This window comes from Anabrus simplex, chromosome 7, assembly GCF_040414725.1.
Source record: "Anabrus simplex isolate iqAnaSimp1 chromosome 7, ASM4041472v1, whole genome shotgun sequence".
NCBI classification, from domain to species: domain Eukaryota; kingdom Metazoa; phylum Arthropoda; class Insecta; order Orthoptera; family Tettigoniidae; genus Anabrus; species Anabrus simplex.
Window position 1 is genome coordinate 147,268,037 of NC_090271.1, and position 1,153,433 is coordinate 148,421,469.

A 1,153,433-nucleotide genomic window follows, 5' to 3' on the forward strand; every position below is an offset into this window, starting at 1 on the left:
TCGCCCGGCAGTAAAACGCCTAGAAAGTAGGCAGAAGTCCATGATACGTTTGGACCTACAGTATGATACATAAACCCGTTCTAACGTCTTGCACACGAGTCACGCAGCTGCACAGATTTCTACTGTTGCATAATGAGGAAGAGTGAAATGATCTATCATTCCTACTGCAAAAAATCTTGCTTCAATTCGAAAATCATACATTTTCTATCAGTCAAAGAAAACCCGGAAGTAGTTATAACGAAAGGTCTACAGTATAAGGAAAATGAGAAAACCTGAACGTTTCAGTTGCAAATTCGGGGTACACTCCCTCGATTTCGGTATGATAAGTTGATGTATTTGGCGTGAAATTATATAGGTTCTGGCCCTATGCTACGAGACTCCTTCAATTGTTTCATTTAGCAACGTCTCCAGCTTTTCCCGTAGTGTATGCCGTGTCTTTGAGTTTATTGGATTTTAAGGCTTGATTACATTAAAGGAACGACTTCAGTGTATTCGTTAACTTAGGAATTTCTTTTTGTAACAGGGGTTCTCCAGTATTGCTCCGGATATTCTGCAGCTTTAGTGATATAGTCATGTAAGAATATATTGCCATATCCCTTGTTCAAGGAAAAATCTTTCTTTCTTTCTTTCTTTCTTTCTTTCTTAATCTGTTTTCCCTCCAGGGTTGGCTTTCCCCTCGGATTCAACGAGGGATCCCACCTCTACCACCTCAGGGGCAGTGTCCTGGAGCTTCAGACTCTGGGTCGGGGGATACAACTGGGGAGGATGACCAGTACCTCGTCCAGGCGGCCTCACCTGCTATGCTGAACAGGGACCTTGCGGAGGGGGGGATGGGAAGATTGGTAGGGATAGACAAGGAAGAGGGAAGGAAACGGCCGTGGCCATAAGTTAGGTACCATCCCGGTATTTGCCTGGAGGAGAAGTGGGAAAGCACGGAAAACCACCTCCAGGATGGCTGAGGTAGGAATCGAAACCACATCTACTCATTTGACCTCCCGAGGCTGAGTGGACCCCGTTCCAGGCCTCATACTACTTTTCAAATTTCGTGGCAGAGCCGGGAATCGAACCCCGGCCTCCGGGGGTGGCAGCTAATCACACTAACCACTACATCATAGAGGCGGACTTCAGGAAAATCTAATAAATAAATAAATAAATAAATAAATAAATAAATAAATAAATAAATAAATAAATAAATAAATAAATAAATAAATAAATAAATAAATAAATAAATAAATAAGCACAGATTTATTCATATGTAAAATAAATATTTACCATTACTTGTTTTAAACTTTATAGATGACATCGTTAATATGCATTTCTTCCGGACTCTTCTCTCTTGAACTACTCTTCCCTCTCTGGTAATTCCTATTTTAGTTGGATGTAATCCAGTATATGAGCGAGTTGAAACAATATTTTACGTTCCCAGTTACGTTCTTTGTGACCGAGCAAATGGCCGTGTGGTTTGGGTCGCGCAGCTGTGAGCTTGCATTCGGGAGATTGTGGTTTCGAACCCCACTGTAGGCAGCCCTGAAGATGTTTTTCTGTGGTTTCCCATTTTCACACCAGGTAAATGCTGGGGCTGTACCTTAACTAAGGCCACGGCCACTTCCTTCCCACTCCCTAGCCCTTCGTCGCCATAAGACATATCTGCGTCGGTGCGATGTAAAGGAAATTAACCTCTTGACATACCAATTATTTATAAAATTGTGATCTTTTTTACCTAATTTTTTATTGTTAAAATGGGCTATTTATTGAAAACTAATGACAGTGGTAACAATGAAAATACATTTTTCGTACTTACCAATGAAATATAAGCCACCGAAAAGTTCCTGTTTTAAAAACCCGAGTAAATTCGTGATACATTTTACGGGTTCTAAAATAAATAACACAGCACTAAACATCGTCACAACACGGCTGGAAATGTATTTTAGGATTAGCCTTGAAAGGAAAACGTGGTGGGGCAGGTGGTAGTGTTCCGGAAGTATCAATTTCACACCACTGTCTGGCACTTGCAATATCACAATTGGATGAACTAGAACTACCACTTTCTTCTTCTGAACTGTCTTCAGAAACTTCTTCAGAACTATCAGACTCACTAAACTCAAAGTCAAACTCTTCTTCACTCTCCATTTTCACCTAATAGACAAAGTACACTTAGATAGCAACAAATACGGGAAAGCCGCGAAAACGAACTGCCTGAGTCACTGACATCCGCTACGGTTGAGTCAGAGACATCTGTTGGCAAAAATAGGACCCTAAAGTAATAATTTCATAAACATCTGGCGGAAATATTGAGAAACAACAAGAAACGAGTATATTCGGGCTTTTTGTGGGTGCGACAGGTATCTCCTGCTTGTCGTAAGATATATATTTGCTAGTGGTTAACACATCCAAGGATTTTCGGCGACGCAAGGACAGGGAAGGGATAGGATTGGGAATGTAGTGGCCGTGGCCTTACGGTACAGCCCAGCATTTGCTTGGTGTGAAAATGGGAAACCATGGAGAACCATCCTCAGGGCTGCCAACGGTTGTATAGGAACCTTGTCATAAGGGTGCCTAAAAGAGTGGCCAGAGGCTCTCAATTCAGGAGTGTGGGTTGTCCCCTAACCGAGTCTGGCATTTGCATTGCATTGTTCCAGGCTCCTCACTTTCATCTTCCCTATCCGACCTTCCTTGGTCAGCGTTGTTCTCTTCTTCTCTAGGGTTCGCAGTGTTTCTCATTTTCACGCCGTTCGTGGCCTTTCACTTTCTTTTGCCGATACCTTCACTCTTCGAAGTGTCTGAGATTTTCGTCCTGATTAGTGCTAAGAGAGGATGATGGCCTGGTTGTACTTCCTTTCAAAACAATTATTACCACCAGACTGCTAGCAAAATTGCACTACACGTAGAAATGTATCTAAATTATAAACCGAACGACATATTTTCTTGAACACTGTGTTTTAATACGCGATTTCAATTTGAATTATTCTTTGTCAAACTCTTGGTGTTGCCGAAAATTACTAAGAACACTGACCGAATTCCCTGTGACAGTGAGCCAAAAACGAAAAAGAAAAAAGTATAAATATAGGCCTAATTGATTTTGTTACAATAATGTGCAGCTAATGCTTAAATATAAAATGAAAACTTTGACAGGTTTCTAGCGGATAGAATTGTGGTGATGTAAAATAGACATTGAAATTTTTAGTGTACGTATTTCGTGGTAAATGATTATTTCATTCCATATAATGAGGCGTCTCATCGTTATGACTAGAGCCCTGCTCGGATATACAAAATAACATCCGCATTCGTACTTTCTTCATCCGCACCCGCATCTGCGATCGGTTATCCGCATTTGTAAATGGTTATCCGCAGATATTATAAATATTTACCTACAGTATATTACACTCAAGATATTGAAACGGGTAGATCTGTTAACATAATACAATAGGACTGATACCTGGCACCACATCCCCTACAGTCACAGTTTTATGAGGGATTTTCTCTTGCGACAAGTACCGACCTATTGACCTTTGTTTCTTCCACCAATTGCGGGCAGAAGCCAGTTAGGCTTAAGTCAGATTTAAATTATGATCTCAAGGCTCTGTATATCACCATTCTCCCTGTCAAGGGTCGCCTAACTACAAACAAAAGTACGAGTATATTGAGTGAAAATCAGTAAACATCATTATTTAGAAATGATCAGCAAAATTATGCTCACTGGCATACAGTTTGTATCCGCCAATACACTAACTTCGCGGATATCTGCATCCGTGCAGGTCTCTAGTTATGACCAGCTATTTTAGAACAGTTTCCTTCGCTGCCAATAAGAGCCCTATGACTCCGATGTCTTGTAACGTGTACTTGTAATATGGAATGGTAGTCACGTATTTCCCTTTCCTCTCTTCATTCACTTCGTGAGTTTCTTGCACTCGGGTCCCGAATTTGATAAGTTGGATCGAGAATGAAGCCTTTCTTGTCACCTGTGACTCTCCAGGTGCAGAAGTTTCGTTTCAAAAATTTTCGACGTCCTGACGGGGAATTGAACTCATGTCTTTATGGCTGAAACAAGCATACCTGTACTGCATGGACTAAACATCTCTGTACACTATAGGCATTCCCCCTACGCTTATCTGGCTCCGACCCCAGGACATACGCCACTATAGTCTATAAAATAATTGACTATATTTGTTTGGTAATAGGATGGTGGAGTTAGCCTCCGTGGCTCAGGCGGCAGCGCGTCGGCCTCTCAGCACTGAGTTCCGTGGTTCAAATCCCGGTTACTCCGTGTGAGATTTGTGCTGGACAAAGCGGAGGCCGGACAGGTTTTTTTCTCCAGGTACTCCTGTTTTCCCTGTCATCTTTCATTCCAGCAAAACTCTGCATTATCGTTTCATTTCATTTCATTTCATCTGTCAGTCATTAATCATTGCCCCAGAGGAGTGCGACAGGCCTAGCAGCCGGCACAATTCCTATCCTCGCCGCAAGATGGGGGCTTCATTCATTCCATCCCTGGCCCGGACAGTGACTGGAAAACAGGTTGTAGGTTTTCAAGAGGATGGTGGGGCCGGAGTAAGAATCGTCAGATATTGAAGAATGCAAGTATAAACTGTAATATGAGCTTGGTATGTATTTATATTACACAGATATTCTCATAATAAAGTGTCGGACTGAGCAGCTCAGTCGGTAGAGCGCTTGGCCTCTTGAGCTCAAGTTGGCGGTTTCGATCTCGGCTCTGTCTGGTGGTATTTTAAGGTGCACTAATACGTCAGCCTCGTGTCAGTAAATTTACTGGCACGTAAAGAACGCCTAAGGGACAACATTCCAGCACCTCGGCATCTCCGAAAACTGAAAAGTAGTTAGTGGGACGTTAAACCATTATTATTATTATTATTATTATTATTATTATTATTATTATTATTATTATTATTATTATTATTATTATTATAATGAAGTAGCTGCCTGGCTGAGGAGGCAAAGGTGTGCTCCGTTCACCCGGATGGATGTGGGTTCGATTCCTCTCCAAGAAGACGAAAAATTTATGAAACGAGATTTCAACTTCTGGAGGTGCACATAGCCCAGAGGTTCACACAGCCTACACCAAAAACGATTATCAGGTTAATTCCTGGGGGAAAAGGTGGCCGGCCATAGAGCTAATCACTTAACCCCACCAAGTGCCGAGTTTGTGGATAGTGGAAGCCTTTGCTTTGTATCCCTCGAAGGGATATTCATAGTCTGTACGGAGACCAGTCTCATAGTAAGCATTTGTCTTAAAACGGTGTGGCAATGCATCTGTCTCTTCATAAAGGTATTCAGGGGCCAGCTCGCTGAATTTCACTGTCCTAATACTCCTAATCCTAGATAGTTTAACAAGACTGATGTTAGTTCGTGCTTTTTAGTCCCATACCTTCCAAAAGTTAGGCCTGTTCATAGGAAATCAAGTCGTTTTCTAGAAACTTTTCAGGGTTTGATAGGCCCTTTAGACGCAGAATAATACAGTCATTGTCATGTCTGGCTATTCTTCTTCCACCCTCATCATCGTCATATGCAGTCTTATGGCCACGAGCGCGAGCATTTCTATGGTATGAAGGGAATTTGGAATAACGAATACACCAGTACACATCTGAGAGGTACCATCTAATATGGCATATCTTCAGTTAGAATTATTGCTCCCGCTGGCCTTTTCTCAATTACTTGAGATCGGCACTACGTGTGATTTAAGGTCAATTTTACGGTCCGATGTCCTTTCTGACGCCAGCCCTGTGTGGAGGGATGTATTTACTATTGCGTGTTTTTGTGCTGCCTTTTCTTTATACCGGACGAGTTGGCCGTGCGGTTGGGTCACGCAGGTGTGAGTTTGCATCCGGGAGATAGTGGTTTCGAACCCCACTATCGGCAGCCCTGAAGATGGTTTTCCGTGGCTTCCTATTTTCACACCAGGTACCTTAATTAAGGCCACTGCCGCTTCCTTCCCACTTCTAGGTCTTTTCTATCCCATCGACGCTATAAGACCTATCTGTGTTGGAGCGATGTAAAGTAAATAGTAAATTTTTTGTTTGTTTGTATGATATGCATTATGTATAGGGTTTTCCGTATGAAACCTGACCGTTCGCACGTTGCTGAGCCAAGGGCGACTGGCGGGCTGGTTTTCTGCACACCCGAGGCCTATAGCCAGTCCGTACTCTGTCTTCGTTTCTTGAATCTGTAAATCTGCATATACAGTATAAGAAATGAAAACTAAACTCTTACCTCATAACAAATACTGGAAATGTCGTTCTTCCACAGCTAAACAGGCATTGTATCGGATAAACACATTTCAAATGAAGCGATTTAGTTCTACCACTGCAATGTTTATCGTTGCTTTTCGTATGCTTTCCTTAAGTTTCTCCGGTGTGCGTGGATTTGTTTGATACACTTTGTCCATCAGGGTACTCTACAAATAAAAATCACAGACTGTTAGATCTGGGGAGCGGGGAAGACCATAAACCAGCACTAATCACTCTATCATCAAACACTTCCGTAATCGTATCCATGGACTCCTCTGCTGTTTGAGCAACTGCGGAATCTTTTTGAAACCAAGAATATGACTCTTATTCTTCTTATTCTTCCATCAGCTGATTGAAAAACGGAATGAGAACGGCATTTCGGTACCACTCTCCGTTTACTGCATCCTCGTAAGAAATTGGACTGATTTTGCGTGTTGCGCTAATCGCACACCAATCTCCGACTTTCCAATCATAAAAAGGAATTCATAAAATGTTGATTTTCAGAACACCATTTGTGGGAGTGTTGATATGCCCAGTTATGTGTAACATACAAGGAGAGTGTCGATTGAACCTTCAGTCACTGACGGCAGAAACCACTCGGAATAACGCACTCGTGCTGTGCGGTCAGCTGGTTTTAAATTATGAACACGTGCGCATTTGTAAGGTTTATGTTTTATTAATTTGGTTGCTGTACGTGCAGAAGTCACTGAAACCCCAACTTGTTGTGCTAATTTCGGTAGTAATCTTCGTGGCGAACGTTGAAGTTTTCCGCCAATTTCGTCTAATTTTCCTTCTGTTAACACTGTACGTCTTCGCATGTGTTTCTGATTTAGCACTGAACCAGTAGTCTCAAACTTATTCACAAAATCATGAATTTAAGTTCTGGAAGGAGGCACTTACCCGGGGAACCTCCTAATAAACCCCGCACGAACGCGACGAACCGATTAGTGTTTATAATAACATTTAGCCTAGATAAAAAAACACGTTGTTCTAAAAGGTAAATATCGTTCGATCTTCGCAAACGAAGGTGGAATACTGACTACAGCGTGGGAAGTAGAGGACAGGAAGCGAGCGAAACAATCAGGTGGGGCGCGGGTTTGGGGGAAGCCGGCCGACCTTGGCTCAGCCGAGCGCGAGCGGTCAGGTTTTATACAGAAAACCCTGTAAATGAAGATGCGTACTAAAATAGACACAAAAAGTCAATCCCTGAGTTACAGGAATTGACCATACCCGGTTAAAATCCTCGGCCTGAACGGGAAGAACCATGAGCTCTCTGAACAGATCACCACATGCTGACCATTCAGTCAAAGAACCATACATTGAACTTTTCTCAGTATGACTTCTACATCCAGCACATTTATTTCCATTCCTTTACATTGGACGCCATTTTATCTTGTCACAGGAATTTTGAAGCTGGTAATAAAATACCAACAATACCAACAGGATGATAACACAACCCAGCATTTTCAAACTTTTTTCTTGCGGCAAGAGGTGTGATAGGAGATCTTAACTAATTTTGGGTCGTTGAACACGAATCCGTTGTCCGTTTCTACGTATCACGTCACGTTTTCTCGCAGTAGGTATATCAAAATAAGAGATAGACCTGAATATTGCATTTAAAAAGTACTGAAAAATGTTGATAATTTTGGAAATATTTATATTTCTTTGTATTATTATATATATTTTGAAAGTTGAATATTGTCTTGAATTATTATATACAATGAATAATTATCGAGTATAAAATTACAATGAAATATTTAGCATTTATTGTAATATAATACTGATTCACACAAAAACACATAAACAAACAACTCTGAGGCAATGAAAGCATTTTATTTTGACAATTAAACGTGATTTACAAGCAAACATTGTAACTTTTATTCAGCATCTTTATGAATTCATAAATGTGAACAAAATAAACTTTAATAGTCCTAGATGTCCCCTTGGGATGAACGCTTGGCTGCCCAGCGTTTGACTGCATCAATTTTGTCTTTTTTTTCCAAACACCAACAGTAGTCGGCCATCATTGGTTCATCTCACTTCCCCCGGTATCTTCTTTTTGCCTCCTTGATGTCCTGATGGAACTTCTCTGCCATCTCTTCATTAACAGCCCCAAGATTTTCCAGAAATTGATCGAGATGAGAGGGAAGGAAGTGCAGTTTCAGATTCATTCTACGCAAATCTTTCATATCATCTTTCTCTCCTTTCAGATACGTTTCAAATATATTATGTATTTACTAGAGAAAAGATGTTTAAGAGGTGATGGATGAACTAATGGTGATTCAATTGAAAATGGACAGTAAAAATATAGTCGAAAGTAGATAAAGTTGCAATAAAGAGCCATTAAAACCTAAAAAGGGCTGAAAAAGGACCAATAAGCCCAAAACACCGGAAAAGGCAAAAAAGTACGAATAAAACCCGCTATTTATCGGCCTACAATGACGTAGAAAAACATTTATTATGTTGTGCCCCGTCTTCGAACACTCGAGAAAAAAAAAAAGATTTGCCCCCAACTTCCGATACCTAGCACTAACACTTTCTGCCCCAGTGATGAAAGTTATGGCAGACTACCGCACTCCACATCTTGCCGTGTGGCATCGCCATTTTGGTTTCCCAATAGCTGGGTGTGCTATATAACGATCCAACCAGCGTCTAGATTGAGACTTAAGGGGCGTTATTTCCAACAGAAACATTGATTACGCAGTTTCCCTGTTCTGCGGAAATACATTTCAACCATTGCTGGAATGTTCTTCTGTGTCAGCCATAGTGATTGTAACATAAAAGTTATACGAGAATGCTCTTAAATAGTCACAGAATCTGTTATATTCTTTGTGTTCTAAACTCAAATCCACTTTGGTCGTTGGAGGGTTGAATTTGAACGGTAGCCCGAGGGATAGCTCTATTAGGGGTTGTTACGGTATACTTTATTCTTTTTGGAATTCACCAAGGGTGGGACACAAAGAGCTTTGAAAGCAACTATGCTAGACCTCACTTACGTTGTTGTTCAAGAGATGCGCTGCTATGGTAGAACAGTTCTATACAGCTGGAGGTTCACGTTACAATAACATTTTGAATAATTTCTTTATATATATTTTAGAAAAAGTGGAAGGTTGCCACTTGAATGACTGTTCCACGATGAAGGTGCTATTGAAAAATACAAGAAAGGAAATAGCTACGCAATGCAGTAAATGCAGGAAATATCAAACAAGAAATGAAGTCTCGAATTAAGGAGAGGAATATTGTTACTTGGACAGTAGAATAACTAACAAGGACCGAAGTAACGGGGACATAAAATGGAGACTAGTGGAGTCAAGGACCGGCCCCGTGGTGTAGGGGTAGCGTGCTTGCCTCTTACCCGGAGGCCCCGAGTTCGATTCCCGGCCAGGTCAGGGGTTTTACCTGGACCTGAGGGCTGTTTCGAGGTCCACTGAGCCTACGTGATTAGAATCGAGGAGCTATCTGACGGTGAGATAGCGGCCCCGATCTCGAAAGCCAAGAATAACAGCCGAGAGGGTTCGTCGTGCTGATCACACGACACCTAGTAATCCGCAGGCCTTCAGGCTGATCAGCGGTCGCTTGGTAGGCCAAGGCCCTTCAAGGGCTGTAGTGCCATGGGGTTTGTTTTTTTAGTGCAATCAAGGAAGGTCTTTCTTTTAAAAAAAAGTGCTCATATCAAATATAGTAGAAATATGTCTTTGAATACTTCTGTGTGGAGTTTGGCGTTGTATAGAAATGGGCCATGGAGAAAAGGAGAATAAGATATTTTGAAACGTAGTGTTAGAGTAGAGTGCTGAAGGTCAGAAGGGTATATCGGATCACAAATGAAGACATGTACGTGCTGTTTGAAAATAATAAACCAAGGAAAACTATCTTCAAAGATATCAACATGGGGTTCGAATCCACTATGTCTCGAACACAAACTTAAACCGTACTTTTGATAACGTAATTCATCAAGGTTGTGAACAATTTTTCCTTGGTTATTGATTAAGTGTCTCTACGAAAAGTCTGCGTATTTCGTTTGTAGCTCAGTTTCTTGCTAAAATTTGGTCATTACCTCAAATCCCTCACTACTACAATCTCTAATGCTCTTTTTCAACCGATTCGGCACCCTCTACTTTCTACGGCGCCTATAAGTCATAGTCTTAGGACAATGGTGTCAAGTCAGCTGCATTCTTTCCTATTTATTTTTTCTTACAAATTGATGGTGGTGCCAATGTTTTCCAATATTTTACGTTTTATTCTGTGTTTGACTATATTAAATTCGGGCAAAATGCAGGTTCACTACCCCAATACCGGGGGGCCGGCTCTGCAAATTGCACTTTCACGTGATTCATTATAGGGACTGGCTCCATAAAGAATGATTATTGCTGGTGGAATCTCCCACTTTCATATTGTCAATGGAAAAGGTGAAGCTGAGACATCGATGAAAATAGAAAAAAAACTTATCCTGGCCCACGTCAGAAAACATAATGCAGTAACACTTATCTCGATAGAGATGAACCTGGGCTTATATTTGTCTAGATATTAATAATTGCAAAGGGGCGTGAATAGAAAAGTGACGTATTTGCTGCTTTCATTCAGACGGCTGAGGTTTGAATCTTGGTGAATCCCAGGTGTCAGGAAGTGATTCTGGCCTTGAACCGCTGGCCAAAATCCAATATGCGGAAATAAGATAAGATAAAATAAGATAAGATAAAATAAGATAAGATAAGACCTGTCTTCCATAATCTAGGAAATCACATATCAGGCAGAGGGTATTGTTTATTTTCTTATTCTGATACATGCAGTATACAAAAGTCGATATCCTATAGCATAATTATAAAACACAAAGAAAGCATACCTAAAGAAGTGTCCGGAAAACATAATAAACCAATTTTAACACCTACAAATAGATTTTGAATTCTTCAGAAATAATCAGTTTAAGGTGAAGCAAGTTTCTTTTAAATAACAACTAGTGATTTATGCTGCAAATGCTGCAAAAATTATCATAGTTAGAAGGTAGCTTGGGCAAACTGCATTCGGTCTTTGCGATCGTGTTATTACAGGTGAAGTTCTCTGGATTCAGCCTGTCTGCCTGTAGGATCGGCTTAGTCGAGGACGTCCCCTAACGGACATGTCATTATATTAAATTTCGTACAGCGGCGGTAACTCTGTAGGTTAGAAACAACAAAGCTTTAAGTCGCAATTTGTTGTAACTTCACGTTACCGTCTTAACAGTACGCTAACCTGCCACTGCTTGAAATTGGTGATTCTTCCGCTCTAGCATTAGTAACGATGATACCAGTTGTCACACGGTACCTTTGGAACTACTTGAATAAAATAAGAAAATTATTTAGGAGAATCGGCAATACTACACAAACTATTATTTTTAAAGACCTACAGATTGCAAGCTTTAAAAAGCAGGGTTGCTCACTGAAATCTTTTTAGTATGTTTCTTACAATTTCTGTTATCGGAAAACAGCTTATCAAATAAATAAATGAAATAACCCAGGGGTGACTATTTTCTGACCTTGCTGGGTTCTTCACAAGATTTCTCAGACGCTATACAACAATTGTTTTTAAGGACGAATTTAAAGGCAAATGTTCGAGTATGTCAGAGTGTCTATTAAACTCGAAGACAAGGCCCAAACAAACAATAAATGCACATAGTATTTACTTGCTTGGTTTCTCTCCTCCTGAACTGTAATTCTCCAGTTTGCAGCCTCTTGCTTCTTCTTAGCGCACTCTTGGGAACCACTCTGAGAATACTAGGCCATTTGGTCGTGGACAAACAAGATGTTTATAGCACTACATTTGAAGCTGGCTTAACGTGGAGACGAAATGGCCACGCGCGAGTTAACTGCATGTTGGGTGCATATTGCTCGTTGTATTACTTTCAAGCTATTTTCTTGGTAGAATTAAGTATTTAGCCTAGCTGAGAGGCTCAAGCGGTAAGGAACTGACTGACTTTCTGACCCCAACTTGACGGATTCGATCCTGACTCAGATCGGTGGCATGTGAAGATGCTGAAATTCACCAGTCTCGTGTTTACTGACACGGAAAAGACCTCCTTCGGGATGAAATCCTGGCACCCCGGCGTCTCCGAAAACCGTATAAGTAGTCAGTGTGACGTAAAATCAATAACATTAGTAAAGTTTCACATATTAAGACACACGGTGGGGGACATCAGTATTCATACAGCCTGATATCAACACTAAATTACTACTTGTCTTATGTACACAAGTCAGATCATTAAAACATAAACGGAGATGGTTCATCACTAAATATGGTAACCGACACAACGTGAATGAACGGAACGTTTGTTCTTGTATGAATACTTATGTCCTACTTAAAAATGATATTCCAATGAGTGAGTCATGTATATGTATCTATATGTATATGTTTGAGTTGAGATATTAATAAACAGAGGTTCATTGCTTAAATATATTCTCTAGTATAATTAAGTCTAATAAAATGTTGTTTCAATATAAACCCATCTCTGTATGAATACTATATTCCGCACTGTATATAACTTACCTAATATTTGTCCGACCCCATGACGAAATGTTTTTAGCATACTGACCTTTGGTCCATGATGTCCCGGGTTTGATTCCCGGTTGGGTCGGGAATTTTAACTTTCACCAGTTACTTGCTCGGGCTCGGGGGCTGGTTGTATGTGACGTCTTTATCATTGTAATTCATCTTTGGTCCCATGCTCATAGACGCGCAGGTCATTAATACGGCATAAACTCGAAAGACCTGCCCAGACCTCTCCGGAGGACACAGGCCATTATTATTACCTGATGTTTACACTTTTAAATGCAGTGAATGCCCTAAATTCTACGTCGACAAACCAGCACAATTTCAGAACAAGGTACACAGAACCAGTGGAATGCATTTGCGCTAAGTTCGTTTTGTAAGGGTTAACATAAGCGCCAATGATCACATCACAAATGGGCCAGTGACGACGGCCTTCAATTACTGCTGTAGTATCTTGGAATATGCATTGTAGGAAACAATTTTCTGACTTCATTGACTGATTTTAAGTCAAAAGATTTATGGCTACCTGCTATTTTTGTATTGTTTTTATGTGAATGGTATAATAAAATTATAATGGCAAAGTTTATATTTTTTATACCGTGAATAAGTTGTGAAAACACTTGTAACTTATGTGGAATATAAATACAGTATATACATCCTGTAAGTAGGCAATGTGTTGTGTGGTTATGGTATTGCCAATACTTAAGAGAAATGCGTTTAAAATGTTAGGTCTATTATTATTATTATTATTATTATTATTATTATTATTATTATTATACACCTTCCTCGGCTATTTAAACTGTGCGTCAACTCCACTATGGCCATCTGTGACAGTGACCGAGAACTTTTAAGACTTTCTAAAAACCTTCTTCTCCGATGGTTAGATGGTTCTGCCATCTATTTTCTGGCGATCTCTAGTGGGCTAAGCCCAAATTACTTTAAGAAGGTATTTAATTTGTTGTAGTTGCTAAACCTTTTTTCTGGTTATTGCTTTTTGAAGTGTCGTAGTTGTCAACACTTCATCTGGTTCCTCCTCTAATGTAATCTGCCTATCACATTCCTGTAACTAAGTTCTCTAGCCAATCAAACTCGGGGGATCTATGGAAATTTAGCCTACCAGTGCTCTGGATTATAATTTAGTCTAGAACTTCCCCTGCGGAGTTATTCAAGGAGTGCGCTTTAGAGACGTCTTGTCTGTTTTGCTCCGGTGATTGAGAGTGCGACTTGACGTAGGTTAGAGAGCGCGGGAGGCAGAGGGCGGCCGGCTTGAAGAAGATCCAGTGCTAACAGGTAATGACAGAATTTACCTAAACATGTGATTGTGCCGGCGTGTTTTGAGGGGAAGATTTCAGCAGTTTTCTTTAAAATCTAATACGTAATCTTTACTTTTTGGGATGAAATATAGGACCTTCTGCGCAGTCTTCGGACTTAATTTATATTCCCAACTGGGAAAATATTTAATGTAAGGGAGCACGAGTGGTGACCCTCCAAACTATGCCGCCCTACTTTTGAACTGAGTGACTAAAGTTTTTCAACCTCTACATTTTGGAAATTTGTCTCGGTCTTTAAACGTTCCCCTTTAGCCACCCCTTTTAAAGGATTAGCCTCTGTACATTGGACCTTAAGCCCACTTAGGTTCTTGTCTTTTTCAGAACATTCTTCTAAGGGGTGCTGGTGTTTCGCCTCATTGCCTTTTGTTAATGGCCTGTTTTGCGTCACCTTTTCTTTTCCTTCTTAAGATTTAGTAGAGTGGGTAATTATGCCCCTGTATATTCTTTATGGTTTTTCGATTAACCGCGTCTACGTTTAGGTTCCTTTGGGGAACAGTACTTCACCTGGTTGTTAAACTTTGTAATAGACAAGCCCTCCATGGTACAACCTGTGCCTGAGTACTATGAAGTAGTGTCACCCTAGGAGTTACCAGTGTAATTGAACATGTAAATAGCAACATATTACTTGATTGAGGCTAGCCTCTATGTATTTTGGAACTCAGACTCTATAATGTGTACCCATTATGGAGCAATTATGCTCTTTCATAATATTGTACCTGTCAGCAGCAATTGTTTTCTTTCATATGTAGGAAAACGACTGCGAGTTTCTCCCAATTAAGCTTGTACCTGATTAAGGACTTCTAAGTCCAATGCACTGTTGGAGCTGACGAGTTCTTTGTTTAATGTGGATATCCCCAAGTAATATTTCACCTGTTTCTTATTATATCATTAAATTACTCCCTCTGAATTTTAAGAAAGGAACGAAATAAAATTTCCAATTTTTTTAAAGTAAATTTTTACTCTAAGCGATCCCCTATCCAGCTACTTCCCCCAAGCGTTTCCTTACTTCTGCGTTCCACGATAAATCCCCGTACCAGTTATTATTTACGGTAATTAATATCAAATCATACTTTAATTGTCCGACTCGTTGGCTGAATGGTCAGCGTACTGGCCTTCGGTTCAGAGGGTCCCGGGTTCGATTCCCGGCCGGTTCGGGTATTTTAACCTTCATTGGTTAATTCCAATGGCCCGGGGCTGGGTGTTTGTGCTGTCCCCAACATCCCTGCAATTCACACACCATACATAACACTATCCTCCACCACAATAACACGCAGTTACCTACACATGGCAGATGCCGCCCACCCTCATCGGAGGGTCTGCCTTACAAGGGCTGCACTCGGCTAGAAATAGCCATACGAAATTATTATTATTATTATTATTATTATTATTATTATTATTATTTTATTATTATTATTATTATTATTGTACCGGGCGGTACACCTCTACACCGTTTATTTAAAAGTTGCGCCAGTTGAAACTCCTCTTCTGGAGGAAGGTTGAACTTTATCTACTCTATTAATTCTCTACTTTCTCAGAAGATGTCACCACGTGGAAAATTTTGAGTTTTTGAACTGTGTCACTTTTGATGTGTTTTTGTTTCGCTTGAAGTAAGAAGTGTGAACTTTCTCTTCTAGAGGACACTACTGAAGATCAACAATAGCGCACCCAAGTGCGGAGTCAAAGAACTATTTGTTGGAGAAATTTTTATTTCAAAAGTTTGTTTCTTGTTAAATTTCTTTCTGTTATTGTTTAAGTTGGCTGTATACCTCTCTTTTTCCCCTTGTTTTAGATTTATCCAATCCCGAATTTCTTTTAGTAATTTCTGACCAATCTGGTGTATCTTCCCCCAACTTGTATCTGTTGCGGGGTCCTATCCAATAAAAACATTGTGGGCGGGTGTTTTCATTCCCCTAACGCCTAGAAACTTCCGCGAGAGTATATAAACTGCTGATTTTAGGGTCTCCGGGCCACTTCTGTTCCATCTTTCAGTGTATTAAGTACATAGCAGGAGGCGGGAAGCGCCTCTTTCCTCGGCGGCGGTCAACAATAAGGTAATGGCCGATTAATAAATTGTTTCTTTTCTTGCTCAGCAGTTTAACTTTCGGGGCGGGTTCTAAGCGTTCAACCATGTAACCTTTTCCTAAAATGTAAAAACAACTGGTATCTATTCTATTTTAAAACGACATATCGGGATAGAGAGTGCTTAACCCTCTCGAGCTCCCACTCACATCGTCTTGAGGTGAACTTATTCTCTCAACCAATTCTTCCGTAATGTAATATAAATTGCTATTGAGTCACCTCTGTAGTATGGGATTAGCCCTTGTAATAACGGCCTAGTGCCAAAGTAGGTTTTAAAATCAAAGTGTATTAGGAGTGCAAGTTCGCCTCCTCTCAAATTGTTTTAGAGGTCATTCAATTAACCTGCTTTTCATTTAATAGACCTCAGTAGATTGGGTATTTTACCCCTGTGTTTATGTCCGTTGAGGACAACTTGAAGGTGGAGTTTGGTGTGGCCTAGGAGAGGCTTAAATTAAAGAGCGTGTGGCTCTTTTGGAAACGGAGTGTTGTATGCCTCGAGGAGGCTTTACTGTGTAATTTGGAGCAAGTGCTCCAGGGTTTGATTGGGGTCTTCTGCCCCTTTGTTAAAATTTGTATATCGGAAAGTTGGGCTAGTTGCTCAAAAATTGTGAACTCAGGGCTCGAAGCCCAAACTCTGTAATCCCTGTAATTGTACATTTCAAATTGTGTTTCGGCTACTAAGTACCTGTTCTTTGTTATTACTTAATATTGAAAAGGAAATATAACCTTGTTAACTTTTACATTAACTTTGATTCCGTAGTTTGAGACCCATTCACGCCCGCACCTTCTTACACCTCTACCTACCACCAAAACTCGGTAACAAGTGGTAGCAGAGCGTGGTTGAATGGGTCTCAATTTAGCCCCTTTTGACGGCTAAACATTGTTTGTTCCGAACTCTAACCATTTTCTCAGTTGCTGGAATTTTTTGATTTTTTTTCAAGTTGTTCTGTCATCATGCCCGGCCCTCGCGATGTTCTCCTCCTTAACTATTTGCGCAAGGAGGAGTTGATCTATGAATTGACTATTAGAAATGTACAATCTGGAGGCACGGTTGCAGTAGACACTAACAAGCTTAGAGAGTCCCTTGATTTGCCCATTTCCATCCCCAATTTGGGAGAGAAAGAAATTGACGACTCTCTTTCCACGATCACGGAGAATATTACTGGGCTAGCTTCTGTAGTTAGTTTTTTTGATGAAAATGATCCGTCTCCAAATCAAATTAAGCGTGTGCAAGGCAGGCTATATCATTTTTCGAGTAGGGTTAACGATCTGTTGTCTCTAAAACTGAATGACGTTCAGAGGAAGGAAGCTAGTACGCTCCTGGAAAATATTTCCGAGTTATCTAGTAAGGTCACTCAATTGTTAACTGGGGAAGTTCCTCCCAAATCTGATCAACCCACTATAGTGAATCCAGGTAGTGAGGAAGCGCCTCCCAAGGGAGAAGTTAATAGGATAACCGTTGCTGCTCAAACTATCCCTGCCCCATTGGATAACGAATCTGAACGTCGTGCATCATTGAGTAACATCCGTTCTGAATTGACTTCCTTGCCATTGAAACCTTTACCTACTATGTCACCCGGATTTAGTAGCTTGCCTCATCCATTGGCAATGTTGCTCAGAGGTATATCCAAGTTTTCGGTTAATACCACCAGTGACGTAATTTCATTTTTAAGATTTCTAGTGGAATTTCAGGATCATGCCCTTGTTTTTTCTCTGTCTCCATGTCAAATCTTGCAAATTATCTATCCGTATGCTATTGGTATTCTCTCCGACAAAATAGTAAGAGCCATAGCTGAACAGTCATCTATTGAAGATTTTCATGCACACTTGCTTGCAAACTTTATTCCCGCCCGCGCGAGGTCATCTCTGATTCAAAAGTACTATTATCGAGTACAGAGGTTGGACGAAAACTTGGCTGATTTCATACAAGACATTAAGTTTTATACCAGGGTGTTTGCTCTTCACTTCCCTGAGGATCAAATTGTACAAGCTATTGTGGAAGGCATTTCACCATCTTATAGGTCATACTTGTGTTTTGCGGCGTGCCCGCAAACTTTCTCTGAACTTGAAGCGTTGGCCGTCTCAGCGGAAGGAGTTAGATACGCCGATTCTTTGCGTGTAGCGAAAGAACCCCCGCCTTCCTTTAGTAACACTCGGCCTCCACCTCGCCGACCAGTCACGCCCCGTAAATGTTATGCTTGCGGGTCGCCTGACCATCTTCGCAATAAATGTCCATTAGTCAAAAGTAGTAGGGCAAATAATGGAGCTGGTTCAGCACAAGGCTGTTTTAAATGTGGGGCCTTCTCACATATCGCCAAGAATTGCCCAAACTCAAATAGCACCCCCTCCTGCTCAACTTCTGGTGCAAATTCCACTTATGCCAATAATAAAAAGTGACTAGTGGCTTCGGCTGAGTCGACTAATCCATCTTCCCGAGACTCAGCCCCTAGTAAACAGATTGTAAATGCAGAGAACGATCAGCCTTCAAGTTCATCTTTTGAATGCCCTAAAGAATGTCTTAGGATTGCGGCGGATACCCCCGCACCTACTCCTTTTCTTAAGATTGAGGTAAATAACGAGCCTATAACAGCTCTCTTAGATTCAGGTAGTGTTTGTTCGATTATTGCGGCTGAATGGTATTCTAAATTGAAAACGGTTTGTAAACTTCCTGACTATGTCTCTTCTCCTGTTCAATACGTTTCGGCTAATTCATCTCCATTAGAAATTCTAGGTTCCTTACTGGTCAAAATTCGTGTTTTTAAGTTTACATGGAAAGTTAAATTGTTTGTGGCCAAGCAATTGTCTTGCCCCATTATATTGGGAGCTGACTTTATTTCTCACACTGGTCTTGTGCTCGATCTGCAGTCTAGGTCGTGCACATTCAAATTTGCTTCTAGTTGTAAAATTCCACTATTAAAGTGTAATTCTGTGTCATGTTCTTCTATTTCGCCTACCCAGGATGAGATGTTGTTAGACCTTAGACATCTACCTGAGGAGCAGGCTGATAGTATTCGCAAACTGTGTCAGTCGTTTCCCGAGGTGTTCTCTGATACTCTTGGTGTCACTGACCTTATTGAATACAAAATTGAGGTTACGGATTCGATTCCTGTCCGTTTTCCACCGTATAGGCTATCTCCACCTAAAATGAAGGCTCTGAAGGAAATCATCGATCAGATGTTGAAGGACGGTATTATTAGGCCCTCTAAGTCAGCGTATTCTTCGCCTATTTTTCTAGTACCGAAACCTCAAGGAGGTTTCAGGCCTGTCATTGATTACAGGGCTCTCAATCGGAAGGTGGTGTTACAATCTGTGCCCCTTCCCGACCTTCATTCTTGTTTTTCATGGTTTCGTAAGGCCAAGTTTTTCACCATCTTGGACTTAAATCAGGCCTATAATCAAATTCCCCTTGCCGAAGAGTCTAAACACCTTACAGCGTTTGCCACGGACTGGAATTTATACGAATACAACCGCGTGCCTTTCGGGCTCCCCACGGGGGCAGCTGTGCTCACTAGGCTACTAGATAGGGTCTTCTCCGACATCAAATTCGAGTACTTATATCACTACTTAGATGATGTCGTAGTATTTTCAGAGACTTTTGAAGAACATCTAGATCATCTGCGAGAAGTTCTCGATCGCCTTCGTAAGGCTGGGTTAACTGTTAAGTTGTCCAAGGTTGCCTTTGCTAAGCCCTCTATGTCATTCCTAGGGCATATTGTGTCACCCGATGGTGTAGCAGTCGATCATTCTAGAACACAGGCCATCCGTGATTTTAAACCTCCCAAGGACATTAAAGGTATCGCCAGGTTCATTGGTATGGTGAATTTCTTCAGAAAGTTCATTCCTAACTTTGCTAATAGAGCGGCGCCCTTAAACCTTCTTCGTAGGAAAGGCATCAAATTCGAGTGGGGACCTTCTCAACAAGCCGCTTTTGAAGACCTTAAATTAGCTCTTTGTAATGCCCCTGTACTTGCTATGCCTGATTTCTCGAAGAAATTCATCGTCCAAACCGACGCGTCGTCGGCAGCAGTAGCTGCAGTCCTTCTTCAAGAGACTGAACTAGGGAGGCGACCCATCGCCTATGCGTCTAGGACATTGTCGGCTCAAGAAGCCAAGTATTCCATCTATGAGCTCGAAGGTTTGGCAGTCTTATTTGCCTTAGAAAAGTTCCGTCTCTATCTGGAACACGTTAAATTCGACCTGGAGACAGATAATCAAGCCTTAAGCTGGGTCTTAGGTAGGCCGCGTCGTACTGGTCGTATAGCCCGCTGGGCTATTCGTATTTCCGCCTTCCAGTTTGATGTTAGACATATCAGAGGTACCGAAAATGTTGTTGCTGATGGACTCAGCCGTATGTTTCATAACGACGTAGAGACCCACGAACCGGTCGACAGTTCATCACCTTCCGAGTCCATACTATCTGGTGTTAATGCCATCTTAACAGATGCTCCCATGCTTTTTAGGGATATTGAGAAATACCAACGTGAAGATCCGACGCTGGCTCCGATAATGGAAACCCTTTCTTCTGGGGAACATGCTGTCCCTTATGTTCTGAGGAATGGTGTTCTATGTTGCCCTTCGAGGCATGATAAGTTGATGAAAGTTGTTGTTCCAGCGGTTCTTGTACCTATGATCTTCAAATACTATCATGAGACCCCATTGGGGGGGCATCTTGGAATCTTTAAGACTCGTGAAAAGATTCGTGAAATGTTCATATGGAAAGGTATGGACGGTGAAATTCGGGAACTTGTAAAAGCTTGTAAATCTTGTTTGATCAGTAAACCCACCATGTCCACTAAAGTAGGCCTTTTGTCTTCTCATCAAGCGTCGCGCCCCATGGAACGCCTGTATATTGATTATGCAGGACCCTTCCCCCAGTCGAAGGGAAATGCCAACAAATTCATCTTTGTATGTGTAGATGGTTTTACCAGATTTTCTTGGTTATTTCCGACTAAGCTGGCTACCGCTCAGTCCACCATTACCTGTCTAAATTCTATTTTTGCTTCTTTTGGTCCGTGCCAATATATTGTATCTGATAATGCTAAGGCGTTCACATCAAATCTTTTTCGTAAATTCTGTTTTGACTTGTCCATCTCTCATGTAACCACTTCTGCTTATTACCCTCAACCATCTCTGGCTGAACGGGTTAATCGTAATCTCAGGTCCGCACTTATCGCCTATCATCATGAAGATCCTTCCAGGTGGGACACGTCCCTGCATTGGTTAGCTTTTGCTTTGAATTCGGCGATTCATGAATCTCATAAGTTCACTCCAGCTTCATTGATGTTCAAGTTTGTTCCCAACACGCCGCTCTCTAACCTCTGGTCTCTGAGTGACATTCTACCCGAGACAATAGATCCGGACAATATTAAAGATCTTTGGAAGAAGGCTAAAGCCAATCTTAAAGTGTCTCATGAAAAGGTTAGGGAAAGGTATGATCGTGGACGGAGACCCACCCCTTTGAAGGTAGGTGACCAGGTTATGGTCAAGAATTTTGTTCCCGCGGGCAAGCTTGCCCCCAGATTCCATGGGCCATGCATCATTCTCGATTTTCTCACACCGGTTACATTGTTACTAAGCAATCCAGCCACCGAGAGGATATTTAGGGTTCACCTGTCACAGGTGAAACCGGTGTAAATTTAGTTTCAACTTGCTTCATATAATTTGAAAGGATATGAAGGTTATATTTTTTTTTTGAGTTCAACTCTTAAGGCATTCTGCTCCTTCTATTTTATTTTATATGCTAGCATTTCTTGTAAACCTCCCCCGATTGTTAAACTGCCATCCTGTCCTTGTCACGGCCATTACCACGCTCCCGTCTCCTGCTCCGCCACACTCAGTGGCTGGCTTAGATGAAATGCCATGGATATCTGCACGCCGCTGGCCCCTCAATCTCTTTACATGCCTGTGCCCTTAAAAGAAACATGATGGTCCAACACAATTCTGCCGCCTAGCTTAATGTTTCAGTGCCCCCGCAGCCGCGCGGCGCCGTGCAGCAACTGGAGCCAAGGTCGGGCCCCCTCGGCCCCAGCGAGGACGACATGTGCACGGCGAGCCGGAGCTCTCCTCCCGGCCAAGGCTGACGTGCGGCGCACGACCTGCTACTTGCCCGCAGCCTGTATATGTTCACCGCGGGCGCGGCGTGCTTCAACACCTCTGCTCCCCTCATAGTGCGGGCGAGCGGTATCTCAGGGTACTTGAGGGGTCCGAGCGGCCTCCTTTTGGACGCAAGCTGCAACGGCCGGTCCGGCCATCCAACTTCATCAACATCAACTACATGGACAGTTACTATAAGAGATAACTACATTTGGGAATTCAACAGCAATATTTGCTGGACCGTGCAAAAAATTTTTCTTCACTTCTAAGTATTAAAAGTTTATCTTCAGAAATTCAAATTCTACAAACTTAAAGACTTTCATTCACCTGCAACAACAACATTTTGAAACTGAATTAAGAAATCTTGTAAATGCTTCTGCTATCTATCTTCGTATCAACATCATTACTTGGACTTTGTTTCAAACTGATTTCATGTGTCACCCCTGGAGGAACTTTTGGGGGGGGGGGGGGAGGTCTGTACCGGGCGGTACACCTCTACACCGTTTATTTAAAAGTTGCGCCAGTTGAAACTCCTCTTCTGGAGGAAGGTTGAACTTTATCTACTCTATTAATTCTCTACTTTCTCAGAAGATGTCACCACGTGGAAAATTTTGAGTTTTTGAACTGTGTCACTTTTGATGTGTTTTTGTTTCGCTTGAAGTAAGAAGTGTGAACTTTCTCTTCTAGAGGACACTACTGAAGATCAACAATAGCGCACCCAAGTGCGGAGTCAAAGAACTATTTGTTGGAGAAATTTTTATTTCAAAAGTTTGTTTCTTGTTAAATTTCTTTCTGTTATTGTTTAAGTTGGCTGTATACCCCTCTTTTTCCCCTTGTTTTAGATTTATCCAATCCCGAATTTCTTTTAGTAATTTCTGACCAATCTGGTGTATCTTCCCCCAACTTGTATCTGTTGCGGGGTCCTATCCAATAAAAACATTGTGGGCGGGTGTTTTCATTCCCCTAACGCCTAGAAACTTCCGCGAGAGTATATAAACTGCTGATTTTAGGGTCTCCGGGCCACTTCTGTTCCATCTTTCAGTGTATTAAGTACATAGCAGGAGGCGGGAAGCGCCTCTTTCCTCGGCGGCGGTCAACAATAAGGTAATGGCCGATTAATAAATTTTTTCTTTTCTTGCTCAGCAGTTTAACTTTCGGGGCGGGTTCTAAGCGTTCAACCATGTAACCTTTTCCTAAAATGTAAAAACAACTGGTATCTATTCTATTTTAAAACGACATATCGGGATAGAGAGTGCTTAACCCTCTCGAGCTCCCACTCACATCGTCTTGAGGTGAACTTATTCTCTCAACCAATTCTTCCGTAATGTAATATAAATTGCTATTGAGTCACCTCTGTAGTATGGGATTAGCCCTTGTAATAACGGCCTAGTGCCAAAGTAGGTTTTAAAATCAAAGTGTATTAGGAGTGCAAGTTCGCCTCCTCTCAAATTGTTTTAGAGGTCATTCAATTAACCTGCTTTTCATTTAATAGACCTCAGTAGATTGGGTATTTTACCCCTGTGTTTATGTCCGTTGAGGACAACTTGAAGGTGGAGTTTGGTGTGGCCTAGGAGAGGCTTAAATTAAAGAGCGTGTGGCTCTTTTGGAAACGGAGTGTTGTATGCCTCGAGGAGGCTTTACTGTGTAATTTGGAGCAAGTGCTCCAGGGTTTGATTGGGGTCTTCTGCCCCTTTGTTAAAATTTGTATATCGGAAAGTTGGGCTAGTTGCTCAAAAATTGTGAACTCAGGGCTCGAAGCCCAAACTCTGTAATCCCTGTAATTGTACATTTCAAATTGTGTTTCGGCTACTAAGTACCTGTTCTTTGTTATTACTTAATATTGAAAAGGAAATATAACCTTGTTAACTTTTACATTAACTTTGATTCCGTAGTTTGAGACCCATTCACGCCCGCACCTTCTTACACCTCTACCTACCACCAAAACTCGGTAACAATTATTATTATTATTATTATTATTATTATTATTATTATTATACTTTAATTTATCCGACAAAGGAAAAAAGTATCGCTCGCTTACCTGTCAACATGCAGCGAAGTTAACTTGAACTTCGTTTCATACCACTACTGTAGAATGACAGATACTGCTACGGATTTTTTTCCAAGTTTTGCCACATTTACTATTTCGCTTTCATGTTGATGGGTAAGCGGGTGATGTCGAGAAAGCTAACCTACAAAATTGGCTCCTAGGAGCATCAGCCACTCTTGGCCCGTCATTGTACTTGTCTCTAATGGCGACTGTTTATTCCGTAGTGATTTCGATCGTAGTCTGTACACAGACGAATTAGTGGGCTGGCGATTGGCTTCGTAACTAAATGCGATCGACCAATCCTGGTTCCAGAACAAGGTAATTACGTTGAGATATAGCCTTACTGACCAGACCTGCGGAGAAGGACGGATATTTTCTGGATTCAGACAGCGGTGATTGAAATACGGTTAGAAATGGTTTGTATACCCTGTATAACCCAGAATTATATAAGTGGATAATGATTCTTGTAGCTGGATAAAAAATGTAACTTTCATTTGGTTAAACTTCTTTGTGCTGATGATGACTGCGATTTCAGTGCCTTGACTTTCCCAGACTTGGGGTATCTTTATGTCGCTATACTACCATGCATGGAGTGTACAATGCCTTCTTTTCCCAAAACTACGTATTTTAGGTTTCGATTTATGGCACTAATCCACTATCTTATGATAGAATATTGTGGTACGGTCCCATCTAAGTGTCTAACATTGAAAAGAAAATACGATTGTAAACAAATTGAACAAATTCAGCCACAGATGTACATTTCAAGAAATATTGAGTAAGCTCTCAAAAGAAATGCACTTCTGTTTTGATGTTATACAGTTCACACTTTCACTTCACAGACCTAGGAGACGATCTCGGGGACCTCTGCTTGCATCTTCAAAAACGTGTATTGCCACCTCTTGCACCAATGACGGCATTTAACCTTTCAGGCATGCTCCTGATTAATGCAGTAATGGCCTGCTGAGGAATCATCTCTCATTATTCCAGGGATTTTGGGGGAGAAGAGCCCGTTAGCACTATCCAGAGACCCTACAGGACCTATGGAACGCCCTCCTGTTTCTGCTTTTCATTCTCTCCCGTTGACACGGTATGGGTCGTGTTTTGTAAGCTGGCGTTCGGTAGAAGGCATGTTCGGGCCCTATCATCGACAGTTCAGAAGTTAGTTTCCCAACCCAAATAGATATATAATTCGTACGTTCATATACCGGTAAAATGAAATGTCATATGGCTTTCAATGCCGGGATATCCCAGGACGGGTTCGGCTCGCCAGGAGCAGGTCTTTCTATTTGACTTCCGTAGGCGACCTGCGCGTCGTGATGAGGATGGAATGATGTTGAAGACAACACATACACCCAGCCCCCGTGCCATTGGAATTAACCAATTAAGGTTAAAATCTCCGACCTGGCCGGGAATCGAACCCGGGACCCTCTGAACCGAAGGCCAGTACGCTGACCGTTCAGCCAACGAGTCGGACCATATACCGGTTATTAAATGTTATAAAATTTCATATACGTGGAGCACACTCGAGTAGTGATCTAGCGACTCTGCTACCAGCTTGATAGTCCTGGGTTCAAAACCCCGTGCCTTAGGTAGGACACTTCATAGGACTAGCGCGATCTACCTTCAAAATTAGATGACATAACCTATGTGTTACAAGAAGATTATATGCCAAAATAAAACCACTTTTCCCTCTGCGAAAATCAAATTTCACCATCCATCAACGGCTGCTAATTTCAGATGGCAACCAGCCACAAGACATTGCTTGCATGGTTGCTAGGTAACGTTGTCTGCACCTTCATCCATACCTTACATCACTGCTTACACGGTTGCTATGGTTACACTTCCGTCACACATGTTGTCGCGTTACGTTACACAAGTTTTCGGATGACCCCCCAGCCAGAAGACATGTCTGTGTCAAAATATAGCAGCTTGTTTCCACTGCAATGTCCCGAAAGTGAAGCTGGAATCCTACGTGGCCAGATGCTAACGCGGCGCAACTGGACATCCTCGCCTCACTGGCGAGCCGTTCGCTTCATTACTGGCCTTGGGTATGGTTTTCGGCCTACTGCCCATTGTACGGACTGTACAATCCAAACTGTAACGACTAGAGTCACGTTCCTATTACTTACATGCGTAAGTTAGGGTTTTATTTCGGAGCCTTCCAGTGGAAATAGACAGCCGATATTTTCATTGGGTCTTCTCGTAGCACATTGGTTATGTTTTAAGTAGGTCTCCGAGTGAATGGTGTGATACTTTCCGGGTGAGTTTCATCTGTATTGTGTGGGGGGAAAAATATGCAAACAACATAAATATCTCTTCGTGTGTTAGAACTGTTATTGAATTGTTACGCCGCTTAGTGATATGTCGGTATTTGAAAGCTAAGCTCGTTTATTTTTGTTTATATTCTCAATACTTAGCTCAGAGTGCCTGATGTTGCCTTGAATGTTTCAGTAGAGTCGAGCAAATGCCTATTTGGCATGTGAAGGACGCTTTCTTGTGATTGCATTGAAGTAGGTCACGTCCGCTCTCCGTGGCAGATACATTAAAAATTACCAACAGTAAAATCATATCGAAATGGTATTGATGTTGATTCACCGGAGATACAGACAGCAACAGACCGGGTAAATCACGTCAAATTTGACCTCGTTTTTCACTTCCTGGAAAGCATATACATAAAGGTAGTTAGATATAGATAGATGGTCCGGCTCCTTGGTTGAATGGTCAGCATTAAGGCTTTCGGTTTAGAGGGTTCCGGGTTTGAATCCCGTCTGGGTCGGGGATTTTAATCGCGTCTGATTAATTCTTCTGGTTTGGGGACTAGGTATTTTTGTTTGTCCCAACACCCTACTCTTCATCCTCAGACAACACACCACACTACCAACCACCAAAGGAACACGCAATAGTGATTACATCCATTCATATAGGGTTGCGTCAGGAAGGGCATCCAGTCGTAAAAGTGGGCCAAATCCACATGTGGGAAACAGTTCACACCCGCAACATCACAGGTGTGGGAAAATCGGTAGAAGAAGAAGAAGGTCAATTCTTTTGCATCAGGACTGCGGTTTTGTGTTTGTTTCAATACGCATCTTCATCTACACAGCACACTACCAACCACCAAAAGAACACGGAATAGTGATTACATGATCGAGAGGACATTTGGCTCTCACACCGGTACACATTACCGTCTGGGCTAGGCAACCCGTCAGGACTGTAACTGTACCGATTTCTGTTCACCCAACATTTTTGATATCACAGATTGCCATTCTTCTGTAGTAATGAGTGTTTGGCTGTTCTTTCAAATGTAAAATGGCAGAAACAAGATGTTGAATGCATTACACAGTCATGAAAAGGATAACATGTTTGCAAGAACTATTACCATGAAAAGTGCAGTTTTTTCAGTTACATCGATACACGTGATGACCACTAGTGAGGCAGAAATTGATTAGGATGAAAGAGAAAAGGTCATTAAAGAGGAGTTACATACATCGGCGACTCTTCTAACTTGCCAGTACCGGGCGAGTAGGCCTAGCGGTCAGGTGTACGCAGCTGTGAGCTTGCATCCGGGAAATAGTGGGTTCGAACCCCACTGTCGGCAGCCCCCAATATGGTTTTCCGTGGTTTCCCATTTTCATACCAGGCCACGGCCGCCTCCTTCATACTCCTAGGCCTTTCCTATCCATCATCGCCACAAGACCTATCTGTGTCGGTGTGACGTAAGGCAAATTGAAAAAAAGTCAGTAACTATACCTCTTACAGTGAGAATTCAGAGCCTCCGTGGCTCAGGCGGCAGCGCGCCGGCCTCTCACCGCTGGGTTCCGTGGTTCAAATCCTAGCCACTCCATGTGAGATTTGTGCTGGACAAAGCGAAGGCGTTACCGGTTTTTCTCCGGGTACTAAGGTTTTTCCTGTCACCTTTCATTCCAGCTCTTCTCTCCGGTTTCATTTCCTTTCATCTGTCAGTCATTAATCATTGCCGCAGAGGAGTACGACAGGCCTCGGCAGTCGGCACAATTACTATCCTCGCCGCTAGATGGAGGCTTCATTCATTCAATTCCTGACCAGCTATCAGGAATTTGTTTCCATGACAATATGACGCAATGACTGGAAACAGGTTGAGGATTTTGTCACTCTGAGAATTCAGTTATCTGAGATACCGGTACATCATATGGAAGTGGATTTCCTAACTCCTCTTAAGTTGGAGAGCATTTTTGACGATTATATACCATGGCACTTAATACGGGTATGATTCTTGTAGTTAATAACTGCTACATTGCTCATCATTCAAATTGTTGATTGTAGAACGCTAAACGTATCTATTTCTTCAAAATTATGGATAGTATATTTCAAACTAGCTGTTCTGTGAAATTATGTTGGAAATACTAACATAATGCATTATCTGAATAATATAACTTTTTACTATAGCTCATTCCATGTTAAGAAACAATATTGCTCTTACGGCAACAGGGTTGTCATATCGAACGGATCTGCTCAACACCATCACGGGAAAACGGCGGCAAAGAAATTTGTGAAATTCAGTATTTAAGTACAAGACAAAAAGCGGAAGAAACGAATCTACAAGTTATTTTTATGAACTAAAATGGACGGGGGGCTTACAGAGGCTATTTTTGGTTTATACAGAATATATGGCACATACAAAACCTTCAGTACTGAAGTGTAAGGCAAATTGGGGGAGAAAATAGACAAATATGTTTATGGGCTTGAGGGGTGAGGGATGCATTTAATTGCATTTAATAACTTTCTCCAGGTAATAAAGGCTAGAAAACAGACGCAACAGATACATACTGTAGATGACTCTACAAAAGATCACAGTATTAATATTGAAGAAAGAAATCACGCACGTAGGCTTAAAGCATAACTCTCACCCAACACACGACAATTACGCACTGATTTAAAGCCTAAAAACACACACACACACGCAACAAATAAATACTGTAGATGACTTCACTACAGAAGTTAGCTGCCGGCGGTTCGCAGAGTGAGGGACTACACGAGGCTTATACCAGAGCAACACAGAAGAAGGAAAATGGAGGAAGGTAATAAAGCGATGGCTTGTGCTTCCTCCCTACGAATGTATTTATGAAAAAGAAAATATTATGTAGTTATTTTAATAACTCACGGACAAAAGTGCCTCATCCTTTTTTTTAAAAAAACTATCTTTCATAGTACATTACAAAGTACAGTATAATATACCTTAATTACGAGGAATTCTGCTTGTAGGTCCATGAGAGGAATACTGTTTTTCTAACTTGGAAGGGGCTATAGCTGTTGTGTAACCCTAGTTGATGAGTTAGTTTTGTAATTGAGGCGGTTATGGCATCTAATGGAGATGGGTGGCAGCAGAAGTCAGTTAGTTATTCTTAACGTTGATAAGTTGGTAATACTGTTATACCTCATTATGAAACAATTAATAACTTTGGATTTATTATAACGGAAAATATAAATTGGTCTACGCAAGTTAAACATATCTGTAAAAAGGTTATTGTGGCTTGCACCCTTTAAAACGGTTCAGAAATATATTCCCTCGACCAGTAAAATAATCAACTTGTTTAGTCATTATTGTTTCCTATCGTCGATTACTTTTACGTAGCTGTTACGTATACAACAAATTAAGCTTGAAACTATAACGCACTTAAAATACTTGCCTTAGGTATGCTGTGAATTTTCGGAATGACGCTCGAGTTTCTCCCTACTACAAACAAATACCTTGGCTACTGCTATACGACAGACGTTAACTACTTTCAATTACTCTTCGTGTACCAGTTGCTTTTAGAAGACATTCCTGCTTATCTCTCCAGGAATTTCGTCATCTTGGTTCTTTACATCTCCCTAATACTCGTCCAGTGTCCCGCCTGTCCACCAAACAACCAAGTAACATCGATCACTCACTGTAATCGCCTCAGGATGGTGTAATGCTCTCCCCGAAGACACCAAGGATGCTGCATCCAAAAGTACATTTAAAACCAACAGGTTATCAGCCCAGAGGCTGGTTGGATCCGCAAATTGCATCACCAAAGGTTATGCGGCTGTAAGGAAAACCCAAAAACCAATGGCAGCACCGTAATGAGGCGTACTAGGCAAGATGATGAGTGAGGTAGTTTGTCATTGCTTTCCTCACTGGGTCAGAAAGTACTATTGCAGCACGACTGACCCTATGAGCAGCACCTTTCATAACACTCAGATGCACTAGTCATGCTCTGAATGTCATTACTCAGCACTACCCATACCCCAGCAACTTCAATATTGTCACAGCCATGAATGTTGACTGGGACTTCGGTGGAAGCTACACTTTACTCTGGCCTGTGCCAAGAGATGGATGCAAAGTACTGTATCCATCAAGAAATGACAGCAGGCAGTTAAACATTAGAAGAAACGAAATTTGGATTAATAAAGGTCAGATAGGTAACCAGTTTGAAGTCAGAAGAGAACGACAATTTTTCAATAGAGTTAGACGTAAGAGTAAAATGTTATATACACATAAACAAACCCCATAACACTACAGCCCTTGAAGGGCCTTGGCCTACCAAGCGGCCGTCGCTCAGCCCGAAGGATTGCGGATTACGAGGTGTCGTATAGTCAGCACGACGAATCCTCTCGGCCGTTATTCTTAGCTTTCTAGACCGGGGCCGCTATCTCATCGTCAGATAGCCCGTCAATTCTAATCACGTACGCTAAGTAGACCTCGAACCAACCCACAAGTCCAGGTAAAAATCCTTAACCTAGCCAGGAATCGAACCCGGGGCCTCCGGGTAAGAGGCAGGCACACTACAGGTTATATATACGAGTATAGCCTATATAGTTTAAATGTTAAGCTCGAAAGAAACCAAGTGTTAACTTGTTGCGACTTTAAAGATAGAAGAGACTAACATTTTATCAGTAGAGCTTAAATGTACATTTTCTAAGAGTAATAAGAGACACACAGTTAATAACCCCTCGTAGTTCACTTAATAGTTTGTATTGTCGAGGGCTGATGTAATTTCAGGCCGGGTCATGGATTTTATTAGATACAAGGCTCCTCGGTTGTATCATTAGCATACTAACCTTAAGTTTACAAGGCGTTGGGTTCGATCCCCGACGGGTTGTGATTTTAACTGCGTATGATTATGTTTTGTGACTTGAGAACTAAGTGTTTCCGTCGTAATAAACTTCTCTTCATCTACATCAACAAGGGCTTAGATTTAATTTTCGGCTGGGTCATAAATATAACTGTGCATGATTACGTTTTCTGGTTTGCGAACTATGCTTTTCGTCGTGTTAATCCAAATATATTGAGAAAAAGGTTAAGGAGGAGAAGAAGAAAGAGAAATAACAGGTCCTGTACGCTACATTCCGTGTTTGACACAATTGTAATGCATGAGGTCTTAAGTTACAAGTTGTCAGCCTATGAGACAGCCCTCTAGTTAAGTCTAAACGAATAAAGTATAGCAGCTATCTTGCATAGTAGCCTTGTTCCGAATGTTAAGCTAATAAAAACTAATAGCTTATGAGTTACAAGTTGTAAACCCTGTAGTAGCTCTGCAGAGTTAGACTTATGCCAGACTCAGCTATAGACCCCTTTGTGCCAACAGATGCAGAGTTGTATTCAAAGAGTCGAAGTGTGTGCGGGTCAGATATTTCATTCATGTCAATTGTAACGGCATGCATCTCTGCGACAGCTGAGTTGCTTACATAGCGTAACCGGCTACACTGTCAGCAGATTACTGAAGCCTCGTGGTTGTGAGTAGAAGATTGTTCTCGAGTCACTAAACCTTCGATTCCCTATTCAAAAATGTTAAACAACTATAATTAATGCCAGACTCAGCTTGAGGTCCTCTTGTCGCTTATACCACGCTCGGAAGTTAAAAGCCCTCGAGCACCCCTTTTTTAGTCGTTTCTTACAGCAGTATTCCATCACCCTCCTACATCACTCCACCGAGAGTTGCAAGTTAGGAGGGCATCCGGTTAGGAGGATAGAACCTCGAATTAGGGTAATTCCAGGCTGGGTCATGGATTTTATTAGATACAAGGCAAAAAGCCCTAGCACAGCCTCCACCGGGTTAGTGCCATAAGAGCCCATGTATACGCATGCTTCTACTTACTTGTGTTAGGTCACTCACTTTTATCTATCCTATCCGACCTTCCTCGGTTAACTCTTGTTCTTTTCCGACCCTTACGCTATTAGGTTTACGAAGGCTAAGGAATCTTTAATTTTCACGCCTTTCGTAGCCTTTGTCTTTCTTTGGCTGATACCTTGCGCGGTCGCTCATCTCCCCTGGACCTAAGGTTGCTTTTCAGCCTTACGTCTCAATGAATGAAGCATGTTATGTATTAAGGCTTACACCATCGCCTAGGAGGTTAACGCGTGGTCAGCGCAACGTCAGGCCTGCAGGGGTATCGAACGTAAAGTGTAAGTAAGGATTTTATTCTGTATTCGGGAATTCTGATAATACGCGAAATGCTGCAGAGCTATATTCCGGCACCACATTAATTTTACGTATTACATTGGGTATTCAGTACAAGGATAGGTAAGGTCTTCCTGCGTGATTGTACCTAAGATGCAAACTTGTAGGGAAAAAAATACTTTGTATTCTATGTGTTAGCAAATACATCGAAAGCTAGTCAACTTGCACGTGCAGTTATTTCTTCTATGTTATGCTAGGCTCTCCGTTTTTAGAACTTCGAAGATGCTCCCCAATATTACGCTGTCTGTAAATAAAGCATTTGTATTACACCTCACACCATATCCCTAGTCCTTCCACCAATCTCAGCATCAAAGTCCCTGGATCATGTCTTATCTCGTCTAGTTGGGTTGAGCGTAAGATCGAATCTCAAATTTGAGACTGTAACGCCCTTGTAAAGTTAAGCCTGGCGTCATATGCATAGGTTAACCTAGCACTCTTAACCATAATCAGGAAGCAGCTAAGTCTTAAGAAAACGATAGGCCATGTAAGGCAAGGTACTGGTATCCCCCGACCCAGAGTCTGTAGCTCTTGAATACTGTCATTAAGGCGGTAGAGGTGAGATCCCTCGCTGAAAGAAAGAAAGAAGAAAACTAGAGAATGCGTCTATAAGGCTCTGTATATGTCTAATTACCTCTGTGTCCTAGCACAGCTCTCTCCTGAGTTAGCCCATCCCTGTTAGTTACCCTTACGACTAGCAGTATACCATTAATAAAAATCTACCCCTCCACCCTACCTCATAAAACAATTCAGATCTAAGTAGAGTAACGTTATCTTGGTAGCAAGAGCTGTAGTTCCGTCATCGCGAACAAGCTATGACCTGTAGCTGAAGACTCCGCGTTCTCTCTCAAGTCAAGTGTCTCGCATCATAACATATTATCAACATTTTTTAGTACTACACCAGGTAGGGGAAAATACAGCTTAGCTCGCAAAGTCATTCTTTTTCTGCTGAGATGAACATGTCTCCACATTTACTGTAGTCAGTACACATCGTACACATATTTCAGTCAGGGTGAGGATATTTGAATTGCACTTAAGCTCTTTAGTTTTGAGTTTATGTCAACTCCACGTTCGAATCCTTAGGAGTAGCATTTACTCTGCTCCTCTAGGGCTGAAGTACTCCCTACAAGAGTTGGCCAAGCAGGTTGGATAGACGATAGCTTAGCACACAACATGCCTACACCCAGCTAAAAAACCCGAGTTCGCTAATGCAGGCACAACATCACAGGTTGCTCGGCTCCTACCTAAGGCAAGGGTGCCCCTGGAGGAGCTTTACTCTGCTAGAACCTTACCACATCAGAATGAAGTGTCCTACAAGAGTTGGCCAAGGAGGTTAAACAGACGACAGCTTAGCACACATCATAGCTAGACTCAGGTAAAAAACCTAAGTTCGCCATTGCAGACACAACAACAGCACAGGTTGCTCGGTGCCCCTGGAGGAGCTTTACTCTGATCAACCCCCGCCCCCTCGGAATAAAGTGACCTACAGGAGTTGGCCAAGGGAGGTTATACACAACAGCTTAGCATACATCATACCTAGGCTCAGCTAATGACCCCTAGTTCGCTAACACTTGCTCTTCCAAGTCAGGTATCCCTTTTAGTAGCCTCTTTCGACAGTATTCCATAAGATAACGACATCCTATTTTCTGAAGGTGTCCGAGGACGTAGCGCGTAGCTAGAGGTAGATTGCGCGTGGCGGCCATCTTGCGCGGTAGCCCTAGAGGTAGATTGCGCGTGGCGGCCATCTTGCGCGGTAGCCCTAGATGTAGATTGCGCGCGGCGGCCATCTTGCGCATTAGCCCCTGGCCCAGAGTCCCCTTTTTATCACTACTACATACTGTAGATGACTCTACAAAAGATCACAGTATTAATATTGAAGAAAGAAATCACGCACGTAGGCTTAAAGCATAACTCTCACCCAACACACGACAATTACTTATACCAGAGCAACACAGAAGAAGGAAAATGGAGGAAGGTAATAAAGCGATGGCTTGTGCTTCCTCCCTACGAATGTATTTATGAAAAAGAAAATATTATGTAGTTATTTTAATAACTCACGGACAAAAGTGCCTCATCCTTTTTTTAAAAAAAACTATCTTTCATAGTACATTACAAAGTACAGTATAATATACCTTAATTACGAGGAATTCTGCTTGTAGGTCCATGAGAGGAATACTGTTTTTCTAACTTGGAAGGGGATATAGCTGTTGTGTAACCCTAGTTGATGAGTTAGTTTTGTAATTGAGGCGGTTATGGCATCTAATGGAGATGGGTGGCAGCAGAAGTCAGTTAGTTATTCTTAACGTTGATAAGTTGGTAATACTGTTATACCTCATTATGAAACAATTAATAACTTTGGATTTATTATAACGGAAAATATAAATTGGTCTACGCAAGTTAAACATATCTGTAAAAAGGTTATTGTGGCTTGCACCCTTTAAAACGGTTCAGAAATATATTCCCTCGACCAGTAAAATAATCAACTTGTTTAGTCATTATTGTTTCCTATCGTCGATTACTTTGACGTAGCTGTTACGTATACAACAAATTAAGCTTGAAACTATAACGCACTTAAAATACTTGCCTTAGGTATGCTGTGAATTTTCGGAATGACGCTCGAGTTTCTCCCTACTACAAACAAATACCTTGGCTACTGCTATACGACAGACGTTAACTACTTTCAATTACTCTTCGTATACCAGTTGCTTTTAGAAGACATTCCTGCTTATCTCTCCAGGAATTTCGTCATCTTGGTTCTTTACATCTCCCTAATACTCGTTCAGTGCCACGACTAAAATTTTTTAAATAAAGCCCTTATTTAAGATTATTTTTGAAATAGTTAATAGTTTTTAGCAAGAAATTTTGGTCAGTTACAATAGTTATATATATATATATATATATATATATATATATATATATATATATATATACATACATTTATATAATATTAATTACATATAGAAAAGGTACATTAATTAATAATAACTTATTGATATACAACCCCCCGATAATGTTAATAACAAATATACTTGAGAGAGAAAAAGAGGATCTTATAGATATTTCTAGCATTGTAGGGGGTATATATCTACATATATATTCTATATGTATTTATATATTAATAATACCTGTCCACCAAACAACCAAGTAACATCGATCACTCACTGTAATCGCCTCAGGATGGTGTAATGCTCTCCCCGAAGACACCACGGATGCTGCATCCAAAAGTACATTTAAAACCTCTTACCAACAGTTCCTCGTTAAATACATCCAGAAAGGTACCTGCGTGAGTGGAACGAGTGACTGCGCCTAAAAATGACGTTAGGAGATTAACGTACAGTTAGAGAAAATATTAAGTTAATGGGGTATCTCATATTAAATTTAGTTCTCACGCAGTAGTACATTAGTTGATTTTTTTTTTACAAATTGCTTTACGTCGCACCGACACAGATAGGTCTTATGGCGACGATGGCACAGGAAAGGGCTAGGAGTGGGAAGGAAGCGGCCCCAGGCCTTAATTAAGGTAGGGTAATTCCGGGAGAGTGGCCGCACTTTTTGTCTTTTGTTATATCTCGGTATATTTACTTTATAAAAATTGTTGCAAATTCATCGAGCATAATTTGAAAACATGTACATTTGATCAGGGATGAACAAAATATTGGCAATTGAAAGTAAATGGGAGAAAGGAGTGAACAAAGGAATTGTTGCACCTGCGGCGTCTCTCCCTGCATCCCGGTATAGATGCCGACTTTGCTCGGGAGAGGTGCCGCGAGTAAAATAATTAATGACAAAATCAAATTTAAGCCAATTTCTTCAACTTTAATATAACCGAACACTAGAACGTACTACAAGACGATTATATCCACATAATATAATCATTCAATGGAAAAAATCTATCTGATAATTTACAACATTAAAATCATATTTTAATTTTGATTTACTATAAATGTGCATGTGCAATGGATTCTTCACTGTGTTATATAAAACCCCACGGCACTTAACACCCTTGAAATGGCTCTGGCCTGCACAGTGACCGCTGCTCAGCCCGAAGGCCAACTATCAGGGAGAGACGCCGCACGCTCCTGTTTTCATACCTCAAGGCTATCATGGCCCAAAATTAGCTTACTCTCAACTACAGTTATGTTTCTGGCGTCTACTGTACTAAAAACGTCTGATTTAAGCATTTGAAGCCAACTTAATATACAATAAATTAACACACGCAAAAACTTTGTCAGGAGGAAACATGTACTCGCCTCATGATATCGGTTATAATTGGCGTAATATACGAGCAAATTTCGTCACACTCGCAGACAGTAGTTCTTCCTTAGAAACTGAAAAACCACACATATTGCCATCTAGCTGTAACGATGGGAACTTTTAGCTACAGTGTATGCGGCATCTCTACCGGGGCGGCATCTGTCCCGGATTTACCTTACAGCCCCAGCAGTTGAAATTTATAACTTTCATACTTTACCTGGAAGGATTAGCTCTTTTTCTCTCTAATGTGTTTTTGATTTTATTTAACAATGTATATCAATAATATAATTAAAAATATCATTGTTTAACCAATTAGAAGTAGGCTAAACACAATTAGTAGAAATTAAAGTAGTTTATTTTGATCTCATCCTGCAAGAAGTAGTTACATTTATTTAATATTTTTTATCATTAGTTTTTTTTTTTTTTGCTACTTGCTTAACGTCGCACCGACACAGATAGGTCTTATGACGACGATGAGACAGGAAAGGCCTAGGAGTGGGAAGGAAGTGGCCGTGGCCTTAATTAAGGTACAGCCCCAGCATTTGCCTGGTGTGAAAATGGGAAACCACGGAAAACCATTTTCAGGGCTGCCGACAGTGGAGTTCGAACCTACTATCTCCCGAATACTGGATACTGGCTGCACTTAAGCGACTGCAGCTATCGAGCTCGGTTTTATCATTAGTAATTCTACTTTTGCGTTTCTTTGAATTATTGTTAATGTTTTTCAAATCTTTGTTATGTAGGTATTTCCTTCTTTTGTGTATATATTCATATATTTGTATAAAATATTAGTGTTATTTTGCAGCTCTTAGTATTTTAAGTTTCAACCAGTTTTATAGTAAAGTATTAATACATAATAATATGTACGTGGTAAAGTGTAAGAGAGGGTCAGGAGCTGTAACTTCGCCACGGACAACAAAGGCTTTTTTAATATATATGTTTTAGGGGCTTAGGACATTGAGGGGCATTCATTACAGGTTGTTTTCTCCCAGCTCGGCGATTCACTTCTCATTCTGATAGTCATCTCCATTATCTTTCTGATCAATAGAGGCTAACGACCACGTGTTTTACACATCACAACAACAAGCACCACTATCACCAGTTAGTTCGTTACCATGACGATTGAACAGTATTCCCACGCCAGCTAAGCTCACCGTTGGTGGACTTCCAAAAATCTAAAAGAGTGAATTTCATAATTATCTTAGCTCGTACGGTAAAATGTATGACGGTTTGGGGCACATAGCTGTCAGCTTGCATTCGGGAGAGTGGGCTTGAACCCCACTGTCGGCAACCCTGAAGATGGTTTTGCGTAGTTTCCCATTTTCACGCTTTAAGTGAAGCTACAGCCACTACCTTCCCAGTCCTAGCCCTTTCTCATTCTTCCGTCGGCAAAAACCTATCTGAGTCGGTGCGACGTAAAACAAATTGTAAAAAAGCATGAAATATAAGTGATCGAAAACTTTTGTTACGGTACAGTTCATTTTAGACAGAACTATTATTTTCAGATATACTTGGATGTTTGTAAAGAATGTAACAGTCGTAATTATCTCTGTTATTATTCTTTGTACATAAACATACATAAATTTTGTACAATTTTTATTGTTTACTTCATCCATACAGCTAATATTGCAAGAGACATTTTACATTTACTATTTTTGCCTCCTTAATATCGTTAAGCCACAGTTTAATAAGCAAATAATATATAGCCTAGTGCATAACGCGGCTATTCCTGAACTTAAAAATCGAGTTCCAGGAAATTCTGTCGAACCGCTTACCCGTGATGCGTTAACAAAGAAACAAACAATGAACCTACTTTCGACTTTTGTATACCTACCTATTCCGAGATCAAAACGAAACATGAGCCATAAATTTAAAGTGAACGGACAAAATTATATTTATATTAATATTGGGGAAATTAAAATAATAATTATACAATTACGTAACTCTAGTTTTCGTTCTATAAAATGGCATATTTATTATTTATTTTATTTGACCCCGTATTACTGCAAAGCGTCATCAATTTTTTTTTGTTGGCCTTTTCCCCCTTTGACTCTTGAAATAGATTCAGCACCCAGCCATCAGGATCCTGTTTCCATGGCAATATGACGCAAGCAGCTTCATGGCCCTCTGGGACTGCAGCCGATATGCTCTACGCCTTCTTGCTTTTGCTGTGTGGAAGCACCAAATAAATCAACTTGTGAATTTTTCATCGGCAGCTCGGACAGAATATTTTTTTTCCTTTCATGGAGTAGAAATGTTTCTGACATCCTGAATAGAAATATTTAACATGAGACCTTACTTGTTGATATTTCGCGTGAATTTGTATCTTGGGATTTATAGACTATTTTATTCTGTTTTCACGAGGGCGAAAATCGAGACATAACTCTGAGGACAGTACTTGTTGCATATATATAGTACAATGGTAGTCTGTTTTACGAAGAGGAGTAAGAAAAATGGTAGTAGATTGTCTTTTAAAACGGCGAACAACATGACCACTGAGACAGATTTCCTTGCTGTTGGGTGGCTCTTTCCTTTTCCATCCTCCAATACGACGCATGGGTTCACAGTTTTGAGCCTCGAGTAGTGACCACGGGACCGTCATTGAAACTGATGATTCTTTCTCTTCTTCCGTGTCTTATCCCGATCACTTCGGATCATGTGGATTAGACCTTATACTTTTCTTGATGCCAACCCTTGTGGAGGATTCACTGTGAAGTATGTAAATGCGTATTAAGACGAACGCAATCCTACATTTGTTCTCTTCCCAATCCGAATATATCAAGTCTGAAAAGCCTAGGAAGTCTCTCATTTTCCAGCCTATCAATGCCATTCTTTTAGCCGATATCTTCAAAGGTTCATATATCTTCCTTTTCCTCTTGTGATTAAAGCTAAGAGGAGCTGACAATCCCGTTGTACCGAGTGAGTTAGCCGCATGGTTCGAGTCGTGAAGCTGTTAGCTTGCATTCGCGAGATTGTAGGTTCGAACCCCACTGTGTCCGCAGCCTTGCGGGTGGTTTTCTGTAGTTTTCCATTTTCACACCAGGCAAAGGCTGGCTGGGCTGTACGTTAATGTAGGCTACGACCGCTTCCTTCCCAGTCCTAGCTGTGTTCTATTCCATTGTTGCCTTATACCTGTCTGAGTACCGAGCGAGTTAGCCGTGCCGTTACGGGCGCGCAGCCATGACCTTGCATTCGGGAGATAGTGGATTCTTAAGATGATTTTCTGTGATTTCCCATTGTCATACCACGCAAATGCTGGGGCAGTACAGTAATCAAGGCCACGGTCTCTTCCTTCCCAGTCTTAGCCCTTTCCCATCCTACTGTCTCCATAAAGCCTGTCTGTGTTGGCGCGACTTAAAAACAAATAGCAAGTTGCGTTCATTTGTCTCATTCTCCAAAAGCAGTGACGCACCAGCATATGACGTTTGTATATGTACAGTACTCCACTTTGAGATAGCATTGCAATATTTCAGGGTAATTGTGAGCTTATAGCGGCGTTAACAACAAGTGCTGTTCATCGGGCCCATTTCGCTTTCTGGTTAACAACCACATGGTCACAAAGCAAGTAAGGAATAGTGGCAATAACACACCCTTCAGAACTCGGTAGGTGATGCCGGCATAGATCCCTTGATGCGCCCCTTAAGCGGGTACTAATTACTGCCAGACTCTTCATGAACGTCCTTTGTTGGATGGAGAATCTAAGTCCACGATTAGGAGGATTGTATATCAGGGAAAAGTATTTTATAACGTGACTACGTCAAGCTCTTTGACTGGAATGGAATAAAAAACAAAACAGAAAACTTTGATCGGAATCGGGGGATATGCAAGAGAAGCAAGCTGGGAGATAGGATTGACCTGTTCTCTCCTTTATTTGCAATGAATGATGTGATGGAAGAAGCGAATCACAATTGAATCGGGTATTTGGAAAAGTACGTATGTTCACTTTTGAAAACTTTGTAGGAGAGTGTAACAACCTGAATTGCTAAAAGTGTGTAAGAGATAATAATAATAATAATAATAATAATAATAATAATAATAATAATAATAATAATAATAATAATAATAATAATATTGGCTTTGCGTCCCAATAACTATTTTTACGGTTTTCGGAGACACCGAGGTGCCAGAATTTAGTCCCACAGACATTCTTTCACGTGCCAGTAAATCTATCGGCACGAGGCTCTCGTATTTGAGCACCTTTAAATACCACCGGTCTGAGTCTGGATCGAACCTGCCAAGTTGGGGCTAGAAGGCCAGCGCCTCAACCGTCTGAGCTACTCAGCCCGGCGTGTGTAAGAGAAACTATTATTCATATTTCAGATTTACTTATTTTATTTTGAATTCTTCCTACGTCAAACGCTGGCCACCATGAAGACAAAAAGGACCGTACCAAGCGATAATTATCGTTAATTAAATTCAGCAGTCATGCGTTAACAATGAAGCTTGGGCGAATTTTTGTATTCCGGTTAGGATTGGTATCTCAATATACTTATAGTGTCACTCAGTACAATTGTTGTGATGACTGTCATAAAGGACTTCGACAATATAGATTGTTTCCAGAAGTTCTCAAGGAAATGTGGAAACATCCCTGTGGCATCAATCACCAAACCGAATATTGTAATAATTTTCGTAGATTGAAATGTGAGTTTCTTTTCTGTATCTACTTCTTCAGGTTGGTTTTCATGGGCCTCATGATCAATTCTTGAGGCAATGATACCAATCCGCCTTTTGCGATCCTCACTACAGAGACTATGCTCCTCCTCCAGGACAAGCAATTGTTCACCTGGTTCTATAATGACCAGAGTTGCGTAGAAGTTCACAACGGAGACGAACTCACAGAATATGAGTAAGAATTACGGACTTTTTGTGGCATCGCCAATAGGTTGTCAGTTTTATTATACATTTTTCACAAAAACACTGTTAGGTTAATCGGCTGTCTTAAACATTTCTCTTCTACTGGAGCGCTTCGTTCTTTAGTAAGCCACTAAAAGAGATATACAAAATTTACTTCTCTATAGGTATATATAGTTGCAGTGTTTTGTTATTAATGTTCTTTTCTATCGATAGTAATTTTACCGTTGTATTCAGGTGTGTTTGACAGTCGGAGAACATTATAAGCAGTCTTCATTAGTGATAGCCCATTTCTTACCTGGCTGTCAAACTGGTTTGCCGCGATCATAATAATGACCCTTTCACAGCAAACGTTTGTCTAATGTACTGTTTTCGGAGTATACAGTATATACGATTATGCTGCTGACCTAATATACATCAAGAAGACTGATTGTGTTCGGTGACAATACTGTGTGTAAGGGACTTTGCTTTGACGCAGATGAAACGCCAGCCAAAGACAGTGGAAACCTGTTTGAAACTTCTGCTGCCTTCGGTAACGTTACGGTGTACAAGGGGCTTTGCTGTGACCTAGATGGAACGCCAGTCAAATGCAGTTTAAACAGCGCCATTTGTACCTGCTCTATATAGAAGGCAGTGTTGTGTCACACGGTAATAACATGAGGAAGTAGACGAACACTTACTATAGATTGATGACGAATACAGGTTGCCATGGTTACCACGGTATCTGTTTTCTGTCTACGCTAAATCCTGATAGACCTCCAGCCCAATAAATATATCCTTGTTAAAGGTGGTGGTGGTGGTGGTGATTACTGTTTTAAGAGGAAGTACAACTAGGCAACCATCCTCTATATAACACTAATCAGAAGGAGAAAATGAAGGCATCCAGCACTTCGAAAAATGAATGTATCGGCCAAAGAAAGACAAGGGCCACGAAGGGCGTGAAATTGAAAAACTCCCTAGCCTTCGGAAACCTAATAGTGTCGGGGTCGGAAAAACAAGAGTTGGCTAAGAGAGGTCTGATAGGATATATGAAAGAGAGGAGACTGGCACAAGTAAGTGGAAGCAGTGTCAGGATTCAGCTAAGGGCCCCGTGCTCACCAACCCACGCTCCCAAGTTGAGAGCCCCTGGTGGCTATCTTTGTTAAATGACTTTACCTCGTTGAAATGGGCTCTCAAACGTAAATTTTATTTTTAATCACATTTTGAAGGTACTTATATTCCAGGGAAATACTTATTTTTGCTAGTATTCCTTTATGATTTTATGCAATTACATACAAGAACTGATTTTGATTGCTCTAGCTGTTACGGTTTCTAAAAATATAACAAAATAAAAAAATCACTTTCAGAATGGCATGTTAGCTGAAGGCTGAGGGATTGTGTGAGGTGCCGTCATATTTAAATAGTCATTTAATATACACTTCTGGTACTGGAAAAAATGCGTTTTTATATTTTTGGGTTCAAGAAAACTTACTCTATTCAAAGAAGTGGAAAGCCAAAACGTGATTCTTTGAAGACTTTTCTTATTCTGGTGCCCTCAGTATATATTGCACACAACACAACGCACATCAGGCACCACCGTATGATGTAATAGTTAAAAACATCGCTGCACATACGTTTTGTTTCAGGAAGGTAAAAGCGAGCAAGCAAGCTTGTAACTTTACGTGACTTTAAGCATCGTGATCATAGCCCCAGAATCTCCAGTTCAGTGTAGAATACGAACCACGTGGATATGTCCCTTCATATCAAGAATTGCGCCTGCATTGGCCAGATTCGAACCACGACTGTCTTGATGAGTGGTTATGCCACTCGACTCTCACACCCTGGTGTCAGGAAGGGCATTCGGCCGTTCAACGACACAGATTGCACAGGCAACCTCACCAGGGTGTAAAGACACGGCAGAGAAAGAATTATTATTATTATTATTATTATTATTATTATTATTATTATTATTATTATTATTATTATTATTCTTATTAGAGTGTGTTATGCCGCAGAAGTAAAGTAATAGGGACATTGGATGAACTGACCTGTAGACTGATAAATCTAGCATGGGAGGAAAGGGCTTTTGGAGAGATGGAGCAACGAAGAATTTGATGGATATTGATAGCGGGAGTTAACATTCAATTTAATTTGGGGATTAATAGCAGATTTATCGAGCTCAGTGCAAAGTGAAAATTATGTCCGGGTCATTAAATGGCAGCCACATTGAGGTAGCGGCGCCCAGGTAAAACAACGGGGGAGAGAACAAAGATTTATAGGAAAAGAGAGGAACGAAAAACAGAAAGGAGGTAGACAAAAAGTTGGGGAGATAGATGATGAATGAGGGTTGTGTGAGTGTTAGAGGAAGTAAGGTAAGAAAGATGTGATTGAAGAGAAAAATGACAAGGATCAGCACAGCGGTGGTGTGGCGTGAAACCTTGCGGACATGCAACGTGCTGTACGGCAGGGATGAACACGAAAGCAGTTTATTATTAATTAATTAATTAATTAATTAATTGATATATTTATTTATTGCACACTGCAGGGTTCTTTATTCCACTTACAGTGTGTCACTCTGAGAGTTTTAGTTTTTAACAATTTGTTTTACATCGCACCGACATAGACAGGTCTTATGGTGACGATAGGATAGGAAAGGGCTAGGAGTGGGAAGGAAGCGGCCGTGGCCTTAATTAAGGTACATTTGACTGATGTGAAAATGATAATTCACGGAAAGCCATTTTCAGGGCTGCCGTCAGTGGAGTTCGAACTCGCTATCTCCCGAATGCAAGCTCACCGCTGCGCGCCCCTAACCGCACAGCCAACTCGCTCAGTCACTCTGAGTTTACAACATTATATTAATACCAATAATATGCTATACTATTATAATATTATAAACTAATAATTAAACATTTTGAAGTCTCCGTGGCTCAGGCGGCAGCGCGTCGGCCTCTCACCGTTGGATACCGTGGTTCAAATCCCGGTTACTCCATGTGATATTTGTGCTGGACAAAGCGGAGGTGGGACAGGTTTTTCTCCGGGTACTTCGGTTTTCTCTGTCATCTTTCATTCCAGCAACACTCTCCATTCTCATTTCATAGCATCTATCAGTCATTAATAAATCACTTTGGGAGTGGCGACCTCATCGTACTAATAGCCTACATATGCTCCATTCTTTACATCCCTGACCCGGTCATTGACTGGAAAACAGGTTGTAGGTTTTCATTTTCATTTTCAATTAAACATTATATTAAGTCTAATAATATATTAATACTGTGTACTAAACTGGTAGTACTAATACTGATCTTTTTACAGTTGAATATACATACATCGCAAAATTAATTATTATAATAACAACATATATATACTATATGCATTACATTATATATATTATTACAACAATGGGGAGGTATGTACAGTATTTTACAAATTTGTGAGTGGATGAAATAATGTTATGTTTTTTTAGAAGCTTTGATGTCTATTTTAAAAGTTTTGAATGATGAGCTGAAATCCAGTGAGTCGTTTCTATGAACTGCACTGTTGGAGATAGTGCAAAGCAGTTCTAATAGTATGCTCGGGGCCATCTCGTGGTAAGGAGCGTTTTAATGGCTTTACGTCCCACTAACCACTACGGTTTTTGGAGACGCCGAGGAGCCAGAATTTTGTCCCAAGTAGTTCTTTTGCGTCTCAGTAAGTCTACAGACACGAGGCTAGTGTACTTGAACTACTTCAAACACCGCAGGACTGAGGCGGTAACGAACCCACCAACTTGAGCTCAGCAGGCCACAGCTCTACCGCCTGAGTTACTCAGCCCGACGAACCCAACAGAGGCTATCTGATTTTTTTAAGGATGGAAGAAATGTCTGTTCGATACACTCAAATTTGGCATGCAAAATATCTCTGGATTAATTAATTTTGCTTGGAGAGACATTTGGCGGTTATCGGACAAAACTGATTAAAACTCAGTCATAGGTTGCCCAAGCGAGTTCCAGTTTCTCTGCCATCTGGTAGAGTAAAATGGAACGTCAAAATTGACTAGCAGGCAGCCTAAATGGCGGGGAATCAAAATACCTGCATGTCGTATCTGTGGCCAGATAATTATTGCTGTGTGTGTTGCGGTGTATACAAATATCGAAGGGGGTTGTGTGGAAGCCACAGGCGCAAAATATGTACTGCATGATAAATATCACTGTCGAAATAAAGGTAACGTATGTAGTCATTATGGGTTTGACATTTTATTTCATAACAAATGTACACATTTTCAAGGCCGCGAGTTCCAAATCATTTTCATTTACTACTAACATCTTTTAATTCCGTATGCTGATGGGGCACGTTGGGCCTCCTTGACGGTGACGCCAGGAGATACGCTGCGGTGATTTTGTGGGAGCGAAGAAGGTAAGAGAGGAGTGGGTGTGGCTTACGCATGAAACTGTCTCGGCATTCGCCTTAGTGAGAAGAATGGAAAACCACGGAAAACCATTCTCAGGACAGCCAACGGTAGAACCAGCGCTTTGTCTCGCGAATCCAAAGCTATAAAGCCACAATTCTATTAGGTGAAGCTACTCAGCTTGGTGTCATTTTCCACCACTGGGGCAATAAATGTGTTCGGACAAAAGGTAAAGCCAAGATTACATGGCGGCAGACAGTAGAAGGGGAAGGAAGGAAGGAAGAACATCGAGAGGGAAAGAGCTAATGTGAAATCACAGCCCCAGCTAAGACCAGAACTCCTTTGTTGCAGCTCTAGGTTTCCCAAAAGGAGTTGAAGGAAATTAGCCCAGTGAGGCAAATCTATTTAAAAGTTCACTATTTAGTCTAAAAAAAAGAAACAAGAAAAAAGAAGAATAATAACCACCATCTTCAATTTGATATTTGCCGCATCACCTGAAATTTTTTGTTGCTGTTCTACACTTTTGTTTTAAATTTAATTATTTTAATCTTGTACTCTTCTAAAATTGAATGCATACCATGCAGTTAGCTTCCTCAGATCGTATTAAGACTGAAATAGAATGGTAATATTATCATACCAGTGTTAAATACGTGTCACAGTAGCGCCTACCGGGAGCAGGTCTAGACAGATAATGAACTGGTATACTAAAGTTATAGAATGTTGATATTGAATTTTCACGACCGCATTGTAATCGAAATCAACTTTCAACCTATTACGTTGTGTTACGTACCTTTAGTACGTGTTGAAGAGATGTTAAGTACAGAACAAAAATGGCCAACCAGACACCAGTGGGATCCGAACCCACAACCTCCCGATTTCGCGTCGGTTGCTCTACCAATTGAGCTATGGTGGCCTAGGCCATATCTGTTCTGTTGGAAAGGATCCAAGTTACAGGTCTGGTACTACTACCATCACACTGTAGAGTGCGTTTAAGTTGCCCGTTGAGGGCCAAGTCAATGAATATTGAATTTTCACGACCGCATTGTAATCGAAATCAACTTTCAACCTATTACGTTGTGGGTTGTGGGTTCGGATCCCACTGGTGTCTGGTTGGCCATTTTTGTTCTGTACCTAACATCTCTTCAACACGTACTAAATGTACGTAAGACGACGTAATAGGTTGAAAGTTGATTTCGATTACAGAATGTTGTTTATTGTAACACACCTGGAAATGTAAGCTTTTCATCATCATCATCATCATCATCATCTGTTTACCCTCCAGGTTCGGTTGTTCTCTCGGACTCAGCGAGGGATCCCACCTCTACTGCCTCAAGGGCAGTGTCCTGGAGCTTCAGACTCTGGGTCGGAGAATACAACTGGGGAGAATGACCAGTACCTCGCCCAGGCGGCCTCACCTGCTATGCTGAACAGGGGCCTTGTGGAGGGATGGGAAGATTGGAAGGGATAGGCAAGGAAGATGGAAGGAAGCGGCCGTGGCCTTAAGTTAGGTACCATCCCGGCATTCGCCTGGAGGAGAAGTGGGAAACCACGGAAAACCACTTCCAGGATGGCTGAGGTGGGAATCGAACCGACCTCTACTCAGTTGACCTCCCGAGGCTGAGTGGACCCCGTTCCAGCCCTCGTACCACTTTTCAAATTTCGTGGCAGAGCCGGGAATTGAACCCGGGCCTCCGGGGGAGGCAGCTAATCACGCTAACCACTACACCACAGAAATGTTTTTTTTCCATTACCTAACGAAAATGAACAGTAATAATGTAATTGTTACAATCTGTGTGTTTCTTTTTTAGTGAAAGTTGTATTTGCTTCAGTCTGTTAATTGTTATGGCATGATTAATATTACGTTCTCTGAAGTCCTTCTCTATCTTCTGGATCCAAAGGGTTCCGGTGGTTTTACCATTGCCGGCAACATTAGATCTGTGGGAATCCATTCTATGCAGGTGTCCATAGAAAAACAGCCTCTTCTTCTGATGGCATCTGTTAGGGCTTCTTGGCGTTGGTTGAGTTCATGGTTTGGTTTGTACCATCGTGTTCCATCTGAGAGGATCCTTGGATCTACTATCTTCCTGCGGAACTTCTTTTCTTGTACTTCGAGGGCTTTTAGTGGGGTCTTCTTAGTTAGATATAGGCATTCTGCTGTTAGAGAATTGACGGTCTGACTATTGTAGTGTCTGTTATTATTATTATTATTATTATTATTATTATTATTATTATTATTATTATTATTATTATTATTATTATTTCCCTACAATCAAGCTATCTTTGCGTATCTCTGTGTAAATGTACCCTCTGTATGTTTTGTACAGTTGCTAGAGTGTGTGTATTTAAAGCATTCTGTGTGACAAGGAATGGTGTACCACTGGACTGTGCTTAATGCGCTGATGTCAACCGTGTGATTGAGAGAAATCTCACGGAATACATCTCATTTAGAGTGACCGCGGGAAGTTGTGGCATGGTTTCCAACCACGCAATTCCAGTTACGGAGTCTGATCACGACCCTTGACTTAGCGGGCAGGATTGTGACGGCTGATAATAAATAAACTGAAGTTTACGTGCTGCATCGTACGGATGTTGTAGCTAAACGCAGTAATCTCCATGGCCTTTTAGTTCCAGGTGCAATTATAACGACGTAGAACGTGAAAAGGGTATTTGAACAGCAAGCACTGCAGGGGAAAAGGATCGTGTGATACTGATAGCTACTTCACTGATTTTAGTAGTGTGTTAAGTGTGGTGGTAGAGGGCAGGATAATCTGCAAGACGTATTGAGCGAGACCGCACTGTACGCGCTGTACGGTACGTTATACTGGTTACCAGGGTTACCTGCGCACTGAATACCTCGCGGCTCTCGATGAGGCGATACATGTTACTGAGGTTAGTTCTAATTCGTTATGGATGTGCAGGCGAAATTATAATAACGAAATAAACTATAAATCACCATTGTGTGAAAGGTGTTGATGAAATTCAGTATACCTCCTATGGGTGGGGGACGCAGATGAAGAATACACCCACGGTATACCCCTCCTATCGTAAGAGGTGACAGGTGACTAAAAGGGGCGACCAAGGGAATGATGGATTTTGAACCATGAGATTATTTGTGATTAGTACCATCACGCGAGGAACATCATGGGTCGACTTTACTTGCGATTAGTACCACTATATGAGGAGCACCATGTGACTGTGATAAGTATCATCGTGGATAGATAACTATGGGTTTACAGTACCCGTGATTGGTACCACTGTGTGTGGAACACCATTGGTTTACGATGCCTGTTATTAGTAACACTGTCCGACTAGTTGGCTGAATGGTCAGCGTACTGGCCTTCGATCCCGGGTTCGATTCCCGGCCGGGTCGGGGATTTTAACCTTCATTGGTTAATTCAAATGGCTCGGGGGCTGGGTGTTTGTGCTGTCCCCAACATCCCTGCAACTCACATACCACACATAACACTATCCTCCACCACAATAACACACAGTTACCTACACATGGCAGATGCCGCCCACCCTCATCGGAGGGTCTGCCGTATAAGGGCTGCACCCGGCTAGAAATAGCCACACGAAATTATTATTATATTAGTAACACTACATTAGGAACACCACGGGCCTGCGCGTTGCTTTGATTAGTACCACTATATGTGCGACACCGCGGGTCTGCTCTGCCTATGATTAGTACCGCTATGTAACGAACATCACGGTTCTGGGCTGCCCCTGTGATTAGTACCAGTATGTGACGAACATCACGGTTCTGGGCCATCCTGTGATTAGTACCACTATGTGACGAACATCACGGTTCTGGGCTGCTCCTGTGATTAGTACCACTATATGACGAACATCACGGTTCTGGGCTGCTCCTGTGATTAGTACCAGTATGTGACGAACATCACGGTTCTGGGCTGCTCCTGTGATTAGTACCACTATATGACGAACATCACGGTTCTGGGCTGCTCCTGTGATTAGTACCACTATATGACGAACATCACGGTTCTGGGCTGCTCCTGTGATTAGTACCACTATATGACGAACATCACGGTTCTGGGCTGCTCCTGTGATTAGTACCACTATATGACGAACATCACGGTTCTGGGCTGCTCCTGTGATTAGTACCACTATATGACGAACATCACGGTTCTGGGCTGCTCCTGTGATTAGTACCACTATATGACGAACATCACGGTTCTGGGCTGCTCCTGTGATTAGTACCAGTATGTGACGAACATCACGGTTCTGGGCTGCTCCTGTGATTAGTACCACTATGTGACGAACATCACGGTTCTGGGCTGCTCCTGTGATTAGTACCACTATATGACGAACATCACGGTTCTGGGCTGCTCCTGTGATTAGTACCACTATATGACGAACATCACGGTTCTGGGCTGCTCCTGTGATTAGTACCACTATATGACGAACATCACGGTTCTGGGCTGCTCCTGTGATTAGTACCACTATATGACGAACATCACGGTTCTGGGCTGCTCCTGTGATTAATACCACTATATGACGAACATCACGGTTCTGGGCTGCTCCTGTGATTAGTACCAGTATGTGACGAACATCACGGTTCTGGGCTGCTCCTGTGATTAGTACCACTATATGACGAACATCACGGTTCTGGGCTGCTCCTGTGATTCGTACCACCATGTGAGGAACACGTGAGTCTATGTTATTTGTGATTAGTACCGCTACATGAGGAACACAATGGTTCTATTTTGCCAGCTATTAGTATCATTATGAGGGGCTGGTGATCTGGATTTTGGGCCCCTTTAGAACAAGCATAATCGATTTAGGATTTTGCTTTGGAAGCAGTCCCTTGTTCAGTTTATACCATTGTTTTAAGTTATTTCTTGGGAAGGTGGGGCATTGCGGGTCGGATCCACTGATTGTTTAGTTCATAATCGCTGTTCGTCGTCGTTTTTTAAAATTCTAGTCATTGGATGGATTTTGGAATTATTTTAACTTTCAATATTGTGAGGTAGGTCCGCTGATTATTTTAAATTCATATTCATTCATTTATTCTTCATAATTTTTAAAAAATTCTGGCCAATGGATGAATTTTTGAATTTTCATTGTCATTACATTTCGTCTCTTCTAGTACCATTAGGGGCCGATGACCTAGATGTTAGGTCCCTTTGAACAATAAGCATCATCATAATCATCAATTGAAATTCCGTATTGTACGAATCTACAACTTTAATGGAAAAATTCAGGAATAATTGTGGATGGATAAAGAATTCCCTTTACTTTCTTGCGGGATTTCAAGCTGGGCAGTGGGTTCGGTTACTCACAAGGAACTGGAGAAATTTAGAAACGAGATTTTCACATCTGGAGAGCCATATGGCCATGAGGTTCACTCAGCGTTCCCCAAAAATGAGTACCAGATTAATTTCTTGGGGCAAAGGCGGCCAGGCATAAGTTAACCCCTCCATCCCGCTTACTAGGGAACTATTTGGATTGGACCAGACGATACACCATCAACGGCGTCATTTGCGGCTACTCCGTGGCTGAGTAGTCAGTGTTTTGGTCTTCTGACCTCGAGGTCCCGGGATCGATTCCCTATCGGGTCGTGGGATTTTAAACGTAAGCATTTCACTATTTTGACTCGGGGTCTGGAAGTTTGTGCTGCCCTGAAAATCCTATAAATCACACGCCACACTCACAAACTATTCTTCATTACAATAAGACGCTAGACGCCGCTCACCCTTTTCGGAGAGTCTGCCTTACAAGGGTTGCATCCGGTTGGCTGTAATAATAAAAATCCACAGCCTGTTTCCAGTCATTCGACCGGGTCAGGATTGGAATGAATGAAGCCGCCATCTACCAGCGAGGATAGGAATTGCTCCGGCTGCCGAAGCCTGTCGCACTCCTCTGGGGCAATGGTTAAAGACTGACATATGAAATTAAATTATACTAGAGAGTGTTGATGGAATGAAAGATGACAGGGAACACCGGAGTACCCAGAGAAAACCTATCCCGCCTCCGCTTTTTCCAGCACAAATCTCACATGGAGTAACTGGGATTGAACCACGGAACCCAGCTGTGAGAGGCCGGCGCGTTGTTGCCTGAGCCATGGAAGCTCGGTTGGATGTAATAGCCACACGAAATTTTTGTTACTCCACATGAACACTGTGAAGAGGTTTGAAATCGATCCTAGGTTTTTGGCACGCAAAATAGTGATTACGAATTGAATACCGCCATCTCTCTTACCCTGCCGGCTAGCATTCTGACGGTGAAAACTTGTCCACTGACGGAAATCGAATCAGGTAACAATGACGTCAGACCATAGTGTCTTGACGCTTTACGATCACGGCTACTAGGCGGGCTCTTGACGAGATCTCAAACTCAAATTTACCTTAAGATTATTATGTGGTGTTCTGACCTATGTCTGCTTGATAGCGGGGTTTGTACTCTCTAGAATTAATTACTTTCTTTCTTAGTCTATTTATCGTGCAGAACTTAGCGAAGGATCCCACCCCTACCGCCTCAAGAGCAATGTCCTGGAGGATGAGACATTGGGTCGGATGGGGAGGATGATCAGTACCTCGCCCAGGCGGCCTCACCTGCTACGCTGAATAGGGGCTTTGTGGAGGGATGGGAAGATTCGAAGGGACAGGCAAGGAAGAGGGAAGGAAGCGGCCGTGGCCTTAAGTTACGTACCATCCCAGCACTTACCTGGAGGAGAAATGGGAAACCACGGAAAACCACTTCGAGGATGGCTGAGGTGGGAATTGAACCCACCTCTATTCAGTTGACCTCCCGAGGCTGAGTGGACCCTGTTCCAGCCCTCGTACCACTTTTCAAATTTCGTGGCAGAGCCGGAAATCGAACCCGGGCCTCCGGGGTTGGCAGCTAATGACGCTAACCACTACACCACATAGGCGGACTATTAATTACTTAAAAATTGAATACGTTTTAAAGTATAATTATATATTTAGTACCTCCATGCATACACGAAAAAAAAGGGCGCTATGAAGTTATACAGATTATGGAATTTCGTAGCAAATTCCTATAGGGCTGTGAACAGATCAAACTTTTCTAGAAAACCACATTGCTACCTCTCCTTGTTAGTGTCGAGGTAGTGGACGGATAGTGGGCTCCCAGAAGGGCCTTCGTGGCCTGAATTGAGATGTCATTGGCTCTACCGAGCTCGATAGCTGCAGTCGCGTAAGTGCGGCGAGTATCCAGTATTCGGTAGATAGTGGGTTTGAGCTTCGCTGTCGGCAGACCTGAAGATGGTTTTCTGTGGTTTCCCATTTTTACACCAGGAAAATGCTGGAGATGGACCTTAATTAAGGTATGTTGTCGTATATGTATAACTGATATTAGGCCTATACATATACGACAACATGCAGTATATTCTAAGGTAAACCAAAGACATCTCAGTTCAGGTCACGAAGGCTCTCCTGGGAGTCCACTATCCGTCCACTACCTCGGCACTAAGGAAGGTAGATCGCCATGCGGTTTTCTAGAAAAATGTTTAAATTTTGAAGATCTGCCCTTCATTAAAATTATTTTAGCCCTTTTCGAGTGTTTTTGCCGGCCTTATTTTGTTCAAAATTTAACGTTTAAAATATGCCCTCGAACTTTTGTAGTCTTATTCTCGCTGATGCGTCCGACTTGTCTTCGTGGCGCAGTCACTAGCGCACTGACATCGGGAATTGAAGTTTCCGAGTACGAATCCAACCTTGATTTTTTAAAATTTCTGAACAACATATGTCTTTCGCGTGATATAATGAGGTCAGAATATTATTCTTGCTCTGCATCTGCATTTATTAAATGTGCTCATTGTAGAGAAATGCTTTGCTTCCAATACTTCCGTGAAAAATACCACCCAAAATTAGCGTAATAATGCGTCAAGTTCAAACGATTCACTGTCAGACGAACAGTGAACATGTGACAAATATTGTGAATAATGTAAACAATAATGTGAATAGTTATTAACTAGCAAAATGTACCCGTGCTCCGCTACGGTATTCTATATTGTATACGGATATCGAAGTAAATTACTGTACAGCAGTAATTAAGAATTTTTAAATAGCATGCCTCTTAGCGATAAACAGAAACAGCAGGGGGAGGTTCCCATACGTTGTTTCCAATGTAAAGTGCGAGTTGCGGAGTTGTGATGATAACAGCTGGCTCACTTGCCTACTTCGTTATAATGGCAGCTGCCCTTTCCTACTTCTAGGCAGATTACAGTTGAGGAGATTTTTATTATAATAGCAAGCACCTTCCCTACTGCCAGTCAAAATTGAGTTGTGCTGTTATCATTATAATAACAGGCCCATTTTCATAATAACAGTCTGTGCGTAGAGGCGCGCGGCTGTGAGCTTGCATCCGGGAGATAGTAGGTTCGAGTCCCACTATCGGCAGCCCTGAAGATGGTTTTCCGTGGTTTCCCATTTTCACACCAGGCAAATGCTGGGGCTGTACCTTAATTAAAGCCACGGCCGCTTCCTTCCAACTCCTAGGCCTTTCCTATCCCATCGTCGCCATAAGACATATTTGTGTCGGTGCGACGTAAAGCCCCTAGCAAAAAAATAATAATAACAGTCACACCGAGTTGGTGAGTTTCCATTATAATAGCAAGGCCAATATCCCTAATGCCAGTCACAGTTTAGATGGGTAAATTTGTTTATAATGACGGGTACACTTGCCTACTTCCAAACACAATCGGATAGGGGAGTTTTGAAAAAAAATTGCATGCTTCCTTGACTTCTGCCAGTCAGATCGAGAAGGGAATTATTAATTACAATGGTAGACCCTCCTTACTAATGCTAGTTACAAAGGAGTTGGAGAAAGATCCCATTCCTACTGCCAATCAAAGTCGATGTGGATAGTAATGATTACAATAGCAGACGTCCTTCTGCTGAGAGTCATTATCGATGTAAATTATTAATTATAATGGCAAACACAGCCTTTCTACAGTAACAGTAAAAGTTGATTATATCGGCTAGCTGAACACGAGACTCGACACAGGGGTGTCCGGTCTCTATCTGATTTGTTACAGAGGAGAGGGAAGTAAAATAATTATATTGGAATGTTTTTGACTTTGCTCAGAAGTTTATTCATAAAATAAAATCAGAATTCGTAAGAGGCGACTAAAAGGGGCGACCAAGGAATGATTGAATTAGAACCACGAGACTACTTGTAATTAGTACCATCACGCGAGGAACACCATGGGTCGCCTTTACTTGCAAGTAGTACCACTATGTTAGATGTACAATAGGTTTGTGATTAGTAGCAACATAGTGTGAATCAGTATGGGTTTTACAATACTCGTGATTAGTACTACTATATGCGGAACACCAACGGACTTACGTTGCTTGTGATTAGTACCATTGTGAGAAACACCACAGGTCAGGGCGTTGCCTATGATTAATACCACTGTATGAGCAACATCGTGGGTCTGCTTTGCCTGTGATTAGTACCCACTATGTAAGGAACACCATAGGTTTGCCTTACCTGTGAGTGGCGCCGTAATGTGAGAAACGCCATAGGTCTGCGTTACCTGTGAGTATTATATTACCTGCGAGTGGTACCACAATGTGTGGAACACCATAAGTCTACCTTACTCATAGTTAGTACCGCTGTATGAGAAATGCAGTGGTTCTTACTTTCCTAGCGATAAGTACCATTATGATGGGCCTTTGACCTGGATTTTGCATTCTTTTAGATAACAAGCATAATCGATTCCGGATTTTGCTTTGGAAGCAGCCTCTTGGTCAGTATATAATATTGTTTTAAGATAGTTTCTGGGAAGATGGGACATTGCGGGTCGAATCCTTAATTTTGGAATCAGTTTTAACTTTCAATATTGCGAGTTCGATCCGCTGATTATTTTAAATTCATATTCATCCATTCATTCTTCATCATCACGTTTTGAATTCTTGTTAGTGGATGAATTTTGGACTTTTAAATTGTCATTATATTTCGTCTCATTTTGTACCATTAGGTGTCAATGACCTAGATGTTGGGACCCTTTAAGGTAAAAATAATAATAGTCATCATCTTCATCGTGGAAGAATGTTAAGGAGACACAATGATCACCTCCCAAAACTCCTTAACTGTGAAACCTCTCCAGTATTCTTTGAGTTTTTTTTACCACATTGTACATTTATCTGAGAAAGAATAGTTCAAATCTTAGGTTCCTCGAATCTTTTCCTTTCTTATTTAATTATGGCTGAAAGAAAGGCTGAGCAACAGTAACCTTAGCAAGACAAGGTCCTAATTGGCTGCATATGCCACTGTTTTCTTTTTTGCTTCTCTAAAGAGAGAGTAACTTATTTTTGGTTTCTTAGAAATGCTCTCTCTCGATATGAAGATTAAAAGATGGCGTAAATATGAGTAAGATCCGAGGAAAAAGAATACATTTCGTTGTAGATAAGGGCTTTCACAATGGCCAGTTTATGCAAACCACTTTCCATACATATTCGTTGCCGTATCATCTAACCTAATTTGCTTTTGTAATCGACTTTCTATTTACTTTTCAATGTAGTTCAAACAGAGGATGCCCCAGCTGATTAACAAACATTTATATGGCATAGTGGAGCGTTGATTACTTGGTAAACGGCACTTAAATCCGCAACGACTAGCGAGCTCCTTTCAATCGATTGGCATAGCCTTCTTCTCGAGCTAGCTTGTATTGCATGTTGACTATTCGAGTTAGGCTTCAGGGGTTATCGGTTAGTTATATCGAGGTTTATCAGCTTATTGGCCGTTGATTATTCTGCCATTCAAATCTGGCCAGGACAATTCGCATATGTTTGAAAGTCTTTAATGTAATATGCAAACAGTTCAAATTTTGTATTCAACACTATTATTATTTATTTCATTCAATGCGTAGATACTTGCTTGTAACGGTCTATCATTTTTATCGACATTTCTGCAGTGCACTTACCATTGAAGTAATAACGTCCACTCTGAAATATGACTAATTTATTGATCGATCGATTTATTGTTTGAAGACGAAGATGTCGTCATGAACGAATAATAAGTGCCTTACAAAAATATTGAAGAGACTACTAACGTATGTTGTACTCTAGTTACCAAACCATTCAGCTGCTACAAAGGATATACAACTTGTTGTTTAAAGAGGCCTGTCATCTAGCTCATCGGCCCCAACAACATGCGATGGCAGGTAAGTATGTAGATGCGCGAACTCCCCTCCTTCAAAGAAACTCACAACACAAAGTTTATTCACTGCCTCGAGATGTATTCCAGCGACGAGTATGTGGATATGTTACTTATCTATGGAGAAGTTAGACCAGTCACAACGCTTATACCAAGAACGCTATCCGGATAGACGACGAATGACGGTCATGATATTTCGGAGTGTGGAAAAACGCTTGCGGGATACTGCATCCCTGGAAAGGACACGGCCTGTTCGAGATCATCCCGTGACGTCTGCTGACAAAGAAGAGGTCGTGTTTGGCGCTGTCCGGCGTAACCCTCATACTAGCACACGTGCCATTGCAAGGAGACGAACATCAGCCGAGCGTCCGTTATGAGGATATTGCACACCCGTCGGCTTCACCCGTATCATCTGCACTTACACCAGGAGCTCCATGGTCATGATTTCGATGCCCGGGTGGAGTTCTGTCAATGGATCCTACAGCATGCGGACACTGATCCTGCTTTTCTAGCGACACCGTTAATCGCCATTATATGCATTACTGAAGTGTGGATAATCCCCATTGATTGCAACAGACAGCTTTTCAGGTACAGTGGGGCGTGAATGAATGGTGTGGAATCATGGATGATCACCTTATCGATCCCCATTTCTTTGAGGGCCATCTGACCAGCCAACGGTATCTGCGATTTCTCCAAGATGAACTACCACCGTTTTTGGAACATGTGCCACTCCTTGACCGCTGCAGGATGTGGTTTCAACATGACGGAGCTCTGCCGCACGCGGCGGTGGTCGTCCAGAACGATTTCCATGTGACGTATCCTGATAAATGGATACGAAGGGGAGGATCTGTCCCCTGGCCCGCCAGATCGCCCGATCTTACGCCCCTGTATTTTTTCTCTGCGGCCATGTAAAACAACTGGGGCGTATGCAAAGGAGCCAGCCAGTCCTTGTCACCTAAGACAGCTCATCACCAAGGCATGCCGATCCGTTTCTCCAGAGATGCTGCAACGGGCCAAATGGCCCTTACAACATCGCGCGCAGCTCTGTATCGACAACGGAGGTCGTCAGTTCGAGCAGGTGCTGCGTTAAACGACGTGGATAACTGAAAATCTGTCGCATGTTTCCTAGCCTCTATCAACCCAGTTCGATACCAACGGCCCTTTTCAGGGCCACATGAACAAATCAGTCTGTGAAAAATACCGGTATTAAGTACACAACCTTGCCATATCCCAGGATACTGGCTTAAAAAGTAACTTGTATGGGACTTGAACCTCACAACCCTCGGACACTGTCAACTATCACACATCCTACCGCGCACTAGCCATGTGAGCTACTGCGATACTTGACCTACTGCGCCCACTTCCCAGCCTATAGAGTACCGTGCTCCCAGTCTGTGCGTTCACCTCCTGTTTTAAAGTACGTGTTCTGCGTATCTGTACTCGTTTTACGGGTTCATTCGAGATACCCATAATGAATTAATAGTGGCGCTCACGATTTCAGCCGTCTTCTAGCCCGTAAACACACACCTCGTTATAATACCCCAGTTTAGGGAGAGGGACCGATGTCTTTCAGAATTGTGGTAAATGTGAACGGATGCATAAAACTGCATCGCAAGGGGTTGGTGGACCACCCGGTATATACCACTTGGTCCTCCAGTCCCGTACTTTCTATGTATGCACTATTGATGAATGGGATGTCTAATAACTGATTTTCACGGGGTATTACTTACTGCCTACAGCTTACTTACGTCAGCATATGAAGAGAGAACAACCGGACGGCCACTCGCTCCATGTTCCTCAGTGCTTCCCGTCCTTCCCGTCCAATACGCCTCCTTGAGTTAGTAAGCCTCATTTTCGAACGCAGAGTAGTAGGCTGTTATTTGGTTCAGTAGCACTACAGTTGCTATCAACATATCGACAGTGGCTGGCGTGTTCAGCCACGACGAATACACTGACATAATTTTAATCTATGGAGAATCTAGTCGAAATGCAGCCAAAGTTTGCAGACAGCTTGCGCGAGAGTTTCCAAATAGCTGTCTGCATTCTATACACATACTGTATTTCGCCGAACAGAGTTGCAATTAAAAGCAAGTGGATAGTTCAAGGCACAAACCACACACAAGAAACTTTTTGGTGGGGTGGAATGTCTATACGTGTAAAAATTAATGAGTTATTAAACTTTGCCCTGCATATTTGGCGTGTTTAAAAATGCACGCTATTACAGAACGTGTGTCATAAAATGACTGCTATTTGTTTCACATCGGAAATACAGCACTTTGTAGAACTCCTTTACAAATCAGCGATTAGGCAGCCCGTTCAGCCCTTATGCATGCGAGACACTTATAAGTAGAAAGTACGGCACTGGATGGCACCTGGTTTAAAGTGGTTTATGTTTGTCCGCCTCCTTATCTGAATGGTCATTGTCACGGTCTTCGATTCAGAGGAACATGGGTTCCATTCCTGGCCTGGTCGTGTATTTTAACCGAGTCTGGTTATTATTCTGGTTCAGGGACTGAATGTCTGTGTTTGCTCCAGTACGCTTTCTCCATATGGATGCATCGCTCTGCCCTACAAACCATCCCAGAAATACGCAAAAGTGAATACAGCCCTTTCATATAGTGTTTGTGTCAGGAAGGGCACCGGCTTGTGAAACCAGAGCAATTACATGTGCAAGATAATAATAATAATAATAATAATAATAATAATAATAATAATAATAATAATAATAATAATAATAATAATAATAATAATAATAACTAAATGATTTATATTTAGTTTATAAAGATTTTTTAAATATTTACGCAACTGGACTACTCTATAGGAATCCTAGACAAGAACAGTGTAAAGAAGGTAATTTCAGTTGAACGTGAGACTGTACAAAAAAGGAAAATAAATATTGAGGACCATAAAACTACAGTAATTTCAAATGTAGTATGTTTTCAGAATGAAATTAAAGAAGCCACAGTTGAAGTTAATTATGTCAGGTCGTGTCTATTGATATGGGAACCTAAATTCGAAGGTAGCCTTTACGTCGTCCGCACCTGAAAGTGTTGCTTTGAGGGTTGGGAAGACTGGTTACTTATTAAATAAAATTAATGATAATATCCTGCTTTTAGTAAATGTCCGACTTCTTTTTGAATGGTCAGCGTTCGGACCTTGGATTCAGAGGGTCCTTGGTTCGGTTCCCGGTCGGGTAGGGGATATTGATTATTATTGATTCATTTTTCTGACTTGGGGACTGAGGGTTTGTGCTTGTCCCAATACTGTCCTCTTCATATTCAGACAACACACCACATTACCAACTACCACAGAAATACGCAATAGTGAATGCATCCCTCCACATAAGGTTGGCGTCAGGAAGGGCACCCGGCCGTAAAACAGGGACAGAACCACACGTGCTACACAGTTTGCACCCGCGACTCCACAGGTGTGGGAAAAGCGAAAGAAGAAGAAGAAAAAGAGGAAGAGGAAAAGAATAATAGTCTAATAATAATAATAATAATAAAAGACGATCCTGTTTTTAGTATATACAAAATAATAACATTGACCGTTAAATTACATCTGGGGGTCTTTTCCGAATTCGTTCATTCTAATATGTTAATAACTCCAAATTTTAAACCCATACGTATTTCACTCTACTTACAATCTTTGTGTATGTTGAAATACTTCTTAATTTATTCTTGCACTAATTATTCTTTTCAACCGAGGTTCTGAAGAATCCCGCGTATGCAGTGTGTTTATTTTAATTTCTATGCATATTGCTATTTCTATCTTTAATCATTATACTAACAGTGGTAGAAAATATTATTGCATTATCACAATTGTTATTTATACCTGCATTCTTCTTATAGTTCATTTTTGAAAGATACCAGTTATTTAATTCTGCTTCAGTTGTGTATTAGCCTTGACATTAAAAATTGTGACGAGGGAATAAGAAAACTGCTCAAAAACTAGGATGTGTAAGACGCTCATATTGTAAGGAAAAGGTGATTAAAATTTGTGCTCCTGGTTAACAGTATGTACGAATAAATGTGTAATACGAATAATGATCTATCCGTGTTTGTGAGTCAATGTGCACGGAGGTAAACGGTTTCACGGTCAGATTTATGCAAGTAGTTACGGTTGAATTTTTATTATTTGAACGTTTATGCACTTCTCCCAGTTATTGTGATCCCCTTTCTTTCTACATTTATTTTAATCGATTTTGTCTCACACCGACTGAGACAGATTTTATGGCGATTGTGGGTTAGAGAACGGACTGGGGTTTTTGTTGATGCACAGCTCCAGTGTTTGTGCGGTGTGAAGATGGGAAAAATCACGAAAAACTTAATTCAGAGGTTCCGACAATGGGGTTCGAACACACCATCTCCTGAATGAAACCTAACAGATATACAGTCTGAACCGAACAGTCAACTCACTCGGTATATATTTATGTATAAACTGTTTCATTTTACAACGTTTCTGAAGTTTCTAACTTCATTATAAAGTAAAAATCCACTTTAAAGGAAAGAAGGTTGCTGCACTTGGTCACATAACGCTTTAAATTAGAGGAATAAGTACCCCAGACTAGACAGTTGCTGTGGTAGTCACAGCAAACTGTGAAAGATACGCCTTGAGCCATCTACAGTATAGTTTCAATATATGCTAACTGAATGTCATCAGTAGGTGCGTGCGCTTAGTTTCTCAAGAGTTTCTTTCATGCATACTTGAATTATTAGATATACCGAATAAAGTTTCATCCTAGAGCCATGCTGATGTGAAGTACTGATGAAGGGTCATGACGGAGATACATATAGAAGGCTCTTTTTATCAAAGAGGCCTCTTCCCATTGTATTCCGGAGAAATTATATTCGTGTTGTTTCATACGCCCTGAGTTAGTTTCCTCCTTGTGATGCACTGCATCCTACACTTTTTTTTTTACAATTGGCTTTACGTCGCACCGACACTGATACGTGTTATGACGACGAAGTGATGGGAAAGGGCTAGAAGTGGGAAGGAAGCGGCCGTGTCCTTAATTAAGATTCAGCCCCAGAATGTTCCTGGTGTGAAAATGGGAAACCACGGAAAATTATATTCAAGGCTACCGACAGTGGGGTTCGAACCCATTATCTCCCGGATGCAATCTCACAGCCGCGCGAATCCTACACTTGTCAACCATATTCCATACAAATGTTTCTCGAAAACGATTCGTTAAATGTAAATGAATTAATCCTTATCAGTTTGAGTTCCATTTGTTGAAAGACGTACTTATGATCATTTGATTTTTCCAAAGGGAAATTTCACACAATTTTTTTAAATAATCATGTTATTGGTTTTAAATTCTACTTAATGCATTTTTATGCTTCCCAGGGACGCCGAGGTACCGGAATTTTGTCCCGAAGGATTTCTTTTACATGGTACCGCACTCCTTATCTTGCCTAATAAGACTACACTTCATTACAGCGTCACCATAGTTATTTCTCGGTCTCCCTATAACAGCATGCATTGCGGACGTGTTCTTTGTTATTGATGTTGCTTGTTTGTTGTTTAAAGAGGCCTAAAAGCTACGTAATCGGCCTTTATGGTCGAGTTATTCGAGGATCCAGTCAGTCTTCGTACTCACAATATAACAGGTAAATAACTTAGAAATTTTTCATGTTACTTCTTTCCGTAACAATGTGCTTGGTTTTCTTCAGGTGCAGGTGTCAATATAATTCAATTTAAAATATTAGCCCTATCTTCCATACTACACTTCCCTTACCTCAGGTAAATCATACCATACCAAAGACCTGCTGTAAATGACGTCATTCATACAGTGATTGGAGCTTAAAATAGCTTTATCCTCGTCGCATGTTTTCGTGTGTGGTTTGCACAGCCCTCCTGTTCATAACTACGTGAATGGCGAAGTATAATGTGTGGTTTGAGCTCGAGGGTTCTTGCTTGGGGCGTATTCACCACCAGGGATCCTTTGTCACGGGGAAATATAAAAGAGAGTATTACGACGATAAGCTCAGTATGGAGCTCTAGAACTGTCTGCACCTGGAAGACAGATCTCAGTGTGTCTGATAAGTAGAGTCCGGATTTTTAGGTACTGATAGGTTAGAATGCAAACTTACTTAAGCCAGTAACACGCATACCCTACACTGTACAACGGTTATGCTATGAGATTTGCATAAATATTAGGGGTACAGCCTTTAGAACTCCTTGAGTTATGCTACTCTTCCTACACTGTGGTACAACGTGTTGCATGACCAAATTACTTCGCATTCTAACCTATTACCACCTACAAATCCGAGGTATAGTGATGAGTGTTGACGTAGAATACGAGCGTCTTGTCAGAATTCCAGAAAATCCCAAATCACCAATGTTTTAAGACAAACATTCAGTCCCCGAGCTGGATGAATTAACCAGACAAAGTTACAATTACCGAACCGGCCAGGAATCGAACTCGGGGCTCTCTGACCTGAAGACTTCTATGCTGACCATTCAGCAAACAAGTCGGACTGAGATCCAATATTTTGCCCGTCCTTCAAAAATCGACTACCTCAGCCGAGATCGAACCTTTACACTAGGGAACGTTAGTGGAATATTCTATCACTGATCTACTACCGAGGTAAAAGTAAAAGAATAAATTAATAACAGCTTCCGTACCTAGCTAAATATGTACCAGGCAACGCAGGTAAATATTTTTAAACTAATAAATATCGTTTTATGTTGTCCGACTCCTTGGGTGAATGATCAGCGATGAGATTTTCGGTTCAGAGTGTCCCGGATTCAATTCTCGGCCGGGTCAAGGATTTTCTTCTGGTTCGGGGAATGGTTCTTTGTGTTGTGTTCCAACACCCCCCTTCCTTTTGATATTCAGACAACACACAATACAGTACTACCAATGACCAAAGAAAACGCAAGAGTGAATACATCCCTTCATATACGGTTGGCGTCGGAAAGGGCATCCAGCCGTAAAACAGGACCAAATAAACATGAGCGACACAATTCACACCCGTAACCCCACAAGGTGTGGGTAAAGCGGTAGAAGAATAAGAATAAGAAGAACTAATGTTGTTTTATGTTGTGAAGGGCAAGAGGCCAGATGCAATGAGAAAATAAAGACTCAGAAATGATTTATTTTGCAAGTGTTTTAACGTCACATTGACTCAGTTAGGTCTTTTGGTGGCGATGGACGAGGAAAGGGCTAGGATTGGGAAGTAAGCCGTCTTAATTACGGCGCAACCAAAACATTTGCCTGGTGTGAAAATGGGAAAACACGGAAAACAATATCAAGGATGCTGACGATAGGGTTCGAACCCAGCATCTTCTGAATGCAATGTCAAAGCTACGTGACTCGAACCGCGTAGCTAAGTCACTCGGAGCTTGAAATGAAATAGATGGATGCCCGGGGGAGAAGGGGGAGAGTGCTACCACCACCACCACCACCACCACCACCACCACCACCACTACTGTACTCTTGGTAATCGCTTAACCTCAGGCACCAAGTGCAGGAATTTAGATTTGACGTCGTTTACTCAATTATATGCTGAGCTCAGTGGTTCAGATGGAGCCCTGGACTTGTGAGTTCAAGTTAGTCCGTTTCCCATATGTGCCAACCTCGTGTCGGTACATTTACTACACATAAATGACTGCGGGGCAATATTCCGGCATCTTGGGCGTCCCTAAAAGCGAAAAAATGGTTAGTGCGACGTAATACCAATGCCATTATTATTATTATTATTATTATTATTATTATTATTAATCACTTTAACAAATGGCATATAAACTGGAACTCATCTCTACTTTTACATAATCTCGTACTCCCCCTTCCCCCTCCTCTCGTTTGTATTACATTTAGTATGAAATTTAATGATTTCTCTATTATGTTGTTATAGACAACGGCAGTTAAACTTTCTGTGACATACATTGTCTGATCTGTTCTGTATCCACAGTATGTCACTATGACCGCTGCTGCTGCTATAAACGACGGCTGAGTGCACGGTAGTTTTCACTGCTACGACTTATCTATAGAATGGGCAGAGCAATGAAGCTTACAAGGAAACCCTTCCATCTGATTGAGATTTGGTATAACGACTTCAGTAGCAATGCTTTATTCAACCGTATCAAAATTAGATGCCCAATCCTACACTGAACATCTATTTTGGGGTGTCAAAGTTTGCTCATTTAAGCACCGCATAGACAGGAGTGAGGGGCGGGAAGAAGGTAGAGGTGGGGAAGTAATGTTTGTGGGAAAGAGTGAGACATGTGACATATGAACTGGCCGACCGCCCCATCTCCACTTGCTTACAGATGGGAGGGTTTCCTTGTTAGTGACTCCTAACGTGGAATGGTTATTGCTTGCCACATCAATCAGCAATCAACCAGGGCCATTTCCGTGCAAGTTGTCCAGTCGTGATTCTGAAGTGGAAATAGTAAACCACGACTGTGTTGGCCACGCATGTTGACTGGCACGGAAGAAGGTGCCATCATGTGATACTCTCACTCGTGAAATCCGCAGCGTCAATAATTGTGTACCGTGCGAGTTGGCCGTGCGGTTAGGAGCGCGTGGCTGTGAGCTTGCATCCGGGACATAGTGGTTTCGAATCCCACTGTCGGCAGCCCTGAAGATGTTTTTCCGTGGTTTCCCATTTTCACACCAGGCAAATGCTGGGGCTGTACCTCAATTACGGCCACGGCCGCTTCCTTCCAACTCCTAGGCCTTTCCTGTCCCATCGTCGCCATAAGACCTATCTTTGTCGGTGCGACGTAAAGCCACTTGCAAAGAAAGAATAATTGTGCAGCTAGCAACATGGCTGTTCACCCGAATGTACTAAAACCACAGCTGTGTAGTCTACGCGTGATGACTGACACGGAAGAAGGTGACATCGTGTGATACTCCCACCCGTGAAGTCTGCAGCGCCAATAATTGTGTAGGTAGCAGCACGTCTGTTCGCTCGGATGTACTAGGATTGGGGTTCACTGTTCAGGTACCAGTCCATAAGCCGCACACGTCAACGCTGAACTTTAAGTGTCCTGTTCAGTGGTGTAACGGGCGCCGTCACTAGTCCTTGGACAACCAAGTGATTTGGAGTGATGAGTTACGCTATCCCGTGTGGCAGTCACATGCTAGGTTTCGTGTGTAACGACTGTCAGACGAACGATACATGCCAGCCGGTACAGTGCCAATAATTAAGTTTGGCTGAAATGGACTGAAAGTTTGGGGATGTTTTTAGAAGGGACGTGGTTCTCTCATGATTTTACAGAGCACAGGATATTTTGACCAGCTGCGTGTTGTTTGCGGTAGAAGACTAATTTGGAGATGATCCCTCTGTGTTTCAGCATGACAATGCTCCCTGCCGTAAAGCGAGGTCTTTTTTTTCCAATTTGCTTTACGTCACACCGACACAGATAGGTCTTACGGGGACGATGGGACAGGAAAGGGATAGGAGTGGGAATGAAGCGGCCGTCGCCTTAATGAAGGTATAGCCCCAGCATTTGCCTCGTGTGAAAATGGGAAACCAAGGACAGGGGGGTTTGGCCCCTCTATTTCCCGAATAACATCTCACAACTGCGCGACCCTAATCACACAGCCGATTCGCTGGGTAAAGCGGGGCCTGATTGTGAATGGTTTGTGGACAACAAGGTTGCGGAAATAAAACTAGTTTATCGGGTTTTATTTATTTCATTCAGCCCAGAGCCTCGACGTTATTCCTGTTGAATATCACTGGAACGAGCAAGAAGGATAACTTCGCTCCACAGTCCAACGACAAACATCACTAAATACGTCCGCTACAACCGGTATAGAAAGAATAGTCTAATGAGTTTTCTTTAAAACGACCTGAGAATTACGATAGTAATTGATTGATGGACTCGCCGTAAGAACTCCCATTACCATTTAGCATGGAGTGGTAAGGAAATGAAATCGAATCTGGCATGCCGTGGTTTCACTTCCATTTCTCACAGCTCCGCTGTGGCTGGTGGGACATTGACTATGTTCGGGCGAGCTACCAGGCTTACATGGGTGGGGCGCGGTGTATTACCGCGCAAATTAGATTCGTACGTTCAGCATTAGAGAGGAGGATAAGTATTCAGAGCACAGAATATTATCTGCTATGGAGTTATAACAATAACAGATATGGCCTTCAAGCTGAAAGTGAAAACGCTATGAGTCTGAACAAAGACATGGAGTTGTTATGAAAACTGTTGATTGTTTGGGAAGGATAATCTAAAATATAACATAGTTTAATCTGTATGTTAGAATATTGTAATTGATAATAATAAAAAATAAAATTGCTTTTACGATCCCTAGTTGTATTCATGTGCTTACAAGAGGGCTACTGGCAGAAAGCATTCATGTCGACAATCAAAGATTGGTTCATACATGTATATTGCTTACAATGTGACATTTCATGAAGGTACAGTAGGTTAATCAGCCCTTACACATACTATTTATATAGGTAGTTTCCGAAATTAGTCTCTAGGACACATTATTTATACAGGGAATTCCGAAATAAGCCCCTATATCATGTTATTTGTACAGGGAGTTTCCGAAAAGATAAAACTAGTTTATCGGGTTTTATTTATTTCATTATTTGACGCGACATTTCTCACTAAGGTGCCATTCATCTCTCTGTGCAGTTATTATCGACCACTTGCAAACAAAGTTGTACTGAATTGACTATGTAGAATGTCTTTCATTCCGTTTTAACTCATTATTGTTCAGCGCCATTTTGAAATATCTGTCGTGATACGAGGTCCTAAGTGCAGGGTGACCACGGTAAGGTTGAGAAGACGTACAGGTGCAAAATTAGTTTTATGTACATTTACTGGAGAATAACTTGTATCACAGGAGGTGTTCAAAATGTGCACTATGCAATTGGCCACAGACCGTTGGACGCTGAAGAACATTAATTTACTTCATCGGAGACTTCACGTACACTAGCAGAAATTTGTGTTTATGCTTGACGATGTTGAAATATAAGTATTATATGCCAGAAAACTGAAACTTACTGAGGCTCATTACAGTTCAAGTTCCATTATGATACAGGTTCTCCACCAATCAGAGTTCAGATTTTCATTATGATACAACTGTTTGACCAGTTAGGTAGGATAGCAAAATCAACCATGTCGGACACACATATTAACATCATTGGACCTTCCACTTCCAATATTCCATAACCACACGGCACATTCCCGCAAATTCATTTCATCAATCCAAGGTAGAAGGACTCGAGCTACGACAAAAAGTCATAGGACCAAAGTTGTAGATACCTTCATTTTAGGGCACGAAAGTGCAGTCCGTTTATTAATAACAATTACCGTTTAGCCACAAGAGAGCTGGAAACGAAAGCCTGCACCGTCATTACATTTGGCTTAACATTTCGAATTTTTTAGTGGACAAAATATTAAATATTTTAAGTTATTCAATTTCTACGTCGGTTACAGGCTAGGAGCTAGAACTATGCCAAATTTTAATTTTGTAGGGCACTGCATCACGGTGTCCGCCATTTTGTTTGGGGGAGGGGAGAAAATTAAAAATTAAATATTTTTGGAATTTTTCCGTAGGTTACACGCTAATAGCTATCACATTGCCAAATTTCAAGTTTCTAGCGCATGCCGAAGTGGGTAAACATTTATGTCAGTCAGTTAGCCTTCTGGCTTTATATATATAAGATAGAGCCGGGCAATGTGCACGCTAAATAGTGCGGACTTTCATTTGGAAATTCATTGCGGCCAAACGGTAAGTCGTATCGCTCTGTGCCTGTACACTAAACTCAACTGTCAAGCGACATCTCGACAGAAATTTATGAATATTTAAAAAATAGAGTTATAATTATCGTCGAGCATAAACGGTCGTATGCAACTAGCCTATAATGGCCATTAAGGCACTCGTATGGAAATTATAATACTTGCTTCGCTCGTTTTATAGACAAACTCGTGCCTTCATTAGTGCCATTTTAGGCTTATTGCATAATGTACTATTATAGGTCTTCCTAAATGTGTACGGGGTTCTGATGCACCAAAAAACCAGTGGTTTAGTTCGACCAGATCGCACTACAACGCCGTTCTCGAATTTTTTCCATTCATTTTATAATTACATGTTTTGCACATTAGTAACACAGTTGTTTAAAATTCAGTAGTCTTGGAAACAAATGTGGAAAATATGTTTACAGCATCCCATATGAGCACTATTTATCGCCGCAAGAAATGACAGACTGCCAAAAATCATCTGTTATTCAAGGGCACTGCTAAGAAATGGTTGACATTTGGTTATTAGCCATTGTGATGAGGGTATTGGCAGCCTTTGTGATTTGTCCACAATTTACACAAGAGGAGATACCTAAATTCTTGCAGAAATAATATATAGACCTAGAAACTTCCAATAGAGGTGATATCCTTCATCAAGGCAGCCTGCAGATCTTTTGAGAGAGTGTATAGGTTTTTAGGAGGAGAGAGATGCTCCGGCAGCTGCTCATGTTCGTCTTGTCGCCTTTCTCATGAATGGGATGAATCATAGCAGATGTCCAACCATTAGGAGTTTTCTCGGTTTCCCAAATCTTACAGTTAATTTCTGTTAGTTTATCCAGAGTCTTGTCGCCTGCGTACTTCCAAAGTTCGGCAGGTATAGAGTCCTCACCTGGTGAATTATTGTCCTTACTGACTTGTTGGTCCGTTTAATTTCATCTTTCTTGGGAGGAGGTAAATCTAGGTGAACGTGTACTTTATCCCCAAAAGGGAATGCGGACTTTGAAGCGTCGCGGTTGAGAAGGGACTTGAAGTATTTCACCAGAATCGGGCAGTTGTCCTTATCATTGTGAGCTACCTTACCATCGGAGTTTTTGAACTGTAGGCTTAGAGGAGGATCGTATTTCATGTGACATTCTTTAAAGGTTACGTAGAAGTTTCGTGTGTTAGTCCTCTGGAAATCTTGTTCAATTTGTGTCAGCTGCAATTTGTCGAAAGCACGTTTCTTATTACGGATGACCTTTTCACCGTGTTTTCTGGCGTCCAGGAAGTTTGACCTGTTGGCTTAATTTTTTGAGAGTTCCATCTCTGTTAGGCGCGCTACCTTTGCCTTACCGCTGCGTCGCATACACTGTGCCACCATGAATGATTCCTTGGTTTCGAAAGTGGGACTGTTACCTTAGCTGTTATCACCAGGCCTCTTGTAGTTGTTCCCAGTTCTCGAAATCCAGGATTCCAGTTGTTGGATGAACTTTCCGTTGGATCTTAGCTTTTCTGTGCCATATCTCTCAATCTATCTTGCATTTTCCTTTCTTGTATTTTTCGGAAGCAGCTTAACATTAATTTTGGACAGATGATGATCTGAATCTAGGGTGGTGCTCCTCAGGACCTTCACATTCTGGATCTCTCGTTGTGCTCTCTGAGCGATGGCGATGCGATCATTTTGATGATTTCCAAGGTCTTCTGCTTCCTAGGCAAATGTTTGAATGCAGTTGATTTCAGGACTGGTTAGAATGCCTTATACAGTTATACTAGTATCTTTACTTTACGATTATTATTATTATTACTACTTCATTTAGTACTAAACAACATACTTAGAGGCATTTGTCTTCCTTTGTGCCCAAAGTTCTTTCATTTTCTTGCTGTGGGCTCATTGTTTCTCCTGTTCGGTTTGTTTTCTTCCGTTTGGCCTCTTACTCAACTTGAAATTTGTGAATATTGGATCTAAAGATCTCCCTTTTTTGAATGTCTCCTTGTGTGATTCCTGCCAATTTAAAGTGGTCTGTGATTTTCCTGACCCATGGCATAGTGTCTCTTTTTCCTTTACTCCTTAATTAATACTAGGTTATGTTACGTTATATGGGGGATTGACCTTGCACTGCGTCCAAATAATCTATTTTGCTTCCGTCATACGGAGAGGGAGAAATCCGATGTTGAACGTTACAGGAACCTGGTGATAGATCATGTTCATCCCTCTCTACACCTAAAGCACCCTGCAAGTGACCTGTGTACTCTGGTGGAATAACACAAAGGGGTCTGCTCGAGAGTTAACGTCGCTATCCGACGGGCGAATCACCATCAACAACGCCATAGATTCATGAGCAATTGAGTTAGAGGTACCGCCTTCATGACGGTGGTGATGCGGTGTGGCATGGACTCCGCAAGACACCGGAAGCGTTGGGGAGCCATACTATTCCATGATCGCTGCAAAGCCTCTCATAACTGACGAAGACTGCTCGGAACATTGTCCAAAGCATGCACATCCTTCTCGACAGCATCCCAAATTTGCTCAATGGGATTGAAATTGGGGTTCCTCAGTGGCTAGGCGTACATATTCACATCCGTGGAGTGTTCATCGAACCAGCCGGCCACAATTCTGGAGCGATGAGCTGGAGTTTTGTCTTGTTGAAGGTGAATAAGGTGGCGAACACGATCTGCCAGCAGTTTTTCTGTAACGTTTGCCGGCGAGAGACGTTGTTAGATGTAGCAGGGGTGGATAGACCCCACCATCGGCCTAAAGTGCACCCTGCTAGCAAGAGGGATCCATTGCCTCATGTAGTTGACGACGCACTCGTACTCGGCTATCGGCACGTGCCAACTGGTATCTCGACTCGTCGGTCCAGGCGACCTTTTCCCATGCTTCGGGCGTCCAATGGCGGTGTTTATTTGCCCATATCAGTTCTTGTGCCTTGTGACGGGTTTCGAGTAGACGTACCCTCGTGGGTCGCTGGCTTTGTGGATGGTATGGCTGCTCACATGTCGTTGTTGTTCAGCATTGAATTGACGGGAGGTCTGCTGCACTATGGTCCGTCTGTCAGCTCATACGATCCGGGGTAGCTGACGGCGACTACTGTCATCAACATGTCGTACTCCACGAGTTGGCCCTGGTGACGGTGGTGTCGCCCGAATCCGCGTACTCACGTTACACTCTTGATACAGTGGCCCTTGGAAAGCTCAGTGCCTGCATGACTTCAGAGATTGAGTGGCCCATACGTCGGCGGCGGCAATCTGGCCGCGGTAAAATGCGCTGAGGTCTCATGTCTTACCCATCTTGTAGTCAACTGTTACTCAAACAGCCCGCACGAAGTCTGACGTCCTCGCTGTACCAGAGCACACCGTCCTACGACCTTCGTCGGGTTGAGCACAGCACCATTTCCTCACTACGGCTCATAATTCAGTTGCTCATCAGTGTACGTCTCTGTCCGACTCATTGGCTGAATGGTCAGTGTTGAAGCCTTCGGTTCAGAGGATCCCAGGTTCGATTCCCGGCCGGGTCGGGGATTTAAATCGCGTCTGATTAATTCTTCTGGTCCGGGGACTGGGTGTTTGCGTTTGTTCCAACACTTTCCTCTTCATATTCAGACAATACACCACACTACCAACCACCACAGAAACACGCAATAGTAATTACATCCCTCCATATAGGGATGGCGTCAGGAAGGACATCGGACCGTAAAACAGAGCTAAATCCACCTCAGAGATGTGGGAAGAGCCTTGAATCCATGTGAGCTATTTGGAAAGGTTTAGAATTGAAAGCTGAATTTTGGCACGCAATCTAGTGATTATAAATTGTATACCACCATCTCGTGTTGGAGAAAACTCCTTAGAGTTCCGTGGACTGCGAAGAGGTCTAATAAGTCCATATTACAGGAAATCAACCCAGGCTGTTATCTGGAAGGTCAAATACTCAGACAAAAACTAAAGTACTTCGGTCATATTATGAGAAAACATGATTCATTGGAAAAAGACCTTAATGCTGGGGAAGACTGATGGTAACAGGAGAAGAGGGCGACAACGGATGAGGTGGATTGATGGCATCAAAGAAGCCACGGCTCTCAATTTAGAAAGACTTCGGAAAATAGTTCATGACAGGAAGAAATGGCGCACTTTGGTCTATGGGGTCACGGAGAGTCGAAAGCGACTAAACGACTAACAACAACAACAACAACAACAACAACAACAACAACAACAACAACAACAACAACAACAACAACAACAACAACAACAACAACAACAACAACAACAACAACAACAACAACAGCAGCAGCAACAACAACAACATCAACAACAACAACAACAACAACAACCATCTCTCCTAACCTGCCGGCCAACATTCATCTAGTATTATTTAACCTCCAACGGGACTCGAACTAGACAACCACATTGTCAGACATTAACGATCATTGCCACCAAGGGAGCTTATTACTTCTACTAATGATGCTGTTGTATATTGGCGCGATCTGGAGAGAAGTGAACATGAAAAGTTTGTAATGGCGACATTGCGCTACACTGCAGGATACTTGCAATCCATCTGCATCATGGTCACTAAGGTGTGGTTAGACCACTGCTAACAATGGAACCACACGCACGCAGAATCTGCATGGACGTGTTAATCACCTTAATGTTAATTTTACAACAAACTTGATTTCACCTGCAAGTAGTTCTATGACGAAATAAAGGTCGTTCACTCAACTGATAAAATGAGTGGTACTCTATTACTTTTCATCAATGTTGGTAGAAACTAAAAGGTACTTTTTATAATTGAACAGTGTTGTTCTAGAAAGAAAAGAAAAAATTAAAAAGTACTTAATTCATAAAATACAATTGAGTCCTACTTAGTAAATAGGCCAGCGGAATGTTCGATTAGCAGGAATATCGGTTAGTGGAGGGACTGCCTGGCCGAGACGGTAAAGGTATGCTCGGTTCGCCCGGAAGGACGTGGGTTCGAATCCCCGTCAGGAAGTTGTAAAATTTAAGAAACGAGATTTCCACTTTCCGGAGGTGCATATGGCCCTAAGGTTCACTCAGCCTACACAAAAAATGAGTACCAGGTTAATTCCTGGGGGGAAAAGGCGGCCGGGCGTAGAGCTAACCACTCTACCCCATCACGTGCCGAGGTTAACAATGGTGGAAGCCTTTAATATCTGCGCACTTTTTAGCGATAGATTTACATCCTAGAACTGAAGCGGTCGACCTCGGCAATCTTCGAGATTCAAAAATACGACATTTATTTTGGAAACTCCCTGTATATGCTTGTTGTAATATATATTTTAAGTACATTTTTATGTATTGTCTAAACTTGTAAACATATTTCACTGTCACTTTATATAACACGCCCTGTACACAGCTACACGGTTCCGTAGAAGTTCTCTCTGTACGGTAGGACTCGCATTACTTGGGACGATTTATTGAGCCATACGTCTTGAGTTTGACGGTCACAATGAAACTTCTGCGCGACGCGAATTGCTTTTGTTTGTGCTTGTACAATTCTCATTATTAGTGCCTGTGTCCGCACTTCAAGCCTAGGGCCCCTCTTCTTATTCTTAGCTCTGTCACACTGGAGAATCTTCTTGTTGTTTAAAGGATCATAACATCTAGGTCATGGATAATCTACTGAGAGGCAGACTGCTGTAGACTTGATGAATGAGTATCTTCTGGGGAATAATTAAAAAGTATCTACTTGACAGCAGATTCCAAGGCTTGTTAGCTGGGTTCTATTTGCTGAAGTCGAAGCTGTGTTCCTAATGTTAAAGTATTTATACTTTAAAATTGTGAGAAATAATTATGTTTTGCAGCATACAGTGCCTTTATATTAACGTTAGATTAAAATAAACTGAGGAAAAGCCGGGCTGAGTAGCTCAGATGGCAGAGGCTGGCCTTCTGACTCGAACACGGCGGGTTCGATCTCGGCTCAGCCCGGTAGTATTAGAAGGTACTCAAAACGTCAGATTCATGCCAGTAGATACAGTAATATATTAAAAATACTACTGTGGGACAAAATTCCGGCACCTCGGCGTCTCCAAAGAACGTAAAGAAGCAGATAGTGGGACGTAAAATTGGTACAATTGTTATTAAATCAAAGGAAAATATGTTCAAAATGACATACCTACTTTTATTCTAATGAGAAAACAAACCTAAGTACAAATAATACTAAAACAAATTCAGACCAAATTATGCTAAAACAAAAACAAAAGAAAAAACCACTACTAGAACGTAACAAAGCAAAACGAAACATAACTACTAGAATACAACAAAAGACATCACTATCAAAACAAAACAAAACAAAACAAAACAAAACAAAACAAAACAAAACAAAACAAAACAAAACGAAACGAAACAAAACAAAACAAAACAAAACAAAACAAAACAAAACAAAACAAAACAAAACAAAACAAAACAAAACAAAACAAAACAAAACAAAACAAAACAAAACAAAACAAAACAAAACAAAACAAAACAAAACAAAACAAAACAAAACAAAACAAAACAAAACAAAACAAAACAAAACAAAACAAAACAAAACAAAACAAAACAAAACAAAACAAAACAAAACAAAACAAAACAAAACAAAACAAAACAAAACAAAACAAAACAAAACAAAACAAAACAAAACAAAACAAAACAAAACAAAACAAAACAAAACAAAACAAAACAAAACAAAACAAAATTACTAAATAGACAAAAACAAGCCAAACGGAACAAGACAAAACAGAACAAAGCAGTACCAAGTTAAATGAAACCAAACCAAACCAAATAAAAGCAAACAAAAACATCCGTCTTTGGTGACGCAGTGTGCAACGTTGACCGTACTTCCTGGTATGGACTAGATTAAGTTTGTTACTTTCAATTTTTCTCTCTCAGTCTCATTCTTGGCTGTGATAAAATGATGGTGACTATGTTATGCGCATTATTATTGACACCATTCATTATCGAGGCAATCCTTGAGGTGAGTGGTGTGAAAGTGTTTCTTACTACGGTAGCTGGTGTACAGTATGTATCGCAGTGGGCTTGGCAGACTGTAATGTAACAGCACCTTCTGACTCGGTGAGTACGTCTAGGCTACCTACATTACAGCTGATGGTGGATGTGTTGAGGATTCAATCAACCTCTGGAAACGACTCAACATTATTATTATTATTATTGTTATTATTATTATTATTATTATTATTATTATTATTATTATTATTATTATTATTATTATTATCATTATTATTATAACCTATTTACGTATTATGGATCAGGAAGTATTATTGAAAAGCTATATAATGAGAAGAAGCTTCCATAAGAAGTGAGAATGCACTTCTGTAATGAAGGAAACAAAATGTCTTCTCTATCTACTGAGTTATCAATCTTCCTTAAAAGTTATATCCAGTGTAACAACCTCAATGATAATAATAGCACGCCAGTTTTTGTTCTTGGAGGAAGAAACCTCCTTGTGCTTGTGATATTTACATAATCAGCGCAGACCTGATTTAATTTCCTATTTGGTGCCTCGATGGAGGGCTCTTGTCCGCTCGTCAGATTGATTGTAAGTGGGTCAATAAGCCATGAGTGATGGGCGAATGAGAAGCTTTCTTGCACACTGATAACTGTTTTCTCTTCCTCTCGGTTCAAGAGCTCACATTTCAAGCACTATATGCTCACGTCCGGCGCACTCTTTCAGATTTCAAGAGACTTCCGTGTTAGAGCCTTCACGTTATGCTGCGATGGAGGTCACATGGAATGAATTCCAACAGAATCTTTAACAATACAAGAACCGCCCGTATTCGGTCTGAGATCATGGATGGGTTCTCTACAACCAGTTAGGTTTCACAGCGACATGTCTTGATATTAGCCTAAGACATAGCACAATAAGATAATAAGCTATAAGCAATAAGCTAGCAAAAAACACCAGCGCTGTTATCACCATTAGAAGGGTGTAAAACTTCAAGTACTTAAGGTGGAAGTGAATCCAGATGCAATAATTAAAACCAGAATCAGCGTTAATAATTAATGGCTTGTGCAGGGGCGTAACGAATGCGATACGGGCCCGCCTGCCAAAATAAAACTTCGGGCCCCCTGGGATTCGGGCCCCCTTAAATAAAATGTTTTTATTTTTGTTTTACAATTTGTTTTACGTCGCACCGACACAGACAGGTCTTATGGGGACGATGGAATAGGGAAGGGTTAGGCGTGGAAAGGAAGGGCCGTGGCCTTAATTAATGTCCCTTAATTTATGGCAATGATGGGATAGGAAAGGCCGAGGAATTGGGAGGAAGCAGCCGTGGCCTTAATTAAGGTACAGCCCCGGCATTTGACTGGTGTGAAAATCGGAAACCACGGAAAACCATCTTCAGGGCTGCCGACAGTGGGGTTCGAGACCACTATATCCCGAGTGCAAGTTCAATTAAAATGTCAAACCACTGGATACCTATTATAAATTTAATTACAGCAGGTAGAAGTAATGGGATATATTGTCAAGTTATATCAAGAAAGTGATTATTCGTTATTATAATATCATTAAAATAATGTTTCATTGGTTTTATTTGACTGCCTCCTTAGTGTAACGGCCAACGGCCGTAGCCGTGTTGAAACACCGGATCCCGTGAAATCTCCGGACTCTGCCCCTAAGGCCGGCGCCAGGATTTTATTCATATGCTTTCAGTCACGATCAGTATTAGAAGCCTATCTCAATCAGATGGAATTTGAATCGTTCACCAGTTACCTGCATCCCTTAAAGAACAACCAAATATCCAAAATCCAAACAAAAACAGCGAAGTTCAAACAAAGTTGAATATACCGCCATGTTGTGACAGTCTTTAAAGAAAATTGAATCTGTTGATATCGTGATAGAAGCCACAGGACCTCCAGTTTTATGAGGAATCCGAACCACAAAGACGTGATTTTTAATTCAAAATTCCTCATGCGTTGACCGGGATTGTGACAATTTTCATTAAATTTATCGTGTGATGTCTTGTTTAGATCATGCTACTTACCTAATGTCCTTTGAATTGGTATAGATTTTAACCTTTTCCATTCCATGCCCGAGTTAAATCGCATGTCAACATTTCTCCCGCTTTCCCAAACACGAGTTAATTCGGATTTAAAGCAATGCGCTCTTCTCCACTTCCGAGTTCAGTCCAACGCTGTTAACATGCTCTGTTCAGACGACGGACGATTCATAAATCGCCTTACGGTTTTTTGACGATAATTATGTGCCTTGTGTTTTTCTTTCACAACTCTCTTCTGAGATGGGTGCATAAAGGAAGATTATATTTTAGACATTTTAGGACCGAGCTCGATAGCTGCAGTCGCTTAAGTGCGGCCAGTGTCCAGTATTTGGGAGATAGTAGGTTCGAACCCCACTGTCGGCAGTCCTGAAAATGGTTTTCCGTGGTTTCCCATTTTCACACCAGGCAAATGTTGGGGCTGTACCTTAATTAAAGCCACGGCCGCTTCCTTCCCACTCCTAGCCCTTCCCTGTCCCATCGTCGCCATAAGACCCATCTGTGTCGGTGCGACGTAAAGCAAAAAAAAAAAAAAAAAAAAAAAAAATTTAGGGAATGATGACGAGTCTGATTTTTTAATGAATATAGTGAAGATAAGTTGCAGTGAAACAAGCTGTAGATATTTATCACGCCAAGTTCTGTCAAGTTTTGGCAAACGTGTTCAGAGAAAACTATTGCTAATATTTACGATCCATGACTTTTCAGTAGCTATGTAAATACAATGCAACCAGTCCCTGTTATAAATAGTGTGAAAATATCCCTCATAGGGTCGGTTAGTGCATGCATTTCAGTAGGCTTGGCAGACAGATATGCGATAACAACTCCTGGCTCGACGAGGAAAGCAACGGGAAACTACCTCACTCCTCATTTCCCTAGTACGCCTCTCAGTGAGGCCTAAGCTATTTATGACAGCTGTTGGCGGAGCTTTGGAGGATCAAACCAGCCATCGGGATGAATACCCAACATACTCATGCACAACATACGTGTAAATACAAGCACTGTCGAAACGCTATTTTTTTGCTATTTGCTTTATGTCGCACCGACACAGATAGACCTTATGGTGACGATGGGATAGGAAAGGCCTAGGAGTGGGAAGTAAGCGGCCGTGGCCTTAATTAAGGTACAACCCTAGCATTTGCCTGGTGTGGAAATGGGAAATCACGGAAAACCATCTTCAGGGCTGTCGACAGTGGGGATCGAACTCACTATCTCCCGGGTGCAAGCTCACAGCTGCGCGACCCTAACCGCACGGCCAACTCGTCCGGTCCACAGACTCTTCGCAAAAGTAAATATATACAGTGGCGGTCAAAATAATAGAGCCACCTCTATTGACGAGATTAAGAACTGGGATATCTATTAGTTCGCAAAATCTCCACGAGTGCCGTGTTGTCAGTCCCTTTTAGACAATATCAGGGAAGACGTCGCTGCTGTCTGTAGTCGTGCGAAAGGAAGCGTTTGAGCTAGACGTTCGAAAAGAGGCATAAAGGTAAGAATCTTATGAGTCAAAATAATAGAGCCGTTTTACAGAAGTCCCGTTCAAATTGATTTTTTGCAGTTGTTTTGGGGGCTAGCGATATTATTTGTCAACAAACCTCCACTCAATATTATTTTGTATGTAAACTGACGTTTGGTTTTGTTAACATTCTTCTAGATGGGCAGAGCAGAGCATACAAGTGATGATGGTCGTATAGTAATGTTCCGGATGTTCAAAAGTGGGATATCCATGAATCAAATAGCCAAAGATTTACACGTTTCGCGAAAACGAGTCCAGAACGCTATTAGACTGGCAAAACAAACAAAGCCGCAGGTGGGGAACAGGGGGCGACCTCGTGTAACTACTCCTCGCGTAGACAGACTCATCACTAGGGAAGTAAAGAAACCCATTTTTGTCACCACCACGACTGAAAGCCATTTTGTTTATCGACAAAAATGATGTTCAACCATCAACTTCAACGATTCAAAGACGACTGAGATTCGAAAAATTGAATGGGCGCATTGCGAGACAGGAGCCACATGTTTCAAAAGCTAATGTTCGGAAAAGGTTGGCCTTCGCCCGGAGAAATGAACACAAACCCAATATTTGGTGGAGGAACATCCTTTGGTCCGATGAATCCAAGTATAATAGGTTTGCCTCAGACGGAAAAGTCTATGTGCGCCGCCCACCAAACCAGGAATTTAATCAAAAGTACACTTTAAATACTGTGAAATACGGTGGCGGAAGTGTTACGGTATGGGGATGTTTTTCATGGTATGGCCTTGGTCCAATACACCGTATCAACGGCATAATGAACGCAGAAATGTACAACGACATCTTAGCAAATGTGATGCTGCCTTATGCTGAAGAGGAAATGCCGCTGAAATGGAAATTTCAGCACGATAACGATCCAAAGCATACTGCAAGGATCATAAGGCAGTTTTTTCAATATCACCATATCGAAGTATTAGAGTGGCCACCTCAATCCCCTGACGCATCATCCATCGAGAAGTTATGGGAGATCGTAGACAAGAGAATTGACCGCTCAAAAGCTACGTCTTTAGATAAACTTTGGGAAGAAATCAGCAGCGACGAATGCAGGCGTTTAGTCGACTCTATGGGTAAGAGGTGCAGGGAAATCCTCAAAAATAAGGGTTACACCACGAAGTACTAATGCACTCCTATGCAAAAACGACTGTTCCTGTAAATTTCATAAGACTTAGATCAAGTTCAAAATATTTGTGTCAATTGGCTCTATTTTTTTGACCCTGTGGTCTGGTATTATTTTGAATATTATTGATTAGTTTCAGTTGTGTTATCTATATAACTGACTGTGGTACAATGTGACTCTGTTGTAATGGTTCCTGTACAACGTAAAATTTTGTTTTCATCATAGTACAAACATGTCTAGTAATAAATTTGCACTTTATTCTAAACCTTTGGCAGGTGGCTCTATTATTTTGACCACCACTGTATATATATATATATATATATATATATATATATATATATATATATATAGTTTTATGGCACTCTGCACGGAAATGATCTGAGCTGTTTTGTAGAATCAGTCGAAAGAGCATTTTTAATATTTTTTTGATGATGATGATGCTTGTTGTTTAAAGGGGCCTAACATCGAAGGTCATCGGCCCTTTATATATATTTATTTTTACTTAGAGGAATTGCCATTTGGTAGCATCTAACAGCTTTTGTTATGTTGAGGGTAATACAGCACAGCCGTAAACTTTCTATATTGGAACAACTGACTGGATCATTTGCTATTTGACTCCTTTGGATCAAATATATCCGACTAAATGAACAAAAAATCCGCAACCTGTTTCCAGTCATTCGACCAGGTCAGGAATGTATTGAATGATTCCCCCATCTAGCGGCGAGTGTAGGAATTGTGCCGGTTGCCGAAGCCTGTCGCACTCCTCTGGGGCAATGATCAATGGATGGCAGATCAAATGATATTGGAGTGTGTTGCTGGAATGAAAGATGACAAGGAAAATCGGAGTACCCGGAGATAAGCCTCCGTTTTGTCCAGCCAAATCTCATATTGAATGGCCGGGATTTGAACCAAGGAACCCAGTGGTGACAGGCCGGTGCCCTGCCGCCTGTGCCACGGAGGCTCTATTTCCGACTAAATGTGTTTTAAAATCTGAAGTTACTAAGCTCAAGTTTGAAAAATTATTTTCCGGTTCCTTGGCTTAGGTTCAGGGGTCCTGGTTTCAATTCCCAGCCTATCGGGGATTTTAGCTACGCCTGGCTACTTCCTCTGATTTGGGGCCTTCGTGTTTTTGTTTGTCCCAATACACTTCTATTGATGTACACATAGTACGCCACACTGTCAACCATCACAGAAATACCTAATAGAAAACACAGGGTTGACGTCAGGGAGAACATCCGGTCATAAAACCAGGTCAAATCCACACGAACAACACAGTTTGCACCTGTAAACCTACCAGACTGTGGGAAAAGTGACGGAAGAAGAAGATGCAAATAATGACAATATCGTTACTGGTTTTACACCTCACTAACTACTTTTCCGTTTTCAGAGATGGCGAGGTGTTGAAATTTTGTCCTTCAGAAATTCTTTTACGTGCTGGTAAATCTAACGACACGAGGCTGGCCTATTTGAGCACCTTCAGATACGTCCGTCTGAGCCTGGATCGAAACCACCAACTTGAGCTGAGAAGGTCAGCGCTGTACTAAGTGCCATACTCAGCTCCGTATAAGATGACGACGACGACAAAGAAGAAGAAGAAAAAAGAAATACACTACAAATTAGAACTAGTTACATATTTCAGATTGCAAGATTGGTGAGGATATATCTACAAATAATGTTATTTGTTTCACGACCCTTTCATGTTTATGGATTTTGAGAGACGTTGGGTTATCAAAAATTTGTCTTTCCTTAACGTGTTGGAATCCAACGAAACGGAGTTCTCGATTTTAAACAGCCTCAAATGCATTCGACCTCAACCGGTTACAAACCCGCTATCCTGGTAACAGGACAACGTCTGTGCCACTAAGATCGAAGTAAAAATCTCTGAGGAAGCCAGCCATACTTGCTAGGGAAGCGTCAGAATACATTTCTACTACGATAGCCTGGGCATGCCACTAGATATCTGACAAGGTCCCTCGAAGAAACGGTGCTGGTAGAACTTGGTAGCGTGAGATGTATGGGGCAAAGTTCACGGGAGTGATCAATTACGTCATGGCAGCTATGTGCTGTATATATTACAGCCGGCAGAGTGGATTGGAAATGGTAGCAATGTGTCTTGAAGCATCTAGGTGTCGTGCACGTAGCCAGCCCACTACTCTGATTAATGGATTCTCTGTCGCGAATGACGCGAGTCCTAAGCTGTATATCCTCTTAAACGCTCGCTCAAAAATGATCCGCATTGTACATTCATCACAAGCTGAGAGAGTAAATAGGAAATTGACTCAGAATCTGTCACTTCAGAGCAAAGTAAGTGATCCATATTGCAAGCACGGACCAACCGAAGTGAAAAAAGAAAGGAGTAGAACGAACTACTGTTTGTTTGTTTATTTGTTTGTTTCTTTCTTTCTTCGTTAAAATAACGAGTTGGGCACGCGGTTCTGGTCACGTATCTGTAAGCTTGCATTCGGGAGATAGTGGGTTTGAATCCCACTGTCGGCAGCCCTGAAGATGGTTTTCCGTGGTCTCCCATTTTCACACCAGGCAAATGCTGGGGCTGTACCTTAATTAAGGCCGCGGCCACTTCCTCTCAATTCCTAGGCCTTTCCTATCCCATCATTGCCATAAATGCTATCTGTGTCAGTGCGACGTACAACCACTAGCAAAAAAGAAAAAAGGAAAAGCTTCCATCGTTACATTCGTTTTCGTCGGTATCGATACCATGCCTGGAAGGAATTCCAAACAATCCCAAACCAGTTCTAAGGCAAGGTACGAAAAATTAAGGCGTTTTCAGGAAAGGTAAGAAGAGCAGGAAGTTAAAGTGCCAGCAGTGTTCCGCCAGTTATATTGGACAGACAGGCCGCAATTTTAACACAAGGTATAATGAACATGTTAATGCGTCAAAGTAGGCAGATTTTCAGCATTCGGTTCTCATATGGACGATACCAATCATACATTCACGGGCATACAACAAGACCTTCAAATTCTCCATTTATGTAAGAAAGGAAATCTACTGAATATTTTAGAAACCATTTTTATAAATATTGATAAAAAATGCAACCCGATTTATAATCTTAATGAGATATCTGAGGATATCTATATACTTTTCGAGGAGTTAATCAATAAATTCTTTTCACGAAGGCGCGTGAGTAATACTTTACCTCACGCCTCTCCCCTTACGTCAAACTCCTCTCAACCTCCCCTCACAGTCAGTCCTCAACGACCTTCGAGGACGTCACTCAGTTAGCTTTAAAACTTGAGGTGGAATGGTCGACGTAGGACGGGCAGGGAGGTGAGTGACTGGATGGGCACTTAGTTCACATTTTAATTGAATTTTATTCTTCAGTTCGTTCATATTTTCTTTTGTTTTTTAGTCCCCTATTGTCAGCACACAATCAGGTTCAACTTGCACCTCCTAATCAAGAAATCTATTATAATGTGGCATCACCACAACACTGTTTTACGTACAATATGCACATAATTTTACTCGCGTAGCCACTTACGGTGTTTTATAATTGACAATTCGTTGTTTCGAACAACAGTTTTAACATATCATTTTAATTGGACTTCATGCTTCATATCATGTTCACGCCGCACCATTTTAACATTGAAGATAGACAAGACGCCATCACGCCGCGTCACAGGATACAAAGACTTTGCATTTACTTATTTCAGTGTGTCCTCGCCTTATTTTAAATGTTATGTATTTGTATTTGTGACTGAAGATGTCCTATAAGAGGACGAAACATGTTTCACGAGTGTAATTTAATGTAGTCTTTTTAATAAAGACAATTACAGTATTGTAAAGGTGGAATTATAAAATCCAAATTTTCACAAGTTGATACTTTGACAATACGGGCTCTAATATGAAGTTTATAACGTGTAATTAACGGTATGTCGTCGTCTGTCGCAACTGTCTGAAGTGAATATGGGAAAGGACGTATTAAAAAGCCAAGAAGCGGAATTGTAAAAGTTACAGATCCAATCATATCTTAGGCAGATAATTGTATAAAAATACGGTATTAATCAACTGTAAACGCGTATAAGATTGTCGGAAAGAGACAAGGCGAGTTTCTAACGAAAATAGCAGGAATACACATACTTGTATGGTTCTTTGTTAATTGTCATTTTTAAGTTTCAGGTAATGGAGTTAACTGTGTTCCTGTATAATTCGAAGGATATGTTGAAAATAATCAAGAAGCAAGCATAACAGGACAGGGTGTCCTAAAAGACCTGGAAATGATGAAGGAGCAAAACGAGTCAACAAACTCAGTAAAACCGAGGATGAGCTGATATTCTGTCCAGCAAAATTATACGTAAAAAATCGAAATGGTATCCTATCTATTCTATTTAGTAGCTGCATAGTGTAGAGTAGACCTTCTCAATGTCAGCATGTTATGTATGATATGACAACTTGAGTAATATCAATAGTTACGATGAAGTGGTATACCGTCGCAGGATAGTGATCAGTCGGTCGTTTATTTTGAATAGATACTTCCAATTTATAAGCGTTTCCCATGTTATGTGTGCTCATTTAATTATAATCTTATGGAGTTACGTTGACTTAGTCCGAAGTGTTGTGAAATTCAATCTTCTATTTATATGGTGAATGATAATGAATAATTTTGTGGCGGTATTTGATGCTATTCATGTATTGAGATTAAGATTTTGATTTTAGAATCAAGGTTTTATGCATATTATTTCTGTAGAAATACGACGCAATGGTATGAAATATGATTGTTTTCGAATGTGTAAGGTTGATGATACGACTCTCTAGTGTGTAGCTTGTCTGTTTGAATGATATGGTGATGAGTATAAGTGTGCGTTAAGGGTATCGAATCTTCGTGATTATATAATAATATCGAATGCGGTTGATGATAATTTGAATTTGGAGTATAATGTGCGCAATGTGTCTTCGAAGTGATAATGATTATGGAATGGTAGTTAGGTATTTGGTTCATCACAAATTATGAATAGTTTGGTGGTAAGGTACACAAGCGTTGTTGAGTGAAGTCAGTTTGGATAATAGTGACCAGACATGCGGACGGTCGTCAGAAACGAGTTCGTAGAGATAATAGGGATGATATTGCAGATCTATAGTAGGGATCCTCAAACATGAAACAAGAGCACAAGTATACGGGAATGTCCTATTCGTGACGTGACAGAGTCTTTTAATAAATAAGCCACAACTTTTAATTTGTTACGTAGATGCTTGTAGATGCTAGAGTTTGGTAGATAGGAATTGGATCTCATCTTTTCAGAAGGATTACGGACGGAGCTGGAAACCAGTACATTATATGAATATCTGTAGATAGATGTGTGCTAGTTGGTGTATTTATTTCAGCTACAATAGCTATGGAAGTAAAATGCTAACCTGCTGCAGAGAATGTTTTCTTATAATGATAATTTTGGATTGCTATATTTTAAAATGGATGTCATGATTGATATACCATGCAAATTAGATATTGATGATACTCAAGTTGCAAAATAGGCAGCTAGATAGGGCGATGAAGAGAAAAGATAGTCTAGCGTGGGATATGATTTTCGATAAAAGCGACGTATATATGAAAAACAAAACATGTGAAATGATGAATTATAACTGGAATTTATGTTAATAAGCCCTCAGCACTTGTTATGTTGGTATTTGGAAAATAATAATTTTTGGAGACAAGAGTGAGTTAGGCACCAACATAACCATGTATTTTCACAGAAGCCAACAAAACTCATATTTTAATTATTATGAATACTTCCTTTATTTTATTTTCATGCCAGTCACGTTGATGTTGAATAATTTTATCATTTTTTAACGATCACATTAATTGATTAAACGTGAAATATCTTTCCGAAGAAGCTTGAATTTGGACGTTATTATATCTAACTGTAAATCGTAGCGATAGCCTTACTAGTAAATAAGATATTAGTATTTTAATACGATGAATAAATGGCCTATGATGTAGAAAATTAACCGATTGCTCGTCGATACGCCATGCACCTGAGTGGAATTTCGTGTACTCCGGTTGATTACCAGCCGGTAACCCAATAAAATATTCGAACCTGGAGAACATCGACACCTTCGAACGGTTACAAAACTAAAATACATTTCATCCGTGCTAAATCACGGGTGAAAGCTAGTTCTTCATATCCTCAGTTTTAAATAGTTTCTACAGCAGTTAGTTCGTGAGTAATGAGGGTGGATGAGACGAAGTGTACAGAAAAATATTGTGTGTTTGAGGACCAGAAACAAGTGCGCTGCATTTAATAAGAGGAGATAAATATTTGTTGCGAATTACAGGGAAGAAGATGGGAGAGGGAAATAAATATAGAAAAGGAGTACTATAAATTTCCAAGAAGATAAACATAGAGAAGATTAAACTAGAGCTTTATTTGTTGTTACAAAGAGAATTATGTTTGTGGAAGACACAGGCAGCATATGAGAGAATATGTGCACTCTGAAGAGCTTAAGGAGACGCTTTGAGAATTACGACACCACCTGGATTATTGAAGGAATGGATAATATTCTTGTAATAACATTACCAGCTGCTTTTACTGATACAAAAGGGATTTTCTTATTCCTCTGGGTTGCGCAGAAGTATTTCTTGTGATGTACATTCGAAATAGGTGCTCTAAGCATAGCTATTGAGGATCCTATTGATGTATAAATAATTTTTTTTAACAATTTGCCTTTCGTCCCACCGACATAGAGAAGTCTTACGGCGACAGTCGGATAGTAAAGGGCTTGGATTGGAAAGGAAGCGACCATGTTCTTAATTAATGTACAGTCCTAGTATTTTACTGGTATGAAAATGAAGGGGCCTGACATCGAAGGTCATCGGCCCCAGATGTGTGTTCTTCCAGGATGGTAATATAGTAAGTCAGATTGACTCAAGGTGTAGTAAAGCTAATGCAGTGAGCTCGCAGTTCCGATCAACAGTATTCTGTAAGAAGGAAGTCAGCTCCCAGACGAAACTATCTTTAGATCTGTCTGTTTTCAGACTAACATTTTGCTTTATGGGAGCGAAAGCTGGGTGGACTCAGGATGACTTCTTCATAAGTTAGAAGTAACAGGCATGAAAGTAGCGAGATTGATTGCTGGTACTAACAGGTGGGCACAATGGCAGGAGGGTACTCGGAATGTGGGGATAAAGGCTAAGTTAGGAATGAACTCGATGGATGAAGCTGAACGCATAAACCGGCTTCGGTGGTGGGTCATGTGAGGCAAATGGAGGTTGATAGGTTACCTAGGAGAATAATGGACTCTGTTATAGAGGGTAAGAGAAGTAGAGGGAGACCAAGACGACGATGGTTAGACTCAGTTTCTAACGATTTAAATATAAGAGGTATAGGACTAAATGAGGCCACAGCACTGGTTCCAAATAGAGGATTGTGGCGACGTTTAGTAAATTCACAGAGAATTGCAGACTGAACGCTGAAAGGCATAACGGTCCATAATGATAATGTATGTATGTATGTATGTATGTATGTATGTATGTATGTATGTATGTATGTATGTATGTATGTATGTATGCATGTATGTATGTATGTATGTATGTATGTAAACTGCTGGCTTAGAAATTCGTGAGTAAAATTGCCTCCGTTGCAGTTGCATGGTGAGGGGGTTTACCGTTCTGTTAGAACAAATAATGTTCGTATTTACCACTTTGAGTTACTGGCACCACAAGGTCATGAAGGAACTCACTAAACTGATCAACATCAATATTCTCCTTCAAGCTTCATATTCCTAAAAATACTTTCCATTAAATCATTGTACTAATTGTGAATTCTCTGCATTTTGAATGTTTTCCTTAAGTAATTGGAGAGGAATGGTATTTGTGTCGATTAAAACTTGCGTTCACGTGGAATACAGCTTCAGAAAAAAGTGCAATTTGTGAAAACATATTTGTTTTCGCATTCCTTTAAAATAAATTCACGTAGTTCTAAACGTCTGTCAGGGCGATTCTCGTTCGGATTGTGCGCATGAATTGGTTCTATGGGATGGTAATTCTCACGTCTCATAGCACGAGACACATTGGAATGACTGATACCAAGCTCATGTACACCTCGGCAAGTCAATTTCTGTGGACTATTTGGTGTTGCTGCACCTATGTTTATCCGAGACCTTTCTGGATGTTTATCTTTGTCAGCAGTCGTTTCCTCCACACTTCCACAGTCCAAGGCAGAGAAACCACGTTGTTATCACATCTCATCGATCGCGCGGCCTCACGCTCATTCTGGTATGCAATTAACCATGCTGCAACTCTCTCTTACTGATGTATTTGTAGTGTCATAATGGTTAATGCCATAAGCTAAACCATGTGACACAACTGCAAGGAACAAAATGAAGTTTCAAATTTTATATACCATTCACCATTTACTTTTATAATGTAGCGTATTCCACTGTTACATTTACTTTAAACGTAGGAATATAGCCATATTTTTACCCATCCTGTAGATTCTATGTGCGAGCTTCTGTGTATCTCAATGCACTTATAGATCAAGTATTTCTTTTTTTTGCTATTTGTTTACGTCGTACCGACACAGATAGGTCTTATGGCGACGATGGGAAAGGAAAGGCCTAGGAGTGGGATGGAAGAGGCCGTGGCCTTAATTAAGGTATAGCCCCAGCATTTGCCTGGTGTGAAAATCGGAAAATCACGGAAAACCATCTTCAGGGCTGCCGACAATGGGGTTCCAACCCACTGTCTCCCGGATGCAAGCTCACATTTGTGCGACGCTAACCGCACGGCCAACTCGCCCGGTAAGTATTTCATTAAGGGTAGTATCACCAAAGAAGTTGTGCACCTCAACTCAGTTCTATGTTCCAAGAACGTAAGCTAACTCATCCCCATATTCCAAGAATATAAGCTAACCCGATCGAATGTTCCAAGAAGAAAATTTACTCAGTTCCATATTGCAAGAAGCTAAGTCAGTCCCATATTTCAAGTATATAAGGTAGCTGAGTTCCATGTTCCAAGAACATAAGCTGATTAAGTCACATGTTCCAATAACATATGCTAACTCTGGCAGTCGCATTTTCCAAGAAGATAAGTTACTCAATCCCTTGTTCCAAGAACATAATGAAATGAAAATGGCGTATGGCTTTTAGTGGCGGGAGTGTCCGAGGACAAGTTCTGCTCGCCAGATGCAGGTCATTCGATTTGACTCTCGTAGGTAACCTGCGTGTCTTGATGAGGATGAAATGATGACGATACGACATATACACTCAGCCCCTGTGAACAAAGGCCAGCATGGAGTCGGACTCCAGGAACATAAGCTAACTTAATCCAATATTCCAAGAACATTAACTCAGTCCCATGTTGGAAGAACATAAGCTGACGCAGTCGCATGTTCCAATAACATATGCTAACTCAGTCGTATGTTCCAAGAAGATAAGTTACTCAATCCCATGTTCCAAGAACATAAGGTAACTCAAACCAATGTTCCAAAAACATTAAGTCAGTCTCATGTTGCAAGAACATAAACTAACTCAGTCCCATGCTCCAAGAACATACGCTAACTCAGTCCCATGTTGAAAGAACATAAAATAACTCAGTCCCATGTTCCACGAACATAAACTAACTCATTCCTGGGATACACATGAAGTCAGTCTGGGACCAAACATGACCTCATACAAGTGCTAAACAAAACTTCCCTCCTGCACCACACCCCTCCCTTACCGATAATATACAACATAATACAATACGCACATCGGGAGATTCGAGGCGTGGACTGCAACTAGGAAAGGCTAAAAACACAGCCCTGAACTGGAAACGTCCCTCATTAACAAAACACAACAGGGATGAGACTAACTACTAGCAATAAAATACAAATAAAATTTAAATGAGGGTTTATTAATATAATAAGATTTCAAAGAAAAAATGAAGCTACCAATAAAATATAAAAATGATACATACTTGTGTTCATTTGGTTCAGTCGAAGTAGTAACATAAATGCATGACCACAGCATTTCTCAAACACCAAAATTAATATTTAATTTACGACGTGCTCACCGTCTCAATTATAATTTCACTACATAATTGGTAATCTGAAAAACAACCCACACGAACTTGTTTGGTCGTTCTTTCCTCGAGATTAATTACATTGTTTTACATACGCGTCCATCAAACTCCATCATCATCTCCACAACAATTGCTATAGAAAGATTAGATCCCCAAGCATCCCGATGAAGAAACACAGAGCAGATATAATAAAGGAATGCAGGTAGGAATGCAGGTATCGGGATGGCCGAGAGAGAAAACATCACTGGACCAAAGAACAATAGTCAAATCCACAGAGAATCACAGGCGTGCACATCACCTGAATTTAAGTAAACAAACATGGCGGCCTCGTGGGCAAGCAAACGGTCAAAACAGAGACCAAGGCAACATAATTAACACCGTACCGAAAAAACAAACACAAGGTACGGAAACAAGATGAAAAGGAAAAATTAAACTGACCGATACGTCATATTTTTACTCCGCACTCTCGCGAACACACTCCCAAACATTCAGACATTGCCAGTAACGGCCAACAATGTGAGCAGTAGGTCCATTCAATAAATTGGTCACAAACTCATGTAGTATGACTCTCATGGTCACAAACAAAGGTCTCACATATGTCAGAGTAACGTGCACGACGCAAATATTTCATCAGCAGGATAATAGGTACCCATTGGTCACGCATAAGTCCACCAGCATACGCACTCCGTACAACGCGAATGGATCTCCGCGTCGACACGCAGGGAATACATTCATTTGATGGCAAAATACATTAGAATGCAGTGCGCATAAATAGAATTGATCAGAGACCTAGTTACTCACATCTCACCATTACAATAACTGCAACAAACACGCGGTCCATTTACGCCGCAGAGCAGAAAGATGCATATCAATCAGCTATGATTAAAAGAACAAGAAAACCACGAGATAATCATAGGACCGATATAAATACAAGGATCACCATGCCTGCAACATCAGCCGTCAAATTAAAAAGAAGGATGGCAGTATAGGCTGAGTTTAAATCGACTAAATACCCATCTGTAGCTCAGAAAAGCCACTCCGATCTGCAGGGAGTCCATTTTATATTCCTCGCTCATAACCACAAGAAACATTCGAGTCAAAGAGATAAAGTTACAGACTCGCCGGAAAGAATGACCCCCCCGTGTTCACAACTGAGGGTGCTTCCCTCCGTAGTACAAACTTGGAAGTAGTTAAGTCAATCAAGCTAAAGCTGATACAAGCTCTTAGCAATACGGGAAACATCGCTTTTTACGAACATGCTATATTAGCATGTCTCACTCCTCATTACCAAATTAGGACTATCAGCAAAATCTCTGCACGTATAGCTGAAAATTCTCTTCAGTGTAGAGTTTCTTGTCGTATATTCTCATTATTCGTGTATACATTACATAACTGGGGTAGTGACACAGTTGTAGAACTGACGTCACAAAGTCTAGGTGAGGCAGTAGTCCATTTTCATTTTCTATTTGAGCTTTAATTAAGAACTCTTTTAGTGATATTTGATAGGCACGCCACTGCGAATTTTAATATACCTGCGTCACTTCGTATGCTTTTCAGCAAGTTAATAAACACAAAAATGTTTGGCAAAATAAATTATGATTTTGATTTTCGAGTGAAATATCTCCTGGCAATTTGCAGTCCTTCTTGTTGAAGCAAATTAAGACATTTTCACGTTTTTTACCTTACACAACTTCGTCCGGAAGGGTTGTAAAACAATTGTTGTGGCACCATCGTATCGAGTTTAGAGAGAGGTTTCTAAAAGTACCCCATATGAGGGCTCCAAATCGACATTGTGACGTGACGGGGTAGGAAATAAAACACAGTTCAGTCCTTTCAATTAATATTTATTCTACTACTAATTACTGGTACACTTACACAGACACACTAGTACTCAGGTTGTGCTCTCTCTACTCACACTAATTCAGTCACACCGGTTTTACAGTTTGCTCATTTTATCGCGTACATGTTAACACGATCACATTAGTTCTATTTGTCCACTACCCAGTTTATAATCATGCACGTCGTGCACCGTCTACAACAGAAGTTTCTGGCACTCGTTCGTCAGTCGAACACTCTAAGCAGTCTTCATAGACTCCGTGCAGACACAACACAATGGCTCTAGTGACTCCTGACTTTACTGAAGACAGACTTAGCCCCATGACAAAACAGAACTGAACGGAACAGAAACACACTTCACAGCTGGACAAATGAAATGAAATTGGGTATGGCTTTTAGTGGCGGGAGTGTCTGAAGACAAGCTCGGCTTGCCAGGTGCAGGTCTTCACAACTGGAATAGTCCGCCAACTCAACTCAACTCCGTACTACATTCACTCAGCTGAACTCTACAGCAGTAAAACACACACACTCTCAGACTCTATGATACTCACGGCAGTACTCAATAGCACTCAGTACTTCACGGCAGTGATACACACAGAACTAACGGCAATACACGCACAGTACTCCACTGCAGTACTCACACAGTACCCAGTACTCCACGGTAGTACATACACAGTACTCTGACAGTAAGTCCCCAACACATCTACTGTAACAGAAGTTGAAACTGGTCGCCTCTGTGTGTTACATAGGCGCCTAGCAGCTCGCGAACAATCCAGAGGGTGGATATGCCCAGAACTCTCTCAACGTCCAATCCTCTAGTAGTGGCCAAAAGATTACAGGGAGAAGCAGAGAGACGTCAGAGAGGGACCAGCCTTGCACTTCTCGTTTCGTCCTGACTGGTTGGCCGCGCGGGCAAGTGGGGCAGGTCCAGTACCTATTTACTTACGTCGTATGATCAAGGTAGCTCGCCCTTCCCCAAACCCTGGCAAGGTATAGCAAATAGAATGGCAAATGGCAGCCATACCGTTACAACATTTAGACGGGCAAATCTCCGAATTTTGGTGCAAATTTTGTATGCACGCAGTCATCTCTTCACAAACTGTACTTTGATTTGCTATAATGTCACTTATCCTGTCTATTTGTGAATAAAACGGGAGCAGAATCTTTTAAATCGGTCGCCGCATTCGCTTGGTACGGCTCTCCGAACTGTACCGAGTGCGCGTAATCGAGCGCTCAAAGCACGAGGCCCGTTGCATCATCGCGGTAAATTTATTGCCTTATGGTTTACCAGACCGAGCGAGTTGGCCGTGCGATTGGGGGCGCGCAGCTGTGAGCTTGCATTCGGGGGATAATGGTAAGTGTTTCATGGTCAGCGTGAAAATATCCTCAGCCGTATTGCTTAGCTTTCTTGATCGGATCTGCTGCCGGGAATTTATCACTTGAAGCGGCGTAGAAACGCGAAATCAAGCTTGTAGTTCAATATGGCAGTTGATGTCGTGATCGTAGCAAAGGGACCTTCAGATTTACGTTGAGTCCGACTCACACCGATTTGACTCTTCATTTTTAAATCCCGCATGCACTGGTCGGGAATCGAACTGTGCGTTGGTGTGTAGTTAACCGTTATACTACATACGTATAATTTAATCATCCATTATTGATGATATTGTAATATACTGAAGAATATACAGTAAATTCTCTCTGAATTTGACATAATTCTCAAATGGAAGAAAAAGAGGGGAACTTAGGGGTGCCTTATTTAGCGTGGTACAGTTTTAATCGAACTTGCAAAACTAATTCAATTTGCAAAATTCGTGTTATATCTAATCCTGAAGCACCTAATGCAGAATAAACATTCTTCAGCTTCAGTCGGTCGTTTAATGACGCGTTAGAAGCAAACTAAATTGTGCGTTGGTGTGTATACTGGGAGCGTACATCGACCTGCCCGGAGGAGATCTGGGCTGCAATCAGCTAATGAAGGTAAAACGTAGGTTGTAGACAGTTTGACCACAGCTGGGTCTGGATTACATTCTCACAGTGGCCTGACCAAACCACCGTGACACCTCACCACAAGCCTCCTACAGCCATGGATCAGGTTCAAATCCCGATAATGAGAGTAAAATGTGCGGCAAGCTAGACTCATACTCTCACTGTCATCTAGCATTGTCCTTCTAGCTTTATAGGAATATTATTTTGGTCGAAACAAAACGAAACCCCTTGGCGCAACGGCTCTGATGAGCCTTTATCCACCAAGCAACCGCTGCTCAGCCCGAATGCCAGCAGATTGCGAGATGCTGTGTCACTGGTCAGCGTGATGGGGCCACTATCCCACCGCCAGACAGCTCCTCACTGTTCTCACGAGGGGTGAGTAGTCCTCGAATAAGCACAGAAACCAATCAAGTGGTCTTGTAGTTTGACGTGAATGTTCACATTGTGATTACAGCCACTGAATCTCTCGTTTTACGTTGAATCTGAGTAACAAGGATGTGGTGGAAAGTCAGTGACTATGTTACTTGGCTATTATGCCCCAAAAGACATTACCTTCTATATTGAAAATTTATGTTAATATATAGACTATATATCTGAGATAGGCAGCCCAAATAATGCGTATAACCTAGAGATCCTGCGAGCCTGCGGTCTGGGGGTAGTCCTCTTACTTCTTACTCGGAGACCGAGGATTCGATTCCCGATCAGGGAATATAAATATCTTTCTCGACACCAGGCCAGCCTTACACGTCGCTGTTGTGGGGTCAATGGAACACCTTCTGCAGGGATACGGGCTCGTAAGCCAGCTGCACGCAGGCGATTACCAACTGTTTGTTGTGTAACGTGAGGTGCCACAGCTGCTCGAATTTGCGCTACTGTTGCATGGGGTTTCATCCGGGCCATCCGAATGATGCGGCGATCCTCTCTCACAGTTGTCTGTCGCGCTGGGCCTGTGCCAGGTCTACGAGTGTGGGTACCTTCATTTGACCACTGCTGCCATACACGTTGTACCGTAGATGCCTGTCGGCCAACACGTGCAGCGACAGTCCTTAGCGGTAATCCAACCTCACACAGCCCAATTATCCGAGCCCTCTCAAACGGCGACAGTTGTTGATAGCGTGCTCTTCTCTGTAGTCGAGACATGTTTGACGGGGAACACTTCACTGCACAGACCGCAAGTCAACTACGCTACACCAGAGTCCGTATACTGGAGTTGATTCCTCCGCGACCAATCACGTGGGGAGACCTGTAGCAGCAATCCAATGGGTCTGAAAATTTGATCGTTTATATACCTACATGGCATAGTTCCAAATCTTGAAAATCAACACAAACGACCAATGTCTTCATGGTGTTGCAATTTCCATTTTCTTAAGTGTATATCGCAAAAACATAACTTGTTACAGACGTGAAAATTGGTATTTGGAATATCCTTTAAAAATACTGAAACACGAATTCTTTGGTTTAGGAAGAAACCCTTAACCGGTGTGGGGGGTGGGGTTAAAAGAATTGAAAAATTAGTTGAATTATTTGTAATAGAGTGTATATAATTACCAAAAAATCTAAAGATGTTACCACCGTGAAAACTGTTATTTGGAAACTCCTTAAAAATAAGAAAGCACGCACTTTGGGGTTGGGGGGGATCAACTTGGAGGTGTGGGATGAAAAAGGAAACGAATTTATTTTACGAGGATACATATATCTCGAAAAGTGAAGATGTTATAGTCGTGATAATTCGTATTAGGAAGCTCTTTTGAAGAACTGGGTGCTGTTTGTTTTTGGAAAATTCACTTGATTGGGGAGTGTGAAAAGAAGTAAAAAATTTGAATTATTTTTCTGGAGAAACTTACATCTAAAAATTGTAGGTTACAGATGTGGAAATTAGAATTTGGAATCTCCTTTACAAAGAAAGAAACACGCATTTTTTTGGTGGGGGGTCCGACTCGTTGACTGAATGGTCAGCGTACGGGCCTTCAGTTCATAGGGTCCCGGGTTCAATTCCCGGCCGGGTTGGGGATTTTAACCTTCATTGGTTAATTCCAATGGCCCGGGGGCTGGGTGTTTGTGCTGTCCCCAACATCCCTGCAATTCACACACCAACACATAACACTACCCTCCACCACAATTACACGCAGTTCCCTACACATGGCAGATGCCGCCCACCCTCATCGGAGGGTATGCCTTACAAGGGCTGCACTCGGCCAGAAATAGCCACACGAAATTATTATTATTATTATTGTTACCGTGTTTTTGTGGTAGTTAAGCATGAAAGAAGGTGCTGGGTGGTGAATAGGTCTCAAGCTACTAAAGAGAAATTAAATTGTAAAATTTAACAAGGTTATATTTTCTTTTCAAAATTAGATAACAACAAATAGAAATAGGTACTTAGTAGCCGAAATACAACTTGAAATGTACAATTACAGGGATTAAAGATTTTGGGCTGCGAGCCCTGAAAACACAATTCTTGAGCAACTAGCTCAACTTTACGATATACCAATTTCAACAAAAGGGGCAGAAGACCCCAATCAAACCCTGGAGCCCTTGCTCCAAATTACACAGCAAGCCTCCTCGAGGCATACAACTCTCAGTTTTAGAAAAGAGCCACTCGCTCTTAAAGTTAAGCCTCTCCCAGGCCACACCAAACTCAACTTTCAAGTTGTCCTCAAAGGACATATACACAGGGGTAAAATACCCAACCTACTGAGGTCTATTAGGTGAGAAAAGATTAATGCATGACCTCTAAAATACAACTTGAGAGGAGGCGAACTTGCACTCCTAATACACTTTGCTTAAGACCTACTTGGCACTAGGCCGTTAATACAAGGGCTAATCCCATCCTACAGAGGTGACTTAATGGCAATTTACATTACATTACGGGTGAATTGGTTGAGAAAAATAAGTTCACCTCAAGACGATGTGAGTGGGAACTCGAGAGGGTTAGCACTCTCTATCCCATACTGTAGCTTTACAAGAGAATAGGAGAAAAGAGTAGTTACATTTTAGGAAAAGGTTACATGATGGAAAACGCTTCGAACCCGCCGCGAGAGTTAAACTGCCGACCTAGCAAGAAAAGAAGATATTAATAGGCCATTACCTGGTAGTAGATCGCTGCCAAGGAAAGAGGCGCTTCCCGCCTCCTGCTATGAACTTAATACACTGAAAGATGGAACAGAAGTGGCCCGGAGACCCTAAAATCAGCAGTTTAAATACTCTCGCAGAGAATTCTAGGCGTTAGGGGAAAGAAAACACCCTCCCACAAAGATTTTATTGGGTAGGACCCCGCAACAGATACAAGTTGGGGGAAGATACCCCTGATTGGCCAGAAATTCATTGAAGAAATTCGTGATTGGATACATTCAAAGCAAGGGGAAGAAAGGGGTAAATATTGCCAACTTAAACAATGATAGAAATAAATTTAACAAAGAACAAACTCCTGAAATTAAATTTTCTCCAACAAAATAGTTCTTTGACTCCGCACTAGGTTGCACTATTGTTGATCTTCAGTAGTGTCCTCTAGAAGAGAAAGTTCACACTTCTTAATACAAGCAAAACAAAAGTACATCGAAAATGACACAGTTCACAACCTCAAAATTTTCCAGGTAGTGACATCTTCTGAGAAATTTGGAAATTAAGACCGTAGATAAAGTTCAGATTTCCTCCAGAAGAGGAGTATTAACTGGCGCAACTTTTAAATAAACGGTGTGGAGGTGTACCGCCCGGTACAGACCTCCCCCCCCAAAAGTTCATCCAAGGGGTAACACAGAAGAACATAAACGTTTGTTTGAAAATAAGTTCCAAGTTTTGATGTTGATATTAAGATAACTTGCAGAAGTTTTTGAGAAATTTCTTAATTCAGTTCCAAAATTTTTGTTGTAGTTGGTAACGTAAGGTTTTTATGTTTATCGAAGTTGAATTTCTGAAGATAAGCTTTTAATACTTAAAGGTGAAGGAAAAATTTGCAATGTCCACCAAATATTGCTGCTGAATTTCCAAGAGTAGTTATTGCTTAGGGTGACAGTCCATATAGCTGATGTAGATTAAGAAGGATGGCCAGACCGGCCGTTGCAGCTTGCGTCCAAGGGAGGCCGCTCGGACCCCTTAAGTACCCTGAGATACCGCTCGCCCGCACTATGAGGGGAGCAGAGGTGTAGAAGCACGCCGCGCCCGCGGTGAACATATACAGGCTGCGGGCCAGTAGCAGGTCGTGCGCCGCACATCAGCCTTGGCCGGGAGGTGAGCTCCGGCTCGCCGTGCACATGTCGTCCTCGCTGGAGAGGAGGGGGCCCATCCCCCTCCCCAGTCGCTGCACGGCGCTGCGCGGCTGCGGGGGCGCTGAAACATTAAAGCTAGGCGGCAGAATTGTGTTGGACAATCATTTTCTTTGAGGGTACAGGCTTGTAGAGAGAGTGAGGGGCCAGCGGCGTGCAGATATTCATGGTATTCATTAAGCCACTGTGTAGAGTGGAGCAGGAGACGGGAGCGTGGTAATGGCCGTGGCAAAGACAGGATGGCAGTTTAATGGGTCGGGGCAGGTTTCACAAACATGCTTACATAAGAAACAAAATCCTATAGAAGGGGCAAAATGCCTTAAAAGTGAAACTCAAAAAAAAAAAAATATAACCTTCATATCCTTTCAAAATAATATGAAGCAAGTTAACACAGAACTTACACCGGTTTCACCTGGGACAGGTGAACCCTAAATATCCTCTCGGTGGCTGGATTACTTAGCAATAAGGTAACCGGCGTAAGAAAATCGAGAATGATACAAGGCCCATGAAATCTGGGGGCAAGCTTGCCCGCGGGAACAAAATTTTTGACCATAACCTGGTCACCTACCTTCAAGGTGGTGGGTCTCCGTCCACGATCATACCTTTCCCTAACCTTTTCATGAGATACTTTAAGATTAGCTTTAGCCTTCTTCCAAAGATCTTTAATGTTGTCCGGATCTATTGTCTCGGGCAGAATGTCACTCAGAGACCAGAGGTTAGAGAGCGGCGAGTTGGGAACAAACTTGAACATCAAAGAAGCTGGAGTAAACTTGTGAGATTCATGAACCGCCGAATTCAAAGCAAAAGCTAACCAATGCAGGGACGTGTCCCACCTGGAAGGGTCTTCATGATGATAAGCAATGAGAGCGGACCTGAGATTACGGTTAACTCGTTCAGCCAGAGATGGTTGCGGGTAATAAGCAGAAGTAGTTACATGAGAGATGGACAAGTCAAAACAGAATTTACGAAATAAATTAGATGTAAAAGCCTTAGCATTATCAGATACAATGTATTGGCACGGACCAAAAGAAGCGAAAATAGAATTTAGGCAAGTAATGGTGGACTGAGCGGTAGCCAGCTTAGTCGGAAATAACCAAGAAAATCTGGTAAAACCATCTACGCATACAAAGATAAATTTGTTGGCATTTCCCTTCGACTGGGGGAAGGGTCCTACATAATCAATATACAGGCGTTCCATGGGGTGCGACGCTTGATGAGAAGACAAAAGGCCTACTTTAGTGGACATGGTGGGTTTACTGATCAAACAAGATTTACAAGCTTTTACAAGTTCCCGAATTTCACCGTCCATACCTTTCCATATGAACATTTCACGAATCTTTTCACGAGTTTTAAAGATTCCAAGATGCCCCCCCAATGGGGTCTCATGATAGTATTTGAAGATCATAGGTACAAGAACCGCTGGAACAACAACTTTCATCAACTTATCATGCCTCGAAGGGCAACATAAAACACCATTCCTCAGAACATAAGGGACAACATGTTCCCCAGAAGAAAGGGTTTCCATTATCGGAGCCAGCGTCGGATCTTCACGTTGGTACTCCTCAATATCTCTAAAGAGCATGGGAGCATCTGTTAGGATGGCATTAACCTCAGATAGTATGGACTCGGAAGGTGATGAACTGTCGACAGGTTCATGGGTCTCGACGTCGTTAGGAAACATACGGCTGAGTCCATCAGCAACAACATTTTCAGTACCTCTGATATGCCGTACATCGAATTGGAAGGCAGAAATACGGATGGCCCAACGGGCTATACGACCTGTACGACGCGGCCTACCTAAGACCCAGCTTAAGGCTTGATTATCTGTCTCCAAGTCGAATTTGACGTGTTCCAGATAGAGACGGAACTTTTCTAAGGCGAATAAGACTGCCAAACCTTCAAGCTCATATATGGAGTACTTTGCTTCTTGAGCTGACAATGTCCTAGACGCATAGGCGATGGGTCGCCTCCCTAGTTCAGTCTCTTGAAGAAGGACTGCAGCTACCGCCGACGACGATGCGTCGGTTTGGACGATGAATTTCTTCGAGAAATCAGGCATAGCAAGTACAGGGGCATTACAGAGAGCTAATTTCAGATCTTCAAAAGCGGCTTGTTGAGAAGGTCCCCACTCGAATTTGATGCCTTTCCTACGAAGAAGGTTTAAGGGCGCCGCTCTATTAGCAAAATTAGGAATGAACTTCCTGAAGAAATTCACCATGCCAATGAACCTGGCGATACCTTTAATGTCCTTGGGAGGTTTAAAATCACGGATGGCCTGTGTTCTAGAATGATCGACTGCTACACCATTAGGTGACACAATATGCCCTAGGAATGACATAGAGGGCTTAGCAAAGGCAACCTTGGACAACTTAACAGTTAACCCAGCCTTACGAAGGCGATTGAGAACTTCTCGCAGATGATCTAGATGTTCTTCAAAAGTCTCGGAAAATACGACGACATCATCCAAGTAGTGATATAAGTACTCAAATTTGATGTCGGAGAAGACCCTATCTAGTAGCCTAGTGAGCACAGCTGCTCCCGTGGGGAGCCCGAAAGGCACGCGGTTGTATTCATATAAATTCCAGTCCGTGGCAAACGCTGTAAGATGTTTAGACTCTTCGGCTAGGGGAATTTGATTATAGGCCTGATTTAAGTCCAAGATGGTGAAGAACTTGGCCTTACGAAACCATGAAAAACAAGAATGAAGGTCGGGAAGGGGCACAGATTGCAACACCACCTTCCGATTGAGAGCCCTGTAATCAATGACAGGCCTGAAGCCTCCTTGGGGTTTCGGGACTAGAAAAATAGGCGAAGAATATGCTGACTTAGAGGGCCTAATAATACCATCCTTCAACATCTGATCGATGATTTCTTTCAGAGCCTTCATTTTAGGTGGAGATAGCCTATACGGTGGAAAACGGACAGGAATCGAATCCGTAACCTCAATTTTGTATTCAATAAGGTCAGTAACACCAAGAGTATCAGAGAACACCTCGGGAAACGACTGACACAGTTTGCGAATACTATCAGCCTGCTCCTCAGGTAGATGTCTAAGGTCTAACAACATCTCATCCTGGGTAGGCGAAATAGAAGAACATGACACAGAATTACACTTTAATAGTGGTATTTTACAACTAGAAGCAAATTTGAATGTGCACGACGTAGACTGGAGATCGAGCACAAGACCAGTGTGAGAAATAAAGTCCGCTCCCAGTATGATGGGGCAAGACAAGTGCTTAGCCACAAACAGTTTAATTTTCCAGGTAAATTTAAAAATACGAATTTTGACCAGTACGGAACCTAGAATTTCTAATGGAGATGAATTAGCCGAAACATATTGAATACGAGAAGAGTCATAGACAGGTAGTTTACAAACAGATTTCAATTTCGAGTACCATACAGCCGAAATAATGGAACAAACACTGCCTGAATCTAATAGAGCTGTTATAGGCTCGTTATTTAACTCAATCTTAAGAAAAGGAACAGATGCGGGGGTATCCGCCGCAATCCTAAGACACTCTTTAGGGCATTCAAAAGATGAATTTGAAGGCTGGTCGTTCTCTGCATTTACAACCTGTTTACTAGGGGCTGAGTCTCGGGAAGATGGATTAGTCGGCTCAGCCGACGCCACTAGTCACTTTTTATTATTGGCATAGCTGGAATTTGCACCAGAAGTTGAGCAGGAGGGGGTGCTATTTGAGTTTGGGCAATTCTTGGCGATATGTGAGAAGGCCCCACACTTAAAACAGCCTTGTGATGACCCTGCTCCATTCCTTGTCCCACTTGACTTGATCAGAGGACACTTATTCCGCAGATGGTCAGGCGACCCGCAAGTATAACATTTACGGGGATTGACTGGTCGGCGAGGTGGAGGCCGAGTGTTACTAAAGGAAGGCGGGGGTTCTTTCGCGACACGCAAAGAATCGGCGTATCTAACTCCTTCCGCTGAAACGGCCAATGCTTCAAGTTCAGAGAAAGTTTGCGGGCACGCCGCGAAACACAAATATGACCTATAGGGAGGTGAAATTCCCTCTACAATAGCCTGTACAATCTGATCTTCAGGAAAATGAAGGGCAAACACCCTAGTATAAAACTTAATGTCCTGTATGAAATCAGCCAAGTTTTCATCCAACCTCTGTACTCGATAATAGTATTTCTGAATCAGAGATGACCTCGCGCGGGCAGGAATGAAATTTGCAAGCAAGAGTGCGTGAAAATCTTCAATAGATGACTGTTCAGCAATGGCTCTTACTATTTTATCTGAGAGAACACCAATAGCATACGGATAGATAATTTGCAAAATCTGACAAGGGGAAAGAGAAAACACAAGGGCGTGATCCTGAAATTCCACTAGAAATCTTAAAAACGAAATTACTTCACTGGTGGTGTTGACAGAAAACTTAGAGATACCTCTTAGCAACATTGCCAATGGATGAGGCAAGCTACTAAACCCGGGTGACATAGTAGGTAAAGGTTTCAATGGCAAAGAAGTTAATTCAGAACGGATGTTACCCAACGATGCACGGCGTTCAGACTCGTTGTCCAATGGGGCAGAGATAGTTTGAGCAGCAACGGTTATCCTATTAACTTCTCCCTTGGGAGGCGCTTCCTCACTGCCTGCATTCACTATGGAGGGTTGATCAGATTTGGGAGGAGCCTCCCCCGTTAACAATAGAGTGACTTTACTAGACAATTCAGAAATAGTTTCAAGGAGCGTATTAGCTTCCTTCCTCTGAACGTCATTCACCTTTAGAGACAACAGATCATTAATATTTGAAAGTGATATAGTCTGCCTTGCACACGCTTAATTTGATTAGGAGATGGATCATTTTCATCAAAAAAACTAACTACAGAAGCTAGCCCAGTAATATTCTCCGTGATCGTGGAAAGAGAGTCGTCAATTTCTTTCTCTCCCAAATTGGGGACGGAAATGGGCAAATCAAGGGACTCTCTAAGCTTGTTAGTGTCTATTGCAACCGTGCCTCCAGATTGCACATTTCTAATAGTCAATTCATATATCAACTCCTCCTTGCGCAAGTAGTTAAGGAGGAGAACATCGCGAGGGCCGGGCATGATGACAGAACAATTTTGAAAAACTCAAAAAATTCCAGCAACTGAGAAAATTGTTAGAGTTCGAATTAAAGCAATGTTTAGCCGTCAAAAGGGGCTAAATTGAGACCCATTCAACCACGCTCTGCTACCACTTGTTACCGTGTTTTTGTGGTAGTTAAGCATGAAAGAAGGTGCTGGGTGGTGAATAGGTCTCAAGCTACTAAAGAGAAATTAAATTGTAAAATTTAACAAGGTTATATTTTCTTTTCAAAATTAGATAACAACAAATAGAAATAGGTACTTAGTAGCCGAAATACAACTTGAAATGTACAATTACAGGGATTAAAGATTTTGGGCTGCGAGCCCTGAAAACACAATTCTTGAGCAACTAGCTCAACTTTACGATATACCAATTTCAACAAAAGGGGCAGAAGACCCCAATCAAACCCTGGAGCCCTTGCTCCAAATTACACAGCAAGCCTCCTCGAGGCATACAACTCTCAGTTTTAGAAAAGAGCCACTCGCTCTTAAAGTTAAGCCTCTCCCAGGCCACACCAAACTCAACTTTCAAGTTGTCCTCAAAGGACATATACACAGGGGTAAAATACCCAACCTACTGAGGTCTATTAGGTGAGAAAAGATTAATGCATGACCTCTAAAATACAACTTGAGAGGAGGCGAACTTGCACTCCTAATACACTTTGCTTAAGACCTACTTGGCACTAGGCCGTTAATACAAGGGCTAATCCCATCCTACAGAGGTGACTTAATGGCAATTTACATTACATTACGGGTGAATTGGTTGAGAAAAATAAGTTCACCTCAAGACGATGTGAGTGGGAACTCGAGAGGGTTAGCACTCTCTATCCCATACTGTAGCTTTACAAGAGAATAGGAGAAAAGAGTAGTTACATTTTAGGAAAAGGTTACATGATGGAAAACGCTTCGAACCCGCCGCGAGAGTTAAACTGCCGACCTAGCAAGAAAAGAAGATATTAATAGGCCATTACCTGGTAGTAGATCGCTGCCGAGGAAAGAGGCGCTTCCCGCCTCCTGCTATGAACTTAATACACTGAAAGATGGAACAGAAGTGGCCCGGAGACCCTAAAATCAGCAGTTTAAATACTCTCGCAGAGAATTCTAGGCGTTAGGGGAAAGAAAACACCCTCCCACAAAGATTTTATTGGGTAGGACCCCGCAACAGATACAAGTTGGGGGAAGATACCCCTGATTGGCCAGAAATTCATTGAAGAAATTCGTGATTGGATACATTCAAAGCAAGGGGAAGAAAGGGGTAAATATTGCCAACTTAAACAATGATAGAAATAAATTTAACAAAGAACAAACTCCTGAAATTAAATTTTCTCCAACAAAATAGTTCTTTGACTCCGCACTAGGTTGCACTATTGTTGATCTTCAGTAGTGTCCTCTAGAAGAGAAAGTTCACACTTCTTAATACAAGCAAAACAAAAGTACATCGAAAATGACACAGTTCACAACCTCAAAATTTTCCAGGTAGTGACATCTTCTGAGAAATTTGGAAATTAAGACCGTAGATAAAGTTCAGATTTCCTCCAGAAGAGGAGTATTAACTGGCGCAACTTTTAAATAAACGGTGTGGAGGTGTACCGCCCGGTACAATTATTATTATTATTATTATTATTATTATTATTATTATTATTATTATTATTATTATTATTAATATTATTATTATTATTATTATTATTGGGTGGGGGGAAACCAATTTAAGTGGGGTGTAGTGAAAAAAGAGTTGAATCCTTTTCATAAGGTTATTTCTAACTCAAAAACTGAAGATGTTACGGACATGAAAATTTGTATTTGGAATTGTCTTTCAAAGTAAAGAAACACGTAGTTTTTGTCTCTGGAAAATCCACTTAAGGGGAGTTGAATTAATTGAAAATTTTGTTGAATTCTTTGTATGAGGTTACTTATATCTAAAAAAATAAAGATGTTGCAGACGTGAAAATTGGTATTTGGAATCTCCTTTAAAAATAAAGAAACACGCAAGAAACACACATTTTTGAGGGGGGTGGGCATCAACTTAACGCGCTGGGGTGAAAAAGGAGTTGAATTACTTTTATGAGGATAGGTTACATCTCAAAAACTGAAGATGTTAGAGGCACGAACATTTGTATTTGGAATCTTCTTTTCAAAATAAAGAAGCGCGTATTTTTTGTTTTGTGGAAGTCCACTTAAGGCGGGAGAGTGGTAGAGAATAATTTGAATTATTCTTATGAGTATACATTTATCTCAGAAACTGAAGGTGTTACAGACGTACAGATATGAAAACTGGTATTTGGAATCCCCTTAAAAATAATGAAACGCGTATTATTTGTTTTTTGAAAATACAGTTAAGGGGCCGATATGAATTGGAAAAGCGGGTGAATTTTTAAAATGAGTAACGGAATATCTACATTATTTGTCAAAACTTAACATGTTAGAGACAATAAACTTGGTATTTGGAAAGTCCTTTAAAAATACAGGAACATGTACCTTTTTGTTTCCGGAGAAGGCACTTAACCGGTGGGGGGGGGGGGGGGGGCGTGAAAAGAAGTGAAAAGTGGTTAAATTTTTTTAATTAGGATGCTTATATCTTGAAAAAGGGATGTATTTATTTCTCGACTTGAGAGAATGTTTCTCACATGTACAGTTCTATAACGCACGGACGTCTTAAGCCCCAAAAGGTAATACCACAAACATGGTTTACAAAGAATTTCTGGGGTAAATGAAACTAAACTTTTGGGTGAGTTTTTATACTTCAGGAATTTTCAGATAATGTCTTAGTACAATGCCGAGGAACGATTGCTTTGATCAAATTACGAAATCCACGCGAGCGAAGCCGCGGTTAATTGCTAGTATTAAATAAATACGGTGATAGGGGACAACCTTGTCTAACTCCTTTTCTAATCCTGGCCTTTACTTCTACCTGATTGATGATTATTTTTGTGCTTTAGTTCAGATACAGGTAATTACTTTGTCTTTTCAGTCCCGTCCAGTCCTATTTTGCTCATAGTTCTAAACAGTAGTTCCCAGTTAACATTGTCAAAAGCTTTTTTTAAAGTCAATGAGTGAAAGAAGGTAAGATAAGTTGTTCTATACATTTCCATCCTTCTCTCCAATAACATGCGCAAGGCCAGGATTGCTTCTCTTGTTCCTCTGCCATCTCTAAATCAAAATTGGTCTTCTCCTACACACTCATCTACTTTTCCTTTTATTCTCTTCTTAACTATGTTAATGAGTATCTTGGAGGCAAGTGTTAATAGTAACAGTGTTCTATACTTTGTGCAGTCAACTGCCCTTTCTATTTTAGGAATGGTGATGGTTCTGCATTGTGTGAAGTATTCTGGCACGATTCCTCTTTCGTAGCATTCATTTATTACTCTGAATAATAGTTTTTCATATTGTTACATAAATGTTTGTGTAATTCTACTGGGAAGTCATCAACACCCGTTGCTTTTCCGTCTTTCAGACTCCGAAGGGCATGTTCAAATTCATGTCTTGTTACTGGAGGACCTTGCATTTCGCTTCCACACCCATTGGTATCTTCAATTAGATTATTTTCATTCTTGTAACCCATATCATCGTACAGTTCTTCTTCGCATGTTTTATCATTCTCTATCAGTATTATTCCTTCTTTATTTTTTACTACTGCAGATTTCGTTCTAGTTTTGCACTGAAGGGAACTAATTTCCTTATAAACATGATCCTGTTTTTTCAATATCTTATTCTATCTCTTCAGCAATGCTTTTGTTCCATTTCTCCTTTTCTTCTCTGCATTTGGTTGCGTTGTGATTTTTAATCCTTTTGTAGTCACTACATTGTTATCCTTCCTGATCTTACTCCTTTCTTGAATTAGGTTTAGTATTTCTTCTGTCATCCAAGGTTTTCTGGGCTCCAATTTCCTTTATCCTAAAAGCTCATTTGTTGCTTCAATTACCTTCATACCGGTATTGATGTTATTCCACTGCCTTGGCTCATCACTTCTATTATCTATTTTATTGGTTCATTCTACAAAAGCCACCTTTGTTGCTCCTTCATTCAGTCCTTCTACTCTCCACTTCTTTTTTTATAGATTTTTTGGTTCTTTTAAATCTAATGTTGCCCTTTGCTAACCCAAGTGTATGGTCACTATCTCTATCGGGACTTGGATAGCTGTAGCATGATTTTACCTGATTCTTATACCTTTGCTTCATTAGTAATATAATCTAACTGAAATCGTCTTTTGTCTGGCACCTCCCACGTGTACCATCTTCCAAGAGGAATAATAATACAAATAAATAAGCAAAGAGGAAAGACAACAAAGTACATGTGAAAGCAACTGAATGAAACAGAAGAAAATCTCGTCAGCCTCGTGTCGCTAGATTTACTAGCATGTAAAAGAACTCCTGCGGGACTAAATTCTGGCACTTCGGCGTCTCCGAAAACCGTACAAGTAGTCAACAACATTATTATTACAAGAAACTCTAGTGTATCTTCAAGAAAATGTACATTTGCATATACACGGTCTGAAACAGACAACGTTCTTTCATTGTATTAACTTTTTAAACTTACTAAAGGAAGATCAAAGAAACACACCACACATAATATATCTGCGGGATAGGGAGATTGTGTATTTTTAACTCAGTACCGCGAATTGTATAGCATTTTGAACTACAGATACCAATCAGTTTCGAGTGTATCCTGTTTGATTATGACATTTCTTCGTTTAAGTCCATTAATATTTTCTTGTATATTAGGTTTTTATTTGATTTTTCTTTCAGATAATAATATTTTTACGTTTGTCTTAGCCACAGCCCCAATTCCGGGAAATATGTAGTACAGTGTTAATTAATGCTTATTTTATTGCAAGTGTGAGAATTAATTTTCTCTCTCAGATACCTCTATGCTCTTTTTTCTTCATTTTCAAGTCGCTCATTACTTTACACTTCTCGTGTTTCCATTAGTTCATTTATGTTTTCAAGCATCTGGGTTGATTAATTAACAGCGCGAACCGGCTAAAAAGCAAACACTATTCATTACTTTTAACCACACTATGTTCAAAAAGAGTCACCTTACAGTTATCTTCTTTATACCTGAAGTAACATATAAATCGGGATAGCGGAGCACTGATGCGCAGGTGTGTTGTCTGTGCACCACACACGCCCTCTGTGCCAGCGGCAGTTGTATAGGAGACCTTGTTAGCAGTGGCTGTGTATGTAACAGGTGTAACATGGAACGTCGTCATGAGCTGACACCGTTCGAACGGGGTATATGGTGGGCGGTGCCCGACGGATGGGAAGTGCGATTTCGGAAGCGGTGCGGGAATTCGGCTTCACACGATCAACCGTGTCCAGGGTGTATCGTGAATGGCTGAATGCGGGTGTCACCGTCCACAGCAAACGAACGACCGGCCGTCCAACCACCCTCGATGACCGTGACCGGCGACATCTGAGACGGATTGTCAGTAGTGACAGACGGGCAACCGTGCAACAAATCACGGCTCAATTAAACACAGGCCGTGCTAGACGCGTCTCCCAGTGGACAATCCGTAGGAACATGGGTTCTATGGGGTATGGGAGCCGGCGCCGCACACGGGTGCCATTGTTAACCCAACGTCATCGGGCACAACGACGCGCATTTGTCGCCAGTCACCAGGGATGGACATTGGAACAATGGCGTAACGTGATATGGTCGGACGAATCACGATTTCATTTGCACCATGCCGATGGGAGGCACCGTGTATGGCGCAGACCATATGAAGCGATGGATCCCGCCTGCCTCGAAGGTGTGGGCCAGGGCGCTGGTGTCTCTGTTATGGTCTGGGGTGCATTTTCCTGGTATGGAATGGGCCCCCTAGTTGTTCTGGAAGAGACTTTGAATGGTACGCGGTATGTTGAGCTGCTCGGAGACCATCTCCACCCATTTTTGGCCTTCCAGCGCCCAGACGGTTCTGCGGTGTTTCAAGATGATAACGCGCCGCCACATCGCTCCCACGTCGCCCGGGAATGGTTCCAGGAACATGCAGCGGAGGTCCAGCGACTGCCGTGGCCACCCAGGAGCCCGATATGAACCCTATCGAGCATATATGGGTATCCTGGAACGCAGGCTCCGTGCCATGGATCCGGCACCCACGAACAGACAAGCATTGGCGGCCGCTCTCCAAACGATTTGGTGTCAGCTGCGTCCAGAGGACTACCAGGCACTTGTCGACTCACTTCCACGGTGTCTCACTGCAGTTCGCAGGGCCAGAGGAGGCCCCACACGCTATTAGGTGACTATCCCATGACATTTGCTAAGTCAGTGTATAATGTAAACATTAGCTGCAGTACCCGGCGCTGTCCGGGTACGTTTTTGAATGTTTACTTATATAATTTGTATGGGGGCCTACCTGTTAATTATGTGTGAAGTGAATTTTTGTAGATTTATTGTGACATTGATTGACATTTTACGAACTATTTAGTTGCTTTAGAATTATTGTTATGTGTTCAATTTTAGTTTTAAATCGTCTTTTGTCGAGTTAAACTCTATCCTTGTGGCAGCCCAGGTTGTCTGCGAAGTAGCCGATCTTTTCAGATAAATAATAAAAGAAAGTGGTAAATGTATTTATTTACGCTTCGCGCTAGGATATGACGTATACGATTCCAACTGTCAGTAGGACTGTCACCAATCAGCCTAGCGACCCCGAAAACTGTGGATTCACACTAATCCCGGCCATTTTCTTTTTCACCGTTTTTCACCTCCCCTTTCCGATGAAGCCTGATCTTGGAATGAAATGGCATTCAGAGTGTCACAAATCATCTGAGTGACCCCTCAAATTATGAATTCAAAACTAACATAGGTATTTTTGGATTAATTTTACTTCTGACCCCCTCCCCTAGGGGTGCTCGTGGTGTCTTACCCCCACAATATTTTCCCCCAAATAGTAAGTCATATGTGTCCCATGTTTGAAATGGCTCCATGCGTTACAGAGTTATGTTGATACATACATACATACATACATACATACATACATACATACATACATACATACATACATACATACATACATACATACATACATACATACATACATACATGCATGCATGCATACATACATACATACATACATACATACATACATACATACATACATACATACATACATACATACATACATACATACATACATACATACATACATACATACATACATACATACATACATACATACATACATGCATACATACATACATACATACATACATACATACATACATACATACATACATACATACATACATACTGCAACCATACCATGACTGATACGGTTATATCATACATAAATACATACATATATACTGTGTATATACAGGGTGAAGCGTAATTCGTGCACTCGGGCGTCGCAGCGCGACTCCTCACATGCCAGCAATAAAAATATGTCTCTTACAAATTTTCGTCTTGCGGGTATATCCGGTAGAAAACGGACGTTGAAGAGTAACAATCTGCAACACTGTAACCATATGTAGGGTAACTACCGCTGTCAGCACGTTCTCGTCGTCCTGTGCAGGTGGTGCAGTGGGTAGAGTTTTTGGTTGGCATGCAGGAGGTCGATGGTTCGATCCTGGGTTGAGGCGCATTTTTTATTTGCTAATTTCCATCTGACATTAGCTACTGTAATACAGTAAGACACCGTTTCTGAGGTCACATGTATCCTACATTTACAACATTTTTTAACGCTGAAACAACAAATACCTGGTTAGACTAATAAGAAATAGACAGCTGAAACAAACAGGTTTCACATCTAGTAGATGAAGTGGTGCGAATTCACACCCACGACGTGGAAAGGGCGCCTTTTAAAGCTGACCAGTGAAAACGATTGTTCGTCCATTTCTAGGATCGTAGTATGTAAGTGCAAATGGTTTCTAGAGGACCCACTGCAATCGCTGGTGACGATTAAGATGCCAGATACCATATCACCTGACTACATTTACGAAATAAAAAACATACGCCTCAACCCAGGATCGACCACTCGACCTCCTGCATGCTAACCCAAAACGCTATCCACTGCACCAACTAAACAGTACGACTAACGTCTGCTGACAGAGGTAGTTACCCTACCTGTGGTTACAGTGTTGCCAGATTGCTACTCTTCAACGTCGTTTTTCTGCCGGATATACTCGCAAGACGAAATTTTGTAAGATACATTTTTTTATTGCTGGCATGTGAGGAGTCGCGCTGCGACGCCCGAGTGCGCGAATTACGCTTTACTCTGTATATAGGTACAAGGGTGGTTGGAAACAACACAGACATGGTAAACGAGTGTTAAAAGGTTTGTCATACTGATAAATAATTTGATATCTCGCGCCGTTGCCAATTTATCAGCTGTTGAAGTTAGCCAATGAGATCGCTCCGCGGGCGAATTGAACTGAGCTTTTCGAGGCGATGTCGCTACATCTGCACATGGATTAAGGCAGCCTTGAGAGCCATCCTGAGAAATGAGCATCCAATAGAAAAATACCGTGGCTTTCAGCCGGTTTCACCGTAGCGTACTTACTATGGCGCGATCCCATCAGCTCGGAGCGCCCTCCCTCTCAAGCCGGTCTTCAGTCACATGCAGATTTTGCAACGCCGCCTTGCAAAAATGACAACAGCGCGAGATATCGATTAAAAATTATCGCTATGACAAACTCTCCAATGCTCATATACCCGGCCAACGTTGTTTCTGACCACTCTGCACACACACACACACGCACGCGCGCGCGCGCGTTATGCCACCGAAGTTTTTCACTTAAGATATTTCCTGACTATACATATTCCGCGAACAGGGTTTAATTGAAAAAAGCGACATACTTTTCCACGTACAATCGAGTCATTCTTATTTCCGGCAATCGTAGAACATATTTAGTCAACTTGCCCACTCGTTCACTTCATTGACTAATGATGAAATTATGATTACAGCAAAACGCCACTGGTCGTTAGATGTACTCTTCTACTGGCCAGCTCTCTGCGTTAATTTGTTACATACACGATAGGTGGAGAAAGTGCGCGTTACAATGCGCGTAGTTACGCGGCGGGTGAGACCGCGTCGAAAATAAGGCCGGTGGAACTATAGATGAATATCAATAAGGGAATAAAGTTATTTAATAAGTTTCTTAAATGGAACTATGCGAATTTTTGTCATATATATAGTTGGTCGTAGTTAATCACGTAATGATTTCAATTACTTCCACAGTCGGTAGTACAGTGCCTTACCAACCAATCATGTTCCTTTGGGAATAATAATGAGCAGTTAGCTTGTAAAATATACTCTTTGTAAATTACGTTCTATATTCTTAATTTGTGTCGCAATATCACTGCACTCTCCCCTAGCTTCGTAGAACATGGTTTCTAGAATATCACTCACTGTTTAGGTACAGTAGACTTATCTTTTCCCTCCTCCTCCTCCTCCTCCTCCTCCTCCTCCTCCTCCTCCTCCTCCTCCTCCTCTTCATCGTCATGGTGACTGTGGCCCACCTTCTTAATATCACTTCATTGCCTTCCGTTTGTACTTCCGACCAGGCCATCATCCATTGTTGCATACGTTTGATAGTCACGTTTCAGAATATGACAATATATATTTTTTGCAGCAATTCCGATAACGACAAATTATCGGCAGTGTCGTCGACGCTGACACTGAGGCTAATTCAGAATTATTTGATAAGATAATTAGCTATTTGGGAAACGATATGGAAAGGAATGTGATTGTAGCGAGAGATCTCAATTTACCAAATGTCAATTGGGAAGGTAACGCTAACGACAGGAAGCATGAACAACAAATGGCAAAGAAGTTAATATGGGAAGGACAGCTGATTCGGAAAGTGATGGAACCAAGTAGAGGGAAGAATATTTTGGACGTGGTGCTGGTAAAACAAGATGAGCTCCAGAGAGAATCCGAAGTAATACATGGTGTTAGTGTTCACGAAGCTGTTTTTGTCGTAGTCAAAAATAAATGTGATAGAAAGAAAGGTCTTAAAAGTAGGACCATTAGCCAGTACCATATGGCTGATAAAACAGGCATGAGGGAGTTTTTGAAAAGTAACTATGATCGGTGGAAAATGGTAAATAAAAATGCAAACAGACTGTGGGATGGGTTTAAAGCAATTGTTGAGGAATGTGAAAACAGGTTTGTACCTTTAAATGTGGCAAGGAATGGCAAAGACCCACTAAATTACAACAGAGAATTAAAGAGAATTAAGAAATACGTGCAGATTGGAAAGAAATAGAGTTAGAAATGTTTGTGGAAGTAAGGAAAAATTGAAGGAACTTACTAGGAAATTGAATCTAGCAAAGAAGTCAGCTAAGGATAACATGATGGCAAGCATAATTGGCACTCATACAAATATTAGTGAAAAATGGAAACGATATGGGAAGGAATGTGAATGTAGCGGGAGATCTCAATTTACCAGAAACAGGTTCCAAGAAGCACATTCTAGGAATCATTAATGAACAAGGGGAGCGTGTATGTGACGATCTTAAAAAGTCAGAAGTATTCATTCCGCAGTATGTAAAGATTGTTGGTTACAAGGATAATGTCCCGATATAGGAGGCGATTAATACTAAAGAAGTATTAAAATTGACAGCAATGACATTTACAGTAAGATACAAAAGTTGAAAACTAGAAAAGCAGCTGGAATTGATAAGGTTTCGGGAGATATACTTAAGACAATGGGTTGGGATATAGTACCATACCTGAAGTACTTATTTGATTATTGTTTGCATGAGGAAACTATACCAGATGCATGGAGAGTTACTATAGTAGCCCCTGTGTATAAAGGAAAGGGTGAAAGACATAAAACTGAAAATGACAGGCCAAAGCTTTAGGAAAGCATTATTTGTAATTGTATTAGACATGTGTGCGAAATTAATAACTGGTTCGATAGAAGACAGGTCGGGTTTAGAAAAGGTTATTAAACTGAAGTTCGGATTTAGGAAAGGTTATTCCACTGAAGTTCAACTTGTAGGATTCCAGGAAGGTATAGTAGATATCTTTGATTCAGGAGGTCAAATTGATTGTATCGCGATTGACCTGTCTAAGACATTTGATAGGGTGAATCATGGGAGACTACTGGCAAAAATGAGTGCAATTAGACGAGAGAAAAGAGTGACTGAATGGGTGGAGATATTTCTAGAAAGTAGATCTCAGAGAATTAGAGGAGTCGAAGCTTTATCTGACCCTGTAATAATTAAGAGGGGAATTCATCAAGGCAGTGTTATTGGAGCTTTATATCTTCTTATATATATATATATATATATATATATATATATATATATATATATAAATGATATGAGTAAAGAAGTGGAATCAGAGATAAGGCTTTTTGCGGATGATGTAATTCTGTATAGAGTAATAGATAAGTTACAAGATTGTGAGCAACTGCAAAATGACTTAGATAATGTTGTACCTAGATCGATAGCTGCAGTCGCTTAAGTGCGGTCAATATCCGGTATTCGGGAGATAGTAGGTTCGAACCCCACTGTCGGCAGCCCTGCAAATAGTTTTCCGTGGTTTCCCATTTTCACACCAGGCAAATTCTGGGGCTGTACCTTAATTAAGGCAACGACCGCTTCCTTCCCACTCCCAGCCCTTTCCTGTCCCATCGTCGCGATAAGAACTATCTATGTCGGTGCGACGTAAAGCAACTAGCAAAAAAAAAAAAAAAAAAAGATAATGTTGTGAGATGGACAGTAGGCAATGGTATGATGATAAACGGATTAAAAGTCAGGTTGTGAGTTTCAAAAATAGGAAAAGTCCTCTCAGTTTTAATTACTACGTTGATGGGGTGAAGGTTCCTTACGGGAATGATTGTAAGTACCTAGATGTTAAACTAAGGAAAGATCTTCGTTGGGGTAATCACATAAATGGGATTGAAAAAAAAAAGGTACGTATCTTGCTCATGGTTATGAGGGTATTTAGGGGTTGTAGTAAGGATGTGAAGGAAAGGGCATATAAGTCTCTGGTAAGACCCCAACTAGAGTATGGTTCCAGTGTATGGGACCCTCACCAGTATTACTTGATTCAAGAACTGGAAAAATCCAAAGAAAAGCAGCTTGGTTTGTTGCGGGTGATTTCCGACAAAAGAGTAGCGTTACATAATTGTTGCAAAGTTTGGGCTGTGAAGACTTGGGAGAAATGTGACAAGCTGTTGGTATGTTCCGAGCTGTCAGCGGAGAGATGGCGTGGAATGACATTAGTAGACGAATAAGTTTGAGTGGTGTCTTTAAAAGTAGGAAATATCACAATATAAAGATTAAGTTGGAATTCAAGGAGACAAATTGGGCAAATATTCGTTTACAGGAATGGGAGGTAGGGATTGGAAGAACTTACCATGGGAGATGTTCAATAAATTTCCAATTTCTTTGAAATCATTTAAGAAAAGGCTAGGAGAACAACAGATAGGAAATCTCCCACTCCTGGGCGACTGTCCTAAATGCAGATCAGTAGTGATTGAGCATAGACATCATTTTCAGCTGCGGTGTCGTTTATATCTTCAGCTGGTAAAATACCCGCATGTTGGAAATCCCGCTCCAAACTCAGGTTTAAAATGACGTTTCAGACGAGGTAGACTTATGTATATGTGTTGTGTTAAGGAAGGCTGAAAGAAACAGTACCTTCTTATTGGTACCGCAGAACACCTGACGAAGTGTCGCTTAAACTGATGTCGATACAACATACAACATACTTCTACTGTATTCTCCCTTACTTTAAATAATGTAATGGAAGAAGAATTGGTTATATTCCTCCTGAATTTATGGATGTTTTTCTAGCCGCTGTAGCGTGGTGAATATTAAAATGGATTTCAACGAATGAACATGAAATGCCGATTCAACCGTAAAAATTGCCCTGAGGCATTCAGTCTCCCATTATTATAGACCGGAATGGCAAAGTATCAGCTGTATTGTTTTCGAACGATTATCGAGGTTATTTCACGCGAGAAATAAAATTTCAGTGCAATCACTCGACATGTCAACAATTGAGTCGGCAATCTCCATGTCCAGCTGGAAAATATGATAAATATCATATTCGAATGGAAGTTACATTATCAGGAAAATTACCTTTTATTCTAAACAAATAATAATAATAATAATAATAATAATAATAATAATAATAATAATAATAATAATACCGAACGAGTTCGCTATGGGGTTAGGGTCGCGTAGCTGTGAGCTTTAATTCTGCATATGGTGGGCTCGAATCCCACCGTCGGCAGCCCTGAAGATGTTATGCCGCGGTTTCCTATTTTCTTGCTAGCCAAACGCTGGGGCTGTACCTTAATTAAAGCCACGGCCGCTTCCTTTCCGATCTTAGCCCTTTCCCATCTTTACGTCGTCGAAAACTTTAAGTGTGTTAGTGGGACGTTAAACCATCAGGAAATAATGTCTCTATTTAGTTCATGGCTCCAATGACCAATCCGATGTAATCATATCTTGAACTTGAACCAACCAACAGTTGTCTAATGCCAGAGAATAATCGATTCCGCATTATCACTTTCGTATTATCGCAGCTACCTTAATCAGAAACATCTTTATAGCTCTTTGGTCGCTGGCTTCTAAGCAAGACGGCCATGGTTCGAATCCCGGCGAATTCATGTCGAATTTTTGCAACTGAAGTTTTTGTTCCTGTGGTTCGGATTCCACGTTAAACTGGAGGTCCCGTGCCTACGATCGCCATATCGCTGTCACATATAGCTACCCTTGATTTAAGTTTTTACATTCTAGTTGACATGTTGACAGCTAATTAGATCATGTTCGCCTGCCGGCTTTTACATCCTGTCAGTATCTCCTAGGTTCATCGATCAGTGCTTTATTTCGTTCTTCCGACAAAACCTCCTGCCGTCTTTTTGGTTCTGATTGGTCTCCAAACCGTTGATAGTGTTTGACTGTCCTTAAGTCGTCCTTGTTATCGAGTTTATATTCTGGGAATCCGACTTGTCTGAGGTCTTTTCACATTCTTAGAATCATCTCAATTTTATCACCTAGATCTAGTGAAATTCTAGATCTTCTTAGGCAGTTGGTCATTATTCAAGTTGAAGATGTGTTCGTAGAGCAGTATTTTTTAAACTGACATTGTTGTTGATTCTATCCTGTTGTGAAATGACGACGATTTTAAGCAACATGTGGATTGACGGGTACGTAAAATCGAGACCTAACGAGGAATTATTATGATTATGATTCTTTCCCAGCCGCCTCTGTGGTGTAGTGGTTAGCGTGATTAGCTCCCACCCCCGGAGGTCCGGGTTCGATTCCCGGCTCTGCCACGAAATTTGAAAAGTGGTACGAGGGCTGGAACGGGGTCCACTCAGCCTCGGGAGGTCAACTGAGTAGAGGTGGGTTCGATTCCCACCTCAGCCATCCTGGAAGTGGTTTTCCGTGGTTTCCCACTTCTCCTCCAGGCGAATGCCGGGATGGTACCTAACTTTAGGCCACGGCCGCTTCCTTCCCTCTTCCTTGCCTATCCCTTCCAATCTTCCCATCCCTCCACAAGGCCCCTGTTCAGCATAGCAGGTGCGGCCGCCTGGGCGAGGTACTGGTCATACTCCCCAGTTGTATCCCCCGACCAAGAGTCTGAAGCTCCAGGACACTGCCCTTGAGGCGGTAGAGGTGGGATCCCTCGCTAAGTCCGAGGGAAAAACCGAACCTGGAGGGTAAACAGATGATGATGATGATGATGATTCTTTCCCTCTGTGGGTCAGTGGTAGAGCGTCGGGCTTCGGATCCCAATATCACAGGTTCAAACAAGGTAGAGGCAGTCGGATTTTTGAAGGTTGGAAAAGGTCCTTTTGGCATCCAATGTTGTACTATGTTCGCAAGTAAAAGATCTCTGTTGACAAATTCGGTGTTTACCAGACTCAGTTAATTGAAACTGTATCGCCCAAGGGAGGTGTAGTTTATTATGCCATCTGGTTGAGCAAACCTGAATGTTGAAACTGATGTACAGCGATTCTAGATGGCGTAAAATCAAAATGCCAGCACGTGGTAACTGAGGCCATACTACATTATTATTATTATTATTATTATTATTATTATTATTATTATTATTATTATTATTATTATTATTATTATTATTATTAAGACAAGAGTACTGAGTATTGATTCCAAATAGAGAATTATACAGGTCATTAGCTTATTAACAGAGCTTATAGACTGAATGCCGAAAAATATAAACGACACTAATTAATTTCTTATAGCTATAATTTTGTAGTTTCATTTATTTTCCAAGACACCTGATATAAAGTTCATTATGGTGGATGCAAAAAGCAAAGCGAAGTCACCTCCGTACAGGCCATGAAGGTCCTTGGGGGAGTGGAAGGTAAAGGCTTCCACCATTGTTAACCGCGGCACGTGATGGGGTAGAGTGGTTAGCTCTACGCCCGGCCGCCTTTCCCCCCAGGAATTAACCTGGTACTCATTTTTGGTGTAGGCTGAGTGAACCTCAGGGCCATATGCACCTCCGGAAGTGGATATCTCGTTTCTTAAATTTTACGACTTCCTGACGGGGATTCGAACCCACGTCATTCCAGGCGAACCGAGCACGCCTTTACCGCCTCGGCCAGGCAGTCTCTATGGTGGATGACATGTTAATATTATAATTGATTGAGAATAGTCATAAAACAAATTAATTTACACCAATATTACAGGTCTGTAATATCAAAACAATACAGACACAATCATTTAAGTACACAGTTACGTATATTAGTAATATATTACGGTAAGGTAAGGTAAGGGTTATTCTGCCCGAAGGCACGTCCGAACCTCCGCAGAGGTGTTCCTGAACCGGAGTTTACGTGCGGTAGGGTGGCCAGTTCCTTTCCGCTCCTCCATTCCCTTACCCCCACCAACAGCGCGTGGCAACCCATCCAACTCTTGACCACGCCCAATGTTGCTTAACTTCGGAGATCTCACGGGATCCGGTATTTCAACACGGCTACGGCCGTTGGCAGTAATATATTAAAATGACATAAAATATACTCATACATAAATTAACAGTACATTTTATTATGTAAAGTAAATGGCTATGTTGTTTTATTCTCATGATGGATATGATGATTATTATTACCTATAGAATTGAAAATAGTTACGTCTTGTTTTACATTGAATTGTTTTATTTTAAATATTTCATATTGCTACACCGTAAGTGAACATCTCATCCTAACTTATAACAGAGAAGAACAAACACATAAATAAGTAAATACATAAATCAGTAACAGTCGTGATCAACATTCATAACCTATATACTCTTTCCTCAAGGTAACGTAATTGAACACCTAGTTTTGAAAGTATGTTATGAAGAAGGTTTCCTTTTTTCTTTTAGAATATATTTTACAAACTAACAGAATAATACCACAGTGAATTACTTCCATACTGTATCTATTCGAATGGATAACTCTGCAGTGGATATTGTTAGCATTTCTTGTATTATAATTGTGCATTACTAAAGGTGTATTGGTACACGTCTATCAGATTTTGCGGTCTATAATTCTAAAGTGGTTATTCCAAAATCTTAAAAAACAATGCTTTACGTCTCACCGACACAGATTGGTCTTACGGCGACAATGGTGTAGGAGAGGGCTAGGAGGGGGAAGAAAGCGGCCGTGGCCTTAATTAAGGTACAACCCCAGTATTTGCCTGGTGTGAAAAGAGGAAACCACGGAAAACCATCTTCAGGGCTACCGACAGTGTGGTTTGAACCAAATGCAAGCTCACAACTGCACGACCAACTCGCTCGGTGGTATTAAAAGAAATAAACAGCTAATTTATGCAGTAAGTTGCTCAGAAATATTCTGTACCTTCAGTAAACTGATAAACTACGGCTTGAACATTTCGCGTTGAAGGATATGGTTAGCTCAGTTTAGCCTCTCAAATATTTCTTCCGCTTATTCTCTAGAACTTCCTCTTTAATCGCCCTCATTTACGGCAGCTCTTCTAGGACGTGTTCTCATCTTCCTTTCATTTTTATTTCTACGGTGCGGGTAAGTTTTGTGAATAGAAGGCTCAAGTATTCTCTTTGATTTTGCCTTTCCTGGGGAAGCATCTTTCCCGCCCCACTTCTGAAACAACACACGGAGGCAATCTTCACTCGCCTTATTTCCTTCACGAAAGTTGGTAATGGCATTTCGGATGAATTTGTTTGTCTCATCAATCATCGAACCTTGTGCTCTAGCCTTCGCTCTGCTTTAAAAAAAAAAAATATTACAAGAGGCGTCTGTCTCGGTCTACTGATAGAGCTTTGTACGTAATTCTTCCGGGCTTCCAGAAAACGTTAGGTCAAAGCATAGCCTTATAGCTCAGTGGTAGTCGTGGAAAGGGAAATCCCTTCTTATTGACTTTTAGGACAGCTATTTCCAATCTGGGTTCCACAACACCATGTTACGGTTTCCACGAAATTAAGTCATTTTTTAAAGAATAACCATAAAGTTCCACTGTTGTCTATCTGTGGAGGATGGTGTACACGGACTTTACAGACATGCCGGCTTGCTGCCATTTGTGAAATGAGTGTTCCCTGCAATCTCGCAGAGAGCTTTAAACATATTACTTCAATTCTCCACATCGTATTTACACAAACAAGCGTTTTCGTGGCTGAAGAACATTAAAACCAAACAATGAAGAAGGCTTCGTAGTGGTTTTCGCTCTTGTCCATTAAAGTTGCAGCCGTGAATACAATTATTGTGCTACAAAATCACGCGTGAATATCACATTCAAATGTCCGTGCCAATAGAAATATGCATTTTGAGGACTTTTGATGCTTTTGACTAAGGGTGAATCTTAAAAATGATTTAGAGACAATGGTAATATTTCTTTTTTTGAAATGTTTGCGTATAAATATTTCTATATTATGATCCTGCTCACATCAGCTTTTGTAAGGTAAGTTGTTAAATTAAAGTGAGTGTCTTTCTATGAAGAAGCTTATCTATAATAGTACCTAAATATTTTAGCTATATATTTCCAAGGTTCTCCGGGCTGAGTAGTTCAAACGATATAAGCGCTGGCCTTCTCAAACCAAGTTGGAAGGTTCGATCCCGGCTCATTTGAAGGTTCTCATATACACCGGCCTCGGGTTGTTAGATTTACCGGCAAGTAAAAAAAACCTCCTACGGACAAAATTTCGACACCTTGGCGTCTTCGCAAACAGCAGTAGTTATTGGAACATAAAACCAATACAATTATATTATTGTTATTATTATTATTATTATTATCATCATCATCATCATCATCATCATTATTATTATTATTATTATTATTATATAACATTATAAATAATTCACAATTTTATAATTGGGTTTATGAGCTTCTTCGGTACAATGCACATGGAAGAAGTACTATTTGGTACATACGCATGTACGCTTCATGCATATCGGTATATACTTGACAATTAGACTTGACAGATATTTATGAGATATTTACTATATACAAACGGCCAAAATTATTAGTGGACGATTTTCATTAGTCCTCTGTGTATGGTGGATGGTTCATGCCAATAAACTTTCTTACTATATGGCAAGTGGCCAGGATTGCTGCTTTTTGTAATTCTCTGTAAGTGAGAGGGTGGAGATTAAGAGCTTCAATGCTCCTATGTAGTGTCTTTGGTATAATACCATTACATCCAATCACTACTGGGAGTATGATCACATTGTTAAGTTTCCACATGGTTTTTATCTCTGTGGCCAGATCTGTGTATTTGGAAATTTTCTCTGTATGTGTTGATTGAAGGTTGTGAGTATTAGGGAATGCTATGTCAATTATGAAGCAGATTTTCTTGTTTTTATCTATAAAAGTGATATCTGGTCTATTGCAGGTAATAGTTTTATCAGTGATGATGCTTCTATCCCAGTAAATTTTGTAATTTTCACTTTCCAAGACTGATTGGGGTTTGTACTTCCAATATGCTGTGGTACCATGGATTAGGTTACGTTGTCGGGCTTATTTCTGGTGAATGATTTTTGCAATTTGGTCATGTCTTTACTTGTAGTCTGTGTTTGCCATTAATTGACAACATGAGGTTATGTGCTGGATGGTTTCTGGAGATGTATTACATCGTCGGCACAGATCTGAATAGACAGACGGATCATGTAGTATATGCTTTCTGTAGCTCCTTGTGGCAGAGAAGAAGAGCTGCTCGACTAAGTGGTATGTTCCGAGCTGTCAGCGGAGAGATGGCGTGGAATGACATTAGTAGACGAATAGGTTTGAATGGCGTTTATAAAAGTAGGAAAGATCACAATATGAAGATAAAGTTGGAATTCAAGAGGACAAACTGGGGCAAATATTCATTTATAGGAAGGGGAGTTAGGGATTGGAATAACTTACCAAGGGAGATGTTAAATAAATTTCCAATTTCTTTGAAATCATTTCGGAAAAGGCTAGGAAAGCAACAGATAGGGAATCTGCCACCTGGGCGACTGCCCTAAATGCAGATCAGTATTGATTGAATGACTTGGTCTTGTATGGCGAACATGAAGCCCTCTGTTTCTGGGTATATATCGGAATGTGTCAGCCACTCATGCGACGCTTGTTTGTCAATATATGGCTGATTTAACTCATTTGGATACCGCCCATGAAGAGGTTTCTTTTTCCAGAGAACGATCTTTTCCTCATTTGTGGAGAATGCCATTGTAAGTGAAGCCGGGGTGTTCATATTGAGGGGTGTAAAACCGTTATCTGCCACAACCATTGTACTATGTAGGGCCGAGGTTTCTGATTTATGTTTGAAGTAGCACTTTAGTGATGTAATTTGTTCATTGTGTAATTTCTCAAAGTCCACGATCAGCGTCAGAACGAGGCGGAGTGAGTCTTTCTGAGGCTGATTTTGGATGGTGCATGTTGTGTTTTGTCAGTAACACATTCACTTTCGTTTGAAGATCCTTCAACTCAGTTGTAGTCCACTTTATGACTCCAAATGAGTATGTGAGAACAGGTATAGCAAACGTGTTGATGGCCTTAACAATGCTTTTTCCTGTGAGCTTAGAACGTACGGTTCGTCTTACTCGTTCAATATATGTCAGTCTCAATGCCTGTTTTGTGTCCTTGTGTTGAATCCTGGCTGATTGGTTATATCCAAGATATCGATATGTTTCATTTGTTGTCAGTGGTGAGATATCTGTTGCTTCAGAGTGGATGCCCTGTGCCGAGAAAGAGCCCCTCCTAATTGTCTGAGTAGCACATTTATCGAGTCCAAATTTCATGCAGATGTCTGTGGAGAAATTGTGGGTAATTGAGACAAGGTGTTCAAGTTGTCTTTGTGATGCAGCATACAGTTTCAGATCATCCATAGACGCAGATGTGAAATTTTGTAGATTGTTCTTTGCTTATTTTTGATAGTGAATCCATATGTTGTTGAACTCAGTTTGTCAGACAGTGGGTTCAGAGCAAGACAAAACCATAGCAGACTGAGGGAATCCCCTTGGAAAATGCCTCTTTTAATTGGAATGAGGTCAGCTACCACACATTCTTCTCCGCTGCGGAGGTTAATAGTAGTTTTCCAAGTCTGCATGGTAGTTGCTAGAAATGTCACTATTTTAGGATCAACTTTATATACTCTAAGGACCTCAACAAGCCAGGAATGTAGCACTGAGTCGAATGCCTTTCTGTAATCTATGAAACAAGTGTGCAAATTTCGCTTGTTATGGCATGCTTGTTCCAAGATTATACTATCAATTATTAATCGTTCTTTACAGCCATTTGTTAATCGTTTGCAGCCCTTTTGTTCCTCAGCGATGATGTAATTGACCTTGCATTATTATTATTATTATTATTATTATTATTATTATTATTATTATTATTATTATTATTATTTCTAGGGTTCACCTAAACAAAAATAGTGAGAATGCTTTAAGAGCTTGTAATCTTGTGAGAAGTGTAGGACAATGGAAGGGTCGCAGCTGAATCTGACATAAACCATTTATTTCTACAAGCCCGGCTGGGTAACTCAGACGGTGGAGCACTGAGCTTCTGACCTCAAGTTGTTGAGTTCAATCCCGGCTCTGTAGAATTGTATTTGAGGGTACTAACTAACATACGTCAGCCTTGTGTCAGTAAATATACCGGCATGCACAGGAACTCATATAGGACAAAATATCCCATTTTAAGTACCAGTTATTTTTAAAAGTAAATAACAAATTATCTGAAATGCTAAAATTCACTAACTAAAATCAAAATTATAAGAAAAAATAATAATAATTAAAGTTCCAAGGTATCATGTTTAATCTCACCTAACTGTAATTAAGCCCAATTACGTTTTTTTGTACTTTCCCCATCACTAAATAATAATAATAATAATAATAATAATAATAATAATAATAATAATAATAATGGAGTTGGAAGTAATTGAGTAAGCCGGGCTTAGTGGCTCAGATAGGTGAGGCGTTGGCCTTCTGACCCCAACTTGGAAGTTTGATCCTGGCTCAGTCCGGTGGTATTTGATGGTGCTCAAATACGCCAGCCTCCTGTCGGTAGATTTACTGGCACGTAAAATAACTCCCACGGGATTAAATTCCGGCAACTCAGCGTCTTCGAAAACCGTAAAGGTAGTTAGTGGGACGTAAAATCAATAGCATTATTATTATTTATCAAATTGAGTACAATTAATTTAATTACTTGTAACGAAAACACATCGGATGGAAGCAGAAACGGGAAGTGGTTAAGTAAAGATGGATTAACATTTTCAGTTCTACTGCAACTGAGCCAGTAACTTCCCCAGTGCTGGGCGAGGTTCTGGCTTATCTCTCCGCTACTGTGAAGACATCAAACTTATCCTACAGTACCCATCACTGCTGGGGATGGTCTTGAAATTAAACTCGCGCATTCCTTCAATGCCCTTGTAAATCGTCTTTTCAGCAAGTGCAAAAATGTACTTACCCCAGAAGGCCGAGGCTTAGCGATGAAAATTTTAAGAACTAGTTATTTTGTAAAGTAAATGGCAAAAATTATTTCAAATGCTAAAAGTAAATGCTAAATGTTTAGTCTCACTTAACGATGAGAGCCACTTAATGCCACAATGTTAAAACAATACAAAATGAAGTAATATATTTTTCCTTCCAAACCATGAGAAAAAGATGCCGAATGGCGTTTTGTAAAGTAATTTTGATTATAATTTTTATGATTACGAGTTGAAAAAGTAATTTGTAATTGTAATTGATTAAAGTATTTCTCAGGTAACTGTAATTGAACACAATTACTTTTTGTTTGTACTTCTCCCATCAATGAATGATGACGATAATAATAATAATAATAATAATAATAATAATAATAATAATAATAATAATAATAATAATAATAATAATAATAATAATAATAATAATAATAATAATAATAATAATATCGATTACGAGGACGCCCAGAAAACCGAACGACTGATGGAATCCATCAAGAAGCCATGACTCAAGTTCCATGATCACACAATGGATGCCAAGCGGTTGATTAAGAAAATTGTTACCAAACTCGATAGTAGGTCCAACACATGTGATAAGAGGTTGAGGGAGGTCAGGAAAGTTATGAAAACAATTGTACTAATTCTGAAGACATTATTAACAGAACCAAGTAACAATAGAAGATCAAATCTTCATGGGCTCTTTCTGAAGAGGAACATGAGAACAGCGGGTGGACAGCGGAAAGGAGACAGGCTGCCAGAGAGAGAATACAACGACACTAGGCTGCACGAAAGGCTTCTGAAAATGTGTAATAGTTGCTTATTGTGGTCTATAATGACCGAATAATAATAATAATAATAATAATAATAATAATAATAATAATAATAATAATAATAATAATAATAATAATAATAATAATAATAATAATAATAATAATAATAATTGTTCCGGGGTATCTGTTAAACACAGAGGTGAAAGGAGGTGCTGGGGTGAATGGGTCTAACTACAATGTCGAGAATTGAATTTAAAACTTAAACTGAAGGTTATATTTTCAGAACTTCACACATGACAAGATTTTCAAGACAATATTGCAGGTAGAAGTAGCAATCATTGAACAAGATTGGGAAAAAGTCCAAGATTCGGAACCTTAACACTTTGGGCTTTAAGCCCCTAGTTTTGCAATTTCCGGAGCTACTAGCTCAAATTTACGAAAGAGCTCAAATTTGTACAAGGGCAGAAATCCCCCAATTCAAAGAGCACTTACTCCCAAAATTACAACATCTAGCCTTCAAGAGGCATTCATTAATCTTACAAACTTTGAAAAAGGGCTAACAGGCTCTCAGTTTTCCAAGCCTACTCAAGGCAACATCAACTTACAATTTCTGGCCTCTCAAGGCACCACTTACAATTGGAAAATGATTATGCAGGGGTATACCCAACCTACTGGGCCTCCATGGAAAAAAATAACGGTTAACTAACTGGCCCGAACACAAAATGAATGGAGGCGAATGCTTGCACTCCTAGATATGAACACTTAAAACCTAAAGGACACTAGGCCGATGAAACGGGGGCTATTCCCAAACTACTAAGGTGACTCGTATTGAAATTACATTACCACGTTACAGAATGAAAAACAGTTATAAAACCTAGTCACCTCAAACTAAGATGAAAGGGAGCTCGAGAGGGTACATCGCTCTCTATCCCCGATTTACAATTAAATATTTTATGAAGTTAGTAAGATTAATAAGATGACGATCAATTGGCCCAGAAACGAGAAAAGCCGCAGTTTATAAACCCTCAGGGAAGGTTCGAGATCATTCACGATTAATGAAGACACACCTTCTGAATTTTATTGGTAGAATACAAAACTAACACTCAGAATCGGAAAAGAAGCCTGTTTTCTTTTTTTTTTTTTTTTGCTATTTGCTTGACGTCGCACCGACACAGATATATATTATGGCGACGATGGGATAGGAAAGGTCTAGGAAGTGGAAGGAAGCGTCCGTGGCCTTAATTAAGGTACAGCCCCGGCATTTGCCTGGTGTGAAAATGGGAAACCACGGAAAAACATCTTCTGGGCTGCCGACAGTGGGGCTCGAACCCACTATCTCCCGATTACTGGATACTGGCTGCACTTAAGCGACTGCAGCTATCGAGCTCGGTATACCCTTTTTTGCTATGTGTTTGATTATGGGCACAGATTTTGTGGTGGTGATGGGTTGGGGAAGGTTTAGGATAGAGAAAGAAGCGGTCGTGGCCTTAATTAAGATACATACCCAGCATTTGCCTGGTGTGAGAATTTGAAACCACGAAAATCCATCTTCAGACCTGCCGACAATGGGGTTCGAACTCACCATCTCCCGAATGCAAGCTCACTGCTACGCGACGTTTTGGATGTTTTTCTCTATATACAGTTTTCAGCAAAACAAACAGTACTGAATTTACAAACATGCTCTGAACATCGATATACGTTATTATAACATGTAAGGTGATTCAAGCAGTGGGAAGGGGACGGGAAGTCAAGCGATCTCCAACGTTATTGCAGGACAAGAGACACCCTCGCGATGTGGACTGTAGCTCCGTCTGGCTGCATCCATTGTCGTTACAGTGGCGGGTTTCTGGCGACATTCAGTAATGTTTGTTGTTTAGAGCATGTTTGTAATTTCAGCACTGTTAATTTGCCGTATACTGAGTTATTGTTAAGAGGACTAATAATCTAGTCGACCATCTGCATCATTACCACATACATCGTAGGCTCCCTTCTAGTTCACGCAGGTTTTTCATTAGTTCATCTTGCCTTATCCCATGCCGCTGTTCTCTGGCTTGTCTTGAGTTCGGGATTGGCGTAGGGGGGTAGGAATAGGGCCTAGGGGCAGTAGAATAGGACCATGTGGTATATCTGCCTTTTTCTCTTCTGATTACTGGTGCTGGTGGTGGTGTTTTTTGTTTTAAGAAGAACTGGAACTGGGTGAATCCTATCTTAACATTAATCAGACAAAAAAAAGGAAGTGATCAGACCCTTCGAAAACGAAAGTATGGTCAAAAGAAAGGAAGGATCTACGAAGGTCGTGAAGATGAGTGACCCCCTAGGTCTCGGAAACCTACTACTTTCATAGTCGAAAGAGAACAAGAGATGACCAAGGAAGGTCAGATAGGAAAGAAAAAGTGACGAGCCTGGTACAAGTACCCAAGTGAAAGTAATGCTATCGTCAGCTTTCTATGTAGAAGATGTCCGTTGTCACCTACCACTACCAACTACACCAACATATCTACAGTTCATAGATAAATTAGGAGCAAAGAAGAGAGACATATGGAGCGAATTTTACTCGACGGACGCAATGGTTTACAAAGACTGGCAAGCAGGAAGATATGAGCTCAGACACATGATTTCACGCTTTGCAATACACGGATTTCATTACAAGCTGTGTAAAACAAAGAAATTCCATCAACCAGACACGGACTGTGTATGTGAACGTTGTGGTGAGAGCTGTGAACGATATCATGCCATGAGCTGTACTTGTCGGCGCGAATCGACGATAGCCTTCTGCAGAGATGACTAATGTTGTGTATTAATGTAAATATCTTTTGGCCATTGGCTGCAATAAAATATTATTATTATTATAGTCAGCTAGGGGCTCAGTGGTGGGCAATACATTCTCCCAAGGTCAGAGCCCCTGGATTCACTTTCAAGGGCCTCTTACGACTGGTATGGGATACCGTGGATATATTCTACCACCTCCACCGAAGAGTTTCTGATTAGTGTTAAGGGAGGACAGTTGACTTGTTCTTATCTTTAAAACAATAATTAACACCCCTTCCATCACCACCGCTAGGAAAGGGAGGTGACCGAATTAACTCTAGAAAGGTGCGGGTGGTGTTAGCGGTTACGTAAAGTCTAAACCACTTGATGATATTGTCAATTTACAATGCTCCCTTCATTTATAGTATTCTACTGAAGTACGGTATATGAACCCAATAATACTGCCACCTACTATTCGTTAGGGAAGACTGGATTACTGAAGTGCCAGTCCCACTTGCTGAGGAAACGTTAGTAAAGATTAATTGTTCGACACATCCTATTAACTCTAAAGTTCGCCCTGAAGTAATTCTTTTCTCTCTATGATAACAATGATTACATATCTTTTTGAAATTTGTGAATAATTAAAGCAAATGTATTTGGCCAATCTGCTATTGACGGTTCAAATTGACCGCCAAATGGTCATTAGTCCATAATAGACAATCATTAATGATGTGTAACTCAGTTCATTACAAAATGAGACACTACTCAAAGATCTATGATAGAGAGTGATCGTACCTCCCTGACCTATTCAGCGTTCTGCAGCAGACGTTTTTGAGGTTGTTTGCAGAATAAACTAACCACTGCGCTGTGTGCCATGTTATTTGATCGGCATATGCATTTTGACAGAGAAATATTGTTTTCTTTGATTGATGGCATACGGACATCCGTCATTACTCTTTCCCGGCGTCAGTTTCAATACTCTATTGTTTACGCTGTGTGATCTATCGGTCTGTCAGTTATTATTTACCGTAAGACAAAAACATAACATATGAGTACAAATAATCGACAATTCTTTAAAATGTTTGTGAAATGTAGTCGAACGTCAATACTGCCACACAAGTTATGAACATTGTGAATGCTTTATAAACCTTTGATTTTCATGTATTTAGTTGGCATTAAACCGGCTGTAAATGCTATCGAATAGTTTACAATGACTTGAAATATATTTATAGCTTATTAGATATTTTCGAGTAAGTTACATATAGAACGTTGTCGCATAAATGAAGAAAAAGGTCCTGATGCTGCTGGCACGGGAGATTTGAACCCGGAGCCCAGCATAGGCGCCGAAAGTGAGCGAGAATCCACGTCAGTATCACGCGAGATTTCCTAGGGATTCAATAAGGGAAAACACTTTAATAAAAAATAAATAAAATAAGCTGTGACAGTGTTCCGTGAACGGAAGGAGTCTAGCAAACAGTCGAGTTCGGCCATCTTGCTGGCGAGAGTGCTGGGGGTTTGTGCTAAAAACTATCGTGTGGCGCTGCACTCTCATTTTTTTGCTATTTGTTTTATGTCGCACCGACACATATAGGTCTTATGGCGACGATGGGATAGGGCAGGCTAAATAGTGGGAAGGAAGCGGCCGTGGCCTTAATTAACGTACAGTCCCAGAATTTGCCTGGTGTGAAAATGGGAAACCACGGAAAACCATCTTCAGGGCTGCCGACAGTGGGGTTCGAACCCACTTACTCCCGGATGCAAGCTCATAGCTGCGCGCCCCTAAACGCACGGCCAACTCGCCCGGTGCACTATCATTCAATGGATTCCATATTTCGTAAAAAAAAGAAAAAGAAAAGTTTGTTCTAGGGCTTCAAATCGTGGTAAAAATGAAATGGCGTATGGCTTTTAGTGCCGGGAGTGTCCGAGGACATGTTCGGCTCGCCAGGTCTTTTGATTTGACTCCCGTAGGTGAGCTGCGCGTCGTGATGAGGATGAAATGATGATGAAGACGACACATACACCCAGCCCCCGTGTCAGCGAAATTAACCAATGATGGTTAAAATTCCCGACCCTGCCGGGAATAGAACCCGGGACCAAAGGCCAGCACGCTAACCATTTAGCCATGGACTCAAATTGTGGTGTTCTGTGCCCTAAGAATAATGTTCCTCAGTTCAGAACCATAGAAATGAGCTGCACTTAGTTAATTTTGATTCTTTGATCTTCCTCTAAACCTCTCCCCATCCCGTTTTATTAGCAAAATAGCATATGTTCTATATTTTAATTTCGACCAATAAGGGTATAAATACGAAATTTCATATACATAAGGATCAGTCGGTAGATACATACTTACGTGCAAGGGTTGAGCATAAGTCATGATCATGACAACTATTTGTTTTCTCACACTTGCACGGTGCTACCATGGAGTGGTCATATATCCTGGGAAGTATGACACCCATAGTACATGGACGCAGAACGAGATGGCCGTGCGTAGGACAGGTACCACGCACGGCGTTATGGGACTACAGCAGTGAGTCAGGCTCCGTGCGGAATGGATGAAGAGAGGCAAGATCAGCGTATGTACATCAAACTGGCCAGAGCTCAAACGCGAGTCTACGGAATGGTGACATGGAGGTTCACCAGGAAGACAGAATTTCCGGGAAAACACTGTATGACGACATGCAAGTTCACTACGAAGACAGAATTTCCGGGAAAACACTGTATGGCGACATGCAAGTTCACTACGAAGACAGAATTTCCGGAAAAACACTGTATGACGACATGCAAGTTCACTACGAAGTCAGAATTTCCGGAAAAACACTTCCCCCGTGGAGCTGATGGTCATTGTGGCTTACGACGTCAGAGGCGTGACTGCGTGTCACTTCGTTCCACATGGCACAACCTTCCTGTATAGACAGTGACGTCGTACCATTGAGGACAAACACCGGATCTTCTCAACAATGTCATCCTTCTCCATGATAACGCCAGACTGCATTCGACAGAGGCTGGATGGAAGCAATTTCGGCGCTGGGGTGCGAAGTAGGGGAACACCCGCCATACTCACCGGACATGTCTCTGTGTGATTTTGACCATACACCGCCAATGGTTTGAAATATGAGATTGAAAAATTCACATATGGTAGGGTGACTGTTATCCGATGTCTCCCGCATCGTTGGCAATGTGTCGTAGACAATCTAGGGGACCATTCTGAGGGTTTACCGCACTCTCTGAGAATGAACATTATGTAGGTTGACAGTTTTCTCACTTTATATCCTACACCTGGTAAACCTACTCGGCATTATCCCTACATTCCCCTGCACACTCCCATCTGTATATTTCCATTTGTCTGATAGATCCCGTATGCGTGCGAAAAGAAGTTACCATGACTTGTTCTCCATCCCTCGACAGACAGACAGACAGACAGACAGACAGACAGACAGACAGACAGACAGACAGACAGACAGACAGACAGACAGACAGACAGACAGACAGACAGACAGACAGACAGACAGACAGACAGACAGACAGACAGACAGACAGACAGACAGACAGACAGACAGACAGACAGACAGACAGCCTTTTGACATTTTTTTCCAGTCGTCATAGAATGATCCATAGCGCTCGAAAAATATTATCCGCAGTCAAAATAACCAGCAGAGAGATACTCAAATTTTATTGACCATATATGGATTGTTTTTGTTACTAGTAGTCGGGAATAATCCCATTCAGGACTACGCAAAGTATTTAGAGGCGTTTGTTAGCCTCCCTTTGTGCCCATTATGTACATTCTTTTGGTGTGGGCTTCTCTTCTCTCAATAGTTGTTCTGGCCATTTTCTTCGATTTGTTCTCAGCTTACCATTTGTGAATTTTACATAAAGATCTCTCTCTTTAGAATGCCTTCTTCTGTGATTCTTGACAGTTTAAGTTCGTTTTTGATTTCATAGTGCCTGTTTTGACTTTCATAGAATTCGACTATTTATTATTGCTAATATTATTGTTATTTAGAAATAAATTGTTCCAGTTAACGGAGGTCCTTTACACATTAAAACGTGAAATGCAAAATTCTCAGTACTTATTTTCCTCAAAATCAATTCGATATTACCTGTTGTTTGTGTATGACTAGTGGTATTACCCACTCTTTACACGTGGGTCTATTTGTGAATAATAAAATATTTATGTTTGTTTTTCTTATAAGAATAAAAGCGAACATCTTTCTTTGTTTCCGGATGTCCAGATGAAAACCACGAGGAGGTGGTCATGATATCCTTTGCAATTTTCTTTTACTTCCCGCTGGACTTTGTGGCTCAGATGGTTGAGGCGATGGTCTTTTGACCCCAACTTGGCAGGTTCGATCCAGGCTCAGTCCGGTGGTATTGGAAGGTGCTCAAATGCATCACCCTTGTATCGGTAGGTTTAGGACTCTTGCGGGACTAAATTCCGGGACCTTGGTGTCTTCTAAAACAGTACAAGTAGTTAGGAGGACATAAAGCCAATAACACTATTAAAATTCTGTTTTTACAACTTGCTTCACGTCGCACCGACACAGATAGGTGTTATGGCGACGATGGGATAGGAAAGGTCTAAGGGTGGGAAGGAATCGACCGTGGTCTTAATTAAGGTACAGCCTCAGCATTTACCTGGCGTGACAATGGGAAACTACGGAAAACCATCTTAAGGGCTGCCGAGAGTGGGGCTCGAGCCCACTATCTCCCGGATGCAACGACCCTAACCGCACGGCAAAATCGCCCGCTACTATTAGAATCAAACCCTTGCTTACTCTCATAATTTGAAGCCGTATGAAGGATTTACTTCACTTGCGAAGTCGGCCTTGCTTTTATGGGAATCAGTAGCCAGTGTTAAGGAATACGGCTTGAACCTGCAGCAGTTGGAAGATACGTGTGTTATTACACCCCGTCTAACATCTTGGCTACGCTTCTCTGCGCCACATCTTCTATCTATCTTCTATATATATATATATAATAAGAGTTTTGTCTGTACATTGCTCAGAATTTGAAAAGAATGGTATTTCTGTATCGGTCATGTCCACAGAAACAAGGAAATGCACTTTTTACTTTTCCGTAATTTCTATCTGTCTGCCTGTCTGTCTATCTGTCTGTCTGTCTCTGTCTATATGTATGCATGTACACGCATCACGGGAAACGGCTGAAGAGAATTTGATGAAAATCAGTATGAAAAGTATGGGGATGAGCCTCTATAATCTAGAATATAAATAATTTTATTCACGCTGAGTGAAATGGTAGTTTAGGGGAAGGCCCAAAATTGAATTCTCAAATATGTATAGTATTAGTGTTCCTATAGTTAAATACTACATAAATAAATTTATATAGAATTTAATTTCTGATCATTTATGTCTTATACATTTTTATCGTACCGGCTATGATAACACAGATATTCATGAATTTGAATTTTTGTTGGTAAGTCCATATCAAGGCCGAGCCGCGAGAAAATGGGTTAACATAATTTAATGTAAATCGGTATATAGAGTCTGGGAATAAGAAACTACAGTCTAAGCTATAAACAATTTTATTCACCCTGGAAGAAATTGTACTTTAGGGGGAAGGCGCCTAAAATTTAATTTTTAAATACTTACGTTATTGGACCTATCGAAAAGTACTACAGAAGAAAGGTTATAGAGAATACAATTTACGATCATTTATGTTTTATTCAGTTTTACCGTACTGACTATGATAAGAGTGGCGAATGCCTACAATATCGAAAGGGCATAACATTCATCAACAATAACATTACATTGACCATTGTTTGTTGTGATGTTCTTTGTCTCTTATGCTGCCGCTCAACTACGATAGGTGGGATTACTGCTGCGTACCGAGTACAACAGCCTGACTGAATATTGGCGGGAAATAGCTGGGTAGTTAGAAAACGTTCTTCTTTAGCATGCCATTCCTCTGGTTCATACATTTTCTGATACTGCTGGTGCGTAACACACAGGTTCATATTCCAGCTATTCGATCCCTACTCTGGCGCACTATTTTGAATGAGCAATGTGCATACTTAAGGCAGAGAGTCATTTAGTAGTAGTAGTAGTAGTAGTAGTAGTAGTAGTAGTAGTGGAAGTATGACCTGGTCTAGAATTACTATTTAGGACTATTCCAAATCATAGCACCTCAATTCACAATTCACTAAATAACTAAACAATTCAAAATTCAACCCTGAAAAGAGCCGTTTCTTAAGAAAACCTTCTTCCTCTTAACTTTTATTAAATTCTAAATTCATTTTATTCGAAGTTAGCAGTGAAGAGGGGGTTTCTCCTCTGGCTTGGAGGAAAAAAATGCCTCCAAGTCAGATAGATTTTTCCGCCGCCAGTGTAGTGAATTGGGATTTTCCGACTCATCGGGTACTCCTAGGAAACAGATTAGTAAACGGACATAGTTTTTGCCCTGGGACTCACAACTATTCGACCCCTCCCTCCACCGCCGAAAAAAGACAAAGAGTGTTCACGGATCACGGCTGTCTGCGGCTTGGTCATTTATGCTCTGGAACTTTAGACAGTTAGATCGGCAGCGCAGTACTGTTCGTTAAATGTGGGAAAATGTCTGGTTTTTCATTTGACCGAGTATTTATTATGAAAGCATTGATTTTAATCGCACCATTCCTATTGACGTCATTGTAACGACCTATGTTCATTTCAGTTGAGAAAACCACAAAGACAGTATTTCTGAGGATGTAAGAAGGCAGGTGGAGAGTGAGTGTATGCCATTATAATGAAAACTTCCCAACCTGTTTGTGACTGATGGTAGTCAAGCGACCGGGCGAGTTGGCCGTGCGGTCAGGGGCACGCGGCTGTGAGCTTGCATCCGGGAGATAGTGGGTTCGAATCCAACTGTCGGCAGCCCTGAAGATGGTTTTCAGTGGTTTCCCATTTTCACACCAGGCAAATGCTGGGGCTGTACCTTAATTAAGGCCACGGCCGCTTCCTTCCAACTTCTAGGCCTTTCCTGTCCCATCGTCGCCATAAGACCTGTCTGTGTCGGTGCGACGTAAATCAACCAGCAAAAAAAAAAAAAAAAATAGGTAGTCAAGCGGGCCTACCGTTACAATGAAAATTCCCTAACCCAGTCTTCATATGAGAAATTACGTTTGTTGACTTCTCCGTCGCGTTTCTAGGGTAACGTTAAGAGCTACGCAATTTAATACAATCTTGCTCACAACGTGAGCACTACCTAATCTAGAATTCTGTATACAATGTAGAATTCCGTAGCGAAGCACGGGTATATCAGCTAGTACTAAATAAAAACGCGAGGTGAAAGAAATGATTACCATCTCGCCTGAGAGCCTTCGCATAGTGAGCGATCGCTTCCTCGTTAATAAATACACGTTGTGCAGGTATATTTAACTTGTGGATCACATAGCTAATAATAGGAAAATAATGTTTTATTTATTCTATTAATTTATTATGCTTTAATCATTAAAATATTTATGTCATTAAATTCAATATTTCACACTCATAACTTATTATGTGGTCTGGTAACATAAATAAATGATAGTTTGCATTAAAGTTCATCAAAGTGATCATATTTACCGTTACGATAACGTAAATAATATTAATATTTCTATCAATGTAATTTATGAGAGAGGTGATTACTGATCAAACAAAACTAAAAATAAACAGTTCATATCGTTACGGAGTTATATGTTGTAATATCAATGAACGTTATAAACCAAATTTTCTTCCGTCCCCGAACCTTAGGTTATGAAAATAATCCAAGCCTGTTTCCAGTCATTCGACCGAATTGAGCTCCCATCTATCGGCGAGGGTAGGAATTGTGGCGGCTGCCGAAACCTGTGGCACTCCTCTAGAGCAATGATTAATGACTGAGAGAAGAAATGAAATGATTCTGAGGAGTGTTGCTGGAATGAAAGATGACAGGGAAGACTGTAGTACATAGAGAAAAGCCTGTCCCGCCTTCGCCTTGTCCAGCACAAATCTCAAATGGAGTGACCGGGATTGGAACCATGGAATCCAGCGGTGAGGGATCGGCGCGCCGCCGCCTGAGGCACGGAGGCCGTAATTCACTCCCTTCTGATGTTACTTTCAGTCCCTCATAAGAGAGGTGATGCACTAGTGAGACGAATTTTGGTAGATTTCTGAGATCCTCCATCTTTTCTGGATTGGTACTACCAGTGTTGCCAACATGTAATCGTTTTATATTTATACATAATTATCGCTCTCTTCACAGATATTTTATCAACGTTTATACTTGTAATATGAGCGATTAATAATAATAATAATAATAATAATAATAATAATAATAATAATAATAATAATATACAACATAGCAAGAAAAAAAATCTCGACGACCGAGCGAGTTGGCAGTGCGGTTAGGGGCGCGGAACTGTCACCTTGCATTCGGGAGGTTGTGGGTTTGAACCGCTTTCCTATTTCATCGTCACTATAAGACCTATCTGTGTTGGTACGACGTAAAATATACTCTCACCTAGCTGTGAATTATCAAAAGTGAAGCTGTCAGTTTCATCCTCCAAAGGGACGTTGCCACTTTCTACTGCTTGTGATTTTGTGATAGAATTGTAGAGATGAATTTTTGTCATGCAGTTCAATATATTTTGGGTTGGTGCGAATCTCTCGCATATCGGTCCCATTATTTTGTGCACATTAACCGGCTAGATCGCGTTAAATGTCGAGGTAATGTATTTATTTTGGGGTTTCACACTAATTCGATTGATTTTATTAAACACATCCTCATAATAGATATTGAAGTGCGGCAAAGATAGGCAGAGAGAGTAAATTGAGAGAGATATGTAAATATTTAACCAGAACTGTCTTTTGAACTTCACCAAGTGGTCCCAAAATTCAACTGCTCTTTTGCAATTGCTAATTTCTGTTGCCAATTTCGTTAATATATTTGTGTACCAGTAAGGTGAAAACACAATGCACATGAAACGCACTAAATGTACAGTCATGATTAAAAATGTTGAATATTAGTAAAAATCACAGAGAAACTAAAATATGTCCAATTCAGAGGAGTAAAGTAATAAACATTAATGGCGTTAGAAATTAGGGGGAATGAGAGATGGAAAACATTCCAATTCCCCCTTTTCCATTATATTTCACTACAAAATGTCAGCGCAATATGTACGGTCCAAATAGTACGTCACAACACAGACAATGCCAAGTGAAGAGATAACCTTTACACTTTAGGGGCTGAAGTTTTCACAAAAGGCTTCTTAATTGTTACGGTCTAATATGAACTTCCAGTCCTAATTTTTTCTTATTCGTTCGGTGATTTGGGGGACGTAATTAGCGTAGTGGTTTAGCTGCTGGCTTTCAATCTAGTCGGTAGAAGATCGATTCTAGATCGATCCTGGATTTGAATTTCCCCCGGAAAGGTCATTCGCCCTTAAACCCAAAATGAACCATGTGGCTCCAGTGAATCTTGAAATACCTGGGATAGGCTTAGAAAGTTCTTATCGGCTCGATGGTTCCTGGGAAATCGTGTTTAGTGAGTGGTTTAGTATTACGCATTTATACATATATATATAACAGATTATAAGCGGCATCTGTGTATCCGTGTTAGAGTGTCGGCCTCCGGATCCCATGATAGCGGGTTCAAACCCGGCAGAGGTAGTCGGATTTTTGAAGGGCGAAAAAAAGTCCATTCGATAATCCATGTCGTACGATGTCGGCATGTAAAAGATTTCTGGTGATACATTTGGTATTTACCCGACAAAATTTATAAAATCTCAGCCATAGACGCCCAAGAGAGATCCGGTTTACTCTGTCTGCCATCTAGTGAGCCTAGAGTAAAACGGAACGTCGAAATTGACGAGCAGACAGCCAGATGGCGTCAAATAGAAATGTCTGCACACGGTAGCTGAGGCCATACGCTTATTATTATTATTATTATTATTATTATTATTATTATTATTATTATTATTATTATTATTATTATTATTATTATAGATTATAGAAAACATTAACCGAACGAAAATAACTGGGGAAATGGGAGGTCCTTGGGAGAACTTTTGCCATCTCCATTCTCTGCTGTACTAACATCACTACTGTATGCATTGTATTTCGAACATGGAATGCAGCAGTGATCAGAGGCGGCGATTGGGAATTAAAAGTAGGGGAAAAACATATAGGCCTACAGACAACAAAAAGTACCCGGATATGTGGGATATAGCGGGAGTGGGGGCGTATATACATCAAAACCGAAAGAACCCTACAAAATGGTAAGGTTTTGATGCTCTCTGAGGGAATTTCGACAGAGAGGTAAAGGTTGACAAATTACCAACTGAAGTACTGTAATAAGTCTATTGAGATTTTGATTCAATATTATACAGTAAAACTTTCACCAAAGGAACAATATTATACATGTATTACAATTAAATAGGAGTGCGGCGTGATACAATTAAACATCATTTAGTATTTGACTCCACACTAAGAAACTAACAGACGCTAAAGAGCATGCCAGACTGACGAATGGGCGCGGAAAACGGGTAAATCATACCTCAGTGTCCATGACTTTGGCAACAAAATATAGCCCTGCTACCCTTCCTGACAGCACAGGCAACGTGTCTACTACTTGCTGTGGCGCTATACAAATCGGTTAGCTGCGACGAACGATACGTTTTGCGCATTCCCGCTAATCATTTTGTTAATAATTAAGGAAGACAAAGGAAATAATTAATTGATAATACAGCAGGGCTTGCATAAATTGCTTGTTAGAATAATTCCTATCATTTATAGTTTCAAGCAAAGCAAAGTCATCTCCGTACAGGCTATGCAGGCCCTTGGAGGAGTGGAAGGTAAAGGCTGCCACCATTGTTAACCTCGGCACATGATAGGGTAGAGTGGTTAGCTCTACGCCCGGCCGGCTTTAACCTGGTACTCATTTTTGGTGTAGGCTGAGTGAACCTCAGGGCCATATGCACCTCCGGAAGTGGAAATCTCGTTTCTTAAATTTTACGACTTCCTGACAGGGATTCGAACCCACGTCCTTCCGGGCGAACCGAGCACGCCTTTACCGCCTCGGCCAGGCAGCCCATCATTTATAGTTTCAGCCGGATGAAATGGAATAAAAATGTAACGTTTTCTACAAAAAGTGGGGGGAGGGGGGCAACTGCCTCAACTATCAACATTTATAAGCATAAATTATGGTACAGAGTCGTATTTAATCCGCTGTGAAAGTACGGCCCCGGTTCTTTTATATCTTCTATTGTCTTTTCTCTTTCGTATGATGCCCACTTTGGAACCAGGACCGTTTTCATTTCCTGTTAACAAACGTCAACACTAGCACTCTAATGCATAGCTCTTGTGTTGCATTGATTTGATTTCCATGTATTTATTTCAGATAAAGCAATGACAATAAAGGTTCTCCAGTAATTTCCACGGACTTGTTTTGTCAGCTTCGCAAACTCGCCCATGCTGGGTGGATCAACAGGAAATTGAAAGTGATATTGGGAGATTCAAATTATTAACTCGGTGATAAGTGATGCAATCTGGGTGTAAACTCAATTTTTTTCATAACCTCGAAATTCGGTAGGCATACACTGGTTGTAAATTGAATGATTCACTTTTGATGGGTTTTGTACATTGTGCAGGTATGAACTTAACACGATATGTAATAAAGTCCGTGATATGGTTAGCGATTTGATTTTAGGAGAGTAATGGTAAGTTTCTGTGTACGGAATGTTAGCGTTGCTTGCAAAACTCTTGTGGGGGATTAGCATTTCCACACAATGTAACTAGCCTAGCGTTGTCAGAGTACACACAAGTAGCCCATTTTCGAAACGTTCTTTGGCCACCGGAATATATATATATTTACCATGTTAGATCTTTGCACCTCCTCTACCGACAAGGCTACAAAGAACATCACTGAACGTGTTCTATCCATTGCAGAAATTATCATTATAGCTAGATAAAAATGTGCGGAGTGAAATATACTTCACAAATTCTTAGGTTTCATGATGCAGTGTTTCAAGGTGCAATTATTTCAATTGTCTTATTTTTCAGTGGGCATCATACGCCGTTACAACTTAGCTCACACGAAGCAACGTTCTTGTATTTATTTGTACTGATTATTGTGCTAAAGAAAGTGGAACATATAGGTAATAGGAAACCACGTTTACAATGTAATGATAATGAGAGAAGCATATTTTTCTTATTTATTACTTCATTTATTATATTACTATCCTATTTCTGTTTCATAGTAACCTGTCTGAATAAGTCATAGCTTCCAGTCTCAATTTATAAACAGCTGTTTAATGCATTTTGTCTAAATATTTTCTACTATCTTGATACAATTGAGGTAGATTTGTATACATTTTTTTATTTCAAAAATAGTTTACAAACATTGTACAGCACGAATCACATATCTGACTTCAATGCAGGACTTGCGATAAGTTTTTCGTGATTTCCCGGCATTCTGTTTACACATCATTAGAGGTTTTGCATACGGGCAACTCAAATATTACTTGCATTCATGTGTACTAATTGCGTTGCGTAGGTGGTTAATGTTATTGGATCAAATTAAAGGATGGCATTAAAGAATAAAGAAGAGGGATCCATGTCAGTAGAATTGTTAACACATTAAAAATCTATTCGTCGGGAATTATATCACTTTGCCATCTCTCGTAATCTATGTAAAATTGACGGGATGAAATTTGCATATTATTATTATTATTATTATTATTATTATTATTATTATTATTATTATTATTATTATTGTTACGGAGTTTGTGGATGTGCAGAAGTGAAAGAAGGTGCTGGGGTGAACAGGTCTCAAAATACGAAATTAAAGTTAATTTAACAAGGTTATATTTTCTTTGCAAAATCAAGAAATAACAAGAGTGGCAGGTACAGAGTAGCAAAGAAACCAATCGAAAATGTACAATTACAGTGTTACAGGATTTGGGCCAGACACATAATTCTAGAGCAATGAGCCCAACTTTACTTTATACAAGATTCAACAAAGGGGCAGAAGAGCCCAATCATGCCCAGGAGCTCTTGCTCCGAATTACACAGTAAAGCCTCCTCGAGGCACGCAGAAACAAATTTTAAGAAAGAGCAACCCGCTCTTAAGTTCAAGCCTATCAAAGGCCACACCAAATTCTACTTTCAAGCTGTCCTCCAAGTACATGAAAACAGGGGTAAAAATACCCAACCTACTGAGGCCTGTTAAGAAAAGAAACAGGTCAATTACATGGCCTCTAAAATACCAACTTGAGAGGAGGCGTTCTTGCACTCCTAATACACTTTATTTAAAACCTACTTGACGCTAGGCCTCTAATGCAAGGGCTAATCCCATACTAAAGAGGTGACTTATAGAAGGAGACAATTTACATTACATTAAGGAAGAAACGGTTGTGAAAATAAGTTCACCTCAACGCAAAATGAGTGGGAGCTCGAGAGGGTTAATCACTCTCTATCCCAATATGTAGTTTAAAAGGATAGAATTGATACCAAGTGTCTTTACATTTTAAAGGAAAGTTACATGGTAAAAGGCTTCGGACCTGCCCCGAGAGTTAAACTGCTGAGCCAGCAAGAAAAGAAGTCATTAAAAGGCCATTACCTGGTGGTTGAACTGCTGCCCGAAGAAAGAGGCGCTACCCGCCCCCTGCTACGTACTTTACACACAGATAGATGTTACTGAAGTGGCCCGGAGAACCGAAAATCAGCAGTTTATATACCCTCGTGGAAAGTTCGAGGCGTTTCAGGAATGAGAACAGCCGCCCACAATCATTTTATTGGCTAACAACGAAAACCCCTACACTGGATGAAGAAGAAACACATTATTGGTGGAAAATTAATTACAGAAATTCCTTATTGGTCGAATTCAAAACTGGCGGAAAGAAAGGGTTAATATTGCCAACTTAAACAATGACTGAAAGAAATTTAACAAAGAACAAACTTATAAACCCAAAATTTCTCCAAAAACACAGTTCGTTCACTTTGCACTAGGGGGCATAATTGTAGTCCTTCAGTAGTGTCCTCTAGAAGAGAATGTTCACACTTCTTGCTACAGAGAAAACAACATTGAATCGAAATTGACATAGTTCAGAGCATTACAAAATTTACAAGTAGTGACATCTTCTGAGAAACTTGAGAATTAACACAGTAGTTAAAGTTCAGGTTTCCTCCAGTAGAGGAGTTTTAACTGGCGCAAAGTTTGAATTAGCGGCGTGGAGGTGTACCACCCGGTACAATTATTATTATTATTATTAATTTGTTTTACGTCGCAACGACACAGATAAGTCCTATTTATAGCGACGATAGGATAGGACAGGTATAGGAGTGCGAAAGAAGCGGCCGTAGCCTTAATTAAGGTACAGACCCAACAATTGTTTGGTGTGAAAATGGGAGACCACGGAAAACTATCTTCAGGGGTTCCTACAGCGGAGTTCGAACCCACTATCTCGCGAATTCAAGCTTACAGCTGAGAGACACTTGCCGCACGGCCACCTGCTCGGTATTATTATTATTATTATTATTATTATTATTATTATTATTATTATTATTATTATTATATTTTCATTGAACGAATCAACGACTTCCCGCAATTACGGGTTGCCACAATGGACAAAGTAAAGCGGATCAGGATACAGAATGTTTTATCATATAGAAATATAGCGGTTATATGTTTTTTAAATTGTGGAGGTCCGAACAAATGAGATCTCCGGATATGTAAGCTACAGATCCACGTATGATGGTGGTAACTATTATTTCAATGCTGTTCATAGCAGATCGAACTTTTTCCAGAATAGGGATTCTTTTTTTTTTTTTTTTTTGCTAGTTGCTTTACATCGCACCGACACAGATAGGTCTTATGGCGACGATGGGACAAGGAAGGAATAGGAGTGGGAAGGAAGCGGCCGTGGTCTTAATTAAGGTACAGCCCCAGCATTTGCCGGGTGTGAAAATGGAAAACCACGGAAAACCATTTTCAGGGTTGCCGACAGTGGGGTTCGAACATACTATCTCCCGAATACTGGATACTGGCCGCACTTTAGCGACTGCAGCTATCGAGCTCGATTTTCCAGAATAGGCCATGGCGAAAATCTTAAAATCTCGATAAAGTAAACAAATACAGTGGCATACCGAGGTAAGCACCCAATGCGTTCAAAAAATAACGTAGATGGAAATACTATCGAATAGGTGTCTTATGAGAATGAAATTTACATTTCACAAACATGTTTCAGACAAATATGCCACGCTATAAAAAAGGAAACAGAGAAATAGAGCCAAGAAAGAGACACAATTAACATTTTATGGAGTGATGGATATTTTCACTTTCCTTTTTGGAAGTGAATTTTGGGTTCTTAGAAACAAAAATTACAGAACTCACCTCACGGGGTGGCACGCGTTCTATTGGACCCCCGGCACTATAGACTCTACCAGATATCGAAGTTTACTTTGAAGTAATCTCAGTGGAGCACAGGTATGGGAGTTCTGTCACATTCCTCCCTACGAGCTTTCCATAGACCATCCAGGGTGCAAGCACTGTGTAAATGGAGACGTCCTTTCAACAGTCCAAAGGCGCAGAAGTTCACTGAACTGGCATCAAGGCTCTTCACAGGAATATCGTGAAAGGAATTACAGGAATTCCTAATTCCCATTCTATTTCGTGATAAAATCGTTGAGATATTCTGGTGGTATGACTTCAGGCCTTGTCCAATATGGATCCACACCTGGTTTGAGTCCACTTCGTACAATTGTGGATTGTCTGTCCAAAGGACTGGTGTCATGACGGATTGCTTGCAATATCATGTATTCATTTTTATGTCTTTTCAACCTTGCGTGTCATCAAGTTATCACGTTGGGCCGGTGGATTTTCTTTGCACGCCATTCGCCATTCGCAGAACTACGAGTAACATTTTCTTTAGATCACTTTTCCTGGCGCTTTTCGTGGATAAATTTTCGCCAAGGGCTCCTTTTTTCTGTAACGGGCTGCAATTCCTTTGGAAGTATTCATCCAGACTATCAACCTATTCTCCCGACCCTGTTTCACTGTGTGCGTGTGTACGAAAAACGAGCATAGGAGAGGGCCATAATACATCTTTCCCAATAACCGGCGAATTTCAACTTCCTGACGGGGAATCGAACCCATATATTTCCCGATGAGCAAAGCACTCCTTTGTCACCACATCTAGGCGTGACATATACAGGCCATTAAGGCACTTAGCCTACCAAGACATGAGGCCTGAAGGCACTGCAGTGTCACGTGGTCATTGTGAGGACGTCCACAGGCACATTGCTAGGTTTTTACGATTGGGTTCTCTGTCTCTCATACGAGAGAGCTCTTCAGGAGACTCACGAGCCTGATTGAGCCCCGTTCCTGTCCTATTTTCAAAGTCATAATCCTTGGACTAGCCGGTAAACGAGCCCGGACCCTCCGGATGTGAAAAAGCATGCTACCCCTATATTATTATTATTATTATTATTATTATTATTATTATTATTATTAATATTGCTGCTCCATGACTAAATGGTCAGCGTGCTGGCTTTTGGTCACAGGGGTCCCTGGTTCGATTCCAGGAAGGGTCGGGAATTTTAACCAGAACTGGTTAATTCTCCTGGCACGGAGATTGGGTGTATGTGTCGTCTTCATCATAATTTCATCCTCATCACGAAGCGCAGGTCTCCTGCGGGAGTCAAATAAAAAGGCCTGTACCAGGCCCCTCCGGAGGCCTCATGTCATTATTATTATTATGATCATATTATTATTATTATTATTATTATTATTATTATTATTATTATTATTATTATTATTATTATTATTATTATTATTTAAAGTCCCTTCAATCACTGGTTTTTAAAAATACACCAGGATTCCTGAATTACATGCCGCAGAAGATCTAGCCTATAACACAGTGCCTAAACGACTGCCACTGAGGTCGACTTAAATATTAAAATTATAAATACGATAATGCGTTAATTTATAAGCTAACGCGTATACGATAATAATTTCACTTATATGACAAAATTCAAATTTTATTTATTTAAATATAATAATGTTCCTCCTCTGTAGTGTAGTGGTTAGTATGATTAGCGGCCACCCCCGGAGGCCCTGGTTCGATTTCCGGCTCTGCCACTCAGCCTCGGGAGGTCAACTGAGTAAAGGTGGGTTCGATTCCCACCTCATCCATCTAGAAGTGGTTTCTGTGGTTTCTCACTTCTCCTCCAGGCAAATGCCGGGATGGTACCTAATTTACGGCCACGGCCGCTTCATTCCCTCTTCCTTGTCTTTCCCTTCCAATCATCCCACCCCGCACCAAGGCCCTTGTGCAGCATATCCGGTGAGGCCGCCTGGGCGAGGTACTGGTCATCCTCCCCAGTTGTATTCCTTACCTAGAGTCTGAAGCTCCAGGACACTACCCTTGAGGCGGTAGAGGTGGGAATCCTCGCTGAGTCCGAGGGAAAAGCCAACCCTGGAGGGTAAGCTGATTAATAATAATAATAATAATAATAATAATAATAATAATAATAATAATAATAATAATAATAATAATGGCGTGTGGCCTCCGAAGAGGCCTGATGCGGGACTTTCGAATTAAGCCGTACAGGCGACCTGCTTGGCTATGAGGATGGAGCCCTACCTTTTGATGAATTCTACTTATGAAGACGGCACACACATGCATGATTGGACTCGTGGGGCCTTTGGGATCTGATGTGTTTGTTTCAAAATAAAACTGGTGTTTATTTAGTCCTCTCATCGGAATTAACCAATTAAGGTTAAAATCCCCGACCAGGCCGGGAATCGAACCCGCTACTCCCTGGACCAAAGGCCAGCACGCTAACCATTTAGCCATGGAGCCGGACTATTTATCCCCCTATGGGTGGGGGCGGTAGAATAACACCCACGGTATCCCCTGCCTGTCGTAAGAGGCGACTAAACGGGGCCCCAGGGGCTCTGAAATTTGGAGCGTGGGTTGGCAACCACGGGGCCCTTAGCTGGGTCCTGGCGTTGCTTCCACTTACTTGTGCCAGGCTCCTCACTTTCATCTATCCTATCCGACTTTCCTTGGTCAACTCTTGTTCTTTTCCGACCCCGACGCTATTAGGTTTGCGAGGGCTAGGGAGTCTCTCATTTTCACGCCCTTCGTGGCCCTAGTCTTACTTTGGTCGATATCTTCATTTTTCGAAGTGTCGGATCCCTTCCATTTTTTCCCTCTGATTAGTGTTATATAGAGGATGGTTGTCTAGTTGTACTTCCTCTTAAAACAATAATCACCACCACCACCACCGGACTATTTAAATATGATACTTTTCTTCCGTTAATCGTGGAATTACGATACTAAGTTTATTGCAAGGAATGAATGACAGATTGAAAGAATATGTAAGAGCAACATTTTCTTAAACAGAGCAAATGTTTATGATTGTTCTATCACCTGTTCTGTAAATTCACACTCTTGATCCATTTTCCTTCTGATTATAATTACACAGGTTAATACTGACGAAATGAAATGCTCCAATATCGTTAAGTCAGATATCACATTGCGTGGTAATTTCCCTGTTGGCATATTTGTTTAAGTTGCTCAATCAAGTTTTAATCTGCATGATTGGACTCGCGGGGCCGTTGGGATCTGGTGTGTTTGTTGCTAAATAAAACTGGTGTTTATTTAGTCCTCTCACGGGAGCGAGGTGCAGCTGATAGAGCATGTGGTACGCTCCACAGAGCTGCACAACAAGACCTGATGCTTGTCTTCTCAGTCAGTCATACTGCACAGACTAGGTTTACGTGGTTCCAGGCTTAACTGGTCTTCAAAATTATACCAGTTGTACCTTTTACGTATAAGTGTGCCGTATGCGCTAATGATGAACGGGATGCCTATTCGCTGGTTGACAAACGAGCGCTACAACGTTCTGTATTTAGGATGTGGAACATTATGTAGTAGACCTTTTTTTTTTTTGCTAGGGGCTTTACGTCGCACCGACACAGATAGGTCTTATGGCGACGATGGGATAGGAAAGGCTTAGGAGTTGGAAGGAAGCGGCCGTGGCCTTAATTAAGGTACAGCCCCAGCATTTTCCTGGTGTGAAAATGGGAAACCACGGAAAACCATTTTCAGGGCTGCCGATAGTGGGATTCGAACCTACTATCTCCCGGATGCAAGCTCACAGCCGCGCGCCTCTACGCGCACGGCCAACTCGCCCGGTTGTAGACCTTTTACTACACACATTCTGTAACAAGGTGCGTTTGTAAAGATGTAGAAAATACAGTTTAATAACTCGTTAATTTATACACGTACAGACATTCCACTCTACCAATGAGCTGTTATGTGCCTTGAACGATCCATTAACTCTTAATTGCCACAACCGAGCAAGTGGCTGTGCGGTTTGGGTCACGTAGCATCAGCTTGCATTCGGGAGATAGTGGGTTCAAACCCTGCTGTCGTCAGCCCTGAAGATTACTTTCCGTAGTTTTCCATTTTCACGCCAGGAAAATGCTGGGGATGTACCTTAATTGAGCCCATGGTCACTTCCTTCTCAGCCCTAGTCATTTCCTGTCCCATCGTCGCCATAAGACCTATCTGTATCGGTGCGAAGTAAAGCAAATCACTCTGTTAGGTAAAATACGTGAGTAGAAAGCAGGTGGCTACTTGAAACTCCTGTGCATACCGTCTGCGAGCTTTGGCTGCATTCTTCATAGATTCAAATTATGTCTCTGTATTCGTCGTTGCTGAACACACTAGAGTCCTTGTTAATATGTTGACAGCAACTGTATTGTTTCTGTACCAAGTACTAGCCTACTAGTGTGCATTCGAAAGCGAGGCTTACTATCTCAAGGGGGCGTATTAGATGGGTAGCGCTGAAGACCATGCAGCTCGTGGCCGTCCGGTTGTTATTTCTTCGTATTCTGACGTAACCTTCCTGCAGACAGTAATACCCCTTGAAAATGAGTTAGTAGACATCCCAGACCCGTCTCATCGTGCTCTACGGCCTTCTGTGAAGCATTTTGTACGCACCCGTTGCACTGCCGAGACACTTCGTCCCACACGGGAAGCCATTTCCCGGATGGATGGATCATGTTCTCCCATGCCAATAATGCGCCCTTTTTCAAACTCACTCATTTGATGGTACGGTTCTCGCATAGGTCTGCGAGGCATTCTGCACGTCTGCTAAAGTCCCATTGATCCATTACCTTCGGTTTATAGCGACAACGAGAGCCGCATGCGCATTTTACCAGTCGGTAGTGGTGAGCCGAGATATCGATGTGGACCTTGAACCTGAGGGCTGACAAGATTCAAATGTTAATAATTTCTGCAGAACATACTGATGCACATGTTCTGTGAATATACTCTTCCTATCTCTAGTATTTCAAGTTGTTCTGGTTTATGAACATCAGTGTTTGAATAAGATTTCATATTACAGGACAAGTGATACAGAAATATTATAACCCTAACATTTTGGTATACAGTGGCACTTCTCGTAACGGACACCTCTGAATAGCGGACACCTCTAAAGTACGGACATTTTAAAATTCCCCGGCAGAAATACATGAGGTTTAATGGCATTATTACTTCTAAATAATGGGCATTCTTAATAACGGACGCAGACACTGACAACTACTTCCAAAGGCAAATTAAAACATCTTAATAACGGCTATCCCGAAGGAAAAATGGCAATTCTTGGAGTTTGACACAATAATAGGTGATATTTCGAACTACGCGCACAAGCATGTTCCATATTACTACCGAACTATTTATTTTTAAAAGTGCATATAGTACACACTATTCTTTGCTGTTATCTTGAGAAGTGTATGTCTCCTATGCGACGATGTCGCAGAAACGTAAACGATTGACTTTAAAGGAAAAAATCGAGCTCATCAACATCTACGAGCAGGAGAAACTTACTTCTCGAGACATGGCCCTGCGGGTTGCTTTGGAAAATCGCAGATCTGCTACATTTTAAGAAACAAAACTGTCATCCTTACATTGTAGACTGAAAATGGAAATTTTTCTGCTAAACTCTCAGTTCCTAATACACTGGGCTTGAAAGTTGATAGCTTAACATTTGAATGGCTTTGTCATGCTCGTAGCAGCAAGATGCTTGTGAGTCGATCTTTTTTATCTGTTAAAAAGCACTCGAAAGCCCTAAAGAATTAGGGTTTCAGGAGTTTAAAGCATCCGTAGGCTGGTTTCACAAATTCGGAATTACGTACAACATCGCTTTTCCAACCGCGTGAGGCGAATCATGTTCAGGTGACGAAAAACATTATGTTTGAGTGGGGAAAAACAACTTTATTATGCATAGCCGACACTTCTTAATGACGGGCATGTATTCTCAGCCAGATATGTCCGTTTTTGAGATGTTTCACTGTATTCATATAGGCTTACTGTGCTTGTTAACACAATTGGTTTGTAGAGCGTGAAATTCTGTTCGTGGTGTCGAATCTCATTTTCAGTATGAAGTGTATTATGTAACTTTAAAATAGAACTACCAGTATATTTTTACAGTGCATACGCGTCAGCCACCTGCACCGAGCCAACCAAGTATTTTTCAGCAATTAATTATAACATTACTGTTTATTTTGTTACAAAATTGTTATTACCATTAAATTTAAGATATGTTAATTGATTATTTACCCAAGTTTCATTGACATCTGTTGTGGTCAAATCCCGTGTCAGTGTTGTACTACGAGATCGTAACTGGCTTTTCAGCAAGCGGCCGTGGTTTGAATCCCGGCCAATGCAGTATATTGAAATTGAGAGATAACCTATTGTCAAGTGATATAGTAGTCGAAGTTATATTAAAACATGAATGATATATCAACCATAAAAAGGCAGCAAACAACTGCGTGAAAACAAAACAAAACAAAACAAAACAAAACAAAACAAAACAAAACAAAACAAAACAAAACAAAACAAAACAAAACAAAACAAAACAAAACAAAACAAAACAAAACAAAACAAAACAAAACAAAACAAAACAAAACAAAACAAAACAAAACAAAACAAAACAAAACAAAACAAAACAAAACAAAACAAAACAAAACAAAACAAAGAACAAAAACAAACAAACTAGAGGAATTGAAATTTCATTAAAACCAAAGAATAAGAAAAGAAATACATTTATACAAGAAGCATTAGAACAACGGCAATCAAAAATTATGTACGAGTTATGTAATATGATAATAAGAAGCAATGGCGTTAACAACAAATTTACACAAATTAGTTCTTTATTTTTTATTTTTTCGTAAAAGGCACCTGAGTCGTAGCTCCTATAGGTGCAATACATATCTTATGTACAAGTATCATAATAAAGGGATAGCAGAGTATCTTAAGTATAATTATACTTTACAAGAGATTAAACAGGAAGTGAATTAAACTCATTATAGAGGTGCAATACATTTACCGTATACAAGTTGCATAGTTAAGATAACACACATGTTCATCTTATGTACATATTTTACAAGTTTGTGCTTAAATATAGAAAATGAAGCAGCCTGTTGAATATGTTCAGGAAGTTGGTTATGCACATGTGCAGATAGTATCATGCGGATCTCGTTCCATGTAACATAATAATTACACTGCAATCACACACGAATTCAATAGATATCTTAAATATTTGCAGTACAATACTACAATTTACAGTACACTTAAATGTACAATGACTTGAGTAACATAACATTATAAATACAACGCCATCACATGCATATTTACATAAAATTTATAGGATATTGTAGTTCTTTCTTGAGTTCTGAAATTAAAGGTTATCTTCCCGCAGTTCGTGTTCTATATAAAACTGGAAGTCTCGTAGCTACACAGCGTATTAATAAGTCTCACACAAAATTACTGACTTCTTTATTTGCGTCCTGAAACACAAAGGGAACTAATATATTTTATGTAACAGGAACGTAATATATGTACTCTTTCAATTTGGGATTTGACGAGGGGTTTAAAGACAGTAGGGCTTATCACCAGCCTGGTTTCGGTGCGATCTCTTCTGTATTACTTTCGATGACCAACCAATTTGAAGCATAAATTGATGTATCAGACACTAGGCAAAGTTACTCTGAAATTAGTCTCCGCTAATGAATTCAATCAAACTTCAACTATTTACGCACTTGAATACAATTGTTATACTCCCCATCGAACGAATGTCAGTGATGTTGAGTGACTATTGACAACAATTGTTTTACTCTTTGAAGTCCTTTCTCTCTCACACAAATTGAAGACCATTAGAAACTGGTTCTCTAGTACCAGAATGATGCACAGGGTACAAGAGTCCTCCCATCCCTTTCCTAGAACGAAGTTGTAACAGTAGGGTAACTGGAAAATAATTTCGTGTGGCTATTTCCACTCGGGTGCAGACCTTGTAAGGCAGACCCTCCGATGAGGGTGGGCGGCATCTGCCATGTGTAGATAACTGCGTGTTACTGTGGTAGATGATAGTGTTATGTGTTGTGTGTGAGTTGCAGGGATGTTGGGGGCAGCACAAACACCCAGTCCCCGAGCAAAGGGAATTAACCATTTAAGGTTAAAATCTCCAACCCGGCCGGGAATCGAACCCGGGACCCCTCTGGACCAAAGGCCAGCACGCTAAACATTTAGCCATGGAGCCGGACAGGGTAATTGGTCACAGCGTGAGACGAAGAACGTAGACTTGGCAGACAGCGCTTTGGTCTTCGGTGCATTTATTCCTGATCAATTGCCAATATTGATAGATACAGTTCGCCTCGCTGCGATTGCATGCCAGTTTTCCAGTGGAACACGGGAGAATTTGATTAAGAAACTAGTACCAAGAAATATTACTAGTAGGTCAAAATATGTTGGTTCTTATTGTGTTAGAATGCAGTTTAATAAGAGTAATAATACCAAAAAAATCTTCCTTCAGCGTATTCCAGTTATTTATGGGGTCGCTGGAGCCACCCATACTCATTTAGGATTTGGCCGGGGGTTTGAGGCCGGGTTTCCTTCCTGACGCCACGTGACTTTTCAGGTGAAAATTCCAACGCAGAATCGACTGAAAATCGAATCTCGGCTATCCGGACAGAAATCTAGCTGCTAAACCACTGCGTTAATCCCACCAGAAATAATAATAATAATAATAATAATAATAATAATAATAATAATAATAATAATAATAATAATAATAATAATTTGAAGGGCGCATTTAAATCCTGCCTTTGGTGTATACTAGTGTGCTATGAATACAAACTGCTGAAGCAGCTATAGTACCATCAAGCTTCCCGATACTTACACCCGATATTCTGTTTTTAATTACATGGGTACCCATTAATCTTACAGTGGTATATCTGGACCTCAGGAGTTGTACGACCCAGAAGTAATTCATGTATCCGGGTCTATTGTCCCGGAGTAGATAACGTGAGAGCTAAGGTCAAGAGAACACAACAAGAACAGCTATAACCCAGCAAGTATAATCTACAACAGGGCAGAGTTGGCTTAATCTACACCAGTGGCGCAGGATTGAACTCAGTGATGCGTCAGCTGATCGCCGATAAGGCTAGCAGCAGTGCAGTAGGGTGTGGCAGCGTAGATTCTTCGTCAAGTAAGTTGGGACTGCTGTCCTCTCACGTAACTTCTTCCAAGCTTGTAAATTTCATGCGAGAGATTAGAACCAGGCCGGTAACATCGTGCTTCCTCCCACCATATCACTATAATAATAATAATAATAATAATAATAATAATAATAATAATAATAATAATAATAATAATAATAATAATAATAATAATAATAATACCGGGCGAGTTGGCCGTGCGTGTAGAGGCGCGCGGCTGTGAGCTTGCATCCGGGAGATAGTAGGTTCGAATCCCACTATCGGCAGCCCTGAAAATGGTTTTCCGTGGTTTCCCATTTTCACACCAGGCAAATGCTGGGGCTGTACCTTAATTAAGGCCACGGCCGCTTCCTTCCAACTCCTAGGCCTTTCCTATCCCATCGTCGCCATAAGACCTATCTGTGTCGGTGCGACGTAAAGCCCCTAGCAAAAAAAAAAAATATACCGAGCGAATTGTCTGCGCGGTTTGGACCGTATAGTTGTTAACTTGCATTCCGGGGATGTTGATGTTGCGGACGAACCCCACTCTCAACTGCCCTGAAGATTATTTTCCCTGGATTCCCATTTTCACACCAGGTAAATACTGGGGTGTTGCCTTCATTAAGTCTACGATCACTTCCTTCCCTGTCCTAGTCCTCTCCTCTGCCAGCGTCACTATAAGACCTGTTCGACACGGTGCAACGTAAATCCTATAATAAATAAATAAATAAATAAATAAGTAAATAAATAAATAAATAAATAAATAAATAAATAAATAAATAAATAAATAAATAAATAAATAAATAAATAAATAAATAAATAATAAATAAATAAATAAATAAATAGCACAGAATCAAAGAGTGGTATTTCTGCATTGATCATTTCCGTCATGTCTGTCTGTCTGTCTGTCTGTATGTATGTATGAAAGCGCATCGCGAGAAAATGACAGAACAGAATTTAATTAAAACTGGTACGTAAAGTTGGGGAATGAAATAAAAGATTCTAGCCTGTAAATAATATTAATTACGCAGGCTGATATGGTAGTTTAGAGGAAGACCTAAAATGTAATTCTCAAATGTTTTTGCTATTAGTGCTCCTATCGATAAATACTGTATAACAAAGTTATACAGAATACACTTTCCGATAATTTATGTCCTGTTCAGTTTTGCCGTACCGACTATGATATCAGAATTCATGAATTCAGACGTTTGTTGCTAAGTTCATATCAACGCCTAGTATCGCTAACGTTGGATGGTTCAATCGTGTTAAATGGCGATGGTGGTGGTTTTTGTTGTGATTGTCTTAAGGTGAAAAGCCGCGTGGTCATCAGATCATATTGACAAGAAAAATTGTGAAGGTCTACAATATCTAAAGTCCATAAAATGAATCAGTTTTGCCTCTTCTGCTGATTCTAATCTCTGATAGATGGGATTACTGCTTCGTCCCGAGTTGAACAGCCTACATGAATATTCTTCTTCTTTGTAGTTTAGGCCTACTGAGGACCTCGGGGTTCGTATCTACTCTTCGGTAAAGTTGTTGATTTCTTCTTCTTCCAATACTCCTTCATTTGCTGACTATGAGCCAGCTTTCTCTCCTCTGTCCACTTAGTTCCTGTTGTTTTCTTACCTGTAAGGGACGTTGTGAAAACTCCGTGTCGGATGGCTTGACGGTACAGTAGTCGGTCATGAGTTTGTCCCAGTGGGATATCTAGTTGTTCCATATCCGACTCAACTGACATGATCCATTTGTTCTTAGAAGCCTTGCCTCTTCCTGTTATTGTGAATATCCTGTTGATGAGTCTTTCGGAATTCAGACGGGCCAAGTGTCCATAAAAGGTTAGGCGCCTTTTCCTTATAGACGTGACGATGTCCTCCTGGTGTCCATACAGTTAATCGTTATGGCGGATTCTATAAATGCCTCCTTCTTCTCTGATTGGTCCTAATATCCTCCTCAGGATCTTCCTCTCTTTTAACTCCAACTTTCTGAGTGGGCCCTTCCTAGCCATTACAAGACACTCGGAAGCACACAGAACAGATGGTTTGACGGCCGAGCTGTAGTGTCTGAGTTTGAGGTACTTGGAGAGACACTTAGATGAATAGATACTACGACACGAGTGATAAGCCCTTTCAAACTTTGTACATCTGGCACCTATGACTAGGTTCTCGCCCTGATTCGCAGAGATCCATTCTCCCAAGTACTTAACTGCAGGTATTTTTCATATGGTAGCGTCTGTGACAGGAATTGTAGAAGGGGCCTCCTTGATATTGATCATAAATTCAGTCTTCTGGATGCTGATCTTCAGACCAGTCTTAACTGCTACACTATAAGTTGTAAGTTGTAGGTAGCCTCTTCTATATTGTTTGCCAGTAGAATGAGGTCATCGGCAAAGGCTAGGAACGGGACAATGAGGTTGTCTTTCTTGTACCCAAGCTTCAGTCCAGCTCCCGGTTGTGGCATCGTTCTCCATTCCCTAATGATCTTTTCCAGGACACAGTTGAAGAGAATGCAGGAGAGACCATCACCCTGTCTAACTCCTGTTCTGATTGGAAAGCTATCGGATAGTTCACCTCTGAACCTGACCTTGGACGTCGTGTTCCTCAGAGTGCCTTGAACTAATCGTAGGGTCTTCCCATCCAGACCAAGTTCCCATAGTATGGAGAAAAGGGTGTCATAAGCTTTTTGAAAATCTACTAGGACCACTACCCAGGAATGTCCACCTCGGCTTTTGTAATTGAGAACTGTCTTAAGATTGTGTATCTGTTCCGGACAAGATCTAGTCTTACGGAAACCAGCTTGGTATTCACCTAACTGTGAGTCTAGCTGTGTGGTGACTCTATTGAGCAAGGATACAGAGAGGATCTTGTAGGTATTTTGTAACAAGAAAATACCTCTATAATTGTTGAGGTCTGTCTTATTTCGCTTCTTATGGAGGGGATGAATCACGGCAGACGTCCATCCTTCGCGTAGGGACTCTGTTGCCCATATGTCCTTTATGATTTGATGGATGCTCTGCAAAGACTGGTCATCTGCATGTTTTCACATCTCAGCAACTGTGCCATCTTCACCTGAAGCCTTGTGTGTTCTTGAGACCACCGATGATGTTCATTATTTCTTCTCTCGTAGGTGGTTGAGAATCAGGGTTCCTGTGTAAAGGCTCATAAGCTTTTCTTTAGGTTCCTCCGCGTTTAGTTTAGTAGCTTCTGGAAATACAATGCAAGAGTTTTGGGGCAGTCTTTATTGTTCAGTTGAAGTTTTCCATCTGGTCCGTGGAGGATGAGGGTAGTAGCTGTGTACAGGGTCGTTTGCTTCGTAAGTCCTTTGTACAGGTCTCTTGAGTTGTTTCTCTGAAAATTATTTTCAGCCTGTTGCATTAGGCTCCTAAGGTAAATTCTCTTGGCACTGCGGATGGTGTTAGCTGTAGTTTTTATTTGCATGAGGAAAGCTTCATAATTGGTTTCAGTTTTATGTTGGTTCCACCTAGTCCAGGCTTTACGCCTTTCTTCTATAACCTCATCACACTTTGTACTCCACTATGGGTGTTTGCTTTTGGTTGATGGGGGTAGGGATAGTTTCTTGAGCGGCATCCAGCAAGGCCTTTTGTAAGGCAGGCCATCCTTCTTTCTCTGTATTCTTCTTGAGGGTATCCTGAAAATCACAATCCTCATCGCGCAGTCGCAGTCCCAGAGTGTTGAACCTTTGTATCTTATGACTAGTTTGGAGATTTGGTGTTTTCCTAAAGGGTTGCATATTAATCTTGACAAGTGATAAGGTAGTGATCAGAGTCTATGTTGGCTCCTCATAATACCTTGACGTTCTGTATGTCCATATGATGTTGCCGTGCTATAGTAACATGGTCTAACTGGAATTCACCAAGCATGGGATTTGGACTCTTCGAGGTTTTGGCCTTTCTAGGTAGACGTTTGAAGGCTGTTGATTTCAGGACTAAGTTGTACTTGCCACATAGTTCAATGAGACGTTCTCCATTTCTGTTTGTTCTCTTATGGGCTGGATAATGGGCTACTATCTTCCGGTACTTCTACTCCTTACCGACTTGTGTATTGAAGTATCCCATGAGTATGATGGAATGGTGGGAAGGGATCTTATCTAGAGTTTCTTCTAAGGTGGCCCAGCATTTTCTACATTTTCCAGGTTTGAACGGTTTGTGTCATTCGTGGGTGAGTGGAAATTTACGATTGTGTATGCTCTATTACGAGACCTGAAGGATAACGAGGAGGTCCTTCCGTTAGGTGAAGTGAAATCTAAAATATGGTCAAACATCTTATGGTGTACCGCAAACCCAGTACCAAATTGTGGAAGTGTCTTGATAACTCTATCTTACCGTCGTATCGGCATACGAATATTCTTTTCATAACTAGTTTTAGGACACTAAGGCCCATCATCAGTGAATACTTATTTAAAGCATGTTGATCCACATAGATGTGTCGTAAATGTAAAATAGAGCCCAGGTAAAGAAGGGCTGGATGGACATGCCGTTAAGGTTATGCTAGTACCGCCACCCTGAAAATTACTGGTACGTGACACAGTAGCTCATCATAGCACTGGTATTCCAGGTATTCGATCCATGTTCTGAGGTGGTGATAGGAATGAGGAGTGTACACACTTAATGAAAAATGGTAGACCTGTCTTTTTGGTGTTGCGATATTATTTTTGTCAGTGTATATAGTTACGGAGTTATCCGTGGTAGTTAGAGGTGAAAGAAGGTGCTGGGATGAATAGGTCTCAACTTACGAAATTAAAGTTAATTTAAAATTTAACAAAGGTTATATTTTCTTTTCAAGATCAAGAAATAACAAGTATGACAGGTACTCAGTAGCATATCAACAAATTAAGAATGTACAATTACAATTTGTTAATGATTTTGGGCTTCGAGCCCCCAGACACACAATCCTTGAGCAATGAGCCCAACTTTACTTATGTATAAGGTTCAACAAAGGGGCAGAAAACCCCAATCATACCAAGGAGCACTAGCTCCCAATTACCCAGTTAAGCCTGCTCGAGGCACACAGAAATCAAATTTAAGAAAGAGCAAGCCACTCTCAAAGTTCAAGCCTATTCAAAGGCCACACCAAACTCAACCTTCAGTCTGCCCTCCAGGCACACAAGAACAGGGGTAATAATACCCAATCTACTGAGGCCTATTAAGTAAAGCAACAGGTCAATTACATGGCCCAAAATTCTGAGTTGAATGGAGGCGTAACTTGCACTCCTAATACGCCTTTTTAAAACCTATTTGGCTCTTAGGCCGCTTATGCAAGGGCTAATCCCATACTACGGAGGTGACACGATAGGAAAATTTATTACATTATGAAACGAAGAAAAACGGTTATGAAAACGTAGTCACCTCAAAAACAATATGAGAGGGAGCTCGAGAGGGTTAGGCACTCTCTATCCCGATTTGTTGTTTAAGAGACGGAATTTATACCAAGTGTCTTTTACATTTTAAAGGAAGGTTACATGATAAAAGTTTCGAACCAGCCCCGAGGGTTAAACTGCTGAGCTAGCACGAAATTAAGTTATTAAAAGGCCGTTACCTTATGGATGAACTGCTGCCCGAAGAAAGAGGCGCTTCCCTCCCCCTGCTACATAATCACACCAGGAAAGATGTTTCTGAAGTGGCCAGGAGACAAGAAAATCAGCAGTTTATATACCCTCGCGGAACATTTGAGACCTTTCAAGAATGAGAACCCACACCCCCCCAATTTTATTGGCTAGGATCAAGCAACATATCCATATCGGAGAAGACATACGTTATTGGTCAAAAATTAATTAGAGAAATTCGGGATTGGCTAAATTCAAAACAAGCGGAAAGAGAAGGGTTATACTGCCAACCCAAAAAAATGACTGAAATTTTTTTAACAAAGAACAAACTTATGAACACAAAATTTCTCAAAAAAAAAAAAAAAACACACCAGTTCCTTCACTTCGCACCAGGGTGCACAATTGTAGTTCTTCAGTAGTGCCATCTAGAAGAGAATGTTCACACTTCTCACTACAGAGAAAACAAATATAAATCGAAAAAGACACAGTTCAGAACTCTTCAAAATTTACAATAGCGACATCTTCTGAGAAACTTTAGAATTAACATGGTTGTTAAATTTCAGGCTTCCTCCAGTAGAGGAGTTGACTGGCGCAATGTTTGAATTAGCGGCGCGAAGGTGTACCGACCGGTACAGACCTCCCCCCCAAAAAAGTCCCTCCAAGGGGTAACACAGAAGAACACCAAATTTGTTTTAAAACAAGGTCCAAGTTATGATGTTGATATAGAAATTAATTGCAGAAGGATTTACAAACAAGTTTTCTTAAATTGTCTGGATCCAGTTTCAAAATTCTTTGTAGTAACTTTTGATGTAATGTCTTTATGCTTGTAGTAGTTGGATTCAAAAGGAAAAACTTTTAATTCTTGAAAGGAAAAAAAAAATTTCTAAGTCCACCAAATGTTGCAGTTGAATCCAAAAATGTAGTAATTGTTGATAAGAAATGTCCATGTAGCTGATTAAGTATATTACTTGAAGGCGAGTCCCGCCGCAGCAGCTTGTGTCCAGAGGAGCCCGCTCGGACCCCTCAAGTACCCTGAGATACCGCTCTCCCGCACTATGAGAGGGGTAGTGGTGCTGAAGCACGCCGCACACGCGGCGAATGTTTACAGACCGCGGGCAAGTTGCAGGAGGTGCGCCGCACATCAGCCTTGGCCGGGAGGAGGGCTCCGGCTCGCCGTACACTGGTTGACCTCACTGAAGTAGATCGGGCCCGTGCTCTACTCCAGTAGCGGCACGGCGCCGCGCGGCTGCGGGGGCACTGAAACATTAAGATCTCGGCGGCAGAATTTGTTGGACCATAATGATTTTCGGGTACAGTACTTGTGGTGGAGTTGAGGGGCCAGCGGCGTGGAAATATTTATTTCATTTAAATTAGCTGCTGTGTGTTGTTGAGCAGGAGACGGGAGCGTGGTAATGGCCATGACAAGGTTAGGATAGCAGTTTAACTGGTCGGGGGAGCTTGTACAATGAACATTAGGAAACCAAGAACATAATTCCAAGGGCAGAAGGCCTCAAAATGAAACCAAAAATATAACCTTGAGATTTCTTTCAAAATGTAACAAAAAAATAAAATAAAAACGAGCTAAGTTAGTGCGGAAATTACACAGGTCTCACCTGCTACAGGTGAACCCTAAATATCCTCTCGGTGGCTGGATTGCTTAATAACAACGTGACCGGCGTAAGAAAATCTATAATTATGCACGGTCCATGAAATCTGGGGGGCAAGCTTTCCCGCGGGAACAAAATTCTTGACCATCACCTGGTCACCTACCTTCAAATTGGTGGGTCTCCGTCCACGATCATATCTTTCCCTAACCTTTTCATGAGACACTTTAAGATTGGCTTTAGCCTTCTTCCAAAGATCTTTAATATTATCTGGATCTATTGTCTCAGGTAGAATATCACTAAGAGACCAAAGGTTAGAGAGTGGCGTGTTGGGAACAAATTTGAACATCAAAGAAGCTGGAGTAAACTTATGAGATTTATGAACCGCCGAATTCAAAGCAAAAGCTAACCAATGCAAGGACGTGTCCCACCTAGAATGATCGTCGTGATGATAGGCAATAAGAGCCGACCTCAGATTACGATTGATCCGTTCGGCTAGAGATGGTTGTGGATAATAAGCAGATGTTGTTACATGCGATATGGACAGGTCAAAACAGAATTTACGAAAGAGATTGGATGTGAAAGCTTTAGCATTATCAGACACAATATATTGACACGGACCAAAAGAAGCAAAAATGGAATTTAAACAAGTAATGGTGGACTGAGCGGTAGCCAGCTTAGTCGGGAATAACCAAGAAAATCTAGTAAAACCATCTACACATACAAGGATGAACTTGTTGGCATTCCCCTTTGACTGGGGGAAGGGTCCTACGTAATTGATGTAGAGACGTTCCATGGGACGCCAATATAATGGGGCAGGACAAGTGCTTTGCCACTAACAATTTGACTTTCCAAGTAAATTTAGAAATCCGAATTTTGGCATATAAAAAACCTAAAATTTCTAATGGAGAAGAATTAGCCGAAACATATTGAACTGAAGATGAGCAATAGTCAGGAATTTTACAAACAGTTTTCAATTTGGAATACCATTCAGACGAAATAATAGAACACACACTACCTGAATCTAATAAAGCTGTTACTTGTTATTTCTTGATCTTGAAAAGAAAATATAACCTTTGTTAAATTTTAAATTAACTTTAATTTCGTAAGTTGAGACCTATTTATCCCAGCACCTTCTTTCACCTCTAACTACCACGGATAACTCCGTAACAAGTGGTAGCAGAGCGTGGTTGGTCCATTGACTGGAGCACTGCAGCTACTATATAAAGGTAGATGCTGATCTCAGAATAATTCAATGTGTCCCGTGGCTATGTGTGCCTTGGACCGCAAGAAGAATCAATACGTTAATACATCAGGAAGTGAAGATTGCAAAACGTCTTTTCCTTGCACCAAAGAAATAATTCTTCAGTTTTTTGGACCCACTGAGAGACGATGTGGAGAAAATCTAGAGAAGTTGATCATGGAAGGAAAGTTCAAGTGATTTAGACCACTGAGAAGGACTGCAACCAGATAGATAGGACAAGTGTTTATCTTTTGCAATGTGCCCCGAGAAAAGCCGAGCGTTGTGTTGACATGGCCTTGCGAGCACGCACTAAGTCCTTTTGGATTAACCAGTATAATAGAACTTGGTATTTGTTAGCGCATGTTTTGTCCAGATCCATGACAAAATGGTTAACGGGATGGCCTTTGGTTCAAGGATCACGAGTTCGATTTCCGGTTGCGTCAGTAATTTTAACAGTAACTGGTTAATTCCGTTGGTTCGGGCTCTGGGTATGCGTGCCGTTTTCAGCATTAGAGTTCTTCACATATAGGATCCCTTTGTCACAGACGCGCAGGTCACTTATAGGCATCAATTCGTTAAATCTGCACCAGGTATATCCGGAGGCCACGCCCCATTATTATTAGCGCATGTTTTCGCCAACCTACCGCAAACATATAGTGATGGGATGCCCTCACCTGACACTCTCTACGAAATCATCACTGATGCTCGGCGATGACCTTTTTACACTTTGGGAAGTCGGTAGTGCTTTTCCCAGAGCTGCAGTCATACGCTCAAACATCTCGCAGTTCAGTATTTTTTACCGCTGTGAAATTTTTCTTGTCTGAAGAGAATTTTGTGGTGACTGTCATTTGCATGCTCATGCTCTTGGCTGACGTGGCTCTTATCTGACATTAAGCTACGGTCAGTCGCTGTCCCGTACTCCTTCGATGTACTTAAGTCCTAAAGTCTTCTCAATTATGTGCGGTTTTCTAGCCTTATCTTCAGCAGAGGAAACTTCGTTGTAATCTTTCCTTTTTTTACAATTTGTTTTACGTCGCACCGACAGAGATAGGTCTTACGGCGACGATGGGGTAGGAAAGGCCTAGGGGTGGGAAGGTACAGCCTGGTGTGAAAAAGAGAAACAACAGAAAACCATCTTTAGGGCTGCCGACAGTGGGGTTCGAATCCACTATCTTCCGGATGCAAGCTCACAGCTGCATACGACCAACTCGCTCGGTTATCTTAATTTCTGACAAAGACGTAATTTAGACTCGGTTCAACTCCGACCGGTCAGCGAACATAATGCTGGCCGATATTGCCCTTGAGTACACCGTCGCTTAAGGAACACCACGTAGCTAACTGAATGCAGTGAAATATGGCGGTTTTATATCGCGTACATTTACCAATAAGTTGATCTATTTCTTTATAAGAAACCAATTTCTAAGACATGTTCTTTCAATTTTATGTTTTTATGGTGTAAAATTAGAATTTTGTCCTTAAGTGGTACTGATTCTTTAACGACGATACGCTATAGATTGTGTCCATAGGAGTTTGTCATTCCCAATTTCTTACTCTATAATCATTAAAATAACCGAAGGATTTAAATAATGCAGTTCTGGTATTCTTACCGTGTTAACAAAACTAATTCTGTTGATTACTGACGTGTATATAAGAAGTGGTCGGCCTCTATGGTGTAGTGGTTAGTGTGATTAGCTGCCGCCCCTGGATTCCTTCGATTCCTGGGTCTGTGACAATCATTTGAAAAGTGGTACGAGGGCTGGAACGGGGTCCACTCAGCCTCGGAAGATCAACTGAGTAGAGGGTGGTTCGATTCCCACCTTAGCCATCCTCGAAGTCATTTTCCGTAATTTTCCAGCCAACCATCTCCCAAAAGGCCCCTGTTCAACATAGTAGATGAGGCCGTCTGTGCGAGGTACTGGTCCTCCTCCTCAGTTGTATCATAGACCAAATGTTTCACGCTCCAGGACACTGTCCTTGAGACGGCAGAGGAGGGTTCCCTCGTCTAAGTCCGCGGGAAAAGCCAAATCTGGTCGTTAAACAGACCATGAAATGAATATAACAAGCGAAGTAACATTACTTTCTCACTCATAATAGGAATTACAACACAAAAGAGCATCATGCTTTATGGCTGTTGTTGTTGGTAGTGGCGGTATGATTATACGGCAAACAAAAGATTTATCTGAAGGGACAGATTTGACACAGAAATGATCGAACATGCACAATCTCGGCCGGATTTTTCATACTCGGTTGTTGTGTACAATATTGTTTCACAGAATTGTTTGGGGGTTTGCCGAAGCAGCCGGGCGTCAGCCTATTTCATTTATTATATGATCTTCTTACTCGGTCATGTAGGGCTCTAATTCGAATCGTGTTCAATATATTTTAGAATTTCAGTATCAAATAATATAATCTCCGCGCAATTCTTATAGAACCTGTAACCAAGTTCAGTAGATTAACAGCAATGTAAAGCTCCAATTTGCTTGTTTGCTTTCAAGTATCTGTGTACAGAAGGTTTACAGTGGGCCAGTAGCGTGGGAAGACAGGCTGTCAAATACACTGTACCGTCGCAGGGGTTGCCAGTCCATCACGGCTTATCGATTATTCCACTCGTATTGTAATAACTTTCGTTGTTTACGAAAGGAGCTTAAAGAAACAAAGGGAACAAGAGAAGGGAACATGGATAAGAGAACTTCATATATGAGAAAAGACATCTGCCTTCTCTTTCAAACAAAGCTTTGCGAGGGTTAGTATTTCAATACCCTTCCAACTTGGGAAAGTCAAAATGAGTGCGCTGAATGATTGATATTATTTTTATCGCTACTATTGTTGTTGTTGCAGCTGCTATAGCTTTGCTATATTCAGCCAACGAAGCGTCTTGGCCTGACAACACTATAGTTGCCCACCCAGATGGTCATATGGTCAACGTGACTATTGTATTATATAGCTTTCTTGACCGGGTCAGTTGCCTCTCATGTATGTTAGTCTTTGTTGGTATCGAGATACTCAGCTACAGCCCTGACTCCACTGTTAAAATCCTGCTTTGAGCCTTTCTGCTTCTTATGGCAAAGAGGCCTTCCCGACACCAAACCTATGTAACGGGGTGTACTCACTATTGTATGTTCTTGTGGTGGATGGTTGTGTTACATGTTGTATATAGTCATAAAATGAAGATGTGTATTAAAGCGATCTCAAACACCCAGTCCCCGAGCAAGAGGAATTACGAAATAGCGGTTAATTTCCCCGGAGAGCCGGGAATGAAACCCGGGGTCCTATGAATTGATGGTCATTGCACTGGAACCAAGACTAGGATATTTCTGTTCTTTTCGTGAAGTGCCACGCGACTTGTATTTTGTACCTGTGTTATAATTTGCTATATAGATGAAATTAGTTTACCATCACTTCCTTAAGATAATAATAATAATTTCGTGTGGCTATTTCTAGTCGAGTGCAGCCCTTATACGGCAGACCCTCCGATGAGGGTGGACGGCATCTGCCATGTGTAGGTAACTGCGTGTTATTGTGGTGGAGGATAATGTTATGTGTGGTGTGTGAGTTGCAGGGATGTTGGGGACAGCACAAACACCCAGCCCCCGGGCCACTGGAATTAACCAATGAAGGTTAAAATCCCCGATCCGGCCTGGAATCGAACCCGGGGTCCTCTGAACCGAAGACCAGTATGCTGACCATTCAGCCAACGAGTCGGACTTCTTTAAGATTATAAATTAAAACGACTTTCGTACAATTTGAACAACTTGACTGTGACATTGCAACTCTCACGTGCATTGACAGGGATTCGAACCCCTCGATGTGAAGCCAGTAACGGTAATACTCAATAATGTCATACTCTCCCTTGTATTTTTGAATCACTTCTGAGGTATGAAGGGTGATAATCAGATTTCCAAAAATTGTAAACGTAAGAGTGACAGTTCACTATTCTTATTCTATTTTTATTTTAAAAAGTTGCTGAAATTTGCTCAGAAAACGAGGCACAGTAGTTTGATACGATTCATCTTAAGACACCCAGGACTTGTTTCTTGCGGTAGGTTTCGGGATAGGCCAAGTCATGAATATGTGAAACAGATTAGGGTAGATGTAGGATGCAGTACTTACACAGAAATGAAAAGGTACGGTGTCATGGTGGGCTGTATCAAACCAATTTATGGAATGATGATCCAAATATCAACTAAATCCTGCAACTTTCCCGATGACCCTGGGTTCGATTCTGGCTAATCCAAAGATTTTAATCTTGGACTAATGATTGAACTGCGATTCTTTCAACATCGTGAATTGAAACGGGGGAGCTTTCCGATGTTAGAGGGAGTGGGCACGTTTAAGAAAGCCAAATAATACGGCTAAAGTGTCGTCACATTGAGATTCCGTCAGGCCATCTGACTAGCAGGTCAAGGCCCTTAACCCAGATTATCCTAACTTCCTTCCCGAAGGATGAGTTGTACTAAGGTTGACAAGACGTCCCTTATTTTACTGGATTATTCCTTTTCTCTAAAGTGTCCCGTTTCCGCAGCAAAAAATATACGGCACGGATATTGTCCAGTTTTTCGTGAAGCGTCCCGTATATTTTAAAATACAATGTTTAAACTTTATTCATCACCAAGCTCTTATATATAATTCTGGCTGTGTAAAGTAATCACAGTTTATTTGGTTGGCACTAAATGTAACAAACCAGTGGGACGGACTATATAAAATATAAAAAATGGCTACTTATAATCCTACATAGTGAACACTGGTTTTTTGCAACAGTTTATGTACTGGATTTGGGGCCACTTCCATTTAATAATAATAATAATAATAATAATAATAATAATAATAATAATAATAATAATAATAATCATAATAATATACGAGTAGCCTCAGCTACCGAGTGGATGCGTTTAGATTTGACGTCATCTAGGCTATCCGTCAATTTCAACGTTCCGTTACACTGTACCAGATGGCAGAAAAATCGGATCTCCGTTAGGCAATTTTGTCAGGTAAATACCAAATATGCCACTAGAGATCTTTTACATGGAGACATCATGAGACATGAAGCGTCTAACTTACTTTATTTCTATTCTTCAGATAATCGGTTATCTTTGCCGGTTTTGAACCTAGGATCTTAGGAACCGAGAGGTTGGGGTCGCGCAGCTCTGAGCTTATATTCGGGAGATAGTGGGTTCGAACCCCACTGTCGTCAGCCCTGAAGATGGTTTTCCGTGGTTTGCCATTTTCACACCAGGCAAATGCTGGTGCCGTACCTTAACTAAGGCCACGGCTGCTTCCTTCCCACTCCTAGCCCCTTCCTATCTCGTCATCGCCATAGGACCTATCTGTGTAGGTGCGACGTAAAGCAAATTTGAGATTGCGATCTTAGGATTCGTAGGCCGACACCGTACGACTGATCCGCAGAGGGCTTTGATTTCTAGTAATTTGTCAAATCAACTCCATTATTTACGTTGCTACAACCATTGCCATAAAATAGGACTACCGAGTTCGATAGCTGCAGTCGCTTAAGTGCGGCCAGTATCCAGTATTCGGGAGATAGTAGGTTCGAACCCCACTGTCGGCAGCCCTGAAAATGGTTTTCCGTGGTTTCCCATTTTCATACCAGGCAAATGCTGGGGCTGTGCCTTAATTAAGGCCACGGCCGCTTCCTTCCCACTCCTAGCCCTTTCCTATTCCATCGTCGCCGTAAGACCTATCTGTGTCGGTGCGACATAAAACAACTAGCAAAAAAAGAAATAGGACTATCTAGAATGAGGTGCTTATCTTGTAGTTCAACGCTTCGTTGTATGAGTACACATTACGAATTACGTGGATGATAATTTTTGATCTGATATTTTAATATGTCTCTTTATCTCTCACGTTTCGGAACGGAGAATGTACAAATTATCAACAACGCTTAAAATCGGCCAGTGAACCAAAATCATTGCAAAATCTTTCTCATTGCCTGAATTAGACACTCACACGTAATCTATCCCTCCGAAAAATTGTTTTAATTTAAATCATATGCCATTTTGAAATCTGAAAGTCACTTAATTGCGCTTCAGTGAACTTACAATTAATGAGAAAAAATTAATAAAAAGAAACAGAACATCATTTCATTATTACAGCCGAGGCGATTTCAATCACAATGTGATATACAATACGATTGACAATACAGTGTTAGGATATGTGAGAAAGGGCAATCCAAGACCTATTCCTTGGCCGAATGGTCAGCATCGAGATCTTCGGTTCAGAGGGTCCCGGGTTGGATGCACGGCCGGCCTGATTCGGCGACTGGGTGTTTTTGTCTTTCCCAATACTCTTCTCTTTATATTCACTCAACACACTACACTAGCAACCACCTAAAGAACTAGGCAATAGTGAATACATAACAGTGCATCCACTTGCGTCAGGGCGGGCATGCTCCCTGTGGATGGGGCGCAATATAATAACACCCATAGTATCCCCTGCCTGTCGTAAGAGGCGACTAAAAGGAGCCCCGGGGGCTCTGAACTTGGGAGCGTGGGTTGGCGACAATCGGGCCCTTAGCTGAATTCTGGCATTGCTTCCACTTCCTTGTGCCAGGCTCTTCACTTTCATCTATCCTATCTGACCTCTTTGGTCAACACTTGTTCTTTTCCAACCCCGACGGTATTGCGTATGGAGAGCTAGGGAGTTTTTCATTTTCACGCCTTTCGTGGCTCTTGTCTTTCTTTGGCCGAATTCTTCATTTTTCGAAGTGTCGGATTCCTTCCATTCTTTTTCTCTCTGATTAGTGTTATATAGAGGATGGTTGCCTAGTTGCACTTCTTTTTAAAACAAGAATGACCGAGCTCTCTATAGCGGCACTCGCTTAAGTGCGGCCAGTATCCAGTATTCGGGAGATAGTGGGTTCGAACCCCACTGTCGGCAGCCCTGAATTTTGGTTACGCCCACTTCCTTTCTACTTTTAGTCCCTTCCTGTACCATCGTCGCCATAAGGCTTACCTGTGTCGGTGCGACGTAAAGCCAATTGTAAAACAAAATTTAAAAAGCAAACAAAAACACCGTCAGCACAAGGGAGAGCATGCCACCGTTAAAATGGAGCCAAGTCCACATCTGCCACAAAGTTCGTCCTCACCGCTGTGTGCGAAAGGTGGCGATATAATAATAATAATAATAATAATAATAATAATAATAATAATAATAATAATAATAATAATAATAATAATAATAATAATAATAATAATAATAATAAGCACAAGAAAGTTTATTCTAACTCCACTTGAGGACCAGAAGTGTGCTTCTGTGAGGTAGCAAAATCAAACCAAAGCTCTGAAAACCTGTAGAAAATGTTTCTACTGTACGATACGTTGAGCGGGTACAGTGATTAACCCCATGCTCGACCACCTTTGCTCCCAAGAATTAACTTAGCACTAATAATGGCGTATGTCCTCCCGAAAGCCTAGTGCAGGCCTATAATGCATTTCAGTACTGAAAACGACACTCTCTCTCTCATAGAACCAGAGGAATAAATGAATTAAGGTTAAAATCCCCGACCAGGCTAGAAATCGAATCCAGGACCTCTAGGAACAAAGGTCAGCACGTTAACCATATGACTCTGGAGACAGACAAAAATGTAAATTCGTGTCCTCGTCCCAAAGTGATGTAGCTCTTTTCAGGCACATCCCACAAAGGAGGAGAACACATGTACGTTTGTACAGGCTGAATGAACCTCACAACTGTGCGCTGCTTCAGAGTTGGAAATGTTTCTTACATTTTTCGACATCCTGACAGGGAATCGAAACTGCGTACTTCCGGGTGAACCGAGCATGCCTTTACTGCCTCTCCTAGCAAGGTCCTTCCGAGATAACCACATGTCGATACTCGTCTGCTCCAATGATCTACGAGGCTGGTGGGTGGAGATATACCAACATTAATGAGATATGCAGCGCCCAATACCTGCTGAGGGAGAGAAGATTGTCGGATACGCTAACCTGTAGCCCAGAGATCAATACACAATAATAACACACTGTATGGTACCACATTGTCAGCTACTGCATGATCTGGACCCGTAAAGAACTCTATTTAACACTGATATGTGACCACCAAGCGAGTGGGCTGCGCACTACGAGCTGCGTAGTTGTCGAGAGAGGTGAGTTCGAATCCCTTCCTCCGTAGTCTTGAAGAGGGCTTTCTGTAGTTTATAATTTTAACACCAGGCAAATACCATAACTGAATCGGTTATTCGAGAAAGAACACATGTCCACTACTACTAGTTTTGAGAAAAGTGGAAAAGATTGTCCCACAGCTTCTAATGTTTGGAATTTGTGCCCTGTTTTATACCAATTGTTTAGCAGATCTTTTGTAACAATTCTGATTAGTTTTGAAGAAAGTTTCAAAACGGAGTGATATGGGGGACTGAAAGTTACTGGACATGTGTGATTTCTCAAATAAACAAACTCTTGATAGCAAAAAACGTAACAAAATGTTATTTAATGCTTACCAACATTTAAGCACACTGCACGTTACAGTTTAATTCTGTAATTAAGTTTCATCTTCAAATTTCACTTCATACAACAATATTAAGGTCAAAATTCAGAACATTTCCCAACATTGTTCGTCTTAACAATATCACTTATTACAGTTAATCAGGGACATCCTTCCTGTTAACAATTACGCCAAGAGAATGTCTTGTAGTGTCTGTTGCTCAAATTCCTCAGATATGTCCTGCCTATTAAGAGTAGGCCAGGAGAAAATATTCGAGGTCCCAGCAAAACATTTATAGAGAGGCGGCCATGTATGCCTTCTCTCTGAAAGATGTGAATACATATAATTTTAACATATGTGCATTACCGGGCGAGTTGGCCGTGCGCGTAGAGGCGCTCGGCTGTGAGCTTGCATTCGGGAGATAGTGGGTTCGAATCCCACTGTCGGCAGCCCTGAAGATGGTTTTCCGTGGTTGCCCATTTTCACACCAGGCAAATGCTGGGGATGTACCTTAATTAAGGCCACGGCCGTTTCCTTCCAACTCCTAGGCCTTTCCTGTCCCATAGTTGCCATAAGACCTGTCTGTGTCGGCGCGACGTAAATCCCCTAGAAAAAAAAGCAACATATATGCATTAAACCTATTTTGTCCGCAAATAGACATGTGTGGTTTCTGAAATAACCGCTTCAATTAAAGTCACGACCATTTCCCTTCAAGTCCCTTTCATATCACGTTGTCGCCGAAAACCTATCTCAGTGGGATTTAAAATCACTAGCCAAAAACAATTTAAAAATTGCTACCGGATATTCTATGGAATTTAATAACCACTAGCTGTTATGTACCCGTAGTTGATGTGTTAATTTTTATTACTGCAGCAGTAATGTCATCTAGCGGAGGTGAGTGGTAGTAGTAGAGACTAATTACACTTCAACTTACAACAATAGTCGGTGTAATTTTATTGTTTATGAATTTTATGGGCTTACGACACTGCTGGGCGTCATATTTCGTTTTCATCCGGTTCATCAGTATTAGGGCTTCCAACACCCCGTTCTCTTTGCCATTCTCTTATGCTGTATCGACATAACCGGAAAAGAAAATATAAAATTGAAAAAATACTCCTTTTCTTTTTATTAAACATTACAATTATTGATTGAAACCTAGTTAGGTTAGAGTTATTTCGAGAACTATTTTGATTTTTAAAAATTACATTTTATTCTCTTTGTTGAAATAGTTAACTTCCTGAGGTTCTCATGCACTTGAGGTTCACTCAGCCTACACCAAAAATGTGTACTAGGTTAATTCCTGCAGGCAAAGGAGGGTGGGATTCGAACTAACCACTCTCGTCCGTTAAGAGCTGATCACTTGATGGGCGAGAGTGGTTATTTGATTATTGAACAATTTGTCTGTGCTCTTGTTGTAACATGTATGCAAGAACTCACATGTTAATAGACTAGTCTTACAAGGCTATCATTCATTAAACAGATGACAACGTTCCCAACCATTCTCCCTGCGCTGTCTGTTGTCTCATCAAGTGAAACCCATATTGGAGTGTCTTGCATAGATTTCCTTATTTCTCCCATCGTTTCTTCATAGATCAATGGTGCATAGTTCTTACTTAATGTTGATTTGTCTGGGTAAATATTCAGGAACTCCTTGAAACATGGGTTGTTTAACTTGTAGAGTGGTATATCTGTACCGATAAGGGCTCGACAAAGGTCCTTACGAAATTCACATTCAGTTGCATATCTGATAGAAATATATGTTTTTCTTGCTTTTAAAACGTATTGTTAGCCTTGTGCACTAGAAGTTCCTAACTATACACCTTTATTCTGGCAAGCATTACAAAATATTACTTTACCATTTGTTGGTAGTCCTTCCTTTGGAAAATCACTTACATACATTCTTAATTTTACAAATGAGACCTTACGATCTGGTGACACTTTAACTATTCAATACACCAAATGAATAGATATATAAACCACACTGAAGATGCGCTCAAATCTCATACACGACTGTTGATGGTCCGTGAACTATTGAATATGACAGTTTAACCTAATTGGCGCTGATGCTCTGCTAATTGCCTGGATCAGACCTGCTCTGGTCAGGTATAAGGAATTCTATTGTCACGGGGATGACTTACAAAGCCAAGTCTGAGGCTGAGCTATACACAAAAGAATGTGCATACCACACAACTTGTTTTATATATTTCTAAAATTTTAAAAATAAAAAACCCCGTTGAAATGCACTTGATAATAAAATCAATTTTAAACGGTTATCTGACAAGATTAGGGGCTGCCTGGCCGAGGCGGTAAAGGCGTGCTCGGTTCGCCCGAAAGGACGTGAGTTCGAATCCCCGTCAGGAAGTCGTGCAATTTAAGAAACGAGATTTCCACTTCCGCAGGTACATATGGCGCTTAGGTTCACTCAGCCTACACCAAAAATGAGTACCAGGTTAATTCCTGGGGCAAAGGCGGCCGGGCGTAGAGCTAAGCACTCTACCCCATCACGTGCCGCGGTTTAAAATGGTGGAAGCCTTTACCTTCCACTCCTCCAAGGGTTTTCATTGCCTGTACGGAGGTGTCTTTGTCTTTGTTATCTGACAAGATTAAGTTTGAAACCATGAAATATGGAACATATTTAAAATAAAACGTTCAATGATGTAAGTATCCCCTAGTTTTTCTAAAATATGTATGACTCTCAGTCAAGCAATTGTGTGCAGCTTGCACAGGAGGAATTTCGCAGTAAAAACATGAAAGGAGACCTAGCGTACATACAGGCACATTTTGGCAGAGAGCCTACTATGGTGGAGAAGTTGGAAACAAAGAAGTTGCCACTGCTGACATCAGAAGGCCTGGCAGAAGAATTGGCTCAAGTTCCAGGGGCGCCTGGAAAAGCAGTTTCTACAAAATTTTCTTTACTGCTGGAAAATAATCCAACATACTCTAAAGTATTACCCTTCAAATGCCAGGCTCCTTGGCTGAATGGTCAGCATAGTGCTCATCAGTTCAGAGGGCCCCGAGTTCGATTCCCAGCCGGCTCGAATATTTTAATCTTAAATGGTTTATTCCCTTGGATCGAGGAGTGAGTGTTTGTACTATCCCCAACATTCCTGCAACTCACAGACCCCACACAACACTATCCTCCTCCATAATTTCACGTGGTTGCCTACACACAGCAGATGCCGCTCACCCTCATCGGAGGGTCTGCCTTCCAAGGGCTGCACCATGCTATAAATAGCCATACGAAATTATCATTATTACTCTTCAAGCTTGAAGACAACAGCAGTGAAATACCAGCGAATATTAAGCCACCAAATATAGGGCGATACAAATATGCTCCCATTACATCATGTGATATGAAGCGATTTTTATCATTGTACAAAACAATACTTAACGTAAGAAGTTACAAACTTTTGCCAGAAAATGTTGAAAAGCTGCTATTATCATATTGTAATTCTCATTAAAAAGTTACCTGTAATAGCTGAATACACTTGTAAGGTAGAATAGAATATTGTAATTACAATAATTATTAACTAACTACTAACTAGTTTTATTTTCTCAGTTTTAATACAATAGCTTTCCCTGTATGTGTTGATTTCTTCTTCTTCTTCTTCTTCTTCTTCTTCTTCTCTTTATCTCTTTACCCTCCAGGGTCGGGTTTTCCCTCGGACTCAGCGAGGGATTCCACCTCTACCGCTTCAAGGGCAGTGCCTGGAGCTTCAGATTCTGGGTCGGGGATACAACTGGGGAGGATGACCAGTACCCCTCCCAGGCGGCCTCACCTGCTATTCTGAACAGGGGCCTTGCGGGGGTATGGAAAGATTGGAAGGGATAGACAAGGAAGAGGGAAGGAAGCGGCCGTGGCATTAAGTTAGGTAGAATCCTGGTATCTGCCTGGAGGAGAAGTGGGAAACCACGGAAAACTATTTCCAGGATGGCTGAGGTGAGAATAGAACCCACCTCTACTCATTTGACCTCCCGAGACTGAGTGGACCCCTTACCAACCCTCTTACCACTTTTCAAATGTCGTGGTAGGGCCGGGAATCGAACCCGGGCCTTCGGGTGTGGCAGCTAATCACACTAACCACTACACCATAGAGGCAGACATGTGTTGATTTAAATCCAATAAATTTTTAAGTGATGTCGTTGTGATTCATTGTATTTTATAGTATTATTAAATGTATGGTCATAGTTTCATATTTATCCTAAATAAATTTCATATTTTTGCAAAATATTCTTCATATCGTGCCTGCCATTAGTCATTAGACATCATACAGCACGACACTCAGTTTAAAGGCTGAAACAGTGTCCATTATTTCTTCCACGAAAACAATGAAAGGCGATTCATATGATATCAGGTCTGTAAAGGCTCATCCGCTGTAATGAAATGGCTAAGTCGCCTCAATATTACACAGAGGTTTGATGATCTCGGCCGATTCTCCTGGGGCTGATATGCAGATGGGAAGCGTCCACAATAATAGCGTGTCCAGAGCTTAAGTAGTCATTCGTGTCATGCAGCATTTCCATAACAAGCGCGGGGCAACAGGTGAGGACATGTCATTGTCGCCTGTCACAAGCAATGACAGGTCAGCATTCTCAGAGCATGTTACTACCGCTCATTTCTTATCACACTGTGCAATTCTGCGATAGGTCGAGGGTTAATGATGTGCAGATTTCAATCGGATATGCTTCGTAAAATATATTTTAAGGGAGACCGGATAGTTGTATCTTGCCAATGTTAAAACAGTTCTTATAATATGTACGTTTGCATGGGAAGTACTGGAAGTTACGAGCTGAAACTTGCCAATCTTGCCAATGTTAAAACAGTTCTTATAATATGTACGTTTGCATGGGAAGTACTGGAAGGTACGAGCTGAAACTTGCCAATCTTGCCAATGTTAAAACAGTTCTTATAATATATACGTTTGCATGGGAAGTACTGGAAGTTACGAGCTGAAACTTTTAGAGGTTACAGATCGATGAGATAACTGTAATACAACTCGAGAATAGGCTTTTTAATGCATGTTGCTTCATTATATAAAATTAATTTTTCATAATAATTTATCTGACACTTTTTGCTCAGCAATTTACGTTATAACAAATACTGTACAATGCCAATGCAGGACATTCAGCCTTTATAACAGATGGCAGCTACCATTAGCGCTCCAGGCGGCCTAAGCTGATGCCGTGATTTGGCACTCAGAAGAACAGTTGCTGCCCGTGTGATTACTAGCAGGTGTTTTGCATTTTTTATGATGAGCAGTAAAGCTATAAAACTGTATACGGAATATTTCTACAAGGACTTTCAAAGACATTCTGGAAGTGTGTCATTTTTTCGTTTTTACGAAATAAAAACGTAATAATGTCCTGTTTGTATTACAATCTTGCAGTTGTGCTAACTGGGCTCATTTAAGCCGAAGGGCGGATGTAGATACTTTTGTTCAGGAAGTACGTTCTTAAGAAACTCAGCAAAACAATAAGATTCCTACACAGCCTTCCCAGCTATCAAATTTTAGGAACCTGAATTTAATTATCCATGGGTAAGAAGCATTTTTATTGTTCGGTTTCAGCCCACTTAATATTACACGCGGTGTTCAACTTGCCAATAAGGTATCAATTAATAGTAATAGATTGAAGAACAAAGTCTGAACTTATCCGGCTGGAAAGGTGGTCATCATCATATGGTGTTCTGAATAACGGCAGGTTCAAGATACCACCACTCTCACCTCCCGTTCCAGGCCTGTTTAAGAAGATTGTTTGTGTTCATAACATCACTTGCAGTGTTAAGGTCTTCTGGTGCTCAGATCAGATTAAATGTGCTGATCTGCTGATTCAACAGCTTGAAGGTGATATATCTATCACTTACAACAAGGAAGGAATGAACACAAATTTCGAAGTGACTTGAGAATGTAACTAGTAAAACAAGTAGGAAAATATTATTTCATTTCTGCAGTGACGAATGCGTTTAATAAATGAGTCAGCAATGACTACGATAGGTCTACATTAAAATAATATACAAAACTTCTGTATGTAGAGATGTAGCAACTGTTGTGTGTGTTTGAAAGTAATAAACCCTAATATGTATAAAATATTTTACGCCTTCATGAATAAGCAGTTTTTATTTCAGTATATTTCCATATTATTATTCAAGTAACTTATAGCATACAAAAATAAGACCTACAGACATATAAGCATAATAATTTCCTCAAGATGAGAAAAAGAAAGAACCAAAATGTAATAAAGTTACCACGGTATAAATATCTCTACAGAAACGCACTGCTGTTATTATTTACAAGGAAATTGAATTACTCTAGCTCGCCCTTCTAGAAAGTTAGACTCTCTCTCTCTCTCTCTTTGGCACAGATTATTTACTGCTCTATCTTGCCAACATTTCCATGATCTTAATTGCCCAATCAGCAGCACTAACACGTTATTTAATCCTCGCTATCATTTCCTCACCATATAAAATCCAGCATTTAGTCCCATCATTTCGAATTCTACCACTGTTGAAGGTTGCAATGGTATCATGTACACTAAAATGCGATATATCTTTTCTCAAAATTTGTTGTCGGAATCCTAGACCAGATTAGGCTCTTTACACTATCGTTTGGATTCTGCGTTTACCCTTGGAGAATATTCTTTAACAATCCAGAGAAGATGTTCGCTTTGTACAATAAGCAAGTTTTCCGGAATAAATGGCATTTTGATAATTCCTAATGAGGCAGAGTCCTAGAGGATATGCTTAAAACTGTTTTTAAAAGTGCTTGGAAATATATAACGGCATATAATATATGTAACTGGATAGGAGGACTTCATAGACGTATGATATGGGGAAACAAAATCCAGATTTTCCTTTTTAAAGTAAGAAACGCCACTTTTTAATATTCAAGCAAGCAAATTGGTTCATTTTCGAGAATGTTTGTCTGATGATCTTAGTAACTGGACCTTCAGCTTCATGGAAACTATAGGCATGTGAATTTCTATTTCAAAAACTCTAAACGCATCGGCCGCCTTGCCAAACGAAATGCAGAACATCGATGAATATACGGTACAATGGATGGAAATAATGTAAATGCTGATTTGAGGACAGGATTAAATTGTCTAGTTTCTTCCAGATGTATTTGCTATTTGGCTCTGGTGCCTCTAAAACGTTAGCTTCAGCTTTTATCATGGTATGGAATTTTTGGCTTGACATGTTCATATTAGTTGAAATCAGAAGTTAACACATTATTAGGGACACTGAGCATCCATTTCTCGTATTAGTACACTTGTTTTCCATCAAGGAGAACATACATTCAACAATCGTGCTGAATCCAGGAATACTAAGCACAACACACACCAATTTTTCACGTTCCATAACTTTAAGGCACTTCATTATGCTTTGTAAACTTTTCCATCTACTTCCGCGATGCATCTTTACCACTTTTCAGAATGTCCGAAGGCATGTGTCAAAAAATCCAAAACTACAGAGCTCGATAGCTGCAGTCGCTTAAGTGTGGCCAGTATCTAGTATTGGGGAGATAGTCGGTTCGAACCCCACTGTCGGCAGCCTGAAGATGGTTTTCCGTGGTTTCCCATTTTCACACCAGGCTGCACCTTAATTAAGGCCACGGCCACTTCCTTTCCACTCCTAGCCTTTTCCTATCCCATCGTCGCCATAAGATCTATCTATGTCGGTGCGACGAAAAGCAGCTTGGAGAAAAAATCAAAAACTCTCCATGGAGCTTTTCCATAATCAATTTCCTCGGTTAAATGAAAACACTCGACTACACCTTCTTTGGCTTAATGGTCAGTGTAGTGAATTTCCGTTTGAAGGGCTCCGGGTTTAATTCCCGGCTGGGTCGAGCGACCTTAATACGATATAATTTTCTTGACTCGGGAACTGGGAGATTTTGCTGTACCCAACATCCGTGAAACACATACCATTTTACAGCAAGACACAATCCTTCACCACAATAACACCCAGTCCCAACATTCCTTACCCTGCCGGGAATCGATCCCGGGACCCGTGTGACCAAAGGCCAGCACGCTAACCATTTAGCCATAGAGCCTCTGTGGATCAGTGGTAGAGTGTCAGCCTCCGGATCCCAAGATAGCGGGTTGAAACCCGGCAGAGGTAGTCAGATTTCTGAAGGGCGGGAAAAAGTCCATTCGACACTCCATGTCGTACGATGTCGGCATGTAAAAGATCTCTGGTGACACATTTGGTGCATACCCGAAAAAAAATTAAATCTCAGCCATAGACCCCCAAGAGAGTTTCGGTTTACTCGATCTGCCATCTAGTAGGCCTAGAATAAAACGGAACGTCGAAATTGACGAGCAAACAGTCAGATGGCGTCAAATCGGAATTTCTGCACACGGTAGCTGAGGCCGTACGATTATTATTATTATTATTATTATTATCACACTAACACGTGTATTGCCATAAATGGTAGATACCACCTACCGTTTCTTCGAGGGTCTGCGTTATAATAATAATAATAATAATAATAATAATAATAATAATAATAATAATAATAATAATAATAATAATAATAAAATTGCATGTTAGGCGACACTATTGAAGATCTACAGTTTCTTTTGAATACAGTTTTTTTCAGGTAGAGAAGCTATGGGTCTCACCACCAACAACAGCAAACAAATTAATGGCCTTCAACCGTCAGAAACAGTACAATATCTCTCTAAAACTTACTGGGAGAGAAAATGAACCAGTGAGCATGTTTAAGCATCTGGGTGCCATGATTACAGAATACCTTGATCCTGGTAGAGAAATAAAAGGATCACATTCAAATAATCCGATCTGGATTTCCTAGAATGTTATCATTATTTCACAATGAACCTCAACTTCAGCCTGCTCTGTAGTATGGTTAACTGCTACGTATGGTCATTAGTAAAGTCATTAAGTCATTATGATCATGGACTGGCCGTGTAATGACGCTGTGGTGCGCTACAGCGGAGAGTTTGAACACATATTGTTGCCGTGACAGTTTCCGCTAGGAGAATGGATAAAATGACAAAGAGGTTTTTAGGTTATTTCACTATTTAAGACAGGGCCTCTGAGGGTGCATGCACTGGGCACGGTGCAAAAGACGACTTGGCTTGGTTGACCAGAGTGCAGACCCCCCGCTCCTCGATTTGCAGCAATAGCGCTTACTCTCTCTTTCCTCACGCCTCTCTCGCTCGCTCCTCCTGTCTCCCTCTGCCCCACTTGCGCCGCAGCGCTCCAAATCCGGGCTGAGTTGAGCCGAGTATAGCCGAGTAGAGCCGAGCATAGCCGAGTAGCTCAAAGACGAAGCGTTGATCCGAGCCATACCGAGCGGCACCGATGCACAGTGCACGGAGCTCTTGCGCCTCGCTCTGCACGCGTGAGATTTTGGGCGTTTGAGAGGCCCTGATTTAAGGGATCTGTTTCAACCCAACCAGGGGTCATCCGCAGCCTTATAATTCTAAACATCGATAAGTTATACAATGTTTATACAATCATTAAAATCCCTTCCCGTATATATGATCACAGGACATAAAACACCCATTAAAATATATAACGATAAAATAGAAGACGCTTAAGACACCAGATGAGGAATTCAAATACAACTTTTGGTAAATTGACCACTTGTAAACAAGTTCTGTTCTTCGCTAGTCCCAGCAACATGCTGCTGCGTGTATAAATTATAAGCAGAATTATGGTCTCTGTTGTGAAAGGTAGTTGAATATCAGCGGCGAAACTTAAGAAATGTAGTTTGAGCAGCGGGAAAATTTCAAGTTCTGTCAAAAATTAGGCAAACCCGTTAGAGAAAAGTTTGAGATGGTGAAGTCGAAATCGCCTGGATCACCACGACGGGGTAGAAACGCAAAAAAAAGCAGGCCAAAAGAGTGTATGATTCTTGAACTGTTAGCGCTAGTCTACGAACATATTGACTGTAGTACGTACATACTAGGTGTACACTGTTTTGCGTACACTGCTAGAGCCAAAGAAGTTATTGAGTGTACGCTGTGTTGTCTACGCTGTAGGCGCCACTCCACGAACTGATGTAAACTTGCCAGTTTGATAGCCAGTATTATAGAGCATTATAGAGAATTGAGAAAGAAGAGGAGGAGGAGAAGAAGAAGAAGAACAACAACATGAATCATTAGACCAGTGAGGTATCAGATGCAATATTAGGACTTTGTAATTACGGGTGCTGAATAGGAAATAAGTTATGATTTACAAGAGATGTATTAGAACGAGCTCATCGCCGTATGTTTTATTCCTATTCAGTTTGTTTCCGATTCTATTTTTTCACTGGTTGGTGCAAGGATTGCCGCCCGATGTGTGTAAGGTTGCTGGTCAACAGAGTTGCTCCCAGGCTCAGTGATTACTGAGGACAAAGACGCCAGTCCACTGTTTGTCTTATCTGATTGCTGTGTAGCGTCCCCAGGGCGCGCTTCTGTCACAGCCACCTGCTTGATAATACTAATGACGTCATCGAACACTTTGTACGACATGGGATGTATTGTGAGCCTGGTTTATAATGGTAGTCATAGCACAGTAGATCCTCACTAACTCGTTCCTTCAACTTATGTAGAATGTGTAATTGAAATGAATAACGTACACATCCACCTACGATACAAACTATTTATAATGTTATTAGTAAAATGTTCTGACGCACGAAGTTTGAAAGACGGTATGAAATGTCTTTAAACCATTATACATTTTTTCGAAATTAATTTACAATGATCAAACTACCATCAATTGTTAATGAATATTGAATTTTCACGACCGCATTGTAATCGAAACAGACTTTCAACGTATTAGGTCGTGTTACGTACATGTAGTACGTGTTGAAGAGATGTTAAGTACAGAACAAAAATGGCCAGCCGGACACCAGTGGATACCAATTGAGCTGTGGTGGGAGGTTGTGGGCTCGGATCCCACTGGTGTCCGGCTGGCCATTTTTGTTCTGTACTTAACATCTCTTCAACACGTACTACATGTACGTAACACGACCTAATACGTTGAAAGTCTGTTTCGATTACAATGCGGTCGTGAAAATTCAATATTCATTGACATGCCCCACAACGGGCGACTTAAACGCACTCTACAGTGTGCTAGCAGCAGTGCCAGACCTGTAGCTCAGATCCTTTCAAACAGAACAAAGATGGCCTAAGCCACCATAGCTCAATTGGTAGAGCAACAGACGCGAAATCGGGAGGTTGTGGGTTCGGATCCCACTGGTGTCCGGCTGGCCATTTTTGTTCTGTACTTAACATCTCTTCAACACGTACTACATGTACGTAACACGACCTAATACGTTGAAAGTCTGTTTCTCATCAATTGTTGTATGTTTTAAATTTTATTTATTTGAGTTTTTCGCTGTATATTTATATAATTCATTGAGATGGTTTTAGTACCCTAATATGGCTTAATCATCATCATCATCATCATCATCTGTTTACCCTCCAGGGTCGGCTTTTCCCTCGGAAACAGCGAGGGATCCCACCTCTACCGCCTCAAGGGCAGTGTCCTGGAGCTTCAGACTCTTGGTCAGGGATACAACTGGGGAGAATGACCAGTACCTCGCCCAGGCGGCCTCACCTGCTATGCTGAACAGGGGCCTTGTGGAGTGATGGGAAGATTGGAAGGTATAGGCAAGGAAGAGGGAAGGAAGCGGCCGTGGCCTTATGTTAGGTACCATCCCGGCATTCGCCTGGAGGAGAAGTTGGAAACCACGGAAAACCACTTCCAGGATGGCTGAGGTGGGAATCGAACCCACCTCTACTCAGTTGACCTCCCGAGGCTGAGTGGACCCCGTTCCAGCCCTCGTACCACTTTACAAATTTTCGTGGCAGAGCCGGGAATCGAACCCGGGCCTCCGGGGGTGGCAGCTAATCACGCTAACCACTACACCACAGAGGCGGACATATGGCTTAATACCCGATGATGTCATACCGAGGCGAGGCTCGACCTCGTTCAGATGAGGTATTGGACGTGTTTTCTAGAAATTATTTCAATTTTAAGACGTGCATGTTTCTGTTACGCTCACCGGCCCAAGTACGGTTCCAACACCCTGAAAATATTCTACTTCAACCTTCACCTCTTCCCTCCACAGTTGACGAGGTATAATGGAACAGAGTAATGAGGAAGCGACACGAATGATGAACAGTAAGGCAGAATTGCAACGTGGATGGCTAGAGACAAGCTCACGGAACCACAAACTTGTCAGCAATCCATCAGCTAGAATGTGAAGCTCCCATCAACCTAGACGGGTGCGGGTCCAGCTAAGCCGAGAATGTGTAACTATCCATATCTCAGAGGAGTTTCCATAGCGAAGGCTGGTGGAGATGGTGATGGATAAGGTGCAGCTTACTGAATTAATTTTTATAGACACATTGTCCATTTTATGGAGATGGATGAGCTCTATGGGTTACATTCTTTTTGTAGATATTTGTTGGGTTAATCTTATACTTTCACCTTTGGTGAGAATGCTCTCAACCTATCAGTAAAAAAAATCTTGTTGAAGTCGAATTCTTCAAGTGCTGGGAAGTGTTACTATATTTGTATTAATATGTCATGTACACAGTTTCCGCGACAGTTTATATTATATTTAGTTTGAATTTATGTTACTAGACAATTATATACTGATATTAGTGTATTTCTTGAGAACGACACGTCCTACATAATCATTACAACAAATGAACCATGGGTTATTATAGTCACGTCCTAGTTCGTGAACCATGGGCAACGGCTGAGTGGCCAAGTAATTGGTCCTGTCAGTCGGGATACCAATTGCGATGAAATAGAAGTGAGCATCTGAGACATATTCAGTATCCTGACCCTCCCTATGCTCAGGCAGCTAGGACTATACAATCCACCTGGTCCCTAACCCGTTACAGGAGAGACTCGTAAGTAGGGTAGCATCCCGCTTCACAGAATTTGCCTAGCTCAGAACATTTTAAGCAAGCCTCAGACCTACGGGAGTAGCGGAATTACACTTCCACTTGGCATGTTAGGAACTCTTTGGAAACAAGGTGGGGAACGAAATGTAATTCGATGGGGAGTTATCAGTATTAACGGGTCTTATGGAAGAATGAAATAGACCTGGATGAATCAGCAAACAGGCTGTATCTTTACGTGTGATATTCGGGCAAGGGGAGAGGATAGTGTGATGTAGGAATGTCCACCATTAGTGCTATTTCACATAACATAGTTTCAGTTAGGCACGTAAATGATTGAATGATGTGGGAAGATTTAGTTTTAGGTGGAATTAGGACGAGAATTGTCGCAGTCTGCTCACCATGTGAGGGTGCAAATGAGAATGAAGTTGACATGGGGTGGATAGGCTGATATTCGAGAAGTATTCTGGTCATCTATGTTGTGAAGATATGTCCCTCGTTCACTACGGCATTGAAAAATTGCCAGACACTTAACGGCGCAATTAGGCTCGTTCAGCTTCGAGAGGACCGATGACGTAGCTGTTAGGCACCTTTAAACAACAAACAAACAAACAAACAAACAAACAAACAAACAAACAAACAAACAAACAAACAAACAAACAAACAAACAAACAAACAAACAAACAAACAAACAAAAACAAATAAGCAAATAAACAAACAGCTTCGAGACATCTGCAGATAGATCATCGGGGTTCGGCGCTTTTGAGTCCTTAATATTGTCGACAGAATATCTGACATATTGGACGTTATGCGGTTCACTAACTCTGAGCAAGACAAGCCACGAGGGATCTGCGGATATTAAAATTCAATATGGCACATTTAATTAAAATACTGCTGCCAGGGATTCAAGATCCTCTGTAGATGGAGCCTGTTCCTGTCTTTCGTGTTCACGAAATGATTGATGTTTTATATCGGCTTATGATGTGCATTTGCCAGCCGAACTACTGTATTAGTTGTTTACTTGTTTGTTTACTTTTTTATTCGTTTATTCCTTTCTTTCTTTCTTTCTTTCTTTCTTTCTTTCTTTCTTTCCACTATTTGTATCCAACTCAATGCACAAGTTGTGACACTATGGCTTTTACGACTGCTGCTAAGCCTAGCTGTGGTTATTTTGTACGCTATATTTCATGATTAATTTTCAATAGATTTAACTGGAGTTTCTGTTCAACAGTGAGTATTGGTAACGTAATTAAGAATAGGACTGAGGAATAAACGATGAGAGCCTAGAGGAAGCTACTATTTTAATATTTTCCACGAGATGAATTGGAAAAATTATTTGAAACGTGTTAAAGGAAAATCAAAGCTATGATTCCCTACAAACCTTAATCCAGAAACACTAACAACAAGTGGGCTACGATTCAATGCACTCATACTCTGGTTATTATGATGAACAAACAGTTTAAAATGGATCTGTGTTTGTTAAATTTATGAACATATTATAAGGAATGGTGTTGCCTTGTTTTTCAAAGCTCGCGTTTTAGACCAAATAAGTACTTATTTATTGCTGGAATAAAATTTCGTTGTGTCTGGTTCTGACAGAAAAGACGCCTCATACGTGATCTAGAGACTTGTACTCTGACAGGTTCTAGATAATACGCTTTGCTATTTCTATTTCTATTTGTACACACGTCAAGAATATTTCGCTTTGCTAATGAAATATTTAGTTAATGCTACGCAACACAAAAATGGTTCTGATCATTAAGTATAAACCCTTAACATTTATTTCTGGCCAACAAACAGAAAACCGGGCAAGTTGGCCGTGCGCGTAGAGGCGCGCGGCTGTGAGCTTGCATCCGGGAGATAGTAGGTTCGAATCCCACTATCGGCAGCCCTGAAGAAGGTTTTCCGTGGTTTCCCATTTTCACACCAGGCAAATGCTGGGGCTGTACCTTAATTAAGGTCACGGCCGCTTCCTTCCAACTCCTAGGCCTTTCCTATCCCATCGTCGCCATAAGACCTATCTGTGTCGGTGCGACGTAAAGCCCCTAGGAGAAAAAAAACCAAACAGAAAAGCGTTACTCTATTGATGTCTCAATTGGAATTTTTCATATCAATGTTGAAATTGAATAGCACATCCAATTGCTCGGTTGTTTGTTTGATTCCGATCTGGCATCAAGGCCATCAAGTCATTCTTGTACCAATTTGCTCCATTACCGAGGATACAGCGCAAGCCATGCAGGTCACGTGGTCAGTCAGTACATTTATAATCAGCTCTTTTCACTTTATCCCAGACATGTTTTGTGGAGTTCATATCTAGGGAAACATCTCCATTCGGGTTATACAAACAGTGTGAAGAAATATGTTACCGATAACTACAGTACGGGCGAGGAAGTCTGTTCCAAAATCTGGTGATACGGTTCGGATATTGCTTTGAGAATATCGCCTATGTACTTTGGGGTATTTAGTGTACCCAGAACAATCATGAGAGGTGTACGATGACTTTGTGCAAAGAAAAATTAATTTTATCCTTGCATGGTGTCTGAGACATTTTTGCTAGTGGTTTATTAGTCATTAGTTTATTAATCGATGTCTGTTGGTACCCAAGATAATGGGTTCGATTCCGACTAAAATTGGTGGTATTTAAAGGTGTTTAAACGCGGTGAATTCTTGTCGTTATATACCAGCGCGTTAAATAAATCCTTCAGAAAAAGAGGTTGACACCTTTACGGGAATACATTCATGATATGACCGAAATATACACTAAGCGTTTGCGAGCTTTCAGGGAAAGGAGAATCTCGGTTGTTTTATTCATCCTTTCCATTATCATGTCATTATTGTTGCATTTTTACCATTCACGAGATGTAAAGCCTATGGCTGTAGCACAGTATTTCAAAAGAAGCTAGCTTTTCCCGATCATTCTGTTTTATAGTCCATCCTGAAGATATTCCGTGGTTTCCCATTTTCACATCAGGCAAATGCTGGGGCTGTACCGTAATTAAGGCCACGACCGCTTCCTTCCCATTCCTAGGCCTTTCCTACCCCATCGTCACCATAAGACATATCTATGTCGTTGCGATGTAAAGCAAATAGCAAAAAAATTATAGTTCATCCTTGCATTCCATACAGCAACGTTGAAAAGATACAATATAACACGTGAAAAGAGATTTTTGTATCTTTTATCACTGTTGATTTCACGATACTACCCACGGGACCTGTAGTATTTCGTGGAATACGAACAAAGGTGAAGTGAATTTTATTTCAAAAATCGTACCTGCATTGGCTGGGATTCAAACCATGGCTACCTTGGTGTGAACCCAGTAACAACACCACTCGGTTCCTATTATATCACCTGAGAATGCGGACTTTTTCTTGTTGTTGTGTTTGTTTGTTAATGATGTCGCACCAACTCAGACAGGTATTTTGGTGACGATGGGATAGGACTGGGAAGGAAGTGACCATGGTCCAACATTTGCCAGATGTGGAAATAGCAAAATCAGAAAACCCTCTTCAGGGCTGCTGATAGGAGGGTAGAACCAGTGACAGCGATTAGGGGCGGGGGTGCGATGGGTGGTATTCGCTCACCCACTTTGTGGAGAAAAAAAACTATGAATTACAAGAAAAAAAAAGAAAGCAATTTGTACAAACTCTGTTGTCTTTTCAGCTAATTCCTTCCGTTAATTTCTTGAACCATTAAGAAGAATACGTAGCGGAAATACGCACAAAATGTCATTAGTCGCGATTAACAGATTCATACAGCGCCACAGCAAGACGTAATAGAGCCCCGCGGAACAATATTTAGCAGGTAATGTGACGAAGGATAGCAGAGTTATATTTTTGCCAAGGTCTTAGACACAGGTATGATTCACCCGCTTGTAGTTTCACTCACTCAATCTGTCTATTCTATTGTTAGTGTGTAGTCAAATAATAAATTACTTTTTAATTGTATGATCACCCCGTACTTCTATTTAATTCTAATACGTGTGTAATTATTGTTCCTTTGGTGAATGTTGTATTGTATTGAATATATAGGTAAAAGGGCGACCGGGTCTCGGGAAGGGAGTCGCCGGTGGACAATTTATTATTTTGTTTTGCTGTATTATTATTTTATTTCATCTCATTATTGCCTGAATTAGGAGAGTCTAAGTTGAAGGAGCTTGCCTGGGTTGGGCAATGTTATTTTTATCCATTAATAGATCACTGCGGTATAAATTACTATAGATCTGGAGGAAAATAAAGAATACATAATAAAGAATAAAGAATAAATAGGTAAAGAAAACTGTTATTACCTTACTTAAATTGGTGGACCGTCAATCTTTACGTCTCTATCGAATTTTCCTCAGAGAATTAAAAACTTACAATTTTGTAGCTACCTTTTTTTTTTAACATTTTGAGCCGGGATGAGTGGCTCAGACGGTTGAAGCACTGGCCTTCTGATCCCAACTTGCCAGGTTCGATATTTGCTCAGTCCGATGATATTTGAAGGTGCTCAAATACGTCAGCTGTCAGCTTCGTGTCGATAGATTTACTGGGACGTAAAAGAACTCCTGCGAGACTGAATTACGGCATCTCGGCGTCTCCGAAAACCTAAAAGTACAGTAGTCAGTGGGACGTAAAACCAATAACATTATTATTATTATTATTATTATTATTATTATTATTATTATTATTATTATTATTATTATTATTATTATTAAATGTTGATGTCTATCCCCTCTTTCCACCCCTATATCCCTCAGACCCGGGTATGTTTTGTTGTCTACACAGATTTGTAAGCCTCCCCCCCAACCGTTCTCACTTTTAATTCTCAATCACCGCTACTGGGTTGAACTCAGCATGTTCCGAATGCAAGCTAACAGCTAAATGACCCGAACCGCACAACCAAATTGCTCGGTTATTAAGACTGAATTATTCTCTGCACAGTAGCCAATACATTTCGATAATTTTTAAACAAAGGAAAATTATTAACATTTTCTGTAGTAATATAACCAGAATGTACCTAGAAATTATCTGGAGGTCGATTTTTATTTATTTTGACATTTTAGCGAATAACTATACAATTAAATAAGTCATGAGAATAAAAGGTATATAAAATAAATAAAATACATAGGTATTCATATCGTTTACAGAGAAAATACTCTTTCATCACGAAAATATTTTGCGTCATCAGAACAACACAAGTACGTCCTGTTGATTGTGCGGTTTGAGGTTAAGGGTGTTACTGAAGATGTTTCAGTGCACTATCTCGATAAATGTATGTACAAAGTGCGGTGGAATGAAGATAATAACATGAAACGATAAAATTGTGGCGATAGATAGCTGTTGATTGGTTGATTGATTCCAGATGATTTTATACTGGATTAGTCATTGGAGCCATGAGCTAAATAGTCGTACTAAATCTCTATAGATTCACACATTGGTGACCGAGTCTGAACGGAGACTGCTACTCGCTGTTCATCGGATAGTTCTAGCCTGCAAGAACAAATTTACACTGCTGCATTCCAACTACTGTAACGAGGTAAGTATTCTAGATATCGACTTCAAACTTCTAAATTACGTAGTGAATTAGCTTTTGAGAAGCCGCTAACTGTATCTAGTATACCTACTACATACTACTAGTGTTATCTGTACTCGACTTGTGTGCGTCTGAGGCCCTGCTCTATTGTATTCCAACACATGAGATTGTTGTCCACGATATGACATAGAATGACCAAAATCACTGTCAGAATCACTCACATAATTAGAAATATCTAATTCACTGTCCTCAGGTACATATGATAACCGTAGGAACATCTGATAACCGATCTGCACATAATTCATCACAAATATCCATATCTGTTAGCAACTGCAATCATCCAAAATGCCGTCCTTCCAACTTCTGAAAGGCTGTCCCACTCCCTCCTCTTTGGATGAACCATTCGTTAGTCTGGTCTCTCGGCAGATACCCATCCGATATGATTGCACCTACGGCTCAGCCATCTGATTCATTGGGACGGACAAGCCTCCCCCCCCACCTTCCGTGACAAGGTCACATGGTTCACAGAGGATTATTATTATTAAATTAATGTGAAAAGGTTTGATAACCACGTTTATTTCCCACACGAAAAAAATCACCACTTCTGAGCAGGAAAACAGGGAAGGAAGTATGGCTTCAATTCAAATAATATAGAAGTATGAATAAGGTGATAACACACGTTCAGGTGTAGATATACGTTTTACTGTTCTCAGTGACCTTTTGTTGTTATATAGTAATCAATATATTTTAATTAACGTGGCTAAGCATACAGGAGGATCATTAATAATTATGTCCCATGACCTAGCAGAGAGGAGAGCTGGAAATCCAATAACTGTTCTCTAATATGAAACTTAACTTTTCTGCTTGTTGACTTCTCCTACGTTCTAAACTTTACATTATCATATAGAATTACGAAGACTTATCTATACCATTTTCTGTTATCGCTTCCTGGAACAAATCTAGCGAAATAATTTAGAGAGCAAAATTAAATGACTAGCAGGATAACATTTAACAAAGTTCTGTCTTGGGAGTGCAAATGTTCCTCGTATTCAGTGCATTTTCCATCGAGCTGCTTCACAATTAGATATTGTAACATAATGTTCTCAAATAATTCGTATAAAAAAATAATGTGACACTATTGTTGGGCCCATGACGTAGGGAGTAACGCGTCCGCCTGTCACCCGGTGGCCTCGGGTTCTATTCCCGGCCGGGTCAGTGATTTTTAATTCTAAATTATTTATTTTTAATTGTAAATGATTATTATCCCTGTCCTGTGGACTGGGTGTTTGTGTCGTCCTTAAATTTCCTTTCCTTACACACAACACTCTACACTTTCTCATTTCCACTTACACGCAGGTTTCTCTCAAATTGTGAAAGTAGTGGGAAAAGATCTGTAGAGGTCGACGCCACGAACAAATATAATTTAAAAAAATTAAAAATGTGACTCTATTACTGTGTATCCTTTCTTCAGTCTACAAGTAAAGCTGCTGAAGGGATTTATATACTGCAGTCAAATATCGATATCTCGAATCGTTAGGGGATATATATATATATATATATATATATATATATATATATTTGTTATGTGCTTTACGTCGCACCGACACAGATAGGTCTTATGGCGACGATGGGACAGGGAAGGGCTAGGAGTGGGAAGGAATCGGTCGTGGCCTTAATTAAGGCACAGCCCCAGAATTTGCCTGGTGTGAAAATGGGAAACCACGGAAAACCATCTTCAGGGCTGGGGTTCGAACCCACGATCTCCCGAATACTGGATACTGGCCGCAATTAAGCGACTGCAGCTATCGAGCTCGGTTTAGGGGATATTAAGCAAGACTAGAATCAGATGGTGGTTTTCTAATCCTTCCAACCCCAAACTCTTCTCCGGCCGGCCGTCGTCCTCGTTGTCATTTGAATGTAAATGCTGGGAGTGGTATCCAGATCATCAATTTGAACTTGCAGACTTAAAATATAATGTTACCAAGAAAGCTAGATATTATAAGGACGAAGCAATTTGTTGAAAGAGAAGTATCCAAGACAAAATGCAGATCACGAGTGGAAAACAAGCACATTTCTGATCAATTACGACTGGCAGTGAATGAGAGAATTCTTGATTTTGAAGCGCTGCACACGGAAGTTCTGAGGACAATATTATGGTTAGGCTTTAATGCTCTATGTGCTTTTATTTCGTTTCTTCTTCGACGATGAATATGATCTTGTTTGTACGGTACTGAATTTAAACTTTTGTGGTCTTGTGCGGTCCGCCTCTGTGGTGTAATGGTTAGTGTGATTAGCTGTCACCCCCGGAGGCCCGGGTTCGATTCCCGGCTTTGCCACGAAATTTGAAAAGTGGTACGAGGAATGGAACGGGGTCCACTCAGCCTCGGGAGGTCAACTGAGTAGAGATGGGTTCGATTCCAACCTCAGCCATCCTGGAAGTGGTTTTCCGTGGTTTCCCACTTCTCCTCCAGCTAAATGCCGGAATGGTACCTAACTTAAGGCCACGGCCGCTTCCTTCCCTCTTCCTTGCTTATCCTTTCCACTCTTCCCGTCCCGCACCGAGGCCCATGTTCAGCATAGCAGGTGAGGCCGCCTGGGCGAGGTACTGGTCATTCTCCCCAGTTTCACCCCAGACCCAATGTCTCACGCTCCAGGACACTGCAGCGGTGGAGGTGGGATCCCTCGCTGAGTCCGAGGGAAAAACCAACCCTGGAGAGTTAACAGATTAAGAAAGAAAGAATGAAAGAAAGAAAGAAAGAAAGAAAGAAAGAAAGAAAGAAAGAAAGAAAGAAAGAAATTGACCTTGTGCTATATAAAATTGGCGTAAGTATATCACAGTATCCGTCAGTGAGTGAGACTGTGGCTTCATTTCCTCTTCATGTTTACTCCTCCCCCCTCCCCACACTCCAGATAGGAATTATGCACGTTGCATTACCTAGATATAGGTACGGAGTAACTCGGCGCATGATCATATTATCGCCGAGGCTGACTTAGTGGAAGTATGATTCGTTCGTGATTGTACTTGCATTGCTATTAGTTCTTTAATAATAATAGTAATAATAATAATAATAATAATAATAATAATAATAATAATAATAATAATAATAATAATAATAGCCTTACGTCCTACTCACTACTTTTACTGTTTATGGAAACGCCGACGTACCTGAATTTAGTCCCTCACAAGTTCTTTTACGTGCCAGTAAATCTATCGACACGAGGCTGACGTATTGGCACACCTTCAAATACCACAGGGACTCAGCCAGGATCGAACCTGTCAAACTGGGGTCAGAACGCTAGCAACTCAACCGTGTGAACCACTCAGCCCGGCGTTATTAGTAGTACTGATATATATATATTCAAAATGCATATTTTTCATGCAGCCTCATATCTTAGTAACATTAGTAATTAGACTATATATTTCGTTTGAAATTTTAACAGTTGAGGCATGTTTATTCGTGCATATATATTCATATTTTGGACGCGTGTGCATATTTCGATGTTAAGAGCGTATTCAATGCATATTTATAATTTATTCCGGTGGATACCGTTTTTTAGTTTTCTGGACTTCAGTAGAAAACGTCCCATGCAACAGAACACCTTTAATTTTGAGACTGCAATGCTATGGTTTGCCTTTGCTGGCGAAACCTAGTGTATATAGTGTACAATGTCTTCTGCTATGGGCTAGAGCAATTTTGTTACTTTCACTGGTCTGTCACAGTCTTACCTTTGACTGTAACAATTTGAAAGTGACTGAGGTTTCAGCGATGCTAGTAATGCCAGTCCCAATTGAGCTGTCGTAGATATTCCTTCGCATATTGTAAAATTATACATCTAAAGCTGGTGACTGTAGTAGGCAGCTTGATAGGGAAGCTTTCACAGTGAAAGGAGTAAGTAATTTCAGCTTAAATCTGTGTTCGCAAAAGTCTGTAAAAAGCCTTTGCACGTAGTTTGTGATAACAAAATCCAGGTAACATTTTATCTTTCAGTGCTATATTCCTATCAATGATTGATCTTTTAATACCTTCTTACTATCTCAAAACACTTTGAATATTTGTTTGTAGCCGGAGTCTTGAAACTTATGTTGTACTTGGTTGTAAAAATGTGATGAAAAAATTATACTGTATTTGACTCTCAGTTCAGTATTTTGTCCTGTATTATAAGTATGCCATAATTGTTGAGTAATCAGATCACTTGACTGATACTGCGTCTTATATTTACTGCGACAGGAATGTGACTCAATGGGAATCAAAGATTCAATGGACTTCTTCAAATTTTCAGTACGTGCCTTGAACTTTCTTGAACGAGTATTACCCCCTCTTCTTTCCTTTGACGAGAGACCTGTCTTCAGATGTTCCCTACAAGTCTGTGAACACGAAATTTCGAGATTCCCAAAATCGAAACAAAGGCATTTTGACATTCCTGAACTAACAGACTTTTTCAGAAACAAATTTAGAAATATAGTACCTCAAAGTCAGTTGTTTGCCGTTGTTATTCATACTTACTCATGGTCGCTTTCTCTGTGGAGATTCTTGTGTCAAATACCGGAGAATGAATTGACCTTGACACACGTTATTGTGAGAATCATAAAACGACTGGTGGAAACGTCTGTCATCATGCATCCCTAGATCATTACAATTGAAACCGAACCTTGATCTATGGGTGCAGTTTGGTTTCTTCGGAAGAGATTTTGATGAATACCTGATATAAATAAGAATTGTGATAATTTTGATGCCGCAAGGAAAATATTAATTTTGATTTATTCATGATTTTAAGTTTAACCTATGAGAGTAATAAAACAAAATATTGTAGAGACAGTGCTCACCTTACTCGTTTATCTCTTTTTCTTCCGTGTACCTACATCTCTTGATCTTTTCCTACTACGTCCTGGCTCGGCAGCTATAATACTCTTTTCACAGACTCTAATCTTTGTTCATCCATTTCACTAGTTATAAAAGCTACGTAATTGTGTACACTGGCTTCTATGCAATGAAAGATGGCACTGTCAAACGAGTGATATACGCATTACCTTTCTTACAAGAATTAGCTTCCTTCTGTTACCAGGTGACTTTGGACATGTCAAGTTATGGAACAGAACAGTTGTGGACATAGTCGGTTTTGGAACAGAACAGAAAATCTAAGGTTTAATATCTAAGGAATAAGAAGCGATATGGAACAAACATTATCACGTGTTAAATAAAGAACCCCAAACACACAATATATCACTTTTGAATTTTTGTGGACATGTTGAGTTTTGGAATTAACGGACTAAATTATGGTATCTCAGAGCTTTATAAAATCAGTTTTGGTTCAACAGTTAGAAAGGGTGATAGGAGTAATGATGTGTTTGCGTGTGTAACGATAAGTTTATCCTTAGGACTAAAAAAATGGAATATTTCATATTATATTGCTACTGTTTCGTTTTTCAGTTATCCTATACAATAGAAAGTTTGCATACTCAGAGATGTTTGTAAGTGCATATTTAGGCATATTTTAGTGCATAATTGGACATTTTACTGCATATTTCCAAGCATATTTCGGGATTTTCAGTGCAAATCCTCCTTGGACACTCCCGGCACTAAAAGCCATACGCCATTTCATTTCATTTCAGTGCAAATAAATCTCAGCTCTAGTTGTTAACTTTACGTCCTAGAAACTAATGTTACGGTTTTGGTACAGGAATATATCCCGATGGGGTTATTTAGCATGCCAGAAAATCTACTAATACGAATCTGGCTTATCCATGCACCTTAATATATAGTCGGACTGAGGCGGGATAGAAACTGCACACTAGGGCTCAGAAAGCCAACGCTCTACCTCAGCATGCATACATTAGTCCTTTTTTCAGTCCATTGTACATCTCGTGCGCAGAAATACACTGACTGACAGAGCAAATGCAACACCAAGAAGGAGTGGTTCGAAAGGGATGAAAGTTGGGGAAAAAACAGAGACGGCACGGACGAATAATTGATGTTTATTTCAAACCGATATGCAGGTTACACAACGCGCACGGCATCGACTCAGTAGGATGTAGGACCACCGCGAGCGGTGATGCACGCAGAAACACGTCGAGGTACAGAGTCAATAAGAGTGCGGATGGTGTCCTGAGGGATGGTTCTCCATTCTCTGTCAACCATTTGCCACAGTTGGTCGTCCGTACGAGGCTGGGGCAGAGTTTGCAAACGGCGTCCAATGAGATCCCACACGTGTTCGATTGGTGAGAGATCCGGAGAGTACGCTGGCCACGGAAGCATCTGTACACCTCGTAGAGCCTGTTGGGAGATGCGAGCAGTGTGTGGGCGGGCATTATCCTGCTGAAACAGAGCATTGGGCAGCCCCTGAAGGTACGGGAGTGCCACCGGCCGCAGCACATGCTGCACGTAGCGGTGGGCATCTAACGTGCCTTGAATACGCACTAGAGGTGACATGGAATCTTACGCAATAGCGCCCCAAACCATGATGCCGCGTTGTCTAGCGGTAGGGCGCTCCACAGTTACTGCCGGATTTGACCTTTCTCCACGCCGACGCCACACTCGTCTGCTGTGACTATCACTGACAGAACAGAAGCGTGACTCATCGGAGAACACGACGTTCCGCCATTCCCTCATCCAAGTCGCTGTAGCCCGGCACCATGCCAGGCGTGCACGTCTATGCTGTGGAGTCAATGGTAGTCTTCTGAGCGGACGCCGGGAGTGCAGGCCTCCTTCAACCAATCGACGGGAAATTGTTCTGGTCGATATTGGAACAGCCAGGGTGTCTTGCACATGCTGAAGAATGGCGGTTGACGTGGCGTGCGGGGCTGCCACCGCTTGGCGGCGGATGCGCCGATCCTCGCGTGCTGACGTCACTCGGGCTGCGCCTGGACCCCTCGCACGTGCTACATGTCCCTGCGCCAACCATCTTCGCCACAGGCGCTGCACCGTGGACACATCCCTATGGGTATCGGCTGCGATTTGACGAAGCGACCAACCTGCCCTTCTCAGCCCGATCACCATACCCCTCGTAAAGTCGTCTGTCTGCTGGAAATGCCTCCGTTGACGGCGGCCTGGCATTCTTAGCTATACACGTGTCCTGTGGCACACGACAACACGTTCTACAATGACTGTCGGCTGAGAAATCACGGTACGAAGTGGGCCATTCGCCAACGCCGTGTCCCATTTATCGTTCGCTACGTGCGCAGCACAGCGGCGCTTTTCACATCATGAGCATACCTCAGTGACGTCAGTCTACCCTGCAATTGGCATAAAGTTCTGACCACTCCTTCTTGGTGTTGCATTTGCTCTGTCAGTCAGTGTATATTGATCGTCTCTGGATTTTAGGCTCCTTGATTCACAACTACAGATTTAAAAATACTCTCTTAATGCAGTTCAATAGTAAAGTGTTCCGTTTTTAACTGTTTAAATGTTAAAACCTTGCAAGATTTGTTCATTTGGTTAAGAGCGTCACGCAACCCTGTGTACTAGACAACTGTGCCATTTGCTTGCCGTTCAGGGGTTTTCATAAAGGAATATATTGGAATGAACTACTGTGTACAGCAGATGAACCGAGAAGCTTCTAGAAGACAGGCCAACGATACGCTACGCTGCACTACAACTTAAACAGAAGACTGAAGAGTTCAGTGGAATGCGTCCTCGATCGGAAGTTTGGTATCTCTTCGATACAAGATAGACCAATAATTATAAGACAGAGGCAACTTGTAAATATTGCAAGACTATGTATCATAACACTTTGGCATCACGATTACGAGACCTTGTTAAATATAAGCTTTCTTCCCAGTGTGTTAAACAGGTAGCTTCGAATGATTTATCGCAAATAAAAAGAATTAAACCAAACAGGCATTTACCAGACGGGGTATTAAATAGGATTTGATGATGATATTACGTCGACGAATACTCACAATATTGTATTTAATCTTTAGTTAATAACAAATAGTGATCGATTAGGGGATGGGTCACTGAATATAAAAGGAACAGGAATATACCACCTGTCACAGTCTAGCAGGCGACGGCAAATGGCTGTTGGAGCGTTACTAGATTGAAAGTAGGAGAAAGTAGGTGATCCAGAACAAAATCTGCCGAAGTTTATCTCAATGCATGCTCGTCCATGGCAATTTATATGTTGAGCTGATAAACTTGGAGTAAGCGAACACTATGATTTGTACATCTTTGAACCTTACGTTTTACCGTACATGTTGGCTGTGCGGTTAGGGTCGCGCAGTTGTGAGCTTGTATTCATGAGATAGTGGGTTCGAACTCTACTGTCGTCAGCCGTGAATATGCTTTCCCGTGGTTTCCCATTTTCACACCAGGCAAATGCTGGGACTGTACCTTAATTAAGGACATGGTCGCTTCCTTCCCACTGCTATCCCTTTCCTATCCCATCGTCGCCATAAGAGCCATCTGTGTCGGTGCGACGTAAAACAAATTGTAAAGAAAGAACGTTATGTTTTAAGGTTACTTTCATTATGATTTTACAGTATTGTAGAGCTGTGCAATGAGCGAGTCTGAACTGATTCCTTCAGATTATCCCTCTCCACTCCAGACAGACTGGAACCAGACTCATTGCTACTCAGTCAAAGTGGGCAATATTTGAACAGTGATCTGTGTGTGTATGTGTCAAATTAAACTGTAAACTTAATAACAGCCCAGCCACTCAGTGGTTGATCAAACTGCAAGTTGTTGACTCGTTTCTGCTTCCCTCGTGTGCCTTACGAGCGGTCCGCCTCCATGGCTGAATGGTTAGCATGTTGACCTTTGGTTCAAGGAGCCCCGGGTTCGATTCCCGGCCTGGTCGAGGATTTTAACCTTAATTGGTTATTTCCGCTGGCTCGGGGACTGGGTGTGTGTGTGTCGTCCTTAAGCACAAAATTAAACGAAAAAAAGGAAATATCTGAAAAAATTAAAAAATAAAAAAGTCTAAAAATTATTTAAAAAAATGTTATACGCAGTGATGGCGCAAAGAATAATGTTTCTAGAACAAATGGATGTGGCGACAGTGCACCACTTGAACATATCATTTTCCGAACTGCTCGAGTCCGCCCAGAATCGTTGCGGTCAGACAGCGTGGCTAGTTCTATGGACTCATTTGTTAAGTGAAAATGGACGTATTTTCGGGATTCGTTCTTTTAAACACCCGTTGACCAGGGTGTTCGAGCATGAAGCTTTGAACGCGTCTAGACTTCGAAATCCTGCGCGAGAGTCATCTCTTATATATGAATTTCAACGGGTTTACACGTCATTTTGTACAGCTCTACTCTGTTGATTATTTCACAATAGCTCAATTTCTTTGCAAATGATTATTATATTTATTTCCTACTTAATCTACTAATTCAGGTACTTTCAGGGAAACACTGGCGTAGAAATAGGCTAAAACTTGGGAATTATTGGCCGTAACCTTAATTAAGGCACAGATCAGCCACTTGCCTCATATGAAAATAAGAAACGACAAACACATATGTAGTTGAGTTCATAAAATAGAGAAATGCTATTACTCAGTAATGAGTCACCTGCATCTTAGGTTCCTTCTTTAAAAATACTTGGATAACATCCCTGAAAACCCTCTGAAAATTTGTCAGTAGAGTTTACTTCCATCCTGTTCATGAATAAGGCTCTGCGCTTCTACTTTACGTGAAGGCAAAAGAGGTATGTCTAGTGCAAATATGAACATCATAATGGTGAAAGGATGCAGAACAAGTTATTCTCAGTCAAGTAATACCAGAGTACTTATATCTTAAGCGAAGTTACACCCTAACGCTCCTCTAATTAATATTCATCCATGCTATAGACGTTGCATTCTTGTCGTGAGAAATGATAAGCACTTCTAAGCCTCAGTTTGGGAGCTAAATGCCACGTGGCTAATTGTAAAGGATAATGAGTAGGATGCTGTTTGCTAGAGGAAACAATAGATAGCAGATCTCTAGCTCTGTTCGCAAGCTTCGACCTACTTCCCCACCTCTTCTGAATGTTCCACGTAGTGCAATGGGTAGAGTTCACTACTAGAGCATGAGGATGGTTTGGCTGGTTACTTCTCTCTCTATGGACGTAATGTTCATCGATGGCTGTGACGATGTATGAAGAAAGGTTAATATCAAAACTGAAGAACTTCGCGCTAATGCCGTCGGTTTAAGGGGAGACGTGCACGAAAATTGATTGATTTTCTAAATTATCTGTAACTTGGACATTATTTGAGTTAGAATCATGAAACTTTGCCCACTGATTTAAAATATATTGTTCTTAGCTATAAACATTAGTAGGTGAATTTAGATAAATGTATTTTAAAATATTTTTTCAAATTTGGATTTTGTTCATATTGATGTAGCTTACTATTTTCAGCAACACCGAGGTCCTGGACCTGGTAATTTTTTTTAGTGATTTCTAAGAACTTAGTAATTTAATGCCTTCAGGCTTTTTTAATATGCCTATTTCGATTTTTAAAAATAAATGAACTTCTCAATTTGAAAACTAAACTCTGAAGCTCATAAAATGACAAATTTTGAAATTTCCATACAGGAAAATGTGCGAAGGTCTATCAAATTTCAGACTGATACCTTTAGTAGTTTCAGAGAAAAAGGTACATTTGTCATGGCAAAAGGAGTCTATGATATGACTATTGAATTTCATAGCATGAAAACTCGCACTGTACCTCCAAGATCAAAACATACTTACCACGGTGATCGCCATGCTTCACCATCCGGGAATGACGCTTATTCACGTGTCCCGTATCTCATGTGAAGAAGATATTAAGAAGTGAAATGGAAGAGATTTGGAACTCTGAATGGACAAATAGCATGAAGGATGTCACGCGAGAGTTGTTCTTTCTAACCGCTCACCAGCGTTTAACCTCAAAATTCTTCAAACCCACTTTTAGACTTGCACAGTTTATTGGACATGGTAAATTTAGAAGTTATTTTGAATGGTTTTAAATACAATCACCGGAGGGATATCTTTGTAAGTGCTAATCAGAACAAATAGTATCTCATTTAGTTTTCTATTGTCCACTACATGCTATCAAAAGGAGCAATTTGTTAGGGCATCTGAGGTACTACAATGTAAACTTTCCCCAGCCAGTTTTTTAATATATTTGTGAAAGGGTGTTGCACTTCCGCTTTTATCTGTTTCTTAAATGACGTTTTTAACTCATTGTAATATTCCTTGCATTATTTTGTTCCACTAGGCAATGCATTGATAACATTGAATATTGTATTCTTATAAACTATAGCCCTAACACACTTTTATGCAAAACAGGGCTTCCTTCCTTCCTTCGAGAATAAATAATAATAATAATAATAATAATAATAATAATAATAATAATAATAATAATAATAATAATAATAATAATAATAATAATAATAATAATAATAATAAGTGTAATACCATCAAATGCCTGACAAAACAGAGGTAAAGAGTTCAGCGAAGATGAAAAAATGGGAGCGTGGCATCTGACGCGCATATGTTAGGAATTTAGTCCAGTTAGGTACTGTTTTCAACCAAATCGTTTTGGGATTAAATTCCCAACATAATAAGCCAGCAATTTCAGCAAACAAAAATGTTTTGAAGGATTTCGCGCACTCGTCCCTTACGGAGAGCGCCTATCTCATTGCCGACCTATATGTTAGATACTGCATTGCCAACCTAACTTGCCGTTTCTATATGAGTCAGAGTTTTTGTTCGCAAGTGTTGACGAAGCAATACTTCACGGAATATTGGAGGTAGAGAGGTAATAATTGACACATATGATTAGCATGACTTGGGATTTTATTTACATCAAAATAAAGGAAAGAAAGATTCACTAACAGGGCCTTTTCTGGTAACGTCAAAATGCCGCGATTGCAGGCGCATCTTACGACAGCTCCTTTTATACCGTGCACGGGTCTCATTGACGTCTTGTTTGCCCAGCGCCATCTGTTGGCCTGTTTGTGCACTCGTTGTTGGTGTTAATAAAATCCCATGTCATATCAAGCATGTGTGGCAATATGTGCTTGACGTGTTGCTGTCCAGCGCCGTCTGTTGCTCATTTTGTGTACTTTTCTTTGGTGTCAATAAACTTCCATGTCATGCCAATCATGTTTCTCAATTATTACTTCTCTACCTCCATTATTCCGTTAAGTATTGCCGCGTCACTTTTTTTTTTTTTGCTATTTGCTTTACTTCGCACCGACCCATATGTCTTATGACGACGATGGGATAGGAAAGGGCTAGGAAGTGGAAGGAAGCGGCCGTGGCCTTAATTAAGGTACAGCCCCGGCATTTGCCTGGTGTGAAAATGGGAAACCACGGAAAACCATCTTCAGGGCTGCCGACAGTGGGGCTCGAACCTACTATCTCCCGATTACTGGATACTGGCCGCACTTAAGCGACTGCAGCTATCGAGCTCGGTGCGTCAAATGTTAAAGGACTTTGGGTTACCCTGTACATTAGAGTGGACGCTGAGTTCGAATGGGATAATAGCTATCTCGCTGTTGTAAAGATACGCCATCAACTGAAATGCAGTCATAAATCTTACATTTCTGCACACAAAATCAGGATTGGAAAAGTAATTCTAGTAAATTCTGCAGTGCATAGATTGTGTCTGGTACATGAACCTGGTTATGTGGTAACGCAGATTTGTCCAACATGAGATTGTGGTTCATTTGCACATTTAGCCTCGCGTTGCTCTTTTGGGTATAGTTGTTTGTTTATTTGTCTGTTTGTTTTGTTTGCCTGCCCGGTTTTCCTCTAGTTCAACGTATCGACCCAATTGGAGATGGACTGCATTTAATGCACTGCACTGTTGAAATTAATAGAAGATCGATATTAAATAACGTGCGACCAGATTTACCGCTGTAAACTGCTGTAGCCATGGAAAAATATAATACCAGGATGGTTAAAAAGTAACAAACTAATTCTCACTGCATAAATTAACGCATATCCACATCCTGCTGGGGATCAGTGGCAGAGTGTCGGTCTTCGGATTCCAAGGGTGAGAGTTCAAACCCGGCAGAGGTAGTCGGAGTTTTGTGGGAGAGGGGCGGGGTTTCATTCGACACTCCATATCATATATTGTCGGCATGTAAAAATTACATTCGTTGACATATTCGGTGTGTACCCGACAAAATTAATTGAAAGTCACTCAGAGATCCGATTTACTCGGCCATCTGTTAGCTATCGATATCGATATCGATATGGAGGTAGTCTAGATGGAGTCAAATAAAACTCTCTGCACATGGTAACTGAGGCCATGCGAATAGTATTCTTACTCTTCATTTAACGCAACTCCCGCATAAGCATAGAATATGTAGAATGACTTTGACCCAAATTTAATTTTTACTTGGGTTCCCTACCTCTGCAAGGACTATTTAATGATGTAGTAGGACACCTAAGCCAAAATCCATCTTGAGTGAGATATAATACGTATACCCTAGTATGAACCTGATCAAATTTGTTACCCCATCGATTTTTCTCAGTCTAATGTTTGCCTTTGACGATATAAAAGCATCTCTGGTATATGTGATTCTAAAAAGACCATGCTTTACAGACCATTACCACAAACATCGAGGTAGTGTTATCAAACTTAACTTCGACGGATTGGTGTAAAATCAATCAATCAATCAATCAATCAATCAATCAATCAATCAATCAATCAATCAATCAATCAATCAATCAATCAATCAATCAATCAATCAATCAATCAATCAATCAATCAATCAATCAATCAATCAATCAATCAATCAATCAATCAATCAATCAATCAATCAATCAATCAATCAATCAATCAATCAATCAATCAATCAATCAATCAATCAATCAATCAATCAATCAATCAATCAATCAATCAATCAATCAATCAATCAATCAATCAATCAATCAATCAATCAATCAATCAATCAATCAATCAATCAATCAATCAATCAATCAATCAATCAATCAATCAATCAATCAATCAATCAATCAATCAATCAATCAATCAATCAATCAATCAATCAATCAATCAATCAATCAATCAATCAATCAATCAATCAATCAATCAATATTATTCAGTACAATATTTTATACGAAGGAGAATCCTAAAATATTTCTGTTTTGATTATACAATATCTACATTAAATATTTTCCCAGGATTATGCTAATTATGGCGTGTGGCCTCCGAAGAGACCTGTTGTAGGTCTTTCCAGTTTAACACCGTATAGGCGACTGCGCGTCTGTGAGGATGGGGCCCTACCTACGATGAATTGTAATGTTGAAGATCACACACACACACACACACACACACACACACACACACACACACACACACACACACACACACACACACACACACACACACACACACACACACACACACACACACACACACACACACACACACACACACACACCCAGCCCCCGAACCATTGGAATTAACTAACGAAGGTTAAAAATCCCCGACCCGGCCGAGAATCGTACCCGGAACCCGCTGGACCAAAGGCCAGCGCGCTAAACATTTAACTACGGAGCTGGAAAGTATCATGCTAAATACTTTACCTTGTACATTAAAAACGTCATAATGAAAGATCATTTGTAGTACACACGTGGCTGAGTTGAGCAAAAGTTTTACTTTTCCAAATTAACTTTCACCAATAAGTAGTTTGGATAAACTCTTCCTGAATCGCTCCTATTTTTTCCTAATTTTTTAATATATTCTAGTGCGGAATTAACATTTCTTATACCTGTATACCTAGTTCCTTTTCTTCTTTAAAAAAGTCTATCTAAACTTATGGCCAACGAGTGCCAGCAAGCCTTTTCCTCATGTGTTGCAGCGATGAGCTGTACATCAGAGTTTTGCTGCATTGGAAATCTAAAAATAATGTAATTATTTTCTGAAGAAGTATATGCTATGCATGGTCATAGTCTGTAAATCTCTGAATACCAGTTTGCATGATTCGTTATATTTTAATTTTGCTGGACATCTAATAGCTCTTTTCTGTAAATTAAAATGTTCTTAAAATTCTGCTTAGAAGTATTGCTCCATACCTCTATATGCTATGTGTGAGTAAATAAAGGAAAAAGCGGATCATTATTGTGATGCTGATAGGCACATATTTAACCAGAATTGTCAAGATAAATAGCCCCATGAAGAAGTACCAAACATATCGGCAGCTCGGAGCATGCATTGCGTGGTCAGTAGATGTAGTGACGTATTGTTCTCGGGAGTCCATAACAGTTTGGGCAACAATGAGAAATGTAAAGGTCCGATAAAACAGATTGTGGAAAGAAATAATAAATTATGAAATTAAAACTTATGATGTTCCAGCAATGCGGCATAATTTGTAGTTCTAAAATTGGTCACTGCAGCCAATCCAATAACCCATAATTGACAATATTGATGCTCTTAAAAAACAACTAATGTACTTGCCAGCGAGAGAACGCTAATGATGACTTTACAAAGGTAGTTAAATTATTACACTCGATGTGATTATTAAGTTATAATTGCCAAGTAATAAAGCCACAGTGTATCCTTACAACTTTTAAAACTTGTCATTTACACTTTATTTTTGGCTCGCAAACTTCACGTATATAAAATTTGTTAACATTACTAGAAAATTTCTGTCTAAAATTATATTTGATGTATTCTCCTGAGAATTTTTTCTAACAAATAAGTCACTCGAAGTCAGTTCTATGTCCCATAATCTCAAAAGTAAACTGACACAAATTTCGAATAAAAAAGACTAGTAGCACACCATATGCGTATGTCGAAACCCAGAAAAATGAGGTGCATTATAGAGGTTATTCAATTGAAAGACAGTCAGAGCTTGCAACACTGATGTCGAGAAGTTATATAATTGGATTGTTTGTAGTAACACCTCAGAATGTCTTCAGATTGAGGCACGTGTCCGCTGAGTAGAGGAAAATGTTGATGCAACATTCATGTTCAGTGGTTACGTCCAAATGATTAAACCGTGGCATGGTTCATTTCTTGTGCAAAGAAAGTGCTTGGTCAAATCTTGTTCTCTTCGCACCCAGACAGCATTACTTTTGCAAGGCATCGTGAATCTTCCACTTCCATGCCCTTCGTGGTCCTTTCTTTTCTTTTGCCAATACACTCCTTCGTTGAAGTGTTAGACCTCACAATTTTCTCTCTGATTAGTGTTAAGAGAGGATGGGTGCTCAGTTGTACTTCCTGTCAAGATAGTAAAATCACCACCACCACCACCACCACTACCACCACCACTACCACCACCATATCCTTCACGTGGAGGGGATGGAGAAATTCGTTCAGTGTTGGGACAGATGTCTGAACAATGGAGGTGATTATTTGTAGCTCTGTCGAACTATCATCAGTATTCTGTCGTTCTGATATAATGTATGTTGTCTAATGTAAGTTATATCATGCAAATACCTACATACCAGTCTACATTTCAATTGAAGAACTCAGAATTTTACAGGTTATAGGTTACAGATCCTCAAAGACACAGAATACCTTATAAGAAATATTCAGTCATCCAGACATCGCCAGAAAAATATGTGGAAGCACGTAGGAAATTAAAATGAATGTAATAAAGGTACCTTGATTATAATTATTTCACCATCCCTGTGACAGGTGGTATGAAAATATGGCTCGTAGAGTCGGTACGTGTATACATTTCTGCTGGCCTGACAGACTAATATATGCTTACATAAGAGAAATGAGGTTCCAGCGCTTAATGGCTCGTTGACTTTCACCATCAGTGTAAATGCTTCTTCAATGGTCTCAAAAAGGTGGATATTAATCTGCGTCAGGTCTCGGAAGGATGGTTCAGTATCTCCCAATGGTATCACCGTAGCAACTCACGTTGTTAAAACTGGAGTTGTTAATAATAATAATAATAATAATAATAATAATAATAATAATAATAATAATAATAATAATAATAATAATAACTTGCTTTATAAATCCAAGTTGGCGAGTTCTATACTTGCTCAATCCGATGGTATTTGAAGCCGAAAAGTCTCAACAGAAGAATTAAGTCTTGTTAATTACTGTTATTGTAAAATTTACTCTTTAATCGAGAAAATAATTAGCTTCCTAAAATGTGAAGCAATTTTATCGGTGAATAAGGAATTACTTTGAAGACTACTACTAAGTCATTTGAAAGGAAAACGTTATAAAAATATCCTTAGTTAATTAACACTTAATCACAAAGAGTTAATTTACAGCGTGCGACAAAATAAAGGAAACTAGCTTCTGCTCATTTTCTTGTGCAGATTTTAAAAAGAACATCTGAATTTATAATAATCTCTTCATGTCGGACGTCTGTGAGGAGAGAGCGGTTTCCGCGTCGCCTTTCCCCATTTAGCAGTGGCAAAGAGGCTAATTATTATCCGTAGAGAATGTCCCCATATGAGACTATATTAATAAGAAGATGACTCTTTCACCTCGGGCCGGTAAAATAGCTCGCGGATCTTCATTCAATTTCCACACCCGAAGACGTTTCACAGATTCTGAATGTATGGGGTATTTTCTTATCTTTTTTTAGCTTTGGTAATCTGACAGCTGCCATAGTTGTATTAGGATTCTGAACATATCTAACCTCGTTAATATGGACTCATCTGGGGATGATGATGGTGATCGATCATGATGGTGTTTGGTCTACGGAGAGGCCTGGTGCAGTTCTTTCCGTCTGACTCCCATGGGTGACCTGCGCTTCGGATTATGATTATGATGATGATGTTTATTATTATTATTATTATTATTATTATTATTATTATTATTATTATTATTATTATTATTATTATTATTATTATTATTATTATTATTATTAGGTAGGCAGAGGATGGAACCCAGTGTCGGATCACAGCATACTCCTGTCGAATGACAGCAAGGGGTCTGCTCAAGGCTTAACGTCACCAGCCGACGGACGAATCACCATCAACTGCTTCATTAACCTCACTCCATATGAACACTGCGGACAGGTCTGGAACTGAACCCAGGCTTTTGGAACGCATTATCATGATTAGAAGAGAGGTGCTCCTACGCTGCCGGCCAACATTCTGATGGTGAACTTTTTCCATCAACGGGACTCGAACCAGCTAAGCACGTTGTCAGACCATAAAGACTTGATGATGCGGGATTAGTTGCCCGAATTAACGATAGTCTGGAGTAACCGAAATAACTTGAACGAGCGGTAGAGACGGCACTAAAACTTCGTTTACAGCAACAAAATAATTTAATTATGGTAAGTTTTAGCGACGTCCGACTCATGGGCTGAATGGTTAGCGTCGAGGCCTTCGGTTGAGAGGGTCCCGGGTTCGATTCCCCGTCGGGTCCGTCTGATTAGTTATTCTGGGTCGGTAACTGGGTGTTTGTGTTTCTCCCAACACTTTCCTCTTCATATTCAGACAAAATACTACAATACCAATCAGCATAGGGCCAAATTAATATGTGCGACACAGTTCACATCCGCGACCCCACAGATGTGGGAAAAGCGGTAGAAGAAGAAGAAAAATTTCACAGCATAGGCCAAACCATTCTTGTTAGCTGTTATGACGTCTTCGGAATCTGGAAAACCAGCCTGAATTCACTGAAAAATGTATTCATAACTGATTTGCCAGTCTTCCTGCGGCCGCTTGAATACCAGTTCTCGACTGCCAGTCCAGTTGAAACGTAGCTGTGTAGAGCACTTTGTTCTGCAGACTTGACGCTCGCAAATTGTCAGCCAAAGCGAAAAGCCGACTCTGGTATTGGAATCCACCTACATTCTGAAACCCATGATAGTAGCTACGGTGAACACTATCTGGAAGATCTGCTAGACATCATTTTCGCAAATAAAAGACATAATAGTCTGTCTCTGTAGTGTAGTGGTTAGCGTGATTAACTGCCACTTCCGGAGGCCAGAGTTCGATTCCAGGCTCTGGCACGAAATTTGAAAAGTGGTACGAGGGCTGGACCGGGTTTCACTCAGCCTCGGAAGGTCAACTGAGTAGAGGGGTGGGGGTGGCTGGTCGATTCCCACCTCAGCCGTCCTCGAAGTAGTTTTCCGTGGTTTCCCACTTCTGCTCCAGGCAAATGCCGGGATGGTACCTAATTTAAGGGAACGGCGCTTCCTTCCTTCTTCCCTGTCTATCAATTTGCAGTCTCCCCACCCCCTCCACAAGGCCCCTGTTCAGCATAGCAGGTGAAGCTGCCCAGGCGAGGTGCTGGTCCTCCTTCCCACTTGTATCGCCCGACCGAAAGTCTCACGCTCCAGGATACTGCCCTTGAGATGGTAGAGCGTAAACAGATTAAGAAGTAGAAGAATACATAATTTTATTTCAACATATAGCATGTATTGTTCAAAGCGGCACACTCGGATTTTGTTGTTCTGTCTGTAACGCAAATAAAACATGTCATACTCCGTAAATATGACTGTTCGATGTAATAAGCAGGATATATTGAATAATGCAAAGGGTGTGAACGTGATTGAATATGCAGAGCATGGTTAATTATTACATATTACCAGACAAATGCACAATTTGATACAGAAATCCTCATTAGTCCCAGATAATCCCTTTGTTTTCCTCTCTCCTTGTATGAGTCTCCATCAGCAATGTTAAGCTTCAAGATCTGCTCGTGTTTTGTATAAGTGTGTCACAGGACTAGCATTACAATTGTTAATACTTAACTGTGGAAATTCTGATCAGATAGAAAACAGTGTAGTTTCATTAAAATGGAAAACAAATTTCGTATCATTATCTCGACAAGGCTGTCCACTGTCACCTGTTCATATAAAATGCAGTTAGATAAATGAGAGAGCTTACTGGAGGGGTGAATGTTAATGGTATTCAGGAGCACAGTATCCGCTTTCTAGATGGTATTGTTAGCTAATTCTGAAAAGGATATGCGTAAGTAAAATTTAAACTAAAAATAAATATAAAGGAAACATAATACATAAGTTAATAGTAGACAAAAAGAAGCCTACAGGTAGGAAACATTTAAAATTGAATAACACACCGACAGAAAAAGTCACATAATTCCCCTATTTGGGTAGTGTATTTACCCCTGATAACAGATCCCTTTCAGAAATCAAAAAAATAACAGTGGTAGCAAAACAAGCCTTCCAAAATTAGAAAAAATTATTGCTAAACAGCCGTCTGAGTTTGGAGACCAGAAAATGATTTCTCAAGTCCCTTGTTTGGAGTGTGCTACTGTATGGATGCGAAACCTGGACATCAGGGAAACAGGAAGAAGAATTAAAAAAACAAGTTGGATGGATAGAAAAAAAGCAAATGACCTTGTTTTAAAGAACGTAAAAGAGGATTGATGTTTATTAAATACGATAAATAAGATGAAAACGAAGTTCCTTGGACACGTACTGAGATACGATTCTCTTCTCCAAACAATCATTGAAGGTAAAGTACTGGGAAAGAGACCCAGGGGACGACCAAGGATGCCATACATCAGGAACTCCGTCGGTGAACTGGCATGTGGTTCATTTAGTAACATGAAGAGACTGGCAGAAGATCGTCAGATGTGGCTACAGCGACAAGGCATTGCCTCTAGTAGATTCTGATGATGATCTCGTCAGATACTGACACGTTGAAAAAGTTCTGCAGTTTCAATTATGAGCCCCTTGGTAACATTACTAAAAGTGAAAACACACTTTCCGATATCTTTAACAGTTTATGAGTTACTGGAGGTGAACTTCTTAGACGATTCACCCTGTATGTGTCCGGCTCCATGGCTAACTGGTTACCATGGTGGTCTTTGGTCCAATGGGTCCCGGGTTAGATTCCCGGCCACTTTGAGGATTTACTTTCATTGGCTATTTCCCCCGGTTCGTGGGCTGGTTGTTTGTGTCGTCTTCAACATTATAATTTATCTTAGAACATGCTCCTTATTCACAGACGTGCAGGTCGCCTATAGGGCGTCAACTGGAAAGACCTGCGCCAGGTCTCTCCGGGTGGGGGGAACACACACCATTATTATATTATTCTCCTTTATATAAACACATTTTCAAAATAAATAAATAAATAAATAAATAAATAAATAAATAAATAAATAAATAAATAAATAAATAAATAAATAAATAAATAAATAAATAAATAAATAAATAAATAAATATATATTTATATTGCTTTAACGCCGCACTAACAAATCGAAGGCTTTCGGCGATTCAACGGTGGGGGAAAGGGGCAAGACTGGGAAGGTAGCGCCGTGGCGGTTATTAAGGTACAGCCCCACCATTAGCCTGGTGTGAAAATGGGAAACCACCGAAAGCCATATTCAGGGCTGCGGACGGTGGGATTCGAACCCACTACCTTCGGAATACAAGCTCACAACTGCGCGACCCTAACAGCATGGCCATCTTGCTTTGTAAAATTCGAGTTTAAAACAATCGATATAAAGATCGTTTCTTATGATAGTCCAGCAGCCACTTCTTTGTTATATGTGTGTATAAAAAAAGAAAAGCAAAAATATGTAATGTTTCTTGTAACGCTTTAAATCGGTATTATTCCAAATTCTACAGGTATTTTTCCACATTTACTGAACATTTAATGAACTACGGTTGAATTTCAAATTCTTATTGCGTTTGAAATAATAAACTAAGAATGTAACAGAAATCCTAAATTTTCCTAGGATTTTGGGTAGCTTTCGAGGTTTTAGTGCTCTTGAATTTGCATTCTTAGAAATCTGAGGTCAATTAGAAAATTTGTTGGTGTAGGAAATCTCCACAGAGACCGACGTACTTTTACCACGGTCGGCAATATATTGGCTATCGCCTTCATATGAATGAACTTAGGTCATTGCTGTGCTCGCGTAACCATGCTACCTGGTCTGGGAGTAAAATAGCAAATATTTTCAGGTCTATGTTCTGAAATGAATTATTAGTTAGTTGTCCACGTGACAGATCCCTCTGAGATTGTGTGTGTAAACGTTCATGAAATTCCGTCCAGCGGTTAAGATGTGATGTTTCGACAGACAGAAAGACGTCAATCCACTTTTACACAGAGAGATACATAATATCTCTTACTTTTATACCTTAAAAGGTTTAATTCACTATTTACCTCATGAGTCCACTGAACAATCGGCTAAAATATTATCACGAACTTCAACAAATCATGAGCTGTATTTCTCGAGAATATTGTCGATTTAGAATTTCTCATCTACGTGCTCTTATTTTTTAATTATCGCACCTACGTGCACTTGTTTTTATATAAATTCATAACAATAGCGCTCTCAGATATATATTTGCTGTGATATCGTGCATAAGTTCATATATGTAGACTGGCATCCAAAGTGTTTAAATGCAAACTTTAAGTAGTATGTTTCCGTGCAGTTTTTTTTCTCTGTATGTATTATGAATAGACATCTATTTGGTTTGTTATTATCAACACATTTAGTTTTGTAGTGAATCGCTAATAGACGTAATAAATACAAATCGAGCTCCAGATTCTCCCTATATAATTTCTACCATAACAACGTTGCTTTTCAAATTATCGATGCAATCTGCATCACGAATTCTATTACCTAGGAAAGTTTCCTGTTTGGGGTCTGAACACTAGATTTCCCCTTTTTATCCATATGTGTGTTGAAGATCTAATTTATAATTTAGTAAATAAGAACGAATTAGCCTTTTAATTGGTCCAATCTTTCATTCTTGAATGGGATCTGTCTAAAAGTAGTATTGCCATTTCTAAACTATACAAGAAATAATCTTAAACCCACATTATTCTCTGTTTCGCCGCGAGAAATCCAATATCTTCTAATTTTTTCAAACGCGCCGTAAAAATTTATTAAATAATGTATAAGTAAAATTCACAGAAATTAAAGGAAATTCTATTTTATGGGTTTATCAGTTTTGGTTACGATACCTTTGAAAATAAGCATCTATGGTAACACTTCAGTTTGATACAGTGAGTAAACGAACGTCGTCGGTTGATTCTCGAAAAAATTCAAAATTAAAGGCGATAAAATATCTGGAAGGTTTAAGGTTGAGCGTAGGATTTCGTATTTCGATTAGTGTCTTTCCGCCTCAAGTGCTGCAGTGAAATTGCTTTCTCACAGCGTAATAGAGAAGGATCAACAGCACTTTCGTTTCATGTTTCTTTTAAGACTTTAAATGTGGTCTTAGCCGGAAGAAAATCCTAACCCGGCCTAAGAGCTTTATGAAGCTTATCTCACTACGCACCATAATGCGTGAATGGTTTAGGCCTTTATAATTCAGACATTGCAGATCTCTGACCTGAAAGCAAAGTCGTGTGTGATAATATATATAAAGAGAACTGGATTCCAAATCTGGCACTCCACCTAGTTCCATTTTATCTTCATCGCATTTATTTATTTAAATTAATGAATTTATGTATTTACTTTCATGTGTTATGAAATACATATTACGAGAATAGGATACCAGACTTCTCCTGTTTGGCACTGTGCCAAGGATTTCAGTGCGTCGTATCAGACTGTATTTATTTGTACATGATATTCCAAAACAATGTGTACAACTTGATAATGGAGTGTGAGCACTCAAAAACAAAATTGTTTTGGGTAGGAGTGGAAGTTAGCTGAAGTACGCTGACAACGCTAGGGCACGCTAACAAGGTTATTGGTGGAGGTAGTGCAGGAAGCTAGGAACAACTGTTTATTCACGAAATGTGCTCGAAAGTGCGACCATTAGCACTGAAGGATGTATAAGCGCGCTGGAGAGTGATTTGTTTTACACGTTCAAATACTTCCGGCATACCGTGAGAGGTTCTAGTGACAAAAGAAGTTCGTAGACGAGACCATCCTCTGATCCAATAATGCAATAGGTGTCACTTTCGCGAGCTGCTTGATATGTCCACAGAGGAAGAAATCGTGGTATGTTTTATGAGATGAGCTTGGTAGCCAGGCGATGGGTTAGCCGTAGTAGCTGGTAAAGCGGTAGCTAGCTTCGTAGGTTCGATCCTGGCTCAGTCCGGTAGTATTTGAAGGAGCTCAAATACGTCAGTCTCGTGTTTTACTTTTACTGGAACGTTATGGACAAAATTCCGGCACATCGGCGTCTCCGAAAATTATAGAAGTGTAGTTTGTGAGACATAAAGCAAATAACTTTGTTTGAACCCAAAATATTCATAGGTTGCCAAATCTGGCTATCAGATGATCATCCATAGCTTTAATTTCCACTGGAAAGTGGTTGCTGTATGAATGGAGATGATGAAGAGTCGAACATATCGATACTACACATCAAAAAACTTTGGCATCACCTCGGGACCCTTAAAAATAACCTTATTTGTTTTTACGTTCTACTAATTAGTTTTACGGTTTTCGGAGTAAAAGAAACAAAGGGGAGACATACCGAGGTATCATTCAGTGTTACCGATTGCCCAACAAGAACACACACACAAGAGCCTCTACAACAACACAGATTTGTTTTCTGGACCAGTTTAGAGTTTTATGTTTCTTTCATTCTGGTGTAAACTTGCGATTTTTCCCTACGTGGTACTGGTCCTTGTCTGTGTCTGTTAGGTCACAGGCCCGGAGGCTGGTTGGATCCTCAAATAGCATCACCAAAGGCTATGCAGTTATAGGGAAACCACAAAAACCAATGGCAGTACCAAGATAAGGCGTACTAGGCAAGATGAGGAGTGAGGTAGTTTGCCATTGCTTTCCTCACTGGGCCAGACAGTGCTATTGTATCACAACTAACCCTATGAGCAACACCTTTCATGACTCTCAGACACACTGGTTGTGCACTGAAGTCATTAATCAGCACCACCAATACCCCAGCAGCTTCCATATTGTCACAACCATGGATGAGACTGGGACTTCAGTGGAAGCTACACTTTACTCTGGCCTGTGCCAAGAGATGGATGCAAAAGTACTGTATCCATCAAGAAATTACAGCAGGCATTATTGGTCCTTAAGCGACGATATACATTTTGTCCGCAGGAATTTGCCATTTCTCACCCGTTACTTTAAGATTAATGTTATACTAGAGGATACCTAATCTTGTTCTAAATGATCTAAATAAAGCACTTGTATTTTCACTGTGTTATTAAAAATAAATTTTATTCTTTGAAGACCCCCTGGGATTAAGGATGTAATCAACAAATCAGTAATTTCTCTGGAGAGAAGAAAACTACTTTTGGGGTTTATTTAATGGTATTCACTACTTGAGCAAATTGCATACGTAAGTGTACGGAAGAGTTCATCAATTAAAGACAATATTTTATTGTTATAACTTAAGGTTTTCCGGGCAAGCTGGCCGTGCGGTTAGGGGCGCGCAGCTGTAAGCTTGCATCCTGGAGATGGTGGGTTCGAACCTCCCTGTCAGCAGCCCTGAAGATGGTTTTCCGTGGTTTCCCATTTTCACATCAGGCAAATGCTGGGGATGTCCCGTAATTAAGGCCACGGCCATTTCCTTCCCACTCCTAGACCTTTCCTATTCCATCGTCGCCATAAGACCTATCTGTGTCGGTGCGACATAAAGAAAAATTGTAAAAAAAACTTAAGGTTTAAAAGTAATGTATGAAATGGAAGTGATGCATTGGAAAAGAATCTGCAAGTATGTCTTCCATTTTTATAAAACAGAAGAGAAATCCTATACATGCAATCGGAACACAAATGATCGCAAACAATACAGTATTAGTGTAAAGTGTGTGTGTGTGAACCAAAATGAACCTTAAATACATCCTACTTTACGAGTGGGTAAATATGTCATGTGAACATACATTCCCACAGCACGGTACAGTAAGATAAATTTTCCTTTACACAAGCGCATAGGAAAATGAACTGAACGAAAATTGTTATGATGGAATGTATATGAATATTTGGCTGCAAAGCATGACCAGTATTAAGGGAAATAATGGATAGGAAGAGCATTGTTACACTCACGGTTTTGGCACAGGAGCGATTATATCAGTCACTGGAATGCCGACCCAGTGAGCAACACTTTCACACCATTTATCACAGTGACTGGCTGCATAAAGAATGGTATTACTAGCATCGCTCATAACTCGTAACGTTGATATTGTCAAAGTCAAGGTTGACACTGAGACAGAAATTTGAAAGAAGCAAACTTGATCTAGCCTATACCATAAGAAATGGAGCACTATATAGACTGTACATCACTGCTAATCTCATGATCCTATGCCTCACAGGAGGATATCGGTCCCTTTCTCTGTAAGTGGGGGAATATTTCTCGCCTATCGTAAAGGTGGACCCCAGTCGTACTCACGATACAAGAGGAAACTGGCAGCAACAGGGGCCCTATCTGAGTTCGTAATTCCTTCTACTTAGGTACCTCACTTTCGGCTTTCCTATCTGACCTGCTTGATCAAGTTTTGTTTTCTTCCAACTCCGATGGCTTGCGAGCCTTCATTTCCACACATTTCGTGGTACTTTTATTTCTTTTGTCGATATTTTCATTTCTCGATACGCCAGACCTGTCGTTTCTTTTACTTTCCATTGCTGATAATAGGGGATGATCTTGTAGCTGTATTTTATTTTTAGATAAGCAATTAAAAATGCAACAAACTAAATTTTGCGTACTTCCAAGAAAATTCTTGAAAAGGTTTAAAGAGCCTGGTAATTATATATATGTTATCGGGTTTGCTTGTAATTTTCTTGGAGGTAAATGGAGGTTTACACAATAAATATTACAATTATTTGAATATTGGCAAGATTATTTTTTAACAATCAGTTTATCTTGTCGAGCACAGAGACCCGTGGAGACAGGTAGTGAAGAGGCTAGCTACATGATGCTACCACACACTTGCGGAGGGTTAGAATAAGCCATACATCAACAACATATTCTAGAATCTCTAAGGTATTCCTCATACCTTTCATTTCAATCAACAAGACTATGGTAAATAAATTAGTGACAACAGAGATATTGCCAAGAGTTTATTGTGGTCATTAGAAATATTCCATCACATCCCTTCAGTATAATCAGCCGTGAAGTTCTAGACTTTCTGTGAAATGTGTAGCAGCTGTAGGATGCCATCAGCAAGTTGGTCGCACTTGATTGCAGTCATGGAGCGCCCTACTGCTCGGAGCACTGATGGGATGTCAGGAAATCTGATACCTCGGAAAAGTTCTTTCAACCGAGGGTACGGCCCAATGTCACAAGGACTCTGTCAAGTGTAATATGGAGGATAATCCCAGACTTCTCAATGCCAACTTCGCAGAGGGGTAGTCGCCGTTTTCACCCCATTACAACGCACATTGTCATGCAAAATACAAGGCGGATGAAGTGTGGACTGTTCCTCCACAGATCCGGACGCAAGTGGTGTTCAAGGAAACGGAAATAGTACGCTGTTTTGACAGTTTGAACTTTGGGGTACCATCAACATAACTCTCACCCGGTAGGGTTCGCATTGAATTCCCTTGAGACGCGGCAATCCTGGGTGGAGTCAATCACTCAATTGTCGCTCAAGTTCAGGCTCGCACACCCGTGCCGATATTTCGTCAGTGTCCACAATACGACCCAGAAATGCGTCTCCTTCTTTATCATACGTTATCTGTTGAGATAGACATCAGCTACAATACACCGGTGCCATTCTTTTTAGACCCGACGGGATGTACTTGGCCGCATACTGAAAATGTTCGTCAGAATGTGTCACACCGCTTGATGACTAATTCCAACTTCTAAGGACAGTTCTTGGACATTATGCGGAAATGAGCCCTAGCACTAACTCTACCTGGTCACCAGAAATGGACGGCCGACCTATGCGGGGAAGATCGACGTACCCACGGAACGCACAACAGCCCGATATTTTAACGCGTCGTTGCTTCAAGGTTCACGCAAGCCTTGATAATATTCCTGTTCATTTGTTTGCCGCGATCCATCTGTATTTTGGCCCACGATCGCTTTTCTACCTTTGAAAACATGCGTTAGGTTGGTATAGAAGATGTTGCCTACTTCAGTTGTTCTCACAGACAACACCTCTCGCTGCACCGACTATTTCAGGTAGGCTATTCTATGCTACGATACGAGCTCCATCTGATACCCTGCACTGCTAGCCAGTGTTGTAACATCTTCCCGACAGCGCTGTCACTATTTTATTTACAATCCTCGTCTACCTTTCGCACCGTTAATTTTAAAGTTAAATTACTTGTCCCAAAGAAAGTTTCTTGAGATTGTTGTTATATGATTAAAATACACAATTTTTCAAAAACGTCGTGCAATTATGACAAAAATTACGGAAAGTAAGAAACAAACATATAAGTGTGGGACATGTAAAGTGACATACACGAACATTTAAAATATACCTTAAAAATACAAATACAATTTTTGACCGTTAAAATTGTACCCTCTTAAAACAATAATCACCACGTTGTAATATCATTTTCATATATTCATACAATGGAGACTCTATGGTGGTATTATTCCATATTTATAACAAGAGATACAAACATCATGTCCAACTGAACACTGTTATTTTTAGCGAATTCTCAGGAGTTGAAATAAATAACCACATTTCCTCTTAATTCTAATCTTGGTAAAAAACAACTCATGTTTACTTTGAATCGTACCACGTTTCGGGTGCCTTTCCTGGATCCTTGTGGACTTAACCATAGTAGACCAAAACCACCAGTCAATATTTAAAAAAAACGAAGTTTAAAAATATAGAAATAATTAATTCCACTGAAGTGGTAATGTAAATATATATATGGCAATATACAATGAATACCATTAATTTCTCACCTTATAACACTTAATTAACTAATTAAAGCAATACTACTTAGCATGGTTAACTACATATAAGGATTCGAATAATGAATAAGGAAAACATCTTCACCGGAAATACAAAATCATTACTAATTTTCTTAAGTTATATTTGATTGATTGTACTTGTTGTGATATACCACTGCTATAATATGGACTTGATTCAGTATGGTCATGAGGAGAACAACCACTCTCTTCACTTGTTCTTTACAAATATGCCAACTGTGGGACACGAATGAACTAACGACTTTGTTCATTATGGTAGTGAATATTGCAGAGTTTCCAGTAACTTTCACACCAGTAATTTCAAAATATAAAACGTGGACTAGGTCCACTATGACCGTAAACCCTCATATATTTGCGCATGACATAAATTGGCGTATGTATGAGTTTACATAATAGAATCAATAGGGCAAAAATATGATTTCTTAAACTTGATATGTGACACGATACAAATATTATCCTGAATGAAATGAGAAAAGATCTGGAAAGCAGAGGTGCACATGGCTCATGGGGCCCAGTAAGCTATTCTATACTATAGTATACCTGATTATGTAATTTCATCTATATCTATGTATATAAAATAAGAGTTTTGTCTGTACATTGCTCAGAATTTGAAAAGAATGGTATTTCCGTATCGGTCATGTCCACAATAAAAAGGAAATGCACTTTTTACTTCTCCATAATTTCTATCTGTCTGTCTGTCTATCTGTCTGTCTGTATGTATGTACACGCATCACGAGAAAATGGCTGAAGAGAATTTAATGAAAATCGGAATGTAGGGTCGGGGGATGAGCCTCTACAATATAGGCTATAAATAATTTTATTCACGCTGAGTGAAATGGTAGTTTAGGGGAAGGCATAAAATTTAATTATCAAATATTTATATTATTTGTGGTCCTATCGATAGATACTACATAACTAAAGCTATATAGCATTATGCCATACATTTTTACCGTACCGGCTATGATAAAACAGATATTCATGAATTTGTATTTTTGTAGCTAAGTCCATATAAACGCCGAGCCACGAGAAAATGGGTTCACATAATTTAATGAAAATCAGTATATAGAGTCAGCGAATAAGAAACAACAGTCTAAGCTATAAATAATTTGATTCACCTTGGTTTAAATGGTACTTTAGGGGAAGGCGCCTAAAATTTAATTGTTAAATACCCTATGTTATTGGTCCTATCGAAAAGTACTACATAACAAAAATTGTAGAGAGTTCAATTTCCAATCATGTTTTATTCAGTTTTACTGTACCAACTATGATATGACTGGTATTTCAGAGTCGGAAGAAAACAATGTGATTGCCTACAATTTCGAAAGCGCATCACATTGATCAACAATAACATTACATTGACCACTGATGATGTTATTTGTCTCTTATGCTGCCATTCAACTCCGATAGATGAGATTACAGCAGCGTACCTGACTGAATATTGGCGGGAAATAGCTGGGGAAACCTTTCTTCTTTAGCATGGCATTCCTCTGGTTCATACATTTTCTGATACTGCTGGTACGTAACACACTGGTTCATCGTAGTATTCCAGCTATTCGATTCCTACTCTGACGCGCTGTTTTGATTAAACAGTGTGCGCACTTAAGGCAGAAGCTCACTGAGTAGTAGTATTAGTAATAGTAGTAGAAGTAGTAGTATGGCCTGGTCTAGAATTACAATTTAGGCCTATTCGAAATTATAGCACCGTAATACATTAAATAACCCAAAATTCAACCCCAAAAAGAGCCGTTTCTTAAGAAAAGCTTCTTCCTCTTAACTTGCATTAAATTCTACATTACTTTTATCCCAAATTAGTAGTGAAGAGGGGGGTTTCTCCTCTGGCTTGGAGAAAAACTTTGCCTCCAAGTCAGATGGAATTTTCCGCCACCAGTGTACTGAATTGAGATTTTTCGACTCATAGGGTACTCCTAGGAAATAGATGAGTAAAAGTACATAGTTTTTGCCCCGAGACTCGCCACTATTCGACCCTTCCTCCCAAAAAAAGACTAAGAGTGTTCGCGGATTACGGCTGTCTGCGGCTTGGTCATTCCAGCTCTGGAACTTTGCACTATTACAGGGTCTCTCAAACGCCCAAAATCTCACGCGTGAAAATCGAGGCGCAAGAGCTCCGTGTACTGTGCATCGGTTCCACTCGGCTCGGCTCGGACCAACGCTTCGTCTCTGGGCTACTCGGCTCAACTCGGCTCGGATTTGGAGCGCTACGGAGTAAGTGAGGAAGAGGGAGGCAGGGGGAGCGAGCGAGGAAGGCGTGGGGAAAGAGAGAGACAGCACTACTGCTCCAAATCGAGGAGTGGGGGTCTGCACTCTGGGCAACCGAGCGAAGTCGTCTTTTGCACCGCGCGCAGTGCATGCACCAGGTGCATGCATCCTGAGAGGACCTGGACTATTAGATCAGCAGCGTAGTACTGTTTGTTAAAAGTGACAAAATGTGTGGTTTTTCATTTGATCGAGTATTTCATATGAAAGCATTGCTTTTAATCGCGCAATGCCTACTGACGTAATTGTAATAACCTACTTTCATTTTAGTTGGGAAAACCAGTAGGACAGTCTTTCTGAGGATGCAAAAATGCAGGTGTAGAGTGAGTGTCTGCCATTATAATGAAAAGTCCCCAACCTGATTGTGACTGATGGTAGGCAAGCGGACCTACCAATGCAATTAATGTTCTCTAATCCAGTCTTCATATGAGAAAATACGTTTGGTGACTTCCCCGTCGCGTTTTTAGGGTAACGTTAAGAGCTATGCAATTTAATACAATTTTGCTCACGACGTGTACAAAACACCTAACCTAGAATTCTGTTTACAATGTAGAATTCCGTGGCGAAGCACAGGTACATCAGCTAGTTTAAAATAAAACCAGAGAGCGTATTCCGTGCCCAATTAAATTATGCAATGCAATTTTTTGTACGGATATAAAATCTAAACATCTACTTAGTGATGTGATTCACGTTGTACCTGATGAGGCAGCTCTATTAGAACGTCCGGCTCCATGGCTAAACGGTTAGCGTGCTGGCCTTTGGTCACAGAGGTTCCGGGTTCGATACCTGGCGGGGTCTGGAATTTTAACCATAATTGGTTAATTTCGCTGACACGGGGGCTGACTGTATGTGTCGTCTTCAGCATCATTTCATCTTTATCATTACGCGCAGGTCGCCTATGGGAGTCAAATAAAAAGACCTGCATCTGGAGAGCCGTACTTGTCCTCGGATTCTCCCGGCACTAAAAGCCATGCGCCATTTCAGTTTTTCTATTAGAACGTTGACTATACTGATGCGACAAAGGGTTCGTGCAGTTTTGTAAATCCCCGAACTGCGTATTAATTAGCAGTTGGGCCTGGTGAACCTGATTGTCAGTCAGTGTTGCCAGGTCTCCCAAGGTACTTCCCTGCATTCATTGTTGGTTGTAGGTTCGGATTACGTTTTTTCTCTTCTCCTGTTGAACTTCAAACACACGCTTGATTGCAATGCAGCATTCAAAGGGGAATTCCCGATCGCATTTAGAATCAGATGAAGATGGTAATTCACAGTTAGCTGTGGCCATTTCAGTTTGTGACTTCGTGACGTGTGCATAAGTTTATACCGCCAAATCTAAGTATTTAAGCTGTTTCCAAACACGAAAGAGATAGAACGTGAACATGAAGAATCTGTTAAAAAGTTGCAAAAATTGATTATATGGATTATTTATTTGAAGGTGAAGATGAAGATTCCTTGCCAAGTTTCAGTAGCAAAAGTGCTACGTCTTACGATAAACCAGTGATTGAAGGTGTAAGTGAAAATGCGGCAATTATATTTCAGCCCAGAATGATTTTGAAATTTTTGTTAGTGACATTTTTATTTTTTGCTAGTTGCTTTACGTCGCACCGACACAGATAGGTCTTATGGCGACGATGGGACAGGGAAAGGCTAGGAGTGGGAGGGAAGCGGCCGTGGCCTTAATTAAGGTACAGCCCCAGCATTTGCCTGGTTTGAAAATGGGAAACCACGGAAAACCATTTTCAGAGCTGCCGACAGTGGGGTTCGAACCTACTTTCTCCCGAATACTGGATACCGGCCGCACTTAAGCGACTGCAGCTATCGAGATCGGTAGTGACATATTACAACAGAGTGATTATAAAATTGATAGTGCGAAAAGTATAAACTTCGGTAAGTTAGATAAAGATTTCAAAATAAAATTTCGTGACATTTCAACCTTAAAAGAGCTGGACGAACTTCTGATAGTAGAAAACTCGGTCATTCCTTGTAGTGCCCCTGATTTGTGTACAGTGATGCATATTTATCTCACCTGAACGGCCACAACAGCATCCGCCGAGCGATCGTTCAGCAAACTAAATTTTACGAAAGCATACCTTCGCAGTAGTTAAGTTCACAAGGCTTTAACCTCCATTGAAAGTTATGAAACCAGCAGTATAAATGTGGAAAGTGTGGTTAAACGAGTTTCTGTTATTAATGAAACAACGGCTCTTTGTAAAATTATGATGGATGGCAGTTATGGTGGGTTTCAGTTAATGATAATATATCTTTAGTATGTACGGATGCAGTGATTAATGTTGGAAACATAATTTTTTCAGAATTGAGGAACTGAGGAGCGTTGCCCAAATATAATGTTGCGGATGGACCCGTCCTGTATTAACTACGCCACTGCTGGAGAGAAGTAACCTAGATTCGCTGTGAGCTGGGGGCAGACTGCTCAGTACCTCCTCTAGAGAGTGTCTTAGACCGCTAGACTACAAGGCTAGTTCCTAGAAGTTTCCCTCTTTAGTAGTGAAGACATAACTAATACTGGACAGCTCGAGGAGCGTTTGTTGTGGTATGACTGTCTTGTCCCTCGTGTACAGCGGGTTGCGGCGCGACAGGTCGATAGGTATTAGCGGGAGGCTGGCGGACAGTGCATCTTGCTATCACAGCAGCTTACCGCCTGCCCGATAACGGGGCTCTCTTTATACACTGCCTACTATCCTCCATCTCCTTTTTGTAAGAAGACCAAAAGTACTGCAGTTGCTTATCCTACGCAGTTGATTTATTTTTCAAACTTGTAAAAGTCTAGCCTGAAGAGAACTCCGTAACCTAGAGGAATAAAAGCCAGGTGTATCTGGGGCTGTGTTAAAAATATTTTCATCTTTATTCTGTTGGTGTGAGCTTGCATCCGGGAGATAGTAGGTTCGAATCCCACTATCGGCAGCCCTGAAGATGGTTTTCCGTGGTTTCCCATTTTCACACCAGGCAAATGCTGGGGCTGTACCTTAATTAAGGCCACGGCCGCTTCCTTCCAACTCCTAGGCCTTTCCTATCCCATTGTCGCCATAAGACCTATCTGTGTCGGTGCGACGTAAAGCCCCTAGCAAAAAAAAAAAAAATTCTGTTGGTGGTTGCCGGGCTGAGTGGCTCGGACAATCGAGGCGCTGGCCTTCTGACCCTAACTTGGCAGGTTCGATCCTGGCTAAGTCCGATGGCATTTGAAAGTGCTCAAATACGTCAGCTTCGTGTCGGTAGATTTACTGGCACGTTAAAGAACTCCTGCGCGACAAAATTCCGGCACCTCGGCGTCTCCGAAAACCATAAATAAATAGCTAGTGGGACTTAAATTATTATTATTATTATTATTGTTATTATTATTATTATTATTATTATTATTATTATTATTATTATTATTATTATTATTATTATTATTATTATTCTTTTGGTAGATATTGCCTACTGTATTTTCAGAGCAGGAGGGTGATATCTGCTGGTACAGAACATAGTTGTTTTTATTTCCATTATACAATGAGTTGCCATTACCATATCCCTATTTCAGTAAAGAAATCAAAGAAATTCCTACGTTCCAATTTGAACTAATGGATATGTTTTACCACCAGAAAGTAGAGAGGTTAATTATCCGCTGAGTGATAATATGGTGGATTATTAATCATTACAAATTGTAGAGGAGTTATATGGGGTTAATAATAATAAGAACAAACTCCAGGCAAATGCTGGGGCTGTACCTTAATTAAGGCCAGGGCCGGTTCTTTCCAACTCCAAGGCCTTGCTAATCCCATCGTCGCCATAAGACCTATCTGTGTCGGTGCGATGTAAAGCCACTAGCAAGAAAAAAGAAAAACTCTAAGAACATCAGAGCATCACAGTTTCCAACCAAAGACGAAGCTGAAAACTGGAAAGGCATGGACGAAAGAGCGAAAGGAGCAACACCGTGTACGAATGAAGGAATACTGGACCAATATTAAAGCTCAAAGGAAAGAGTTGAAATGACGTGGTCCTTAGATGGCCAAAATTAAATAATAATAATAATAATAATAATAATAATAATAATAATGGTGTTCGCTTGAGTCAGGCTGTTATGCAAGAAATTGACAATGTAAATAAGGTAAGGCTAATTCAGGCGAGCTGATACTGGCATGGTCGTACATCTGGATGGTTAAGGCTAGGGTCCTTCCGACGAATCCCTTGTGGTTAACGGTAGCATTTCTTGGGTAGGATTTCGGGGTAATTATTGTATGAATGGCCCTGGGGGTAGCTAATCTCGGGAAACGTGGAGGCGACCTCAAGTTATCGTTGCACTCAAATATTCACAATTTCGACCAATACGGGTCAGTGGATCGACCGATACAGGTCTATGTGTCGCAGTACACCCCTCGCTTTTCGACCCTACTTGGTTACTGTTTCAGTGATTCAAGTGGTATAATGGAGATAGTATGATTTGTATGTTTATTTCATGTTTTCTGTCTTTTTTTGTATTGTAATTTATGTCATCTCATCAGACGTTGCATTGAGTAAATAAATTGCTCCTTTGCTTATTTCAAAAGGAAACAGATCCAGTATATTTTTCTTATATATAGTTAGTCCTGCCCATGGAGAATAATCATGCCATATTCCCAGTCATAGTGTGGAGTCTTTCCTTTGAGTTATCATGGATGAGCCCTTACCTTTACTCAAATTTGCATGCCTCGTTCACCCCTGTAGTATAACTTGATCGCCTTATTGGAATATATAAATTTGATTTCTGAATTTTTAGAGATCACCCCTGGGAATAAATGCTAGTCTGGAACTTAGGCGTGAGCGGGTGCAGCAATTGTTATCTGTCAAGCTGACCGTGAATTATTTCTAAAATATTTTCAGGTTTGTACTGAAATCAAGAGCATTATTTTGTAAAGTGGTGAATTTTGATGGGCAGATGTTCTAACATTCTGCTACATTAAATAATCTTGAATTTTGGTTAATTATCCGCTGAGTGATAATATGGCGGAATATTAATCATTACAAATTGTAGAGGAGTTATATGGGGTTAATAATAATAATAATAATAATAATAATAATAATAATAAGAAAACTCCAGGCAAATGCTGGGGCTGTACCTTAATTAAGGACATGGCTACTTCCTTTCAACTCCTAGGCCTTTCCTGTCCCATCGTCGCCATAAGACCTATCTGTGTCGATGCGACGTAAAGCCACTAGAAAAAAATGACGTGTACAATCAAATTTGTGTATGAACATACCCCTTGCACCTTCGATTATTGCAACATATCGCCCCTCTCTTGCCCGAGTGCTTCAGAAGACAGAAAATAGTGTTAAACATAAAATCACGTTCGTACACCCCTTGTTTCATTATTTGTACTTTGTTGGCAGTTGTACAGAACAAACCCTTCAGACACTTTCCATACTCAGTGACCCACCCTCATTGTGGATGCGCTCATTTTCATAGCAAGTAGATGGTTGTCGAGTTTCTCCATGTTCTCGTGAAATTTACTACCTCGTAGCCAGCTAGTCAGTCTTTTACATTTTCTATGCCTAATTATTCCAAAACTAAATGTTATTGCGATTAGTTTCCAAGTCCTCTCGCAGACGGGGATAATGGAAATAAAATTCCTCTAGCTTCTCTTTAATTCTTCACAAACACTGAGGCACTGGGGATACCGAGCTCGATAGCTGCAGTCGCTAAAGTGCGGCCAGTATCCAGTAATCGGGAGATAGTGGGTTCGAGCCCCACTGTCGGTAGCCCTGAAGATGGTTTTCCGTGGTTTCCCATTTTCACACCAGGCTGTACCTTAATTAAGGCCACGGCCGCTTCCTTCCACTTCCTAGGCATTTCCTATCCCATCGTCTCCATAAGACATATTTGTGTCGCTGCGACGTAAAGCAAATAACGAGACACTGGCGGTGTTGCAGATGTTAGATATAACCTGCAACTTTGTGTTTAGTACAGTTTTGGCATTTACCTGGTGTTAAGGTGGGGAAATACGGTAAATCACTTTCAGTGCTACCGACGGTGGATCAAACCCACCACCTTCCAAATGTAGAAAAACTTTGACCTGAATGATAGAAATCAAAGACCTACATAATTACCGTAGAACTTGAGTTCGAAATTCAGTAATCTGACTAATTTGCAATAATATTAGCGTATCAGACTTCCCTTAGACCATTATCTCTACATTGGTCTGTCGGCTCATCTGTATCAGACAAGCCAGTAATTAAAGCGGTACAGACCAGCGTTGCTAATGACAATATGAACCTGCTATTGAGCACGTGATGGGTCACGAACAACTGCAATCTGTCGCTGGTGTGACGTAGATGAAAGGGAAGAGGTGTTCCATGAATGAAAAATAAACATTATAAAAAACGTTTTAAGTAAACAAGGATTGTCTAGAAGAATGGACGATTTTATTTCCTATACATAGTGTAAACAATGGCCAATTGATCTAGTACCGTGATGAACTGTTTTACCCTGAACTGTAGAATTTTGTAACGCGAATAAAATACATATAGGAGCCATTCTGGTGAGATATTGGTTTACAGTGCACTATGTCTTGGCTAAAGTAAGACTTGATGGTGAGTTATCTTCAGTTTTAACCTTATCAGTGCTGTGGTACAAGGATACATCTTATCACCACAGATTCTTAACATGTATGGCAAATATATCATGGGACATGCTCTGGAGAATTGGAAAGAAAATCCGTACATAGAATTTAAAGGTGACACCACTCTTTTAGCATACAATGAACTGGAATTCTTGCTGAATTAACAGAACGAGTAAAAGATGTAATCCGCAATATTGGCAAGACAGTTAACTGGTATAAGACGAAACTGATGATTATTAATAAAAGCAAAGAGATTCAAATGATTACACAACTAGGAAAAAGAACTTCGCACTGTACGATAGTCCACTTGCATGCAGTCATGGAAGAACTACAGAAAATGGGCTTTGACAGTGAAGACTAATGATAAAAGCCGCATCACTGCCTTCACGATGTGGTGGATGTGATTACCACGGATGGCCAAGAGGAAGAAGCGATTTCGTCATCCAGGAAGTGATGGTGGTAAACAGTCCCTGTTACCTTTCGGTACGGAAAATAAAATAATTATTTGTCCACATTATGGGAAGGAAATATGACAACCTGGAAGAATGGATTGTCCAAGGAAATGTTAACGATAAGGACTGTAAAAGACGAAGCAAAAAGTATGACGAACACGTTCTTGACTTTACTTGGACATCAGACGATCATCAGGAATGACACCAACTCATGAAAGCGTCCACAAAACTGTTGAGTCACGATAATCACAAGGGAAGCTTCAATGATATCACATAGTAACTTACCTGAAACTTTGCAGATATAATCTAGGTACTATGAAATGGTCATCTACTAAAAAATTAGCTGCGAGTTATAACTAGAAATTTCCGGAACTGACATCGGAATATGTGCAAAACCTAGGAAGTCAATGTTGAGAAGAAGAAGAACAACTATCAACCTGCTGTTGAATATTTAAAAAATGTATCACATCGCAGGGTAGAGCCTCCGTGGCTCAGACGGCAGCGCGTCGGCCTCTCACCACTGGAAACCGTGGTTCAAATCCCGGTGACTCCATGTGCGATTTGTGCTGGACAAAGCGGAGGCGGGACAGGTTTTTCTCCGGGTACTCCGGTTTTCCCTGTCATGTTTCATTCCAGCAACACTCTCCATTATCATTTCATAGCATTTATCACTCATTAATAAATCACCTTGGGAGTGGCGACCCCATTGTAATAACAGCCTACATATGTTTCATTCATTACATCCCTGACCCGGTCAATGACTGGAAAAAAGGTGGTACGTTTTTCATTTTTCATCACATCGCAGATATATGAGTTATTGGTTTGATGATAGGACCAAGTTTTTGTAGACATCTGCAAGCAGTTTCGGACTTTCCAAAATATTCGTCACCACCATGGCAATTAGTGTATTGAAAGGTTCTATCTCCATTTTTTAGGGACCACGCATATGGACTTAAAGAATTATCTTTTCTTTCTTTCTTTCTTGTTGCATTTTTAATGCGATTTGTAATGTACTCTTTGTCTCTGTGACAGTCTGCAGATGCTGCAGGAAGAATTTAAAATAAAATACAAATTGTTGTACCAATCGGTTTGAGAAACCTCTGTATGGACTGCACGGTGTGCAATGGTTCATGCACCCACGACAACATGCTGCGTGAATAACTGTATTGGTCAACTATTTGTCCTCTCACCCCAAAGAAACAACAGAGAGGAAAGAACAGAACTTGGATAACTGCTAATGCTCTCCTCTGCCGCACCGTATCCACTCATGAAGCAGGTAGGGATATCCATTTCACTTGGCAAGCTACGATGTCACACGATAATTCCAGCGTTTTAAAGTTAAGGAGGCCGAACATCGTGAGGCGAATTCCTCGCTATTTGAGCCCAGCTGAGGACATCTACTGCACTAGCGGTAGAAAAAGATGTGGAACTCATAGATGTGGATTCTTATCACTCTAGTCTGGTGGACTTTGTCTTTAAGACGTGTGGATTTTTTAAAACAAAACTTCAACAATAAAGTCTCAGTCACATAATGACTACATACTTTATTCGTTATTTCTATGTTAAAAGTTACTGTCGTGACCCAAACACAGTCCGGCTCGATATTTTCCTAGAGCATCAACCATCATGAGGTTAACATAGATTTACATATATTTTTAAAAATATTTTTGTGAAAGAATACAATCCGTAGGTGGGTTTTCACCCGCAATCCCTTCATATTAGTTAAATGTAACTATTTGGTTCATAATTAAGAATAGCTGCATCTGTATGTAAAATTCTAAGTGAGTCATACAATTATTAAATATAGGGACAGAATATCTTGATTCTTTGTTTATTCATTGACCAAGAACTGTCAAATTACAAATGTCATTCGAGGTAGAGAGCAGTGTTGTACTCATATGCCATGCCATCTATTTTGACTGGCGGATATATCTCTTTATTAAAAAGCAAATATCGATAAAAATAAACCTATTGGGAATTTTGCATGGTAATTGGCACAGTAAGATATGACCTATCAGATGAGCCTAAAATAAATATGAAGATATTTTTGGTTTGTCTCTTCCATCTTCGGAACGTTAATATTATCGTTCCAAGTTTATCTATATACCCTGACATGCCAAGTCATAGGTTATACGTCTTATACCCTTCAGGCCCTCCTCTAGCTCGGCCAAGTGAAGAAACTCGTCGTGGCATCCATTCCACAAGAGGATGAAATACCTGTGGGGAGATTATGACCGATGCCGTTTGGATAGCTACTCACAGCTTCCTATATCTGTAGGTGCAAGGTTTTCGGTGTGAATTGACCTCCCCATCATGTCCCATAAATGCTCAGGTGAACGATATTGCTACAGCAGTCGTTGAAACTCTCCGGAACGCTCCTCGAACCAATTCTGAACAACTAGGGCCCGATGACACAGTGCATTATCCTGCTGGAATATCTCATAGCCGTAAAGGTACGTGCAGTCCATGAAGGGCTGCAAGGCGTCAGTCACTGGTCAACGACCTGTACAGGTGGATGCGGCTCATACCACATGAACACAACACACAGCATTATGGAGATACCACCAGTTTGTATGGTGTCTTGTTGGCAACTGAGTTTCATGGCCTCATGGGACCTGCGTCATATCCGAACCCTACCATCAGTTCGAAACAACTGGAACAGTGACTCGTCGGACCAAGCTACATGGTGCCAGTCCTCTAGGGTGGATTTAGCAACGTGACACGGCCAGGTAAGACGTTGTCAACGACGTTGTCCCCGGCTCCACTCACGTGCTGGATATGCTTGTGGTACCTCCTGCAATGAATGTGGATGTGATTTGAGCCAGTGTGTCTTGTCTGTTACCACTGACAATTCTAGCCAGACGCCGCTGATTACGATAATCGAGCATCCATGGTCGGCCACTGTGCTGCTTTCTGTGGGTGGTAATGCCTCCCATGAGGTATTCCCGATACACACGTGACACCGTCGATCGAGGTACGTTATATGTTCGCACAACTTCGACAGTGGAATGTTACATGACACTATCATGACCCGTTCGAAAGACGATAACTCACGTCGCCTTGCCACGACTAACACAGACGGTGTTTACACTCACACTCGAGATGTCAGATCACACTTGATGCAGGTCTCGGCACTTAGCCGTGAGCTCGCATTCGGGAGATGATGGATTCTAATCCCACTGTCGACAGCCCTGAGAATTTCTGTGGTTTCCATTTTCACACCGGGTAAATGCTGAGGTTATACCTTAATTAAGGCCATGGTCGCTTCGTTTTCGGCCCTACGCCTCTCCTATCCCAACGTCGAAGAAGAATAAATAACATCAATGTGCCTAGTATTTTCTTGGTCATAATTTTGTAGCAGCTGTTACGCTTAAAGAAGAGAAAATATTTTAATGTTAGTTTTTTCCTAGGAAATTGGGGTATAGCGAAGAATAGATTAACATATGACCAAAACTCCGTACAGTATAGCGGGTGAGTCAGCCGCGCCTGACGTTTTATGCTGTTAGGCATCCCACCGAACGTCACTGGTGCCGTTATGGTCTATTCTCCTTTGCCGTATACCAAGCAACAATCACCTTTAATCATTCACTGCACCATTACCTTTGCAAAAGCATGTACCGTATGCGACAAGCATTTACACGATGCATCAAACTGTCATACGGTTATGTAAAAAGTACGTGCCAATTATGAGCTTTCAGTAGAGTATGAAATAAATGCTAAAAGAGATGGCATACTGACAGAAAACGTGTGTGGATTTGTGAAGCGGAAGTAGTAGTCCATCTAGTAGGCTTTCTCGAAACCTACTCGCTGGAGGCGGCGTGGTGTCAGGTTAAGTGCTGTGCTGTTAATACGGCTTCGTTTGGCAGGTGGGTTCGAATCCCAATTGAGCCTGTAAATTTTATTCGCATTTTGTACTTCGAGAATCATCCACAGAGCCAATGTATCCGAACGCCCTCACGTCGTGGGTTATTTAATTAATTCATTACTTAATTTTAGCACTGTTGTAGGCCATTACGGCTGCTTATGTGGATGTTTTATAAGCAGGGCTGGACGAGGATAGAATGGTTGAGGGTTTGAATCCGCTTGACTGAGCAACTGCCTGTAAGTGTTCGAATAGATGGCCTTCTGCAGTAATGCACATTTCCGCACGTCGTTGAGCTTCCATTCGGGCTCTTTGTAGCGTTGTAGGTATTACGGATTCACAGGCTTCTCATAAGGTTTCGAAGGCTTTCAGGATTTTCCGGCTGCTGAGCGTACACTACATCCTTCGAATAGCCCCATAGGAAGAAGTCCACTGGTGTCAAATCAGGCGATCTAGCGGGCCAGGTGACCGGTCCTCCCTTTCCTATCCATCGACCGGGATGTGTAACATTCAGGTAGTTGCGAACATCTGCTGACATGTGAGGGGGAGCTCCATCGTGTTGATACTGCACGCTCAACCAGGAGCACATCCTCTAGCAGCAATGGTAGTTGGTCTTGATGAAACTGTTAGTACTGGGCTCCTATTAAATGATCCTCAAAGAGATATGCTCCAATTAGGTGATCACCCAGTATACCACACCAGGCATTTATTCCCCATCGTGCCTAAAATTCTGCCTGCCTTACCCAGTGGGGATTTTCAACACTCCAGTAGTGCATATTATGACGATTCACAGAGATATTATTATGAAATCGTGCCTCGTCCGAAAATAAAATGTGAGATACAAACGCATGATCATTTACCACTTGCGTCAGTATCCACGCACAGCAATCAACACGAGTTTAGAAATCTCGTCCGTGGAGTTCTTGATGTAGTTGCAGGTGATCTTTCTTACTTTCGTAATCTGTTTACCATCCAGGGTTGGTTTTTCCCTCAGACTCATCGAGGGATCACACCTCTACCGCCTCAAGGTCAGTGTCCTGGAGCGTGAGACATTGGGTCGGGGATACAACTGGGTAGTAGGACCGGTACCTCGCCCAGGCGACCTCATCTGCTATGCTGAACACGGGCTTTGTGGGGGATGGGAAGATTGGAAGGGATAGACAAGGAAGAGGAAAGGAAGCGGTCGTGTCCTTAAGTTGTGTACCATCCCGGCATTCGCCTGAAGGAGAAGTGGGAAACCGCGGAAAACCACTTCCAGGATGTCTAAGGTGGGAATCGAACCCACATCTACTCAGTTGACCTCCCGATGCTGATTGGACCCCGTTCCAGCTCTCGTACCATTTTTAAAATTTCGTGGCAGAGCCGGGAATCGAACCCGGGCCTCTGGGGATGGCAGTCAATCACACTAACCACTACACCACAGAGGCGGAAAGTTGCAGGTGATACGGACGAAAAAAACTGGAGTGCAATATCCTTGCAACAGATGATTGGCTGATGTTGGCCTATTGTGTTACTGCCCGGGTACTCGTGTGAGGATTCTCCCGGAAAGTTTCCATATCCATCTCAGCAGTTTCACCGGACGTAACTGTTGCCTCTCTAACAGGACCTGTTCGGGAAAGTGACGAAGTTAAACGCAAACGTCGCAACACCCTCCTAAACGTATTTGCGTTTGGTTGTTGTCTGTTTGGAAACCTTTCCTGGTACAGGCGCTGTGCTTTCTGTCTTACTTCGCCGTGGATGAGGAGCATGTCAACATACTCATCTGCTGAACACATAGCGAAGAAATGACATGGGCTGCTAGGCTACACCAAGTGTCAGGCCGCTACACATTGAACATGCATGCTATTGGTCGAATGTGGCACGAATGGCCTCTTATTTGATCTTCAAAGTTTAAAATGTGAATAAAAATAGTTATCGCTCGTGGGATTCGAACCCACCTACCAACGCAACGTGCGACAAAACGACGGTGGTTAGTCCACTACACCAGGGTGACTTGCCGCTAGTTTATCAGAAAGCTTACTTGGTGTAAAACTACGTCCCGCTTCACAAACTCGCACACGTTTTCTATCAGTATGCCATCGCTTTTAGCAATAATTTCATAAACAATCGACAGCTTATAATTGGCACGTAGATTTCACATAACCATATGACAGTTTGATGTATTGTGCAAATACCTGTAGCATACATGTTTTTGCAAAAGTCGTGCAGTGATGACGCAGTAAGCGCTTTAAAGTCGACTGTAGTTCGGCATACGGCAAAGGAAAATCGACCATCACCCCACTGAAGTTCGTTGGGATGCCTAAAAGCAGAAACGTCAGGCGTCGCTGACTCACCCTGTATCTTTTGGACACATATTTGTTAATGTAGAGTAATTTGGTTTAAAGCCCTTTCCTTATTTCTACATATTGCCTGTAGCAACACTACTGAACTCATGTTAAGTTACAGTGCACGAATCGAAATCGGAAGGATAACGTAATATGTCTTCATCAGGACAACAGAGTACATCAGCAAACCAGTCGGGCTAATTATAGGGCACAAATATCCGAACGTACTGTCTTCACAAGGTAGGGTACTGCTGGGAGAGCGTCAAGGGATATCGCAACGGAATTATGCGGAGACAATAGAGACCACAGAGCATCCCAACAATTTAAACAGGTGGCGCGAACAAGCTTAGCGACGTATGGGGAATTCTGTTGGGATGACTGTGCTTTGTGTGCGACTATAGATGCATATCCAACTGCTGAGGGATTGGCGAGAGAATGGTTTGAGGAAGTAAATGTACTGAAAATGATCACAATATATTTCTTCAGTCTCTATCTGTATCGAAACATTTTTGGAAACTTGTTTGATATTGCCACGATTATTTCGGGTATTTAAATACTTGCATGGCATACGTCCATAGAGAATTTTTACATGGATATGTGTATTTGGGCTGGGGTTTCTATGTGAAATTAGCGCCATCAGTTTAGCGTAGACAATTTTGCGTGGACAGAAGACCGACACCATAGTAACGAGGCAACCATTATTCGTTATCTGTTTATACTAAGTCTTCGTCATTTTCTTTCTAACGTTAATACCGTGTGTCAGATTATATACAGTTGGTACAAATGGCGCCATATCTTTGACTGGCATTTCATGTAGGTCAAAGCAAAGCCCCTTATATGTGGTAACGTCACCGAAGGCATCATAACTTTTCTCATAACACGTATCTTGCGAATATTTATGGCCATAAAATTGTGCGCTAATTCAGCGACCATTTTCTTGGACGTAGATTTTGACATGGTATGGGAATTCCTATATAATTGGTCCGTTATTGGACATTATACTTTTCCCAGCTAACTCATTCTTGGTGGCCAGCGTTTCACCACAGTGGTGTGCCAATTTGGGCTCATCAGTTGGTATCTATCACACCTACCAAACTGCATGGCTAGTGCATACTATGGAAGCCACTGCGTAGGTTACGTGGAGCCACCGGCAGTGCCAATACATTATGAGAGACTTTAAAGTTTCATTTATAATGAGCAATTTACTCATTCAAGACAAATATTTCATGTTTCCTAAAGGGAATCAATATCTGCAGGGTGTATGCGTGATGATGCTACAAACTTTTGGGGATGATGGAGGACGGAAAATTGATCAATTTGAGATAAGGAACCGTATTCCGGAAACGATCGAGTCGAAAGATATTAATAATCCAAGTTGTTTTTCGTAGTAGGCCCGTTTCTTCTTCCTCCCCGCCTAAATGCAGCAGTGTACACAGTGTTGCTCAGAGATGTACGACTCACGTTCCTGGAATACATCCCACTCGCCCTTCGTCAACGGATGTGATTCCAGCATGATGGAGACCATCTTACTTTCAACTGAGGGTTCGTGAACACCTGGATGATACATTCCCTGCAAAGTGGATAGGAAGAGGAAGTCCTGTTTCGTGGCCAGCTCGTTCACCTGATCTTACCCCACTTGATTCCTTCTTGTAGGGCCATGTGAATGTATGAGACACCTGTCGAGACTGAAGAGGTTCTCTTGGCAAGAACTGTCGCTGCCTGAGGCGCTGTTCACATGATACCGAGGATAATCGAACGGATTCGACAGAACTTTGTGCGACGATACCATGCTTGCATTGACGCAGGAGAACACAGTTTCGAACATTTGTTTTAAATAGAGCAGTTTGTGAAACTTGCGCAGGTAAACGGACTTAAATGAGTAGAATTATGCTAGTTTTGAATCGATCGTTTCCGGAATACGGTTCCTTATCTCAAATTGATCTATTTGCCATCCTCCATCATCCCTCAGAGTTTGTAACATCATCACGCATACATCCTGTCTATCATCTAATGGCCTAGCAGGCATCAATTTTTGTAAATGAGACAAATTCTCTGATATTGCATTGGTACTGCCGGTGGCCCCCATGGTATGTACTAGCCATGAGTTTTGGTAGGTGTGCTAGTTTTTTTTTTTTGCTAGGGGCTTTACGTCGCACCGACACAGATAGGTCTTATGGCGACGATGGGATGGGAAAGGCCTAGGAGTTGGAAAGAAGCGGCCGTGGCCTTAATTAAGGTACAGCCCCAGCATTTGCCTGGTGTGAAAATGGGAAACCACGGAAAACCATCTTCAGGGCTGCCGATAGTGGGATTCGAACCTACTATCTCCCGAATGCAAGCTCACAGCCGCACGCCTCTACGCGCACGGCCAACTCGCCCGGTGGTGTGCTAGTTACCAATTGATGAGCCCAAATTAGCACACTGGAGTTTTTAAAATTTAATTTCGTGTGGCTATTTCTAGTCGGGTGCAGCTCTTGTAAGGGAGACCCTCCGATGAGGGTGGGCAGCATCTGCCATGTGTAGGTAACTGCGTGTCATTGTGGTGGAGGATAGTGTTATGTGTAGTGTGTGAGTGGCAGGGATGTTGGCGACAGCAAAAACACCCAGCCCCCGAGCCACTGGAATTAACAAGTGAAGGTTAAAATCCCCGACCCGTTCTGGAATCGAACCCGGGACCTTCTGAACCGAAGGCCAGTACGCTGATCATTCAGCCAACGAGTCGGACCACAGTGGGGTGAAACGCTGGTAAACAAGAATGAATTAGCTGGAGAATTTCTGATGTCCAATAATTTATTTATTTATTTAGTTAGTTAATTATTAGATGGAGGGCCATTTTACACTATTAATAATAATAAGTTTAAATAATTATAAAAGATAACAAAGGTATAAACAACAATATTAAGTAACAACAATAAATTAACAATTTAACAATAATAATGAAACAACAATGACAATGATAACTGGCAAGTGTTGATTACAGAAATTAGGAAGAAGAAAGGTCGAGGGTTGGAGGGAGGGAAGAAAATGGAAACCTGGGGAGGACTTCAAAGGAAGCTTTTAATTTTTTATTTGAAGGATGCGAAAGGTGTGAATATGTCGATATCGGGTAGTGAGTTACCAACAGTAGGGCGACGGTGGAAGATAGAGCGTTGTTGTAAGGTTAGGCGCGGACGGGACACATGATGAGTGCGCCGGTTGCGTGTAGGGCGGGGAGGAACGTGTATAGGGAACTACGCCGGAAGAGTTTAATAATATTGGAATTATGAATCTACTCCTTCAAGACAAATATTTCAGCTTACCTATGGGAATCAGAATCTATATCGTGGTATGATAATGTTGTGTACTGGATCAGCTGGCATGTTTTTGGATGTAGATCATGATGTCACATATTTCGAATTGTCGGAACTCCTTATCTCCCCTGTGGCTGGAGTGAAAGTGTCTGTCCTCACTGCATCTCGTGAGAGGGGAACAACTAAAGAATCTCTACTCCCTCTCTCGTCTTCTAAGCCGGAGAACATATTCACGATTCTATGCTTTCCCATGTACAGGAGAAATTTACATTATTAATATTTGGGCTGTACTATCCATTCACCGATGACTTCTTGCGTGTTTGGGAACACAATGCATTTCAATACATTTAGTAATTTTAAACATTTCGTCCACCACGTGACTTCTGCTGTAATTGCCGCAATATCGGGTGTAAGATGTTCTCTTAACTGATGTACACATTATGGGTCGGAATTTACATTTAGAAGTCGATATCAATCAAAATAACAAGTTCTTACATTTCGACCCGACACAATTTTGTCCTTAAGAGTCGAAGGGCAAACTGTTATAATATAAACATTTTGGTATCAGAGAGAGATTCATAATGACACCTACCGAGTGAGTTGGGCGTGCGGATAAACTGTGAGCTTGCGTTCGGGAGATAGTGAGGTCAAACCCCACTGTAGGCAGCCTTGAAGATGGTTTTCCGCACTTTCCCATTTTCACACCACACAAATGCTGGGGGCTGTACCTTAATTAAAGCCACGGTGGCTTCCTTGCTACTCGTAGCCCTCTTCTATCTAATCGTCGCCACAAGACTTATATGTGTCGATGCGACTTAAAACAAATTGTAAAAAAAGTGAAGCAGTAATGGTCCCTTTTGTAAGGGGATTGGAACTCCTATTTGTATTGTGAAATCGCCGATTAAAAGAAATAAATGTTGATGGTCCGACCACTTATTCACATACAATACTATAATGTCACTCTAATTTGTTAGCTTTTCTGTTACGAACAAAACGAGACTAAAATATTTTGAATCATCCCACGCGTTCACTCGCGATGGCGCTCCGCACTGAACGGAGTGCGCGCAATCATGCGCTGAAAACATGATGCTGCTGCTGGGAGAGGTTGAATCTTTTCACAACAATTATTGTTGTAGCATATAATGGAGGCCTTGTGTTACCTAACTATGTCGAAGTATGGGATTTATCACTTATAGTGACAAATAGGTCGATTTTCGTAACGCCAACTTCTCATGATTGCAGGCATGAGAAGTGAGACTTCGTCTCGTCAAAACTGAAACGATTATATTTTGGGATATAACCGGATATATGAGTATTAGAGGCTAGGTCGTACTGATAAATCATTTGAAAAACATAATTCGATATCCCGCGCCAGCTGCTGAACTTAGCCAATCAGATCATTTCGCAGGCGAATTCAAATGGGCTTTGCGAGGCGGTCTTGCTAAATCTACACGTGACTAAATAACGGCTTGAGAGCACCAATCGAAGAAAAGTTTCTCCAGGGGAGGGATTTGAACTCCGAGCTGACAGGATCGTGCCATAGCAAGTACGCTACGGTGTCACCGACTGAAACCGATTTCTTGGGACCAGCAGCGATCGGTCACATACGGAAATGTTCGGTAAGCTGCCACGTGGACTTGGACTGACATTGCAACGCAAGTCTAGTCAGTGTCGACATCGCCGTCCAGAAACAGACACACACACATTTATCTGTATAACCAACCCGCTAACGCTCATATTGCTGGTTCCCCGGTTCACGGCGTTTCCGACTACCCTATGTATTTGTGATGTTATGTTAGGCTGACGGAATATCACTTTAAAACAAATTAATTGGTATCCATAATTGCATAAAGACGTGACCATCAAGTTGGGGGGAACATGTGTTTTTAAATGTACTGACAAAGAAGTAAGTACTGCGCGATTTTAAATATTGTGAGGAAAAAAGGAAGCTTCACTTGCGCATTCTGCATAATGATAAAGTTTGCTCAAGTTACTACCCCCATTTGAACAAGTGACAAATAGTTATTTCACCGGGCGAGTTGGCCGTGCGCGTAGAGGCGCGCGGCTGTGAGCTTGCATCCGGGAGATAGTAGGTTCGAATCCCACTATCGGCAGCCCTGAAAATGGTTTTCCGTGGTTTCCCATTTTCACACCAGGCAAATGCTGGGGCTGTACCTTAATTAAGGCCACGGCCGCTTCCTTCCAACTCCTAGGCCTTTCCTATCCCATCGTCGCCATAAGACCTATCTGTGTCGGTGCGACGTAAAGCCCCTAGAAAAAAATAGTTATTTCCTCTTACGATATACTCATTAGCTCAAATGTTAATCAACGTTTAAAATCTGGAAAAGGACAATTCATTGTAGCAGTTTACGACCAGGGCAATACTTTATCAGGCAGCTAATCGGGAGAGGTTTCTTTCTTCCCCGATCAAATGCAGTGAGATTCTCTGCTACCTTCTCCCCTCACTTCCGGCATAATTAGAACAGTCGTCGTTGGTCGTGGTTGTTTTGAGGAGGTGGAAGAAAGTCTTCATAAAATGTGAAGTTTCTGTGCAGTTTGTCTACTTTTAACCACCGTAAATTCAAAATGGGCGGTAGAGATTGGCTCCCTCACTGAGTCCGAGGGAAAAGCCAACCCTGGATGGTAAACGAACTAAGAAAGAAAGACAAAATTTAAAAACTACGTGGTTGCCTGCTCTGAGTACGGTCGCTAGAATTATTTTCATGAACATTCTAATTGGAAATAACAAACACGTTGACATTTTCACATCATTTAAATTCATTTAAATTGTAATTTGCACAATTATTTAGCAGTTGTCAGTTCTGAATTCACGGTTTTCTACTTTCAGTTTTCCGCGGCTACCAACCATGAAACGTTAATCTCGAACGGCGTTTCATTTCTTCCCGGTCGCCGTGTCATTCCTTCTAAAGATGTACTTTACGTCTTACTCAATCCCTTATTGAGTCTAGTTTCCTCGTGCGTACGTCTTATGTTGGCTTATACTCGCTTATTAGTCGTATGTTTGAAAAATTTTCAGACACAAAACCTTCAATATTGTCTTTGTCTACAAACAGATTTTAATTTTTATGGCTTTTTCTAATATATTTCGTTGAGAAAATTCAAATTTCATCTCACTGCTCTCTGCGCGACATGAATACGCTAAGCTACCACACAGTAACTGACTTTCGACCGCCAAAAGTATACCTTAAATGGGCGGCCATTTTGTGATGACGTCATGCACATTACGTCAGCTACGCAGCCATGTCTTGTACTTTAAAATAATATATAATAATTTCTGATCTATAGTCACTTTTCCCGTTACATGAAAACCTTTTCATTTAATTGGAAAGCCATACATTGTCAGTGTCAACTCAGTTAATATAAATATAACACGAAATGTAACATTATGACATACTTGTAAAAATGGATAATGACATGTTTCGTTGTACAAGAGCATCCTCAGATTTCATGAAGTCACTCTTAACCATGCTGATATATATTATGTACACTATTGTTTACTTTGCGTAAACGTGTCAGTGATTGCGAATTGGTGATGTTATGAAGAAGTGAGGTGAGGTCCTTTCTAGTCCCTTAACCAACTTTGAGAAATGTTTTCTGTACTTATCTTAAACATTTCTTTTCTTTTTGCGACTGAATGCAGTTCACTTGCTTCTATTGTCACATCTAGCACAACATCGATATGACTTCGAAGTTACACCTCAAAAGAATATCAAACCTTATTCGTATTCTTGACATTCATAAAATACTTGGTGTCACACTTATAATTTCTTGCCAACACCATCTCGCTGCGGAAGACTTGACTCAGCTCTCGGCAAACCGTCTCCTAAATGATCGGCATGATTTCATAACAGAATTCTTTTAAGTACATAGAATTCGTAATATTCCGAATATTTTAAATAAAAAGCCCACTTTTCATCATAAAATTTCCAGAAATTGATGTCAACAAATATTAATGACGCGGAATTCAACATTAAATTATGATCCAGCAAAATCAGCATAAACCTTTTAGTTGTGGTCTGACTCTTGGAAGGGAATTAATGTAGCCCTGTGAAATCATGTAAGGAGTAACTTATGTAAGAGGCTGTGGACTATGTAACGAAAATAAACCATTACACTTGACGCTTCATCGCACTGACGATGTAATATTCCAAAACTTACAAAAATTCTGGCTGCAAAGTAAACTAATTGACAGACCTACACTTTTAATGAACTGTATCAATATCAGGGTATATTTCAATTATTTTCATCAGTTATTACTCCATACAAATGACTGAACACTCATTTTAGAGGCACGAGAATGATAGACGTTTTCGTGGCGAAATGCAAAATGCAAGTTTGATTTTGGATGAAATGAAAGAAATATTAGGTAATGAATATTGAATTTTCACGAACGCATTGTGATCTAAGTAAACTTTCAACCTATTAGGTCGCGTTAAGCACAATTAGTACGTGTTGAAGAGATGTTATGTACGGAAAAAAGTGGCCAACCGGACACCAGTGGGATCGGAATCGCACAACCTCCTGATTTCGGGTCGGTTGCTCTTCCTTTGAGCTATGGTGGCTTAAGTCATATTTGTTCTGTTGGGAGGGATCTAAGCTACAGGTCTGTACCTACTGCCAACACACTGTAGAGTGCGTACAAGTTGCCCGTTATGGGCCATGTCAATGAAAAGTAAATTTCCATGTCCGTATTGTAATCGAAATCGACTTTCAACCTATTAGGTTTTGCTACGTACAATTAGTACGTGCTGAAGAGATGTTAAAGTGCTTCAAGAGGCCGACGATTACTGCAGAGAGAGAGAGAGAGAGAGAGAGAGAGAGAGAGAGAGAGAGAGAGAGAGGGAGGGAGAGAGAGAGAGAGAGAGCGAGACGAATGGCATCGTAGTGGGCAATTGTTAAGTCAATAAATTTTTTAAAAAGTAATAAATAAATATGAATTAACTATGTTATTTGCTTTACATCGCACCGACACAGATCGGTGTTATGGCGACAGTGGGGCAGAAAAGTCCTAGGAAAGGGTAGGAAGCGACCGTGGCCTTAATTAAGGTACGGTCCCAGCATTTGCCTGGTGTGAAAATGGGAAACCACGGAAAACATCTTCAGAACAAAGCTTGCATTAGCCAGAAATCGGACCCAAAGCCTCCAGCTACGAGGCAATCACTCAATCCGCACACCACGGGGCTGGGTAATCGTCTAAAATAAGACATACCAAACCCCATGACACTACAGTTCTTGAAGGGCCTTGGCCTACCAAGCGACTGCTGCTCAGCCCGAAGGCCTGCAGATTACGATGTGACGTGTGGTCAGCACGACGAATCCTCTCGGCCGTTATTCTTGGCTTTCTAGACCGGGGCCGCTTTCTCACCGTCAGATAGCTCCTCAATTCTAATCACATAGGCTTAGTGGACCTCGAATCAGCCCTCAGGTCCAGGTAAAACCCCCTGACCTGGCCGGGAATCGAACCCGGGGCCTCCGCGTAAGAGGCAGGCAAGTAAGCTACACTGATGAGTGGTTTTCATGGTGCAGTTCGTCTCCAACTCTTCGTTTCATTTAATTCCTGTATCTGCTACAATTTCAGCTTGCCAGTTTTCGCTTCCGTGGACAATAGATACGAGTCCTAGTTTCTGGACGGGAACATTAGAAATACGGATTACCGAAATCGATCCTGATTCTGTTGGTTACACGCTTTACTTCACACTCTCGTTCACTTAATGCATGACTTGATCTTTGGATCGATTCCCTCCTGTGGTATGACCGAAACTTGTGCTAATTCTCTTAGTCTGCAGAGTACCGGTTATATTACAAAATACCTCAGTGGATGACCCAGATTGGCTGATAAGGACCGTTCTGTTTCCGTAATGACCCATTTGGCAACCCGCTTGTGAGAAACAGACCGGAATGTAATGCTATAGTAGAAGTAGAGTCAGGTGATTAAGTAGCGTCTGTCTGTTGCAGGGAGCATTTCCATTACTCGCTTTGACTTACAGTACTCCTCATGTTAACGGTATGAAATTAAAGATTAGGGCTCAAAATTTCTAGTACGAGAGACACGATATCGTCTTCGAATGATCGGTAGGTAATATCCCAACGCCATTGTTCTGGGTTCACATTCCGGTGACTTCCGGTGTAAGTTTGAGTACAAACTTCGCCTGGTGCACGAAGAACGTTAAACTTCAAGGTAGTGGCCTTGGCCTTAATTAAGGTACAGTCTCAGTATTTACCTGGTTTGAAAACGAGGAACCACGGTAAGCCATCTTCACGGCTGCCGACGGTGGGATTCAAACGGACCATCTACCGAATGCACACTCACAGCTACGCGATTCTAAACGCGTGGGCAACTCACTCGGTACTACTACTACTGAGGCTGCCAAACTTCCATACAATCTCCAATCTTGAGGACCAGGGTTTCTTCCGTCAGGGTTACCACTTTTTAGCTAAGAGAGGACCGAGAATTAAGGCACCAGCAACTCACCCTCATCCATCCTGTAAGGGTAGCATTTGCTGGTAGCACTGACAAATGGCCTATCAGCTAAATCATTTCGTGAGTTTTAATGGTTACAGTTACTCGATATCAGCGTAACCCTCAAAGTTAAATCACCACTCACCCTCCTCCTTTATCCGGACTTGGGACCAGCACCAGCAAGGGAAATGTTTACATTGGATTGGACGGATGTCAATGAAACTTGCACCAATGATCAATTAGCATATCCTATATATTAATGGTAATAACACATTTTCCATAAATGCAGTTAATTGCTGAGTGACTGGGTGCAGTTTGCTGATGATGACGCGTGCACTGTAGCAGTATAACTACAGTTCTATTTTAAATTTGCACAAGACACATTATACCGGAGATGTTTTGACAACACAAAGAGAACTGCACATTTTTAAATTAGCCATTTAGCGTAGAATTGTCAAATATAAAAGTCTTATGGAATATGGATTTTGAAATATATAGGAAGCAAAGTCAAGGAAATTTGGATGTGGCAGTGTTTGATATTGAAATTGGGATTTAGTGGATTATACACCAAAGGAATAAAATATTTGAAAATACGGACAACGCTGGAAGAGGTGCTGTTACCTGTGCAATACAAGAATTACGTTTAACAATTAAATGTTACTAGTTTAAATTAATTCACCTATCTGAAGACAGAGTCTTTGCATTTACCGTACATTTGTGTCTATTTCTTCCTCATAAATAACTGCATCTTCATTTTCTTCAGTCTGTAATCCTAGATCTTCCTTTTTTTTTCTAAAGCAGAATGAAAACTGAAGCCGTTAATTATTCCTCCGGGGCCGATGATCTAGATATTAGGTCCCTTTAAACAACATGCATCATCATCATCATGATCATTATCATCACCACTCCATTCTTCTACAAAAGTTTGAAACCCCCTGTTGGTGGGGATACAGACGAAGAATACACCCTCGATATCCCCTGCCTGTCGTAAGAGGCGACTAAAAGGGTTGACCAAGGGATGATGAAATTAGAACCATGAGAACACTTGTGATTAGTACCATTACGTGCGGAACGCCATGGGTCTACGTTATTTGTGACTAGTTCCACCCTGCGAGGAAAACTGTGGGTTTACGTTACATAGCAGCAGTACCATTATGTGACAAACGCTAAGGGTCTGGGCATTGTTTGTTTTAATGGTCATTGTGTGTATTCGACTGGTAGGTTCCACTGTGTAAAAAATGGGTCTGCATTACCTATGAGTTGTACCACTTTATGAGAAACACCATGCGTCCACGTTGCCTGTGATTAGTGCCACTAAGTGAGAAACATCTCTTGTTTACCTTTTTTTTTTTTTGCTAGGGGCTTTACGTCGCACCGACACAGATAGGTCTTATGGCGACGATGGGATAGGAAAGGCCTAGGAGTTGGAAGAAAGCGGCCGTGGCCTTAATTAAGGTACAGCCCCAGCATTTGCCTGGTGTGAAAATGGGAAACCACGGAAAACCATCTTCAGGGCTGCAGATAGTGGGATTCGAACCTACTATCTCCCGGATGCAAGCTCACAGCCGCGCGCCTCTACGCGCACGGCCAACTCGCCCGGTACTTGTTTAGCTGGCGCCCGTGATTAATACCACTATCTGAGTAAAACCATTGGTCTGCTTTGCCTGAGAGTAGTAGTACCATTATGTGAGGAACACCATGGGCGTTGGCTTAATGTGTGATACACCGTGGGTCTACACTGCCTATGATTAGTGCCACTATGTGAGCGACACCATAAGTATAAGTGGCTTGCGCCACAGTAGGTTTGTTTATTTATTTATTTATTCAAGGCCATGGACACAGGTATGATTCACCCGCTTGCAGCGCGCATTCGTCAGTCTGGCAGTCTCTCTTTTATTGTCTGTTAGTTTCTTAGTGTGTAGTTAAATACTAAATGATTTGACTTGTATAATCACGCCGTACTTCTATTTAATTGTAATAAATGAGCAATATTGTTCCTTAGTGAAAGTTTTATTGTGTAGTATTTGATCAAAATCTAAAAAATAAAAAAACTATTATTACTGCGCTTATATTCGTAAACTGTGTAACTTTACCTCTCTATAGAAATTCGCTCAGAGAGCATCAAGAACCTTACCATTTTGTGGCTTGTTTCTTCAATTTTGATGTTTATAACCTCCCTCCCCCACTCACGTTCGCTATAAACGAGCTTTGTAGTGGAATTCAAGAGGACAAACTGGGGCAAATATTCATTTATAGGAAGGGGAGCTAGGGATTGGAATAACTTACCAAGGGAGATGTTCAATAAATTTACAATTTCTTTGAAATCATTTAGGAAAAGGCTAGAAAAACAACAGATAGGGAATCTGTCACCTGGGCGACTGCCCTAAATGCAGATAAGTATTGATTGATTGATTGATTGATTGATTGATTGATATGTGAGGAACATCGCGGGAATACCGGCGCCCGTGATTAGTCCCCCTACGTAAGGAACACCGCGTCCGACTCGTTGGCTGAATGGTCAACGTACTGGCCTTCGGTTCAGAGGGTCCCGGGTTCGATTCCCGGCCGGGTCGGGGATTTTAACCTTCATTGGTTAATTCCAATGGCTCGGGGGCTGGGTGTTTGTGCTGTTCCCAACATTCCTGCAACTCACACACCACACATAACACTATCCTCCACCACAAAAACACGCAGTTAACTACACATGGCAGATGCCGCCCACCCTCATCGGAGGGTCTGCCTTACAAGGGCTGCACCCGGCTAGAAATAGCCACACGAAATTCAAATTCATTCAGGAACACCGCGGGTCTGTGTTGCTTGCGAGTAGTACTCTTGTGTGCGAAACACCACATGGGTTTGTGTTACATGTGAGTAGTGCCATTGTGTGTGACACACCATGGGTGTACATTACCTGTGATTAGTGATTAGTACCACCATGAATCTACGTTACCTGTGATTAGTACCACTATAGGAGGAATACCATGGTTCTGCTTTACCAGTAATTAGCCGTTGACCTGGATGTTGGACCCGTTCAGATAATGAGTATTACCCCGGTAATAAAGGCATTGTGAATTGGATCCACTAATTGTTTTGTTTCACGGTCATTTTTTCATCATCATCCGTTTTAGATTCTAGTCAGTGGATACATTTTGAAGTTCTAATTTTCGTTTCGTTTACCTCGTAGGGGCCGATGACCTAGCTGTTGGGCTCCTTTAAACAACAAACATCATCATCATCATCAACGTCATTATTATTCTTCCATTTTTCTCCAAACGTTTGGATCGTAATCGTGACACCTCACTCAAACAGAAGAAAAGACAACAGTGCGTTGCCTACGAGATATGAACGTGCGGAGTAGCAGTAAGCACACACGCAGCGCATGATGGGAAGTCACGGGAACCGCCAACTTACTGACAGTTGGTGGACTTCGATACTACAAATGACACTACAGGTGCTGGATTTGTTGAATGTTGTCACTCAGACTCATATTTGACTACGTATTTTAATAGGTTGGATTTTCATCCAAAATCATGGTTGCATTGAATTCCTCGGGGTAAAATCTGTCAGAAGCTATGTGTAATTCCATTCTGTTATAAAATGGATTTAGCGGCTTTTGATACTAGGCGCCTCATTTGTTGGGTAAGTTAGCAGATATGAACTTACTTGAATTTTATCGGAAAATTGATGTTTTAACCTTTCCTTTAACAAATTTCAAAACAAGACGTTTCATCTGTGAACGTGTCCATAACCGTTTTCAAATATTTAAGTATACAAGTGTGGCTAAATGATTGCAAGATACCTTTTTATACTATAGCTGGATGTTAGGAGATGATGTGCTACGGACGAAATGGTCAGCATTTGAATGTTTACTCAGGCATTTGGATACTTTCAATACTCTTCTACATCGCTAGATACAGTTCGCAAGTTCAGTATATGCGCTCAGCTTCAGATGATGGGATTAGCGCGTTCTAAACCCTGATCATGATCTCCCGCTGCAATTCATTTAGAGTTGTCAAAAAGAATAGCTTGAGTTCAGTATGTGTTCAGAAGCAAACTACTACAAGATGTATATTTCTGGTGCAAACACTGAATTGAGAAATTCAAGTATTTTGACGTTACCTTATCCTTATTACATTTCTGGCGTTTGTATCTGATTGTATAGGTGGTTTTCTGAGGAACGTAACTCATAAGGGTGTTTTATACATCATTATATAATGAAAAAAATAAAATAAGAAATTACCTATTTTGATACGAGAGAGTGATGCAGATAGATAGCTAGGTAGAGAGGGAAAGTAGTTATCTCTAATCTTATTATTGCATTCCTTTGTCACATTTTGACAAAACATCGTATCAGTAATGTAGATATTATACTCGGCAACTGATAGCTGACCGGGCGAGTTGGCCATACGGTTAGGGGTGCGCAGCTGTGAGTTTGCATCCGGGATATAGTGGGTCCGAACCCCACGGTCGGCAGCCCTGAAAAATGGTTTTCCGTGGTTCCCCATTTTCACACCAACAAATGCTTGGGTTGTACCTTAATTAAGGTCACGGTCGTTTCCTTCCCACTCCTAGGCCTTTCCTATCCCATCGTCGCCATAACACATAGGCCTATCTGTGTCGGTGCCAATTAAAGCAAATTCTAAATAAAAATATTAAAAAATCCCTGATAGCTGACGTGGAGGACATAGTACCACCCTTCTGACGTTGGTTGTGTTGGGTAAAAGTTTTCATTCATTATCCGGACAGGGTGCGGCGGGCCTTCTAGACGGTTACGCCGTCTCTCAGGCCAGGAAGACCTGAGAGAAGGTGAGTTGGGTGGGGCCGTGGCCTATAAAGGAACTGTTCCAGCATTCGCCTTAGTGGAGGAGAATGGAAATTCCAGGAAAACCATTCTCAGGACAGCCGTGCAGAAAGGGTATGGTTACGGGTCGCAGGATGTCATTCTCATAGGTCAAACTGGTCAAAGTGCCCTGGACACGCACCGACTATGATTTGTGGTTGTACCCAACAGCACCCCACATAATAATACCTTGAATTGGCGCTGTATCTCTTATGCGAATGCAGTCAACGTGATGCCCCCCCCCCCGTCTGCGGCGAACCAAAATGCGGCCATCATTTTCAAACAAACAGAACGTGGATTTGTCCGAAAATACTATCTGCTGCCATTCCTGTCCCTAGTGACGTTGTCCCATACACCATTGCAGTCTAGCATGTTTATGCACATTAGTCAAAGGTAGGCGGAGAAGTGGACGACGTGCTGGTAGCCCAGACCATAATAAACGGTGACAGACTGTCACTTCTGATAGTGTACGATGTGTTAGACTGTTCCACTGTTGCGCCAGAGCCGAGGAGGACGCAGATCTGTCCTGCAATGCCATTCGGATGAAGTGTCGATCTTCTCGGGAGGTTGTCTGGGTGGTGCGACCAGATCCATCTCGTCGTGTTCTACGGCCTTCTGTAAACCATTCTGTGCACACACTTCATCCCACACGAGCAGCAATTTCTCGGATGGATGCATCACATTCTCTCATTCCAATAACGCACCCTCTTTCAAACTCACTCATTTGACGGTACGGTTCTCGTATACGTCTGCGAGGTATCCTGCACGTCTGCTCAAGTCACACTGATCCATTATCTTCGGTTTATAGCTACAACGAGAGCTGCAGACACATTTTTCCAGTCGGTGGTGGTGCGTCGAGATAATGATGTGGACCCTGAACCTGAAGGCCGACGTAATTCAAATGCTAAACAATTCTTCAGAACATACTAATGTAAATATCCTGTGAATATGAACTTCCTATCTCCAGCCTTTAAAGGTGTTCTCGTTTTTATGGACATGAGTGTATTATTTATTTATTTATTTACATCGATAGAGCTAAATATGGACTACGGTTACACAAGCTATCTTCATCCCTTTCTGACGTTTACACCTTTTTTTACATTGAAACCAAAGGTTTTCCAATCTCAGGCCTCTTTTCAGCCATTCTTCAGCCGAGATCTTCCGCAGTTTAGCAGGTCATTTCTCTGCATCATCCCTCAACCTCTCATCTTTCTTCCTAAAGAGGGTTTTCTCCATTACGCCCTCTGGTCGTATATAATTTACCCGCATGTCTTCGTGCACCTCTTTCAGCCAGCAGGGAAGAGACTTCCATTTTTCCTGTGAAGTGAATAATTTGAGTGCCAATCTGTCCGGGTTCATTCTCTTCAGGTGACCATAAAAGGTTAACCTTCGTCTCTTCGTCTGTATGGATGAGTTAACTTCGAAGTCCCATTAGCTAAAGCTAGGTTTGCAATTTTCATCTAATGCAGTAATAATAATAATAATCGTATGGCCTCAGCTACCGTTTGCAGACATTTCGATTTGACGCCATCTGGCTGTCTGCTCGTCAATTTCGACGTTCCGGTTTACTCTGTCTGCCATCTAGCGGACCTAGAGTAAACCGGATCTCTCTTGGGCGTCTATGGCTGAGATTTAATTAATTTTGTCGGGTAAACACCAAATGTGTCACCAGAGATCTTTTACATGCCGACATCGTACAACATGGAGTGTCGAATGGACTTTTTTCCGCCCTTCAAAAATCCGACTACCTCTGCCGGGTTTGAACCCGCTATCTTGGGATCCGGAGGCCGACACTCTACCACGGATCCACAGAGGCAGCTATCTAATGCAGTGTAGGTAAATCTGTCGACATGAGGTTGGCGAATTTGAGCATCTTCAAATATCACAGGATGGAGCCGGCATCGAACCCCCAACCTAAACTCTAAAGGAATCACTCAACAGTATTAGTCACTCAGACAGGTTGTTGATGCTGTTTTTGACTCTTTAAAGACCACCTCTGTAGCAAAGTTCGTCGATCGGACAAAAGACGGAACGTTAACGAATACAAATTATTATTATTACTATTATTATTATCATCATAATCGAATTACACTCAATACTGAATATATCATGCCTAGGAACTCGATATCAACTGTGAGGAAGAACCAGAAGCTTCTTTTCATTAGGTATAATGACTGCGGAAATTTAGTGCATGTGTGTACGACTGGTTCAGAGAAAATTGGAAACGGATACATATACAGTATGAATAAAATACTTTTGACCTAGAATGACTTCTACTATCATAAAACAGAGAATGGAGTTTTGTCCGAGCGATGCTCTACGTAAGCGCTTCTTGTGGCTGACCTTTACTTACAATGGTGAACATTTCCACAACGGGTGAGATATGTGTGGGTGATGCATCTTTTCAGCTATTTAATGTCCACTGGCCTAGCTGATGTCTATATATTCAGAGAGTATTGAGTTTGTGAGGCCTGTGCATACTTCTTTTTCTGTACTGTCAATCGTAAGGGGATCTGAGACCTATTTATTACTTCATTGTTACGTCAGACTCTTTACTATCCACACCTTATAGCAGAGGTTCTCGATCTATCGCATCTCTTTCTTAATAAAACAATGGTGACCCGCATCCCGTTTTGGCAACACTGTTTGTCGAACTTTTCAGGTTTTCAAGTTGTTTATGATTGAATTCTTTTATTTCACGGAACCTTACAGGTACCTACAACATGAAATTTTGTCTTAACTTGACTTATTTCCTGTATCTCCTAAGTGGAGCATAGGGCATCAATGAATTTCCGCCACCGGACTCTGTCCTGCGTCATCGTCCTGATCTCGATCCAAGTCTTCCTTCCTTTCTCCATCCCTTCCGCTATTACACTCCTCCTCCGTATGTTCCTTGGTCTGTCTCTTCTCCGGCTACCTTGTGGGTTCCATTCCAGGGCTTGTCTTTCTATGCTGTCTTTATCTCGCCGCAATGTATGTCCAATCCACTTCCATTTCCTAAGACGGATCTCAATGTCAATGGGTGTTTGATGAGTTCTTCTCCACAGCTCTTCATTGGAGATTACTTGTTGCCACCATATCTTCAGGATATTCCTCGAACTTCTGTTCACAAATGTTTGGAGTCTACTAATCAGTTGTTTGTTAGTCTTCCAAGTTTCACACCCATAGAGCAGTACTGACTTGACACTTATATTGAAGATGCGTAGTTTGTTATAGGTGTTAAGTTCCCTTGATTTCCAGATTGGTCTCAGCATTGAAAATGCTCCTTTATCCTTATTTATTCTATTTCCTATATCCTCTATAGTCTCCCCCTTAGTGGTGACTATACTTCCCAGGTAGCAAAACTGCTCGACCTGTTCGATTGCTCGGTTTCCTAAAAATAATAGTGCCTTATTTCGGTTATTATAGCGCAGCTAATTGGTTTTCTTTCCATTGATCTTCAGTCCCACCTCTGTAGCTTCGGTTTTTAAACCATTCAGCTTTGCTTATATGGAATGTTAGAGTAGGCAAATATCCAAAATAATCTCCTAAAAGATTTTGAAAAATTATAGAAAAGTAATGATTCCTATTTTGCCGGCCTCGTGGTGTAGGGGTAGCGTGCCTGCCTCTCGCCCGGAGGCCTCGGGTTCGATTCCCGGCCAGGTCAGGGATTTTTCTCTCGACCTGAGGGCTGGTTCGAGGTCCACTCAGTCTACGTAATTAGAATTGAGGAGCTATCTGACGGTGAGTTGGCGGCCCCGGTCTTAAAAGCCCAGAATAACGGCCCAGAGGATGCGTCGTGCTGACCACATGACCCCTCGTAATCTGCAGGCCTTCGGGCTGAGCAGTGGTCGCTGGGCAGGTCAAGGCCCTTTCAAGGGCGTTAAGTGCCGTGGGGTTTGGTTTTGGTTTTTTAATGATTCCTATTTAAAGTTCGGATTAACCTCATATGGAAACTGAACAAGATATTCCACTATCTCTTTTACTATTTCACATGGAGCATTTTAATATTGCTTAATAATATTTCACTCGGGTAAAGTTAATATGTTCTGTATATTATCTTAAAATTAAAATATAAGTAATCTGCTTTCGATACAAAGAAATTACAAAAATGCCTCTAAAATAGTCAGACGAGCACCTAATATATCCTACACGAGCCCGTAGGGTATCGCGACCTACCTGTTGAGAACCACTATCTTAAAGGAATTAATTACTGAAAGGGAAAGAGAATGAACAAAATATCAATGCCAAAACATCTCTTTTGTTCTTCATTTTTTTCCACTTCCTTTCCCCAGGGTCTACATTCTGTTTCGCTGAGCAAAATTCTGCTTCTGTTGGCACCACTCTCTTTCGATAACATTTGAAGACGGCCACGGCGAGATCGCGTGCACCATGCTCTGCTTCGTTGTCATGGTAACCACTTGATAAGATCAGGCCGCGGCAGAAGAAGTGAAACAGTTTCCGGTCCATTAAGCAAAATGGTGCAACGCAGACAACTTCTCATCCGGCAGGCCACACTACTTATCAGATATATATATTGACAGCGGAGGCGGCAAGTCTTCAGAACCTTATGACCCGCTCTGGCGCTAGAGAATAGTAGAGCTCATTGACTCAGATAAGGTTCCCGCTACTGTGGAGTTGCCACAAACATTTACAAGTTGAGTTTCCATTGCCCGTTCGTAACTTTCTGGGCATAACGGGAAACAATGGAAAACGTCTAGAAGGGAATTAACATAGTGTACTAATGAGGGAGAGTGAACATAATTTATTTTAGTCTATTTTGATAGTATCGATAAAACAGAGTAACGTTTTAAATTATTGTGAACGGAACCCTTAAAAATACGAGTCATCAACAGTCTGTTCTAGAGGATATTTATTACTGATTTAGTTCGGCTCCATGGCTAAATGGTTAGCGTGCTGGCCTTTGGTCACAGGGGTCCCGGGTTCGATTCCAGACAGGGTCGGGAATTTAAACCATAATTGGTTAATTCTCGTGGCACGGGGATTGGGTGTATATGTCGTCTTTATCATCATTTCATCCTCATCACGACGCGCAGGTCGCTTACGAGAGTCAAATCAAAAGACCTGCACCTGACGACCCGACGTTCTCGGACACATCCCGGCACTAAAAGCCATACGCCATTTCATTTCATTTCATTTCATTGCTAACTTAGATTTATTTTAAATTTTCTTGTTCCTGTTGCTGCTTAAGGTAAATAAATTGGATATTCACCGTCAACAGTCCTATCCTATCTCGTTCTAATGTGTGCTTACTGAAATTAATTGGTACTAAAATTGAGAAGAAACCAGTCGTGGTCTTAGCAAGTGTACTACCTAGATCCTGGATTCAGGTGGAAAACGCAGTAAATTTCCATGTGTTGTGCCTTTCAATAGGATTTCAACCCACTTTCCCTTCACAACAGTGTAATCTGAGGGGTTGTCGGTCCCATTCCAGTTCCTCGAACAAGATTGAAATTGGTGAGAGGGTATCGAATTGAGTACTCAAACCTCTAGACCAGGGCCTCTCAAATGCCTAAAATCTCACGCGTGCAAACTGAGGCGCAGGGTTCCTATGTACAGTGCATCGGTCCCACTTGGCTCGGCTCGCACCAACGCTTCGTCTCTGGGCTACTCGGCTAAGCTCGGCTCAACTCGGCTTGGATATGGCGCGCTACGGAGCAAGTGGGGAAAAGGGAAACAGGTGGAGCAAGCCAGACAGGCGTAGGGAAAGAGAGAGACAGCGCTATTGCTCCAAATCGAGGAGTAGGAGTCTGCACTCTGGTCAACCAAGGGAAGTCGTCTTTTGCACCGTGCCCAGTGCAATGCACTGGTTCATGCACCCTGAGAGGCCCTGCTCTAGACTATGGCGACAAACAGTTACATGCTAACGGTAAATGAGAAGCAAAAAACCTTGAAGAAAGGTAATGAGAAGGACTATACTAGGTTTCAATAATACAATCATACACGAGAGTGGTATATGAGATGATTAAGAGCGAAGTGTTATGGATTAATGTGGAATCCAGTATTGCCGTTGATTATATCTGAGGCTTACCAACTGTTTCTCTCCTGCAGAGGGATAACCTCCAGTGACGAGAGTCGTACGGTGCTAAGCAGACGTGCTGAGCATTGTTTTCATGGCAAAAGGGCGTGGACATGCAAGAGTTCGAACAAGATCTATAGTAGATCTCTGTGGGTTGGGCGGTCGTACAGGAGAACTGTCCAACACATTAGATTTGAAATGGCAGTTCTGCATCGATGTTGACCTCATTTGATTCGAGTGCTTCAAATACATACTCTCTAGTGGAGTGGGTGGTCTACCTTGTCCGTTGTAGTAGATTTCGTTGTGATACACGTAACGGCTATATGCAGCAACGTTATGCCGGAGAAGTTTCCGCTGTCTAAAAAAAGTTTGCACTGTGCAAAAGACGACTTCGCTTGGCTGCCCAGAATGCAGATCCCCTCTCCTCGATTTGGAGCAATAGCGCTGTCTCTCTCTTTCCCCACGCCTATCTCGCTCGCTCCCCCCTGTCTCCCTCTTCCGCACTTGCTCCGTAGCGCTCCAAATCCGAGCCGAGTTGAGCCAAATTGAGCCGAGTTGAGCCGAGTTTAGCCGAGTAGCCCAGAGACGAAGTGCTGGTCCGAGCCGAGCCGAGTGGAACCGATGCACACTGCACGGATCACTTGCGCCTCGATTTGCACGCGTGAGATTTTGGGCGTTTGGGAGGCCCTGGCTTAGGGTACAAACAGATCTAGCGCGTTAACATTCAGTCTAGTCAAATACAACCCAATGGCAGACTACGTGTCACGAATGATGGGTATGCTGATCATATTTCTAAAGTTTCAATGTAATGAACGAAGCAACTCCGTTTTATGCAGAACGATATCCAGACAGACGATATGCATATCGCAGTATGTTTCGGAATGTAAAGAAAAGTCTATACCTCCATAATGCGTTTCATCCGTGGAACAAATTATGCAACATTGCTAGTTAACAGGGCTGACCTGCGTGTAAACTACGTGCAGCACAGCAACTGTCACACCGGCGGAATTCATTTGAGCCTGAAATAACAGAGTAGTATTGTATGCGAAATGGGTAGAGGGTTATTTTGAACATTTGTTAAGATGAAACGAGCAACAATAATTATACATATTTGTTGTATACAAGGAACTTGGTATACAGTGACACAACATAAAGTTTATTGTTTCAATGATTTGACACAATATATATAAGAAATAAAACTGAATTCTTCTTGAAACTTGTTTGAATGCACGCAGTTAATGTTGAAATTAAATCTTAAATTGAATGTCTGTTGCATATGTACAATTATACAATACGAGAGTTCTATATACACTTAGTTCTATCTTGAGGAGATAGTCTGTTTCACTAATAAATTGTCCTGATAGTCGAAAACTATCTTCTGTGAAATTACAAGCGTAACTTGTAGAGAGAGAGGCAGAATGCTGGTCCTAGGTTTATACTTGCAAGGAACTTGCATTAATTTATTCAAATAGCAGATTGCTAAGGTGGATGTCGGAGCACTGGTGAGGACTAAAGGGAGTAGCAGAATGCTATACTCGGGGCTCGACGTGGCTACGGGGATCAGGATCAGAGGTGAAACCTCACGGCCAGCAATTTGTCCACCTGTTCAAAACACGTTTTTAAGAGGAATGCCTCCGTGTCTGACTTGCGGTGTGGTCTGGTCGTCGAACATTTGGGTAGTCCTGGAGAGGCTCGGAAGGAAGCTCCTTATATATCGCTGGCTGACGTCATCGGTGAGCGTGCCATGGCGCAGTGAAGACACCTCGTAGCTGCTAGAAACTTCGGTGCTCCGCCGGGTTGCGGAGCTTGTAGGCGCAGAGCTTGCGATGCGGAGGACACACACAACAATATTATGTTCTTTTCCATGCGAATGCGTTGTACGGTGCGCTAACCCAACATGCTGTGGGGTATGAGCCTAACAGGTGTTGCGTATGACACTATCTGAACATTTTTCACGCTTTGAAATCGAGAAATTCATCGTAAGAACTATAACGAATTTTTAATAACGCACACTTGTTGGAAAGTGCCTATCAGACTTTGAATGCTTCGCATTGTATGTTGCAAGTTTTACTTGCTCCAAAGCTGTCATATCGCACAAGTAGCAGAAACTGGCATCTCACCCCAGCCCGCGGTAAAGATGCCGCTCTTTCTGCAGGTAAGATGCCGAAATTAATTTCCCACATATACAATTTTATTTTCGTAGAGAGATGCTTAGAGTGTATATAATGATATGAAACTAGGGTCAGTGGTCCAAAGATAGTCTATAAATGGTCTATAAGAATCAGGGGGAAGTATTGTTTTTGATCTTTCCAAAAATTATGGTATCATAAGTGATTATTATGCTCGACGATGCCGAAATATAAATATTGTATGCCGGAAAACTGAATCTTAGTGAGGCTCATTATAGCTCAAGTTTCATTATGATACAGGTTCTCCACCAATCAGAGCTCAGATTTTCATTATGATACAACTGTTTGACCAATTAGGTGAGGGTAGCATCGCACCTGCGCTCAACGCACTAGCTTCGTACTTGTTTCCAAAATCAAACATATCGGGCACTGTTATTAACATCAGTACACCTTCTAATTCCAATATTCCACAACCACCTGACACGTTCCCGCAAATTCACTTCACAGACTGTACAATAAACAATTTGTATTTGAAATAAAGCTAGGTTATGACAACCTTCTATCAAAGCTTTGAAAACATATGACATTGTCAAGGTCTCTGATACACGCACGGAAAATCAATAACCCAGCGCATGCTCTCTGCACTCTGTTCGGTAAACTCAGATGTCAAGCGACATCTCGACAGAAATTTATGAATAGTTAACAATACAGTTATAATTATGGTCGAGCATAAACCGTCTTGTGCAACTCGCCTATAATGGTAATTAAGATACTAGTATGGAAATAATAAAACGTATCTGAATTTTTGCCATTATAGACTTGTTCCATAATGTTCTATTAAATTAAATTATTTAATGCTGCACTGGATGAACCGTACATGTCTTCTGGGACACTCCCGCCACTAAACTCCATACGTAAATAAATACTGTGCTGAAGAACTCTGATCCAGAAATCACCCTTATAGCTGCTTTCGTGTTATTATTATTATTATTATTATTATTATTATTATTATTATTATTATTATTATTATTATTATTATTATTATTATTATTACAACTTCCCCCAGCGGAGGCTGCCACAAGGACAAAGTATGTCGACTACACAGTATTTTTTATTATATTCCTTTATACACTTATTTGTTGATAATCATGATAAATATACCTATTTAATTGACATCTTAACCCGATGCTTGGCGTGAGAAACAAATACATGTTTTTACAAGGAATATCTAAAATAAAATAAACTATTAATTATATGGCACTGGTAAATGGCCTGTGTATAGAAAACGCCCAACATGTTATACTTAATTTATGTGGAACTTAGAACTTAAATTTTCAAAAAAATGTTCGAAAATGAAAGAAAAGGGTTGGCATCCTGCTCCGATCTACTGTACGTAAATGGTTTCAAATTTTATGGTTATATTTTATTGGAGATTATAACAAGTATGCATGTTAAGTATTCAGCCCGAAGGCTGGTTTGATCTTCCACAGCTCTGCCACAACAGCTGTCATAGATGGCCTAGGCGTCACTGAAGAGGCATTCTAGGGAAAAGAGGAGTGAGATAGTTTCCCGTTGCCTTCCTCACTGAGCCAGAAGTTGCTATTACACATCAGTCTGCCAAGCCTATTGAAATGCATGCACCAAATATGAGCGATATTTTCAAATCATTTATAACAGAGACTTGTCTGCACATGGAATGGTATTACTAGCATCGCTCATACCTCGGTCACTTTCATATTGTTAAAGCCAACAATGAGACTGTGAGAGGTCAATGAAAGTAACAAATTTTTTCTAGCCCATACCAGAAGACACAGTGCACTGTAAACACTACATCTCGCCAGCGAAGGGTTAAATTATAACATATACCGAGCTCGACAGCTGTAGTCGTGAAATGCGGCCAGTTTCCTGCTTTCGGGAAATAGTGGGTTCGTACCCCCACTGTCGGCAGTCCTGAAGATGGTTTTCCGTGGTTTCCCATTTCCACACCAGAATAATAATAATAATAATCGTATGGCCTCAGCTACCGTTTGCAGACATTTCGATTTGACGCCATCTGGCTGTCTGCTCGTCAATTTCGACGTTCCGGTTTACTCTGTCTGCCATCTAGCGGACCTAGAGTAAACCGGATCTCTCTTGGGCGTCTATGGCTGAGATTTTAATTAATTTTGTCGGGTAAATACCAAATGTATCACCAGAGATCTTTTACATGCCGACATCGTACGACATGGAGTGTCGATTGGACTTTTTTCCGCCCTTCAAAAATCCGACTACCTCTGCCGGGTTTGAACCCGCTATCTTGGGATCCGAAGGCCGACACTCTACCACGGATCCACAGAGGCAGCTACCACACCAGAGAAATCCTAGGGCTGTGACTTAATTAACGCCACGGCCGCTTTCTTTTCACTCCTAACCCTTTCCTGTCTCATCGTCACCATAAGACCTATCTGTGTCGGTGCGGCGTAAAGCAATTTGAAAAATGAAGCACAAAAACACTTATTGAGGGCTTCCTTTTACATTACGGACTATTTTTTAGAGATTGTTCAACGTTGTTCCACACATACTGGGGGAAGGGGGTCTTTCGTTGTTGCTTTAGGCAGCGTAAGGCCCGGATAGCCCTTTTTCTTTTAGTCCCTTCACTAAAATCGCCACTGATCGGCTCCTTTTTGCCACAGATTAATGTTTTTTTATTTAATAGTAAAAACTGCATCAAAATGCATTCAGTAGTTATCAACATTACACTGCTCAATCGCAGGCAGACGCCTGTCGGGAACTCTTTTTTTTTCTTTGCTATTTGCTTTACGTCGCACCGACACAGATATGTCTTACGGCGACGATGGGATACGAAAGGCCTAGGAATTGGAAGGAAGCGGCCGTGGCCTTAATTAAGGTACAGCCCCGGCATTTGCCTGGTGTGAAAATGGGAAACCACGGAAAACCATCTTCAGGGCTGCCGACAGTGGGGCTCGAACCCACGATCTCCCGATTACTGGATACTGGCCGCACTTAAGCGACTACAGCTATCGAGCTCGGTGGAACTCTCTTTTATAATACTGTATGTATAGATGCGCAGTGTAATCAGGGTCAAGCACCAGCTTGTAGATTCACTATACATAACATTTTAATCGTTGTTTTATATCGGTTGATTTAGTATTTTATGAAAAACAAGCTAATTTGTGCCAATATATATATATTAAATTTGTTAATTACTGCGATTGAAGTTGTCGTCAATCAGAAGCCGACACATATAAATATTTAGCAAAGCATTTTCAAGAAACTAAAAAGTAATACAAAATGCATTTTTTTGATTCCGGAAGGAATTTTTGCATTGGATTTGGCACCTCTTCGTATCTCGCTCCACACGTATTCCCTATATGTCTAGACTTGTAATATGGAGTTACTTTCTTATTTTATAAATAGTAGATCAGTATATTCATCGGATCCTTTTGGAAACTATTTTTGTCGAACAAAGTAAATGCTATAAGTCTGTGTTATTGATAATAATGCTAACGCTACCAATACCCAGAGCTAGAATAGAGGGTAGTTCTATTTTTGCTGTCGAAGGGCTGAATAAATGAGATCGCATTGCACCCATCGAGAGAGCTGTTCAATATTCAAACTTTACGGGCAAGTCAATTTCCCACCGTTAATGAACTCATTAAACTCCACAGTAACAATTACAAGGTTCCAAATAGAATTAATAGATATTCCTTAATTACAGAGTGATTATCGTTAAAGGGAGGAAAATATTTTTATCGCTGGTAAAGAGCGCCTCACAACAGACAATCGCAGGAAGAACAGAGACCTACTCAACAACTTGAAATACTGGGAAGAAAAGCATGGCATTGGCTCATTTTGCAGGGAACTGAAAATTAGCCTACTCGAAAGACCTGCGCCAGGCTTCTCAGAGGGCTTAGCCATTAAATTAATTAGTAAAAGTTCAGTTCGAAACGTCTTCCTTCATCTTCCGTACACATCATAGCTTTACGCATGGCAGAGTTCAGTAGTGACGATATGGTGCCTTACGTCTGAACCAGTAATCCTTCTCAATAACTCAACGGCAATCTTCACGCTCGTCGCAAAGATCGTACTTTACATGTGACCATGCAAGTAATGATGTACGGTAAGCGTTAAGGTTAAGAAGTTATTGCTGATGTGATTCACTGGCCGATAAGATGTCGTCTGTAAACAAGATGACCCAAGGAGCATCTTCCTGGTGTGTTTTGATGTCATCCATTATTGTAATAAACAAGAGGGGTCTGAGAGCGTATCCATGAGGTGAACCAACAACTAGCAAACCAGTTATTATATTTCCAACACTTCTAATTGATGTGGAACTTCGGCAACGCGTATTCTAAATTAGTTGAATGTATTTGAATGACACATTCTCTCAGTTTGAGAATTTAATGATCTCGAATTCCATCACAGACTTTCTGTATGACGTTGGAAACGAAGTGAAATTCGTTGCGTTTCATTTCGTATATTTTCATCAGTCGTCCGCTGCGAAGCTGGTATCCCTGGCAGAAGTCCAAACGGGTTGTCTGTAGTTTGAACCGTTTGTCTTCATCGTCTTTCGATGATTCATCCCAATTTTTAAAAATGAAAATGAAATGTCGTATGGCCTTTAGTGCCGGGATATCCCAGGACGGGTTCAGCTCGCCAGGTGCAGGTCTTTCTATTTGACTCCTGTAGGCGACCTGCGCGTCGTGATGAGGATGAAATGATGATGAGGACAACACATACACCCAGCCCCTGTGCCATTGGAATTAACAAATTAAGGTTAAAATCTCCGACCCGGCCGGGAATCAAACCTGGGGCCCTCTGAACCGAAGGCCAGTACGCTGACCGTTCAGCCAACGAGTCGGGCATTTAAAAAAATATGTATACCCCTTAGTCCTGTTTCCCGATACGCGGTCAGGGATAAGGTGAGATGAAATTATATGGTATGTTTTAAGGCCGGATGCCCTTCCTGTCACTAACCTCGGTTGAGGAGCTACTGAAGACGTAATGAATAATGAAACTGGGTAAATTGGAAAGAATCGACTTTGTCGTATGGATAGGAACTGTCCGGGCATTTGCCTGGAAGTGAAAATGGGAAACCACAGAAAAAACATTCTCAGAACAGCCGACGGTGGGTTTCGAACCCACACGTCTCCCGAATGCAGAACTTGGCTCCACATCCGTAGCGCGTTAATACGTGTGGCCACTCCGCGCGGGAATTTAAACATATTTTATTTATTTATTTATTTATTTATTTATTTATTTATTTATTTATTTATTTATTTATTGCACATGCGACGGTTTCTCTACCCTACTTAACGAGTGCCACTCTCACTTTAACTTAATAGTATTGCGTTATATTAAAATACAAGTATCAAATGTTAAGGTAATATATATACTGTACTAATAATACTAATAAACAATTAAGCAATGGTGACGAATAACTTTTACTGTGTAACATACATAAAATATTTTAAAAGGTTTAAAAAAAGACTGATGAGGTAATTGTATAACTTAAAACGAAGTGATTTACGTTGTTCAGCGTACAGGAGAAATGCTGTCCAAAACTCTCAAACTGTGAGAGGATCAGGGCAATTACAATGAGGATATGAGCCAACTCTTTAAACTCGCAAATTTCATCCAGAGTCAAAAAGTAGGTAATGTAGTTTTGCAACTATAATTTATCAAGTGGGAGTCCCCACGCTTGCTCTGCTTATCGATGTTTACTTTTGGGTGACGATGTGAGCGAGGAGGTATGGTATTCGTGAAACATTTAACCTCCGTAATATTTCTTTTTCCCTATCTTGATATTTCTTGACCACTAGATACCGAAAACGCGGGATTCACAAGGTATCTGTCTGTTTCATTCGAAGCATTTGGGATACAAACTTCGTCTAAAACGATACTACATTATTGGCCAAATTTTAATTGGGATGAAAGTTGCGGGTTAGAGGGTTCGTTCCTGTCTTGATTTTAACTGTCCTGGTCCTTTTTATCACGACCTCCTATTGCTGGACGAACCTTTCTAATACACTGTCCCCTTAAGTTTTTCACCTCAAATTTCTTATGACTGGTGGAGGATGGCGATGGGTGGTTTCACTTTACTTAAAAACAAGGGGCACGGGCATTGTGTGTTCCATGCTTTAATAAACACGGAGGTAGCGTTGCAAAGTTGCTTTTTCTTAAAATGAATCTACACCTATTTATAAAACATTCCCACTTTCAGCAATTAACTTATTTCTACAGTCAGATACAGTGTGTAGCAATGGCAAAAAGGAGTGGCAAAGTACGCTCGTTTACAAATTTAGTGTCCTAGCCCAAAGGTGAAGAAGACAAGAGTTATGCATGACTGCATGACTCATCCCTAGGGGTGGTTGAATTCACAAACAACGTCTGAAGACATAGAGAGGGTGATGCGTCAGAAACTATCTATACTGACTCTGCCCGGAAACATCAACACGAAGTAAAAGTCATACGTATCCCGTATTTTCTTGATTTTCGGGCTACTAACACCTGACGGTGCCAAATTTAAAACTGTGTACATTACAACACCCATTTTTTCGCCGGTGTTAAATGTCTGGCTATGGAAATAATTGTATCGCTGAGTGTGACTGACTACGACCAACTGGGTGTGCGAAGAAATGCGGCCCCACACGCGTTTAAAGATCGGCTGCCAGCGTTCCATGCGCTCGAGCGTAAACGTGCCACACGGTTGCTTCTAGTTAACATTTTAGTTGCAGGCAGTGAAACCGGACAAACGGACAGTACCTCAGAACAGATGTTCGAAATGTCTCTCTCCAACTTGGCGGCACAATTCACATCGATGCAACACTGATTCGCGTATTCTTTGGAAAAGTTCCGGGACTTTTCGGTCACGATGTTCAGCCACGACTATCCGGACAGGCGGAAGGACACAAGAAGACAACTGGAAGGTCGTGCAGACAGTGCCTCAGCAAAAGCAGTATGGCTCGTTGACGCCCGAGCGTTCGGAATGTAGGCAGCTGAAACTAATCACCGCAGACTTTTGCTTCTTATGTTCACAATACTCGTATTAGTACTCTCTGACACTCCTTTAATATACGAAACCATGTAGATCCATTTAAAATAAGAAACTTGGTATCTCTACCTCTGTGCTTATGAAAGCACTAGATATTACATTATTATTACTGTACCTAAAGTGCTGTATTTCATATTATATGCATCAGCTATTACTTTTTATATGCTGTACTTTGGTTTTTCCTCTTGTACAATGCCTTGCAGTGTAGATAATGTTGTTGTATCTGTTTTCATTACTGTGTACAATGCCTTTCTTCTTGTTCAGTACTGTAACAACAATAAAAATATTTAAAAATTCTGAGAAAGTACTAGCATAAGGCCCTTAGGAAAGGAAGTCGCTCGAGGGGCGGAGGTGTTTACCAACCAGTTTATCGTGTGTAATTCATATTTACACAACTCAACAACAAAATATAACAACATGTACAAACTTAGCAAAGAGCAAACATAAGTCTGAAGACAAGTAAGTTCAATAAAGCTCCCAAAATAAAATTTTCTAACCCGAGTGTACTTTGATTTTTTTTGCTACTTGTTTTACGTCAGACCGACACAGATAGGTCTTATGGCGACGATGGGATAGGACAGACCTAGGAGTTGGAAGGAAGCGGCCGTGGCTTTAATTAAGGAACAGGCCCAGCATTTGCCTGGTGTGAAAATGGGAAACCACGGAAAGCCATATTCAGGGCTGCCGACAGTAGAATTCGAACCCACTATCTCCCGGATGCAAGCTCACAGCCGCGCGCCTCTAACCGCACGGCCAACTCGCCCGGTCTTTGACTGATTACAAATATTCAACATAGTTGATGTTCTGTCTAACATATTTTCACATCGCTCAAATAAATCATGCAGAAAATAACGAAAGTAAAGGGCATACTGGCCCAACCAAGAACAAAGTTAGAGTGGAAATCCACAGCCTGTTTCCAGTCATTCGAGCGGATCAGGAATGGAATGAACGTAGACCCAATCTAGCGGCAAGGATAGGAACTGTGCCGGCTATCGAAACCTGTCGCACTCATATGGGGCAATGATTAATGACTGACGGACGAAATGAAATTATATTGGAGAGTGTTGCTGGAATGAAAGATGAGAGGGAAAACCGGAGTAAACCGAAAAAACCTGCTCCGCCTCCGCTTTGTCCAGCACAAATCTCACAAGGAGCGACCGGGATTTGAACTACAGAACCCAGCAGTGAGAGGCCGGTGCGCTGCCGCCTGAGCTACGGAGTAATAATCCCATTCTGGCAATCTGAGCAAGGTATATACTGGACTACGAGCCCAGCACAGCATACGCAGAGGTCACAAACCCTTACCTATTCACTGCCACAATCATCAACCTTTCACTCTGCATACACTCAAGACTTACATTCCGATGCTTGCAGCCCAGCAACCTTGGGTTCGAAAAGAACCCCAAACTAGACAAATAACTTGTCTGACAAACAAAAGAAAAATGGGAAACAATGGAAGCAGCCAACCACCAAGTCTACGTTTGAGAAGGGAAGGGGAAGGAACTGGAGGGGTTCAACCAATGCGGGGAAAACCCCCCGAATAATATCGCAGAATACACATTCAAAAAAATTAGTACAATTTCGCAGGCGCACTTTAAGTGTCCGTTTAGCGTCCTGAAGGTACAGAAAATATTCAACACGAAATGTACTGCTATGTGATGTTTTCACATCCTAACAGCCACAGAAAATACATCCGTGAATTGATTACTTTTTTACTTATAATTATTCTTCTGACCGCCTCTGTGGTGTAGTGGTTAGCGTGATTAGCTGCCACCCCCGGAGGCCCGGGTTCGATTCCCGGCTCTGCCACGAAATTTGAAAAGTGGTACGAGGGCTGGAACGGGGTCCACTCAGCCTCGGGAGGTCAACTGAGTAGAGGTGGGTTCGATTCCCACCTCAGCCATCCTGGAAGTGGTTTTCCGTGGTTTCCCACTTCTCCTCCAGGCGAATGCCGGGATGGTACCTAACTTAAGGCCACGGCCGCTTCCTTCCCTTTCCTTGCCTATCCCTTCCAATCTTCCCATCCCTCCACAAGGCCCCTGTTCAGCATAGCAGGTGAGGCCGCCTGGGCGAAGTACTGGTCATACTCCCCAGTTGTATCCCCCGACCAAGAGTCTGAAGCTCCAGGACACTGCCCTTGAGGCGGTAGAGGTGGGATCCCTCGCTAAGTCCGAGGGAAAAACCGAACCTGGAGGGTAAAACAGATGATGATGATGATTATTATTCTTCTGTTCAATCATTATTATGAATTGGGTTTTTAAGCTTCTCTTTTATTTTATCATAACTTTGCCGAATATTGATACAGTGCTTTGCCAATTTTTTGTTTCTATTTTTCATATTAGATGTAAAAGGCACCAAGTCCTTTGTATTTCCAAAACGAATAACGAAAATAACAAGTTGGAAACTTGATGTTAATAAGGCAACAATGTGTGTATTATTATGTAAAATATATTTACGAATGTTTTAATTAAAAACATGTAAGTGAAAGAAGCAGAGAAAGAAGATTCCTTTCTCTCTCCTACAAAGCTTCATATTTGTGTCATTGTGCCCTTTACCTACGATACACATATTTGAAGTGGATGCGCCACCCTGTATTTTATGTTATAAAATACTTCCTCTCATGCAGAGGCTCCCCTGTGACAAAGTATACTACTTGAGAAATTTAAATGGTAACCTAATTGTAACAATGATTTCTTAGAATTATTAATGAACCTCTTAATGCAATGATGGTAATTTCCTCTAATGTTGTTAACTGGCAGAGACATCTGTTTCCAAAAATTGGAATAAAAAACTGGAATTGTTCCCCTCGCTCCAATCATCAGACCCAGTATATCGATTTCCTTCAGCTGGTATTTATCTCTGTAGTAAGGAATAGTTGGTGGGTAAATATTCCTTTTCTCGAGGTTGACATCTGAGGGCTGAGACTTATGGTTTTCAAAGCCGACAGTTGGGTCGATGTTGAAACCTCTCGTCTTATTTTTGAGGGCAATGATGTCAATCCTTCTGTGGCTTCCGTTACCCGCCAAGCCATGAACCTCTTCAAAACCTGGAAACCATGGTCTTTCAGCGTTGTCGCAATTAAGGTGCGGATGTTATGATGGCGCGTATTCCTTAAAAGTTCACCATGAGGACAAGATGTATGATGAAATGATTTTACAGTTTCTTATGAGTAAGTTACGATCATATTGTATACATTCTAGTCAACATGAACAATTTATAATATTCTTTTTTTGTTTGTTTTTTGCTAGTTGCTTTACGTCGCACCGACACAGATAGGTCTTATGGCGACGATGGGACAGGGAATGGCTAGGAGTGGGAAGGAGGCGGCCGTGGCCTTAATTTATAATATTCAGTGTGACTTACTTCTGGTGGCAGACAGAGTATATTCAATAGCTCAATAGCTCTCTGCCAATACTACAAAACTCCTCTTAAGAATATTGTAACCGAGCTCGATAGCTGCAGTCGCTTAAGTGCGGCCAGTATCCAGTATTCGGGAGATAGTTGGTTCGAACCCCACTGTCGGCAGCCCTGAAGATAGTTTTCCGTGGTTTCCCATTTTCACACCAGGCAAATGCTGGGGCTGTACCTTAATTAAGGCCACGGCCGCTTCCTTCCCACTCCTAGCCCTTCCTTGTCCCATCGTCGCCATAAGACCTATCTGTGTCGGTGCGAAATAAAGCCACTAGCAAAAAAAAAAAAAAAATATTGTAGGAAAACGAGAAGTTTGTGCGTTCTAATGAACGAACGTTGTCGGGTCTCGAATCGTTGTTCTTTGTGACGAGCTTCTCTCCCATTATGAGCAATACATTAAATATCAGACACTCCTCTTCCTGACAATGAGAACAAGTAGCCTCCCTTTTGTAAACTTTCACCTTTGTGCTACATAAAAGTCTAAGTTAATTGCTCTGCGGAAAAAAAAGGAAAGGAGAGTCAGCAAGAGGAAGGTGCTCTTGTTATCTACAGACAGGGCTTTAATTACTGGATGGTATGTTTCTATAGCGCACTGCTTGTAGAGAACAGTGAGCTGCATAACGGTGCACACCTGACAGACAACAAATGACCGATGCTATAGTGTAAGGAAATGAAATGGCGTATGGCTTTCAGTGCCGGGAGTGTCCGAGGACAAGTTCGGCTCGCCAGATGCAGGTCTTTCATTTGATTCCCGTAGGCGACCTGCGCGTCGTGATGAGGATAAAATGATGATGAAGACGACACATATACCCAGGCCCCGAGCCAGCGAAATTAACCAATTATCCTTAAAATTCCCGAACCTGCGGGAATCGAACCCGGGACTCCTGTGACCAAAGGCCAGCACGCTAACCATTTAGCCATGGAATGCTATAGTTGAGGAAAATAGCACTGAAAAGTTCTCTCTTTGGAGGAGAATTATGAAAGGAGGTATGCCTTGTGTCAGCAAATTTACCGGCACGTAAAGGAACTCCTGCAGGGCGTAATTCCGGCACCTAGGCGTCTCCGAAGACAGTAGAAGTATTTAGTAAGACGTATTATGGGTTTGAAAAACCTCATGCTAGGATCTTTTTCTTCACCGCACGACTGGGAATAGAACCAAAGCTAACTAGTGAAGATTGATGGCGAAGAGGGATGAATCTAATCTGCCAACCTGACATATAGTGTTTAGTAATGTATCATCCGCCTCTGTGGGGTAGTGGTTAGCGTGGTTAGCTGCCACCCCTGGAGGCCCGGGTTCGATTCCCGGCTCTGCCACGATATTTGAAAAGTGGTACGAGGGCTGGAATGGGGTCCACTCAGCCTCGGGAGGTCAAATGAGTAGAGGTGTGTTCGATTCCCATCTCAGTTATTCTGGAAGTGGTTTTTCGTGGTTTCCCACTTCTCCTCCAGGCAAATGCCGGGATGGTACCTAACTTAAGGCCACGGCCGCTTCCTTCCCTCTTCCTTGCCTGTCCCATCCAATCGCCCCATCCCTCCACAAGGCCCCTGTTCAGCATAGCAGGTGAGGCCGCCTGGGCGAGGTACTGGCCATCCTCCCCAATTTCATTCTCGACCCAGAGTATGAAGCTCCAGAACACTGCCCTTGAGGCAGTAGGGGTGGGATCCCTGGAGGGTAAACAGATAATGAAGAAGAAGAAGAAGAAGAAGAAGAAGAAGAAGAAGTAATGTTTCGGCTTTCGATGTTGCTTCTAACGTAGGTAGGCAGGTAGATAGGTAAGTCGGAGAAGCTTTAATGCGAGACTGCTGTGTTGAGGGGAAGCAGGTTGTTATCCTAGGACGTGTTAGCAAAACAGCCACAAGAACTTCAAAATTGGAGCTGGTAATCCTAACGCTTCATGTTCTGGGGATTAGTTTCTCTATCGTCGACTGAGCTTTTAAGCTCCTAATGGCATTTTTTGAGGTAACCAACTCCCAAATCGGCACAGGCCAGAATTTCAACATAATCAGCTCTCGTGCTGGTTCCACGAGATTCTGAGGAATCACATCCAGAGATTATGACGTCCTCTAACCAGCCAAGTTTGGAAACTGATTGAAACATTGATAGCGATATTCAGGGAAGAAAAATCAAGTGTTTGTAAGGAATTCTTCTCCCGACAGTCTACACGACTGTGACATAAAATAAAAACACCGATATCATAGTGGATGTTGCAATTAAAATGTTATGAATTTTTGCACCCTGTTAACTAATTTTTGCTGTTTTCGGAGAGCCCATAGGTGGCATAATATTCATAATGTTATTGGCTTTACCTTCCACTAACTACATTTTTTACGATTTTCGGAGACACCGAGGTGCAGGAATTTTTTCCTCAGGAGTTCTTTTACGTGCCAGTAAATCTATAAACACGAGGCTGACGTATTTGAGCACCTTGAAATTCCACCGGACTGAGCCAGAATCGAAACTGCCAATTTATGGTCAGAAAGGCAGCGCTTTACCGTTTGAACTACTCAGTACCGAGCTCGATAGCTGCAGTCGCTTAAGTGCGGCCAGTATCCAGTATTCGGGAGATAGTAGGTTCGAACCCCACTGTCGGCAACCCTGAAAATGGTTTTTCGTGGTTTTCCATTTGCACACCAGGCAAATGCTGGGACTGTACCTTAATTAAGGCCACGGCCGCTTCCTTCCCACTCCTAGCCCTTTCCTGTCCCATCGTCGCCGTAAGACTTATCTGTGTCGGTGCGACGTAATGCAAAAAAAAAAAAAAAGAACTACTCAGCCAGATGTGTGAGGAAGAGATTAGTTCTGTATTATTATAGTTTATTATTATTATTATTATTATTATTATTATTATTATTATTATTATTATTATTATTATTATTATTATTATTATTATTATTATTATTGCCACTTCTTTATCGTCACACTAACACATCGAAGGTTTTCGGTGATGGAAGGATGAGGAAGGGCTATGATTAGAAAGGTATCAACCGGGGCCTTAGCAAGGTCCTTAGCATTTGCCTGGTGTAAAAATAGGAAACTACGTAAAACTATCTTCAGGGCTGCCGAAGGTGGGATTCGAATCCACTATCTCTCGAATGCGAGCTGACAGCCGCGCGACCCTAACAGCACGGCCAACCCGCTCGGTTATTAATTTTATTATTTCTTACAATCTACAAGTTCCTAGGCTGAATGGTCAACACAGTGGTCTTCAATTTAGAAGGGTTCCGGGTTAGATTACCAAACAGGCCGGAGTTAATTCCTTGTTAATTCTGTGCTAACAGTGTTAATACTATTTCTAGTTAATTCCTTTGGCTTTTGTAAAATTGTTTGTTTTAGTACCTCTTCAGTTGTAGGCTACATACCATGACCATAGAAACACTTAACCGAATACACTCCTCCAGATAGGGCTGGCGTTAGAAAGGGCATCTGGCCGAAAATATGCGACGATTTGATGCATGCAGCACAGATCACACCCGTCACCCCCGCAAGGTCTGAGGAAAATAGCGCAGATATAAAGGAAGATGAAGTAGTAGTAGTATTATTTTTAAAAATTGTTAACGATCTTTCGATAGGAATCGGTCAAAATTATGGCAAAACATTATCTCGCAAAACGGGTTCGTAATCTTGGCGGTGAGAGCTGTGATCTCGGCAGTGTTAAACGATAACCACAGGTTCCCTAGATGAGTTTGAAATTGTTTCCATTTACTTGTGGTATGTCCCTCGCCTACATAATTGAACCATTTCCCTTTTCTCCAAAACTGTCAGTTGAGAGATAATGATTATCTCATCGTATTTCCCATTAAAACATTTTGTTCAATACCATTTATGCTTATACAGGATTGGTGGAACATTCAAACTCAATTGCTTTTCGCCGGGAATTTAAGACCAGGCACCCTTTCTGCCGCCAAGCGCTGAGCTTAGTGGATTTACCACCCGATGTCCTCGGAATTCGAACCTGGGATTGGGGAAAAGTCGAGTTGCTAGATCACTATACAGTACCTCTTCTCCTTAATGCAATAGTAATGACAGTTAACGATCCACTAAATCTGTTATTATTATTCTTTGTTCTTAATCTGTTTATGCGCCAGAGTTGGTTTTTCCCTCAGACACAGCGAGGGATCCCACCTCTACCGCCTCAAGGGCAGTGTCCTGGAGCGTGAGACATTGGGTCGAAAGATACACCTGGGGAGAATGACCAGTACCTCGCCCAGGCGGCCTCTCCTTCTATGCTGAACAGGGGCCTTGTAGGGGAATGGCAAGATTGTAAGAGATAGACAAGGAAGATTGAAGGAAGCGGCCGTGGCCTTATGTTAGGTACCATCCCGACATTTGCCTGGAGGAGAAGTGGGAAATCACGGAAAACCCCTTCCAGAATGGCTGAGGTGTGAATCGAACCCACTTGTACTCATTCGACCTCCCGAGTCTGAGTGTACCCCGTTCCATCCCTCTACGCCTTTTGAAATTTCGTGGCAGAGCCAGGAATCGAACCCGGCCCTCCGGGGGTGGAAGGTAATCACACTACTCACTATACCACAGAGGCGGGCATTATTATTATTATTATTATTATTATTATTATTATTATTATTATTATTATTATTATTATTATTATTATTATTGTTATTATTATTAAAAGCTACTTTATTGTGGCGAAGTTAAGACACCTGGCCCTCTCTTATACTTAACCACCGAGCGAGTTGGCCGTGCGGTTAGGGGCGCGAAGCTGTGAGCTTCCATTCGGGAGATAGTGGGTTCGAATCCCATTGTCGGCAGCCCTGAAGATGGTTCTCCGTGGTTTCCCATTTTCACAACAGGCAAATGCCGGGGCTGTATCTTAATTAAAGGCCACGGCCGCTTCATCCTCACTCCTGGACCTTTCTTATCCCATCGTCGCCATGAGACCTATCTGTGTCGGTGCGACGTAAACAACACCTAAAAACAAACAAAACCAAAAAAGGAAACTTAACCACTTCATCTATATTTATTTTTTTTGCTAGGGGCTTTACGTCGCACCGACACAGATAGGTCTTAAGGCGACGATGGGATAGGAAAGGCCTAGGAGTTGGAAGGAAGCGGCCGTGGCCTTAATTAAGGTACAGCCCCAGCATTTGCCTGGTGTGAAAATGGGAAACCACGGAAAACCATCTTCAGGGCTGCCGATAGTGGGATTCGAACCTACTATCTCCCGGATGCAAGCTCACAGCCGCGCGCCTCTACGCGCACGGCCAACTCGCCCGGTCACTTCATCTATATAAATATCTATAAAATAAAATATTATAAAATATTTACAATATTAATTTTACAGTTTAAGAATTTCTATGTCACATTTAATACATTTTAAATATCAAGTGACTGTGTAGGTACTCAGATCTCGTTACCTTGAACATGGGAGCTCAGCACTAAGCCCACTTCAATACGCAAGTTGTCTGAATACTGTGTGTTCATACAGTAGGTACTTGTATTTCTGTAATTTCTTGGATTAGCATTACTCATAGAGCTAGTCTTGCTGCAATAGTACTCTCTGACGCAGAGAGGAAAGCAATGGCAAACTACATCACTCCGCATTATGCCTTGTCGCTTCATTACGGCACTGACATTGGTTTTTGCGGTTTCCCTATAACTGCATTATCTTTGGTGGTGCTATTTGAAGAGCCAACCAGCCTCCTGGCTGATGACTTACGAGACACTTTATGAATACCGGAAATATGGCACAATGTGACATATTTACTGTTGTCTGTCTGTTACGTCATCATACAGGAGGTTGGTTGGATCTTCAAATAGCTCGAACGAAGGTTATGAGATGGCATTACAGAGATAAATGTAAGTTGGAATAACGAGCCATACCTCAACATACGTACTGCATTTCATGAAATTCCTTTTGTTAATGTGTGGTTTGAAGATGCTCTTGTTAGAGGAATAATGTCGGAGTGATTTGGGACGAGCTTAGCCACAACATCGTTTAAATGCTGGAGTGGAGACGAAAGAGGATATCATTAGGATAAGTTCTAGATATTAAGTTCCTAAGTATTAAATAGAAGAAATATTTTAAATAGTTCACTGTGACTTGATAGAATCTGATGGCGTTCTTCCAAGAACGAAATATGTCATTTTCTGTTTAATAGTGTGTATTGTTATTCCTTGTTTAATAGTGTGTATTGTTATTTCTTGTTTAATAGTATGTATTGTTATTTCTTGTTTAATAGTGTGTTGTTTAATAGTGTGTATTGTTATTTCGTGTTTACTAGTGTGTATTGTTATCTCTTGTTTAATAGTGTGTATTGTTATTTCTTGTTTAATAGTGTGTATTGTTATTTCTTGTTTAATAGTGTGTTGTTTAATAGTGTGTATTGTTATTTCTTGTTTAATAGTGTATATTGTTATTTCTTGTTTAATAGTGTGTATTGTTATTTCTTGTTTAATAGTGTGTTGTTTAATAGTGTGTATTGTTATTTCTTGTTTAATAGTGTGTATTGTTATTTCTTGTTTACTAGCGTGTATTGTTATTTCTTGTTTAATAGTGTGTATTGTTATTTCTTGTTTACTAGTGTGTATTGTTATCTCTTGTTTAATAGTGTGTATTGTTATTTCTTGTTTAATAGTGTGTATTGTTATTTCTTGTTTAATAGTGTGTTGTTTAATAGTGTGTATTGTTATTTCTTGTTTAATAGTGTGTATTGTTATTTCTTGTTTAATAGTGTGTTGTTTAATAGTGTGTATTGTTATTTCTTGTTTAATAGTGTGTATTGTTATTTCTTGTTTACTAGCGTGTATTGTTATTTCTTGTTTAATAGTGTGTATTGTTATTTCTTGTTTACTAGTGTGTATTGTTATTTCTTGTTTAATAGTGTGTATTTTTATTTCTTGTTTAATAGTGTGTATTGTTATTTCTTGTTTAATAGTGTGTATTGTTATTTCTTGTTTAATAGTGTGTATTGTTATTTCTTGTTTAATAGTATGTATTGTTATTTCTTGTTTACTAGTGTGTATTGTTATTTCTTGTTTACTAGTGTGTATTGTTATTTCTTGTTTAATAGTGTGTATTTTTATTTCTTGTTTAATAGTGTGTATTGTTATTTCTTGTTTAATAGTGTGTATTTTTATTTCTTGTTTAATAGTGTGAATTGTTATTTCTTGTTTAATAGTGTGTATTGTTATTTCTTGTTTAATAGTGTGAATTGTTATTTCTTGTTTAATAGTGTGTATTTTTATTTCTTGTTTAATAGTGTGTATTGTTATTTCTTGTTTAATAGTGTGAATTGTTATTTCTATTTAATAGTGTGTATTGTTATTTCTTGTTGAATAGTGTGTATTGTTATTTCTTGTTTAATAGTGTGTATTTTTATTTCTTGTTTAATAATGTTTCTTTTACAGGTATGCTATAGTTTAATATTTACATTTACCTTGTGTGTTCGACGGACTGCAATGCTTTTAAGTTACATTTAACTGAGTCGACACTGAAAAGTATGGCTTTCTTCTTCAGAAATTGCAAATATAGTTTTTAATTGTACCTGACTCTTCATATCGAGATCATAGCCACAGTACATCCAATTTTACGTTGACTCCTAACCACAAATATATGAATTTTCTTTTCAAGAATCCAGCATACATTGTTCGGGATTCAAACTTTAGCCACCTTGGTGAGAAGACAACAACTGTAACTTTCGGGTATCAGACCTATTCCCTCACTCACATTGCCTTATAAATACCACAAAAACCGAAGGTGGTAACGCAATCAGGCTGCTATTGCTTCCCTCTGTGAGCTAGAAAATCCTATTGTAGCACTAGTCACAGCTTTCATAGCATTCAGACTCATTATGATCTGAATGGCATAATTCAGAACCAGCCATACCTCAGCAGCTTTCAACTTACCGAGACAGCAGATACAAAATAAATTACGTTAGAGGACTGCACTTTACTAATGTATGTCACGAAATTCCCTTTGTTAATGCATGATTCGAAGATGCTCTCATAGGGAAATAATGTCGGAGCGATTTGGGACGAGCTTATTCAAAACATCGTTTAATCTCTTTTTAAATTAACCAATGGGAAATTGCCCATTAAAAAGAGACGTCATACATGGGCCCTCGGATTTAAGCCACGTATATAGACGGCACGATACTTTTAAGCCTCTTACTCACTGTTCAGTTTTGGATTTGAGCCACTTTTAAATATATAGAGAAACGCTAGTAGGAACATTTCACTTTGTTACGTTGGCAGTAAAGTTAGACAGCACTACTTCCCGTCCCATTTGTTAAATCCAGACTCTAGATTGGCCGTCTAATACGGTAAATCATTTTACCGTAGTTAATCCAGAATGATCAAAAATATGTTACTAACACTTTAATATTTCCTTTCTTGCTATTTGCTTCACATCGCACGGACACAGATAGGTCTTATGACGACGATGGGATAGGGAAGGCCTAAGAGTGGGAAGGAAGCGGCCTTGGCCTTAATTAAGGTACAGCCCCAACATTTGCCTGGTGTGAAAATGGGAAACCACGGAAAACCATCTTTAGGGCTGCCGACAGTGGGATTCGAACCCACTATCTCCCGGATGCAAGCTCACAGCTGCGCGACTCTAACCATACGGCCAAAACGCCCGGTTTAATATTTCTGTAGCGTTGGACAAACCCTGCGTCCCTCTCTGTATACTGCCTCACGAAGTAACCGTAAGTGTGTGAAGTTTTCTACCTTTCTTTCCACGCCTTTTCCCTATCATCTTGGGTCGGCGCTAATGTGGATTGTCCAGTTTTATGTACAGATGCTCTTCTTGACACCAAACCTATGTGGAGGAATGTATTAGGCCTAACTATTGTGTGTTTCAGCGGTGGTTGGTAATGTGATGTGTTGTGTGTAGATGAAGCGAAGGCCTGCATATTACGAGGTGTCGTGTGATGTTTACGACGATTCATCTCGACCGTTATTCTTGGCTTTCTAGATAGGGGCCGCTATCTCACTGTCCTCAGTTATAATCACGTAGGCTGAGTGGACCTCCAACCAGCTCTAACATCCAGGTAAACATTTCTTGACCTGGCCAGGAATCGAACCCGGAGCTTCCGGGTAACAGGCAGGCATGCTACTTCTACACTACGGGGCCACTTACCCAGACTACGAACTGTGTGTCCAACTCCTGTCCCGCTTCTCTACGGGGCCGGGTATGACGTGAGGTGCATCATCGTAGCGAGATTTTACGACCGGATGCTCTTCTTGACGTCAATCTCCCCAGAGGAGTTAATTATTTCGACCAACGGGACTCGGACTGGCTGACCACAGTAGACTTGATGCCGTAACGATTACGGCAACCAGGCATTCTACCCTGGCCCCTAATTAGAACAATTCAACTTGCGAAGTGGAAATCCTCGGCCCGGCCGGAAATTGAACACGGCAGCTTTGAACAAAAGGCCAGTACGTTGAACATTCAGCCAAGGAGTCTCACCTCAAGTCTGCAAAGTGTAGGGACGGTATTGGCTTATGTGCATTTTCTTGTAGAAATATCTCAGTAACATCTTCAACTGTTTCCCTTCCAAATACGAGAACTATTTTTGTTCTATGGACCGTGCGAGTTTGCCGTGCGGTTAGGGGCCCGCAGCTGTGACCTTGCATTCGGAAGATAGTGGGGTCGATCCCCACCGTCGGCAGCCCTGAAGATGGTTTTTCGTGGTGTCCTATTTTCACACGAGGCAAATGCAGGAGCTGTACCTAAATTAAGGTGACGGACACTTCCTTCCTACTCCTAGCTCTTTCCTATACTATCGTCGCCACAATATCTATTTGCGTCAGTGCGATGTAAAGCAAATTGTAGAAATTTTGTTGTATGACGTCCTGGTCACTAACGTCTTGGTTATTTAATTAATTTATTTATTTGTTTATTGCATGCAAATATACAGGCGTTAGCCCAATTACAATATTTGCTCATAACTTCTAATCTTATAAAACATAATTAGAAAAATACAAGAAATAAGATAATCACAAAATAGAGTATGAAATACAGAGTTACCTAAGTACAGTATAACAACAGTGATAAAAATTATGAATACAATAAAAAGAAGAATAAAAACAAAACAAAAAAAGGCAATATGGCATCATTCAACTAGCTAATTATGTGTAATAAATACTTACAAGATTTCAAAAAATCGTATTTCTTGTTTTGAAATAAATCTATATTCAGAGGATGTAATTTATTATACAGTGACATCATTCTGTATAGGGGGGAATTAGCATGTTTGTTTGTGTTAACTCTTGGCAAGAAAAACAAATTCCTTAATTTACCTGCAGGTTTTCTAGGTGCATACAGTAGGAGTTGACAGGTTAAATCTATACTGTCTATTTCATTGTTAACCAACTTATAGAGAAACACCATCGACTGGCATTTTCTTCTGATATCAAGCCTTTCAAAATAAAACACTTCAATCATCTTATGATATGACAAATATTTTGGATATTCTTCACTTTGCCTGAAGTACATATATTTCAAGAACTTTTTTTGGATCCTTTCTATCAAATCTGTGTGAACTTTTGTTGATTGATTCCAAATAATAGAGGCATATTCCAGATGTGATCGAACTAACGAAAAATACAAACAAAATATTTATTACTTTTTTTTTTGCTAGTCTCTTTACGTCGCACCGACACAGATAGGTGTTATGGCGACGTTGGGACAGGGAAGGGATAGGAGTGGGAATGAAGCAGCCGTGGCCTTAATTAAGGTACAGCCCCAACATTTGCCTCGTGTGAAAATGGGAAACTACGGAAAACCATTTTCAGGGCTGCCGACAGTGGGGTTCGAACCTACTATCTCCCGAATACTGGATACTGGCCGCACTTAAGCGACTAAAGCTATCGAGCTCGGTAATATTTATTACTTAGGCTATACGAGTGTTTCATTATAAACCCAAGGCTCCTGTATGCCTTATTCACAACATTTTCAATATGAGTGGTGAAACTTAAATCACTGGTTAATATTACTCCTAAGTAATTAATTTCATTTATTTGTTGCAACTGGGCATCATTAATCGAGTATGTAAAATTTATCGTATATTTTCATTGAAAAAGTGATCTTCCTGCATTTATTAATATTGAAGGGTAATTTGTTAAATTTGCTCTATTCAGACAAGATATTTGAATCAATTTGCAGTTCTAAACAATCATGCACACTTCATATTGATTTATATAATTTAATATCGTCAGCAAATAATAATTCCTTTGAGAACCAAGTTTCGCTAGGAATATCTTTTACAAACAACAGAAACAGCAAAGGGCCCAAATTAGAGCCTTGTGGTACTCTAGATTTTGCAATGTAATTGTAAGAAAAGATATTTCTGTAACTTACAAACTGACTTCTATGCTTCAAATATGAAACCAGAAGAGACATAAGAGACTGATCTAAGTTATAATCCATTAATTTACTGACTAAACAATCGTGATCTACTTTGTCAGAGACAAATGCTGGGGCTGTACCTTAGTTAAGGCCACAGCCGCTTCCTTCCAACTCCTAGGCCTTTCCTATCCCATCGTCGCCATAAAACCTATCTGTGTCGGTGCGACGTAAATCAAATAGCAAAAAAAAAAAACCTTTGTCAAAGGCCTTTTGTAAATCGGTATAAATATAATCTACTTGGGAGCGATTATCAATCTCATTAGATACGTACTGTTCAAAGTTACAACCATTGGTTACTATGGATTTCTTCGGCATAAAACCATGCTGAATGCATGGGATAATTAATTTGATATAATTAAAAATATGAACATACAGAATACTTTCAGATATTTTAGCTGGGAACGATAGACCTGTAACTGGTCTGTAGTTATCTATTAACTGTTTCTTCCCAAATTTATAAATTGGCGTAACTTTGGCATATTTCCATTGTTTGGGAAAGGTAGAACTAGTTAAGGTAAGACTGAATAATATCCGGAGAGGTTCAATTAATATTTCCCTACAATCCTTAAATATATAAGGAGGTATCCCTTCGGGTCCCACAGACCGTTTAGGTTTCAAATTCCTTATAGCTCTATCTATTTCTCCGGCCTTTATACATTTGATCTGTAAATTATTTTGTATATTTGATTCTATACCTCTATTTGTATCCACTGAGTAACGAGCTTCATCTTTTGTATATACTGACAGAAAATAATCAGCAAAGGCATTTGTTATATCTTGATTTTTAATATACTTTTTCCATTATATTCCATTTGCACATTGTTTACATTCTGCTTTCTTTTATTTTTAATGAAATTCCAAAAATTGCTCGCATTACTAATTATTTCAACGTCAATATGATTAATATATTCATTAAACGCGATATGGGTTCAATATCATGTTTGATTTTCAACCTAAGCGCTTTAAAGTGAGTCAAGTTGTATTCCGACAGATGTTTTATCTTCCTGAGCTTATCATTTAATTTAAGGTTCATAATGATATGTTTTGTAAACCATACAGGATACTTGCGTTTATAAGTTTTTACTTTGGGAATACATTAATCAAATACTGAGTAAATTTTGTCATAGAACACACGAACGGCTTCATCAACATTTTGACCCTCATTTCTCCCCATTGGCAATTTCTTAAAATAATATACAATTTCAAAAAATCAGCTTTTGGAAATTATAATTATAATTACTTGCCTCATTTACTTTAAACAAGTTCAACACGTTGTAACTAACACATAGTGGAGGATGATGATTATCCTTAGGTACTAAGGATCAACTTCATCAACTATCACTAAATTAATAGTATTACTTAACACTAAATCAAGTGTAGTGTCATTAACTTACCTGACATCATTAATTGACTCCATATTTAACAGATTTAAAAATCTAAATAGCAACTTGGCTTTTGTGCTTCCCTTTGACAATTCATACGCAGTTCCATTTATTTCTGGTATGTTGAAGTCTCCTATAATTAATATTATTACTATCTTGAAATAATGAGACGTAACGTTCGACTTGGTCAAAAAACTGTATATAAGTTTCCACTTTTCTATTAGGTGGAAAATATACAAGGCATATGTAGTATTCCTTATTATTATAGATTACTTTAAGCCACAGTGATTCATTTCCTGATTCCAAACTATTTACCCTTTCAGAATATAATGCAGATTTAATGCTCACTAGAACTCCTCCACCAGTTTTCTTATTAGTGGCAAGTAAGTCTCTATCTTTTCAATAAACTACGTATCGATCGTCGAATATTTCAGAGTTATATATCCCATCTGTTAACCATGTTTCAGTCAATGCAATGATATCGAAATTGTTAAGTAATACATTATCAAAGAGTATTCCAGTTTTTGTTCTAAGCCCTCTAACATTTTAATAGTAAATCTCTAATGTACCATTAACATTTACATTAGCCATTGCTACACTGATTCATTAACTTTACAAGATCGTTTTCCTCGTTAGTGCTGAAAGTTGGGGTATTTTCAACCTTTCTTAAAAATATCTTTCCATTACGAGTCCACAAAAATTTATTTTCATTTCGTCTGACTTCTCTCGCTTTAGACGGAAATTTCCTCCTTTCAGCACACAAACGTTTGTTTACGTATATGGGATTACTATAAGCATATCCGAGATAAACGGAAGAGAGTTTACGTTTAACTCGCCTTTTCCTTATCATACTTTCTTTCAAGGATCTACGAACAAATTTTACAATTATAGGAGGAGCTTGCGTGTCAGCTCTCTGAGGAACTCGGTGACATGTATCTATATCTTCTTCTGTAATGTCCACATGCAACGCCTTTCCTACATCCTGTACAGTTGTAAGTACATTTTCACCTGGCGTAACTGGGACCCCATGAATTTCAATCATATTGATCCTAGAATACTGTTCACAATCAACAGGTCTTAATTTTAAGTTAATATTTTCCTTCTTTAGCATATTGTTTTCCTGTTTCAGGTCTTCCACAGTTTTAAGACAATTACTAATAATTTCAGACTGTTTTCGTAATAATTCACTGTTTTCATCTAATTTATTATGAGCAGCATTTAAGGAATCCCGTAAGTCCTTTTCAGCCTCCTTATTTAATTTCTTTATTTCCCTCACCTCATTCGTTAACACAACCAACAAATTATAAACTTCCTCTATGTTTTGTCAGTAATCTTATCTGACTCATGCATGCTTCTACAGTACTTTGCGACACGGAACAAGAACGACAGTGCCACTGCTGAGATGACGATTTAAAATATTTAATATCCTCTTCCTTTAAATTAACACAATTGTTATGAAACCAGTCATTACAAATATTACAATGAATTTTAACATTAATATCTGCCCTTGGAACAGAGTTATTACATTAAAAAACACACTCATTTTAGTGAAGGCAAGGAGCTCCTAATTCAATGAGGTGAACGATATCGATATCACTCGTGTTGTTAGTAGAAGTTGGTAGCACTGTGTAAACAAGACCTCATTTTGCTTTTAGCCTCTACAACCAAAACGTAATGCTTTCAACATATAATGAGTATCATAGACGGGTGTAGGATATCAAATACTTACGCGGCTTCAAAAGTACTCATTGCTTTAATCAAACATTGCTCCAAGCCTCAAGACAACCTCTTACTTACTTAATTACTCCTCGGCGCTACAGCCCTTGTAGGGCCTTGGCCTCTCTGACGATTGTAGCCCAATCTTCACGATCTTCTGCACGCCTCCTCCATCTTCTTATTCCCATCTTTCTTAAATCCTCCACATCATCCAACCATCTTTTCCGGGGTCTTCCTTTCCATCTTCTACCACCTGGATTTCCCTGATAGATCTTCTTGACAGCCCTATTATCTGGCATTCTCTCCACGTGTCCCAACCACCTTAATCTGTTGCTTTTTCATTTCTTGTTTTAGATTGTTTAGGGCTCCTGGTTTATTCAGGGTTCGTACATTCCAGGTTGCTACATACATATCATATTTCCGTTTGTATCTTCCATTTCCTCGCGTGGGTCGTTTACCATTATCATCAGTCAAGACAACCTCTGACCACAAGAAATTGAGATAAATACGGAGCTCCCGTCACATCACACGCACTCACACTGCCATATTTATATTATTGTGGTCACTCTTGTATTCTGTTATTTCCTATATATATATTATATTTCGTGTGGCTATTACCAGCCGAGTGCAGCCCTTGTAAGGCAGACCCTCCGATGAGGGTGGGGGGCATCTGCCATGTGTAGGTAACTGCGTGTTATTGTGGTGGAGGATAGTGTTATGTGTGGTGTGTGAGTTGCAGGGAATTTGGAGACAGCACAAACACCCAGCCCCCGGGCCACTGGAATTAACCAATGAAGGTTAAAATCCCCGACCCGGCCGGGAATCGAACCCAGGACCCTCTGAACCGAAGGCCAGTACGCTGACCATTCAGCCAACGAGTCGGACTGTTATTTCGTTATTTGCATTTAACATTATTCACTTGTACACCGCCATCTAACACTCCCGTGTAAGTACAGGATTTATACACTTTCGTAAACTTTTCACCATCTCTAAGCTGTAAGTCTTTTCCACGATAGCTACCCTTTAACGACCTCCATGACACACTAACCTTCGTCTCATCAGGTAAGTCTACCTTCCGCTACCTGTACCTATACGTAAACAAAATTCTTTCTATCTTACTGTCTTTCTTAATATGTTTACCCTCCAGGGTCTGTTTTCTCTCGGACTCAGCGAGGGATCCCACCTCTACCGCCTCAAGGGCAGTGTCATGGAGCACGAGACTTCGGGTCGCGGGATACAACTAGGGAGGAGAAGCAGTACCTCGCCCAGGTAGGGGCCTTGTGAGGGGATGGGAAGACTGGAAGGGATAGACAAGGAAGAGGGAAGGAAGCGGCCGTGGCCTTAAGTTAGGTACCATCCTGGCATTTGCCTGGAGGAGAAGTGGGAAACCACGGAAAACCTCTTCCAGGATGACTGAGGTGGGAATCGAACCCACCTCTACTCATTTGGACTCCCGAGGCTGAGTGAACCCAGTTCCAACCCTCGTACCACTTTACAAATTTAGTGGCAGAGCGGGGAATCGAACCCGCGCCTCCGGGGGTGGCAGCTAACCACACTAACCACTACACCACAGAGGTGGACGCGTAAACAAAATGCAGCGTGTAACAATAGGTGCGGCCAAACTTTCAGGACATATTCGTCACACATAGAAGAAGAAAATACGTTCAATGAGATCGCGGGTTAATGCTAAAGGAGGGCATTTTTAACATTTCATGTACTAAAAAGTTTCATGTGGTATGATGGTACGTTCTGTACCGTGAGTTTCCCATGATTGCTATGCTATACAGGGTGTATCAGAACAATATAGACTAAAAATTCAGGGATACTCTTGTGTTCGTACGTTAAGAACGATGGTGTAATCGGATTGGTGGGGGAAATTGTTCTTTTCTAGAAAAAGAGTTTACTTTGTTGCTTCGGGGCGCGCTTTTCTAATTGATGAACTCGCCCTTGTTATACCAGTGCAAAAGCCGGTGCCGTGTTACAGGGAAGAGACGGGGATGGAGGGGACATGGGGTTTATGATGGAGACAGGGATAATGCTCCTCGTTCGACTCGCACACGATTGTCCTCGTCTCTTGAAAGCGATATCCACTCTTCGTTCATTAAACAGCCGTAAATGAATAAATTACACACCTCAACTGTTCCGCACACAGAATCCAAGGCAGTCAACAATCCGTTGGAGTACACACACTGTACTACAAGGCAGTACACAACCAGTACTTTGCTCAATACACGATGATACCCTAACTCTGGCGCGGCACAGACGACAGCCAGCACTACTGCCGTCAAGCTCCAAACACTCACTCCACGCCGGTACAGATACAGTACTCCAGTCTGTACTCCAAGGCAATACACACACCGTACTCCACTCAAATACTCTCACAACGTTGGGGCACTGGCAGCAGCCCACACTACTGGCTCCTCAGACCAATTACTGAACTCTAATACTGACAGGGGCGATGACCTTAGATGTTAGGCCGCTTTAAACAATAAGCATCGTCATTGACTGACTATTAACGGTCAGCATCCAATTTTTTAGCTCCGATGATGAGTACCGGAATATTTGCAATGTGGATAGAGAGGGAAGCTTCTCGAATATAACAAGACGAAGATAACAATACAGGAGAGGTCGGCCATGACCTCCAGGCCGGCTGGGAGGCCCCGATCTGACTCATCAATCCCTTCCAGGAAATACCGAAGGGAGCTACGAGAGGGCTGGCACGTAACAGTATCAGTATTATTATTATTATTATTATTATTATTATTATTATTATTATTATTATTATTATTATTATTATTATTATTATTATTATTATATAAGCCGAAGGGCCTGAAAAATTGTGGCTAATCTAGAACTTGACCCTGAAACTTCTCTTTCACGGGGTTGGGAAATAAACAGAGAATCACATCAAGCTTCTATGATGTTAAATTGATTGTTTATGGAGACATCTGTTGAACAAGGACATTGTTATAAATCATTCTGTCGAATCCGCGACCATCTTTTCTGCTTTGTTAAAAATGACAAAATTACCGAGCTCGATAGCTGCAGTCGTTTAAGTGCGACCAGCATCCAGTATTTGGGAGATAGTAGGTTCGAATCCCAATGTCGGCAGCCCCGAAAATGGTTTTCTGTGGTTTCCCATTTTCACACCAGGCAAATGCTGGGGCTGTACCTTAATTAAGGCCACGGCCGCTCCCTTCCCACTCCTAGCCCTTTCCTGTCCCATGGTCGCCGTAAGCTATCTGTGTCGGTGTGACGTAAAAACAACTAGCAAAAAAAAAAATGACAAAATTATTAAAGCTTACAATAATTGATTTCTTCTTCTTGTTGCCTAATTCTGATGATTCCTTATACTTCGTACAAGCCTCTTTAATTAGAAATGAAACATGTCCTGTTGGAGGGTAGATAATAAGCGAGAGATGTTTCTCATTAGTGGCGTAAAGGAGGGATGGCAATTTGTATGTGGACAGTGCTCTTGGCACGGGCCATTGTTCGCTGTACTGCAGCTTGTTATCACACTTAGCACATCCTGACTTAAGAACCAGCTTCACCTGCTGTACCTGTAATGAGACACATAGTACAACACCTGTCGTAGCTTGCTCCTTTTGAAGGAGAAAACCAGATGTTATTCATAAACAATTACGTGAATTTTGGATGGCGTAGTTGTAATAAAACGCTAAGTCTTTCCCCTTTTCAATAAATACCCCGTATCTTCGTAATGTTCACAGTAATGTAATTGGTGTTTCATCCCAATAACTACAGACACGCTCTGGTATCGGAATTTAGTCCTGCAGGAATTCTCTTACGTATGAGTAAATCCAACGGCACGAGGCTGATATAGTGGAGTCGGGATGGAAACCCCTAACTTGGTCTGAGAAGGCCAGTGATTCTAACGTAATAATAATAATAATAATAATAATAATAATAATAATAATAATAATAATAATAATAATAATAATAATAATAATAATAATAATAATAATAATAATAATAATAATAATAATAATTGTAACCGGTTTCCAGTGGTTACACGATACACGGTTAAGAAAAGGGGAAGCGAATCAAACTACACGGCACTTTTAAAACCTTAGCACACCATAAAATATTAGATGAACTGCGCCAATAGAAACATCACGTTGGGCAACATGACGACTATAATATAGGAATGTGGAACGGGTCTGGGAAATCTACCAGGGCCATTGGGATACGAAGATTGCGGGTTTCCAGAAAAATCAACGGTGATCCCTTGATTCAAGATATTATTTTCCAAAACAAATTTTACAAAGAAAATTCCGAACAAAATTCATGCATCCAAACAATCCAGTTACACCATTTCCAACATACAAATTAGATGTACTTTGCCAAGAGCTTTGCTATTAGGTCAAGAGGTTAACTAGAGATATCTTAATTAAACTTCTACAATACAATTTTGGAGGTAAGAGGAAAAACAGGATACAAAATAGAATATTAAATGAAAATTAACGTGCTTTCTAAGACATCGGAGAAATTGAGTGGCGAGTCTGGGCCAGTAGGGCAAACTCCTATGTGAAAATACAAGCGAACATTAAATGTAAATTAAGGTGGAACTGAAACCAACAGTGCTTACCTCAAGGTAGCCCATCTCGGGAGCGAAGGTTCGCCGACGTGCGTCTGATCGCTGGACTGACGAGAGAACAAAAGACCACGAAATCTCGCCTCACTTTTAAAAAGGCAAAGTTGGACCCGCTGAGATTACCGAGTGGCCAATCAGAGCACAGGAGCTTCCCTATCACCACCCACATCCACCAATCCAAACTCTTTATCAAGACGCGATGTTTTCACAATATTCCAGAACATAGGCGGACACTGATCGCGAACTTTCCGTCTTCCAGTATTAGCAAGGACATGCTTCTAGAATGGACAGGGGCCAACATACCCTGTTCCAAAAGTCCGCGTCACAAAATTTTCGGGACGTTACAACATATCACACAACAATAATAATAATTTACCATCTAGTAGTTACTTAGGTAGATAAAGGGATTACAAATAAAATAATTTGCATAACCAATTCATTAAGGACATTGGGTTAGCAGCCCTGAAAGGATCGTTAGCAATAGTAAAAAGTCATTTATACTCCTAGCTATATCTTTGTCCTATGACAAATTTCTCATGGATTTCATAACTATTGACTGATACAATTTTTTATTATTATTTAGGCTCTACTGTAGTATACCTATTTATAGACATATTTTAAACGGCCCGTGTAATTACTAATCAAATTTTTTATGTAAGCTTTATCTTTTTGGCAGCCTCCAAATGGGGGAAGCAGAAGTAAATGCATTTCTAACACGTATTTTACACCATACAGTAAACATTCATTAAAAGAGATTCTCAACAGGTCTCAATAATAATAATAATAATAATAATAATAATAATAATAATAATAATAATAACAATAATAATAATGAAATGAAATGGCGTATGGCTTTTAGTGCCGGGAGTGTCCGAAGACAAGTTCGGCTCGCCAGGTGCAGCTCTTTCTATTCGACACCCGTAGGTGACCTGCGCGTCGTGATGAGGATGAAATGATGAGGAAGACAGCACATAAACCCAGCCCCCGTGCCATTGGAATTAACTAATTAAGGTTAAAATCCCCGACCTGGTCGGGAATCGAACCCGGGACCCTCTGAACCGAAGGCCAGTACGCTGACCGTTCAGCCAACGAGTCGGTCATAATAATAATAATAATAATAATAATAATAATAATAATAATAATAATAATAATAATAATAATACCGAGCTCGATAGCTGCAGTCGCTTAAGTGCGGGCAGTATCCAGTATTCGGGACATAGTAGGTTCGAACCCCACTGTCGGCAGCCCTGAAAATGGTTTTCCGTGGTTTCCCATTTTCACACCAGGCAAATGCTGGGGCTGTACCTCAATTAAGGCCACGGCCGCTTCCCTCCCACTCCTGGCCCTTTCCTGTCCCATCGTCGCCATAAGACCTATCTGTGTCGGTGCGACGTAAAGCAACTAGCAAAATAATAATAATAATAATAATAATAATAATAATAATAATAATAATAATAATAATAATAATAATAATAATAAAAATAATTGTACCAGGAGGTACACCTCAACTCCGCACATTCAAAAGAAGCGCCTTAATGAACTATATCTATCCAACAAATGTGAAACTACTATTACATAAAGTTGAGACTTTAATCAGAAAATGTCACTGCGGAAGTATTGAGTAATTGTGTTCTTGTGAAGTTGCCTAAACTGACTGAATTTATTTGCTTTGTGTTTATTTACTTCAATAAGTTTGAACTTTTCTCCATAGATGTCATTACAAAACTGAGGTCACGAAATCTGGTGCCAGGAAGAACAATTTGTTATTGAAAGAAATTTTGTGTTTATAGGTTTTCTCAAATTTCATTTGTTTTTTTAATGTAATTCTAGGTTTGCAACATTTCTTTCTCATTCCGCCAGTTTTGAATCTGGCCAATGAAAATCTTTTGTAATTAATTTTCTGCCTATCACAGGCTTCTTGTTCGGTTTTGCGTGTAACTTTTGAATTTGCCAATAAAATTGAGAGGGTGTGTCCGGACTAGTCCAGAATCCTCTCGAACCTTCCCTGAGGGTATATAAGTTGCGGCTTTTCAAGTTTCCTTGTCTCATTTATCGTCGGCTTTCTGAGTGTGTGTTAAGACAGGAGGCGGGGCGCCTAATTCTTCGACAGGCAGAACATCAGCCAGGTAATGGCCACCTATATTCTATCTTTCTAGCTGTATCCGCAAACTTATCCGAGGGGAAGGTCCGAATTTCTAACTATGTAACCGTGTGATGAAAACTTCTTTCCTTTCATGTAAAATTTCACGAAGCCTTTAACTGTAATTCGGGGATAGAGAGTGCGTTACCCTCTCGAGTTCTCTTTCATCTTGGTTTGAGGTGACTACGACTTTGTAACTGTTTTTCTTTTCTGTAATGCCTTAAAGTAACTTTAATTCGAGTCACCTCAGTAGCTTGGGATTAGCCCCTGTATCACTGGGCCGAGAGCCCCGATAGGATTCTATTATTCTTTATTTAGGACTGCAAGTGTACGCCTCCATTCATTTTGTGTTCGGGCCAGTAATCTAACCTCTTCTTTTTCCATGAAGGCCCAGTAGGTTAGGTAATAGATAACCCTGTGTAAAAGTAATTTCAATTGTAAATCGTGCCTAGACGGGCCAGAGATCATAAAGTTTGGTGCAATGTAGGCGGTTAAAATTTGATCAATATTAGAGAGAACTTGTAAATCTGGGGCTTGAAGCCCAAAGCTGTTAAATTCCATATTCTGGGGTGTTCCACCCTTGTAAATGAATAGGCATTGTACCTGAGATTCATTGTTATTTTCACCTAGTGAAAATTTTGTTAAGTTTTTTGAAAGAAATATAATCTTCATTTAAAGTTTTAATTCAAATTTTGATATTGTAGTTAGACCCATTCAAGCCCACACCTTCTTTCACCTCTCTGCGTTCAACAGATACCCCGGAATAATAATAATAATAATAATAATAATAATAATAATAATAATAATAATAATAATAATAATAATAATAATAATAATAATAATAATAATAATAATAATAAAAATAATGATAATAATAATAATAATATGGGCTGACTAACCCGCTTCTCGTTTACTGACAAAAGATGAAAAGCAAGTCACCAGGGTTCATAAAAGGAACTTGGGGGAAAGTGAAAAAGACTGGACATCTCTCAAGAGAATGCTTAAACAAATGAGGATCTAGGACAAACCACCAAGAAGAAAGGCAGTTCGGAACCCTATGGGCAAAGGAGAGGAAGGAACAACACAACCAGAAGCTGGAAAATTACTGGGCAAGCATCGAATCGAAACACACACTAAGTGCAATAGTTAAATATCGTGGTCCTTGGTCGGCCAATACGAAATAATAATAATAATAATAATAATAATAATAATAATAATAATAATAATAATAATAATAATAATAATAATAATAATAATAATAATAATAATAATCATAATGATCAGGGCTCGATAAATCCTGGTCTCCAGGTCGCCATGGCGCCAAGGTTTAACTGATATTTTTATTTCCAGTCATTTTTATCTGTCTGGAGATCTGAGTTTTATGTAGATGGATGGATTAAAATTCGTTACTCAATGAAATTCAAAGTTTCAGATTTACCTTGAAAGTCCAAATATATTTATTTCCGTTTAGTTACGAGTGTGTAGTTAGCAGGGTAGAATAGTAATATACCGAGCTCGATAGCTGCAGTCGCTTAAGTGCGGCCAATATCCAGTATTCGGGAGACAGTAGGTTCGAACCCCACTGTCGGCAGCCCTGAAGATAGTTTTCCGTGGTTTCCCATTTTCACACCAGGCAAATGCTGGGGCTGTACCTTAATTAAGGCCACGGCCGCTTCCTTCCCACTCCTAGCCCTTCCCTGTCCCATCGTCGCTATAAGACCTATCTGTGTCAGTGCGACGTAAAGCAACTAGCAAAAAAAAAAAAAGAATAGTAATAGTTCCGGACGAGTTGGCCGTGCGGTTAGGGGCGCGCAGCTGTGAGCTTGCATCCCGGAGACAGTGATTTCAAGCCTCACTGTCGGCAGTCGTGAAGATGGTTTTCCGTGGTTTCGCATTTTCACACTAGGCAAATGCTGGGGCTGTACGTTAATCAAGGCCACGACCGCTTCCTTCCGATTCCTTGGCCTTTTTTTTTTCCATCGTCGCCATAAGACCTACCTGCGTCGGTGCGACGTAAAATAAATTGTAAAAAACAAACTAAAATAGTAATACCAGTTCAAGTTGTCGGACTCCATGCCTAAACGGTTAGCGCGCTGGCCTTTGGTCACAGGCGTCCTGGGTTCGATTCCCGGCAGGGTCGGGAATTTTAACCATAATTGGTTAATTTCGCTGGTACGGGGGCTGGGTGTATGTGTCGTCTTCATCATCATTTCATCCTCATCACGAAGCTGAGGTCACCTACGGGCGTCAAATCAAGAAGACCTGCACCTGGCGAGCCGAACTTGTCCTCGGACACTCCCGGCACTAAAAGCCATACGCCATTTCTTTCTCTTCAAGTTGACCATGAAACGTTGGTGCAAGATAGAGCAAAACACCTGGAGGAAAGTATGATAGAAGTCTTTCGGGAGTTGCATTGCCGAAGCTAGTACTGCACGGTATACAGTAATACCAGTCTTCACCCCAGGCAGCGACAACTGCTGTATTATAAACGAGCAATAAATTGAATTGCTTATGTATATTGTACTCTAGCACTTAGATACAACGCTCTGCCTCGTCACGTGCCTAATCCCACAATATTCCCAACTGTTTTTGAGGTGTACATATATAATTTGTTTTACGTCTACAAAGTACTTTTACGACTTTCGAAAAAGCCAAAGTGCCGTAATTTTGACCTTTTTTAAGTGACAGAAAATCTACCGACTCGAGGCTGACGTATTTAAACACCTTTAAATACCACCGAACTCAGCCAGAATCGATGCCACCAACTAGAGCCAATAAGGTCATCGTTCAACCGTCCGAGCTACCCAGTCCGACTCATTGAAGAAACATCTGGGCTTACGAAGATAAGCAATTAAGAGTGAAGTTCAGTGAGCCAACTTATTTCACTCTTACTTCTTTTTCGAGGAAAAAAAGAATCAACCAAACAAGTTTCAAGTATTGCGTGATTGTTCATATTGTGATCATAGCTACGGAACCTCAAGTTTTCGTGGAATCTGAAAAAAAAGGAACGTGCATTTATATTACAAGAATCCCGCAAACATTGGCCGGGATTCGTGCCGCGGTCGCGTTGTTTAGCAACAAATGGCTACGCCACTCAGCTGTCTCACCCTTATGTGACAAAACTGTGGCATTAAAACAACTGCTTAGATACGCATCAGATTTACCAGAAATGCACATTTCTCATCTGAAATCCCTTTAGTTGATATTTTCTTCGTGTGCTTATTTCAGGATGGGTACAAATTTTGGAAACGAGGAAAATTATATATATTTTTAAATTCTGCCATCTGGACAGTACATGCACTGGTTAGGTGTTTATTGAACAAGTTTCCCCATTAATTAACACAAAAGAGTGATAAAAATAAAATATTTCAAATGGTTAGTAACTAACTCTTGGGGAGAGAATTTTTTTTTTTTTTTTTTGCTAGTTGTTTTACGTCGCACCGACACAGATAGGTCTTACGGCAACGATGGGACAGGAAAGGGCTAGGAGTGGGAAGGAAGCGGCCGTGGCCTTAATTAAGGTACAGCCCCAGCATTTGCCTGGTGTGAAAATGGGAAACCACAGAAAACCATTTTCTGGGGAGAGAATACCAAACAACGAAAACAAATTATACTACTACTAACTTTTTAACATATTGGACCCATTTATTTCAAAAAGATTCGGACAGATATTCCATTTAATCTGCTTTTAACAGGTCATTTCTCAACATTACACACGGGTACGGAATATTGGAGAGCCTCAGGTAGACATCACACTTTTCACAGCTATATTTTGGTTTTATTTTTGCATTGCCAAATTCTAGACCTGGGACCTGCTAGTCAACCACAGCAGCAGAAACAACAGAAGCACACTCTGTGCGGCTCACACAATCACTACGGACCAAATTGATGTGGCCAAAACGAAATAATTCTTTAGAGCGCAAGATTTAAAAAAAGAAACAACCCACACGTCCGTACTGGTCAAGTGGGAAAGGGGTATACAAGAGAATAAGACTGAACTGCAAAGAACCATTCAGGTGACCTTACAGCCGAAAAAAATAGCACCAAGAGCACCGGGGAAAACAATGTGCTTCGAATAGAGAAACGAGGCGCACGTTGAGTTGGGAAAAGGGGAACTCACTACAGAGAAAGAGTCAGTGGCACAGGAAGTAGATGATCAAGAAGTTGGAGTGTTGCCACATCATAAACCAGGGAAGCGAGCAGCCAAAAACAAGACCCGATTATAGGTACCAAACAAGATAACGATGACGACTTACAACCAGCAACCAGGATAGCTTGGTTATACGTGGGAAGTGTAAAGAACGGCACGACTGAAGAGGCAATCAGAACTTTCCCGATCCGCAATAACGTAACCGAGTGAGTAGTCTGCGAAAAACTCAACGCACTGGGATCTAAGGAAGCTTTTAAGGTGGGCATTCGTTTCAATCATCTTGCCGACACAGAGAAACCGGAGTTCTGGCCAAAAAGAAGCCTCGTCACGACATTTCCTTTTTGAGATCACAGACATAACATAGAAAATGATTTTCAATAACCAAACTCTAAAACTTCCCTTATGAAACACAGAAGGACTCAAAAACGCGTTACAATATACACCACCGGATCTGACAACGAACTATGATGTAGTAATCATGACAGAGACTTTTATACGAGAACCTATAGACTTACCAGGTTTCTATGGAGTAAATGCCTTCGCAAATACCATACTAGGCAGGCCAGCTGGCGGAGTGTCTTACTTCCTCAAACCGACAGCAGGAAGCATTCTGGAGTACAGGACAGAGTTAAACACCATAACAGCTACGACAACAAGACTCGCAATTATAGGAATATACATCTCTCCAGACACAGAAGCGGAAGACGTAATAGACACTCTCCTAACGACAATAAGTCACACAACGAATCAAAGAAAAACGTTGCAGAACTGACAAGACAAGTACAAAGACTAATCTGGTTATGGACGTTCTAGAGGAAGAAGGTTTCACTTTAGCTAACGAGAAACGTTTAAAACCTACTTCGCGCATAGCGGAGCAAGCGCCATCGACCATGTGTTTTACAGGGGAGAAGCGATACGCATATTAAAACAGGAAAGGTTGTGGGCCTCAGGAGCTTCTAACATTCGAAAACGCATCCCCGTATACACAGAGATATAAAATATCCACACATGAACGGAATAGTTCTTCCCACCTGTTACAAAAAGATCGTGCCATTCTTATCCAGTGTATAACACATCCAACATAACATTATACAATTTTGATGTGTACAAAATATATATCATATATCAGTTCTGAAAGCCAGCCGGCGCTGTTATTAAACTACAATTATGATATGTGTGTTCTGTTCCCCAATATGTAACATACAAGTTTACCGATAATTACGCTGGGCATATTTATTGAAACAGGGCTTATTAGACAAACACGGGCTGTAAACACCACTTCTTGCTTCTCTCACCCTCTGGTCAACTGCAGCTCAGCAAATCTAATTTTCACAGTGATTACACTATTCCGGATTGATCTGATATGGATCGAACTGATAACAAATGGGCAAAATATCGCGGAGGCGATATGTGTTTACAGACTGAAACTCTATGGTGAAATTATTCGTGTATACAAGGCTTCGACACAGTTCGAATCACAGATGAAGCGAGCAATGGGAAGTCAGCACTTTCTCCTCGGCATAAGCCACACGGCCAAATGAGTTCACTTCCTTCCTAGCATATATACTACCATGTTTTAGGTAAGGTCCGTTTGTCAATGGGAACAGAAGTAATAACGATATTGCCAAAACGTTTTTACTTTGTCCTCTTTACACATTAAGGTATTAGTTACCGTGTTTGTTTAAGCATTTATCATAGTGTTCTACTAATTTCTGTATCCCCACTTCGTAGAACTCTGCAGCTTGTGACTGAAGCCAAATTTCAACTACTGTGTTCACTTCTTCGTCGGTGTCAAACCGCTGACCGATCTGGGACTGCGTAAGATAACGGAACAGATGATAATCGCTCGACGCAAGGTCCGGGGCTGTACGGTGGTTGTTCCAATTGCTTCCATCCAAAATATCGGATTAACTCTTGAGTTTGAGCAGCAGAATGAAGTCGTGCATGGTCATGCAACAACAAAGCTCCAGATGACAACATGCCACGTCTCTTATTCTGTACAGCATGCCGATGAATGTCCGCAGCTGTCACGCTCCTTGCTGTAAAAAAAGAAAAAGAAAAAAAAAGCGTATCACATACCTTATTTCACACTCGGTCGGACGCCGTATTATCATACGTAATGATTTTACGACTGCAGCTGGTGTCGTCTCATGCCCAAGGCTTGTCGGGCGACAGCGCGCGAGCGCATTTCGAAAGGCGTAAAATAATACTTTCAAAGCGTACATGCCATGCTCTAATAAACATACACAGAGTGGCCAAAAGTCACGGGAATGGGTGTCCCATTACAAATATGTGCCGTGTATTACTTCTAAGCGTTGCAGCTAGCTGCAGCGTGGTTGAGCAGTCTGTCACAGACACCAGTGTCATGAAGATGGCATCACGTCACGACTTAACCGACTTTGAACGTGGGATGATCATTGACGCACGGCGCATGCGTCATAGCATTGCGGAGGTTACACGCAAATTCTGGTTTCTGAGATCAACGGTGTTGAAGGTGGATATTCGATATCGCAGAGAGAATGTTATCATCCGCGTAAACCACCGCTCGAGAAGACTACAGGTGTTTAACGAACGGACATGACGTAGCCCCCGCAGAACCATCCTGGGCGCTCGATGTATTACTGTGAGCCAGATCACCGCCCAGTTCAATGTTGGGAGTCAGAAACCCATTTCTACCAGGACTGTAAGGAGGCTACTGCGCCGCATAGGCTTCACCAGCCGTCGACCAACTCAGTTCCCTTTGCTGACACCTCGACACAGAGTTCAATGGCGTGCATGGGCCCGCGAACATCAACAATGGACCATGGAACAGTGGTGGCGTGTGGTACAGTCCGATGAATTCCGCTTAGTGTACCTTATGCCCTACGAAGGTATGGATCCTGCGTGTCAACAAGGTTGTATCTAGGTGGGAGGTGGCTCAGTTGTGGTCTGGGCGGCGTTCTTATGGTCGCAATTATGCCCCATTGTCCGCATGAATGGAGCGCTGACTGGTGCACGTTGTGTGGACAATGTTTCAGACAATGTGCATCCCTTTCTGGCTCTACAGTATCCTGATGGAGATGCCATGTTTAAACAGGATAATGCGCCATGTCACCGCTCTGTGGCGGAACGCAGGTGGTTGGAGGAGCACTTCAGTGAAGTTATAACCACGTATTGGCCCTCCAGATCCCCCGATCTTAATCCAGTCGAGCATTTATAGGATGCTTTTTAAAAGAGAGTTTGTGTTTGATTTTGTTTAGTTCCAAGAATGAATGACCTAAGTGCTTTGAATCGGGAATCAAACTGACTTGTCCAAAAATGACCAAGCATTATTTTCTGATTCGGGCCAGTCAACACCAAAGTGGTGTAAGTCACATTTGCATACTGTTGTCTAGTAAGATTTAGCAGTTCTCATTAAGAAAAGCAGCCTTTAAGTGAACTACCAATAATGCAATTACAAGATAGTAATGCCCACGTCCACAATGACAACAACAGAAAAAAAGGATTACTATGCACAAGACAAACTGGCTTATCGGGTTGAAGGCACTATTGTTTTTCTAATATAATATAATATAATATAATATAATATAATATAATATAATATAATATAATATAATATAATATAATATAATATAATATAATATAATATAATATAATATAATATAATATAATATAATATAATATAATATAATATGAGGGATTGTACTGTGTATTGTACTGTTGAATAATCCGGAAGTAAAGTTTGGTTATTTATTCAGTGTTATGATTATCTTGTTGGTGTACAACAGGGCCTCTCAAACTCCCAAAATCTCACGTGGGCAAACCGTGCATCGGTCCGACTGGGCTCGGTTTCGACCATCATTTTGTCTCGGGGTGACTCGGCTAAGCTCGGATAAGCTCGGCTCAACTCTGCTCGGATGCCTGAGCACTGCGGAGCAACAGAGGAAGGGGAAGACAGGCGGAGCGAGCGAGACAGGCGTAGAGAAAGAGAGAGACAGCACTATTTCTTTAATCCAGGAGTGGGGGTCTGCACTCTGGTCAACCTAGTAAAGTCGTCTTTTGCACCTTGCGCCATGCAATACAGCGGTGCATGCCCCATGACAGGCTTTGGTGTACAATGATAGAGAGTACTGAAATTAGTAGGTTACCGTAAAAATAAAAACTGGGAAAACTGATTTATCTAATTCTTCACTCCCCCCACTGCCCGGAAGAGTGCTGTAACAATATTCGGCTGTGTAACGTAAATCAAGCAAGTAAATTCTCCTTCATGCATATGCAACGTTGCACCGAGCTCGATAGCTGTAGTCGCTTAAGTGCGACCAGTATCCAGTAATCGGGAGATAGTGGGTTCGAGCCCCACTGTTGGCAGCCCTGAAGATGGTTTTCCGTGGTTTCCCATTTTCACACCAGGCAAATGCCGGGGCTGTACCTTAATTAAGGCCACGGCCGCTTCCTTCCACTTCCTAGGCCTTTCCTCTCCCATCATCGCCATAAGACCTATCTGTGTCGGTGCGACGTAAAGCAAATAGCAACGTTGCGCTTAAGGGTTGAGCTAAGCCTTCGTTCCACGCAGCTAACTCATTTGGTTCTTGAACGTTCCTTCAAGTTGATACAGATAGAAAGAACCCATAACAACGTGATAGGCTTGCTTGGTTATAGGCTATATCGACCAGTCAGCTCGCCTTGCCTCAATAGAGTTAATTAATAAACGTACAACAAACACAAAAATAGAAGCAATAAGTTACGAAGTGGATTACTGTGGTGAGGCTGAGGTTGGGATGCACACGAGCTCATCATTAAGCTGCAAATAGACATTTGTAGTAAAAATATAACCCAGTGTTTCAGAACTCAGCCTCAATGCACCAAGATTATCTGAAGGGATGCATTCACTACTGAGTGTTTCTCACTCAAAACACCGGTTTAATAGTGAGATGTGTACAAATGAAGAGCCGGGCTGTGTGGCTCAAACGGTTCAGGCGCTGGCCTTTTGACCTCAAATTGGCAGGTTCGATCCTGGCTCAGTCCGGTGGCATTTGAAGGTGCTCAAATACGTCAGCCTCGTGTCGGTAGATTTACTGGCAAGTAAAGAAATCCTGCGAGACAGGCATCTCGGCGTGTCCGAAAACCGTAATAATAGTTAGCGGGACGTGAAGCAATTATTATTATTATTATTATTATTATTATTATTGTGCAAGTGAAGTTGTGTGTATTAAGACGAATGCGAACACTCAGTCTCCGAGCCATTGAAATTAACACGCGGATAAAATCACCGGCCCGGTCGAACCCGAGGCCTGTAAATCGAAGGGCGCTACAGTGACCACTCAATCAAGTAGACAGACTGTTCTAGTGCTTCAAATACCATTCAAAAGTCGTAATTCCACGTGTTTATAACTTTTATATGATGATAGTAGTGAGAATAATCGCTGATACAAACAGATGGGAGCAATGGCAGAAGGATACTTGGAATGAGGAGGTAAAGACCTAAGTTCCGAATGAACTCGATTGATGAACATGTACACACAAACCGGCTTCGGTGGTTGGATCATGTGAGGCGAATGGAGGAGAATAGGTTACCTAGGACAATAATGGACTCAGTCATGGTGGGTAAGAGAAGTAGTGGGAGACAAAAACGACAATGTTTTGACTCAGTTCCTAATAATTTGAAGATGAGAGGTATGGAACTAAATGAGGCCACAGAACTAGTTACAGACGGATTGTGGAGGTGCTTAGTAAATTCACAGAGGCTGGCAGACTGAACGCTGAAAGGCATAGCAGTTCATAATGAAGATGAATCTACGCACTGTTCAATGAAGGTTTATTGGGTTCATTAGTACTTCCTTACGCATGTCCATTCTGTAATCAAGATCTATTGTAAATTTCATGGATTACTTACTCTCCGAGATGGTAAACAACGAGTACATTATTGCTGCAGTCGACTTCTCCAGGAGAGACAGTCAGTGGTTGGAGTAGACAGAAGAAGAAGAAGCGGCACATTAATACAACAGGGCCTCATCGTGGACAGATAAAGCGCCGCGAGGAAGTTGCCGAGTGAAATGCTTTCAGGTACTCCAGCACGCTGGCTAGTGACAAAATCCTTTTGTCTAACGCGTGTGTGTGTATACATCGCATAGACCCTTGGCTTAATAGCAATGCCATTTTTATTGTACCGTATTTTGTAATGAAATCTCTTTGTGTTGAATTCTGAGAGTGACACCATATTTAATAATTTTCAGCTAGTGGCAGTGGCTGTTGAAGCCGGAGGTACGAAAATCTATGAAAGTACATGTATTTCTAGGAGCGCATTGGTGGGTCCGCAACATTGGAAGTGAACACTTCTGTCTGCTCTGCAAAGTACAAGGCTAATTTTACTAGCCTTGCAGCCAGACGGCCTGTACCGTTCATGCCACTAACTCCGAATCACTGCCATCTATGACTTCAGTGGTGTCAAGCTACAGCTTATTGGAGGGCGGAGTGAGATCTGTTGTATTCTCTGATGAGAGCCATTTCTGTAATGGTGCCAGTGATAACCGTAGGTTACCAACCATGCGGCAGGCCAGGTGAGCGCTTGGAACCAAGCTGTCTGCGGCGTCGACACACTGGACCTACACCAGTAGTTATGGTTTGGGGAGCGATTTCCTTTGACACAAGGAGCACTCTCATCGTTATCCCAAGAACATTCACAGCGGATTTGTACGTCAGAATGGTGATAGGACCGGTTGTGCTGTCATTTATTCGCAGTATTCAACGGGGTGTTTTTCAACTGAACAACACTCATCCTCATACTGCTGCTGTAAAACAACGTGCTCTACAGTGTGTTGACCAGTTGTCTTCGCCTGCGAGATCACCAGACCTTTCGACCATTGAACACTTATGGGACATTATGCGACGACAAATCCAACTTCATCCAATATCAGCATTAACCGTTGCTAATTTGACTGACCAAATGCAATAGGCGTGGAACTCCATCCCACAAAATTATATAGCGTACCTATATGATGCAAGAAGTAGGCCAGGTGAGCTACTTATACTAGTCTTGCAGCGAGACGTCCTGTAGCGTTCATGTCACTAGCTCTGAATCACTGCCACCTATGACTTCAGTACTGTCAACCTAGAGCTTATTGGAGGGCAATGCTTTTATTCAAAATCATGGCGACTACAAGGGTTATTAATGTACCACCATGTCACATGTCTTCTGGCGCATACATGAACCTGTAAACTGGAAACGTTAATCAAATAAATATATTACCTAGACAATTGCTTAACCTAAATCGCATTCCGTTAAACTAATGTCTTCTTGCTGTTGGAATGTCATTTTCCGCAAGTGTATGTCAAAGTAGCGAGTATGAGTCTGCAATGAAGATTTGCTGCGTGCAGATATTTTGTTTTGATACCATTTACGCTACCTGCATGTCACTTTCGAAGTTCTGTTTTACTGTACCAGATGGCAGAGGAACGGGATATTTTACCATGTTTTTTGTCACTGTAGTCCGGTTCCATGGATAACCGATTATCGGCTAGCCTTTGGCCCAAGGCACCTTGGTTTGGATTCCCGGCCGAGTCGATGATTTTTAATTGAATTGACTATTTTCTCTGTCTCGAGGATGGGTGTTTGTGCCGTGTTCAAAATTAGATTTTCCTAGGTGGGCTCCCATCCTCACAGGTGGGCAGATCACCCATCGACGTCAACTCGAAAGAACGCACTAGGTCTCTCCGAAGACCACGCGCCATTATAGGTTACTTTGCATAAGCAGTAACTATTTAAGTTTCAACTAGGAATGTTTTCCGTTATACGATGCAAGAAATGCAGCATAAAATTCACAACTAGGCCAGTATGCGATGTATCAGCGCTAGAATTAATTCAGTTTGTTTTAAGTCTGATCAGTCTCTGCTTGAACTATGCCAGGGGGTAAAATCCTTCTTTATGTTACTAAATAATTGACTGTTTCTGGATGAAAAGGTGGGAGACAGGTGCGCAAGCTCATCTCTTACTTTAATAATACATACGCGGACTTTGATGTTCCATATAAAATCCATAGAGGACTATAAAAAGTTTAATAACTCCCGTGTATTCGAAGTTGTGTTCACACGCGAAAGCATCGTAAACTGGAGCGTACATTAAACTGGAACTCGAAAGAAAAAATTTGTGTTTATATTTAATCGGAGAGGAAGTCTTTTTTGGTGAAAACTTATTAGAATCTATCGATCATAAATGTTAAATAAATAATTAATGAAATAAATGATAATTACGTATGGCTATTCCTGACCTGGTGCAGCCCTTGTAAGACAGACCTTCCAATGAAGGTGGGCGGCATATGAACTGCGTTTTTTTTGTAGAGGAGGATAGTGTTGTGTATGGTGCGTGAGTTTCAGTAATGTTGGAACAGTACAAAATCCCATTCCCCGAGGCAGGGGAAACAACCATTTAAGGTTAAATCTCAGGCCCGGCCGGGAATGGAACCGGGGGCCCTCTGAACTCAAAACGACTTCGCTGACCATTCAGCCAAGAAGTCGGACAGATACAACACTGCGGCTCATAATGCTCATTAAAGCTTTGCATGTAAAGACAACAGCTGTCCAATCAAATGACACACATGTAGTGGAGAGCCACGATCTCAACTTGATGGCTTCATTAGCTATATTGCTTGGCTTTCTTGACCGAGTCCGTTGTCGCTCATACCAGTCACCTCCTCAGTTGAACTCGTGGGACTGAGGATACACCGTTAAAGTTCTGAGTTCGCAATTGAAATCCTTGTACTAGCCGAGAATCGAATCTAGTGTCAGCAGATAAAACGCTACCGTTATACCACGGAGATGGCAAATAAATAAATAAATAAATAAATAAATAAATAAATAAATAAATAAATAAATAAATAAATAAATAAATAAATAATAACAGGCTGGTTAAGCAGCGTAATACTTAATACACTTCTTTTCTGTCTTCGAAGATCGCTGGATCGAATCCTCGAACAGTTCTTTAATACTTACTGTAAATTGCTTAAGTGTGAGATATCCGTGTCAGTAGGTTACTCACACCTTAAGATTAAGAGTTCGGTTTTCGATATCTAATATGACCGATGAATTATTGTTTGCTCCTTACTGTTATTGCTGGGGTTTAGTGACTCAGATGATAGAGCTCTGGTTTTCCGGGCCTTACTTGGCGGGTCTGATCCCGGCTCAAGCCAGTTGTATTTTGTATCTTGTTCAAACACACCAACCTTTTTTCGACAGATTTACCCGCATGTGAACGAACTCATGTGAAACTAATTCTGTCACTTCGATGACTTGAAAAATGCGAAAAGTAGTCAGTGGGATGAAAAATCCATAACATGATTATTTAAAACATTTCAGCTCTTTAAGTCTTTAGGCTTTTTCAATCGTGAAATTACCTGTGTTTCGCCCCGGTGTCGCAGTGGGCTCATCGGTTGGAATGCTACACCTTAAGCTTAAATGCTTTTATAATTTGCAATCGATAAAATTAAATTATAACATGATTATTGTTATTACTAAGCGGCACGCTGGCGTAGTGGTCTAGCTACTCGACTGCCAGCCCGACTGGCGTGGGTTCGAATCCTGGCGACTTCAGGTGGTATTTTCAGTAGGACCAGAGCATGCAATGGCAAGAGCACCCGGTCTTCCAACTCTCGGCCTAGACCAAAACTGAACAAGATTACTCTGCCTGTCCCGCAAATACAATGGAAGATAGCGATCGAAAAAATCTTATTCTGCCATGGTGTGAATGCAATAGGTATCATTTCATATTTTGCTGTGAGGCACAAGCTCGCTTTTCACGTTCATTGTTTAGAAAATACCTGATACAGAAAATCTCTCAGATGTCGACGATTTCATTAGCGTTCAGATGTATAAATACGATACTTTAATGTCATTCAGGCGTGTGCTGACGTCTCTTATTGTAATTTACCGAGCTGTATTCAGCGACTCGGTTTATCGTAGAGTATTACGATCTCCCTGTCTGGTAAAAGTATCAATTTGTTTTGTCTCCAGGTAAGTTGATACTCTATTTGTCTCCTTTATTCACGATATTGTACAGGTTTTCTCAGCTGACTATTTGCTACTTGAATGACTTCAGTAAACACTGTGTAGAAGTCTTCATGAGGAATATATTGCTACAGAGTTATTGCACACCTAACCATTTCTACACTGTTTAATGAGAAGGAAAAACCTTTCGCATTATGTGCTAGGTTAGAAGCCATTTTCGTCAGTGTTGACTTGTGGACAGTGAGAGTGGGACAGTACATTCCTGTCGGTCAAACACAAGACTGTTACATCTTTCTTTATTTTACGGAGTTAATGTAGAATTAATTGAAATAAATAAAAACGGAACAGTACAGATGGCATTTTGGAAAGGAGGAATAATCTTAGGCAATAAGAGGGTGTATTGCAGTGAGGATACCTGGAAATTATACATTTTTTTTGCTATTTGCTTTACGTCCCATCGACACAGATAGGTCTTACGGCGACGATGGGATAGAAAATGCCTAGGAATGGGAAGGAAACGGCCGTGGCCTTAATTAAGGTACAGTCCCAACATTTGCCTGGTGTGAAAATGGGAAAGCACAGAATACCATCTTCAGGGCTGCTGACAGTGGTGTTCGAACCCACTATCTCCCGGATGCGAGCTCACAGCTGCACGCTCCTAGCCGCACGGCCAACTCGCTCGGTGGAAGTTATAAATTAATTTAAATATCTAGATATAAGGCTTCAGCCCTCAGCTGCTTCACTAAGAAGACATTAAAGGAGAGTTCAGGTTTATGACAGTCATCAGAAGTATTTGTAGCATAAGAGAAACAAGCAGGTTGTCTCTAATTACAGCCATGGTCTTGTTTTGTATTAAGGGCCTCCTAGTGCTCACTCAGAGGGAGGAACTGATGTGGGAAACACCTGTTAGTATCATACCTAGGGATTGTAGAAAATGTTACGGCTAAGTTCCTCAAAATAACACTAGGACTCTCCAAGATATCGCCTTCTAGAGTGGCATAGAGTTAGCCGCATACACGGGAAACGGACATAAATCACCCTAGAATTCTATTGAACCGACGCCATGCTAAATTAAAGCTGGACCGAACCAAGCAACGACCAGAGAAGTGATTTACACAGACTGGCGATACACGAAATCTCCATGAGCTACATGTCCGTCCAGATTTTCACGATCCTTCGATGTAGTGTAACTTATGTGATTTTTGTACGAAAGAAGCATAGTGAAGTTTCTCATTTTAGAAAATGTTTCAAGAGAAAAAAATACACATTTGAATATTATAAATAGTAATGTAAGGTTTTAAGCGGTTCATTATTGAATTATGTTAGAACAATTGGAAAGTTCTTTCACATTCTTATATTCTTGTATTTTTCCAACGTTTCCAAGGTTCTTAAACACTACTAAAGGTTGGGCCCAACGCGAGCCGAGCTGCTATTGGTTAACGAAATGACGTCACAGTAGGAGCAAAGCAGCCGAGCCCAGAGCGCGCAAATCAGTAGGAATCTCATAATATCAGCAAATATTACAGTTTCTCAGAACTAATTGCAGACCAGACATAAAGCTTACTGCTGTTATAAGATTGAAAAAGAGTACAGCATAGTAACTTTTCATTATTTCCATTACGAATAAGGCGTAAATGAAACGTGACGGCACACTGACCAATGCTTGAAATTTATTAACATTTACAAGTTCCTCTATTTAGTTTGTGGAAGGTTACGCGCTTTCAAATCTGTAAACATAAATATTTAGAGATATGAAATCTTTGTTATATTATATCTTTACAGCAGAAATTCCGTGATGGAACTACCGTATGTTAACATACGATATACTGACTCACTTCCGCAGGTGTCCGACTCGTTGGCTGAATGGTCAGCGTACTGGCCTTCGGTTCAGAGGGTCCCGGGTTCGATTCCCGGCCGGATCGGGGATTTTAACCTTCATTGGTTAATTCCAATGGCCCGGGGACTGGGTGTTTGTGCTGTCCCCAACATCCCTGCAACTCACACACCACACATAACACTATACTCCACCACGATTACACGCAGTTACATACACATGGCAGATGCCGCCCACCCTCATCGGAGGGTCTGCCTTACAAGGGCTGCACTCGGCTAGAAATAGCCACACGAAATTATTATTATACTTCCGCAGGTATAGAGTTTAAGGCTTAACACATATTATGGCAGCAGAAGTAAGTTTATATTCGAAACCATGCATAGATAGTCCTGGAAAACCTACAACCTGTTTTCCATTCTTTGACCGAGTCAGGAATGTAATTTATTAATGACTCATAAATGCTATGAAATGATAATGGAGAGTGTTGCTGGAATGAAAGATGACAGGGAAAACCGGAATACCCGGAGAAATACCTGTCCCGCCTCCACTTTGACAAACACAAATCTCACATGGAATGACCGGGATTTGAACCACGGCATCCAGTGGTGAGAAGCCGACGCGCTGCCGTCTGAGCCACGGAGGCTCCGCATAGATAGTCTACTTTTAAAAAGTTAAACAATAAGAAAGAACAGGAAAAACACTTCATTAGAACACAGTCCTACCTGTGAGATTAAATGTCATGAAGTGGTTGCTTTTGAAGATGAAATCCACTGTCGTGCCTTTCGCCGATGAGCTGCTATGGATTTTTCAGTCCTTGCCCGAATGTTCATTTGTCGTATGCGTATAAATGTTCTCGTTCTAACATACATTTTTTATATTTCTGGTGGTACAGCGGGGAATTTACTGCTAATTATTTGACACACTTTGCGTATAATATTAGGTATGCATCACAGTTCAGGACGTCCGTGAGTGTCCCTGAAAATTAACTCAAATTCCGTTATTTGGTTTACGATTCTAACGATGGAACGAATAGACCTCCCCGAGATAACATTTTTATCCATCCCACAGCGGCTGTACCAGATGAAATGGAAAGCATTTCGCCAGTGGGACTTCGCATCGAACTGTCATATTTTCTTTCATGGTCGGCGATGTAGCCGGCGAGGTACCGAAATCCCTCTGCTGAACAATCAGGTGTCGCTGTAGATTGCGGTGCATCTCTTTTTTTTGCTATTTGCTTTACGTCACACCGATACAGATAGGTCTTATGACGACGATGGGACAGGAAAGGCCTAGGAATGGGAAGGAAGCGTCCGTGGTCTTAATTAAGGTACAGCCCCAGCATTTGCATAGTGTGAAATGGGAAACCACGGAAAACCATCTTCAGGGCTGCCGACAGTGGGGTTCGAACCCACTATCTCCCGAATACTGGATACTGGCCGCACTTAAGCGACTGCAGCTATCGAGCTCGGTCGGTGAATCATTAACGGCACAGTTTTCTATCGCAATGATACTGTACTATGAACACATAAATTTCACTCCTGCTACTATTACACTGTTCACGCAACTAACGAAAAGAAAATAAGTGCACCTCACTGCACGAAACACAGCAACTCAACAGAAATTTCACAGAAACGAACTACTGTACGACACACACACACTACGCAAAATACTAGATAAACCAACAGCAATATACTTAAAGAAATTACGTATAGTTATTACGAGGAAATCCTTTCTTTATAAGACAGACATATATAAACACCGAAATGAGATACACGTGCGGTTGTATGCTACACAGTCGCGGTGCTCCTGTGATGACGTCACGAGCAGGACGACGGAAAACTAACATCTACTGCGCAACCAATCTGTGCCACCCGTGCAGTTTCCATACAGTAGTCAAGGATAAGTACGTTCTCATTCATCTTTTCATGACTTTGTATTGTAACAGTAAATGTGGTACTTCGGTAGAGATGAGACGCAGGGCGTGTACCATTCGTTGAAGTGCATACAGAGGGAGAGGGTTTGTTTAAATAAATCTTTAAAAATCTTTTCCAGAGTTTATTAAGAAATTGAAAGTAATGTCACCTCTGTACAGCGGATACAGTAGAAAATGTTCCTCGTCCTATGGCTGGCGATGTCCTTGGATTCCGGCAGCTCCATTTTCCATATCAGCGAACCACCATTCGTCCCCCGATGGAAGTTCTAGAAAATCCATTCGATGTCTGGAAGATCCATGCGACGTTAACGAATGGCGTTGAGGTAGTCCTTGTGAATGGTGAACATGAATGAACATCGTTAAGCCCTGGGCGAGTTAATTTAAAGGCGGCTTCTGCACAAATGAGAGGAGCGTTTATAAATGGTTAACAAAGTTCAAACACAAAATGTATCTTTTATCACACGGTGAAATGTCACTCAATTTTGTCCCGTGTTAAGTGAAAGAATGTAAGTTAATACTCATAAGATAAAAATCCACTCGAAACTTATCGTCGAGTTTAACAGAGTCACTTAAAGTTTGTTGCACTTAGTACAACGTAAGGTAATGCCACATGACTTAGTTCTTTGAAGCACTGTTCAACATAATTCATTGAAATAAAGATGTTCCACTCGTGAATTAGAACTCATTCACGTATTGAAAATAACATGAAATCAAAAGACGAAATTACTCGAGTACTGACAGTCCTTGGTTCGACTGTTCGTAAACTAAATGTTCGCAGAATTGAAATGTGCTGTTTGTTAGAATAGAAATGCACTGTTCACACATGCACAGTTCACAGTTCATGACCTCAAAATATCGGCACAGTTCATGGAATGGTAAATTAAAATTGGATTCAAACACAGTCTTATAACTCGAAGTATTTAATACTCGGCAAGGAGCAATCAGTTCTAAATCCTGTCCATGACATAAAATTTCAATTTCGAGCACTCGAAAACGTTTGCGAGTCTTAGACACTCGTATAGAGTAACAGTCAATAGATAATGTCCAGACGATACACAATTCATCTCACGTCCTATCGGAGTAAAAGGTTGTCACAGTATAAAGAAATCTGCATAAGTCCATATTCAACACGACTAGGTTAAAGTCCACGAACTTGAAACTTAATAGCGGCATCACACTCTGGCAACATGCTGTAACACACTGCAGCGCACTGCAGCACACTCTAACATGCTGGAACACACACTGGTCTGCTGAGCGAAGCAGTACGTATTTATATCTGATCCGGGCCTCCACCCCTTGTTCCATAACTTTATCGTCCCAAGTCGGATTCACGTGAAATTCGGCAGGAACATAGCTAAAGGATCAAGTTATATGGTGATGTTGTTCAATTTGTTCAATTATTATCGTGGGAAAAGTTATTACCCGTCGAAACTCGAAGAACATTCTACATCAGTCTAGGCTCTGTAGTGCGGCGAGGCATGCTGTGACGTCACCCGCTCACTACGTCACACGCGCACAGCTGTTGCTCGTTGTCTAGTCAGTCCTTCGTAAGCGGTCCGGAGCATAACACGTAAGTTTTAAAATTTCTATGACGGGGACTTAGTTTGTACCGCCGTTACCGGTACAGTATAGTAGATATAATTCATTGCGTGTGAAGCGAGACAAAAAGATTAAATACTTGATGATTAACTAAGATCCTTTTTTTTCCGTCAGGTGTAATCGCGACTCTCATACTGTTACTAAAGGTGGCTTGAACGGATGAATGGAATTGTCAATGATTTCTCACCAAGGCAACCGTTGTTCGAATGCAGGTCAATGCGTGTCGGCAGGACCATAGGATTTTATTGTTGAACGGTTAATTCCCTTGGCTCGAAGACTGGATCCTCATATTCCTGTAACTGAGACACCACCTCCGTCCGGCTGGTCCATCTGTTGGAAGATTCGTAGATTGCCTGGCCTTTGGATGGAAACGAAATGGTACTGATTGCTTACTCTCTGAAAATAGCGGCGATACAGGTCAATTGTCTCAAAGGATAACTAGCTAAAATGATGCTCCATGTGTCGCCGGAGGAAACCAAGTACTTCACCTTCCTTGAAGAAACTAATGGAGAGATGTCACTAGAAGAGGGTAAAATCAAGCGAGTGGAGGAATGTAGGTACCTCGGCGTCTAGAGTAGCGTCATTATTTCTTTAGCCGAAATTCTTATCGTTTTGTTGAGATCTTTAAGAAAAGTGCAGTTAGATGTGCGCGCTGTAGAGAGTATATCAGTTCTAAAAGCAAAGCAAACCAATCTCCGTACAGGCCATGAAGGCCCCTGGAGGGGTGTAAGGTAAAGGCTTCCACCATCCGTAATCTCGGTACTTGTTGGGGTATTAACCTGGTACTCATTTTTGGTGTAGGCTGAGTGAACCTCAGGGCCATGTGCACCTCTGGAAGTGGAAATCCCATTTCTTAAATGTTACGACTTCCTGATGGGGAATCGAACCCACGTCCTTCCGGGTGAACCAAGCCTGCCTTTACCGCCTCGGCCAGGTAGCCCCCGTATATCAGTCCTGGCCAAATACATTCATTGAAATTTTAACTTTCTGTTCCGGTTTTAAAGGTATAGTTTTAATTAAATTGTTTAAATCAGAACGTAGGATATTAATTACTTTAGATCGGTCAAAATATATTTCTTTATTGAAATCAATTCCTAGATACTTGATTCGTTCATTATTTGATGTTACTGATGGTATTACTGACCCTTGAAAAGTGGTGATTTTTCCCGGGAACAGTTTTCCTTTCTTTATGATAATAGCTTTACTTTTTTGTGGGTTAATATTTGGACCTATTTCTTTGAAGCTACTTATGGCTAAATTGAGTAAAATTGTTGCATCTTGTTCGGTTATACTGATTATTGCTGTATCATCAGCGAATGCGAAAGCTGACAATGGTGGGAAACGGGTAGTGAGGTTAATAAGTCGTCTGATACTATACCTATCCCGGGCATCGACAGAGTATCAAGTATAAAAATATACCTAAAAATATGTCATGGATGAAAATCTCTGACAATCAAACCCGGGCAACGAGGTCCCATCTACCTAATTTGATATCGAGCAACGGCTTCGCTCAAGAGCATATGGGTCGTAGTCCTCTCCGACGAAAATAAAGTGGGCATGAAAAATAAAAAATCTTGAAAGTAGGGCACTGTAATGAAAGGAACACAGTAATGTAATAAAACGATAAGAATGAATTTCTAATTTGTTGTTGAAAACAATTAATTCACAATAAAAGACACTACAATTTGACCCTATACGAATGTTGAAGCCAACTACCTTGCCTGAGTGGCAGTTATTGTGATTCGTTATCTATTCATTCCACCTGGTATAGTTATAATCTCTTACGGTTGATCCCTGTCCTTTCAGTTCGTGATTCCGGACAATTGTAACACCCGACGATCCAGGTTTGAATCTCATCGATTTATCACACCTTTATTATTTTACATAAATGTTTATAGCCTCTCGTTATATCGACTATGACTCATCCCTTACGGATTAACACAAATTCATTCCTTGATCATAATATTCACTTATTAAGTCTAATATTCTAATATTACCATAATCAAACATAAGAATAACACAAAGAGTCACTCCCTAACACTTTAACAGATAATTGGCATGTCCGAACGTTATCATAGTTTCGTCACTCATTACATCGAAACTACACGTATAAAAACGTCAAAGTGCATCTTGGGGGCACTTATTTACATGAAATTACATTATACGTCGCGACTACCACTTTTCATGCCAAGAATAACTTTTAAGAGTACTCAGCCTAGATCATGTTGAGACCTCGTTCACCACCCAGGGCGTCTGCCTCACTCCTTAGTACTCCATGGCAAGAGCTATGCTGGCTGCAGGTCTTGGGTTCAATTTGGGTTCACTGGGCTCTGTGTGGCTTCTATACTAAGTGTAATGACGTCTGCTTAAATCGCCTCCGAAGATATCCCGCGATGTCCGTATGAATGGGTCGTCTGCTGGCAAACTGGCGTGTTTATGCTGGGGTTCGTATCCCGCGTCGTTAATGGTCTTGGTTTGATGTTAGTGCGTTCAGAGGCATCAAACACAAAAATATCAGACACTCTGTTACTCAAGTAACGTTTTTTGACCTCTGGTATTTATCTATCAATGAATTCGTAATTACCCACTCATGTGACTCTAGATGGATTTCTACGATAGCAGATAAGTCCATTTAATGTCCTTTCTAATAAGTTCCATAACACGGTACCGCCTAATAATTATGCTCATGGCAAGCTCTTATTTATAACTTGCTACATACCTTCCTGACTTCAAGACGGGCTATTCACATCCACACACGGCCTATTGAATTTAATTATCAGATTAACTGCTGTTCAGCTTCAAGAAATTCATCGCCTGTAAAATTCACCTGTAAAATGGAGAAATCCCTTCGACAATGGTCTCTACAATCTGACCTTCAGAGTAGTGGAGGGTGAACACCCTTGCATAAAACATGATATCCTGGATAAAATCTGCTATATTCTTGTCGAGTCTTTGGACTCGGAAGTAGAATTTTTGTACTAACGATGACATTGCTCTTGCAGAAATGAAATTAGCTGAAATATGGTCATGGAAGATTTCTATAGAATTTCTATCCGCTATGGCCGTTACAATCCTGTCAGAGAGAACACCAACATAGTGTGGGTAAATTATTTGTAAAATTTGGGGATGTGAGAGTTAAAACACTAATGCATGATCCTGTAATTTTACTAGAAGCCTCAGGAAAGCAATTACATCATTAGTAGAGTTGACTGAAAATTTCGAAATGCCCTTAAGCAACAATGGCTAAGGGGTGAGGCAAACAACTGAAACATGGTGATATTATCGGAGACGGCTCTGGAGGTTGAGGGGGATCCTGATGAAGGGTGGAAGTCGTGGTGGATGATTAACAACTAGTTCAGATGGGGCAGATGCTTATTTTGGGTAAACAGATTCCCTACTCTCAAAAGACTTATGAGGGTCCCTTTCACTTTTTTACATTTACTGGGGAAAGATAGTCACTTTTTGTTCTAGCGGCTCAGGACAGCTATTGATTAACCTTATTTGACAACTCAGAAATATGTTCAACAAGAGTGTTAGCCGTATTAGAGTGATCCTCATGAAGTTTCAGAGAAAATACGTCCCTAGCTGTGTTATAGAAATGGAATAACCTAACTTGAACACGCTTTAGTTGATTTCCTGAGGGTTCACCTACTTAAAAACGGGGAACAGAGGCAAGATCAGTAATATTGTCAGTGATGGCGGATAGAGCCTCACCAATTTCCTTCTCCCCATACACCGGAATACAGATGGGGAAAGTCTAAAGATTCTTTAAGTCTAGCTGCGTCTGTTGCAACCGTGCCACCAGACTGGACCTTTTCAATTAAGAGTTCGTAAATTAGTTCTTCCTTGCGCAGATACCACGGTGCAAGGACTTTCCTAGAACCAGACATAATAAAGGAGAATTTGACAAAATTTGAAAAAAATCCGGAAACAGAAAAGACTTAGAGTTGAATTTCAAATTCTATGAAAAGTCGTCAAAAGGGGCTTTGTCCAGGCCCATTCAACGACGGTCTGCTACCACTTGTTGTGGGGATATCGTGGAACGCAGAGATGTAAGAAGATGCCGGGGTGAATGGGTGGGCAGAGAAACGATCAAAGCGTAATTTAAAACACTAAATTTGACATTTTATTTCTTTCCTGGTCTTTTTTCGACTTTAAAATTTGATAAACAACAACAACAAATTCAGGAGCTCGCCGGCTCAAATAACAAGAATGATCAAAGTTTAGGTACACAATAAATTATAGAATGAGCTTGTAACGTACCCCATCTGAATTAATGCTCCATTCAATTAATACTTTAGGAGAGTGTGCTCGAAAACTTATTAACATCTAGCCTCTCCAAGGCACAATTTTCTAATTCAATTCTTTTTACATTAGTTCATTACAACAGAGTTTTACTGTCTTACCCGCTGGACAGTCTGATTTACACCTTCAATGAATAGTTAGGAATTAACCGGAGTCAACAAGTGCTCATACGAAATGGCCTGCGTGGTTAAAAGGAAAGGTTTAAGATAACAGCCATAAACATGATGATAGGATACGGAACACTCGCACTCCTTTTGAAATATATCTTGAAACACATGATCCTGTGTGGCCTTATGGCCCTAAGTCAAGGAGGCTAAGCCTATACTGCAGAGGGTGACTAGATGGAGAGAAATATCAAGTTCCAAAAGAAGAAATAAAGTTTTACAAAATCATAGTCACCCCAAATACCAAGCTGAATGGGAATTAAAAGAGGGTGAACACTATTCCCTCATTTACATTTTGCCCAGCAGGGATTTGAATGAAGTCTAAGACTTGCTTGAGAATTTACATTTAAAAATGATGTTGAACTATAGAAATTCACATTAAGAATTATTTTGAAACCTTCTCCTCAAGTCAGCTTGCTGAAACTATTACATGTTTAAAAGATGTCTGCCATTACCTTGAGCTGGTGGGTCTTCCGACGGCGGGCAAAGATTTTCCCTGCCTCCACTATGTACGTACTCTGTGGATCAGTGGTAGAGTGTCGGCCTCCGAATCCCAAGATAGCGGGTTCAAACCCGGCAGAGGTAGTCGGATTTTTGAAGGGTGGACAAAAGTCCATTCGACACTCCATGTCGTACGATGTCGGCATGTAAAAGATCTCTGGTGACACATTTGGTGTTTACCCGACAAAATTCATTAAATCTCAGCCATAGACGCCCAAGAGAGTTTCGGTGTACTCGGTCTGCCATCTAGTGGGCCTAGAGTAAAACGGAACGTCGAAATTGACGAGCAGACAGCCAGATGGCGTCAAATTGAAATGTCTGCACACGGTAGCTGAGGCCATACGATTATTATTATTATTATTATTATTATTATTATTATTATTATTATTATTATTATTATTATTATTATTATTATTATTATTACTTATTGACTCGAGCGATGGAAAATACAATATGGCCCAAAGAATACCTAATAAAAGAACTAGATGGTGTGCAGAGGAAAGCTGCAAGATTTGTAACAGGGGATTTCAGGAGAAAGAGTAGTGTATCAGAAATGTTAAAGGAACTAGGGTGGGAAACTTTAAGTAAGAGAAGGGAGAAAACTAGACTTACAGGATTATATAGAGCCTATACAGGAGAAGAAGCATGGGGAGATATCCGTGAGAGGCTTCAGTTGGAAAATAATTATATCGGCAGGACTGACCTCAAATATAAAATTTAGAAGGAATTTTAGCCGAAGCGATTGGGGTAAATTTTCATTCATTGGGAAGGGTGTGAAGGAGTGGAACAGTTTACCAGGGGTAGTGTTTGATCCTTTTCCAAAATCTGTACAGATATTAAAAAAAGAGAATAAACAGCAACATAGAAAATAAATGAAATGTTAGAGGGCATTCGACCAGTGCAGGTTAATGTAAATAAAAAAAGTGTGTGAATAAATTAATTCCATCCCCTGGGCTAAGGAGTTTGGGCAGCCAAAGTAGGGGACTGCCTGTAGGGGTGAAGTACAGTGGGGACTTCGAGGGCCCTGGGACCGCTACGGTAGCTGTGAAGGCCCTTCAGGAACTCTGAAAAGTGGTGGTAAAAGGGGCTCTGGATAAGACGCAGCAGGTCGTTATGCTACTTAGGTTCCAGAATGGGTAAAGAAAAGAAAACGTAAATAAATGCAATGTAAATTTTAATCTTATACCAGTTGTACAGTATCATTTGAAGTAATTCCAGTAATATCGGTTGACTATATTTGTAAGTAGTACAGGAGATATTATAAGTAGAATTTTGTAAACAATGCAAATTTATTAAGGATGAGCTGTGTGTTTAATAGAAAAAAAATTGTTCGTGCGCGTAGAGGCGCGCGGCTGTGAGCTTGCATCCGGGAGACAGTAGGTTCGAATCCCACTGTCGGCAGCCCTGAAGATGCTTTTCCGTGGTTTCCCATTTTCACACCAGGCAAATGCTGGGGCTGTACCTTAATTAAGGCCACGGCCGCTTCCTTTCAACTCCTAGGCCTTTCCTATCCCATCGTCGCTATAAGACCTATCTGTGTCGGTGCGACGTAAAGCCCCTAGCAAAAAAAAAAAAAAAGAAAAAATTGTGAGCGTAAATTATATAATATTGTATTATAGGAAAATTTTATTCTCTTGTTAATTTAATATTTAGTGCTTGACGATAATGTATTTTAGTGTACCATTTGCCACCGAGGCAGACACCTCATTTGCAAATAAAGAGATTTTGATTTTGATTTTGAAAAGCTCCCAGCTTTTATAGCCGAGAAAAAGCTTCTAGAACTCTGTAGGTCGAAGTTCTGTACACACTCTCAATTTTGATTGGCTAATTGAATTAATATCCAGAATTTCTGATTGGCTAATAATTTCATAAAGAAGGATGAGATAGCAATGCAAGTAAGCTCAGAAAACAAAAACAATTAAAAAAAAACATTTCAGTTTAGAAAGCTTATAAAAACAAAAATTATTTCGAAAGTTAATTTTCCATCCCCCACAAGAGGGGGCACATAAGTTGAAAGTAGAGATATCTGAAGGTAAAGTTCGAAACTTCTTCCAATGCACAGTTCAAGTTTCACATTAGTAATGGCCTTCTAAAAGGCGCTCCGTTTAAATGTACGGAGCCGTTGTACCTACGGTACAATGAAATGAAATGGGGTATGGCTTTTAGTGCCGGGATATCCCAGGACGGGTTCGGCTCGCCAGGTGCAGGTCTTTCTATTTGACTCCCGTAGGCGACCTGCGCGTCGTGATAAGGATGAAATGATGATGAAGACAACACACACACCCAGCCCCCGTGCCATTGGAATTAACCAATTAAGGTTAAAATCCCCGACCCGGCCGGGAATCGAACCCGGGACCCTCTGAACCGAAGGCCAGTACGCTGACCGTTCAGCCAACGAGTCGGAATTACGGTACAATAACAATAATACGATGAAATATTCCGACATTCCGTAGCCTCACAATTATACGCTATCGAACGGTTCTGACGGTAAGCCACGCATGGGGTATCTCTCTTGGTAACGTCTGAAAGCTGCAGCAGCATTTTCCCACGTTTTCCTGTACATTAGAATAATTTTAGTGCATTCCTCGTTGGTAAACCGACCAGCAACAGCAATCATGTCAAAACAAACTGAAGATGTGTTAAGTGTACTTAATACATGTATTCAACAAAGTGGAAGTGGAACGTAGTGAGTTAATTCAGAACTCCTGTACTTCGATTTTCGACCATTGGAAGGACATTCGCGATGATTCGCAATCTCAACTCATTACCGCTTTGACTTCTGCAAATGTTTAGCACAGTCTGCATGACTCAACTCGTTGTGCCTTTGGTATTGCCCCCTGAATATTGAGAACACTTTGTGCTCCCTCCTGTTCAAATGGTTGTCTGTATTTGCTTTCCTGCCAATCACCTGGTATAATGAAGTCTGTGCAGAAATTAATATCTCCAACCACTTTATTTATCTAAGATATTACTTCAACATCCTTTTAAAAATAACTCAGTCCTTTTGCAGTTTGATTTCACACGGAATACATGTACCAAATAATAGCTTCTTTCTCGTTCTGAATTTTTAATGTTGCCTTATGAATACAAACTATGTAGAAGTTGAATTTAAATATCCACAGGAACCAATGAACCCCTGAGATGAATACTAGTCCTTTAAAAGCCTTACTTGTTTCATGTCCTTACAAATGTAGATGTTATGTTCCGCAGCCCTTTCTTGCACGTAACTACGTAGCATAAACTTCAGAAAACATGATGATACGATTAGTAAACAATCGAAAATCCTACTTAAATTCATTTGTTCATATTCACATCACACAAGATTGTTGTATATATAAGAGATAATCTCGTAAAGACCGAGCAGTGTGACCTACCTTTGAGAGTTATGTGTGTGCCACGTAAAGCAAAACAATCAGTCGTTAGTAGTGAAGTGAGTGCATGTATTATCTAATGAAGGTCGAAGAGAGGGAGATTATGGAAGAATTATCGTCCGTACTTGTTAATTTGCATTAAATTTAGTAGTCTAAGCTGATGTAATCCCGGTATCGGCTAAGCGACGTGGTGGTTATAAGCGGTTATGTGCGCGTCCCAATGCCTGGCGAGGTTCATAGTGATTTAAGAGAGATTCGCATCAGCAGCGCTGCCATTACTACAACTGATGTATATTTCACTTTTATAGCGCTAGATGTAGTAAATTTATCACTTGCAGAAAGAAGTAAATTGAAATGACACAGAAAGTGATCGGATTCATATATCTAGGTCCCTGAGTATAAGCACGACCGAAATGAAAGGGCTCATTATTATAGAAATATCATGGTCAGGTAATACACGGAGTTTCATATACACTTTGGCAGTAAAAGGATGAACTTCTATGATGTTATAGGACGAGTTCAAATGATAAAATTGGTTATAAATATTGCTCTGAGCACTATTTGTCACTTTCCTAACATAATAGAACTACGTGAGTTTAATGGCGAAGTGGATATTGGGTAAACGTATTTCAAAGAATTAGACAAGAAGTATTCTATTACGAAAAACCATAGAACAGGACGAGGTGTACAAAGTTTGATGCTGATTCTTCCGTATGAGTCCACCCATATTTTGTATCGGGAAGCAGATTTCAAAATTAAGGTGAAGTAAGTCATAAGGTGTTGTCATATAAGCAAGAATGAGTGAAAATATTTCTCCTCAGGCATTACAATACGAAGCATTACGTCTTAATGAAAAATTACTTTCCTATGCCTTCGCCACTCTGACACAAAGATCGAGATTAAGAGGTCCAGGGCTAGTGTCCCTGAAATGACTTTTCTATTAATTTAATTGTTCTCACGGCCAAGAAATCAAATCTTTCCTCTTGACAATTCTCATGCTAACTTGTTCTTAATGGTGCTTATTATACGTAATACTAATGTACAAGTCATTAGAGCAGTATAGTTACCCATGAGGAAAGTGCCCTGAATAAATCTGTCATTGTAGAAAATTGCATAATTATATCTACACTTACTTTCTACTACAGCTGGAAAAGTTAGCTTGCATTAGAAAACTATTCATCGCTGGAGAGATCAATCAATCAATCAATCAATACTGATCTGCATTTAGGGCAGTCGCCCAGGTGGCAGATTCCCTATCTGTTGCTTTCCTAGCCTTTTCCGAAATGATTTCAAAGAAATTGGAAATTTATTGAAGATCTCCCTTGGTAAGTTATTCCAATCCCTAACTCCCCTTCCTATAAATGAATATTTGCCCCAGTTTGTCCTCTTGAATTCCAACTTTATCTTCATATTGTGATCTTTCCTACTTTTATAAACGCCATTCAAACTTATTCGTCTACTAATGTCATTCCACGCCATCTCTCCGCTGACAGCTCGGAACATACCTCTTAGTCGAGCAGCTCTTCTTCTTTCTCTCAATTCTTCCCAACCCAAACATTGCAACATTTTTGTAACGCTACTCTTTTGTCGGAAATCACTCAGAACAAATCGAGCTGCTTTTCTTTGGATTTTTTCCAGTTCTTGAATCAGGTAATCCTGGTGAGGGTCCCATACACTGGAACCATACTCTAGTTGGGGTCTTACCAGAGACTTATATGCCCTCTCCTTTACATCCTTACTACAACCCCTAAACACCCTCATAACCATGTGCAGAGATCTGTACCCTTTATTTACAATCCCATTTATGTGATTACCCCAATGAAGATCTTTCCTTATATTAACACCTAGATACTTACAATGATCCCCAAAAGGAACTTTCACCCCATCAACGCAGTAATTAAAACTGAGAGGACTTTTCCTACTTGTAAAACTCACAACCTGACTTTTAACCCCGTTTATCAACATACCATTGCCTGCTGTCCATCTCACAACATTTTCGAGGTCACGTTGCAGTTGTTCACAATCTTGTAACTGATTTATCACTCTATAGAGAATAACATCATCCGCAAAAAGCCTTACCTCCGATTCCACTCCTTTACTCATATCATTTATATATATAAGAAAACATAAAGGTACGATAACACTGCCCTGAGGAACTCCCCTCTCAACTATTACAGGGTCAGACAAAGCTTCACCTACTCTAACTCTCTGAGATCTATTTTCTAGAAATATAGCAACCCATTCAGTCACTCTTTTGTCTAGTCGAATTGCACTCATTTTTGCCAGTAGTTTCCCGTGATCTACCCTATCAAATGCTTTAGACAGGTCAATCGCGATACAGTCCATTTGACCTCCAGAATCCAAGATATCTGCTATATCTTGCTGGAATCCTACAAGTTGAGCTTCAGTGGAATAACCTTTCCTAAAACCGAATTGCCTTCTATCAAACCAGTTATTAATTTCACAAACATGTCTAATGTAATCAGAAAGAATGCCTTCCCAAAGCTTACATACAATGCATGTCAAACTTACTGGCCTGTAATTTTCAGCTTTATGTATATCACCCTTTCCTTTATACACAGGGGCTACTATAGCAACTCTCCATTCATCTGGTATAGCTCCTTCGACCAAACAATAATCAAATAAGTACTTCAGATATGGTACTATATCCCAACCCATTGTCTTTAGTATATCCCCAGAAATCTGATCAATTCCAGCCGCTTTTCTAGTTTTCAACTTTTGTATCTTATTGTAAATGTCATTATTATCATATGTAAATTTTATTACTTCTTTGGCCTTAGTCTCCTCCTCTATCTCGACGTTATCCTTGTAACCAACAATCTTTACATACTGCTGACTGAATACTTCTGCCTTTTGAAGATCCTCACATACACACTCCCCTTGTTCATTAATTATTCCTGGAATGTCCTTCTTGGAACCTGTTTCTGCCTTAAAATACCTATACATACCCTTCCATTTTTCACTAAAATTTGTATGACTGCCAATTATGCTTGCCATCATGTTATCCTTAGCTGCCTTCTTTGCTAGATTCAATTTTCTAGTAAGTTCCTTCAATTTCTCCTTACTTCCACAGCCATTTCTAACTCTATTTCTTTCCAGTCTGCAGTCCCTTTATTTCTCTACTATAATAAGGTGGGTCATTACCATTCCTTACCACCCTTAAAGGTACAAACCTGTTTTCGCATTCCTCAACAATTTCTTTAAACCCATCCCAGAGTCTGTTTACATTTTTATTTACCGTTTTCCACCGATCATAGTTACTTTTTAGAAACTGCCTCATGCCTGCTTTATCAGCCATATGGTACTGCCTAACAGTCCTACTTTTAAGACCTTCCTTTCTATCACATTTATTTTTAACTACCACAAAAACAGCTTCATAATCACTAATACCATCTATTACTTCAGTTTCCCTATAGAGCTCATCTGGTTTTATCAGCACGACATCCAGTATATTTTTCCGTCTGGTTGGTTCCATCACTTTCTGAATCAGCTGTCCTTCCCATATTAACTTATTTGCCATTTGTTGGTCATGCTTCCTGTCGTTCGCATTTCCTTCCCAATTTACACCTGGCAAATTCAGATCTCCCGATACAATCACATTTCTTTCCATGTCGTTTCCCACATAGCTGACTATCCTATCAAATAATTCCGAATCCGCATCAGTGCTACCCTTTCCCGATCTGTAAACTCCAAATATATCAAGTTGCCTATTATCTTTAAAAATGAGCCTTACACCTAGAATTTCATGTGTCTCATCTTTAACTTTTTCGTAGCTTACAAATTCTTCTTTCACCAGAATGAACACTCCCCCTCCCACCATTCCTATCCTATCTCTACGATACACACTCCAGTGCCGTGAGAAAATTTCTGCATCCATTATATCATTTCCCAGCCATGATTCAACTCCTATTACAATATCTGGTAAATATATATCTATTAAATTACTTAATTCTATTCCTTTCTTTACAATACTTCTACAGTTCAACACTAACAATTTTATGTCATCCCTACTTGATTTCCAGTTCCCTGTTCCCTTATCACTGCTCCCTAGGCCATCCCGTTTCCCTGAATGTACCTCCTTATTACCCTTCCAAACAAATTTCCTAACTTATACGTACCACTGCGGTTTAAATGAAGGCCATCCGAGCGCAGATCCCTATCTCCTACCCACCCAGTAGGATCTAGAAATTTCACTCCCAGTTTCCCACATACCCACTCCATAGTCTCATTTAAATCCCCAATCACCCTCCAGTCAGTATCCCTCCTACACAGTATTCCACTAATAACAATCTCCGCTTTCTTAAACTTCACCCGTGCTGCATTCACCAGATCCCACACATCTCCAACTATGTTGGTACTTATATCAGCTTGCCTTACGTTGTTGGTACCAACGTGAAACACTACCACATTCTCCTTCCCCTCCTCCCTCTCTTCTACTTTCCTCAACATCTGCCTCAACCTAATTCCTGGATAACATTCTACCCTGGTTCCCTTTCCTCCACACACTTTCCCCACGTGTCTAACGATGGAATCCCCCATGACCAGAGCCTCAACCCTACCCACCTCATTTGATCCCCTCCCCTCCTGGTCAGCCCTATCTTTCCTGATAGCTGCAGAAGCTACTTCCTCCTCCCTTTTCTCCTTCCCATGACCCTGTTCCACCTGTCTTTTCCTATCCTCTACTCTACATTTCCCTCTCCTACCTTTTCCCTTCCTCCTACTTCCACGCATCTCAGCAACAGTTCCCTGTCCCTCATCTTCCCTCTGTTGTTCTACCTGGAGTGACTCGTACCGATTTCGCACAGACACCTGTCCTGAATTCTGATCCTGAATAGAGCCCTTAGCCTGCAATCTCCTTCCCCTTAGAAAATTAGACCACCTGTCTTCTACAACTCCTCCCTTTCCTTCCCCTCCCTCTTGTACACCTACTGTAACCTGTACATTGTTCGAGGGAGTCCTATCTTATAGATTGTAATAATAATAATGCCATTTGCTTTACGTCCCACTAACTACTTTTACGGTCTTAGGAGACGCCGAGGTGCCGGAATTTAGTCCCGCAGGAGTTCTTTTACGTGCCAGTAAATCTACCGACACGAGGCTGTCTTATTTGAGCACCTTCAAATACCACCGGACTGAGCCAGGATCGAACCTGCCAAGTTGGGGTTAGAAGGCCAGCGCCTTAACCGTCTGAGCCACTCAGCCCGGCTCTTATAGATTGAACTAGCTTTAAGCCTGTATATTCGTACGACAGGGAAATAACGCTCTTACTGTTAACGTCAGTATACCACACCCATCAACTCTGATTATCTCTTCCCCATTGGCTATATGAAGAGCTAACGAAGGTAGGAGCGGTATTTAACCGTTCGTTGACAACAACTACCTACAATGGAGTTATTTGAAACAATGGTTCTAATGTCGTTTCTTGGAGCAGCAAGAAGTACACTTTTAACTGTGGCAGTTAAATACGTTGTTTTTTGCTGCTCCTCTTAATTCACTACCTTCTTAGTGAATACTTTTTCTATTCCACTGAGAAGAACACTCTAATTTATGCCATTAAGGATCTTAGACATTATTTGCCTACGGACTCTGGATACAGCTACATCAATACATATTATCATATAATAAAGTTTCTGGAAGGTGTTTTGTTTGTGCTCCGAAAGAACCGAACAGATTCTGATACGGTTTTTTCTTATAGCACTTATGGAGGAAGATTTAGGTGCATCATTTATATTATGGATTTTATTGCACGTGGTGTCCGGGGAAAAGTTCGGCTCGCCTGGAGCAGGTATTTCTTTTTGACTGCAATGGGCGACATGCGTGTCTAGATGTAGGGGCGATGATAATAATGAGGTAGGATGAAGGTGGAACCCAGTGTCGGTAAATAGCCTACTCCTGTCAAGTAACACCAAGAGGATCTGTTCAAAGCTTAACGTCGTCATCCGACGTCATATGCGCTCGCACCAAATGAACAACGCGGAAAGGTTTGAAATTAGAAATTGTATTCCATCACCTCTCCGACACTGTCGGCCAACATTCTGGTGGTGAACTTTTTCCACGGGACCCCACGGTGTCAGACTTGATGCGTTAGGTGCAGGAATCATTATTATATAATATAATATTGAACCCATGACGGACCAAAGGGTTCAATATATACATTAATATATAACCTATTTTTTGACTTACGCCGCGAAAACGTCGATAAACCTCGAATATGTGTGGAAGAACTGTTAAGCATTAATAGACCTACTAATTGCTCACGAATATATATACCTATCTGTAAGAGATAGCCGTCAATAAGCGGCTTTAAGTTGCAGTTTGCAATTTGAACCTTAAAACTTAGAAACCATGTTTTGAGATTAATCACGTAACACTTATCAAAATACATTATATATTCACCTTATTCTTATTAATATAAAATACCCTTTACATTGTATGAATGGTTCAGGAGTTATAGTTTTAGTTAAAACGGCGGAATGGTTTTCAATATTGCATGGATAGAAAGGAACGAGGTAACAAGCCGGTGGCCGGGAAGTACATACTGTATCCTATGGTAAAAAACGTTACAACAAATCACGAAGAAAATAAAGATATTTCTTTTTTTACAGTCTGCTTTATGTCGCACCGACACATATAGGTCTTATGGTGACGATGGGCTGTGGAAAGGAAGTGGACGTGGCCTTGATTAAGGTACGACTCCTGAATTTGCCTGGTGTGAAAATATGAAAACACGGAAACCACCTTCAGGGTTGCCCACCTTCTCCCGAATGCGAGCTCATAGATGCGAACCCTTAACTGCTCTCGCTCAGTAAACAGATATATTGTAAGACCTATCACCATAAATTCAAAATTACTCCCATGGAAAGGCGAAACTGGTCGCTAGTTTAATATAAACTAAGGATCAGAACCTGCAGTTGTTAAAATTACTCTGGGAATCACGCTTGTCCCGTTTATGATGATCCAGCGAAAATTTTGTCTTGTATTAAGTTTTAGTTTAATTACCAAATTAGTCGGATGCCGTTGCATATATCTTTAATGTATTTACATTTCACAAAAGTATTATTTCAAATTTACTTCTCGAGAAGGCAATCCTCTTGACAAAACGTTATTTAAAAATGCTATGAGATAGTTATTTTCTGCATCGCCATTGCAGTGAAGATAATCCTCAGTACATCTTTTACTCCTCGAAAGAGAAAGAGTGTTCGAGAGACTGGTGATGGTTAGATAAATATGCCAATATTTATGCAACTGCTGTCAATTTTTGAGCGAAACCACAATATCGTAAGAATACATATAGGGACTTTGTGCTTCCTAGTCCCTTTTTTTCTGCTTTACGTCGCACCGACACAAATATGTCTAAATATGTCTTATGGCGACGATGGGATAGGAAAGGCCTAGGAAGTGGAAGGAAGTGGCCGTGGCCTTAATTAAGGTACAGCTCCGGCATTTTCCTTGTGTGAAAGTGGGAAACCACGGAAAACCATCTTCAGGGCTGCCGACAGTGGGGCTCGAACCCACTATCTCCCGATTACTGGATACTGGCGGTACAAGCGACTGCAGCTATCGAGCTCGGTGCTTCCTAGCTTATTGGGAAGTCAATTAATCCTCGAACAGTTCCACAGCTGGACAGAAAACGTCATACGTCATCGATTTCATATGGGGACTTTAAAGATAGACGAAAAAAAGTAAATGAAGGAAACCAGGGGAATAATTTTCGTTGAATCTCTCAAGGCCTGGGGTACGAACTTCACAGCGTTTTACTACTCCTATGGTTCATGAATTAACATTTACGACAAACTGTCAGTGCAAGGTAAGTGTTATAGTGTTTTATAGAAAATTTCCGCGGGCGAAATGGATGAAACAAAACCATACGTGACTGCAATTTACAATAGAGACCAGACAGACAAAAGCAGAAAATGCATGAAATACCACATAAAGCTTTTATGTACCTAAAACTAACCGAGCGTCAAGCACAGTTTTAATCAATTTTCACAGCCTTGAGCGATAGTCTGAATGTATGGACAGACATAATCATATAATTATGCACTGGAACAAGCCCGTGTTGTACTTTAACAAATATTATACTGAGAGAGTCCGCCACAGGCAATAATGAAAAAAGAAAAAAGAAAAAAAAAGAGGATATTATAATGAAATGAACCGACCAGCTAAAATGATTAGAGCAGCTGTGTAGCGTAACTGGTTAGGCTAATGCCCACTGTGTTCATTGTTGTGGGATCTAATCCTAACACTGTCTGTTAACCTTTTAAGTGTGATTAAATATATGAAATCTCGGTTGGTAGATTTACTGGACGTTGAGGAACCCATCATTAGGCAAAATTCTGGCACTCCGGTGCATCTTAAAAGCAACTGTAGTCAAAACGACGTTTAGCACAACATATTATTATTATTACTATTATTATTATTATTATTATTATTATTATTATTATTATTATTAAATAAATTCGAATCATGTTTGAATGTTTAGAAAAGAGATCACAATCTCGAGAACACAGCTCGATAGAATAGAGCATAATTATCCTACTCTTGACCAATCCAGACATCATTTTACATGGATCCACGGCAAAAGCCATATCGGTAGGTTCTTATCGTATAGGGCACGGCATCTTACTTTCTAAAAGCAAAGCAAAGTCATCTCCGTATAGGCCATGAAGGCCCTTGGAGTGGTGGAAGGTAAAGGCTTCCACTACTCGTAACCGCGGCACGTGATGGGGTAGAGTGGTTAGTTCTGCACCCGGCCGCCTTTGCCCCTAGGAGTTAACCTGGTACTCATTTTGGTGTAGGATGAGTGAACCTCCGGAAGTGGAAACCTCGTTTCTTAAATTTTACGACTACCTGACGGGGATTCGAACCCATGTCCTTCCGGGCGAACCGAGGACGCCTTTATCGCCTCGGGCAGGCAGCCCCTTCTTACTTTCTAAACCTAGTCATTATTTTTTTTAACAATTTGTTTTACGTCTTGCCGACATACATAGTTATTATGGCGACGATGGGGTAGGAAAGGTCTGGGAAGGAAGCGGCCGTGGCTTTAATTATGCTACAACCCCAGCATTTGTCTGGTGTGAAGATTGGAAACCACGGGAAACCATCTTCAGTGCTCCTGACATTGGAGTTCGAATCCACTGTCTTCCGGATGCAAGCTCACAGCTGCGCGCCTGTAACCGCACGGCCAACTCGGCCGGTGAAAGCTTGTCAGTATTTATTACAATTACAGATATAAGGATAGCCTCCTTGTCTGAATGGTATTCTGGCCCCGGGCTCGATTCCGACCGGACCGGGTATTTTAACTGCGTACGGTTAATTATTCTGGCCCGGGGACTGCGATTTCTTCACACAGGGTTAGCGTCAGGAAGGGCATCCAGCCGTAAAACAGGGCCGAATTATCTTCGCGTTCCTACTTAATTAAACTCTGGAAAGCGCCAAGAAGAAGATACCAGGACAGGCACCATATTTAAAAAAAGCTAACAGACCTCGTCACAACTAGTAAGTACAACGGACTATTGGCCACTATGTCGCAAACCTCTTGCATGATAAGGACAAGAACAAATATAATTAGGGCAGAAGTAGAAAATATGGAACACTGATGTTAACAGGTTGTTCAGTGAACCAACATAGCTAATTTCTTTACAATCTGATGAAGCTTGCATTGTCATGATACTCACGAAGTATTTTATTGTATTCCTATTATCTTGAAGTAGAATTATATTTGTTAAGGAAATACTATTTTCTTTGAGATACAGTGGAGTGATATTTGAAGGTACTCCTCAGATACGCACACCAGCTTCGTGTCGATAGGTTTAATACAGTAGTACGTAAAAAACTCTTACGTGACAACATTTCGGCACCTAGGCGTCTTTAAAAGCCGTAAAAAAGTATTACAATAGTTGATAGGAGATAAAATCAATAACATTATTATTATTATTATTATAATTATAATTATTATTATTATTATTATTATTATTATTATTATTATTATTATTATTATTATTATTATTATTTAAAGTATAAGATATCTTTTCTGTTAAAACGAAACACTTCGAAATAGAGTATATACAGTACATTCATAAATGTCAACCATAGCTCCCAGTTTGTTGCCAATTATACTTATGTTTAGACTGGTTTCATTTCAGGAACCTTAACTTTCAGGGTTACCTTATTAGAGTAAATATATTGAATTGGGATTTTAATTTTACAATGCATGATAAATTTTGTTATTAACTTCATGAGCTCATTTTTTTCTTGTTTAAACCTAAAACTAAAAATCAACCCCGCCTAACATGAGATAACAGAGTACATCATCTATATATAAAAGTATAACTGTGTCGGAACACGTACAATTTTACCTCATACTTCCTTTTTAAATCAGGCGCGTACTTGTAAGTGTACCGCATGCAGTAACGATGAATGGGAAGCCTAGTCGCTGGTTTACAAAGGAGCGCTACAACGTGCTGTATTTCGGATGTGAAACAAACAGTGTCATTTTACTACACTCGTCCTGTAACAGGGTATATTTGTAAATACGCCAAAGATGCAGAAAGTAAAGTTTAATAATTCATTAATGTATAAACGTACAGACATTGCACTGTAGGTACCCAGAAGTTCCTTGTATGTTGTATGCGTGTTGAACGATCCGCATGCTCTTAATTGCAACTCTGTTCAGTGAAATAGCCTTTGCTGGCGGGATGTAGTGTTTACAGTGCATTATGTCTTCTGGTATGCTCTAGAATAAATTTGTTACTTTCATTGACCTGTCTCAGTCTCATCCTTGGCTATGACAATATGAAAGTGACCGAGGTATGAGTGATTCTAGTAATACCGTTCGTTATGCAGCCAGTCCCTGTTATGAATGGTGTGAAAATATCGCTCATAGGGTCGGTTGGTGCATGCATTTCAGTGGGTTTGGCAGACTGATACGTAATATAAACTTCTGGCTCAGTGAGGAAAGCAACGGGAAACTACTTCACTCCTCATTTCCATAGTATGCCTCTTCTGTGACACCTAGGTTATCTATGACAGCTGTTGGTGGAGCTGTAGAGGATCAAACCAGCCTTCGGGCTGAATACTGAACATAGATACAGTTCAGTGAAATAGGCTTCATAGAGAAGACAGGCGGCTAATTGGAAACTCGTGTGCATACCGACTGCAAGCGTCGGCTGAATTCCGACCAGATTCTCCATAGATTAGCATTATGTCTGTGTATTCGTCGTTGTTGAACACACCAGCCATTGTCGTTGTGTTGACAGCAACTGTAGTGCTACTGCACCATATACTAGCCTACTACTGAGCGTTCGAAAACGAGGCAGGGTGTGCATTTGACGGGTAGCGCTGAGTAACACGGATCGAGCGGCCGTCCGACTGCTATCTCTTCTTCTGATGTAACTAATCTGCAGGCAGTAATACCCCTTAAAAAATCAGTTATTAGACGTCTCATTCATCATTAGTGCATGCGGGACACTTGGAATCTCGCTATTTAAATTCAGGGATAGCCGTATTGTGTACTAGGTCATATATTATTTGATTGGCACAATATAAAATTTCATGTGACTATTCTTAGCCTGGTGCAGCCTTTATAAGGCAGACTGTCCAACGAGGGTGGGCGGCATATGCCGTGTACGGGAACTGCGTGTTTTTGTAGTGGAGGATAGTGTTGTGTGAGCTGCAGGAATGTTTAAGTCCAAGTACATCCCCCATCGGCATGGAAGATGAGAAGTAGTGAAAAGTTAAACATCCAAAATGACAGAGATTATGGATGTAGAACAGTTCACACATCCAGTCCCCCAGCCACGGAAGATAACAATTTAAGGTTAACATTTCCGACCCGCCGAGAATCAAACACGAACCGAAGGCGATTACGTTGACCATTGAGCCAAGGAGCCGGACACTTGCTTGGTGGTATTAAGGGGCCCAAAGCAGAAAATGTCATATTTCTCTGTTAATATTAGCACCGAGCTCGATAGCTGCAGTCGCTTAAGTGCGGCCAGTATCCAGTAATCGGAAGATAGTGGGTTTGAGCCCCACTGTCGGCAGCCCTGAAGATGGTTTTCCGTAGTTTTCCATTTTCACACCAGGCAAATGCCGAGGCTGTACTTTAATTAAGGCCACGGCCGCTTCCTTCCAATTCCTAGGCCTTTCCTATCCCATCGTCGCCGTAAGACATATCTGTGTCGTTGCGACGTAAAGCAAATGTTTGTTGTCCAACCCTTGTCCCGTTTCCCTACGGGGTCGGGTATGAGGTGAGATGAATTTGTCGTGGCGGTTTTTTATGACCGGATGCCCTTCCTGACGTCAACCTCATCAGAGGAGTTAATGAGAGATGAAATGAATGACGTGATATATGATAGTAGGGAGAGGGTGAAACCCGGTGCCGGCACATAGCCTACTCCTGTCGAATAGCACCAAGGGGTCTGCTCAAGGCTTAACGTCCCCATCCGACGGACGAATCACCATCAACAGCGTCATATGCCCTCACTCCATATGAGCACTGCGGAGAGGTTTGGAATTTAATCCAGGCTTTTGGCACGCAATCTAGTGATTAGAAATTGTATACCACCACCTCCCCTACCCTGCCGGCCAACATTCTGATGGTGAAAATTTTTTCGACCAACGGGACTCGAACCGGCTAACCTCGGTGTTAGACCGTTTTAGACTTCAGCGCCTTAACGATCATGGCCACAGGCGGGCTAAAGCAAATAGCAAATATATATATATATATATATATGTTTAGTCCTTAGCCCGAAGGCTGGTTGGATACTCAACATTTCCGCCATCAGCTGTCATAGATGGCCTAGGCATCACTGAAGAGGCGTACTAGGGAAATGAGGAGTGAGGTAGCTTCCCGTTGCTTTCCTCACCGAGCCAGAAGTTGCACTCACTCACTCACTCACTCACTCACTCACTAAAGCCTTGTAAATCCCCTAAGGGCTATGGCCTCCTGCAATGCAGGGATAGTGCTCGGTTTAACTCATCAGGCGAGCAGGTTCTGACGAGCATTATTTTATTGGTTATTTCCTATTTTGTTTCATGAAAACGTATTACTGCAATTAGCTGAAATACGTTACATTTATTAGTAAACTTAATGAAAGACATACTTATCTAACAATACGCTCCTGACTGTCTCTGCAGTTAGATGAAATATAATAAACGAGTACATATTCGTCCCATACTAAGACATACCTGTATATAGTCATTAAAACCACGAATCAGAAAGATTTTGCAAATAACAGCAGCAGATATCACAGTGCCTAAATACCTATCGTTTTCAAAGGAGAAGGATAAATGATCTGTTTCCTCATTAGATTCAAATTTTTTTTTGCTATTTGCTGTACGTCGCACCGACACAGATAGGTCTTGTGGCGACGATGGGACAGGAAAGGCCTGGGAATGGGAAGGAGACGTACGTGGCTTTAATTAAGGTACAGCTCCAGCATTTCCCTGGTGTGAAAATGGGAAACCACGGAAAACCATCTTCAGGGCTGCCGACAGTGGGGTTCGAACCCACTTTCTCCCGAATACTGGGTACTGGCCGCACTTAAGCGACTGCAGTTATCGAGCTCGGTCTAATATTTTGTATTTATATATTTTAATATTAAAAACCAAAAACACTAAAAAAATACGATTTGGGACAGGTGAGACACTGTCCCACTGAGTTTTCGTGACAATGTCAGCCGGCGAAAATCTGACTCTGAGTGAAATGAAAGACACGTTAGGTAGCCTATTCAATTCAATACCATTTTTTTTTTTTTACAAACGGCTGTTTTTGATTTTACAGCTGTTATGTTATTGATACTCTAACGAGTTTGCGGGGTAGTAGATAAATAAATAAATAAATAAATAAATATTCGACTGGTAGCTTCTACACTAAGAGTTATGAATTTTAACAACAACCTACACACAGTTACACTCGTTAGCGCGCTCTCTCTCTCACTTCACACTAGTGTTACTGTCTAATACTTACAGGCTAAAACAGTTCCGCTGCACATTTCACGTACACACGCACTGTATCCTAGGGCAGTTCAGAAATAAGCTTGCCGTAGACTTTAAATGCCCACACTGTTTAATCGCGCGCACACAGTCAATCAAGTCCGTATGAGACGCACGATTCGCACTCACACTGCAGTCACTCTTCAGCGTTCTACCATAAAAGCTACTCAGCCCGCTCAAGAAAGTTGTATTACCGTACTGACTATGAGTGGCACCTGCCATAGCACTCATACGTCCTACTATCATGCTCTGAGTGTCAGTTGGCACCATACCCCACCGACGTCCGTACTGTCACCGCTTCGAAGAGACTTAACGTTCCAGTGAAAGCTGCATTTTTCTCTGCCTTTTGGAGAGACATAGATGAAAAATTACGGTACCCATGAAGAAGTGGCAACAGAAATTTCTCTTCTCAAAACGACAAGAAAATATTGAGTTAGTGGCCTTTAGTTGTCGCATATATTATGCTACACTCAACAAATAGAGATGGCGGACTTTACCCAGCTGCGACTGTGGCCAGCAGTTACAGACAGCTCAACATATTACATTCGAGTGCCCTCTTAGAGCTTTCCAGGGCACTTTGACAGACCTAAATCTCACATCCAATGAAGCCGTCCAGTGGATTTCCAATCTGGATTTGAATTTTTAACCAATTTCCTATCATGTAATCTTTCAAAATCTTTTAGTACGTACATAATTTGTATATATCTTTGCATTATCATAGGTACGCTCATTTTAGGCAAAATAATATTCAAGCAATCTTTTATGAAACAAGATACTATACAAATACCAATTTACTCGGAAATTTAGGGAGGGCAGCAGGACTACGGTGTGAGGAGGGAGAAAGATACTGGTAGAATAATTTGAGATTACCCTCACTAACATGAACATCTAGAAAATAATTCAGTCATCTGACATGTTTTTAACCTTAAGTTGAAGTGAAAAGGGTTAAAAATACATTTATTACAGATAAATGCGAGAAATTTCATACAAGTCTTAGAAAGAAGTTTGAATCACCAACATTATACCTTAGTATAAGAAGCAGAGATACTGTCAGAGAGAAGATCGACAGTCGTTTTCTTTTCGCACAGACGTAAGAATTGGAAAACGCTAAATGTATCAAATTTGCGAATTCGTTTACTATGAGGTATGCCATAATTTTTAATATTTAATTTTAAATTTTTAATGTTGTATCTCTTCTTGAAATGAGAGATAATTATTACGAAAGAAACTACCAGTATTAAAATATACGTGAGTGGTTTACAGCTGTCTGGAATTAGATGTTAGAATGTATGGAATAAAAATGTAGAAACATTTTACCTAAAATTTATAAATGGATAAAGAACAGGAAGAAATAACCTAATTGATAATAATATTGTTAATATGACTTTATAAGACCTAACAAATCATCTACCGTTGTAAGTTTCTCATGATACATAGACCGAATTTAAAGGGGGATTCGCAAAATTGGGAGAGGTGAAAATCTACCTTATAATTACCCTCTCTCATGAGTTACCATCCACTGATACAATTTTTAAAATTATTTTAAAGTATTTGTTTACAAAACCTTCAGAGAATATATTGAGAGAAGTTCATTCCTCAATACTAGCGTGTACATCATAATTTCTCACAGCCAAGCAACGAACATGTGAGAATCTCGGGCTCGGGCTAAAGCTACTACAGCTATAGATTGAATATGCGACCATTCGCGTCTCATAGGATTTTACCTTTTACATGGAAGCCCCGTGTTCCACTCTCGGCAATAAACTGAGGATGCTACTACGCTGACCACGTGGCATTCAAATACCTGAAGGCCACTTTCCTGGGCAGCAGTAGACTTGTCAGGCCAAGGACTTTAATTATTTGTATGCATCATGGGATATAGGTGAGGGAGTGAATAGTGTGCATTTATAATTATGACAGTTAACGTAATTTTTGTCTCACAAATTGATCCAGTGGACGGTCCTAACTAAGAAACATTTTATATGCAATAGAATATAGCAAGTGTCTCCCATTATACCAGGTGAACTTCGTCTTATGCTTAGAAGATAATTATTTCCTTTGTATTAAACTGTACCTCGTCTGTTTGTCATCTGCCCTCTGTTCAGTAACCGGAAGTTCCTGTGTTTGAGCCTTGAAAGTCTATGAGATTTGTGTCTCAGTTTAAGGGATTTACATTGTGTCTTCAATTTTTCTTCCTGATGAAGGAAAACCTTTGTATTATTATTATGTGAGTTTCACAAATAGGAAAAGTCCTCTCAATTTTAATTACTGCATTGATGGGGTGAAAGTACCCTTTGGGGATCATTGTAGATACCTAGGTATAAATATAAGGAAAGATCTTCATTGGGGTAATCACATAAATATGATTGTAAATAAAGGGTACAGATCTCTGCACATGGTTATGAGAGTATTTGGGGGTTGTAGTAAGGATGTAAAGGAGAGAGCATATTTGTCTCTGGTGAGACCTCAACTTGAGTATGGTTCCAGTGTATGGGACCCTTACCAGGATTACTTGATTCAGGAACTGGAAAAAATCCAAAGAAAAGCAGCTCGACTTGTTCTGGGCGATTTCCGACAAAAGAGTAGCGTTACAAAAATGTTGCAAAGTTTGGGCTGGGAAGACTTGGTAGAAAGGAGACGAGCTGCTCGACTAAGTGGTATGTTCCGAGCTGTCAGTGGAGAGATGGCGTGGGAGGACATCAGTAGACGAATAAGTTTGGATGGTGTCTTTAAAAGTAGGAAAGATCACAATATGAAGATAAAGTTGGAATTCAAGAGAACAAATTGGGGCAAATAGGAAGGGGAGTTAGGGATTGGAATAACTTACCAAGGGAGATGTTCAATAAATTTCCAATTTCTTTGCAATCATTTAAGAAAAGGCTAGGAAAACAAAAGATAGGGAGTCTGCCACCTGGGCGACTGCCCTAAATGCAGATCAGTAGTGATTGATTGAAAATTCTGCTAAATGGACGATTCGTCTCTATCGAAACACTTGCTTATGTATAACTGGTTGTGGCCATATTGTTAGGATGTAGACTTAATTTGCTGTGCCTTAATTTGCGAGGCTTGTTCAAATATTTTTTAGTATTAAGTGTGTTTTTCTTTATCTTTTCAGGTGAGTATTGGCGCTACTGCAGTGACGATTGCAGAATGTCGTCCATTCACTGTGAGCATTTCAAAACTCTCTTAAATTAACAGCACTGGTTCGGATGCGTGCGACTAATGGATTTTTACTCGTTGGTTCACTCTTCCCATGCCATAACAATTTAATACTTCTTCCAGGGTGAACACATCAACTTATTAACAGTATAAGATTATTTTTTTCCTCTCTATGACATGGTGTAAAGGATGTTATATCGGCAGAAGTATTAAATAATAGGGATCAATAGATTTTAGTTCATTACGAGTAGATCAAGTGATTTTAAAATCCATGTTTCCGCAGTACTATGCTTTCAATGTTTTCAAGCGATGCTTTTATATATATTTTGTACTATGTATAATTTAATTTGTTTATGTTTACAAAAATAATGTGAAAAGTGGAACTTTACGATACCGCACTCAACACATAACCATCTGAAATGTTTTTCAATACTTAGTTACTTATATACTTTCCAGATGTCTGCATTGCGTCATGTGGGTGAGTCATTAAATGAATCGACTGATTTGTTAATGCTACCGATTCTTTTAGGGATGACGTCAATAGTTTCAATGGTTGGCCCTGAACTGAGCGTATTGTGTGAATGGTGGGCCCTGAATTGAGCATCGTAATGTGTTCGTCTTGATATTATTTACATTAAACTCAACATAGTACGAAATAGAATATTACACATTACAAGGGAGACACATATTCGTTTCCGTAAACCTCTCCACCCATACATTTCATCCTGATACAGAAGAACCCACAATCAGACTTACATCTCTGTTTAAGAGACGTACAGTGTCTCCTTACTTTTTTTCTTGCTGAGGAGGAAACACTTTTATTTTATGAGTTAACACTTAAAATGCTGCTGACGGGACGGTTCAGCACTGTAAAAACACTTGTTTATCTACAACTGGTTGTGATGATATTGTTAGGACGTTGATTTACCAATCCGCTGTGCCTTAATTTGCTTGGTTTGAAAAAGGTCAGTGCTCTTCCTAGAACCTTTTCGATAGGCTCACCGGCCTGTTGTTTTTACATACCGCCCGATTAACATAACCTAGGTAAATGTTAGTTACATAACATTCATACATATCTGAATCACTGGGTGCTCCAAATTGAAATGTGCGTACTGTAAATCTGTTCATTTAAATTTAATTTAAATTTTACCGGTAATTTAAATTTAAAATTTAAAATTTAAAATTTTCAATTTTCAATTTTAAGTTAAATATTCATTGTTACCAGCATAATTGCCTCAATTACATCGGAGGTCAAGTGTTTAGCTTGACTGTCATGTAGTGTAGTGCGCGAGAGGTGTCTGGATTAACGTGGAATTGCATGCGAGCACTCGATTCCACATGACGTCACAAACTCGTATGGCACTCCACAGCAACCGAGTGGTAAGGCCCGGTGTTACATAATTATGAACGAGCAGTAGAAGACTAGAACTTCAAAATACTCTGTTATGTCTTGTTTGTGATAATAACACTAAACAATTCAATTTTGCTGTTAATGTTCACTTGTCTGATATTATTGTTAATACCCTGAGAGGACTAAGTTGAAATTTTAGCATATTGATTTTTTACGTAGGATTCCCCGCCCGGCTACCCATTCCTGCCACACAGTTGACTAAAATTTCTGGAGAGAACACTGAAGGTATTTGATAGTGTACACTTTCTAGCAATAATTCTGGCTCATGTAGGGACGGTGTAAATAATGCTTCCGGGAAGTCCTTGTGCAGGTCTTTGGAACTGACACCTATAGGCAAACTACGTGTGCATGAGAATAGAGCCTTACCTATGATGAGTTCTAATGCTGAAGACGGCACACACACACATATTCTCTCACCCAGGGGAATTAAACAATTTATTATAAAATCCCCGATCCGTTTGTAAATCGAACGCAGGACCTCTTGGACCAAAGGGTGATCTATGGAGGAGCCGGACATTGGAACGGAGTTTAGGTTGGTGATGAAATGTCTTAACAGTCCCGCCGTTTTACAGTGACAACTTTCTTTCCCCTTTTTTACAATTTGCTTTATGTCGCACCGATACAGATGGGTCTTATGATGACGATGGGACAGGAAAGGACTAGCAGTGGGAACGTAAAGCCTTAACATTTGCCTGGAGTGAAAATAAGAAATCACGGAAAACCATCTTCAGGGCTGCGGACAGAGGGGTTCGAGCCCACTATCTCTGGAATGCAAACTCATAGCTTCGCGACCCTAACTGCACGACCAACTCGCTCAGTATAACTAATTTTAAATATAGGTCTAGGGTAAATTTTGTATATACATGGGACTCAACTGTTCTTTCTAGAACTTCCATATTTCTGTTCAGGATTATGGGGAAGGTGGCAAGTGTATATTCATTATGAATAAATCATTATATAGCGTGACAAAATTTATTCTTTCACATCAAACTCCTCTTGTGAGATTATTATACTCTATGATCACTTTCAGCTGATTTTTAAAAAGAATTCTCTCTGCATCAGCTTATAGATGGTGCAAAGATTGTCTGATGAATTTGGAGTGTAACGTGTGTGACAGCTGATGAATATCTTGCTGAGCCAACTGAATTGTACTCTGGCCATAACGCTTGTTTTTCACTAGAACGCCTGCGCGATATTAATTAAGTTCGAGATCCATATCGCGTTAGTTTTATGGTCTGCACGCCATTGCCCTTCGAGCTCAATTTAACGGGCCCAGGACACTCACCAGGCCAGCAGTTGGAAACAAAACCACTAGTATTTGTGGAGAGGAAGTTCCGGTACGTGTAAGATGAGAGATTTAATGATGTACTAATACAGCAGATGCTTTGAGCATCCGTAATAATTTAGGATGAGAAAGCCATATTTTGAATGAATATGATTTTTAGTCTCTCCACCTACGTCATTTTTACACGGAATTTTATTTAGGATATGGGTTTATTTATGCTTTGAATAATACTTTTCTTCCGCCAAAAGTAAATATGTTTTGTCCGTAGGTGACCATCAGCTGCTTCGAATCACGTAGCTGTGATCTTGCATTAGGAAGATAGTGGTTTCGAACTCCACTGGCATTAGCCCTAAAGATGGTTGGTTTCCCACGCTTTTCCATTTTTACACCAGACAAATGCTGGGGGCTGTACCTTAAATAAGGCCACGGCCGCTTCCTTCCCACTCCTAGCCCTTTTCTATATCCCATCGTCGCTATAAGACCTATCCGAGTCGGTGCGACATACAAAAGAAAAATCAACTCTTCTTTAAGAGGGAAAGACTGCAGGAATTTGAGAGAAAATGGGGAATTGTTCTTTTTGAACCACTGGATAACCTTTTCAAGCTAAACATTGTTCCACTGTCTGAAAATCGAATATTTTATATATCTCTATATGCTGATGTGCTGTGTAGAGTTTTGGAATAAGTTTATTCTGTAGTTCCTGTTGTGTATTATTTCACATTGAAGGGTAATAATACCTTGAAGAATAGTTTTTTCGAGTATTTTATAGCCTATATTAACTAACTTCAGGAAAGGAATAGGTTGATATGTGATAAACAAGTTTCCGGCAGATTTTTCGATTATAACCTGAAAGAAATTCACCTTAGAACAAATATAATCATAAATAAAATGTCAGTGTCAAGAACGTGGAGAACAAACTTGCCGATGGTGACGTTCGTGGAGCAGTTCGGTTGCTTATTTCTGATGACACTGTCACCACGCCTGATGAATCTGTATTGGAAGCCCTTCGTGAGAAACATCCTGCCCACTTAGGTCCAGTCGTTCTTCCCGATCCTCCAAATACATCAACGTTTGTTCCTGGAGTTTTTAAGGTCATGTCCTCTTTTCCTTCTGCGTCTGCTGGTGGTCTAGATGGCCTTCGTCCGTTGATCCTGAAAGACCTTCTCTAATGTCAAGAGCATGATTCTAAGGAAGAACTCATAAGATCTCTTCGTGGTTTACTTGACGTTATCATTTCTGGGAGAGTCCCCAACATTTGGTATTTAGATGATGGTACCATTGCTGATGAACCTGACTCTGTCCTTTCATCTCTGGATAACATTCGCACACAAGCTTCAAATATTGGTCTACATCTTAATTTTTCTAAGTGCGAAGTTGGTTTTCTTGGAGTTCATCGGGAACAAGCTGAGATACTGTACGAGAAGTTTAATGTTTCTGCCCCTGGAATTCGACTTTTAACAACATCCAATACTTGTCTACTTGGTGCAGCGCTATCCCCTGGAACTCTGTGCAGGATATTGGCTGAAGAAACAACGAAATGCAAGTTGTTCAATTAATGCCTTTCCATGGTTTCTGCACTCTCCGTCTTGGTGTGAGTCCCCACTCTTGAAGGAATTTGATTTTGTGTTAAAAACTGGCCTCGAAACCATCCTCAATTGCTCGCTGAGTGATAATGCCTGGTTACAGGCTTCTCTTCCTATAGGTTCTGGTGGCCTCGGCATTCGTCGTGCTGTGGATTTGGCGATTTCGTCATTTTTAGCGTCTTTCCACGGTTCTCCTCGTCTTGTCGAAGCTCTCCTTCCATCTGGATGCCTGGACCCTGATGCTGCCGTACAAGAGAGCACATCTCGGTGGTCGGCGTAGTTCCCACTGATATTAGCAAAATAAGTATTCAAGCTGCCTGGGATGCTCCTCTTATCAGTCATCTCCACTCGCTTCTGCAACAGCCGACTAGCAATCTCCAAGACAAAGCCCGTCTCCTCTCTACTACTTCTCCTGAATCTGGTGCATGGCTCCGAGCACTACCTTCGCCTTCTGTTGGTCTTCATATTTCCAATGAGCATTTTCGTATCGCTGTGGCTTTACGTTTGGAAGCAGCCGTCTGCGGGCCTCACTGATTCTCAGCTTGTGGTGCCTATGTTGATTAGCGTGGCCTGCATGGCATTTCCTGTTTGAAAAGTAAAGGCAGACACATACGCCACTCCTCATAAACGATGTCATCGTGCGGGCTCTGATTTCATATTTTATATATTTCTTAGTATAAAAGCTATTTTTATTATTGTAAGAGTCAATTGATCAACTACAATATTAGATATCTTTTTTACGATTTCGTTTACGTCGCTCCGACAGAGATAGGTCTTATGGCGACGATGGGGCAGGGAAGGCCTAGGAGAAGCGGTCGTGGCCATAATTAAAGTACAGCCTCAGCATTCGGCTGGAGTGAAAATGGGAAACAACGGAAAACGATCTTCAGGGCTGCCGACAGTGCGGTTCAATCCCACTATCCCCAGATTCAAGATCACAGCTGTGCGCCCCTAACCGCACGGCCAACTCGCCCGCTAATATTAGATAATATTTGAAGTATAAACTGATTATGGCCCTCAGTGATTTTTAACTATGTGTTGTTTCAGTAACGTATCATTGTATATTAGTCCTGTTTTCCAGATACAGGGTCGGGGATGAGATGGAATAAAATTATATGGCAGGTCTTTATGGCCGGATGACCTTTCTGACGTCAAACTCAGTTGAGCTAGGTTGAAATATAGGAGCCTGATACAAGTGAGCGGGCTCTGTTAGGGCACCGTGTTTGCCAGCTTTCAAATTATGTACCTCGGAGGAAATTTCTTTTCTAGGAAAATTATCATTTGGTATGAAGCAATGAATCTAAAGGGCATTACACTTGAAAACTTTGGTCATTCAAAATGTTTAATTATGGGAAATAGGGATGATATTATTATTATTATTATTATTATTATTATTATTATTATTATTATATTATTATTAATATTATTATTATTAATAATATATTAATATTAATATTAATATTATTATTAATAATAATATAATAATAATAATAATAATAATAATAATAATAATAATAATAATAATAATAATAATAATAATAATAATATGGTCAATCACCGGGTTACAGACCTGAAATTGTGGCATTTAGGTGGTTTGCATATCAGTTTTGTCGTTCTAATTGCTCTGCAATGTAGAAGCGAAGCGGAACACCATAAGACGGTCTACGTGGTTCAGTCAGTTATTGGCTGTCATTCTGTTACCAAGCGGAATCGATCCTGCCTCTGGTTGGGTGTTTAAAAGCGACTAATCCTTGCCATTGTCTTCCTGTACGTTAAAAATTCCTTTTACGGAAAAATATTCCGATCCACTGCAGTCTACACCAACAATTAGATCATAGAGTGCCAAGAATTATTGCTGTCTTTAAAAAATCGATTAAGTTGATCCTCTGAAGAAATTCGAATTTCATGTTGGTAATTCTATAACAGAAATTAAATAATTTAAGTCAACGCCAAGGGGGTCACGACACTGAGACATAATTAAAACTAATTATAATAATGATGATATCGACCGTGAGTTTGGCGTTATCAATCAGATAACTATGTTCCACCGAAGGAGTTGAAGTTGAAGAATATGTGTCGTGAGGGGAATATGAGTTACAGGGAATTTGATGTGCCTTTCTTCCTGGCCATATTCAAATTTTCAAGCTGCAAGTTGTTAACTGTAGACATTGTCCGACATTGTCCCAGGCAGTACAGCGAATACAATAACCGAGCATGGACGAGAGATTCAGTTTCAGGTAGTGCTCCTTGTTTTGGTCTTCTTTGAAAGCGACTTGTTTGGGCCGCTTTGTGATACCTAAAGCAAACAAACTGGCTTTGAATCTGACGTTTCCCTTGGCTTCCTCTCCGAGCTGTGCGACGAATATATTTTAACTGGTTGGTCAACTTTTCAATTTTTCCTACTCATGAATTATATCAGTAATGGAAAGTAAACAGAGCCATTGTAAACCATAACACAGCTACAAGAATAACTGAAACGCTGACGTGGCTATAAAACTGTAGTAACTTTGTATCCAGCGCGTTGCCTTCTATCCATACACAGAGTGCTCCAAAATTCTCGCTTTTCCATTCTAAGCCGATTCCTTTGTTATTCATTGTGCGTGCATCGGTGTGTGTGTTTGAGGGAATAACATGAATAAATCCTTAAATGTCGTTTCACCGAGTATGAATTCTTGGAATAATGTATAAGTTACAGGGAGAGTCTGCTCTGTGACAAAACGGAGGCATGACTGGAGTGACGATAAGGTGAGCAGTAAGTCAAGAAGTACTTCTGTTTGTTCGTTACAATTTACAAATTTGGAGGATAACGCGCATCCTCTAGTGCGTTGCCTCTAGTGTGTCGACGGAAGTCACTGCGAGCAACTGCTGAGACGTACTAGCGTCTGACACTCAGGAGCCGTCATCGGCTATATTCGCTGTCGTTCGGCTCATAGTCCCGAACGCATCGTGTCGTCACAAGTCCCGCTCACCTTTGATTCTTTGATAATCTTGAAGTGAAATGATTAATTAAGCTAGTATATTATTTAATTATAAAATAGTAATGCATGACTTCGTGTGCTCAATGTGTTTTACATCGATCCTTTAAATACAGAAATAACATGAATCGTCATTTTAAGACGAAACATTCAGTTAAAGCAGTGTTAATTACATGTGACTTCTGCATCTACAATATTATATGGGCCTCCATCATAACGATATGATAATATGAATATTTATTAGTAGATGTATGTCTTTCATAATGATATTAGCCACTTATTTTCTGTATCAGTAATGGAAAGTAAACAGAGCCATTGTAAACCATAACACAGCTACAAGAATAACTGAAACGCTGACGTGGCTATAAAACTGTTGTAGCATTAGATCATATTATAAACTGGGCACTAAAGAACATTGTGAGCGTTCAGTTGAGTCACTGAGCCTGTAATTCTGTTCACAATACACTGAGCTTGAGGATAGTGAAAATCCTAAGTTTTGAAAAGCTCAAGCAGAGGGAGGGTGTGGCTGAATATCCTGTCAAGACGATCGTGCGCGAACTTAGCCTATGTAGGCTCCTGAGTGTCAGGCGCTAGATCAAAGTCTGAGACGTTGTTTCACGCCGGTCCAACGTGGACCATGTTAAGCGAGACTGTCAACAGATTGCAGCACGGAAATACCTCGTACACTTGGGGACAAAACATGACTGCTCAGTTCCTGGAAGCGAGCTGGAAGCCAGCAGTCAATCGCACCCTGCACACTGCTGAGTTAACGAGTTCTATACTAGACTTAACTAAAGTTGGCGTCTGACAGGTAAGGTTGGAGGGAGGAGCACTGCACGTGCCATTTCACGATGTTGCCACATTCCAGCATTCCTTTCTACATACTCTTACCCCTCGCTTCCGGCTCACTTGTTCCCTCCTTCATTCTGACAGCTGTGATCTGTTGTAGACTACCTGGCCAGGCGGTGTCGTCCCATTTGCGATCACTCTTATACAAACAATCAGGTTCTTATCAGTGACAGTGATGGGTTTGGCAACTCCCAGCAAGACGAGCTGCCCTGAAGTTTTATCTCCATGGCAACCGCAGTCGCCCCACCCTCGTTTCCATGGCAACCACACAGCCACTCCCTTTATCCCGCCTCGTCAGGCAGTAAACGGACCTTCCTCTAAGAAATGTCACACACCAACTCTTATTATTAGCAGTATAAGTGATCCTTGTTTGGTGTGCAGAGGTTGCCAAACCACTTTCTTCCACACTCTCTTCAGTCTTTACTCTTTCTTCGTGTCGAGTGCAGTAGACGATTTGGCAACTCCGGCTACAATAGACGTAGTAAATCGTATAAGCCGCTAATAGACACCGGACTGCCGCTGGAGAGTAGTGGTGTGAGGTGCGGTCGTCAAGTTTTGACCTCAAGTATACACACCCGTGTTTACAGTTACGCTTAAATTGCGTATGTTATGAGTGTTACTAAGAACTGACAGTTAATCTAGTGTTGTCAGATGCAGACCTGGACGCGCAATTCCTACCTAAGCAGCATATTGCTTTTCAAAAGCAGTGGTGAAATGTACCATATATCTCCGTATTTTTATCTTGCTTAAGTTATCACCTCCCGAATCACCTACTTGCTTTTTGCTACAGAGGAGAGACTCATCCTGAATATCTTAACAATATTAGGCCTATGTATGATCATTATCGATATTATCATCATCATTGATTACTCTATTCGAGCATCGTTCTAGTGTGAACTATGTGGAGACAAGTCTCCATTGCCGTCATCCGTAGTCACGGCGTTTGTACTGCGTTTTATTAGGTCTAGATGAAGTTCTTTCTCACCTATCGACCCATCCATCATTCATTCGCTAAATGTCAGTTTTCTCTAGAACGTCTCTCCTTATAATAATCCCGAAATATTTGGTGATTCTTGTTTCCGTGGGGTAGAGGTAGCGTGCCTACCTCTTACTCGGAGGCCTCGAGTTCGCTTCCCGGCCAGGTTAGGGATTTTTACCCGGATCTGAGGGGCTCGAGGTACACTCGGCCTACTCAGCCTATGCGATTTGAATTGAGGAGTTCTCTGGCGGATAGATAGCAGCCGCGATATAGAAAGCCAAGAATAACGGCCGAGAGGGTTCGTCGTACCGACCACAAGACACATCGTAATCTACAGACTTTCAGTCTGAGGAGCGGTTGCTTGGTAACCAAGGCCCTTCAGGGATGTCGAGGCATGGAGTTTAGTTTGGTTTAGTTTAGTTTTTGTTTCATCATTGCACTAAGCCGTGATTGGTCTCTCTAATAATGAACTGCGTTTTACAAGTCACTCCAGAGTTGCAGGAAAGTGTATTAACAACAGGCCATCCATGTAAATTTTACAATTTTGCAAGACAACTTAACTGCAATATAAACCAACACTTTAATATTCACACGAATTTAAAGGTTGTGTTTCTCATACTTCCGTCGATGCATAGAAATGCTCATCGTCGCTGCGGTTGTAAGGGGTGACATCTCTCAAAATCAACCATGCTCTTGAATTGGTCCATCAAATCGTTGAAATCAACTGGCATTATAATGCCTCTCACTACATTCGATAAAATAAACCGCTCATGTGTTTGAGTAACCCGCAACTTGCTCTTCATAATATTCAGTTTTGAGAAAACTCTTCTACAGGAAAACTGTTAAGTGGAATTGTAGAAAAATGTTACTACAGCTGTATAAAAGGCCTTGTGTCGTCCTTTTTCACAAAGCCACTGGCAATATTCTTCTTCTCCTTCTTCTTCTACCACTTTTCCCACACTGGTGGTGTCGCAGGTGCGAACTGTGTTGCACATGTGGACCCTGTTTTATAGCTGGATACCCTTCCTGAAACCAACACAACGTAGAGGGATGTATTTACTATTACGTGTTTCTGTGGTGCTTGTAATGCGGTGTGTAATGCGGAATTGAACACGGGACCGTCTGAACCGAAGGCCAGTAGGCTGATCATTCAGCCAAGGAGCCGGGCACAAAGCCACTGACACTGTTTCTTTAAATTGTTATTTGAACAATCCGTCACTCCAATGACAGAAGTCTTATATCTGTTGGTAGATCAACAAGTTGTCCTTTAAAAACTTTAGAACCACGCGAGTTGGCCGTGCGGTTAGGGGCGCGCAGCTGTGAGCTTGCATCCGGGAGATAATGGGTTCGAATTCCACTGTCAGCAGGCCTGAAGATTGTTTACTGTGGTTTCCAATTTTCACACCAGGCAAATGCTGGGGCTGTACCTTAATTAAGGCCACTACCGCGTCCTTCCCACTCCTAGCCCTTTCCTATCCCATCGTCACCATAAGACCTATCTGTGTCTGTGCGAGGTAAAAGCCACTAGCAAAAAATCTTTAGACATTATTTATAATTATGTTCAAAGTTTTAGGCCAAAAATATTAGAGTATGTGGGAGTACACATCGCATGGATCATAGCTACGCCTATGACGACAAGCAGGTTCTCATTTGTTTGGGCGACTATACTGAATGCAGTCCAATACAATAGTTGAGATGTATAAATAAAATACAAATCGATAAGTTCAAGAGTAATGGGGGGTTGAGGTGGGGGAGGAATGATATCATGGTTACCGAATAAAAGTATGCAAAGTTCTCCTTCTACACTTTTCATCCCTTTCGAGGTTGAAAGAGAAGTTTTCTATTCTGAAGGTAGTCAAACACTACCTTAACCCTGAGAATAAAATGAATTTTAATATTCGTGACAAAGAAATAAAAGTCGCCTAAGTTCTCCATACATTGCAGTGTGGAAGCTTTAAGCCAAAGCCAATTAACCTACCGTGAGCAGTAGAGTATGAAATAACTATGGGCCTGCTGATTGAAATCTCTGTCTGGAGCTCTGTGATGAGGGTTGAAATAATACTGGAGTCCGTGGCTTAGTCGCCCACTCGTGTAGCGTACGTAGAACATTTCCATCTCTCTATTATTTGAACGGATTAAGTAACAAATCGCTTGTTCTACAGCCTGTTAATTGCTCCTTTAGAGCCAAGGTAACTGATTACACTTCTAAACTTGGATGACATCTTTACAACATTATTTGTTGCACTTGCTGAAAGAACAAGTAGAATAATTTATCTCGTTTGGAGATTGAGGGAATAACGGGGTATAATGTTGAAAGGATAGGGGAATTTTCATTTTTGAATTCTATATCAATAGTCATTCTCCACTAAGTCAATCCTCCTAGAATGTTGTTATTCGAATATTTCAGACACGAGTAGCCCTGTTACTTAAGTTCTTGCCTCACGTGATCAAGGTTTCTAGATAAATTTCTGAAATGGCTTGTTTGTTAGGTCACCTGTCGGGAGGCTCACTGGATCATCAATAGCACCACCGAGGAATATGCGGTTATAGGAATATCACAAAACGCGATCATGGTTACAAATTGAGGTATACTAGGCAAGATGAGAAGTGTAAAAGTTTACCATAGATTTTCTCACGAGGCCATTAAGGGCTATTTCAATATGCCTGACCCTTAGCACCTCTCTTAACACTCACTTGCACTAGTCGTGTTTCGAATGAAATTGCTCAGCACCATCCACAACTCAGCTGCTTCCATCGTGTCACAGCCGTCAATAAGAAACTACATTTTTTACTAATCTGTGCAAGAATACTGCATCCCTCAAGGAACAGCAACAGACAATCCTGACAGTGAGAATGTTTACATAGGAGAGACTTGTGGTAGTTGATTTATGGGCGCGTTAAATAACTGACACAATGACGTCTCATACGATCTGCAGTACGCCAGTTTATTGTTTAATTATTTATCGTATCAGAAGCACTAATATATACAAACTGCGCAACCAAAAGTCAAATATATAACAACATAACAATCATAACATAAAATAAAGAAAAAAGTCCCAATGTGGTAGATCTGGAACTTTTAAGGTGACTTCCTGTCGAGCACGGTGCTTGGAAAAGTAGATTCTGCCTTGGTTCCTTAATGTGAAGACTGTCTTTAGAAATGAAGAACCACAATGGAAGGGTCTAAGAAGACCACAGAACATGGCAGAAGAACAAACTTGTATGGTTGCTGACGTATAGTTAGCCACTTCCAGGGACACGGGTGTTACTTGCATGAGGTCTCCCATAGTTGGACACAGTTTGCACTGGAGGAGGTGAAGCGTTGTCTGCGGAGAACCACAATCATATAACGGCGAGTGAACGCGAAAACCGCACTTCAACAGGTTAGATTTGCATCTTGTAAAACCTGACCGCAATCTATTGAGAGACTTCCACGTTAGCCAACCTTCCGTATGAGCAGGAGGGAGTAATTCGATTGGAGTCAGCCATTCTTCTGAGTATTTAAACTTCCCTCCCCATTTACAAATTCGGGCTTGGTGTTCAGTCCCTGAGGAAATTTTTCCTTGAAGTCAAAAAACGTGGACAAGCTGGCTGATTATCATACAGAGGGTGAGATTCAGATGTATCAACGTTTTTCTACTCGATCTTTGCCGCTATCTCGCAACGGATGTCAGTAAGTGCAATCCTAGCAAGGCAGTACAATTTTTCCAAAGGCGTAGGTCGCAGGCAACCAGTAATGATTCGACAAGTCTCGTTAAGAGCGACGTCCACCTGTTTGGTATGACAGGATCTATACCACACGGGGCACGCATATTCGGCAGAAGATTAACACAACGCGAGTGAAGATGTCCTCAGGGTGCTTGGCTGTGCACCCCATGCGGTACTTGTCAGTTTCCGTACCACATTGTTTATATAATGTTTTATATCCATTAAAAAAGTCCATTGCCATGTTCTCTGCCAGTTTTATGAACGACCAAGTAAAATAGGATATAACTTCTAAAATAAACGTTCATAACCTACAGTTGCAAACTATTATGATTGTATTTGAAGTATGGGAAGTCGGGCTGAGTGGCTCAGACGGTTGAGGCGCTGGTCTTCTGACCCCAACTTGGCAGGTTCGATCCTAGCTCAGTCCGGTGGTATTTTAAGGTGCTCAAATACGTCAGCCTAGTGTCGGTAGATTTACTGGCATGTAAAAGAACTCCTGTGGAACTAAATTCTGGCACCTCGGCGTCTTCGGAAACGTAAAAGTAGTTAGTATGGCGTAAAGCAAATAACATTATTAGAAGAATGGAAAAACACACAGCCTATTTCACACCCAAACGTTCTTCCCTATTATTATTCATCATTGTCTTTGGTTGCGAACACGTCAAGCACAAATACGAGGATTATTTTTATTCTTCACGATGACCATAATCGCTTCTGTCTGTCGGACTGAGTGGCTCATTCGGTGGAGTGTTGGCTTTCTACGCCAAACTTGCAGGAGCGCGTTTGAATTTATTTAGCACAATGTTTCTTCTTCTCTTTCCAATATATCTTCATCATCATCATCATCATCTGTTTACCCTCCAGGTTCGGGTTTTCCCTCGGACTTAGCGAGGGATCCCACCTCTACCGCCATATCTTCATTCGTTCATTGATTTTTCCATACCGTTAGGGCGCGCAACTGTGAGCTTGCATTCGGGAGATGGCAGCCCTGAAGATGGTTTTCTGTGGTTTCCCGTTTTCACATCAGGAAAATGCCAGGGCTGTGCCTTAATTAAGGCCACGGCCGCTTTATTCCCTCTACTATCCCTTTCCTAAATCCTCCTTAGTACTCCTCAGTAACTATTCTATTCAGAAGCACCTGGAGACGGTTTCATAGGCGATCGGGAGGAGGGACACGCGTATATCTCATCATCATCATCATCATCATCTGTTTACCCTCCAGGTTCGGTTTTTCCCTCGGACTTAGCGAGGAATCCCACCTCTACCGCCTCAAGGGCAGTGTCCTGGAGCTTCAGACTCTTGGTCGGGGGATACAACTGGGGAGTATGACCAGTACCTCGCCCAGGCGGCCTCACCTGCTAAGCTGAACAAGGGCCTTGTGGAGGGATGGGAAGATTGGAAGGGATAGGCAAGGAAGAGGCAAGGAAGCGGCCGTGGCCTTAAGTTAGGTACCATCCCGGCATTCGCCTGGAGGAGAAGTGGGAAACCACGGAAAACCACTTCCAGGATGGCTGAGGTGGGAATCGAACCCACCTCTACTCAGTTGACCTCCCGAGGCTGAGTGGACCCCGTTCCAGCCCTCGTACCACTTTTCAAATTTCGTGGCAGAGCCGGGAATCGAACCCGGGCCTCCGGGGGTGGCAGCTAATCACGCTAACCACTACACCACAGAGGCGGACCACGCGTATATCTACAGTAGTTATTCAGCGGATGGGTCAGTACTGTTTTCCATTCTTTGGGGATTTTCTCCGTTTCCCAGATTATCCTGATGATTCGGTGAAGGTAATATAATATTTCCTGTCCTGCCCAGTTCAATATTTCCACCGTAATCGAGTCTTCTCCATTTGCCTTGTAGTTTTGAAATTTTTGAAGGTCATCTTTGAATTTTTGTTGGCGGTTTTATTATTATTATTATTATTATTATTATTATTATTATTATTATTATTATTATTATTATTATTATTATTACTGATGCGGGGTTTTCGTGGATCACAGAGATGTAAGAAGCTGCTGGGGTGAAAGGGTGAACAAGGAATTAAATAAAGCATAACTTAACACACTAAATTTTGAAGTTTCATATCTTTCCTTTTTTTTAAATTTAAATTATATAAATAGTAGATGTAAATAAACAATAATCTTATAATGAGCTCGTTAGCTCCAACAACAATGACTTAAAGTCCAAAACATCAGGTACAAGACTAGAGAGAATCACAAATACTAGGTTACACAGACCGAGCTCGATAGCTGCAGTCGCTTAAGTGCGGTCAGTATCCAGTATTCGGGAGATAGTAGGTTCGAACCCCACTGTCGGCAGCCCTGAAGATGGTTTTCCATGTTTTCCCATTTTCACACCAGGCAAATGCTGGGACTGTACCTTAATTAAGGCCACGGCTGCTTCCTTCCCACTCCTAGCCCTTTCCTGACCCATCGTCGCCATACGACCTGTCTGTGTCTGTGGGACGTAAAGCAACTTGCAAAAATAAAAAAAGTTTACACAGAAAAGAGCTGAATTGCTGTTGGGAGTACCGAATTTGCAAGAGCACTATTCTTCGCACTACAAGGGAGTCTGACTTCCAACTATATTATAGTTCAGCTTCACAGCGGCATCAGCTTTTAATAGCGCATTTTCAACATGTCGGTTGTTTTTAATTAAAATATTTGTTCCTCGTTGCCCTGATGTGGGCTTATTTATCGCTCAACTGTTTCTCACACACTATTCCAGAAGCAATTACCGAATAAACAGGGGCAATGAGTGCCCATACTAAATGGCCTTAATGTAAAAAAAAAAGAAAAAACAAAAAGTTGAACATGATTACCAATGAACAAAAGGCAAGGAGGCGAATCACTTGCGCTCCTTCTAGAAATATTTTATAACCCTAAGTGGGATTATGGCCCAAAGATACAAATTCTAAGCCTATTCTAGAATGTAATAACTAAATGATAAACATTAAATACCAAAAGAGTGTTAAGAATTTTAGAAGTTAAAAACTTTTATCACCCCATACAAAGCTGATTGGGAATCAACAGAGGGTAATCACTCTTTGTTCCCTTACATTACATATTTCCCAGTAGGGAATAGAACAGAGTCCTCAGACCGTCCAAAAATTCTACATTTCAACCACCAGATTTATAAATTTACAGAAAATAAAAGGGGCTGAGACCTTCCTCTCAAGTTATCTGCAGGAGCTATCACATGTTCATTAAAATTCTGCCATTACCTGGAGTTGATGGACTTTCCGAACGCCACGTGCGGCCCCTGCCCTCGAAGAACACGCCGCACTCCATTAACTGGACCAAGAAGAAATACAATAGGTCCTAAAGCGCCCAGATTTTATGGTATTTCGAAGGGAAGTTTCCAGAACTCTTTATCGATAGGCTGGATTCCTGAACACACTCCCAATAAATTTTGATTGGCTAGCGAAAATATTTACACAATTCTGATTGGTTGATAGCCACCCATTAATAAAACAAACCGGAACTTCAAAGCTTAAGGTTTGCCACTCCTCACAATACAAATTTCTTAATAAATTAATTACAGTTCGACCCGCTATTGGGAGCAACAAAACCGATGACAGAGATATCTAACGGTTAAAAACCCAAGTATCTGGCATAACACCAGTCCAAGATAGATTACATAGATGGCCTCACAGAAGGCACGCAGTTTAACTGGCCGGAGAAGGTGTACCCCCGTACAATAATAATAATAATAATAATAATAATAATAATAATAATAATAATAATAATAATAATACCGGGCGAGTTGGCCGTGCGCGTAGAGGCGCGCGGCTGTGAGCTTGCATCCGGGAGATAGTAGGTTCGAATCCCACTATCGGCAGCGCTGAAGAAGGTTTTCCGTGGTTTCCCATTTTCACACCAGGGAAATGCTGGGGCTGTATCTTAATTAAGGCCACGGCCGCTTCCTTCCAACTCCTAGGCCTTTCCTATCCCATCGTCGCCATAAGACTTAACTGTGTCGGTGCGACGTAAAGCCCCTAGCAATTATTATTATTATTATTATTATTATTATTATTATTATTATTATTATTATTATTATTATTATTATTATTATTGTGTGGGGTTATTGTAGTTAAGACCTAGGTTAATAACGCTGGGAAACGGCTTAATGGCCAGGTACGTGGTTCTGAGCGTTAGGAGACCATTTGCTGTGGGATAGGATTTTGTATCTCGGATATAGAACCGTGGCCCTCCTTGTGCTCAGGAGGTTAGGACTATACAATCCACCGAGGGTCCCTGAAACGTTAGAAGAGAAATTCTCATAGAGAATTTGTGTAAAAAGAGTAAAATCCATCTTCACGAAAATTTACCGAGCTCAGAATATTTTTGAGCAAGCCTCAGACATAAAGGTGAGATGAAGTCTCTCTCCCGTTTGGCAGGCCAGGCACTCCAAGGAAACAACGTGGCGAACGAAACTAATGGCATGCGTTGAGATACTATCAATATCAATGGGGCTTATAGAAGGAAGCGAAACTTGCTGAGTCAGCGAAGAGGATGCGTCTGGATGACTTAGGAGTTAATGATGTTCGGGTAAGTGGAGTTACGTGGAAGAGAGAGGAGATTGTGAGGTGTTCTTAACAGGTGTTACAAAGGCGAAAGGCAGGGTGTGGGATACGATTGTTCATCTGGAATAACATATCATGTATCATAGTTTCTACTAAACATGTGAATGAGCGAATGACATGGACAGATTTAGCGGTCGGAAGAATTAGACCAAGAATTGTCTCAGTGTATTCAGCATGTGAGGGATGAAGTATAGAGTTTTACGAAGCACTGAGTGGCATTGTAGTCAAGGACAACAGCATGCGGATAAGATAGTGGTAATGGGCTATTTCAATGCCAGAACTGGAGATAATACTGAAGGATGTGAGAATGTGGTAGGTAAATGTGAGGAATATATGGAAGCAAGTAGGAATTGGAAGCGTTTACTGGACTTCTATGTTAGTATTGGATTAGCGGTTGCGAATCATTCTTAACGCATAAGGCTATTACCGTTATATATGGGAGGGTAAGGGCACCAGATTCATACTAGGCTATATCATAAAACTAACTTTGAATTCAGAAAATATGTTGGGAATGTACGGGTATTCCGGGACGTTTTTGATGATACAGTCCGCTATCTGATCTGCAATGAACTGAATATCATTACGTCTAGGATAGAGAAAGTTAAGTCTGTTTGCACATGGGCAAGGGTAGAAAATCTTCAGGACTAGGAAATTAGACGTACAAGGATATGATTAACGAAAATTTCCAGGCAATAGACAGATAACAGTTTGAGGATGTAGAGAGGGATGGGTGGCATAAAGGGATGCCGTAGTAGAAATGGCAAGGGAATGTCCAGGAAAAACTGTGTAAAGATGTGAAAAAAGACGAACATCTTAATTGAATGGTAAGTCAGGGCAGCTTGTAAGTATGGAGAGATACAAAGAAACGGCTGAAAACAATAACTAGTGTCGATAAGGAATTTTACATAGGTGAAATAAACAGAGCAAAGCAAGTCATTAACTTTTGTAGATAGTAATAAAGAAAAAAAGGAAGCAATAGGGAAATTAGTTGTGTATTGGACAAACCAGGTGAACTAATTGTAGATCCTAGGGAATTGCTGGATAGGTAGAAAGTTTGAACATATTCTCAACGTAAAAAGAAATATTTCAATTGAAGTCCCGAACATTGACATTTATGAGAACGAAAACAATGTGGGCAGTAAAATGAAATGGCGTATGGCTTTTAGTGCCGGAAGTGTCCGAGGACAAGTTCGGCTCGCCAGATGCAGGTCTTTTTGAATTGACTTCCGTAGGCGACCTACGCGTCGTGATGAGGATGGAATGATGATGAAGACGACACATACACCCAGCCCCAGTGCCAGCAAAATTTACCAATTAAGGTTAAAATTCCCGACCCTGCCGGGAATCGAACCCGGGCCCCCTGTGGCCAGAGGCCAGCACGCTAACCACTTAGCCATGGAGCCGGACAATGTGGCCAGTGAAGTAACTCTCCAGGAAGTGAAATATACGTTGTCACAAAGGGGCGGGAATAGTTGAAATTAGATGGCTCACACTAAATGTGAGCAAGATAACTTCTTATTGGACGAAAAAGGTAATTGCTTTTATCTATAAGCAAGGGAACAGAATAGATTGTGACAACTATCGAGGGATTTCATTGATCAGTACAACTGGAAATGTGTTGATAGGTGTTTTGGAAAGTAGGGTGAGCAATATCCCTTTCCAACCTTTTAGAGACCTACTTCCTCACCCGACTGAACTCATATATAGACGATCGTAACTTAATTAACGATGAACAGTTTGGATTTAGCCGAGGCCATTCCACCAACCAAGGACTGACCTGTCTCTCTGAGGAAATTGTATGTGTGTATGATAAGGTTTTGCGCAAGGGACTTATTTTTAAACCAAAGACTTTAGGGTTTTCCCCTACGTGTTTCGACTACTGATGAGCTACTTAGTTGACAGAATATTTCAGGTGCAGGTTGGCAAGGCATTGACGGACCTGCACCCTACAGAGTCGGGTGTCCCACAGGGCAGTTTTATTTCACCCACGATTTTCAATCTGTTTATGACAGACATGCCAAAACCAACTCATGCGAAGTTGTATCTCTACAAAGATGATAGTAGATATCCTCTGTCTTGTGGCAGGAACCTAAACTGAAAGAACACCTCCATGACCCACTCTCCCCTCTCGAACACTGGTTAGAGAAGTGGTGAGTTAAGATAAACGCTTCGAAAAGCAGCGCCACGCTCTTTACGAAACGTCGTCCCCCCAACTCAAGCTTCTGATGTTTTTGGGCGAAGTTATCAGGTGGACAAGGAAAACAAAGTATCTAGGTGTCGCCCTAGACCAGGGCCTCTCAGGGTGCATGCACTGTGCACGGTACAAAAGACGACTTTGCTTGGTTGACCAGAGTGTAGACTCCCACTCCTTGATTTGGAGCAATAGCGCTGTCTCTCTCTTTCTCCACGCCTGTCTCGCTCGCTCCACCTGTCTCCCTCTTCCTCACTTGCTCCGTAGCGCTCCAAATCCTAGCCGAGTTGAGCCGAGTAGCCTAGAGACGAAGCGTTGGTCCGAGCCGAGTCGAGTGGGACCGATGCACGGTGCACAGGAACTGCGCCGCAGTTTACACGCGCGAGATTTTGGGCGTTTGAGAGGCCCTGCCCTAAATAGAGGACTAACGTTAAGTGTCATACTTCTTGCATTACAGTGCAGGGAAATGTGCGCCAATTTCAATTAATGCCGATGGTTAGAGACGACAATGGGCTTTCTATAGAAAACCGGCTCCTGCTTTACAAATCGACTATCAGACATATACTAGAGTATGCCAGCCCTATTTGGGGCACTGCAGCCAAGTCACACCTGTTAAAGGTACAGTGCGTTGAGAACCTAGCACTGCGCGCTTATAAGGTGCCGAGTGGTGCGGAAAGAATGACAACCTGCATGCAGCTGGATGCCATTCATCGCAAGATACGTAGAACAGCTACGAAATTCTATGACGCGCTCACTGAGAGTAAAAATCCACTGAACAGGATTATAGATAATTACGACACCGTAGGTCTTCGATACTGAAGACCTAAGGATGTTATTTTGTAAACCACCACTTAAAGGGGTGCAGGCCATGTCCTGGTCAGTGCCATTCTAAATTAAGAGTCCACAAACTACTAATAGAAATGCAGTCCCTGGTTTAAGCTTATATTAAGCACTAGCACGCAAGGCCTTATAAAGGCCGACGGGCTAGAATCCCAGCCCAGTTCCGTTGAAAATTGTGGCTTGGTAGTGGGTACGGTCGCTGGTACAAACTGGTGGGAACAATGGCAGGAAGGTACTCGAAATGAGGAGACAGAGACTAAGTTGGGAATAAACTCGGTGGTGAAGCTGTGCATATAAACCTGCTTCGGTGGTGGGTCATGTGAGGCGAATGGAGGAGGATAGGCTAAGTTGTAGAATAAGGAATTCGGCCATTGAGGGTAAAGTAGAGGGAGACAAAGACTACGATGTTTAGACTCAGTTTTTAATGATTTAGTGATAAGAGTTGTGGGACCAAACAACACCACACAGCCACTTGTGCAGGCGCTTAGTTAATTCACAGAGGATTGCAGACTGAACACCAAAAGGCAGAACCGTCTATAATGAAGATGTATGTATGTATGTATGTATGTATGTATGTATGTATGTATGTATGTATGTATGTATTATTATTATTATTATTATTATTATTATTATTATTATTATTATTATTATTATTATTATTATTATTATTGTTATCACATCACCGGTAATTGGAGTACTATTGACTCTCTTGGTAATAATTCATATAAAATCAAATCAGCTTACATATCAAACAATGAAAGTTAAGGTACAGGTCACTCTTACATTTTGCAAATTATATTGTTGTTAACAAGGTTCACACAACATTATTAGATGTTACACGTTGAACAACATGGTCATTGCGTACAGCTGACGTCACGCATTTTGTAACATGGAGAAGAATATCTTGAGAACGCTGACTCTGACAGAGAACCCAGAGAGAATGTTAATCCTTTATGAACTGACTCATTCATCATCAATTGAGTGGGGAAAATATCCCCAAAGCTATCCCATTAGTTTGCATTAGGACACCAATACAGATTTATGGCTGACCCTCAACCTCCAACCTCCCGAACACACACACTCCTGTTAGGCCAATTTGAGAGAAAGGTGAGCAGGAAGAATGTGGGCGGTGAGCTTTTGTTTTTCCTCTGATCGGCTTTCCGCGTTCTGTGGCGCTAACTCCCATGGATTATTAACGTGAAAGGTTACGACCTTAAAGCGGAACCGCTGTTAAGTAAAAGAGCTCATTGATTCTACCGCTCGGGAGGGAAAGACAGTAAACGTTTCTTTAATAAATTGCAGTTATTGATCAGGGAGTAACTGATTTGTTCACCCACGGAAGAATTAACACCCCTTTTGTAATAATGGAGGGGCTGCCTGGCCGAAGCGGTAAAGGCGTGCTCGGCTCACCCGGAAGGACGTGGGTTTGATTCCAAGTCAGGAAGTTATAAAGTTTAAGAAACGAGATTTCCATTTCCGGAGGTGCACATGGCCCTGAGGTTCACTAAGCCTGCACCAAAAATGAGTACCGGGTTAATTTCTGAGGGCAAAAGCGGCCGGGCGTAGAGCTAACCACTCTACCCCACTAAGAGCCGAGGTTACGGATGGTGGAAGCCTTTATCTTCCACCCATCAAGGGGCCTTCATGGCCTGTACGGAGATGACTTTGCTTTGCTTTTGTAATAATGGAGAACACAAACATTTTGCTTTAGGACGCACCGACACAGATAGGTGTTATGGCGACGGAGGTATAGGGAAGGAAGCGACTGTGGCCTTAATCAAGGTACAGCCCCATCATTTGTCTGGTGTGAAAATGGGAAACCAGGGAAAACCACCTTTAGGGCTGCCATATCTGCCGAATGCAAGCTGATAGCTTTGTGACGCAAACCACGCAGTCACTTGCTCGCTTGCAGAACACGCTTTTGAAGAAATTAAATATTCGTGAAACATTGGGAATCGTAAATATTCGTTTTGAGTGTAAATAATAATAATAATAATAATAATAATAATAATAATAATAATAATAATAATAATAATAATAATAATAATAATAATAATAATAATAATAATAATTAATAATAATAATAATATGAAAAGCAAACCATACCAAACCCCATGGCACTACAGCCCTTGAAGGGCCTTGGCCTACCAGGCGACCGCTGCTCAGTCCGAAGGCCTACAGATTACGAGGTGTCGTGTGGTCAACACGACGAATCCTCTCGGCCGTTATTCTTGGCTTTCTAGACCGGGGCCGCTATCTCACCGTCAGATAGCTCCTCAATTCTAAACACGTAGGCTGAATGGACCTCGAACCAGCCCTCAGGTCAAGGTAAAAATCCCTGACCTGGCCGGGAATCGAACCCGGGTCCTCTGGGTAAGAGGCAGGCACGCTACCCCTACACCACGGGGCCGGCAATAATAATGATAATAATAATTTTAATAATGGTTTAACGTCCTAGTAGCTACTTTTACGGTTTTCGGAGACGCCAAGGTGCCGGAATTATTCCTGTAGGAGTTCTATAACGTGACAGTAAATTTACCGACACGAGGCTGACGTATTTGAACACCTTGAAATACCACTGTACTAAGCCAGGATCGAACCCGCGAAATTTTGCGGAGAAGGCCAGCGTTCTAGCGCCTGAGCTACACAGCCCATCACGTGTGTTCAGTCGAGCGACTACGATGTCTTCTCCAAGTGAGTCTACAGTATCTTGAGTTGTCCTCTTAGCCTCTTCCTTGTTCTCCAGGCATGTACATATGTAGATCTGTACCCAGCGTATCTTCTCCAAGCGGCACCAGGACCAAATCTCAGTGGCTTCTCATTTCTTAATGTTGTGTTTGTTCAGAGTCGAGGTCTCAAAACAGTATGACAACTGGCCATAGGCAGGTCTTCTCAAGGTTTTCTTCTTTTCTGAAGCTGAGGGACATTCCCAGGCTTCCCCTAACCCAGGGTTTAGTCCTTGACTGTACTGAACGTTCATATTCCAAAAGTGTTATACTTCGACCCTTCTGTGGGCTACTTCAGTTTCTGCGCAACCTATTGATTCAGCCGGTACGTACCACTGCTAAACAGCTAGAAACTGAGGCCACACCCTACTAGAGAACACCTTATATGAACAATGGTTTTGATGAGGAAGAGGAGAAGAGTCAGATTCCAGCCAATATATTACCTTGTCAGCATCATCTCAGCTCTCTTGATTTCTGTTCCAACCAGACACCAAGAAAATGTTCAATCAGAAATGTGACGACAATTGTAAGCACATACAAGTCAGGCTCGTTGGATGAGTGGTCAGGTCCTGGCTTTCAGTTCAGGGGATCCCGGGTTCACTTCCCGTCTTGTCCGAAGATTTTAACTGCGTATGGTTAATTCCTCTGGCTTGGGAACTGGGTGTTTAAATTCGTCTTAACACTTCTCTTAATTTACATTTGACACACCACATTACCAACCACTACTGAAAGATGCCTCCACGTAGGATTGCGTCAGGAATCACATCCTGCCGTAAAACTGGGCCAAATTTACACTTAGTGGCACCGAGCAAGTGGCCAAGCGGTTAAGGGCGCACAGCTGTGAGATTACATTCGGGAGACAGTGGGTTCGAACCCCACTGTCGGCAACCCTGAAGATGCTTTTCTGTGCTTTCCCCATTTTCACACCAGGCATGTGCTGGGGCTGTACCCTAATTATGGCCATGGTCGCTTTCTTCCCACTCCTATTCCATCGTCGTCATAAGACTTATCTGTGTCGGTGCGATGTAAAGCCAATTGTAAGGAAAAATGAAACATCTAGTGGCAACCCCAATAAATTAGGAGGAAGGGTCAGGAAAAAAAAACCTGAAGTTTATGGGCACGATTAAATTTGTCTTTAAAAATATTCGTCAGGAGGCCCTTTAATCTTTGACGCCAAGAGCGACTGTCCCGCTCGCCCTATTCTCGCGACAGCCGTGGCTATAAGCTAGCATTCGGGAGAGTGAATACGTCACTAAGTGGATACTAAAGGTTTAGTATTCAATCTAAGGTAACGATATAAAGCAAAAAAAAGTATAGCGAAGCTCACAATATGGCCCTTGTTATGTGCATTACGAATTGATAGTTTAAGATTGAAAACCAAGCAGTAACACTCACCTTTCTTAAGGCAAATGTCATACATATGGCTAATATTCGCAATTGCAATTTATAACATATAGAAACTAAAGAACCGACCGAGAGGTTATGTGGCTTGGTCACGTAGCTGTCAGGTGGTGGGTTTGAGTATCACTGTTGGCAGCCTTGAATATGTTTTTCCATGCTTCCCCATTTTCACACCAGACAACTGCTGGGGCTGTACCTTAATCAACGCCACGGCTGCTTCCTTCCCACTTCTAGCCCTTTCCTATCTCGTCGTCGGCATAATACCTATCTGTCTGTGTCAGTGTGACATAACACAAATTGTTTAAAAAAAGTACAAAAAACCCTAACGAATCCCTTTAATCCTTCTGGTACGATTAGTATCACATCGCTACTATTGCATCAAGAACCATTTATATATATGAGTATAACGCGAGGTGCATGTAGCCTACTGTAAATCTGAAATCCTATTATATGACTAAATATTGCAGTGAGTCCAATATTATTCAGGTTTCCAGTACCCTTGAGATTTACAGTGTTCCCATCCAGTGCTACCACGATTACATATTTAGGCTATTTAAAGTGAACCTTTCTCTCTCCTTCACCACAAACAAGATGTGAGATGATGGATTATCTCTGGTCACTGAAAATCTACCGCAATCAAACTTCTAGATAATTTGTTTATGCATGCTTCCACACACATATACAGTAGTACCTTATATAAGTGTTGAGGCTGTAAGTTTATATTCAGAGTATGGTAAGTTCAAACCCCACTGTCAGTAGTTTTGAGGATGGCTTCTCGTTTTCACACACCACATATAAAACCCATTAATATCTCCAAAAGTATCCGTCTTATTTGCAAAATTAGCATATCATGAACTTGTCTCTCGATTCAAAGTTGTTCTGTTGGGGGAAATCAGTACAGTTTTATTTAAAAGAACAAATTTGCTACCGGGTTCTAGGAAATGGAGACGAATTGGACAGTGTTTCATGAGCCTCTTAATACAATTTAGGAACGTGAAAACTGTATGTCTATGGCTTTAACGGATCAGAAGATATTTCAGGTGGACAACTTAGCTGAATAACCATTTATATAAGATTGAGGCATGTTGACACAAGTTCCGCTCCTTGGAAGAATGATCAGGAGACCTTGTGTTCGATTTTCGGCGAGGTAGGGGATTCTAACCGCGTCTTGTTCATTCCTGCAGCTCGGGGGCTGTGTGTTCGAGTTCGTCTTAATACATGTTTTCATTTATACATAATATATTATCGTAACAACCAACACAGAAAGGCGCGGTGGTGAATATATCCATCCGTACAGGGTTGGCGTCAGAAACGGAATCCTAGCTAGGTGATTTTGGGTAGACTTTGTTGACATCTCTGGTGGTGTTTTTCAAAGCATTTGATGTGTCTTCTATGAGTGGTCCATGTTTTGCAGTTACTGCATATAGGACATCGTTGGCAGCCCTGAAGATGGTTTTCCGTTGTTTCACATTTTCACATCAGTCAAAATCTGGGGCTGGATTTACCTTAATTAAGGCACTGCCGCTTCCTTCCCAATCCTAGACCTTTCCCATCCTTCTGTCGCCGAAAACCTTAGATGTGTTAGTGCGACGTTAAACAAGTAGCGAAAAAAGGTAATATAGGAGTGTTGGAATTACTATAGCGTTATACGCTTCTTCGTGACCCAATTTCTTGGGATCAGCAGTTATGTTGATGTGGTCTAGTTTTATGTCCGGATGCCCTTCTTGACGCCAGTCGTATGTAGGGAGATACAATCACCAATACAGTGAAACCGGTTACTTTGGACACCCCTATATCCTGGACACCCCTTTTGATTGAACATACGTAGTATATTGAATGAGCCGTTTATTTCCCTATAAATTTACACGTTAAAACTCATCTGTACATTGGACAACCCTGAACTCTGGACATTGGACAGCTATTAAATGACAGTTTGGACAGATTCAGAACTATATTGTTTTGTGTTTAGTGCAAGCAATTTTGACATTGTCATTGGATATGCCGCCTGTGCAAGAACCTCTAAAAATAATGTTAAGACAGAAAGTCTTCCTGTACTTTGGCTGATAAGTGTAACAAACTAGTCGAATGTGCACGGAGTGTGACTGCCCTCAATGCAATTTGCTGGATACATGGTGCTTGGATGGGCGTATCTAAAGAAACAGTTGTGAAATGTGTTAAACGAGGAACTGAGATACCTCCCTGAAGTCCTTCGCAGTGAATTGTGAGACGTTGGTGTTTTTAGTGATTTCGATAATGAGTTGGAAGTCCACGGTGATATTCCTTGGAACAATTGATGGATTGTTACGAAAATTGATTCCTTCAAAAGAATGATTGTATTCAGAAGTAGAAGAAGAAGAAGAAGAAGAAGGAGAAGAAGAAGAAAACTATTTCTGTACACAAGGAACCATCTACTCATCAAAAAGCTGTGCAGCATATTAATGAGTTGGAACTTTATGCGTTTTCGTATAACCAATCAGAAAATATTGAAACTCTATTTGGATTACATAGGAAAATTGAATTCGAATGAGCAGGTGCAAAAGTCGAAAAATGGGACAATCTTGAGACTGATTTTTTCGCTAAGCGGTAAAGGGTGAGTACTGAATAGTATAATACTCAACATAAAACATAAAACACTACAGTAGTGTTTTTTTTTTTACTTTTAGTAGGTATGAAATTCAGTGTACTATACTGTACATAAATTCAAAGAACCACAGTTTTTATTATGTATACACAGCACACACCCACTAGCAGTAGCACACCAGCTCCTGTTTACAAGACTGACGCTCACCCCACTATATTGGACACCCCACTAGATTGGACACATTTTTAAGGAACCCTGGGTGTCCAACTCAGAGCGGTTTCACTGTATTTCTATAATGGTTTGTAGTATGATACGTTATGTGTACACGTGTGTCAAGACAAAAATGAACAACCAGCTTCCGGTTAGAGGAATTAACCAAACGCGGTTAAAATCCCCGGATCGGCCGGTAATAGAACTTGGGACCATCCCAGCCGAAGGCCACTACAGTGACCATTCGGACAAGGATACAGCATTATACACTAAAATATTAAAATCATATCATGGCTAAAATTTTAAGCGTTTTAATACTAAAGATCTCTGTAGAAATATGCTTAGAATAATTTTAAAATTAAAATTAGGACAAAAAATCCCATGGCACTACAGCCCTTGAAGGGCCTTGGCCTACCAAGCGACCGCTATTCAGCCCGAAGGCCAGCAGATTGCAGGTGTCGTGTGGTCAGCACAACGAATCTTCTCGGCAGTTATTCTTGGCTTTCTAGACCGGGGCCGCTATCTCACCGTCAGATAGCTTCTCACTTCTAATCACGTAGGCTGAGTGGACCTCGAACCAGCCCTCAGGTCCAGGTAAAAATTCCTGACCTGGCCGGGAATCGAACCCGGGGCCTCCTGGTGAGAGGCAGGCACGCTACCCCTACTCCAGGGGGCCGGCAAAATTAGGATAGACGTGTATTTATTTTTAAACGCTGATTTAGTGAAATGGTCGGGCTCCTTGGCTGAATAGTCAGCATTGCGGCCTTCGCTACAGAGGGTGCGGCTTCGATTCCCGGCAGGGTCGGGGATTTTAGCGCCCTCTGCTTAATTTGTCTGACTTGAGAACTAGGTGTTTGTGTTTGCCTCAACACACTAGCAACCGTCATAGAAATACGCAATGGGGAATATATCCCTTCACGGATGATTGGTGTCAGGAAGTGTATCCGATCGTTAAACAGGACAAGTCTTCATTTGCGACTCAGTTCGCATCTGAAACCCCATCAAGGTATAGGTAAAGTGGCAGAAGAAGAAGGTAATGTATTAAAATGGTATGGTGAGGAGGCTGAATTGAAATTAATTTCGGATATAAGAGGAATTCAATTGGAAAAGGATTGAGATAAGAAAGAAATGACACGAAATATAAATTTTTGCGCTTAAACAGTTTATACAGCCGCTAATCTTATTGGCGTTGAAAACGGTTTGCTTCTGTGGCGAAGCCAGCAAAGTCTCTGAAATAAATTTCTATTACGAGAATGGCGGATATCTAAATTAAGTTAGATAAAGCAGAATGCAAGGAAAGACGGAGTGAAACGGCGGGACTCACTACTGGCATTGATTTTCAGTTTTCACAGAAAGTGAACCACAAGTCTGGCTAAGAGTTTGCAGTCATCTGGTACAACGTACATCCTGCATATTGTAAAGGAACCGACTGGTACTACGGCGTAATGAATGGCATGTGAGAGAAATACTTTGATATTTATCACTTACAAAATTAGTGTCCGGCTCCATGGCTAAATGGTTAGCGTGCTGGCCTTTGGTAACAGGAGTCCCGGGTTCGATTCCTGGCAGGGTCGGGAATTTTAACCATCGTTGGTTAATTCCACTGGCAGGGGGGCTGGCTGTATGCGTCGTCTTCATCATAATTTCGTTCTCATCACGACACGCAGGCTGCCTACGGGAGTCAAATCAGACGACATGCATCTGGCAAGCCAAACATATTCTCGGACACTCCCAGCACTAAAAGCCATTTCATTTACAGAATTAGTAGCCAGTAAATTTGATCCCTACTTGCGTGTATCAATTATTTTAAAATATATTGCCAATTTTTGTTATTTTCTATCTTTTAGTGTTAACATCGTCACTAGCTTCTCACCAGGGCGGCCGCAGCTCGAATCCGGTTTCTGTACGTGGAATGTTTGATAAGCAATGTCAGGTCCTTGTGATTCGGTTTCCCCGTATAATGGGAGTTTTTACGACTATGGTAACGATATCAGCATTGCTTGCTTTAATGCCTGTTAATTGGGGTATAATTGTCCGGCTCCATGGCTAAATGGTTAGCGTGCTGGCCGTTGGTAACAGGGCTCCAGGCTTCGATTCCCGGCAGGGTCGGGAATTTTAACCATAGTTGGTTAATTCCGCTGGCTCGGGGGCTGGGCGTATGTGTCGTGTTCATCAACATTTTGTCCTCATCAAGATGCGCAGGTCTCCTGCGGGTGTCAAAACGAAAGACCTGCATCTGGCGAGCCTAACGTGACCTCGGACTCTCCTGTACACCATTTCTTTTGGGGTACTATTTTCTGTTACGGGCATTTGTAATAAATAAATAAATTCAACTATTTCATTCTCTAAAACGAGATAAAGCATATTGTCGTATGAAACTTTGGTTATCATGTATTACTGGGCATTGAAAACATACAACTGAAATAAAACATCGCCACAGATGCGCATGTGCGGCGCTTGGTCGTCTCCTTGCGAAGGTTTTCGAAAATCATGACCTCAGAGTCTAAATTAAGCTGTTCGTTTACTTGGCCCCAGTAACAACAACACTTACAGTACCTGTGGTTCCGAAACTTAGACTTGGACGTATCAGATGTCTGGAAAAATACAACCAGTGCAGTGAAAGTAAAATAGCAGGACCGTCGAACAAAAATCACTATGTTGGAAAAGACCAGCAATGATTATCAAACATAAAATTTGATGGCCCCGCCACCTCACCTACATACCCAACACACGCTTCCCAAAATAGTAATGAATTCTCAATTGAATAATGGACATCACAATCAGGAAGGATTTTCACCAGCTTGGTTCACATCTGACTGTAGCACGCTAACGAACTTTCAACACAGATATCTATGTAAATGGATGAGTTATAAATTGACAGTCAGCAAAGCACTGGGAAGTCATAACATCAGATATAAGTTGTCCAGCCACTGTATAGCTTGTTCAGAATATCTCACGAGGACCTCTGTAGATCCTGAAAATGACCTTTTCAGACAATCGGTAACAATATAGTTGGCGGATGGAAAGTGGGTCTCGGCTGGTCCGTGGTCCGACAGCTCTGCACTTCGATCGGCCAACCGAGCAGAGGAGTGGCCACGGCTATAGCACGGCTCTACACCTCTGTATTTGGGAAACGGAGAGAGAATGGTCCCTACCGTCCGCTGTCCAGATAATGGTTTTCCGTGGTTTTCCATTCTCCTGCGTCCCGGGACAGTTTCTAGTATAGGCTACGGACGCGAACCCTCTCAGCTTCACCGCACATCTTCTCCGATACAAATAATCTGGCCTGAGAGACGTTGTCACCGTCTAGGAGGCCCGCCTCCTCCTTCAGGGGAGAATGAAAACATTAGTAGTAATAGTAGTACGTAACAATATGTTGGATTGTCTGGTTCGCATCACCACAATCACATGTAGGGGAACATCGCATGCCTCGTTTGTGAAGTAAAGAGGGCAACGTCCATGACTCGTTTGGAATATGTTAAGGGTAACCCATGTTCTCCATGGTAGATAAAATCCCTATGGAAGGTGCTGAGTATAACCACAGAGACTGCCATTCCTGAGAACTCTTACCGCGCAAATTCCAAACGCCACTCAGTTGCAACGCTGAAATCTCTGGAAATCGGTTCTTGTGCTGTTCTGACTGCTGCAGGTCTAGATTTTAGTCGCAGAAATCCTACAGCTGTATCACCATGAACGGGAATGGGAAGTTGATTTCTACACCTGGTGCCCCTGCATGCGTACTAGGACTGGATTCTCCAGTACTGAACTGAACGTCAGCATTAAGGCTGCCAGCCAATTTTGATGATCCCATGGACTAAGATTTACAAAAAATGTCATCTTCCAGCTGTTTTAAGAGCCAGTCAGCAAAGCTTTTAGTATCTGTTTTGAGAATCCTCCAGATCAACATAGATCTCGTGTTATTCTTAAAAGAGACATATCGTCGCTGCGCCTCGAAATACAGTACCGCTGTGGGATAATGCAAAGGGGAAAAATACTGACCCGCAGTACATGTATCACAGAACAAAAATTCGTTAATATAGTTCATGCAATACTGAACATTATACTTCACTCTGCTTTACTTCTAAATTGACGCTTCGCCAAACACATGAGCATCGCCTTTCCACTGTTGCCAGTGCGCTACTACCGCGAGAACAGATGATGCAATACGACTGCGGTAAACAGCCCTTGTAAAATGTAATACCGTACTCAGAAAAAATAATGAATATGGATAGAAAACAAATTCACAAAAAATACACTTACTCACAACATCCGACACTAATTATTGAGAATAAAAGAGAATGAGGAAATAACACATCACTCACCGCTAATGGCTGGCACAGCCTACAACGGGAACATTCCACTGATCTCAGAGTCACTGGAACCCTCCAACAATGAAGCATAGTCACTATCACCAGCTCCCAAAGATGTTATTAAACTTTCGACGGAGTTCTCCACTATATATTCATATTACCACGCCTCTCGTATTACTTTTGTGTACTGCGCACAACTTTCCTCCAGTCATCGGCACTGACATTCGCCACAGCTTCGGCTAACAGGTTTACCCCCTCGGGAACAGTATACCACTTATTTTTAGATACAATAATACCCTTAACCTGAGCCCAAATTTTCTCTATTGCATTGAAATGGAAATGATAACGTGGAAGTCTAATAACTTTATGTTCATGACGTCTTGCAATTTCGTCCCCATCATACACTGGAAATTGTGGATTGTTTTTTTCACAAGCCGCAACAGTTCACCTTTCTTCATGTCGTCCCGCACAGGGACGTTGTGCCCCCTTAACCACTCAGCAAGAATCGACTTCTTTGTCGCCATTGCCAAAGCCTTGTCCTGAATTACGGAATGGTGGGGGCTGTTGTCCATTATTATCGTACAATTTTCAGGCAGAATATTCAGTAACGTTTATTCCAACCAGTTCTGAAAATTAACACTATTCGTCTCCTCGTGGTAATCGCTAGTCTTCTTAGACCTCATTATATATAAACAGTTAGGTACAAATATATGTCTGGTACCGGCATGTAGCACAATAATTCTTCCCCTCCCCCTCCCCACCTTTCCAATGGGCCCTGCCATTGTAAATTCCACAGAGTCATTTGTCCAGCCCCCTGCCATTCCGCAATTCAGGACAAGGCTTCGACAATGGCAGCAGAGAAGTCGATTCTTGCTGAGTAGTTAAGGAGGCACAACATTCCTGTGCAGGACGACATGGTTTGAATTGATCCATGTATCATCTAACCATACAATCGAATTAACATTTTCATTCCTAACATTCCTTAAAAACCCGCAGCGCCATATAACAATATCACTTCCCTCCACTAATACTCGTCATAAGAGTAGGGTGGTCTTTTCTGCGGTAGTTGTCATAAATATGCTGACGAATGGCATCTTTTTGGAAGCTGTCCAAGTTCGTTACTGGTTTGGCCCGAGTCCTTTCCTTACCCGCCTTTCAAACTTAGAGCACCCAGAAGATTGTTCCTCAGCGTGGTATTTCTCCTTTCCAACCGCTACTACTATTGTTATTTACTTACTTTGGTAGCATCTGCAGTTCTCTGTACGGCTTGTGCTAAAGGAAGCAAAGTAGCACCGTTCTCCTTTCCTTTCTCAAAGTACTCGCGCACGTTGGACACATTTTCACGGGCCTCGCTTCTCAAGGGCGGGCCTTGTCCTACACCTCCCGACCTTTTGCCACTTGTCTTTCAAGAACTACACTGAGTCATGGTAAACACGAGGAACTAAATACATCGATATGAATGACTGTTTGGGATTGGCTGGATGTCCATGTTTTAGCGGAAAACCACCAGACAGAGTCAAAATCTGCGAAGACGTCAATTTAGAAGTAAAGGAGTGTGGAGTATAGATGAAAGAACGTTCCTCGTTAGAGTTCTAAGCTGAACTATTATATCATAGCGGTTTTTCTAGACGCAACGACTATATGTCAGTTTGGTTCAGATATTACGAGCACACACGAGATTATGATGCCGGAACATATCAGATATGACTCCAAAGAGTTAATAACAAAAACAATTAGCATATATGAAGCGTAAAACGTGTCTATAGAACTTCCTTGAAAATGACTGTAAATTGTAATATTTGTTAGAAAGAATAATATCTATTACGTAAAAGTAAGGTTAGTACATTTCAAAACGGACCTTCTGACACAGTCTCCAGCTATGAAAATACCTAATCAAAGAATGGCGTACGGCCACCATAGAGATTTGGTGCAGGTCTTTCGAGTTGACATCCGTGGGCGACCTGCGTGTCTGTAAGGTTGGGGCCCTATGAAGGACGAAATCGAATGTTAAAGACGGCACAAAGAACAGTCCACGAGCCATGGGAAATGACCAATGAAGTGACCTTTTTTAGCGTGTGGCTTTTAGTGCCTGGAGTATCCGAGGTCATATTCGGTTCGCCAGTTCTTAAGCTGCTTCATCCTGTACACCCCACGGGTGTGAGCTACATACTACGTGAGGGTGTTCTCTGCGGGTGCAGGTGTAATTGTACGGGCTAGGAATGGTAAGGAAGTTGCCATTGCCTTTAGAAAGGTTCCATTTGTGTAGAGTTGAAATCGGAAACTACGGGAAACAATTTTGAGGATGACCGAGGGGGATTCGAACCCATCTGCCTCTCGAGTGCAGAGTTCGCAACCATAACTAGCTGCCCTGCTACTTTTATGCTACACACTTCTGTTGCCATTTTCAGCTCTGTTCTATTCTTCTATCCTGTTAGTCTTTCGTTGCGCTTTATTTTTGTGATGAGATTGCTGTTTACTTCGCACGCAAGAAACATCTAACTGGAGCTTGGAAGGCTAGTGCACAGTGAGCCATCTAGTGACGAAATAAAGAACCACTTCCTATAGACCAATGGTAAAGCATTCTTAAATTCCAACCTTCATTAGGTATTACAGTAATCTTTCTCTTCAACAGACGAGATTTTCTTCTGGAGGCGTGGAGCAAAGTTTTCTGAGAAACATAAAGAGTTTCACTTGTTTAGTGACACGACAAAAGCCCAAACGCTTATTAACATGTCTATAATTACGGCCTTGAAAGCATCATTCCACTATCTGCGTCTCAGAGAAGTCGCGGCAGCTTGGTAGGTACGCGACGAGTAACCGATACTACACTTAAGAAAATGGAAATTGCAACACCATGAAGGCATTGGTCGTTTGTGTTGATTTTCAAGATATGGAACGATGCCATGTAGGTATGTAAACGATCAAAGTTTCAGACCCATTGGATTGTTGCTACAGGTCTCCCCACATGATTGGTCGCGGAGGAATCAACTCCAGTATACGGACTCTGGTGTAGCGTAGTTGACTTGCAGTCTGTGCAGTGAAGTGTTCCCCGTCAAACATGCCTCGACGACAGAGAAGAGCACGCTATCAACAACTGTCGCCGTTTGAGAGGGCTCGGATAATTGGGCTGTGTGAGGCTGGATTATCGCTAAGGACTGTCGCTGCACGTGTTGGCCGACAGGCATCTACGGTACAACGTGTATGGCAGCAGTGGTCAAGTGAAAGTACCCATACTCGTAGACCTGGCATAGGCCCAGCGCGACAGACAACTGTGAGAGAGGATTGCCGCATCATTCGGATGGCCCGGATGGAACCCCATTTCAACAGCAGCGCAAATTCGAGCAGCTGTGGCACCCCACGTTACACAACAAACAGTTGGTAATCACCTGCGTGCAGCTAGCTTACGAGCCCGTGTCCCTGCAGAAGGTGTTCCATTGACCCCACAACAGCAACGTATAAGGCTGGCCTGGTGTCGAGAAAGATCGACGTGGGTCGACGAATGGCGTAGGGTCGTCTTTAGTGATGAATCGCGCTTCTGTCTTGCCCGCAGTGATCGCCGGAATCGTGTGCGCCGACATACCGGGGAGAGGGGCCGCCCAGATCTTATTGTCGAGAGGCACACAGGGCCAACACCAAGCATTATGGTCTGGGGAGCTATTGGCTTTAATGTGAAATCACAATTAGTGCTTGTTGAGGGCACTATGACTGCTAGACAGTACGTTGATAGGGTACTCAATCCAGTGGTTGTCCCTATGATGGAGAACATTGCTAATGGGATGTTTCAGCAGGACAATGCCCGGGTTCACACTGCACGCGTCTCCAGAGAAGCTCTCCACCACATCATAACTTTAGAATGGCCCGCCAGATCCCCAGACCTCAGTCCTATTGAGCATGTGTGGGACATGATGGGTCGACAACTGGCCAACCGTCCTCAACCACCCACAACTCTGGAACAACTGACCCGTGCAGTGCAGCAAGCATGGGCCACAGTTCGTCAGGAAGCGATCCAGGGCCTTATTGACTCCATGCCTCGACGAATTTATTAATGTATTGCAGCTCGTGGTGGGCACATCCTGTATTGATTGTTGTCGAAACTTGCGGTCAGAGGGACCTGAAAGTGTAATCATCGAATCACAACCGGACACTCGTTCTGCATGTTCAATTGCAGCAATGTAGCACTACTCTTTCTGGGTGTTGCAATTTCCATTTTCTTCAGTGTACATTAAGCTACAAACACTAGTCGTGATAAACAGTGCGAACTCTCTTAAAGAGACGCGTGTTCATTATCTAACTGTTCATTATACAGTACTTGCAGTAGATGTGTAACTAAAGGCAATTACACTACCAGTTTGAAACTTCACAGCAGCACCTTAGTTCATAAGGGTCACCACGGACGTAATCGGTTTTTATTGTCAGGCCTTGAGACTTGAGACTGGCCCAGGCGCAGGAGGCATGCTACCCTCAGCACCCCTTACCCTGCATGCACGCGACTTCTCGTCAGGCGATCATAGTAAATGAAGAGGTGAATTCGTGAAACAAATAAAACAGAACTCCGTGTGACATGCAACACGATATCGCGCTGTCATATTGCCGACTGCGTTTCATAACAGCACATGACACTCAAGGGTCTTTCCATTTGGGAAATTACAATCAAACACGTACTAAGGACGAGAAAATGACGGAAACGGTACCTCTAAATCAGAAAGCTTTGGGCGGAAGATGAGGAGGGAAAGAATAGGGCAGCAGTTTCCCTTTTATTGTTGCCGGTTATTATAATCTGAAACACAAGGTATTAAAATATCGCTCACAATCTCCGATATTTTAAGTAGATTAGGAAGGAATTTTGTCTTTCATTTTTGCCATTAAAATGGCGGATTGTTACGTTGCTTTGTGACACTGAACTAGTTATGACAACTCAGAAAACTGACTTGTTTCCATTTAAATAATCCACTGTTTGTGAGGAATCGGGTTCACGAGAGCTGGTTGCTTCCGCACAGTATTCAGAACAAGCGAAAGAGGAAATAGGGGAGCAAGCCACCGCTCCCTCGCGTTTCGAAGTGCATGTTGCTGCTCTAAATTAATCAGAACAGTAAACGAGGATTAATGTGTGGGACTAGAATGTAGCTTCAGAGTACGAACCTTCTCATTCTTGTTGCCCCTTCAGTGAGCAATATTATTTCTTGGTGTGTCTGTAAACATAGCATACTTCTCCCTGTCTAAAGAAAATAATCCTGTTTTGTGAGACTGCCAATATCATTACCATAGCTACAATGAAATGACCGGGATACGAAGCGTGGTCGCCTTGGTTAAAAGCTAGCAACACTTTCCAATATCATTTCATTCATTTCATTTCATCTGTCAGTCATTAAATATTACCCCAGAGGAGTGCGACAGGCTTCCACAGCTGGCACAATTCCTATCCTCGCCACTAGATGGAGCGTCCATTCATTCCATTCCTGACCAGGTCGAATGGTTGGAAACAGGCTGTGGATCTTCATTTTTCACCTCCGGTTAAGGGGGTTTGATAGTCGAGTTGCTTTTGTCACTGGCTTCTCATTACGGCGACCGTTGTTCAAATACCAATGAGCATAGTATTTAAGAAACGTCGCTTCACTGTGGTTTGGATTCCATGTAAAATTGGAGGTTTTTGGATATGATAGTAATAGACAATCACGTAAAATAACGAGCTTGTTTATCGTTTCTTCAAATGATATTGTTTCAAGAGGGGAAGAAGTACCGGAATTTTGTCGTGGTATTAAACCTATCAATAGGGTCTTCTATTTAAGGATCTTAAATGCATTCGACCCCACTGTCATGACCATTAGTAGAGAGTATCTAAGCACCTATGCTCTTAGATTGATTTCAGTTTTATGAGTGAACTGTGGGTAGCATTTCTTCTTTCAAGTTTGTAATCTCATAAACATTCGACGGGGTAATGAACTGAATAATCGGTTATGTGGGGAAATCGGGACTCGATCTCAGACCAGACGAATGTCCGCGAGGCGAGCAGGTGACTGACACAGCAGTCGTTCCGTGACGTCACAGTTGGTTGATGTGCGTCGGTAATGAAATGGCCCAGCTCTCCACTCAGCAATATTACGGTCTTCTCTCCTGATATATGGGCTCTTTGCTGTGATTGGTCGCTGTATTTCTATAAAGTACCCTCTTTCCGTTTTGTCTCGGGAGAGACGAGGATACGGGGTGAGGACGTAAATAAGAAATTTTTCTCTCAAAAGTAAAGTCATTAAAGAAGGCGATGAAGAACGCTCAGCCATTTGATATCTCTGTGCAATCGATCGATTCTCGCGGGAGGCCACAGGATGCTCATTCCGCTACCCTTCAAGTAGTAACAGTCAGGCTTCACAAGATATTAATAAAAAAAAGACAGAATTAATTTTTGAGAAGAGTACAAAAATGTTTGTCGTGCTGACTGCATTTCACATAGTCCTTCCGTAATAGCCGTCAGTCACGAGGCCAAGTTCTAGATATGTTGTGCTGAATATGTTACCTTGACTTCAATACTAATACTAATACTAATACTAATACTAATACTAATACTAATACTAATACTAATACTAATACTAATACTAATACTAATACTATACTAATACTAATACTAATACTAATACTAATACTATACTAATACTAATACTAATACTAATACTAATACTAATACTAATACTAATACTAATACTAATACTAATACCAATACTAATACTAATACTAATACTAATAATCATAATAAAGGTATGACCTCATTTGCCAGTGCAGACATTTTGTTATGACACACTCTATAATAATAACTATCGTATGACTCATTTACAATGTGCAGACATTTTGGTTTGATATCATCTAGACTGCATGTGTGTCAATTTGGACTTTCTGTTTTACTCTACTAAATGGTAGAGGAATGGATCTCTATTGGGCGATCAATGGCTGAGTTATGATTAACAGCTCTGTTACCAGAGATAACTTACATGTCGACATTGCTCGACGTGGAGTGACCATACTACCTCCTCCGCTATTTGAATCCTCGTTCTTGGGATACATACGTCGATTCTCTATCACTGATGCACAGACGGAACTACATCAGCAATCATATACACCTTCATTATAGACTGCCGTGCCTTTCAGCGAACAGCTTTGACGTTTCTGTAGCGAGAGAGATGGCTACGAGATCCGAGTCATGTACCTATCAGCTTGCATTCGGGAGATTCGGATTTTTCTATCCCACTGTCAGCAAAACCCTGTCTGAACTGGTGCGACACTGAACCACTAGCAAAAGAATGAAGTTTCTATGAATGAACTAAGCACCTTCGCAATCCTTCATTTGTAACGGACTCTTCGGCCTCGTTTATTTGCCACATCTATTTCCATTAAATCATTAAAAGCTCAGTCTAACTTTTCTTACGCTCAATGACAAAGTCAGTTATTTTCCTATATAACCTCCTGTTGGCACTTGCCCAGTGGACCTATGTAATAAATCCACCTCTGTTATATACACTGATCCTCAAATCCTTGAGGAATATGACTGTTCTGGGTGCAACTCGATAGGACTATCTGACTTCCTCTCAAACCATTTCAATCGTTCTCGGTCAGTTTCTTCATGCCTCGGATAAGTCCCACACTGAAGTGCCGTTGATGTCCCGAAGTCTCATTGGGGATGCAATTTCCAGGAGGCTATTCCCTTATGACATCCGCTAATTAAGTAAGGGTGCTGAAAAGTAGCACTTCGGGTTGCTGAAAAGGCTGCAGAATTACGCTAGCATGTGCAGAACGAGTTTAGAACTGTCCTGAAGCAGTGAGCGAGGAGGTCACAAGCCATCGTCAGGGCTACCGACAGTGGGATTTGAACCCACTATCTGCCGAATGCAAGCTGATAGCTATGTGACCCAAACCGAACAGCCACTTGCTCGGCGAGTTCATTTCACTAAAGGTGGCAGAAGTGAAGCAAATATCGACGGTGCGATCAGATTCTGTAGTCATGATGAGAAATTATGTAAATATATCCGTTCCCAAGTACACGGACTCGGTTTAAATCCTTTAATAAACTTTCTCTGAGCTACTTTGGCCTATTTGCTGCATCTTGTCAGCAGAGGAGCAAATTTCTTCTGCTGGACAAATTATTTTCGACCGAAAGTCATCCCGCTCTGGAAGACGATCTGAAACCCTGATATTTCTGCATTGGAGATGATCCTGTATAAGATCTGTTGCAAGTTTGTGTCACTTATTAACTTTCCATCACGCAAGTATCAGTGAAGAGCTCGATCACTTTCGTATCGTCTATCAGCTGCCGTTCTCGTGGGCCATGGTTCGATTCCCAGTACTGTCAGAAGTTGAAGACTGGCTCATTCCTGTCACTTTAATGTTGTCAAAATGAAAGTGAACCTGAAGGATTTCTTCTGTCTCATTACAGAAGACGTAGTACATTGTGAACACGTTATCTCACAAGAAACGCGTCTGTGTTCAAATATCAATTCATGTACTTAAACACATACGGATGACGTATTGTTGATGTCGTTGACAGCGGAGGGTCTGCAAAAAAGCTTGAACGAGGTAGGGAGTTTTGCGAAGAGATGGTCATTGAAGATCAACAGTAAGAAGTCTAAGGTGATGGTACGCAGGAAAGGGAACAAAAAGAAACCGGAGGTAAAGTGGGCGATAAATGGGGAAGTGATAGAGATGGTGGAAAATATGGAGTATCTGGGGGTGATGTCAAGTAGAAATGGTAGCTGGGTGGAGCAGATTAGGCGAGCCAAATGGAAGGGTCAAGCGGCACTTTCAGTAACTAGGATATTGGATAATAAATTTAGGGAGTAAGCTATGATATACAAAGTGTGGTGTTTAATGCGGTGGTGAATAGTAAAATGCTGTATGCTTCTGAGGTTTGGGTTGTAGAGAAGGAGTGTGGGATGGTAGAGCAGGTAGAGTGTAGGTTTTATAAGATTGTTGTGGGTGTACCTTTGTGTACCGCCAGTGCAGGAGCAAGGATGTTGTGTAAAGAGTACATCAGGATTGATATTTTGAAAAGAGTGCTTGGTTACTGGTGTAGAATGAGAGAAGGTGAAGGGGGCCTAATTCTGCAGTCGGCCTACCAAAGTCAAATTATGGGCTATTATGGCGATTACTGGGTGGACAAGGTGAAAAAGGCCTTAGATAGACTGGGGTTAGGTGAGTTTTATAATTTTAAATGGGAGAGGAGCAGGGGCACGTATTGGAAACATGTGATTAAGAGGGCGAGAGATATTGCTGAACAAGAGCTGGTGGCCGAATGTCGGAAGAGGGCTACCCTAAAGATGTTTCTGAGGGTAAATCAGATGGTAAATTTGAGAGTGGTAAATGTAAATAGGGCGGTGAGGAGAGGCTTAGTCTGGTAGTTTCTAGGTGTATATATGAATAAAGGTTGGACGAAGTTAAAAGTATGTGTGTATTATTTGGTGAAGAAAGGAAGGACTTTCAGTGTGTAAAGAAACGCTTGAAGAGAGGCGGGTGTTTAATAAACAACAGTTGAAGTGGATTTCTCATCCGTGCAAAGGAGATAAGCTGTTGAGGTGGTTAGTATGAGAATGGAAGTGTACTGGAAATTTGTGTAGGTTTTTGATCAGAATTAGAAACAGACGTACAGCAGCCTTAAAGGCAAATTCTCAGTTGTGTCAAGAGGAGGAAGATCCAAGTAGTGGTTTATCGTGACACAGGTATTGTTGAATTTCGCTAATCAGCACGGAGGAAAAGTCGGGGGGGGGGGGGGGGGTGATGGCGTGTGTCACCAGAAGGAGGCATCCTAACATATGTAAGACCGAGCTCGATAGCTGCAGTCGCTTAAATGCGGCCAGTATCCAGTCTTCGGGAGATAGTAGGTTCGAACCCCACTATCGGCAGCCCTGAAAATGGTTTTCCGTGGTTTCCCATTTTCACACCAGGCAAATGCTGGGGCTGTACCTTAATTAAGGCCACGGCCGCTTCCTTCCCACTCCTAGCCCTTTCCTGTCCCATTCGCGCCATAAGACCTATCTGTGTCGGTGCGGCGTAAAGCAACTAGCAAAAAAAAAAAAAAAAAAAAAAGAAACCCAACATATGTAAGATGCTAGGTCAGGAGAGATTGGGTTACGCATGCCATCACGTACCCAGGAAGTGAGGTTGTTAACCTTGTGTTACAGTCTTTTTACATTTTTGTTTTGTGTTTACCATAGTTGGCCGCGAGGTCAGTGGGTTTACCTTTCCTTGGGTTTTATATTCAGTGTGTTTTGTCGACCAGCGTGGTGTATTATTGTATCCTTATAGTGTATTGTCTTTGTTGTTTCATTGTTTTTGCTTGTAAATTTTCCTAGTTTCGCTTGGTATTTCAATTGAGGATTTCTATTTTTCTCCGTTAAGATAGATTAGGTTTAAAACTGTAAGATCGTGAGAAAAATAAAGGTTACTTACTTAGTATTTAAACACATAAAGTTTCGCGTTTCAGTTGTTGATTAAATAATACCTGACTTCTCCTCTTGTTCACTGAGCTCTCCTTGTGTTGCTATCTTCATATAGAACTGTACATTACACACCTTTCACGTTCTGTACTGTCTAACTACAACTTCGGAGTTTTTCAGAGTTCTAATGAAAAACCAGTCAATCACCATTCATCTTAATTTCTGTCGCCAGATTCGCTATCAGTTGTTTACCTAGTCTTTTCTTAAATGATTTCAAAGAAGTCGGAAATATGTCAAACATCTTGATAAATTATTCCAATCCCCAATTCCTCTTCAAATAGACTAGTATTTGTCCCTGGCTGTGCACCCCGCAATTCTGTCAGTTATTGTAATAGAGAGATTTCATGACAAAGACATCTTTGAGGATCTAACATTGGAATCTTTAACATGAGCCTAACTACCGTTTTCCATCGTCAATAATTTTAGAGCTTATTATTTTTACTTGTCTAAATTCCCCTTTTTATGTCCTCGTGGAGGAGTGGTCATTGTATCGGTCTTCGGACAACAGGTTCTATTCCCGGCCGGGTCGAGGAAATTTAATCTTAAACGGTTAAGGGGAGTCATGACCGAATGTTGCGATTTTTGACCAAAAATTAGAATTTTCAATTTTAGCCTTAAATATCCCCCAATTCTTCCTCTTTCAAATCCCGTTATCGGTTTTGCCTAACGCTATATTTATAGCTCTAGATGGCGGATTTAAAAGGAGAGTGGCATGGCGTATATAGAGCAACCATACGCCCCTTCCTCTCACGTTGTCAGACAATATTATTCTTTCGGATAACAATAATCCCGCTGGAATATATTTACCTTGTAGTAAGCATAAGATGAAACACAAGTCTGAGGCAGTAACTTACAGTCCAGAGCAGTTTTAATGCAAATATGTTTCTAAAAACTTTGAATTGCATTTTATAGCTTAAAATATTATCAGCTCATTGCGATGTATTAAATGATCCTTGTCACAGAGTTCATATCAGATTCACCTGAAATTTTCTGATAAAGCTTCAGAATGGTCAGGAATTAAAAGTAGTTTTGCATTTTGTTATCAGTTGAATATTCAATTCATAATTTTGTTCCTAAAAAGCTCGAAGCCAGAGTTTTGCCTATTGCACGAATAATGGTTTATACCTGGCTACAAAACCCAGGGATTTTATTAAGTATATGAGTATTCATGACAATTCTATCAAATTATAATCCAAAAATGATGAGAACTGTGCCTAATGGAGCATTTCCCATGCAGTATTTAAAAAAATTGAACATTGTTTGTTAAAAACGTTGTAACAAATTAATTAATCAACTTCAAATTTTGTGTGGTGCTCTATCTCATTAACATATGCATGTGTTTCAAATTTGGTTTTGTTAAGTGGTAAATTGTAGAATTTCCAAATGTCAGTCATGACTCTCCCTAATTCCCTTGACTTGGAAACTTGCTGTATTTGACGACCCCAACATCCTTGCCACTCACGCACTTAAATACACTATCATGCAGTTTCCTATACACAGCAGATGCCACTCACCCTTCTAGGAGGGTCTGCCTTACAAAATTAAATTAAATTAAATTAAATTAAATTAAATTAAATTAAATTAAATTAAATTAAATTAAATTAAATTAAATTAAATTCAATTCAATTCAATTCAATTCAATTCAATTCAATTCAATTCAATTCAATTCAATTCAATTCAATTCAATTCAATTCAATACCCAATTGACAAAGCATTTCCTTCATTCTGTCCGTGGTGTGAAATTTGCCGATCGTGGAGTATTTCCCACAATCTCACAGCAGCTCCACGGTTCTTTAATTGGATACGTGTTTTTGTTTCCGGCTCAGGGATCAGCTAGCTGTTAAAGAAAATCTTATAGATACAAAAAAGTAAGAATGTGGAGACGACCCATCAAAGAGAAATGCGTGGGAGGCACTGTCTTGCTTTGTTATAACTGTGTGGGAAGAGTGAGTGTAGGAAGACAGGGGGTTTGAAGAGCTGTGAAAACCGACAGGCGCTGTGTTAGACGACTGATAAGGCATATTAAAGGGTATTAGAGACTTGCTGGAGCAATAGCTCCCAGTTTATTAGCATGCGAAACCAATTTACAATATCAAGATTTGTTCTTCAATAAAGCTGCGTAGGTGGTTGAGTCGTACTATAGCAATATTTCTACGTATAGGCCTACAAGTTGTTCCCAAAAAGGGGGACAGGGGCGAGGGGGATTTTTGGTATGAACACACTCTCTCCTTTGCCAGAGACAGTGAGTATAATTGCATCAATTGCATGCCTGTGCAATGCCATTAGTTGTAGCAGAGTTTCGGAGGGGACGGGTTCCTGAGAAGCTGATGGGTGCTTCTAATTTCAGAGTTATAATATGCGCCGGCATTCCGGAGGCTGTGGCCGAATAAAGGAATTCAAGAGGATAGTGTGTCACGTCGTCCTATTTGACGACTGTGGTCACTGTCGTATACACGACCCCTTGCGCTTGAACTCTCTTCATGATGGACCCATTGATAGCTCTGGCCTCGGTGTTGGTCGGAGTTAGTATTATTTGTTCACGGTGCCATTCAGGCGATTGCAGTTTTATTTCTTGAATACTGGGATATACTTTCTTGATGACGTTATCGGTACTCGGAAATTATTTGCAAAGTTAATCTGAGATAATAATTATTCCATTATTTCTTTCCATCATCCCATTGCCAATATATGGGGGTATCTCAGAAAATCGTTCCATAACCTTTCTTTCTGAGTCAGTCATTGTCCACGTTTCGCTTCCATACAATGCCACGCTCCAGTTGCAAGTCCCCATAACCTTTCTTTCCGAGTCAGTCATTGTCCACGTTTCGCTTCCATACAATGCCACGCTCCAGTTGCAAGTCTCCATAACCTTTCTTTCCGAGTCAGTCATTGCTCATGTTTCGCTTCCATAGGATGCCACGCTCCAGTTGCAAGTCTCCATAACCTTTCTTTCCGAGTCAGTCATTGTCCACGTTTCGCTTCCATACAATGCCACGCTCCAGTTGCAAGTCTCCATAACCTTTCTTTCCGAGTCAGTCATTGCTCATGTTTCGCTTCCATAGGATGCCACGCTCCAGTTGCAAGTCTCCATAACCTTTCTTTCCGAGTCAGTCATTGCTCATGTTTCGCTTCCATAGGATGCCACGCTCCAGTTGCAAGTCTCCATAACCTTTCTTTCCGAGTCAATCATTGCTCATGTTTCGCTTCCATAGGATGCCACGCTCCAGTTGCAAGTCTCCATAACCTTTCTTTCCGAGTCAGTCATTGTCCACGTTTCGCTTCCATACAATGCCACGCTCCAGTTGCAAGTCTCCATAACCTTTCTTTCCGAGCCAGTCATTGCTCATGTTTCGCTTCCATAGGATGCCACGCTCCAGTTACAAGTCTCCAAAAACATTTTTCTAATATGTGTATCATTGCTTGAAGTTAGTAAATTTATTTTTTATTTATTCCTTCATTACCAGACTTCGTTCGACTGCTCTCCTTTACTTTTGTTCTGGATTTATTTAATTTTGTCTGGTACTTTTTCTCCAAGGCTATGTCCATACCATTAAGCAACTCCTCCAGAACTTTTGCAGACTCTGATAAAATAACAATGTCATCAGCAAATCTCAGAGATTTTATGTCTCTCCGCGAATTTTGACAGGATGGCCATCCGACCACAAAACAGAGCAATACAGTTCGTACCATCGACTGCACCAGGTTGTGGAAAAAGTGGCAGAAGAAGAAGATCCATAAAATGTGCGATATGTGTTATACACTTCAGTTCTTAGAAACCATGGATTCACTGCTTATCATAGCTGTTAGCATTGATCAGTTCTTCGTCATTTGGATGTTGATTAATAGACGGAAGAGTTACGAGGGGGTGGGGGAGGAGATCTATATTTGAGTAGTTCATGTAGTGCTTTGACGGGAAGTTGTTTAGAGGACGTTGTCGTCCTGCTACAGCACTGTTGTTTCTTCTCTCGATTCTTCACAAACACTTGCCATTTCGCACTAATGCACGCGTAAAAGAGAATCCTAGCGCAAAGCGGGTTGGCCTAATCTTGCACAGCGTTTGGCGAAGATTTCTCTAGAAACGAGGGTTGACCAAAGCTATGAATATGTAGTTTACATCCTATACAACAGATTGTCGACTAAAGAGAGGGTTAACCCCCATTTTTTTCATATCTTTCTTGATGGATGTAGTAGTTTAACAGCTGTCACTTTGTACAGGCCAGACCGAAGTGTAGCTTCCACCGAAGTCCCAGTCTCATCCATGGCTGTGACAATATGTAACCTGCTGTAGTATGGGTGGTGCTGAGTAATGGCATTTGGGGTACGACCAGTGCGTCTGAGTGTAGTGAAAGGTGTTTTTTTAATGTTATTTATCCGGGGCGTCGACCTATATATATATATTTTGCCCCTACTTGCACCATGTTGTATGAACCTGCGTGTAATTGGAATGGAGGAAGAGTAGAGTGTTGAATGTGAGGAAAGGAACGTTAAGGACGACACAAACACCCAGTCCCGAGGCCAGGGATATTAATCAAAAACCTGACCCAGCCGGGAATCGAATCCGGGGCCGCCGGTTGACAGGCGGACGCGTTGCCCCCTACACCGCGGGGCCGGACAATGAAAGGTGTTACTCATAGCGTCAATTGTGCTGCGATAGCACTTTTGACATAGTGAGGAAAGCAATGACATACTAACTAATTCTTCATCTTGTCTATAGCTCATTCCACGTTAAGAAAACAGTACTGCTCTTATGGACCTACAAGGAGTGAACAACCCCCAATGAGACACCCATAAGTCCTCGTGATTAAAGGGCATTCTGCTGTACTTTGTAATGTATTATGAAAGACGGATAAAAAGGCTGAGGCATTTTTGCCCGTGAGGTATTAAAATAACTACATAATATTTTCTTTTTCATAAATATATTCGTAGGGAGGAAGCACAAGGCGGCAACAGCCATGGCTTCGTTGCCTTCCTTCATTTTCCTTCTTCTGTGTTGCTGAGGTACAAGAATCGTGTAGACTCTCACTCTGCGAACCGCTGGCAGCTCACTTCTGTAGTGAAGTTACTTACAGTATTTTTTGTTGCGTGTGTGTTTTTAGGCTTTAAATCAGTGCGTACTGGTCTTGTGTTGAGTTAGAGTTGGTTGTATATTGCAAACGTCATCACGTAGTTGCTCTAGGGAGCCGGTGTTACTTGCTCCGCTCGGGACGAGTGTTTGTCACGTGACAAGAGAGCAGCAGTCAGGCGGGTTGCATACCGTGGCCGTACTGTACTTGCGCCCCTGGCCTTCAAAACATACTACGTCATGCACTTCCCTTACTTGCTCGCTAAGCTGCTCTCGTTCCTCGAGAGCCGGGAGCAAACTGGCTCCGAAGGCATTTCGCTCTCGATTGACGATGCCTGGTATATTGCATAGTACTTGTGTGTTTTATATTAGTTTTGTACTGTACAGAAGTTGTTACTGAAGATTTTGGTGTTGTGGTGTGCAGCGATACGTCATGGCATAACTTGTACTGATAAAAAATCCCGTGCGTTTTATTTGTGCGTGTTTCTTATTTAGCTGTTCTTTCTTAAGCGCACTTTCATTTTACCACTGATTTTTTTACGACCGCATTCAATTTTTAATATTCTGTGAGCGATAAGACAGCACAGTAGTACCCCGCTTTGCCTGGAGAAATTTATTGAATGCAATTAAATGCATCCCTGAACCCTCGAGTGCATAAAAATATTATTTTTCTATTCTCTCCCAGTTTGCCTTACACTTCCATGCTGAGGATTTTTATGTGCATTAGTTTACCTCTGATTCTGTACAAAGCAAAAAACAGCCCCTGTAAACCCCCATCCTCTAGTTTATCAAAATAATTTGCACCTTCTTCTGATTTTTTATCTTGAACTTAAATACTCATTTTCACAAATTTATGTGTCGCCGTTTTCCCGTGATGGTGTTGAGCAGAGCCGTTCGATGTGGCAACTCTGTTGTCATAAGAGCAATACTATTTTCTTAACATGGAGTCACCTATAGTATGCCTCGTTTTGGCGCTACCATCGGATTTTGCTGTTTTCCTACAACCACATAATCCTTGGTTGTGGTATTTTGAGGACCCAGGCAGTCTCTGGACTAATAACCTAGCAGGCAGATCTTAAAACCCTGGGTGAATTATTTCTATAAATTTGTTGTATCTTTCATATTTTGAGACGCAATCAACCTTATCAAAGTTTAAAGTAAGATCACCAGCATCATAAAATATATCACTTGACTTAGTCACTACTATATAAATGATATACTTTAATCTTAGACTGTATCTACGATTTCCAGTCACGAAGACCAAGCAATAGGACTGAGGATGTCGTCTCGTGCTGATCACGGGACACTCCAATATCTGGGCTTTTGTGTCACGATTATTTTATATGTAAATTTAGTTTTGCATCGTTCAGCTATGTCACAGGATTCTTGTAGTTCATTTAGCCGTAATAATAAATTATATGCTGCAGCTAATGGTGCTGTGATATCGAATCGAACCAACCATCGTTAGCATGCAGGTGCTATAGGAAAACATAGTGAGAAATAATATATTTGGCGTAAACTAATTTACCACATTTACCTCCAACGTACCATTAGGAGCTATCTTGCCATCAAGCTCGGTACTTCTACTCCTCTCACGTCAGTCGTTGTGACGCACACAATGCTTCTTGCATTTCACTTCAGAGCATAGGCCAGAACGATATGGTCCTTTGAATTATTTATTAAGCATGCATTGTACTCAATCTCCCGTCTTCCTTGCGAACGAGGTAGAAGTTTTATCTCCCCCTCTCAAACTACCTTATGATGAGCTGTTCGCAGTCGCGATTTCTCGGTTTCTTCTTCGTATTAAAGCACAAAATGAACACCAGGAAGTTCGCTTTTGTCTCGTTCATCGTCAATCAAACATTTCAACTGACGGTAGTTTGAGTGATATTTCATTCCTGCACAAGGCTTCCTTGCTGTATCTGGTGTTAGGTATTGCCATTGTATCTGATAACATTTGAATCAAGTACTGGCTGAATTTGTCGGATTTGTGAGGAAGAAGGGAAAGCATTATTCTCCACATCGTACGCTTCAGCGCGTAGCAGATCGGAAATGGTACGTCTAACGATCAATTTGTAAAATTAATCTCGACATACCCTTCTGTCCAAACACAGTTCTCTTTTCCGGCAATGCAAAGGAAACTTCCAAATTAATCCGAAGGTTTTCAAACGATGTAACCTCACAAAGCAATCACATTATATTCTTCTTCTTCTTCTTCTTCTTCTTATTATTATTATTATTATTATTATTATGACAATATTCGCAAAATGTACCCGCTTTTTTGAGGCGCTGGCCATCTGACACCAACTTGGCAGGCTCAATCCTGGCTCAATCCGGTGGTATTTGAAGGTGCTAAAGTACGTCAACCTCATGTCGGTAGATTTACTGGCACGCAAAATAACTCCTGCGGGACAATATTCTGGCACCTCGGCGTCTCCGAAAACCGAAAAGTAGTTAATGGGATATAAAGCCAATAGCATTATTTGCAGTCCCGCCGAAGGCCCTTAAGCGTTTGATTTGTCCATTTTCACTCTTCCGGCGGGATGTGCTGTGGCTTGGAAAGGTTAAAAAAATATATACCTCATTCTCTTCCTACAGATCGCTCTTTCCTGTAACTTTCCCTATTTGATATCTAGTTCTTTTCTTTGTGTACCGCGTAGGAGATAAGGGTTAGTGTTTCCATTTTTGCCGCGAGAAACCATTTAGGTACATTCTATATTTTTCGTAACTCTTACTGCAATGTTTTGTTGTTATATCCTGTTGAATACATTTTGGATCTCTCTCCCTCTCTCAAATTTGACAATTCTATGCACTTGAGTTTCCATTTAAACTGTGTGGTAATCTGTATTTTAGTAATAACAGTAATAATAGAACAATTTTCGAGCGTACGACTGAAGAGGTTTGTCTACATTGTCATATAAAATGCTTGGGGCTTTTAAATGTAAAGCGACCAACCTTCTTTTTTTTAAAAAAATATGCTTTACGTCGCACCGTCACAGATAGGTCTAATGGCGACGATGGGACAGGAAAGGCCTAGGAGTGGGAAGGAAGCGGCCGTGGCCTTAATTAAGCATTTGGCTGGTGTGAAAATGGACAACAACGGAAAACCATCTTCAGGGCTGCCGACAGTGGGGTTCGAACCCACTATCTCCCGGATGCAAGCTCACAGCTGTGCGCCCCTAACAGCATGGCCGGTAATCCTCTCTTGACAGCAGTGAGTCCACCCCCACCCTTCCTAGTGCAACGGTCAGCCCTGTCCACGCTGTACTGCTCACTACAGACTTCACTATCGAACACAGTAGAGTCCAGTAAAGTCTCTGTCAGGGCCACGAATCGATATTTATTGGCCTGAATGTTCTGACTCAGTTCATCAAGTTTTGTTTTTAACCCGCGTACATTTTGATAGTAAATATTAAGCCTAGTGTCATCCCTCAATTTACAGCTTATTTAGGTCATCCTGGTTGTTAATAACAACTACTTTGGAACCCTGAGTTTCACGCACTTTAATGACTCCATTTCTTACCTATATGTTCGCGTAGTCCTTCTCTCTGCGGATGACTCGTGCCTGGGCTAGGAGTTTCCTTTCCTGCGGTGACAGACTCTCGTTGACGTACATGACACTGTCGCTTGGAAGATCTGCGTACCTGGTGGAGAGGTTTCTCTTCACTCGTCGTCGTTCCATGAACAGGCCTCTGTCCATCCGCCTTACCAGCTTCACCATAATTCCGCTGTGAAATACGTTGATATGTGTCTTTGCCAACAAATACGTATATTTTATAGCAGTTTATGCTAAGCTATGCTTGTTGTTTTACGTGATTATTGGTACAGTAATCACAGCCAAACGAAAAAGAATCATATCAGTCGGCCTGAATTCGAACCAGCCTTGGTAAGAAGCCAATAACCATTCCCCTTGCTATTCACCCCTTAAAGTAAATAACTAAATGGTGCTAAAGTGAGAAGAATACTGGTAACGTCGGATGGAAATAAAGAGATTAAGAACTGTTGAAGGGGTCTCAATCATATCAAGTGAGGTGAACGGCAAATTGTAGGTAATTTACGTTATGCTATAATATTTATTCTTATTGTATTTCCCAAGTTAGCGGTATTGGTACATGATATGTATTTAGCCTAGTTTTGCAGCCGGATGCCCTTCCTAACGCCAACGCTATGTGTAGGTATCTACTCGTTACTGCATGGTTCTTTGGTGGTTAATGATGTAGTGCACTCTGTGTAGTTGGACAGAAGTGTATTAAGACGAGTGCAAACACCCACCTCTCTCATTGGGAATATGTTATATTATTTCCTGTAATTTTGTATGAATTCCTATGCGATTGCTAATAATATATAACACCACTCGCAAGTAATTTTTAATTCATAAGTATACGTATATATTAGTTTCTTTCTTCGTGTACTTCGTTTTTATTCTTCTTTCATTATCACGCAATTTCTTGCTTTCATAACTCCTTGCAATATTATGTTTTCATGCAACTGATTATCGTAAGTTATTGTTCTTGCGTCATTTATGTTTAATTGACTTTATTTGCTACACTGTTGTAAGGAACCGTTTCCACTGGGATATGCCCTAGCTGCAAAGTATTTGTTATTGTTATTATTTCATTATTCCGCTAGTAAAGTGAATATGTAAATAATGCCTAGGTATACTACAATAACATGCTGAAACTTGAATCTAGAATTTCTAAACAATGCATCATGGAGGATAGCAAAACGCGATCGTCAAGAAGGAAGGGATATAAGTGATATGCCGGCGGATAGAAACTTGAAGCGCTAACTTATTTTGTGACAGGCTTTCTCGAGGAAGTGCGGTGGGAGAATAATGCCATGACCCGACATAACTCTAATCAGATTACAACAGCGTGAAAAATGCATTTGCATAAAGGATAAGCGTAGCGACGGATCTCATTCTTTTACTGGAAAGCATCCAAACCAAATTGTAATCATGAGCTAGGAAAGAGTAGATTAATTCTTTCAAGTCAAAATATATGGAACAATGAGGAAATATATTTCCTGATGACAAGTAAATGAAACATGCACTCTAAAGATGAAGGAAATATCATCTTTTCTAGAAATGAGATACTCTGGCAAATGAGTTATTTCCACCTGTAATCATGAAGGAAAAAAATGAAAAGGCGTATGGCTTTTAAAGCCGGGAGTGTCCAAGGAAAAGTTCGGCTCGCCAGATGCAGGTCTTTAGAGCTGACGCTTGTAGGTGACCTGCGTGTTGTGATGAGGATGAAATGATGATGAAGACGACACACACACACTCAGCTCCCATGCCAGGGAAATTAACCAATTATGGTTAAAATTCCCGACACTGCCGTGAATTGAACTCGGAACCCCTGTGACGAAAGGCCAACACGCTAACCATTTAGCCATGGAGCCCGGCATCTTGAAGGAGATGCAATGTATATAATTATGACCAGTCTGAGAAATAGACGTGAAATGTTAATATCGTCTTGAATTATATGCTACTATAAAACAGATTTCGTTCCAGTCTCGACCAATGCAAGTGTGATCTGGGAAATGGAAATTCTCGCCTGAAAAAATGTGCATTCCACATAAAACTGTACGTTATGACTTCAGGTTGTTTGCTTTACTTATTTGCCTAGTCGTGAAGAAGTAAACTTGGAAACACATTTCATTAAATTTAACTCTTGGAATCGTAATTAAAATGATTTGCATATAGAAAATACTAAAACACAAGAGGGAAATATTAGAAATAAGAATAGAATTATACAAATAAAGAAGCAAGATTTGATTAATCCATAGGCCGAGTACAAAATGGAAGTCAAATTGTGGTGGCGTATACAGGTAGGTACAAAATTTAATTACTTGAGAATCTACTGTCAAAGAGTTAAATTAATATAAATGTTACATAAATATATATTAAAGAATTAATTATTTTCTAGAATGTATTTTAAGCCTTGAATTTGAAGAATGTGATAAACCTGATTTATTCTTTTTTTGTTTAGAAGCCATTTTACGTCACAATGACACAGATAGGTCTTATGGTGACGATGGGATGGGAAAGGGCTAGGAGTGGGAAGGAAACTACCCTGACCTTAATGTAAGGTACAGCTTCAGCATTTGCCTGGCGTGAAAATGGGAAACCACGGATAACCATCTTCAGGGTTGCTGACAGTGGGGCTTGATACTTGATTCATCAATATATTAATGTGCATTATGTAACAAACAAAATCCAAGGTGCCACAACTCTAATGGACCTTGACATAGTGTACAAAGCAAAGCTTCTAAGCCTCATTACGAGGCGACGCTTGATCAGTACGACGAATCATATCGAAGGATATTTTTGGCTTTCTAGACCAGGTCCTCTAAATTATCGTCATATAGCTTCTTCATTGTTCTTGCGTAAGCTGTGTTGATCTACAACCAGCCCTCAGATCCAGGCAAAATTCCCTGACTTGTCCAGGAATCGAACTCAGAGCCTCCTGGTGAGAGGCAGGCACGCTACCCTGCGTATAAAATGAACTACGGTTGTTTATATTAGTAACCAGCAGTTCCCGCGGCTCCACCCGCCTTGAAGACAGACTTAATTTGATATGTGCACTAATGGGAACTATAATATCAGTACAGAAAAACACTTACCGCTGATCACCTTCTCTCTCAGTTTCTTCTTTCTACTAGGCCTCTGCATTTATCGGTTGGCATGTCCCAGCCATGGAACATTACTTTTTCCAGAACCTATACTTCTAACAGAATAGGCAGTGCATTCTCTTTTCTGGGTCTGAGAAGTCCATCTCCTTTTTCCTTGATCCGTATTATCTTTGATTGTACCTGTCATAACTTACCCTCACAGTGTGAAAAATAACAGTTTTTGAACGTTCATCTCTGATGTATACAAATAATGGTTATCACCCTCATTCGGCTGTACCGCTCAACGTTCAAGCACCTAAGCTTCATGCTCATAATGGCCTTTAGGACGATAAAAATCGTTCGTTGTTTTTGGCAAACCGTTAGGAATACGGAGAATTTTTCAAGATGTTTAAAGTCGCACTAACACAGGATTATGAGTGGGAAGGAAGAGGACGTTGTCTAGTCTTATTTAAGGTACATCCCCAGCATTGGCCTGGTGTGAAAATTGGAAACCACAAAAAACCATCTTCAGGATTGCCGACGGTGGAGCTAGAACCCGCTATCTCCCCAATGCAAGCTGACAGCTATGTGGATGCAAACAGTGCAGCCACTCGCTCGGTTAACGTAAAGAGTTACCCGTTTGTTCGGTTTTAATCGGATAAAGGATGCGTTGAAACACCAGAAGGTATTTTTTCTGGAAAATAGTCAGGAAGACAATTCTTATGAACTTTTTTGTTTGTTTATAGACACTCGAATTCTAAGTACACTTGGTGAGTTCAGTTTGTTCATAGGACTACACAGGCGCCTCCAAAAACCGTTAGAGGTACTTAATGGGACGTAAAAACAATAGCATTAATTAACTGGGACTACACAGTTCAGACAGAGTTGGACAAGAGAACGTCGCTAACCTCACTGCTGCCATCTTAACAGACCCTAACCTCACTGCTGCTAGCTTATCTACGTACGGGCACGGGATTTAAAATCCACGTGCTTTTGAGAGCGTTCAAGATGACATAACGTCACACACAACGTTTTTGACCAGTTCTATTTTTCTTCTTAATGTTGCCTGCTTTCCAGATAAGCTAGCGTTATTACACAGGGTGAACGAAAATGTTGTAGTGCTATCACACGGTATATCAAAGGAGTATATTTGCAAGGTATACGTGCGAACAATTTTTATTTTTCGGACATACAGTAGATATTGTGACGCTACGTTGTAAAACTCAATACTTTTATATAAGAAAATACAATAGGTAAGAACACACGCTAATGTACAGTGGCTTACTTTTACATGTTGTGAGCTACTCCAATCGCAAGAGCATATAACCTGTTGTGATAAACACCTCACATATGGATGAAGATGAGAGTAGAAGCACACGAAGTGGCTACGTAACTTGATGTTTACAAACACTCTCTGTATGTGTTATAGACTCAGACACCAGCGTTGTTTGTCTAACCGACATGCATGTGCAGTGAGTGTACATGTGTATACAAGCACTCGCTACACTGCGACATAAAGCAAAACGGAAAACATTGTCTGTTTTACTTTTGGATAATAACAGGACGTTGACAGCTGTAACGTATTGTAGCAAATACACTTCCTGTACACCCCTCATATTTTTGGTAAAACTCTCCCCTACACCCGTATGTAACCTATAACAGTTTAGAAAAAGTAATCTTTATAGCGGAAGAATCACTGTAATCATTTGATTAGTTTCTGAGATTACGCTCCACATAAAATAAACTTACGATATTGCTCTATTTATAATATTAGTATAATTAAATATTTATCATTGGTTTCTTTCTCAAAATGCATTGCGATTTGTATGTGCAGTGAAGCACACGGGAACTGCAGCTTAATTATTATGATATCATCGCTGCCGGGAGAAAAACCTCCTACGTGAAATATTTTAGCTTAGAACTTTGGTAGGTAAGGTTCTGTCATCTAAGGTACATTATTTTGTGAATATGGTCAAGGCATTCTCGCTCTTCATAATGTATTGCACCCATAAGCGATTGTAAAGGGCACAGTATGGGCTGCGGGTCAGTATATCTCCCAAAATATTACCACATAGGAGGTTTTTCCGGGTAACGACGATATTATACGACGCATTTCCTGTTATTAGAGAGGCTCACAATATCAGAAATTTACAACGCATATATTTTCTATTCCGAATTTTAACTAAGTGAAGAATAAAATCTTGTTCCAAAATAAATCGCATGTTTGTTCAAATCTTGGAATATGGATACATGTATAGTGAATTTTTCGTTTAGGTTGTAAAATTTCCCCAAATCGTTGCTAATACTACAAGCCCCATGAAGTCACCTAACTCTTTCGAGAGTGTTGAATACATTCAAGGAAGAAGGGCAATGATTTCGTATGTTATAAGGGGATTGTAAAGGGCTAATGACACCAGGTGCTTTCCTTTTGCAAGATTAAATTAATTATAAATAACGAATGAATTACCAGTGTTAGTCTTTGGACACACTATATGTGAATATTAAAAACAAATTCTAATCTACTTCAAGGATCTCTCCGTGTGGTTTGCTGGGAAAATCCCAAGGTTTCTTTCTCTGCTGGGAATAGGTCTGAAGCACAAGAAACGCAATTCAGTGTAGTACTTCCGGCGATTTTCGCATCACTTCTAGAAATAATTGCGAATTTCTGTATGGTTTTCTTCAGTTGTAGAAATAAACAGAATCCACACAGATCCAAATAGAGCACACGGCGAAATAAGGAGATGCCGACATACGCTTTCTTGCCAGGACTTGCTGAACGGATGAAGCTGTCTGGACGAGTGTATTGTTGTGATACAGCCAGTTATCGCTACTTCTCATTGCTTCCACGGTTTCGGACGCACTTGTTATTCGTAAATATATATTAATTTGGTACGAACTCCTGGAGAAATATTTTCTTCAGAAACCCTATCGATTTTCTTTCGGGAGTCTTCGCTAATTGCTCTGACAACGTAGTGATATTATCCGTAGTTCTGCGTTATGAAATTGGCCACTGACATACCAGTGTCCGTGAAGCGGCAATGCTATTCGTCGTTGTTGAGAATTATCCTTTAAGACTTCTTGAAGGAAAATAACAATTTCTGCAAAGATAACTAGATTTGGCAAGCACTCTCTGCTCCTTGCGGTAAATTATTCCAAAATAGTCGCACTTGCTTGAAAACTGTGAAGCCACAACAACTTAAATCCACACCGAATAGTTACCACGTGGTAGAACGGCGCAGAAACCCCACCGTCATCGGAGGGGCTGCCTTACAAGGGCTGCATTCGGCTAGAAATAGCCACACGAAATAATAATAATAATAATAATAATAATAATAATAATAATAATAATAATAATAATAATAATAATAATAATAATAATAATAATAATAATAATAATAATAATAATAATCACCTTCATCATCCCTCTTCAACTTCACCCAGCGCAAGGATAGCAACTTATGAAACAATCCAATTTCAATTTAATTTCAAGCCTACACACAAATTTTAAGAGAAACCTTTCTCACCATACTTTGTAAGCACATGGTAAGTTAAAGGAAGCATTCTCCATCACTCGCAATAAATAAATAAATAAATAAATAAATAAATAAATAAATAAATAAATAAATAAATAAATAAATAAATAAATAAAATCATGTTTCGCTAAGTGTATTACATATAGCTCGTGTAGTGTATTTCGAATTGTCTGAATTTTGTATTATTACTCACTTCTGTATAAGTAGTCTGCCCCGATGACTTGGAGGGTTGAAAGAATGCCGCTGAGAGAGGAAAGTCAGAAGAGAAGTTGGAGCAGCTGATTTATTTTCTAAGTTCTTATAAAGTTAGATGTTATTCCTACGGCAAGTTACGAAGTTACACACGTTTAGTGGCGTGATACACGTGAGTCTACAAGTCGTGCAGTGTCAACGTCGGCCTCCGGGGACGCAGGCCTTTATCATCAAGTACAGCAATATGAATGCGCAGAAGCCACCGGCGGATTTTACTGCCCTTAGAGGGAAATTAACTTTTATCTCTAGACAAACTTAGTGTGCATGTTCAGTTATGTGCAATATCAGGATTAAAGATTGAATTGCCAGTCGATTTCAGTTCGGAAATAATAACAGTGAAATATCTCAATAAGTTAATCCATTTCCAGCTGGGAAATTGGATGCTGGTCCTGACTTCATTCTCTGTGTTCTTCTTCCATTGCTTCTACCACATCATGGTTAGGTGACGGGTGAAAACTGTTGATGCATGTGGACTTGGCTCAGTTTTAAGGCCGGTTACCCTTCCTGACGCAACCCTCTATGGAGGGATGTATTCACTATTGATGATTCTGTGATGGTTGGTAGTGCGATATGTTTTTTGTACATGAAGAGGAGTGTGCTAAGACAGACACAAACACCCAGGCCCTAAGTCTGAGAAATTATCAACCCGGCCACGAATCGAACTCCAGATCCTCTGAATCGACGGCCTCAGCGCCAACCATTCAGCCAAGAAGCCGGACCTGGTCCTGAAGGATCTTCGTTTATGCGGAAAGGTAAACAGCTGGTGAAGAGCACGACATAAAATGAAATGGGGTATGGCTTTTAGTGCCGGGAGTGTCCGAGGACATGTTCGGCTCGCCAGGTGCACGTCTTTTGATTTGACTCCCCTAGGCGACCTGCGCGTCGTAATGAGGATGAAATGATGATGAAGACGACACATACACCCAGCCTCCGTGCCAGCGAAATTAACCAATGATGGTTAAAATTCCCGACCCTGCCGGGAATCGAACCCGGGACCCCTGTGACCAAAGGCCAGCACGCTAACCATTTAGCCATGGAGGCGGACATAGCACGACATATGCAATCGTGATAACTTGGTACTGCCCAAAACGAAAACATAGCCTGAGTATTCACAAGAAACACACCGTACGTCCGACTACGCTTCAACACAATGGTTTCCGAACTGAGAGTAGTCACACTGTCACAAGCAGGTAGAGTCCCTCTCTCTGCGCACGAGATGGCATGACTCCCCTGTTGATATTTTGAATTAGAGTATTGATTCATTGCGTTAACCAAAATAAAACAAATATCTTATCATACGAAGTCTTCTTTTTATTCCATACGTTCTACAAACTAAGAAATGGTAAACTATACATTATTTAGGCTGTAACTTATTCCTTGCGCAGGTATTCATTTATGCCATGACTATTGGCGTCTGACTTTTTAAATAAGTCCATCAACATAAATACTTCTATAACTTCAGTCCAGTACTAGGGTGCAATTCCAGACTGTCGACCGACACTTTTTAATGCGAGATATTTCAACCATAATTTTTAAACTACACAACGTATTCTAATAAACTAAACGTTGACCGACAGATGAAGAATCAATGTCTCCAACGTGACCTTGATATGGAGCGGGTGACGTCATTTACCTATTCGAGGTATGAACTGATAGGTCACGCGGCAACCGCAGCAGTATAACTCGAGAATGCGAAGCGATAGAACGTTCACAGTAGTTTCGAACGATTCTCAACAAACCAGTACACAATCTCAGTGAACAGTAATTAGCAGTTGATAAGATAAACTGAAGAACATTGGGAATGAATTTGTTAAGCGATATTTTTAAATGATTAAATTAAGAATATTACTGAATTTCCTGAGCACTTCGGAAAGATCATTCTATTTAACATTATCGAATACATTCTTTACATCCACAGATTCTCAGTAGGCGTTTAAACCCGTCGTCAAATCTTCCGCTATGAACAGCCTGTGGTCTAGAATTGCTTCTCGGGTACCACTCTATTCCTACAACCAAACGGATGTTCTATTAATGTGCCGTTAATATTATTCTTCCTTCTATGTAAAAAAAATCCAGTTAAATTGTTTGAAGCATGAGATAAAAAACTGATTTGTGAGATGCTTTGCATTGGTTGGTATTGCTTTTCTTTGGCATGGGGATTATCTGACAAATCTGTACCACTGCGTATGCTGCACACAAATGCGAAATGTTCTTGCTTGAGCTTGTCCCCAGCTTTCTTTGCGAGCTCTGCAGTAATTTTTTTATTCCTGGAACCCTTTTATTCTTAAGTCTTTTGAGAGCCTTGTAAAATTCTTCTCTCATGATAGGGTCACTCACTTCATCTTCTTCCGTATGGATTTCTGATTCTGGTTTAGTTAAGCAAGATTGTGTGATTGATCCCACTTTATTCTCCCTCTATGTTGCCACAGTAATGCAACTTGTCAAAGAATATCTTTCTCCGGGAATACAAATAACATACAGAATGGATGGGAGACGTCTCAGCTTGAGTAGACTAAGAACAGGAACACGAATATTCAATGCAGCTTTAGTTGAAATAAAATATGCAGATGACAGTGCCATTGTAGCACAGTCAGAGGATGAACTGATACTAATTTTAAATGTTTTTGATACTGCAATCAACAATATTGTTATCCAGATTAAAACAGAAAAGACCAAGATCTTGCACCAACCTGGCCTCAGTAAATAACAAGTAGGGCCCAATGTGAACATCAATAGAGAAGTTCTTCAATTTGTAGATACCTTTCCTGACCTAGAGAGTATGCTCTTTTCGAGCGCAGATGTTGACTTGAAATCCAACATAGAACATCTTCCACAACCATGATATCAATCCTGCAACCAAAATTCTCGTGTATAATTCATTTGAAGTTCCCTCCTTGTTGTACGCGTGTGAATGTTGAATAATCTACAGACGACATTTAGGAAGGCTGGAATAATGTCATCAGCTACGTTTGAGGACGATACTCGCAATAACATAACAGGACAGGCGTAAATATATCAATATCTTAGATGAGGCTAAGTCTTCAAATTTGTCCAACGACAATTACGCTGGACGGGCCATGTTGCCCACTTGCCGACAATCACCTTCCAAAACAAATGTTATATTCTGAACCATCACTGGGTAAGGGCACTGTCGAAGCTCCAAGAAACTTTTTAAGGATGTGACTACAGCAAATACCGTGAAACATCGATATTAATAAATGGGAGACATCAGTCCTGGGCTGTACATCTTGGGGAGCATTGGTTTGTGATGGTACGCTCCATTTTGAAGAAAGTTGGCGAGAGACTGAGATTGACAGGAGACAACGAAGGAAAGGAAGTTCTCAGAAGGAACGGAAGATTTCCCGTTCAACATTACAATTATACCAGCGCTCATTGTGGCAAATTATGTGCTTCCAGCATTGGGCTATGCAGCCTTCCCAAGAATCACGTATACAGTTAGAAGACAAAACTACTAGTATTCGTGTGTTATTATAGCGCTTTTAAAGGCCCTATATACGATCTGATTTGGTAAGGCAATCAGGTGGATTTGATCAGATCAAGCGCTAAATCAGGTTGTGTGTCGTCCGATGGAACTCTCGTCAGGTAGTCGGGTGAAGTCAGGTGGCCGCACCATCCGACCGCCTGGCCAACTTACCAAATCAAATCGCCTGGAACGTTGTAGGCAGGTCGGCTCGTCAGATGCCTAGCAACCTTCGTGGTGAGCAGACCTACATAGAGTACGTAATGATGGTAGCAGCCACTACTGAGCGGGAAATTATTTTGTATAAAGAATGTACTTGTTTGTGGAATACGTCGAGTAGGCAGTATAGTAACAACGATGCCAGAAATCAGGCTCTTGAGATCCTACTGGAGAAATTAAAAGTTATAGAGAGCGACGCAACGATTGCGACAGTGGAGAAGAAAATAGAAAATATGAGGGCAATGACTGCTTCTTTAATACGTGTGTTCTGTTCAGGACCAACTGATGTGATCCGGGGTTTAGTCAGGTCATCTGTAGGGCCTTTTAATGTTATAATCCACATACAGGTCTTCGAAATAAATCTTTCATTTCTTCATACGTTTATCCTCTTCATAGATTACACAGTTTCCATCTTTAAAAGAGCTGCAGCTGACTCTAGACATGTACAGACCCGAATTTCCTCAATCAGACTTCTAAGGTCCCCATCTCAATAAATGGTACCATCCTCCTTTTTCATTTATTGCCGGGCTAAGTGGCTCAGACGGTTGAGGCGCTGGCCTTCTGACCCCAACTTGGCAGGTTCGATCCTGGCTCAGTCCGGTGGTATTTGAAGGTGCTCAAATACGTCAGTCTCGTGTCGGTAGATTTACTGGCACGTAAAAGAACTCCTGCGGGACTAAATTCCGGCACCTCGGCGTCTCCGCAAAACCGTAAAAGTAGTTAGTGGGACGTAAAGCAAATAACATTATTATTATTATTATTATTATTATTATTATTATTATTATTATTATTATTATTATTATTATTATTATCAACTTTCATTTATTCACGCTTTCATTGAATCGCACTGTATAAATGACAACAATAGTCATCAGCATCTTTGCAATGCAACATATACAAGAATATAGATACGGCGTGGTAATACATATACATTTTACGATAATAGCATACATATTATTTTTTGAAAAAGTTGTAGAATTTGTATCCTTTCAGAAGACCCAACTACATAAATATAAATCTTCTACACGCTTGTAAATAATCAGGTCTGAAGGAAGGCCGATAGAGATTTAATTGATTCGAAATACATATAACGACTTTTAAAACTACATTATTTTAATTACATTTCTCGCTACTCGAGTTTCGTCTTTAGGTTAACAAACATTTCTCACTATTCAAATATCGCCCACTTTGAGCAGCAATGAGTCTGGTTCGAATCTGTCCAGACATGTTCATTTATAAGTCTGAGTAGAGGTGGGTTCGATTCCCACCTCAGCCATCCTGGAAGTGGTTTTCCGTGGTTTCCTACTTCTCCTCCAGGCAAATACCGGGATGGTACCAAACTTATGGCCACGGCCGGGTGTGGCAGCTAATCACACTGACCACTACACCACAGAGGCGGCTTTCAATATTGTTCTAATTCAAACTTACCTTCAAAGATATTCTTTGATATGAACGTTGGGAGTAAGGCTGCCTTCGTCCCTATTGTTTATGCAACCTTTCATACACATTCCTAGAGTTGGCTGCACGAGCTCCTGCTACTTGCTGATTGCTGCAAACAAATCCGACTCCTACTTCCTGCTCTTTCTACAGAACTCCCATCAGCTGATTAAGGTGCTGACCTTGCCTCCGTAAAGTCACGAGGATGCGTTTTGTGAGAAGCGAAATCTTGAATTGGTTAGGTCTGCTTTTCGCCGTGGTTTAATTTAATATTAATTCAGAGGAAGTTTCCAGCCTGTACCTCAGAAGTACAGGCGGCTGTGAGCAAGTCTTGTAATTAACAAGAGCAATGTGTCACGTTACCAGGTCGGCCTCTCTACTCGCCGTAACTTTTCAAATTGCTTTGTCTTTGTGTGTTTGAATGCAACGGAGGAGCGCCAGTAAACTTTGTTGGCGGCAAACGAGAGGATGAGGTTGGCTCGTGTGAACAAAGGGAAACGGAAGGAAGACGGTAGGAGAGCCAAATCAGTAGACTGAAGAAGTGCCACTGTTTCTCCTTCTAAGTGTTCCAACAGGAAAGGGGAGAAATCCTGTCGGATGCAGCGCATCACAGGATTACAATTCTATTAGAGATTTCGATTGCAAACAGTGGATGAAGTTTGCCTTATGCTGCAAGGCATTTCAGAATGGAATTCTCAGAGTAATCTCTTGCCAAACTTATATTAAACTTGTCTTTCCAGTTACTAATGTTGCTTGCTTTAGTACAATTTTGAAAACGCATGCTCCTTCGTGTACAAGGATGTTCTGCTACCCGCTTCGACGGTCTATTTTATTCTTGAACGGCTACGAAGTCTATGATAGAGTCCTATAAAATTACTGTGATGCAAAAATCTCTATGAACGTTTAAACAAGTTCATTTATCAATACAAATAGTAAGACGAGAAAGTAAAACTGAACAGGTCTGCTACTCGTCTTGAGACTTTAATTCACTAATAGGATTCAGAGGAAGTTTCCAGCCTGTATCTCAGATGAGCAGGCATTTCTGGTATTTCTGTGGCTAGAACTAGATTTTGAATGTACTTCGAACTGCGTGTAGGATGGAAAAAATGATTCTGATCTCAATTTATTTTCCGACGAGCCTTTGTTCAACTTACACGAATAAGTTAATGCAAAAACTACCCATACTAGAGCTCAGAAAGATTGAATCTGCAATTTGGAGAAAGCCATCATGAGAAAAAATTATTAGATTATTTATATTTCTTCTTCTTCTTCCTCTTGCGTTCGGGCCTTCTAAGGGCAACGTTACAATTTCAATTCTTCCTCTTTAGTTGTTCTTTCCTTTTCATCCAGTATTCTTTCATTGTTCCACTGTGCTTCTTTTTCCTGTCTTCAGTCCACTTTGTGCCTGTTTTATTTTCCTTCCACCCTTGTAATCCTTCCATTTGTAAGACTTTCTTCCTAAAATCCTTCTTTCCAATAATTTTTCTTCTCGTACGTTGTTCCTTTCCAGGTCTTTGTTGATTTCTTGAATCCAGTTAGTGGTTGATTTCTTTTCCCAAAGGTACTTGAAGATTCGTTTAGTTAGTCTATTGTCATCCATTCTATAAATGTGTCCAAGAAATAGCAATCTCCTATGTCTTATTGTTTCTGATATGTTTTCTAGTTCTGGTAAATTTCATTGTCACTTCCTAATTTTCTAAACTCTGCAATTCTTAGTGGACCTAATACTTTCCTTAAAATTATTCTTTCTAATATTTCTAATTTATCAAGCTTGTAGTTCAGTGCCAGACATTCGCTGGCATACAGATATTCTAGTTTCACTACTGTGTTGTATTGCTTTATTTTAAGTTTTGTTGATAAGCAATTTATGTTGTAAGTATTCTGTTTACTAATTTGACTTTAATAGTGGCGAAGTTAGATGCACTATTCGATTACAAAATCAAGGGTAACTAAGCTAAATTACACATATGGAGAACATTTAAAGAAGAATAAAAGCAAAGCTCAAAAATAAAAGCAAGATAAAAAGAAATCCGGAGCATAAAATTAAAAATGAATGACAAAAAGTCATAATGAAAAGTTGCATACAGACTAAAAATCACAAGCAATATATAAACAGAACACAACATATAATAAAGTAACAGAAATACAAGTGTGGCAATAAACAGTGATCTATGTTCATGAGTTAAAAGCTAAATATTATGCACATTTACTCTATAACAATAAAAATATAATAGCAGCCTAATATTAATTATAAGAACAACGGTGTTCTTCAGCTGTAGAGTAAAATTCCACTGTTACTAGCCTACGTACCACAATCACACAACCTATTATAGTCAGCAATAACACGAGATAATCAGCAGTATTCAACAAGTAATCTCTGTATGCAATTTTACTTGTTGTTTTTGAGTTCCTAAAAGCAGCTGGAAGTGAATTCTAAAGTCGTGACCCAGCCACCACGAAGGATCTATTATACATTGAAGAGTAGTTGACGGGAATAGCAAGGGAATTGTCAGATCTAGTGTTTCAATTATGGAATGGCGATAATAAATCGAATTTTGAAGAAATGTATTTGGGTAGATTTCCCTTCAGAGTTCGATAAATCAAAGTTAAGTATGCGAAACTGTCGTCGCCTTCGGGTTTCAGTCAGGAAAGAGCTGTGTATCTAGGGGTTATGTGAGTATCATAACTCAAGTTAAAAGCAAATCGAAAACCAGTTCAATGCTCGTTTAAGTTTCGTAATTTGTTCACGGGCCGCATCAACGAGGACAATGTCGCAATAGTCAAGTATTGCTGGTATCAATGATTCAAGAAGTTTTATCTTTACGTCTTGTGGCAAAATGTCCTTATGTCATTTCAGAGGGTGTACATCGTTCTACATGTTTTTCTTACGTGTGCAGACCAGTCAACAGTTTCAGTCAGGATCATATCTAGGTTCATCACTTCCTTACTGAACGGGATTACTGTTGCATTTAATGTCACCGGAGGAATAGTGTAATTTTTATACATGGGGTTTAATTATTTCTGAGAACCTATTATTATTGTTTGAGTTTTTTGGGTTAAGGAGGAGAGAGTTTTCACTGGCGTACACACTGATTTGTTGAAGGTCGGGGTTAATATCTCTTATGACATTCGATATATCTTTTATATTAACGAGGCAGTAAATTTGGAGGTCGTATTCAAAAAGGTGATACCTATTATACTTTATTTTAGAGGATATATCATTTATATAAAGGGAAAATAGGAGAGGACCAAGGACAGAGCCCTGTGGAGCTCTAGCCTTCCTGACCCGCCGCTGTGAAGTAATATCGTGAGCTATAACGCGTTGCTTACGATCTGTGAGGTAAGAGCGAAAAAAAAAAAAGAATTTTCTATACCAAGAAATGGTGTTCATTTAAGGATATATTATACATACATACATTAGTACTTATCATGTATGCGCCGTCCAACCGTACAAAAAATAGCTGAGAGTTTGGTGGTATAATAATGTATGACTACAAGCATATTATAAAACCTGTTTTATGCATAATAATGAGTGAACTGTGTTTAATAATCCTGAAAAGTTTTATTTCATTGCCACATTTAATTTATGAGATACATTTTTTAATTCAGTAAGAATTGTAATGCGAAAGGTGTACCTTCCCCCCTTAAGAAACTAAAAAACTATTATTTTCGGTTCAGATGGTAGTGCTACAAAGTATTAACAATCCCATGTGATGTAGGAATAACTTGACGTTAACTGTGAAAATTATTGTAAAAAACTGAATACAAACTAAAAAAAAAGATCTTAAAGTACTATACGAAATTCCAAATTCGTTGTCCATCTAGAAAATTTAGTAGCGATATTGTAAGGATTTGTCGATTTCCGATTGTTTGGCTGACTGTTCAGCTGAACGGCCTTCGGTTCTGAGGACTCCGGGTTCGATTTACCGGTCGACTGGGGATTTTATCTGCATATGGTTAATTACTATAGCTCGGGGACTGTGTGTGTCTTAATATAAACGCCACGCCACACCATACTACCAACCATGACAGAAACACGCCATCTGAGACCGATTCATGTCTCGTAGCTGTGAACTTGCATTCGGGAGATGACGGTTCCGAATTCCACCGTCGGCTGGCTTGAAGATGGTATTCCATGGTTTCCCATTTTCACAACAGGGGAATTCTGGGGATGTATCTTAATTAAAGTCATGATCGCTACCTTCACAATGCTATATATTTCCTACCCTTCCACCACCGATGTGTTAGTGCGATGTTAAACCACTAGGGAAAGGAATGAAGAAAGAAATATGCAGTCATACATACATCCTTCTACATAGGGTTGACGTCAGGAGGCTAAAGCCATTGTAAGTGCCGACTCTAATAAATTGTGAAAAAGACCAGGAAGGATAATATCAAGAAGGAGGAGGAGGAGACGGAGGAGGATGAATAGGAGAAGGAGAAGGAGAAGGAGAAGTAGGAGGTTGTACCGCTCTATCGATGACCTCGACAATGTCACAGACGTCAGACACAAACACGACGTTGTATGTTTCACTGTTCCTTAGCTGAATGAAGTTCTCCGTTTTTGTGCCCTGCCAGAGCCGAGATGATTGGTAAATAAAGCTGGAGAAAGCGTTTAACAGACAATCAATTTTAAATCTGAGGAAGAAGAGAGAAAGAGTGTGTTGTGCCAAATGTGTAATATTGGCAAAGTGTGGTGGCGACAGCCGAGGGAGATGGGAACCCAACGTCAGCGACTGTAATCAACTGTTAGTGCTTTTTAATTTCCTGCTCAGTCTACATTGTGAGAGAGTATGCCGTGAGCATCCTGCAGGGAATATGTTTTAGTTCAATACTATTTGAAATGTTTTTCTCGTTTCCCACGCACAGATTCAACAGACGTCGGGACGTTAAAAAAAAGAAGTCAGTAACAGCTACACTTCTTATTGTTTGCCTGCCGACATTTTCAGGTTTATAAGATCTTCTACGTTTTGGCATAATTATAATTAGGGATGCAATTTAACGCGACACTAGCTTAAATTTGGATGAAAAATTCAGGGATTGTCCCTAAGGTGATTTTAATTTTATTAACAGCACAGTTTTCCTGGAAATCTATTAAGGATATAACAATATCTTTTTAAAAATTCCGGATTACTTACGATGACCATTTCCTACAACTTTCATTCTCGTAAGAATAAGATACATTGCTTTGAATGTTACTGCATCAACTGACTTGGAATTATTAGATTTGTTTATGTTATTGTTCATTAATCTCGTTATCAATAGTACTTGCCGCCTCTGTGGTGCAGTGGTTAGCGTGATTAGCTGCCACCCCCGGAGGTCCGGGTTCGATTCCCGGCTCTGCCACGAAATTTGAAAAGTGGTACGAGGGCTGGAACGGGGTCCACTCAGCCTCGGGAGGTCAACTGAGTAGAGGTGGGTTCGATTCCCACCTCAGCCATCCTGGAAGTGGTTTTCCGTGGTTTCCCACTTCTCCTCCAGGCGAATGCCGGGATGGTACCTAACTTAAGGCCACGGCCGCTTCCTTCCCTCTTCCTTGCCTATCCCTTCCAATCTTCCCATCCCTCCACAAGGCCCCTGTTCAGCATAGCAGGTGAGGCCGCCTGGGTGAGGTACTGGTCATACTCCCCAGTTGTATCCCCGACCAAGAGTCTGAAGCTCCAGGACACTACCCTTGAGGCGGTATAGGTGGGATCGCTCGCTAAGTCCGAGGGAAAAACCGAACCTGGAGGGTAAACAGATGATGATGATGATGATGATCAATAGTACTTATTATTTTCACAAATTTGAGAAAAATTAATAACTTCGGTTTTTATAGATTATAAGTAATTTTAAAAAGTACTTTTGACGCAAACCATGAGACACTAGACCTAGAATGTTTCGTTTTTTTTACATTGTGTGCATTCTTCTCTACGTGTGCCTAATTTGAAATATCCTACTTCAATAGTTAGCTCATAAATGCACGTGTCTAGTTTGGTACAAATCTACCCATGGAAACAAAGTTGACAAAGCGCTCAGTGAAAGATGTAGGCTTCTTACAGGTTGTCTGAGGCCTACAATTCTTGTAAAACTCTACCAGGTAGCTACCAATGCAGAGAGAACCACGGAAGTTGGAGTGTGACGTTTAGCGCTACCGGCGAGAAAAAAGTTGACAAAAGCTGCTCGAAAATGATCTGTTGTTATGGCAACGATTGTCCGACTCATTGGCTGAATGGTCAGCGTACTGGCCTTCGGTTCAGAGGGTTCTGCGTTCGATTTCCGGCCGGGTCGGGGATTTTAACCTTCATTGGTTAATTCCAATGGTTCGGGGGCTGGGTGTTTGTGCTGTCCCCAACATCCCTGCAACTCACACACCACACATAACACTATCCTCCACCACAATAACACGCAGTTACCTACACATGGCAGGTGCCGCCCACCCTCATCGGAGGGTCTGCCTTACAAGGGCTGCACTCAGCTAGAAATAGCCACACGAAATTATTGTTATTATGGCAACGATAACAGCGATGCCACATTTAATGAAGCTATCGCCACGTGGGTTGGCTTGTTCTCAGTCGCTTTTGTGATATTGTTCGGAGTGGTACTGTGGTAGATGTTGCTGCTTTTTTGTACTTACGTGTTTATTTTTTAATATTATTTTCGTTATTAGTTAATTTGTTTGTAAGATAATCAGTGGCTAGTTGTACAGTTCTATTCTATGTTGAACATGTGTATTTGTTGAGGTTATTACCAGAACAGATGATTTTATTTGTGATTACGAAATCTCATATTTATCGGCAATGACGTGTTCTGGCTTAAATGCTGGAATTATTAGCACGAGCTTAGGAACGGGTCAAAGTTCATTGAAATGCAATAGGTCTACATATTTGATTAAATATTCAGCCTGTATGAAAGGGTGATCCGCCACATATGGAGGTAACTATGACAACACAGCATACTTCAGAGTTACTGCTTTCGCTGCTCAAATGATGTCAGATTCCAGCTCTTGTGGGCCCAACTATAAGCGGTCCACCAGCAACCGAACCCACTATATGGTTATGTACGAGCTACTCATAGATTGAGAAGCTTCCTGATTTTCGTATCAGGGTTCCCGTTGAACTACTGACGGATGTTCCTCGCGCAGGAAAATCTCCTCCTGCCATTGACACGTTTTCATTCTATCTTGCTTTGTATGATTTGTTGTATGTTGGGTTCGATAGCTAAATGGTTAGCATGCAGGCCTTTTATCCACGGGGTCCCTAGTTTGAATCCCAGCAGGGTCGGGGATTTCAATTTTCATTAGTTAATTCCTCTGGTTCGGGGCTGAATGTTTGTGTCGTCTTCACCATTAGAATTCATTCTTGTAGGGGACCATCCTGACAGAAGCGCTACTCGAAAACCTTGCACCAGACCACTGCCATTATTTATCGGTTGTATACGCTGTATTTTGTCATTTCGGAAGATGTGACCGGAACAGCCTGCTTGCCAGCGTTTCGCGAGGATTAATATGGAGATGGAGTACCTTCTCGTTGGTGACGTACCCTACCTACCGGATCTTCAACATCTGTCATTAATCCACGTTCCAAATCCTGCAGTTGGTTCCGTGACGAAGCCTTTAGTGTCTATTCTTCTTCATAGCAAAGCAACACAGTAACACATAAAGAGAGCAGAAAGTCAGAAATAAAGTGGCTGCAAAGCAAAGTTATCTCCGTTCGGGCCATGAAGGCCCTTGGATGGATGAAGGGTAAAGGCTTCCTCATCCGTAACCTCGGCACTGTTCGGCTCCATGGCTAACTGGTTAGCGTGGTGGCTTTTGGTCGCAGGGGCCCCGGGTTTGATTCCCGGCAGGGTCGGAAATTTTAACCATCATTGGTTAACTTTGCTGCCATGGGGCCTGGGTGTATGTGTTGTCTTCATCGTCATTTCATCATCACGACGCGCAGGTAGCCTACAAGACTCAAATCAAAGGACATTCACCTGGCGAGCCGAACATGTCCTCGGACACTCCCGGCACTAAAAGCCATACGTCATTTCATTACCTTGGCACTTGGTAAGGTGGACTGGTTAACTCTAAGCGCCTTTTGTCCAAGGAATTAACCTAGTGCTCATTTTTTGTGTAAGATGAGTAAACCTCAAGGACCTGTGCACCTCCGGAAGCGGAAATCTCGTGTCTTAAAATTTTCCACTTCATGATGAGGAATCAAATCCACGTCCTTCCGGATGAACCGAATTCGCCTTTACCTCCTCAGCTAGGCAGCCCCTAACAAAACGACTAACCACTTTAAATATCGAGGCTTATATCTCAAGCCTGTATCCCGATTAATGGTTTACATTTTATGTACACCACAATCCACTTATGTTTGAAACACTGTTATAACCACAAAGCAAAGAGGCATTATAATCGAGCTTGGATACTCACTGTTCTCATGGTGGCGTATGAAAACACGCCGGCTATAGGACTAGAGTAAAATAGATGTCCTGCCATGCAATATCTGTCGGTGGGCTTTCATGTTTTTAATACCCAGTCATTTATATGCCAACTGGAAGGTCAGTTATGGGCCATAAATTTGAAACGCGGCGTCAATCAGGCTCTAATATGAATGTTGGGATGCGTATGATGGGATAAATAGCTCCAATTAACCCCGTTACTACGCCATTGAGTGCAATGCTGAAATTATGTTGCCGTAACGGACTGTCGTTATGGACAAATATTACAGGCGTAACGAAACATACACTAGTTCTCATGAAGCTGCTACCTTGTAGTTTTGTGTGACTGTTGATATCGTGGTCATAGGCATAGGTAACTTTTCATTTCGAAAATCCGCTGTGATTTGACCGGGTTTCAATCACTTGGCCTCTTAGGTGAGAAGCCATTGATAACACCACTCGGCTATCACGACCCTTAGATTTAGATACACCGAGAAAGTGGCTGCGTGGTTTAGTCACATAGCTATCAACTTGAATTCGGCAGATAGTGGGTTCGAACCCCACTGTCCTTAGCCCTGAAGATAGTTTCCCGTGATTTCCCATTTTCACACCACGGAAATGTACCTTAATAAAGGCCACGGTAGCTTCCTTCCCACTCTTAGCTCTTTCCTATCCCATCGTCGCAATAAGACCTATCAGTGTCGATGCGACGTAAAGCAAATTGATAGGTATTTGGATTTTGGCGCATGCTCCGTATTTTTAATCACACTACTGATAAACGCGAATCAGTGCACTTGCCACAGACTGCAGCTTACCGCAAATGAAGAGTAAACAATATATATGTACGTTTAAAAGTTTGGTCAAGTACGTCGCATGATAACAGTGATTTCCCAAGGTTATGAATTCGATCCTACTTGATGCTGGTAGAATTTTGAAGACGGGAAACCAAATCGAATGTCAGATCATTCATATTGTAGCGTAATGAATATATTTCAAATGTTCTCGGCGTACTAAATCATCTAGATGTATGTTGAGTGCTCAACCCGGAGACTGGTTTGGACCTCAACATCTCAGCCAGCAACCGTCATAGGTTGCCCAGGCGTCACTGAAGAGCCGTACTAGAGAAATGAGCAGTGCGGTAGTTTCCCGTTGCTTTTCTCACCGGGCCAGAAGTTGAAATGCATGCACCAACCTAACCTATGAGCGATATTTTCATACCATTCTTAACAGGGACAGGCTGTATAAGGAATGGTATTACTAGCATCGTTCATACCTCGCTCACTCTCATATTGTGAAAGCCAAGGATGAGACTGAGACAGGGAAATAAAAGTAACAAATTTATTCCAGCCCATACCAGAAGATACAGTGCGCTGTAAACACTACATCTCTCCAGCAAAGGCATCTATCCATCCTACGCTTCCGATTTATTTCCGGATTAGATCCTCCTATAGAATAGTGGCCCTGTTTTTAATCGAAATGCACGACAGAGGTCGTCGGATGTTTGAAAGACATAAATGTCAGTTTGAAACTTCATGTTGTACGATGTCGATATCTATAAGATCTCTGATGACACCTTCAGTGTCTAACTGACAAAATTAATTACAATCTTAGTCATATACCACTGAGTTTACTCTGCCATCTGGTAGAGTAAAACAGAACCTTGAGATTTACGCGTAGGCATCCTAAATAGCCACAAATTATAATGCATGCACACTTAAGCTGAGATATTATTATTATTATTAATATTATTATAAATTACGATTACCATTTCGAGAGGTCTTTTGATTGCCTAATGGTTTTCTAATTTTCAAAATACAGTTCATATAGCACGTATAGTGACATAGTTCATTCGTTAAATTATTCAGGCGGTTCCCTTTAGGTCGAATACATTTAATACAAAAACATTTCGAAAATAGAATTAAAAATTTTCAAGAAAGAGAGAAGGAGGTAGTTATGTTCCATATTGCTATCCCTGGCTACCATTTTGATATCGATTGTACTAGCAATTTCATGTTCTTCGCTAAGTCACAAATTTGCCAATACTCTCGTTAGTACATCACTTCTTTGATTGACAGTACTTGAAATAACATGTTATTTAAAATGCTTTCGTTTTAAGTTCATGTAGAAGTGATTTCTATGTTTCACTTACTGAAATTCAGATCGTCGTATTCCAAAATGTTTACCTTCTTCGTATCATATATGTCCGTTATTTGGCGTGTTTTGCCAAGCTAACATTTAGAGTATTTGACACTCATTATATAAATGTTGCAACAAAGATCGTCGTATACAGTTTAGTTGTAGTTCCCAGCTTACTATTCGGATCTGAATCCTGAACATGCTAGAGACGACATATTAAAAAGCTGGAACAATATCACCAGCGATTTTAAGGGATAATTTTACATATAACCTGACAAGACAACGAACAAATGTTAGTATCCTTGAGGAGGCACAGACTACCAGTATAGAAGGTATGCTTTTAAGACGCCAGCTACTATGAACAGGGTATATAATACGCGTGCCTAATAATCGGATTCCCAAGCAAGTGGTTTGCTCTTAGTTAATAGTGGATAACATGAAGATATATCACATTGATGTTAACAACTGGGAGACCTCAGCCCTCAACCTTTCATCCTGCTGACATTAGCTCATCGCTGCACACTACTTTTTGAAGAAAACCGTAGACGAATAGCGAACGATAACAGACAACGTAGAAAAGAAAGGTAGTTAAGGTAAGGGTTATACTGCCCAAAGGCAGGTCCGAACCTCCGCAGAGGTGTTCCTGAGCCGGAGTTTACGTGCGGTAGGGTGGCCAGTTCCTTTCCGCTCCTCCATTCCCTTACCCCCCACCAACAGTGCGTGGCAACCCATCCAATTCCTGACCACGCCCAATGTTGCTTAACTTCGGAGATCTCACGGGATCCGGTGTTTCAACACGGATACGGCCGTTGGCTAGACAATAAAAAGAGCGAAATATAAGAACAATGGCTGCTCCCCCTGGGGCTCCACTGTGGACAAATGGTGTGTTACCGTATTGGACTGCATAGTCACCTACGGTCTCACAGAGGAATTGTTCTGCTTGGGACACGAACCTACTTATTTTCGAGTGTTTGCAATTGTATTTCCAATGTTAATCCCAAGTAATACATCGAAAAGAATAGAGTGAAAGTTTGGTAGTACTTAGAACCTTTATATGTATTCCATATACTGTAGATTGTAACTAGTACTATTCTGTCTACGAAATCTGGCTGAATCCCCAACTGCACCACTAAAGTTTATTGGTTACAGGGAAACTGCAAACACCGATAGCGATGCCATGATGAGGTGTGCAGGGTATAATAATAAGTGAGGTAGTTTGCCGTTGCTTTTCTCCTGGACCAGAAAATGATCTTGTATCTAGAATGACCTTATGAGTACCATCTATTGTAACATCCAGACGCGCCAATTGTGTTCTGAATTCTTTTACTGAACACCACTCATACCTCCACTTTTACTATACTATCACAGCCATAAGATTTATGAGACTGAGACTTCGGTGGAAGCTACATTTTTCTTTAGCCTCTGCCATGTGACAGGTGCTAACATACTAAATCCACTAATAAATAGCCGCAGGTGGTCATTACTATTGTATAGCACAAATATTATAAATGTTATGACATATAACTCACATAGAGCAGTCTTGGGTGCATTACTCAATGCTGATATCACTGCTATGGCTACGTCTAGAACCTTTTACGACAATGCAGTACCTCTTAAAATGAACCTCAATAGTAAAAATGGCATTAAATAAATTATTATTATTATTATTATTATTATTATTATTATTATTATTATTATTATTATTATTATTATTATTATTATTATTATTATTATTATTATTTGTTTTACGTGGCACCGACGCAGATGGGTCTTATGGCGACGATGGGATAGGAAAGGTTTGGGAGTTGGAGGGAAGCGGCCGTGGCCTTAATTAAGGTACAACCCCAGCATTTGACTCGTGTGAAAATGGGAAACCACGGAAAACAATTTCAGGGTTGCCGACAGTAGGATTCGAACCCACTATCTCCCGGATACAAGCTTGCAGCTGCGCGCCCCTAACCGCACGGCCAACTCACCCGGTATTATTATTATTATTATTATTATTATTATTAGAAATCCAGAGCATTATTACCCAAAACACTGTTCAGCTGCCTACGTACATCCCTATATGTTAGGCATTCTGTGTCGTAACTTCATATTTCAGCCCAGTGATGTGAACAATTCTTACTTTGTATAAATATGAAATAACATCTCCTGCATTTGCAATTGGTCAATGGTGACGGTGTGAAACACCCAGTTTGATGCATTAATCAACTAAGTGAATATGCATAGATTTTTGATGTATGTATTTAATTAATTAATTAATTAATTAATTAATTATTTTAAACAGTGGCGAATTTAGATGCGATTTTTAAGAAGGAATATGGAACTTCTGACTTCTGTGACCATTTGTTCCGTGATGTCTTTCACGCAGAGACCAAAGTGCTTTCTTGTTTTGATGGAGTGTCCAGGTATGGAGCCACATGCTTCCCAGTATCAAGCCAATCACATCTGTAACCTTGAATTTCGTGCGTAAATTAATGTTGTTTGTAATTTGTTAAAGCAGTCATGGGTGTGGTAAATTAATGAAATGTTAGGCCCTGCGAACGTGCAAGTATCTAGGAAAGATTAATGTTTCTGACGGATGGCTGTGATGAGAGATTAAGGGGAACATGCGATATCCCTGACAAATCAAAATTTAGTAAATAAAACTGTAGCAAGGAACCTATTTGAAGAAATATAACTCAGTCGAAAAAATTGTGCTCAACTGGGCTACTAAACACCGTTCACTAAAATAGTCTACCGGTAGTATAAAACTGGAAAATTGATAGTAAATTTTGATTTATATTGTTATTGTTATGATTATCACAAATTTTCAAGCAGTGCCTAAGTAATAACATATTTTTATTTACTTGGGCTGTTATAGATACTTCAGTAGTTTATTGGGCTGAAAATAATTAATTTCAGAAGTTATCGTGTGTTGCAATGTCACGTGTGCAGCAGTGCATGTAATATCCACAACTAATACATCAAATCTGTGGGTAGTGATCAACTGCAAAGTGATTAACGTTAGCGTCAAATCATCGCTAAACACCTGCTGTTACAAATAAATAAATTTGTCAGTTATAAAGTAACTTTCAATTTAGTTATATACCAGAACATTGAAAATAAATCATGTATAGTGGTTTAGTACATGAAACCAATAATAAAAGTTTCTTCCTTTCTACTCTGTCATAATTATCATTATAAGATATGTGTACTGGTAGTTGTAGCAACTACCTAATAATCTTTGTTGTTGTAAGGTGTGTCGAGTAGCTTGCTGGATATTCAAGATTGATAACATAGAACCTTAATCAAGAAACTACCTCAGAATTCACTTGAAAAATTGTGGAATGTCGACTATCAGAATCAGATAGTAGCTTCAAGTATCATAATGAACTAAGCTCACCGGACAAAATATTAATCACCCTAGTGCGCACGTACAGATGGATCGTTAAGCCTCTACAGATGGCGCAGCGAACGTGTCCCATGCTCAAACGCACGCGCATCGCCTCTACGTGATTATAAGGCAGTAGCAATCAGTGAGACATTGATGTTTTAAGCGGATGGTGTACGTCAACATGCATAGATGTAAGGATGTGACAGAGCGACAAAAAGGGGCAATCGTGTTTGGCCATGCCCATGGCCATACGATGAGTTAAGCTGATTTGTTGGTGTTTCGCAGTGGACTGTTCAAAGTGTCTACAAGGTACTACACGTGGCCATGGAACATGACGTCAGAATTGTTTTCGGAAATTGTCTCTGACTGAGAGAAAACGGAGATGTGTTTCACGGCTTGTGAATCAAAATCACTTCCAAACCCGACAGGAATTGCTGCAGTCGGTTAATGAAGATCCATCCTAACCTGTTAGCGAGAGAACACTGCGTCGAGAACTGCATGGAATGAACATATGGAGTCAGTCACCTCACAACAGGCCTTTGCTTACACAGGCACATGAATCTACGCATCTTCAATGGGCTAGAAATTATCAAACGTGGGCAGTATCTGACTGGCGGAACGTGATGTGATCTGACGAATCACGTTTTTGCCTGTATTCTAACGACGCACGTCGTCGAGTGCACCAAAGGCCAAATGAAGTATTTCATCCTGGATGGGTGCAAGGTCAGCTCCAAGTCAGAGGTGGGTCTGTGATGTTTTGGGGGGTGTTTTTCGTATTATGGATTGGACCCGCTCACTGAAGTGACCAATAAAATATAACAGCATGTTTATTTGCCTTTCAGTCAACATCTGAATGATGCCTATGCTATTGATTCCCCAATCTTTCAAGATGACAGCAGCAAAGCTCATCGGGCTGGCTCATATGTGCCTGGTTTTATGAACACTCCCTTACCCTATTACATCTCGATTGGCCTCCAAAATCACCTGATTTGAACCCCATTGAAAATATGCGGGACATGTTTGAACAGTGGGAAAAACGCCGTCATCAGCATCCCTTCAATTTGGTGGAATTGAGCGATCAAATCCTTAGCGAGTGGCTTAACTTGGATGCGACCTTCCTGCGCGGCCTTGTGGACCTATTTCCTAACCTAATTCCAGCGGCGGAGAAACACGGTATTAAATGATGCTTGAAATGATTTCTCCAGGGGTGGCTAATGTTTTGTCCAGTGAGCTTATCTGTCTTCCGATGTGTCGTAGAAAATGAATTTTAGCTGTCTGTGGTTTTGGGAATTTTACTGCTAAGGATCCTCAGAGATTCATGTTTCAGAAAAGTGATGTGAAAAGAGCTGGTCCTGCGCCTTTGGGGTAATGAGCCTCTTATCTGGAAGCCCCGGCTTCGATTCCTGGCCAGATATCAGGCATTTTTACCTGGTTCTGAGGGCAGTCTATGTATGTGCGAACAACTGAGGAGCTAAGCCACGATGAGATAGCGGCCGCGATCTAGAGAGCCAACAATAACATGTGTCACCTCGTAATGTGCAGGCCTTCGGGATGATCAGCGCCAACAGGTTGGCCAAGGCCCAAAATGAATGGAGTGGTGAGAGATTTGGTTTTCATGTGAATACAATTCTTTGGGAACGATTACGGTTGCTCCTCTGTGGAAATTCAGCTGAATATTTTAATGATGTAGCACAACAATACTTCAAGAGGAACACGTTTCTCAATAAAATTTTGAAGTTCTGATCGAAATGACGTTTGGTGGTATGTGGTGGTGATTCTTGTTTTAAGATGAAGTACAACTTGGCAACCATCCTCTATATAACATTGATCAGAAAAAAATGGAAGGTATCAGCCTAAGAAAAACAAGTCACAAAGGGCGTGAAATGAAAGACTCCCTAGGCCTTGAATGTCATAACACCGTCGGAGGCGGAAAAGAACGAGAGTTGACCGAGGGAAGTCGGATAGGATAGATGACAATGAGCAGCCTGGCACAAGTAAGCGGAAGCAATACCAGGACTCAGGTATGAGTCCCATGGTAACCAACCCACGTTCCCAAGTTCATAGCCCCTGGAGCTCTTTTAGTCGCCTCTTACGACAGGCAGGAGATATCGTGGGTGTTAATTCTACCGTTCCCACCCACAATGGAGTTAAAATGACATTGGACCTTTTGTTTATTCTATGAACCATGGTTCGAATACTACTTGCACTCCAAATATTCAGGAAAACGCTCTCATATTTTTAAAACTTTAAACTGTATACAAGCACTTACACCGTACATAAAGGAAGTCAAACAATCAAATAAATACAAGAATAAACAGTTAATTCAAAAAGCACACATGAATGTACTACATGATATTTCTTTCAAATGTGTTTATGTGCTATTAACTTTAAGTGTTTGTATGCTGATGATGGCTCCGAGAGCCGGAACATGTCCACTTCTGTTTGATAAATAATATTTTTAGATTATTTTATTCTGTGTTGAATAGTTAATCTATATACAATTTTTCTCTTGAGTTTATATGTTTGAAAATTAAACAATCCTCATTGTAGAACACATCGTTGGCAAAGACTGAGACATTATATCCACTCAAGCGCTATAAGCACATCTTGACGCAAAGCGTGAGGGAAAACATTCTTCAAACTCTGATGCCTCGGGACGTAGTCCTCGTTGACAAGACTCGTGAACAAACTATCCGACGTACGAGCGCAAAGTGTTAAATGCATCGTTGCTGTTCACCGGACCAGACTCAACACTCAGTCCCTCACTCTGCTCACTCCCGCATGAAATTCTTCCATTTTATCCATACCAACTGATTATCTGCACTATCCCTATGCGCCTTCCAGCTTCCTTCCTTGTCAAAAATAATTAAAATTGGACTGCAGATTAGACCTGAAAGTGAGAGTTGAATCTCTCTGTAGTCGTTATACTCACGGCTGAGTATCGTGACCCAAGGGCTTTGTTGCTTCTGTCATTTGTTGATGACATTCTGTGTGATCTTGCGTCTTCCGGACAGTAGTTCTCCATGGCAAATTCCAGTCTCTTCCTCATGACTCTTTGCCATAAACGTTTCCTTGGACAATTAGTATTACCAGGTTGTCATCCTTTCTCCTCATAATGCGACCAAAGAATTTCACGATTCTTTGGTACACAACTTGGCATAGCTGTCTTGTATTCGAACTTCCTGAATGACAGAAGCATTTGTTCGCCTGGATGTCATAGTATTCGGAACATCCTTCCCCATCGCCACATTTCGAAGGCGTTGATTCGTGTTCTGTCCTTAGCTTTTATGGTCCAAGTTTCAAATCCATACATGAAGATCGAGAAGGCAAGTGAGTGAACTAGTCTTTTCTCGTATTCAATGCAATTCAATGCAATTCCAGACTATCTCCAATTTTACCCCATCTATACGCCTCAGCATGTTGTGACGGTTGATTTATTTTTCACGGCTATCCGTTTCCTCGATTATTGAACCCAGATAAGTGAGCTGTCAAACTCTTTTGAGGTTCCTTAGGTGCTGTGGTAGATGAATGTCTGTATCTTTGTTGACCCTGATTAGTTTCGTCTTGCTCCAACTAATCTCCATACCAGGATTGTGACTTTCATGCTGTACACGATCCATTATCTCAGCAAGCTGGCTGGAGGTGTGGTGTCATCCCCACCAATCGAGAATCCTCATTCCCAGTTGTCTAGGACATGCCTCATGTAACATTCACCATAGACATTAAGCAGCTGGGAAGATCCATCCTAGTCTTAAACCGTTAGAAACGTTGATAGTTGATGATGATTCACAATCCGCTCTTACTTTGGCCAAGTTGTTATTGTACAAACCTTTCATAAGTGAAATGAGATGAGACGGGATTCCCATATCCTCTAGAACACACCACAACTCCGTCCACAAAACGCAATCAAAGACCTTTATTGGTGGTAATCGAAGGACAGAAACAAGGGGATGTTGAATTATTGTGCCTTCTGAACCAACTGACGAATATTTAGAATCTGTTGTGTATTCCCTCTTCCCTTGAAAAAGCTAGCTTGTTCTCACTGGACCTTATATGCACAAAATTTTACTTGCATGTGATAGTAATGAGATGGTTTGGTAATTTCCAGAATTCCTTGTTGATCACTTTTGGTTATCTGGTATGAGAATGGAAGTGAGCCAGCCTTCTGGCCATGCGCAACTGTCCCATACTTTGCTGCGTATTAACCCTCAAGCACACGCGCCAAATCTTAGGACGCAGACACACGCGTGGGGGTGCTTTTCACCCCACAAATCATTGTATTGTAAAATATGTATTACTGTATTAATTCGAGATTTTAAGAGTGTTTATATACGAATGACTCTTTATGCAGGGATCCAGCCAGAAAAGTACAAGAGAGGAGAGAGCACAGGAAAGTTACTTGTATATTTCACTAGGAAATAAAATGACCTGGGGTGGATTTCACCCCATACGCGTGTGTTTGAGGGTTAAGCGCATTAAACGTATCCCTTCTTCTTCAATCATTTCTCTGGAGATGCCATCACTTCGTGGTACTTCACGGTTTTTCATGCGTATGATTGATTCTTCTACTCCTTTCCTCAATACTGAAGGCTCTGGTTATGCGTCAGACTGATTTAGGATGTAGTTATTGCGGGTAGTCTCAACTGCATACAGATTTTTACAGTAGGCCTACCTTTTCCTCTTTCAATGACCAGTTGTTTCTCTCAAGTGTGGGTACCACCTCATTCTTCCACGAGCCATGAACGGGGTAATGGGCAGTCTTATTTATTGAATCACCCTCGTATTTTATCCTCCCTCTGAAGTCATTCCTAAACATGTAGTGAGAAGGGAATAGTAGGGAGTAGCTTTGATTGTTCGCGAATACAGATAAACCTCCATTGTTCTTAATTTCGATTTAAGAATCTGTTATCTCACTTGGTTCCAATGTAAATGTTCAGCTGTGTGTTCTTGTGCGCAGCTACACAGAATTGTTTCTCTTTGTCTCTATCAGGAGTGGAATCTCATAACGATGGTTTCCCTAGTCACTGTATTGAGTGTTGCCGCTAACATATTGCCGGGAGCAACTTGTGTCGTAACCTTATCTAGCGTTCTCGTCGCTATCTGGCTGCTAATATAAAACTCTACACTAATGTTTCGACAGGAACAAAAGAACTTATCAAATCGTCGTGAAAGGTACTTAGGGGCTTTATTGCGGCTCTTAACTTCCCCGCTCCAAAGTTTTAATTACATTTTTGAATTATTAGCCCCTTTATTGCGCCCTGGTGTAATTATATTATCTCTGGTTGTGTACAGAAGGGAGCGAAACTGCTGCTGTGATTTGCGAATACTCTTTCCTTTTTAAATTTATCCTTCTTAACTCGATAAAATGCAGTATAACAACACAACATGGCGTGATAAAACTTCACTCGCGTGAATGTAATTCTTTTCTCAAACGGCAAATACGGATTTCATGGCACGATACGTCAGTCATTAATAACACAGCTGATACCACCACAGCGACCATTTGTCTCTTGACCACCAAGCCTGTATAGCGATCAGCTTTATTATAATGTGTACATCCGCATGTCCTGTTAAATACTTGGATGCATGCCTGTCCTTTGGTTCCGTTTTTCTGTACCTAGTCGGTGATGAGGTGAGATGAAATTATATGGCATCATTTTTACGGATCGATGCCCTTACTGACGTCAACTTCAGTTGAGGAGTTAATGAATATGAAATGAATGATGGTGGACGAAATCAGGTAAGGAGATGGAAGGAATCGGCGTGACCTACAGTAAGGAAATGCCCCGGCATATACCTGCAAGTGAAAATGGTAAAAGTACTGAAAAACATCCTCAGGACAGTCGACGACGAGGTTCGAACATACTCCCTTCCGAATGCAGATTTAAGTAGGGCGTTAACACGAGCGGTCACTTCGCTTGGGCCTGTGATATACTTCTATATTTCTATACTTTAATAATAATAATAATAATAATAATAATAATAATAATAATAATAATAATAACCACAACAATAACAATAATAGTGAAGGAAAAGTAAACCCTTGTCCACATCCCAACGTGGTACAGCCCTTTTCAATCACACCTCAATCACACCTCCAGCGGAAGTAAGCTGCATGTACCGTTTCAACCCCTTGCCAGCCCTTTTTAAATTTCTTGCAGTACCGGGAATCGAACCCGGGCCCCAGAAAATGGCAGCTAAATAGTGCTAACTGTTGCGCTACTGAGGAGGACATAACAATAATGATATTGATAATCATAGAGACGTCACTGCAATGCAGGATAACAAGAAGAAGGAATGAAGATCTAGGATTGGTTAGGGTCAGGTTGATCAACAAGGAGAAAGCACGAAAGTCAGATTTATTATATAATACAATAGAAGGATCAATTCAAATTGAAACTTCTTTCTTTCTTTCTTTCTTTCTTTCTTTCTTTCTTTCTTTCTTTCTTAATGCGTTTACTGTCCAGGGTTGGTTTTCCCTTGAACTCAGCGAGGAAACCCACCTCTACCGCCTCTAGGGCAGTGTTCTGGAGCGTGAGACTTTGGGTCGCGGATGAAACTGGGGAGGAGCCTCGCCCAGGCGGCCTCACCTGCTATGCTGAACAGGGGCCTTGTGGGGGAATGGGAATATTGGAAGAGATAAACGAGGAAGAGGGAAGGAAGCGGCCGTGGTCTTAAGTTAGGTACCATCCAGGCATTCTGGAGAGGTGGGAAACCACAGAAAACCACATCGAGGATGCCTGGGGTGGGAATCGAATCCCCTTCTACTCAGTTGACCTCCACAGGCTGAGTGCACCCCGTTCCAGTTCTCGTACCACGTTTAAAATGTCGTGGCAGAGCCGGGAATCGAACCCGATCTTCCGGGGGGGGGGGGGGGACTAATCACATTAACCACTACATCACAACGGTGGGCAAAATTTAAATTTAGGATGGATAAAGCCCTAACGCAAATGCTGCTTAGACGAGGTGGTAAAGGCATGCTCGGAAAGACATGGGTTCGGTTCTTCGCCAGAATGTTGAAAAATGTTGAATCGAGACTTCTTTAAGTTTCACTCAGCCTCAGGATAAGTACTAGGTTAATTCCTGGATACAAAGGCAGTCGGACTCAGAGTTAATCACACTGTCCCATTTTGTGCCGAGGTTGTCGATAATGGAAGCCTTTACTTTACTGTCCGCACGGTTTACATCGTCTTTACGGAGATGACCTTGCTTTGACAGCCCTCACATACCTACTTTTGGTAGCTCGTTTAAACATAGGCTAATCCAAAACTACATAGAAAAGTAAATTCTGAACAATTTACAAACAAGTAAGTAGAGAGTAAATTTATTAATAACGATGTTAACGTGCTGTATGTGGGGCTCGGAACGTTACCCCATTAAACAAGGGATAATCCCAAACTACATTACCGATAAACCTTAAAAAATTTAAGAACAAGGATGTAATGAATAAATTAATCACAACGTTGAGCAATGTGGGGATTCTTAGACACTTCATCGGAAAAGGATTATTCCCATACTACATTGCCAAGGAGTACTTGTCAGTTAAAAAGTAAGAAAATAGATAGTAAGATATCGGTCAAAACAATGTCATTCGAAAATCCCAATATCAATTGTGTCCTTCATAACTTTTAACCCAAAAAGAACGGGGCTTCAATATTCAATGTATTCGTGTCACTGTCTATAACTGTACAGTCTAGTACTGTCAAACATTTTTCTTTTTCATGAATTTCCATGATGAACAGACAAAGGGAACACCACGAAATGTCGATACCTCAACATTTATTAGTTCCAAACCTGACAGACTAACGCACATTATACAACTACTACTTCGAGCTCTAACTGATCGGGCTCCTCAGAATCTGTTTTAAATGCAACCAGGTCAAGGAACTTCTCCAGGTATCTTACTCTTCTGAAATAGATGGAGGGATGCCATACTAAAATCTTACAAATATAGACGTTAATACGAACAAGAGACCAACATAACTAATTTACTAAAGTGACAAAAGTATTGCCATAACAGCAACCTTATAATGAACTTTACATTATCGAATTATCGTATCGAAAATATATTGGTGAAATTTAAATAATGCAGGTATCATGCAGGAAATACGCAAAATTTACATAGAAAACTGTCATTTATGAAAACTTTCAAGTGAAATTTACATATGCTATTATTTAAAGTAAATTTCTGTGCAGAATTTACATATGAAAGTATTGTCCCTTAAATCTAGATAGAAATTAGGTGTGGAGTTTTTATAGGCCCGAAAACTTCCCTTGGAACATGTATTTGTTGCAATCATACATACCTCACAAGTTCATGCAGAATTAACGTTTATACTATCAAGTACTAAATGTTTCGGCTGAATTTAAATACAAAGTTTTCACATCAAATACCTTTTTGTTAGTCTACGCATACAGTAGTAATATGGGATGTCCTTTCGGTGTAATTAACGTATGAAGCTATCACACATGAAATTTGTTCGTCAGAATTTACAGAAAATCATACCCGAAGTATTTTTAATGGAATTTATATCAAGTTACAGACACTGAAATATTCTCGTCAGAATTTACATATATACTGAGTGGTCCACACACGCCTTGCAATCTAGTTTTATGCAATCCGCCGCGTTTGCCACCCGTCTTCCAAATAAGCTGAGAACGATAAAAGGAACTACGAAGGTATGGAAGACTTCCCTTGGAGAGAAGCAGTTATGTTATGTTGTATTCGGATCGGCCACGGTATAGCAACGCACTCCTACTTACTGAAAGCAGAAACCTGCCCGGTGTGGATTTGTGGCGGTCATCCAACCGTCGTTCACATCATTTCGGGATGCGTGGAACTGGCCGACCTGCGACGTAGTCTAAAAATCTCCCATCTCCCTCATCCTACGAGATGATGAGCAGTCACCAGAACTCATCTGTTTTATGAGGGATAGTAGCCTGTTTTATCGTGTATGAAAGTGTGTTTTCTATCTGACTTTCATTTTATCGTTAACTGGCCTTTATTTTACTGACTTTCTTTTAGTTTGTTTTTGTGTAATCAATTTCTTTTTTAATTTTTAACTTAAAGACAATGTCGTATTCTACCTTAATCTATTTTTCTATCATTTTATCAGAAAATAAGCCATTGAAAATTAGATACACTGATTATTTTAAATTCATAATCATTTTTCATCATCATTTGTTTTAATTTCTAGTCACTGGATACATTTTAAAATTTTAATTATACTTCGTATCATTAGAGGACGATGATCTAGATGTTAAGGCCATTTAAACAACAAGCATCATCATCATGATTGTTTACGTCGGGACACCATTTCTATGCATGCGTGTACAAGGTAAATTCATAAAGTATGATAAAAATATCTTGCACGGAGAAACTTTATTTCAGAGCCAGTTACAAGAATACAGTGATTTTAATTACTATTCAAGATACTCTCCATCATTTTCCAAGCCCTTGTTCAAATCGTACACCAAGACGTCGACGTCGGCAGGGAAAAAGTCTGCGTCCCGTCTCTGAAGCCACGTCATGACGGCCGTATGGTCGTAGAATCGTTCACCAATCTGGTGCTTCATCAACGGTCCGAAGAGATGTTAATCATTGTGGGTCTGGTCGGGGCTGCAGGGAAGATGGTCATCGCTCAGCCCAGCTCGACTAGGTTTGCCTCGTTTTAGGTGAGATAGAGTGAACAAGGCTATATTAGTACGTGTCCTTGTTTTGTGTTGGGGTGCCATGAGGCTCCACCCGCCTCACAGCCCGTGGTGATCTACCAGTTTGGACAAATGACCGACAAGCGAGTGCTAACGCATGAACATAGCCCAGTACAAGAGTGCAGAATAGCTTGAAGTGCAAATGATAGTTTTCTGCCAGCTACTTCCACCCCTCCGTAAAGGAGAAGTTGTGAGAAACCTTCCTAAACACACCAGGCAATCGCATATCCGCTTTCGGCACTGATTACCCTGTCGCGGTCGTACCAAGACATCCCCGGCGCTAGAACACTGCCGCTCAAGAGCCACTGTCACCCCCGTCCATGGCCGCCTGCAAGACTTTCAAGGTAGAAATAGGAAAATCTACCAGTAGGTAGCAAATGAACACAAATTTTGGCACGCGGTCAGGAGAGAATTGATTCTAGAAACGGTAGTCTTACAAACGCCCATGCGGATGGCCAATCATGCAAAAGCTCTTCCCAACGGAACTACTTCGCATACTCCATTCAAATTATGATATTATTGCAGCCAGCACAGGACGGATTGCATAGAGAATGTGGTGCCACACTGTTGTTTCCACACAAGGCAAGTTCAAGCATTAAACCTGATGACCAGGGGCTTCTACAATATATTAAACCTCCTAGAAACTTGTCATAACTATGTAAAGATAAATGATTACAAGGATAATGTCCAGATAAAGGAGGTACCTAACACTAAAGAAGTATTAAAATTTACCTAACAACGACATTTACAGCAAGGTACAAAGTTGAAAACTAGAAACATTTCAGGGGATATAATAGAGACAATGGGTTGCGATATAGTACCATATCTGAAGTATTTTTATGATTATTGCTTGCATGAAGGAGCGCTATCAAATGAATGGAGAGTTGCTATAGTAGCCCCTATGTATAAAGAAAAGGGCGATAGACATATTTAACATGCACTGAATGTAAGCTTCGGAAAAGCATTATTTCTGATTATGTTTGACATGTTTGCGAAATTAATAACTGGTTCGGTACAAGGCAGTTCGGGTTTAGGAAAGGTTATTGTAGCATTCCAGCAAGATATAGCAGATATCTTGGATTCAGGAGGTCATATGGATTGTATAGCGATTGACCTATCTAAGGGATTTGATAGGGTAGATCATGGGTGACCACTGGAAAAAAAGTGAGTGCAATTGGACTAGACAAAAGAGTGAGTGAATGGGTGGCTGTGTTCCTAGAAAATAGAACTCAGAGAATTATAGTAGGCGAAGCTTTATCTGTCCCTGTAGTAATAATTAAGAGGGGAGTTCCTAAAGGCAGTATTATTGAACCTTACATATAATATTCTTATATATAATTTATATGAGTAAAGAAGTAAAATCAGAGATAAGACTTTTTGCGGATGATGTTATTCTGTACAGAGTAATAAATAAGTTATAAGATCGTGAGCAACTGCAAAATGACCTTGATAATGTTGTGAGATGGACAGTAGACAATGGTATGATGATAAACGGGGTTAAAAGTCGGGTTGTGAGTTTCACAAATAGGAAAAGTCCTCTCAGTTTTAATTACTGCGTTGATGGGGTGAAAGTTCCTTTTGGGGATCATTGTAAGTATCTAGGTGTTAATATAAGGAAAGATCTTCATTGGGGTAATCACATAAATGGGATTGTAAATAAAGGGGACATGTCTATGCACATGGTTATGAGGGAATTGAGGGGTTGTAATAGGGATGTAAAGGAGAGGACATATAAGTCTCTGGTAATACCCCAACTAGAGTATGGCTGCAGTTTATGGGACCCTCACCAGGATTACTTGATTAAAGAACTGGAAGAAATCCAAAGAAAATCGGATCGATTTGTTCTGGGTGATTTCCGACAATAGCGTTACAAAAATGTTGTGAAGTTTGGGCTGGGAAGACTTGGGAGAAAAGAGACGAACTGCTCGACTAAGTGGTATATTCCGAGCCGTCAGTGGAGAGATGGCGTGGAATGACCTTAGTAGACGAATAAGTTTGAGTGGTGTCTTTAAAAGTAGGAAAGATCACAATATGAAGATAAAATTGGAATTCAAGAGGACAAATTGGGGAAAATATTCGTTTATAGGAAGGGGACTTTGGGATTGCAATAACTTACCAATGGAGATTTTCAACAAATTTTCGGTTTCTTTGCAAGCATTTAAGAAAAGGCCAGGAAAATAAAAGAGAGGGACTCTGTTACCTGGGCGACTGCCCTAAATGCAGATCAGCAGTGATTTGATTGATTGATCTGGTACGTCTGGTAGAGGAGAAATAACTGATAGGGCGAGCATCACATCTCGACTAGCATTCAGCTCTTGTCTTCTGGAGATGATTTCTCGTAATATTCACATTGTTACTGCTAGGTGTTGGACTATTAACTAACGAATGGAACAGGGCAAGGTATAAAACCCTTTTCACTGTCGGAAATGGAAAAGCTTCTCTTAAGAGGAAACGTGCATGAAAACCTTCAAAAGTATGATAAATTTCTTTTTGCTGGAATTGCTCGCTTATTATGTTGAGAATCTGGCTCCAAAAAGATCTGGTTGATTTTAGTTCTTAAGTGTACTCAAAAATATACATTCCTAACACTTGCGCGTCTGGTGCCACGCATTTTCTCATGCATTGGTACTTTTCATCTTCGTTGAGCCCTTTATGTCTGTTTAGTTAAGCAGGTGATGGTGTCACACTTAGGAGTAGCGAAGAAGGCTGTGAAGCATCACTTCCGTTTGGTCAAGCATGGTGATTACCGTGGAAAGTTTGTTTTGATTTGAGAGGTACAGTGCGAGGCTGCATTTTGAGAAATTCAGTTGTCCCTCTCATTGAACCGGGTTAATGTAAGTAGATGTGTGGTTACGGACTAGATGACAGCAGGGATTGCGAGCGCAACTATTAATTGATTATGAGTACCCCGAATGAACCCGCAAAACGAGCACAGATAAGAAGAACACGTACCTTACAATAGGAGGTGTACACACAGGCTAGGAACAGGTATTATTCAGGCTAGAAACTGCTCACTGCAAGTCAAGCCTTGCAATAGCTCGCTTGGCAGGAGCTCGGTCGGAGATGTGATAGTGGAGAGTGCCCAAGGGCAGGGAGCTTTTAATGCCATTCAATTGCCGATTGCCTCGGATATGGCAAGGTTGCACATTTAGTTCCACAGACTGATTTGTTTATTAGGCCCTGTTAAGGCTCGTTGGTATCGTGGCATAGGGTATGGTGCTGGGTTGGTCGAGGATGAGGAGTTATTGGTCTGTGGCTAGGACACAGGCAACCAATTAACTACGTCGTACGTATTGCAAACTTTGTGTGCCACATTGGAACGATAACAACATGCAATAACAGGTAGATTTGAATATTCTGCATACTCTGGAGACGTCAATCTGACTCACTGCCACACGGTTACAACTGAAGGTTAACACACAGACCTGTATTGTATAGGTTGGGAACTGTCCGATGGATAGCAAATCTCGCAATAGATTGGCAGGGGTGTCGGAGATGTGGTAATGGACAGTGCTCGAAGATAGTGAGGTTCGAATTCCACGCAAGTATTTATTTTACCGCCAGTTGCCTGAGATATGGCAGGGTTGCATAAAATCTATGTAATTAATCGACTTGATTTTACTCCAGACTCTCTCGATGAAGATTTAGATTCTAGTATGACGGCTAGAGGACTTACGGTATTGTCACTTTTAAACACCAAATTTCATGAGATCTCGGAAATTTACAATATTGGAACACACACACACACACACACACACACACACACACACACACACACACACACGTGTATATATATATATATAAAGCAGAATGTCTGTCTGTCTGCCCGTTCCTTATACAAATCCATACCGTTCCACCAATCTGAACCGAATAGTGTATACTTACCTTTTACGACCCTGCGGATAACCCTGCCTACAAGAAATTTTAACAGCCCTCCCCATTCCCGGGCCCTTTGGTACATTAACAAAAGCTAATAGAGGAGAAATATCTAATTTCTCGTAAAAGGACGAGACAAAGTTCATTTTAACACTCACGACGCAAAGAACAAAACTCGGTAAGGCCCTATGTACCAGAAAACTATGTTTTAAGATTCTAAAACCAATCGTTATTGCGATATTGGCACCACACTAGGAACCGGATGAACAAATGACAGGCTGTAAACATGGCGACGTCAGTTCAAGGTTTCTACAGTAGAATATAGTCTTGGTGTTCGAAGTAAGCACGTGCGTGTGTGTAAGCAAGGCTAGGGAGAGATTCTGCTTAAACATTTAAAACTCATAGATAGCGTTAATCTGCTGAGATACTTATTTTTTCTGCTCCAACAATTCCATATTATTATCAATATCCGATGAGAAGGTGTGGGGGATGGGGAGAAGTCGGAAATGGCCGAGATTATGGATGTACGTGTGTATGTTCCAGCATAGCTGTCAACCAAAATTGGTAAACATATGACTTACTGTCTGTGAGGGTGAGGCACTCATAGCATCCCTTTGAACGGGAGTGGAAAGGGAGTGAATTTTGAAAATAATAGGGAACGACCAATATTAATCTAGAATCCACAGTTTTCGGGGTCGCCGAGATGAATAGTCCAAGTTCAGTCCCATCGGCATGGAGGTGAGAAGGGGTCAAAAAGAAAATGTTCTAAATGACCGAGATGAATGTGTGTACGTTTCAGCATAGCTCTCAACGAAACTTGGTACACATATGACTTACTATCTGGGAAAACGACTCTCGGGGCAAGACACCTCTATTACCCCTAGGGAACGGGGTGGAATGTAAATCATAATCGGAAAACGACCGATACTGGTGTCGAATCCACAGTTTTCGGTGTAGCCGAGATGAACTGCGACGCTCTGGATGCCGTTTAGTTCATCCCCAGTCGGAATGGAGGTTGAGAAAGGGTGGACAGAAATGTCCAAAATGACAGAGTTTATGAATGTACGTGTGTGTGTGTTTCAGTGTACCTCTTAACCGAACTTGGTAAACATATGACTTACTATTTGCAAAGAAAAAGTACTGTAGGTGTAATAAACCCCTAGCGTCCGTTGGAGCGGGGTGAGAAGGGGTTCACGTGCAAAATAATCAAAAAAAGACCAATGTTAGTGCCAAATCCGTATTTTTCTGGAATGTTGAGATGAACTGTGACACTCTGAATGCCGTTTATCCCCATGATCAGCCTCCATCAGCATGGTGATTGAAAAGAGATGAAAAAGTGTATCCAAAATGACCGAGATTATGGATGTATGTTTCAGCGTAGCTCTCAATAAAATTTGGTACACATATGACTTAATATATAGAAAAAAAGATACTGTCAGGGAAAGACGCCACTAGCAGCCATAGGTGCGGGGATTTAAAGGGGTTGAAATGAAGGGGGCGAAATATAAAAGTAATCGAAAAGACCCTTAACAATGTAGAATCCACATTTTTGGGGGATCGGCGAGATAAACAGTGACCCGGCCACTGAGATGAATTGTGACACTCTGGATGCGTTTAAGTCCGAAATCAGCCTCCATCGGCATGGGAGTTTAGATGGGGTTAAAAAGGAAATGTCCAAAATGGCCGAGAGGAGTGCTAATTCCATAGTATTCGGGGTCCCAAGGCTGACTGGTGACAGTCTCAAGCAAATTTGGAATCGTATATATCATAGTTAAAGTGCTACTCATAAATACGTGTAGTTATAAGTAACTTTGATTATTTATTCGAAAGGATCGACTACTTCCCACACAACATAGAGTGCCACCAGGAAATATTTTCATGGGAAACTAAATAATTTCAACTTAAATATTGAAATTATACTCATAACAATATTTCTAAATCTACAAAGGAGTTCTTAAACTTTTATTCAACCAATTAAAAAAAAGTACCCGAGCAGAGGCGTGCACACTATATTTGCTAGCGATTTAACGTCACATTGACATATACCGGGCGAATTGGCCGTGCGGATAGAGGCGCGCAGCTGTGAGCTTGCATCCGGGACATAGTGGGTTCGAATCCCATTGTCAGCAGCCCTCAAGATAGTTTTCCGTGGTTTCCCATTTTCACACCAGGCAAATGCTGGGGCTGTACCTTAATTAAGGCGACGGCCACTTCCTTCAAACTCTTAGGCCTTTCCTATGCAATCGTCGCCATAAGACCTATGTCGGTGCGACGTAAAGCCACTAGCAAAAAAAAAAAAATATATATTCATTGGCACATGGAAAGTTTTCGACGATGGAAGGATGGAAAACGGTTAGGATTGGGAAGGTAGCGGCCGTGGCCTTAATTAAGGTGCAGCCCCAACAATTGCTTGGTGTGAAAATGGGAAACTATGGGTAAACCATCTTCAGGACCGCTAACGGTTGGATTCGAACCCACTATCCCTCGAGTTTAAATAATTCAGGTATAACACCGGAAACACTTAAGCTGGAATGTATATAGATAACTATCATTTATGAAAACTTTCAGTTGAAATTTAAATGTGAAAATGGGAATCCACGGAAAACCATCTTCAGAGCTGCCGACAGTGGGGTTCGAACCTACTATCTCCAGAATGCAAGCTCACAGTTGAAATATAGATTTAATAGTAATGGTTTTACGTCCCACTAATTATATTCTTATGGTTTTCGAAAACGCCGAGGGGCTGGAATTTTATCCCGCAGGATTTCTTCTACGTGCTACTAAATCTACCGACACGAGTCTGACGTATTTGAGCATCTTCAAATACCACCGGACTGAGCCGGAATCGAACCTGCCAACTTGGACTCAGGAGGCCAGAGCTCTTTGGCCTGAGCTACTCAGCCCGGAAATATAGATTTAACTTTCACCCATAATACTGATGTTGATCTCTTACGACATGCATATTACTTTTCGTATCATAAGCCCATTGTACACTGAATTTGTCCCGTAGATATACAAATTTGTTTAAAATGTTAACAACAAAATTTCAAACCCGTCCTGTCTAGATACTTTATTTTTACAATATTTTTCATGCGATGTGTATGGTACGTAAAAACTTGCAGCCATGACCGCTGAAGAGCCCCGTTTGATTTTCTTCATGATGATTGGATCAACAGGTTTGACGCTTGTTGCTATTAGCTTGCGAGTTTTTCTAAGGCAGGATGTTAAAAAGGAAATTTATCAACTCCTCCCAGTATTGACGGAACTTAGTGAACAGTCTTGTTTCAGAATCTGGACATGTTAAAAAACTCCACGCTGTCGTTTATATTTTATGGAGATACGACGCGTTAAAAATGAAGCACTTGACTATCGTGGCCCATCTCCTTGCCAGCCGTTGCAAGTGATATACGAGGGGAAGGCAAAGAGTGATATTGACCCGAAGCGTGGAGACAAGCGTTGTATCTACGAGTATTTACATGATTAAAAGTGCGCAATCAAATGCAATACAAACATGATGGTATAATAGTACACCAAATAAATGACAACAAACCAACACTCCTAAAAATTGTATTTCTGTCCCAAATTTCGGAAAAAATTATTTTCAAGCAATTTGCCATAGGCAAAGAATAAAATAAATAGTACAAAAATGTGATCCTCGTATCTCCAAGTTACATGCAGGAAGACATGGTTAATAAACTCAGAGAGTGGTTTGGTTCCTTTCACATAGACAAGTGTCGGTACCGTATGAGGTAGTCAAACTTCGGAGGGCTGTCATAACTCTTGACACATTACTTGTTTCTGGCTTGTGGCCACTCGGTACCATTCAAAAAATTAAATTCACTTAGCCGTATGGACCATCCAGTAGAATTCCATTATTGTTGTTAGACAGCAATACAATTTGAAAGTGCAAAGTGGCACTACTCCAGAAGATCTGAAACTCCGTAGCTGAGATCATATTTATTATTATTATTATTATTATTATTATTATTATTATTATTATTATTATTATTATTAATCTTAAATCCCACCAACCCAAACAGGTATTTTGGTGGCGAAGGCTACACAGTTTGGGGCACATAGCTGTTAGCTCCCTTTTCGGAAACGTTGGACTCGAAGCCCGGAATATAGGTTTCGTTGGTTTACATTTTCACTCCTAGGGCTGTACGCTAATACCTTAATCAAGGTTATGGTCGCTTGCTTCCTAGTACCAGCGCTCTCCTATCCCATCGTAGCCACAAGACGTTGTGATAGTACATATATCACACCCTCGCACTGTATGTAGAAATTAGAGATATTATTGCCAGTATTCGATTTATTATTATTATTATTATTATTATTATTATTATTATTATTATTATTATTATTATTATTATTATTATTATTATTATTATTATTCAGTATTTCATTTGTATATTTTGTCATTAATCCTTGTAAGCTGGAAGGTAATCATATATTTAGTATGAGTAATTTGTTTTGCATGATTGGGAAAACATTGGTATCTTGGACTCTGGTAATTCGTATGACTCATGCGGGCATCCCAGTGTCTGATGAGATGTGTTTGTTGATGTTGTTGTACTAGGAAAGTTCTATGAGTCATGTATATATCCCAACCTGATGAGAGGAGCTTATTATTGTACTAGGAAAGTTTTATGACTCATGTGATATACCCCAGCGTTTGTTTATGTCTTGGGAGCATGAAGAAGTTCAGGGCAATGTCTTGAATAGAGGATCACTCATGATTGGCTGGCAAGGACCAGTCCAGACGTATTATGTGAGAGGAAGGGGAATGCTGATGCCTATAAAGGTTGATCAAACGGCGGGAACCTCACTCGGTACGGACAAGAAGGAGTACTGACACACTGTACGAGAAGGAAGTAGTGCGGACAGACTGTACGGGAAGGAAGTAATGCTGATATACGGTATGGTAGTGACACGGTTGCAATATACTGGACTGGACTTCAAACGTTCGTGGAACGTAATCTTGTTATGTTCGTGGAAAGTGGCTGATCAACAAATTGCGGAGGGCGTACGCATTAAGTGTTGTAGTACATGTGGAGGTCTGGCATTATATGTTGGTGAAAGCTATCTCAGACTTTCCATAATTTATGTTCAGGATCGATAAGCGTGTGTTGCTCAAATGTATATATCTTTACAACAAGTGTTAAAGTCTGTGAACACAGTATTACGAGGTACAGTATCTGTGTGATGTAAGAAGTGCTGATTATGAGAATTGGCAAGTAGTATTGATACAGAGACAGTGAAGGGTATTTATCTACATATATGTACATTGTTCATCGGACTATCTACAAATGGTAGTTTAGTCCTCGCTTTCGTTTTCCCACCGTTTTCATTGTTGTTGTTGTAAATATGGAGTCTTCCAGCAATATTTTATGTGTGTATTATATGTATAATGTCGTGTGTTGATGAGGTGCTCATGCACGGATTTTGTTAACAATATAGTTAGCTGTTTTAGAATCAGTGGAGTTATTGATGAACCTAGGTGCAGTTCCTACCTTTTTAGTCGTTTTCAGGAGGTTAGGTAAGGCCTGCAGCAGATGTACCAGTACGCAGCATTATGTACACGCCCTGGGATATAAAGTTTATCATGCTCTATCAAAATTCGAGGGATCCATTCTGGTGAATTCTGGCGCCCATACTACGGACATTTCGATCAATTTTTATTTTATATATCTTTATTTAAGATATATTTTATGACATTCAAAAAATTATTTATTGATAGTCATCAACAAGTTACAACGTGTCTATGTTGGTGCGACGTAATGCAGCCTTGCAGAGCTCCTTCGGTGTTGACTGGATTTCACTGTTGCCTCGGCTGCCCTAAAAAAAATTACTTACCGAAGGTGGGTGAGATCCTCTTCTCAGGCGCGATCAGTCGTCGTCGTCGTCGAATCAGGATGCATAGGGATAGTGCATTCGGTAAACTATTCACTACAATGATTTATGACTCAGACTGATTTAAGTTTGTATGTATATAAAGTTTTATTAATAAAAATCAAAAGAAAGAAAAGTGTAGATAAATATTATAAAATGTAAAATAAGATTTTGTTAATGTTACATTATTACCTTATGAGACTGTACAACCAGAATTCTCATAATAACACACATGACCGCCTCGTTAATCCATAAAGAAAATTATTTATAATTTATCATAAAATTTTATATCAAATGATATTTCCCATATTTGTTCATCCAATTATATGATGCCTGTGTAACTGTACACATTTACTAGGATAATATTGTTTATATATACCAGGTGGATCAATCGAATAACAATAATAATCATGAGAATATTTAGCAATAATAATAATAATAATAATAGTAATAATAATAATAATAATAATATTGATGTGAATAAATTTTTATGTGGCCAACTCAAGTTATTCATCGAAATACTACTTGCCATCAGTCAAAATAATTATAATAGATATTTTTAAGATATTAAAAATAAATAAAATGTTGATATTAATAAATTAATAAAATTATTTTGATATCACTGAATTGCATTGTGAACTATTTAAAAGAATACATGAATGTCTCCACAGTGTATCCCAAATACGTGTATAAAGTTTGGAAAACCAACCTGAAATGTAATGCAATAATAATAATAGTAATAATAATAATAATAATAATAATAATAATAATAATAATAATAATAATAATAATAATAATAATAATAATAATAATAATAATAATTGAAATAATACGACGATTTTGCGCAAATCAAAAATCCAAAATATCATTAATAAACCCCTCAAATATGTAAAATAAGTTTACAAACAAACATACAAGAAGTTATCGTATTAATAAAAAATAATTAATTAATTTTTACTGATTTAATTGCAATCAAATTTATTAATTACATAATTAATTACCTAACTGACTACTGGAAACCATTATCATGTGACTCGAATCTTCCAATATAGTGATATCAATGAATTTGCAATGCATTGAGATGATAATAATAATATTGTAATAATAATAATAATAATAATAATAATAATAATAATAATAATAATAATTGAAATAATAATAATAATATCACTTAATGAATATTATTTCTATGTTGGATATCATTAAATAAATCCCTAAGAATTAATATTTGTCTACCAAAAATCCAATACTGTTGATAACCAAATCGTAGATAAATTGGATTAAAAAAATATAAAATGTTAATATTTAATTAATTAATAAATCCACAATTGACTGACACAAGTGATTAATATTGTATTCGTCAGGACTCCCTAATATCCTGTGAATTGCATTGGTAAAATGTTAAATAATAAGATCCAATACTAATAATAATAATAATAATAATATAAATAATAATAATATTTTAACCTGACCTGTGAGTACGGTACTATTGATCCACCATCCTGATAAACCATAACATGTTTGTGGCTGTTATCTTAGAACATTCATTTACCATAAATAACACCATTGGAATAGAATCTTTCTTAACAGTGCTTATTGAGTTTTCTTTATCTATAAAACCATATTTGCCAGGATAAATTATAATTTGATGAAATACCTGATTCACTGTGTAAAGGCGTAACCACAAAACTCTCATAATAGAGTTCACCAATATTAATAATAATAACATTTCTCTGATCAAAACTGTTACTGAGTTCCCATAATTTCAATATCCTCCTTCCAGGTGCAATAAACAATAATTTTTAACCTGAGAATTCAGTAACTTTTAACTCACATAATGGACCTTGGTTGTTGCTGTATACGAATCTAAAGCTTTGCTTTCATATATATGCGAGTGACCCTTACTTAGATACCGTAAATTAATCTGGAGAAGACAAACTCTCCTACTTAAAATAAAACATACTATAACTTATTCTAATATGTACACCAAGCGAGATAACGCAGCCAGAAATCCTAACCTAATGCCTAAATTTTGCACTAATATATACATAGATGAACCTTGTCATATGCTCATACCACATTTTGGGCTTATTTCAGCGTCCCAATATATTATAATTCGCTGAAACATAACCATGACCCAGTGCAAATGTTACTGTGGTTTCCTCACAATAAAATACACAGACAATGCACAGACAATAAAAGAATGTACCTAAATGATGGCTAATACGAGGCAAAAAAATAAATATATATTTAATAATAATAATAATAATAATAATAATAATAATAATAATAATAATCATCTGTTAAAACCAACAAAAGTAGTTCCTATTGGCAAGCATCCACACCAGCTCAGTTGGGTGATCCATGTTACCAACCTAACTTTAAAATGTCACTCAATGCGTACTATAACTTTTCTCTGAATAAAACGATATTGTGTCACGGCTAAACCATTATACGTATCATTTGGTCCTTCTAACTCGTACACCCTCTTTGACTGGCTTATTTATTTCCTTACATTATTCATTTACGACGTCATTACCATTTTTTATTCTGCATGAATTCTATTACATCTCAGCTATCACGCTGAATACCTACATTTCCAGTCTTTATTGAGAATATGTTCACCATACTCTTTGTTCTACATACTTTTCTTCAGGTAAATAACATCATGTATTACCATATACTCTTAACTACGGACCTTCAAACATCTCAAACAAATTACCGTCACTCAATATCGTTCTTATTGTTTGACAACACTTAGATTTTACCTGAGCCAAAAATCCTTTTTATTTAGCACTGTTCACCCAAATGTCTAATCACGTTACTTGCCATAGCAACAAAAATATATGGATGTATCAGTGTTACTGTCGTCCAACCAGAATTCTCGACAGTAACTATTGAATATATATATGTTTACCCGTTAATTGACTACATCACTCATCCACCACGGTGTCAATGCTTGCGTCAAACAAATAAAATTCTGCCTAAATGAAATACTGACAATGCTACTAATAATGATAATAATAGTGCAGGTATACGCAAACTGCTCATTATAATTGCCTCAAAAAAATATAATTTGTTCGATACTGACAGATCAAATTAGTACACACACGACTAATAATAATAATAATATTTACACTACTCATAAACAGAATTATCCTAATTTTCTGGCTGTGTACTCGGGTTTTATAGTTATACCATCGTCACTCGCATACCTATTTACATCAAGATACCATTATCAAAGGAAAGCTTTAGATTCTAATTTAAACATGAGGTTTTGTACTCACATTGATGGCATTTCGGGATCACCAGGACTTAAGGCAGTCATGTTGTCTTACAGATTCATGACAAACATGTTAATATCATTGATCATTCTTGCTGTATCCGGCATTGGCTTATATTACTAATTTCCACTCTTGCTTGACACTTTACACACGTTTATTTCCTGCTCATAATATTAAACACGACAACTTGTTTTAACACTTGACATTCTACTATAATATATATATACAACACACGCAGTACTCAGATATCTTGTAACTTAGGCCTGATTTCACGTACTATGCTCCAACACACAGCTGCTTCTAATGTAGCGAAGTCTTTCGTGGGCTCAGCCGCTCCCTTTGTGTAGACCAAGCTGCTGGGGAAGCGTCTACCCTCGCTTGACCTAAATATCTTATAGAGAGTAAAGTATTTTCTCCGCTCAACGTTTCAAACACAACTAACAGCTCAGCTGTAGCAGGCAAATATATTTTCCACTCCTACGGCTTACCAATACATATTAAACTGTCTGCGTTGCTCTGCGGGCTACATATTGAAACTGCGTCACATAAGATGCAACTACTGCATAATTCAAAGTTTCATTTTTACCCTGCGTAGATTGGACACTTGTAAAATCTGTTAATTTGTTAATCCACTCACTTACGTGGTTTCAAACACTTTACCAACTCAATTCCTGTTCATAAAACTTCTTTCCATCTCCAATGCAGCAATAAATACACACAATTCTGTACATTTATACTTGAATACGGAGCAAAGTTAAGACACGTCTGACCGCCACAAGACTCTGGATGATGACTGACTCGTGAGAAGCTACTGCTCGGGGATGTTGGCGCACTAATCGGCGTAGGAACACTAATTCTTGCCACCAAAAATCCCAATTAAAGTAGTGCTGGGTAGCTCCAAAACAAAGTTACTAAAAACATGAAATGCCTTGTACACACAGATTGCATAAATTCTTGTTACTGCCATGATGCACCGTGACTCTTGAATTGTTCGTAATTACTCTGACAATATAGTATGCGTTAGTTGGACTATATCTTCTGCCGCGCTGGTGAACCACTCTCCGCGCTGGCAAAGGGTTCCCACTGCTGTTGATATCAAACACCTGGGTACACAATATTCCAATACATTTCCCACAAACCAGTAAGTTAGTCCAGAATTATTACAATAATTATTGACATCTCCTCTTGATATAATCTTCCTTAATTACTGACAGGGATTAATTGTAAGCCACATACCATTTGGTCGCGCTAATTTTGAAATTATTTAAATGCAGTAATCTGATTGGAGCACATACTCCGATGTTCATCTATATGGACGGGTCCATTTCAAAATAAGGGGATTCGGGTAGCTAGGACCACGATTCTCCATCTCAGTCACTCCTGCCAGTACTTTTCCACTCCTATTACGCAGTTTCAAAAGATGATGCAATAACAGGTGTCCCAGAGACATTAATTTATTTTTAGCAGAGAAAGAAGCGTGGGTTCCTATCAAGGCTTCGTTCTCACGCGTTGGCTACCAGAAATTTCTAATGCTGCCCCTTTGTTTAAACCCGCCGGCTATTACTATTAATTATCAAATACAATTATTAAAATTTAGCCAATCAGACTCATCTGATGGGTGCAGTAAAACAAATGCAAAATTTAGACTACAAACTGTATCGAATAGAGCTGCAAACGTTTTAGGTGTGAATACGAGTGTGTGGTCTGGCGAAATAAAATGCTATGATTTATTTTGGGCTTCGTTTTTTCAGATACTGGCTGAACAGCAGTTATACAGCTTAGAAGGATAGACCTATGATTTGAGAAAGATAACATATACGGCGAAGTTTCCACAATAATATTAATAATATTTTTAGTTTTACGCCCTATTAAATAATTTTACGGATTTTAGAGACGCTGAGGTGCAGGAATTTTGTCCCGCAGGAGTTCTTGAACGTGCCAGTAAATCTATCGACACGAGGCTGACGTATTTGAGAACCTTCAAATACCACCAGACAGAGCTATTATCGAACCTGCCAAGTTGGGCTCAGAAGGCCAGTACTGCATCGTCTGAGCTACTCAGCCCAGCTACAGTAACGCTCACAAAAGTAAGTCCGAGAATTTTCCGCACACCACCACCGCATCTAAATTGAAGTTATTCTTCTTGAATGTGACCAACTCATCGTTTTGAAGGAATAGACATTGAAACCTCCACACAGAATATTGGAGTCGAGTCCGTTCTATTAGTCAGGCAAAAGGACAGCCCACGTTAGAAGCGCCTGCGTCAGAAACATTCTAACATTCTTGAATCGAGGCTCCCGGATGATTGTTCGTTCTTGCTAAACGTCACCATCAAAGGCTTTCGGCGACATACGGATGGGAAAATGATAGCAATGGGATGGTAGTGACCGTTGTCTTAATTAGGCACAGTCCCAGCATTAGATTGGTGTAAAAATGGGAAACCATGGAAAACCCTCTTCAGGGTTGCCAACTCCAGAATGCAAGCTCACGGCTACGCGACGCTAACCGCACGGCCAGCTCAGTCTGTCGGGATGAATGTAAGTCGACACTAACACGAATTTGGAATGTGAAGGAAGAGCGACTTCAATCATGCTTGCGTCGGCAAAGAGAGAATCTGTGCTCCGAAAGCGACCGTCGATTGAGTAATTCATAGACCTTCACAAAGTGGTCACGTCACCGTACAGCACTGGCGGCGTGTGGGTAAAACGTCTCGTGGTTCACTGCTTTGGAAAATAACGTGTTCAGTTTTATTGTTACTTGATATTTTCTTTCTTTCTTAATCTGTTTACCCTCCAGGGTTTTATTCTTCGGACTCAAGGACAGTGTCCTGGAATGTAATATTTTATGTCGGGGATACAACTGGGAAGGAGGGCCGGCACCTCGCCCAGGCGGCCGTACCTGCTATGCTGAACAGGGGCCTTGTGGAGGGATGGGAAGATTGGAAGGGATGGACAAGGAAGAGGGAAGGAAGCGGCCGTGGCCTTAGGTTAGGTACCATTCCGGTATTTGACTGGAGGAGAAGTGGCAATCCACGGAAAACCACTTCGAGGATACCTGACGTGGGAATCGAACCACCCTCTACACACTTGACCTCCCAAGGCCCGTTCCAGTTCTCGTACCACTTTTTCAAATTTGGTGGCAGGGCCAGGAATAGAACCTGGGCCTTCGGGGGTGGCAGCTAATCACACTAAGCACTACACCACGGAGGCGGACGTTGTTTTCATGGAAGTAAAATAGTGACATTGCTTGATAAGCAACGCGACTTTCCTTGTAAAGGCACACGGCTGCAGCTCCAAGAAGTTACCGAAGCAATGAGTTATGAAACAGAGAGTATGTGAGGTGCACTTACTTTAAGCTGATCCTGATTCCTCTGATTTTGAAGATTTTTCTTGCGTAGGAATAACTTTTTCAATAATGCGTTTTACTCTTTTACGTATTTGACCATTCACTTTTCACAAAACTCGTCTTACTAATTAAAAGTTTCAATAATCCCATAAACTGAGGCTGCGTACGCCTTCTTCTTCTTCTTTTCCTACCGCTTTTTCCCACACCTGTGGGGTCGCCGGTGCGAAATACGTCACACATGTGGATTTGGCCCTGTTTTATGGCCAGATGCCCTTCCTGACGCCAACCCTATATGGAGGGATGTGAGCACTATAACGTGTTTCTGGGGTGGTTGGTAGTGTGGTATGTTGTCTGAATATGATGAGGAGAGTGTTGGGACGGACACATATACCCAGTCCCAGAGCCAGAAGTATTAATCAGAAGCGATTAAAATCTCTGAACCAGCCGGGAATCAAACCCGGGACCCTCTGAACGGAAGGCCAGTACGCTGACCATTCAGCCAAGGAGTCGGAAAAATACTTACGTTACGTAGGCCTATTAATGCTATACAAACCGTAGTTACGAAAATATTCTGGTTCATTGCGATTGATTACATCAAAAGCATATAATCGTGAAATTAAAAGCGCTTCAAAACCTAGCAGATACGGCAAATTTTTGCGCTCGCTCTGAGATAGTGCTTTGGCTAATTTCGGGGCTGCTCGATGTAACTCGTGTCTATCGCTGTTCAGTTCGCCAGTGATACCTGAAATATATTCTCCTTGCTCCTCATAACCCCTCGCCTTGCGCACCCTCGTTACGTCCCACAGCCCCGCACCGTCAGTGCTGAAATTGAACCCCTTCGCTGATTCCGAAGAGCAACCGAGTGATGAGGCCAAAATTATCGCTACGTGTGCGAATATAAAGAGCTACAGTAATTAAAGGAATAGGCTCTTAATAAACCATTTTACTATCTATTAAGAGAAGGTTTGCTGAACAACTGAACATATAGAACGCGCCGCACCTGCTATAGTGCCACTGCATCGGCTGCGTTTGTCGTTGCGTTGTTTCTCGAATTACATCGCGCTGTGCGCTCATATCGGACCATTTCTACATCGTTTTCATTGTTTTTTAATTCAAGTTTTGGTGAGCGCTAGTTAGCTACATACATCAGCCATTGCATAGTCGGTAGCAATATCCCGTCGTGTGCAAGAAAACTCTGAACATAACAATTTACAAATCATATACGCGAGTCAGTACCGTCGAAGAAATCGCTCGTTCTCGTGGTGAACACACTCAAAAGATGCTATTTTTTTTAAAACAAGCGCACAGACTCATGTTTGATTTCACAAATCTGCTGCGAATCATAACCTCGGCCGTGATGTAATCTGTGCAATTCGTTCACCAAGTACAGTCCTTCAGATGAAGTCAACGGGCTGAGCGTGACGTATACGAGTTGATATTCGTCGTACCGTACTTGAAGGTAGCATGATGGCGTTATCACGGTGCTGTGATGGAAGACAAAACAGCGCCGTTTTGTTTTGATATCGGCTGTATTTCGATTAATTTCATCTTGGCGTTTTGAGTGACACTCGTCGACATTTTGAACACCTGTCAGTATTTCATTTTACACGCACATCATTCCCTTGTTTCAAATGTCACTGTGCAAGAGTCTATTTTGTCTTGAAGAACGCATTATTCCATTTCAAATAACTTCTTGATCATTGAAATACTACCACTCTGTCCGAGGTTAGAGCTAGTACTAAAAGAAACTGCATTGCAATCGACGCCATTCTGTTTTCCATTACTGCGCTACGATGACGTCATCAGGGGACGTTCCCTGTATGACTTTAAGTCACTTAGTTCCTCTTTGTATAGCTTCTGAAATGTAACCGTTGACAATTATGTGGCGAGCTAAAATGTGCCGCATTTCATCTTCGTACTGTCACTCATACCTCGGACCAAAATATAGATGTAACGACGACCGAGCGTGTTGGCCGTGCGATTAGGGGCGCGCAGCTGTGAGGTTGCATTCCGGAATCCCACCCTCAGCAACCCTGAAAATGGTTTTCCGTGGTTTCCCATTTCCACACCGGGAAAATGCTGAGGATGTACCTTAATTAAGGCCACAGTCGCTTCCTTCCCACTCCTAGCCCTTTCCTAACGCACAGTCGCCATAAGACCTATTTGTGTCGGTGCGACGTAAAGCAACTTGAAAAAAATACGTAACGACCTCAAAAACGTATGTATATTGAGTCCTCAGCAGTTTTAACAGGTATAAAAATAACATTTCGCAACAGAGACTGTGAAAATTTCTGAAGTTATTTAGAAATACCTATGTAAGTTTTTATTAGTTTACTGAAAGTTGAATGATCATACATTTAACATTCAGGGATGGATCTGAATCATTTTCAATCATTCATCCCAGTATCTTCCTCTTTTTAGTGAGATTAGCTGTCACCCCCGGAGGCCTGGGTTCATTTCCCGGCTCTGCCACGAAATTTGAAAAAGTGGTACGAGGACTGGAAAGGGGTCCATTAAGCCTCGGGAGGTCAGCTGAATAGAGGGGGATTAGATTCCCCACTCAGCCATCCTTGAAGTGGTTTTCCGTGGTTTACTACTTGTTCTCCAGGCAAATGCCGGGATTGTACCTTACTTAAGGTACCCTTTTCCTTGTCTATCCATTCTAATCCTCCTATCCCCCACAAGGCCCCTGTTCAGTATAGCATGTGAGGCCGTCTGGGTGAGGTACTGGTCCTTCTTCCCAGTTTCATCTCTGACAAAAGCGAAGTCGTCTCCATACCGGTCATTGAGGCCCTCGGAGGAGTGGAAGGTGGAGTCTTCTAGTATCCGTAACATCAGCACTTGGTGGTTTACAGGGGTTAGCTCTAAGCCCAGCCGCCTTTACCTCCAGGAATTACTTCTTTGTTTTAAATTCCATATTTTTTGAGAATTTGCTTTACGTCGCACCGACACAGATAGGTCTTATGGCGACGATGGGATAGGAAAGGCCAAGGAGTGGGGAGGAAGCCACCGTGGCCTTAATTAACGTACATCTCCAGTATTTACCTGGTGAGAAAATGTGAAACCACGGAGAACCATCTTCAGGGCTGCCACCAGTGGGGTTCGAACCTACTATCTCCCGAATGCAAGCTGATAGCTACGCGACCCAAGCCGCGCGGCCACTTGCTCGGTACCTTAAAGAATTAACATGGTACTCATTTTTGGTGTAGGCTGAGTGAACCTCATGGCCACGTGCACTTCAGGAAATGAAAATCTCGTTTCTTAAATTCAACTTCCTGACGGGGAATCAAACCTACGACCTTCCGGGTAAACCGAATACGAGTTTCTCTATATATCTAATATAAGATATAATAAATAAAATTAAAGGGCTTTTCTATCTTAGGTACAACAATGTAGTTATCTTCTTCTACCACTCTTCCCACCCCTGTGGGATCGCGGGTGCCCTTCCCGGCGCCAACCTTATATGGAAGGATATAATGACTATTGCGTGTTATCTGTGGTGGTTGGTAGTGTTAGTGTGTGTTCTGAATATGAATAAGAAAGTGTTGGAACAAACACAAAAACCCAGTCCCCGAGCCAGAAGAATTAATCAAGCACGATTAAAATCCCCGACCCAGCCGGGAATCGAACCCGGAATCCTCTGAGCCGAAGGCCTCATCGCTGACCACTCAGCCAATGAATCGGACACAATAATGAAGTTATATCTATTATTATTAAGAAGACCAGCTCTTTTCCTTCATGTTCATCCGATGGAAGTATTCTGAGCTCATTTGTTTGAAGTTTCTACGGTCTGAATGCACAGGGTGTCTCATGCTCCAGGACACTGCCCTTGAGGCGTTAGAGGAGGGATCCCTTCCTGGATGGCTGAGGTGGGAATCGAACCCACCTCTACTCAGTTGACCTCCCGAGGCTGAGTGGACACCGTTCCAGCCCTCGCACAACTTTTCAAATTTCGTGGCAGAGCCGGGAATCGAACCCGGGCAGCTAATCACACTAACCACTACACCACAGAGCCTCGCTGATTCGGCGGGGGGGGGGGGGGACCAACCCTGGAAGGTGAACGGATTAAATGAGTAATAATAAATAATCTTCCTCTTTCTGATAATAACGATGGTGATTGTTGTTTAAAGGATCGTAACATCTAGGTCATCGCCGCGCTCCTCTATCTCCTATTTCCTCGCACTCATAGATGTGGTTCTTCCTCAGGTGTAGAAATACCGTACGAAATTCGAAATCGTGGCAGGATTTTACTCTTCAACTGCCCCTAGGAATTATGCGGTAGATCATGCATTGATATCCGTGCTCAGCCATCATGCGAGACAACCATACAATTGCAAGGTAATATAACAGCATGCCCCCCACTCCACCATAAAACGATATCAGTTGAAGGCAAGTTAAACGTATAATATTGATTGGTGTTTATCCGTGTAAAATACCTCTGTAAAAAGAGGAAGGGTAATCGAAAGATATCCGCCTATTCTCATATTTTCCGGAATATTTTCAAAAATCGAAAGATCTTCCAAAATTTTGGAGGATCTGTCAACACTGGTCCTCAGCCCGAAGGCTAGTTAGATACTTAGCAGTAGCACCATCAGCCAGCACATATAGCCTAGGCCTAACCGGAGAGGTGTACTAGGTCGGTGGATGCAGAGTGAGTCTCGGCATACAAGTGGCCACGGCTGGTCCGTGGTCCAACAGCTCTGCACTATGACCGGCCAACCGAGCTGATGAGGGGTGGCTACGGCTCTACCGTGGCTCTACACCTCTGTATTCGGGAGACGGGACAGGGCTGGACCTGACAGTTGGCCCCAACCCCGCTTCAGGGGGGAATGAAAACGTTTTTGTATGTAGTAGTAGAGGTGTACTCGGGGAATGAGAAGGAGTGTAGTATCCTGTGCTTTTCCCACCGCGTCAGGAATACCTAGTTCATACCAGTCTGACAAGCCCACTGAAATGTACACACCAGCCGACCCTATAAGCAACACTCATAACAGGGACTGGCTGCGTTAGTAATAACGTTACTGGCATCCCTCATACCTCACCCTTTCATATTGTCAAGGGCAAACTTGAGACTAAGACAGGTCAATGATAGTAACAAACAAAAATTCGCACTCGTAGATTTTCTCCCCTACAACATCACCCGTATTAATAGCTTGCAGTAACTTTCCAGAAGCGCGAGGTCAGTCGACCGGACATTCCATGCTAATGTTAGCCTTTTATCACGGGAAAGACGTAATCGAGATTGCAGAATTACCCTGCCCCTCCACTTTAGAGCGAGGCAGTTAGAATTTGTCAACTCCCACTTTTTGAAGCCGGGTACCGCACGCTTACGAAGCCCACGAACTTTCCGTTTACCTTCCAGGGTTGGTTCCCCGCCCCCCCCCCCCCGGAATCTGGAAAGTTACTGCAAGCTATTAATACGGGTGATGTTGTAATACCTTACTTAAGACCCTCTCGAGCTCTGGTCGTTGAAGTATACCAGATCAAAATCTCCCACCATCTCTCATATCACATGGTCCAGTCAGATCTGATGTTCCATCCCTTCTTTCCATCGCTGTATATCCATCATCTTGTTTCGTATCGTTCATTCACATAGGTTGAAGGTTCGTGGGCTTCGTAAGCGTGAGGTACCCGGCTTCAAAAAGTGGGAGTTGACAAATTCTAACTGCCTCGCTCTAAAGTGGAGGGGCAGGGTAATTCTGCACTCTCAATGACGTCTTTTCCGTGATAAAAGTATGGTGTGTCCGGTCGACTGACCTCGCGCTACTGGAAATTTACTGCAAGCTATTAATACGGGTGATGTTGTAATACCTTACTCAAGACTTAACTCGGTCAGATTTCCTTATTGCCGTGATATTTATTTTATGTAATTCATTTACTTACAAAGCCGCGAAAAGATTTGGATCGACTTTGATGGACAAATTGTCGCTAGGCAACAGCGACTTACTCTGTATCATGATAGCCCGGTAAGAAATGCTGTAAATAGACAATAATTGTTAATTGGAAATAGCAATCCAACATGCGGTGTTCGAGATGTACTCATTGCCGAAGAAAATATTCATTTTCGCACCAGAGGATGAAAACACACCGCCATGTTTTATGATGTACCTTTCTTGCTAGGTGATTCATGTAACTAGGCAACTCATTGCCTGTTATTTGGAAATAGCAATGCAACATGCCGTGTTCGAGATGTACTTTAATTGCCGAGGAATATGTTCATTTTCGCACCAGATGGAAAAACAAAGAATGTCATATAACCACACGCGTTGCAATGATCACCATACATCAGGCAGATAAATCGCCATTTATATAAGAATATATATACTGTATATATCTAAGAATATACTGTAGAATTAGTTTGATCAAATTAATAGACATAGGGATTAAAAAGAATCTATTTACAGTAATTGTTTGTTTTTTAAGTGAAGTTATAAGTAAATGTAATAAGAAATATATAAATAACGAAACAACCAAAAATAATGAAGACAAATTTTAATAAAAATGAAAGAAGTAGAATGAATTAAAAAAATACCTTTTATTTATTGAGGCGTAGCAGCGCACGCCGGGTATCAACTAGTTATTATTATTATTATTATTATTATTATTATTATTATTATTATCATTATTATTATTATTATTATTATTATTATTATTATTATTATTATTATTATTATTATTATTATTATTATTATCCAACCTTATCCAACCCTGTGGTGTAGAGGTAGTGTTTCTCTGTTGTTCCATGACCTGGGATTCGTTTTCCGGCCAGTTCAAGGGTTTCAATTCTCGACTGAGAAATAGAAGAGGGTTCGCTTGATATGAGATTTTCTCTCTGTTACAGAAAGAGAGCGCACAATGAGAAAATGACACTGCTGACCTAGTATACATAGACGAACTCTGGTTGCCATAATTACGGATGTGTCGGGGATATTGATATAATCCTAATTCCAGATAGACCCCTGAGAAACCGGGCGAGTTGGCCGTGCGCGTAGAGGCGCGCGGCTGTGAGCTTGCATCCGGGAGACAGTAGGTTCGAATCCCTCTATCGGCAGCCCTGAAAATGGTTTTCCGTGGTTTCCCATTTTCACACTAGGCAAATGCTGGGGCTGTACCTTAATTAAGGCCACGGCCGCTTCCTTCCAACTCCTAGGCCTTTCCTATCCCATCGTCGCCATAAGACCTATCTGTGTCGGTGCTACGTAAAGCCCATAGCAAAAAAAAAAAAAAAAAAAAAAAAAGAGCCCTGAGATAAAGAAAACATGTATGTCCAACCCTTGTCCCGATTCTCTACGGGATCGGATATGATTTGGAATGAACCTTCGTGGCACGACCGGATGCCTTTACTAACGCCAACCTCATGAGAGAAGCTAATACGATGAAATGAATGACGTGATGTTTGATAGCAAAAAGCTAGGACACCGGGCGATTTGGCTGTGCGGTTAGGGGCGCACAGCTGTGCGCTTGCATCCGGAGGTAGTGGGTTCGAACCCCACTGTCGGCAGTTTATTGTTAAACTATCAAAATTAATATTGAGGCATTTATTACACAGCTGGCTATAGCATGAGCCATACTGTAGTCGAATATTCCTGTGGTATGGTGTTTAATAATTACATATAATCCACTCTCGAATCTTATAACGGTTTTCCGTGGTTTCCTATTTTCACACCAGGCAAATGTTAGGGTTGTACGTTAATTAAGGCCACAGCCGCTTCCTTCCCACTCTTAGCACTTTCCTGTTCCATCGTCGCCATAAGACCTACCTGTGACGGTGCGACGTAAAGCCAATTGTAAAATAAAAATAAGTAAGTGAGAGGGTGAAACTCTGTGCCGGCACATAGCCTACTCTTGTGAAATAATGCCAAGGGGTCTGTCTCCATCTGAGGGACGAATCACTATTAACAGCATCATGTGCCCTCACTCCATATCGCCACTTCAAAGACGTTTGGAATTGAATCCAGGCTTTTGGCACGCAATCTAGTGATTAGAAATTGTATACCACCACCTCTTCTACCCTGCTGGCTAACATTCTGATTGCGAAACATTTTTCAACCAACGAAACTCGACCGGCTAATCCACCCTCAAAAACATACCCATGTTCATTTTTTCAAGTGCACAGCCGAAGACACAGTAGACTGTAAATACTATGTATCAGCAAAAATGGATCCGGGCTTGCTGACGGTATGGTGTTTAATAATTACGCATATTTCACTCTCGACTCTTGTCATTGTAGAGGAATATTCGACTACAGTATGGCTCGTGCTATAGCCAGCTGTGTAATAAATACTACAATATTAATTTTGATAATGTAACAATAAGCCAGCAGAGCGCGGCAGGGGAGCTTGCCAGCCACCCTCTCATATATGCTGCACTGCGGCTTTTATTCCACGGAATGCATTTAAATGGGTACACTAGAGGAGCGAACGCAGCCGACAGCCCTGCTCAGCTGCGCGCTCTTTATGACCTGTCAGGTGAGTTCACGAGTGCGAGGGCTACATTCCACTTAAAATTATTATTGTTAATAATAATAATAATAATAATTGTACCGGGCGGTACACCTCCACGCCGCTAATTTAAAATGTGCGCCAATTGAAACTCCTCTGCTGGAGGAAGTCTGAACTTTATCGACGGTATTAATTTTCAAGTTTCTCGGAAGATGTCACTACTTGGAAAGTTTGGAGTTTTTGAACTGTGCCACTTTTGATGTATTTGTGTTTTACCGGTAGTAAGAAGTGTGAACTTTCTCTTCTAGAGGACACTACTGAAGAACTACAATAGTGCACCCTAGTGCGAAGAAAAAGAACTGTTCTTTTGGAGAAAATTTAATTTCAAAAGTTTGTTCTTTGTTAAATTTCTTTCTGTCATTGTTTAAGTTGGCAATATTAACCCTTTCTTTCCCCTTGTTTTAAATTTAGCCAATCCCGAATTTCTTTCATTAATTTCTGACCAATCGGATGTATCTTCCCCCAACTTGAATATGTTGCTGTATCCTACCCAATAAAGAGTTTGTGGGAGGGTGTTCTCATTCCCCTAACGCCTCGAACTTTCCGCGAGAGTATATAAACTGCTGATTTTAGGGTCTCGGGGCCACTTCTGTTCCATCTTTTCGTGTGTAAAGTACATAGCAGGGGGCGGGAAGCGCCTCTTTCTTCGGCGGCAGTCAACAACCAGGTAATGGCCGATTAATTACTTCTTTTCTTGCTTGCTCAGCAGTTTAACTCTCGGGGCGGGTCCGAAGTTTTTCCATTATGTAACCTTCCTTAAAATGTAAAGAAACTTGTATCTATTCCATCTTTTAAACTGCATATCGGGATAGAGAGTGCTTAACCCTCTCGAGCTCCCAATCATATTGTTTTGAGGTGAACTTATTTTTCTCAACCTATTCTTCGTTAACGTAAAGCAAATTGTTCTTTTCTAAAGTCACCTCCGTAGTATGGGATTAGCCCTTGCATTAGTGGCCTAGAGCCAGATTATGTTTTAAAAACAAGTGTATTAGGAGTGCAGATCGCCTCCTCTCAAATTGTTATTTTAGAGGTCATGTAATTAACCTTCTTGTCATTTAACAGACCTCAGTAGGTTGGGTATTTTACCCCTGTGTATATGTCCTGAAAGGACAGCTTGAAAGTGGAATTAGGTGGGGCCTTTGACTGGCCTGAATTTTGAGAGCAAGTTGCTCTTTTTCTGGAAATTTTGTTTTCTGCGCGCCTCAAGGAGGCCTTACTGTGTATTTTGGAGCAAGTGCTCCTAGGCATGAATGGGGTTCTCTGCCCCTCTGTTGACACTTGTGTTTGGGGTAAAACTGAGCTAATTGCTCAAGGATTGTGATCGCGGGGCTCGAAGCCCAAATCCTGTAAATACTGTAATTGTACTTTTGTTGCCTTGCTACTCTGTACCTGCCATGTTTGTTATTTCTTGATTTTGAAAAGAAAATATAACCTTGTTAAATTTTAAATTCACTTTAATTTCGTAGCCTGAGACCTATTCACCACCCCGCACCTTCTTTCACGCATAACTACCACAAGAACACGGTAACAACAATAATAATAATAATAATAATAATAATAATAATAATAATAATAATAATAATAATAATAATAATATGACCTTAGCTGTCGTGTGCACGCATTTTAATTTGACGTCATTTATGCTGTTTGCGGCGCGTCAATTTTGACTTACTCCACCAGATGGCAGAGTAATCCGGATCTCTGTTGGGAGATCTGTGGCTGTTTTAAATGATCCTTTTGGTAAACATTAAATTAATGTTTCACCAGAGATTTCTTTACATGCCGACGTTGTAGGCCATGGATTACTTTACGCCCTTCAAGAATCCGACCATCTCCCACGGGTAAGAACCCACTATCTTGGAATCCAGAAGGCGACACTCTACCATTGAACATACACGTGATGTATACAGGATTATAGTGTATGTCTATCCCTCGGTCCAGTTTCCCGATAAGAGGCGAGGAGTGAAGTGATATGAGATTATATGGTATGTTTTTACGGCCAGATGCCCTTCCTAAGTCTAATGTGAGCTGAAGAGGTAATGAAGCGAATAATGGTGAATGAAATTGGGTAAAGAGAAGGAGGGAATCAGCTGTGGCCTATTAATAGGAACCGTCTAGGCATTTGCCTGAAAGTGAAAATCGGAAACCATAGAAACCATTCTCAGAACGTTCGAACGCACTCGTCTGCCGAATTGAGAGCTGGGCTCCATAGCCGTAGCGCGTTAACACGCGAGGCCATATCAATATTGAAGAACAAAATTGTTTAAGTAAAAAAAGACTTTTCACGTCAAGGTGCCCGGAGCTGAAGGCACATTCGTCGAGAAATCGCTTTCTCCAGTGCGTGATATTCACGTGTTAATGTACTCGTGGGTTAGTGGCTCCACTGTCGGCGTTGCTACGTTTCTGCATGGTTTGAATAAAGTAATTGTGGTCCAGCATTTCTTTCTTATTTTCAGGATATTGCCTCATGGAAGATAATTCAGAACGTCGATGGCTACTCTTTTGATGGGCGCAGTGAGATTTTGCAGGTTTTAAAAAAAAAACAAATTTTCATTACAAGTTGCTTTACGTCGCACCGACACTAACTGGTCTTATGGCTAGTAATGGGGACAAAACGGCCGTGGCCTTAATTAAGGTACAGTTACAGCATTTACCTGGTGTGAAATTGGTAAACCACGGAAAGCCATCCTCAGGGCTGCCGAAAGTGGGGTTCGAACACACTATCTCCCGAATGCAAACTCATAGCCAACTCGCTCGGTAACCTTGCCGGTTGATGTGCCGGTGATGACATATAAAAGACCGTTTTATACGGGAAAGATGGATTCTCGACATCCTCTTCTTGTTTCTTCGCCACTTTTCCCATACTCAAGTGGGGTCGCGGGTGCGAACACCGCCCCGCATGTGAATTTGGCTCTAGTTTACGTTCGGACGCCTTTCCTGACTTAAACCTGACGTACTGTAGAGGGATGTATTCACTACTGTAATTTTCTGCGGTGGTTGTCAGTGCCGTGTGTCATGTCCCCGAGTCAGAAGAACTGCAGATGGCATTGCAATCCCCGGCTTGGCCGAAAATCGAACTGAAGACCCTCTGAACTGATGCTGAACATTCAGCCAAAGAGTTGGACCCTAATGACAGAGACAAAACCAAACCCCGTGACACTACAGCTCTGATGGGCCTTGGCCTACCAAGCGACTGCTACTCATTCGAAAAGCCTTAATATTACCGGGTGATGCGTGATGAGCACGGCGAATCCGCTCGGCCGTTATTCTTAATGTTCTATACCGGGGCTACTACCTCACCATTAGATAGTTACTCAACTGTTCTCACGTAGGCTGGGTCAACGTAGAATAAGGCCTAAGATTCAAATAAAACACCTGACCTGGCCAGGAATCGAATCTGGGTGCCCTGGTAAGGAAAATGCTCACTACCCTTAGAACATGGTGTTGGCAAGCACTGCAATAAAGTAAGAGTAACTCACTACGTTGTGGTTCGGAATCGAACTCCGATTCCGTAAATACAACAGTATCCACTTCCCGGCTCACTGATGAGCTGGCAGTTTATCGTTTGGCTCCTTGGCAGATTGGTCAGCGTCGCGGCCTTCTGTTCAGAGAGACCTGGATTCAATTTCCGGTCGAGTCGAGTATTTTCGCTAATATTGAACAATTTCCCTTGCTCGGGGACAGGGTGTGTTTGCCGTAATGCGCATCTCTTCATATATACAACACACTCACACGCGCGCGCAATGGTGAATAGGTTGCATTCCTCGATACATGGTTGGCGTCAAGAGGACATCCGATCGTAAAACTGTGTCAAATCCACAAGATCGAGACAGTTCTCACCCACGATCCCACTAGGGTATGGGAAAAGTAGCGGGGGAAGGAACTGAAGAAGTGGGCAGCTTATTGGGTACTGGTTTCTGTGTGATATGACCATAGCACTGCATGTCATAGAGATCAGTTGCTGCACTTGAAGCTTTTTTCAGTCGTTACAACCGGTTTTGTCACCGAAGGATTGTAAGGAGGCGTGTCGTCTCAAAATTCACGAGTTTCAAAAGGCACGAGTCTCAAAACTCACGAGCGCAGGGCCAGTTCTTCTTTGAATGGATAAATGTCCACCCTGTTAGTGACGGGGTACTGGAATACTTATAATAATCGAATAAATTCCATCCGATTATTTAATAATCGAATGAATAATCAATTTAAATAATCGAATGAGTTTCAAATATCATTCAGTTATATCGCGCAGAATAATCGGATGCGTCATGAATAATATTTTTCGGTTTAAGTGTGTCGGGTAAATAATAATAATAATAATAATAATAATAATAATAATAATAATAATAATAATAATAATAATAATAATAATAATAGTAATAATAATAATAATAATAATAATAATAATAATAATTTCGTGTGGCTACTTGTAGCCGAGTGCAGCCCTTGTAAGGCAGACCCTCCGATGAGGGTGGGCGGCATCTGCCATGTGTAGGTAACTGCGTGTTATTGTTGTGGAGGATAGAGTTATGTGTGGTGTGTGAATTGGAGGGATGTTGGGGACAGCACAAACATCCAGCCCCCGGGCCATTGGAATTAACCAATGAAGGTTAAAATCCCCGACCCGGCCGGGAATCGAAGCCGGGACCCTCTGAACCGAAGGCCAGCACGCTGACCATTCAGCCGAGTCGGACATCTTCTATTCGCTTATTGCAATAGATCATCTACCCGACAGTCCGACTCGTTGGCTGAATAGTCAGCGTACTGGCGTTCGGTTCACTGGGTCCCGGGTTCGATTCTCGGCCGGGTCGGGGATTTTAACCTTCATTGGTTAATTCTAATGGCCCGGGGGGCTGGGTGTTTGTGCTGTCCCCAACATCCCTGAAACTTACACACCACACATAACACTATCATCCACCACAATAACACGCAGTTACTTACACATGGCAGATACCGCCCACAATCATCGGAGGGTCTGCCTTACAAGGGCTGCACTCGGCTAGAAACAGCCACACGAAATTAATTATATTAGCGAATAGATGAACTCTTACGAAAAATAGAAATACACTTTTCCCAAATGAATCTCCAAGTATTGAAACTAAATGAGTGAATTAACTGTCTTGATCTTAAATATCTCTAAATGAAATTCCTTATTCAAGTAAATGCCGCCTTCTGGCCGCGTAATGGAACTAAGTCGCAGTACCAACAACTGACAGTTTCTTTTAACTAGCAGTGGGCAATATAACTGCTTTAGTTTTATGTCGTTCGGCTGCATGCATAAATGGTTAGCATGCTGGCCTTTGATCCATGGGATCCAGGGGGTTCCGGGTTCGGTTTCCGGTCGGGTCAGAAATTTTAACTTTCATTAGTCAATTCCTATGGCTCGGGGACTGGGTGTTCTTGTCGCCTTCAGCTTTAGACTTCATCCTCACAGACGTGAGTTTTGAGACGTAACCGTAAAACAGTACATAGTGTAGTTGCAACCTTTCGCGTGCCAATATTTATGGCGTTTGACTGACGGTGGTGCATTTTGAAGGTAATGCACTGCCACATCACACTGATGATTTTAATATGCTTGGTCCACCTGTCTATAAGCTTGCGAAGTTCATTAAGAAGGACACGTGCACGAAAATCCATTCATGGATACTATTTGAGTTAGAATCATGAAACATTGCAAACTGATCTAAAATACACTGTTCTTAGTTAATCGAGATAAAATGTTTTTGAAAGAAGATTTTTCAAATTTGAATTTTGGTCATATTGATATACCTTTTCCTCAGAAACGCCGAGGTCCTGGACCTTTCAATTATTTTTAGTGGTTTTTAAGACTGACAATTTACTGCCTGAAGGCATATGTAACTTGATGCCTATTTCGATTTTTAAAATAAATAAGCTTTCCAAATGGTAAACTTCACAAAACATAGATATATATTAAACAATGAAGTCCACAAAATTATAAATTTTGTATTTCACTTGCAGGCAAATGTATGACAGTGTTTATCCTGCATCTATATCAAGTTTCATATTAATACCTTTTGTACTTCCAGGGGAAAGGGTACATTTGTGATGGAAACATGAGGTCTAGGAAATGATTGAATTTCACAACACGCAATCTCGTACTGTATCTCTGAAATCAAACTTAACTTCTGGCGGTAATCGCCACTCTTGACCAACCGGAAATGATGCTTCACAACCTTCTTCAATACTTCTAAGTGTGATACCGTAAACTGCTTGACTAAACATGTAGGGAGTTTACAGCGAAGACGAAAAGAAAAAAAAGCAATGCATGAAAAGGGGGGCGTGTCATCTGACGAGCATATATTAAGAATTTAGTGCACTTAGGTACTGAATTCCACCGCCTCGGTGGTGTAGTGGTTAGTGTGATTAACTACCACCCCCGGAGGTTCGGCTTCGATTTCAGGCTCTGCCACGAAATTTCAAAGGCTGGGACGGGGTTGTCTCCGCCTCGGGAGGTCAACTGAGTAGAGGATGGTTCGATTCCCTCCTCAGCCATCCTCGAAGTGGATTTCCGAAGTTTCCCACTTTTGCTCCAGGCAAACGCCGTGATGGTTCCTAACTTAAGGGGACGGCCTCTTCCTTCCCTCCTCCTTGTCTATCACTTCCAATCTTCCCATCCCCCAACAAGGTCCCTGTTCAGTATAGCAGGCGAGGCTATTGGGCGAGGTACTGGTCCTCCTCTACAGTTGTATCCTCCAACTCAATTTTCCCCGCTCTAGGACACTGCCCTTGAAGCAGTAGAGGTGGGATCCCTTGCTGGGTCCGAGGGAAAAACCATCCTTGGAGGGTAAACGGACTAATAAAGAAAGAAAGGAAGGAAGAAAGAAAGAAAGAAAGAAAGAAAGAAAGAAAGAAAGAAAGAAAGAAGGAAGGAAAGGTACTGAACTTAGCGATTTCAGCATTAGTCGTAGTTTTGAAGATTTTCGTGCAGGTCCCTTAAGCAGAAACTGTTTCGGTGTGACCTTTAACCAACATCGTACTGCCTCCATTACCTGTTCCATAATACCTATCAGTGTCGGTTCGACATAAAGCCAATAGCATTACCTCTTCGTCATCTGCAAATTTCTGATCCCTCAAACGTTCTTTCAAAAGTCCAAACAAGCAAAAGTCCGATTGCACCAAGTCCGAGTTGTATGGAGGACGTTTCAAAACTCAAATTTTGGATCATGCATTGTATCTGTTGTGTGAGCAGCTGTAGGGCAGCAGGTGATGTCGTGAAGCAGCAAGTCCCGTGCGTTTTGATTGTATGGCAGGCTTCGGCGTGCTTTCCAATATGTCACTGCATCAGCACCACTCAGAGTTTGACCCTTTCCATGGATGTACGCCAACACATGTCCTTTGTAATCCTGAAAGAGCGTCAGTATAACTTTCCCAATGAATGTTGTATAGGAGACGATGGTCTTCCACTTCAACGATCATCTCTTACTCTTTGGTTTGTATCAGCACACCTAGGACTCGTCTTCTGTCACATTTGTGTGGAGATGCGCATCACCTTTGCGAGCATAACTGTCCAAGTGCTCGTGACAAATTCTCTGCCATGCGCGCTTGTGATGACCGAAGCGTAACGGTTAGTGTTATTGGCTGCCGAACTCGGGGACCCAGGATTGATTCCCAGTACTGCCAGAGATTTAAGAATGGCAGGAGGGCTGGTATGTGATGAAAATGGTTCATGCGTCTATCCTCCATTGGGGATGTACCTGTAAAAAGCTCCACCACCTCGGATTGAGGACACAAGTAACTTTACTGAACAACTGTCTTCGTACACGTTGGTTACACACTATCCAATAAGCCTAGCTTGTTATGGATGGCACAGTACCCAGATCAGCGACTCATGTTGAATTCCACGGCAATTTCATTAACAATGACTAACCTATTGTCACGAATTCGCTATTCTATCTGCTGGTTTGCTGTCACAATTGTCACGCAAACTCATTGCCCACTCCGGTGTTCATCGCAGACGTAGGTTCCTTTGTGATTCAGTGGTAGAGTGTCGGTCTCAGGATCGCAAGATAACGGTTCATACCCGACAGAGATTGTTGGATTTTTGAAGGGTGGAAAGAATTTCATATGACACTCCATGGCGACGGTGGCGGCATATAAGGAATCTCTGGTGACACATTTGGTGTTCACTCGACAAAATTAATTAAAACTCAATCATCAATCAGAGATTCGGTTTACTCTGTCGTCTAGTAGGCCTAGATTGAAACGGAACGTCGGAACTGACGAGCAAGCACCTAGATTATGTTAAAATGCTTTATGATTATGACTATTATCAACATTGCCGTTTTGTGTTCTACCCTTTCAAACACTTTTCCCCCAGTTATACAAATTCTGCAGTAGATTTCAGAAGGTTTTCCATCCCTTCTTCTTCTTCTTCTTCGTCTTTTTTCTTCTTCTTCTTCTTCTTCTTCTTCTTCTCGTTCATAACATTTGTCCCTATTTATCGGGGGCTCCAGTTTTATGGCCAAATCCGCTTCCTTACGTTGACCCCATTTGGGGGAATGTATTCACTATTTTGTGTTTAGGGAGTGGTTGTTGGAGGCAGATGTGCTGCAGCGTGAGTGATTGTGGAGTTACATTCACCTCGCTAGTTGGTATGAAAGTGTTCCCATCGGATTCTCGTAATTGTAACTGTATTGCAGGTACTACCTCCACTACCTTCCTTTCGCTCCTCTTCCCTCCAAGCTCATGGCTCCGCGTAGGTTTTTGCCGCCAGTTAGTAGTCTACCTCTAGTGTAGTGTGCTGTGTGAGATGCGTATTATGACTAACACAAACATCCATTCCCCGAGCTACAGTATATCATTTAATAATACACAGTAAAAAATTCCAGTCCAGGCGGGAATCGCACCCGGGACCCTCTAAACCGAAGGTAATTACGCTGTTAATTCAGCCAAGGAGTCTGGTTTCCCCACCCTAGGATCACAAAAAAACAAAAAACAAAAAACAGTCATTAAATTTTTCTTTAGGAAAATAAAATGATCATAAGTAGGGTTCGGAAATTTATGACCAAAATAAGTACAAAATATGCAAGCAAATATGCCCTAAATCAGTTAAATATGACCTAAAAAGGTAAAATATTATTTAAGCACTAAGCATTTTAGGGATAGGTAGCAAGTATTTCTAACATTACCGAGCGAGTTGGCCGTGCGGTTAGGGCCGCATTCGGGAGATAGTGAGCTCGAGCCCCACTGTCGGCAACCCTGATGATGGTTTTCCGTGGTTTCGCATTTTCACACGAGGAAAATGCTGGGGCTGTACAATAATTAAGGACACGGCCGCTTTCTTCTCACTCCTAGCCCTTTCCTATCCCATCATCGTCATAAGACCTATCTATGTACGACGTAAAACAAATTTTAAAGCGATAGTACAGCAGACACATTCAATCATGTAAAGTGTCAGGGATACAGTAGGTAAATTAAAACCATGAGGCGCATTCTCATTCTGTTTTCATACAAATAACCAAAAATGAAGTATTAGCATGCTTTTTTATATCTGTCGGCGTACGTTCGTAACGCATGTCTTTCTCGGAACCATCGGAATCATGTAGTGGTCCGAAAAGAAAAAGAAATACATCTACTACAGCGTTTCGAAATCCCGTGTTTGAAAGTCGACACAGATAACATGTACCTTATTAATAATGACGCTTCAATTTGAACAAAATTTCTCAAAATTTAACCAATTATGACCTTATATTACTAAAATGAGTAAAATATGACCAAAGCAATAAAAATGACCGAAATATGCGACATAAAAGTGCTTTAAATGGGGCTGGGACCCATCATTCACAGCTATTCCTCAGATTTTGGGTAAATTGAGCTCAGGAATGAAATATAACTTTACCTTAACATCCGAACCTTAATGATAAATATGCCTTCCTGTGTAATATGTGACGCGATGTTCCCAAGCGACCCGCAGGCTGTGACGTGGAGTATTGATGGATAGCCATGACATACAGATCCACGGCCTGTACATCTCTTAAAGTATTGTTGCTAGGTAACATCGCGCCACACATTTTGTTACATGACACTCTTTTGTTATACAAATTTTCGGATGTACTCTACTCTAAGGCGTAGCCTATTTATGTCAAGAAAAACCTTTTCATTGGTCTGCTATAGACGATAGGTGCAGTAATTTCCCATCTGCCTCTTGGCATAGTCTAGAACGAAACGTAGCTTCCACGAAAGTCTCACTCTCATTTATGGCTGTTACTATATGGCGGCTGAAATGGTGTTGGTGCTGTAATGACATTCAGAAAATGACTGGTACATCTGGAGGTTATGATAGGTGCTACGCATCGAAGCACCATGCGTCTTGCACCCCATTATAGACGATGCTAACGTTTTTGCTATAATCTTTCGTGGTGATATCTGAGGATCCAGCCAGCGTCCAGGTTGAAGACTTGTCAAAGCGCTCTTCTATGGTGGAAGCGTCCATTTTTACTATGCAGCTGCATACAACTCGATCGTCACGGCACTTTTAGGGCGTATTGTTACGGAGCCATTTTGTGCCCAGAAATACAATTCTTCGTTGTACCGGGTGTACAAAATAAAACTGGCCCAGGAAATATTTATAAGACTGATGCGGAATTGACCCTTATTAATGAACTGCCTATCACAGGAAATGCTGGAAACAGTAATTTTGATGCACCAATAGATTGCTGTCACAAGTCTGCGCATGTGCATGTCCTCAATCTCCCAACTACGTCACTGTTTCATTGTGTGTGAGTGAGTAATAATAATTTCGTGCGGCTATTTCTAGCCGAGTGCAGCCCTCGTAAGGCAGACCCTCCGATGAGGGTGGGCGGCATCTGCCATGTGTAGGTAACTGCTTGTTACTGTGGTGGAGGATAGTGTTAGGTGTGGTGTGTGAGTTGTAGGGATGTTGGGGACAGCACAAAGACCCAGCCCCTGAGCCAATGGAAGGTTAAAATCCCCGACCCGGCGGGGAATCGAAGCCGGGACCCTCTGAACTGCTAGTTGCTTTACGTTGCACCGACACAGATAGGTCTTATGGCGACGATGGGACAGGGAAGGCCTAGGAATGGGAAGGAAGTGGCCGTGGTCTTAATTAAGGTACACCCGCAGCATTTGCCTGGTGTGAAAATGAGAAACACGGAAAACCATCTTCAGGGTTGCCGACAGTGGGGTTCAAACCCACTATCTCCCCGATGCGAGCTCACAGCTGCGCCTCTGAACTGAAGGCCAGTACGCTGACCATTCAGCCAACGAGTCGGACGTGTGAGTGAGTGAGAGGAGCAGACGTATTCAGTGACTAGTTGAATGCAACACAAAATGACGCTCGCGATAAAACAGCGCGTGTTCATTGTCGAGTGTTACGCGAAGCACCATTCGTGGAAAACCTGTGCGGAACTGTTTGCGCAAGATTAAGACTGAGAGTGTTTTGACAAAACTTCCAGCTAACTCTGCAGTGCAAAACTTAATGACAAAATGGCTTAAAGCGGGCTCTGTAGTGAATAAAAACCGTCTGTCTGTCTGTTAGGTCATCAGCCCAGAGGCTGGTTGGATCCTCAAATAGCACCACCAAAAGTTATGCGGTTATAAGGAAACCGCAAAAACCAATGGCAGCACCAAAATGAGGCGTACTAGGCAAGACGAGGAGTGAGGTAGTTTGCCATTGCTTTCCTCACTGGGTCAGAAAGTGCTATTGCAGCACGACCAACCCTATGAGCAACACCTTTCATAACACTCAGATGCACTAGTTGTGCTCTGAATGTCATTACTCAGCACCTCCCATACCCCAGCAGCTTCCATATTGCCACAGCCAGGGATGAGACTGGGACTTCGGTGAAAGCTACACTTTACTCTGGCCTGTGCCAAGAGATGGATACAAAAGTACTGTATCCATCAAGAAATGGCAGCAGGCAAATAAAAACCGTAACTATCCGAAAAGATTTCGAACACCAGAAAACATTGCTCTGGAACGAAGTTCGACGAAAAAGGCGTTTGTCCGTGCAGGTGGCAATTAAGTTATCTTCTTGTCAAAACATTATCAAAGAGGGCCTGCATCTGTATCGTTACAAATTTACTGTTGTGCTTGAATTAAAGCGTCCAGACAAACCTTCGCGTATTGAGTTCCGCCGGTGTTTTCTGATAATAATAATGTTATTTGCGTTACGTCCCACTAACTACTTTTACGGTCTTCGGAGACGCCGAGGTGCCGGAATTTAGTCCCACAGGAGTTCTTTTACGTGCCAGTAAATCTACCGACACGAGGCTGTCGTATTTGAGCACCTTCAAATACCACCGGACTGAGCCAGGATCGAACCTGCCAAGTTGGGGTTAGAAGGCCACCGCCTTAACCGTCTGAGCCACTCAGCCCGGCCGGTGTTTTCTGAGTGGAGTCAGAACTTTTGGATCCACAGTTTTTCATTACTTCAGAAGAGGTCATTTCCAGCATCTTCTGTGATGTTCATTAATAAGAGTCAATCCCAAGTCAATACTACTGTAAACATTATCTGGGTCAGTGATATTTTGCTCACCTGGTACATAAATCTCCATGGAATTTAGAAAAAGTTCCTGTTATTTCATGACTACCCGTATGCATGGAAAGATGTTATTTTGTGAAGGGGTCTTGAGTCTTATATAGGCCTACTTCCACTCTGTTAAAATGAGCCACCATTCCACATTCCATGACTTTATAAATCTTCAACCCCTCTAGTGGGATCATTTGTAGGTTGGTACCTAGGTTAGTGCTGATACTACTAGTCATCGGTTTTGTGCGCATGTGTCGTGGAAAAACGAGGGGTGGTAATCAGCTGCAGCGCGGGTCGCCAGTCGCACGTGTTTATGATCATGGTGTCGTTACCGTTAACTTACGATGTCACGTACATATTGAAAGTGGATATATCTGTATTTTTTAAGTGTTTTTGTTTAATTACGTAACAAAGCATGAGAGAGACCTCTCAAGTGATTGGAAACACACACTCTTGTAGATTTCGGTAGTAGGCAGGTAATCTACAGTAATCTGTGAGTACCGTATGAACACACTACTACTTCCTGTTACTGACATTGTGTGAACTTACCATGTATTGGAATAAGCGTACACTATGCTTGACCGGTATCGAAGACACCTCTCGGTAAAATGCTGCATTTTTACTTTTCAGTATTTAATAATTCATTGAGATGTTTATGGTGAATTTCTATCAGTGGTGTGCATTCTATGATTTAGTTTTATATATTTTTTCCTTTTTTAACCTCTGTGCTTCCTTTGCCTTTATGCAAATTTAAATGTTGAATCGTGACGTCATAGTTCAATCATGCCTTACCTTCCATAAGCTTTAATGACTGTCAGCAATGATGTTATAAAAATGGCAACCACGATATATAAGTGACATTGCGCTTGGAAAATATTTTGAGTTAATTATCAATTAGGAATTGCGATAAAGAATGCTTTTCACACATAAGTTCGTTTAGATTTGCCCAATATGCTACAAATATATGGGTCCCGTTTTGAAGATGATCGAGTTATTCGCCAAAATTAGCTCGGAAGCAGAAACGAATTCTGAAGTAATTTATTGGGAGCATTTTAATAACTTTAATGCCATTATTTTTGGTATTGTCGTCTACCGGCCATTTGAACCTAGGACCCCCTTGCATATCTTGAGGTGGTTTTGTTACCATAATTTTTTCCCTAGGGTCGTCGTTGAAATTCAGTAATTTTTAATATTCTTTCCTAATATGCAGGTTTACGTAGCGCTAATCCTTAAGTGATCACTGCCGTTTTATCTTTGCACTCTGCTTTGGTTTCCTAAGTCTGTGACTGTTGGGATGGCTGTGCTGGTAGTCCAATTCAATCGTACATGGCCTATATGGTTGCTGTGATTCATCTCTTTCCCATCCTGTAGACCTAAATGTGCACCTGTTGACTGTTTCCCTGCGCTTCTCAGAAATCGATGGAATAGTTTTGTGTAGATTATCTTCTGTTGGCTATGTATTCTCGCGTATGTCACTTCTTTGTGAGATGTATGGGTCATTTTCAATATTGCAAACCGTGCGGTTGGAGCGGAACGCGCTGTGTAGGCAACTTCTTACTCTCCAAGGTCGCCCGGGTACGGCTTGCAGGTTGTTCAGACAGCTGGATAGGTTACTTACGTCTCGGGCATTGACCCCGAAAGTGACCCAGTCGAAAACGAATAGTAGGCTTATTTCCTTTTTCTTTCATTATGATACAGTTTCTTCAACGAATAAGTAGTGTTAACTCTGCTCTTAAGGAGATTTAACGCATAATTTAATAAAATGTTAATACTTGTGTTAAATTAACACGGCAGCATCCCTGTGTTAAAACTCTTAACAGGTGTTAACATTACAGAATGGTAGCATGTCGAAGACGTAAGTTTGAAGCTTTAATGCTGTATGAAAACTATTTATAAACTGAAGGCAAAGGACGACCCACACTAAGACATTTTAGAGTTGTCAGAAGAAAGTTTTCTACAAACGTATCTAATTACCAAAGCCATAACGAACAAGGAACTAGAAGAAATTTAAAGGTAAAAAAGGTTAGAGTTTCCCACAGATTGAAACTTATCAGTGTCTCCAGTGCAGAAGTTGGTGAAAATTCTTAGATATTATGCTTCAGACTCTTTTCATGCAATTGTAGGCGACTATGTTCATGAGTGCAAGACTAGTGTGTGTATAATTCAGCAAAGAATTCCTGTTGCCATAGCAGCATTGGCAAGGCATTAAGTTAATTTCCCCGCAGTAAAAGAATGCCCGAAAATCATTCAAGACATGTCAATTATCACATTTTCCCGGTGAGGCAGGAGCCTTATATTGCAGTCATATAAGAATATATTGTATGTTGTGATATAACAGTCCGTTCTTTCATTTTTCAATCACACTCGCATACTTTCAAATCAACAACATTTGTCTCGCATTCATCATAATAACGCTTTTGTCGCCTCTTGCTTGACATGTTTACTATCTGCGCACTTTTTAGCGGTAGATTTGTGTACGGGTTTGAGGAGCAAGGAGGGAGCACTTCCGGTTCCGTTAGTACTGCCAACAGAATGGAAATGAAATCTGAATTGAATCGATAATATTCGTGTGATCGATCGATATGAATTTTCTAAACCTTTGTTATTTTAAGCCAGTAAATATGTCAAACATATAACATTTCTCGATGCGAATCTTATTCCTAGAGCGAATTCTATAGTTTGGCTTTGCTGTGTAAATAACAACAGTACTAGTACGTAAAGTGTTCGCCAGACGTCGCCCAACGATGCATAAGCGATTCATAGTTTGTGTTTCAAAGATTGCCAGTACGAATCTCGAAGATTGCTGAGGTCGACCGCTTCAGTACTAGGGTGTAAATCTATCGCAAAAAAGTGCGCAGATAGTATGTCTTAGCGGTCTCCGTTAACCATAACCTATAATAATGCCAACCATGTGTGACAAGATAATATTTCAACACATTGCTAGGAGCACTTTAAGTAAAGAAAGAAAAGACTCTTACTGCCAGACGCGTTCAAAAAAAGAACTCACGGAAACTTGTTAATTTTTCTTTAACAATTGTTCCGTAACAAATTTTGGAAATGTGTTCGTGAAACAGGGCACTTTTAACCGAAGTGTTAAATTAATAACAATTGTTAATTAGCATTAGTTAACACAGAGTTAAGGAAACCGGGCCTATGTCAACTGGTACCTAACTAAGACGATAAATGTTGTTATAACTTAATTCAAATTGCTCGCACACCACTATGAACTTTGTACCGGGAACTAGTGATGGGATAATCGAATACAAAATACTCACGTATTCGATTATTTTTCCATTCGACTCTTTTTTCGATTATTCATTCGAAACTGCATTCGGATGAATGAGGCAAATGAATAGTAAATGCTCTCAAAATAATCGAAGTAAAAGTGATTATTTTAACATTCATTCGCTCTAACCGAAAGAGTGCTTCTGCTGAAACATTCGAATGAGACATTTGAATGAACAGTTTATTAGGAATAATCGAATGAACAACGATTTGTCCCGTCGTCAAGAAAATGGTTGTTACATTAATTGACTGTTCGAGGAAGCATGTTAGCTCAGTGACGTAATCGTTGCCTCCTCACAAAGACGGATTGGGTTCGATTGCCAGTCAGTGTATATTGATGTTACTCGAAGTGCACGTAAAATACGATGACTCGTGGCTGGTAATCGCAAGATTGAAAGTCACGTACTACTGGAAACTAGGTTTTTTGACTCATTGAAACGGAGTTTTTAATCACTCTCTTTCCAGTTTCGGAATAGGTAAAGTTGAATTTGAAATTAAAAACAGCTCATACTGCAGCATATCATTCCAAATTATATTATCTCGTCGTTATAGCAACACATTACAAAATGTTACATAATATTAACATTTACAAAATTAAAACTTAGTTTTTACTTTTCTGAATATCTGCCTTTTGTTTCGAAAACATAAATTGCTTTATAAAATATACATGAAATTTTAAACAAATAGGAATCAAAGAATCAAAGATGCTGTTAAATAAACTCATAGAAACAGTAAAAAAATAACATACAATTTCACTTGTAATTATAAAAAACTGTCGAAAATAATTAATGAAGCGTAACACAAAATTGTAAAACTACGTGTATCTGGGTCCAAACACTTCTGTATGAAAACAGCAGATGGTATTCCGAAACAATACAACAAGGCATATGCGTATGTGAAAAGAATCATAAAATATTTAAGAAATACACTTTAAAAACTTGTAAATATAAATAAACATACACTTAAATTTCATTCAATCATACCAAAGCTAGGGAACCAATTATTACATCCGAAAAAATATAAAAATAACACACATTTGTTGTATAACAGAGAAAGGAAATAAATATAAATACCACTGTACAAATACCTGCAAAATCACGACGTTGGCTTCACTTACACCATAACTCCACAATAACATTCATGGGGAAATTTGAAACTATACATACACTGGAAACTTCATAAAACCTCCAGCAAAATGAAACTTACAGTATGTTTCTGATCAAAATATTAACACGTACAGTTATCAAAATCAGTAAATACGGCAAATATTTATTATGAAAGTAAGAAAAAATATATAGCACAGACATGTAACAGAAACGAAAACTGTTGATACGCACTCCTTCTTAACATTCTTAAAAACATATGAAAATGGGGCCCTACCTAAGATGAAGTATACCGGGCGAGTTAGCCGTGCGATTAGGGGTGCGCAGCTGTGAGCTTGCATCCAGGAGATAGTGGGTTCGAATCCCACTGTCGGCAACCCTGAAGATTATTTTCCGTGGTTTCCCATTTTCAGACCAGGCAAATGCTGGGGCTGTACCTTAATTAAGGCAATGGCCGCTTCTTTCCCACTCCTAGGCCTTTCCTATTCCATCGTCGCCATAACACCTAACTGTGTCGGTGCGACGTATAACAAATAGCAAAAAAACGATGAAGTATAAGGCTGAATATGGCACAAACAAAAGTTAAAATCCCCGACGGGACCGGGAATCGAACCTGAGACCCTTTGGATCAAAGGGCAGCATGCTAACGGTTTATTCACGGACCCGGACGACATGAAATTGAAGTAGGTATATTGCCTGATTGTCAGTTGGTAATCCTGGGGCTTAGTTTTATTGTGTGGCCAGAAGACGGCATTTACTTAAATACGGAGCTATATTTTACATGTGTTATTATTTAATACATTCATTTACTTTGAACATTTGGAGATACGTTTGGAGAAAAGGCGTATTTATATTTTTCGTAAGAGTTCATGCATTCGCTTATTTCAGTCGATTATCCCTCCGACACACTTAAACCGAAAAATGTATTCATGAAGTATCCGATTATTCTATGCGATACAACTGAATGATATTTGAAACTCATCCGATTATTTTATTCTTCTTCTTCTCAATCTGTTTACCCTCCAGGATTGGATTTTCCCTCAGACTCAGCGAGGGATCCCACCTCTACCGCCTCAAGGGCAGTGTTCTGGAGCGTGAGACATTGGGTCAGGGTGATACAACTTGGGAGGATGACCAGTACCTCGCCCAGGCGGCCTCACCTGTTATGCTGAACAGGGGCCTTGTGGGGGATGGGAAGATTGGAAGAGATAGACAAGGAAGAGGGAAGGAAGCGGCTGTGGCCTTAAGTTAGATACCATCCCGGCATTTGCCTGGAGGAGAAGTCGGAACCACGGAAAACCACTTCCAGGATAGCTGAGGTGGGAATCCAACCCACCTCTACTCAGTTGACCTCCCGAGGCTGAGCGGACCCCGTTCTAGTCCTCCTACCACTTTTCAAATTTCGTGGCTGAGCCGGGAATCGAACCCGGGCCTCCGGGGGTGGCAGCTAATCACACTACCCACTATAACGCAGAGGCGGTTATTTTATTCGATCATTTAAGTAATCGGATGGAGGCTCTTCATTAGAAGTGAATGATATTTGCAACTCATTCGATTATTTATTCGATTATTTAAATAATCGAACGGAGGTTATTCGATTTTTAAAAGTATTCGATTATCCCATCACTACCGGTAACTTGAGAGTCACGTTTCATAATGAGTTGAAAGAAAAATGGTCCCATATTTGGTAATTTGCTCCGAAATTAATATGGTACCTCCATAGATCAATTTGAAAAACCCTCGCTTTTGTACGAAGACCAGCAGAATCCGGTCACTTTGCAATGGTAACATATAGTATTTGTTTTCGTCTCACCGACAGATAGGTCTTACGGTGATGAGGGGATAGGGAAGAGCTAGGACTGGGAAGGAGGAGACTATAATGGACAGTCCCAGCATTCGCCTGATGTGAAAATGGAAAAGGACGGAAAGGCATCTTTAGAGCTACCGACAGTGGGGTTCAAATATCCTATTTTGAATGGAAAATGGTAGCTACATGATTTAAACCACGTAATCAAGTCGCTTGTCGGGCTCTCACCGCTGGATACCGCGGTTCAAATCCCGGTCACTCCATGTGAGATTTGTGCTGGACAAATCGGAGACGGGACAGGTTTTTCTCCGGGTACTCCCGTTTTCCCTCTCATCTTTCATTCCAGCAACACTGTCCATTCTCATTTCATAGCTTCTATCCGTCATTAATCAGTCCGGCTCCATGGCTAACAGGGGTCCCGGGTTCGATTCCCGGTAGGGTCGGAAATTTTAACCATTATTGGTTAATTTCGCTGGCACGAGTATTGGGTGTATGTGTCGTCTTCATCATTTCATCTTCATCACGATGCGCAGGTCGTCTACGGGAGTCAAATCCGAAGACCTGCACCTGGCGAGCCGAACATGTCCTCGGACACTCCCGGCACTAAAAGCCATACGACATTTCATTTCATTTCATTCATTAATCATCCACTTTGGGAGTGGCGACCCCATCGTACTAATAGACTATACATGATTCATTCATTAGATCCCGGACCCGGTCAATGACTGGAAAACAGGTTGTAGGTTTTCATTTTTCAATCAAGTTGCTTGATACATCGGTAAAGATTGCCATGAAAGAAGGAGTATTTACCTGCAAAATCTTGTAACAATTTATCAGTTCTTTCCTGTTTCTTGTATTTATTGTAATACACGGTAAAAGTTCAGAATAGGTCCTCGGGCAAGACAATACAGCTGTAGCGCGCTACAGACTCACGCAGGCTGATGCTCTTTTGTTGTTGGCGGCTTAGTTGCGCACAAGATTACAAACTGTTAAACAAAACAAATGATTTCTTTACAGGGTAAGGTGTTGAATTTCGTTTAATGGCGTGGTGTGTGTGTTAATGTATCACAACTACTTAAAGTTCATTTAGGTGTGTGTGTGTGTGTGTGTGTGTGTGTGTGTGTGTGTGTGTGTGTGTGTGTGTGTACACCATATATGCCAAGAGGTACAAGTGATTGGGTTTCGCTTAGGTGTTTTTAATGAGCCGCTGGTGGGTTATGGAGTCACCTGTGCTGAATGCTGGGAGTGAAGCCATATTTTATACACTTTCAGCAGTTGATAGTGAGTGTTGGTGAGAGCCTTCGTGACTCAGGCAGCAGCGCGGCGGCTTCTCACTGCTGGGTGCCGTAGTTCAAATCCCGGTCACGCTATGTGAGATTTGTGCTGGACAAAACGGAGGCGGGACAGGTTTTTCTCCGGGTACTTACGTTTTTCCTGTCGTCTTTAACTCCAGAAACAATCTCCAATATCTTTTCATTTCATTTCATTAATCATTCATTAATCATTGCCCTAGAGGAGTGCGACAGGCTTCGGCAGCCGGCAAAATCCCCATCCTCGCCGCTAGAAGCGGGCTTCACTCATTCCATTACTGACCCGGTCAAATGACTGGAAACAGGCTGTGGATTTTCATTTCATAGTGAGTGTTGATGTGAGTAGTACTGAAAAAATCACACGATTTTTGATATTTTTCTACAAAAATAAATAAATATGTTGCTAGCGTCAGGTTTTATAATTATTATACATTACTCGGAAGAGAATCTTTCTTTTTTCTTTCTTTCTTTCTTTCTTTCTTTCTTTCTTTTTTCTTTCTTAATCCGTTTATCCTCCAGGGTTGGTTTTCCTCTCGAACTCAGCGAGGAATCCCACCTCTACTGCCTCAAGGGCTGTGTCCTGGAGCGGGGGATAAAACTGGAAAGGGGGACCAGTACCTCGCCCAAGTGGCCTCACCTGCTAATCTGAACAGTGGCCTTTTGGGGGTATGGGAAGATTGGAAGGGATAGACAAGGAAGAGGGAAGGAAGCAGCCGTGGCCTTAAGTTAGGTACCATCCCGGCATTTGCCTGGATGAGAAGTGGGAAACCACGGATAACCACTTCTAGGTTGGATGGGGTGGGAACGGAACCCACCTCTACTCAGTTGACCTCTCGAGGCTGAGTGGACACCGTTCTAGCCCTCGTAACACTTCTCAAGTTTCGTGGCAGAGCCGGGAATCGAACCCGGGCCTCCGGGAGTGGCAGCTCATCACACGAACCACGACACCACAGAGGCGGACAGATATGTCTCCTACAAAACAAAATATTATTTTTAAAATGTCCCATTATTTTCCAAAAATGTTTTTCTCTTTACCTAATTTATTTCGCATGAACGCTTGCTAATATTAATTTTAATAATCGAAATAGTTTTAATTTAAATTTTATTTAAATTTTATTCGCCACCTTGAAGGTGGTTTCAAGAGTTAACGTTGAAAAGTAGCATAATTCTATCTCAAATAGATGATGAGAAAAGTGAATACCTGTAAACTCAAATTTTATGTATTTTCAAAACAAATTCAATTTCGGGTCAACTAATTGCATTAGGATTTTCGAAATTTATAAGAACAGTTAGAAACATTCTACATGCACGTGGTAAAAATAGGAGCCCAGTGGCATTAGTTTGAATTTTTCCCAGAGCAGGCCGCGACATGATGGCAATTACCTACCTTCTGTCCTTAATTTATGAAACAAATCTCTTGCAATGCCGATTCTTCTTTTGATTTCTACATCCAAATCCAATTCTTTTATGAATGAAGTAAAATACTGAGGATGATATAGGCTGGGAAATAGTAAAAAATAATCAACAGAAATGAGTAAATTTGGAAGATTGAAGGTAAATCTTAACTGCTATATTAATCTGAGTAGATCGAAGACGGAATAGCTGGTACACCTCATTCTCATGTAAAGGTTTTTCGACAAATGACAGAATGCTTTTATGATCTAGAGAGGAATTTTCACTGTCCTGAGATGTTCCTGAGAAGTACTGTTCTGCTTCATTCGGGCAGTCTTTTGTATACAGATGTTTGATAACTGTTTCGCTTAGAAAGTAGTTATATCCTCCCGTTGCTTTCCTCGTAGACGATATGGTGAAGTTGGGCTTTTCTTTTTACTATGGATAATTTAGAATGTGAACGTATTAAGGAATATTTTAGGATGTTATATTCCGGGGTGAGTGGCTCAGACTGTTGAGGCGCTGGCTTCGTGTCAGTAGATTTACTGGCGCTTAATGAACTCCAGCGGGACTGAATTCCGGTACTTCGGTGTCCCCGAAAACCGTAAAAGTAGTTAGTAGGACGTAAAGCCAATAGCATTATTATGATGAATGTTATCCTGAATGGATTTAAGTGCGGCCAGTATCCAGTATTCGGGAGATAGTGGGTTCGAGCCCCACTGTCGGCAGCTCGGAAGATGGTTTTCCGTGGTTTCCCATTTTCACACCAGGCAAATGCTGGGGCTGTACCTTAAATAAGGCCACGGACGCTTCCTTCCCACTTCTAGCCCTTTCCTGTCCCATCGTCGCCATAAGACCTAACTGTGTCGGTGCGACGTAAAAGCAACTTGCAAAAAAAAAAAAAAAAAAAAAAAAAAAAAAAAGAATGGATTTAATTCTTCATTTCACTACGGTTTTGTTACATTACGTTGTAACGTGCTTGTTGATGTGCCAGCAGGTCATTCATTCGCTATGGAGTAGTGGGAGAGTAGCACATTTAAATGGCTGGCTTTAATTTGTGCCACTATTTTATGAGCCATAAATGCAGTTTAATCAAACTCGCATGTATGTATGTGTGTGTGAACCAAGTAATTCTAAATTGCTATGTGCGCATTGTCTTTAATATTAAATAATAATAATAATAATAATAATAATAATAATAATAATAATAATAATAATAGTAATAATAAAATCAGGAGTGAGACAGGGAGATGGTCTGTCCCCTCTCCTCTTTAACTGTGCCTTGGAAAAAGTAATAAGAGAGTGGCGAAAGGAGTTAGCTAGAATGGAGATTCCAAGTGGCATTTATTTGGGACATAAGCGCATTGAGCTCAATGTTGACTGTCTGGCGTATGCCGATGACCTGGCCATTATATCTAATTCAATAGAAACTTCAGTGAAACAACTAAATGTTCTCAGACAACAAGCAGCAAAGTTTGGGCTACATGTGTCTCTTGAAAGAACACAATTCATCACGAACATCGGTGAATCTCCTTGTACGTTACATCTGGAACAGAGAGAGATCAGGAAAACCAACAGGTTTAAGTACTTGGGAGAATGGTTGGAATCTAATCTCACTGAAGGAACAGCTTTGTCAACTCGAGTTAACAGGCTTGAAATGGCCTACCAACTGACCAAGAATACCTATAATAAAAAGTGTCTCTCTCGCAATACTAAGATGAAGCACTACCGGACAGTCATCCGCCCTGAAGCCTGATATGCTTCAGGATGTTTAACACTCAACAGGAAGGGACTCGTGGAAAAACTTGAAATCCGGGAAAGAAAGATAATGAGGAAGATACTGGGGCCATTCAAGGAAGGGGACGGTTATGGAAGACGGCCTAACCAAGAGCTCTACAAGTACTGTGAAAGAATAACGAATATAGCAAGGAAGAGACGCCTAGTATGCTATGGGCACATCTACAGGATGCATCCGACCAGGTTGACCAACCGGATTCTCAGCTACTGGCAAAATAGGAAGACCAAGTCACCATGGTCGATGGAAGTGGATAAAGATCTACAGGAACTGGGAATAACAGAAGGAATCTTAAAGGATCGGACAGCACTCAGGAAGATGCTTAAACATAAGAAGTTCCAGGACAGACTACCAACAAAGAAGACTGGCGCCCTTTGGACAAAGGAGAGGAAGGAGCAACACAGCCTGAGGATGCGCAACTACTGGGCAAACATCAAAGCCCATTCCAAAATGCAATAGTTGAATGTCGTGGTCCTTAGCTGGCCTATACGAAACAATAATAATAATAATAATAATAATAATAATAATAATAATAATAATAATAATAATAATAATAATAATAATAATAATAATAATAATAATAATAATAATAATCTCTATAATGATGAGAGCCTAAACTATTATTATCGGACCTTTGTTTTCTTATATATACACGATATGAGTAAAGGACTGGAATCAAAGATTATGGCTTTCGAAAATGATGTTATACTATATAAAGCAGTAGTCTAAATAACAAGATTGCAAGCGACTGCAAAAGAGACAACGGCATGTTATGGAATTGACAGCACCAAGTATAATGATAAAACAGGGTTTAAAGTCAGGTTGTGAGTTTTTCCTCTCAGTTTTAATTACTTTGCTGATGGGATGAATGTTCCTTTCGAAGATCACTGTAAGTAGCTAGGTGTTAATATGAAGAAAGCTCTTTATTGAGGTAATTACATAAACGGTACCGTAAACACAGGTACAGATCTTTTCACATGGTTACGAGGGTATTTGGGGGCTGTAGTAAGGATGTAAATAAATGGCATATAAATCTCTGGCAAGACAAAAATTAGAGTATGGTTCCAATGTATGAGATCTTCACCGGGATTACTTGATTCAAGAACTGAAAAATATCCGAAGAAAAGCAGCTCGACTTTTTTCTGGGTGATTTCCAACAGATGAGTAACGTTATTATAATGTTGAAAAGTTTGGACTGGGAAGACTCAGCAAGAAAGAGACAAGCTACTCGATAAGCGGTATATTCCGAGCTGTCAGTGGAGAGGTGGCGTGGAACGACTCCAGTAGACGAATAACTTTGTGTGATGTTTTAGAAAATATTGCAATATGAAGATGAAGTTAGAATTCAAGTAAAAATTGGGGCACATATTCGTTTACAGGAAGAGGGAGGATGATGTTGATAGAATTTCCAAATTCTTTCCAATTATTTAATTAAAGACTAGGTAAATAACAGATAGGAAATCTGCTACCTAGGCTACTGCGCTAAATGCAAATAAGTGGTGATTCATTTATTAGTAATCCTTGACAGACTACGGTCCAGTAAATTGTTTTCTTTCAGACTAGAAGACAATCCGTACAAATTTCTTCGTAAATAAGTTTTCAATCTCTAAGTTCATATATTTAACTAACGTAAGTATTAGTAATTAACAATCGCACAGTGTTCCGTGTGCAGATACCGGTAGTTTTTCCCTCCTTTTGCTTACCCTCGAGATCATTCTCAGGACTACAGGTGGATGCATCACTAGTGATCGCGTCACTAACACCTTCAGTCCTTTGTCTTTTACTCATATTAACATTTAAATCTGTATACCTGTTACTTTTTGTGAAACAAGCACTTACACAATACAATGAGAACTTGTGAAGAGACAGCATTCACTATGACTATTCAATACCGAGAACTGGTAATAGTTGCCTTAATCTTCAATATAAATGGAAACATTTTTCTTACACTTCCCTGATAATTAGTCACCGACTTCTGCAACACAGGTATTAATTCGTTCAGTTTTGAGAACAGATGATTTACCTCCCTTTGTAGTAATCGGCTTGCATGTAGCTTTTCGAACGGTCAAAAACCCTTGTGATGACAGGCTGAAACGTAGTGATTGTACTAAAAATGCCCAGACAATCTTAATGAAAATACATACAGTACATAACACACAAGTAAATAGAGAACAATAACTATTGTTTGTACAGAGTTTTATTTTCTGCTTTTAAAAATGTGTTAATTTTGGAATTTTTAAAATAAATATAAATTTCATGTTTGATGCAAGTTTTAACTTTCAATGTAAATTTTTATCATATGGTACCTTTATGAAGAAATTGGTTTATTTTGACTAAAAATATAAAGTCGCATGCAGTTCTTGATAGTACTTTTTGAGAATTATGAGTTTTTGCATTTGTCACATGGCACTGCCGATGCAGCAGACTTCTAGAAATACCATCACTGTTATCAGAAGATACAAAATATTCATAGTCATCAGTCGATAAAGTACTCCCTAATGCATCAGTTAATGATAAATCATGTATTTAATCATCTTTCACAAATATTTATCCACCCTTACACTCTTTAGTGTAAAGCCTTAAGGCTGGTCAGTTGCCATGGTTGCCCTCAGCGTTTTAGATCTTCAACATTCCGCATCTTTACACTATTAAAGGTAAACCAAGATACGTACAAGCAAGAAAGAAAACAAGCCAGTGACGTAAAGTGGCAGAGCGCAGAGCTACCATGCACGAAACTTGCAATACGTCGGAAGAAAGCTTTTATAAAAATTGTTCTCTAATATCGGTATTGCATGTTATCGATACTTCCGGGGAGTAAAAGTTTAAAGCTTAGATCTTGCCGTTGGTATTACTTATGCTTCCATCGCTTAGCAGGGATTGATGATAGGCCTATAGGTGAAAGAAGAACATGGCCAACAGATCGGCCATCTGTCACTATAAAGGTAGTCGCTTTCACGAATGCTGAATGATTTCTGTCACTGAAGGTCGCCGACGTTTGCTACACCAATCTTATTTAGAATTTAGTGTTTAGAGACGATCTTGGTCTGCGAAAATTATTCTCCTGATAATTTAGATGATTTATTCGTTAAAAATACTTAGATATGTAAAATGACTAATTCCAGAGAATATCCCGCTGCCCGGTGTAATTGATGCCGGGGCCGGGGACCGCGGGGTTGAGAAACACTGCTTCAGATTAATAATAATAATAATAATAATAATAATAATAATAATAATAATAATAATAATAATAATAATAATAATAATATTTTTACGAACCACTAACTGCATTTGACGGTTTTCGGAGAGATATTTCCGCCATATTTTCTGCCGGAGGTCCTGAAAAGATGAGCCTCCTGTACCAGTGATGGCGGTGGTGATAATTAGCTAAATGCGAAATACAACCACCCCCACCCTCAGAGAGGAAAGTGAAAAAATGTGAAACCTCCGAAGAATGAAGGTTTTAGCAAAAGAAAGGAAGGAGCCACGAAGAGCTTGAAAATAAGGGCATCCCTTGCCCTCGTAGTGTTAAGACCGTCCGGATTAGAAGAGGAAGGACGAAAGCGAGAATAGAGGCACAAATGGGTTGACAGCTCTGACAGGTTCAGCGAAGAGTTCCCATGACGCTAATTCACGCCTCCAGTTGGAGAGTTCCTGCGGCAGTGTTTCCAGGCCAAAAATAATATTTCGGAAGATAGGAATCCAAAATTTCCGAAGACGTGTATAAATATATCAAAATATTGATACATTTACTTAAAATAACATGGAAGCCATGCTTTTCAATTTTTTACTGTTGGCTTTACGTCGCAGCGACACAGATAGGTTTTATGGCGCCGCTGGAACAGGGAAGAGCTAGGAGTGGGAAGGAAGCGACCTTGGCCTTAATTAAGGCACACCTCAAGTATTTTCCTGGTGTGAAATTGGGAAACCGCGGAAAACCATCTTCAGGGCTGCCGACAGTGGGGTTCGAACCTACTATCTCCCGAATACTGGATACAGCCATGCTTTTCAGTGTCCACTTATTTGAAACTAGCTGTTACCCATGGCTTCGCTCGCGAGGATTTGTTAAGTTGATAAAAATTAATTGTTCCTCGATACTGCACTAAGACATTATCTGAATATCCCTAAAGTATAAAAACTAACCGAAAAATTGCATTTCATTTACGCCAGAACCTCTTTGTAAACCACGTTTGCGGTATTGTTTTTGGTGCTAAGATGACCAGGCTACTGGCAGAGCTAAATCTGGAACATGCGACATGGAACTCTACATGCGAGAAACAGTCCTCTTTTAAGTTAAAAAAAGGGTTTATTTATTTCTCAAGGCGATTCCAAATACCGATTTTTACGTCTGTAACATCTTAGTTTTTAAGATATAAGTATCCTCATAAAGAGAATTCAACTCCTTCTTCACTTGATCCAGCTTAAGTTGATTTTCTGAAGACAAAAAGTACGGGTTTTTTTATTTTTAAAGGGGATTATCAAACACCCTATTTTCACGCCTGTAACATGTTAAGTTTATGAGATATACAGTAGATATACTCATTTTAAAAACTGACGTACTCCTTGGCTGAGTGGTCAGCGTTGAGACCTTCGGTTCACAGGGTTCCGGGTTCGATTCCGGGCTGGATCGGGGATTTTAATCGCGTGTGATTAATTCATCTGGCGTGGGGTCAGGTTGGTTGTGTTTATCCCAACACTCCCCTCTTCATATTTACTCAACACACCACATTACCAACCATAGCAGGAGTACGCAATAGCAATTACATCCCTACACACGGGGTTGGCGTCAGGAAGGGCATCCAGCCGCAAAACAGTGTCTAATCCACATGTGCGACACAGTTCGCACCCGCGACCCCAGAGGTGTTGGAAAAGCGGTAGAAGAAGAAGATACTCAGTTTAAAAATCCACCCGCTTTTTTATTATTTCACCCCCCTTAAGTGATTTTCCAAAAAAAGTGTTCATTTATTATTAAAATAGATTCCAAGTAGCAGTTTTAACGTCTGTAATATCTTCAGTTTCTGAGATATACTGTATGTATCCTCATATAAAGAATTCAACTCCTTCCTCACTTCTTTTCACAACCCCGCCCTCACCCCTTAAGTGGACTTTCTGAAAACAAAAATGTGTGTTCGTTTATTTTTAGGGGTGATTCCAAATACCAGTTTTCATGTCTGTGACATGTTAGGTTTTTTGTGATATATTGTAGATAATCTCGCTGCTGTAAGAATACTGGAGCTGACGTTGCCATGGTTACGGCAGTTCATTACTTTATCCGATTCCTAGAACAGGGATGGTGCGGTGCCAATATCTCCATAACGGTTGGTTTTAGGACCCGTAGGGCTTACCGAGTTTTGTTCTTTGCTTCAAAGGGCTTAAAATGAGCTTTCTCTCGTCCTTGTACGATAAATTCGATTTCGCCTACATTATCCTATTACTTTTATATTTTAATCTCCCCCCGTCGGCGCCCCTCGAATTGTTTTGAAAATAAAATACAGCCCATTTTACTCACTGGCAATGTAGCTTTCTATAGGTGAAATTATTTTTAAAATCAGTTCAGTAGTTTGAGTCTATCTGTTACAAACAAATATACACATTTTTCCTCTTTATAATATCAGTATAGATAACCTACGTAAGACTTTGTCTGTCCAAGCCAAGACATAAATGTATGAAACACTGGAATATATCCAACATTTTCTTCTAGATATGTACAATAATAGTGTTTATAAAGTTTTAGTTTTGTTGGACAGATTGAAAAACTTGGAGCTGATTTTAAATCCAAAACTTCAACATTTAGAGGGAGACTTTGATATCTATCACTCATTAATGTTTTCTTCTTCCTCGTCCACCCCGTCTGTATTGATAAAATAATAATAATAATAATAATAATAATAATAATAATAATAATCGTATGGCCTCAGCTACCGTGTGCAGACATTTCAATTTGACGCCATCTGGCTGTCTGCTCGTCAATTTCGACGTTCCGTTTTACTCTAGGCCCCCACTAGATGGCAGACCGAGTATACCGAAACTCTCTTGGGCGTCTATGGCTGAGATTTAATTAATTTTGTCGGGTAAACACCAAATGTGTCACCAGAGATCTTTTACATGCCGACATCGTACGACATGGAGTGTCGAATGGACTTTTTTCCGCCCTTCAAAAATCCTACTACCTCTGCCGGGTTTGAACCCGCTATCTTGGGATCCGGAGGCCGACACTCTACCGCTGATCCACAGAGGCAGATATCTGTATTGATGTCGTTCTTCATTAGACGTTCAATCCCCGCCCCAAGTTTGAAAGCCTAGATCTTCAAGAAACTTTTCAGAATGACATGATTTGTCTTATATTGTGCAGAAAGCTGGCATTTTAGAATACCTACATGCGATAACCTTGTACCACATGCACGTCAATGACCCGTTTTCAGGCATATATTATATGCATCCAAGCTTCTCTTAAAACCGATAGCAACTAAAGGAAATTAAAACACATAAGATGCATTCAGGCACATTTATCTACGAAATGAGAACAGAGGATATTTTGAAAGTTTAATAACTAATTTAATATCTTCTGGAATATTTTGACAAATTAGAAGATCTTTTACAATTTCGTAGGACCTAGCCGAACTGGCCAGCAGGGTCCTGAGCCTTATACCTGAATATTCAAAAGTCCGGACGGAAATTTTCTCTGCATCCTTCACCGACATTAGGACTCAGGGAAACATGCCTCCACACGTAATCAGTGAGCACCCCTAGTAGGGTGATTCCTCCATTATCATTTACGACCATTGCACCAGAATGCTGCAGTAGTCGCTTATCTGGAGTGCGTATGATCAGCATGCAGGCCAGGCAGTGTTTGACAGACGCGTGACAGCCATCAATAAGCCACTCTAATTATGCCTGCTCGGCAAGCTTCTGATTGAAGGCACGACGTGGCCAGCATCACCCGCTTAGTCCTGTCACTGCTCATATTGATGCCCATCGAGGTTATCTTTACCCCACACCTCCGCGCTCCTGCGGTTCGTGCTTGCATGTGGTACAGTGCACATCACCAGATTCTAATTCAATGGACGGCGTCACGGAAATTACCCTCTTCCTAAAATTATATTCTGAAAGGCTACGTGTTATTCTTATTCCTTATTCACTGTCGAAGAAAAAAAAGCCTCTGTCCGTCAAACTAAGCCCCTGATATTTCAGTCAATGTCCATTAGCTGTCGGCTATCAAGTTCATTGACGCACGACTGAGGAACAGATTGAAATGCCTTATGTAGCCTGCTCTATATGTCGTGATTTGTATCTTTAGTAGTAGCACTACAGAGCTCGATAGCTGCAGTCGCTTAAGTACGGCCAGTATCCAATATTCGCGAGATAGTGTGTTCGAACCTCACTGTCGGCAGCCATGAAGATGGTTTTCCGTGGTTTCCCATTTTCACACCAGGCAAATGTTGGGTCTGTACCTTAATTAAGCCATGGCCGCTTCCTTCCCAGTCCTAGCCCTTTCCTGTCCCATCGCCGCCGAAAGACATATCTGTGTCGATGCGACGTAAAGCCAATAGCAAAAAATAAATAAATAATTAAATAAATAAATAAAGAAATTAGTGGCACTACCTGTTTCTCCGGTTATGTCGAAGGTCTACGATTGAATCATAAGAAATAGGGATTCTTTGGGTGCCTGGTTGAGTAGCTCAGGGGGTAAAGTGCTGGCCTTCAGAACTGGGGATGGCGTTTTCGATCTCGGCTCAGTCCGGTGATACTTGCATTTGAATTTGCTCAAACAAGTGATACTCATGTCGGTAGATTTACTGGCACGTATGAGACTCCATTCGGGAACAAATTCCGGCACCTCGCCGTCTCTGAAAATTGTAAAAGTAGATAAGTTAGTGCGAAGTAGAACCAACAACATTACTATATGGATTCTTAGAAATCAGCTAGACCGAGCTCGATAGCTGCAGTGTCTTAAGTGCGGCCAGTATCCAGTAATCGGGAGATAGTGGGTTCGAACCCCACTGTCGGCGGCCCTGAAAATGGTTTTCCGTAGTTTCTGATTTTCACACCTTAATTAAGGCCACGGCCACTTCCTTCCCATTCCTAGGCCTTTCCTATCCCATCGTCGCCATAAGACATATCTGTGTCGGTGCGACGTAAAGCAAATAGCAAGAAATCAGCTAGAAACGTAATAGCTATTGATAGACATTTCCGAATAAAACGTGAAGCGATTCCAAAATTACATATACGTCGAACGTCGTCCAAATGCTCTGGTTTAGTTCAAAGGATTCAGGATAGGTCGGGATAGGCTTCTGAAGTGCCGTATATTCCTTCTACTATAATAATAATAATAAATAATAATAATAATAATAATAATAATAATAATAATAATAATAATAATAATAATCACTAAGTAAAAAATAAAGTAACAAGAATATATTATATATTTTGCAATTTTCTTTGCGTCGCACGGACGCAGGTAGGTCTTCATAGTCTTAGCGAAATATATTTTACACATCATATATAAAATTTAAGAAACTCACCAAGAGAGCAATTGAGAATGACATCAAGAAAAAATAATTTGGGAATGGCAAAATCCGTGGTAGAAAAATCGAGATTATTCAAAAATGTCATTATCTGACAAAAAGGCAACAATGGCTACAATGCCTTGCATTTCCAAATTGGAAGAAAGTTTACAATAGGGAGGAAATCTTAAAACTAGCCGCAGACTACTATGAAAACCTGTACACAAGCCATGTCACGTCAGTCGGTGTTAGTAGTGCTGGTGACAGTACTAACGCAGGCTGAAGCATTCGAAGAGCAACTACCACGAATAAGAAATCCGAAGTTATAGCCTCGCTGGAAGTTTTTAAGAACAATGCACAGACTAATATGGAATAACAAATACGATTTTGAAGGCCCGCTGTCTAAGTTATTCAATGGAATCTTACAAACAGACAAGATAGTGTAACGTATCTGACTCCACAAGAAATGTACCAGAGCACTCACAAACAATTATTGCCCAGTTAGTCTTATGTTTGCTATTTATAAGATCTTTACGACGATCTTGTTAAAGAGATTTACGAATATTTTAGACATGAATAAGCCTGTGAAACAAGCTGGGTTTCTTGATAATTTTTCAACAAAATAACATCTCCAAGTTTTCATTCAAGTCATCGAGAAATACAGGGAATTCAACTAAGACCTATATCTAACATTCATCGACTATAAGGTCTTTCATTCGTTTGAACTCTCATGTCTTGGTGTGCTTTGGCTAAGCAAGATATTTAGAAACCGCACACCGAGCTCATAAGCTAAAAAAATTCTACTGTCAAATAAAAACAAGGATCAGGCTTGAATAAAGTGGGAGATATTTTAGAACTGAGAAGGAAGTTAGTCAGGGAAACACGACGTCCCCTAAGCTATCCAGGTCCAGCACTACGGCCATAGCTTAGATCCTTTTCCCACAGAAGAAATACGACCTAGGCAACCATAGCTCAACTGGTAAAACCTTCCGACGTGAAATCGGAAGGTTATGGTTTCAAATCGCACTGGTATCCAGTTGGCCATGTTTGTTATGTAAATTACCTCTTCTTTTCCATGTGCCATGTCCTCCCAGAACGTTGGCTATCAGTAGCATGGTCTGCTGTTTGTTCATAGCTGCTCTGAACAGAGTAAGCTTTGTCACCCCAAACCACTGGCTCAAGCTGCCGAGCCACGATGTCCTACTTCTCCCTGGACCATGTTTCCTATTAATTTTCCCTTGGAGTATTATTTGCAAAAAAGTGGTACTTACTGTTCCTCATCATATGACCAAAGTATTCTAGCTTCCTTCTCTTGATGGTAGTAATAATTTATAATTCTTTGTTCATACGGTGCAAAACTTCTATATTGGTCATTTTAGCTGTCCAAGGTATCTTCAGCATTCTTCGGTACGTCCACATAATCTCAGTGTCCATGCCTCAACGCCGTATAACAGAACGCTGAAAACGTAGCACCTGAGTAGTCGTGTCCGTAGTGTAACGGAAAGGTCACAGCTTGTCGAAAGTTCTCTAAGTCTCTGAAAATAAGTTCTGGCCCGCTCAATTCTGCATCGGATCTCATGAGACAGGTCTCAGTCATCACTGATCTGTGACATCCCTGGTATTTAAATGTTGGCACACTTGCGATCTGGCCCTTTGTTGCTGTAAGATCACCTCGAATGCCATCTTATTTCCTGCTTATAACCATCCACTTGGTCTTCTTTACATTAAGCCTCAAGTCCATGGCGTTGCTGGCTTCAGTTAGAGCATTAAATAGTTCCTGTAGATCCTGCAGATTGGTTGCAAGTAGCACAGTGTCATCGGCATACCTGATGTTATTTATAATGAAACCATTAACCACGTCACCTCGGTACGATATATTTGTACTGAACACGACCTAACACGTTGAAAGTTTATTTCTAGTAGAATGCGGTCGGTAAAACCAATATTCTTTACAAAAGTAATTGTTCAGTACACCTTAATGGACGTTGGATCTCTGTGGATTAACGGATGCAGTTATATTGTTCCAGCTAAACCCTTTATGTACAGGTCCGGAGTCTTTCAACGGATCAACACAATGTTTGTTTTGTAACGGGCATAATATAACCATTTTATTCATTTTAAAAATTATATATATTTATTTATTTGGTTCATCCGTTTACCCTACAGGGTTGGCTTATCCCTGGAATCAACGAGAGATTCCACCTCTACCGCCTAAAGGCAGTGTCCTGGAGCATGATAAATTTGGTCGGGGATACAACCGGGGAGGAGGGGTGGTGCCACTCCGAGGTGGCCTCATCTGCAATATTGAACAGGGTCCTTGAAAGGGATGGGAGTATTGGAAGCGATATGCCGAAAAGAGGGAAGGAAGCAGCCATGGCCTTAAGTTAGCTACAATCCCAGCATTTGCCTGGAGAAGTGGGGAAAGCACGGAAAACCACTTCGAGGATGGCTGAGGTAGGAATCGAACCCCTCTCTACTCAGTTGACCTCCAGAGGCTGAATGGACCCTATTCCAGTACTCGTGCCACTTTTACAATTTCATGGAAGAGCCGGGAATCGAACCCGGGCCTGCGGGGGTGGTAGCTACTCACACTAAGCACAACACCACTCATAGGTATAACCATTTGATTGACGTAATTGTAAGAGCAATAACAGAACTAATATTGGGCGATGCAATATTGATCCAACCGGTGTAATGGAGGAACACTATACATGCGCAACTTAAAGGGAGAATTGACAGGTAGTGCGAAATAAATATAATTATATGGCATTACATTTGTCAATGCACTTGTTGACGTATCCATCGTTCAAGAATTATGCTGATGAGATGGGAAACATTTGAGTCTGTAATTTGCTTCAGTGTGACGTCGTCACAGGTAGGCCTATTGTTTCTCAGAAATTCTAAACAGTTGATCATTCTCCGTGCAGTACAGATCGTGCAGTTCGAAGCACGATAAGGATGAGGGCGTCGCCGTTAAAGTTTCCCATCGTTCACGCCAAGAATATTCCCAGATTATAAATTAAATGAAATCCACAGCTGCTTTATTCCTAGTCTTACCTATTTCCGATGCCATATTCCGGAAAACTTGTATGTGTTAACATAACATTATATACGATGTATACCTAAACCGGGGGAGTTGGTCGTGCGGTAAGGATCGGGCAGCTGCCAGCTTGAATTAGGAAGATAGTGGGTTCGAACCCCACTGATGGCAGTCCTGAAGATGGTTTTCCGTGGTTTTACATTTTCACAACAGGTAAATCCTGGGGCTGTACCTTAATTCAGGCCACGGTCACTTCCTTTCCATTCGTAGCCGTTTCCTATCCCAACGTCGGCATAGGACCTATCTGCGTCGGTGCTTTTGGCAAATTTAGTATGTGAAATTAAGATGAAAAAGAACATGGATATTATTCTTTTAAATTAGTAAAACGTATTAGATCTAAATGACCGCCCACAAATAGTTATTACACTGTAGCCAAATTTTGTTATACTAGTAGTTCTCAGAAGACCATTTTACTCGTTTTGTTGTGCAAACTGAGCCCGTTTGAAACAGTGTGTCTTCCTTCTTTGATAACAGATCAACTGTGATAACTGGGCACTAGCACTGTGTTATGTACTACGGAACGTTCTGTTGTCATTGTTACAGTGTTTGCTCGAAGTTAGTGAGAAAAACTGGAACATTCAAAGTAGGCACTGAAATTTGACGAAATACTAAACTTATATTTCCAGACCTCTCGTGGAATGCATCTTAAAGAACTTGGCTCCGAAGGTTGCTTTTTTAAACATTTTTATTTACGTCTAACCGACTCACAGATAGGTTATATGGCGACGATGGGAATGTAATGTTTTACTTCATAAGAACACTGAAATGTCATAGGGTTACTGATTTATTCTTACAAAGAATTATCCTCTGCTACAACAGCATCAAACATCACCAAGACTACTATACTATTACTTTCATGGAGTCCATATTAAGTAGATAGCAAGAGTATGTTAACGTCCATGGAGGCTCAAACTCCTTAGCTGTGTAGTGAACAGGTACGGTCAGTTAGATAATTCTCCACACTCCCCACCTTGAGCCGTATCACGGTTGCTCAACTCCAATGGATGTACCAGTTGAATGGGTCTTCGAAATACTCTCCCCTCTTTGTCAGTCAGCTCACAGGACCTGATCTTCCCATCTCGTCCCATGATGAGTTTGGAGATTCTAGCTATCTTCCAAATTTGCCTTGGTAGTTTATCGTCGCTTAGTAGCGCCAGATCTCCATGTTGAAGAAGTGGACGATTCTGGTTCCGTTGCTGAACTTCATGGAAACGATTTAGATCCAATAGATACTCGTTCCTCCACTGCTTCCAAAATGTGTTCAGTGCAGACTGTTTTTCTATCCACATCTGATTCATTTCTTCCTTTGTTTTGTTACTATCTTCAACATTGGTCTTTCTGTCTGGTAGCCTTGTTGTGTTATCACCAATAAGAAAATGTGCTGGTGTCAGCGCACGATGCTGAGGATCGTTTTCCACATACGTCAAGGGTCTACTGTTGATTGTTGCTTCAATTCCGACGAGAACTGTGTAAATTTCTTCATCATCGAACCGCCTGCTTCCTAAGGCTTTCTTCAAACAGCTTTTCACTGTCTGTACCATTCTCTCCCAGAATCCTCCCCACCAAGCAGCGCGTTCGACTATATATTGCCAATGAATATTTTTACCATTCAAAAAATGCACAATGTCTTCTGTTTTCAGATTTTCCCATAATATGCTAAGTTCTCTTTCAGCTTTCTTAAATGTTCGTGCGTTATCGGACCAAATTGTTCGACATAAACCTCTTCGTCCAATAAATCGCTGTAAGGCGTGAATGAATTTCTCCGTACTCATATCTGTCACAAGCTCCAAGTGTACAGCGCGTGTGACAGCGCATGTGAACAATGCAATGTATCTTTTCCGTAATATGCCTCCATTCTTGGAATATAACGGACCTGCGAAGTCCACACCAGTGGTCTCAAATGGTCTGCTAGGAGTTACGCGTTCTGCCGGAAGAGGGGGTTCAACTTCCGAAGCTGCCTTTGCTTTAAGTTTTTTGCACGGTAAGCACTGTCTAATGATTTTCTTGATGATCTGTCGTCCTCGAAGTATCCAAAAGTCTGTCCTTAAAATACTCAACAAAATTCGAGTTCCTACATGGAATTGGGTTTTATGTTCCTCTTCTACTAACAGTTTTGTGAAATGGTGGTCACCATTTAAAATAATGGGATGTTGCTCGTTTTCATCTAAACCGGCAAATTGTAAACGTCCACCAACTCTAAGAATGCCATGTTTGATGAATGGAGAAAAGTTTCTAATTTTGGACTGCTTGGGTAGTTCTGACCTTTTCTGTAGTGCTTCCATTTCTTCTGGGAACGATTCTCTCTGTGAATGTTTAATCCAAAACAGCTTTGCAGTTTGAATTTCGTCTAATTGTAGTGGGCCTAACGTTTTTTCTTGACAGCGTGTATTTCGTGTAAATCGCCAAATCCATGCTGTAATCCTGAGAACTTTGGTTAATCTGCTATATCTTGTAATATCGAAAATCGCTTCTGTCTGTTTAGCTGCGGTAGCATGGGAAACTGTTTTCTTTCGTTCTATTCCTGTTTTATCAAGTTCTGTTTGTGATATTTCAACTGATTTCGGCCAATACTCTTCTGGTTTTATAAGCCAGTCTGGACCATGCCACCATGAGTTACTTTCACGCAATTGATTTGCTGTTAGCCCTCGTGTTATATGATCTGCAGGGTTTTCCTTGCCGGGGCAATGACGCCACTGTGTTGGGTGTGACCTTCGATGAATTTCATGTATTCTGTTCGAGACGAACACGTTCCATTCCGACGCGTTTCCTCTTATCCAGTGTAATACAATGGTTGAATCGGTCCAAAATTGGACGTGGTGTAGTTCCAAGTGTAGTTCACGTTTGACATACTCCGAAAGACGAACTGCTATGATAGCTCCCATGAGTTCTAGTCGTGGTAAGGATATTTTCTGAACTGGTGCGAGTCGATTTTTGGCTGTGATTAATTCGATCCTGACATGTTCGTTTATGGTCGTCTTGATGTAAACTGCTGCGCCATATATTCGTTCGCTGGCATCACTGAAAATGTGCAGTTCTCTGGTCTGGTCTTGCTTGATCCAAGATCCTATCCTCGTGGAATTTTAACTGTGTGTAAGCTTTTTAAACCTTCTAGCCAGTGGTTCCACTTCTGAACTAAATCATGTGGCAAAAGCTCATCCCAGTCGAGGTTTCTCAGCCAAGTTTCTTGGAAAATAATCTTTCCTGTAATTGTTGTTGGTGATAGGAGGCCTAATGGATCGTAGATTCTTGCTGCAGTCTTCAGAACAACTCTTTTAGTACAGGGCATGAGTGCTGCTGTACTTACGGTATTCTCGAACGAGAAGTAGAATTCATCTGTATCCGTATCAGTTGGAATGCCTAAAATAGATGTATTTTGGCGGACCACTTCTTTCGTTTCTCGCCACACCTGGTTCATTGTTATTGAGTTTGATAACCATTTGGAAAGTGGAATGCTGATCTCATTGAAACAATTTTTCATCTCTGTATAAATGTCTATCAATTCTTCATCCGTGTCTCCGCCTGCTGCTAGATCGTCAACATACACGTTGTCTTCTAGAATTCTTAATGCGTTTGGATATTTGTCTTTCATCACCGTTGCTAGTTGTCTTAAAGTTGCTGCCAGCAAATACGGGCTGCATGTCAGCCCAAATGGGAGTCGACAGAAACGGTATATTGTGGTCTCATTGGTTCTCAGCCACCCTTCTTCTGAACGAATCATTTTAAACCAGAAAAAACGAGTGGAATCTCTGTCTTTCTCATTCAGAATCAACTGTAGAAAGCTCTGATTCCCGTCTGCTGCAATGTATTTGTTGAACGTTCGTAACCGAAGTAAGGTTGCTGTTGAATCTGGATTCAGATTGGGGCCAGATTCTAAGTTGCTGTTCAAAGACAATTCGCCTTTCTCATGTGAAGAAGCGTCAAATACGATCCTCACTTTGGTTGTTTCATGATCATCTCGAATTACTGCATGATGTGGCATGAAGAATGTTTTTCCTCTTTGTGATTCCTCACTACAGAATTCAACTTGTTCGTTCTCAATGTGTTTCTGCATTGCTTGTACATAGCGTTCTTCGTATTTCTTATCTCTTGCAAATCGCTTCTTCAAACTATCGAAACGCTTTAATGCAATATTCCTGTTGTCATGTAGATTAGGTTCATCCTTTTTCCAAGGTAGGAATACTGTGCACCGTCTTTCAGTTATCGCAAATTGTTCATTGGTTGTTGTCAAGATCTTCTGTTCCTTGGCTGTGAATTTGCGAGTTTCATCATCCCTGATTCCGATGCTCTCTAGCTCCCAGAATCTCCTCAATAGGTTGTCTGTTTCTGAGTGAATGAAGTATGAATTTGTTTCTTTTATCGAAATCCCAGTGCGACTTCCAAATAGAATCCAACCAAAAATACTTCTGCGAATGGTGAGTGAGTCTGATAAGCGGATGATGTCATCTTGGAAGATACGTTCATGGTAATCAGCGCCAACTAATATTCCAATAGAGATGTTCTTCGATATTTCATCAGCATCTGCAAATTTTAAACTGCTGAATTGTTGCCTAATATCCATTGGAACTGGTCTCAGAGCTTGAAAAGTATGTGTAGCTTCTAAAGCTTCTATGTTGATTGCAGTTCCCGTGGCTGCTCCTGTAAGTTGAAATCGTACTCGGTTGCGTATTGTTGCTTTACCGTGATGTTCAAGTGTTGAAATAATTAAGGACTCTTTTCCAATGTTTTCCAAGTTTAGTTTATCTGTTAGATCTTTGACGATATAACTGCGTTCACTTCCGGCATCAAGTAGTATTTTTGTCATATGCTGATTGCCGTTGCGATCAGAAATCCATACTAAAGCTGTGTTCAAAAACATCTCATGCAATTGTGTATTCTTTGTCTCTGCAGTATGGACAGCTGTAACAGTTGTTTCTTTCGTAAGTGACTCCCCTGTGGTTACTGCCGTTATTGTATCCAAGGATGACTTGCAAATGGATTTATGATGTCCTGTGTTATTACAGACTCGACATTTCTGATCTTTCTTTCTACAGTCTTTCATTTTGTGGTTTTTGCCTAAACAGATGAAGCATCGTCCATCTTTCTTTAATTTTTCTGATCTGGCTGCAACTGAGACTATTTTATGGCATTCGTTACTCCAGTGGCCTCTTCTATCGCAAAAGGCGCATGTGATTGGGTTTGTTTTTATTTCATCGCTGTACGTTAGTTTAGGTGGATTATTTTGCTGTTCAGTATGCTTACTCGTTTTTATTTCTTTCTTGTATTGACTGGTGTGTAGATTCATTGTTGTAGAGAACTGTTCTCCTAAACTGTCACTGAACTCGTTCAACTTCTCTGATTTTTCTTTGCTGAGTACCCATTTGTCCAGGAAATTCATCAGGGCATCCAAGTTACCATCATCGCCCTGCGTAGTGTACCAGGCGAATTTTGTTTCATCTGGAAAGGCACGTAAAATATCTGCAGATAAAAAGGAACCAAGCATGCAGGCATCAAACCCAAGTCCTTTAAGAGCTGCAATATTCATCTGGCAACTGTTATATATGCTTCTCAACTCGGTAGTAGTTGGATCTGAATGTTTTCTCAAGGTACGGAAGAAATCGATATGTTCCTGTTGCTGTAATTTAATGTTGTCGAAGCGTTCCTTCAGCTTCTGAAGTGCGATCTTGTAATTTTCCTCTGACATTTTCAGCCCACTGATGAGATGTCTGGCTTCTCCTTCTACCAAGTTCCATAGATACAGATGTTTGTCAACTGGCGTAATTGCCGAATTATTATGAATTGCTGATTCAAATTGCTGATAAAATCTTGGCCAGTCTGAAAAGGTGCCCATGAAAGGTTTAATTTCAAGCTTAGGTAAGCGTGGTCTCACGATTGCAGACTGAAGAACAGTTGTTTCATTCTTTGCGTTTGATTGCTGCTGGGGAAACCTAATTTCTGTGATCTTCTTGTTTGCTATTGCAATTAGTTTTCGGCCTTCTATTTGACGGTTTTCACACTCTTCTGCATCCCGTTCGTTCGCATCGTCTTCCTGCAACGCCTGTATCCGTTTCTGAATTTCACTCAAATCTAGTAGTAGTTCGTGTAATCTTTGCGATAATACTTCCATTTCGATGTCATCATATCCATCTTCGATCGCTGTTCGTAGTCTTTGAACAAGTCTAGTTTCCGACGATCTGGTTGCTGTTCGAATGCGTCTTTCAGTTTGTAAAATGTTTGCATTTGAAACTGTAAACTGAGCAGTAGGTGCGTTAATATTCGTATTCTCCATGTTTCCCTGAACTGAATTATGCACGAATACCGTTAACGAAAATAACACACACTACGTACATGGACATTACCGTATTCCTGTCTTTAACCTATATCTGTACTGTAATTGGTATTTCACTGCAACCTGAAGTTACACTGCATTCGTAAACAGTCCGGGTTTCCGTATTATGTTTTTACGACAGTTAAATCTTAAGTGTTGGTTATAGTACTGATCCTGTCAACAGAGGCTTTACACACTTGTAATATTCACTGTTTTTGCGACGCACTTTGAAACGTACACTGATGTTTCGTAACACTTCAAATGAGTCTGTTCGTAATGTATATAATTACGTATATTCCTTCAAATGTATATCCGTTGCTTAAGAAATTGAATGTAAGTAGAGATCTTACTTGGGTTAGCTGGTTTCTTGTTGATACGGCGATGTTGCGTGATGCTGCTTACCGTTGTCTGTCCGCGTTTTTCTAGCCGCTAATCGTTCCATAAACGGGTTTCGGCACCATTATGTAATGTTTTACTTCATAAGAACACTGAAATGTCATAGGGTTACTGATTTATTCTTACAAAGAATTATCCTCTGCTACAACAGCATCAAACATCACCAAGACTACTATACTATTACTTTCATGGAGTCCATATTAAGTAGATAGCAAGAGTATGTTAACGTCCATGGAGGCTCAAACTCCTTAGCTGTGTAGTGAACAGGTACGGTCAGTTAGATAATTCTCCACAGGGAAAGGACTAGGAGTGGGAAGGAAGCGGCTGTGGCCTTGATTAAGGTACAGCCTGAGAATTTGCCTGGTGTGGAAATGAGAAAGACCAGCTCGATAGCAACAGTTGCTTAAGTGTGGCCAATAATCAGTATTCGAGAGATAGTGGGTTCGAACCCCACTGTCGGCAGCCATGAAGATGCTTTTCCATGGTTTCCCATTTTCACACCAGGCAAATGCTGGGGCTGTATCTTAAATAAGGCCACGGTCGCTTCCTTGCCACTCCTTGTCCCTGCCTGTCCCATCGTCGCCACGCTTGCAAAAAATGGGAAAGTACGGAAAACTATCTTCAGAGCTGCCGACAGTGGGATTGGAGCCAACTATCCCCCGAATGCAAGCTGACAGCTACGTGCCCCAAACCACGCGGCCACTCGCTCAGTATGGTTGCCCTTAAGTGTAGAAAGCCCAACTCGCTAAACTTGGTCTATAAATAATAAGCATCGATATCGTTAAACTAGATGGAAAATGAAATGGCAAAAGACCAAGAAGAATTTCCCTGCACTTGACAGTACAGATCTACAAAATGACGAACAGTAGCGTTCGAAATGGAGACCAAGTAGCAAAAAACTGTAAAATGTACAGAAGGATAGTGTCACAGGCAGTCAGAATGACCCTGACAATGGTTACCATTCGACAGAGAGAGAGAGAGAGAGAGAGAGAGAGAGTTTAGAAAAAAACGGTTATATAGTGATTTTGTATGAGGTTTACGTTTTTCTTTATCGATCTGGATCGATATAGAAAGAATTTTCTTTCCTCGTCCTGCTGTGCATTACTCCACCTTGAATACGAGATGCTGTGAGTGAAGTCAGAGCTCTCAAGAGTGACGTTGCTGTAATGCGCCCGACCAAGGTACTCACCAGGTTGAGAGAGATCCGTGGAGTTAACTCCATTTAACTAATTTAGTGGGTAGACAGCATGGTTGTGCAAATGGAGCGTTATCTTCTATCACATAACCTCTGAGATAATGTGTGGTGTTACCAAGAGATTGGACAATGTTCATGTCCAGTGATTCAAGATAGGAACATTTTCCATTTTCCATAAATCAAGCTGTAGTTGATACGAAAGTAATGCATGTCAACAACAAATTATTGGGTTACAATTACCCAACCGCTCATTAATTTCAATACACCATGGCTGTTTTCTGTTCAGATATGAACAGAAAACAACATTTATTTCTCCAAAAATATAATTATATAAACTTAAACATATATAATACAACCTGAATAATTAAATTTCACATTCATCAGAGTATCCTTCCTTGGATTTAATGAATGCCTCACAAACTCGAGGCATGCTGTCAATCGGTTTTTGTAGGCAGTTTGAGTCTATATATGATTTCAAACTTCCTTAACAAGGTTCCAGAGATGTTCCTTACAGGATATATGAAACTCCCTGAAACATCTGTCCACTTCATCCCACATCATTTCAATAGGATTACAATCCGGGCTTTGGGACGGGCAGACCATATCTTTCAGTATTTCTTGTTTTTCCTTTGATGCAATGTACTTCTTACAGAACACTGACCGATGGTTTGGGTCATTGTCCTACTGTAAGGTGAACACTTTCCCTATTAAGCGCAATCCATATGGTATTGTATGATACTGAAGAATGCTGTGGTAGTGTTTCTGATCCATGCATCCTTCTAGTTTTACAATGTCTCCAACTCTATCTACTGCAAAACACTCCCAAATCATAATAGAACTCCCGCAGTGTTTAACTGTTCCAACTTTCCGTACTATGTCTGACAAGTTCCTTCTCTCTTTCCTTCTCTATTCCGGTAAGGTTCGGAAGTCTACTTCTCTTGGTTCCCTCGAACTGTCTCCCGTAAAGTCTCGGCCTCCTCCACGGACGGTCACTCGACCAACCACTATGAGCGACTCCCTGACTAAGACTCTTCACTCTGCGTTCTTTCCCTCCGTAATTGCGTGACTTCGTAACTCCCTGACTTCGTGACTGACCATTTATTGCCCTCTGCACCTCCTTAAATAACCTCTTATATTCTTGAACCTCCTGTTTGGTGATCGACTTCGTCCTGCCCGTGATTCTGAGTTGGCCCTTCCCTATTTGCTGGCGTTTTCCCTTACCAAGGAAGGTTGTTGCTGTAGGTGTTTTCTAGAAACATCGAGAAGATGGATATTTCCATTACCTGCGTGCGCCTCTGAAGTTCTCAATTACCGATCTTAAAATATTTGCATACCAATGATAAGACTGGTACAAACATCTTGTGATGTGTCCTAATATTTCGCCATGCTCTGGCTTGTTCTAAGCCTTCGTGAACTGCATTGCCCTCGTGGTTTCTTACATATGCATTAAATTATTCTCATGTATTTTTTCTTTATCACACGGAACACTAGACACTTTTTCTGATTGCGTATTTCACTATGACACTGTCGTAGATCTTGTAATTGAGTTTCCCTTTCCTTAAATCTACTACCCTTTTTCTTCTATCTCTTTCGTACCGAGAGATCGCTGTTCGACTCTCATTCGAACAGTTCGCCTTTCCGTCGGGGATGGTGGAACGCGCCATGGTGACATGCCAACATAGAATCCAGCCTTCAAAACCTGCTGAACCAGGCGGAAAATTCATTTCCTTGTAATGTCTTCGCCATGAAGTAGACAGGTGGAATCGTAAATTTCTTCGTCAATGAATGAATTACGAAACACAGCAATGTGTAGGCGAGTTGAGGGTTCATTCGAATTTCTTCTTTACAGACTCCCTCTGCTTCGGCAAGACCATAGAATCTGTCCTCTTTATTATAGAGCAGCCGCTCTTTAACTGCCATTTCGTCGCATATAATAGAGTAAATCATCTTCAGATCATTAAAATTAGCGGCTTCTGCTTGCAATCTTTCCTTTATTAGCGGTAAAATACCTGCTCCAAAATTCATCACTCCTGGGTACCTGTCTAGTGTACTATGTGAAGGTGACTATATTCATTTTGATCACCGCCCATACTCGTCATCTTTTGGAGAAGCAATCCGCCAACAAATACAATGGCGTGTGATACACCATTTATACAGAAAAGAAGTACAGTACTAGCCTATTTCCGCTATTTCATTCCGACTGACTGGGGCTGTTTGGTGCTACCGCCTACCGTGGGTATTTGTAAACCCACTGTTTCATTTCGTGCCATCTGAAAATCCACACCCTGTTTCAAGTCGTTCGACAGGCTGCCGAAGCCTGTCGTACTCCACTGGTCGTGCCATGTTAAAATGTTGTGATGAGCACGCAGAGCTAACCACTCTACCCCTTCACGCGCCTTTACGTTCCGCTCCTGCAAGGGCCTTCATGGCCTGTACGGAGGTGACTTTGTCTTTGACGTCAATTAAGACGTGTACTACATGAAGAGTGAGGTTATCCCCAATTATCAGCAGCCATCGGATGCAGATCGAGCAGGCCGTGCCTTGCACTGGAATGACTAGGAGTTAAACCAGCAACTTGTTCGTCCATGCCGTTAAGTGGCTCCACATACCTTCTAGGCGTTCCAAATTGCGGATGCGAACGGACTTTTGTCCCCACCAAATATTTTGACTCTCAGTTTTGTCTGACCTTGCTGTCGGCTGGTGTACATTTCATGGGATTTCTAATCTGATACATAAGAGCAGCTTCTGATTGAATGAGGAAAGTAATTAGGGGCAATCTCACTCTCCATGTAGTACACGTCTTAATTGACGTCAAAGACAAAGTCGCCGCCGTACAGGCCATGAAGGCCCTTGGAGGAGCGGAACGTAAAGGCTTCCACCATTGCTAACCGCGGCGCGTGAAGGGATAGAGTGGTTAGCTCTACGCCCGGCCGCCTCTGCCCCCAGACCTGGTACTCATTTTTGGTGTAGGCTGAGTGAACCTCAGAGCCATATGCACTTCCGGAAGTGGAAATCTCGTTTCTTAAATTTTACGACTTCCTGACGGGGATTCGAACCCACGTCCTTCCGGGTGAACCGAGCACGCCTTTACCGCCTCGGCCAGGCAGCCCCTTCATTGACGTCAATGCTGGAGAAATTGATGGTGGATATGTTTGTGATCCAACCTGCTTTCCGTCCGTGAAATACATACATGCATACATATATACATACATAAAAGTGTACAGGATGGTATTTTTCATCTTGAGAGGCGCTATTTATCAGAGAACACAATAATGAAACACCTAGTGTTGGTGTGTCTGTGTTTCTTTGCGCGTGGGGAGATGCAACATACAGGTAGAGATGCAGAATGGTAGTGGAGCGTTAAGCCGGAATCGTACGGACACGGTTCTCGTAGCCAATTACAGGCATGCTCTGGTTTACGACCTGCCGTCCATTGCCAATTGCAATATATTACACTTTTCCGAGCTTGCCACTGGTAATCCTGCCCCTGCCGTAAATTAGCTCTCGGCTTAGCCGACCCGCCGGACACGACGTCACCGCTCCACGCCTACTAATGGAGGCTTACCCCTCGTCATCTTCAAACTTCTCCTCTTAATAAAACTTATTGAACCGGGCGAGTTGGCCGTGCGCGTAGAGGCGTGCGGCTGTGAGCTTGCATCCGGGAGATAGTAGGTTCGAATCCCACTATCGGCAGCCCTGAAGATGGTTTTCCGTGGTTTTCCATTTTCACACCAGGCTGTACCTTAATTAAGGCCACGGCCGCTTCCTTCCAACTCCTAGGCCTTTCCCATCCCATCGTTGCCATAAGACCTATCTGTGTCGGTGCGACGTAAAGCCCCTAGCAAAAAAAAAAAAAAAAAAAAAAAAAAAAAAAAAAAAAAAAAAAAAAAACCCAACAACTTATTGAACTGATCTGTTTGTGTCCCGTACAATTGCCTCATTGTGGCCCTTCGTCAGATGAAAGAATACACAAGATTTCAAAACCTTTTCACGTTTCCAAATCTACAATAATAATAATAATAATAATAATAATAATAATAATAATACCAACTTCTGTTATTATCTGCGAGATCCTAGAGCCATTTGAATCTGTTTCTTTTTTTGCCGGGACTGTAGAACCTGTCCTATTACAGCATGTTGGACGATGAAGAACGAGATGTTCGTTTTCTTGGCTCATATCCAGAAGATGGTTTTCATAAAAGGAAATTGAGGAAATACTGATAGATTGTGAGGAAGGAATTGTACTTAGATGCAATATTTTTCTCATTTCCTAATTTATACTTGTTTCCTACGGCTTTAATGATTCTTGAAAATTTCCTTTGAACTTCGTTCTCAAAAGCCCACTATACAGGGTACCTAAGCAAATCGGGCAATATATTTTATATAAGTGGAATATTTTATGGACATGTAATTTGAAGGGATCTGTTATGCTGTTACGCGAAATTATTTTTTCCGGCAATTAAAAATCGACTTTAATGTAAAGCATTAATGCCGAACTTTGTTTTCACTCAATTTTTCCCTGGTCATGGAAAATTTAAATATTATTGGAATGCTTTAAACTTAACATTACAGATGGCTGCTTGTGCTTTTGTGGATCAATTCATACAGTGAATCATTTTATATTTGAGCGCCCAGTGTTTGAAATGGGAAGATATTTTTTACAATGCCACCTGAATGGTTGTAACCTGGAACGTTCTAAACTACTGTATCATGTACTCAAGAGACAGTGCAGTTTCTCATATTCATTAACAATATTTTAAAAACTAAATTTATAGGAATTATCTTTGTTATGATTTTAAACTATAATCCTAATATACCTTCGGTAAAATAGGGCGCATAGCTATGAGCTTGTATTCGAGAGACGATGAGTTCGAATACCACCGCCGGCAGCCTTGAAGATGGTTTTCCGCGGGTTTCCATTCTCACATCAGGCAAATGCTCGGGGCTGTACCTTAATTAAGGTCACGGCCGCTTCCTTTCCACTCCTAGCCCTTTCCTGTCCCATCGTCACCAGAAGATCTTTGTCGGTGCGACGAAAAGCAAATTAAAAAACACACACAACTCTAGTAGAATAAAAAATAAAAAGGAATTGCACGTTATTGATTGTAATAACAAAAGCCGGAATGACAGGGAACTGTCGTCGTATGAGTGTGAAAAGTAAGTTATTGTGATAATGGAAAGAACTGCTCTTGCGGTGTGACACTTATCAGGAAATCCCCATTGTTTGGGTCCCCGTGAGAATTTTTGGTTGCAACGTGATCTTACACCCTCGTGGGTTAGGGACTATCTGAACGCCACTTTGAATCTTCCTATGCCTGCTAGTCCTTCATTTATCTTTGTCTGGACAGAGGATGTATGTGGTATTATTATTATTATTATTATTATTATTATTATAAACTGACCTCTTATTTGAAAACTCTAAAATAAAAACCATACTATAGAGTAACAATCTTCTGTAACTTCGTGTTTCAGTAGCATCCGGTAGGCTTTGTCTTCAGCTCTTGGGATTATCGCAGCTGGTATGGAAACCGATAGTTAATGACTGCGACCTGTAGGAACCTGAAGTGAGGTTTTTTGAGGGTTCAGTGCAATTGAATTATGTAAAAAACGTTGAGGATATCGATTGGGGAGGTGATGTATGGGTCAGATATCCGCCATCGAGAGAGTTCAATAGAATTGAGTGTCAGTCACATTTTTTCAATTACCTCCATTAGTTAACTCGGGAAGAATGGGGATTTTATTTTTATCTTAACTAATTGATTTTATCAAATCTGAAGATATTCATTAATGGAAAGAGAAGGAAAGCTATATTAATGTAAATTGGTCTTATGGATTGTCAATAATAGCCTGGTAATAATAATAATAATAATAATAATAATAATAATAATAATAATAATAATCGTATGGCCTCAGCTACCGTGTGCAGACATTTCAATTTGGCGCCATCTGGCTGTCTGCTCGTCAATTTCGACGTTCTACTCTAGGCCCCCACTAGATGGCAGACCGAGTAAACCGAAACTCTCTTGGGCGTCTATGGCTGAGATTTAATGAATTTTGTCGGGTAAACACCAAATGTGTCACCAGAGATCTTTTACATGCCGACATCGTACGACATGGAGTGTCGAACAGACTCTTTTCCGCCCTTCAAAAATCCGACTACCTCTGCTGGGTTTGAGCCCGCTATCTTGGGATTCGGAGGCCGATACTCTACCGCTGATCCACAGAGGCAGCTAATAGCCTGGTATCAAATGGTATCGCATGCCCCTTATTAGAGCAAATTATTGCGAAGTTTGGTAATACACTTAAGTTTCATAATTATTGAATATGGCCCCGTGAAGTCTTTTATTTGGATTGAAAATAATCCTAAAATTTATTTACAGAAAAATATAGGCTAATAATTTAAAAAAGTATATTCGTACATTATTATTTACAGCTGTTCATATAATCCGGCTGCATTTAGTTTCTTGTTACGAGGAAACCAGTGGAAGATAGTTTTTAAACATTATACAGGTCTGCTCTGTGGAGCCAACTTCAGCAACTGACCTATTTTTTAGTTTGTGAAATTTTACTCCTCGTCAAATAAGCGCGCAGATATATATATATATATATATATTTTTTTTTTTTTGCTAGGGGCTTTACGTCGCGCCGACACAGATAGGTCTTATGGCGACGATGGGATAGGAAAGGCCTAGGAGTTGGAAGGAAGCGGCCGTGGCCTTAATTAAGGTACAGCCCCAGCATTTGCCTGGTGTGAAAATGGGTAACCACGGAAAACCATTTTCAGGGCTGCCGATAGTGGGATTCGAACCTGCTATCTCCCGGATGCAAGCTCACAGCCGCGCGCCTCTACGCGCACGGCCAACTCGCCCGGTCGCAGATATTTCAGTGGTGGCATCCCGGAGTGAAGAACAGTCCGATTTGGGAAACGGTAAGGATTCAGTCTGTAGATTATCCTGGTTCTATGTTAAGGGGACCCAAGACATCTTTTTAACTTGTCAGGAAAACCTCTCTAAGGGAAACATCGCACTTCATGTCCGTGGCTGTAAACTATTTCGGCTAGTGAGCGTAACTGCCGTCGTGTAAGATTATCTACTAAACTCCATTCATCCTCTCCCTCAGAGTCCTTACCAGGATCCAGAATGTACAGCCGCATCCACTGGTTCAGAGTATATATTCCTTACGTCGTCGTTGTCCTCTTCCAGTACAAGTAATACTTCCTCTAAGATGAGGCCAATGGACAGGGGAAACAAATTACCAAGTTATTATGCTTGAACTTCTGAACACACTGTACCCTAGGCCTTGAAATATGTAATAAAAATCTTCACAGGTATTACTGAAACATGTATGGCAGACTCCTAACTGTTGTAAGAATCGAGTTCTTGTTATAGACAAAACGGAACAATATGAAATGCTACTGTAAAGGGCGTGTGGAACCGTACGGTACCAGCATGTTTCTTCTGCTGCCAGATCAAGCTATTGGGAAGTTATACTATTCATTGGTATTTCTGACATTCCTTCCATCTATTATGAACACATTTAATGCGTTGAATATACACATTCTTGTACATTCAATAATGCCAATTCAGAGCACTGTTGATTAACCTTGGTACACAACACAGACACGTTAACAGTACTGAAAGATCCTTAAAAGGTCTGTCTGTAACTGGATATTATTATAATTACGGCGCCCTTTTAGATAATTAGGATAAAACCATTAATAGTACGCGCTAGTACCGTACGGTATGGCAAGTCTTTCCTTGGGTTACATACAATCTCTAATATGTTTATCACAATACTAACTACCTCGGCACCGAGCTCGATAGCTGCAGTCGCTTAATTGCGGCCAGTATCCAGTAATCGGGAGATAGTGGGTTCGAGCCCCACTGTCGGCAGCCCTGAAAATGGTTTTCCGTGGTTTCCCATTTTCACACCAGGCAAATGCCGGGGCTGTACCTTAATTAAGGCCACGGCCGCTTCCTTCCACTTCCTAGGCCTTTCCTATCCCATCGTCGCCAAAAGACCTATCTGTGTCGGTGCGACGTAAAACAAATAGCAAAAAAAACTACCTCGGCGAAGAGCAACAAGGATTCCGGATTTACTGGAACGGTCTAGGCTGACTGTTGAGGGACTGAATAATTCTCGCCACTCCAAGTCATAATGTTTTTTGTTGTCATGTTGAAGGCCCATAGTGGCCCGCTCTGCCTTTATTAAAACAAATAACTCAAACTTGGAAACTGTTTGGTAGAATACTGCTTCACTACTAAATGTCAACACAACCGAAAAGTCGAAATAACTTTGCAGAAATTCTGTAATCTGATCACTGAAGAGACACGACTTTTAAAAGTATTATTATCCGTCTCTGTGACTGAATGGTCGGTGTCGCAGCCGTCAGTTCAGAGGGTCTTGGGTTTCTTCCTACAAGTTGCTTTACGTTGCACAGACACAGATAGGCATTATGGCGACGATTGGACTGGAAAGGGCTAGGAGTGAGAAAGGAAGCGACCGTGGCCGTAATTAAGGTACATTTGCTTGGTGTGAAAATGGGAACCACGGAAAACCATCTTTAGGGCTGCCGACAGTGGGGTTCGAACCCACTATCTCCCGAATACTTGATACTGGCCGCACTTAAGCGACTGCAGCTATCGAGCTTGGTAGGTTTTAGGTTTGTTTCTCGACTGGGCCAGGGATATATTGGTCGTAGAATAGGGTCAAGTCCACATGTGTGACAAAGTTCGCACCTGCAACGCCACCAGGATGTGGGGAAACGTGGACGAATGTTGTTTTTCTTCTCCTCCCTGGTATTACTACTACTACTACTACTACTACTACTGATGATGATGATGATGATTGTTTAATGTTAACTTTAATTGTAAGGATTTTAATAGATATCGGGTTGCCTGAAATTTGTTCCAAGAGATTTCTTCACTGTCCCGATGCCAACGATAAGGGGTAGCATTCAAACACACCCAAATGACATGACATCAACATCAGCTAGCATGTTGACAGCATCGTTGAAGTCAGTATAATAATAATAATAATAATAATAATAATAATAATAATAATAATAATAATAATAATAATAATAATAATAATAATAATAATAATAAGAATAATGTTGCACAAGATCTTGTTAGGTCCCCGACTTGCTAATATGACTGCTGCTCAGTCAGACTGCGTCCTGATACTGGAGTGCCACATGGTCAACGTGACGACATCTCAGCAGTACTGCTTGGCATACCTGACCGTGTCCATGGCCTCTCATATTATAGAGTTCCTCAGTTCGTCTCACAAGGCTAAGTGAACACCGTTTCAGCCAGTAGTCCAGAATTAAAATATTTCTATAGGCCGAAAATCAAACCCGGGGCAACAGGATAAAAGGCCGGCAAGCAACCTCTACACCTCGGTAATAATAATAATAATAATAATAATAATAATAATAATAATAATAATAATAATAATAATAATAATAATAATAATAATAATCATAATAGAATTAATAGGTTTAATGTTCATGTTATTGGCTTTTCACCTAGCTGAGTTTATTTACGATTTTCGGATACGCCAAAGTGCCAGAATTTTGTCCCGTAGGAGGTTGAGACTATCGTATATTAGCACAAAATACAACCAGCCCTATCTGAGATCGAGCTTACCAACTTGGACTCGAAAAGTCAGCACTCTACTGTCTGAGCCACTCAAAAATCCACATTATCATTATTATTATTATTACCCCCAAGAGAGTAGTGGTTGACCGAATATAACTTTTCTTAGTAAGCAGGCAATGATTTAGAGTTTGATATCTCAAGTATCCGAATGAAACAATTAAAGTATATTTCTTCCCGGTAGCCAGGTAAAAGAGGAAGAAGACAACGAGAAAACAAACCGCCCGAAACTTGATTCGAAATCGGAGAACCATATCTTTGCATCTCATTAGGCAACACGGTTATGGAGTGCTGTACTGGGCTACTTCGAAGTAGAATTTAAAACAACGTACAAAGCCTACCACTTCCCTGTAGTTGGCATTCCTGTTGAGTGACGGTTTACGACGAATCTGTACATAGAGGTGAGTAAAATTAAGGGTGAGACGAACTGTTGCATTTTTACTTTGGCATGATGATACCCAAGGAGCAGCAGGTAAACATCAATTTTGTTTTTTAGCCTCGAGAAGGTGTTTACGGACACGTTGTCTGCACCTTTGAACGTGGGGCGCACGAAGAGGGTGTCAAGTCGGGGAACTAATCTTATGAGCGGCTCAAGATTTTCAAAGACTGTCACGTTTCCATTGAAGGAGATTCACACCGTGGTTAAGCCCACGTCAGTACGACTTACAAACATGGCAATCAGAGTTGCTGCAGAAACTCCACGAGATTAAAGACATTCGATAGATTACATCGCATTCTTGTTAGTGACAAAGCGAGTTGGTCGTGCGGTTATGGGCGTACCGCTGTGAGGTTTTGTTTGGGAGACATTGGGTTCGAACCCTACTGCCTTCAGCCCTGAAGATGTTTTTCCGTGGTTTCCCATTTTCACACCAGGCAAATGCTGGGACTGTGTCATAGTTAAACCACGGCCACTTCCCTCCATCTCCTAGGTCTTTCCTATCCCATCGTCGCCATAAGACCTGTGTCGGTGTGACGTAAAGCAACTAGCAAGAAAAGTCTTGTTATTGCTGGATACGCATTCAGATATAGTGAGAATGGTGGGAGTTAACGTTATCAAAATTCGATCACAATACCTTTATTAAGTACTCGCTTCGTCGATACATACGCTGAAATCTCCCTACGGGTAGAATACTTCCACGGTATCTCCTGCCCTTCATAGGAGGCGACTCTAAGGAGGGCCACGGATTCTCTGCATGTTAGTGTGAACTGGTGACCAAGGTTCCCCTCTGGAATTGCTTAAACTTGCTTGTTTCAGGCTACTAAATTTCATCTTTAGTCTTATAGATCTCCCTTGATCATCTCTTGTTCTTTCCGACCCGACGGTATTAAAAGTTTGTGGGACACGCCCTTCGTGACCCTTCCCGTTGTCTTCATTCCTCAAAGTATCGGACCTCTTCCTATTTCCCTTTTCAGAAGTGTTAATAAAGGATGGTTGCCCAGTTGCACTTCCTCTTAAGACAGTAATCACCAGCGATATCGAGACAATTAGTGTAGCACCTCCCCTAGGATGACGCACAAAATCGTGAAGCATCCCACATTAAAAAAATCCCAGATTCATTTCTATTGAGACGTATTGTTTACGGTGCACTATTACTTCTGGTGTTGGCAGCCTCTGTGGATCAGTGGTAGAGTGTTGGCCTACGGGTTCCAAGATAGCGGGTTCAAACCCGGCAGAGGCAGTCCGATTTTTGAAGGGCGGAAAAAAGTCCACTCGACAGTCCATGTCGTACGATGTCGGCATATAAAAGATCTCTGGTGAAACATTTGGTGTTTACCAGAAAAAATTAATTAAATCTCAGCCGTAGACGCCCAAGAGAGTTTCGGTTTACTCGGTTTGTCATCTAGTAGGCCTAGAGTAAAAGAGAACGTCGAAATTGACGATCAGACAGCCAGATGGCGTCCAATTGAAAAGTCTGCACACGGTAGCAGTGGCCATACGAGTATTATTATTATTATTATTATTATTATTATTATTATTATTATTATTATTATTATTATTATTATTATTATTATTATTATTATTATTATTGGCTAAAACAAATTTTTACTTTCATTGACCTGTCTCGGTTGTACCTTTGGCGTTGAGAGCATGAAAGTTACCGAGATATGGATGATGCTTATGATCTCCCTGACGATGATTGGTGGGAAAGTGTTGCTCCTAGGGTAGGTTGGTGTATGCGTACCAATTGGCTGGGCAGACATTTTCTGCTTCAGTGAGGAAAGCAACGGGAAACTACCTATCTCATCATTCCCCCTATACGCCTCTTCATTAACACCTGGGTTTTTTATAACAACTATCAGTGATGCTGTCGTGGATCTAATCAGCCTTCGGGCTGAAGACTTAACACACTTTCAATGAATCGACCCTGATTATACTGGCATAACGTTAGGGACTTCATTGTACATACGTTACAAAAACAGTAGATCAGCTTTCCTGTTGCCAAGTATGGTGTTCGTTAAATTTTGTACACGTCACATCTGGTAGGTGTCATAATCGGACGAGCCTGCTAAAGGTCAACTCAATATCATTTCACCCTATGTGGGTGGGGGACTCAGACGAATAATACACCCACGGTATCGTAAGAGGTGACTAAAAGGGGCGACGAAGGGATGATAGAATTAGAACCATGATACTACTTGTAATTAGTACACGGAGAACACCATGGGTCGCTTTTACTTGCGCGTAGTACCACTATGTTAGGTACAAAATAGGTTTGTGATTAGTAGCAACAGAGTGCGCTTCCGGCGTTTTCAGTACCTGTGATTAGTACCACTATATGAGCGACACCATGGGTGGGCAACACCATGGTTCTGGCTTGCCTATGATTAGGAACCGCTCTATGAGGAACACCAGGGGATAGTACGAGTCCCTGTGGTTAGTACACTTCTGTGATGAACACCACAGGTTTGCGTTGCCTGTAAATGGCGCCGCAATGTGCGAAACACCTTAGGTCTGTATCACATGTGCGAATTTCATTATCTGTGAGTACTACCATAATGTGTGGAATACCGCGAATCTACGCTACTTTTGATTAGTACCGCAACATGACAAATACCATGGTTCTCCTTTCCTAATGATAAGTACCATTATGAGGGGCGGATGACTTGGATTTTGGACCCCTTTAGACTGAAAGCATCATCGATTCAGTAATATGCTATAGAAGCGGTCCCTTGGTCGGTAATACTCTTGTTTTACGTCAGTTTCTGTGAATGTGGGGCAATGCGGGTCGGATCCACTGATTGTTTTAAATTCATTTCAAACCATTCATTCTTCGTCCTCACGTCTTGAATTCTGATCACTGGAGGATTTTGGACTTCTAATTTTTCATTACATTTCGTCTCATTTTGTACCATTAGGGACCGATGACCTAGATGTTAGGCCTCTTGAAACACCAAGCATCATCATCAATATCATTTCAGGTGTCCCAATTTTCTTCGCTCCACTAGATGCTAGGACCGATAACTTTGAGCCGTATATTAGTGCTGGGAGTGCCATGGTTTAGAAAACTTTACTGTAGTGTCAGGTGTCACCTTCTTCAGCTATGTGCTTTTAAGAATATTTGCGAATTTCCGGAACTTGCATAATTTTGATTCAACATCTTTATGTGGGTAACTAAAGAGCAAAGGTCTCGAATTGTAAGTAGAAGTGACTTGTTACAGTGTTGTACTATTTATCTTATTGCTATAGGATATGTACAAATGAGCAAAGGGCGTTTGTAGAGGTAGATGACCTTGGAATTCACTCACTCTACAACAGAGCTGTCTTCATTCCTGGGGACGAGGAGGATGGGCATGAAGTAAACCACTCTGCCCTTCTTAATTCGTAAGTGCCTGGCTCCATGGCTTGATGGTTAGCGTGTCGGCCTTTCGTTGAAGGGGTCCCGGGTTCGATTCCCAGCTTGATCTGAGATTTTAACCTTCATTTTTTAATTCCGATGGTTCGGGGTGTGGATGCGTGTACCGTCTTCATCATTAGTATTCATAATAAGTAGAGCCGTATTCTCACAGATGCGCAGCTTGCTGATCAGGCGTCAACTCGAACAACCTGTACTCGGCCTCTCCGGAGGCTACACCCCATTATTATTAGTTTGAAGGTGGATCAGTGGTAATGTATCAACTTGTCGATCTTAAGATCACGTGTTCGAACCAGACACAGGTAATCAGATTTTGAAGGTGGAAAGAAGTCAACTCAGCACCCCATGTCATCGATGTGCGCGTGCAAAAGATCTCCTGTGACACCCCTGGAGCTTACGCGACATTAATTTGAAGCTCAGCCATGGGTCAGTTCCTCTGCCGTCTGCTAGAGTGTAGAAATTGACACGTAGGGAGTCTAAATGGTGTCAAATCAAAGTGCCTATACACGAAAATTGCTGGCATTCGGGCTGAGCAGCGGTCGCTTGGTAGGTCAAGGCCCTTCAAGGGCTGTAGTGCCATGGGGTTTGGTGTTTGGTTTATTATTATTATTATTATTATTATTATTATTATTATTATTATTATTATTATTATTATTAGTAGTAGTAGTAGTAGTAGTAGTAGTAGTAGTAGTAGTTTTGCTAGTTGCTTTACGTCGCACCGATACAGATAGGTCTTACGGCGACGATGGGACAGGAAAGGGCTAGGAGTGAGAAGGAAGCGGCCGTGGCCTTAATTAAGGTACAGCCACAGCATTCGCCTGGTGTGAAAATGGGAAACCACGGAAAACCATCTTCAGGACTGCCGATAGTGGGGTTTGAACCTACTATCTCCCAAATACTGGATACTGGCCGCACTTAAGCGACTGCAGCTATCGAGTTTGGTAGTAGTAGTCGTAGTAGTAATAGTAGTAGTAGTAGTAGTAAAAAGTCTCCCAATGTTGGAAAACGGTAAGTAAATAACTCAATCAGTTCTTCTGTGAGTACTTGTCGTTCCAGTAGGCTTTCAATCTTTCCGAGAATGCTTGCTTACGTTTTTCTTTCCACTTTGGTCTTACTGTTTTTGTTGTGGTGACTCTGATGTGGGTTTCCATTGTTTACGTTTTGTCTAAATATGCCTCATTTTACAATATCAGAACTTATGTTTGCGTTTCATGCGTCCTTTAGAAGTTCGTTAAGTCACGGTGTTGAGTTCTTAAGTGAGGATATTATTATCACGTTTATTATCTTGTTTTATTATTATTTATTATTTTAATCCCAAAGTTATGGAAAGTAGAAGACCTTACTATTGACACTCAATGATCTTCATAGATATTATTTTGATGGCTTTGTTTTCTTGTGAGTAATATAAACCCGTTTAGGATTCTGTGAATAACTTGTGGTACTCGGAGAAAGTTTTCCCATGCATTAATCTGAAGTACTCAATTAGTCTCTGTGTGTACTATAGAAAACCAAAACATATCCAAAAAGACAATTTACGCTCCGAATATTCTTGAAGAAATGTAAAACAAGGGGCTGACGACAAGCCCGCATTACAGAGCCCTCTCTAACGTACGGTAGTGCTGTTTTATCGATTTAACATTTAATGCGGCACTTGAGACCACTCCTGTATTTCTTCCTCTTCTTTATGACAGAAAAATAAAAATATGTTTTCATAATAACGAGACGATTCCACAAGATACAGCCTGCTGAGTGACGCTGAAGTGTGCAGGAGCGAACCACATCGCAGTTCTTTCACGTATAAGAGTAGTTAAAGTGAAATTCCTATGCCTCTAGATTTTCAGACATATTATAGATAACCTTTTCCAGTGTGAAATTACGGCTCTCCATCAGTCTTTAAACTCGACGAATATTGCAATTAGAAAGATCTGAACAATGGTGTAGCGAATATAGTATGGAAATTATTTTTCTAACACCAAAGGTATACCAATTGGGAAGTAACCGAAGATGACGAAACTGGAACAGGAGAATCACTTATGTATACTGAATATGTATTAAGAGTTTGATGTATGTCACACCGACACAGATAGGTCTTATGGCGACGATGGGATAGAAAAGCGCTAAGAGTGGGAAGGGAACAGCCGTGGCCTTGATCAAGGTACAGCACGCAGCATTTTACTGCTGGGAAACCACGGAAAACATCTTCAGGGCTGCCGACAGTGGGGTTCGTACCCACTATCTCCCGAACGCAGGTTGACAGCTACGTGGCCCAAACAACACAGCCACTCGTTCGATAATGTGTTTCCTCCCAGCAAAATAGTATAGTGAATAAAATACAATCAACATGTAACAAAGCAAAAGCAGTGAGCTCGTAGCCGCAAACAACGGTATTATGTAAGAACGAAGTGTGCTCTAGGACTAAATGAACTTTACATTGGTTCGGATTCAGACCTTCTCTGAAGTACAGAAGTTAAAAACGTGTGGTCTTAAAATATCTTATTTATAAGTTGAAAGTAACAGACATGAGTGTAGCGAGAATTATTGTTGGTACAAACAGTTGGGAACAATGCTAGAAGGAGGATATAAATGCTAAGTGAAGAATTAAGTCGATGGGCGAAAATCTGCATATGGACCCGGTTAAGTGGAGGGGTCAAGTATGGCGAATCGGGGCGAGATAAGTTGCGTAGGAAAATGACAAACTTGGCCATGGAGTATAGGGCAAGCAAATCGGGACTTAGGCGACAGAACGATGGTTGGACTCAGTTTATAATTGAGGGGATTTTGGAGGCGCTTAATGGGGGCGTGCAGAATGATCAGTGAATGGCATAACAGTCTAGAGTGAAAATGTGAAATTAAGTCTGACTAAGGCCGGTCGGCAATAATGCCAGCGAGAGAGAATATGGACGGGGTCAGCAGTGAGCAAAACACTATTCCCGGCGAATTGCTAAGGCTCGCGATCAAGAAATTCCTACAAAAATGATGATTAACTATGTACCAGCAACCCAGAATGATCTGGAGGTGGAAACTAACAGACTCTCCTCATCGCCTATATGAGGTCGCAACTGTGAGCGAGTGGAGTCAGACGGTCTGGAGTCAGTCTGAAGTGAGGCAGTGTGATGTGAGTCAACCGCGATTAAAAGTAAGCACTACGAGAAAGTTGCGACTCTGTTACGAATCATTCAACGGGTGTGAGTCCCTTAAACGACTACGCGGAGTTCAACGAGGCTTGCTTTTGTGAACTAGAATAACACTGCGCTGTAAGAAGCCATTTCGTAGACCAGGAGTTCGACGCGCCGGTGTGCAGTGTGTTCGCCCAATTGAGTGTGTGTTGGTGAGTAAACACTGTGCGGCGTCTCCGAAAACAGTAAAAGTAGTTATTGGGCCGTAATAACCAACTGTGTCGCGTGGAAAACTCAAACCCGAGTGATCTTGTGATTAACTGTAAATAGTAGTTCAATAAATATAATGCATAATAAGACACGCTACCATACACGGGGCGACACATAAAGTCAGCGTCCCCTGGAAGTTATGGTTACCCGCAACACGTATAGGTGGGAGGATAGGGCATGCAACATGGCATTGTGTTCTATTTCGTTGTCCTTAAAAGGCCACAGGACACGGATTGTTACGCCTCTTGGCCTGGAGCATACTATGGCTGTCCAGTGGCTGTATTAGTCATAATGTCATAATGTATGCATATACTTTGTCCGGAGGTCGTGTTATAATTCTGTGAAGTGCCTCCGAACGTGGAGGATCTGTCAGCCAAAGTGGTGCTAAATCATGAGTTCCGCCGCTCACGTCTGCTGTTAAGAATTCGAGTCTCTATAAGGTTAAAAAGTGTTTATTTTTATTCCTACACTGAACTATACGTCGAGTCACGTGCCTCTCTTTGTTTTATCACGCCATTATTACAGTGGTTGGGCTTATTTGAGGCGCTGAATGGGCCGTTGGGTGGTCCTCTCGGTAAGAGGACCATGCATCACCGTTGTGCACAACCATTTCCAGGCATGTAACCATGGAGTCATTTAGAGTAGAAGCATACGTATCGTCGTCACCTGCCATCTCGTCCCAGAGCGTAACTGACATCTCAGAGAGTGTCGTTCATATTCGGCGTGGGATAAGGGCACGTCTTCACCATTCCTTTCTTCGTCTGGGACCACACATTCTCGATGGAGTTCATGTCTTCCCCACAAGGAGGCAATTCGATAAGCTTGATCTGAACTCGCGTTGCGAACCATTCCTGAACTAATCGGGACGTGTAATTGGAAGCAAGAGGAAATACCCGTACGGAAGGGACCATATTATTCTCTAAAATGTGCGCATATTGCCCAACGGCGAGACGTTGCTCGATGCTGTGTAATATTTATCTCCCGTGAGAGTACATCCCGCTCGAACACGCAAAGATGCATGGCTAGAGGGCCGATACTCGGCCACGTATGCTGGGTTGTGCCAGGTACCGAAAGGGCGAAACACGCGTACTGGCTAGTCATTCGCCGAGGAAAGCGTGCTCTGATCAGAGAATATGATATTCGACCAATCACGTAGCACGTTGTCCTTGGCAAGCGCATCGGTGAGCTTTTGTTCCTTAGCCGCTCGCCAGTGTAGTAACTCAGCCTCATTCAGGAGTCTGCAGGGAAAGCGCACTGTCTGGCGTAGCTGCACGTCCCTCATGATCGGGTGGAATGAGCCTCGGCGATAAAGGAATCTTCCTGTTCCTAGTTCGAGACTCGCTATGAACCCGAGGCAGCAGTTAGCTTACGTCTCCCGATTCTCGAAAACATCTTATCCAACGCTTCGCCGTATTCTCTGGGATACCGTAGAGTCGTCCAGCCTCTGTTGCCGCTACATTTCCTTGTTCAATGAGAGCAACCACCTCTCACTGATGTGAGGGCCTTGATGTACCACAGTTGCCGGTAGAATGACCTACTTGTGAGTAATAAGACTGATGGGGGCATTCTGCAATCTGGTTGGTTTGCCCGCTGCTGCTGCCGACGGAGTAAAAGGAAAACATTCCAAGTAGATTAGAACCAGCCACTGTGAACGTGAGTCCATACCCACTGGGCCTCGGCGCTTCAAGGCGCGTAACACACACATTAGTCTGTATATTCTACTACCTTCCACCTCGGTCGTATATAACGTCGTTTACTGGAAACGGAACTATTTAGTTGCTTCCAAAACTCGTAGATAATGCAGTTAAGACTTCAAATTATATATGAATAATAGTGAGTTGGCAAGTGTGTAGTATTTTTATTATTATTATTATTATTATTATTATTATTATTATTATTATTATTATTATTATTATTATGTAACTCAACTACTTGTACTCATCATTACCGGCAAAAACATTTAACATGTGCAAGATTATATCTTTGTTTCCCCTCGCGATGTTCTTTAGATTCTGAGGAACGAGAGGACAGCGGTTCTGCGTGATATAGGCCTACTCGATTCCTAGCTGTTTGTGGTCTCTTGCAGTTTCCTTTCTTCTCGATTGTTGCTGCCCTTCATTTAATCTCTCTTACTTCCGTTATCAAAATTAATTATCTTGTTAATAGTCAAAAAGTACAAGGATATATATAAAATAAACGAACCTACTACGCTTGCGTAGCAGGGGGAGAGGTTATACTACCACGTGGCGCGTCCCAGGTGGCGGATAGGAACTTGAAGGAAATAAAATACCTCTCGCGGACCAAACACACAACCCCCTGTGGGTGGGGGACGCAGGCGAAGAATACACCAACGGTATCCCCTGCCTGTCGTAAGAGGTGACTAAAAGGGGCGACCAAGGGATGATCAAATTAGAACCATGAAACTACTTGTGATTAATACCACCACTTGCGCGTAGTACCACTATGTTAGGTACCAAATACGTTTGTGATTAGTAGCAATAGAGTACATTGGCGGCTTCTACAGTACCTGTGATTCGTACCCCAATATGCGCAACACCATGGGATTAGCGACACCATGGTTCTGCCTTGCCTATGTTTAGTACGCACTATGTGAGGAACACCATGGGATAGTGCGGGTCCCTGTGGTTAGCCCACTTACGTGAGGGACGCCATAAGTTTACGTTGCCAGTATCGGTTTGCATTGCCTGTAAACAGCGCCGCAGTGTGCGAAACATCATAGGACTGTGTTACATGTGCTAATTTCATTACCTGTGAGTATTACCATAATGTGTGGAATACCTCTAGTCTACGCTGCTCTAGATTAGTACCGCAGCATGACAAATAGAATGTTTATATTTTCCTAGCAATAAGTACCACTTTGAGGGGCTGATGACCAGGATTTTGGACCTGTTTCTACCACAATCATCATCGACATACTATAATTTAACTCTAGTTTCTGGGAATGTGGAGCATTGCTGATCGGATCCACTGATTGTTTTAGCCTCATATCCATCCATTCGTTCTTTGCCCTCACGTTTTCGAATCTGGTCAGTGGAGGATTCTGTATTTTTAAATTGTGATAATATTTCGTCTCATTTCGTACCATTAGGGGCCGATGACCAAAATGTTAGGCCCCTTTAAACCACAAGCATCACCACCATCATCGTCGATATATAAAGCCTTTAAAGCCTTGCCAGGATGATCTACTTCAGAGTCAGCTTTTGGACTTATTCATAACTAGCAAATGTACCCGTGCTTCGCTACGGTATTCTACATTGTATTCGAATATAGTAGTAAATACTGTACATGCAGTAAATAAGATTGTTTTAAAATTGCAGGTCTCTTAGCGTTATCCGAGAAACAGCATGGGGAGGTCTCCATACGCTCTTTCCAATGTAAAGTGTTTGTTACGGATTTGTGATAAAACGGCAGGCTCACTTGCCTACTGCCATTCACAATCGAGTTGGGAAGTTTACATTACAATTGCAGGCCCCATTGCCTACTGCGCGGTCACAATCGATTTGGGGAGTTTTCATTACAATGGCAGCCCCCTTTCCTACTTCCAGACAGATAACAGTTGAGGAGTTTATATTATAATGGCAGGCAGCTGCCCCACTATCAGTAGACATTGAGTTGTGCAGTTATCATTATAATGTCAGGCCTCTTTTCCTACTGCCAGCCAGCTTACTGCCAGTCACACCAAGATGGTGAGTTTACATCAAAATAGCAGGCCACTATGCCTAATGGCAGTCACATTTTAGATGGGCACATTTGTTTATAATTGCAGGCACCCTTGCCTACAGCCAAACTTAATCGGGTAGGGGAGTTTTAAGCAAAACTGCATGCTCCCTTGACTTCTGCAAGTCAACTCGAGAAGTGAACTATTCATTACAATAGTAGGCCTTCCTTACTAATGCCAGTTACACAGGAGTTGGAGAAGGACCCCATTCCTACTGCCAGTCAAAGTCGGTGTGGGGAGTACTGATTACAATAGCAGACACACCCTTTCTCGATCGCTACAAATCGACATCAGTGAATATATATATATAGACCGACATACGAAAGTATATGCGTGTTTACAATATTTCAGACCTTCATTTACAGATTAACTGCTGCTAAACGTACGTCATATTGACAAAGGATTGTACCATAAGACGCCGGGTTTAGTGGCCTAAATGGCTGGTCCTATGATATCTCATCTATTCTTGGGTCAGATTGCGTTAGAAACGTTGAACAGGTTAAAGTTTTCGTAAGATTATATCACATTGCATTACTTTTCGGATAATTATGTGACAGCTAAATAGATATCATTACCGGGCGAGTTGGCCGTGCGTGTAGAGGCGCGCGGCTGTGAGCTTGCATCCGGGAGATAGTAGGTTCGAATCCCACTATCGGCAGCCCTGAAAATGGTTTTCCGTGGTTTCCCATTTTCACACCAGGCAAATGCTGGGGCTGTACCTTAATTAAGGCCACGGCCGCTTCCTTCCAACTCCTAGGCCTTTCCTATCCCATCGTCGCCATAAGACCTATCTGTGTCGGTGCGACGTAAAGCCCCTAGAAAAAAAAATAGATATCATTTGGCTCACATATGGCTACCGGGCGGGCCAATTCTCGTGAAGAGTTTGATGATTCTATATTTCCTAAAAGTGATTGAAAGTATAAATTATGCATGTGAAAATTCCAAATTTACTTAACATTGATTAATAGAAAAAAAAAAAAATCAAACGTAAAAGAGATACAGATACGACAAAAGTCATAAGACGAAGGTTGTAGATCACTCCAAATTGAACGGAGATTGTGCAATCCGTTATGTGATAGGACTTCCCGAAGGTCTGCACCATCATTAAAATTGCCTTCATAGTTCGATATTCTTCGGGGATAAAAAGTGAAAAATTTAAAGATATTATAAGTTTTCCGTCCGTTACAGGCTAAAAACGTATAATTTTGTCAAATTTCAATTTTCTTTTTCGTCTGGCAGATTATGCCGCAATCTGGATTTTGGGCGAGAAGGGTAAAAATCAGGACTTTCAGGAAACTACACCAAAACAATATGCAGATGGCCATTATTACCCCTTAAACGGGTAGCTGTGGGCAAATTTCGCCAAAATAGTCAATGTAGAGGCACACAGTCGTTACGATTGTATTTATATAGATAGATAAGGAATCTCCTCCACGCACAATACCTTTTGGGCTATGTCGGCTGGATTTAACCTGCAAAAGTGACCATTCATGACATATCCCTTATCAACCCTCCTGACGAAAAGAAGCACATGAAAAAAACTTTTAGAAATGGATTTCCAGTCAGGTTGATCTTGTACTGTATATATTGTGGAAGAGTAAAATCACCATTTCGGTTCCCTATAAAACCACCAGTCTATTCCGCGAACATGAAATGTTATTGACCTTTAAAACCTACCTTTGGACAGGTGGATGCTAAATATAAAGTTTGGTTGGAATATCTTCAGTAGTTTTCAAGTTTAAGAAATACGCTTTACACGCACCCGGTTGTGTTAAGTCCGGTGGGATTTGTACCGAAAAACGGTCCGTTAATGATATCTCCCTTATTAATTCTCATATAGAAATGATTCACATGAGAAAAAAGGTTTTAATTTCCATTAAGTCAGGTAGATTTCCATTAAGTTTGGTTGTGTATATTTTGTGGGAGTGCAAAATCACGGTTTCGGTTCCGTATAAACTCCCAATCAGTTCAGGGATTTAGTAAACAATATTTGCCCTAAAACCTACCCAAGGACAGGAGTATTCTAAATATGAAGTTTGGTGGAAATATATCCAGGAGATTCTAGCACTCGCATACAGACGGAGTAATTAAGGAAGAAAATAATACAGTTAAGAAAGTTTAAATAAATGGAAAATGTATTATAACTGAGGACAACTGATTACGACAATATGTAAATGCCAAGTGAATGTGTTGGAAAATCAAATGCCCCTCAATAAATTATGCTGGTGTGAGTTATGGATATAATAAAGCGGTAACAGAGGAGAAATTTAGGCGCAGTGATTCTTAGGTAAACAGATAAGAAGATGACTAATACTTAATCTATTCGAGGGTGGTTATAACCTCCAACGATATTCCGCCAATATCCCGCAGATATGCCGATTGAGGCCTGTCTTGCCTTCTACCCAAGGAACCACCACAAATTTAAAAGCATGATGAGGAAAATGCCAATACGGTATCTTCCCTGCTGGCAAGCAGACAGAGACGTTGCCATGGTAACCTGTAGGTTCGCTGTCGGTCTGTCGGTCACTAAATGCAGAGCATGATACCCGCAGAAAATAGTACATTTCTCCGTCATGTGAAGAGTAAGGTAAATTATGAACATAACGAAAGTTGTTTATAATGAAGAGACGATTCACGTACGGTCCACGGAGTTTACAGAAAATCAATAGTATAGGAGGAAAACCGTTCTGGTTTTCCTCTAAACCCCCTGTCTATTCAAAGATTTTAAAATGATATGCATATCGAAACCTTCCCCGGGATGAGTATACTCTAAATATGAAGTTATTTGAGATCTATTCAGCCGTTTCGATGTGATGGTGGAACAGACAGTCAAACAGACACGAAAAATAAAAACCGCCGATTCGGTCTTGAGTTGACCTAAAACGGATAAATATCTGAAAAAAAGGGCAAAACAAAAGATATTACAGACAGCGGACCTCCTGCAACTTTATTTTGATAGATACTGCTACGACTAATTTTATTTCAAAGTAAGGTCCCTAGAAGTAAACCTTAAGTTAATTTCAAAGAGTGCGATGCTTTTAATATTTTTATTATTTTTCACTGTATCAGAAAAAGATATAGGACAAAGTTTGTAAATACGATTCCAAACAAATGTTGCCATGAGATCCTTTCTTGTAAAACCAACTGTAAGTGAGATCTTGTGTAATGTTTTAACCCCCTCTGATTTTTTGAACAAGTTATAGCTAAGATCCTACTTGCCCTTATCCTAATCCTAAAGGCTAGGTTTAATGAAAATCTACCTATTTTCCGTGATGCTATAACAGACAAACGGTCAAAAAGACAGAAAAAGAACCCGACACAGAACATTTTTGTCCTATCCTGTATAAAAACCAAGCATTAGGTTATTATTAAGAAAGTGGACAGAAATAAGACTACATTTCTTTATTTATTTCCGCAAAATAATTCGTGAAATATATTGCGAAATGTGATAATATTTTCTCTGCTAGGGGCTTTACGTCGCACCGACACAGATAGGGATAATATTTTGGAAGTGTAAATTATACAATATTACATAGTTTACTCCGATAGCTTGGTTTGGTTAGCGTGATCAACGTGCTTTGTGTACGTGAAACGTTTCTGAAGTTCCGAATGATGCTGATGTCTGTACTTACGAGAATATACCTTGTTAATAAGATTCTGTGATCGGCATGGAAGTAAGTGGGATATTTGTACATTCTCATTATTCTTCATTTGGTCCATGCTTATGTAAAATCTTATAGCAAATTTTATTTTTCCGTTTTCAGGAACAAATAGACTTATTTTCTGACCGAGCTCGATAGCTGCAGTCACTTAAGTGTGGCCAATGTCCAGTATTCGGGAGATAGTGGGTTCGAACCCCACTGTCGGCAGCCCTGAAGATAGTTTTCCGTGGTTTCCCATTTCCACACCAGGAAAATGCTGGGGGTGTACCTTAATGCCACGGCCGCTGCCTTCCCACTTCTAGCCCTATCCTGTTCCATCTTCGCCATAAGACCTAACTGTGTCGGTGCGATATAAAGAAACTTGACTTATTTTCTGTACCTCGATGCAATAATAATGGTTTGATTTTGTGGTGTAAGTGCTTGCCTACAGACGTAGCAGCAGTTATTTAACATCTCTTTAATATTCCCTTCGTGGAAAATTACGGCTTTCACCAATCCCTACTGCATCTTCTCAACAAATTGAGTCAGGTATCAAGTATTGATTAAATTACACCCTCGTCTACTTTCCTGTGTCACTTCCACAGTACGATGTATCTTCTGCTCTCGGCCTCAGTTGGAACCTATCGATTGGTTTTGAATGAAAAATGACGGGACTCGAACCGGGACATGGTGATCAATGGTAGAGTCAGGCGCAGTTCGGTTGGTGTGTGCCGGTCAGATAGCGTCTCCTCACAGCATTGGCCAATGTTAAACCGTGGGGCTGACAACAGTTTCACTTCTTTACTACTGTCACCTTCGCGAACTTCTCTCGTAGCTGTTTCCATATCTGCCTTGGAGGACTCAAACCCACAAATTTACGTATGAAAATGTAATGCAGTACGTCTCGAGAGGATGGCTTAGGAGACATTTGCATTTTCATAAGCGATTTTAAATACGGAAAATAATGCGCAATATTATTAGAACCCCATACATTATCTAATACCGCCATCATAACCAACACTATGTATGCATCTATACTAATATGTAAAGAGGTAAAGTTTATTTGAATGTATTGGCTAATCTCAGGAACTATTGGACCGATTCTAAAAATTATTTCACTAATAGAAAGATACATTATCTGTGAGTGCTATAGGCTATATTTTATTTTCAAAACAATTCGAGGGGGGGGGGAGGGAGGCGACGTGGGAAGATATAAAAATACTAGGCTAATGTAGGCGAAATATCGTATTTGTCGTACAAGGACGAGACAAAGCTCATTTTAAGCCCCTTGACGCAAAGAACAGAACTCGGTAAGACCTACGGACCGAAAAACCATGTTTTAAGGTCCTAAAACCAACTGTTATTGAGATATTGGCACTACACTACTCCTGCTCTAGGAATCGGATAAAGAAATGAACTGCCGTAACCATGGTAACGTCAGCTCCAGTATGCTTTCAGCAGAGAGATTATCTACAATATAATTATTATAAAAACCTAACATGTTACATACATAAAGTTTGGTATTTGGAATCTCCATTAAAATAAAAGAACGCAAATTTTTGTTTTCAGAAAATCCACTTAAGGGGTGAGGGTTGAAAAGAAGTGAGGAAGGAGTTGAATTCTTTATATGAGGATACATATATCTATATAATATTATAAAAGGAAGTGTTTGTCTGTCTGTCTGTGCGCGATGCCCAGCAAAATCTACAGCACGTAGAGATCTGAAATTTTGAACATAGGTAGATGGAAAGGGGTCCGAATGCACCTCGAAGCCGGAATTTTCATTTTCGCTTTCGTTGGTAAGTCATGAACGAAAAACCATCGGAAAACGTGCATTGGGATATGACAATCCAACGTGCTGTCACCAAGATTAAATGCATAGAGTCGCTGTCGCTAGGCAACGTACATAGAGATAGGTAGAGAACACAATATTCAAGGAGCCATTTTACGTCCAGGACGTAGGAAGCTGTTTTTGGTCTTATATGGTGTGAGGGCATATGACGGTGTTGATGATGATTCGTCCGTCGGATCGGGACGTTAAGTCTTCAGCTATTCGAGAGGAGTGGCATATGTGCCGGCGCCGGCTTTCATCCTCTTCATTCTTGCTATCATATATCATGCCATTCATTTCTTTCAACAAGCAACTTTTATAAGAATTACCCGATGTTCTACACATTTACAAGTCTATCGACTACACGGCAGAGCTTCGAAAGACTTGGAGTCACCTGGAGTACCCTCGAACATCTTAGAGCGGACGATTGTGGCACCAATTATCCTTCTTAAGAATAAGAATCCTGCCCCCTGCAATGAACACGACTCTGAAACTGATGACTAATATTATTGAAGCCATACTCATGATTGGGCATGCCGCGAGCGAAGTAATATTCATTCCTCGGATTGGAATAATTTCTTCGGATATACAGTTTAAGTTTAGATCTCTGCAGTGTTCAAAATAAAATATCTCTGTGTAATAATAAAGCAAGCATAATCTTCGTCTTCTTCTTACTAAATATAAAAATGGATGTATGCATGTACAGTATGTGTGTGTGCGTGTGTGTGTGTGTAAATGACACATCTGCTCCTAAACCACTGGAGCAATTTCATCCAAACTTGGTACACTTATGACTATTTATCTGGAGACGAGCACTGTGGGGGTAAGCCATCCGTAGCTCCCTTAGGGGTGGGGGGTCAGTGGGGGGGGCAAGGTATAAATATAATCGAAAAAAGTGCCGAATCCACAGTTTTCGGGGTCGCTGAGATGAACAATGACACTCCCCATTTTTCAAATGTCAAAGTTCAGCTCCCTTTCGCATGGGGGCGGGGGGAGGGTGAGTGATATATAAAATTAAACGAAAATAGTGTCGAATACATAGTTTTCGGGGGTCGCCGAAGTGAATTGTATACTCTGGATTTTTAGTATCAGGAGACAAACAACGTGGGGGTATGAAATCCCAGGAACCCTTGGGGGCGGGGGGGGGCGAGGGGGTCAGATAAATTAACGAAAATACTGTCGAATCCATACTTTTGGGGGTCGCTGAGATGAACATTGACACTCCGGAATTTTTTTAAGTTCAAGTTCAACCCCCTTTGGGGTGGGGGCGAGGGGGAGTGATATATAAAATTAAACGAAAATAGTGTCGAATACATAGTTTTCCGGGGTCGCCGAAGTGAATTGTATACTCTGGATTTTTAGTATCAGGAGACAAACCACGTGGGGGTAAGACAGCCCAGGAACCCTTAGGGGCAGGGGGGGGGGGGGGGGGGCGAGGGGCTGAGATATAAAAATAATCGAAAATAGTGTCGAATCCATACTTTTCGGGGTCGCTGAGATGAACAGTGACACTCCGGAATTTTTTGAAGTCCAAGTTCAGCTCCCTTTCGCATGGGGGCGAAGGGGAGTGATATATAAAATTAAACGAAAATAATGTCGAATACATAGTTTTCGGGGGTCGCCGAAGTGAATTGTATACTCTGGATTTTTAGTATCAGGAGACAAACAACGTGGGGGTAAGAAAGCCCAGGAACCCTTAGGGGCGGGGGGCGAGGGGTTCAGATAAACAAATTAACGAAAATACTGTCGAATCCATACTTTTGGGGGTCGCTGAGATGAATATTGACACTCCGGAATTTTTTTAAAAGTTCAAGTTCAACCCCCTTTGGGGGGCCGAGGGGGAGTGATATATAAAATTAAACGAAAATAGTGTCGAATACATAGTTTTCGGGGTCGCCGAGGTGAATTGTACACTCCGGATTTTTAGTATTAGGAGACGAACCACGTGGGGGTAAGACAGCCCAGGAACCCTTAGGGGCAGGGGGGGGCGAGGGGCTGAGATATAAAAATCATCGAAAATAGTGTCGAATCCATACTTTTCGGGGTCGCTGAGATGAACGGTGACACTCCGGAATTTTTTAAAGTCCAAGTTCAGCCCCCTTCGTGGTGGGGGGCTTTGGGAGAGTTATATATAGGAATAATGATGATATATAGAAATAATGGTGTCGAATACATAGTCGCTGAGATGAATAGTAACATTCCGATTTTTTAAAACTCAAAGTTTAGCCCCCTTTAGGGTACGGGAAGGGGGAGTGAGATATAATAGTAATCGAATATACTGCCGAATCCATAGTTTTCCGGATCGTTGAGATGAATAGTAACATTCCGGATGTTTAAAGTCTAACTTCAGCCCCCATTGGCATAGGGGGTGAGAAAGGGCAAAAAAATAAATTGTTAGAAATGACCGAGATAATGGACGTGTGTATGTTCCAGTATGACTTTCAAGTATGACTTACTACCTGGAAAACGTACTGTGGGAGTAAGACGCCCCTAGAAGCACTAGGGAAGCGGGTAAAATGTTATCCACACTAATAAATGGAAGTCTGTTTGGCGCGATCTATATATACTGTACTATACATATACATAAATTAAGGCATAAAAATGAAACCAGACGTAAATTAGTGAGACCATTCTAGGCATCTTAGAAATTTAAAACTTGGTACCAGACATCCTGATGACTTCAGGATCCCTAGAAAAATCTCAAATTCTCATAATTCTCTGAGGGGTACATGCTGGGAGTTTCAAACCTGCATAAGAACACAGTCGGTGATATTTATCCAGAACCTACAGGTTTTATGAGCTTAAAAGCTTCCTTAAGGTCCTGATTTTTAACCCACTCCCCCATATCAAGATAGCAGCACAATCTCCCAGACAAGTTAGAAAATTGAAATTTGGCAAAATTATAGCTTTTAGCATGTAACTGACGGAAAATTTACGAGATGTTTAAAAATTTTATTTTTTACCCCCGAAAAAATATCGAAATATGGAGGCAATTTTAATGATGGTGCAGTCCTTCCTTTCGATGTATTTCGTGGCTAAACGGTAAGTCGTATCACGAAACGGATGGCACAATCTCCGTTGAATTTAGAGTGAACTACAACTTCGGTCCTAGGACCTTTTGTCGTATCTCTATCCCTTATACATTAAATTTTTCTCTATTTCTGGATTTACCTAAATTTTGCACTTTGTACATGTACAATTGATGGCTTGATTCACTTATAGGAAACATGGGATCATCAAATTCTACACGAATATTGGCCCACCCAGTAGCCATATGTGAGCCAAATTCTATGTTTGAAGCTGTCGCGTAAGTATCTGAAAAGTAATGCACTGTGTGAAAATCTTACACAAATTTCACCCTATTCAACGTTTCTAAAAAATGAATTGTGGTAGACAAGTGCACCTGTCGTTATCATCACAACTCCACAACTCGCACTTTATATTGGAAACATCGTCTGCGGACCTCCTTATGCTTTTTCTCGGATAACGCCAATTTACATGCAATTTAAAAATTATTATTCACTTCATGTACAGTAATTTACTTCAATATCCGTATACAATCTGGAATACCGTAGCGAAGCACGGGTACAATTGCTAGTCTCAGAAATGGAAGATGTTACAGACGTTAAAATTGGTAGGCCGTACTTGGAATCTCTTTTAAAAATAAATGAACGCACTTTTTCTGGAAACTCCACTTAAGGGGGTGAAATTTTTTTAAAAAGCGGGTAATGTTTTAAAATGAGTATCTTCTTCCATTCTACCGGTTTTCCCACACCTGTGGGGTCGCGGGTGCGAACTGTGTCGCACATGTGGATTTGACGCTGTTTTCCGACTGGATGCTCTTTCTGACGCCAACCCTATGTGTAGAGATGCGTATTCCTGTTGTGGTTGATAATGTGGTGTGCTGAGTGAATATGAAGAGGAGAGTGTTGGGACAAACACAAACAAGCAGTCCTCGAGCCAGAAGAATTAATCACACTTGATTAAAATATCCGACCGAGCCTGGAATCGAAACCGGAACTCTGTGGACCGAAGGCCTCAACGATGAACTCTCAGCTAAGGAGTGGGGCAGTTTTTAAAATTAGTATATCTACATCTCATAAACTTAACATGTTACAGGCGTGAAAATTGGTATTTGTAATCTCCTTTAGAAATAAAGGAACCCCTTTTTTGACTGGAGAGTTCCATGTCGTATGTTCCAGATTCAGCTCTGCCAGTAGCTTGGTCATCTTAGCCTCCAAAGGCAATGCCACAAACGTGGTTTACAAAGAGGTTCTGGCGTGAGTGAAATGCAATTGTTCGGCGAGTTTTTATACTGTAGGGATTTTCAGATAATGTCTTAGTGCAGTACCGAGGAACAATTAATTTTTATCAACTTACGAAATCCTCGCGAGCGAAGGCGTGGGTAACAGCTAGTAGTAAATAAAATAATTGTTGCCAAGAAAGTAGACCTGTGTAAAAGGTGCATCCTAATTTGAGCACTTCTGTTTGTTCTGTTTGGACGGTTATTCCTCCTACACTGCTTTCCTATGGAGCAGCTACAAAGCTTCCTCTGTGATACCAGTGTGTGGGGAAAACGTCGGAAAGGCGATGTATCTTATAAAAGACTTCGGAAGTGGCGATGAAATGTTATACTTCTTAGTAAATACACGCTGTTATGTAAAATATGATATTGGACAAAATGGAGCAAACAAAGTCAATAGGATTTGTGTTTAACATAAAAGGTAACATTTTAAAATTTGAACACATTACGACGTTCGGATACGTATTATTTAGATGATGCTTAGCTTCAGTGAAAAAGGATTTGTAAGCTGACTTAGGAAATCGAGGGATTAATAAATGAGATTTTCTCTTCTGAAGAGAGGGATGGTCCTGGGCCTCACGCACCCTGTAGCAGAATTCAGTGCAAAGGTATCTAGTGGCGGCAAAGGAGACCAGATATATACATACAGTAATTACTCTAATTTTGGTCTCGAGTTAGGGAAGAGTGTGATTCTTTACCTTAAGCTCCTTTAGGGATTTTTATAAATTTTATGGTAATGTTAATGGAGACGTCGGATACCAGTCGCCTCGCCATGTGTGAATTTTAGAATCTCATGTTTCAATGTCCTCAAGTGTCCCAAACTGTGTCCCACGCAATGGATATTTCACTTTGAGGATTATGTAAAAATCACACGGAGGCAAGTTCGATAAGCATGACGGGTGTTCCAGTACTTCCCCACTCTGTTCTAGCTTCGTCACATCCATTCTGCACGGAGCCTGACCCACTACCGCTGTCCCATCGCCCTGTGCATGGTATCTGTCAAATACACCGCCATCTCATGCTGTGCCCATGCACTATGAGTGTCGTGCTCTCCACGACATATGGCCAATGTATGGTAGGACCATGAAAATATGAGAGAAAAAATAGTTGCTATAAATTATGCCGCAACCCTACGAAATATATCCCGTTAAGTCTACTACTGTCTTATGCTTGGATGTTGTTGTGTTGGTTGGGTATGAACGCATTTTGTCATCCTCATTATTTTGATTTTGTAACATGATGACGGTGATGATGATAGTGTTAATGAAAACTGCAAAGCGCAAATAACCAGTTTCTGTGCTGCCGTAGATGCTATTCGAAACCACAATCTACCTAATGCAACGCAGTAAACTCGCTTGGTCAACTTAATATCAGTGGTATGAACCGTCATCATCATCATCATCATCATCATCATCAACAACAACATGATATACCATCTTCTTATCAAATTATGTAATCATTTTATTCAACTATCACATGTAATATGTTTTCAGGGACTTCTCATACAGGAAACCATTTAACTGTCAAATTATAAATCAATTTCACAATATCAGTGCTTAAAATTTAAGCATACATTCCCAGTTAAACTTTCTAAATTTGAAACTCTCTTTACAACAATAAGCTAAGGATAACTGATGAGTTGTTTCCTTGTATCTCAACGTTAGGCTTCTTTCAAGCTCCTGACGTTGTAGTCACATCATCGTCATCTCCTTCTTCCATGAGCATTTTCTGTCCCCTTTTTCATTATGAAGTGTGGAGTGTCTACCCGTGCAAAGTTGATAATTCTATTGGTTAGAAGCTTGTCGTCTGAAAGAAGAGGCCGCATGTTAAGTGACGCAGGGCTTTTAGCCCGCTAATGCAATCGCCACACACGCCAACCCCAGTCTTTCCCTTTTACTGACAAACCTATCAAATAAAGCTCTTTATAATATGCAGAAAGAACTATATTGGCCACACCTAAGTCCATGTATTAGATGTTCCCGTAAACACAAGAAGATGACGGGGTTGTTAATTGGCCAGAATATCGAGCGGCATCTTAAACTCATTAACACCTCAAGCTTCTCTAATGTTTCGTGTTTATGGTACAAAGTAAGTTAGGGGGTAATTTTCGTCAGCACAAAGGGAAGAATGAAGATTATTTTCAAATAATAATAGATAAATAGACGCTAACTATCGTCTGTCAAAATACATGCTGTCCTGAAAAGACTAAAAGATTAAATTTAGAACACCAATTTAAGCACGATTATACTATTTTATTCCATTAGGAATAACAATTGAACCGACATATTCCCTTTCTTGCAAATACCTATCACTATGACTACAAATACGAATGTATAAACTATTTTTTAAATAATATTCTTAGTTAGGACTATATGGGCCGCTTTCAGAGTCGGGCGCCAGACATTAACTGTGGCAATCTAAATTTTACTCCAGATAGAAAACTCAATTAGCAGAAGGATATGCTTTTTAGATGCTATTATACATGCTAAGACAAAAAAAAGTGTTTAATGAATTATTTACGAGTACATGAAAGCGTAAACTATTAAGTGAACGAGAGGACAGTAGATATTGTAACATAGAGTGTAGAAGAAGTAGTAGGACACTATAAAGGCAGCAAGGAATTGATGCGTTGTGAATGGATATTTCAATAACACTAATTTATATGGATACTGCTAAAACTAGCAAGAAAACATTTTACTTCATACAATTCAGTAATAAATTTAGTAATTAGGACCTTGAAGGTATTTGAAAAGTAGTATTAAAACAATTTATTTAAAATAGGACATCTTGTGCAACGACTTGAAGAAACATAATTCGTATGTATAAATTTGTGGTAACAGTATACCGAAGACCAACAACTGTTCGAAGTCCCTTCTATTACACATTTATGGGACAGTGTAGGCGTGCATAATAATGGATGGAATAGTCCAAAAGGGCACTTTTTAATCAAAGTTACCGGTTTTAACGGCTAATTTGAATTATGATCCATTAATCAAGAGCCTATGTCATTATTCCTATACCTCATAAGATCAGACACTTCGAACATTTGATAGTTCCTCTGTAATTTAAAGACGTTACTTACCAAATTTCGATGCCACTATAGGTTCATTATTGATAACTTTTTTATCAAGAGAAATAACATTACCCATCTGTACCGATCCCCAAAATCGCTGAACATAGGCTATGTGTAATATATTGCCAAAATAAAGGTGCAATGATTTGGCCATATGACTAATTCCTGGTATAGGAATGCAGAAGTCATCGTTAAGACGTCATTTTATTTAGAGCTCAGTAAACTTGGAGTTAGAGAAGGATATACACTTTCTGATCAAACTTTTCCGGACACCCCTGTACACTAGTAAGCAACTGTAAATAACGCATCTTCCCAGAATAAAAGGAGGCAGGGCAGTTTGTATTGCTCAATGCGACTACGGAACAGCAATATGGGTTGTTCACGTGAGCTTAGTAACTTCCAACATGGGTAAATCGTTGGTTGCTACATGAGGAAGAGATCTGCAAAAAACATTTATAACCTTGCGAATGTTCCAAAATCGACTGTAAATGATGTAATTGTAAATCAGAAACGTGACGAAGCAATTACAGCACAGCTACGATCTGGTCGGCCACATATACTAACACCCACGGACCAACGGAAACCAAAGGGTATGGTACCAGAAAGTCGTCGATTGTTTGTAGAAAGGAAGTACTAATCAAAGTACACCCAGTCCCTGGACCGTGCGTCTGGAATTGAAAGGAACAGGGTTTTATAATCTAGCACCTGTCCATAAAACAAAAATGTTCCCTGTTAATAAAAAGTGTCGCATCTCGTGGTGTAAAGAGTGGCGCCACTGGACAAGTGAATACTGTAAACAGGTGAAATGAAATGTCGTATGGCTTTTCGTGCCGGAATATCCCAGGACGGGTTCGGATCGCCAGGTGCAGGTCTTTCTATTTGACTCCCGTAGGCGACCTGCGCGTCATGATGAGGATGAAATGATGATGAAGACAACACATACACCCAGCCCCCGTGACATTGGAATTAACCAATTAAGGTTAAAATCCCCGACCTGGCCGGGAATCGAACCCGGGACCCTCTGAACCGAAGGCCAGTACGCTGACCGTTCAGCCAGCGAGTCGGACGTGTAAGCAGGTAATTTAGAGTGACGAATCACGTTATAAATTGTGGTAATCTGATGAGAGGATTTGGGTATGAAAATTCTCGGGGAACACCATCTAGAGTGACGAATCTCGTTATAAATTGTGGTAATCTGATGAGAGGATTTGGGTATGAGAATTCTCGGGGAACACCATCTATCTGAATAGTACCAACAGAAAGTTCAGAGGAGGTATCATTATGGTATACGTATGTTTCTCATTGCATGTACTCGGCACTATTGAAGGAATGCATGGCACCGTAAACTCAGAGGAATATCAGCACACTGTGAATGCCTTCCTACTGGAAAATTAATTCGGTGATGACCATTTGTTTATACGAACATAACTCTCCGACTGATAAAGCGGGCTTTGTAAGACGGTGGTTGGATAATATTGTTCTACAACTGGAGTAGTCCGGCTTGAGTCCGGACCTAAATCTAATGGAACACCTGTCGGTTGAGTTTGAACGGCGACTTCGTTCCAGACCCAGCCATCCAACATCAACACGTTCTCTGGCTACGGTTCTTCGGGAAGAAAGGGATGCCATTCCCATGGAGACACCTGGTGGAAAGTCTCCCCACCAGAGTCAGGTGGTGGTGGTGGTGGTGGTGGTGGTGGTGGTGGTGGTGATTGTTTTAAGAGGAAGTGCAACTAGACAACTATCCTACATATAACACTAATAAGAGAGAAAAATTGAAGGCATCCGACATTTCGAAAAATGAAGACATCGGCCAAAGAAAGACAAGGGCCTTGAAGGGCATGAAAATGAAAGACACTCTAGGCCTCGATACCTAGTAGCGTCGGGGTCGGAAAAGAACAAGAGTCGACCCAGGGAGGTTGAATAGGATAGATGAAAGTGAGGAGCCTGGCACAAGCAAGTGGAAAAAATGCCAGGACTCAGCTAAGGCTCCCGTAGTCGCAAACTCACGCTCCAAAGTTCAGAGTCTTTGGAGCCCCTATTATTCGCCTCTTACGATAGGCAGGGGATACCGTGGGTGTTATTCTACCACCCTACCCACAGGGGGTAAGCAGAGTCAGGGCTGTGATGAATACAAATGGAGGGCCAGCATCATATTAATGCCGACTATTAGGAAGTATGTTGTCGGACTCCTTGGCCGAAAGGTCAGCGTTGAGGCCTTCGGATCAGAGGGTCCCGGGTTCGATTCCTGGCCGGGCCGGGGATTTTGATCACACCTCATAAATTTTTCTGGCTCAACTCTTTCCTCTTCATATTCAGGCAACACAGTACACTACCAACTACCGCAGGAACACTCAATACTGATTACATCCCTCCATATAGGGTTGACGTCAGGAGAGGCATCTAGTCGTAATACAGGGCCAAATCCATATCTGCGACACAGTTCGCACCCGCGACTCCTGAGGTGCGGGGGAAGCGGTGGAAGAAGAAGAAGATCAGGAAGTATGTTACCAGCGAACTATGTATTCAGTTTGAGATAGGCGTCCGGATATTTTTGATACAAATAAATCAGATCCAGAACGTTGGGCACAATTTAGAAAAGTGTATTTTTAAACTAAGAATAAATTATAGAGACTTCTAAATTTGCACCTTTTGTAATATTCTCTGTCACAATCAGTGCTCAGTTCATTGTAACTAGTAGTGTTAAGGACTTTTCATTTGTGGTTAGTTAAATTACTTCTATACCTTACTGAATTTGTTTGTGAAGCGAGTCCAGACACATCTGAAACCATGAACAGCTTTGAGTTTATTATTTTATTTAAGACTACCTCAAGTACCCGTTCTTCGTACGAATTTACGATCAATGATTAACGTGGTTATATTAAGGTGACCCGCATGTATACAACGCGCTATTGTAGACAATACCTACGACCTTTCTTTTAAAATACAATTTGCTTTACGTCGCACGGACACAAATAGGTCTTATGGCGACGATGGGATAGGAAAGGGCCACGAGTGGGAAGGATACGGCTGTGGCGTTAATTAAGGTATAGCCCTAGCATTCGCCTGGTGGGAAAATGCGAACCCACGAATATCTTAGGGCTGCCGACAGTGGGGTTCGAGCCCACTATCTACCGAATGCAAATTGATAGCTACGTAACCCAAACAGCAAATAACGCAGCTTCCCGGTTTACATCTTTCTCATTGGGTACGTAAATATATAGGTTGTGCCCAGTTGATAGTCGAATAATTAAACAGCTTGATGGAGGAAGAAAAAAGGTACGAATCGACAAATGAAGATATCGGCAAAGAAAAGGGAAAAATGAAAGCCTCTTTCGGCCTCAAATATTTTATTACTGTTGTGGTCGGAAAAGGACACGAATTGGTGAAGGAAGATCACACAGGAAAGATTAGTCTACAGGAGGAACCTGGCACAAGTAAGTGGTACCACTACCGGACTCAGCTTGAGACCCATGGTCGTGACTCTGTGTCTCTAGCTCGAAAGGATTTGACTATAAATAAAGGTGACAGACTGTAAATAATATAATAACTAAATAAGAGATGTGAATTCGAAGACTATATAAAATCGAATGTGAAATCTGTTCCTGCTAAATGTCTGTCTGTATGTCTGTCTGTATGTCTGTATGTCTGTCTGTCTGTCTGTCTGTCTGTCTGTCTCTCTGTTAGGTTATCAGCCCAGAGGCTGGTTGGATCATCAGATATCACAACCAAAGGTTATGCGGTTATAGGAAAACCGCAACTGATGGCAGCGCCAAAATGGCAAGGCAAGGTGAGGAACGAGGTAGTTTGCCATTGCTTTCTTCACTGTGCCAGGAAGTGCTATTGCAGAATAACTGAGTCTATGAATAACACCGCTCATAACTCAGACGCACTGGTTATGCTCCGTATGTCATTACTCAACACCATCCATACCACAGCAGCTACCATATTGTCCCAGCCATGGATGAGACTGAGACTTGTGTGAAAGCTACACTTTGCTCTGGCCTGTGCCGAGTAACAGATGCTGAAGTCCTGCATCCATCAAGAAATGGCAACAGCTAGCATCAGCTAAATTGAATACTAAACCTAACAAAAATTTAAAAAGGTAGAAACACGGAATACAAATATGATAATGCCCTTTGCTGGCAAGATGTAGTGTTTAAAGTACACTATGTCTTCTGGTATGGGCTAGAATAAAACTGTTACTTTCATTGACCTGTCTCAGTCTTGTACTTGGCTTTGACAATATGAAAATGGCTGAGGTATGAGTGACGCTAGTAATGCCATTTCTTATACAGCCAGTCCCTGCTATGAGTGGTGTGAAAATTTCACTCATAGGGTCGGTTGGTGCATGCATTTCAGTGGGCTTGACTGACTGATGTGCAATAGCAACTTCTGGCTCAGTGAGGAAAGCAACGGAAAACTACCTCACTCCTCGTTTCCCTAGTACGCCTCTTCAGTGACACCTAGGCCATCTATGAGAGCTAATGGTGAACCTGTTGAGGATCCAACCAGCCTTCGGGCTGAATACCCAACATACAATGACATAAAATGAAATGAGTTCATCAGTCATCAGTCACCACAGATCTGCGTTTAGGGCAGTCATCCAGGTGGCAGTTTCCCTATTTGTCGTTAACTTAGTATTTTTTTTACACAATTGCAAAGAATTTGGAAATTTATTGAACATCTTCCATGGTAAATTATTTCAATCCCTAACTCCCCTTCCTATAAATGAATATTTGCCCCAATTGGTCCTCTTGAATTCCAACTTCATCTTCATATTGTGATCTTTACTACTTTAAAAACACCACTTATTCACTAATGTCATTCCACGGCATCTCTCCACTGACAGCTCGGACGCTTAGCGCTCTCCACAATACAATTGTAGTTTCCAAACGGTTTTCGCAGAAAGTAAGTGGCACCAATGTCGAATTCAGCTCGGGAACCGTGCTGACCTGTTAACAAACTAACAAGGATCTTGTACACGAATGATGACGAATATGTCTTAACGTGACCCCTTCTTATATGCGAAAATCATTTGTGAAGGCGACCACAGACACAAACAGAGGAAAGCTGAATTTTCTCGGAAGAGTTACGAACAAAATGCATATGACGTTTCTTGTGGGAAATTTAATTTCAAGGGGTAGTGTTTCGATAGGGGTAACCGTTTACTCGTTATTTTAGTAGATGTGGGGCAAAAATTGGTCCGACTCATTGGATGAATGGTCAGCGTTGAGGCCTTCAGTCCAGAAGGTCCCGGGTTCGATTCCCGGCTGGGTCGGTGATTTTAATCGCCTTTGATTAATTGTTCTGGCCCGGGGACTGGGTGTTTGTGTTTGTGTCAACACTTTCCACTTCATATTCAGAAAACACAATACACTACCAACCACCACAGAAATACACAATAATGATTACATCCCACCATATAGGGTTTTCGTCAGGAAGGGCAACCGGCCGTAAACAAGGCCAAATCGACATGTGCGGCACAGTTCACACCCGCGACCTCACACGTGAGGGAAAAGCGGTATAAAAAGAAGAAGAAAAATAAGTAGGGCAAAAATTGCCCAAATTTGGGACATACCTCTGTAAAATTCCCCACTAGTTGGAAACGGTGAAATATATCAAAACTGAGTTACTCATGATTTCAAACTATATCCTTACCAAATTTTAGATCAATCGGTCTGGTAGTTTTCGAGCCTATCCGGAACAAATCGACCAACGGACAAACCCACCAACCAACCATCCACTCCACCTACCCTATCTGTAATACTGTTTCCGATCTTAAACATTTACGATTCCCTCTACAAATTGTTTGCCATCCTATACGAATTATTCTGGTCTAATTTCACAAGCATGTCAGTCACCATGCAAAATGTATTATTGCCTGACTTCTTTCGTGACAGACACATTCAATTAGTTTAGAAGACAAAAATGCCCCCAATATATCCCAGTCAAGGATAATGGATAGTTTTCAGGGAATTAGTAAACAATACTCTTCAAATAAAAGCCGGGCTGAGTGGCTCAGACTGTTGAAACACTGGCCTTCCGAACCCATCTTGGCGGGTTCGATCCTGGCTCAGTCCGATGGTATTTAAAGGGGCTCAAATACGTCTGCCCGTATCGGTAGATTTACTGACACGTAAAATAAATCCTGCGGGACTAAATACCAGCAGGCCGGTGTCTCCGAAAACCGTAAAAGTAGTTAGTGGGCCGTAAAGCCAATAACATTATTGTCTTCAAATAAAAGCTCCAAACTGTTCGTGGATTCGGGAAACTAAGGGGGTAGCTACTAGGGACTCTCAACATCGGAGTGTGCGGGACTGAGTCTAATACCGTGTTCCCGAGTGAGCTGGCCATGCCGTTAGGGGTGCGCAGCTGTGGGATTGCATTTGGAAGATAGCGGGTTCGAACTCCACTGTCGGCAGCTCTGAAGATGATTATCCGTGGTTTCCCATTTCACACCAGGCGAATGCTGGAGCTGTACCTTAATTAAAGCTACGGCCTACTCCTTCCCACCCATAGCCCTTTCCTATCGCATCGTCGCGGTAAAACCTATCTCTGTCGGTGCAACATAAAGCAAATTATAAAAAAAAAAATCTAACACCGTTTTCACTTGTGTCTGACTCCTAAGTATCAACTTCCCTACAAGACCTCGCTTGGTCAAACCTTGTTTTCTTTTTATCCTGATGGTATTAGTTTTGCAAGGCTTACAGAGCGTTTTAATTTCACACCCTTCGAGATTCTTCTCTTTCTTCGTCCGACACCCTCATTTTTCATACGATCGTAACTCTTTCATTTTTCCTTGGATTACTTTCAATAGGGGATGGTTGCCTAGTGCAAATTTTCATAAAGGAATGACCATCACCACTAACACAATCTTTGAAATATCTGTATAATCTGAAGTTATATATTTCCTGTAGTTCACTGATAACTAACATCTCATGTACTCCTACAAACACAAGAATTACTAAGTAGAATTTCATTTGATTATCCTTCTTATGTAGTAAAACAATATTGATTTTAATACAGCGAAAGTAAGCTTACTTTGTGTGTACTGAATTGTGTTTCCTTGTAGGACTTGGTGCATGTTAGACTGCGAAAGGGAATGTAATTCCGTAAAATTCGATACGAGTCACGAGTCTGCTCCTCTAACCACACTTGCATGCGGTAAGTGGAGAGGAACGTTAAGCGGATTTATGCTGTAACCTGGAATCGAACCGAGCACAGCTGCAGAACAATTTCCCTTCGTGTGGTTTGCACCTCGCATTCCGTAAATTAGTTTGTTGACGGAATGAGCGCCTTGCTAGCTCCAATGGGAGCTCAATAACAGTATATATTTATTGCAACTCATTTAACTGATCATGAACTAAGTCAATGAGTGCATGACTTGGTGGATGATATGGATTCCATACCGATAATTCTGTGATCCAGGCCAAAGGACAGGCAGCATTCATGTAATTTATAGCCTACCCTTGAAGGGTAATTATGATTTCTCAGTATCTACTTCAGTATCATTGTTTGTGTTTAATTTCTTGTGATATGGAATGGCGGTGAAAAATGGTAGACTTTTTCTTGAAGTTGCTTTACGTCGCACCGCCGGCCCTGCAGTGTAGGCATAGCGTGCCTGCCTCTTACCCGGAGGCCCCGGGTTCGATTCCCGGCCACGTCAGGGAATTTTACCTGCATCTGAGGGCTGGTTCGAGGTCCAGTCAGCCTACGTGATTACAATTAAGGAGCTGTCTGACGGTGAGATGGCGGCCTCGGCCTCGAAAGCCAAGAATAACGGCCGAGAGGATTCCTTGTGCTGACCACACGACACCTTGTAATCTGCAGGCCTTCGGGCTGAGCAGCGGTCGTTTGGTAGACCATGGCCCTTCGGGGCTGTTGCGCCATGGGGTTGGTTTTACGTCGCTCTGACATACGGCGACGATGGGACAGGAAAGGCCTAGGAGTGGGAAGGAAGCGTCTGTGGCCTTGATTAATGTATAACCCCAACATTTGCCTGGTGTGAAAATGGAAACCACTTAAAACCATCTTCAGGGTTGCCGACAGTGGCAGGAATACTGGCCGCACTTAAGTGACTGTAGCTATTGAGCTCGGTGGTAGACATTTGACAGTAATAATGTTATTGGCTTTACGTTCCGCTAAATACTCTTACGCTTTTCGGAGACACTGTGGTGTCGGAATTTCGTCCCGCAGGAGTCCTTCGACGTGCCGGTAAATCTACCGACACGAGGCTGACATTTGAACACCTTCAAATATCACAGGTCTGACCCTAAATCGAACCTGCCAAGTTGGGGTCAGAAGACCAGCGCCTCAATCGTCTGAGCCACTCAGTCCGGCGACATTTGATAGGCTGCAGATTAAAATCACGGAATATTTTCAGCTATTTGCAGTACTTTGTTGTCTGAGTCAAAAATATGGAACTTCTCTGAACAGTGTTCAGACAAGTCTACTTTGAAGTATCTGCATGCCATTGATGCTTTTACGGCCCGTACTTATAGATATGATACTGTATATGCTTTTGGGCTTATGCCGCGTCAAGAAAATAAGGTGAAATTCTTTACGTTTCGCAGAGAACTGTGCTCTGCGTCATCAGAAGAAAATCTCGACTTCCAAGAGAAAGGCTTCTTAAGATTTAAGGTTTCTCGTGGACAGTCGAGATTTCCTTCTGATTACGCAGAGCACAGTTCTCTGCGAACCGTAAAGAATTTCACCTTATTTTCTTGACACGGCATAAGCCCAAAAGCCTATATCATATCATCAACATCGGTTTTCAAGTCCATTTCCCAGGTATTGTCGATAACCCCCTTCCGCTCTCTCCTATTCACGAATGTTCTGTTCTTCATTGTTTCATTGTCCTTCTTGTAGTTTCAATGTAAGTATTTATCATGTCATTCCATCAGGTTCGATGTCTTCTAGTAAGTCGTTCTCCTTTCAACTCTCTTTCCGTGAATACTCGATTTAAGTAGCGGCGAATGGAGGAGGGCGGAGAAAAATATATTTTAATTCCATTTTAGCTAACTGAAACTACGAATTATGAAAATTATTTTAAAAAACAAATTTGTACAAGCCCTGTTGTCTTATCTAAATCTTTCCTTTATTTTCTTTAATTATTAAAAAACTTATCAGCGGAAGTACGTCTAAAATATCGTTCGTCACGGCGAACCGATTTGTATAGCACCACAGCAAGTAGTAGCGTTTGTATGTGCTGTGAGGAAGGGTGGCAGGGATATATATATATATATTCTTTCGCGCCGGGCTGATTGGTTCAGACGGTTGAGGCGCTGGCCTTTTGTCTCCAACTTGGCAGGTTCAAACCTAGCTCAGTTCGGTGGTATTTGAAGGTGCTCAAATACGTCAGCCTCATGTAGGTAGATTTACTGACAGGCAAAAGAACTCCTGTGGGACAAAATTCAGGCACCTCGGCGTCTCCCAAAACCGTCAAGAAGTAGTTAGTGAGACGTAAATGTATTATTATTATTATTATTATTATTATTATTATTATTATTATTATTATTATTATTATTATTATTATTATTATTGTACGAAGGTTATGGACACTGAAGTACGATTAACCCGCTTGCTACGTGCATTCGTCAGTCTGGCAGTCTCTTTAGTGACTGTTAGTTTTATTGTGTAGTGAAATACGACGACGTTGATGATGATCGATGATGATGATGAGTTATTGGCTTTACGTCCCACTAACTACTTTTATGTTATTGCCAACCCACGTCTTCTTCCACCAAAGGACAGCACGCTAATCATTTAGCCATGGGGTCGGACTTACGTGTATGCTGAAACATACACACCACAAACATTGTCGTTACTTACGCATTCCGGGTGAGTCATTCACAACTTAGCCATCGTCGGGTGGGCGTAGCTGATATCGTACAAATTCTCACACTTCAATGCGGGGTTAGAGTTAACCTCGAACATGAAATTTCGAAATGAAAACCTACGTTCTCATTTTTTGTATTGGCTACCACATAAAACTGGAGTTACCGGGCGAGTTGGCTGTACGGTCAAGGGCACGCGGCTGTGAGCTTGCATCCGGGAGATAGTGGGTTCGACTCCCACTGTCGGCAGCCCTGAAGATGGTTTTCCATGGTTTCCCATTTTCACACCAGGCAAATGGTAGGGCTGTACATTAATTAAGGCCACGGCCGCTTCTTTCCAACTCCTAGGCCTTTCCTATCCCATCGTCGCCGAAGGACCTATCTGTGTCGGTGCGACGTAAAGCAACTAGCAAAAAAAAAAAAAAAAAAAAAAAAAAAAAAAAAAAAAAAACCAAAACAAACAACAACAACCTGTAGTTACCGATATCAACAGTCATATAAAACAGCCACCTAGCTTGTGTATATTTACAATTTGCATTACGTCACACCAGCACAGATGGGTTTTATGGTGACGATGGGATAATAAAGGGTTACGAGTGGGAAGAAAGCCACCGTGGCCTTAAATAAGGTATAGCCCCAGCATTTGCCTGATGTGCAAATGGGAAATATTCAGTGCTGGCGACAGTGGGGTTCGAACCCACTGTCTCCCGAATGCAAGCTCAAAGCTGTGCGGCTCTGATCACACGGTGTATATTTTTAAGCAAGGAATAGATGATGATGGTGTGAATAGTCTACACGAATATAATCATACGTTAATTAAATCAATCTTGAGCAATATTTTTTTTTTTGCTAGGGGCTTTACGTCGCACCGACACAGATAGGTCTTATGGCGACGAATGGATAGGAAAGGCCTAGGAGTTGGAAGGAAGCGGCCGTGGCCTTAATTAAGGTACAGCCCCAGCATTTGCCTGGTGTGAAAATGGGAAACCACGGAAAACCATCTTCAGGGCTGCCGATAGTGGGACTCGAACCTACTATCTCCCGGATGCAAGCTCACAGCCGCGCGCCTCTACGCGCACGGCTGAGCAATAATTAAAAAAGGTACTAATTTTATAACTTCGGAGAATAACTGTAACTTCAGTTTCACTGATTCTAAATGCACCATGTACACATACCCTTCCACTCATTTATAGGTCAGTAGTAACGGAGGATTAGTGGATAGGAAATCGTAAATCGAACTTGTAATGTTCGTTAATCCTATCAAACGCTGTCTGGCTTTACGTAAATCCATTACAGCAAAGACTTTCAACTACTTTTCCCATTTTCATTTTACCACGGATGTTCATGGAACTAAAAGAGATGAGTGTGGAATAAAATTATTTGTCGTCTTTCTCCCAGCCGCAATTAAGTATTGAGTTCTGGTCAGAGCACGAGAAGAAATATTTAATTAAAAATGTTTTGTGTGGATGTGTTCCTATTTCGAGAAAGGATACCTCAAAAGCCGCTAAACACAAGCAGTTACAGCAGTTAAATAAAGAGGATTGGCACACAATTCCAACTACCATACGTTTTGAGGGTTTGTCGTCAGTAGAGCCACATTCGAACTAAGTGGTACTATGTCACGTTATACGCAGGGTTGTAAAGCAATATAATCATAGATCACTGCAACTTGCTTGTCAGCTAATAATAATAATAATAATAATAATAATAATAATAATAATAATAATAATAATAATAATAATAATAATAATAGTTACGGGAATTGCAAGCTGTCCACTTCATGGCCGTATCGATGAGTTTAATCAACAAATTAATCTAAAAAGTCACCTAATCGATAAATCGAGATAATCGAGAAATAAAGTATCGATTAGGTGGCTTTTTAGATTAATTTGTTGAGTTACGGGAATATCGTGAATTGCAGAGGTGTAAGAAGGTGCGGGAGTGAAAGGGTGGACAGTGAAAAAATGAGTGCATAATTTAAAACACTAACATTTAAAACTTTATTTCTTTCCTTTCTTTTTTTCTGAGTTTGAAGTTTGGTAAATAATCTGAATGAACAACAACAAATAACAGTTAAAATGAATAAAAGATGATCTCGTCAGCTTTGATCACAACAATGACATAAAGTCAAAATTTAGTTACAACAAAGGTTTTAGATACAATGTCTTACAAATGAATGAGCATGGTAGCTCTAAATGTACTTTATTTCAAAGACCTTAATTGCTCCACTCATTTACACCTTAGGAGACTGAGCTTCAAATCCTACTACAGTCCGGCCCCTCAAAGGCTCCAGTTTCTTATCTAAATTTTACATTAGATCACTTTGAAAGCGGTGTTTTCTATCATTTTTGCACTGCATTCTGATCCACAATTATCTATAAATAATTAGAAAATAAACAGGGGAAATAAGTGACCGTACTAAAAGGCCTATATGTACAGAAATAAAAGCTTTAAGAAAATCGGCGATGAACAAAATGCTAGGAGGCGGAGCACTTGCACTCCCTTTGACATACACTTTGAAGAACAGTTAAAATCCTATATGGGCTCATGGCTAAGCTTGTACTACAGGGGGTGACTAGATGGCGAAAAATATTAAGTTCCAAAGATGTGTCGGAGACATTTAAAGTTTCAAAACATCATAGTCACCCCCTTACCAAGTTGAATGGCAATTAATATAGGGTGAACACTCTTTAATCCCTAAGTTACATACTTCCCAGCAGGGATTTGAATGGAGTCCTTAGACTTGCCTGAAATTTTTCATTTAAAATTGAATGTTAAACTTTAGAAATTTACAATAAGAAAGAATTTTTAAACCTTCCCCTCAAGTTCACTTTCTGGAGCTATCACATATTTAAAAGATGTCTGCCATTACCTTGAGCTGGTGGGTCTTTCGAAGACGGGAAATACTTCCTTCTGTCTCCACTAACACCGTATGCACTCTAGACTGCAGCGATGAAGAAGGAAAAAGTGGTGAAAAAGCGCCCAGCTTATATAGCAGAGTGGAAGTTCCAGAACTCCTTATTCAGATGGCCTGTACACACCCCCAATTTTAATTGGCTAAAAATATTTACAAAAGTTTCTGATTGGCTGATAATGTTAGGAAGATGGAAGTGATGTAAGTGCTTGTAACCTTAGTACACAAACACTTCAGGTTCACAAACTTATACTATATTAAATTCCCAGAAAAGAATATCCGTCCTCCCGCCAGAGGAGGCACATAAGTCGAGAGTGGAGGCATCTGAAGATTAAATGCATATATTCAATACCTAGTTTCAGATTGATAACACAGATGACCTTCTAAAAGGTGCTCAGTTGAAATGCACGGAGAACGTGTACCTCCGGTACAATAATAACACTAATAATAATAATAATAATAATAATAATAATAATAATAATAATAATAATAATAATAATAATAATAATAATAATAATATAATAATAATAATAATAATAATAATAATAATAATAATAATAATAATAATTTTCTTCTTTTTATTCTAATGCAGTCTCTCCACAAAGCCGTGTCACATTTCCTATTTTGTCTTTCCCACTCAGATTTGCTGTTTCGTGGATTATCCGCCTCCAGAATTGCCTTCTCTACCTACGTTCACCTGGCGTTCTATGATATTAATAATTATGTTATTTGCTTTACGCCCCACTAACTACTCTTTTACGGTTTTCGGAGACGCCAAGGTGCCGGAATTTAGTCCCGCGGGAGTTCTTTTACATGCCAGTAAATCTACCGACATGAGGCTGACGTATTTGAGCACCTTCAAATACCACCGGACTGAGCCAGGATCAAACCTGCCAAGTTGGGGTCAGAAGGCCAGCGCCTCAACCATCTGAGCCACTCAGCCCGGGATGCCTTCTACGATGAGTTGAATCAACCTACATTTGTAATTTCGGAAGACGTGACCGAACAAGTCTGCTTTCCTGCGAGTTTTGGTGGTTAAGACCTTATATGATTTCCCGGCTCTATAGAGTACCTCCTCGTTCGTGATATAATCTGCTCAGGGCATCTTGAATATTGTGCAGTGGGGCGCGCTGCTGTGAGCTTGCATTCAGGAGTTAGTGGGTTCGAACCCCACTGTCGCCAGCCCTGAAGATTGTTTTCCTTTGTTTCCCATTTTCACACCAAGTCTTGAGAGAATCCGAGCGACAATGACGTGATAGGCCTATCTATTTTAAAAATTCCCACGTTAATTGGCCTGGATTTGAACCACGGCCACTTTGATGAGAAGCTAATAAATATGTTACTTGGATATGCCAGGTAACGTACAGTTAAATTGGACAGTGAGACGGAATCTAGATCATGTGATAATACAAAATCTTGAAGTGTAATTAAAAATCAAGGCAGGAAGTTACCACGATATATACAGTATACACTGACTGACAGAGCAAATGCAGCACCAAGAAGGAGTGGTCAGAACTTTATGCCAATTGCAGGGTAGACTGACGTCACTGAGGTATGCTCATGATGTGAAATGCACCGCTGTGCTGCGCACGTAGCGAACGATAAATGGGACACGGCGTTGGCGAATGGCCCACTTCGTACCGTGATTTCTCAGCCGACAGTCATTGTAGAACGTGTTGTCGTGTGCCACAGGACACGTGTATAGCTAAGAATACCAGGCCGCCGTCAACGGAGGCATTTCCAGCAGACAGACGACTTTACGAGGGGTATGGTGATCGAGCTGAGAAGGGCAGGTTGGTCGCTTCGTCAAATCGCAGCCGATACCCATAGGGATGTGTCCACGGTGCAGCGCCTGTGGCGAAGATGGTTGGCGCAGGGACATGTGGCACGTGCGAGGGGTTCAGGCGCAGCCCGAGTGACGTCAGCACGCGAGGATCGGGGCATCCACCGCCAAGCGGTGGCAGCCCCGCACGCCACGTCAACCGCCATTCTTCAGCATGTGCAAGACACCCTGGCTGTTCCAATATCGACCAGAACAATTTCCCGTCGATTGGTTGAAGGAGGCCTGCACTCCCGGCGTCCGCTCAGAAGACTACCATTGACTCCACAGCATAGACGTGCACGCCTGGCATGGTGCCGGGCTAGAGCGACTTGGATGAGGGAATGGCGGAACGTCGTGTTCTCCGATGAGTCACGCTTCTGTTCTGTCAGTGATAGTCACCGCAGACGAGTGTGGCGTCGGCGTGGAGAAAGGTCAAATCCGGCAGTAACTGTGGAGCGCCCTACCGCTAGACAACGCGGCATTATGGTTTGGGGCGCTATTGCGTATGATTCCACGTCACCTCTAGTGCGTATTCAAGGCACGTTAAATGCCCACCGTTACGTGCAGCATGTGCTGCGGCCGGTGGCACTCCCGTACCTTCAGGGGCTGCCCAATGCTCTGTTTCAGCAGGATAATGCCCGCCCACACACTGCTCGCATCTCCCAACAGGCTCTACGAGGTGTACAGATGCTTCCGTGGCCAGCGTACTCTCCGGATCTCTCACCATTCGAACACGTGTGGGATCTCATTGGACGCCGTTTGCAAACTCTGCCCCAGCCTCGTACGGACGACCAACTGTAGCAAATGGTTGACAGAGAATAGAGAACCATCCCTCAGGATACCATCCGCACTCTTATTGACTCTGTACCTCGACGTGTTTCTGCGTCCAGCGCCGCTCGCGGTGGTCCTACATCCTACTGAGTCGATGCCGTGCGCATTGTGTAACCTGCATATCGGTTTGAATAAACATCAATTATTCGTCCGTGCCGTCTCTGTTTTTTCCCCAACTTTCATCCCTTTCGAACTACTCCTTCTTGGTGTTGCATTTGCTCTGTCAGTCAGTGTATTTTTTGCTAGCGGTTTTTAACGTCCGCACTAACACATTAAATGTTTTCAGTGAGATAAGGATGGGAAAGGACTAGGATTGGGAAGGGAGCAGCCATGGCCTTAATTTAGGTACAACCTGGTGTGAACATGGGAAACCACGTAAAACCATATTGAGGGCTGCCAACGGTGGGATTCGAATCCACCACCTCCCGAATGCAAGCGCACAGTTACGTGACCCTAACCATGCGGCCAGTTTGCTCGTGATGATACGAGGCCTTTAAAGCAAAGTAGTGGCAACGTAGTCCAGACAATCACAGGAAATCGGGCGTGCACAAATAGGATATGGGGAGCGATCAGGTGGCACTGTTGTCGATGTGTAGTGTGCATTTGACGGGAATCCAGTTGGGAGTGTTGGTGCTTGTGGCTCTCTATATTGCCACTAGGCCCTACTTCATTTACAGCCCTTGAATATTCATTCTTGTATATTTCCGTATAAGACTCTTCACATTAAGTACAGACTGAGATTAAAATTGGGGGCGGGAGGTGAATTCTAAGGCAGGGTACCAGCACGTATTGAAACGAGGGTTGTGAGTTTGATGGGGTTAGAAAACTACTTGATGGCATTGGATTGAGACCCCATAGACGGGGGCGGTAGAATACATTTATGGTATCTTTTGTCTCGCATAAGAGGCGATTAAAACGGTGGTTCACGTGTGTATCAACATGCGAGTATGGATTGGTGATCACGGCGCCCTTAGCTGAGTCCGGCTTTGCTTGTAAATGCTTGTACCATGGTCTTCACTTCCATCTTCCTAACAGATCTCACTTGGTCAGCTCTTGTTCTTCTCCGACCCCAATGACATTAGGTTGTCGAGGACTAGGGAGTCTTCATTTTCACCCCTTTCATGGCCCTTTACCTTTACCGATATTCTCGGTCTTCGAAGGGTCTGATTTATACCGTCATCTCGTCTGATTAATGTTTCGAGAGGATAGTTGTTGATCTTCCATACACATGGGGTAGGTACTATTGGGAAAGAAACGCATCAAGGATTAACAAGGGTTATGTAAGAAGGTTGGTCCAAAGAGCAAACACACATCAAAATAAAGATAAGTATAGAACGTGGCAGCAAGGAAACACTAGAAGGATTCTGGAATTTAAGTAAGACTGGGACAGTAAGAACCAAAATGTTAACTAAACGGGAAAGTTGGAGGCACTGGTTAAGTGTAAGACAGGGACACGTGTCCCTAACTTCGCCAGTTAAAATAAACCATATACCTAATCTATCTATCCATCTATCTATGTTCGCAATACGAGCTGCATCGTAATTTTAAAAATAATGACGATTTATATTTGTGTATAGGAATAATGCATTGTTACGTGATGACAGTTTATTCAGGTCAAATTCAGTGAAAAACTCGTGTAACAATCGTGATTGTCTTTTAACAATACATTGAACACTGTGAGAAATGATGAACATATATTTAAAATGTTCCAGCCCAAAATAATAAATAAAACACAATAAAGGTACGTAATTTAAACCACGAACCTACTACACTGGCGTAGCAGGGGGAGAGATGATACTCCCACGTGGCGCGTCCCAGGTGGCGGATAGGGGGATCCTAACCGGCTTGCTGGAGGACTGAGGGAAATAAAATACCTCTCGCGGACCAAACACCCCCCCTGTGGGTGGGGGGACGCAGACGAAGAATTCACCCACAGTATCCCCTGTCTGTCGTAAGAGGCGACTAAAAGGGGCGACCCAGTTAGAACCATGAGACTATTTATAATTAGTACCATCACGCAGGGAACACCATGGGTCGCATTTTCTTGCGCGTACTACTACTATATTAGGTACGCAATAGGTTTGTGATTAGTAGCGACAGCGTGTGAATCAGGAGGTGGGTCCTACAGTACCTGTGATTCGTACCCCCTATATGAGCGACACCATGGGATTAGCGACACCATGGTTCTGCCTTACTTATGCTCAGTTCCCACTATGTGAGGAATTCCACGGGATAGTACGAGTCCCTGTGGTTATTAGTCCTCTTACGTGAGGAACGCCATAGGTTTGCGTTGCCTGTAAATAGCTCCGCAATGTGCGAAACACCATAGGTCTGTGTTACATGTGCGCATTACACTACCTGTGAATAGTACCATAATATGTGGAATACCGCGAGTCTCCACTACTTGTGATTAGCACCGCAACATTTCACATATCATGGTTCTACTTTCCCAGCGATAAATACCACTATGAGGGGCCGATGACCTGGATTTTGGACCCGATTCGCCTGTAAGCATAATCGATTCAGCTATAGAAGCAGTCCCTTGGTCAGTAATGTTATTGTTTTGTGCCAGCTTCTGTGCATGTGAGGCACTGCGGGTCGGATCCACTGCTCGTTTTAAATTCATATCCCTCCATTCATTCTTCGTCCTCACGCTTTGAATACTGGTCAGTGGAGGATTTTGGACTTTTAAGTTGTCACTTCATTTCGTCTCATTTCGTACCATTAGGGGCCGATGACCTCAATGTTAGGCCCCTTCAATCAATCAATCAATCAATCAATCAATCAATCAATCGATCGATCGATCGATCAATCAATCAATCAATCAATCAATCAATCAATCAATCAATCAATCAATCAATCAATCAATCAATCAATCAATCAATCAATCAATCAATCAATCAATCAATCAATCAATCAATCAATCAATCAATCAATCAATCAATCAATCAATCAATCAATCAATCAATCGTAATTTATGATATGTTCTCGTATCTCATCTATTTACGGGTAAGATTAGGTTAGAAACGTTAGTAGAGTGACATATGGGTAAGGTTTTCTCAGAGTGCTTTATTTCTTGGACACATATGTGACACCTACACACGCAGAATTTGGCTCACGCATAGCTACTGGATGGGCCAATGTTCATGTAGAATTTGATGATCCAGTGCCTCTCATAAGTGAATAAAACTACGAATTACGCGTGTAAAAAGTGCAAAATTTACGTACAATCCAGAAATAGAGCCAAATTTAACGAATAAGGGATAGAGATACGACAAAACGTCATAGGACGGAAGTTTAAGATCACTCCAATTTGAACGGAGATTGTGCCATCCGTTTTGTGGTGGGATTTACCGTTTAGTCACGAAATACCTCGAAACGAAGGTCTACACAGTCATTAGAATTGCCTCGATATTTCGATATTCTTCGAGGATAAAAAGTGAAAAATTTAAAGATCTTGGAAGTTTTTCGTCGGTTATAGACTAAGACGTATAATTTTGCCAAATTTCAATTTTCTAGCTCGTCTGGCAGATTGTGCCGCAATCTTCATTTTGGGGTAGGGGTAAAAATTGGGACTTTCAGGAAACTTTTAAGCCCATGAACCTGTAGGTGATCGTTTTGGATCAATATATCCGACTGCCTTCTTTTGCTGATCCCCAAATTTGAGACTCCCGGCGAGGCCCCCTCAGGGTATTAAAAAAATGTTCAATTTTTTTTAGGGATCCTGAAGTCATCAGCTTCTCTGATACCAAGTTTTAAGTTTCTAAGATTCCTGGAAGTGCCTCATTAATTAACGTCTAATTTTTATGCCGTCCATTTATTAATATAGATTGTAACATACTTCTTTATTAAAGCACAATGTTGCTAGATTCTCTACTTATTTATTGCATGTTAAAAATATTAACAAATGTTAGTATGTTGTGCAGCGTGCCACACAAGTCGTGTTCGCGTGTCGTAGGTTCGCCATCCCTGTGCTAGACCTGCCTCTAATTATTCTTTAGCCCACACTAAGATTTGTACTGAATGTAGCATAAAAATGAGGAGTGCCGAGTGGTCATGTCCCTAATATGTAACCAAATCTTCTACAGATACGTTTTGCGGTCGCGATGACATTTGCTTCCCTTCAGATCTGCTGCAATCTACGATTAATTGTTTAAAAAACCATAGTTTCGGAGACGCCAAGGTACCGAAAATTTGTCCCGTCTTGGGACACGGGGCTGACATATGTGAGGACCTTCAAATACCGCTTGACTGAGCCGTTATCAAACTTGTCAACTTGAGCTCAGAAGGCCAGCACTCTACCGTCAATGCTACTCAGTCTAGAATTCTGGCCTTTGATTCAGAGGGACCTGGGTACGATTTCCAGCCAGAAGGGGGATTTAACGTTAATTGGTTAAGTCGTCTGGCTCGGGGACTGGGTGTGTGTGCGTGCCGTCTTCATCATTACAAATCACCTCCGGTAGGGCCCTACACCTATTGGCCGTCTACTAGAAAAAGACCTGCCGGGCCACATCGGAGGCCATACGCCATTAAATTAGTTCGATAGAGTTGATTGGACCAGTGACCCCAGGTGCTCTCAAATTCGGGCGGTGGGTTGGCGACCACGGGGCTTAAGCTGAGTCTGGTATAGTTTAAGAGTACCTGCTCCAGACTTCTCACTGCCATACTTACTATTTGACCTCCCTTCGTCATGTTATAGGGCATTGTGTATGAATTAATTAATGAATGAAAGACTATTCGCTCTCAATCATGGATGACCACCAACAGAGAAGATATTATTCATTTATTGTGATCATTATGATACACGCAGTAATTTCAAGACAAAATATTAAATGTATTCCTCACAAAATAACGTTACAAAAATAATGAAAATATCGTTTCGTTCTATTGACACAGTAATTACGAATGAGAGACCTTGCCTCTTGGTGAAACATACAACCTAACTTTTCAGCCCCGTTTTCCATGATTGTCTACTGTCCATCTCACAACATTTTCAGGTCTTTTTGCAGTCACTTACAATCCTGAAACTTATTTATTAATCTATATAGTATATCATCCACAAAAGGGCTTATCTTTGATCCCAATTCTTTACTCGTACAATTTATACCTATATACCGTGTTGTATACACGCACTGGTAGCAGTGTATACCGCAATCAAGGAATCGTTGATTTTGTAATCTTCGTTTATGTGATTTGAATCGAAATTTTCTTCCGTGTTTTCCAGAGACCACATTCACAATTGATTTTAGCTGCCTGGGGAGACGAATTACCTCGGATTTACTAGGGGTACATCAGTCGCCTTGAAAAGGAATACTGCAATGTATTTGCAACGTCGGCAACCGATATGTATGGTACGTTTGCGTACAGAAAATCCGGCCTATTCCCGTAGATAGTAAAAGTGCTTTTTCTTTCCTAAGTTGACCTCATTTACCTAATTCTGCCAATCCTTTATCTTTATATTATGATCTTTTATACCTTTAAAAACTCCATTGAACCTTATTTTTCTACTAATGTCATTCTACGTCATCTCTCCACCGACAGCTTGGAACATACCTGTTAGTTGAACACGACTGGCTTGAAGTAAAGTCAGAGAAACAATGAACCAGTGAACGGTGTTATTACCCCTGTATAATAAAGGAGGAACAGAAAGGGACTAATTGTTTTAATTTTTTATGATTGGAATAAATGCGGAGATATGATTATTTGGTTGTCAGTCACTTCGAGTATCTGGGATCTGTTGTCACAAATACCGGAGACTGTGAACCTGAGATCCGTAAGCTTATTGCGACTGCGAGAAATTCAACAGAAAAACTTACTCGCATCTGGAAGGGCACCTCCTCCATCACTTCCAAAGCAAACCGCACCCTCATTCGAACTCTGAGCTTCCCTTTCGCGATCTATGTAGCAGAAACTTGGACGATGAAGATGGCGGATCGCTGCAGGATTGATGCTCTAGAAATGTGGTGCTGTAGGAGATTACTGCGAAAACCATGGGCAGCGCACCGTACTAATGAATCGATCCTGCAACAGCTCGGCACTAGAACAAGACTGTCGACCCTTATCAACCAAAACAACTCAGATATTTTGGTCATATTGGCAGAAGACAGGAGGCAGTGGAAGTACTTGTCGTAGAGGAGAAATGTCGACGGCCGAAGACCTAGAGAACGTGCGCCGTTCGATGGGTGGACCAGATAAAGAGCTTAACCTGAATGAGCTTACAGCAAGTAAGTCACCATGCCCAAAGCAGAGACTCCTGCAGGCAGATCACCAAAAGGATTTTCGGGTGATTCCACTAGACCCTTACCAAGGGTTGGACTCAAAGATGATGATCTAGCCCAATGTGATATAATTCGTAGATACGCAATTTTGCCTATTTCATTCCTGTATACAGTATAGAATGTAGTTTTTAAAGATATTAAGACCGTTTTAGCCTCTTTTTAGCAAGAATTCGTTGTTTTATATTGTGCCTATAATGTCTACTAGCCGCATCGCTCGCGATGATTTCGTAATTTGATAAAATTAATCGTTCCTCGGTACTGCACTAAGACATTATCTAAAAATCCCTAAAGTATAAAAACTTACTGAAAAGTTGCGTTCCATTTACTCCAGAACCTCTTTGTAAACTACGATTGTGGTATTGTCAATTGGGGCTAAGATGACCAGGCTACTGGCCGAGCTATCTCTGGAACATGAGACATAGAACGCTACATGTGAGAAACAATCCTCTCTCAAGCCGAAAATAATGTGTATCTTTATGTTTAAAGGAGATTCCAAATACCTATTTCCACGCCTCTGACATTTTTTGAGCTACAAATATCCTCAAAAAAAAAATCAACTCATTCTTCACTTATTTTCGCTCCCCACCTTAAGTCGATTTTCTCAAAACAAAAAAAATGCATGTTTCTTTATTTTTAAGGGAGATTACGAATACGAATTTTTACGGCTGTGACATATTCATTTTTCGAGATATAAGTATCCCCATTAAAGGTTTCAACCCCCTTTTCAGTCCTTTTCACCTCATCTTAAGTGGATTTTCCGAAAACGAAGAAGTACGTGGTTCTTTATTTTTAAAGGAGATCCCAAATACCAATTTTACGTCTATAATGCAGTTTCTTAGGTACTAATTTAAAAAAACTCACCCCATTTTTCTAATTTTGACGCCTCTTCAATGGAATTTCAGAAAACAAAATTTGTTTGTATATTTATTTTTAAAGGAGAATTCTAAATGATATTTTTACTTCTATACCGTATTAAGTATTTGAGGTACACTCACTTCAAAAATTTACCACATTTTACACTTATTTTCACCCCCACTCACCCCCACCAAAGTGGATTTACCGAAAACAAAAACATACGCACTTCTTTATTTTAATGGAGATTTCACTTCTGTAACATCTTCATTTTTGAGATATAAATATCCTCATAAAAAGGATGCAATCACTTTGTCACTTATTTTACCCCCCCTCCCCCTTATATGGATTTTCAGAAAATGAAAAAATACGAGTTTATTTTGTTTAAACGTAGATTCCAAATACTAATATTAACGTATTTTAACTGTTAAGTTTTTGAGATATAGATATATTCATTTTACAAATTCACCCCCCTTAATGATGGACTATCCAAAAATCCTTCCTTAATGAGCACCTACACTGTAATATAAATGTATCCCCAAAGTGCCATTTCTTTATGTCCAGTGGTTTTGGGTCAGTCAGTCAGTCAGTCAGTCGTCAGTCAGTCAGGCAGCCAGGCAGTTAGGACACGTTATCTATTTAAAGTCGTAACGACTGTGTGTCTTTTCATTGACTATTTTGGCGAAATTTCCGTACAGTTATCCGTTTCAGGTGTAATAACGACCATCTGGATATTTTTTAGCTTTGGTGTCAGTTTGTTTGTTTGTTTGTTTGTTTGTTTGTTTGTTTGTTTGTCTGTTTGAGTTCTTATAACTTGAAAACTACTGGATATATTTCTACCTAACTTGATATTTGGGTAGGTTTTAGGGTCAATCTTATTTCTGAATACCTAAATTTACTGGGTAATTTATCCGAAACCGAAACTATGATTTTGCACTCCCACAAAATATGTACATCCAGACTTACGGTAATGGAACTCTGTCATCATTAATGGAAATCCATTTCTAAAACTTGTCCTCATGTGAACGGTTTTTCAGCACAAGTCCCAACAGACATAACCCAAAAGTGCGTCCGTGTAAAGCGTATTTCTTATAACTTGAAAAGTACTCAAGATATTTCAACCAAACTTTATGTTTAGTATCCACGTGTCCAAAGGTAGGCTTTAAGGTCCATACCATTTCAAATTCCAGGAATGGACTGGGGGATTATAGCGAACCAAAACAGTAATTTTACTCTTCCACAATACATACAAGGCCAACCTGACCGTAAATCGACCAACCTTGATGGAAATCCATTTTTAAAACTTTATTCTCATGTGCATTTTTCGATAAGAGGATTAATAAGCGAGATACCATGAACGGTCGGTTTTGCAGGCTAAATCCAGCGGACATAGCCCAAAAGATTTCTTATCTATATAAATAAAATCGTAACGACCGTGTGTCTGTACATTGACTATTTCGGCGAAATTTTCGTACAGTTATCCGTTTCAGGTGTAATAATGTCCATCTGCATATTTGTTAGGTTTAGTTTCCTGAATGTCCTCAGTTTTACCCCTCCCCCTCTCCCGAAGCAAGATTACGGCACAATCTGCCAGAGACGAGCTAGAATATTGAAATTTGGTAAAATTATGTATTTTAGGCTGTAACCGACGGAAAGCTACATAGATCTTTAAATATTTCAGTTTGTACCCCCGAAATATATCGAAATATTGAGGTAATTTCAATGTCTGTGCAGACCTTCGTTTCGAGGTATTCCGTGGCTAAACGGTAAGTCGTATCACAAGACGGATGGCACAATTTTCGTCCGATTTGTAGTGATCTACAACTTTGATCCTATGACGTTTTGTTGTATCTCTATCATTTATACGTTAGGTTTGTTTCTATTTTTCGATTGTTCGTACATTTTGCACTTTGTACACGTATAATTCATAGTTTGAATCACTTATACGAAAGATAGTCTTCTAATCCTACATGAACATTGGTCCACCCAGTATCCATATGTGAGTCGAATTCTACGTTTGTAGCTGTCGCGTAAGTATCCAGAAGTAATGCACTGTGAGAAAACCTTACCCAAATTTCACCCTATTCGAAGTTTCTAACTCAATTTCACCCATAAATTGATGAGACAGGAGATAACATCATAAGACCAGCCATTTAGACCGCTAAATGACGCGTCTTACGGCAGAATCCGTTTGTCGATATGACGTATCCTTTAGCAGCATTTAATCTGTAAATGAAGGTTTTCAATATTGTAAACATGCATATACTTCGTATGTCGATCTATATATATTCATTGAAGTCGATTTGTCGCGACGTAGAATGGTGTTTTTGCCATTATAATTAATATTTTACATCGATAGTGACTCTCAGCAGGATAGCGTCTGCTATTGTAATCATTACTCTCCACATCGACTTTGACAGTAGGAATGAGATCCTTCTCCAACTGCTTTGTAACTAGCATTAGTAAGGTGGGACTACCATTGTAATTAATAATTCCCTTCTTGATTTGACTGGCAAAACTCCAAGAACATGCAATTATATTCAAAACTCCCCTAACTGATTGTGTTTGGGAGTAAGCAAGTGTGCCTGCTATTATAAACAAATTTACCCACCTAAAATGTGATTGGCATTAGGCATAGTTCCCCTGCTATTGTAATAGAAGCTTACTAACACGGTGTGGCTGCCATTAAGAACAGGGGCCTGTCATAACGATAACGGCACAACTCAATTTTGACTGGCAGTAGGGAAGCTGTCTGCTATTATAGTAAAAGCTCCCCAACTGTAATCTGTCTGGCAGTAGGAAATGAGGCCTGCCATTGTAACGAAAACACCCCATATCGATTGTGACCGCGCAGTAGGCAATAGGGCCTGCCATGATAATGAAAACTTCCCTACTCGATTCCGAATGGCTGTAGGCAATTGAGCCTGCCTTCATCATCATAACTCAGCAACTCGCACTTAACGTTAGAAACAATCTTTCTGGATAACGCTAAGAGACATGCAATTAAAAAAAAATATTCGCTGCGTGTACAGTAATTTACTTCGATATCCGTATACAATGTAGAATACCGCAGCGTACCACGGGCACATTTGCTACTTGTATATATATATAGACTTCAGCAGTTCGTGCCAATTTGGATTATAATTGGGTATTTAATGTGTTTTGACAGTGTTTTAAAGAAGCCGATTTCCTTTCAATGCATTATATTCTAGCTGGTGTGGTCGACAGAACTATTTTCTCGTTTCTCAACATCTGTTTATCCCCACTAAAAATAAGGAGAATTCTGGGAAAATTCAAATTCTTATTTATATTTTGTGGTTGAGATATTTGATCGCATTTCGTTGGAGCTTTTCTAGGACTGTTAATTTATATATACTGGCAAGTTGTTTTGTTGTAATATTATACAGAATGTAACAGTAAAGTACGGCGGAACTTTTGGGATACATTCCTAACTCGTAGAACAGGGCCTCTCAGGATGCATGCACCAGTGCATGGTGCGGCGCAGGTGGAAAAGACGACTTCGCTAGCTTGACCAGAATGCAGACCCCCACTCCTGGATTTTAAGCAATAGCGCTATCTCGCTCTTTCCCTACTACTGTATCGCTCGCTCCGCCTGCCCCAGCCCCCTCCCTCACTTGCTCTGCTCCGCTCCAGCAGCCGAGCAGAGTTGAGCCGAGCTTATCCGAGTCGCCCCGAAACAAAATGCTGGTCCGAACAGAGCCAAGTCGGGTCGATGCACGATGCACAAAACCTCTGCGCCTCGGTTTGCACGCGTGAGATTTTGGGCGTTTGAGAGGTCCCGTCGTAGAAGAAGAAAATATGTTATGTGGACATTTGTCCAGAAACGCTTTATTTCCATGTTAGATCTCATTTTCGACAACTGTTGATAGTACATTAATCACGGAAAACACACGGGAACAGGACGTGCCAGCATACTACATCAAACTTCCTTACATGAAATGTTCGAATTGCTCTCCGTTCACATTGATACAGTATATGTGTTAACCCGGCTGCGCAGGGATACATAACCGCATCCGTTATAGTAAATTATAAGCATTTTTCATGATTATTTGGTTGCATATTTCACACAGTGGCGCCTATTTATGTACCTATTTTGAATATTTTTAATGGGAGTATCAAACGCCTATGCTGATAATGTTTAATTGAACATATTTACATTCCAGTTTATCTCGAACTACCCAAGGTAATAAAACGAAATTTCGATAGGATATGGATTCATATCTAATACATTTACTGATCTAGTTTTTGTTCTACCTTGAATAGAAATCAAGATATGGATTTCTTAAATTAAGTTGTTAAATTTATAAATTTATGTATTTTTCAAAAAGACTCAAGGTCAAACTATGGGTGGTATTTCTACCATTGTAGATCAATATAAAATCAATAATGTTGTTAATGGGAGGTGAACATTTCACAACCCTACCTTAAGTAGTTTCTGAAAAAACACGAAGCATTCGCAAAAAAAGTAAAAAAAGAAAAAAAGAATGTAGTTTCTCAGAAATCACACTTCGAAGTTTAATGACACTTACATGACGTGGATGCTACCATGTTTCTTACCAAATGAACACCAGATGTTAGGTGATATCATAGCAACGAATTTAGCCAACTTATGCAGCAGGATGTTTACTATAAATCAACGTAAATTGCCGCCATCAAATAGTTTCGGAGATATCTTGTCTTATCTGAACAAGTGCTTACAGAATTGGGACAAATGGCTGTGCATTAACAGATATTCTTTTAAATTTAATACTTGTAGTCATCCAAAATCAATTAAAAATGCATCAAATTAAGGAAACTGCAGATATTAATGTTCCATAAAAATCTAAAAATCTTCATTTTTTAACAATACCACCTTCTGCATTCCTCTTAATGCATATATGCCTGCCTGTTTAACTGTTTTGTGTGCCTATAAATCCTAATCCTAATGATTACACTCGACTTTGTGCAGGGAGGGTTGTGAAGTGACTATCAATTGCGGGGAGGCCGGAATTTGCCAGTCACGCTGGTAGAAGCATGTAAGAGGGGAAAGGATGTTGGTAATGGAGAGGTGGGACTGTTTGAGAGTTGGCATTCTAAATCACTGTTCCAACATGGGACAAAATATTTTGCACGCAAGTATACATAAAACAATGACACAGCTCAACCTGGAAATTGAATTTAACAGTAATTATTAGACTCGGTGGGGTTTCCATGCAAACACTTACGCTTGCTCATGTATAACTGTGAAGTTTTCCAGTTTGTCAAAACTAATGCAGGGTTAATATAATTAGACAATAGCTGAAAATTACAATATATAATCACCAAGCAAGTGGCTGTGCGGTTTTGGTCACATAGCTATCACCTTGCATTCGGGAGATGGTGGGTTCTAACCCAACTGTCGGCAGCCCTGAAGAGGGTTTATCGTGGTTTCCCATTTTCACACCAGGCAAGTGCTGGGACTGTACCTAAATTAAGGCCACGGTCGCTTCTTTCCTACTACTAGCTCTTTCCTATCCCATCGTCGCTATAAAATCTGTGTCAGTGCGCCGTAAACCAAATTTAAAAACAATATTTTAGCACAGACAATAATTGTAAAAGATGTAATTTAATTAATACAGAATTTGAAGGTATAATCTGTACTAAATATTTTCATAAGGTATTTTATAATTGTAGTCCGCCTCTGTTGTGTAGTGGTTAGTGTGATTAGCTGCCAACCCCGGAGGCCCGTGTTCCATTTCCGGCTCTGCCACGAAATTTGAAAAGTGGTACGAGGGCTGGAACGGGGTCCACTCAGCCTCGGGAGGTCAACTGAGTAGAGGTGGGTTCGATTCCCACCTCAGCCATCCTGGAAGTGGTTTTCCGTGGTTTCCCACTTCTCCTCCAGGCAAATGCCGGGAATGTACCTAACTTAAGAGCACGGCCCTCTCCTTCCCACTTCCTTGTCTATCCCTTCCAATCTTCCCATCCCCCCACAAGGCCTCTGTTCAGCATAGCAGGTGAGGCCACTTGGGCGAGGTACTGGTCATCCTCCCCAGTTGTATCCCCAGATCTAGAGTCTGAAGCTCCAGGACACTGCCCTTGAGGCGGTAGAGGTGAGATTCCTCGCTGACTCCGAGGGAAAAACCGACCCTGGAGGGTAAACTGATTAAGAATAATAATAATAATAATAATAATAATAATAATAATAATAATAATATTTTATAATTGTATTACTGTGCATTAGTTTCGACAGACCAAAAGAATTGTCAGTTACACATTAACTAATTCGAAACTGAAAATATTTCTTTTTAAACTATAACAAAAAAATAAAAATATTTCGTTCAACTAAAATTTCTGATCACTGGTTTCATCCCATTACACGCATCACCACATAGTAGATTTCCACGGCTACACCATTCACTAGCTGGTAGACAACGTTGTAGTTACACCGTGAAGTTGATTTGATCCATTCATGGTTCTTGGGTCATGCGAAATGAAAGTTAACGATACATTGTTATTGCTCTAGATCTCTGCTCTTTTGTATCAAGTACGGTTTCCCATTTTCACACCAGGCAAATGCTGGGGCTGTACCTTAATTAAGGCCACGGCCGCTTCCTTCCAACTCCTAGGCCTTTCCTGTCCCATCGTCGCCATAAGACCTGCCTGTGTCGGTGCGACGTAAAGCAACTAGCGTATCACGTACGTTACCCACCAGCTAGAGAGGTCTAACAAGAACTGTCTTGGTGTAATCTCTCCTTTAAGACTCTCTACGATCTTATTGATTGCATTTCCCGCTGAATGGTACGCACACTACTTAGCCAGAAGTTGTCGGCTCCCGCCTGACATCAACTTGAATGGGATTGTACCGCAAGCGAAGTGCAAAGTTTTTCGGCGGCTCTTGTGTGGACTTATAATGCAATATCGACCTGCGTGAAGAAGTTTGCAGCCAAAGCCGAGAGGTAAGCCGCCAGCCACGGAGTTCCGCTTCTTAGCGGGCTCATTAAACTTGGAGTCGTGACGTCAATTCCAACAAGGAAGTGATCACCAAACCTTTAACTGTGAGGAAGAAGCATGACGGATACGGACACCACTTGGGCCACTTCCCTAAATATAAATATTTGTAGTGAATTTTTTAAATGTTGTTGTAAAGTTTGTTGTAAAATACTGATTTTTTATGTTACGTGTAATCATTACAAGAATTTTAATGAACTAGGTTCGTTTCTGCTATTGGGTTTACGTCGCACCAACACAGATAGGTCTTACGGCGACGATGGGATAGGAAAGGCGTAGGAGTTGGAAGGAAGTGGCCGTGGCCTTAATTAAGGTACAACCCCAGCATTTGCCTGGTGTGAAAATGGAAAACCACGGAAAATCATTTTCAGTGCTGCCGACGGTGGGATTCAAACCCACAATCTCCCGGATGCAAGCTCACAGCCGTTCGCCACTAACCTCACGGCCAACTCGCCCGGTAAACTAGGCTCAATGTATAGCTTATTGGAAGGTACTTGATAAGTACATAGTGTACAATACGGGAGGATATAATAAGAAGGGAAGTTCAAATACCTAAGCGAGCGTCTAGCCCTCGTATAAAGGATCGACGAGTTGGAAAACATACCAATAACCAGAGTTGGGGAGTCATCATCATCATCATCAGTGTCTAAAGGTAAAGTCCCCGGGCTGAGTGGCTCAGACGGTTGAGGCGATGGCCTTCTGACCCCAACTTGGCAGGTTCGATCCTGGCTCAGCCCGGTGGTATTTGAAGGTGCTCAAATACGTCAGCCTCGTGTCGGTAGACTTACTGGCACGTAAAAGAACTCCTGCGGGACAAAATTCCGGCACCTCGGCGTCTCCGAAAACCGTAAAAGAGTAGTTAGTGGGACGTAAAGCAAATTACATTATTATTAAAGTTATTGTCTTGTCTATGCAACCATTCTTTTCTGTCCTCAGCCTCGTGTCATTTCATAATATGAACCATAATATAGACTCTGTGCCAAGTCTCTCTTCCCCGTGATTTATCTTTCCGGCAGATTGGTAAGAAAGGTATTGTGTCGCAAGGTGTGGCCAGTGAATTTAGCTCTTCTTCTTTGTATCGATAACATCAGTTCTCTCTTCCACTGATTTCCTTACATAACGCTTTTCTTTGTTCTCTTTTTAATCCATTTAATCCTTAGCATTCGTCTCCAGAACCACATCTCAAACGCTTCCAGTCGTTTCCATTCCCGATGTCTGATTGTCCAAGATTCACAGCCATACAATAGCACACTCCACACACAAAATAAATCTCAAATTTCTTCCTAATTACAAAATCTAAATTTGCACTGATTTCTCTTATTACTAAGTGGGAAGTAATCGAGTAAAAGTAATCGAATTACTTGTAACGATTACATTCTTTGTAATTTCCTCTAGTAATTGTTACTTTTTATAAAATGTAATTTTTACTGGTAATCGTTACTTTTTTATAGAATGTAATTTCTACTAGTAATCGTTACTTTTTTATAAAATGTAATTTCTCCTAGTAATCGTTACTTTTTTTAATAAAATATAACTTCTACTAGTAATCGTTACTTTTTTATAAAATGTAATTTCTACTAGTAATCGTTACTTTTTATAAAATGTAATTTTTACTGGTAATCGTTACTTTTTTATAGAATGTAATTTTTACTAGTAATCGTTACTTTTTTATAGAATGCAATTTTTACTGGTAATCGTTACTTTTTTATAGAATGTAATTTCTACCAGTAATCGTTACTTTTTTATAAAATGTAATTTTTACCGGTAATCGTTACTCTTTTATAGGACGTAATTTTTACTGGTAATCGTTACTTTTTATAAAATGTAATTTTTACTGGTAATCGTTACTTTTTATAAAATGTAATTTTTACTGGTAATCGTTACTTTTTTATAGAATGTAATTTTTACTGGTAATTTAATTAAACCTACCGAATTTCAATGCAATTCGTGCCTTCGATGCAGCACGTTCAATTTGAAACTGTGTCAAAATTACTTTTTTAAATATATAAGTATTGTTTTGCGACAGACTGAATATTACCATTAAAATAAGGATGCCTTAATTGATCATCCTATTAAGTTTCATTGTAATCGGTGCTGCCCAACCCAAACATGCCTTAGAGCTCCCATACTCTATCAGCCATGAACGAGACTGAGACTTCGGTGGAAGCTACATTTTGCTCCATTACGAGGAACGTTTTATCTATGTTTGCCTATAACATTCCCAACCATAATTCTAACCAATTTCAGTAATGTCTCCTTGAAAAAGAAGCGAGATTCATCACACTTAATCAGCTTCTTCTTTTTCTCGTCGATTTTGAAGGTCGCGACCCTCCACGCAATTCTGCGAACAATACTCTGCCATACACCATGCATTTTTCTTTCAGGTGGCAGATTCGTCAAACTCCTTACCTGGACAGTTTGTACCACGTTCCCTTATATGTTCAACTTTGCCCTGGATGATATGCTTTGGAATGCCGTCTCGCCCTATGAAATAGCCGAAAAATTTCAATATTTGCCTCTTGGATGTATGGGAGTAGACGTGCTTTAAAGGCAATATTTAGCTGCTTTAGAATTGAGTCATACCGAGCTCGATAACTGCAGTCGCTTAAGTGCGGCTAGTATCTAGTATTCGGGGGATAGTAGGTTCGAAGCCCACTGTCGGCAGCTCTGAAGATGTTTTTCGTGGTTTCCCATTTTCACACCAGGCAAATGCTGGGGCTGTGCCTTAATTAAGGCCATGGCTGCGTCCTTTCCACTCCTAGCCATTTCCTTCCCATCGACGCCATAAGACCTATCTGAGGTGTGACGTAAAGCAACTTGAAAAAAAAAAAAAAGAGAGAGAGGGAGAGAGAATTGAGTCATTCGTTCTTCGTACTGCCCATGATATTCGTAGACTTCTCCGATAGTACGTCGGTTGTCCTAGGGGCATGCAACATTTACAGCCCAGGACTCAGAGCTATATGTGGCGATAGGAAATATCAAAGTTTGAACAAGTCGCTTCTTTGTTTTCTTAGTAATGTGATGATATTTCCATATTTTAGTTTGACTGACAGTGCATTCTTAGCCATACCAATTCTTCTTTTATTTTCATCTTCTCAATTTCTCTTACTAGAAATTCGAACTCATAGGTAGACTATGAGACCTACATCCTGTATAAGGAATGAAGTAATGCACCTGTCCGTCCGCTACCATCACGTAGTACACGGTTCAGTTTTATTTAAGATCTGCTTCTTCACTGAACCTCTCAGTGCATTGTTGAAATTCTGTCAGTTCTTTCTCCGAACTAAGCAGCAGCGTAGCATCGTGTGCATAGCAGTGGTTGGAGATTGTCTTGCTGCTTTTTATTAATTTATACTTTATATTACGAAATTTATCAGTCATGCATTGTTAAAGTAACAAAATTCCAGACGTGTTACGCTCACGGACAGGCAGAATTTAATTAATTTTTCTGTTTGATTCAGAAAGGTATTTCCAAACATGACAGACGGTAGCTTCCTCGCCATTGACCCAATGACATTGAATATGATTTCTGTTTTATAGAATTTCCATCGTCACAGCTCTTTTGCACTCCTGCTTTCCTGACAAACACTAGTAATTACAAACTGGAGTCTGCTGATTGACGTACATTTGTCTTGCCGTCAGATTGATTCAATTTAATTTGCATTCATTTGTTTGATGCCGTTATCGAACGCAGTCTATGCAACAGCACTAGAGGAAACAGTTGTTAATAAACAGTCTTTCCAACAATTAACACGTATTCAGCAGCGGCTGGCTGAGAAAATATGATTTACGGAACTGATCTCCAACAGATGAATAAGTAAATAACAAACGTCGGAACAATGCACAGATTTTATGAGAGAATTAGCTGGAGATACTATGGACTCTCCTCACTCCTCTATGTGTTAATATACTTTGTATTTTGACATGAATGACGTCTATGGGAACCAGAGATCTTTCATTTACCTCTCCCAGCCATCATTGACACTGTTCTCTTCTAATTCATGTACTTTTCAATATAATATTATTACTTTTTTTTTTTTTTTTTTTTTTTTGCTAGGGGCTTTACGTCGCACCGACACAGATAGGTCTTATGGCGACGATGGGATAGGAAAGGCCTAGGAGTTGGAAGGAAGTGGCCGTGGCAATATTATTACTAATAATAATAATAACTACTTTTACATGACGTGGCTCAGACTATGAAGCAAATTCTTGTTCAAAACAATATTTCACATACTACATTGCAAAACTACAGAGATTTAATTCTCCTCAGACTATACCTAATTAAGTAAATTAAATTAAACAATTTAGATAGATATAGAAGACATTCAAACAGAGCCTCCGTGGCTCAGACGGCAGTGCGTCGGCCTCTCACCGCTGGATTCCGTGGTTCAAATTCTGATCACTCCATGTCAGATTTTTGCTGGACAAAGTGGGTACTCCGGTTTTCCCTGTCAACTTCCATTCCAGCAACGATTTTCAATATAATTTCTTTTCATCTGTCAGTCATTAATCATTGCCCGGCACAATTCCTATCCCGCCGCTAGATGGGGGTTTTATTCACCCCTTTTCTGACCCGGTCGTGTGACTGGAAACAGGATGTGAATTTTCAATGTCAGGAGACTTTCAAGAAAGTTAATCTATTAAATCTATCAATATTTTGTAATTTCAATTCATTACGTAAGTTCTTCTTCTTAATCTGTTTACCCTCCAGGGTTGGCTTTTCCCTCGGACTCAGCGAGGGATCCCACCTCTACCGCCTCAAGGGCAGTGTCCTGGACCTTCAGACTCTGGGTCTGGGGATACAATTGGGGAGAATGACCAGTAACTCGCCCAGGCGGCCTCACCTGCTATGCTGAACAGGGCCCTTGCGGGGGGGGTGGGGGGTGGATGGGAAGATTGGAAGGGATAGACAAGGAATAGGGAAGCGGCCATGGCCTTAAGTTAGGTACCATTCCGGCATTTGCCTGGAGGAGAAGTGGGAAACCACGGAAGACGACTTCCAGGATGGCTGAGGTGGGAATCGAACCCATCTCTACTCAGTTGACCTTCCGAGGCTGAGTGGACCCCATTCCAGCCCTCGTACCACTTTTCAAATTTCGTGGCAGATCCGGGAACCGAACCAGGGCCTCCGGGGTTGGCAGCTAATCACACTAACCACTACACCACAGAGGCGGACCATTACGTAAGTTACATGCATAAAGGTATGGGATTGACTCGATTACTATGAAGCTGAAATTAAACAAGCCAAATCGGAAAAATACGTTACTAGCTTCACGTTGGAGGTACTCTTATAATAATAATAATAATAATAATAATAATAATAATAATAATAATAATAATAATAATGGTGTAACGTTCCACTAACTACTTTCTACGGTTTTCGGAGAGGCCAAGGTGCCGGAATTTAGTCCCGCAGGATTTCTTTTACGTGCCAGTAGATTGCCGACAAGGGGCTGATGTATTTAAGCACCTTCAAATACCACCGGACTAAGCCAGGATCGAACCTGCCAAGTTGGGGTCAGAAGGCCAGTGCATCAACCGTCTGAGGTACTGTAGTTGACGTGTTCTCATGTGGAGGAAATATTTCGTGATTTTAACGCAAAAATAAATGATGTACCGGCATTTCTGGCACAATACATACATACATACATACTGCCCCCTTCTTACCGGGCATAGCTCAGCCGGAGAACGAGAGTCCCGAGGGTGGACCGTTCGTTGTCTGGCTTTACTTATTTTCGAATGCAGGGAAAAAGACAAGGAATAGCGACAATAACACAAAAATATAAAACAACAGGTTCTGACATTATAATAAACTAACACATTTAATAATAACAAATTTAATTAACAATCTTGATGAGAAAATTATTTTTCTTCGCCAGTTCCTTTTTTAACTATAGATAATCTCCACTATTCTCGGTCGACATTACTCTGGAAATATACACACGTTTATTAGCCTACTTCTGGCTCAACGAAATAATAACAAAAATAAAAATTTTGTGGGAGGACCTCCTCTCAATAATGATATTATTCTTTATAAGTTAAAAGAAAGTGAAAATTGTCTGATTCCTATTTATCTTGAACGTCGAATTACCATATTGATTCATTTCAACATTTATCTCAAGTAAATCCTTCCTCCTTTAATGTGCTGAATAAAGCGTTACCTCAATTAAATTGAAAATTAATGAAACCAAAATCTTATCAAAATATTACTCAAAAATGTCTCCATTGGAATTAAATTTTGCACCATTGTGCCTGTACAATAATTATTCCTCTTAATCTTCCTCTAATATTTCGTCTGACAAACGTAAAGTCAATCTTTGGTATTTGACACTTCTAAGGAAAATAACGTCGTAGGCTTTACAAAATTAAATGGTGAACCGAGTCCACGGAAATGATCCTTCCTTATTCATTACCGTGTGATACTCTGAATCTTTCTTTGCTTAAATACCAAATAAAATTCACTAGAGGTTAAAATTTCAAAAAGTTATGCCAACACAAACAACGACGCTGACAATCAGGTTTCAACGTAACGAACACGAGGTCGAGTCAAAATCATTGTCAAAGAAAATATCACAGTGCACTGAAATAATATCAATCACACACACAGCATTCACACTAAGGCACACGAGAATTATTTACACTATTTACAACTAATTCTAGCCTTCGAATATTAATCTTTGATTTTTAATCCTAAATATCTGGAATTTCTCAATGACGGTATCGGGCAAAAAAATTATTTACGTCCCTCAGGAATGTGATGAATCACTGGATAGTCACTTAATTAAAGAAGGTGAAATTAACAACGTTGATCATGATAATATCGGCGGTGGATGTCTGAAGAAATTGTCGACTACAAAAGCGCCTTCTAGGTTCATGAGTCACGACATTATTATTACTCAACGTCTATCAATTAACACGTGCTCCACTTGAAGAAATTATGTTCAACAACACGTATTCTCCAAAATAACACTCAATAAATGGAATCATAAGTCAATAACACACAGTAAATAATCCATCCTCAAGTCAATAAAATATAATAAATGATCCGAAGAGAATCTACCATATTCCAGGCTCATATTAATCCTAATTGAGCATACATTAACATCATACACACGAGATCAAGCAATATTTAAACTCATGACCCTTATTCATTTATTTAACCCGAGATGAAAATTCATTATTATTATTATTATTATTATTATTATTATTATTATTATTATTATTATTATTATGATTATTATTATTATTATTATTATTAGATGTGCGAGATCTCAAATTCGCGGAAACTGGGATTCGACAATATGCCAGATGACACTAACACGCCTTAAATCACACATGAAGAAACTGTTACATAGAAATCCGGCGTAACACAACATGCCGTAAATCTGTCCCACACGACTTCCGAAAAAAATTTCGAAAATTAAATTGTTAATTATGGGTGAGGACAATGATTTTTAAACACATTAGACTATTAAATGGGACAGGCAGAATAATCGTAGAAGACACACATACGTTCTAGCTAGACTAATATAGATCAATAATCATTCGCACACAAATGACAAAACTACAATTTTCCATATGAAAGAAGAGTGAAAATATTAACATCTACTGCAAGACTAGAAGAAACATTACCACTAATGAATAAGAAAGCATTATTTCTACAAAGATGAACAGATAAACATTAGTAAAGTGTACTTAAATGAATGATGGAACTGGATCTTTGCCAATGGTTTGGAACATGTGGTAAGTTATCTGCCCGTGGTCGCTATCTCACCATGCCGGAGATCGCTTACATTTTAGCAGAGCATCGTAGCCTCGAGTTTCCAAGTAAAGTTGCGGCAAGCTTCCTCTTCACAATGTAACAGCATCTTGAGACACTCGTTCTCGCACACAAATGACAAAACTACAATTTTCCATATGAAAGAAGAGTGAAAATATTAACATCTACTGCAAGACTAGAAGAAACATTACCACTAATGAATAAGAAAGCATTATTTCTACAAAGATGAACAGATAAACATTAGTAAAGTGTACTTAAATGAATGATGGAACTGGATCTTTGCCAATGGTTTGGAACATGTGGTAAGTTATCTGCCCGTGGTCGCTATCTCACCATGCCGGAGATCGCTTACATTTTAGCAGAGCATCGTAGCCTCGAGTTTCCAAGTAAAGTTGCGGCAAGCTTCCTCTTCACAATGTAACAGCATCTTGAGACACTCGTTCCAACACGTGGCGATTTTCTTCCTTCTTCTCGTGGAGTAGAAGCTGAAACTGACAAACAATTTTAAGATGTGTTCCACACACACACGCGCGCGATGAAATTAATGATGGAAAAATACGTAACTTGTTTCTAAGAAATCTGCCAGGCTTCGTTGATCCAACTATTAGTGAATTGTGACTGATTTTACTGCCAAATAATTATTTCAAGAAGTGAAAATCTCGGAGTAGGCAGCAAATAGCACGTCGAAGTTCGCAGCATAAAAACACGTCGAAGTTCGCAGCACAACCAACAAGGAAGAGCACAGCCAAAAAGAGAGCGTTTCTTCTGTAAACACGGGTTTGTATGCATATCCAGGGGAAGGGGTGTGGCACTATAATCGTCCGTAATTGGTCGACGCCTAGCGTTCAATTCTCGAAAGTACTTCTGCCTGAGATTTGACATGTGCTGTTCGCGTGTCGGGGCGACCTTGGCCCGCTCCTCAGTGTGTCACGTGGGCCAGCTGATAGCTGCGTAGAAAAAATCAATACATCTCTCCCCTATCAATAAGACCGGTTTTGATCTGGTGAAGCTGTCTCTGTAGTGCAGGGCTGGAAAATATTGCTCGCGCTAATGAAATAAAATCTTACACATGCAAATACCATAAATGCTTATTGTAGGCCAAATTTGAAGGGGACAATACATACATACATATATATTTTACCACGAAAATGTCATGGGCTAGCTCAAATGTGAAATAAATGATCTACAGGGAGTGTGCAGTCCACTAGTAGAACTAGGACTGGGTGCAATTTTATTATTATATGCGCGACTCAATTTTCAGATAAATATTTATTTCTGAATAAGTAGTTTAGAAGTGTGATTTTGTATCACCTCTTAAAACTTCTGCTCCAGGCTGGGGCTCGAACTCCAAGTCTCCAGGAAGTTCTCATCACCAAGACGTAACATGGACCGTTCATCATGAATTACCAGCTACCATACTAGCAATAGGCACAATTATTAGTCTTGCACTAACAGCACACCAAACTCAATTTCCTATCATAATTAGGGACTTCATAAACACCATTAGGATTTTCTGCACACCAATAGCGAGAGTTATGACTGTTCATATCACCATTAAGATAAAACCGGAAATTTTACGTTCGAAAATACAGCGTTGCAGTTATAACTGTCTCACCATGTTGAAAGCTCAGATTCAGACTGGCGACTCATGCTTGCCAGGTCGAACACGTGCAGGCTGCTTGCAAGGTCAAGAACTATGCGAATGCCTCCCATAATACAGCTTCCGTAGCCCAGAGTACAAACACCGTGCGTTCGGTCTGGGTTATATGAGAGACCCTGTATATGGTTGAGGAATAACTTACAACAACTATTTATATAACTCCATTTCCACTCATCTGACTTGAATGAGCACACAAGCTAATTATAAAGAAGAAATATTTATGCGATTCGAATTAAAATCGTCTCACTTGAATGCGACCACAAACGAACTTACACTATAATTCAAAGTAACATTTCGTAAATATTCCTAATACTTTGTCAGAACTGTCAATGATTGTCATAATACACAATTGAAATAAACACGCAAGTTTAAGCACTGTTCTTGGAAAGTTTCCAACACTTACCGAAGTTTGAAATAATTTTTACGAATTTCAGTACTGCTGAAGAAGACAATTGACACACGTTAGTAGCATTTTAAATCTGTTTGTAATACTTGGCATTGTTCGAAGAAAAACTAAACGCTTGACGCAGCTGGAGAAAAATTACAGATCTGGAATATTATTATGCGTCGTCACAAGATACTTTTATGTAACTTTGTGGAAGACTAAGTCTTGAAGACTTCAAGTAGTAACACTCTAGTGTATAATACTTTGCAAGAGTTAAACAGTTTGAAAGAATGCGAGTCCACAGACTAACTTCGAACACTTCGAAACCCATTACGTCTAGCCTCACAGCTGATAGCACGCTGCACGCACCTCAGCGTTTAAGGCTGAGAGGTGGCGGTGGTTAATTGTGACTTGCCTGGTCAAATCTCGCTGTAGGTATAACGAGAGACTGGGCGTTTTGCATCTGGCCATTCATATTGCATCAGCCGTGTGTTTTACTTAATATAAGCTATATTATGCTTATGATTGTAGGGTGGATTTGGACATGTTTTGTTTGTTTCAAAATATAGTCCGACTCCGTGGCTAAACGGTTAGCGTGCTGGCCTTTGGTTACAGAGGTTTCGCATTCGAATCCCGGCAGGGTCGCCTACGGGAGTCAACTAAAAAGACCTGCACCTGACGAGCCGAACTTGTCCTCGGACACTCCCGGCACTAAAAGACATACGCCATTTCATTTCACGATATAGTATGGTCGTAACAAATAAAGACTATTCATAGCATTTGAAATCAAATGGCCAAATTTTATAGTGCATATAAATACATATATACGTAATGCGAGCATATTCTTCACATACGAGCAGATAAATGCATAATTCCAGTTATTATTAGTGTTTTGTGTAATACAACAGATATAATGTATACTGATATTCAAAGCAATGCAACAATGCAAAGAAATGCCACTCGCCGCCGGAAGCTTTTATAATCAATTGTTAACAATCAACAATATTAGCAAGTGCTTTACAATGTGGAAATTTATTTCGGTGGTGGTTTGGTATCTGGTTCGGATGTTGGAATTGTACAAAAATAATGTTTTACGATACCTGAAGTAGCAGACAGGAGAGATCCTTCCTCGAAGCTTGCCAGGTACTAACCCACTCGCCCTGGAATGCATTCGTACTCATATAGAGTAGAAGAATCAAAACCGTGGTAGCTTGAAACTAAAGAATACTACCATTTTATTCGTTACTAACCGGACCTAATCAATCTTGACCCGACGAACCTACTACGCTGGCGTAGCAGAGGGAGAGGTGATAGCCTACTCCCACGTGGCGCGTCCCATGTGGCGGATAGGGGTGTCCTAACCGGCTTGCCGGCGGACATGAGCAAAATTAAATAGCTCTCGAGGACCAAACACACAACCCCCTGTGAGTTGGGGACGCAGACGAAGAATACACCCGTGGTATCCCCTGCCTGTCGTAAGAAGTGACTAAACGAGGCGACCAAGGAATGATCGAAATAGGACTACGAGACTTCTTGTAATTAGTACCATCACGCGGGGAACACTATGGGTCGCTTTCAATTGCGAGTAGTACCACAAAGTCAGGTACACAATAGGTTTGCGATTAGTAGCAACATTTTGTGAATCAGGGTGGGTTTTACAGTACCCGTGATTAGTACTACTACATGCGAAACACCACGGGCTTACGTTGCCTGTAATTAGTACCATTATGTGAAAAAAGTACGGATCTGGGCGTTGTCTGTGATTAGTACCCACTATGTGAGGAACACCACGGGTTAGTACGAGTCCTTGTGATTAGTACATCTATGTGAGGAACACCATAGGTTTGCGTTGCCTGTAAGTGGCGCCGCAAAGTGAGAAACACCATATGTCTGCGTTACACATGCGTATTACATTACAGTACAATAATGTGTGGAATGCTGCGAGTCTACGCTACTTTTGATTAGTACCGCAACATGGCAAATACCATGGTTCTACTTTACTAGCGATAAGTACCATTGTGAAGGGCTGATGACTTAGATGTTAGGCCCCTGTAAACAACAATCATCATCATCATCATCATCATCATCAATCTTGACCATGGTCTTGTCCAGCCCAATATTTTGTAGCTCTAACCTATATTTCATCGTTGTCATTCATCTTTCATGTTATTCAATAACACAGACGTTGGCAAGCCTGTTCAGTGCATTGTGAGCTCGTCGGGGCCGCCGCCATGTTGGATCTAGAGTATAACTTACACGTTCATTTCTTCCTTTCATGAAAACACTAGCTGATGTACCCGTGCTTCGCTACGGAATTCTACATTGTATACATAATTTCAGGTTAGGTAGTGTACATGTTGTGAGCAAGATTGTATTAAATTGCACAGCTCTTAACGTTACCCTAGAAACGCGATGGGAAAGTCACCAAAAGTCTTTTCTTATGTGAAGACTGGGTTAGGGAATTTTCATTGTAATGGTAGGCCCTCTTGCCTACCATCGGTGACAATCAGGTCGGGGAGTTTTCATTATTTTGGCACCCACTGACTCTCCACCTACGTTTTTACATCCTAAGAAAGGCTGTCTCAGTGGTTTTCCCAACTGAAATAAACATACATCAGTAGAATGACGCCAGTAGGAATGTCACGATTAAAAGCAATGCTATCAGATGAAATACTCCATCTTTTCTCACTTTTAACGAACAGTACTACGCTACCGATCTAACAGCCCAAAATTCCAGAGCTGGACAGCCGTGAGCGGTGAACACTCTTTAACTTTTGTGGGTGGATGGGGAGGGGGGGGAATGGAGTGAAGGCGGGGGAAGGGGCGATTAGTGTAGAGTCCCAGGGCAAAAATCATGCCCTCTTACTCATCTGTTTAATAGAATTATCCGAGGAGTCAGAACATCTCAATTCACTACACTGGCGGCGGAAAAATCTATCTGACTTGTAAACAAATTTTTCCCACAAACCAGAGGAGAAACCCCTTCTTCATTACTAATTTGGAATAAAATGAATGTAGAATTTGATAAAAAGTGAAGAGGAAGAAGCTTTTCTTAAGAAACGGCTCTTTTCAGGGTTGAGTTATGAGTTATTTAGTGAACTGTGGTGCTATAATTTGGAATAGGCCTAAATTGTTACTCTAGACCAGGTCATACTACTACTACTACTACTACTACTGCTACTACTACTACTAAGTGAGCCTCTAATCCGTCCCCGCGGTGTAGGGGGCAACGCGTCCACATCTCACCCGGTGGCCCCGGGTTCGATTCCCGGCCGGGTCTGCGGTTTTTACTTGTAAATGATTGATGTCCCTCGCCTGGAAACTGGGTGTTTGTGTCGTCCTTAACGCTCCTTTCCTCACATTCAACACTTTACACTTCCGCCATTTACAAAATACACGCAGGTTCCTCACATATAGTGCAAGTAGGGGCAAAAGATCTTTCTTGGTCGAAGCCCCGAACAAATAGCATTTTTAATTTTTTTTAAAGTGAGCCTCTGTCTTAAATGTGCACACGGCTCATTCAAATCAGCGTGTCAGAGTAGGAATCGAATAGCTTGAATACTATGATGAACCAATGTTATGTGGTTATGTGAATGATGTTGATCCACGAAGTATCAATGTAATATTTGTCACAAATAGAAGATAATAATTGGTTTTACTCAAAAAAAGTCTAAAATCGGAGGTTGATAAAGAAATAATCCGAAATATTTTATTTTAGAGAGTACATACTTTACTGCCTTACAATTACTATTTCTGCTACGTCGCAGTAAGGATCATATAAGAGTAAGTGTTTTGTTTGTCTAACACTGTCGTGTGTGATGTCTTTGCTCACTGAAGATCTTTGGTGTCGTTTTATTGATTTTTCTCATTCGATGTAATTTGAAGGGCTGTCACTTCATGTGCCCTAACAGATTCATTAAACGATTTATTGGTCCAGGGAACATGCTATTTTCCTTTTAAATATATATGTATTGGTCCAGGGTTCATGCTATTTTTCTTTCAGCAAAATACCCGCGCTGAACATACGAAAAAAAAAAGAGTTCACAGACAAAGCATTCCCATTCATCGGTGCCAGCCCTGGACCTCAAGAAAGAAACAAAAGACGGCGCGAGCAGCGGAATGCAAGACGTGAACAAAGATAATGAGAATTCACAGCGCGAGTAACGACGGTATTTCTTAATCAACCTCCGATTTGAGACTTACTCTTTTAGTAAAATCAATTACTATCTTCCATTTGTGACAAATATTACAGTGATGTTTCGTGGATCAACATCATTCATATAACCGTGTTACGTACCAGCCGTATCAGAAAATGTATGAACCAGAGGCATGGCATACTGAAGAAGAAAGTTATCTAACTCCCCACCTATTTTCCGCCAATATTCAGACAGGCTGTTATACTCGGTACGTAGCAGTAATCCCATCTATCGAAGATGAGTGGCACCATTAGAAACAAAGAACATCACAACAAACAATGGTCAATGCAATGGTACTGTTGATCACTGTTATGCGTTTTCGATATTGTAGAACTTCACATTTAGTTTTCTTTCGACTGTAAAATACCACTCTTATCATAGTCGGCACGCTAAAACTGAATAAAACAAAAATGATCGGAAATTGTATTCTCTATAACTTTTGCTATGTAGTACTTTTCGATAGGACCAATAACGTAGATAGGTATTTAAAAATTAAATTTTACGCGCCTTCCCCTAAACTACAATTTCATCCTGGGTGAATAAAATTGTTTATAATTTAGACTGTAGTACCTTATTCCCCGGCTCTAAACACCGATTTTCATTACATTCTGTTTACCCATTTTCTCGTGGATCGGCATCGATATGGACTTAGCAAAAAATACAAATTCATGAATATCTGTGTTATCATAGCCGGTACGGTAAAAGTATATAAGGCATAAATGATCGGAAATGTAATTCTATATAACTTCAGTTATGTTGTATTTATCGATAGGACCACTAATAATGCAAATATTTGAGAATTACATTTTGGGCCTTCCCCTAAACTACCATTTCACTCAGCGTGAATAAAATGATTTATAGCCTAGATTGTAGTGCCTCATCCCCCGACCTTCACATAACGATTTTCATTAAATTCTCTTCAACTGTTTTCTCGTGATATGTGTGCAGACAGACAGACAGACAGACAGACAGACAGACAGACAGACAGACAGACAGACAGACAGACAGACAGACAGACATTACGGAAAAGTAAAAAATGCATTTCCTTGTTACTGTGCACATGGCCGATACAGAAATACCATTCTTTTGAAATTCTGAGCAATGTACAGACAAAACTCTTATTACATATATATATGTAAACACTAGAAATCATGGAGAAAATAAAAAAAACACCTAAATGAATTCTGCTTCAGCAGCGGATATAAGGAGACCAACATAAATAATAGAAGGAAAAATATAATTTTGCAGAGTATGCAATAGTGCATATATGAGTAAAGATATTGCTGTTTTAAGTGCACAGATGCATGCATATTTTTCTGTATTTTAATGCACAGATGCATTCATATTTTGCTGTTTTAATGCACAGATACATGCATATTTTGCTGTTTTACTGCATATTTTTCTGTTTTTAATGCATAGATGCATGCATATTTTCATGTATATTAATGCACAGATGCATTCATATTTTGCTGTTTTAATGCATATATTTTTATGCATACATGCATATTTTACTGTTTTAATGCATATTTGTAGTTTTTAATACATAGATGCAGGCATATTTTGCTGTTTTTAATGCATATGAATCTACCCTCTACTTATAATTGACGTATTACATGAGCAGGTAGCAATAGTATTAATGCGTTATCTACAGCTGTTGTTTACTTCTGTTGCGATGTTTTAGCGATATAATAAATATGAGATGTCATCGTGTGACGTGGAAGTAGACCGGAAGTCAGGCGGCGCACGTCATTCTCTCAACGTTGGTGCTTTCTCGCCTCCTGCACTCTGAATTTATGAAATACTTCACGTTTAGAGTAAATGGTATTCATGGCACCGGCGTTAGTGGTACAATACATACATGTTTCGCTCTCTATTAAATTGAGAAATCCTCAGATTCCATATTAACCTTTGGATTAAAAAGCATATACTCTACTATTCTTTCAATAATGTGTATACAGTTTTTAGATTAGGGCCGTGAACACACACGAAGTTTGCTAGACTGCCCTTTAATATTTTAACTTTGGTTTAATATGTGTGTTTTAATGTTTCTATTTTCTTCTTGTTTTATAGTTTATATTAACAATATATTACATGAACTAAGCTGATTGTTACTAAACATAATATTTTGATGTTGATCCAAAAAATCAAACCTTAAGAAAGTATTAAAGAAAGTGGAACGTACATGCTACGTAATTGGAATAAAAGTTACCATTTTCTGACTGGCGCATTTTCTTTTTTTCTTAATCTGCTTACCCTCCAGGGTTGGTTTTTCCCTCGGACTCAGCGAGGAATCCCACCTCTACCGCCTCAAGGGCAGTGTCCTGGAGCGTGAGACATTGGGTCAGGGATACTACTGGGGAGAATGACCAGTACCTCGGCCAGGCGGCCTCACCTGCTATGCTGAACAGGGGCCTTGGTGGGGGATGGGAAGATTGGAAAGGATAGGGAAGGAAGAAGGAAGGAAGCGGCCGTGGCCTTCCAGGATGGCTGAAGTGGGAATCGAATCCACCTCTACTCGGTTGACCTCGCGAGGCTGAATGGACCCCGTTCCAGCCCTCGTACCACTTTTCAAATTTCGTGGCAGAGGCGGGAATTGAACCCGGGCCTCCGGGGATAGCAGCTAATCACACTAACCACTACACCACAGAGAAGTGGCGCATTTAATTGCCCTATTTTTTAATATCAGGTATTCAGTAGGATAAATGTGACATACGGTATTTATTTTTCTATACAAGAGTCCCGCATTTTACTGCTCTTCATCATTCTTATATCTTTACTCGGTACTATATTCTTTCGTTGAGTCTCAATACTTCTTTGTTTTATTACTATTATTATTATTGCTTTTTAGCCACGGAGATTATAGCCTTAAAATGTTTTTTTAAATCATTACCAACGGTTTATCGCGTCATGACACGGCACATCTCGGAATCTAAAATTTGGGGAACTTTCGGGTATTCTAATATTTCCTGTGACAGAGTTCGTGCCGTAGGCCTATAGTTCCGAACGTTAGATTAATCTTCCACATACAATTTTAAAACTGTTATTAATACGTTGGATTAAATCGATTTAGATTTTAACAAGGAATATGATCTTAAAAGATGTATATTTACTTAATTAAAAAATATTGCTATTTGCTTTATGTCGCACTAACGACTTTTACGCTTTTCGGAGACGCCGAGATGCCGAAATTTTGTCACACAGGAGTTCTTTTACGTGCCAATAAATCTACCGACACGATGCTGACGTATTTAAACGCCTTCGATTACCACCGCACTGTGCTAGGATCGAACCTGCCAAGTTGGGATCAGAAGGCCAGCGTCTCAATCGTCTGAGCCTCTCAGCCCGGCATTCTTGTTATATAAGCTGTTATTGTACTCTGATATTTTATAAATCAATATTCTTCCATCCTCCTGTTCCCTAGCAGACATGCGTTTTATTTTGGCCACGCCATTGGTTGTTGCGGTTTCCCCGTGATCGTATAACCTTTGGTGATGCTATGCGAGGATCCAACCAGCCTCTGGGCTGATGATCTTACAGACAGACAGACATACAGATTCTAGAATTGTTACAAATTTTAAGATCCTGTTATCTGAAATAATCTGTAAGAGCAACCTGCTCCCGTTTGAGCGTATTTTAATCAAGTGTTGAGGGAAAGAGGTTGTTTGTCGACAAGTGAAATGTCTGCGGCTGGAGAGAAGAGTCAAGAATTAATTAGGAGGAAAGTAATATCCTGAGACCACCATGAGCAAGAGACTGATTAAAATGGTGGATCTGAAGGGCTCCAGACAGACTTCCTGTTTAACTTTCTTGTCAACATCAAAATGGAGAGGCTGTCAAGTTACACATTTTAATTTTCACTTTGTTATTTATTTCCACATCAGTCCATGTTCTCTTTCTTATTTCACTAGAGTGAGAAGAAGTTTGCTGTACTTATCACTGTTGCAAGTGTTGTTTCTTCAGGTTCGATCGGAATAGTGTGCCGGACTGCACAAAGGAAATCATGCCAATATTAATTTAATTTTTATGAGGAAGCAAAGGAGCAATTGAGGCATATATCATAATAGCAACCATAGTCCAAAAAGTAATTTTTTGGTCACATAAGTTTTGCTGCGGCAACGTTCTGGGTAACATAGGACGTAATCATTTTGTAAGAAACTCGATATAATTCTATGTTATTTAATCCTGACGTTCTAGCAGGTTCACAAAAACAACCATACTCTAGAGACCTCTTCATAAAAACGACTATTGCTGAAGAAAGTGAAGCGGCCACTGAAATTGATAAAAGTAAGTATGGTTGAAGTATGAAATAACTATATACTTGTCAAAGTATGCCGTCTATATGCTGGTTCGTGCGAGGGCATTTGCATAAAAAACAGAACAATATTCCCTTCTGGATTGAATTTGAAGCATATTTACGAAGCATATTGGCACTGCAAAGAATAGCTGCTTTCATACCACATCCCACCTCTACCTTAAAGTTTCGCCTCTAATTGATATCCAGGCTGCCACTGATGTTACGGACAATGGCAGCGAGGAAGGTATGGTCGATGAATACTAAAACACGGAAAGAAGTCTAATGTTCTTTGTGATTGAATTTGTCTCAATTTTTTTTTTTTAAATCTTCCTCCACTTGGAGGCTGTCAAAGAAAAAGAATACACAAACAATTTCGTTCAAAAATAAAATAAGTAAATTATGTCTCAATCTGGCGAGTCTCAGTCTAGCGAGTATAGGTGGTGTCTGAGTATCAAAAGAGAACCCCTGAGCGCTTTCAGCCCCCAGTCGATGAACTCCTTGGTACTGATGTTAAAGGTCTTCATCAGTTCTATCTTCCCTCTCGCACCGATAATGAGACCCCTCACTTTTATGTCGTCCAGTTCGTACTTGTTCTTATAATACGGCACTGTAGGCTGGTAGATAGACTTATCTTCTTGGTCCACTTCGTCTGGTTGGTTGGAGTGTGTTTCGAATCTTACTGTGGGGTCTAATATATATCCTTTCTTCCCTTTGATTGCGATATCAATCCTTCTCGTGCTGCCATTTACTCCGATGCCATGGACTTCCTCATGCACTTGATATCCTTTCTCACGGAGCGTCTGTGCTATGGATGACCTGATGTTGTGATGTCTGGTGTTTCGGAGAGCTTCACGGAAGGCACAGGAACCCAAGACGTGAGGTAATGTTTCAGTCTCACTACATCTTCTGCAGCGGTTACCATCAAGGGACTTTCCTGGTACAGCTCTTGCAGGTAAACGAGATTTCCACTTCCGGAGGTGCACATAGCCCTGAGGTTCACTCAGCCTACACAAAAAATAAGTACCAGGTTAATTCACCTCTCCTAGGGCCTTCATAGCCTGTACGGTGATGACTCCACTTTGTTTTGCTCTATTTCATTATACTGTTTGTTTTATCATATTTAAACTTATTTATAAATGCTTCAATAGTACTTAAGCACTTAGCTTTAAGTTCCACTGTCTCTCATTTATATAATATCCAGTGAGTAATGCAAATTAGTACAATTATAACACTGTTCATAGAATACACAACGGAAATTCAAAGGATTGAAAAAGCTAGTGTGGGACTCAGAAATATTTTTGCTCTCCTGAAATATTTGGCGTTTGGACTATGGTTTAACTTGTTGGGAAACGCCTCAATTGACGTTAATAGATTTGAAGTTTTGAGAGAAAATATAAATCCTTCTCCAACTTGCTCAATTTACTGATACGGATGATCTCCCAGCTGCAACCACGTAATTCATCAGCAATGTGTGTATTATATTCAATAAAAAATTATAACTGCTTTTAACCGGGCGAGTTGGCCGTGCGCGTAGAGGCGCGCGGCTGTGAGCTTGCATCCGGGAGATAGTAGGTTCGAATCCCACTATCGGCAGCCCTGAAAATGGTTTTCCGTGGTTTCCCATATTCACACCAGGCAAATGCTGGGGCTGTACTTTAATTAAGGCCACGGCCGCTTCCTTCCAACTCCTAGGGCTTTCCTATCTCATCGTCGCCATAAGACCTATCTGTGTCGGTGCGACTTAAAGCCCCTAGAAATAAATAAATAAATAAATAAATAAATAAATACATAAATAAATAAATTAATTAATAAATAAATAACTGTTTTTATTATTTTACATTCGATTTGATCTTCTGTGCTCTGCAAGTTAACAACCAATCTTACTTTCACCGTCCAGATTTTATTCGTCTGCGGTATTTGACATGCTGTCAGTATCTCTTAAGCCTATCTCAGTGCCCTCTATCACTGTTCTCAGAGAGATGCTGTCTACCTTCTAGGGTCTGATTTCACTTCAAGCCCGTGACAGCTTTTTACCATCCAGATAAATTCATCCTTAACTTTGATTTTAGTCACTGATTTTATTTTCTGGGGTGCTAACATTCTTCAGATCCTTTCCACTTTCCTGGATCTATCTTATCTTTCTAGCCTTTGGTCTTGTTAAATTCCGTGTTATCATGGTCGTTCATTAATCACACAGATGATCTGCTTGCATGAAAAGCAATGTTTTGTTGTCTAATTGATCGTTGCTGTATAATTCTGATTAGATCTCAAATATGCTTGCTCTCAACCCATCTGTTGTCTGAAGCTTTTACAATTTGTTTTGCGTCGCACCGCCGCAAATAGGACTTTTGGCGATGGGATAGGAAAGGTCTAGGGGTTAGAAGGAAGCAGCCGAGGCCTCAGTTCAGGTACAGCCTCAACGTTTGCCTCGTGTGGAGATGAGGAAACTACGCAAAAGCCATCTTCAGGGCTGCTGACAGTGGGGTTCAAACCCCACTATTTCCCGGATGCAAACTCACAGCTGTGCGTCTCTAACCGCACGGCGTTGTCTGAAGACTTTCGTAATATCCTGCATTTCATCTTTATTAGCTGGCCGACCAGTATGTGTCTTTTCAAGGTCATTCTTCCAAACATATAATTCGGATGATATCCGTGCTGCAGAGTGTAAAGTTTGCTCCAATATTTCTCGTCTTCAGAGTACAGGCTTTCTGTCGCAGAATACATCTATAGCTTCGCACGTGGTCGTCTAATGTGGCATATGGGCGATTCAGAGGTTCATACTATGAATTACATTAATAAATTAAGGTAACTACGTACCTGTAGTAAATGAAATATAACACGCATTAGCACAGATACCCATATTATTAATATTATAATAAAATTGCATAATTTACGAAATTTCTTGAACGATATTGATTTTACGTCCCACTAACTATTTTTACGGTTTTCGGAGGCGCCGAGGTGCCAAAATTTTGTATCGACTCGAGGCTCACGTATTTGAGCACCGTCAAATGCCATTGAACTGAGCCAGGATCGAACCTGCCAAGTTGGACTCAGAAGGCCAGCACTCAACCGTCTGAACTATTCAGCCAGGCATACATTACGTAACTTGTTACAAAATGTCAGAACACGAAGTGGACAAGCGAGATGACGAGAAAGCTGCTTGATTTAGTTGAAACACAAGAATGTTTACGGAAGGTTGAAGCAACAAACTACGGAAATAAACAAAAACGGCAAAGAGCTTTCAAGAAAGTCTGAAGAGAGTTCAACATGTCATTGGCACTACTCTTTTCAGCAGGTATTAAAAATCGATTGCTGAAATTCGTAGGAAATTGTCATCGAAAACTTAGTCTCCCACGTATAATTCCCGTAACAAGTTATTCAAAATTCCTAAATGTTCACTACCTAAAATCCATTTACTAAGCCAACATTTCCGTTCCTGTCTTTTTCGTCCTTCTCTTTGACGTCGTAGGAAATAAACAAGCCGCCGATATGCTTGCTACCATCAACATTCACATGCATTAAAACAGCAGACTAGGAAAGTTGCATGCACTAAAATCTGCGTCACTCTCGGCGCAACATGGCGTTGGGCGAGGAAATTTTCGAGTTGAACAACAAGAAAAAGGGCAAACGTACATGCTAGGTGTAAACAGTGCGTGCCATTTTTCTTACTCAACCCAAAATTGGCACGTAAGTTTTGTTACATCGTGGACGAGTACCGTATTATTTATTTACTTATTTATTTATTTATTTATTTATTTATTTAATCTGTTTACCGTCCAGGTTTGGTTTTCCCTCGGACTCAGCGATGAATCCACCTCTACCGCCTGAAGGGCAGTGTCCTGGAGTGTTGGAGTGTGAGACATTTGGTCGGCGATAAAACTGGGGAGGAGGACCAGTACCCCACCCAGGCCGTCTCACCACCTATGCTGAACAGGGGCCTTGTGGGGAATGAGAAGATTGGAAGGAATAAGCAAGGGAGTGGCCGTGGCCTTATGTTAGGTACCATCCCGACATTTGCCTCGAGAAGATGTGAGAAACCACGGATGACTGAGGAGGAAATCAAACTCCCTCTATTCAGTTGACCTCCAAAGGCTGAGTGAATCCCCTTCCAGTCCTCGTACCACTTTTCAAATTTCATGACATAGCCGGGAATCGAACCCAGGCCTCTGGGGTTGGCAGTTAAACATACTAACCATTACACCACAGAGGCGGACGGGTACGTTATGGTATAGAATTCGCCATGCCGCGTGGCTAACAATTAGTGTATCTCTTCACTCAAACTTGGTAAGACATCGTTCGAGGTGTCGATTGATTGTTAGGTGTGAGTACTATGGTTATAGATTAGTATTTATTTATTTATTTATTTATTTATTTAATTAATTAATTTATTTACTGTAGTCGCACTAGTAAAGGGAATTGTCAGCAGAAGCTGTCACATTATGCCATTCTTCAGGAGTAATGCATGACGACCTTCATCTTTGTTTATTCTCTGCCGACAAGTTTTCTCTTCCCTTCCTGTTTACATTCTATGCGGGCTGTTTGATCCGCTCCCTCTTTTGTGCTACTCTTTCTTTCGCGTCGCTGCAGCTTTTGTTCTGCCTGGCACGGGAGTAGGATGACTAAGTACCGTGGCTCATTTACAACCCTTATCTCAGCTCCTGCTACTAATTGAGCATTTGGCTGTCTTCCGATAACGATGCTAGCCTCGTCTTCGGTTATCGACCATCTGACCACAAGAAGAATCCACTTTATCAAACAAGTACCCTCAAGTAAGGGTCTTTATTTTAGAGCTACTGCTCTCAACCCTAGTTCTTTCTTCCACAACTGCCAGGAGATAACTTCTCAACATACAAGTATGTGACCTACTTTTATTATTTGAGTGGTCTACCGGCAATCACCACTGGAGCTAAATTTGTTAGAGGGAAGAATTTCCCGGAACTTTTAGAACTCTGAAACTAAATAATAGTTCAGTTTACGATTTTAATTATTTAATAAAGGTATTCCATTTCTCTGCCACGAAACATCTGTAAATAAATTAAATGAATAATCCACTCACAGTTATACTACGCCTACTTGAAATGACTTAATTCAACTATATACGATGATTATGAGTATTGGAGTTTTGTACTTTACATTGGTCAAGAATAACTAGAATTTAATTTCAATTATAATTGCTATGGGGATACCGTGGTGGACAGAGGTGAAAGAAGGTGCAGGCATGAATGGGTCTATCTAAGAAGGTCAAAAGATTTATTAACATTTTAAAATTAGTGTTATATTATTTATTTATTTATTTATTTATTTATTTATTTATTTATTTATTTATTTATTTATTTATTTATTTATTTATTTATTTGTGGCGAAGTTAGGGCACTTGGCCCTCTCTTACACTTAACCATATTTCTTTTCTCGGTTATATTTTTCCTTTTTTTCTTTTTCAGAAACAAGATTTTACAAAATTCAGGTACCAAATTTTACTTACAAGCTAATTGAACAACTTTTAGAAAATCGAATGACACCAACCTTGAGCTTGAGCTCATTAATTATACATCCTCCAATGAGCGCTACGGCTCCTTTAAAAAAGAGTCAAGGAGACGACCCTCCCAATTTCTTTTACAGAGTATTCAAAATATACAATATTTCAAGACCACCATTTGATCCACAAAATTATCTAGGAGACCACACCGGCGTTTCAAAGGCACCATTTAACCATTACAGAAAAGGAGCGTCTTTGTTCTATTAAAATTTTACACTTGGAAACCTAGTTCCAGAAAGGTCCAGGCCTATCAAAGGCACAACCTACATTTAGAATTAAAACAGTATTCACTGTCTTAGACACTCAACAGTCTAACATCTTAACATAAAAGACTGAAACTGAATTTTACAGGGGTATCGAACACCCATTCTACTGGGTCCTTGTGAAAAAAAAAAACCGACAGGTTAAAGTTACTGGCCCAAAAATCAAAATCATGCTGAGGCGGACACTTGCATTCCTTGAAATTTGCACTTAAAAGAATAAAACCCTATTTGGGCTTCAGGCCCGAAGTTACAGAGGCTAAGCCAATACTACTGAGGTGACTAGATGGAGAAAATTTAAGTTACAAAAGCTGCAGACAGAAAACGGTTACAAAGTCATAGTCACCTCAAAGTTGAGTTGATCGGGAACGCGAGAGGGTGTCACACTCTCTATTTCCGATTTTCAGCTAAGTTTCTTAGGCGTGTTTGAAATTTACATTAGAAGATGGAATTTGTATTACTGAAGATAGCAAATTTAAGGTTACAAGATAGGAGACCTTCCCCTCGAGCTAGATTTCAGAGGCTATCACATAGTTATAAAATGGCTGCCATTACCTTAATCTGATGAAATACTCAATGATGGGCGTGTCGCCCCCGCCTCCTCTATTAACACACACTCAGTAGACTGAGCGATCAGTAAGACAACTTGGTCGAAAAATGTGCCAGGTTTTATACCCGATAGGAAGGTTCTAGAGAGCTCTGGGCTAAGGCCCGACCCCCCCCCCCAATTTTTATTGCGTGATTAAATAGCTACAAGACGGATGTCATTGGTTAAAAAATATACAACATTTTCTGTTGGCCAGCCTCCAAACTTGGTGGGAAGAGATCGAAATATTGACAACTTTAACATACCAAAAACAAGGAATAATCAACTCAGTGTAGTAAACCTTAAAATTAAAAAAATTCTTTACGATTTTAATAGTTTCTCTTCACACTAGAGGGCATAACATAAGTTTCTTTTTGGTAGAGACATCTGTAGAGAAAAGTCCAAACTGCTTGCGCTAGTTTTTGCGACCTTCATATATCAGATGGCGTTCTTCAAGGCGCTTCATTTGAATGGACGGGGCGGGTGTATCTCGCGGTACAACAATTATTAGGAAACTCCCATGTTTTCATTTTGCTAACAATTATTTCTACCATTCAATAGTAAAACCAAGACTCTTAATTATCTTACCGAGCTCGATAGCTGCAGTCGCTTAAATGCGGCCAGTATCCAGTATTCGGGAGATAGTGGGTTCGAACCCACTGTCGGCAGCCCTGAAGATGGTTTTCCGTGATTTCCCAGGCAAATGCTGGGGCTGTACCTTAACTAAGGCCACGGACGCTTCCTTCCCATTCCTAGGCCTTTCCTGTCCCATCGTCGCCATAAGACATATCTGTGTCGGTGCGACGTAAAACAAATAGCAAAAAAAAAAAAATCTTAATCATCTTCAGTTTTAGTTCTGATCAAACCTTCAACGTGGGCAACTTTCGGAAAATGTTACGGAATCAGTACTTCCAGTCAGTAAAAGTTTGCCTCATCGTAAAAGACAGATACTTTGAAGTAGCAGAAATGAATTTTACGAAAAAATAATGTATATCATCCCCCAGCATACTAACGCTATAAAAGTGAACTACAATGTTATCGCGACGCAGTGGGGGAGGTAGACAACACCCACGGTATACCCTGCCTGTCGTAAGAGGCGGCTAAAAGGGGCCCAGGGTCTTTTAACATGGGCGCGTGAGTTGGTGACCATGGGGCCCTCAGCTGACTCCTGGCATTGCTCCCACTTACTTGTGCCAGGTTCCTCACTGTCATCTATTCTATCCGACCTCACTTGGTCAACTCTTATTTTTTATTCGACCACGTCGGTATTGGGTTGCGAATCCTAGAGAGTTTTTCATTTTCACGCCCTTCGTGGGCCTTGTCTTCCTTTGACCGACAACTTAATGTTTCGAAGTATCGTACCCTTTCCATTTTTCTCTCTGATTAGTGTTATACAGAGAATGGTTGCCTAGTTGTACTTCCTTCTAAAACAATAACCACCACCACCAATTCCCAAACAGAACAGATCCAATGAATCTGAGTCTATCTCATTTTTTCAATTTCTGCTACAAAGGAGACGTATAGTGTTAAGAAAATTGAGACAACATCTAGAATATCATTTCCAAATGTCTGGTCAAATTTGGCAAGATTCAAGTCTGCCAGAGAATCCACAGATTCCAATGGATGTACTGACATCATGGCAGTCAACAGCAAGGACAACGTTGACTTAGTTATTATTATTATTATTATTATTATTATTATGTGCGTATGGACCCAATGGATCACGCAAAGCTCTAACGATTCTGTTTTCTGAGTTGCCAAACAGCTCTCATCCTTTCTCCGTGGATCCTTTTTCGTTCTTCTGTCCACTTTGCTCCAGTCTTCTTTTTCACTTCGTTCTCTGGTTGCACTTTCCATCCATTAATTTTTTTCCTATAAAGGTTTCTGTCCGCGGTGTCATTTGGGTTTATCTGGGCTTTTTCCAGATCCTTCTTCACTTCTAGTACCCATGGAATATTTTTTAGATGTTCTATGTAGGTGAGAATCTTGTGTGTCAGTCTACTTGCCGGCAATCTGTGGACGTGCCCATAGAATTTCAGACGTCTTTTACGGATGTCTGGTGCAATATTGGAATGCTCTTCTGTCTCTCTGCGTAACCTCAGTCTATATCCATCTTCTGTTTTTCGGGGGCCGAGAATTTTCCTCACGATTCTCCTTTCTTCTTTTAAAATATTTTCTAGGTCACCTTTCCCGTTTAGTGTAAGGGTCTCACTGGCATATAAGACTTCGGGCTTTATTACTGTATTATAGTGTCTGATCTTTGCATGGCGGGACAAGCACTTTTTATTGTATATGTTGTGAACCCTACCGTAGGCTTTCCGAAATTTTTGTAGGCGAATTTTCTGGGCAACCTTCTCGCCTCCCGTTGGTTCAAGTATTTCTCCCAAGTACTTGAAGTGTGGTACTCGGTTGATTTGCCCATGTGTCGTGTTCAAAGTTTGGATGTCAAGTTTTGAGCAGAAGAACTTGGTCTTTTCAAAGGAAATTTGTAGGCCAACCTTTCCAGCACATTCGCTAAGGGTTTCAATTTGTTTAACGGCTGTGAATACATCATCTGTAAGTATGGCCAGGTCATCTGCAAAAGCGAGGCATGATATCTCAATACCGTCTTTGGGTCGTCCTAGTCGTATGGGGCGCCAGTATCCCATGTCTTTCAATACCTTTTCCCACTCGCGGATGACTTTGTCTAGGACGAGGTTGAAAAGAAGCGGAGATAAGCCGTCACAATCTACTTTACGTCGTACCAACACAGATAGGTCTTACGATGATGATGGGAGAGGAAAGTGGAAGTGGCCGTGGCCTTAATTAAGGTACAGTCTCAGCATTTGTCTGGTATGAAAATGGAATTTTAAATAAATTTCAGGTCCTTGTAGGTCGGATTCCAGGAAATCATGATACCAACAGTCATGTGCAACTGCAAGCTTTCCTTCAATACTATTTCCGCTCTTAATTCCTTACATGGCTGTCACCATCCCTGGTTACAGCGCAGCTATCCCTGTCTCATTTTCTCACTTTGTCTCAACAACTGAATGAAGTACAGGAACTTTTTTTTTATCTATTCAGGGGATTGTCACTCACCCGGTCGCCCGCGCTGTGAGCCTGTCTCCTGCCAAGCACTCTGCCGTAATGAGCATCTCGGCGCCACAAGTTCCCCTCCTTTGCAGTCTGCTGAGAGCTTTACCAGCGTACCGTTCAGTTTAGTCAAGAGTTCACGTGTTTAGTGCTCAGTGTGTTGTTCCAATGCCATTTTAATTACGTTAAGAGGTATATATACATAATACCTTCTTAAAGTACAGGAAATCTCGTGCGAAAACAGTATGACTCAGTGCCGGGCGAGTGCTGGTCTCATTACGGCAAAGCCTTGGCTGGAGACAGGCTCGCAGCGCAGGCGACATAGGACGAGCGACAATCCCCTGAATGGACAACAAAAAATGTCCCTGTAGTAATCGGATTTGGAAACGGTTTCAATTTTTATTAGTTAACTTATACCTTCGATATAAGACTGAACATCAAACCAGCAGAATACTAAATATATGGCTACCGGGAAAGCATGCAAGGAGAACATGCCAGCCTCAGTAACTGTGGGCAATTATACGTTGGAAAGAGTTGAGCAGTTTAAGTATGGGATCGACAGTCACCTACACAAATGAAACAGAGATTAGTAGCAGGCAACAGAGCCTAGTTTGCTCTAGCAAGACTTATCTCCTCAAGACTCTTAACTTGTACCACCAAATTAACCATCAACAAAACACTTATAAGACCTGTGCTGCCACATGCTTCAGAAACTTGGCCATTAACAGCAAAAGATACTGGAATGCTGGATGCATTCGAAAGAAAGATACTTCGAAGAATCATTGGCCTAGTCTGTGAAAGAGGAACATGGAAGAGAAGGTTCAATAATGAACTGTACACCATTTATATAGATCCATCTTTAGAAGAATTGTGAAATCAGCCAGATTGAGGTGCGCTGGACAGATAGCACGGATGAGTGATATGCAAGTACCTAAAAATACTAAAAAGATATCAAATGGAAATTCAGGGGGAAGAAAATACGAGGTCGACCGAGAACCAGATGGATGGATTGAGGCTTTGAAGATGTTCGGGAAATGGGCTGTAGAATTTGGAAAGCTTCAGCGCTGGACCGAGATAAATCGCGGAAGATTGATGAAGAGGCCAAGCTTTAAAATGAACCGTAGAACCATCGAGGAAGAAGAATAAGAAGATGAGGAAGAATAATAATAATTTATACCTCCGTTCGGGTATTACCATTGGTATTGGGGACAAATCTGTAGATAATGTAAGGCTATCATAGCAACTTGTTGTGCACCATCAGGGTTACACTGGGTTACTACATAGTGGTTAATTAAATTATTTATTATGGGAATAGCTGCCACTGCAGAATACTATTCTGTTTATGTATGAGTACATCATTAACACAGAAGAACTTAATACCTGACTGTAGTTTGTTTTCCTAGAATTCATTATGAATCTTTTGCCATACGATACCCTAATGATAGTGTAACAATACCTTTCACATTATTTTAATCTGTCATCACTCGGTCATCACAGTGCTGAAAAAATGTAAGTTAGTACCCCATTTACCAAGTAAGTGGCTGTGCGGTTTGGGTCACGAAGCTATCAACTTGCATTCGGGAGACAGTAGGTTCGAACCCCATTGTCGGCAGCCCTGAAGACTGTTTTCCGTGGTTTTCCATTTCCACACCACTACCTCAATTAAGACCACGGTCGCTTCCTTCCAGCTCCTAGCCCTTTCCTATCCTATCGTCGTCATAAGACCTATCTGTGTCGGCTCGAAGTAAAGCAGATTTCATTTCACACAATACGACAGTGCAATGAGAACTCAATCTGTCTAAATGATTAAAGTTTCAAATTCCAGCGATCCATAAAAATTGTCAGTCAATTGTGCCACATTCTTTTCCGTAATCTCTCTTTCGTCAGCGTATTCACAAATAACTTCTAGAATTATCCACTGCAGATACGAGACAACATAGAAATTACCTCAAAATTGGAGTGGATATTATTACTTTAAGCGCAGAACAAATTGTTTAATTGCGAGAGAAGCAGATTTAATTTTGATTGATCGACTGGGATATTGCTCCATTTGCAACTTTCAGCTACACTAAGACTGTGTTTCGGATTCGCCTTAAGTTGGAATGAACTTGTCACCATTAGGGTTCGGAAGTTTGAGCTAAAGTAGAACAAAATATGCAAGCAAATGAGTACTAAAAATATCTTAATAATAATAATAATAATAATAATAATAATAATAATAATAATAATAATAATAATAATAATAATAATAATAATACCGGTAATGTAATAATTATGTTATTTGCTTTACGTCCCACTAACTACTTTTACGGTTTTCGGAGACGCCGAGGTGCCGGAATTTTTCCCGCAGGAGTATTTTTACCCTGCCAGTAAATCTCTCGACACGAAGCTGACGTATTTGAGCACCTGGACTAAGCCAGGATCGCACCTGCCACGTTAGGGTCAGAAAGCCAGCGCCTTAACCGTCTGGGTGACTCACCCCGGCTTAAAAATAGCTAAATATTACCTGAAAGGGGGTAAACTATGACTGAAGCATTTTAAGGATAGTTGGCAAGTTTTAGAGTGTTAGTACTACTAAATGTCTGAAGTGTCAGAAAGTAATTAGCGATAACACACTAGACACATTTATTCATGCAGAACTACAGTCTTGAGGCGCACTTCTCACTAAGTTCCCTTAAAAAAAGAACAAAAACGAAGTATTAGCACACTTTTTGGTATATGTGGGCGTACGTCTGTACAGCATCTCTTTCTCGGAATCATCTCTTCTAAACCTGTTTAGGGAAAATAAAAACATATCTACTACAGTATTTAGAAGTCCTGTGTTTGAAACCCGACGCAGATAACGTGTACCTTATTAAAGACTACGCCTCAATTTAAATAAAAGTACTCAAAATATAATCAAATATGCACTTATATCAATAAAATGAGGAAAATATTACTGAAAACAAAAAAAGTCGGCCGTAATATGCATTTATATGCAATACAAAATTGCTTAAAACGTTGTCAGGGACCTCAACATTCACACTTATTTGTCAGACTTCGGGTAAAATGTGCTCAGGAAAGAAATATGGCTTTTCCTTAACATCCTCATCAAGGAATGCAGGGTCATTTAACATTTCAGAATTTCAGGCGACGAATAATAATTTAAGCATATAAAGAGTGTTGTGAGAGAGAAACTTAATTGTGTTGAAAGGGTTGTTATGTATGCCCCTGAGTAGGATTATCTTGGGACACAACTAAAAGCGCGTTATTTGCTCAGCGAGTGTTTGAATTCTCGTTGGTTAACTGACACAACTTGACGCTCGAAATGTCAACGGATAAAAACCAAAGATAACAGGCGGGCAAACAAGTTTCTAAATTTAGATGTGTAAATGGAAATGAGCTCGAAATATTCAGTCGAGTCACGATGAAAATTAACTATGTAATTGTACCGGAGGTACACCCGCTCCGTGAATTTAAATTAAGCTGCTTTTGGAAGGCCATCTATAATATAAACTCTGAAACTGCTAGCGGAAGAAGTTTGAACGTTTTTCGACAGAGTACTCCACTTTCAACTTAAGTGCTCCCTCTGATGAGAGGATGGTGAATTATAATTCAAGATAAATTTGATTGTCATTATTTGGCAAAACTAAATTGTTTGTAGGTGGTTTTTGGTATTTTAAAGTTATCAGCACTTCTATATCTTCCCGCCAACTTAATATTGTAACCAATAGAGAATCAGTTAACCAATGAGAAAATGTTGATATTTATTTGATTATCCAATAGAAATGGCGGGTGTGTCAGGGCTTCGGCCCAGAGAAATCTGGAACTTTCCTCTCCGCTATAAAAACTGGGACCGTTCAGGCCATATTGTCCTTTGATCGCTACAGTCAAGAAGTTTAGAGTGTGTTCGTAGCGAAGGCAGGGGAAGGGCTGCCTCGTCCATCGCCGGGAGGTCTACCAGTTCAAGGTAATGGCAGACTCAGTATAATCATGTAATAGTTTCCGAAGGTAGGCCGAGGGGAAGTTTTCAAATTTCTTTCATAATGTAACATGTTTCTCATGTAAATTCTCAAACAAGTCTAAAGAACTTAAGGTAACTTCGGGAATAAAGAGAGGGGACCCTCTTGTATTCCCCTTCAACTTGGTACTGAGGTGACTATGATCTTGTAACATTTAAAATCTATCTCTAACTTATTTTTTTTCTTTCATCTAGTCACCTCCGTAGTATAGGCTTAGCCTCCGTAACGTCGAGCCACAAGCCCACATAGAGTTTTAAGCACTTCCATGTGAATTTCAAGGAGTGTCAGAGTTCGCCTCCTAACATTTTATTTTCGGCCAGTAACATTAACCTTTTGTTTTTAAATAAGGCCTCGTACAATGGGTACTTGTTACCCCTGTTAAAGTCAACTTCTATTTTTCATGTTGTGTCAAGGTAAATCAGACTGTTGAGCAAATAAGACAGTGTCTGCTGTTTGTTTTGTTAAGTCTAGATTGGGCCTTCATAGGCCTGGAACTTGAAAATTTTGGAGAATATTATCCTAAAGAGTAACTGTGTAGAACAAAGACACTCTTCCTACTGATGTAAAATTTGGAGCTCCGTATCCTTGAGTATGTATTGAAGGAAGCAATGGTGCTCATGTTAAATTTGTTACCGGGCGAGTTGGCCGTGCGCGTAGAGGCGCGCGGCTGTGAGCTTGCATCCGGGAGATCGTGGGTTCGAGCCCCACTGTCGGCAGCCCTGAAGATGGTTTTCCGTGGTTTCCCATTTTCACACCAGGCAAATGCTGGGGCTGTACCTTAATTAAGGCCACGGCCGCTTCCTTCCCAAGCTCCCTGTCCCATCGTCGCCATAAGACCTATCTGTGTCGGTGCGACGTAAAGCAGCTAGCAAAAAAAAAAAAAAAAAAAAAAAAAAAAGTTAAATTTGTAGCGGGTAAGCTTCAAGCTCATGTTGTTAAGTTGTTGTTATCTGATTATTCTAGATTTTTCTTATACTGTTTCTCGAGCTCACGAGTTAGACCTTGTACTTGATTATTTGTTATTTCCTTAGCAAAGTGTAAAGTTTGAAAAGAAAAATAAACAATCCAGGAAAGAAATATGTTTCAAGTTTTAAAGTTTTAAATTGCAAGTTAACTTTTTTCTATCAACCCATTCATGTACGCACCTTCTTTCACCACTGTTCACCACGATATCTCCGTAGCAGTAACGATCAGCTAATTGAATGTGCTGTTTCAGAACTAAACTTCGTAACTGACATTCAAATCGAATGCAAGGTCAATGCTTCAAACAATGGGAAACTAGTGTTAACAGTTAAGAATTTCCAAGTTTTAAGTGTAATTAATGAAACATGAAACGTTCACCCTGATGTGTCCCTTTATGAGATAAAATGAATTTTAACATTTTTACCACAAAGCTTGAAGCAACATGCAATTTTAATCTGTGCCATCAAAGCATACTGAAGTACTGAAATGTCACTTTTTGTCTTGAAACTTTAAGTCTATCTATATATATAAAATAAGAGTTTTGTCTGTATATTGCTCAGAATTTAAAAAGGATAGTATTTCTGTATCAGCCGTGCCCACAGTAACAAGGAAATGCACTTTTTACTTTTCCGTAATTTCTGTCTATCTGTCTGTCTATCTGTCTGTCTATCTGTCTGTCTGTCTGTCTGTACACGCATCACGAGAAAACAGCTGAAGAGAATTTAATGAAAATCGTTATACAAAGTCGGGGAATAAGTCGCTATAATCTAGGCCTTAAATAATTTTATTCACGCTGAATGAAATGGTAGTTTAGGGACAGGCCTAAAATTTAATTCCCAAATTTAATAATTGTTATTAGTGGTCGTATCGATAAATACTACATAACTAAAGTTATATAATATTATATTTCCGATCATTTATGTCTTATACATTGTTACCATACCGCCTATGATCAGAGATATTCATGAATTTGGATTTTCGTTACCAAGACCTTATCAGCGCCGAGTCACGAGAAAATCGGTAGACAGGATTTGATGAAAATCGGTATGTAAAGTCGGAGAATAAGGAACTACAGTCTACGCGGTAAATAATTTTATAAGACGCCCTAATATCACAGAGTCGAAAGAAAACTAAATGTGAAGGCCTGCAATATTGAAAGCTCATAACCAACAATGGTCAATGTAATGTTATTGTTGATGAATTTTATGAGCTGTTGCCACTCATCTCTGATAGATAGGATTACTGCTGCGTACGGAGTATTTTTAAAATGCCTTACGTCACACCGACACAGTTAGGTCTTATGGCGACGATGGGATAAGAAAGGGCTATGAATGTGAAGGAAGCGGCCTTGGACTTTTTTTTTAAATGCCATTTGTTTGGGGCGTCGACCTATAGAGCTCTTTTGCCCCTGCTTGCACCATATGTTATGAACCTGCGTGTAATTGGAATATGTTGAATATGAAGAAAGGAACGTTAAGGGCGGCACAAACACTCAGGCCAGGTATATTAATGATTTACAATTAAAAACCCCTGACCCGGCCGGGAATCGAACCCGGGGCCGCCGGGTGACAGGCGGACGCGTTACCCCCTACACCGCGGGGCTGGACGGCCTTGGCCTTAATTAAGGTATAGCCCCAGCATTTGCCTGTTGTTAAAATGGGAATCCACGGAATTACAACTTCAAGGCTGCCGACAGTGGGGTTCGAATCCACTTTCTCCCGGATGCAAGCTCACAGCTGCACGCCCCTAACCACACGGCCAACTCGCCCAGTCGTACGAGTGTAACAGTCTGCATAGATATCGGCGGAAAGTAGCAGGGAAGTAACGTAAATTTCTTCTTTATCATGCCATTCCTTTGTTTCATAATTGTTCCGATACTACTGGTACGTAACAAATAGCTTCATCGTAGCATACGAGCTATTCAGTCCCTACTCTGAGGCACTGACTGGAATGAGATGTGTATATATTTAACGGAATAATGGCAGAGAAATGTTCCCGGCTATTTTATATGATAACATTGCTTTTAGTCGCTACATTCCTACTGACGTTTTTGTAATGACCTATATTGACTTCAGGTAGGAAAACCACAAAATCAGTCTTTCTGAGAATCCCGTAGCGAAGCAACGGGTACATCAGCTAGTATCATATAAAATAGCTTCTTGTTGAGACCTTACTCCGAAGGCTGGTTACATCCGCAACAGATCCACCATCTGCTGTCATAGGTAGTCTAGGGCTCACTGAAGAGGTAGGTAAGGGTTATTCTGCCCGAAGGCAGGTCCGAACCTCCGCAGAGGTGTTCCTGAGCCGGAGTTAACGTGCGGTAGGGTGGCCAGTTCCATTCCGCTCCTCCATTCCACTGAAGAGGCATAGTAGGAAAATGAAGAGTGAGGAGGTTTACCGTTGCTGTCCTTATTATCAATTTTCCAAGCCTGTTGAAATGCATGCTCTAACAGACAATATGAGCTGCGCTTGTACACCATTTACCACAGGGTCTTGCTGCATAATGAATGGTGTTACTAGTAATACTCAAGCCTCTGTCTCATTCATAAAGTCCAAATTGGGGCTGAGGTAGAGACAAATAAACAAACTTGAAACAGGCCACACAAAGTGTCATGACACGCTCTGTAGACTGTAACTCACCAAAGGTGTACCATGCTGACAAAATAGCTTGATGTTTCAAAGAGATGAAAGGTACAGTAAATGATTATCACGTATAGTAGATCCAATAAACGCTTAACAATTTTCAATATATATTTTTTTTGCTAATTGCTTTACGTCGCACCGACACAGATAGGTCTTATGGCGACGATGGGACAGGGAAGGGTTAGGAGTGGGAAGGAAGCGGCTGTGGCTTTAATTAAGGTACAGCCCCAGCATTTGCCTGGTGTGAAAATGGGAAACCGCGGGAAACCATAATCAGGGCTGCCGACAGTGGTATTCGAACCTACTATCTCCCGAATACTGGATACTGGCCGCACTAAGCGAGTGCAGCCATCGAGCTCGGTCAATTTTCTATAATAATTTTATTTGTTTTACATCCCACTAACCGCACTCCATGTTGAACGATGTCGGCATGTAAAAGATCTCTGGCGACACATTAGGCGTTTGCCCGACAAAATTAAATCTCAGCCATAGACGCCCAAGACAGCTTCGGTTTACTCGGTCTGCCATCTAGTAGGCCTAGAAAAACGGAACGCCTAAATTGACGAACAGACAGCCAGATGGTGTCAAATTGAAATGTCTGCACACGGTAGCTGAGGCCATACGATTATTATTATTATTATTATTTATTATTTATTTATTTATTTATTTATTTATTTATTTATTTATTTATTTATTTATTTATTTATTTATTTATTTATTTATGGTACCGGTATTTCTTGGTGATGTTAATTACAGTACTGTAATATTTTAAAAAATATTCTGTGTCTTGTGTGAATTTCTGTGCGATTCATTTTAATTATTACATTATGCTACTTGTAAACTTCAGTTTTCATTTTTCTTTTGTTTGATGTATTATTTTCAATAATCATTATCTTGAGTATATTTAGAGATTTTGTTTTTACGTTAACTTGAGGGTACAGCATTAAATTTTATTTAAATGATTTTGCTGTGCTATCTAAGCGGATAATGGCATCATGCTATCCCAGCTTTATTTTTTTGTTAATGATAATATAATAATCAAAATAGCCTAACAGAAAATCTCCACGGAGTTCAGCTCCTTGGTTGAGAGGGCCTCGGGTTCGATTCTCGGTCGCATCATGGATTTAGTATTGGTTAGTTCCCTTGTCTAGGGACTGGGTATATGTGCTGTCCCCAACCTCCCGGAAGTAATTCACCACACACAAAACTACTCTCCACCAAAATATCATGCAGTTTTCCAGCCACGGAAGATGCCTTACAAGGGCTGCACCAGGCTAGCAATAGTCACACGAACTTAATTATTATTAATTAATTTCTACGGACTGCTGTTCTTTTTCATATGCGGAACCTGTAGTCAACGCCTCCGATTACTTAACGTGTGTTTCGTCTGAACCTGTACAGATGTAGTATCTGTACTGATAACTGTGGGGTCATGGTAAATAAATGGCCTTTCACCAAGGCGGCCGTGGTTAGAACCTGTACATGTGAAATTATTGAAATTGAGATTCATGTGCCTTTGGTTCGGAGGCCATGTGAAATTTATGACGATATCAACTGCCACGTAAACCTAAAATTCTTTTTGTGTTGCTGTTTGTACTTTATATTAACTGTGTATATAATAAGTATGATCATGACGTATGTGTGAGGTAAAATTCTGTTACTCGTATTGTACCTGACTGTTTCAGTATGGAGTTGAAGTAAGAAACCTCGGATAAGCACATCGAGGATGACCTAGAGTCTAAATCAACCATCTACAAACCCAAAACTTAGACTAAAATTTGCGATATTATCATATATCAAACTCGGAACACCTGTAGGACATACTACTGTCCACGCATTCACTATAGAGGTAAATTCTAAGATATTCTGTTTTCGAAATTAAACGCACTTACCATGTTACATAGCAGTTAATAATATGAAAGTTCTCGCGAGACCTAGATTTCGCGGTGCCGGCTCTGCGGTCTAGAGGCAGGGAGATTGCTTCTTAACTGGAAGCCCCGGATTCGATTTCCGGCAGGCCGGGTTATGGATATTTACATGTATCGGCAGACTAGTTCGATGCCTTCGTAGCCTACGTGAGAACAATTGAGGGACTATCTGACGGTGAGATACAGTCCCCTATCTGGAAATAAAGTAATCACAGTCGAGATGATTAATCGAAATCTCTAGGCTTCCGGCCTGAGCAGCGGTCGCATGTTAGGACAAGGCCCCACAGAGCACAAGAACGTGAACGTGATATTTTTCATTTCAAAATTTGCATATACTTGCATACGTTCTTTATCACCGAGCTGAGTGGTTCAGACGGTTGAGGCGCTGACCTGCTGACTCCAACTTGGCAGTTTCGATCCTGGCTCAGTCCGGTGGTATTTGAACGTGCTTAAATACGCCAGCCTCGTGTCGATATACTGGCACGTAAAAGGACTCCTGTGGGACTAAATTCTGGCACCTCGGCGTCTCCGTAGACCGTAAAGTAGTTGGTGGAATGTCAAGCCATTAGCATTGTTATTATTATGTTATTTATCGCGTTTTACTATGGTTCATTATTCGGCGTTTCCTTTCTCCATTTTACTGTTATGAGAATCTCGATTAAAGTAAGTAAATCTGTTAATTTAAACATAACCAGGCGAGTTGGCCGTGCGGTTGGGGGCGCGTGGCTGTGAACTTGCATCCTGGAGATAGTGGGTTCGAATCCCACTGTCGGCAGCCCTGAAGATAGTTTTCCGTGCTTTCCCATTTTCACACCAGGCAAATGCTGGGACTGTACCTAAATTAAGGCCACGACCGCTTCCTTCCAACCCCTAGGCCTTTCCTATCCCATCGTCGCAATAAGACCTATCTGTGTCGGTGCGACGTAAAGCCACTAGCAAAAAAAAAACATAAACTTTCAATACCTAGGCTTCTTGCAGATAAATTCGTCTCTCTGCTGTGGTATGGTTCATTCTCTAATACTATACACGTACAATGTTTCTCCAAGTGAAGAGAGCAACGGATTCGCTATTGAATGCAATATTACAATCTATGAGTTTCTTTCCCTGTATTTCCTGTATTACGGAGGGAGCCTCAGGTAGGAAGATTTATGATGCAAGAGATGTGGAGCTATGCTGCTCTTTGAAAGGTACATTATTAACATGTATGCTGAGGAGATTACACGTTACGATGTGTACATACTATACAGGGCGCAGGAAATCCGCAGTACTGAAAAAATGGGATGAAGGAACGATTATGTGCTGTAAAGGTTAGAAAAAATACTTGCAGAATCTTTCTTAGATAATGCTCATCGGATTTGATGACATATGTTTTCAAATTGTTTTATGTAGTACCGATACGGTGATGTTTTATGGTGATTATGGGATAGGATGTGGCTAGGACTGGTAAGGAAGCGACCATAGCTTCAATAAAGGCACAGTCTGGTGTGAAAACGGAAAATCAAGGTTGCCGATATTGAAGTTCGAACTAAGATCACCGGACATAGAATGTCACTCGTGGAGAAATCATTACAAGCATCGTTTAATACCGGGCAACTCCACCTCTGGACTTGATGACCGCCTGGATTCGGTTAGAAAGTGAGTCCACAAGGTTGTGCAGGTACATCGCATACGGGTTAAAGCCACTCGCTGAGGATTTGATCGCGTAACTCCACCAAGTTGCGGGGATGCTAATGTCAGCGCTTTACCTGCTGTTCCAAAGGTACCCACAGATTTTCAATGGGGCTCAAGTCTGGTGATTTTTCAGGCCAATCGCGATGTAATAGGGTGGGGGGTGTTCATCAAACCAGTCATATATGCGTCCAGCCCGATGAACTTTCCTGCTGTCATCTTGAAAAAATCGGGGTATCAATAGCATACTCATCATGCAGATGTTGACTCAAAGGCAACACCTGATCATCCAGAATGTTTAAATAAATATGCTGGTTGATTTTAGTGGTCACCTTAGTGAGCGAGCCCAACACGATAAACACCCCCAAAACATTACAGACCACCTTCGACTTGAACCTGACCTTGCACACATTGACGATGAAATGCTTCATTTCCGGTGCATAAGACGACGTGTGTCATTGGAATACAGGCAAAAATGTGATTCGTCAGACAACATTACGTTCCGCCAGTCGGCTATTGTCCAGGTTCGATGATTTCTAGCCCATTGAAGACGCGCATTTTTTTACAAACTGCTTTATGAAACACCGACACAGATAGGTATAATAGCGACGATGGGATAGGAATGAAATAGGAATGGGACGGAAGGGCCGTGGTCTTAATTGGGGTACAGCCCCAGCACTTGCCTGTTGTAAAAATGGGAAACCACGGACAACCATCTTCATGGATGCCGACGGTGGGAGTCGAACCCACTATCTCCCGGATGCAAGCTCACAGCTGCGTGCCCCTAGCCGCAAGGCCAACTCGCCCAGTACGCGTAGTTTTATGTGCCTGTATGAGCAATAGCCTCTTGCAAGGTGACAGACTCGAAAATGTTTATTGCATGCAGTTCTTGTCGCAATGTTTTCTCGCCAATAGGTTGGGACGGACCTTCATTCACTGACTGCAGCAATTTATGTTGGGTTTGGAAACGATTTTCATTCAAAAGCCATGAAACGCGTCTTCAGTTCCTCTCAGTCAGGCTCTTTTTCCGACGACAATTCTGACGTCGTGCTTCGTGGCCACGTGCAGTATACCCCTGTTTGTAGACAAGCTGCGTAACACCAACAAATCCACCAACTTCACGCACCGTATGGCCATGGACACGGCCAAACACCATTGCCCCCTTTTGCCACTCTGTCACATTCTTATACCTACCCATGTTGACGCACACTGTCCGCTTGAAACATCGATGTCTCACTGATCACTACTACCTTATGCTCACGTAGAGGCGGTGCGAGTACGGTTGAGCACGGGACTCGTTCGCTGCGCCATCTGTACAGGCTTAACGATCCATATGTGTATGCAACTAGAGTGACTAAATTTTTGTCAGGTGAGTTTATTCCCCGAACACAAGCTAACAGCTACAAGTCTCGAATCGTGCAGGCAGCTTGTTCGTAAAACGCAGAATATCGGGGTATAAAGTATACAGTATCTATCCGTATTTACCAGGGAAACTGTAGATTGGTGCGGAATGTAAAATACACGATGAGTCAATAAGAATGCCAAACTTAAATATTCGCAAATAAGTTAAATACATCGACATTTTGGTTTCATATACACTGAGTGGCCGAAAGTCATGGCAAGACACTGAATGTGATGTTAGTAACGAGTTGCTCCTCCGCGAGCCCTCCAAACAGCACCAATACGGCGAGGCATCGACTCTACAAGGTGTTGGAATCGTTCTGGAGGGATCTGGACCCACGCAACTTATACTGCTACCCACAATATTGGTCTTGTGTAGTTGGTGTGGGTTTCACGGAGCGTACACCAGCATCAACAGCATCCCATATAGGCTCGAATGGATTAAGATCGGGGGATCTGGAGTGTCAACCCATGCTCGTAAATTCACTGGCGTGCTCCTCCAATCACCTGCGTGCCACCACAGAGTGGCGATATGACGCATTGTCCTGTTGAGACATGGCATCTCCATCAGGGTACTCTAGGGCCAGAAATGGATGCAGGTGGTCTGAAAAAATGTCCACCTGTCAGCGCTCCCTGCAGCCGGAGAGTGGGGCCTAATTTCGATCATGAGAACTCCGCCCAGTCCAGAACTGAACCACCTCCCACCTGGACACAACCTTGTTGGCACGCAGGATCCATAGCTTCGTGGGGTATACTCAATACTCTCACGCGCCCATCAACTCGATAGAACTGAAAGCGGAATTCATCGACAATACCACACGCCGCCATTGTTCCATGGTCCATTGTCGATGTTCGCGAGCCAATGGACATCGTTGAGCTCTGTATCGAGGTGTCAGCAAAGAAACACTAGTTGTTCGTCGGCTGGCGAAGCCTATGCGGTGCAGTTGCCTCCTTACAGTCCTGGTAGAAATGGGTTCTTGACTCCCAACATTCAACTGGGCGGTGATCTGACTCACTGTAGCCCGTCAGCGCCTAGTATGGTTCTGCGAAGGTGACGTGATGTCCGTTCGTTAAACACATGTGGTTTTCCCGTGCAGCAGTTTGCGCGGGTGGTAACATTCTTTCTGCGATATTGAAGATCCACCCTCAACACTGTTGACTTCGGGAAACCCGAATTCGCGTGTAATCTCCTTAATGCTATGAACCATTCGCCGGGCGCCGATGATCATCCCACGATCAAAGTCGGTTAACTCGCGACGTGTTGCCATCTTCACGACACTGGTGTCTTCGACGGATTTCACAGCTACGCCGCAGCTAGCCGCAACGCTCAGGGGTCATACATAGCACATTTTCTAATGTAACACGCCTTCCTGTGACTTTTCGCCACTCAGTGTACATAACTAGTGTGAAAAGGGTCATGAAACACAGTGCTCTCCCTTATGTGCGGTTATTATTAAAAACGGAGAGACAGATAACTTCGTCCGTTAAAATGGAACTATGCAAGTTTAATCCACTAGCAAAGAAGTGTTAAATTAAACAAATTCATTTGTGTGATTTTCTTTAACGTACATTACTTCATTCCCTTACTTCGTATTCCAGACTGTACTCTTTAAACTTTGTGCATTTGTTCGATGGTACTCAGCAGCATCAGGTCGTGGTGGATAGATATAAGTCTCGACGTACTGATAAGCATGTGATATGTTCTGTCTAATGTCACATCATACGACATAAACAAAGCGTAACGAGAATGCTTTTACGATACCTCCAGTGTAACGGGGGTTAAGGACGGGAGAGAGAGTTTTAAAATTTGTGCAATATTAATTAGAACAGACCACGAAAGTCAACAAATTCGTCATTTGTTGTGCTGTGCAATTATGACAACTTGGATAAATTTTTGGAGAAATTGATGGAGAAAGGGAGTATGTAAGCTGTATAAGTAAGGTGGAAGAACGCACTGCGACTAAGTAAAATCGATCATACGCATACTTTTGAAAACGTGTGCTTTGGATTATTAATTACCCCTGAAAGGTACTATCATTAATTGTTAAAACAGGTACATCACTAAATTTGACTAGTTTAACACTGGTCGGAGACTAGCAGCAGGATGACTAGGGAATATCTCATGCGTAGGCTGCCGCTAACAACACAACATAAACGGCAGCATTTCTAGTGGTCCCGTGGCCGGGAAGCGTGGACTGCTAATGAATGCATTGTGTTCAGCGATGATACGCGGTTCTGCTCTACCCAGGATGATCGTCGTCTGCGAGAAAGGCGGCGACCTGGAGAGAGGTCCCATTCTTCCAATATTTTGGAGTGGCACAGCGGTGTTACTCCTGGCACCGTGCTGTGGGGAGTCATCGGATATTACTTCAGGCCACGCCTGGTAGAGCTTAAAGGAACTCTGACAGACAGTGGTACGTCACGGACATCCTGCGTCCTCATGTGACAGTATCGTGGTTCCATTGCTCGTTCACACACGGCAGCTGTCTCTATGAACTGTTTGCATGCTGTTGAAATAATCCCGTGGCCAGCAAGTTCCCCAGATCTGTTCCCGATTGAACATGTGGAGGACCAGCTCGGACGTTATCTCCGTCCCAGTGCCATTATCCAGGAGATCAAGGATCAGTTACAACAGTTGTGGGCCAGCTTACCTCAGGAGAGGATACAACGGCTTTATGACACCCTTCCCAACTGAATCAGTGCATACATCCAGGCCAGAGGGGGTTCAATGTCATGCTGATAAGTGGGCTCGTTCTGCCATGTTCTTTGTAAATTTGACTCGATCTTGTAATCACTGAAATAACATCACACTCCCTCTCAACACGTGAAGTATCATTTCGTTACCTCCTCCCTTTCTGGGTGCTTCAGTTTTTTGTCAGGCAGTGTATAGGCCTATTGGATATGCCAAGACTGTTATGTAAAATAGCCACGACGTTATGTGAGCTAAATATAGTCTAAGCTGAAAGATATAACTTCATGAGTAATTAGTTCATTCTTCTTCTTCTTCTTCTTCTGCTTTTCCTACCGCTTTTCCCACACCTGTGGGGTCGCACATGTGAATTTGTCCCTGTTTTACGGCCGGATGCCCTTCCTGATGCCAACCCTATATGGAGTGATGTAATCACTATTGCGTGTTTCTGTGGTGGTTGGTAGTTAGTGTGTTGTGTGAATATGAAGAGGAGAGTGTTGGGACGGATATAAACACCCATTCCTCGAGCCAGAAGAATTAATCAAAGGTGATTAATATCCCCGACCCGGCCGAGAATCGAGACCGGGACCCTCTGAACTGAGTAATTAGTTCATTCTGTTTGATGAGAATTGCAACATTTCTTACACCGGCTGTTGCTGTATCATAAGGAGTTGACATTGAAAATGTTGTTTAGAACTTTGCCGATAATGAATTTAGGTACTTTTCGTTGATTAATCTACAAGAACTTTGTGTATAACCCGTCAAACTTGTTCATCAACCAGTTAAGTACCAGTGCACTGTACGCTGATGGAAGTCATTTGGAGGAGCTGTTCTATCTCCCCTTTTTGCCTTTCTAAACCCGTTATCTGCAAAGTGTTAAGAGCCCAGCCTATTTTGACAAGAACTGTACTTCACCGACTGACACAGATTGTAACCATATCATTAAAAGTGTGCGAGACACATGCTGTTTAGAACTTTGTCGATAGTAAAGCACTGGGCGTTATTACATTAGTTTCATAATACACGTAGTTGTGTGTATAACTCGTCAAACTTGAGCAATCAAATAAAAACGTTTATAGGTCGTTCATGACCGGGTAGAGTGCTGCCCACATTATGGGGACGGAAGGTGGTCGAATGAACTTTTCCTACCTCCATTTTTAAAAACCAGTTGGAAAGTAAGACATGTTCACCTATGTCTTTAGTCATTGTCCACAACGATTGTAATGTGCATTGAGGTCGTCCATTTATTTCGTACCAAATTGCCATGCTACGAATTCCGCTCAATGAATAGGGAATTAAAAATGGAAAGTCACCTTCATTTATTTCGAATTCCACATCAAAGCTGTGGGTCCTTCATCTCATCATCAAGTGGTTAATAGTCACATTCAGTTCTTAACCCTCTAGACCCATCACTATTTTAAACATAACCGTTCTGAAACGAGACAACGCAAAGAAGTCCAGAATCTTTAAAAAAATTGAACTGACCAAACAATGATAAAGAATTGTTCATCAAATGAGATACATTTTTGTACCAATATTTCCTGTCAATCATAGCTTGTTCCGAGCTCGTGTAGTCAGCAACACGAAGAACTTACGTATAGTCAATTAGACCTTCTGCATACTGTGATGCAACATGTTTGTTGCTATGGGAACATACCCCTCCAACTTGCATTCAGTAGAGAGTGGGTTCGAGCCCCAATGACGGCAGCCCTGAAGATGGTTTTCTGTGGTTTCCCGTTTTCTCACCATTACAACCAGTTTCGATCCTGGATCAGTCCGGTGATATTTGAAGGTGCTCAAATACGTCAGCTCGGAGTCAGTAGATTTACTGGCACGTAAATTAACTCTTGTGGGACCAAATTCAGGCACCTCGGCGTCTCCGAAAACCATAAAAGTAGTTAGTGGGACGTGAAAACAAATATTTTAACATTATATTTTTGTTCTCTCTACAAATTCAATGATTTTATCTCGAAAGAAGTCCGGCATAATTTTGGCATAATGGTACATTTCCATACGAAACCGACTTCCATGCTTTGTACTAGACTGGTAAGCTTAAAATATATATATATCAAAACTATCATCGATGTTCTGCTGCATGGTAAGATCTTTTAATTCGTTGAGAATTAAAATCGTCCGCCTCTGTGGTGTAGTGGTTAGCGTGATTAGCTGCCACCCCCGGAGGCCCGGGTTCGATTCCCGGCTCTACCACGAAATTTGAAAAGTGGTACGAGGGCTGGAACGGGGTCCACTCAGCCTCGGGAGGTCAACTGAGTAGAGGTGGGTTCGATTCCCACCTCAGCCATCCTGGAAGTGGTTTTCCGTGGTTTCCCACTTCTCCTCCAGGCGAATGCCGGGATGGTACCTACCTTAAGGCCACGGCGGCTTCCTTCCCTCTTCCTTGCCTATCCCTTCCAATCTTCCCATCCCTCCACAAGGCCCCTGTTCAGCATAGCAGGTGAGGCCGCCTGGGCGAGGTACTGGTCATACTCCCCAGTTGTATCCCCCGACCAAGAGTCTGAAGCTCCAGGACACTGCCCTTGAGGCGGTAGAGGTGGGATCCCTCGCTGTGTCCGAGGGAAAAGCCGAACCTAGAGGGTAAACAGATGATGGTGATGATGATGAGAATTAAAATCAAGCTTCTAAATAGAATCAAATAGGAAAATTATAATATGTTCGCGTGATTTGTAAATTGGATTCTCTTCAGCATAATGCTCTTACGGCACTCTGCAACGTACATTGGACAGTAACTATTTACCAGCGGTGTCGGTCGTTCAGAACAGTTTGAGTATCATCCCAGGTAATGCCTGTTGTTCTGAGAAAGTCTTTGAATGTTTGACCGAATCACTCTGTATAATATAAGCTGCGAGTTCGATCTTCGTTATATAAGACGTGATCAAAAAGTTTCAGTTTGAGGGTGATGCTGCAGCGAACATGCAACGTAGCGTGACTCCGATGCGGGTTTATAAGCACGGTCATGTAGGCAAAGGGGTGAATGTAGCAGTCGTCTCGTGCCGAGGTGCACGCGTTAAATGCGGCCATGTGAGCTATGGCGACGTTATTACCAAATGCGTCCAAATACGACCAACGGGCTGTTATTCTGTTCTTGGCTGCCGAAGGACAAACAGCGGTGGACGTCTGTCGGAGATCGAAGATTGAGTATTGGGCAGCATGCCGGTAGATAACCACCGTTGTGGAATGGTGCACGAAGTTCCGTGCGTGTCGCGTTTCGACACAAGACGCGGGTCGTTCTGGGAGGCCAGCCTAATCCATTACGGACGACAACAACAACTCACTCGAGCACACACCGTATGGTCCTGATCTCGTCCCATGCGACTGTCACGCCGTCGGCCTCCTCAAAAAAGGCTTTGAAGTGTTGATGCCTCCTGTCAGACAAAGAAGTGCAGCAGCAGAGCACGGTTTTTTTTAACACACGGGGATCTTCAATCTGATGCGTCGGTGGGATGAGTCCCTCCATGCTCACGGTGATTTTGTCTGATTGACATTCCGATTCAGGACTGTACAGCCGTCGTAAAGAAACTATTCGAACGCCCCTTATATTTCCTTATCCGTGATATGATCAAGGCATGAGACGCCAACGTTGATGGAAAACGTTGAGCTGTTTGAACGCCTTAGTTGTTTTTCTTCCATATTTCACAACATGCAGTATACACTGACTGACAGAGCAAATGCAACACCAAGAAGGAGTGGTCAGAACTTTATGCCAATCGCAGGGTAGACTGACGTCACTGAGGTATGCTCATGATGTGAAATGCGCCGCTGTGCTGCGCACGTAGCGAACGATAAATGGGACACGGCGTTGGTGAATGGCCCACTTCGTACCGTGATTTCTCAGCCGACAGTCATTGTAGAACGTGTTGTCGTGTGCCACAGGACACGTGTATAGCTAAGAATGCCAGGCCGCCGTCAACGGAGGTATTTCCAGCAGACAGACGACTTTACGAGGGGTATGGTGATCGGGCTGAGAAGGGCAGGTTGGTCGCTTCGTCAAATCGCAGCCGATACCCATAGGGATGTGTCCACGGTGCAGCGCCTGTGGCGAAGATGGTTGGCGCAGGGACATGTGGCACGTGCGAGGGGTCCAGGCGCAGCCCGAGTGACGTCAGCACGCGAGGATCGGCGCATCCGCCGCCAAGCGGTGGCAGCCCCGCACGCCACGTTAACCGCCATTCTTCAGAATGTGCAAGACACCCTGGCTGTTCCAATATCGACCAGAACAATTTCCCGTCGATTGGTTGAAGGAGGCCTGCACTCCCGGCTTCCGCTCAGAAGACTACCATTGACTCCACAGCATAGACGTGCACGCCTGCCATGGTGCCGGGCTAGAGCGACTTGGATGAGGGAATGGCGGAACGTCGTGTTCTCCGATGAGTCACGCTTCTGTTCTGTCAGTGATAGTCACCGCAGACGAGTGTGGCGTCGGCGTGGAGAAAGGTCAAATCCGGCAGTAACTGTGGAGCGCCCTACCGCTAGACAACGCGGCATCATGGTTTGGGGCGCTATTGCGTATGATTCCACGTCACCTCTAGTGCGTATTCAAGGCACGTTAAATGCCCACCGCTACGTGCAGCATGTGCTGCGGCCGGTGGCACTCCCGTACCTTCAGGGGCTGCCCAATGCTCTGTTTCAGCAGGATAATGCCCGCCCACACACTGCTCGCATCTCCCAACAGGCTCTACGAGGTGTACAGATGCTTCCGTGGCCAGCGTACTCTCCGGATCTCTCACCAATCGAACACGTGTGGGATCTCATTGGACGCCGTTTGCAAACTCTGCCCCAGCCTCGTACGGACGACCAACTGTGGCAAATGGTTGACAGAGAATGGAGAACCATCCCTCAGGACACCATCCGCACTCTTATTGACTCTGTACCTCGACGTGTTTCTGCGTGCATCGCCGCTCGCGGTGGTCCTACATCCTACTGAGTCGATGCCGTGCGCATTGTGTAACCTGCATATCGGTTTGAAATAAACATCAATTATTCATCCGTGCCGTCTCTCTTTTTTCCCCAACTTTCATCCCTTTCGAACCACTCCTCCTTGGTGTTGCATTGTCACTGTCAGTCGGCAAAACAATGTTCTTGGAAGAGTTTTAGCACTGTGGTGGTACTAATGACTGTCGTAGGACAAATTTCACGCATGAACTGAAATCACTCGAAATAAAGGAATAAGTCCAGAGCTTTGGTCGATTCAGTTATGCCTGGTACGACGTTAGTAAAACGTTTGCTGGAGAGAATCGAAAGAGCCCATTAAATAAAGTAAGAAAAGTAAAGTAAGAACCCCACTGTCGGCAGCCCTGAAAATGGTTTTCCGTGGTTTCCCCATTTTCACACCAGGCAAATGCTGGGACTGTACCTTAATTAAGGCCACGGCTGCTTCCTTCCCACTCCTAGCCCTTCCCAGTCCCATCGTCGCCATAAGACCTATCTGAGTCGGTGTGACGTACAGGAACTAGCAAAAAAAAAGATTGGAGTCACGATGACTTTAAACAATCTTCGAATGAGAGGAAATCCTTGTACATAACAGTTTCCCATATGTACAATTCTCCTTGTGGGTGATTTTTGGTTGAAAAACATTGATACGTTTTCTACAATACACTTGCCTACTTTTCGTTAAGGCTTGAACAGTACATTGTTTCTTTTAAAAGTGCAATTAGTCACACTGTGTCCTCACGAGATTCCAACTAGTATTTCAATCCATGTCCGTGGATGTTTCAACTTAATATTTATTTTATAGGTGCAAAACAACTAAATAAACCGTCAAACCATTGCAAAGTTACTATTTTATTGTCATCATTATGATTACCTTCAACATGTATACAGTTAAATTATTAGTCTGTTGTCATGGAAGTATTCCGTACCATCTGATTGACGGCTGCTCCTTTCATACCTTTCCACTCCAATCTGTGTTATGAATAAATTTCTATATTGTTTTCGAGGCATTTTGCCAGCAATGCAGTCTTCTACAATGGTTGTCATTGACGATGAATAGTGTACACTCTCACCGCACCCGGAGTGACGTCGTTTACAAACTATTTTCAAAAGAGGTCATTTTCCCCCAACTCTTGGCAAAACATCACAATTTGTCATCTTATCTGCCCATGCAACTTAAGTATTGTTTTATTAAAATTACATTTTAAGAGGGTTTAATATCGCCTTTATTATCCCTCTGGGTATGTGCGGCATATTCTATGTAAGATCCGTATACGAAAGAGGAGGTTGGCACACGCTAGTACACAGTACTGTAGTCTTTCTTAAACTTGGTCCGAGAATTCCGGATTTTAATTTCCATAAGACACCTACTGTCCTCTGTAAGTAGGTAAATGTTTTAATTTGTTCGATTGGGGTATCAAGTATTATCCACTGAAGAATCCATAGACAATGTGAGATGACCATGCATTTGGTCTTTGAGAGGTTATTCTTCATTCCATATGTTTCCATTGTATATGCAGTTATGGAGATCATGGACTGAAAGGTAGATGGACGTACTGCCAGTGCATCATGATCATCGGCAACATTATTTATACTGACCTTTATTCTACCCACTTTCACATGCTTCTCCGTGTATTTTAGTGCTTCTCCTATCATGAGCTCTCGAAATGCACATCTGTCTTGATGGAAATTGGACCCAAATTACCTTCCTTAACATAGCCTTTTGATCAATGTAATGGTCGAAGATTATAGTAATAAGTTGTTTCTCTATGCCCTCCTTGCGTAGGAAAGAGGAAAATGTGTAGCTGGATACTTTATTGAAAGTCCTTTCATAGTCTTCAGAAACTCTATATCGATTTATTTTCCGATCGATCATGCATTCATCAGCGAATCATTGACTACCTGTAGCATCCCGTTTGCCTCCTCCCCTACGGAAGCCAAATCGTGTTTCTGGGATGTAATCATTTAACTTTCTTTCCAGTCACTTCTTTAGGGTATATGGTGGGATCTTGCAAGTTGGAAGAATCAAGCTTATCGTTGTATTATTATATAATAAATAAAACTATTTTGAGGCAGTGTCCAGAAATGTTCATTTCTCTGCTCTCCTGGATCAGAAACGTTCCATTTCGTAAGATCATAGTTAGTGGTATGTTACGAGTAGTGAATATAACAAAATAATCGCCGATTTGCACTAGGGTTAGCTTTTGATGAAGGATTAGAATATTTGTCGAAGCAGAACCCACATTTTAGGAATATAATTGTCTGTTTGGTACTATTCAGTAGGTATTCCTTTAAGAAAGTTGATGGAAACATTAATGTTCAGAACTATTGCATCCAGTTGAATGAAATATATCAAAAATACGCTTTAAGGGGCATACATTGGTCGACACGATTACTAAGCTATCACATGAGTCAAGAAAAACTGTCCATAGACTAAGTTCTGATGAGTATGGAGGACGAGTCTTGTAGAGTAAGTTGTGTTGTCTATGAACTGTTTTTCTCTTGTCAGTGTGAGTCTTTCATTTATTAATAATAATGCACAAGGTCAGCTGTCGAAATACAGGTCTCAGTCAGTCAGTCACCTGTATTTAGGGCTGTCGCCTAGATGTCAGATTCCCTATTAATTGTTTATCTAGCTTTTTCTTAAACATTTTCAAAGAACTTGGAAATTTATCGAACATTTCCCTTGATAATTTATTCAATCCTTTATTCCTCGTCCTTTGAATGAATTTGCTCCAATTTGTCCTCTTGAATTCCAACCTTATCTTCATATTATGATCTTTCCTACATTTGAAAGCTCCACTCAAGCTTATTCGTCTATTTCTGTCCAGTGTTGTACATTTGGGTGACTTATTGTGTTGACAGTGAAGTTTCCTTTAACAATTCACTGTTGCTAATATTATCAGCACTTCAAAATAGTGAAACGGATCCTCTACGTAGACATTGAAATGCTGAGAGAATTAGCTGAATGATCACCTAAAGGTTCACCAGAGTTTATTTGATATGTCGGCGAGGGTAAAATGTCGTGCTGTGGATTTTCCTGTCTTCAAATATCCACCGATCATGGCTGGGATCGACCCACGATCTTTGAAACAAGAAGCAAGTACGCCATTCTGTGGCCACCAGATAGTTACATACATGACTTGCGAAATAGTCATTTATCCCTTACAGATAATAATAGTGAATTAATTTTATAGAATAAAAATTATATCGAATTTTTCTGCGTTCCATTTTTAGAAAAGTGTCCTGGAGTAGCGAGCCGAAATTTTTAGACGATGTTGATGATCACTTCACCAGCTTAATCCAATAATATTTGGTGATGCTCAAATACGTTGGTTAAATTTTACAAGATTAATCGTAAAGTATGAAGTTTTTTTCGGACAATCCTACAAATGTCCTACGGTTAGCAAACTAATTTAGATGTGTGTGTGTGCATTTGTTTCAATGTGTTCGATGGTTCTAACTAACTGTCACATACAATAAAATGCAGTGCAGTAGTAAAGTGGACGCTAAGGAAGCAGCGTTGGACAGTTTATTGCACATAAATAAGCGAGATAGAGAAAGGGACTTCATTTTATGGCACGGTGTGCTATTAGGAGCGAGAAAATTAATTTCAAGCCCCTTACTCTCCTCTTGGAACTGGACATAAGACAGCCGTAAATACTAAGCACGATACTAGGTCGAGTACTCGTCATTACAGAAAATAACTCAACAGTGCAAATTTTCAGTTCTCTATTCTTGAGTCATCGAAATATAAACTTATACTAAGTATCCACCCACGTAATGGCTAAAATACTACCGAGAAAGAATTAAAATACATTCGTAATAATATTCCACGTTGCAGACTAAATTAACTTCATAAGAATCTCTCAAACCCCTTTCACAGGAAAGGAAAAAGCTAACAGCAGGTCTCAAGAGGTACTGGGAATGATAGCGAGCATCCAAAATGAACTAGCCATAAGCGCTCCCTAGTGGGCTTAAATCATTAATAATAATAATAATAATAATAATAATAATAATAATAACAATAATAATAATAATAATAAATGTTTTTCATTATAGCCATGCACATTGCTTAACCACTTCAATTATCACCAAAAGTCTTCCTTTAATGAATTCGGCACCAAAATTTTTTAAGTTTTTTAAAAATCTTCCGTCCAACGACGTGGGGGCGGCAGAATAACATCCACGGTATCCCCTGCCTGTCGTAAGAGGCGACTTTGGAGCGTGAGTTGGCAACCACGGTGTCCTTAGCTGAGTCCTGGCATTGCTTCCACTTACTTGTGCCAGGCTCCTCACTTTCATCTATCCTATCCGACCTCCCTCCGTCAACTCTTGTTCTTTTCCGACCTCGACGGTATTACGTATGGAGGCCTAGGGAGTCTTTCATTTACACGCCCTTCGTGGCCCTTGTCTTCCTTTGGCCGATACCTTAATTTTTCGAAGTGTCGGATCCCTTCCGTTTTCCCCTCTGATTAGAGGATGGTTGCCTTGTTGTACTTCCTCTTAAAACAATAATGTCCACCACCACCACTATGAATCTAAATAAACTCATCTAGAAATATCATTTTAAAGATTAAGAAATGATAGATAAGTATTTCTCAATTTCAAATACTTCTGTTGACATCTATGCATTTTCGAAACCAATGGATGAAAAAGGCTGTGGTTTTCATGAAATGGAAAATTTATATATTCTATTGCCGAGATATAGTATGGCTGCCTAGAGTGAAGTACTTGTTTTGTCGACGTGTGAGTATTCGTAATAACATTCCTTTTGTAGATTCCATCTAGTATCTGACACTTCAGCTAAATTTGTACAGTATTTCATACTTTTTTTGCTAGTTGCTTTACGTCGCACCGACACGGATAGGTCTTATGGCGACGATGGGACAGGAGAGGGCGAGGAGTGGGAAGGAAGCGGCCGTGGCCTTAATTAAGGTACAGCCGCAACATTTGCCTGGTGTGAAAATGGGAAACCACGGCAAACCATTTTCAGGGCTGCCGACAGTGGGGTTCGAACCTACTATCTCCCGAATACTGGATACTGGCCGCACTTAAACGACTGCAGCTATCGAGCTCAGTATTTCATAAACTACCAAGTCGATAGTACTGAAACTTCCATCAATCCTTTGCGCATGTAATTCATTATAAATAAGTACTAAACTAAAAACGCAGAAAAAGAATTTTCACTATCTGAATTAGACACATATAATATTTGTTCCCCTCCTTCCAAGAATTATCTGTGCAAAAGGAAATAGTCATAAACAAACAATAATGATCACTTATAAATATCTGAAAATATTAGAGCTCCTGCTGGACAAGTTTCGGAGGTACAGGGATATAAACAGCGAAATTTCAACATTAGAAGTGGTCCAAACAGAGAAATTTACACCTTGATACTACCATCACTTAAAAAAAAGATTCTAATGGATTATTTAATTTCATTTTATTTATTTATATATTTTTTTATTTATTATTTTTAAATTTATTTTCGACTTTATCAGTGACAAATTTAGGGTACTTGGCCTTTTCTTACACTTATTAACATATCATACAAAACTTGATTTCCGTCTCTTCAAACTTTCATTACTCTAGTCCAAAACACTAGAGTAAAAACTATAAAAAATCTTGCTAAAAGTTGCAATAATCTTCAAAATTTTAGATACAGTTTCTATAAAAGTGTTTGAAATATAGACTTGTTTTTACAAACTTTTCTACCAATATATTTGAGTCCGGTAAACTTCTTAACTTTAACAGATTTAAGAAAAGAAAGTAATTATCACGCGCTCAAAATTTCTGCCAATTTCTTCAAAGTGAATATTAACATTTTAGAATTAATTGAAGCTACGCACTTAATTTTACTTAAAGGCACTCAGTAGTACTTCTACATATAATATAGTCCAAACTTCAGCTTTCTGTGTCTAACAGCTCCCAAAAATACATATCTATGTTTACGAAAGTAAAGCGTGCCGGCCTCCCACCGCTGGGTTCCATGATTCAAATCTCGGTCACTCAATATGAAAGTTTTGCTGGACAAAGCGGAGGTGGGACGGGTTTTCCTCCGGGTACTCCGGTTTTCCCTGTCATATTTTATTCCAGCAACACTCTCCAATATCATTTCATCTATCAGTCATTATCATTGCCTCAGGGGAGTGCGACAGGCTTCGGCAGCTGGCATAACTCCTATCCTCGCCGCTAGATGGGGCTTCATTCATTCCATTCCTGACCCGGTCGAATGACTGGAAACAGTATGTGGATTTTTATACTTAAATTTGTTCACTTGAGCGATATTTCCGTATTTGGTGATTAACGGTCGAATGTTGAAACCTCATCTAGTCACTTCCATATATTTTGTCTCTTAATAAGAAATTTGGAGTCCAATTTTGGCTGCTATTTCATGGAAAGTTTCTACAGACTAGAACAAATAACTATCATTATTTCGTTTGAATTTGGTCAAATATTTATTTATCGGTTAATTTATATAATCAAAAGCATGGACTTAGCTCATTTCCAAAGTTCCACTTTTTGTTATATGGAATGCATGCGCTGTGTGTTCATTGAAAGTATCTGAGTTGTAAAACACATTTCCTAGTGTAAAGCAATGAGATATTCTGCTCTATTCATTCATTGTTGAATTATACATTCATTTTTGTCTGCTATCTCATTTAGAATAATTTATGCCTCAACCCTGAAGGGTCAAATGTATCCTCTCTGAAGTGTCTCCACCCCTAATATTATCGTATCTTCTTTGTTCTTATAAATAAATATCTACTGAAAAAAAGAAGAGGTATGGAGAGTATACAGAGTGTATGTAAACATTTTTGATGATTGATGATTGTTGTTTAAAGGGGCCTAACATCGAGGTCATCGGCCCCTGTAAACATTTTTAACAAACGGTGGAGTGAGGGGCGACTCCTCGGGTCAAGACAAGAAAAATTGTCCCAATGAACACATGTCCTAGAACGCATTGTTACTGAGTTAAATGCGATGAAGTTACTGGACGTACATTGACCACACCACAGGGTAATCTCAAAGTGTCCACCATAAGCAGCGTCAACATTGATTCGATCGAAGATACCTGCATCCTGTAGAACAGCTGCACAGGCGTTATTGAAACTCTGTTGCAGCTCGTTGATGTCGTTCACTGGAGTAAAGTACACTTCCCATGTGTCCGCACAGACAAAAGTCCAGTGGATTAAGCTCAGGAGACCAGGAAGGCCAATACACAGGACTTCAACGTCTGAAACACCGTCGTGCGAAGATGTTGGCCAAACTGGGAGTGCTGGCGCCCCATCATGCATGAACCACATGGAGCAGTGAACTGCCAGGGACACATGTGTAGTGTGTCTCTCCATAAATGTCCATCCAATCTTCAGAGTGGCATGGACAGGCCGATAATTTGATCACGGGTAATATCAAACCACACACTGCGTCTAAAGCACTGTCCGTAATCAGTGACAACCGTACAGAGATTTTCAACTGCTCGAGTGTGTGTGTTAAGAACGTTTATGATGACGTGTCTTCCAAATGTGGACTCGTCGGTGAACAAAACGGAGGACGGACGATGAAAATGTCAGTATAGTAGTGACCATGTGCAACGCATGCACCTCAATACGTACTCATTTTATGACATGTGTTCATTCGGACATTTATTCTATTGATCCCAGAAATCACTCCTGTTTATTACTAATGGGTACAATGAGTGTTTGTCCGCATACTTAGAAAGAAAATAAATAATATGTTTCTATTAGAATGTCCTATTTCTATAGTAGTCTTCAATGTTTCAAATAGTGTTGACATGACGTTATTTCATTATTTGCATCGAGCTAAAGGAAAGAGCCATTCTTCAGTTGGAGAATCAAATAACAAACTGATTGAAGAAATTTGGTATTGATTGCTGAGGTGAGTGAATATTAAAGAGGAACATGAACTGGAAGCAAACGTAGTGCTGCGGTATAGCACAATTCGGTCACGGGTGTGCAATAGTTTATACAATTTCCGAATTCTTAATCATCAGATTCATGAGTTTGCAGCACGAATGTCTCTGGTATTATATCTGACATCAAGTCCCTCATAAACCATAAAGTATGGACAAACTTAATCTGAAGATCTCCGTACTCACAAACGGAGTATTTAAGAAATACTGAAAGATAGCTCAGACTCAAGCTGTACAAAGCATTAATTCTACCTATTTTGGTGTAAGGGTGCGAGGCTGTATGGAAGCAGGATTACAAGAGTCTTCTTATTCATAAAAGTGAAGTTTTGTGGAAGATATTAAGAGTAATAAAGAACACGACGACTGGGGTGGGTCTGATACGGTACAGTGTTGAGGAGAATCAAATGTGACAATATACAGACGTTATAAGCCGTACGGGAAATAAAGGTCTCGTGTCAGAGGGCGTATATCTCTTGAACACGTTCACATATATGTGAGAAACTGATGGATTTTCTCGTATGTGGGAAGATACCACTGGAGAGATCGAGGAAAAAGTGGAGTGATGGACTCGGTGACAGATCGATACTGCATTGAGGATGACTGGGGGAGAAGAGGAGGAGACGGGACCGAGAGGAGAATATTTGTAGCTGTGCGTGGTGCACAGTGCCTGATCGTGTCGTGGTGGTGATGATGATGATGATGATGATGTTAAACTAGTAACATTTCTTGTAATATTTTCTTTCCATGGAACTGCTTGTTGTACTCTTGTTGTTGTGTAATTATGTTTTAACTTTACTTCATTATCACACTACTGTAAGTGATCATTTCCACCGAGATATTTCCTACTTGCGATGTAATTGTTAATAATAATAATAATAATAATAATAATAATAATAATAATAATAATAATAATAATAATGAGTATGATGAAAACCTGGTAAATTTTCTTGCGCTATTTTTATAACCATATATTTCTTTTGTATCTTAGCTTTTTCATCTACCTCATTAGACTTATGCAGTAAAACCTGCCCTTAGCGGAACATTTATGACCCAGAAAACTATCCATAGCGGAAAATTTTCCCGGTCCCTTGAATTATGGTTTAATATCCATGTAGGTTTATCTGTATTTAGCGGAACCTGTCTGGCGCGGAAACGGAAGGAAATTTGGCGACTATAGGAGAAAAAATATGTAAACTTAGGGTAAAGATACCTAAATCGTACCACTTGACATATTATTATTTTTCATTGTCGTAAATTAGCATTAACATACTGAAGTTAATTTTTCAGAAAACTTGACAGGTTTATTGATGTTCTTCAGCTAAAATAATTACAATATTGAGCAATACATATTTAATAATAATAATAATAATGTTATTTGTTTTACGTCCCACTAACTACTTTTTAAGGTCTTCGGAGACGCCGAGGTGCCGGAATTTAGTCCCACAGGAGTTCTTTAACGTGCCAGTAAATCTACCGACACGGGGCTGTCGTATTTGAGCACCTTCAAATACCACCGGACTGAGCCAGGATCGAACCTGCCAAGTTGGGGTTAGAAGGCCAGCGCCTTAACCGTCTGAGCCACTTAGCCCGGCCAATACAGATTTAAAATACATTTTATTTAACGTCTGCAGTCGGTACGATATAGAAAACTAGTATCATAAATCGTACCACCAGAGTCCTAATTCGTACCATTACAATAATCAAGTAAGTATTAGCCACTAAATCAATATATTTACTTATATTCTACAGAAATAAATCGCTTTAGGCCATATTTTGCCCTAATACATGTGTTATGCACACATGTACGACATTCCAAATAACTGACCATATTTTCCACAAGGGTAGAACCAGTCTTCTTCCCCTACTTCCACGTCATAATATTTTCTTGAAATGGCAAGCACATCTTTATCTGCATATGGAAATTAGATCTCTGTGAACCTTATTTTGCTCGTTTAGAAATGTTTGACAATGACTCAGGAATTGACAGCATTGCCTCAAGTTCACATAACGATAAATATTTACGCCGTGCTTTAAAAGCGTAAAACAACTTTTTCTTGTCCATTCAAATATTTCTGTCGAAGATATATGTTTCTTCATTCCGTTTGGATATTTGAAATGCTCCAATTTACAAAAATCAGTAAGTGTGAGACTAAAAAGTAACTCCCCCTTATTTAAAAATTTGATTGAGTTGTTCTTCAACTTCAGGAAAAACGGTAATTGTACGACCTAATACTTTTACCTTTCATTAGCTCTAACATTCTTGCCATCCATGAATCTTTAGAGTTGGCTTTGGATTGCTGTAATGTCGACATTCATTGATTCCCATGACCCCATTCCCATAAGCTGCAAGGGTCATGTCCATGTTTGTCCAAGCTCCATATCTCCGTTTCGCAATTCTTTCACATATGCTACAGTGGACACATTTTAATGGGAAAATTAGGAAAACCATATTATGATGTTTTATTTGCTATGTTAGCTAGTGGAAAACTTGGAGCCTGTTGCAATGTGGGTCCGTAAAATCGTACCGGTACGATTTAAGCCAGCACGCCGTAATTAGATTTACGCAACCAACAATAGACCGAAACAAATAATACTTGAAACCTAATTAATATTTAGCATTCCTCTGATAATAAACTGTTGAATACTTGCAGGATTTTATAATCATAAATGCTTGTCAGCGAGTAAACTTAACCTTTAGATTTTTACAGGCTTACGAATTATGTTTAGAAACTACTTCCAGAAGCAATAAAACAATACAACTTTATCAACAACGGACAACGTTCGCCCGCCACAGTATTATTCTTCTGGACTGGCGGGAACATCAAGTGGTTCACTTGTTAACCACCAGAGCGCAATGGTATCCACACTTGTCAAAAATACAGTGGCGGTATGATTTAGGAGGTGGTACGAAATAGGAAACGTTCCCCAAAAATTCCTTTTTCAGTACACTTGTATTCCAAACGAATCTAAGATGGTAGATATACTGATTGCTACAACAAGCTCTTGAAAGGTGTATTATGGTAGTGCCAGTGCAGATGATTGCATGGCCATTGCTCTAGAAGTTGAGACAGAGGCGGAGTTAGAAAACATCAAAGAATTCGTCACCCATCACCCTCAAGAAAAGGAACAGAAATTGATGGTGGTGTAAACGAGAACGTGGACGATGAAGAAGGTGGTTTATATAACGTGAAGTCCTACCGACATGCCCTATGAGCCGTAAATAATATTCAGTCTCTTTCGCTAACGAAAAATGACGCAGAATTTTTCGACATTATTTTCCGTGTCCGTATTTTTATTGAGTACCGTGCTACCAGGGATAGTTATGTCCAGCGTACAATTCTGGATTATTCGAAGAAGACAGTACTGCTATTGGTCTTATTTCTATATAACATGTAATATGTACGAAATAAGTGTATATACTGTGTTATTGTGTATTGTGAGCAAGTTCTAATCAAAAAACATATTTATGTTAGAGCTGATGAAGTAGTGTATTTAAGTGCGTGATTAGAATGGTTATTATTGCATCTACTATAGCACAAAATCATATAAATATGCTGCTGGATTATTTAACGTAGGTATGCACTTATGATTTGTATGTTATTTTTTAACCACCTTTATGAACCGGAATCCTATATACAGCGGAAAAATTTTCCCTTCGATTTCCACCGAGGAGAGGTTTTACTCTACTTAGAGAAAACCTAGTGAAGCAACTTGTCCTACAATGGATCTTTCCAGACCGAAGCCTCTGATGAATGGGTTGGTATTATCAAGGGTATTTCTCGAAGAAAAACACACGAGAAAACAAGAATTATTATTATTATTATTATTATTATTATTATTATTATTATTATTATTATTATTATTATTATTATTATTATTATTATTATTATTATTATTATTATTATTATTACTACCGAACAAGTGGTCGTGCGATTAGTGTCGCGCAGCTGTGGGGTTGCATGCGGGAGATAGTGGGTTCGAACCCCGCTGTCGGCAGTCCTGAATATGGTTTTCTGTGGTTTTCCGTGTTTACACCAGGCTGTACCTTAATTAAGGCCATGGCTATTTTCTTCTCAGTCCTAGCTCTTTCCTATTCCATCGTCACCATAAGACATTTCTGTGTACGTGCAACGTAAAGCAAATTGTAAAAAAATATTATTACTTGCATATCGTCATTGCGCCTGCGAAAACCGCTATGCGATAATGTTGTGGAAGAAATACTAACCCGCAGCACAAGAGCGAGAATTCATTGAAATTACTCGCATAAAATTGGGCCTTACTCGACAGAACCTCACCGTCCAACGTACTAAGCTGAAATATTTCACATAACGTTTTTTTTTCTGGTGCAACGACGATATACTGCTGTCTAGGGATCAGTGGCGGCGTGTGAATTAAACGTCTGGGAAAACTTCTTTGGAAAATATCGTGTTCACATTTGTCAGATTTTTAGTTACTTGTTTGCATAGATATAAAATAGTTAGATTACTTGATTATCAATGCGACTTTCCTTTTAAGGCACACGGCTGCAGCTCGAAGAAGTTACCAAAACAACGAGTAATCAAATAGAGATTATGAGGTGCGATTACTTTAAGCTGATCCAGATTCCTCTGATTTTGAAGAGATTGCTTGCGTAGGAATACTTGCTTGAAGTAAGTCTTAAGTAGAATACTGCTATATGTGTCTTGATGTATTATGCTGTTTACTTCTCAAAAACACGTATTATTAATAAAAAGTTTAATTAATCACATAAACTTAGGCTACGTACGCTTACTGATGCGACACAAATCGGAGTTATGAATATATTCTGGTTAATTATATCAGAACCACAAAATCGTGATATTAACATTCTTTCAAAACTTACCACATACGAAAAATATTAATAGCGCGCTCTGAGACACGGCTTCAGCTAATTTCGCTGCTGCTCGAGTCTATCGCTGGTCCACTCACTAGCGATACTTGAGCTATGTTCTCCTTGCTCGTCGTAACCTCTCACCATCCGCAACCTCCATATGTCCCACAGCCCCGCACCCTCAGTCCTGATATTGAACCTCTTAGCTGATTCCGCAGAGCAACCGAGTGTTGAAGTCAAAATATCGCTACGTGCGCTAATTAAAGAGCTAATTAAAGTAATAGGCTCTTGTTAAACCGTTTTACTAAGACTTATCTATTTGTAGGAGGTTTACTGAACCACTGAACATACAGAACGCGCTGTGCTTGTTAGAGTTCGAATTTTATTAACCGAATATAACTGGAGAATATGTAGACTAAAATTCGAAGAAAAGCAGCAAAATGTTCAAGGACTTGGTGGAACGTTCCGTGACGTCAATGCGTATCTACCCGCTTTTATCATCGTTGGTAAGGCTTTTGGAAGCACTCTGGAAGACGCCTTTATGAACCTCCCAAAATGTCTCCTTCGATGTTGTTTTCAAATACAGAATGATGTCCCTTCAGATGGTTTCTTATCCTGTTCGACCAAAAACTCTGAGCTGAATAGGGACCAATTAAGCAGGTGGGTTGTTGGGGAGAATATATCTGTACAACATGACAAGCTAAGTACGAAGGGATCATAACCATACCGGTTCAGCTCTATTTTAAACGCTGATGCCAATTGTACACTTTTGATCCCATTATAGAAGAGTCACCGCACACCGCAGTTTCTCTTGAGAAAGTCTGTGAAGCTGTTATTTCCAAAGACCGGAAATATATTTACACACACCACTTGAAAACTCATGTGTCCTACTTAGCAGACCCTCTGATGGTGGGGGACGCAGACGAAGAATACACCCACGGTATCCCCTGCCTGTTGTGAGAGGCGACTGAAAGTAACAATCAAGGGATGATTGTATTAGAAGCGTGAAACCACTTGTGATTAGTACCATAACGCGGAGAACACCATGGGTCGCCTTTACTTGCGAGAAGTACCACTATGTTAGGTACACAATAGGTTCGTGATTAGTAACAACAGAGGGTGAATCAGTATGGGTTTTACTGTATCCGTGATTAGTACCATTGTACCACGGGTATGGGCGTTGCCTGTCATTAGTACCACTATATGAGCGATACCGTGAGTCTGCGTTGCCTGTGTTTAGTACCCACTATGTGAGGCGCCCGTGATTAATACATCTAGGTGAGGAACACCATGGGTTTGCGTTGCCTATGAGTGGCGCCATTATGTGAGAAGCACCATAGGTCTACGTTACTTGTGCGACGTGCTATATTTATGCGTAGTACCATTATGTGTGGAACACCGTGAGTCTACGCTACCTTTGATTATTACCGCAACATGACAAATACCATGGTTCTACTTTACTAAAGATAAGTACCATTATGAGGGGCCCCTTAACCTGCATTTTGGACCCTGTTAGACAACAAGAATCCTCCATTCAGGATTGTGCTGTAGAAGCTGTCCGTTGGTCAGTTATACTATTGTTTATGATAGTTTCTGGGAAGGTGGGACATTGCGGGTCGAATCCACTGATTGTTTTAAATTCATATTCATCCATTCGTTCTTCATCATCACCGTTTTTATTCTGGTCAGTGGATGATTTTGAACTTTTAAACTGTCATTACATTTCGTCTCATTTCATACCATTAAGGGCCGATGACCTAGATATCAGGCCTCTTTAAACAACAAGCATCATCATTATCATACTACTTAGCAGCGCCAGCATGGCTAAGAAGAACGCATCTGCGCGACCCGCTGTGACACTGCTTTTGGGTAACCGAGCTCGATAGCTGCAGTCGCTTAAGTGCGGCCAGTATCCAGTAGTCGGGAGATAGTGGGTTCGAGCCCCACTGTCGGCAGCCCTGAAGATGGTTTTCCGTGGTTTCCCATTTTCACACCAGGCAAATGCCGGGGCTGTACCTTAATTAAGGCCACGGCCGATTCCTTCCAATTCCTAGGCCTTTCCTATCCCATCGTCGTCATAGGACAAACGTGTCGGTGCGACGTAAAGCAAATAGCACAAAAAAAAACCTTTTGGGTAATACTATTTTGGTTAAGGAAGACAGGGATGGCTGGATGTACTTTAGTCAGCGTTACATCTCTGGCTGCGCGCAATCCCCCATCTTCTTCCTGAGGTACTATATTTTATTGAGGTTTGCGATCATTCTACTACTACTACTACTACTACTACTACTACTACTACTACTACTACTACTACTACTACTACTACTACTACTACTACTGAGTGAGTTGGCTTCGTGATTCAAGTGAAGAAGCTGTTAGCTTGCATGCGGAGTATGGCGGATTTGAACCCCACTGTCGGCAACCCTGAATATGTTTCTCTATGGTTTCCAATTTCTGCATCAGGCACATGCTGGGGTTGCACCTTAAATAAGATCTCTGCCACTTCATTCCCAATCCTAGCCCTGTCATGTTCCATAGTTGCCGGAAGGCCTGTCTGTGTCGGTGCCACGTAAAATAAATAGCAAAATTACTAGTAGTAGTAGTAGTAGTAGTAGTAGTAGTAGTAGTAGTAGTAGTAGTAGTAGTAGTAATAGTAATCGTATGGCTTCAGGTATCGCTTGAGGGCATTTTGACGTAGCACCGTTTATGGGCAGCCTGTGTGTCAATTTCAATGTTCCGGTTTACTCTAGTCTACCAGATGGTGGAGAAACCTATTTTATGTTGGGGCGTTCTATTGCTGAGTTTTGTCCGGTTCCATGGCTAAATTAGCGTGCTGGCCTTTGGTCACAGGGTTCCCGGGTTCGATTCCAGGCAGGTCCTGGAATTTTAACCATAATTGGTTAATTGCCCTAGCACGCGAACTGGGTGTATGTGTCGTCTACATCATCATTTCATCCTCATCTTGACGCGCAGTTGCCTACGAGCGTCAAGTCAAAAGACCTGCACCTGGCGAGCCGAAGTCCTCGGACACATCCCGACACCAAAAGCCATACGCCATTTCATTATTGCTGAGTTTAAGAAAAATGTATTTTGTTGGATAAACACCAAATATGTCTGCAGAGATCGTTTACAAGCCGGCATCGTACGACATGGAATGTTGAATGTACTTTCTAACGCCCTTCAAAATTCAGACTATCTCTGCCGTGTATGAACCTGTGATACTGGGATTCGGAGGTGGACACTCTACCACTAATCCGCAGAGGAAGCATCTTTTCCTACTTATAACCATTAGCTTGGCCTTCTTAACATTCGTTTTTAAGTCTGCATTGTTGCAGATTATTAATTCTCTCGAGCAATGTTTGCAAATATTCTGCCTTATCAGCGCATAGAACTGCATCATTTGCGTATTTTTAATATCATGCTTATGGCATGACACGCAATAATACTGAACTTAATACAGCGCGGTCATGAAAATTAAATATTCATCGAATGAGCTCACTCTATAGTTGTGATGGCAGTAATGCCAGACCTGTCGTCTAGATCGTTTTCAACGGAACAAATATAACCTAGGCAACCATTGGTTAATTGTATAGAGCATCTGATCCGAAATCGGAAGGTTGTGGATTCAGATCCCTCTGGTGTCCAGTTGGCTAAATTTGTTCAGTACATCTCCTTGATAATATAGGTTCTAAATGTACTGATCACGACCTAAATGCCCAAGAGGGAAAATTCCAAACATTTGTGAACTAATTCTGTTGTACTGTAATTGAGCCGCACCAGGAGTTTGTAATAAACATTCATTAACACGAAGCGACTTGGGAATGTGAGGTAGTGATATACCCTCAAGTGTTACCTTTAAATAAACGTTTGCCTGTCGGTTGTTTAGATCGAAAATATAACTTTCTCTCTTGGTGGTGTTTGGTCTCAGACACCACATTCTGAAGTACTTACTTAAGGTAAAGGGCTCTACATTAAGACTTCTATCAAACAGTTCTATAAAGGAAAGCTGAGTTACTCCTGCCAGGTCACCATCACAAGCGATGAACACCAAATATTGTGAGAAGTGTTAAGTGGTGTGCCTACGATGTACAAGTGGAACAGAAGTGGAGACAGCACATAATCTACTTTATTTCGCTTACCACCCGTTTCAAACTGTACCACTTTTTCGACAATATGTGGCGTTAACTTACAACCAGTCACTTTTAGGAAGTTGACCACAACACTTCCTCTCTTTTATTTTTTTTACGATTTGCTTTACGTCGCACCACCACAGAGAGGTTTTATGGCGATGATGGGACAGAAAAGGGTTAGGGGTGGGAAGGAAGCGGCCGTGGTCTTAATAAAGGTACAGTCCCAGCATTTGCCTAATATGAAAATGGGAAACCACGGAAAACCATATTCAGGGCTGCTAACAGTGGGGTTCGAACCAACTATCGCCGGGATGAGCGGATCAGATGGTTGAGCCGCTGGCCTTCTGACCCCAACTTGGCAGGTTCGATCCTGGCTCAGTCCGGTGGTATTTGATGTTGCTCAAATACGTCAGCCTCGTGTCGGTAGATATACTGGCACATAAAGGAACCCTTGCGGGACTAAATTCCGGCACCTTGGTATCTCCGAAAACCGTAAAAGTTGTTAGTGGTACGTAAAGCCAATAACATTAAATAACGAACCTACTATGCCCCGAATGAAAGCTGATAGCTCCGTGACCCAAACCACACAGCCACTTTCTTGGTACACTTCCTCCCCAAAACATGTGATATGCAGCTGCCATGTCTATTAACACAACAATATTCTTCTATCCTTTTTCGAAACCTGTCTCAGTATGTGTCTCTACAGCTCCGATGTAGTTTGAAACCGGCCTGCTCAAGAGGGAGAATGTCAGACTTCTTCAAACTAATTCGTATATGGGCCGCTCCAGGAGTTTGTAACAAACAATCAAAGAAATTGAATGGATGAAAACCATAACGGTATAAGTAGCATTTTGTTCATTCAGAAGAAAAGGCATTTAAACATCGTAACACTCATATAAAGCATGCTATTTGTAGTTATACCACTCATCACTAGAGCGCAGAATATTACCGCTATCACTTTCATTTCTTTGCTGGTGAAAGAATACATCCACCCGGAGTTACGTCCTCCATTTAAATCATTTAAAAAGAAAAATGTTACTTATACTGTTACGGTATTCATCCATTCAATTGATCTATAGCTCTCTGGGTTATCGGATCGGTAGGTTTTCTTGGTTTCAGATGGGCCAGAATCTTTCTCCGATTGAACTTCGAAGGGAGTATTCCAGTGAGTATGATGTTCCAGAAAAACTGTAGAAGCTATTTTGTTTTATTTTTCCCGCAGTATGTTATAAATTCTTTGTGAATACCATCGTATCTTGGAGTCTTTTCATTCTGCATCCCCTTGAGTGCTTCTAGAAGCTCACCATCCGTGCATGTAGTTGAAAACTTTGATATTGCATGGCTGTGGCACTTTACCTAACTCCTTCAATGGGTACCAATTATTCTTCCTGCTGAAATGCTCCGTCCAGTTCGTCTAAATTATGAAAGAGATCATGAGCTACATCACGTTAACCGTTCCCCTGAAAAGCATTGTAGAGCTTTTAACAAGCTTCATTCCAGCCAATAATATGCTCCTTTTTTACTGTTCCAAGAATTTACTTTCTTTTTACAAACCTGCTGTAATTGTTTAGGTTACGTTGTCATCAAGCCCAGCAGAATAATTTTGCCCCGTTGGCTTTATTAAAATCTCAACGTGGAGTAGATCATAGGTGTTGTGTGTCCTTCGCGATCTCAGCTCTGCGCCTGATAGCTCCGCAACACGCCGCAGCCCGGATCTTTCCAGACTCTACGAGGTGACTGCAGTGCGCTTGCTTGTGACGTCAGCCAGCGCTATAAAAAGAGCAGCATTCCGCTACTTCCCAGGACTCCCCAGTGTCCAACGCCAGATTACACTGCAAGTCGAACACGGAAGCTATCCCTCTTAAACATGTGTATCGAACAGGTGGACTGAATTCTGGTTGTGAGGTTTCACCTCTAGGCACTGCCTCACCTCCCGCTTCCTGTAACCACGTCGAGCCCCGATGTCAGTATTCTACTCATCCCATAGTCCTCACTTATGCTCCGACATCAGCATTAGTATTCTACTAATTGTGAATATTTATGTCAGCTCCTGACAAGTCTACGGCAATTACTAGCATTCTGTTAGTACGAACTTTCATTGCAAGTTACACTAGTAATTCTACAAGGCAGATAGTTTTTCGATTATCTTGAACTCTCCCTTATTTGACAGACTATCTCCTCAAGGTAGATTCGTGTGTATATAGAACTCTCATGTGTATAAAGTGTATATTTCAACAGACCCTCAGTCTACTGTTAATATCACAATTAATTGCGTGCAAGTTCATCCAGCTTCAAGAAAAGTTTAGTTATATTTATGTATATTTTGTGTAAAAAAACTTATTGAAGCAATAAATTTATGTTGTGTTTCTGTATACCGATTCCTTGTATACAACAATAGGTACCCGAATTCCAACTTCAAGGAGGAAATGATGGTGCTGTGTGAGAACTTCGTAAGTTTTTGTGGAAAACAGGTAAGTGATGATCATCTAGGTCACTTGAAACTAAGCGTAAGTCAGTGTTTGTTTCCGAGTCCCACCGACCGACTTAAAAGTACGCCAATTTGTAGGATAAATGTGAGATTAATGTTGTTGAACTCTGACCAGTCGGAAAGCTCGTTACCACACTGATCAGTGTACCTCTCTCCTCTTTTACATTCTATTCACTCTGATGTCTGTTGCCGATGATGATACTTCGTACAAAGCAACAAACATTCTTCTTGAAATTTGATGTATATAAGGTTTGTAAATGTAAATTATACTTAAAGTATACGTAATGTAATATGAGCAGTACATAGAAAGAACTTTAAAATACAGCTATTGCATCATGCGCACATATAGTCTCGGAGTCCCTGAACAAAGCAGTACACATGATGAAAAACATCTAAAAAATAAATTAAATATATAGAATGTGTTTAGCAATTGTAGCATGACGATCGTTGCATTTCAAAATATTTTACTAACAGAGATAACGCCGCCCGCAGAACGGGCAAAGCAGACATTATTGTGCAGGCGTAAAGTTAAAAACAAAATTAAAAACCTCTCTCTAGCGAATGGAGTCAATTAGAGAGCTATGCTGTGGTTGCCTCACTTCCATCGGAAGTCACAATTACAGAGGTGTTCATATGAACCTATAAACTGTTTGGCGCCTGTTTAATATTCAAAAGGGGACACCTATAAATGGGTCTCTTTGTACGCCATAAACCAATCGACTGTAACGGAATATGTTGTTAAGAGCTACTTCAAGTCCGTGTCTGAATCTGAGCAGGTATACGGGGCCCTTTCCTCCTATTTATTATTATTATTATTATTATTATTATTATTATTATTATTATTATTATTATTATTAATGTCTTGCATCTTACCAAGTTGGCCACCGTTTGAATCCTCGTGCGAGGAATTTTTAAATTGAAAAATCAAATTCCTGTGACTCGGTGTCCACATAAAATTGCAGGTAACCCCTCCCCCTCCCGCCTTGCTCATGACATCAACACTACCGTCAAACTTACTACAAACTGGCTTTGCTTTTCTAATCAGCACAACATGTGACATAAGTACGGCGAACTGGTTAGTCTTTTACGGATAAAACCTTTTAATCCTGTAATTAAGAATGTACTAACAGTAAATGAATATCTCTACTTGTAAATCACATTTTATCATCATCAAACTCGTCACAAAGTGGTCGTGGTTAGGAAAACGAATTGCTGTATCACTATTCCACTGGAACAAATAAGTCTATTACACAGCAGCAGAATAGTAGTACTTGTCACACAGCACCACTAGTGAAAACATGAAAGACTGTGAAAAAACTTCCTGTAAGTTGAACACTCTTTCCGTTATCAACGAAATATAATGACAATGAAGTTCAATCAAAATATTATCAGGAATAGAATGTTCCTTTCAACCAAAGGGACATCTTTATATCTCTCAAGTTATATGCTGGGTATTCAGCCCGAAGGTTGGTTTGATCCTCCAGAGCTCCGCCAACAGCTGTCATAGATAGCCTAGGCGTCACTGAAGGGGCGTACTAGGGAAATAAGGAGCGAGTTTTCCGTTGCTTTCCTTACTGAGCCAGCCGCTGCTATTACATATCAGTCTGTCAAGCCCACTAAAATGCATGCACCAACCGACCCTATGAGTGATATTTTCATATCATTGATAACAGGGATTGGATGCATAAGGAATGGTATTACTAGCATCGCTCATACCCGGATCACTTTCATATTGTCAAAGCCAAGGATGAGACTGAGACAGGTCAGTGGAAGTTACAAATTTATCCTGTCCCAAACCAGAAAACATGTATGTATGTATGTATGTATGTATGTATGTATGTATGTATGTATGTATGTATGTATGTATGTATGTATGTATGTATGTATGTATGTATGTTCAGTCTTCAGCCCAAAGGCTGGTTGGATCCTCAACAGCTCTGCCATAAGCTGTCATAGATGGCCTAGGCATCACTGAAGAGGCGTACTAGGGAAATGAGGAGTGAGGTAGTTTCCCGTTGCTTTCCTCACCGAGCCAAAAGTTGCTATCATATATCAGTCTGCCAAGCCCACTGAAATGCAAGCACCAACCGGCCCTATGAGCAACATTTTCACACCATTCATAGCAGGGACTGGCTGCACAAGGAATGGCATTACTAGCATCGCTCATACCTCAGTCACTTTCATATTGTCTAAGCCAAGGATAAGACAGAGACAGATCAATGAAAGTAACAAAATTGCTCTAGCCCATACCAGAAGACATAGTGCACTGTAAACACTAGGTCCTGCCAGCAAAGGCATATCCGTTAAGTTACATTAAATAAAAAGAACATAATTTGACAAATATACATAAGTACAATGTATAGAGTCATTCACGAATTTTAAAGTTGCTGCTGTTCTGAAAAGGGAATACCCAGAACGAATTTTTCTTTAACAATTTGATTTACGTCGCACCGACACAGATAGGTTTTAAATCGACGATGGGATATGAAAGGCCTAGGAGTGGTAAGGAAGCGGCCGTGGCCTTAACTAAGGTACAGCCCAGCATTTGTCTTGTGTACAATGGGAAACCACGGAAAACCATATTCAGGGCTGCCGACCGTGGGGTTCGAACCCACTATCTACCGGAGGAATGCTCACAGCTGCGCGCTCCTAACCACACGGTCAAGTACCTCGGTAACTAATAGATTAAAAATACATATATAACTATTGTCTGAATACTTTGAATTTTCGGGCAATACTTCGGTTTTTTCTCGGACGAGCTGTATTATCGTGAATTCCTAATCCGATTTCATTTTGTCGATTTGATTGCTTCTGGTTACAGTTACGTTAAATAACAATAACATAATTTGACAAATACATATATAATATGTACTGTATAGAGTCATTCACGAATTTTAAACTTGGTGCTGTGCTGAAAAAAGAAAGTTTACCCACAACCAATATAAATATATATCCTTTACTATTTGATTTACGTCTGGTATCTACTGGTATCTACTGAAGTGACTGTCATGAAAGTTGATATGTGAGTAGAAAGCATACTAGAAGACTAGGCTGAAGATCTTTTTTTTTTTGCTATGGGCTTTACGTTGCACCGACACAGATAGGTCTTATGGCGACGATGGGATGGGAAAGGCCTAGGAGTTGGAAGGAAGCGGCCGTAGCCTTAATTAAGGTACAGCCCCAGCATTTGCCTGGTGTGAAAATGGGAAACCACAGAAAACCATCTTCAGGGCTGCCGATAGTGGGATTCGAACCTACTATCTCCCGGATGCAAGCTCACAGCCGCGCGCCTCTACGCGCACGGCCAGCTCGCCCGGTGGGCTGAAGATCATGACTATTCCTAGACAGAGACATATTTTTAAAAATAGTTAACATTTCGAAAGAGATACAGGGTATATAAGAAGGGCTGTTGGAAAACATATTTTGAACATCTTTCTTCAATTCATTTATGGGTAAAACTACGTGTGGAAAACTGTTTCTGTTGTTTTTTTTTTCACTGAAGAGTACTTTAATCACGATATTGCTGTGTTCGCATCTGACTGAATCTTCAGCATTTTTATCTTCGGTGCAGAGTACTTGGTTCGATTTCCGTCCAGGATGGGCATTTTGGCCGTGTACGTTAATTCCTCTCGTTCAGGAGACTGGATGTTTGCTTCAGTCTTAAAGCACACACAATACACTGCATTACCAAACCCCACCGAAACATAGTAAAATGCATTCCTCTACGAAGGGTTGGCGTCCAAAAAAAGCAGCTGGGCGAAAAACTGGCCGAAGTTCGCATGTCCGACCCAGATCACACCAACAAACTCGTTAGGATTTGGGAAGATGACGGAAGAAGCAAAAGAATGAGCTACTATACACTCTCCTTAAAATTGAAACGGTACTCTATCCAAATCCTAGCCCTTAGTATTTAATTTATGGCACTATTAATGATGTCGTCTTGCGGGCTCTGGTTTCAGCAGAAGTTCCTTCTATACAAAAGTCCACTGGCTGCTGCCGTTCAGACGATAAAAGGCCAGACGGAATGACATTTGAGCCGAGGAAAAGGGGTAGATCTCTGCTGTAGGATTTTACCTATGCCAACACATTCGCCCAGTCCAATCTTCCCCTTTCGTCAGTGAGTTCTAATGTTAATTGTTTTACGTCCCACTAACTACTCTTTTACGGTTTTTCGGAGACGCCGAGGTGCCGGAATTTAGTCCCGCAGTTCTTTTACGTGCCAGTAAATCTGCCGACACGAGGCTGGCGTATTTGAGCACCTTCAAATACCACCGGACTGAGCCAGGATCGAACCTGCCAAGTTGGGGTCAGAAGGCCAGCGCCACTCAACCCGGCTCAGTGAGTTCTGGAGGTGCAGTTGCGAGTAGAGAAAATGATAAAAGACGAAAATACAGGGATTTGTTGGGCAAATTCTTCTTCGTGCCAGTAGCTTTTGAATCGAGTGGTACTACGTGCAATGATAGCCTGAATTTTATCAAGGAGGTTGGTCAACGTATTTATCGGATTTCCGGCGATACCCGATCACCTACATTTTTTATTCACCGCATCAGCATAGCTCAAATGTGCGGGAATGTCACATCCATTCCACCTGGTAAAGAGCTGGATGAAGTTTTTCCTCCTTTAATACATGACGTTATATTTTATGGAAATTGGATGTTGATAATGTATTTACATAATGTATTAAATTTATGGTAATATATAATGTAATTGTTTATTCTGTTTGTTGCAGGTAAGTGTTGAATATTCGCCATCCCGGGTCAGTTACTCTGTAAATGAAGGTAGGACACAAAGATTTCATTGTTGTACCCAATCAGTTCCGAAATCTTAAAAAGAACGCTGTGAAATATTTAACATATAGACCTACTTTGCAGATATTTTAAATTGTTCTTTGCATACAGGTAATATTTGCAGGTATGAAAATATATCTATTTCTCCATGACTCATCGTATTTTTCCTTTCAGTACTACGAAAAACAACCGAGATGCACATAGATAATTAGTGTATTTTAAATTATTATATATGCATGTAATCGTACGTTAACCGTACTGAACTGGAAAACGCAAGTGGAATTATTTTTAGATGACCATACTCCAGCAGAAAAGAATATTATTGAGTGAATTTATTTAATGCACGTATTTACGACAAGAGTTCGTATATTTTAATATGAATGGCAAAATTTGCTGTTCAAATTATTTATCCTGTTACTGTATACAGTTATAGAGAACATTGATTTCTAATTCTTATTTATTTGTTAGAGTACTTATTTGATTATAGAAATAAGTTAATTCTAAACTAAAATCTGAATTGTGAACTCCTAAGAAGGTACTTGACAACATTTATTGATTTCCTTGTGGCATTTTCATGAGTTACTTCGAAACAACTAAACTCAAGTGCCGTACGGAAAATACAACACTCTGGAAGTTATCTACTGTAGACTGTAAAAAGCAAAACGAGAAGTAGCCTTCGATTCTTTGGGTGATTACTGTAAACGAAGGCGTACGTATTCTAGTTCATACTCTCATCACCAAAATAAATTAGTTGTTTCTACCTACTTATAAGTAACCAGTCTCTTAAAATCCTATAATTTTCGGAGAGCAACTAAACATAATTATTCCAAGTCTTACATAATTATAGTAACTAGTATATTAGAGTAATATTTGTGTACTTCTCTGGATGTAGTTTGAAATATTCCTTGAAAATGACTATAGCATAACGGAAAAAGAGCCAATACTAATCACAGTTTTTTGTACGGACTGAGTGAAATTATCTTCTATTCACAGAGGAATGCTCCAAAATGAATTAGTTTTAAATATTTAGCGAAGAATGTTTTGTGCGGTGTGTGTAACAGTGCTACATTAGACATAACTGCAGTTTAACGAGGATTCATATCTATAATTCTCCAAGTTTTGCACTGGTGGAAAAAAATATCCAAACACCAAGAAGGAGTTGCGCTAGATTAAAGAAACGTTGCTAGGCGTGTTTATAAATCTGAAAGATGACGTTGATTCATATTCCCCGCGAATCGCATTAGCGTGGCGGTAGTAGCGGCCCCATGACGTTGCACATCAGGTTTGCTTTAAATACGGGCTGCACTGTGCGAGAGCGTTAGTTACCTGTGAGATTGAACGGAGTGACTGTGGCTGGGTCAAGAATGCCTTTACAACAATGCAGAGGCCAGTATCTACGGCTCACTGTGGCTGAATGAGGCCGTACAATAAAGCTACGTGAAAGAGGATTTTCCTTCCGCACTATTGCAGAACGACTTGGCAGGAATGTCTCTACTGTGCATGTGTGCTGGCAGCAGTGGTCAAGAGAAGGTACGCTCGCAAGAACACCGGGCTCCGGAAGTCCCCGTGACTCCACCGAGAGGGAAGACCGCCGTACTCGGCGTATGGCTGTGGCACAGAGGACTGCGTCTGTAACAGCAATTCGAGCTTCAGTTGGCACCGCAGTGACCCAACGAACAGTTACTTCAATGACAGCTCCGAGCCAGACGCCCTGCGGCGTTTATTCCACTTAATCCAAACCACCGCCGTCCGCGAACTTCAGTGGTGTCAAGCGAGAACTCTTCGGAGGATGGAGTGGAGATCCGTTGTGTTTTCCGATGAAAGCCGGTTCTGCCTTGGCGCCAGTGATGGCCGCGTGTTGGTTAGGAGGAGGACAGGTAAGCGTCTTCATCCACTTGTCTGCAGCGTCGACACACTGGACGTACACCGAGAGTTCTGGTGTAGGGAACAATTTCCTATGGCAGCAGGAGCACTCTGGTGGTTATCCCACGCACCCTGACTGCGGACGTTTACATCCGTCTGGTAATTCGACCTGCTGTAATGTAATTAATGAACAGCATTCCCGCGGGTGTTTTCCAACAGGATAATGCGCGCCCTCATGCAGCTGTTGTAAATGAACGCGCTCTACAGTGTGTCGACGTGTTGCCTTAGCCTTCTCGAAGCCCCGATCTGTCCCCAAACGACAACTCCAACGTCATCCGCAACCGGGATTAACTGTCAATGTTTTGACCGACCAAGTGCAAAAGGCATGGAACTCCATCCCACAGGCTAGCATCCGACACCTGTACGACACAATGCATGCAAGTTTGCATGGCTGCATTCAACAGTCAGGCGATTAAACCAGTTATTAATGGTCCAGCATGACACATTTGCGATGGCTTTTCTCGCGCAGATATTAACCTTTGTTCTTGTACCTTTAATCAATTAAATATGTTACCTCGACAAATATATTGCCAAACTTTCCGTATTCTACATTCCTTATTTCATGGTGTTTGCTGCCTCTGTATATTTTATTAACATGATAATATCATTGTGTTTGTGCAAAGAAGCGCCTCACTGAAATAATTTTGAAACTTTCCTTACTTAAAAAACTATCATCACGAGTATAAACACACAAAAATGTTCGTAATATTGTGGAATTAGGTGCGTCATATGGTAGGGCTTGTGTAGTCCTGTTGCAAGTTGTAGATAGCACTGTATAAACACAGGTAATCCAATTGCTTGTTTATAATACAACAGATGTCGCTGCCTGCGATCTGTGTTCAGTCAGGTGTGGTCTATTTCATTTCAGGGGAAAACTGCTGGTAGTGCGTACAGTGCAGTATGAGTTTCAACTAGTGTATATGTTTCATGTGCAGTGCGTATGTCCCAGTTTGGCCGAGCCGGAATTGTGGCATTCTAGAAGATAGAGTAGCTTGTCAGAATTCCAAAAGTTCCGAAATCACCAATGTTGAACGTCAAAACTACTTCTTTTCTTGCTAGTTGCTTTACGTCGCACCGACACAGATAAGTCTTATGGCGACGATGGGATAGGAAAGGCCTAGGAGTTGGAAGGAAGCGGCTGTGGTCTTAGTTAAGGTACAGCCCCAGCATTTGCCTGGTGTGAAAATGGAAAACCACGGAAAACCGCCTTCAGGGCTGCCGACAGTGGGATTCGAACCCACTATCTCCCGGATGCAAGCTCACAGCCGCGTGCCCCTGACCGCACGGCCAACTCGCCCGGTGTCAAAACTACTATTGGGAGCGTCTCACATTTGGACGACCGGGTGTCGTGGGAGAGCTTTACGCTAGTAGAGCACACCTACTGCCCAAATGTTGAGAAAGAAAATGACTTGGAACTCATTGTCTTGAAGTGGTCTTGTTTCGAGTTAAGAAATAGAATGTAAACAATAAAATGTCAAGCAGATAGTGACATATTTGGACAATCGCGCAGTCCGTATTTTATGTCAAAGTGTAGGCCGTGGTCCCGACGAGAACCCGTTCAATTTTTTAGGCTATATCCTTGCATGTTTAAAACAAAGTGTCCGTTCGTTTCCATTCCGCTTGAAATGAATGGGAAGTGGAATGAATTATTTTCGTTTATTGTGATTAACCTCTATGATTTTTGAGGAATGAGTTACCGAGCGAGTTAGCCATGCGGTTAGGGTCACGTAGCTGTGAGCTTGCATTCGGGAGATACTGGGTTCCAAACCCACTGTCGTCAGCCTGAAATTAGTTTTCCGTGGTTTCTCATTTTCTCACGAGACAAATGCTGGAGCTGTACCGTAACTAAGGCCACAGTCTATTCGCTATAAAGGATTTTCAGGTCAAATTGTAACATTTTTAATCATTTCAACAAATCAAAGTATGTAGGCCTAAATTACTCACCATTTTAGTAGAATGGAATGTAGTATACACATTCAATCTAAATTCATTTTATCACAACATACACATTTTCATTCTGGCTTTTGGACTCATTGGTCATCAATATTGCGCCTTAGGTTCAGGGGGTCACGGGTTCAATTCCCGGTGGAGCCGGGGATTTTAACTACGTCTGGTTAATTCCTCTAATTCGACTGCTGGGTGTTTCTGTTCGTCGTAATACACATCTTCACATACATACGACACACCTCCAGAGGTATGCCCATTACCCGATAGTAAATAATCCCTCCATAAAGGGTTGGCATTACGAATGGCATCCGGTCATTAAATGGGCTAAATCCATATAAAGTTACTAAGGTTACTAAGAAAACGCCAGAAAGAAGAAATAGAGTATTAGAAGTCGAATATGTTTTTAGTGGTATCGGATCAAACGCAAGATTCTCTAGAATTTGTTTCTTAATCCTGTTGATGTATTAGGTTTTATAGACATTTTTTGCTACTGGTCCATTACATTTAAAGCAAATGAGAGATATTGTAGAATCACCATATTTAGTAACTGAAATCGGTCGCTTCATATGCTTCCACTTAAGGCGACACACAGGAGATAAAAATATATTTTACTTAATGCATGGATTTTCACGAAACTTTGTGGGAATGACATCTACATAAAAGTAGAGGTATCACGAAAAATTCATTCATATACAATTAATAGTTTTTCAAAATTGTTTAATTTTTATATTTTTAACTCCAATTTTTCTTGAAATTTAATTAACATGTTAATGTAAATTTGTAATTAGGTAGATAATACTTCTTTTAAAAGCACTACGTATAGATAATTTGTATAAGGAGATATATCGAACTAAATTTTGTGTAATTATTACGTTCTAAAATTTTGGGCTTAAAAATCTCTACTACTTTAAAAAAAATCTTCAATCAAAAATTCCATATGCAGTTTTTTTAATATAGCTGTGATGCATACACCACACAAATTTTGTTACAATGGGATGAATATTATGGGAGAAAAAAGGGATTAATTATAAAAATTACAATTGGCGGGAAAATTAAAGCAACGTTCAAGTGACTTTTTCTTTCTGATTCATTACCTAAAAGTCACCAGAATCGTATGTTTTTCCTTCCCTTCCTTTCTTAGCAGCTTCTTTACGAATACTGGTAACTCTGGAAGCTTGTCTCTTCTTCTTCTCCTTCTCCAAAGAACGGAAAATGATTCACCTGGATTTTGTTTTTTCACAATGCAACCTTTCCTTAGTCGAAGTTATGGGGATTGTAGTTTCTTTCATGTCATGATGGTTGAGTATAGGTGCAGGACTTGCATGGTTTGAAGTTGATGAGACACTTTCCTGATGAGAAAAGCCTGATTCCGATAACATTTGATGACCTTTTTTCCCTGGTTTCTTCAGTGGAGATTCCTGTTCGGTAATAGCTTATCCCCATCTCTTTCATATCAAAAGTTAAGCAATTCTTCCCTTAGCTAAGGCTGATTTATGTTTACGCATATTGTTTATTCCCTTGATACAAGCTGCGTATCAGTTATTACAGCACACTGTCTTTCAATAATAACAGCATTTTGTTAGGCAACTACAAGACGTTACATGCACGCGTACTTCAAAAAAGTAAACAGACTGGTTACCTCCACGGAACCCACAGCTGGGGTGAGTGGCTCGGGGTTGGAACACTTGCACGGAGCGACACTTGCACGGAGTGACATTTGCACGGAGCTTTCACTCTACCTGAAGAGTCAGAAGTAGAATGGTCATACTAACATAAATTTTGGATACCTAATCTAATTTGATAGGTACTTTGACGAAGATACACATAAATACTGTCCCTTCCTGGAAATCCAATACCACACGCGTAAATGCTTCAACATGTAAGAAAATGACTCAAAAAGTATAAACGAGTATTCGGCTCGCCAGGTGCAGGTCCTTTTTATTTGACTCCCGTAGGCGATCTGCGGGCCGTGCTAGCGGAACGAACCCACAACCCATTATGGTTAAACTTCCCGACCCTGCCGGGAATCGAACCCGGGACCCCTGTGACCAGAGGCCAGCACGCCAACCATTTAGCCATGGAGCCGGACAATAAATTCCATAAAATGACCGCATAATGACTTACAACTTTATAAAATGACCTAATAATACAAAATGGCAAAAATGACAAAAATAACCTAATAAATTAGCATTTTTTTGCTATTTGTTTAACGTCGCATTAAGACATCGAAGGTTTTCGGCGACGGAAGGGTGGGAGATTGGGAAGGTAGCGGCCGTGACCTTCATTAAGGTACAGCCCCAGCATTTGCCTGGTGTGAAAATGGGAAACCACGGAAAACCATCTTCATGGCTGCCGACAGTGGCGTTCGACCCTAACCGCATGGCCACTTGCTCGGTAATTAGCATTTCTACAATGTGGGAACTATGATAAGGATTTCTATACAAGTTAGCAATGTCTATTTAGAACCAACTGAAAGATGACATGTCATCACAAATCCTAGCTCTGGTAATCATGGTAGTGAATTTAGGTGCAATTTATAAGTAACTGTTAATTTTATAAATGGTGTAGGAGTAGCGTGACTGCCTCTTACCCGGAAGCCCCGGATTCGATTCCCGGCCAGGTCAGGAGTTTTTACCTGAATCTGAGGGATGGTTCAACGTGATTAGATTAGAATTGAGGAGCTATCTGATGGCGAGATAGCGGCGCTGGTGTATAGAGCCAAGGATAACTACTGTGAGGATTCGTCGTGCTGACTACACGTCACCTCGTAATCTGCAGGCCTTAGGGCTGAGCAGCGGTCTCTTGGTAGACCAAGGCCCTTCAAGGGCTGTTGCGCCATAGGGTTTGTTTTTCTGGTTAATTTTATACATTGTAAGAGACATTTAGCCGACTTAGCGCCGTTTCCAGGGAACACCAAGGGGAGGTAGTCTCTTTGCGTACCTCATAGATATATTTTTTCACTTTATGCAAGTTCGTTAAGTTTTTTATTTCTTAAGTGCTGATTCAAGATATTTGCATGGTTATGCAGTGATATTCCATTGTCACGTTTTCTCTTTAAGTATGATTAAAAATATTTACAATATTTACAAATCCTGTAATATTCCAGGGTAGTTTCACTGCAGTTTCTGAGCGTAAGCAACACAAACTAGGAATGATCTTAGTTTGCCATCAACTTCAAGTATTTTTAAGACCTTTGAAATACTCTCATCGATCTTCACTGCTGATTTCTTTCTTCTCTTCCCATCGATATTCAAAACTATCCTGACAAATTGGTGACCGCAGTACTCTGCGTCATCTCGAAGAGTCTTGATCAGCGAATATACATTCGGGTGAGCTCTCGAAATTAAACTGTTTATTCTTTGGTTCCAGCCTTCAGAAACGTTATTGGTCCGATGCCGCCTACCACAACAGTTCCACATATTCCGTGACATGTGCTCGTTATCTAGCCATTGACCAACGACATAGTCGTTATACACCTGTAGATTCTGATTTTCAAGCGAGCTCTCCTGAATACATAGCCAACCATCATCAATCATTTCTAGGGAAATGTGCGCTAGTGCTGAACACATTCAAATATGAAGTCTAATTTTTTCATTTTCCCTGTACGCAGTAACAAGGCCACAATCTTGTACTTTCCTCCATAGACATTGATTAAAATGATAGTTGCAACCATAAATCTCAGCTTGAGGAAACAGCGTTTTAGCTGATTGGTCGATAGCGATTTCGAAGTCCATAATACGTGTCACACGGTTCCATCCTAGTACGTTGTTTTTAACAGCTTCGCACAAACGGGCATAATGTTTCCCGTTTCTTGTTTGGTAACAGCGCGTAGACAGCTGGTATCATGTTAGATTCTTCCCAAGAACTTCCAAGATCGGCGTGGATGTTAAGTAACTGCCCAAACTGTTTGCTTGAACTTTTGAAGGTCCCGTCGACATAGAAGGAAGAGCAAGTTGATAAAGCAGATTTTCCTTTCTCGCTGGCAAACACTAATATCCTGTCTTTAAGCCCCCTGTTGTCTTCAAGTAGCAATTTTCCACCGTCGTTCATTGCTATGTGTCTTTCTTGTATTATTACACCTCCAGAATCGATCGGGTCTTTTGTAGGTCCCATTCTTTTCCATCGGATGCGATGTAATGATTGTTTGGCACTTCTATGTGATGGCAGCGATGTCACAAGGTCATAGCCTCTATTGAAGAGCTGGCCTACTTCTTCGGTGTAAACTGTCGAAATCATACTGTCTGTTTCCCTTGCACGTTTTTTTTTTTGCTACACTATTTTTACTTCATTCGCCGCGTCGTCCGAAATGCAAACATGACTTGTCTTGCCTAAATCTGGATTATCTTTCGTTGTTATTCTTCCTTTACATTTACTTTTCCTGAAATATACGCACCGCCAATAAGTCATTTGATCTTCATTGGTATAGTCCACAATATACTGATGTCCGTCGTAAATCAATAAAGGCGGTCTCAGTGAACTCCATAGCTGCAGAGCAATTATCACCAGTTCCACACGGAACACTAGTTGTCGCACAGGTATCAACCGTAGCAATGAATTCCACTTACCGAGTGGGCCTTCCCCTCCCCTGTTTCTGGTTCACCAACCCTCCTTGGACCTCCGTGCAAGTGTCACTGTTTGAAATAGCCATGCTTAGTAATTTCCGGGAATTTTTAGCTTTCCGTGCAAGTGTCAACACATTCCATCTCCGTGCAAGTGTCACAACTTCGAGTGGCTCAGAAGGTCGAGGCGCTAGCCTTCTGACCCCAATTTGGCAGGTTAGATCCTGACTAAGTCCGGTGGTATTTGAAGGTGCTCAAATACGTCAGCCTCGTGTCGGTAGATTTACTGGCTCGTAAAAGAACTCCTACGGGACTAAATTCCGGCACCTCGGCGTTTCCGAAAACCGTAAAAGTACTTAGTGGGACGTAAAGCAAATAACATTATTACAACCCACAAAAGAAAATTAAACATACAAGAAGAACAAAACTTAGTTGTGGGCACTATTGTAGTAGCATCAGGAATACCAATACAAGCATACAATGTTGCTCAATGACAGTCGAGTACTGAAATATTAATCCGTACCAGGCGTTATACATTCATTCAGACCGGGCGAGGTGGCCGTGTGGTTAGAGGCGCACGGCTGTTAACTTGCATCCGGGAGATAGTTGGTTCAAATCCCACTTTCGGCAGCCCTGAAGATGGTTTTCCGTGGTTTCCCATTTTCACGCCAGGCAAATGCAGGGGCTGTACTTTAATTAAGGCCACGACCGCTTCCTTCCAACTCCTAGGCCTTTCCTATCCCATCGTCGTCATAAGACCTATCTGTGTCAATGCGACGTAAAACCACTAGCAAAAAAAAAAAATCGTTCAGAAATATGATAGATCTTACAACTTGAGTCTGTATAAATACATCGGGCGAAGTGGGGGGGGGGGCTTTTGGCCCATCCCATGGATGCGTAATTGCAAAGAATAGGCATATTTCGTTGAATGGAAACATGACAATGACATCATTACCTAATAATGCAGTTCCGCTGTGTGCAGACTGGCAAACAAAGCATTATTAAAGTGATACATTGTTTGAATTCAACGAAATAACTTTGTGGCAAGAAAGAAGAAACTCAATCCTTTCAATTCCAGTCATAAAAACTGCGCAAAATAACCAAAATATCAATTTTTATCTCCGGAGTGTCGCCTTAAGCAGGGTGAGTCTCTCTTCTGTGCCAAAACGAAGGGAGGTGATTGAAGCGATAAGGAGGATGGTAAGCGAAGAAGTGCGGTCTAATGCGCTAGTACTGTTTGTTAATTGCAGTTTGCCAGAGTCAAAGGAGAAGGCACATTGTGGGGCGTTGCCTCTAGCGTGCCGACGGAAGTCACTGCAAACTACTAGCTAGAAGACCCTATTACACGAGGCGAAACACATCAAAAGTCTGCCTGCAGATTGCGGTATGAAAATATCTCGTAGACACATCAACTATTCCCATTTACGCTAAAATTATGTAGGTTATGAGTGTTACTAAGAACTGTCAGTTCCTCTAGCGTCATCAGATGTAGCCTAGGCGTAGATGTGCAAATTGCTGTCTTATTAGCATACAGTTATAGTACAAAAACGGTAGTGGATAAGTATGTATATTGGTTCTATTATCTTCCTGATCATATCCTAAATGACCATGTTTCCCAGGAAGGGGGTGGGGGGTGGAGAGGACTTGACCTGTATGTATGAAATACATTCTAATATCATAGCCTGCAATAAAATACAATCTCGTTACTAAATTATGGTCTACCGGGCGAGTTGGCCGTGCGGTTAGAGGCGTGTGGCTGTGAGCTAGCCTCCGGGAGATAGTGGGTTCAAACCCCACTGTCGGCAGCCCTGAAGATGGTTTTCCGTGTTTTCCCATTTTCACACCAGGCAAGTGCTGGGGCTGTACCTTAATTAAGGCCACAGACGCTTCCTTCCAACTCCTAGGTCTTTCCTACCTCATCGTCGCCGTAAGACCTATCTGTGTCGGTGCGACGTAAAGCCACTAGCCTAAAAAAAAAAATAGGGTCTACTATATAGGTGAGCAGCGTAAGAAGCGCTCTTGTACCAGTACCGTTTTGAACAACGCCTCTCCCCCATTGCCCCCTTCCCCCCTTCCCCCCTATGCTCAGGAGTATGTCAATGTAATCTGATTGGTAAGTTGAGAATTATGCCAAATGTATTCTGGTCACTTGGTGATAAATTCGTAATCTAAAAATGCTTTACAAATCGCTCATTAGGCTATTCCCGATACTGGTAGTGAATAACTTGACTTCAAGGAGAATTATAGTTCCTGTAAGAAAACATCGCTACTTCGTAGTACGTATTTTGTTATATTGTGTCCAGGGACTTTTAGAAGTAGCCTACAAATGAGAAAACAATCGAAGTTTCTAATATAATGTAAGGTGCAAATGCTTTAATTCACAATGAATGAACTGAATTGAATCCTATCGTGCCAGAACTTGTACTTATTTCATAAATATACTTACTTCCTCTAGGTGAATTCAAATGAAGTAATTAAGGTTAATCAATGGACTTCGATGGGTTGAACTAATGTTTGTTGACTGTTATAATCACATCCATAGACATAAAGAAAATAACTCGAACGGATGAAAACCGAGAAAAAATTGATAGGTGAGGAATTCAAAACAGAAAGAGCATTTATTTTTAAAAAATAAACTATTGACAGCTATCAAGGCATACTGTGCGGAAAGTGAAAAAAGACAGAGCCCGTCTACACTGGATTGCTGAAGCTACGATCGAAATCTCTTGTCGAATATACCTTCAAGAAGGTAGTGTCACCTTGTTCTTCCCGTCATTATTACCTGATACTCCACCGAATTCCCATACCAGCGTCGCGTAGAGAGTTCCTTTATACCCTAGATAAATTTACATTGAGACAAGTGATTAATTTAGCAGCGGATAATGATCATAGAGCGAACGGTAACGTGTGTAGTCTCCTGCAGCAGTGATTAGTGGTTTTGTAATATTACACGATGCTACAAAGAGCTTTACTAGCAACTTATTGTAAGATTTAATTAAACAAGTAGCGCCTCCTGCTGTTATTTATCTGAACCATGATAATAGCGGAGACTTGGCGCCAAGAGCGAGCACACCCGCCATATAGAAAGGAAACAAAAGAAAAGCGCAAGGCACGGCTCCTTAATGTGAGATTCTTTACGAGCGAACCACGTCATAAAAACACTTTGTACACGTCTCCTTGCACACTTGCTTCGGTTTTATTTATTTATAAGGAAGTAATGTTGCACCTATATTTGCAAAGGCTTTCTCCTTATAGCAACCTTGATAAGCATTACCAATGTCAGCTCTGTGTTGGCAAGGTTATTTCAGCACCAAACACATGTCTCTAAAGATATTTCTCAAGCCTTCTATTAGTATATCTCTGATCCCGGTGAATAAGCTCTTAACTCACAGTACTAGTCTACACCAATGTATTCTCCCATACGTCCTCCATATTCGTGCATAAACAGATAAGTACTGATCCTTCTCCTTGTCGCACACAGAGAATGTGTATAAGTACATATCTACATTTTCGAATATCTGATTAGAGTGTGTTTAACCATATAAGTTAGCATATTTGAAATAAATGAAATGGCGTATGGCTTTTAGTGCCGGGAGTGTCCGAGGACATGTTCGGTTCGCCAGATGAAGGTTTTTTGATTTGACGCTCGTAGGTGACCTGCGCGTCGTGTTGAGGATGAAATGTTGATGAAGATGACACATACACCCAGCCCCCGTCCCAGCGAAATTAACCAATTAAGGTTAATTTCGAGACCCTGTCGGGAATCGAACCAGGGACCCCTGTGGCCAAAGCCCAGCACGCTAACCATTTAGCCATTGCGCCGGACATATTTGAAATGAGGTCTTCTAATATGGTGTGGGAATAACAGGACAAGTCTATTTGTTACGTTATTCCCTCACAGTTCATATAACAATCAAGCAGAAGACATTCTCAGATAAGATACTGAATGAAGCGTGATACCTCTCCAGTTTATGTATTCGGTGAGGTACCTGTTTCTTTAACTAGTTTAAAAATGACTCCTCATCTCCAGTCTTCTGCAGAGTATTCTTCTCACCAGCATGTGCTGCACAATTTGGTGATCTGATATCCTTAATTGGAATGCTAGAACAACGGTTCAATTTCTCTGTGTCGTAACAAGAAAAAGTGTGTGTGCATTACTTATGCAGTTTCATTTTATAGAGATTGGGTGCAATAACACATTAAAACGGATGCCTGGCTGAAGCGGTAAAGATGTGTTCGCTTCACCCGAAAGGACATGGGATTCGATTCCCCGCCAGGAAGTCGAAAAGTTTGAGAAACGAGATTTCCACTTCCAGATGTGCAAATGGCCCTGAGGTTCACTCAGCCTACACCAAAAACGAGTACCATGCTAATTCCTGGAGGCAAAGGCGGCCGGGCATAGAGACAACCACTCTTCCCCATCAAGTGCCGGGGTTACGGATTGTGGAAGCCTTTACCTTCCACCACTCGAAGGGCCTTCGTAGCCTGTACGGAGATGACTTTGCTTTGCTTTTTGCCCTTATTATCGAAAATGTACAAAGACAAACACAGATAAAAGAAAAGGAAAAGAACCCGAGATACCCGAGTGGAAATCGGAGAACGCGACTCCTAGACCAATGGTGTTACAGAGACTCACTCGCAAATTATCCAGAGGCATGCAGACTTTTAAATTTAAAAAGCTATCTTCTCGTTAAATAAGGGCCAATGGCCAAAAATGCGCCATGTATAGTTTTGATATAGATCAGCCTCGTAAAGCTTGAACGAAATCGATAAACCCATAGCTGTGACCTCTTCTTGTGAGATTTGGAAAGTTGCCGAGGAATTTGAAATTTCGCTTAATAGAAAAAACTAACATCATTGAGGATCATTATTATTTGTACCTCCTATTAAAATATAAAGTATCAAAAACTGATTTACGCTCTTAATAAAGTAAATGGCTTATCCTATCAGAAAATGAACTGAAGAAAAATATTTAAAATGTAGTTTTCTACAACTAAGACACGTTTTTTATAATCTAACCGTAGTTCAAAAACTTACGTGCATTCTGTGAAACCCTTTCTCTGCTTAGGAATATTGCAATAAATTTTATTCACTTCCCTATATGTCTATCACTCTAGTAGATGTGACGTCCTTCCACGAACAGATAATCAAATGAAAATGGACAAGCAGTCGAAATAGATACATAAACTAATGAAAATGAGAGTGTCTCGTCTGGTCCGCAATTTGCGAAATCCACCCGAAAGTATTGGGACAAGCTTAGGAATATATAAATGACCCCTGAACTCATTATTATCCTATCACAAGTTAAGTCAGAACAGGCAGCCACAAAATCCATGATACGTTTGCTGCGTTGAGACTTCTTATTCAGTCTGAGTTTCTGTCGGCGTTTACTCCTTTACACTTTGAAGATCCCTCTTCACCGTAAGGATGTAATTTCCTCAGTATATTTCCCCAGAGAGAATTGCGGTGCCTCATCCGCAAACCATGAAGTCTAGAAATTGCAGACAGTCATCCAATAGAACAGGTATCGCCCTGAAAATTCTTTGGACTGTGATAGAAGCCATAACTCAAACTTAAACACGAAATTACATAAATTTATGTATTGTGCGAAACGATTCACCGGACGCCGAAGAGCAAAGCCAGAGAAGAAACTTAGATAAATATGCATCAAACAATAGCATTGGCAACAAACTGAATGTTTGAGATTATTTGGTCCTGTCTCTTGAGGGGTAAATCGAATATAAGCAGCAGAAATTAAATTGTTCCTAAAATTATAAGTTGTATTACAACAGATATAATAATAATAATAATAATAATAATAATAATAATAATAATAATAATAATAATAATAATAAATTATCATAGGAGGAAGGGAAAAGGGAAATGAGGACGTTGATGGAGAATATTTTCCTGTGTTCAGAACCATTTGTAATAGTTGGACGTCCACGATACGACAACTCTGATACGGTTAGCGAAAATGAGATTAATAACTCCATGATGTTCACCAACCGTTCCTATAAATTATTATTAATATATTATTATTATTATTATTATTATTATTATTATTATTATTATTATTATTATTTCGTGGGGTTATTTCTAGCCTGGTACATCCCTTGTAAGGCAGACCCTCCGACGAGGGTGGGTGGCATCTGCCGTGTACAGGAAAGTGTGTATTATTGTAGTGGAGGATAGTGTTGTGTGTGAGTTGCAGGAATGTTAGAGACAGGACAACACCCAGTCCCAGAACCAAGGGAATTTACCATTTAAGGTTAAAATCTCCAATTCTGCCAGGCATCGAACCCGGGGACATGTGAATCAAAGAGTAATACGCTGACCATTCAGCCAAGGAGCCAGACAGAACATATAATAAGAAATGAAGACACAAGACAAGACCTGAATAGTACACTAACCTGAATGAAAATATCAAACCTTGTAGACATCAATGAACAAATCAATCGATGATAAACTACAGACGAAATAAGCTAGATACATTCTTCTTCTTATTCTACCTTCTCTCTTCACATACGGTTGGTGAACATCATGGAGTTATTAATCTCATTTTCGCTAACCGTATCAGAGTTGTCGTATCGTGGACGTCCAACTACTACAAATGGTTCTGAACACAGGAAAATATTCTCCATCAACGTCCTCATTTCCCTTTTCCCTTCCTCCTATGATGAGGTTTATTGGGCTGCATTTATCATTTCGGAGGAAGCGACCGAAATACAGTAGGCTGCTTTCATGCTATTACGAGTTTTAAGACTTTACGTGATTTCCCGACGAGGCGACTACCTTCTTGTTGGTGACGCAGTCTACCTATGGGATCTTCAACTTACAGGGATCAGTTCACTGATCAGGAGACGGACTGTTGTCTACTTCTCCTGACCTCAACTGCTATGACAGGAAGGTTCTTGTCATGCGGCAGGTATTCATAATGACACTCTTCGGCATTTGTGGAAGTGTATAGGCGGTCTCTAGATCCTGCAGGTGTTTTTGTAGGTTATTTTGCATATGTCCTGTGGTGGACATGACCAAAGGCCTCACTATTTCCAGGTCGACATCCAACAGTTTTCGAACTTTTGCTGCGAGGTCAGTGTACTTTTCAATGTACTGGACATAGGCCTGGTGGGCGATGTGGTCTGAAGGGACCGTCAAATACAGAAGATCAGTTTTCTGAGCTGTTTGTCAGTAACCACTATATCCGATCTGTTTGTCTTACGGTCCTGTTTTTCTGCAAAAGTCGGTTCCAATACAGCTTGAACCTTTCATTTTCGAGCACTTCACGTGATCTGTACTAATAAAATGGGATTATCTCATATATGAGTTCCGACTTGATTTCCAGCTCATGGTGCACAATTTTCGCTACCTTATCATACCGATGAGTACATTTTTTACCTCACATGGTCTTACATGAACCCACAATATGCTCCACTGTCTCAGCTGTTCCTTCCCATATCTTGCATCTGTCGTTCACTTCTTCCTTTAAGATATATTTGCTTTAGTTACGGATATTCATGACTCTATACTCGATTGCTATCAAGAACCCTTCTGTTAACGTTGATGCTTTCACGGCCTGTACTTGCAGACATGATATGGGTTTTCGGGCTTTTGCCACGTCAAGAAATCAAGGTGATAATCTTCACGTTTCGCAGAGAAATTTGCACCGTGTCTTCAGAAGAAATTCTGGACTCTTCACGAGGAAGACTTTCTCTGCGAAACGTAAAGAGTTTCACCTTAATTTCTTGACACGACATAAGCCCAAAAGCCCATATCATGTCTTCAAGAACCCTTCTGTTTCTCCTGGAGGTAGGCGTGTTTTAGCCAGAGAGAGCATGTCAGTCTGTGGTGTGGATATGAACCATGGAGTCCTTTCAGATGATGATGCTTGTTGCTTAAAGGGGCCTAACATCTAGGTCATCGGCCGCTAATGGTAAGAGATGGAAAGAAATGACATGATAATAATTTAAAAAAATATATATCCACTGACTGGAATTTAAAATACATGATGATGAAAAAAAGATTATGAAATTATAATAATCAGCGGATCTAGCTTGGAAAGCCTTCTTTTCTGATAAAATGATAGAAAAGAATGATTACAATGGAATAAGACATTGCCTTGAAGTATAGTGATATTATATCATTCAAGTTAGAAGTTAAAATAACACATTAAAATACACAAACACAAACTAAAATAGAGTTAAACAATAAAATATAAACTAATAGAAAATATACTTTTATACACGAGAAAACAGGTCACTGTCCCCCATAAAATAGATGAGGAGGTCTGTTCACCACTCGTCATCTCGTAAAATGACGAAGATGGTACTCGGGCGTTTTAGGGAGTTATTTCTGCTTTAAGGCATGCTGTAATTGTTCTGTGTTTGCAAATTTTGGAGGATGAATCCATTGAGTAAAGTAAACTTATTAGCACACCAGACAGTTGCGAACAGACGTGGCATATCATCCTGAGATTTAGTATTACTCTTACTCCATTTAAGCATTATTATTATTATTATTATTATTATTATTATTATTATTATTATTATTATTATTATTATTATTATTATTATTATTATTGTCCGACTAAGCCTCTGTGGCTCAATCAGCAGAGCGCCGGCCTCTCGCCGCTAGATACCGTGGTTCAAATCCCAGTCACTCCATTTGAGATTTGTGCTGGACAAAGCAGAGCCAGGACAGGTTTTTCTACGGGTATTCCGGTTTTCCCTGTCATCTTTCAGTCCAGCAACACTCTCCAACATCATTTCATTTCATTAATAATTCATTAATCATTGCCCTAGAGGAGTGCGATAGGCTTCGGCAGCCGGCACATTTCCTATCCTCGCCGCAAGATGGGGCTTCATTCATTCCATTCCTGACCCTGTCGAATGACTGGAAACAGGCTGTGGATTTTCATTTTTCAATTTTTTTTTTTTTTTTTTTTTTTTTGCTAGTTGCTTTACGTCGCCCCGACACAGATAGGTATGGCGACGATGGGACGGGAATGGGCTAGGAGTTGGAAGGAAGCGGCCGTGGCCTTAATTAAGGTACAGCCCCAGCATTTGCCTGGTGTGAAAATGGGAAACCACGGAAAACCATTCTCAGGGCTGCCGACAGTGGGGTTCGAACCTACTATCTCCCGAATACTGGATACTGCCCGCACTTAAGCGACTGCAGCTATCGAGCTCGGTCATTTTTCATTATTGTCCGACTCATTGGCTGAATGGTCAGCGCACTGGACTTCGGTTCAGAAGGTCCCGAGTTCGATTCCCGGTCGGGTCGGTGATTTTAATCGCTTCTGATGAATTCTTCTGGCTCGGGGACTGGGTGTATGTGTCCGTCCCAACACTCTCCTCATCATATTCAGGCAACATACCACATTACTAAATACCACAGAAACACGTAATAGTGATTACAACCCTTCATATAAGGTTGGCGTCAGGAAGGGCATCCGGACGTAAAACAGGGTCAAAGCCACATGTGCTACTCAGTTAGCACCCGCAACCCCACAGGTGTGGGAAAAGCGATAGCAAAATAAGGTGTATGATTATTATTATTATTATTATTATTATTATTATTATTATTATTATTATTATTATTATTATTATTATTATTATTATTCGTGCAGCTATTGCATGCATGGGATGCCGAACAGAAAAGCTTCAGCTAACAACGCCCATCTCTTTAGAGCGGCTTCACAGCTTTGCATTAGGGAGGCGATGGGCTGCACCCACCGTCGGCTGTCCTGAGAAGGGTTTTCCTTGGTTTCCCATTCTCCTCCGTAAGGCGAGTGGCGGGAAAGTTCCTTTTGTAGACCACGACTACTGCCCTCTCATCTTCTTTTCTCACCTCAGATCACAACAACTCATCTCCTGGCCTAAGAGAGGACGTCACTCTCTAGGGGGGCCTGCCATAACCTGATGGGGTATGGGAATGGAAACATTATATTATTTGTAGTATATGGGAAACTGTGTTATAGTTTGGTGGATGATAGTGTTTAATGTGATATAAGAGTTGCAGAGATGTTCAGAACGGCACAAATAGCCAGTGCCCGATCCCGTTCTACTTATTTTAAATCTCCGATACGGCCGAGATTTGAACGCGAAGCCTTCTAAACTGAAGACCAGTACATTGACCATTGAACAAAGGAGTCGTGCATAATGTCAGCATAATATATGCCTCTTTGTGAGGATGACATTATTTAGGACTATAGATATTTATTATTACAGTATTTTATTATGTCAACCCCCGTAATGTACGATTAGCGCTATTAGCTACCATCCTCGGAGGCCCGGGTTCGCATTCCCGCTACTGTCGAAGGTTAAACACCAAGCTCGATAGTTGCAGTCGTTTAAGTCGGCAGCCCTGAAGATGGTTTTCCATTTTCACATCAGCCAAATGCTGGGGATATGCCTTAATTAAGGTCACGGTAACTTCCTTCCCATTCCTAGCCCTTTCCTGTCCCATCGTCGCCATAAGACCTATCTGTATCGGTGTGACGTAAAGCAACTTGCAAAAAAAAAAAAATAAAGAGAGAGATTAAAGATTGCCAGAAGGATTGGTATGTGATTCGGGGTGTGCGTGAAGGCAACTGCACAATTTCGAGACGAGGATACGAATTTGCATTTCTTCTTTCAATTTTCATTCTGAATACTGACACTATTGTCCTTCCCAAAACTGCGATCACCCGAATTCCTCTATAATAATGACCGTGTTTATGACATACTTGTGGACATTTAAACTAAAGTGTAAATAAGCCGAGCGAACACGTTGTTTACCAACCTTTGAGGTTAAAAATGATTTAGAAGTTCCACCCGACTCTGCTTGTTGATTTTAATCAACTGCACTCATATATTATTTGCATTTACATTTTAAACGCACCAACGAAAACACACTACTATTGTACTTGTATATATTTAAAAAAATATGTACGTTACTGTTCTCATTGTTGACAATTCGCACTGGTAACACTCCGCAGATGTGACGGGCAGACGTATTTTTCCATTTCAATTGGCACTGGAAACTGAATGGCGCTGGCAGAGAAAAGACTGATGGCCTGTTATCAAAACAGTAAAGCTGTCTGATATAGTTGAACATTGTGAATAATATGGGTGAACAGAAATATTATGACCACCCTCACAGAATGCTATTACTCTTTAGCGTGTCATTGAACCGGCTATGGGCTACAGATGCATCAATTTAGCAAACCTTTCCAGCTCAGTTTCACAATGATGTTTTATGTTTATATTTTGTGTTACTGTTCTAATTGAACTTCATTCCATACTTGTACTTTCATAACGTCGCTTTCTTTGGAATTGGTGAAATGAGTGATCTGATTCTTGAGAATTATTAGCTTGCAAGGTAAGAGTCTTAATAATATGCTGATTATTTCGTGTAGATATCTGTATAACTGTATTTTAATTATCAAGTTCAGCAAGTAGTATGACTGCATCGCTCAGTCGGCTATAAAACGTAGTGTTATGGTAAACATAGGTATTTCTATGTACAGTACTTACGTTGCAATTAATATTCTTCACAACTTGTAATGGGATATTTTAAGTTATATTTTTAAAATTTTGTGTGAATTCCTTTGTGACTGATATCAATGGTTATGTTGCAGTAATTGTATTTTTTTAATTTCCTTAATTTAATTTTTGGTTTTTGGTTTTCATGTTTTAATTTCATTCTTCCTCTTTCTTTATAATGGAACATTTAGTTATGAAATTTTTTATTATAATATGTTGTTTTTTAGTCGGGGAAGGGTGGTTTATCATAGTTACTTAGCTGCTGGTTTTCCACACGGTCATCCGGGTTTTTTATCCTCGGTCATTTCAGAGTTGAAATTTTTTCCAGGATAATTACGTGACGTCAGGAAGGGCATAAGACCTTAAACGGCCAATATCCAATTTGAGCCAGGTACTCCAGTTCATTGGCTTCCACTGCTAACTGGTATAATGCCACCTGATCTACGCCGATCTAATGCCCTTATGAAGGAATTTCACAAGATCTCAAGAAATACTAGTCTACCCGTGAATAGTGATCTGCCACTTCTGAATCTTAAGAGACTAAAATCACGCCATCCAGCTCTGCGTGATGCCTCTAACATGGATGCTAAGGATTTTAAATCTCTTGATGAGTGGAAAAGTAGATGGGAAGCAGCAACGGACGTGCGCCTTCATACCTTCTTCTCAGGTCCCAGACTTCCAAGTGGATCCCACCTACCACGCAAGACCTGGACTGCCCTGAATAGAATCAGAACAGGCCATGGTCGGTGCAGAGCCGCTCTCCATAAGTGGAAAAAGCTACCTAATCCAGACTGTTCGTCATATCGTCAGGGAATGTAGGATTCGAGCCTATCACGGTGATGAAGATGACTTCCTGCTGCTAACTCCGGATACTGCATGCTGGATCGAAGAATTAGACATTCAATTGTGAAGCACAAGTTGCTTTGTTTCTCAGCTGTAAATATGTATATATGTATATTACTGATTATGTCTGTATAAGCCATACGCTAAATCTGAGCCAGGTAGCTCCAGTAAGCCCAGAAATAAATGGGATAAACTGAAGAAAGTGTATAATACATTGTTCGAAAGGGGAAGTTTGGTCACTACTTTCTATGGTACGTCTGACGCACGCATTTTGAAATGAAGTTAGAGAGGCAATAAAAGTGAAACTTCTTTCTTGCAACACTTGTGAATTGAAATTAAAAGCATTCTGTTGACACCCATTACCTGACGTTATATAATGTATCATAAACGTAGACTAAATAAGTTAAATCATCCTCCTTAGTTAGAAATAACGCTGTACAAATAAATAAATAAATAATAATAATAATAATAATAATAATAAAAATAATAATAATAATAATAATAATAATAATAATAATAATAATAATAATAATAATGATAATAATATAACTGTGTTGTCTTTCTAGTTCAGCCAGTGCACTGGGGCTGCTTAAATATCAATGAAATTTCTGTGATAAACTTTCCAATATAGAACTTCAGCCGATATCGGATCAAGAGGAGATTAATCAGTAAAGTGATTGGGAGCGTCCTTTGTCGTATATAATTAATTAAATTCCGAGCAGTAGCTTCTCGAGAAGTTTTTCAAGTTTTCTTAAAAAGTGTCCTTCTCCCAGAATGATCCATCAACCCTCGAGGAAGTTTGTATATGCAGTTTGACGCGGCGTTTTCTATGACAGACATGTCCCACCTAATTATTATGAACCTTTCTTGTTAAGGTGAGCGGTGTCAAGTGGCAGACCGTGTATCCTGAAAGCAATTTATTTAGTAACTCTGCTGTCTTTATAGGCCGATCTCTTCTGATTAACACTGTTGTAAACTGAAGTACCGGTATGCGAGATATTGAAAGACTAAAATTATACGGGGGTGTTAAAAGGAAATTTTTAGCGTTCCTCTTAGGTAGGAATATGGATACTAAGCAGAGAGCAGATCTTTATTACCTAAGATTTCAGTGTTATTTGATGAATTTTTATGCGTATGAAATCCGCAATACGGTGTTACAGGAAAGTTTATATAATACTCATGGAAGTTTACATAATATTCATGGATGGGCGAGATGGTCACGCGATTAGGGGCGCGCAGCTCTGAGCTTGCATCCGGGAGAAAGTGGGTTCAATAGAGGGCTCGAACCCCCACTGTCGGCTGACCTGAAAGTAGTTTTCCGTGATTTCCCACTTTTACACGAGGTGAATGCTGGGGTTGTACCTTAATTAAGGTCATGGTCGCATCCTTCCATCCCCTAGCCCTTTCTTATCGTATCATCGCCATAAGACCTATCTGTGTCGGTGCGACGTAACGCAAATAGTAAAAAAGTAAAAAATAAATAAAAATCACGGATCTTACATCTTCATTGAATGTTTACATCATTCACATATAGAAATAGTTTAATGATTTATATCAACAATATACTCTACTGTAGAATCTCTGAAATATTTATTCACAAAATGTTTCTTTCTTAATAATTACCTTTGACATATTTTTCTCTAAATTTTGCACTCCACGAACCTACTACGCTGGCGTAGCAGGGGGAGAGGTGATACTCCCAGGTGGCGCGTCCCAGGTGGCGGTTAGGGTGGCCCTAACTGGCTTGCCGGCGGACTTGAGGGAAATAAAATACCTCACGCGGACCAAACACACAACCCCCTTTGGGTGGGGGACGCATACGAAGAATACACCCACGGTATTCCCTGCCTGTCGTAAGATGCGACTAAAAGGGGCGACCAAGGGATGATTGCCTTGCAACCATGTAACTACTTTTGATTAGTACCACCACGCGGAGGACATCATGGGCCTCTTTTACTTGCGCGTAGTACCACTATGTTAGGTACCAAACAGGTTTGTCATTAGTAGCACACAGGAGCACCGTGCGGTCGGCTTTAGCAGTATCTGTGATTAATACCACCATATGAGCAGGACCAGGGGATGATAGCTACCATGGTTCTGCCTTGCCTATGATTAGTACCCACTATATGAGGAACACCACGGGATAGTGCAGGTCCCTGTGGTTAGTACTCTTATGTGATATACACCATAGGGTTGCGTTGCCTGTAAATGGCGCCGCAATGTGAGAAAAACCATAGGTCTATATTATACGTCGAATTTTATAACCTGTGAGTAGTACCTTAATGTGTGGAATACCGCGAGTCTCTGCTACTTTTGATCAGTACCACAACATGACAAATACCATGGTTCTACTTTCTTAGAGACAAGTACCGTTATTAGGGGCCGATAACTTGTATTTTAAACCCCCTTTAGACTGCAAGCATCATCGATTCAGTGTTATGCTATAGCAGCAGTCCCTTGGTCAGTAATCCTATTGTTTTACGCTTTTGACGAAAATAGAGGAGATAGCAGGGTTGAGTATTAGATACGTCGATAGGTCGAAACGGTATGGGATGATGTGGTGGCTTTTAGGTCTGCAAAGGAATACAGGGTGGTTACAGGGGAGGGATAAGACAAGATGTGTAGTTTGCGGAGATGTGAATGATGATTTTCACTTGCTAAGAGACTGTGAGGTAACGAGGGGGTTAAGACATGGTTTATTGAGTGCCGAGCATCGGGAAATATTGGGGAGAGGGGATGAGAACGCAATCCTGAGATGGATTATTACACAATGGGAGAAAGGGGGTGAATTGAACAGGTATTTATGTGCGACAAAAAAGGCATGCGAGAGTAAAATGAAGGAGAGTGAGTTAGAGGGTAGGCAGGGGAATAGGGGGGTGGAATAGTTAAAATTCTAATGGATTTGGGAATATAGGGATAGAGTACTTAGTTATGTGGAGTTGGGAAATGATACAGGATTGCATGGTCTGTTTGTTTTAAAGTTAGCTGGAATGCAAGTGCTGAAATGCTGAGTGTTGTTGTTTGAGGTCAGGAACAATAATGTGACGCAAGTACAGAACACAATAAGGACACTGGATGAATATGTTTGAACATTGAGTGAGGGACTGCTACAGCTAATGACTGCTAGATATTATTCTTATTATTATTATCCTTAGTATTATTATTATTATTATCATTCTTTATTATTTATTTTACTTTGCATGTGAACATGTATAGGGGCGAAGTCACCTGTTATGTTCAATAAATGTATGTATATATTGTTTTACGCCAGTTTCTGTGAATGTGAGGCATTGCGGGTCGCATCCACTGATTGTTTTAAATTCATCTCCATCCATTCATTCTTCGTCCTCACGTTTTGAATTCTGGTTAGTGGAGAATTTTGGATTTTTAATTTGTCATTCCATTTCGTCTCATTTCGTGCCATTACGGGCCGATGACCTCGATGTTAGGCCCCTTTAAACAACAAGCATCATCATCAAATTTTGCACTATTAATATTTTTTTATTTTTTTAAGTTAAATTATCTATATCCAGAAAAGTATCTACAGTATAAAACGTTCTTATACAAACAAAACACACTATGATGCATATTGCTTCAATGTTTTAAAACCATGTGTAGAAACTGAAGTTAATCGAAATGCGTTCATAACATATGGTAAAGTGTAAAGTGGAAAGTAATATGAATATTCACAAAGAGATCACATCTTATGAAGTGGTTTTTATGGTTATTTTTTCATCACGTTAAATAGAAATATATATATTCCATAAAGAAGAATAGTTAAACATTTTTTTTGCTATGATCTTCAACATTAGTCGCCTGTGAGTTCGTCTTATAAAACAGCGCAACTCGACAAGTTGGAGTGATGTAATCTATTGGAAACTAAATGTAATTGACAGCGCTCTGCATGAGGTCAAGGAACCCCCAGCTGAGAGTAGCGCTGTAGGCACCACGTTATCCGATATCTGTGGTTGGCAACAATGGACACACACACAAACAGGCGTCCTTCTGTGACAAACGTTTACGCTTCCAAGTCAATGCCGCACCAAAGTACAGGCTTATGTTGTCAAGAGAGACCCAGAAAAATTGGATCGGTCAGTCGATACAAGTGCTAATGCTGTTCAACGATGTGCATGTCAGCAGTAAAGACACTTATGTACTGGTTCGTGAGTTTTGGCTGCGCGGCTTGGGTCACGTAGTTATGAGCTTGAATTCGGGAGATAGTGGGTTCGAACCCCATTGTCGGCAACCCTGAAGATGGTTTTCCGTCGTTTCCCATGTTCACACCAGGCAAATGCCGGGACTGTCCTTTATTAAGGCCACGGTCGCTAACATCCCACTCCTAGCCTATCCCATCGTCATCTTAAGACCTATCTGTGTCGATGTGATGTAAAGCACATTTAAAATAAATAAATAAATAAATAAATAAATAAATAAATAAATAAATAAATAAATAAATAAATAAATAAATAAATAAATAAATAAATAAATAAATAAATATAAAATCCCACGACTTTGTTTACTTAACCCTTAAATCCATGGTGTAGTATATCTACAGCATAGTTTCGAAGATGATGCGGTCGCGTCTAGAGAAAATTCCGAGAAATAACACGAGCTTTCCTTGTAGTCAATAGTTTTAATGGAATATATAATATTAGTTGCTCACTGGTTTGCTATACTGTGGTTATGCTGTAATTTTTCTGAAGAACGTGAAGAAGTTATGTCATACTGCACTGAGATTTAAATTTAGAAGTGCTTTTGAGTCAATAAAGGCCGTTTCTTGAAGACTCAAGATTCGACTGATCACTGGCCAAGTGGAATATCGAACGAAACCAATGTACGATTTCTGGATGTAGTGGGTTCATACTCGTTCCTAGCACAGAATGTGAAGTGTTTCTTTGTTTAAAGAAAGATGTGCTACAGTATATAGGTTTCCATCAGTAACCAGGAAGGTTCACGCTGGTATTTTGGCGACGATGATACAGTGCCTCTAAAGTAGGATAAAACCGGAAACCAAGAGAGTAGGTTGAATCATGCGTTCATCTACAGATTTGTCAGTGAATAGAACACATGCCATGTATAGTAGGCCTATGCAAATAATTTGTGACCGATAGGTAGAAAAACAAGAGACCACGTGTTTAAGAATATTTTACACTAGCAAATGTACCCGTGCTTCGCTACGGTATTCTACATTGTATATGGATATCGAAGTAAATTACTGTACATGCAGTGAATAAGATTGGTTTTTAATTGCATGTCTCTTAGCGTTATCCAGAAACAGCAGGGGGAGGTTCCCATACGTTGTTTCCAATGTAAAGTGCGAGTTGTGGAGTTGTGATCATAACGACAGGCACACTTGCCTACTGCCATTCACAGTCGAGTAGGGAAGTTTTCATTATAGTAGCAGGCTCCGTTACCTATTGCACGGTCATAATCGATCTGGGGAGTTTTTGTTACAATGGCAGGCCCCCTTCCTACATCCAGACAGATTACAGTTGAGGGGTTTCATTATAATGGTAAGCACCTTCCTCACTGCCAGTCAAAATTGAGTTGTGCTGCTATCGTTATAATGACAGGCCCCTTTTCTTAATGTCAGTCACACCGAGTTGATGAGTTTCCATTATCATAGCAGGCCACTATGCCGAATGCCAGTCACATTTTTAGATGAGTAAATTTGTTTATAATGGCGGGCACACTTGCTTACTACCAAACACAATCGGTCAAGGGAGTTTTGAAAAAATGCATGTTCCCTTGCCTTTTCCTAGTTAAATCGAGAAGGGAATTATTCAATACAATGGTAGCCCATCCTTACTAATGCCACTTACACAGGAGTTTGAGAAGAATCCCATTCCTACTGCCAGTCAAAGTCGATATGGAGAGCAATGATTACAATAGAAGACGCCCTCCTGCTGAGAGTCACTATCTATTTGTAAAATATTAATTACAATGGCAGGCACACGCTTTCTACATCGCTACAAATAGACTTCAGTGTGTATATATATAGATCGAAATACGAAGTATATGCATGTTTACGATATTGAAAACTGTTATTTACAGATTAACTGCTGCTAACGATACGTCATATAGCCAAACGGATTGTACCATAAGACGCCTCATTTAGCGTTCTAAATGGCTGGTATTATATTTTTTCCTATCTCATCTATTTATGGGTAAGATTGGGTTAGAAACATTGCATAGGGTGAAGTATGGGTTAGGTTCGTTCACAGTGCATTACTTTTAGGATGCTTACGTCACTGCTACAAACATAGAATTTGGTTCACTTATAGATACTGCATGGACCAATGTTCGTGTAGGGTTAGATGATTCTATCATTTGTATATATGATTCAAAGTGAAAATGCGCCAAAAATAGAGAAATAGAGAAAAATCTAACGTATAAGGAATAGAGATACGACAAAAAGTCATAGGATCAAAGTTGTAGAACACTCCAAATTGAACGGAGACTGTGCCATCCGTTTTGTGATATGACTTAGCATTTAGCCACGAAATATCTCCAAACGAACGTATGCGCCGAAATTAAAATTGCCTGAATATTTCGATATTTTTCGGGGGTTAAACGTGAAATATTGAAAGATCTTGGAAGCTTTCCGTCGCTTACAGGCAAAGACATACCATTTTTCAAATTTCAATATTCAGGCTCGTCTGGCAAATTGTGCCGCAGTCTTGTTTTGGGGGAGGGGGAGGGGTAGAAATGAGGACTTTCAGTAAGCTAAAGCTAACAAATATACGGCTGGTCATTATTACACACGAAACGGATAACTGTACGAAAATTTCGCCAAAATAATCAATGTACAGACACACGGTCGTTAGGATTTTATTTATATAGATAAGGAATCTGCTCTACGTACAACACCTTTTCGGCTATGTCCGCTGGACTTAGCCTGAAAAACAATCCGTTCACGATATCTCTCTTATTAATCTTCCTAAACAAAAAATGCGCATGAGACAAAAGTTTTAGAAATGGATTTTCATGAAGGTTGGTAGATTTTCATTTAGTTTGGTCTTGTATATATTGTGGGAGAGTGAAATTACTGTTTCGGTTCCCTATAAACCCCCAGTCCATTCCGGGAATTTGACATGATATGGACGTGAAAACCTACTCAAGGACAGGTGGATTCTAAATATGGAGTTCGGTGGAAATATCTCCAGTAGTTTTCAAGTTATTCTATAAGAACTCAGATAATCAAACAAACCGACACCAGAGCAAAAATATAAATATGCAGCTGGTCATTATTACACCTGAAACGGATAAGCGAACGAAATAGTCAATGTACAGACACACGGTCGTTATGACTTTATTTATATGAAAAAGCACTCTTAGCTCTTTATAGTCCTACTGTGGTATCGACATAGAATTTTAAAAATCATTATCCCTTGTAAACGTGGGGAATCCAAAAGTAGTGTTTAAATGTCAAAGTAAATTTAAAAATGTACATTTAAAGGCCAAAAACATTCCACAGAATTCTCATGTGACATAAACTAGGCTGTAATACAGATTACACTTGTCTGTTACTAACATTTGACGAATATTTAGAATTTGTTCACTGGCACAGGCTAGAAAGAGAAATCCTAATATCCCAAGCTCATTCCTGGCTGTAAAGTTGCGAGAAGTACTGACGTGTGGATTTACTGAGAAAGTTAATTGAGAGTAACAATCACTTGAGACGTCTGTTGCAGAGCTGACTAGTTGTTATTCTCTTTCAATGTTGGAGGGGTTCAATTTCTTCTAAGGTCGGAGGCATTTGCAGGCTTTTAAATCTTACAGTACTGTGACCTCTGTTTACAGCACGGTAGGAAAGTCATGTAACACAAAATTTCGGCAACCGAGCGCGTTGGCCGTGCGGTTAGACTCGCGCAGCTGTGAGCTTAAAATCGGGAGATAGTAGGTTCAATCCCCACTGCCAATAGCTCTGAAGATGGTTTTCCGTGGTTTGTCACTGCCCACCAGGCAAATACTAGGGCTGTGCCTTAATTGATTCCACAGTACTTACTTCCTATTCCTCGCCCTGTCTTATCCCAAAGCAAACTGTAAAGAAAATTACAAGAAAAAGAGAAAATCGACAGCTCAAGTCTCCCAAAATCTGCAGCCTTTAAATCTACGTTAAACAGATATTATTATTATTATTATTATTATTATTATTATTATTATTATTATTATTATTATTATTATTTAATGTGTTTTCAGCCACCTATGGGCTCACGATTACACAACTTCCTTCATTATCACCTTTTCTCTTTCGCCAGTATTCCATCAATCTTTCGCTTATCGTCGTTAGATATTTCTGAGAGAATACCATTATTGCTCTCCTTGGTTTATCTTTAGAATGATACGTAACTTTCATACTTTTTATCCTGAATATTTTGTTTCATGTGTATTTTTTTCCTGATCGCACATTGTGAAAAGTCCTTCAGATTGGGGTCGGGGACCTTCGGCGAAAAATTGATGTGAAGCTTCTCACGTAACACAGAGTGATTATGTCTGAAAACGTGTTATATGTATCAGGATGGTTTGTGTATTACTTTGCAGTAGAAGGAAGGATGTTCAGAAGTCGTGACCACGGTAGCTGACGTAAGATACAGAACGTCATCACAAAAATGGCTGCTCACTTGAAGTATGTTTATGACAGTCCAATGTCACGTACTGGGCGATGTATCCTGGCGTGTGGATGTCGCACAGAGATGAATGGGGCTTAATTCGATTTGTCTTGACGATTTCTATCAGAAAACATCAGAAACATTTTGTAAATAAGAAAATTATTGAAGGTTTTGAGACCGAAAATTGACGGATGTTGGTATGCTATACAAATATGTCAAAATAAAGGCTGATAAGCATTCAGAAACCTGTAGAAAATGTTCGCAGAAGAAAAATAGACCCAGAAAGTGATCGAATAAGCCTAAAAGCAGATCTAGAGAACGAATGGGACAGCTACGGGATAGTCGCAAACTTGAGTCTGCAGTGTTTGCCTCCTGTAAAAACAAACGATAAAGAGGTAAGCGCTGCAGTTGGAGATAAGCTGTTCTTTCGTTCTTTGCCGCGGAAAATTAGGAGTACAAATTCACATCTTTAGTAGTAAGATTTAATGTTTTTAAGAAACATGGATGTACATTTCATAGTTCTCACAGCAACCACCGTTGTTCAATAAAATATTGACAGCTTCTAAATATTTAGTACGGAAAATTTAAATGAATGAAGAAATGAATAAATAAAACATTGTGAACATGTCAACTTCTTTACAGTACATGATAGATGTGTCGCGTAAAAAACTCCAGCGACTGTACTTTACCTAATAGAGCCTATAATGTCTTATTGACATATATGTATGTGTTATGGCTGGGGGACGTCTGAAATTAGCGATTCAAAATGTGTGAAGCGATGTTACCTAGCAACCGAACAGACTGTAATGTCAAGTATTGATGGATGGCCATGGCTGAGAGACATACAAAATGCTATTTTTATGAAAGAGGCCTCTCCTAATCATACTCTAGAGAAATTCGTGGTACATTTAGTTTGATTGGCCCTGAGTCAGTTTTCCCCTTTCGTTGCTCTGAATCCTGCACTTGTCGACTTCATATTCCATACAGGTATCTCGCATAAACGATTCGTTGGATGCAAATAAATTAATCGCTATCAATGTGAGTTTCGTTTATTTGTTTATATTTTTGACCACTCGATTTTTCCACAGGGAAATTTGACCCATTTTTTCTTTCAATTATGGGACTTGCTGTAAAGTGAGGATCTCCTTCGCTATTCTTTCTGATTCCGTTCTCCTGAAGTGTCAATAGAAAGCCATTTGCTTCGTCTCCATTTGGGTCAATATATTCTTCTCATTATTATTATTATTATTATTATTACTATTATTCCCTTATTTTATTGACTATACAGCATATAAATGAAATGTTGTATGGCTTTTAGTGCCGGGATATCCCAGGACGGGTTCGGCTCGCCAGGTGCAGGTCTTTCTATTTGACACCCGTAGGCGACCTACGCGTCGTGATGAGGATGAAATGATGATGAAGACAACACAAACACCCAGCCCCCGTGCCATTAGAATTAACCAATTAAGGTTAAAATTCCCGACCCGGCCGGGAATCGAACCCGGGACCCTCTGAACCGAAGGCCAGTACACTGACCGTTCAGCCAACGAGTCGGACTACAGCATATAAATATGCTGCGATTCAATATACAACATACCGATTATACAATCAAGTATCCCTTAGACAGTAGATTATTGTTGGGACAAACACACTCTGACTGTGTGTCTCGTGTCCAACAAAACTGGTTTATTTATAACTCTTCCTCTTCCTCTTCTTCTAGCCCTGTTAGAATGTAATTTACTGTTTGATGGCAAAAAAATTAGTTGCGCACTAAATGAGTTTTGTAAGAGTACGAGTCCATATTCTGCAGCATGAATGAGAGGGGTGCAACATTAATTTCCCTACTTGCTACGAAAGTGTTCACATCGGCTCTTGGCGACTGCGTTAGTGCGACAAGGCTTCTTTTCTCTCCCATTGCACAGCAGTAGTTACCCCTCCACTAAATTCTATCTCCTCCTTTCCCCTCCAAGGTAGGGTCTTCGCGTAGGTTTGCGCCATCAAGTAGTCGCATTCTACGTGAGCTTTAGGGACGATACACGCTGAGAGCATCACGGGTATCACTCTGGTGCGACTTAGTCTCCGCAACATCTTCATGTCTTTTCCCAGTGGTTAGTAGGCCTACTTAATAATTTTCTCCGCCTGGTTGGTTTAAATATCATGGTTCAGTTGGTCAGCAATGCTTGTCAAATTGGCAATTTTGGCACCAGTACTGAGAAGGATAATATCAGGACGATTTGTCAAAAACAAACAAAACAAATCTGTCCCAGTACATTTTGTGTTCCTGGATGACCGACAGTTGTAACACGCCATGCTCACTTCTATGAGACCACATGCCACTGCAAGATTTTGGCTACATCATTGTGCCTCTTTGTGTATTCCTCACTAGCCAGCATGGGGCAGCCAACAATAATGTGATCGATGGTGTCTTGCGTCAAGGTGCATCTGCTGCACCGTTCATTCGTTACAATCTCTTTTGAAATATGTCTTCTGTAGATTCGTTTAGCTATGGCACGGTCTGAGATTGCAATGATATACCCCTCTGTTATGCCTGCTGTCATTTCTTGATGGATACAGTACCTCTGCATCCATCTCTTGGCACAGGCCAGAGTCAAGTGTAGCTTCCGCCGAAGTCCCAGTCTCATCCATGGCTGTGGCAATATGGTAGCTGCTGGGGTATGGGTCGTGCTGAGTAATGACATTCATTACGTATGAGTGTTATGAAAGGTGTTGCTCATAGGGTCAGTCGTGCTGCAATAGTACTTTCTGATCCAGTGAGGAAAGCAATGGAGAAATACCTCACTCCTCATCTTGCCTAGTACGCCTCATTTTGGTGGTGCCATTGGTTTTTGGGGTTTCCTTATAGCCGCATTATCTTTGGTGGTACTATTTGAGGATCCAACCAGCCCCTAGGCTGATGACCTAACAGACACAGACAGACCCCACTGTTTCACTGATGAAGAAACTCTCCTTCAGTCATAAGTTTAACAATACACGGTTGGCGTAATATTGGCTTAGCATACAGGTTTTCGCTTCCATATCATATTGCACTGATCAATTGAATCAACGTTGTTTCAAATTGTACGTCTGCGAATCGTAATGGTGTGTATCTCTTATTATTTTTGACAATCGCCTCATAGGGGTATAGGGTATTTCTAATGACGAAGATGTACCACCGTAGACTTTGTAGCTGGTTGTTCAAGAAGTGTTTCAGAAGTCAGTAAAACCCCGTTCCTCTTCGCTTCCTGGAAGAATAATGCGCTCAACGTCTGCTCTTGAATGGTGCAATCCATATTCCGTCATTGGCACTTACACACTGGGTTCGATTTGCTCAAAATTTGTCCTCCAGTATTTAAAAACTTTTCGTATTACGACAGACTGAAGACATTATATTAACTGAGATAACACTAAAAAAGTATGGCTTCCTTCTTAACAAGTTCCTGGTAAGTCTCTGGTAAGACGCCAATTAGAGTATGGTTCTAATGTGTGGGACCCACACGAGGACCACTTGATACGAGAACTGGAAAATATCCAATGGAAACCACCAAGATTTGTTCTAGGTGATTTGATGTTCCGAGCTGTGAATGGGGAGATGGCGTGTAATTAGTAGACGAATAATCTTGAGTGGAGCTTTTAAAAGTATAAAAATATAATAATATGAAGATAAAATTGGAATTCAAGGAGACAAATTGGGGCAAATATTCATTTAGGGTAAGAGGAATTGGGGTATGTAATCATTTTTCAAGGGAAATGTTCGATAAAGTTATAAGTTATTTGAAAACTTTAAGAAAAGGCTAGGTAAACAACTGATAGGGAATCTGCCACCCGGGCGGCAGTCCTAAATGCATAGCAATATGTCGCAAGTGTTGATGGCTTTTCATCATCATCATCATCATCATCATCTGTTTACCCTCCAGATTCGGTTTTTCCCTCGGACTTAGGGAGGGATCCCACCTCTACGCCTCAAGGGCAGTGTCCTGGAGCTTCAGACTCTTGGTCGGGGGATACAACTGGGGAGTATGACCAGTACCTCGCCCAGGCGGCCTCACCTGCTATGCTGAACAGGGGCCTTGTGGAGGGATGGGAAGATGGGAAGGGATAGGCAAGAAAGAGGGAAAGAAGTGACCGTGGCCTTAAGTTAGGTACCATCCCGGCATTCGCCTGGAGGAGAAGTGGGAAACCACGGAAAACCACTTCCAGGATGGCTGAGGTGGGAATCGAACCCACCTCTACTCAGTTGACCTCCCGAGGCTGAGTGGACCCCGTTCCAGCCCTCGTACCACTTTTCAAATTTCATGGCAGAGCCGGGAATCGAACCCGGGCCTCCGGGGGTGGCAGCTAATCACGCTAACCACTACACCACAGAGGCGGACGTTGATGGCTTTTACCTTCTAATAATAATGTTATTTGTTTTACTTCTTTCTAACAACTTTAACGGGTTTCGGAGAAGCCAAGGTGCTGGAATTTTGCCCTGCAGTAGTTATTTTACGTAACAATAAATCTTCCAACATGAGGCTGGAATATTTGATCACCTTCAAATACCATCGATCTGAGTTGAGATCGAACGGACCAACTTGATCTCTACCGTCTGATGTACTGAGTCCACTTTTGCCTTCTTGCTGGCATCTAGAAATTATTTTAAAATAGTCTCCATGCGATCATTGAACTTTTTCTGAAGAATCGTCTTAACCTTAATGTGGCTGATACAGCAGAAATGAAGAAAATCAATCCATGTCTCGCTCTCGTAGAAAAACTCTGTTAGCTCATCTATACGTACCGGTACACCAAAACCCTCCGCTATACCGAGCTGTCCTCGTTTTAAAAACATTGCCTTAAATTTGTCAAGTCCATGTTTCATTGCCATGTCTACACTTTTTTTCGTATGTGACTTTTAACGACGAAATTGTCTCAGAATATTTTTGGCTCTCCTGGTCTAGATCTCTCTATTTGACGCCATGGACGACCTGCGCCTCTGGGTGTGCAGCGATGGGGATGATGATGAGGAGGAGGAGGTAGTTAGAGGGCGAAACCCAATGTCAGCACATAGTTTACTCCTGTCACATAACACTAAAGGGCGCTGCTGAAGGCATCCGATGGACGAATCGCCACCAGCAGCATTGCATATGCCCTCACTCCATATGAATACTGCGGATAGGTTTGAAATTGAATACGTTCTGTTTGGCACACAATCTAGTGATTGCAAATTTTACACCACCACTTTTCCCACCCTGCCGACTAACATTCTGATGTGAAATGCTTCGTCCACCACCGGGACTCACACCGATCTCCACTGAATTTCTGCGTGAGTTCTAACAGTTCTTGCATCTACTTCCATGTGGAAGGATATACAATTGAACTTCCATAACTCGAAATTTCTATATCTCGAAGGAATTTTAGTTTCCGGGTGGAATCCTCTATAATTCATGTGTTATACATTTTCGATAACTCGTAGTTTTATTACTCGAATTTTTCGATATCTCGAAGGATATTTCAAGCCCAGGTGTAAATTATTTTTCTGTAACTTGATGTTTGTGCGGAACATTACGCTTATGTGTACTTGATTTACCCAGAAGAAATTAGTCCCTCTAAGTTAAATTAAAGCCGGCCCCGCGGTGTAGAGGTAGCGTGTCTGCCCCTTACCCGGAGGCCCCGGGTTCGATTCCCGGGCAGAACAGGGATTTTTACCCGGATATGAGGGCTGCTTCTAGGTCCACTTAGCCTATGAGATTACAATTGAGGAGCTATCTGACGGTGAAACAGCGGTCCCGGTCTAGAAAGCCAAGAATAACGGCGGAGAACATTCGTCGTGCTGACCACACGAAACCTCGTAATCTGTAGGCCCAGGTGAGTAGCGGCCACTTGGTAGGCTAAGGCCCTTCGGGACTGTTGTGCCATGTTTTTTAATAAATAGGAAAAGTTAAATCGTCTTCTCATACAAACTTAAACAATCTCTACATTCTAGTCAGATTGTATTGCAGCTAGATTTGTTCTGGGTGATTTCCGACAACAAAAGAGTAGCGTTACGAAAATGTTGCAAAGTTTGGGCTGGGAAGACTTGGGAGAAAGGAGACGAGTTGCTGGATTAAGTGGTATGTTCCGAGCTGTCAGTTGAGAGATGGCGTGGGAGGACATCAGTAGACGAATAAGTTTGAGTGGTGTCTTTAAAAGTAGGAAAGATCACAATATAAAGATAAAGTTGGAATTTAAGAGGACAAATTGGGGCAAATATTCGTTTATAGGAAGGGGAGTTAGGGATTGGAATAACTTACCAAAAAGGAAATGTTCAATAATTTTCCAATTTCTTTGCGATCATTTAAGAAAAGGCTAGGAAAACAACGGATGGGGAATCTGCCACCTGAGCGACTGCCCTAAATGCAGATCAGTAGTGATTGATTGTTTGACTAGTTGTATGCACTTTGCGACCTTGAGTAGCCACGTACCACAGTTGCTTAACACCCTCCTTCAGGCCACTTCGCAACCCCCAACAAGCGATTTAAAGTAAGGGTGACAGTCCTCAGTTGGCGAGAACGCATTGGATGCTGCTAATCTGTTAAAGAATATTGAAGAGAGCACACAGTTAAAGAGAAAACTACAGTGGAATATTACAGATATCTTTTCAAAAATATGAATTTGTAAGTATTCTAAAATGAGAATGTTGCTCCTTATGGCAAGAAACTTTTCTCACGATATCGAATAATGTTGAAGTTTTAGATCTTGAAAAGAAGAACACTGTCAAAAATTAGGTGGTAAATAACAGTACAGCTGATATTTTTTGCAGAGCCGTAGTAGTTTGTACCTCGAAATTTCGATATCTCGATTTTGAACCTCTGCATGCACATCGAGATATCGAATTTCGATTGTATTTTGAATTCATCCGTGTATAGGCTGTGGGATTCCTTTCGGTTCGGCTCACAAGCTCACACCTAAAACATTATTCGAGTTCCGTTTAACTAGCCGGTCAGTGGGTTCGAACATAGAACGAAATAGGGCAGAGAGAATCTCCTCGTTTGATCTAAATTGAGCGAGACGTAGTGTCTTGAGAGCAACCTTTCAAGTGAAGCTTTACGTTCCATATTTCCATGGTAGACTGTAAACAGTGGATGATGAAAGCATCAAACTTATTGTTATTCATGATCTCGATCAAATATGAATGCAGCATGGCGTCGTACGCCGTTTTAGAAACAATGTAGACCATATATGAATTTATTTTCCCCTTCATAGCCAAATTCACAATAAACAATCTTCCTTCAGCATCCTTTTTGTTCCTCAGCAGTTATTCCGTATTCCTTATAGTGCCTAAAGACACGCTCTGCATTTATTGCCATGAATAGTTTGTTAAGCACAGACAGAAAGATGATGGATTTTTATTTGGAAGGGTCCCTCAATTCCTCGCCTTTCAATAACAAGAACGGGTCCCCTGGGAGTAAGAATTAAGGAGTTTCTTCGGAAAGCGTGAAATTTGTGTGAATAGTATGGCTGTAGCTCCGTGTGCATTCGCGAACTTTTTGTACCGGCAATTGTTTACTACACTGCATCTGGTGCAGAAGCCGTCCAACTCTGCGTAGCTTAAATGCTTTGATTTATTTGAAAGGGAAAAAAACCCTCTACCATTGGAGATAGTTCCATCGGACTCAGTGTACTCTCAATATTCTTTTTACAGCGAATCATTGTACGTATTTTTTCATTTATGTATGTGATGGACTACAGTTTTTCACGATTTTTTCAGCACTGCCATGACAATTACATCTCATAAAGTTTGAGATAACCCGAATTTCTTCCGAAATGATTCAGAGATTTGGTTATAACATCGCGAGACCCTGCTAGAAGTACTCTTACTTCTAGATGTTTCAGGTGATACTTCTCCTTGAAATACCCTATTGTTCGCTCATATTCATACAGCCATTCAGTCTGCAAGTTCTGCGTTTTGCCTTTCCCCAAATGTTAGCCCAGAAATGTGTTGCCTCCTTGATTGATGGAGTTTCATTCTGGTTTATTAACTTTGATATTTGCATCTTACAATAGAATCGCTCCTGGTTCATGGAAAATTCTCAACTAGGTTCCTTCCTCCTTTGGCGTTCGTTGTATCGCCTCAGACGTTTAGAGTAGACCGCTATGTTCATCAATCATTTCCGTCAACATATCTTGATCCAGTTCTTCCATTCCCTTCGGTGGTATTACTCGCCTCATATTTCGTCGCTTTCTCGGAGACTGACTTCCTCGTTTGAAGCGCGGAAGTTATCAGAGTATCTTTGCGTAATCCTCAATCTCCTTCTGCAATCAATTTTCTTACTGTGGAGGCTGTATTGAGTCATCCCCTTATTGTTTCATTTTCAAGATCTGTCGATAGATTTACCGGCACGCAAAAGAAATTCTGCGGGACTAAATTCTGGCAGCAAGGCGTCTCCAGAAACCGTAGAAGTAGTTAGTGGGACGTGAGGCAATTATTATTATTATTATTATTATTATTATTATTATTATTATTATTATTATTATTATTATTATTTTCAAGATCTAATTTATTTCAGCTGTCGACCACATACGTGTGAAATCTCTTCGTACCCCCATGGATTGACGTGTTCTCTTACCAGAGACTCTCGGTTCGATTCCTGGCCGGTCCTCATATTTTAATCTTCAATTGAAAAGCTCATGAGGAGCTGGCTGACGGGGAGGCAGTGGACTGGGTCAGAAAATTCAGTCAGTATGGCTGAGAACGTCGACACTCCATTACCCGCAACCGGTTGGCTGATAATAATAATTTCGTGTGGCTATTTCTAGCCGAGTGCAGCCCTTGTAAGGCAGACCCTCCGATGAGGGTGGGCGGCATCTGCCATGAATAGGTAACTGCGTGTTATTGTGGTGGAGGATAGTGTTATGTGTGGTGTGTGAGTTGCAGGAATGTTGGGGACAGCACAAATACCCAGTCCCTGGGTCATTGGAATTAACCAATTAAGGTTAAAATCCCCGACCCGACCGGGAATCGAACCCGGGACCCTCTGAACCGAAGGCCAGTACGCTGACCATTCAGCCAACGAGTCGGACGGTTGGCTGATGAGCAGTCATCATTCTGACAGGGTAAAACCGTTCATGGACCTTATTTGCCACTGTAGTAGAGAAAATCTCTCTGATAACCTACGTTTCCGTATTTTCGGATCCGATGTACAAGTATTTGTAGCAAATGTAGCTAAATTTGGAAGGAAAGGTCGTAGCTTTAATAGTGGTACAACAGTAAAATTTCTGAAGGTGAATGAAGAAAATCTTAGAAAACCATTCCAAGGATGGTGAATGCAATTTACAGTTCGCATATCTCCGGAGCCTATTTGGATCTTACCATACTCCCTAGACATTTTGTGATATGGTATATTCGTTTTCGGATGCAACATGACTTACCGTCAGATGTTATTTCAAGCTTGGGAAGGGGAGAAAGTCGCACGAGGCGTTAAGCTGGGTGGATTGGTGAGATGCTGAAGATCGAAAGTTATATGTTTGGCAAGAAGCTCCGACAAGTAATACAGCGTGGGACTGAAGTACTGAACATTATTGTACCGTTCTCTACTTCGCTACATCTTTGGTAATTTACAATGGAAGGAGTCATGGTAACATGGTAACAAGGTAATCCAGATATTGCTCCTTGGTTTCTACCTTGGTCTCACGAATAGATTACGAACGGAATGGACAAAAGTTTGTTAGCCTTTTTTCAAACACATCCATACAACCCGAACATCTCTGATCTCATCATCGTAGAATCACATAACATTGACCGTTACCTTTGTGAAAGACTCCGAAGATACATTTCCGCAGAGATACATGGTACTACAGCCCCAATAGCTCATAACCGTTACTGATCCCGGAGGCCTGCAGATTACGAGATGACGCGTGATCAGCGTCACGAATGTTGTCTGCGGTTATTCTTAGCTTTCTAGACCGAGGCTGATGTCTGACTCAGTTAGTTCGTCGGTGCTTCTCACGTACGCTGAGAAGACCTCGAACCAGCCCTCAGACTCGGGTAAATATTCCTGACCCGGGACCACTTGATAAGAGTCAAGCTCGCAACCCTTAGATCGCGGACCATTGACAAAATGTCATGTTTACACGCCGCTATTGAGAAACCTTGCTTCTTACTTCGCAGCACAAACCGTCCTTCAATAGAGAGAGAGAGAGAGAGAGAGAGAGAAAAAGAACTCTCCGTATAGGCCATGAAGCCCTGGGAGAACTGCAAGGTGAATGTGAAGAGTGGTTAGCTCTACGCCCGTCAGCCTTTGCCACCAGGAATTAACCTGGTACTCATTTTTGGTGTAGGCTGAGTGAACCTCAGGGCCATGCACTTCCGGAAGTGGAAATCTCGTTTCTTAAATGTTTCGAATTTCTGACGCGGAATCGAACCCATGTTCTTCAAGGTGAACCGAGCACGCCTTTGCCGGCTCGGCCAGGCAGTCCCTCTTTCAACAGAAAAGCATGTAGATTTCAGATAGCCGAGTGGCATAGTCATCGGCTTCTCACCAAGGCGGTCACGATTAGAATCCTGGCCAATTGGATATTTGAAATGAAAGGTCACATCATCGTGGTTCGAATTTATGGTACAACTGGCCATGATCATGATATCGACAATCACGTGAAATCGCGAACTTGCTTTGCTTAGAACGTCGCAGTTTGACTGTCGCGGAAAAAGGGATAGTTGGATGAATTTCAGATAACTACATGTTTAACAGATGATCGCAGTCCCCGAACTTCGGCATCCCACGTCATATTTCCTGTTTCTCTTGATTGTCAGGTTTATTTTATTTTATTGATCTAATTATAGTTGTGAGTCCATTTTACAACTGCGAGTTATCGGTAATACATTCTGTATAACACGTAGTCAATTCTTAACATTCACGTCTAATGAATAAACGAAAAATAAATACCTGATCTCAAAGACAGGCCACACTAAGCACGTGTCATTATTTCGCCACACTTACTCAGAGATATGTGTTGACATTTGTGGTAATCTTTAATGTTATAATAGGTTGGAGTAGTTTAGCGTTCATTAGAAGTTACCGGTTACAATAGTTCTTAGTATGAGTGTAATTTTTGTAACCGGTAACAGCTAACGTATACTTGGGGACAAACCATGACGACCTCGCCTCACACCACCACTCTCCAGCGCCTGCCCTGTGTCTATTAGCGGCTTATAAGATTCGCTACGTCTACTGTACCCAGAGTTGCTAAATCGTCTACTGCACTCGACACAAAGGAATGGTAAAGAGTGTGTGTGGAAGAAAGTTGTTTGACAACCTCTCCACACCAAATAAGGATCACTTAGAACTCGGTAACTCAGCAGGGTACAGGGTGTGATTGACTGCTGTCTTCCAGCTCGCTTCCAGAAACTGAGGCCGTCATGTTTTGTTCCCAAGTATACGTTAAACTACGACAGATGTTAATACTTATATTTACTGTAATTATCTAACCTTTAGAGGGATAAACATTTAGGCATGTTAGTTGTCATAATGGTATTCTCTGCCAAAATGTTGTACATCATTACATTGCTTCCTTGATTTTCTATTTGGAGTAAGTTCCTCTGATTTCGTTCTCACCATAACACACGTGTTTACAGCAGATCTCCTCAGCATAAATTCCCTAATGTCTACATATATTTCCCTAATATCTATATACATTTCAATGAAATCTGTCTCCGAAGAGCAATTAGGGAGTCGTAAAAGCTAATAAAATGCTGGAATGGCTGCTAAGCGAATAGTCAGTAAGAGAGATCTAGTTTATAGGTATTGCAGTTGCACATCACAACTAACACTTCATCCCTATTTGAAAACATGAGATCTTCCTTGAAAATAATTCTGTCTCCATTTTCGTCATATTTCTTTACGATAAGCTATAAAAGAGGTTATGCAGGAATTTTATTCGAAGGTTTACTGCTCCGTAATGAGTTTATTATTGCCATCCCTCATTCCTCTTGTGCAATTATTTATTAGTATAATACTGTTTACGGTCTTATGTAAAATAAGGATTTCTACTTTAATGTGCCATTCCAAATATTAATTTTTAAAATTAGCTCCAGAAAGATACATAACGACTTACAGGAACGCTTATTATACTGTAGATTATATTAGATGTCGTTTTTATTGGTGACGAATTTAGGGCTCTGGGTCCTTCCTTTCCATTTAATCACTGTTAAAAAATTGGCCAGTACAACTGATGATGGTAATAATAATAATAATAATAATTTTATTTATTTATTTATTTATTTATTTATTTATAACTTATCTAAAATACATTTGCAAATATGCAGTAGGATGTTATACATTATCTTTGCAATGATTTACACCTGCAAAGCACTTGATGTGCTTATCTGCCGGTGTAGTTGTTTCACATTTATATACAATGTTGCAATCCTTACTGTTTACAACATTAATAAGGTATGTATATTTACATTAGCATTGTAATTTTGTCCTGTGGTATGAGTTTTTCTTAATCCCTGAAAGTATCACTCAAAATAGATAAGTCTTTGGTACATTTTTCATTCATGAACAAATATTTAAACTGTAATTTTATTATCTATGATCCATAGTTTCACATGTTTTCTTAGTTGATAGTTGGTTTTCAAGTGTGTCAATTCTGAGGGCAACTTGTTCAAAAATTTAGGAACTACAACTTGCAGTGTTCTGGATCCATATTTGTTGTAGTACCTCATGACCTGAAAATAACTTATATGCCTCAGTCTTGTTCCATGTGTATGTTCATTAACAATTCTATATTGTGGCTTCCAGTAATTTTCTTTAATTATGTTGTACATATATAGTTGTTTAACTCTCAAGAACCTTTCCTTCTGGTACATCCCTGTTAACATATCCTCACTCAAGCTAAATATTCCTCTGTTTTCATACCAAAAGAATGCTTTGACAATGCGATTTTGTAACATTTGTACCATGTTTATGTCTGTAACAGAAGCTGATCCCCATACACTTACACCATATGATATAAGTGACTCAACAAGTGAATGATAAACCAATTTTAAGCTATCATGAGGTATTATATACTTAACCATTTGCATTTTGAACAAGCTTAGCCTCAGTCTTTCACACAACTTATTAATATGTTGCTTCCATGAAGAATATCTATCTATTATTATACCTAAATATTTCATGTTATCAACTTCCTCTATTACATAGTCACAATTGCATGATTTTTGTTCACCATCGTGAATGCACTGAACTGAATGGCCTGTTATTTTAATGTTTTCTCTTTGCATTTTTGGGGTAGTAATGTACAAGACTTTTGTTTTTGAAGTGTTAATTATTAGACCCTTATCATGGCACCATTCTTGAAAGTAGTTGTACTCCATTTGTAAATGCTTCTCTGCTACTTTTGGGTTTTTATGTACTGATACAATTAGTTTATCGTCTGCATACATGAAATATTTACATTTTTTAAAACATGGATGAGATGAAATTATATGGTATGATTTTTACGGCCGGATACCCTTACTGACGCCGAAATCAGTTGAGGAGCTAAGAATAGTTTATTATTACATAATATTACTTGTTTGGCACAATTCCGACACCAGAATATGGCAGGTCTATTAGAAGGACGTCCCCACCGCCACACATATGAAACGTCTCCAGTTATTTACAATATCACTGGCATTCACCGTACCATTTAGTTACGATGAACTTTCGAAAAGTAGGGATCAAAGAGCTCTTCTCCGTATATTTAAACTTATCTGCTATTTTGCTTTTTAATTCACTTGTAAATACGACTGATAAATTAATGAGTATGTTACTGAGGGTAAATTTCAAAAAGAGAGGACAAACGTTGTAATAAGTTAAACATGATACTACTATGACTGCACAAATGTTCAATCCGTCCCTAGGCTAGGGATAGATTTGATACGGTGAAGGAGACGCTCGGAGAAGGTGAGGGGAATGGCGGCCGTGGCCTGCATTAGTAACTGTCGCGGCATTCGTCTTTATTACAGGATAATGGAAAACCACGGAAACTCATTCGCAGGACAGCCGACGGTAGGGACTAGCCCGTCTCCGTCTCCCGAATTCAGAGCCGTAGAGCCACGGAAGAGCCATGGTCAGACCTCGGACGAGTCGTGGCCACTTGTAGGTCGAAGCTTACTTTGCAACCGTTAAAGTTAAATATGATTATTTCGCCGAAGATTTATAAGATTTCAGTAATCATTTCAATTCGTGTTACTAATGGGAAACTTGGGGTTTTTATTTATTAGAGAAAATTTCAATTCGCGATGAAATTGCGGACAAATACACCCACAATTCCTGCTCAAAGCATAGAAGTCCTTTGCATTTATTATTTTCTAACCGTTGTTTATCTGTCGTTGACGGGTTAAGTTTTGAAATTGCAGGAGTAGTGCAATCTAGCAGAGATGAGTGGGAGCAATAGAGACCGATTCAATAGTCATTGCAATGTTATTTTTGACAGGTCTTAAGGCCTTACAACGTTATACAGTTTTCTTCCGGCCCAGCGATATTTAGGGTATTCGACAGGCCTAAACGTTGAACCGCCTCACCCCGCCGCATATTTTTATTCCATTTTCCCTCGTTCTTTGAGTGCTCGTTCCTTCGTGTTTTTTTCCCATTTCAATCTTTATTATCTTGCGGATCAATATAGGATAGTGACCATCTTATGATAACAGTCCCGATAACCATTACCATCTTCTCTAGTTAGTTTGGAACTATGACGGGTGAACAATTATATCACGTCAGCGTTGATGGCTTGAGAAAAATAATAATTTCGTGATCTTCACTAGCATGGTAAAAACATATGTAGGATAAACGGTTAGAAATACCAGTTTCTACAATTTATGTTATATACAGACAGAAACTAATATCACTGCAGATAAATTTGGTCATATCAAATATATCGCGTGTATCCCCGTTATTATTGCTCATACAGATAAAACACACGAAACAATTCAGATAGGATTGTATATTTTGCTCAACTTTATCATGCACACTTTTCCATATAGATGGTATTGTAACCTGTACCACCTCTGTGAAACGTAAAATATGTGTATTTCCATTTGTATTCATATTTAATTATGTTGCGAATTGTAAGTATATTCAATTTCTACGGTAGCAGTTAATCTCAGGTGCATTTGTATTCAATCAAGTAACAAATTGTAAATAGATTGAGATTATTATTAGTAATTATATCTAAGTTTTGCTTACACAGTGTAAACCATACAGCCGATATATGTAGACTTCTGTTTCATACTTCAGAAACCCAGTTATTTTGGTACGCAGCCGTTAAGCTGCTATTTCCTGAGGCCATAAGCCACAAAAAAGCAGATATTTTAAGTTATGTGAGTAGGTTGTGAGCGGATGATTTAAGCAGTGACTGCTTAAAATATTAGCAAATGGAGAAAAATTTAGTTGTTACTCTAAGAATAGTTTGGTAAACTGAAATAATTTTGAAGAGGGTATATAAAGGCATGAGAGCAAGGAAGTGTGTTATTTATATCGTCGATGGTCGTGCATATTAATTATGGGCACTGTCCTTAATATTTCGTCGGTTCTTTTGCTGCCTTTATTCGAGTGTGCTAATAGTGATGGGTGCTGTTATTAATATGTTATCGGTCGTAAGGAGCGCCAGTGGTGAGGGACAGTTGTCTTTAATTAATATTTCGTTGATAATAATGTGTGCCAATTATGTACGGGCATAAACCAATCCCAGGTCAGTCGTCATGACTCATGACTGACTGGTTATCACTAATGAGTACGAGATCCTTATCACGACAAGGAACTTACAGATTACGAGTTTGCATTAGGAGCAGAAAAATACAATCGAAACTGGGAGTGTGGACATCGTAGCAGGAAACCAAACCCAGGACGACTATCATAGACCCGGATCTAGTGATGAACGAGATCCAAGGTAGGTAATCTATGAGATCCAATTATTGGGCTTGGAGGTTAACAACTACTAAGAGAAATGCCAGTAAATTTTATATACAACTAGAAAAAAATTATTTTCAAGTTCAAAACCAGGCGGTCGTTATTTTTGCATTATTATTATTATTATTATTATTATTATTATTATTATTATTATTATTATTATTATTTGTACATCTATCTTCATTCAGCGTTAAGTCTGCAAACGTCTACAAATAAAGTAAACGCCTCTACAATCCTCAACTTGTAAGTAGCACAATGGCCTCGTTTAATTCAATGTCTCTTATCTTTAAATCCTTAAAAATGAGCCTCCCTTTACTTCCCAGGCAGGCTCGTTATCCCTAGACCGTGGAGCTCGTGCCCTATGGATACATTGACTATACGTACTGTAGATATAATAACATGTATAATATCAGCCCAGTGTTTGAAATTTTCTGTCCTGTTATAAATGAGCTTGAAATCATTGTTTCCTTGCGCACAGTATACGGTAACCTTTGACTGAAGTTACATACAATTTATTACGCTCATTATTACAATAGAAACCAAATATTTCATATGTTATTCAAACTCGAAAGCAGAAACTTTCAAATAATTCGAATAGTGACGTAAATCAGTCGTCATTTAAATTTTTTAAAATACACACTGAGCACAGAAGTTATTCCTTGAGAGCAGAGGATAACTTTTGGAAATGTTCGTAAACTTTCTTATCAAAGTAAGTGCCTGCAAGTTATACATTATTTTCTGTTTTCTCAAGTACTATGTACTTATACCTTTGCTGGTGCCACCTAATGTTTACAGTGCACTATCTTCTGCTATCGGCTCCAAATGTATTACTTTCATTCGCTATCTTAGTTTCATCCTGGCTTCTGACTATGAGAAAGCCGGGCTGAGTACTGTAACTCAGACTGAGCCCGACTTGGCGAGTTCGATATTTGAAGGTGCTCAGGTATGTCAGCCTCCTGTCGGTAGATATAGCAAAGCAAGCAAAGCAAAGTCGCCTCCGTACAGGCCATGAAGGCCCTTCGAGGAGTGGAAGGTAAAGGCTTCCACCATTGTTAACCTCGGCACGTGATGGGGTAGAGTGGTTAGCTCTACGCCCGGCCGCCTTTGCCCCAGGAATTTGGTGTAGAGTGAGTGAACCTCAGGGCCATATGCACCTCCGGAAGTGGAAATCTCATTTCTTAAATTTTACGACTTCCTGACGGGGATTCGAACCCACATCCTTCCGGGCGAACCGAGCACGCCTTTACCGCCTCGGCCAGGCAGCCCCTGTCGGTAGATATAGTGCCACTTAAAACAACTCCTGCAAGTCAAAATTTCGGCACTTCGGCCTCTCTGAAGAACGTAGTCAATGAGACGTTAAAACAATAACATTATAATAATTGACCATAATAAAGTGACAGAGGTATGAGCGATGTTAGTAATGCATTCCTTGGGCAGCCAATCCTTGTTATGAATGGTGTGAAAAATTTCAATCATAGGGTTGGTTGGAGCATGCACTTTAGTGGTCCTGGCAGACTGATATGAAATAGCAATTTCAGGCTCGGTGAGGAAGGCAACGGGAGACTACCTCACGCCTCATTTTCTTAGTACGGCCCTTCGGTGACGTCTACACCATCTCTAACAGCTCAAGGTGGGAATACAACCACCCTTCGGATTAAGTAAACACACACACACACAGTGTACTTTGAGATTATTCCCTCAATTTTAATTAATACTTTTAATTCAGTACACGGATGAACTTTAACATTTTTATTGAGGTCATCGCAGTACGGCAGTTGTTATTTCTTTCATAGTGTTTTATGGAAAGAATACCCCGTGTCCGGTATCCATGTACAGTGGGATGCAGTTAATTACAGACTCTTACAAACGTGCACAGTTTCATGTTTAAACTCTAAGAACGATTTAAAAAAAGTATTATGTTATATAGTAATGCATATAATACCTACCATTCAGACTTCACACTAACGGGAAGATTCTCAGAATACAGCTCTCTGCATTTGAATTATTGTATAAGCCATAATATATTAACTATTTGCAATCAAAGTGAGGAACTGTGAGCTTTTCTTTCTTTCTTTCTTTCTTTCTTTCTTTCTTTCTTTCTTTCTTTCTTTCATATACTAATAAAATGATACAGAATTATTCTGTAATAATAATAGTTAGTGTTTCAATGACTCTTGAAATGCTACAGATGTTAAGAATCACGCTGTATGTCTTTAATCTGTTGTAACGCAGCGGCACAGAGTTTGCTCGTTTAATCACTTTTAAACGCCTTTGATCTCAGCCGAGGTTGAACCCACCATCCTGGGAAGAGACGCTTGACAACTGCTTGTGGACTGCGGCACTGAGACCAGAAATTATGGAAACATACAACTATAAGTTTGCTACCCCTATGGTGTAGGGATAGCGTGCCTACCACTTACCTCGAGGCCTCTGGCTCGTATCCCGGCAATCCAAGGCTTGCTATTCTACACTGAGGGCTAAAACGGGCTTGAATCTGCCTACTAAGACCACTTGAGGAGCAGGCTGAAAGGAGAAGCAGTGGATCTGGTCACGAAAACCAAGCAATAGACTAAGGACAATTTGTGACAATACAGCGGTCGTCCTGCCAGGCCAAGGATCTTTTTATGTGCCACAGAAAGATTTTTTTTGCTAGGGGCTTTACGTCGCACCGACAGAGATAGGTCTTATGGCGACGATGGGATAGGAAAGGGCTAAGAGTTGGAAGGAAGTGGCCGTGGCCTTAATTAAGGTACAGCCCCAGCATTTGCCTGGTGTGAAAATGGGAAACCACGGAAAACCATCTTCAGGGCTGCCGATAGTGGGATTCGAACCTACTATCTTCCGGATGCAAGCTCACAGCCGCGCGCCTCTACGCGCACGGCCAACTCAGTACGACTTAATAGTCTATAAGCCCACTGAAAGGTTACATCAGCCGACCTTATTAACGACACCAATTCATCGCAGACACTGGCTGTAAAAGGAAAAGTGTTACTAACATCACTCGTAACTCGGCTAATTTCACACTGCAAAACCCAAAGATGGGCGAATGAGACAGATCGATGAAAGTAGAAACCTTATTCTAGCTCATACCTGAAGACAAACAATAATCAGGGGAGTTTAACAGTCAGTGGCGTTCACTGGTAAGCAGTATCAGCCTGAAGACCACGTTATAACCAGTTCCTAAACTTAAGCAATAAAATGTTTATGATTATGGTCTCTTGTGAGTGTTTTAGATCTGTATTTTCTTTTTCTCAACATCACTCTAACGCATGTAGGTTTGTGCTGCCCTGCTATAGGAAGGGGCTAGAACGTTGAAAGTAATGACCATAGCTTTGTGACAAACCGCACTATGTACTGGATATCATGGAAAACCATCTTCAAGACTGCTGGCAGTGGGGTTTGAGCTCATCTCTTGAGTGCAAGCTTACAGTTAAACGAGCCACAATGTATAGTGATATCCCTCGGTATATCACTGTGAGGACGACATTATAAACAATTTCCTGAACTTAGCAAGTTTTGTTCCATTTATATCGGAAATAAAGGTATGTATAAACGAATATTTCTCCCCTTGTTCCGTCTGTATCCATTGTGTGCTGCAACAACTCATTACTTTTTTGTCCCGCAAATGAAGCAGGTGTGTTTTTGAAGCGGCTGCGGTCGTATTGGTTAGCGATAGAAACAGCCTCCAAGTAACGAGTACATTAATGCATTAGTCCCACAGTGCACGTTTATTTCACGATTTGTTTTGATTTAAAACACCCCTCAGACTTGGGTCCTATAAATGTTGGAGAGTTAATAAATGGTAAGGTACTGCCCTGGGAACGCTATAATCGTACACCTTCAAATTTACTTATAAAGGTTGTTTTTGAGAGCTTGCTCCCGTGGAATCATTTTATTGTAACTGCCTCGATGAACACATACACATTTTCTTTAAGGCAACAAATCATATTCTTTCATGACACTTTTATTGCTTTCATGTCACTTTTATTCTTGGGATCATAAGTCATCGAGCCGACCGGTTTCGATGAAATTGGAGCTGAAGGATTTGATTTTCCATTACGTAAGTTTCAGGAGTTTTGATCGGTATTCGAACTACAGCCACATTGGTCACAAATTTTCATCTCTCTCAGCCAATTTAGTTCAATGGAATGTTTAGCTCATTCAACACTTGGAGTGCCAAATATGATCTAATCGTTTATTGATTTCTGTATTTGAGCCATGATATGTAAAGCGACCGGCGAGTTGGTCGCGTGGTTAGGGGCGCACAGCTGTGAGCTTGCATCTGGAAGATAGTGGGTTCGAACCCCACTTTCGACAGCCCTGAAGATGGTTTTCCGTGGTTTACTATTTTCACACCAGGAAAATGCTGGGGTGCACCTTACGGCCATGGCCGCTTCTTTCCTGTACCTAGGCCTTTCTTCTCCTATCGTCGCTATAAGACCTATCTGTGTCGGTGCGACGTAAAGCAAATAGTAATATGTATATAAATAGGTTCCAGCGCCTCTTATTAATAGTATGGCTTCTTTTGTAGACCATAGAAATAGACAAATGAATATTCTATGATGCACTATCGATGACTTAAACATTCAAAGACATTCAATGGTAAACGAAACGAGAAATAGGCACTGAATTTAATCAGGGTTTTCCTTATTCATACTTGTTGATAGTAAAAGGTAAAAAAGTAACGAGCAACTTAAAAATGTTTAATATTTAGGTTATGCCCTCTTTAGAAATATTTCAAACTTTAGAAATGTTCAAAAACGGTGTAGGGACAAAATAAAAGTAGTTTGGTAAATAGGGGAATGAAAATACAGCGGTTGGTACTTAAAGGTCCAAAAGGCAAGCAAGTTGACCATTTTGGTGTGACAATATGAATCATGATCCACACTACTACCTAGCATCCAGACTCTATAACGTCTACACAAGTATCCTGAACGGGAGCTACGTCGTAGGACATATGGGCATAAAATTCGTCGCAAGGCTGTTGAGTGTTAGAAATAAGTGAATGAGTAGGTTCTATGTTTAGAGAGGTATTCGTCTTTAGCTGGGTTTTCCTCTTGTGAGTATTGTGCGATCATACTATTTCCATTATCCATAGACTCCATTACGTCTTCTCACGTATGTCATTCCAATATTTGAATGTAGTGAGGGTTTGCATGGAAGAATCCAAATAACTCCGTTGATACTGAATTCAGAAAGAAATGTGTAGAAGTCAATGGTTTTCATGCCATTTAAGCAACTTGTGTTCACCGTAAAACTTCAGGAGGATCAAGTCTGGAATTTAGTCATTACCATCTTAGGTAATCGGCCCTGTCAACAACTGGTACGGTATACTAAAAAATAAATAAATAAATAAATAAATAAACAAAATAAATAAATAAATAAATAAATAAATAAATAAATAAATAAATAAAATAAAATAAATAAATCCTGTTGCACGGTCCACTCTGCTAAAGCTGAAACCAAGTCTATGTTCCGTTCAAGGTCAGTTTCTTCCCTACAGTTATCCTCCTCCTTCTCCTCCTCTCCTTGGCCAAACTGTAATGTACCGAGCTCGAAAGCTGCAGTCGCTTAAATGCGGCCAGTATCCAGTATTCGGGAGATAGTAGGTTCGAACCCCACTGTCGGCAGCCCTGAAATGGTTTTCCGTGGTTTCCCATTTTCACACCAGGCAAATGCTGGGGCTGTACCTTACTTAAGGCCACGGCCGCTTCCTTCCCACTCCTAGCCCTTTCCTGTCCCATCGTCGCCATAAGACCTATCTGTGTCGGTGCGACGTAAAGCAACTAGCAAAAAAAAAAAAAAAAAATGTAATGTGCATTGCTGTGTAGCTGTTCTTTCCGGTGTGAATTATTTCTGTCTGTCGTAGCTATGCAGATGATTAGAAGACTGTTGGTGTGCTGTAGGCCTACTCAAGGGATGGTAGGTAAGGGCCGAGGTTGGTGGTGGGAAGCGTGCTGTGTGACCTTGAGTGGCATATATACTTGCTTTATTTTATATTCGTGAAGGGTCATCACTCATCACAACAATAATTGGAAAATACGTGGCAACTATAAAATACGTGGAGCCCGTAAGAGCAATCTTCTCCAGGTAACACACCTGCAAGTGATACTAGTAATAATCAAGCACATGGCAGTAAATACTCTTCAAAAAAGTCATCCAAAGGCCGCAAAAAGCCCGTCCATACGTTAGTTCGAATATGTATACATACTTTAAAGATAGAGGAAACCAATCTCACCGTGCAAGTGGCTGTGCTGCTGGGGTCATGTAGCGAACAGCTCGCATTCGGGAGATAGTGGGTTTGAACCCTACTGTTACCCTACTGTTAGCTGTCCTGAAGATGGTTTTCCGTTGCCCGATTTTCACACTAGTCAAATACTGGGGCTGTACCTTAATTTAGGCCACGGTCACCTTCCCACTCCCAATCCTTTCCTATCCCATCATCGCATTAAGGCATATCTATACTGCGACGTAAAACAGATTGTTAGAGAAACCAATTTCCAACAAAAGTTATAGTTAAACCAACAGGAGTACCCAGAACAACATTTAAAAACATAATTCAACAGAGCATTTCCCACTATGGAACGCCAACAAATACATTTCTGGATGGTTACAAAAATATCGTCCAATCAATGGCATATGAACATTACGCAACAAATGACACGCATAATAAGCAGAACCCTTTTGGAAATTGAACGGAAAATGCGAAACACAAACTACGAATGCACGTATCATAGGATAGCGCTATCCAATTTACTTTAATGTATAGGTCTCAAATTCAAGGCACACGGTAGAAGATAGTCGAAATTGAAGCTCACTGAATACGAATTGTGTGATAGTAATACGTAAGTCAATTTGAATATTATAGACAGCAATTGTATCAAGTTTGGAAAGCAATGGAAAAGTAATTCACTTCCCATTGTCCTGTCATGCCTCCGCAGTATCACCTAGGCCTTCTACAAGAGCTGATGGCAAAGATTTTGAGGATCCAATCAGCTTTTGGGCTGAATACTGAACATACATAGTATCAAAATCTGTACAGTATTTGGCCGACATATGGTACGATATGCATGATGGTGTTGTACGCGGCTGGATCCATGCCGCAGACATTTACGACTCACGTTTTTCTTCAGGAAAGGCCGAAAAGCTTGACACCTTGGGGAAGAAATAGTTTTGCAGCCGGTGCACTGTTGTTAACGCACTTGAATTTAACGAACTCTCCAGCTTATTACACCAGCAGCATGAATGCTCCAATATTTGAGTAGTCGTTTGAAACTAGTGCTATCCAACACTCCTAAAGTGAACCAACTTCGGTTTTAGCCTCCTTTCGGACCGATGCCATTGTCAAGCTGAAACGCTGTAACGAATGTTAATATGGCCTGTTGCTTGGTTACTTGTGCAGCATAATACTACGTAATTTCACGTGAGAATAACAGATACATCTACTGTTATTTTATGCAATTGTAACCTGGGATTGAGGTGAGGTCCATAATGGAGGAGCCTCCCATTGGTCATGATTAAGGTAGAAGTGGAGTTCTGTCTCTCCCACGGGTATCACATCAATAGCCATTACCACCGACACGACATCAACCAGCAATTAGTCCCCCACCCTACTCTCCCACTTCCTATTCCCACATATTTATCAAAAGCAATGGCCCTGCGTTGCGATTCAATTACATTGACTATACCGTGGTTCGCCCCTCATTCCCCTCACACTTTACCGTATAACAATAAGCATGACCTGTCAGTTAATGGACGGCAAGCGCAATGGCGTGAGCACTAAGATTCACTTGTCATGTCGCTCTTAATATCTGACCACTTGAGATATCAAGACTCGAAGACAGGAGCCTCGCAAGCTGGAAACCTGATTTTGATGTATTGAAGTGTAACTACAGTACTGTAGTCTTCTCCAAAATGTTAAGATCATTTAGATATTTCGCGTAGGAGATCAATCAGTGACCACTGATCTGCATTTAGGGCAGTCGCCCTGGTCGCAGATACCCTATCTGTTGTTTTCTTAGTCTTTTCTTAAATAATTGAAAAGAATTTTGAGATTTATTGAACATCTCCTTATGTAAATTATTCCAATCCCTAACTCCTTTTTCATAAACGATTATTTGCCCCAATTTGTCCTCTTGAATTCCAACTTTATTTTCAAATTGTGATATTTCCTACTTTTAAAAATACCACTCAAGCTTATTCCTCTACTAATATCACTCCATGCCATATCTCAACTAACAACTCAGAACATACCACGTAGTCGAGCAGCTCGCCTCCTTTCTCTCAAGTCTTCCCAGCTCACACTTTGCAACATTTTTGTAATTTTGTCGGAAGTCACCCAGAACAAATAGAGCTGCTTTTCTTGGGATTCTCGAATCAAGTAATCTCGGTGAGGGTCCTATACACTGGAACCATACTGTAGTTGGGGTCTTACCAGAGACTTACATGCCCTCTCCTTTACATCCTTACCACAACCAATAAAAGCCCTCATAACCATGTGCAGAGGTCTGTACCCTTGATGTGTAGAATAAATGTATAATGGTAAGAAGATTAACTGGACTAAATTTTAGTCACAACGTTAGTTGAATATATAGGATTAATATACGGGATGAGTCAGCTAAAGTGAACTTGTAAACCGCCAAATGTGTTGAAAATCTGTTTTCACTTACATACATAATATGCAAAGCATTCTATACTTCCCGCACGAGACGGTTGCCCTAAGAGACAAGGAATACCGGAGCAATCTGTGTTACTGTACAAATTATATCTTAGAATTTAAGTAGTACTATACAAAACTGACGAAACCACACTAAGAAGCTCACAATCGAAGTTTGAGTATTACTGCAGGTTGTTGATATCTGCTGATATAACAGTTCTAGCTACAGTATGTAATTTTGTATATTTTAAATAAAACTACACGATTTTTTAAACCTAGCTTTGACCATAATCAATTTAGGGCTCCGTAATCCTGCAGGGAGGAAGGATTCTTGATTAAACACTGGTACTGGTGCAAATTAATACTCTTCACCCAGTCTATTTGTATGTGCTATTTAAGTGAGTGTAAATACATTTATTATTTAAAAGTAAAAGAAATAGTAAATCTTACTATCTTACTATTAAATCTTAATGATAGAATGTTTGAGAAGCATATAAAGAAGTTTTGTTAGAGAAAAATGAAATGAAAGATTAGTTTAACTTGAATTTTAGGCATTGATAAAAATTGAAGAATATTATGATGGTATACGGCCTTAACGGTCTTATCAGACAACATGGCTAACACACATTACATTTTAATACAGCGGTAGGCCCTATGTGGTAGACCTGAGCGGACACCCATCCAGGTATTGACCACGCCCAATGTTGCTTCAACTCCTAGCGTTGGTGATTTTGACATTTGATCGTTTACAGAATCCAAAGCATTTCTCGAGAAAACGTGCTTCGTTCGCCAACCGTCACTATCCTGTTCCAATGATTGTTATCACATAAAAGACGCATAACCTTTTCTTTACATTGTCTGTAACAAGATAGATATGAAAATGAAATGAAAAGAAAACCCACAGCCTGTTTCCAATCATTCGATCGGGTCAGGAATGGAATGAATGAAGCCCCCATCTAGTGGCGAGGATAGGAATTATGCCGGCTACCGAAACCTGTCTCACTCCTTTGGGGCAGTGATTGATGATTGATAGATGAAATGAAATTATTTTGGAGAGTGTTAATAATAATAATAATAATAATAATAATAATAATAATAATAATAATAATAATAATGAAATGTCGTATGACTTTTAGTGCCGGGATATCCCAGGACGGGTTCGGCTCGCCAGGTGCACGTCTTTCTATTTGACGCCTATAGGTGACCTGCGCGTCGTGATGAGGATGAAATGATGATGAAGACAACACATACTTCCAGCCCCCGTGCCATTGGAATTAACCAATTAAGGTTAAAATCCCCGACCCGGCCGGGAATCGAACCCGGGACCCTCTGAATCGAAGGCCAGTACGCTGACCGTTCAGCCAACGAGTCGGACATAATAATAATAATAATAATAATAATAATAATAATAATAATAATAATAATAATAATAATAATAATAATAATAATAATAATTTTTTACGTCCCACTAACTACATTTTTACGGTTTTTGGAGACTCCGAGGTACCAGAATTAAGTGCCGCAGGAGTTCTTTTAATTGTCAGTTAATCTACCGACACGAAACTGACGGTATTTGAATAACTTCAAATACCACCGGACTGAGCCAGGATCGAACCTGCCAAGTTGGACTGGAGAGTGTTGCTGGAATGAAAGATGACAGGGAAATCCGGAGTACCCGCAGAGAAATCTGTACCATCTCCGCTTTATCCAGTACAAATATCACATTGAGTGAGCGGGATTTGCACCAGGGAATCCAGCGGTGAGAGTTCGGAGCGCTGCCTCCTGAGCCACGGAGGCTGCACGCAAGATTGATATTAAAGTGTTTAAGTCGTAGTATACTTACGGGCTCAGTAGAATGAATACTAAGCTCTCAAAGGAAGATGAAGTAATTCCATACCTACGAAACGTGCGCCTTAGCCGCCTGGTCAATGATTCATTCCAACAGGCCTCATGGCCAGCGAACGCAGCAAGTTGTCGGATTTTGAAAAAGTCAGATCCCTACATTTGCAATGTCCATATTTGTAATGTTAGATGCAGAAAAGAGTTTTGTTTGATTTAAATAACAAAGTTTAGTACAGTTTTTCAAGTGCTGAATTATTAAAACCCTGGAGAAGTACTGAAAGTTTAATTATGAGCCTCCGGTACTACAACTGGGGATCTTTAACGTTTTGTGAATCATTTTAGGTTAATATTTTAGCTGACCTCACCTTCTATAAACAAAATCATTCTTCTGGTGCTTTCTATCTGGTTGAGTAAAACGCTCGTGGTTCACTATAATTATTATTGAGTATCAAATTATCCCTCCTATAATACAGGGTGTTTCTACATTCCCTTTACAGACTTCGAGGGCTTGCAGTGGGGACCAAGACGGTTAAGTTTAGCACAGAAACTTGTGTCCGGAAACCGTAAAGAACCACCACAGCACACGTTCACATCTCCCGCATTTTTGGCGCCACTGACTGGAGTACCTACGTCACTGAACGATCACGTGATGTCCCATACTCAGTTGAGTGTGTGATCCGCACGGAGACGTGTTGTACCTGCTGTTCTACTTGTGATTTTCGTTCATACTACAGTACAGCAGCAATTCTTTACTACGTGCACAGCTGTAAGCCGTAGCCTACGTACAGAAGTTCATCTGCACCAACGATTTGGGCAATAGTGTTAGGTCGTAGTGGTCCGATTGCTTGGCCTGCACGTTCATCCGACTTGACACCTCTATATTACCTGTGGGGTGGTATGAAAACTTGATTTACGAGACCTCTGTGGAATCTGAGGAAGATCTACTCGCGCGGGTTATGGCCGCGGCGGATGTTGGATGAGCAGGTACTGATGATCGGGTGCACGAGAACATGATACGCAGGTACCGTCCGTGTCTGTGTTGACGTCGGTGGTCGTCACATCGAGCCCCGCCTGTAGTTGGAACCAGACGACAAGCAGCAGAAGTCGGACAGAGCGCCGAAAATGCGGGAGCTGTGAAAGTGTGCGGTGGTTTTAGGCGGGTAGCGGGAAGACGGTGCGTTTCCGGACACAAGTTCCTATGCTAAACTTAACCGCCTTGGTCCCCACTGCAAGCCATCAAAGTCTGTAATGGGAATTTAGAAACACCCTGTATATTAGCTTAAGTTTTCAATAAATTAAACTTTCTTTCTTAACCCGTTTACCCTCCGGGATTGGTTTCTCCCTCGGACTCAGCGAGGGATCTCACCTCTACCGTCTCAAGGGCAGTGTCCTGGAGCGTGAATCTCTGGGTTGAGGGAATACAACTTTGGAGGAGGCCCAGTGCCTCGCCCAGGCGGCCTCACTTGCTATGCTGAACAAGGTCCTTGTGGACGAGATGGGGAGATTGGAAACGATAGGCAAGGAAGAGTCCGTGGCCTTAAGTTAGGAATTATCTCGGCATTTTCCTGGAGAAGAAGTGGGAAACCATGGAAAATCACTTCGAGGTTGGCTGAAGTGGGAATCAAATCCCCCTCCCGAGACTGAGTGGAATCTCGTACCACTTTTCAAACTTCGTGGCAGAGCCGGGAATCGAATCCGTGCCTCTGAGGGTGGCAGCTAATCACACTGCCCACAAATAATTTAAACTTACTTTCCGTAATGTCCTTGCTCTTTACTTTGTTACGAATCCCATAAAGAAGAGAGTGTAAAATGTAGACAAAGCTTTAAGCGTCTACATAAATTGAACTGACAAGGAAAGCCCTCCAGAAATGAATGTGTGTGTTACCCACGTTATTATAAGAGCCAACATATTCGGCCTTTTTAATAGAAATGGAAGGGCATAAAGCGAGTTTTTGGTGTGATATTTTTAATCAGGACTGGGGCAGTGATTGTAAGAAAGAAAACTTAAAACAACAAGGATTATAACCAAAGGAGGACAAAGTACTTTCCATAGCACCTAGTTGTTCGAATTTACAGTGAACAAAGTGCTAAAATTGAAATACCAGCAAGGAATGAGTTTCAGAACATTACAGTACTGACTTGAAACTTTACTTGCAACCATGAAACAATGATTGTCCATCTCTCAGTGCGCTATAAGCATTGTAGTATGGCTACTATTTCATTAGTGAGCACTCGAGGTCACTTGTTGTTAATCGGCCATTACCACTGCCTCCAACTTCAAACGCGTCGTCAAACAATCCTAATTCGCTGCCGATATCTCAACAGAGTGACATTCCAACGTGCAATCGATTGTAATCAGTTAGTAACCAGAACTATTCTATTGAACCTCAGCGTTCCTGAGCTCCGATTTAAGGTCGAGAGCCACGAACCTGCTACGCAGGCGTAGCAGGGGGAGAGGTGATACTCCCACGTGGTGCGTCCCAGGTGGCGGATAGGGGGGTCCTAACCGGCTTGCCGGCGGACTTGAGGGAAATAAAATACCTCTCGCGGACCAAACACACTAACCCCCTGCGGGTGGGGGACGCACATGTAGAATACACCCGCGGTATCCCCTGCCTGTCGTAAGAGGCGACTAAAAGGGGCGACCAAGGGCTGACTGAATTAGAACCATGCATCTACTTTTGAAACGTACCATCACGCGGGGAACACCATAGGTTGCTTGTACTTGCGAGTAGTACCACTAAATTCGGTACGAAATAGGTTTGTGATTAGTAGCAGTAAAAGCCTGGCCTGATGGATTCCAGTACCCGTGCGTCGTACCCATGTGTGCAACACCGCGGGTCTGGGCGTAGCCTGTGAGTTGTACCACTATATGAGCAGCACCGTGGGTCTGCGTTGCCTGTGATTAGTACCCACTATGTGAGGAACACCACGGGAATACCGGCGCCCGTGTTTAGTACACCTAGGTGGGGAACCTTCTCGGTTTGCGTTGACTCTGAGTTGGGCCATTGTGTGAGACACACCATAGGTCTGCGTTACTTGTACGTATTGCAATACTTGTGAGTAGTACCATCTTTTGTGGAACACCGTGAGTCTTCGCTACTTCTGATTAATACCCCAACATGACACATACCATGGTTCTATTTTACTCGCGACGTGTACCATTCTGTGGGGCCTTAGACGTGGATTTTGCACCCCCTTTAGACACCCAGCATCATTGTGCTTTATAAGTGGTTCCTTGGTCGGTAATAATGTTATTTTCGATCTGTATTGAGTCCGATCCACTGGTTTTTGTTTGTTTGTTTTGTGTTTTGTTGAGTTCCTGTCCATCCATTCATTCTTCATGTCATATTTTCTTTTTATTTTGGTCAGTGGATGCCTTTGCAACTTTTGTTCTTTCATTTCGTACCATTAGGGGCCGATGACCTTCGATGTTAGGCCCCTTAAAACAACAAGCATCATCATCATCATGAGGTCGATGGCCGCCTCCGACATAGAGGCTAGCAGACTGATTTTCCACCTGTCCATAATACACTTTAAGCCCCCTCCTCCCGCCGGGAGGAGGAGTTTGGTTAGTTTTGCTGGTACCGGTGCGAGTGAACGCTCCTCACCCAGCGGTTTAGTGAGCTGTTGAATTTAGGGGATATGTATATTGAGTGATTATCTTAGTGTGTTATGATAGTTATTGGGGAGTTGATAATTTGTGAATAATGACATTATGGTTGTTGGTCACCCATCCAGTGAGTGACCACGTCCAATGTTGCTTAAGTGTAGTTTAGTGAATTTGAATTTTATTTTGAAGAGTTTTAATGACTGTTTATTAGGACACGTTTGATTATTCCCTAAGTGTATGGCTGACGCAGTAATTATTGTTCCAGATACGCGGTCGTGTTGGGATGGTCACCCATCCAAACACTAACCACGCCCGGCATTTACCTTTTATGTGCTAACGGGCATTTATCTGGTAATTACGCAGGGACTACACATTTTGCAAACTGTTGCGTTTACATTTAATGTGAGTGTGCAGATGTAATTTTGAAGAACAGCATTATTAATGGGAAACAGCATGTTGCAGTCCGCTGCGGTCGTGCCGTGGTTCCAGTGCTTTGAAGGCCGTCATTTAAGGAAGTGAGGACGGGTTCTATGTGTTTAACATAAACTACTAACCCGCTATCTTGACTTCGGTATTAACAAGATACTCATTGTCTCTTCCAGGCTGATTGACTATCATGAGCACTTGCCTATCCAGAACTGGAAGTCTAATTTCTAAATAACTTCTTCTTGAAAGGAAATCGAATCTATACTCCACACGGTCTTACTTCTAAATTGAAGTTTCGCAAAACAAATGAGCATCGCCTTTCCTCTGTTGCCAGCGCGCTACGCCCGCGAGAACAGCCCTCGTAAAATGTAATACCGTACTAAGAAAAACTAATGAATATGGATTGAAAACAAATTCACAAAAACTACACTTACTAACAACATCTGACACTAATAAGAGAATATATTATTAAGAATAAAAGAGAATGAGGCAATAACACATCACTCACCGCTAATGGCTGGCATAGGAAGGAGGTTATGACCTACAAAGGGAACACTCCACTGATCTCAGTCACTAGAGCCCTCCAGCAATAAGAAAAACACACTAATTACTGAAGGAAAATGCGAAAGATCGCGAAGCGTACCAAATACCATACACGCTGAGCGAGATAGGTTAACCACGTGGCGAATGTAAATGTTAGAGTTGGCAACTGGGTTTCGAGATCGTGCTCTGCCGATATAAATCGATATGAATGGCAGATTGGGATTGGTTGTATGCCTATGCTTCCGCGCATAACCACCAGATAGAGCCAAAATCTGCCAAAACGTCAATTTAGAAGTAGAGCCGTGCGGAGTTTACGTCTTTCCAGATGAGCCTACCGCCTACCCTGTCTTTATCACGACTTCATTTGAAAAACTCATCAAATTTTAAATGTTAGTGTTTTCTGATGTAGGCTACGAAGAGGCAGGGTGAACTGGTTGCTTGGTTACATGATTAGCGTGCTGGCCTTCGATTGAAGGGGCTGCTGGATCCATTCCAGGTCGTGTCGGGGATATTAACCTTAAATGGTTAATTCTTATGGCTCGGGAAACTGTCCGACTCGTTGGCTGAATGTTCAGCGTACTGACCTTCGGTTCAGAGGCTCCCAGGTTCGATTCCCGGCCGGGTCGGGGATTTTAACATTCATTGGTTGATACCAGTGGCCCGGGGGATGGGTTTGTGCTGTTTCCAACATCCCTGCAAGTTACACACCACACATAACACTATCCTCCACCACAATAACATGAAGTTACCTACACATGGCAGATGCCGCCCACCCTCAGCGGAGGGTCTGCTTATCTCAAAATAATGTTTCATTTCATCATGTTAATTCACAATAACTGCCTACTGCCATTTCTTTATGGATGCAGTACCTTTGTATCTGATTTTTGGCACTGGCCAGAGCAAAATGTAGCTTCCACCGTCCATGGCTGTGACAATATGGAAGCTGCTGGGGTATGGGTGGTATTGAGTAATGACATTCTGTGCGTCCGTTTGATAGGAAAGGTGTTGCTCATAGGGTCAGTCGTGCTGCAATAGCACTTTCTGGCCTGGTGAGGAAAGCAATGGCAAACTACTTCACTCCTCATCTTGCCTAGTACGCCTCATTTTGGCTCTGCCATCGGTTTGTGCAGTTTCCCTATAACCGTATAACCTTTGATGGACCCATTTGAGGATCCAGCCAGCCTCTGGGCCCTGTTTCTTAAAACTAACTTATAATATTAGAACTCATAAGAAATAATATTATTAGTTAACCAAATTCCGTTTCATAAACATTTACACATGACTAACAAAACATCTTCACTCATATTAGTTCATTAGTCAGCTGATACAAATGGAGGATAGAATCTGTCTTGCATTATATTCTTGCTTTGTGTTTGCTCCTAGCTGCAGGCTAATGCTTGACTACAACCGGCTATTAATCCATATGTTCCATAGGCTCACTTGACATTTTCGATGTTGTGGCTTGGATACATATGAGGATGGGTAAAAGAAGTGAAAATAATGTGAAGGAAGAAAGTTTCTTTGCGGAAAGTTGAAGCGTCAACTATTCGCAGCCTTTTGCACTCTATAACCCTTCTTGTTGTTTTTACTTCTTTATTTTATGTGGTCTTAAAAATGTCTGTTGGGATGTACTAGCAAAGTCTTGGTTTACTACCCCCTGTAGGTGGGGGCGGTACACTAACACCCATGGTATCCCCTGCTTGTCTTAAGAGGCAACTAAAAGGGGCCCTAGGGGCTCTCAACTTAGGAGCGTGGGTTTGGCATCCACGCGGCCCTGAACTAAGTCCTGGAATTGCTTCTGCTTACTTGTGACAGGCTCCTCACTTTCATATATCCTATCCGACCTCCCTTGTTCAACTCTTGTTCTTGACATATTAACAGGTAATGTAAATCCTAAAAGAAATTTTTTCAAAAAATATCAGGGCAACGCATGGAGCAATTTCATATCAAGATTTGACTTATTTATAATGAATGCTGCGGAGCTTGTGGTAATTTTGTGAGTGATTTATTAGGTGACGATTCAAGATTTGCACCCATGTCATCTAGCTTTTCCTCTGTTAAAACTGTTCGTGTGCACGCATATATTGTTATTTTTGTTTTGCTAGTTGCTGTACGTCTCACCGACACAGATAGGTTTTATGGCGACGATGGAATAGGAAAGACCTAGGAGTGGGAAGGAAGCGGCCGTGACCTTAATTACGGTACAGCCCCAGCATTTGCCTGGTGTGAAAATGGGAAACCAAGGAAAACCATCTTCAGGGCTGCCGACAGTGGGGTTCGAACCCACTATCTCTCGGATGCAAGCTCAGAGCTGTGCGCTCCTAACCGCACGGCCCGGTATTTTATTGAGCACTGAGCCAGTAGTTAGAAATTTACTTACAATTATGTTATGCGAATATGTGCTCGTGAAGATGGCACTTCACCAGGAAATTGCTGAACAAATGCATCTTGTACCCTTCGAGCAGACTCGTACATAAAATAACTTTCACATTCGAAAATACGGTGTAGCCAAGATAACTGTCTCACCATGTTAACGGCTGAGCTTCAGACTGGCGACTGATGCTTGCCAGGTCGAACATGTGCACGCTGCTTGCAAGGTCAAGAACTATGCGCGCGCCTCCAGTACTGCAGGTTAAGCATCGGAGAGTAAAATCGCCGCTTGGACGGTCTTAGTTTAATGAGAGACCCAGTACACTGTCTTAGTTTATATGAGAGACCCAGTACACTGTCTTAGTTTATATGAGAGACCCAGTACACTGTCTTAGATTATATGAGAGACCCAGTACACTGTCTTGGTTTATATGAGAGACCCAGTACACTTAGTTTATATGTGAGACCCAGTACACTGTCTTAGTTTATATGAGAGACCCAGTACACTGTCTTAGTTTATATGAGAGACCCAGTACACTGTCTTAGTTTATATGAGAGACCCAGTACACTGTCTTAGTTTATATGAGAGACCCAGTACACTGTCTTAGATTATATGAGAGACCCAGTACACTGTCTTAGATTATATGAGAGACCCAGTACACTGTCTTGGTTTATATGAGAGACCCAGTACACTGTCTTAGATTATATGAGAGACCCAGTACACTGTCTTGGTTTATATGAGAGACCCAGTACACTTAGTTTATATGTGAGACCCAGTACACTGTCCTAGTTTATATGAGAGACCCAGTACACTGTCTTGGTTTATATGAGAGACCCAGTACACTTAGTTTATATGTGAGACCCAGTACACTGTCTTCGATTATATGTGAGACCCAGTACACTGTCTTAGATTATATGTGAGACCCAATATACTGTCTTAGATTATATGTGATACCCAGTACACTGTCTTAGTTTATATGAGAGACCCAGTACACTGTCTTAGTTTATATGAGAGACCCAGTACACTGTCTTAGTTTATATGAGAGACCCAGTACACTGTCTTGGTTTATATGAGAGACCCAGTACACTTAGTTTATATGTGAGACCCAGTACAGTCTTCGATTATATGTGAGACCCAGTACACTGTCTTAGATTATATGTGATACCCAGTACACTGTCTTAGTTTATATGAGAGACCCAGTACACTGTCTTAGTTTATATGAGAGACCCAGTACACTGTCTTAGTTTATATGAGAGACCCAGTACACTGTCTTCGATTATATGTGAGACCCAGTACACTGTCTTCGATTATATGTGAGACCCAGTACACTGTCTTAGATTATATGTGAGACCCAGTACACTGTCTTAGATTATATGTGAGACCCAGTACACTGTCTTGGTTTATATGAGAGACCCAGTACACTTAGTTTATATGTGAGACCCAGTACACTGTCTTCGATTATATGTGAGACCCAGTACACTGTCTTAGATTATATGTAAGACCCAGTACACTGTCTTAGTTTATATGAGAGACCCAGTACACTGTCTTGGTTTATATGAGAGACCCAGTGCACTGTCTTCGATTATATGTGAGACCCAGTACACTGTCTTAGTTTATATGAGAGACCCAGTACACTGTCTTAGATTATATGAGAGACCCAGTACACTGTCTTAGATTATATGAGAGACCCAGTACACTGTCTTCGATTATATGTGAGACCCAGTACACTGTCTTAGATTATATGTGAGACCCAGTACACTGTCTTTGATTATATGTGAGACCCAGTACACTGGATTCACCAACTGAATTTACAACTGTAATTTTATTTAAACTCTTAGAGAGTTTGCATACCGTATAAATAATGTTTTAAAATTACGTACACCAACTCAAATCATGATCGGTTTAAGAAAAAGGTTGAATTCAATTTCACACTTACTTTATTGTTGAAAATATACCCACGTTCGTCACCAGAAGGTTTTCCAATCACTATAATACACAAAGTAGCATTTATTGTATCAGTATTTGTATGGATATTTGATGTTTCCTCGAAAGTGAGTTAGACATATACACAATTAAATGCAAACAGCAAGTTATAGTGTAACGTCTCCAGGCTAATTGAAGAAATGAAACCAACAACAATGATAGGCTGGTGAGGAAACTTAAGAATACAATTTAATCGAGAAAGTGATGTCGAAGGGGTTGCCAATTCAAGACGGCAAATGCATGCTCTGATCGTCCAGAAAGACGCGGTTTCGATTCCTCGCCAAGAATTCGAAAGCACTTCCGTAGAATGACTTGGTCCTGGGGCTCACCCAATCTTTAACCTGGTAACTGTGTTAATTCTAGACGTCAGTGATGGCCTGACATACTGTAGATCTGATCATTCTGTCTCACTTAGAACTGAGACTGCAATGCTCTAATAAGCTCATCAAGAGTTTAAAAGTCCCATAGGCACGCATTGGGACTATGCTGGGGGTAAATCATTGCTTCTGATGTGAAATGTACATATAAAATTTGAAATCCACAGCCTCTTCCCAGTCATTCGAAAGGGTCAGGAATGGAATGAATGAAGCCCCATCTAGCGGCGAGGATAGGAACTGTGTCGGCTGCCTTAACCTGTCGCACTCCTCTGGGGCAACGATGTGATATTGGAGAGTGTTGCTAGAATGAGGGATGACAGGGAAAATCGGAGTACTCGGAGAAAAACCTGTCCCGCCAACGCTTTGTACAGCAAATATCTCACTTGGAGTGACCGGGATTTGAACCACGTAACCCAGCGGTGAGAGGCCGACACGCTGCCGCCTGACCCACGGAGGCTCTGTGAATTGTATATTGTGCCGTAAAAACCATTTTATGTGAACAGACGCTTTCATGCACGATGATGACCCATACTGAGACAATTGAAGGTAACTTAAGACTATAAAGAAGGCACATCAGAACTGTGTTAGGATTTTGTGTACCATGGAACTATGAAATAATTTCTTCTTTCAGTAAATATACTTGCATTCATTACTCTGAAGTGTACCTTTTCTAATTCTCCCTCCTGATAAATTTTTGTTAATTACAAAATCTTCATGCTACTGCAATCATTGCTTGCCACAAAACATTAACAGCGAGTAGTATGCGTAGCAGCCCTGCATCAGTTAGACTTACCACGTAAGCAAGCATTTTTATTCTTACTATTATTATTGTTCTAAGTAGTCTTTGAAGTTCCTAGTAAATCCGTTAAACTCTGTTATTGCGGACTGAACTTGGCGAAGAATCTCGCATAGAGAAAATTTACCCCAGTGTGTATGCTAAACGTTCAACTTGGGCTATATTGCTTTTAAAAGCTTTTAGAAGCCTATTCTGGTGAGAGAGCAAGCAATGGAGTTTTAAGAATCTTGTGTGTTTCAAAAGTTTGGAACCTCCTGGGAGGATAATATAGTTCCGACGGCAGTAACGATGTCTTGTTTCGTATCTTCCACGAAGCCGTGCTAGAGCATTTAGCCGTGCTAGAGCATTCTCATTTTCATGTGTACCAAATCCCACCTGCGAGATCGACGAGTTTCCCCACTCCTCCAGTACAATGATAACGGGTACGACTTCTCTTACCTTACAGCTAAGTACGAGGGTGATTCAATAAATTGGGTAGTAATACTTTCCATTGTGTAAACTTCATTTAAACGGGCGAGTTGACCGTGCGGTTAGGACCGCGCAGCTGTGAGCTTGCAGCCCGGAGATAGATGCTGGGGCTGTATCTTAATTAAAGCCACGGCTGCTTCCTTCCCATTCCTAGGCCTTTCCTGTTCCATCGTCGTCATAAGACCTATCTGTGTAGGTGCAACGTAAAGCAAAAACTTCATTTAACTCTTTCATACACAAATGAATTCATAATATGGACTTGGTAATAATATCACAGTCTCTAATTTGTCTCAAGATTGGAAGGATACAAGCAAATTAATAATCATCTAAGTTTTTATGATAATAAGATTATTATAGACATGATAGTGTATAGGCTTTTGGGCTTATGCCGTGTCAAGAAAATAAAGTGAAATTCTTAACATTTCGCTGAAAACTGTGCTCTGCGTCAACAGATGAAATCTCGACTGTCCACGAGAAAGGATTCTTAAATGATAACACTGAATTTCGGAACGTTATAATAGAAGTGGAAATGGTACCTCCATTCGCCACCAGATGGCCCCCAGGACGCGGCACAACGCTAGCGTTCGAAGTGGAAGCTGACTGAACCATCACAATCAGACTAAGCGGTTCACATATCGTGTTTGCGTAACATATGGCAGGTGTTAAGGCGGCCATACACGAGCGGGATTTCCTCAAGGATCGGCCTGAACAGTCAAATCCTTGATGAATTCCCCAACGTGTGTGACGGCGTCCTTGAGACCGCGTTGGGTGCGAGAGATCCAAAAATCCCGAACAAAATTCAATTTTTTCCCGCCTTGAGCCAAGCAGGCCGGATTTTCCCAGTCTCTTGCTGCGTGTATATATTGACGGCAGTAGGCCTTGAGGATTTGTGAAGTGAAGTGATTGTCGGGAGTGTCCTATACCGTCATGTCTCGAGAACTTTTAACATAATTTATACAAATATACCAGAATGAACCTTGCTTGTGGCAAGCGAGTTCAAAAACTTACCATGATGAAAACTATTTGCAACACCACGTGAACAACCAACCACCACCAGTCAACAGAACTGTTGTGTTGACCTGGAGTTGAACCTTGAGAAAATCCCCAAGGCCTTTTCCTTGAGGATAAGGAAATCCCCTCCGTGTGGGGCAAGGGTTCGGTTGAGGAAATCCCCAAGGAAATCCCGGAGGATTTTTCCTTGAGGAAATCCCGCTCGCGTATGGCCGCCTTAAGACATAGAGATAATCCTGGAATGACGCTTAGTCTGACTGTGATGGTTCAGTCAGCTTCCGCTTCAAATGCTAGCGTTATGCCACGTCCTGGGGGCCATCTGGTGGCGAATGAACGTGCTATTTCCACTTCTATTACAACGTTCCGAAATTCAGTGTCATTGTTTAAGAAGCCTTTCTCATGGACAGTCGAGATTTCTTCTGAGGACGCAGAGCACAGTTTTCTGCGAAACGTTAAGAATTTCACCTTATTTTCTTGACACGGCGTAAGTCCAAAAGCCTATACACTATCATGTCTATAACTACGGACCGTGAAAGCATTAATGACAAGATTATTATATTCTAATTTTCAAAACATTGTATCCTGTGTGCCTATCGTAAGAGCTAAATAAAAGGGAAACCCCTGGAGCTCTAAAATTTGGGGCGTAGATGGCAACTACTTGGCCCATACTATCACCCCTTCAATTTACTCGTAACAGGTTCATTTTCATATTTCCTATACGATCTCCAATCACCACTCTTGTCCTCCTTCGACCCTGATGGTATTAGATTTATGAGGCCTACGAAGTTTTTCATTTTCCATACTCTTCACAACCTTTACCATTTTTTGCCGTTACCTTCATTCTTAGATGGGCCAGAACGCTTGCAGTTTTATTTCTGATTAGTATGATTGTTGTGTCTGTTTGTATTCACCGAGTGAGTTGGCTGAGTGGTACTGGACGCGTAACTGTAAGACTACATTTGGGAGATGATGGTTTTGAACTCCAACATCGGCAGCCATGAAATTTTTTTTTTTTTTTGTTTCTCATTTTCAAACCAGATAAATGCTAGGCCTTCAGCCTTAACAAAGGCCACGACACGTCCATTTCAGTCCTAACCCTTTCCTGTCTCTCCTTTGTTGAAAACTTATTTGAGATAGTGCGACGTTAAACCACTGTATCCCGTGCGCGTAGAGGCGCTCGGCTGTGAGCTTGCATCCGGGAGATAGTAGGTTCGAATCCCACTATCGGCAGCCCTGAAAATGGTTTTCCGTGGTTTCCCATTTTCACACCAGGCAAATGCTGGGGCTGTACCTTAATTAAGGCCACGGCCGCTTCCTTCCAACTCCTAGGCCTTTCCTATCCCATCGTCGCCATAAGACCTATCTGTGTCGGTGCGACGTAAAGCCCCTAGCAAAAAAAAAAAAAAAAACACTGTATCTCGACAAGTTCATCCGAAACCCTAGCAAATATGCGAGTTAATCGAACCTCTTCTCTCTTCCTTGACGACACCCGAATTGTTACACGTACTGTTGATGAGGGGGCGCCAATAGGGAGCGCGCATGGTACTGGTAACAGAGCGCTCTGTCGGAGTTCCGAGGATTACTTTGGAATGCATCCCGCCGCAGTTACGGCAAAATAATATCCTTGCAGTGTGTCATCAATGCTATGGAAGATGTAGTAAACTTGGGTTTGAGTGCGTACACTACTAACGATGTCGCTGAACAGATCATTAGGAATATGTTTGAAGATTTTGAAAAATGTTCACCCTCTGTATGCAGTATTCAACAGGAATTCGCACACTTACCACATATTCTGTAAATCTTCCATTGTGGGCGACCAAGGAAATCTATGAAATTTAGTTCCATTTCCAAGAGATTTCTTTAAATGTTGTTTCAATTCACTGCACAAGATTTTCTATTACATTTAGGCATATAATAACAGTTCCAGTCCCACAGTTACACCGCCTGGACTGACCACTCAAGACTGGATCACCCGGAACCTGCCGATTTTTTCCGCTAGAAGCGCTAGGAGTGGCCGCGCTCCATATAGGACAATAATGGCTTGCACTTCCTCCACAAGCAGTCAAGGAATCTTCATATCACCACTGATCTGCATTTAGGGTAGTCGCCCTGGTGACGGATTCCCTATCTGTTGTTTGCCTAGTTCTTTTTAAATACCGGTAACTGCAAAGAATTTGGAAATTTATTGAACATCTCCCTTGGTAAATTATTCTAATCCCTAACTCCTCTTGTTGTGAACGAATATTTGCCCCGATTTTGCCTTTTAACTCCAACTTTTTTTTTCATATTGTGATATTTCCTACTTTTAAAAACACCACTCAAACTTATGCGTCTATTAATGTCATTCCACGCCATTTCCTCCACTGACAGCTCGGAACATACTACTTAGTCGAGCAGCTCGTCTCCTTTCTCCCAAGCCTTCCCAGCCCAAACCTCGCAACATTTTCGTAACGCTGCTCTTTTGTCGGAAATAACCCAGAACAAATGGAGCTGCTTTTCTTTGTTTTTTCCAGTTCTCGAATGAAGTAATCCTGGTGAGGGTCCCATGCACTGGAACCATACTCTAGTTGGGGTCTTACCAGAGACTTATCTGCCCTCCCTTTTACATCCTTATTAAAAACCCTTAATACCGCCATAACCATGTGCAGAGATCTGTACTCTTTATTTACAATACCGCTTATGTGATTACCCCAATGAAGATCTTTCCTTATAATAACACCTAGGTACTTACAGTGATTCCCATAAGGGAATTTCAACCCATCAATGCAGTAATTAAAACCGGGAGGCCTTTTCCTATTAGAGAAACTCACAACCTGACTTTTGGCCCCGTTTATCATCATACCATTGCCTGCTGTCCATCTCACGATATTGTCGGTGTCCTTTTGCAGTTGCTCATGATTTTGTGACTTATTTATTACTGTATACAGTATAACATCATGCGCAAGAAGCGTTATGTATGATTCCAGCGCTTTACTCATATCATTTATGTATATAAGGAAACATTAAGGTCCAATAATACTGCCTAGAGGAATTCCTCTCTTAATAGTTACATGATCAGTTAATGTCACCCACTGTGATTCTCCGAGTTATATTATGTAGAAATATAGCCACCCATTCAGTCACTCTTTTGTCTAATCTAATTGCATTCATTTTTTTTCCAGTAGTCCCCCTTGGACAGGTCAATCGCGACGCAGCCCATTTGACCTCCCGAATCTAGGATATCTGCTGTACCTCACTGGAATCCTGCAAGTTGAGCTTCAGTGGAATCTGACAATTTTCTTCGGTCATTAGGTAGCCTTGGCAGAGGAAGGTTTCTTTGACGGAGCACTACAGTGGACACGGAATGTACCTTGGAACCTTTCTTCAGAATAGAATTGATAATACCGAGCAGTTGTTCCGGTGACAGTCCCATACTCTCTCACTCCGATAAGAAGCGCTAACCTCACCCACCCTTCAGGATTTAACTTCATCTTTTCAGTCAATAGCAAAGAAAGAGCAGAAATGAATCACGGAATACGTGTCTGCGAGGTTTTTGTCGCTTGCATTCAGGAGATACTGGGTTCGAACTTCACTGTCGGCAACCGTGAAGATGGTTTTTTCAATGTTTTCTCATTTTTACACCAGACAAATGCTGGTGCTGTACCTTCATTAAGACCGCGGTTGCCTCCCATCCACTCCTAGCTTTTTCCTATCCCTTCGTCGCCATCAGACCTATGTGTGTCGGTGCGACGTAAAGCAAAATTTTAACAAGAAGAACATAAAAAGCAAAATGTAATTACCATCACCACAGTCCTCAGGCACAGCTAACAGCTTGCAGTCGGGAAATAGTGGGTTCGAACCCCACTCTGGGCAGTCCTGGCTTTAATTAAGGCCACGGTCACATCCTTTTCGTTCTTAACCCTTTCCTACCCCATCGTCGCCGTAGACGTACCTGTATCGGTGCGACATAAAGCAGACTTAAAGAAAAAAACATTGCAATGTTAGTGTTGCAGACATTATAAAATAATAATAATCATCATATGACCTCAGTTACTGAGTTGTATACTTTCTAGGTAAAGTGGAAAGTGGAATTCTACTAAACAGTTTCTATCGCTAAGTTGATGTAATGTGACAGTAAGTGCTCAACCGGGAGATAGTAGGTTCGAACCCCACTATCGACATCCCTGAAGATGGTTTCCCGTGGTTTCCCATTTTCACACCAGGCAAATGCGGGGACTGTACATTAATTAAAGCTATGGCCGCTTCTTACTCACTCCTAGGCCTTTCCTATCCCATCGTCGCCATAAGACCTATCCGTGGCGGTGCGACGTGAAACAAATTGAAAAAAGTATTCAACCAGAGATCTTTAATATGTCAACAACAATGACATGGAGTGCCAGGATTTTCGACCGTATTTCCAAATCGACCACCTCGGCTGGAATCGAAACCATGAACTTGGACACACTATCACGGGGCCGAAGACATATTAAATGTTATATAGACATAGCAGTTCATTCCTTATCCTGCCTGTGCTAGCTTCTCCGCTAATGAAATCCATTCTGCCACCAGTGTGACCATCCAGAATTTCGATTCATCCCTCCCTCATACTGGAGGGCATAATTTCCATTTAGCAGCATTGAAACGCCTTTTATCAGCTCCAGTTATGCATCCTGATTACATTATGAGCACGTTCGCGTTCACAATCAATTGGTTGATAAATGTACGAACAATATTATAATATTCCACCTGATTGATGATATGAATGTAGCATTTGTAGCAACACGTCCATTGTGGACCTCAAATTGTGTTTTACGCTCTCTATACTTGTGCTGGCTCGCTTGATAATGCTTCTGATGATGTTCACTTCGAAATTAAATTTGACAGGGGCTGTGCACAATCAGCCTTCGTTTGTCCAAGCAGTAGCACGATAGCCTTCCATTAAAGCGCGTTCATAACGGCGATATCAAAAAAGGGGGAGTTGTAATACGCCATTATGATGGCTGCCTCGTGTGGTTTACCAGTATGACTAGAAATTAATATTTTCCGCGAGATACACAGCATTCTAATTTTAAAGCAACGCTGACACTGATGACATAACACTTCACCGAAATACAACCTCTATCAGGATAGAGCTGCAAACGAAATATTGTCCCAGCATTATTGAAAGTTGTTAAATTAGAGTGATTTTTTTCGTTTACAAGAGTTAAATGAGCATTGGCTTCTAAAAATGGAAGAGATCAACAACAATAATGATGTTGATGGTCTTGTGAATGTTAGTGTAGCAATAATGTGGTGTAAGAGACATCCTACTCCATGGTTAAGTGACCAGTGCCTAACTCGACGGGTCGAGGGATCTCGTGTTCGATTCCTGGCTAGGTCGTGGGATAAATGACTATTTTTTTCAGTTTTCCCGTTTCCACACCTTAGGCCTAATTGATACCATGGCCACTGCGATTCCAGCCCTTTCAATTCTTACGTCACTGAAACCCTTCGATGTGTTAGTACGACGTTAAGCCACTAGGGAAAAAAAAGATAAAAAGGTTAAATTCCCTAAGTTCGCGAACTGCGTGTTTGTCCTTTCCAAATAAAGGGTCAAGTATTCGTTTTTAGTAAGAGGCGTTACGGATTGGAATAATTTACCAAGGGTGATTTGCCTGGTGTGAAAATGGGAAACCAGGGAAAACGATCTCCAGGACTGCCGACAGTGGGGTTCAAACCCAGAATCTATCGAATACTGGATACTGGCCGCACATAACCGATTGCAGCTATCGAGCTCGGTATTATTATTATTATTATTATTATTATTATTATTATTATTATTATTATTATTATTATTATTATTATTATTAAAGATCACATTCAGATTTCCAGCAATAGTAGTGGAAACGCGCGAAAGGATATATCAACATCATTCTATCGTAAACTAAGGAAGAAACATTTTGGCAACTGAACACAGCGTTGTTGTTTTGTTTGTGCAGTGATACATTGAACCCTTTTACAAACGGTTTTATCGTCTGAAAAGAGGAAAGGAATTGCTATTATTGCTTTGTATGTTAAAATATTAATCTGGAGACCAACAACATTTGGGACACATTTTAGATTCTTATCTTCTGGTTGTGTGAAATCTTCTCATCCGATGACAGTCCTAAGCGAGGAAAATTTCTGGTCATATGCCAGGAACGACTTCCACCGTCCCGAAGCGACGTAGCTTTTTAGGCATACCACCACATGTGCCTTGTTAACCACATACCATCCGCCATGCCAGTCTTAAATTTCCAGAAGTACCGGGAATCGAACCGCAGCTCCCGAGGATGGAAGCTAATGGTGTGACTAGGGAAATTGTTGGGGATATTCAAACATTTCTTAGCACATATGACGAAGAAAAGGAAAGGCCATGATGGGCCATACAGAAGTGAAAAGTACTGTAATCTTGTATCCACGACCTCGTCGCTTAGTATGGCTCACTGTCTTTTCTCCTCCTGGACTAAATGGCTCAGACGATAAGCACTGGCTTTCTGAGTCGAAGCTAGTGTGTTCGATCCTGGCTCAGCCCGGTGGTATTTAAAGATGCTTAAATACTCTACCATCGTGCCGGTAGATCAGTCGGAACGTAAGAGAACTCCTGTGGAAAAAATATATGGCACCTCGGCGTCACCATAAACCGTAAAATTAGTTAGTGAGACTTAAAACCAGTAACATTTTTATTTCCTCTTTGGCTCCTAGAATTGACTTGGTACTTGTTTGTGAGGAAGTCACAGTGCAGGCGCTTCTCGAGAAATTGAAATTGTTTCTGCAAAAACTACTTACTCGGAAATCGAAACCGTGTGTGGTTGAGAGAACTATGCAAATCTTTACCGCTTCAGTTAGACAGCTTCCCTTTTAACATAATTATTAAAAGAATGGCAAATTCTTGAGTAATACAAGAGAAGTACGATGAAGCAAAAGCGGACTAAATTAGAGGGAGCAGCAGTAACGATGAAACAACTCAAGGTAGAAACGAGTCGGACATGTAATCAAGACCGAAGGCAATACGCGAAATAGTTGAACCACTCTCAATTTACGCCCTACGGGATGGAGCGGAAGTGATAGGAACACAGGGGTAGAGGACAGGAGGGATGAACTGCATGGCGCGGCTTAGCGAGGGGTGTATGAAACGGGTGAAGAGCCAGTTCGCCCCTAATGATATAAGTGCGCACTTGCAGGCGACCAGCGTAAGGGAAATTGGTTGGGTATGAATTTGGACTTAACTGTTGTAAAAATCGATTCCTCCTCGAATGAGCATCCTGGTCTACGAGGTAATAATCACTCTTCCTCTGTGTCATTAGATTACTAAAATTAGCGCTTCGTTGATCAAGGGGGCACTAATTGGAGATTTAGCTTGTTTTCCGTCCCTCCTTCTAGAGCGTGGGATATCTGTGAGACACCTCCATCATGTTCTAGTGTTGACCACTCTCTCCGGGTCTTTCCTACATTCACGCATTCTCCCTACACCGTCCTCTTCCAACTCTTCTTGGACGACCACGCCTTAAGAGGACTGCACTAGCCATTATTCGATAATATTAAATTGGCATATTCAACGTTCGCTTTCTCATAATCGATGAGAAATAGTGTTCTAAGACTTATACAGTCGTTTTGGAGACATATTTAGAGTATATTTTACCGAGCAAGTGGTTGCGTGCTTTTGGTCACGTAGCTGTGAGCTTGCATGCGGAAGATAGTAGGTTTGAACCCCACTGTCAGCGCCCTGAAGATGGTTTTCTGTGGTTTCCCATTTTCACACCAGACAAATCACTATCTCCCGAATGCAAGTAAACGACGCCAGGCTTCATCACTTGCGGTGGTGGTGATTACATTTTTAAGAGGAAGTATCATCCTCTCTTAACACTAATCTGGAAGAGATCCGACACTTCGAAGAATGACGGTATCGGCAAAAGAAAGGGAAGGATCACGAAGGGAGTGAAATAAAGTCCCTAGATCTCTCAAATCTAATAGAGACGGTGTTAGAAAGGAGCAAAATTTGACGAAAAGAGGTCCCTTAGGGAAGTTGAAAATGAGTAGCAGTGAATAAATTAGTGAAAGCTATATCAGACTCAGCTAGAGAAATCGTGGTCACCAACCTGGGCTCCCATTTCGACAGCTCTCTCGACACGACACCATCCCCACGGGATATCCGGCTCATTACCTAAATAGCCAGAGCAGAGGCTTTCGGTTCAGAACGCTCCGGTTTCGATTCCCGATCGAGATTTTAATCTTAAGCATTTAATTCATGTGGGTCGGAGGCTAGGTGTTTGTACTGTCACCAACGCTCCTACAGCTGACACACCACACACAGCACTATATTCCACCACAATAACACGCAGTTTCCCATAGAGGACGGATGCTGCCCTCCCTCCTCGGAGGGTCTGCTAACAAGGTCTTCATAATAATAATAATAATAATAATAATAATAATAATAATAATAATAATAATAATAATAATAATTTCTCCGTTAGGGTCTTATAGGTACCCCGTGACAATTTCAATTTTTCATCTTTAGTTGTTCCTTCTTCTTCCTCCAGTTCGCCTTCATCTGCTCACTATTGTCTTCTTTTCCTCCCCTCGGACCATTTTGAACCTGTTTTCTTTCCCTCCCTACTTTGGAATCCTTCAATTTGTAACAATTTCTTTCTAAAAATCTTTCTTTCTGTTGCTGCCTATTCTCTTATATTGTTTATTTCTAAATCTTTCTTGACTACATAAATCTAGGTTGTTGTTGACTTCTTGTTCCAAAGATATTTGAAGATCTGTTTGGTTAACCTGTTGTCATCCATTTTGTAAAGATGTCCAAAAAGTGTCAGTCGCCTCTTCCGCATATTTCTGTTATGTTTTCTATGTTTCGTATATTATTTCATAATTACTTCTTTATGCCAACGGCCGTAGCCGTGTTGAAACACCGGATCCCGTGAGATCTCCGAAGTTAAGCAATATTGGGCGTGGTCAGGAGTTGGATGGGTTGCCATGCGCTGTTGGTTGGCGAGGGGGGGGGGGTGTAAGGGAATGGAGGAGTGGAAAGGAACTGGCCACCCTACCGCACGTAAACTCCGGCTCAGGAACACCTCTGCGGAGGTTCGAACCTGCCTTCGGGCAGAATAACCCTTACCTTACCTACTTCTTTATTTCCAGAGTTCTGTCGTTCTTAACGGACCGAGTATTTTTCTTTCCAATATTTCAAATCTATTCAGCTTGTAATTCAGTACTAGACATTCCAGTTTGACTATTGTGTTGCAGTGTTGTATTTTGAGGTTTTTGGATAAAAACTTTTTGCTATAGATATTCCTAGTTATACCGTATGCTCTTTCCATCTTGTGTATCATTTCTTCCACAGCGGACTTTTCAAACCCATTTTCTTGAATTGTTTCTCCAAAATATCTAAATTTCTTTACTTCCTTTAATCGACCAATCATTTAATTAGAAATTATGGAGCATTTTCATATTTATTATAAATTTGTTTTCTTCTGCAGAAATTCTTAAAGCTGCTCTATTGGACATCTCTTCCAAGAGATTGACTTGTATTACTGGTTTTTTTTTCAGGTATTATTATCATCATCATCATCATCATCTTCTTCTTCAATATTTTCATCAGGGTCAAGAAATAGAAATTTACACAGTGATACTAAAGATAGTAAAGGTGTGAGAATTCGGCTATTCACTTCAGTTCATTTAATTGTATGTTATGTGAGTATTATATATAACGATCTGTTATTACTACTTGATATCTCACCACATTCAACGGTGTTGTACGTCCATCGTTTGCATTTACAGCAAAATATAGAAATCTGAGTGGAAGAATTAATGAGATTTTTCCGTACAGACAATTTATACATAAAAACATTTGAATATATTGAAATGAACTACGTGTTTAACTATAAAGTAATTCCGTTCATAAATTTTATTCCTAGAATGGTATCAAACTATCGATCTTCAGAACTAGAAAAAAGCTCGAAATCATAAGGCAGCCACCGCATTAAAATGTATTGGTTAACCGCTATAGCATCACGATGTTTATTAACATCGAAAGATGATGTCATTTCTTGTCAATAGAATCCCTTTTCTATCTTGTTACGTTCCTTGATGGAGGAAGTCCCACCGCGCCTTGAGACAGTGACAAGTGACGAACAAGACGCGTCTGGGAGATTGATGTAGCCGACTAACGATGCTGACGGTGGAAATTATTTTAAACGTTGCAAATGAAGGTGGGAGTTCTCTGGACAGAAGGGGATGAATAATGTATGTTTCCACAGCGGACCGAACATAGCCAGCTTGTTGAATAACAGAGCACCTGATACCACCGTGTGGTACGCATGCGCAAGCTCAAATGAAATTATGTCTGCCTTTAAGGGCGGTCACACATCGCCCGCCAAGTTTGTTTCTCTTGGTCTCGAGAACACTCTTCTTTACAATTTTAGGATGAAATAATTCTATACCTACCAGACAATTTTAGGATGAATTATTTATCACTGTCTCTAAGAGAATGATCATCAAATGTCCATAATATGCTGGACATGTATACACAGTAACATGTAAGACTTTTGAAACTAAATATAAGTCTGTGTGGTTCGAAGTACATTGTTTTTAAATCCAGGTGTTTCATTAACATGATCACAACCTGAAAAACTCTAGCCTGGCCTGTTTGCATCAATACAAGAATGAGTTTTGAAATTTAATTAAATGGTACGCAGCTCGCCTAAACGTGGAGGTCTTGTAGCCATGATAATAAATCTAACAGTAATGTAAACAACAGGCTTGCTTGTTTGTTTGGAGGTAATACACACATATTTCTGGTATTACCACAAGTTTGTTGATAAAATTGCGTCGAATTATCCAATTAGAACATCAAATGATCATAAATATGTCTTATATGTCTCTCGGTCATGGCCAGCTATCAACGTTTGGTAATTTCCAATGACCGTCAGCCATGAGACAGCCTGCACGGTTGCTAGGTAACGTTGTCTGGCCATCAATCCATACTTTATAACCCAGCCTGCATGGTTGCTAGGTAACGTTGTCTGGCCATCAATCCATACTTTACAATCCAGCCTGCATGGTTGCTAGGTAACATTGTCTAGCCATCAATCCATACTTTACAACCCAGCCTGCATGATTGCTAGGTAACATTGTCTAGCCATCATTCCATACTTTACAACCCAGCCTGCATGGTTGCTAGGTAACATTGTCTAGCCATCAATCCATACTTTACAACCCAGCCTGCATGGTTGCTAGGTAACATTGTCTAGCCATCAATCCATACTTTACAACCCAGCCTGCATGATTGCTAGGTAACATTGTCTAGCCATCATTCCATACTTTACAACCCAGCCTGCACGGTTGCTAGGTAACATTGTCTAGCCATCAATCCATACTTTACAACCCAGCCTGCACGGTTTCTAGGTAACATTGTCTGGCCATCAATCCATACTTTACAACACAGCCTGCATGGTTGCTAGGTAACATTGTCTAGCCATCAATCCATACTTTACAACCCAGCCTGCACGGTTGCTAGGTAACATTGTCTGGCCATCAATCCATACTTTACAACCCAGCCTGCATGATTGCTAGGTAACATTGTCTAGCCATCATTCCATACTTTACAACCCAGCCTGCACGGTTGCTAGGTAACATTGTCTGGCCATCAATCCATACTTTACAACCCAGCCTGCATGATTGCTAGGTAACATTGTCTAGCCATCATTCCATACTTTACAACCCAGCCTGCACGGTTGCTAGGTAACATTGTCTAGCCATCAATCCATACTTTACAACCCAGCCTGCACGGTTTCTAGGTAACATTGTCTGGCCATCAATCCATACTTTACAACACAGCCTGCATGGTTGCTAGGTAACATTGTCTGGCCATCAATCCATACTTTACAACACAGCCTGCATGGTTGCTGGGTTACACTTTCGACCCGCAGTTTGTTCTTTATACAAATTTTCGGGTGAATCCCAACTCTAAGACAAAATTATGTCAAAATGCTGCCCTGTAGGTCATAACTGGCAGGATTCCTTTATTCGGAGTTAAACGCCCCATTCTTTGACTTGCTGGGCAAGGCATGTCATTTTCTTCTTCCTAACAACACCATCTTGAAAGATGTGTAATGTTGCTTTCTCAAAACTATCCGGGGAAATGTCGAACCAGTAACTCCGGCTTTTGCACAAATTCCTTTGGAGAAGTATTTTGGTTATAAGGTTAATAGACGAAGAAATATGTTTGGTAGAGGAAGAAAGTACGTGAGAACAGTCAGATGATTCAGTGATCTAGATACTGGCCTTGACAGACGTCGCTGTGAGTGACTTTCACTTGCAGAAACTGGGGCTCTCCGTAGCTTGCTCGAAGAATAGCCACTTATTAGTATCCTTGGATTATCAAGAAAGCTTGGCGATTTCCTAAGCCACAGTTGCTACTAACCTCCACGAAAATGACATCATGACTAGGTCCATAAGCAGACTTTCCTTCAGGACCACCGACGACGTTATATCTGTAACTTGTATAACTTCTCACAAATCCCTTAGATTACCGGTTCTGAAAACTAATTGTAGCGTACAATAAAATGTATTTTTATAATTCGGAGAAAAGAAAGGAGTGAATATTTCGTGAGAAAGAACCTTATCAATAGTTTTCTGGGTAATTTTCGTTAATGGTGAACTCGTTAGAATATTCAAGGTGGCTTGAATTTCAAAATGAGTGTTGTGACTTTAGATGTTCCGATTAACTTCCCCAGCTTACCTATGTGAAGCTTTCTGTTTACACAATCAAATGGCTTTGAATAGTCAATTAATGCCTAAACTAATTTGCCTCTTGACATTTCTAGTAAATTCTCCAATGCCATCGTTGTAGATACTTTCTCTCTGAACCCAAATTGTTTCTTTGGTAACAGTGGATCCGATTTATTATACATTCTATTAGTTAGAATCCTTATCAGGAGTTTCAATCCTGTTTGTTCCATCATTATCGCTCTGTGTGCATTTGAGTCATCTGCGTCTCCTTTCCCCTCATACAGCGTTCTGATTGTTGCCTTCCTCCAGTCTGAGGGAACCCTTCCAGTTTCAAGACATTTGTTTAGTGTTTGTTTATCGTATGGAATTATTCTTATTTTTTGATTAGTGATTAATGAAAGGCTTCCTCTATGGACATTGTGTGCAATAAAACCATTATTATTCATTTCAAAATGGTCGCAATTAGACGAGCAGCTAAAGCTCAGTTCTATTGTGAAGAAATGGATTTAATGCTGGGGCTGTACCTTAAGGCCACGGCCGCTTCGTTCCAACTCCTAGGCCTTTCCTATCCCATCGTCGCCATAAGACCTATCTGTGTCGGTGCGACGTAAAGCCCCTAGCAAAAAAAGAAGAAATGGATTTAGGTTTACATAATTTTGAGACCGTTTTTCGCAGAATTATTATAATCTTCGAGTTGGTAGCCTATCAAATAGTCATGTACTTGGCGCTGACTTATATTGTGAGCAATTTGTTTTCGTCTTCCATACTTCTGAGAAAAACTTACCTAGTGTTTTAGATATATATCCAGATGCCAACCTGCCAAACAGCCCAGCAGTTGACGTTGAGATCTGATATGAGAAATTAGATTTGACTAATCGTAGCTTTAAGACGAAACTGCCTAGAAGTTTACTGTAAAATACAAATCACGTTGTACTACAGCAAGACCGTACTCATCACTAAAAGTAATGGGAGTTGGTGTGTTCTATCTCCACAATGTCAAAACTACCAAATTTATGTACCTATTTCAGAAACATCTGTACGTAGAATTTTTACCGGTTTTTGGAATTTATCGTAATTTCACTGCACCATAATTAATTGATTCTTATGGTTTGAACAATATTTACGATTTTCTTGTACTTAAACCTACAGGTCCTACCAAAAATTTAAGGACACCTGCATATTTCATGAAAATGATTCCTGTCCATAAACTTTTTCTCAGGCATGCGATTGTTTACAGGAAGCTAGAACATATTTAGAGGGACATTTTCGGAAATTTTCATTAAAATATCGTTCTTTGTTTCGAAGTTATTAAAGTTCTTGTTTATAATAATTGGAAAGGAAATAGCTAATTTTTAATACTTGAGGAGCTCTGGACAGTAAAATATCTGGATTACATTAATAATCTTTGTTATGGAGAAACACAGATACATGAACAATATTTATAACTGTAATAGAACAAATTAATATGTTTCCATTTTAAAATATCCCCCGTTTAATAGCTAGCAAAGGAATAACAGAAAGTAGTAAAAAAACCATTACTTGACCGTGGCTGTACAGGAAGCCCCTGAAGCTACAGAGATCGTTTTTGTGTAACGATGTACTGTACATATCCCGCTACAACGTAACACACAAATGATCTCAGTAGTTTGGGGGGTCTCCTGTCCATCCAAGGTTAAGGACTGTTTTTTTTTACATTTTCTGTGGTTCTATTGCGAGCCATAAAATGGGGGAAATTTTTAAATGGAAATATATTCTGTTTCTCTGCCACAATTATAAATATTCTATAGATTTCTACATTGTTCTACATTGCATTACACAACCATGGTCGTTCGTAGATTATCCATCATGAATAATTTGTGGTTGTGCCAGAACATGTTACTATTTAGGGAAACTTCTCTGTACATCTGCAGATGTCAGAGGTGCAAATTTGAGGTCACAAGTCACTTGGAGATAATGCTTCTCCAAACACTCTATTAGACTTATCCAATTCTTGACCTCTTAAAATTTTGGAAATCTTACACACAGGATGGAAACCTTAATTTTTATCCAGGACTGATTTCAGTTTTTTATTCACAGCATTACCAGTTTTTAATTGACAGTTTTTCAGATCTCCCTCCACTTTATGGACGTTTCGATAATAGATGTAATAGATTATCTTTCCAGATGGTTTGTCGTATGAGGAAGTGAAGCAAAATTGCGTTTGAGGCGTGCCACTGTAACGGTTCAAATCCCGTTACAAGATGATATCTGTATTTTTATTATTGTATGATTTTATCTGTATTTTATTATTAGTATTATTATTATTATTATTATTATTATTATTATTATTATTATTATGTCAGTATTATTATTATGTTATCTGTGATATTGTACTATTATTGTAATTATCCGTTTTATTCAATTTTGCAATTGCCTGTTGCTTGCAAGATTGCACTTAGATGTATACATATATACGTATGTGTAGTATAACACTCAATACCTGTACAGTGAGAATTGTTGTATATATCAGAGATTGGAAGTGACGTTGTTATATTGCGACACCAGTGGAGATTCTGCCAAGTCATCGCCGCGCCTTGGCTATGTCATCGTATTTATTTAGATATGCGCGCATCAAGTCGATCGCCGCGGGGCTATTTCACCACTGTATGTAATATCTGTCACGTAGGTGGGAGTATGTCATTGTTATTTCTGGAGATTACGTAGCTGTGTCAACCAAAGTCTATATAAGGTGGGTGCACATTGTAGCGTCAGTCATTACTTATACGGATGCAGTACAGTGAAGTAGTCTACTAGATCAAGAGGCCTTAAGTGGTCAGCCAACCAGTGTGAACGAGAGATGGTGAAGACTCAGTGAGCCATTATTGGTCATTGAGAGAGTGAGACCAAATGGTTGGTCCGTCACTTAGTGGAAGACGCGGACGCAAGGCTTACCAAGGAGTCAGAGAGGGCAACCCTGGACCTGCCAAGAGGTCATACCATATTGACTTACAAAGAAGTCAGATGATATGGAGAAGAAGCAGTCGCAAGGATGTATCACCACGTTAGGCGTGACACATCTACAGTAAACACCAGAGCAATGGATTACGTCGTAATTACACTCAAAGTGTTGAAGGTACAGTCAAGTGAATCAGTGAGGGAAATATTTCGTATAAATTGTTAAATGTCCGGTCAAGAAGAATTCAAATTCATGCCTAGTTTCTTTCAGTTGCAATGTCATAATTTCATATTCTCATCTGTTTTATCGCAACAAGACTCACTATTTTTTGATATATTATTTAAAGAATATATATTGTTCTATCAAACGAATTCAGAGTTTCATTTCATTGACAGTAAAATATCTTAACCTCAAAATTAATGGGGAAACCAAACGCCAATCTCCTTTTCCCAGAACTTATATGGTATGTTGTCAAAAGTAAGCTTATTACCCCACACCCTAGAGATGGTCAAGAGTCTCATTGTATTATTGCTGTACTGAGTGACAGCTGGCGCCCTTCAAATAACGTATGTGTAAGTAAGCAGGTAACAAGTAAGTGTGAGTACAAGGTTCGACAAGTGTGTAATTTATTTAATGAATATTAATTTCCATAATTTTCATGTTAAATGAAGATATTCAGATTTTCATATTTAATCCAGATTTTTATAAGTTTCAAAAGTTAATCAGCGAGTTAGGAACATGTTCACACCACATATACTGCCAAGTCAGGTTTTGCCAGCAGATTCTGATCGCTGCTGCATCTTCCCCTTCAAAACTATCAACTACGAACTTAGTTGCGTCAAAGTTATCGCAGTAGTTGGCGACTGCGTTTATCCATGCTCCTCATAATGTTACCACAGGTTTTTGTGTTAAGGGTAGGTCGCGACCTTCTTCGCGAGAACGCTGAACTCTCGATGGAGTTCTAAGAAAAACTTTCTTTTTCTACACACGTTTATCCACTTCAGGAATTCTGACTTTCTCTGACACTCTTGTGCGAACAGGGGCGTATCCATGGGGGGGGGGGCGGGTTTCTTGTGGTTAGTAAAACCTTCCCATGGAATTGTTTATAAAAAAGAATAAACAGTAACTGACAACAAACAATTAACTAAATAAATATTCAGATACATAATTGTAGAACCAAAAGTTCTGTAATTCACGCATATCAGTGCCCTTGTAAAGACAAGTCATGTATGCACCTTCATTGTGTTATACCATCATTTTGTATATATAAGCTCCCACCACCACCACCACCACCGGCCGATCCTGGTTACGCTACTGGGAGCGCAAGACACGTTATGCACACCATTTTGGCGTAAAATGCTTTAAGACATTTTAGAGCTTTCGATATATTTATCTGTGACAAAAAGCAAAATGTTCTCATGCATACTTTTGTCTCACAATTTAATAAATTATGAGGAAGTGATTCAATCAATCAATCAATCAATCAATCAATCAATCAATCAATCAATCAATCAATCAATCAATCAATCAATCAATCAATCAATCAATCAATCAATCAATCAATCAATCAATCAATCAATCAATCAATCAATCAATCAATCAATCAATCAATCAATCAATCAATCAATCAATCAATCAATCAATCCTGATTTGCATTTAGGGCAGTCGCTCAGGTGGCAGATTCCCTATCTGTTGTTTTCCTAGCCTTTTCTTAAATGATTGCAAAGAAATTGGAAATTTATTGAACATCTCCCTTGGTAAGTTATTCCAATCCCTAACTCCCCTTCCTATAAACGAATATTTGCCCCAATTTGTCCTCTTGAATTCCAACTTTATCTTCATATTGTGGTCTTTCCTACTTTTAAAGACACCATCCAAACTTATTCGTCTACAGATGTCCTCCCACGCCATCTCTCCATTGACAGCTCGGAACATACCACTTAGTCGAGCAGCTAACAAGTCTTCCCACCCAAACTTTGCAACATTTTTGTAACGCTACTCTTTTGTCGGAAATCGCCCAGAGCAAATCGAGCTGCTTTTCTTTGGATTTTTTCAGTTCCTGAATCAAGTAATCCTGGTAAGGGTCCCATTTCCCCAAGAAGTCTGTTGTTAATATCCTGCCAGGACCGTCCGGTTCGAGTTCACCCACAATAACATTGGCAACATAGAGCCTTTGTTTCATCAATGGACACAAATACTGGCTTATCGACCTCCGATAGTGTTCCTGGTTTTTGGCATTGTGTCTTCGTAACATTGAGTTAAATAGTTCTTGCAGAAGCTAAATTCCCCTGGAATTTTATGGCCAGTAAATCTCATCACGTCGAATTATTATTGTTTTCTCCGGAATGTTCATCACCTCGCGGAGTTCCTTTGAAGAATGCAGGTAATTTGCTGGATGAAGAACGTAGGAACACTTGTTGTTCTTCACAACTGCTTTCAGATGTTTTACTTGTTTAATATGCTGCCGGTACAACGAACTTCCTTTTCGCACTCACTTTAACACTGCACAATTTTCAAAATGAAACTCTCTCATCTGTTGTAAACACGTCTTTTCCAAATTCGTTCACTAGCTGATTTAAATATACACTTAATGATGGTTACACTTTTGGCGTGTTTCTTGCAGATAGTTACTGTGTATCTTGGGAGGATAATTCTGTACTGAAGTGGATAGCTAACTGCTGTTTCCAATCCCTTCCCCTTTCGATTTGTTGTTGGCCTTAAGGTGGTGAACGACTAGATGTAGGGGCGGGTGAGAAGGCTGCTGCATTCCTTGTGCTTGGAACACATTAGGAAACACTCTGTCCAAGTTATCAAAGTTCTGTACTGTGTTCCTGCACACATCACAGAAACTCAAGGCGAATATGTATAAATCTTTTCCTTACCTTTACTTAGTCACCAGCAACTACAGCCACTAGTCAATTTGCACGGCCATTCAAGATAGTTCGCAACTTCCATGTGTAAGAAAAAATGTACATTTTTAAATACGAGTATTGTCGCTAGGGTTTGTATCTGTCTGACAATAAATTATGCATGCATACATGTTAAAATAGTCTAAACATGGATTAAGATACGTAATTACGTAGCACATTAGTCACTCGCGGAAGAGTTGGATCATCATTGCACTAATATTCATCACATAAGTGAAAAATACTGGAGTTTATTTCACTAAAACTAGTGGAATAATGTTATCCTCAAAGTGTAATTGACAATGATCAAAAGAAACTCCAGTATTCATTAACAGTGAAGTTATGTTTATGCACTCGGTGCAGCATAGTATTAATGAGAAAGTTTTTATTAAGTAAAACAATATTATCTTATATATTAACCTTGGATATGGAGAACATGGATTAGTGTCGTTCTGATTATTGGTGTTACATATAATTACATTTTTGACCGAGATATTATTTTATTTAAAATATTCTTGTAGGCCCGGAATCTTGCATGGAAGTTTGCCTTGTTGGCCAGACTCGAATTCATTACTTTTTATTTATTTTACAATTTGTTTTACGTCGCACTGACGCAGATAGGTCTTATGACGACGATGGGATAGGAAAGGGGTAGGAGTGAAAAGGAAACGGCCGTGGCCTTATTTAAGGTACAGCCCCAGCATTTGTCTGGTGTGAAAATGGGAAACCACGGAAAACCATCTTGAAGGCTGCCGACAGTGGGGATCGAACCTACTATCTCCGGGATGCAAGTTCACAGTTGTGCGGCCGTAACCGCACGGTCAACTCGGCCAGTGAATTCATTACTAGGTTGGTAACATGTATTTTAATATTACAATAACGACTGACAAGATAATAATAATTACTATTACTCTTTATTCACAACTTATAGTTTGTAACATAGCTCGTGTATCGATATTTTACTTATAAGAAACTGAAGTTAAGCATAATTTTCATAAATGTACAATATACGTCTTCATTATTCTCTTCGCTGAATAGGTTGCAGCCTTTTCTATTTATGATCCGTATTGAGCATTCAGGAATGTTCTGACGATGTTGCGGGTCTTCAAAATTGCAGTCTTTTATGCCACGCTGTGAGTGTAGATGGGGGCTGTGTAGCATCTTGAAGTTTTCTGGAAATGATTTTGGTGTGATACCAGTCCGAGAAAGGAGAAACGGAAGAACTGTCACTCTGTCTTGTTTCCAGATTCTTGCTACTTCCATAGTCAAAGGAGTATATTCGTATTTCTGTTTCATATTGTGGTTATTTGGAATAGCGATGCCAATGTTTGTTAATGTTATGCCTGGTATATTGTGCGGAGTTGTTTTATCTGTTTGTATCATTCGATCCAAGTGGAATTTAAAATTGCCATTTTCCAGCGCACTTATTATTATTATTATTATTATTATTATTATTATTATTATTATTATTATTATTATTATTATTATTATTATTATTATTATTATTAAAATTAAAAGTAAAAGTACCAAGCTCGATGGCTGCAGTCGCTTAAGTGTGGCCAGTATCCAGTAATCGGGAGATAGTGGGTTCGAGCCCCACTGTCGGCAGCCCTGAAGATGGTTTTCCGTGGTTTCCCATTTTCACACCAGGCAAGTGCCGGGGCTGTACCTTAATTAAGGCCACGGCCGCTTCCTTCCACTTCCTAGGCCTTTCCTATCCCATCGTCGCAATAAGACCTATCTGTGTCGGTGCGACGCAAAAAAAACCAAGTAAAAGCCCACTATGTTAGATATATTTCATTCGTCTATCTGAGAGTCGAAGTATTTGTAATGCTTTCAAGGTCTTCCTTGAAGAAATAATGCCATTGAGTGAAACAAGCCTTTGCCACAAGGCACAGAACTTGAAATTCATGCTGTATAAGATAGCTAGTGGGCGGGTGTTGTTGAAATCTCATCTTTATTTTTTTTACCATTTGCATTAAGAGTTTGCTAAGTAATACAGAAATTCTTTCCACCATATGACGATGGATTATAATGCGTTTTTATGTTGTATTTTTTGCCGATTTGAGATGATAAGCAATCAAACAAAGAGAAAAGTATTGGTTTAAATGCCAGCACACTGGGATAAACTTTAATAAAATATAAACAGTGCTATCTGCGTTAAAGTGCCAGAATGCAAAGTAACAATATAATTTGATGAGCAGCTCTGGAAGGTTTGTACTGTAGGTGACCATTTTCAGTATAACGAGCAATTTGACCCCAAGGTTTGGGCCACTTATCTTTCACCTTACATCCAGGAGATGGTGGTTTCGAACCCTACTGGAGCTGTATCTTAATTAAGACCACGTTTGCTTACTTCCCAATCCTAGTCCTTTCCTATCCGATCAACGCCATAAGGACTGCCTGTGACGGTGCGACGTAGAGCAAATCGCGGGAAAAATTTCTGTTTGTAATCGTCGGTGCAGTAGTAGAGATGAACTACGAGTCAGCCCTCGTACTCAACGTCTTCTTCCGGCAATGAAGCCATTAGCGAGTAGGCAGATCTGTGTTAAACCGTTTGACCTCTGATGCACAAAATCCGAGCGGAGTGGCCTCACGTGTTAACACGCTACGGCTGTGGTACCATGCTCTGCATTGCGGAGGCGAGTGGGTTCGAATCCCACCGTCGCCTGTCCTGAGAATGGCTTTATTTCGTTTCCCGCTTCCAGGCAAATGATGGGACAGTTCCTATTCATAGGCCACAGCCGATTTCCTTCTGTACGCGGCCCAATATCATACACCATGATTAATCTAACCTACATTAGCTCCTCAGCTGAGGTTGGTGATAGAAAGGGCAAACGGCTGTAAAATCATGCTATACAATTTCATCTCACATCATCCCAGGACAGGACTAAGAGACCGACATGCATACCTCGGTTGCATAAACCCGTGCTGACGTTACTACACAGTGACTTTGACTGCTACATTTATGAAGACGAGTGGAATAGTCGATCAATTTGAACATAGCCTTCTGTACGAAAAATTCGAAGTTCAAGCATTTGTTATCGGGCGAAGAAAATCTGGTTGAAACAGTGCTGTACAAGAAGGGGAAAATCTCAATTGGAAATAGCTTAAGGGCAGACACAATATTTAAAGAAGCCTCTCGCTAAGAAATTGTTCAGTTACTCCTCTAGAATATTCTTAAATTTTCCAATAGTGTGTGCCTTATCTCTGAGCTAATTGGTTTGAAATCTAGGATTATATTAAAGAGTCTACTTCGGTGTGTTCGTTATGTTAGAAATTGAAGTTATAAATTAGTAACGTAATCGCCTAACAATATATTGCCATCCCATGTTTTCTGCTTGAAATGTTATTTATATTTTTCTGAAAGAAATATTTGCTGTTTGTATGAACGTTTGTAAACCATACCGTTAATACATTCATATACATTTCTATAGGACTATACTATGTTCTACTCGTGTCTTTCTAGTAATTCCTATGTTCGTTGGATGTAATCCACTAAGCGAGCGAGAACAAACCATACTCCACGTACTCCAGTTAAAGTTCCGTGACTCGCTTATTTCGAGCCTGGTGGAAAAATCTCGCGTATTCGCCGGCCGAGTGGGTCAAGTGGGAGCATAAGTGCACACATATAGGCTTTTAGAGAGTCAAGTGGAGCTACATTACGTTGGACACCCGGAAGGCATTCAGCTTTACATGAAAAGTCAGAGAGTATGGAACTTTTCTGACAATATGGTCTTCGGTTGGAACACTGAAGTACTCGATTGACTCTCCTTTGTGAACACAATATTTTCAGTATCAGTACATCCATAAGAGAAAATAGTATTTTGTACGTTCCACGAAGTGATCCCACAGGCACTTTGTATGCTGTGATGAATATGGTCCTTCATTCTAATTCTTACTATAATCGACTAAACAAGTGAAATGAAATTATACTCCAAGTTACTACTTACGACGTCCAGCCATCCATCCACCCGTTTGTTCTGCCGTCATTATAGATTGTTATGCTTTTCAGTGTTCAGTCTTCAACCCCTATGAATTAACTAAGCGTCTTCACAATCCTCCTGTTACACCTAGATCTTTGACTTTGTTTAGTTCGTCACCTATCACCTTTAGATCATTAAAAACTTAGTTATAACTGTTGTCATCTTGGACTGTCATTGTTTCCACCGGCAATCATTCTCACTATCTATTTCATGACTAAGGCTTCCATCTTGCGAATGAAATATTCTGAATCCACCCAGCATATACTCGCGCAGATCTAAATCCACAGCGATGTAAAGATCACTTTGACCAACAGCACACTCCTTTCGAACAGAATACCGTTGACAGTGACTGCGAGCTCATTCATTTCACTTGACCTTCATTCGTTTTCACTTACTGCACTACTGTTCTCAATGGTACTTCAAATTGGATCAAGGAAATCACAAACCCACTAACTCCAGTAAACCAAATTTTACAGTAGGGTCAATTACCTATTTTATGGTCATGTTTCCCATGGAATCATCTTGATATTTTTAAGTTGCAGTACTACCTTAATATAAACAAACTATGCATATCCAAATAATGATTGTTGAATAGGTTTTTATTTACAAAATTAGGTGTTTTTTAAATTTCATGGTATCCTAACAAGCTGCAAACATCTGAACATACTTTGTGGCCGTCTAGTTAACTGTAGGCCTACATATATATTACTTGTTTACTGTCTGACATTCGATGTGCGCCGAAGTTATACAAACACATCTCCCTTGAGATAGAATTCATCACAAACGCTTGTGATGGGAACAGGGAAATAACACTGGAAGTCGAAAGTTATGGTTTCTGTGTGATTATCATCTTCTGTTGGCATGTGGTAGTGATGCCAACTAGTGGTAGAAGATTTATGGAAAACAGAAACTCGCTCACACCATGGAATTAGTTGGTTTGTGAATTCCACAAAATAATAAACAGCTTGAAGCAGACTAGTTACCTTCGGATTTGGGTATTCTATGCTATACAGGAATAGTACGCTACGCTTGCAATATTTTTCCATCATAACCTCGGAAATGACAAAAAAATGGAGATAGGAGTATTTTTATTTAGCTTCTTATTCTTGTCTTTCTTCTTAGCATTTATCCCGATTTATTCCAGGGTCTGCTGTTGTGTGCTTTCTTTTCCACTTGATGTAGTCTTGTCCATCTTTAGGAGAGCCTTTCGCCACATGCATGTCCTCCTGCAGAGTGTGGATCCAGCTCTTCTTTGGTCGCCCACGTGGTCTGCGGCCCTCAGGACCTAAGTGTAATGCCCATCTCGCATCTGAAGAAGCGTTTCTGCGCAGTCTTGGCCATACCATCGCAAACGATTCTCTCGCATTTTCTCAGGGATTGGGGCCACACCAAATGCCATCCCATTTCTGACGTGATCCAGTCTAGCCAGTCCCATCGGCCAGCGAAGCATTTTCATCTCTATGACATGCAGCTGTTGTTCGTGTCTCCTTGTAACTGGCCCACTTTCGGTTCCCTACAGTGCCACTGTTCTAATGATGGTTCTATAGATTTTGGATTTCAGATACATTGGCACCCTCCGAACAAAAAGGGCTCCTGTGACTTGGCGCCACTTCAGACAGCGTTAATTCTGCTTCAAACATCAGGGAGCGTGTCACCATCCGATTGGATAAGTGATTGACCCATCACTTTGTACCCCACACTCTAAGTACTCAGTCTTCCCGACGTTAAGTAGCAGACCATATCTGTCCAAGGAGTTTCTCCAACGTTGGACTAGTTTTTGCGAATCTTAGCGGGATTCACAGACGTTCATAAAGTCATTAGCATAGCGTAGAGTCCAAGGATGTGGTGGTAACACTTCTGTGCTGATGAACAGAAGCGGAGTTAGAGCCGATTCCTGATGAACAGCAACTTGAATGTGAAATGGTCCAGACATTCCAGCAGCGCATCGGACAGAGTGGGTGGCATTCCGATACAGAAGCTGGATCCATCGCATATATACTTCTGGTACACCATGGAGTCTGAGAGCATGCCAAATAAGATCACAAGATTCCCTGTCAAAGGCCTTTTCGAAATCCAAGAAAGCGATGTGGATTGGTTTCTTCTTTTTATTGTGACGTTCTATCAAAAGACGTGTTGCATGTATAGCGTCGATAGTTTCCGTTCCTTTCACAAAGCCACATTGGTTTGGGGCAATGTGAACTATGTCACGAAGGCGTGCGTCTAGGACACGCTCCAAGATCTTCATTGTTTGACAAAGCAGATAGTTGGAGCAGTCTCTGACATCTCCTTTCCCTTTCCAGATGGGAATCGTAACACTGGTAAGCCAACTAGAAAGGGCACAGTCTTCATCAATGATCTTGCCGAAAATATCTGCCAGGAACGTAGCTGCTTGTGGTGCAAGCATCTTCTAGACCTCCAATGGAGGGTCATCCGGTCCAGTTGTCCGGCTCCATGGCTAAATGGTTAGCATACTGGCCTTTGGTCCAGAGGGTCCCGGGTTCGATTCCTGGACGGGTTGGGGATTTAACCTTAATTGGTTAATTCCAATGGCTCGGGGGCTGGGTGTCTGTGCCATCTTCAGCATTAGAATTCATCATAGGTAGGGCTCGATCCTCATAGACGCGCAGGTCGCCTATACGGCGTCAAATTGAAAGACCTGCACGAGGCATCTTCGGAAGCCACACGCCATTATTATTATTATCCGGTCCAGTTGACTTTCTGTTTTTCATTTTGTTAATGGCGACTTCTACTTCAGAAACCGTGATGGGTGGAGCAGGACCGTGCACAGAATCTACTGTTGGTACTGGCGGGTATAGAAATTCTTCATTGCAGATTCTTCGAAATGTTTCTTCCATCGGTCACGGATCTCAGTTGGTCTTTGTAATATTTTCTTGTGTTCATCCTTAATGGTCATGACATGTCTAATATCCTCTGTGGAACGGTGACTGTTTTTCGCTAGTTATTAAATAAATTTTGCTCCCTCTGGGGTGTTGAGTTCAGTGTTGATTGTTTCTTTATTTCCATGATTCGTTTATCCACCTGTTTCAGATTCGTATCTCCAATCCGTCATTCAACCCTTCTACAGTTTCCTTCTCCGACAGATATTAATTGAGAATGTTAATTTTGACAGCATACTCTCTGCACCTCTCTTCATACGCCAATATATCAGATGAATTTCAGCCTCATCATCGGCACAGGCCAAACTGCCTTCTAAAAGGTGATGCATGGATTAATAAAAGTGATAGACTATTTTTAGAAAATAGATGAAGCATTATCTGATCCAATAATGATTAAGAGAGGCGTCCGGAAAGTCAGGATTATTGGACCTCTGTGTTTTCCTACATATATAATTGATAAGAACTGGAATTACATATGAGGCTTTTTGTAGATGATGTTATAGAGTAGCATGTCAGTTACAGGATTGTGAGCGATTGCTAAAAGACCTCGACAATGCTTTGAGAGAGGCAGTAAACAATGGTATGACGGTAAATGGGGTGAAAAGTCAGGCTGTGAGTTTCAACAAGGGGAAAAAGTCTTGTCAGTTTTACTGAGTTGGTGAAGTGATAGTACATCATGGAGATCGCTCAAAGTACTTAGGTGTTAATATAAGGACAGATCTTCATCGGGGTAATAATATAAACGGGATTAATTGTAAATAAAGTTTACAGATCTGTTCATATGGTTATTATGGCATTTAGGGGTTGTAGTAAGAATGTAAAGTAGAGAGACTGCAAGTCAAGTGTAGGACCGAAGTTGGAGTATGGTTCAAGTGTGTGGGACGCTTAGTAGGTTTACTTCAATCGAGAATTGAAGACGATTCAAAGGAAAGCATCACGATGTGTTCTGGGTGATTTTCTACCCTTGCATAGTGTTACGAAATTGTTGCAAACTTCGGGCTGGGAAGACTTGAAAATAAGGAGACGAATAGCCAGACTAAGTAGAATGTTCCAACCTGTCAATGGAGAGATGGCCTGAGATGACATTAGTAGACGAATGAGCTTGAGTGGCGTTCTTAAAAGTATGAAAGATCATAATATGAATATAAAATTGGGATTCAAGAGGACAAATTTTGGAAAATACTCGTTCATAGGAAGAGTAATTAGGGACTGGAATAACATTTATGAAGCAAGATGTATGATCAATTACTTTGATATCATTTAAGAGAAAACTAGGTAAAGAAACGGTAGGGAATCTGCCACGTAGGTGACAGCCTAGATGCTGATCACTCGTGATTGATTGATTGATTGATTGATTGATTGATTCATTGATTGATTGATTGATTGATTGATTGATTGATTGATTGATAAATGAATTCAACAATGAGAAAAATCTGTCTACAAGACTCACCTCCCGTATACCTGTTTCAACAGAGTGCGTTGGCCGCGTGGTTAGGTTCACGCAGCTGTGAGATTACATTCGGGAGATCGTGGGTTTAAACCCCACTGTCGGCAGCCCTGGAGATGATTTTCCGTGGTTTCCCCATTTTCACACTAGGCAAATGCTGGGACTGTACCTTAATTAAGGCCACGTCCACTTCTGTACCACTCCCAGTCGTTTCCGCATCCCATCGTCACCACAAGATGTGTCGGTGCGACGTAAAGCACATTATAATAAAGAGTACTTACCTCACTATTGTTTATGGGGCAGCATGACTGTCGGAAACCAACGCTGTGGAATGGTGCACCAAGTTTCATGTGGGTCGCGTTTCGACACAAGACGCCGGCCGATCTGGGAGGCCAGCCTCATCCATTACGGACAACAAGAAGCGGGCGGTGGATGGCACTCGAGGAGCCGCCCTATAGCCCTGATCTCTCTCCATGCGATTATCACGCGGTCGGTCCCCTCAAAAGGCCTTGAAGGGTAGAAGCTTCCTGTCGGACGAGGATATGCAGCAGGCGGAACGGCCTTCTTCACGCAGCAGGACACGGCATTTTACCACACAGGGATGTTCAACCTGGTACGTCGGTGGAATTTTGCTTGATTGGCATCCCGATTCAGGACTGTAGGCCATCGATTGGGAACTTTTTCATCGCTCCTTATATATATGTAATATGTAAGACCACCCGTGGGAAATCGGGGTGGATTAGTTAGTGTTGTAGTAAAATATCTCTTTAGTGACTCTTCACTACATACCGCATTGGAATGAATAGTAAAAATAGCATCTGTCACTTTTGTTCATTATTTACAAGATTAAGGTGTTTAAGGACTCCTGTCGTCACTTACAACTATGTGTTTTTCAGAATATATACAACTCTATATCTGACCGCGAAGGATCTTATCCGGTAACCCAACCCTCTGCTTCGTGAGTATTCCTCCTGCCATAAGGCAGACAGGTAATCCGAGAATGGTTATACCATTCCTGTTTAACTTGAACTGCTCGTTATGTTAGAAGTTAATCAAGTTATATTCTTTGACCTGACTAACGAGTATAATGAACTGCACAGCACAAGACCTAATAATTAGTTTAAACTCGCTACGTCCTTTTTATTATTCCTTGTTTGTTCTCTTTAAGCACATATGCATACTTGGAGTGAACGCTCGCAATCTCTTGATAAATGCGCAGTGGACCAAGCCTTACACAGAAACACTGCCTACTAAAGTGGAATGCAGTGATTGTTAAATCAGCTCCACCACAGCTTCTTTCTCTAGGGTCTGCGTCTACTGCTTTAATTTGATTCTCAAATACGTCCTGCTACCTATTTCTGGAACAACTGAATGTGCCATTCGTTTAAAACACTGACTGTGAGTTTCAGGTCTTGTTTCTCTTGACACAGTAGTCATTACTCATTCGGAACAAATATTTCTGATTCCCTATGGGAATCAACATGTATCACCTCACTTGTTTGTATTCTGTACTGCGTGTTGTACAGCCATTGTTATGCCATCTGTTGGTGTAGTGTTATCAACGTACCTGGTGGTGAAGACAATATTTTTTTAAACTTTATTTTGTCATACTGCTGCCTCCGAATAGAGGTAGCCCTGATGACTCTATACTGTTGTTGGATCATCAGTCCATAGACTGGTTTGATACAGCTCTCCATGCCACCCTATCCTGTGCTAAGCTTTCCATTTCTATGTAACTATTACATCCTGCATCTGCTCTAATCTGCTTGTCATATTCATATCCTGGTGTACCCCTATCAATTTTACCACCTATACTTCCATCAAAACCTAACTGAGCAAGACCTGGATGTATTAAGATGTGTCCTATGATTCTATCTCTTCTTCTCTCCTTAATTTTAGCTAAATCGATCTCCTCTCACTAATTCGATTCAGTATCTCTTCATTCGTGATTCTACCTATCCATGTCACCTTCAGCATTCTTCTGTAACACCACATTTCAAAAGCTTCTATTCCCTTTCTCTCTGAGCTAGTTACCGTCCATGCTTCATTTCCATACAATGCCACGTTCCAGGCGAAAGTCTTCAAAAAACATCTTTCTAATTCCTATATCAATGTTCGAAGTGAACGAATTTCTTTTCTTAAGAAAAACCTACCTTGCCTTTGCCAGTCTGAATTGTATGCCCTCCTTACTTCTGCTATCGTTATTTATTTTACAACCCAAGTAACAATATTTTAAGTACTTCCTTTAAGACTTAATTTCATAATCTAATAATACCTGCATCACCTGAATTCGTTCTATATAAATATTGAAAAACTGCAGCCTTGCTTCACTCCTTTCTGGTTTGCTACTTGTTTCTCAAAGTCCTCGATTCTTATCACTGCAGATTAATGTTTATATTGTAGACAATTCTTCGTTCTCGGTATGTGATCCCCAACACCGATGATTCTAAATATTATCATATTCTATTTTTATAATAATTACATTTCTAGTATCCAGAGGTACGAAGAATTAAGCGAACATGGATTAGCGACATGTTCCATGTGAATCAGCGCTTAGATAGTGAAATAAATTTACGACTTCTTAAGAAGAATAGAGACAATATCATATCTGAACCAGGCTGAGTAGCTCAGACGCTGGTCATCTGAGCCCAACTATGCAGGTTTGATCCTGGCTCAGTCCGCTGGTGTTTGAAGGTGCGCAAATACGTCAGCCTCATGTTGGTAGATTTATTGCACATGAAAGAACTCCTACGGGACAAAATTCTGGCACGTCGGCGTCTCGAAAAACCGTAGAAGTATTACTCCACCAAGGAGAGTGGATTCCTGCACAGCACAGCGTCAAATCCCTCGGTATGTTTAACGTATCCTCGGATCGATGTTTGTACGATTATGAGTGATCAGATGAAAACATATTCTGCACTTAACTAATATATTATAAGTTTTAGAACAGTTAGGAATAGCCTATGTGCAGCAATATTTCTGTTAAAGTATTTCACATTTTTATTGTTTGGATGGAAAATTCTTGTTCGTTATTATTATTATTATTATTATTATTATTATTATTATTATTATTATTATTATTATTATTATTATTATTATTATTATTATTATTATAGCCTCCCTGGCTCAGACGGCAGCGCGTCGGACTCTCACCACTGGATACCGTGGTTCAAATCCCGGACACTCCATGTGAGATTTGTGCTGGATAAAGCGGACGCGGGACAGGTTTTTCTCCGGGTACTCCAGTTTTCCCTGTCATGTTTCATTCCAGCAACATTATCCAGTCTCATTTCGTAGCATCTATCAGTCATCATTAATAAATCACTTTGGGAGTGGCCATCGTATGGTTCATTTATTACATCCCTGACCCGGTCAAAAAGTGGAAAGCAGGTTGTAGCTTTTCATTTTATTATTATTATTATTATTATTATTATTATTATTATTATTATTATTATTATTATTATTATTATTATTATTATTATTATTATTATTATTATTATTATTATTATTTGTCCAACCCTCCTCCCGTTACTCTGCGGGGTAGGGTATGCGGTGGGATGAATCTGTCGTGGCGGGTTTTTACTACCAGAAGCCCTTCCTGACGTCAACCTCATCAGAGGAGTTAATGAGATGAAATGAATAACGTGATACATATATGATAGTAGACAGAGGGCACCAAGGGGTCTGCTCAAGACTTAACGTCTCCATCCGACGGAAGAATCACCGTCAACAGCGTCATATGCCCTCACTCCATATGAGGTCCGGCTCCATGGCTACATGGTTAGCGTGCTGGCCTTTGAACAGAGGGGTCCCGGGTTCGATTCCCGGCAGGGTCGGGAATTTTAACCATAATTGGTTAATTTCGCTGGCACGGGGCTGGGTGTATGTGTCGTCTTCATCATAATTTCATCCTCCTAAAGGCGCAGGCCGTCTACGGGCGTCAAATCAAAAGACCTGCATCTAGTGAGCCGAACTTGTCCTCGAACACTCCCGGCACTAAAAGCCATATGCCGTTTAATTTTTTATTCCATATGAGCACTGCCAAGAGGTTTGGAATTTAATCCAGGCTTTTGGCACGCAATCCAGTGATTAGAAATTGTATACCACCACCTCTCCTACCCTGCCGGCCAACATTCTGATGGTGAAAATTTTTTCGACCAAAAGGACTCGAACCGGCTAACACGGTGTCAGACCGTTTGGACTTCAGCGTCTTAACAATCACGGCCACTAGGCGGGCTTTATTATTATTATTATTATTATTATTATTATTATTATTATTATTTGTACCGGCTGGTACACCTCTGCGCCGCACGTTTGAATTTTCCGCCTTAAAGTACTCCTCTACAGGAGAAACTCTGAACTTAAAAAACTGGATCAACTCATTAGTTTCTCAGAAGATGTCACTACAGGAAATTTTGTGATTACGAAGTTGTCAGTACTGTGTGTTCAACTTTTTTCTTTCCCATTGATGAAGAAGTGTGGACATTCTCTTATAGATGTCTCTACTAAAAAACTGTGATCATGCACCCTGGTACGAAGTGAAGGAACTTTTCTTGAAGATATTTTGTACTCATAAGTTTTCCTATAACTCAATTTCGTTCTTTCATTTGTGGGTTGGCAATATTAATCTTTTCTTTCCGCCAGTTTTGAAGTTAGCCAATCAATTATTTCTGTAATTAATTTTTTGACTAATCGTGTCTTCCTTCTTCAATTTTGATGTGTAACTTTTAGGCAGCCAATAAAAGCCTGTGGGTGTGGCTGTTTCATTCATGAAAGGTCTCGAATTTTCCTCGAGGGTATAAAAACTACTGATTTTCTTGTCTCTCGGCCACTATTTCTTGCTAGCTCAGCAGTTTAACCCGCGGGGAAGGTCCGAAACCTTTACCATGTAACCTATCTCTTAAACATGTAGAATTCTGTAAAAACTTCATATATCTTTAACTGTAAATCGGGGATAGAGGGTGCTTTACCCTCTCGAGCTCCCCTTCATTTTGGATTTGAAGTGACTACGTTTTCGTAACCGCTTTTCTACTCTTCCGTAATGTGTTAAATTTATTCTGTATACGAGTCACCTCCATAGTTTGGGAATTGCCCCTGTTTCATCGGCCTAGTGCCTTTTAGGTTTTAAAATGTGTGTTTAGGAGTGCAAGTTCAAGCCTCCATTCATTTTGCATTTTGGGCCATTCACTTAACCTGTTATTTTTCTACTAAGGCCCAGTAGGTTGGGTACAAGATACCCCTGTTTCTTTGTAAGTGTGCCTTGAGGGCAGTTAATGGTAAAGTCTGTGGTGGCCTTTGATAGGCTCAGGACATTGAGAGCGGGTCAGCTCTTTTATTTGTGGTAAAAGTGCCTCAGAGAGGCTTCATATTCAAAGGTTCGAGCAAGTGCTCCATGTTATTAGGGGTTTTCTGCCCTTTGGTAAATATGGGGTTGTGAGCTGAGAGCTCAGAAATGGTAAACATTAGGGCTTGAGGCCCAGATTGTTAAATTGTCTCTAAATCTTGGCTTTCCTGGTCTTGTACCTGATTTGACTTGTTGTTATTTGTTGAAATTTTATGTGAAAATTGTTAAGTTTTGATATTTTCGAAAATATAACCTTTAATGCAATTTTAATTCATATCTCGGCTTTGTGGATAGACCCATTCCAGCCCGCACCTTCTTTCACCTCAGCATTCCACGGGTAACCCCGTAACATTATTCATTTGGCGACATGATTAGCTCAGTGGCTTACCTGCTGGCTTCCCACCCCGAAGGCTGGGGTTCGAATCCCAGTCGATCCTGGGCTGAGATTTTCATCTAATGAATCACATGGCATCAAGGAAAAACATTCAGCCTTAAAACCAAAATGAACCTGGGTGGCTCCAGCGACCCAAGAAATATCTCTGATAAGCAGATGAAAGGGCTTATTATTATTATTATTATTATTATTATTATTATTATTATTATTATTATTATTATTATTATTATTATTAGTAGTATTATTATTATTGTTACGGAGTTTTTCCGTGGTAGGTAGAGGTGAAAGAAGGTGCGGGTGTGAATAGGTCTCCAGCTACGAAAGCAAAATTAATTTAAAATTTAACAAGGTTATATTTTCTTTTCAAAAACAAGAAATAACAAGTATGGCAGGTACAAAGTAGCAAGTCAAAAAGGGTAGTTACAATATTTACAGGAATTGGGCTTCGCGCCCTGATTTTACACAGCTTGGGCAATCAGCTCAGTTTTACCCCAAACACGAGTTTTAACAGAGGGGCAGAAAACCCCATTCATACCTAGGAGCCCTTGCTCCAAATTACACAGAAAAGCCTCCACGAGGCATACAACACTTAATTTTCAAAAGAGCCACTCGCTCTCAAAATTTAAGCCTCTCCCAGGCCACACCAAACTCCACCTTCAAGTTGTCCTCACTGGACATAGACACAGGGGTACAATACCCAACCTACTGAGGTCTATTAAATGAAAAGGGGCAATTACATGACCTCTAAAATAACAATTTGAGAGGAGGCAATCTGCACTCCTAATACACTCGTTTTTTTTAAAAAAACCTAATCTGGCTCTAGGCCACTAATGCAAGGGCTAATCCCATACTACCGAGGTGACTTTAGAAAAGAGCAATTTGTTTTACATTAACGAAGAATAGGTTGAGAAAATAAGTTCACCTCAAAACAATAAGAGTGGGAGCTCGAGAGGGTTAGCACTCTCTATCCCAGAAGGTAGCTTAAAAGAGAATAGAAGAAAGATTGTTACATTTTAGGAAAAGGTTACATGGTGGAACGCTTCGCACCCGACCCGAGAGTTAAACTGCTGAGCTAGCAAAGAAAGAATTTATTAATCGGCCATTACCTTATTGATGACCGCTGCCGAGGAAAGAGGCGCTTCCCGCCTCCTGCTATGTACTTTATACACTGAAAGATGGAACAGAAGTGGCCCGGAGACCCTAAAATCAGCAGTTTATATCCTCTCGCGGAAGGTTCTAGGCGTTAGGGGAATGAAAACACCCTCCCACAAACTTTTTATTGGCTCGGGTACAGAAACATATCCAAGTTGGGGGAAGATACATCGGATTGGTCGGAAATAACTAAAAGAAATTCGGGATTGGATAAATCTAAAACAAGGGGGAAAAGAGGGGTATACAGCCAACTTAAACAATAACAGAAAGAAATTTAGCAAGAAACAAACATTTGAAATAAAAATTTCTCCAACAAAATAGTTCTTTGACTCCGCACTAGGGTGCACTATTGTTGATCTTCAGTAGTGTCCTCTAGAAGAGAAAGTTCACACTTCTTACTTCAAGCGAAACAAAAACACATCAAAAATGACACAGTTCAAAAACTCAAAATTTTCCACGTGGTGACATCTTCTGAGAAGGTAAAGAATTAATAGCGTAGATAAAGTTCAGACTTCCTCCAGCAGAGGAGTTTCAACTGGCGCACATTTTAAATTAGCGGAGTGGAGGTGTACCTCCCGGTACAATTATTATTATTATTATTATTATTACTATTATTATTATTATTATTATTATTATTATTATTATTATTATTATTATTATTATTTTGATACCGTTACGTCAAAATTTATTTCCTAAAGCTATCTGTATACGTGTATTAAAGTAAATTAAACTCCTGTCACGGAGATAGAGTAATTATCCCTTTACCCGTATAATGTTGTCATCCCCCGGCGAATTAATTTCAAAAATCATCTACCTCGACCGTGATCGATCCCACGAACTCGGTATCGAGAGTCGGACAACGCTCGAGGAGACCAGACTGTTGAGCAATTCATTGGAATTTCTGCGCGGATCTTCGTGATGTGGGTGTAAGATCCATAACAGCTATGCGGACAGTACCTCGTCTTCGTCATTCAAGATGTAATGAGGGAAGAACTGTATTTCCAATTAATAGATACATGTCTATTACCGAATTGCTGTAAAGGCGTGGTTTTCTGTGCCAGACAACAAAGATCGTAAGGAGCCATCTTCAAAAAAATAAGGACTGAAAATGTTGGTAGGATCCAAGAACAGCCCAGGCCTTGTAGCTAAGTGTAATCGTTTGAGAGACAGAAATAGTGAAGCTATGTCTACAACAAAATTTAACCTAATAGAAATTAGAACAATTTGTGGCATTCCGGTACCAACATACCTTGGCTTATCTATGATATAATCATGGTTAAAATTGGATATACATAGTACGGTATGTACTGAAATATAGTTGCTGTAAATATGTTTGATTTAACAATATTTTGTATGTCACGTGTGAAAAAGACTTCTAAGTCCAAACTGTGGACAATATTTGTCATGCTTCAAACTCTGGAACTGTGTACTGTGTACTCTGTACTGTGTATACACATGAAAATGCAGTGAATTTTACTCTGAACGTTACTCTCAGCCATGTGGGAAAATAGGTGTAATTGTAATGTGTTATACGTGTGGTAAGTACGCACTCTGCCCTAACGCTAATGGTCTTTCCATCGAGAATTACTTCTCTACCTAGCTGCGAGGAGTGGATTTGAATATTGAAGCACCTGACCTATTCTGTACATTAATATCCAGGTAGTTTCAAGTACTTAGCAGGACTCCGTTAAGTGTAACACCTAGCTTTTATGATATCACAACTTGTTAAGCCTTGTTATCCTCTTTCATCCTGTTTACGGAATGAAGTTTCTCTCTGAAGATTCTATGAATTTATTATAAGGATTCCGCTTCTTCTCGAGTTGGAATTAGAGGTACGTTTTCAATTCAACTTTAAACACTCAGTGGAGTGCTAATTTTCTTCTATAGATACTGAGCGCCGTGTTAACGCGGATAGATTTCAAGTATTCTGGACTCTGGATAAGCTAAGACTGGGAAGGAAACTACCGCGTACCTAATTAAGAAACCTTGTGCCATTTCCTTGGTCAGAAAATGAGAAATTTTAGAACTATATCTTCAGGACTTTCGACCATTCCATACCTTGTAGTCGATATACTTAGTCGAAGGTTAACTAATATGCAGATATTCAGTGGATGCTACCGAGGTAGAGTGGTGTTGCGTGCTTTTACACTCTTCGGGTGTGCTCACAGAGTATACAGTAGGTTAAACAACTGCCCCTCAGTCGGTTAATACGTCATCGGCAGCCCACCTACTCCATATTGTGTTGTCAATAATATTACAGATTAAATGGACATGAATACAAATATGAAGTTAACACCCGAAATTTAAAAATAACATACTTACCGGTAATATTACTGTGAAACAAACCCTCTTCTCCACTTCGAGGAATATGTACTCCTATCCTATCGTACGGTTAACAACATTTGCACTTAATCAGTTAATATTTTCAATTGCACAAGCTGAAAGTACAAATATATTTTGTTAGCAATCAGTTAGCTGAAAGCCTCTTTGGTTCATTAACCCATCTTTTCCTATGCGTACAAATTATTTTATAAATTGCACTTTTTCCATTGATTTTTTTAAATTTAATAAAATAAAGATAATTGGCCAAATATATCAATGCCTTTGGTAATGACTACGATCAGTAATGTACCCCCTGTGAGTGGGGGACGCAAACCTGTCATAAGAGGCGACTAAAAGGGGCGACCTAGGCGCGGACATGGATTGTGGTTTGATATCATGTGCTGGACCCTCTGTGTATGGGAGGGAGGCTGAATACATTAACAGGTAATCCCTGCCCGTCGTAGAAGGCGACTAAAAGGGCCATGTGGCCATTGGTCACCTCTTTTTTTAGGGTTTGTTGTAGACCGATTAAAATTCTTGTTGTTCGTGCTGCTCGGAGGTGGGCCTCCTACGTGCGCGACTACGCTCGAAAGCTCTTTGGTGACCCCGGGAAGCCATTTGGGTGGGAGTACCATGTACCTGTGCAGTAGTATCCCCTGACAATTCAGGTCTCCGCACAGCCGAATGTTAGGACATGTTACTGTTAATTGTTTATAATTTTTATAAGTCTATACGTATTACTCTGTACACGCTATGGGGCACGTGCTATTGCGGGTGATTGGGGGAAGAGAGTCCTAGTGCTCATTGCCTCAGTCATTCCGTATTAGGCATCGTCTAACATCGGGCCCCGGGGAATAACTGCTACGGCCAGGGAAGGCGGGGGGGGGGGGGGGGTATTGCCTTGGCTGCTTGGTTCGGCTACAGAGACCCCTGATCGGATTAGGTGGCATTCGTGGAGGATGATTTCGGGCATGGCTTCGAAAAGTCTTCAGTCTGCCCAAGGTGATCTTCCACCGAAGTCTTTAATATTTGATTCTTTGAGGGTTCAGCCCCCTGGAAACAAGCGCATAGTGATGGGATATGATCTAGTTTCCCTAGGTTTCTGGTTGCTACCAGAAATTATGGGAGTGACTTCAAGCTGGTAAAGTATATTTTGTTTACTAGGCACATAGAAGGTGTCTACGGCGACCTGGAAGACATGAAAAAATTGCGCAACGGTCATTTGTTGCTAAAGATGCGCACTGCCGTGCAAGCTGATCGGTTGCTCAAGTGGGACCACTTTGGCGATATTCCCGTCAAAGTGGAGGAACACGACACGTTGAATCTGTTTCGTGGAGTTATTTTCCACTGCGATCCCAGCTTGAATACTGACGATGAGTTGATGGAAGACATGAAGCACAGTGGCGAGACACACGTCCGGCGCATTACGCGCGAGGTCATTACCAAAGGCATTGATACATTTTTCTCTCCTGGAAACCTGTAGTGTGAACACAGCAGAGCTCTATGCTATCTGTGAAGCTCTGCGGCACGTGCCGTCCGATGAGCGCCGACAATTCCTGCTGTGTACCGACTCCTCGAGCTCGCTACAATCTATTAATGCATGTATTCTTCGGCACCCTCTGGTGCAGCGGATCCAGGACTTGTTGGTCGGGTGTTCGGATGCGGGCACCAGAATCACGTTTCTGTGGCAAGCGACTCCACTTCCAAATAAAACGGACAGCGATGAAAGTAACAGCGAAGATATGGAGGATTTCCCTTCGGAATTCTCTGAGGGAAGCAGTGGTATTATGTCGTCTTCGGATCGGCCACGGTGTAGTAACGCACTCCTATTTACTGAAAGGAGAACCCTCTCCGGTGTGTACTTGCGGCGATTATCGTACCGTGGCACGCATTCTTACGGAGTGCGTGGACCTTGTCGATCTGCGCCGTAGTCTACAACTCCCGATTACCATCTCCCTCAACCTACGAGATGACGAGCAGTCAGCAGACCTCGTCATCCGTTTTATGACGGATAGTGGTTTGTTTTATCGTATACAAACGTAGTGTTTAGTATTAGTCTTTCTATTATTGTTGACTACGTTTTATTAAATTGACTTTCCTTTTTTGTGTTTGTATATTTTAATGTGATTTTATAAATATTAATTTGCATTTTAAGGCAATGTCGTATTCTACCATAATCTATCAGCTATAATTTTACCGAAAATGAGGCATTTTGAATGTCCGGCTCATTGCTAATTGGTTAGCGTGCTGGCATTTGGACGCAGGTGTCCCGGGTTCGATTCTCGGCAGCGTCGGGAATTTTAACCATAATTGGTTAATTCCCCTGGCACGGGGACAGGGCGAACTGTATGTGTCGTCTTCTTCATCATTTCATCCTCATCACGACGAGCGCCTACGGGCGTCAAATCAAAAGACATGCACCTGGCGATCCGAAGTCCTCGGACACATCCCGGCACTAAAAGCCATACGCCATTTCATTTTTTCAAGGCATTGTGAATAAGATACACTGGTCATTTTAAACTCACAATCATTGTTCATCATCATTTGTTTTATTTTCTAGTCAGTGGATACATTTTAAAATTTTAATTACACTGCTTTTTGTAGAAAGTGAAACACTCAGAAGCAATGGTCTGAAACACGCCAAAATCAGAGGACGTGTAGAACAGTGGGACCATAATAAGTGTTTTAAATTGCAGAGAGATGGCGTGCACGTAAGCCCAGCAGTGCCCTTCTGTGTGTGACCGGCTAGGGCAGTGGTACACAACGCTCAGTCAGTGCGGAGCCGTCATACGAAGTGAAAACGTGTACCTCAGTGCCACTATGCTTCGCCGACATCACAGGAGGGAAAATCAGCATGTGAGTGCGTTCGAACGGGGCAGAATGATAGGGCTCCGGGAGATGGGTCTGTCGTTCCGTGGCATTGCTGCTCGTACAGGGTACGCTGCTTCAACAGTGGAACCAATGGAGAGAAGAGTGCCGTACACAGCGCCGACAGGGTACTGAACGACACAATATGACCACAGCGCGAGATGACCGCCATCTTGTCCGCTTGGCCGTAACGGACAGAACATTTTCGTCCATGGTGTTGGCTCGACGTTGGAACACTACAACGGGTGTGGGGATGTCTGCATCGACGGGTCGACGCCGTCTTCTGAGGGCCGGACTGTTGGCACGCATGCCATTGCGCCAGCTTCCATTGACAGGCAACCACCAACGCCGTAGACTGCAATGGGCATCAGAACACCGACACTGGCGTGCTGAGTGGCAAAATGTAGTGTTCTCGGACGAGTCCCGCTTCAACCTGTCCTACAGTGATGGCCGCATACACGTTAGACGCCGCCATGGTGAACGCCATCGGGCATACTATATTGTTGAGCGGCATAGCGGACAAACGCCACATGTGATGGTTTGGGGCGCAATTGCCTATAACATGCGATCTCTCCTCCTAAGTCTTTAGGGCAATCTGAACAGCTACCGCCTCATCAGGGAGGTTTTACAGCCCGAGGCACTGCCCCTCCTGCAGGCCGTTTCAGACGCTATATTCCAGCAGGACAATGCCCGGCCGCATGGGGTGAGGAATGTGCAAGCCTTCCTCGAAGAACGACGGATACCACAGCTTCCCTGGCCTGCCCGTTCGCCGGATATGTCACCCATTGAACATGTCTGGGATATGGTCGGTCGGCACCTTGTTCGTTCAGGTTCTCCTGCAGCCACTGTTAATGATTTATGGACGCGCCTACAAACCGTGTGGCAGAGTATTCCCCAGCAGCATATTCAGGTGCTCTTTGATTCCATGCCACGACGTCTAGCGGCTCTGATTGCAGCGCGTGGTCGCGCTACGCCGTACTGAATTTCCACGGTCACCGTCCATATACAGTTCTGTAATTGTAATCATTTGTGTCTTGTCATGTCCCTAATATGTGGAATACATTTCATTGTGATCACAGCTCTCGGTCTTGGTGTTTCACTTTCTACAAACAGCAGTGTATAATATCATGTCATCCTCTCGTACGATTAGGGGCCGATGAGCTTAGATGTTAGGCCCTTTTAAACGACAAGAATCGTCGTCATCGATCAATAATGTTGCGCTGACGCAACATTGGAAGTACCTTGGTAGAACATACGATTACAGTAGCTTTCATTCCTTTTGTACTTATTTAGCTTACAAATAATATAACAACTTAGTCAGTGACACAAGCAAATTTTACAACAATAATTTATGGCTTGAATAATGGAATTTTAATAATAATAATAATAATAATAATAATAATAATAATAATAATAATAATAATAATGATAATAATAGCTTCTTTAATACAAAGTTTGCGTAATTCTTGCAAATCCCGCACTTTCTCCTAATATTTGTTTCATGGAAAATTATAACATGACTAATTCTGTCTATGCAGATGAAACAAAGGTAATCACAACAGGAACTTATGCTTTTATTCGTGGAATGTTGAGAAGCAGTCCGCATGCAGGTGAATCTGAAATTTTTGCCTACATATATTGTCCAACTTGTGCACCTTCTACTTCCTTTTCTTCATGGCGAATAATAACATGAGCGATTCGGTCTTCCCTCACTGAGAACGGTATCCTGTTCTTATGGGTGCAATTATTATGCTGCGTCTGCGACTGACAATTTACCTCTGTGGAAGCAGCCCTCGTCCTGTGACTTACCTATCGCCACGGACTACGCGATTCAAACTGCATCTTTGGGATTTGAGGAGAACATTAGGAAAAGGCATTGGAAGCGGACGAGCGGACCGTGATCACACAGGGAATTGTGCTTATATTCGATATACCCACAGCATTGCCCCATCAAGCTTTAGCTATGCAATACGCTCAACTTTGTAGTTCAAAACGGGGTTGTGACCAGCTGGCATGGCGCGTGAATCAAATGGAAACAGAAAGTGAATCGGCGCTACAACCTCGTAAATACCGTACGTTCCCAACGTAGAAAATATTCTTGTTCCCATCATACAATATTGTGTAAATTGCATTTGTTTGGGATTACCATAGTATTCAAGTACTCGCGTGATCCTTAACACTAGACACCCCTGCCGAGATAATGTGCGTTTACAAAGTATGAAATCAGAATGACAGACTTTAAAAAGGTTGCATTCGCTGAGAACACTCTTGCGATAGACAGAATACATGTAAGTTTTAAAGATAGTTAGAAATTGTCCAAGTTATTATAGGGGCAGCAAAAGTGAAGGTATTTCTAAACTTTGTGAACATAATATTGCTGGTTAAAAGAAAAGTTGACCGTGAAGAGCGGGATCCGTAAGTATCCTAAGTGTTTCTGTATTTATTACATTAATTAGTAAACAAATTTAGTGTACAACGTTTACTACAAAATGAGTTGTTCATAAGCCAGAAACTTAAAAGAAAAAGGAACTCCTTAATTTCTTCCTTGAAAACCGATTTCTTACGTTTATTTAATAGTTATGAAAATCAGTCTCCCTCTCTCTTTCGTTCAACGTCGATGTAGTTCATTATTGAAACAAGTTATTCCACTTTAATCTTGAAGTTCATTTGAATCATTGTGATATTTGGGGTGCAAATGATTTTATGTGTAGTTTACATACCTTTGCTCTACTCAAAATACAGCGTTAATTTCCTGCCTGTTTTATATCTTGGACAAATGTTTGGGGGCGAAATTTTAAAAAGTGTTTCATATGAACTTTTTCTTCTTCTACCGCTTTTCCCACACCTGTGGGGTCGCGGGTGCGAACTGTGTCACACATGTGGATTTGGCCCTGTTTTATGACCGGATGCCCTTCCCGATGCCGGCCCTGTGTGAAAGGATGTGATCATTGTTGCGTGTTTCTGTCGTGGCTGGTAGTGTAGTGTGGTGCGTGAATATTAAACGGGGAGTGTTGGGACAAACATAGACACCCAGTCCCCGAGCCAGAAGAATGAAACAGACGCGATTAAAATCCCCAACCCGGCCAGAAATCGAACCCGGGACCCTCTGAACCGAAGGCCTCAACGCCGAGCATTCAGCCGATGAGTAGGACAAAGAAATCACTTGAACATGGTCGTGAAAATGCTTAGTGTCTCGGTTATCAAGATGTTCTTTCTTCCATTTACTCAGACGAGCAATCTAATAAAATGTCATTCTTGCTGTAGTGACTGTTTCTTTTGACTATGTCATTAGATTTGTTTTGCTCTGTTTGACTGTCGTTCATTTATTTGGTTGTTTACAGTCACAACATTGTATTCAGTAGAAATAACTGATGTCCACTTTATTTGGAGGGCACATGGGCGTTATGGTCATAGGTACCTCAACGGCCATTACCTAGTATAATAATTTCGTGAGGCTATTTCTAGCCGAGTACAGCCCTTGTAAGGCAGACCCTCCGATGAGGGCGGGCGGCATCTGCCATGTGTAGGTAACTGCGTGTTATTGTGGTGGAGGATAGTGTTATGTGTGGTATGTGAGTTGCAGGCATGTTGGGGACAGCACAAACACCCAACCCCCGGGCCATTGGAATTAACCAATGAAGGTTAAAATCCCCGACCCGGCCGGGAATCGAACCCGGGACCCTCTGAACCAAAGGCCACTACGCTGACCATTCAGCCAACGAGTCGGACAATTACCCAGTGCAAGACAATTTTCATATATCCTTCAACGTTTGAGAGAGACGGGAAATTTTAGAGGAATATTTTGGAAGCTGGAAGCCTATGAGAGGCACTAAAGTGTGAGATCGAGGAACGTGTTCTTCGTAATTCAGAAATCCATCATATAATACGACAAGAATTGCACTAAGGAAAGGAGCAATTCCTGCGCCCAATGTTGACTTTCTGAGAGTGTGCATCCTAAATGTATAATAAGAAACACTTTATCGAGCGAGTTGGCTGCACGGTTAGGGTTGCGCAGCTGTGAGCTTGCATTCGGAAGATACTGGTTTCAAACCCTCTGTTGGAAGCCCTAAAGATGGTTTTCCGTGGTTTCCGATTTTCATACAAGGCAAATACTAGGGCTGTACCTTAATTTAAGGCCACGGCCGCTTCCTTCGCATTGCTTGCCCTTTCTTATCCCATCGTCGCCATAAGACCTATCTCAGTTATTGCGACGTAAAGCCTAATTGAAAAAATCGAATGGGGCTGTGTCGGAGTCACGGAGGCAAGTAAAATAGGCGTAGTCGAAAGGATGAACCTAGTCAGATGGGTTTGAAGTGTTATTTCTTAACTCTAAACAAATGTACACATCTTCAAAACCACGAGTTGACCTGTGGGGCTGGAGCTGCAGCTGCGTGGAACTCGCCTAACGATGCTCGGCTGCCTTAGCTTTGTGCCACTCCCCATAAGCCTTTTGACGCTCGACATTGGTGGAATTCTGACTACCTGCTATATGCTCTCGAAGGCGTTTTTGAAATCATTTATTTCCATTCGTCACAAAATTTTGCGCAAGAAATGTATTTTTCGCAATTCTTGCAATTTTTGCAAATGTTCACTATTCGTTTTTGTTTTGCCTTATACTTACAGATACAGCCTCGCGGTGTAGGGCTAGCATGCTTGCCTATTACTCGGAGGCCCCGGGATCGAAACCCAGCCAGGTTAGGGATTTTTACCTATACCTGAGGGCTGATTCGAAGGCCGCTCAGCCTGCGCGATTATAGTTGAGGAGCTATCTGACTGTGTGATGGCGGCCCCGGTCTAGAAAGCCAAGAATAACGCTCGAGAGGATTCATCGTGCTGATCACCCGATACCTCGTAATCTGAAGGCCTTCGGGCTTGTCAAATGGCCTCAAATAAATATGGGACAATTAGGTGGTTACCAAAAATTCCATACCAAACATTTACTCCCCATCGTACCTGAAATGCTGACTCTCTTATCTAGTGGGGATAGTTAACGCTCCAGTAATGCATGTTGTGACGATTCGTGGTATCATTATTGTGAAACCGTGATTTGTCAGGAAAAAAGATTTTCGAAACGAATGCCCCTTCATTTGCCACTTGCCTCAGTATCCTTTCACAGAAATTGATCCGAGCTCCTAAATTTGCTCTGTAGAGCTCGTGGTATAGTTCCAGGTGATAGAGATGAAAGATGCTATAGACGACTCGCTGATATTAGCCTGTTGTGTCACTGCCCGTGTACCCGTATGCGGGTTATGTGTGATAACGTTCAACACAACCTCTGCACTACTCCACAAGTCACAGGTGCCTCTCTCTCTCTAACTGGAGGCAGTCGGGAGAGTGACCCCGTCATACGCAAACGGTGTTCCATATTAGTAAAAGTAACTGTGATTGGTTGACGTCTGTGTAGAAATCTCTCTTAGTAAATGCGTTGTACTTGTACTGCGTTCGGATTCACCGTAACTTAGGAGAATATCAACGTGCTCATCCGTTGGATGCAAAGCGAATGAATGATCGACAGTACTCACTTGTGAGACCGCACACTACGGTATTTGAGTGGGGACAGTTAACATCCATATTCAGATAAAATAGTTGTGCTATTGGTCGAAAGTGGAACTAAAATGCGTGTGTTTGATAGCCGAAGCTCCGATTGAAGAACAAATATAAAAATCTCTCGATGTGAGATTCGAAGCACCAGCGAACGACAAAAGAGACTGTACCTACGCTGTTCAGCTAAGTTAATCACAGATCATAAAATGCGTTCGCTTCTGCTTCATCAAGTCTAACACTTAATACCTCTATATCGTTGTTTTCAGCATTCCTCTCATGTTTTACAGTATCACATCATTCGGCACGATCCGTTAATATTATAGTTTGACAATTACAGTATATGGAGTTTGTAACCCGGATGCACACATGCTTTTACAACGAGCTTGCTGTGATGAAGTCATCTGATGTCATTTAAACTTAGAAGTTAGTTTCCTCTGCAATTTCTACTCGGTGCCATGGTACAATATTTCAGCTAGGCAAAGGATTTTAGACCTCCTGTGCTCTTGACGTTTGAAGGGTGGTCGAAGACCTAAAATTCAAAGGGGCAGAAGATTTACACTGAATATATTTAGTGGGAATCTGGTGGATTTCGAGTAATGATGTATTCCTGTTGAAATGCGGTGCCCAAATGTTACGAAGACGAGGGCTACATATGACGCATATCTCTCGTTGACGTCACGGGGTAGAGTGGATATACAAACATTCTCCGACTCATTACGCTCACCATGTCTTCAACTGTCAAGATGTTCGCGTCACAAGTGCGGCATCGCTGAATGCTGCTACCTGTAACTAGAGCTCTGCGCGGATATACAAAATTATATCCGCATCCGCACTTACTTCATCCGCACCCGCATCCGCGAATAGTTATCCGCATCCGCGAATGGTTATCCGCGGATGTTGTAATATTTAACTTCAGTATATTACACCCAAGTTATTGAAACGGATAGATCTGTTAACGTAATACACTAGGCCTGACACCTGGCACCAGAACACCTGCAGTCACAGGTTTATGAGGGATTTTCTCTTGCGACAACTACCGACGTATTGACCTTTGTTCATTCCTTCCACGAACTGCAGTTAGGAGCCAGTTAGGCTCAGGTCAGATTTATGGCTTTAGGGTCTCAAGGCTCTATATACTGTATATATCACCCATGCCGCTGTCAAGGGTCGCGTAATCACAAGCAAACATAAGAGTAATACCTGAATGAGCGTAATCGAGCTAGCGAAGCGAGAGGTTGTATTGTGCAGTGAGTGCTGAGTGAGAAGTATGAATATTGCTTTAGAGCAATATCGCGCGGCCATAGGTCGATGGCACGGGCGAGTGAAGTGTGTGTGTACGCCAAGTGATAAGGTGCATTTACGAAAATCTGGGCTTGAGGGAACTATGATGGTAGCAGCAGTGGTGGCAATTCTTCTGATAATAGGAGGCATAGAAATGAACCCTGGACCAACGGGTTCATTGAGCTGGGAGGACATAGATAAGATTAGGGAAATAGTCAGAGATGCTTGCCAGTTTGAGCAAACAAGGGAGTTAATTCGCGAGCTGAGAAATGACATGACAGAAATGAAAGACTGTATAAAAGAAGAGAGAAGAATTATGACAGAAAAGGTGGTGGAAAACTCTAGGGAAATAGAATTATTGAAGTCGAATATGAAGGAGATTGAAGGAGAAAATGATAAATTAAAGTGGCAACTGAAAATGACTATCCAGGACGCAAAGAGGAAAAATATTTTCATATACGGCATTCCAGAGAAGGAAAAGGAGGATTCGAATGATCTAACGAATAAAGTGTTGGATATTATAAATAACCATATCAAGATAAATTGTAAAGAAGAAGATATTGATGAAATATATAGGCTGGGGAGAGTCAAAGGGAAAAGACCTATTAAGGTTAAGTTGATTTCTGCTTTGAAGGCGAACAAAATTATCCTCAATGGGAAGAACTTGAAAGGAGAAAGGATTTGGGTAAGAAGAGATATGGATAAAGAGACAATCATAGAACAGAGAGTCTTGCGATTTCACCTAGTAAAAGCTAGGAACTATGGACTAAAAGCATACATATGAGGCAAACGTCTTATAGTAGGTGACAGTAACTGGTCGCGGATCTGGTCAATTGCACAGCTACGAGAAATGGATAGACAGTTGAGTTCATCACACCAGGAAGTGCAACGGCCTGTAGAGGAAGGAATGTGTCAGTCAGCTGCCTGCACAGTGGCTGATAACGTACAATCTGATGACAACAGCGATCTGCATACTCTACAGAGGAACAGAAGACGGCAGAGGGACGAACACCTAGTGGAGGAGGATGGACAAACAGCTGACTGTCGAGTCGACACGAATCCAGGAAGTAGCGGCACACCTGATGACAGAACCAAGACTCTGGCTGGGAAAGATCTTCCAGCGGAGTTAAATAACAGTGGGAGGAACGACGAGGCGAGCCGGATGTCAACAGCGGCGCCGCGTGGAGGAGCTGAGGACACTTCCAAATACTTTAATATGATAATACCGGACAGCTTGCTGTTTTCAGCGAGAAAGCCGTTAGTGCTGCTACCTACATGGCTTGGTGTGACCAACTTTTCAAAACATGCTGCCATCTGTATGATTCTTGGCGCACTGTCGTGTTGCTTATAATGTAGGTGTTTGTCACTAAATAATCTTACATTGCAGTTATATTCCATGAAAAGTGTTATGCGCTGAACAAATTACCCAGCAAGATAATGGGCATGGGAAATGATAAGGACCGCAAGTATTAAAAAGAAGTAATGACCTTGCATCTGTGTTGAGGTTACATTCTACGCCCCTTATATTAAGAAATTTAATCAAATAGCCTACTGAAATATTTTTTTTTTTTTTGCTAGTTGCTGTACGTCGCACTGAAACAGATAGGTCTTATGGCGACGATGGGACAGGAAAGGGCTAGGAGTGGGGAGGAAGCGGCCGTGGCCTAAATTAAGGTACAGCCCCAGCATTTGCCCGGTGTAAAAATGGGAAACCACGGAAAACCATTTTCAGGACTACCGACAGTGGGGTTCGAACCTATTATCTCCCGAATACTGGATACTGGCCGCACTTAAGCGACTGCAGCCATCGAGCTCGGTTACTGAAATGTTAGTGGGACGTAAAACCAATAATAATAACAAATATGCAACTCTAGTATGCTCAAGCTTGAGGGTCCATATTGTTAAACAGTGCCATAAATTTCACAATCGAAAACTTGTGGGCCTGTAGCGTAATGGTTATCGCGGTAGTCTTGAAATTGAAAATTGAAGGCCATGAGTTTCGAATCCAGTCACCTTTTCTTTTACTGTAAGAACATAATAATAATTAATAATAATAATAATAATAATAATAATAATAATAATAATAATAATAATAAAAATAATTTTCTTTACGTCCCACTAAGTATTTTTACGGTGTTTGGACACGCCGAGGTGCCGGAATATAATCCTTCAGGAATTCTTTTACATGCCAGTAAATCTACCGACACGAGGCTGACGTATTTGAGCACCTTCAAATACCACCGGACTGAGCCAGGATCGAACCTGCCAAATTGGACCAGAAGGCCATCGCATCAACCGTCTGAGCCACTCAGCCCGGCGTAAGAAAATTATTTCAGTGTATTTAATACGTGTATATGGTAATTCTTCATGCATACATTTGTGAAAGAGACTTTTGGAAACTATGAACACTTAATCCCTGTCAGGAACATCGTAGTTCACTCACGTAACCCCAATATGTGTTATATATATTATGTAATTCTGTCTTCAGAGGTAAAACAGAAAATTCAAAGAACAGCAAAAGCGAGATGGCAGCGTGAGGTTGAGTTGCTCTGTAGATCGGCCGTACCGAAGAAGAAGAATAAGAAGAAGAAGAAGAAGAAGAAGAAGAAGAAGTCAACATAATGGACCAAACTACTGTTTCTTAATTACAGCTTCTTCTCTTTCCCAAAATCTTAATAAATCATGGATGTTGTTAGGTTATCTGCCCCCTTTGGCTCTTTGGCTGAATGGTTAGCTCTTCGTGCCATCCCCCCCCCCCTTTTAATTCTTCGGAGTTTTGGACCTCTTCCATTTTCCTTCTGATTAGTGTTAATAGAGGATGGCTGGCCAGTTGTACTTCCTTTTAAATTATCACCACCACGGAATGGTCAGCGTACTGGCCTTCGGTTCAGAGGGCCCTGGTACGATTCCCGGCTGAGTCGGAGATTTTAATCGCGTCTGTTAATTCCTGTAGATCGAGGGTTTGTGTTTGTATCCATACGCATCTTCAAGTATATACAACACATCCTACGAAAAACAACCACTAAAACACGCAATAGTGAGTACGGTATATATCTCTCCACATACGATTGCTTTTATGAAAGGCATCCGGCCGGAAAACTAGGCTAAGACCATACAAAATCCTGCGCTAGGTAATTGAGAACAGGCTAGAAAAAAGAGGAAAGTGTAGTTATTAAACATTTTCCCCAGAGGCTGGGTGGATCCTCAATCAGCTTCTGCTTTATAATTTTTAAGACATAGCGAAAGGCACGGCTGACATAATGCTCATTTGGAGGTTTATGAAGGAGGAATTTCATAATTTAAAATTTCATTCTTAATTCTTATGATTATTCAATTATTATTTTAACAAACATATTTCCAATGAGTGTAGTGCATTCCTCTCAGCTGTAGCACAGACAAGTATGCAGTTCACACCAACACGCTAGATGTCACCACCGTCGCTGTTCGCACTCCACTCAATGCTGTTGAGATAGAGCTGTCCGGTATTGGTGTATTAAAGTATTTGATACTTCCACGCGTAGGTCAGTGAGTCTAAAAGACTTTCTTCAGAAGAAGGGGATAGGTTCAAGTAGTAGATTTAAACTCACAGAAGAACTATCTGAGAAGGACGTTATTTGCTCTCCGGAGGGAAGTATAATGGAAGTGGAAAGATCTAGAATAACTAGAAGTAAGTCAGGGAGTTTAGAACATAGAAGTAAAAAATAACTAGAGTTAAAGGTATCATGTGTTAACATTGAAGGAGTATGAAGCGAAATAGGTAACGAAGACTTTAAAGAGCTACTGGAAGAAATGGACATCCTTGGGCTTGTAGAAACTTGGGATGATTACAAGAAAGACTTAAAGATAGAAGGGTGTATCGTATGGAGTCAATATGGATCAAGGAGGTCCAATAGAGGAAGGATATCGGGCGGAATTTCAGTGGTTATCAAAAACAACTTAAAAGATAGAATACAGCGGTTAGAATCTGAGTTTAAGGAATTAATCTGGATAAGAATATTAGATAGGGTTAATTGGAGGAATGAAATATGTATAGCTTTTATATATAATCCACCTTTGAGCTCTCCTTTTGCGCAGAATGATTTTTTTGAGAATTTAGCGACAGAAATTAGACGAATGAGAAGTACGTATGATCAGGCAAGCATTATTATTATGGGCGATCTTAACGCGAGGATAGGGGACAAGAAACCAGTTTATAGTCAACTTGAGGACGGGGTATTACTAGTTAATAGAAATAGTCAGGATAAAGAATGTAACAGAAATGGAGAAAAACTACTAGAGTTATGCGCGGTAGAGGAGCTTTATATATTGAATGGGTGGTGGTTTGGAGATGAGAATGGAAAACTAACCTATATAGTAGAAAATGGGGGTAGTACAATTGACCTGAATGAAAATCAATAAACGTCATTATTTAGACATTATTAGGAAAATTATCCGCACTGCCATACAGTTTGTATCCACCAAGACACTAACTTCGCAGAAATCCACGGATAAATCCGCGGATATCCGCATCCGTGCACGGCTCTACCTATAACCAAGTACAGTATGGTAGTGACAGAAATAGGTTTTTTAATGGAACTATACCTTCGTGAAAAGTGAAAACTATCGTTATCTTCAACCAGACTTAACATATCTGAGGTGAAACATTTAGGTGGACTATCTTCTTTATTAGATGTCGAGGTTGCTATACAGCATTTCTAAATGAAGTAATATTTAAATATGCATATATAATTTACTAAGCCTAAAGAAACACACATTTAAAGAAGAACATACAGAGCGAATGGCTACGTGGTTTGGGTCACGTAGGTGTCATCTCGACTTTGGGAGATAATGGGTTCACATCCCACTGTCGGCAGCCCTGAAGATGGTTTTCCATAGTTTCCCATTTTCTCACCAGGCAAATGCTGGAGCTGTACTTCAATTAAAGCCGCGGCCACTTGCTCCTCACTCCTATCCCATCCTAGCCATAAGACCTTAAGACCCATCTGTATCGGTGCGACTTAAAGCAAATTGTTAAAAAGAAACATTTAAAGTCAAACTCATTCCAATATCGTCACAAAATTCAAAATTATTTTGCGAGGTTAAATTCTGAAAAGTACCCATATTCAACCTGCAGTGTTATAAGCCCCCTTAAAATCGAAAGTAGTTTAAGTGATTTTAGACGTATATTCTTCTTCATCATCAGTGGTAGTGGTGATTATTGTTTTAAGAGGAAGTACATATAGGTAACCATCCTCTATATAACACTAATCAGAGAAAAAATGGAAGGGGTCCGACACTTCGAAAAATGAAGGTACCGGCCAAAGGAAGACAAGAGCCACGAAAGGCATGAAAATGAAAGACTCCCTAGGCCTCCGTACGTAATACCGTCGGGGTCTGAAAAAAACAAGGGTTGACCAAGGGAGGTCGGATAGGATAGGTGAAAGTGAGGAGCCTGGCACAAGTAAGTGGAAGCAATGCCAGGACTCAGCTGAGGGCCCCGTGGTCGTCAACCCACGCCCCAATGTTCAGAGCCCCTGGGGCCCCTTTTAGTCGCCTCTTACGACAGGCAGGGGATACCGTGGGTGTTATTCTACCGCCCCCACCCACAGGGGGATCTTCATCATCATCTTGTTCGTATTATTATTATTATTATTATTATTATTATTATTATTATTATTATTATTATTATTATTATTATATCGATTGATTATGTGCGTTATTTCGTCAACAATAACTTTTGATTCTATGGACCAAATAATAGAAGATGAATTACAAGAATTTTACCCTTCGTTTTAGTACGTATCTCCAATGTAAAATTTTCTTCTGTTTTTATTTCCATTGAGGAGTTTTCTTTTGGTTTAAGAGAAGGCCACATTGAGTGACGGACACGGGCGAAGAGATAGCGTCATTTCGGTAGCTTTCTTAAATCGCCTTGAAAATACGGGGTTTTCAGAAGATATGTTTTTCTTATGATGGAAATATCCCGGAGCATGAATCTCATTCCATAAAATAAACATTTAGTCTTACAAATGTTTTTTTAACCAATTTGTTTTTCAAATAACACCACCTGATAAAATAGACCACAGACTGCTTTCTTGATCATTGTTCAAGTAGAACACTTACAGTAACTCTATTCTTCTCTAGTGTTTTGATACTCCATCTTTAGAATTCAAGTAGTACGCTCAAAATAACTTTATTCTATAAACTTTTGATACTGCATTTATGGAACTGAGTAGCATATTTATGGTACCTTGGTTCTTCCTTTTCCCTTCCACAAAGCACAAGACAAGAAATCATCTTGACGTGTGGTGTCACACACATGTTATATAGATGGCACTGCTTGACAGTCATTAATTTTGTCTTAATTCAAAAATGAAGTTGGTTTGTGAATAGTTCTGAGTTCATACTTTGACTGCCATGTATATAAAATACAGTCGCGCAGTAACGACGGAAATTGGTCTGTTCACTCTGAATTAAATGGCAAGTTAATATCATTTCCCGTCGGCATGGGCGACTTTTTACCTCGGTGATTTGCCTGGCATTTTCCGAGGTAACAACATCGGGGTCTACTAGACGGCAAGCTGAAATTTCTCGCAAACTTGTTCGGGTTGCAATGGGGACTTTACCCTCCAGAAAATATTTAGGCAAAGTTTTTCTAGCACTCAGTTGCTCAATAAACTTGGCTGATAGCTGGACCGGGAGTGGGGGGGGGGGATCTCTTATGAGCCGTTCTTTGATTACTGTCAGACAAATGCGTAAAAATAAAATTCATGGAAATGAACTTAAGAACTCCGCATAATTATTTTAATTCAGTAGCTTAATCTCATCTCGGGTTGGGAACGAGCAAGGCTGAACAGTATGACCCACCCGGTTAATAAATTTCTGTAAGTTATCTATAAAGGAATACTAGTTCCATCCTTTCTAAAACAATTAATGAACATTTGAAGGCGCACTATGTCATGAATTTGGTAGGGCTCAATTTAACTCTGGAGATCTTCGATCTTGCCTCTTCCGGGGCAAAGCTAAAGCGAGAGAGAACGGCCTTGCCACTCCTCCACCATGTAACAGTATAGGTCATCAACCAAAGTACTCACCATCTTCAGTGTTGCAAGGGCTGGTTTACCAACTTAAAACAAAGATCACTACCACCATCTCTAATGTCACTTAATTTTCGAATTTATAGGGTATTCTATGTTTCAACAGCTACACAGGAGGTTAAGAAATAAATGAATCGGTAAATACCATGTAGTCCATATGGAGACTTTTATTCAGTCCCGAAAGTTCTTAATCTCATCTGTGCATCCCAACTAATCCAGGGATGAAATGAAATGAAATGAAATGGCGTATGGCTTTTAGTGCCGGGAGTGTCCGAAGACATGTTCGGCTCGCCAGGTGCAGGTCTTGCGAGTTGACTCCCGTAGGCGACCTGCGCGTCGTGATGAGGATGAAATGAAGATGAAGACAACACATACACCCAGCCCCCGTGCCATTGGAATTAACCAATTAAGGTTAAAATCCCCGACCCGGCCGGGAATCGAACCCGGGACCCTCTGAACCGAAGGCCAGTACGCTGACCGTTCAGCCAACGAGTCGGACAGTCCAGGGATCACTGATCAGATGTGAGTCAGAGATGAAGTATCAAAGAATGGCTAGATCTTTCATTATATTAACTTAACACCTACGTACATACTGTAATCCCTAAGAAGTACTTTCACTCCATAAGCACTGTAATTAAAAATTTACCGAGATCGATAGCTGCAGTCGCTTAAGTGCGGCCAGTATCCAGTAATCGGGAGGTAGTGGGTTCGAGCCCCACTGTCGGCAGCCCTGAAGATGGTTTTCCGTGGTTTCCCATTTTCACACCAGGCAAATGCCGGGGCTTTACCTTAATTAAGGTCACGGCCGCTTCCTCCCACTTCCTTTTCCTCTTGGTGAAACAATCTGACTTTACACCCCGTTTACCGTCATGGCATTGTCTGTTTCCCATCTCACAACATTGTCGAGGTTATTTTGCAGTTGCTTACAATCATATAACATTTATTTATTACTGTATACAGTATAACATCATCCGCGAGAAGAATATGTGATTCTAGTTCTTTCCTCACCTTAGTTTTGTATATAAGAAAATATGAAGGTCCAACGTTACTGGCTTGGGGAATCCCCTCTCTTATTCATTACGGGACCAGATAAAGAATACTTGACTTACTCTAATTTTCTGAATTCTATTTTCTATAAATGTAGCTACCCTTACATTCACTCCGTTTTCTAGTCCAATAACTCTTATTTTCGTCAATAGACTCCCGTGATCTATCCTACCAAAAGCCTTGGATAGGTTAATAGCGAGGCAGACCGGGTTACGACCTCGGTCTAAAATATCTACTATACCTTTCTGGAATTCTACCAGTTAACCCTCACTGGAATAACCTTTCCTAAATACGAACTGCCTTCTATCATACCAGTTAGTTATTTTGCAAATTACTAGCCCGAATAATTAGACGTACAGTAACAGACAACCCCCTCACCCCCTCTGACACTCCGTGGACTAAAAGCTATGCACTAAGAAAGAGTTTTCACTACATTCAGCGTTTCTTAACTTCCGATTTCACACGGGATTCTTTGTTTTCGCAGACCTATTTAGTTCGCATAAATAAATAAAATAAATAAATAAAGTAAATAAATAAATAAATATCTAGTAATTCTTCCGGCAGTGAATTATCCGAACTTATTTCTGGCTTATTTCCGTTGTGACATTGTCCAAGGCGTCTCTTGAACACTTTACGACCCCGCGGGTGACTGGGGACGCTGTGACATCCTTGCTACTTTATTTAACGGGCCGTCGACTCCACCCACGTCACTTTTGCCTGCCAGTTATTTTTTAATGCTAGCTATTATAGAACTCCCGGATTGTACTTCTCCCCGGAGTACCTTGAGTGTAGGTAGTTGCACTGTTCTGCTAATACTGTGTTGCTTCTATATCTGTAGCACTCAGCCTCTTAAGGCTGCAACAGTTCGCCGAAGATAATAATGATAATAACAATAACAAGAACAATAATAATAATAATAATAATAATAATAATAATAATAATAATAATAATAATAATAATAATAATACCAGGGATACAAATTCCCCGGGCAGTTAAACTGTGCGCCTTCTATAAGGCTATTTATGTAATCTAACTTGAACTGATATATTGCCAGATAATTTGGTTTTAAACTGCTAGATGTCTCTGCCAACGGTTTAAGCGCCCCCTCTGGCGGGATCAGCGATAATTAATTCTTAAAGGAAACTTTACTTTTACAGTTGTCAACCTTAAGTTTTGAAGATTTCTTTGTTCTTGTATGAAAGTTGTCAACACTTCTGCTGGTTCCTTCTTCAATAGCTATCAATCTATCAGAATTGTGTAAATATTTTCTCTCGCCAATTCAAATAGGGGGTGTGTACAGGAATCCATCCTATCAGTAAAGAGTTCTGGAAGTTTCTCCTCAAAAATAATATAAGCGCTGGGCGCTTTGGGGCCGTATGGTCTTCATTGCGGTGTGTACTAAGGAGGCAGAGGCCGCGAGCGGAGTTCGGAATGCCCAGCAACTCAAGGTAATGGCGAAATTTTCATAAATATGTGATAGCTCCTGCGGATAGCTTGACGGCAAGGTTTCAACCTCTTTTATTTCATGTAAATTTCTAAAGTTGGCGGTTTTAATGTAGAACTTTTGGCAAGTCTAAGAAACCTGTTCTATTTCCTACTGAGCAATATGTAATGTAAGGGAACAGAGAGTGATTACACTCTGTTGTTTCCCATTCACCATGGAATGGGATGACTACAATTTTCAAAACTTCTAAAATTCTTAACGCTTATTTGGTATTTAATTTTTCTTACTTAGACACCCCGCTGTAGAATAGACTTAGACTTTGTATAATTGGGTCATAAGCCCACGTAAGATTTTAAGTATTTTTAGAAGTAGTGCAGATGTTTCACCTCCTTGCGTTTTGTTTATGGCCGGTTACATCCAACCTTCCTTCTTGTCATCAAGGCCATTTAGTATGGGCAAACATGCACTTGTAAATCTATTGTGGTGTGTAGAATTGAGTCTTCAGACTTGAGGAACGGGAAGTTATAAACTGTTGAGCAATAGATAAGCGGGGCTACTTTGTGTAAATACTTTAATTCAGGACAACCGATAGTGTGTAAGTGCGCAACTCGAAACTGATGCCTCTGCGAGGCTGGACTATGATATATTATCTGCGCACTTTTTAGCGATAGATTTACACCCTAATGTTGAATAGGTCGACCTCGGTAATCTTCGAAATTCGTACTGGCGACATTTGAAACACAGACTATGAATCGCTTATGCATCGCTGTGCGACATCTGGCGTACAATTTACCTACTAGTACTGTTGTTATTTACACAGCAAAGCCAAACTATAGAATTCACTCCAGGAATAAGATTCGCATCGAGATATGTTATATAATGTTACATAATGTTATATAATGTGTGTGTGACACAGTTGTTGGCTTACGATAACAAAGGTTTAGAAAATTCATATCGATCGATCACACGAATATTATCGATTCAATTCAGATTTAATTTCCATTCAGTTGGCAGTACTAACGGAACCAGGAGAGCTCCCTCCGTACTCCTCAAACCCGAATACAAATCTATCGCTAGCGCAGACCCCTTCCAAGAGCAAAACATGCTCTTTGTAAAATATTGCACCTGTCAAGAGAAATAACGCTCTTTTGAATGTAAATCAACCAAACCGTAACTATTGTAAATTTTGTATCTGATTTTCGGACTTTAAGTCGTTGTAACTTCTAGAGCTGACGAGCTCATTAATATCGGTATTATTCATTGAGATTTTCTATTTATCAATTTTAAAGTAGAAAAAATGAAATAAATAAAATTTAAAAAAATTGTTGTGTTAAGTTACGCTCTAGTTAATTTCTTGTACGCCCATTCACCCGTCACGCTTTTTACATCACTATGAGCCACGGAATCCCCGGAACAGTAACAATAACAACAAATTTAATGTGTGAAAGAGATAGTTGCTAGTTTAATTTATTTTATGATCGACGATGCCGAAATATAAATATTATATGCCAGAAAACTGAATCTTAATCAGGCTCATTATAGTTCAAGTTTCATTATGATACACGCTTTCCACCAATCGGAGTTCAGATATTCATTATTATACAACTGTTTGACCAATTAGGTAACGATAGCATCGCACCCGCGCTCAACGCACTAGCTTCGCACTTTTTTGTCCAAAATCAAACACGTCGGACACACATATTAACATCAATGCACCTTCTACTTCCAATATTCCACAACCACACGGCACATTCCCGCAAATTCACTTCAGCAGCTGTACAATGAACAATTTGTATTTGAAATAAAGCTAGGTTATGATAACCTTCTATCAAAGCTTTGAAGACATTGTCAAGGTCTCTGATCCACTCACGGAAAATCAATAACCCAGCTCATGCGCTCTGTTCAGTAAACTGAAGTGTCAAGCGACATCTCGACAGAAATGTATGAATATTTAAAAAATAGAGTTAAAATTATCGTTGAGCATTAACAGTCGTATGTAATCCGACTCGTTGGCTGAATGGTCAGCGTACTGGCCTTCGGTTCTGAGGGACCCGGGTTCGATTCCCGGCCGGGTCGGTGATTTTTAATCGCTTGTGATTAATTCTTCTGGCTCGGGGACTGGGTGTATGTGTCCTCATCATATTCAGACAACATACTACACTTCCAACCACCAGAGAAACACGCAATAGCGATTACATCCCTCCATACAGGGTTGGCGTCAGGAAGGGCATCCGGCCGTAAAACAATGTCAAATCCACATGTGCGACGCAGTTCTCACCCGCGACCCCACGGGTGTGGGAAAAAGCGGTAGAAAAAGAAAGAAAAGATAAACAGTCGTGTGCAACTTGCCTATAATGGTAATTAAAACACTCGTCTTAATTATTTCCAGTATAGGCTTGTTGCATAATGTACTATTAAGTATTAATGTGATGAAATGAAGTGTCGTATGGCTTTTAGTGCCGGGATATCCCAGAACGGGTTCGGCTCGCCAGGTGCAGGTCTTTCTAGTTGACGGCCGTAGGCGACCTGCGCGTCGTGATGAGGATGAAATGATGATGAAGACAACATATACACCCAGAGCCCGTGTCATTAACCAATTAAGGTTAAAATCCCCGACCCGGCCGGGAATCGAACCCGGGACCCTCTGAACCGAAGGCCAGTACGCTGACCGTTCAGCCAACGAGTCGGACAATGTGAAAATAATATTACTACTACTATAATATATGTAAGAGTTAGTAACATTTTTTTTAAATTATTAATATTATTAGAAGAGTTATGTATTTAAGAAACAGAGTCCTGTACATATGTAAACAACGTAATGAATTAATAAATACTACTACTACTACTACTTTCATATTAACAAAGCCAAGGATGAGACTGAGACAGATGAATGAAAGTATCTAATTTATTGTAGCTCAACTAGAAGTCATACTGTACTGTAAAAAATGAATGACAGACAATACTATTGCATTTCTAAGTTAAAAAATTTGTCAATTTTGGTCATGCCTGGTTGTGCACTTAAATGCTTTGGGAAGTGGATTCACTGACATTACGTAAAAGCCCTGCTGATGTTCATGGGTAGCCAATTCAACATCAAAGAACTGAAATGTTCACTGAATGAGTAACCGCTGGCTTTCGAGAAAGCAGGGGATTCAAGTTCATATGTTGAGGGCTCTTATGTACTGTTTTAGTGGCTTTTGCCATATTTCAAGCACACAATAAGCAAAAAATTATCTGTAATACGTGCCCATTCTTAACATTTTGTCAACATGCGATATTCAAGGAGAGTCAGCATTCAACGTTTGTGACTGCATTGTAAAAATTCCGTATTATTCAGAGCAAGGTTGAGCGTTAAGTAATCGAGATACGGGACAAAGGACGCTGACAAAGCATGAAACCCCTGCTAAATTTTGTTGCTATGGTTTATTTTCACTTACTGAAGCTCACAAAGCTGCACGAGAGCAGCTAAAAATAAAAGGCTATTCTTTTGCTTGTCGAACCGTGTGGTATTCTAATAATTAAGAGCGGTGAATTATTTTGCGGACAACATGAATATCATTCAAGACATATCTGTGTATATTCTGATACTGAAATAATTTCATAAATGTATTCATTTTGTTCAATTCAGGAGCTTCTGTGTTGTAACTTCATTCGCCTTGCGTCAGTGAACTTAGCTGTATTTCTATAATACATGTATCTATACTTGTGGGGGAGTGTGCCGCCATGGTCCCTAAATTAGCAGACACAAGTAACTACAGTACATCCTTAGAAATAAAATCACGGAATAACGACACAAGACGAAAAAGCAGAAAACAGAGCGGAAACTTACCTCAAGAAAGTCAGGGTGTCACTTTCAAAATGTTGATCGGAACGCATCCGTGTGTAGGTAAATTATTGAATGTTTAAATAAAAACACCTCTTAATGTTTAATAAAAATATATTAAACCTTGAAATTAAAGAAACAGAAACCAAGAAAAAATATTAACGCCATCCTCAACTAAAATACCAAAAATATATAAAATAATAACAATTCCTTAAAATAAGAAAAAGATTAACAACCAGGAGACTAAAATTTAAATCAAACGCCATCGGCCTATGCAGAAAAGTGGTGGAAACACTAAACCTATTACAATTAAACTAGCTTTAAATGTCATTTCAAGTACATCGTTAACTTCTTTCCTTTAACAAAATTTGCACACCCAAAGAGGAAGATTCAGTTTTCCTTGTTAAATTTTGGCGGTATCAAGGATGTCCCACTGAGTTTACGCAAGCCATTTCATCACAATTATCCACACGATTTAGTTCACAGCAGGTACATTAAAACACAAAAAAAAACGTGAAAAATATTACCACGAAGGAGAGAAGGAAAATGCTCACATATATTTTAGAAGGGGAGAATTAACATAACATACTCCACGAAGACTAAGGAATTTCACAGAAAATCAGCCACGCCAGCTTCTTAAATCAACAATCATCACCACCATCACTAAAGCAACCCCCGAAAACAAAATAACTGAACGAGTCCCGGAACAAAATCAATAATAAAAAAACTTACACATTTTCAAACAATAGAGAAATTAGCACGCCCCATTACACAAGTAATCGCAAGATTAAATAAAATAAGATAAAAAGGAAATAAGGAAACTGATATAATTAAATGGGATACAATATTAATTAAAAAACGGAAACTCACGTGATATTCAAACTCCGTAGTATAGGGAAACCGATTGACGGAATGACTGTAAGAACAACATATAATTCAGTAAAAAAATGACTTAAATCCCAAAGATGCAATAAGCCCAAGCAAATTTACCTTAAGGAGGAAACTTTACCAACGAAGTATAAGGACGTTATATTCATAAGTTCCGCGACATAGTTCAAAATGATGATCACGTTAAGCTGATGTCTTGTTCCAGAAGGATTTTTGATGCACATGACGAAAGATTCCAAAAATTAATACGAAACGTTACTCACATTTTCTTGATTATAAACCGATGTGCAATTAACATGACAGCCACTCTAACAAAATACAGACCACGCGGGCGTCGGTATCGAAGTTTATAAAGAAAGAGGATAATCCACAGTAAATTCGATGGAAGAAATGATGAGGATGACTCATCCAGGCCCCATAATCACAGGCAAAGCCTGTACTCGGCGCCGTTTGACTCCACTAGTTGCCTCCATGACGCCAGAGCACAGAATGGCCGACAATGACTCCGACCGCTTAGCTGAATGAAGTAGCCGTGCGCTCATTGGTCAGAACAGAACAAAGTTAGACTTGCTGGTGACAGGTGGCAGCACCAGGCGAAAACTAGCGCTTCACGCGCAGAGACGAATGGATTCATAAATGGAAAATGAGAGGAACAGGTGCTTAGCCCTCAGATGCGAAGTAATTTAATAAATAAATCGTGATAACAAGTCAGAGAGAAGATAACAGAAGAAGAATAACGGGAGGATGAATTTCCAAGACGGAATGCCATATCAAAAATGTTAATGGAGGGGCGGTAGCATAACTACGGTTATGGGAGTAAGAAGGAGAGATTTACTGTCTTATTTCTAATGATACATGCATAATATCTCAGAAAAGGTTATTCACGTCAAAGGAAATAAAAAACGTGACTTTAAAGGACGTAGTAGCCGAGTGACATAGTCACTAGTGTCTCCCCCGCGGTTCAGTTCCCAGCCAGCTCATGAGAGATTTTTGAAATGACTAATCAAGTCCTTGAGGTTTGGATTCCGTGTGAAATTGGAGAACTCTTAATTATGTTTTTTTTTTTTTTTTTTTTTTTTTTGCTAGGGCTTTACGTCGCACCGACACAGATAGGTCTTATGGCGACGATGGGATAGGAAAGGCTTGGGAGTTGGAAGGAAACGGCCGTGGCCTTAATTAAGGTACAGCCCCAGCATTTGCCTGGTGTGAAAATGGGAAACCACGGAAAACCATTTTCAGGGCTGCCGATAGTGGGATTCGAACCTACTATCTCCCGGATGCAAGCTCACAGCCGCGCGCCTCTACGCGCACGGCCAACTCGCCCGGTCTTAATTATGTTAGTGAAGTCAACAGTCACATAAAGCTAAACACTTTTAATGTTTACCTTGTAAACAATACGAGGGCAGGTAAGTAATTTTGGGATATTATTGCACTTGTCAAACATGTGATACTCTAATAATTTATAGTAATGAAATATTTTGCCAAGAGTATGTCTCAGCTCATTTCTTTCTATATTGACTCACCGCTTCATTAACTCTTTAAAGAGAAACCACACTCGTCTTCATTTGAACATGCCGACATTCGTTTGATGTAACATTTCTTTCGGTTACATTCTTCCAGTTATGATTCTGAGATGCTGAAAGAGCTAAAGTGTAGTACGTTTTTATTATTATAATATTTTTAAAATGCAAAAATTATGAAATTGACCCATCACACTTGTGATATTTATGAAGCATCTACAATTAATACAATCTGTTAGAATATAGGCCAGTATCCAGTAAATCGGGAGATAGTGGGTTCGAGCCCCACTGTCGGCAGCCCTGAATATGGTTTTCCTTGGTTTCCCATTTTTACACCAGGCAAATGCCGGGGCTGTACCTTAATTAAGGCCACGGCTGCTTCGTTCCACTTCCTAGACCTTTCCTATCCCATGGTCGCCATAAGATATATCTGTGTCGGTGCGACGTAAAACAAATAGCAAAAAAAAAGAAAATAATAATAATAATAATATAGGCCTAAAGGAAAATCCTACATTCATCATCATCATCATCATCATCATCATCATCATCATCATCATCATCAGTCGTATTACTCATCACTGAGTGTCGTGTCCCCTTCTTTCTGTCTCTAGAGAGTTACATGCTTCACAAAGTGTCACCATCCAACTCGATCTTCAGCTTGCTTTTCTTAGGATGTTCTGAAGAGGAAGGCCACTTATCTTCCTAGCCTGATCTAACCACCTGCTTACTGTCCTTCCACGTGGTCTTCTCCTTCTATTTTGCCTTCTATCATATTTTATTTTACATTAACTCCGGTATTAATCTGGACATATTTATAAATGATAACTTTAGGATAATTTACTGGTCTTCTTATTATCATTGTTAACAAGCCATCTCGGAACATCCGATGTTTGCAATAATATTTCTACCAACACGTACACAACAGTGTGCGGTGCTACTGTAGTTTGTTGTAACCAGATCTTGAGATTCTGAAGGATTTTGTGTTCTTATGTATCCTAGTTGTACTCTTAATTTTTGTATCCGTTTTACTCTGTAGTTTTAATGATTTATTTCCCACGGTTCTTCATGCGTCTTAACAGCTTCTCACTTCTGATTTTGACAATCTAATTTGTATGTAACATACGTCCGTTCACATTTTAAATGTATATGTACTTCCTACAAAAGGTTTCTGTCAGAGCTGAATACTCTACTCCGTAGAGCAGGATAAAGTATAGTCTTATTGTGTCTGCAGATGACTCTAGTCATTTTGAAGAATGCGGTGCGGCCTTATTTAATCCTGTTTTTACTTTGATGGTCAAGAGCCAGTCTTGTGTAGATTAGAATCAACGTACATTATTATTTCACTATTGATCTTAGGTGTTCAGCTGTCAAGATTGAGACTATACGTTTAAGATATTATGTGACGTTGATAATAAGCTGAAGAGCAGTATTCCATCATCAGCAGATATTAAGGTTGTATATTTCTTTTTGCTAGGGGCTTTACGTCGCACCGACACAGATAGGTCTTATGGCGACGATGGGATAGGAAAGGCCTAGGAGTTGGAAGGAAGCGGCCGTGGCCTTAATTAATGTACAGCCCCAGCATTTTCCTAGTGTGAAAATGGGAAACCACGGAAAAACATCTTCAGGGCTGCCGACAGTGGGATTCGAAACCACTATCTCCCGGATGCGAGCTCTCAGCCGCGCGCCTCTACGCGCACGGCCAACTCGCCCGGTAAGGCTGTATTTCTGCACATCGTTTACTTTCAGTCCAACGCCAGTATTTTCGGTGATTTTATTGATAATCGATTCCAGGTAAATTTAGTTCAAATGGATAAAGATCAAAACTGGACACGAATTCTATGATCAATATTATGGATTATTAACAAAAAACTATTAAACAAATTAGTTTCTCTGAAGTAAATTGCGATGATTAAGGAAATTACTCTTCTACTTCAATTGTGCTACTTATCCCTATGGCATCTATTAAGAGAAAACATTCACTCCCTTAATAATATCTATTAATAAATTAACCTTCATACAAAACTGTCAGCACACACATATATAACCGGTGAATATCCATTTTAATTACGAGTAGTTAGAACGAATTTTTTGTTTGTTGGCTTTAGTATAAACCGGGTACTGTACGAAACTTTCTACTTGACAGTCACAGGGAAAGAAGATGTAATATCGGAACATCTCATTTCTTTTCTAATTATCGTCCCTAATTAGCAAGAAAAGAAATGATTCGTGTGATGCTTGTGCTCATTCCTAAGAAAAAGATTTGACATGCTTTTGACAACATTGTTGCGGGCCAAAGATTTGTCTCTCTGACACATTTATTTCTCTCAACCCCTACATCAGCAATTTCATTCATTTATGAATTTATAGTATTCTGTTTTTTCACCTGACACCCCGAAGATTTAATAGTTTTGAGTAATATAAACACGGCTACTGTAAAATAGAGATTGCTCTTCTAAAGTAGCAGTCGGTATTCTGGACTACAAAGAAAATGGAGAACAAACTCTTGGCAAGTAACTGAGATAAGGATGTTAGGATGTGGTCGTGGAGTGAGCAGACTCGAAAAAATTGCCTCGCGATAAACTCTAAGAAAAGCATTAACCTCATGAGAAAATTGAGAGGACGCCGTCAAAATGATATGGTCACCTTCAATGACGGCTAGAGGCTTGTAGTAGGTGATCAGCTATTTCTAGGACGACCAGAAACAAGATGGAAAGATTGTGTTACAAAGGTCCTGGAGTACAGCGGTGCCGATGCCCAATATGGAAGTTGGAGGAAAGCGACCAGAAAAGCCGACCACGCTTGAGTGGAAAAGACAAAGAAAAAAAGAGGGGGAGAGAGAGAGAGAGAGAGAGAGAGAGAGAGAGAGAGAGAGAGAGAGAGAGAGAGAGAGAGAGAGAGAGATACGTAAACATAATGAATTTCATAACACATGAGGACAACGTCGTCTTTTTCGTTCCTTCTATCTTTCATCCTTTCTTTACGTTGTTCTTATTATTTCCTCTTAATACAAACACATTCATATGAAATTATATTATCTCCTCCTTCGTAATTCTTATATATTTCTCTTTCCTGTGTAGTCTTTTCTTAACCTAACTAATCCACTGGATTTGGACAAGTGATCAAAATTCGTCCCCTAAACGCTTACATTTTAAGGCTGTTTTTGTAAGGGTGTGTCTACGTATTTGGACACTTTGGATACACACACTTGACCAATTTTCACATACTGAAGCTAGAAGGAAAACCTCCTTTTTTCTGCGTCGATTCATTGTGGATTAGGTAGCGGGTCACTACACTGATCAGTTTTAGGCTATTATTTTCTCATCTATATTAAAATATATGGAGCGAATGTGAGTTTGTGCCTGTGTAACGGGTAATCTCAGAAGGTGCTGGATCGACTTTGAAATTTCGTTCACCATTTAAAATAAAAAATCAAAGCACAACAATAGAATAGAATGATAATGTTGAAACAGCGTCCATTAGAAGGGGAGTGAGACAAGATTATGGGCTATCTCCATTTTTGTTTAACATGTTCATTGAAGAGGCCATATCAAAACTTTACCGAAAAACCAGAGTAATTAAAATTAACAGACAAGAAATCCACTGTATAAGGTTTTCCGATGACATTGCATTAATTGAAGATTCAGAGAGGGAAATAAGTAAAATGCTACGAGTTTTAACATCAACACAACAAGTTTCAAAATTGAAACTGAACACCTCGAAGGCAAAAGTATTAGTTGTCAAGAAATCAACTGAGGATATACCAAGAAACATTAAGATAAGTGATGAAACTGTACAACAAGGAAGTCAATTTTGCTACTTGGGAATCATTATCAGTCAGGACAACAGGTGCACCACAGAAATCAGGTGGAGGATTGCTCTAGCTAAACAAGCCTTCATTAACAAGAAACAGCTTCTGATAAGCAGGAACGTTAACTCTAAAATTAGGAAAGAATTTTACAAAATGTTTGTGTGGAGTGTTTTGCTGTATGGTTGCGAAACATGGGTCTTAGCAAAACAGGATATAAACGCCTGGAAGCAATGCAAAATGTCGATATGTAGGAGGCTGCTGAAAATAAGTTGAACAGAGAAGAAGTCAAACAAGAGGGTCCTTAAGGAAATAGATGAAACAAGGGAATTGATCAATACTGTTGGAAAGAGGAAAACCAAATTCCTTGGCAACACTTCAACATAACACATTCCTCTCGACTACGCTGGAAGGAAAAGTTCTGGGTAAGAAGGGAAGAAGAAGGCCGAGAAAGAAGTATCTGGATTCCGTGACGGACACGCTAAGTTTGTAAAAATATGTTCGTATGGAACGCTCAGCAGAAGAGACAAATGTAGTTATAGCGAGAAGGCCTTGCCTTCAGGATATAAATGAATGAATGAATTTAAAAGATGTCACCGGGTAACATAGGCTATGTATCATCCGGGAATATAAAAGTATTTCCGTGAGAACCGTAATTTGGACCCATTAACATATCAGAATTGGCTAATACAGGCGAAATATCGAATTTATCGTACAAGAATCAGACCATACAAATACCATCCCATACATAGTTCGTTTACCTTACTTTTTTACCTCACAACTGAAGACATCTAGTTGACTTTGTTTCAGCAACCTGATGGCGCAAAATTCATTCAGGAAATTCTTCAACCGCCAGTATTTCCTTTCGCCCTTTGTGAAAATCTCATGTCCACCTGTTTGGATTTGTTGAGACCACCTGCACTGCCCGACTGCCTTTTATCGACTTTACGTCCACCACAACATCCTTACTGACAGTCCCACTCCGAGCGTATTACACAGAAAATACTCGTGCTTTTTTCCGTGTCTCTGGCATATTCCGGGATTTCATCTTACTGCTGACGAATTTATTTCATTTCTGGACTACTGGTGAATAGCTTCTTTCTCAGTAGTATTATTATAAGAATTAATATTCTGTGCATGTATATAAATTATAAAGTAGCTTGTCTCTTGCTCAGAGGCCCTGGGTTTGATTCTTGGCTTCTCCAAGACTTTAAAGGACCGAGCTCGATAGCTGCATTCGTTTAAGTGCGGTCAGTATCCAGTATTCGGGAGATAGTGGGTTCGAACCCCACTGTCGGCAGCCCTGAATATGGTTTTCCGTGGTTTCCCTTTTTCACACCAGGCAAATGCTGGGGCTGTACCTGAATTAAAGCCACGGACGCTTTCTTCCCACTCCTAGCCCTTTCCTGTCCCATCGTCGCCATAAGACCTATCTGTGTCGATGCGACGTAAAGCAACTAGCAAAGACTTTAAAGGTTAGCCTGATATTTCGAAAAGCCTCACTCAGCTTCTGAGATTTAGTGACATTGAGACTGATTGTTTAGGAAAAACCAGTCTTAAACGCGACCTTTTCTTTCTGTCAAAGGACCACGTGTCCTAGGATCAAAATAAAACCGCTAAGAAAATTTAGAAATGTAAAAATTTTAAATTAGAAGCATCTTAATACTTCGGTAAGGAGAATACTTTAAATTCCTCGCGTCAGTAGATAAAAATGCTATTTTATTTAAACATGCACATGCACCAAATTTTGTGTAATTTCAAAGAAACATTTCTTGAATATTTCAACAAATGCTGGAGATATCCAGAAGAGCTCTCAGAAAGCAAATTGAAAAAGTAGGCTTAAAATTATTCTGAACCAAACCAAAATGTTATTCAATCCACATTGCCCTAGGAAGGACATCAGGACAAATAATTTAGTATTAATAGATTCTGTTGATGAAAATTTAGGCCTATACCTAGGCCAGTTGAAATATTCAACTGACTGTATTACAAACATGATAAACTGAAGAGCCGAGTTAGCATGGAGTTCCTTCGGAAGGCTGAATATCATCTTCAAAAGCAATCTGTCACTAAGCCTAAAAGAGCGAAGTGTTCGATCGGTGTGTTCTTCCCGTAATGATATACCGTTATGCGAGAGAAGGAGCCTATATGCAAATAATATCCAAAAAGTCAGAGTAATCGCAGAGAGCAATAAAGAGGATTACGTTGTGTATTTCCTGGGAAGACGACAGAAAAGGAAATATTTGGAATACGTCCGAAACCTCTGTAAAATATGCGAGCTTGATAGGTCATACACGTCTAACTGATGGAAGACGGAGACATGAGGACCTGCCCTTGATTCCTTTCGAGCATGAACGGCGTAGAGGTAAATCTTACAAGAGATAAGTCGATGGAATCAGAACATTCGTTGGAATTAAATGGTTACAGATCGTGAACTATAGATGAGGTTGGAAGAGGCCATCATCCAGCAGTGGATTTCTAGTGGCTGAATGATTTCATGAATGTTCAAACGTATGCCGAAAGGAAAATTCCAGACCAAAATCTTAGATATCGTGGTACTGGTACAAGAGTTTTATATCCAGAGTGTTACGGAATGAACGCAGGATATCTCGCGTATGAAATTAAAATTATTACAACAGAATTTTTGAAGTTACCTGAAAAATATTTCTCTAGAATTGTTGAGCACAGCCTAGGGTATGTAATATACAACATACGTTTTCAAAATGAAAATCTAATGCATGTGGGAGGTTTTGATTATTGAATATTTTAGGAATCATATAAAAACCTAACCATATCCCAAAAACTAGTCGTATAATAGAAATACTTCTCCCCAAGCATTTAGTAGGAAGTAAATATTTCAGAAAAATGACTGTCAGAGATGTTGAAACTTTCAAAAGTCAGTCTCATTTTTATGATAATACTGTCTGGTTTAGTTCTTGTAAGAGGTTTAATTTGTAGTTTACTTTAATTGTGAATTTTTGAATTTTCCGATTAGATGGAAAATATGGCCTATTGGCCTTATCATTCTATATCAAATAAATGTATTATATTCATCATCTCTTAACTGAGGAGCTGTCCAATATGAATGGCAGAAAATCCAGTCATAGCCACACGAGAATCCAATATCTACAGGACAACCGGTTGGGTAGCGATCACATGAGCAGGCCCATGGCTCTAAAAATGCTTCATGGGCCACGGATATGTTTTAGATCGGTTATGGTTACGGATAAAGTCTAATTTAGAGAATACTTTATTAAGATTGGAAGTGTTATTCCATTTCAAGGTGCACTTCATACTGAGGGTAAATAATGTACGTCGAGGATCACGACGGCTCTTGTTTTAGCCAGTTTACTTTAGGTTTCGTTATGAGTAAAATATGAGTAATATAGTCAGTCAGTCAGTCAGTCAGTCAGTCAGTCAGTCCGTGCGTCCTTAATGGATATATCGATTACCTACTTGGTTGCTTGTTTCGTTAATTATTTGTGTTTTTCTTCGATTGTTGGTTGAATTATTAATTGATTTACAACATACCACGAAGCACTCAGATATATCAACTGATTCACTGATCGACTCACTGGTCAGTCCAAAGCCTATTTGCATACTTGTTTGATTACTTGTACTTCTCTCCCGTTCCCTCTCTTAATTAAATGATTAATTAAATATCGTGAAGGACGCTGAAGTTACCACACTGATCCTAAAATGTTAGATTCAAAGCGTATTTCTGCTTTTGCTTTATTTTTTTCGTTCGTATAGCAAGTAGTTTTAAAGCAACGGGATAAATAACTGTTTTTCGCATTAGTAAATATGCTTTGTAAAACACATACATAATATATGATGGCTCCTTCGTAATGTTTGGATGTTTACATCCTGTAGTGTATTTTACTCATATTTATGTCCTTTGACTTAACCAGTAAGTCCAACTGCATATTATGAAAAGATTACAGTACGTGCCACAGTGTTTGCTTGTCATGGAGGGTAGTGTTGAGAAACGTCCGAGTCATGCTGTCGTAAGGAACGTCTGTAGAATGATGCTTGTACTGCGTCACTGGCGTTCTAGCTGAGGGAATGTAAGTGACTACAAGGGGAGAAAGAGTAGCGGGGAATGTGGGGTTGACGGGTCTCCTGGGTCCAAATCAAATAAGCTGATGCAGAGACTTCAATTCCCAGTGAGGTCAAGACCGTCGTCTACGCACGTTTACCTTGCCTGGGAGGTTGGGAATTGTCCACGTTCTGTATAGATTGCTCGCTATGCTGCACCTAGAATGCCTTGTTCTGTTGCAAAACGCTGTAGTTATGCTAGACTATCCAAGTAGAACACTTGCCTACTTCAAAAGATAAATGAGATGTAAGAGAAATGTTACAGAATTTTAGTTCTTCGTACTTACGGAGTTTCATTTTAAGAAATTTCTGTCCGTGGACGTGAGTGGCATGCTCAGTGTGTCCAGCTAAGCTAATAGATTACGTGCCAATAGCACGTGGTCAGCGACACTGCCAATGCCGTTTACCTCCAAGATCTTATGGAATTCTATCGTTGAACAAGTCTATAAACAGAAAAGGCAGAAAATCTATTATTATTAAAGAGATGTAATGTGTAACATTTCCGTACAAGAGTCCACTCAGTTTTGTATGTCGGGTGTCTTATTAGATGTAAATCCATGTCTTCGTCCCAAAGTGATGCAGCAGCTCTTCTTAATCATATCCCAAATGGAGGTGAGATGCAAGTCTTTTTCTTAACCCTCTACTGCATGAATTATTTTTCGTTTTCGTATGGCGAAGAAAATTTCATGCTTTAATGTTCAACATACGTTCAATGTTTTGGATGTAACAGCAATTCTTTTTTTTGCTAGTTGCTTTACGTCGCACCGACACAGATAGGCTAGGTCTTATGGCGACGATGGGACAGGAAAGGGCTAGGACTGGGAAGGAAGCGGCCGTGGCCTTAATTAAGGTACAGCCCCAGCATTTGCCTGGTGTGAAAATGGGAAACCACCATACACCATTTTCAGGGCTGCCGACAGTGGGGTTCGAACCTACTATCTCCCGAATACTGGATACTGGCCGCACTTAAGTGACTACAGCTATCGAGCTCGGTCAGCATTCCTTAACTGGGGCTAATAGCTTAACACTCGAATGTGATGTGGATTGCCATAGTGGAATATATATGCGATTTTTCACGATTTTACGCTAAGCTTTTAACGTTACTACCCACTGGCCATGGGTACGAACTGCAATGTCTTTGAGGTTGAGCCAGAGGTACTCCTGAAGCCTGTGGTAATGTGATGGGGAGGGCCCACGGAAAATAAACGGTGGTTGGTACGCGTGGATATTGACGGGGTGGAAGGAGTACCTTTGGTTGTAGGGCTGTTTTGTCTTCTGTTATGTAAAAAAAAAAAAAAAAGAGGCATCACTGGAATATGTGTTTAATTGATTGTACAGTAGAGATAGTAGAGAGTAGAACGACAGTAAAATAATGAAGGGGGCTTAAAAGTCCTAGCGCAGCAATGAGGTGAATCCTGTTACTAGAGGTGGTGATCTGTAGCGTTTCGAAATAAAATAATTAGCATTTTATTTTCTACATTAACATTCTTTTAGCATTCATACATTTGTAATTTAGCGCTTTATGGAATTCAGAAGAAGCACCGAATTTGAGTTCCAAGCACAATTTCAGTTGAAATGAAATGGCGTATGGCTTTTAGTGCCGGGAGTGTCCCAGGACATGTTCGGTTCGCCAGGTGCAGGTCTTTTGAATTGATGCCCGTAGCCGGCCTGCGCGTCGTGATGAGGATGAAATGATCATGAAGACGACACATACACCCAGCCCCCATGCCAACGAAATTAACCAATTGTGGTTAAAATTCCCGACTCTGCCTGGAATCGAACCCGGGACCCCTCTGACCAAAGGCCAGCACGCTAACCATTTAGCCATGCAGCCGGACACAATTTGAGTTAATTCTCAATATTAGGTACCGTAATGTCTTTTGATAAGGTAAATGTGAAGTTAACATTGCGTTTGCATAGACCTAATATTAAATTAAAAATTCATAAGAATAACATTTTACATTTATTTTAAGTTGATATAGGGAGCGGAGTGGCCACGCGTGTTAACACTATGAAAGCAAGCTCTGCATTCGGGGGCGAGTGGGTTCGAACCCCACCGTCGGCTGTTCTGAGAATGGTTTTCTGTGGTTCCCCATATTCATTTACAGGTAAATTTTGGGACAGTCCCTGTTCACAGGCCACAGTGAATTCCTTCAACCTCCTTACCCAATTTCATTCACTGTCATTCATTTCGTCTTTATTAACTCCTCAAATGAGGATGGAGTCAGGAAGGGAATCCGGTCGTAAAATCGCAAGAGATAATTTCATCTCATCTCATCCCATCCCATCAGGAAACGAGACTGAGGGATAGACATACATAGGCTATAGCGTAACAGTAAAAACAAACTTAAATTGATGTAAAATTAGAATAATGTAGAGAATAATATTATATTTTTTTACGTACGACGGTGTTTGGAGACGCCAAGGTGCCGGAATTTTGTCCCACAGAATTATTTTACGTGCCAGTAAATCTACCGACACAAGGCTGACGTACTTGAGCACCTCCAAATACCACCTGCCATGTTGGGGTCAGAAGACCAGCGCCTTAGCCGTCTGAGCCATTCAGCCTGGCGAATAATGAAGAGAATATATATAAACCAGTCATGTTCATGAACTAGTGAAACTGTTGATGACAGAATATATATATCACGTTTTCAAAACATTAAAAAGTGTTTTACTGCTTTTGATAAAATGAATATTCGAAAGTGCAAGCCTTTGTAATTATTTTACGCAGTATTGCTACATTGATAATACCCCTCCCCCACCTACATATTACATTTGAAATATAAATGATTAATATGTATAAGCATTGCTTTTCCAGCCCCACAATATAGGGATAGTGACCTTACCTCTTACACGGAAGCCCAAGTTCGATTCCGGGCGAGTTTACGGATTTTTACTTGGATCTCCAGGCTGGTTCTTGGTCTAATCAATCCACATGAGAATAATTCAGGAACCCCCCGGTATAAAAATCCAAAAATAGTCGCGCTGATCAAGTGTCGCCTCGTAATATACAAGCCTTCGAACTGAACAGCAGTCGCTTAGTAAGTCAAGGCTTATCAGGGCTCTCTAATTGTGTATTTGTATTTGTAAATAGTGTTGCTATGGAAAAGTATGCTTCAGCGAATATATCAAAATCCTGTTCATTACTATTTATAACTGATCCGGGATTTGCATGGCTCACAGAGGTTTAGGAAACGCCTGGTTTGAATGGGTAGACAAGGAAATAACTAGAGCATAATTATCACACAAAAAATTTGACATTTTACTTCTATCCTTATTTCTAATTTAAAACTGATAAACAGAAAATCTGAATGAACAACAACAATTTTAATGAGCTCGTCAGCTATAGCAGTAACAATGATTTAAAGTCCGAAAATCAGGTACAAAATTTACTGTTAATGCATTGGTTGATGTACATAGAAAAGCGCATCATTGCTCTTGATAGAAACAGTATTTTACAAAGAGCATATTTTGCTCTAATCATTTATACGATGTAGGAGTCTGAGCTCTAAAAGGTACTAAATATATTTCTTATTGCGCATCCAACCCAACGGTTGTCGTCAATTAAAATGTTTACACCAAGTAGCACCCAGGTGGGCTTATCTATTGCTCAACAGTTTATAACATTCTGTTCCTCAAGGGAACTACACACCATAAACATTTCTACACATAACAATAAATTTACAAGGGCATGATTGCCCATCCTAAGTGGCCTTAGTGAAAACAGAAAAGGTTAGATATGACTGGCCATAAACAAAGGGTTGGAGGCGAAACAGTTGCCCTCCTTATAGAAATAGATAAAACCCTAAATGGGCTTATAGCCCAAAGCTACGGAAGCCAACCCTATTCTACAGCGGGGTGACTAAGAAAGAAATATTAAAGCCAACTTTGATTAATGGAATTTAGAGGTTTTGAAAACTGTAGTCACCCCATGCCAAGCTGAATGGAAACCAACAGAGGATAATCACTCCTTGTTCCCTTACATTACATATTCCCCAGTAGGGAATAGAGTAATAGTGCTCAGACTTGCCAAAAAAATCTACATTTAAAACACCAAATTTAAAACTTTACATAAATAAACGAGGTTGAAACCTTCCACTCAAGCTATCCTCAGGAGCAATGACATGTTTATGAAAATTCTTCATTACCTCGAGTTACTGGGCCTTCCAAATGCCGCCTGCGGCCCCTGCCTCCTAGTTCACGTCAATAAACCCTCCTCACACTGGAACAATTCAGATCTTACGGCCCTAAAGCACTCCGCTTTTATAGTAATTTGAGGGGAAGCATCTAGAACACTTTACTGATAGGCTGGATTCATGTTCACACCCCCAATTTTAATTGGCTACAGAAAATATTTGCAAGTATCTGATAGCTGGATTACTATTGAAAAGGAACCAGCTGAAGTGTTGACAACTTCAGTACATAAAAATACACATTCCTATGAACCAGGTAAACAAACAATAAAAATACAAATTTCTTGATGAAATAATTATAGTTTACACGGCTAGATGGAGCAATAAAACCTATGGTAGAGACATCTAACGGTTGAAAACTAAAATATCTTGTCATGCACCAGTTCAAGTTTGTTTATATAGGTGGCCTTATAGCAGGCGCGCAGTTTAACTGGTCGGAGAATGTGTTCTCCATGTACAATAATAATTAATATTGCGTTTAGCATCGATGAGTTACTATGCAGCATGATTTTTGGTTTCGGGAAAAGCAGGGTAATACATGCTGGCAATAGTTTGATGGATCTTGGACAAACAATTTGAACTGAGAGAACAAAACTAACATCATACTGTGAAATAATTCATATATAAATTAAAGAACTGTGCTTGTCCGACTTCCTCGCCAAGGATTTATCGATTAATAATAATGACGTGTGGCCTCCGAAGAGTCCTGGTGCGGGTCTTTCTAGTTAACACCGTATAGGAGACTTGCGCGTCTATGAGTATGGGGTTCTACTTGTGATGAGTTTTATTAAAGTAAATCCGTGTCCTCATTCTGAGCTGGTACAGCTTTTTTTAACGTACACTCCACTCCCATGGGGATGAGCTGTATGTAGGCTACTATTCGAATGACATATCAGCCATCCTGCCATTCTTACATTTCTGGCAGTACCGGGAATTGAACCCAGGCCTACGAGGATGGCATCTAATTGTGCTCACCGTTAGGCTAGGGAGGCGGATGGATTTTAATGATGAAGATGGCACACACACACACAGAGACACCGAGCCATCTGAATTAACCAATGAATGTTAAAATTCCCCATTTGGTCGGGAATCGAACCCGGGACCACTGGACCAATGACCAACACACTAACCATTTAATAATGGAGCCGTACATCATCTAAGGTTTTCATTAAATAGTCGTAAACATCGAATTTATAAATAAATCTACGAAATTTGTTTTGCAGCATTTTAACTTCCTTTTGTTTTAAATACACTTTGTCTACATGTCAACCTGCACAATTACTATAACTAGGAGGTAGTTTTTCGTTTCATAATTTCTTCATTATTTCTTTCCTATTTTATTCAGTCTTCCCTTAATTCTACCCTCCCTACGTCTGTAAAATACTACTTTTCAAGATGTTGTAGAAGTTAGGGTTGGAAGGCTTCGGCATAACCACTTCTTTTACAAAAAATACTTTTACGGATGGTCTGTCAGCATAAACTGTACTTACGGCCAACGTAAGATATACTTGATTTATATTTATACCGTGAAAGTTGTACGGGACAAACTCGTTTCAGTCATATTTTAAGGCCGTAGTTTTGAGGAACGTGACCTGGAATCGATCCTTGTCCCCAGCTAAGTCAAGCTGGTCGGTGAAGCATGGGGCTCATTGCTATTCTCCTCACGTCCTGTTGACTTGACCTAATCGTGGTCTGCTCTCGACAAGGAGCAATTAACACACACATTGCACACATCACTCTGCTGCTTGCCCGCACAGAATTCAACCAAAGGGAATCTGCATATGCTGTCAAATTCTACGGTGGAAGAAGTAGTACAATATCCACAAATGACAATAAATTTTATATGAAAGTAAATACAAGGGATATTTTGATATCATTAACTTGAATCATTCACCCCAGACGAATTTCAGCAACATAAGAATGCTATTGTAATCACTACTTGCTTTGCTGGTGCGCTGCATGACTACATAATATGATGTTGTTCTTATTAAGGATCAAAACAACGAGATTACCAACTTTTTTTTTGTAAATATCGGTTGCAGAAGAATATATTTTAACGTGGACTTATTTTCCTCAACAACGCGTAGGCTACGTGGAAAGAAGAAATTTAAGACGCTTTTCGTGTCCGGATAGAACGCGTATAGCGCTGAGAGTAATTAATTTACGATTATGTTTAATGTGTCAATTAACAGATAAAAGAGGCAGCTTCCTATTGCAAATGAATAGAAAATCTGAAATGTAGCTTTCATGAAATACAGCTTCAAGGTAAGGCAAAACTTGTGCTAAATGTGTGACGTCACTCGCATATTCTGTTATATGTGTTGACTCGCGCGCACAGTTGGAGGTTGATTTTCTCAATCATCACTTTAATTTGAATGTTGTGCGGAGCAACTATCCCAGCACATTGTTCAATTCATTTATTGACCTTACTTTTACTCGTTATATTACTCCCGAAATCTTAAATTATATCTCTTATTTTTCATATCGCAGGCCCATACTACACGTTCTATTGCAGAAAATTAATTATCCACATTATATTCGTGTTTAATTTTTAATATGTAAGTATAGGAAACCCTCAAAACCCTATGGCTGTTACAATAGTGTCAGCCTACCGCCAATTACTTTTTACCTGTTAGGTTGTTCAGTCTGCTGAAACTAACTTTGAGTATTTTTTTTTACAAGTTGCTAGTGGCTTTAAGTCCCACCGACACAGATAGGTCTTATGGCGACGATGGAATAGGAAAGGCCTATGAGTTGGAAGGAAGCGACCGTGGCCTTAATTAAGGTAAACCATCTCCAGGGCTGCCGACAGTGGGGTTCGAACCCACTATCTCCGGAATACTGGATACTGGCCGCACTTAAGTTACTGCAGCTATCGAGCTCGGTAAGTAATATATTTATGAACTACCTGATAAAGAAGAAACATATGATAAAATGTTATATTTGAAAAAGAACAACTTTTAAGTCTAAAACGTTTAAATTTATTACTCAAAATTAGTTTCGACAGACTAAAGAGCTAACAGTTAAAAATTAAATGAGTGTAAACTGAAAAGAAATGACTTCAGAAATTACAAAAGAATAATATCGATCAACAGCCTGCGAATAGTGCTACAGATATTTCCTTCAAACGAGGAAAATGATTGATTGATTCAAAATAAATAATCCCAATCGTATTTATTGTTACAATATTATATTCACAATTATCTTGACATCAATTGTAATAACTCTAGCTTCTATCTTATTAAAAAAACTGAGTATGTTGAAGCCCCTTTAACTATTAGTAACGCCGTACACGGATCAATCATAACTCTGCGGGAAACATATTATAACCTTATTTTTGACAGGTTTCCATGTTTTTTAAAAGGTGGTCTACAAATATAAAGAGATCGTCTGGGAGTGCAATGAAAAAGTAGTTACCAAAAGCTCTCCCCACCAGAGGCAGATGGTGGTGGTTTTGATTATTGTTCTTAGAGGAAGTACAACAGGGCAACCATCCTCTGTCAACACTATTCCGAGGAAAAATGAAGAGTTCCAATCCTTCGAAGGACGAAGGTATCGGCAAAGTAAAGGGAAGGGTCACGAAGGGCGTGAAACTGAAGGACTCCGTAGGTCTCGCAAATCTGTGTAATAACGTAGGTGATTGAAAAAAAAGTGTTGATGAAGGAAGGTACGATAGGAAAGATGAAAGTGAGAGATTGGCACAAGTAAGTGGAACCAATGCCAGACTGAGCTAGGGGAAGCCTGTGTTCCATCGTTTAGTTGCCTCTTACAACAGGTAGGGGATATCGTAGAAGTATTCTACCGGTCCCAACACAGGCATAGGTGTGTAACTGTTCAAGGAAACAATATCGAATGAAATTCTGTATGTTGAACATCCCTTCGACTACGCCAACCTTACAAACATATTTGCTTAGTTTTCAGCTTTCCGTTCACAAGGTAGTGGGTTCAATTCAAACGGGTTGGTAGCATTGCATGTGACCACCTGTATGTAACCACTCTGTATTACTTGCATTCGGATCTCAAAATGAAATTCTGGAGGACAAACTTCCGAAATCCCGACGCCGGTCAGAACCGTTTAGAGTTAGATTTTACTGTGTACTTTAAGTCAGACGTCATCACGTAGTTGCTCTAGGGAGCCGGTGTTACTTGCTCCGCTCGGGAAGGGTGTTTGTCACGTGACAAGAGAGCAGCGGTCAGGCGGGTTGCATACCGTGGCCACTGGCCTTCAATACATACTACATCATGCACTTCCCCGACTTCTTCCCCTACTTGCTCGCTAAGCTGCTCTCGTTTCTCGAGAGCGGGGAGCAAACTGGCTCCGAAGGCATTTCTCTCTCGACTGACGATGCCTGCTTTAAATAAATGACTTTGTCATTAACCAAAGAAGAGCAAATAGCAGATATCGTGAATCCTTCTTCTTAAATGTTTTGACTTCGCGCTCTGTGAAGGCGGTAACGTATGCTCCGTCGTCATGTAGGGATGATAGTGATCACACCATAGATGGTTGCTGAGAGGCTGAAAGTTGTTTACGACAGGGAACAAACAAGTTAAAATGGAATACTTATTCAAAGGTATCAACAGTTGATTACTTTTCTGATTTATTTTGTCATATATTTCGTAGGAAGGTTTATAAATAAAGTTTTCATGTTACCAAAACAAGAAAAATAGATTTATCATACGTAATTATTAATTACAGCTGATATGCATTATAAAACATATTAATTAAATAGTGTTTAATATTTTAGTTTCCAATCCAGTATCACAGAGCAGAACATTTGACTCGAGTAAAAATAATGTGTTGATGAAGTATTGAGTAAAATCGTACATTCTTTGCAATAAACCAATGCTAGGGGTAATTTCAAGCTGCAACCCATATTTACCAAAATACCAATTCATTACAAGAAAGCTTTTTAGCAAAATAACACAAGCTGGACACATACAGGGTAGAAGTGAGTACAGTGTTACATATGACAAACCATGATGCATTTGTTGCGAATGATACACCGACTCTTTTATTGGACTAATTTATTATAGGATGACAGAAGTAGTACACATCAATTGAATTATACTTGACAATGTATGCCAACCCTTCAAAATTACTGACTATTTACAAAAAGTTCTTGTCCATATAGCAGGTTTTCGGCTAGCTAGTATTCACCTGGAACGTGAGATCCCTCCGCTATTTTGATGGCCAGGTCTCACACCTTTACTTGGCCTTGCACTTCCATTCATCAGCTCCATGCAGACAGGTTCGATCACGTGTCCGTTAACTATCACAAAGCTCGACTAATTTACACTTAGTTTGTCACAAATAAGACAGCTACACAATAAAGTTCAACACCAAACACTCCAACACTACTTTAACACTCCACAACGACGACACACTCTCAGCAGCTTCCTAATCTCCAACTACACTACTAGAGTTCACATAGAGCCTGCTTTTATATACTTCCTGACGAGGTTCTAGTAACTTCAGAGTGCGGTCAGAATACGAAAATTCTAGTTTCACCTTCAACAAAATCCATGGATACACTTGACAAAAAGAACAAGACAACGAGAAGCTGTCCCATGCACTCAAGCCAGCCAGGAGCTCCCCAGACTGACTCAGGAAATACTGAAGAGGGCTAGAACAGGGCTGTCAGGCGCACGGCAATGACAGTACATCCGAACGCACTTCATAAATTTGACATCCTCATTCACACTAAATTTTGAGAAGACTGTGGGCACGCTGTGACATTGCAACTCAATGCTGATGGATAAACTTCCTGTCATGATGAGCGTCAATGTATCCAGGTCTTTCTTAATTAATTCAAGGTAGCCTAAATATTACTGAAATTTTACGCAGCCTTTCTGAATCCTAGTTATAAATAATGCAATTTTTACATAGTGGCCACAATAAAACAGCCTTGTCTAACATTGTACGCCGTGGACTAATATCGAACTAGCATCATCACGTTTGAAACCGTGGTCATCCTTTCCAGAACCCGGTACTCTAGCACTGTCCCACCAAAAACAGACAACTTTTTGTAACAGAGGTACGTTCTTACGACCTTTACCCGTATACTTACTGACCTTTTCTCTACAAAACTTTCTGTGTCCTTTTTCAATTATTCTGCACGGACTGTGCAACCAACTGTTGTACATATAGGTCACAAGGTGAATATCTTTCTCTCCCTCAAGAGAAGGAAATGCCCAAACTTCTCCTTGCAAAGGGTGATTCATTACTTCTAAGAATAGTACTCTAGAAGACAAAAGCATTGATCAATTATTGGAGTCGGAACTTGGAAACTTTCACTACTTTCGCCCTCGTTTGCGCACTTGAAAAGAGTCTTCAGACAACACAGACGGGGAGTCAGGTTGGGAAAAAAGAAAGATCAGCTCAAAGTGAATTCCAAGCTCGTCGTCGGCATTGTAAAGGGATTATCATAATACGTTCGGATGGGGTTAGTACGGTTTCTCACCAGCGATTCTTAAGTTGGAGCGTGGGAGGGAGGACCATAGGGCCTCTACCTGAGTGTGAAATTTCCAGACTCGTTCCTTTCATATTATTTATCATCAGACCTCCTATGCCCAGCTATTGTTCTGTTGCCACCCACACGATGTTAAATTCGTGAGGTCAGTGAAATAATTCACACCTTCGTGTTCACTCTCCTTTTCTTCTCTGATTAGCAAATCAAAGTTATATCCGTACAGGCCATGTAGGCCCCTGGAGGGGTGGAAGGTAAAGGCTTCTCCTATCCATAACCTCGGCACTTCGTAGGGTGGAGTGGTTAGCGCCTTTGCCCCCGTGAATTAACCTGGTACTCATTTTATTGTACAGGCTGAGTGAACCTCAGGACCATGTGCGCCTCCGGAAATGGAAATCTTGTTTCTTCAATTTTTCGACTTACTGACGGGGAATCGAACCTACATCATTCCGGGTGAACCAAGCACGCTTTTACAGCCTCAGCCAGGCTGTCCCTTTCTCTCATTAGAATTTATAATATTATGAACAAATACATTGCTTTGGGCCATAGCCTAGTAACAATGCTCACTTACAGCAGTATGACAAAGAAGAAAATTAAAATATAAATAATAATAATAATAATAATAATAATAATAATAATAATAATAATAATAATAATAATAATAATAATAATGCTATTTGCTTTACGTCCCACTAACTACACTTTTACGGTTTTCGGAGACGCCGATGTGCCGGAATTTTGTCCCGCAGGAGATCTTTTACGTGCCAGTAAATCTACCGACACGAGGCTGACGTATTTGAGCACCTTCAAATACCACCGGACTGAGCCAGGATCGAACCTGGCAAGTTGGGGTCAGAAGGCCAGCGCCTCAACCGTCTGAGCCACTCAGCCCGGCAAAACATAAATAACAAGAACAACCAAATATTACAATAAATAATATCGAAACAAGATTTTCATAATAATGAATCAAAACATTGAAATAAGAAACTCTGGCAGTTAAAAAAAAATACACGACCAGTGTAACATAGTAAATAAAAGTAATCGCGAATAAATTAATATGAAATTTTGCGGAAGATAACTTAAGACAGAGTTAAGAAAGGAAACCATCATTACCTATTAAGTCTGATTTCCATTTTTTTCATGACCTTTACAACTGTTTGCATAGTTCGAATTGGGAGGGGGTGCGAATTCGGTCTCATTAACTCAAATTATAGGGCTGATTATCTAGATGTAAAACACATTTATACAACAATCACCATCATCAACATCATCAACAACAACTCAAATCCTACCCTAGAAATAGTTTCATGTGGTTTCTCATTTTCGTTGCACAACCGCACCGAACAGGTGGTATAATACATCCACGGTATCGCCTTCCTTTCGCAACTAAACAGAGAAAAACCAGACAACTCTCAACTTGGAGCCTGGGTTGTTGACTTGGGTCCACTCTCTGAATCAAACATTGTTTCCACTTACCAGAGGCAAGCTCCACACTTTCGATATTCCTGGCGACCTCCTTTGATTAACTCTTGTTCTTTTCGACCCCGATAGTGTTAGGTTTCCTAGGCGTAGAGTGTCTTATATTTGCATGCTTTTTATGTCCCTTCCTTTCCTTTTGATGATATCCTCTTCTGCAACTCTTCCAGTTCTTGATTTAGTAGATTTAAGAGCTGCTAATGGTTTAACATCACGTAAGTGAGGTACGTTTCCCGCGACGATGGTGTAGGAAAGGTTTAGGATTGGGTAGGAAGCAGCCGTCGCCTTAACTCTCTCGTGAACGCTTTTACATTTCAAGGAACAAATCATCAATTTTGTATCCGTTGAAAGTTTACAACGCAAAAAATGTAAAATATGAATTTTCTTTGAATAAGGTCACTATATTTTTCGAGAAAATAATGTTAATCACGATAATGCACGATAATGTACGATAAATGTAGTATCATTTGAAAGAACATATTTTTACTATGGCAGATGTATTTACTTACCGATTACAGTTACTATATGTGAATGTATTAACTTCAGTAACGTAGCATGTGTGATAGACGAAAAACAACAACAGTTCAAGGGACCACCAACATTTTTCCCGCTTCCATCTCTTGGATTTAGGTGGAATTGTTGTACGGAAGGTGTAACTTAGGGCACTGCCTTGTGGCCACGAATCACGAGTCGATAGTGCACAGGATCCGCAGCTGTGATTGATACTCTCAAGGTCGTGCCTTCCATTCAAGTGAGTGTAGCTGCAGGAAGCAACCAAAGCACCATTTGAACTGCAGTAACAGGCTTCACATGAAGTTTAAAGTGATATGTGGAGTCATTATTTTGCAGTTAATCTTAAAAGGAAGTATCAACGGAAAGACCAAATATGGGTGAACATGGGGAGGCACGGAAAGCCATCCTCAGGACTTCCGATGGAACGGCGCAACCAACTCTCTCATTAAGTGGTCACTAAGAGGAGAAATCCTCCTGGGGCTCTCTACTTGAGGACCATGTGCTGACGAACAGGGGTCCTCATAGCTCAGTCTGTTGTTTTTATTTACTTCTATCAAGCCATCACTTTCAACTTTCCTATCAACCTCCTTTGGTCAACTTCTTCTTCTTCTTATTATTATTATTATTATTCTTCCGATTTCGATGGTATTAGATTGCAATGCCCTTCACAACACTTTCCTTTCATTTGCCCACATCCTCACTCTTCTACTTTTCCTGCGTTTAGTGTTAATAGGAGATGATTGCTTGGTTGACCTTTTCTTAAATCAATAATCACCACAATCGTAAGGGTAGTAGGTTATGAGCTAGAGCTGCTTTCCTCACACCTCTAGCCACCAATTGTGTACTATGAACAAACCAGTACAGACACCACAATCACATTGATCGTAAGACCGACTTCACTTGCTCTGAGAGCTTCGGACTCATATGAGGCCCATGGGTTCTGGAGTAAGACAATGATGTAGAAACCACGTACGCCCTCACGAGGTGAGGGAAAGAAGCGGAACGCTACTGCATTGCGGACGTCCTGAAGAGTTCATTACGAGATGCAATACAAGTGGTATTGATTCGAAATGAAGGAACTTGAGTGGAAGATATTGCTTGAGCTAAAACTGCCTCGTAATTGGTTCGCCAACATCGAAAAGAAACTGGCAATATGAACGCTAAATATCAGATGAGGTTCATTTGTGCCGGGCAGAACTTCGGTAATACCTTTCGTTTTATGTTTCTCTTCCTTTTCTTATGATTTTAGTGGACTCATTGGTTTCTGAAACTTTGCTAGAAAGATTATAAACCAATTTAAATAAATTTCCAAACACAATTTTCTCAGAGCTCAGTGCTTCTCCAACAATTCTGTAACAATTTCCAATCGATTACACAAAGTAAAACTTGATAATGATTTCTGCTTCGTGCAGAATCCCACTAATTTATGAGTAAGTCCGCTAATGGTGAGGGAAAGTAAATCCACCGACTGACCGCGTAGTTCGTCTCACGAGGCTGTGAGCATGCATTAGGGAGATAATGGTGTCGTATTCAACCTTCGGCAGCCCTGGGCATGGTTTTCCGTGGTTTACCATATTCACACCAGTTCAATGCTGGCGCGGTACCTCAGTTAAACGCCTCATGCGTACAAACCTCAAATTGGGTCCTTAATATTGCTCTCTTCTTTAGCAATTCCTTTAAAGAATGCCTGCAAAACACCGACTCCACACGTAACTTTAAACCTCTTGTGACGCACAGTATGTTACTATAGTTCATAAGGTATAACGTTGGGTGCTTCCCAAGAAGGTACGGCCTTGTGGCCATCATTCAAAGCAGCAGATACTGCGTGCTGTCGACATGTTATTTTCACACCAGTCAAACACTTGGGCTGTACCTCACGGCCCCTACCTTTACCCTCCCAATTCTAGTCCTTTAACATTCTTGCCTTATCAAACCCGTTCGATGTTTAGCGAGACTTTAAGCCACCACAGAAAATAAACCTTCTGGCCTGTAAGAATTCATTAGAGTACTCTTATCCTTTAAATACATTTGTACTACTAGGCCTATTTTGAGATCTTTCTTTAACAATGTTTAAAAGTTATCTGATAACTTGTTTGACTTCAGTACGTCTAGTTGGGTCTTGTATTGAGAAGGAGGCATTATTTCGTATCTTTTCAGTTTTCTATATTTGGTGAACTCTCGAAAACCGAAGTACACTACTCTAGGATTGTCGTGGTGAGGTCTGAATCACACTTCATCCCACTAGTGTTCCTGATTGGAGGTGATTTTTGTTTTCGTAAGTGGAAGTAGGCACCTGTCCACTCTAAACACGAATCAGAGTGGGTAAACGAAGAGAACAAATCCTCGTTGCTCCTAGAAAAACAGCTGTGGTGATATTATTTCAGCTTAGAACTCTGACCAGAAAATCCTGTCGTCTAAGGTTTACTATTGCATGAACTATATCAACGAATGTTCGTTCTAAATGATACCTGTGCTGCGGGTCGGTATTCTCCCCCAACATGTTCACGTAACGGCATTTCGAGGCGCAGTGACGAAATATTACCTGATCACTGGATGGGACGAAGATGACCTGTAGACTAGCCGGTCCTTTCCCCCGATTTGAAAGTAGGTTGTTTTCTGTAGGGAAAGTTAAAAAAAGAAAAAGTTGTATTATGCAAGTATATACTGACTACACCGGCTGACATGAAACACTGTGTTTTAGCAGCCTGTACGCGGACATTTCTTCTGAAGTATAATGTAAAGTGCAGCTATCTTTGCGTGAAGGACTGGAAGCATGTAATATGGCTAATACCCATAATTTTGAACACAGTTGGTAAACATACACATACAGGAGGAGCGGCCGGTGAATTTCAGCAGACAGCGCTCCCAGACAGAAATGGCGAAGAACTGTAGTACCAATTAAAGAAATGGAAGAGGCATACGAATGATTTATAATAATAATAATAATAATAATAATAATAATAATAATAATAATAATAATAATAATAATAATAATAATAATGTTATTGGCTTCACGGTTTTCGGAGATGCTGGAATTTAGTCCCGCAGTTCTTTTATGTACCAGTAAATCTACCGACACGAGGCTGACTTACATGAGTACCTTCAAATACCACCGGACTGAGCCAGGATCGAACCTGCCACGTTGGGATCAGAAGACCAGCGCCTCAATCGTCTGAGCCACTCAGCCCGGCTGATTTATAATTGAAAGGCTCCCTACGTGTATCAAACCAAATGTAACTGCAGTGGGAAGAGAACAATATTTGCCCAAGGGAGGTCAGATAGAAACGATGAAAGCGAAGTGACTGGTACAAGTCGGTGAAAGCAATGCCAAACTCAGCTTGGGGGCCCGCTGTCACCAACCCACGCTCGGAAGTTGAGGTCAAATGAGGGTAATCTATTTTAGTAACCTTTTACAAGAGGAAGGGGATGGCGTGTGTTAAAATCCCCACGCACAAGGATTACCCCCAGGTGAATATTTAAAGTTGTTGCTTGGAATGTTCATGGATTATTTTCTACTGCGGCTGTAAAATTTTACATTCAAATTGTTAATGTATTTAATGCTGAATTATAACGTGGCACGTGTTTAAGGCCAGTTTCTCCCCTGAAAGAGACGCAGTAGAGAGCTGCTGTGGTGAAATATCGATGATATGGTCAACTGCTGTCACTTGGACCTCAGACTAGTGTGATGGATGAATGTGTATTGTCCTTCATCAATCTTCTTTACTTACTACCCATTACTCATAGTTGTGAGTACACCACAGAATCGTTATTAATGTTCTCCATAGTATATTATCTTCAACTTATATTGCTATTGTTGCTAAATGTCTTATATTTTAACCCTTCTATGTTCATAATTGCATATCTTAAAAGGAGAATTTACTGTTTGCCATACCTTCTCTTCGACGCTGATATTGTTATTTTTGTTTTACAAGTTTACATTTACTTCTACCTTGCAGATGAAATCACTAGGTGCTGCTAATGCACTAATACTGAACAATCCATCTCTGGATTGTTTCTTCATTGTGAGGACTATTTTATTGGAGTTGAATATGGCTGATTTCTATGTTACCCGAAATATTAGTATTATTTTATTTAACAAAATTCTGTCAATTCTGTCCAGGTACAGAGCGCATTGTCTAATTGCGGAAAGTCGACTGCAGACATACCCACAACTTATAAATACCAACACCGAGCTCGACAGCTGCAGTCGCTTAAGTGTGGCCAGTATCCAGTATTCCGGAGATAGTGGGTTGAAATCTCACTGTCGCCAGCTCTGAAGATGGTTTTCCGTAGTTTCCCATTTTCACACCACGCAAATGCTGGGGCTGTGCCTTAATTAAGGCCACGGCCACTTCCTTCCCACTCCTACTAGCACTTTCCTATCCCATCGTCACAATAAGATCTATCTTTGGTGGTGTGACCTGAAACAACTTGTAAAAAAAACACATTGAAATTAATAAGGTCAGAATTTAAAATGCCGAGTATACAGAATATTGTCTACAAGTCAAAGAACAAACAGTTGGTTTCTGGACATAATGTAACATACTACAAGAAGAGAAGTATTAGGGGCCGATGGCCTTAGATGGTGGGCCCCTTTAAAAACAAGCATCATCATCATCATCATCATCATCATCATCATCATCATCATCATCATCAAATTATTTATTTACCGTAATCTTGAAATATAAAACTTTTTTTTTTTTTAGATTTCTGATATTGGCCAAATCATCTCTATTGTAGCAAACTAACGAAAGTGAAAAATGTTCGTAAATCAGGAGAGTTGAAACAAGTCGCGATATATCTTATAAAATCCATTGTTATACTTTTACTAGCTATATTTAGTACACATACGATATGATTAAAATTGTGTCCATCCCTGATATCTGTTCACAGAAAAATATTGGAATATTATAACAAAGTTCTTAGTGTCAGGATGAAGAACAGTTACTGCAATGAGACGAAATCTTCCATGTCCTCCTGTAATAATCATCTTCTTCGTTATCTCCTCCTCTCACAGTAGGCCATGACGTCAGCTCCGTGAAGTACTCCTGATACTCGTCAGGTATATACTCGACCAGTTTCCTCAGATCATCAATTTTTCTCTTCTTAATAGGTATCTTTCCTGCTGGTACGCAGAGTTTATTGTAAAAAATGATGGCATTCAACTGAAGCTACCTAGTCCGAAAGCGTTTATGCTCAAGCCTTCAATGAATGATAAAACATATAGTTTTATAGGTTCTGTACAGCAAAAAAGTAATAAAATACTTCAGTATACAATAATGATACAGTTACACAGTCAAATGACCTCAAAACAATGCATAAAAGCAAGAGAGTAGCGCGCTGTTAATCGACAAACACCTAGCGCCGCTATGGGTATTTCATAAAGTAGGGCTTCAGTCCGGACCGATCGATGCCCTTCCTTTACAAAACGCTAAGTTTCCAATCACAATATCACAGTGAAGGGGAGGCTGGACTGATCTCCTTTCTTTATAAAACGATGTGATGACCATTCAAGATGAGAAATTCAATGTTAACTCAAATTCGTAAAAAAATTGACTGATGCCCTTTCTTTATGAACCAGTTCAAACAACAGTCAATGTAATGTTATTGATGATCAATTTCATGGGCCATTTGGTGTGTTAGTACGACGTTAAACCACTAGAATATTTTTAATGGGCTTTCAATATTATAGGCCTTCAAATTTAGTTTTCTTCCAACTCTGATATTAGAAAATCTAATATAAAGAGTCCTTTTCCCCCTTTCACGACTTTCTCTCTTGTTAAAGTGATCGTTCTTTCACGAAATTTTTTCTCTTTTTTATAGTCATCTTCATAATTTTCCGTGTCGTTATGGTCTGATGACCACGCCGTTTTTCACCCTAAGACAGTCACGGTGAAAACGACCACCATCGTCAATTAACACGGCGGGACAATATCTCCACGTCCAGGATGCTAGGCGTTCATATGAACTAAGCAAGAAAGGTCTACGACGTCGCTGAAAACATTCAGTGTGTTAGTGCGACGCTAAAGCATTAACAAAACAGATCTCAAATATTTCTGTTATTAGTGGTCCTATAAATAAATACTACATAACAAAAGTTATAGAGAATACAGTTCAGATCAAGTCTTAAATAATTCATGATCATTTCTGTTATCTGATCCACTTCAAGGACGTAACAATCTTTGAAATAACTGATCGTAGATCAGAAAAAAAATACTAAGTGCTGACTAGAGAAGTAACTGAACGAAATGACAAATGTAATCTAATGGCAGAGAATTTTGACAGTGACATGCTCTGTTATAATAGCATTCAACTCGCATCTGGTGCACACGTGCATGAAAAACATGTGATAAATAAATCAAAGCCTGTCTCTGTTCTTGTCTGGCACAGAGCAATTTTTTAATAAAGAAGGCAGCAACTGAAGTGGATTTACGCAGTTGTGTAACTATTAGTCTGAATCATGACACTACCGAGGAATAAATAATTTTTCTATAAAATGAAACGGTACATGATTACTTTAAAACATATTATTTTACGGTTGGAAATATACGACTACTACTACTACTACTACTACTACTACTACTACTACTGAATATGTAAGAAAAAACAGCCTCATAACCCTATTAAGGATGCAGGGCCCTCCAAGGCATATAAGTATATGGTAAGACCCCAAACAGAGTATGGTTCCAGTGTGTAGTGAGGTAGGACCTCAGCTATCATACTATAATATAGCGCTACCATAACAGTCGGGGTGGTAGCGCGTTTAGACAAAAGTACAAGTAACGATCAATAATCAGAAGTACGCAGAGGAATATGCAAAGATATATGGCGATACAGTAGAGAGCTCAGCGTACTAGAATAATAATAATAAATGATGATGAAGAGTAGTATAAATCAAGGAAAATCGCTCAGTAAGGCAGAAGCTAGGCCAATAGAAGATCACCAAAATAACAATGCGAAATTGAATATATATTTAACAACCATTTAACAACAAGAAAAATAATTGCAAGTAGAAGAAAAATTCAAAGGTGTGCCACATTTACAAATAATTATTCAATGGTAGATAAAAAGAAAGCCTGTTGAATAAATTGTAAGTGTACAATATACATCGAAACTGAACCCTGAAAGAGAAAAAGCATGAAAGGGAGGGGGAAGGGAAGTAGGATGAGTATTAGGACGGGGAAAGGATTTTCTTCACCGGGTATTGCTGAAGTTTAGTAATAGCATAGATCTAGGATGACATCTGAAAATAATTTACAATCGTCCGTAGCGCAGTGCGTGAATAGAAGCAGTCTAAGTTATGAGTTTTTAAAGGGAAGCATAACCACTCGACAGAAGAAAGTATTACAGCAGGCAATAGCCCGAATGAAAGTTTTGAGTCCAAATGCAGATAAATATTATAAGTCTTGCTCACCGAGTCGCTGTAGATAGAGTCCAGATGAAATTGACATGATTACAATAAGCACTGTTTTAGTGTGTGGTCCACCACTCCGCCACGAAGCCCGACTCAACGGTGGAAAGGCGGAGTGAGCAATATATAGTAGAAAGGAAGATTCCAGAAAAAGAACGCAGGCTACAAGCCAGTGAGTTCTAGAAACATAATGTCACTTGGTTACACAGCGCACAGGCAGAGCGAAGTGCAGCGAAGATGACGTAATTAGTCAAGTAGACGACAGGTGAGTGAGGTGCATGGTGCGGCGAGAAGGAAGTAGAAGCGAGCAGCAGTAAACAAGGTAGGAATATGTAGAGTAGATTCGGCGATCGTAATAAGTGTAAGGGACCCTCACCAGGATTACTTGATTCTAGAACTGGTAAAAGTCCAAAGAATAGCAGCTCGATTTGTTCTGGGTGATTTCCCATAAAAGAGTAGCGTTACGAAAATGTTGCGAAGTTTGGGCTGGGATGACTTGTAGAAAGGAGACGAGCTGCTCAACTAAGTGGTTATGTTCCGAGTTGTCAATGGAGAGATGGCGTGGAATGACATTAGTAGACGAATAAGTTCGAGTGGTGCCTTTAAAAGTAGGAAAGATCACAACATGAAGATAAAGTTGGAATTCAAGAGGACAAATTGGGGCAAATATTCGTTTATAGGAAAATGAGTTAGGGTTTGGAGTAATTTACCAAGGGTGATGTTCAATAAATTTCCAAATTCTTTTTTAATTATTTAAGAAAAGACTAGGTAAAAAGCAGAGAAGTAATCTGCCACCTGGTTGACTGCTCTTAAATGCAGATCAGTGATGATTGATTGATGATTGAATTGAAGACGACCCCCGATATTGCGGAGCAATGTTGTTAGTCTGGTAACTTTTTAGTTGTATAACCTTGTCAAGCACTTTTAACATTAGCTAGCTAGAAATATCAACAATCAGAGTAATGTCTGTGCAAGCCATGTAGGCTTGTAGAGAAGTGAGAAGTGGAGGTTTCCACTAACAGTAAGTGGGGGATCAAGAGACATACATCGGCTAGCTCTCTATCAGGCTATCTTATCACACCACTGCCAAAAAATATTCACTAGTGCTGTAGAGTGAGTGATTCTCAAGATCATGTGCCTCACAAGAAGAGAGAAACTCTTTTCTAAAGATTTATCGACTTTCAAAAGAGGAACGTAACCACCTGGACTTTGTAGCCTTAAATGTTTATTGAAATATGTCCTCCTCTCAATGTCTTCGTGGAGTCAACTTGTTTTAATGCTCTCTTCCATTCCATCCTGTTGTTTTTAAACCCCCGTGCTTGTCTTTCTTACACACTCTAGTCATTTCTTCCCTGGGTGGTCTCGATCCTTCTTGCATTCTAGCTGGAGATTTACATTGACATAATTATATGTTCCTCGAGTATTGTCTGGGCACGTGTAAATCAGCGAAATCTACCTTTTCTGAGTTTTCTCTTCATCTGGGCGACAACAAAGAACTCTTGAAAAATGACTATAAGTCTGAATATCTTGAATAATTTGTCTTATTAATAGTGCAAGACATTCAACGATCGGTCTAATATCAAGAGTGGTGCATCACTTTCTATTCTAACACTCCACCTTTCTTCTTCGTTCGTTTCATCCTCTTTGGGGTACGTTGAAATAAATTAATTTTTGTGTGTTGTTCTTTTCTTAGTGCCCAGTATTTCTTCATTCTTTCTGATATTCGTTTCCTCTCATCTTCCAAGATAATAGGTTTGGCTTTAAATACGCCTAGATTTTAGTGTTTAGTTATTACTTACACAAGATCTGCATGAGAAGAAAAACAACATACCAGAGGACTTCTGTGCAACATCTGCTATGCAAGACAGGACCTGGATGGAAGCTAATCATGATATGCGACACGTGACGACGAGATTAGCGATCCATGGTTCCCACCATAAGGTGTGCTGCAACAATTTATTTCACGAACAAAATGACGAATGTGTGTGTGAGTTGTGCTTGGAATTCTGTGATAGATACCATATTGTAAAATGCGGGAATAGACACAAATTCATAGTAGATTATAGCAAAGAAAAGCAATGTGTATGTAATGTAATGGTATTCTGCACGGCATGTGCGCATTTTTTAATAATAATAATAATATTACTTTAGCTGTTCGATAGAACACTGAATTTTCTGTAATTTTAAATTCTACTAATTCCTGTTCAGTTTCTTTAAACCAGTTGGGTTTTGTTTTGTGGTTATGGAAGATGACCACAAAAATGTATCCTTCTTTTCCTTTTTTTGCTAGTGGCTTTACGTCGTACCGACACAGGTAGTTCTTATGGTGACGATGGGATAGGAAAGACCTAGGAGTTGGAAGGAAGCGGCCGTGGCCTCAATTAAGGCACAGCCCCAGCATTTGCCTGGTGTGAAAATGGGAAACCACGGAAAACCATCTTCAGGGTTGCCGACAGTGGGATTCGAACCCACTATATCCCGGATGCGAGCTCACAGCTGCGCGCCCCTAACCGCACGGCCAACTCGCCCGGTATATCCTTCTTTTTAACATAGTATCCGAAAGTCTTTCAATTTTCTTGTAAAGTGTTTCATTCTTGATGTATGTTATCTTATCCTGAAATTCAATATTTTTTCCTTCAATGTAAGTACGTTCCTAATACCACAGTATATTCAGCTGTTGTAATAGATAAACTGGCAAACAAACAGAGGAAAATGAAGTTGTGTTTACTTCCGACTCTTCCATGCTTATTCCGAGATGAAAATGAAGTATGGGGCATACTTTCGAAGTTTACAGGCAGAAAGGTTTGAAACTCAAATCCTTGGCCTCCTAGGTTCCGAGGTTTTGCCTGATTACCCACTGAGAGCGAGGGGGGGGGGGCAGCTTTTACCGAATGATAAATGACAATAAGAAAAACAGGTTGGAATTCGTTCGCGTTCTGTAGTTAGATATGGACATCACATTATGAAATGTTGTTCTGTAGTCTGGTTTACCTTGTTCCAGTTACATACACACAAACCCGTGACACAACAGTCTAGTAAGGTCTTGGCTTGTCAAGACGATTGAAGTGCGAGTGTTCAGCGTGATGACATCCTCACATGTATTGTTTGGTCTTATTGGCGGGGTCCGCTCCATGTCGTATCAGACAGATCCGTAGTTGGTATATCCACTTCTCAGTCGAAAAATTAAATCCCTAAACTGGCGTGCTATCGATCCTGGGACTTTCGAGTAAAGGGTATGCGAAATAGCCCTTCACCTAGGGGCTGGAACCCCCAATACAACTCTGACAGGCCATGGCCTATAAAATGACCGCTGTTCTGTCCAAGGGCCTGCAGATTACGTGGTGACATGTGGTCAACTCGATGAACCTCCTCGGCCGTCATTCTTTTAATTCCTAGACCGGTGCCGCTATCTCACCGTCAGATAGCTCTTCAATTTTTCTCACGTAAGCTGAGTGGACGTCGAACCAGTCCGCAAGTGCGGCTAGGAATTTCTGACCAGGCTGGTAATCGAAGTCTGATCCTCTCAGGTTCTGTATTCGTAGATTGTGCGACCGGCTCCCAAAGACCTAGCTGTCACTTAATTTCTTCGGCCAGAAGGTTGGTTGGATCCTCAATAGCTTCACTATCAGCTGTCATAAATGGCTTAGTCATCACATCACTGAAGAGTCGTTCTAGGGAAATGAGGAGTGAGGTGATTTCCCGTTGCTTTCCTCACTGAGCCAAAATTTGCCATTATATATCATCTGCCAAGCCCACTGGAATGCGTGCACCAACCGACCCTATTAGCAGCATTTTCACACCATTCATAACAGGGACTGGCTGCTAAGGAATGGAATTACTAGCATCGCTCATACCTCAGTCATTTACATATTATCAAAGCCAAGGATAAAAATGAGATTCATTGAAAGGAACAAAATTGCTCTAGCGTCTAGCCCATGCCAGAAGACATAGTGCACTGTAAACACTGTATCTCACTACCAAAGCCCCCTACCTGCAGGAAAACCAGATTCATGGGGAAAATTATACTTGTTTGGATGGAAATCATCACAGCCAAATCTGAAAGCAATATTAACAACAAAACAACAAACCCCATGGTACTACAGCCCTTGAAGGCCCTTGGCCTACCACGCGACCGCTGCTCAGCCCGAAGGCCTTCAGATTACGAGGTGTCGTGTGGTCAGTACAACGAATCCTCTCGGCCGTTATTTTTGGCTTTCTGGACCGGGGCCGCTATCTCATCGTCAGATAGCTCCTCAATTCTAATCACGTAGGCTGAGTGGACCTCGAATCTGCCCTCAGATCCAGGTAAAATTTCCTGACCTGGCCGGGAATCCAATCCGGGGCCTCCCGGTAAGAGGCAGGCACGCGACCTCTACACCACGGGGCCGGCTAAAAGCATTATTATTATTATTATTATTATTATTATTATTATTATTATCATTATTATTATTTACCTATTTTCCACAAATTGCAGATACAATTCAGGGATGGTGAATGGAGAAATGCCATAGCCTCACTATGTACAAATACGAAAAATGTCGAAATTGGTAGGGGACACATTATAAAATTTCGAGATTTATCACAGAAGGGACGGAAGTACTGTAGGTTGGACCACTTTATGCTCTTCTATTGTGAGTCTATATTATTAGGGAGGTATAAACGAGGTAGAGCAGCTTTCTACGGTGAATACGTACTAAATGGGGTGTACAATGCTCGCAGACAGTTCATCTGCACAGCAGATGTGTTGTTCCATTGGGATACGCTCCATCACACAAAGCCGCTTGTATCAATCTGTTCCTATTGATTACTTCACTGAAAGAACTCATTGTATTTTCACTGAAACAATCGGGGTCATGTTGGGAAACAACGCACATACTAGGCTGTATAGGGCTGAGCACCCACGAATATGGCTTGTTAGGCTGGAATAGTGACCGGAATTTGTCTCTTGAAACTCTGCTGTGAACAAAGCCAACTTGTTGCAATGAAGGTAATTAATGCAAGACGGCTGGTGGATCCACACACTATGTTCGGAACTCGGAGAGAGAACTAGGTTAACGTGTTTGCTGATGAGTGTCACGAAATGAGGAATATTTCATTCCCTATCCTGAAGTTGATGCAAAAATTCACAGCCTTATTACAGAGTAGTTACTCGTAGGATCTAAAAATAATTATAGGTAATGAAGATGAAGGGAGAACGGACGAAGAGGAGCAATATAAGGGATATTGGTATATTAAAACAACCCTCTTTATGCCTTTCACAGAGACTTTAAGAAAACAAGAATGTTTTAAAAGTTTTAACTGCTACCAGATATAACTTACTAACTTCCCCGCACGAGAAAAATACGAAGAAACCATCAAGATCAAGATTTTTGAACCTTTTGAGAAAAACACGTTTTTCTTACAAGTTGCTTGTGGCGACGATGGGATAGGAAAGAGGAAGAGAATCGGAAGGAAGCAGCCGTGGCCTTAATTAAGGTACCCCTCATTAGCTTGGTGTGAAAAACGGAAAACAGAGCGGAAGGTTTTAGGTTATATTCAGATTCGTAAAGGGCCTAATAAAGGTGCCGACAGTGGGATTCGATTGAAAGCTCACAGCTGCGTGCCTCTAACCACGCGGCCAACTCGCTCGGTAAACACGTTTCTTTTTCAACGAAGTGATTATATCATCTTCGCTGTGCAGACGTGCAGAGCTCTGCACACCTCAGTCTATCGGCATGAGTTCGAACTATGAATTTCTGAACATGTCCAACTAGATCTACGCTTAACTGACTAGAGTGACCCATTACGTCCCTGTGTTAACTTTGACTGCGATGCTAAGAAAACGAGAACATTGACAAGGATAAAATAATTGGCACCAGTAGGCATATATATTACAAGAACAATGCATTGATGATCTTCTCTTAGTGCAGTTACGTGAACAGTAGCCTACCTGCTATCGGTGCAGTGGATGGATCTTCAGTATTCTCACGTATGCAACATCGAATATTATTTCCATTTCTATCCACGAGATAAAACTCTTGCCATTGAGTTTGTGAAGTGAAATCTAGCACATTTTGACTGCGACTGTAGCTATTTCCATCGTTGATGTATAATTCAAGCAAGGTAGAATTCCGCATGCTTGCTTCTTTCCCAATAAAATTTTGCTCATTGTCATTTAAGTGTAAGTAGCAACATTAAAACCATCCACTACAGTAATTGTGACTGTCGACCCCCTTCATTTTTCGTTTGTAAATAGAGGACAGATTTTGGCATATTCGCATATTTTGTTTGTTTTACGATATAATATGTTCATAAGAAATACACACACACACACGTTGCTTTACGTCGCACCAACACAGATAGGTTATATGGCGACGATGGGACAGGAAATGGTTAGGAGTGGGAAGAGAGCAGCCGTGGCCTTAATTAAGGTACATTTGCCTGGTGTGAAAATTGGAAACCACGGAAAACCACGTTCAGGGCTGCCGACAGTGGGTTTCGAACCCACTACTTCCCGAATACTGGATACTGGTCGTCCTATCAACTCTATCACATAAGAAATAAAGTTCATACCATTTGGAATTGAATGGCTTTTACAGTGCATAGCCTATGAATGCATAATACGGAATTCACGCGTTTCCCTATACAGTAATTGCAGTTTTTATTATTATGGTGTATAAAACAACATATAATATTGCGTATTTATTTTTAAATCGGTACAGCAATGCAAGGAAATGATCGTGCAAAAATTCCGTTCACCGCCGGAAGCCTTTACAATGCATTGTTGTTGAGAGTCGACGGTATTAACAAGGGCTTGACAATGTGTAATTTTTGTTTTCGGTGGTGTTTTGGTATTCGATTCGGATGTTGGAATTATAGAAACATGAGACCTGAAGTAGCAGATATGAGAGATCCTTCCTCGATAGTTTGGAGACACCAACATATGCTCCTAGAATTTATCCCTTTCAGACCTGAAAGAAAACTGGAGGCGTGAATTTTTGTTTGTATGTCAAAAACTGACTAAAATGCTCCTCAATACACATATTGATAGTTTATTTCACAAAATAAAAACTAACATCCGAAAAAAAGGACCCACACAATTGTGCGTATCAAAATTCAAAACCTCGTTGTATCACATACAATGATGTATCTTCAAAATTTACGTTCACTAACCAATGTACACACTTCATTGAATATATTCCGGTATTCAGTAAAGCTTCTAGATTAATATAAACGCAATAAATAAATACTTACTTTTGGCACTACTGCTTCTCGCCATCTCGCCGATCAACTGTGCTTTTTAAACTCTTCTTCCTTCGCCCTGGCGGTCAAGCGCATACTAAAAACAATTGAAATAGACGCCACGTGTCCCACACAATCCCTGCAGTCCAGTCTAGCGCCGAAAAAACATCAAATACGGTCGGGGATAAACAAAATACGAACCCGCACAATTGTGCGTACTCGGTCTGAAAGGGGTATACTTACTTATATGTAATTAAAACATAAACAGTTTGAAACTATAGACATGATATAGGCTTTTTGGGCTTATGTCGTGTCAAGAAAATAAGGTGAAATTCTTTACGTTTCGCAGAGAGCTTTGCTCTGCGCCTTCAGAAGAAAATTCCGACTCTTCATTCTCCAAGAATAAAAGTTTGAATTAGATGTTAGTAGTAGAAGTGGAAGTGGTACGTTAATTCGTCACCAGATGGTTCACCGTACGCGGTACAGCGCTAGCACTCGAAGTGGAAGCTGGCGGCACCATCAGAATCAGTCTGGAGGGGGTCACATAACAGGTATACGCACATTATGAATGACACAAGCCTGTAACGAAACATCTGATGATTAGGAACGTACCAATTTGGAAAATACCTGAACGAAATAACATTGGTGAAGGGACAGGGAAGGGAACTACCTACGTAAATCGTTAAGGGCTGCCAACCGCGTATTAATTGATAGCCAGTGTCCCTGTTGAAATTGTTAGGATTTCTACGTATTTCAACAGCTTCCCGTATAATCCTGGACCTGTAGTGTCTAGCATGGGTAAGAACTCGCGCATCTTGAAACACGATATCATGACCGAATTTCAGTCGTGTTCCTTGATACGAGTACCAAACAAAATAATGCCACCATTTTCTTTGTTCCTATGGTCTTGTCACTAGCAGGACCTAACCAGTCCAGACCATTGTCTTGTCCCGACCAATATTTTGTAGCTCGTACCTATCTTTACCGCTCATCTTGCCTGTTATTCAGTATCTGTGGATAATGCGCCGACGTTGGCAAACCTGTTTAGTGCATTCCGAGCTCGCCGGAGCCGCCGCTACGTTGGATCTATAACCTATATTTTAATTTCTTCGTTGTATGAAGACCAGTAACCACTAGAAATCATGCCAAAAGGAAAAACAGCTGAAGATATTCTGTTTCAGCAGTTGATATTTGGCACACCAACGTTATACCAGAGGAGAAAACAAGTATTTTGCAGAGTATGCAATAATGCATAGGCTATATGAGAGCATGTATTGCTGCTTGTTAGTGCATAGATGCATGCATATTTTTCCGTCTTTAGTGCATATGGGTCCGTCTTCTATTTATAAGATACGTTTGCATGTTCATTTCAAATTTTAAATTACTTTTAACATAGTAACTTCTGATTTTGAAGACAATAATAATAATAATAATAATAATAATAATAATAATAATAATAATAATAATAATAATAATTGTATTTGATTTACGCTAACTACTTTTTACGGTTTTCAGAGACGCCGAGGTGTTGGAATTTAGTCCCGTAGGAGTTCTTTTACGTGCCAGTATATCTACGGACATGAGGCTGACGTATTTGAGTAACTGCAAATACCACCGGACTGAGCCAGGATCGATCCTACCAAGCTGGGGTCAGCGCCTTAACCGTCTGAGCCACTCAGCCCGGCGGATGTTGAGGACAGGCTATATACTAATAAATAAGTAAACCAATAGTGAAAGAAAAATAACGAATCTTGTAGAAAAACCGGAAACTTCATTCAAAATTTAGTCTAGGAGGAAGAAAGGACCACATGCAGGGAATGACAGATGTGATACAGACAGACCTCACCCTTCCTGAGGCATCATGTCTCCCTTTCTTCACACATACACACACACACACACACACACACACACACACTCTCTCTCTCTCTCTCTCTCTCTCTCTCTCTCTCTCTCTCTCTCTCTCTCTCTCTCTCTCTCTGCGAAAATGATAGGTAACCTTTCTTAGTGGTAGACAACGAGCTGTGTTACCAATCATAAAATTAGTTTTCTCATGGCGAGTTAAGTTTCAAAACAGGATTGCAAATAAAAGTAATTGGTTTCTGGAGACTTAATAGACCTTCATTTATTTCTATTTATTTCATTTATTTCTGAAAAGAATGCACGTATTTGAGGTTTGTAATTTTAATGATAACAATTGGTTCTTTTCTGCGGAGCCAGCCAAATACCTGTCACTAAGTGGTACTCTCTTCGGTGGAGTCACCAGTGTTCAGCAATATACGTTACTGGCGATGTGGATTTCAGATGACGCAAACGATAATTTCTTTGATTTCTTGAAAAGAAATCAGTCTAGTGCCTAAAGGTTTAGAATAGCTTTGAACTGAATGCTGCGAGGTGGTTTCTTAATCTTTGGGACCAAGTCACAGAGGTTTTAATATGGGTAATGAGGTAGATGTTAGAGTACTTTTAAACTTCTTCAATCCGGTAATTTAACCGTAGCTTCTGCCACAGACACCCGAATACTGTCATGCAAAGCGATGGGTGAGTATTACACTAAATTCTTTGAAACACAATCCACAACTGGCTTTGGGGAAAGAAACAGGTACATTTTCTGCACGAACAGACTCATCAGTTCCAATGAAAATGCTTTGGCGCATGCCGCACCGCAAAAGCTATAGGTAAGTTCTTCAAGTGACAGAGTTGTAAGTGTTCTACCATGCACCTTACTTCCCTGATTTGAATCGTGTGACTTTAATTTCACCTCTGTCATGAAGAAACCACTTCGTAGCATTCGGTTCAGAAGTATTTCAAACATCCTTCCTCAGTTGATCACTTTAGTCAAACGATTAATCAAACAGTTGCTGACGACATTATCCTATGACGTTAAACATCTCTTGTAACGAGTATTACACAATGCCGATGACATAACAGTGAAACAAGTACTTTCCCTGTATGTGTGCCACAATTATTATTCCAACCCACCATCTTGTAATGATATACGCATCTGAGAAATAGCATGTACATCCCTTTTATTTGTGCTTTGACGCCCGGAAATACTAGCCATAACAGCAGTTTTGGGTTTATAAAGTTTGAAATGGGACAAAAAAGTGCGGTAACTTGAGTTTTGAGACTTGACCCATCTCGCAGGCTACGTACAGTTTCCGCACTTTGTTAAATAACATACGGACAAAAGTTCGAAAACAAGGAATGGCAAAATGTTTATTGTAATATCACACCGTTGCGATAAAATTATGATATAACGTGCAGTATGTAATTCATAATGATGATGACGATGATCATTAATGAATTCCGGCTGCTTTTACATCACTATTTCCTCTTCTAGTTTATTATTATTATAAATAGATACATAACAATTGGGAGAGATCCTGTAAAAATGCCTGTTGGCAATAGCATAGCTATAAAATGAATTTTAAATTAATTGCATAATTATAAAAATTACAGTGAACAATTACATAAAAATATAACAAATGCTTTTTCAATTGCATGTGACTATTAGTGGGCTGATGCAACCCTCTTAAGGGTGATCTTCTGATCAGGTGAGCGTCGTTCGCCGTGTAAGAGAACTGTGTGTTGTTGTGGTGTATGTTTTGGAGGGATATTAGAGATAGATAGTATAAACACCCATTTCCGGGGACGAGTAATTAATCATTTAAGATGACAACCTCCGACTTGTCCAGGAATCGTACTGGAGGCCATCCAGTCCAAAGGCCACTGGTCTGACCATTCATCCAAAGAGCCAGTCAATACTTAGCTAAGGAATTAATTAAATATCGTTATATGCTCAATGTTTGACAGATAAGCCATTCGGAAATGATAAGCTCTTTGTAATGAGAAGATATGTACCAGAGGCTTTCTATTCAATATGCTGACATGTTCTCGTGGATTTTATCCTAGGAATGAATGAAAAAATCGGAGAGAAAAATGTGTACATTGACGATAGTATAGAATTTCATCTCTGATGTAAACCTAGCTTAGTCAACTTTAGGTTTTCGATAAAGATGTAATAAATTTGTACCAATGTGGATTGCAGATTGTACCAAGCTACTTCGCTACTAATACACACACTGTGCAAACCCTTATGGAAGGTTGGAATCTTTCATATCGAGACTTAAGGAGAGGTACGGTATATTCACGGAATTAATTTTGAAGAGATTGTTGAAGGCATCGAGAAGATAAGTGAATTAAGGTAGTTTTAAAATATCGGAAAAGTTGTATGGAAAACACTTGTGCTTGCTTCAAGTAGATCGCAATGCTCACAGGGTTTTGGAAACGCTGGATGGGTAATTTTGAAGGAAATACTACCAGAAGGAAAAATTCCAGCGGAGATGTGCATAAAAGTGTCCAAGGACTTCATTTAATTAGTAGAGTATATTGACAAATATATCTCAAAGCACCGTGAATTAATCTCATTCCAAATGCCATAGGAAAGAATAAGTGCCAAGCACATACTTTGTGTTGCACTGCTTTCTGAAGTAACTGGTCACTCTGTCTGGTTATCTGAGTTATAGTAAACGTCCTTCATGCAATCTGTACAAAATATTTTCCTTGTCTACGAAGTGAGAGCCGTGTAGGGACTACATAATTCGAAAAGTTATTCACAGATGAAAACTTCAATGCACAATATATGCCCTGTTAGTTCATGTCTGTGTAAACGACACAGAGAGATAATATGCGATACACTGATAAGAAAACTCTTTCTGAATGAATACTGGATGTCATCAAGCGCACATTCAGGTCGTAGCCAAACCTAACTTGCTCAGGGTACATGCAATTACTTGTAACTGTTACACGTACCTGTGAATGAATGAATGAATGAATGAATGAATGAATGAATGGCAGACTGGTAGATTAGAGAAAGTTGGAATAACTTACCAAGGAGATGTTCAATAAATTTCCGATTTATTTGCGATCATTTACGAAAAGGCTGGGAAAACAACAGATAGGGAATCTTCCACCTGGGTGACTGCCCTAAATGCCGATCAGTAGTGACTGGTTTACAATTAGGTCGTTGGTGCATTACCAAATGATGTATTACACTTGCTCAATAAAATTTACGTTAGAAAAAACTATTGATGACACGAATGACACTTGTTGGTTGTATAGAAGTAAATTGCGGGTGGGGCCGTATGGGAGGGAGAGTTGATTGTTGATTAGATAGATTTCTTAATAAAAAGTCCTTTTGTAGTGAAATTTCCATGCTCAGTAATTTTACTGTCACAACAAATATCTATATGTGTACAATAAAATTTAACCAGGACACCTTACAAACATGAAAAACGTTTTTTGAAGCATTTAATTCTCTGGAAGTAAAAATATAATAATGTTATTGATTTTACATCCCACTAATTATTTTTACGGTTTTTGGAGACGCCGAGATGCCGGAATTTTGTTCCGCAAGAGTTATTTTACGTACCAGTAAATGTACCGATAGCAGGCTCACGTATTTAAGCACCTTCAAATACCACCAAACTGAGCCTGTTGGGCTCAGAAAGCCAGCGCTCTATCGTCCAAGCCACTCGTGTCGGCATTTTCTGGAAGGAAATAAAATAGAATAAAAGAGAAAAATTATAACTCTAGTAATATATAAATAATGCACATTCTTCTCGAAGTCATATTGTCATTTTACAAACGTTGGAAGTGATGCTGAAATTTCTGCGTACAGCGCAAGACTTTTCGTATAATGATCTCTATTCTGGAATGAAAATGAACGCTCATTATGGATAAAAGCATTCAGGACTAATATTTAGAGCTCATCAAATAACCATTATCCCTGAAGGTGTACCAGTGAGCTTAGTCGTAACTTCTTGTTTGTTAGGCGCGATGTGACAGCCATTAGCATGGAAAACGCTTCAGTCTTAATTAAAACTACAGGAATGAATGCTTGAAATCTTTTGCTTCTGTGAAATGGTGGTGGGAGAAGAGGGTAGGGAACTCAAATGAGCGTGATATGTCAGTCGCTCTAATTGACAACAGATTGGATGTGACACAAATAAGGGTAAAAAAAAAAGTGATGAGGATCGTTCGCTCGATAAGCACAATGAACATTCTTCATTACCCATAACAGAGACAACCGTCTATACCTTAAAGGGGATGTATCAAACAGTTATGGATTAACAATTTTATTTTTCAATTTTATTATTTTTTCTCTATCCACGGAAAAAGCCTGAACTGACACAAAGTGAGTGACCACAGGGGTTCTGAGAGAAAAAAAGCAATTCTTTACCCTAATTAAAAAAGATCGAAAACAATATATTTACACAAGCAGAACGAAATATTACCTAAAATATTGGAAGTATCGAATATTAATGAAACATAATATGGAATTTAATTTACTGTAGAAGTTTATTCGATTTGATTAAATTGAATGGATGAAAACCATAACGGTATAAGTGACATTAAAAAAAATGAGTTAAGTGCAGGATGTAACTCCGGGAGGATGTATCATTTCTCCAGCAAAGAGATACAAGTGATAGCGATAATATTCTGCGCTCTAGTGATGGGTGCTATAACTACAAATAGCATGATTTATATGAGTGTTAAGATGTTTAAATGCCTTTTTCTCTGACTGATCAAAATGCTACTTATACCGTTATGGTTTTCATCCATTCAATTAGAGATGTTAATGTGGAATTGTATAACCAAACTTCCTACTAAAGAAACGTATTAATATGAAAATAATATCGTAACATATGGACCCGTGTTACTCCGTAGCATTCCTTATAAATAGGTCAGATAACTGGTTTAGATATGCCTGACCTTTTCAATAGTTTCATGAACATTCAACACCGGTACATAATAACAGACATATTCGTAATGTATCTAACATTTCTTTTCATAGAAATATTCACCGTGTTTCGACCATTCGGCTGTGTCAGTGTGAAAAATCTTAACATTTTCAAAGGATCTTGCCGGAGATAGTGCAACATACAATTGGTCGTGGCAGATTACTGGTTCGGGCGAGTGGACTACCCGCTTTTTCAAGAGTTTGTCCCTGTACTTTAGTAATGGTCATACAGTAGGCTACCTTCCCGTCCGCGCGTACGTCCACTATGTTCTCTTAGCAGCAAGTAAGTTATTAGGAACGTTCTGCCATCTGTTGAGTAGATTCAGAAGCTGGGGAAGGTCAGAGAATCAATGTCTAGCAGAGAACAGTATTCTTCTATCAACAGAGGAACTGTACACTCTCTGGCTTGACAGGTAGTAATCCGACATGGCTGCATACAATTACTAAGGATGAAAATCTTCGTTTCTTAGCAACCTGCTAAGTACAGAATGTATTGCGGGTTAGGGTAAGCTTTCGACTGCAATTATTGGGGGTATCGTTTAATGATTTGATTTTATGATTGCTCAAATTTGGCTGAACTTAGAGTACTATCAATGTTTCATGATTCACTGGCAGGTAATTCCTCACAGAATGAAGTAGAAATGAAGCAAATCGGTCCATCGAACGGACGGATGGATTTGCCAAAGCTGGTTTTAGTAAACTCTTTGAATATATAGATTTGTAAGCTTTATTCAATTTCATTAAATTAGAGATGACTATGTAGAATTATATCTATTAGCGCACTCTTTAAATAAGTTAGAGTAATCCAAATACCTCTTAGGTGATCCGACGTGAATGGACTACTGTGTATTTGTCGTGTCAGATATTGTACTGCTCAGACAGGAATGGTTCGTAATTGGATTTGTTGTTTTCCTGTCCAGCTCGCCAGCCTGGTGAAGATATTTTTCAGATCTTATGTTTGGGTCAAGAACAATTGCTGCCGGGCTGAATGGCTCAGACGGTTGAGGCGCTGGCTTTCTGACCCCAACATGGCAGGTTCGATCCTGGCTCAGTCTTGTGGTACTTGAAGGTGCCCAAATACGTCAGCCTCGTGTCGGTCGATTTACTGGTACGTAAAAGAACTCCTGCGGGACTAAATTCTGGCACCTCGGCGTCTCCGAAAACCGTAAAAGTAGTTAGTGGGACGTAAAGCAAATAACATTATTATTAGAACCATTGCTCTGCCTGACTGACGATTGATGGCGACAATTCTAGCTCTTTACGTGGAGCCATCGGGTAAGAAACAATAGAACCCTTGCATACTTCCCATTTTAAAAGATTTGTGGCCTGAAGTCCTCTGCAGTCTAGAATTCGACAGCGGGACATGGTAGGTCATCTCGCTGGCACTGTGTGTACTTCCGAGATGTTGCTGACTTTTTTATGGCATTGGTCCATTCAGAATTTGATAGCCCCTATTTGTAGGTTAACATAGAGCTGGATTTACGAAAATCAGCGTTCATTTCAACTCGTTTATCTCTCACTGATTGAAAAGCGTGGTTCCGGAATTCTTTTCTCAAGCGACGACTCGTCGCATCCTCGGCTTCATGATTAATATTTAATTTGACGAGCGCTGAGATTTTCTCAGACTTAACGTCTTTCTCACAGTGTAGGTGTTCATTAGCATGGAGCAGGCGGTTTCAGATGTTAATGTGTAGAAAGATATATATTATTTATTTTGCTAGTTGCTTTACGTCGCACCGACACAGATAGGTCTTATGGCGACGATGGGAAAGGAAAGGGCTAGGAGGGCGAAGGAAGCGGCCGTGACCTTAATTAAGGTACAGCCCCAGCATTTACCTGGTGTGAAAATGGGGAAACCACGGGAAAGAATCTTCTGTACTGCCGACAGTGGGATTCAAACCCACTATCTCCCGGATGCAAGCTCACAGATGCGCGTCCCCAACCGCATGGCCAATTCGCCCGGTAAAGTGTAGAATGCATCCTTCTTGACGGATGTCTCGTAGTGTGTCCTACTCTCATGATACGATATTCGAGGCTTCATTGCCATCGAATTTTGAACGGTAATTACAAATCTTGACTTTGTATTGCTAGATGGTACGACTTCACAATGTCTGTATCTTATTATTATTATTATTATTATTATTATTATTATTATTATTATTATTATTATTATTATTATTATTATTATTATTAAGCAACAATGGATGAAGCTGTTCCCATAAACTGGCTTCGGTTGTGGGGTCATGTGAATCGAATGGAGGAGGATAGGTTTCCTTTGGGAATAATGGACTCTGTTATGGAGGGTGCGAGGAGTAGAGGGAAACCAAGGCGACGATGGTTATACTCAGTTTGTAACGATATAAATATAAAACATATGGAAGTAAACGAGGTCACAGAACTAGTTACAATTAGAGGATTGTGGTGGCGTTTAGTAAATTCACAGTGGCTTACAGACTGAACGCTGAAAGGCCTAACAGTCTATAATGGAGATGAAAGTGTGCGTTATTGTGCTAAAGAACCAAATTTAGAGGAAAATTCCAGTGTATTATTAAATTTATATCAGTCGATGAAATATTAACCCATGCAGTCTTAACATTTTTGCTCCTTCGCTGTTTTCATTTGGCATTGCTCTGAAACTGGCTTCTGCGTACACGCCTCTCATCAGCTTGTGATACTCCTGATGCTGAGTAACTACCAGGAACAGCCCTCATCCTTCTTAAAACCTCTATTTCAACCTTGTTTCCTCAATTAAAGTGTATAACTGCATCCATTCCCCAATTTCAGATTGGACAGACCCACATATGTCTGTTTTCTACACTGCTCCCATATCGTAGCGTTGAATGACTGATTGGTATTTTGAATCAAACCATGAATAAATTTCGATAGCATTTTTGGGTCACAGAGTCTGTCATACACAGGCTTTATTGCATGTACGACTTGTACTGGTATTACTGCTTTGTGTTTATAACTGTCTAGTTGATTGTCGGCTTTAGCTCGTTGATATCAACATCTTCTGCCTATTCCTACAGGGAACCTGTAATGGGAAGACCTGTCTTCACAGGCAGTCGAATTATAAAATGTATGGTATATCATCTGCCACAAAAAGTACATACGTCTTTTCATAATATGTCTTATGGCAGGGGCTCATCTGAAAAGTTTCATAACGAAATGGGCAATACAAGCAGTGTGGTGCGATGTTATCTAGCAACCGTGCAGGCTGTTAGGTGAAGTCTTGGTGGATGGCCATGGCTTGGGAGGCATATTATAAAAGAGGGGCGTTAGAGTACAGATGGTCGATGTGATCATGCAGGCTGTAATGTGAAGTATTGATGGATGGCCATGACGACACTTGTCGACTCCAAATTCCATACAGTTATCTATCGAAAACATTCGTTAGATGAAAATAAATTAATCGTTAATTTGAGTTTTATTCATTGAAATACATATTTATGATAAGTAGATTTTTCAAAGGGAAATTTGACATCAATTTTCCTTTTTTTTTTTTCTTCGAACTTTCATATCATAGTGACCATTCCTCCTGGGACACCCTGTATTTTCGTAACGCTCGCCGGTCTAAGCGCCGTTCATAAACGATAGTCGTATTCTACGCCAGAACTTACGTATTCCTCAAAACTCCCTCTTTAACTTTCCAACTTACAAGGGAACTGCCTCATCTAAGCCATGGCTATTGGAAAATAATAATTATAGTAGCTATCTTTGTATGGTAAACAACGTGATAATAGTTGTTCATATCGCAGCTTTTATTACTAACGGTATATAAAAACAAATCACTTATCCTGTTGCGAAAATCAAATCACAGATATGCCTGTCTCTCTGTCATGGCCCTCCATCAGCGACTGCTAATTTCAGGTGATTGCCAGCTGTAAGACATATCCTACATAGTTGCTAGGTAGCATTCATACCTTACATCATAGACTGCACGGTTACTAGGGTTACGCTTCCGTCACGCTAACTTCCTTAAGGCAAATTTTCAGATGACCCCCATAATTATGTCAAAACTTACAATAAGGATGTAGATGTGCCTCTCATGGGCTAGCTTCAAGCACTATAGCAAGAGACAAGTTCTTTACCATTATTGAATTTACACTCATGAGAAAATGAATTAGAGAGACCTGGCTAGTAACGTGTAACTCCCAGTTTCGCCGTGATGACGAAGGCGATGTGGCCTGGTATGGACTCCACAAAACACCAGGAGCCATATTGATCTATGATCGCTTTACAGCCTCCCATAATCCAATAAGATTGGTCAGAGCAGGGTCCAGGGCACACACATCCCTCTCAACAGCATAGCAGATGTGTTCAGTAGTATTGAGTTCGGGGCTCCTTGAGGGTCGGCAAGCGTTTTCACATCCGTGGAGTGCTAATCGAACCATTCAGCCACAATCTGGAGGCGAAGGGCTGGAACGTTGTCCTGTTGTAGAGTGCTGGAGGCGAACAAAGGAATGAACATGATCTGCTAGTATGTTTTTGAAACGTTCGCTGGGACGTTGTCAGATGCACCAGGAGTACGATTTCATCCCCCATGAACAGTCCTCATACGAGGATATCACCACCATCACCGGTCTGAACTATAACCTGCTGGCAGTAGGGATACACACACTCGTACTCGGCCATCGGCGTATGCCGACTGGTACCTCGACTCATCTATCCAGGTGCCTTTTTTCCCATGCTTCGAGCGTCCAATGGCGGTGTTCATTTGCGCATGTCAGTCGCGCCTTGTGACGGGTATTGAGTAGAGGTACCTATAGCGAGGAGACGTTTCTAGATTGTACAGTGCTTAAACGTCGTTGTTGTTGTTGTTGTTGTTGTTGTTGTTCAGTACTGAATTGACAAATGATCTCTGCACTGTCGCCCGTCCATCCGCTCGTAAGATACGGCGGCCTTATAAATCACAGTGCATGCTCGACTTCAGAAACGGAGAGACCCATACGTCAGGTGTCGACAGTCTAGCCGCGATCAAATGGGCCGAGGTCTCGTGTCTTACCCATCTTGTAGTTGACTGTTACTCATACGGCTCATACGAGGTCTGGCGCTTTTGCTATCGCATTCCGCGTGTCAAGTACAGCACCATTTTCCAACTACGGGAGCTATTTCGAATGCAGTTACTCATGGGTGTAATATCTTCATTCAAATTTCACATGTTACATTTTAAATAAATATATTTACATTCTTAATTATTCGTGATTCCTAAGGAAGTGGAAATTGGACAATGTCGTAGAACAGTATGGCAATTTAAGCAAATGATGCTTCTTCACGACATCATCCGTAACCTCACTTTCGCTATTGTTGACATGAAGTAAAATTTAAAGAATATTTTTTTTTTTTTTTTTTTTTTTTGCTAGGGGTTTTACGTCGCACCGACACAGATAGGTCTTATGGCGACGATGGGATAGGAATGGCCTAGGAGTTGGAAGGAAGCGGCCGTGGCCTTAATTAAGGTACAGCCCCAGCATTTGCCTGGTGTGAAAATGGGAAACCACGGAAAACCATCTTCAGGGCTGCCGATAGTGGGATTCGAACCTACTATCTCCCGGATGCAAGCTCACAGCCGCGCGCCTCTACGCGCACGGCCAACTCGCCCGGTTAAAGAATATTACAGAAACCACTGTCTAGTTTCTTTTGTCACACATCCAGATTTTAACCACGCTTGTATGAAAAATCCTAAAGTACAGGCAAATTATTAGGCAACAAAATGTGATTTTATTATATTGTTCATGCAAAAAGTCTGTACTTCTGTATTAGTATCATTTACAATTTTATGTCTGAAGTAGTCTTCAGTTCTCCAAATGATAATTTTGTTCTGTGGTAAAATGTTATCAAGCACAAGCCTCGTATTGTTTTGAGAAGTTAATTTAGTTAGAATATTTTATTGTTTAAAATTATATTTATTTGTGGGTCGTTAGGAATGTCTTATTTATTCTGTCCTCTCCACGAATATATCAGCAGCTCAGTGCAACGGTGCTACTAGGTTCCTAGACCATATGGGACGGGTCCTTCGTTAGCACTAGTTACACGTCATGGTACCACCACATGAATATACATATTTTTTAATGTCACTATCGTAATTGTAAAAAAAAATGTTACTTTATTTCAATAAAGGAAATTATACAAGCTGATTTGAGCATGGTAATAGTTATTTGTCACTTGCTTATTATTAGACATATACAATCACGAAACCTTTTACCAACAATCACTGCTAGCTACATGGAGACTGTGACTGTAGCATTACACATTAAATATTTTGAGACAAAATAAGATACATCACAGATATGGTAACACCATCTCCGACACTGTCAGGTACGTGCAGTATTAAAATTAGCCGTTTAATAAAAATAGTGCCGGGCTGAGTGGCTCAGGCGGTTGAGGCGCTGGCTTTCTGACCCCAACTTGGCAGGTTCGGTCGTGGCTCAGTCCGGTGGTATTTGAAGGTGCTCAAATACGTCAGCCTCGTGTCGGTAGATTTACTGGCACGTAAAAGAACTCCTGCGGGACTAAATTCCGGCACCTCGGCGTCTCCGAAAACCGTAAAGTAGTTAGTGGGACGTAAAGCAAAATAATATATAATAAAAATAGTAAAAGTTACGTATTATTATTATTATTCGTGTCGTGTTAATTTGGAGGGCTGTCGTATCATGACGGCACCTCAACTTACATGATAATGTAAACATCCTATAGGACACTTCCTGTGGTGAAAGGAGGGTTTAGGTTGACATGTAAACACCTGTTTCCTACACTGACTATTCGTGGAGCAGAATCAAATCAGGGTGACATGGCCAGAGTCGTGTTCTGCCGCGCCATTACGTCGCTTGTTGCTGGCTAACTCAGTTTCATTACCTATTGTGTGGGGGCGGGCATCGCCAATGAATCCACCGGTAGTAGTGGAGATGCGGTTACAAACAAGGCAGAGGCAGGTTTATGTTACGAATAATATTTAATTTTTAGAAGCATCACACACTTTATTCTGAACGATAAATAGAGTACTTTGAGAAAACTTACATTCAATATTTTTAAGGTTTCATAATTTTCACCGGCTTTCATCTCTGGAAAATGAACCATAAGTTGTCAACCATTGCCATGGAACGTTAAAATGACTAACTTCAGAATGATTTATTTTCGTAATTTTTCATTCTCCTTCCTGAACATTGCAAGTCTTAGTGTAGCTGTAGTAAACCAAGAAGACCGAGCAAGTGGCTGTGCGGTTAGGGGCGCGCCGCTGTGAGCTTGCATTCGGGAGATAGTGGGTTCGAATCCAACTTTCGGCATCTCTGAAGATGATTTTCTCCGGTTTCTTATTTTCACAACAGGCAAATGCTGGGGCTGCACCTTAATTAAGGCCACGGCCGCTTCCTACCCACTCCCAGCACTATCCTATCCCATCATCGCCGTAAGATCTGTGTCGGTGCGCCGTAAAGCAGATTGATGATTGTGAACCAAGAATCATACAATCATGGAGGTGTAAAGTATAAATTTGTGCCCTTGTTCGGAGATGGTGCAGTTCTTTTTCAGGCATAACTAAAATGGAGGTGATGTGCATGTACCTTTTTTTAACCACGGACCTGTCCTCCTACCAATCTTGAATTACTGGCAGTACTCGCAACCGAAACCGGTTCTCCGAAAACAAAAGATAATCGCGCTATTACACTACAGAGCTACTATGGAGGTGATGATTATGATTAGAGCCCGGATTTTATGCATTAATAGGTTGGAATGCAAATTTTCTGAAGCGAGTAGCAAGTATAGCCTGCCATCACAACGATAGATAGATAGGTAGATAAATATCTTTATTGGCGTAGTTAGATTATGCTATGCGGCTTGCATAAACATTAGTGGTATGGTCCATCAGAACCCCTATGATTGATGTTACTCTTACTACATTATCGAAAAGCGGGTGGCCGATACTCCGTGCTAACCAAATTAGTTTGCAATCTAACCTGTTATTGCACGAAAATCCGGGCTCTAATTATGATAGTAAATTTACTTTTAATGATTACACTTCCAGCATTCAGTTTTTCATGGCATATAACTCAATCATTAGAAGGCTCTATAACATGAAATGTGAACATTTTACTGTCTGGTATGAAGAGGTTTTATGAAATTCTTCTTCCGCTTTTTGGTTAATGCTGCCAGTTTATTGGGATCGGCACTTTGTGAATTTGACCCAGTTTTACGGTCAAATGTACTTCCTGACGCCAACTCTATGCCGGCGGAGGGATGATTGGTTGTTGCTGTAGTGTTAGTTCATGTATGTCAATGAATTGGAGCTCATTAAAATGAGCACAAGCACCCAGTCCCCGAACCAAAGGAATTAACCTTACGCACATAAATTTCCGCGAACCCGTTCCCCAGTAAACCGAATGCCAGTAAGCTAACCATTCATCCAAGGATCCGGACATGCGATTTCATGCCCGTGTCTTCTATTAATGAACATAGTGAACAAGAGGGTTGTTACATCAAATAACTAATCAATAATTAATACAATAGCCAATTTACTATTTTAAGGGTTTCTTTCGTAACGCGTCCATATACTTTTGTAAGGAACACCAAACGGTCCTACAACGACTAATGACTAATGCTTACAAGATTAAAAATCGCATAAAACGTCTTGATTGCATTATTAGCAGTTTAAGGAAGCAGTATGGTGGTGTAGTTCGGACTGGAGAATGCACTTTAAAAGTGCAATGGCGAGAAAGTGGGAGAATGTTAAAACAAATTAAAAAAAATTATAAAAGATAAAAGTAATCAATGGAATACTCGGAGATAGAAAATTCCCATAGGGATCCGAGCTGTGGTGGAGAAACCGAAATTGCAAAAGAAAATTGCTGAAGCTGAGAGGGTTGAAAATTTCGTTAGGGCATAAGGTACACAAAATGATAAACAGATGGCGCTGGACAGCAACACATCAGGTACTAATGGCCACACAGGCTTGACATAACATGCGGTTTTATTGACACCAACAACGAGTACACAAACTGGCCAACAGATGGCTTTGAACAGCAACACGTCAGTGATGCCGATGAGATCTGTGTACGGTATAAAAGGAGCTGTCGTGAGAGAGGGCGTCAGATGCACCTGGAATCGCACCAAGTTGACGTTGCCAGCAAACGCACTGTTAGTGAAGCTTTATTTACTTTATTTTGGTGTCAATAAAACTCCATTTCACGCCAATCATGTGTGTTAATTATTACCTCTCTACCTCCTGAAGTGTTGCTTTGTCAAATGTCAACGAACTTTTTGGTCACCCTGTACATCTGAGAACTCTTAATAGTTCGCGAGGGGTGTCACGTGACTGGATGCGTTCGAAAGTAGCGATATTCGCATCGGTATAAAAGAAAATATGACTTACCTTTTGATCCCACACAGGCACATTCCATTATGTCAGTGTTGAGTGTGCCGAGTTCATTGAAGTCGAGAGTTACAGATATCTAAGTCCTCGATAATCTTGCAAGTGTAGGAGAGGAAAATCCCTGGCTTCGTAAAAGTATCTAGTCGACAATGAGTTTCAGATGACACAGACACGTAAAAAAGTAAGACAAAGACATCTTCGTACAGGCCGTGAGGGTCCTTGGAGGGGTGGAAGGTAAAGGCTCCCATTATCCGTAACCTCGGCACTTGGTCAGGCAGAGTGGTTAGCTATAGGCCCGGCCGCGTTTGCGCCGAGGTATTAACCTGGTACTCATTTGTGGTGTAGACTGAGTGAACCTGAGGACCATATGTACTTCCGGAAGTGTAATTCTCGTTACGCAGAATTGTAAAATAAAGAAGTTATATTCTAGGACAGCTGACCCCAGATAAAATGTACGTTTGTATGAATGTAGGTCATTCATGTATGTATGTAATCGATTCTATTCAATCATTAACTATGTTGCATTCAGTACAGTAGACATTACTAAAGAATTTAATACTATAAATGTGCACTCGGTATTCATAGAAGTTTGTAATGTCAACACATAGCAAACTCATTAAATTAAATATACTATAGCAGTCAGGTTAAAATATGCATGATTAACCACTTTTGTAGTTCACGTTTGAATTGTAGTTCGTTTAGATTTGATGAAAATTTATTCATGTTTGATGAACAATGAAGTGGCTTAAGACAAGTCATTGCTCGGTTAGAAAAGTTATGAGAGTTTTCTGTCGTAGTCTGTTTAGCGACGTTACTAATTCCATGTTATTGATCGAAATGTGCATGTGACCAGACGTAAGACCGAGGATTCATATATACTGTACGTGCAACTTTATTTTAGATGTTATGGCTTTCACCATTCTTCACCCTGTGGGTGTGAGTGGTAGAATAACAGCCACGGTATCCACTGCCTATCGTAAGAGGCGACTAAAAGGGGCCCCAGGGGCTCTCAACTTGGGAGCGTGGGTTCGCGACCACATGGCCCTTCGCTGAATTCTGGCATCCTCCCAGTTACTCCTGCCAGGCTCCTCACTTTCATCTCTCCTATCCAACCTCCCTTGGTCAACTCTTGTTCTTTTCCGACCCCGACAGTATTAGTGCACTCGAGACCTAGGGAGTCTTCCATTTTCACGTCCTTCGTGGCCCTTGTCTTTCTTTGGTCGATATCTTCATTTTTCGAAGTGTCGGAACCCTTCCATTGTTTTACTTTGTTTAGTGTTATATAGAGGATGGTTGCTTAGTTGTACTTATTTCTCTTACACTCCATGACCAAATTCATAATTCTCTTCGGTAACCTATACACCTCCATGACTCCACTTCCGATGTCGATTTATGCATCCAGCTTCATCCATCGACTTTATTCCTAACTTAGGCTAATATCCTAATTAGAAGCGTTGCTCCGTGTGCTAAGCAGCGCTGTATTGCTCACGGAAACAAACACATTATTTCAAGCGTGGCTGTCCTAATTGACTGACGCGTTGCACTATCGTGCCGCTTAGCACTGCACAACGCAGCTAGCATAGCAAGCCAGCTTGATATTGAAGCTACTTCGCTTAAGTTCGCGTACGATGGACGTTAATACAGATGACTCTATCTTTCCCGTCCACGCGAAGGGATGTTTGTGGGACAAGAGACATGGGAATTAGGTGACTAGGAAAGGTGGATAAGACTTGGGAGGAAATCGCCGAATCGATAGGATCCACAATAAGTGCAGATGTATAGCTTTCAGTACATTTATTGTCTGAAATAACACTACATTTTCAAAATACTGTTAATTTAAAAAAATATATTTGAAGTATAAGGGGCGATCAAAAAGTTTCCGTTCGATGGCCATACAGTCCTAGGTCGGGATGCCAATCAGGCAAAAACGCTTATTTCGATTCGCGACCCGCACGGAACTTGGTGCACCATTTTACAGCAGTGGTTTTCGGCAGACATGCTGCCCTATACAGTCTTTGTTTATCTATGGATGTCCAGCATTGTTTGTCCTTTGGCAGCCACAGAATAACAGCATGTTGGTCCTGTTTGGACGCATTTGGTATTAACGTCACCATAGTCCACGTGGCCGCATTTAATGCACGCTCCTCGGCACGTCACGATTGCCACACTAATTCCTCTGCCTACATGTCGGTGCTTATTTACCCGCAGCGGAGTCGCGCTACGTTACATGTTTGCTACAACAACGCCCTCAGACGGAAACATTTTGATCACGCCTTATACATTCCCATCGTTTCGTTACTGCTGTGCTTATTATTTATGAAAAGTACCGTTCATGTATTCGGATGGACTTTTGAAGTAAATACAGAAGTGATCCCTCGCAGCAGTTGCAGACCTGGTATTGTTCACTCTCATGTTAAACTTACGTAATGGTTCATCTACCGTAAATATTCTGCAGTAAACAAAATATCATGTTTTAAACTTTCTAAATCGCATACCCTATTGTGTAATATCACAGTACACTCAACTCCTTTCATCATCGGCATGTAAAAATTTAACCGCACTATTTTCAAATAGCAACACACGTCCTGCTTGCAAGTTAGTAATTCTTCTTATCACATGTAGATTCCTCTGTCCACTCAGAAGAGCGTAGCTCCGCGGTGTATTAGGCTACATACGGCACGTGCGCAGCGGGGCTTCGCTCAGCTCAGCTCAGCTTAGCATCGCGTAGGAATGCTTCCGCTTAGGACATAGCCTTACCTTTATCTCCTCCTTCCGAGTACCATCATCCCATTATTATAACCTGTTTGCACCAGCAATCACTCTCACTACCTTCCTTTCCGTTGTTTTCAATTTATGAGTAAGATATTCTGTGTCCACCCGGATTTCGCTCCCGTACAACAAAGTTGGTCTGGGAACAGAGCAATATAAAAATAGTTTAGTACGCGAGCTGACTTTGTTGTTAAAGAATACAGTTGATTGCAACAGCGAGATCATTGCATTAGGTTTCCTGTACACTTATCTCATTTTAATTAGTATATTAACCAGCCTGGGAGAATACACATACAAAATAATTGAAATTATCCACCTGTCCCAGTTTCATATTCCGACCTGGCATTCACATCCCTTAGGATTCTTCGCTATTCACATCAATAATTTCCGCATCACCTCTTTTCAAGTTATAAGATATTTGATTGAACTCTTTCAGTTTTGTATATCACAAAGACCAACTCGTAGTCATAGGCTAGACTACTTACTATGTCTCCACCCAACTGCATCCCTCCTTGCCATTTTATACGTTTGAGTAAATTATCCTTGTATATCTTAAACTACAGAGGTGAAAAATTCCACCCTTGTAATAACATCCCTATTCCCACAATCCCTCTGTACAGATAAAATCCCTTCTCTTGATGTTGTTGATTCCCATAAAAACTAAACCCCAAGCCCCATGGCACTACAGCCCTTGAAGGACCTTGGCCTACCAAGCGACCGCTGCTCAGCCCGAAGGCCTGAAGATTACGAGGTGTCGTGTGGTGAACACGACGAATCCTCTCGGCCATTATTCTTGGCTTTCGAGACCGGGGCCGCTATCTCACCGTCAGTTAGTTCCTCAATTCTAATCACGTCGGTTGAGTGGACCTCGAACCAGCCCTCAGGTCCAGGTAAAAATTCCTGACCTGGCCGGGAATCGAACCAGGGGCTTCCGCGTAAGAGGCAGGCATGCTACCCCTACACCACGGGACTGGCTGTTGATTCCCATAGGGAACCTGAAATATTTGTTCCGAAGAGTAAATTTATAATACCAATATAGTTGGTCCGTTATTGGACATTATACATTTTCCAACTAACTCATTCCTGGTTGCCAGCCTTTCACCCCAGTGTGCTAAGTTGGGCACTCTGTCACATGCCTCATCTAGATCTGAGGAATATTAATTAATAAATAACTTGGAAGTCGTTTAGTCAAATATAAAGGAATGACAGATTATAAAAACTTGAAAAATATCCGAAAAATAAAACATTTACTTAATTACAGAGTTAGAACATTTAATTTATAGCAGTATGTCATGTTTCTTTTGTTCTTGAAAGAACATTATCAGATTCTATCAAATCACGCTTTCATAATATTAATTTTTAAGAACTGCTGAATATTTTCAGAGAGTGTAAAGGTATTAGTGTTATATTCTATGTACATTGTCTTAATCGGTGTGTGAATATTTTTAAACGTATTACAGTTATCGTCTACATCTGTTGTACTTCTTCGTCTCTTAGCTGTCCAGAGTGCGGGTGACCTTCACGCGTTCCTCAATAGGTAACCCAGTTCCCTCCCATAAACTGGTAGCGCTATGCCCTCCCACCTTGAAAGTCGAAGTCCATTTCTCTCCCATATCGCGCTGTAATGCTTGATAATTGGTGGCACAGTTCCCTCCACAAAGTGGAATAAAATTTTACGTCCCCCATACAGACTGTGGACAGGCATGAATACAAATTCATATTATTCTTATCGATGTGTACATGGTGTAGTTAAAAACTGTGTTCCTCATGCTTAAAATGTAAAACATTTCTATAATATTCAGATTTAAATAAATGAAATGTCGTATGGCTTTTAGTGCCGGGATATCCGAGGACAGGTTCGGCTCGCCAGGTACAGGTCTTTCTATTTGACACCCGTAGGTGACCTGCGCGTCGTGATGAGGATGAAATGATGATGAAGACAACACATACACCCAGCCCCCGTGCCATTGCAATTAACCAATTAAGGTTAAAATCCCCGACCCGGCCGGGAATCGAACCCGGGACCCTCTGAACCGAAGGCCAGTAGGCTGATCGTTCAGCCAACGAGTCGAACATTTAAATAAATGCACCTGGTATATTACAAATAGAGACAGCCTTAACATACTCGGAGAAGGATGGCTCACCTCTATCGAAGCCATTCATGAGGGAATGAAGTTGATTGATTTACATAATAGACTTAGCTGGCCTTAGTTTGCAGTATGTTTTATACCAAAACTTATTTTAATGTTAGTGTCAACCAGTAATTTCTTTAATATTTTTTATAGAAGTGCAAATGAAGCTTCCGTGGCTCAGGGGCAGCGCGCCGGCCTCTCACCGCTGGGTTCTATGGTTCAAATCCCGGTCACTCCATGTGAGATTTGTGCTGGACAAAGCGGAGGCGGACATGTTTTTCTCCGGGAACTCCGGTTTTGATATATAATTCCAGCAACACTCTCCAATATCATTTCATTTCATCTGTCATTCATTAATCATTGCCCCAGAGGAGTGCGACAGGCTTCGGCAGCCGGCACTATCCTCGCCGCTAGATAAGGGCTCCATTCATTCCATTCCTGACCCGGTCGCATGACTGGAAACAGGCTGTGGATTTTTGATAGTTCAAATATCTGTGTGTGCTAAATAAAAACACGAATTGAATTTCGAATGAAAACTTTCTCATACCTCAGTAGGTTTTTCACAGGATCACATATTTAGCCCATATCTTCCGCTATATATAAATAATAGCAATGTTCTACTAGTTGTCAGAGAATGGCATATTTTAGATGAAGACATCTGAAAAACAACTACTGAACCTGGATTTAGCAAACTTGGCCCAAATTATCATCTTAGAAATTTTCCAATATCAGAAGAAGGATATCGGAATACAGTTGTCAGGCTTATACTCTGTATGTTTCTCCATCATGCCTGCCCTAATTACAGAGGCAGGAAATGACAATAGCATTTTTAAATATCGTTCGCACTGCACTGTATATGGAAATTTCGAACTCCGAAAATATATCATTGGGATTAAAGTTCAATTTTAACTTACTACACTCACCAACTAAACGTGAGAAAGCTATTCCATACGTAGTACACGCTTTGTTCTTCAGTAGCACAAACACTAATGATTCGTAATGGCCATTCTTAGAAAGATGCAGGTTGAATAAATGAGGTGTGCCTGTTCAAAAGGTACTGTTTCCACTTCACAATTTTTTTTAGTATATCCTCCATGTGCATTGCTGTAGTTGAATGCTGTCAAATATCATGAGCAATCCAGACCAGAAAGATGTAATCCATAAAAAGTAGTACCATACCCGATTATGGGTACGTTCTATGTGCCTTTTATTGTACGTAGCCATGCGTATTTCTAGAATTTTCTCAGGGTGAAAATGCGCCTTTTAAGCAGACACTTCACAAATGTAAAAATAAATTTCGTGCAATAGCGAAAATTCCCATCAATACGAGTATATACACGCGTCATCTCATAGAACAACTGAAGATTTTCTAAACAGCTAAAAAGCAGAATGTCTTCTGCATCTTCAGTGACTAGCAGAAACTGATCTCCATTTGCCGTTTAACGTTCAAAAAATTATATGGCACCGTGTACTTCTTGAATATTGTTTGTAACAGGCGGCCGAATTGACCTACGACTTCTATGAATACCTTTAATAATGTAGCTGATAATAGTTGTTGTCAGTAGTAACTTTTAGAAGGACTTACCTCACTATGCATAATTTTCCATGGCCGCTCTGAATGGCTTTGATTTTAGCAGTCTCGAACTGTGCCCCAGTTTAAAATATCAGTGTTCTCGCAGTAGTGATTATGACCTACATTTCTCTTTACAATTATTTCAACGCTCGAATCCGTTTAAATGAAACTCTTGCGAGTTTTTTGGGGGCATGCCCATCTTTTAATACCTCCTCTCAGGGGGAAGACCCAGCTTAACAAAGGAAAAAGTTAATGTTCATTCCATTGTTAAATATGCTGCAATTGTTGTTGACAATTGCTGCACATATCCCGGTACTGGGATGCTTCCTGGCAACCAGAAGCAACTTCAATAATGTCTCAATTCCAATAATTATAATATTTTAAAGTAAAATGTTAAAAATTTCCCGCCTTTTTAACAATATATCACTGTTTTCCTTATAAATCCCAAGTTTATAAGAATTTTCATACTTTTCGTTTTTAAAGTGTGTATCAAACCTCCACTTACAAAATGGACCTCAAACGCTAACATAGACTGTGATTTAGATATTTTTGTAAATTTTTTATTCCCAGGACCTGAAAATATTAATATTTTTAAAATAATTATGTTATATAAAATCTAATATAAATCTTATTGATCTGAATGAGGTACATATTGTAGTACAATACTATGGAAGGAAACCCTGAAAAAAATCGTAATTATCCGTGAAACAGTAAGATAGCTATGAAGAAAATCGTGATATATTGTTAAAAAGGCGGAAAATTTTGAACATTTTATCTAAAATTGTTATAATTAGAATGTTGACATTATTGAAATTGAGTCTGATTGCTAGGAAGCATGCCAATACTGGGATGTCTACAGCATTTGTCAACAACGTTTGTAGCATATATAACAATCGAATGAATATTGGCCTATTTTTCCCGTGTTAAGCTGGGTCTCCCCCTTTCAATATAATTTGAAAATAAAATTTAAAACCGTTATATAAAATTAAATCACTTCCTTTCTCACTTACAACTTTAACTAGACAACTCATGGCCCAGACTTATTTAATGTGGTGAATGATTAACCTCCAATGTTCACGTCACACGTATACAAATCAAATGCTTAAGTCGTGAAGGGTTGTTCAAGTGTGTAAGTAAAATACCAATGGGAATGAAATGGGTTGTTGTTGTTATCTTTGGAACTTGTACACTAGGGAGGAAAAAGGGCTGTGGAAAGTGGTTTCGAGTGGAAGCAGACCCACGTGGAAATGTACATAGTCTCTTTGTTTCTCTTTGTATTTGAAAAAAGAAGTATGTTCCTCACTGCCCCTCTGAAGTCTGAAACCACTCTGGTTTTCAACTAACTTACACTCTACCATTAATTTAATTTGCGTCGCGCTGGCACATATGGGTCTGACGATGACGATGGATTTTGGCTCAGTCCGGTGGTATTTGAAGGTGCTCAAATACGTCAGCCTCGTGTCGGTAGATTTACTGGAATGTTAAAGAACTCCTGCGGGACTAAATTGTGGCACCTCGGCGTCTCCGAAAACCGTAAAAGTAGTTAGTGGAACGTAAAGCCAATATAATTATTATTACGATGACGATGATTGACGAAAGGGCTAGGAGTGGACAGGAAGTGACCATAGCCTTAATTGAGGCACAGTCTGGTGTGAAAATGGAAAACCACGAAAAACCATCTTCTGGGCTGTCGACAGTGGGTTTCGAACCCACTATCTCCCGAAAGCAAGTTAATAGCTACGTGGCCTAAACCGGTCAGCTACTTGCTTGGTGGGATGAAAGTAACCGTGACTTTTTTAAGGTGCAGCCCCAGCATTTGCCTGGTATTAAAATGGGAAACCACGGAAAACCATCTTCAGGGCTGCCGGCAGTCGGGTTCGAGTGCACTATCTCCCGAATGCAAGCTCACAGTTTCGTGGCTATTACCAAGCAACCAACCCCTCCGTCTTAAATAATCTAAAATCTACGAAAAATACCATGTAGTTCTACAATATAGTTATGAGTCGCATTTCTGTCATGCATGGGACCCTCAGATTTGCATGCTTGGTTTTAACAGGGAATGTAACATATCACCGCTGACATCAATGACACTAATAATAAAAATAGCAGCAAAACATTTCATCCACTCCAAAGTCCCTCTTCGCAAAATAGTAGCGGTTACTCTACTTTTTGTATAGATAACCTCTACCTAATTTTAGTATAGAAAAGTTTCCGCCAGGAACAAACTATAAAATTTCAACCAAATAAAATGGGGTTGAAAAGGGAAGAGGATAATTTTTAATTCCTGTAAATTAATGCTTGTGTATCTGATTCTGCGCGGAATAACTTACATTCAACCCTACGTAACTGCCGCTAGCTCACGCTGTGTTGGTTGCCTACCTTCTATTAGTAATCGCAAAATAAATTGCTGGGTAATTTATCCTTCTTTACAAGCGGAATAATTTCCAACAAATTGTAATGCTCATTCTCTCTCTCTCTCTCTCTCTCTCTCTCTCTCTCTATTCATATAACCTTTCTCTCTTTTCCCTATTTCCTTTTCTCATATTCTTTTCGTCCATCTGTTCTCGTGTGCCTCACCCCTGTCGTCTGTACACCGTTCTCTTTCATCCTCCTGGTGCACGCTCCTCTGCCGTATTCATTTTAGAGCTATACAAAACGGTGCCTTCAGAGAGTATATCAGCCGCGACCTTATGTGGCCACAGATTGGTAGTTGTTTATTATTTTTATATATTCTCTAGATCTTATTCATGTTTTCGTGTCCTCTTCCGCCCTGGTGAGCGTGTAGTTAAAGAAAATCAGAATTATTCAGATTCACCTATGAATTTCTTCTCACCTGGTGATTGTGTAGTTGAAGGTAAAAAGCTATGTCGTGAGTTACGGACGGAATTGCGAGGCTTCAGCCCTGTGAATGCCGCAGTCACAAAGCCACTCGGAGAAGCAGTACAAAATATCTGATTTCACAGACTTGAGACCTTTGGAATACCGTGTTAGCGGAGATTGAAACATATTGACTGCATGGCCGGGTGAGATACGGTATATAATTTAAGTGAAAGGAGATAGTTATTATCATGGCAAGAGTTAATTAAATTGTATGTGTATACAAGCTGTATTACCCGGCGCGTTACTCCCGCAGAAGAAATAATTTTGGAAATATCGTTTGAAATTTGAAATATCTTGTTTATTTAGGATTGATAGAAAGAATGATATTTATTTTTTCTCGACAGTGAATATATTTATTGAAATTGAAAGATATATGAAGGAGAAGTATAAATTGTATTTTCTTGTCTTTATTATTCAACTGCTTTAGGATAGACAATATTTTTCGTTTCATCGTCTTCAGAAAAAATAAATACATACATTTCTTGGCTGTCCAAGTCGTGAGCATCCAATGTACAGCTGGCCATGTGATAAACATGGATTTGAAGTGATTGACCTTGTGCCATGTTGATGGTTATTGAGAATGAAAGTCGAATTGGGAAATTCAGTCGTTTGAAATCAAAAGGTATTTCGGTGGGAATGATTGGAATACGTGGAATGAGGACATCCTCTCCATTTGACATTCCGTTAAGAATAGTTGCCTTGATGACATTCGGCATCAGTTTCTTCACGGCGAGTCTTGTTCCATTACAGAATCGGGGTGGATTAATGTTCCGCAAGATCATCATTGGACCTAGACTTTTAGTGAAAATTTGTGCGGTGGCACAACAGGAAGGTCCAACGAATTTAAAAACTCCATTGGATAATTTACAACTTCATCTGCATTCGTAGGTAACAGAATCGCCTGGAATTCTTTCTTGAATTGCACGGTTGATAGCATTGACGTCGGTGTTTTGTGGTGCCAAAATAGCACGTTCGGAAAGCCATTTATGATGTTATAATTGGTGGTAATTTGCGGAACGACTTTCTGAATGAAGAGTTCGATGGCATAATGACGCAAAAGTTCAATGGAAATGAAATACATTTCGTGGGAGCATTAACTGGTACTTTTCCTTCACCAGTGGTCAATAACTGTTTTTAAAATGTGTATGCCGACGCATCGCGCTGCAAATATACGCTCAAATTGGTTTTTAATGTGAGTTTTAGCACATGTCTCCAAAGATGCGATGCTTTGAGGCAAGCGTTGAGCTCATCAGGTGGGGTAGATGTAGGTATCACTGGGAGAGTTTGCCTAAAGTCGCCAGACAATAAAATGAGAGTGCCATCGAACGGTTGTGCATTTGATCGTAAATCTTTAAGTGCTTCAAGCGATTTCTTATGAGCCATAGTGCATTTGTCCCAGACAATGACTTTGCAAAATTTGCAGAACTTTAGCCATGCCAGAACCTTTTGAAACGTTACATGCTGGAGCTTGCGAAAAATGCACATCCAATGGCAGTTTGAGCGCCGAAGTGCGCTGTTCGATCACCATCTACTAAAAATAGCCGCAATGCCTGATGAGGCAAGAGCCAAAGCAATTCCATTTCAACATCGAACGTGATTCAACATTGAACCGATAACAAACGTTTTTCCGGTGCCACCAGGCGCATCAAGGAAAAACAGACCACTTTTTCCATTTGACACGGCATTTATAATTGTGTCGTAGATCAATTTTTGTTCCGCAAGGAAAACGTGTTGTATGCTTCAACAACTAGACGGGAATCATAAGCATTGTACTGCTGTTCTCTTACTAAATCTCGATCACAAAGTTGAGATGCCGAACGTTGTGACGCAATCACGCTAAGTTGAATGAGTTCTTTGTTGTTGATGGTTAATCATATCTCTTCGATTTCCATCAGGGCTTGATTGAAAATACTTTCCGAAAACTCGATGGAATTGTCATTGCTAACGGTACTAACACGTTGCAAAATGTCTTCGCTCAATTATCCTGAAATTTTCCCACAAATATTCAGGATTCGATGGCGAACATGTGGTTAAAATGATGGCGAATAATGTTCGAATTTGTCCTGGATGACAGCTGGCAAATGCATCCGTCAACGTTGTTTCCCAATGTTCGTCATTTTCGAGAAAATGAACCTTTTGACAAGCTTCTCTGTACGTCTGGCATTCTACGACTTCGACCGTTCTCAAATTTGCAAATGAAATAGGTCTTTTGACATTAACCAACAGCGTTCTCAAATAGTAACACTCGAGATTATTTGGAAGTACTGTGTAAAAATGGTCCATTGCGTCCGACGAATACAGATTTTGATAGCCATCAATTCGCACGCCACCCCCTGAGGGTGGGGGACGCAGATGAAGAATACACCCACGGTATCCCTTGCCTGTCGTAAGAGGCGACTAAAAGGAGTGCTCTCGACTTGGGAGCGTTGGTTGACGACCACAGGGCCCTTAGCTGAGTCCTAGCATTGCTTCCACTTACTTGTGCCTGGCTCCTCACTTTCATCTATCCTGTCTGACCTCCCTTGGTCAACTCTTGTTCTTTTTCCGACCCCGACGGTATTAGAGCATTCGAGGCCTAGGGAGTCTTTCATTTTCACGCCCTTCGTGGCTCTTGCCTTTCCTTGTCCGTTACTTCATTTTTCGAAGTGACGGATCACTACTACTTTTCCTTCTTTTTCTCTTTGTCTACCCCCTGTGGGTGGGGGACGTAGACGAAGAGTACACCCACGGTATCCCCTGCGTGCCGTAAGAGGCGACTAAAAGGGATGACCAAGGGATGATAAAATTAGAACCATGAAACTACCCATGATTAGTACCACCACGCGGGGAACACCATGGGTCGCTTTTCATTGCGCGTAGTACCACTATGCTAGGTACGAAATAGGTTTGTCGTTAGTAGTAAACGAGAGTGCGACGGCTTTTACAGTAGCCTACCTGTGATTAGTAGCACTATATGAGCGACACCATGGGATGACGGAACCCATGGTTCTGGCTTGCCTATGATTAGTACCCACTAGAGGTGGGGAACCTCACACTTACAGACTTGCCAGCTACAGTAAACACAACATTTGAATAGAACTGCCTATTTATTCTGTCTGGAACTTTACATTGTCGTTTCCTACAATGTCGTCCATAGATGACAATATGTAGAAAGGCACTCGATGTATTTGTTTACTGTATCTTGCTTCAATAATGCTGCCATGGAAATCATAAAGAAGACGGGCAGTCTACACGATTTCACCGGCGTTGCTTAGTGTGACGAGGTCCAGCTGCTGCCCTCTAGGTTCCTGTGGCGGAAGGATGACGTAGTTTTGCCACATGAGGAACACCACGGGATAGTACGAGTCCCTGTGGTTAGTACACTTAGGTGATGAACACCGTAGGTTTGCGTTGCCTTTAAATTGCGCCGCAATGTGCGAAACACAGTAGGTCTGTAATACATGTGCGAATTTCATTACCTGCGAGTAGTACCATAATGTGTGGAATACCGCGAGTCTACGCTACTCTTGATTAGTACCGCAACATGACAGATACCATGGTCCTACTTTTCTAGCGATAAATAACATTATGAGGGGCCGATGACGTAGATGTTAGGCCCCTTAAAACAACAAGCATCATCATCATCATCAAAAATGGCAGGAGGGCTGGCATGTGGTTGAAATTGTACATGCAGATAAGCTTTATTGGGGGTGTGCCTGAAAAGAGCTGCACCACCTCGGGATGAGGACATGAGTTTAATTTTTTACCAAATTAATTAAATACTACTGGACACGGGCTGCCACTGTATTCGTTATAAATAGGTCAGACAAATCGTCGTGATATGCCTCTCGTAGTCATATTGTCTTGCCTGCCCTTTTCAGTAGTTTTATGAACATTTATTACCGGTACATAGTAACTGATTTATTCGTTATGTAGCTTATAACACTTCTTTCCATACAATATTCTCTCTAATTCGACCATTCGTGAATATCTGGACCTTAACATTTTCAAACAATCTTGCCCGAGATAGTGACTGGATACTGGTTCATGTAAGTAGACACCCACATTTTGAAGATATTGTCCCGGCGGTTCATTACTGGTAATGGTCACACAGAGGCTAGTCGACTTGATACCGTCCAGTCTCTGCGTACGTTGATGTTTTCCATCAGCAGCATGTAAGTTATTAGGAAAGTTCTCCATCTGTTGAGTACCGGTATATTAAGAAGCTGGGGTTGGTCAGAGAATCAAAGAGTGTATAGCACAGAATTATATTATTCTATGATCAGAGAAAGTGTATATCCTCTGGCTTGACACGAGGTAATCAAATATGGTTGCATGAAATGACATTACTAAGGATGGAAATCACATCGCAACATTAATGACAGTATTAATCGCTTAGCAACCTGCTAGGTACAGAACGTATTGCGGATTGCGGTAAGTCTGCGCCTGCAATTATTGGAATGATCATTTAATGAATTGATTTAATGACTACTCAAAGTTAGAAGAACTTAAAGACCTATCAAAGTCTCATGATTCACTGGCACGTAATTCCGGAGAGAAAAAAATAAAAATGAATCGGTCCAGTAGAACGGACAAACGGATTTGCAGAAGCTCTCCTAATATATAGATTACGAAATATCATAATCTCCTAAATACATTTTAGATGTTTAGTTTTATTCTTAATTCATCCTCGGCATTAAAATGTATCTTAGGTGTCTCTTATCTCCTTTCTTCATTGTTAGTATAGTCTATGTTTTGGAAATGGTAAAATTATTATTATAATCTCTTAGATGTTTAGTTTTAATACTTTTTATGCTCAGTAGGAACGTGCATATTACGCTCTTTTATGTATTCTTCTTATTATATTTTGTATATTAATTGATGCATTTAACTTACAGTGGCAGTTAGATACAGCCAAAGGGACATCTGGCCCTACTTGTAATTAACTTTAAATAAATATATTTCTATTTTTGTTTCTATCAGGAATTGCTTTATAAATTTTCTTCGTTTTCATGTCAAATGCTAACTCCTCTAGGATGTTGAATGAAGTCTATCTATCAGTCTAGTCATACGCTTTCTGAAAATCAACGAAGATGACCATGGTGTTCTGTTTTCTCATCATTATTCTCCTTTCAGGCTGAACATTTTTTGCGCACGACCTATATTTTTTTTGAAACATGCTTCATATTTCGCATTTAAATGGTCTACTTTTTCTTCCACTCTCTTCAGCAAACCCATGTCCATTCATTTACCGAAAGATGGATCGGGCAGATGAGTGCATATTTACATTCACTGGATATTCTTCTTCTTTCTTCCTGCCTTTCTTTCTTTCTTTCTTTCTTTCTTTCTTTCTTTCTTTCCTTCCTTTCTTTTTCTTTCTTTCTTTCTTTCTTTCTTTCTTACTTCTTCCTTCCTTAGTAAATTTAACCTCCTGAGTTGGTTTTTCCATCGGACTCCGTGAGGGATTCCACCTATACCGCCTCAAAGGCAGTGTCCTGGAGCTTGGGACTTTGGGTCGGGTAATACAACTGGGGAGGAAGACTATTAATTTCATCCAGGCAGCCTCACCTGCTATGCTGAACAGGGGCCTTGTCTGGGGGTTGGAAGATTGGAAAGGATAGGCAAGGAAGAGAGAAGGAACCTTTTTTTTTTTTTTTTTTTTTTTTTGCTAGTTGCTTTAAGTCGCGCCGACGCAGATAGGTCTTATGGCGACGATGGGACAGGGAAGAGCAGGGAGTGGGAAGGAAGCGGCCGTGGCCTTAATTAAGGTACAGCCCCAGCATTTACCTGGTGTGAAAATTGGAAACCACGAAAACCATTTTCAGGGCTGCCGACAGTGGGGTTCGAACCTACTATCCCCCGAATACTGGATACTGGCCGCACTTAAGCGATTGCAGCTATCGAGCTCGGTGGGGAAGGAAGCGGCCAAGGCCTTCAGTTAGGTACCATCCCGGCATTTGCCTGGAGGAGAAGTAGGAATCCACGGAAAACCACTTCGGGTATGGCTTAGGAGGGATTCGAATCCCCTCTACTCAGTTGATCTCCCGAGCTTGAGTGGACCTCGTCCCAGCCCTCCTACCACTTTTCAAATTTCGTGCCAGAGCCGGGAATCGAACCTGGGCCCCCGGGGTTGCGGCTAATCACACTAATCACTACACCACAGAGGCGGAATCTTCTTCTTCTTAAGTTACTTTCACGGATTTCGGTGACGCCGAGGTGCTGGAATTATGTTACACGGGAGTCTTTTTTCGTGCTGGTAAATCTAATGACACGAGACTGAGGTAAATTGAACACCTTCAAATACCAATAGATTGGGCCGTGATCGAACCAGCCAATTTGAGCTCAGAAGACCAGCGCTCTATCGCCTGAACTCATTTACCCTCAAATAAATGGCATTCATGACAAATATTGAGGGAACAGAGATGTAATGTATTGAACTTTGTAAGTACACTACAGCATATTACAGGATCTCTGTTATAAACCCAGACTGATCGCACGGTGTTTGTACACTGCGCTAGAGCAGCTGCCTCAGCCCAACTTACGTCGCGCGCGGCCGCCCTGCTTTAAGCGTGTATACAACCTTATAAGAAATCTTACCTAATAAAAGAAGCTGGAAGTGTTGTCCTCCATAACGAGAGACTGCAGAAAGACCATTACAGTTTTATTTACACCAATAACGTGAGTTATGACTGTTCACACGCACATTAAGATGAAACCAGGCCTCATCCGTAAAGAACACTATCTGTGGGTCGAATAAACGGTCATTCAGTGATGCAAGATACCACTCACAATATCTCACTCGTGTGGCTGGATCAGCAGGTTTTAAACAATGGGCCCGTGTAAACCTGTACGGCTTTGTGTACCAATGTTGTAGCTCTGTGTGCAGAAGGAACCGAAACCTCAACTTGTTGTGCTAATTGTGTGAGTGATTTATTCGGTGATCGTTCAAGATTCACACCAATTTCATCTAGATTTTCCTCTTTTTCCGTGGTTTCCCATTTTCACACCAGGCAAATGCCGGGGCTGTACCTTAAGGCCACGGCCGCTTCCTTCCAATTCCTAGGCCTTTCCTATCCCATCGTCGCCCTAAGACATATCTGAGTCGGTGCGACGTAAAGCAAATAGGAAAAAAAAATCCTCTGTTAGAACTGTTCATGCGCGTGCATTTTTTTATTGAACACTGAGCCAGTAGTTGCAAATGTATTTACAATTACTTGAATCGATGTTTATGAAGGTGGCACTTCACCAGGAAATTGCTGAACAAACGCATCGCGTCGAGCCGACTCGTACTTAAAATTAATTTATATACGAAAATACGGTATTGCAATGATCACTGTCTCCCCATGTTAACAGCTGAGATTCAGACTGGCGACTCATGCTTGCCAGGTCGAACACAGGCACGTTCCTTGCCAGGTCAAGAACTATGCGCGCGCCTCCCGCACAGCTGCTTAGGTCTCGGAGAGTAGAAACGCCACTAGACGGTTCGTGTTTATAAGAGAGGCCCTGAATGGTGCGAAATTTACGGTAGCAATACCATCATTCACGGCTGTATCGCAAAGCAGTTTTCTCTCTGGCACATGCTGCATAGCTCTATTAAGATTCTAGGCGTCACAATTGACTGCGTCCAGTCACATGACCTGCAGATAAGCGTTATGACTCATCAGTCATTCTTCTTCACATCCTTGAATGGGTTTCCTAACTCTCCTGTCAAAAGCTCATCAGCTCAATTCATGATAAGAAGCAATGACCATTTCAGGCCAAAATCCTGGTTTGAAATGCTTTCGTGAGCTGCTGACTTAACACGCTAATCCTACACCGTAGTACTAGAATACTGCGCTACTGTTTCATTTTACAGGTATATATCACATGCATGACTCGAGACGAAGCTGAAGTCTGGGAACGAAATAGCACGCTCCCTTTGTCACAGACTGTAAAAATTCAAATGTACAGATTTTGAGGCGAGAGAAAGGCAAGTATCGAACCCATCTCGTTAGCAATTCCAAACTCGTGCTAAGCAGAAGGCAGCAATTCAGTTCGGGCGCAACCTTTGTCATAGGGTAATTTAAAAGCAGGATACTGGCAAATATTGAATTGCTGTATGGTGCAAGATGACAGTTCGTGAAAGATAAGGTTTCATCGGGATACAAAGCGGTCTTCGTTATAACCATAATATTCAACTATACTTGGCTATCTGGTGCCTTGTGATACGTGTTCTCATTGAACGGGAGGACACCTTGACAGAGTCATACAGTATCATCTATACATGTTATGAAAGAAAATCCCTCGAACCAGGTATGATACCCGTGGGACTTCATTGCTGCGTTCTCGCCAAGCTGGTCGAGTTTGGAATCACGGCCAAAGCATGTGGGAGTTTTAAAAGAATATTTACCTCCTTGTGGTTTGGATTCCATGTAAAAGTAGAGGTACCGTGGCTCTGATCACGATATCAACAGTCGTGTAAAAAGTCCTCGGTTGGCGTTCTTTCACGCTAATCACAAAAACACCGGGCGAGTTGGCCGTGCGGTTGGGGGCACGTGGCTATGAGCTTGCATCCGGGAGATAGCAGGTTAGAATCACACTGTCGGCAGCCCTGAGGATGGTTTTCCGTGGTTTCCCATTTTCACACCAGTCAAATTGTGGGGCTGTTCCTTAATTAAGGAACTCATACCCCTTTCGTATCCCATCGTTGCCATAAGACCTGTCTGTGTCAGTGCGACGTAAAGCCACTAGCAAAAAAAAACTTCAAAAACCACTGGAAGGATTCTGATGCAGTTTTCATCGTTGCATACAGCATTTATATAGGAAAGTTTAGGAAGAAGAAACAATCTATGAGAAAGGGAAACCCTGCAGTCACTATGTGAGTGAAGGTATTCAAAGACGAAATAGCCACTCGGGCGCTTTCTTGGATTACGCTAGCTGGAACGTCAACGATAGTCTCTTGAATATGTATGAAAGAATTGTTTAGCAAAATAATTCTACACATAGTCCGTGACTATACAGACCTACAGTATCTGTAAAAGGTATAAGTATTTTTATGTTATAGTTTGCAGTAAAATTCAACCTTAAAATTGGAAATCACAATTAGAAATTAATCACACTATCCTTTTCAAAATAATTAGTACGTTTTCACTTCATTTGTCCGGTTAAATAGCTCAGACGGTGAATTCAAGTTAGTTTATTCGATCCCGGCTCGCTCCACTGGTATTAAAGGTGCTCAAGTACGTCATATTCGTTTCGTTACATTTACCGGCACGTAAAGGGACTCCTGCGGAGAGAATTCTGGTACATAGACGTCTCAAAAACCATAGGCGTAGTTAGTGGGAAGTGAAACTAACACTATTATTATTATTATTATTATTATTATTATTATTATTTAGAAGTCTTGTGGACCGAGCGTGTTGGTCGTGCGTTTAGGAGCGCGCAGCTGTGAGCTTGTAATCGCGAGATAGTGGGTTTGAACCCCAATTCCGTCTACTGTGAAGATGTTTTCCATTTTTCACACCAGGCAAATCCTGAGACCGTACCTTAATTAGGACGACGGCCGCTTCCTTCCCACTCGAAGCCCTTTCCTATCCGATCGTCGCCATAAAACCTACCTGTGTCCGTGCGACGTAAAGTGAATTGTAAAAAGAAGTTTAGTGGAATACTTTAAACATCACATGGGAGGTAAGGAACAAACTAATTGTCAAGTGACCGGAAGGGCTTTGGGAAAGCATCCACTGAGCTACGGTCATCCATTAGGAAACAACAAATGTAGTCTGAAAGGAAGTTTTATAAGGCCTAATACCATAATAATTATTTTTTTGTGCGAAACCGGAGCAGTCAACAGTGCTACATAATGTAAACCTCCAATCACACAGTATCCGGTCAAGAAGTTTTCAGAAGGTGAGGCAATTCGAACACACCACATTTATGGATATCAACTGTTCGTTTATTTGTAGCAGTAGTAATGTTATATGTTCCTGGACCTTTTAGCCCTTCAACTATTCACATATCTACTGGATATCGTAGCGGCTTGCCTTCTTTGTTCAAGAGTGATTGATTTCGAATGGCTCGGTAAGGAACTACATACCAAGCACTTTTTTGAACTTCATTATTTAACGCCAGATAGAATGAAAGCACACTTCTTCGAATACGACGCCAGAAACGACACAATGAGGCAACAAGAACGGTAGAAAATGTACTCACGCCTTTTGAAAATAATATGGTCGTTGAAGAAACCAAACCCCGTATGTCACAACGTTCTTCCCTGTACACGCCTCCCAGGCACATATGGATGGATACGCAGTCCATCAAAACATTTTTTGTTGTGTTCATATTCATATGTTTAAGCGTAAAGGAAAATCAACCTTATCGTTCCGTACTGAAGGAATATATTTTTGCGCAACGAATTTACTCGCTTCTATAGTACACTATAATTAAGGTTGATTTTCCTTTACACTTTTGTATAGAAAAATGAACACATCGAGCATTGTTCTGGTGGATTGCATAACAATATGTGGCTGGGAGGCGTGAGCAGTTTTAAGTAACATAATGGACAGGAAAAGCATTGTGACATAAGAGGTTTGGTTTCTTCACCGATTATATCCTGTTTTGAAGGGTGGACATAAAGTAGAAGTAAAATAGAACATGAAGCACTGATTACTACAAAATATAGTTTTTCATTATTTAAACACCTCCTTCAGCAATTAATACGGAATTTAATGCCAATCTAGAAGAACTCAGGCTTGTTGCAATAATTTTCGAAATCCAATTTCTAGGACTAGTTGGTTTCTGAATATATGACTATATTTAAGAATTATATCCTAATTTTCAAGGACGTTATACCTAAGAGAGGAAAGATTGCAGAAGTTCTATTAAAGATGTTTCTTCAAAAATATTTTAAGCTATTTAATTAAGAATTACTCATATTAGTTAAATATATTAATGCAAGTTGTCTTTTCCTTCAAAATATGGGTTTGATAATGGAATTCAAATTCCAAAAATCTCAATCAAAATTATATACCCACTTCCTACGTATTAATAGATCTCACTGAACTTTATTTCCGCCAATATTGAAGCAACGAATTCCAGGGAAATTCGAAGAACATGATGAACTTCTTGCTCATAGCATACACTCCTGGACGCACGATTGTCGAGCGAACGCAAGTGTCTCAGAAGATACCAATACCATGAGCGTTATCAAACATCAAGTTAAATGGGTCGGTCTCATCGGCCAAAGCAATTAAACTCTTCTCACCTGAAGTGTGGGCAAGTAATCGGGGGCAGATAGCTACATTGTTACAAGGACATTCTAAAGTTTAACATGAAGAAGTGACACATTTACATCGGAATGTCAGGATGAAGTCTGTCATCGGCCGATACAGCGAAGTATTACTCACGGAGCAACACCAGTTTGAATAACAGGGACATAGGCCGAAGTCCAATAAAAGAGTTTGTAGGAAAGAACGAACAAGTCAAAGGAAAAACAACGGCTAGGCTCTGCAAAACAAAAGGATTCTCAAGCTCTTAACTAAGTGGCCAACTCGTTCGGCATAGTAATAATGATAAAAATGACAAAAAATTATCTAACAACATGGTAATTCTATAATTTATTTTCAACAGATTTAATTTTATTCGTATATTAATTGATACAATAAATGGTTTGTAAAATAGATTATAATTCTTCATTTACTTCTTTATTGTTATTTTCATCAACTTCCTTTGAAGTTTTAAGATACTTAATCGAATATTCTTCTTCTGAAGTACTTGATATTCGAGAAAGTTAGCCCGAGGAAATTACCGTAGCATTTAGTTAAGGCAACACTCCGTTAAATTACCGCCTTCAGTTGACTGTAATGAATATGTCCTCAGGGAGCAGAACTTCTCTTCTTTCTTGAGCTTAATGTTACTGACTTGCAAAATAAGGATGACCTGCTAGTTGAAGAGTAATATCGGGCACTGCATGACCAGGAATTATTATTATTATTTATTATTATTATTATTATTATTGCTGACCCCGCGATGTAGCGATAGCAAACATGAATCTTACCCGGGGACCCCGTGTTCGATTTCCTAACAGGAAAGGAATTTTTACCTGGATCTGTGCGCTGTTTCGAAGTCCACTCAGCTTACGTGATTACCTGAGGAGCTATCTGACGGTGAGATAGTGGCCCCGGTCTAGAAAGCAAGAATAACGGTCGGGAGGATCCGTTGTGCTGACCACATGACACCTCGTAATCTGTAGGCCTTCGGGCTGAGCAGCGGTCGCTTGGTAGGCCAAGGTCCTTCGGTGCTGTTGCGCCATGTGCTACGGATTTATTATTATTATTATTATTATTACTATTATTATTATTATTATTATGGTGAAATAATGTGTCGTCTAATACGTTATTCTGGTATATCGTTTCAAAACATACTGAACCCTTGAACTTACCATTCCATCGTTGGTCGGCCACGGCTGCTATAGTAGAACAATTTAGAACTCTTAAATCTTGGGTCGTTGCGGGAATAAATTCGGTCACGATCTTAACCAAACGATGGGGTTCAGAAGAAAGCCTAACTACTTGAAATGAGGAGCAAAAATGTGCTTACTAACTTTTATTAAACTGAAAGAGCACGATAACATCGTTAATTTAATATGCATTCTTGCCACAAAAATATATAAAAAATTGAATTATTAATTTTTGAAAAGTTCCAAACACAGTCACATTACATCACGTCACTTCGTTTCTTCCAATGTCGAAGAGTTGCTTCGGAGAAGCTAATATGTTAGTGGACAGCGAAACTGAAAAACTGAAAAAGGGAAGACCTGAAAACCGGGCGCCTATTTTCCAAACAAGAACTGAGAGTTAATCCACACGATCCGTGGAAAATCTGACTTTCAACCATTAGAACGCCTGATTTTCTCTTAATTAAGGTTATCCACCAGTCAAATACCCTTCACGGATACGGAACATCCGCCGAATGGACCCTTAATCGAACCAAACTGACTATCAGTTGCTTTGGATATGTTGCGAAATATTATGGGAAAGCATGGTGTTCACTACAAGTTAATGGCATCATTCACAATTGAAATAAAATTCCACCATGTATTTGTCATTCATGACACCCTTAAGTGATACGTTAATCCCGATGCTAACTGTGCATCACCCAAACAACTGTTCGGAAGGAACCAACAACAACATGATCCGAGAGGACCTTACGTTAAGTCGTTCTAAAGGAACAAAACTGCGAAATGCAGGAAACACTTATTAATCATGCATTTAGAAGAAATGCCAAACACTGAAGTTAATCAAAAAGTGAAAAGTCACTTGAAAATATTATTATTGAACCGATTTTCAGGTTAAAAATGGGTTTATTATGTTTAATAAATTTACCAGTCCACGCTAAAATTTACTACAAATTTAAGGAATTCTTTCCCTTGACAACAATGCTACCAGTACAGATCTCTCTATTTACTGTCTGTCCCAACACACTACTGGTAAAATGATCACTTACTTACGTTAACTATGAATCAGAATGAAAATATGACAAGATTAAAATAAAATAAAATCACTGGCTGACGAATCGAAACCGCATTCGCAACTCAAGTCTCATTCTAAAACACTGAGTGTCAATATGCACACTATCAAACGAAAAACAATGAAGTTCGTAAAAATAAATTAACATCTCGAAGTCATACAGCTTAACACGCACGAAGAAACACAGTAAAAATATTTAATCTAGATCGAGTCGATGTCCCGCACTTGGACAGCCCTCATTTGTCAACAGCAGTCCCGTTATCTCAATGAGAGCTTCGCACAAACCCTCTACAATAAATCATATCGCACTGTAACGGCTACCTTCCCCCAGGCCACTTCACAAAAAGAACAAACAAAAGAAAAACATCTTAACCGAGACTTGAGTGTGTACAGCTACCATCCCAGACCTATCGTCGGGCTCACTTGAAATCTGTACACCCTAAACCTAATCAGTATATACATGATGCCTTCCAAATCCTATCGTCGGGCGTGACCTAGGACGTCTCATCATCAATGACTCCAAGAATAAACACGTGACGTCCTAAATCTATCGTTGGGCGTCAAAGTGGGTCGCACCACGTCTCCCTTAACATATCAGGCGAACCGCAATTTCCAACAAACCTCCAACAGTAACACTGAATCTGGTCAGACAAAAAATACGCACGACGGAACTACGTCTCTATCAAAAGAATGCAAGTCGAAACACGGTAAGTGCCTACCTCTCAAAAAAATACAAGTGTCTACCTCATCATAATATGTGAACTCAAAAATAAATAGACGTGACGAACGATTCTCCACCTCGAACACAATCTCAGCCTGTGCACTGAAGTGTCAGGGCTGCCAATGAAAATTCCCAACACACGTTTCCCTTTTAGTGGATGCCTTCCAAATAATAATCATCACCATCACATTCGAAATTCGCAGATCGCCTATCATCAATTCCAACCATCTTATCCATGACCTCTCCAATGAACAAATTAAATATAACCCAACCGTGTGTCCAAAGTGCTCTTTAATCCTGGAGATCGTTCATTATCTTAACAAAAATCACTGGATGTTTACTACCCAGACCTTTACATTTTACTAGAGTCGTTTTCACTTGGAATCGTTCTATCAATTTACAATGCTTCACATCATAGTCGTCTCAAGTTCGGATTGATTGCGGAAAACAATACAGCCTGTTTCACACAGCCTGTTCCTAAATACTTCCTCTACCAAAAATGTCTCAACACTCTTTCTCATCGCTTGATTCCAGCGGTAACGCTTCTCTCTCATCTTCACGTACATATAAATCCATCGCTTTCAATCCCTTTTCCTTCAAGACCCCTTTTCATACTTCGATCCCCTGGTGAAAACGACAACCACTTTTAAGCACATCTCTGACTTTACTATAATTACGACTTTCGAACCTCAAAAATCCAAGAGCACACATCGACCTTTCGCAATTCAAGTATACACGATGTCTCAAAATTTTCTTCCCATTAACGACTGTGACTCTAACAAATTTTCTTGACATTATCTAAATATGCCTACGATCCTTGTAAAAATAACTGGTTAAATGTAATTTAACAGAGAGGAATTTCCTTATCCCGCGGTAAACATTATTATTATTATTATTATTATTATTATTATTATTATTATTATTATTATTATTATTATTATTATTAACCAGCATTTCTGAATGCAACTGACACCTGAGATTACAATATTCGCCACGACAAATTTACACTTATAACGTTCACAAATCCGCACTTTGAATGATATCTCATCTCAACACAAAATTTTAAGCGTCGCATTTTACCGTTCTTGACATGAACTTTACACACTGAAATTTTCACACGCTGACCAAAATTTACAACGCCTTTCGCCTGATAATTACGCATATCACCCGACAATCATCTGGAAAATTTGGTTAGGACAGACAGTAACTAACTAACTAACTACAACATAATATAAAATAGACAGACCTGCACATTGGTGACATTCTCAGCATTCTGATTGCATCATCTCCAGCAACCTCGTACTTAGCCCCTCATTTTCACAGATAACATTTTCATATTTAAAAACTCACTCATCCAAACACTACCCTTCACACACACGAGATTAAAACTACCATATAAACAATGCACTTTCTCTGTAACTTGCACCACGAACTTCCCTCGTTCTGCAGTCGGCTATAACTGTCTGATGCGTCTCCCAGAGTGGTTTCTCTCCCCGTTGTTTCAACAAGAACAGGTGTTCGGCCGATAAGGGAGTCGAACTATTTTGAATTGCTTCCCCCAGACCTTCTTCACTTACAAGAGTACAGGAAATGATAAAAATAAAATCTGCTGTGTATTTTTCAACCAGCCTACACCTTCCCAGTTCGTCTGCAAACGTTCACAGCTTCTCCAATTCACTTTTCTTCTTACTAAATATATGGACTTTAGCCACGAACATGTATTTGATTATTGTCGGTCAATCTGGCGCGAAATTCTAATGACGACGGGCACGAGCTCCCGCGGCTTCAAGTTCCAGATCGACACTGAAAAATCTACGGTGGGGGGTTTCTTTTATAATTTCCGGAAGGACGCTATCCCCTCTATGAGTCTCGGTGGTGTAATCTGCCAAATTTGCTTCTAATAGACCAATTTTGATAAGATTTGTCCCAGAACTCCGGACAGACTTGCACTTATGTTCCATGTTAATTTTATAAATTTTCTACACCCACAACAGGAGAAATAAATTGTTTCTGCCCGTGCGTTTCGCGCGTTTTCCTTCTGCCCATGACCTTGGCACGTGTTACTAGCTCGCTGTTCTCACGCTAACACACACTTGGGCTTAACTGCATCTAAATTGTCCCTGGTGTCACTACCTTCACAGAGGGTGTATGAATAATTTTGCTTATATATTTCTTCCTTTACTATCTTGTCAAAATCCCTCGTTGTGCAGAATTCATTAATTTAGAAACTTGTCGGGCACTCGAGTTCCACCGAGGTGTCCCGGCAATCCACGAGCTCGCCTTGCGGGAACCTTCCCACGCAACATCGGGCTCTTGGGAGCGCAAAATGGCTGCCCTCAAACATACAGTAGTTTCTGAATACCAAAAAAATATTTGGGAAAAATAAAAATTTTTCTCACCGTAGAATTATGGGTTCATAATCCACCTACAACAACGAAATGTTTACCCAGAAAGGGGAAATATTTAAACAGATATATTCCTTCAAAATTCTAAAGTGTACATGGGAATTTTGATACAGATGAACCATGATTCTACGTAAACTTTCCCAGCCGATCTCACTCTTGACGTAGGGCTCTGTTACTTTCACGTATTTCCCTGTTTTCTTCTTCCAACAATAGGATTGCGTTACAGATGTCATCAACAAAGTCTTCTCTTAAGAATGAACATTGTAAACATTCAGCGTCTTCCTCTTCTTTACTCCCACTGCTTGCCTGTCCTTGGAGTGGTGCCTCGACCTGTCTTCCTCTCGATGTGACGATCATATTTACTGGTTGTACCTCTTCTTCTTCTTCTTCTTCTTCGGTGACCATTTCCCCAGCTGGTAAGGCTGCGTCATCCTGTAGTGGAATTCTTTCTTCGGCTCTATGATCAATCTGTAAATTTCTTGTTGGGTTGCGATCATCATTTAATTGGGAGTTGCTAGGAGTCTGTTTCTTGATGTTACTGATGTTATGTGCGTCATTTGGTTGTCTTTCCTTCAGAATCTGGGATGAAAGACTCTGAACCTTTTCCTACTGGGAATTTGAAGTTGTTTTTCTTCTATCAAGAGTAGACATTGACTCCTGCTCAAAATCTGGCGCAAACGGGTTCAGACCGGAGTTTCGTTGGTCTTGCCTATGTGCCTTCTGGAACTCCAAACTTTCAGCCCCGAAACAATCGGTGTTGACGTCCTGGCGCTGTATAGCCCCCTGCCATTTTTTCCTTTCGTGGTCCTTCCTTAACCCGTCGGTGTACTGAACACGTTCACGGTACCGTTCATCCTCATCACGGCGAAAGTTCTGGGTTCGATTATTTCTCCCGTCCCTGCGGTTATTAAGTCCATTCCTGAAATTCCTCTGGTTTTCTCTGTCCCCATCGTATCGCCTCCAGTAAGGGTTCCTCCTTTGTGGATAATTCCAATTGCCCCTACGCCTTTTCCAATCCTCATTTCGTGGATGCGAGGGTTCCCAGTTATTCCGAAACTCACGCCTCCGCTCAATCGGCTGTGGTTTCCCCTGCTCAGGTGCCTCTGGACTTCCCTCTGGGACCTGGCTAACAGTGTTTACATGTTGCTCGTGCGATCGTCCCCCTCTGGGTGCTATTTGATTATGGGTATGATCCAATTGCCTAAGGATCATTTCTGCCTGCATGGGGGTCTCTACCTTTGATGCAATGAGCATCCTTTGTACTTCGGGAGGTAACTGCTTCTGGATGGCCTGTACCAACTCTTGCTCCGAGGGCGGCGCCTCAAGTTCTCTGAACTTTACCATTTGTGCAATAAAGTATTCACTGAACTTTGTAGGGCCTATTGCATTATACCGACGTGAGTATAGCTCTAATCTAAGACTCTGCTGAATTTCCGTACTCCAAAATTTATTAAGAAACGCCCTCTGGAACTCATCAAAGGTATCAAAGTGGTATCGGAAGCCTTTAAACCATAAAAGTGGTGCCCCCTCTAAATATCTTTCAGCTACCCTCAACTGACGTTCCTCAGGAATCTTGGCGTCCCGGATGTACTCCCTGAGATCCTTAAGAAACCCCTTCGGCGTGGTATGTGGACCTCCATTAAATTTCTTGGGCTGGTCCTCATGTAACTTGATCATGTTAATAACGTTGGTGACCCCTGAGCTTTGAGATCGACTGGTATCTACATTCGAGCTCTGACCGTTATTATTCACATGATTGATATTTGGCAATTGACCACTGAGGTCAGAGTTAACAGCTGTCGATGCTTGACTCAATACTTTGTCCACCTTGGACTGCATATCTACCACGCTGCTAATCCAACTGCTCACTTCGCTCTTAATGAACCCAACTTTCTTGTCTGTCTCTTCCTGGGCTGACGTGATTTCCCTTAAGTCCTGTTCTATACTAATTTGCCTGTCATTGAATTCCCTGGTATGTTCATTTTTCATTTCACCTAACTCCTTTTCTACTTCCACTGCTCCCTCTTTGAATTCTGAACAACCAATCTGATTCTCAACTTTCACGTGTCTATCGGTCATTTCTTCTGAGCCTACCTTTGAGTCATTATTATTTCTCTTACAAACATTTCGTAACTCACCCACAATACTCTTCAAACCGTTAAAATTATCTTTCAGGCTAACCTTCAACTCATCTATCCCACTCTTTAAATCGTCATGACTTTCTTTCAAACTGGCTCGAAAAGCATCCATACTACTCCTAGTGTCTTTCAAACTAGACTGTACCTTCTCCCTAGTGTCTTTCAAGCTAACTACCGAACACTTACGCTGAACTATCACGTCATCCATTGTACTATTTAAGTTCTCATTATGAGCCTTCAGGTCCTTTCTCATCTCCTTAATAATCTCACCCCGATTCTTTATGATCTCCCGCATACTCTCGTAATGCTCCTTCATGTCCTCCATCATCTGCTTTAGCAGCTCCATCACCGCCTTATCCTCCATCTCACAATATCACACAGAATACAATAATGAGTACGCTGGCTGTCGATGCAACCAGAATACTCCAAACTACTAAGGAAAGAATTCACTATCTACTGCGTTTTCACATACAAACGCTGTTATAATTTAATACCGAAACTGACAACATTCCAACAGTTGTCTCATAAAATTTTGTTTAGGTGGCTGGTATCACAAACTTGTTTAATGAAAAGAAAATTCTAAAGTTAATAAGTTACTCTGGATAAATATCCCACAGGGTTTCGCTTCCGTAAATTAAGTAAATAACGAACATGTTAGCGCATAAACTTTGAATGTAATTCAGCATTACCACTTCCAAAATTTATATTGGCAACATGACATAAGCTTCAATACAGCTCTAAATACTGGTTTCCTAAAATGCATTGTGACTGTTATTATTATTATTATCTACCAAGTAGTTACGCTCCTCATTAAACGTGTTAATATCTAGCACTCTCATTGGGCATAATTCGTTTAACTGTGGCTCAGCCATAATTTTCACCCGCTTATATTATTTATAATGTGGCTTAAGCCTCAACATTATTTTATATTTTCCTAACATTTATTTTCAATATATAATTTCATTATCGTTATCGTGGCATCGTATCGTTATCGTGACTTTGGGCTCCTCATCGTTATCGTGACATTAAGGCCCCACAGTTGATGGCGCCACTTCTACTGAGGCCCAACGTGTACTATTATTCTACCATTGGTCATCATTTAACTGATGTCAACCAACATGACTCGTAGTTCTTCCTTTAATGCACTCAAGCCCTCTCCGTTAAGTGACTTAAGCCATCACGTTGGTGTTATTTCTGACTGTCCTCCAACGTGGAATATTATCATCCTCCTTATCGTGACTTAAGCCCCACAGTTGGCGCGACACTTCTACTGAACCCTTGAACTTACCATTCCATCGTTGGTCGGCCACGGCTGCTATAGTAGAACAATTTAGAACTCTTAAATCTTGGGTCGTTGCGGGAATAAATTCGGTCACGATCTTAACCAAACGATGGGGTTCAGAAGAAAGCCTAACTACTTGAAATGAGGAGCAAAAATGTGCTTACTAACTTTTATTAAACTGAAAGAGCACGATAACATCGTTAATTTAATATGCATTCTTGCCACAAAAATATATAAAAAATTGAATTATTAATTTTTGAAAAGTTCCAAACACAGTCACATTACATCACGTCACTTCGTTTCTTCCAATGTCGAAGAGTTGCTTCGGAGAAGCTAATATGTTAGTGGACAGCGAAACTGAAAAACTGAAAAAGGGAAGACCTGAAAACCGGGCGCCTATTTTCCAAACAAGAACTGAGAGTTAATCCACACGATCCGTGGAAAATCTGACTTTCAACCATTAGAACGCCTGATTTTCTCTTAATTAAGGTTATCCACCAGTCAAATACCCTTCACGGATACGGAACATCCGCCGAATGGACCCTTAATCGAACCAAACTGACTATCAGTTGCTTTGGATAGGTTGCGAAATATTATGGGAAAGCATGGTGTTCACTACAAGTTAATGGCATCATTCACAATTGAAATAAAATTCCACCATGTATTTGTCATTCATGACACCCTTAAGTGATACGTTAATCCCGATGCTAACTGTGCATCACCCAAACAACTGTTCGGAAGGAACCAACAACAACATGATCCGAGAGGACCTTACGTTAAGTCGTTCTAAAGGAACAAAACTGCGAAATGCAGGAAACACTTATTAATCATGCATTTAGAAGAAATGCCAAACACTGAAGTTAATCAAAAAGTGAAAAGTCACTTGAAAATATTATTATTGAACCGATTTTCAGGTTAAAAATGGGTTTATTATGTTTAATAAATTTACCAGTCCACGCTAAAATTTACTACAAATTTAAGGAATTCTTTCCCTTGACAACAATGCTACCAGTACAGATCTCTCTATTTACTGTCTGTCCCAACACACTACTGGTAAAATGATCACTTACTTACGTTAACTATGAATCAGAATGAAAATATGACAAGATTAAAATAAAATAAAATCACTGGCTGACGAATCGAAACCGCATTCGCAACTCAAGTCTCATTCTAAAACACTGAGTGTCAATATGCACACTATCAAACGAAAAACAATGAAGTTCGTAAAAATAAATTAACATCTCGAAGTCATACAGCTTAACACGCACGAAGAAACACAGTAAAAATATTTAATCTAGATCGGGTCGATGTCCCGCACTTGGACAGCCCTCATTTGTCAACAGCAGTCCCGTTATCTCAATGAGAGCTTCGCACAAACCCTCTACAATAAATCATATCGCACTGTAACGGCTACCTTCCCCCAGGCCACTTCACAAAAAGAACAAACAAAAGAAAAACATCTTAACCGAGACTTGAGTGTGTACAGCTACCATCCCAGACCTATCGTCGGGCTCACTTGAAATCTGTACACCCTAAACCTAATCAGTATATACATGATGCCTTCCAAATCCTATCGTCGGGCGTGACCTAGGACGTCTCATCATCAATGACTCCAAGAATAAACACGTGACGTCCTAAATCTATCGTTGGGCGTCAAAGTGGGTCGCACCACGTCTCCCTTAACATATCAGGCGAACCGCAATTTCCAACAAACCTCCAACAGTAACACTGAATCTGGTCAGACAAAAAATACGCACGACGGAACTACGTCTCTATCAAAAGAATGCAAGTCGAAACACGGTAAGTGCCTACCTCTCAAAAAAATACAAGTGTCTACCTCATCATAATATGTGAACTCAAAAATAAATAGACGTGACGAACGATTCTCCACCTCGAACACAATCTCAGCCTGTGCACTGAAGTGTCAGGGCTGCCAATGAAAATTCCCAACACACGTTTCCCTTTTAGTGGATGCCTTCCAAATAATAATCATCACCATCACATTCGAAATTCGCAGATCGCCTATCATCAATTCCAACCATCTTATCCATGACCTCTCCAATGAACAAATTAAATATAACCCAACCGTGTGTCCAAAGTGCTCTTTAATCCTGGAGATCGTTCATTATCTTAACAAAAATCACTGGATGTTTACTACCCAGACCTTTACATTTTACTAGAGTCGTTTTCACTTGGAATCGTTCTATCAATTTACAATGCTTCACATCATAGTCGTCTCAAGTTCGGATTGATTGCGGAAAACAATACAGCCTGTTTCACACAGCCTGTTCCTAAATACTTCCTCTACCAAAAATGTCTCAACACTCTTTCTCATCGCTTGATTCCAGCGGTAACGCTTCTCTCTCATCTTCACGTACATATAAATCCATCGCTTTCAATCCCTTTTCCTTCAAGACCCCTTTTCATACTTCGATCCCCTGGTGAAAACGACAACCACTTTTAAGCACATCTCTGACTTTACTATAATTACGACTTTCGAACCTCAAAAATCCAAGAGCACACATCGACCTTTCGCAATTCAAGTATACACGATGTCTCAAAATTTTCTTCCCATTAACGACTGTGACTCTAACAAATTTTCTTGACATTATCTAAATATGCCTACGATCCTTGTAAAAATAACTGGTTAAATGTAATTTAACAGAGAGGAATTTCCTTATCCCGCGGTAAACATTATTATTATTATTATTATTATTATTATTATTATTATTATTATTATTATTATTATTATTATTAACCAGCATTTCTGAATGCAACTGACACCTGAGATTACAATATTCGCCACGACAAATTTACACTTATAACGTTCACAAATCCGCACTTTGAATGATATCTCATCTCAACACAAAATTTTAAGCGTCGCATTTTACCGTTCTTGACATGAACTTTACACACTGAAATTTTCACACGCTGACCAAAATTTACAACGCCTTTCGCCTGATAATTACGCATATCACCCGACAATCATCTGGAAAATTTGGTTAGGACAGACAGTAACTAACTAACTAACTACAACATAATATAAAATAGACAGACCTGCACATTGGTGACATTCTCAGCATTCTGATTGCATCATCTCCAGCAACCTCGTACTTAGCCCCTCATTTTCACAGATAACATTTTCATATTTAAAAACTCACTCATCCAAACACTACCCTTCACACACACGAGATTAAAACTACCATATAAACAATGCACTTTCTCTGTAACTTGCACCACGAACTTCCCTCGTTCTGCAGTCGGCTATAACTGTCTGATGCGTCTCCCAGAGTGGTTTCTCTCCCCGTTGTTTCAACAAGAACAGGTGTTCGGCCGATAAGGGAGTCGAACTATTTTGAATTGCTTCCCCCAGACCTTCTTCACTTACAAGAGTACAGGAAATGATAAAAATAAAATCTGCTGTGTATTTTTCAACCAGCCTACACCTTCCCAGTTCGTCTGCAAACGTTCACAGCTTCTCCAATTCACTTTTCTTCTTACTAAATATATGGACTTTAGCCACGAACATGTATTTGATTATTGTCGGTCAATCTGGCGCGAAATTCTAATGACGACGGGCACGAGCTCCCGCGGCTTCAAGTTCCAGATCGACACTGAAAAATCTACGGTGGGGGGTTTCTTTTATAATTTCCGGAAGGACGCTATCCCCTCTATGAGTCTCGGTGGTGTAATCTGCCAAATTTGCTTCTAATAGACCAATTTTGATAAGATTTGTCCCAGAACTCCGGACAGACTTGCACTTATGTTCCATGTTAATTTTATAAATTTTCTACACCCACAACAGGAGAAATAAATTGTTTCTGCCCGTGCGTTTCGCGCGTTTTCCTTCTGCCCATGACCTTGGCACGTGTTACTAGCTCGCTGTTCTCACGCTAACACACACTTGGGCTTAACTGCATCTAAATTGTCCCTGGTGTCACTACCTTCACAGAGGGTGTATGAATAATTTTGCTTATATATTTCTTCCTTTACTATCTTGTCAAAATCCCTCGTTGTGCAGAATTCATTAATTTAGAAACTTGTCGGGCACTCGAGTTCCACCGAGGTGTCCCGGCAATCCACGAGCTCGCCTTGCGGGAACCTTCCCACGCAACATCGGGCTCTTGGGAGCGCAAAATGGCTGCCCTCAAACATACAGTAGTTTCTGAATACCAAAAAAATATTTGGGAAAAATAAAAATTTTTCTCACCGTAGAATTATGGGTTCAATACCATGTATCTATATCGTGGGTGGGGTACAGGCACTGGTAGATAAATATAAATCTATCATTGTACACGTGGACAGTACGAAAGAAATAGGGTCTAACGAGGGAAGGTATTACCATTAAAACTGGAAAATTTTGAGAAATGAAGAAAAAATATTCCAAATTCAATACTGCTGACAGATATGGAATTTCTGTTGAAGGCTTGAAAGCGTTAAACTGCCACTCTTTACTGTCAAATAGAACACTTTTTCTTTCAGAGCAGGAAAAGTAAGCTTGTGGTCTGCATACATGTTTGTACATTTTCCGCATAAGACTGAAAGCATACCATTTTTAAATCGTAAGTTCTTTCAGGGTATTTCTCTTCGCTTCTTATTATTCTCGTAATTTGAGAAAAATATGCAATCATTATTTCTTCGCAGTCTTCCAAATGATCTCCATGTGAAGTAAGGTTCTCCACTTAGCATATCCATCATCTACAATATGAGAGATTGATATCCGCGTTAACAGTTCGATTAATCTGAGAAAACGTGTACTTATACAGAACTATTAATTATTATCGATAAAGGTAATCCATTTCATAGAAGTATATCCGTTCTATATTATGTTGCACATCTATTTACTCTGGTCGCCTTAGTTCTCAACAAGGACCACTTTATTTGAGTCTATATGAGATAATTACATAAAGTTTGGCTCAGAGTGTATGATTTCCTTTTATCATTTATTTATATACTGGAGGAAAAAAATATCCAAACACTTTGAAATAAGGAATATAGAGTACGGACATTTTGGCAATATATTTGTCGAGGCAACATACTTAAATGATTAAAGGTACAAAACTACAGGTTAATATCCACGCGCCACGAACCTACTACGATGGCGTAGCAGGGGGAGAGGTGATACTCCCACGTGGCGCGTCCCAGGTGGCGGATAGGGGGGTCCTAACCGGCTTGCCGGCGGACTTGAGGGAAATAAAATACCTCTCGCGGACCAAACACACTACCCCCTGCGGCTGGGGGACGCACATGTAGAATACACCCGCGGTATCCCCTGCCTGTCGTAAGAGGCGACTAAAAGGGGCGACCAAGGGCTGACTGAATTAGAACCATGCAACTAATTTTGAATCGTACCATCACGCGGGGAACACCATAGGTTGCCTGTACTTGCGAGTAGTACCACTAAATTCGGTACGAAATAGGTCTGTGATTAGTAGCAGTAAAAGCCTGGCCTGGTGGATTCCAGTACCCGTGCGTCGTACCCATGTGTGCAACTCCGCGGGTCTGGGCGTAGCCTGTGAGTTGTACCGCTATATGAGCAGCACCGTGGGTCTGCGTTGCCTGTGATTAGTACCCACTGTGTGAGGAACACCACGGGAATACCGGCGCCCGTGTTTAGTACACCTAGGTGGGGAACCTTCTCGGTTTGCGTTGACTCTGAGTTGGGCCATTGTGTGAGACACACCATAGGTCTGCGTTACTTGTACGTATTGCAATACTTGTGAGTAGTACCATCTTGTGTGGAACACCGTGAGTCTTCGCTACTTCTGATTAATACCCCAACATGACACATACCATGGTTCTATTTTACTCGCGACATGTACCATTCTGTGGGGCCTTAGACGTGGATTTTGCACCCCCTTTAGACACCAAGCATCATTGTGCTTTATAAGTGGTGCCTTGGTCGGTAATAATGTTATTTTCTATCTGTATTGAGTCCGATCCACTGGTTTTTGTTTGTTTGTTTTGTGTTTTGCTGAGTTCCTGTCCATCCATTCATTCTTCATGCCATATTTTATTTTTATTTTGGTCAGTGGATGCCTTTGCAATTTTTGTTCTTTCATTTCGTACCATTAGGGGCCGATGACCTCGCTGTTAGGCCCCTTAAAACAACAAGCATCAATCATTAATCAATATCCACGCGAGAAAAGCCATTGCAAATGTGCCATCCTTGTCCATTAATAACCGGTGTTGAATGTACTCATGCAAACGTGCATGCATTGTGTCGTAGAGGTGCCGGATGTCAGCTTGTGGTATAGACTGCTATGCCTGTTGAACTTGGTCGGTGAATACAGGGACGGTTAATGCCGGTTGTAGATGACGCTGGAGTTGTTATCCAATGACGTCACAAACGTGCTCGATTGGGGACAAATCGGGGGATCGAGCAGGCCAAGGTAACATGTCAACACTCTGTAGATTATGTTGGGTTACAACAGCGGCATGGGGGCGTGCATTATCCTGATGGAAAACATCCCTGGGAATACTGTCCATGAATGGCAGCAAGACAGGTCGAATGACCAGACGAACGTACACATCTGCAGTCAGCGTGCGTGGGATAACCACGAGAGTGCTACTGGTGTCGTAGGAAATTGCTCCCCAGACAAGAACTCCCGATGTACGTCCAGTGTGAATGGACGCCGCAGGGCGTCTGGCTCGGAGCTGTCTTTCAAGTAACCGATTTCAAACAGTTCATTGCGTCAATATAGTGCTAACTGCCGCTCGAAATACTGCTGCAGACGCAGTCCTCAGAGCCACATCCATACGCCGAATACCGTGGTCCTCACTCTCGATGGTGCCACGGGGACGTCCGGAGCCCGGTCTTTCTGCGAGTGTACCTTCTCGTGACCACTGCTGCCAGCACACGTGCACAGTGGAGACATTCCTGCCAAGTCATTGTATAATAGCGTGGAAGGATAATCCACCTTCACGTAGCCCTATTATACGGTCTCGTTCAACCGCAGTGAGCTGCTGATATTGGCCTCTTCGTCGTCGTAAAGGTCGCAAGACCCATTCACAGTCAGCCCGTCCAATCTCACTGCTAACTAACGCTCTCGCACAGTGGAGCCCGTATTTGAAGCAAACCTGATGTGAAACATCATGGGGCCGCTACTAGCGCCACGCTAATGCAATTTGCAGGACAATTGAATCAAAATCATCTTTCAAAAGTAAGTTATAAATATGCCTACTAACGTTCGTTAATCTAGCACAACCCCTTCTTGGTGTTCAGGTGTATTTTCCGCCAGTGTATAGGCCTAATCATTTATTTGTGTTTATAACAACGTTCGTGATTCGAAATTTGGCACAGATATGTTTCACGCCTACCTGATTGTTATAAAACTATAAGCAGAATAGAAGATACATAGTACATACAACACAGTTTTAATAATAATAACAACAACAACTACAATAATAATAGTAATATTTAAAAAAAGTCAGGAAAATTTACTCTGAGCATGCGAATGGCATGGTGTCTCTTTTAGCGTTGAATTGTATCGCAGTTGTGTCCGACATAGTATCGGGGAGTATTCATGACCGATCTTATTGTCCAACGGCACATGAAGCTAACTACATACTTTACAGTGTCTTTGTTTTTATGTGAAATTTCTACCGGGGATTATCGAGCGTAATATGATGCTTAACCATCTGTGAACATGATTCTCAATCCAGTGGTTGCCGCCTCATGGCGAACGTAGCAGAAGGAATATTTTAGTAGGGCAAGTGCTCATATTCACATGAAGAGGTGCCTACAGGTAAACTCTTCATGACATCTTAAAGTGCCAGTAACTCACCAGGTCTGTGGACCCAAGCTCTTTTTTAGGTGTGTAAGACGCAATTGATAGACGACTTAAAATCTCCCGTAGGCTAGCACTAACTGTGGAACAACGATTTCCATGTTACAGTTAGTGTGTGTTGTTTGTAATTAAGAAAGAAGTGATCCATTAACTGGTGAACTCTATGCCTCTAAGGATTCAGCAATGTATTGCACCTCCATGTGGTCACCTTCTCTCCTGACTTTTGTCCAAACGTGGTCGAGAAAGAAATGGAAAGCAATATCATTACATCATTGAGGGACTCTCATCTTTTACATACATTTATAGTCTTGAAGTTTCATCCCCTCATTTAGCAAAATCCATTTATTTTCATTAGTGTACTGTCGTACTGATCATATACATATGTCATTTCATTCCATCGGCCGAATATGTGGCAGCCGGTATCATGTTGAAATACCTGCGGCATACGTTACCGGTAATAAATACGGCGTAAGCCACCATAAGCCTTGTTCGACTCGTAAGAGCATCCTATGCGAAATCGAAATGTTGTGGGATCGGATTCCGCTTATGTCCGGTCGGCCACCTTTTTTTCTACTTAACGTCTCATTGGTTCACACTGTATGAAATGAACATGACCTAATACGTTGAGAGTTTATTTCGATTAAAATGTAGTCGTTGAATGCAATCTTCGTTGAGTATGGACTCTACTCGTTGGTATTATCTATCATAATTACGTGTCATTTGAAGTATATGGAGAAGGCTGATATATTGTAGGCTACGTATTGTCTACGAGTTATGAATTATATGAGGTACTGTATTACACCGAATTGTTCATTCTTTCTTTCAGTACGTAGGCCTCTTGAAAAAACTGAGTAAAATTAAGTACAAAATACGTAGTAGAGTCATTAGTTTCGTGGACTGGCCGTCTTAGTGTTGCTATGGTTCACTACAGCGGAAAATTTGCACCACAGAATTTTGCCGTGACAGTTCTTCCATAGTCTCAACAGAAGCGTGCATACAATGTAAGCAGCAGTACGGTATCTGTTGTGAAGTGTATTTGAATTTCAGAATGTCGTAGTTTGAGCAACGGATAAATTACAAGTTCTACCGAAAATATAGGCAAATCCACTAGCGAAACGTTTAAGATGGTCAAGTCGAAATCCTCCGGGTCACCATGACGATAATAAGACGCGAAAAGACAGCTCAAGAGATTGAACTTTTAGCGCCAGTTCACGAACGTATTGACTGTAGTATGTACAGTATGCAGGTGTGCACAGTGTTGCCAATACCGTAAGCACCAGTCCAGAAAGTTATTGACTGTAGTACACAAATGTACGGCGTGTTGCCTGAACAATAGGTGCCAGTCCACGAACTTGCTGACTGTAGTAGTTGTACATTATTTGTTGAAATATTTTCCCTTATGTTATAGCATAAACAAATTGTCACATTATAATGTTCTATTTTATCTTTATATTTGAAGAGGAAATAATCACTAACTTCGTGATGTAATTACATTCTGAAGGCAGTGATGTAATACGGTAGGACATGAAGGAGAGTTGTACTTTATTTCACATGTGCGGTAAAGTAGCTTTATTCCGTAGTATCCAGAAAAGGCCTACTCAAACTTTTAAAAAATTGCTAGTTTATATTTAATAGTAGATAAAATTAAATTATTCAGATATTCGGTTTTTTTTACATACATACATACATACATACATACATTATCATTATAGACTGTTATGCCTTTCAGCGTTCAGTCTGCAAACCTCTGAGAATTTACTAAACGTCGCCACAATCCTCGATTTACAACTAGTGTTGTGGCCTCATTTAGTTCTATACCTCTTATCTTTAAATCGTTAGAAACCGAGTCTAACCATCGTCGTCTTGGTCTCCCTCTACTTCTCTTACCCTCCATAACAGAGTCCATTATTCTCCTAGGTAACCTATCCTCCTCCATTCGCCTCACATGACCCCACCACCGAAGACGGTTTATGCGTACAGCTTCATCCATCGAGTTCATTCCTAAATTAGCCTTTATATCCTCATTCCGAGTGCCCTCCTGCCATTGTTCCCACCTGTTTGTACCAGCAATCATTCTTGCTACTTTCATGTCTGTTACTTGTAACTTATGAATAAGATATCCTGAGTCCACCCAGCTTTCGTTCCCGTAAAGCAAAGTTGGTCTGAAAACAGACCGATGTAAAGATAGTTTCGTCTGGGAGCTGACTTCCTTCTTACAGAATACTGCTGATCGCAACTGCGAGCTCACTGCATTAGCTTTACGACACCTTGATTCAATCTCACTTACTATATTACCATCCTGGGAAAACACACAACCTAAATACTTGAAATTATCGACCTGTTCTAGCTTTGTATCACCAATCTGACATTCAATTCTGTTGAATTTCTTACCTACTGACATCAATTTAGTCTTCGGGAGGCTAATTTTCATACCATACTCATTGCACCTATTTTCAAGTTCCAAGATATTAGACTGCAGGCTTTCGGCACAGTCTGCCATTATTTTTATTTAATATTTATTTAATTATCTTACGCTGGATTGAAGACAACTCCGTCTTCATACAGCAAGGATGCCAAGGATGCAGAATGGCTTATAATATGACACAGCCCATTACTTTATCTGAGTTAGAGAAGAAACCATACGCTGCCACTTGACTTTAAACCGGTGTAATATCTTCAGGTTGGAGGAGGAAATGGTCATGCTTTGTCTTCAAGAAGGGCCGCAGATGTTACCGGTAGTTAATGTGGCAACGCCTCTGCGCTCACAAATCGAGAAGACTCAACGTTCTAGCCTGGAAGCGATATTAATAACATTCGAGGATACCATTATAGGTCTAATATTGGAGGAAGCCGAAGTACATGCAAATTATATTTGAATCGATTAGACATTATTTAAAATGATTACACTGATTGAAGATGAAATTTATAGCTGTTGAGTAGTGTGTCCAACATTCTATTCTCAGTTATAATTTCTATATTCCCTTTAATAATGGCCAATAATTGGACACACCTAACTTAATGAAAACATTTAAAACGTTACGGTAATTGTTTCTGCATTGGAAACCAATTTTTATTGTGATAATATGAATCCAGTTTTGCTTGGAAAGTATGCATGTAAGTTCCTTCTTCTTCTGCCTTTCGTTTTTTTCTCAATTTATTGGAATAGGAACGTAATGAGCATTTGGTCCAGTTTCACGACTGGATGACCTTTCTGATGCCAATCCTGTGTGTTTTGTCGAGGGGGGGGGGGGAGAAAAAGGGAGAGAGAGGTGGGAGTGGGGAGACAGAGTTTTCTGTTTTGTTCATAACTGCTGATATCTGGATCATCGTGGGATCTGTAATAAGAAGAAGGTAATAAAATGAATCGTAAAATATGTCAGTCTTGTGTCGGTATAATTTCCAATAAATCTCTTGAGAAAACAAATACTGTCACCTTAGAGTTTCTGAAAACAATAATTACTTCATAAAAATTAAAACTCGGTGAATTCTTGACAAATTTTGAAATGTGTTCCCCCATTTATACTTTATATGTTTCAATCTAATGCATTATTACTAGTTACAACAAGCACAATTAAATTCAAGTAATAATGCAAATTAGGAGAGAAAGGAGAACAGGGTTGAAAACAATTATAACATAACATTGTTAAAATAAATGAACAGAAATGGCGTAACGCTCTTAGTACCGGGATTATCCAAGGACATGTTCCGTTCGCAGGTGCAGGTCTTTTGATTTTACACCCGTAGGCGACCTGCGCGTCGTGATGAGGATGAAATTACGATGAAGACGACACGTACACCCAGCCCACGTACCAGGGAAATTAACCAATGATACTTAAAATTTCCGACTCTGCCTGGAATCGAACCCGGGACCCCAGTGACCAAGGGCAAGCACCAAAACCATTCAGCCATCGAGCTGGATATTGATAAAATAATTAACCTAGTTATATTAGCAATAGAATCACCGAGCTCGATAGCTGCAGTCACTTAAGTGCGGCCATTATCCAGTACTCGGGAGATAGTAGGTTCGAACCCCACTGTCGGCAGCCCTAAAAATGGCTTTCCGTGGTTTCCCATTTGCACACCAGGCAAATGCTGGGGCTGTACCTTACTTAAGGTCACGGTCGCTTCCTTCGCACTCCTAGTCCTTTCCTGTCCCATCGTCGCCATAAGACCTATCTGTGTCAGTGCGACGTAAAGCAACTAGAAACAAATTAAAAAAGCAATAGAATCATATCATACATCAAAAATATTAAATTTGAGTGTGAACATAAATTACAGTAAAGCTAAGATAGCATAAACTAACGGACATAAATTTTCTTATTAAGAGAATATTAAGGTACAAACTTCTAGGAGATACTTCAGTATGGAGGTGAATGAATATAAGGGGAACTAAAAGGAAGGAGATTTAATATTCACCGAAGGAACAATTTTTATATTGAATCATAATTTATAGGTATGTTTTCATACTGTGTGTTGGAAAAGTCTGTTATCTTTTTACACATTATTGAATTTTCTGTCACTCATAAAATATGGGACGCGTACCTTATGTAAGGGGCCATGAAATATTGTTGTAATATTCTCTCACATATTGTTGCTGAAGTACACTTGTCCTGATGAAGAAGATGCTGCACTTGTAAATCCTGCCAGCGGATGATAAATGGTGCCGAGGGCACAACGCCGCTTGGGGACGCCACATTCAAGCTCCTTGGCCTATATTTCTAAAATTCAGGTCTATCGTACGATAGAACTCTCTTGACCGAATCTTCTTACGAAAGGCCGAGTATAAGTAAGAACAACCCAAATCCCTTCAATTATTAGGTCATATAAACTCTAAACGGAACTTGGTGTTGCGTAACAGGCCAGAAACCACAGTATTCTTCTTCCTGATCTTTTTCCGAATTTATCGAGATGTAATTTTGGCCCTGCTTTACGACCGAATCCCGGCCCTGATGTTACCCATACGTGTGGTGGTTACTAGTGTGTTTTCTATGTAAATGAATGCGTGTATAAAGACGAACACAAACGCTTAGTCCTCGAATCAGAGCAATTAACCATACGCAGTTAAAATCCTGGGCCCGTCCGGGAATATAACCCTCGGTGCTCTGAACCGAAGGCCAGTACGCTGCTCACGCATCCAAAGACCTGAACAATAAATCACGATCACATTGCATTTATATGGAAATGATTTTTAAAACGTGCATAACCTCAAAAGAAGATGTTTCGAGTTTAAGGATTTCTGGTGGGGCTGATGGACATAATTCGAAAATGCAAATTTTCATTACTTTTGAGCTCTCTGTTAGTTCAAGACCGTGGAATTTCGATTAGGCTATACTTCCCTGCCACTGAAATGTCTGTGATTCTATTCCTGTCCAATATACAGGGTTATTCACCTAAGATGTTACACGGAAATAACGTCTAAACCATTAAAGATATCGGTATTCCGTTTTCAAGTTCGTAAAATTACGTGCCACTTATCCTCACGGGGTGATTAATAACCGCGATATTAATACTAACTCCATATTATTAATGGAACGGCACGAATACATACAGCTGGCCTAGAAGTTCACCTGCGCAAAAGTTCAAATATGTAATTATTTTCAAAATCGGACAGTAAAACCGCATTTGGACATTTACGTGCCGCATCAGACAGCGTACGTTCGGCCAAGGACGTATTGGCACGCAAGCTGTTTCCTGGCATTGATTCCGACCACAGAACGGATACGAGGCATGTACTGTAAACTAACAAACGAACAAACCCCATGGCGCTACAGCCCTTGAAGGGCCTTGGCCTGCCAAGCGGCCGCTGCTCAGCCTGAAGGCCTGCAGATTACGAGGCATCGTGTGGACAGCACAAGAAATCCTCTTGGCAATTATTCTTGGCTTCCTAGACCGGGGCCGCTTTCTCACTGTCAGATAGCTCCTCAGTTGTTGTCAGGTAGGTTGAGCAGACCTCGAATCAGTTCTCAGATCCAGGTAAAAGTCCCTGAACTGGCCAGAAATCTAACCCTGGGCCTCCAGGCTTTCAGGCTGAGCAGCGGACGCTTGGAAGGTCAGGGTCCTTAGAGGTTGTTGCATTATCAGGCTTGTTTGTTTTTCTCAGTTCAGGATCACAGTCCATGAGGGAATCAATCGATATCATTCAAAATTGTCGAGCCCAGTTCAGGACCCACATCCCAAAAAGTCCATAGATGTAATAATTATGGAGGGTTTGAGATGAAAAATTGATATTCTGTAAACTATCTTATATAAATCGAAGGAAGCAATTGAAAAACTGATGCCTACCAAATCGGAATTAAGGAATATGAACAGTTCTATTCTTGTAAATTAACAACGTGAAAGAACTGAAGGAAGATACCACGTACACATGACGCTCTCTAGTCATCTAATAAGTATCTAAGGAACGACTTTACATGCATTGAAAAAGGTTCTTATGGTATATTTTTATTTTGGTAGAAGTTAAGGCCAATTCACTGCATTGTAAACATATAAAATTCGACATACTGTAGTATGATCTAAAACTACAAACATGCTTGCCTGCAAAATGTTGGTCTCTCACAGGTTCTTCACACTCATAATGTGGTTCCGAAGGGCATTAGCTTGATAACCTCATATGCTTTAGTATAGGCAAAATCCAGTAACGGTTAATAATATCAGAATTGTCCGGCTCCATGGTTAAATGGTTAGCCTGCTGGCCTGTGGTCAAAGTGGGTCAGGGATTCCATTTCTGGGTGGTCGGGGATTTTAACCTTAATTGGTTAGTTTCAGTATGTATCGTTCTCAGCGTTAGAATTCATCACAGCTAGGGCCCCATCCTTACACACACACACACACACACACACACACACACACACACACAGGTCTCCTATTGACATCAAATCCAAATACCTGAGCCAAGACTCTTCTGAGGCCGCACGTCGTCATTATTATTATTATTATTATTATTATTATTATTATTATTATTATTATTATTATTTATAACTACTTGAACGTAAAGCTTTACAAGTTAGACTTTAGAGCTTGACTTGTTCTGTTCACAGCCTTATATTCCATCACACGAATAATCCTGAGAAAACATGTAGCGGAAGCTGCATTGCGCTGTGAATGTTTTTAATGAATTTCCAATAAGCATCTCCAGGCTCTGTTAATTATAGTTCTCGTGAATATGTATGACGAGTGTGATGAAAAAGCAATAGAGTGTAATGAACTTAGTATTATCACTAATAATCACTGGTGTACTCAGGTCAGGGGACATCCATTACAGCGTCATTAAAAGTAGATCTACATATCAACCAAATGCGTATTACAGGCTTAATGGACATACAGAGGGCTAACGCGTGGCTTCCTTCCTTTAGCAGTTTTCGTCGATAATTCTCCGTTCCAGACAGGATTTTTTTGCTAGGGGCTTTACGTCACACCGACACAGATAGGTCTTATGGCGACGATAGGATAGGAAAGGCCTAGGAGTGGGAAGGAAGCGGCCGTGGCCTTAATTAAGGTACAGCCCCAGCATTTGCCTGGTGTGAAAATGGGATTAACACTGTAATTGTATTACAAAATTTGTACTGTAATTTGTCATTGGTTGCGATAATCATCTTCAAAACCCAAACCCAATTCAAGCTTGAGGCAAATTTTTGCTTGTTTACCCAAATGTGTTCGTAGTCTGAAGGGAATTTCAATGAATTCTAAGGAAGTTATCAGAATGTTTTAGTTTATAAATTATACCATCATATTAACAACAGCAAAAATGTTCAACATAACTAATTGCAATCGGAAATTCTATTAAAAATCTCTAACTTTGCTATGACTGTGGGTTAAGTGAGGTAGTTTAGTTGCTGGGGAGAAAATCGAGTGAGACTCCATGACTGTATATTCTAATTCATTGTCGGCTATTTATAAGGCGTTTTCTTCCGTAGAGCGGTAAATAAAACTTTCTGTTAGTCACTACATCCGTGTCTAAGTTTTTAATACTTTCTGCAGCATGCTCAATGTCAGAATATCTTGAAATGAGGTTTTAGATCGTAATTCCATGTGCCGGCCGGATTAACGTGAAATGCTATAGCAAATATGTATACAACATTTTACACAACAATTTGATGACTTACGTAACATATATGTAGTGAAACAATACAAGCACAATATATTTCCTTTCAACTAATGCTTTCATGGCTGGGAATAGCAGACATTATATACTGTTATTTATTTATCTATCTATTTTTTCTATTGTTCATTTATTTATTACATGAGCTTTCATTCGGAAATTAGTAGGTTAGAACCTCACTGCTGGCAGCCCTGAAGAGAGTTCTCCGTGGTTTCCCATTTTCACACCAAGAAAATGCTGGGGCTGTACCCCCTTTCAGTCCCGAATTATTTTTAACAATCAAAAAAAATATTTTTATATTAAAACCTATAATTTAGACCTAAAAGAGTGTGAAAATACCAGTTTTTGGAAAATTTGATACATTGCTTGTAAATGGTATGATGTGTACAAATGTACACATTTGGACTGGGGGTTTTAAATATTCAGTGTATTCTTATCTAACACCTTTCTGGAGACATGGTATTTTGACCCAAATTGAAATACTGTAATTTATCTATTTTGAACCTAGAACTTACATAACATTGGATACAAGGCCTGGGAAATTTAAAACATGAAATTTTTAAAATATCATTTATAATCCATTTTTTACATTGAAATTCAAGAAATCACAAATCATTCACAAATCATTTGCGATGAAAGTCACGGAAGCAGTTTCTGTCCTTGGACAAGCACAAACTGATGTTGCACTTCGAGCATATCCACCTGCTTTTCCCTTTGCATCCACGATTCTTACATCTTCCTGGAAGTTCCTTCGCTGAATGTTCCGGTAGGTGGTCCACTTGGTCGTATTGCACCTCTGAAATTGGGCGTTTCTCCCAATTAGGTCGCTTTAGTGTAGGTTCTGGCTCTTCTTCCTGAATTTCATTTGATGGTCGACCTCGGTTCTTTCTCCTTACAGGATTCTCAGCTTTTATGAGAGACTCGGCCAACTGCTGGCGAAAATGAAGCAAGTCCAATACTTCTTTTGAATTCACGGTGTTCTTCTTGCAATCCTTCTTGTATTCTAACCAGGAGTTTGTGATCGCTAGGTCTACACAGTGAAATATCATGCGGAGGGTCCACTTACGTGATCTGATACAAATCCTGTACAGAGCTATCAGGAAATCTATGAGATCTACGCCCCCCATTGATGCATTGTATTCACCTACTATATCTGGCCTCGGTACATCGATATAGGTTTTCGAAGTTTTGTCCCATCTTCGAACTGAGTCACTAGTACCAGTTCCCACGATGTTGGACGCTAGGACGACTGTGCGGTTATCGAGCCATTTTACGAGAACAACTTCTCCATTCCTTGAGCAAACTTCTTCACTTGAGCCCCTTGGCATCTTTATCATGTTTTTGTCAGATGTGAATGGTGGATTTGCAAACCGACTAATGCGTACAGTTCCAGTACCTCCAATCATTTTCTTCCCCAACACTTCCAACAGGTTATATGATGTGAAGTAATTGTCGAAGAAAACTTTATGTTTACCAGGTGTCAGTCTTTCAGTCAAATGTAATACAATTGCAGCCCCCTGGCCAAATCTTTTCAGAGCATTCGGAGGTAATTCAGTACTCTGACCCTGATAAATTATGAAGTCGTACGTAAGTCCACTCCTCCCACAGAGCATGAAAATTTTTATGCCCCATGGGTGGGGTTTGCCCCTAACATATTGCTTTATCGATACTTGTCCCTTGAAAGGTACAATTTGTTCATCTACACACAGATCACTTTCAATTTCTAACTCCTTCATCCGCTTTTGAACTGAATCATATAGAGGACGTACTTTCCACAGCTTATCAGTAGTTCCTTCTCTACGAGCCAGGTTGTCCACACAATGTAAATATGTTCGCAGCTTGAAGAACCTGTTGCGGGTCATTGTTTCAGGAAAGATGTTAACTTTCAAGGAAGTATCCCAGTATAGTCGGACTCTCGGCAATTTCAGGTCACCGGTTATGATATGCAATCCAAAGAGTGACTTCAGTTCTTTAGCACTGGTTGGGGAAAACCTCTGATCACCTTTTTGGATGGCATACATAGTTGTGAACTCTGCCATTTTCTCAAACATTTCGTTAGGAATATATTTCATAAAATATTGTACTGGCTGAAGTACAGGTGATATTTCTGTGTAAGAGTCATTTCTCTCATATAACGGCAGGTTTATGGGCGTGAATGCACAATTTTTCTTCCATATAATGTCACTTTTCTGGGTTACAAGGATACTAGCAAGAGAATCTGTTGAATCACTCACAGGTAAATCGCTCGAAGTATCTTCCAAGTCATCTGCATACACTTCTTCGACTGCAACAATAGCTGATTCTTCCTCTGTCCCATTCGCCAATACACTGCTTGCCTCGGGTACATCATGAAATGTAATTTCAAGAGGGTCCGGATCAGGATCACCTATTCTTCTTTTTTCTTTCTGACAGTAATCAGGTACACTTTCATCTTCAAAATCAGGATCATCTATATCTAAATCTGATACATCTCCATTCTCAATGGCAGCCAGAATTTCTTCTGTTGACATATTCTGAAGATTGCATCTTTCTCCCAAATCTGTGGATATAAAAAACAGATTATTATAAGTGAGACATTGCGAATATAAACATATCAAACTGTACAGCTGTTTTCAATCTCCAACATATTACTATTATTTCATTGTTTCAGTGACTACAATAAAAGCATCTACACCTGTACACACTAGTAAACTGAAAAAAGCTAGCCTGTATCGGTCAACAACTGTAGCTATTGCGCTGTGCAAGGTAGTTTTCGTTTAGCCTCCCTTCAGTACTAATGTGTACAGTTGTACACACCAAGATAAAGTACCCCAGCATATAAACATCTATACTTTCATCTTTCATATCTACATTTATTTCACTAGCCTCTACCTTTAAAAACAAGTAGCAGAACAAATAAAGTCACTAACAGAACATTTATACCTAAAGAAATAAGGAAAATTCAAGACTTACAAGCGCTTCTTCCAACACCGTCCGCCATGCTTTCTCTTTGTCTGCTTATCTCCAGCGCTTGGTACTAGAGTGTTCTGCTTGCTACGCTGTGCACAGAGTAGTGACTACAGATGTAGACAGTAGGTCTGTGAGGGAGTAAAATCTCATAACCACGGAATAAATATGCAAAATATCTGATGTGTACAATTGTACACAGTGAGGCTGAAAGGGCTAAATAAGGCCATGGCCGCTTCCTTTCCACTCCTAGCCATTTCATGCCCCTTCGTCACCATAATACATAGCTGTGTCGGTGCGACGTAAAGCCAAATAAAAAATTATGGATTTATTCATGTATGCATTTTAATTCTTTGGGTGGTGGCGCAGTTAAGAGCGTTGGCCATCTCATAAACGAAATTCTTGCTTACAGAATGAATTACGTTATTCTTAAGATTTAAAGATGTGATGATGATGATGATGATGATGATGATGATGATTTTAATAGTGATAGTGGTGGAAAAGAGTTCTTTTTTAATATTCAGCCTGCTGTGGCAATCGGGGAGTGAAACAATTATGTATGATACTAGGAAACTATGGATAATAATTATGATAATCATGATAACAAAAGCAAGTAATTTAATGTATATAACAGAACATGAAACAGCCTCCGTGGCTCAGCAGACAGCGCGTCGGCCTATCACCGCTGGGTTCCGTGGTTCAAATCCGGGTCACTGCATGTGAAATTTTTGCTGGACAAAGTGGAGGTGGGACAGGTTTTTCCCGGGTACTCCTGTTTTCCCTGTTATTTTTCATTCCAGCGATACTCTCCAATATCACTCCATCTGTCAGTCATTAACCATTTTCCTAGAGGAGTGAGACAGGCTTCGGCAGCCGGCACAATTCCTATCCTCGCCACTAGATGGGGTCTGTGACTGATAACCTATTTGAGTGTGCCGTGAAACACGTATTCATTAATGGAAAAATTAACTACTACATTATTCTTACCACTTGGGAGATAATCATGGAAAATGAGCTGATGTAGTGCAGTTTAAAAATCTCAGTGGAGAGAATTCCATATCCCAGTAGCAGATACAAGAGATGAACGGTGATACTCTGAAGTACGGTTTAAGGGTACATAACGGAGGAGTTTGATCGGGTGTAATGCTGGTAAAGTTATGCTGTGTGAAAGAGTAAGACTGCAGGTAAACATTACATCTTGTGAAGATATCGCTCAGCTTCGCCAGAAGTGGAAATTAATTCTAATGTTTTTCCGGAGAGTTGGTAAGTGGAACATAACAAGTTCATTACCTCATGGTGACGTGAACTGCTACTCCGAGTATAAAAGTGCATAGTGAATCATCTTTGACCAATGAGGATACAATTTCATTCATAGGGGAATCGTCCTTAGAGTTTAAGTTTTTCGGCATTATTAGAACAATTGTGACCGGTCACTGATATTTTCGCCTCACGTATTTATATACTACTTTCTGAAGGAAATTCAGATGTTAATATTCATATAGGCAAGAGGATGGAAAGAAAGCATAAAATCACACCATCCAGCAGGAAGGTGTACAATAGTTGTGTATTAACGAACGATTCTTTTATACAGGGTACACATTGCTTGAAAGTAGAGCAGAGGTACACAATTTGGGGGCATTTTTTAATATTTTATTTTTCATTCAATACTTCATATAAGACTAGACATATGCGGAAAATCGGTCCGTTGTCACACTTCCTCTCGAATTAAAGGAGCAGTGTCATAGACTGATTGGAACCGGGCGAGTTGGCCGTGCGCGTAGAGGCGCGCGGCTGTGAGCTTGCATCCGGGAGATAGTAGGTTCGAATCCCACTATCGGCAGCCCTGAAGATGGTTTTCCGTGGTTTCCCATTTTCACACCAGGCAAATGCTGGGGCTGTACCTTAATTAAGGCCACGGCCGCTTCCTTCCAACTCCTAGGCCTTTCCTATCCCATCGTCGCCATAAGACCTATCTGTGTCGGTGCGACGTAAAGCCCCTAGCAAAAAAAAAAAAAAAAAAAGACTGATTGGAACGTACGTGCTTAGGAACTTGTATATTTCATTGATATTATTGCGTTATTCAATAAGCGAATGTGAGTTACAGCCAATATGAGTCATGTATTTGAAGATTATTAATAGTACTTTGTGTACTAATTAGGCTACAGCAATCAAAAGATTCTACGAATGTTGTTCTTGAATTTTTTGTTCGAAATTCCAAGTTATCATATTAATTTCTACGCTGGTAAAACGATAACCTTCTTTCGTTTATGTTACTGACATGTGCAGAATAGACATCAGAAAGGCTGTAGGTGTAGCCTTCCTTTGAGCAAAAGCAAGGCGGGGGATTTTGTTCCTTAATGTAATTTGAGCTTATTTTCCGTGTGTGAACTGTAGACCAATAAACTTGTCCGTAAACCAGGGAGCGCTAAGGAGGATCAAATCTTCCTCTTTTACGAGACACTTTAAAGGCTCTACACCATTACCCATTGATGTTCAGCGCCGTGAGAAACAGTTTACAAGCCTTGCTTTAAACATCAAACACTTTACCTACATACTCCTACCGCTCACACTTAACACCTCATTTCAAATGTACATGAAATTCTAATGATTTAAGACGAGAAATATTCCTTGTTCGTGCGATTTGAGTCGTAATAATAAAGTGGCTGAGAAGAAGATTTTTAGATCACTTAAATGTATGGGCGTTGTTCCTAGCATGTTAATGTACTGTAATACAGGTTGATGATGATGCTTGTTATTTAAAGGAGCCTAAGATGTAGGTCATCGGCCCCTAATGGTACTTGGTGAGACAAAATTCATCCACTGACCAGAATTCAAACAACGATGAAGAAAAATGAATGAATATGAATGTAACATAATCCAACTCAAAATATTAAAAGTTAAAATAATTCTAAAATCCATCCTCTGACAAGCACCATAGATTTAGGATTTCGTTTTGGAAGCAGTCTCTTGTTCAGTTTATACCATTGTTTTATTTTATGTGAAAGTGACGCATTGTGGTTCTGATCTACTGATTGTTTTAAAGTTCACAAACATAGTTCATCGTCATTTTCTACTTTTTCTTCTATTTGCTTTACGTCGCACAGGCACAGATAGGTTTTATGGCGACGATGGGAGAGAAAGTTTTTTTTTTTTGCTAGTTGCTTTACGTCGCACCGACACAGATAGGTCTTATGGCGACGATGGGACAGGGAACGGCTAGGAGTGGGAAGGAAGCGGCCGTGGCCTTAATGAAGGTACAGGCTCAGCATTTGCCTGGTGTGAAAATGGGAAACCACGGAAAACCATTTTCAGGGCTGCCGACAGTGGGGTTCGAACCCACTATCTTCCGAATTCAAGCTGGCAGCTGCCCGACCCTTACCGCATGGCTAACTCGCCCGGTGTAATAGAATTAAACATTGCAAGTACGCCCTGTCGTAATGGCAGATATTAAAGGCTAAGTTTAGAACAGAGTATCCTAGGATATAGGCTAATAAAACTAAGTCCAGAGTGGATCCTTTCGTACGTATTGTGTTTTAACAGATGTTAATCAGAAAAGCACACTACTATTAAAGCCAAATATCATCTTTTCGTTATTTAGATTTCCTGACGTACCTCGACTTTAGAGTCCTTAGGCCATTGAGGAATAATGCTTAGAGGTAATTGATTTTTGTTAATTGTTTATTATCGTACATTCGGTGAATATTTTTTATTTCATTTTTGTAGTGTGTTTCACAAGGCACACGGTCCAAACGCGAAAACTTGATGTTTTAAATTTCTCTTTCCCGCTGCCCCGCTTGTCCACTCCCCTCCCCTATCTGTGTTAAGTCACTCAATGCACATGCTTTCCAACTGCACATGTAAATACCTGATACCGTGTGATCCTTAATCACGCGCTTAGGTCTGTACTACGTTCGCTAGTATTCTGATCATTTCCGCGTATCCCATGCAATTGCTTTGGGAATTTTGACTGCTAATATTAACACTCTTCACAGTTAACGTTCTGTTAAGAATTTAATGCACTGCGTCGCAGGACATAAGATATATGAACCAGTTACCCCTGGCGATTAATCAAACAGTTTCGGAATGAATGGATGACGGATCCTTTCTTATATTATTGAGTTTACTATGCCCACAAATTTTTCGTAACTAATTTTCAGACACTCTGTCTATAATATACTGTCCTTTTCACTCATGAGGAGAACATACAAAAGGAAACATGGTTCACGTCGATATGAAGACTACAACTCAGAGACATTGAAAGAGTGCTTGGGAAACATGAGAAGAGGGGATATTTCATGGCGGAATGCCTAATACACTACAAAATGCGCTTCAGGACTGAAAAGGAAGCATGCAAAATTACGTGGGAAGCCACCAATTTTCTCAGTAGGTGAAGAAAATACTTATCTAAATTAAATTGAAGTAATGAGTGATTTTGGGTTCCCTTTAACAGCGGATGATCTACGTTATTCTGCAAAGTATTATACCGAATCCGTTGGTCGCTCCATGAAGACATTTTAAAATCTTCCCGGAAATGAATGGACGAAATCATTCTTACAGGGACACTTACTCTTGTCTAAAGGATTCACAGCTAACGTCAAGAAAAGTCGAGCAGCTGTCTAAGAAAAGATTATTACAGAATGCATTGAAAATATAAGGGTTGTTCTGCAGGATGATCCACCTGACAGGATCTTCAATTTCGATTAAACTAATATTTCAGATAATCCTGTACAAAGGAAAGTGTTGGTTCAATGAGGTGTGAAGTATCCCGAGAGAATTTGCTATTCCTCAAAAAGCAGTGTTTCCGTCATATTTTGTGGAAATACTTCTGGTGAAATGCTGCCACCTTATGTAGTCAACAAGGTTGGACAAAAGTGGACAGCTTGGACGGAGGTAAGACTCGATGGTTGCCGCTAGGTATATCCATAATGTGATGCCCTTTATTACTTGCCATACAGTTGGCCATTCCATGCTGTAACATTGCAGTGATCACATTATTAATTGAAATATACAGAAATATAAGCAATGATACAAAGTTACTGGTTCATATGGGTTAGTTTATGTCACTACTTAGATCACAGTAAAACTCACAATACAATTGTTAGGTCATTAAATTTTACATAAGCGCATTTCTACTAACCCACACACCACCCTTAAAGAGTTGTATATATGTTCCGGCGTTGTAACGTATATGAAACATTGTTTCTTCTTACGAACTGTAAAAGGTGGTGCAAAATATATCAATTTTACGATACCTAATATGACTGTAGTTGAAGGATTCTTCGTTCTGAAGGTTAGTTTCAATTAATTATAAACACATTATCAGTGTAGATGCCATCACTATAGAGGTCATCACACACCACCGAGCTAGTTGACAGCGATTAGGGTGAGCAACTGTTGAATGAAGGAATGAGGAACAAGACAGTCAGAAAAGGGGGGACATTTCACAATTTTGTGGGACCGTATATGTTTACTTCTGATTTTAAAAAGAGAAAATATTGGAACGTTTTCAAAAGCATTTTGTTGCCATTTTCCCTATTTTTTCACTAAGAGTACTCTTATTGAAGTAATAGCATGTCTGTCTGTCTGTGTCTGTTAGGTCATCAGCCCACAGGCTGGTTGGATCCTCAAATAGCACCACCAAAGGTTATGCGGTTATAAGGAAACCGCAAAAACCAATGGCAGCACGAAAATGAGACGTACTAGGCAAGACGAGGAGTGAGGTAGTTTGCCATTGCTTTCCTCACTGGGTCAAAAAGTGCTATTGCAGCACGACTGACCCTATGAGCAACACCTTTCATAACACTCAGATGCACTAGTCGTGCTCTGAATGCCATTACTCAGCACTACCCATACCCCAGCAGTTTCCATATTGACACAGCCATGGATGAGACTGGGACTTCGGTGATAGCTATACTTTACTCTGGCCTGTGCCAAGAGATGGATACAAAAGTAGTGTATCCATCAAGAAATGGCAGTAGGCAAAGTAATAACATAGAAAAATATCTTCCACTCATCGTTATTGTACAATTTCTTTTCCATATAAACGGAAACATATGTAAGTCAACAAATTATGAAATAATAAAATAAATATCGAAAATGTTACAGTCTAAATGTTATCAGAAGTTTTAAAAGAAAAATTTGAAATAGAAGAAAAATTACATATTCGTGCCACTTCTTAGTTTTACATGAAATACTTTCTAACAGCACTTGTTGGGCCGATGACCTAGAGGTTAGGCTAATTTAAACAACAAGTAAACAAGCACCAGCACTTGTTCTAAATTTTAACCTCCAGTTATAACCATTAAGTATAGAAATACTGAAAACCTCAACATAAATAAAACTATTGAATCTTGCGTGAAACTGTACTTATCGGCATTTCTTGCACAGGCCAGAATGTCTTTGTCATTCAATAGATCCGGAACGCTTCCCCAAACATACTGTAACCTCCTGCTTCTTTACACGCTCAAAGATCATGATATTGGCGACGGTTGAGCTATGTTTAGTTGAAGCTAAGTGGCAGAACAGATGCGTATTGTGAATATTCGTACCGATGACCATTCAGATATAAAACGAGACCATTTCGGGAAATTTGACGTCCCGCGTGATACATTTACAAAATAATGTACCTTAAAATGGGGGGAAGGTTGCTCACCCAGCCTGCGCTGGTCATGTAGCTATAAGCATCCATTCAGGAAGAAGTGAATTCGAACCCCAGTGTCGGCAGCTCTAAGTATATTTTTTCCGTAGTGTCCTGGTTTCATACGCTGTACCTACTCAGTCCTAGATCTTAACTAATGCATCTTCCTAACTGAATCTTTCTTGAATAACAGGTGGAATATTGAGGTGCAAGTACTGGCTAAAAAGTTTTCTTTCTAGCACCACAACATATTCCAATTCAAACTCGTATCCAAAACTCGTAACTTGTAGACTCAAACATGGGACTCTTGAGTACCGATGGCCAGTCCACTGTGATATCACTACCTTCTATATGAAAATAAAACATAGATTATTTTCCAATTCTAAACACAATTCCTAATCTCATACAGAAATATATAATCATTCCAGTTAGGTACTGGATCAGGGGATAAACCTTTTACTAGTGGCGAAGTAAAGCAACGTCCCGGATGAGGAGAAGAATCACACTCAATAGGGGAAAGTTATAAGGATTCCGTCTCCATTCTGCTCAACACAAATATCACATTGAGCCACCGATATTTGAATTCGATACACAGAGAAGGAAGACCGGCAGTTGGCCTTCTGAGATAACGACGAACTGGCTAGGATGCGAATTATTTAAATGTTATTCTACTACTACTACTACTACTACTACTACTACTACTACTACTACTACTACTGTCACTTAAATTTTCTAGGCTTTAGGAAGCGACGTAATCTGGTATTTAGTTCTGACATGGCTTCTGTTAACACAGTAGTCAATATAATTGTAATACTAACATTATCTAACTGTTAACGAATTTTAATATCTTTGATTTCTTTTGTATCTTGCTTTCGGTTGTTGGTTTGGACTACGTCCAAATTTAACTACATGTAATGTTTTGGATTACAATAAACGAATACGCTCTCCCCAGTTGGTGGTCATCCGTGTCTGGGAGAGAAGTGTATTCATTCATTCATTCATTCATTCATTCATTCATTCATTCATTCATTCATTCATTCATTCATGTAATTATAATACAATTTAAATTTAAAATCTCTGAAAGGCTGGTTGTATTCCTTGGGATTTAAGTCACATAAGACTGAAGTAAATCAGGAATCTAAGCAGGGATACCCTATTGTATGGTTTTGTGAAAGTTTAGAATGATAATTATATCTTAGTAAGGCAATATTTTAACCCTAGATCCAACTCGATGAAGAACCTCCGCGGCTCAGGCAGCAGCGGGCCGACCTCTCACCGCTGGGTTCCGTGGTTAAAATTCTAGTCGATCCATGTTAGATTTTTGCTAGAAAAAGCAGAGGTGGGACAAGTTTTCTACGGTCACACCGGTTTTCCCTACCATCATTCATTTCAGAAACACTCTCCAGTGCCATTTCATCTGTCAGTCATTAATAATTGCCCCAAGGGAATTCGACAGGCTTTGGCAGCCGGCACAACTATTGTCCTCGCCGCTAGATACGGGGCTTCATGAATTCCATTTCTGGGTAGAAACTGTAAACAGGCTGTGGATTTTCGTTTTCATTTTTCATTCAAACCTATGGCCTAGTTGTTGATTCACTTCAAAATAAAATACCAATCTCTCACAAGTGCAAGCGCGCTGAAGATTATATGGATGAGGAAAATACTGTATAATGAAATAGCTTGTTACAGAAATTTGAATGGGAAATGCAATCTCTCCAACAAAATATTCGATGAAACTCGACTCCAATTTTATTTTCTTCAACATTCATTCATTCATCACGCCGTCATCACAAGTGATTGCTGCCGCCAAGCACTGCTCTTTCTATTTTGCGTCGTCATCAAGTCTTGCCGAGTACAGCTCTCTTCTCCCCATCGCCTTCATTAACGCAGCCCGCGCATCGTTAAATAACAGAGCAAGCATCATGTCATCTCTCCACTGCTTCTGGCATTCCCATGGCTCATTTCAATTACACCAGCTAACGCTACCACTTCTTTCAAACACAGGACGGGGTATTGCTGAAGGGACTGACTTTTCCTTTATGCTTATGCAATGACAAAATTTATATTCGTCTACCTACCTGGATATTGTAAGAAATAAATGCCAAGGGAAACATTTTACGAAAGGCTTGTTTGATGTTGATCACTAGAATATAATTGCTGGAACGACAAGTTGGTTTCCATGGAAACGGACTTGTATTCTTTGTTACTACAGCCGCATATAGGCGTAACAAGCTTTCACTGCGTGACAAGACAGAAATAACAGACGGTCTGTGTCTGAGGCATCTGAAAGTTTTATGACGTAGAATGTGTCTTTCTGACGGAAATGACATGGATTGAATTAGATGTAACAACAATTTGTATTATATGGGATTTTAAAATTCCAGAGTACCAGATATAGAGATCAAATGACCAAATGGCGACACGTTCTACGGAATGATTTCTTTTTTTTACAATCTGCTTTATGCCCCACCGACACAGACAGGTATTATGGCGACGATAAGTGGGAAAGGGCTATGATTGGTAATGGAGCGACCATGGCCTTATATAAGGTACAGCCCCAGTTTTACCTGGTGAGAAAATGGAAAACCAGAGAAAATAGTTTCAAGGATACCGACAGAGGTATTCGAACCCACTATCTCCGGAATATAAGCTGATAGCCACTTGACTCAAACCGCGCGACCACTTGCTCGGTCTCTACAGAACGATATGTTGGCTGAAGGACTGACAAACAGGATACGATACACAGGATAAGATGGAAGAGAATGTCAATACACACAAACCGGAATAAAGGATAATGAGCGCAAAGAAGGAAAATAAGATTGATTGATTGATTGATTGATTGATTGATCGATTGATTGATTGATTGATTGATTGATTGATTGATTGATTGATTGATTGATTGATTGATTGATTGATTGATTGATTGATTGATTGATTGATTGATTGATTGATTGATTGATTGCTTTCGTGTGGCTTTCGGAGAGGCCGGTGCAGGTCTTTCCTGTTGACGCCCATGGGTGACCTGTACATCTGGGTGTGTTATGATGATGATGATGATGATGATGATGATTTAATTAATTTCGTGTGGCTGTTTCTAGCCGGCTGCAGCCCTAGTAAGGCAGACCCTCCGATGAGGGTGGGCGGCATCTGCCATGTGTAGGTAACTGCGTGTTATTGTGGTGGAGGGTAGTGTTGTGTGTGCTGTGTGAGTTGCAGGGATGCTGGGGACAGTACAAATACCTAGCCCCGGGCCATTGGAATTAACCAATGAAGGTTAAAATCCCCGACCCGGTCGGGAATCGAACCCGGGACCCTCTGAACGGAAGGCCAGTACGCTGACCGTTCAGGGCAACGAGTCGGACCATGATGATGATGATGATAATGACGTATAGAAGGGTTGAAACCCCGTATCGACACATAGACTACTCCTGCCGAATAACACCATGTGGTCTGCTCGATCCTTTAAGGGTTGGAACCCCACTGTCAGCAGCCCTGAAAATGGTTTTCCGTGGTTTCCCATTTTCACACCAGGCAAATGCTGGGGCTGTACCTTAATTAAGGCCACGGCCGCTTCCTTCCCACTCCTAGCCCTTTCCTGTCCCATCGTCGCCGTAAGACGTATCTGTGTCGGTGCGACGTAAAACAACTAGCGATCCTTTAAGTTCGTAACGAACGAATGAATCACCATCAACAGCGTAAACTGCTCTCATTACGTACGAACACTGCAGAGAGATTTGGAATTGAATCCAGGCTTTTGACACACAATCTAGTGATTATAAATTGTGCACCACAATCTCTCCTACCCTGCTGGTCAACATACTGACGGTAATTCATTTCCTCCACTAACGGAACTCGAAATGACTATCCACGGTGTCAGATCATTAGGATTTGATGCCTTAACGATCATGACCACACAGCAGGGCTAGAATAAACGTTACTATAGATTAAATAGCTATTACTGATTGTGAGAACGCGGCAAACTATGAAGACTAACTCGACATACAGCACAACTATCACCTTCCTGTACAACAGTCTGTCGTACGTATCAGAACAGTAACTAAACTACAAACACAACGCCAAAGCCCATCGTGACAGCTTGCTAAATGCTGTCGATATTGGCCGCTCGATGCTTTTCCTTCACTTATGTTTGGTTATCCTCCATGAGCTGCCGATGGTGTTCAGGATGTTGGTACTGTTGGATTCAAAAGTATGGGATAGCAGAGAGGATTGGGAAGTAGTGATAGTAATCAAGTATCGGCCTGTCCCCATGACATAGGCCTACATGCTACCAGGAATATTAGGTATTAGGTTGTGTGGTACTGGAGGTTGGTAGTAAGAACTAGGAAAGAATAATAGGCTGAAATAGAAATATGTTTACAGATAAAACCTCGTAAATTCTACATAGCACATGGAAAGAGTGTGGAGTAGAAAAGTGTAGGTAATGTTGTTAATTAGGAACATGTGTCATGCACGAATCAATAACTTATTCCAGGCTAGTCCAGTTAATCAGAGGATTAGTCCTTATAGGTACTGCTGGGCTAACGCGGGCCTTACCGGTTACTTAGCCATGCCACGAGAAATGCTAAGACCTGCTGCACAGCGTGGGTCCCTTGGAGTCCCTGGAGAACGTGGTCACGCCTGCCGAGGCGGGGATAAGACTCGATCGAGTTGCCGGTTATTCCTGTGCCATACCTGGGCTAGTGGGTGATGCAATTGCCACCTGGCTCATATAGCTCACGCAGTGAGTCATAGCCTCAGGTACTCTGCCATAATTTTCCGTACAGCGTGATTGCTTCTTATATAGAAAAGTATGATCGGTTTGCTGTGTTTTATGGCTTCTGAATCAAGTATTGAACAGCGTGTTTTCGTGTGCTATGGATTCTAAACGTAATTTGCACCAAAATTTTGAAAAATCGTGAGTTTGAATTGTAGAGAGTGAACCGTAATATCAATGCACGCTACAACGCTTGTCCAGAGGCTGAGGGAGATAAATTTTAACACTCACTATAGTGGGATACGTTTTATTGTTTTCGAATTTGTTTCTTAGTATGATTATTCATTTATCAAATTTGATGGAGTTTGTACGAGTGCACGGGAACTGTGTGAGGTGACGGCACTCTTGTTTACTGACACGTGACATACATGAAGAACGACAACCCTTGCGGGACTCACTCTGTAGGTCATTTGGTAGGGCTTGGCGTTGGAAGACACCTGGTGAGTATGTCCTGAATATTACATGGAGAGGAACATATACCAGAATTTGGTAAATACACTGCATTTCTTTACTTCTATGTGTGATATGGGGTGAGTCAGCTCAAATCACTCTTGAACCTTCCAAGATATCAAAAATATGTTTTCACTTTCAGTAACTTTATCGACATACTCATAATATAAACTGCAGTATATTTCAGAGGGTCAATATAGGTTGAGATATCGGTACTAATCTTGTTTTATTTAAACGGAACTGTGCGGTTTTCTATATCTAATATTATAATTATGGGCATTTCAAACTAAAGGAACTGAGTGGGTCAGCCATGCGGTTAGGGTCGCGTTGCAGTGAATATGCATTCGGAAATGGTGGGTTGGATCCCAACCACCGGCAGCCCTGTAAATTGTTTTACGTAATTTCCCATTTTTACACTAGGCAAATGCTGGGACTGTAACTTAAGACCACTGCCGCTACCCCTCCGTAGCTGAAAACGTTCAAATTTTTTTTTTGGCTAGTTGCTTTACGTCGCACCGACACAGATAGGTCTTTTGGCAACGATGGGACAAGGAAGGGCTGGGAGTGGGAAGGAAACGGCCGTGGCCTTAATTAAGGTACAGTCTCAGCATTTACCTGGTGTGAAAATGGGAAACCACGGAAAACCATTTTCAGGGCTGTCGACAGTGGGGTTCGAACCTACCATCTCCCGAATACTGGACGCACTTAAGCGACTGCAGCTATCGAGCTCGGTCCTTCAAATGTTAGTGTGACGTTAAGGCACTAGCAAACTGAAAGATGTGGTTGTTTTCAAAGTCCAACTAGTATATCTCAATGAAACGGATCATCTTCAAACACCCTGCTTTTGCTAGCTGCGGGCTGACCTCTTAGAATCATTCACTAACTAAGTGGCCGAAAGACGCACTACATATAAAACATGAGCTAATGACCTACTCAGTTCCTTCACCTCCTTTTGGCGCCTGTCTATAATTACACTATAATAACACTGTATCATTTAACACCCTAAATGATGCTATAGATAACATGTGAAGGAAATACGGACGTTCCACAGCTCCCCTATCTGACCTCTCGTGGTCGACTCTTTTCCTTTCCCTACAACGACGGAATTATGGCTACAAAACATAAGGAATCTTTCATTCACGCCCTTCGTGGCCCATCTCCTTTTGCCTATACATCCATTCTTGGAACGGTCGGACTCCTTCTTTGTCCTCTTTTGGTTTGTATTAAGACGGGATGGTTGCCTAGTTGCAGTTTTCCGTAGATCAATAATCACCACCACGATCATTACTTTCAAACATTCAGTGTACTGTTAACTACTGTCCTCATTAATATGTCGTGTTATCTATTATAGTTTATTTTTCTTTCCTTGCCGATTTTCCCACATCATAATGTACCCTTGGGAACGATCTGTCCCTCACATGTGGACTTGGTCTGATTTAACGGCCCGTTATTCTTCCTAATTCTTCTTCTGTGTGATTTGATGTCACATTAGAATAAATATGTTGTCCGTTAAAAGCCATCGCATGTCTGATTTTCCTTAATCTGTTAGATGTGATTATATTAAAGGTGTTAAATAATACAATGTTATAGTCGTACATTTGCGAGAACATTAGAGCAAATATCTATCTGTCAGAAGAATGTGAATAATATGTATGTCAACGGTTCATGTTTCATACTTGGCATGTCTTTTGGTCGCCTAGTTAGTGGTTCATTAAAATAGCGCGGTCTACGGCTGATGAACGGAGCACCTTTGAGGATATTGTGTTTCCTCAAGAAGTACTTGTAGCAGTGGGAAGGTAACCACATCCTTGATTTTGAAATGCCTGTGACTCTAATGATAAAAACACTGTCATTCAATTTAAGGAAACAAAGGGAAAAGATGTTCGCTGTACTGGGGGACTATGCAATAAAGGGTAGATTATTAAAAATCAATGAAAGGCATTTATGTTGACAATTGGGCTGCAGTGAGAATTGATGGTAGAATGAGTTCTTGATTCAGGGTACTTACAAGGGTTATGTATGTAAGGCTGTAACCTTTCACCTTTGTTGTTCATAGTTTACATAGATCATCTGCTGAAAGCTATTTAATGTCATTTTCTATTTTTTTTTACGTCCAACTAACTACATTTTTACGGTTTTCGGAAGCTGGAAGGTATAGAGTGGCAGGGAGGGTTTCATTACGGTGGAAATGTAATTAGCAGTCTGACCTATGCTGACGACTTGGTCTTAATGGCAGATTGTGCTGAAACCGTCCAGTCTAATAGCTTGAAACTTGAAAATAGATGCAACGATTATGGTATGAAAATTAACCTTTTCAAGAATAAATTGATGTTAGTAGATAAGAAATCCAAGAGAAATGAATGTCATATTGGGGATACAAAGATGAAACAGGTAGATAATTTCACGTATTTAAAAAGTGTGTTGTCTCAGGATGGTAGTATAGTAAGTGAAACTGAATCAAGGTTCAGTAAAGCTAATGCAGTGAGCTCGCAGTTGCGATCAACAGTATTCTGTAAAAAGGAGGTCAGCTCCCGGATTAAATTATCTTTCCATCGATCCGTTTTCAGACCAACTTTGCTTTACAGGAGTGAAAGATGGCTGGACTCAGGATATCTTATTCATAACAGACATGAAAGTAGTGAGAATGATTACTGGTACAAAACAGGTGAGAACAATGGCAGGAGGGTACTCGGAATGAGGAGATAAAGGTTAAGTTGGGAGTGAACTCTATGGATGAAGCTGTACACATAAACCAGTTTCGATAGTGGCGTCAGTGAGGCGAATGGAGGAGGATTGGTTACGTAGAAGAATAATGGACTCTGTTACGGAGGGTAAATGAATTAGAGGGAGACCAAGACGACGATGGCTAGACTCAGTTTCTAACGATTTAAAGATAAGAGGTATAGAAATAAACGAGGCCAGAGAACAAGTTACAAATAGAGGATTGTGGCAGCGTTTAGTAAATTCATAGAGGTTTGCAGACTGAACGCTGAAATGCATAACGCTCTGTATTGAAGATGAATGTATGTATCTCAGTTTTATTTTAGCAGATATTTATACTGTGGAAACGTACTGCAAGTTATGTTATGAGCCTTTAGGAAATATTACTGAAAGTGAAAACAGATGGCCAGTATCTTTAATAACGGATCGCATTTGTGTGAGTTGAACAACTTCGCTGACTCAGCCCGTACACGGATACTTGTATTATAGGTTGATAATATTAAGAGGTTTCTGAGACGAGTAAATAAACAAAAATATCGTTTGTGAAAGAGCAAGTATCGCCTCACAGTGTAAAAAAAGTGTTGTTTAAACTACTTCTATGAATAGATCCTAAACAGTGCTGTGATTTCAATAGGGGTTCACCGAGAAGTTTGTCAGATTTGGAAGGAAGTTAATCACAAATTGTGGGATTATTTTTGTAAGTGTACACTTACAATTACCATTTGTAAATAAGAAATAGTCACTGCAGTAATAAAGTGTTGTAATTAACTGCTCATTTGGTACTACCGTATACGAGAAACGTTTTTGGATTCATTAAAATAAATGCATTAATTATTCACTCAATGGACCAGTACGATTGTGTGATCAATTTAAAACAACTGATAATACGTTGCACTCAATTGGTACTTCGATAAATAACACACATTTATACGTTTAAAATTAATCAAGTATAATTCAGTCATTTAAATATCTTAACCTTAATTCTACCGACACAACGCCCGACGCATTGGCTGATGATGCAAACTGTAAATTCTGACTCTTATGGCTGTCATTGGGAGAAATTTATAAACGGGTTTCTTCATATTTAATATAACATTTTAGCATAGTGACGAATTGAAAGTCACAAACCTATTTCCCATTTTCAGTAGATTCTATATATTTTTCAGGCCACTGTTATGTATTCCTATTCTTCGTATTTTCGTATAAATTTGGTTTCAATTTGTTCTGCCTGTTTAATGTCGCATTTTAGATTATGGTGCGAAAGAAGAGAGACTAGCGTGTCTTCAATAAAGATAAAAAATCTAATATTTAATTAGTGTGAAAACGGAAAACTATTCCAAGTTCGCACGAATCATGGGTCTTTCTTAAGTTTTGTCATATTTGCGTTTTAGGTACTAAGTTATATGCAATCTGTTGCGCGTAAAGGGATCTAAAGTCGGATTTGTCATTTTTAAAATATTTGTGGTCCTAAAATTGGCATAAGAGAGTTCGTGCATGTTGGTGCATTAATTCAGAAGGTGTTAATTGACTGTTGCAAGAAAGAAAAATGGTGAAATGGAGAAAAATATCAAAGGAAGAGAGAAAAATGAAGTTGGAAGGGGAAACGTATGGTGCAGGGCAGTTTTAAAGCGAGTATATTTGTCTGAACTTTCAGTTGCTGTTTTCTCATATTTATATTTTTCAACATTTCTTCCCATTGGGACAAAGTTCTTATCGAAGTCAAGTGAAACATTCAGGACATCTTTCGCTATACAAAAGAGTTAAATTATATTATATTACATTTTAGCGTCAAATTAATGCTGCTATCATTTTCTGCCCTTTAAAATTGCCATAATTATTTTTTTAAAATTTTCCAGGTCAGAGAAATTGGAAATTTTTTAACTCCTAGAAATTTTATCTGAAAACGAAAATATATGACATCAATTAATTGCATGAGAGTTTCCGGCTAGTTGTGCAAGTTTCAGCTTGAAAGAAAACATGACTCAGGGAGTTTATTCATGTTGAATGGAAGTTTTAAAAAAATACAGATAACTCAAAAACTAATTATCCAATCGTCTCAAATTTTTGTGTGATTGTGTTCCTTAAGGTGATATATACATTTTTAAAATTTGGAGACGATTGTTTCAAAAATGTAGAAGTTAAGAATTTCAGTCAAGCCTCCCCTTAAGAGAAAGGCGCAATTATAGCTTTCACTAATTTTATTTCCAATTCTATAACGTTTTTATGGCATCGAGTGGGGAAGGCACAAACTGCTATGTAACTTACTTTGTTAAGAAGACCCGTAGGTATCGCAACAAGTCAAAACATAGAAATGCAATTTTTACGCCTCAGACACTTTTGTTGAGCTCTGATGTAAAATTTCCATTGCAGACTTGGGTCGCTTTCCACGCAACGGTTCGCATATTAGTTTTACGGAGTTTCAACAATAAAAATAAGTAATTTTTATACGCAGATTAACGAAACATTTTGGAACTCTCTTAGGATAACCCGAGCTGACACATCAGGAAGAGAAGTAATGACAACGCAAGTTGGGAACGGGTAAGAAAGTAGAACAGATTTGTATTGTATTCAGTTCACGGAGCAGACGATTGTAGCGTGGTCCTGCTGTCACACGTCATCTCAAATATTTACTCTGGCTGCAACATTGGTCTGACTCGAATGGGAGCGTGTGTAAATACTAGCTTCATTGCGCTGTTGTTATTTTTGTCATTTAAGTATAGCGTCAGTGTAAATCGTTCTGTTTTACGTCACTGTGTGACAGGAAAGTGATATTCTGTTATATTACCCTAAAATCTAAACTTATCTAAGTTACTAGCCAGCTGATGTATCTCTGAGCTAACTTCTAAGGTTGTGGAATTGATGTGTTTGCTGCCGGTTGGAATTCCGCCGCTGATATATGTGGACCTTTGTTATATATCCATATACTAGTGCCCTAGAGAGTGGACCATCGGATCCTAAGATGGCGCGTTCAAATCTAGCAGAGGTAGTCGGATGTTGCCATGTACGAGTATAAGATCTCTGATGATGCATCTCACTCTTATTCACTTGAAAATATTAATTAACATGAGCAATAGATCACCGAGTAAAGTTCATTACGTCCAAATTAACACTCTTCTTCTTCTTCATTCATTTGTTTTTACAATGGGAGAGGGAACGCCTACAATGGGAAGTAAGCGGCCGTGGCCTTAATTAAGGTGCAGTCCCAGCATTTGCCTGGTGTGAAAATGATACATCAAGGAAAACCACCTTCGGAGCTGCTGGCAGTGGAGTTCGAACCGACTATCTCGCGGATGCAAGCTCACAACTGCGCGCCCCTACCCGCACGGTTAACACGCCTGGTCTTCTTGTTTTTATTCCTTTTCGGTCCTCCAGCCAATTCCTGTACCCAGTTCTACTCTGTGCCATTTTCACTCTCTGAATGGCTGCCCTTTGACATCCTGAATTAATATTTGTCACTTAATGTTTCCATTCCACCGAACTCGATAGCTGCAGTCGCCTAAATGCGGCCAGTATCCATTAATCGGAAGATAGTGGGTTCGAACCCCACCGTCGGCAGCCCTGAAGATGGTTTTCCGTGGTTTCCCATTTTCACACCAGGTAAATGCTGGGGCTGTACCTTAATTAAGGCCACGGCCGCTTCCTTCTCATTCCTAGGCCTTTCCTATCCCATCGTCGCCATAAGACATATCTGTGTCGGTGCGGCATAAAGCAAGTAGCAAAAAAAAAGTTTCCATTCCAGCCGTGGTGTTGGCCGTCCTTTTCAGCTACTACCTTCAGGTCTTACTTCAGGAACAACTCTGGGCTTCCAATACCCACCCATTCTGATGACATAACCAAATTATAGAGAGGTCTCTTTTCAAGAGATGTGAAGGAGGCTTCAGTTCGACTTGTTCTCGTATCATTGTGTTTAGTAAACAATCTCTTCTACTTTTCCGTGAAGTATAACGAAGGAATTTCATCTCTGGTACTGGAAATTCGACGATACACTTATTATAGCCGCCAGTGACAGTGCTTCGAAACTTCGTGGGAAGACTGGACGCAGTAAGCAAGGACTATGGACTGTTAATCAACAAACGTAAGACCGAACTATCTAAAATTGACCGCGTTTTTCGATCAAGGAAGCCATCCCTTTGAAATATTTATTTATTTATTTATTTATTTATTTATTTATAATCAGGTTAAACTTTCAGCGCTATACTGGAGAGTTAGGAGGAAGATGGAGCTGTAACTCTTAATATTTTCTGGTATTTTTCGTTGAACAAGAATCATTCTGCTCAGTTGATAATGTAGCTGGTAGTCTTTGTGTACTATTTTGTCACTCAAGGAGCTTAAATGGCGTCAAATCAAATACCCTGCACAGGATAGCTGGAAAATTATTATTATTATTATTATTATTATTATTATTATTATTATTATTATTATTATTATTATTATTATTATTATTATTGTTGTTGTTATGGGGTTACCCGTGGACGCAGAGGTGAAACAAGGTACCGGGGTGAACGGGTCTAACTACAAAGTCAAGAATGGAATTTAAAACTTTAACAAAGGTTATATTTTCTTTTCTTTTTTAGAATTTCAAAAATCAACGAATAACAATATAACAGGCCCCATAGGCAAGTTAGAAATGAGTCGAGTAAAATACAAGGTAGTGAATTCTACAAGTCCTGGGCTTCAAGCCCCTCGCTTACATTTCCTGCGCTACACGCTCAAATTTACAAATATCATTACTTAAGGGCAGAAAACCCCTAATACATGTTGCCCTTGCTCTGGCAATTACAATATCAGGCCTCCCAGAGTCACTTTTACAACACTTGAAAAGCGCTGACACGCTCTCAGTTTTTCAAGCCTATTCAAGGCAACATCAGACTATACAATTACTTGCCATCAAGGCACAACTTACACAAATGAAACGGGGGTATCTCGTACGCAACCTACTGGGCCTTAGCAGAAAAAGAACAGGTTAAGTAAATGGCCCGAAACAGCAAGTTGAATGGAGGCGTGTACTTGCACTCCTAAACATGCATTCTTAAAACCTAAAAGGCACTAGGCCGATGAAACAGGGGCTATTCTCCAACTATGGAGGTGACCCGTATAAGAAAGAAATTTAAAACATTAAGGAAGAGAAAAAATCAGTTACCAGAACGTAGTCACCTCAAACCAAAATGAAGGGGAGCTCGAGAGGGTGCATCACACTCTATCCCCGAATAACGGTTACAGATTTTATGAAGTTTTTACATAAGCCGGCAGAAAATTACATCGTTAGAAAAGTAGGTTACATGGTAAAGGTTTCGGACCTTTCCCGCGGGTTAAACTGCTGAGCTAGCAAGAAATAAAGATGTTAAACGGCCATTACCTTGCTGAAGAACTGCTGCCTGATGAAAGAGGCACAACCCGCCTCTTGCCTTACTTACACACACACACACACACACACACACACACACACACACACAATCACATGTTGATCAAATGGCCAAGAGACATGAAAATCCGCAGTTTATAAACCCTTGGGGAAAGTTCGAGAACTTTAATGAATAATTTAGCCACACTCTTTCAATTTTATTGGCTAGCTTAAAGTTACACACCAAATCGAAGAAGAAGCCTGTGATAGGCCGAAAATTAATTACAGAAATTAGGGATTGGCTGAATTCAAACCTGGTGGGAAGAAAAGATAAATATTGCCAACCCACAAATGAACGAACATAATTTAGTAAAGAACAAACTTAAGAATACAACATTTCTTCAAAAACGGTTCCTTCACTTCGCACCAGGGTGCATGATCATGGTTTTTGTAGTGACATCTGTTGCAGAAAGTCCAAACTTCTGATAAATGGTAAATAAAACGCGTAGAATTTTATACAGTACTGGAAACTTCACAATCGCAAAATTAAGTAGGTGATATCTTCTGAGTAAAAGTTTAAGTAGATTTAGTTCCAAGTTCTGTGTTTCTCCTGTAGAGGAATTCTAATTGGCGCAAAATTTAAATGTGCGGCGTAGAGGTATACCGTCCGGTACAATTATTATATGCGAATAAGTCCATTAGAACTGCACAAGGTACTTAAAGGTGTGCATTTGCCTTTCTTCGTGCCCATATTTCTTTAATTATTTTACTGTGGATTCCCTTTCTGTCTTCAGACCTGGTTTTTCCAGCCTTATTCTTTGGTCTTTCCTCTAGTTCAACTCGCCATTTGTGCATTACCCTGTTTTGGACATTTGCTCGTGTCATTCCTGCCTGTTTCAAATAGGTCTTGATTTCACCAATACATTTCACTTCATAGAATTCCACTATTTGTTTGGTAAGTCTGTCTGGATGCATTCTTTTAAAGTGTCTATAGAATCCTAGCCTGCGTTTTCTAATGTCACTCAGAATATTTGTGTATTCTTTGATTTCCTGTCTGCCTCTAAGTCAGTATTGCCCGTCGGTGAGTTTTGGACCTACAAGTTTCTTACGATTTTGCGTTCTTTTTCTCAATGTTTTCAATGTCTGCTGTCCTGTTCAAATTTAGCGTTTCTGATCCATAAAATCATTCTTCTTGATTGTTTATATTGTGCTGTCTTAGTTTTGTGTACTTGAAGATAAATTTTTTTTTATAGATACCTTGGGTCAGTCGATATCCTGAATTGTTTTACCAAGATACTGACATTGTGATACTCGTTTAATTTTGCTATGTTTTGTCTCCATGAATTTTGGTTCTTGTTTGTTGCAGGTCATGTATTTCATCTTTCCACAAGATATCTGAAGGCCTCTTTTTTTCACAGTTCCTTTCAGGAGTTCAATCGGATTTTGGGATGTTGAAATGTCTCGAAGGCAATTTATCGCTAGTTTTCCTCTGCCTAAAGTGATTGGTTGATGAATTTTGAGGACGAATTTCTGTTTGCGCCATTCTTTTATAATTTTTTTCAAGAAAGCAGTGGGAGAGTAAATGTAAGAGTCAATCTCCTTGTTTTACTCCTGTTTTGAATTCAAAGGGACGCCCGGGAGATAGTGGGTTCGAACACCACTGTCGGCAGCCCTGAAGATGGTTTTTCGCGGTTTCCCATTTTTACACGGGAAAAATGCTGAGACTGTACCTTAATTAAGACCACGGCCGCGTCCTTTCCATTCCTAGGCCTTCCCTGTCCTATCGACGCAATAAGACCTGTCTTTGTCGGTGCGACGTAAAACAAATAGCAAAAAAATGTTTTTGTTATTTGAAACATCCATTCGGAAATTGACAAAAAGGTTAAAAGGAGTATGAGAAGCGATAAAAGAAGATGGATTGACTGGCAAGCACAAATTACAGAGGAAGCTCGGAAGAAGGGTGATATGGAACAACTCTATAATATTACCAGGAAGTTGTCAAGAGGAGGTTATAGGAAGAGAAAACCAGTGAGAGATAAGCAAGGATATATGTTGTCATCACAACAAGAACAACTGAGAATATGGCAAGAGTATTGTTCAGAAATTTTAAACAAAGATGATGAAAATGAGAAAAAATCCAATAAGAAAATGAAGGATTAGATAGTGAAGGCTCAAGAATAAAGCTAGATCCCCCCAAAAGGCATGAAGTTAAGTTAGCTTTGAAAAAATTGAAGAATGGTAAAGCAGCAGGTTAGATACACTGAATGAGCAAAGGTCATGGGATAGCGGAGCACTGATGCGCAGGTGTGTTGTCTGCGCACCACACGCCCCCGTGCCAGCGGCAGTTGTATAGGAGACCTTGTGAGCAGTGGCTGTGCACGTGACAGGTGTAACATGGAACGTCGTCGTGAGCTGACACCGTTCGAACGGGGTATGGTGGCCGGTGCCCGACGGATGGGGAGTGCGATTTCGGAAGTGGTACGGGAATTCGGCTTTACACGATCAACCGTGTGCAGGGTGTATCGTGAATGGTTGAATGCGGGTGTCACCGTCCACAACAGACGAACTGCAGTGAGACGCCGTGGAAGTGAGTCGACAAGTCCCAGGTAGTCCTGGTCTGCTGGTCTGTTCGTGGGTGCAGGATCCATGGCACGGAGCCTGCGTTCCAGGATATCCCAGATATGCTCGATAGGGTTCATATCGGGGCTCCTGGGTGGCCATGGCAGTCATCCAGTGGTAGTTGAGAAACATTAATGTAAGGAGCCAATCGGTCTCGTTGAATACCACATGGGTCTATTCAAACATTATCTAATATCGTGCTTTCTGTTTGCCAGTGAGTGAGAATCTTATTAATTAATCCGTTGATGTGGCACATCTCTCGACTGATTAGGTCGAGGGCTGTGCTGGCAGCATTCCTTTATATTTTAATGGCGATTGTCAATCACTATAGGTTGATTAATCAACAGAATTAAACAGAGCGTTGCGTACTGTTCGTTGACGTAGAAGTAACCTCCCTGAAGTGAATCCGGTTTGCTACGCATGATTCGTTAAGGTAGACTGTACGTGTCGTGCCATTTCGTCCAGGTGCCATTTCGTCCAAGTGCCATTTCATCCAAATTCCACGAACAGGGGCAGGTGGTTAACTCTCTACTAGCCCACTAGTACTATTTCGTCCAAACACCTATGATTGACAGTTTGACAGATCTACAATAACTGTTCCATTTCATTGCGTTCCTTGCTAGAAATTAATTTTTTTATGTTTGTAATAATGTACGTCACTCGCTCCGCTCGTTCATAAAAATTACATGGGGACTTTGAAGGGCTTTGGGGAGGGAGCCCTAAGGGAATTTAGGGAAATCATGTCCTTTCAAAACATCTATGGAAAGTTCCCTTTAATCTGACACCTCAGTCATCAAAATCGGACTTATAATTAAAAAGTAGTTAACGGGACGAGAAATTCCTAACGGAATTAAATATAAGACAATATACTCACTATTAATTCCGTTCTTGGAGACTGTTATGAAGTCACGTTCAGCCAATTTTCACATTACTACAAAGGTTTGAATAAAAACACAAACCAAATCTGCCAATGCAAAAAACGGCCTTTTTTTGCTATTTGCTTTACGTCGCACCGACACAGATATGTCTTATGGCGACTATGGGGCAGGAAAGGCCTAGGAATGGGAAGTAAGCGGCCGTGGCCTTAATTAAGGTATAGCCCCAGCATTTGCCTGGTGTGAAACCACGGAAAACCATCTTCAGGGCTGCCGACATGGGGTTCGAAGCCACTATCTCCCGATTACTGGATACTGGCCGCACTTAAGCGACTGCAGCTATCGAGTTCGGTAAAGCGGCCTTTAAGCCTTGTCAAGTTTTGTGTCTATTTACAAATATATACAACGTGTACAATGTATGCAGCAGCTAATGCGTTGTCCGACGATACAAATCAGTAACATTTTTGTTCCTCTTAATCCATTTTATCTTGGAGACGTTCCTCAAAAACTTTTCAATGTCTCGTGACTTCTCAAATTTTTCAATGGCTCTTTCTATTCTGTTGTCCATTACAACGTACTTGTTTCTTTACACATTCTAAATTGAGGTCAATCCTGATTATTTTCGTGGCAGAATATTCTGCTTCTTTCTTTAGTGTCATAATTAGGTGCTTTATTCGAGGGTGTGGTTTGCCTACGATTGCATTCAAGCGATGGTTCCATCCTTTCACAGCGTTGTTGGTACGATGCCGCCTTCCGGTACAATTCCATGCATCAATTGGGAAATGAGTGTTTTCTAACCACTGGTCAATGAAATAGTCAAAAACCTTATTGAGTTTCTCATGTGCTACAGCAACAGTGTGGATGTGTAGCCAGCCTTCCTCCACATCTGTCGTCTTTAAAAAGGCCAGAGCAGCGCACATTCTCACGGAGTCTCGTATTTCCTGGCGTGTGTTGTAATCTTTGGCAATCCCAAGGATTTGTACATTCCTCCATAGACTTTGTGAAAAATGAAAAAAGCACCCAGAAATTCTGCAGCAGGAAATACAATGTTGATTGCCTCGATCACTCCAGCTTCGAAATCTGCGGTTACTGTCTCAGGGGACCAGTCTGGAATCACCCGAAGAATGGCGTTAAACAGGCGAATGTAAATTGACTTTCTCTTGTCAGGAAGTAATGCGAAAACTACGGGAGTTACGTTTGTGTCTTACACCGTGCTTCCTAAATCCACATGGATGGTGTATAACTGAGAAAATTGTTTGCTAACACTCTTAAATATGCCATCCATGAAAAAAATCTTATTTTCTTTTAATGCAGTTTTTTCTGTGGAACTGGCAAAAATAATATCCGCTCACCACCACAGTCGTCAGCTAGTAAGAAATTATTTCCATCTGCCATCTTCAAACGTTCTGAATCCAACTCAACTTCATCTCGACGATTGGATTCAGCCTGAATTCCCTGAGCATCCCTTCGCTGTCTATTCAGAGTAGACTTGCAGTTATATAATTGAGGAATTCTGGTAACTAGTTCAAATCCGGATTGTAGAAGAGGTTTGAATTCGTCGTCAAAAATCTGAAACCAAAAGGAACTAACTGTACTATCTATATAAATAAAATAAGAGTTATGTCTGTACATTACTTGGTATAGTGAAATTTTGGCATAATTTCCTGTATTACACACCGTAGAAGCCGAATCCAAATTTATCTCAATTTCTGTCTGTCTGTCTGTCTGTCTGTCTGTCTGTCTGTCTGTCTGTCTGTCTGTCTGTCTGTCTGTCTGTCTGTCTGTCTGTCGAGCAAGACGTCACTCGCAGAATGTAAACTCGCTTCGCTAGTTTACTTCCTTCGGCCTTCAGCCTCAGGATTTGAAAGGAGTTCAAACTCAATTTAAATTAATATATGCCCATTTAGAAGCCAGTGGGGCGCAGTCCTAGGGTCTGGGGCATAAATATTGTCACAAATAAAAACTACAAACCTACCTGTGGAATGGATTGATCATTTTCTTCGCGGGCTCTTTTTTTCACTGTGCAACCCCTGTGGGTGGGGGACGCAGACAAAGAATTCACCCATGGTATCCCCTGCCTGTCGTAAGAGGCGACTAAAAGGGGAGACCAAGGAATGATCAAATTAGAACCATGAAACTACTTGCGATTAGTACCACCACGCGGGGAACACCATGAGTCGCTTTTACTTGCGCGTAGTATCACTATGTTGGGTACCAAATAGGTTTGTGATAAGTAGCAAACGAGAGCGCGACGGCTTTTACAGTACCTGTGATTAGTAGCACTATATGAGCGACACCATGGGATGAGGGAACCCATGGTTCTGGCTTACCTGTGATTAGTACCCACTATAAGAGGAACACCACGGGATAGTACGAGTCCCTGTGGTTAGTACATTTAGGTGATGAACACCATAGGTTTGCGTTGCCTGTAAATGGCGCCGAAATGTGCGAAAGAGCGTAGGTCTGTAATAAATGTGCGAATTTCATTACCTGTGAGTAGTACCATAATGTGTGGAATACCGCGAGTCTACGCTGCTCTTGATTAGTACCGCAACATGACAAATACCACGGTTCTACTTTCCTGGCGATAAGTACCATTGTGAGGGGCCGCTGACTTGGTTTTTGGACCCCTTTCGACTACAAGTATCATCGATTCAGTATTGTGCTGTAGAAGAAGTCCCTTGGTCAGTAATACTATTGTTCTACGCTAGCTTCTGTGCATGTGAGGCACTGTGGGTTGGTTCCACTGATCGTTTTAAATTCATATCCATCCATCCATTCAATATTCGTCCTCACGTTTTGAATTGTGATCAGTGGATGTTCTTGGGCTTTTAATTGTCATTTGATTTCCTACCATTAGGGGCCGGTGACCTAGATGTTAGGCCCCTTTAAACAAAAAACATCATCATCATCATCATCATCATCATCTTTCCCTGTGCCATAGCCTTGAAGACTTCTTGTGCAGCCACATCAGGAACACACGTGTTATGGATCTCTTCTTTAATAATTTCACGGTTTATAGTCAACACTTTTCCACTACAAGAACAGTTAACACAACGCCACAAAACTTCACCGCACTTCTTCTCATTCTTAGCCGTATACCGATACCCGTTAAGTAATAAACTAGGTTGGTCCCTTGTGGTGGTTGAAAACTCCATAATTAACAAAGATGTTAATTCATAGATATCATTCGAACGAATGAAGCCTCTGTTCATAAACAAAGGTAGGGAGGGGAGGGATGGAATTTCACAGCAGGGGTGGGTGTGAAATCCCACAGCCAGTTATGGATATCCCACAACCTGTGATTGTGCAAGTAAGCAGAGGGGTCATTGACCTCTGACTACCTGCACTGCCTCAACCCTTGTCAACATTTCCTCAGGACGAGATGGCACTCATAAACTTGTATAATAATTTGTAAAACCGAGCTGGACGAAATGGCACTTGGACGAAATGCTACTGAACCGGACTGTACGTCGCTTATCTCCTCATTGGATCATGTTGTGCGGCAACCACATGGTGTTCACATCCTTTTTGCATTACATTTTCCCGCATTTCACTTCTCAAATCTGTCGTAAATGAAAGTGCTGGAATCCTGGAAGATCGGATGTAGGTATGACATGTACTGTCTTGGAAGCATTATATATCATATTAAAAGCATATAATAAAATTAAATTTCCCAGTCTTCTTGTAGTGATGTATCCGTTATCTGCGATCACAATCCTCTTGGAGGCTGCACGGAATAGCGACATGATATTTAGTCCGAACCAGTTCCTCATATTCTCCAGCCTGGAGGAGTGAAGTGTTCCCTATACTTTCCTACTATTTTTTATTGATTTTTCAGAGAAGCCGAGATGCTGGAATTTTATCCCACAGGAGTTCTTTTATATTAAAATCTTCAGCCTGTTTCCAGTCATACAACCAGGTCAGGAATGGAATGAATGAAGCCTTAATCCAGCGGCTGGGATAGGAACTATGCCGGTTACCGAAGCAACGATTAATGACTGACAGGTGAAATGGAATGATATTGGAAATTGTTGCCGGAATGAAAGATGACAGGGAAAACCGGAGTACCCGCAGAAAACCTGTCCATCCTCCGCTTCCGGCACAAATCTCACATGGATTGACCGGGATTTGAACCTCGGAACCCAGTGGTGAGAGGCCCCCCCGTTGCCGCCACAGACACGGAGGCTCTAGGAGTTCCTTTACGTGCGAGTAAATCTACCTACACGAAGCTGATGTATTTGAGTAACTTCAAATACCACCGGACTGAACCAGCCAGGTTCGAATCTGCCAAGTAGGGGTTAGAATGCTAGCGCCTCAACCGTCAGAGCTACTCGGCCCGGTGAAATTAAATGATCTCCAAAGTGTCTCCCGCGGTGTCTTGCTGCATCTGGCGTGACATAAACGGCGCAAATTCTACATGAATAGGGTGATGAAGAGGTCTCTGTAGGCTACAACGTCCACTGCTTCTTGGATTTTGTGCAGCATCTTAGACGAAATAAGGGACCAATACTCCATGATTGGACTACGCGCACTGAATCGTAACCCGCACTCTGTGTAGTGGTTTCTGTATAACAACATCAGGCTGTTCAAACGCTAAAACTGAGATTCGTTTGTTGATTGATGTAGCAATAACGGTGAATATGTCTTTCATCTGAAAAGTGTATGTGAAATCTTGATCATTATACGTCATGGAAAAGCTGGGCTGCAATACAGTATTCGGGTACGCTCATTCCTTTCTGTTAGGTGTTCATCATCTTGTATGCTGTACCGGTATGCAAATCCACCCAGCTCTTTAAACATCCACCGAACAGACCTAACGCTCAATCGTTCAAACGATGTTCGTCATAGACTACACTTTGGGGAGCGTAACACCTTGTTGGAGAAGTTGGCCATGACTCTCGTATTTGGTGACGGTCCTTAGGCACCCTGTAGTTCCCATTTCTTAACTTAAAGGGCCCCGCAGACGGTCCGTCTTACTGTCCGTCTTGCCTGCGCAGTTCTAAGATGAGAGGTAAGACGGAACACGGAAGAGGACACAGACGCTCCGTTTTGCTGTCAGACTTGCGATCAGTTTTCGCTACTCGTGCACGGATAACATGCTAGAGCAACTTCTAATTTACACCGCTCTAGCATTAGCTTTGAGATCAAAAGCTAAAAAGAAAAGGGCTTGATCAAAATGGGCAAAAGCTTGGTTAGTTAAACGAGATACACTGTCGCATATAAATTTAATGAAAGATTTAACTCTTGAACCAGGTGACTGGTACAATTATTTGAGGATGGACAGTGAAACGTATTTATACCTTCTTCACTTGGTAGCGCCCCATATCAGAAAGAGTGACAATGCAATTAGACGGGCAATAACACCGCATGAACGACTCAACGTCACACTTCGTTTCCTAGCAACCGGTAGAAGTTACGAAGATCTGAAATTTTCCGCTGCGATTTCAGTCCAGTCTTTGGGAGAAATAATTCCTGAGACTTGATCTGCAATATATAAGGTGCGCAAGAATCAGTATCTCAAAGTAAGTAAAATTTATTTATAAGTTTCTTGCACGAGGTTAAAGGAAATGTATTTCATGTTAATTTAATATAAAACAAGGTATAATGTATGCTTAAGAGTACAATAAGAAACAATTATATAACGGAGTGTAAAAATTAAGTCTTCGTCCAACCAACCTAAAAACAAAAAAATATAATTAATTACATTGGGTTAAATAATATTTTAGTTGCATGATTTAATAATAATAATAATAATAATGATAATAATTGTACCGGGCGGTACACCTCCACTCCGCTAATTTAAAATGTGCGCCTGTTGAAACTCCTCTGCTGGAGGAAGTCTGAACTTTATTGACAGTATTAATTTTCTACCGTCTCAGAAGATGTCACCACGTGGAAAATTTTGAGTTTTTGAACTGTGTCATTTTTGATGTGTTTTTGTTTCGCTTGAAGTAAGAAGTGTGAACTTTCTCTTCTAGAGGACACTACTGAAGATCTACAATAGTGTAACCTAGTGCGGAGTCAAAGAACTATTTTTTTGGAGAAAATTTAATTTCAAGAGTTTGTTCTTTGTTAAATTTCTTTCTATCATTGTTTAAGTTGGCAATATTTACCCCTTTCTTCCCCTTGTGTTGAACCTAACCAATCCCGAATTTCTTAAATTATTTTCTATCCAATCAGATGTATCTTCCCCCAACTTTAATCTGTTGCGGGGTCCTATCCAATAAAGAGTTTGTGGGAGGGTGTTTTCTTTCCCCTAACGCCTAGAAACTTCCGCGAGAGTATTTAAACTGCTGATTTTTGGGTCTCTAGGCCACTTCTGTTCCATTTTTCAGTGTGTTAAGTACATAGCAGGGGGCGGGAAGCGCCTCTTTCTTCTCCAGCCGTTCAACACAAGGTAATGGCCGATTAATAACTTCTTTCTTTGCTAGCTCAGCAGTTTAACTTTCGGGGCGGGTTCTAAGCGTTCAGCCATGTAACCTTTTCCTAAAATGTAACTACTCCTTTCATATATTCTCTTTTAAAACGACATATTGGGATAGAGAGTGCTAACCCTCTCGAGCTCCCACTCACATTGTCTTGAGGTGAACTTATTTTCTCAACCTATTTTTCGTTAATGTAAAACAAATTGTTCTTTTCTTAAGTCACCTCTTTAGCATGGGATTAGCCCTTGTATTAACGGCCTAGTGCCAAGTAGGTCTTAATCAAAGTGTATTAGGAGTGCAAGTTCGCCTCCTCTCAAATTGTTATTTTAGAGGTCATTTAATTAACCTGCTTTTCTTTTAATAGACCTCAGTAGATTGGGTATTTTACCCCTGTGTTTATGTCCGTTGAGGACAACTTGAAGGTGGAGTTTGGTGTGGCCTGGGAGAGGCTTAAATTTTGAGAGCGAGTGGCTCTTTTGAAAATTCTGGGTTGTATGCCTCATGGAGGTTTTTCAGTGTAATTTGGAGCAAGGGCTCCTAGGTATGAATGGGGTTTTCTCCCCCTCTGTTAAAACTTGTGTTTGGGGTAAAACTGAGCTGATTGCCCAAGCATTGTGAAGTCAGGGCGCGAAGCCCAAATTCTGTAAATATTGTAACTAACCCCTTTTGAATTGCTACTTTGTACCTGCCATGCTTGTTATTTCTTTGTTTTCGAAAAGAAAATATAACCTTGTTAAATTTTAAATTAATTTTACATTGCACTATAATTTTGTAGCTTGAAACCCATTCACACCCGCACCTTCTTTCACCTCTACCTACCACGGAAAAGTCCGTAACAAGTGGTGGCAGAGCGTGGTTGAATGGGTCTCAATTTAGCCCCTTTTGACGGCTAAATATTGTTTGTTCCGAATTCTAACTATTTTCCCAGTTGCTGGAATTTTTTGAGTTTTTCAAAATTGGTCTGTCATCATGCCCGGCCCTCGCGATGTTCTCCTTCTTAACTACACTGACTGACAGAGCAAATGCAACACCAAGAAGGAGTGGTCAGAACTTTATGCCAATTGCAGGGTAGACTGACGTCACTGAGGTATGCTCATGATGTGAAATGCGTCGCTGTGCTGCGCACGTAGTGAACGATAAATGGGACACGGCCTTGGCGAATGGCCCACTTCGTACCGTGATTTCTCAGCCGACAGTCATTGTAGAACGTGTTGTCGTGTGCCACAGGACACGTGTATAGCTAAGAATGCCAGGCCGCCGTCAACGGAGGCATTTCCAGCAGATAGACGACTTTACGAGGGGTATGGTGATCGGGCTGAGAAGGGCAGGTTGGTCGCTTCGTCAAATCGCAGCCGATACCCATAGGGATGTGTCCACGGTGCAGCGCCTGTGGCGAAGATGGTTGGCACAGGGACATGTGGCACGTGCGAGGGGTCCAGGCGCAGCCCGAGTGACGTCAGCACGCGAGGATCGGCGCATCCGCCGCCAAGCGGTGGCAGCCCCGCACGCCACGTCAACCGCCATTCTTCAGCATGTGCAAGACACCCTAGCTGTTCCAATATCGACCAGAACAAATTCCCGTCGATTGGTTGAAGGAGGCCTGCACTCCCGGCGTCCGCTCAGAAGACTACCATTGACTCCACAGCATAGACGTGCACGCCTGGCATGGTGCCGGGCTAGAGCGACTTGGATGAGGGAATGGCGGAACGTCGTGTTCTCCGATGAGTCACGCTTCTGTTCTGTCAGTGATAGTCACCGCAGACGAGTGTGGCGTCGGCGTGGAGAAAGGTCAAATCCGGCAGTAACTGTGGAGCGCCCTACCGCTAGACAACGCGGCATCATGGTTTGGGGCGCTATTGCGTATGATTCCACGTCACCTCTAGTGCGTATTCAAGGCACGTTAAATGCCCATCGCTACGTGCAGCATGTGCTGCGGCCGGTGGCACTCCCGTACCTTCAGGGGCTGCCCAATGCTCTGTTTCAGCAGGATAATGCCCGCCCACACACTGCTCGCATCTCCCAACAGGCTCTACGAGGTGTACAGATGCTTCCGTGGCCAGCGTACTCTCCAGATCTCTCACCAATCGAACACGTGTGGGATCTCATTGGACGCCGTTTGCAAACTCTGCCCCAGCCTCGTACGGACGACCAACCGTGGCAAATGGTTGACAGAGAATGGAGAACCATCCCTCAGGACACCATCCGCACTCTTATTGACTCTGTACCTCGACGTGTTTCTGCGTGCATCGCCGCTCGCGGTGGTCCTACATCCTACTGAGTCGATGCCGTGCGCATTGTGTAACCTGCATATCGGTTTGAAATAAACATCAATTATTCGTCCGTGCCGTCTCTGTTTTTTCCCCAACTTTCATCCCTTTCGAACCACTCCTCCTTGGTGTTGCATTGTCACTGTCAGTCAGTGTATTTGCGTAAGGAGGAGTTGATCTATGAATTAACTATCAGAAATGTGCAATCTGGAGGCACGGTTGCAATAGACACTAACAAACTTAGAGAGTCCCTTGATTTGCCCATTTCTATCCCCAATTTGGGAGAGAAAGAAATTGACGACTCTCTTTCCACGATCACGGAGAATATTACTGGGCTAGCTTCTGTAGTTAGTTTTTTTGATGAAAATGATCCGTCTCCTAATCAAATTAAGCGTGTGCAAGGCAGGCTATATCATTTTTCGAATAGGGTTAACGATCTGTTGTCTCTAAAACTGAATGATGTTCAGAGGAAGGAAGCTGGTACGCTCCTGGAAAATATTTCCGAATTATCTAGTAAGGTCACTCAATTGTTAACTGGGGAAGTTCCTCCCAAATCTGATCAACCCACCATAGTAAATGCAGGTAGTGAGGAAGCGCCTCCCAAGGGAGAAGTTAATAGAATAACCGTTGCTGCTCAAACTATCCCTGCCCCATTGGACAACGAGTCTGAACGCCGTGCATCGCTGAGTAACATCCGTTCTGAATTAACTTCCTTGCCATTGAAACCTTTACCTACTATGTCACCCGGGTTTAGTAGCTTGCCTCATCCATTGGCAATGTTGCTCAGAGGTATCTCTAAGTTTTCCGTTAATACCACCAGTGATGTAATTTCATTTTTAAGATTTCTAGTGGAATTCCAGGATCATGCCCTTGTTTTTTCTCTTTCTCCATGTCAAATCTTGCAAATTATCTATCCGTATGCTATTGGTATTCTCTCTGATAAAATCGTAAGAGCCATTGCCGAGCAATCATCTATTGAGGATTTCCATGCCCATTTGCTAGCTAACTTCATCCCTGCTAGGGCCAGGTCCTCCCTTATTCAGAAGTACTATTATCGTGTACAGCGCTTGGATGAAAACTTGGCTGATTTCATACAGGACATTAAGTTTTATACTAGGGTGTTTGCCCTTCATTTTCCTGAAGATCAGATTGTACAGGCTATTGTAGAGGGAATTTCACCTCCCTATAGGTCATATTTGTGTTTCGCGGCGTGCCCGCAAACTTTCTCGGAACTTGAAGCATTGGCCGTCTCAGCGGAAGGAGTTAGATACGCCGATTCTTTGCGTGTCGCGAAAGAACCCCCGCCTTCCATTGGTAATACTCGGCCTCCACCTCGCCGATCAGCCACCCCCCGTAAATGTTATGCTTGCGGGTCGCCTGACCATCTGCGCAATAAGTGTCCTCTGATCAAAACTAGTAGGGCAAATAATGGAACTGGTTCATCACAAGGCTGTTTTAAATGTGGGGCTTTCTCACATATCGCAAAGAATTGTCCCAATTCGAATAGCACCCCCTCCTGCTCAACTTCTGGTGTAACTTCCAACAACAATCAAAAGTGACTAGTGGCTGCGGCTGAGTCAACTAATTCTGCTTCCCAAGGCTCAGCCCCTGGCAAAAAGGTCGAGAATTCAGGGAACGATAAGTCTTCGAATACATCTTTTGAATGCCCCAAAGAGTGCCTTAGGATTGCGGCGGATACCCCCGCACCTGTTCCTTTACTTAAGATTGAGTTAAATAACGAGCCTATAACAGCTCTCTTAGATTCAGGCAGTGTTTGTTCGATTATTTCGGCTGAATGGTATTCTAAATTGAAATCGGTTTGTAAACTTCCTGACTATGTCTCTTCTCCTGTTCAATACGTTTCGGCTAATTCATCTCCATTAGAAATTCTAGGTTCCTTACTGGTCAAAATTCGTATTTTTAAGTTTACTTGGAAAATTAAATTGTTTGTGGCCAAGCAATTGTCTTGCCCCATTATATTGGGAGCTGACTTTATTTCTCACACTGGTCTTGTGCTCGATCTCCAGTCTAGGTCGTGCACATTCAAATTTGCTTCTAGTTGTAAAATACCACTATTAAAGTGTAATTCTGTGTCATGTTCATCTATTTCGCCTACCCAGGATGAGATGTTGTTAGACCTTAGACATCTACCTGAGGAGCAGGCTGATAGTATTCGTAAATTATGTCAGTCATTTCCAGAGGTGTTCTCTGATACTCTTGGTGTTACTGACCTTATTGAATACAAAATTGAGGTCACGGATTCGATTCCTGTCCGTTTTCCACCTTATAGGCTATCTCCACCTAAAATGAAGGCTCTGAAAGAAATTATCGATCAGATGTTGAAGGATGGTATTATTAGGCCCTCTAAGTCGGCGTATTCATCGCCTATTTTTCTAGTCCCGAAACCCCAAGGAGGCTTCAGGCCTGTCATTGATTACAGGGCTCTCAATCGGAAGGTGGTGTTGCAATCTGTGCCCCTTCCTGACATTCATTCTTGCTTTTCATGGTTTCGTAAGGCCAAGTTCTTCACTATCTTGGACTTGAATCAGGCCTATAATCAAATTCCCCTTGCCGAAGAGTCTAAACACCTTACAGCGTTTGCCACGGACTGGAATTTATACGAATACAACCGCGTGCCTTTCGGGCTCCCCACGGGGGCAGCTGTGCTCACTAGGCTACTAGATAGGGTCTTCTCCGACATCAAATTCGAGTACTTATATCACTATTTAGATGATGTCGTCGTATTTTCAGAGACTTTTGAAGAACATCTAGATCATTTGCGAGAAGTTCTCGATCGCCTTCGTAAGGCTGGGTTAACTGTTAAGTTGTCCAAGGTTGCCTTTGCTAAGCCCTTTATGTCATTCCTAGGGCATATTGTGTCACCGGATGGTGTAGCAGTCGATCATTCTAGAACACAGGCCATCCGTGATTTTAAACCTCCCAAGGACATTAAAGGTATCGCCAGGTTCATTGGTATGGTGAATTTCTTCAGGAAGTTCATTCCTAACTTTGCTAATAGAGCGGCGCCCTTAAACCTTCTTCGTAGGAAAGGCATCAAATTCGAGTGGGGACCTTCTCAACAAGCCGCTTTTGAAGATCTTAAATTAGCACTTTGTAATGCCCCTGTACTTGCTATGCCTGATTTCTCGAAGAAATTCATCGTCCAAACCGACGCGTCGTCGTCAGCGGTAGCTGCAGTCCTTCTTCAAGAGACTGAACTAGGGAGGCGACCCATCGCCTATGCCTCTAGGACATTGTCGGCTCAAGAAGCCAAGTATTCCATTTATGAGCTCGAAGGTTTGGCAGTCTTATTCGCCGTAGAAAAGTTCCGTCTCTATCTGGAACACGTCAAATTCGACCTGGAGACAGATAATCAAGCATTAAGCTGGGTCTTAGGTAGGCCGCGTCGTACTGGTTGTATAGCCCGCTGGGCTATTCGTATTTCCGCCTTCCAGTTTGATGTTAGACATATCAGAGGTACCGAAAATGTTGTTGCTGATGGACTTAGCCGTATGTTTCATAACGACGTCGAGACCCACGAACCGGTCGACAGTTCATCACCTCCCGAGTCCATACTATCTGGTGTTAATGCCATCTTAACAGATGCTCCCATGCTTTTTAGGGATATTGAGAAATACCAACGTGAAGATCCGACGCTGGCTCCGATAATGGAAACCCTTTCTTCTGGGTAACATGTTGTCCCTTATGTTCTGAGGAATGGTGTTCTATGTTGCCCATCGAGGCATGATAGGATGATGAAAGTTGTCGTTCCAGCTGTTCTTGTACCTATGATCTTCAAGTATTATCATGAGACCCCATTAGGAGGGCATCTTGGAATCTTTAAAACTCGTGAGAAGATTCGTGAAATGTTCATCTGGAAAGGTATGGACGGTGAAATCCGGGAACTTGTAAAAGCTTGTAAATCTTGTTTGCTCAGTAAACCCACCATGTCCACCAAGGTAGGCCTTTTGTCTTCGCATCAAGCGTCGCGCCCCATGGAACGTCTGTATATCGATTATGTAGGACCCTTCCCCCAGCCAAAGGGTAATGCTAACAAGTTCATCTTTGTGTGCGTAGATGGTTTTACCAGATTTTCTTGGTTATTTCCGACTAAGCTGGCTACCGCTCAGTCTACCATTACCTGCTTAAATTCTATTTTTGCTTCTTTTGGTCCGTGTCAATATATTGTATCTGATAATGCTAAGGCTTTTACATCTAATTTATTTCGTAAATTCTGTTTTGACTTATCAATCTCTCATGTAACTACTTCTGCTTATTACCCTCAACCATCTCTGGCTGAACGGGTTAACCGTAATCTCAGGTCAGCACTTATTGCCTATCATCATGAAGATCATTCCAGGTGGGACACGTCCCTGCATTGGATAGCTTTTGCTTTGAATTCGGCGGTTCATGAATCTCACAAGTTTACTCCAGCTTCTTTGATGTTCAAGTTTGTTCCCAACTCGCCGCTCTCTAACCTCTGGTCTCTGAATGACATTCTACCCGAGACAATAGATCCGGATAACATTAAAGATCTTTGGAAGAAGGCTAAAGCTAATCTTAAAGTGTCTCATGAAAAGGTTAGGGAAAGGTATGATCGTGGACGGAGACCCACCACTTTGAAGGTAGGTGACCAGGTGATGGTCAAGAATTTTGTTCCCGCGGGCAAGCTTGCCCCCAGATTTCATGGGCCATGCATCATTCTCGATTTTCTTACGCCGGTTACCTTGTTAGTAAGCAATCCAGCCACCGAGAGGATATTTAGGGTTCACCTGTCACAGGTGAAACCAGTGTAAATTTTGTGTCAACTTGCTTCATATAATTTGATAGGAATATGAAGGTTATATTTTTTTTTGAGTTCCACTCTTAAGGCATTCTGCTCCTTCTATTTTATTTTATATGTAAGCATTTCTTGTAAACCTCCCCGATTGTTAAACTGCCTTCCTGTCCTTACCTCGGCCATTACCACGCTCCCGTCTCCTGCGTCAATACACACAGTGGCTTGACTTATGCCATGGATATTTGCACGCCGCTGGCCCCTCAACCTCTCCACAAGCCTGTACCCTCAAAAAAGATGATGGTCCAACACAATTCTGCCGCCAAGCTTTAATGTTTCAGTGCCCCCGCAGCCGCGCGGCGCCGTGCAGCAACTGGAGCAGAGGACGGGCCCCCTCGGCCCCAGCGAGGACGACGTGTGCACGGCGAGCCGGAGCTCTCCTCCCGGCCAAGGCTGATGTGCGGCGCACGACCTGCTACTTGCCCGCAGCTTGTATATGTTCACCGCGGGCGCGGCGTGCTTCAACAACTCTGCTCCCCTCATAGTGCGGGCGAGCGGTATCTCAGGGTACTTGAGGGGTCCGAGCGGCCTCCTTTGGACGCAAGCCGCAACGGCCGGTCTGGCAATCCCACTTCATCACCATCTACTACATGAACAGATACCATAAGTAATGACTACACTTGGGAATTCAACTGCAATATTTGGTGGACTTTGAAATTTTTTTTTTCTTCACTTTCAAGTATAAAAAGGTATCTTCAGAAATTCAACTTCTACAAATATAAAGACTTTACTTCATCTGCAACAACAAATTTTGAAACCAAATCAACCCCAAATTAAGAAAATCGTATAAATTTTTTGGCAATCAATCTTCATACCCACAGCATAACTTGGACCTTGTTTCAAACTGATTTCATGGGTCATCCCTGGAGGAACTTTTGGGGGGGGGGGAGGTCTGTACCGGGCGGTACACCTCCACTCCGCTAATTTAAAATGTGCGCCTGTTGAAACTCCTCTGCTGGAGGAAGTCTGAACTTTATTGACAGTATTAATTTTCTACCGTCTCAGAAGATGTCACCACGTGGAAAATTTTGAGTTTTTTGAACTGTGTCATTTTTGATGTGTTTTTGTTTCGCTTGAAGTAAGAAGTGTGAACTTTCTCTTCTAGAGGACACTACTGAAGATCTACAATAGTGCAACCTAGTGCGGAGTCAAAGAACTATTTTTTTGGAGAAAATTTAATTTCAAGAGTTTGTTCTTTGTTAAATTTCTTTCTATCATTGTTTAAGTTGGCAATATTTACCCCTTTCTTCCCCTTGTGTTGAACCTAACCAATCCCGAATTTCTTAAATTATTTTCTATCCAATCAGATGTATCTTCCCCCAACTTTAATCTGTTGCGGGGTCCTATCCAATAAAGAGTTTGTGGGAGGGTGTTTTCTTTCCCCTAACGCCTAGAAACTTCCGCGAGAGTATTTAAACTGCTGATTTTTGGGTCTCTAGGCCACTTCTGTTCCATCTTTCAGTGTGTTAAGTACATAGCAGGGGGCGGGAAGCGCCTCTTTCTTCTCCAGCCGTTCAACACAAGGTAATGGCCGATTAATAACTTCTTTCTTTGCTAGCTCAGCAGTTTAACTTTCGGGGCGGGTTCTAAGCGTTCAGCCATGTAACCTTTTCCTAAAATGTAACTACTCCTTTCATATATTCTCTTTTAAAACGACATATTGGGATAGAGAGTGCTAACCCTCTCGAGCTCCCACTCACATTGTCTTGAGGTGAACTTATTTTCTCAACCTATTTTTCGTTAATGTAAAACAAATTGTTCTTTTCTTAAGTCACCTCTTTAGCATGGGATTAGCCCTTGTATTAACGGCCTAGTGCCAAGTAGGTCTTAATCAAAGTGTATTAGGAGTGCAAGTTCGCCTCCTCTCAAATTGTTATTTTAGAGGTCATTTAATTAACCTGCTTTTCTTTTAATAGACCTCAGTAGATTGGGTATTTTACCCCTGTGTTTATGTCCGTTGAGGACAACTTGAAGGTGGAGTTTGGTGTGGCCTGGGAGAGGCTTAAATTTTGAGAGCGAGTGGCTCTTTTGAAAATTCTGGGTTGTATGCCTCATGGAGGTTTTTCAGTGTAATTTGGAGCAAGGGCTCCTAGGTATGAATGGGGTTTTCTCCCCCTCTGTTAAAACTTGTGTTTGGGGTAAAACTGAGCTGATTGCCCAAGCATTGTGAAGTCAGGGCGCGAAGCCCAAATTCTGTAAATATTGTAACTAACCCCTTTTGAATTGCTACTTTGTACCTGCCATGCTTGTTATTTCTTTGTTTTCGAAAAGAAAATATAACCTTGTTAAATTTTAAATTAATTTTACATTGCACTATAATTTCGTAGCTTGAAACCCATTCACACCCGCACCTTCTTTCACCTCTACCTACCACGGAAAAGTCCGTAACAATAATAATAATAATAATAATAATAATAATAATAATAATAATAATAATAATAATAATAATAATAATAATAATAATTATTATTATTATTATTATTATTATTATTATTATTATTATTATTATTATTATTATTATTTTATTTTGTTTCAGTTTCCAACAAAAGAAGATGAATGGATTTGTACTGGACAGCAGTTTGAAAGAAAATGGAATTTTCCAAATTGTCTGGGTGCGGTTGTTGGAAAACATGTAAAAATAACCCTGTACCGTGTACTCTTTACTTTTGATTTTCCACAAGCACGGATTACAACGGTATAGCTGTATGAATTCCATTAGAAACGCTCGAGGCATGATTGTTAAATCCGACGTTATGTCCTACGAGCGAACTGCACTGTAGGAGCAATTGGTTAAAACTGACGCTAAGTCTGAAGACCCCACACACGCTCCAACTTGCTCGCCGACTTACCTGTACACGCACAGAAAAATCAGGCGCTGCCAGATTCACTTCGAGCCAAGCCTAAGACGGTACAGGGATGAAAATTCTACCACACACGGTCCGTCTTACCTGTCGTCTTGGAACTGCGCAGGTAAGACGGACGCTAAGACGGACCGTCTATGGGGCCCTTAAGATTGATTCCGTATGACGAAACTTGTCAACGACACCTAACATTGTTCTGTTATGTGCTGCCTCCATATTAAATCGCTCCTCGTACTGTTCTTTAACGTGACCCAAACTAGACCCATTTTGACTCCCCACTCCGTGTGACCAGAAATGATGTTCAATAACTACACCGTTTCCTCTGTCGTGAGAAGCATAATTACAGAAATAAACACAACACTGGCGAACTATTATGTACAATAAATACTTCGTTGTTAGAGAAACATGGCCAACACATGTGCAACAATTTCATTATTATTTGTTGCGCCGCTTACCATAGAACGAATTGGTTTAGTGATGAATAGAGTCCGGATTATAAGGTGCTGATAAGTTAGAATGCAAACTTGCCTAAGCCAGTAACAAGTATACCCTACACTGTACAACGGTTATGCTATGAGATTTGCATAGATATTAGGGGCACAGCGTATAAAACTCCTTGAATTTATGGTACTCTTATCACATTATGGTACAACGGGTTGCATCACACTTCCCACAAACCAAATTACTTTCCATTCTAACCTATTACCACCTACAAATCCGAGGTATAGTGATTAAACTCCCTCCTGCCTTCGTGGGTATCTGTATGCACAGTACTCAGTACTGCAGAACTCCACGATTAATTAAACTCTTAAAGGGGAATACAGGGAACTTACAGATCTATGCTACAGGTCCATAGGCTGTTTTTGGTGTAATTTCAGGGTTCATTTATTACATAAAAATATCACTAGAAAATACGCATACATCCTGAGGAAAATTACGCCATAAGGAAAATATTTTACGTCTATGCACCATCTGATAGATATAAAAGTAACAGCTGCACTAGCAGGAAGCTAACAGTACAAGAAAACCCAGCTCAACTCAGCACACCACAGCACAAGACGCGCGGTTCGAGATACGTAGCCTCACCCGAGACGGCTTCGACTGTGGCACAGAGAAGACAAGCACTTTTTTGTGTTAGAGCTGCAAGAGAGCGATGCATAATGATATCGGTGATCGGATTTTCCGGACTCTCTCCGTGTGTAATCGCTATCGATCTGATGTCTAGGGGAGATGGTGAAACATAAAAATAAACGAAAATATCTGGTATTAAATTCGAATACATTGTTTATGAGGTTGCTGAATTGAACTGTGATTCTTTGGATGGTAAAGTTATACTTCAGCCACAATCAGTGTGGAGGATGAGAAGGGGTGAAAATGAATGTAAACATAACCAAGATTATGGATGTATGTGAGCATGTTCCAGAATAGCTCTCAATGAAAGTTGGTACACAAGCGATTTACCATCTGGAAAAAGATACAACGGAGATTAAACGTGCCAACCCCCGCAGGGAGTGGGAAATGGGAGGAGTTGGCATTTAAAAATAATGGAAAATAACGGATATTAATATCGAACCGCAGGTTCATTTGTCGCTAAAACGAATTGTGACGCTCTGTATACCGTTTAAGTCTACGTACAGCCTCCACTGAGGCGGAGAGCTGAGTGGGGTTTAAAAGTAAATACTCTCAAATGACCGAGATTAGTATTCAATCCAATGCTGTTGGGGTCGCAAGGCTGATTTATGACAGTCTCAATGACAGTTGAAATCGTGTACATCATATTTATAGCGCGACGGGTAAATACTCAGTCATTACTTTTTTGAAAGGATCAAATACTTCCCAGTCAATTCGGGCTTACACAAGAACAAAGTTTTACTCGACAAGTAAATAATCAAAAACTTTAAATCAAACACACATAAATAACTCTAGAACTTAAGTCGTAAAATATCAATCATCATCTGAATAAGGAATTCTATAAAAAATAATTTCATACATAATTAACAGGCAATAATATGCTTAAAAGTAAACTTTCAAAAACCATACGGGCAACGCCGGGTACTACAGCTAGTTAGTAATAAAATTTAATTGAGAACGAAAGTATTTTGCAAGAACGTAGGGCCAAGTAGTCTTCTTAAAAACTGTAATTGTTTTATGTGAGAGGCAGTGGACAAATCCATGGTATTTTAAAGTATTATTATTCCTTACTTCTCTTAATTTAGTCCAAGAATAGCTTTTAACTATTTTTTCCGTCTTTCTGCTACTGTAAACTCTTACGATTGAATCTTATTTTCAGCAAATAATTTTGACATTGTGTCTTGCATTTTCTTATCATCAGCAGAAACAGTGTCCGAGCTTTCACTAGACGTTGACAGTATTGTATTGTGCCCTTTTCAAGGCAATAACTGCGGTGATCTCTTCTTTCTTCTGTGCGCCGGCTGCTCCTGTAATAAATGACATGTAAATAATACTCACCGCTGCATGTAGACTCTTGTTCCTCAGTCGTGCCCGTCCGTTATCCCCGGAGAGGCCACCCGCTGATCAAGGAGTGAGGGAATGAAAAGAAGGGGTAAACTAGCTAAAAATGACGGTACCCAAGACTGAATTAAATTTAAATAAAAGACTAATTTATTAAATAAAAATGCAAAGTGCTAAAAATGAACGTAAACTGAACTAGTGAAAAAAATGTAAACAAAATGAAATAAGTGAGACTAATAAAATATTAAAGATTGAAGATCTGCCTTACAAAACAACCATAATCTGCCTAAATAACTGACTGAAGGTCAAAACACCTTAATTAAATTAAATCTGGACTCTCTTGACATTGTCTTCAAGTTAAATAAAATGACACAGTTTAAAACTCTGGTCAGAAAGATCACCTTCTTGAAATACAAAATTACATTACGGAGAAAATATCTCCCAAAATAAATTTTAAAGTAGTTAAATCACCATAAAGTGAATTTAATTTGTTATGCCATCAAACCACTGACTTATAGGAGTTATCAAACGTTTATCACAGGTGGCTCATTTGGTAAAATACCCAAATTTAAATAATCATGGTCTGCACTACCCAAGTGTATCACATAAGGAATGATTCGAAGAAAACAAAACAGCCATGAACATCACACTTCATTTCCGACATAACCATTGTCTTATTCAAACACCTCATGGTTAAACAAAATTAATTATCGAAACATACCTCTGAGTGTATCCAACCACTCATCTAAATTTTAAACTTCATTTGCATGTCTGTGATAGACTGGACTTCTTAAGAATAAACCAAAATTAGGCCAAGTGCCTGATGTTAACATTATCGAATGATAGCGATCCTTGTACATTAAAATTTCTATTGACTTTGCCGCTAACTGCATTTCATTATCAATTCATAGATTTGTGGTACCACCACTAGATGGAGGCAGATGCCATCTTATTTACCATTCATTGCGGCAGTTTTATACAATTGGTTTATTTAAAGATCGCTTCATTTCTAAATAAAAATGTAGTGGATTTTAAAAAGGAAGTTTGGTAATTACTTAAATGCCTGGTATGAGCATACCACTACTATTTCGACTGTGACATAATCGATGATTCATAAACCTAACATCTGAAATCTTATTTACAACATTACATTAATTAACGGAGAAACACTGCTCCGACAAAGAAAATACAGAAATCAAAACTAGCCTATCTACACCTATCTATTTACATCACAACAAAATATAAGTAATTCACATACGCTTGCGTCCTACAAATACACGGTAAAAGTACAATCAAAAAGAGAGACAAATAAGCAAAACTAGATCCCACCATCGCGGCCTACTGGAAATTAATAAGGATAGAATGTGCAAAACAAACTCGGAGTCTCCTGAAAAATATACCCCGCTGCGAGTAGCAAAAAATAAATATTGTGAATTTGACGGCAATCTCAAACCTCAGACGATAAATGTCTGGACATGATACTATTCAACCTTGATGGACAAATTACTGTTATTTCACGTCATCCGTGACTCTACATAATTATTCGAAACACATTGACTCGTCGCTCTGTTCACATTGTACACTGGCTAGCATTATTTGCCGAGCATCTACTTTTCCTGGAATTATTTTAACCAAATACAGCCTCCTGCCTGTAGTATCATAACCCATGTCGTAACACTTTTACCACTCGTGGTTAAATTCTTCATTTCACAATTCTATTTACTCATAAATTCTCGACGTCATTATTATTCATTATTCTCACCATACGGCCTCGCTCGTATCCGGCGGGCAAAAATATCTGTCGTGCACATTACAACCTCTTACGACAATTCAAGACATGGTCCAAATATCATATTTCCATCATCAACGTAGATCATCAGGGACATTAATCATCTAGCTCGATCTCTCGATCATTCTCCGCTCAACATATCACAAATCTCTCAGAGCTGACTCATCAATGGCGCTCACTGTTTCTAATATAAAAAAAAGTGACGAGATTGCCTCTCAAAACACAGATGTTGAAACATGCGTAACCGCAACTACACAGGAATAAAATACTCGCGTCTACCCAAAATCGTCGCAAAAATACACGGGGACAGTACAATCAAAACCGGTCATCTGAAGGATGATTCCGCAACACAAAACAAGCTGAATGCGCAAAAATAGTGAAATAAACATTGAAATGTCGCGGTGGCGTCTATAAGATCAAAATTCCAACAAAAGTGACTCAAAAAACCAACGATCTAAAACATGATGAAAATGACAATAAAACGGCATTACACTCGTAGATCAAAAATCATAGCTGCCTAACTGTCAAAGTGACATACTACAAAAATAAACCATACAACACGCAAACAACATCTATCTAACAAAATGCACAAATAACCTAGCTGAAAGTGCAACATTAACATTATTATTATTATTATTATTATCATTATTATTATTAGCAGTATTATAAAACTGTGAATTATTTACAACCCTACCTAGTACTCTAAACTACATTGATCATCGATTTGCCACGGTCCTACATATTTATTTACATTATTTAATGATGCTCATACCTGTGTGGTGGAGGCAGGTCGGCTCACCCTCCGGCCCCGGTCATGGTGGAAATTAGAATTCCATCTTCAAGCTGATGTGGTATTCCAGATTTTTACACACGCAAATTTGACACATTCTTGCCATGCCGTGACACACGTTTATATTAGCACAAAACACTCGCATTTCTCTCACTCCAGTGAAAGTTAGAAGATGCCACTGCAGACTCCTGTTGTGAAGCTGGACGGTCGCCTCGCTATCTACCTGGAAATCACCTGTTGGTCTGCTCGCCTCTCTCAGCTTTGTTTACCTTGCCAGCTTACAGAACATTAACCCCACGGGACATAACTGTTTGCTCCAGGTTGACTACTGCGGCCCTCATTGAAGAAAAGTCATACTCCTCCCTATCTGTCTCTACTAGTTTCTGCCCGTAAATATCTCGCTTGCCAAACAGTTTATAGAATGGTAGAAGCAAGCTAAAATACAGTTTATGTTGTGGAGGAAACTTTATGCTGATAACACATGTGAAACTGCCCGCTGGTTAGAAATGTTTTTATGTAAATATGCTGAAAACATGGACTTGTTCCTCTCGACTAGTAATGTGAGTTCATTTAAGTTGAAAGTGTAGCTCTTGCCGACTCCCCCTGCATTTACAGTAAAAGTCTGTTAAAGTGTTCATTTTCTGAAATGCTATTCTCCCAAGTAAATAATACAAGGCTTTCTAAAATGCCTACAAGTGTCTGATCGCTTTCTTACCAGCCAAAATAAAGCTGACTAAATGCATCTGCTGACACACTCTGTCACTCTGTCAAAACGTAGATTCACTGAGAATACTGAAGTAACACTAAAAGTACTCAAGACGACAACTGAGAACTGAGAACTGAGAACGACTGAGAACTTGGAATGACTGAGAGTTCGACCCTCTGGTCGCTGGTTTTTGTAAAGATTCCTCCCACCACCTGGAAAATAGTTCCGTGGAAGGGATGTGGCGTAATAATCTAGTCCTCGGGAGCGCTTTTCGTACATCCGTAGGTTATGGTTTTCAAAATTCATATGCAAAACTTCCTAAATTTTGTCCGACTCACATGTGATATTGCGCCGCGGGACATGATCACAGGATAATCCATACGACGGCGCGCGTCACTGGTGTTATTTTCTTCCGGTGGATGGCTTCATCCTGCCATGACAGCTCCTCCTTCCGGGTCCTATTACTCCTCCGTGTGAAGTTAAATTTTATTAATTAGGCACTAATTTACCACAGATTCGCACTGATAATTCACCAAATATTATAAAGAAATCAGGACACTGTTTTTCACTACCACATCGGGCTTCAGCTAGCGAAATACTGACTGTAGATTTCCCGCTGTGACAGTTCATTCAAATTTAGAATTTTCTGATTGGCTGAGACTTTCGCGCTCTTCCAAACGTGGGTGCATCCACTTCCTCCCAAGAATTGGCGGTTATTGTCGTTGTCCCCTATTGTCCTAGCTAAGTAGGTCAGGCTTCAACGCGTGCTTCTCTCGTGAGAACGAACAGCAAGTCGCCCCTCCTAGGCGGTGTCATAAAATTTATTGGAAGGAACCCTAAGGATGGTTTACAAGTTGGTCGTGCTTAGAGAAGAGTTTCATGGATTCTCCTCGCCGTCAGGCTGGCGCCAGAAAGTTCCTTTGTGACTGCTAGTTTCACAGCCTCACTGTGGTATCTCATATGCGAAATATTCAATTTAATTGTGAATTAAATTAGGCAAATTCGCTTATGGGTGCAATGCCCCCTTACGACGTTAGAAATCTTACGCGATAGTGGAAGATTTCTCAATTCAACCAATGATATTCTAGACATACTTGCAGCCATAAGCGAATGTATACTCCTGACTATGAAGTATACCTCTGCTTATGTCTGAGTTTTTCTCTGATTTCTCTCTCTAAAAGTTTGTTCTCTTTCTCGAGGTCATCTGCAATCTGTTTCATAACTGCTAGTATCTCGGCTGAGTTCTGTTCGCATTCCGGACAATTCTCTTCTGTCTGTTGACCTGTCTCAATCTCGAAATAACTGTCGTCTCCTGGGTTCGTTGATAGGGTTTCCTGGTCATCTTCTTCTTCTGCTTCGGTACACGGGTCATCATCATCATCTTCTTCTTCCGTGCCGGAACTTGTGTCTTCTCCTGCGTTTGAGCTCCTTGGTTTTTCCACGAGATTCACTTGAGCTGCGCCTGGTGCTATTCTGTATGTTTTAAGATTGGCTGCGTTCATAATCATTTCATTTTCTCCATCTAAACTTCTAATTTTATATGCATTGTTTTGCATATCTTGCACAATGCGGTAAGGACCGATGTACAATGGTGCGAATTTTGCGTAATACTTTCTTTCAGGATCGGAGATGGCTGGTCTACGGATCAATACCATTTCACCTACCCTTAATGGCCTGTGATATTTTTTTGTTCGAACCCTTCTCAGCCTGCGGTCAGCTTGCTCTCTTAAACGCTCCCGTACCTGTTGTGTACATAGTTCCGGAGATAATAGGGGTTCAGGCGGACAATTAACGACTGGACTCCACGGCCTGGCCGGTTGTAAGCCATTATGCACTGTGGCCGGGATTTTCGCTGTTGCTTCATGGACAGTATTATTTATGCAGTCAGTGATCAATGGGAGAATATCGACCCATCGCCAATGCTGTTCTGGGATATAAATTCTGCTGAATTTTGCGATGACTTTCATTACTCTTTCTGCCGGGTTCGACTCTGGGTGACGTGTTGAACTCAGAACATGCTGTATTCCTAATTGCCGTAAACCTGTTTTGAACTCTGCGGAGGTGAACTGTGTTCCGTGATCTGTCAATAATTTCTCCGGTTTTCCCATGGCCGGAATTATTTCCCTGTTAATGCATCTTAAAACTGACCTAGTATTGGCCTTTTGCATTGGAGAAAGGTTTGTAAATTTGGAAAATACATCCATGGTGACTAATATGAACCGGTTGCCTCTCCGTGATTTCGGGATTTTTCCAATATGGCTGAGCTATTCGATGGAGTCCTTAATTCCAATTCGGAATATATTCTTTCTTCCTAGCACCTGTTTCCTTGTGTGCGGGTGCTTCTGGGTTTAGTGGTCTGCTATTCTGGGTTTCTCTTCTGGCTGGCTGCTGGAATTCGTGGCTTCCGTCTCCTGTGATATCCGGGTTCATGTCTTGGGATTCGATTGCCTGCTTCCACGGATCGCGCTGTTGTTTATTATTCAGGTCATTGATATATCGGCGCCCCTCTTGATACCTTGGGTCCGAGTTCCTATCTCGCTGGTAATTCCTTCTCTCGTTCCACCTCCTTTCAGGGTCGTGATAGTAAGGCCTATCTCTTCCTCGATCTTCCCATCGCCTTCTGTCCCGTGAGAGGTACCTCCTTTGGTATGGCTGCCTGTCCTGGTATCGCGGTCGCCTGTCTGGATAGTTAGGTTTTCTAAACCACGGACGTTGGGTTTCTTCCTCCTGGCGTCTCGTGTTCGTCTCTCGCCGCGGTACAGCGCCTGAATTCGGGCCGTTTACCTGCGCATTGCCTCGTGCATTGTCACTTGTGGCATTAGCTAGGTAAGCCCTATGTTCCTGCGTTTGCCTGGTCACTCTCTGCGGTACATTATTAGTGGATGTAGCGTCTAGCTCCCTTAAAATAGCCTCAACTTGAGCTGGATCATCTACCCTCGCTGTAATGAGCATTCTCTGCACGTCCGACGGAAATTGCTTGATTATCGTCTGCACGATTTCTGCGTCAGACACCGGGGAGTCTAATTGTCTAAGTTTCACGAGCTGTGTTAAGAAGAAGTCTAGGTATCGTGTGGGCTGTGTCGACATGTACTTGCGAGTGTACAAGTCCATCCTGAGTGCTTGTTGTGTGGACAAGGACCAGTACCTTTCGAGGAAAGCCTTCTCGAAATCTTCGAACGTCTTAAAAGTATCTACTAAACCATAGTACCAGGTCTTTGCCTGTCCTTCGAGATATTTTTCTACAATGCGTAGTTTCTTGTCTTCTGGGGCTTTAATATCTTGGAAATATTGTTTCAATTCCCTAAGATATACTTTTGGGGTAATTTGTGACGTTCCACTAAATTTCTTCGGTTGGTCGTCACTCGTACGCACAATGTTTATGATCTGCGTGGAAGCTTCAGTTCTTTGTGTACTTTCCGGCATTGTCCTTTCCACGTTAAATATTTGTGTTATCGGCTCGCTCTGTGTCTGCTCATGCTGCGGCTGCATCCTAATTTCTCTGGCTACCTGGGACTCGCCTTGCTTGTCTACTAGCATTTTGACCAAGGTCGACAGGTTTTCGCCCTGGGTCTTAATTGCCTGGATTTTTCCTTCTATGACCTCGTTAAATTCCTGTCTTACTGACTGCTCACTGAGTGTAATCGCACCCTCAGTCTCTGCTATCTTTTCTGACAGTTTGGTTAACCTCTTTGTAATATCCTGGGTCTCCGACTTTAAGGTCATGATTTCGTGGCTCGTTTCCTCCTGAGTCTCTCCAATCTGTACGCATACTTTATTCATTTCTTTCCTAGTCTCGTCCTCAATTTTATCTATCCGTTCTTCCAAGAGTATGATACCTCGAGCTAGATCCTTGCCTTGATCTTGCACCATCGCCCTGGTTTCCCTCATACTTTCCTCAACAGTCGCGCTATGGCTGTCTAACTGTTCTTGTATTTGTGCTTGTGCATCGGCTAACTTCTTTATTTCTTCCATTGTCTCCTGCCTGTTTGCATTACACGCCTGCATGAGTTTATCCTGGTTTTCCCGTAACTCTTTCTTCAATTCAACCTGGCTCTTTATAAATTTCTCCTCGAGCTTTACTTCGCACTGCCTGAATTCTTCTAAAACCTGTCCTCGTACTGCCTCTACTTTATTTGCAAGTTCGGCTTGGCTACTCTCAATCTTATTTGCAAGTTCAGCCTAACTACATTTCAATTCGCTTTGTGTGGCTTTTAACTCGTTGGCTAACTCTACCTGGCTGGATTTTAATTCGCCTTGTGTGGTTTTAAATTCGTTAGCTAATTCGGCCTGGCTACTTTCTACTTTGTTTACAAGTTCAACCTGGCTGGACTTCAACTCATCCTGACTTACTTTAAGTTCAATAGCTAATTCTGCCTGGCTACTTTCTATTTTATTCGATAGTTCGGCCTGACTAGATTTTAGTTCATTAGCTAGTTCTGCCTGACTGGATTTCAGTTCATTTTGACTTGTTTTAAGTTCATTAGTCGCTACGCTTAAATCACTAATGGTTTTAATCAACATGTCCCACTGCTCCTGGCTAATCGACATTATATATGCTGAGAGAATACGACTGAGACCTTCAGGCTCCCCAACAATACCTCCAACACATGCAAGACACAGTAATCACCAATACAAAACAATTTTATCCTAAATTTGGATAAAATTATACAAAACATATCATTTATAGTTCATACCACTACTTGTCAAACAGTACTATCACAGCATTCATATTTATCAATATTCAGTAAATCTATGTTCATGGCTGTTAGTCTGGGTACAAAATAAATTAAATGTAAAGTGCAAAGTCCCGGGGATAAGCAAATCTGGCCCCAAAGGTGGGCGCCACGCTTTTCACTCCTCACTCCGGCCCCTGTGCCCTTTTCAAGGCAATAACTGCGGTGATCTCTTCTTTCTTCTGTGCGCCGGCTGCTCCTGTAATAAATGACATGTAAATAATACTCACCGCTGCATGTAGACTCTTGTTCCTCAGTCGTGCCCGTCCGTTATCCCCGGAGAGGCCACCCGCTGATCAAGGAGTGAGGGAATGAAAAGAAGGGGTAAACTAGCTAAAAATGACGGTACCCAAGACTGAATTAAATTTAAATAAAAGACTAATTTATTAAATAAAAATGCAAAGTGCTAAAAATGAACGTAAACTGAACTAGTGAAAAAAATGTAAACAAAATGAAATAAGTGAGACTAATAAAATATTAAAGATTGAAGATCTGCCTTACAAAGCAACCATAATCTGCCTAAATAACTGACTGAAGGTCAAAACACCTTAATTAAATTAAATCTGGACTCTCTTGACATTGTCTTCAAGTTAAATAAAATGACACAGTTTAAAACTCTGGTCAGAAAGATCACCTTCTTGAAATACAAAATTACATTACGGAGAAAATATCTCCCAAAATAAATTTTAAAGTAGTTAAATCACCATAAAGTGAATTTAATTTGTTATGCCATCAAACCACTGACTTATAGGAGTTATCAAACGTTTATCACAGGTGGCTCATTTGGTAAAATACCCAAATTTAAATAATCATGGTCTGCACTACCCAAGTGTATCACATAAGGAATGATTCGAAGAAAACAAAACAGCCATGAACATCACACTTCATTTCCGACATAATCATTGTCTTATTCAAACACCTCATGGTTAAACAAAATTAATTATCGAAACATACCTCTGAGTGTATCCAACCACTCATCTAAATTTTAAACTTCATTTGCATGTCTGTGATAGACTGGACTTCTTAAGAATAAACCAAAATTAGGCCAAGTGCCTGATGTTAACATTATCGAATGATAGCGATCCTTGTACATTAAAATTTCTATTGACTTTGCCGCTAACTGCATTTCATTATCAATTCATAGATTTGTGGTACCACCACTAGATGGAGGCAGATGCCATCTTATTTACCATTCATTGCGGCAGTTTTATACAATTGGTTTATTTAAAGATCGCTTCATTTCTAAATAAAAATGTAGTGGATTTTAAAAAGGAAGTTTGGTAATTACTTAAATGCCTGGTATGAGCATACCACTACTATTTCGACTGTGACATAATCGATGATTCATAAACCTAACATCTGAAATCTTATTTACAACATTACATTAATTAACGGAGAAACACTGCTCCGACAAAGAAAATACAGAAATCAAAACTAGCCTATCTACACCTATCTATTTACATCACAACAAAATATAAGTAATTCACATACGCTTGCGTCCTACAAATACACGGTAAAAGTACAATCAAAAAGAGAGACAAATAAGCAAAACTAGATCCCACCATCGCGGCCTACTGGAAATTAATAAGGATAGAATGCGCAAAACAAACTCGGAGTCTCCTGAAAAATATACCCCGCTGCGAGTAGCAAAAAATAAATATTGTGAATTTGACGGCAATCTCAAACCTCAGACGATAAATGTCTGGACATGATACTATTCAACCTTGATGGACAAATTACTGTTATTTCACGTCATCCGTGACTCTACATAATTATTCGAAACACATTGACTCGTCGCTCTGTTCACATTGTACACTGGCTAGCATTATTTGCCGAGCATCTACTTTTCCTGGAATTATTTTAACCAAATACAGCCTCCTGCCTGTAGTATCATAACCCATGTCGTAACACTTTTACCACTCGTGGTTAAATTCTTCATTTCACAATTCTATTTACTCATAAATTCTCGACGTCATTATTATTCATTATTCTCACCATACGGCCTCGCTCGTATCCGGCGGGCAAAAATATCTGTCGTGCACATTACAACCTCTTACGACAATTCAAGACATGGTCCAAATATCATATTTCCATCATCAACGTAGATCATCAGGGACATTAATCATCTAGCTCGATCTCTCGATCATTCTCCGCTCAACATATCACAAATCTCTCAGAGCTGACTCATCAATGGCGCTCACTGTTTCTAATATAAAAAAAAAAGTGACGAGATTGCCTCTCAAAACACAGATGTTGAAACATGCGTAACCGCAACTACACAGGAATAAAATACTCGCGTCTACCCAAAATCATCGCAAAAATACACGGGGACAGTACAATCAAAACCGGTCATCTGAAGGATGATTCCGCAACACAAAACAAGCTGAATGCGCAAAAATAGTGAAATAAACATTGAAATGTCGCGGTGGCGTCTATAAGATCAAAATTCCAACAAAAGTGACTCAAAAAACCAACGATCTAAAACATGATGAAAATGACAATAAAACGGCATTACACTCGTAGATCAAAAATCATAGCTGCCTAACTGTCAAAGTGACATACTACAAAAATAAACCATACAACACGCAAACAACATCTATCTAACAAAATGCACAAATAACCTAGCTGAAAGTGCAACATTAACATTATTATTATTATTATTATCATTATTATTATTAGCAGTATTATAAAACTGTGAATTATTTACAACCCTACCTAGTACTCTAAACTACATTGATCATCGATTTGCCACGGTCCTACATATTTATTTACATTATTTAATGATGCTCATACCTGTGTGGTGGAGGCAGGTCGGCTCACCCTCCGGCCCCGGTCATGGTGGAAATTAGAATTCCATCTTCAAGCTGATGTGGTATTCCAGATTTTTACACACGCAAATTTGACACATTCTTGCCATGCCGTGACACACGTTTATATTAGCACAAAACACTCGCATTTCTCTCACTCCAGTGAAAGTTAGAAGATGCCACTGCAGACTCCTGTTGTGAAGCTGGACGGTCGCCTCGCTATCTACCTGGAAATCACCTGTTGGTCTGCTCGCCTCTCTCAGCTTTGTTTACCTTGCCAGCTTACAGAACATTAACCCCACGGGACATAACTGTTTGCTCCAGGTTGACTACTGCGGCCCTCATTGAAGAAAAGTCATACTCCTCCCTATCTGTCTCTACTAGTTTCTGCCCGTAAATATCTCGCTTGCCAAACAGTTTATAGAATGGTAGAAGCAAGCTAAAATACAGTTTATGTTGTGGAGGAAACTTTATGCTGATAACACATGTGAAACTGCCCGCTGGTTAGAAATGTTTTTATGTAAATATGCTGAAAACATGGACTTGTTCCTCTCGACTAGTAATGTGAGTTCATTTAAGTTGAAAGTGTAGCTCTTGCCGACTCCCCCTGCATTTACAGTAAAAGTCTGTTAAAGTGTTCATTTTCTGAAATGCTATTCTCCCAAGTAAATAATACAAGGCTTTCTAAAATGCCTACAAGTGTCTGATCGCTTTCTTACCAGCCAAAATAAAGCTGACTAAATGCATCTGCTGACACACTCTGTCACTCTGTCAAAACGTAGATTCACTGAGAATACTGAAGTAACACTAAAAGTACTCAAGACGACAACTGAGAACTGAGAACTGAGAACGACTGAGAACTTGGAATGACTGAGAGTTCGACCCTCTGGTCGCTGGTTTTTGTAAAGATTCCTCCCACCACCTGGAAAATAGTTCCGTGGAAGGGATGTGGCGTAATAATCTAGTCCTCGGGAGCGCTTTTCGTACATCCGTAGGTTATGGTTTTCAAAATTCATATGCAAAACTTCCTAAATTTTGTCCGACTCACATGTGATATTGCGCCGCGGGACATGATCACAGGATAATCCATACGACGGCGCGCGTCACTGGTGTTATTTTCTTCCGGTGGATGGCTTCATCCTGCCATGACAGCTTCTCCTTCCGGGTCCTATTACTCCTCCGTGTGAAGTTAAATTTTATTAATTAGGCACTAATTTACCACAGATTCGCACTGATAATTCACCAAATATTATAAAGAAATCAGGACACTGTTTTTCACTACCACATCGGGCTTCAGCTAGCGAAATACTGACTGTAGATTTCCCGCTGTGACAGTTCATTCAAATTTAGAATTTTCTGATTGGCTGAGACTTTCGCGCTCTTCCAAACGTGGGTGCATCCACTTCCTCCCAAGAATTGGCGGTTATTGTCGTTGTCCCCTATTGTCCTAGCTAAGTAGGTCAGGCTTCAACGCGTGCTTCTCTCGTGAGAACGAACAGCAAGTCGCCCCTCCTAGGCGGTGTCATAAAATTTATTGGAAGGAACCCTAAGGATGGTTTACAAGTTGGTCGTGCTTAGAGAAGAGTTTCATGGATTCTCCTCGCCGTCAGGCTGGCGCCAGAAAGTTCCTTTGTGACTGCTAGTTTCACAGCCTCACTGTGGTATCTCATATGCGAAATATTCAATTTAATTGTGAATTAAATTAGGCAAATTCGCTTATGGGTGCAGTATATACAAGCACAGAAATGGTGTTCCGACGTAAACAATCAACACTGCCCCACTCCAGTACTGGAAAGGAGGAGAGTGAGTGAAGGGGTAGTGTTGAAGGCCACTTCAGTACCGAAAATAAGGGGAAGGGAGTGAACGGGTAGTGCTGAAGGCACAGTGTGTGTATTGCTGTACATCTTCCACAGTGCCCATTTCAATCACAACAGCCTTGTAGCGGGCTGTCTCCCTGTAGAAATGCGTTAAGCGAGGAGGTGGGGGATACTATGCTTTGTTTGTATCGGGACACCATTTCTGTGCTCGCGTGTACCATCAACAACATTTGATGCTTATTTAGTATACATCTACTGGTTAGAGTTACAGTTTACCTACTACTACCAACACCGATCGTTCTCCTAGAACCCGAGCGCTCGTTATGTACGTTACTTCGTCATTCATCGGAATCGTTCGGTAAATCTCGCGATAATCACGATCCACCTTCTAAGTGCATTCGTGGAAGGAGTACGATACGTTGCGCTCGCTCTGTTGCCGGTCACTGGCCACTTCAACCCTGTGCCAGTGTCGTACTCTGTCGACGACCAATGTTTCGGTAAATGAAATGTCGTATGGCTTTTAGTGCCAGGATATCCCAGGACGGGTTCGGCTCGCCAGGTGCAGGTCTTTCTATTTGACACCCGTAGGTGACCTGCGCGTCGGTATGAGGACGAAATGATGATGAAGACAACACATACACCCAGCCCCCGTGCCATTGGAATTAACCAATTAAGGTTAAATTCCCCGACCCGGCCGGGAATCGAGCCCGGGACCCTCTGAACCGAAGGCCAGTACGCTGACCGTTCATCCAACGAGTCGGACAATGTTTCGGTGATAGGGTGTTTCTGCTCATGCGCATTACGAGCACCGGCACTGGTTCTCAGTGTTTCCGTACTCCCACCCTCGGTCACATCAAATACGAAATATCGTACGGTACTGTTCCGTGAATGCATTTTGTTGTTATACGTAGAGGGGGTTGGAATACGAATTTTTCCCTTATTTTAAATATTCACCAGCAGTTTCCCGCTGGCTCCGCCCGCAATGTACAAAGTATGGTGTTGTTTGTTACTATTCTCTTGGATGTATTTGTAAAGTTTCGAGTTAATGAAATGAAGCACATGATCTGCTGTGGTAACAGAATGTCATATTATGTCAACAAAACACTTCAAAATACATCACACAAAGAAATTGAATTAAATGTTCCTTGGAACAACACTACGCGTCGAACTGCTAAAAAGTCCTTCAAAGATCTCCGTCATGGAGACAAATGTACTTATAACTTTTCTCAGAATCTCCTAATTTTAGTAGTTATTGCCTCAAAAGAAAGCGCTTGATCCACTGAGTGTTTTAGACCAAAACCAACTGCGTACCTCAATTAGAATGAAAGATATGATTGCTTCAATGAGAAAAAATGTTGAAGAAATGAGACGACAAATGGAATGTGCACTCATAACTTTCCTCAGAATCAACCAATTTGAATAGTTAAGTTCTGAAATGAAAGAGCGTGATACACTGAGTGTTCTTAGGTCAAAACGAACTCCGTACCTCAATCAGAACTAAGTATATGATTGCTTCAAAGAGACAAACAAATTGAAAAAATCGAATGATTTGAGGAAGGCGGAAGTTACGTGATTTATAGTACCTGATGACAAATCTGTGCATGAATACCTTCCAGTTGAAAAAATAAGGAAATCGACCGGATAGAATGGCCGGACTGACTGACTGTAGTTTTTATTAAAAAAATAATATATAGATATTCTTCATGCCCTCAAACCTCCATATTTAACTCGTCTCTGATTTATTTTTCACACACTGCCACTGGCACCATGATATTTAAAATTCCAACTGCCATGCCATGTTGAATACATCGCAATTAAGAAACATTAGGCGTGGACAGAACTCGGATGGGTGATATTTAAAACGCTGTCACGGTTCCTTCCGTGCCAGCCCTAGCACTAGTACCAAAGCACGTTGCTGGTGACATCACTACTGTTTGACGAATGGTTTGGAACGCCTCCTTTTCCTTAGCCTACTACTTTCTTCATTTTCCTTCTTTTCTTTTTATTATGTACTTTTCATTTATAAAAAGAGGCATATTATGCAATGAGTGACACATAAGAGGATAGAAATAATACACTTACAGTTATGAACCAATGCAAGCAGTCTTTGAAGCACAGTGCAGTGGCAGTGCACAAGAATCTTGATGGGATTCGAACAGGAGCCGTCCTGGTGATAGGCCAGTGGCATGTTTCTCAACTCTTACGCTTGTTATTTTTTCACAATAGCTATTGGATTTACGTAACACCGACCCAGGTGATCTTACTGCGGTGATAGGATAGAACAGGGATAGGACTTCGAAGGGAGTAACCGTGGCCTTCAGGGAACGGCCACGCATTTGCCTGGTGTGAAAAGGAGACACCACGAGAAACCATCTGCAGGGCTGCATGTAGTAGGGTTCAAACCCACCATCCCTCGAATGAAAGCTAAAACCCACACCGTCCAGTTTGTTATTTTCAACGGTAATATTTATTCGAGTCCGCCTCTGTGGTGTAGTGGTTAGTGTGATTAGCTACCACCCCCGGAGGTCCCAGTTCGATTCCATGCTCTGCCAGGAAATTTGAAAAGAGGTACGAGGGCTGGAACGGTTTCCACTCAGCCTAGAGAGGTCACCTGAGTAGAAGGGGCTCAATTTCCAACTCAGCCATCCTCGAAGTGGTTTTCCGTGGTTTCCCATTTCTCCTCCAGGTAAATGCCGGGATGATACCTAACATAAGTCCATGGCCGCTTTCTTCTCTCTTCAGATCTCCCCCCCCCCTCCTCATAAGGCCCCTGTTCAGCATAGGAGGTGGGGCCACCTGGGCGAGGTACTGGTCATCCACCTCAGTTCATCCTCCCGACCCAAAGTCTCACGCTCCAGGATACTGCCCTTGAAGCAGTAGAAGTGGGTAACCTCGCTGAGTTCGAGGGGAAAACCAACTCTGGAGGGTAAACGGATTAAGAAAAGAAAGAAAGGAAAATATTTATTCAAATTTAATTAGTAAACTTTAAATCTTATTGCAAGCATCTTATTTGATCTGTATGATATTATAATTTACTGCAATTTTTTATAGGCGAACGTTCATACTGCGTGTGTTGATCCCTGAATGGATCAAGTCTACGTCTTCTGAGCAATTTACGGAGGGAAAATGAAAAAGGGATATTACATTGCAGATCCTTTATCAGGATATGAAAACGGATATCAGTTTCAATCTATGTGACAGGTTTGCTGTAACACAGGCAGTAATATGCTAACAGTCACAAACGGATTCCCCGATAAACGCGGGCGGAACACGGCGCGAAGGCGCAGCCACTAACGAGCGGCTGGCTGATAATATAAACCCTTTTGAATGCAGATGCAGGCTGTGATGGTGGCAGATGAACGGATAACGTTATTATTTCCGTTCACAAAGCATGACTGTTCTTCTTTTACAGCAGACAAGTAATAACAAGCGGTGCTATGCACGTCTTTTGTAGTCAAGGTTTCAGAGCTCCATGTCAACCGGTAAACAGGGGAGAACAAACACTCGCCTTATGAATAAATTATGTTCTCTCTCTTCTTACGGATGCCTCAACGATATAACAAGAAGTAGGAAATACAGTTGAAGGGAGTAATATTCTCCCCCCACAAACACTGGAGCAAAGAAAAGTGATATCAGGTACAAAATATGAGTAGGAAGAGGAATTAAGGGGAGGAAAGTACATAATAGGTTGATTGTGACATTTTATTTATTTATTTATTTATTTATTTATTTATTTATTTATTTATTTATTTATTTATTTATTTATTTATTTATTTATTTTTGTTACAGCCAATGGAGGGCAATTTTACAATAACAATATAACAAATTGAAATAAGTATAATAAGATAAGTCAGTATAAACGACAACATTAAGCATCAACAGTAAATTAATAACGATTTAAAAAGAATGGCAACAATAACTGGCAAGGTTCGGTTATAGAGGTAGCAAGTAGAAAGGTCATGGGTTGGAAGGACGGAAAAAAATGGAAGCCTTGAGGACTTCAAAGGAATCTTTTAATTTTGTATTTGAAGGATGCGAAGGGTGTGAATATGTCAGTAGCGGGTAGTGAGTTACCAAGAGTCAGGAGACGGTGAAAGAGCGTTGTTTTAAGGTTAGGCGCGGTCGGGATATACGATGAGTATGCTAGTTGCGTTTTGAGCTATGAAACATGGATAGGGAAGTGTCGTTGGAAGAGTTTTCTTCTTCTTCTACTACTACTTTTTTTCTACCCCGTTTTACCCACATCTGTGGAGTCGCGGATGCAAACTGCGTAGCACATGTGGTTTTGACCCTGTTTTACGGTCGGATGCCCTTCCTGACATCAACTCTATATGGAGGGAGTAATCACTATTGCAAGTTACTGTGGTGGTTGGTAGTGTGGTGTGTTGTCTGAATATGAAGAGTAGAGGGTTGGGACAAGCACAAACCCCCAGTCGCTGAGCCAGAAGAATTAAAATCCTCGACCCGGCCAGGAATCAAACTCGGGACCCACTGAACCGAAGGGCAGTATGCTGACCATTCAGCCAACCAGCCGGACTATGTTGGAAGAGTATTGCATTCATATATTCATATTTATTATAGACTGCTATGCTTTAGAGCGATCAGTCTGTACACCTATGTGAATGAACTAAGTGCCTTTGCAATTCTCCATTAGCAACAAGGTGGCTCCGTTGAGTTTTATACCTATGCAATCCTCAAATTGCGTTATGGGGTCATTCATGATACATCTATATAAACTAACTCTTTTTAATATAAAACAGTTTAATATTAAATTGTTGGTATTTCCTGTACCGTCCGATGTTCGCTGAATGGTCAGCGTACTGGACTTCGGTTCAGAGGGTCCCGGGTTCGATTCCCGGCTGGGTCGGTGATTTTAACCTTCATTGGTTAATTCCAGTGGCCCATGGTCTGGGTGTTTGTGATGTCCCCAACATCCCTGCAACTCACACACCACACATATCACTAACCTCCACCACAATAACACTCAGTTACCTACATCCCACTCTCATCGGAGGGTCTGCCTTACAAGGACTGCACTCGGCCTGAAATAGCCACACGAAATTATTATTTCCTGTACCTTTCCGCACTTGTAGCAATATATTCTTAGTGCAATAAACAAAACTGCAACGACAGAGTTATTCGTCTGAACGTAAACGGTGCCGTTAACGACCCCACGACGCAGTTTACGCACTGGAATTGTCCCGTTACTATTTGAGGGTTAAAATCAATAAATACTGAGTCTAATTATCGTCGCCCTGGTCTCTCATCTGCTTTTCTTACACTTTACGGCCGAGTTCATCATTCCCTTAGGTCATGCACGAGTATTTTCTGGCTCATGAATCATAAGTGGTCCTTGACCTTCCCGTAAACTACGAAAGATGGCACTGCGCGAAGTCGGTGTTCATGCTTTCTTCACTCTTTCTTTTTATGAAATAATTTGGATAATAATTGCGAGTTTAAAGTATGTGTAAAAGTAAAATATTGTATTTGTTGTTTGTTACTCCGCAGTCTAAAGTTCATAAAGGCTAAACCGTAATCGGTATTTGTCAAAGAATCAGCAATTGCTACTGCATTTGTTATCTGTTTCTGCTTCCATCTACCGGACCCTTTCGAACTATGGGGCTTTTTCGGGTAGGTGTTTCAGGATTTATCAATACGTGTCCTAGGTATTTTCACCAGACACAACCCTAACACTGAAGCTGTTCATAAACACAATTTCATACTTTCAGCAAATTCTTAACCTAAATTCCCTCCTTTCAGGTGTCCTCCTACCATTGTTACCACCTGCTTAAAATATTAACTAACACATTATAATTTGGGATTTGTACTGGTATTAGTGTATGCTGCAGTAGTACAAGAACAAAAACACGAAGAGGAAATGTAATGTAAAACAAAGAATTAGGTGAAACAGCAGTAAATTTTAAATAACATAATTACAGGATAACGGAAATATACATGAAAATGAAACTTTCTCAATCAATCAAATAGAAATTAAGGTGAAGTTTAAATATAATTAAAATACTTTAGTCCCTTAGGCCTATATAAAAAGTAGAATCTACAGGAAATTTGCAAAATATAAGTAAAATTATATTATAACTTAATATAATTATTGACCGAGCAAGTGACCGTGCGGTTAGGGTCGTGCAGCTGATAGCTGTGAGCTTTCATTCGGGAGATAGTGGAATCGAATCCCCCTGTCCGCAGCGCTGAATATGGTTTTCGGTGGTTTCCCATTCTCACACCAGGCTCTATCTTAATTGAGGCCACGGTCAGTTTCTTCCCAGTCCTAGCCATTTCCTATCCCATCGTCGACATAAGACCAATCTGCGTCGTGCAACGTAAAGCAGATTGAAAAAACAAATACTGCAACGCATTCACATAAAATGTTATTACGTATTGGGAAAATCAAATGATCGTAAATATATCATTAAGTAAAATGTGTGATGCGATGTTACCTAGACCCGTGCAGGCTGTGATGTGAAGTATTGTTGGATAGCCATGACGTACAGATCCATGGCCTGTGCAGCTCTCAAGGTATTGTTACTAGTTTTACATTGCGTTACACACTTTTGTTATATAACAACCATTTTGCTACACTAACTTTGGGATGGGATGGGATGGGATGGGACGTGACAGGGATACATTTCGGACACATTTATAATCATTTGATTTTCCCATGGGGAAATCTGACAATATTTTTATGTCGAAGGACACTAAAAATATTCCGGGTACAATTTAAAATGAAAAATAGGGGGAAAATAACCTAACAACGATTTGATTTCGCTTACATCATGGGAGACTATACATCCCTAGTACAGTATCTGAAATAATTCACTTCTTTCAGTTTTGTATTCACCACCTGATATCCAATAATTTTAAATTTTCTCTCAGCTAACATCACCATAGTCACCATCACATTGAAAATGGGAAGATGGTTGCCTAAATTACTCCCCCTTAAAAATGTAATCAACACAACCACCATCAATGTACATCTAGAAATTGAGGTTTTTTTTTACATCTAGAAATTGAGTATTTAATCGCTTTTCTATACATTATGTCATACGAAAAATAAAAACGTCTGCTCAGTGGTCAGAAATCTTAAAATTTGACATTTATATGTCAACCATGTCCATGTCTATATGCTCGCTTATCGCGGGAATTCGGCTGATTGAAATTGAATTGACCTATGAACATTGGTATTTAGTACGGAGCCTATCGATAAATGCTACAAAATAAAAGTCGAAGAAAATGTAATTTCCGACCTTATGTGCAATACAAATTGATCTTTAGACGGAAATATTGACAACTTTATTTACTCACTACGTCTTTTAGTCTTACTGAAGAATTATTTGTAACATGAAAAAGAGGAATAATAAATTCTGATCTTCCACGCCTCACACATTTTTGTCACAGTAGAAAGATTAACCGTTCTTGATACTCAGTGCATTGCCTGATCGGAGTGGATCGTGAGCGGATATCTGTAAGGCACGCGAGAGACTTCCGCCAGACACTGGCACTTGCAGCAATGGGAAGAGAGCAGACGACGAAGTGCAGGTAAGCTTCACTGATGAAATCCTACTGTCCGAACTCTAAACAGCACGGAATGAGGAAGTAAGATAAGAGTGGAGTCGCGTGAGGTAACCATGCGTTACGTGACAATTCTGGTTGACAAGTTCATAAAAGTTGCTCAAAAACAAAAACTCCTCTTCTTTTTTTTAGTTTGCGTTTTGACGCCCAACTACTGGAGAGGAGTAAAAAAATTCTTTCTTTTACTGAATAGCAATGGTAGAAGTGGGACTGTCACTGAGGACTGTTAGCACTTCCTGCATTCCTCTCAGGCATCTCCAGTCAGCATTAAACAGTACCGATGATCATTCATAGAGAGGTTCTTCGTCAAAGTCACAGCTAATATGCGTGTGCATCTTGGCGGTGAGGGACGAGAGGAATTCAGGCAGGTACAATTGAAAATTAGAAATAAATAATTACAGGACTCTGGTGATAATATTCCTTTTTCTGCGTCATTCGCTGACTTAGTTCAATCTCAGGATGCCTTGATTGACAGTGTTTCGCAAGGTATTCAGTGTCAATGGTGCTCGGGACACGTGCCTTAGTGAAAGAGCTATCCATATTCCAAAATGGTGAGCAGGTTACGGAAATAAGTGTGAAAATCAGAATGAGAATTCCGGGCGAGGAAAGGAATACATGTCATTTAAGTAGCCTAGGTCGTGAAAGACGACGATGTGTCTAGTTATCCAGTTGAGTTCCTCCAGTCTTCTTCCGCACCTGGCTTATCACCACATGAAATTACGTTAAAAATCAGATTGCTGATAATACTCTTGAGCAACTTATGAGCACCATTATTGTGCAACACTACTCGCCTGAGAGTAAGGAGGTAACGTAGTAATATAATTAAGGCAGATATTTTAACAAGACCTCGAAGGGGTAAAACTCTAACAACGTATTCTCCCTACCCCTCCTAATTCCTAGCAGTTATCCCTACCAATTTAGGTGGCTTAAATTCCTCATAAATGTCTGCTTTGTTATGCCCGTAAATAAGTTACGCTGCCAAACACGCACTACCGTTCGGTTACAGCTTCGAAATTCAGGATGTTTCCCGCACAACCAATTGTACAATAGTCGCTCTCCAGTCAGGTCTTCTAAATCTCTCGTTTATACAATAATTGCAGCAGGTGCTGAGACCCGATACATCGTCCTTCCACTAACACAAGGCCTCTCAGGGTGCATGCGCGTGGTGCATGCACTGTGCACGGTGCAAAAGACGACTTGGCTTGGTTGACCAGAGTGCAGACCCCCCACTCCTCGATTTGTAGCAATAGCGCTTCCTCTCTCTTTCCTCACGCCTGTCTCGCTCGCTCTGCCTGTCTCCCTCTGCCCCACTTGCGCCGTAGCGCTCCAAATCCGGGCTGACTTGAGCCGAGTATAGGCGAGTTGAGCCGAGCTTAGCCGAGTAGCCCAGAGACGAAGCGTTGATCCGAGCCATGTCGAGCGGCAGCGATGCACAGTGCACGGAGCTGTTGCGCCTCTGTCTGCACGCGTGAGATTTTGGGCGTTTGAGAGGCCCTGCACTAACAGAACGAACATCTTAAAGTTATCCAGCAGCAGCCACGACGTATTTTTCACCTTCTACACTACAATCACTTTTAGATTAATACCGTACTTCACTAATTAACCTTTCCCATCCTATGCCCAAGTTATCTCGGATGTCAACATGTCTCCCGCTGTACCGAACACGAGTTAACTCTGATGTCAACATGTCTCCCGCTGTCCCGAACACGAGTTAACTCGGATTTCAACATGTCTCCCGCTGTACCGAACACGAGTTAACTCTGATGTCAACATGTCTCCCGCTGTACCGAACACGAGTTAACTCTGATGTCAACATGTCTCCCGCTGTACCGAACACGAGTTAACTCGGATGTCAACATGTCTCCCGCTGTACCGAACACGAGTTAACTCTGATGTCAACATGTCTCCCGCTGTACCGAACACGAGTTAACTCGGATGTCAACATGTCTCCCGCTGTACCGAACACGAGTTAACTCTGATGTCAACATGTCTCCCGCTGTCCCGAACACGAGTTAACTCGGATGTCAACATGTCTCCCGCTGTACCGAACACGAGTTAACTCGGATGTCAACATGTCTCTCGCTGTCCTGAACACGAGTTAACTCGGATTTCAAGCAGTGCGCTCTTCTCCACTTCCCAGTTCAGTCTGAGGCTGTAATTTTTTTGTTCATCGCATGCTTTGTTCAAACGACGGACGATTCATAAATCACCTCACCGTATTCTGACGATAAGTATGAGCCTTGTGTTTTGCTTTCAGAGACGTCTTCTGAGATTTGTGCGCAGAAGTGTAAAGAAAACCTGCAGGAAGGTAATATTTTAGACATACTAGGAAATGATGATGAGATGATGAGCCTGACTTTTATGAGTAAACTGAACACAAGTTGCAGTGAAACAAGCTGTAGATATTTATTACGCCAGTGTCAAGTTCTATTAAAAGCACAAAGAGAAAACTATTGCTAATGTTGTCGTCCTTTGGCTGTTCAGTAGCTGTGTAAATAGAAGGTGTGTTTAGCCTATTTCAAACATTGTCGAAACATCGAAAAAAAATCTGGTATGGGACATGCGGAAGGCTGAAAAGGACTTTGGAGTCAAAAGGTTAAGGAGCCTACCGTTTTACAAATAGACCACGAAATTGACACATTCATTCCAGCTGAGGATGAGATTGCTTTTTCTCGATTTACTTAAAAATGGCATGGTCATCATGTCTACTTTATGAACAGTACATATACACACATGTCCATTTCATTTTTCATTTCATGTCCGGACCTATTTAGATCATCAATAATCAGATTAGTAACGACCGTGGCTCAGGCGGCAGCGCAGCAGCCTCTCACCACTGGGTTCTGTGGTTCAAGTCCCGGTCACTCCACGTCAGATTCGTACTGGATAAAGCGGGTGGAGGCGGCACAGGCTTTTCTGCGGGTACTCCGGTTTTTCCTGTCATCTTTTATTCCAGCAACACACTCTAACATCATTTCATGTCATCTGTAAGTCATTAAATCATAACCCAAGACAGGCTTTGTCAGCCGGCACAATTACCGTCCTCGCCGCTAGATGAGTGATTCATTCATTCATTCAATTTCTGACCCGGTCGAACGACTGGAAACAGGCTGTGGATTTTCAATAATCAGATTGGTGAATAACTGCATTCTGGATTCTTCAGATCTTCATACCTAGTGCCATCTCTTTCATTTTTCTGTAACTTCCTGCTATCTCACTATCGGTTTACTTGCTCCTTGAAAGCCTTCCTTTGCCGTTCTCTGTAGTTCTTCCATTTTAATCTTCCTTCTTTACTGATAACTTTGCACTTTATATGTCGTGTTAAGTGTTCGTATCTTAAAATTTTCCTCAGACTTGGTTCCTCACCTATTTTCTTCAATGTTATCTTTCCATGAAGATTTATTTTATCTTTCTGCAACACCAGCTTCCAAATGCTTCATATCTGAACTTCTACCCTTTCTAGTCATGCTACACAAGGCTGTATAGCGATTTCTTGAGAAATGTGTGAAAATGTTATTAGTTTTTTTGTCCCGATAACAACATTTACGGATATCGGAGATGCCAAGGTGCCCGACTTCTGTCTCAAAGAAGTTCTTTTACGTACTGGGAGAACAACCGACATTAGGCTGACGTTTTTGAACTTAACTATTTCCTTCCTAACTGTCACTTTTACGTGATGTGATAGGAACACGAACATTTCAACCGCACTGTGTATAACAATAATAATAATAATAATAATAATAATAATAATAATAATAATAATAATAATCGTATGGCTTCGACTAGCATGCTGCTAACATTTTGATATGACGCTATTTAAACTGCCTGCGCGTCAGTTTCAATAATCTGTTTAACTCTACCATATGATTGAACATCGGAAACTGTATCGATTATCGGTTACCCAAGTTTTGATTAATTTTGTAAGGGTAAATACAAAATTTGTTACTAGAGATCTTTCAATATGATAACATCGGACGTTTTTCAGTTTCGAATTGACTTCTTTCCACTCTTTAAAAGGCCGAAGATGTAAAAAAAATAGTCCTTAAAATAACTGGATAAAATGAAAACAACCAGAATTGCTTATGTGGATTTTGGAATCCTAAAATTTGTCGACTTTCATCTTTGCAAGCAATTTATTATGTGGTGTTGAATTTGGATGGTCATTTATTAAGAAACTCGCCCTGGAAACAAGTTTATAATTTTTAGTTAACATTTTATCAAGTGATTTTATTGATACCTCACCATTTTTTGATTTCTTCAGACAAGAGGCTTTGGTTTCTAGAAATTTGTAGCGTTTCCATGACAATTACGATTGCCTAGAGCAGGGAGAGCAAATCTTTACCGACTAGTGTGTCAGTTAAGGTTACTGTCTAGTGTGCCACCAGTTATTTTCCTATAAAATCATCAAGAAACCCCTCATTTGACTTCATTTAGGTAGTACATTTCATTACTTATAAATCCATTTGACCGAATGATTTATGAATTTATTTTGCAAACTCATTGAAAATTGCATTTTGAAAGGAGGTTACTTTTAAGAATAAGGTATATTTTATCTTTACCTAAGAAAAGTTGTAAAAAATATGTCCATAGAATTAATTGATACATAATATTTTATTAACCCGTAATATTAAAGTATACTATGTTGCTAGATTTTCGACCTATTGTTTTTGTACATGTTAAAAAGGTTCAAATATGTTCGTATTTTGTCTGACGTTCCATATATGTTGTGTTCGTGTATCACCTAGTGGCACTTGTGTCAAAGGTTCCCCATCCCTGGCCTAGGGTATACTGTAGTTATTAACTGAGAAATTAAGCGCTTCATTGTATGAATATTGATTGCAAATTAGTTTGATCGCAGCTTCTAGTGCCTGACATTTTCAATATGCACCTTTGTCCGACAATCTATAGATCTTACAATATTCAAATTGTGATCAGAGTCATAAAACAATTACGAAAAGCAATGTCATCTGCATCGTACTTAGAATGGTTGAATTATAGAGAATTTCATAATATCTATTACCTTCACAAATGGCTTCAACTTAAAATAAATAATACATGTTATTTGAACAATAAGAATCCTGTTGTTAGATCCAGTACAGTGAACTTGCGAGAGATGCGAAACATGCTCAAGACTCACATCCCCGTTTAAAAAGGTAGGGACACAACTCACTGATAAATGAGTCCATGACCGCATCTTTCATTCCTTTTTATTTCAACTTCATGTACGGGCGGTCGCCACAGTCCGTTGATTTAAACAAAATTTTGATCGTCAACGGTGAATGAGCAAATAAAGTTTATCAGAGCGGTAACTTCCAATGAAATTATTTTTTCAAGTTCCTCTGAGAGTACTAATACGCCACATTATTCAGATGTGCTTCGTTTTGTAGTTTTCTTTCTCTATATTAACGCTTAGTTTGCAAATGAAATGACGTCTAAATTCTAATAAACGAAAGTATAACACGACTTCCGTCATTGAACAAGAATCATGTGCATTATTTCAATTATATTGCCTCGTTTATGCTTTAAAAGAGCTAGGTTTATTAATAGGAGGGGAACGTACAATGTAAATTAGAAAGATGTCGACCAGTTACTCAAAGAATACGCTGACATATTTTTCATGGATATTTTATAACCACAGTTCTACGAAGACTGTAAATAAATTAGTAGTAACGTAATCCAAATACTCGCAGGAGATCGCGCATGCGCAAATAGGATATGGGAGCGGTCAGGTAGCGCTGTTGTTGTGTAGTGTGCATTTGATGGGCGTCCAGTTGGGAGTATTGTTGCTGTGTGGAGTTGAAGTGAAGAGTGTCGATTTCAGCGCTCTGCAGCATGTTTTCAAACAGTTAGCAGCGTTCGTGGAATAAAATCGAGGTTGTCAGTGGCAAAAACGCATCAGAATGTTATCGAGGATTACGTGAAACTTATGGTGAGAATGTAATCACAGGAATAGAACCAGCTTTTGGGTGGTTAGGCCGTGTGCAGTATGCAGAGTTTCGTCCAGACGTGCCATTTGGACTCATCAGCTGGAATGGCACGCCCCTCCAGGACTCTGCTTAGCAGTGGCAGACCAAACTGTGTGGCCCCGCCGTGTTAGCAAATCCAGTTTGCTAACCTGCTAAAGGAGAAATGATTTCTCCGTTTAAACTTGATTTGCTAACACGGCGGGGCCACACAGTTTGGTCTGCCACTGCTAAGCAGAGTCCTGGAGGGACGTGCCATTCCAGCTGATGAGTCCAAATGGCACGTCTGGACGAAACTCTGCATACTGCACACGGCCTAACCACCCAAAAGCTGGTTCTATTCCTGTGATTATAAGATCTGCGGCCGTGAAAGCCTTTTTTGATATTATGGTGAGAATGTATTACTGTAGTCTATATGACGGTTGCGCGATGTGTCGAGGCGTTTCGTGTGGGTCGGAATGAGACTAAGGATTTGCACCGGAAACGTCGGCCGTCCATTCCTCAAGATCAGATTGACATCGTGGGTGGTCTCGTTTCCTTCGACCGTCGATGTTCTGTCCAGGAATTATCCGCAGACGTTGGTCTCAGTTACGAAACGGCGTGGCACATGCTGACAAAATGTTTTACCATGAAGAAAATTGCGGCCCGTTGGGTTCCACATCAACTCACCGACGCACAGAAATGGCACCGGTATGCACTGGCTGGCATGTACCTGGACTGATACCGCGACGAAGGAGACGCACTTCTGCAGCGTGTTGTCGCCATTGATGAGACGTGGACACGACCCTACGAGCCTGCATTAAAGCGTCAATCGAATGAATGGCGTCACCCAGGTTCACCACGTCCGCAGTCCGGCTCCATGGTTAAATGGTTAGCGTGCTGGTCTTTGGCCACAGGGGTCCCGGGTTCGATTCCTGGCAAGGTCGGGAATTTTAACCTTAATCGGTTAATTTCGCTGGCACGGGGGCTGGGTGTATGTGTCGTCTTCAGCATCATTTCATCCTCATCCCGACGCGCAGGTCACCTACGGGAGTCGAATCAAAAGACCTGCATCTGGCGAGCCGAACCTGTCCTCGGACACTACCGGCACTAAAAGCCATACGTCATTTCATAACCACGTCCGCAGAAATTTCATTTGGGTGAAGTTTATGCTGAATGGCCATACGAAAACGAGGGTGTTTTTCTTGCGCATGCTGTGTCTGAGGGACAAACAGTCAACAATGACTACTATTGCCGATTTCTGCGTCCGACTGTACGGCGCGAAAGTCCACCTTCATTGCGAGACGATGGCCCTATCGCATTGCCTGACAACGCACGTTGTCATGTCGCAAACAATACCAAGCTCTTATTGCAAGGGTGGCATTGGGAGGTCTTGGAACACCTTCCGTACTCACCAGGCATGAGTCCTTGTGACTTAGACCTGTTTCCGAAGTTGGAGGAACCCCTCCGAGGCTGCCGATTTTGTGACGTGGCATCTGTTCTCCGCGAAGAAGGGCACTCCGCCGCTGTCATCAACAGAATACGCCTTGCCAACGGTCCCCAACGGCTTCCTGACATTTGTCAAAAAGCAGTAGACTTCACGGGTTATTACTTTAAAGTGATGTAATGCAATTGTACTTGTTAGTTGCGTTCTGCCATTAGTGCCACTACTTTAGTACAACGAAATTTAGTGATGAAAGATTACAGTATGAGTGACATCCCAGTCGCATTAGTCATGATGTAAGTCTAATAATAATGTTATTTGCTTTATGTCCTAACAATGTAAGTCTCGGTTAGAAGCGCGCAGCTGTGAGCTCGCATCCGGGAGACAGTGGGTTCGAAATCCACTGTCGGTAGCCCTGAAGATGGTTTTCCGTGGTGTCCCATTTTCACACCAGGCAAATGCTGGACCTGCACTTTAATTGAGGCCACGGCCGCTTCCTTCCCATTCCTAGGCCTTTTCCCTCCCATCGTCGCCATAAAACCTATCTGTGTCGGTGCGACGTAAAGCAAAAATAGGAACAAAAAAGCAATGAAAGTCTTAGGAGTTTCATCAAACGAACGAGAAACAGACTAGTCATAAAAAGGAAGCAGTCAAATTCTACTCAAGGTAAGGGTTATTCTGCCCGAAGGCAGGTCCGAACCTCCGCAGAGGTGTTCCTAAGCCGGAGTTTACGTCCGCCAGTTCCTTTCCGCTCCTACATTCCCTTATCCCCCACCAACAGCGCGTGGCAACCCATCCAACTTCTGACCACTCCCAATGTTGCTTAACTTCGGCGACCTCACGAGATCCGGTGTTTCAACACGGCTACGACCGTTGGCATTCTACTCAAATTGAATAAATATTTACGACATAACCCTAACAAGGGAACGGTATCGGTTCAACCACACCGACTGCAATGAAACTTATTAGAATGGTTTATTATGACGCCTCCTTAGGCAGCGTAACGTTTAGTAAAATTAGCTACCGTCTGCGGACACCGGGTTCCTTTCGAGGTACTGCTTGAAATTTAAGATTAGGGCTGGTGTCTGTGATGTAGTGGTTAGTATAATTAGCTGCCACCCCCGGAGGCCCGGGTTCGATTCCCAGCTCTGCCATGAAATTTGAAAAGTGGTACGAGGGCTGGAACGGAGTCCACTCAGCCTCGGGAGGTCAACTGAGTAGAGGTGGATTCGATTCCCAGTTCAGCCATCCTGGAAGTGGTTTTCCATGGTTACCCACTTCTCCTCCAGGCAAACGCCGGGATGGTACCTAACTTCAGGCCACGGCCACTTCCTTCCCTCTTCCTTGCCAGTACTTTCCAACCTTCCCATCCCTCCACAAGGCCCCTGTTCAGCATAGCAGGTGAGGCCGCCTGGGCGAGGTACTGGTCCTTTTCCCCAGTTGTATTCTCAACCCAGAATGTCGCGCTCCAGGAGGTGGTGGAGGTGGGATCCCTCACTGAGTCAGTGGGGAAAACCGACCCTGGAGAGTAAACAGATTAAGAAGAAGGAGGGTTGGTATAATTAAAGTGGTACATGCTGCTCACCTCCAATGGGAGTGTGCCTAAAAAGAGCTTCACCACCTGGAGATGAGAGGGCACGTATTTTGTTTTCAATTAAGACTTCACAAAATTAATTGTAATACTAATTCTGCTTTACAATATATATCTGTACGTACTTAAAACTAGTATATTTTTTACTGGAGTTTTAAATGGAAAACATCCCAGCGTACCTGCCGCTGTTACACACGCTGTCCACAGCGTGACAAAACGAAGGATTCTGAACAGGAATCCGGCACTTGACTCTTTTGTGCTAATAAAAGGTTGTGTTGATATAGGGTGACCAGATTACAAGCCTGAAAATACGGGTCACTTCGACTGCCGTGGATTATTAGGTTATTTTTAAGATTACAATTACCGGGCTGAGTGGCTCAAACAGTTGAGGCGCCGGCCTTCTGACCCCAACTTGACAGGTTCGATTCTGGCTCAGTTCGGAAATATCTGAAGGTGTTCAAATACGTCCGTCTCGTGTCGGTAGATTTACTGGCACGTAAAAAGACTCCTGCGAGACAAAATTCCGGCACCTCGGGAGCTCCGTAAACCGTCATCAAGTATTTAGTGGGACGTAAAAAGCATCAACATTACTAATTTTAAGATTAGATTACTAATTATTAAGATTAGAATGTCTAAACACGAGCCACAGACTACACAACGAGTACAATTTATTTACAGAAAACCAGTACTGATTATTCTTCTTCTTTCTTCGTTATACCCATTCATAGAGCGCATTTGAACTTGTTAGTTGGTTTGATGGTTTGTGCCTTGTTATCCTCCCAAAATCTCGTCATTAATGCACTGTGTTGCATCTTGCGTTCTGTCGACCACTTCAGTTGTACTGATTATTATTATTATTATTATTATTATTATTATTATTATTATTATTATTATTATTATTATTATTGAAATGGAAGTGGGCCAATGCCAATACACAACAAAGTCATTAAGTATTGTAAAAAACACTATGCAGGATTTTAAGTTGGCAGTTTTACATTTCATGTACGTCAGTCTCATGGTTTTGTTACATTTAGTGGCAACAACATTACACAATCAGAAATTTACATTAGAGCTTTGTGGTAAATGAAGTATGAATACGGCATTTTCAAATGGACGGGACGGTTCACGAAAAACGCTGGGCTTGCCTGATGGCTACGTAGTGTACAGTGCAAATGTAACTAAGTTCTACTTTAAAGTTATTTAAAATACTTTATGCGATGGATATTTAAACACGTAAAGACCAGTTTGCCTTAATGGTTTATATTACTTTTAATCGTTTTAATAATTTGTTTATTTATTTACGTAGTTCTTGTTTACCTGATACTGATTTTATTCACTAAAATGTCAGAGAATATTACGAGAATTTCAGCATGTCAGCAATAAAACATAACCGTATTTCATTCCAACTAACTCAACTTTATATTTTATTATTTTTATTAAGAGGGAAGAACCTTCCGTGTCCCAGGCGGCAGCGCATTGGCCTCTCACCGCTGGTTTCCGTGGTTCAAATCCCGGTCACTCCATGTGAGATTTGTGCTGGACCAAGCGAAGGTGGCAGGTTTTTCTTCGGGTACTTAGGTTGTCCCTGCCATATTTCATTCCAGAAACACTCTCAAATGCCATTTCATCTGTCAGTCATTAATCATTGCCCCAGGGGAGTGCGACAGGCCACGGCAGCTGGCACAATTCCTATCCTCGCCGCAAGTTGGAGGCTTCAGTCATTCCATCCCTGAACCGGTACAATGACTGGAAAACATGTTGTAGGTTTTCACTTTAATTTTATTCAGAGGGAACATAACATACATAAACAAGGATTAGTAAACCGAGGGAACTGGTCATGTGATTAAGGGCGCCCATCTGTGAGCTTGCATTCGGGAGATAGTGGGGCTCGAACTCCACTGTCGGCAGCCCTGTAAATGTTTTTCAGTGGTTTGCCATTTTCAAACCAGGCAAATTCTGGGGTTTTACCTTAAGACCAAGGCCGCTTCCTTCGAACTCCTAGCCCTTTATTATCCTATCGTCGCCGTAAGACCCGTCCGTGTCGGTGCGACGTAAAGCCAATTTTGCAAAAAATAATAATAAAAAAAGTAATAGCAATACAGCCAGAGACTCACTTCAAGAATCTTCAACACTGTATCTAGAGGGAAAGCAACAAATGCCAAATGGACGAATTTAGTGCGGAAAGACCTACAATACCTAAACATTGATCACGTTGACATTTACAACCGAGATAAATTCAGAAAGTTAGTCAAGACATCTGACTCTCTCCAGTCACTAACAACTAAATCAATACGTCCAGGAGTAGGAGTGAAATGGACTCAAGAAAGAAAAGACATCCATAGCGTTAGAATGAAGGAATACTGGGCTCAGAGGAAGAAGAGAGCTCACCAGAGTTAAGAACCATGTGGTCCACCGTAGGCCTAAACAAAGAAGAAGAAGAAGCAATACATATACCAGTCAAGATGCCATTTTAAGTCCATTGGAAGCTATTTTCGTTCTGTCCGTGATATCCGGAATTGTTTGTGTGTATGTGTGCGATGCCCAGCCAAATCTACGGGACGTAGAGACCTAAAAAAATTTCACGTAGGCCTACGTGGACGCAGCACTTCTCCGATCACTCATGGCTGTGTCAAAGAGCGATTTTTACGTCATGAAATGTCAGCGTCATCAGCAAGCAACTGTTACGGTTTAATAGCATATAACGCGGTTGAATTAATAATAAACGGCAGTTGTGAAGATACAGTAGTTGTCTGAGACTTCCTATTTCACATCAGGCAATGCTGGTCCTGCAGGCCTACCTTAATTAGGGCCGAGTACGCTACAAGGTCGCTAACTTTTCCATATTGGTTGCCGTAGAAAGCGATGGTGTCACCGAAGAAGTGCACTTGGTGAATGAATAGAGAGACAGTTTCCCGTTGCTTTCATCATTGGACGAGATGGGTCCATTGCAACTCAGAGTACTAAGTTCACTGGAACTTAGTTCTTTTCCTCGGCTGAGTGATCAGCGTAGCCATCTTCGGTTCAAATGACCCCGAGTTCGATTCCCGACCGGGCTGGAGTTTTAACCTTAAATGTTTATTTCCCCTAGCTCGGGGACTGGGTGTTTGTACAGTGCCCAACATTCCTGCAACTTGCACACCTCACACAACACTATCCTCCACTAACAAAACATGCAGTCCAGGTACACAGCAGAAGCCGCCCACCCTCGGTGGAGTGTCTGCTCTTCCTTACAAAGGCTATACCAGGCGAGCCGAACATGTGCTCGGACATTCCCGGCACTAAAAGTAAATTTTAAAAAATTGGAACGTAGGCCTTTTCCTTGGCTGAGTGATCAGCGTAGTAAACTTGCAGAAGTCCAAACTAGAGGGATGTGATACTTCATCTTAAACATCTCATTTGAACCGCAGCTAGCTAAGTGGGAACGTCATTCGAATATCGCAGCCCACTCACCATATTATTATTATTATTATTATTATTATTATTATTATTATTATTATTATTATTATTATTATTATTATTATTATTCCACTTCTCCTTATTCGACCATTTTTCTCACACCCTGTTGGTTTTTTTATATCTATGTGAACTGGGTCATGTTTAATAGCCGGCTGTCCTGGATGATGCCTATTATTATTATTATTATTATTATTATTATTATTATTATTATTGTTATTATTATACTCACATAAATTGCCAGTCGTGGAGATTGTGAAACTCGTTGAAAGACGTAGAAAATAATTACGTAACTGCGTCCCAAAGCACATTTTCTAGCTTCCTAACAACACACTTTTTCCTACTTACTTTTGGTTGAATCTTAATTTCTCGTAGACATTGCAATCACTGAAATGCTACAGACCGTTATATCAATTGTCACCCGAAGGAAACGATTAACAAGCTGTGAGCAATTTAATAAGTTTGGGGACGTACGAATAAAGTTAAACATGTTTTTCTGTTAGGTTAGAGAATTTTTTTTAAATATATGTTTGTTCTTCTTCTCGTCTTGTACAGTATGTTCTAAGCCTCGTCTTCAGGACATTAACGATAACCACAGATTGGCCTTCTGCAACAAAGTAAATTCGTTCTATTGTTTGGATACCAGTCCAGTTGTTCGATAACCTCTTTTTACTTCGATTTTTCCATGCAGTCTTGTATGTCTTGTCATAAAGTACATGTTCCCGCTACGTTATCTTTCTAATAACAAGCATTAGTTCGCGATTATTGTGAGGAAGTTACAAATCCTATTCCTTTTTTTAAAATTTTGAACTCGGGAGACTATTAACTTTCTCTAGCAAAACCACATTTCGAAAGCTCTTCTTTCCCTTTCATTTCAAATTTATGGCCAAACCTGCAAAGAACCTAAGTAGGTGGAGGACAGTGAAGCTTTTGACATTCTGGATGAAGTTCTCGCCTCGAATGCTGTGTTCTGTAGTCAAAATGCTTTTCTAACTTTGCTGCGGTTCCCACGTTACCGTTCCCTGGAGCCAGGAAAGTTACACCCGTTAAACATCTCAAACTCCTGCAGCTCACATGTCGTATCTTTGTGCTTTATTATTCGCGGTTTGCGCGCACGTTTGCTAGAGGTTCATGTATAGCAGTTTCACAGGTGTTTGAACAAAGGAATTACAAAACTTAAGGGAAGCTATCGTACTAGTTATGCCTAGTTTTACTGAACATAAAGGTATACATGGATAAATTAAATGTAAGAAAAATAACGAACTAATAATCCGTATTAAGAAGGGAAGAAGTTTAAGTGTGTGTTTGTATTAATTACGTAAACTTGTAACGGCAGAATAATCCAAATCTGTCATTATGTACAATCATAATACCTAGGCTTGTAACAGTTCATGGTAATCATTAATATGCACAAATACCTGTACCCACCTGTCTTGATGGGTTCATCAGAATGAATGTACAGTTACACTAAGCGAAATAAACGAAAGGATGAAATCAATGTTAGTTTCGCGTTGCGAACTGTAGAAGCTAAAGACAAGATGGTTATCACTTATTTACTCGTTGCATTTCACAGCCCGAAACGCTGTCACTTTTTCATTGATGACATACTGGCATTTAGGCGCTTACGTGTGAGGCCAATTCTACAGTATATATGAGATACTTGCAGCCAGTTATTTACTCTAATGTTCCTTTGTACATCACTTTCATCTTTCTCTTACGGCGAGCACAAAACAAAAGTCATTTACAAAAACGGGAGCATGTGACGTACAAATGGCCGTGTGAGAAGCAGCTCGAACTGAGTTCGAGTCCTTTAGGTGTGTGACCCTCCTACTTCTTGATAGTCATCGCGAAGCAAAGACTCTATGCGCATCCGCTTTTCGAATATATACACTTCGGCTTACGCTGTAAAACGTTCCGTTGATAATCTTTCCCTTATTAATCCTCATATCGAAAAAGTGTATAAGAGAAAAGATACTGCCTTGGTCTTGATGGATATTCTGCTGTTCAAGAAATACAATAATAATAATAATAATAATACACTGACAGAGCAAATGCAACACCAAGAAGGAATGGTTCGAAAGGGATGAAAGTTGGGGAAAAACAGAGACGGCACGGACGAATAATTGATGTTTATTTCAAACCGATATGCAGGTTACACAATGCGCACGGCATCGACTCAGTAGGATGTAGGACCACCGCGAGCGGCGATGCACGCAGAAACACGTCGAGGTACAGAGTCAATAAGAGTGCGGATGGTGTCCTGAGGGATGGTTCTCCGTTCTCTGTCAACCATTTGCCACAGTTGGTCGTCCGTACGAGGCTGGGGCAGAGTTTGCAAACGGCGTTCAATGAGATCCCACACGTGTTCGATTGGTGAGAGATCCGGAGAGTACGCTGGCCAGGGAAGCATCTGTACACCTCGTAGAGCCTGTTGGGAGATGCGAGCAGTGTGTGGGCGGGCATTATCCTGCTGAAACAGAGCATTGGGCAGCCCCTGAAGGTACGGGAGTGCCACCGGCCGCAGCACATGCTGCACGTAGCGGTGGGCAATTAACGTGCCTTGAATACGCACTAGAGGTGACGTGGAATCATACGCAATAGCGCCCCAAACCATGATGCCGCGTTGTCTAGCGGTAGGGCGCTCCACAGTTACTGCCGGATTTGACCTTTCTCCACGCCGACGCCACACTCGTCTGCGGTGACTATCACTGACAGAACAGAAGCGTGACTCATCGGAGAACACGACGTTCCGCCATTCCCTCATCCAAGTCGCTCCAGCCCGGCACCATGCCAGGCGTGCACGTCTATGCTGTGGAGTCAATGTTAGTCTTCTGAGCGGACGCCGGGAGTGCAGGCCTCCTTCAACCAATCGACGGGAAATTGTTCTGGTCGATATTGGAACAGCCAGGGTGTCTTGCACATGCTGAAGAATGGCGGTTGACGTGGCGTGCGGGGCTGCCACCGCTTGGCGGCGGATGCGCCGATCCTCGCGTGCTGACGTCACTCGGGCTGCGCCTGGACCCCTCGCACGTGCCACATGTCCCTGCGCCAACCATCTTCGCCACAGGCGCTGCACCGTGGACACATCCCTATGGGTATCGGCTGCGATTTGACGAAGCGACCAACCTGCCCTTCTCAGCCCGATCACCATACCCCTCGTAAAGTCGTCTGTCTGCTGGAAATGCCTCCGTTGACGGCGGCCTGGCATTCTTAGCTATACACGTGTCCTGTGGCACACGACAACACGTTCTACAATGACTGTCGGCTGAGAAATCACGGTACGAAGTGGGCCATTCGCCAACGCCGTGTCCCATTTATCGTTCGCTACGTGCGCAGCACAGCGGCGCATTTCACATCATGAGCATACCTCAGTGACGTCAGTCTACCCTGCAATTGGCATAAAGTTCTGACCACTCCTTCTTGGTGTTGCATTTGCTCTGTCAGTCAGTGTAATAATAACAATAATAATAATAATAATAATAATAATAATAATAATAATAATAATAATAATAATAATAATAATAATAAAGATCAAATAAGCCAGCCTTGCTGTGAAGGAGGAGACATGTTCAAATCGTCCAAGAGTATTCAAGCCAATTGAGTAACTGTTTGAGAAAGGAGGTAGGGAATAACGAGGCGAAACATAATATGGCTGAAAAGTTGTCATATTAAGCATGAGAGTAGCTAACTCTGTTTTTTGTATAAACTTCAGGCTACTCGACGTTCATTTACGCGTTCTGAAAAACTCTTTTTTTGGGCTTTGTAGGCCACTCACTGTACGATGTTTGGCCTTATAATAACTGAAACTGTAGAATAAGAGGGAAAATGCAGCTTTGTGTCCAAAACATCCAGAAACACTTGTTGCTAACGAAAGTGTAGTGATATGAAAGCTGCATACTGAGGAGAATAGTAGTAGTTTGATTCTGCTTCAACCATAGCTTGATTCGATGTGATCAGTGTTTAAATATGACACATTTCAAAGCTGTGAGAAGACGCGAGATGGCAATAAAATCATATACCTGGTGAATTAATAAGAATGTCAACTTCAAATATTTCAAGTTATATAAGGATATAGACATTTTTTTTGTGTTAATGGTCTCTTAAAACAAGGTACTCCTCTTTTCCATCATATTCTTAATAACGGAGACATCTTTAACAACTTCGATTTTAAATCGAATTTTACAGGTTTCATTCTCCACCACAACGGTGAAAAACTAGGGAAATGCGTTGCCTGGTATGGTTTCTAATGTACAATCACATCTTTGGGAGCAAATCAGTATTCATTATACTCTTTCAGATGTGGCGCGTAAGTCAGAAACCTGCAGGCATAACTGTCCTATACTTCGACAAGGCATACTTAAACTGAATGTACTCGCCAGCAACGACACTTCCACTTCGTAACTATGCCTCCTGCCTGCTGTCATTTCTTGATGGATACAGTAATTTTGCATCCATCTCTTGGCACAGGCCAGAGCAAAGTGTAGCTTCCACTGAAGTCCCAGTATCATCCATGGCTGTGACAATATGGAAGCTGCTAGGGTATGGGTGATGCTGATTAATGACATTCAGAGCACAACCAGTGTGTCTGAGTGTCCTGAAAGGTGTTTCTCATTGGGTTAGTTGTGCTACAATAGCACTGTCTTGCCCAGTGAGGAAAGCAATGGCAAACTACCTCACTCCTCATCTTGCCTAGTACGCCTCATTTGGGCTCTGCCATTGGTTTTTGTGGTTTCCCTATAACTGCATAGCCTTTGGTGATGCTATTTGAGGATCCAACCAGCCTCTGGGTTGATGACCTAACAGACCCAACTATGCCTCTATGTTCTCCTGTCTCACACCACCTTATTGGGGACGAGATAAGCACCTAGGATGTGTAGGTAATCATACCATTGTTTTCCCGTGATCGATACATTTTGAATACATTCAGTAGATATGATGTACCCTTCCTGGTGTTTCAAATTTAATGGCCAACTGTGTACGAAATCAGGCCTCTAGTAACATTCCTTGTTTCATATGTATTCTTCTCGCACCTCTTCGTTAGTACTGATTGGTTTGCTCTCCCGGATTACCATTTAGAATTCTAACCCGACTATAATTAGTTTGACGTAGCCTAGAACAAACCTCGGCATAACTATGACTCAGCAGTTGACTTAAACACAATCAAAGTATCTAAAGTGGGAGGTTATATTGCCCCTGGTGTGCAGAGAACAGCTATTACCTCAACCATAATGAACTTCCCTGGGTTTAATCTACCTTTAGAACTATTCAGTTGAGTAAAAGTCGTGCGGGCTTGAAGTAATCGCGTGTTATAATTGAACACTTTGTACTCGGTCAGACAGGTACGTGACCGTTCTTCAGACGAGTCAATTCACGCGAAATATTTCACCTGTTGGACGACAATGTGGTTTAATTACAGACGACCCACACATGTTAATTCGACCGACCGGATCGCTGGAATGTTGTCTCTCGTCTGTTCTATGGCAATAGCAGATTGTGCCATACCTCTCCGCAGCGAACACGAAATTCACATGAACTCAGGGATTCATTGTAATTGGAAATGAAAATGCTGTTATATAGCGTGCTCGTGTTGTGAAACAAAAAGCTATGTTAATTTGTTAGTTAATTTGCAGGTATTAAATGCCAATGGAAGTACAGATACTACTAGAGAAAGACTCCAGGATGGGGTAGTCAAGTTCCAAGAATCACGTAGTAGATTTGATCTTAAAAGCCTTGTAATTGAAATTGGAGTGATGCTATGGGAGGCTATTCCCGTGGGTAGGTAAATGTTGCTTAAAACTGATAACGAAGAAATTAAATTAATAGAGAAAATGGAGGGTTTTTTTTTTTTTTGCTAGGGATTTTACGTCGCACCGACACAGATAGGTCTTATGGCGACAATGGCATAGGAAATGCCTAGGAGTTGGAAGGAAGCGGCCGTGGCCTTAATTAAGGTACAGCCCCAGCATTTGCCTGGTGTGAAAATGGGAAACCACGGAAAACCATTTTCAGGGCTGCCGATAGTGGGATTCGAACCTACCATTTCCCGGATGCAAGCTCACAGCCGCGTGCAAAATGGAGTATCTATGCATTGCTACCACGTCCAGTAATGGGGCTGATGTCGAAATGAATAATATTGTCGCATTTGAGCCCTACAGCAGCAGTCGGAAAGCTGAGACTACATGTCTTCCTTCTCATGACTTTCAAGCAAAATATTTGACTATGTGTAAGGCTTTGGTACTTCCCTTTCTCTTGAGTGCTTCGGAGAGTTGGTCTCCATATCAGTGTCATATCAGGATACTTGATCATTACCATCTGAAATTCCACTCAATTTTGGTATCAAGTAGAATAACTGTGACAGGAACACTGATGTATTTCGCAAGAAAATTCACCAGAACGTGTTCTTACCAATGCAAATCAAACTACATTGGGCAGAACTGCTATTTCGGATGAAAGCCAAATAACCAACAGAAAGTAGTTTTTTTTAATAAACTACACAACAGAAATAGAAAGATAGAAGCACAGAAGTTTTGATTCAATGTTACCCTGAAGCGCAATTTGAGGACTTGTAAGTTGCAGAGCATTAAACATGGGCACTTGGTAGTTGAGCGCTTCGCGTAGCATCATGCAAAGCGTGCAAGGCCGATATTTTTGAAAGAGAACAGCTGCAGAAACTGATAAATGAAAGAGACTGATGAATTAAATAGATCTTCAATATTTTCAATATCTTCAAACAAATGCACGTTTTATCACTATCTGTTCATGAGCAAAATTGTGCAATAGTCAGTGTATTCAGACACACACACACACACACACACACACGTGCGCGCCTGATTTAGGAAAGGAGAACTTCCAAGGGGATGCAGTACAATCAAAATGTATAATCTTTAAAAGAACAGAGTTCATTATTTCTCAGCTTTGACATTCTTATGCATCGTGTCCATTCAATGGGATAAATGCTGAAGGCCATTGAGACCTGCAGTATTGCTTGATATTCACACTAACATGAAGTGTCAACTAAAGAATTAAATAAATCAGGAAAGTATTAGCTGATTGTCTTTAAAAGTTGCTTTATTTACTAAGTCCTGGAAGAAATCAAGCAGTCAGGGAAAGGTGATGATTTAACTCCAACGTTGAATTGTTTTACTCTACATCTGATTTCTTCTGTGTGTATGCTGAGCTTAATTATATTCGTGAAAAGCAGAATACTTTATCTGTAATGCTATTTGGCTATCATGTTATATATCTACAAACTGTTATTTTCTAAATTAAGTAGTTAATATATGAAGTGGGGGGGGGGGAGTAATTCTGCATCATGTAATATTTAAATTACGGGTAGCAGGTAGAGAAACCGACACAGGGCAATAACTTTGGATTGTGATAACAGAAATATTGCTTGGATTTGATGTTGATCATAATGAGTGTTATTCTAAGGGAGGTCATTGGCTCTTTTCTCTTATGGCATGTGTCATGTTTGTTGGGGACACATCTTAGAAGGAAACAGAAAAGAAGAGGATTAATATACCGAGCGAGTTGACTCTCCGGTTAGGGCCGCGCAGCTGTGAGCTTGCATTCGGGAGATAGTGAGTTCAATCCACACTGTCGGCAGCCCTAAAGATTATTTTCTCGGGTTTCCCATTTTCATACCAGGAAAATGCTGGGGATGTACCTTAATTAAGCCTACGGTAGGTTTCCTCCCACTCCTAGCCTGTCCTATCCCATCGTCGGCATGAGACCTACCTATGTCGGTGCGACCTAAAGAAGGAAAAGGATTAATATCACAATTTCGACCATCCTAACAACGGTTTACGTTATTTTGTACTTCAAAAAGCGACCGACCTTAGTGATGCAGTTGAATAATAATCGTCCTTCCGTTTCCAAAATAGTTGCTTCTATCCTGGCTGTGATAGGGGGCATAGGGACAATTACTTCGTATATCTACGGTAAAAAAAAGACCGATGTGACATTCTTCACGTAACAAAAATTAGTGATTATAACTCCAAAAAGAATTACATGTACGGGAATGGTTTGTATACAGTTTTAAAGCAGAAAGCAAGATGTGACCATCCTAGCTGATGTGATGCGAATGACCAAATTGTCTTAGATTTAGGGTATGCTTTTGGGGATCCAATGTCAGCTACACGAAATTAAATGTCGACTACGCCTAATTAGCAGATAAGAAACCTACAGAAATATTATGAAGAAGGAAACTCTACTTAATACAATTAGACCAAAAATACATCTGCAGAACGAATGACACGGCTATGGGGACGTCGCAGACTTGAGCCTACAGTTCTGGCATCGTATAACAACTAACGCAAAACAAACGATAAAATCCAGATAATCCCCGTAGCTGGAGATGAGTGGTTCGTAGGAATGGCAAGAAGCATGGATGCACAATGTAAATCACACATCTCTCATTTCCTACGTCATTCACCATGTTGTTAAATGTTGACAATTGCTAGAAATGCTGCAAATCAACAGCCGGGCTGAGTGGCTCAGAGGCCTTCTGACTCCAACTTCGCAGGTTCGGTCCTGGCTCAGTGCAGTGGTACTTGAAGGTGCTCAAATACGCAGCCTCGTGTCGGTAGATTTACTGGCTCGTAAATGAACTCCTGAGGGACTAAATTTCGATACTTTGACGCCTCTTAAAACCGTAAAAAATAGTAAGACGTTAAAATCGAAAATATGATTATTATTATTATTATTATTATTATTATTATTATTATTATTATTATTATTATTATTATTATTATTATTATTATTATTATTATTATTATTATTATTATTGCAAGTGAAAATGAATGAATAAAACCATGTGAATATTTCAACTTGTTTATTATTTCTAATCACAATACACGATAAAATTATCCTCTGAAAAACCCCAGCAGCTGTACTTAGTCTTTTTTCCTATAGACCTAAATTTTAATCTCACATTATACATTTTCTGAAGCGCTGTGCATGTTCAAGGACCTGATGAATATAGGATAGTAAAACAACATTTTTCAAGTTTGCAGTTTAACTGAATATACAACCACCGAGCGAGCTGGCTACGCAGTTCCGGTCACGTAGTTGTCAGTTGACATTCCGGAGACAGTGGGTTAGAACACCACTGTCGCCAGCCCTAAAAATGTTTTCTGTGGTTTCTCATTTTCACACCATGTAAACGTACGTTCTTTAAAGCCATGGTGACTTCCTTCCCAGTCCTTGCCCTTACCTGCCCCATCGTCGCTATTGTGCGATGTACAATCAATAGCAAAGTATAAAAAAGGAACTACTGTAACCTTTGCCGTTGTTCTAGTAAGTAAATTTTATTTACTGTAACAGGAAACAGCAAATTATCTTGGATAATTTGTCATTTACCCTGTAATTGTGTCTTTATCGGCAAAATGTTTGTTTAGAAAAAAATAAGAAGATATTACTTTTATTCCATAGTAGCAGACTAAAGATTATCCTTAGAACCAATTATTCATTACATTATGTTCTGATCATAAAAGGAATTTTGAATTTATAGAGTGCGTAATTGCAATACCTCTCACTTCTAAAGGGAATTCTGTCAAGTAGTGTGATTTTATGAAACGTTCTAATAACTTTGTTTTCCTCTGACAAATCTGAACAATTATCTGAAATACTAGCAAACAATTGTTATTGTTATTATTATTATTATTATTATTATTATTATTATTATTATTATTATTATTATTATTATTATTATTATTATTATTATTCTACGAGCGCTGTGTGATACTCTTCCTCACGTTCAGGCATTGAGATCTGCGTATGTTCTTTCAGGAGCGAATGTTTCATAAAGTAAATATTAGTAAAACCAAAGTTCTCTCTCTACAGGCCATTAGGTCCGGGAAGGACAATTATAGTCATTTGGATATCTAACAGTGAAGATCTCTTTTAAAAAAATTTCAATATCCAGGTGGGGAATAGAATTAATATTCATCTGCTTGAACAGGGCATCTTTACCCCAACTCTAGGTGACCGCTTTAACAAACGTGCCTTGGACACTATAATTCAATTATGTTATGGCCCATGGTCCTCTGATGTACTTCCACGGGTAACTCGAAATTCACCCATGTGGTACTTAGATTCATTCCTACTTTCACTCTTCAGTTATGATATTCACTCTTTCCCTGATAGAGATCGAGTACAAGAATATGACCCCTGTTATTTCAGAACTATAAGCTAACACTTTCGAATTCAATGGAGTTGAGTTGTAAATACAGTCTATTTAAGAGCTTCATTCCTAGCTGCAGTATTGTGGAGAAACGTCTGTGTTCTGCATTGTTTGGAGGATTGAATAGAATATCAGCTCCGAGAATAAACCGTCCAAGAATCTTGGCTGTGCTTGTTTAAGTGAAGCCACTGCAGGCTGTTGGTCGCCAGTCGTCTAATCCTCCGCTTTATGGACCTGATCGCATTCAGTGTCACACCTAATCCATTAGCGTACCCCAGATAGCCACCAGAAACACGACCAACTTCGTCGTTCAAAGCTAAGACTTACTTCGACTGACGTCGAATTACTGCGCCCGTATACAATTAACCCGTTATCTTGTTCAGCATCGTAATTCATAAGTCGTTCGTTCATTAGTCTATTGATGCGATGTACACTTTCGCAGTTGACATCTAACAGAATATTCTACATCCGGAAAACACACTTCCAGATAAATGAAATTTAAAATGCTGAAGTTAGAGTTAAAATAAATGACCTCAGATCATATTTGTTGACCCGGGAAATTATTATTATTATTATTATTATTATTATTATTATTATTATTATTATTATTATGTCCCACTAATTACTTTCGACAGTTTCGGAGACGCCAAGGTGCCGGAATTCTGTTTCCCAGGAGTTCTTTCACGTGCCTGTAAATTGACACGAGGCTGACGTATTTTAGCACCTTTAAATACCATCGAACTGAGCCAGGATCAAATATGACAAGTTTGGGGTCAGAGGACCTGCGCCTCAACCGTATAGGCCACTCAGCTCGGCTCGGGAAATCAATTCTCTTCATCCACGCCTGTAAACGTACTAGTGAGGGTAAATTCGTTACTTATCAAGTAACGAAGCTAACGATTAGAGGGGACAATATTAATAAGAAGAAGAAGAGAAGAAGAAAACTTATGATGATGATGATGATGATACAGCTCCTTGGCCGAATGGTCAGCGTAGTGGCCTTTGGTTCGTAAGGCCCCGGATTCGATTCTAAACTTGTGGGTGATTTTAGCAACGTTTCATTAATTCCTCTAGCTGGGGGACTGGGTGGTTTTCAATCGTCTTGACACACATCTTCATTTATGCACAACGTATCACCATATCAATGAGCAGAGAAATACACGGTAGCGAATACTTTTCTTCACAAAGAGTTGGCGTCTAGAAGGGCACCGGGCCACGAAACTGGGCTTAGTTTATATTAGTACTGTCGTTGTTGTCTTGATTCTTGTATAAGGTACAAAGCCTGATGATCATCAGCCCACGTTGATGAAGATGATGATTATTGTAACGATAGAAAGAAGAGAAATAATTTCGAAGAAAAATTATACAAGGAGAGGAAGCCATGATGAGAGCTGGAAATGAAAAGCTCCTTGGATGCCCCAGTAACTGTGAACTGGAACAAAACTAAATGCGGTGGCCGACAATGTCCTAAACCCATAAAACTGATCAACAATTACATTTTATTTATTTTGTTTGTCGTATCAGAAGCATTAAAATCGGCTACATATAATGTGTTAATGTGGGTGGAGAGAAAATTGAATGCATCAGATTTGCTGACGACAAGGTGTTCCTAGCAGAATCTGAAAAAAATGATGATTATCATGCGGGAAAAATTGAGCAGATCGTATGAAAACTTTGGTATGAAAATTAACAGAAAGAAGACTAAGGGAACGGAATGGGTAAGAAGAAGGATGTAACAGTAAAGGTAGTTCTCTCAGGTGAAGAAATAGAATAAGTATCTGGATTCAGATATTTAGGAAGCACAATCAGAAGTGATCTACATTGTTTGGATGAGGTGAAGATCAGGATGGCAACGGCGAAGGAAGCATACAATATGATAAAGTGCGGTGGTGAGTAGGCCAATGAATATGGACCTTAAGAAGAGGTTAGTGAAGTGCTTTGTATAGAGCGGTACTCTTTATGAAGGGAGGAAGAAAGGAGATTGAAATTTTTTGAAATGTCGCTCTGGAGAAAAGAGGAGAAGATTGACTGGCAAGACAAATTAAGTAAATAAATATTATTGGAAAGAGTAGGTGAAGAAAGGATGGCAATGCTGGAAACCATACAAAAGAAAAAAAGAAGAATTGGTTAGGTTACTATTTATGAAGGAAATGTTTATTAACACACGCTTTGGAAGGAAAAGTTGCAGGGAGAAAGTTGAGAGGAAGAAAGAGGTATCAGATGATGGACTGTAAAACCTAATGGAAGATAATGAAGGACTAAACGGATGACAGAAGACAGATCAGTTTGGAAAATCCCTGCGAAAATCTGCTAATAGACAGGGAACCCATGATGATGATGATGATGATGATGATGATGATGATGATGATGATGATGATGATGATAAAGGACACATATAAGACACGCAAGTGTTTTAGTAATGCTTTATGAGGGAAGAGTAGGTGGTAAGAATGGTAGGAGTAGACCAAGGTACGAATATGATAAGCAGGTGTAGGATGTAGTAGTTATGTCGAAATGAAAAGGTTAGCATAGAATAGGGTGTTATGGAGGGCTGCATCAAACCAGTCTATGGACTGATGACTCACTTATATACATATTAACAAAAATATATCCTAAACAAAAAGAAAGAAAGAAAGAAAGAAAGAAAGACAGAAAGAAAGAAAGAAAGAAAGAAAGAAAGAAAGACAAACCCAATGTGGTGGATGTAGGTGACTCCATATCGAGCATAGAGCTTGGGGAAGATGCTGCGTTGGTGTGTTGATCCCTTAATTTGAGGTCTGTCCGGCTGCATGGCGAAATTGTTAGCATGCTGGCCTTTTGTCGCAGGGGTCCCGAGTTCGATTCCCGCAAAGGTCGGGAATATTAACGATCATTGGTTAATTTCGCTGGCATGGGGGTCCTGGTGTATGTGTCGTCTTCATCCTCGTTTCTTCCTCATCACGACGCGCAGGTCGCCTACCGGCATCAAATCAAAAGACCTGCACCTGGCGAGCCGAAATTGTCCTCGGACACACCCGGCATTAAAAGCCATACGCCATCTCATTTCGATATGAGGTCTATCTTCAGAGGTGTCCATTCCGACAGAATAAATCCAAGAAGGACGACAAACATGGCGGATGAACACTGTTATATAGTTGCCGACCAGAAATTGGACACTTTCAGAGGGTCCGGTGTTGTGTTCGTAAGATCTTCCACAGCGCTTGTTATTGGGTCCAATAGAGGGTAAAGTGTTACCTGTGGTGAGCCACATCATATAACGTTGAGTTTACTTGAAACACCACTTCAAAAGTTTAGATTTGCAGCTGAGTACAGTCTGTTGAGCACTTTCTATATGAACCATTCTTCTGTATGGCCAAAAGGAATTTCCTCGCGTAGTCATCCCCTCTCCAGTCTCCCTCGGCATTTACAAAGTCGGGCTAGGCGTGCTGCACCTCCAGGATCCTCTGTTGTCTGAGGAAATGTTTTCTAGAAGATAGACGTGGGCAAGTTGGCTGGTAGAAATACAGAGTGTAAGCTTCAGATGTTACAGCTTTTTCTTCTCGCTCTTTCCCGCTATCTCCCGATGGATGTCAGGAGCAATTCCAGCAAGGTACAACAGCAGAATAGCACAGTGCCATTGTATTTGGCTGTGCTCTCCAATTGGTGCCTGTCCGTTTCTACGCCACCATTTCTCTCAGTTGACACGTTTTGCTTGATGGCGGAATAGTGCTTCTTAAAGGTGAGAGCGAGATCCAAACTCAGTCCCAAGTACTGTTGGGCTGCACAGTGTGCCAGGGTGTCTCCTTCCAAAATGATCTGAAGGGATCCAGCAGCCTGTATGATTTTTCGAAGCATAGCACAGTCTTGGATCCTGCAAGGATTTAGTTTCAACTTATTTTCCATGTAGTAGGTTGTGAGTTCTTTCAGAGCTTTGAATAGCTTGCGCTCATAGTCTCAAACTTGCTAGCTTGTGCAGTAATAGGACGGCCATCTTCGTAGATGAATATTTCCGTTCATTCAGGTAGACGCTGGCCGTTGGTATGGATGTTGAAAAGGGATGGTGCAACGACGCTTCTTTGCGTACCCCACTCTTCTTGGGCCTGCATCTAATTATTTTTCTCTGAAATTCAACAAAACATTATATTCTGAATCAGGTTTCCTATCATACATGTGATCCCGTAGTCTTTGCTTATGCTGTAAAGCTTTTGCAGAAGAAGTTTCTGACTTACTTTGTCATAAGCTACCGACAAGTCGATGAATATTACGTGAGTGATTTGCTGTCTCTCGAAACCGTCTTAACGTGCTGCCGTCAGTCTCAATATTTGTGATGTACAGATCTTCTCCGTCCTGAATCGATCTTGCAGAGCTATAAGGAGTGGTTTTAGCATTCCTCTTAATGGGTAAAATGAGTCTCTCTAGCATCTTGTAAAAATTGCAATGCAAGGAGGTGGCTCCATAACTTTTAGGATCATCCCGATCTTTGACTGGTTTGTGAACAGCAATAACCCTAATTTTCCTCCACATTTTCGGAATTTTGTAGGATTGAACACAATTCTTTCTTAGCCCAGTTAACCACTGGATTCTTAGGGGACCAAAGTTCTTAATCTGTTCAAATATATTATTTAGACCGGCTTCATTGCCATTCCTACTTATCTTCAAACATGAATTTAGTTCCAACTTGGTGAAAGGTAGAGACAGAAAACTACATTTTTGGTTGGGCTGACGTTCCATTGTTCTCTTCTTCGTCCTAACAAGACGAGGTTGTTTGCCATTAGTAAGATTTAATGCGCAAGTTGATCTGTCTTCACACTGGCTTGCGATACTGGTTGGGTAGGGTCATTTTTAAGGTGACGTGGGAATCTCCAGGCCTCTTGGATCTCCCAAAGCTCTTTCTTTCCTTCAGAAATTGAGAAAAGAACTGCTTCATCTGTGTGGGAATTTTATTCACTGAATTGATTTTCTTCATGTGTACTCTATTATTCTTCTAACGATGGTGCTGCTTCAGAAGTAATTCCCTGGATATAGTTTGTCCTATTCCTCTCGGAAGAGATGCCCGTGACTTGATTTTGACAAGGTCTACGAAGTGATCATATTCTACGGAAAACGGTGCAACTGTCTGAATCTTTTCATCCAGCACTTCCACGAACTTCGTCCAATCAGCCTTTTAAAAGTTGAAACGGCGTCTGAAATTGAATTGTTGAGGTCTAATTACGGGTAGTAACTGACACATGATTGGTCTATGTTTTGTGAGATAGGAATGGGTGGGTGGATTGTGGGGAGGGTTGTCATAAAGATTTGGAATATTTTTGAGCTAAGCATTCACTTGCAGACATGAGATATGGGTTATAACCTCGTTGCTATCTCTCACTTTTGAAAGAATATTGGAGTTTACCGTCATGTATGAGGGAGAACTGATTGGTTTCATCCAATGAAAGAACTGACTGACATTACGGTCATCATGCAAGTAGTCTCAAATATAAGTATGAATTTTGAAATCCTCTACTATTATACTTCTATTTAAGTTCTCTGGTGGAGTGAACTTGAAGTGGACGGGTTGTATACAGAGGTGATTGCACAGTTGCTGAGCTCCAAAGATGTGATCTCAAAATCGTTATCAGCTGTATAATATGCAGTACTGGCTTCTCTTTGCGGTCTTACAAAGACGGCGCTTCCACGTCTCCCATGCGGTCTTTCCACAACTAAAATTATTGCATGCATGTTACGACATTTGTGCTGAAAATCTCTGAGTTTCCTGAACGCGTAAGACATCGCATCTGTTTTCAAGATTCAGTTCGCTCAGTAGCTGTTGTTTGGCTTTCAGCATTTAGTATTTCAATATCTATTTTCAGGGTTAGCTCTGACAGGTACAGTTTGTTTGATCGCATTTCTATTAAAAAAATATGTATTTGTGGTATTAGAGAACCAGCCATCTACGAAATGTGCTAGTCTGTTCCCTGAGAAACACTCAGATGAATTTTATCAATATTCATAATAAAGCCTACAGGGAGGCTTCTCTCGTCTTCCACAACAACATTACACTGACTGTTGTTAATGCGATGTACTCTCCCCCTCTCTTCGGCTGTCATTAATCTTTGGTATATGACATTACCACTGAGGTTTTATGGTAATTAAACTGTCAACGAATATTTATTTATTTATTAATTCTCCGAGGGAGGTAGCCCTATTTTACCTAAAAGTATGTTAGGGCAATCGTTTATAAGAATACACTATTAACTGTTACTAATGCATTACCTAGCAGAATAAAATACTGCCAAAAAATTGCATTGAGTTACAAACCTTTTCTAAGAAACGGACACAAGCTGAAATGCAATACCTTTTCACAAATTATCAGAAAATATGGAAGGAAACTTTACATTGTAGTAACTCGGGTGTTTTAACAAATTGTTCCTTTTGATATCGTGTAGTGGAAAATTGAAAATTAAATGAATTCTGGTTGGCACTTACAAAGGTGATTGTATTTTAAACCGTTGGAAATAACTTCTAAATTTACCATGTCCAATAAACTGTGCAAGTCTAAAAGTGGGTTCGAAGTAAATTAAACGTCAACGAATATTAATTTCTCTCTCTCTCTTTCTCTCTCTCTCTCTCTCTCTCTCATCTTATTTTTGCTAGTTGCTTTACGTCGCGCCGACTCAGATAGGTCTTATGGCGACGATGGGACAGGATAGGGCTAGGAGTGGGAAGGAATCGGCCGTGGCCTTAATTAAGGTACAGCCCCAGCATTTGCCTGGTGGGAAAATGGGAAACCACGGAAAACCATTTTCAGGGCTGCCGATAGTGGGGTTCGAACCTACTATCTCCCGAATACTGGATACTGGCCGCAATTAAGCGACTGCAGCTATCGAGCTCGGTCTCTCTCATCTTAGACAGGGTGTGGAGACATGTCATGTCGAACTTGAAACTTCGCGCTGTACTCTGTGTTCCTGAGCCAACTGCACCACTGCCACTTGGAGACACTTCCCCAAAATGTAGGGCTCTAGTGGGCCATCATTTCTTGTCTACTAAGATCCACAATATTTTGAACTGCTGCAACGAAGGCACGAGCACGATAAGAGGCCGTGCAAGGGAACGATAAGGTCATAGAAGAAGTAACCACTAGATTGAACAAATATAAAGATATTCGGTAGATTACATGTTTATGTATCGCACACAGTTTGCATTTCTAGAATAAATTGGTCTCTCCAGTCATCTAAGAACACTGAGCGAGTTGTAAGTGCGGTTTGGGTCACACAGCTGTGTATTCGGGAGATAGTGGGTTCGAACCCCACTGTCGGCAATCCTCAAGGTTTTTCCGTATTTTCCTCTTTTCACACTAGGTAAATACTGGGATTGTACCTTAATTAAGGCCATGGCCGCATCTTTCCCCCTCCTAGCTCTTTCCTATCCCAACGTCACCGTAAGACATATGTGTCGGTACGACGTAATGCAAGTTGAAAAAGAAAATCCTCTAAATATTCGTAATCGGTAACAGTGACACACTCAGAAGACACTTGTTATACCTACCAACGAGCGAATGATTATGATAGTAATGATGATCATCATGATAAAACCGTGAGATTTGGTCACGCTGTACTTCTTGCGTAATTGTGGGCAGGCTTTCGAGTCATGGTGACTTTGAATTCTTTTAACGGCAGACCTGAAGATGGTTTTCAATGGTTTCCTGTTTTCACACCACGTCTATACCTTTACCACGGTAGCTTCCTCGCCAGTCCGTTTACTTTACTATTTCATCGTTGTAGAAAACATGAAAGTGCTGGTGAGACGTTAAGCCGTTAGCAAAACACAAGATGAAATTACCCATGAAAGTATAGATCTCATTTTATGCAATATAATTGGGTTGTAATCGTACGACAAATGTTCTCAATATTTATTTAACCTGAGTACTTACATTTTCCTAATGTACTGTTTTACCTTTCATTGTTCAGTCTGTGAGGCTGACGAGGTGAACCCGCCAACTGTAACAATCCGATTTGCCATAAACTTCAGTCCGTGAAAAAGGACTTGAAATAAGCGAACACATGTCTCGGCTTATCCGTAGACACTCGACCGTTTTCCAGAAAATGACGGTTGAAGTTTCCAACCTGCTTTGCATGCCTATTAGCGCGTAGTAAGTACAACTTATGGGGTGTTGCAGTGACTTTTGCCGTGACCTCACACTTTTGCACTCCATGTTCAAATCCCCAAGATTTTTTTTTTTCATTTATTTACTTTTGTCCATTCACGATTACCACACGAATGGTTTTGTTCATCATATTTTGTAATATCCTTATCATTTTCCGTCTATTAATATTCTGTCATACATACATTATCATTATAGACTGTTATGCCATTCAGCGTTCAGTCTACAAGCCTCTGTGAATTTACTAAACGTCGCCACAATCCTCGATTTGCAACTAGTGTCGTGGCCTCATTTAGTTCTATACCTCTCATCTTCAAATCGTTAGAAACAGAGTCTAACCATCGTCATCTTGGTCTCCCTCTACTTCTCTTACCCTCAATAGCAGAGTCCATTATCCTCCTAGGTAACCTATCCTCCTCCATTCCCCTCACATGACCCCACTACCGAAGCCGGTTTACGCGTACAGCTTCATACATCGAGTTCATTCCTAAATTAGCCTTTATCTCCTCATTCCGAGTACCCTTCTGCCATTGTTCCCACCTGTTTGTACCAGCAATCATTCTCACTGCTTTCATGTCTCTTACTTCTAACTTATGAATAAGATATCCTGAATCCACCCAGCTTTCGCTCCCGTAAAGCAAAGTTGGTCTGAAAACGGACCGATGTAAAGATAGTTTCATCTGGGAGCTGACTTCCTTTTTACAGAATACTGCTGATCGCAACTGCGAGTTCACCACATTAGCTTTACTACACCTTCATTCAATCTCACTTACTATATTACCATCCTGGGAGAACACACAACCTAAATACTTGAAATTATCGACTTGTTCTAGCTTTCTATCACCAATCTGACTTTCAATTCGGTTGAATTTCTTGCCTACCGACATCAATTTAGTCTTTGAGAGGCTAATTTTCATACCGTACTCATTGTACCTATTTTCAAGTTCCAAGATATTAGACTGCAGGCTTATTTTTCTGTCTAGTAAATGAATTTTAAAACATCAATTATTCTACAAAGAGATAGGTCGATCGCGACTAGACGCGATGCAATAAAAATTCACGCGTTGATTCATAATCAATGCTAGCGCTAGTTTCTGGAAAAAATATTCGTTATGCGAGCTCGATAGCTGCAGTCGCTTAAGTGCGGCCAGTATCCCGTATTCGGGAGACAGTATGTTCGAACCCCACTGTCGGAAGCCCTGAAAATTGTTTTCCGTGGTTTCCCATTTTCACACCAGGCAAATGCTGGGATTGTACCTTAATTAAGGCCACGGCCGCTTCCTTCCCACTCCTAGCCCTTTCCTGTCACATCGTCGCCGTAAGACCTATCTGTGTCGGTGCGACGTAAAACAACTAGCCAAAAAAAAAAAAAAGAATTCGTTATGTGTTGTTTGTCGGAAACTATTTGCCAAGATGTAAGATGATCAGTAATGTTAAGGACGTTCCTTTCCCAAGTGGCATTCTCACCCAGAAATGTAACTGTGGCAAACCTGCCTTCGCGCGATGCTCGTAGTGTGTGAAATTTCTATGCTTCGAATGTTTCTACGATCGGTATCATCCAAAGGAATGCACCGTATTTCCCTGAAGCGTTGATATAAAGAATGGGCTTACAAAACATTGTGTTTGTTGTTTGTCCAACCCTTGTCCCGTTTCTCTGCGGGGTCGGATGTGAGGTGAGAAGAGATGAATCTGTCGTGGCCGGTTTTTATGGCCGGATGCCCTTCCTGACGTCAACCTTATCAGAGGACTTAATGAGATGAAATGAATGACGTAATATATGATAGAAGGAAGGAAGACGGTGAAACCCGGTGTCGACACGTAGCCTACTCCTGTCGAATAGCACGAAGGGGTCTGCTTAAGGCTTAACGTCTCCATCCGACGTATAAATCACCATCAACAGGGTCATATGCCCTAACTCCATATGACCACTGCGGAGAGGTTTGCAATTGAATCCAGGCTTTTGGCACGCAATCTATTGATTATAAATTGTATACCATCACCTCCCCTACCATGCCGGCCAACATTCTGATGGTGAATTTTTTGGGGGGACTCGAACCGGCTAACCGCGGTGTCAGACCATTTAGACTTCAACGCCTTAACGATCCCTGAAAAAGTCATGCATAATAAATACATAATACTTATTGTGAAACCCAGTTGTAATTTTACAATCAGCATAACGCCCTTGTATCCACTAACTTGATAAGAAAAATTAGCGCATCAGTCGTCAATGGACACAATTAGATAAATAAAACAAACAAAATCATCGGTATTTGAAGACGGAGCGCAAATGTGTAAAGCCGCAGCGATAGCCGCGGGGCCGCCCTGCGAACATGTGTTCACTTACTCTGGCCCCTCTTTCGCTGAGCGAAGTTTCTGGGAAATCGGGTTGTTACACTTGGGGGGCTCCCCTCGTGAGCAAGTGAAATAACACTACCATGAAACTTTACCTGAACTGAAAACTGTGACGTCTCTTGTTTTAAAGCTTTTCTAATCATTTTCAATACTTTGCGTTAGAATTAATAGGGTGATCCAAACTCGTATGTATGAATTACTTCTTTTTCTTATTAATCTGTTTACCCTCGAGGGTCGGATTTTCCCTCGGACTCAGCGGGGGATCCCACCTCTACCGCCTCAAGGGCAGTGTCCTGGAGCTTCAGACTTTGGGTTGAATGATACAACTGGGGGGATGACTAGTACCTCGCCCAGGCGGCCGAGCCTGCTATGCTGAACAGGAGCCTTGTGGGGGATGGGATGATTGGAAGGAATAGACAAGGAAGAGGGAAGGAAGCGGCTGTGGCCTTAAGTTAGGTACCATCCCGGCATTTGCCTGGAGGAGAAGTGGGAAACCACGGAAAACCACTTCGAGGATGGCTGAGAAGGGAATCGAAACCCCCTCTAGTCAGTTGACCTCACGAGGCCCCATTCCAGCCCTCGTACCACTTTTCAAATTTCGTGGCAGAGCCGGGAATCGAACCCGGGCCTTTGGGGGTGGCAAATAATCGCACTAACCACTACACCACAGAGGCGGACATGGATGAATTACTACATTTCTAAAATAATGATGTCATTGACTTTCCGTTCCACTGATTACATTTTTATGGTTTTCAGAGACGCCGAGGAGCCTGAATTTTGTCCCACAGGAGTTACTTTATGTACCTGTAAATTCATCGACAGGAGTCTGACTATTTTAGCACCTGTAAACACCACTGAACTGGAACAGGATTGAACCTGCCAAGTTGAGCCAGTCAACTCGGCTATATTTCCAATGAGTTGGATGAAAAAAAAGTTATTCGAATTGTGAAACATTGCTACCGAACCATCGTTACTAAGATTAAGGAGTAAATATTGTTTTCCAGATATTGTGACTATTCGTTATTGATCTAGTTAAAATTATACGCAGGAAGCATATACTCCCTGCCTTTGATTTATTCATCAGACCACAAAGCTTGCAAACGCGTAGGTATTGCAGAAAAATAATATTTCTTTATCTGGCTGGATTTATTGTAGTGGAAAGAGAAATACATAAAGGAAAACCAGAGCAGTATCCGAAAGTCGTTTGTTTCCCAGCCTGCAGGCTTACCAACACAATCAACCGCAGTGTTTGCGGCTAGAAATGGAGTTGAATAATAAAAAGAAGAAAGAACCTTCATAAATATTGAGCTCAATCGCAGAGACTGATGTGAATTTACCGTAAATAACTTACGTAATTTCATTCTAAAGTTGGAGCCTTCAACTGGAACCTTACCACCAAGATTCCCTAAGAAGAACGCACAAGCTCTTTGAATCTTCAGATATTATTTCAAACAGGTAGGTTTTATTAAATGTACGAGGTAAATGAAATGGTTTATTTTTTATTTATTTTTACAATTTATTATACATCGCATCGAAAAAAATAGGTCTTATGGAGACGATCGGATAGGAGTGGGAAGGAATTGGCCGTGGCCTTAATTAAGGTGATTGGTGTGAAAATGGGAAACAACGGAAAACGATCCTCAGGGCTGCCGATAGTGGGGTTCGAACTCACTATCTCCCAAATGCGAGTTGATATCTACGTGATGTAAACCCCTCAGCCACTTCCTCTGTAATGCAAAGAATGTTTACTTATGTGGGAGTTGAAATGTGTATTCATTCATTACTGTAGAAACATTTAATTTCTCGGGTGTCCACATGTGGATGGCGCCCTATTTTACGAACGGATGGCCTCTCTACATCAACTCTGTGTGGAAGGATGATTCCCTTTTGCCTCTTATGTGGTAGTTAGTAGTATGGTGTATTGCGTGTAAATGAAGAGGAACGTATTATGACAAACACAAACATCCAGTTAGAGGCGCGCGGCTGTGAGCTTGCATCCGGGAGATAGTAGGTTCGAATCCCACTATCGGCAGCCCTGAAAATGGTTTTCCGTGGTTTCTCATTTTCACACCAGACAAATGCTGGGGCTGTACCTTAATTAAGGCCACGGCCGCTTCCTTCCAACTCCTAGGCCTTTCCTATCCCATCGTCGCCATAAGACCTACCTGTGTCGGTGCGACGTAAAGCCCCTAGCAAAAAAAAAAAAAAAACCAAAAAAAACAACAACATCCAGTTCCCGAGTATGAGTGGGGAATTAACAAGACGCAGTTAAAATCCCTGATCCGGACGGTTATCGAACTTTAGATCCTTCGAACCGAAGGGCTAAACGCTGACTATTCAGCCAAGGAGCTGAAGAATGTTAAACATTCAAGAATTTACGTAGGCCTATATTTTGCAATTAAACTCAAATTGGTGGCCTCCAGTAAGTAGCTGTCGAAACTGAATTGGGAGGAGATCAGTTTTGCTTCCGAAGATACGAAGCTAGTCCGCCTTTGTGGTGTAGGGGTTAGTGTGATTAGCTGTCACCCCAGGAGGCCCGGGTTCGATTCCCGGCTCTTTCACGAAATTTGAAAAGTGGTACGAGGGCTGGAACGGAGTCCACTCAGCCTCGGGAAATCAACTGAGTAGATGTGGGTTCGATTCCCACCTCAGCCATCCTGGAAGTGGTTTTCCGTGGTTTCTCACTTCTCCTCAAGGCAAATACCGGGCTTTTACCTAACTTAAGGCCACGGCCGCTTCCTTCCCTCTTCCTTGTCTATCCCTTCCAATCTGCCCACCCCCCACCAAGGCCCCTGTTCAGCATAGCAGGTGAGGCCGCCTGGGCGAGGTACTGGTCCTCCTCCCCAGTTGTATCCCTCGACCCAATGTCTCACGCTCCAGGACACTGTCCTTAAAGCGGTAGAGGTGGGATCCCTCGCTGAGTCCGCGGGAAAAACCGGCCCTGGAGGGTAAGCAGATTAAGATGATTTATATATCGGTGTTTTACTGCTATGTAATCAATCTGAGAGCGTCTTCTATCGCCAGAACTTTTCCAGGTATACTTCTTCCGGGCGGGAGGTGAGGGTGCGCCCAAATTTTACCAAGAACAAACTTTTTGTCGCAAGAGTATCCACTTATTGTAAGTGAAAAATAGGCTATGATTGACGTTGAAAGGGAGGATATACTATATTTTGAAGTATTACATTACGAAGAATGCTGCAAGTTGGCGTTGCGGGCAGATTTGATCTAGAAGGTACTGTGTGAAATTGGTGGGAGAACAATGTTGCGTAAGACATTATGGATTAATAGCACAAAACTTACCGTACCTAAGAATATTTCTATTCATTTACAAAGGAAAAATAAGGGTTGAAAAGATAAGCGAAGACCAACATATGAATACGGAACCTGATCGTAGTATACAGAAGATACAGTAGTAAGAAGAACGGGATGGAGTGTCATATGGAAGTAGGTCTACATCTAAACAATCTATGGTATGATGACTGAAATAACAATAGTAACTACCACTGAAACATCCGGCTCCATGGCTGAGTGATCAGTAAATTGATCTTCAGGTCTCGAGGTTCTGGGTTCCATTTCTGGCTGGTATTTTAATCGTAAGCCTTTACTTCCCTTGGCTTGGTGGCAGGGTATTTGTGCTGTCCTGAAAATTCTCGCACTCACTCACCATGCACAACACTCAGTTTCCATTCATGAAAGATCCATCCACTCTCATCGAAGAATCTACCTTACAAAAGCTTTTTATATGGCCGTAATAAACACACGAAATATCTCCCGAACATAACCGTGCTGTATTAGAATGGAAGCATTCAATTCGTCTGAATCAAGACGTTCCTATAAAGCATAAACCTGCCTTTGATGCCGAAGCTTAGTGTTTACAGTGCGCTGTGTCTCCTAGCGTGGGCTAGAACAAATTTGTAACTTCCATTGATCTGTCCCAGTCTCATTGTTTGTCAATATGAACGTCGTCGACGTAAGAGCGATGTTATTAATGCCATTTCTTACACAGGCAATGCCGCTCATGGAGTCAGTTCGCGCATAGATTTCAGAGGACTTGCTAGACTGCTGTGTAACAGCAGCTTCTGGCTAGACAAGGAAAGCAACGGGAAAATATTTCGCTCCTAATTTCCGTAGTATGCTTCTTGAGTGTCACCTAGGCCATTTATGACAGCTGATGGTGGAGCTCTTGAGGATCCAGACAGCCTTCGAGCTGAGCACTCAACATACATACATACATACATACATACATACATACATACATACATACATACATACAACAATTAATTCATAATAGAGATGAATACAACGTACTCCAGTGACAAGAGAGTATATTCAGTACAAAAGAAAAGATTCAACAAGTGTAACATGGGGTGGAAAAAAGCATATATTTTTGGATTAAATACCTTCCTCAGGTCAAAAAGACTGAAAGGTTTTTTAATACAATCAATGAATATATTGAATATAGTCTAAACAAAGAAGGCTGTCACACGAGATGTAGATAGGATGGTTACACTAGTGGATGAGAGCGCTATCAGCCTGTAGTCGCGCGAGGTCGTTGGGTTGTTTCCAGTAATTAGAAGCTGTTTGTTTCACAAGCTAACAATGCGGCAGCCAACAAGTTGCCTTATCAGCTCGCGCAGGTACTTGTGGTTCACAACTCTCTTCTCTCAACAGCCTCACATAGTAACCAATTTGTTGAGCAAAGTTTCCCACTGAAGTGCCTTGAGTCAAGATGACATTTCCTGTCACGTATCTGCACAAAGGTTGAACTTGTTCACAAAGAAAATTTATATTTTCCATTAGTGAACAGAGAAATATTTTATGGAGTAATTCATTCTTAACATTTTAAACACCATTCTTAATGTGATATGCCGTGAATGGTTTAGATTTCATGTATATTCATGAATGCCTCAAGATTCATCAAATTTTGCAAATCATACAGACACTTGGATATCTGGATTTCTCTTTTTCATACAGCGAACTCCATTGCTGCCGAAAAGTGGAACTGGTTTCTAAAGTGATCACACTGAGGTGACCGAGCTCGATAGCTGCAGTAGCTTAAGTGCGGCCGGTATCCAGTATTCGGCATTCGGCAGCCCTGAAAATGGTTTTCCGTGGTTTCCCATTTTCATACCAGGCAAATGCTGGGGCTGTACCTTAAATAAGGTTACGGCCGCTTCCTTCCCACTCCCCAACTCCTAGCCCTTCCCTGTCCCATCGTCGCCATAAGACCTATCTGTGTCGGTGCGACGTAAAGCAACTAGCAAAAAAAAAAATAAAGAAAGAAAAAAAACCACTGAGGTGAGGACCAATTTTTTGCATTTCCCACTGAAACATTATTCATTACTACTAATCTACTCTAACGTATTCCATGTTAATCTTAATTTATGGCATGCATGCTTTATAAGGACATACATAGTTTTCAAAAAATAGGGGAACATGTTTTGTAACGTCTGGTATGTGAACGTTAATTTGGTAGATGGGGTTCCAATGGTCGTACAGCATACCTTGAGGTCTTAGCTACTCAGAGTCAAATCGAAGTAGCCATGCATTAAACTGTCAGGTGAACCCTTAAAACAAAATGAATAGCGGTGCGTCCGTGTGTCGTTGTCAGGTACACAGTATACTGCGGTCATTTGAACACGTTGTACCCCTAACTAGCACATCCCATGAGACACATTAACGATGTTCATGTCACAAGGGCCGTCACATTGATCCAGGAAGGTTGGACATTTCGTCGTGTTGCTCTGGATCTCAATGTCTCTCCGTCAGTTATTCAACGTTTGTGGATTCGCTACAATGAGACAGGCCAGTTCACAAGGAGTGTTGAACAAGGTCGTGGACGCATGACATCCCCACAGTATGACCAATATCTGACCATCTGTGAGTTGCGGCGTCGTTCAGCAACTGCCAGAGAACTGCAACAAGACCTCAGGTTCGTTACTGGAGTCACGTTGTCTGAGCAGACAGTAAGGAACAGATTAACTGTCCTTACGACCCAGACATCCTTTTTGAGTGCCCCGTTTAACGCAGCAACATCGCGCAGCTCGTCTCTCTTTGCCCGTACCCACGTCAACTAGCAATTTCGGCAATGGAGACCTGTGTTATTCACAGACGAGTCCAGATTTCCCCTGACACAGCCTGCTGGACGTCATCGTGTATGGAGACGCCGTAGTGAGCAGGACAAGCGAAATTTCGTCCAGAAAGGCGACCGATTCGGGCAAGGTTCTGTGATTGTGTGGTGTGGTATCAGTATTGATGGTCGTACGGATCTTGCCATCGTCCGTGGTAATCTTACCGCTGCGGGATACATCGAGCAGTTACTGCTACAGCATGTGATGGTTGCTGCATACGGTGTTAGCCGTGAATTCGTACTCATGCACTATAATGCCAGGGCTCGTGTAGTGCGCATCACCAGAGCTGTCTTGCGAGAACTGGACATTCAAGCGTTGCAATGGCCAGCAGTGAGTCCCGACCTTAATCTCATCGAGCATGTGTGGGATAGGCTTGACAGAAGTGTTCGTGGACGTCCTGTTCCACCACAGAGATCGAACAGGCTCTCGTTGAACAATGGGACCTGATATCGTAACGTGATCTCCGTCGACTTATACGGAGCATGTCACGTAGGTGCCAAGCTGTGATAAATGCTCGTGGAGGGCATACACCATACTGAAGCTCTCTGTGATAAAAATCCACCCTGGAGGACTGTTATCAGTTAGTTTTCGCCCCTATTTGGACATCCCGTTTGTGTTCTGAAAATGAACGTGATTCCATCGATATTCTTTTGTATACCTCAATGGTAAAGAATAGTGGTTTAGTTGGTAATATAGCTGGGTGTGAGGTATTATTTTGTGGAGCATTGCATACGTTCAAAAACATGTTCCCCTAATTTTTATGAACTGTGAATAAAGCATGTTTACTGCTATTCACCACATGTCTTCAATACAAAGCTGATAAATAACATTTTTCACTCTAAAGGGAACTGCCTGGTATTTCTCTTTCCAGTAGCCTCTTCTTGATCACATTGCGCTCGTTTGTGGCGTTACGATACAATATGTCCTTTTGCCTCGGGAGAAAATGTAAAAGAACAGAAAATCATATTCAGATTTGCAGCCGGTGCAGTAAGTCCAATCTTCTGAAAGCAAGTTTACTACTACACATAAACTACCGCATAGCCAACTCGCTCGGTAAGAGAGCTTCTTCTTCTTGTTCTGTTGCTACTGCTGCTGCTTCAAGTGCCATATCTTGGTCCCCAGACGTTGGTGGTCAACCTGGGGAAATCACCAGTTTCTTTAGCCAACCTGAAGAGTTGTTCGCTGTTGTGGATGCTAGTCCAGTCCTTGACGTTTTGGGGGCATGACATCGTTGCTCTACCAGCTCCTCGTCTCCTTCTCTTTTGTCTTGTAATATGAGGTGTAGAAGCCCGTACTTTCTACCTCGTAGAACATGGCCTAAATAAGCTGTTTTCCTGGCTTTGATGGTTTTTGCCAGATCACGCTCAGCACTAACTCTCCTGAACACTTAATTATTAGTTATAAAATCTGTCCAGGCTTTTCTGAGCATCTCCTACTTAACCACATTTCAAAGGCCTCTAATCTATTCATGGAGGAAGCCTTGACACTCCGTGCCTCTACTCCATAAAGCAGTGTGGACCAGATGTGACATTTCTACAGTTTTTACTTGAGTTTGAGGTTTAGCTTATCATCACAAGAGAATGACTTCTTCTTTCGAAAAGACGACGTAGAGATTTCAATACGCTGCCTCATATCTTTTCAGGGTGCAGATTGTCTGGTATACTGCTCCCAAGGTATGTGAATTGACTTACTCGGTCTTGATTATTTAATGAAATTTAATGGTTGCTTCTGCTGAATACCATGAACATTTCTTTTTGTGGTATTGATGTTTGGATCATATCTTAATCCACCAAGACCGGGCGAAATTGGCCATGTTTTTAGGGTGTCTGAGCGGTGAGCTTGCATCCTGGAGATAGTGGGATCGAATTCCACTGTCGCAGCCCTGAAGATGGTTTTTCCGTGGTTTCCCATTTTCACGCCAGGGAAATGCTGGAGCTGTACCTTAAGGCCACGGCCGTTCCCGTTCCTCTTCTAGCCTTTGCATATCCCATAGTCGCCGTAAGACCTATCTGTGTCGGTGCGACTTAAAGCCAATTTTTTTAAAAATCCACTGAGATGAATTCTACTGAGCAGTTCTTGAAGACCTTTAATGGTGTCACATATAATTAGGATGGCATCTGCATATCTAATATTGTTCATGACACTCGATTTATTTTCACACGTAGCTCAGTGTCATGCAAGGCTTCTTTGAGAATGTGATCATCATAGAGGTTGTATAGGAGGGTTGAAACTATGCAACCATGCCGCATTCCTCTTTTGATACATGTAACTGAAGTTCTTGTTCGTCCTATCTTGACTGTAGCTTGCTGGTTCCAGAACAAATTTTGTATGACGCAGATACTTTTTATGCCTAACCGTTTTTGCTGGAGAATTTGGATTAGATTTTCATGTTTTACTCTGTCGAATACCATCTCATAGTCAATGAAACATGCCAATACATCTTAGCGTTCTTCTCAGCATCTTTGAATGAGAACATTGACACTGAAAAGTGCTTCTCGGGTATCAAACCCATTTCTGTACCCCATTTGGTTGTCATCCATGTCCATTTTGCACTTTGGTCTTATGCGTGCATATACAATAAGCAGAAATATCTTCAGCATGTGGCTCATCTAGAGTTAATACGATAATCATTACATTCCTTTGGATGTGATTTCTCTGTTATGGAAATGAATGTTGATTGTAGCCAGTCACCTGCTATTTCTCCTGCACTGTATATTGTGTTAAAGAACTTGGAGATCCTCCTTGACTCTTCAGCCCCTAGAGCAGGGCCTCTCAGTGTGCATGCGCGTGGTGCATGCACTGTGCACGGTGCAAGAGACGACTTGGCTTGGTTGACCAGAGTGCAGACCCCCCACTCCTCGATTTGGAGTAATAGCGCTGTCTCTCTCTTTCCTCACGCCTGTCTCGCTCGCTCCGCCTGTCTCCCTCTCCCCCACTTGCGCCGTAGCGCTCCAAATTCGGGCTGAGTTGAGCCGAGTATAGCCGAGTAGAGCCGAGCATAGCCGAGTAGCCCAGAGACGAAGCGTTGATCCGAGCCATACCGAGCGGCACCGATGCACAGTGCACGGAGCTCTTGCGCCTCGCTCTGCACGCGTGAGATTTTGGGCGTTTGAGAGGCCCTGCCCTAGAGTATTTTGCTGTCTTGACGACCTCCGGCCATTCCGCTATCTCCTGTATCTCCCCCCCCCCGCCAACCACAGAGACTTAACTGACTAAGATCTTCGTCCACATCACCTAGCCGTCTCTTACTTGGTCTATCTCAGCTTCTCTGTCCTTAAGGATTCCCTGTGTAAAAACCTTTTCACAACGTTGTTACACGTACCATATATCTTAACCATCGGAGTTTTTCTTAATTTTCGTCACTAGGTACTATACTGTAGCTTCCAAAGCTCTGGATTTGTTCTAATTCTCATAGCACCGTAAATCTCGTTTAGTAGTTTGCTCTACTCCTTCTGTCGTAATGTGTCGTATCGGAAGCTTTCTGCAGTATGAACTGGCAGCCCAAAGCTCAACCTTACGAAGGGGAGGACCAGATTCCCCATGTAGTCTGGATCACCACCCTTGATCTACCCGGCTTCGGAGGCGCTACCAGTGTATAATTTAATTAGTCATTATGTTAAATATAATAGACGCTCATCGCTATTTAGTATAAAATAAAGTCCTCGATTCCAGTGGCGGCGATTATGGGGCGGCGAGGGAGGGCGAGGGGTGTTCCATTTTAGTTGCCTGAACCTAGGAATTATTAAAAAAAACGTTTTGTACGAACTCTGTTGTCTTATCAGCTAATTCATTCCTTTAATTTCCTTAACTATTAACAACATCTTTGGTGAATATACTCGCAAAATGTCGTTTTCCGTGGCTAACAGATTCGTACAGCGCCGCAAGTAGTGCACACTCGCGGAGCAGAGTGTTGCATGTGCTGGGAGGAAGGGTAGCAGGGGTGAAAATGAAATGGCGTATGGCTTTTAGTGCCGGGAGTGTTCGAGAACAAGTTCGGTTCACCAGGTGCAGGTTTTTTGATTTGACTCCCGTAGGCGCCCTGAGCGTCCTTATGAAGATGAAATGATGATGAAGACGACACATACACCTAGCCTCGTGCCAGCAAAATTGACCAGTTATGGTTAAAATTCCTGGCCCCGCCAGGAATCGAAGCCGGGACCCCTGTGACCAAAGGCCAACACGCTAACCATTTAGCCATTTAGGTGGGTGGTAGGACGCGTATATTTTTGCCAATGTTATGGACACTGCGGTATGATTCACCCGCTTGCCGCGCGCATGCGTCAGTCTGCAAGTCTCTTTAGTGTCTGTCAGTATTTGACTACACACTAAGAAATTAAACGATTTTTGATTGTAACTTATTATCACACCCCACTTCTGTTTAATTTTACCGGGCGAGTTGGCCGTGCGCGTAGAGGCGCACGGCTGTGAGCTTGCATCCGGGAGATAGTAGGTTCGAATCCCACTATCGGCAGCCCTGAAGATGGTTTTCCGTGGTTTCCCATTTTCACACCAGGCAAATGCTGGGGCTGTACCTTAATGAAGGCCACGGCCGCTTCCTTCCAACTCCTAGGCCTTTCCTATCCCATCGTCGCCATAAGACCTATCTGTGTCAGTGCGACGTAAAGCCCCTAGCTGTTTAATTTTAGTACAAGTGTAAATTTGTTCCTTCGGGGAAAGTTTTATTGCATAATACCGAATAAAAATTTCAAAAACCTATTATTACCGCACGTAAGTTGGTAGACTGCCAGTCAACCTTTACTTCTGTCGAGATTCGCTCCGAGAGCATAAGAGAAACTTTTCATTTTCTAGCTGCTTTTTCAGTTTTGATGTATTCGTCCCCACCCGCTAGATTCCTTAAACCCGATTACTTTTTGTTATCTCTAAACTTTTGTGCCCCACACTTCTAGTTCTCAATCGCTCTACTACTCGATCCTGTCTGTCTGTGACGACTAATCTGAAGAACCACTGGATGGATTTTGATGCGGTTCTAACCATTCTACTTAGCGTTTCTCGAGAAAGGTTTATGTTCAGAAACATTAATCTGTGACCAAAGGAAGCCTAACAGTAATGATTTCAGTGAAGCAAGTCGAAGAAAAAGCGGCCGTTCGTGCATCCTCTTTAGCTTACGCTAGATAAACCGTTAATGATACACTACTACTATGAAGGTAAGCATATTGTTCAGCATAAAATTTTCTCCATAACTTCCGTGAAAGTATTCATTTATGTTAAACACATAAACCACTATAACTGTTTCCATGTTTGCAGTAAAAATATGTAAAATTTAAAATCTTTTAAAATTAATTACTTAATCCTTATCAAAATACCTAAAGTAACTAATGCAAAATAAAATGTAATTTACAGAATGTAATTTACAGAATGTAATTTTCACCTATACTTTCGAAGATATCGTCGTTTTTATTTCTTCATGCAGTCTCCATACGAACAGAAGCTTCAGAGCGACCGAGGATAAGTTTCCAAGTTCGTTGAAAATGTTTAAGAAAAGGCTAGGTAAACAATTGATAAGGAATCTGCCACCTGGGCGACAGCCCTATACACAGATCATTGACTGACTGATTGATTGATTGATTGATTGATTGATTGATTGATTGATTGATTGATTGATTGGTTGATTGATTGATTGATTGATTGATTGATTGATTGATTGATTGATTGATTGATTGATTGATTGATTGATTGATTGATTGATTGATTGATTGATTGATTGATTGATTGATTGATTGATTGATTGCGAAACAGAGCACGAACTATCAGTGACTTAGTCCAGCATTCGTTGAATATGCCACGATACGATAATTAATAATTTTCCAGTGATGTTTCGTTATCTGTATAAAATGTATGATAACCCAACCTGCCGAGACAGAAAGCGAATATAAGTCGTAGTACATTGCATTCGAAAAAGTGCGTAGGCTGTAACGTGTAAGAGTGAAGCTAATCGACAAAGGGATTCTTGCATGTCACAGGGGGCCGATGACCTAGATGTAACGCCCATTTAAACAACAAGCATCATCATCATCATCATCAACATCATCATGAATGCCACAGGACAGAGAAAAAATTACTTTACAAGCACAAAGGGAGTCAAATTTCTCCAAATTCACTTCTCAGGTTCAAGTAGCCTGTATTACCCAGTTCCACAGCAGTCGATAGGGAAGAAGCTGTTCGTTACCCTACGGAAATTATAAATTCTTTATATTCTTCCGGCCTGCCCAACGCAAGCTGATTTTGAAAGTATGGGGTGCCTATTATATTTTTACGTAATCTATAATGAAAATGAATGTCCGCAGCCTGTTTCCAGTCCTTCGACTGTCTCAGGAATGGAATGAATGAAGTCCCCATCTAGCGGCAAGGCTAGGAATGTGCCGGCTGCCGAAGCCTGTCGCACTCCTCTAGGGCTGTGATTAATGACTGACAGATTAAACGAAATGATATTAGATAGTGTTGCTGGAATGAAATATGACAGGGAAAACTGGAGTTCCCTGAGAAAGCTGTCCCACCTCCGCTTTGTCCAGCACAAATATTACATGGAGTTACCGGGACTTCAACCACAGAACCCAGAGGTGAGAGGCTGGCGTACTGGCGCCTGAGTCACAGAGGCTATACGTAATCTATAATAATAATAATAATAATAATAATAATAATAATAATAATAATAATAATAATACCCTTTATCACACACCTACGGGCTCACGGGTGTGAATTGTTGGCACATATGGATTTGCCCTGTTTTACGACCGGATGCCCTTCCTGATGCCAACTCTGTATGGAGGGATGCATCACCGTTGCGTGTTTCTGTGGTGGTTGGTAGCGTGGTGTGTTATGTGAATATGAAGAGTAGTGTGTTGGGGCAAACACAAACACCCAACCCTCGAGCCAGAAGAATTAATCAGATGCGATTAAAATTTCCAACCTGGCTAGAAATCATACCCCGGAAGATCTGAAGGCCTCAGCGCTGACCATTCAGCCAAGAAGTCGGACAATAATAATAATAATAATAATAATAATAATAATAATAATAATAATAATAATAATAATGGTTTTTGAATCCCACTAACTACTTCCACGGTTTTCGGAGAGGCTGAGGTGCCGGAATTCAGTCCCGCAGGAGATCTTCTATGTGCCAGTGAATCTACCGACACGAAGCTGAGGTATCTGAGCACCTTCAAATGCCACCGGACTGAGCCAGGATCGAACCTGCCAAGTTGGGGTCAGAAGGCCACGTAATCTACACTCGACAAAGTTATATCATGGGTTGCGATTGGTAGAGAACATTTTGAAAAAAAAAAAAAAACAATGTTTGACTGAAGCTAGTAATTTAACCGGTTGTGACACTGGTGAAGCGGTCCTAATACTGAAAATCGCTATCATTACTTCAGATTGTCTTTCTGATTTGAAACGAGTCAATTTCCTGGTAAGAGTCCGCTTTGGCAGAACAATAAACAAAGCACAGTGCGACACACTTATCTTGGCTGGAGTTTATCCCAGTGGAGAATATTTTTCTCATGGACAGTCTTTCTTGTCTCTTTCTTGTTTTACATCAAACCAGAAATTTTCACGCGCATTACTGGAGACGGAAATCATTTAAATCCTTGGTTAAAAGTAACCTATCTCTTTATAATCGTAACTGCTCCCGTGCGAAGCTAGTTCAAAATAATGGTTTAAATATACGTTCGCAAACTAAGAATACTATTCAGTTTTAATATATAACATACTCGTAAAATTCAAAGTATTCATGCTCTGATGATATTCTATTTTAATCGTTACAGATCTGACGACAGTTTAATGAAAATCTTTAACTGGGAAATGAAATTGCTTGGCGTGTCATTTGTAGCCTATAACGAGCTACATCTATTGGTTAGTTGACCAGGAAATCTACGTGTGAACATCATTCCTGAGTTTGATTTTATCCGTGTCTGCAAAGAACTGCATTGTAAGTATTACAACAATCATGAGAGAGATCTTAATGAAGGAAGGCCTGCACTTGACAGTCATAGGTGATGCTGTTACAACGCGTAATGCTCTTTTCTAGAGAAGATAAACTTCAGTAATCCGGCTGGAAAGCTATTGCCGTACCAATTCTGAGAATCATTTGATCACTCAAGCTCCATCTTTGTGACAACTGTAAGTTGGAGATAATTAAAACATAACATCTACGAATAGTCAATAGATAGTCCTTATTTTACACTAACCCGTCCTGTGTCTTGGAGGCAATTACTTATTTCCAACGATAGGGGGTGGGGCTGGGCTTACAGGACCTTAGACTGGCTTCCACATTTGTCAGATTTAATGTCATTTGATTTCTAGGTTTTGGACCACAGTAGCAGTGAACAACTGAGAAGAAATTGTTGCAAGACTTCATGGCGCATGAACAACAGTTGTTGGTACTATCGCATCGTATGCAAGAGAATACTGTGGGACGCCGTAATTTCTGCGTTGACGTGAAAAATTTCAAGCTGTTAAGTCCTTTAATAGTATGAAATAACTTTAGAGTACATTGTATGGTGATTATGGGCTTGCGTTTTCTTATTGTAAACGCGCGAGGTTAGGATATTAATTTTAGTTCAGAACCCTATGTTGTGTGTCTTTTTGTTTTTATACTGAGAGGATATTTACATCAAAAAATTGTTCCGCCATTAAGGTTTAATCTACTGATATTGCTATAGTAGTATTTAACTGCAATTTTTATTTGCTCACGCTTTCTGAGTGCAGTACAATCATATAAATACGTTTTAATGTATATTCCATATTTAATTAACGTAATTACACTTCAAAGCACAGTAGCTTTGTATCTGATATAAATTCAATGCAGTTTTGTACTATAATTATAGAAAATGAAATGGATCTTATAACCTCGATGTTTGCTTCTTTAAAACAAAAATAATTATCAAGATAAGAAGCGTAAAACGAAAACTTCAGTGCATGATTTTAATATGGAAGCAGACTTGTTAACCGTTCAGTCTCTTTATATCAGACTGGTATTTTTCTTGTTTCCTTTCTTTTCTTTTTTTTTGTACAATTTGAATTTGGTTTACGTCGCACTGACACAGATAGGTCTCATGGCGATGATGGAATAGGAAACGGCTAGGAGTGGGAAGGAAGCAGCCGTAGCCTTAAGATAAGCCTCAGCCTAATGGGAAAACGTTTCTCTATCCGAATGATTTTGGATATTAGTTTTCTTATCTCTAAAAATTAATTCAGTCACCTTTTCTTTTCTCGAATTCCACTGCTATTCTTACCGCCTTTTCAATCGTGAAATTACAAGCGTTTTGCCCCCAATATGGTGCCTGTAGCGTCTCAACGGTGCAATAACTGTCACAGTTTTGGAAATATGTAGCAATTAAACAAACGTGCCCACTGCTACAGTGGGGTGAAATAATGGCAATTTCAATATTTTAAAACTTTAATATGAGTATGCTTTTTAATACCAACCACATTTTATGCAAATACAAACCAAAACAGGCACTACAGACATGAGGTTATCTTATCAGACACACTTCATGTAAGACGTAGGTACGACCAATATTGTGGTTGTTTCAGGAACCACATGTATTTCTGTGTAAATATTTTTGTCACGCCTTGTATTTTTGTGGTGTTTCTATACTGTGGGATTCAAAAGGCTGCACAGAAACTGAAGTAGCCCACGGCGGATTCGAAGTACAGCAACTTTCGAAGAGGAACATATAGTCTAGGGCGAAAACCTGCATTAAGGCAAGGCTGATAATGTTAGGAACAACATAATGGGTACTGTATATTATTCGTTTTTGTGCATCAATAAAGCGTACAAAACGGACAATAAGCCAAGTGATAGTCGAAATAGTGAACTTTGACACACACACGAAAATGAGTGTTGTGTACAAAATGCCTGCGTTGAATATGGTGGGTGATAGTTCGAGCAGCTTCTGCGAACACTGTGTTTTCTAGCGAGTATCGTTTCACTGATTCTCAGTTCTGGATAGTTCAGGAATGTGCAGCATTTTGGAAAAACACGCTGGTGCAAAATGAAATACCGACACTTACAAGGAGTTGTGCTAGATAAACGAAATTCGGGAGGCATGTGCGTGCGTGCGTGAAAAGTTTTCATTTCCCACCCTGAAGGGGTGGGGCGGGCCACCTGAAGGGTTACGCCCTCCCTCTGGCCGAGAGCTTGGGCGGGGAGGAGGAGATGTGTGGAAATTGGGAGTTGGGAAAAGGCGATGTGAAGAAAGCTGGATGGAAAAGGAAAGGCCTCGTGGCTAAGGAGGCTTCAGTGTTATGATGAGTTTTTTATTGTTTACATTAAATTAAAGTACAGAGATGCAATATGAGTGATACAGAGCAGATATATAGCCTAATGACTTATGGTGGGCTAGGGAAAAGGTGTAAGGCGAAGGTATTTTAGAATGAGGAGAAGTTGGTGAGGGAAGTAAGAAGAAGGCGGAGTAGATCATGGGTTGGTGGAGTGGGGGTGGGATAGGGAGGCACAGTAGGTGATCGAAGATGTCGACGGGGTGAGATAGGAGGAGGGTCAGGCCGGGGACGACGGCGAGGTGTGTTAGGACTGTGCAGGGGTTGTGGGAGAGAATGCGAAGGTTCCACACGATGATGGCGACCATAGATGTGAATTCCGGAATCGATGAGGCGCTGGACGGCGTCTGAAGTGGGTAGTTGAATCCACACCAGGAATGTAGGTCCGTCTGAGTTGTAGATGCGGAAGGCGCGCTGTACAGGGATGTCTGCCAGGCGGAGGTCGCGGGCAAGAACGGCAGGCGCTATGCTGGGATCGATCCCTCGGATGACGCAACTGTAGATAGATGGTGGTGAGTGCTGAGGTAGGCGTACCACATTCTCCGGAGAAGCGACGGTATGTCCCTCGGCAGATGGCTGCGTAGAAGGAGGGTGAGATGTTTGAGCAGAAATGGGTGGGACGGGGAGAGAAGCTTGCGAGAGGAGGAAGGGATGAGACATAGTCAGAGTAGTGGTGGTGACAGATACGATACAAGGAGTAGATACGGTGGTAGTAGTAGGAGGAGGGGAAGGGCAGGAAGACACAGGTAAAAGGGGTGGTGGGGACTGGGGAGGCGTAATGTCAGCACTAGCAGCCAGTTCTTCGTCTGCTTCAATCTCAGCTTGGATGTGAGCCAGTGTAGAAAGCACGGAGTAGAGGCGGTGATGGATGAGAGCGCCGGTTTTCTGGACTGAGAGACAGGCAGCGGCAGATGTGTAGTAGAGCAGGACCTCTGGTGCTGGATCGGTGCCTTGGTAGAGGCGGTGAACAAAGCAGACACCGGTCGAGAGAATGACTTCACAGATGTCCTCTTCCGGGGTATCGGGATCAATGTCCTGGATGATGCAAGTGGATAGCATTGCTGGGGAAGGCCGTCAACCTACTTAGGGACAGCCAATTATGCTATTTGGCCCGGCGAGGTGAGATGTGTAGTTGAGGCGTCACCCCGGCCGCACAAAAATATAGGATATGTGAGAGAATATCTGAGTCCACTTAAAAGGAGACTTCGACGAAAAGCCACGAAGGCATGTCTGCACATCTGACACTTATTCATATTTGCGCGCTAGTCGAAGGGTGGTGCTTAGTAGCACCACTATGATCTTGTAAATGAAGGTTGCTTTAAATAATTGCTGTACACATCGTAAGCGTTAGTCTTCGTCCGGTACTGACTTTGTGAGGTAAGCATTAGTCAAACATGCGTTCATGGAGACGAAGAAGACAATATCAGCAGCTTATTGAGTTTCAACGAGAGCGTGTATCAGGACTACTAGAAGTTGGACGTTCTTTTCGCGATATTACATAAAAACTTGGCAGTGCATCGGTGTTGGCAACACTGGTCACGGGAAGGCACTGTCTCAAGAAGACCGGGGTCCGGCGTACACGTGTCACCAAGGGGAGGGAAGACCGCTGTATTCATCGCACGGCTGTGGTGGATCGTATTGCATCTGCAGAAACCATTACAGCTTCAGTTGACACCAGTGTGACACAGAGAACTGTAACAAATTGATTCCCTGGTGGATGGCTACGAGCCAAATGTCCTGCAGCGTTCATGGCTCTAACTCCGAATCACTGCCATCTATGACCTGAGTGGTGCCAGGATAGAGCTCATTAGTAGAGGGTGAAGTAGAAATACGTTGTGTTCTTAGATGCGATCCGTTTCTTTCTTGGTACCAGTGATGGCTGTAGTTTGGTAAGGAAGAGGCCAGGTTAGCTGTCTGCGGCGTCGACACACTGGACCTACACCGGGAGTTATTGTCTGTGGAACGATTTCCTTTTACAGCAGGAGCACTCTCGTCGTTATGCCAAGAAACTTGACAGCGGATTTCTACGTCAGACTGGTCACTGAACAGGTTGTGCGTCCGTTCATTCGCAGTATTAAATGGAGTGTTTTCTGTCGTCATACTGCTGTGGTCACCCATCTTGCTCTACAGAGTGTCGACCCGTTTTCTTGGTTTGCGAGATCATCAGACCTTTCGTCCATTGAGTACATATAGTACAATACGAGACGAGAAGTCCAGCGTCAGTCAATACCACCATTAACAATCGCTGATTTGAATGACCAAGTGCAAAAGGCGTGGAACTCCCTCCCACAAAATGACGCACGGCACCTGTACGACACAGTGCATGCACGTCTGCATGCTTGCATTCAAACTGTGGTGACGGCAGCGGTTATTAATGTACCACCATGCCACATGTCTTCTCGTGCATGCCTGAACCTGTGAGCTGAAAATGTTAATCAGATAAATATATTATCAAGGCAATTGCTTAGTGAATATATAGTATCTCTCTACATAGGGCCGGCGTCGGGAAGGACATCTTGCTGTAAAACTAGGCTAAGTCCTCATAAAGTACGGACATTAATTAATTGAAGCTGACAGGGAAAAGCACAAGAAGAAATGTGGCAACAAATACCAAGTCCTCATTCAAAGTACTGAAGTTCGTTGATCTTACCGATTCCGCTGGTACTTTCTGGCAGTGAACAACACCCAGCAATCGTTGTCTGGTCTGTTGCACTTCCCCTTGCAACAATAATCACAACCATAGCGAGCCCTTCCACACCACTCGACTCACTTTTGTCCCTACATGAGATCTGAGTGGCTCAGACGGTTGAGGCGCTGGTCTTCTGACCCAGTCCGCTGGTATTTGAAGGTGCTCAAATACGTCAGCCTCGTGTCTGTAGATTTACTGGCACGTAAAATAACTCCTGTGGGACTAAATTCCGGCACCTCGACGTCCCCTAAAACCGTAAAACTAGTTAGTGGTACGTAAAGCTAATAACATTATAATGAGATCTTAGTGACTTAGGTGGAGAAAGAATTTTCGGCTCTAATGGGTTAGAATGCAAACGTATTTGAAGAAGGCACAAGTATAATTTAGCCGCTCTACAGTTATGTAGGGAAGTTGTATACATTTTAGGGGTTCTGATAGTTCAGATTGCTAATATTTATGCATGTCTCACAGCAGAATCGTTGAGCGGGTAGAAAACACTTGCTCCATGCAAGAATACGTTTGCATTCTAACCTATAAGTGCGTAAAAATGCTTTCCCTACTTTTCAGTTTCATATTGTGTGGGGAGGTAACTTCCTATCGCACAACCACAAATATTCGCCTGCCGAAGTTGCATATCCGCTGTACGGCAGAGGCGGAGAAGTTCCACTAAGGGTACAATAATATTACTGTTCATTCGGTTTATAACAGCGATATCACAAGCATCATCTGTACTATTATAGGTAATCCACTTTTTGTCACCGATCACCAGTCGTTTCAGGAAAGGATCACATCAAAGCAAAGAACTGCAGATAGACGGGCGTTGAACAAAATTCTCCTCACTCAATTTATGTCGTACCCAAACATTTCAGTGAAGGACGTAACCAACCCTCTACATATGGTTCTTCGGTATGATATATTCAAATCTTATTCCATTTCCTTCGTTATTTTATGCTGGAGTTACTATCAGGTTACTCCTACGGATATTTTACGTCAGTAGCTTAGGTCTGCCGGTACGAAATTTGTCTTTTAAAGATAAATTGCCAGATAGAAATATTTAAAAACATTCCGGCATGTTCAGTTAGCTACAACATCCTCACCATAAACAGCAAGAATCATTCACTGGGTTGGTACAGCAGTTATTTGTATTTGATAGTAAAAGATGGTAAGGTGTCATCGTTCTAAACCCAATGAACAGTCTACTTGTTGTTATACCCTTTGTTGTGGTGATCTCGGCAACGTTCCTGTGTTGGGGAATATCTCGGTGGCAATCACCACTTACAGTAGTGTGATAATAAAGTCAAAACATAATTACCCAACAATAACAATAACAACAACAACAACAAGAGTGCAACAAAAAATTCTATGGAAAGAAAACATTGCAAGAAATACTACTAGTTTAACATTCTAAATCCAACATCATCATATAAAAATTCACACACAACTTAAGTATTTCCATTGATAGATAGATGGATAGATAAGGAACGGGTGAGCCTCCACACGTAGGTCTGTGAAGACCCATCCGGCTCCATGGCTAAATGGTTAGCGTGCTGGCCTTTGGTCACAGGGGTCCTGGGTTCGATTCCCGGCAGGGTCGGGAATTTTAACCATAATTGGTTAATTTCGCAGGCACGGAGGCTGGGTGTATGTGTCGTCCTCTTCATCATTTCATCCTCATCCCGACGCGCAGGTCGCCTACGGGTGTCAAATCAAAAGACCTGCATCTGGCGAGCTGAACTTGTCCTTGGACACTCCCGGCACTAAAAGGTAAGGTAAGGGTTATTCCGCCCGAAGGCAGGTCAGAACCTCCGCAGAGGTGCTCCTGAGCCGGAGTTTACGTGCGGTAGGGTGGCCAGTTCCTTTCCGCTCCTCCATTCCCTTACCCCCCACCAACAGCGCGTGGCAAACCATCCAACTCCTGACCACGCCCAATGTTGCTTAACTTCGGAGATCTCACGGGATCCGGTGTTTCAACACGGCTACGGCAGTTCGCCGGCACTAAAAGCCATACACCATTTCATTTGTGAAGACCCTTTGTGTCCTTCAGACGGGTTTGCCTAGTCCAGCCCTAGTGCTCCTATAAAGGATACCAGTGTCCGGACGTTGGCATTCCTGATGTATTCCAGTCTCACAAAATGTGAGCCACCTCACACTGACATAACACATGCGCGGAGGTCTCTTCATCCCTACCGCATCTTCTACACATCGGATCCTGACTGATTTTCATAATGTGTAGATGTCTCTGTAAGGTATTGTGTCCTGTCCAACTACCATTCGTATTCTGGTCGTTTTCAAATTTATTAGGACCTATTTATAACTTTCGCTAGGCCCTTTGACAAGTTCACGTGCCTGCCTTGCTATGGTTAGCCTATTCCAAATGTCTAAGCGAGACTGGTTTGTCCACTGGGATATTACCAGTTTCACGCTTCGGAATGACACTCCCAGGAAGGGCTCTGTCCAATGAAAGGACTTTTTGAGCTTTGTTTCGCTAGTTTGTCAGCGTCTTCATTTCCACTGATTCCTGTGTGCCCAGGGACCCATAACAGGGATACTGGACTAAGTTCGCACAGCTTATCTAGCATCCAGTATTTCCAGTGCTTAACAATATGACTTACAATACCAAAGTTGGAGCTTACTACTAGCTTAACATTACCACACCGTCATATACAAATTCACAAGTACCTTAACTATTTCTTAATTTTACACTATGACTTACAGTAGAATGAGCAGTCCAATTACTAACTCCTGCTGGACAAAATTCCAGCACCTCGGCGTCTCCGAAAACCGAAAAAGTAGTTAGTGGGACGTGAAGCAAGTAGCATTATTATTACCAATTACTAAGTATTGTCTCAGCATTGTAAATACAGCACATTCATAAACAAATTCACACATACCTTGAATAATTCAGATGCCTTAATACTACAATTTACAGTCGGTTGAGCGTTGCATTAAAATATGGCACCATGAATTAGCAATTAACACACAATTTACAGAATACTGGAGTCTTTCATCGGGCGAATAGACTTGGTTGTGCGGAATGAACTTAATGTTTATATAACAAGGAGTGTAAGAATTTTACTGATCGAGATCACAAATCGTTTTAAAAATGAAGCAATGGATTGAAATGTTGAAGTATTTTGTGGCGCTCAAAGTGGTATGGTAATCACAATTCCTAATCCATTAATTTCTCTTCTCTTCCCTTTCCTTGGTAGCTTAGGAGGTGATCCATGAACTTCATTTCCTATTCCACGGCAGCTTGGGAGGTGTGACATGCTATGTTGAAATGATTTCCGTTTTTATGTGACCTATAGACAGCTTCTATTGTACGTTGTCAAACCATAAAATGCAGAAAGTAAAGTCATTTCAGGCTTAGAAGAAGTTTTGATCGAGTGATTCGACTTTATCTGACGTGAGTATCGATCTTTGACACAAAACACATTGCAGGAATCCCCCAAGTTGGTGTTCGGTAGCAAAAAGACGTTCGGAAGCCGTTTGGTTAACAAAATACGCCATTTATAACATGTTTGCCTTTTGTGAGCTCAGAAACACATTACGTGCTGAATAAACTTGTGTGGATCGCTTTCGCTACACTGCCTTATTTAAAGACTTTATTTATCCCTGGCAATTCAACCCCTGCAGCGTGCAGACTCTACAAGCGGATATTTCTTTATCGCGGTCGTAATAGTAGCAGTAGCAGGGCATTCTGAGTAGCGATATCGCGAGCTGCTCTTGATATAGGTATAAAGAGAAGCCATCATTTCGCAGGTACCGTCCGAGTAATATGTTAAGTGGGTAAAACGCTCACTTTCTACCAATATCTGTATAAATGTAAGGAGATTTGCATTGAAACTTATCATGCACTCAGTACAGAACCTGGCCAATTTGTTGTAATCACTGTTGTCTGGAATCTTAAAGTATTCTCAATCTTTAGAAGAATGTATCTCATTCTTAGTTTTTGAAAATAATTATTTATATTTAAAAGTTAAAAATTAAATTATTTCTTTCTTTCCTTTTATATATATTGTACCAGGATATTACTGATAATAATAGATAATTCAGAGTAATATCATATTATCACAGGGCACACTGGTTGTAGACCTGGAGCTGTGTACAGGGAGAGGTCCTGACAACAATGAGTTCCAGATTCTTTAAACTGAATTTATTCACATAAAGTCCATCTTACAATTCTCTTGATTGCATTTAAGTTGTTTCCATAGATCTTCCTTGATAGACAGCAGCCCGGCCATGGAAACACGATCCCTCGTGTGCAGCAACCAAACCATGGAACCACGATCCTTTGTTGAATCACACGGTCCCAGCGAGGGGTAACCACTCACTACATTACGCTAGTGGCCATATTTAACTTTCCCCCGAGTATTGGAATGATTCACAAAATCCATAGAACTTTTTGAACTGTAATCGTTGTCTCGATTTTTATTTAGAATCCAAAACGTAAAATTTGAAAAGTAAGTTGCACTTGGGTAATTTGTGGCGGTTTTCCACAGGATTAAAAATGATGTGTGACTTCTATTGGGTAGAGTCTTTCTACAATATTAAAATTTGCACTGTTCATTGGAAGTCATCATAAAACAGTTTATTCCTATTCATGTCGAGAAATAGGACGTCTCATGAAATAACTTCAGTCTTAGAATTATTTTTAATTCTAAAGAAACTGAGTGTTTGTAGCGACCTACTAAAAGCAAAGTTCACTTGGAAATTTCACTTGCGTTTTATACGAATGCCAATAAGTGCACTTGTGTATATTTACACAGTGTAAATCTCTTGGAAAATCACTACCATTCCTAACTAATGCATTGCATGCGAAGCGTTTATTATTATTATTATTATTATTATTATTATTATTATTATTATTATTATTATTATTATTATTATTATTATTATTATTGTGAAAAGTCTGTTCGCAAAAAAACACACTTTCAACTCCACATTTGATATAGTTCCTAAGTTAATTATTAAACACTTGTTGTAAGAAGGTGAAGTCTATGAATATTCTGTTATTCACATTGTAATGTTAACGTTTAAGTCGAGTTCATTTGGAAAAATCACTATTCTCGCTTCTAGCTTACAAGTAAATATTAGTCATACAAGTCTTAGGATCACCTTCTTCAATATTTATGAGTTCCTCAACGAGATTCTCCTTACTAAAAGTTTAGAAGTACCGTAACGCGGGAATTATTCAATGTCCCACAACTCGCACGTCAGTTAGATATAATCTCGCCCTGCAGGCCACTCCGTACCATGCGGCGAACCATCGTCGTGTTGTGATGTGAACTGAAGTAACAGCCACAAGAGCTATGGCCTTTTATACAAATCCAGCAGCGCTCTGACGTAATGTTTTATTACATCTTGAATATCTCCGCAATACCTGCGTCGATTATGGAGTCATTAACATGAGGAGACGTTTAAAACGTTTTCTGTAAGATTTCGTTGTTACTGAATCGATACTTGAATTGGTTCAGAATATAACAAATTCCTTGCAGGGACGTTTTCACATCGTATGGCGTAACCTGTGCTTGACCCCGTGCTGGCTGAGCGATAAAGGAAGAGTTCTGGCGGGTTGACTACTTGCTCCTGCGAGCTTGTTATTATTAGCGCTGAAAATACACTCGCTGATAGTTCATAAATTATTTATGACGTATTTTATTTCAGAAATACTTATAAACGGTCAATCCCGGTACAATATAAGTTCTTTGAAAATCGTTAAGCATTTTATTGTTCTATCTACAAGCCTCTAGGAATAAACTAAGCATTTCCAAAATCTTAAGGGCCGATGACCTTCGACGTTAGGCCCCTTAAAACAACAAGCAACAACCAAGCAATATCTTAAATTATTTGTATTTAGATCCATGACCTCGTTCAGAAATACAAATTCCATCCTAATTAACAACAACAGTGTATAACAAAGTGTGAAACCAAATGTAATGACTACGTATACAAGAGAACTCCTTTCAATCTGAATTTCACATATAAACCGTTGATAAAGAAGTCCACTTTCCTGTTTAATGATTGTAATTTTATAAGTGTATGTGAAGTCTGGTCATAATATATAAACTTGTTTCCAAGAGGAAGTTGCCAAACAGCAGGTCTTTGTTATGAACAATCTGCCGACAGAAATGGTGATTTTAACGTTTTATTCAGATGAAAGGACTTGTCGTCTATATTCACTACATAACTGTGAACAAGTTCTCACGCGAAACTGACATTAAGGACAATTTTATGTGATCCGCCCCTGTGGTGTTGTGGTTGGTATGATTAGCTGTTACTTCCGGAGGCCCGGGTTTGATTACCGGCTCTACCACGAAATTTGAAAAGTAGTACGAGTGCTGGAACGTGGTCCACTCAGCCTCGGGAGGTCAACTGAGTAGAGGGGGCTCGATTCCCACCTCAGTCATCCTCAAAGTGGTTTTCCGTGGTTTCCCATCTCTCCTCCAGGTAAATGTCGGGACAGTACCTAATTTAAGGCCACTACCGCTTCCTTCTCTCTTCCTTGTCTATCCCTTACAATCTTCCCATCCACCTAAGGTCTTTGTTCAGCATACCTAGTGAGGTCTCAGTCCAATCGGTATGTGCCACACAGTGGTTGTACGGCATGGACCCCTAATTGAATCGATGTGACCTGCGACTAAGTCATGGACTGACATCTGACCTTCTAATTTACTTTAAAGTCATTGAGGATGATGACCGCAGGGAAAGTGATGCTATAATGACATATGGACTTAATCTAACTCACGGAGGTTGATGACCCCATGACCGTTCAAATTTCTAAGCTGAAGGCTAAACATAATTAAGTTACATCGGTTGATGACCAAGGTTTCCACTTTACTAACCCAACACATTTAATGCTCAATCAATCAGAGTCAAATAATATAACAACAACAATGCTCACAATACTTTGCGGCAGTAAAATCCATTACATTCGGTCCCCTTAAGCGTTACGTTAATAATTGAACTTTCCCAGCAACATAAAATAAGTTTTTCAGAATCTTCAAGTTAATCAATTGGCTTTAAGTTATTTCACAAATGCGGTCTCCACTGAGTTTAATAATTTAATAAATTGATATGATTTTTATAAATCCTAATTAACAAGAAATTCTATCTCCGCGGAAGAATGGTTTCTTTAACAAGTCCCTATTCAAATATACTTACGTTTTATTTTACAATATTTATCGTCGCTTGATCTCGTGAAAGCTGGAAAAAATTACATATCATTTATTTCCAGTATAATACACTAAAGAAAATGGAAATTGCAACACCATGAAGGCATTGGTCGTTTGTGTTGATTTTCAAGATATGGAACGATGCCATATAGGTATGTAAACGATCAAAGTTTCAGACCCATTGGATTGTTGCTACAGGTCTCCCCACGTGATTGGTCGCAAAGAAATCAACTCGAGTATACGGACTCTGGCGTAGCGTAGTTGACTTGCAGTCTGTGCAGTGAAGTGTTCCCCATCAAACATGCCTCCACGACAGAGAAGACCAGGCTATCAACAACTGTCGCCCTTGAGAGGGCTCGGATAATTGGGCTGTGTGAGGCTGGATTATCGCTAAGGACTGTCCCTGCACGTGTTAGCCGACAGGCATCTATGGTACAACGTGTATGGCAGCAGTGGTCAAATGAAGGTACCCACACTCGTAGACCTGGCACAGACCCAGCGCGACGGACAACTGTGAGAGAGGGTCGCCGCATCATTCGGATGGCCCGGATGAAACCCCATGCAACAGCAGCGCAAATTCGAGCAGCTGTGGCACCCCACGTTACACAACAAACATTTGGTAATCGCCTGCGTGCAGCTGGCTTACGAGCCCGTGTCCCTGCAGAAGGTGTTCCATTGACCCCACAATAGCGACGTGTAAGGCTGGCCTGGTGTCGAGAAAAAACGACGCGGGTCGACGAATGGCATAGGGTCGTCTTTAGTGATGAATCGCGCTTCTGTCTTGCCCGCAGTGACCGCCGGAATCGTGAGTGCCGACGTACGGGGGAGAGGGGCCGCCCAGATCTTATTGTCGAGAGGCGCACAGGGCCAACACCAAGTATTATGGTCTGGGGAGCTATTGGCTTTAATATGAAATCACAATTAGTGCTTGTTGAGGGCACTATGACAGCTCGACAGTACGTTGATAGGGTACTCAATCCAGTGGTTGTCCCTATAATGGCGAATATTGCTAATGGGATGTTTCAGTAGGACAATGCCCGGGTTCACACTGCACGCATCTCCAGAGAAGCTCTCCACGACATCACAACCTTAAAATGGCCCACCAGATCCCCTGACCTCAATCCTTTTGAGCATGTGTGGGACATGATGGGTAGATAACTGGCCAACCGTCCTCAGCCACCCACTACTCTGGAACAACTGCCCCGCGCAGTGCAGCAAGCATGGCCCACAATTCCTCAGGAAGCGATCCAGGGCCTTATTCACTCCGAGGCTCCACGAATTCATCAATGAATTGCAGCTCGTGGTGGGCACATCCTGTATTGATTGTTGTCCAAACTTGCGGTCAGAGGAACCTGAAAGTATAATCATCGAATCACAACCATACACTCGTCCTGCATGTTCAATTGCAGCAATGTACCACCACTCCTTCTTGGTGTTGCAAGTTCCATTTTCTTCAGTGTATCTGTTTGATCTAACACTAGCAATTATTAACACTTGGATAACCTTAATTATTAAGTACTAAAAATCTGCAAATTAACGCGGACGTATAACATAGGCCAATACTATGTCACATCCTATCATGGCATTTAAATAAGGCTTTGTGCATCCCTCAAAAAATCAATAACTACAACCAACACTCTATTTTGGACATCCTGAAAATGGTAAATTGGCTCATTATAGTCTAACTTCCGTGGTTTCGAATATACGTTCAGATCTCCGTTAAACATGTTAATATTATAGAATGCCATCTAATAACATACACGTTACTCATGGATGAAATTTTCAATTAGATTCTTGCAAAAGTACGAACTCAATTCAAAAGAATACAATCAAATTTTCAACACGTTAAAAGACAGCAGATACCGATACTCCCAGCGACCACCTCTCCGATCAGCTGTATGGCGAAATGAGCTATCCTCCGCTTTCCTAGCTTTGACTGAAAACACCTGTTGTAGTCACGTTTAACTGGTCTCAAAAGAATGAAATCTACGATCTCGCTGATAAAATTACCAACACGACATTCCTGGACCAAACAGATTATGCACATAGATATACTTTAAGATGTCATTCAATATTTATACACGTCACAAACTTACACTTACGTGGATTCCCTCACAAATTCCATCTCGAAACGTTATACAAATAACTTCGTCGGGTTCCCGGCATAATTAGAGGCTTCCAATCACCTGATTCACAAAAATCCTACCTCAACTCATATCTTAACCTCTTGTTTCAAAACATTACAAATCTCAATGACAAAAAGAACGGAATAATAATCCTTAGAATCCACAACGCATAACCACTCACAATACTCTGATAATGAAACCTCTTCGTATAACGTGACCTCGTACTTCTGAACTGGATTTTGCAAAAAATAACTGACAAATTTTACTGTTATTTATTGTCAATTATACACAGTTTAAACGCACATAGAAATTGCAGTCCCTTCGTAACAGATAACCACGGATTTCTTGACAACTTTCGTCATAATCCAAACAAACGTTTTCAGTCAGAATCTTAACTTGACACTACAAAATACAGAAAATAAACTCACGAGAATGACAATCTACTTTAGACGTTATATCGTTTCATAACCCTCAAATTGACTATTTACAACACATTACACGGCACTCGTAATAATTTTTAAATTGAATCCAAGCAAGAAACAATTGACCTTTCGTCATATATTCTGACATTTCTCGAAACAACATTTTTTTGCTAGGGGCTTTACGTCGCACCGACACAGATAGGTCTTATGGCGACGATGGGATAGGAAAGGCTTAGGAGTTGGAAGGAAGCGGCCGTGGCCTTAATTAAGGTACAGCCCCAGCATTTGCCTGGTGTGTAAATGGGAAATCACGGAAAACCATTTTCAGGGTTGCCGATAGTGGCATTCGAACCTATTATCTCCCGGATGCAAGCTTCACAGCCGCGCCTCTACGCGCACAGCCAACTCGCCCGGTCGAAACAAATGGGTGACCAAACTGCGTCATAAATACCCATTGCAAAATATAAGTGTGATATCATAAAACAGATACATATGCGGTGATGGCAACATTTCATCTACCTGTACAGCACATTAGCTTCTATCGTGTTAGCTCACCAGTAACCTTCCAGTTTTTATTTAGCCTTTTCAGTACTCCTGGTTCACATTTTATTTTATTCATTATTTCTTTCCTGGAATAAAGGCACACACAAAAAAGAAAAACCCTTCACTCGATATTTTCGCGGATCGAACACGACTACTGTCGACCGCACACGGATACATTCTTACAACACAATATTATTTAAAACTTCACCAATACTACTGCGACATAGGTATTACCGTCTTTACATGTGATTAATACTCTAATGAACAAAAAATATCTCCACTTGGAGACTATACTCCAGCCACATCGATCAAAATCTTTCTGCTGGACTTAGACTAGTACTCGCCGATCAATTTACCCAAAAGTATAGCCTTCTCTCTCGAGATCCAATGATTCAATACAGGGTGATCTAAAGATGGCGCGTCCCTTTATTTATAATTTTCCATCCCCTATCTTAAGCATTTTTCCTTGTCGCCAAGAAATTTTGCGTATATTTTCCGACCTTGTTGAAATGTAGTTAAAGCAGTTTTTTTACTGTAACCAAGTACTTGCTAAATTGCTAGTGTTATTGTTCATGAACATTCAAAATTATCTCGTACCAAATTGACTGGTTAAATGACCTCGTTTGATAGGCACTATTTTCTGATGGCGTGGCGTAGGTTGAATAGACACGCGCGTCTTTCACGAGATTCCCTCGGAAACTGATTATCAATCTCAAATCTGTATTACTAAAGACCACTTGTCACATAGATAATTACAGGACACTCATTGCCTTAGCTTCACTGTTAATTCCTTTTCATAAGTATGTTCATTTATCCAACACTTTATTTTGTATCCGTCCACCAGCGACACGTGCGAGTGACGTCACATCTCACAGCGTAAGAAAGAAAGTGGCAACCTTCTCGCCTCGTGCCACCTCTGCCAGATAAAGAAATATTCGAGCCTCTCATTGCGATTAATATGGGCCTCATGTGGTAACTTTAGGACTCCAATTTTCTTGGGACACAAAGTTCATGGGTTCAGTATGTTTGTGTAAAACTTATTATTCTCTAAAGGGTTTAAAACATATAATTTCTTACATTTTATAATGCATTTTCTTAACTTTTAGGTAATTTAATAATGTGATTTTTAACATTAAGTGCATTTTTAGTATTTACGTTATCACGTTTCACTTGAAGTCAACTGATTTTTGACACTGAATACTTCGTTAGTTCCTGAACCATACCTGGGGCTGTAGAGCCTTAAAAGCATGAAAGTTTAAAAATAGAATTCATTTCTAAAAACACGTTTATGGCGACAGGGTTGAATAACTCATTGGAAATAGAAAGGACGATTGTACTTAAGAGAATGAGTTTGACCTCGGTATGATGTTATCAGGTGATGCAATAGCACAGCCATATTGTGGTATTAAAATCACCGTGCCGTGTTACCTACAATTAGAATACCTCTGGACATCAGCGTTTTAGCACATCGTGTGATTTATAATTTGATTCGTCTTTAGTTCTGAAAGATAGTATACAATGAAAGTAACATCTGAGAAAATTGTGGTGCAAAGATGTGCAAACAATGTCTTCCCTTCGTAAAATATCGGAACATGCGGAAAATACGAAAATGGAAAATACATTCAGAAGGAATTTTTTTTGCTATTTGTTTTACGTCGCACCAACACAGATAGGTCTTATGGCGACGATGGGATAGGAAAGGCCTAGGAATTGGAAGGAAGCGGCCGTGGCCTTAATTATGGTACAGCCCCAGCATTTGCCTGGTGTGAAAATGGGAAACCACGGAAAACCATCTTCAGGGCTGCCGACAGTGGGGCTCGAACCCATTATCTCCCGATTACTGGATACTCGCCGCACTTAAGCGACTGCAGCTATCGAGCTCGGTTTTCAGAAAGATAAAGGGGCCAGTTAGAATTCCAAGAAATCCAAAATCACCAATACTGAGCTTTGAAAGGCTTACCGAGAGCACCCAAAAATTAAGGTGGGCGAGCGTCGCGAGGTGTTTTCCGCGTTATTCGTGCCCCAAGCGGCAACTTCACTGCCCCAAAGGTGGGACATGATTTGTAACTCATGAGTGTGGATCAGGGGCGTAACGTTAGGCCCGGGCCTTTAAGGGGGCCCGCAGGTTCCTCTTAGAAAGTTAAAAAATATATATAGCCCAATCTCACTCAGCAGAGAAATGCTCCGGGGAGGTTTATAGAATCAGTCTAAATATTTCACTACTGAATTTGGGTAGAAGGGTTAACAACCAACAAATGTTGATTGTAGATGCTTCGTTGTAGGTATATATTTACATGTTTGAGATGTGAGTCGAGTGAGGTGGAAATTCCCATACTTGGTTTTTTCTCAATCATATGTGTCTCATTCAAGGAGGTGAGATATCATTTTGATGTAAGTAGAGACACTTTTTTCTAATTTTCGTCATTACACTCTGCTTTACGTCGCACCGACACAGATAGGTCTCATGGCAACGATGGGATAGGAAAGGGTTAGGAATGGCAAGGAAGCGGCCGTGGCATTAACTGAAGTACAGCCGCAGGATTTCCTTCGTGAGAAAATGGGAATCCACGGGAAACCACCTTCAAAACTGCCGACAGTGAGGTTCGAATACACTATCTCTCGAATGAAATCTGATATATGCGTGAGCCAAACCGCACAGCTACTTGCTCGGTATCAACAGCATTAAAATCATGTTTATAGTAAGTACGGCTATCGACCCTGTATAAGTTTTATTCAAGGTACATGTTAACGTGTTCATTTTAAAATTTAAAATTACTTTCCGCACAGTAACTTTGGCTGTCAAATACAGGATTACTTACTAGTAATAACCATAATTTCACTATTCACTGAAGGTATCTTTCTTCAGGCACTTCCTCTACCAGCATTTTGTATGTGGTTTCCTGTTCTTGACTGTTCTATTAACTTAGAATGTATGGTCACTTTGCATTGAGAAACGGTCTGCTCTTAATGTCCTCTTCTCTAGAGTTGTACACTGGACCCTTGGCGACGCTCTTAAATCTCTACGGAGAGGCTGAATCAGTAGCACCAACTTGTGAATAATTACCACTTTAAGTGAATAACGCCCACACCCTTACAGGACAGTAATGGCATGGAAGGATTTCGGTATACCTCAATCTGCACTGAGAATAATTATTTTACAAATTATCTTTCCTCGATGAACTACAGTACCAACATTTCAAATAAACCGTGTTTTAGGGTCATTTAATTTTTCATTTACTTGCTCTGAATAGATATGGTAAATCATTACTCATTTCCGTCGATTATACAACAGAAAATGTACGAATAAAAATCGTATGAATGGTACGTCACTGGCAGAGTTCATTTTAAAATATAAAATTACTTTCCGCATAGTAACTTTGGCTGTCAAATACAGGATTACTTACTAGTAATAACCATAATTTCACTATTCACTGAAGGTATCTTTCTTCAGGCACTTCCTCTACCAGCATTTTGTATAACTAAATAATATCCAGTATCCAAAATCATGTCTTTTATCGGATTCCTTAAAAATACCTACGACTAGTTCATATAATGTAATTAATCATAAAATGAAAGCGGGTGCCGTACGTAGAAGGGGCTATCATACGCTGAGAACGCATGTTAAACGACCTCCTTTGAAAACACGGGGAATCCTTATAATGAACAAGAAAATCAGAAATGTACTTCTGATAACCGAGTAATTATTTCATTGTTTTTACCTTTTAAATTGTATAATTTTTCTAATGAATGTTTTAAGCGTAAATTGCACTCTTGAACTAGAGTTGCTTAACTATTTGTAAAACTGCGCAACGTTATTCGATTCAGTACATAGAACACTCATTACGCATACCTGTCCAAATACTGGAAGACAGTTTCTAAACTAATAATAATAATAATAATAATAATAATAATAATAATAATAATAATAATAATAATATAAAAGTATTTTTATCTAGGTAGGATTTTTATTTACTTTCCAGTCTATCTTCGAAAAATTCATTTTTGTAGGAGAAAGGTGCACTCAGAAATTTCCACGTAAGAGATTGGTAGCCGATATTAAGATGCAAGAACTAACTAATGACCACTACCGGGATTCAAACCCAAATATTTTCCTCTTCGACGGTTGTCTTAACCTGTTACAATGGCATGACCAAAGCCCGAGAGAGAGAGAGAGAGAGAGAGAGACCCCCAGATTTTTTTTTGTCGTACTAACTATTTCTGAAAAATTTGGTGAGCAGGGATTGAAATTATTACGATACCATTTGACGAAACCGAGATCGCTCTCTGTCAGCTAAAGTCAGAAACTGCCTAAACTAATTCGAGTTCGAATCGTTCGTCTTAGAATCATGACTGCCTTGAAAGAAACTATTCTCTGAAGCCATTATTAGAGATGATTGAGTAATAAGCCTGTTCACCTTAAGAGGATCTTCCAGATACATAATCCTATTTCTCCTATCGTGGTATTTACAGACTTACAAAATCTCCTTTGAAAGTTACCTATTCAATTCGACGCACGACACTCTCTCACTCCTTTACGGTCCCGTGACCTTAAACGCTTGCTTATGTAAGTCAGATCGACCGACTATTTAATCAATTCAAAACTAAACCATTCCATCGAACAGATACGGATATAAAAGCTGAAGAATATGCGCATTCGTATTTGAAGAAGTCTTAACGATAATGAGGAATAGCGTCGTATTTTCTACCTTTCTCCAGAGTTAGGTATAGGCCCTATAGATGGCGTTAGCTAAACTTTTCACCTCAAATAACTCGTGAACCGTTCAAGATATCAAAAATCAGTTTTCACTTTTAATAATGGCCCTAAGGGATTCATTATTGAACTTGAAATTATTTACTTGGGTGTCAATATTTTATGAGATAATCGTACTAATGTTGCTTCTTGACATAGCATTTTACACCTACCATTAGAGATGGAAATCCAGTGATGCGATTGTTTTCAAAATCCGACAAGTACTTCCCTTGAAAATGGAACGTCTTGAAACACGCCTCGTTCGGCAGCCGTGCAGCCTGTTCGAATGAAGCATTAACTACGAGACTAAGGCACGTACTACATATAGAGTTCCTTAACCTTACTGTAGCAGCCGGGTATTCGCTCTAGTGTAGTCGTAAATGCACTATGATAACATATTATTTAAAACCTTAAGTATCGCCGTAGGTAACAGATAAAGACTATGCGATGACTTTTAAGGGGGAAAAAGTCATTCGAATAAGGCGACCTATAGCTGTCATGATTATTGTCGGAGGATCTCCAGTGTTACGCGACAGGCTTGCGACTTTTTACGGAACGCGGCAAAACAAACGATGAACTATTACATATCTGCTGTCCACATTTCCCTAAAACGGAGTATTTATTCTCTATGATAGTTTGACATACTGTGAATTGTCCCGCTCTATGGATAGACGGTTAGCGTGCTGGCCTTTGGTCCAAGGGGTCCCGCGTTCGATTATCGACTGGGTAGGATATTTTAACCTTCATTGGTTAATTCCGATATCTTGGGGGTACCGTCTTTAGCATTAGAATTCATCATAGGTAAGAGCCCTTTCTCACAGACGCGCAGGTCGCCCATCAGACGTCAGCTCGAAAGGCCTGCACCAGGCTTCTCCGGAGGCCCAAACCGTTGTCATATCGTGAATTCAATATTGTGTTATTTTCTGCAACTATGTTATCACAACGTAAGAGAGTGCGTCTATCGTGGAACAGTATTTCCTGTCATACGGAGTGGGGTGTCAGTTTGCTTCACGTTAAAGAACAGTACGAGGAGCAATTTAATAAGGGGGCACCAAAAACAGAACAATGTTAGGTGTCGGTGACAGGTTTCTTTATACGGAATCAGTCCTAACCCTTGATTGGACATCATTGCATATGTCCAAAGGAGAATATTCTTGCTCGTTATATCTGACTAGCAAGATACCCGTGCTTCGCTACGGTATTACACTGAAATTTATAATTGAATGCTTATTGTTTTACATATATAATCCGCCGAAATTCGGGATCCGACTCGTTTTCTGCGAGAATCCGCCAAAATTCGCGATCTGACTCGTTTTCTAATATATTACGGCAAGTTTCCTCCCATTTTTCGTTCTTTCTTTCTAGCAATCGATTTCGTACTTCCTGGGGTAGGTCCAGGTATTCCACCCGGTCAGTTGGGTCCCTAAATCTTTGCCATCCTTTCCTATAAGCATTTTTAATATGGATCCGGCTTGGTGTCGTCTTGGGTGCCTTGGCGGTACTGGACCCGCCGCCGGACTGCATTCTCAGTCATTACCCGTCCAGGACCGACTTCCAGCGCGGTCCGCACATTTGACGACGGTCCAGAACATTATTATTATTATTATTATTATTATTATTATTATTATTATTATTATTATTATTATTATGATTATTAGATGTTCTGGAACCCACAGCAAGATGCAAGACCGCTACTTGGCGGCAAATTACATCTGCTGCCATTGTCATTGTTGTCAATGTGACCAGCACCATTGTCGCGAGTAGGAAAGTGTGCGGGTTTTCTGACGATACGAATGACTGACATCCGTGCATTATTGACCTTATTATAGAGGTGAACAATTTTACGGTCAATCGCATTCCTATCGTTTATTTCAAATGTGTTTAAATTTTTATTTGTATGCCAGGAGAATCTACTGTAATCTAAGAACGTTCTCCGAAGGAAAAGGTGGCTGTTGAAAACGAACCCAGGAAAGATTAAAAATGATCGATTAATGATCAGAGTAAGTACATCGAAAATATACAGCCTGTTTCCAGTCATTCGACAGGGTCAGGAATGGAACGAATAAAGCCCCATTTAGCTGCGACAATAGGAATTGTGCCGGCTGCCGAAGCACTCCTCTGGGGAAATGATCGATGAATGACAAATGAAATGAAATATTGGACAGTGTTGCTGGAATGAATTATGACAGGAAAAATCGGAGTAAACGGAGAAAAACCTGTCCCGCCTCCGCTTTGTCCAGCACGAATGTCACATGGAGTGACCGGGGTTTGAACCACGGAACCCAGCTGTGAGAGGCCGGCGCGCTGCCGCCTGAGATTCCAAACACGAATGTTCACGTCTATTACCTTCAGTTTTGAGATATAAGTATCCCCTTAAAAATAATTCACTTTCTTTCACTTCCTTTCACACTCCTCCCCCCCCCGCCCCCCAAGTGAATTAACCGGCAAAAAAATACTGTTTCTTTAATAGTAAAGGATATTCTAAATACCAATTATCACGGCTCTAACTTCTTCAGTTTTTGATTTATGTGTCCTCATGAAAGGAATTCAACTTTTTTTTCACTCCCGCCCCCCAAGATGGGTTCCCCCCAAAACCCGTTTTTCTTTGTTTTTAAAGGAGATCGAAACACCAATGGTCACGTCTGTAACAACTTTAGTTTTTATTAGATGTATGTATTCTTATACAATTAAGTCAATTAATTTTTCAATTATTTCACCCCCCAATTGGATTTTCCGAGAATAAGTGTTTTTTCACTTTTAAAGCAGATTCCAAATATCAAATTTCACGTCTGTAACATCTTCATTTTTGAGATATCAGTAGCCTAAATAAAAGAATTCAACACCATATTCCGTCACTTTTACCCCCTCCACCCAAGTGTTATTTCCGAAAACTAAAAATACACGTTCCTTTATTTTTAATAGAGATTAAAAAATACCATTTTTTACTTCTGTAACGTGTTGAGTTTTTTGAGATACTGTAGAAATTCTAATTTTAAAATTTCACTCCTTTTTTGTTCCCCTTAAATGGAGTTTCCAAAAACAAATCACCTATGTTTCTTTACATTTACAGGAGATTCCAAATACACACTTCTTACGTCTGTAACATTTTACGTTTCTCAGATATTCTGTAGATATAGTCTTTCAAAAAATTCACCCCAATTTGTCACTCCTGTTTAACCGCCATTAATTGGATTTTCCAAAAACAAAAAATAAGTGTTTCTTTATTTCTAAAGGAGATCCCATATACAAATTTTCAGTTCTGTAATTTCTTCAGTTTCTGAGATGTATGTATCCTCATTAAAGGCATTCAACCCGTTATTCACACTTTTACACCCTTCCTATTGCGATTTACGGAAAACAAAAAAATACGTTTTCCTTTATTTTTAAAGGAGATTCTAAATACCAATTTTTTACATCTGTAAACTTTTAAAGTTTTAAGATGTAGACACTCTCATTTTAAAAATTCACCACCCTTTTCATCCCCCATTATTTGGATTTTCCAAAAACGAAAAAATACCGGTTTCTTTATTTTTAAAGTAGATCCCAAATACCAATTTTCAGGTCTGTAATATCTTCAGGTTCTGAAATATAAGTAGCCTCATTAAAAGCATTCAACTCATTTTTCACCCTTTTCCACCCTTCCTATTGGGATTTTCTGAAAACAAAAAAATACGTGTTTCTTTATTTTTAAAGGAGATTCTAAATACTAATTTTTACATCTATAATCTTTAAAAGTTTTGAGAGATAGATACACTCATTTTAAAAATTCACCCCCTTTTCACCCCCCATTAATTGGATTTTCCAAAAACAAAAAAATACGTGTTTCTTTATTTTTAAAGGAGATCCCAAACACCAATTTTCAGGTCTGTAATATCTTCAGTTTCTGAGATATAAGTATTCGCTTTAAAGGCATTCAACCCGTTTTTCACCCATTTTCACCCCTCCTATTGGGATTTTCCAAAAACAAAAAATACGTGTTTCTTTATTTTTAATGAAGATTTTAAATACTAATTTTTACATCTGTAAACTTTCGAGATATAGATGCACTCATTTTAAAAATTCCACCCCCTTTTCACCTTCCTATTAATTGGTTTATCCAAAAACAAAAAAATACGTGTTCCTTTATTTCTACAAGAGATCAAAAGTACCAATTTTCAGGTCTGTAATATCTTCAGTTTCTGAGATATAAGAACCGGAATTCTGGTTAAAGGCATTCAACCAATTTTTCACACTTTTTCACCCCTCCTATTGTGATTTTCGGAAAACAAAAAAAAAAATACGTGTTTCCTTATTTTTAATGAAGATTCTAAATACCAATTTTTACATCTGTAAACTTTTAAAGTTTTGAGATATAGATACACTCATTTTAAAATTTCACCCCCCCCTTTTCAGCCCCTTAGCGACGGAATATCCTAAAACCGTCTCTTAGCGAGCACCTAAATTTTAATATGAATATATCCTCAAAATTTCATTTCTTTATGTCCAGTAGTTTTGGCTCGGCGATGATGTCTCAGTCAGTCAGTCAGTCAGTCAGGACAAGCTATTTTATATATATAGATTTAAAATTTACAAGTATGCAGACGAACTCGCTAGGGTTCTCTAGTGTATTAAAAATGAACAACCTTTATTTTATGACTTTTCTTGCTAATCAGATGGAGTGAAGTGTAAACAGTTATTGTAAAACAAATAAAATGTTTACCTCAGAAAATTCGTGAACAAGGACATCGCTAAGGTTGAAGTGTGGCCGTACCTACAGTAATCGTACAGCTTTGCATATACCTGTTCGTAAGACATTCACACTCTTAACATTTTGACTGATCCAAATAAATAAATAAATAAATAAATAAATAAATAAATAAATAAATAAATAAATAAATAAATAAATAAATAAATAAATAAATAAATAAAATATATTTTGACAAATAATTTTTAAATATTTTTCTGATAATAATGTATTACTTTTGGAATGAAAACCATCATATTTAAAGAAAACAATAAATTGCGAATTTAAGAGTTATGTCAATGATAAAGGACTACAGGGCTCTCAAGATCACAAATGGCAGTCATGGACGACCTCCCCAACAGGTGTTACGTATCTGATCATATAAATTTGGCCCTTATTTCATTGAAGGTGCTGTGCAGAATACAAAAACGGTGAACAATGTGTTTTACAGAGACCTCATTATTACCCAAATCGTCAGGTGTCACTTAGCCTTCTGCAACGTCACGTCTGAGATCATCTAATTTCACATGGAATATCATTTCCGTACTTTTTCTGTTCCTCGCCTCTCACATACCCAGATATATGCATATTGGCCATGCTTACTAATCATTTCTCAGGACAGGTGAGCCGCCTATAGATATCATCGAAATACCCGAAAAAATAACATTATTGTTGTGTCCTCACAGCAACATTTGTTCATCAATATGTTCAATAATCTTCAGAAATGTTATGAAGAACATGTGGCACCTGGTGGTATACACTGAACCTACGCAATTAAATAACATTTCTACGTCATTTGTTTCGCCACACCGGGCAAGTTGGCCGTGCGCGTAGAGGCGCGCGGCTGTGAGCTTGCATCCGGGAGATTAGTAGGTTCGAATCCCACTATCGGCAGCCCTGAATATGGTTTTCCGTGGTTTCCCATTTTCACACCAGACAAATGCTGGGGCTGTACCTTAATTAAGGCCACGGCCGCTTCCTTCCAACTCCTAGGCCTTTCCTATCCCATCGTCGCCATAAGACCTATCTGTGTCGGTGCGACATATAGCCCCTAGCAAAAAAAAAGTTTCGCCACAAATGGTAAATAAAATCTATATGCATGGGCCGGGATTCGAACCGCATGAAAGGTAATGATGATGTCAGTCGCCTGTCTCACTCCATTATGAATACTCTAACGTTTTGGAGGGATAGATAAATAAACACGGAAATTATTAGCGTAAAACTTCTAAGCTTTATTATTTAACTTATTATTCTACACGTTAACACAGACGGACGCACCGAGATCACAAATTGCACTCTTGGTAGCCCGTATCTGGTGGCATCAGCATAACTGCCTCTGGTGCTGATGAGACATGAACTCATGTCCCATGACAATTGTGAAGTGTGACTTCCACCCTGAAAATCCCTAGTCGTTATAATTAACATAAAGAAATGGGGGAATTCTCTCATTTATTGGAATTGTAGGTCTAACCAACGGTGTTTATTTCTGACTGGTTGCATGTAATATCGATGCCGGAGAGAAAGAGAACGAGCCCTCTAACACTAAGTTCCTCTCACAGCGGTGATAGTATTTCACATCCCTCCTTACCTGGCCGGACTTTAAGTCTCACCGGCCAGCTGTTTACACTGTCCTCACCCTGCGCTTTCACTTTCAACACAAGGGAACTCAGTCCCGTTATCTAGCCACCTCGACATTTCCCTTTAAAATATCATTATTCATTGGATGCCACACGCATCAATTAAACACATCGGCTTGCATCTAGCCTACTTTATACCATTAGCACGGGATAAACAACCTTGCGCATACTTTGCTTATATTTCATCAACACCGCATTCGATCTATTCCTTATCGGCTAGAGTAGCTCGATCTCATTTCTCGGCATAACCAATACACGCATATTTTGGAAGAAAGAAAAGCCCTAGCATTCGGGACAAAGTATGCTAACACTCGCGTTCTAAATAAATTCACACATTATCACACTTCACTTGTCATATCGAGGTTTCTTCTTCACCATACTTAATTTATACAAGGGGGTGACCTAACACATTACGTGAAGCATCTACTACAGAAAACCTTGAAATTTCTAGATGACTCATATTACTCGTATCTTTTTATCGATGGTACATGGAATGATTTTCAAGAATATTAAATAATCCCTTTTAATTCCCATAGTGCTCCACGGTAAATCAAATCTAAGGTCTTAAATTATCATGCATGAATTCCCATATTGAATAAAGAAATACGGTCCCCGACCGTGAAGAAACATAAACACTAGCCCTATCAATAACTACTGCCATCCCTTTGAAAACAACGAAATCCTACCCTACATTTCTAAAGAATCTGCATGCATTAAATATTTACATTTTTACAGGAAATAGACTTTCAAATATTTTCACAGTACTCATCTGCCTGGATCACCCCACAGCTCACCCAAGAAGGCACATCTAGTCGTTTAGTCGTCCATTACGACAGTATCAGCAACCTGGAGTCCGGTGTTCGGCTGCCGCTGGGTGGATGGCATGATGTCTTGGGTCCCCGTACACTGTAGGCAGTCCTTGAGGTTCCACGGCGTCTTGGTTATGTACGGACCTCCTGTTGATTCTCTTCTCCCTCGGAGACTGACGTCACTGGCACACAACACAATGAGGGGATCTGACTTAATTATAATCGTGATAACTGGCAACACATTATAATTTCTATGATCAGAGAGACTCATAGGCTCGAGTCCTCTAACCAAGCACCGGTAATGTTTGTAGCCCGTTGCTTTCCCTATTGGCTGTCTATCCCACTGTCGGCAGTTTAGGCCCTAATTATCACGTTCGCACTTTCACTGTTATTAGAAGTCCCAAAGCTACCCTTACGAACGTGGTTTGACCTTGCCTAATTCAGCACTAGTTTATATGGGAGTACAGATTAGCAACTACGTCTGGGATTTTTTTCTTTACCGATATCGCCCTGAGTTTACGCGTCGCCACTGAGCCGCACTTTCTCCTACACCTGATCATTCATCATTATGTGGTTACTGGATCTCCCATGTTATTTCTTCGGCAGTTAATACACTCGTGAATTTACTTACACGATTTCACAGCCTACTAGCGTTTGATTTGCGTTCTCTTTACTCATATATTCGTACACATAAGCACTCTGCATATCATATGACCGTCATGGTTAGGGTTAAATACCGCACTCTGTTAGTATCAATAAATCTTCACTTCACTGTTACATATTCATATCACTGATAGAACTTCAGCTACATAAACACTATTCAAATGATTATTGACTGGTCACACTTTGTAGCACTGAAGCAACGAATACTGAAGAATCACTCACATTAGGTATCACCTCACTATGCCACTGGCAGAATAGAACAAGATGCTTGCCTCAGTTCGCACCCTCTTTTATCATGAAACGTGTCGGACTCGAAAGAGAGGGTAAGACTCCTCCTACCTGCAGAAAGCGGTCCGGTGGCACGTGGTTTCCAGGATCGATCAATGCATCAAATTAAAGCTCAATTGCGCGAGTTTCTACTGATCACTTATCATTTTGATCACTTCACGCGTTTTGCTTTAATCTCGAAAGCGTCCTTTGATATCCCAGTGAGGGAGGGGCTTGCAATTTGGCGGTTCCGTGGCTTCGGTCACCCTAACAGCTTTCTCCAGATGGTGAACACCTGTGGGATGTCCACAAACAGCGTAGATTATTCCATTAGAATCATGTAAAGGACTTCTTGGTGTCAAAATTTTCTATAAAATTCGCCGCTTTTAATGAACCTTGAGTCATGAAAATCTGCCTTGTAGTATGCGAGTTATGATAATTACTCTCCTGAAAACAATTGAAGACAGGTCTCTGGCAGCGGTGTTTTCGCGGGAAAAGGAGCGGAAAAGTGATATTTGCCAACGCTGGGCACGACCTCCGTGACCTACTTGCTGTGGGAGTGTTTCTTTCTCTGTCGCGCCTGAGTGAGAGCGCTTCTGGCCGGAGGCGAAAATATGTCTCGGTACAGTACTTACGCGCAAAGAGAGTTTGGTGTGTGGGGCTGACAGCTCGCCACTCGCACCCCGTGGAGGGTGGACGTGCGCTGACTTGGGCGCTAATTAACGTATGAAAGCGCAGAAAACGGCATATTTGAGCGGCGGAATGCCACAATATAGTCTTGATGATGTGATGAACGGTCACATCCTCTCCCCACTTTGACAAAGAAAAATCACGAGTAGGGATTTTTCTTTCCAGTTCATGGTTTCTGCCACGTCACACTTGACAGTTACGTAAAATGTTATTTTCGTGCCTCAACTCATATCTGGACATGAGTATACGCAAGTATTCCTCAGTCATCATGTTTCTTCCCTCCGTGCATTCACGGTAATCATCTTGGTTTGATTCCTTTTCGCCATCATCCGCGTCGCGGCGGTCTCCGCCAACTATCAGGAAGTTCACCTCGTCTTCTTCTTCCCCTTCTTCTTCTTCTTCCTCTTCTCGTTCAGGCTCTCCTGCGGCGTTGGATCCGTCGTCGTCTTCCTCTTCATCATCGGGCATTTCTTCATCGTCTCGTTCCTCAGGCAGTTCTCTGTCCTCGTGATTGTTTGGATCCTCGGCGGGCAACTGTCCTGGCATATGATATAACTTCAAATTAGCGGCGTTATAAATGGCTTCAACGGTACCATCCATAGACTGAACTTTGTATGAGTTGTTATCTAAATTCTGGATAATCCTGTATGGTCCAATGTAAAGCTCAGCGAACTTGTGATAGAACTTCCTGGGAGGGTCGGAAGTTGCGGGACGCTTGATTAATACGTATTCGCCTACACGCAGTGGTCGGTGAAACCGCTTACGCCTGAGTCGTCGTAATCGTTTGTCAGCTTGTCTCTTTAGAGACTCCAGAGTGTCTCTCACTCTTAATTCCACAGATAGTCTGGGATCTTCAGGACATGGCACGATATCTTTCCACGGCCTTTCGGGATGTTCATTAAAGTGTACCACGCTGGGTATCTGCTGGGTCGATTCGTGTACTGTTGAATTGATGCACTCCATAATGATTGGGATTACATCAACCCATCGCCAGTGCTGCCTCGGGCAATAGATCCTACAAAATTTGCCAATTTCGCGCATGATTCTCTCGGAAGGGTTCGATTCCGGATGCCGTATCGAACTCATCACATGCTGTATTTCCATTTGCTCCATATCTCTTCGAAAAGCGGCAGAGGTGAATTGTGACCCGTGGTCAGTGAGTAGTTTATCTGGTTTACCCATTTTAGGTATAATCTTATTTTTGATCTGGTTAATAACGGTACGTGTGTTAGCCTTCTGTACTGGGCACAACATGACGTATTTCGTGAATACGTCCATGCATACCAAGATGAACTGTAGCCCCCTGGTCGCCTTAGGGAGGGGACCGTAAAAATCCATAGAGTATAACTCGCGTGGTTTTTCTGGGATCAGTGGCTTCGGCGGTTGCTTTAATAGATATGCGTTCGGCTTTATGCGTTGGCAGGTATCGCAGGTCATTAGTACCGTGCGTGTCATCCTTCTCATGCGCGGCCAGGTGAAAGTTTCTTTAAGAGTAGCCATGACCTTATCCACTCCTGCGTGCCCTATGGAATGGTGTGTCAGCCAAATGAGATCAACTTGTAAAGCAGGTGGAACAACAACTCGAAGTCGAGTGTGCGCCTCGTCCACGTATTTGTACAGGATTCCATTAATATGGTTATAATTTTGAGCGCGCCTCTCAGTATCTACATAATCAGGTGTTCCAGGTTGTAGTTGCTTTCTTAGATATTGAATTATACGGCGTGACTCTGGCCAGTTCTCTTGTTCTTCGGGAATCTGCCTCAACCTATCGAGAATCTCTCGGTCTTCTTCAGTCAGCTGTACGTAGTGTAGAACTTCACTTTCGGGATCCGGATTCCTACTGAGCGCGTCGGCGATAATATTCTCCTTTCCGGCGCAATGTTCCACCTCTAGGTCGAACTGCTGTACAAACAATGTCCAACGATTTACTCTTTCAGATGACATGGTGGATTTTAATATGAATGTGAGAGCTCGGTGATCTGTTCTTAGCAATATGGGAAATCCATAAATATATTTACGCCAGTGATTTAGGGCGGTGACAATGGCAAGCATTTCCAGCTCCGTGACAGTATAGTTCCGTTCATGTTCGCGCAACTTACGACTCATGAAGGCTAGGTAATTTATGCGAGGTTCGGCATCCTTTCTCTCTTGGTACAGTACTGCGCCGACACCAATCATTGAAGCGTCTGTCTGAATTATAAAACGTTGAGTATAATCTGGATAACCCAACTTGACGCTATTACTCATTAATTCTTTAGTCCTATTAAACGCATCTTCGCAGGCGGCGTCCCACTTCCACCGGTTGTTTTTCTTCAGAAGTTCTTGTAATGGAGCAACCGTGGTAGTGTAAGACGGACAATGGTCCGAAAAGAAGCCACATAAACCAAGGAATTGCCTGACATGCTTCACTCTGGTGGGCTTCGGAAAATTTTGAATGGCTTTAATTTTGACTGGGTTAGGTGAAATGCCATCTGCGTCAATAATATGGCCCAAAAACAGAATGCTACGTTGGCAGAAATGCGACTTTTCAAGATTAATTTTGAAATTATTCCGGCCCAAGTCCTCTAACACAAGTCGCAGGTGTTCAAAATGCTCTTCCATTGTTTCCGTCGCTATCAATATGTCATCCACGTATTGGACAGTGATCTCTTTCACCTTGTCGCTCAGGTTTCGGTCCAGCGCTCTAATCAAAGCCGATCCGGCATTCTTGACCCCGAACGGAAGACGGTTGTAAACATACGTCTGTTGGTCAAATAGAAATCCCGTTAAGACCTTAGATTCGCTAGACAGTTCCACATGATGGTATGATGCACGTAGGTCAACGCTAGAGAAGAATTGCATGTGCTGAAACCTCTTTAAGAGATCTTTGATATTCGGGGCTCTATCGTACTCGGGGACTAGCCTCTCATTTATGGACCTCGCATCGAGGCACACCCTCAGGGAGCCATTTGGTTTTGCCACAATAACCAGAGGGTTTAGGAAAGGCGTGGGAGCCTTTGAAATAATGCCATGGTCTTCCATTTCCTTAATGATCGTGCGCACCTTCGCGTGATATTTCTCCGGTATTGGATATGGGTTTTTCTTAAACGGTTCCCAGCTGGTGACCACCATATTGTATTTGAAGTTTAATATTTTCCCTGGGTGAGACCCGAAAACATTCTGGTGTGCTTCTATAATTTGCTTTAATTTCAATTTTTCCTCATCATTAATTTTAGCCTCATTTAGTTTAACTTGTACTACGTCCTCGAACGTAGGCTCTCCTTCTTCCTCATCTTTCTCCAAACTAGCAATCATCGCTTCGAACCTTTCTCTTATTTCTTCCATTTTCTCCTGGTCCCAATTCGGGAACTTATCCTGGTCATCTTCTTCGTTCCGAAATGACTGAGCGGTCCAGATTCTCTCTTCTTCCATGACTTCTGGCATATCGTTCAACCGTATATTTTCCTGATTCATATTTACGAAGAATTTTACATGGTTCTGGTCCATATCGATAACTGCTCTGTACTCTCGCAGAAGATCGGCTCCTAGGATGATATTGTACTCCATTTTATCCATAACCAGGAATGGATGCGCGAGTGTGGCATTACCTATCTCTAGGTCTAGGAATACTTGTGTGTCGCATATTGTGGTGCGGTCAGGGATAATTCCCCGCACCTTTACCCTCGATACAGGGAGAGTTGGAACATTAAATTTTGACTGGAGTTCCCTCAAGAAAACCTTCGAAACTACACTTACGCTGGCTCCAGTGTCAACTAAGCAGCGTACGCGTATCCCGTGAACTCGGATATAAATTACTGGTAATTCTCGTATCATCCTTTTACAGCTCGGATTAGGATCTTCTAACAAGTCTTCCGGCTGGACTACCCAAGTATCTATTGTGATTATGGTCCATTCTAGTTCGTTTCGATGATCGCTACTCCGGGAAAAAACTATCTCCTCGTTTCTTAATTCTGGTTTTTTTTATCGCTCCACCCCCTGCAGAATATACGGCTGCGTGAGGGTTGAGATTATTTTCGCGATCTTGCTCTCGATGGGCCTGGAGTTCGAGACTTTCCGCCCCTCTCATTTCTTCTGAAGAGGCCATCTCTCGGATAGGCCCCTGCCACTTGTCATTTCCAATTGGTTGGTTGCGCAGTTGTTCTACGTATCTCCTGGACTCAGCTTGTCGGTCTGGAATCTGGCTTTCATTTCCTCGGGGTCTTACCCACGACCGTCCGCCATCACCTTTCCACCTATTATAGGGCCTTCGGAAGCGCTCAGTATAACCATACCGAGGGCCATTTTTTCTCTCTGGTCGTCTCCTGTATTCGTAATTTCTAGAATCCCAAGCCTCATGATATCGTTCTCGCGGCCTGTTCCATCTGGAGAGGTTCCGGTCCTCCGTCCTCGGTGATGAGTACGTCTCTCTAGATTCTTCTGTGCTTGTGCCCTGGGTTCTTCGCTTCGGGGATCCTCCTTCTGGCTTCGCATTTATAGTATGGACCGTTTCATGGTGCCTCTGTCTAACGTGTCCCCCGTTAGTTGTTTGATCGAGTTGCCGTAGGATGTGTTCCGCTTCTATGGCCGTTCGGACGTTTGCGGAGATCAATATCTTCTGAACCTCAGGCGGCAGTTGTTTTCCTATGGCCGAGATGAGTTCTAACTCGGATGGCGGACTATCGAGCTCCTTCATTCGTAATAACTGATTTACGAAATACTCACAGAAACGCGTCTGGCCTGTCGCGGAATACCGCCTTGAATATAATTCTAAGCGCAATCCCTGCTGCGCATCGATCCCCCAATATTTTTCAAGGAACCTACGCCTGAACTCATCATAGCTATCAAAGCAATATTTAAAAGCCTTGAACCATATGAGCGGTTGGTCCGCGAGATATCGCTCGACTACACGCAAGCGCTTGTCCACTGGGATGTGGTGATCTGTAAAGTACTGGTCCATCTCACTTAGAAAGCCCTTGGGTGTCATGTGCACGTTTGACCCAAACTTCTTCGGTTCATCGTGATTTAATCGTAAGAAGTTATATAATGGGATCGAACCAAGACCCTGTGGCATGGGGATCTGACCTAGCGGAGGGCGAGTTGGATGCGTCTCGTTAATATGGGGTGACTCTCCCATCATGTCCGACTCTACATGGTTTCCTAACATTTCCTGGCTACCATTTTCCGGCTTTTTCAAGACTGACTTGAGGCCGTCGTCTCTTCGAACCTCTTGTGCCTTTAAGTTTTCGACTTCGTCCTGTAGCTCCATAATTAACTTTTCGTGCACATCAATTTTAATGGCTGCCTTTTGAGCTTTCAGCTCAAAATTCTCTACCTTCTCTCTCAGATCTTTTATTTTGCCTTGAGTTTCCCGTTGTTTTCCCTCGGCGGAAGTGTTAAGTTCGACCCTTGCCTGACCCATTTGTTGGTCGATGTATTCCTTGCATTTAGTTTCCGTTTGTTCCGCCACCTGTGTCAAATTTTCTTCGATCTCTTGGGACCTCAGAGATAAGTCTTCGAACTTAGTTCGTAGATGAATCATTTCCTCCGCTTCAGTATTTAATTTGACCTCTAACTCTTCCACCTTAGTCTGCTGAGCGATTAATTTATTATTAGCTTCGCTTATTCTTTCGTCTAAACGGACGTTTGTCTGATCCAATTTTAATGTAAGAGAGTCTATACGATGTGTGACATCGCTAATACTAGAGGTAAAAAGGTCCTTAAGTTCCGCGGTCTGGGCTCTGCCTGATGCTTCATACCCCTCTAATCGTGCATTAATCTGTCCCATATTACTAGTGTGCTGATCTAAAATTGCATTTATTTTGCTGAATTGTTCCTGGTTTTCCGCGTTCATCTTACTGAAACGTTCCTGGTTTTCCGCGTTTATCTTACTGAAACGTTCCTGGTTTTCCGCGTTTATCTCTTCCAGTTTATCAAAACGTTCATTAAGCCGTGTATTTGCCTGCTCCAATTTCTCGTTCTGTTCGGCCAACAATTGGGCGAACATTGCCTTCACTGCCTCTAAATCCATGTTAAACTGTATTCTTGAGAATTAGTGCCCCCTTGAGATTGAGCTGCTTCGTGAAACCTTGGTTCATTCGACTTATTCCCTAACGAAAGAAGGTGTGTCTTTTGAAAAATACAGGATAATTTATGCCGAAACTAGCTTCATAACAGCTGCGTAACACCTCATAATAATTACCGTGCTTTCTCAGTATACTATACGTAATTCATGGATATCATCCCGATATATAATAAATACAATCTATGTTAGCCCTTCATGAAATAATAATAATAATAAGATTCGCGACTACAGGGGCTCGAGAATTTACCTGTACCTGAAACATGGTACGATCGATAAACATTGAATGCTCTCAGCTTCAAGACAGGCAAGATGCGTTTGCAGACAATTCCCCGTCTTAAACTGACAACATCGCACTGTTCATTTAGAAAACAAGAGTCGTAGGATGAGGCATCCCCTCTCATTCGCGATATATAATCACTTTACGTGGGATATATCCCCTAAACTACCAAGGCCTGCTGCACATGCAGTACCTTTAGCCTAGACCCATGACCAGTGGAATTTGAAGAATTCCGTCTAATCATTTTATCCTCACTGTTGGGAAAATCATTTCACTGTTTCCATGAAGTTTCACAACTCCATAATATTATTGGGTCTGCTATAATCTGAGTGATTCCCGCGCATATTTCCACTTAACCTGGACGCGCGATATTTCATTCTTCTCCCTACAGTTATTATTTAAATTTAATTTACCTTATCACTCATTTAAATAACATGTATTCCTCCGTCCTAACAAAATCGAATATACGGAATAAATTCAGTGTTCCATTCGTTCAGTTCTGACCGTCCCAGTTTGGCAATACCACTTTACTAGGTTCTCCTTCAATAGTAGCGGTGTTCGAACTTGTGTCTAATATTTGGCTATGTCATATTTTCTATCGCCATAAGGGCATTACAGGATTTGCCAAGAAAAACAAATAAAATACAACACGTGCGAGGTGTCAAACTCGATATCGCAACCTAGGTGTAAATCTGCCCATAAATAACACCGCACCACGTGTCGGGCGCCACACTTGATGTAACCTTTCGTGGTATCAGTACATCAATAGACCATAATATTCCCGCAACATGACGTTAAAAATGGAACACCTTGGATGAGGCCTTCGACCGGGCGCGGTGCCGAAAACCCCTTCTCCCCTACTAGCGTTACAAGGCACTAGCTGAGCCGGTAGAGACATACGGGTCGCAGTCTGTCCTTACTGGGCAGTAATCTAATAATTTACAGTAGGGGAATCATAATAATGAGAGGAATACTATTTACCTATGAAATGAGAAGAATGAATTACGTTTCTTTAAAAAAAAAAAATTTAATGCCTGAGAAAACACGTAGATAATTTATACATGGATATGCCACCATATTAAACATATAAATTAGACACCGTAAATTTTCTTGAGTGTGTAACTGTCCTCTCTAGTCCTTTCCCTAGAATTGCAATTCACTCTGAAGATATTCAAACACATTATGCACTAGTACCGTTGTACACAGAAATAATTAGATGATGGCGTATCTTGTATTACTCGCCTTATTTACATTATTACACTATATATTCAAATACCAAGTCGTAGTCCTATTGGCGAGAATTAACCTTAGCTATCGAATGAACCAGGTGAGGCGTATTTGATATACGAGCTTGTCTAAAATACCTGAAAGTCGTCTCACTTATTAGAAAGAAAAACACCTATCTCGCTATCTCATGAGATAAACAAATAATACACATCGTATGTTCCAATGGGATGTCACTTAAATATATACACGAATTCGACACTTGTACAACGATGATCCTTAAATGAATTATATTTAGCGAAACAGAAAACAATACAGTGTTCAAATACATATCACACCTGTGGATAGAAGACAATAAATACACTCGACATTTACAATATAAATCACGGACCGGGGCATCCGCCCGTATCTGGTGGCATCAGCATAACTGCCTCTGGTGCTGATGAGACATGAACTCATGTCCCATGACAATTGTGAAGTGTGACTTCCACCCTGAAAATCCCTAGTCGTTATAATTAACATAAAGAAATGGGGGAATTCTCTCATTTATTGGAATTGTAGGTCTAACCAACGGTGTTTATTTCTGACTGGTTGCATGTAATATCGATGCCGGAGAGAAAGAGAACGAGCCCTCTAACACTAAGTTCCTCTCACAGCGGTGATAGTATTTCACATCCCTCCTTACCTGGCCGGACTTTAAGTCTCACCGGCCAGCTGTTTACACTGTCCTCACCCTGCGCTTTCACTTTCAACACAAGGGAACTCAGTCCCGTTATCTAGCCACCTCGACATTTCCCTTTAAAATATCATTATTCATTGGATGCCACACGCATCAATTAAACACATCGGCTTGCATCAAGCCTACTTTATACCATTAGCACGGGATAAACAACCTTGCGCATACTTTGCTTATATTTCATCAACACCGCATTCGATCTATTCCTTATCGGCTAGAGTAGCTCGATCTCATTTCTCGGCATAACCAATACACGCATATTTTGGAAGAAAGAAAAGCCCTAGCATTCGGGACAAAGTATGCTAACACTCGCGTTCTAAATAAATTCACACATTATCACACTTCACTTGTCATATCGAGGTTTCTTCTTCACCATACTTAATTTATACAAGGGGGTGACCTAACACATTACGTGAAGCATCTACTACAGAAAACCTTGAAATTTCTAGATGACTCATATTACTCGTATCTTTTTATCGATGGTACATGGAATGATTTTCAAGAATATTAAATAATCCCTTTTAATTCCCATAGTGCTCCACGGTAAATCAAATCTAAGGTCTTAAATTATCATGCATGAATTCCCATATTGAATAAAGAAATACGGTCCCCGACCGTGAAGAAACATAAACACTAGCCCTATCAATAACTACTGCCATCCCTTTGAAAACAACGAAATCCTACCCTACATTTCTAAAGAATCTGCATGCATTAAATATTTACATTTTTACAGGAAATAGACTTTCAAATATTTTCACAGTACTCATCTGCCTGGATCACCCCACAGCTCACCCAAGAAGGCACATCTAGTCGTTTAGTCGTCCATTACGACAGTATCAGCAACCTGGAGTCCGGTGTTCGGCTGCCGCTGGGTGGATGGCATGATGTCTTGGGTCCCCGTACACTGTAGGCAGTCCTTGAGGTTCCACGGCGTCTTGGTTATGTACGGACCTCCTGTTGATTCTCTTCTCCCTCGGAGACTGACGTCACTGGCACACAACACAATGAGGGGATCTGACTTAATTATAATCGTGATAACTGGCAACACATTATAATTTCTATGATCAGAGAGACTCATAGGCTCGAGTCCTCTAACCAAGCACCGGTAATGTTTGTAGCCCGTTGCTTTCCCTATTGGCTGTCTATCCCACTGTCGGCAGTTTAGGCCCTAATTATCACGTTCGCACTTTCACTGTTATTAGAAGTCCCAAAGCTACCCTTACGAACGTGGTTTGACCTTGCCTAATTCAGCACTAGTTTATATGGGAGTACAGATTAGCAACTACGTCTGGGATTTTTTTCTTTACCGATATCGCCCTGAGTTTACGCGTCGCCACTGAGCCGCACTTTCTCCTACACCTGATCATTCATCATTATGTGGTTACTGGATCTCCCATGTTATTTCTTCGGCAGTTAATACACTCGTGAATTTACTTACACGATTTCACAGCCTACTAGCGTTTGATTTGCGTTCTCTTTACTCATATATTCGTACACATAAGCACTCTGCATATCATATGACCGTCATGGTTAGGGTTAAATACCGCACTCTGTTAGTATCAATAAATCTTCACTTCACTGTTACATATTCATATCACTGATAGAACTTCAGCTACATAAACACTATTCAAATGATTATTGACTGGTCACACTTTGTAGCACTGAAGCAACGAATACTGAAGAATCACTCACATTAGGTATCACCTCACTATGCCACTGGCAGAATAGAACAAGATGCTTGCCTCAGTTCGCACCCTCTTTTATCATGAAACGTGTCGGACTCGAAAGAGAGGGTAAGACTCCTCCTACCTGCAGAAAGCGGTCCGGTGGCACGTGGTTTCCAGGATCGATCAATGCATCAAATTAAAGCTCAATTGCGCGAGTTTCTACTGATCACTTATCATTTTGATCACTTCACGCGTTTTGCTTTAATCTCGAAAGCGTCCTTTGATATCCCAGTGAGGGAGGGGCTTGCAATTTGGCGGTTCCGTGGCTTCGGTCACCCTAACAGCTTTCTCCAGATGGTGAACACCTGTGGGATGTCCACAAACAGCGTAGATTATTCCATTAGAATCATGTAAAGGACTTCTTGGTGTCAAAATTTTCTATAAAATTCGCCGCTTTTAATGAACCTTGAGTCATGAAAATCTGCCTTGTAGTATGCGAGTTATGATAATTACTCTCCTGAAAACAATTGAAGACAGGTCTCTGGCAGCGGTGTTTTCGCGGGAAAAGGAGCGGAAAAGTGATATTTGCCAACGCTGGGCACGACCTCCGTGACCTACTTGCTGTGGGAGTGTTTCTTTCTCTGTCGCGCCTGAGTGAGAGCGCTTCTGGCCGGAGGCGAAAATATGTCTCGGTACAGTACTTACGCGCAAAGAGAGTTTGGTGTGTGGGGCTGACAGCTCGCCACTCGCACCCCGTGGAGGGTGGACGTGCGCTGACTTGGGCGCTAATTAACGTATGAAAGCGCAGAAAACGGCATATTTGAGCGGCGGAATGCCACAATATAGTCTTGATGATGTGATGAACGGTCACAGTACATGAGAACAATTTCACAGTTCGTGCTCTCTCTCTCTCTCTCTCTCTCTCTCTCTCTCTCTCTCTCTTTCTCTTTCTCTTTCTCTTTCTCTTTCTCTCTCTCTCTTTCTCTTTCTCTTTCTCTTTCTCTTTCTCTTTCTCTTTCTCTTTCTCTTTCTCTCTCTCTCTCTTACTGTCGCTGTCCTTTCACACTAATTCGCTCAGTCTTCATTTGCTAGCACGACAGTCCCACAGTTACTTCGTTGCCGCTGTCACTGTCCACAGTTCACAGCCCAGTGCCGATATCAAGTGTTCTCTTCTACTCCACTACAGCACACACGTTAGCTACACAGCGGCTGGTACACACGACGACAAGCATAGAGCACGAGTCCTCAGTTCAAGAGACGGACATTCCATCAAACTGGTACACTATTTATTTATCGTATGATGAATCTATGTACACACGTGCATATAGTTTAGGATAAATGTGCGTAGTCACAAGTCCGTACAATACTATAACTCTAGGTCTAGCATTTTGACCCAATCAACTGCTTCATCCGATGTGCGGTGAACGTCCATTAGCGTTCCTTTGAAAGCTCGAATTGGGCAGTCAGCAACAATGTGGTGGATTGACTGAGAAGAGACACCACAATCACAATCTGCAGAGCTAGTCCAACCCCATTTGCACAACAGATAACCACATCTGCCCTGTCCAGTTCTTATTCGATTGATGATTCTCCACTGTCGTCTTGGAAGATCAAATCCTTGTACTCGTTTGGAAGGATTCTCAACTAGATGTTTGTTCACTACTGAAGACTGATCCCACTGGGCTTTCCACGAACTGTTAACATGAAAAGAGCTTCATTCAAGATCCATTGCTATACGCCAGGGTGGTTTCCTTGATTTCAGTCGTTGATGTTCAGTGTGCGTAATATCTTGATGGATGGGTAGTTGAGGGTTCTGCTGAAACTGGTACACTCAGCTCAGGCAGTAACTCGGCTAGAACTATTAACTCACAACACCAACTGAACTCTCAACTCACTGCCGACAACTGAACCCGAATTAACTTCAACTGAACACGTGACTGTATCACACTTCGCTCTCCATCGCTCACTGGCTGAGCTCAAACTGACCCACCTCGCAGGTCGTGCCTAACTTATATACACACCTGGGCGGCCCTTCGAGGTACATCGAGTACTCGAAGCCCACAGAAAACTCTAGTTATGGAAGGCTCTTGGTCCGTGGGTCTCGTCCATTCTGCATACATCGAGGCTTCCAGCAACGTAGCGGTCAATGACGGTAACTGCAGCAGGGTCTGATCAGTGCGCGCCCTGCTCCAGCGCGGTAACGTCACACGGGGTGGGGCCATAATGGGCCACTCTCCCACCAGTGTTGCTCTACAAAATAGCGAGCATACCACAATACCTATATATGTATATACACTGCTGTGCAGAAGTTTCGGTCAAGATAGATAAAGCAACATTATATGTCAACTACTCGGTGGAAATGAATGGAATTGCGGTAAGATGTTGCCAGTGATCTCCCACACATGCAAAGAGACCTGGCGTGAAGTCAGCGCGACTATAGCGCCACATTGGTCTGGCCCCACAAAACGGGACAGTTGGAGGAACGGGGCAAGACAGCGTGACTCAGTCAGCAAGCTGTTATGGTGCGCTGTAGGGGTGTTATTCATTAAAACATGGCCCGGAGACAATATTAGGATGACTTCACACAGGGTGTAGCCCAGGAGTTTGTTATTATTCACAGCATTGTTTCACCGGCATGGAAAGCATTCCGAACCACAGGCACTGCTGCCCAAAGGAGAAGAAGGGGTCGACCACGGTCAACTACATCAGCCGATGACCGCTGCATTGTGCAACAGGCAAGAAGAGACTCGTGTCAAACAGCGGTTGCAATTGCAACCACATTTAACAGGACTGCAAGGCACCCAATCTCCCGCTCCACAGGTGACATGACGACTTCATGGGGGTGGTCTGTTTGCCCGACAACCATTACGTTGTGTTCCACCCGCACATCGGCGGCAACGTTTGCGATGGCGCCAAGAGCATCAGGTATGGACCGACGAGGAGTGGGGTCTCGTGATATATGAGATGATCACGAGATTCAGTCTTAGTAGCGATTCTAGACGTACCCTCACCTGGCGAGAGATAAAAACACGTAATGCACGCAGGAACATTGTCGAACACAATCATTTTGGTGGTCCAAGTGTTTTGGTGTGGAGAGGAATAAGGTTGCAAGGGTGTATTGGCCTCCAAACCTTTAATCGGGGTACACTCACCGGTCAACGTTATTGTGGCAGTGTATTCCCTCCCCAAGCGGGTATTTTCAGGGGTGCATTCGGCCCTGACTTCATTTTTATGTGTAACAGAGCACGACCACATCGAACAGCGCAGGTGGAGGAACTGTTGGAACGAGAGGATATTCGGCAAATGGAATGGCCTGCCCGTTCCCCTGATTTAAATTCCATCGAACACGTGTGCGACACGTTGAACAGATCTATATCACCACGTCGACATGCATCAACGATCATCCAGTAGTTGTCAACCGCACTGGTGGAGGAATGGAACGCCCTACTACAAGAACTCTTTATCAATTTTGTGGCCAGCATGGGAACACGTTGCAGACCATGCATCGCTCTGCGTGGTGATCACATACCCTTTTAAAATCCATGTCCCTTCTTTTGTGCTGTCCAGGGGACCATCAAGATTCGCAGTGACTTACGTTTAATTTATTTTATCTATATAAAAGAGTAATTTCTGTTCGTCTCATCGCATATTCCTTTCAGTTGCCTACTGTACGATACTATACAAATTCTTCTTATGTAATGTTCAAGCTTCATCGAGCTATGTTACTTGGCAGTAACAAAACATGCGAAAGTTACTTTCGTCTTTAAGTTTTGCACAGCAGTGTATTTAAGACCGTATTCCTTCCTGAAATTATGGTACCGTATTTAATCATAATTATTGAAATAATGCTTTCGACACAATCTTATCGTTTGCTGCACTCATCTTAAATCTAGGACATGAAACTAAACTTGGTCACGGTAGATTCTAGTAAGAAATCGGAAGGATGAGACTTGGCAGCATGTCCTTCAGTCATATGCTTGCCACTGTATCAGGCGGGAACACAAAGTGAATTTTCAGTCTCCAAGTGTTCTCGTTTATTTCACATCATGGTTTTTATTGTATTGTGCTTGTTTATGCTTGGCACGTTTAACCCGAGAATGATGGCGCTGGGTCACCATGACCATACACCACACATTTTTACTTTTAATTCCTCAACCGGCCAGTAACTGCACTTCCTCCTCCTAGTACCCTCCTGGCGCCTCCCTCTCTACACAACATGGCAATCATACCCCAGTTCATGCCCATCCCTTGTGCAGTGTTGACATGTCCGTGTCACAGTGACCCATTGCCACTAGTTTCGTGTGCACTTTGTATTCGATGTTAAACTTTTAATTTGTTCGTACATTTGTATTTTATCAACATTTTATCCTTAATTTAGCTAAATTAAATGCGCAAATTGTGTTTTTTGTAATGACAAAATATGGGAACAGGCGTGTGGTTCGCAGGAAGTTCGTGAAGTTATTTGGACAGGAACTTGTGGATTTTATGAGACTGAGACTGCAGCAGATGAGTCTGCCAAAGACATTGAGATCTGAATTCTCGTTTATACTCAAAGAAGATGAGGGAACTCACACAATGGCAACGGACAATCATTAAGGTTCTCCCAGAAGGAAGAGGTGTGAGTTTTGTCCCAGCAACAAGGACACAAAAAGAAATAAATCCTGTCCAGTTTGTAACAAGTTTGTTTGTGGAAATCACAGGAAGCTGTTGTGTAATGACTGCGTGAAATGCACACAAATGGACGCTCTGTTGTATAAATAGGACAACTAGAAAGGACATGTTTATAACAATTTTCTGAACACCAAGCATTTTGGTATTATTTTGAGCTAGTTTCATTTTGATTTTACTTTGGAAACAATGTGCAAGAATTTATATAAACAGCCTGCATTTTAAGAACATCCACACCGAGCTCGATAGCTGCAGTCGCTTAAGTGCGGCCAGTATCCAGTATTCGGGAGACAGTAGGTTCGAACCCCACTGTCGGCTGCCCTGAAGAGGGTTTTCCGTGGTTTCCCATTTTCACACCAGGCAAATGCTGGGGCTGTACCTTAATTAAGGCCATAGCGACTTCCTTCCCAGTTCCAGGCCTTTCCTGTCCGGACGTCGCCATAAGACATATCTGTGTCGGTGCGACGTAAAGCCAATAGCAAAAAAAATTATAATAGGACATCCACATTCAGAACATTGGGTTATGGTGATCCGGTGCCACCATTTGTGTGTGCAGTAAGTCTATAGTATAGTATAGTATAGTATAGTATAGTATAGTATAGTATAGTATAGTATAGTATAGTAAGTCTATAGTAGCATTGATATTGCCCTTGCCAGGCTTAGTGGTTCAGACGGCTGAGGCGCTGGCCTTCTAACCCTAACTTGGCAGGTTCGATCCTGGCTCAGTCCGGTGGTATTTAAAGGTGCTCAAATATGACAGCCTCGTGTCGGTAGATTTACTGGCACGTAAAAGAACTCCTGCGGGACTAAATTCCGGCACCTCGGCGTCTCCGAAGACCGTAAAAATAGTTAGTGGGACGTAAAACAAATAACATTATTATGATGTTGCCCTTGCAGCTGAATTTAAATTGTAAGTAATCTAAAATAAATTTGGTATACTCTACTGTTGACATTGCTAGTTGTGTCCAAAGTGCATTGATTTTCAATAATGTTAATCAGTGTACGATTTAACATGTAAATATCGGAGGAGGTATTAATTGTTGTCTCTAAAACAATGATATTTTGTGAAAACCCCACATGATGTGTGCCTGTATGGAGTAGAAATTAGTAGGCTATATTATGTAAAAAAGAAACACTTACAGTTACTGCAAATATTTATACATATATATTTAGTTTATTCTACAAAATAAAAATTAATATCTGAAAAAGAGAACCCACACAATTGTGCGTGTCAGGACTTACTTCACTACTTACAAAAATGAAAAATTACCTCAATGCATGTGAATATACATATGTACATGATCAAATGTTCTATTTTCCAGTGAAGTATACTTGCACGACCGTAGGTCGGTAATGTCTTTGAGGTTGAGCCAGAGGTACTCCCGAAGCCAGTGGTAACGTAAAATAAACGTTGGTTGGTTCGCGTGGATGTTGACGGGGTGGAAGGAGTACTTTTGGCTGTTTTGTCTTATGTTATGTAAAAAAAAAAACAAGGCATCACTGGGATATGTGTTTGATTGAATGTACAGTTGAAGGTGTGCCGTAAAACTACCTCTGTCTATAATATTTATCCATTTACAGATGTGAAAAGTTATTTGTTGCCTAATGGCAACAGTATGCAGTAGAGGGTTAATTGTTTTAAATTATTACCAACTGGAAAATAGAACATTTGATCATGTACATATGTATATTCACATGCATTGAGGTAATTTTTCATTTTTGTAAGTAGTGAAGTAAGTCCTAACACGCACAATTGTGTGGGTTCTTTTTTTCAGATGTTAATTTTTATTTTGTAGAATAAACTAAATATATATGTATTTAAGAGCATTTTAGTCAGTTTTTGACGTACAAACAAAAATTCACACCGCTAGTTTTCTTTCAGGTCTGAAAGGGATAAACCCTCTAAGTCATCACAAATTGAATGTATGTAGATAATTTACTATCAGTATAACAATTCTCTGGTGTTACTGGTATCCTTTAATAAAAGTCAGGATTTTTTGTTACGTTGCTGCAATGTCTGTAACTTTCTCTGTCCATACTCAAGTTTGCTGACATTAACAGCATTATTCCCTTTGCCTTTGAATAGTTATTTAGAGGCCTACACTGTAACCATATTATACACTTCGGCAACACATAAGCCTCTACAATTGGATCTACTCACAACATATTATCAATACACATCCTATTATTTTACTCGAGAGTGGAATATCACTGTTCCTTGTACAGTTTACGGTCGGGTGTGTAAATATGATTACGTGCAGCGGCACATTATTTTTTTTAATCGCTGTTATTTGTCACTTGAGAATAGTAAAGTATAAAAAGAAACCAACGATTTTTTCTTTATTTTGATGAAACGTTTATGTTTTTGAAATACTATTTCAGTGTTCCTCACTCCTACCTTGAGCTGCTGGCTCTTATCACTTTATTATTTCACGACCATTTTCGCGTTTTTCATAGACTGCCGAATGTAACAACTTGAAATATGTCACAATGAAATAAAAACAACGATTTTCTCTTTAGTTTTCCTAAACATGCATATATGTTTTGTTGTGTGTGTCCTCCGCGCCTACAATCTCCGCAGCCCGCCCGACACATGGATGTTTCCAGAGACCACGAGGCAGACTGGAGTGCGCTGATGTGATCGTCGGTGACGTCAGCCAGCGCTATAAAAGGAGCAACGTTTCTCGCCTCTCCAGGACTCTTCAGTGTCCAACGACCAGATTAAACCGCAAGTCAGACACGGAGGCACCCTCTTAAAAATGTGTTCTGAATAGGTGGACTGATTCCTCGCCGTGAGGTTTCACCTCTGGACATTGCCTCATTCATCCTGCGTCCCGTAGCCCCGTCGAGCACCCATCCAAGCATTCTGCTACTCACTCAAGTCCCCTACAGTGCTCCGACTCCAACAATAGAATTCTGCTATATATGAACACTAGACGCAAGTTCCTTGCAAGTTATACGCCTCCTGTTAGCATTCTGCTAATACGAACTCTCTCTACAAGTTCCACTTGTTATTACACATGACCGAGAGTTTTTGACCATCAAGAACATTTTCTCATTTGAACAGACTGTCCCATCAAGACAAGATTGAATGTATACAGGAATCTCAATTCTTACCTATGTAAATAATACTCAGGCCCTCAGCCTACTACCTTATATTAACATTAAACGTGTGCAACTCAACAAGCTTCAAGAAAAGTTTCGTTCTATTTCATGTACATGTTGTATAAATGTGTTGAAGCAATAAACTTTTATGTTGTGCCTTGTATACCAAGTTCCTTTTATACAACATGTTTGTCCATTATTCATTTGGTAGTATTATTTTAGCCCTTTTCCTTGCAAAAAGCTGTTCAGCTCTCGAGGCGAAGTTTGGCTGACAACAACAACAACAGCTACAGTGTTGTCTTCCGACCTTCTACTAGAGTCGACCATAGCTTGGTCTAAAAGCCTGCTGGAAGAATATGCTAGTAAAAATAGAGCACAAAGAAAACTATGTGTAATTTTATTAGCATTAAAAAAAATATGCTACACGACCATCAGATCCGGTTCAGGCCTCAATCCAGCACAATGGACGCAGTTATGGCCGTCAAGGACTACATAGAGGAGTCACTGAAAATAGGAACAGTGTCGCTATGGTCAGCTTGTACTTAGAAGGCGCTTTTGTTAGTGTCTGGTGGCGTGGGACACTTAAAACTCATTATTAAAACTAAACTACAAGAAGGACACTAAAGTGATTGATTTTTCAGATGATGTCTTGGCCCTGATTAGAGGCGAAAACGCAGTGCAAACTGAAAACAAGGCCGGTATTGAAATGTTGAAAATCTCCGCCCTTTAGGACAAAGTAAATAAACAATCTTTCAACATAAATATAATCCAAGTAATACTGGTGTCTAGAAAAAAGCCAAAAAGAAACCACATATCTTAAGCATATATCTCAATAAGGACAAAATAAAACAGACTAATTTAATGAAATATCTGGGGATATTAATCGGCAGCAGGTTCAAATTCGAGAGTCATACACAAGATATAACTGAGAAGTCTACAAAAATATACACGTCTTGTCAAAGTCAGCTAAAATTAATTGGTGATTGCGATCCGATGTAATGAGTATCATTTTCAAAGAAGCAATACTTCCATTACTGTCGTATGGAGTTCCTGTTTGGGTAGATGCCTTAAATACAAACTGTAATGTCAAAAAACTAAAACGAGAAGGCCGACAGAGGGTAGTAACTAATTATATTACATTAACGTTACAAAATCCTTCAGAATGACTTCACATCAAGCATTATGCATACTAGCTGGAATAACTCCAATTAATATTAAACTTTTGGAAATAGAAAATTATTGCAATATCATTAAAGGAAGAATTAAACAAATGAGAGATAACAGTGAAATTGACTCTACGAAGAATTACAAAAACTGGCCTCACCCGGCTGAAAACATAATTATTCGTCGCCATAAGACCTATCTGTGTCGGTGCGACGTAAAGCAACTAGCAAAAAAAAATAACATAATAATACAAGACAAAAAGGAAGATGTACAGTATACAGTCCAGATGTACACAGACGACAGCAAAACCGAGTTGGGTATCGGGTCTATAATAGCTATATACACCAACTCTCAACTAACTGACCAACTTAGGTTCAAATTATATAATAGATGCTCAAACAATCAGGCTGAGCAAGTTACTGTACTGAAGGCCCTTGAGAAGTTACATGACATAGACAATATACATGAAAAATCTGCTGTAATACACACTGACAGTAAAATAACCTTGGATCTTTTACGAAACAACCGCAAGAACAATACATTGATAGAAGAAATACAAAGTATTTTACGATATCTTCATCAAGAAAACTGGATCATACATTTTACATGAATCAAGGCTCATGATGGCAATGAAGGAAATGAACTTGCAAACCATCTGGCCAAGCAAGCTGCAAACAACCTGGACTTAGAAATGGTTTACAATCGAACACCTATCTGTACAACCAAGCCAGACCTGAGAGAGAAAACCATTCGATTGCGGGAGAGCGAGTGAGAACATACTACAAACGGAAGCATAACGAAAGCATACTCTCTTAATGTATGGAGTAGACTGAAAATTAAACAAAACCTAAGTCATAATATGACAACTATGACAACAGGCCAGAGGAAATTGGGAGAATTCTTTAGCTTCAAAATAACAAATGACCCTACATGTGTGTATGTGGTGAAACATATCATCAGACAGTTGACCATATTCTTTGGGAGTGTAAATTACTCAACTCAGAGAGAGGTGAGCTTTGTAGAACTGTTTTAAAGTCAGTGGACCACTGGCCGATGGAGAAATACGAGCTCGTGTACAAACACCGACAGAATTTTTATAAATTTGTAAATAAATTAAATTTTGACATCTTACAACGAGATAGCAGTTAAGTGTTATATTGACAAAAGTCACATGTATAAATAACGTTATATAAGATATTAATTAGTACTGTCATTACATATATATATATATAAGCTTGTAGTGTTACTTTCTGGAATGGAACATGCTGTTATTAAATGATTTAAAAATACATACATACATGCATACATACATACATACATACATACATACATAGATACTCATTATAGGAAGTTAGAGAAGGAAATGTCAGATGGCTCATGATCTAAACTCACATTTAAATGAGAATGCAATTATAATCTCACTAATCAGTATAACGATCATACTGTAAGTTAACCAGCTGAATAACATAACTCGCTCTTGTATCCACTCCGTGTAGTTTGAAAGCATCTTACACGGCATCTCTTACTAACTAGACCGCGTTCGAGTGTTTTGCAGATAATCACGTTGTAAATGCATTGCTTTCCGCTTACTCCAGCATTCGTGTCTTCAAAATTATTTGGAGAGTTGCCAAGAAATTCAAGCATGAAAGAGAAGAAGGGGGCAAGGAATAAGGATGCTAATTATTAGTTCAAACAAACCAATTTCCATTGTAAACACCCGAACAGGTATTATATACGGTACAGTAAACCTTGGCATCAGGTCAAGATCAGTAAAGGGAACGGTAACATTATAATTATTGTGGCTATTTCACTGTTATATTCTCCGCAACTACTCAGGGGAAGTCATTCAAGCAAATGTACTGTTTGATTTAAAACAACAAAAGTGGTGGTAACCAGACATTTACCGGATTTCCCGTCACTAATGCTCAAGAGTTCATTCAGTAAATTCACCGACCGTAAGAACCGTGAACCTTCCTTCTCTGACAACACAATGAGCTGCCTCGGAAATACAAGCTGCTCCCCAAGTTGTGAAAATATCAATAAGCGAAAAGATGATCGCACAGTTAACACTAACTGTTGTGGCCTTGTTCTTCGTACCAAGATCATTTTCAAATTTAAATTGGCTTTTTTCATAAATCTAGGAAATAGATTCTCTATACGAGTCAGCAAAATTTGTTATTATTATTATTAGTATTATTATTATTTATTATTAATAACAAATAATTCGCGATTGGGAAATATCTCGGCGGCAATGAAGACTTACAGTAGAGTGATAATAAAGTAAAGTTAAAACGTAATTACCCAACTATACGCCTTTTCACGAGAGTTTAATCCTAATGTAAACATGGTATGTCCACGCCTTCACCAAAGAAAGAGTTGTGATTCGCTGAGCGTGTAATACCAACCTTCACTCCGTCAACGTCTCGTGTTCGGACGTACAGGGCTGCGCATCGCATACGACAACAGTGCGATGATCTGAACTTCTGAATAAACGACTAAACCTGGATTCTGTTCGCTTACTTTATTGAACACATTCACAATGCACTGTCTATGGTCACTTCTGAGTGGTTTTCCTCTTTTGTGCTTCACTATACGCAACGGTCCTACATCTTGCTCCATTTCTCTCACTATGAATACTGACACTGATTGCTGCTGCAAGGTGCAACACCTTATCTTCACACTGTACAGCTTGGGACTTTCCCTCATTTCGAGAAGACTTCTTGTATTACAACACGCCTTGTGCCTTCATTTCTCGTTATTTAATCACTATTTTATATTTTTAAAAACATATATATGACAACCATATTTTAATTTAATTACGTACTCTTCCAAACTCTCTAAATGTAATAAACTAAAATAAAATTAATGCCACGTACTACTTTTCTTCGAGCTCACGTACAGTCGAGTGAATGCGACGGTTGCTTCCCCAATCAACTACGTCTATGTCCACGTGCAAAGTCAACGTGCTCCACCTATTTGATTACATCAGGATTAAACTCTCGTGAAAAGACATACACTACTACTAATACAAGAGTACAACAAGCAATTCCATGGAAAGAAATTATTACAAAAAATGCTACTAGTTTAACATTGTAAATCCAGCATCATCATAATACAAATTCACACACAACTTCAGTTTCCCCACTACTATGGTTTACAATACTGTAGGTTGAGCTTACTACTAGCTTAACACTACAACACCGTCATATACAAATTCACACGTACCTTAAGTATTTCAAAATGTTACAATATGCCTTAAAGCAGCTTCAGTTGTCCAGCTGCTAACTCTGACAAGGGGGCATTCCCTACTCGTCACAGCCGATTTCGCTCAAATTTATAAAACATGCAGGGCTTGGCTAGAAATAAAAGTACCCGAAGTGGGAACTCCAGATGGACAAGCGTATAGAAAATAAAAATAAAAATGTTGACGCGGCTCTCGCACCGTATAAGCCACTTACGTTAGTGCGCACGGCGGGCAGTTGTTGGTGTACCGGTAAGAGCTCGGACTGGTAATTCGATGGTCATGGGTTCGACTCCCGGTGTGGAGACTGTCTTTTTTCCCTCTCAACTTTTATATTATTAATTTATTTTAATTTATTTTATTCATTTATGTATATGCAAAAGGCATATAGGACGTCATTTTTAATGAGAGCATAATTGTAGAAATCTTTGCAGTTGCGAACTTTCCCGACGTGTTCAAACAGAAATTCTTCTTTTTTCTCTCCTTTATTTGGAACCGATGACCTTCGATGTTAGGCCCCTTAAAACAACAAGCATCTTCATCATCATCATCATCATAATAATCATCATCATCATCATCATCATCATCATCTCCTTTATTGGCTATCTCCCCTCCTTGGGGAATGCGCCATAAACGTGAATAGTCGTTTCGCTGTAAGATTCGTTTTCACCTCACAAGTGAAGGTTGCTCCTGGCGCCTGTACACAAACAATATATTTTTGGTGCAGGTAGAAAAAAGTCTGACAATGAAATCCCAATTTTTTACCTTTTCTAAGCCTTTTGCGTATAAATAAATAAAATGAATTATTTACCTCTTTGCTTTATTGGAAAATGAACAATATAAAAGTTGAGAGGGGAAAAAAGACACTTTCCACACGGGGAGTCGTACCCACGACCATCGCATTACTAGTCCGAGCTCTTACCGCTACGCCATCTATAGCTCCACGTCCGCACTAACGTAAGTCGTTTATACGGTTCAAGAGCAGCGTCAACTTTTTAATTTTTATTTTATATACGCTTGGCCATCTGGAGTTCCCACTTCGTGTACTTTCATTTCTAGCCAAGCCCTATATGTTTAATAAATTTGAGCGAAATCGGTGGTGACGAGTAGGGAATGCCCCCTTGTGAGTATTATGTTAACATTGTGAATACAGCACGCCCATGTACAAATTCACACATACCTTAAATAATGCAGACGCCTTAATACTACAATTTACAGTGGGTTGAGCGTTGCATTAAAATGTGACACCAACACTTAGAAATTTACACATAATTTACAGAATGCTGGATTCTATTCTTGAGGCATCTTACGTTTATCGTTAATCTTTTGTTAAGTAGGGTATACTGCCACCTTATCGCACACTTCTGCTTTTGTAGAATAGATATATATACCAGTGGTGTTTGTACTGAATGTCAGTGTTGGCAGTGTTTTTAAGTATTTAACGTGTTAATAGTGATCTTCCCTTCCTTTCCTTAAGATTGCATATTAATGTGCTTAAGGAAATGGTTAATGTGCCGGCTATTCGAACGACGTTTCATCTGAAGCATTAGCAGTAGCCAGGAAACCATGTTAATGCCCGTTTGTAAATCGGTACCTTAGATTTTGAAAAAATAACAAGTTTAGCACTCTCATGTGTTCGGATAAGAAGTAGTTTGTAGGAATGTAAGAACTACATATATTTCGAACCAATGTTAAAACCATTCCTGTGTACAGAAAATCATGCGTAGATGAAGCAAACAATTTGAAAATATAATAATTTATCATTAACAGTGAAGTTATTTTGATCAGTCGTGAAATCAGACGAAACCATTGATAAATCCCTAGGTAGTTAGATTGCGACCTAGGCTGATGAGAAAGACAGGCCGTAGCGCGCACGTCATACATACACTGAATGTCACGTGACTCAGCCTGTCTTACTGTAGAGAATGCATCCCCAGGCTCACGCGAGAAACTATCGTAGCGTGGTAAATAAAATATATTTCAGCGCATTTCAACCTACTAAAAGAACACTGCTGAACGAGAGATCAAATAGTCTCTCTTAGTATCCGTGCCTGAACAAAAACTAAGAATCCTACTGGGGTAAAGATATGCACCCTCAGATAATGTTAATGGTTAATGTACAATTAAACTTATACGTACAATAACATTCATGTAAGAAATATCTTATTCAATTCAGGATCAAAGGTAGGCCTATTGCAAGCTATTCATAATCTGGTTTCAGCATCATATTTAATACGGTACTTAAATTATGCTCCCTTCCTGAAAGTTATCTTGGAACCACCCTATTCAATTAGAAATTAAATGAAACATAGTGTCTCTTACTAGCCTTGGTTGATAAAATCTAAAAATCTTACTGCAGTAAAGTCATGAACAATCAGATAAGTCAAATGTTGCTAATGAAAGTAGTTAATGTACAATTAAGCCTATATTTACAATAACTTTCATGTAATGAATATCTTATTGAATCCAGGATCAAAGATAGGCCTATTGTAAGCTATTTACAATCTGGTTTCGGCATCATATTGAATACTTAAATTATGCTCCCTTCCTGAAAGTTATCTTGAAACCACCCTATTCAATTAGAAATTAAATGAAACATAGTGTTTCTTAGTAGCCTTGGATGACAAAAACTAAAAATCTTACTGCAGTAAAGATATACACACTCATAGAAATAAATTGTTGATAATGAAACTGGTTAATGTACAAGTAATTACAAGTACCGGTAATGTACAAGTAATGTACATGTAATTACATAGGATATGCATGTATTACCTCTAAATCCTCAGCACTGAAGTTCTAATTTATCCAACTCGTGTATTGCAGCCCAACATTGCTGAATGAAGTGAAGAATATTGAGGTTATATACACATTTTTGTAAATAAATACTTACTTACAGTTCCACACACATCACTATGGATGTAAGGAACTCTTGCACAACACCAACAAATTCACATAAACACCAGATCTCCGTTATTTCCTTCCATAATCCACAATAAACTAGCAATAACACCGAAAGAAAATATGTAATAACCGGCTTCACTCTACCGTTACTGGGACTCGTCTTGTCACGTGACTTTACCGGACCATGGCCTGTCTTTCTCTTTGGCCTCGATTGCGACCGTATAACGTAACCATCGCTTCAAGATAGTCAGCGAACATCTTATTACTGAATGCGAGTCAGAGTAGTATGAAATCGCATTTGATGATTTGCTGCAAGTTCAGAGCACTGACAAACCACAAATTTCCTAATCATTTTAAGGTGTCCTTCTGCACAGAAGATCAATGAAAATATTGGAAATTCCCGTACAAGTTTTGTTTTTAATTTTTTCTCTTCTTTTCTTTACAGTTGGCTTTACGTCGCACCTATACAGATAGTTCTTATGGCGTCGATGGGATAGGAAATACTAGGAGTGAGAAGGAAGTGTCCGTGGCCTTAATTAAGGTATACCTACAGCCCCAGAAGTCTCCTGGTGTGAATATGGGAAACTACGGAAGACCATTTTCAGGGTTGCCGACAGTGGGGTTCGAAGACACTAGCGACGTAAAGCAGATTTAAAAAAAAAAATCATTCATTCATTCATTCGTACAAGGTCAATGTTCCGTTGCATCGTTGTGAACTTAAGTGCACCCACCGCCAGTGGGTTCATTTCCCACACAATTTTGACCCGCACTGTGTATAATAATCTCTGTACTTTCATAATATTAACTAACAACAACAACTATTATTATCTATATATTAAAAAAAATTATGGAAAGTAAAGTCAGTCAGCCCGGCCATTCTATCCGGATGATTTCCTTCATTTCTTTTTAACTGAAAGCTATTCATGCACAGATTTGTCATCAGGTACTATAAATCACTTAACTTCCGCCTTCCTAAAATTATTTGATTTTTTTTTTTTTTGCTAGGGGCTTTACGTCGCACCGACACAGATAGGTCTTATGGCGACGATGGGATAGGAAAGGCCTAGGAGTTGGAAGGAAGCGGCCGTGGCCTTAATTAAGGTACAGCCCCAGCATTTGCCTGGTGTGAAAATGGGAAACCACGGAAAACCATCTTCAGGGCTGCCGATAGTGGGATTCGAACCTACTATCTCCCGGATGCAAGCTCACAGCCGTGCGCCTCTACGCGCACGGCCAACTCGCCCGGTATTTGATTTTTTCAATTTTTTGTCCCTTTGAAGCAATCATATCTTTGGTTCTAATTGAGGTACGGAGTTCGCTTTGGCTTAAGAACACTCAGTGGATCAAGCTCTTTCATTTTAGCCTTTAACTATTCAAATTGATTGATTCTGAGGAAAATTATGAGTACATTTGTCTCCATGACAAAGATCTTTGAAGGAGTTTTTAACAGTTCGGCGCGTAGTGTTGTTCCAAGGAACATTTAATTCATTTTCTTTGTGTGATGTATTTTCAAGTGTTTTGTTAACATAATATTACATTCTATTACCACAGCAGATCATGTGCTTCATTTCATTAACTTTGCAAATACATCCGTAAGGATAGTAATGAACAACACCATACTTTGTACATTGCGGGCGGAAAGAACCAATAGAACAGAGCGCTGTAGACTACAATTGAATTTGAGAATTGTAGAAGAATGTATATTATAGTTACCTATCTTACTGCTTGGTTGACCTGAATATAATTTCTGGCTGTCTGCATCATATGAAGGTCAAGTCCTCCAAATTCAAATTTAAATTCGTCTTCGCTAATAGGACGTCCGATGATATTTACTCGAAATGGTATATACATTGTTCTTCATATAGCATTTTGTGAGCTTAATCTACTATTTAACTGTGATTTATTTTTGTTAATAACTGTAAAATATGAACATTTGTCTGATTAAATTTTGTATGTTGATAATAACCCGAGTCGCATACAGCCTATTATGGACTTCGGCCTGCGAAGATGATTGTTGCCCGGCCGGAAGATCTACAGCTTGACCTAGCGAGTTAGCCGTGCGGTTAGAGTCGCGCAGCTGTTTGCTTGCATCCGGGAGATAGTGGATTCGAATTCCACCGTCGGCAGCCGTGAAGATATTTTTCGTGGTTTCCCAATTTCACACCAGATAAATACTGGGGATATGCCTTAAATAAGGCCTTAGCTGCTACCTTCCCACTCCTAGGTCCTTCCTGTCCCGTCGTCACCATAACACCTATCTGTGTCGGTGCGACGTTAAGCAAATAGCTACCTTCCCAATCCTAGCCCTTACCCATCATAGCGCCGGTTGCCGAAAACGTGCAATATTAAACAAGGGGGAAGAAAATTCTACAGCACGGGAGTGAAATCTTACCCGCCGTAAGCGTGCTAAAAATACCCGTGCACGTGGGCGCATGTCTCTTCCCCTCGGTCGGGTTTTACTTCCCCACGTTGCTGACTGAGGGCTGCACGCCTACCGATGACAGACTGTAGTTACCTGTTTTCATCAACAAGCAATGGTTGAAACACACATTGGCATAAGGATTGCCACAGTAATTTGTTAGTGTGTATTTGTATTTGTGTACATTTGTATCAAAATGGTCACTTGGAGAGATGCTACTGTTATTGAAGCCTATTTTCCTATATTTATAAAAACATGACGTTTTGCAACAAAAGATACAGAAGCGTCATAGTATTTGGCATTATTCATAACTAGAGCCCGGTTTTTTATGCATTAATAGGTTAGAATGCAAACTTACTGAAGCGAGCAACACGTATAGTCTTCCTTCACAACGACTGTGCTATGGGGTTTGCATAAACATTACGGGTACTGCTCATCAGAACACCTATAATTTATGTTGCTCTTGCTACATTATTGACGAGCGGGTGGCCTTCACTTCCTACTAACCAAATTAGTATTGCAGTCTAACCTGTCACTGCATAAAAATCCGGGCTTTATTCATAACTGTTCATAGGAGAGTTGAGCATGCCATTTAAATGCTTTTTATTTTAATATTCATTTCCTATGGCAACCTTTAAAGTAATTATTTATTTTCCTGGTAACAGTCATTACATAGCAGGTTGTTTCGTTCACTTCAGTCAAACGCCCTGTTGAACACATTTAATTATATGTGTCCTTATATACATTCTACGGAGTACCATAGATATAAACATGTAATGTACACGCCTCCAGGCTTGCCCTATTGTGTCTGATAATGTGCTGGACTAGCGCTCGTAGCAGCTATTTCTCATTCACGAAGTGCTGTCAATCAGTTGGTGACCTTGACATATCTATTATACAGTTATTGGATGGCACATGGACATCGTATGATGATCTCATCTGCATTGCTTAGTTTCTGTACCCGGGACCTCTGACTCTTGTATCAAGTGCTTCCCAAGTGATCCTAAGAGACTGAGTGAACCCGTCCTATCCCTTAGTCCGGAAAACGAATCCTGGGCATCTGGGTTAGTAGCAGGGACACCATCTTCCTCACCAAGGACTAGCACAATAGTAATAATAATAATAATGATGATAATAATAATAATAATAATAATAATAATAATAATAATAATAATAATAATAATAATAAAGTAAATAGTTTCAAATTAAAAGGGCTCATAGTATTCATTGCTCTCAGTTAGACTGCCACTGGCTGGTCCTTGTGGATTGATTGGAGCTGATTTAAGCCGGACAGTTGGCAATTTGATTTATTTCGGTATGGTGTAATTGGTTTTCGGAGTTAAATTTTGGTGGCGACAGAGTGTGTGTTTCGGTTTGATCAGAAATAATGTTTGTACTGAGGCAGTTTGTTGTGTGTGTAAGTTAATTTTGACAGCCACAATTTTGTATTTCATTTACTCCGAAATACATGCTGTGTGAATACGGCCGGGTATTCATTTATTATGCGGCTTTTCAATTACACGGCTTTGATGGTGGGGATTGGACGTAGTGAATCACTGTAATTTGTACTGCATTATTGTAAGTTTATTCAAGAGCTGACTAATGTATTAAAACTTTTAGGATTGGGTGTGTTTTCATTGAATATTGTAATTTTATATAAAAATGAGAATATATTATTTGTTAATGACGTTTGAAATGCTAATATTCTGTTGTTCAGTCTTGTGTTATAAGATGTCTCTTACAAGTGTGTATTTAGGTTGTCATTTGATTACGTCTCCTCTGTCGACATTGTTCAGTCGCTTAAAAACAGTCATTGAGTCTATGGTATTGTATAAGTTCCTTGCAAATTCACTTTTTTTTCAAACAATTCTGGACGTCAGAAGCAAAGTATCGTAAATGAAAAAAACGACGATTTTGAGGTTTTCATCGTATGTGACTTGTTTCGATCACCGACCTCGATAGTTGCAGTTGCTTAAGTGGAGTCCAGTATCCATTATCCGGGAGATAGTGGGTTCGAACCCCACTGTCGGCAGCCCTGAAGATAGTTTTCCGTGGTTTCCCTATTTTTACACCAGGCAAATGCTGGGGCTGTACGATAATCAAGGCCACGCTCACTATCCTTCCCCCTCCTAGCCCTTTCCTGTCCCATCGTCGCCAAGTGATCTATCCGTATCGGTGGGACGTAAAAGCATTGTAAAAAATTAAAAACTGTTTAGTTCGTCTTTCATTACGGGTACGCTGTTTTATGTTTGTTTAGCAGGAATGAAGATAAGCTATGTGATATCGTTTGTGAACGGAGAACCTAGCGATAAACAATGGCAAGTGATCATATAACAGTTCAACATTATGCCGTCGGAACTGTCAATTCGACCCTATCTTAAAGGTAGAAAAATGTGCGCATTAGCAGCCATATATTTTAAACAATTTTGCTTTAGATCTCAACGATACAGATAGATCTTAGGGCGAGGATTAGATAAGACTAGGAATGGGAAGGAAGCGTCTGTGCCTAAATGGAAGTACAGCCCCAGCATTTGCCTGGTGTTAAATGGAAACCACAGAAAACTATCTTCAGGACTGCTGATAGTGGGGTTGGAATCCACTATCTCCCAAATGTAAGCTCACAGCTGCGCGCCCCGAACCGCACGGCCAACTCAATTGGTAGCAGCTTATTTCTGCTCTCCCCTAAAGTTACTGAAATGTCAATAATAATAATAATAATAATAATAATAATAATAATAATAATAATAATAATAATAATATTAATGTTATTGGCTTTACGTCTCACTAACTACTTTTACGGTTTGCAGAGACACCGAAGTGACGGAATTTAGTTCCACAGGAGTTCTTTTACGTGCCAGTAAATCTACCGACACGAGGCTCACTCTATTTGAGCACCTTCAAATACCACCGAACTGAGCCAGGGTTGAACCCGCCAAGCTGGGGTCAGAAGGCCAGGGCCTCAGTCTTCTGAGCCATTCATCCCGCCGAGTGAAAAGTCACTTACGTTAGTTTACCTCTGACGTCCAAAATTGAACCTGTGGATATAATCTTTGTTGTGAGTACCAACGGAATTTGTATATACATGGAAGGTGAATTATATTTTGATATTAATTAATTAATCCAGAAAAAATATCAATTTCGAGGAACATATAATACCATGCGCTCAATGATTTCCTGAGCGACTGTGCAGTGGGTACATTACCAAGTTACGGAGGAGAGGATTTGTATGTATGTCTTCTTGTCAAAATTACAGTAGTAGTGCCTTTGGTGGCGTATTCTAGATCGTTTAAAATGTTTGTCCTAGCATATAGGTTAGTGGCTTTACGTCGCACCGACACAGATAGGTCTTATGGCGACGATGGGTTAGGACAGGCCTAGGAGTTGGAAGGAAGCGACAGTGGCCTTATTTAAGGTACAGTCCCAGCATTGTAATAACGTATTATGAAACATAATTTGGAATGAGGTATACAGTAGAAGTCGGGGGTGGGTTTGGGGGGTTGCAGCCCTTCCAAATAAAATAACAAGTGGCACAGTTGATAGTTGAGAATAATAAACCGGACTTAAAATGACAAAATAGTTGGAAAAGATTCGCTATCCCTGGTCTAGAAGATCTACACGTTTTTCTGTAAAAATGTGCTAAGTTTGTATATGAGTTGGTATACGGTTAAAATAAGTTCGGTATTCAGAATGTGCTGTGGTAGTGCTCCCAGATACCTATCACTAGTGATCCACTCAGTGTTTTGGCTGGATAGAATGAGTTATTTGTAGTATACTGCCTTACTTTGATGGATATTGAACCCATGAACTTACCATTCCATCGTTGGTCGGCCACAGCTGCTACCGTAGAGCAATATTGAACTCTTAAATCTTGAGTCGTTGCGGGAAGAAATTCGGTCACGATCTTAACCAAACGATGGGGTTCAGAAGAGAGCCTAACTACTTGAAATGAGGAGCAAATATGTGCTTACTAGCTTTTATTAAATTCGAAATGGCACAAAAACATTATTATTTTTATATATATCCTTGAAAAAAATTATAAATTATTTGTTTTTGAATGTTTCAAACGCAGTCACATTGCATAGCGTTGATTTATTTCTCACAATATCGAAGAGTTGCTTCGGGGAAAGTAATACTGTAAATTAGTGGACAGCGAAACTAAAAACTGGAAAAGGAAAAACCTGAAAACCGGGCACCTATTACTCCAAACGTTAACTGAGAATTAATCCACACGATCCGTGGAAAATCTGACTTTCAACAAGTAGAACGCCTGATTTCCTCTCAATTAAGGTTATCCACCAGTCGAATACCCTTTCGGATACCGAACACCCGCCGAATGGACCCTTAATCGAACCAAATTGACTATCAGCTGCTTTGGATAGGTTGCGAAATATTATAGGAAAGCATGGTGTTCACTACGAGTAAACAGCAGCATTCACAATTGAAACAAAATTCCACCATGTATTTGTCATTCATGACACCCTTAAGTGGTAAAATAATCCCGATGCTAAACGTGGATCACCCAAACAGCTGTTCAGAAGGAAACAACAACACCACGATCCGCGAGGATCTTACGTTACGTTATTCTGAAGGAACAAAACTGCGAAATGCAGGAAACACTTATTCATCACGCATTTAGAATAAATGCCAAACATTGAAGTTAATTAAAAAGTGGTAAATCACGTGAAAAATATTATCAAACCGATTTTCAGGTTAGAAATGGTTACGTTACGCTTAATAAAATTACCAGTCCACATTGAAAAATACAACAAACTTAAAGAATTCTTTCCTTCTTAACAATGACTACCATCACAGATCCATCTACTTATTGTTTGTCCGCACAAACTACCTACAAAGTTATCACATGATCAAACTCAAATACGTATAAAATGCAAGAATGACAAAATTGAAAATAATAAATAATGTTACTGGCTGGCGAATCGAAACCGCATTCGCAACTCAAGTCTCACACTAATACATTGAGTGTCAATATGCACACTGCCAAAGCAAAAATGGACAACAGAACGCCAAATACTTAGTTCCGTAAAATAAAATAAAATCGAAGTTATTTGAACTCAACACGCATGGAGAACTGTAGTAAAATGTTCAATCACCATTAGCTCGATATCCAATGTTGGACAACCCTTATTATGCACGCCGTCAGGGGTCCCGTAATCTTAGGTCAACACCTTCCAGCTGTTGAGGGCTGCGAGCAAGTTTGGCCTCATTATTATCAAGCTAACTCTCTTCATTTCGTATATCACTACAGGCACTACATTCGGTCATGGCACTACGCAAAAACATCTAATCTGAGACTTGAGTATGTACAGCTGACATCCCAGACCTATCTCTATGTACACAATACCTTCCTAATTCTATCATCGAGCGTGAACTAGGACGTCTCATCATCAGTATACTCCTAGGATAACATGTGACGTCCTAATTCTATTGTCGGGCGGACATTGGATCGTATACGCTTCCCCTGGCACATCAGGCCAGCTAGCAATTTCAAACAAACCCTGACATTTCAGTTGTAAACCTGGTCAGACTAATAACACACAACGGAACAACGTCTCTTACCATTAAACCAACGCAAGTCGGAAAATGCAGTAAGTCTCTATCTCGTTACAAAAACGTGAACTCGAAAATAAATATTGTGTGGTGAGCCATCCCCCAACTCAAACACGACCTCAGCATACGCAATGAAGTTTTAGGGAAGAATAATAGTTCCCAACACACGTCTACCATTTAGTGGATGTTGTCCAAAAATAATAATCATCACCACCGCATCGGAAACCCTCAAATAACCTACCGTCATTTCCAAATATTTATATCCATGACTATCCAGTGAAACGAAATTCAATAAATTTACACGGTCAAACGACACCAAACGTGTATTCTAAATGCTCTTTTATCCTCGACGTCACATTAATCCTAATATTCATACTGACTTTACGTAACTGGTCGCTTGACTTTTACTACCAAGATTTTTAATCTTTACTAGAATCGTTTTTCACTTGGGATCTTACTTGAACTCTACTGTGCATCACACAGTAGACGTCTCAATTTTCGGATTGTTAGCGGAATACACTACAGCCTGCCACAATACAGCCTGTCTCAAAATTTCTTCCCTCTTGACAACTATAGCCTGTCTCAAAATTTCATTCTCATCGCCTTCTCATGGCTGTACTACATGAAATATAGATATATAGGATTTTTCTGCCTTCAACATACAACTATTATCTCCACATATATAAATTCTTCGCTGTTAATCCACTTTTCTTACATTTCAAGACCTTTTTCAAATCTCAATCCTCTTGTGAAAAACAACGGTTATTAAAATATACCTCTTTCTTTTACTGTTACTACAACTTTCGGACCTCAAGAATACAAGAAGACACCGTGATTTTCCATATCATCGACACACACGATGTCACAAAATTTTTACTTCCCATGAATAAAAGGTAACTCTATCGAATTTCACTGGAATTTTTCTAAATTCCCGCATAGCTTGTAGAAAATACTTGTAAAATCCACTTTTAACATAGGAAAATTTTATCCCGCGTTAGACATTATTATTATTATTATTATTATTATTATTATTATTATTATTATTATTATTATTATTATTATTATTTCGACAAAAATTTTCTAAATTCAAACGATATTCGAAATTAAGAAATTCGCCACGACTACTTTACCATTATCACTTTCCTAATTTTCTTCAATTCGGACAATATCTCAAAGGACAATAACACAATATTTAAACGTCGCATTTTATAGTTTCTTGATATGAAATTTTACAAAACTAAAGATTTTCACACGCTGACCAAAATTATAACACTTTTCGCCTGATCATCACAAATATCAACCCGACACACGCCTTGAAAAATTGGTTGGGACAAACAACAGTCTAACTACAACATAATACAAAATATAGACAGACCTGCATTGATGTCATCTTCACATATTCTGGCTACATTTAGCCAGCTGCCCTCGTGCTTAGCCGCACGTGGCTACAAGGAACATCATCTTCTTATATATATCTATCTTACAAATACTGCCTTTTCACACGTTATTAAATGACAACACAAATCACGCACTTCCTTCATTATGATTTTGTACAGCAAACCTCCTTCGTTCTGCAGTCGACCGCAACTGTCTCCCTTCTCCCCAGACTCGGCTTTCATTCACCCTAATACAACAGGTGTTCCAAAGATAACGAAATCAGAACTACTCTGACTAGCTTCCCGACTCCCTTAACAATTTCCAACACACACGAGGTGATACAATAAAATCAGCTATGTATTTAAACAGACACCTATGCTTTCACAGTTTTGTCGGCGAAAGTTCAGAAAAATTTCTATCACCTTCCCTTTCTAACAGTAGATGTGAACCATAGCCACGAACATGTACTAAGTTATTTGGAGATCACATCATACGATGCGCGTGAGCTTCCGCTGCTTCAGAAACCAGACAGACACTGAGAAACATACAGAGGGGGGTTTCTTTTATAGTCTTATGGGATGACGCCACTCACACCACTAAGCTTGATTATGCAATCTGCTAATTTCCCGTCCAATAGACCGATTTTCATGAAACTTGTTCCATAATTCCGGACAGACTTGTGATTTATTTAGATGTTAATCTCAGAATTTTACCACCCTCGCAACAGGTAAAATAAATTATTTCTGCCCGGGCGTTTCGCGGGTTTTCTTCATCCATTGACCTTGGCTCGTGGAGCTAGTTCACTGATCGGGCGCAGATTTGTACCTAGGATTAACTGCATTTATATTTACCCTGGGGCTTCTGTCTTCACGTAGGGTTTAAGAATAATTTAGATTATTTATTTCCGGATTTGCTGTGTTGCCAAAATCTCTTGTTACGAAGAATTCCACGAATTTGAAGAATTGTTCAGTACTCGAAGTCCACCGAGGTATCACGGTATTTCACGAGCTTGCGGCTCAGCCCGACACGGGTGAGTTCGTTCCCACGCGACAGCGAGGCTCTTAAAATGCAACATGGCTGCTCTCAAAAATAAAAGTAACTTGTTATTTGAAATAAATATTGAGAAAAATTAAAAAATAATTTTCTCATCGTAGAATTATGGGTTCAATATTGACTTCTATTTTCCATTTAATAAGCCACGCTTTAAGCTCATCCCGATAGTACTGAATGAAGGTCTAATGTAGCGATGTTTGGTATTCTACGTTTGTTCTTGATGGCCGTGGCATCTGCGTGTATGGCGTTGCTGACCTTGCGTGGCTTGAAAATGAAACTGGATCCCCTACACTGTTTTTGGAAATTCCAGCGTCCATGTTCATAAAGTTTTTTTTTCATCCTGTTCGCGTTATAGGAACATTTACGGTCGGTTTCGTGTTGGTTTTGTAATTTCAATAGGAGGTTGGTAGAGGCCGACTTTTATTTATTTTATTTTTATATTAACTTGAGGTGGTAGACTCTGTTAAACGCTGGGGTGTATATTAGCATGACGGAAGAAGGTTCCACTTTGTGCAATGCGTTTCGTTCGACGGAGTAACTGGTGGATAATGGAGTGCTTTACTTTAAAACTGAATGGTGGATAATGGAGTGCTTTACTTTAAAACCGAATGGTGCATAATGGAGTGCTTTACTTTAAAACCGAATGGTGGATAATGGAGTGCTTTAGTTTAAAACCGAACTGTTCCGTTATAAGATTGTTGTTTATTATCTCTTTTATACTAAAATGTAAGGCATTATGTGCTCTGCATAGGAGGTTTTTGGATCACTACTTACATGTGAATACAGAACCTGATCCTTGTTTAGGAAAGCGTATGATTTTCACTCGTGTGGAAAGTTTTCCAAATGTATCAAATGATCAAAGTGCATGTTACGAGACGTTTATTGTCGTTATGTAAGTAATATATTTAAAAAATTGAACTTGATTCTTACCGGGTGTCTGAGTGTTCGGTAGGTTTCCAAAATATATTTTAATTGTTTTAGGCTTAAACCGGGAACTGGTGAGTGGGTGGGTGATTTTAAGAAAACTTTACCTATGATGCTTAGTTGGCTGAATTGTTCCAAAACATAATTTCCTCAAGAGTTTCCTTATTTTGAGGCAACATAATAACTTTTTACTTTCAGTCAATCGGTACGTGATAAAATTTCAAATTATTTGAGCTAGTGATCAATTCAGAAAATTTAAATGCACCTACCTTGTCGAAGTAAAACTTTCTTTATATGTGACTTTTAACACCGGAAGCCTTTGCTATTTCCATATGTTTGTCCTACTGAAAATCACACTTCGAGTCACCGTGATTCGAACGCTGTTCCCCTCAGATTTGATGTCGGTTGGCTACAGCACTGCGTTAGACATTATAGCCTATTTGATGATCATGATGTCTCTGTCATTGTCATCGATGTTTACGAGTAGTACAGTTTTATTCACGCGTCATTTATTCTATTACTGCAAGTTTTCTGGAGTCCAGTGAATATTACTGGTACAAAAGAGCGGAAGCCTGACTAAATCTCCACTTCTACGAATGGTTATTTTATACATTGTGCGTTGTGGAAGAGGTATGGTGTAGTGATAGTTAGAAGCTTAGGGGTAACGGTGGTTGTATTAATGATTACTTGAGAGAAGAGTTTACGTAGCGATGTGGGCTCTTTCAGAGGGAGAGGATGCTATTTTCTGTGCGAGGTTTGCACGGGAGATGTGTAATTTGTTTTCCTTTTATAGAACTTTGTGGAAAAGTTTTCCTCTAAAATATGTTGCTGGTGAGTAACATTGCCGTCAGCGTTAGTGTCGTCATTGAAGGTGTATGGTTTAGATAAATGGTTAGTAATTAATATTGATTTCGAAGTAGACGGGATGGGTTTGTTTTGATGAGTCTACTGCTTGGTTTGTGTCCCTCGATACCAGGAATTGGGCATAGGTTAATTTCTTACCCTTAATGAAGCAGATCAATGTACAACCTGTCTTTGGGTACGGTAGTGACCGAAAAATTGACAGTTTAGCTACATTTCGATGTACATTCTGTCGATATTCTGAATATTCAGCAGTAATGTATGGGTTGAGAAACATCTGACCGTCATAGATACACACATTTTCATAGAATGGAGTCTAATCTTACTGTTTTGTTGTTTGGTCTCTCAAAATGTAGGTTTAGAACAGGGGTGGTGAAGGGTTTGAACTCCTGTCACTTCTTCCACTAATTTGATTGCGTTTCTCAGCGTCAGTTAATAGTCCTGTTATGACGAAGTATAGTCGAGGTTTGTATTCGCTGAGGAAGGTATAATACTTGATTCGGACCTCCTTCAGTTTTGGGTGGTCGTCCAAAATCTTGTGTTTACGTAACATTGCCTTTACTCACTGCTTTTGGCGAGTGATGGCTAATTATCTGGAAGTATTCTTCGTCGACTCAAAGAGTGTGTATCGAGATATTTAACTTCATTTGATCTGTTACAATTATCAGCATTGTCAGATGAAGAATTCTCTCATAATTTTGTTGTATTCAGTTCGCATCAGATCAAACACCATGTAAAAGTCGTGTAGTGAATAGGAAAATATTTTCTGGGTTTGAGTGTCAGGATATGTGACAGAAATGTCCATTGTGAAGGAAATGGTTCACACCCGGCATGTTTTGACATGGTGTATACACCAAAATGTTATAGATCTCACATTGCAAAGTGAAAGAATAAAATACCAATAATAATAATATTATTTGTTTTACGTCCCACTAACTACTCTTTTACGGTTTTCGGAGACGCCGAGGTGCCGGAAGTTAGTCCCGCAGGAGTTCTTTTACGTGCCAGTAAATCTACCGACACGAGGCTGACGTATTTGAGCACCTTCAAAAACCACCGGACTGAGCCAGGATCGAACCTGCCAAGTTGGGGTCAGAAGGCCAGTGCCTCAACCGTCTGAGCCACTCAGCCCGGCGAATAAAATACCAACATAGAGATATTTTAAACGTTTAACCAGCAAACATGCCACAGTGATAAAAATTAGAAAATCGATTTATTATTGCCATATCCTATCTATAAATCCCACTCTTATTTCGTTGCTGGAAATACGGTAGTACACTAGCTGGCGATGACGCAGAGAATTAAATTTTCATTACGTGGGGGAAATTGAATTCAATTACAGAAACTATCCATGAGATTAATGAAAACATTTTGTATAAACCGGAGTGATTAACCTAGTAATTTAAAGTAGGCTTCATTTTATGGCATTTCGGTGTGTAATATAAGGCTCTGAAACAGTGTGCAAAAATGTTCGTCGCTGAGGGCAAAGTGATTATACCAGAATTTAATTAAATACTCTGAGAACATGAAATTCATGTATGGGATCTGAGTTAAATTGTTGTTATTGGTTCACGAAAGTAACTTCGACATCGCGGTAATCGTTCTCTTGACGTAATGTGGCCGTGGTATGTTTTACATGCATGTGAAGCCGTTAAAACAATCGCGACAGAGTAAATTCATTTTTACTTGTCGTAAGTGGAATTTTTGAGTCTCCCGCGTTGTGTTCGTAGATAATCGAACGATACGTCCTTTTAGAATATTTTACAATGTATTTAGGGTGTGTTTCCGCCTTTTCTCACACACTGCTATTCGGGAAGGCAGTCCAGTTCCCTTTAAGGGCGTTAATTCATGTGATAATCATTAACACAGTCGGTAAGACTGCAAAGAATTGTATAATTGCCAAGTATTATCGCTATTATTGATGGATTTCGGAGCGATTACTTGTCATTGTCCCTCCCATAATTGCCTCGCACATGGCCGAAGGTTACTCCCTACACTGTGACCCCTCCCAGAGCCATATGACAAAAACGGAATTATCTCCAGAGAGGTGAGAGGGATACGATGCAGTATGTAAGCATGTACCACCAGTGGTACATGGCGGCCTCTGAGAACGAAGCGTGTGTTCGGATTTTAGGCTAAACTATGTATTCCTGTGGCTAATGATAACAACATTATTAGTCATCTAAAAGTGGAAATATCCTTATTTGCTTTTAAAACTGATGATCGACGTCACCCACTCTTCCATCTTGAAGCGAGTATGAGACAGTTTTCTCTAGCAAGATAAGTATACCCTGTTTCCACTCCTACAAATTCACCAATATCGACTTTTTTTACAATTGCTTTATATCGCACCGACTCTGAAAGGTGATATGGCGACAATAGGATATGAAAAGATTAGGGGTAGGAAGAAATGCCCGTGGCCTTAATTAAGGTACAACCCCACCGTTCGGTTGGAGTGAAAATGGGAAACCATGTAAAACCATCTTCAGAGCTGCCGACAGTGGGGTTCGAACCCCCGATCTCCCGAATGCAAGCTGACAGATTCCACTATACAAAATAAGACACCGTGATATTGATCACGATATCCTAAGACTGTTACGCCCTTGTATTCCATAACAGTGTGTTTAATTCGTGCTGATTCACTTGAATTTTGTGCGATGTTTCTTATTTTAGGACCTAGGCTACTGGACAAAAACACTTTAAATTTTAAGTAGATTTGCTTAAAAAAGACTTATTTTCTGTTTTCTTTTCAGAGGCAATAAAAATACCGTAACAATAGTAATTAACAAGAAATAAGGGCCATAATTAAAATTCTGAAATGATATTACAATAATAAGCTTAGAGCGTAATGATTAACAGGATAAAAAAACTTACTAATACGGTATTTATATATCTTTGGTAAGGGAGTGGTTGGTATTTTATGAAGGAGCTCGAGTTTCCAAGACATGTTACATTTCAGAGAGATATCGAATTCTCAAGTTTAGCTTTCAGTGACTGAACGGACCTAGAATTCACATACAGGTACCACTTATTACTCTCGAAAGCTTAACAGCATTACTCAATTAGACACTCGCTGTCCTTTCTTCAAGGGGAATAATAATGTTACTGGCTTTACGTGCACTAACTAGTTTTAAGGCCTTCGGATACGCCGCGGCGTCGGAATTTTGTCCCGCAGGAGTTTTTTCACGTACCAGTAAATCTACCGGCACGAGACTGGCGTATCTGAGCACCTTCAAATACCACCGGACTGAGCCAGGATCGAACCTGCCAAGTTGGCGTCAGAAGGCCAGCGCCTCAACCGCCTGAGCCACACAGCCCGGCTCAAGGGGAAGCAACAACACAAGTTTGGGATCCGAAGACTCCAGGAAAGCTAACGCAGAACGGCCGAGAATGACATAAATAAATGGTGAAAAAGAAAGGCCGAAAAACACAATAGAATTGGATGCTGAACCCACTCAAGCAATCCCGTGACATTACTTGCTTTAAAACCTAATGGGGTAGAAGGCCCCGTGTCATAGAGGGTAAGCCATACTACGTTGGTGACTAAGACAATAAAGAAACTTACTAACCGAAATTCAAGAAGGAAAATTTAGAAATTTGTAAAACCTTGTCACAAAAGGGAAAAGAGTGTCAACACTCGTACATTCTTAAAAATTTACAAGACACCCGCCAGGGTGTTTACACTCTGTCCGCAGATGGCCTCGAAATCTACATGTTACAACAATGAAATGAATTGAGTTGTAGTACATTGAGGGAATTTATGACTGAAATATTCGATTTTTGGACCTACATATCGTTTTTGTTTTATTCGTAAAAATATAGTCCATTCCTTTCTCTATCAAATAATGGTATCAATTAAGTCACTCCACGATTTGCCACTTTTAAAGCTCTTAGCGACCACTTAATAGGAGAGTGCTATGTATTTAAATTTATTTAATGCTCAAACTTGAGTGTACATTTCTCTATTAAATTATGTGTTTAAAGGCTTACGACACGGCCTGAAGTAGCACAATATGTTGTTATTATTATTATTATTATTATTATTATTATTATTATTATTATTATTATTATTATTATTATTATTATTATTATTATACATACATACATTATCATTATAGACTGTTATGCCTTTCAGCGTTCAGTCTGCAAGCCTCTGTGAATTTACTAAACGTCGCCACAATCCTCGATTTGCAACTAGTGTTGTGGCCTCAATTAGTTCTATACCTCTTATCTTTAAATCGTTAGAAACCGAGTCTAACCATCGTCGTCTTGGTCTCCCTCTACTTCTCTTACCCTCCATAACAGAGTCCATTATTCTCCAAGGTAACCTATCCTCCTCCATTCGTCTCACATGACCCCACCACCGAAGCCGGTTTATGCGTACAGCTTCATCCATCGAGTTCATTCCTAAATTAGCCTTTATCTCCTCATTCCGAGTACCCTCCTGCCATTGTTCCCACCTGTTTGCACCAGCAATCATTCTTGCTACTTTCATGTCTGTTACTTCTAACTTATGAATAAGATGTCCTGAGTCCACCCAGCCTTCGCTCCCGTAAAGCAAAGTTGGTCTGAAAACAGACCGATGTAAAGATAGTTTCGTCTGGGAGCTGACTTCCTTCTTACAGAATACTGCTGATCGCAACTGCGAGCTCACTGCATTAGCTTTACTACACCTTGATTCAATCTCACTTACTATATTACCATCCTGAGAGAACACACAACCTAAATACTTGAAATTATCGACATGTTCTAGCTTTGTATCACCAATCTGACATTCAATTCTGTTGAATTTCTTACCTACTGACATCAATTTAGTCTTCGAGAGGCTAATTTTCATACCATACTCATTGCACCTATTTTCAAGTTCCACGATATTCGACTGTAGGCTTTCGGCACAATCTGCTATTAAGACCAAGTCGTCAGCATATGCCAGACTGCTTACTACATTTCTACCTAACTGAATCCCTCCCTGCCATTTTATACCTTTCAGCAGATGATCCATGTAAACTACAAACAGCAAAGGTGAAAGATTACAGCCTTGTCTAACCCCTGTAAGTACCCTGAACCAAGAACTCATTCTACCATCAATTCTCACCGAAGCCCAATTGTCAACATAAATGCCTTTGATTGCTTTTAATAATCTGCCTTTAATTCCATAGTCCCCCAGTATGGCGAAGATCTTTTCCCTCGGTACCCTGTCATATGCTTTCTCTAGATCTACGAAACATAAACACAACTGCCTATTCCTCTCGTAGCATTTTTCAATTACCTGGCGCATACTAAAAATCTGATCCTGACAGCCTCTCTGTGGTCTGAAACCACACTGGTTTTCATCCAGCTTACTCTCAACAACTGATCGCACCCTCCCTTCCAGGATGCCAGTGAATAATTTGCCTGGTATACTAATCAGTGAGACACCTCGATAGTTGTTGCAATCATTCCTGTTCCCTTGCTTATAGATAGGTGCGATTACTGCTTTTGCCCAATCTGAAGGTACCTTACCAACACTCCATGCTAATTTTACTACTCTATGAAGCCATTTCATTCCTGCCTTCCCACTATACTTCACCATTTCAGGTCTAATTTCATCTATTCCTGCTGCCTTATGATAATGGAGTTTATTTACTATCCTTTCCACTTCCTCAAGCATAATTTCACCAACATCATTTTCTTTCTCCCCATGAGCTTGGCTGTTTGCAACACCACCAGGATGATTTCCTTTTACATTGAGAAGATGTTCAAAATATTCCCTCCACCTCTCCAGTGAATCCTTGGGATCTATTATGAGTTAACCTGAATTACTCAAAACACTGTTCATTTCCCTTTTCCCTCCCTTCCAAAGATTCTTTATTACTGTCCAGAAAGGTTTCCCTGCTGCTTGACCTAGCCTTTCCAGGTTGTTACCAAAATCTTCCCATGACTTCTTTTTGGATTCAACAACTATTTGTTTCGCTCTGTTTCTTTCATCTACATACAACTCCCTGTCTGCTTCGGCCCTTGTTTGGAGCCATTTCTGATAAGCCTTCTTTTTACGTTTACAAGCTGCTCTCACTTCATCATTCCACCAAGATGTTCGCCTTTTCCCATCTTTACACACAGTTGTTCCTAGGTATTCCCTTGCTGTTTCTACTACAGCATCCCTGTATGCCACCCATTCACTTTCTATATCCTTAACCTGCTTACTCTCTACTGTTCGAAACTTCTCACTAATCATATCCATGTACTTCTGTCTAATTTCCTCGTCCTGGAGATTTTCTACCCTTATTCGTTTGCAGACAGATTTCACTCTCTATCCTAGGCCTAGAGATACTTAGTTCACTACAGATCAGATAGTGGTCTGTATCATCGAAAAATCCCCGAAAAACTCTTACATTCCTAACAGATTTCCTGAATTCAAAGTCTGTTAAGATATAGTCTATTATGGATCTGGTACCCCTAGCCTCCCATGTGTAGCGGTGAATAGCCTTCTGATTGAAGAATTTATTCGTAACAGCTAAACCCATACTAGCACAGAAGTCCAGCAAAAGCTTCCCATTCCCATTAGCTTCCATATCTTCCCCACATTTACCAATCACCCTTTCTTATCCTTCAGTTCTATTCCCAACTCTCGCATTGAAATCGCCCATTAGCACTATTCTATCCTTGCTGTTGACCCTGACCACGATGTCACTCAATGCTTCATAAAACTTGTCAACTTCATCCTCATCTGCACCCTCACATGGTGAATACACGGACACAATTCTTGTCTTAATTCCTCCCACTGACAAATCTACCCGCATCATTCGCTCATTTACGTGCCTAACAGAAACTATGTTGCGTGCAATGGTATTCCTGATAAAGAGCCGTACCCCAGACTCTGCCCTTCCCTTTCTAACACCCGTCAAGTACACCTTATAATCTCCTATCTCTTCCTCATTATCTCCCCTTACCCGAATATCACCTACTCCTAGCACATCCAGATGCATCCTCTTTGCTGACTCAGCCAGTTCTACCTTCTTTCTTCCATAAGCCCCATTAATATTGATAGCTCCCCATCGAATTCCATTTCGTTCGCCAAGTTGTTTCCAAGGAGTCCCTCGCCTGTCAAATGGGAGGGGAACACCATTACTCCCATAGGTCCGAGGCTTGCTTAAAGTGTTCTGAGCTCGGTAAATTCATGAAGCAGGATGCTGCCCTACTTGCACATAGTCCAAGTGAGGATCTCTCCTCTAACGGGTTATGGACCACCGGTGAATTGTGTAGTCCTAGCCGCCTGAGCACAAGGAGGGCCACGACTCAGAATATGTCCGAGATGCCCACTCCCATTCCATAGCAACTGGTATCCCGACTCTCAGGACCACTTACTAGGCCACTCAGCCGTTGCCCATGGTTCACGAACTAGGACGTGACTACAGTAACCCACAAACATGAACCATTTATTAGATATGTAATTCGCTGCGGCCATCAAGGACCACCTTAAGTCTTGTTGCATTTGAAACTGAACTTGGCCTTCTTTAGAGCCCAAATTTCCTTCATTCTTTGTGAGTGGGCCTGCTTACGCTCCTCTGTCCAAGGGGCACCGTGTCTTCTCTTCGGTTGCTCGTCTCGGTTTAGCCCGTTCGTCAATATTTTCTTGCGGAAGAGACCTCTGTTAAAGGCGTCTTCAGCTGAGATATGTAGCATTTGCAGGTCTTCTTTGGTATTTCAAAACCAGGGAATTGTGGTTTTGGGGTTTGAATCAAAAAAGTGAAAGATTTCTTTACTTAACTTTCTTCTGTCCATTCTTTTCAGATGACCGTAAAATCGTACCCGTCTTTTTCTGATTGTGTCGGTAATTTTCTCTATTTTGCTGTAGACTTCCTTGTTGGATCTCTTTTGATGGATTCCATTTCTGTACTTTGATCGCAAGATTCCTCTTACAATTTTGCGTTCTATTTTCTCCAGTTCTTCAAGGAGTCCTTTGTTGGCATTTAGAGACAGGGTTTCGGCTGCATATAGAACTACTGGCTTCAGAATTGTTTCATAGTGACGTATCTTGGTGTTTTGGGAAAGGCATTTTTGTTGTAGATTGTGCGGGATGTTTGGTAGGCTATTTCCAGTTTGCGTGCTCGCTCCTGAAGTGCTTCTTTGTCCAGTCCATTTTTCATGATGATCTCACCCAGGTATTTGAATTTGTCTACTCGGGTGATGTCCCCGTATTTTGTATGGAGTTTTGGTGGAGCCTCTTTGATGTTAGTCATTACTTCTGTTTTCTCAAACGATATCTGCAAACCAGTTTGTTCGGCAATTTCCTTTAAAATTTCAATTTGAGCTCTAGCGGTTTCTATGTCGGTTGAGAGAACAGCAATATCATCGGCAAATGCTAAGCAGTCTGTTGCGAGCCCCTTGGATTTGGTTCCTATTCTCAATGGACTGTAGTTGGTTTCCTGTAATCTCACCCACCAGGTTCTGATCTTTTCAAGAACACAGTTGAAGAGCATCGTGGATAGCCCATCACCTTGTCGGACTCCTGTTTTGATGTCAAAGGAATGCGAGAGACATCCGTGGAACTTCACCTTGGATTTTGTATCGGTCAGGGTGGCTCTAATTAATGCCAGCAGTTTCAAATCAACTCCAAATTCATTTAAGATGCTTAGCAGGACTTCCCGGTCAATGGAGTCGTACGCTTTCTTAAAGTCCACAAAGACAGACAGATACTGCTTGGACCTTAGTGTACAATATCTGATGATCGTTTTGAGATTTTGGATCTGTTCAGCTGTAGAGCGACCTTTTCTGAACCCACCCTGGTATTCACCTATTTGATGTTCGACTTGTGCTTCCAAACGCTCCAGGATGGCAAGTGATAGAATTTTGTAAGTCACGGGTAGCAAAGATATTCCTATGTAGTTGTTGATGTTCTTCATGCTGCCTTTTTTGTGTAATGGATGGATCAAAGCTATTTTCTAATCTTCGGGTAGGGTCTCCTTGTTCCAAATTTCTTCTATTTGCTTTTTCAAGATATCAAGTGATTCTTCTGGGGCATATTTCCATAGTTCTGCTACTACTGAGTCTTCCCCCGGCGCTTTGTTATTTTTGAGATGGGCAATGTGGCGCTTGATTGCATCTCTGTCGGGTGGTCTGGAATCTGGGTACCTGAGTAAGGGTTCCTTGGTCTCAATGGCGCTTTGCGGTTTAGAGCAATCTGCCAGAATGCTGCAATTTTCTTCATTTGACGTCGCCAGTGTGCCGTCCGTTCGCTCAAAGCATAGAGATGGTGGTTTATAGCCAGTGAGTTTGCGTTTGAAGGCTCTGTAGTACTCTCTACTTTCATTCTTCCTAAAGATTTGTTCTATCTTTTCAATGAGAGATTTTTCGTATTAACGTTTCTCAGTTCTGAACACCCTAGCTGTTTGGGCACGTTGGGTTTTGTAGGTTTCCCAATCATTTTCTGATTTCGTAGAGTTGTACTGTTTCCACGCATTGAGTCTTTCTTGGAGGACTGATTCGCAGGTACTATTCCACCAGGCATGCTTTTTGCTTCTCTTGATTTCTGCAACGTCTTTGGCGGCCTCAACAAGGAGACTTTTGGCGTTGTTAAAGTCACAGTCATTTGGTCTAGCCTTCTCCTGGAACTCCTCAACCCTTTGCCGAAGTTTATCATTGTCGAAGCGTGTGATCTGTTCGGTTGTCTTCCTTGTGTTTTCGGGAATTGGTTTGAATTTGATAAGAGACATATAATGATCTGAGGCCACATTGATGCCTTTCCTTACCTTGACATTCATAATCTCAGGGCTGTTTCTTCTGGAGATCGCAACATGATCAATTTGGAACTCTCCGAGAGCTTGGACGGGAGAACGCCAAGTCATTTACTCTCTGGGTAGATGGCGTAAGTGGGTCGACATGACCTGCAGGTTGTGATTTTCGCAAATGGTCACCAGTCTTTTTCCGTTGGGATTGGTTCTTTTGTGAGCAGGGTAATTTCCTATAACTTTCTTGTACTTCTGCTCACGACATAGTTGGGCATTGGAGTCACCCAAAAGAAGCTTGACATGGTGTTTGGGGATTTTGTTTAAATTTCATCCAGTAGGTCCCAGAAATTATCAACTTCGTCTGGATCAGACTTGTTCTTATCGTTTGTAGGAGCATGTGCGTTAACTAGTGCGTAGGTTTTGTTCGCGCATTTAATTGTGAGTATAGACAATCTGTCATTCACAGGTTCGAAATTTGTAACCGATTTAAGGATCTTGGTTCTAACAGCAAACGCGGTTCCAAGCATCACAGCTCCATTGAGGATTCCTCTTTGCGCTTTGCTCTTGAAAAATCGGTAGCCTTCAGATTCAAAAATCTCTTCATCTGGGTACCTTGTTTCCTGTAGGGCCACTATGGATATCTGATTTTCGTGAAGAGCTTTTGTGAGGGTTTTCAGCTTGCCAGATTGTGTAAGTGAATTTATGTTGAAAGTTGCTAGAAAGGTTTTAGATTTTGGCCTGAGTTTTTGACTCTTCGGGGTACACCGAGACGCTCCGACTCGTCTCTTGCATGATGTCGAGTCTCCCCCAGAATCCGAACGAGACTCGTGCGCCGTGGCGTTCACGACGAGGGATTTATCCGAAGATTTACCCCCTGGGGTATGTTTCTTGAAATGTTGTGCCATCATGCTTTTTGACTTGACTTTGCTTTGGACGGGTACCCATCCTTTTACAACTAGGGTTGTTAGCCCTAGAGGTTGCCTCAAGATGTTTTCTGGCTTTTGGTCATTTACCAGTCTTCGCCGTAACCCTGGCAAGGGACCAGTTTTTTTTTTCACGGTGGTATTTTATTTCCCTACTACCCTCTGACTCTGCTGGCGGCAGAGCCAGCGAGCTTCCCCAATTCCAATGGGACGCGCCCGATGGAGGTAACCGGTAAATCCCCACACGGGACCGTTTATTATTATTATTATTATTATTATTATTATTATTATTATTATTATTATTATTATTATTATTATTATTATTATACATTGCTGCCATGAAGACGTGGTTGAACTTAAATGTTACATGATTATTCAACTTCGTCTTGATTTTCTCTTCCGGAAATCTTCATTATTTGACTGTGTTCTTGTTTCCATTATTCAGTCCATACTTCCCCTGTTTCTTACTCTTTTTTACTTCAAATTTCGCATTCATAATTTTATTTCTGAATATGTTTCTTTCATTTATCATTCCCTTGCCGATACCTGCTTGTTGTAGATCTTCTTCTATTTCTTTCAACCAATTGTTTCTTCTTTGTTGAGCTATTAACTAATTCAAAAATCCTCTTTGTGTGTCTGCTGCTGTCCATTCTGTGTAGGTGCCCATAGAACATTAGTCGGCGTTTTCTGATCATGTTTCTGAGTCTGCCTGTGTATTTATTTATTTATTTATTTATTTATTTATTTATTTATTTATTTATTTATTTATTTATTTATTTATTTATTTATTTATTTATTTATTTATTTAGATATCGGGGCTCAGGCTATGAAGTCTGTTATTATGCCAAACCAAGTAATTATACACCTGCATAAACATAATATATTGAGAATAACTACTTAAAATTGAAAATAAATTTAATATAATTTAAAATTAACGTAAAATGTAATTTAACTGAAATTTAAAGTATCATAAAAATAATTTTAACATTTTGAAATGAAGTTATAGTATTTACTATTATTAAAACTATATACTGAAAAATTTAAACTGTAATGTTTCCAACCTTTCATTCACATTTTATTTATTTTTCTTAATAATCTAACTTGTGAGGGTGCTTCTTAGAGTAAATTTATCTCAATGTAGGTAAAATTTCCAGTACATTCTTATGAATAGTTTTAGGTGAGAATTCTAGGAACGTATGGATCGACATCAGGGAGCGTATTGATGACCTTGAGGGTGCGCTACCTGAAGGAGAGAGGTAGTTGAAATCTATTCTGAGGTAATTTGGTTTACCTGTTCGCGGTGTTTTGTGTAGAAGAGAAACTTGACGTCTATCACATAATCTTAACCAGGACAGCTGATGGAGTTATGGACTTGTGACTCAGGGCAGAAGAGAAGCCGAGATCAAGAGAAAATGAGAAGACGACATCAGAAGTGGCAGAAAATATCCAAGCCAAACCAAACCAAACCTCATGGCACTGGAAGAAAGAATTATGAGGTCTGAAGGGGAGGCATATGGTGTAGGCAGTTCCGAAATGAGTAGATTTTCTTTGCTTTCTCCCGCCTTACAATTTGTCAATTTTTCTCTGAACAAAATGCTCCTTGCGATGAAATTCTTATCAGAATTTGTTTTAACTTGGTGAGATTGTTCAGAAAGATACAAGTATGTATACTTGAAGGGTACACGGGAAAAAGGGGGAAAGTCATATCTTCTACAAACGGAGATAATTGAATTTGAAAGTTTCAACCTTTAATACTGTCTACAATAATACATGTACACAAAGTATTATATTATGAAACGTTAGCCTAATGTATTGGTAATAGATAAATAGATAATAATGAAAATATAGAATTAAGTTTTATAATTGAAAAAATGGAAAAATGGAAAATGAAGTAAATACACGTTTGTCACGAAAATAAAGGGGAATGTCACTTTTAAGAAAACCTAACAAATAACCTGTCAATGAATAGTGAGGAAGTGTATCAATGAATGATCTTCCCTCTGGTCCACAAAATGATCTAGGGATGCGCAGATCAGAACATTTTGCTGTAGAGATTGGATGTAAACCCGAAATAGAAATAAATTACATCTCAATCTTGCCAGCATGTTTGCAAATGTACAGCAACTTCATGTACACTAACTCTTGCACTTACGATCATAAGATGCCTCTGGAAGAACAAACTCACTAACTGGTGTTTCTGGGAAGTGTGGAATTGATTTTGGAGCATTTACAACAGGTCGTTCCCAATGGCCATTGTAACTGTCTCTGTATTCCATGAATCGTGGATGCTCAATGGAGATGACAAGTACCCTTATAGGTCTTGTTTTAAAAGGGCAAACTTTTATGTACAAGGAATAAAAATCCTTGGTGCACATACGAATCATTGGTTGATCAAGTTCGATTACATGGAAAGGGAAGAGCTTAATTCTGGCACTTCTAAAATGATCCGCCCAGTCTTCTGGCGTTTCAGCTGCAAATTTCTGATTAATTAGTGCCATGTTTCTATCGCACTCTAAGTACGAGTGCCCACAAATTGGAAATGCTATTTTCACAGACTCGAGGCGTTTGGCATGATGTACTATAAAGTGGAGAAATCTAAAAACAGTCCAGTTCTTATTCTGTCCACATGCAGAATCACAGAAGATTGTCACGTGTTTTAGCTCGTCCCCAAGTTCACAAAATATAAAATAATGTAACACAGAACACACTTCATCTGCTGCTATATGTGCAACTGTCTGTGGGTATGTATAGAATACCGAGTGTCCACTAGGCAAAACATGTATATTGAAAGAGAACAGTGACAGCTGTCTACGGTAATCACGTCGTTAGTGGATAAAATTAGGTATGCATAAATTCTTTTGGAAATCCATCGCTATTGTCACAAACCAAACTGACATTCCCTCTTTATTTCTTGTTCTGTGGTGACATTCCCCTTTCATCAATTGTACATGTAATCTTAAACTTGAAATATTTCCGTAACTATTCCCTTTACTTGGTTGTACATTGTCTTAAACTATTCTCCTGACCATAAAGTATACATGGGTAGTGATAATTCTTTTTTTTTACATTGACATTCCCCTTTTTTCCCGTGTACCCTTCACTTGTAACGAGTTTTAAAATACTATTTTAATATGAATTTTGATGTTCAATGTTGAGCTTTTAAAAAAAGAAATAGAAACAAAATTGTAAACATTTCTAGACAGAATATTATTCATCTGATACTAAAATCGTTTACTTTTCTATTTCTAGGTATATACGTTAGGTTAATGACAACAAAATTTCAGTTTGATAAAGCGAAAAGTGATACACAAGGGACTTTATTTACGAGACTACTTTTTAAGTAAAAATTTTTAAACAACATTTGAACCAATACAGCTACACATCTCTTATTTGGTAAAACATGTGTTCGTTTGTACTACAGTGCAACAACTAAATTTGCAAAAAATCGGATAGAAACTGTTTCATGGTTTCAAAATTCAGTCGTAACTCTCCTTGAAACTAAGGTAAACGCGGCTTAATCCTAACTGTTACATGCTAGAGGGGAACGCTGGTATACTCCCGAAACAACACGCAAGTAAGTTCACATGATAGAGAAAATATGGCCGCCTACCTTGGAACTGCCCCAGCTCGCCAGTAGCCTCTTGTGAAGAGAACCTCACACCTCGTAGCACTGTTCAAAATCTGATACAGATAGATACATAAGGTTCAAGATTGCCGCTATTTATGGAAGCGAACTTAGCAGCGGAAGACGTAAGTATTCTAGTGCCATATCCCAAATAGTTACAATAGGCCTACATGCAAAAGCCCCTAGGTATCAGTCAATATTCAAAAGTAGAGACATCTGCTAATAAACTTGAAAATCAAGTACTCTTCTGAATGACCACCATATTTTCACAAGATATCACAGTCCGCAGGCGTTTAAAGTGTTGCCTACCACTAGGGAGAGGCCTTACTGATGGTACAGACAAATACAGGTTTAGCTCTTACGTGATCAGTTCGTTGTGCATCGAATAGTCGGCCTGGAAGGTGAACATTAGTCACGGGTGGGTGCTACGTGCTATTATTCATGAGCAGGTGAATTACCTATCATAGGAAGGTAAAGATAGTCTATGTACTGAAAAAACCAATATAAATATTAAATCACTGAACTCTGCAGTCAGTGAAGTACTTAAGTTGTTCAGGTCGGGTCGATGTTGGCCTTAGCTTGAAGAGAGAAAGAATACCTGATCAACATTTTTATTCTTCATTGAAGAAATACGGAGCACAAATATCACTCTGTTCAGACATTGACGATCAATAATATTTGACATTCCTTTGAAAACAGTCCACCTGATTTCAACAATTCTACTCCAGTAAACCAATTTTTGTTCAACTCTGGACTTACTCCTAAAAAAAATCAGCACCAATTTTAATCACAAGATTAAGGAATGATACACATTTTAAACAAAAATAAGTTTTTATTGCATACTGTTACATTTTTTTCTCGTATTAGCTTTATTCTCATGAATTACTGTTTTATATGTGTATCTTATTTCTTGTACATCAGTCTGAAGATAGCCTTAACAGAGGTCGAAACATGTCCTTATATATAATGTTTAGACAGACCATTTAATTTAAGCGGTAACATTTTATTGTATTCAACCGGTGGACAATATATGTAAATTATTATTAAGAATTTATCTATATGTGGGTCATAACCTGCCTACTGCCTAATACGATCTTTATCAAGAGCATATTAAATTCATTTTTGCCTCCATGTCCAACCACATTGTGACAGGTCTCCATGTTAGACAAAGTATGACACCTTAGCAAAGGAAACTTTGAAGTGGCTATAGTATTACACCAACTTCTTTATCTCATAATGGCCCTTTCATTTCTGTTGCCTGCATTCGGAGTTTCATACCTCTTTCTTTTTTTCTCTCCTCTTGAAACAGTAATCGCCACCAGTTGAGAGTCCAGTAAGTTTCTGAAGTTTACAATAAAATATCCGCGATTCATTACGAGACTGGTATATGTAATTCATGTAATTTCACGTTATGGCTATTGGCTGCAATAAAATGTTATATATTCTGTCTTACCATTAGATTGGTTGTGCTGTTGTTGTAAATGAAAAACAAAATAGATGAGGTATTGCACTGAGATAATATAATAAATCCTTCGTTTTAAGTGCAAGTGTCTTTCTATCTCCAAGAGTGTAGAAATCGGTCCTGGCATATAATCCAACAGCCCACAGACTTAACCCGTACCCCATGGGAGAAGTCACTAAATTACTGGCAACAGCTCTTTGGGGACTGCTTGTTGTGGGCGATATATTTACATTATGGCGGCGAGGTTTATCCCATTCACTTACATTTATTGTCACTTCAGACTTGTATAAATTTGCGTGTTACTAACCTCTAAATAAAACTCTCCTATGGGATTTCCCTGAGTAGCTTTGGTTTCCACACACACACATACATGGGAAATCTTGCCTGCGAATTTGTTTCGCTAAGCTCGACACAGCTGGTCTTACAGTCATGTACTTGTCCGCCACGGCTTTCACGTGGAATTTATTACGCTCTGCAAGGATTTGTGTATTAGTATGGTAGAGAGGTCAGTATCACATAGTTCAGCTTTATTTTAACATTGAATTATATTTGTGCACTTCTCCACTCTGCGTGCTGGCTTTATAACGGATCTTAATGCACATATTAGAATAAACCCGATTGACCTACTGTAACGGTTCAAATCCCGTTACAAGCATCCATCTGTATTATTATTATTATTATTATTATTACTATTATTATTATTATTATTATTATTATTATTATTATTATTATTATTGTTGTTGTTGTTGTTTGATTCAATTCTATAATTTGATTTCGCTATGAATTAATTATCGCTTGCTTTATTGTATTGTGTATACAGTGTGTGTGTGTGTGTGTGTGTGTGCGTGTGTGTGTGTTAGCATTAAAATCATGTAGAGTGAGCCTAACTGCCTAATATCAGATATAGATATGTTTTGTGAAACCCTTTAACATTGCAACATATGGTGTAATACTGCTATTAATATCATAACTGTCGAGTCATCGCTCTGTCGTTGTATGGTTTTAGCGACGAGATCATATTTAGGGAACTCCTAGTTCGCCTGAGGCAATTTCAACACAATATACAACATTTGTACCTGGGTGAGAGTTACATTATGTCTGTTTTTAACCCTAACGTGGGTGTCTGCAACCACATGAGTGAAAAGGTAGCTCGGTATACAAGTTCGTTGCATCTGATCACAGTGCATGTCAACTATGCCAAGAGGACGATTGGGAAAAGCCTACTTATTGTGAAACTACGCGACACAATTGCCGACCTTATTACCAAAGTGACGTAAATCCATGAAAAGCTAAACTTCAAAATTCACGATATTCTCTTATAATTAAATTTAGATATGATTATGGATATAATCTAGTTCCATTCATTACTTCTATACACATATTGACACGGTATTTAAAAAAATATCTTATCAATGGAAATTGTCGTAATTATCTCATGCAAGTTGGAGATACGACGTTTAGAAACTAAATCATGTATTAGCATAATATGCTTTGAGTGACATATATGAAGATTGAAATTGCTTAAACACACCGATTGGTATATACATTTAATATATTGATCATAAATAAAGCGCACACTCAAATGAGAAAAATACTTTTTTTAATAATATTCAAAACCTGGAGTACATCGTCTTATATCACCGCCATTATCATCATGATTATTGTCGCTAGAACAAACATACTTTGAAAAAACCGGCATTTCGGTTTGGTGTTCCGTTATGTCGAATATATTTAGAATCATTTTTATGTCTTATCTTCACCTGTTTCACGGGGTGATCTGAGCGTTCTCGTCTGGGCTTAAGAGATTACCACTTCTTTCTACCCCGATTCAGTAACGTGTGAATACAACCTGTCAATCCTGAAGATGTGGATTTGTAGAGAATACATTTCAGCTCCAGGATATCAAAATACAGTTTCGATTTTTAATTTAATATATTCCCTAGCTGAGGTTTTCAATGAGAACATGTACAGTGACAACTTCTCCAAAAATATTGTTATACTCAGTAGACTAAAGGACAATTTGTTTTCTTCGGCTTGTTTTCAACCCTTTCGAATACGTAGTCTGCATATGTCACAAACACTATTCCTCTGCCAACTGTAGGCAGCCGTGTTTATGCGCCATATCACGTAACGTCCAGAGAGCCAACGGATTGGTCAAAACGGACATAAGACACATTGGAAATAAATATACGTTGAAGTTACCGGAACTTCACTTTGCAAATAAACATGGAATATAAAACGTACTGATACTTATACTTTCGCTATAGGATGAAAGAACTTATAAAATATTTTATGAAAGCGAAAAGTGACGAATCATCAATTTTGGATTTACGTCACTTTGGAAATAAGCTCCTCAATTGTATTGTGGGGTTGTGTGTGGCCTTTTGAGCGTTCCACGGATTAGTATCTCGTGCGGACTGTGACTTACTGGTGCCCTATTGGTGGTGGAGACGATGGGAGTTGAGGGTTTGCATATCAGATGTATCCCAGCAGTGCAGGCTCGAACTGGCAAGGCAGACAGGTCATTGTGAAGCAACGACGACCACTAATGCAATCAAAAGCCATCGTATCATCATAAAAAGTAAACTATCGATTGTCGTTGTAGATCTACATCCCTGCCTTGCTTTGGTATATTTGCCCCTGACATCTATTCATCGCTGAGAACGTCTTCGGTGGAGTCCGGATAGAGTGCAATAGCGATGGCATTCAGTTATTAGAATCGCCTGTGTCGTGGACAGTCCTTCCTGTACTTGCATCCGCCATTCACGACTCACACCTTGCATAATGGTATGAGAAGGAGTAATCTGCACATCCCGATCCCTTCTGGTATTTCTTTATAGGACGAAGACAAATGTCTGAAATATTCGAGGCATCATCAGTTCTGCCCTCAGACCACAGATTTCATCGATGTGTCCAACAGGGTAATGCCCGGTAGACTACCCCCGCGGTACTACATGCTTTTCGTAAGGGGTGTCTGGAGCGCTCAACTTGGGAGTGGTTGGTCACGGGATTGTTGATGAGTCTGATATTTGTTTCCACTTCCTCGTGCAATGCTTCTCAATGTCATCTTTCCTATCACGCCTTCCTTGGACAACTCTTGTTCTATTTTAAACCCCACCGAGATGTCATTAGCCTTGCGGAGCGTAGGGAGATTTTCATTTTCACGCAGTCCACGGCCTTCCTCTTTCTTTTGCCATCAGCTTCATTGAAGTGTCGGACCTCCCTCTTTTCTTCATGTGGTTAGTGTTAACAGGGGATGGTCGTCAGTTGCTCAAGGGCACCATCGATTTCTCTACACGATGTATGACTTCTACCCTAGCCTACTAGGTGTCCAGATTTCAGCCTAGCAACTACCTTCATCTAGCTACAGCAAGATGAACAGCAAATAGAGGATGCTGTACCCTAGACAGACTTTCAACATATTTTACGACCAATTACTTGACAAAGTAATTAGAAAAATCTGAATATATTTAAGATACTGAAGATACTTGAAGTTGAGATTGGTAAAGGATTCCACTATCCGTAACTTAGTGGGTAGAAGATTTTTTTTTTTTTTTTTGCTAGTTGCTTTACGTCGCACCGGCACAGATAGGTCTTATGGCAACGATGGGACAGGAAAGGGCTAGGAGTGGGAAGGAAGCGGCCGTGGCCTTAATTAAGGTACAGCCACAGCATTTGCCTGGTGTGAAAATGGGAAACCACGGAAAACCATTTTCAGGGCTGCCAACAATGGGGTTCGAACCTACTATCTCTCGAATACTGTATACTGGCCGCACTTAAGCGACTGCAGCTATCGAGCTCGGTAGGGTAGAAGATTTAGCTCTGTGTCCGACCACCTTTTAATCCAAGAATTGACGTGGTACTCATTTCTGTTGTAGGTTGAGTGCACGCCAGAATCATGTGTTTCTCAATTTCCTGACGGCGAATCGAACCGATGTCCTTCGAAGGGAACCGAGCACGCCTTCTTCGCGTAGACCAGGCATCCCTCATGTGTATGTCTCACCTTGTATTTTAATGTCTTTGTTACGACCGACGTACAACATACCGGACACACATACTATTTCAAATATCCATAGGTGCAAATACAAGTCAGTGCGGAAGACCAGACTGCCCTGCGCGAACAGACACAAAGACATCACTCACTAGCATACTTAATAAATGTCTGTTGCTGCTGGTCACCACGTTGTCTGTCTTTCTCTACCAAATACGCAGCAGCACATTGCCGACTATTGAATGACAAATATATGAAGTGTGGCACACACAGTTGCCAACACAAAAGTGTCATCAGTTTTAAATGTACCGTGGATTCTGCGTTTTGATGAATACCACATGCCATTACGTTTTTCTTTTCACTAACTTCGGGAAAGATACATTAATTTCTGTTATAACCAGGTTTGTGGGGGGGGGGGGGGATGAAGAGAAAATTTATAACTTTTGAACTGAACCTGTCTGTCAGTAGCGAATCTCGAACAATCGGGATCTATTCAGCATAGCTAATTCTATCGGTTAGTGCGTTCAAGAGATCGTTTTGTCTAATTTATTGAGGTGGTGAAGTCGATAAAGTATTCTTCGTCCTTGACGGTAGAGAGACGGTAGAATTCCTTAATACTATTCTTTTCACTTGAACAGTGAAATTCTAAGCAGGTTTATAGGCTCAATCGATTGTGTAAAGTAACCATTTTCTGGTAGAGGCAATTATACAAGGTACGGTACCTTAAACTAACTTTCATATAGCAGTCAGCTTATCTGTGTTGTGCCAAGCCAGGATTTCTCCTCGGGTAATAGCATGTTTCAAAAATTAATTAACGCTGCTTGCTAGGGACAAAAGGTGCGTAAAGTGTGATACAGTATGCGCTAAGCATAGTGATCTCTAGTGTACAGTGACCTGTTTACCGTAGCTACAGCCTGCAGCACGCTCTGTTCATCTCAAAGTGAAGTTCACCCATTCTATGTGCTTGAAAATGATATTGGCCAATGGATGGGGTGAAAGCAGCATATTATCATTCCGATTGGCTGCCTATAACCAATGACCTATTTGTATTCATGAGAGGGGAGTTGGTAAATGTTGGAGGTAATGTAGTGACGGAGAAGATAGTCCCTTGGGGAAGCCATACTTCACCACTCTATACCAATATTTTAGATGATTCACCGTTGATTGAGGCACAGTGTAAAGCCCTCATAATTCACGACACCTAACGCTTTACAGGTTTTCGCCCATTTTTTAACATCATCGTTTTCTTTTTCCTACATTTTCTCGTCTACTTTCTTTATCTTCACCGGTCTATTAAGCAAGTCTACCTTGTTAGAGCAGACGGATCATTGAACTCATTGTATAATTTAAGCAGTTTATCTGTCTGGCCCCGCGGTGTACGGGGCAACGCGTCCGCCTGTCACCCGGCGGCCCCGGGTTCGATTCCCGGCTGGGTCAGGGGTTTATAATTGTAAATGGTTAATATCTCTGGCCTGAGGACTGGGTGTTTGTGTCGTCCTGAACGTTCCTTTCCACACATTCCACAGTCTACACTCCCTCCATTCCAATTACACGCAGGTTCATATCATATATCACAGGGGCAAAAGATCTCTATAGGTGGACGCCCCGTACAAATAGCATTAAAAATAAACATTTTATCAACGGATTTGTGCCATTCTTTATCAACAACCATATACGTGATGATATCCTCCATGCTGTACTTTTTTATTGTGGAGGTTTTATGGGTATGTAAAGTAATAATACTCTATAATTCTTACGACATGTATGAGCAAAACACGGACCAGTTCATAAGCAGCTCAGAAAATTAGCAAACACAACGTTGTTCGAAAGGAACCGGTATATGAAGGGAAAATACGATTACTGATTCTTACAGAAATATTACGGTTTATATTTATTTTAGACTAGCAAGTGTACCCATGCTTCGCTACGGTATTCTACATTGTGTACGGATTTCTACGTAAATTACTGCACACGCATTGAGTAAGATTATATTAAATTGTATGTCTCTTAGCGCTATCCAAGAAACAAAACGGGGAGGACCCCATACTTTGTTTCCGATGTAAGGTGGGCGTTGGAAAGTTTTGAGGATAATGGCAAGCCACGTTTCCTGCTGGGATTCACAATCAAGTTCGGGAGTTTATACTATAACCGTTGTTAGGCAGGGAATGCGGAACTGGAAGTGGTGGAGCCACGAAGGTTCTACGATGGGCAGTACTTTGTAATAAAGAAGTGAAGTTTCAAGCTTCAAATTTGTTCTACGGGAATAACACCCACGTTATCCCCTGCCTGCCATATGAGGCTACTGAAAGTGGCCCTCAGCTGAGTCCTGGTATTGCTTCCGCTTACTTGTACCAGGCTCCTCACTTACATCTACACTATCCGACCTCCCTTGGTCAACTCTTTTTTTTTCTGACTCCAACGGTGTTAGGTTGTGAGGTCTAGGGAGTCTTTCATTTTCACGCCCTTCGTGCCCTTGTCTCCCTTTGGTCGATACCTTCATTTTTAAAAATGCCGGATCTCTTCCATTTTTACTCTCTGATTAGTGTTATATAGAGGATGGTTACGTAGTTGTACTTCCTCTTAAAACAGTAATCACCACCACCACCGCTAATTCTACGGTGAAGTGAGAGCTGGACTGAATTACGATACATAGTTCATAGACTGGAAATAATTGAGATGAAAGTATGAGGAATGATGGCTTGTATAAATAATGTCTAGCTAAGATAAAGAATACGTTGGGAATGGAATTGTAAAATGTGACCACGGGGATCCTGAATAAAAAATGGAAGCCAAATAATTGGAAAGGTATATTCTACTCCATAGAATGTAATGATCTACAACAATATTGTGAACAGCATAAATCAGAATCTGTAAATTGCCGTGACCTATGCGTAATAGAGATGATGATTTTGGATGTTGATTGAGTCTTTTACGATATTCATCTTAATACATCAAGTCGCTCATCTTCATATTCAGAAGACGAGTTGGCAGAGCCTTTAGGGATATTAAATTATAACAAAATAGTGAGAGAAATGCAGAATGTCCATACTGGATTGGAAAGCTTTCTGTTGACAAATAGGGGGAATGGTGGGTCCCATGCACTCAGATGGTTCTGAGGATTAAGACAATAACAGTTTCCACTGAGCTTTATATTGTGAGGATTGGAGAAATTATGGACAAATATAGTTTCAGAAAAATATTTTGGAATTTTTTGTTACATTAGATTATTCATTCCTATAGCATATAAGATTTTTGAATGGCTAAGGAAATAGTGTGTTTTGAAAACCAATATTAATGATCATGATTCAGCTCCACATGTTCGTCATGTGGGGTCATTTAAGGTGACTAGAGGAGGAGAGGCTGTCTAGGAGAATAATGGACTCGATCGTGGGTGTTAAAAGAAGTAGGGGAGGAACAAGTTGACGACAGTTTGTCTCAGTTTGTAATGATGTAAAGGTACAAGGTGTAGATCTAAATGCCGCCACAAAGCTATGGAGATATATTCTACTGCGTAATCACTAAAGATCAAATTCTTAACCATACTTTCAAGCGTGACTCAACGCGCTTGTCTCGTAAGACGACATCTCAGAAGCGTCGGGCTCCATGGCTAAATGGTTAGCGTGCTGGCCTATGGTCACAGGGGACCAGGGTTCGATTCCCGGCAGCGTTTGGAATTTTAACCATCATTGGTTAGTTTCGCTGGCACGGGGGCTGGGTGTAGGCCTATGTGTCGTCTTCATCATCATTTCATTCTCATCATGACGTGCAGGTCATCTACGGGTATCAAATTGAAAGACCTGCACCCGGCGAGCCGAACACATCGTCGGACACATCTCGGCACTAAAAGTGATACGCCATTTCATCTCAGAAGTAATGCAGCCTTAAATTCAAAACAACGACATGCATTTAGCCACGGAACCTAGTATGTTTACATTGCTTATTTGATTTGCAATCTGCAGGAGAGTGTAACATTTTTCCTACACCTTCAAATGAAAACTATGCAATAATATGTAAAATATTTTGTGATGAATTTAACTTTAAGGGAGTTATTGCATATTTCACCCGTCGGCCTACTCTAGAATGTTCATGATAAGCTATGTAGATATATGTTGTACCATTAGAAAATTAAATGAATTTAAAGCTTCACATTCCTCTGATGCACTGGAATTTTTGCTAAATCATAGAATTCCGTAGTAATTATATCACGCACAATGAAAAAATGCACCGGATTTATTGGTTTGTTACCGGCACTGTTCTAGCCAATAGTTATCCCGTTTCATGCCCGACATTTGAAACGTGTGGCGGAAAAGTGATAAAATTTCATACACTAACGCAGTGGAAGTTTATTTGATTTAGTGGTCGTTATTGTTCAACTCCAAGGGCTTGTAAATTTATATATCATACTATACACTGACTGACAGAGCAAATGCAACACCAAGAAGGAGTGGTTCGAAAGGGATGAAAGTTGGGGAAAAAACAGAGACGGCACGGATGAATAATTGATGTTTATTTCAAACCGATATGCAGGTTACACAATGCGCACGGCATCGACTCAGTAGGATGTAGGACCACCGCGAGCGGCGATGCACGCAGAAACACGTCGAGGTACAGAGTCAATAAGAGTGCGGATGGTGTCCTGAGGGATGGTTCTCCATTCTCTGTCAACCATTTGCCACAGTTGGTCGTCCGTACGAGGCTGGGGCAGAGTTTGCAAACGGCGTCCAATGAGATCCCACACGTGTTCGATTGGTGAGAGATCCGGAGAGTACGCTGGCCACGAAAGCATCTGTACACCTCGTAGAGCCTGTTGGGAGATGCGAGCAGTGTGTGGGCGGGCATTATCCTGCTGAAACAGAGCATTGGGCAGCCCCTGCAGGTACGGAAGTGCCACCGGCCGCAGCACATGCTGCACGTAGCGGTGAGCATTTAACGTGCCTTGAATACGCACTAGAGGTGACGTGGAATCATACGCAATAGCGCCCCAAACCATGATGCTGCGTTGTCTAGCGGTAGGGCGCTCTACAGTTACTGCCGGATTTGACCTTTCTCCACGCCGACGCCACACTCGTCTGCGGTGACTATCACTGACAGAACAGAAGCGTGACTCATCGGAGAACACGACGTTCCGCCATTCCCTCATCCAAGTCGCTCTAGCCCGGCACCATGCCAGGCGTGCACGTCTATGCTGTGGAGTCAATGGTAGTCTTCTGAGCGGACGCCGGGAGTGCAGGCCTCCTTCAACCAATCGACGGGAAATTGTTCTGGTCGATATTGGAACAGCCAGGGTGTCTTGCACATGCTGAAGAATGGCGGTTGACGTGGCGTGCGGGGCTGCCACCGCTTGGCGGCGGATGCGCCGATCCTCGCGTGCTGACGTCACTCGGGCTGCGCCTGGACCCCTCGCACGTGCCACATGTCCCTGCGCCAACCATCTTCGCCACAGGCGCTGCACCGTGGACACATCCCTATGGGTATCGGCTGCGATTTGACGAAGCGACCAACCTGCCCTTCTCAGCCCGATCACCATACCCCTCGTAAAGTCGTCTGTCTGCTGGAAATGCCTCCGTTGATGGCGGCCTGGCATTCTTAGCTATACACGTGTCCTGTGGCACACGACAACACGTTCTACAATGACTGTCGGCTGAGAAATCACGGTACGAAGTGGGCCATTCGCCAACGCCGTGTCCCATTTATCGTTCGCTACGTCCGCAGCACAGCGGCGCATTTCACATCATGAGCATACCTCAGTGACGTCAGTCTACCCTGCAATTGGCATAAAGTTCTGACCACTCCTTCTTGGTGTTGCATTTGCTCTGTCAGTCAGTATATATTACAATAACACTACTCACTTAATGCGTGTGATAATTCTGGTTTAGAAGAGTGTGATTAATACCGCAACCAATGAGAAATGTTTTTAATTCGATGAATACCTAAATTTTTAATTACCAGCAATTCTTAATGGGCTAGTATTCTAGTTGACTGTGTGAGGTCAGATTTTTACTTTTCTGGAGCAGATTTTACAAGGAAAATCTACCAACTTACATGTGCGATATTACGACTAATCCCCTTTATAGCACAGACTATCATTCCAATGGTAAAACAGAGAAGCTTCCATATTTTTTGGATAGCGGCCTAATAGAGTAATATCTCATACATTTGCATTATATTAAAATTAAAAATTTTAATTTAGTCATTGATATTGGTTTTTAAAACATACTACTTCTTCAGTCAATCAAAAAGCTTATGGGCTGTATGCATGAGTAAGGTAATCCATACTAATATATCGAGACTGTGAATTTGTGTATATGCAATGGGTAATCTCAGTAACTACCGGACCGATTATGGAATTTCTTTCACCATTTGAAAGATAATATCATTCCGGGTAACATAGGCTATGTATCATCCCAGAATATCGATGGGTTCCCGTGAGAACAGTGATTTTGGCTCTTTGGCACATTATCATAACTCAATACTGGCAAAATATCGAATTTGTCGTACAAGAATAAGAAATAATTCATTATAAGTTTCACGAAGTGAAGAACAAAACTCGGTAGTCCGTGAAAGCAACAGTTTTAGAGATATTAGCACCACACCCCTCACTGTGGGTTCTGAAATACAGGCCTGGTGTTCGAAGTAGGCATCTGCGCGAGTGCAGGCTAGGACAAGAAGAGGTCCTGTTTAAACATTTTAAACTCTTAAGCTAGCTTTAATCTGCGGGATACTTATGGATCCCTATTTTTATACTCTTATTATAATAACGATTGTGAAGTGGATCAAAGTGTTGTTTTCGCATGTAGGGCAAGTGCGACTGGACAAATCCGTGGTGAACTGATTTTAAAGTGTTGAATGGCGAATTGCCTCAATGTATTGTGCAATACTCCAGTTACTCCTGCAAAATGTTTCCAGATGAACTGAATAGGTTTAGCTCATTCCATGATATGATCTGGTCTATAATAATCGGTCGTGGAAATATTATGAACATACCTCTACGTATAAAAATATTTTAACCAAACTCGGTAGCTGCAGTCGCTAAAGTGCGGCTATTATCCAGTATTCTCGAGATAGTGGGTTCGAACTCTACTGTAGTCAGCCCTGAAGATGGTTTTCCGTGCTTTCCCATTCTCACACCAGGCAAATGTTAAGGCTGTACCTTAATTAAGGCCAGGGCCACGTACATCCCATCCCTAGGCCTTTCCTATTAAATCGTCGCCGTAAGACCTATGTCGGTACGACATAAGGCAAAATAAATACTGAGAAACTACCGTAATTTTTGAAAGTAATGTGTATTGAGGAGGGCGTGACTACTTCAGTGACCTAGTTGCTGTCCATCCTATTGGATGCTTGACATTCAAATCCTAGTCTTTCCCGGGTTCGATTTTCATCTGAACAATCACGTGGCATCTCAAACCTCTGATTAAAGGGTGACACGACTAAAACTTTGAACTTCTACAACTTACTTCTACAATGTACCACTTATCAAAACCAAATTTTTCTTCTTTGCTATTTGCTTTACGTCGCACCGACACAGATAGGTCTTATGGCGACAATGGGACAGAAAAGGCCTAGGAATGGGAAAGAAACGGCCGTTTAAAACACAAGCACATAGTAATAAGATTCAGCCCCCACACAAAACTGGGAGTTGATTAGTTAATAGGTTTTTATACGTTGCATGGAAAAGGCTCCTTGCGGCAGAGTTTTCATCTTCTTGTGCTATAATTTGTCAGACTTGTCAAGAATACTCATATATTTAAAAAAAAATCGGGGTTTTTCAGTTAGATATAAACTATTGGAAATATAAGTTTTTAATATGTCATTATACTCATTATTCACTCAATAAAGAAAATATTGTTTCGTACAATTTCAGAAATAAAATACGAAGGTAATATCCAACTGATAATGGAATGCAGAACTACTTTAAACTTCTGTACAAATTCATACATTCTCTGAACATTTCAGGTGAACCCGATAAGAACTCTGTTGCAAGGAGCATTTTATGCATGGCAAAGAACTGAAAATTGTTTAAGGTAGATAAAGGAAATTGAAAGCATTCGTGCTTTGAAACTGCCCTGGACTGTAAATTACTCCCTCAGATGTCTTTCTGCTTTTATGCACTCCGTAGGCCTACTAAAAGGTAAATATATTCCAGCGGTATTATTGAAACAGTAGTCTGAAAGAAATTTGAAGTTAAGTTTGTCTGACAGCGTATGAGATAGGTGTGTGGGCTTGCTCCATAGGTGTCGTCCCATTTGCGATCAGTCCCATTTGCGATCACTCAGGTAGAATACAAAACTAGCTTATTTTTGACGGGTGAAGCATTGTCCCATTTGCGATCACTCTTATCAGTGACATACAGTCAGGTACTGTGAGGGAATTCCCTACCGAAGGACTGGTACAGGAAGACATCCCTCAAATAACTGGCGAAACTACATACTAGGATTCTTATGAATCATATGTTGAAACTGATTAAATTATTTATATTTACCGTTTGAGACTGATGCGTTAATACAGGGACTGACAGAGAATAAAAAGGACTCAAATGAACCTTTTATTCAGAGTTACCAGATGGTTGTGGGTTTAAAGGCAGTTAAATGAGTTTTAAGAATTAGGTCAAATGATGGACGTATTAAAAGCGTTGAATTTTACACTTTCCGATTTCAAAACAAAGGATTTTGCTGTAACATTTTCTTGATATCCGGTGGGGGATGAGATGGGATTAATTTATACGGCCCCCCACCCCACTGTCGGGAGCCCTGAAAATGGTTTTCGGTGGTTTCCCATTTTCACACCAGGCAAATGCTGGGGCTGTACCTTAATTAAGGCCACGGTCGATTCCTTCCCACTCCTAGCCCTATCCTGTCCTATCGTCGCCATAAGACCTATCTGAGTCGGTGCGACGTAAAGCAACTAGCAAAAAAAAAATATACGGCCTATTTCTACGGCCGGATGCCCTTCCTGACACCTCAGTTGAGAAGCTAATGAAGATGAAATGTGTTATGGTGAATGAAATTGGGTAACGGGGTGGACGGAATCAGCTCTGGCCTGTGGATAGGAACTGTCTCGGTATTTGTCTGGAAGTGAAAATATTAAATCACACAAAACCATTCTGAGAACAGCCGAGGGTGGGGTTCAAACCCACGCGTTTCCCGAATGCAGAGCTTGGCTCCATAGCCGTAACGCGTTAAAACGCGCAGCCACTCAGCCTGCTTTCACCTATATAAGTAAAATTAGTCTGTACGCTCGGATTAGACATACAAGATTTCAGAACTTAATGTTAAGAAAATGTTTAGATTAAAATAAGTTGAGGAAATTATAACTTTAAAATGATAGCGCGAAAAGATGAGATTGCATTCGGGAAATAGTGGGTTCGAACCCCATTGTCGGCACCCCGTGATTTCTATTTTCACGACAAGCAAGTGTACCTTAATTAAGGCTACAGCAATTTTCCTTTCCACCTCCAAGCCCTTTCCTGTCCCATTGTCGCCATAAGACCTGTGTCCGTCCGACGTAAAGCCAGCGGTAAAAAAGCCCATGTCATCAAACATCCCTGACTTTTCCGTAAATTTCTGTAAAAGCATCCATAATATAAAGCACAAGGCTTGCCTCTCTTCGTCTCAATGGCCTGCATGTCGTAAGTAAGCACGCAGATAACAACAAAAGCTACATTGACGATGGATGACTACAGCTGGAATAATTACAGTATGTTAAAAATTATAGACTAATATTTACCTCAAAAACGTTCAAGAGAGAGGGGACGGGTTGGGAGAATTCTTATCACACGGTTGCGTGGAGTGCGCCCTAATTAGCAGTCCCCCTGCTGCACGGACTTTGGAAAACCCTGATGGGCTGCTGATAATTTTACAGTGATCGCAAATGGGACACGAACTGGTCTTCCTTCACATTCTTTTTTTTCCCACTGTAATTGGAGTGATCGCAAATGGGACAAATTTTCCTGTGATCGCGAATGGGACTGATCACAAATGGGACACAACCGCTCCATATACGTCGAACCGCTCCCCTTTAAATCCAGCATGTAGAGCTTTGTTCGGCCCCGCGATGTAGGGGCAACGCGTCCACCTGTCACCAGGCGGACCCTGGTTCGATTCCCGGCCGGGTCATGGTTTTCAAATTGTAAATGATTAATATCCCTCGCCTGGGGACTGGGTATTTGTGTCGTCCTTAACGTTCCTTTCGTCACATTCAACACTTTACACTTACGCAGTTACATTCACAAGTAGTGGCAAAAGATCTGCAGAGGTCGACGCCACGAACAAATATCATATTTTTTAAAATGTAGAGTTTTAAAAATGGCGTTATGGGAAACTGACAACGGGGTAGGAAGAGGAAAAATAGGGGATTTTTAAGGTTAAAATTTTTGTGTGTCAAATATCGCAATATTTAATTCCTGATTCCCCTTAAAGGTGGAATTAGTTAAGATGGTTTCAACAACCTGAGAAATGTCTGGGATAAGCTGAATAATATGTACTTTTCATTGCTGTTGTTCTCATTGGCTGAATGGTCAGCGTACTGGCCTTCGGCTCAGAGGGTTCCGGGTTCGATTCCCGGCCGGGTCGGGGATTTTAACCTCCATTGGTTAATTCCGATAGCCGGGAGCTGGGTGTTTGTGCTGTCCCCAACATCCCTGAAACTCACACACCACACGTAACACTATCCTCCACCACAATAACACGCAGTTACCTACATATGGCAGATGCCGCCCACCCTCATCGGAGGGTCTGCCTTACAAGGGCTGCACTCGGCTAGAAATATCCACACGAAATCATCATTGTTATTGCTGTTGTCATTAAAATCTCCAGTTGGAGATGTATATGTTTGCGGCACTTCACTGGAATTGCTGCACACAAGTTCAGAAAATCCGCTTACTTGAGTACCAGTATTAGCGTCGTGATGTTAACTCGAATTTCTTAATGATACATCAAATTATAATCATGTTATTGAATCTGCATTCTACTAACCAATGTTGGTTTACGGTTTTCGGAGGCGCCGAATTATTGTTTCAAGGGACTTATTTTACGTGACAAAATATCTAGCAATGCGATGCTTTCTTACTTGAGCATCATCAAGTACTACCAGACTGATCCGGGATAGAACCCGAGACCTCGGTATTAAAAAACCGGTGAACATCACTCAGCCTGCCAAATGATAAATCACCTTGATCATACCGTGGGACGGCCTAAGCCGGTCGTCCACAAACGTTGATCTTTACTTACGTCCTACGCTTGGAATGGAGATATTAATGAGAAAATCGTAAAGAGAATAAGTTTGTAGCCAGATTAGATCAGTACGATAGAGATGAGTAAACTACTTTCGAGAAACAACTAGATCACGTCATTGAGAAACTAAGTTTGGAACTACAGTTTACATTCAAATGTAATGGGAAGAAAACTGCTCCCTAGAATATGAAATTGTTCACTTTAACAAGTTGTAAGTTTCGAGTCTTATTGCTGTATTTCACTCTATATTTCTTATGTATTTTGGAGCAAATCCTTTCCAACAGAAAACGAAGACAATATCAGCTCTTAATTTGAAAACTTTTCTCAAGTTTTTTCTGTCGCCGAGATAGCAAATGGTGCACGTTTCCGGTTTGAAAAGCCCTCTTCCATGTGTGATGCCACTTTTATGGTTGTTTCTTGTCTGCCCAAACTGCAAATAAAACTGAAATGTATGTGTGTACGTTTTTTATTTGCATACAAGTAGTGGCAGAGAGCGATGTTATTGACAATATTCAAATGCTCGTGTATTATAATAAACGGGTAGGTAGCTAGCGGCGGAGGCGGAGCGTGGGGGAGGGGGGTAGGAGTCAACCAAAGCCTCCTGAACTGTGATGAAGAGACGCATTCAACTTATACATAAATCAGCCGGCTTTGACGCGTGAAATATCCCTTTCTCGTCTCGGCGCTAGGGGCAAGAGGAACAGAAGAGTGTTTAACGCTCGAGCGACTGCTCTTCTCGGCATCATGTAAGAACTCATGACACAATGAGGGACTGGCTGGCTTCGGAGAGATTATAATCGATAATGTACTGATATTTTCTGTGAAAAATTGTCGTATACACGTAAAATATAGTTTAGAGAACAGTATGGTAGACGCTAAATCCTCAACATAGAATTGACTTTGCCGGGCTGAGTGGCTCAGACGGTTAAGACGCTGGCCTTCTAATCTCAACTTGGCAGGTTCGATCCTGGCTCAGTCCGGTGGTATTTGAAGGTGCTCAAATACGACAGCCTCGTGTCGGCAGATTTACTGGCACGTAAAAGAACTCCTGCGGGACTCAATTCCGGCACCTCGGCGTCTCCGAAGACCGTAAAAGTAGTTAGTGGGACGTAAAACAAATAACATTAATTATTATTATTAATAATTAGAATTGACTTTAAAATGTTTCGATTTTTGTAGCCAAACTTCCCTAAAGCTTGGAGCTCATATACTGTACGTTGAGAAGATATTGTAGTTTCACGTCTGTGTTATTGCATCTTAGACAAGAACCTACCCCTTCAAGCTGTGAGGCTAAATATTCTATCCGTACCTTCATGTTCTTATTGAATAGTGATATCATTGGTATTATGTCCAACTAATTCCTCTTCTTACGGTTCTTGAAACACCTTGGTGGCAGAAGTTTTTTTTTCCCAGTGCCAGTAAAACTATTTTAGAACATTCATAAGACTGAACGCAGATCTATCCCCCCAGCTTGGACTCAGAAAGCCAGGAACTTCCTGCCTGCGCTAGTCATCTTAACACCTCGCATTAAAAATTTGTACCATTATCATAAATGATATCATACTTTTCTATGTAATTTTTTCGAAGGTATTTTGAATTGTTAAAAACCATCGGATTATCATTTCATAGTCGCAGCATACCTCCAAACCTACTTCTCTTGATGGGGAAAATTTCAGCGTTGAGACTGAAAATTATACCAACCGCACACTTTGATACTGCTATAAATTCGTACTTTTATGTCATCAGTTCCGGTATTTGTATCCGAGTTCAAGTAAGATCATTAATATAGTATGTTTGTAGAATTTCCATTATTTACTGAACGTGTTTTAGAAACGGGGCTCATCAAGTTATAGTCTATGAAAGGAGTAGGGAACTAACATTGCGTGGTTGGATGTGGGACCATGATTTTATTCAAAATTTGTCCTAAATGTATCGTTCAGTTATATCTCTTCCAGGAAGAACTACTGGTTAGTTACCCCAATAAAATTCTGTAACACCTATCACAAGCCTAAGCCTATACAGAAGGAACGAATACAGTTACACTTAAACTAACCAATCTCGTTCTTCAATATAGTCACCAGCCCATAGCAATGTGAAAGAAAAACGAATTAATATTTCATGTTTGTATTTTAGCTAACTGTATTGCTGTATTCATAAAACGGATCGCCTGAGATGGCCTCAATTATGAAAAATTGAAGGAGATATGTGGGAGTGCAAAAGAGCTGATCGATCTGATTATAATGTCTGGCTACATGGCTAAATGTTAGCGTTCTTGCCTTTGGTCACAGGGGTCCCGAGTTCGATTCCTGGCAGCGTCGGGAATTGTAACCATCATTGGTCGAGTTCGCTGGCACGAGGGCTGGGTGTTTCATCCCCACCACGACGCGCAGGTTACCAACGGACGTCATATCAAAAGACCTGCAGCTGGCGAGCTGAACTTGTCCTCGCACACTCCTGGCACTAAAAGCCATACGCCATTTCTTTTTTACTGATTATGATTAAAACAACCAAACCCCACGGCACATAACGCCCTTGAAATGGCTTTGGCCTTCCCAGCGACCGCTGCTCAGCCCGAGGGGCCGTGTGGTCACCACGACGCATTCTCTCGGCCGTTATTCTGGGCTTTCGAGACCGGGGCCGCCATCCCACCGTCAGATAAGTCCTCAATTCTAATCACGTAGACTGAGTGGACCTCGAACCAGTCCTCAAGTCAGGAGAAAAATCCCTGACCTGGCCGCGAATCCAACCCGGGGCCTCCGGGCGAGAGGCAGGCACGCTACCCCTACACCACCGGGCCGGCTACTGATTATGATACTAAGCAAAATTTGCATTGTATTGAACATTAGTGGCGTGTTCCTTCACAGTAAGTTTAATGTTTAAAACTATCATCCAGAAATAATCACAAAACAGGGTCATTAACTAACTCCCTGTTAAGTTTCCCAACCTATCACACCACTAGTTACATGATTCATCCCCGCTACTATCCGCCTGTGGAATTCCCTGCTGACCTAGTCTAGAGACATTCCTAGTATTCAGCTGTTCAAACGAAGGTGTTGCAAACATTATATACATATAACAACATAATCTATACCATATATCTAAGATAATTGACTGTCTAATGCAAATATTAACCGTAGAAACTAGACGATAAGCTTTTCCAGTTAGTCTATAAGTTACACAATTTTAGTATGATGTAGAATTTAACATAAGTTAAACAGTGTATTGTGGTTAGGCATAATAGCAGGCTCTATAGCCTGAGCCACGTCCTTGAAAACAAGACGATAATAAATAAATAAATAAATAAATAAATAAATAAATAAATAAATAAATAAATAGATAAATCACGATTCAGTTAATTTATTTACTAAATACTGTTTTCCTGTCTTTATGCTCCAAACTTTCTACTAATACGTCTGCAATCCTACCTTCGTTTTCCGTTCTTCGCACGATACTTACTGGAGCAGAATGTGAATGTTGAAAAGAGTAGAGTTCAGTCGTTAGTATATAGCATGAATACTATATTAATATTTTGCACGATTGATCGTATGAGACATTGGTGTTAGTGGGAGATATCAGTGTGTATTTGGAGACTGCTCACAACCTGATTTATCTCTGAACTTTCCGAATATTATCGAAATGCTAATATTTTGTAGAGAGTTATTATCATTTATAACAATTTACAGTATATATCGTAACCACCTAACGAGTTACTTCTTCTTCTACCGCTTTTCCCACGTCTGTGGGCTCACGGGTGCGAACTGTGTAGCACATGTGGATTTGGCCCTGTTTTAAGTCCGGATGCCTTTCCTGACGCCAACCCTATATGGAGGGACGCAATCACTAATGCGTGTTTCTGTAATGGTTAGTAGTGTAGTGTGTTGTCTGAATATGGAGAGGCAAGTGTTGGGACAAACAAAACCACCCATTCCCCGGGACAGAAGAATTAATCGGACGCGATTAAAATCCCCGACCCGGCCGGGAATCGAACCCGGGACCCTCTGAATCGAAGGCCTCAATGCTGACCAGTCAGCCAAAGAGTCGGACAATTTAAGGAGTTACTGTTAAACTGATTTTAGACTTAATATTTCTGGATCAGAGAATAGTTGTTTGACAATCGATACAAGCAACCTTCTATTCCCTCTAATGTAATATTGTAAAGTGCATCGTCATCCGAATATAATCTTCAGAGTGGCCAGGGCCAATATTGCTCGTCTATTTTGACGTTCAGGTCTTAAGAAAAATTCGCGAAGTAAGCACTTGCATCAAAGGAACCAAGAAAATGTATGAAGACACATTAGAATGCTGAATAAATTTCACCAAATCAAGATCATTTGTGTTTACCAGGTTTCCTTTGTATGCCAGCATGATATGAATGATTGTCCCACCCTCAGCGGTCCACATACCTTGGCTAGGAACGAGCTTGCAATCTTGGATACAAGAAATAGCACTCTGAACCATTCATGTACTGGCGCCGAATAATCTATATAATTATGTAAAATAAGATATCCTGACTGACTGACTGACTGACTGACTGACTGACTGACTGACTGACTGACTGACTGACTGAACGATTTATCGTCGCCGAGCCAAGACTACTGGACATAAAAAAATGAAATGTTGGGGAGATACAATGTAGGTGCCCAATAAGGGAGGATTTTTGTATACTCCGTCGCTAGAGGGGTAGAAACGCAGGTGAATTTTCAAAATGAGTGTATCTCTATTTCAAAAACTTAACCGTTTAAGGACGTGAAAATTGAATTCGAAATCTCCCTTAAAATTAATAAACACGCATTGTTTCGTTTTCGGAAAATCTTGTTGGGAGGGGGTGGCTGAAAAAATTAAAAAGAGGGATTGAATATCTTTTATGTGGATACTTACATCTCAAAAACTGAAGATAATATAGTCATTAAAATTAATGCAGCGATCTCCTTTAAAATAAAGAAACCTGTACTTTTTGTTTCTGGAAAATTTGTTTAAGGTGAGGTGAACAGGAGTGACAAAGGGGTGAATTTTAAAAATAAGTATATTTACAGTATATCTAAAAAAATTAACATGTTACATACGTCGAAATTGGTATTTGTAATCTGCTGTAAAAGTAAAGGACCATGCATAATTTGTTTTCTGAAAATCCCCTTAAGGGGAAGTGTTAAAGGGGTGAATTTTTAAAATGAGCATATCTACTGTATCTCAAAAACTTAACATGTTACAGACGTACAAATTTGTAATCTCCTTTAAAAACAAAGTAACACGTACATTTTTGCTCTGGGAAAAGGGATGTGGGGGGGGGGGGGGGGTTAAATGAACTAAAAATGAGTTAAATTCTTTGTATGATGATACTTATATCTCATAAACGGAGGATGTTACGGAGGTGCAAATTGCTGTATGAAATCTCCTTTTAAAATAAAGGAACGCGTATTTGGGAATGCGGGGTAATCAAATTAAGGGGGTGTAAAACGAGTCGAATTATTTTTATGAGGTTGAAAATAAGAAGTGAGTGGGTTTGGGGGATGACGAATGATTAAAAATATGCATTTATATGAAACCGTTTGAATTAAGAAGTTAAAATTTCAAATGATAACCTCGGTGTTAAATAACAGAAGATTTGAGACAAATAGAGCGTTAAATGGGGTTTAGATCCGAAAACAAATATATTCATTCCTTCCTCCAAAACGGTTTAACGTAGAAAGACCAAATTCCAAATAGCGGTATATATTAAATCCCACGTGTGAAATAGGAAATATTTTTAAAATTTCCACCCGTTAACTGTTCAATGTGGTTAGCTCCGTAAACGGATTTATTCATCCTTCCAAAACCGATTGACGTAAAAAGTTGTAATTTTATGAGAAAGGCCTTATTTTATGTCGTAGGTGTAAAATATTGTATAGGCGTACTTCAAAATATTTTTCCCTAAGGGGTTTAGATGGTGGCTGACTCTCAAAAACACAATATCGATTCTTCAGAAACCGTTTCAGTCACGAAAATATTTTTATGAAGGGCGGTCTTCTATTTCCTACATGTTAATCAATATTTAAAACATTCACCCCTTAAAAAAGTATTTATTCCTCCATTACTGTTCGACATACAAAATGGTTAGTCGCTTTTACGTACTATATATTATATTAAATGGGGTTTAAATCATTAAAATTCTTCCGTATGGGATTCAAATCTGCCTGCTGTCATTTCTTGATGGATACAGTACTTTTTCATCCACTTTTTGGCACAGGCCAGAGCAAAGTGTAGCTTCCACTGAAGTCTCAGTCTCATCCATGGCTATGACAATAGGGAAGCTGCTGGGATGTGGGTGGTGCTGAGTAATGACATTCATAGCACAACCAGTGTGTCTGAGTGTCGTGAACGGTGTTGCTCATAGGGTTAGTTGAGCTACAATAGTACTGTCTGGGCCAGTGAGGAAAGCAATGGAAAACTACCTCACTCCTCGTCTTGCCTAGTACGCCTCATTTTGGTACTGCCAGTGATTTTTGTGGTTTCCCTATAACTGCATAGCCTTTGATGGTGCCATTTGAGGATCCAAACAGCCTCTGGGCTGATGACCTAACAGACAGACTGGGATCAAAATGAGTGTTGTATCAGAAAATAAATAACCATTCCCGCAAAATCGTTTGACGAACGAAATGAAGACGTATTTTACAGGATCAGCTGTAAATGTAAAAATTTGAATATTAACTTCTGTTTGAAACCGTAGCGAAGCACAGGTATCTCGCAAGTCTGCTATATAAGATTATTTCTAAAATCGCCATCATTTAATTTAGACAAATTAATTGTGACCTACAACCAACGTTTGAAACTGATAAAAATTTTGGGTTATCATATGATGTGGACAGTAGGATACAGTGAATATTTTCATGTACCCCCTTTCACGGTGCTTTGCGGTACAAAAAGTAGTATTTTCAAGATCATCCTATAGGAATACCGAAAGTTGATGTCCCTAGAAAATTAGGAGGGGATGTAACTCTTTTGAAGTGATCCCCTATGAGAGCCCACTATCAGGCTTAAATAACTGACTGGTTCGGAAATCGAACCCGAGTCTTCAGGGATGACTGATGATAGGACCGGCGCCGGTGGTCAACTTCGCATTAGGTTAATTATGTGTAGTAGGAATCGAAATAGAAGAAGGATTTAGTATTCTTGCCGGGCTGAATGGCTCAGACGGTTGAGGCGCTGGCCTTCTAATCCCAACTTGGCAGGTTCGATCCTGATACAATCCGGCGGTATTTGAATATGCTCAGATACGTCATCCTCGTGTCGGTAGATTTACTGGGACATAAAAGAACTCCTTCGGGACTAAATTCAGGCACCTCAGCGTCTCCGAAAAACGGAAAAAGTAGTTCGTGGGACGTAAATCTAATAACGTTTAAAACGATCAATTCTTTAGATTCAGTTTCTTTCAACACAAAAAATAAAGCCTCGTTTGAGTCTTCCTACAAGGAACAACTACTTATCATGGAAACCCACATTTACTAGCACCACAGGCTGCTGCTTCATTACCCCGTTCGACTCCCGCAGCGTCCCGTGCACTGCCCATTACTGCTGACCGCAGCGAAATTGGTCAAAGGAACTGACTGCAATTCAAATAAGGGAACATGATTAAATAGCTAATCTGTGAGAGGATGGGCTGGCAGGGTACATTGGTGCGGAAACTACAGGGTGACGAGTCTCAAGACTACCCAGAAAATGAACAGATTTAATACACTGGTCCTTACTTTATGCAATCAAAAACACTGACTAATTCTTGCGTTCTTACTTTGTGCAGATTACATTGGAATTTGAGATTCAGAATTGACTTGTTAATATTTTTATTGGTTCTAATACAATTTAGAACAACGGATATCATAGCCTCTAAAATTTGTGTCGTGTCAAGGAGAATAAACTGCAGAAAAAACTGTTACTTTATGGCAGTCGACAGCCATTTCTTTGAGAGAACGTGGAGGAATCTATGGAAAACGACAGGACTACCATATTCTTGACTAGTTATATTTAATAAAAATCGTAACGTGAACGACTTCTTCAAACTGAAAAATACAGCTGTCTTGATATTTCACAAATAACCAAGTAAACTAACCATTTACTAATGGAAGACAGTATTCTGGTTTTCATCTAAGATTTCACTCCAATGAAAGTCCAGTTATTTTCCAAACACTGTGGGAAAAGTTGAAAACGATATTATGGGACTGCAACCTAGTGACGGAGATGATTTTCCTTACGCTGTTTATAGTGCCGAGTGGCATGGTGCAGGTCTTTAAAGTTGACACCTTATGGGCAACCTGCTCGTCTATAAGGCTGAAGGCCCTACCTATGATGAATTCTAATTCAACCGGACTGAGTGGCTCAGACGGTTGAGGCGCTGGCCTTCTGACCTCAACTTCGCAGGTTCGATCCTGGCTCAGTCCGGTGATTTTCGAAGGTGCTCAGATATGTCGGTCTCGTGTCGGTCCATTTACTGGCACGTAAAAGAACTCCTGCGTGGAAAAATTTCGGCGCTTTGGCATTTCCGAAAACCGACAAAAAGTAGTTAGTGGGACGTAAAAACAATAAAATTATTATTATTGGTATATCCGGCTCCATGGCTAAATGGTTAGTGTGATGGCCTCTGGTCATAGGGGTCCCGGGTTCGATTACCTACAGGGTCGGGAATTTTAACCATAATTGATTAATTCCCCTGGCACGTGGACTGGGGGTGTATTTGTCGTCTTCATCATCGTTTCATCCTCATCGTGGGTCGCCTACGGGCGTCAAATCAAAAGTCCTTCAACAGGCCTCTCTAGAGGCCACAGGCCATTTTTAAAATTATTATTATTATTATTATTAATTCCAATGTTAAAGATGGAACTCACACCGAGCCCCCGATCAATCGGAATCAACCAATGAAGGTCAAATTCGCTGACTCAGAACCCCTAGTACCAAAGACCAGCATGCTAACAATTTATCCACGGAGCCGAATATTACACTATTAAAAATAGTACTTCAATTTGCGTTAGAAATACATAATATAAACCAGTACAGGAAATGATTTTCACCGGGCGAGTTGGCCGTGCGGTTAGGGGCGCGCAGCTGTGAGTTTGCATCCGGGAGATAGTGGGTTCGAGCCCCACTGTCCACAGCCCTGAAGATGTTTTTTCCGTGGTTTACCATTTTCACACCAGGCTACTGCTGGGGCTGTACTTTAATTAAGGTCACGGCCAATTCCTTCCCGCTCCTAGGCCTTTCATATCACATCATCTCCATAAGATCTATCTGTGTCGTTGCGATGTAAAGCAAGTTGAAGGAAAAATAAAAAAGAAACGTTCTTCCGAAAATTCTTCATTCTCAATCCGGTGATTGGCGTTTGGCAGCAATTCTTTTCTTCCACTACTCTCTGTAATCTGTCAATCTCTTCATTTCCTCATGTGAGCCTGCTCCTACATCTTCTAGAGTATTGCAGTCTAGGTCGTCCTCTCCTTCTCGTGGTTTGAATCATTTCTTGCATGACGATAACTATAAAACTATTGCGCTTGTAGATATAGCCAATTAATTGGTCTCTTCTCTTTCTTGTTGTTGATAACAAAGATATTTTTTCAACTATTCTTCTAAGAATTTTTTTTTTTTTTTTTGCTAGGGGTTTTACGTCGCACCGACACAGATAGGTCTTATGGCGACGATGGGATGGGAAAGGCCTAGGAGTTGGAAGGAAGCGGCCGTGGCCTTAATTAAGGTACAGCCCCAGCATTTGCCTGGTGTGAAGATGGGAAACCACGGAAAACCATCTTCAGGGCTGCCGATAGTGGGATTCGAACCTACTTCTAAGAATTTCTTCGTTTGTGAGTTTTACTCTCCACTACATATTTTCCATCCTCCTCCAGCACCACGTCTCAAATGCCTCCAGACGTATTTTATCGCATACACCAATAGTCCACTTTTCTGGGCCATACGAGGCCACACTCCAGACATACCACTTCATACATTTTTTAATCTCCACATATATAATCCTCAATGTGAGCTGCACTATTTCTTCTAATATGCGAACTTCGTCTGTGCATTTCTGCTCTTTATGTCGGCTTAACGTTTGTCACCTGAAGTGATTTTACTTCCTAAGTAGGTATATTAGTATTAGTATTTATTAATGAACAAAACAGGCTTTCAGCCCCGAATACACGTTCACAATAATAATAAATAAATAAATAAATAACTAATAATAAACGCAGTCCAACCCAAGCCACCACCCTCTACCACATACAAAATAAAATGAAATGAACACCTCATCAGCCTGTTCTATGTTTACAATCTGCTGCTGGTGTTGCAACTTGCTGCTTGTTATCACTCACACGTACCCACTCATCACGCGACCTTCTTGCTTCAGCAATTCCATCACCTCTATTGTTTCCTGACCTACTCCAAAATAAGCTACACCAGCAACATTACACTATTGCATACCAAACCAGCCATGACACTAACATTGCATTCAATCTTTCAGATTCCACCTCCTATAGTACAAATCTAAATAATAACAACAATATTCCGTCATAACATTCCAATCCATCATACCACAGCTTTTACCAATCAGCGTTAACATTGCTTCATATCATTTCAATCCGCCATAACACTCCATAATAAAATTACCTCTCCATCTCCCAAAAATTTCGACCATGCATAACAAATACCAATCACGCCTATACCAACACCTCTCCAACATCATACTCCTTCCTCCTCTCCATACAAACAAACCACAATTTACAAATTTGTAATAAAATCACCTTCCTCCAGCTCCAAAAATTCAATACTCATACCAGACACCAATACAATAATACTCTCTCCCAACTTCCACGAATTCGGCCGTAAATAAACCATCTCAATACCATACCATACATCACCCAATAATACATACTAAGCCTCCAATGCTTCCGACACCATATCTCAGCAATACAACACATACCAACACCTCTCCAACATCATATTTCTTCCTCCTCTCCATACAAACAAAACCTAAGTAGGTATAGGCATTTACTTGCTTTTGTTCTTGAACACTGATGAAAAATGCAGTGCTGCATGACCAAATCGGATATGCAATACCTAAATCCAGCAATGAAAACGATGTTCCACCAGTTATTGCTTGGAAATCAAAGTGTTATGTTTGCCCCAGGAAATTCAATATAATATAAATAATTAACTAACGTGAATCATTTTAAACATTGTAAGAATATAGGTTACACGCTAATGTTATATCTGATTTGCACGGCTCTCTACTGTACAGTCTAATTGCGAAGCACAATGTGGTGGTGGTGTAGGGCTGGGAGCTACTTGGGAATAGGATTATGAAGGCGCATAGTCAATTCACATAGGCTTGCAGACTGAACTTTTAAAGGCATAGCAGTCTAGAATGATGTATGTAAGTATTTTCTTTTTTCCGTTTATTCACAGCAAGTCCCATTAAATGGCGGTAATACTGCATGCTTTGAGTAATCATATAACACATGTAACTTAATTTTCTAATTACATGTGAGATACATTCTTAATTTGATAGCTCTTATGATGTACACAAGTAGTAATAATAATAATAATAATAATAATAATAATAATAATAATAATGTAATTTTTTTCACGGTTGTTCAAATACAATTGAGTTCGTAAAACGTAAGGACTGTGTAAAATAATTTTCGACTAACCTACTTTTGCTCACAGGCCATGACTCTGTACCTAAGATATCTTTCATTGAATCGCTTCTTTTTCTCACAATGAAATAATAAATAGTTAAGTTTGATGTATATATGCATTTTTTAATATTGAAATTGTCCGACTCGTTGGCTGAATGGTCAGCGTACTGGCCTTCGGTTTAGAGGGTCCCGGGTTCGATTCCCGGCCGGGTCGGGGATTTTAACCTTCATTGGTTAATTCCAATGGCCCGAGGACTGGGTGTTTGTGCTGTCCCAAACATCTCTGCAACTCACACACCACACATAACACTATCCTCCACCACAATAACACGCAGTTACCTACACATGGCAGATGCCGCCCACCCTCATCGGACGGTCTGCCTTACAAGGGCTGCACTCGGCTACAAATAGCCACACGAAATTATTATAATATTGAAATTTATTCTACATGCTCCATTAGAGCAGTAATATTACATGTAAAGGTGTTTTATTAATCTATGTCCTCTAAATATTGTACCTATGTTTCTTTACATAATTATAAGATAGGATATGTACAAATAATGCTGAGCTATTTTCTAGTTAGATATAATTTTGTCCCTTACACTAGTTATGAATTTTCAAAATTTGTCCTTGTGTTTACTTATAAGGAGCCTCCGTGGCTCAGGCGGCAGCGCGCCGACCTCTCACCGTTGGGTTCCATGGTTCAAATCCCGGTCACTACATGTGATACTTGTGCTGGACAAAAAACGGAGACGGGACAGGTTTTTCTCCGGGTACTCCGGTTTTCCCTGTTATATTTCATTCCAGCAACACTCTACAATATCATTTCATCTGTCATTCATTAATCATTGCCCCAGAGGAGTGCGACCGGCTTCGGTAGCCGGCACAATTCCTGTCCTCACCGCTAGATGGGGGCTTCATTCATTCCATTCCTGACCTGGTCGAATGACTGGATACCGAATGTGGATTTTCATTTTCATTTACTTATAAGTCTGTTATTATTTACTGGCCAGTTTTCTTCCTTCAGTATTATTTCGATTAACATGTCTCTTTCTTCATTTATTATTGTACATTCCAAAATGATATGGTATATTTTGCTCACCTGTAATACAAAGACACTGGATTGTCTATAATTTTGAATATGTATAAGTATGACTTGATATGACCATGTCCTGTTAGCATACTTGTTAAATATGGAGTTAAATCTAACTTTTAGTCTGTCGAGTATGTTGGGAAAGTATGATTTTGTGATACTGTCTTTAATAGTTTTATTCCATTCATTTTGCCACTTCACTAAACTGAGATCACTTAGACCACTTTACACTAGATTTCGGTACATGTTTATAGCACTCCACGATGCTTTGGCTAATCGTGGCCTCCTTCGCTAGTTGGTCAGCAATTCACTTCCCTGGTACTCTGAATGTGCCCTAATCCATTTGAATTCAACTATCCACTTATTCGTCTCAAGAATTTTAACTTCTTTCTTAATTACGAGGTACCACTGTCGGCAGCCCTGAAAATGGTTTTCCGTGCTTTCCCATTTTCACACCAGGCAAATGCTGGGGCTGTACCTTAATTAAGGCCACGGCCGCTTCCTTACCACTCCTAGCCCTTTCCTGTCCCATTGTCCCGTAAGACCTATCTGAGTCGGTGCGACGTAAAACAACTAGCAAAAAAAAAAAATTACGAGGTACTTCTATTAAATATGGGTATTCCTTCCCATTCTTGAGCAGTTCTAACGTTATGCGGCTATCGGTGTATATGGTAACTGTTACCGGTATTTCATCAATATGTAGCCTACGTATGTGTGTATGAATAGATGGGGTTATTTGTGAATACTGGGTATTAGCTTGCGTTAGGATGAATAATGGACTAGCCTTGTCCTGTATAAAACTAACCATCCTCTAATTCACCAAGTAATGAAGTGATGATACTATGGAATTTGAATTTATGTTCGAGTGGAATGATACACCTTTCCTCCTCTCAGTGGCCCTAGGCTGAGTACATCCCATTCCATACCTTCAAACCAAACTCGTTGAGGACTGAACGGCAATCGATCCCGGACCTCCGACTAATGAAACTTTTATTTCACACCCTTGAGCTCGTTAGCCAAACGAAGGGGAACCAAAGACTAATGCAATCAGAGTCGAAGGAGATTACAAGCAGACTAAGACACGCCTTTCGGAAACAGAATTAAGAGCCGATGCATGCTTACGTGAAATTAGTACTCATGAAAATAATGGAGTTATTTTATTTTAGATTGACTGTTCCTGCGAATTTTCTTGTTCAAGTCATTATTTCCTTGTCCGATATCGAGAACGAGTGTGAGAAAATAGCGTTACGGCTGGCGAACCAATCCCAGGCCAAGGTACGTGACTTTGCAGCATCAGCTACTCTGTTCTCTCTCCCTCTCAAGCAACGCAATTCAATCAAAGAATCTACTTTAGCAAGATTTATGGCATTCAAAGTGGATTCCGTTATAGTAAACAACTTTTTGTAACTGAATTTCCCAGAGGAATTCGTTAGCAGCGCGATGTTCGTCAAGACTAGAGTTGAAATATATTATCAGAAATAAACCGCCCGTGTACGGCGAGACGTGCATTTCCTTGTTCCTACAAGAGGAAAGACTTAAGTATCATTTTTTGAATTGAAAATAAATATCATATGGCGGCTACATCCGAATTCTTTTGTGTAAGTCATTCTTCGTTGGCCTGTGTGTCAATTTCGATGTCTTTGCCATCGCTGGAGTTACCACCATTGTACTATACTTAACTACTGTTATTGCTTTTAATTGTGACGCAAGGAATTCTACATAAACGATTAGAATATCGAGAAAATTTTGGTGAAAAAACTACTAGTTCACCATTAAGGGGAGTGGGAGAGCAATATTTTCTAAGTAACTTTTTACAAGTGTTGTGTCATAAAATTAATGGACTCTGCTGAATAAAATGGTCTATAATTTATTATGATACGCCACCCATAATTATTATTTTAAAAAATATTTTAGAATAGTTTACAACTTCGGACATGCTTCTCTTTGATGTTACCTATTTCTATAACCGTTTGATCTAGAAGGCTGTGGTTTTCGGAATTATATGTGAAGAAGTTAGTGTCATATTTTTTTTGCTAAGGGCTTTACGTCCCACCGACGCAGATAGGTCTTATGGCGACGATGGGATAGGAAAGGCCTAGGAGTTGGAAGGAAGCGGCCGTGGCCTTAATTAAGGTACAGCCCCAGCATTTACCTGGTGTGAAAATGGGAAACCACGGAAAACCATCTTCAGGGCTGCCGCTAGTCGGATTCGAACCTGCTATCTCCCGGATGCAAGCTCTCAGCCGCGCGCCTCTACGCGCACGGCCAACTCGCCCGGTAAAGTGTCATAATAAACACTTAGATAATGCTGACTATGGATCAGGCTGTTTTTAGGTGCTGACACGGGTAAATGTGTATGTGAACATTATGTCTTATTATTGACTTTTTCACATATCTGACCCATTATCTCATGAAGTGTACAAGCTAAGGAGTTTTTTCAGAGAGTTATTTATGTCTTAATGCAGCTGCTGAATTAGAAAAATGTATTTCCCTTGATTGGTTCCTAATTTACAGCAATTTAAGTGATATTTTGTTTGCTAAAATATGGAACATTAAAAATATTAATAAATGTACAGCTGTTCACTCAATGCATTTCATTAGTTTTCTGTACCTAGGGGGAGGCTGTAAAATTAGCAGTGGTAAAAGGTACAAAACTTGTACCTTAATAGTTCCTGTGATATTGGGATATATTTTCTGTCAAATTAACATTGTTAGGATGGGGATTTCCCACTCCTCTTAACTCCGGAGTGTGGCACAAACTCTAAACTGACATGAATAAATGCGGGTGTACCGTCGTATCATACTAAAATCTTGGACAGAACACCGCATCAACACGTAAGCTATTGAAAAGAAATAAGTTAAACAGATTATTTTAAGATACCTTATACACATCTCTAAACGAACGGGAAGTAGAGAAGCTCGTGGCAGAAGGAAAAGTGCTAGAAAAGATGACCTCATGGGCGACCAGCAACCAGATGTGTAGAAGAAATTAAAACGCTAGCGGGGAAGAGTCTTCATGAGGATAAGCAGTTGGTTCGGGACCGCAAACTCTCCGTTTCTACGTGACACGTCATCACACCCTGTCAAGGAAACGAGGATAGAGAGAGAGAGTGGTATGAATCAGCAGTGGCTGGTCGAAATGGGGTATGGAAGGCGGTACGGCAAATTCATAATCATGAGAATGTATTTAGGTCTATTTCTACCAGAATATGGCTTCAAGAAACATCAGACACAGCTTGCATTCGGTAGATAGTTGGTTCGAGCTCCACTGTCAGCAACCCCAAAGATGGTTTTCCGTATTTTTCAATTTTCACACAAAGAAAATGTTGGAGCTGTACCTTAATTAAGGCAACGGTCGCTTCCTACCCACTCCTAGCCCATCCCATCGTCACCATAGAACGTGCGACGTAAAACAAATGGAAGAAAAAAAGAAAAGGAAAATAAATCCCAAGGCTATTCGTTTACATTCATTATCAATCTCTGGAGTCCAAACTAGCAGGATTTTTTCGTCTGATTATGGAAGAGTGCCACTTTTGGAGATTTCCCTATCGTTTCCTTTCGTTGTCATGTTACCTGCGACCTCCCCCGATCACTTCTGGCACAATGGAGAATCTCATATAAAGTAAGTGCCTTAGATGAAGACACACTCAATATGAACACTGAAAACTCGTAATCAAGGCATGTTGAAATTTACTATCCCACAGCTTTCTATATTAATTTATATTGGAAATGAAATGAAATGTCGTATGGTTTTTAGTGCCGGGATATCCCAGGACGGGTTCGGCTCGCCAGGTGCAGGTCTTTCTATTTGACTCATGTAGGCGACCTGCGCGTCGTGATGAGGATGAAATGATGATGAAGACAACACATACACCCAGCCCCCGTGCCATTGGAATTCACCAATTAAGTTTAAAATCCCCGACCCGGCCGGGAATCGAACCCAGGTCCCTCTGACCCGAAAGCCAGTACGCTGACCGTTCAGCCAACGAGTCGGACGATTCCTTCCTAACCGAACGAGTTGTCCGTGCGGTCAGGGGCACGCGGCTGTGAGGTTGCATCCGGGAGATAGTGGGTTCGAATCCCGCTGTTGGCAGCCCTGAAGATGGTTTTCCGTGGTTTCCCATTTTCACACCAGGCAAATGCTGGGGCTGTACCTTAATCAAGGCCACGGCCGCTTCTTCCAATTCCTAGTCCTTTCCTATCCCATCGCCGCCATAAGACCTATCTGTGTCGGTGCGACGTAAAGCAACTAGCAAAAAAAAAAAAAAAAAAAAAGATTCCTTCCTATTCGTAGCAATTTCCTGTCCCGTTGTCGCCAGAAGACGTAAATTAAATAAGACAGGAAGTTTTCTTAAAAATTATACCTTTAGACAAAATAGAAGGGATGGAAAATCCATGTTAAAATATCATAAATCCCTGTTCTGTAGGTAGGTGAGTAAGTATTTATTTGACTCGACGCCGATTGATATCCAAGTTTTGTACTACTGGAGAAGTATATAAGGAAAAGTTCAGTCTCCTGACATTTGGTGCTAGAATCTTATTCATTCTACATCCAGTCGTGTAGTAGTTTAAAATGTCGTTAAAAGATACATTTGAATATGTATTCGTAGATCATTTGTAAAATATTGTATAGAAATGTTTTTAAATGTAAATAGCATAAATTAATACCATGGGAGGTGTTATTTTATTTATTCCATGACCATCGTAATCCCAGAAATACAGAGTGGCAGCTGTAAACTAGGACAGCACATTCACTTTCCTCATAATACTCATTATCTGGTGTTCACTGGCAAGAAACCTTCCAGTATTGGTAATCGGTGCACACCACTCCGGGAACTCAAGCTGTTGTTTCACAACAGACTTCTGTTGTCGTTCTGTTAATTCGTTAATAGATTTCGTTAGGGATACTGCTGCAAAGCTCTTAAATTGGATAGTGAGCTGTTCGAACTAAAACCGGATAATGGTCATCCCTCGTAAGCCCTGTTTAACAAGAATTACACCCACACGACACTGAGCGTGAAAGCTAGAATATGTTAGTAATTTATTAACCTTTTCAGTATATATGTGGCCTATGTTGTTTCATTAGCCTCTCTGAAACACAGTGATGGTGGTGGGCTAGCTTCCATGAGCTTAAAGAGCCCTGTGTTGTCCTCCGAGTATTGCTTTATGAATGAGCGCGTGGCGGTGATAATTTTGCAAAAATAAGTTGAGCTTTGATTCGAATTACAATAGGCTACTAATAGTCCAACTACAAACTGAAAAAATTCGATGCTTCGAGCAACAGACGTTCTTGGATACATTTTTACAAAGCTCTGCAAGAAAGTCTGGTTGTACAAATAATTATTAACGAGGCTTTTTCTTCGATGATGATGATGACGACGATGATAACCGTGAGGTTAATGCTATTATCGTGGCGATTTATTCTAATTACAAATGATTTGAATATTGTGCATTTTGTACTCTCACAGCATGACTTTTTAGTGATTGAAAAAATGATCATCCATAACGGCAATCAGAGCAGGAAATGCTCCATGTCGTATCACTGAGTAGTAGTAGTAGTAGTAGTAGTTTTGTCTTTATTATTGTTTTGTTTTTCTTCGCAGTGGTGGTGGTGGTACTACCATTCTACGTCAAACTAGGGAAGCCAGAAGAGACGCATTTTATATAGACAGAAAGGACCGAACTTAAACCGATTCGACCGGATGTTTCGTACTCTTGTATACAATAGCATACAACACCGCATCACAGGAACGTCCGGCGGTTTATCGATGTAGCCGGGCATCAGACCGTTTCATTCTTCACTCCCGATCATACTGGACTCCAGTTCTTTTCATTTTGCTGGTGTTTTATGTTGCACTAACATTTAAAAGGTTTTAGGCAACATAAGGATGGGAAAGTGCTAGGATTGGGAAGGTAGCGGTCGTGGTCTCAATTAAAGTACCGCCCTAGCATTTGTCTGGGGTGAAAATGGAGAAACTACGTAAAATAATGTTCAGGGCTGCCGACGGTGAGATTCGAACCCATTATCTCCCGAATGCAAGCAGACAGCTACGTGACCCTAACTATATGGCCAACTTTCTCAGTAATTGTTATAATTTTTGCTAACTGCATCTCACTGAATTCGAAAGTTGCTTAGTAACATTTTCTAATTTCCTTGGTTTCTTACTTCATATTCTCACGAATACGGGGAATATCTGAAATATCCCATAAATAGCTAAAATTTAAATTAATCAAGCCGATTTCAAATCAATCGTATTAATTGTATTCAAAGGAACGTACACGTTTAAGGGTCAACATAACATTTCTCAATTTATTTTTTCTTTATAGAATACGTTTTCCTCTTTAATCTGGTACTGAATAACGTGATAATTCCCAATACTTCAAAATAGATGTTTGTAAATTCCCCTGTATCTCCCATTCCTTCCTATGTATGTTGCTGATAAGTACATGAATTTAATAGCAACATGAAAGGTAAAAGTGGAAATTTACTCAATTTTAGCCGGAAAAGGGTACAAAGGTGCTCATTCCCCAAGTGCGTATAATAAAACAAAAAACTGCGAAAGCTACAGTGTATTATATACATATTTATATTGTATGAAGCAAAAATATTTATCTACGTGCGGCCCATGTGATCCCTGGGTGGGGTGGAAAGTAAAGGCATTTTCTATTCGTAACCTTGGCACTTGACGAGGTAGAGTGGTTACCTCTGTCCCAAGAAATTAACCAGGTACTCATTTTTGGTGTAGGCTGACTGAACTTCATAGCCATACGCACCTCCTGAAAAGGGAATCTTGTTTCTTATTTTTTCGACTTCCTGATTGGGGATCGAACCCACGTGCTTCCAGATGAACCGAGCATGCCTTTACTCCTTGACGAGGTTCCAATGGGCATGTAGTTGTGAAATTCAGTAGAATTTAGTACGAACAAATAAAGGCGAACTACACGCCAATAACCGATATAGCCAATAGTACGTAATTGTGCACGTGAAGAAATGGATTGGAAACAGGCAGTAATCAAGGCGAGAAAAAATATCGAGCAGTGGATTAAAAGCCAATCGCTGTAAGAGAGCGTCGAGAATAGAACGAGAAAGGGCAATTTCTGAGGCCCAATTACGAGACCGGCCGCAGGACACAGGACTGGGTAACATTCCCAATTATTTATTAAACCTGCCTTCCATGCGGAGTCCGCAATTTGCCTGGAAGCTTTCTCTCTTCTTTGCTGCTCCACAAGTCGATCAATTTTCTTTCATCAGGAATTTAATAATCCTATGATATGCTCGTCGACTTCATCCGAGCTGCGCTTACGACAGGCTACACACACACACACACACACACACACACACACATGAGCGCGGGCACACGCTTTCTAGCTTCATTAATATTGAAGGTAATGCAGGACATCATCACTGAAAATTCATTCATTTTCAGAAGTGTATTTCTAAAAATATGACGATCTACCCATGGTAGAAGCCGTAGACATTTATGCATGGCATCTAATATTTTAAATTATAATAAATATCGTGGGAATGGAATTTGAATTTGTTTTAGAATTTCATGAAAAGTGCCGGGACCGGGCGAGTTGGCCGTGCGGTTAGGGGCGTGCATCTGTGAGCTTGCATCCGGGATATAGTGGGTTCGAATCGCACTGTCGGCAGCCTTGAAGATGTTTATGCGTTGGTTTCCCATTTTCACACCAGGCAAATGCTGGGGGCTGAACGTTAATTAAGGCCATGAATGCTTTCTTCCCATTCCAAGCAGTTTCCTATTACATCGTCGCTGAAAGAACCATCTGTGTCGGTGCGACCTAAAGCAAATTGTAAAATAATAATAATAATAATAATAATATAATAATAATAATAATAATAATAATAATTCCAGAAACAGGTGAATTGGCCATGCGTTTAGTGCCCTGAAGATGTTTTTGCGTGGTTTCCCATTTCACACCAGGAAAATTCTGGGGCTGTGCCTTAATTTAGATCATGACCGTTTCCTTCCCACTCCTAGCAGTTTTCTATCATATTGTCGCTAAAAGACATAACGGTGTCGGTGGCAACTAAAGCAAATTATAAAAAAAAATTCGGGACTTCAATGATATTCGGTTGAAAATTTTCCATGGAAAGTGAAAGAGGGGTGAGAAAAGGCTAGGATTGGGATGGAAAAAGTCATGATTTTAAATTATGTACAACCCAGACATTTTACTTATGCGGCTTTGGGAAACTACGAAAAATCATTTTCAGGGACACCGGCAGTATAATTCGAACCCGTTATCTCCCGAATGGTGCAAAATTACTGTTAAACTACCTGCAAGGCGTAGATAAATCCCTCCATGTGTGTTTGTATGAGCGTATTAGATTTTAAATTCACAATGGAAGATGTGACATCTTTTCTGCTAAACTACGTAATACTGAAGTTTACATCTTCAATATATAGGGCGAATTCTTTTTGCTAGGTTTCTGAATAAATATAACGTCATAATAACCTCATATTTCAAAAAATTAAAGAATGAAGTTGAAATGTTCGTTTGTAACACGGATAGTATTGAATTATGAACGACGTAGGGCTTTCCTGACCTATATTACAATATTCGAAGTGTGAAAACGTTCGCTTCTTGTAGGTAGAACGTTTGCATACATCTTACGCACACAGAAGCTGCGGTGCAGTGATGTTTTTTAAAACATTAGTTCTTGCAAATTACGCATGCATACGTCCTGAAGCCTCAGAGACGTGATGTACATCTGCAGTGCAGTGATGTACTTCGAATTGCTTCTTACAAATTGCAGATGCAAAATGTGTCCTGAAGTCGCACTGAAGTGATGTTAGGAATTCTTCTTACACATTGCGCCCAAACAGCCTGTAGTCCTTTCTCATACAGAAGTTTATATTTGATATAATTTATTTCACCAGTCTTTCTCTTTGAGATCCTTCAGTCTATTTTTATAGCTCTCTTTGCGGATCAGTTGTAGGGTACCTGCGTCAAAATCCCAGGATCGCGAGTTCAAACCCAACAGAGTAGTCGGAATTTGTAAGGTGAAAATAAGTTTATTCAGCGCTCTATGTCGTACGATGTAAAAGAATTCTGGTGACGTGATTGGTGCTTACCCAGCAAAGAACTCTTTTATAAATCACCCGTCAGAGATATGTTTCTCTGCCGTCTGGTACAGTAAAACGGGATGTCAAATGGCACCAAATCAGAATGTCATACACGGTAGCTTAAGCCAATTTATTATTATTCCATTTATTGTTGGTCATTTAAACAACCAACGTTATTTGTTCAGTACTTTATAGTATTTTAAAATCTATGATCTAGTAAATTTATCACGTGTTGATCATGATAATGGTAATATTATTGCTTTTATTTTTTTTTCTGTTTGTTTTACGTCGCACCGACAAAGATAGGTCTTACGGTAAAGATGGAATAGGAAAGGCCTACGAATGGGAAGGAGGCGGCCGTGGCCTTAATTAAGGTACAGCCCCAGCATTTGCCTGGTGTGAAAATGGGAAACCACAGAAAACCATCTTCAGGGATGCCGACAGTGGTGTTCGAACCCACTATCTCCTGGATTCAAGCTCATAGCTGCGTGCCCCTAACCGCACGGCCAACTCGCCTGGTATATTGCTTTTACGTCCCACTGTTTTCGGAGACGCCGCAGAGCCGGAATTTTATCCCTCATGAGTTCTTTAAAGTGCCGATAAATCAATTGAAATGATTCTAAAATATTTGGGCACTTGCAAATATCGCTGGTCTGAGCAGGGACCGAAGTTGGGTTCAGAGGGTCGACGCACTACAGTCTGAACCACTCAGCTTGGTGAAACTCAAGTTATTATACTTAGCAAGTGTAATGAGGAAATCGTGAACAATAAACTGTGAATTATTGATGAGATGGAAATAATTCTTTTCAGTGTCGACGTAGTTAATATGATCATTGAGCTTTTCAGTCTGACACAAGATTTAATAAGATGCTTGCATTCGGGAGGTGGTGAGATTGAAGCCCTGAAGGTGGTTTTTCGTGGTTTCCCCATTTTCACACCAGGAAAATGCTGGAGATGTACCTTAAATAGGGCCATGGCCACCACATTTCCCATCCTTGCATCGCCAACAACCTTTGATGTGTTAGTGCGACTTTAAACGGCCAGCAAGAAACAATTATTAAGAAGTTAAACACAGACTGTCAAATCAGAAGTGTTTTGCGCTTATTCATATCATCACCCACGCATAATCAGTGACAAACATAAGCAGTACTGTGCATATATACGCGTTATATAACGTAAAGGAATTTGATAGAATCTAAGGATGTTCTTATCGAAAGGAATATTCCCTTAGATTATTCTTTTTTTCAGGAATGTACCAGTGTTTTCATGAAATTGGAATGTTGTTTGACAGACTGGAAAGCTTTAAGGTCATATAGAGTACTCGCAATATCTTTGTTAACGAATGGCAACTCAAACGTTAAACAGAACCACCCGCCGGCTCCACCAAAAAAGAAAACATAGCGCACCAGCCCCGAAGGGCCGTGGCCTACCAAGCGACCGCTGCTCAGTCCGAAGGCCTGCAGATTATGAGGTGTCGTGTGGTCAGCACGACGAATCCCCTTGTTCGTTATTCTTGTCTTTCAAGACCGGGGCCGCAATCTCACTATCAGATAGCTTCTCAGTTATAATCACGTAGGCTGAGTGGACCTCGAACCAGCAGACAGATCCAGGTAAAAATCCTTGACCTGGCCGGGAATCGAAACCGGGTCCTCTGGGTAAGTGGCAGGCACGCTAACCCTACACCGCGGGGCCGGCTCGACTGTTGACCAATATGGGATGACTCATGTACAGCTCTCTGGTGGTTGACAGATTCCTCGCGGATCACAGTGTAGACATGAATAGCTTGCCGAACGTTAAGGAAGAAATTGCGAGAACTATATTTTTTTTAAACATGCTTTGAAAATTCGGAAAATATATTTTCTCTGCCCTTATCAATACTCTGAAAGAATTATGAACTCATTATTTTGCTCTTTCAAAGAAAAAGAATCAATATTGACTTGTTTCAACATGTTTTATGTGTTTGTAGTTTCGTGCCATCCCCACCTAGCAGCAGGTGGAAGTCAAATAGGAAGACATTCTCATGAGGAAGTAACCATTCCTCGTTCATTACGCTTTGCGGTAGTAAAGAGAGCAGTTTCCACACTGAGAATGATGCAATTTAAAGACTCGTTGGATAGTGGTAGTTACCTGTGATATACGAGACCCAGTGGCTTGCCCTGTGTGAGTAGGGACGAACTAAGCAAATTCGAAATCACTCAAGAGGCGAGCCATAAAACTCAATCTGTGCTGAGAGCTGAGTCCCAACACCTTTTAGGGTAACCGCGATTGATGCTGATGGCGTCGGGACAGCGACATGGGCGCATCAAGCCTCTTTAAGACGTGCGCTGCCCGGAGACCTGACTCGATCGTTCGATCTAGTTCAGGGGTAACTCATAAAACATCAGTGCAATGAGAAGCACGTTTCTAACGAATTCTTCATTTGCATTTTACGAATAGTAAGGCAATTCTACTCAGTAAGTTTTTCTGGTTTTTTCCCAGGCTATGCTGACTTCCGGTGGTTCTTTTTTGTGTGAAATTGGTACGAAGTTAATATTTCTTGATCCAGCCTAATATCGATATAGTACATTATTTCTTATTTATTGCCAACTATATCAATCATATTGTCGCGACCACCAAATTAGGCGGGTCAGGAAATTACGCTGTTGCCAAAATTATGTAGTAAGTGGCGAAGAAATGTATAATATTGAACACATCATTTAGGAGTGCGAGGCAGTTTGTTCTCTCCCACGCTCCTGATGTTATCTCCTACAATGTTGCAATACAAATTATACTACAAGCTTCAGGAAAGACAGCTGATTTCAGCGGTATAACTAATTTTCACATAAACCAATTAAAATACCGGTACTGTTTTAGACAATCATCACTTATCTACATTTAGGGCATTCACCCAGGTGGCAGATTACCTATCTGTTGTTTACCTAGTATTTTCTTAAATAATTACAAAGAATTTGGAAATTTATTGAACATCTCCCTTGGTAAATTATTCCAATCCCTAGTTCCTCTTCCTATAAACGAATATTTTCCCCGATTTGTCCTCTTGAATTCCAACTTTATATCCATATTGTGATCTTTCATACTTTTAAAAACACCACTCAAACTTATTCGTCTACTAATATCATTCTACTCCATATCTCCACTGACAGCTCGGAGCATACCACTTAGTCGGGGAGCTCGTCTCCTTTCTCCCAAGTCTTCCCAGCCCAAAGTTTGCAACATTTACGTAACGCTACTCTTTTGCAGGAAATCACCCTGAACAAATCGAGCTGCTTTTGTTTGTTTTGTTCTTTTCGAGTTCTCGAATCAAGTATTCCTGGTGAGGGTCCCATACACTGGAACCGTACTCTAGTTGGGGTCTTACCAGAGACTTATATGCTCTCTCATTTACATCCTTACTACAACCCCTAAACACCATCATAACCATGTGCAAAGATCTGTATTCTTTACCCCTATAAAGTTCTTTCCTTTTATTAACACCTAGGTACCTATAGCGTTCCCCATGAGGAACTTTCACCCCATCAACGCAGTAATTAAAACTGAGAGGACTTTTCATATTAGTGAAACTCATAACCTGACTTTTAACCCCTTTCACTATCATACCATTGAACGGTGTCCATCTCACAACATATTCGTGGTCATTTTGCAGTTGCTCACAATCTTGTAACTTATTTATTACTCTATACAGTATAACGTCATCCTCAAAAAGCCTCGACTCTGATTCCAGTTATTTAATATCATTTATATAAGAAAATATAACAGTCCAATAATACTGCCTTGAGAAACTTCCTTTGTAATGATTACAAGATAAGATAATGCTCCATCTACTCGAATTCTCTGAGTTCTATTATCTAGAAATATAGCCACCCATCCAGTCATTATTTTATCTAGTTCAATTTCATTCATTTTTTCCAGTAGTCTCCCACGATCTACCTTATCAAATGCCTTGGATAGGTAAATCGCGACACAGTCCATTTGACCTTCCGAATCGAGGGTATCTGTTACATCTTGCTGGAATCCTACAATTTGAGTTTCAGTGGAATAACCTTTCTTAAAATCGAAGTGCCTTCTATCGAGCCAATTATTAATTTTACAAACATGTCTAAAATAACTCCTTTGATAGAAGGCAGTTCGAGTTTAGGAAAAAAAACCTAAATGAGTAACTTTAAATCCGTAAAAACGTGTATTAAAATTTTCAGCGAGTGGCCATGGTTTTATTTCATCAACCAATAAAATGTTTCCTGCGGGAAAAATGTAGACAATCGTCTAACTTAACTTGTTTATCTGAAACATTTTTCCTTGGATCGGTTACGTGAACGAATGTGAACCACGAAATGTCACTGTAATATTTGTCCCAAATGGAAGATAATAATTGCTTTTACTCAAATAAAGTCTAAAATCTCAGGTAAATTGAGAAATAATACGAAATATTTAATTTGTAGGGAATACATACTTTACTGCCTTACAACTACTATTTCTGCTACGTCGCAGCGCTTCCGTACGTGTTTTATTTGTCTAACACTGTCGTGTGTGAGGTCTTTGCTCACTGAAGTTCTTTGGTGTCTTTTTATTGTTTTTTCTCATTCGATGTAATTTGAAGGGCTGTCACTTCACGGTAGTGCTGCAAAGAAAGAAAAAATATGGCATCATTCCCTGAATTATATCGCGATATGCAAGGGATTCATTAAATGATTTGTTGGTCCAGGGATCATGCTACTTTTCTTTCAACAAAAATCATTTTTGTAGTACTTACGATATTTCTTCGGCAAGAGCTTTAGATCTTGTAGCTTCCTTATAGCACGGTCATTTGCCTCGTTAAAGAGCGCGATAACTTCCTGAATACTGCTGACGTCCATTATGCTGTTTGAACTGCCCGCACTAGACATATGGACAAAGATAATGAGAATTCATCGGTGCCAGCCTTGGACCTCAAGAAAGAAACAAAAGACTGCGCGAGCAGCGGAATGGAACATAATGGAGTCCCGTAAGTACGGATACATATTTCTCTAGATATTTCTCTAGTAACGACGGTATTTGTTAATTTGTCTTAGTTTTTAGATTTTACTTGAGTAAAGGCAATTATTATCTTCATTTGGGACAAATATTATCTTGACGTTTCGTGGATCAGATTCGTTCACATAACCCCATGAGTCTTTTAGCTTTCCTGGAAAATGGCTCGGGAAGTGGCCATATAAATGTCGCTAGCTGAAGTCGTGCGGATCGCGCACGCCGGTGCAGGACACATGACACAGGAAACGGTAAATACTTTCGGATTAAGTATTAATCTGTATCAGTTTTATTAAAATATCTGTATTTGTTTATGGTTTACAATATAACTTTAAATACTTGGGTACTATATATTCGACTGCGTAATATCGAAAAGAGTACTACTTTAAAGATTATGTGGACTTGGAGCGGACCGGCTTCGACGAGACAGCACTGGACGATCAGCGTTGTTAATCAGTGGTCAGAGGTAAGCGACTGTCTCTTCGCCGTTCTCAATCTGACAACTAGGAAGTTTTCCTCACCCGCGTAATTCAGTGGCTGCAGGTTTAGACGTAAGTGATTGCAATATTAGGTGCAGTAAATACATCTACACGAACACTGTAACACCTATTGGGCCTATTGGAGGAGTTCTTCGCTCACAGACTTATTTGTAAAACACACAATGACCGGCTGAGAAGAATTACATTGCTAGCATCTGATACATCCGGTCACTTACCACCACTGTTTGGTCATTGAATAAGCGCTTGCCAGTTCCATATCCACAATCCATAGCAGTCAAAGAAATTCCATTGCGCCTGCTTTCCTGGAGAATAAAGTTGAATAAAGAAGAAGAGCAAATGGTTCTGTCGCACGTACACTACGCTCAGAAACAATTGGACCTATAGATACAAAATTTGTTGTGCGTTTCCACAGGATGTGTATCTACATGAGAGGTGAACTATATTTTATAATACTTAACATTAATTCTGAAAAAATATTAATTGCGAGTAACATACAATACAACGTGCGACAGGCTTCGGCAGCCGGCACAATTCCTGTCCTCACCGCTAGGTGGGGGCTTCTTTTATTCATTCCATTCCTGGCTTGATAAAATTATTGGAAACAGGCTGCGGATGTTCATGTTCATACAATACCATGCGCTCATTTTTCTTCTTTTAGCGACTGTACTCACTGTGTAAAGGAAGTTATGAAGGCTGTAGTTACATTGTTACAAATATTGTTTATCCAGAGCACTATACACCTTGTAGCATCATTGAATGGTGTTTAGCGCTGCGAGTACTTCTGATTATAACCCATGCTGTGCTCGCACGCGGACTCATAGTCCGCATGCTATTTTTCTCTTTCCTCCGCTTATTCTTGACCTTAGGAGACATGTGATTTCATTACCATCCTGTCAACAGTTCTCATGCATATTTCCCTCGTTTCTCTTCATTCCGTGTTAAAACAAATAGCTGATGCGGACTGACAGTCTCGCGCGACTTTTGCCGTACAAGGTTGCTAATTGTTGCTGTTTAATTAAGTATTGTAAGTGGATTATATTTTAGGTAGTAGGACATCGGAGGTTCTTATGTCTCTATTTGCGATTATTGGTCATACAGATAGTACTTCATTGAAAGTTAAAGCAAATAAGCCTGACAAACCTATGCCACGCAGGGAGTTCCTTCACAGATTGTCCTACGAACTTATTGCGGAACACGTGCGAAACTGAGCTGTCTTAAATAATCTGCCTAGTAAATTTCCGTCAAGGATCTGTGAAATTTTCTTTGGAGAATTTCAGCTACCAAAGGGGTCGCTGTGCTTGCCATGATGTGAAAAAAGAGAAAAGCCGACTTATCAGGTAGCTACAGTTACAAGAATAGCGATAAATGTCTCTCGAACATGCAGCTATTGTGTCCTCCGAACGCTTGGAGAATATAATTACGCGTTTATGTGTGACTGACAATCTCTTTTGTGGCTATCCCTTGGGTCGTTAAATTGACTATTCTTTTAACATTATTCTATAACATCGACGACATTTTCATTGTTGTAGATATTTTTAGAATGATGAAGTATATTTTAAATTAGTTTTTTACCTCAATCATGCATTTTCTGAGTTTGTTTTATGTTAACAACTGCTAAATATACTTATATGTACATGCTGACCCACAGACCGCCCCGACTACTGACGGCACGAAAGCAACGCGACTACCTCAGGTTTACGCTGGTCATTACATGTGGTAGCGAATGTCAATGAGGCTGGTGACCCACGTTTCCTAGTATATGATATACAAATGTTACATAGGAGATAATTAAAGCTCTTCTTGTAGTTTTGATTACACGTCTCGATTTCAGTTAAGGAAGACCAGTTCGATCGTAGCCTAAGCCACTTGTTTCAATATCGAAGCATAGTTATAATCAGCCGGCCGAGGATGTCGTTACGCTGAACATGTGGCACTTCAATATCTGCTGGCCATCTGGATGGGCAGCAGCCGCCTCGTCAAACCAAGCAGTATGTGCCATGGGTTTCTTTTGTTATCACACCCATCATCATTGATGAAAGTTGTATTATCGAAACGGTAAAAGCATACTTCGTTTATTCGAAAGTACACGGGGGAACAATAGCTGAGTGCCATTGTAACTGGCTGCACACCAAGAAAGCCTTGTCTCGAAGCCCGGCTAATGAATGTGGATTTTACAAAATTATCAGTCCGATCCCTCTGGCTCTGTTCGAACGAGGTCCCATGATGCTGGTCATGATGTTAAGTATCACGTAAACATGCTTTCAGAAGAATTAGGGTTAATGTACAGAGGCCTACAAAACGAACGCTAATAGGCATAACCGTCTATTACGAATATAGGAAAAAGTGAAGTGGCGTATGGCTTTTAGTACCGGGAGTGTCCGAGGACATGTTTGGCTCGCCAGATGCAGGTATTTTGATTTGACACCCGTAGGCGACCTGCGCGTCGTGATGATGATGATGAAATGATGACGGAGATGATACATACCCCCAGTCCCCGTGCCAGAGAATTTAACCAATGATTGTTAAAATTCCCGACCCTGCCGGGAATCGAACCTGAGACCCCTGTGACCAAAGGTCAGCACGCTAACATTTTAGCCATGGAGCCATGTATAGTAATAATTTTAAACCTTGTTGTAAGCTGGTGCTGCGTTACTAGAAGACAGTAGTGCAATATGAGAATGGTCTGTAACTTAGTTGCACTTTCGTCTTGCAAAAGTTTTCATGCGAAAGGTTGATCTTGAACTATCAATAAAAACTAGACTGAATATGTTGATCCCTTTATTCCCCAGTTACACAGATGTGATTGGTAGTTCAAGACCACATTTCCAGGTTCAAGAGTACGTAATGTGAAACCAAGGATTTTAAAAACAGGACAGTGTCTAGTTTTCTACACCATGTGCCTCACACGTTATACTCTCACTTCAAGAAAATTGTAGCTATATGGCTAAGTATAGGATAAATGTATAAAGGTCGTTGAATTCCTAACAGAGCACCTAAACATGTGTCTGTAATTAGATGTTCAGAGTAGTTGCGAATTTGTTGCCTCATCTAAAAGGTACTTTTAAAAATATGTGTCAAGTATACCGTAACTCTGTGTGACTTATCATTTTCAGGCTCGGTTGAAGTAGAAATTTTAGTGGTCCAAGGTAATGTTCTATGAGTCTTTACTTAAGTGTGTGTTTTTTTTTTTCTTTTATGGAACTGCAGTAGGTTTCTTCTCATTCTATGAAAATTGATTCATAAAATTTCTTCGCAGTATCCACAAAGGTTTATACGGAGTGTTTCCGTGATGATGATGATGATGACGACGACAATGATGATGATGATGATGATGATGATGATGATGATATACTATTTGAGGGATGCTAGAGAAGGGCACATATATCAATCTGAGATAAGAAACACCGTTCTCGGAGAGGCCTCAATCGAATCTCATACGCCAAGACCGTTTCTCATGGGTTGTAGGTTTGTCATCGCTTGTGGATGCAACATGTTGCGGCTCCCGCCCACATTTCACGTTCTACTCGAGAACACTTGAATCAAGTACTCCAGTAAAATTGGATAGGAAAAGGAGATCCTGTTGCGTGGCCGCCTCCTCCGCCTGATCTGATACCACTTGATTTCTTATTGTGGAGTTGTGGGAAGAGTCTTGTCTGAGAGACATTTTTGGGGACTCAAAAAGAGCTCCTGTCAACAATCCTCGCTAGAAGTGACATTGCTAGAACGACGCCAGAGAAGTTCATCTTAATTCCACGTTGTCGAATCTTGAGGACGCTATTTTGAACAGTTTTTATGCATGACTTCTTACTGTGTGCATGCACAGCCGGTAAGTAAAGGTATTACATTTACACACAAAGCCTATTAAGTTTTCAAACAATCGCATATCCGTAAGTATCTCACAACACCCAGCGAATGAGACGTTTCCGAGCCATTTCTTACCTCAGATTAATACATGTACTCTTCTGCAGCGTCCCTGAAACCTTTTGCCAGTAGGTAATTGACATACTAAGTGTATGTTGAAAAAACTGCATTTTCATTTTTCAAGAAAATAAGACTTTTTCAACAAATATTTGAACAGAAAAAGCTTTCAAGGAACAATAAGGGAACTGTTAAATTCTTACAAATGTACTGTTTTTCATGAGAAAAATGGCTGTTTCGAGTGGAAAAGGCAACATGCGATCGTCTTGTCGGGGGAGTGGGAGGATAATGACCCGCAGCACACGTTCCATTCTGATCGAGATTCTCTTATCTTAAAACGCGCAGTATCCACAATTAATTGGCATTTGCCTTCCATCCAGATTTGTAACATGTAATATGTCACATGCTGGATTATCTGAGCATAAAGACCAAATATAAATTTTCTTGAAACGGTGCATAACACCAACAGAGCTGATTGATTCCCTATGTTAAGGCTCTGCGGGTATGGAGCTGTGCATTCGGTAGATGAGTGGGTTCGAACCCCGCCGTCGGCGTCCTGAGAATGGGTTGGTGTGGTTTCATATTTTCACTTCCAGGCAAATTCAGAGAGGGCTCCTGTTAATAGGCCACAGCCGGTTCCTTCCACTTCCTTATCCAGTTTCGTTCGCCATCATTTATTCCATCTGCAATAGCTCCTCCACTGAGATCTGCGTCAGGAATGGTATCCAACTATAGAAAAAAATGCCATATACTGTAATTTCATCTCACATAATTCCGACCCCGTACCAGTAAACGGGACCGAGAGGTAGATATGTACACAGTGCCAAAGATCAACAACACACCGTAATGAGGAGTTCGAGCTTGAAACGGTTTCATCACCTGGCGAGTTGGCCGTGCGGTTAGGGGCGCGTGGCTGTGAGTTTCCATCCGGGAGATAGTGGGTTCGAATCCCACTGTCGACAGTCCTGAAGATGAAGATGGTTTTCCGTGGTTTCCCAATTTTACACCAGGCAAATGCTGGGGCTTTACCTTAATTAAGGTCACGGCCGCTTACTTCCAACTCCTACGCCTTTCCTATCCCATCGTCGCGACGTAAATTCACTAGCAAAAAAAAGAAACGTTTTCATTTCTTTTAGCATAAATACTGTATGTTATGGCTGTGGGTCATTCGAATATTATTTGTTTAACGGAAGTTAGCTTCGCAAAATATGTAACGGAAGTGTAACCCTAGGAACCGTGCAAGCTATGATGGATGGGTGGCCAGACAATGTTACCTAGCAACCGTGCAGGCTATGGTGGATGGGTGGCCAGACAATGTTACCTAGCAACCGTGCAGGCTATGGTGGATGGGTGGCCAGACAATGTTACCTAGCAACCGTGCAGGCTATGGTGGATGGGTGGCCAGACAATGTTACCTAGCAACCGTGCAGGCTATGGTGGATGGGTGGCCAGACAATGTTACCTAGCAACCGTGCAGGCTATGGTGGATGGGTGGCCAGACAATGTTACCTAGCGACCGTGCAGGCTATGTCTGGCTGGTGGTCATCTGAAATTAGCAGCCGTTGATGGTTGGCCATGACCGAGAGACATATTTATGATCATTTGACTTTGCCAAAGAGAAAAGTGGTTTCTTTTCTTCTTTAGCAGTTTTCCATGTTTATCTTTTGAGCCATAAATATGTCTAGTAGATCGAGGAAAGGTCAAACTCGATTTAAAATGACGAGACCAATCATTGCGACATTAAAAATGTAAAAATCATGCTTTTATTCAATTTGTCGCACAGCTGTAGAAGAGTAAAGCAGTGACCTAATTTAAAATACCACCTTCTTGGCAAATGAAGATAAAAAGTTTCACAGAACCAAAGGGAACAGTTCCCAAGAGATTATCCTCGAGTCGATATAAACAACGTGTTTAATTCTCCAGCAGGTTATGGCTAGAATTGTTTTGCTCCCAGCCAGGTCTGTGCAGGTTACGGTATTGTATCGCCGCGTCCTGTCCCTCCTGTTCGGAGACCACGCTCACACAGTAATCCAATTCCGGGTTTGGTCTCTACGCCAAATTGATTTTGATTCCGGTCCAAAGAGACTTCGTTCCATTCAGCGTGACCATAACCGGACTTGCCTGGACTTTCTCAGAGCGGAAACTTTTAAACCCTTTTAGCAAATGTCTCCAGGGAATATACCACAACTTCGTTATCATTGACTTCAGATAAACGCATTTGTGCTTCATCTCCGTGAGATATTCTGCCTTCAATGCCTTTCTGAACAGCCGATTGCCCGTAAAGTGCAGTCAAGAGTAGACGGTAGGGAAAGGAAAAGGAAGGAAGATTACCGTATATTGTAGGAGGGGTTGAGAAAACTAATTTCATTAGTACTCCCTTCACCGGACGAGATAATCTCCCCTAAAAGTACTTGATACCTTAACATACAAGGGAAACATAAAATTCTTGATGAATGTACCACTGAATGGTATGATTTACAAGGAAAATTACGAGTAGATTAGACAATTAAATTATTAAGGTTCTCTTCCCAGAAAATGGAAAGTATTTAAAAAAATATTTGTGTATCGACACAACTTCTGCTTTTGATGATTTCAATAAATGAATAGCATCTATTCAGTCATAATTTAATGAATACTTTTTTTCGTAAAGCTAAACTTTCTGTGGATTGGTAGTTATTTTCGGTCAATTCCGAATATTTCAAGGCAGCCTTGAAGTTGAAGAGGTCAATATTAGAGAATTACGGATATAACTCACATTTATGGGCTACCCCTATCTATTCCAGCTGCTCTTATGGTTCACTAGTTTATTTAGCATTTATTCGCTGTGATTATTCTATTTCTTTTCTTATTCCTTTTTCGTTGAATTCAGTGACTCCATAAATCACAAGAGATGTATACTTGTATAATGATTAGGATTTTAAAATGCTCCTTCCATTTGAACGGCTCTTCACTGTGCTATGATTTAAAATACGTAATTAGCCTACATGGTTTTTTGTTTTTGTTTTCAGTTGGCTTTTAGACTTTTAGACCTTCCATATTAATGCTTTTTGCAAAATACTTACGCGAATTTCCTGTCGATTCAACAATTATTTGCTTAGCACTATACCTTTCGTCTACGTGTACTGTACATCATTCCGCCCCTTCCCCGCCACCCATTACCTAAATGAGGTGAAAATTTACACTTTCTTTGTGTGTGTATATGTATATATATGCTGATTTCACTGTGTCACTCCTCTGCGTTGTACATATATGTGTACTTTTCACAGGGGGATATGACTCGTTGGCTGAACTGTCAGCGTACTGGCCTTCGGTTCAGAGGGTCGCAGGTTCGATTCCCGGCCGGGTCGGGGATTTTAACCTTAATTGGTTAATTCCAATGGCACGGGGGCTGAGTGTATGTGTTATCATCATCATTTCATCTCCATCATGACGCGCAGGTCGCCTACGGGAGTCAAATAGAAAAACCTGCACCTGGCCAGCCGAACCCGTCCTGGGATATCCCGGCACTAAAAGCCATACGACATTTCATTTCATTTCACAGGGGGATATGGACATACTACTACCGTTCCTAGTGTTTAATATAATAATCATAATAAAAATTAAGTTGTTATAATAATAATAATAATAATAATAATAATAATAATAATAATAATAATAATAATATTGGTTTTCCACTGCTTTTGGAGACGCCTGAAGTGCCGGAATATAGTTCAACAGGACTTCACTTACGTGCTGTAAAGTCTACCAACACGAGGTTGGTACTAGGGAACACCTTCAAACACAAGCGAACTAAACCGGGATCGTGCCCACACTCTTAGGCTACAGTCTGAGTCACTCACCGCGGAAGTTTCTTCTACTGACTTCCTGAACGCTACTCGTTCTTTTTCTTTAAAATCTTATTACTTACTGTGTATTAATTGCAATTCTTAATTAACCACGGTTCTTTATCCTGAACGTTTTTTGTAATTGTCCACCTGAAATATGATCTCATTGCCTGACTAGGAATTCAAAATTCTACAAGATCGAGAAAGCACAATATCGTTGATGTTATTGAATTTTATTTCTAATTTCTTAGAAAATCAATGTATATTAACCCCATTGACTCGGATGTAATAGTGTACCTGACGGTATTCCTGAAGTACAAGGATTGTTGTTGTTACATTGGTTAAAGTTTAATTTTATACTGTTTACTTAATTTCTAAATTTAGAATTTAAAAATTTATTTTCACATTTTAATTATTTTAAATCTTGATTTTGAAATATTTGTAAATAGAAATGTTTAAATTTAAAAAAATAATTTCAAATTTAAATGTTGATTTTTGATCATTGTAAGCTTTTCTAAAGCCTAACACACACAAAAATACGTATTATTTCTGGGTTTGGAGAGAAATGCTGTGCTCAGTTTCTTTGAGGACTATTCATAATAATAATAATGTTATTTGTTTTACGTCCCACTAACTACTGAGGACTATTCAGAACTGCGTAGACAGAACAATTAATTCTCAGAAGTAGGCAGATACTGTATGTGTCAATGTGAAATGGAATTGCTTCAGCAGGAACTGAAATTCGTAGAATGTACTCGTGCCATAAAATCTCGTGGCGATTGATGCGATAATTTAGTGAAAAAAATGTTTACGTTTCAGGGAACACCACTTGTACTCTGTGAATTTCCACTGAACCAATATGTTCATAATACTGTGTACACTGACTCTAACACTTCTTTTAAAGATATATTCACTTGAGCAACACATGCTTGTCGTTCTTGAACATAGCTGATATAGCTTTCACCAACATATAATACCAGGCCGCCACAAGTGATACAATACCCAGAGCCTAAGCACCCCACAGTTTGTAGGTCAGGCACGTTCCGCAAACATAAAAAGACTACGTTCCACGAACGTTTGAAGTCCAGTCCAGTATAGTGCAGCAGTGTCACACCAGTAACGTATCAGAAATTATAAGTGTACCAGTGTGCCCCTCGCCGTATTACTACCTGCCTAAATAGACATCAGCATTCCCTTTCCTCTTACATGATCCGTCCAGATTCATCCTGGCCACCCAATCATGATTAGATCCTCTAGTCAAGACCACGCCCTGGATCTCTTCCTGGCCCCAAGACAATAACACCATCGATGGACTCTGGGGTGTTTCACATGAGTCATCGGAACTTTTCGACTACAATAACAAGTCCACCTCATCAGACTTTGGGATTCCCGCATGAGTCGACAAACTTGACCATATCGGTCCTCAATTGGTTTGTATTGACTCGTAATAACAACAACGTTCAACGGGTGATTGTTTGGTCCGCCCTGTCAATATATTTTAATATTTCAATAATTTATACGTACATGATTTGGGAGCCTTAACTCCCTTTGTCAGCGTATTTTAAATCAAAATCTACCTTACCTATGTCTCAAGATATAACATCATATCACATTAACATTAAGCATTGTCCTTTCTAACCTCAACTCTAGATACTATATGTACACTATGCATTTTTGTATAATAATGTCTGTTGTAACCCGACACGTAAGGCATGGACGGCACATGCATGGCTAAAAATGTTTTTAAATATATATTACAACGATGACCATATTCAGTGCAACAAATGGTTATAACATCCAAGGATATCAAATTGGACGTAAGATAATAGCTTCATAGTGACAACACAATTCAAGCAGTGACAAGTAACATTTCATCAGTGGTCGACACAGCTAGTGGATCCATCCAGGATGATTATACACGTTGTATGAGTGCAAAGGACAGGAGGAAAGAGTGGACGATTCAAGAGTGTTATTAAAATGTGCCATGCCTTACGTGTCGGGTTACAACAGGCATTATTATACAAAAATGCAAAGTGTACATATAGTATCTAGAGTTCAGGTTAGAAAGGTCAATGCTTAATGTTAATGTGATAAGATGTTATATCTTGAGACTTAGGTAAGGTAGATTTTGATGTAAATACGCTGACGAAGGGAGTTAAGGCTCCCGAAACATGTATGTATAAATTATTCAAATGTTAAAATATATTCACAGGGAGGATCAAACAATCACCCGTTGTACGTTATTGTTATTTCCGCATGAGTCATGCAAAGTTTCCAACTTAAAATAGCAATGTTTTCCCATCAGTTTGTACAAAACATACTAGTCATATCACATATGGAGACCTTCCAGTTTTAAATATTATGAATAAATACACAAATGAAGTAATAATAATAATAATAATAATAATAATAATAATAATAATAATAATAATAATAATAATAATAATAATAATAATAATAATAATAAATAGAATACTGACAAAAATATCTCTCACTTCTAAATACAGTGCGCGTGTGTGGTATATGTACTATCACATAATTGATCATATGCATTTATCTCCAAAGTTCAGTTAGTATATTTATTAAGATTTTCTTATATAAATTACTTCATGTTAAATCTACATCTTTGGATTTACCTCTGAAATTTTAACCGGTATTCAGCTGATCAGATCTGCTTTATATTTCGAGATAAGTTACTGAAAACTTAGCAGGCCAGAATTATTCTATTGTTTTGGATTATTTATTGTTGCCAGTACTTAATATATTCTTTCCCATTGAGAAAAAGTGAGTGTGACAGGCATCGGCAGCCGGAACAATTCCAATCCTCGCCGATAGATAGGGGCTTAATACACTCGATTCCTGGTCTGGTCGAATGACTGGAGACAGGCTGTGGATTTTCATTCCTTCACTTTTTGAAATACCGATAATACTTCAACTTCACATTTTAGTGGCTGATAGCAGGAGCTAGTTTTGCATATTAGACCGCTCCCTGGAGCAAGTTTTTTTTAACGTAAGCTTCTTCCTTCTTGTGATCCCATCAACACAACTGGTAATGTACATATGCACGTTACAAACATGTCTCGTAAATAAAATTGATTTGATATGACAGGTGAACTAGAGTTGCAAAGGAACATAACTAAAACATTATTTTATTTGTTTTGAGAATACAGTACATAAGAACATAGAAATGAAATTAACACAGCAAAACTAAACACCTGCTTTTAGAAAATATAAATAATGTTCCCGTTAGACTTCATTAGCATTGATCCAAGTGAGTTCGGCACGGAAACATAATACGCAGTACCGTCTGTTTGATTGTTTTAACATCAAAGGGCAATGCATTTAGAGACGAGATTCTGTGCTCGCTGGCAATCGTTAGTTGATTGTAGGTGAAATTATCACTAACTACATGTGTGTCCTCATCAAGAGGTTGCACAGCTCTTTCAGGCACACCCCCAGTGTAGGTGAGCTGCATGTACACATATTTAACCAAATGCCAGCACTCCTACCATTCTAACATTTCTGAAATTATCACAAAAATAATGGATAAAAGTGAATTAGGAGTTGTTTGGAAAGGAGCTCCACAATTAGTTATCCTCACACAAAAATGTTTCTGTGTTACCATGTGCTCGAAATGTTGACCATGAACAGGCAGCGGGGGTATCCTTTTTGACTAATCTACTTTTCAGTATGATAACTGCTTCTTTTACTAGGTACAATGAATGGTACATATTTCGATGAATGGAATATTTACAATTGAAAATAAACCAAATGAAGACCCGTTTTACAATTGTATCTTAACTTTATCTTGAGTTTCCTGTATTAAATGCATATTTTTAGTCTTTTGTCAGAGAATGATATCAAAGACTGAAGAATATCCCGAGATTTTTCAGCACGTGCTGCCATGATACGGCTTTTGAGGTCCTCTGGGGTTGCCAGTGCGTTTCCAGGACGTGCGTTATCAAACGTGAGCAGTACCGGGTATCAAACGCGGGCCCCTGAGTACGGCAGCTAACCATTACAGTACGGAATGGTAACGCCCAGTCTCTGACCACGAGAAAATCTGGAATGAAAGTATGATGAAAGGAGGAGTTGGATAAGGCGGGAATTTTGAATTTAGTTGCGAAAGGGAATAATCACTTTAGCGGATGTTTTGGGTGAAGCGATAGTGACAAGAGATGGGAAAATAGCTGTGGTGGATGTTTAGTAAAGTACTGGGGGTGTATCCTTTTTTTGAATAACCTACTTTCTAGCATGATAACAGGTCTATTATGCCTTATTATATTTTCTGGGAAATGTAGCGGACTTCCTGTTGTAGGCCATTTCAGTACCTATAATTCCAAGAGTAATATGAAAGAATGTAAACACATTTAAAATATTCATGGCCTTGGGTTAATTGTGAGTCCTATTGTCTTCCCGATTCGTTAGCATCCTATTGTCTCTTGTTGAGGATTTCGCTCCCACAGGTACACCTGTTTTATTATGCTTGTCACTGAACATCAGTAGAACTCTAGGGATCGATTAAAGTCGAACAAAATAAACAAACGAGGAGAATAACTAACGTACTATTATTAGGAATATTATACGTTAATGATTTTTTCAGCTAAAGGGACAGTCAAATTACCTCTCTAGAACACGCAAGTGTTTTATATTCATGAACAAGTCTTCCGTCGTTTCAAGAGACGTTCAGTTATATGATATTTAGTTGACCTGTATCCATAACTATGGATATTGAGACGTATAGTATGACTAAACTTGCATGGTTTATTTAGCAGCAATAATGAGAAGTATTAGAGCCTCCGTGGCTCAGACGGCAGCGCGTCGGCCTCTCACCGCTGGATACCGTGGTTCAAATCCCGGTAATTCCATGTGAGATTTGTGCTGGACAAAGCGGAGGCGGGACAGGTTTTTCTCCGGGTACTCCGGTTTTCCCTGTCATCTTTCATTCCAGCAACACTCTCCATTCTCATTTCGTAGCATCTATCATTCATTAATATTTCACTTTGGGAGTGGCGACCCCATCGTAATAATAGCCTATATATGATTCATTCATTACATCCCTGACCCGGTCACTGACTGGAAAACAGGTTGTAGGTTTCAATGAGAAGTATTGCCTAATTCCAGTTAAAATAATGAATTTTGTAACTTTCGTTCGATGAACATTATCAGGGCAGATTATCATCATGTACCAGTAATATAACTTGTTAAATGGAAGTAAAAATTTATGCACAAAAAGTAGTTCAAATAACAGACAACAAATTAAAATGATAAACAAATCGTAAGATTTGGATATACTAGCTGAAGTATTTGTTGTTGAAGAGCTAGTTTTTGTGCATATGCAAAAAATGTATCTTCTCAATCCAATTCTTGGGGGCTTCAAAATACTGGGACACCCTCTCTCATGGGTTCATAAATATGGAAAGTCCTAATACAAGGTAATGTGTAAATTCCTCAACAGCACCTACAGTGGAGAAAGTAGACTTCGGAATTGTATAGGAGGCGGAAGGGATAAGGAGATCCCCTTTACCAAGTGCCAACGGCTTCCTGCTAGTTGCTTTACATCTCACCGACACAGATAGGTCTTGTGGCGATGATGGGGCAGGAAAAGGCTAGGAGTGGGAAGGAAGCGGCCATGGCCTTAATTAAGTTGCAGCCCCAGCATTTGCCTGGTGTGAAATTGGGAAACCACGGAAAACCATCTTCAGGGCTGCCGACAGTGGGGTTCGAACCAACTATCTCCCGAATACTGGATACTGGCCACACTTTAGCAGCTATCGAGATCGGTAACGGCTTCCTCGGAGGGTGGATGAGCGTGTATAGCATAGGGCACCCTTTTGCCCTGGGGGTGAGAAATCACCTCTCACGGCATGAAGATGCAGAAAGCAAAGGGAAACTACTGGATTAAAGATCTAATAAGATTTTCCAAGTTTCAACAGAATGATGGAAGGTTCTTTGGTAAAACATTCCATAATACTCCCCCATTGGGATCCCCGGGAGGGGACTGCTGAAGAGGGCAAACAAAGAAAATATAATGAAGGAGAAAGAAGAATAGCAACATGGAACATCAATACGATGCTCATGTGGTAAACTGGAAAGCCTTAAACACGAGCTGGAACGGTTGAAAATCAATATTTGAGTAATTTCAGAGATAAGATGGCCTGACGCTGGCGATTTCTGGAGTGGTAATTCCCGAGTTATACACTCGGAAACAGTCCCAGAAACACCAGGACAGGCAGGAGTTAGGAATAACGTTGACAAAAGAGTTCGGACAAAGAATAAATGATACGTACAATTAATAAAAGATTGGTGATGGTCAGGTTGGACGCAAAATTAAAAAACACAATCATACAGGTTACATTCCTACATCAGATCATGATGATCAAGAAAAAGAAATGTACGATGATATAGAAAATACTATAGAGTAAAAGGTGATGAAAATATCATTATACTTGGAGATATGAACGCAGTAGTAGGAGAAGATAAACAAGAGGATACCTTTGGTATTATGGATTCGGGACAAGGAATAAGAGGGGTGACAGACTAATCGAATTCTGTACAAGAAACCAACTTTTTACCACAAATGGCTGGTTTAATCTTCATAAGAGAAGGAGGTATATCAGTAAAATAGCAGGAGATAACGGCAGATACCAAATTGAATACATACTAGTGAAAAAGAGGTATATGAACCATGTAAAAGGCAGCAGAAGCTATTCAGGGGCTGAAACAAGAACAAATCACAACTTCGTAATGATGAAGGGAGTACAGAAGTTTAAAAATCTTGAGGAAAAAGTATCAATAAATGGCAAATCGAAAATTTGGAGGACGGGAGGACCATTTTAGAATACCAACAGGGGAGAGACGAGAGGGCTGACAATGAAACGGCTGCTTTGTCAGGAGAACCTTGGAATCTCACTAAACAAGATCTGACAGAAGCGGCTGACATGACCTTAGAAAAACCAGAAATCATACCACGAAAGGAATGAATTGCAAACGATGTCTAAGATACGATGGATGAAAGAAGAAAGTTAAAGAATTCCTCAGAACCAGCAGGTAAGAGGGGTATATAGAGGACTGTGTAATGCTATTAACAACGAGGCTTTCGCCCGGAAATCTAAAAGAATATAGTGTGTGCTAAAATGGACTCTGTTTATAAGATGTTATAAGTTTCTTTGGTAAGCGATCTATCAAGGGCAGTGCTATAAGTGATTCACAAGGAAACATTCTCAATGACTATAGAGGGACGGCAAACAGATGGAGACAGTAATTGGAAATCTGTACAGAGATGAAAACTTGATTGAAAACGACTTCTTGGAGAGAGAGAGGAGGAGGAGGAAGTGAAAGAAGAAAACCTTGCCTGCAGTATAGTCAAAGAGATATTTGACTTAACATTAAAGATCTGAAAGATAATAAGGGACCAGGTATTGATAACCTGAAAGCAGAAATCTTTAAGAGAAGACTTTTAAAGTGGTAGTGGTCATCTATGTGAAGGGACAAATATCCTTCGATTTTAAGAAATATATATTAGTTCCGATACCAAATAAATCAGAAGCTAAGAAGTGCGGGCAGTACAGCGTAATAAGTTTGATAGCACACGTCTCATTGTAACCAATGTAGTACTACAACGTATGGAAAGGCAAGTAGAAGATTGTATAACTGAAGATCAATTTGATTTTATAAAAGGAAAAAGAACACGAGAAGCAATTTTTAACATCGAGGCTAATACTACAGAGAAGATTATAAAAGGTAAAGAAAATTATTTCCGTACTGTGGTCATAAGGAAAGCGTTTGATAGTGTCAAATGGGCGAAAATGCTTGAAGTTCTCAGAAACGTAGGAATCCAGTATACTGGAAGCAGACTTACCTGGGCATGTATAAAAATGGAACTGCAGTAATCAAAATCGGAAATGAGAAAGAGTAAACTGCCGTAAGTAAAGGGGCGAGACAAGCATGTACTTTGTCTCGCATAATTTTTAATGCTTACATTCTAGATTCACTGAACAGGGTCAGGGAAGAATGGAATGTGACAGTAAAGGTAAATGGAGAGAAAGTAGACCTAATTCGATATGCAGAATACATTGCAAGAGTAGCAGAGAGTTACCGGGCGAGCTGGCCTTGCGGTTGGGGTGTGCAGCTGTGACCTTGCATCCGGGAGATAGTGGGTTCGAATCCCACTGTCAGCAGCCCTGAAGATGGTTTTCTGTGGTTTCACATTTCACGGCAGGCAAATGCTGGGGCTGTACCTTAATTAAGGCCACGGCCGCTTTCTTCCCAAACCTAGCCCTTTCCTATCCCATCGTCGCCATAAGACCTGTCTGTGTCGGTGCGACGTTAAGCCACTAGCAACCAAAAATGTAGCAGAGAGGGATAAAGGTCTTGAGTACATGCTAGAAAAGATGGAAGAAATCATGGGAGACGAACATAATAGGAAGATCATTAAAGAGAATACTAAATTGATGATATATGACAGAGAAGAAGACTCAAATGTAAAAATCACAATGGAAGGGGAAACTTTAAAAAACTTCGTAGAATTTAATTACCTGTGAAGCAAGGTTACAAAAGATGGTAGAAATAATAAGGAAATACAAAGTAGGATCAGGCAAGCAAAAGATGCATTCAGTAAAAAGAAAAGCCTCTTTACCACAAATAACATCAGTTGGGTTACAAGGGAAAGATTTTTTAAAACATGTGTGGAATGTTGCCCTATAGGCTTGGGTGTCAAATCTGGACTGTAGGCAAAGAGGAAAAGAAGAGCTTAACCGCATTCGAACAGTGGTGCTATAGACGAATCTTAACGATCAGTTGGAGGGATAGAATAACAAATGAAGGAGTGTATAAGAAGGCAGAGGAAAAAGATGCTATTTCGAGGAGCATAAAATGTACAACGACATAATTTACTTTTTTTAAAAGTAAACCCGTGTCCTCATCCCGAGGTGGTGCAGCTCTTTTCAGGCACATCCCCAATCGAGGTGAGTTGCATGTACCATTTTAACCACATGCTAGCCCTCCTGCCATTCTTAAAATTCTGGTAGTACCGGAAATCGAACTCGAGCCTCCGAGGACGGCAGCTAATAGTGCTAATTGTTACGATACGGAGGCGGGCAAGGACAAAATTAATATGGCATATACTAAGACATAACAGGGGGACGTGGTTAGCTCAGTGGCTCAGCTGCTGGCTTCCCACCCGGAAGGCTGTACTTCGAATTCCCTGTCAATCCTGGGTTGAGTTTTCAATCTTAAGAATCACGTGGAATCAGGAAGGGCATCCATTCCTAAAACCCCGGCCAAAACCAAAATGAACCTGGATTGCTGCAGTGACCCCAGAAATTGCTGGGATGAGCTGAAGAAAGTTTTATACTAAAACTTAACAGCTGGCTTGAACTAATATTGGAAGGAATGATTGAAGAGATGGGGTACGGAAGAAGACCGCATATCCAGTATATTCAGCAGAAAATGAGAGATGTGCGGAACTTAAGCTGAACTCGAGTGGAGGGTGGGAATTAGAGCCGAATGGAGAGCTGCCTCAAACTAATCTGCGGATTGTACACTTAAGGAGGGGGAATCCCTTTAGTACTAACGGAGATGAGTTGTAGCAGAAAATACAGGTGGCAATTTGTATTTCTTTTATCGTACGGCTTTTAGTGCCTGGAGTGTCCGAGGACATGTTCGTCTCGCCCGGTGCAGGTGTTTCTACTTGACGCCCATAGATGACCAGCGCGTCTGGATGTGGGACGATGATAATGTGGTAGGGAGAGGGTGAAGCCCGGTGTCGGCACGTAGACTTCCTGTCGAATAACACCAAGTGGTCTGCTCAAAGCTTTAAGTCTCCATCCGACGAACGAATCACCATCAACAGCGTAATATACCCTCACTCCATATGAGCACGGCGGAGAGGTTTGGAATTTAAGCCAGGCTTTTGGATTATGAATAGTATTCAACCACCCCTCCTACCATGCCGGCGTACATTCTGATGGTGGCAATTTTTTCGACCAACGGGACTCGAACCGGATAACCATGGTGTCAGACCATAGACTTCAACGCCTTAACGATCTTGGCCCCAGGCGGACTCACGTGGTGATGATTGTTTCCTTACGGGAAATTACTACTAGCCAACCATCTTCTCTTAACACTAATGACAAAACAGATATAAGAGTTTGGATCCTTTGAAGAATGAATGTACTGGAAAAAATAGGAGGGGCTACGATGATCGCTAAGTTAAAAGAATCCCTAGACGCGAGAAATCCTCAACTATTGGGATTGGAATAAAATAAGAGTTAATCAAGGAAGGAGGAATAAAAATTAGGAGGTTGATGCAAGTAGTTAAAGAATCTTATAGTGACTCACTTGCCGGCACCGCGGTGTAGGGGTAGCGTGCCTGCCTGCCTCTCACCCGAAGGCCCTGGGTTCGATTACCGGCCAGGTCAGGGATCTTTCTCTCGACGTGAGGGCTGGTTCGAGGTCCACTCAACCTACGTGATTAGAACTGAGGAGCTATCTGATAGTGAGATGGCGGCTCCGGTCTAGAATGCCAACAATAACGGCCGAGAGGATCCGTCGTGCTCACCACGCGGCCCCTCGTAATGTGCAGGCCTTCGGGCTGAGCAGCGGTCGCTGGACAGGCCCTTTCAAAGGCGTTAGGTGCCGTGGGGAGGGGTACAATTGGACATCAGCCAGTGTACCTTAATTAAGGCCAAGGGTGCCTCCTTTCGAATCCTACCCCTATCCCATCCCATACCATCATCTGAAGTTCTCAGAACTTAAACCGCCAGTTAAAGAACTAAATCCTTCCTGATCACCCGGAATTAAGTTTATCTTTGTTTCAAAATGTCACACTTTATTGACACTTCGAGTGAGATTTTGTCCTATGAAGGATATTAAATGCATCTCTTGGATCAATTATTGTCCATATACTTGCTCAAATGAGGTAAGGGTATTCTGGCTCCTACTATATTTTGTTATTGAGCGCGCAGTCTGCATCGATATAAAATTGCTGTCTTTACGTATGTTAGTTTATTTTGCAATTCTCTGAGATCCGATTGACATTTCAAAAGTTTTTAAAAATATATATTTTTAAAAAATTCAACAAACCCATCAACGGCGGTTAAAACAATTAGTATCGAAAATAGGTGTAAAACTGAACTGAAATTCCTTCAGTAAATTGCTGCAAGCTATGGAGAACATAATTAAGTGATATGTGGTAAATAAGGTTTTGAAAACAATTGCATTAGTTAAATGTATTATCACGATCCAATTGTATTAATGGAGTTTCGCCTACAGAAAGAGCAGACAAACAATTCAAGTCCATTTACAATCATTTAACAAATAGACACATAACGATTTAGCTTAAACTGTAATCTTCGTGCACTCTACCAGACTATCACTTTGAATGCTTGAAATGTGTTTTGATTTGTAATTATACTAAGGAGATAAAGAGGTGATGCTACTGTGGTGATGTTAATTTGTGTTTTAAAAGTAAAACTGTCGAGATCAGGACTATAAAGCTGTAAACGAGAAAGAAGAGAATATTTTCGCCCCCATCTGTGTACCGAACAATCAAGAAGAGAGACCATGCCGATTGCGGAAATGTATGGCTCTAAGTGTAAACCTAGACGGGGCCACATGCCGATTGCAAATAAAGGATTATGGAGGTGAATAGTCCATTCACTGACACAGGTTTAACTCTGGAATGGATAAGAGTCTATAGGAGGGACGCCAACAACGGGGCCCTACGGTGCTTGAGCACCTCCCAAACTTTTGGTGGGAGTGTTCAGCAACCACCCTTCCCCCGCAATAACCAAAAAACAGGGAGAAGAAAGATAAGAAAAAATTAATAGCAGAATAAAAAGCCAAAAGATAGAAAGAGAAAAAGAAAGAAGGAAAGAAAAAGAAAGAAAGAAAGCAAGAAAGAAAGAAGGGAAAAATTTTTCGTCACCCAGCTCGATAGCTGCAGTCGCTTAAGTGGGGCCGGAATCCAGTATTCGGGATGTAGGCCTAGTGGGTTCGAACCCCACTGTCGGCAGTCCTGAAGATGGTTTTCCATGGTTTCCCATTTTCAAACCAGGTAAATGCTCGGCTGTACCTTAAGGCCAGGGCCGCTTCGTTCCCACTCCTAGCCTTCTCCTATCCCATCGTCGACATAACTTCTGTGTCGGTGCGACGTAAAGTAACCTGTATGAAAAAAATCGTCATAGTTCTTAAGCCTAGCAATTCGAGGTATTTTTGTCCCGTGCGTTACCAACGGCGGGACTGAGGAACCTACTTTATTCTCAGTCTTACCTGAGTTACCTGAATATTTTAATTCATTAATTAAATCTGATTCATCCGAGACTTCATCAAGGTTAATTAATTCCAGAAGTGAGTAAGTCACTAAAAATCCCTTTCATTATCACCGTTATTACTTCTAGGCCTATAACCCACATCAGAACGTTCTTTTCCCGCCCTGAGAAGATTGAAAGCTTACCTGCGCAGTACCTTGACGCAAGTAAAATTGAACGACAACGCAATCATGCATGTCCATAATCGAGAAATAAAATATTAATTGAACTTCGAAACAGTCGCGAACATTTTCATCAAACGATCGACTGCCCGTAGGAACACTCCCTTTATGAGTGAGAATTAGAATTTCCGCAAAAAATTATTATTATTATTATTATTATTATTATTATTATTATTATTATTATTATTATTATTATTATTATTATTATTATTATTATTATTGCTAGTTGATTTACGTCGCACCGACACAGATAGGTCTTATGGCGACGATGGGACAGGAAAGGGCTAGGAGTGGGAAGGAAGCGGCTGTGGCCTTAATTAAGGTACAGCCCCAGCATTTGCCTGGTGTGAAAATGGGAAACCACGGAAAACCATTTTCAGGGCTGCCGACAGTGGGTCTCGAACCCACTATCTCCCGATTACTGGATACTGGCCGCATTTAAGCGACTGCAGCTATCGAGCTCGGTATTATTATTATTATTATTATTATTATTATTATTATTATTATTATTATTATACTAGCAATACGTGCCAAATTTGCCAAATTTGTATTTTTAAAGTCAGTTTGATAGCATCTAGGAGAAAATTAGACTAGACCTTAAAATTTTAGATACACAATGTGTATACCTTCAGCTTGCATCCTTTTAATTCACATATTATATTTTTTAAAAATCTTACTTTTTCATTATTTAAACACACGTTTAACTTTTATGTGGATTTTATGTGGACTTTTGATGGTACTCATTCATTATTGTTGATAAGCGCATAAGAGAAATATAGTTTATGTTTTCCAACAAGTATTGCTCATTAAAAATACCTAAAACTGCATTTTCATGAGGGTAAAATTTCGACATTTTCCGGGGCCTCTACCCCTGCTGCTCTTTTGGACTGTGAGTTAGAGCACCCCACTAATTTTCCAAATTCGCCGCCCCTGGTGAATATGTAATGAGTAATACAGTACCTCTCATCGAGGACAATGAGCTGCCTATCCGAGGCATACCACCTTCATGCTCGGTTCGTCTGAGAATACTCTCATAAGACGTGGGTTCGATTCGCCGTGTGGAATGCGAAATATCAGAAACGAGTCTTTCACTTCTGAGGAGGAACCTGGCCCTGAATTTCACATATATTACATCGAAATTCAGTACAAGTTTAAATCCTGCAGGCAAATGCTGCCGAGCATAGCGTTAACCGTCATATCCCACTTAGAACCAAGGCCATTAATAGTGGAAGCATTTACTCCCTAATCCTCCAAGGGCCCTCGTGGCCTTCCAGCTGTAATTCTCCGATGTGATTGAGATTTGGCACGACTACTTCAGGAGGAATGCTTTATGCAGCCATACAAACATTAGATGCTAAGTCATATATTTAACTCCTGTTTTGGGGTGTCAAAGTTTGCTCATTTAAGCACTGCATAGATAGAAATGAGCGACGGGAAGCAGGTAGAGGCGGGGCGGCCGGCCAGTTCATATGACACACTCGCACTGTTTCTCTCTCCCTTGTAAGGCAGACCCTCCGATGAGGGTGGGCGGCATCTGCCATGTGTAGGTAACTGCGTGTTATTGTGGTGGAGTATAGTGTCATGTGTGGTGTGTGAGTTGCAGGGATGTTGGGGAAAGCACAAACACCCAGCCCTCGGGCCACTGGAATTAACCAACGAAGGTTAAAATCCAAGACCCGGCCGGGGATCGAACCCGGGACCCTATGAAAAGAACGCCTCAACGCTGAACATTCAGCCAAGGAGTCGGTCACGTACATTATACATGACGAAAAGGGCAAAGAAAAGCAGCATACAGTCAGTTATGCAAAAACAACAGAAACGTTACAAAATTACAAGTATGGTAACGTGGGATTTTGAACATAAAATTGTCGTTGATTGTATGGCAGTGTGGGCTCTGAGACGTGCTTGAACACGGCGAAGCATACTCTGCTCCAAACGATCCGACTGTTTTGGAGCAGACCTTTCGACTCTTGTAGAACGTATTTAGTTAACTTAGTTGCTGAATGTTAGCAGGAGGATTAGAACGGTGGATAATTTCTCTCTCCAATACATGCCATCCATATTCAACACAGTTCATATTCACTGAATATGCGGGCCTCATAATTCGCTATATGCATTGCGTCTCAAGGAACTCTGGCTCGATGGGCACGAGCATTATCACCCACTAGAATAAAGCCCTCAACTACAGTGACATCAGATCCTGTAACTACAGATTGGAGGATGGTTTCTCTGTATACCGGGCCGGTCATGTTCCTTTGCATAGGAATGCGAGGTGTACGTTGATCAAACATGACCTCACCCAAAGTCATGATGGAAACACCTTGCTGCTGATAGTGCTCCAGGGTTAAGGGTTCTTTTGATGATATCGACATACGCCTCTAAGAGTACGTCTATGCTGCGGCTTCGCTGCTATCACATTGATGCTGACCCCAGCATGTCGCTGCTGACTAGAGCTAAGCTGCTTGCCATGGAGCTTTTACCCTGCAGCAGTCGCGCTCTAACGCTGCTGGCAGCTCTCATTTGCAGTCAAACATTTATCTTGTCAAGATGTTCTCTTCTATTGAGAGTTTTCTTATTCGTTCCGCATTTTTCCCACTTCATTCGATAGTCTATCCAGTTTGAACCTGTTATTATGTTCCGCGTGTCGCTATTTCAAAATCACAATTCATTCGAAGACAGCTGATATCAGCATATGTTTAAAATCGTCACCCATAACAGAAGCGAAACAGCATAACAAAAGACTGGATGAGGTTCAAATAACTATAGTGATCACAGAACATCTGTGTGGATTGCGGAGAGAGGAGTGGAAGAACGGATGACCTTGAAAGAACCAATCACAGTCCAAGTTACACGGCAGCCGACGATGTGCCAGGCTCCGAAAACAAACCATTGGTGTGGAGGAGGATAGCAGCCAGCAGCGTAGCGAGAAGCCGGGCTTCAGGGTAAAGGCACCCATGGAAATCCAGTTGGTTTGTTTCATCTTCGCCTGACATCGAGCAGCGAGATCTGGCGATGTGCCAGCAGCGATGTCGCAGCATAAACTAACTCTAAAGCTTATGGTGACCTCATCAGAAGAGACCGTCCGCTTCAACCGTTCGTGATGCCATGGGCATGAGTTGTAGCACACATTACACGAGTTGCCCTACGTTTCTTGGCATAGACTTACTTGATATTATTCCTCCATCGTTCTGCGGATTTCGCACTGTGTGAAGTTACACATTCACTCTGATGGCCTCGGAAGATCCTGGCAGAACAAGGTGGCAGTAGCAGTGGGCCTACAAAGTGCTGAAAGCAATAAATACCGATCCTCCCTGCGAGTGTTGTGCGTGAGCGTTCCGTCCGTTGACAATCAGCAACACTCTGTGTCTCCCTGAATTACTGTATTTCCAAACTCTGGGGACATCATTCTGACTCACTTCAACTCGAGCGGTGACATCATTCTTCTTAAAGTAATGTCGCAATTCGAATGCGGCCAGTATAAGGGATTGGTTCTCTTGACAAGAGTACTTCACTACAGTCCTACGCGTGCTGTCTGTACACCACCGACCTTACAAGTGACGTTAGACTGACAAACATGGCAAATGCCTTCTATGGGACAAATATCGAACCTGATTTGGGTTTATCGTCACTGTGTGTCTTGGACATTGGCGTGCAATGCATACTGTGAACAAGTTTGAAGCACTGTGGCATATACTATGTGAAATCGTGATATGACCAAAAACAGGGAGACTGAACACTGTACAAAGAACTGTGTACATTGCAGTGGAAGTGGCTGTGAATGGGTTAAAGTAAGAATTTTCATTGCGGTCATTTCCACTTCGTGAGTTGGAAGGCGGATATTTACCTCGTCTTCGTCACCATACAGACTCCCGATAGGACAACAACTTGAGATAAGGCCACCTCAGTGATGATAATAGATATGTGTCACGCGGTGCGAGACCTGTTGGTAGCGCGAGCAGCAAACAGCTTATCGATCTGAACTGGGCGGCAGCACAGCACGTTAAAGTTGGATGGGTTTGTATTAACTTGTACCGAGCTGACGGCCAAATCCAATTGGCCAGGCTAACAGTGATCTGGGGTCTCACAATTCCAAGAAGTCAGTAGCTGGCTAACTCCTTCCTTCCTGCTTCCTGAAGGTAGCTTACCATTCTTACTTCCACGAAGTCGAACTCGTTCGTACCGAGTTAAATGAAACACGCCCTAGAGAACTGCAGTACTCCAGAATATCACATGTATCGGGGGTTATCTTGCTTCGTTAAAGTTTGATTTGGGGAGAAATATGGATTGATATGCTATCCTAATTGTACACTTGTCTGAAATGTTGTAGACGATAAACAATATTCTAGCTGAAGGTTGGTCGAGAATATTCTCACTCATCGTACTTAATAATAATAATAATAATAATAATAATAATAATAATAATAATAATAATAATAATAATAATAATAATCGAAATAAACTTACAACATATTAGATCGTATTCAGTATATACCCTATAGAACGTACCGGAAGAGATGTTCAGTACAGAACAAAAATTGTCAACCGGTCACCAATGGAATCCGAGCCCACAGCCTTCCGATTGCACGTTGGATGCTCTTTCCAATTGTGCTATGATTGCCTGAGTCATATTTGCTCTGTTGGAAAAGATCTAACTACATATCTGACACCACTGCAATCACAACTCTAGGTTGCGCATAAGTCGCCCGATATGGGCCAATTCAATTAATATTTAATTTTCACGACCGCGTTGTCTTATTTTTCTTAATCTGTTTACCCTCCAGGGTTGGTTTTTCCCTCTGTCTCAGCGAGGGATCCCACCTCTACCGCCTCAAGTGCAGTGTTCTGGAGCGTGAGGCATTGAGTCGGGGTATACAACAGGGAAGAAATGACCAGTTAATCGTCCAGGCAGCCTCATCTGCTATGCTGAACAGGGGCCTTGTGAGAGGATGGTAAGATTGGAAGGGATAGACAAGGACGAGGGAAGGAAGCGACCGTGGCCTTAAGTTAGGTACCATCCCGGCATATGCCTGGAGGAGAAGTGGGAAACCACGGAAAACCACTTCCAGGATGGCTGAGGTGGGAATCGAACCCACCTCTACTTATTTGACCTCCCGTGGGTGAGTAAACCCCGTTCCAGCCCTCGTACCACTTTTCAAATTTCGTGGCAGAGCCGGGAATCGAATCCGGGCCTCTGAGGGTGGCAGCTAATTACACTAACCACTACACCACAGAGGAGGACCGACCGCATTGTATTGGAAATAAACTTTCAACTTAATAGGTCTCATTTAGTTGAAATTATATAATAATAATAATAATAATAATAATAATAATAATAATAATAATAATAATAATAATAATAATAATGTCCCGTTTCCCCACGGGGTCGGGTATGAGATGAGATGAATCTGTCGTAGCGGATTTTTATGACCGGATGCACTTCCTGACGTCAAATTCATCTGAGGAGTTAATGAGATGAAATGAATGACGTGATATATGATAGTAGAGAGAGGGTGAAACCCGGTACCGGCACATAGCCTACTCCTGTTGAATAGCACCAAGGGGTCTGCTCAAGGCTTAACGTGCCCAATCGACGTACGAATCACCATCAACAGCGTCATATGCCCTCACTCCATATGAACACTGCGGAGAGGTTTGGAATGTAATCCAGGCTTTTTTTGGCACGCAATCTAGTGATTAGAAATTGTATATACCGAGCTCGATAGCTGCAGTCGCTTAATTGCGGCCAGTATCCAGTATTCGGGAGATAGTAGGTTCGAACCCCACTGTCGGCAGCCCTGAAAATGGTTTTCTGTGGTTTCCCATTTTCACACCAGGCAAATGCTGGGGCTGTACCTTAATTAAGGCCACGGCCGCTTCCTTCCCACTCCTAGCCCTTCCCTGTCCCATCGTCGCCGTAAGACCTATCTGTGTCGGTGCGACGTAAAGCAACTAGCAAAAAAAAAAAAAAAAAAAATGTATACCACCACCTCCCTTACTCTGCCGGCCAACATTCTGATGGTGAAAATTTTTTCGACCAATGGGACTTGAACCGGCTAACCTCGATGTCAGACCGTTTAGACTTCAGCGCCTTAACCATCATGGCCACCAGGCGGGCTAAATAATAATAATAATAATAATAATAATAATAATAATAATAATAATAATAATAATAATAATAATAATAATGGCCTGGTGCAGGTCTTTTGATTTGACGCCCGCAGGTGACTTTCGCGTCGTTATGAGGATGAAATTATGATGACGACACGTACACCCAATCGCCGTGCCAGGGGAATTAACCAATTATGGTCAAAATCCCTACCCTGCCGGGAATCGAACCCGGGACCCGTATAACCAAAGACCAGCACGCTAACCATTTGGCCATGGAGTCGGACATAAGGACACTGATAAAAGTAAAGTTGATATTGAGATTGCACTACCGGTACACTACATCATCTTACATTAAAAAGCAGAAACAAGAACAATATGATCAGGGCGAATAGTTTTATGGCGAATGGTATGTTTAGATTACAATATAAAAACCAGCTTTCTAGGCTTCTTATGAAATACATTCAGGAAGTCTGTTGTTTTTACAATTATGTCACTGTGAATGATCAAAAGAGCCAAACCACTGAATCGACTTTCACGTGCTTATTGTAAATTCCACTGTGAGGCCGGCGGGGGGGTTCTAACACCCAATAATCCCCCTTGGCTACACCCCTGTTGAAGATCCTAATATTTTTAACCGGATTGGTCACTGGAGTCATAAGGTAAATAGTTAGATTATTATAAATTACATAAAACGTACGCTGAGAGATTTACAAAGCCTTTAAAACGTTACCACAATTGTCTCCGTTGCAGCTCTTCATAGAACTAGCTATCGGCTCATGGAATAAACTTTCAAACGACCGACAATGATATTTCCATAGTTTTTCAAAATAATGGAAGTAAGTATGGGATCAAGGAGTTTCCAATTAATATCATAAATAAAGAAATGATATAAAACCCATTTAATAGTTTAATATTATAGCCGGTCTGAGTAGGTCAGATGGGAGGCACTGACCTTCTGAGCCCAAATTGGCAGGTTCGATCCTGACTCAGCCCGCTGCTCGAATACGTCATCTTCCTGCGTCGGGATAAAATTTCGGCATCTCGGCGTCTCCGAAAACCGTAAAAGTTGTTAGTGGGATGGAAAATCAATATTTATTATTATTATTATTATTATTATTATTATTATTATTATTATTATTATTATTATTATTATTATTATTGGTACGGAGTTTTCCGTGGTAGTTAGAGGTGAAAGAAGGTGCGGGGTGGTGAATAGGTCTCAGGCTACGAAATTAAAGTGAATTTAAAATTTAACAAGGTTATATTTTCTTTTCAAAATCACGAAATAACAAACATGGCAGGTACAGAGTAGCAAGGCAACAAAAGTACAATTACAATATTTACAGGATTTGGGCTTCGAGCCCCGCGATCACAATCCTTGAGCAATCAGCTCAGTTTTACCCCAAACACAAGTTTCAACAGAGGGGCAGAAAACCCCATTCATGCCTAGGAGCACTTGCTCCAAAATACACTAGTAAGGCCTCCTTGAGGCGCGCAGAAAACAAAATTTTCGGGAAAAGAGCAACTTGCTCTCAAAATTCAGGCCTGTCAAAGGCCACACCTAATTCCACTTTCAAACTGCCCTCTAAGGACATATACACAGGGGTAAAATACCCAACCTACTGAGGTCTATTAAATAAGAAGAAGGTTAATTACATGACCTCTAAAACAACAATTTGAGAGGAGGCGTTTTGCACTCCTAATGTATTTGTTTCAAAACCTAATTTGGCTCTAGGCCACTGATGCAAGGGCTAATCCCATACTACGGAGGTGACTTTAGAAAAGAAACAAATTTACATAATGTTAAGGAAGAATAGGTTGAGAAAATAAGTTCACCTCAAAACAATATGAGTGGGAGCTCGAGAGGGTTAAGCACTCTCTATCCCAATATGTAGTTTAAAAGATAGAATAGATACAAGTTTCTTTACATTTAAGGAAGGTTACATAATGGAAAAACTTCGGACCCGCCCCGAGAGTTAAACTGCTGAGCTAGCAAAGAAAGAAGTTATTAATTGGCCATTACCTTGTTGTTGACCGCCGCCGAAGGAAGAGGCGCTTCCCGCCCCCTGCTATGTACTTTACACACAGAAAGATGGAACAGAAGTGGCCCGGAGACCCTAAAATCAGCAGTTTATATACTCTCGCGGAAGGTTCGAGGCGTTAGGGGAATGAGAACACCCTCCCACAAACACTTTATTGGCTAACCGAGAAAACCCCTACACAATATGAAGAAGAAACACATTATTGGTGGAAAATTAATTAAAGAAATTCGGGATTGGCTAGATACAAAACAAGGAGAAAGAAAGGGTTAATATTGCCAACTTAAACAATGACTGAAAGGAATTTAGCAAAGAACAAACTTTTGAAATTGAATTTTCTCCAAAAAAAAAACCAGTTCTTTCACTCTGCACTAGGGTGCACTATTGCTGATCTTCAGTAGTGTCCTCTAGAAGAGAAAGTTCGTACTCCTTACTACAAGCAAAACAAAAATACGTCGAAAATGACACAGTTCAAAAACTCCAAAATTTCCAGGTAGTGACATCTTCTGAGAAACTTGAAAATTAATACCGTCAATAAAGTTCAGACTTCCTCCAGCAGAGGAGTTTCAACTGGCGCACATTTTAAATTAGCGGCGTGGAGGTGTACCGCCCGGTACAATTATTATTATTATTATTATTATTATTATTATTATTATTATTATTAAAGTACAGAGGTTATTGTACACAGTGCGTGGCAAAATTGTGTGAGAAATGAACTCACTGGCGGTGGGTGCACGTAAGTTAACTACGATGCAACGGAACATTGACCTTGTACATCGAACAGGTACATTCTTTAAATGAATAGCATTCCAGCATAATGTGAAAGTTGTGCCATTTAATTTAATTTGTTAACAATTGGAATGAGAGCGTTTTTAGTGGAGTAGGTTTACGGAAAATATAAAAATTAAATTTCGTGGACGTTTTCCATATTTAGTATGTCCTAATCATGATACAGTGAGATAATAATTAATAAATTTTTTACCGAGCTCGATAGCTGCAGTCGCTTAAGTGCGGCCAGTATCCAGTAATCGGGAGATAGTGGGTTCGAGCCCCATTGTCGGCAGCCCTGAAGATGGTTATCCGTGGTTTCCCATTTTCACACCAGGCAAATGCCGGGGCTGTACCTTAATTAAGGCCACGGCCGCTTACTTTCAGTTCCTAGGCCTTCCCTACCCCATCGTCGCCATAAGACATATCTGTGTCGGTGCGACGTAAAGCAAATAGCAAACAAAAATTTAAAAAATCGTGAAACCTGATCTGTAGGCCAAAAATTTTAACTGAGGAAAAACTGGATGAAATGTAATATTGAGACACCCCACTAAATCAATGTGGAAATGAGTACAAGATGCAAATATGTCTGTGCGGTCAGCGCATAGAGTGTCGAGCCGCACCGGTACGTAAGGAACTTGATTGCATCCTTATGAATCTACAGTTGTCCACGAATTAAAAGAAGCAGATCATAATGCACAATGATACAGCTAAGTTTATTGGGATCCGCTGCCAATGCATCTGAGTGTAATTGGGTGTGCCAAAACTAGCCCCATGGCACTATAGCCCTAAAGGGTCTTGGGCTACCAAGCGACCCCACGATCTCCGGGTAAGAGGCAGGCACGCTACCCCTAAAACACGGGTGTGCTAGTGTATCCACCTCGCTGGGGGGTCAGTTTTACCACGTGTGTGTGTATATACAGAGTTGTCGGAAACAAAGTGAATCGGGTATATAATCGTTAGAGGGTTGGTCATACTGATAATTATGTTGGCGAAGATATATATATCGCGTCACTGCCTTTTTATCAGTTGCTGAAGTAGCATATGACCGTTTATGCTCGACGATAACTACAACTCTATCTTTTTAATATTCATAAATTTCTGTCGAGATGTCGCTTGTCAGTTAAGTTTACTGAACAGAGCGGATGCGCTGGGTTATTGATTTTCCGTGAGTGGATCAGACACATTAACAATGCCATATGTTTTCAATGCTTTGATAGAAGGTGATCATAACCTAGATTTATTTCAAATACAAATTCTTTATAGCACAGTTGGTGAGGTGAATTTGCGGGAATGTGCCATGTGGCTGTGGAATATTGGAAGTGGAAGGTGCATTGATGTTAATATGTGTGTGCGACATGTTTGATTTTGGAAACAAGTACGAAGATAGTGCGTTGAACGCAGGTGCGGTGCTATCCTTACCTAATTGGTCAAACAGTTGTATCATAATGAAAATCTGAACTCTGATTGATGGAGAACCTGTATCATAATTCGTTTATAGGAAGGGGAGTTAGGTATTGGAATAACTTACCAAGGGAGATGTTCAATAAATTTCCAATTTCTTTGCAATCATTTAATAAAAGGCTGGGAAAACAACAGATAGGGAATCTGCCATCTGGGCGATTGCCCTAAATGCAGATCAGTTAGTGGTTGATAATGAAAATCTGAACTCTGATTGGTGGAGAAACTGTATCATTATGAAACTTGAACTATAATAAGCCTCATTAATAATCACATTAAGTTTCAGTTTTCTATTTCGGCATCGTCGAGCATAAAAGACGTATCGATGCCAAGAATTTGAATGAATTATCTCCAGTAAACTATTTATAGCCTTCATTAACTCTATTACGGTGAAAATGTATTTAGAGCATGATCTTGTTTAACTAGGGAAAGAAGAAGTACCACATAGTCAGAACTTACAGTCTGTTATCTCGACGGTCTATCCCCTCCGAAGAACAATATCGATAAGCTTGAGATTGGCTGAAAGAAGAGGAAGCCCTGCGATGATATTGGAGAATTTTTGAGGCGGCAATCTCTTCAGTCATCGCTGGAAGCGGGCGCTCCTCATTCCTTAACACAATCTCGCATCCATCTCGCACGCCAAATAGAATCATTACTCCATGCATTGCGTCCTAGCAGCCTCATTCCGTGACATGGGATGGGTAACAACTTATTGTAAAGAAGCATCCAAGCAGAATCATCTTTCAACTCAGCCTCCAAAACACGAATCAATATGGTAGGGACAGTTGTAAAATAACTCGCACACTCTTCACTTCTAATAACTCGCATAGTTCAGTTTTTCAACGTGTTATATTCGCAAATTGCTATTGAAGGGAAAAATAAATCCACTGCTGGAATAAAACTATCAATACAAAATATTTTTATTCGCATCAGAAGCAACATAAATTGAAAATACAAGTGAACCATATGAAATGTTCTTCAAACATAACAAATATATGACAAATATATCTGACCTAGATATAATGAGAGGAATATTTAATCAAGTCACAAGCATTTGGTGTTGTCCTAAGTATGTTTTCATTAACAGAGTGTTGTGCGAAGGTGTGATTAAATATTTGTACCTTCTGCCCAAAGAATTTCGTTAAATATATAGTTTCATGCAGGGGTCCGACTCATTGGCTGAATGGCCAGCGTTCAGGCCGTCGTTTCAGAGGGTCCCGGGTTCGATTCCTGGCAGGATCGGGAATTTTAATCGCGTCTAATTAATTCTTTTGGCCGGGAACTTAGTGTTTGTGTTTGTCCCAACACTTTCCTCTTCATATTCAGACAACACACTTATAATGTAAAAACAATAATATTTGATCATTATAATAGCTATGAAAATCTAATACATAATTACTGAGTGACTTGGCAGTGCGGTTAGTGTCGCGCAGCTGTGAGGTTGCATCCGGGAGATAGTGGGTTTGCAGTCTCCAGTACTGAAGATGGTCTTCAGTGGTTTCCCATTTTCACACCGAGTAAATGCTGGGGCAGTACCTTAAATAAGGCCACGGCAACTTCCTTCCCACTCCTAGCCCTTTCCTATCCCATCGTCGCCGTAAGATTTATCTGTGTCTGTACGACGTAAAGTAAATTATTTTTAAAATATATAATTAATATATAAGTACAATAATAATTGACCATTCTCCCATACATTCATACCTCTGTCATTCGACACTGTAGTTACATACAATCATAAAAACATACCAGCAGAAACGTTTGCAGTGTATACAGTAAAGTAGTTACATAGACACTTATGAGATGGATTTTTCTTTAAATGCCATTTGTTCGGGGCGTCGCCCCATGTGGATCTTTTGCCCGTACTGGTACCAGATTGTATGAACCTGCGTGTAATTGGAATGGCGGTAGTGTGGAATGTTGTGTGTAAGGAAAGGAAGATTATGGACGTCACAAACACCCAGTCCCCAGGCCAGGGATATTAATCATGACAATTAAAAACCCCCTGACCCGGCCGGGAATCGAACCCAGGGCCACTGGGTAACAGGCGGACGCGTTGCCCCCTACACCGCAGGGCGGACGAGATGGTTACACTGCGTCACATGGGCGAGACAACGCATCCATCGATTGATTCCTGAACGATACCAATCCTTTGATAGATGGAGTTGACTGTTTGAACAATGATATTTCTCCATGTGGGTGGGAGTGTTAGAATTCATCCGCGGTATCCCCTGCCTGTCGTAAGTGGTAGCTAAATGGATGACCAGGGACTCTCAATTTGGAAGCGTCGGTTGAAAATCACGTTTCCCCTAGCTGAATCTGACATTGTTTCTGTACACTAGTGTCAGGCTCCCCACTTTCATCTCTCGTACTCGACCTCGCTTTGTCAACTCTTGTTCTCGACCGACTCCGACGGTGTTAGGTTTGTGAGGCCCTTTTGCTGATACCTTCATTTTCCGAAGGATTGGAACTCTTCCTTATTTCCTTTTGTTAGTTTCAAGAGAGGACGATTCGTTGCCTGTATGGTCAGCGTACTGGCCTTCGGTTCAGAGAGTCCCGGTTTCGATTCCCGACCGGGTCGGGGATTTTAATCGTTTCTGATTCATTCTTCTGGCTTGGGGACAGGGCGTTCGTATCCGTCGCAACACTCTCCTCTTCATATTCACACAACACACTTCACTACGAACCACCACAGAAACACGCAATAGGGTTGCGTCAGGAAGGGCATCCGGCCGTAAAATAGGGCCAAATCCCACATGTGCAATGCAGTCCGCACCCGCGACCCCACTGATGTGGGAAAAACGGTAGGAAAAGAAGTATCAAGAGAGGATGGTTGTAAAGCTGTACTTCATTCTAAAACAATAATCACCACCTGTTCAAATGATCGATTCTGAACTGAACATAATATGTTAACCTTAATATTTTTTAAATAAAAATAAATATTTCAATTAAGTACCAAGTAGAATATTATACATTACACGTACTCGTTTGCCAGGCTGAGTGGCTTTGACGGTTGACGCGCTGACCTTCTGAACCGAACTTGTCATGTTCCATCCTGCCTCAGTCTGGTGCTCAAATACGTCAGCCTCGTGTCGGTAGATTTACAGGCACGTAAAAGAACTGCTTAGGGATTAAATTCCGGCATCTCTGCGTCTCCAAGTTACTGAGATGTGAAAGTAATAAGATTAAATTATCACTGGAGGACCCGTGCTGGTCCACAGCATTCGTTATAAAGAGGTCAGGTAACATGTCTTGATATAAAATTTCTCCATGTGCTGCCCGGGTACTTTTTTGAACGTTTGACTTTAGTATCTGTATTACCTGATGTGTAAAGCGATTTTTTTCAATAGATTTATTGTGATCATCATCATCATCATCTGTTTACATCCAGGGTCGGCTTTTCCTCGGACAAAAAGCGAGGGATCCCACCTCTACCGCCTCACGGGCAGTGTCCTGGAGCTTCAGACTCTTGGTCGGGGATACAACTGGGGAGAATGACCAGTACCTCGCTCAGGCGGCCTCACCTGCTGTGCTGAACAGGGGCCTTGTGGGGGGATAGGAAGATTGGAAGGGATAGGCAAGGAAGAGGGAAGGAAGCGGCCGTGGCCTTATGTTAGGTACCATCCCGGCATTCGCCTGGAGGAGAAGTGGGAAACCACGGAAAACCACTTCCAGGATGGCTGAGGTGGGAACCGAACCCACCTCTACTCAGTTGACCTCCCGAGGCTGAGTGGACCCCGTTCCAGCCCTCATACCACTTTTCAAATTTCGTGGCAGACCCGGGAATCGAACCCGGGCCTCCGGGGATGGCAGCTAATCACGCTAACCACTACACCACAGAGGCGGACTTTATTGTGATGATGAACGATATTTTACGAATTCTTTTGTTTTACAGTTTGTTGTATGTCGCACCGACAAAGGTCATAAAGAGACGATGGGATATGAAACGGCTAGCAGTGGGAATGAAGCAATCGTGGCCTTAATTGTGCTACAGCCCTCATCATTTTCATGGTGTGAAAAAAGGATCACGAAAACCACCTTCAGAGCTGCCGACAGTGGGGTTTGAACCCACTCTCTCTTGAATGCAAACTGGCAGCTACGTGCCTCAAACCGCGCAGCCACTCGCTCGGGTTTCACAAAATATTTTGTAACTTTAGCAATATTTTTATGTGTTTAAATTAGAGTTTTGCTTTTAGATTATTTTATTTCGCGTGGAACTGTATCCTTTTGGCAGCCCAGATTGCCTGGGAAGTATTTTTTATTTGCTTTACGTCGCACCGACACGGATAGGTCTTAGGGAGGAAGGGGCTAGGAGTGGGAAGGAAGCGGCCGTGGCCTTAATTAAGGTACAGCCCCAGCATTTGCCTGGTGTGAATATGGAAAAACACGGAAAACCATCTTCAGGGCTGCCGACAGTGGGGTTCGAACCCACGATCTCCCGAATACTGATCGTTTCAAAAAATAAAAGTAAGTGATAACTATAGACTATGTATTTACACGTTGCACTACAGATATGATGTACACGATTTCAGCTGCCATTGGGACTGTCACCAATCAAGTAAGTGAACCCGAGAGCTTCGCATGCGTTCGCGTTTTAGAATTCCAGTCACGCACATGGCCGCCAATCAACCAGCAGGTAGTCTTGAAGTACTGGCGAGCGCCTTGGCCAATTAGAACATTTTTATTAATCATTTTAAAGTATACGGCAATAACTTTTTATGCTTTTAAAGAAACTGCATATCTACAGGCCAAGAGCTTTCGTCAGAATGCTTTTCATTCCGTTCAGCCGTTCTCTCAATTTTGCGGTAGCAAAAATCAGCCTAGTGTTTAAAACTATATATATGTATAAAAATGAAAATTAATAGCCTGTTTCCAGTCGTTAGAGCGGGTCAGGATTGGAATGAATGAAGCTCCATCTAGTGGCGGGGATAGGAAATGTGCCGGCTGCTGAAGGCTGTCGCACTCCTCTGGGGCAATGATTAATGAATGATTAATGAAATGAAATGATAATGTAGAGTGTTGCTGGAATGAAAGATGACAGGAAAAACCGAAGTACTCGGAGAAAAACATGTCCTGCCTCCCCTTTGTCCAGCACAAATCTCACATGGAGTGACCGGGATTTGAACCACGGTATCCAGCGGTGAAAGGCCGGCGGGCTGCCGCCTGAGCCACGGAGGCTCTATATATATGTATACGTTTCGTAAAATCTCACTGTCGGCCCTTGCAATGTAAATAGAAAATGCATTATCTGCAATCTTAGCATATCACCCGCCTGCAGCAGACATCTAAAGCAGCACTCCATAATTTGGGTGTTGCTGAATTTCGTGCCAAAAGTATGCAACTTATTCAAGTTTTCCGCCGCTTAAACAGCAATCAGAGCCACTACTATTATCATAGACTGAGTATTTCAGACGAAGCAGCACTGCCTTGCTGAACCACAGTTGGCTGGTTTGATTCTCTCTTTTTTTTTTTTTTTTTTTTTTTTTTGCTAGGGGCTTTACGTCGCACCGACACAGATAGGTCTTATGGCGATGATTCTGGCTCAGTTTGAAGGTATTTGGGGCTTATACCATTATCACCCCCACATATTAATTGTATTTAAATTGAGAGAGATAGACAATCTTATCACAACGCTTCGTAACGTCCCAGTATACTCTCAAAATATCCTGAAAGTTGTCTTTGATACTACTGAGATTCAAATAGCCTATCGGGCTACCTAAAAATACAGCTGCGCATTGTTATACGCACTCTGCCAATTTTTCGATCTCTTTATATTAAGGACATAATAGTTCGGCTCCATAGCTAAATGGTTAGAGTGCTGGCCTTTGCTCATAGGGGTCCCGGGTTTGGTTCTCGGCAGGGTCGGAAACTTCAATCGTAATTGGTTAATTCCGCTGTCTTTGGGCTGGTGTATGTCTCGTCTTCATCATCATTTCATCCTCATCACAACGCGCAGGTAATCTCCGGGCATCAAATCAAAAGACATGCATCTGGCGAGCCGAACTCCTCCGACACTCCCGGCACTAAATGTCGTACATCATTTTATTTTCAAGGACATATAAAAATAATGACTAAAACTCGCATTATACTAATTTTATACCCATTACATTCTGGAAAATTAAGCTGATACCTACTGCAGCAAAGAACGGTACTGATTCGAATTTAACAGCGCCAGTATTTCATTTCTCGGCAATTAGTAGAACTAGGCACGGAAATATGTAATGATTTTGTTCGCAAATCGAATGTTTCTGGCTAAGCTATAATTCCGATGAAGTGGATTTTTATTTTTATTTCAATAACGTTGTGAGATAGGGAATTTGATTATCGACCTATTCCAACGGAACGGCAGTCACCTTGTTATTGTTTTTTAACGACCTTCATGTTATGTTCTTAATTTTGAACATTAATCAAACTTCCCTGAATAATATTAAATAACACCCTTGTTCGTTGGCAACGTAATTGCTGTACTGGGCTTTATTACTGCCTATTCAAAGGATCATTAAACAGACATTTTTGACTTGGATATGGCTTTAGAGGATCATAAAAAACAGTCGTGGTGTAAGATGAATGAGCTGAACAGTTCACCACCCTCCGGGTTTCGAACCCAATCCTCCGCTGTTTGGACACGTGTGTTCATCAGTTCCACTAGATACGCGATAGACTGAGTATTTCTGACGAAAGAGCACTGGCTTACTGAACCACAGTAAACTGTTTTGATTCCGGCTCAGTGTGGAGGTATTTGATGGTGCTCGAATACGCCAACTACAAGTCGGTGGATTTATTAGCACGAAAAATAACTGCTTATGGTCAAAATTCCGTTATCTCGGCGTCTTTGAAAGCCATGAAATTAATTTGGATATGAATAACATTATGAAATACAATGAAAAGTCATGGAAGGAAGGTGTTGAACACTTGATAATACTCGCTGTACGATTTAAATACTGTTTTGATTCGTAAAAAATATATTTTTATAGCTTAGAGTTTATAAAGTTGGTAGCAATTTCGTTTACTAAACAGACAGCCTCCTCATGTAGGATATCTCCTGCTGGCGAGGCCTAACAGGCGAGTGATATCGTCAGTGTCCAAAGGCGTCTGCGGTTCTAATCCTGGCCAATGCATGTGGGATTTTGAAATGAAAAGTCTCATTCTGTGATTCGGGCTTGACGAAAACCAAGAGGTATCTTATCAATGATCACGATATCAAAAGTTAATTAAAACTACGTATGGTTTTTCTCCGTCTGGCTCTAAGATTCTCACCAAGCAAGAATGAATGGTTTTCTTTAACTGTAGATGGCAGAGTGTAGGACCAGTGTTTGGAGATGTGTACAGTAAATCAGCAATGGTTCAATCTAGCTGAATACAGTTCTACAAAACTTCAGTTTTACAACGTGCATGCAGATACACCCATGGAATTAGGCCTTTCGTTCATAATAATAATAATAATAATAATAATAATAATAATGTTTCCACATCCCGCTAACTACTTTTTGATGGTTGTCGGAGACGCGAAGGTACCGGAATTTTGTCCCGCAGGAATTCTATTACGAGTCTGCAAATCTACCGACAGGAGGTTGACGTATTTGAGCACCTTTAAATACCGCCTGTCTGAGCCAGAATCGAACCTGCCAAGTTGGGGTCAGAAGGCCAGCACCTCAACCGACCGAGCCACTCAGCCCGCCCTTTTCAAGCTTGAGACGGTTCGATGTTCTATGTATGTCCAAGGCTGTCTTAGGGTCAGACCTTCCTTTCTTTCTTTCTTTCTTTCTTTCTTTCTTCCTTCCTTCCATCTTTACTCACTTACTTACTTCTTTCCTCGTAACCTTTTACTATACATCGGGATTTTTACATTAATTAGCTCATAAACTTCACCCTTAACCAAATAATTATTCATACGGCCACTAACAGAGATCACTTCACTTCCAATGTTTGATTTTCCCTGCAAACCTTTACTGAGAAGAACGGTATATTCTACAAATTTTCAGGAGATGTAAAATATTTTAAACTATCATTATGCAACCATGAGTAATTAATATTTTTTTTACTTATACAGGGTGTCCTTGAAAAGGTTCCAATATTTGAAGAGGAGGAAGTACGCAAGAAACGAAGGAACAAAGGTCCTATAAACATTGGTCGCAAACCCAATATCTTCGGAGTTATGGTCCGCTACCACTACCATCAAGATCACAGTTTCTCTGATCTAATCTTCACAACATGTGCTCGACGTGACCGCCGTCCATTGCAATGCAGCCTTTCTCCCTACGTCGTATGGAATCACGCATTCCTTGTTGGAACACCCCTGGTTGTTACTGGATCGCACCACAGGAATTGAACACGCGTTATTGAAGTTCCTCCTCGTCATTAATGGAGGGCGCATACACCATGGCCTTTACATATCACCGAGCTCGATAGCTGCAGTCGCTTAAGTGCGGCCAGTATCTAGTATTCGGGAGATAGTAGGTTCGAACCCCACTGTCGGCAGCCCTGGTTTACCGTGGTTTCCCATTTTCAAACCAGGCAAATGCTGGGGCTGTACCTTAAGTAAGACCACGGCCGCCTCCTTCCCACTCCTGTCCCATCGTCGCCATAAGACCTATCTGTGTCGGTGCGACATAAAGCAACTAGCTTTACATGTCTCCAAAGCCAAACATCTAAGGGGTTAAGGTCAGGTGAACGGGCAGGCGAGGTTATTGGCCCTCCCCGACCAATCCATCGCTCATGGAAGACCGGTGTTATGTGTCGCCTAACGCTACGACGAAAATGGGCCGGTACCACATCATACTGTAAATAAGACCATAAAACAACACGCTAGTAGGTTTGCGATCAGTGTTTATGTCGGAACGTATTCACATCTTTTGTTACATATGACCCTCCGTGAATTATTGAAACATCGTGTGATCATTTATAGTAGTTGTAGCGAATCATAACTTCCAAGATATTGAGTTTGCGACCAATGTTCATAGGACCGTTATTCCTTTGATTATTGCTTTATGCCTCCTCTATAAATATTGGAACCTATGGCAAGGACGTCCTGTATAAATGCAGAAACTCATCCAATTACACTTAGATATCTATTCTTATAATTCTAAATTATTTGTAATGGAAGTGAAGTCTCTTCGACAGATTTCAATACTTACACTTACAGTATAAATTAGGAGTTACATTTCTGGTATCCAATTTTTTAACACCTATGGATCCCTTAGGCTGGCACAGACTGCAGGTCTATCAGACTACTTGTTAGAATCAACCTCCAATTGTTTCTGAACAGCAAGCTGTTTCAACACAATTACCGCACGTCATCCCTTCCGATGGTCGGACAGAATAGCAGACTTCATAGCCTGAGTCCCGCCGTATAAAACAAGACAACAAATAGAAATAAATAAAAATTTAATTTGAAAGTACCTGAAGCAGCATGGTTTAAATCAGAAAAATCAGAGAATCAAGAAAATCAGAGTTATTCGACTGACGAGGTTCTTTGTTTGAGGGTTAATCATCATTCATACAGTTGTGGACTGTTTAGTAAAATATTACGAAATGTATCGCGGGTTTCTGCCGAATTTAAGCACATGAATAAGTTTCATAGTCCCATCATTCTTGCCCTTATTCCTGCTATGACACAGGAGATAAAGGGAAACTGTTAATGTGAGACAAAATATTAGAACTTTATATGTCTGTAACTTTCGTTATCGAAAGAGAAACAATAATGAATTTCTAGTTGGCAGCAGAGAAGTTCCTAAATGACAGTAATTTATTTTCAAATTATGTTTCTTACTATTTGTTTTACGCAACACCGACACAGACAGGTTTTATGGCGACGATGATACGGAATAGGTCTAGGACTGGGGAGGAAGTGACCATGGCTTTAATTACGATGAAAGTGGGAAACCACGAAAGATCTTCTTCAGGGCTTGCAATAGTGGGGTTCGAAACCATTATCTCCCGATTGCAAGTTTACAGCTACGTGATCCAAACCGCGTAGCTAATTCACTTGGTATTAGTTAAAATGACAGTGGTTAAAACAAGAACGAAGGAACACACATTTTAGCGTTTACTAGTCGACTATACAGTGGAATGTTAGTTAATTCTTCAGCCTGCCAGCTGGTTAAATCCTCAAACGTAGCCAATGAAGGTTATGCGGTTGTAGAGAAACAAAGGAAACCGCACAAGGCACGATGCGGAGTGTGGTAGTTTCTCGCTGCTTACTTCACGTCATATTCTTCATCCATCAAGAAATAGCAGCGGATGGTATGCAGTGGGTTAATTTAGCTGGTGTATGCCACATTACTGATCTGCAACCCACAATACAATTCGGAACGAACGCTTAGTACAGTGCAGGGTATTAGCAGACATTGACAATTCTGATAGCACAGTTATGTATGCTACTCTATTGTATTTATTTTATAATTAATTGACTATATTCTATTAATTAAATGTAGAAGTTGGAAGATTTTTCCATATTCGATATTGCTTGTGTATATGTGTACTCCACTTGGCAAAACGCACGGCAATAATAAACAACGAGAACTTTGATTAATCGCCAGTGTTAACGCGCACCGGGAAAAAACGCGAGTCATTTGCTTATAAATAAACGAATCTATTTGACAGAATGCATCTATAAGAATGTGCTGAACGAGAAAGCCTGACTATTGCCTGCAAGTGAACAACAATATTACTGGTGACGTATTGTATTGTTAGTTACCTGTTGCTGTGTTTGTTATCATGATTGCTGTTGAACTATTATATCTTACAACAGCCTACGGTCTGCTTTTACCGCGTAGGTGAGTTCTGAGGAGAATTCGTATATTCTGCAAAATGACTGTGTATCTCAGTGTTAAAATCAGCGTGTGACAGTACGACAACATTTTGGAGATACCACATAGACCAGAATACCGATGGTACGTCCTCTGAGACTTGTGTATGGTTACACAATTTCTGTTTTGTCGTTTTCCGTCTAATAATTTGAATGGTAATAAATCTTGAGTGACTAATGAGAAGAATCTGCATTTCCATGCAATTTTATTTCAGATTTAGCTTTTTTATATATATGTTCAAATATTATGGAGAAAAATCTCCACTATTTTCTTTGTGTTGGGTTAATTAGTATATTTATTTTTGTATACAGTATGTGTGTTAATGAAACACATGTGCGTGTATAATATGATAACAGCTAGTTGATTTTAAGCCAGTGTGGGGAGTTACTGTGCTCGGTTCGAATCCCCGTCAGTAAGTCGTAAAATTTAAGAAACGAGATTTCCACTTCCGGAGGTGCATATGGCCTTGAGGTTCACTCAGCCTACACCAAAAATGAGTACCAGGTTAATTCCTGGGGGCAAAGGCGGCCGGGCGTAGTGCCAACCACTCTACCCCATCACGTGCCGAGGTTAACAATGATGGAAGCCTTTACCATCCACTCCTCCAAAGGCCTTCATGGCCTGTACGGAGGTGGCTTTACTTTGCTTTATGGGGAGTTATTTCAGGTATATAACCTTGCTTCAATCGTTTAGTTGTTTTAGTTGTTTTCAGGGTAGTAGGTAAAGTTCGAGTCAGATGTAAGAGAACGCAGCATATAATAATAATAATAATAATAATAATAATAATAATAATAATAATAATAATAATAATAATTGGTGTATACTGTACACAAGGTTTGCAACCTAAAAGACAGTTTAGAGCGAAAGCCCAGCACAATTAAGGAGATTAGCGGGCATTGTTTCCTAGTAACGGATGTGTACATTCACACACACTCCTATCACATTTTCAGGGGACTGTTATTGAGGAATGTTTATAAGGAAATAAACCGGCTATTGGCGTAGAGTTGATGTGACTGCCTCGTGCCTCGATGCTCTGGCTTCGATTTCCGGCCAGTCCAGGGATTTTAATTCTGGACTTAGGATTGGAACGCTGTTCACTCAGCCTCGTGAGATCAACTAAGGAGTTGTCTGATGCGAGACACAGCTGCCGGGTCGCAAAAGCTAGCAATATAACTGACGATGTCGTCACAGTGACTAACAAATCTCAAAAATCGGTAAACCATATTGCTGGGCAGTAGATGTCCGACAATACCAAGCAGGATCACTGTCGGATGCACAATAAATGTGAATGAAAATAATTAAAATAAATACAGTTCTACCTCTGGTGATCTATGGTGTTCTATTTTTTGCTAGTTGCTTTACGTCGCACCGACACAAGTAGGTCTTATGGCGACGATGGGAGAGGAAAGGCCTAGGAGTTGGAAGGAAGCGGCCGTGGGCTTATTTAAGGTACAGCCCCAGCATTTGCCTGGTGTGAAAATGGGAAACCACGGAAAACCATCTTCAGGGCTACCAACAGTGGGATTCTAACCCGCTATCTCCCGGATGCAAGCTCACAGCCGCGCGCCTCTAAACACACGGCCAACTCGCCCGGTCTATGGTGTTCTAAAGTATATCATAGCACGCTAGTAATACCAGTCTTCAAGTTGCCAATTCCTATGATGAATGGTGTAAAATTGCGATTGTAAGGAAAATTAGTCTCTATGTCTCGATGAGGTTGGCAGACTGAAATGAAATAGCAACGTTTGGGTTAGTGATTAAAGTGACGGGACACTACATAATGCCTCAATTCCCTACTACATCTGGTCAGCGATGCCTAAGTAGATGATGTAGCTGCTGGAGGTTGAGGACGCTACAACACACAAACAAGTATATGCCGACCTGAGTGGCAAAACTCTTAAAATTAATGGTAACTGGAGAGACGTTAAAAACTGACAAACACGCATGAAGGAAAGTTGTGCGTAACCCCTGTGTGCCATTTAACTGTGTTGCTTTCTATGGCTGCCCTATCCAGTCCGGAAAGATTATCCTCAGGATGTGTTTAAACATACAACTGAACGTACCCCACATAGGCAAAATGCCACGCTCAAATGGGAGGCAGCATTTCAGTTGTAGTGGTAGCACTAATGTGGAACCATTAGAGATGTGTTCTAGGCAGTGAGTGAGCGTCTAGGGTGGCACGACGTGTATTGCCGATATGTGAACGTGTACACATAATCGCATTATCAGATAGATAGATGGATAGAAACCTTTATTGTCTGTGATGAAGTTAGGAGTCCTGACCCGCTCTTACACTTAACCACGTACGTATTATTAATAACAATAAAACTGATTCAAACGTAAGATACTAAGCACTACAAAATAATAAAACAACTTAAAGATGAACATAAGAAATATATCCCGAAGAAGGAACTACCTATATTACACAGATTTGGAAAATATTAACTTCATCACAACAGAAAAGATAAGCAACAGTAGGAATAATAAAAAATATTAAATTAATTTAACTACTCTTTGCAGTTCTAGAGAAAAGTAACTAGTGTAATTTGTAGACCTACTAACTGTGTTTATACTGCTAATATTGAAAATTGATGATATGCATTGTTAAATGAAATAAAAATGTATTAAGAAAAAAAGAGACCGATCAGTCAAGTTAGAGTGTGAAGTTGATTTCTAACCCCTCTGTCAGCAGCCCTGAAGATCTTCGAAGCCACATTTTTCGAATGAAGATTTTCGTGGTAACTCGCTCGGTTGGCTGAATAAATTACAAGCAGGAACATGTTTCTCATAAGTATGCTTTTCTTTAGTTAATATTCGTACATAGTGGTTTATCTATACGTATTCAAGAAAAGAGTGGTAGTCTACGCTTTTAGAACGAGTATAAGTGATATGATAACATACACCACAAATTGTCCCTAACACTGGTTCTTGTCACCTTCCGGACATAATAGAACTTCTTCTTTCCTAGCGTTAAGTCCCGTATTGGTGCATGGTCCGCTTTTAAACATGCCATCCTCCACTTGCTGTGATCAAGGCCATCAGCTTCAGTCTTCCTTGATGCAATCGAACCATCCCTTCTTGGGACGACCTCGGAATCGAGAACCTCCAGAATCAAACTGGAGGGCTGTATGTATCACTGAGTCTGCAGGGCTTCGGACGACATGACCATACCTTCTAAGTCGTGCTTCTCGCAACTTCTCTGGGATAGGTGCCACTCCCAATCGCTTTCGGACATCTTCATTTCTGACATGGTCCACCCTTGCAAGACCCAGTAATCAACGTTACATCTCAACCACCATGTAGAACCTGCTCGTACTTCTTTGTTTATAGGCCAGCATACCGACCCATAGTGAGCAACTGGTCGGACCATGAATTTGTAGACTTTTCCTTTCAGGTGGGTGGGAATTTTCTGATGACACAGCATGCCAGTGACCTGACGCCACTTCAGCCATATTGAATTTATCGTGTTCGGGTGTCTGGTAATGCCTTTTCGTCTGAGGTGATGAGTGATCCAAGGTATTTAAATTAGTTGGCTTTAACTAGGTATTGCCCTTCGATGCGAATGGTACCAGCAGTCTGCAAGCTACATTGCACATACTCGGTTTTAGTGATGTTAAGGCGCAAGCCATATTCCCCTACACAGCCTTGCAAGATACTTTCCAGATTCCTTCGGGACTGATCTGCAAGGAATGCATCACCAGCATATTAGATGGTCCACGGGTGTGACATCTCGATGTCAGCTGTGACTGTACCCATACAGTTCATAGGATAAATAAGAGAGGTGACAGAGCTGAGCTCTGATGAATCCCAACATTGATAGGAAATGAGGGTGAGATCCCTACCAGACAGCGAACCACACTGGTGACTTCGTCATAGAAAAGTTGGACCCATCTGAGATGGGTGTCTAGAACATAATGTGATGGAGGCCTTTCCAAATACCCTTATGTGGTATCCGGACAAAAGCGTTTTTAATTCCAGAAATACTAGGTATAAAGGTTTGTTTTACTCTCCATGTTTCTCCACCAAAAGACGGGCAGTATGAATATTGTCAGTTGTATTGACCACTTTGATAAAGCCGCGTTGGTTTGTAGAAATGTGTATGATGTTTCGTAGGCGACGATCAAAAATACGTCCACAAATCGTCATCGTCTGACATAACAAACGTATTGGTCGGTAATTGATGCATTCATCAACATCACCTTTGCCTTTACAGATAGGGAATGTAGCGCTGGTCAAACAAATTGCAGGTATGCTACCATCGTAGAGAATTCTGTTGAACAGCTTCATGAGAATCTCAGCACCACGCTGTCCAAGAATCTTCCTGACCTCAGATGGTATATCGTCTGGTCCTAGTGCTCTGTTATTTTTCACGTTTTGCATAGCCCTTAATAATTCTTGAATGGTAATGGCTGGGACTGCTCCATAAACTGGGTATTCGCATAATATTTGTGGATGGGGAAATTACTCATTACTCAAACCCTTGAAACAAACCCTCCAACTGTGAAGGATTGCGGTCTGGTTTGATGATTGTTGTCTTTGATTTGTATTGTATGACATAACCAACGTCTTGGGTCGCTCTATGACGTGATTTGGCGATGCGATAACTCATGTTTTCTCCATCTGGTGTATCCAACTGATTATAAATGTCTTGTTAATAGAAGTTCTTTGCAGTAGTGACTGCATGTTTAGCAGCTGATCTGAACGATATACTGTATATGTACAGGACAAATGTTATCTCTATATTAAAAAGTAAGGCAAATATTTTATTTTGAAAGACCATAACACGGAAAGAGATGTGCTGAAGTTTAGTTCCTTGACGTACAATATGTAGGAACTCTACTTGAGCAGGTGAATGCAACACAAACATTAAAGTTTAAAAACGACTTTATTTCTAGACAACACGCGCGACGGCATTGTTCGACACCTCACTGTAAAGAAGAAGAATCATTGTAGCTAGCAACATGAGTATGACCTCATTATGACATCATCGGGTGGTGAAATAGTGCCATGCCACCGTATTAAGGTACTTAAATCGTTGTGCCCTATAGCTAACAATTAGTGTAACTGTGGACTCCGGCGTGGTAGCACGTCGTGCGAGGTGTCTTTTGATTCGTCTCTGTGTGTGGCGAAGAAATGCAAAAAACGTTCATTTCGTAGAATGTCGTGACAAAGATATAGATAATAATTGGTTTCAAAATTATCGAGAACGCATTCGATAGGGTAGAGTGGCTTATGTCCGAATTCCATAATGTCCAAAACTAACAGTGCCATCAGTCAAAAGCTTATCAAGATCTTCTCAATGTTTGGGAGGCCTGTGTCGTGGTACGAGTTGTGCGATAATCGAACCCGAGACGAACACATCTACTGCCCCAAATTCGTTTAGGACCGATCGATGTCGTGTGATCCGGGGAGGCCGATCAGGAAATAAAACGTCAACAATACTCATCCTGACTAGACACTTTATTCCGTCAATGACTATTACACGGTAAGTATTCTACGTGAAAGCTTGAGGCAGGATCCCGATAAAGCTCCCTTCGATTTCGTTGTCGGGAAACGAGAATATTCGCCACCCCCTTGTTAGTCTGTACTGTACTTCCACGACTATACCTTGAAAGCATGCAATAGCAGATGTAACCACATCCTGTAACATCCCTGCGGTCGCGATTCACAGTGTAACGGTACTGGTGGCTTATATTACAAGTGTAGTCCAATTAAGAACGAGTATTTAATTAACTGTTATTACAAAAGAAGGCTGTTCTACGCAACGGAAGATATATGAAACATCAAATGTTTTTGACGGAAAACTGAGCTAGTTTCTGTGCGGTTTGGGTCACTTTGCTATCAGCTTGCATTCTGGAGATAGTAAGTTCGAACCCCACTGTCGGCATTTCTGAATATGCTTTTCCGTGGTTTACTATTTTTTTTTTTTGCTAGTTGTTTTACGTCGCACCGACACAGATAGGTCTTACGGCGACGATGGGACAGGAAAGGCCTAGGAGTGGGATGGAAGCGGCCGTGGCCTTAATTAAGGTACAGCCCCAGCATTTGCCTGGTGTGAAAATGGGAAACCACGGAAAACCATCTTCAGGGCTGCCGACAGTGGGGCTCGAACCCACTATCTCCCGATTACTGAATACTGGCCGCACTTAAGCGACTGCAGCTATCGAGCTCGGTCCTTCCTCTTCTATCCGCATCACAACACTCCCCTCTGCCTCCGACATCCGTGTATGCCACCTGTCTCCGGGGAGATAGGTGGTTTGAGTGTTGCCGATACCGGTGCGCTTCTGCGCTCCTCTGTTGGCTTGTATATGAGTGTGTATGCTAGCGTGATTTAACGATAGTATTAGAAAGTTTGGTAGTTTTAGATGTGTTTGTATAGTATGTTTTGTTGTTTAAGGTTAATTGGCAATGCCCTTGATCGTACAGTATTATCCGTTGACCAGGCGGCACAGCGACCAACACATCTCGGTATGTGGCAGGCCTGGACGGTCGCCCATCCAGGTACTGACCACGCCCGAAGTTGCTTTGAGATTGCAACAGGACTGTGCCGATTGGTATATGCCTCTCTGCCTCCCTCCTACTTTTGCTAATTAATATGCACATTTGCATCAAATGTACAATTCTCTAATTTGTATTTATTCTCATCAATAGATTTACGAGTTGGCCACAACAGTTTTTCTGCCTAATCTCTACAAAGCATGAAATTTTATTTTGGAATTTTTAAAAATTGCGGAGGAGGGGAAACGTGAATCTTATGTCTATGTGCGATCAGGCCACCTAATCACCATGTGGTGCTATCTGCGGTCTTTTTAAGCAGTTATTTGAAATCTCGCTTGGTGTCCCCGAATGATTACACAATTCTTTTTTTGCTAGGGGCTTTACGTCGCACCGACACATATAGGTCTTATGGCGACGATGGGATAGGAAATGCCTAGGAGTTGGAAGGAAGCGGCCGTGGCCTTAATTAAGGTACAGCCCCAGCATTTGCCTGGTGTGAAAATGGGAAACCATGGAAAACCATCTTCAGGGCTGCCGATAGTGGGATTCGAACCTACTATCTCCCGGATGCAAGCTCACAGCCGCGCGCCTCTACGCGCACGGCCAACTCGCCCGGTGATTACACTATTCATTGCAGAATTATCCTAGCATTTGTAAGACCATGTCTGTCATTGTACTTGTCAGAAGTAGATGTAAGAAAAATAACTCGTTATTTAGTGGATATGCCTTTGCTGGCAGGACCTAGTGTTTACAGTGCACTATGTCTTCTGGTATGGGCTAGAGCAATTTTGTTACTTTCATTGATCTGTCTCAGCTTTATCCTTGGCTTTAACAAAATGAAGGTGACTGAGGTATGAGTGATGCTAGTAATGCCATTCCTTCTGCAGCCAGTCCCTGCTATGAATAGTGTGAAGATATTGCTCATAGGGTCAGTTGGTGCATGCATTTCAGTGGGCTTGGCAGACTGATATGTAATAGCAGCTTCTGGCTTGGTGAGGAAAGCAACGGGGAAACTACCTCACTCCTCATTTCCCTAGTACGCCTCTTCAGTGATGCCTACGCCATCTATGACAGCTGATGGCGGAGCTGTTGAGGATCCAACCAGCCTTCGGGCTGATGACTAAACATACATATTTAGTGGATCACTCATTAACATGTCTGAACCCTTAGAAGTAAAAATTGTCGACATGCAGTGGGTGCCATTCACCCATCTGTCTCTCGTTGCAACGCAGTGTATTATTGACGAGTTATGTGTTTGCCAAGGAAATAACATAATTGCTGGTTTATTTGTTCTCTTCTGTTTCGTAGTTTTACATGAATAAACGGAAGTTCGTGAATACTAGATTACAGATAATTGGAATCAGATAAAAGCTTGGTAATTTTATTGTACGTAAACAAATACGAAACAAATTCCCATTTTAAAACTAGAATTTAGGTAGAAAAATAAATACGCGTTCATATTCACTAATAAAATTATTACACATGAAATTAATGTATATGGTATTTTTGATAAGGGAATGTATGTTTTATATAACAGTTTCGGAGACTAGCCTATCTGGATCCTCACATTTCTGTACAGATATATTATTTTGATTTGTGATCCATATCCGTACCATGCTGAGAAGATATTCCGGAAATGTGCGTACTTTCTATTTTGAACCGTACACATTAACCTCGAAAAATCGAAGGAAAATTAGTTTTCTGATTTTCAACTAAAGTTCTTTAGAATGTTTAATGTAACTCGGTTCGAAATTTCAGACCAATATTTCATTATCTTCATATTGTTTTTAACATTTGCACCCGGACATTGATCACCTCGGTGAGTCGACCAAGTTACTTGTGTTATACATACATACATACATACATACATACATACATACATACAGACTGTTTTGCCTTTCAGCGTTCAGTCTGCAAGTCACTGTGTATTTACTAAATTCCGCCACAATCCTCTATTTGTAACTAGCTCTATCGTATCATTTAGTGCTATACTTCTTATCTATAAATCATTAGAAACTGAGTCTAATTATTGTCGTCTTGGTCTCCCTCTACTTCTCTTACCATCCTTGGCAGAGTTCATTATTCTCGGAACAAATCTATCCTTCTCCATTCTACTTACATGACCCCCCCCCCCCGCACCGAAGCTGGTTAAAGCGTGCAGCTTCATCAGTCGAGTTCATTCCTAAATTAGTCTTTATCGCCTCATTACAATACTCTCTTGCCATTATTCCCACCTGTTAGCACCAGCGATAATTCTTATTACTTTCATTGTCTATTACTTCTAACTTTAAGATGTCCTGAGTCCACCCAGCTTTCACTCTCGTAAAGCAAACTTGGTCTGAAGATAGACCGGTGTAAAGATAGCTTCGTCCGGGAGCTGACTTCGTTCGTACAGAATACTGGTTTTTTGTTTCATACGTTCTTTTATGAATTATTTTCTCTCCAATACAGTGTACAATTCTATGAAACCGGTAGCTATATTAACCTTAATTATTTCCTGAACTCATTCTATGTACTTCATGGCAATCTGAGGCATTTAACACTGCCAAACAAATGTTTACATTGTTCTATTAATGATTTATGATGACATAAATTGTTGAAAATTTTAACTTTAATTCAGAATATGTTATTAATGAAAATCCAAGCTAATAAAGGAGGAAATTGCTTCTGATTATTAATATAACATACACTGAGTGACAGAGCAAATGCAACACCAAGAAGGAGTGGTCAGAACTTTATGCCAATTGCAGGGTAGACTGACGTCACTGAGGTATGCTCATGATGTGAAATGCGCCGCTGTGCTGCGCACGTAGCGAACGATAACTGGGACACGGCGTTGGCGAATGGCCCACTTCGTACCGTGATTTCTCAGCCGACAGTCATTGTAGAACGTGTTGTCGTGTGCCACATGACACGTGTATAGCTAAGAATGCCAGGCCGCCGTCAACGGAGGCATTTCCAGCAGACAGACGACTTTACGGGGAGTATGGTGATCGGGCTGAGAAGGGCAGGTTGGTCGCTTCGTCAAATCGCAGCCGATACCCATAGGGATGTGTCCACGGTGCAGCGCCTGTGGCGAAGATGGTTGGCGCAGGGACATGTGGCACGTGCGAGGGGTCCAGGCGCAGCCCGAGTGACGTCAGCACGCGAGGATCGGCGCATCCGCCGCCAAGCGGTGGCAGCCCCGCACGCCACGTCAACCGCCATTCTTCAGCATGTGCAAGACACCCTGGCTGTTCCAATATCGACCAGAACAATTTCCCGTCGATTGGTTGAAGGAGGCCTGCACTCCCGGCGACCGCTCAGAAGACTACCATTGACTCCACAGCATAGACGTGCACGCCTGGCATGGTGCCGGGCTAGAGCGACTTGGATGAGGGAATGGCGGAACGTCGTGTTCTCCGATGAGTCACGCTTCTGTTCTGTCAGTGATAGTCACCGCAGACGAGTGTGGCGTCGGCGTGGAGAAAGGTCAAATCCGGCAGTAACTGTGGAGCGCCCTACCGCTAGACAACGCGGCATCATGGTTTGGGGCGCTATTGCGTATGATTCCACGTCACCTCTAGTGCGTATTCAAGGCACGTTAAATGCCCACCGCTACGTGCAGCATGTGCTGCGGCCGGTGGCACTCCCGTACCTTCAGGGGCTGCCCAATGCTCTGTTTCAGCAGGATAATGCCCGCCCACACACTGCTCGCATCTCCCAACAGGCTCTACGAGGTGTACAGATGCTTCCGTGGCCAGCGTAATCTCCGGATCTCTCACCAATCGAACACGTGTGGGATCTCATTGGACGCCGTTTGCAAACTCTGCCCCAGCCTCGTACGGACGACCAACTATGGCAAATGGTTGACAGAGAATGGAGAACCATCCCTCAGGACACCATCCGCACTCTTATCGACTCTGTACCTCGACGTATTTCTGCGTGCATCGCCGCTCGCGGTGGTCCTACATCCTACTGAGTCGATGCCGTGCGCATTGTGTAACCTGCATATCGGTTTGAAATAAACATCAATTATTCGTCCGTGCCGTCTGTTTTTTCCCCAACTTTCATCCCTTTCGAACCACTCCTTCTTGGTGTTGCATTTGCTCTGTCAGTCAGTGTATAAGACTGTCCACTTCACTGGACTTGTTTGTTGTCTAGAAAAGGTGCACTTTTCATAGCGAAATGATAAAATATTAATAACATATTACAGTATTAATAGTTATGACCAACATATGATATAAAATTCTCTATTTTATACACCATTTAAAAGATCATAATTTGGATAAACTATGTAACTATTCTTGTTTGGATTGACGTTTAACAGTGTTGTACTTTTTGTATATTATATGCGGGATATTTGGTTACCGCGCCATTAATTTCATTATGTTATTTTGTTATATTTGTGTAGGACAATTAACTAATATGTGAATATCTTATTCATAAAACATGGCAAAATGATGACACCTGACGATGTAACCTATTTATTTATAAAGAAAATTTTTGTTTTAATCTTACTTTTGGTATATAATACTTTGCATTTAACAGTAAAGATGAATTAATACAAGGGATTTTGCGTTTGTTGAAACATTTCAAAATCTATTTTTCCCACATGGTCAAGTGATTCATAAAACAATCCAATCATCCCTCAATAATAAGATCGAGGCAAGTGTGGAAAATAAACTTTGCTCCATCCAAGTAGTAAAATTAATGAAAATATGTCGCTAAAGAGATACTACCAGGCAAATACAGGAAAAACATAGATACAATATCCAGCCCTATACTTTAGAATATGAACGAATGAAGTTATATATTAAATTAGCTATAGTTGATGGGTCCGGTTTTGTGCCATTACAGAAAAGTATTTCTGCCGTAATGCCATGTACTGGAAAATAGTGACAAGAGAAGAGACAGCGCGCATCTCATTTAACACAGTCGATCAGTGTAATGTTATTGTTGATTAGCTTTAGAGATTTGGGATATTGTTTCTTTTTTCTATTTTGCTTTACGTCGCACCGACACAGATAGGTCTTATGGCGACGATGGGACAGTAAAGGCCTAGGAATGGGAAGGAAGTGGCCGTGGCCTTAATTAAGGTACAGCCACAGCATTTGCCTGGTGTGAAAATGGGAAACCACGGAAAACCATTTTAAGGCCGCTGAATGTGGGGTTCGAACCCATTATCACCAGAATGCAAACTAACAGTTGCGTGACCCTAACCGCACGGCCAACGCCCTCGGTGCTACTATCTTTGAACCCATTATCTTGAGGGAGATCTTTCTCTCAAATTGCTCGGTTTCTCTAAGACGAGCCTTTTTTCGGAGGCACACTCTTGTATAAAGGCACTCCGTTTTAATTGTTGTGTTCTAATGCCAGAGTTTTATTTTATCTGGCTTCTTAGCTGAAGTTTAGCGTATTAGCCTTTCATTCAGAGGACCCCTGGTTATATTTCAGCCAGGGTCGTGGATTTTAACTGCGTACGATTAATTCCTCAGCCTCGGGGACTTTTTTTTGTCTTAATTCACATCTTCGTTTAAACGCAACACACCACACTACCAACCACTATAGAAGTGAATACATTCCTCCTCATATGATCGGCGTCATGATGGGCATCCGGCTGTAAAACGGGGCCAAGCATTAAATCCCGAACCTAATAAAATGGGAGAAAGGCTAAGAAAGGAGAGTGCATGAAACCTCAGCTGCAAGGGATGGGACTCAAACCTGACGCGTCAGATGATTCAGCTTTCCATTCGTTCGTAAAATTTTCCACTTAAGCTATGGTATCAGAAAAGCTTGTTTAATAGTAAGATGTTGGAGTAGTTTCCAATTTTATGAGGCAGAGAATTCCAGATCTGAATTACGGAGACGATAAATGTCCTACTGTGAACGTGTTTCCTCAGGGTTTCCTAACTGGAAATGGAGTTTACTAGTACAAAATCCAGATGGTACATCAGCACTGGAATTCCCCGACCTCAGCCGAGTAAATGAAGCTTCACATCAGACGGTTTATTGCTCATATCAATCAATTACCATCGCATTGATTTCGTCGGTCACATCCTGTTAAATGGGAAGAGCCGCTCTATTTGTCTCCGCTCGCAGGGCCCACTCATCATTGGAACAGATGCACACCCTTCCCAGGAGAAGTTTAATTCCTCCCAAATTTAATTACAAGAGACATGTGTGGCCTACAAACCACAAACATCGAATTTTAGATGTCCGTAACAAAATAAAATTGAAAGAAGTAATAGTAGTAGTAATAGTAATAAGATGTTCATGCATGACTCTGATCCTAGCGAATTTATGCTCAGAATATCTCCCCTTTAATATCAGAATAGGCTCGACAACCTAATTGTACATTCCAGCAGCATAAAATATTCAAAAGTATTCCCAAAACATAAATACGAGCGCACGTATTATTATTATTATTATTATTATTATTATTATTATTATTATTGTTTCGTATAGGCCAGCTAAGGACCACGACATTCAACTATTACATTTTGGAATGGGCTTTGATGTTTGCCCAGTAGTTGCGCAACCTCAGGCTGTGTTTCTCCTTCCTCTCCTTTGTCCAAAGGGCGCCAGTCTTCTTTGTTGGTAGTCTGTCCTGGAACTCCTTATGTTTAAGTATCTTCCTGAGTGTTGTCCGATCCTTTAAGTTTCCTTCTGTTATTCCCAGTTCCTGTAGATATTTATCCACTTCGATCAACCATGGTAACTTGGTCTTCTTATTTTGCCAGTAGCTGAGAATCCGGTTGGTCAGCCTGGTCGGATGCATCCTGTAGATGTGCCCATAGAATACTAGGCGTCTCTTCCTTGCTACATTCGCTATTCTTTCACAGTACTTGTAGAGCTCTTGGTTAGGCCGTCTTCCATAACTGTCACCTTCCTTGACTGGCCCCAGTATCTTCCTCATTATCTTTGTTTCCCGGATTTCAAGTTTTTCCATAAGTCCCTTCCTGTTGAGTGTTAAACATCCTGAAGCGTATAAGGCTTCAGGGCGGATGACTGTCCGGTAGTGCTTCATCTTAGTATTACGAGAGAGACACTTTTTATTATAGGTATTCTTGGTCAGTTGGTAGGCCATTTCAAGCCTGTTAACTCGAGTTGACAAAGCTGTTCCTTCAGAGAGATTGGATTCCAACCATTCTCCCAAGTACTTAAACATGTTGGTTTTCCTGATCTCTCCCTGTTCCAGAAGTAACGTACAAGGAGATTCACCGATGTTCGTGATGAATTGTGTTTTTTCGAGAGACACATGTAGCCCAACCTTTGCTGCTTGTTGTCTGAGAACATTTAGTTGTTTCACTGAAGTTTCTATTGAATTAGATATAATGGCCAGGTCATCGGCAAACGCCAGACAGTCAACATTGAGCTCATTGCGCTTATGTCACAGATAAATGCCACTTGGAATCTCCTTTCTAGCTAATTCCTTTCGCCACTCTCTTATTACCTTTTCCAGGGCACAGTTAAAGAGGAAAGGGGACAAACCATCTCCCTGTCTCACTCCTGATTTAATTTCAAAACTTTCTGATATGTTTTCTCTGAACTTTACTCGTGACGTGGTGTTGCTTAAAGTCTGTTTAAGTTGTGGTTCTTCTCATCTAGTCCTAGTTCCTGCAAAATCCTCATAAGAGTAGGTCTGTCTACTGAGTCATACGCCTTTATTATTATTATTATTATTATTATTATTATTTGCCCCCATCATAACCACGCAACAAAAGGGAAACGTAGTTAAAGATGAGCTTATCTTTTTCTTCGTGTGGCTATTACTAGCCGAGTGCAGCCCTTGTAAGGCAGACCCTCCGATGAGGGTGGGCGGAAAGATAAGCTGACACGAGGTAACATGTTCCTTGACGACTTTAATCAAGTCCTATCGTGGTCTTTGTGTATGACAAATTAATAAGTAACTCACATTTTTTATTAATTTCACTATAATTGCACAAAGTCGTCTATTACAATATTAAAGTAGGAAGATAAAAATCTTCCCCACTCGTGATTACAAGTCACTCAAGAAGGAATAAAATATGGTCGCAACGATGTGATATCGGCTACAATACAGACAGCTTGTCCGAAAGGATGAAATACAGGAAGAATTATTGATCCAAAACGTGATCTACTGGAAACTACTTTACACTACTATACAGGGTTTGGCTAATCCAACCACTACTCTTATACCTTCATATCTTCCACACAATATAAATAACATTTGTTTGAGCGCCAGTTGCTTTTTTAAGAAAAACAACAAAATTCGGTAGAGCATACCTCTTATATCAATTATCTCAAGGCGTGAGGTGATAAACTCACATATCTGGCAATATACAGGGATATGGATCAGGACAATATTAAATTACTGTTGCATTTCCACAATTGAGGATTGTACATGGAACTGGAATCACTTATTATAATTAAAAATAAAACTGAGTTTATGACTAAATTTACGTCACAATGAACAATCATTTACGTCTTTTAATTTAACAAAAGAAATATATCGTGAGATTTGCGGTACATAGAAAAGGAAAATTTAATCTAAACAAAAAAGCTATTGGCATGAACTAGAAGTGAGATGTGATATCGCCGCTGATTACTCTCTTCTTCATGTTATGAATGCATAACATGTCTGATGCTTTAATTACCTGTTGTCTGCATACACCGCTGTTGAACTTGAAATTCTTGGGAAAACCTGTGAGCTGAAGTCGGGAGCCGTCTGTTGTAATTTTCTTATATAACAAGGAGTTGGCCTACATACCATGTACGCGTGTAGGGAGCTCCAATGCAATTACGTCCACTCAAAATATTTTAAATAATTGGAAAATATTATTGAAACATCTTGTGAAGTCCATCCTCACAAGAAGATGATGTTTCTTTATCAGCATAGTACCCGTCTCTGCTCGGATACAACCACCACTTGTAGACTTCCTCGATGATTACCTCTTCAAACACAACTCTTAGCTCTGACCATCACACTAAGACCACTTCTTCCATTTGATACATCTGACTGTTACATATGATCTGCACGATATCAACTGCTTATGAACTGAGTAAGAACAGAATACCTCTCCCCACCGTCGCCTTGACTTATATATAACCTCGCGATGACGACTCATCTCCCTACTCCTGTTCATCCCTTCCACTTCCACATACAGTAGCTGGCGAATACTGACACTTGGTCGCAATCACGTGTCCACGCACTGATGTCATCAGTCATGTGTCGTCTAAGCGTATCCAAGCGGTCCAAGAATGACTATGCCGAATGCGTCACCGGGAAAACTCCTTGCACAGCTAAACATAGCCTCGATTGCAAAATACTATGCCAGCTCATCTAGCCAAAGTTACAAGCCACAGCATGACAATATGAAACCAACAAATCTCACTTACTACAATACAGAATAATTACAAACATATTCACTTAACCTATGATTAAATACAATAATATACGCGATACCTAATTATTACAGTCTAAATGATGAGAAACAGAATATATAAAATCTAATGAATCGGGTTAATAATAATAATAATAATAATAATAATAATAATAATAATAATAAATACAGAATGGAGTCTGTAACCCTGTTGTACGGTTACAGAACGCCTCCCTCATGAAATAATCGATTAAATGAATCGATTGATTCATGAAATATCTACACAATCACCTGAAATCGAGTACACCATAGATACATGTATAAAAATGCCCTTTACAAATTTGGTACCTAGTATCATCCATCTGGATGTTCGTTGTTACACCTATAAAACATTTATCACTTATCATTTTCACTTTGATTATACAGTATTATTTACATACAGATTACATTTCTTTCTCACTTCTGTCGTTTCAAACGTTCATTGAGTGTTCAAAAGTAATTCTCGAAGACATTTCATTATATACACTGTCTCCAAGCACTGGAGTTTATTGCACTGCCATACTTCACTTAATATCACAACACACGCTAATTTCACTGAAGTCCTGTTCGCAATGCCAGCTTCATAAAATATGGTGAATTAACATAGTAATGAGAATTAATCAACAAACTCACATGATATATTTCTTAAGATTTCTTATATTGTATGTGCCTACGATATTTCCTTCCTTGTCTTCTAATGAATAAGCACATTTCCCAATCCGTTTCACTACGGTGAAGTATCCCTGATATAACAAGAAAAACTTAGAAAATTGACCAGCTTCTGCTGATGACGGGAGTGGCACTCTGAGTAAAACCTTGTCACCAAGCTCAAATTCATCCAATATAATCCTACAAAAGTTATCATGCACATAAATTTGTGTTCGTAAAGATGTGTTCTACCAGGCCGATCGCTAAAAACATCACTATGTGATATCAATAATTCACACAATTCGTCCTTCTGACTTTCCGCTAAATTACATTTCTCCACTGTCTCATACAATTCATCTCTAGAATCTCTCTGTATAGACACATGGCAGACATCAATATTTTTCCTCATATTAGGAATTTCACAAGATCCTTCCGTACTAGAACACACTTTATTCGCACTAATTTCTGACAAAACATCATATGGTAAACTGACTTCCCTGCTACTCTTTCCCCAAATAAGATTGACATTACACAGATCAAAATTTAATTTAGCCTTGTGACACGTTAACCAGTCGGTACCTAAAATAACGGCATAAACTAAATTAGGCACAACTAAGCATGGTTGGAAAATACATTCTCCACTTATGCTAATGGGGACAGCTATTTGTTTATTCACTCTTTGAGACTTGTTTCCAACAGCTGTTGCGATGAACGTATTCCTCACTGGAATTTCCGCTACCTCATACTTCTCTCTTAAAACTTCCTCATACAGCTTGGAATTTACACATGACTTCTCACTACCAGAGTCCAACAAAATCTTAACTTTTCTGCCCCATATCAGCAGTTCAATCGTCGGTGTAACAGTAACACTACTTAAATTATCCTCATTACATAATATAAGACCACTTAACAAATCTTGCCTTATATCTAAATTTAAATTACACTTATAAAATTTATTGTTTACGATTAAGTCGTCACTTAAAATATTTGAATTATTGCTACCTAGGTCACAATCATGTTCACTTACAACTATAGGCTGGTCGACATTAACATACTTATCTACCTTATACGTGAACTTACCATTTACGGACTGTCTCAGTGACCTGTTTATACAGTCCGTTGCTCGTTTAAAGTACTTGGTTCGGTTACGACTTGTTGGTTACACACCTCAGTCGGCCTCCCCTGTTGCCTATTTCCTCTAGCGTCATTATTATTATTATTATTATGGCCTGTATTCTCCCGCCTCCCAGCTTCTGGTTGATTACCATAATCACGCCTCCCAGTCCTGAAATTTTCCGAACTATTTTGATAATTTCTCTCCCTGTGGAAATTATTATTAGGTCTCTCCTGATATTCTCTTCTGTAGTTACGATTATTCATAGGCCTGTCCTGATTATTAGATTGGTTACCCCTTCCTTCTACATTCCTATTTAGTGTCCTACTATTATTCAAGCTACTACCTAAAGCATCAAAACTTTCCAACAAAATCTCCATTTCCTTAATAGTCTCCACTCTTTGCATACAAACAGCTTCTCTTATTCTGTCGGGATAGTGCTTAGCCATAAGTCTAACTATATCAGCCTCAGGTCCAATACATTCTAAATTTCTCCACACCAAAACATGAGCCAAAAAGTATTCAGTCATTCTAACACCCTCGTTAGAATTATACCTGCCAAACATTACTCTCTCTCTCTCTCTACTCTGAACACCTTCACTCCAAAATTTAGCCATGAATTTCTCCTTAAATTCAGTTAGACTAGACATCGAGCTTTTATATACTTGAAACCAAGACTTAGTCTCTCCTACGAAAGCATTAGATAAGATCTCCAATACAGTTTCCCAGCTAATAATATTGTCTCTTAATTGAACAGCAAATTTCTTCTCTACTACTCTCATAAATTCCATCGGGTTAAATTCTTTCCCAGAAAACTTAGGTAAATCATGATCTCTAGTGATTAAACCATTATTTACAATTATTTCACGTACATTCTTACTATCACGCACTTCTTGCTGGAGTACTCTCTGGCAACTCAGAAATTTTTCTTCCACTGTTTCCTCAGTCTTTTCTTGAATTTTTCTTAATTCCTCCAACTTTTTTTTCCGATTCTCTCACCTTCTGTGATAATGATTTCTGCTCACTCCCTAGATCACCTACTTCTCCAAGTTTTCTTTCCACAAGTTCTACCCTACTAATACATTTCCTAGTTCCTTGCCCCACTGTATTGGTTATCTTTTCAAACTTTTCTTCTACTAACTCATTGATTTCTCCTTTATTAAACTCGATCTTGGCGCCTAATTCATCAATCTGTTTGATGCATGTCTCACTAATTTGCTCTATTTCCGTATGGAGATTGCTCCGACCCAATTCCATCTCCGCTCTGATGTCACTACACTCCCTATTTACCTTACTTTCTAAATTATTAATTTGCTTACTTATTTCTAACACCTTATGATCTATCTTATTACTAACATCATCAATCTTCTTATTAATACTATTTATGACCTTACTTTGAGCTTCAATTTTCCCACTCATAATATTATTCTGAGATTCAATTTTCTCACTAATGACCGCCTCAATTTTCTCACTCATAATATTATTCTGAGATTCAATTTTCTCACTAATGACCGTTTCAATTTTCTCACTCATAATATTATTCTGAGATTCAATTTTCTCACTAATAACCGTTTCAATTTTCTCACTCATAATAATATTCTGAGATTCAATTTTCTCACTAATGATATTATTCTGCTCAGTCATTTTGGACATCAGCAAATTAAATAAACCCAGGTCAATCACCCCTTTACTTTGATCTTGCGTGACAGCGTTTTCCTCAGTTTCTACTATTTTCTGACTTTCAGCAGGTCCCACCTTAGTCACCAACTTCCTATTTATGTTACCACCTTGGATTTCCTTGGACACAATAACCTCAGCCTCATCACCTGACTGCATATTGCTATCCTTGTCCATCTTCGGTTTCCTACTAATTTTTCGCGATCTCAAAGCTATTTCCCCTTGCAATTCCTCTGACATTACCCCTTAAATACAAACTTCAACAAAAATGACCTTCCTAACATTACTCGGTGAATTTAACATGTGCGTACTCATTAAAAGAACTGATCCATGTATATTGCCATTCAGAAACACTTTTTCTGAACCTTTCGAGTCCCACGTTGCTGGCGACACGTTTTGGCTACTCCAACCACTACTCTTATACCTTCATATCTTCCACACAATATAAATAACATTTGTTTGAGCGCCAGTTGCTTTTTTAAGAAAAACAACAAAATTCGGTAGAGCATACCTCTTATATCAATTATCTCAAGGCGTGAGGTGATAAACTCACATATCTGGCAATATACAGGGATATGGATCAGGACAATATTAAATTACTGTTGCATTTCCACAATCGAGGATTGTACATGGAACTGGAATCACTTATTATAATTAAAAATAAAACTGAGTTTATGACTAAATTTACGTCACAATGAACAATCATTTACGTCTTTTAATTTAACAAAAGAAATATATCGTGAGATTTGCGGTACATAGAAAAGGAAAATTTAATCTAAACAAAAAAGCTATTGGCATGAACTAGAAGTGAGATGTGATATCGCCGCTGATTACTCTCTTCTTCATGTTATGAATGCATAACATGTCTGATGCTTTAATTACCTGTTGTCTGCATACACCGCTGTTGAACTTGAAATTCTTGGGAAAACCTGTGAGCTGAAGTCGGGAGCCGTCTGTTGTAATCTTCTTATATAACAAGGAGTTGGCCTACATACCATGTACGCGTATAGGGAGCTCCAATGCAATTACGTCCACTCAAAATATTTTAAATAATTGGAAAATATTATTGAAACATCTTGTGAAGTCCATCCTCACAAGAAGATGATGTTTCTTTATCAGCATAGTACCCGTCTCTGCTCGGATACAACCACCACTTGTAGACTTCCTCGATGATTACCTCTTCAAACACAACTCTTAGCTCTGACCATCACACTAAGACCACTTCTTCCATTTGATACATCTGACTGTTACATATGATCTGCACGATATCAACTGCTTATGAACTGAGTAAGAACAGAATACCTCTCCCCACCGTCGCCTTGACTTATATATAACCTCGCGATGACGACTCATCTCCCTACTCCTGTTCATCCCTTCCACTTCCACATACAGTAGCTGGCGAATACTGACACTTGGTCGCAATCACGTGTCCACGCACTGATGTCATCAGTCATGTGTCGTCTAAGCGTATCCAAGCGGTCCAAGAATGACTATGCCGAATGCGTCACCGGGAAAACTCCTTGCACAGCTAAACATAGCCTCGATTGCAAAATACTATGCCAGCTCATGTAGCCAAAGTTACAAGCCACAGCATGACAATATGAAACCAACAAATCTCACTTACTACAATACAGAATAATTACAAACATATTCACTTAACCTATGATTAAATACAATAATATACGCGATACCTAATTATTACAGTCTAAATGATGAGAAACAGAATATATAAAATCTAATGAATCGGGTTATTAATAATAATAATAATAATAATAATAATAATAATAATAATAATAATAATAATAATAAATACAGAATGGAGTCTGTAACCCTGTTGTACGGTTACAAGGGTTATTCACCTAAGACGTCACACGGAAATAACGTCTAAACCATTAAAGATATCGGTATTCTGTTATCTTATTCGCAAATGATTCCCAGAGGCTTATAAAATAATGTGTTACGTATGCTCATGGGGTGATTAATAACCGAGATATTGATTCTGACTCCGTATTTTTAAATGGAACGCCACAAATTCATACAGCTGGCCTAAAGTTTCAACTGCATACAAGTTCAAATATGTAAGTATTTACAAAATCGGACAGTTACCTTTTTATATATATGTCAATAAGAAAATCATGCGCGGTTTTGCATGCCGCATCAGACACCGTGCAGTCGGGCAAGGACATATTGACGCGCAAGCAGTTTGCTGAGTGTGATTCCAGCCACAGAATGTATGCCAGGCATTTACGCATATCGCACACTTGTGATAGGTTTGTAAAGTGTGTATGACAGGCGAACTCATGACAGGACAGGGAGGGTTGATGATTTTAAAAGGAATAAAATAATTACTTTGACTTTAAAGGAACATACCGAAAGCTTTAGTTGTCGAAGGTTTCAGTGTACAGTACATACTACTGTATGAAATGAGAAATAAACATAACACAGGACATCTAAAGAGCTCCTTCTAGGAAATCAAATGATTAACATCATAGGTAGACTTCACTGGAAATGATCCGAAGGGTGTTTGTATGAAAGTTCCACAAACCACTATATTTTAGCCTCAATATCAATTTAATAAATAAGAATGCAAATTTTCGATGATAATTCTGGAATATTTGACATTGCGAACCATCATAATTTCAATGGGATGACTGGGCCTGCATGGTATGACACAGTTTTCTGATATCTCGTAGTCCAGGTGAATCTTTCAAGCGATTTTTTGCCTGAAGGCTGCTCTCCTACCCCACTAAAAGACACGCATACCACAGTTTGAGAACCACTGGTATAGAATGTATTACATAATGGATCTGGTTCAGCTGTTGATTAAATTATAATGTTGTATTTCCCATTCCTATACTGATATTCATTTATCGTTTAACATTTGTTTTAAACCCACTGAGTTTTTATATGTAGCGAAGAAAGTAAATAAGTTATCGCTTTACTACGTCTTGAACCATCAGTTAGGAACCAATCAGAACAAAGTAATCATCGTTAGCGCCATTAGTACTGAGTCACCGTTCAGACGCGGACTTACGTTCAAATTCACCTTGCACACGAAATTCATACACAAAGGGAAAGAGATTTAACGAAACCTTATTCTTTGATGCTTGTGGATGGATTCTGTTTCAGACGACCAACTAATTAATTAGCCTTTATTAATTAGCAGACACAAAGAATTCAAGAACCGCTTGATTTTACAACACAGACAATATTTAATTAGTTTTTCTCAGCAGTCACGACAATAGCCTGGTCAAAGAAGGTAACTTGGGATAATTATTCCTTCTCATTTAACTCTGCATTCCATTTTGAAAATACTACAAAGTCGAGCAAGTTTCGATTCTACGAATATATGCAGCTTCTGTGGCTTCTAGTCAAAGAGTTGAAAGTGAAGTAAGTTTTACTCAATTGATACGTGACCGTAAGCACGGGGAAGAGTATAAATAACCCATTAAAAACACGTATTTTCATTCTGAGGTCTTTACACCTTTTCACGGAAATTTGAACCACTGCTACTTATGTAGGTGTGCTTGCCGGAGGAGGGAGGTGATCACAAGAAGCGAGACTGACATTGTTTCCACGTACTTCTGTCAGGATCCTTTGATATTTGATCTCCCTTGGTAAAAACTCGTCCTGCCCCGACGCAAGGCCTAGGAAGTGTTTTATATATATATCGTGGTTATTCACATCCTTTAGCCAGTATTTCATTCTTCAAAGAGTCCGAAATCTTAGAGTTTAGAGGGAATGATTTAGATATATCGTCCATTCAAAAGTACTAGGAGAGAGAAACAGATTCATATACTACAAGATAGATGTCAGAATCAACTTTCTTCACAAGGGAATCCCAATTTGGTAGTGCGTCTTGTGACCACTGGGTCTCCAACTGGACCTGACAATGCTTTCACTGTACAGGTGTTTTAGTCCCAAATAATTCAATTCTGATAATATCAATAACATTAAGCATTTACAATATGCTGATTTCCATACAAAATAAGCTGCTCGTTTCTGATACGAAGATCAGAAGACCTTCAAAGAAGGGTCTCCATATGATCACCGTGGGTACGTCGCGCATTCCTATCTATGAAATATCACTATAAAATTTGTCACAAATGGAACATAATAATTGCTTTTACACATATCAAGTGAAAAATCTGCGGCAAATTAAGAAATATTTCATTTTTAGAGAATATTATGTATACGTACTTTACCATTTTACAAGTACATTTGGTGTTACGCTCACAGTGACACATGCATGTCTTTTGTCTTACACTTTCAACAATTTCGTGTGTGATATCTGAGTTCACTGAAGTTCTTTGCTTTCTTTCATTGCTTCAGTTGTCAATGACATCATTTCCTGAATTGTATTGCGATATGCAATATTTAATAGGCGACAAAATGGTATGGACAATGTACATAAGAAGAATTCTGTGGACTAGTGATTTATTGGTCCAGGGATCAAGCTACTTTCGTTCGAACAAAAATAAAAATATTTATTGGTCCAGGGATCATGCTATTTTTCTGTTGAGCTCCATTTTGCTGTTTGAACTGGCCGCTGTAGTCATATGGACAAAGAGATTGAGAATATACAGACATAACACTCCCATTCCACGGTGCTAGCCCTGGACCTGAAGAAAGTAACAAAAGACGGCACCAGCAGCGTAGTACGACATAAACAAGTCCTCCCTACAAGCCTTAAGTATGTTTTCATATTTCTCTAATAACGACGGTATTTATTAATTTACCGCAGATTTTTCACTTCACTTCATTTAAGTAAAGGTAGTTATTATATTCCATTTGTGACAAATTTTACAGTGATATTTCGTAGATAAGAATGCGAGATATACCCGATCACCGTTGAAGATCAGCAGGTGGAATCTACGGGAGGTAAATCCAGCTCTTATCAACTACATCAAATTCCCCCTTCCCAGTCATTCCAGGTTCTAATGATACCACATATACAGCCCTCCGGGATTATGTTGCAAAGGCTGCCGAGGTAACCCTGGATACAATCAAGGTAGGCTGATGCAGAATAGACAGGAGGAATGGCCATGGTCTAATCAACAGCAGGACAAGAAAAGTGCCTACAAGAATTGGCACGTTATCAAAGTCAAAGAGGGAGCAGGGAAGTTTATATTGCACTGAGACGAGCAGCCAAGGAAACTGTTGCTGAGGCGAAATCTGAACTCTACGAAGATCTTTATACAGAATTGGATACTACATCAGGTAAGAAGTGTATCTATCGCTCAGGAAAAGCAACGGATAAGACTCCATGTGCCTCAAAGACCTGAAAGGCTGTAGACTGTAGGACAGAAACCATGTCCTGCAAAGGTGGCAGCAATACTTTGAAAAAATATCAATTATGGAATTTTCACATCCATGAATTACACAGGGTGTGCCCACCTTGGGATCATTAAGCTGCATTATCTCCGATAAAGTCACCCGTGCCAGTAATATATGAAGAAATCGAAATCACCAGGCCCATATGATCTGCCAGAAGATGTTTGGAAGCTGAAAGAACTCCTTAATGACGCCACTGAATGGCTGACTGACCTCTTCAATAGCATGATGGCTAATAGTCATGTTTCCGGTGGGTGGGCAACAAGCATAACAAGACATTATTTAAGAACAAAGTTGACTCAGCAGTGCATTCAAATTATCGACTAGTCCGTCTCTTGTGTCACGCGATGAAAATTTTGAGGGGATTCCTAATTAATGTTATTTGTTTTACGTCCCACTAACTACTATTTTACGGTTTTCGGAGACGCCGAGGTGCCGGAATTTAGTCCCGCCGGAGTTCTTTAACGTGCCAGTAAATCTACCGACACGAGGCTGACGTATTTGAGCACCTTCAAATACCACCGGACTGAGCCAGGATCGAACCTGCCAAGTTGGGGTCAGAAGGCCAGCGCCTTAACCGTCTGAGCCACTCAGCCCGGCGAGGGGATTCCTGACAGGCGCCTGAGGTACATTCTTAATAGGCACCAGTGTGGTTTTGTAAGGGGAATTTGTATATCTGGTGCAATATTTGCGGTTCACACCTGGAATTTCTAGCCTTGGAGAAAGAGTTGGATAATGTTCCGCATCCGCTCATCTGTTTCGCGTTGCGAGACGATGGCGTTCCAACGTTCCTTATCAACTTGATCCAGATACTTTATGAGAATACTTGTAGCAGAGTGAGATGCTCTGCTGACTCCCATCAACTAGAACCAGATGCTTTATGAGAATACGTGTAGCAGAGTGAGATGCTCTGCTGACTCCCATCAACTAGAACCAGATACTTTATGAGAATACTTGTAGCAGAGTGAGATGCTCTGCTGACTCCCATCAACTGGATGCTGATGCTTTTTGAGAATACTTTTAGCAGAGTGAGATGCTCTGTTGACTTCCATCAGCTGGATCCAGATGCTTGATGAGAATATTTGTAGCAGAGTGAGATGCTCTGTTCACTCCCATCAACTGGATCCAGCTGTTTTATGAGAATACTTGTAGCAGAGTGAGATGCTCTGCTGACTCCCATCAACTAGAACCAGATGCTTTATGAGAATACTTGTAGCAGAGTGAGATGCTCTGTTGACTTTCATCAACTGGATCCAGATGCTTTATGAGAATACTTGTAGCAGAGTGAGATGCTCTGTTGACTTCCATCAACTGAATCCAGATGCTTTAAGAGAATACTTGTAGCAGAGGGAGATACTCTGCTGACTCCCATCAACTAGAACCAGATGCTTTATGAGAATAATTGTAGCAGAGTGAGATGCTCTGTTGACTTTCATCAACTGGATCCAGATGATTTATGAGAATACTTGTAGCAGAGTGAGATGCTCTGTTGACTTCCATCAACTGGATCCAGATGCTTTATGAGAATACTTGTAGCAGAGTGAGATGCTCTGCTGACTTTCATCAACTGGATCCAGATGCTTTATGAGAATACTTGTAGCAGACTGAGATGCTCTGTTGACTCCCATCAACTGGATCCAGATGCTTGATAAGAATATTTGTAGCAGACTGAGATGCTCTGCTGACTCCCATCAACTGGATCCAGATGCTTTATGAGAATACTTGTAGCAGAGTGAGATGCTCTGCTGACCTGCCTGGGAGTATCTCTGTGAGTGTTAGAGTTAATCAGGAATCAGCAACGTCACCGCTGCTCATCATGTTTGTTGCCCGGCTCTATGGCTAAATGGTTAGCATGCTGGCCTTTGGTCCAAGGGGTCGCTGGTTCGTTTCCCGGTCGGGTCGAGGATTTCAGCTTTCATTAGTTAATTCCTATGGCTCAAGGGTTGTGTGTTTGTACCGTCTTCAGCATTAGGAATCTTTGTAGACAGGGTTCCATCCTCGCAGACGTGCAGGTCGCTGATACGGCGTCAACTCGAATGACCTGCACCAGGCCTCTCCAGGGGCCATACGCCATTATTATTATTATTATTATTATTATTATTATTATTATTATTATTACGGATACTATCTAATGTGATCAGCATGAGAGTGTTTGTTGGACCGTACTGCCTACGACAACCTACTTGCAGCTACAGCCAAAGATGAACTGGAGTGATCTGCTGAGCCGATACGGCATGCACCTAAATGTTAAGAAGACGAATGTCTGAAAACAAACCCGAGCACATCCAACGTCACAATCAATAGACAGGACTTAGTAAAAACTGCTTCCAATATTTAGGATCCCATCTCAAAGCGACGGTGATACAGATCAAGGAATGCGTTCTTGAATTAATGCATATCGTATTCACAAAGACGCACACACGAGATGATGTAAATGATGTACATTGTTTTATTTATAAATTATACACACACATAAATGAACCGCCATCTTGCACAAATACTTAACTGCTATATTAACAGTTAACCAACTACCAACATCTAGAACTAAATTGGAGAAGAAGAAGAGGATGCTACATTAGCATGTCAACCAATTACCAACGCAACAAAATCACAGCATGAGTTCACACATTCGACTAACGACTTTCACTAACAACAACTCCACTCAGCTCAAGACTGTCTCTTTATATACCTTTCCTAGACAGGCTTCTAGAAAAGTATGACACACCATGCTTTCTCGTATCTTCCAATAACCTATGTACAATTGGATAGAAAATTCTGCAAAGCTCCAGTGAAAAGGATGGGTTGTTATAGATTATTGCTCTGTGTTGCACAACAATACATCGGATTTATATATCATATTTAGAGGTAATAATAAATTGTATACTATTAATCACGTGTTGTTTAAATTAAATAAAATCGTATTAATATAAATACAGCAGACGTATCGTAGCATAACCTCACATGTTTTGTTACACAGGACAGATCATACACAACACACAAATAATAAATGATACGCCCATGATTTATACCAAATAAAA